Genomic DNA, 1146353 nt, shown 5'->3' on the forward strand with positions numbered 1-1146353 from the left:
TTCCTTGACACTACCCACGAGGTTTAAAGCATTTTTGATGTTATTTTCAAACTTTCTTAAGTGATCCCATGAAATAGAAGTCAATAATAGAAATTCAAATAACACAGAGCAAAGAACGAGCTTAGAGAAATGGAGAAGCAGTAGAGGTAAATAAAAATCCTTGAGCCAGAAATCTCTAAGAATCGCTTATAAATTCAGTTACCTTCTGAACTCCGGCCGATGGCCACTCTGGCCCGGGAGCGCCCCGCGCCGACCCGCTGGCCTTGGCCGTCTCAGCCTTCATTATCGCCACGGCCTCGGCGCCCCCTGCCCCCCGGCTGCCCAGGGGAACCAAGTTCCCGCTGCTGGCGTTGGGGCAGAGGAGCCCCGCCTCATTCAGGATTCGGTGGCCAGCGCAGAGCCATTTGAATAGAAGAAGCCCGAAGTGAAACAGAAAAGCTGAAAACTCCCCGGCTGGGCTCTCCACTTCTCGGTTCTTTCTCACGAGTTCCAAACAGTTAAAATGACTTTGGCAAGGCCGAGGGCCACCGAGCTCTGTGAGACTCCCTTGGAGGGGCCAGGAACGGTAGCTCGAGAAGCTTGGAGGCGGCTGGGAGTTGGGCCGCAACTTCAGTGACCGGGCGCCGCGGCCGGGCTGGGGCTCCCAAGCGTCCGGCTCCCGGGGTCGGTCGACGCGGCGCTGCCTTCGATCAGGTCCCGCCGACCTCGGGCCTCTGGACCACCACCGCCCCGGCCGGCCCGGCAACCCATCCCGGGCGCAATCGCGCTCCTCCCCTTCTCGTCTGCATTCCCGCAGATCCTGGGGCGGCTCCATCCCCCCCAAGGCTGAGAGATGGCGAGGGAGGCTCCAAAGGGTTTCGGGAGGGGGCGCCGGATCTGGTTTAAGAGACCGCGGAACAGATGGAGGAGAGCTCCAGGATGAAAGTTTTTGAACAGGCACTCGCTAATAGACTTGCTTTGACGACTCAGGGTGTAATTGAAGGGTCATTTAATCTAGATGCAAGGTGAAAGAAAACAGGCCCGGGGGTGTGGCATACCTAAGGAGGAACTACAGCATCTTTTCACTAGGTTTGCCTGTCATTTTGACTTTCCTGGAAAATACGTTCTTAAGTCAAATTTTAAGAATGTCTGAGGAGCATCTCTGAGTATCTCTTCCAAAAACCTTTCGTGTATTTTTTTAGCCGACCATCTTCCTCCGAGAATCCTCCCTTTGAAGCCGTTTGGCCTGTGCTTAAGAGTAGTTGGGGTTTCCTTATGGTCCCAGAGCAAAGAGAATTTTCTAACTAGATTCTCCTGTTTAAGACCTTAACAGAAAGGCCTTTCTACCTTCGCTTCTTTGGCTGTGCTCTCCAATTTGTCCTTTCATTCCCGAGTTCTCCCAGTGAAGCCCTGCATCTCCTCTAAAAGAGGATATTTTCATGGCTGTCGAAAGAGGGCCATACCCCGTGGCCACCTCCCGCCGGCCTCCATAGCCTCTGTTAAAGAGTAGGCGCTCAGCCACTGGCCGGCCCCCTTTTCTTGATGGAAGTGGATGGATGCTGTTCTGTTTCCTCCCTTCCCGCCCTTAGGCCTCTCCCAGACCAGATTCTGCACGCCTTGTGCATGTTTCAAGAGTTGAGCTCTAAGATCCAATCCCAAGAAGAGGCTTGATCCATCATTAAGAAATCTTACTACCTTTAAAAATGTTATTGCCTTCTCACTTTAAATTAATTTGGAAGGTTTTTTTTTTTTCCTCTTCCCACTGTCTCCTCTTACTTCAAGTTCAGTTAATTCTCTGAATTCACGAACAGTGGGGCTGCCTTCATAGTTTCTCAGCAGTCCCACACAGAGGAAAAGGCTCCCGGAAACAACGCGAAGCGTTAAGCGCCCCGCGCGGATGTTGACGCTGGCAACTCTCAAACAGCGTCCCGCGGCCATGGTGACCCGAGGGGCCGGCCGGCTGACGTCACGAACGCGGCCAGCTGCGGGGACCTGGGCTGCAACCGCGGCCTCTGGCCCCTGCCGGCTCGTAGGGTCGAGGGTGGGAAGGGAAGTTGAGGTCTGGGGTAAAAAGCCGGAAAAAGAAAGGAACAAGGCTGAGAATCATTCAAAGATTAAATGGGGTCGGCTCCTGTTGCTTGCGAAGACGGATGAGGAGGGGGAGAGTTGAGGGGGTTGGGGGGGACCCTCTTTTACCTAACCTTGTGATTCACAGCTTCTCAGAAATTTACATAATACAAGGGTGTAGATGTAAACCTAAAGGACAAAAATAATAATTCAACAGCACATATTTCATTTTCGCACCATGGGCCTGGATATGTTCCCGGTGTTGGCACAATAGCTGATTTCCAGAGCTTTTTACTCACGACAGAGAATATCTGAACTCTCATACCACTGTTGAAATTAGAGGAAAGGAAAGAGAAAAAAGGGAGAGAAAGAGAAATTGGCTTTAATGATGTTGATTTAGATTTCTAAATAATGGTGAAGGATTTTTTTAGAACTTAAGAGCATATGTTGTGTACAAAAGGTGCAGGCATGGTAATAATTGGGGTCCTTCACTCTCCAAAGTATCTATTTCCTTTTTATTTGATTGGCATGAGCGTTTCATTTTAAAAGCAAAGTCATTGCCCTTTAATAGGAAATTCCAATTTATTATTTCCTTAATTAAGTGAAGGCCACAATGTCTACTGAAAGAGAGACCCTGCTGTCAACTCAACTCCTACTTGCCAACTGAAATAGAGGACGGAGAAGTAAAATACAGTAGCAGCAAAATACATATGATTACTGTAGTTGCTTTTTGAATCCCCCAAACCTTCCTTCCCACATTTGAACTCTTCTAGATGCCACCAGTAATTCAAATTTTGGAGCTCTATTTGCAGTCCCCCCCTTCCCCCCCCCCACCTCCCCTTGGGACACAGGGCAAAAGGAAAGTCAGGGGCAGGGATGGTAGGATCCCAGTATCCCCTTATTTTAGTTAACAGGGGCAGAGGCTCAGGTGCCCTTCGGTCTTTTTCGCTGTGCCTCCTCCAAGTGAGCCTGACTCCCATAGTCAGTTGGAAAGGTAAATGGCACCACGGTGGGTGCGCAATTGAGCCCTTCACTCTTATTGTTTCAGTATGGGAGTAGTGGTGGCTGGAAGTCAGAAATGGGAAAGAGGTTTCTTCTCCCTTCTTTGCCTTCTGAATTTTAGTTTTTTTGGGCTCCCATTTCTCTGCAAAATACATGTCCAAAGTTGGCCATATTCTCTAACATTTCATCTAATCCATCAGTAGTTTGCAGTTATTTTAAATAAATTTATAAAGATTTTAATTTAAAACATATAGATGGGAACTTAAGATGAGAAAACGTGAACTTTTTTTTTCAAAAAGTATGCCATCTATTCCGCCCCCACCTCACCACTAATATTGCAGCCCTGATCAAGGGTAAAATATAGCCCTCTTTATTCACCCTGTTCCTCAGTATCCTTTTAAAGCTGGATTCTTCAGTTATCCAGCTGTTGAAATTGTACACAACTGGTCTTCCTTTCTGAGAAAGGTCTTCATAAACACGCAGAAGGCCAATTTGTCGCGGACATTTTGAGCACTAGAATAAATGTTGCTAGTTTCCGGTGCTGCCTTGGCCTTCCAGCCCAAGTACCCCAACTTGAGGAAGGCCACACAGCTAGTGAACTCCTCGTTGAGTAGTGGATAGTGGTAGTTCCCCTTTGTTTTTTCTGTAAAATGGGATTAAATAAAAGTCCCCTTCATTCAGAGGAGACATTGACATTGAAAAGAAATTTTAAAATAAAACCACTTTACATATGAAAGACTGTCACCTTATTAAAAAGTTAGCTATACATTTTTCCAAAATATTATTCAGACGATTGGATTTAAAAACAGTTCCTCTGCTCAATGATAGATTTCATGTTAATCACATGGAAATGTTAAAATATACACAGGAGTCATATTTGCTATGTATTTTTCACAACCTCAAGCACTTTCCTTGTCCCTAGACATCTGCTCTCCCATATTCAGTACTGTGTTCCTGGGGAACAGTTTCTTCTGTAGATTCAGGAGAATCTACAGAAGAAACCTTGGCAAAAGCTTTTCAAAAAAAATCCCAGTTTGATTAAAGCAGATTTCATTTCTTAAGAAGTGGTTATGCATTTGTAAAATTAATCAACTTTCTATAGACTATTCTAATTTTATGAAAGAGCACACCTAGTAATCACATGAAGTAACAAAATAAATGAGTTTGAGTAAATGACAATGAATAAGCTTCTTCAATACAGCAACTTTGAAGTTGTTTTAAAAAATTATTACCTGGTTGTCCAGCAGGCAGGACTTAAAAAAAGCCCTACTCTCCCACAATCTGCCCGCTCAGTTGGTCTTTCCATGTTTCACTTTCCACTTTTTGAGATTCAGTCCGGTTAGGTTGTGACATTTTACCATGCAACTTCCTTTACTGAAATATTTTCTACCTCCCTACCAAAATCTCCTTCCGAAGTTACAATTGGTTTTGGTTCCTTGGCATATTAAGGAAATGCCCTACAGAATAAACTTGAGCATTTCTTCAGCATTTAATCGAGTCTCCTTTTTTTCAATCTCAACCAAAAGAGATGTTATTTGTAGAGAGAGAAGAGAGAGGTTGTGCTAAAGGGGAAATTGATTTAGAGTAGAAAAGAATTTGACACACTACTTTAAATTTTTGCACGGGGAAATATTGATGTCATCTATGTGTCGGGGCTCTATAAACAACCCTAGGCCAGGGCTATGGGAAGAGTAACTGCTTTGTCTGATGGTTCTTGAAACCAACTCTTCACTTCCTCTTAATATGAGAATCATTGATCTTAGGGAGAGTCAACGGAGACAGAGATTGGGGACAAGTCTAGAATACGTTTATTAAAAAATAAGCACACAAATACAACTATCCTCACTGCAAAATTGCAAAGTACAGGGAGATAAAAGACGTCATCATATTGCGTCACTGGGTCTAGGACTCAGAAGCTGCCGCTGGCTACTTCAAAGAAATGACTGGGGTGGAGACCACCAGTCGGGTTAAAGTGGCTCCAGTACCAGCTTAATGCCGGGCACCGTCTCTTCCCCTTTCCCGAGTGCTCAGTTTCTATCTCCCGAAGGCCACAGCGTGCTTGACCCCCGGACCGCCAGGGCGCGCGTCTCCCGTGCCACCGACGTGCTGGGTTGTGACCCTGGGGCACGCCCTTGCCCCACCCTGTGCCTCCGCGTTGCTCAAATGTTCCTGGGAGCCTAGAAGTACTGCAGTCCAGCAACTCCGGGCAGGATTCGGTGCTGGCAGTCGCCCTAAGCGCTTGTGCGCTCTCTCGCTGGCGCTCTCTCTCTCTCTCTCTCTCTCTCTCTCTCTCGCTTGGTTGCCGCAGCTGGGGCCACCTTGAAGCGTGTGGCCCCCTTTGCCTTTCTCTCTCTGCTTGCAGTTTGCAAGTGTATCCTTCTGTTGCATCCCTGAATTGGGACGCAGGACATCGTTCTAGGCTCCCATAAACCTTGGAAAATATTAATGAACACCATTTGCACCTGAAATTCCCTTGAACTCAACCCACTGACCACAACATCCGAGGCCTGAGATTCCTCGCTTGTGGTCTGGCACCTCCTGGATCATCCCTGTCCCATTTCAGAGCCCTTGACCAAATAATCTGCAAGTGGACTCAATAACACATCTCCAGCTACCTCCCTTCTCAAGCGCAGCTACAGGGGCTGCTGTTAGCGATGCTGGCCCTTTCTGAGACCAGAGTTCGCTTGCCCCTCCCCGTCTCCTCGTCTCCTCCCATCGGGCTAGCCATATATATAACCGGAGAACTGGACAGTTCTAGCAAGTTCTCAGACACGCCAGGGGCTAGGCTGAAGATCCTCAGAGCTGCGTGTGATCCAAAAGGACCCTGTGCCAACCCCAGAGAGAATGGCCGGTGAGACTGGTGGTGCATGTTCGCAGAGGCCAGCCTCCCACGATTTCTTTCGAATCCATTCATACATTAAGAAACAGTTAATAATGGCCACCACTTATGACGTCTCTAATCTTTCCAGCAACCTTTCTTATGATGTGCCCATTTTACAGAGAGGTTAAGTAACTTGTCCAAGTCCACAGGGCTCAGACTTGGGGAAGGGATGTGGCTACTAGTATTCAAACTCAGACTTTTCTGACTCAAAGCTCGGGGCTCTGTGGTAGTCCAAGCTGCTGTCAGGTACACCCAAATCTGGGTAGTAAAATCGGAGGTCTTCTTCACTTGGGAAACATACCGAATTCTTCCCTTACCTCCTCATCTCTCAGTGGCACATGCTCGCACTCCAGTGACTACTCCCTGAAAGCAAATGAGCGGTTGACCCTCTGGTGACATCTGGAACCCAGGTTCAGAGTTTTGCTCCTGCCTCTACTCCCTTAATATTTTACTCAATGTCACAGAGGAGAACAGCTTAAGGCAGCCCTGCTCCCCATCTTCAATCCGAAGCTGGGGTATACTAGAGAAAGGCTCGCTCAGAGCTCCTGCTGGGGCATCTGCCCAGCCACGCGCCTCGAGGGCGTCGCTGCTCTCAACCCCTCTCCGCGACTGCCCGGCCGCCCAGGCCTGTGGACGCGACTCCATCTGTAGCAAAGTTCCGGGGCCAAATGGGTCGCAGGTCTTCCTCGAAGGTTACTGCGAGCAGGACTTGAAGGGAAAAGGAGGCGCGTTAGCGACTTCGTTTCCCTGCATAGTACTGGTATAGGTTAGCGGTGATGGTCGTGGGGGAACTCTATGTAAAGACTGGATGACCACCGGCCTCCCGGAAACCCCACACGCCAGGCCTCCAACTTCTGCACAAAAGTGGGGTGGGTGGCGGAGGGCTGTGGCGGGGGCTTGGAGCTGCTGAGAGCCGAGAGGCGCAGAGCGCAAGCTGGCAGGCTGGACTGCTATCCCGGCGCGCAGATGCCCCGCCGCCAGTCGAGCGTGAACATCTCTCCGGAACATCGATCTATCACCTCTCTTTAAGGACCCGGACCGGGAAATTTCCATTTTCTGTTTTGGGAATAAGAAATAAAAGCGATCAAGCTCTTGCTCTAATCTCCCCCCGCGGGCCCTTACACGCGGGCTGGCGGGGATCAGAAGGCCGGGTCCGAGCTCGGGGGCGCGGGGTTCCTGTGAACTCCGGGCGCGCTCGGTCCTGTCCCCGCGCCTGCTGTCCCCAGGCCCTCTCGGGAGGCAGACCGCGGCAGCGCAAAGGGGCTTCAAGGATCTCTGAGCAACGACGGCTGAGTGACCTCTTTCCCTCTCAAGCACACCTTCAAGGAGCCGGTGGACCCTCTCACCGCCGGTAGCTGCGGGCGGAGGGCGGCGCCAGGCCAGGCTGGACTGTGACCCTGGGTGGCGGGGTGGCAGCACATAGACGCTTTGACCGGGCGTTTATTGCAAAAGTAGCGGGAACTCCCTTCTCCTGAGAGAGGGACAATGAGCAAGGACTAAAGAGAATTCAAGTGGAAAAATCAGTGAATACAAGAAAGACCCACTGCTGGAGCCAAGAGGTTTACATTAAGCTCTGCATGATTCTTTCCCTTTCCGGGAATAGGCATTATTTTTTTCTTCAAGGGTTTGAAGAACTTTTCCTTCTAGAAGTATTCTTTAACAAACCGATTCCGGTTGCATGTTAGATGGTATTAGTTATTATCTCCGGCAACACTAAGGAAACTGTCCAAATAATGTACCCTTTTGCCTTTCCCCCAAATCATTTAGACGGGTATAGTTATTTCTTTTTAGATAAAATTGTTTCACTTAGAAAATTCTGCAAGAGTTCTTAGGCCTTTGACTAAATTCATTTTTTAAGAAAATAATACTTTAAAAAGAGTAATACCACCTAAGATGTGGCATCCTTTAATAGACAGATGCTTGGGTGTTCATCCTAATAGTTATACCCATCAATGAACAATTATTAAGTCATTTCAAGCACTTTGCAATTAGTTCAAACAATTTGCAGTTAGTTTGGGGGAAAAACTTAAAAATCACTTTTCATTATTTTTCAGTTACTTAATGAATTTTTTCATACATCTTTTTATGGATCAAGGTTGGTCTCCGATTTTCTCATAAGGATGCAAGTAGCTCCACTACCTGCCTGACTGCTATTGCCTTTGCTTTGGAAGCCACTGTGGGTGAAGGGTAAGGAACGAGCTTTTAGGACTCTCCTGGGTGTAGAAGGGAAGTAGCAGAGAATATAAAAATCTGGAAAGAACCTCAAAGGGGCTGACCAGCCAAGGAGGCCAGTGGGCAGGTTAAACAGGCCAGGTCAGCAGCAAAAGAACCTCCAGGCCCCAAATACTTTCCCCTGCAGCATCTGCTTTTCTTTATTTCTGAATTCTGTCAGCTGTCATTTCTTAGAGTAAATAAACTTTTCTTTAACAAAGGCTTTTAATACATTTGAGGTCATCAGTTAGTCACACTTTAGGACAAAATGGATCCACTATTTGGAGATGATCTGTATCAAGGAAATGGACATTTTATTGAAAGGAAAAGAAGGGTGGGTAATTACTAAGTACAGAGCAATCTGTGGTGGAACAGCAAGCTTGGGGATGGTGCCATTGGAGAGTTTGGGATAGCATGACTGGACATTTGAGGGTTTGGAGAAAAGAGTATTTGGTGTGTGAATAGAGAAGAAAAGGAAGGAGAACATTCCCAAACTGCCTTTCAAAGATAGTGAGTTGGTAGAGTTAGTCTCTAATCCCGGAAAAAGGAAGAAATTTCCTTCTTTTGTTTGTTATCTTACCCCTAGGGCCCAGAAAATGAGCCAAAACAATGCTAAATAGTAACTGTAGATTAAATAGATTTTTAAGGCTAGTCTAGATACCTAATGACCACTTATTACACCATGGGAGAACGAATCTGGAGGTCCAAGTTGTTTCATTTCTAAAGTTTCAGAACAAATGTTTTCATAAATTCAGGGATACCTCCACTTATTTTGCATTAACTGACTTCATTTAAAAATTACTTATTAATAAATGCAGTAGCACAATCTGCCAATATGGTTTAGGAAATATTACAAGAATAATTCATAGAGAACTTAGACAACATAATACAATTATCTCTCAAACCCTTGCAAGAAAATATTTTGAGAGAACCACTACTAATGTGAATTACTAGTTAACATTACTAATATTACTAATTATTAGTTAACATTGATTACTAATATTAACTAATATATGAAATACATATTTCCTCTGCTATGGAAATATGCTGTCATAGTAATTCTTTTAACAATGTGTGTGCCTATTAGGTACAAAGAACAGTCACTGTTACTATCTTTTACTCATTTGATTAAAAACAAAATATTACAAACAAAACAAACAAAAAACTCAAGAAACAAAAACACAGAGTCAGATAGTTGAGATGTTTGAAACACTGCAAACCTCTTTTACTGCATTTGCTCTATACAAGCCTAATAAATACAGAAGTAGTTATGAGCAAATAGATTTTTACTGCCTGCAAGCTGTTATACTGGAGCAGGAGAATATGGTATCTTGACGGAAGCACACTTGCTACCCCACACCTGGGGATTACTTATAGTTGAAAGAAGAAGTGTTGAGAATGGAACAAAGACACAAACCCATTGGATAATCTAGTCTATATTTGGGTTTGGCAATCCTTTCATCCCAGGAATACACCTGTAGACCAATTCAAAGTACTAAGAACCAAGATTAAAGATTTTATACACATCACAATAATAGCAAATTAAGTACAAAACAAACCTGGCACATAAATTATAATTTGTAAGGTACACACCATTTTAACTAGGATATGATAGTGTTGGTGCAGTGATCCGAATTGACTTCTCACAATGCTGCATTATGAGAAATATGTATCTCGCTTTACACAGAAAACATCATTTTGACGTGATTACAGAAAAATGCTCAAATCTTCTTAAAAAAAAAAAGTTCATGTTCTAATCACAAGCAGAGCCAAGGTTCATTTTTAGGTCAAACTACACAAAAGAGGATGCTCTTCTCCAAAAAAAATCAAAAGAAAACAAAAAACCCAAAAATCTTGGGATTTCCCCTTTTACTCTACATTCAGGCTTACTTTTTAAAGAAATACAAGCATTTTTATTTGGCCAAAACAAACAATCAATGTAATTACAAGGACAAGGTTAAAAAATAAAAAACAATGTCTATCAAGGTCTTCCTTCCTTCTGCAAAGCTGTGTGATATCAGCCTTCTTCTTCTTCATCACTGTCTTTCATAGTAATGCCCTGAAGTCCTCCGCCTTCTGAAACAGAGGCTGTGGCCTCCTCTACTGTTAAACGTCTGTGCACAGTATCATAAGTCTTACTGTTCAGTGTTCCTTCCAACACACCCTGCAATCGAAAGTCCCTGTAGGTTTTCTGAAGAAAGAAGAGAAAATTTGCTTAGGTCAGTTAGATTATATGTATGTACACAGATACATACTCAGCTGGCATTTCAAAAATGATCTTGGGGAATCCACTGATAGGTTCATGCGGCTGTCCATGCCAATCATCTTCTTGGTGTATTTCTGGGGAGTAAATGGAATGACAGACTTTGGCTATTGCTTCAAACTACAATTGCTATCACTACATCAAAATGTTGTGACTATCAGATGATAAATTTACTTTCCCCTCAGAACATTACTAATTGCACACAATTTACCTTTTGAATAACCTGTAGCAAAAATAAAATACGTATCTATGTAAGTTTTAATAAGAAATTATTAGTTTTTTTAATTGAGGGGGCTTTCCTTTAATACTGAAAAATACATTATATTTTATAAAATGCATTAATTTTGGGGGGTCAGTTGTGTGGAGGAAGAAGATTAATCCTATTATCGGTAAAAGAAGTTCACATTTTCAGCATTTCAGTGAATTATAAAATTTATTTACATGTACTACTGGGTAAAAATTTGTGTACATCTAAATGTCTGGATGAATTTTGCCCTTTTCTTTTGAAATTTCCTTGGGATGTGAAGTGCCAAATTTTGACATAAAGCTTCCATAGATGGGATAGCAAAACAAGTATTTACATTTTTTCTTAAAATAATACATTAAAATTTGCTGTATTATATATCAGAAATAGAATACCATGTTATTGTTTCTACAATGATTTTCAAGACAACAACAAAATCCAACAATATTTTTCTGTGGCACTTAAAATATTAATCTATAATGTTTCCCTTATGTTTACATTGATTGATTGATTGACTGATTGATTGACTGTGACAGGTCTCACTCTGTTACACAGGCTGGAGTACAGTGGTGTGACCATTGCTTATTGCAGTCTCGACCTCCCAGGCTGAAGCAATCCTGCCACCTTAGCCTCCTGAGGAGCTGGGACCACAGGTGTGTGCCACCGCGCTTGGCTAACTTTTAAATTTTTTTGTAGAGGCAAGATCTTGCCATGTAGCATAGGCTGGTCTTGAACCCCTGGCCTCAAACGATCCTCACATCTCAGCCTCCCAAAATGCTGGGACTACAGGCCTGAGCCACTGTGCCTGAGCATGTTTACTTTTTTCTTTCCTTTTCTTTTTTTTTTTTTGAGATGGAGTATCACTGTGTCATCCAGGCTGGAGTGCAGTGGCGCAATCTTGGTTCACAGCAGCCTTTGCCTCCCCAGTTCAAGTGATTCTCCCACCTCAGCCTCCTGAGTAGCTGGGATTACAGGCACATGCCACCACGCCCAGCTAATTTTTGTATTTTTGGGGTTTCACTCTGTCAGCCAGCCTGATCTCAAACTCCTGAACTCAGGTGATCCACTCACCCCAGCCTCCCAAAGTGCTGGCATTACAGGCGTGAGCCACAGCACTCAGCCATGTTCACTTTTTAAAGCGTGATCTTCTTCACATATAATTTTCTGCAGCTAAACATGACTGGTATTTTATTACTACTGATTTTTAAAGTAGGAGAAAAAGTTCAGTTAGTTAAATGGGGAAACAAATGAAGATATTTCATTTTGTGGGATATGATTTTGTCATAATAAGCTCATTCTAAGTCATAAGTTATTATGACTAAGGTAGTACTCTCTTACACCAAAACTCACGGCAATTTGCATCAGAACCAGTGAGATAACTCTGAAAGGTATGTTTTGTCTAGATCATCTGGAAGCTGATAAACATGGCATTATTACTACAGAGATCTGTGTTTATTCCTATAACTCTCTTGCAATTAAACATGTCAAACATAAAATATTCATCTACAGATGATGCATCTAATGTAAAGTATTATTGTTCCACTGACAATTATATACTGAGTTTTTGAGTTCAACTTTCTTATTTTATTGGAATGACTTTCCTTTGACTTAGCTTAATTACCAGTAACTTGGCCAGAGCAGATTGAATTGTGGATCTGCAGTCCTGAAGGCTTTCTAATTTATACATAATTAAGACCGCTTTCTTATTCAATTAGCAAGCAATAACCAGTCGAGTGAGGTACTAGGCAGATAGCCTTGCAATCTCTTTCTCTGTCTTTAGAATTCATAAAATGTTATCGACACTTGGATGTTCCCTGTGGCTTCCACAAAGGTTTGGTTGGCCCTTGCTTAAGACAAGTGCCTGCCACAGAGTTCTGTTCACTTTTTCTCTCCTAGCAAAAGAAGCAGGTGATTTATGTTAACTACATTTAATGTCATGTGGCCACTATGGAGAACACAAACACAACAACCATTTTGACTATTTGAGGGTTTCACTCTTCCCCTCCCCAAAAAAATCATTCTGAGGTAAAAACTTTGCAAATAATTTCAGTCTTTAATTTTTTGTGTAACCCTTTCTGGGATTTGTTTTTTTCTTAGTGTGCAACATGAATGAACCAATTGGTGTATAAATGTCTTTGTTTAGGGTAAAGTTGGCTATTATATAAATTTTGATGGCATCTAGGTCTCCATGGGCATAGAAGAAAGGCAATCCCTGTGAGTAGTAAGGACAAGACTGCTAAAGGCAAGTAGTTTGGGTCCTGGGTAGAATACACTACTCTGCTGAAGCACGCAGGCCAAGTCTAAGTGATCTGGATGGAAGGAAAGTCTGGTTATGGACCTTCACAGTTCTCTACATGTGTTATTCAACAGTTTCTTAAATTCATTGGGAAATGATCATTATAAGCAAAACCATGTAAGTTCTGAAGAATAATGAATCTATGTATGAAATTGGTTAAAAGTCTGTTTATATTCAAAGTAGAAAAAACAATTAGAACATTAAATTATTAATTCACTTTGAGTTTTATTGTGAAAATAATTATTTCTAATTATTAAATAGAACCCTGTGACTTGATTAAATGTATCTGCCCAAGAACACATTGGCTAAGCCTGGAGACTTGCCTGTGAAAAGTAAAACATGGAAAATCAAACATACTCATGAAAATTAATTTCATATTTATTGGTCAATTATTGATCATTAGGAAGAATATATTAAAAGAAGATATACTGACTTACAGTACAATGGAAATGTCACTATATAATTAATAAAATTATTGTTCTTTTATGGTAAAATATTCACTGGTGAGAATACTTAAGATCTACTCTCTTAGCAAATTTCAAGTATACATTAATAAGTCACACTGTATATCTTGAGTATATAAAAATTTTTACTTTTAAATTACACCTCAATAAAATGAAAACATTTCACTCTTGCTTAATCTTTAACTATAAAGATGTGTGGAAATGAGGAATAACTTTGAAAGAAACAAATCATGGGCTAATGTGGAGATTTTCATTCTCAAACAAAGAGCTTAATAATCTATCAGCTAACATCAGAAGGCTGAATATGTAACTTCTGAAAGAACACAGTAGGCATTAGCTTGAAAATATGGTTTATCATAAGGATAAACAGCTAATTGTAATATTAATCACTGTATAAAGTGCAACTGTTACGTATGTATATGTATATATATATGTGTGTGTATATATATATATATATATATATATATATATATATATATGGCAAGTACATTATCCTGACTCTCTTTTTTGAAGAACAAACTGCATTTGAAAGCTCTTCAAGTCACATTTATAGAAACAAGAAACAATGGAGAACTAAGCCAATTATGAACCTATCATATTGTCCTTTCAGTTTCTTTGTAAAATAAATAACGCCGTAAGAAGTGTTCTGGATCAAAAGTATTTTCTCCATTGACATGTAATGTGTAGCTATAGTATTAAAATTTTGTGAGTGGCTATAATTTTACTTGTTATTTATGAGTAAGCATAATTGCTATTATTGTGGCATTTTAGGTCTGGTTCTACTTTCCAGTAGATTTGCCAATTTCTGACTTTGGAACAGAACTTTCCTATTTGTGGGCCTAACAAGATTAACAAGCAGGCATAAACATAATTTGTATTCTAATTAGACTGTAGGAACCAAAGGAATAAAGAAAATATTTTAATGTGGCTAGAAACATCTTTTAATGATGTAACACAGTGGGTCTTCGAAAACTTTAGCATGTTTTCATGTATTAGAACCATCTGGACGACTTGTTAATCTATAGATTACTGGGTTCCACCCTCAGAATTTCTGATTCAGTAGGTCTGGGGTGGGGCCCAAGAATCTGTGGTTCTAACAAGTTCCCAGGTGATGATGATAATGGTAGGTGAGGAATGACACTTTGCAAACTACTGTGTATACTCATATATACACACATACACATAAATGCATATATACACATTATGTGTGAGTACATACACACATATATACTACTAATAAATGGTACTGTAATGAAAGTAAAGGTCTTTTGTTTAAATAAATAGGTGATTCTCAATAGCTTAATGCTTTCTGCCACAAGGTGAAATTTCTGTCCCAATTTTAAGAAAAGCTTAAACTTGGGGTAAATTTTGTGCTTCCATTAGAATTTACAAAGTGTGAACAATTATGCATAATATATTATTTTAAAGATCTTACTCACTAAATATGACATGTAATTTATTAGCTTTTCTCTTGAAGAGCTAAAGTCAAAATGGCCTTGCCGAACTTATGTGGTGTCTATGTCAGTAGTTTTGGGTGGTCTCCAACACTCAAACTGATTACCTTTTACATATAAGAAGGAGCATGCTTCCAAAAGGATTTGGGCAATGACAATGTATTACTTTCGTACCAGCATACAATAAAATAACTCAGACTCTCCTTATTCTTCTGGCAAATATAGTTCAAAATCCCTCACAATGATATATGATCCTAATAAATATGAAGTAATTGTATTATGATAAAACACTTATATGCTTAAGAAAATTAATGTAAAATTATTGTGAACCTACTTCCTTCAGGTAACTGTCCTGGGGCTTTATGTATTTAATCTCAAACTGTGAGTATTTGCTAGCAAATTTTTTTTATTAGTGCAAAAAAGATAAATTTATGTTCATTTATTAATCTAACTAAACATGGAAGTAAACAGTAGCACATCATTGCTAATAAGTGATACTTTTTAGTTACATCAAATACAGTTTTCTTATATGTCAGTATCTTGCCATTATTCCTTATAGCTTAGTGGGCAATTCATATCTAAACACATTTTGTTTACCTTCACGATCTTGATGAGCGTCTTCAGCTGGTAAATATGGAGCTGGAGGTCTAATCTATCAGTCAACCACACGCAAATGACTTTCATGGAACTGCTGTACCATTGCTAGAAGGGAGAATTGGGGCACAGGGGAGGAGAACAAAAAAAGAAAACAACCTCTGCAGTATTCGTTTAACAGATTCGATAATGAGGGGGTAATAAAACACTCTGAAATGACCACAGATCAGCACTTGAAGTCAATAACGCTATAATTTCCTGTTAACAGAATTGTATGCTTTGCTAGAAAATCTGTTAAGTTGACCTAGGCTGTTCTTTAAATGAATTAACGTTACAGTCTTTCAGCTGTAACATATTCACAGAAGCAGTGTTTTTGCACTTTGCAGCCTAGTGGCCTGCTTTGTAATTTGTAAGTAACAAAGGATCCTAAATACATGTTATAGGACTGAATGGACAGCCAAGCAGCAGGAAAAAAGAGGTAAATTATTTTCAAAGGAAAATTTTCTATTAGCCTGCATGTTAAATAAAAATAAAAAAGAAGATGTGTTATGCTATAAGTCATGTAGTCAATACCTAAAATTACATTTTCAAGTAGCGATGGCAAAACAAAAAACTACAACTTAAACAGTAATCCTCAATCACACCTTTATCAATTAAATATTTACCAAGCTCTTTTAAAACCATCTAAAATAAAGATTTATTGAGATCTTAGGAAGAAACATTATCAAGATTGAATTTTTGTAAGAATCACAAAATAGGTGTCAGTTGACCGAATTAGGAATGAAAAGGATGTGTTTCATTTTGTATTTTTGGAGGGTCCATAATTTTTCTGTTTATTACAACTCTCTTAAGAGAAAAACTGAAATTCTTCTTTAATGTGATTTTCTGCTCCTACATGTCAGTCTAGTAAAAGAAAATATTGTTCCTATTTTCAAAAAAAAGACAATCTGCCATTATGAATAACATTTTTAAGGGACACAGTGATTCAGAGCTAGGTTTAGATAACACTCTAAGAATAATGCTACTCATTCAGATAAAAGTGAGAAATATCAATGTCCACTCAGCATTTAGAAAATGACAAAAGAGTTTTGAAAGACAGGAGATTTTGTGCCTTGCTTGTATACACAAACATAATGATAGTCCAGATCACATATGTGTGTGCATATGTTCTTAAGAATTTAAACACAGAAAAAAAAGTAGAAAAAAATTTTCTCTACATAATAAAACCATAAATTCAACTTCTAAAATAAATTTTCACTGATCCAAGTCTGAAATTCATCTGTATTTATATTTATTAACATTGATCCAATACAATTTAGTTTAACAAGAAATGGTATTTTAAGTATAAATTAAAAATGAATTTTACATTTCACCATGCTTATTTCTATTAATTTGTTAGTATAATGAACATATATGCATCAAATGAGATAAGCTAATTTAAATGGATAACTGATATACTAAATAATAGCAATCAAATGGATAAATAAAAGCTTCAAGTTTTAAAAATGTGAGATGGACCATGATTTTCTAAAAATATGCTATTCCTGTACCTAATTTTGCTCCTTCCTAAGGATTACTTTCTTAATATTCAGGACATGTAAAAATTTCAGCAGTTCTATAAAACAAGACAGTCATATTCCAAAATTCTTAAAAAAGTAAACTTCCAGTAAATTCAGTACTTTAACTGGTGCATTAAATCTCAAAATCTTTTATAGATACTTTAATTTCCAACACTAAATTCTATGCTACTTATTTCAAATAATTTACAGCTTCAACTTCTTGATTTCTATTTTAATACAGGCAAACACTCACAAGTATTGGTGATATTGAATATGAGTACAGTCAATTGAGGCCCTTCTACCACACCACACTCTAGATAATTTGAAAGTGAAAATATTGTCGTAATGGATGTGACTCTTAAAAATTAGTTATTTTGCAAGGGATAGTAAGTATTTCTTTCTTGTTGAAGGACAGAAACTATATGTATTTTACGAAGCCTAACATAACATACTAGTTACTCTGTTAGACTGCGCAGTTACTGTAACTTGGTAAGTTGTATAAATTTTAGGGAAATGAAAAAACTTCCTTAAAATTACTCTATATGCATCTTTATGTTCTTGAAAATCCTTATATAATTTTAAATTAACTTCATTTTTCCATTATATATAATGGTACTTAAAATTAAGTGATAATTGAAAAGACATATAATGTAACACAGAAATCATTTATATATAACTTATTTAATACAATGCCAAAATAATAATTTTAGAGAAAAAGAATTTGGGAATAAAATGATCTAAAGTTAACTGCAAAAACAGAAAAAGAGAACTATTATTAAGTAAAATGTTTAAGCTATTTATCATGATCTTACTTTGAAGGACAATAAATTGTTCTATCAGCAAAAGCTTCTAAGAAAAAATTATTCTATCAAATAAGAATGTATATTTTTGGCTCCTAAGTCAAAGCATTTTCAAGAGGCATTTCAGCTAAATTAAGCAAATGATTAAGGAAAAGCAGCAACTTAGCTCAGAATATTTGCTGCCACTAAGAATAGGTTAACAACAACAAAAATCACATTATGACTGCTTTCTTGTATACAGTAAAACGCAGACACACACACACACACACACACACACCCGAATGCACGCACACACCTTAAACAAACAATGAAAGCCACCAAACAGAAACCTCTAGCACTTTCTTATTTCTAGTGCTGGGATTAATACGTCCTTCTTTTGAGTACTGAATATGGTAGGTCCCATTTTCTCACACTGAGAAAAAAGTCAAAGGTAGGTTCTCTTCATTCCCCAATCCCCTCCACCAAACCAAACCAAACAAAAAATTGGAAAAGGGTGAATGTGCAGTAAAGTCTCCATGTTAGAAAGTGCCTTTTCACTTTGGAAAAGTTAATTTTATAAAACAACTTGGTTGACCATTCACTTCTCCGTAGGGGATGAAAAGGAAGGGGTGCCGCAGCTCACACAGAAGGTATAGGAATGGCATTACTGCTTTATTCTTTGCCTTGGTCTACACAGGAATAAAGCTGTAAGTGTATATTTTACAAATTTTTTCTACATCAATCCATGACAGCAGCCTACCACTTTAGCAAAAATATGTTTTTTTCTTCTTTTTGTGGTTCATTCAACTCCTGTAAGGGCATGCATTACTCACTTCATTTTCTTGAGGTATCTCTTTTAAAGCAAAAATAGAAGAAAAGGAAAGGCTAGGGTTGACTCTGTGAGACCCCTGTATTTATTCACACGTATTGTGCATGACTGTAGACTGGTAAATCATATTAGCAGCCCGTCTCCCCATCAAGCTGCTACTTGCTTTCCAGCCCTGGGAAGGTTCAACAAATCAACAGGAGCACGGAAAACAGAACATCAGTCTAATCTAGTGTTTAAGGTGAAGTTTTCAAACCCAATCTAAGAAGATCTTTAGAGCAAGCAACAAGCTGAAGGGCTCAGAAGGTGGTATTGACAATGAAAGAGTGTTGAAATATTGAGAAGCGCAGCACTTGTGCATTTTTAATAACAAGAGGGTCAACAAGGACACAGCTCCCTCAGTGCCAGGAGTTGCCACTGACTATGGAAATTGCCACACCAGGGCTATAAACGCTTGCAGTTCATCAGCTTTCTTAAACAGTTCATCAGCTTTCTTAAACACCCTGAACCCCCTCAGTGGACCTTTAGTCTTGAATTAACAAACCAAAGCAATGAAAGAGGGTGCAGTCTGAATGGCTGGCATTGATCCCCAACTGTGTCAGCACTGCTACAGGCCCTGAAAAACTCTTTCCATTGTCAATAGAAATTGACAAACCTCATCTCCTAAATAGTGCAGCTGAGCCGGGCGGGATCCACGCAGCTGTAAAGGGCTCTGCTCTTGGGGCCGGGGAGCACTAACAATAGAACAAGCATGAGCTCTTTGTCAGTCCCAGACTCGGCAATTTTCTAACAAGGATTAAAGTTGTTTCTCCGCAGAGCTGGTGAAAAGAGATTTAGCAACATACCGTGCTTTCTTCATGCAAGTTAAAGAGAAGTAGTTAAGGAATTTCATTATTCTGTTGACTAGTGGAAATACAAAACAAATATATTAAATATGCACAACTCTCCTTTTTACCTAATTTATAACATTTTGAGGATGATTCAATTAAATATAACACGTATTGCCTGGAAAGAAGCACGTCACCTTTATTTTGGAAGTTTTATTTTTAAAAAGTCCAGCTGCTTGCCACCTGGAATGAGGTCTCAATACATACTAATGCACAATGCCTTTAGACCCTCCAAGGCTGATATTCCTAAATCTGAATCACAAGACCACATAGGGTTTATATATCACGGCTGCTTCAAGCAAATGATTTTTGTCAGAATGCGGCTTCTGATGATGATGGCAAGGTAAAAATAGCTGCTTCGCTAGGGCACAAATCTGTGATATGTTTTCTACTTAAGTGTTTAGCTTTTTATTGATTATGAATTGGTACAACTAGTTGATGTATTTTTATTCTTCTTCAGCTATGCTTGTCTCAATAGGTGACAAAGAAAAGAAAAAGAGCCAAAGAACCAACACTTTTTAGTGAATTAAGACATGAAATGGCTAAGTTTCCATATTATGTATTTCTTCATTTATTTCAAAAGAATCTGTATGTTTGGCAAGGGTTGAGTCATTGTGTTAAAATGAAATAACGCCTAGAAAATCTCACCTTAGGAAATATGTACCTTTTAAATATAAAGTTAAATTAAATGAAAGAACAAACAATATTTTTTAAATGATGAAGGCTTGGATAAATTTGATAAATATAAGCCATCCTTCAGGATCATTTAGTAGTTTTAAAGAGCAACAAAATATTTAGAAACATTAATGCACTACAATTTCACCAGTATATTAAAAAGTAAATATGAATGCTTCATTATACATTGAGTGTTCATTTTGTCAACAGTACATCTATTTAATGTAACTAAATTTGTGGCTCTGTTTCCTCATTTCCCATGTCTAAACACTAAAATGCAAATGTTATATTAATGGTAACTTTAATATAATAATGTCAAGGTTTTTCTACCCTGTTCAAGGCACCCCACTGAAACTATCATACCTGGTTCCATAAAACCAGACCCCCAGGCTCAAGCATTTTGCAAGTTTTGAGTGTGAATATTTTCCTGGCTTGGAATAGGAGTAAGGGCTATATTTAAGGAAAAGTGAAACCAGCCTATTAGGTTTAAAAATACAGGAAGTGTTTAACCCAACCTATGCCAATCAACATTCCCAGCTCAATCCAGAGGCACTCATGGTGGGGGAAGAGAAGAGACTTGCATGTGGACATGGCAGCCGTGGGCTGGTTGTCAACACACCAGAGAAGAACACAAATGCAGACCCCGTGAGGGTGGGCAGTGCTAGCCCCTTTTACGCTACTATTTGCTTGATTGAGTCTGTTACGCGCCTTCTCTATGCCTCAGCTTTCTCATCTGTAATACGTGGGGTAGATTATATGAATCTATCTTTAAAATACTAAGATTTGAATGCTCTGTAGAAATACTGTGAGTTTAAATTTGACTTAGAGGAAAAGGCATGATGAGCTTGTGATTCTTGTAAAAATGAATGGAAGAGAAAAACCCAGTTGTCATTCTGTTTTAATATGTTGCTTCAATATAGCTTTATTCTTCCAGAATAAAGAAAAATCATCTAGAGTTCCAGAACTTTCTATTGTCTGTTTTTTTTTTTAACTTATTCATCTGGCCTCTTAATGTATAGACATAAAAAATGAAACAATACAGAATACTGAGGAATGAGATTTATAAAGAACTGTGAATTATAGATACTGTTTTTATTAGTATTATTTTTATGAATTCTAATTATAAAGGCATCTGATATTTATTGTATCCTTCAAAAGAAGTTCAAGTAATTAAGTTAAAATTTCATTTAGGCCAGTGCCTGTAATCCCAGCACTTTGGGAGGCAGAGGTGGGTGGATCACTTGAGGCCAGGAGTTGGAGACCAGCCTGGCCAACATGGTGAAACCTCACCTCTACTGAAAATACAAAAAATTAGTTGGGTGCTGTGGCGTGTGCCTGTGGTCCCAGCTACTTGGGAAGCTGGGGCAGGAGAATCACTTGAAGCTGGGAGGTGGAGGTTGCAGTGAGCTGAGATTACGCCACTGCACTCCTGCCTGGTTGACACGAGACTCTGTCTCAAAAAACAAAACAAAAAAACAAATAATTCATTTAATTCTGACGATAACCTTAATGAAGTAGGTGTAATTATTCCCATTTTGCATATCTGGAAATCGAGTTTACAGAAGCACAAAACTGAGTTTAGATTAAGCAATTTACTTATTCAAGTTATACAACAAGTATGACTTAAGTGGTAGGGTAAAGATTTATATCTTATATTTATACTCCAGAGTCTGTGCTCATAACTCCTGTGTTATTTCACTTCTCTTTAGAAGGACATCTGGATTTCTGCTTTGTCAATAACACCTTTTATTCTTAAGAGTAGTTCGGTGCTTCTAGCAGAAAACTAGGAAAAGTGTCATTAGCATTTGTGGTCCTTACTGACAGTCACTGCAACATAGGATTGTGCACAAATAGAGAAGGTACCTATTAATTATTTCCAAAAAAGCCCATTCAATTTTTTTTTTTTTGCAGATTGAAGCAATCCACATTTCTAAAGATTAAATGTATCTGTAAATCCAATAATGTAATATACAATGTAAATAAATTTTTTGAAAAATTACACTCCCTATTAGGATAACCAAATGGCTATTATGCTATACATCTCATATACTCTCTTAAGACTCATTTTAAACTGGTATATATCATAATGATTAAGAACACTGGAAAATATTTGTTCTACTGCAGCAAAACAATGTAATGTGGAAAGACGATCCTTGGTTCTTCCATAGTAGAACTCTATATATATGATTTTATTCATCATCTTTTTGTTTTTTTTCAATCAGAACAGAGAAGCATGTGATTCATGCTGCTTTTTTCCATGTTGAATAAAGTCATATTCAGGGCAATTTTCATTTTTTAACTCCATCAGGAAGTTTGCAAATTAAGAGTATCATGTCTATTAAGGAATGAAAAATGTAAAAAGTGCTAACATGTGGAAGGTTGGTATAAAATAGTCACCTAATAAATGCTTGTTGAATGCTGAAAAACTTCCCTATCTTTGGCGTTCCATACTTCATCTTTTAAAAAATACATGAATATAATAACAGAGATATTTCCAGATGAATTAGATCCTCTTCAGTTTACATAACAGAATAAGTTCAAAGACAGGACAAGTTCCGTAAATTGGGAGCTGCACAAGCTCTTTTCAGTTCACTACTAATTCCAAAATTCCCTTCATTCCAAAAGGTCGTCAAAGAGATAAACTACCTCTTTCTTCAAACTACATGAAAAATATTTAAAAAATAATGTTCTTTATTATCAAATAAGCAAGTGCCTCTGCAAGTTTATTCTGTGGCTCCTTTCCTAGTACTAAAAAGACTAGTAATTGGAAAGTGAAAATTTCAGACAATCAGTTGTTCTGCCCTCCCTTTCTTAGTGTCCTTGATGGGATGCATACTGGTTTGCCTAATCTTTTGAGTGAAGTCACTAGTTAATGGTTTGGCTCATTGATAAATCCAGTTATAATGGTGTATGTACTAGTTTGGGGTGCAAACATCACCTCTATGAATGATTCGTTTAGGCAGTATGACCTTTTCATCTGGTTGACTTATTTTGAACATAGTATATAAAATTTTGGTAAATATTGCATTTTAAATCCACAATGTGGGATTTATATAAAAGTATATTGGACTCTTGGAACTGCTATTAAATGGTACAACTTAGTCTTGAGATAAAACTCATGCCTGAGAATGAGCTGTTAGCATGTCTTTCTGCTTCAGTTTCCTTATAAAAATGGGACACATTCCAAAACCTTCTTTTAAGAGTATCCTAAGGATGGGAGTAGACAGCTACCTTTCTGTCTCTGAGTCACGGTGCAGTCCCCCAGGAACCTTTTTCAGCAAACTGACCCACCTGCAGCTCTGCCGCATGCTAGGCTTCTCTATACCTTTGGTCTCTGGGCATGCCCATTCCTCTGTCTGGACTTTATTGCCAACTACATTTCCCTGTCCAGATTCATGTCGGCATTTAAGACTCCGTTCAATCATTCATTATCTCTGCTTTTTAGCCAATACTATCTCTTACTAGGTACAGTTAGGGGCTCACCTATTTTCTGCTTCTAGAACTCTATACAGGTGTCTATAAAAATATTGCACAATGTAGTTTATGTCTCCCTCAATCAGCTGTGAGTATACACAAGGCTTTAACTGAATCTTACTTGTATTGCTATCTCCAGCCCTTAGTAGAATGTCTGGCACAGAGCATGCATTCAATTTTCATGAAAAGACTGGGTGCATTTAAATATTTATACATATAAAATTACATATATACATATATTATATCTATAATAGTAGACAGGTAGCTTTTCAATAGACAAAGGACAGATGAATACCAGAGCCAGATTCACTGTTGACTTGAATCACATATTTCCTTAATAGAAAAATAATTAAATACACGTTAAAGCTGTGGAAATAATTGAAAAGTAAACAGTTGCATTTGGCCAAAAAAATTTAAAACAGGACGCAAATGGGTCTTAAAATGTGACAGTCTAATTTTATTCTAGGTGATGAATGAAATAAAAGAGAAAGTACTATAAATTGATAAACTTTCATATCTATGTACATATATGAGAATCCACACACACACACACACTCACTCACAAAGCTATGCTAACACTACGAGTTCAGATGTTGATGTACTTAGCCCTCCAGAGGCTATCCCCCAAGCAGGGAGCTGCCTCTCTAGCATATGCTCAGGTCTATTGGTACCCATTCTGAGGCCGTGGGGTATATTAGGAGGCATGGTTGGCTGTGCTGCCTGTGCGTTTTCACCACTAAGTGACATGTCCTGGGTGCGTTCTACACTTGGCTTTGTGAGCTGTTTTTAAAGAAAGGCAGAAAAATATCATTGCTGTGGAAATAGTGACTTCTGTCTGTATGGATATAAGAGCTTGTTTGGGAGCTGATATAAGCCTGGCTTCTGAGCTAAGAACCCAGGAAGAATAGAGAGCAAGAGCGTGCTCTTATCTCACAGTCACGTCATTTGATGCAGGTGCTAGAACTGGATACAGACTTTGTGTTGGCTCTAAACCTTTAGCAAGTTTACAATCATCCACTTGAAGCAGAGGGAGAAATTAAACAATTTAATAGATTAATTATTAGTATCTATTTTGAAACAGTATTGACTTTCAGTTCACCAGAGTACTTCCATTAAAAAAAAAATCTGTGGATAGCTATTCTGCAGATAAAAAAGTAAAACATTTTATGTGGAAATAAATATTTTTCAAAAATATCCATTTGGTAAGCTCCGTTGGGGCAAGGATTTGGTCTATCTTGTTTAATACTGTGTTCCCAGCCTCTAGCAAAGTGTGTGGTCTAAAAAGTGTTTGATAAATATAAGTTCAAGTAATAAATAATTAATAAGAGGGGTTTCAACTTTCTATTCTCACTAGATTCCTATTGAGTAATTGTGACATAGATAGCCATCTCTATGGGCAAAGCCAAGGCCTGAAGTTTTAATTTAATCTCAACATTCCCCACCATTTTTTACATATAGTAATTAAATGAGTTTGTTTTCTAGATCTTATAATGTAAAACATCAATGAAATGGATATTCTACATCAATAAACATGTATTTTTACTGCCTCAAAAATAAATATTCTACATCAATAAACTTATACATTTATTGCCTATCTTTTTTTGAGATGGAGTCTCGCTCTGTCACCCAGGCTGGAGTGCAGTGACATGATCTCGGTTCACTGCAACTTCCACCTCCTGGGATCAAGTGATTCTCCTGCCTCAGCCGCCCGAGTAGCTGGGATACAGGTGTGTGCCACCACACCTGGCTACTTTTTGTATTTTTAATAGAGATGGAGTTTCACCATGTTGGTCAGGCTGGTCTCGAACTCCTGACCTCAGATTATTGCCTACCTTTAAGATATGTAGCTAGTGAGAGAAAAAGTCATCAAAAACAAATATAGGGAATATATGGAACTATAGAGGTCAGTAGAACAAAAGTATGGGAAAGTTATATATTAGAATGAATAAATAGAAGGCTTGAAAGAATCTTGTTCAGCCACATTCAAATACTGCATCCTATCCTTGACTCTAAACCTTAAGCATGACAGAGAACACTTTGAGAAGTTTCAAAGGACAGCCACAAAGATGATTAAAGGGCTAGAAAAAAAGGCCTACAAAGTGAAGTTAAACAAATAGGGATTATTTATCCTGGAGTAGACACGTATGACAGGTACCTTAATAACAGTCTTCATATTTAGGAAGGATTATTCCTTAGAGGATGCTGGCTACCTGCCTTTTGTTCTCCAATGAGAGAAAAGAGAGAAATGGGTTTAAAAATCAGCATGAAGAATGTAGGTGAGGTAGGGGTGAGCACTTTTTTCCCCCCAGTGAAATATTTTGTCCATATTAAGATAGCAAAATTTAGAAGATGTGTTATCTAGGGCCGTGCTAAGATCAGGAAATTCAGGGCTCTATCTTACAGGTTAGGTGTTTATATGAAAGTTTAAAATTATTTTATATATAGTTTCCTGCCAATGCATTCAGTAATCACATGTAATGATGGTTCTGCTGGTTCCTTACACAGATTTTTTTTTCTTGGATTTAGTCAACACTGGTGACCTGGCTGCCACTGCTGTGCCCACTTGTGAATGGTCTGACCTTGCAGAAGGCGTGATTCACAGAGGGGGACTACAAAAAACCAGCACAGAAAATGGCTTTAAAGCCACCATGCCATTTGTTTAAGAAGTTAGGATGGAAGGGATGGAGGGTAGTAGCTATCTGTTCTATGAAAACATTGCAGTGATCAACTGATAGAAATGCTGATCTCAGGGGAAGCCTGGGCATTTCCATGAACAAGGCACTAGAGACCAGTTGAAGTGCAAGCATGCAAAGTCACAGGCTCTACATATAGAGGTCAGAATTTCTAGACCATCTTAAAGATGAAAGATACATGAAAGCAATGCTAAATAACTTTCAAAATGCTCAACATCTTCCTTATAATCAATTCAACAGTCTTTTATAAAATTGGTAGAGAGAATATTCTAATTTCTTCAGTGACTTAAGCCTTTGTTACTGGCTCAGGTGGATGAATGCAAATATACATTATGCAATTGGTGTTTAGAAAAATTTCTCCACGAAAATGAAAGTTGTGTCACCTTCCATTCATCAAAGACAGTTTTACCATTGTTAGGAGAGCTTAGGTGATCAACATTTTTCTTTTTCCTATTCAAGCAAAATCCTCTGGTCAGTTTGCATGTGGAATTTCTTTTTTTAATTCTGAGCACAATTAAAGGTGAGTTAAGGCTCTGGTGGAAATCTAAAGAGCATCAGCAAATCTGAGCACTGCTCAGCTTTTGAATTGCTTTTCTACTTCTCAGTTCTTTTAAATGGTTTTCTATGGCAGGAACATTTTTCTTAATTAGTCACAGCTAATTAGTGTTCTGGCATAGACAAGTAATCAGAAATGTCAGAGCTGCAAGGCTACATCTCCCTAATCCTTTGATAATAATTTAGCCTCCTGGGAGGGCCCCAAGCTGCGGTAAGTAGTGACTGACAATAAGGCAAAATTAGGTGGGCAGCAGACCATTAGGATAGAAAAATAAAAAGCACTACCAAATCCTGCTGAGCACCATCAGGCAACTAACTGCACTGCCAGATGAGGTGCCTGTTTAAGCCTGTGTTGTTAATTAGCTGATTCTACCAGACCTGCCACATATGTCCAGGTGCCTCATGCAAAGATGTGTATTTCTGGGAATGTGCCAAATGACAATTGTGTTCCACGATCACATTTCAAGAATCTAAGCAAGAAGCCCACATATTTCTTGAACATTCTTTTGAATTATCAAAGAAATAAGATCAACAAACTATAGTACACTTTCTGGTTGAGTTTCTTTTAGGCAATTGGGCATGCTTATCTCAAGTTTCTCAGGTTTTAATTCACCAAAGCTCTGATTCAAATGAGGGCCTTTGGCCTCTCTGAACCACGTCTGGACATGCCACAGTTATTTTGGCATACACCATACATCAAAAGTTGATCCTTTTATAAATTCCTACACTTACAAATAATAACTTAACATTACAATGAGGATTATTAACTCAAAGGAACCAGACAGCTGTAATTCAAGAGCAGAGGTTGCAAAGAGAAACAAACTTTAAGGAAAAAAAAAAAAAAAAAGCTGAGGAGCAGCTCTGTATGGCATCTACTGAGGCAGAGAAGACAACATAGAAACAGGCTTGACTATGACTATCTTAAAAGAGGTCAAACAACTTCAGTGTGAGTCCAAATACCATAAGTAAACCAAAGCAGGATTATATACAATGCAACACAACAATGACAACAGCTGGAAAACAATGTGTTAAAAGCAGCTAAGTAACACATTGCTACAACATGTGAGATGAATAAGACACTGCTCCTATCATATATATAACCAAAAGGTTAGTCAAACTTTTTATCCACCTTTAGTACACAATGAGGTACTGAGGAACACAACACAACAATGTTTAGAAACAAATTACCTCAGCTGGGTATGGTGGCTCATGCCTGTAATCCCAGCATTTTGAGAGGCCGAAGTGGGCAGATTGCCCACTTCAGGAGTTCAGGAGTTCGAGACCACCCTGGGCAACATGGTGAAACTCTGTCTCCATTAAAGTACAAAACATTAGCCAGGAATGGTGGTGCACACCTGTAGTCCCAGCTACTTGGGAGGCTGAGGAAGAATTGCTTGAGCCCAGGAGGCAGAGGTTACAGTGAGCTGAGATTGCACCACCGCACTCTAGCTTTGGCTACAGAGTGAGACTCTGTCTCCAAAAAAAAAAAAAAAAAGCCAAACCAAATAAATAAATAACCTCAAACAGCCTCAGGTACATCACTGTACTCATATCATACATCCCTTTCTACTGATGGAAAAGGAAGATAATGGCTATGACACGGGAATAATATTAGTATTTGAGTGTTGATAGGAAAATCATGGTTGGACATATGGATACAACAGTTATTTATATTTGAGTACTTTTATATAAAAATAAGACCAAAATGAAAATACCCTAATGGGAATCTATACTAATTTATGAAGACCATATAACAACTATACAGTTATTAAAAAGTGAAAAATAATTGAAAAGAGGAAAACTGCTATTTTAAAACTTACGTTCACATATAAGAAAGCTTCCCATTTTTCTTTTTGAGACAGGGTCTTGCTCTGTCACCTAGGCTGTAGTACAGTGGTGTGGTCATAGCTCACTGCAGCCTCAAACTCCTGGACTTAGATGATCCTCTCGCCTTAGCCTCCGAAGTAGCTAGGACTACAGGAACACACTATCATGGTAGGCTAATTTTTTTTTTTTTTTTTTTTTTTTTTGGAGAGACTAGGTCTTGCTATGTTGCCCAGGCTGTTCTTGAACTCCCAGATTTAAGTGATCATTCTCAGGTTGACCTCTTGAAGTGTTGGGATTATAGGCATGAGCCACCCTGCCTAGCTAGAATACTTCTATAATATCGTAGAATTAGAAGACATGCAAGAAGGCAAAGATGGTCTTCCATGTCAGTGGGTTCCAGCCTGCATTCCTAGTAAACAGGCTGATTACATACACAAAGAAACTCGCCCAAATAATATGAATGAAAAAGTACATTATCAGCTCTAAATACATACAAAGAAGTGTATTGTGAAAGTTCTATTTAATGGTCACTCTTATCCATATTTTGTTGATTTCAACTGTGTATTGTGAAAGTTCTATTTAATGGTCACTCTTATCCATGTTTTGTTGATTTCAACTGTGTATTGTGAAAGTTCTATTTAATGGTCACTCTTATCTATGTTTTGTTGATTTCAACTATTCTTAGGAAATCAACATAGTAATAAACAATCTTTGAATACATTAAGAATAGCAGTGTTAATCTTACCAAGAATGAGTAAATTCTCACTTCAAGTTTGGGCATTGATGTGAAACACTAGCTCAAAAGTTCCGGGCAGGCTGGGCGTGGTGGCTCATGTCTGTAATCTCGGCACTTTGGGAGGTGGAGGCAGACAGATCTTCTGAGGTTAGGAGTTTGAGACTAGCCTGGCCAACATGGTGAAACCCTGTTTCCACTAAAAATACAAAAACTAGCCAGGCGCAGTGGTACACACCTGTAGTTCCAGCTACTCTGGAGCTGAGGCAAGAGAATCATTTGAACCTGGAAGTGGAGGTTGCAGTGAGCCAAGATTGCACCATTGCACTCCAGCCTCGGTGACAAGAGTGAAACTCCATCAAAAAAAAAAGTTCTGGGCATTTCCCCCTTTCTTAAAATTTGGGAGTCCAGAGGCAAACAAGAGCATGTAAGTGCAAAATCAGTTTCATTTTGAGAAGCATATTCACTTATAATATTTTCATTATTTTCTTTTTAACTTACATTAATAGGCTACTGAATCCATTTATATAGTATAGGTCAATTTTACTCAAAATGTTTAATTTAGAGTTTCTTCACTGGAAAGTAAGCAGTCTTTTCACAGAAAGTCCTGGGAAATTAATCCTTTATAAAATGCTGTTTGGATGAATATAACTGATTAACTATCATTTAAAGAATTACTTTAAATTTTACAAGACATCATAACATTAAAAAAATCTTGTGGAGATGAAACTCCTCCACAATTAAACATTTAATCAATTTATAACAAAAAGCATGCTTAATCTGCATGATTTACCAATTAAATATTGTACCCTCATGTGTCTTCAGCAACATGAGAGCTAAAATGAGATAGTTTCCAAGGGATTCAAGCTGGGCAGTGCCCAATAAATGCACAATGGTTTAGAGAGTTAGGTAGGTTTAGTGTCTATCTTGGAAAATAAGATGTGCTTCCGTCAACTCTCAATTGCCTCCACATTTCAACATTCTTGGACCTTAGAAAATGACAAGAGAAGTGCTGTTGTGGTCATTACTACAGATGTCAGTTTTGACTTCTGAAACATGACTACTTTCCAGCCCAGAGAGCCAAAGCTCTGAAGAAATGTACCAGCATCTCTGCTGACACATGGACACCCGTGGCTTGTGCTACATGTTCTGAAACCTAAGAGAGTGAGCAGCCACTCTGCCTGGGAAGAAACATCACAATAGGCATTAAAAATAAAATTGAAGAATTGGAAAATCGTTGTCATACTTTTCATATTGGGATCAGGTTGAAGGCGGTTTTGATTTGATAAAAATTTTAAAAAGACTGCTGACAATGTTGCCTTATGTGTTAAAAAAAAAGGACATTGGGGTAAGAGAGAGAGCCTCAAAGCAGAAAACCTTTCTTTTGATATATTCATGATCTTTCCTACTACAGGATAACTTCTTTCAGTTTTTCTTACCCAGTAAGTCACTTTTTTAAAGTTGGAAAAGTAAATGTAACATGTAGATTATAAACTTAGCATGTGCCTCAGTGGCCACGTGAGAGGCAGGGATACCCCCTGTTTAAAACATCCTGGTCACCTGGAAACACTGAGCCTGAATACAGAATATACGTATTGCAACTTTAAAAAAAAATTTGGGTTTCAGAACCATAGTGATAGATATACACAATGTCATATGGCACAGCTGTTTTTGTAGATAGATTTTCTTTTCTATTTATCTACTGCACATGCTACTGCTTCTTAGGTGGGACACCTTGTTTTCACCTGGCTATCACAAAATAACTTAGAAATTACTATTCTGAAGTACAAGACCCTTTATGCAATCAGCCCAGTAATTTTGGTCATCATTGCTAACATTAAAACTAAAAAAAAATTGGTTTAAAATCTGGAAGAGTTTCAGAAATCATCTGGAGTTCCAGACCAACATCTTTAGTTTATACGTACTAAGTAAACTGAGTCTTACATAGATGGCATAACTTTTTCAGACTCACCCAGATATTTAATGGCAGAACTGTGGTTGGAGCTCAAGTTTCTGCATTCTCAGACCAGAGCTCTTCCCATAACTCTATTTTATCATTTCAAATTTTGTTAAGTCAGAGGTAAGGTAGAGAGAGCATAGACTTTGAAACTTGAGAAATACGATTTCAAAATTTGACTCAACAATCCACAAGTCACTTATCTTCTCTGAGTGGGAGATGTTTTAACCCAAAAAATAGGGATACAATGGGATTGACGGGATCCAGCCTAGGAGCTTGGAAATGATATAGGTGAAGCACCTAGCACATTTCCTGGAACAAGGAGGTGGCCAGGGAATGGTAGTGGTGAAAACTACAGCTATTATTTTGATAGTTTGAAAAGATTAAGGATGTACCTTAAACAAACTTAGTTTTCTCTGTTAACATCATGGACCGGCCATAACTTATTTATACTTTTAAAAAGTTATTTCTGTTTTAAGCAAAAAGTGTTTTGTAAATGTGACTACTTATGAAGTGAATATAATGCCTTCACATTTGTCCTAATATTAGCTTTTGTGACCCTCAAAGGATAATTTTAATTTTAATATTTCAAGATTTGATGTAAAAAATTGAAGATTATCCCATTTATGACCTTTAAGGTAATGCAGATTTTATTCATTTCTTCTCTCATACTTTGACATTAATGACTTATTATTGGAGATGGGGATGATAGCAGCAGTGCAGAAGCAGATTTTGTATGGTAAATGGCTGTGTAGGTTGTACGCTGAAAATTCTTGAAGATATCATTCTCATTCCTAAAACAATGGGCACAAATCTAGAGCAATGTCATGTTTTTTGGTCTTAAGCAATAGCAGCTTATTTAAACCAAATCCTGGGGTATTTCATCACAAAATCAGGAACAATCAAGATGTTTAAATGATCAAAAAGTTATAGAGGTCAGGGATACTGTGAGTAGTTAGTTACTACACTCAGGTAAAGTTCCACAAACTTAACATAGCTGCATCACCTGCAAAGATTATTTAGTAATACATGCTTTCCAAAAATGTTGGGGGCAGGGTGAATATGTTTTGCAGGCTATGTTTTTATATAAAAATAGTGTTATATGTGGCATTTCCAAAACTAAGTGAAATTCTTAAGAGTTTAAGACCTGATGTTGCATGACCCAGAAACTGTAGCCCTTGTTTTCTAATCTGGGTTGGTTAAAACCACTAAGTTTTAACTCATTATAATGTGTGTATAAGCGTGTTTTCACTTGCATCTGAAGTTAACAAGATCCATTTACTTACTTATATAGGAAATACTCTAATTGGAATAGCAAAAGTTTGTCATGATGCCTGAATTAAATTATTCTCTTCCATCTTTTATCTGTAATAGGCTAAGGTTGCTAACAGTATTTATAGGGTCATTATTTTCAACTGTTTTTTGACACCTAACAATATTATTTTAGGCTCCAGCCAAGTGGATTTCCAATAATTACATAATGTCTCTTGGTAATGATCTGTTGCTTGAGATACACATTCTACTTTACCTTTCAACACGTACTTGATAACCTCTCATTTTCTAACTATAATTGAGGCAAATTCAGTCTTGGCTAATTAGGGGCTTTTAGTATCCCCTCATACATGTTATTCCTGATGACAAATCAACAGAATTAGGGTCTATTTTTATTTTTAAATAAAGTAATAAAAATGTGCAATTTAAAAATATTAGAATGTTTAAGGACATTACAATTATTTTACAAATAACAAGTCCAGTGTTCTACTGGGGATATTCAAAATACAAAACCTTCACAACCAAAACAGAATGGTTGCTTATTAAGGGTTACTTTTAGACCCATAGCCATGTCAGATGCTTCGGCATTGAATGAAAGTATATATAACCAAGGCAATTAAACCAGTGTTATATTTTAATGTTGGCCTCCTTAGAGCCACTTTAGTTCCCTCTGTCTGTTATTGTTGCCACACAGAAAGTCTTCCAAAGAACTTCAGTGAATGAAGAGGAGTTGGAAGTAGAGAATAACTTCAAGGAGAAAAAACGTCTACCTTTATAATGAACTGATGGCAAGAATGGATTGCAGTAAATAGGTCACCAAACTGAAGATGTTCAGAAAGTTCACCCATTCCCCTTGACAAATCTATCTATGATGGTCTACTTATAGAATGGCTTTAACTTTTCATCATAGAAGATGTGCTTTAGCTATTCTAAGAAGAAACATAATGGGAATAACATCAACTCAATTTCCCTCTTCTGTTCAACAGTTTTGAAAATCACCACATTAGCAGAAAAAGTAAAAGAGAACTTGGAAAGGAAACATATGCTTGTGAATTCAGAGCAATACCAAATGCAAGCACAAGTTGCTAATATGGTTTCAGTATTTTGTAAAAGAGCCAGCTGGATGGATGATAATTTTTCTACCCCTGCAGGGCATCAAAGCTTTTAGAAAATCATTTTTTTCACACATATTAACACTTAGCTTATTAAAACAGGCAATACTTTTTATTGTAAGATAGCCTGAGTAAAGGGTAGAAACATAAAGCATGAAAGATAAGATTCATTTTGACCACCCAAACTGACAGTGAACACTGACACGAGAGACCATGGCAGAGAGGATGACGTAGCAGGACCTTCTGCAACTGCCACAGCTGAAGTGTCACCATGAAGCCCGTGAATTGCTGTTACGAAAACATTTGCAGTAACTTGCATAATTAAGTGAAACTGCCAGAAAAGCATTTCTAAAATGCAGAGAAGATGTACATAAATAAATAAGCTTCAAAGCAAATATTACATTTAGGAATCTGTATTGTGGTGAATTATGCAAAGTTATGTCACAAGCAAAGTATCATTTCCTTTGAACTGACTGTAAAATGATTACAAATGAATGACAATATTGTTATTTAAATTGACTGCTCTGTTAGTCTCCTTTACAGATACTGAATAAATGAAACATGACGATCACAGTATATACAAAACCACAATGCCTAAACGAAGTTCTTAGTGCTGATAAAAATGTAATACGGCATATTTTAGCACACATCAGTACTTTAAATCAAGATAAAAATGTTCAACAGTAGAGTGGCAGATATTTGGCTTTACTGCAGCTTATTTGTTTGTCTAACAGTAGAATATCATATTGACTTAAAACATCTTATAGTAAGGACCACATCCATTAGAACATGATTCTGTTTATGGAATGCTGCAAAAGGCAAGTGAAAAGATGCTGAACACCATGGTAAAATTATTATTATCTGGCTTTTTATAACTAACCTCAGGTTTTTGAGACTCATTCTAATGGTGACAATTTTCATATAGAAAAGGAAGCTAATTAAGGCCTCCATCAGCAGTCAAAAGAAGTACAAAAATTATCAACTATATTAGCTGCAAATGAAGAGGAGTTGGAAATGGGGAATAACTTCAAGGAGAAAAAACTTCTACGTTTATAATGAACTGATGGCAGGAATGGATTTCAGTAAATGGGTCACCAAGACAAATAACTGAAGATGCTCAGAAGGCACCCCACCAGCCCCCCGGCCCACACATCAACAAATATATCTCTGATGGTCTATTTCTAGAATGGCTTCAACTTTTTTTTTTATTTAGTCATTTTTTTCAGACAAAGTCTCACTCTTTCACCCAGGCTGAAGTGCAGTGGAGCAATCTGCTCACTGCAACCTCCGCCTTCTAGGCTCAAGCAATTCTTGTGCCACAGCCTCTCGAGTAGCTGGGATTACAGGCATCCACAACTACACCCAGCTATGGCCTTTTTTTTTTTCTTGTATTTTTAGTAGAGACGGGGTTTCACCATGTTGGCCAGGCTGGTCTCGAACTCCTGACCTCAAGTGATCCACTGGTCTCAGCCTCCCAAAGTGCTGGGATTACAGGCATGAGCCACCATGCCTGGCCGGCTTCAACTTTTTAGTATAGAAGATACAGGATCAGAAAAAGGAGACTATGCTTTGCAAACATAGCATCAAAATTCAACTTTTCTCTTTGCAGTTTATCTACGGTGTCAGCATACCTTGCAAGGGAAACTACTTACATCAAATAACTTTTCTATATACATTTCCTCATTGACCTTTTCTCGAAGAATATCTTGGTTTTGCCGAACAAACATAATATAGGTGTCTGCCAGATCCATTCCTGGTTTCTGTTGTGAAGGAAAAGCAGGGGGAACAAAACAATATCAGGTCTCAATTGTGAAATTATTATTTAATCACACCCTGAAAAATAATTTTGAAAATTACAGTCATAACATGAGCTTAAAACTAAACCAACAGTGAGCATCTTCAATGCATTCCATAATTAAAGCAAATAAAAGTTTCTTACTGATGTTCACAACTTGAGATCAAATTGAAAATATAGAGTTGTAGGTCTGTAGATATCTTTTTTTATTGTTGTTGTTAAATGGCTCTCTTGAAAGGCCAGTATGTTAAGCAGTATAAATGAATAAATTTTTCCAAAAAATTTCCATATGTAATTATAATTTCTCAATTGCAAATACAATTTACTTTGCATCATCTCTGGCTGGCTTATCAATAATATCTAAAAATGCACTGAGTGCCATGGCTCATGCCTGTAATCCCAGCATGTTGAAAGGCTGAGGCAGGTGGATCGCTTGGGCCCAGGAGTTCAAGACTAGCCTGGTCAACATGGTGAAACCTCATCTCTACAAAAAATAAAAAAAAAATAGCTGGGCATGGTGTTGTGCACCTGTAGCCCCAGCTAGCCAGGAGGGTGAGGTAGGAGAATTGCTTGACCCTGGGTGGTTGAGGTTGCAGTGAGCTGTCATCGTGCCACTGTACTCTAGCCTGGGCAATAGAGCCAGACCCTGTCTCAAACAAACAAATGAAACAAAATAAGACCAAACCAAAAAATGTTAGCTTTCCTTAGGGTGCCTCCCTCAACTACGATGGGTGTTCAAGGAATACAAACTAATTTTTTTTATTATTAAACTGAGTAAAATATTTTGAAGAAGATATTGGGGAAAATATTTACTATATTACAAAATGAAATGTAAAATATCTTGTGGATTAACCATTGCTTCTACTCAATATTTACCAATGTTATCCAAATAATTTATTTCCTTTTAGAAATGTGGTAAGAGTATCAATGAACTAGTTTCCTATGTAGAGCCAAAGATGTGGATTAAATACCTTTCCAAAGTTATTTAACATTTGGTGTCTTCTAATAGTAGAGGAGGTAAGACAATTTCTCCTTGCTATAGATGCTACAAAGTCAGTACTCGGAAGGGATAGAAGCCTGCATGGCTGCTAAAGACTTTTTCCTTCTTGATTTATGTTTAGCTCTTTCTTGAACTTCATATAGCTGGACTAGATAATGAAGGTACTTACTTGTGTCATATACACCTGGGGTTGGTTCCTAATCTGTATTGAGTTGTTGATTAGAGTATGACATTAATAAGAACAAAATGATAACTATCTATCATTAGGTAGATCTGCTACCAATTAGATAGGTAGATCTATTAGATTAGGTAGACCATCGACCTAATGATAGATAGGAGAACTGATGCCCAAATAATCCAGTTAGCCTTGCATCATTTCATATTCACAGAACACATTTATAACCTTTGTCAGCAGACTCATTTGCAAAAGTAAATACCATAAGAAAATTAGGTTAAAGAGGATATGGGTCATTTAACTATTACCATTGCTGGAAAAAACAACTCAAGGTACACATGTGAGTGATGCTAGGACAGTGGTCACATCTTCTCCCTAAATGAAAGAGAGTTCTTTCCATTTTTTTGGAGGGGGCATATTTTATATAATGTAATAAAATTGACCATCTCTTAACCAATATATAGTATAGGCAATGAGCATGTCTTACTTATTCCATTTATAAAAATTAATTTGATTTTTTTGTTACAAAGTTATTTCTGTGCAGTAAGAATTACTGCAATTTCTTACTGCTCTTATATTTAGCCTAAGGGTAAATATATACCACATAAATTCAAGGATCCTTTCAACATGACCCTGATACAACATTAGCTGTAACTTGAAATAACTATATAAATGTCTTTACTGGTCTCTCCTTCAGTAGTATTTATACACAATGTTGTTCATCTATTTTCAACCTAATGGAGGCAACTTATCAAATTCATTCCTTCACTATTTCAATAATTCTCATCAGTAATGTTTGAAAGTTTAAACAATTACAAGGATAAACAATAAAAAAGCTAGACTGTTTTCTTCTTTGGGGCTAGGGAGATTATACATTAGTTTTTCCAGTGAAGAGGCAGGGTAATTTGTACAAAGATTACTACTATTAATACTTGAAGGAAACTAACTCCTAAGATACATATTTCTCCCTGTGCCTCTCAAACTTTGTCAAAACACTGAAAATGAGAACATTCAAAAAACCTGCTGCTGCAGAATGAAAGTGACATGAGAACAATTTTCAATACACACTAGCAAGTTAGCTCAGTATCTAAGTTTCAGGCAAGTACCCAGAAAGAGGATGCTGTAATATACAAAATACCAAGGTAGTTGGGTACAGCCCAGTTGAACTGGGAGTTGAAGAACAGACAAATGGGAAGCTTGTCTTTACTACTATTTCTCCCCACCCCAACCCCATTTTTGTTTCCATCTTTTAAAGGCCACTGCTTAGACATTCAGTTCAGTCAGTCACTAGACCTATCAGTCTCGGTGGAAACTAAGTTATGGCCAGGAAGACTGAATAATGACTTTAAACATTTACCATAGACGCTAGGGCAATTTCTTTTCTGTTTCCTTGATCACTTATAAGATTAGACTATCATGAAACACTGTCCCGGAAGAGTTTATTTTCCACCACCTGAAACTAACAAACACTTTACAGTTTAAGCCTGAAAGAAAACGAAATGCTTTTCCCTATTAGCAGATCCAAGGGATATAATACTGAAATTTCTAAGTTGAGACAGTTCCACAACTTTCTAAGGAAATAAAAATCTCTGGTTGAGGATCTGAGGCAAAGCTCATTTAAAAGTTTGTTGTAAAAAATTAAGTGCTTCCTTTTTTTTAAAAAAAAAAAAATGCATTTTCTTCTCTTTTGGCAAATTAAGATCCACTTGCCTAAAAAACAAACCCAGGATTCTTACATTCTTCATTGGAATTATTTCTTCCTTTATCATTGAGCTGTTTACCTATTCTTGAAATTGTGACATATGGGAATTTCACACCTAGTGAATATATTTTCATGTAGCTTGTGGCATGAGTGTATAATCATTAAAAGAATATACACAAGTAAGAGTAACTGCAACAGCTGGTGACATTTACCAATTAGAATTGTAGTTCTTTAAAACACTTTATCCTTCATTTGGTGTATGAAGGGTAATTATCTCTGATAAATTGCTGAAAAAGATGTAATTTTCCTTTTAAACAGTTTCTACCTACAGTACAAATGTGTTTGGATAGAAGATATTATCGCTGGTTCAACGCTCCCATGTGCTAAAACTGTGTTTTATTACGGTGGTAAAATTTACACACTGAAAGTCACTGCATCTAATTCTTACATTATTAAGTGTTATAAGAATATGAAGTTTAGTGAAAATAATAACAACTAAGTATGCTAGTACATTTTTGTGGGTTTTTTTGGTGTGTACATGAAAACAACGCATATGATTGCACTGTAAAGACAAACTATAACTACACATTCTGATACAAATGCATGACTACCAATTATATCAAGAGTGGCCTCTTAAACTTCAACAGCTGTGGATTTATATTAGTTTTCATTAAGAATATTGTATTCTACAGAGCTATATTTAGAAATCTCTTCTAAATTGGTAATCATAGTTTTCTTAATATTAGAAAAATAACAAAAACCATATGGTAAGTACTCTACGTATTAAGTCCCATTTTGGAGTAAATTATTTTTTTCATACTCCCATTTAAACCTCCAGGATCCTTAGTTCACTACGCACTAACTCTTCCATCTTGTTTATAAAGATAGTAATCTCTAAATCAAAGTAGCAGTTCCTAAATTACTTTTAATCTCATTCAGAAAATAATAGAATTTGTCTAGCAAAGTTATAGTAAAAGAACACAAAAATCTAAAAAATTCCCCCATGAGCACAAAGGGATCAAGAACTATGGGAGGAAATCAAGTATTTTAAGGTGAGTTCCTCTGACACTGTGTAAGTAACCAAATACATCAGTGAGTGAATGAGTTTAAGAAAGGGTGCAGACTCCAGCATTTTTTTTTTTTCAAGCGTTAATCACTAGTTAACCTAGCAAGATGAACACGCTGTTTAAAAAGAAGAGAAAAAAATTCCTTGTTAATTATATGCTGCAAACGCTCTTGCTTCCTGCTGCTACACCTAATCCCACAGGTGCAAGTCTTTGCTTTCCCTATTCATGGGTAGATGGGTGCAACACTGCCGTCATTTTTCAAGGCAACAGATTTAGATACAGAAGAAGCTGCTTAACCTTCCGCTGGAGGTTAACAATACACTACACAAACACTGTCATGGTGCCTATTTAACAAGGAGACAAATTTTTAAATATACTATTCCAGTCTCAAAGCTTAACTGGAAGCTACAGTGTAATTGACTTAATTCAAAAGTGCACTTCTCATAACCTAGAAAAGCTTGCCTTGAAGAAACAATCAAGAGTGGAAGTGTAATATCCTGCGTTATGATTATCTGCATGCTTTGTAAATGAAATACCTGTGTCTGGCCATTCATTACTATTTGAGAAAAAAGGATCATGTAAGATATAAGATAAAAAATAACATGTCTTCGAAATTTGATATTGTAGTTGGAGCAATTTGTATCTCAACTCTGGCATTTAAGATTCAGTAAAAATTTATAATTGATCATAGAACATAGTTCTACAAACATATAATTTATCTCAGGTATTGTTAAAAACAATATTTTTCTTACATTATTTAATATATCTTTAATGCTCTGGCATTTATCCATCAATTTCTGTATTTTTATATTTGAATAAAAATGTCCTGAAACTTTTCAAAAGCATTTTAAGTAGTTTAAATAAGTTATATGTTCTCACATACTTAAAAAAGGTTTTTTCATATATTCATGATCATTATGTTGTAAAAAACTAAATACAGTTTGCAAAGTTTTTTCAAAATAGATTATATTGTATTCCCACAGAAAACCAGATGGAAATACGCAGAGATTACAGAGCCTTCTAATTATATTTATGCCAACTTAAATATTTAATAAATATGATGGGAAGAGAAACAGTTGATAAAGAGGGGGCTGGATGCAGTGGCTTATGTCTATATTTGGGAGGCTGAGGTGGGAGGACTGCTTGAGGCCAGGGGTTTGAGACCATCCTGGGCAACATGGCAAGACCCTGCCTGTATAAAAAAGTAAAAAACTAGCCAGGCATGGTGGTGCATTCCTGTAGTCCCAGCTGCTTGGGAGTCTGAGGTGGGAGGCTGCGGTGAACTATGATCACACTACTGCCCTCTAGCCTGGGTGACAAAGTGAAACTCTGTCTCTAAAAATAATTTAAAAAGGGGCAGAGAGGAAGAAATTTAAAAAATGAACAAGTCACAAATATATGCATTTTAAAAATAGATTTTTAAAAACCATGAATAAAAAAAACTCATCGTTATTTAGAAAAATTCCAGACCGGGTGCGGTGGCTCATGCCTGTAATCCCAGCACTTTAGGAGGCCAAGGTGGGCAGATCACGAAGTCAGGAGATAGAGACCATCCTGGCTAACACAGTGTGTTACTAAACCCCGTCTCTACTAAAAATACAAAAAATTAGCTGGGCATGGTGGCGGGCGCCTGTAGTCCCAGCTACTCGGGAGGCTGAGGCAGGAGAATGGCATGAACCCGGGAGGCGGAGCTTGCAGTGAGCCGAGATTGCGCCACTGCACTCCAGCCTGGGTGACAGAGCGAGACTCCGTCTGAAAAAAAAAAAAAAAAAGAAAAGTTCCAAAGTATTATTTCAAGAATGAAGCAGCCAGTTAACTTTTTTTTTTTGTTAAATTTAGCAGTATTCAAAATTCTATTAATTATTATATGTTTAGGTACTTTTGACTCCAAATTGGGAGTAGACAATTCTGAATTAAAAATAATGACACCCACATCCTTTTGAAAACAGCTTTTAGATTTAGAGCATGTAACGTGTGTTTTAAGTACGTACATTTCATTCAATTCCACATTTCTAAGGGGCTGTTCCATTATTGCAGAGTTCTTGCCCCGGATCAGGGTCTTCTGTCTGTTACCTGAGTATAGTTGGTAAAAGGCAGAATCCTACCTTAATGCTATGAAGGTATCTGATATCAGAATCTATTATAATTAATGCTATTAAAACTTAGGTAGTCATATTACTTTTATTCTTAACAGTCACACGAATGTTTCACATTATTTCTTCTAAGTAGTTACATAATTTATACATTTATAGGTCTAGAAACAGTTATGTAGCATTAGTATGTTACATTTTATTGTATCACTGGGGGAAATCCTTTCAAAGAGAAGTTTCTTTTAAATATTAAAATAAATACTGAATGATAGTTTAAGATATTAGCCTGAACTACTCAAGGAGGCAAGTTAATTTTCAATAGAGATCTATGGGTTTACAATGCCTTCCCCATTTGGGACTATGAGGACCAAGCATCTTGCTATTTCTGATCTATGGTTAGATCACTAACATCCCAGAGTTTAGAGGAATAGCTGCTAATACAGTAGCACCAACAACAGAATGTGCTAATGTGTACACTACCTATGAGCTTTATACTATTATATTCATGAGTAGCAATCGTAACAATGATGAAGGTTTTAAGTCTCTCAGTTCACTAGCCTTTCCCTCATTTACAGTTGTGTCAATTAGAAAATACTACATGAAGACTTGAAGAAGTAAAATTAAAATGCTGCATTATTTCATTTTTAGCTTTTAAAGTTTAGATGAAGTGGGATGGATTTACTCATCTCAATTTGGAACCATTCGGATTTTGGCTTAAGTGATACCTCAGGGTGCTAGAATGCCAGTGTCTGGAGGCAGCTCATGGATTTATCTTACATAAGAGAGAAAAGCCAGACAGATAAAACACAAAGGAATAGAGGAGCAAAACATTCATCTGGAAAGCACAACACACAACCTCCTCCACTCCTAGATGAGTGAGGCTCTTAATCTGGTCCTGGTGTGCACCCCTCTCTCCAGGTGAATATGTCCCAGTGGGCAACAGCTCCGTTCCCCAAGTTCTGTCTGGCTCTCATGCTGATGTACAGCTCTGAGTATTCAGGTGCCGTTATCTAAGTAGTAAACAACATGAGAAGCAAGGAAGCAAAAGAAGAAAGAGGGAAAACACTAATGTCACTGAACTGACTGATTATACCCTAAAAGCCACCAGTGATATACGCAAAGTGTGTACTATTCTAAAAGGGAACATAAATGAAAAAATAAAAAGCTAATATTGTTCACTCTGTGGAAGGCAACTGGTTTTTCTTTCGGTAACTGGTCATGTTCTTAAGTAGTGAGCGGGAACTAGTGAGTAATGCATGGGAGCCAGAAGCATCATTCCAGGTAGAAACAATAACAATTTATTGCAATAGTGCTTTACATTTACAAAGCATATTCAGGATAATGTGCTCATCGAATTCTGAATTCTCATAATGAGGGAGGCAGCACAGGGATTATAGGTTGGTGCAAAAGTGATTGTTTTTTTTTTGTCATTAAAAGTAATGGCAATACTTTTAAATACTATTATCCTCACTGCATGGGTGGGAAAATGGAAGCCCACAGATCAAACAGCTCGACAGGAGCAAGGTGGAAAATGAACTCAGATCCTCGACCCCATATCAAGTCTGTGCAGTACAGAGGTGGGTAAGAACCACCTTTTGGGGATTTTGAAATGAGAAATCTTTGGCAAGTATCATAAAGATAAGAGAATATTTGAGAGAATTATTAATGAAGATAAGAGAAGGATTAGCCATCTCCTTCATCTTAGGACAGACCACCAAGATCAGGCACCAGTACGATTAAGCCAATGAAGAGAGACAGTTTCTTCCTTCTTCCTCATTGTTTTGGTCTTTTCTTGGCCACAGTAATCTTTATCATAGCCTCCAAGTCTCTTCAGCTGTTCCACCTTAGTGTCTAGCATAGAGTTGGTATGCAGCGTGTGTGATAATGTTAATAAGAGCATTATAAATAGGGATTTTTCAAATCAACACACATCCTTAAACCCCAAAATGTCCTGTAACTAGTATGACAACAGAATAAAATTCCAGAATCAGAGCTGGAAGGAAGCTTTAATGTCATCTTGTCCTATTTCCCACATAATGCAGAAATCTTCAGTACCACACCTGGCAAATAGTGGTGCAGCTTTTACTATGTCACCTTTGTAAATAACTTTTTTTTTTTTTTAAGTTTTGTCTTACACTGATTTCAGTTCTGCTCCCACTCGTTTTTAGTCATTGTTCCTAGTCCTATCTTCTTGACTGATACAGGCTCAGGCTGTTCCTTTTTCCAAACAGGAGCCCTTTACATATCGATCAGGGCTATCTTATCTCTTAGATTTTTTTTCCCTCTTTCTGGGAACAGTCAGATTTCTTTTTTTTTCCTTCATAAGCCATTATTTCCAGACCCCATTAACTAGCCTGGCTGCTCTCTACAGGAGGAAGTAAAAAGAAAATGTTGCCTTAACAGAATACAGATGTGACTTGTTCACAATCATACAGATGTGATTAATACGGTATAAGTGAAATGATTATTTCCTAGAATGTAGATACTACATTTTATTGTAATCAATAATAATAATGTATGATAATAGCTAGCATTTATTGTGTACTAATTCTATTCTAGGAACTGTGAAAACTGCTTAACATATTCACAATAAGCCTATAGGAGGTGTAATTACATCTCCATTTTACAGAAGAAGAAACTGGTGCCTAAGGTCACACTGATAATAGATGAAGTGATGGAGCAAGGATTCAACTGCCAGCAGTTTGGTTCCTCAGCCTGTAAGTAACCCCTCTATTATGCAGCCTCCATGGATCTATATACCTGATTTTTTCAAAAAGTACTCCACATTATTGTCAAACATGATCTTTTATATAACTTTTTAACATACATTTGCTATCAGCTACATCTTACACATCTTACAGGTGAGCAAAACTTTTTTTTTGGGGGGGGGGTTAGTATAATAATTTAAACCTGCAGAATTTTTGGTTTTGGCTTAGTATTCCTATGTTCAAAGCTAATGTGAACATTTTCATCCTCATCCTGCATCTAATTTCTGTCAGATCTGAGTTCCCTTCTAAGTTATTGTTGGACAGGACAGACTCACCTCGTCCAAGTCTTGCTTTTTCTTTCTTTTTTTTCAAATGTCTCTTGTCCTTGCCAACATGAACATTCCAAGGTTCTACGATAGGGCCATAAACTGTATAACTGCCACAGAACTCCTCCCCAAGATAGGATTGTCTAGCCAAGAGCAATCTCTCAAACTATGCTGAAGGACACAGTTCATCATCTAGATCAGAAAGATATCAAGGAGAATCCTACCAACTTCTTTGTGAAGAGGCACGTGCCTGGAATTTATTTCTGTTCAGGACTATACTGAAGCATTTTTCTCCTAAGTATGATTTTTTTCATTCATAAAGTGTCACGAAAAGTATACATTACAAAGATACAAAAGACTATGCTTATTATATTTAAATGGTTTGATTTGGGTCATTTTCTGTTAACTCATACATCTTCAAATGTGCTATAATTATAAGGAATATCTGACAAATAAGTATGTTCTAGGAACATGAATTCTTCCTTTTCTGCATAGGAATGCCACTTAGCTTCATTTGTAATTTTCACCTTATAGAATCAATTTATTTATTGCTTTAAAAACATTCCAGCCAGGCATGGTGGCTCACGCCTGTAATCCCAAGACTTTGGGCAGGCGGATCACCTGAAGTCAGGAGTTTCAGACAGCCTTGCCAACATGGTGAAACCCCATCTCTACTAAAAACACAAAAAATTAGCCAGGTGTGGTTGCACACGCCTGTTTTCCCAGCTACTTGGGAGGCTGAGGCACGAGAATCACTTGAACCTGGGAGGTGGAGGTTACAGTGAGCCAAGATCAGGCCACTGCACTCCAGCCTGGGAGACAGAGTGAGGCTGTCCTAAAAAAAAAAAAAAAAAAAAATTCCGACAAGCGATGGTATTATCAGAAGGTATTGCCTTCTTATCCAGAAAATTTTTTCTAGCTCTTTATTTTCTCATCACCTTCCAGGTGGAATTTTTGGGCCCTGTTGTCTCATAGAGAGACAAGAACTCACAAGGTGACAGAATATTACAGTTAAAAGAACTAATGCAGTTATGTAGCTTATTCACTCATTTTATAGATGACTAGACTGGGGCCACTTAAGTAATGCCCAAGGTCATACAGTTTCAAGGGCACATAGCCACATAAAATGAATTAACAGTAAGGTATTATTAAGTCCTTGGCCAGTGCTTTTTTCTTTTAATAAACATTTTATTTTAGAAAAATTTTAGATTTACAGAAACACTGTGGAAATATTATACAGTTTCTATATAACCCACACCCAATTTCCCCTATTATCATCATCTTACATTAGTATGGTACATTTGCTACAATTAATGAACATATATTGACACAATATTATTAACTGAAGTGTGAGCTTTATTCAGTTTCGTTTTTACCCAATATCCTTTTTCTCTTCCATATCATTCAGGATACCACATTACATTTAGTAATTAGGTCTCCTTGGACTCCTCTTGGTTGTGTCACTTTCTCCTACTTTCCTTCTTTTTGATGACCTTGAAAATTCTGAGGAGTATTCTCAGATATTTTGTAGTGTATCACCTATTGAGATATGTCTGATTTTTTTTTTTTGATGATTAGACTGTAGTTAGAAGATTTTTAGAGGAAGACCATAGAGGTAAAGTGCCATTTTCATCACATCCTATCAAGGGCTGATATTATCAGTATGATTTATCACTGCAGATGTTGACCTTTGGTCAACTGGCTGGGGTAATATTTCTCAAATTTTTCCATTGGAAATTTATTCTCCCCATCTTCCTTTGCAAATTGTACTCTTTGGGAAGGAAGTTACTATGTACATCCCACACTTAAGGCGTAGGGATATATGCTCCACCTCCTTGAGAGGGAAGTATCCATATTAATTATTTGGAGTTCTTCTGCATGGGAGAGCTGTCTTTTCTCCCCATTACGTACTTCAATATTTACTTGTATCGGTATAGATCAATGGATATTTATTTTATGCTTTGGATTATAATCCAGTATTACTTTATATATTTGCTCGCTCAAATTATTCTAGCTTAGGCCACTGGGAGCTCTTTCCATCATCTGCTGTGTCTCTTTGAAACACAGAGTTTCTAGTTTTGTGTTTTTTGTGAGCATCTCCTTTCTGTTGCTACAAGATGCTGCACGTTCATCTTGTATATTTTCCAGCATCAGCCATTTCTCCATGGAGCCCTGGTTCATTTCATTAAAGATTAGAGAACAAATTTGAGTGCTATGTGGGCTTGTTGCTACTGGGGCATCACTGTTTCTAGGCTCTCTGAGCTAACAGAGCAAGAAAATGTATGTGAGCACATTAACACATGCATATACATATATCTAAAAATACTGTTAAATGTAACCAGCTCTATGTGTACTAAGCTAAAGACAAATTCACACTGATATTTCTAACTCTAATCCATTACAGGATAATTCTAGTCCCCTTCCTTTGCTTGCCTCTAACCTGACTCCAACAGTGAGAAACCTGGCTCCTACCAACCACCATCCATTTACTTAATTGTTCAATTCCAATACACACATATAGTGGCTTCAAAATTGTTAAACTGTGGAGAAAAACTTTATCAACCAGAGTACAATGCTTATTTATAAGTTCCATTTTCTCTTATTCTTACAGACTCCACTAATTTCCAAAGTTACTCAGATCAGCACTTTCCTCGCTCCTCTTTCAGTGAGTTTATCTTATACATTCACAATAGAATTATTTTATTATAGTTTCCTTTCCAACCTGGGATTCTGTGATCACCTAATTGGTTTTTAAATAATTGAATATACTCAAATTCACTCTTTTTGCTATAAAGTTTGGTTTTGACAAATGCACAGTGTCATGTATCTACTGTTACAATATCATACAGAATAGTTGCTGTGTTCCAAAAAATCCCCTATATTTGAACAATTCAGCCCTCCCTGACCTTGAACTCATGGCAACCACTAATCTGTTTACAGTCTTTATAGTTTTGCCTTTTGTAGAATGTGATATAAATGGAATCATACAGTATGCAGCCTTTTCAAATTGGCTTCTTTTGGCAATATGCATTTAAGATTCATCCATGTCTTCATGTGAGATGAGAGCTCTTTTCTTTTTGCTGAATAGAATTACATTGTATGGACATACCAGTGGTTATTTATACATTCACCTACTATAGGACAATTTTGGTTGATCCCAGTTTGGGTGATTATAAACAAAGTTGTTATGAACATTTGTGCATAGATTTTGGGGTGGACATATGTTTCAAATCAGCTGGACAAGTGCAGAGAACTGTGATTGGTGGGTTACACAGTAAGACTATATTTAGCTTTAAAAGAAACTGGCAAACAGTTTTCCAAAGTAGCTGTAGCATTCCTACCAGCAATGAATGAGAGTTCCTGTTGCTCTCTTATCCTCATCAATATTTTGCTGTTGTCAGTTTGTTTTTGGATTTTGGCCATTCTAACAAGTACATAGTGGTATCTTCTTCTAATTTGCATTTTCCTAATGACAAATGATATTGAGCATTTTTTCATAAGCTTACTTGGTATCTGCATATCTTTCTTGTTGCAGTGCCTGTTTGGATCTTTTGCCCATTTAAAAAGTTTGGTTGTTGTCATATTGTTGAGTATTAAGAGTTCTTAGAGCCGGGCACGGTGGCTCACGCTTGTAATCCCAGCACTTTGGGAGGCCGAGGCGGGCGGATCGCGAGGTCAGGAGATCGAGACCACGGTGAAACCCCGTCTCTACTAAAAATACAAAAAATTAGCCGGGCGTGGTGGCGGGCGCCTGTAGTCCCAGCTACTCGGAGAGGCTGAGGCAGGAGAATGGCGCGAACCCGGGAGGCGGAGCTTGCAGTGAGCCGAGATTGCGCCACTGCACTCCAGCCTGGATGACAGAGGGAGACTCCGTCTCAAAAAAAAAAAAAAAAAAAGAGTTCTTAGAACACTTTGGATACAAGTCCTTTATCAGATATGTGTTTTGCAAATATTTCTTCCCATTTGTGGCTTTTCATTCTCTTAACAGTGAATAAGAGTATACTTATCAATTTTTAAGTCCAATTTATCAATTTTTTTTCTTTCATGAATTATGTGGGGTTGTATCTAAAAACTCATCACCAAATGCAAGGCCATATATATTTTATCTTATATTTTCTTCTTGAAGTTGTATAGTTCTGCATTGTACGTGGGTCTAGGTCTGTTTTCAGTTAATTTTTGTGAAAGGTGAGCCAGCGCTCTTTTTCTCATGAGACTGTCTTAGGAGACAGCTTCAGAGAGGCATACTTGCTGGAGTTTGAGTATAGAAAAGAATAACGGCCAACAAAACCTTACAGCTTTTAAAGTTAATATTCACAGGCATCAACAATAGAAGTGTAACGTCCATAACTGAGGAAGGAATTCATCACTTTGTAATCTGCCATGGTCAAACCACATCTATGGTATAGCATGTTCTGCTCCAGGGGGCAACTTGATTTAATGCTGACACTGATAAGCTAGAATTCCTCTAAGGTAGTAACTGGCATGATGAAGAGTCTGGATATGATTGCCATAGAAGTGTGCATAATGATATGTCTGTTTCCCTATCTCTTTTGTCTTTAATACTGTGAACCATTTGAGGGCAAGAAATGTATATCTCATCATGTATGTCCAGGATCTAGCACTTAGTATGTGATAAATAAATATTTAAGTAGTGGGTTTAGTGAATAAATTGAGAATGTTTAATCTAGAAAATAAGCATTCCTCAGACAAGATACGCCTGTGAATAGCCACCACACCTCCTGGGAAGAGGAGGCATGAAAATTGTCATTAAATATGCAAAGAGCTATCATGCAGAAAAGAGATTAGAACGAGGATTAATGGGTAAAATTCACAAAGATACAGAATTTTAACTCATAATACATAAGAGTAGGCTGCCATATGGTCATCCTGTAACCACTGAAATAATTAAACAGTGCCCAAGTGAATCTTTGTAAGGGATGTTAGAGGAGGGGTTACTGGCACTGAGAAGGGAAGTAAATGAACCATTTTCTGTCTCCTTCAACTCTGAAATTCTATGGAGAGAATAAACTAGTATAGGGCCGATTAAAAACCTCAAAATCTCTAAGAACATGAATAATTTTGGTGTCACAGTCCATTTGTAATTCAAAATCAAACAAAAACTATATTATAATATGTGTGTTAGGAAGTCCAATGTGATATATACAAGATTATTTGTGTCTTCCTTTTTAAGATATCAAATATAAAATCTCCCCTTAATTCTCCCTTTCATGCTGCTGCTTTGTAGGGCTCTACATATGTGATTTTTTTCTACTTATGGTCCAGCACTGATTCCTTGATTCTAGGTACCAGACGAGGAGGGTATGAAGACTTCTTTGGGAAACATTTGTAAAATAAAAAGTCCAGTTCCAAAGAAACCCCATGCAAAGGTAGAAAAGTCCAGGGCCTTCTCATTTAAAATACTCATTTATAACTACAGCAGCAATAAAGCCAGAGACAAAATGTGGTGGTGCATCCTAAAAATAAGAGCTATCTACAACTGATAAATAAAGCTTGTCAGCACTCAAAACTGTTACCATTTCTAATGGTAATGTAGAGATATAATGTTCTTCAAATACAAAGAGCAAATTTATATTCCATCTAGTCTTAAATCTTAATTTATTTTTCACTGTGCTCTAATTCTAATTCTTTGAAAATTGACATATATGCCAAAATAAATGATTACACAGAACACCTTAGGCCTTGATCATATATGTGATAATAGAATTTAAATTAAAAACTAATTTGCTATGATGATCAGCTTAAAAATGCCGCACAACTTGTTGGTTATGTTTACCATGTGAATGTTCTCATTGTAGCTAAGTCAGTTTCATGATTTCTGCTCATGGAATCTAAATTTTGGAACAAATTTATGAGTTATTTCCCAAGAATTCTATGAAACAACAAATGTTAAAATAAGTGACTACTGATTTATATAACACTTGTGTATTTAGAAAACTAACTGGTTCATCTTTATCATTATTTTACCTTCTATAAGAAACCCGTTTCATATAAAGGGGAGGAAAAGCGAGCAGTTTTTCTATAAATAGTGTGAGGCATTTTCTAACCCATCCTAGAGTGCTATAACTTCCCTCTGCAATTCAGGTGATATGTTCTTATGATGAACTGATCTCCTTAAGAGTTTCTGAGTTACAACAGAAAAAGTCAACGAAATAATCTTGCTATGCCTTGTTATTAAGGTTAGTGCTTGCTTAAGGAAAATAAACTACTCCCTAAGGAATGGCACTGGTTTAAAGATTTGAAATAAACCCATGATGAACTGTAATTTTTTTTTAAAGAATTCCATATAGCTTTAAAAAGCAGATAAAAAATACTTACTGGAACATCAACATATTTTGCAGCTGCTTTCACCTTAAGTGTGAAAGAAAGAGATAATTATGAGAATTATTTTTTTAACTGCCATATAAGTACTATGACAACAGATAAAAGACCACAGAAGATAACTCATTCAAATACTTACAGTGAATGACAGAATGGATGAAAAGAAAGTGCCTTCATCATACCTTGACAGCTTAGACAACACGCCTTCCAACACTGAAACAAACTATAATACAGTTATAGTGAGTATTTAGAATGTTACTGTACATACAAACTAATAGCAGGGCAAACAATTCCTGAATCAATTTCTTCCATGGCACAAAAATTCACAATGAATGAACTGACAGCTGAGGTCAGACTAACTTGTGATGTTTACTCTTTCATTCTGAACATGAACTCTACCGTCCTTTCCTTTCCCATGGCTGGAAATAATACACCTTATTTTTTATTTTATTTTTTTTAATGAGATGGAGGCTTGCTCTGTCACCCAGGCTGGACTGCAGTGGCATGATCTTGGCTTACTGCAATCGCCACCTCCCAAGTTCGAGCTATTCTCCTGCCTCAGCCTCCTGAGTAGCTGGAACTACAGGCATCCACCACCACGCCTGGCTAATTTTTGTATTTTTAGTAGAGACGAGGTTTTACCATATTGGCCAGGCTAGTGTCAAACTCCTGACCTTGTGATCCACCTGCCTCGGCCTCCCAAAGTACTGGGAATACAGGCATGAGCCACCGTGCTTGGCCAATAGTACACAATTTTTTAAAAAATAAAAAATAATGTGTCATAGGAATCTAGTCACTATACATATGAGATCACTGAAGCCATTTCATAAATAATCTTAGGTCTATGAGGTTTTTCCTTAAAACATTTTTCAACTTCAATGTGGATGTCAAGAAACAATGTCAGGCAAGCTTAATCAGATTCCTTTCTATTGTATATTACTTGCCATCCTTCAACTTTTTCTACATCTACACAGGAGGGCCAGGCAGGGTGGCTCATGCCTGTAATTCCAGCACCTTGGGAGGCCGAGGTGGGTGGATCACCTGAGGTCAGGAGTTCGAGACCAGCCTGACCAACATGGAGAAACCCCGTCTCTACTAAAAGTACAAAATCAGCAGGACATGGTGGCTCGTGTCTGTAATCTTAGCTACTCGGGAGGCTGAGGCAGGAGAATTGCCTGGGAGGCAGAAGTTGTGGTGAGCTGAGATCATGCCACTGCACTCCAGCCTGGGTGACTAGAGCAAAACTCCATCCCAAAAAAGAAACAAAACAAAACAAAAAACAAACAAAAAAAACAAACCAACAGATAATGAAAGGGAGGTGTTGTAACATATGAGCTCTTGTAACTATGACACAATGGCTGACATTAGTTAACAAGCATTTACCAGGCAGTTCTAATTGGCACATATAAGCATCATCCCTGCTTCCCAAAGCTTACATAGCAGTTATGGAGAGAAAACAGATACACACTGCAGAGTACACTGGAAAAGAGCACTGGACTCAGAATGTATATCCCAATTCCATCACTCAGTAGAATGCAAACTCAGTTTGACCACCTTACTTCTCAGGCTTCCTCCGTCAGTTAAATGGACTAGGGTGAGGGGGGAGGATGTGGAATTCAAATTAGTCTCAAAAGTGGTTTACATTCCAAAAATTTATATTTCTATGAAATAAAAAAACACATACACTATGCATTTTACTTTATTTGGCATGAAGATCGATGAATAAGAGATCTTAAGAAGGACATACTGCCCTACATCTCTCCTCCTTAGAACTAAAATAATATGAACTATTGACACATTATAGATTCCCAAAGGGAAAATGCTGACAAGGTTTTTTCAATAGGAGAAGGGAAATTAACGAAGACTGGTTTTTGTTCACATAGCAGCTTCTTCAACAAAGTGATAATAGTTCTAAGGACACAGCTTATTGGTCTCTGGTGACTAGAGAACTCGCTGTGAGTGCATAGGAGATAATCTTTTCTTTATGGCTGATCAATTACTGCAAAATAGTTTATGCAAAAGAAACAAAAACTTCCCTATAGGTTTCTCCATCACATCATTTGCGACATGATGTAAGAACACAGAAACAAAACCATGCAGACTGACTGTGAACTATAAGTGCAATTTTTAAGGAATGAGAATAATGTATGCCTGGATAGCTATCCTAAAGGATGCCTAGGGAAAAAAAATCCACCCACAAAATTGTGAATTGCTCACATGTAGAAGTTAATTTAGCACTTTCTTCCTGCCTGTTAGGATTTCTTACCAATCATGACTGGCTAACTCAACTTGATGTGGTTTGCAAGGACCCAGAAGACGAATACTCTAGGGTTATGTCAGACCAGGGAAAGGGAATTCCAAACTTAATGGCCCTCTGTGGAAAATGCCTCATCTCTTGTAACTCAAATCTTGAAGCAAGTGTGTACTGGGTGATCTCATTTGCCACAAGGACAGCGGCAATTGCTATGGTTACTAGACAGCTTGAACTATGGAGGCTGTAGCCCAGCACCTGGTTCTTGGTGCCTGCTAGTGAGTCTACACATACACACATGTGTGTTGCTGAGGGATAAAGCAAGATAGAGGCAGGAAGCCTGTCGACGAATTTACATCTTGGCTCAAGTTGCAGCTCTGCCACTGTCTGGCTATGGGATAAATGTGAAGTCATTTTGCTTCTCTCTCTTCATTGTACTTCTCAGTAAAGTGGGGAAAAGGACAGCTATCCTGCCCAACTTACAAGAGTGGTCTGAAGATCAGTGGAGGTAATTTATGTGAAAGAACTGTGAAAACGGCCAAACACTAAAGAAATGTAAAGAATTAATATTATCCATATGATTAGCAAAATCACCATCCGTGTCTAAAAACCTGAATACATTAAGTCACAAGTTAATGGGGCTGCCTTAGAATTACTTAGTGACAAAGAGAGGAATGAGTTTGGTCCTTAAGCTAATGGGTCTAATTCAATTAAATCTATGGGGCTTCTATGGAGGTAGAATAGAGCTGAGACTATAAGTCAGAAAACCACTGGGATTCCGCCTGTTTCAAGGTTATTTGGCAGATGGCAGAAAGAGGAAGGCTTTAAACACAGGTGGTCTTGCTCCAAAGCCCATGCTCTTTACCCATCATGCTACAGAACTGTTAAGAATTAAGTGATATGCTGTATGCAATGTGCCCAGCATGTGAGTACTCAAGGGTTCAGGTGTGGTGGCTCACACTTGTAATCCCAGCACTTTGGGAAGCCAAGGCAGGAGTATTGCCTGAGTCTAAGAGTTCAAGACCAGCCTGGACAACATAGCAAGATCTTGTTTCTAGAACAAAAAATAATAATAGTGGCTGCGCATGGTGGCGTGTGCCTGTAGCTTCTCAGGAAGCTGAGGTGGGAGGATTGCTTGTGCTCAGGAGTTCGAGGCTGCATTGAACAATGATTGTGCCACTCCAGCCTGGATGACAAAGGAAGACCCTGTCTCAAGTTAAAAAAAAAAAAAAAAAAAAGAGCTTGGCCAGGTGCGGTGGCTCACAGCTGAAATCTCAGCACTTTGGGAGCCTGAGGTGGGTGGATCACAAGATCAGGAGATCGAGACCATCCTGGCTAACACAGTGAAAGCCCATCTCTACTAAAAATAAAAAAAAAAAAATTAGCTGGGTGTGGTGGCGGGTGCCTATAGTCTCAGCTACTCAGGAGACTGAGGCAGGAGAATGGTGTGAACCCGGGAGGCAGAGCTTGCAGTGAGCCGAGATTGCACCACTGCATTCCAGCCTGGGCAACATAGTGAGACTCCATCTCAAAAAAAAAAAAAAAAAAAGAGCTCAGTAAGTGTCATTTTGTTTTCATTATTAATGAGTACCTAGGATAAGAAATACAAAAACACAATAGTCTTAGACTTTTCCCTTTGGGAAATACAAACTAGTGGGAGAGAGAGACATGAACATAACTGCACATGACACAAGGCAGAAGTGTTATGGGCAGTGTAGACAGCACGCAGTAGAGCTGAAACCAGAAGAAGGAAGTAATGTCTGTGACTACAGGATATGGGGTCAGCTTCATTTATGAGGTGACACAGGAGCTGAGCCAAAGGATAGCAGAGATGGAGTGGCTAAAATGACTCTCTGGGAAGGCTGCTGGCAAATGTATTTAGGGCAGAAGTTTCTCCACTGTGGCATCTGGCAGCCTGTCTGGCTCATCTTCTTCAGAGCATGAAGCAGCATTGGCTTATATACAAGTTAGTCCTAGGTGTGAACCTGTGGTCTGCTGCATTCATGCCTCAGCATTCTTTGTCTCCATTTCAAAAGTAGTGGAGAGTCTTTCCTCAGGTTCCTCCCTATCCCTAAAGGTCCCTGGGGAGGCTCAGTAGAGCAGGGAATCTAAGTGCTTACATGGCAGTGAGCAGCGACAGCACCTGTGGGATTAACCAGCTGAGGTGTACAGTTCCTACAGGAAGGTTTTCTTTGTAAGATTTTTGTTGAGGCACACCTAGTAGAAGAGCTACCTTAAAAATCAAACTCTATTATAAACATTAAGATTGACTATTAATGATATACCTTCCACCTGGCTTTTAATTGCTTAAAACAGCAAGATTCCAAAGAAACCCAGTTAAATGTTGGGTTTAGTTGCTGCATCTTTAACTGCTTCCTGTGAACTTTCTCTGTACAGCTCAGGGAGTATATAAACACTTATGGGTTTGCCTTGTGCTGTCTGTTCTCCTGAGGGTATCGGGTTGGAATGAAACACTATAATCTCTTTGTTTCCCTGCTCTTTATTACTGATGCCATTAACTGGGCTTGTTTGAAAAATATTTAACACCTAAAGTCTGTCTGGGTAATTACTGACTTTGTCTCATGAAACTCTTAGAAGTGACTGGTAGAAGGAAACACGAAGAGTGCTTCAAGGCATGTGCATTTACATTTCTTGTTGATTTTGACAGCATATAAGATTCATATGGAAGGTAGAACCATAAACTCTAAGTGACGGGAGGATTCCGGCTAGGGTTCAAAATGCACAGTTCTTGCATTTTTAGCTGTGACACTTCATGAAATAAACAAGGAATATTTGCATCATTTACACTGCACGTTATAAAATCTTCCACAGAAAACACAACCATCCCTAGTATGGCCGATAATGAAAAACTAAGTGTTTTCTGTGGAGCGGATGGGATGAGGGGTATCTATTAGCTGTCTTTTTGTTGTTGTTAAGATCAGGACTAACTAGTATTGTTAAAAATCTGCACATGTACTCCCTGAATCTATTAAAAAACACTGTTGGTGGGACTGTAAACTAGTTCAACCATTGTGGAAGTCAGTGTGGCGATTCCTCAGGGATCTAGAACTAGAAATACCATTTGACCCAGCAATCCATTACTGGGTATATACCCAAAGGACTATAAATCATGCTGCTATAAAGACACATGCACATGTATGTTTATTGTGGCACTATTCACAATAGCAAAGAGTTGGAACCAACCCAAATGTCCAACAGTGATAGACTGGATTAAGAAAATGTGGCACATATACACCATGGAATACTATGCAGCCATAAAAAATGATGAGTTCATGTCCTTTGTAGGGACATGGATGAAACTGGAAAACATCATTCTCAGTAAACTGTCGCAAGGACAAAAAACCAAACACCGCATGTTCTCACTCATAGGTGGGAATTGAACAATGAGAACTCATGGACACAGGAAGGGGAACATCACACTCCGGGGACTGTTGTGGGGTTGGGGGAGGGGGGAGGGACAGCATTAGGAGATATACCTAATGCTAAATGACGAGTTAATGGGTGCAGGAAATCAACATGGCACATGAATACATATGTAACAAATCTGCACATTGTGCACATGTACCCTAAAACGTAAAGTATAATAATAAAAAAAAACTTTAAAAAATTAAAAATAAACATGTTTTAATAACATATTCTTAAAAAAATGTGAACACAGTACCCGAATGTCATGAACTAGGAGAAAATAGGTTGTCTTCCCTAAATCAGAATGTTAATATATAAGAATAAAATAATATGAGGCCAAGTGCAGTGGCTCACACCTGTAATCCCAGCACTTTGGGAGGCCAAGGTGGGTGAATCACGAGGTCAGGCATTCGAGACCAGCCTGGCCAACATAGTGACACCCGTCTCCACTAAAAAAAAAAAAAAAAAAAAAAAAGTTACCCGGGCCTGATGGCAGGCACCTGAAATCCCAGCTACTTGGGAGGCTGAGGCAGGAGAATTGCTTGAACCTGGGAGAGGAGGTTGAAGTGAGCCGAGATTGCGCCACTGCACTCCAGCCCGAGCAACAGTGCAAGACTCCATCTCAAAAAAAAAAATATATATATATGTATAATAACATGATACAATTGTCTCTTTCCCATCCTCTTTCTGTGAATCCAGCTGTGAAACTACTTATTTGAAGCTTTGTTCCAACTGACTCCTAAAAGGTCTTACCAGATCCTGCACAACTATAGGAGGGAGGGAGAGTGTTTGACAGCATGTCTTTATTCATAACATACCTTGTTCTGCAAAGTATCTAGGACAACTTCTAAAACAGCACACTTAGACCAGATGTTGGTGAATTCATCACACTGTTTTCTCTCACTGTTCCTTTTCATTGTTCCCCCACAAATAAAGTGAACTATTTTACTTTGCATTCTCTCTCTGCTAAAGGCTCCTAACATTGTATGCTATTCCTTTGGGCACATACTTGGATTTTAACAGGTGCCTTCTGAATATATGGCCTTGATCCAAATAAGCAAATTGAGTAAATTTAATGAAATTAATTTCACGAGGCTAAATTAACAAGAAACTTTAATTACATAATTTAGGCAGTCAGATCAGATTTATCTTCTATCTACCCTATTCTTAAGAGAAGTCCAGGGGAAAATATTCTAAGTTACGAGAGAGAGAGAGAGAGAGAGAGAGAGAGAGAGAGAGAGAGAGAGAGAGAGAGAATGTATATATACCCATATATCTGTATCAATATAGTTGGGGGAAAAGTGTATATTATTTCTTAAATCCTTTTTTTTTTGCAATAATTGAGAACCTAGGAAGTTGAATAATATCGAAGATCTTTTAATTCATATCCAGAATTGATGGAGGCCCTGTTCAGCAGTGCTTTCTGAGAGTTGTCATTTTTTTCACTCTTGGCTCTGTTAACCATATTCTAAGCCTTCCCCCAGTGGTTTTTTTTTTTTTTTTTTTTTTTTTTTTGGCTTTTTTTTTTTTTTTTTTTTAGACAGTCTCACTTTGTCACCCAGGCTGGAGTACAACGGCGTGATCTCAGTTCACTGCAATCTCTGCCTCCTGGGTTCAAGTGATTCTTGTGCCTCAGCTTCCCGAGTAGCTAAGATTATAGGCGTGCACAACCATGCCCAGATAATTTTTTTTTTTTTTTTTTTTTTTTTTTGCTTAAAACAACAGAAGTTTATTATGGTATAGTTCTGTAGTTCAGAAGTCTAACAAAGGCTTCATGGGGCTAAAATTAAAGTGTCAATAGGTTTGAGTTCCTTTCTGGAGGCTCTAGGGGAGAATTTGTTTTCTTGACTTTACTAGCTTCTTGCCTGCATTTCATGGTTCACGGTCTCCATCCTCCATCTTCAAACTGGCAACATAGCATCTCTCTAACCCTGCTTTTGCCATCTCATCTTTTTCTCTGACTCTTTTCTTTTGCCACCTCCTTCCCCTTTTAAATACCTTGTGATTACATTGGGCCCACCTGAATAATTGAGTTATCTCACACGGTTTTGCCATGTTGGCCAGGCTGCTCTCGAACTCCTGACCTCAAGTGATCTGCCTACCTCGGCCTCCCAACGTACTGGGATTACAGGCATGAGCCACTGCACCCAGCCTTGGCATTTTCATTGCTATATAGAATGTATCCCATTTTCATCTACCTGACTTAGAGGTGCCCCACCTGGGTACTCTAGCTGGACTCCACAAGCTGGTCTCACAGAATGTATGCATGGAGGGACCCACAGGCTGGCTGGTACAACCCAGATATAAAAGGGACACAAGAGGACTGGAGGGTGAAGCTACCACTCTTTCCCTCTCTGGTCTTGCTGAGTTCTGCATGGTGTTGTGGAGAGATCACAGGCTTAGGGACCACAGGGGCCAAATCCTGGCTCTGCTGACATCCATTGTGTGGCCTTGGGCCTCTGTTTCCTCATCTGTGAACAGGGAGACTGGACTGGTGACTAGTCCTGCCTTGAAAGATGAGGCCACCCAGGTAGGGCCCCAGGCCTCCTTTCCCTTCTTAATCAGACTGACATCAATGCTTTGATTGATGTTACATTTTGCAGTGCTAATATATATTTGAGACATTAATATATTTTATAAACATTTTTAAAGCATATAAAAATATATCTTAAAACTATAAAAATATTTGAAAAGTCCCTAGTAGATGACCTCAGGACTCTTCCAACGTCCAGCATTCCGTGTGCTATGAGTTTCTAGAGCCTGGAGACAACAGATGCAGGCCACCAGCAGGCTCCATGCAGATATGTGTGTAGGACTTTTGTTCTAGACTGAGAAAAGGCTGTCGGTTTTTAAAAAACCCAATACCCACTTTTTTTGATGAGGAAAATAAGTCATGTGAGGAGACCCAGCTGGTAACATAAGAAAATGGGACTAGAATCCAACTTTTCTGATGATCCCACACTTCGGTTGTTTTAATTTTAATATAAAGTGGAAATAAATACGACATTTCTTGTACCCTTTCCTTGGTAAGATTTAATGCTCCTATTTTTTTTTCCCTTGGTAAAAATTATTGAAGTCTTTCTGGCTAGAATAATTTTTGTTTATTCCTTTTTTTTTTTTTTTTGAGACGGAGTCTCGCTCTGTCGCCCAGGCTGGAGTGCAGTGGTGCAATCTCGGCTCACTGCAAGCTCCGCCTCCTGGGTTCACGCCATTCTCCTGCCTCAGCCTCCCGGTAGCTGGGACTGCAGGTGCCCGCCACCACGCCCGGCTAATGTTTTGTATTTTTAGTAGAGATGGGATTTCACCGTGTTAGCCAGGATGGTCTCTATCTCCTGACCTCGTGATCCACCCGCCTCGGCCTCCCAAAGTGCTGGGATTACAGGTGTGAGCCACCGAGCCGGGCCTTCCCCTTTCTTTTAAGGTTACTTTCTCTCTTTTCCATAGGTGTTCCAGTTACAGCACTTTGGCCTGAGAATGGTGGCTGCTGATACAATATTGTTTTCAATTGTTGAAATCTTATAATCACATCAATACTTTGACCCCATATCCCTCCTCTGAGCTCCAGACCCAAATAGCTAATATCTTCCTTGACATCTCCTCCCTCAGGTGTCTCAAAGGCAGCTCAATCTCAACATGTCCAATACTGACATCATGGTCTTTCTCTCCAAATCTGTTTCTCTTCCAGGACAGCCTGCATCTGGGAATGATACTAACATTCAGGCCATAAACTTAAGAGTACTCCTTACTATTTCCCTTTTCATTGTACATCTGAAATGTCTTTGGATTAGTTCCCAGAAACCAAGTAACAGCTTCTAGACTATCCCCTCTCCAATCTGTTTGCTACAGGCAGTCAGATGAATCTTCTTATAATGCAAATCTGATTAATTCCCTGCCCACACTCTCCAACCTTTCAGTGACTTCCTATTGCTCTTGGGATAAAGACTTTAAGCTCCTTAGTACTTCCTACAAGTTTCTGCTCACTTCTGCAGCGTCTTGCTCCAGGCCCTGGTTTCTGCAGTTTCTCTTACTTAAATGGTCCTTTCATCTCTCTTCTCCTGGTTAACTCTTTCATTCTTAGGAACTCAGCTCAAGCTTCACTTGCTTGGGAAATCTCTTCCTGTCCTCCCTGACTAAACGAGTTACTCGATCACAGTTTATCCTACATGACACATTTGTATGGGTTGCATTTTATGTTTGTTAGTGTGTCTCCTCCAAGGGTTAGCAAACTCCCTGAGGGCAGGGACTCTGTTGTTCTGCTTAGCACTGTATCCCTGGCATTGAGCATACTTTCTGGCACAGAGCTGCATCCTCTACATTGCCTCATGGGCTGTGAATTTCAATCGTTTTTAAAAAATGAATATTGCCCTTTTTCATTAGGGGCAGAGTCACAGTATATAATTTTATGCAAAGTACTTTATATTTCATGTTCTAGGTTAGAGACAAGAACTGGAGTATTGATGCCAGAGCACATTTCTTTAGCATTTTCCAGATTTACTTTCATCTACTGGATTATATGAAAATCAGTGTACAAAGAATAATAGATAAAGTAGATTCAGAGACACACACATAACCATGAAGAAATGGCAGAGAAAGTGGACACAGAGGGCACGGGGTAAGGAGGGGGCTAAATTTGCTTAGGAAGAGGTAAGATGTCTTCTAGAAAGGAGAGCAAACCAAGACTTTTCTAGTTGAATTATAAGAAGAAAGCAAAAAAGGGCTCTTCAAATAGGGGGCAGAATGTGAAAAGGCACAAGGGTCTGGAAAAACTATGAAACCAATAGAACTTTGGAATAGCTAGAGTTTAAGATGTGGGGGAGAGTGTTATAGGGACAAGAGCAATTATACTGTGAAGGGACTTGTAGGTAATGCTAAAAAGTTTTTCTTGTGGGTCAACCTTTCACAAACTATATTCTAAGGAATATTAATTCCTGCAAGATATTATTAGGAATTCTGGAATAAAGTGCCCCAGGACAGGTTAAGTGTAGGAACACTGCACTCTCAAACACTGCATCATCCTGAACTACAAGGAATACAGTGTTCCCCAAATGGGTCAGCAACCTCATCTCATGGGACATCAACAAAACTCAAGTACAAGGTGTCCTGAGACACAATTTAGGAAATGATGGCACAGGGAGTAAGGAATGCCTACAACATACGAAGCATTGGCAATAAATGGTCAAATCTGTATTTTGGAAAGATACTCTGGCTTCAGGGCTGTATTAGTCTTCAGGGCTTCATAGCAGTTCACACACTGCTATGAAGAAACACCTGAGACTTGGTAATTTATAAAGGCAAGAGGTTTAATTGACTCATAGTTCTGCATTGCTAGGGAGGCCCCAGGAAACTTACAATCACGGTGGAAGGCAAAGGAAAAGCAGGCATCTTCTTCACAGGGTGGCAGGATGGAGTGAGTGCAAGCAGGGGAAATGCCAGATGCTTATAAAACCATCAGATCTTGGGAGACTCACTCACTATCATGAGGATAACATGGGGGAAACTACCTCCATGATCCAATTACCTCCACCTGCTCCCACCCTTGACACATGGGGATTATAGGGATTATAATTCAAGATGAGATTTTGGGTGGGAACACAGCCAAACCACATCAAGGGTGAAGTGGGAGACCATGGTAGAGATCAGTGAGGCAAGAATTTAAATGGGGAAATGATGAGGCCCTGAAGACTATAGTAGTGCCAGTGAGAATGGAATGAGGCAGAAAAGGGAGTGTTTAGGAGATTGACTCAAGGCCCTGATGTCCTCTTGTGTGATGTGCTTGAGCAGATTCTATAAAGACAGGGACCCTAGGATGACAAGATTTTATAATGGGGTGATCAGTACTGCCAATGGAGACAGCAAATGCAAAACAAGAGGCACCTGGGGTGGGGTGGAGGTGATGTGGGTATTTTTAGACATTGACCTTGTAGAGATGTACAGAAGGCAACTGGAAATATGGGGTTTTAGGTGATAAAAATGAGAGGAACAATAATAATAATATCAACTAATACTTAACAATGTGTTGGCCACTGTTCTAAGACTCTATCTGTATTAACTTACTTACAATTCACTAATAAATGCTACTATTATATTACTCCTACTTTATAGGAGAGGAAACTGAGCCATAGAAAGCTTGTTTAAGTAACTTGACTAAGATCAGACAGCTAGTGGAGGAGTTGAAATTTGAACCCAGGTCAGAAGTTGGGCTTTTAATTGCGATTCTGCACTGCCTTTCACATACAGAGCTGGGAATCACAAGCATAGAGTTAAACCTGGAAGTGGAAAAGTCACAGAAATTTGTAGAAAAAGTTCAATAGAGGACCAATGATGGTGGCCCAAGAAGTAACAGCATTTAGTTGCCAGTGAGAGAGAAGGACACACAGAGGGAAGGCCAAGACCTTTTCTAGGCACATAAAATGTGTATATAGTAGGGAGGGACACATACTGTTGAGCACTGTGTGTGATTGAGAACTTGGGCTCGTTCTCATGTTATTTGTGAAAACATGTGAGGTAAGAAGAAGATCTAAAGGTAGGCTTGAAGAGGAGAGATAAAAAGAAGAAGGTGCAGTTTATTATTTATCCAGATGTAGCAAATACATTTATCAATATGCACAATTAAAATATGGGAAGAAATATTTGGAATATGAGAAATTCACTGTTATTTTCATCTACTTTATGTTGAGTTAATTATTATGATATAAAAATGTCTATGACATGACTCTTAGAATTTGACAGTGTTGTAATAGTTAATGTAGAAACTGCATATTTTAATTTTTATGGGCTGGTTGCTTTTCACAGATTTCCCAGAGATGTAGAATCAGTTAAGTGCATTGGATTAAGGATCTGAAGCTCAGAGGTTTGAATCCTGATTCTCACTAGTTAATTAGGTGTTTGACGCTCATCAGTTTAATAAACGACTTTGAGAATTATGTTCCTATCAGTGATTGAGGATAAGACTGCCCATTTCATTAGGGGCAGAGTCACAATATATGATTTTATGCAAAGTACTTTATTCTATGTTAATTTCATAGGTTTTATAAGGCTTAAATAAAGTCACATATGTACAGTTACAGTGGCAGTTTCACAGTAGGTACTTCATAACTCTTTTAAAAAAGTCATTTCTTCCTTGGTAAAAACAAGTGTGAACAAACTGTCTTATAGACTATTTTTGTAAAATATATCCTAAGTTTAAAGGTTTACAGGCCAGTCTGGATGAAGATTCACCACAGCAGTGTTTCTCAAAGTCTGGCTCATGGTTCCCTATTGTAAAATAACCATGGTGGCTGGTTAAACATGCACATTCCTTTCCCTCTTCCCAAACTTAAGACTCAGTATCACTGGAGATTGGGGTATGGAAATCTGCATTTTAACAGCTCTCAGGTAATTTTTTGTGTATGTGTGCTAACAATTAAGAATCATTGCCTTATAAGATGTTTTAGTTTTTCTTAATGAAATAAAACCACAATCTATCCTGCCTGTGGACCCTGGCATCACGCCTGCCCACAGGCCCTAACAGCTGGCCCACACAAAATTTCTAGCTGGGGTGAGTGATGCAGGGCTTTTCCTGCTGAAGTCAATCTGTAAATAGTGGAAGAGGTCACTGTTTCTCCAAAGGTGCAGATACCAACGTAAGGCTACAGGGATCATGAAGAATCAGGGAAACATGACACCATCAAAAGAATAAAATAAAGCTGACCGATAACAAATAAGGAGACTCAATCTGTATTCAAAAACCTCCCAACAAAGAAATGGCTTCAAAAGTGAATTCCAACAAACATTTAAAGAAGTGAATTCCACCAAACATTTAAAGGAGAATTAATGCCAATTCTCTTTAAATGCTACCAAAAAACAAAACAAAACAAAACAAAAAACCCAGAAGAGGGAACACTTCCAAACTTATTCTATGAGGCCAGCATCACTCTGATACCAAAGCCAGACAAAAGATACTGCCAGAAAAGAAAACGATAAGCCCAGATAAACATGGATACAAAAATCTTCAACAAAATACTAGCAAACTGAATTCAACAGCGTATTAAAAAATCATACACCATCACCAAATGAGATTGATCCCCAGGATCCAAGGATGCTTGAATATAAGCAAGTCAGTTGTTATGATACACCACATTAATAGAATGAAGGATAAAAATCACAAGATCATTTCCATAGATGCAGAAAAACACTTGACAAAACTAAGTAATGTTTCATGATAAAAACATTCAAAATATTAGGAATAGAATGAAATTATCTCAACATAATAAAGGCATCATATTCATAATATGACATCATATTCAGTGGTGAAAAACTAAGTGTCTCTCTAAGATACAGCATAAGACAAGGATGCCCACTCTTACCACTTCTATTCAACATAGTACTGGAAGTCCTAGCCAAGGTAAGTAGACAAAAAAATAAAATAAAATAAAATAGATAAGAAGAAAAAGAAAAGAAATATAAGCCATGCAAATCAGGAAAGAACAAGTAAAATTATCTCTGTTTGCAGATTACATGATCTTAATATGTAGAAAACCCTAAATACTCTACAAAAAAGAACTGTTAGAATAAACAAATTCAGTAAAGTTGCAGAAAAAAAATCACATACAAACTGTCACAAGATCAGAAAACCAAACACCGCATGTTCTCACTCGTAAATGGGAGTTGAACAACGAGAACACATGGACACAGGGAGGGGAATATCATATACTGGGGCCTGTCGGGGGCTGTGGGGATAGGGGAGAGATAACATTAGGAGAGATACCTAATGTAGGTGATGGGTTGACGGGTGCAACAAACCACCATGGCAGGTGTATACCTACGTAACAAAAGTGCATGTTCTGCACATGTATCCCAGAAGTTAAAGTATAATTTTAAAAAGTCATTAATATATCTGTATACTGACAATGAATTATTTGGAAAGGAAGTTGAGAAAACAATCCCATCTATAATAGCATCAAAAATAATGCAGTACTTAGAAATATACTTAACCAAGAAGGCAAAAAATGTGTACACTGAAAAGTATAAAACACTGAAGAAATTAAAGCAGACAACAAATAAATAAAAAAATCCCATGTTCATGAATTACAATAATTATTATAGTCAAAATGTCCATACTACTTAAAGTGATCTACACATTTAACGCAATCTCTATCAAAATCCCAATGGCATTTTTTTAAAGTAATAGAAAATGCAATCCTAAAATTCATCTGGAACCACAAAAAGCTTCAAATAATCAAAACAATTTCAAGCAAAAGAATAAACTGGAAGCACCACATTTCCTAATTTCAAAATCCATTACAAAGCTAAAATAATCAAAAAAGTAAATAATGTTAACTTTTTAAAGTAAACTTTTTAATGTAAACAATGTTACTGGCATAAAAGCAGATGTATAGGCCAATAGAACAAAACAGAGAGCTCAGAAATAAGCCCACACACATACGGTCAACTGATCTTTGACAAGAGTGTCAAGAGAAAAGGATGGTTTCTTCAATAAATAGTGCTGGAAAAAGTGGATGTACATATACAAAAGAATAAAATTTGACCCTTATCTTACAAAGTAAACAAATGGATCAACAAAACCATCAACCAAACACTATCAAGTAAAAATGGATTAAATAACTTAAGACCTCAAACCATAAAACTTCTAGAATAAAACATAGGGAAAAAGTTTCTTGACATTGGCCATAGCAATGATTTCTTGGCTATGATACAAAAAGCACAGGCAACAAAATTTTTTAAAAAATGAGATTATATCAAGTAAAACAGCTTTTGCACAGCAAGGGAAACAATCAACATAATGAAAAGGCAACCTACAAAATGGGAGGAAATGCTTACAAACTATTTGCCTGATAAGGAATTGATATCTAAAACTCAATAGCAAAAAAAAATTAAAAATTAAAAAAAATGAGCAAAGCACTATGTCTCTAATAAACACGTATAAATGGCCAACAGGTATACGAAAAGGAGCTTAACATCACTAATCTTTGGAGAAATGCAAATCAAAATCACAGTGAGACATTAGCTCACATCTGTTTGGATGGCTATTATCAACAATCCAAAAGATAACAGATATTGGTGAGAATGTGGCAAAAATGCCCACTGTTGGTGGATATGTAAATTGGTGTAGCCACTACGGGAAATAGTGTGTAGAGTCCTCAAAACATGAAAAATAGAACTACCATATGATTTAGCAATCCCACTAATGGGTATATGGCCAAAGGAATTGAAATTAGTATATTGAACAGATATCTGCACTCTCATTTCTTTGCAGCATTCTTCTCAATAGGCAAGACTTGGAAGCAAGTTTAATATTCACGAGACAGGTGAATGGATAAAGAAAATGAGTTATGTGCATACAGTGAAATATTATTCAGCCTCAAAAGAAGAAGGAAATCCTGCCACTTGAGACAAACAGATGAACCTGGAATATATTATGCTCTGCGAAATAAGTCAGACACAGAAGATTAAATATTACATAGTACCAATTATATGAGGAATTTAAAATAGTCAAAATAATAGAAGCAGAGGGTAGAAAGTTGGTTTCTCAGGGGCTGAGGGGAGGGAGAAATGGGGAGGTATTTGTCAAAAGCTGTCACAGTTCTGCATGATGAATAAGTCCTAGAGAGCTACTGTACAGCATAGTGCCTATAGAAAACAATACTATTTGCTAAGAGGATTGATCTTATGTGACTGTTATCACACACACAGAAACAATTATTTGAGAGGGCTGGAGGAAACTTTGGGAGGTGATGGATATGTTTATGGTACAGTTTGAGGTGATGGTTTTATGATTATATACTTATATGGCTGTATACTTACCTACAAACTCATCTTGTATATATTAAGCACGTACAATTTTTTTTGTCTGTTAATATTGCAATAAAATGATTTTAAAAATATAATTATGGAGATCAATTTGCATCATCTTTTTAAAAAACATCAATTACTGTCATCTCTTATAGAAGCTTGAGATGTTTGGTTCAACCTATCAAGTAAACTTATTTTATACTTTTCAACCAAAGAATCAAAGATAAGTACAATTTGACAGCAGGAGAAATTAGGCACAGAGGAAAACTATAATCTAGTGCTGTTTTCTAAATATAATATCCAGTATTATACAAGGCTCTTTTAATCAAAATTAAATTAAAAATTTAATTTCTCAGCTTCACTAGCCACATTTCAAGTACTCCACAACCACATGTGGCTAGTAGCTACTGGTTATTTTAGAATATCTTTTCCTTACTTAGCTCAAATACACTATTTTTAAAATTAACCAGATGTATTTGATATAGAAACATTTAAGTGTCTTGCTTTGCCAGAAATGGATGCAGAGATGACATGCAGCCCCATCTGCCTTCTCTGTACTCTTCCTTCCCGCCCCCAAAGCAAAACTTGCTGGACTTTTTCCTTGCTGCCTGATAAACCTTATATCATCTATAGCTAACATGTAATTGAATGATACTGATTAAGCAAACTTCTCACAAAAGGCAACTTCCGCATGAGGACTGTGTTCACGGGTTGGTTATATCTGGATAAAATTTCCCTGAAGGCCTCACAGAGAAGAAGGTGCAAAGTTAACTTTATTTCACTGTAGTGGGTTGACTGTGTGGTGATGCAAGCTGCTGTGCTGGGCTCCTCAGAGGGTGGAAATCTCACTGCTCTTCCTCAAAGAGCTTGATTCTCCCCAGTGGTTCACCCCTTCCCCCCATGGTTTTCCTATTATTTTTTTCTCTATCTATCCACTTGTTGGTGAATGTGTGAGGTATCTGTATCTGTAGGTATTTGGTGCAGTGGTAAAAATCAAGAGAACAAAAATAAGCTGGTGAGGTGGTGTGATTCTAACATCGTTTTTCTTTGCGGTTGTTTTCCACTCTAAGACATGCCACTAGATAATTTGAAAAATACAAAAAAAATTGCAGATGAAATAAAAAATGAACTATATTCCCATTACCCAGAGAAAAGCTCTGTTAACATTCTGCTGTTTATCCTAACAGTCTTTTTCCTATAAGATGCAAATTCAGATCATATTTTACACTTTTAAATATTCAGCTATTTTCACTTAATACTGTATTATGAAACTCTTCATTTATCATTAATAGTCTTTGAAAGTATCATTTCTTAATGCAGATGTCCCATAATTTGCTTTACCTTTTCAGATGTCGCATAATTTGCTTTACCTTTTCCCTCATTAGAAATTAAGGTTGTTTCCAAATATTGGTAAGACATAAGGTGGCAAGTATCAATAATATATATTTTGCGCATCTAAGCAGTATGATAAAATAGAAAAAGGTGAAAAGGTATTAATGTACTTGATGTATTTCCAAACTATTTTCCAGAAAGGCTGTAACGATTTATACTCCCCTATATAGGAAAGGTGAGTGTCTTGCCTCACCTGAAACTGAATGTTACTTTAAAAACATGTATGCTAATTTGCTAGAGAAAATAGTATATTATTGTAGCTTACTTTGCATTCCTTAAATTATTAATGAGGATTAACATTTTTCATGTTCATGGGGCATCTCTGTTTTTTTCTCTTCTAAACAGGATGTCTTTTGTCTGTTTATTAAATTGGGGGCGGTTTTACCTTTGCTTCTTGTCATCCTTCCAGTTGTTTTATGAAGAAGCCTGATTTAGGGCTTTTTGATGAAGCCTTGTGAGAGCATGGGATGTATCTGCTCATAGGAAAGTGCCTCTAGGAACATGACCATTCTCTCTGTTCATCCTCTTAAACTCCTGGTGCTCTCATGTTCTCTCTTCCTTTCCTTATCAGCCCCCGATCTCAAATGCTACCCATGACCGTCCGTTACACCTTAGTGGGAATCTAAATCATCTAATCACTAAATGATGCGCCCACTGCTTCATCTCTACTTATACAGTGAAAGATCATAGCTTTTATCAAAGGTATTTTGAGCATCAAATTGGAAATCCTGGGAAACTCCTGGGTGTGGAGGACCTCAGATGTCACCCTGCAGCTTTCTCTGTCTGTCTCTGAGAACAGATCTAGAGCCTTAGTGCCGTCGTCACCACAGATGGGCTAAATTCAAGGACTGATGACTACTCAAAGCTGCTATGAAGTTAAAATAAATAGCATGAGAACATGAATGTGACATAATAAGGTTTTACTGGAAGAAGAGTTAGTTTTAAAATGACAACAATTGTAGGAAAAGCCAAAATTTATTATATACAAAAAAATCAAAAGCTGTTGACATAGTGTTCCTAACCTTTTTTTGCTCCTAACTTTTCTGAAAATTCTTTTAAACTACCTTTTTTCTCAATTAGATATTTAAAAACATTAAAAAATTCTCTGTTGAAAATTTTCACTTTGATTTAAAAAGGTGAATAAATAATACATTACCTTTGAAACTAACAGTGAAATGATTTCTTTTACACTGTTGTCGATCAGATCATCTATTTTTGAATGGTACTGTTGCTAGATATTAAAAGATAAAAACTCATTAGTTGACATGGACACAAAACTTTTGTCATCAGTCATAAATGCTCTAAATCTACTAGTTATGGCCTATCAGATTTATTTAAAATGATCATTTTGAACATTAAAAGAACAAAACCTTGAAAATGATCCACCCAGTCAACACTTTTTACATTGTGGTTTGAAAATTTTCCCATGTGCACTGTTGAGTTAAGCAGCTAATGGGGTTATTATTTAGATGAATTGAGTTCTTATTCTTATTCAGGCAGAGGAATGTGAAGGATACTTTTTGTCTTCTCCTCTATAATTAAGGTGGCCATGTATTTTTCTAAAGGGTTGGTTTAGCTGGAGAAGCAAAAAGACTAGAAAAAGATTTAATTAATACTGCATTTCATGTCTGACAACTCTCATTCATAAGTTATTTTAAATGTGCTCTAGAAATAAAATGAGCTCCCAATTGTTCACTCTAAAAGGACCTTTTTGTCAGCATAGGGAGCAGCAGTTTATACAATTCTTACAATATGCTCGAGCAAGGGCAAAATTAGAATTTCATCAACAAAGGTGAATAGATGGTAACAAATTAATAGGCCATAAAAGGTATAATGAAACATCACTCACTCCCCATAGTTTTATTACCGCTTCTTCATGAAAAAGATGCCTTTAAATAAATACCAAAAAAAGATGTATTTAAAATCAATCTGAAAGACTTTTTTTCTTTCTTTCTTTAGAGAATACTAGAGGGCTCCATTCTTAAATTAGCAGAAGCTTTGGCTTCCAAGGCTTGTGAAGGCACATCCATTTAAACAGTAATTCTTCCTTTAGAAGCATTTATCTGACAACTGATTGTCCCCAATAGCCACTTCACAGAAAATGTGACTTGTAAAGACTAACCCTATCTTGATGGTTCAAGGCTTCTTGGAACAGCTAACAAAATGCATAGAGTAAAAGTACTCAGGTCAATATAAACATTAGACCAACTTCACTGCTGGTTGAATGGTTTCTTAAGATGTAAGTTTTTGAAAGCTATTTTTTTTTTTTGTGCTGAAAACATGTCTCAAAGTTTCCACACAGAAGAAAACATCAACTTAGGTCTGCTTTGGAATACTCAGGAATGACACTCCACCCCTCTCCCCAAGGGTTCCAACAGTTACAAGTGGTTATCATCAACCTGCATAAATAATAAAGAAAGGAAGGATAATTTTGGAGTGTCTGAATTATTTTCTTTTTCTGTGTGAGTCTGAGTGGGTGTGGGTGTGTGGGTGTGAATATGAGTGCATAATGATGAGTGATCTAAAAGTAACCACATTGATGTGAATGTGGAATTTTCTGAGCACATATTGCACCCACCAAAGCATGTCTGTCTCAATTAAAACCTTTATCGATTCCCAAATTTGTGCTCGCCAGAGGATAAATGGAATTGAAACACAGAGAGTGGATTTCCATTCCAGTAGTGCTGATATTTTTGCTTTTGAGATAGCTTGAAGAGAAGGAAAAGGGGAGAGAAAAGGGGAGAGAAGACAGAAAAATAGGTAGAAGAAAAAGAGCCTGAAAAAGCTGGCTGGCAGTTAAAGTTCTGATCCAGTCTAAATTATTAATAATTTTCTGAGCCAGGCAGGCTCACACATGAACATATCTGAGACCAGCTGAACAATTCCAGTGCACAGGCTGATGGGTAGGGTAATCCCTCCACAGACACACTTACAAAAAAAGGCCCCCCAGCTCCTGGCTGAAAGCTGTGCAGCTGACTCTGCGATGGAGAAGCTTATGCAAATGAGCTCTGCCTGGCTCTCCCGCGCTGCCACTCTTGTTTCACGTCCTCCTTGCTCCAGATCAGTGTATGCAGCAAGAGGAAATTAAATGCCACATGATATACTTCTTTGGGGTAGAAGAGGAAAGAGATACAGGAATTGGGCTTCAAGCATCTCACTTCCCTTTTACATGGAAAGTGCTCCAAAGCATGCAGGCATTGAGGCACCCAGACTTCCAAGCAGGTTCCTAAATATGCCTTATCTCCAATGTTTTTCTGTTTACATAACTTTCATTTTTTGAATTCAAAGTGATCAAATGTCATCAGAAAACTATCGTATATAAAATACAGAGCTACTACATGTTAAACTTTTGGGTCGAATTGATTCTGGCAAATCTTAAAATCAAGTGATGAGCCACAAAAGAGGTCATTGATACCCATTTTCTTGAAAAGCAGTGAAAGTCAATGGACACTAGGAACCATTAAATTCTCCTATAATACACACCTGTAGATTGTTGCTTGCTTTGATACCTGATCTAGCCATAAGCAGAGAGAAAGAGAAAAAGAGGAAGAGATGGGGAGGGAGGGAGAGAATATGAGAATGAATGAACAAAAACAAACACATACAATGTTAAAAACAAAGGAATAAAGAAGAAGTACACATCTTAAATTTAATACCCAAGAGGTGAATCCAAATAGTGTGAGGTTTTCAGATTTGTATAATATGGGATTCTGCTATTGTAAATGTATCTGGTTAGATATGACTTACACTAATATTACAACTGCTGGGAACTTTCAGAATCTGCTCTGGCTGTGCAGTTGGCGGAGGTGGTACAGGCACATGAGTGTGAGAGAAAAGATGGCTCGAGAATTCCCATTTTACATATATATTCTGCAGACAATAACCCATATATGCCATACATAGGTAATACAAAGTTAGCTATAAAAAGTTCATTCATTAGGGGACCCAGATAACTTTCTTTTTCTTTTTCTGTGTTGTTTTTTAACCTTTGCTAAAAAATTTATTAAATAATGTATTTCAGGAAAATGACAAATTAACATAAAAGGAAGTTGTAGAATTAAGGAACAAGGATGAAACCGGAAATTGAAATATGTCAATAAATGTAATTAATGATTATCTGTGAAAGTAATATTTGTGTGTGTACACATTTAAAATAAGGCAAGTCAAAAACTGCCAAAATAACTGTGGTTATTGTGTGTTCATCTGGGGTGGGTACAGGAGCATTCAGTGGCTGGTTAAAACATTCTAAGATCAGTGGTGTGCTTAAACTAGTTCATAAAGGCAGCTTTCTAGAAATTTTCAGATAACTTTCAAAGACAAACATGAACATGTAAAAAGAGATCACAGGTAAAAACAGAGTTCATCTGCACAGACATTTTTAAGTTAAAATTGATAGTTTTTTTCCCATTTAGTATAACAGACAACATTTTTGGTACATTTTTGTTTGCAACAATAAAAACCTATAAAATTTTTATCAGAGGCTGGTCATGGTGGCTCATGTCTGTAATCCCAGCACTTTAGGAAGTTAAGGTGGGAGGATCGCCTGAGCCTGAGTCTGAGGTTGCAGTGACCTATGAATATGCCACTGCACTTCAGCATGGGCGACAGAAGGAGACAAAAAAAGAAAAAATACTGAGAAAAGGTAATGCTTATACATTGTTGGTGGGAATGTAAATTAATTCAGCCACTTTGGAAAGCAGTTTGAAGATTTCTCAAAGAACTTAAGATAGAGCTACCATTTGACTCAGCAATCCCATTACTGGGTACATATCCAAAGGAACACAGATCACTATACCAAACAAACGAAAACAAAAACGAAAATGAAAACCACTGGAAATTGTATGTTCATTGCCATGCTATTCACAGTAGCAAAGACATGAAATCAACCTAGGTGTCCATCAATGGCAGACCAGATAAAGAAAATATGGTACATGTACACCATGGAATACTACATAGCCATAAAAAAGTAAAAAATCATGTCCTTTGCAGCCATATGGATGCAGCTGGAGGCTATAATCCTAAGTAAATTAACACAGGAACAGAAAATCAGATACTGCATGTTCTCACTAATAAGTGAGTGCTAAACACTGAGAACACACGGACATAAACATGGGAACAACAGACACTGTGGACTACTAGAGGTGGGGGGAGGAAGATGTGGATGGAAAAATGATCTATTGAGTACTATGCTCAATACCCACATGTAATAAAACTACACATGTACCCCCATATCTACAATAAAAGTTGAAATTTAAAAGAAGAAAATAAAATTCTTTGAATACTTCAAGTTGGATTGATAATCTTAGATTCTAGGGCTTTGTTAGATTTCAATTCATTCTTAAACTAAGTTTCCCCACATCTGCCCTCAAAGGCAAACTGTGCCTGCTTTCCCAGCAGGTGATTCTGAACTTACATTAAAATAACCATTCAGGAATCCTTACTTCACGAAGCCCAGGGAAATCATAGGTCAGACACAGTCCGAAATCCTGGCCTCTCTACAGTCAGGTGAACAGCACCACTTCTCCTGACTGCTGTTACACAAACACACTCATGAAATGAAGACTAATCAGATGCCAGTGAATTCCAGCTTTCTTAAAAGATTTTGGACCTTGTCTTGGGGTATATAATATTTTAAAGGTACTGGATTGTTAGTTCCAGAAATGGATGCATTTTAATTTAACTGAGAACAAATTTGGCCCAAGTAGGGCCCCTTGCTCCCCTGAATTGCCATATTAATGTGTTTTCACCTTCATCCTCAACTAATGGGACCATGGAATGAAGTGGTCGTCAGGGCTGATGAATGCCTACAGCCCAGGTAGTCATCTGCTTTTGTGCAGTTATGGATAATGAAGATTCTAAACACTGAGGTGGCTTTGTGATCTCGACATCTGTCCCTGAGGGACTGGCCTGAGACTGCTGACTCATTTCACACAGCTGTCACATGAGCAGATCATTCACCCACTAATCACTCCACTAAACCCTATTCTGGGCCTCAGTGGAACATGTTTGCATCATCACGTAGCATGTAAGAAAAACAGGATCATAATTTAGAAGCACAGAAGGGAATGCATTGTGGGGAAGGAGTTGGGCAAGTTTTATCCCAGCGATGACAATATAACACATTTACTAGAGATTTTGGAGAGGTAACTTCTTTATAATTTAGAAAAAACATTGTTGCTATGTTTAACTATGTAGTATATATTTTTACATGGTTCCAAATTGTCTAATGATCTAGTTTTTTTCAACAACTTTGTTGCTTTTTATAAATGAGGTCCACTGGCTCACCTGTATATGTAATGTATATACTAATTTTCAACAATTACAAAACTTATCTCAGCATATATAGAGAGGGAAGGCCTATGCAATTATGTGGGTATGTTTACTGGAGACAAAAAGCAAAGTAGAAAATTGTTTTGCAATGAAATTCTTGTTTACCACTTTTTCAGGGTTGCTAATGGGTTTTACACCTGCACATTTTGAACTATGTTAATTGTGTGAAAGTTGTGGGGAACTAATTGTCTCTGGTGTGAATGTACAGGTGCACACACAATGAACAGTAGTAGATTACTCTTCAAAACCACTAACCTATTAATGTAAAGAATCATTTGACAATGTAACAATGTTCATCATTTGTGTGTCCCTGTTTTTCCTTTTAAGTACTACAGCAAGTTGTTTCTTACAGGGGAGGATTTTTAAAACAGTGACAACAAATCTGTTCATCCACTGAGCAAACATTTACTAAAGTGCCTACTGCATGCCAGGTACTGCAGTGTATGTTAAAATAAGAATAAATGGATAAACCCAGTATTAATGGAAGATGATTCCACAAACCAGATGAGAAAAGAATGGGTTTATGAGGAAACTTAAGATAATATTCTCAGGCAGACAATCAAAGGCTTACATCTGGGTATTAAAAAAACATGAGGAGGTAAATAGGACCCATTGGTATCTAAGCTAGCTGCCTACTTATTCAGATAATTAGATATAATAAATCATGTTGTAAGTGATCAGAGAATGGTAATTACTGAACATTCTATAACACATATCAGTTACTTGATATATTTGTAAGGTTGTATGCTATGGTAATATAAATACATTTTTTTCTGCTGAATTGCTCAAAGAATAAAATTGCATATTCATGCATAAATATAAATTATGGCCAAATAGCTAATGTCTATATCTGGGGCAATAGGTATAGAATTCACAAGTAGTAGGCCTTCCCACCTATTTTCACAGTTAACTAAGCCCTTCTGCTCAGATGAGAATTGTCAGCTCAGGAAGAGTCACCCTGAGTTTGATTCCCAATTGTCAACTGTAAGACTTGTAAGATGTAACTTACCTATAGGACACAAAGACATTCTGACTCACGAAAAAAAAAAGTATACACTAGTCAATCCTTTATGCATAAAGGTTTTCTAACCTTGTACCTCAGGGATTCTGGGGTAGTATTTTAGGACGACCTGTTGTGGAGGAGGGCAGAAGTCTCATGACACAGGCCTGCCTCTTCCTTACGTCTGATGATGGTCACATCCTAGGCCTTGAGTGGGAGGAAAGACTGTATCCACTGGTGGGCTTGTACCTCGCTGAAATCCACCATTGGGTTCATCTGTATGAAGTGACTTTGGGTGTGGCCTCCTGGTTCAAGTTTTTAGGGGCTATATGTCATCTAAAGCTCCAAACTTGAAATTTTTTTGGTATTAAAAGTATACGGTAGATAAATGCTTGAAAAATGTTAATAATCACTCTGCTCCTATAGTTATTCAGATTTCAATTTAAAAGAAGGTGAATTAATTTGGTTTTAAATAATTTTATCTTTAAAATTCTAAGAGTAGTTTATAAATTCTGCAGACTAACAGGAGAGAAACATTCCCCTTGTCATTATTTAAGGTATAAGTATTTAGTGTTTTAATGAATCTTTGGGCTATTGCTATGCTATTGTAAGCTGTTAGCCTTATATTTGTGAACACAGAAGCCAAAAATCTGAAAATAAATTTATATAATTTTAATTAGAAAAGATGAAAATAAAAAATATACGTTTACAAAAATAATAACTCAAATGAAATGTGCTTTTAGAAAAAAAAAATGAGACTTACCCATTGACTACCAAACTGGATCATGCCATGGGGGGAAAAAAAAAGATGATGAAAGAGAACAGAAGGGAAGAATAAAAAAATGAAGAAAAAGTAATTACAATGGGAAAAAAGGCAACAAAATCAACTTAAACAGATAATTGAAGAAAAATAAATCAATTTTCACCCAATCACCACTCTCAACAAAAAATCATGGGGTAAAATAAAATTGTACTTCTAAATATAAAACCAAACAAAATATAAATCAAATAGAAAGAATAGGATATTTATTGATAAGAACTAGGCCTAGATTTTTAAGTCTATTTCAACCTAAAGTTTTAAAAATGTAAGCTACTGTCTAAATAAACTATTTCATACTTTTTTGTGTGTCTTACTTTTATAGATGCAAACTCTGGATACTCTAGATTTGTATAAACAAAACAGGTAGCTTTCCAGCTTTCTCATTTGCTTGTAAAAAGCAAGGTTTATGTAAATGACACAACACTAAAGCTGTTAAAAGCTATATCTAAAATTCATGGCCACTTATGCAATTTTAGACCGTATTTATATCAAAAAGGAGAAACTGACATGAGCGAAGGATAAAGGGCATTCTGTTATTATAGTAAAGAAAAGATCAAAAGTTTGGTGCTAGAGAACTTGGTCTTTTCAATCCAATCAAGAGAATGCCTTGTGGAAAGAGCATTTCCCATGCCAAGGCACCCTGTGCTGCCTTTCCCCATGTGGCACATTCTACATACCTCTTGTCCTCCATCCAGGGCACAGAGTTTGGTGCTTTGCTTTTTGGCGTCGACTAACACATTAAACATAGTGCAAACGGAAGCTGGAATGCGCAAGTCAGTTGTTTTGCTTGCCTTTTGTAGCTTGAGTTCAAATGCAGTTCTTGTTCTAGTTTTTAAAACATGAATTCAGAGTAAGAAATTCTGCTATACAGCTCATCTGTTTTGTAAAAAGTGAAATCAACACTACAATATGCTAATTTAAAACATGCAAATAAGGAGCAAGCAGTGTGGCAGTGCTTGGGGGCTAAGGGGTGGGATGCTTTTCAAGTGTCTCAATGAAAGATCACATTGTGATATTTTTATATTAAGCCTAGCTTCATGCAGTCACTTAGGCAGTATCGCCCAAATGAAGCTTTTTGTTATATCTGGAGTACCACATTTAATGGAAAAAAACTCATAATTTCACTTAGTTGTCTGAATTTACAAGTAGAAAAATCACACACTTGTATGCATTTAAGCAGAATATATCCTCTATGTGAGGGCTTACCAAATTAGAAAAAATAAGCACAAATCTAGAAAACCCTAAAACATGGTAATCAATGTACAACAGACAATGTGTAATTCTTTTATGTCACTTACATTCTCTTTCAAAAACCTAAAGTTGCAGGCAGGTTTTTGAAAGAAACTGCATCATGGGCAATTTTGAATTGGTTTTGCTGAAGTATCCTATGAAAATCCACAGAATCGAGACATCAAAATCAAAGATGATTTTTAAAAAACATTAAACTACCTAATCCAGGGCCTTGCCTTAAGGGGCCACTGAACATTATTCTAAAGACAGATTTTTTTCTTGGTTTCAAGATTTCAGAAATATCCAATTGGTCTAACCAGTGTTTGAACACTTTTCTAATATGTGGCTCCATATTGTCCTTGCATATATAATGAACAAGGACAATGGAAAAAAAATGCTTGACCAATTAGGATGCAAAGCTGATTTTGTAAAACTATTATAAAATGAAAGCACATTTGGAAGAATACGAAGCCTCATAACTTATTTCCAGTTAAGTTATAAAGAAAGAAAGCAGATAGTTGGAACTCATCTGATGTGGACAGAAAATACCAGAAAATAGTTAGTAATCCCAGAACAACTGATGGTGCTGATCCTATTTTGAGTTTACTATGCCATTTCACAGCACACAGACACAGTACATAACGCATACAGAACATAACAGACCTTTTTCATATGTCTCAGGAGATATTACCTTGGGAATTTAAAGCATAGTATTCCCAGAGAGATAACAATAAGCCCTAAAGAAACCATTAATATGGTATAAATGTTACTGATTAAGGCAATAGTTGGGAGACTTGAAAAAAAGTATCCAGCCAATTTCATCAATTACATGGGTCCCCAGAATTTAATCAAGATAACCTAATACTCATTAAATGTTGGAATAGTGGTGCATAATGAAACCTTTGCTATGACAATAATATATTAGGTACTTGATAAAAAGTGATATTTTTGGGTGCTGGCACATTAAGCAGCAATTTGAAAATACATGTCTACCTTTTGACACAGGCCTCTAGCATATCACTGGCCATTAGTTTAAGTCTTTGCTCTAAGTGGTGGGCAAATTCCTGTTCTGGCCAGTGCAGATCAAAGACAAACATTTGTAGTGCATCAAGCTTCCAAAAAAGGTCTTCTGATGTTGCTGAGCCATTGCTAGAAGAAAAAGGAAAAATGAACATCATGAACTCCCCGTTAATCAGGTATACCATTAATACATTGTTTTTTCTTTTCTGTATCAATTGCCATCAGCGAAAAAAATGCCATATAAAGTCTCTAATGATCCAATATTTTCTTTGTTCAGCCTTCTAATTGTTCCTCTACAATTCTTAATAAGGCAGGGAAGGAGAACAAAATAGAAATAAATATGGTGGTAGGGTTTCATACAAAGAGGTAAAATGAATATGTATACTTTACTAAGGAAATTATATTGTGTACATAAGAACAAACATTGTAACTGTTCTTTACCAATCTCTAGGATAAAGATTCTTGCAAATCCCCAAAATTATGTTTTATGCAAGAAAATCCTTATGTTAGCAACCAGTACCTTTGCCGTTATTCATGCATATGTGCCTCTGTCACCATGGTGGTTTCTGTCTATCTACACGTGTGTAGAATATAGGGTCCTTGAATTTCTCAATTACAGGTAAAGGTGAGACAGGAACTGGAAATAAAATGGGCTAGGTAGGGAAGCAATCTTTTATTTTCATTTTTTGCTTTTTCTGGCTTATTAAAACCCAACTTAGTGCAAGGTATTGTCTGACAGAGAAATGACATTCAGGGTGCTCTGAAGATGAGAAAAACAATGCATTTCAGGTCCTTATATCTAACTGTGGAGCCAACATTTGCTAAGCATTCACTACTATGGTAAAATTACTCTACAGGACTGTGCTATCACCTCATGTATGAAGGTAACTTATAGAAGAGTACATATAATATTTTGGCAAATGGTTATGCTATTACTTTCCATTATGCAGGTACATAGGCTAATACAGAAACATGTGTTTTGAAAGTAAAATATTCCTACATTAAAACATTGAAATTTAACCATAAAAAGCATAAAAGCAAAAGCAAAAAAAAGCTGCTGTATGATTCATTTGTTCTCAGCTTTCCCACAATTGCTTCACATATACTAACTTAAAATTTGTATTTCTAGTTTACAAAAGAAAATTAAAGAAATAAACTCATTTATTACAACAGCGCAGGGGAAAATACCTATGTAACAAACCTGCACATTCTGCGCTTGTATCCCAGAACTTAAAGTAAAATTAAAAAAAAAAATAAATTGTTTAAAGCACCACATTGTTTCGCTAAATATATCTTAATGAGCTAGCTTAGAAAAATAGTTACCTCTTGCTCTTGACTAATGAAAAGCTTATTTCTGCCCTCCACCCTGGCCTCAGCGTCAAAGCTCTATCACAAACCTATATTGCTTTTCTCTTCTCATTCTGCCAGTAATTCCTCCTGATCTCCTTGTCTAGCCAAAATGCCCTCAGATTTAAGTTCTCTAGGGACCAATCACACAAAGCAGTAAACACTCCCGTAGCACTTTACTCAAATCTCTTCACCTTAATATTCAGTGCCTCAAATGCACTGAATATTAAATAAGAGAACCATTAAATAAGAGAACCAGACAACACCATGCTGATACTACAGTGAAAGTGTTGAAAAAAACACTACTTTTATTTCTCCTTTTGCCATATATATCACACAATTAAGAGAAAAAAAGACCAAACAAAATCTCCCTTCACATCCACAGTGTACAGCTTGATAGATTAGAGGAACTGAGTTTTAAGAATAACTGAATACAACTGGCAAAGAAGCAAATCTGCTTCTTATAATCTTTTTACTTTGGAGAAGTGTAACTATTTGAAATGTATATATTCTTTAACAACACAATGACAAGGGAAAAACATCATAAAAACAAAATCTCTAATGGTAAAGGCAGAATTCTACTAAAAATAGATTTTCTAATAATATATGACAATCTTTATAGAGAATATGGTTATATTTTTCTTCTGTTTGATTCTATGGTAAGATTCTTGACAATAAATGTGTTTAATTGGGAATGTAATTAAGATAACAAGTGTTTGTTATAATTAGATAGATATATTAAAAAAATGTGAGTAGTCTTTCTCTGAAGTTGGTACATATAACCTGCAATTTATTCAAAGCTTTTTCATTTTAAAATTATTTCTAATCAGTGACCTATTCCTAAAGGTATTATTAACAGATTAAAGAATTCGAATGTGAGTAGTGGACTCTGAGATAATTTCCTAAAAATGCCAGCAGGAAACTTAACTTACTGGCATTCATTTCTAGAGAAAAAAAAAAACACAATAAAGATTTTATACAGATAGATAATGTCGATGAGCAATCCTTGCATGATTTATGCATTAGTAGGCAGGGATGTATCTTCAAAACCATGGTTACTTTTATATTCTTCTTATTTAATCAGTAGTTGTATTTTTAATTCTTTATGTTAAATATAAATGTTTCTTTTTATCAATGTTTCAAACTTCAAAAAACAAATGGCAATAACATCATAACATTATGAGTAATTCTGGACACTCTGACGAAGAACCTAATGTTGATAACCTTGGTAGGTAAAGATAACGGTGATCAACTTGTAAAACACATTTTTAAATTTCCCCAGAATGGTGAAAGCACAATCACTTTACTTACAAAGCCCCAATTTGTCATTATTCCTGTCCTGAAATTAACATACTTTAAAAAAGGGTCCTCAATAAGGGATTCAGAGTTCGTACAAATCCCAAAGTTAATAAAAGAGTACTAACAAAAAAATAAATTTCACAGGATAATGCCCATGATAGTGTTCTTGGCTAAAATCAAGCGTTAAATAGATGAGAAATTAGGAAGAAAAGGAGTTAAATTATAAAACAATGTAAAAAAGAACAAAAAATCATACACTTAGAAAGGTTCATTATAGTTTGTAGGTAATTTTCTGAGCACACACAGACACCACTTTACACACTCTAATGACCAAAAGCATTTGCCTGTAAGAAAAAAAATTCACATGTAACATAATATCCTAGTATTATGAATGTAGTTATGATGTTAAACTTGGAGAAATACTGCCAAATTACTTTGCAAGTTATTCTCTTTCTTGGTCTTTTCCTATTTCTTTTCTTGATTGTGTGCATACCTGGCTGGGTGTGGATTTGCAGTTGGTGGTGGGATAGGTAGAAAAGTAGCAAGTTCTTAAACACAACGTTCTATGGCAGCAGAACAAATTAATGATAGGAGTGAGGAATTTGTAGTCAAACAAACCTGGGTTCAAATTTTGCCTCTGTCACTTATTTGCTGTGAGATATTGGGTTAAGTTTTGTTTCTTAGTTTCTTTATGACTTAGTTTCCTTAACTGTAAAATGGGGATAATGATATGAGGTTGTTATAAAGATTAAATGAGATAAATAACTTGGCACTGTACTGGAAACATAGTAAATTCTCAATAAATGGAAGCTATTTTTCTTCCTCTCATGATTATTCTTTCTAGTTGATTTCATATGAGATCTTGGGCAAAGCAGGTAACTGCCCAAGTTTTCCCATTTGTAAACTACTACTATTACTTGGTTCTGATCGCTGTGAGGCTCATAGTTTTAAAAACTATACCATCATAAATTATAATGATGATGCCTGATGATAGTAATAATAACAAAAACAACAATGTAGAGTAGTAGTAATGATCATTTACTGGGTGTCTAGGATATGCTAATAGTACTAATAATTTACTGACAGCCTAGGATATGCCTTAATACAGTTTTTTTAATCATCACAAAAACATCTTTCAATTAGGTGTCATAATTGTTTTAGAGTTGAGGAAAAAAACTCAGGCTAAGAAGGATTTACAATTAATAAGCTAAGATCTAAATTCAGAACTGATCAATTTAAAAGCCCATTCCTATTCACTTCAGTGGTTCTTAGTTGCTGATTCTGCAATAGGCAAACTCATCATGATGTGAAGTTAATAAATGTGGTTTTTGATGATATAAAGACTATTTAAAAATACCAAGACGTACCAACTATATAATAAAAGAACAAAAGAAGAACTTCCTGGTTTTGACAATGAAAGGGCCTGCATGATGCAGTACTGTTTTTTAAAAGTTGAGACTAAGATAAAAATAGAAAAAGATTATATTCTTGAAACCATTCTTCCAAAGGTTTTCTACTTGCACAAGATAAGTCATCTGGGCAGTAATAAAGCTGGAGCTAAGAATCCTCAAAATGCTTTGTATACATAAGGAGAACTCTGGTTATTTTACTTAGGGTACAATGTCACCAAATGATTTACTTAGGGTAGAATGTCACCAAATTATTCCTGTCTCACAGATTACATATGAACTACATTAAACTAGTGTGTTTTTTCTTTTTAATCGACATCATTCATCACAGATGTGCTAAGCTTAGCTTACTAGCTTAAAAAACTCAAACAACAAAAAAAACAGTATTCCTCAACCAACGATGATAAATGCCATGCAGTCTAAACACATCTGCGCAGAACACAGCCCAGGCCATGCACTAGCTAACACACCACCAGGAAATAAGTGAGGAATACACACGTGGACTCATATAAAGAAGGCATCCACGAAGGAGTAGAAATGTTAGGAATCTGTGGAAGATTAAGAGGCAGACTTGGAACTTTTGGAAGAGCTACATTGGGAAGACTGTTGGCGATATTCCTGTAAAGAAACAAACAACGTGGGAAGGGACCACCATAAGCGATAACTACAGATGGCCATGTGTAAAGTCATAAGGTCAGGGTTGAAGAGGCAGGTGCTCTACGGACACTAGGTAAGATACCTACTTGACAGGCTGCCATGTCTCCTGCTCAAAACCTCTGTGAATTGACTGGGCGATGGAGGACTCCATGAGATCCACATAGCGGACAACCAAGGGTACAAAGATTTCTTGCAAGTGTTTGTGAAATTTTCCATTACACAAAAGTGCTGAAATAGCCAAGCAGAAACAGTGTTTGTCAGAGGGATAATATCAGACATTTGGAAAATATGGGCCAAAAAACACGTTTTCTGAGAGAGTCCGACACAGAAGAACTGATAAAATGCAGATGAGAGTAGATCATATAACCCATATTGAATATCATATCATAGAAATTGATCAGAAAGTATAATTAGCCTTCTATATATGGCTGTCAAACACAAATAGATTATATCTCTCTAAAATTCTCCTGGCAGGTGGTATGTTTTTATTTTCTAAGAGGTTTAACACATAGGCACATGACCACTCGCTGGAAATTCAAGGGAGCTGCCAGCTCCCGTGAAGGTCCTGACACATGTAAATACAGCAATTAAGCAGAGTTAAAATCTCTGTGCTATGCTGTGTATCACAGAGGAGCTAAACCTTCTCAATTCTAAGAGGTAAACTTGATGACTTGTAAAAGCTATTCTTGTTCACTAGGAGGGTATCTGTGGGTTTGGGAATATCTATTATGATTCATGAACATTATAGTTACTTGTGGATTTTCTTTTTAGTCATTCAATTTTGCATATCTGTATTTAAAAACAGCACATGACATGGATTTTTCAGTTTTCCATTTGTCTTTAATAAATGGCAGCACGGAACATCCTACCTAAAGTAGTGACAGAAATCTTAGAATTTGTGCTACAAGGCTGCTGGGCAAGGTACACTCACCTTTTTCAGGCGATCAATGTTTTCTATGCAGATGATACAATTTTATTAAAATATAGGTGAGTATGTGCCTAAGTTTCACCATTAAAAAATAGAGAATCTATATGAAAACAGTAACGCTAAGTAATATTTAATAAAGACTTTATTTTAGATGACAGTACTACAGATTGTAAATATTTCTCAAAGAACATGTCCTAAGCCCCATTGTGGCCCTCAAAGTGAAAATGTGCTGATTTAAAAATATACTCTGTGGTCAGGAAAGGTGTCCCTGAAGAGACAGAAGAATCTTCCATGGAAGACTTAAAGGGGAGGTTTCCAGGTAGAGGGAACAGCTAGCAAACAAGTTTTGGGGAGGAATAAGCTTGGGTCTTTGCAGAAAGATGAAAGGCCAGAGTAACTGCAATAGACTGAGGGAGGGGGAGGGGCAGCCCATGGCAGGGTCTAGATCCTAGGACTAAGTAAGGAGTGTTGCTCTTAGTGGATGTGATGGGAAGCTTTATGATGCTTATGATTATGCAGACGAGTGACATGATACGATCTCCCTGGCTGCTGTGTGGAAATGGAGTAGGCAGCCAGGGGTGAAAACAGAGAAAAAGGTTAATACTCAGTTGTTTACTGCAATAGACTAGGTAAAAAATGACAGTGGCTTTGACTAGGGTGAAGAGGTAGAAGCTGGGGAAAAGTTAGTAATCTTATTCACTTTTATGGATCTGAATAGCTATATATGCTTATAGTTACTAAATCTCATTACTAGCAACTCCAATAGCAGCGTGTTACAAAATATTCACTATGACAACTTCCCACATTATCTTCTTCAGGGCAAAAATATCCCAAAAGCCTAATAGTGTTTTAGATCTTGGTCAAAGTACATGATGTTTATCACTGTGGCATGTATATGAAGATGCCTTTAATATGTTACTTTATGTGTTTCTGAAATTTCTCAGAGGCTGGACAACTACAGGCACATAAATTGGTGTGGGAAGTAATTCTAAACACAGAAGGAAATACAACAGATTTTTTTTTTCTACCTCTAATTGATATGGGTTAGTATTTTTTGTGGTTAAATACTCTTTTCCCAGCTCAGCTATATGCTAAAAGATTTCCCACTAAATTGTGAACAACAGTCATATTTAATGATAGGTGTCTTATTTAGGAGACTAATGTTATCTTAATGATGTTTTCATTAGCACACTGAAAGAAGCTTTATTTATTACTGGAGATTCAATCATCGAGCTAGAAGGTACTATAGCTCAAATAATTCAGTTACTTTTATCAAATGCCACCTGAGTAAGCATGCTAAACTTTAAATATAAAATATTCTCACCCAAACCATCTAATTCACTGTAGCATGCAAATTAAAAAATATACTGATATTTGAATTTATTGGGTCTCTGCTTAAGAACTCTCATTCTCTTCTTCCTCCTCCTCATCCCTAGCATATTTGGAGTACCAAGCACTATGTGAAGTCCTATATGTGCCTTATCTCATTTAATCATCACAGAAACTCTACGAGGGAGGAATTTTCTTTTCTTTTTTTTTTTTTTTTTTTCTGAGATGGAGTCTCGCTCTTGTCGCCTGGGCTGGAGTGCAGTGGTGCAATCTTGGCTCACTGCAACCTCTGCCTACTGGGTTTAAGCGATTCTCCTGCCTCAGCCTCCCGAGTAGCTGGGATTACAGGCGCATGCCACCATGCCCAGCTAATTTTTGCATTTTTGGTAGAGACAGAGTTTCTCCATGTTGGTCAGGCTGGTCTCGAACTCCTGACCTCAAGTGATCCACCCACCTTGGCTTCCCAAAATGCTGGGATTACAGGCGTGAGCTACTGCACCCAGCTGGAACTATGTTTTTAAACTTATCAATAAGGTAACTGAGGCATAGAGAGTTTAAGATACTTGTTTAAGATCATTTAGTCATTAGTAGAACCAGGATTTGATAGAAAAACTCCATGTCAACCTCTATAAAACTACAATTCCTCACTCTGACAACCAATTAGTCATCAAGACTGGTATATTTTATATCCTTAATATCTTTCAGTAAGTTACCTTGCTCTCTTCATCACCACTGCTATTGCAATAGTCCAGCCCTCTCATCGCCTGTCTTGATTAATGCAATGATAACCTAACTGGTCTTTAGGATCCTAATATTTCCTCTGCCAATCCATCTTCTCAAAATCATAAGCAGAGGGGCTTGCTGAAATATAAAACTAAGAATGTCACTCCTGAAGATTATAATCCTTTAGTGGATCATTATGACAAGCTTCAAAAGCCTGAGCATGGTATGAAAGCTTTCCAAGACCTGTCTTCAAGTTACTTCTCCAGCTCATTTCTGTTTTTTTTCTGTTGCCTTACCTTTCATTTCCTGGGGTACGGTCATAATGACTTTCACGATTCAATATACATTTGCTCCTCAAATCCTTTCTAGAAATGCTTCATTCTGCTGTCCCCTTGCCCAATTACTGGCTTCTCTTGTTTACTCTCTACCCTGGACAGGTTTCCACTGTGGTTCTTGTTATACAAGTGGTCTTCTCTTGCTGACATATTTCTCGCTGCCTACAAGGATGTAAGGTTCTCAAGGCAGGAACTATGTCTGTATTCTAAGTTCCAGAAAAGTCCCTGGCTCAGAGCAAGTAATCAAATGTTTGTTGGATGAATGAATATTTGAATGCTAAGATTATTACATTATTATTGTATTAAATGGTACCTATAAAACCTATTGAGGCCTGTGTATACGCCTCATACTTTGTATAAAATATATAGCATTAAATAATACAGCTATAAGTTCTATTTTTAACCCATATGTACAAGATCAAACTGCTAAAAATTCTAATGAATATAAAAGTTGGTTATTTTATGTTTCTTATTTTAATGAATGTGGCAAAGAAAGGATTTTCTCTGGTCAGTTATGAATCTTGATAGCAAATGATTATATCCTGCAGAATTTAAAGAAAATGGAGATTACCTACATTTCCTATGAACTACAAAAAATCTTAAATTCTAGCCAAAACTTTGCTCAGAATTCAGCAAAGAGTTATTTTTTATTTGAAAAAAAATCAAATTATAAACCCACATTTGAAAGTTTTAGAAAACTGGCAGTATTATTTCACTGGTAATTAGAGAGAAAGGGAAAGGAGGGAGTGGGGGAGAAATGGGGGAGACAGACAAAGAGAAAATGATGGAGGGGAGAGGGAGAGGAGGGGTGGGGGAGGGAGTAAAGGAGAAATAAAGGGAAATACACAAAGAGGGGGAAAGAAAGGAAAGAGAATATTTGGTTTCCAAAGACAAGCTACAGAAATACACCCTACACTACACTTGTCTATGTAAATGTATGCTCCTTCCTTAGTTGTCCATATGGCAGCTTGCATTCCACTCCTATCAGACACTGTCAAAAGCCCCTCTTAATATGTAGCCTGAGGCATCACAGTAAGTGCTTCTATCTTCTCCATATGGTTCAATAAGGATAGGTTATGATTTGGGGCTGTCACCTGTCCAAATGAAGGCTTTACAAAGCACCCATTACAACAGTTCATTGGAAGAGGCAAGTTCTTAATGCGGCCTCATCCGAGAGCACTTCTGACACCATACTCAAGTATGAGGGAGTGAAAAGGGTTGCTCAGAATGAGTCTCAAAAAGTGATTACCACCTGAGGGGAAAGCCAGCACCTGTTTTTCAGATAAAAAAATAATTTTTTCCCCAAAAGATTCCATGTTTCCAAATATCACCTTGTTAGAAAATAATGAGGCATTAATGACATCGAGCCCTATGGTACAATTAGAAATGGCAAAAAGAAAACAAATGGCTTAAATATAAGCTAAACTCAGGATGCAATATGCCCAATTATTTTGAAAATCCCCGATAATAAACTAGTGTTATTTTCATATGAAAAAGTCTTACATTTACAAAAGTACTTGTCATAGGCTTTTAGTAGTAAGATTTCAACAGAGAATTTAAATTTAAACTATGATCCAATTAATAACAATTACTGAGACAATAATCACTGAGTAAAATAAAGAATAAGCAAATAAAAGAATTCATATATTGTTTTTAGGGTAAAAATATGCTGCTGACTCTTGAACCCATATAATCCAATTTTATAGTGCTCATCCTCTTCCAATTAGCCAGCTTTAGTGGATTACTAGAAAGAATGATTTTTCTCCTCAAACTTCTAATTAGGCATTTCAGAAGGAAATGGGTAATTCATGACCAGCAAAACAAACAGACAATACAAACCACAATAAAATCAACAGACTTTACCATGAAACAATTATTTAAGAGACTACAAATTATATCAACCCTGAGCAATGCAAGCACAGTGGACTAAGAAAATTAATAAATCGCTCTCCATGTTGACAAATGCATACAATGAAGACCCCCATCACAGAAACAGAAAATATGAGTATGGGCTTCAGGAGAAAAGCCAGGAGAACTGCCATCTAGAACAGCATTATGTAAAAGGAAAACACTCTTCTCTCTCTCTCCTCGCCCCCCACCCCCACCCCCACCCCTTCCTCCCTCCCTGAGATTTAGGAATAGCACCCATCTAAGAATCTGGCACATTAAGTAGGCACTCAACAAATGTCTGATTATTGAATAAATATCAATAAAGATCTACCTCCTAAGGGAAACTCCAAGAGCATCCCATTTAAGTAGACTAGGAAACACACTGGATTCTATTGTCCTTTTAATAAAAAATTTGATAAGTAATTTTATATTTGGTGATATTAATGTATACATTAACTAGTATAATAACCCCTAAAACCATACCCAGCTCTTTCTTTTCCCTTGGGGTACTTGCTCATATATATTCATACACATATACATCTATCTAGGGAGAGAAAGTGACAGGAAGTGATAGAACACAGCTGTTAAAATGTTTCTTACTTTTTGGGCATCAAATCCAAATTTAAAACTGTATTGAAAAAATTTCATAGAATGGTACACATAATTTGAGTTATACTTCTACAATCTACTGCATCAAGTTATTTGTGTATATATGTGCATATCCTCTACTAGATTTTATGTTTTTCAAGGGGAGGAATCATTTCTTATTTATCCATGTATTTGCAAGGGGCCTAGGATTTGTAAATTGTGGGCATTAGGCACTTGTTTCTTGTGAAACTAATTCAGAAAAGCTTAATTAACCGAAGTTTATAAGGCAAAGATAAGTAAAGAAGTCTTATGGTCCAGCAGTCCTTAAGCTGTTTTTTTAATGCAATTACGTAATATTAAAGGCAAATAGAAAAGCCTGTAATTTTACTCAAGCTATGCATAGCCTTCTAATCTTTGACTTAATGTCCCACAATACTTGCCCCATCAATGGGAACGATTGAGTACAGCTATATCACGATTGATAACTCTCTCAAGGGTGGGTTTCTTGATGCCCATGGTTTTCAGAAGTTACAGGTGTTCCTGTTAATCTGTTACATAAAACACACTGGCATTTTAGAATAGGTGATTATCTTTAAGCCACTAAACCCTATGAAAATATAAAAAGCAGATTAAAATTTTTAAAAAGTCTACAAGTAGCAAAGAAACTAGAGCAGGCAGGGCGTGGTGGCCCACGCCTGTAATCCCAGCACTTTGGGAGGCCGAGGCGGGTGGATCACTTGAGGTCAGGAGTTTGAGACAAGCTGGACCAACGTGGAGAAACCCCGTCTCTACTAAAAACACAAAAATTAGCTGGGTGGGGTGGCGCATGCCTGTAATCCCAGCTACGTGGGAGGCTGAGGCAGGAGAATTGCTTGAATCCAGGAGGCAGAGGTTGTGGGGAGCCAAGATCACACCATTGCACTCCAGCCTGGGAAATAAGAGCGAAACTCCATCTCAAAAAACAAAACAAAAACAAAAACAAAAACAAAACTAAACAAAAAAAGAAATTAGAACAGTACTGTGGAATTCAACTGAGGGGAAAAAGGTAGTGACTCCTTGCTTTTATATTTCCTTTACCATACTGGTCAGTAAAACAAATTCTGACACACCATTTTGAATCCAATCAACTCTGGGGATTAGAGTTAAATACATTCTCACATCTTGGCCCTTATTTCACCATTTGTAAAGTGCATACTTATAAAACTAAGCTGGCACACACAGCTTTGTTGTAATCTAGATGTTATACCCTTTCTGCATTGTCCCTGGTTTATGTATATCCAGATACATCTATAAACACCAATTCGTGAATTTCAGATGAACAGCTCATTTAAGCACTTGAAAGAGAATAACACGCAGGTGTCAGCCTTCCATATTTCAAAGCTTGACGATTAACCTAATATACAATATGGTGACCTAACAGTCCTTCATTTGAAAGAAATCTGAAAAATAATCTCTGATACAGCCTAAGTGTGAGAATAACCCAGCGGGATTTCCACCTCTTCATTTCTTAATGAGTTTTTTGATAATGAGAGGTGACTTTGCCAGTCACTCTGGGCTCTATTATGGCTAATTTGACTCCACTTCACTCTCCTTGTTAATTATTAACACTAGCCTTTTTATCCTCATGAGACCACATTCCAATTTTTCCTTTTTCGATTTTTATGAGCCCATCTTTATGAAGGTGAAAGTCTTCGAGAATAGGTTTTCACTTAGTGTAGAGCAGGAACATTTATTATTCGTTTAGACAGAGACGCTGTGACATTGATTATATAAGCACGGGTGTTCTTTGGGATGACTTTAATGTGCTAGCAATGTGAAAAGGCTGTTAATTAAAGAAGCAGCACCGTGGTATTTTTCAGCTGGGAACCAGTTCCCAATAGAATGGTCATTTGCCACTTGCTAGCATATCCACAGATTAAAAGGTGACTAGCTCCAAGGGTTTGCCTTTCAGTAGTGCTGAAAGAAATGATTTGTGCCATTTGCAGATGGCTTTCATTTGTCAGAAGTGGTCACTTGCCTTATCTATTATTGACAGAACAACTATGGAAATAGCATGCAAGGGTAGAATCTATTTGTACTAGCTTTATAGTCACTCAGTATCATTGAACCATCATGCTAATTACTTCATTATGAAAACATTTATCTTCCCTCAATTTTAATACATCTCTCTTTCAAAATTGTTTCCTTAGATACCATTTAAACTGATCGTCCATTAAATTACCTCTTTAGCAGGGGAGTAGATTGGGGTAGATGAAGGCAGGGTAGAGAGCTAAGTGAGAACTTGGTCTATTTTGGCCAGAAATGGAGGCTGACTTTGTTTTCATCATCAGTCTTGCTCTGGGAATCAGTGAGTGAGTCTGTGAGGGGTGGGAGACTGGGGACAGTTGCTAAAATTGTGGTGCAGCTGGTGCTCTTCCCTTGAGGAAAACCGCATTTCATCTCCAAGGGTTCTCCACATTTCATCTCCAAGGGTTCTCCAAGCTATGACTTTCCCTAATCACGGCTAACTGTAAGGAAAGGCACACACCCCAGACAGATGTCTTTTATTTTTCTCCTTAAAATAGAAACCGAATTTGCCATCTTGAACCTTCCCTCACTAATTAGTTCAGTCCCTAGAAGTCTTGTCACAGATGATTCCTAACATACATGCTGAGACCACACATACCTTTATCTGATCCTTTCTGTACTCTTTAACCAACTCCTTTCCTCTGCCCCCCACAATGCCCTTATATTTTCTCATTAAAAAATAAAAGTTCGAGGACTCTCTTGTCTTCCCTAAAAAGATTATATTCTTTTATAAATGCCCACAGAATCTGCTTTTTATACAGTGAAATGAGACTGAACTGCAGACCCAGTACTCAGGCTCTGACTCATCTCTGTCCTTAACTCCCTGCTGTCAAGACCCCGCCCGAGTTCCTGCCTCTAGGCATTAGGTTTCCACAGCTAGAAAATGAAGTTTTGTTTAAGATCCCTTCCATACTCCAAAAGATAAAAAACTATTTTTAAACACCGAAGCATACAAATTTTAATATAAGGAAGATAAGAAACCAATTAGGATGTCTGAATTATTCATGAACCACCCCCCAACTCAGCTATAAAGTTTTCAAGCCACTAATAAAGTACAAATTCTAACTAATATCTCCATTAGTTTGAGAGGTCTTAGTAATTTTAAATTTTGGGAAAGCAAACATAAATATGCAACATTATTAGTAATAAATGACACTGTTTAAAAACCTAAATATAATTAGCAGCCTATTTTGTGTAATGCACACACACACACAGACTGATGCCGATGTAAGCAAGCACTGTTTTTCAACAAATTAACTCCCTTCCTAATATTGGACATTCAGAGCTCTCTGTCCTATTACCTTTGGCTAGTTAAAGTTGTAATTATTTGGAATTTAGACAATAACTCTAATTGGGTCAACATGGTAAAAACTGTAACGCCATGGCCACAACGTAAGAATTTCTTTTTCTTTCAAGGTGTACTAAAATAATAGAAGTTCAATATTTTCCCATAGTTTTCCAAAAGGACAATTTGGGGGCAGCTGCAGGTTGACATTAAACATTTGAATTGAATTCACTAAATAACTCAGTATCTAAGGAATGTAATAAAACAAACACACAATTATTAACAATGGTCTTCAGTATCACCAAGGGTGATATTAATAGCTAGAAGAATTATGTTTTATCAACTACTCAGTGGTCTTGATTTTGGATGGAAACTTGTGAGTTTGGGATAAAAGTCACCGAATTTTATTTCAGTTCCCCAGATCACACCACACTCTCAGTACCAAAAGGAAAGTATGACACTGGGGAACTTTTCTGTTTACCTTTCTACATGGAGGAGCTGTTTTTCTCAGAAATAACTGGGGTTTTCTAAAATCTGCAAATCACCATAAAATAAAAGCCAAGACCTGGACTTACCCTCAAAACTGAGTGCTCAAAAGAGATGAGTACTAAATGCTTCTCTATTTTGACTGAGTACAGTACAACAAAATAGCACAAGATGATATGTAGTTAATGTATAGAAATAGTTAAATCAGGAGAGAAATATAAAACATATTTAATATGTGAATTAAATATTTGTAAATATGATTGAAAATTACATTTTATAGTTATAATTATGAAAATTATGTAGTTTTAATTTATTACCCTACAAATTTACATTTGCATTGAAAAAACTCTTCTTAAAAATAAATATGAAAAAATATTAATTCATTGGAATTAATGATATTCCATTCATTGTAGATAAGTAATTCATTGTAGATAAGTAATTCCATTCATTGTAGATGAATGAATATGCCATTGTAGATGAAAGGAATATCATCAAAAAATATTAATTCATTGTAGTAGTTCTCCAACAAAACTTCCAAGAAATCCACAACATATTTTGTTTTCTCTATAAAATAAATTACAATATTTTGAATAAGTTAAAATATTCATCATCTTACCTAATTGCTTGATGGTGAACATTAATAATGCCTTTTTTATTATACTTTAAGTTTTAGGGTACACGTGCACAACGTGCAGGTTAGTAACATATGTATACATGTGCCATGTTGGTGTGCTGCACCCATTAACTCGTCATTTAACATCAGTTGTATCTCCTAATATTATCCCTCCCCCCTCCCCCCACCCCACAACAGGCCCCAGTGTATGATGTTCCCCTTCCTGTGTCCATGAGTTCTCATTGTTCAATTCCCACCTATGAGTGAGAACATGTGGTGTTTGTTTTTTTGTCCTTGCAACAGTTTGCTGAGAATGATGGTTTCCAGCTTCAACCATGTACTCATCATTTTTTATGGCTGCATAGTATTCCATGGTGTATATGTGCCACATTTTCTTAAACCAGTCTATCATTGTTGGACATCTGGGTTGGTTCCAAGTCTTTGCTATTGTGAATAGTGCTGCAATAAACATACGTGTGCATGTGTCTTTATAGCAGCATGATTTCTAATCCTTTGGGCATATACCCAGTAATGGGATTGCTTGGTCAAATGGCATTTCTAGTTCTAGATCCCTGAGGAATCGCCACACTGACTTCTGCAATGGTTGAACTAGCTTACAGTCCCACCAACAGTGGAAAAGTGTTCCTATTTCTCCACATCCTCTCCAGCACCTGTTGTTTCCTGACTTTTTAATGATCACCATTCTAACTGGTGTGAAATGGTATCTCTTTGTGGTTTTGATTTGCATTTCTCTGATGAATAATGCCTCATTTTAAAATAACTCCCAACATACATCTAAGTATGTTTGATTCCTGAGTTTTCATTCAAATAGAGAAAACAGTATTAAAAAATATCTTACATGTGGCCGGGCACGGTGGCTCATGCCTGTAATCCCAGCACTTTGGGAAGCCAAGGTGGGGGGATCATGAGGTCAGGAGATCGAGACCATCCCTGGCTAGCACAGTGAAACCCCGTCTCTACTAAAAAAACAAAAAAATTAGCCGGGGGGTGCGGTGGCGGGCGCCTGTGAAGGCAGAGCTTGCGGTGAGCCGAGATCGCATCATTGCACTCCAGCCTGGGCAACAGAGTGAGACTGCATCTCAAAACAAAACAAAACAAAACAAAACAAAACAAACAAAAGTCTCAAAAACAAAAAACAAAAAAACAGAACAAAACAAAAATACCCTACTTACTTATTCTCATTTAGGGGACTTAATGCCTAATATATATACTTACTGTTGGCAGCAGGTTTACTGTTATACATTTGTCTTAAGATAATATTAAAAACCTGACTGTAATTTCATAGCAGACAATGAATGATGATAGAAGATTGGGAAAGGAAGACAGTCATTCCACGTTGGCTAGCTGGCAGGAAGGAACCAAACTGGAACTTAAAAACTGGCTGAGGGCCAGGTGCAGTGGCTCACACGTGTAATCCCAGCACTTCGGGAGGCTGAGACAGGTGATCACTTGAGGTCAGGATTTTGAGACCAGCCTGGCCAACAAGGTGGAACCCCGTCTCTACTAAAAATATAAAACTTAGCTGGGCATGGTGGTGCTCACCTGTAATCCCAGCTACTTGAGAGGCTGAGGCATGAGAATCACTTGAACTAGGGAGGCCACTGGAAGTGCCACTGGGAGTGTCACTGCACTCCAGCCTGGGTGATGGAGCAAGCTCTGTCTCAAACAAAACAAAATAAAATAAAACAAAACAAAAAACCTGGCTTAGGATAATTTGCAGAATGAATGATTCACATATGGATAATTGCATGTGGGCTTATTAACAACCACTGAGAGCAGGCCTTATGGCTGAATCTAAGGTAGGAATTGTAAGCTTATAATAGCATCTTTGGAAATGAAATGAAATTGGATAGGAGAATGAATAAGACTAACAAAATCTATAGTATTTATTTATCATCTATTATATGTGAGTTATCATCTTATTTAATGCTCATTGACAATGACACTGTTGGTGCTATTATTTTCCTTCTTTTATAGATATAGCACCTAGAGTTTGGAGAGGTTAAGCTATTGTCTAAGGTCAAGTAGTAAGTGACAGAGAGATGTGAATCTGTCTAGCACCAAAGCTCATGTTGTTAATTACTCTAACATGATGCCTCTCTTACTAGAAAAGAGGTTTTTAACCTGGTGCCCTAAATTTAGGATGTCCATGGAAAGTACAATATTACAAACGATTTCATATCTATGTGATTTCCCCCCACCAGTTTTATCACAGACTCAAAGGGGTGAACAACCAAAGGAAGTTAAGAAAGACTAGACTAGAGCCATGAACAAAACCAATAACGATTTTTTCTTTAAACAAAGACAACTATAAAAACATGAATTTAGGTTTACAACCAGAAAGATATAGCAGTGGCCTTCTGGGAAGAGAGCAGCAAAAACATGTGCAGTTTTAACATATAAAACATTCTAAATAAAGTATAATAAAAAAAGTTCCAAATGTATTAACAGTGTGAAGAAGTTCCTTGGAGAGTAAGAGCAGACTTGGGCTGCAGGAAGACAGGGAAGAAGGAAGGAAGGCACCTCTCATTTGGGTCTGGGTTATTCAGGTCACATGGTGAGCACTGTGTTCTTCTGAGCACCACATTCCAGAAGAACACTGAGAAATGGAGTGAGGTCTATTCAGGGTAAGGTGATGAGAATGGCAATGGGCATGAAAACCCTATCGTAAGACAGGGTTGTTTTATATGGGAATAAAGAGTGGCAGAAGAAAATACATGACAGAAGACAACTGTTGCATTGATCAAAGAGAATGGGTCAGAACCAGAGGTTAGGAGGAGGCAGAGTTCACCTTGGTGCATCACGACAAGAATTTTATTCAGTAGGGAATTAGTGACCCCATGGTCACTTCAAGTGCTGAAACAAAGGTTGTCAGTGGTAACCAAACTTGAGACTACATGAAACTAAGAAAAGCATCACAGGAAAGGCCTAGGAATCCGTATGTTAAAATCTTGATAAAAAACAAAGTTTGTTTTGTTTGCTAGAAGACCATCTACCAGAATAACTGTAAAATTTATTATTAAATTGAGAATAAAAGTATCAATAGAGAGCTTTTACATTCTCCTTAATTTCTAAATGTTGAATGAGCAAGTCATACCACGTAGCAATATCTGCCTATCATCTGTACAAATGAACCAAGTCTCAGGCCAGCAATATTACCGCAATGGACTTAAGTAGGAGCCTTAACATAACATGATTTCTACAATAATGAATTATTAAGGTGTCTTTCAGAGATGTAAATGTTCTTCAAGTACTTTAGAAATGCCAGCCTTTGAAGATTTTCAGATTCATAAGGTACAACAAAGTTCATAAAGATGGGTGCCTAGGTCATCAGACCTCAGTGAAGGCAGGAGGATGGGAATGAGAGGACCTTCAGAGCCCAGTGGAGTGTGGGAGTGTCCCCGGGCTCCCTTAGTCCCTGGCCTGACATAATCGGGCAGGCTGAGCAAACCTAAACGTTACCCATGCGAACTCTTGTCAGGCCGGTGCTAGGGTACAGTAAAAATACATTCACATTCAACATTCTCCCACCCCTCCCCATTTCACATACTAAAGAAAATGCAAATGCTCACTGTCATTTCGGAGGAAATTATTAAGCAGTTGGAAAAGAGGAAAACTATCCCAGGAGTCTTGTGGTTGAGCCTCTAGTGCAGTGTCCATATCCACTGTAAATAAAGCCCAAAATTTCTCTGCATGTTCAGCCAATAAATCAGGCCACCAGGCAAATGCCTATGAAAAGATAAAAACATAAAGGAGGGAAGTAGATTACTTTTTAGAAACATGCACAAGTACTGTGCCAGTTGAAAATATTTTATAAGATGTCTTAGTTTCACAAACAGGTACGATAAACAAAATATGATGTTTTTTAACCTGAGAAAAATTTTATAGGTACACATTAAAATCGTACATTTGGAACTGATGAATGAAATAGAAAATAGAATTAAAATGTACAAGGACATTTATTCCTTTATAAAAGAAATACATGATTAGTTTACAACATATAGAACATATATAAAACAAAAAAGAAAAATTATTTGTATCTCATAATTTAAACATATCTATTCTGAATTTTTTGGTGTATTTACTTCCAATATTTCTTTTTTTTCTGTGAGTAGAAACATTAAAACATTTGGTATTACACTTCATAATATTTTCCTGTGATTTCACTTTTAATATAATAGCGTAATCTTCTACTATAAGGATATACTGTTATTTTTTACCGATTACCTTATTAAAATGGCTGTTTTCAATTTTTTGCTATTCTCAATGATAGCATAGTAAATATTTTTACATAAATATCTTTGACTACAGTACTGATTATTTCCTTAGGATAAACTTCTAATAATTACTGGATTAATGGGTATGCATTTTAGAGTCTTCACACATTGCAAATTGCTCTTTATGAAAAGTGTTTGCTGACATCCTTTCTCCATTCAGCAGCCAGTCATCATTTATTTTTTTGAGACAGGGCCTCACTCTGTCGATTGGGCTGGAGTGCAGTGGGTTGATCTTGGCTCACTGCAACCTCTGCCTCCCAGGTTCAAGCAATTCTCATGCCTCAGCCTCCCAAGTAGCTGGGACCACAGATGTATGCCACCATGCCCAGCTAATGTTTTTGTATTTTTAGGAGAAACAGGGTTTCGCTATGTTAGCCAGGCTGGTCTCCAACTCCTGGCCTCAAGTGATCTGCCAGCCTTGGCCTCCCAGGGTGCTGAGATTACTGGTGTAAACTACAGCACCTGGCTCCAAATATGAATTGGATTATAACAGGAAGATACAAACCACAAAAAAGGGGATTGCAAAATTTTGACACACTATTTTCTTAAGAACTTTTCATGTTTATAAAAATTTCATGTTTCACATTTATAGTAAATATGGCCTTAAAATAATATATATAAAATAATAATCAGTAACTAAAAAGATTGCCATGTAATTAATTAGCAGATGGTAAAGGCTGACTTAAAGAAGAACAGTGTAGTATAAATACTGGATTTGAGAGTTGGGGACATTTTAATGCCTGGCTCAATGCTGTGACCAATATATGAATGTGAAAACTGGTTGGGAATGGTATGCATGATGAAAATTGGGCATACTGTTTTTTGCATATATTACCTTTGAATATTTTTTGGTTAAATATGTGATAAAATGGGTATATGACATAACGTAAAAACACACAAAAAGTATATATCATTTCATTACACAGATCTTGCACCTATCTTTTGTAGCTATAGTGGTGACAAAGAAAAGAAGAACCTGAGATTCCCAACTCTGAGTAGAGCAGCACAGAAAAATGCAGCCCTGCAAAGAGACATTTTCAAAATCTCACTTCCAGTTCACAGCCAATATCTTTGCAAAAGGTTAAAATTAAGGAAATAACAGTCACGTTAGTTCAGGTTGTTTCAGGACTCTGAGAAAAATTCCTAAAGGTCTTCTTAAAGTTAACTTGGAAGACAGAGCCAGGATGAGGAATGAAATAAAATGGAATACACTTTTTTTTTTTTCACACAAAAGAATCTTGCCAATAGCAGGTTGGCAAGATTTTGCCATCAACTGGAAAATTTCATTGTTTTGCAGAAGTATATATTTATATCTCAAGTTGTACTCCTGATGATGCTATTCTTAATAAATGTAAACCAATCTGTGATGAATGCTTCTTCTCCTAATGATGACTAGAGAACGCTTTAAGCAATCACTGTCCTTGAAAATGAAAGCAACAGTTGCAGTTACCTTGAGAATACAGGGTCTTGTCTACCACCTGTCCCCTTCTCTTTCTTGCCATCCCACCCTGGGTTGGTAGGAAGATGAGGGGCTGTATAATTCCCTCCCTAGGGTATTACTTCCTGTGGGGTGGCTGAGGTTCAACAGCATCAGGGTCTCCACCAGGGAGGAGAAAACCTCCCTCAGAAATGCATCCATCTACAGGGTACTAAACAGAAGTCATGATTATCCGAGTTAAAGTTCTTTTGGCTTTAATGCTAAGCCACTAATTAGTGTAAATGAGATGGCAGAGGCAGAAGGCAATGTTTAATTTGCTTAAGAGGGAAATAAAAAACACACCTTGATTTTAAGTCCTTCAGCTTAAAAAATTTCCTACCAGCAGGGTGCGGTGGCTCACAAGTGTAATCCCAGCACTTTGGGCGGCCGAGGAGGGCGGATTACCTGAGGTCAGGAGTTCGAGACCAGCCTGGCCAACATGGGGAAACACCGTCTCTACTAAAAATACAAAAATTAGCTGGGCATGGTGGAGTGCACCTGTAATCCCAGCTACTCAGGAGGCTGAGATAGGAGAATCGCTTGAACCCAGGAGGCGAAGGTTGCAGTGAGCCAAGATCACGCCACTGCACTCCAGCCTGGGTGACAGGGCGAGACACTGTCTTCAAAAAAAAAAAAAAAACAAAAAAACCCCCAAAAATAACAAACTTATACAGGATTAATAATACAAATAAGCAATACAAATATGTGGCAAGCTGATAATACTTGAAAAGCCTTTTTTTTTTTTTTTGTAGTAAATGTAGTTTACAACAGCGTTAGGTAAAAAATGAACCCTGAACCGAGAAGCAGAGTACTGAGATTTTGAGCTTAGTGACGATACTTGAGTGATAACCGTCAAATCAGTTCACTGGGTGGATTTCCATTTATTTATCTGCAAATAGGCAATAACAATACTTGCCCTAACCTCTCCCACTGTTGCTGTGAAAATCAAATAAATATAAAAGTTTATTGCTGTACAAATGTAATAATTGACTACCGCAATCAGTAATTACAAGTATGTGTTAACTACCGCAATCAGTAATTACAAATATGTGTTGAAATTCATATAAATCTTATGTGAGTTTATGTGTTTTAAAAATAATGTCCAACAGGAATTAAATGGTGTTTATGTGCCAAGTACTATTCTAAAGGTTTTATAAACATCATCTTACTTAATCCCCCAAACAATTATTTCAGGTAGATTGTACAATTATCCTTACTTTATAGGTCAGCAAACAGAGATTAAATAACTTGCCCAAAGTCATACAGTTGGTAGATAACAAAGCAATGATTGAATCTAAGTCAGCTGGAGCCTACAGACCAAGTTCTTACACATATAGTGTCTTCTTAAGGGAGGCATATAGCACATTGCCTGTCTATCATCTCTCTCTCTCTCCATCCATCCGTCTACCATCAGCAGATCAGACCACTGTTAGTATCTTTTAATTTATGGCCTGATTTCTTTATATCTTTTCTAATTTTTATTAAAACCTGAGGCCTTTGATTACCTTTTTTTTTTTTTTTTTTTTTTTTTTTTTTGAGGTGGAGTCTTGCTCTGTCACTCAGGCTGGAGTGCAGTGGCACAATCTCGGCTCACTGCAACCTCTGTCTCCCACGTTCAAGTGATTCTAATGTCTCAGCCTCCCAAGTATCTGGGATTACAGGTGCCCACCACCATGCCCAGCTAATTTTGTATTTTTAGTAGAGATGGGGTTTCGCTATGTTCACCAGGCTGGTCTTGAACTCCTGACTTCAGGTGATCCACCCACCTCAGCCTCCCAAAGTGCTGGGATTACAGGTGTGAGCCACCGCACCTGGCCTTGATTACTTTTGCCCTCAAAATATAATAAAAATTTATAATTTAAAACAAAAAAGGAGGATGGCTGCCTAAATGAGCAAAAACAGTGAGTCTGACTTTGAAATACATTTTGTGCCTATTTATTCCCCAAGACAAGATTAGTTTGCAATTCTGTACCTTGTCGATAATCCTAAAGGTTCTGGAGACAATCCAGTATCTATAGTCTCCCCTGCCCCTGCCACACACATACACACATACTCACATACACAGCGACATGATTCTGAGGGCCATATTCTAAAAATATTTAAGTTCTCTTGAGGGACAGACAGAATGAACAGGTGACACCTATTGTCTAACTAATCATAAGTTTTTTACAACTCCTGTGATTCACTGATAATCAGGTTCATAAACATAGATATAGCAATAACCAAGTGAGATGATGAGCTGAAAATGCTCCAAAACATATGAGAATGTAAAGTATTATCCTCATTTATATATATTATAAATCTGTAAATAATGAACAAACATTTTTGGTAGAGCACTCATGCTCATGCAATTGGTTTTGAGAGTCACTGCTGAAATGAGAATTCTACTTCTATACCTGAGCCATATGCAAGCTACTTGATGGTCATCCTCTTCCAAGATGAGGGACACTTGTTGGTCCAGAGGCTAATATAACTTTAAATTTAAACCCATCCTAAAAAAGGTTTATCTCACTGACTATCCAGATATCAACAATGTGTAATTGAGGTCATTTCAACTGTTGAGACTATTGTAATCTAGTTAGTCGACAGGAAATTGATTTTGTTCATGGTCAATTCTTTTGTATAACCACACTTTAGTATATTCCTTAGGCACGCATGCCAGTTAGCGAGGAATAAGGATACACACAAACAAAAATAAATTTAAAAAATCAAATGTCCTTTCCCTTTACATTAGAATCCAACCAGAAGCATAATTTGGTTCAGATACTGATGTTTAGGGGAATGCACATATGCACAAATACGTGTGTTCACACTGAACTCCCACTGTCCAGGCTCTTGTTGAAGCAGCCCTGCAAATGAATCAACCATTTGCAGTGAACTGAGAGCTGTCTGCATTGCAAATACCAAATTACTGCCAAACAACCTTCTTGCCCACGGTGGAATGGATTTGGTAGATGACATCGTATTTAAAAGATTTTAAGGATCTTAAGTCAATATTTTGCTGTAATAATAAGCAACCAAGTAACGACTTGAGTTGTGCTCATATTTTTCATGATCCCTCCCTCTCAGCCCTTCTCCTGATATTCTCAGCACTCCATCCATCCCTCTTAGGCAGAGTCCTTGGATATATACCACAGTACAAGGAAAGAAGAGAATGACAGAATGGAAAGGGACATAACCAGGTTTGCATTGTGATCACCACGGTATGCATCTACATCCCTGTTATGATGCTGCGGTTCAAATCTGTCAGCAGAACTAAGGCAGGACAATCACTCCTGCCATTCTACTTAAATTGCAAAACAGAAATGTGGTTTATTGGAAAATGTCCAGGTCTGGAGCCTGTTCTGAGTCTTCACCCAATCGCTCACTAGCTGTGCACCTGTGGCGAGTTGCTCAATTTTCCTGGGTCTGTTTTCTTATCAGTAAAATGGTGTGTGTGGAGGGGGCATACTGGTGAGGGACTATGGCTTTTTCAGCAGGCATTTGACACCTCCTAGCTCTGTCAAAGCAAGTGGCTTTTAGATGGAGAGTTGTCAGATCAGTTTGCCTAAAATACCTGGTCAGAGATGGTCTGGTCACTGAAATGTGGAGGCAGCCTTAAAGATTTTCTGGAAAGGAACTTAAACTATCTTTCTAAGGAGAAAACACCGGAATTCTGCAGAAAAGCCTGAGAAGAGAGGTTGAGAGGCCTTCAAAGAGAAGGGAAAACTGCCTGATAAGTTACTGTCAAAGATCTGAAGGACATGAAACCTGCTTAACTGAGAAATTGTTGAAGGATAGAAACAACCTCTTAGCCCTGTAAAGTAAACTGCCACTGTGGAGAGAGGGAGAATGAAAATAAAAGGAGCTGACATGCGAGCCACTTGAAGGTCTCTTTGAGGCAGATACATTAACCTCCACCAAGGGAGCTGAGCCAGGTGCTCTTTCATGGAGCAAAGGAACTCTAGATTGAACACCCAGCAAAATAAGTATCAGTGCAGAATGCAGTCCACCAACTCACTCTGGAAGTCAGTCTGGAATCAGACCAATTCACTCCCCAATATTGTTCAGAGAAAACGTGAGATTTTCTGTTTTGTTTTGTTTTTTAAAGGACAAAAAACAACCAAAGACACAAACCAAATATCAACATCCCTTCAGTCATGTTTTACTTAGATGGCCATCAGTAACTATGCAAGCAATTATTAATAAGATACATACACAAAACAATATGACAAAAATCAGCACATTCAAAGAAAAACAGACATTCTGTAATTTCAAAGAAAGGACTAATTGGCTTTAAAATGAACTACAATCAGAGTAGATTGTATCTTAAATTCACATAAAAGAGGTATCCTATGCTAATAAAATAGCGGAAATCATTTTACTCACCTCTCTTCCCTGAGGGTTTCCAAGAATTTGGAAGCATTGCAGAGTAGAACAATTGCCATAGTGTTACAAAACATCTTTAAAAAAGGTCATCATAATAGTCCTATATTTCAGTATCTAGTATAGTGATATTTATGAATAATGATTATTTCTATTTAATAAAGTCAACTGTATTTTGTGGATTAGTAAATAATATATACATTTTAATTGTTTGGATACATTATACTTTGAAAAGCATTTTAGTGATTGCAAGAAGTACAACTAACATTTAATTTTTAGTTTTTGTAAAATGTTTGAGAATAAAAGATATACCTGTTTTGCTGAAATATATACTGCAATTGAATATCCAATTATTAATAGATTTTTTAATTCAAAAATCCTAATATTCTGACAATAATACCTTTTAACAAAAGACAAAGACAAAACATACATATATTTTATCACATAATCACTTTCATTGTAACATAGCTGTGGTACCAGCCTAGAAAAGAACCTCCTGGGAATTCATTTCAAATTATTGAAGCAGCTGTTTCTTCAGTTTAAAATAAAATATCCATAACAAGTTCACACATGACAGATGCAAGCTAAAAACTAGATTCCACAGTGTGAGCTAAAAGCAGATGTTTTGAATGATCATATTTATAACCAGATATCATATTTATAACCAGATACAATAAATCTTAGTTACCTATAGTAAGGATTCATGAGTACTCTTTTCTATGAATTGGCTTAAAATGTAGTTCCTTTAGTTTCTTAGATTTTTTAGAACTAGGCTTCATTAAATACAAAAATTCTGTAAACTCATATGTATTTGGTCATTTTTATTCTTGCTCATTTCATGTGCTTCCTCAAGAATAAAAGCACTGTCAGGGCACTGACATTTATTATATTTATTTAATGCTACACATTCTCCCCACCCAACTCAAAGTCAGAAAACTCTTTCATTTTTGTTAATAAACTCATGGCTATTAGAAAGAATGAGAATTTTAAGTCTCAGAATATGCAGTTTGCTTGGTGAAAAGCCACTCCAGATCTTTAGTGAATGTTAATATGTAATTAGAACTTTAAACAATTATAAACAATACAGGTTTGATTAAAACTTAATTCAAAAAAGTGAAAAGTTCAATGTTGAGAGTGAAAGCCTGGAGTTATCAACCATATACTTATGATTGTTTTCTACTAAAGTTTTGTCTTACAGTGTATCACAAATTTTCCCCTTCCACGTTAACTTACTTTTCTAAACCTAAGCAATCACGGCATAGGGGAAAAGCACATGATGCAGCATTGCAAGATGGGTTTGTGTTCTGTCTTTGCCTCTTACCAGTTACACATTTGGACTGAAGGCAATGCAGGTTGATTAATTATAGGACTTTTCTGTAGCCCTTGCTGTTAACTAACTGCCCTCAATGAAAGGCAGGCAAACTGTTTATGGAATTGTGTCAGAAATAGAGTGAGATTTCTTTCCTTTGTTACTGCAGTCTTGCTATTACCAATGAGACAGCAAATAGAGAACCAAAAAAAAAAAAAAAAAAAAAAAAAAGCCCAGTAGAAATTACCCCTTGGTTTGGGACATAAAAATCTCTTCTTGCAGAATAGCTCTGAAAGTTGCCTTAGGGTCATTGCAAGCCCTCTTGTGGTCATTAACTTTCCCCCTTCTTCAATAACTGATGAGCTAATTTCTCATGGCACAGATCCCATCAGTGTTTGTTGTCAGGAATAAACATGAAATTATACACACACACAATTGCTTTGTAATATATAGGAGTTATGTTTTTAGAAAATTCACATGTTCTCATATGTAAATGTGCAATGGGATGTACAGTGATGCAGTGAAACACTGCTTATCATTGGTGCTTATTCATTAAATATTCAGATATGTATCAAGACTATGGGCAGGCCACTTATTCAGTGTAGCCACAACCATGGTGAAGCCTTACATATAGCTTTATACTACAGTGAAAACAGGTCATCACCTCTGCGTGATGCTCTTCATTCTGCTGTAAGACTTCTATGCAGAGCTCTGCCAGATGAAGAATCTCTTCCAGCTTTCTAGCAGGAGACGCCTGGTTCATGGTCTCTATGTGAAAAAAAATCATAATCATGTTACCTTGAAAATAAAAAGCCCAACATGTTTGGAGACGTAATGATGAGACTAGAATGTTGAAATAGAATGAGAAATAAGAAATACAAGAAATACAAATGAATACATTATAAAAAAAAAAAACAGTTCACCAGATTGCAGGAAATATTTCACCCACAAAGCAATGACAGGGAACTGCAAGTGCTTTGCCATTTAATATATAAGAACAGGTGCATCAGCACATTAGATGCTCAACTTCTGCAACAAACAAGTTATAATTCTCCTCAAGGTCAGCAACACAAAGAGAGCAGATACCACAGTCTTTTCTTTCTCTCTGTATTGTATTATCAGTACAATACCATTCTCACCAGATGAGTCATTCCTGGCATTAGCAAAACCCATGCTTTTTTGTTGCTATTTAAATTCCCAGCCCGAAATGTCTATAGTTCATGTTGATCTTAAATTCAAGAAGTACAAAGTCACCTAAAACAACTCTGACAGCTAGCAATTGACTGATTTCCTCCCTATTTCCCAGCCACCATCCCACCCCACCTTTCCAACTGAGGGGGTTGTGGGGGAGGAAGGCAGAAGTGTTCTTTGAAGCTGAAGGTTCTTTCTGCAGTAAGCCGAACTGGTATAAAAAGGAGACCACAATAAGATTAAGTGCAGTTACCTGAAATTCTGCTACAGAGAAGGCAAAGTAGTTATTTTCTAAGATTCAACAAGCTGGCAGAAATTAAAGAGGCCCTGTGTAATGAAACTGTTTCAAAACAATGTAAAGATCAGTTCCCAATAAGGACAATAAAGATAAGTGTTGTCAGGGATTCATAGGCTCTTTCTCTTTGCTCAGCAAGGAGGTTGTGAGGAAAGAAAATCTAATTTTCAGTAAAAGAGATTCTTCTGGAGAACTTAAACACCATTTTTTTTCCTGCAACACTTTTCCCTTGATTTACTTCTTCCTAAAACCTCAGCCTTAAATTTGGAGGAGACACTTTCATTTGCTCTGTTCTAATGTATTCGGATGTACAATGATGCATTGAAACACTGCTTACGATTGGTGCTCATTCATTAAATATTCATTATACACTCACTGTAGCTCAGACACAGTGCAATGTACTGATGTGGAGTTCACATCCCTCAACCCTCAAGCCATATACACTTCCTACTATATTCCCCTACAGAATGGAAAGCCATTGCTCCTCTGTGACAAGGTTCAAAAATTACAATAATTCTTTAGAAAAATCAGTGTGAAACACCAAATAGTCAAGTGTGCCTATAATGTTGCTGGCTGTAGGAAGTAGAAGGCAGTATGAGACATACTTCCAATCTCAACTCAGAACCAGCAAATCTCTACTGAAAAGATCCATAGACATGAATGATCAAATGTTTCATCTGTTCCATGAACATTTCAACATCCTCAAAGAAGCATGAAGTCAAGGAGGCTCATGACTTTGCATGACAACCTACTTAATTTGGGGGCCGCTCTAGCTGTTCTAGTTTCGTCAGGAAGAGAAGGCCCCTAGGAAAAGTTTGAAAGCACCATGAGGCAAACCTACTGGTGATGCAGGAAATGTGAGGGAAGACTGCTGAAAGCAGGTCTAGGGGAGACATCGGGGGAAGGTAAGCCTGAAGCATGGTCTTAGAAATAACAAATGACCGGGGAAGAGGAGGAGGAATTTTTAGAGAAGAAATACTGTATGACACAGATGAGGTGGATTTTGGAGAAAGGTGATAATAACAACCATTAGAAATGTTACAGTTTCAGGCAGGCGGATCACCTGAGGTCAGGTGTTCGAAACCAGCCTGGCCAACACGGCGAAACCCCGTCTCTACTAAAAATACAAAAATTAGCTGGGCCCCGGTGGTGGGCACCTGTAATCCCAGCTACTCAGGAGGCTGAGGCAGGAGAATCGCTTGAACCCGGGAGGCAGAGGTTGCAGTGAGCCAAGATCGCACCATTGCACTCCAGCCTGGGTGACAGAGGGAGACTCCGTCTCAAAAAAAAAAAAAAAAAAACAAGGGAAATGTTACATTTTCTTGAGAGCCAATTATGTGTCAGGCACAAGCCGGGGCACTTCCCATGTGTTAGCACACACATTTTCCTAACAGCTTTGTTTTTTATTCATGTAACTCACAGATAAGGAAACATGCTCAAAAAGATAAATGCAACAGCTAAAAAGCAGTGAAGGTGAGACTTGAACATGTGGGCTCTTGTACTTGCCTGGCTGGAGTTAAGAATGTGCTAAGAACGATGGGTGATTATGGGAGACATTAAGATAATAAGCAGACTAGATGACTATATCCTATGAATAACTTGGGGCAAATGTTTCTTAGCAGGGCCTCAGAATAAATTAATTTTAGGAAAATGTATTTGGTGGTTGTGTCCAACAAGGATTGGTGAAAGTGTGTGATATGGATCCTGAGAGTCTGGTTTAGTAGAATAGTGAACTATGGAAAGATGATAGTAGGAATAGAAAAGAAGGGAAAGATGCACAGACACTCCAAAGGAAGAATTTGTGAGCCATTGTTGAGTGGCTAGAATTTGCAGGCCAGAGAGGAGTATGACTCTGAGGTTTGGAGACCTCATGGCTCAGAGAATGATGATGCACGGTTGATAAAGTTAGGCAATGGGTCTTCAATGGACCATCCCATATATTTTAGCACTAATTACATTGCCACATAAGTGTGATTTAAAATAAGTTAAATATTCTAAACTAAAAAAAATTGTGCATTGTAAAATCTACAAACATGCAGAGTTAGGCTATCTGAATCTTTGCCTGACAAACTGCTGCTCTGCTTCAAGATTCTACTTTAATGCTACCTTAAAATTGGACCTTCTCAGAGTTCTGGGCCTGAATGAGTTGCTCCTCTCTCTGAGCTCCCCTATTACAGGCTCATGAGTCTGTTGCTAAACTGTACTAGATCAAAGTCAGAAACTGATTCTCATTCATACGATTATCTTGTGCAGGCTTTGGACCATGGCAGGTATTTAATGAATGTTTACTGAGAATGCAGCAGAATAATTATGGGAGGAAAAGAATGTTAAAAAATTCAATCAATACCCCCAAATTTTTAACTTTACATGTGATTGCAAAGAGCTCATCTGTATCTAATACATCAAGGGTGGATAAGAGAGCGTGCTCACGATAAAACGCAGCTGTAGTCTGAGAACACTTCTCGAATAACTGACAAATGTTTAGTTCTGAAATTCTTAAAGAAAAAGCTTTCTTCAGAAACAAAAACTTTGTCAGAAAATGTCTTCAAAATAACTTTTAAGCCTCAAGAGCATATCACTTATCTTTCTTAATTTCTCCATTTTTAGATGACGAGTATTAAGTTTGGGAGTCAGAGGGTTCTTGAACCCCTTAAATTATGTACTAATTTTTGTATGTAGAGGCATTTTTGGGGTAGGGGAGAAAGACCGTATCTTTCATCAGATTCTCAAAGTTGTCTATAAACCAAACAGATGCTAAGAAGCACTGAACCAGATAATTTCTAAAATTCCTTCTAGCTGAAGCAATCTATGCCTCCCATAAATGTTACACTTAGATTTTGCATTATATTATTTCAATGGACTCATATATGTGTATAACAAGTTTTTCATAAAGAAAGATAAAGGAAATAAAATTTATTTATGTATCAAAGATTAGAAATTTATTTCTCCTACATACTTTAGTGCTAGGGACTAGCACTATTTGAATCTTTGCCTAACTCTGCATGTTTACACATTTTACAATGCACAATATTGTTTCAGTTTAGAATATTTAACTTATTTTAAATCACTAAAGTATATAGGAAAAATAAATCCTGCATACTCTTCTGAATCCTCACAAGCATTCTGCAAACTAGATAATCATGATCCTCCATTTCCAGAGTCTTGGAGAGGTTGAAGGTGTCTGAGGTTATACAGTTTGTTGCTGGCTGAGATGACATTAAATTCTTACCTCTGATGTCATACAGACAGAAATAATACTACAATGATTTGAATTACTACAATTCTTTTTCATTGTCAACTTTCTGAATAAAAATCACACAGAAATGCCCCCACTCCATATCCTTAGCCACAAGTATGCAATAGTAGAAAAGCATCACAGAACCAACCTCAGAACTTATTATGTGTGAATCTTTCAAAATCAGCTATTACATGTGACACTATCTTAAGTACAAACTCTGAGAGTACCCTGTGTTCTAGTGAAATTTAAAAACATTCTAAAACATTTATTCTTCCTAGATTAAGTTTATTGAGAGGATCAAAACTTTGTACTTGAACATAATAGCCACTCTAATACTTTAAATAGATAGCATTTTATCAAGTACACTGTGTGTCCTGTCTCTGGTTTCACCCATTTGGCTACGGCCAAGAAGTTTAATGCATTCTATAGTCATAATTCTATTAGATAACAAGGTTATCAATAGCTCCATTAAAAAGCCGAACATTGGGAATATTTGAGAATTCTTCCTTAAAATGTTTTTTTCACTCATTTTGTAACATATCCAAAGCATTACAGATGCCTCTACATCCTTCAAGCTTCACACCAAATTGCTGATTGTTGTAATACATTTCAAACAGTGACATTTAAAACAAACATGCCAAAAGTAGCAAGGTTTCTTGATGAATTTCAATGCATTGTTCTTGGCTATGATTCTTCTTCGCTCTGGAACACTTTTGGCTTTCTGTAACACACCTTGGCTCATTGAAACAATTCATTTTTAATTATACCTCCGTACATTTAAGGAGAGATCCTACTGGGGAAGGGGAGGGAAGATGGAAAGATGTAAAAAGACAGCTTGACTGTTTGTTTTGGTAGGGTTTCATTCTACTCCATGGCTTCAGAAAGGGGCATACCCCTGGCACACTGGACTGGGCTGCCTCCCTTGCTGCTATTCCCTGTCAGAGTCCCTGTGGTGGATGCACAGTGATGCTCATGGTGAACCAGGATGTGGGAAGAAGACCAGTAAGATACCTTCCTTTTTATCCATATATGATATGCAGTAATTTGTCATGCTTTGACCTTAACTTAAAAAATTTTTAAATTGATGAATAAAAAAGTATTTGCTAATAATCCTACATGATGATTTATGTATATATTATGTAACAATTGTCACAAATTAATTTTGATAAGAGAGATTTTAAATATCCTCACCTCCACTCACCATGATCTTAACTTTTAATGAGCTGACTGTATCTGTACTTGCAGCTAAACAATAAATAGTGTTGAAGATGGTGTTAGATTGAAGGACTATGGAAATAATTCCATCCCAATACTTCCCTGTCTTCTTCCCTCCTTTGCATCTAGGCCATGATGATCAGCTAGGGAGCATGAAAAAATAATTCCTGTATATGCATTCATTTCTTCTTTGGTTTTTAAACTCCTCAGATTCCGTGGCCCTGAATTTGATTCAACAAACATTTTATTCCATGTAAGATACTTCGCCAGCCACTGAGGGGATACAATGATTAAGAATATATTATTTCTGTCTTCAAAGAATTTATATACATCTCTTTCTAACCAGATTATAAGGTAGAATATGGCAACCTATAATCCATTTTTGGTCAACATAAAGAAGATCTGTTATAAAGTCTGTAAAGAGAGTGAATTAAATGTAAGCAGTATGTAAGAACAGGGTTATTAGCTTGCAAGAAATAGGATCAAAGATGCATCAATAAGAAGGCTTTAAATTGCTATGTATATCATATGGAGTTTTTCAGAATGAAATTATTGTGGTAGGTATGTGTTCGAGTTTACAAAGCTAGCAACAGTCCAAAGTGGAAGTCTTCCACCTCTTCCCCTCCCATCCAGAGAAAAGCATTCACTCACTCCTCTGCTTCTTCCCTCTCCAGCTAATGACTATATATCAGATGGATGGATGATGAAAAAGTCCTGACGTTCAGGAGATAGCTGAGGTGAGAAACACAAAAATCTTAATAAGGGACTGTAGGGATAACTTCGGAAAATCAGAAAAGAGGTGTGGAAAAAGGGAGAAAATGGGAAAATCTCCACTATCTAGTGAAACAAGGGAAAGGAAGGACTACAGTTCGGCAACAGCAGGGATATGAGCACACGGAAGCAGTCACCTGGGGCACTCTCTGAAGTGAGGCCCAAACAGTAAGGCTTTACTTTGAGAGCTTGTAAAGAACAAGGACATTAGGGGCCAAGGGCACAGTATCTAATTTCTTCTACGTGGAACCCCAAATGTCAGCCAGTAACAAGGACTGTCAGCCTACTCTCTTGTGGACTGCTTGCTGGCAAAACTTATCTACCATTAGGCCCAGCTGAAGAAATGGTGGAATGGATCCTTTCTTTTCCCTCTCCCCACTAAAGGAGATAGTGATTGATCCCCTAGCTGTTCCCTTGCAGAAATATAAAGCAACATTACATTACACACTCTCACACACATATACACAATGCTTTAGGCACAGAAACAAATTGTCCTAATTACAGAGATCAGAAAATACTCTATCTTAGGTAACTCATTAATGTTAGATGCCGTCTGTTCATTTATAAACCATAATCCCCTGGCCAGGCACTGTGGCTCATGCTTGTAATCCCAGCACTTTGGGAAGCTGAGGTGGGTGGATCACTTGATGTTAGGAGTTCGAGGCCAGCCTGGCCAACATGGTGAAACCCCGTCTCTATTAAAAAAAAAAAAAAAAATTAGCCTGGCGTAGTGGCACACGCCTGTAATCCCAGCTACTTGGGAGGCTGAGGCAGGAGAATTGTTTGAACTCCGGAGGCAGAGGTTGCAGTGAGCTGAGATCGCACCACTGCACCACAGTCTGGGTGACAGAGTGAGACTCTGTCTCAAAATAAATAAATAAATAAAAATAAAAATAAATAAACCATAAGTCCTTTTAGTTTACCTTAGCTAGCCAGGGAATTTCTACTGGATCCCCAGTCTGCTCTAATTTGAATCTTAACTCTGATATCAACATCCTCCCTCTTTGCATAGTACAGACTGATGACTCAGTTGGAAAGTCTAAATTTTTATCTAGATTTTCTGACCCATCCTCCAGCTCTGGCTACAGCAACCTGTGGTAATTTACATGGTGCCAAAGTCTAGGACAAGTAGGCTCCAGGAGGTCAATCCTGGCCAGATCTCAATACTTACAGGCTTTCTTATTCCAAGATAGGAGAGTGGGAAATTAGGTACTTCCTTACCCATTAAAAAAATAACCCATTCCTGTCCCTGCCATCTGTCTGCCAGTTTTTAGAACTTGTGGCTAGGTGCACCTAAGGAACTTTTGGACTCAGTACCCTAGAGGAGATAGTATACAACTTGTTTAGAAGACTGCCTCAAAATCTGGGGGTGAGGTGGTTCCCAAAACCCAACTTACTTTTTTCAGTTCTTTAGGGTCAACTGGCCTATAATTGCTCCACTATCTGTGACATCGCTAAGACCTGGCTTTGCCAACTAATGAAAGAAAATGAGGAATCATTGACTCTCTCCTGGTTTACCTGACTGCAACCCAAATGATATTATGGTTCCACAAGTGTTGGACTATGTACTGCTTTCATCAATGAATGGAGTACCTTCAGTATAGATCTCCATTTCTCGGCTTCAGCATGCATCAGAATCACCTGGAGGACTTGCTAAAACACAAACTGCTTGGCATCATTCCGAGTTTCTGATTCAGTAGGTCTTGGATGAGTCCCAAGAATTTGCATTTCTAACAAGTTGCCAGGTGATGCTTATGATGCTGGTGTAGGGAATGCACTTCGAGAACTACCAGTGGTTATGAAAAGCAAAGTTAAAAACAAAGGTGACCTACGTAAACTTTGATTATTTCCTCCTTTCCCTGAAATCAAGCTATACCTTTATATAAACCTTATTTCAGGTAAAAGGTGACTTTTTCTGCAGAATCCGAACTGATTGCCAGATAGGATAGTGTCCACATTTGGGAAATCCTATATATAAATGAAAATAATTAATCCAGGATGGTATAGCCTCCCGCTAGGTATTTAAAATCCACACAAATACTAATGCCACATTTGTTTGAAAACAATAGATCTGTGGCCTCCTAATTCCATGGCTTCCTTTGGGACCAACTCATTTAATGACTCTGCCATTTAAAGTAAGATTTGCGGTTAATATTTCCCTGGAATTAACCATGCTAATAACAGTGCTTTGGAATAATTGTTCTGTCATCACAGTCACATTAACTACTTTACCTAGATTATCTTTCGCATCGGTAAATTCACTGTAAGCCAATGGCCAGCTGTTGAACAAAGGAGAATTGGCCACTAGAGTATAGGCCAATGACAGCTGGGCTGAATCCAAACTGAGCAGTCTCCATAAGCCAACAGTAAGTGCTGACCCATGAGTGGTGAGCCATAAAACGTCAGGTACATGTGAGGTAAAACTCAGTGACTCTGTGAGACTATCTTGGGGTGAAATACTGAGGCATAATCTCCTCTAAAGATCTTAAAGTAAGAGATGATAGTGATGGAATTACAGAGAATAGATTACTAGAACACACAAGCAAAAATTAATATTTGGTTTATCATTTGTCACAGGCTTCTATTCTTACATGATTTATAAGAGGCGGGAGACACATTTGGCCCAATTTGAGTTTTATTAAAGTTGTCTTTTCATTGAGACCTTGGCTCTCCCAAAGTTTATGAAGTAAGAAAAGCTAAGGTCTCACAGGGACAAATATGTCTACAGCATTGCTGGCTGCAAAGACTACGAAGGCTTGAGGGAGAAGAAAGTTTTCTATGCTGTCTACTTAGTTTGCTCTGGATAGTTCTGGATATAACTGTGTTATAGGATTTTAATGATAGCATAAAATTTTTCCAGTGGTAATTTTGCCAGCTAATTGTGTAATAGCTTTTTTTTTTTAAATTTTTTTTTGGACAGAGTCTTGCTCTGTCACACGGGCTAGGGTGCAGTGGCGTGATCATGTCTCACTGCAGCCTTGAACCTCCAGGCCCCAGGCCCAAGCAATCCTCCCACCTCAGCCTCCTAAGTAGCTGGAGGGGTGCACCACCATGCCCAACTAATTAAATTTCTTTTTATACAGATGGGGTCTCACTATGTTGCCCAGGCTCATCTCAAATTCCTGAGCTCAAGTGATCCATTTTTACCAGCCTCCCAAAGTGCTGGGATTACATTCGTGAGCCACCATACTCAGCCATACATTTTTTAAAAGATTGATCTCTGCTGGGTGCCATGGTTCACGCCTGTAATCCCTGCACATTGGGAGGCCGAAGTGGGTGGATTGCTTGAGTTCAGGAGTTCAAGACCAGCCTGGGCAAAGTGGCAAAACCCTACCTCTACCAAAAAAAAAAAAAAAAATAATCCAGGCATGGTGGTGTGTGCCTGTGGTCCCAAGCTACTCAGGAAGCTGAGGGTGGAGGATCATTTGAGCCTACCTGGGAGGCGGAGGCTACAGTGAGCCATGATTGCACCAGTGCACACCAGCCTGGGTGACAGAGTGAGACCCTGTCTCAAAAAAGACTGTTCTTTAGCCATGTCATATACACAATATATGTGTATATACACACATACACATTCAGTAGCTGAAACTGATGAATAGTCCCCTCCCTGGTGTGTTGTTCTTTATATATACATTTTATCTGTTTTTTTTCTAAATATTATTTAAATTCAGAAACTGAAAATCAAATACTGAATCACATAAAGTCTATAGCATCTTTAATATCATGCCTATTCCTTCCTGTTTTTTAATTGCACTTACCTAATACATTCTTTCCATGTCATTTGTTTTATTCATAAAAGGAGCACCAACACACCTCCACTCTCACTTCCTGCCTGACCCTTGCTTTAACTCTTTTTTCCATACTCAAGGAGAATGTTTGCCTGTGAACAATGGGGATACAGGCAAGGCAGAGCACAGCAAGGCACGAAGATGAAGATGGTCTGTTCCGTGGGCAATGGCAGGGGACAGGGACTCCAGAGGCTTGCCAGCTACAAGGCAAGCGAAGGAGAAGGAAAGAGAAGATATTTGGAGACAGTAACCACAATATGAAATATAACATTTGAAAAGATTTGCAGCCTTGGGTGATGAGAAATGAGTCAAAAGATCTTGATGTCTGCATGTATGTCTTTGTTTCTTTTGATACATAATCAAGGTCTTCTAGGGCATGCTAAGATTTAAAGAAAGTCTCTCAATTGGCAAGTGTAAAAGACCAGGTTTACAGAGTAGGGTTGGGCTTAGTGCCATCATGAATATTTCTACAGCTGTAACATCACAAATTTGCCAATCACCGTGAATGTGTGTGCATGCATTGATGCCTCATGGATATTTTAAAGGGCTCCTCTTTGAAATTAAAATATAAATGTGTGTGTGTCTTTTAAAAAGCTTCAACTAGGTCTTTTAATTTATTGCTTGAAACTATATGGTCACTTAGCTAGGGCCTACAAGTAATGAATCCTTCTTAATTTGCCAAACTATTTCATCTGTTCAGTCTTTGGGTACTTATAAACCCTGTTGATAAATAAAGAGGTAGAAACCTGTCAGTTTTCATCACTCTAGTTTTGTACAATTGGAAAAGACTTTTTCATACATGTAACCTACTCAGATTAACAAGGTGCCATGAAAGTCATGCTGCTATGTCTCTTGGTGTACCTGTTGGCACCTGTTAGTAAGTAAATGAGAGGTCACCAGTTAGTTGCTTTCAAATTCAGTCTCTGGAGATTGACAAATTCTATAAAATTGCTTGCGAAAGGAAGAAGCCTTGTTATTTAAAGACTGCATTTATCTGTGAATCCCATTCTATATAAAAGTAAAAAAACAACAAGTACATGACACACTGTCAAGTGAGCTGAGCAAACTGACATCCTTCCTGAGACCTTTTAGAAAACAGGTGTTGAACACTTGTAATGAGATTTCCATGCATCTTCAGAGGAAGTAGGAAAGATTCTAGCAAGGGCTGTTCAGAGTGTTACAGATCATGGCCAAGGAAATAATTCCGAATAAGGAACAAACTGAAGAAGACATTACATAAATGCTGTGTGTGTGTGTGTGTGTGTGTGTGTGTGTGCGTGTTTTAACTTTTTCTTTTTTCTTTTCTTTTTTAGAAGACACATATCCACCAGACAGAAGCATTTTGAAGTATATAATTTTTCCAGATCCTGGGGAATCTGGGATATATTTAATTAACTATTTCTGATCCATTATCTAAGTGTTTTATTTATTTCTATGTAGAAAATGAACTAAAATGGGGGCACGCTATGTTTTATAAGAAAGTTAAAACGATTTTAACTCAGATATTAGACAAACTTGGAAAATCATCTAAGAAGTGAGAAAGTGAAAACCATTGGGGATAATTACAATAAAGAGTACTAAATTTATAGTGGTATTTTCTTCATTGCATTTAGATCTATAATCTCTCTGGAGACCAAGTTTCTATTAGAGAGGAATTGAGTTCATCTGTATCCATTAAATAAGCCCATCATTCAAATAACACTTCCCAAAAACTGTATCATTTTACCACTGATTTGTCTCCCATCTTTGCTATAGATGAAATATATCAGGCTCTCATTTATAGATGGATCCGACCCTATGCTTCTAGTCTGTCTGCTGGATCATGGGCTTTGGTGATGGCTTTGTAACTTGTCTTAGATAACACTTTTTTTCTAAGTTGACTTAGTTACTCAGTATACTTTATTTAAATTTTAAGGTAAATTTATCAAGTTCTTTAAAAAACTAGAATTTTGATAGATACTGCAATGAATTTATAGATTAATTTGAGGGAAGAATTTATATCTTTTTTTTTTTTTTTTTTTTGAGACGGAGTCTCGCTCTGTCGCCCAGGCTGGAGTGCAGTGGTGCAATCTCGGCTCACTGCAAGCTCCGCCTCCCGGGTTCACGCCATTCTCCTGCCTCAGCCTCTCTGAGTAGCTGGGACTACAGGCGCCCGCCACCACGCCCGGCTAATTTTTTGTATTTTTAGTAGAGATGGGGTTTCATCATGGTCTCGATCTCCTGACCTCGTGATCCGCCCGCCTAGGCCTCCCAAAGTGCTGGGATTACAAGCGTGAGCCACTGCGCCCGGCCAGAATTTATATCTTATATTATTAAGTCATCCCTCCTAGGTCATGGAATAGCTCTATCTCTATCTAGATTACTTTCTATGACTTGTGAGTTTCAAAATTTTCTTCATAGAGGTCTATAAAGTTTCGCATGTTTTTATCAAAGCTAATTCCTGGATACCTTACAGTTTGTTTGTTACTGTGAAAGTTATCTCATTTTTGTTAATATGTTTTAGCTAGTTGATTGATGGAGTGGAGCAGTGGTTCTCAATGTGTGGTCCCATGGACCACTGGGAAGACCACCTAAAACCTTTCAGGGATCTTCAAGATCAAAATTACTTTCATAAATAATACTAAATGTTTTTGCCTTTTACATCCTGTTGACATTTACACTAATAGTGCAAAAGCAATAGTACATAAAAATCACTGTTGCCTTAGCATGAATCAAGGCTGCGGTTGCAAATCATAACTGTCATTGTATTCTTTAACACCATGCACTCAAGTAAAAGAAAAAGCCAGTAACATATAAAGCCATACTTGATGAAACAGTAAAAATATTACTTTGATTAAACCTCTGCCCTTGAGTGTGTGTGTGTGTGTGTATGTGTGTGTGTGTGTATTTTTTTTTTTTTTTTTTGAGACAGAGTTTTGCTCTTGTTGCCCAGGCTGGAGTACAGAGGCACGATCATGGCTCACTGCAACCTCTGCCTCCCAGGTTCAAGCGATACTCCTGCTTCAGCCTCCTGAGTAGCTGGGACTATAGCCATGCACCACCATGCCTGGCTAAGTTTGCATTTTTTTAGTAGAGATGGGGTTTCTCCATGTTGGTCAGGCTGGTCTCGAACTCCTGACCTCAGGTGATCTGCCCACCTCGGCCTCCCAAAGTGCTGGGATTACAGGCATGAGCCACTACAGTATGTGTGACAAAATGGGAAGTTTGCCTAAAGCACTTTTGCATATTGAAGTACAATGAATGATTGTCTCAAGGAAAAGTATTTGTGTGACTATTTGTATCCAGGGCATCTCTCCTCCCCACAATTACAGAATCATTTTTGGTAGAAAAGAGTACTGACAACACATAGTTATTCAGAGTTGGCTATTTGGCAGACATTTTCTGAAAAAAACAAATGACTAAAGTAAACATGTCACTTTAAGAAAAACAACCAGTGTTTGTTACTACAATGCTATTATTAGAGTTTTGAAGGAAAATTAGAATTTTAGAAAACTTGTATCTGTTATAAACTTGATAGCTTCTCAATACTTTAAGATGTTTATGATGAGAAGGGTGATATTTAAAGTGGTGATATTTTTGATATAATACTTGCTAATTTAGGGATAACTCAGAAAACCAATATTTTCCAAATAATATATGAAGTTGAAAAATCATGCGCACACACAGCTTTTTTTTTAAATATATATCACAAAACTAAGTTTCAATTTGGTCCCTATCCAGGTGATCACACATACTAGATCAGTATAGCTCAAGCAATGAGTTTTTACAAATCATACATATATTGCTTTATAAACCAAAACCTTGAAGAAATTTATAATTTCCTAAATATTCTAAAGAAAAAGACAACAGGTTATTGTCTTTATTTTAGAGCAAACAATTTGTATCTAACAATTTGTCCCTAATCAACAGGTGACTTAGAAGCAGAAATGATCACAGAGGTTTTACTTTCAGGCCAAGTTCTCATTATCCAAGCCACAGTGTCCAAAAAGCTGAATGGAAATTCTTTAACTACCTGTTCAATTCTTTTTAGGGTGAGGATTCGGTTTAAGATACAAATTACGTTTTGCCATTGTCGGTGCCTATGGGAAGATGAAATTTCAGGTCTATTATTTAGGTGTTAGAAACTTCAGTTCATGGAGACAGACAATACTTAAAATTCAAATTAACTTCCTAAGGAGCCACATAAAACTCTTATCAGAGAAAATGTTACATCATCTTAGAAATATTAGTAAAAATTATTCACCACTAACAAAAAATTGCCACAAACTCTGCAGCTTTTTAAAATAAACACATGGCCTCTAGACACAAACATTCTTAAGCAGAACAGATTTTATTTATTATTTATTGCTATCGTATACTATGGAGTGTTAAATTAAAAAGCCACCCAGATGACACACACATCCTAATGATGTAAGGACTGCCACAGTACAACTTCTCCTCTCAAAGACAGTAGGTACTCTGGGCCTCTGGGAAAGCATCTCTACCCCATTCAACTGAGGCTATGAAAATAAGAACACAGGGGTTAAACCTGGGAACCCGGCAACTAGAAGGCCAAGAAAAATCCTCACCTCCCAAAGACTTTGCTTATTCATTCCATGCTACCTTTTGTTCAGGGCACCCCCACATTTCTAGGTTCACCATAAGCCTAAGTACCAAGTCTATGCAGAAGATCTCATGTCCAGGCAAGTCCTAAGGAGCAGTCTCCCCTTTTATATCTTAAATCACAATATGCTATATAATTTTCAGGAAACAGTAGGAACTGTTATCAAATGTATGACTGCGCTCTTGTCTGTGAGAAAGTCTTTGAACCAAAGAACAAATTGATTCTTCTTTTAAAATAATATCTAATTTGCATCAACAAGGCACATGATTTAAAAAACAATTAGGAAACATGATGCTTCAGTGTTATCTTTGCATGCCAGAATTATAAGTAAAAAAAAAATCTCACTATTATTTAGCTAGTAGGTTAGTGATAAAATTAAAGCAAAGGAGAAAACTAGTTGATTTTTAACAGGATAAGTCAAAATTTCTTAACACAAAAGAGGCAATTCAATGAAATGGTAGCATTTTATAACCCCAAGATTAAAAAGAGCTGCTTTCTAGAAATGTCCAGTTTTCAAAATAACTGTTTCTATGAAACATGCAAATAATTCCCAAGAAAGAAGACAGTTAGAGGGAAGTCCTTTGTTTTATTTAACCCATTACGAAATTTTAAAATCCCTTTATTCTGCAAATTGGTGCTGCCAGTGGAGAATTGGAAGAGTTCCCAATGGAAGAGAACTATGATGATGGAAGAGAACTATGAGTCACAATTAAGCAGCACACTGAATTACAAAAACAATCAAAACAGGCTAGATTACTGGGCATTGTTAATGTAACTGCTATCTATAACCTCTGGCTTCTCTGATCCAGCATTAGCGCTTCCCCCACTTCTTCCTGCCGTGATAAGGGCATGAAATTACGGCTTAATTTTTCCAATCCTGTTATTATAGTGGTTAGTTTTTGCCCTAAAGTTTAATTATTCAGTAATTGGTTTGAAAGACTTTTTGCAAGCCAGTTTGCCAGTTTATGGATGTTCTTTCTGCTATTATGTAGCCTGATAAATTCATTTGTTTATCCAATAAATATTTACTGAGCACCAGATATGTGCTGGGCACATCTCTTGGCACTGTGGATAAGAAGTTGTTAAAATGCAAAATCCTCTGTCCTCCTGGAACTAACATTCTAGGACAATAAGTGGGATGAATGCACTATACATTGTGTTGGATTATAATAAGTGCTGTGGAAGAAAATAAGGCAGGAAAGGGGGATAAATCTTCTGGGCTAGGGGTAAGTTTTGCAAATTTTAATCACTTTCAACACCTGACATCGTGAGGAATGTGGGGGGAAAAATAAACAAAAAGATTTTAACCCAGTGCAAATTTAACTAGACAAGCTCGTCAAGGGCGGGGAGTGTAAGAAGAGATCGACAGATAGTGGGCTCCGAACCTCCCACTTACTAGCTATAGGACTGTAGACACACTATATAACCTCTCAGGTTCAGTTTTCTGAGAAGTAATAATAATGACATTATTTATTGCAAAGTATTCTCTTAAGAAGTAAATTGAGCTGCCTGTAATCCCAGCACTTTGGGAGGCTGAGGTGGGTGGATCACGAGGTCAGGGGTTTGAGACCAGCCTGGCCAGCATGGTGAAACCCCCCGCTCTACTAAAAATACCAAAATTATCCGGGAGGCAGAGGTTGCAGTGGGCCAAGATCGTGCCACTGCACTCCAGCCTGGGTGACCAAGCAAGACTTCATGGGGGTGGGGGCGGGGGTGGGGGTGAGGGTGGGGGTGGAAACAAAGAAATTAGTTGATACATCACATATAAAGTGCTTAGAATAGTGCCTGGTATATAAGCATTTTCTCTTTTTACTAAATAATTATCATTATTTTTGGAAAGAGTGGCTTTTATTAATATTAATCCTTGGCTTTTGTGATGCAGCTGAGGTGTTTATCATAAAATGCCATTACTTTGAATCAGTCTTGGAGGCATGGCAGCCAGTGAAAAGAATGTGAAGAGGGCTCTGGTGTCTGAGAGATGCGAGTATGAATTGCATGTCTGCTCAGTTTTAATGGCAACAGCAGGACCTTGTGCAAGTTAACGCTTTTTTTCAGAAGTCTCAGTGAACTCTCCATAAAATACCTATTTTGTAGAGCTATTTAAGTAACCAGTGAAGCAGTATAAATAGAAAGCCTTTGGGACAGGCCAGGCACTGTGGCTCATGCTTGTAATCCTGGCACTTTGGGAGGCCGAGGCTGGTAGATCACCTGAGGTCAGGAGTTCAAGACCAGCCTGGCCAACATGTGAAACCCCATCTCTACTAAAAATACAAAAAATTAGCCAGGCGTGGTGGCAGATGCCTGTAATCCCAGCTACTTGTAAAGCTGAGGCAGGAGAACCACTTGAACTCGGGAGGCGGAGGTTGCAAACCAGTGCACTCCAGCCTGGGCAACAAGGCAAGACTCTTAAAAAAAAAAAAAAAAAAGAAAAGAAAACCTCTGGGACACACAGGCAGTCAGTAGATGACAAAATTATGATGAATTTTGGGTAGAGCTTTACTCTTTTCTAGAGGGTATAAACTGAGGAAAATTATTAGAATGCTCAAGAGACTACAGTGTCAAAGTATTATCAAGCCATTTGAGTTCTTTAGTTCTTTCACATGTAATTAATATTTTCATTGTTACCCACTTTTAAAAGCATCACCCCACCAAGAACACTTACAAGGTAACCCTGCTAGGTTACCTTGCTACCAAATGTAAATAACATGATATAACTAATATATATAATATATTTTTTGGAGACAGGGTCTCCTTCTGTCACCCACGCTGGATTGCAGTGGCACAATCATGGCTCACTGCAGCCTTAAACTCCTAAGTTCAAGCAGTCCTCCCGCCTCAGCCTTATGAGTAGCTGGGACTACAGGTATGAGCTACTATACTTGGCTAATTGAGGCTTGTGTGTGAGTGGGGGGCGGGGGAGATGGGGTCTCACTATGTTTCTCAGGCTAGTCTTGAACTCCTGGGTTCAAGTGATCCTCCTGCCTCAGCCTCCCAAAGTTCTGGGATCACAGGCATGAGCCACCATGCTCGCCCTGGAATATAACAACATTTCTAAAAAACTCCTGTCGTCTGTTACTTCAGAACATTCTTAAATTTAGTTTTCCCTTCAATCAATTTAAATTACATAAATTACATTGATTTTTCTTTTTTTTTTTTTTTTAGATGGAGTTTCACTCTTGTTGCCCAGGCTGGAGTGCAATGGCACCACCTCAGCTCACTGTAACTTCTGCCTCTCAGATTCAAGTGATTCTCCTGCCTCAGCCTCCCAAGTGGCTGGGATTGCAGGCATGTACCCTCACTCCCAGCTAATTTTGTATTTTTCGTAGAGACAGGGTTTCACCATGTTGATCAGGCTGATCTTGAACTCCTGACCTCAAGTGATCCACCCATCTTGGCTTCCCAAAGTGCTGGAATTACAGGTGTGAGCCATTGTGACCCGCCGATTTTTCTCTTTTCTAAACAAGCATTTAATTTTAATAAAAGTATATTTCCTAGAGTTGCCAACCTGCCCAGTTGACCAGTGGTATGGACTGCTAAGTCACTGTGAGGAGAAGATTTCTGTTTGGTGGAAGCAAGGTATACAGGGGACAAGTCCCTCTTGTTCTCTCCTCTCTTTAAGGAGATCAGGCAACTCCACACATTGCCTCTGCCCCAGGCTTCAAAAAGGGGCACTCTGACCCTTTCATGTCTCCCAGGGGAAGAAGCATAGCTTCTGGAGGTTAAGAATCACCTAAGTCCAGTCCCAGCTGGCTGAGTTATTTATTCCATGGCAGCTGGAAAGCCACGAACAACCCTGAACTTCTTGTTTGTAAACTAAGATGAAAGCTGTTTTTACAACAGGAATGTTGTGGGGGAGAAAAATGCCTTAAGAGGTTTGAAAAAGTTTGCTAAGGAGCATCGGATTGTTGCTATTACAATGTGCTGTCATAAGAGGGGATAATCAGTCCCATATTTTTTTCTAATTCATTTTTCTCTAAAGTGCACTTAGCAATCTTTGTAGGTGTGTTCTTTCTCCTCTTCGTGGCTCTGAGTGTTTTGTTCCTGTCACTTTCTGGGGTCAAATATTGAAAAAGGTAGGGAAAAAAACAACAACAAAGAAATACAGCCCTTAATAGAAGACTTCAGTTAAAAACAACCCAAGCAAACTTGCTTGTAACATTGCATACAAAATTTGACCAAAATGAGAAAACTAGGATTAGGAAGTTTCATCACTTGTCTCTCGCTTCATTGTTTTCAGACGGAACTAACTAATCTCCTACGTCTCTCCAAAGTCCAGAGTGTCTACTTTGTGTCAGCAGGCACAGTGGTGGGTGCTGGGAATACAAGAGTGAACAAGTCAGTAAGGACCCTGCCTGCATGGGGCTGAAGAGAAGATAGAGAGGAGAAACAGATCATAACAGGCACATGTACTTAAATGAATAATTGTGATAAGGGATGCAAGAAAAAAATAATAGAACGTTAAAAATTCAGTGACTCGGCGAACTCTTTCCTAGCAATTTCCTGATGGAATTTCATAACCCCTGTTCATTCCTGTGATTAACAACTTTCAAAGTTAATAACTGCTTACTTTTTATTTAATAGCATTTATGCTTTTTATTCTGTTATTTTCAAGAATGATAAAGGAAGATGGTCCTCTTTTCTTGTTGTAAGAGCCCTCCAAATATCTGTGACAGCTTCCAAATAAGATTAGTGGATATGCTTAAAACATAATGCATACCATTCATATAGCCTCAGGTTTTTTGCTTTAAATTTGTATCAAAAATATTGCTGAACTTTTAGAGATGAATGGCCTATACTTTACCTACAAAGCATTAGCAATCATTCTGACAAAATCAAAGCATTTTCAGTATTCCTAATCAAAATGATCTAATAGAAGCCCTGAGAAAAAGAGAGCTATTCATCAATGACAAAACATCACACTACCAACAGCAATGGAAACAACAAAATGAAAAAGGCAATCTACAGAATGCAAGAAAATATTTGCACACCATACATTTGAGAAAGGGTTCATATCCAAACTATTTAAGTAACTCCAATAACTCAATAGCAGAAACCCAAATAGCCCAACTTAAAAATGAAAAAAGAAACTGAATAGACATCGCGCAAAAGACACACAAATAAATGACCAGCACGTAAATGAAAACGTGCTCAACATCACTAATCTTCAGGGAAATGCAAATCAAAACCACAGTGAGATATCATCTCACACCTGTTAGGATGACTATTATTTAAAATGAACAAACAAAGAAACAAAACAAGAGATAGCAAGTATTGGCAAGGATGTGGAGAAGAAAGAACTCTTGTATACTATTGGTAGAAATGTAATTAGGTGCAGCCACTATGGAAAATAGTATGGAGGTTTCTGTAAAAATAAAATATGGAACTCCAAAGGATTCAGCAATCTCACTTCTGGGTATACAACCAAAAAAATTGAAATCAGGATCTCAAAGAGATATCTGCTCTCCCATGTTCATTGCAGCATTATTCATTGAAAGCAACCTAAATGTTCATTGAGAGATGAATAAAGAAAATGCATAATATACATACGATAGAATATTATTCAGCCTTAAAAAAAGGAATTTCTGGCTTTGTAGTAAGATAAGCCAGTCACAGTACATAATAACACATGATACCACTTATATGAGGAATCTAAAAGAGTTAAACTCATAGAAGCAGAGAGTAGAACAGTGACTGCCAGGGGCTGGGAGAAGAGAACATGAAGTGGTATTATTCATAGGGCACAAAGTCTAAGTTATTCAGGATATATAAGTTATCTAAGTTATTCAAGATATATCTAAGTTATCCTAGATATATTCTATCTAGAATATATATATCTAGATAGAATATATATAATCTAGATAGAATATATATGTCTAGATATATATATCTAGATTCTATATATTCTATCTAGAATATATATATTCTATCTAGAATATATATATTCTATCTAGAATATATATATTCTATCTTAGAATATATATATCTAACTAGAATATATATATTCTATCTAGAATATATAGAATCTAGATATATATATTCTATCTAGATATATATATTCTATCTAGATACATATATATTCTATCTAGATATATATATTCTATCTAGATACATATATATTCTATCTAGATATATATATTCTATCTAGATACATATATATTCTATCTAGATATATATATTCTATCTAGATACATATATATTCTATCTAGAATATATATATCTAACTTATATCTAAGTTATTCAAGATATATTCTAGGGACTTATTATACAGCAGAATGCCTATAGTTAACAATATAGTACACTTTAAGAAATTTCTAAGAGGGTAGCTCTTGTGTTAAATATTTTTATCACAAAATATTAATAATAATAAAGAGGGCAGGAGGAAACTTTTGTAGGTGATGAACAGGTTTATGGTATAGACTGCAATGATCATTTCACAGCTATTTACCTCCAAATTCATCAAGTTGTGTACATTAAATATGTACAGCTTGCCTGTCAATCATGTCTCAACAAAGTGCTTTAAAAATATCACACCACCACATGAGAAACAATGGCTTGTGCATGCAGAAATATTAATTACCTGTTTCCTTTTCTGCTGGGCCTAAAACATAAGAAAAGAGAATTTAGGAGAAAAGCAAACTCTACCCTTGTTGCTCATATAATGTAAAAGGCCACTTCCTTTCTAACTTAAGTTTGATTTGGTTCTTAGTCTAGTCCTGAGGATAAAACACAAATACTTTTTTTTTTTAAGAAAAAAGTAGGGGGAGAGGGAGATGATGAAAAACATAGAAGTTTTTCTCACCTAATGAGCAAGCATTTTGTTGTTGCTATTTTTTAAAGAAGACTGCTCAGCATTCCTACCAGAGTGGGTTGCTAGGATCCATTTTCCAGAATATTCTTCCATTAGACCAGAGATAAGAGAGAAGTGACTTCAGAACGGGAAAAGGTAGGAGAGTTTCCCGCTCACTGTCCATTGGGCCCTACCATAGACTTTTGTCTAACAGAGACTTGTTTTTATGTGTACAAAAAAAAGGTTCTTTATCCATTTAAAATGGATTCTATGGCTATAAAATACAAAGATAAAGTGTACTGCATATATCTTTTCTGTATCCTTGAACAAGTTAATAGTCAAAAATATTAACTCAGTTAAGAGCAAAATGATTCTTACAAGTTTTTTTGGGTAAAGTACATAACATTTACATTAAACACAGTGTTTATTCAAGTTCCCCACAACTTTTATCTTTGTCAGATTTGAAAGGCTTTAATATATCTATTTTAATATCATTTCTTCCAATCTGTGTCAGAATACTCAATACTCTCAAAACATGAAAATTATTTGAATGAGTATTTAAGACTGAAACCCAATGTGTTTATCTTCCACTTTCCCCGAATGATCAAATGTTCATTGCTTTTGCTTTAACACAACATGATATCATAATTAATGAAGTTAAAATGGTAACTAAGGAGGTTTCATGTTGTTACTCTCGTGATATAATATTGGTTGCTATGGTGATGAGATGGCTTTTTTGTTAATCACTCAGGAGGTTGGTTATCGTATGCTTGTTAGAAAGCTTGACCAGATTTGGTGAGAAGAAAGGAGTAATAACACAAACAATTATCATCAGTCTTTTTCCCTACCTGAATTTTGGTAAAACTACACTAATATCAACTGCTTCATAAATTTATGATTCTTTAAGTACCATTTTATATAAAAAGTTACTAAAATTTTATAAAGGATGACTTACTTTTATTTTCAGGTAAGAAACTTTTATTTTCAGGTAAGTATTTAACATTAACTGCATTTTTTTCCTCTATTAGTTAATCCTTCATGTATTATTACATAACCCAGTTTTATGACAATTTGAGCAAAAAATCTGAGGCCTTTCTGTTACTTTTAATTACATAAATTAATGTTGTTGAATAAAACTATTGAATAAAAGCTGATTTTGTGACTTTGCCACAAATTCCAATCTACTTATTGCTAAACATTTAAAAAATTAGTATCCTTAATGAATAAAGCCTGAAAAAAGAAAAACAAAAAGCACAGTTCTCTCAAGAGATCTAATCTTTCAAATGCATCAATACATTGCAAGCAATTAAAAACTGAAGGAAGTTCTATGAGTTTATTTCAGCCCTCAATAATCAACAAGTTTCTTCCTTTTTTGAGTGATACTGAAGAACAGAAAATAAAATTACATAATACTACACTGTTAGTGATCAGGAAAGATTTTGCTGCCTATAGTTTAAATGTTAGACATACATACAGTACTGCCAAAAAATACAACCCATGAAAACACCTTTTGGTTTTTTGAAAACTCAAAATAAGAACAAAGGACAACTTAAGCACGAATCCTGGGTCTTTCATTCAAGCAGAGTCCCAGGAGGCATATTAAAGCAATGAATAGGAAAAACCTCTTCAGTTCACCAGCTGAGATTTTAATGAGACATTTCCCTTTGCCATGGCACAGGATTGTTCAGGAAAGGAAAGGACTTCTCATAGAAAATTCAGTTAATAGGCATTGTTGGCTCTCACTGCCACTTCGACAATTGCTCACTGCACTGACCTTCTATTTTGGCATATTCTGTGAGTCTAGTGTAATTGATCAAGGCAGCTTTCTCGAGACATTTTCTGACCACTTTCTTCACCTCTTCTGCTGGTATGGGAGTGGCAATATCTTTCATTAAAACCTACAGAGAGAGGAAGTGGAAGGGTGAGGGGCAGGGTTGGGGATAGAAGAAAAAAGACAGATGTTGCGTAAAATAAATACTAAAGACAAATTACACAAATTGTCCTTGATCTGACTATTACTAGGGAGAGGGGTCCTAGGTAACTTGGGGGGATGTAATGGGTCTGCAATGCACTTCCCAACTGGGAATGTAATCCTCCCACCTTAGCTCCTCCTAAGCCTAATTTATGTATATCGAAACCTCCCCTAGACCAGGTCACCATTCAGTGTGACTGTCACTTTTCCTCCAGGGACCCATGACACCATTAGAGCAGCTGTTTCAGATCAAGATTACAGTTCTCGGGACAAATAATAAAGTTTGTTTTGCACATCCCTAATTTAAAAGCCTTGAGTCTTTTGAGCAATATATTTGAGAACAATAACAAAAACTCCATTAAGAATAAGCATAATCTCTGAGCTCTGAAAAGAAAAAATCAAGACCTCTAATCTCACTAAATTTTAATGATTGTGATTTGCTGGAGATACCATGGCAGTGTATTCAAAGAGGGAGGAGGAGACTTCTTTGCCTTAGTGAAATGAATGCTTATGGAGTATCGAATGTTAAAATACATAAAAACTTTATATGGTTTTAAAAAATAACTGATTATTCTCTGTTGGGCTCCTAAAATGTGTTTTTGGACTTTTCCTTTAAAAATGTTATTACTGGGCAAGGGGAAAATGCAATTACATCCAGAATTCAAAATGTAATGTATTTATAAACATTGTTACATTGACTCATAATTTTCTTTAAAACCTTCATAGTGATAAAACTGCTCACATTAAGTTTTGATTACACTATTGGTAAAACTATCTTTCTGCATATTTAATGCATTTATTCTTGCTTTACTTTCATTCAGATTACAAAATATACGGCAGAATGTTAATATAGAGAAGACAATGCTTTTGTAAGTGCTCTATTTCTATGTCTTATATTGAAAGGAATATTGAAAGAACATGAAAACATCCATTTCATGCTGTATTATTTCATTCTCTTGTAAGTCAGCCTCAGCACTAAGGATTTTATCATCCCTGATTTATTTAATCATCCAAGTATCAGTGATCTTTGACAACATTTTTTAAAGGCTACTCATTGATGACATTTTAAATATTTTGTTAGGCAAGGTTTTCTTTTTTGAAAATAGCAAACTTTATCATTCTCTCTCTATCAAATTCAATTATTCTGACAAATATTTAGCACTTTAATTAGCACTGCACATTAGACTTTGCAGCCAGAAAAATCCTTTTGTGCATAGTAAAAAATATACATGCACCATTAAATGTGATTATTACTAAACTTTAAGATTAATTTTGTTTTATATGCGGAACCACGAACGTTACTATTATACTTCCCATGGCAACAAACTTTAGTAATAAAAATGGCTGTTAAAATTAGAATGTATATGTCTCCCAGGTAATATTTCATATGATCTGGGAACCAGAAACTTACTTTCTGGCAAAGTACAGGTAAAGGGCTGGCAAACGCAAAAAGGGAGATGCCAACCTCGATTTCATGCTGCATCCCATGTTCTTCCAAAGTATCACAGGTTTCAAGAATTCACATGCATATTTTTGTTTTACTTTTCGATATCAGTAAGTAAAGAGAAATAAAAATAAAGAAATGAAACTTAACATTTCTGTCTCAATTCAGCAGGAGATGTGATCAGTGACTATAACTGGAATAAAGGTCCCTGTTCATCCTGCCACCTGTCAATGCAGGGCAGGAGGGCATCCTGCTATCACTAAGTCTTCCCTGCTGGGGGGCAGAAAGGAGGCTCTGCCATGGAAACCAGGACATGGAGAAGCTGTATTAGGTACCCACGATGGGATGTTGTTCCAAAAAATAAAGCAATCCTTAAGGATTTTATTTTATTCATAATACCTTAATGAATAGGATGACATGAATACTTTGAAAAATCTGAGTTACGTGCAGCTTTCAGTATTATAAAAATTCTAATAAAACATAATTACAACAATCATATTTCTATCACACAATCCACAATAATCGGGGATAAGACGGGGATATAAAAATAAAATTAATCTGTAATCCTAAGATCTCATTTTAATCATCAGTTCTAGTCCTCGTCTCCCAAGTTCTTAAATCACTGAAATGGAGATGTAATATCTGGACAATGTCTTCTCTCTTTGCTTTTTAATAGAGATGCTAATAAACAATATAGTATCTAAAATTAATTCAGCAGAAAATGGACAAGATCAAGTGTTAGAAGTCAATAAATCAGGATTACAATAACCAAATTATGAGCTACAGATGAATCTAGAAATTCATTTTAATTCTGGTAAGAAATGGGAGTTGGCCACATTATTTAACTGTTAGCATCTAACAAGTATATGAATAAATTTACAGACAGATGAAAAAATACTGTTCTTTGAAACTTCGGTTGTCATAAAAATAGGAATACAGAATATATTTTCCTTAAAAAATGATTTTTTTACCTGGATTAAAAATCTTGTTTGCTGGTTATTTTGTGGGGGAGAAACATTTCTATAATATGTGAATTCATTTAAGGTAACACATACACTGGAATAATTGAAAGAAATTCTGAGATGAATATTGAATGAATGAAATGATATATTTGTGAATGGTAAATGATAAACTTGTTGGCATGAGGACTACGACAGGTAGAAGTACGAATAAAGTTGGAGGATAATAAAAGATAACTGCAAAGTCTGAAAAGCAAAAACAATTATTATTAACTAAAAAAAAGTATTTCATGAGGGAAATAAAGAGGTAGGAAAAACGATTACTACCAAAAAGATGCCATAATATGAGGATAGGATTTCAGTGTGAGGCTTCAGAAAGGCTTCAGGGAGAATGAAGTGCTGTAGACAGAGTCTGAATGTAGTAAGAAAAGGTGAGAAACTCATGAATTGTGATGGAATCAGTAGAGAGCATAGAGTAATGCGTCTGTCTCCCTAGTTCAATAACTAAAATACACAGCAACTGAGAAAGCAAATAGTATTTATAAAGTAATGTTCAAACATACCCTTTCAAGTAATGAAAGTGTAGCTTTTAGAGCACCTTCAGGTCGTCCAAAGGGAAAACAGTATCTTTAAAAACAAAAGAAAGAACAAAAGAGTCAAACATTTAATACCCAAGACTACTAAATAATTCCTGCTTATATTACTCGGCATTAATGAAGAACCATGAAACAAACAGAAAATATTATAACATCAACTCATCCAGGGAAATTTTAACTATTAAAAGTTTACCTAACCCTAAGATTTCAAAGACTTAATAAAAACATAAGCTGTGATGAAAAAGGTTCTAAATGTTTTGATGATACTTGTTTTAAAAGAGTACAGTAAATAAAAGAAACTCAAGGGTCATGAGTAAAGTGATAATATGCATTCTGCAATAATTTCTTGTTTAAGAATTGTTATTCAAGTTCTAAGAGAAAATGAAATAATTTCCCCCATTTCCTCCTATGGCTACTTGTGGTTTAGGGTGGCCACATATACCACAGCAAGATTCCAGCTCTTTCCTTTGCTGACATTTGCCTGTCTACCATGATGTCTAACTTTTCTACCTCCCCATACAATACACATAAACCCTCTGCAGTTCTTTTGAATACAGTCATTTGTCCCAAATATTTCTAGTCCTACATACTCCTACTGCACACCAACAAATGGAGGAGAGGTCACGGGGATGTTCTGAAATCAGTGTCAGACAAAGCTGGAGAGTGAGTGGGCTACTCAGAATTTCATGGCTACCTGATGGTAACAGGTTTATTGCTCTTTACCAGGGGGTCCTGCTTCAGGTCAATTTCCACTTAAACAATACTGAACATCTGGGCTACTTCATCTTTTTGGAGCTCCTTGCTTTGTTGAACCAGATTCAGCAAAGCACCTCCTCCCAGGACTGCAGTTCCCACCGCAGGATCAAGTGCTACAGGCAGCTGGGCTGTACTTAGGATGGCACCTTGCTCTGACTTAGAAATCTGCAAACTAATAACTTGGAAAGAAGTTTATGTATCTCCATGTCCTTTTGCATAATTCAGGCACTTAGTGGACATATTTTCTCAGATATAATAATAAAATTATATTTCTCACACCATAATTTAAACATATTTCCCCCAAAAGCACATATGTTAAGTTTAACTTGTTTTATACAACTATTTTTTAATAGAAGAGATTGATTTCTCCTTTTTAAAACAAAACAGTAGTTTAATTTATATTAGGATTGGATTTTATATTCGTGAAACTTTCATTAGTCTCACACAGATGCAAATAAATGTTATATAAATCTAGTCACTCAAGTTTTTTTTTAACAGAACATCGCATTTATCATTGTATTTACTGCTAAAAATGTCCTTTCTTAATCTTGCTGCTATGTATTCTGCTACTTTCCACCCACACGCACAAAAAAGCCATAACCAGTTTATTTTTGATAGTTTCTTCTGTGCAGTGGTGCTTTTAAGAGCATTAGCAAATTAGCAAAGTACCTTTAATCATTTTGTATATTATAAACCTTAAGCCACGTTTAAATAAAACACAAATTGGGTTCTTGTAGTCCCCTCCCCCTGCTTAATCTTTTCAGTGTATTTGCATAATCCATCCATTGTCTTCCCTATTGTTTATTTCCATTAACCTATGGGTGACACATCTTATGAATGGAATGTTACTGATCCCCAGATTACATTTAGCATTTCAGGGCTCTGAGGTCCCACTGGGTATGTTCTAAATTAGCATTAGCTGCCCATGATGTGTAAATAATTCAACACATTTACAGAGTACAAGTAATCCTGAATCAATAAAGTACAGAAAATAACTACATAGAAGCTTAATTAATCTTTACAAAACAAGTTTTAAAAGAAGAGAAGCATTTTGTTCTGCCTTTCAGGCTAAATATTTTGGGTTTTTACCACTCTGGCAGCTCTATAACAGCAAAGCAAAGTGGAAAACATTCAATTATCAAATAAAATTCAGCCACATTATATACCTAACATGAATAAACTGAAGTCAACCTTATTCCCATTTTGGCAAATTAATTGCACAGATAAATAAACCAGCACAGACTTATCTTATAATTAAGCCCTTTTTGTTCCCTACCTATTCTTAAATACAGTATATATATATTTTTTTACCAAAGTGATATATATACACATAGTTTAAAGAGGAAACTTCTTTTGTTTTTTTTTTAATGAAAACCAGAAATCCTTTATGTCAGTTCCAGTTTCTGCTTTCTATAAAAAAAAATGCTGTCAACTTTTAGCTGATTCTTTTGGTATTTAAAGTTTATATCCTTCAATTGTACATTAATATTTTTACTTCCTGATTTTTCAATTTTAGATATTATCTAACTTTCCACTATGGAAGAGAAGTATGCAGCCTTCATTTGTTTCAGGAACTGCACATATTTAAAATATATGGTTTGGTTAAGTTTTGACATATGTATATACTTGTGACTATAATCAAGTTAATTCATGGCCTGCAAGTCTTCCCCCCAGACCACAGACAACTACTCATTTCCTTGCTATAATTTTGATTAGTTTGTATATCTAGAATTTTAAATAAGAAGAAATGTACAGTAATTACTTCTGTGGGTCTGATTTCTTTCACTTAGCATACTTATCTTGATATTTATTCATGCTGTTGTATATACCAAGAGTTCATTCCTTTTTATTGGTGGGTAGTATTCCATTGCATGGCATACACTGTGTATCTATTCCTTGCTGATGGTCATTTGGCTTTCACAGTTTGGCTACTATGAATAATGTTGGTAAGAGCAATCATATAAAAGTCTTTGTGTGGACACATGCTTCCATTTCTCTTGGGAAACTACCTAGGAATGGAATGGCTGGGTCATATGATAAATGTTTAAATTTTTAAGAATCTGCCTAGTTATTTTCTAAAGTGGGTTGTAGCATTTTATATTCCTATCAACAGCATATAAGAGTCCCAGTTTCTCCAGAACCGTGCCAACACTTGTTCTGTTCAGTTTTTGTTTTGTTTTGAATTTAACTATACCACTAAGTATGCAGTGGTACCTAACTATGGTTTCAAATTGCAATTCCCTGTTGAATAATGATGTTGAGCATCTTTCCATATGCCTTTTTGTATAATATTCCTTTGGTGAAGTATCTGTTAAAACAATTTTTTAAATTGGGTTAATATTTTATAATTAAACTTTAAAAGTTTTATATATTCTGAATAAAAGTTTACTGCGGGATGTGCATTGTCTAAATACTTTCTCCCATTCTGTGACTTAACTTTTTATTCTAACAATGTCTTTGGAAGATCGAAAGTTCTCAATTTTGAGGAAGTTCAAGGTAACATTTTTTCCATTTGTGAATTATGATTTTTATGTTTTATTTAAGAATCTTTGCCTAGCCCAAAGACACAGATTTTTCACCCAAGTTTTCTAGGTCTACCTATTTTGAGTTAACTTTTGTATTATGGGTGAGGTATGAATTGAGGTCAATCGTTTGCATTTGAATATCCAATAGTTCCAGTACCATCTGTCGGAAAAAAGTATACTTTGCAAATTGCCCTTGCACATTCACTGAAAATCAAGAGACCATATATGTGTGTGAGTCTACTTTTGGACTTTCAATAGCATACTATCTTGATTACTGTAGCATTATAAATTTTGAAATCAGTGTTAACATTCCGACGTTGTCCTTTTTAAAAGTTATTTTTGCTATGGTAAATTCTTTGCATTTACATGTAAATTCTATTATCAGGTTAATTTCTAAAAAGCAATCATACTGAGATTTTGACTGAAATAGCCTTGGATCCACAGGTCAATTTAGAGAGAACTGACAACAATATTGAGTCTTCTGACTCATGAGTACAGTATCTCTCCCTCTATTTAGGTTTTAATTTTTCTCAGCAATTCTTTATACTATTCAGTGTACATGTTTTACACATCTTTCATCAGGTTGATCCCAAAGTATTTCATATTTTTTGTGGTTATTGTAAATGATGATATTTAGTTTCAATTTCTGATTGTTGCCAGTATATAGAAATATATTAATATTTATATATTTATCACAGGGTGTGGTTGCTCATGCCTGTAATCCCAGTATTTTGGGATGCCCAGGCAGGAAGATCTCTTGAGCCTAAGAATTTAAGAGTATCCCTGGGCAACATAGGGAGATCCCATCTCTGTAAAAGAAAATATTATCTGCGCATGGTGGCATGTGCCTGTGGTCCCAGCTACTTGGGATGCTGAGGTGGGAGGATTGCTTGAGCCTGGGAAGTTGAGGCTGCAGTGAGCAGTGATCACACCTCTGCACTCCAGCCCTGAGACAGAGTGACAGAGTAAGACCCTGTCTCAAAAAAATTATCTAGGATTCTGCAACTTAAATATTGGAGTAGAATTTTTTAGATTCTGTAAGATTTTCTACTCAGATAATCATGTTACCTGCAAATAAAGATAGTTTTGCTTCTTCCTTTCCAATTTGGATGACTTCAAAGAATTTGTTTTTTTTTCAGAATCAATGCACTACCTAGACCATTTGCTACAATTTTGAACATAAGAAGTGAGAGCAGACATCCTTACCTTGTTTTTTATTTTAGGTAGAAAACATTCAGTCTTTTACCATTAAGTATGTTAGCCGTAGGTCTACCATTCATGCCCTTAACTGGTTGTATATAACATATAGTAACAATAGTCCTTCTAATACCTTTGGTTTACTAATTCTATATTTTGTGTCTTCTCAGTTTTGCTTGGTTGGCTTTTTAATCCTCTTCATTGATCATATTTTACTATTTTTCTATATACTTAAAACTTTTTGACCAGTTGCTGGAGATAGTTTTGTCTTGTTGATGTCTAGATATTTTTGTATTCCTTTAAATATGCTTGATCTCTGTATTCACGAATGCTCTTAAATTACCTGGAAACAGTTTGACCTATTTGAATCTTGATTTTAATCCCCATTAGGTGATATCAGAGTTCTGTTAATGTTTTTCCCATGGCTGAAGCAAAACCTAATGAGTACTCTATAGATTATAGTACTCTACAGATACCCATGAGTTGGTTTTCCACTCTGGGTAATGAAAACTAGAACTACCCCTGGTCCTGTGTGTTAGCATTAGAGATTTCCCCCCATAAGCCTTTCCTGTGGTTCTTTGCCAGACTTTGGATAGTTTCCTCACGTATATGAAATGATCAATACTTAACTGGAGACTCCAGGGAATCATTTGCAAACACCTGTAGCTCTCTCCTCTCTCTCCTTTAGACCTCTGGCCTGAAATCTCTAGCTACCTTGGCCTCCCTGGAATTCCAGCTCTGCCTCTTCAAGTCAGAGAGTCCACTAGGCTCTACCTAGGTTCCCCCTTTCTGGATCATGGCCTGGAAATGCTCTTCTGGCAGTAAGCAGGTGCAACTAAAGGGCTTACTTCATTTCTTTTCCATTTCTCAGGAATCACTTTCATTGCTTTATGCTTAATGCCTTGAAGATATTTTTTCCCATTTTTGGGGCCTTTTAAAATTGTTTCAGGTGGGAGGGTAAATATAATCCCCTACTGCTCCATCTTGGACATAAGTAGCTCCCTTTTTTTTTGACCACGTTCCCCCACTATAAACAAAATTCCTGTCCCTTCCTTACTTGTAATATAGTTACATCATTTTGCAGGGGTTAGATCTAAATTCAGTATCTACATTCCATTAGTTATGAGAATGTTCTAGACAACTGAGACACAGTATTTTCTATGATTACTTTCTATGCCTTGCTCAATAGTTTGTTCATAATTCATACTTATATTTGTTTTTGATGTCCTCTCTTTATATACTTAATCTAATACAATTCCAAATTCTAGTAAAACTAGTACAATCTGATACAACTCCAAACTATTCCAAGTGGGCAAATGTCTCAACATGTCAAAATATGTTTTATCAATTTAATCTACGTTGAAGCATTTTCTGACATGCTCTAGTCAGAACTGATTGCTCTCTAAAATCAACTGTCATTTTGAGGGTCTCAATTAACCATCACTCTAGGGATTCCTTTCTCTCTCCCATGTTGATTTCTTGTTTCAGGGATTTTTTTTTTTTTTTGAGACACGGTGTCACCCCATCACCCAGGCTGGAGTGTAGTCGCACGATCTCGGCTCACTGCAGCCTCTGCCTCCTAGGTTCAAGCAATTCTCATGCTTCAGCCTCCCATAACTGGGACTACAGGAGCTCACCACCACGACCAGCTAATTTTGTATTTTTAGTAGAAACAGGGTTTCACCATGTTGGCCAGGCTGGTCTCAAACTCCTGACCTCAAGTAAGTCACCCACCTCAGCCTCCCAAAATGTTGGGATTACAAGTGTGAGCCACTGCACCCAGCCAGTTTCAGGGATCTTAGATCCTCTTTGTTTCCCCCTGGTTTTGGTAAATTCTACAATTCACCAAAGGGAATATAAAAGGAACTTTTTTTTAGTGCATGTCTAAAAATATCATTATTCTACCATCACTGTTAATAGAAACTATTGCAGGTATAGAATTCTAGGTTGGAAATGATAGTTTTTCAGAATTATGAAGTTACTGTTTTCCAGATATCAGTATTGCTCCTCACTTCAAAATGAAAGTTGAAGAAAAGGATCTTTTAAAGTTTTGTTCACTGTCTGACACAAAGTAGGAGCTCAATAAATATTTGTAGAATAAATCGATGTTGAGAAGTCATTCTCATTGTATAAAATCTGGTTTCTCTTTCTGGATGATCTTAGGATTTTTTAATCCTTAAGTTTCTGAAAATTCATGAAATGTACTTATAAAACCATCAGCTCTCATGAGACTTGCTCATTATCATGAGAACAGCATGGGGGAAACCTCTCCCACCATCCAATTACCTCCACCTGGTCCCGCCCTTGACACGTGGGGATTATTGCAATTCAAGGTGAGATTTGGGTGGGGACACAGAACCAATCCATATCAGGATTGTATAGTACATATTTAGAGAAATTATCCAAAGATGATGTGCGTATAAGAGAAATAGAGAAACAAAACTTTAAGAGAGGACAGGAAACTAAAATGATACTAATACAAAATGAATACAATAAATGACGTGGACATCAATGTCCACTACTATGCAGTTGCAGTTTTTGGCTGGTAGTGTGGGGAGTTGAAGTCCCTTGGTGAGCGGCTCTGATTAGTCTAACTCGATATAGCAATCCCATGTCAATGTCAGTGACTGATTGAGGCATCCCGTGCACAGAATTTCCCTGGTCACTGGTTTCGGGTCAAAACCAGGCTCATGAGATATAAAAAATAGTTTGCTAGGATCTTCTAAGGAAACTTTTTATGATCTTAAAACTACAGAAAAATATAGCTTCTACGACTTCCTTTGAACACTGGCATGTATGAATGTGAGGCCAAGAAATTCTGTAGGCTTTAATGGCTAAGGTGTGAGATAAAGAAAAAAAAATAAAAAAAATTATGTTATCTTACTACTAGTCTGGGGATGAAGCTATCCCATGAAAGAGAATAGCAATGTGAGAATCACAAAGAAAGAGAGCTGTGGCTACTGAATAAAGCTTGTGTTAAAGCTTGCCTGCTTGAGACCTGCAGGCAAGTGAGCGTACAAATTTATTTATTGTTTAAAACAGTTTGAGGTAGGATTTCTATTGCTTGCAGTTGAAATCATTGATATAATAATGGGGACTTATTCAGTTACTAATATAGATATCTAAAATGATGGCTGGGTCTCAACGGTAACAAAAAAGAGGGAAATTACACTGATTTTCATTGAAAGATACATAAAATACATTTAAAGGATTCTATACAACCTAGGAGACAACACCTTTTTTTGTTTGTTTGTTTTTGTTTTTTTGAGACACAGTCTTGTCACCCAAGCTGGAGTGCAGTGGTGTAATCAGAGCTCACTGTAGCATTGACCTCCCAGGCTCAAGTGATCCTCCCACATCAGCCTCTGGAGTAGCTGGGACCACAGGCACACACCACCACACCCAGATAATTTTTTTGTTTTTCTTTTTTGTAGAGATGGGGTCTTGCTACATTGCCTAGGCTGATCTTGAACTCCTGGGCTCAAGCAACCTTCCCTCCTAAAGTGCTGGGATTATAGGTTTGAGCCACTGCACCTGGTTAAGGTAATGCTTTCAACAACAGCAAATGCAGAAACACATCTCTACAAATGCAAAATAATTTTTTATGTCTTCATTTTGTTTGTACACTGAAAAATCATTTCAGGCAGAGAATTCAATCTTAACTCTGTGAGTTGAATTGCGCTATGCTATCTACAACAGTGTTTCCTAATGTAAATTTACTGGCCTTTTTGGGCAGAATAATTCTCCACTGTGGGATTGTCTCACGTACTACACTTTTAAACCCAGCACTAAATGACTGTCCCTACCCCTGGTTATCATGACAATGAAAATCATACCTCATTCACTTACCCTAAGGTAGTGCTACCAGCCCCCAGTTGAAAAATCACTAATGTAGGGGAATAGATTCATAGCATATACTATGAGATTTTCTCCTTTCAATATCATTTAAAAAATCACAGAGTCTAAGACCTTTATATTATCAGGAAACATAACAAATAGGAATAATAATGAGGCAATAACAGATCAGGAAGAAGAAGAAGAAAAAGAAATGGAGTTTCAGCATGGTCACACAGCATTCATATGGTTAAATAAAATATTTTTGTGAGCATATTCACTAAGTTTACTTTTTAAGTAAGTGCAAAAAGGAGCATATTCACTAAGTTTATTTTTTAAATAAGTTCCCAATTCACATGCATGCAACATAGCAGACAGGTTATAAGACACAATACATTATGTGGTGACATTGTATAGGCCTAATCATAAGGGAGAAAAAGAAAATATATTGGCATATTTCTGTTTTTAATCATTAGGTTCTGTTGAACTAACTATAACCAGGAGAAAAGAAATATTATCAAGGTATTTATCTTTTACTCTGTAAATGTTTGAAATGTTTCTTAGTATTGGTGGCTTTTCTTTTTTTTTTTGAGATAAGGTCTCATGCTGTTGTCCAGGCTGGAGTGCAGTGGTGTGATCATAGCTCACTGCAGCCTTGACCTCCCCAGAATCAGGTGATCCTCCCACCTCTGCCTCCTGAGCAGCTGAGACTACAGACATGCACCACCATGTCTGGCTGGTTAAGTTTTGTATTTTTTATAGAGATGGGGTTTTACCATTTTGCCCTGTCTGGTTTTGAACTCCTGGTTTCAAGTGATCCACCCCACATGGCCTCCCAAAGTGTTGGGATTACAGGCATGAGCCTCTGTGACTGGCTGATAGCTAATTTTTTGAGCAAGGAATGGTGCTAGGTGCTGTGACCTGTGTTCTCACAGAACGTAAGTAAAAAAGATAACTAATGACTTTAAAGCCATGTGGGTTGTAAGTGACAACAAAATACTACAGACAATAAATGCTCAAAGACTTCAGAATACTCTCTGCTGGAATAACTGAGATAGGCTCCACTGTGGAGGTGAGACTTGAGGGCTCCTTACCTGGTAATACAGAGAGCAGGAGGAACAGTCACCAGAGCTAGGGGGAAGAGACTATGCAAGAATGAGAAATGCAAAAGGCAAGTAAGAGGTGCAGTGGAACGGATATTGTAGGGAGAATGGCTAGCCTAAATGAGTACAGGAGATTGAATGATACGCTGAGAAGCAGACCACAGACTGAAGAATGTGAACCTTACCCTGCAGGCAATGGAGGGCTACTGATGATCTTGAGCACTAGCAGAATGATATAATAAACAATTTTGGGGGGAAGTAAGGGTTGAGTAAAGTATGAAAAGAAATATTTATATTAATGAAAAAAAAATACCTGAAATGGCTTATCTGATTTTCTAAAAGGGAAGAGAGTCTCTCTTTTATCTCCCCAAATCTTTCTTTTTCTTCCACTGAAACAGTCCCAATTCCATCAGGCCTGAAAAAAAATCAGAATCAATAATTTATATTGATTGAATATTTACTTTTATATATTTTATACATATATATTTAAAAATCCAAGGAAAAGTTCACTGTGTACATATTAATTGTGTTTACAGTGGAAATTTACTAGAAATATTTGCAGCCATTTGCTTTATATTTTGACCCAGAATGAATGGAATGGAATTATTCTCTTTTAGACAGCCTTCAAGGTAAAAGATTACAATAAGTATTTTCCAGATCTACCGAAAACAATGACTAGTCCTTGAAAATGGCAGTGAAAAGTGTTTTATAGTAGTACCAAACATTTGACCAACTAAGTGAAATCTCCTGAATGAAAATATTATTAAAAAATAATGAATGTAAGGTAAAATGTCTTAACTGGTTCTCTTCCAAATAATAATTCAGCTAACACAGAACTGGAGATTTAATTGTTGTAAGAAACATAGAAATTTTGGATACATGTAGTAGTTCACTGACCTCTTTTTGTTTGCTTAAATATATGGGCATATGAATAAAAATAAATGTTAGAATTAAAATATACAGGGAAGGAAGCAAGCTATGTTTCTTTTCAAGATTTTTGTGTTTAAATATTCCTGTGAAATCAATGTGAGTTTCATCAGAATTTTACAAAGTAGCTATGAAGACTGAAAAGAAATCTTATTTTACTAAGATTAGGATTAAAAACGTAAAATATATCAAATAACAGAAATTTAGAATTTATTCTGTATCAATTTAGGTATCCGGTTGTACGGCAATCATCTAAAATTTTGAACATATAAATCTTAACTGTCTTGTTAGTGCAGAGGGAAAAAAGTATGAATCTCATATTCACTTCAAAACCTGTTTATATATTTTAATAACAAAATAAACCTTTTGCACTTGATAATTAACAACAATCATTTCCTACCTTATTAGTTTATTTGTTCATTTATTTACTGAGACAGAGTTTTGCTCTTGTTGCCCAGGCTGCAGTGCAATGGCATGACCTCGGCTCACTGCAACCTCCGCCTCCTGGGTTCAAGCAATTCTTCTGCCTCAGCCTCTCGAGTAGCTGGGATTACAGGCACCTGCCACTATGCTTGGCTAATTTTTGTATTTTTAGTAGAGATGGGGTTTCACCATGTTGTTCAGGCTGGTCTGGAACTCCTGACCTCAAGTGATCTGCCCGCCTTGGCCTCGCAAAGCGCTGGGATTACAGGTGTGAGCCACCGTGCCCAGCTTAGCTTATTTCTGTAAAGATTATATTTTAATTCCCAAAGACTTGTGCATTTATCATTCCAATGTACTAATTTTAATGGTTATGTATAAAATAGGTAGAAACAGGAATTACTGAAAACAAAGAAAAATAAATGCTTAAAATAACTTTCCTAACAAGATTTTTATTTATTCCTTTATATATACATATAATCATATGTATGTGCGTGTATATATGTCTGATGCTTGTTAACTAGTCAATTAGGATGAAAGCAATTAATTTTAAACTTATACCTGAATTATACTGACATAATGACCTTTCAGTCAAATCAAAGTATCATTTAAGTACATGAATTTTTTTCCAATAGAGTACATAATTTTTACTTCAGAGACTCACATGCTGCTGGAATTTATGCTTTGAAAACATTTCTTACAATTTTTTATTCCTAAATAGGGAAACATTACTTAATTTCATATGCAGAATAACGTATCAACCACATTTATTCCATCTGAATGCATTTTGAATGTTAACTATGGAAAAAATAATGGCCAAATATTAATCTTTCAAGTATTTTTAGGAAGGAGGAAACGTCTAATGCATAAATTACAAAGCAGTGAACCATTAGCTAATCCTAATATTTTATATTTATTTAATAATGGATTTTTCACATATTACTTTAGAATCAATTCCCATTGAGCAAATATTAATACAAACACAAACTGTAACCTATGAATAATTATGCATTGACAATGATCACAAAAGCTCAACTGGGAAGTTCTATATAAATCATTAATTTGGGAATTTGGGTATTCAGACAAAAACTATACCTAAATTACATTATCATGTAGACAACAATAAAAACTCATACCATAAAGTTATGGGTGATTACTTCACTGAATATGCCTATACAAATTGATAAAAAGAGCAAATAACTTATCTTCATTATTCTGCTGATTTGACATAATCTTTTGGCTTAGCTACCTGGCAGATGCTATATGGTTAAATAGGAGTAAACTTTTCTATTTTGTTCCACTGTCAAATGAGATTGTCATCCACAGTGATAGTGTAAGTTGTCCTATCATATTAGATTTCACTGCGGCACACTGCCTGCTTGACAGAATGGAGCCAGGGGGTCAGGTGATGACAAGTGAGAAAGGTAAGTCAGGAGAAGCTCACTTGTGTCAACCTTTGCTAAGAAAAGAATGTTATATGGAGTGAAGGACCACCATTTTACTGAGTTTATCACTAAATTAGGTACAAATCTGACAGGCTAAATACCACATTTAGCAATTTGGACTTGCCTTTATTTACACATCCTTATTTTAGTATATATACAAGATTAACTACTGAATATTAGGCATATGAAGCAGCCTTCTATATCTAAATTATTGGTAATAAATGGTAACTTTGCAGTAGTCAACTCTAAAGGCAACAGTTCCTCCTACAATAATTCTTCCCGATAAGTGCAAATACTCTCCGTGTTATCAACATCTTGTCATTGTAATTATTAAAACAAACATAATGATGAGCACTTACAGAATTTTAAATATGTGTCTGGTATTTTGTACTGGCTATTTTATACACAGAATAACACATAAAGCTCACAACAATCCTGTCTTCTTTCCAAAAGAGAAGGCTGCTGAGGCTCAGGGTGGTTAGGTTAATTCCCCAAGGTCACACCGCTAGGAAATGCAGGAACCTGGACTTGAACCTAGGTCTCTTGCCCTCCAAAGACAATGCTCTTATCCTTACTCTCTTCCTGCTGTATTTTGATAGAAAATAATAAGGAGCAATAGAAACCCAATGAAACCATGAAAATTATATTTGAAAAGCAATAATGGAGTATTTTGAATACCCTTACTTACATTAGACATTTTCTATCTGACTTGTCTAAGGTGGAGACCTTAAAAACCAATGATATTTAAAATACAATGCTTACCATTGAATCAGCAAGTCAGTTAAAGAAGACTGTAAGAAAGGAAGTCCTAAACCTTGCTCTTTCATACATTCTAAAGTATGTTTTTACAAAAGCCTTGAGAGAAATTTAAACCAGTTATATTTTATGAATGTTTGTTTAGTAGACTCAGAGTATTTGAGATTTAAAAATTATCGTTTGTATAAGCTCAGTTTATAAATTCATTCCTGCTAGCACTACCTTCAAAACACACCCAGAACGTGACCTTCCCTCACCATATCCACCACTGATCCACTGATCCCAGCCACTATCAGCTTATCCCTGAGCACGCAGGCAGCCTCTTGGTCTTTCTCCTCCAGCGCTGTCTTTGTCAGAGAACTGGCCACACACTACTCTGAGCCTCTTCAAGCATCAGTCATTATGACAGGATTCCTTGACTCAAATCCTGTAATGGTGGCACACAAGGTAAAAGCCAAAGCCTTTATAATGATGTATGAGTCCCGCTTCCCACAATCTGACCTTATCTACCCCCTCACTTGCCCTGTTCCCCTCCACTGAAGCCATGCTGGCCTCCTAACTAGTCCTCAAACACAGGAAGCAAGCTCCAGGCTCAAGGCCTTTGCAAGTGCTGCTTGCTTCTGCCTGAGAGTGCTTTCTCTACGTGTACACAAAATCATATATGCACACATGCACACCTGGCTTGCTTGCTCACTTTCTTCTGGTCTCTACTTACATGACTCAGGATTAGTGAGGTTATCTCCAACCATCCTATTTGAAAGTGTATTTCCCATTCCCATAGACCTTTTTCTCAATATGTTTTACTGATGGCCACTGTACATATGGCTGCCATCTAACATGATGTATTTACCTATTTGGTTACTGTTTGCTTCCTCCATCTCTAGTGCTAGAACACCAGATGGCATATTGTTGATATTTAATGCATATATGCTGAGGAAATGAATGAGTAACATATGCAATATAAAAATATTACTTAAGATAAGAATTCATGAATTAGTAATATGACAAATTATTATTACTGCTTATTAGAATTAACAGGGTATAAATTATTTGGAACATTTTTATTTTTTATTTTATTTTTTATTTTTCAGATGGAGTCTCCCTCTGTCACCCAGGCTGCAGTGCAGTGGCGCAATTTCAGCTCACTGCAAACTCCACCTCCCGGGTTCAAGCGATTCTCCTGCCTCAGCCTCCCAAGTGGCTGGGATTACAGGTGCTGCACCACCACGCCTGGCTAATTTTGTATTTTTAGCAGAGATGAGGTTTCAAGTTGGCCAGGCTGGTCTCGAACTCCTGGCCTCAGGTGATCCACCCCCCCCCCCTCAGCCTCCCAAAGTGCTGGGATTACAGGCGAGAGCCACCACGCCCAGCTTGGAACATTTTTATTATATGATAGTTGGTAAAACAGAAAATTTTGTGAAAAGCAAACAGAAGCAGGAACTGTAGTTAAGTACACTTGGTAAAAAGATCTCTAATTAAAGCTAGTATGTATTCACACTTAGCAGAAAATCTTTGGTGTTTAATTCTACTTTAATTAATAATAAAATAATTTACTTTAATTCTTAAGAATAGAATTTTTCTCTTTAGATATAAATAAACATAATAATGCTGCTTTGACATTGATAAAGAGTCTGTCAAAATGTGGTTATTTAAAATTCGAACATAAAAGACAAATTTTCTCATTCGAATGTTAAGTGGGACTTTATGATGATAATTAAATATTAAAGTGGTTCTGATGACATGTAAGGGTAGTGTTATGTATCAATATTTAATATTCTCATTTTTTTTCTGGGGCCTGTAGTTATTGAAGTTACATGATTTCAATAAAAATACGGTGCTCTGTGAAAAAGGCTTAATATATGAGAAAATTATAAAATAGATACACTTCTTTTAATTACAGATAAAGTCAAAAAAGTTATGACATAAAACTTCTATCTGGTCTTAAACAATAAGCAAGTGAACACCAAGTGCAGTTGTGTGTTAATTCATTTCAAAGATTCTTAAAAAACAGAATTTGTACAACAGAACCTTCTGCCACTGAGGCCTGATCTTAACATCTGCCTGTGGGTCACACTCTGTTTTCAGAGAAGCCATCACACACATGTACATCCCCCTGCAAGCTGCATACACATGTGTGCACACAAACACAGACAACACTTTTCGAAAGGCAGATTCATCCAAAAAATAGTTGATAAGGCCTCTATATACATATTTTCTTAAATTTCTCCATGAGCTAAGCAATTTTGTAATTTGTGCTATTCATCAATCTGGCAGATTACTGCATTCTAAAACAAACGCAAAAACTCTTTTATATACATTGAACATCCCGTCATGATTATCATTTCCTCCTGTAACAAGTGTGACATGAGCTCTAAATTGAAAAAGATATTTTTAAAGGAAAAGTCAGGAATGAGAGGAGTAAACAGCATTACTCATCCTAATCCATTTTCTATTATTTCTGATGATTTCTGCGGTAAAACAAATGAAAAATTTAGTTTCCATAAAGGTAAAGAACAATTACACTATAAGGTAAGAAACATTTAAGAGAAAAAGGGTACAAAACTGGGCTGTAGAATCAGGCATTTGAGCAGAAGAGAAAATATCAATGAGGAAGTCTGCTTAAATATTCAGATCTGTGCAAACCTAGTGCTTTACTTCCCTTGTTTGAACAGTTTGTGTTCACACATTTTATAGTTCCCTTTTCTGGTATGATAAAAAATTTCAGGGGTTTGTAACACCAATAAAAACTAATTTTGACATGTTTAATATCCATTCCTTTGGAGTAAATTTGAGTAAAGATGAATTAATGGCTGCCAACATTTTCCAAAACACGTTGTAAGGAACAATGACCCTCAGGGATGCCCAAATAGTTTGTAAACAATGCAAATTACACAACTCTTTTGGAGGTTCACAGAACAATCACAGCATATGAAGGGGTCTGAGAAGCCTGATAGTAAAGAAATCTGTTTAACTTTGTATAACTAGCACTTTCAAAATTATTTAGTCATATCTGCCCACATTCCTCCTGAAAAATTCATTATTTAGTGCTGATGAGCATCCGTTCTATTACTTAATGAAAACTATACCATCTTCTAGAGTTATTTTTTCAATCACTTTTACCACCTGCACAGCTTTTAGATATGTGAGGGATAAATGTGTTTATAATCCCTAGGCTTTATAATCTCTAGGACTCTGCACATTGCCTGGTTTACAGTACTTAGCAAGCTTGTGGGTTGAATAAAGACACCAGGGTTAACACTGTATAGTGAAGTGTGGTTAAATTAGCGAGACATTAAATTACATTAAATGCTCCCCCACCCCATCTCCAACACATCAGGTAAGTTTGTCCTGGAAATCTGGTGGTTTGTTGTAAAATATTATTTCACAAGCAATGCATGGGCAAATGACAAAGTTCATGGTGCTTTTGAGTTTCTTATAGGCTTCTTTTCAACTGCCTCTGCTATGAGGAATGCATGACATCTTAGCTTCCTCTAGGGAAAGTGAGAAGGGCTGAGAGACACCTAGAGGGTGGTATTTCTGAATTGTCAATTCTGCCTGCAGCACAGCAGGTAAAAGTCACTTTGCACTTCGTGTATTTCCCACCAATATCCATTTGTGAACAGAATGGAAAGGAGAGGATGTCACAGCACGAGAATAAGAAATGATGAAAGATGATGATGAAGAAAACAATAATCCCTTCTTTTTTGTTTCCTAACCTATAATACCTCCTATTGTTTGAATCAAATGATGTATCACTTGGTCATATATTACACACTCAGTGTCCTTTTACTTCCCCTCTAATTTTAAATATCCAGAAGAAGAAACTAATTGTATTTATATGATCATTGAGATATAAGAAACAGATTTTCTATGAAAAAATATTTTAAAAGAAGAAATTCTGAAATATGTTCTTATCTTTTTGCAAACACTGCCCCCTTCCTTGTCTGGATTTTGCACTGCATTCTAATTTCCTTGGATGTTTATTTAAAAAAGAGCAGATATCACTATGGTGAAAGCAATCATCTGACTCTATGAAGATCTAAGATCTAAGATCGTATTACTTCGTTTTTGTGTTAGGGTGCTGGTGAATAGGCCAAGGACCTATTCACGTGCTTGCTAACTGGTCTCTCCTGGGACCAAACAAACAAATAAGAAAACTTTCTTGGACTAATTCAAACTGAAATCACTGCTGTACATAATTCTAGAATTCAAGAGAAAGAAATACCAAGAGCAATTTAAAATAAAAGTAAAGAGAATTAAGGTTGGTATAGAGGTTCTCTGATATAAAGATCACCCTCTGCCCTATAACTAATATTTTTTAAAAACAACATATATTGTAACTAAAGGACTTCATATATATGATACTATGAAAAGAGAAATTTGGAAAAATAAAGACCAAAATGAAAATTTCCTATAAATATGTCAACCAGAAATAACTGAAATATTAGTTTGTAATTATAATTTATTTCTCTAAATCTATAGACATATTATACATTCTGATTCATAATTTGATTGTTTTAATGAACTGCAAACTTTAAAAATATAATTTAAATATTCTAATTTATAATGAAATAATTATATTTCAATATATGGATGTGCCATAATTAATCCAATTATCCCTTATTTAGAAATGTAGGCATTTTTCCTCCATTTTTTGCTATCATAGATAGTGCTTCAATAATTAATCTTATACTACATATGTTTAACCCATATCCAAATGTTTTCTTAGGAAAAATTCCTAAAGGTATATTGCTAGGTTAAATGCATGATATTTTCAAGTATTCAATACATATTGCAAAGTTGGTTTTTTAGAAAGCACTTATCAGCTTACACTTTGGCCTGCAGTGCATGAAATTATTAATTTCCCTGCAACCTCACCAACTGTAGTCTTTATCATTTGTTATAATCATTTTCAATTTTATATACTAAAAAGGGGATCTGTTTTAATATACTAATTTCTATGATGGAAAATGATGCTATCTTGCTGGTTATGTAGGGCCTTTATCATGTGCCATAAAAATAACTGCAGTTGATTAATTTAAAAACATTTAATTTTAAACTTACTTAAGAAGGTCCATAATATATCACCTATAACATTTGTAAACAGATGGCCCAATGTCATTCACTTATTTACTCAATCAATATTTATGGACCACTTGGTCAGGTCATGGGACACAATGTAAGCACAACAGAAATGGTTTCTGCCCCAATACAGTTTATAGCAGGAAAATGCATACAAAATAAAAATTAGACAATAAGTACACAATTACATTTAAGAAGGACAAAAGTATAAAGATCTGATCTAGTTTGGAGTGTCAGAGAAGGATACAGTTTGGAAATGATATTTAACCTGAAATGTGATGAATGAGCAGCAGTCATTTAGGTGAAATCTGAAGCAGAAGGCAGTTTGAGGAGAGGCCCAGGATGTTCGCCATAGAGATGTCCAAGTAATTTTTTAAACGCAAATTTTTTCATGTGACTTCTGCTTGCAGTATGGTGGACTAACCTGATACTCCCCAAATCCTTATTCACTACAAAACACCTAAATACTGCATAAGCCACAACAATCATATGTTAAATGTTGTCCAGCTCTTACAAGAAAGTAAAATAATTCTCCCAAGGGTGGGAGAACAAAACAAATGAACCTGATGAAAGCAGAGAAGGGGCAAATATGAACAACATGGCTGCCTTGGTGGTAAATATCAATACCGAGAAAGCTTTACAGCTGCGTCCAAGGGAATGGATCACTGAGCCATAGACCTAATTTGAATGAGCTGCTAAGCCTGAGACACCTGCATAAAAATGGGACCCTAGAATGGGTTATAGTATCAGTGAAAGGATAGTGCACTCCCTAACATCAAGGAAAAACAAGAACAAGTCCTCTTTAGAGGGAAGCATTCAGAGCCCAGGACTTACAAAAATTCCCACAGATTAATCTTAAGTATAAATGATTATTACAAAAAAACGCTAGTTGCATTAAAAAAATAATAAACAAGTGACCATGGCAAAAATGTCAGCAGAAACAATAGAAAATTCAGTTATTTGAAAGATAATATGAAATAATTATAAAAGATCTAAGGAAACAAAAAATGGAATCAAACCAAGAAAGGAAAAAGAGATATTCAGAAGTAATCAAGCAGAGCTCAAAAAGAATCAAACAGAATAACAGAATTTCCAGGACTAAATAATTTGTTAATTGAAATTAATAAATCAGTAAGTGAGTGAAACAGTAGATGTCACAGCTGAAAAGAGAACTGAAGAAGTAGAGTAAGGGTTGGCAAACTATGGCCTTTCATCTGCTTTTGTCAATATAATTTTGTTGGGACAAGCCACACTAATTCATTTATATATTGTCCATGACTGCTTCTGCACAGCAATGGTAGAGTTGTATAGTTGTAACAGAGACTACATGGTCAAAAACAGTTACAAGATTTTGTATAGTTACAAGGCCCAAAATAGTTGTCATGTTTACTGTAGAGCCCTTCACAATATTAGCCAACTCCTCAACTGGAAGACAGAATTGAAAACATTACACAGGATGCAGCTGGAAAAATACGAAGATAGAATACACGTTAGAGACATTAAAAGATATAGAAGATAAAATGCCTAGTACACGAGTAACTGGAGTTTCAGATGAGAAGAAAAAGATTGTAGAAGAGACAATATTTAAAGAGATAATGCTATTCCAGAACCTCTGACAAATATAAATCTTTATATTCCAATCAGGGTAAATAAAAAGAAATGCACACCTATACAATATCATGGCAGGTAGATCAGAAATTCATATATGTCCCAATCACAATAAATTAAAAGAGATCCATACAAAGAAACCTTATAGTGTACTTACAAAACACAAAAGAACAAAACAATCTTTTTTTTAAAAAAGCATCCAGAGGAAAAAGAGGAATCATCCTCAAAAGACTAGCATTTGTACTGCCAAGAGCCTTTTTTGTTGTTTTGTTTTGTTTTTTAAGACGGAGTCTCGCTCTGTCACCAGGCTGGAGTATAGTGGCGCCATCTCGGTTCACTGCAACCTCCGCCTCTCAGGTTCCAGCGATTCTCCTGCCTCAGCCTCCTGAGTAGCTGGGATGACAGGTGCGCGGCACCATGCCTGGCTAATTTTTGTATTTTTTAGTAGAGATGGGGTTTCAACATATTGGCCAGGCTGGTTTCAAACTGCTGACCTGGTGATCCACCCGCCTCGGCCTCCCAAAGTGCTGGGATTAAAGGTATGAGCCACCTCACCTGGCCTGCCAAGAGCCTTCTTAATGGCAACAAAGAAAATCAGAAGAAAATGAATATCTTCAAAGTTCTAAGAGAAAATAACCATCAACCTAGCACTGAATACTTAGCAAAACTTTCTTTGAAAAATTAGGATGAAACAAAAGAAATTCCCAATAACAATTCACAGTGTATAGGAGTCCATTTATAGGAAAGTCCAAAGAACATTCTTCAGAAAAAAGGAAAATTGTTTCTAAATCTAAGCAAATACTGAGTACAAAATAATAAAAATAATATTAATTTACAAGCTTAGGGAAAAAAGGATATAACTAAAATACCACACAATTTAAGCATGTAAGCCAGAAAGGGGATGACTGGAGGGTAATATTCTAAGGACTCTGAACTACCTAGGAGGAGAAATTTGCTGATTAGCATAAGACTTTAAAACTTCAGCAACATGCCTGGGAAATCTCAAATGTAATTGTTGGAAAATATAAACTGTTAAGAGAAAAAAAAGAATTAAAGAAAATAACTTCGATGAAACAAAAAGTAGACCAATAAAAAGGAAACAAAAAGTTTATAGAACATAAGCCAAAAAAGAAAGCCTAAAATAAAATGGTAGAAATGGATTTACTTTTATTAATATGTGATTTACTTTTATCAATTACATGATAAAGGTAAATGGACCAAACTAATTAAGACAGAAATTGTCGTATTGAAAAATTAAATCAAAATCTAGTTTGCTATTAAGTCTCAGGACACAAAATCAATGTGCAAAAATCACAAGCATTCTTATACACCAGTAACAGAAAAACAGAAAGCCAAATCATGAGTGAACTCCCATTCACAATTGCTTCAAAGAGAATAAAATACCTAGGAATCCAACTTACAAGGGACATGAAAGACCTCTTCAGGGAGAACTACAAACCACTGCTCAATGAAATAAAAGAGGATACAAACAAATGGAAGAACATTCCATGCTCATGAGTAGGAAGAATCAATATCATGAAAATGGCCATAATGCCCAAGGTAATTTATAGATTCAATGCCATCCCCATCAAGCTACCAATGACTTTCTTCACAGAATTGGAAAAAACTAAAGTTCATATGGAACCAAAAAAAAGAGCCTGCATTGCCAAGACAATCCTGAGCCAAAACAACAAAGCTGGAGGCATCACGCTACCTGACTTCAAACTATGCTACAAGGCTACAGTAACCAAAACAGCATGGTACTGGTACCAAAACAGAGATATAGACCAATGGAACAGAATAGAGCCCTCAGAAATAACAACACACATCTACAAGCATCTGATCTTTGACAAACCTGACAAAAGCAAGAAATGGGGAAAGGATTCCCTATTTAATACATGGTGCTGGGAAAACTGGCTAGCCATATATAGAAAGCTGAAACTGGATCCCTTCCTTACACCTTATACAAAAATTAATTCAAGATGGATTAAAGATTTAAATGTTAGACCTAAAACCATAAAAACCCTAGAAGAAAACCTAGGCAATACCATTCAGGACATAGGCATGGGCAAGGACTTCATGTCTAAAACACCAAAAGCAATGGCAACAAAAGCCAAAATTGACTAATGGGATCTAATTAAACTAAAGAGCTTCTGCACAGCAAAAGAAACTACCATCAGACTGAACAGGCAACCTACAAAATGGGAGAACATTTTTGCAATCTACTCATCTGACTAAAGGCTAATATCCAGAATCTACAATGAACTCCAACAAATTTACAAGAAAAAAAGAAAAAAAACCCATCAAAAAGTGGGTGAAGGATATGAACAGACACTTCTCAAAAGAAGACATTTATGCAGACAAAAGACACATGAAAAAATGCTCATTATCACTGGCCATCAGAGAAATGCAAATCAAAATCACAATGAGATACCATCTCACACCAGTTAGAATGGCAGTCATTAAAAAGTCAGGAAACAACAGGTGCTGGAGAGGATGTGGAGAAATAGGAACACTTTTACACTGCTGGTGGGACTGTAAACTAGTTCAACCATTGTGGAAGTCAGTGTGGCAATTCCTCAGGGATCTAGAACTAGAAATACCATTTGACCCAGCCATCCCATTACTGGGTATATACCCAAAGGATTATAAATCATGCTGCTATAAAGACACATGCACACGTATGTTTACTGTGGCACTATTCACAATAGCAAAGACTTGGAACCAAGCCAAATGTTCAACAATGTAGATTGGATTAAGAAAATGTGGCACATATACACCATGGAATACTATGCAGCCATACAAAAGGATATGTCCTTTGTAGGGACATGGATGAAGCTGGAAGCCATCATTCTCAGCAAACTATCCCAAGGACAAAAAACCAAACACCACATGTTCTCACTCATAGGTGGGAATTGAACAATGAGAACACATGGACACAGGAAAGGGAACATCACACACTGGGGCCTGTTGTGGGGTGGGGGGAGGGGGGAGGGGTAGCATTAGGAGATATACCTAATGTTAAATGACAAGTTAATGGGTACAGCACACCAACATGGCACATGTATATATATGTAACAAACCTGCACGTTGTGCATATGTACCCTAAAACTTAAAGTATAATAGAAAAAAAAAAGAAAAAAACATCTAGTTTGCTACTTATAAAACACTAAAGTAAAAGAATATAGCAAGGCTAACCATGTGGACAAACATATATCAGACAAACAACTCATCAAAAGAAAGTTACATTAATAATCACCTACATATCATGTAAAAATCATTATTAGTTATGATGAACATCACCAAATGATGATAATAATGTCCATCTACCAGGAATATCTAACCATCTTAAGCTTGAATACAGGACAACCTTGGGCCAGGCACAGTGGCTCATACCTGTCACCCCAGCAATTTGGGAGGTCAAGGAGGAAGATCACTTGAGCCCAGGAGTTTGAGACCAAGCTGGGTGACAGAATGAGATCTTGTCCCAACAAAAAGCAACCCCCCAAAAACCAGCTTCAAAATATACAAAGCAAAAATTTACAGAAATAGAAAGCAAAAACCACCATGACAGTGGTAGATCACCACTCACTTTGGTCATAACCCCACAGATCAAACAGGCAACAATTAGTAAAACTTTAGAAGATCTTAACCACACAAATCCTGTTTGCACTGCCTAAAGAATACATACATTTTTTTCAAGTGACAGAAAACATTTATAATGTTTGACACATATTTGGCCACAAAGGAAATCTCAACAAGTGATAAAGAATTCGTATCATACAGATCACATTCTCTGAACACAAAGGAATTAGGTAAGAAATCAGTTCTCAAGAAAATAACCAAAAAGCTTCATATTCTTAGATTTTTTTTTTTTTGAGATGGGTCTCGCTCTGTTGCCCAGGCTGGAGTGTAGTGGCATGATCTCGGCTCACTGCAAGCTCCACCTCCCGGGTTCAAGCCATTCTCCTGCCTCAACCTCCCAGGATATTTTAAAACGTACTTATAAATAACCTTGTGTCAATAAATTATGAAAAGTTAAAATTACCTAGAATGAATTTTAATTAAATAGTACATAAGACATTTCCATATGTACTAAAAACAGAATTTAGTGGGGGAAGTTACAGCCCTAAACTCTTAGAAAAGAAGAAAAGCTGACAAGTAGTGAGTTACACATCTAACACAAGAAGTTAGGAAAGATGACATAACCTCACTAAGGAGGGTGGGAGAAAAAGTTGCTTTCCTATTGATCTTTGGAAAACAGTGTTTCGACTGGAAACTGAAAGGCTCTGTAGACAAGTACTATAGCCTAGTTGGTGAATTCCAAAACTGCTTTGCATGAAGTTCAGGGGTTGAACAATTTTGTAAATGGATGGTGGAAGTAAGATTTCTCACTGTTGAAAAGATAAGTTAAAGATAAGGAAGACATTTATGCAGCCAGAAAACACATGAAGAAATGCTCATTATCACTGGCCATCAGAGAAATGCAAATCAAAACCACAGTGAGATACCATCTCACACCAGTTAGAATGGCCAACATTAAAAAATCAGGAAACAACAGGTGCTGGAGAGGATGTGGAGAAATAGGAACACTTTTACACTGTTGGTGGGACTGTAAACTAGTTCAACCATTGTGGAAGTCAGTGTGGCAATTCCTCAGGGATCTCGAACTAGAAATACCATTTGACCCAGCCATCCCATTACTGGGTATATACCCAAAGGACTATAAATCATGCTGCTATAAAGACACATGCACACGTATGTTTATTGCGGCACTATTCACAATAGCAAAGAGTTGGAACCAACCCAAATGTCCAACAACGATAGACTGGATTAAGAAAATGTGGCACATATACACCATGGAATACTATGCAGCCATAAAAAATGATGAGTTCGTGTCCTTTGTAGGGACATGGATGAAACTGGAAAACATCATTCTCAGTAAACTATCGCAAGGACAAAAAACCAAACACCACATGTTCTCTCTCATAGGTGGGAATTGAACAATGAGAACTCATGGACACAGGAAGGGGAACATCACACTCTGGGGACTGTTGGGGGGTGGGGGGAGGGGGGAGGGACAGCATTAGGAGATACACCTAATGCTAAATGACGAGTTAATGGGTGCAGGAAATCAACATGGCACATGGATACATATGTAACAAACCTGCACATTGTGCACATGTACCCTAAAACCCTAAAGTATAATAAAAAAAAAAAAAAGAAGCCCAGCCAGCACAAGAAAAAAAAAAAAAAAAAAAAAAGATAAGGAAGAAAAGCATGCTGAAATGAATGTTGATGTCCTAGATTCCAGTTGGAGACGTCAGTATGAACTCATGGTTTAGTTTACATCATATATCACCTAGCTCTGTCCAACTGAGAGGGCCTGGAAACTATGATTTTTCCAGCAGAAATAAACACGTGTCACCTAGATCTTGGTTTCTAAATACCATTCTCTTAAAAACAAACAAACGAACAACAACAACAATAACAAAACCAGAGCTCCTTGGAGAACTGATTAATTCTTGGGCTAGGTAGGGAAAATAAAAGATGAGCTTGCAGCATGTCAGATTGCCAGAAACTAAGAAAGTGCTCAAAAACCAAACGAGTGGGGCATATCAAAGGGAGCCAGTATAAAAGAGCTTTCAATAGCTACAGCAGGAACAATCTGAGCAACAAAGTAATTTAGATATTATTAGATTGTAACCCAAGGTATAAAGCAACTGCACATCAATCTATACAGATATAAACAAATGGTTAAATAAATAAATTGCAAAGAAGAGACATATACTCCTTACAGAATTCTGAATAACATATGCAGATAGTTCTCCTTCTAGGAGTTGGGATTTATTTCCTGTCTCCTGTTCAGTGTTTATTGGACTTAGCTATTTTCTTCAAAATAGAGTATGAAAAAAATAAAAATGACATCTTTACAGTAGAGAAATGTGACAAATACTACCAGGATGTCACGTGGATATTATGTGCTCCCTGATAGAATGTGATGAGAAGGGTATTTCATCTCTTTACAAAAACTCATAATCTCAGGCTAATCATGAAAATGTCAGACAAACCCAAATTGAGGGACATTTGATAAAACACTTGACTAGTACTCCTCAAAACTGTCAAGGTCACGAAAAACAAACAAACAAAAAACCCTAAAAAACTTTTACAATCATGACAATTAAGTGAAACTTGGTATCCTGAATTGAATCTTGGAGCAGAAAAAAGGACATTAATTTAAAAAACTGGTGAAATCTGAATAAGGACTGGTGTTCAGTTAATACTAGTGTGCCAATGTTGATTTCTTAGTTTTGACAAGTGTATGACAATAACATTAAGGGAAACGGAAATATGAAAACTATGCACTCTTTTAGTAACTTTTCTGTAATCTAAAATTATTGTAAAATAAAAAGTATACCTAAAAAAGAAACAATAGAGTTCAACAAAGCCAAAAGTTGCTCCTTTGAAAAGACCAATAAACTTGATGGATTAAGAGAAAAAAAGAGAGAGAAAAAATGAACAGTATTAGACTGAGGAAGAGAGGAATTGTAGATCGAGCAAAAATACAAAGAAAACAACTTGAGTAACTTAATATCAATACATTTAATAACTTAAATGAAATCTGCCATTTCCCAGAAAATCATAACTTGCCCAAACTGACTCAAGAATAAATAGAAAGCCTGAGAATTTTTGTAGCTACAACATAAACTACAACAGTTAAAAATCTTTCCACAAATAAATCCCCAAGCCCATACGGTTTAAAACAGGGGTCCCCAACACCCGGGCTGTGGACTGGTACCAATCCATGGCCTGTTTGGAACTGGGCCACACAGCAGGAGGTGAGCGGCAGGCAAGCGAGTACTGCCTGACTTCCACCTCCTGTCACACCAGTGTCCGCATTAGATTCTCGCAGGAACCTGAACCCTATCGTGAACTGTGCATACAAGTTATGTGCTGCTTATGAGAATCTAAGTAATGCCTGATGATCTGAGGTGGAATAGTTTCATCCCCAAACCATCCCCCATCCTACCGCTCCACCCCATCCGTGGAAAAATTGTCTTCTATGAAACCGGTCGCTGGTGCCAAAAAGGTTGAGGACCACTGGTTTAAAAGATGAGATACTGCTAAACTACAAAAAGCCATTCAAGTCTTATACAGAGCAAGTGGGAAAGCTCCCCAGTTCATTTTATGTGGCTACAATAACCTAGACACCCAATCCTGATAAAACTAGTGTGAGAAAGTAAAATAACAAGCCAATTTTGTACATCAACATAGATCTACAAATATCAAACTGGAATGGCAATGGTAGTGGTAAATAACACCTATGTACATATAGAGCTTTCTTTGATTGTTTCTACATACAGCATTACATACTGTTTTTGAAAAACTGATTGTGTTAAAAATGATAAGAAGATCCAACTCAAGATGCAAAAACTTTGTCCCATACCTAACTATTGACGAGAAGAAGGCTCTAAAGGTATGAAGTTTAAGAAAAGCTATGTCAAGGTGTAACCCTTGTTTCTGTTCATGGTTAACGTGATATAGTCTAACATATACTAAAAAATTTCCTTTGCCTTGTCTCTTCCTCAGACCTTCCGTAGGCTGTTTAATATCTCACAAAGATCCAGGAGTTGCGCAGTTTGAGTGGAAGGTGTGGAAGGAAGACAGAGGAAATTAATCAGGTGATCTTAGCAACTATTTCCCAAATTGCAGTCTGTCTACACACTTATCCTGGATGACGGGGTTCTAGGCTCCTGCTTTTCGCTGTCTTTGCCACTCCCCTCTGGGGCCCACAGTGTTTTCCAGCAACATGGGGGTGGTAGGCGGGGAGGTCCCAGAACTTCAGCACAGCTTTTCCCCATGACCACGGATAGGAGATGAGGTGAGGCACTGACTCAGTGCTCTTCCAGTCTCATCCTCCTGATTGAAACCTGTTTGTGGTATGTTGTCATAACAAAATTCACCTGAGTACTGCAGTGTTTCACAGAACAATCCCCAAAAGCTCATTTAACTAATACACTGCATAAAAAAATTACTACATGCTATTTAAGCAATATTTCATCGTTTACAAAGTACTTATAGAATTTTATTTGACCTATTTAGGAACCATATTGAGTAGGAAGCATTCATGTTATTACTCACAAGGTACACATGGAGAAACTGAGGCTCAGATAGATTAAAACCATTTGCTCAAAGTTGAGTAGTTCATCAGTAGAAGAGCCAGAACAGGAACACAGATGTTCTGATTCCTCACTCAGAGATATTTCCAACACACCAAGTCTTTCCCTTCCCCTTTTCTTTTTCTCTGGTTTTGTCTGTTTTGTTTTGAAAGGCACAATTATCTTGCTTCAGTATTGAACTTGAGGTTGGGTGAGTATAGATATTGCTAGGAAAGTCTGCTTAAGGTAGATTTAGGGTTGTTCTACAGTTTTTGATAAAATAAAAAAAAATCCTCCAGTAATATTTGAAATATACTCCCCAATACCCATCCCTTCTGCCTTTGCACATTTAGCACATGGCATAAAACCTGTCAGATCAGGTACATTACCTAAGGATAACCTTGCTTATGACCTTTCATCTGGTTGCTCACCTGCCCCAAAAGTGAGTCTCTCATTTATAACGTGTGTGTCATTTATACTTAATTTCTATATAGTCACATATCTAAGACTCGAATTAAGTGAACACTTTTGATGATCCTATGTGATGCAATTATCTACGTTTTTCCCAAAAAATGCACACTGTCTCTAAAATTACAGATTGGAAGTTTGAGGCATAATTTCTGAAGTGACAGTCAAGGGGAAGTGTTAGCACCTGTGAAGACAGAGGTATTATGATATGATGATTTGACTGATGCCCATTAAGGTTACTTAACAACTTTGTGATATAATCTGGAATCCATAGAAAATGGAGATTATTTTACATATAAAACTACCGTCATATTGTACTCTTGTGCCCTGTACTTGAAAGCAAGCACATCTGAGCTGGCCTTTGTCAGGCATGCAGCAGCTCTAAGACGGCCCTACAAAACTGTAGAGGAGTCAGTGAATACACTGTATGCCTTACATTAAACTGGGACATAAAAGCCATTTTGTGTTGCTGCTTCAGTTTCTCCACCCTCAGCCTGACTTACAAAACCAAGATGTGTAACCACACATATCAACCTAGAACTTTGCCCTATGAAGCATTGTCTCTGAAAGCCTCTTTTCTCCTTCCTGTCAGTCCTCAGCGGCACTATGGCTGAATGAGTGGTTGTGTTATTCAGAGATGTGTGTGGCTATCATCCTGCATGAGTGGGTCTGTTTCTGTCCTTGACTCACTTTTTCTTTCTTCCTTTATTTTTCTCTCTCTTCCTCAGTCTTAGTACCAGCCAGACCTTTTCTGTTTAACTCTATTCTTTTATTTCTGAAACACTCAGAGTGCTATTCAGAGATGTATCTGTACAGAAAGAACACACCTAGAGAGCTCAACACTGTGCAATAGGATGTGCTCCCTGAAAAATTTCAAATCCAGACAGCACTGTTGTCCTTCACTTCAGTCAATAACAAAAGGAAATCTTTTCTCCTTTTGAATTTATGACAGAGGTAGTTCAGGTAATGAGCAAAACGACTCTCTGAATATGTGTCTTGACAGATGTAAAAATGATCATAAAATAAGACTAAGACTACAGCAAACACTGTAGAAAAATCAGACTTGACATTGACAGTATTTTTAAACAAAAGTCTGTATAAATATCAGATGTCACAGACATAAGAGAAGCACATTCTCACAAGGGGAAGTTGCCAAAACCTGAATATTCCATTAACAAAGAAATTAGGAATATAATTACATATACATTGAAATATTTCTACTTAGCATGAGGTACAGTCCTAACTACATATTTTTTTACTTTTTTCTTCATCTCACAATTTACATCCTCTTGGGTTAAATGGCAAAGGAAAATATATTAGAATAGTAGGAGTAATCAATACTGATAGTATTTTATAATTATGTAGTACCTTCACATTAGTATTTGCCCCTTTTATGTATGATAACTCAGTTTCAGAAAGGTTAAGTGATTTGTTGAACATGGGTCAGTTTGCAAATTTCAGAGCCGGGATTCAAGTGAAGATGTTTTGCCTCTTTCTGGTCTTTCACTGTGGCAGCATAGTATTTCTGAATGACATCTGTTGGACTGGAAACGTCACAGGAAACGTCATAACTTTCAGCTTATCTTGGATTATTTCTATTCTAAATTGAGGATCAAATTTCCCTCAACTCTATATTTCTTCCTTTCTTCTTCTTAAGCTATATGACACCTCAATGCTGAATCAGAGACTGATTCAAATTTCGATTCTAAAACACTACCAGAGATACCTGAATGTGTACACAGTTTAAACTTTGGGAAAGTGGATTTCATGTGCAATATTAAAGATAATATATGCATGAACATATAAACATACCTTGAATTACACATTACAGAGTATCATTATAAAGAAAACAATAGTTTTACAGAATAAAAGTAACTATGGCAACCAGGAGAGTCAAATCAGGCTGCCTCCCAGGCAGCAGCAGTAGCTCCTTGTTGCCTCAGTAACTTTCCATTACAATGTGTCTCAAACACATATATTTTGGGGGCACATTAGCTGAATTTCCCACTTTAGGTTCCCAATTTAATTTTACCTTTCTGTGTGGATGAATAAAATATTCTGATTATACAATTTGCTTTGGGTTTGTCTGTTTCACTGAAACCTTCTCATCCTCTTGCATTTTAGAGGTCTGCCTAGTTCTGGAATGTCTATTTTTTGATATCCCCTAGTCAGAAGGAATTGAGACAGAGTCAGGAGACAAGAGACAGTTTTAGTGAAACAGCTCCTATCAACAGTTAGCCACCCTGACTGAACCCTGTACCCCCACATTTTCTAAGTGCAGAGGGTTGAGTGTGAGACAGTGGGAAAAAAACTACTAAAATCAGCAACATCCTCCTAATTTCAAATCAAGGCTGGGCTCCAAAATAAAGTGAAAACCTGAATAGACTGTGAGACAAGGATCAATCTTATTTTATTGTAGGCTGAGAAATGCCAGCACTGGGGACTTCAACAGGTATTTATTGTGTACCTACAAAATGCAACACACTGTTTTAGGTATGTGGAGGATAATAGGCGAGTAAGAACTGATTTTTGCCTTTAAAATATGATCTAGTGGAACAGAAGCAGGTGTGTGTCTGTGTGTGTGTGTGTGCATGTACACACATCTAGCATGTAAGTATATATGACAAAGGTAATGAGATAAGTACAGATAAAAAGTTCTTAATGTCTGAATGAGTTAATTGAAGTCTTCTAAGATGGGTTTTGTGATATTTGACTTTTTAAAACTGGAAAAAAGAAAAACATGGAGAATAAACAGATTTTTTGCGGTAAAATTTTGTGGAGATAAGAATGGGTAGATGGAAGAGGATGGTAATGGGAAAATGTTGATGCTATCACTTGGAATCTATTTTTAATTTAATAATCAAAAATCACTTAAGCTTTTTGAAAGAGTGTGGTAAAAGTTATTCTATAATTTTTTTTGACTGATTGGTAGAATACTACAGAAAGAAAAAGGTAGTAGAGAGGTAAATTCAGATACATAGGCCAGAAAAAAATGAAGGCCAGAATTAGGATAAACAATGGAAATGTAAAAAAGAGAATGTTAAGGGGCACTATGGGAAGAGAATATTGATGTTCACAAATTGGGGATAGGAGGGAAAAGAAAAAGATGAATAAAAAGTTAATCGGCCATTAATGGAAGAGACATTAACACAAATAATGAAGTCATTCATTCATTCATCAAATATGTATTGAGCAAGATTAAGAGAAGGGGAGTGATATGGACAGATTTTTATTTTTTTTTTGATTTTTATTATTATTTTTTAAGACAGAGCCTGTTCTGTTACCTAGGCTGGAGTGCAGTGGCATGATCTTGGCTGACTGCAACCTCTGCCTCCCGGGTTCAAGCGATTCTTTTACCTCAGCCTCCTGAGTAGCTGGGATTACAGACATGCACCACCACGCCCAGCTAATTTTTATATTTTTTAATAGAGATGGGGTTTCACTCAGTTGGCCAGGCTGGTCTCGAACTCCTGGCCTCAGGTGATCCACCCTCCTCGGCCTCTCAAAGTGCTAAGATTACAGGTGTAAGCCACCACATGTGGCATGATATGGACAGATTTTTAAGCCCAGAAATAGATAGCTGTGGAGGCCAACATTAGGGAATTTTTTTGGCATCTTGGTAAAACAAGAGTACTTGTTCCTAAAGTGTGGATTAGGGAAGCGGCTGAGAAGAGACTCTACATAAACCCCATTTTTTATCTTGTTTTATCAGTGAAAATTAATTCCACAGAGGAAAAGCAATGATCATTAGTTACACATAGACCTATCAACACATCCTACCCAGGCACATGTATGCATTACAATAGGAATCATAGGGATACTTAAGGCTGTTCAGACCTACTACTAGGTGGTATATAAGAATTAAAAGGCAGTTTCTAATCTCGTATTTTTTCTCTCTCTCTCTTTCGAGTGGCTTTACCAGCAAAAAGAAACATAAAGTGTAGCCCACCTAAATCAACAGCATATTGATGCACACTTTTTTCTCTGTCGTTTTTTTTTCCTTGTAAGAAGTGTTTGCTATTTAAAATCTGTTACTAGGTGATAATGGCAAAGCACATTTTTCTCTCTTTTCCATAGTCAACCCCATACATTTCACTTTGTATTTGCAAGTAAAAATACCTGTTGCCGTGCACATGAGAGGCACAGAATGCAAAGCTGTAATGGAGCAGGGTAGGGTCAATGACAGCACCATTTTCTGAATGTTCCATCAGTTCTGCAAGGTAGCAGAGATGTCTGTGACAGCCTCTCACACCATAACGGGCACAGTACTCATCTAACACAAAGACTTGGCCAGGGCTAAACCATCCCTGCAAAATAAAAAAAGAATAGATATACATGTTTTTTCTTTCTATACTATGATTTGCTTTCCTGAACACACTTTTAGGCCTTATAAGCAGAAGCTGCATGAAATATCTTGACATTTATTTTATTAGTGGTATGTTTCATGAAGAGCTAATGTCATCAATTTTGAAACTGATTTGGGACACTGGCAACCTAATGCTATTCTGTTTTTACTGTCACAGCAAGGCATGGGTAACTTGTGCTTCTCCACTGTCATTCAAAATTAGTCAAATTTATTCATAGGATCTAAATTATCACACACAAAGAGTGTTACTCCAAAAATCTCAGTCTCTTTACGAATCAATTAAAAAAAGAAAGATGACATTACAGATGAAATTTCCTGCTCAGGAAAAGTTTTATAAAGTGAACTAAAAGAAAATGTCATTAAGTTTAGCAGCGGTATACATGTACTATTTGGGAACTTAAATATCTGGGATATTTTTCTCATTCTGTTTGTCTTCCTATGAACAATATAACAGAGTTAATGCTTTATATTAGCAGTTTCTGTTCCTCCTGAAATGAGATGTTAGAATGTATGTGTGTGCATGCATGCCACCTGAACACAGCAGGCAGTTTATGTGGCTAAACCTGGAAGACAGGGTCAGGTGGAGCTGGCTTATAAAATATCTTGATGAATTATATGGATTTATAAGATAGTAAAAGAAAAGAAGGGAGTATAGAGAGTTTTAAAAGGGGGCAGGGTAATCATGTAAGAGAAATAAAAGAATAATGAGAAAAAGGTGAGAAGGCAATAAAGGAAAGGAGGAAGAAAAGAAAAGGAGTAAGAGAAGAACCATTAGGTGTGGTATTTATATGGTTTCCATGCTGCAGATAAATAAGCTAAAGCTCAGGGATGTTAGGTGAATCGTCCAAGACCACATTGCAAACCAGTTGTTGAGCCATGATTTATATTCACAGTCATCTGCCTCCAAAACACTTTCTAAGCAAATCAACTCACTCCCCTCTAGGTGCAGTGGAAGACCTTGTAGCATTCTCCTCTGACTCCATATTACACTGGGGGTCATCAACAAAATCAAAACAGCTTTTGATAATTGAATAACATCTTTGAGTGGAATCCAAGAGGACACTATCCCTTATTGATGTTCACTCTATGTGTTTGTCCATGAAAAGATAGAATAGGATTTTGAGATGATATGTTTTACTCTCCACGTGATTGTAAAGTTTGAGTTGGATCAGGTTTAAATTATACTTAATAAACAATCTATAAATGAATTCATGAACTGTTAGTGTCAGCGTGGCAATAAGTTGTTTCACTTCTTCCTCTCTGAAGTATCTCCAATGGTGGAGGGGGGCATTTTATCTGAAATCTTAAACAGAATGTAACTTTATTGCATGAAGTTTCAGGTTGAGCATCCCAAATCCAAAAGTCCCAGATCTGGAAAGCTCCAAAATCCAAAATATTTGAGCATCTGCATGATGCTTTTAAATCAAGTTTAGCCCAAAGCTGCCTCCTTACATATTTTAAGTTCAGCCTAATGGTTTCTCTATACATCGTGAATTATAAGCTAAATGAAATACACTGTAGTCTACTATTGTGCCAACAACTGAGTTTGGGCCAATCAAAGGTGGCCAACTGTTCAAACTGTGTTCAAATAAGGCAAATGCTGAGCTGTAACCAATCTGGCTGTTTCTGTACCTTACTTCTGTTTTCTGTATGTCACTTTCCTTTTTTCTGTCTATAAAGCTTTTTCCACCACGTGGCTGCGCCGGAGTCTCCAAGCCTACTCTGGCTTGGGAGGCTGCCTGATTCATGAATTCTTCTTTGCCCAATTAAACTCTGTTAAACTTAATTAGGCTAAGGTTTTTCTTTTAACAAAGCTCAAAGGAAATTGATTTTGGATTTTTGGATTAAGGATGTTCACCTTGTACATATAATGCAAATATTCCAAAATCTGAAGAAAATTCAATATTTGAAACACTTCTGGTCCCAAGCATTTTGGATAAGGGATATTCAACCTGTACTATGTTCAGTGTCCAAGAGATTAAAATGTGATAGAAATAGGCATTTTCTGGCTGCAAAAATTTCAGATGAATTGCTATTGACAATGTAAATGCTTGGAAAAACACATAATTTTTAGGTTATAAAGTTTAGTCCCCATATTCTGAGGTGTCAAACATTCCTTTTAAATAAATTATACTTCATATCCCAAATTTTGGCTACAATTTCAACACATACCAGGAAACAGTTTACTCAATTTAATTCACTCTTTTCCTTTTGTCAAGGAATTCAAGTTATACTTTGGTTGGCTAGATGAAATTAAAACTTTCCTTTGTTATGTATAGCTCCTGTCATATTGTTAATTCCACTCTTTCTTTCCCCTGCCACTTAGGTTGTCCTTCTAAGAACAAAAGAGAGAAATGTGAGGTGTCAACATCTGGGGAACAGAACTTCAACCTTAAAATCTCTGTACGTCCTATAACAGAGGTTTTAAAAAATCTTTATTTAAAGCCTTCTATTTTCACTGAGCCTTCCTTAAAGGGACTGATAAACCACAGTTTAGCATCTATTTGAGTCTATTCTCCTGTCTATTGAGTGGCACAGCAGTGGTCTTCAAGTGTATAATTTTCAAATTGGGAAGCAATCGATTGGAATCCTTTATCCCTCACTCCAACTACCATTATTAAATGAGTCAGGAATAAAATGCTGGTTTATAACAAGTATTTCTCACTTTCTAAAATCTTTTATTCCAACTTATAGGGGACTAGATAGATAGACTTGTACTCACCAAGCAAGAATAGGAATCATTCAGTCTGTGATCCAAAGTCTGCCTCTGGAGTATTCTAAAAAGGAAGGCATGATCAAGCTTGCAGGGGTTTGCAGAAATAAACTCATCCATGCCATGTTTCTGAAAACGATCTGCATCTGTAAATTCAGGAAAGCATGTACAGTATATTTACTTTTCAGGCTTAATGATGGACAGATACAGGTTGTGAAGAACACAAAATGCATGACTCAAACAGAAGACTACCTTTTATCACATGAAACATGATGCCAAGAGTTCAGCATATTAACATAAATTGCAAACTTTATGAAGCCTAAGTAAAAATGACAGCGAAAAATCTATAAATCATTTAGAATGCAGTAATTCCATTTCCATTCAAAGCCATTTCTAATATCCATCAGAGGAATAATCTTATTTTCCAACTCTGAGAAAAGTTGTATTTTAAATCTCCATTTACTGATGGAATTGACTAGAAAAGAACCAAGATCTATTCACAAAAAACAGCAATGATGCCCAGGAGTCTGCTTTCCAAATGGCAAACTAGGGCAGAATTGAACACACGCGCTTCAGCTGGATCACTTCCAGTCTTCTTTTTGTATGGAGCTTTTAATGGGACCATCCCTAATGTAAAAATGGCAATGAGCGCTCTCAAGCTTCAAGTTTAAGAGACAGGAAAAAGGGAGCATCATGTTTGTGCAAATATGCAGACAAAGCATAACGTCCCAAATGGCACTTCAATCAAAGGCCCAAATTTATTGTTCTTTCCAGATTGCATCTTTCAACGCCTGTAGACCCTGCGGGTTTATCAAAAGGCAAGCTTTTATGATTGCTTTCATTAATGGTATGTTTTGTCAAAGTCTTCAATGTGAGTTATTTACTAAGTATAGAGAGAAAAGCCACACACTACCCCAAAGGAGTGCTGGGGTGTTATTACATTAGCTCTGTTAGAAACACAGCACATACTGAGCAAGCAATCAGTTATCAAGATAAAAGTGGACTCTTTTCACAATGGTAAAACTGAAGCTCCATTGTTCCTTAAAATTCACAGATAGATCTCTCTCTGGTCATCATAAGAAAAGCAGAGTCCTAAATGTAAGCTAAGTGTAGTTTGTAAAACCTATATAGTACAATCTTAAAATTGTAAAGGAAAAGAGACAAAAGTTTATTGATTAAACCCAATTATAGAGTCAGACTCATAATAAAACTCAATATTGATCTGTGGACATGATGCTAACATAATCAGTCACATTTAGATATTTAGCCCAGATCATATTGATCCATGTCAAGTTCAACTTTCAGCCATATTTGTAGATGGAAGTACTATATAATTCAAGCTGAAGGGTCTTCAGAATCAAACTAAAAAAGATACACAAACTAATGTACATCTCACATCAATGACAGATAGGAAAAGGTGAATATAGCAAGTAATCAATGAATGGCAGCTTATTGATGTGTAGGGTATAAGGTTATAATCTGTGGAGAAAGTATCATACTTACACCTTTACATTTAATAATTAGCTGAATGATTAAATACATTACATGTGATAAATTAACTGGATGAACACAAAACAGCTTTTCCTGAACTAATATACAATTGAACTTTTGTATTTTATTCTTCTGAGTCTTTTAATATAAAGTTAAATATATGATAATGTAGTGTGAAATAATATCAGATGAATAGGAGGCAGAATATTAAAACTGCAAATCACACATTTTATAAAATTGGAAGATTTTGTATTTTAAAAAATGTATCTTAGAATATTCATTTTTCCATTCATCTCAGCAAAAAATTCTTTTAGTAGCATTTTTATGAAACTAAATTACTAGTTTTATAAAACATCTGCTAAATTTTATACCTTATTTCTTTCACCAGAGAAGGTTACAACAGGAGTTAAAAATAATGCCCATTAATGGTTAATCTGTTGAGAACAGGATAGTGATAAATTTCACAGGAAAAAGACCTTTTTCCTGTGAAAAAAGTAAAAAAAATCTTTCTTTTACTATAAAGATTTGTAGAAGCAATTAAAAAATGGGCATACAATCTTTAAACAAAAATGTGTTTCTGAAAAAAGATCTATAGTTCATTTCTATAATTAAATCATATTTTTGTAAATTTATAAAGTACTTTTCTCAGGAAATACAATTCCAAACCATATACTGCTAAGGTAACAAGTCTTTCCAAATGACACACATGAATGGAAAATTACTTTTCAAACAATTACCATTGGTGATAAAAATGATATTAATGATAGCATTTTGAGTCCCAAATACAGACTCTACTTGGAAAAAACAGACAGGCAAACAAACCCACTAAAATTTTTATTTAAGAAAATCAACAACCTTCAATTTCTCCAGGGCTGTAATTTTATGAAAGTGAAATGTGTTCTTAGGAATCATTCTATTTTTAAAACACAGGCTGTGAAGACCAAACATTTTTACTTCTTTCTTTCTACATCAGATCAGCACCATTCAGAACATTTCATGCAAAACTACATTACCGTGTGGCAGTATAGTCTTAGTTTCCATGAATTTATGGAAGAAATAAATAAAAAAGTAACAGTCTTGACCTCCCTGAATGAAATGGGGTGGCGGGGCTGGGGGAGAGGGAGGGGGAGAGAGAAGAGAGAGAGAGAGAGAGAGAGAGGTAGGTAGATAGGCTGTGTTTCAATAAAACTTCATTTTCAAGAACAGGCATTCAGTTTCAGTTTGCTGGCCCTCTGGCCCTTGTTTTAAACAAAATAATAGCAATGTATACAAGTGTTTATAACATTTCTGAAAACTGACGGGCACGATGGCTCACGCCTGTAATCCCAACACTTTGGGAGGCCGAGGTGGTTGAATTACCTAGGGCCAGGAGTTCAAGACCAGCCTGACCAACATGGTGAAACCCTGTCTCTTACTAAAAAACACAAAAAATTAGCTGGATATGGTGGCAGGTGCCTGTAATCCCAGCTACTTGGGAGGCTGAGGCAGGAGAATTGCTTGAACCTGGGAGGCAAAGGTTGCAGTAAGCTGAGATTGTGCCACTGCACTCCAGCCTGGGCTACAGAGTGAGACTCCATTCCCATCCCACCCGTCACCCACAACCCCATCAAAAAACAAACAAACAAACAAAAAAAACTGTAAAGTGAAATGTAAGGCAACAATAGCATCAAAGCTAGGAGGAGTGAAACAGATGTAATACGGCTGAAATGCTTTTTTAGTAATAAAATTGTGTGTATGTATATTTAAGCTTTACAACATGATGTTAAGGAATACATATAGATAGTAAAATGGTTACAATACAGAAGCAAATTAACAAATCTGTCATCTTACGTAGCTACTTTTTTGTGACAGGGCAGCTAAAATCTACTTACTTAACAAAAATCACTAACAGTACAATTGTATGGATTCTAGTTGTCATGTTGTACATTAGATCTCTAGACTTGTTCATCCTACACAACTGCTAGTTTGTATCCTTTGACCTACATCTCCCCATTTCCTCCCTGCCGTCCTTCACTTTAAAGTTATCTCATGAACTAACGTAAAATAGAAAACCAGATATCATGAAGATATTATCTAGTTTCTTATTTTTATAAAGATATATTTTCACATAGCTTTCTACAGGTATAACATACCCATATGTTACTCTTGAGGGACACAGTCATCATCTATATCAAATGCAAAACATGCTTTTTAGTCAATTACCAAATCCAAGGCTTTAAAATTGGGTTATACTGGATTATCTTCAATTAATGTTACTATAACGCAACATTATGGTGACTAGTTTTAAACAGAAAATCATTCATGGTGTTACTCAGATTTCTCTGATAATGGAAAATTCCAGTTCAATCTGTCTTCTGAAACAATATGACAAATATCAAAACAAACCAACAAGCTATGAGCTTAAGCATTATACTGCAAAACTGTCATAAATTGTGATGATTAACCTATGGACTAACTACAGATGTGGGACTTGGTAATTGAGGATACTGGTGGAGTTTCTATGGCAACAGTTGGATATATGCTCGAGCGTCTTTAGGCGGTACTGTCACCAGGTGTGATAACAGTAGATGGAATGAAACCCAAATTGAGAAAGATTATTATTAGCTATAGATTTAAGAAGTTATAGAGGCTTTATGTAAGTCAAACCTAAAAATTAATTTTTTTCATTAGGATAATAGCTGTTGGAAGTTAAGAGGAAAGAATAAGTAGGCTGACAGTATCAACTTAAATAGGTAATACAGACTTGAAAATAGGTGGCATAGAAAATGATGTGAGGACTATCAGTGAGGAGCTTTTTGGTGGGCACTGACCACCACCTGCCCCTTAAGTGCTCAAGAATTCAAATCCCAGGAAAGGCATCTAAGTCAGAGAGAATGTGAGATTGAAAACAAAATTGAAATACTTCTTTTTTGCTATTGTGAATAGTGCTGCGATAAACATACATGTGCATGTGTCTTTATAGCAGCATGTGCACATGTACCCTAGAACTTAAAGTATAATAAAAAATATATATATATATTAAAAAATACTTCTTTTTTCTTTGCAAAAAATTCTCATGGTACTGCATTTGTTGCTGCTCCTAGTATTGTGAGAAATCATGGATGTAAAAGGAAAAGGGAAAGAAAAAGGTAAAGCGGCACTCTGGATGAGAAAAGGAGGCCATTTTTTACATTCTGAGGTCACTCTGGTGTCTGGGAGTGGGACTCTAGTATCAAAAGGACTAAAAGGGTGCTTTCAGCCAAGACTGCTCTCTGCAAAACACTGAGCTGAACTAAGAAGCAAATGACCCTTTTGAAATATAATACGATTTACTGTCCTACATTTAAAACTGGCCTATGTTTAGGAGTCCACCTGTAGCTGCATTTACCACTACTCACATCTGATTATACGCTTCTTATAATTCAAAACTCCCATACAGCTTGAAAATTTACAGGAAGTTAAAAGTGGCACAGCAAAGTAGGTGCCACTTCTCTTTTTATACCATCCATGTAGGCTTTAATAGGAAGAGTTTAATATTTTAAAATTTTACCTAGATCAGCCTGAATAGTATGTCCACGTTTTATGTATACATACTTTCTGCTGAAAAGCAAAAGAGTTTGTTCACACCTTTATTATTGACCCAAATAACTGCTTCGCTTCTTTTGGTTAAATTGATTCAAGACCTGATATATGAATTAACATATCTTGCTTTCCGCAGCAAATAACACATAAGTAATACTTTTGCATGATGACAACTTTGATCAACACAGAAACCTAGAATTACAAATAAGCAAAGTAAACCAATATTGAACATTTATTAGAAATAATATGTTCAATGTAAAAGAAAGACAAATGCTTTCCCAATGAAGTGTGAAATTTAACATATTAGATCAATCATGAAAATAAGTTCACAAAAGTAAATGTTAGTTTATATTTCAATTTAATAATTTAAAAATATTTAGCTTAAAAATAAACAGATGGCAGCTTTTCTGGTTCATTTTTGATATTAATTTATTATTGGAAGACAAATGCTACTATTCATATTGTATTATGTGACACACACATTGTATTATGTTACATATATAATTGAGAGACAGTGAAAACCAGGGTGCGTGCACTGCATTTTGGTTGGAGAGAACAAAGGATAGTTTAACCAAAGAATGTCCATCAATCTGGCAACTCTAGTACGTTATATTTTAAGTGAAAAAACTGGTTACCAGCCTCATCCCCACCCCTTCAGCTCACCCTCTTCTCTTAGAATTTTTATATATCCAGAGAGTCAAAGAAAAAAAGAAGTGGAATAGATGTGCTTATTAGAGAAATCTATAAATACATATTAGTAATGTCCCAAAAAGATAAGGTTGTCTTCCAGTAAGTTAGATTTTATAATTTTTTTTTATTTTTCCTAGTTATTGGTATGCTTAGTTTTTTAAAAAATAAGCTTCTTTTTAAGTTTTAAGATTTATACTTCATTCTAAAGCACTGGGTTTGTGAAAAATAAATAAAAATACATACTTCGAAGAAAAAATATAGAAGAAATAAAGTAGCAACTAGTGCCTCCAATAAAACATATCCCCTGAATATTTTAGATGTAATTCTACCCATATTTTGCTCTTTCAGCTGGGTGTTTTTTTATGTAGTGAAAATAATACCGCATGTATAACTTAGCATTTTTGCCACTTAACATATATTGACCATTTGTTTTGCATGTTATTACAACACCTTCGTGGCTATTACCCTTGTGCCTGTATGAATGGTAGATATTAGGTTGTTTCTACTTTTTTTGTTGTGATAGGCATTTTTTGTTTCATAATCAATAAAGCTAACTTAAATATTCTGGGTTAGGCTAGAAAGTAGGGGACTGATCCTGTAAACAAGATCATGATATTCCTCAAACATTGTATCATTAAAAATTTTTAAAAACTTCTAATTTTAAAAATCATGAAAATACTGACCTTTACCAGCTACAGGCCAGCAAAGAAATGAGAAACAAAGCATATTTAAATGGGTTGGGAACATACATATTTATACAACTAGATATTTAATCTTTTATTTTCTCAATTTCTACTCGTGATTTTAAAAGCTGTTTTTCTAAAAGATCATCAGGAAAGAAAACAAAAATTGATTATGTAAGTCAAGGGAGGGAGGAAAATACTATGGATGAAACTACTCTCTGGAGTAATTCATGGCATTTCTCTCATAGTTCAGGGTCACTATTCTCATTCTGATGAGGTAGAACATTTTGTTTCTTCCTTTCATCATTCCTTTTTTTTTTTTTTTTTTTTTTTTTTTTGACGGACTCTTGCTCTGTTGCCCAGGCTGGAGTGCAGTGGTGCGATCTCGGCTCACTGTAAGCTCCGCCTCCCAGGTTCACGCCAGCAGAGGTCTGCCCTGATTTAAAACTTTACTAGCAGCCTGGAATACAAGTCAGCTGTTGTTAACAAATTGAAACAATTTCACTCTTTAGTTATAACAAGTAAATTCAGTTCCCATAGCCTGATCAATTTTGCCTTGACAGTAAATTGATATCAAATAACAGAAAGGTTTTGTTAGAAACAGATCATAGGGCTGAGTGCTGTGTCTCATGCCTGTAATCCCAGCACTTTGGGAGCCGAGGTGGGCAGATCACCTGAGGTAAGGAGTTCAAGACCAGCCTGGCCAACATGGAGAAACCCCATCTCTGTTAAAAAGACAAAAATTAGGCAGGTGTGGTAGCACCGGTAATCCCAGCTACTTGGGAGGCTGAGGCATGGGAATCCCATAGCCTGATCAGTCCTGCCTTGACAATAAATTGATATCGAATAATAGAAAGGTTTTGTTATTATTTGTTACAGGCAGGTGCAGTGGCTCATGCCTATAATCCCAGCATTTTGGCAGGCTGAGGCCAGTAGATCACCTGTCAGGAGTTCGAGACTAGCCTGGTCAACATGGAGAAACTCTGTCTCTACTAAAAATACAAAAACTAGGTGGGTGTGGTGGCACACACCTGTAATCCCAGCTGCTGAGATTACTTGGGAGGCTACTTGGGAGGCTGAAGCACGAGAATGGCTTAAACCTGGGAGGCAGAGGTTGCAGTGAGGCGAGATGGCACCACTGCACTCCCTCTCTCTCCAGAGGCAGACTCTGTCTAAAAAAATTCTGTATTATTCAGCCACAGTCTTAAAGTTCTATGCTAGTGGCTCCTACCCACTTTTCTTGCCATTATGTGCAAGCAACAATAGCCATGAGCTCAGCATATTCCTCGGGCATTCCTTGCACTCAGGATGTTAAGAAAAAATATGGGAACACAAGTGAAGGAAGATGATGATTAAAAAAAAATAAAATAGCTATTAAGTCACTGTAATTATGTGGTTCTGAACTAGGGGCGATTCCTCACCAACTGCAACCCTACCCTCTGGGACATTTGGCAATGTCCAGAGATATTTTTGGTTGTCTGACCTGGGACCAGGTGGGAGACTATTGATATCTATTGGGTAGAGGACAGGGGTGCTGTAAAACATTACATAATACACAGGAAAAGTTTCTTACTCCACTCCCTGCCCCAAAACAAATAATTATCTAGCCCAAAATGTCAATAGTGTTGAAATTGAGAAACCATGCTTCAACTTACAAAAAATTCTGCTTCTGGTCATGATGGCATAATTGAGAATAAACTTAACCTCCTACCTGAACTAAGTATTCGAAAAAAATTTACAAAATTTGTATTAAACGCTGCACGTTGGGCAACGTGATTCCTGAGGGATGGGAAACAAGGTGAGCCTTACAGTCACTCCAGGTTACTGCCAGGAGAAACTCTATAGCCCATGGCACAAGGAACAGGAACCCAGGAAAAGCCCAGTGGTCTCCCTGAGTCCAAAAGATGGAACTGACAGTTCAGGAGGGTCATAGTAACTAGAGTTTGTAGGAAAGAGTACTGGAGAGAAGAGAGCTGCCCAGCAAGAGACTCTCAAGATCTGCAGAAGGGCTCCCCCAAGAATTCAGCTGACTACCCATCAGCTCACGCATGTGTAGAAAGGGAAAGAAGCAATCTAAAGGATTCAAGAGGACAGTGCCCCAAACTCACACAGTCTAGAATAGCACTGCTTTTCAGCAGCAAGAATATAAAAGCTCATAATTCACAGGTTATCAGTTAGAGTATTAAGAAAGATGTTGGTCCAGAAATGGGGAAAATGCATCCTGGACTAAACACTGCTTAGTCTTCCCTAACAAAACTTGAAAGCAAAGCTTGAAAGGATTGAATTGTTTCCAAGTAACTTAACTGTGTCTCAGAACAAGCATTTTTATGAAGAAAGCTATACCAAGGCACATCATAATCAAATTGCTCAAAAACAGTGTTAAAGAGAAAAATCTTTAAAGCAGCTAGAGGAAAAAAGGACATTATTTATAGAGGAACAAACCAAAATAGCAGCACATTTCTCATTGGAAAAACAAATGCAAGCTAGAAGAAAGTGGAGCAACATCTTTAAAGTACTAAAAGAAAAATATCTTCAAAATGAGGGTAAAATAAAGACTTTTTTTCATATATAAAGAAGCTAAAAGTATTCATTACCAGTAGATCTGCGCTACGAGAAAAGTCAAAGGAGGTCCTTCAAGAAGTAAAAATTTCTATACTAGACAATGAAAGGCACCGGAAATGGTAATGTACATATACATAACATGTACATAATGGACATGTACAAAATGGACATGTACATAACATTTTTCTTTCACTTTTAATTTATTTAAAAGATATTGTCTAAGGCAATAATCATAATAGCAATGTATTGTGGGCTTTACAACATATATAGAAGTAAAATATATGACAAGAATAGTACAAAAGCCAAGAGAGGAGAAATAGAAGTTTACTATTGTAAAGTTTGCATACTATACATGAAGATGTATAATAAATTTAAAGGGTATACTTTAAATTCTAAAGCAATCACAAAGATAACAAAACAATTGGACTGAAATAAAAAATTCCATTTACTAAAGCAACAAAGATGAAATACCTAGAAATAAATCTGACAAAAGATGTGCAAGATCTGTTCACTGAAAACTACAAACATCCCAAAGAGAAACTAAAGACTACCTAAACAAATGAAGTGATACATTGTATTCACAGATTGGAAGATTCAATATTAAGAAGTCAGTTTTCCAAAATTTTCCAAGGACTGACCTATAGATCGAAGGCATTCCCAGTAAAATCTCCAGCAAGGAATGTCAAGATGTTTTAAAAATTTACATTGTACCCCATATATATAAACAATTATTTGTCAATTAAAAGTGAATAAACTTATTTTAAAAATTCATAGAGAAATTCAAAGGACATAGAATAGCCAAAATACTTTTGAATAAGAGAAATCAATTCGGAGGACTTGAACTACCTGACTGTAAGATTTACAAAGCTATAGTAATCAAGACAGTGTGGTAATAATATTTAGATAAACTGACCAAAGAAAGGATAGCCCAGAAATAAACTCATATGTAGTTAATTGATTTTTCACAAATATGCAAGGGCAATTCAGGGTATGATAATCTTTTCAACTCTTTGTGTTAGAACAACTGGACATCCATATGCCATCCATAAATACTGATGGATACCTCTCATCATATACAACAATTAACTCGAAATGGTTGTAAAATGTAAACGCCAAAATTGTAAAATTTCTAGAAAAAAGCAAAGGAGAAAATGTTTGCAATTTGGGTTAGGCAAAGATTCTTTAGTTATAACATCAAAAGCACAACTATGAAAAAAATCGATAAAATGGACTTCATCAAAATTAAGAATTTCTTTTTTTTTTTTTCTGAAAGTCACTATTAAGAGATGTGAAAAGACAAGCCATAGATTAGGAGAAAATATTTGCACATCACGTATCTGACAAACATCTTGTATCCAGAACACACAGGGAAACTTCATTTTATTGTGCTTTGCAGATGTGTTTTTCATAAATTGAAAGTTCGTGGCAACCCTGTGTCAAGCAAGTCTATGGTGCCACTTTTCTAACAACACGTGCTCATATCATGACTCTGTTTCACCTTATGGTAATTCTCACAGTATTTCCAACTTTTTTATTATTAGTATATCTATCATGGTCATCTGTGAAAAGTGATCTTTGATGTTATTGTAATTGTTCTGGGGTGCCACAAACTACACCCATATAAGATGGTAAACTTAATAAATGTTATATGTGTTCTGACTGTTCCCCATCTCTCTCCCTTTTCTTGGGCCTCCCTATTTCCTGACACACAACAATATTAAACTTAGGCTAACTAATAACCCGAAATGATCTCTAAGTGTTCAAATGAATGAAAGAATCCCATCTCCCTCACTTTAAATTAAAAGCTACAAATGATCACGCTTAGTGAGCAAGGTATGTCATAAGCCGAGATAGGCTGAAAGCGAGGCCTTTTGCACCAAGTAGCCAAGTTGTGAATGCAAAGGAAAAGTTGTTGAAGTAAATTAAAATTGCTACTCCAGTGAACACACAAATAATAAGAAAGCAAAACAGCCTTATTGCTGATATGAATAAAGTTTGAATGGTCTGGATAGATCAAACCAGCCACAATATTCCCTTAAACCAAAGCCTAATCCAGAGCAAGGCCCTGCCTTTCTTCGATTCTATGATGGCTGAGAGAGGTGAAGAAGCCTCTGCAAACTGTGAAGCCAGCAGAGGTCAGCTCATTAGGGTTAAGGAAAAGAAGCCATCTCTATTACATAAAAGTACAAGGTAAAACAGCAAGGGTTGATGCAGAAATGGCAGTAAGTTATCCAAAAGATCCAGCTAAGATCACTGATGAAGTTAGCTATGCTAAATAACAGATTTTTAGTGTAGACAAAATAATCTTCTATTGGAAGAAGATGCCATCCAGGACTTTCACAGTTAGAGAGAAGTCAATGCTTGGCTTCAAAGCTTCAAAGTACAGGCTCTCTTGTTAGTGGCTAATGCAGCTGGTGACTTTAAGTTGAAGCCAATGTCTATTAACCATTTTGAAAATCCCAGAGCCCTTAAAAACTATGCTACATCAACCCTGTCTGTGCTCTATAACTGAAAGAACAAGCCCAGATGATGGTGCATCTGCTTACAGCATAGTTTACTGAATATTTTAAGTCCACTGCTGAGGCCTGATGTTAGAACAAAAGAATCTGTTCAAAGTATTATTGCTCACTGACACAGCATCTAGTTGCTCAAGAGCTCTGCTGGAGATGTACAAGGAGATTAATGTCATTTTCATGCTTTCTAACCCAACATCCATTCTGCAGCCCACAGATCACGAGTAATTTCAAATTTCAAGTCTTATTATTTAAGAAATACATTTTATAAGGCTATAGCTGCCATATATAGTGATTCCTATGAGCCATCTGGGAAAAGTAAATTGAAAACCTGGAAAGGATTCATCATTCCAAATACCATTAAGAACATTTGTGATTCTTGGGAGGAGGTAAAAATATCAACATTTATAGGAGTTTGGAGGAAGTTGATTCCAACCTTCAGGGACAACTTAAAGGGATTGAAGACTTGAGTGGAGGAAGTCACTGCAGATGTCATGAAAATAGCAACAGAACCAGAATTAAAAGTGGAGCCTGAAGATGTGACTGAATTGCTGCAATCTCATGATAAAACTTGAACAGATAAGAAGTTAGTTCCTTTGGGTGAAGCAAAGAAAGTGATTTTCGAGATGGAATCTACTTCTGGTGAAGATGCTGTGAACATTGTTGAAAGGACAACAAAGGATTTAGGATATTACATAAACTTAGTTCATAAAGCAGAGGTAAAGTTTTAGAGGATTGACTCCAATTTTCAAAGAAGTTCTACTTTGGGCAAAATGATAGCAAACAGCATCGCATGCTACCGGAATATCTTTCATGAAAGAATCAGTCACTGCAGCAAACTTCAACCTTGTCTTATTTTAAGAAATTGCCACATCCACACGAACCTTCAACAACCAGCAACCTGATCAGTCAGCAGCCATCAACAGTGAGGCAAGACCCTCTACCAGGAAAAATATTATAATCACTGAAGTCTCAGGTGATTGTTAGTATTTTTAGCAATAAAGTATTTTAAACTTATGTTTCAGACATGATGCTAGTGCATGCTTAATACACTACAGTGTAGTATAAACATAACTTTTTTATTTTTTTGAGACAGGGTTTCACTCTATTGCCCAGGCTGGAGTGCAGTGGCGCTATTTCACTGCAACCTCCACCTCTCGGGTTCAAGCAGTTCTCCTACTTCAGCCTCCCAAGTGCTGGGACTATAGCCATGTACCACCATGTTCAGCTAATTTTGTATTTTTTGTAGATACAGGGTTTCATCATGTTGCCCAGTCTGGTCTCGAACTCCTGAACTGAAGAGATCCCCCCACCTCAACCTCCCAAAGTGCTGGGATTACAGGCTTGCGCCACTGCGCCGGCCAAACATAACTTTTATACACACTGGGAAACCAAAGAATTTGTATGACTCACTTTATTGAGATATTCATTTTATTGTAGTGGTCTGGAACTGAACCCACAATATCTCCTAGGTATGCCTGTATAAAGACCTCTTGAAACCCAATAAGAAAATAGCCTAATTACAAATTAGGCAAGGTATGTGCAGAGATACATAACCAAAGAATAAATATGGATAGCAAAAAAGCATATGAAAATAGCATTTCTCTATATGAGCAATAGTCAACTAGAAAATATAATAAAAAATATAAGATGCAATAGCAAGGAAAGTATGAAAGGCTTAGAAATTAGCTTAACCAAGAATAAAAAGGGCTCTATGGAAAATTATTAAAATGTAAAGGACTCAGATTTGAATAAATGAAAGGATATTTCATAGTCATGGCTGGGACAACTGAACATTACATAGGTATGGATCTGGAGGCATTCTACGTTTCCATCTCTGGAGGAATGAATAGAAATAAAATGTGCCATAGACTAGGTATCATAAGACAGAAGCCCATTTACATGGTATGCAGTAATCAGAAGAATGAGATTAGATGTATTCATGAAAACATGGACAAATTTTAAAAACACAGAGATGAACAAAAACAGTAAGACTGAATATGATAAAGAATACAAAACCATTTATGAGATTGACGCTAAATGTGCACATACAAAATGCAAATTTGCAAAATGAAAAACACAGGAAATTCACATTAAATGCTGTAGAACTGTAGCTTATAGGGGAAGGGACAGAGACTGGCCTATGGAGAGGAAAGAAACAAATTTATAAAAACTTGGTTTTCAACAAGAATCAAAACTTGGAGGGAAAAAAAAATAGATCAGCTGGATGGAAGAAAATTGTTTTGGGAAGAGATTTGACTTGAGTTAATGTTGTGCTGGAGGTGAGCAATGAACAGAGCTCCAGAGGAAAAAAGTTCTACCCAGGGTTGAGGGAGTCTTATACTTTGATGCCCTGTGCAGGCACAGCCCAGGGATAAATACCCAATTCGGCACTTGAAGTAGGAAAGAAGAGTGGATAAGAGCTGTGCTGCAAGAGAAATGCCTGAGTGAGCACCCCTGTGTATAGCTGGGGAATACCCAACAAGTTACTATGTACCGCTGTGGCAAGAATCTGATGAAAATGATGTAAGGAATTCATAGGTGTCTGGAGTTGATCCAAGGAGGACACAGACTACATGGACTTCATTGCCAGGTGCCCTGGCAGGTCCATGGTGACGAGCAGTGCATACAGCACATAAGTAATGAAACCAGTGACAGAAGTCATGCCTAAGGCCATGTGAACAGAGAACAGTCTTAGGCTAGATGCTACATTCAACGATATCACAGTTTTATGTAATCTCTCTGAAACTTAATTTACTATGGATCACATGGAAGAAGAGTGGGGGGAAGAATCTTAAATTAATTGAATTTTAATCTGTGACTCAGTTGTTTTGAATTAGTGAGTTAAAGTTTTTTGGCAACATTAGAAATTAAAATTTAAGATATGTTCAATTGTAGAAAAATAAAGTTACACTTCTGTACACCTTAGCTCTGATGAAACACTGTTATCTGCTGTGCCATACTCTATGCATATTACCCGGAGGGTGAGAGGAAGGTGGAAGCAGCGAATTAAATTTTCAAATACAGGGAAAACATCAGAATGTGCTCTTTTTATTTTATTTTACCTTTTAAGATGACAATGCTACTAATTTTAAAGAAGAAATTTTAAATCAATGAAAAAATTAATATATAATATTCCTAAATAGTTTTCACTACATACAAAAAACAGCCCCCAAATAATTACGATAATCTATAAGTATGGTCTGTGGTTTCTAAAATAAAGAAATAAAAAGCTCATGGTTCACATTTAATTATTTGAACTAAAGTGCCTTTGTTTAGGATGCCCAGAAATGATACTGAAGGGTATCTAAAAAGAAAAGAGAATAGTTACTTGATGCATGAAAAGCAGAAGAAAATAATGCATGTCAAGATGTTATTCCCTTTGAGAAGAATCTCAAGAATAAAAAGCCACAAGTTGAGCTGAAAGTTAAAGACAAATACTTATTACAGGTAAAACAGGATAAGCTTTGTAAAGAAGTACAACAAGTTAAAACACTTGGTTTAGTGATTATCAAAGCTATGTTTGAAGATGTTTTGACCATCATTCCATAATTATTAAACATCAGTCATTTAAAATTAAAAAATTAGTTCTTAACAACTTAAGGTAGCATTCGAAAAGTGACATATCTTTAAGGTACAAGGGGAAAAAAGTTGGCTTTATGACTTATTATTTTTATCAATCTACAACAAAAAATAGACCTATTATCCTTCTGGGGTGTTAAGAACAATTCTAGAAGGTAATGATTCATCATTTTGGTATTCTGAAATCCTATCAAAGCAAATTTGATTTTGCAATACTTTTTCCATATCTATAGGAGACTTAAGTCAAAATCATAATAAACTAAAATAAATTTTCCTTTGAGAAGTTTTGGAGGATTTTCTTACGTGCTCTTGAGATTTCTAGAAATACCCTGATGCTTGACAAATCCATGATTGGAAACCACATGTACCATTTACTCCAGATTTATGTGAAAAATTAGATAACTGATTATATGACTACTAATATGAACTATTTTCATTTAATTAGGAATCAATTAATGATGTAAACTATAATACTGAACAAATTTGCCTCAATTTTATATCTTATTAAGGCTATTAATTGATAATCAAATTATTTTTTAACAAAACTTACAAAGCTGAGCATCTGCATGGAGAGTTCCTCCTTTAGGATTCAGTTTCTGGGTTTGAATTGTAGGAACTGGTTTATATGATTGACCTGTGGCCCTATACATGGCTTGAACCCATAATATTCTGTCCTGTTCATCATCACTGGCAAAGATTACAGTATCTCCTTCTTTAACAGCATTAAAGAACATACGACCACCCTGAAGGCCTGTGGAGGAAACAAAAAGACATCATTAAAAATTTATAGGATTGGCAGATTTTAGTCTCATTCACTAACTGACCTCATGGAAAAGAATGGCTTTGATATTAGCAGTTAAATGTTTTAAAGAATACTTAGTTTAAAGGATCAAATCCACAATCAAAGACTTGAAGAAAAACAATAACAAAAAGGGTTAAGCTCCCATATCACCTCAGAAATAAAAAATAACCTAGGGAAACAGTCCATGACACAGTGTCATTCTACAAGACATATAAACACACTCCATGGAAATGCATAGCACAATCTGATATTTCATGCCAGAGAAAGAAGTTTTATCTGTTGGCATATTTGCCATTCTATACATGGGAAAAATATATAATGATTAAGACAAAAATGATATTTCATATTGCATGTATGCTATCTTTTATAAAATTCTTTCACAGAAGATAATATTTTGCGTTTTAAGTGAACAATTTGTTAATATAATCATAAATTTCTATTTCTTAATCTCTATTCACCAATATTTAATCATTATGTTTATTAATGTCTACATTTCTTGATCTTAGATATTAATGTCATTAACATTCATTCAATTTTTTAAATATCAGGTGTCCAATACTCTTTCCAGTATTAATATGAAGGGAGAGAGAGAACTACAAGAATATACTGCTGGGGAGAAAATTAGTAGTTATAGTAATTCATTTGCCATTTCTTTGCCTATTTCTGCTATAACTTTTGCTTTCCAGCGAAGAAGTTTCTGAAAACATTGTAATATCTCATATAATTATTCCATGACAGTGAATTTTACACATTTCAACCTTGAGCTAAAATAATAATAAATATGATGAAATATGGCTAAAAATACAAGCCCTCCAAAAGAGATAATTTGAATCTCATAAAGTCTTGCCCAGGTATATAAGTGAAATATGCACCCTATTCATCGAGAGGGGTTTAAATTGTAGAACAGACACAGGATATTTATAAGAATTCCATGCATACATACATGGCAGGGAAAGTGACTCAATTAAGATTTACCTGGGTGGGGATCGGTATAATCCACAGTATAGCCTTCAAGCTGCATTAATTCTTGTGGTTCAGACTTTTTTTCTCTATAACTGCACATAGCAAAGGTATATTGGCTAACCTGCTTGAGAAAAAAAAAAGTTTACAGATTAGTCACATTAAATTTACCAAATTTAACTTTTGTTTTTTTCTTTATCAAAATACTCTTTTCCCAATTAAAAATATAACATAATTTGCACATAAATTATTAAATTTTAGCATTTTTCAAAACCTAGCTCAGAGACTCAAGCACCTTTCGATTGTCAGCTTGCATTTGTTGGGTCTTCTATGCCTATGATACAGCATTCCCCAAGACAATGATTTGCCGCTCAATATTAATAGAAGCACCATAAATAAGTATTCATGTTGATATGTTTGAGATCATTAGCCTATTAAGAAGGTAAATAGCCTTCTTTTACTTCATGGTTTCTTACAGCTTTTAATATGCTAACGTAGGCTATAAATCTCTAAGAGTAAGATTAGGAGTAGTCCTAGATTTACATAAACATGGGACCACATTCTCAAGCATATTTATATCAAGACTTTTAACAAAGTGAAAAAAGACCTCACGCCTGTAATCCCAGCATTTTGGGATGCTGAGGTGGGCAGATCATGAGGTCAGGAGATAGAGACCATCTTGTCTAACACGGTGAAACCCCATCTCTATTAAAAATACAAAAAATTAGCCAGGCGTGGTGGCACACACCAGTAGTCCCAGCAACTCGGGAGGCTGAGGTAGAAGAATCCTTGAACCTGGGAGGCAGAGGTTGTAGTGAGACGAGATCACGCCTTTGCACCCCAGCCTGGGCGACAGAGCGAGACTCCATCTCAAAAATAAATAAATAAATAAATAAAACAAAATAAAATAAAAATAAATCTCACTAAAAGTTGAGAATTTAACGGCCACATAATGAAAACCTCAGGCAGGGCCAGGATGGAGTAAATTTGGGGCAGCCAGTGACAACATTGCCAAGATCTGGTTTGCCTCTTAATTCTTCTTGTCTTTTGGAATTGGCCTCATTTCCTTGTGGTAAAGTCTTACTAGAACCATAGCTGCTTTGAAGTCACCTACCTGAGTGTGTCTGCTTGGATCACAAGGCCATATTTGAACAAAATACTGTAAATGGGGAATGTTTCATTAGCCCAGTTTGGGTCAAGAGCTCGTGTATGCAGCAAAGACGTTAGATGCTACAACAGGCACACTCTTACAAGGTCCCCCAACAGAGATAGGGGGAGGTTCTGCTCCCAGCAGGAGAAAAGGCTGTTTGGTGGATATACATCTAAATTGCAAAATATCCTACAACACAGAGTCCATGGAAAATAGTTTGGTTAGTGTATTTTTTTTCTTTTTCTCTTTTTTGAGACAGGGTCTCACATTGTCACCCAGGCTGGAGGACACTGGCATGACTATGGCTCATTGCAGCCTCCACCTTTGGTGATCCAATGATCCTCCCACTCAGCCTCATGAATAGCTGGACCACAGGTGCATCTACCATGCCCAGCTAATTTTTAAAAATTATTTGTAGAGAAAAGGTCTCTTTCTGTTACCTGGGCTTGGTTAATGTTAATTATTTCCTTTTTCTGTTTTTAAACATAAAATGAAACTAAGGAAACATAGTACCTTTCAATAGACAGTGATTACTTCAATAGGACCCCAAAATAAACTAATTATGAAAAACAGAAAATATGGGCTACATTAAAATCAAGGAATTCTCTTCATTTAAAGGGTATCATGAAGAAAGTAAAAAAGGCAAAGCAACAGACTAAGAGAAGATGCATGCAAAACATATATTCAATCAATAACTCACATCAGAAATACAAAGAACTATAAATCAACAGGGAAAACTCAGAACACATGTTAGAAAAACAGGCAAAAGATGACTACTCTTTTTTATTTTCACATCCACTCTCTGTACCTGAGGCCAGAAAGAGAGGTTTGAGGTAGTGACAGGTGTAAGATGCAGGGATCAACACTGTAACTTTTAAAAGGAGAAAATATATTTTCTGTTCTGAGTAAAGAAGAGCTCTTTTCTCTGCTCCTCTCTGCTCTTCTACAAAGTAAAAGGCGCAGGTCATTGTGAAAATTACTATGCTAGAGACCACTAAGTTGCATGACAAATTGTGGATTTAAAACTGAAAATTAACACAAAGATAACACTTCATTAGAAAAAATGCTGATTAGATAAGCAAAAATGAAAATGGTTACTAGTACACAGTGTGGGTGATGGAATGAAAACTGGTGTGGACTTTCTGGAAGGCCATCTGGCAACAGGTTCTATGATATACTTATGTTTTACATACATCACATTATACATAGGTACAAAGACGTAACACATTTTTGCCAAGTGTGGTTATGTTTAATCTTTTTTTTTTTTTTGCCAATTTTGGTGAGTGGGAAATACTTTCACAGTTATTTGAGTTTACAATTCCCATCACAATAGGACTGAGAATTTTCCCTTATATTCGATAAACATTTGAGGTTTTCTTTTCTGTGAGTTTCCTGATCAAATACTTTGTTCATTTTCTAATATATCATTTCATCATTTGTACCCTTTTCTATAATCAATTTTGTCAGAGGTTTATTCACTTTTTTAACATGTTAACACGACTAGGCTATAGTATCCAGTTATTTAATCAAACACTAATTTAAATGTGGCTGGGAAAGTACTTTGTAGAAATGGTGAACATCTACAATCAGTTGACTTTAAGTAAGGGAGATTATCATCGATATGTGCGTGGGTCTCATACAAGCAGCTGAAGGCCCTAAGAGCAAAAACTAATGTTTTCTGAAAAAAGACATTTTGCCTCAATGCTGCAGCATCAGCTTCTGCTGGAGTTCCAGCCTGCTGGCCTTTCTGGAGAACTCTTACTGATACAGTACCAAAAGGCTATTTTTTATGCATTCCTTTGGTCCAGCAAGGAACGTATCTCAAGGAAACAAATGGAGAAGTACTCAAAGATGTGTATGCATTGTGTTCACTGCAGTATTGCATACAAGCGGTTTGGTTAAAATATATTATGGCATGACTATATAGGATAATACTATGAGCCATTAAAAGAGACGTGACAGATTTTTTTCTTAACATGTTAACCTAAGATATAACATTTCTAAGATATAACATAAAAAGCAATTTAAAAGCAAAAATGTAGAGTGTGATTCTGTGGGTAAACATTATATATATGAATCAAAATATATGTTAAAATATTTACAGTGATTATTACAGGATGGTGAAATGATAGGTTATTTTATTTTTTCAGTGTTGAGTTTTTTAAAAGAATATACATTATTTTAAATCAGAAAAAATAAAGTTATTTCTATTTTGAAAAATAAAACATTAAGCCTTAATGGGAGAGATTGAGACCAGTATCTTGTGATACTTGTGGTTCTTGCTATACTAAATTTTCCTAGTGTCTTTCCTCATCTTACAGACAGTCAATAAATTTACTTTCTCCCTTGCATATGTCTAAGGTTTACAAATGAAAGTCAGTTGCTCCCATAAGTGTTTTCATTTTTTGGTAATATCTTAAAGGTTTCAGTTTCCTTGTGTTAAAAGGTATAATTGTGTGGGTGTTTTTGGGGGTAATGGTTAAGGGGTTGGAGGTGGGGGTGTTGAGAAGTAAACAATAACAGTCCAATTGTATTTGTTCTAAAAAGAAGTCCTTTCTCTTACTCTAGAAAAATAACTTAGTTCAAAGTTTCACTATTCTTTCATAAAGCTATTTTACACAGCATTGTCTTAAAATATTATGAAATATCTCCAACATAAAGAAAAGTACAATAATACACTAACATGTATATGTTCATCATTCAGTTTTGTTGAATGGTAATTTCTTAGAGATATATATGCTTTAAAATGTATTTTTTTAAAGGACAGATTCAATTAATGCCTATATATACTCATCCAAGACAATTTCCTTTCTCTTCTCAGAGATAAACACCATGATCACTTTTCTGTTTATTATATTATTTCCATGATGTTTTGAAACGTGTACCACATATAAGAAAACTGATAAGCAACATCAAGTACTTCTTGCATGTTTCCAAACTTCATATGAATATATCATACATATTATTCTGCAACTTTCTCCCCCAAAAGTTCAATGTTTCTGATGCTTAACCATCTTGATATAAATATTGTTGCTTGAATTGTCACATTTTAACCACTATCCTAGTGATGACTTTCATTTTTCACTTGTTGTCCTTACAAACAATGCCATGATGGACATTCTTGTACGTCTCGTCTTCTTGATCACATATGTGACAGCTTCTCTAGTACCACATCAAGAAGTGGAACTGCTTGTAGGGCGCGCAGATCTTCATCTTTACTGAATGTTGCCTAGCTTCTTTCCAATTTGTACATACTATATATACCTGTGGTATATAAGCACTCCAGATATAATATTAATACATCTTTGCCAAGCTTGGTATTTTAAATCTTTTTATTTTTTGCCAACTTTGATGGGTGAGAAGTGGTATTTCACTATTATTTGAGTTTACAATTCTTATTACCAATAGGACTAAGAATATTCTCTTCTGTTTATTAGTCACTTGCGGGTTTTGTCTTCCTTCCTGATGGAATAATATCTTTTAATTTCTTTAGGTATATTTTTTTCACCTCTTCATGTTGAGTTCTAGGCAGCTTCCTCAGATTCTAACCAATATTCCATCATTAATTACATGACAAATTTTCTCTTCAGATGTGTCTAACCTACTGCTTACCCTGTCTATGGAGGTTCTAATTTTAGTGACTGTGTTTTGAAGTTTTGGAAGTTCTACATGATCCTTTTCCAAATCTGCTGGTTCACTTTGCATACTGTTATTTTCTTTTTCGTTGTTGTTCCTTTATTATATTTTTGAACCTGCTTATAAATTTCATCACCTTAAATAAAATTATTTTATAATTTATGTATGTGAGAGCTCTATTGCTGAAATTCTTAGTGGTGTAAATGATCGATTTAGTTTTGTAATTTTAGATTGTGAGCTAATAATCAACACAGTGTTATCTCTGGATATCCTACAAAGCCTAGCTTAAGGGCTCACCTTCCAAGAAAAAGCAATTTTTAAAAATGCCAGCTGCTCCATGGTCATCACCAATCCAGGAGTGCTTTTTATGTTAATTTCCTAGCTTAGGTATTTCCCTTATATTTAATAAAATAAACTGGGACTTCAACATTCTTTAAGCACAAGCTAATAGTTAAAAATTCTGAGGGTTAATTTTCCTGCACATTCAGAGCTTAAGCTGAAACACAAGATTAATTGCCCAAGGGCAGATTTTTTTTCTAGCCCATCATTTCACAGAGATCTAGTTCTTTTAAGTTCTTTATAAGATCTCTGTTCCAAATACCCACTTTAAGAATACCTCATGGTATGTCTTCTTTCTCTGCATGAGCAATAAAATCTCAAGTGCCTACCTAACAACATCAACATCCACTAATTTCAAACTCCAGCACTATTGTAGCCACAATGTCAACTGACAATCATAACCATTCTAGGTGTTTTTGGTCTCTAAAGTTTTTTTTTTTTTTTTTCCTTCACTTGACCTACGTATTTAAAAACATGGGCACTATATTTTATTCAGCATTTCTAGGTATTGGCCAAAAAGGAATTCTTATTATCTTTAAGACTAGCCAAAACTACCAATTTAAATCTTTTGACCAATACTTTACTTTTTTTTTTTTTTTGAGACGGAGTCTTGCTCTGTCACCCAGGCTGGAGTGCAGTGGTGCGATCTCGGCTCACTGCAAGCTCCGCCTCCCGGGTTCACGCCATTCTCCTGCCTCAGCCTCTCCGAGTAGCTGGGACTACAGACACCCGCCACCACGCCCGGATAATTTTTTGTATTTTTAGTAGAGATGGGGTTTCACCGTGGTCTTGATCTCCTCACCTCGTGCTCCGCCCGCCTCGGCCTCCCAAAGTGCTAGGATTACAAGCGTGAGCCACCGCGCCCAGCCCAATCCTTTACTTTTAATTTTGCTTTATGAACTTTCCAAATAGCAAGTCTAACTTTTATATGTATGAGAAAAACTGTGTAAGTCCTTTTCACTACATTTCAGAAAAGAAACTATGATGATGGGGTTAGTGTATGCAACTAAACACACTGTGTCAAATGTGTCTTATGCATACTTAAATTATAATTATTCAACACCAGGAGACCTTTACAAAGTAATACTTTTATAATCAACTATTGAAATAATAGAAAATATATTGAGCAGCTAATTCATAAGTTTCTCATCTCCTTCTCTTATTTGGAAGAATCTTAAAAAAAAAAACCTGACTAAAAAAAGTCTCCTGACACATCACCACATGAACAATCTGGAACCTGCTGGGAGAGAGATGAAGGGCATGGGAAGGTCTGCCTTCCCTGCATGGTTCACAAACATTTCCATCAATGACTAGCTGCAATCTATAGCTACCACTGCGTAAAGTACTCCAGACGGACCATCCAGCAAGACTCACCCACTTTAATTCAGTTCTTCACCTGAACTGCGAAGCAGAAAAATATCACCTTTATGTTTAAAATTCCATTTCTATCTATTTCTCAATCTAATAAACCCCTACTCCCTTTTCCAAGTTTTTAACAAATTTGTCCCCTTTACCATTCTAACCTTGTTTGTCATTTCTTTGTTTTTGACTCAGTTTCTTCATAATATGTATAAAATGGCTTCCACAGTGTGTGGCACAGTCACTGCTTCTGTATTTTGGCATGAAACTTAATTTATTTCAATTCAGTAAATATTCTGCCATATTTGAAAATGTACTATTTTTGAAAGTATGAACCACATATTTATCTTGTTAAAAAAAAAAAAACACTAACAGTTTAACAGCACACATAACTCAGCTTGTACTCTTAAATGTATCCTCTTCCGCTTACCATAACAAATGACATTTGATTTTTAAATGTCATACACTCCACTGAAAACACTCAAGAAACAGTAAACATCCCCTCATGCAAGTAGGCATGCCATTATGTTATGGAAACAGATGTCAGAGCCATGGAGAAACCAGGCTTACCCTTTCAGGATACACAGACAGCTATGATGTGACCATAGTTATAAGAAAGCCATCAAAATACCAAGGAAATTTGGAAACAAAATTAACGACGAATCAAAAACAATAACTTAGGAAACAACGAATTAGGGAGTTATTATTCCCATTACAAAGATACTCTTACCTTCACAAAAATATCTGACTTACGTAAGTGGTGAGATATTTTTATATTTGATATATTAGTACTTGGAGAAAAAGGTAAAGCAAAAATATTGGAAGGTATTATGAACTGAAAATAGTCAGGAAAAAGTGGTGTTTTTGGAATTGTAATGGAACATAATAAAATGTATAATTTAATTCTAAATCTAGGCCAGGCACAGTGGCTTGTACCTGGAATCCCAGCACTTTGGGAGGCCGAGGTGAGATGATCACTTGAGGCTAGGAGTTCAAGACCAGCTTAGGCAACAAAACAAGACCCCCATCTTTTAAAAACTTTAAAAATCAGCTAGGCATGATGGCGTATGCCTGTAGTCCCAGCTACTTGGGAGGATAAGGTGGGAGGATCACTTAAGTCCAGTGAGTCATGATGGCACCACTGCACTCTAGTCTGGGTGACAGAGTGAATTCTGTCTCAAAAACAAAACAAAAAAAAACATTATTACATGTGATAGAATTATAGATTTTGATTATGGAGCAAGGATTTGAAGATATTACATTTGGAAATTTAAAACTATGATTTTTAGAGGATTCAAAACTCACTAAATCATAAGTAGTTAAATAAAGAACCAAGCTTCATTGAAAAGAAAATGAAATACTATACTCTAAGTAATTCTCTCACACTAGCATTGAGAGACAAAGTCTGGGCCCTTGAGATTGTGGTCTAAACTCCAGCTTTCATGGATGAGGGAAGTAACTTTCCAAGGTCACCCAGATAAAAAGGGTCATCTTGGCTGGGCATGGTGGTTCACGCCTGTAATCCCAGCACTTTGGGAGGCTGAGGCAGGCGGATCACGAGATCAGGAGATCGACACCATCCTGGCTAACACCATAGAAAATGTTCCATAGAGACGGTAGTGAAACCCCATCTCTACTAAAAATACAAAAAATTAGCCGGGCGTGGTGGCACACACCTGTAGTCCCAGCTACTTGGGAGGCTGAGGCAGGAGAATCACTTGAACCTGGGAGGTAGAGGTTGCAGTGAGCTGAGATCGTGCCACTGCACTGCAGCCTGGGCGACAGAGTAAGACTCTGTCTCAAAAAAAAAAAAAAAAAAAAAAAAAAAAAAAGTCACCTTGAGTCTAGAACACAACTCTCTGTAGTTCAATGGATATTCTTTTCAATATACCATATTATTTTATACATTCTCATTCTGAAACTTAAAAACAACTGTATTCCCGAATAGCAAGCCAATTGCCTCTTAATTTCTGGCAAAGTTATTATTTCAGATAGCACTGAGTCCATGATCAAAAATCACTAAAGGTGTTGGAGAAAGAGAAAAGTGAATTGAATAGCAAATAATTCAAGGTAGTATGCTTTTATTCTCTTTTCTCAGGTATGTATTCAATAAATCACCATCATTTGTTTTACAGTAATTGTTAATATCCTTAACATAAAATTGTAATCTTTGGAGGTGTTTAATAATTTTTCTCTTAAATTTCACTAGTTAGGTCTGAAATTAATATTGTCATCCCTTTAGTTTTTTCATTCTGAGAAGCTTACTGTTAACAGGTCCATTTAACTTATTTATAATAAGAACTAATATATTTTGTCTTGCTTTTTTTTCCTTTTTATCTCCTATTATTTGGTCATTAAAGTTTTCTTAGCATTTAATTTTTATACTATAATAGTTTCTTTAAAAGTTTTAAAGACATAACCCATATTTTCTCTATTTATTGAAAAACAAAATAATTTTTTCACTGGCTCTATATAACATGAGGACTAGAACCTGTTTTATTGTTCCATTCATTATTTTGATAAAATCTAGAGGTTAGGATTCACATTTTGTAATAACTACTTAATTATATTTCTATAACCTATTTCAGGAATCATTTTTCATGTTTAATTGAGCCGCCAAAATATTTTACAAGAATAAAATAAACCATATGTGTTTATTTCATTATTATTCTAATTATTCTACATCTTAAGTTTCACATTTCTGAGATCATACTCATTTATCTCTCAAATGTCAAGAATTCTCCTTTAAATGTGTTCAGCAATGTGAACTGTATTTTTTTCTTTTTTTGAGCTTTTTGGTTATAGAAACTTTTTTTAAGTCCAATTTTATAAACTTTTTTAATTGTAGAGAAGCACGACAGAGTGACCAAGATTTTGAGCCATAACACTTATTTCATAAGAATAATATCTTGCTGGGAAAGCACAATAGAAATAAGACTTCGAGGAGAAAAAAACTAATTTTTTTTTTTTTTTTTTTTTTGAGACGGGGTCTCGCTCTGTTGCCCAGGCTGGAGGGCAGTGGCACGATCTCGGCTCACTGTAACCTCTGCTTCCTGGGTTCAAGTGATTCTCCTGCCTCAGTCTCACGAGTAGCTGGGATTACAGGCATGTGCCACCACACCTGGCTGGCTAATTTTTGTATTTTTAGTAGAGATGGGGTTTCGCCATGCTGGCCAGGCTGGTCTTGAACTCCTGACCTTGTGATCTGCTCACTTCGGCCTCCCAAAATGCTGGGATTACAGGCGTGAGCCACTGTGCACAGCCAATAAAATTTTCAGCGATTGCAAGTAGATATAAAATCAAAAAAGTATTTAGATTCTATTGAACATGTTGCTGAATGATTTAGTGGTTTTATCTTAGAAACTAGTATCCACTGCAACTATTTAAACTCATGATGAAAGACTTAGGAGGATCTAGAGTTGTATAAAATTATTTTAAGGGACACATTGGCAAAATAGTTTAATACTAATATGATTGCTCTTTCCTATGTTGTCTTTTACAGAGATATACTCCTTCCTTGATGTCTTTTGAGATCTGTGGATTAGTCATACTAAACAAAATAGTAAGTTACTGAATTTAGTTTCTTGTGTATTTATAACCTCTGTATCTTCCCTTATCTTCTTATAGGTACCTTTTTTCCTCTCTTTCATTCATCTGTGCACTTATTCATTCACCAAATATTTATCATGCATCTACAGTGAATTTTTCCAGGCTTTGGGTACACAACAGTGCCTCAGAATTGGGGGAAAAAAACCATCTCATAGAGTGAGAATGGAGGAGATAAATGAATTGCAATTAGGAGGTACTGAAAATAATTTTGGGTGGTGAATTGTTTTGCAGGAAAACAAAGCAGAGGAAAGAAACATTAAAAGCATTCTATTTTCAATAGTGTGGTCAGAAAGGCCTCTCTGAAGACAATCACATTAAGGTATTTCAACTGGAAGTGAAGGGAAGATAAACCAGGTTTAACACATCAATCTGCCATGTCAAATGCAAATTCCACTTTCATTTTCTCCCCTCAATTACTTACTTATCCTTATTCTTTCATACTTTTTTTTTTTTTTTTTTTTTTGAGACGGAGTCTCGCTCTGTCGCCCAGGCTGGAGTGCAGTGGCGCAATCTCGGCTCACTGCAAGCTCCGCCTCCCGGGTTCATGCCATTCTCCTGCCTCAGCCTCTCCAAGTAGCTGGGACTACAGGCGCCCGCCACCACGCCCAGCTATTTTTTGTATTTTTAGTAGAGATGGGGTTTCACCGTGGTCTTGATCTCCTGACCTCGTGATCCGCTCGCCTCGGCCTCCCAAAGTGCTGGGATTACAAGCGTGAGCCACCGCGCCCGGCCCTTTCGTACTTATTTTTGACAAGGCTTTAGAAAAATCATTTTAAGTCTTATATATCTCATTTAATTTTTCCGTAATATAAGAAAAACAATAATAGACCTTACAGGGTTTTGAGAGAATTGGAGAGAACTGATGTGGGAGTGCCTAGCACAATGCATGCCTGTTACACAGTGGTCTCCCCGTGAATGTAATTGAGTTGTCAGGGAGCCACCATCCTCCTCTCACTTTATTCTTTCTGAGTCTTAGAAGAATTGTTTCATGTTGGGTACAGGATGCAGGTGTTACTATAACACAGTACAGTCAGCACCTGATTGACTTGGGGATTGAACTCTTTCCAAACCACGTTTCCACACTGTGAATGAGCTGAGGGCTGCTGACGCTCCACATTTCTGACTTCTGTCTCCTGGCGTCACTTGGCTCTCCCCACCCCTACCTTTCTTCCCACTCTCAGGGGATGTTTATTTTTAGAGACAGGATCTCACTCTGTCACCTAGGCTGGAGTGCAGTGGTGCAATGATAGCTCACTGTAACCGCGAATTCCTGGTCTCAAGTTATCCTCCCACCTCAGCCTCCCAAGTAACTGGGACTATAGGTGCATGCCACCATGCCCAGTTAATTAAAAAATAATTTAGACACGGGGTCTCACCACGTTGTCCAGGCCGGTCTCAAATTCTCAAACTCTCAAACTCCTGGCCTCAAGCAATCTCAGTTTCTGGAGTAGCTGGGATTATAGGTATCGTCACCATGCCCAGTCTGTTTTCACAATTTTTATCAGCAAACAAAGAACACAGTGGCTGTGTTGATGAAGATGTTTGGTGGAAGAATATGTAAATTTATAAGAAAATGAGAAAGTGAGGAAAAGTGATAATACACCTAAATGTAGTTTTAGATACTACATTTGTCTATTTCTAATGGACATTATCTTAATTATACATTATAATGTCTTTTAAAAATTACTGCTTTCTTCAAAACCAAATGTTGATTACTTCCAAAAGCTCTTTACATAATTGACATGTTCATATTGTCATGGGTTAAAGATTACAGACTTGATGTGTGTAACCCACCCAAAATGTTAAAAATTTACTTGCTGTTTAAGAGCTAGCCTTATAAATTAGTTGTCAAAGAGGTGAAATGCTTACATTAATGTGCATTTTTCTTCACATAACCTGAAGTACAACTTGAAGTTGCTGTTTTACGCTATAAGTATTATATCTCTAGCTAGCTTTAAATGAGACAATTAGTTTTTTAAAATGCTGGAGATATAAAATTTTAAGTACCAATTTAACAATTCTTTGAAGGTACAACAACAAAAATCAACAAGTCAAAAACTTCAGGTATAGAGGAATCACTCCATTTCTAGAGGCATGGTCACTTAAATGGCAAAGTATTGAAACATTTGCGTTTAGCTTTTAACTTCTTTAATATTTTGTTTAATATCTAAAATATCACCCAACAGACCTAGACTCTGTCATAGATAATTGGGCCTAGAGATATAACAAAGAGTACAGATGGAAGAGTAATAAAATACCAACAACTAACAGAGCTGTCACTGACAATTAGGAAATGTGACCCATGAGACAACTGAAAAAGGTGCAATCTGGCATTTCGAATACATCGACTCCAGAAGCTACAACCTATTAATGCTATCTTTTGGGCTGATTCCTGGTTCTATTTCCATAAAATGTTGCCATATTTCACCCTTCTTTTAGTTCCTTTAGTATCCCAAGAGATCTTACTTTTATCCATCCCCTTTGCAAGGTCATGATAAATCACATTCCCAAGGCCAGACCTAGAACAAACCCACAGGGTAAATTCAGGTGTTCCTGAATAGTATTAACACCTGTAGCTGCTGGTTTGCTAGCCAGTTACCAGTTCACAGGTAATCTGGAGAAGTTGTACTCAGACCTTTATCAGTTGGCACTAATAGTTAAAATATGCTGCTGAAAGATTAGCAGGGGTCACCCTGCTCCCTGTGCTCCCACTTAGAGGCAGTCTTGCAGCCCCTACTCTGCCTCGTCACCACTTGACAGGGAATTAGATAGACAACAGGTGGTTTGACCTATTCTGATCTGGTATTTTTCATTTACAAGCTTACTTGTGTATTTCTGAACAAAGCTTATATCATTTACTATATTGAAATTGAAAATCCCTTCAGTGGAAGCACAGCAAAGAGAAACATTCAATATATTTTACCCAATCCACTCTTAATAACTCCGTAAAGAATGGATTTGTTGAGAATTGGGAGATATGAACAGACTTTAATCTGGGGACAGCATTAAATCAGGTTTCAGCATCACTGCTTTTGATAGGGCACCTAAGTTGCTGTAGTACCACAAGGTATCTGCATCTGGTATACGAAACCTCTCATTTTGTTCTCAATTGCCAACCTGTGCAACACCTGTCTGTGTCCACACATGCTAAGTGCTAACTATGGGAGTCTAGAGACCACAGAATTCAGGTTTGTATGTTGTATTCCTACTGCAGGGATCATGTTAACAGCTGGCAGCTTAGCAACTGCCACCATCTAATTTCAGTGAAGATTAAGGCTTTAAAAATCCTTAGCTGGAAATGTTCTTGGCAGAGGCCAAAGGTGCTGCTAGAGTTATTAAAAAAAAAAAAAAACTACACCAGAGCTGAATTTAATCACGAAAAATGAATAAATCTTCAAGATCCAGATAGATTGGACAGGAATATTTATTGTTAACTGTCTTGTCCAAATGGTGTAAAAAGATTTAGTATTCGGTGTACAAATTAGAGAAAGGAAAGTCAGTCTTTTCAGAACAATGTTGAGAATGATTTGCATATATTTATTTACTTAACAAATACTTAGTTTCTACTCATGTAGTGAGTAAAGTGTTTAAAGTTCCACAGATAAAGTAGACTAAAAGAAAGATAAGGTCCTTCTTTTCATGGAGCATACATTCTAGAAGGGGTAAAGAGATAACAACAAAAATAATAATAATAAACATACAAATGTAAAAAAAATTAATTGGATATAAATGCCCCTAACAATATCAAACAGAATAATGTGACAGAGAATGAGTTGAGGGGTACTTCAGGTTGCCTGGGTGGAAAAGGCACATTTGAAAAGGCAACATTTGAACTGATATCTAAATGGACATGAAGGAATGATCCAGGCATGGGGAAAATAAAAGCTGTAGGATGTTCAGAATTTCTATAAAGGGGCTTAGAGCTGGCCTAACAATCCAGGTGGAAGAAAAGTAAGGGACTTAATCCAAAGGTGTATTTACACAGCAATCACACTTAAAAATAACCCCAGTTTATATATTTATTTGAAGTGCCTTTGGTGGGGTTGTCTGGTGACTTGAAGGTGCTAAACTCCTACTCTTGGCACTGTAACTAATCTGAGGAAAGAGGTGTAGAAGTCAAGATGTGGCTCAGTGACAGGAAATAACTATTCAAAGAGGAAACTTGAGGTCAGAATATTTAGGACCTCCTCTAAGACACGGTTATGAGTTATTCTAAGTGCAAAGGGAGTCCCTGGAAGAATTCAAGCAGCAAATTGTCAAAATGTGAGTTATGCTTTAAATAGATTATCCCATAATGTGAAGAACCGATTGTTAAGAAGGATGGAAGTGGAAGCAGAGAGAACAGCTAGGATGCCATTGTAGGAATCCATGTGATGATGGTGGTTTCAATCAGTATGGTGGTGGTGAAGATGGAGATGACTGGATGTAAATGGAATGCTATTTTTGCTATGGAACAGCAATCTTTTCTGCCATGAGGGTAAGGAAAAAAGAGGGATCAAATATGATACCTAGGTTTTGATTTAAGTATGTTCAAATAGAAGTCAATTTTATATTCCTTACAGAAGTTTGGGAAGTAATCTAAATTAAAGGAGGAATATTCATTTATTTAACAAATATCTACAGATTCTCCACTATGTACAGATTCAGGCACACTACTTGTGTAGAAGATTTTATACACACACCTGTAGATATAAAGACATATATATGCATATGAATACATACAAACACACACATGCACACACTCAGAGCATTTTGAAATCGAGTCTTGTAGAACGATTTTCAAAAAAACACTAAGCTCACAAAAATGTAAACTTTCGTGGATTTTTAGCCAGCAACTTCATTTCTATAAGAACACTCCCACATATATACGAAGATTAATATACAAGAATTATACATACATTGATTATGGCATTTTTTTTTCTCCTCCACAACAAAAACCACATTCAAAGTGGCATTGCTTGATTTAAAAAACTTAAATGTTCAAAGAAGGAGGACTGTTAAAGTACATAAACTTATAATATAGAATCCAGTTATTTATTTATCAATTTAAAAGTTTTTTTTTTTTTTTTTTTTTTTTTTTGAGACAGGGTTTTGCTCTGTTACCCAGGCTAGAGTGCAGTGGTGCAATCATGGCCTACTGCAGCCTTGAACTCCTGGCCTCAAGTGATTCTCCTGCTTCAGGTTCCCAACATGCTGGGATTACAGGTGGGAGCCATGGCACCTAGCCTTAGGTAGATTCTTATATGTTGATATGGCAACTTCTCATGGATATATTTTTAAAGGGGAAACAAAGCAACTCACAGAATAAAAATATATGAAATGATTCCATTAGTAATGAATGGATGTGTGTTTCACACAATGATGAATTAAAGTTGCCTAACTCCTTCCTAACAAGTTTGGAAGGCCACACTATTAGCAACGGCTACTTGGCAACTTTTGCAAAGGATAGTAGAATAACGTGGTAGTGCTGGCAGGAGTGTCGAAGGGGCCTTTCATTTTCCACCATAAAAATTGCATGGGTTGATTTTTATCCTACACTGAGCATGTCCCGGGTTTGTAAATTTTAATTCAATTGAAAGCATAAAGCTATAAAGTCATTATGCCATGATTTTCTTGATTTGGCAACAATATGTCTGTTCACTTCACTTTATCTTACTGCCATAAGCAAACATCAGCTAGTGCCCCAGACTAAACCTAGAGGATATAACTGAACTTCATGTTCTTCAGGTGGTAGTTTCATACTCAAATGAGTGAGAAGAGTCTGCTGTAGTGGGTCCCCATGTGTGCTGAATAGTTCAGAAATCAATAGGATGGGTAGCCACTTCTTTATGTTGAAAGCAGATCTTGATGACGTCTCACTAACAGAGTGCCTCTCATACATCTGCAGCAGGTATGGATCACTCTGTGGCATGGCTGACTGTTTACATCCCGTGCCAACTCAGCTGATATGTAATTAACATTATGTCTTGATAGCCTGCTGTTGTTTGCAGCAACTTCAAGTCATGATTCTGACACATCAACAACAAGCAGTGAACACTTTGATACAGGGCCAAAACAACACAGACGTCTACTCAGTTTCCAATGATGTCACGCAGTCAGTGGCCTTCATGAGCACAGGACTCATTATGTCATCACTCCCTGGCCATTTTTCTAATAGAGTAACACTGTTTTGTACTTCATGAAATGAATGATCCATAGTGATTAATCACACATCTGTTTGTCTTCAGATCAACTGTAGTTATGTGCATCAATGTAATCATAGCAGTATGGCAGAGGAAATAGAAGTTTGACAGAACTGGATTTGCTGGACTCTACGACTTACTAAACTGCGTAATCCTGAGTAAGTTCCATAACTCCTCTCTGTATTATTTTCTTTTCTGTACAATGGGTATAATAATAATACCTACCTTCACAGGCTTATTCTGATAAGATAAATTATTACAAATGTTTTACATAAATGCTTACCACAAAGTACTTGCTTAATGAGTATTAGATTTAACAGTAATTATGTTAATTGGGCAGTGCTTCAGAATTATTTACTACAGAATACGGAATACCTGGGACATACATTTTTGAATAGGCATTAGCAGAATACATAATGAAGTAATAATGCATTTGTTCACATCTCAAATACAGAGTGTTAAAGGTAACAAATTATTTTATTATAATGAACTACAATATATTAAAGTATCTTAAGTACTTTACACCAATGATATCCTCCAAATCTAATAATAAAACACTGAAAAAGCACAAGAAAAATAAGTAACAAACATATACAAGTTTAATTCTGGTAGTATTTCAAGCATATTCTTCAAAATCACTATTCTTTCAGTTTGGCTTGAACCAAAATTTACCTTCACTAAAAAAAGAAGCCTCTTAGAAAGCATTAAATTCTATTTATTACTATAACTATATTGGCATCAGAATATGCCAATAAGAGACCAAAATGATCTTACCTGGAAGCCAAATAAACACTCAATATTAACAACTCATTTATTTTCCCACCTTTTGACTCCAATTTAAATGTTTACATGAGAGTCTTTGAAAAGTCTTTTCACCTCAGTGGCTCCTCGAGTGTTCACTTTGAACAATGACTCTGCAGCTGGCCAAACCTTACTCTCAATCAATTTTTATGAGTATAAATTCTTGAGCTGATGGTTGGATTTCCAGTGATATCACTCATAATACACACTCACAAGTGGTGATGAGATTCACATTATCAACAGAGCATCATTCTGCTGATGGCAGCGGCAGACACAGCAGGGGTATACTGTCCTCCCTACAAAAACAATTCCTTCACCTTTCAATAATGCAGCCTGCAGGTATGGACCTACAAAGTGTGTGTGGATAGAATCAGAGCTGCCTTTAAAAATACTAATAAAAACTACCCAGTTCTTCCCAATGGGTCATTCTCATTGAATCTCCATACATATCCATCTTGATTTTGAAGTGTGTGCCTTCAATTTGCCTTCCCATTACATTTGGAATTGAATGTAAGATTCACTTGTGTTTAAAACTTGTCAGAATACTCGCATGGATTTTCAGTACATTTGGGCATGGAATTCTCTGCATGAATGCATGTGGATATATGCACATATATGTGTCAAAGTAAATATATAATGCTTAAACACGACTTCGAATTTTAAGAAGAAACCTCAGGTAGAATAAATTCAAATTCATTATAGTTTGGTGGTACTTTCTTAAATTTAAATTATGAAACATATGGGGTTGCCTACTTTGAATTAACTTAGATATCCCTTTTAAAATGTAAAGCATATTTTTGTTATTGAGAAAACACTTTTAGCTCCACAAAGACATGGTTAATCTTCCCCCAAAAACATATCAATTAACAGTCGCAAAGTATTACAATTCCTTCCTTCATTTCTAAACTCTCTTATGAGTAATAATCAAAGTATACATATTTGCCCTACAACTTCTGGGTCTTACGATCATATGCTGGAAAATAAGATGAGGGGCAAAAATTACTTGGAACCTTACCTGGCAAAAAGCATGAGGTGATCATTTGACCTCTTAAGACTGATCTACAAAAGCCTTTCATATTCAAAAAATCCGTTAAAACAATCAAATAAAAAATAAAAAAAAAAACAGTGGCCAATGCAAATAACATACTGAACATCTGTGGTTATTGGGTTACATTCCCACGTTCTTTCATACCTATTTCCACCAGTTAAGACCTATGCTTGCTAAGTTAGCTGGGTTTGTTCCCAAACTAGTTTATGCTAACAATATTAGCCATTGAAATTATGTACTTACATGAGATTTTACATAAATGCATAAAATAATTGAAAAAGAAGCTGCTGTTTCCACGAAAAATCAGCTGAATGCTTTAGAAAAACTTGATAAAGACAAGTCACTAACCCAACCTTGTCAAATTAGATATGAATGAAATACATCCATAAGATATAAATAAGTATCCAGAAATACCTATTAAAACTGCTTAGGAAATACATTTAAATTCATGCACCAATGTAAGAAACTAAATGTGGAAACTGTAGAAGATGCCTTAAGGTTTTTGAAAAATAGATCACCCACAACCCCAAACAGGTAACCTTTTTCAAAGCAAATGCTAGGGTTATATACAAAAAAAATTAAATCTGTGTGTGCATGTGTATGTATCTTTTATTAAAGTTGACCAACTATTAGTTCTAATCACGTAAGAAGAGGTTACTTTTTAGCCAGGAAAAAAAAAATAGGCTGGCTGTGTGCCATGTAGATAAAACTACTTTTCACTGAGTTTTCACACGTTTCATGGAGTTACCAGGCTATTATGGGACATCAATAAAGTAATTTTATCCAGCAATTGATGGATGGCTGTACATACTCACTGGAAGACAGCAAATGATCATTTTCCTTCCTTGGCATTTTACTATGTCATTCTGATCTAGTCCAGTTAAGCTTGTTTAATGTGTGCCATTGGAATCAATGAGATTTTTACAGAATGTTTTGTGTTAAGAATTCCAAGAGTGATACTCTTTTCATATATTGGGAACAAAATAGCTTGGATTTATCATGGACTGGAATGACTATGACTTAGAAGGGTATTCTTTAATATAAATTAAACTTAATTAGTATGTTCTATGAGCAATGTTATCCATGACTACAAAAGAAGAGTCAGCCAAACTGCATGTTCTGATAATATATGTTCAGAATCCAATTGTAAACAAATATACACCAGTCAAGTTGACTCAAAAACATATTTATGTGAACAGGTGATTTGTTGGCTTATTTGTACTAAATGTGGCATATTTGCATTAAATGGCAGCATATTTGCATTAAATATGCCAGTTAGTACAAATATAATATTTATATTAAAAGGAGTGATTATGTGTATTATGCTTTATATATAAAATATAGAATGATGCAGTTGTTCTCAAGGTATAGTCTTGGAATCCCAGAGATCTCCAAGATCTTTTCAGAGGGTCTACGAGGTCAAAACTGTCTTTATAAGAATACACAGAAGTTATTTGTCTTTTTCACACTTTTTCTCCCATTAGGATAAAGTTGAGTTTTCCAGAGGCTACATTTTATCTGATACTGCAAAAAATTGAATGCAGAAGCTGATGCAAGAATACAGTTACCTTCTGTTAAGCCAGAGGGCAAAGAGTCCAAAAGCATAAAACAATGCCACTTATTTCACTTAATTGTTTGGCTTGAAAAACAGTTATTCTACATAAAAATTTTAGTGTTAGCATGTAATGAATGTACTGCTTTTATTTAAAGTGGCTTAAACATATTTTAATTTCTAAAACAGTAAATTTTGATAGATATAACCCACATAAACAAATTTTGAGAACTGCTATCTTAGAGTGATTATTTAACAAGAAAAAATGACTAACCTGAACTAGAACAAAGTAGCGTTTTTTCCATCTTTTCCAAACCTTCTGTCCAAGGGCATACAGATATCTGGAAAGAAAAACAAAAGCCAAAGAATACTTAAGATGAATAATGTTGTGCTTCCATGTAATCATATTTCTTCCATAAGTATTTATTTTTGAGACCAGCCTACTAAAGGCGAAGTTTAGCTCATTTGGAAAGTGAGACAACATGCAGCTTCTGTGTTAGAAAATGAGTTAGCTTATTCTGGGTTCTCAAAGGGAATTGATTTATGTGACTTATCAATTTGTCAGTCCTTACCACAAATTGAGCAAAGTAGGAGTTAGAAAGGATAATCAAAGAACCAGTAGGAATTTTATTCTTACATGCAATTCTTAGGAGAGACAAAGGCTATTAATTGAGGACATGGTATCAATGCTTCAGTTCTCAGATGACCGGAGCTGAGTAGTGTGCCCTGAGGAGCAGCCAGCTGCAGAGCCAAGAATCCAGGGTGAAGGGTCACTGTCCAGCTGGGTGACCCCAAAATGTGCCTGCACCAATCTCAGTCTCCATGTCCTCACCTATTAAATGAAAGGATGGATTTGCTGATTTCTAAGGTCTCTGCTAGCTCCATCGTTATGGGATTTACCTGACTTATGAAAGCATCTCACTGAAAATGTTTTAACTACAAAATTCTGATAGTAACGAAGATGCCATTGGGTAGTTTCACATAGTTTCAGCCTTGGCTTTTCTTCAACTTTGCATTGACCTTAGTAAGCTGAATTGAAATGAATAGCCAATCATTTGAGAATATTATTCTTACTGAATATACAAATGATATACTGAAATATCAGGGAGGAAAAAGAAGAAATTAAAAATTAGTGTGACCGTGTTGTGGAGAGCTATTCCAAAATTATGCCACAAAATTATAAACACACTCCCTATAAAAGTGGAAAATATTGCAAGAAGTTTAAAATATGACAGAGGCCTAATTTTAAGACTAAAGAAAGATTTTTCAATATTTGATCATAATCCTTAATTCTGAAATGAAGGATTAACAGTGCAGAGGCTGTTCAAACAAAATTTATATACAATTCTGAGTGATTTTTTTAAAGGAGCATTATGATTATTTATTTAGGGGCTTAAGATCTTTAGACTTTCACAACTTTTAAAGCTAAAATCTTAGGCTGAATCTTTAATTTCTGTCTTATTAAAATAATCCTATTTTGCAAAACATAACATACTGTTTGCCCCCCTCCCCCCTTTAGAAACAGTGACATAAGGAGTTGGCTAAGGTGTGGGGAATTAATGTGCACTCATTCACTACTAGTGGGAGTGTAACATCTTGGGAGATGATCCTTCTGTAGGTAACATGTCAATACATCGAAATAGTCATACTCTTTCATTCCTGAATGTATTAAGGTAATAAAGAGGTGCACATAAAGGTGTATGCTGTAGGGATACATAGAACAGTGTTGTTTATATTACTGGAAACTGATAACAAATGTCCAACAGCAGTAAAATTATTCAATACGTGCTGGCATATCCACAGAGAAATACCATGCTGCCAACGAAATTATGTTTTTGATAAAATTAATAACATAGAAAGTATCACATTGTGTAATATTACATGAAAAGTGTAGGATTCAAAACTACACACATAGTTAATGATTTGGAACTTGTAAAGAATGTGTAAAAACAATTCCAAAATATTACTAATAGTATCTTTGAGTGGTAGAGTTATGGCAGATTTAAGTTTCCTTCTTTATTCCCTGAAAATTCCCAGAAATTTTCAGAATCCGGGGGCGGGGGAAACATGGAGTTACTAAAAGTCAAAATAAAAACAAAGTTCTTGCATTGTAAAACATAACCCAAATGGTCCAAACCAATTATATATTTTCTTTCAGCACGTCAGCTAACTGAAGTGTTTGGTGAACTTCTATTCAGCATTTATGATACCGTTAATTCATTCCATCATCTGTGCTTGTGGATGGAATGTGAATTCATTTAATGACTGGCTGAGACATTACTGCTCTTATTCTTACCTGTTCATTGTTTCTTCTCAAGGACCCCTTAAAACCCTTTGCTCCACCTTTGCTCTAGCTTCTAATTTCTTCTCTGTGGTTCTAGTGACAGGTATTTAGTTGCTCTCTTTCTGTCTTTCCTCTGCAATTTCCTGTTTTGAAATGCACATACCCAAGCTCTTATTTCAGGGTTAACAGCAATGACCTCAGGAGCTAGATACTGTGGACATGACAGGTGCCCTTTATGAAAGTGAACTAGCAAGATATGCACCAAATAGCTGGCTCGGAGCCACAGAGAGCATCTGGAATGACCTTTGCCTGGAACCACAGCCTGCTTCTCAGCTCTTTCGAAGTGTCTCACTTTGCAGACTGCTGGGCAACTGGGTCATATACAAGTGAAAGTAAATAGTGATACACAAACCATCAACACCACAATCTACTCAGTGTCGGTCTTGCTGACAGTGAAGGTCCTGCATAAAGAATAATAGCTGCGACATCATCAAAATGATAGATTAACAAATTTGGATTAAAATATATGGTTTCTTTGAAGACAGAAAGCAGGGGGACAGATGGATACATCCATGTTGTATTAAGGGGTTAGTAGAAGATGTTATAAGGAACAGAATAAAAGAGAATTTGTGATTGGAACCAAGGTAAGCATTTAAATGATGATTTCTGGGATTAGGTATCAAGTATCCCTTCCTAGCTGCTTTTTCACTGGTATGAAAGCAGTTTCTTAGCATAAGAAACACATTGAAAAATGAGTGAAGAGCCAGATGCAGTGGCTCATGCCTGTAGTCCCAGAACTGTGGGAAGTCAAGGCAGGAGGATTGCTTAAGGACAGGAGTTCAAGATCAGCCTAGGCAACATAGCCAGACTCTGTCTCTACAAAAATAAAAATAAAAATTAGCTGCATGCAGTGGTACACACTTATCTTGGCTACTTGGGAGGAGGCTGAGGCGGGATAATCCCTTAAGCTCAGGTGTTGGAGGCTGCACTGAGCTATGACCATGCCACTGCACTCCGACCTGGGTGACAGAGCAAGATCCTGTCTCTTAGAGTAAATAAAGGAAGAATGAAGATTAAAATGTTCATCAATATTATTTAAGAATAAACACTCAAAAACAATCTAAAAATCAAATATTAAAACATAATAATTTTGCCATCAAAAGTGAGGCCAAATAAAGAATTACTAATGATATGGGAAAATTCCTATAATGTTAAGTTTTAAAAAAGCAGTCACACAAGTTCATATTATATGCATACAGAAATATCCAGAAAAATGCAACAAAATGTTAATCTTATAGTTAATATCTGGTGAGTGAAATTAAAGATGAATTTCATATTATTCTTTATGCCTTTCTATAATTCCACAATGTCTACATTGACCATGTCTTCCTTTTATTGAGTAAAGTTTATTGGTATAGTTTACATAAAGTAAAATTACCTGTTTCAGGTATCTAATGTGATAAGTGTTGACACAGTCATGTAACCACCACCACAATCAACTTATAGAACATTTCCAACACAGGAGCACCCAGATTCATAAAACAAGTCCCGAGTGACCTACAAAGGGACTTAAACTCCCACACAATAATAATGGGAGATTTTAACACCCCACTGTCAACATTAGACAGATCAATGAGACAGAAAGTTAACAAGGATACCCAAGAATTGAACTCAGCTCTGCACCAAGCAGACCTAATAGACATCTACAGAACTCTCCACCCCAAATCAACAGAATATACATTTTTTTTCAGCATCACACCACACCTATTCCAAAATTGACCACATAGTTGGAAGTAAAGCTCTCCTCAGCAAATGTAAAAGAACAGAAATTATAACAAACTGTCTCTCAGACCACAGTGCGATCAAACTAGAACTCAGAATCAAGAAACTCACTCAACACCGCTCAACTACATGGAAACTGAACAACCTGCTCCTGAATGACTACTGGGCACATAACGAAATGAAGGCAGAAATAAAGATGTTCTTTGAAGCCAACGAGAACAAAGACACAACATACCAGAATCTCTGGGACACATTCAAAAGCAGTGTGTAGAGGGAAATTTATAGCACTAAATGCCCACAAGAGAAAGCAGGAAAGATCCAAAATTGACACCCTAACATCACAATTAAAAGAATTAGAAAAGCAAGAGCAAACATATTCAAAAGCTAGCAGACGGCAAGACATAACTAAAATCAGAGCAGAACTGAAGGAAATAGAGACACAAAAAACCCTTCAAAAAATTAATGAATCCAGCAGCCGGTTTTTTGAAAAGATCAACAAAATTGATAGACTGCTAGCAAGACTAATAAAGAAGAAAAGAGAGAAGAATCAAATAGATGCAATAAAAAATGATAAAGGGGATATCACCACCGATCTCACAGAAATACAATCTACCATCAGAGAATACTACAAACACCCCTACGCAAATAAACTAGAAAATCTAGAAGAAATGGATAAATTCCTCGACAAATACACCCTCCCAAGACTAAACCAGGAAGGAGTTGAATCCCTGAATAGACCAATAACAGGCTCTGAAATTGTGGCAATAATCAATAGCTTACCAACCAAAAACAGTCCAGGACCTGATGGATTCACAGCCGAATTCTACAAGAGGTACAAGGAGGAACTGGTACCATTCCTTCTGAAACTATTCCAGTCGATAGAAAAAGAGAGAATCCTCCCTAACACATTTTATGAGGCCAGCATCATCCTGATACCAAAGCCCAGCAGAGACACAACAAAAAAAGTGAATTTCAGACTAATATCCTTGATGAACATTGATGCAAAAATCCTCAATAAAATACTGGCAAACCGATTCCAACAGCACATCAAAAAGCTTATTCACCATGATCAAGTGGGCTTCATCCCTGGGATGTAAGGCTGGTTCAACATAAGCAAATCAATAAATGTAATCCAGCATATAAACAGAACCAAAGACAAAAACCACATGATTATCTCAATAGATGCAGAAAAGGCCTTTGACAAAATTCAACAACCCTTCATGCTAAAAACTCTCAATAAATTAGGTATTGATGGGACGTATCTCAAAATCATAAGAGCTATCTATGACAAACCTACAGCCAATATCATACTGAATGGGCAAAAACTGGGAGACTTCCCTTTGAAAACTGGCACAAGACAGGGATGCCCTCTCTCACCACTCCTATTCAACATAGTGCTGGAAGTTCTGGCCAGGGCAATCAGGCAGGAGAAGGAAATAAAGGGTATTCAATTAGGAAAAGAGGAAGTCAAATTGTCCATGTTTGCAGATGATATGATTGTATATCTAGAAAACCCCATTGTCTCAGCCCAAAATCTTCTTAAGCTGTTAAGCAACTTCAGCAAAGTCTCAGGATACAAAATCAATGTACAAAAATTACAAGCATTCTTGTTCACCAATCACAGACAAACAGAGAGCCAAATCATGAGTGAACTCCCATTCACAACTGCTTCAAAGAGAATAAAATACCTAGGAATCCAACTTACAAGGGATGTGAAGGACCTCTTCAAGGAGAACTACAAACCACTGCTCAGTGAAATAAAAGAGGATACAAACAAATGGAAGAACATTCCATGCTCATGGGCTGGAAGAATCAATATCGTGAAAATGGCCATACTGCCCAAGGTAATTTATAGATTCAATGCCATCCCCATCAAGCTACCAATGACTTTCTTCACAGAATTGGAAAAAACTACTTTAAAGTTCATATGGAACCAAAAAAGAGCCTGCATCGCCAAGTCAATCCTAAGCCAAAAGAACAAAGCTGGAGGCATCATGCTACCTGACTTCAAACTATACTATAAGGCTACAGTAACCAAAACAGCATGGTACTGGTACCACAACAGAGACATAGATCAATGAATCAGAACAGAGCCCTCAGAAATAATGCCGCATATCTACAACTATCTGATCTTTGACAAACCTGACAAAAACAAGCAATGGGAAAAGGATTACCTATTTAATAAATGGTGTTGGGAAAACTGGTTAGCCATATGTAGAAAGCTGAAACTGGATCCCTTCCTTACACCTTATACAAAAATTAATCCAAGATGGATTGAAGACTTACATGTTAGACCTAAAACCATAAAAACCCTAGAAGAAAACCTAGGCAATACCATTCAGGACATAGGCATGGGCAAGGGCTTCATGTCTAAAACACCAAAAGCAATGGCAACAAAAGCCAAAATTGACAAATGGGATCTAATTAAACTAAAGAGCTTCTGCACAGCAAAAGAAACTACCATCAGAGTGAACAGGCAACCTACAGAATGGGAGAAAATTTTCACAACCTACTCATCTGACAGAGGGCTAATATCCAGGATCTACAATAAACTCAAACAAATTTACAAGAAAAAAACAAACAACCCGATCAGAAAGTGGGTGAAGGACATGAACAGACACTTCTCAAAAGAAGACATTTATGCAGACAAAAAACACATGAAAAAATGCTCATCATCACTGGCCATCAGAGAAATGCAAATCAAAACCACAATGAGATACCATCTCACACCAGTTAGAATGGCAATCATTAAAAAGTCAGGAAACAACAGGTGCTGGAGGGGATGTGGAGAAATAGGAACACTTACACTGTTGGTGGGACTGTAAACTAGTTCAACCATTGTGGAAGTCAGTGTGGCGATTCCTCAGGGATCTAGAACTAGAAATACCATTTGACCCAGCCATCCCATTACTGGGTATATACCCAAAGGACTATAAATCATGCTGCTATAAAGACACATGCACACGTATGTTTATTGCGGCACTATTCACAATAGCAAAGACTTGGAACCAACCCAAATAAATGTCCAACAACGATAGACTGGATTAAGAAAATGTGGCACATATACACCATGGAATACTATGCAGCCATAAAAAATGATGAGTTCATGTCCTTTGTAGGGACATGGACGAAACTGGAAAACATCATTCTCAGTAGACTATCGCAAGGACAAAAAACCAAACACCGCACGTTCTCACTCATAGGTGGGAATTGAACAATGAGAACACATGGACACAGGAAGGGGAACATCACACTCTGGGACTGTTGTGGGGTTGGGGGAGGGGGGAGGGACAGCATTAGGAGATATACCTAATGCTAAATGACGAGTTAATGGGTGCAGAACACCAACATGGCACATGAATACATATGTAACAAACCTGCACATTGTGCACATGTACCCTAAAACTTAAAGTATAATAATAATAATAATAATAATAATAAAAATAAAGAACATTTCCACCTCCCCAAAATTTCCCTTATGCCCTTTATGATCAATCTCTTCCTTACAGAGCTAGCTCTGGCAACCCCTCATTTGATTTCTGATCTTATAATTTTTGTTTTTCCAGAACAACAAATAATTGGAATTATTCAGTATGTAGCCTGTCTGACTTCTTTCATTGAGTAGAATGCTTTGCTGATTCATCCATATTGCTGTACGTAGTTAATATCAGAAGCCCACTCCTTTCATTGCTAAGCAATATATTCCATTGTAGGGATTTGCAAGAATGTGTTTGTTCTTGGTGGACATTTAAGTTGTTTTCACTTCTTTGGATATCATAAATAAAGCTATTATGAACACTTGTGTACAAGTCTTTTTGTGTAGGCATGTCTTCATTTCTACTGGGTAAATATCTAGGAGTGGGATTGTAGGGTTATATTGAAAGTACATGTTTAACTTTACAAGAAACTGGGAAATTGTTTTCCAAACTGGCTGTACCATTTTGAGTTACCATCAGCAAATGTATAAAGGTATATCTTACTTTTGTAATCAGAGAAAGTTACCATTATTAAATATTTGGGGAATGTAGTCATTATGACTATAAATATGTATTTCTGGCACAACCAAGTTGAATATTTAGAGACCAAAGATAACGTCCTTTATCTCATTATCTTGAGTACAGTGGAGACATCCTATAAGCTTTCATGCTTAAATGGGTTTTCTAGTTTCCAAGGTCATTCTCAAGTTTTGGAATTTAGAGTAGTCTAAATTCTTTGTAGATGGGTAATCTGTTTACCTCAGAAGGGCTGGAATGTGGAGGGAATGAGGAAAATGGAGCGAAAATCTTTTTACTATTTGGTAACTATCAGATAATCCATTTATTAGAAAACATCTACAAAACTAAAAAAGCATTTTCTCCACCCCATCTTATGCTTGGCATTGCTGTTAAATTACTATTTTTTGTTGTTGTTTCTTTATGTTCAGTGTTGTTATGATTTTTTTTATGATATTTAAGGCCAAAAAGATTTCTATTTCAGAAAAATATATGAAAATTACATTTAACCTGATATTATGCTCTAATAGGCAATAGATTTTGTTCATTACATTTACAAGTTCCAGTATCTTTAATTACAGAAACATGAGTTACTCTACATGGAAAGACTGTACATATATCGATAGCCAATTTTTAAAGACTTTGCATATAAAAATCAAGTTGACCTCAAATAGTTAGAAAATATAACTTGATCTTTAATGATTAGGAAGGATCCCATAGCATCTGAGAGTCACTGTTATAAAAATAAATTATAATACCGCATAATGCTGTAAAAGGAAAATGCACAGCTGATAAAATTAAATGTAACCATTTATTTGACATATAAGGGAAATGGCATTAATTTAACAGATCTTTGATAGCTATTAACTTGTCTTAAAAAATTTGTTTTTTATGTTATTATCATTTGCATTCTGGACAATTGGCATTTTACTGCTTTATAAAGTATGAGTCTACCAAATAAACATATAGAAAAATATTATCTAAGAAATGCGTGTGTCAGGCTGAAGAGAGAGTACCTCGGCTAGGTGTACTAGAGAATTGCTAGCGGGTCTATGCTGCAGCTGTTTTCTCCCTTAATATTTTGTAACCTCCTGAGTCATTACTAGCTTCCTCATGTTTGTATGATTAACTCAAAGAAGTTTTTTTAAGGGTATGTAAATGAGACCTGCCAAATACCAGTCAAACTGGGAACACACATTTAACTGGGTTTTATGTGACAATTTATAATGTTATTCAATAAAATAAGTATCTATCACACAGCATGAGAGAAACATTTTCTAATGAGTACTGTGAATTTTTTTCACCTGATTTTAAAGAGGAAAGCAGATTTTGTGTGTACGTCTGAGGGCTTTTTAACATTAATTTCCACCAACCTACAGAATTTGGTTTTAAATATTTTGTTGTCATCTTTGTCAAATTCTTTTAGTTAAATCAGAAATGAATGGAAAAACAAAAGAACACAAATATAATCAGTTTTCATGGCCATGCTACATTCTCCAGTACTCTATCAGCAAATGGCCCTGAGTTGGGGGCGGGGGGAGGGAATCCCCAATCAAAGTTAAATTTGATCCAAGAATTATTTGAATGGTGTTAAAAGAGGTATTCCATTGTACATGACATTTTCAAAAGCACATATTTCCAAAGCTAATTTAAATATAACACTTTTTCTATTGAACTATTTCCAATGCATCACAATACTCAGGTAACTAGAGTGTTTTGGATTATTTTAAAATAACTGCCCAGATACTATTTAAAGTATTTGTTTTCATGAACACATCCAGCTTAAGCAAGGTATTAAGAAGTTGTTCCCTTTGAACAACAACAACAAAAAAAATTGCCTGCTTAACTTTAAAATCTTTTCTTCTTGCATGGGATTAGGTAACAAAGAAATTAGCAGCATTGAAACAAAGCTCGGATTTAACACACAAGAGTAAAGCCTTGAAGAATTTAGTTCTATCAGTCAGTATAAACATAGCAATAATCATAAAGTATTAATCCCTCTTCTGGGTTATTTCAAATGGAGAGCACTATTTGCTCCAAAGAAACACACAACTGATTGCTAGGAAACACAGCACAAAGACAACTAAATATATTCCAGTTTCATTCACCTATGACTTAAAAAAAAAATCCAGCTATTCTTAGGTCACATTGTATCATCAAATACCAGAGATATGAATAAACTAAACTTTCAAATTTTTGATTATATATTTAATATATGATGTAGATGTGTAGAGTATATTTTATGCTGTTTGGGAAAAAAGTCAAGAGAAAACATTTTTTTAAAATGGTATTTGCCTAATTGATTCTTTTTTTAAAGGAAATGGCCAGTCCTTAAGCCAAAATAGTTACTACCAACAAGGCAAATAGTATATTTTAAAAATCTTCTATATCTATAGTTATATATAGTCATTAGCGTATCTCAGCACCTACATTAAAAATTATACAACCTTTTTGGTGTCAACATGATTCTTAAAAGAGTCAACTATTAAGGTAGCTAGAAGATAACACCACAATTACTTCTAAAAGCTTTCATTTGCAAACAAAAATAGCCTTTATGAAATCCATCCGAATGTTCTGTGACAGCAGGAACAAAAACTTTTCTTTAGAAAGATTTCCTGATCATTAACATATGTACTTTAGTACCAATAAAATGGTTCTTGGCAATAGATTTATTGAGTAAAATGAAGTTTAGTAAAATAAATTTCAAGCATTAACGCTGCAATGCTTATACGACAAAACTATTTTAAAATGCTTGTCTTTACATAGTACCCGGTTGAATGTGTGTTTTTTTAAATAGATTCATATGTAATATTCTGATTTGTTTTCTTTTAAGCCAAAAACCTCAGAAGTAAGTTTAACCATTAAGCCATTTTTCCTTTAAATACTATATATTCTTGGCTAACATTTATAATCACAAAAGTCAATGACATTTTAAGAACTCATTGTCTGATTAAAAAATTGAGATTTAACTCATCTTCATATCACAATATGTTTGAACTATATCCCATATTATTCTAGTAATAGTAAAGACATAGCTAATATTCTCTATGCCAGATTTTAAATAGAAAAGAGTAAAATGAAATAAAGAACTCGCTTACCCAAACACTTCAAAAGCACTTTATAAAACCTTTCTAACTTGAAGATTGTTCAAAGAATACTTCAACACATAAAAATTCTCCAAACACATTACTAAATATTGTAGTTTAGTTTCAATTAGAGTGGTGGCACACAATTCTAATAGAAATGAGAATATGACAATTTATTTGCACTGAGTCCATGCTGTGAGAGTTCATGGTTTTACTTTATGATGAAAAATCATCACTAATGAATATTTGAAAAACATAATTGTATACAGAAGATGGGAATTATTTGGTGCCTGAAAAAAAAAACTATTAATTTTGGCGGATCACTTATGAGTCTAGCGCTTTATTCAAAGAAATGCAACAATCAATTTACATGTTGAATGATAAAGCCTTTTCTTCTACAAGCCTTCATTTTTCAAGGAAAAATACAGAAAGAAAAAAAAATCAATATATAGAGTAGTTTAGTCCTGGAAAGGGCTTTCATAAGAGAAGCCTCAGTCAAGGTTGAAAGAGCAATTAATGCAGGCTCAAAAATCTGGGCCATTCGGATAGAGTTCGGTTAACATGTGGCAGAAGTAATCATCCACTTGTGAAAATGATTTTCGGTTCATTCTCAAACACCTTTCAGACACTCATGATCCCATTTAACTGACAACAATACAGGCTATCTGTGGGCACCATTGCATTTGAAGTGAAAACCAATAGGGACCAAATGCCCTCAGGCACTTTCAGTCATCCCTACAAGTTCTCTGCTGCTTGCATAAAAGGAATCTTCCTTTCACTACATTCTTTCTTTTATTTAACCCCACAAGATTAAGACTTTTTTTGGGGGGGTGGGGTGGGGGGGCTTGTTTCAACTAAGGATGAAAAAAGAAACTGATTCGAGACAACACTGGGACCTGGGCATTAAGAAACTTAGAAGTAAATACTTTCTGGTTGGTTATTATAGGACTTGAATTATTATGGGAAAGAGTAAAAGAGAGGTGGGGATGCATGCAAAGGATCCTCATCAAACAAAATTATGTAACATTTGGGAAGAAATTATGACTAAAGAAAAACCAGTAACTCCTATTGTTGAGCAAGAACTTAAAATTTACATGCTATATAAACAGGAGATTCCTAAAAACAAATGCATAAAACATAGAGTTCTTCACTTATATTAGGTATCACATTTTATAGAATTGTCCCTCTTCCTTTTCCTGAGAAGTTCTACCTTCTGTTAGTTTCATCTCAGTTAAATCTGAGTTAAGCCTCAGCTCATATCAGCACTATAACAGTTTAAAACAGTTTAAGACAGTATAAAACTATACTAAAAATTTGCTTGCTATAGCAAAATCTAGAAAATGAATAAAGGCAAACTGCCCAGATAAGAAGACCATAAAACCCCATTTCACCCTCAGATAAGACATCAAGAACTGCTGATGTAGTTCTAGCTGATCATTCTTTTTTTTCTTTTTGCAAAATAATTCATTTTATTTTATTTATTTTTGAGACAGAGTCTAACTTTGTTGCCCAGGCTGGAGTACAGTGGTGTGATCTTGGCTCACTGCAAACTCCACTTCCCAGATTCAAGAGATTCTCGTGCTTCAGCCTCTTGAGTAGCTGGGACGACAGACACATGTCACCATGCCCAGCTAATTTTTGTATTTTTGGTAGAGATGGGGTTTCACCATGTTGCTCAGGCTGGTCTGGAACTCCTGAGCTCAAGTGATCTGCCCATCTCAGCCTCCCAAAGTGCTGGGATTACAGGTGTGAGCCACCGCATCTGGCCCTTTTCTATTAAAAAAATATTTTACTGATATATATTTTTACATGTTTATGGGATACATGTGACATTTTGATATATGCATAAAATGTGTAATGGTAAAATCAGGATATTTGGGATCTGCATCACCTCAAACATTTATTTCTTTGTAGTGGGAACATTTCAAATCTTCTCTTCTAGCTATTTAAAAACATACACTATCGTTGTTGGACATTTGGGTTGGTTCCAAATGTCCAACAATGATAGACTGGATTAAGAAAATGTGGCACATACACACCATGGAATACTATGCAGCCATAAAAAACGATGAGTTCATGTCCTTTGTAGGGACATGGATGAAACTGGAAAACATCATTCTCAGTAAACTATCGCAAGGACAAAAAACCAAACACCACATGTTCTCACTCATAGGTGGGAATTGAGCAATGATATCTCATGGACACAGGAAGGGGAACATCACACTTGGGGGACTGTCGTGGGGTGGGGGGAGGGGGGAGGGACAGCATTAGGAGATATATCTAATGCTAAATGACGAGTTAATGGGTGCAGCAAAACAACATGGCACATGGATACATATGTAACAAACCTGCACATTGTGCACATGTACCCTAAAACCTAAAGTATAATAAAAAAAACAATTAATTGACACAATAACCAATATTAAAGTTTATAATTAAAAAAACATACACTAAATTATTATTAACTATAGTCACCCTATTGTGCTATTAAACACTAGAACTTATTCCTTCTATGTGACTATATGTTTGAACACATTAACCAACCTCTCTTCAGCCCCATCCTCCCCATCCCCCACCCCCAACACCCTTCCCAGCCTCTGGTAATTATCATTCTATCTCCACAGACCAACTTTTTTAGCTTTCACATGTGAGAACATGTGCCATCTGTCTTTCTATGCCTGGCTTATTTAACTTTATATAATAACCTCCAATTCCACCCATGTGGCTGCAAATGACAGGATTTCATTCTTTTTTATAGCTACATAGTATTCCATTGTGTACATGTACCACATTTTCTTGATCCATTCATTTGTTGATAGGTTGATTTCATATGTTGGCTACTGAGAAAAATGCTGCGATAAACATGGAGGTGCAGGTATCCCTTTGATTCACTGATTTCTGTTTTTTTAATAAACAGATATTAGTGGGATTGTTGGATCACATGATAGTTCTATTTTTAGTTTTCTGAGAAACTTTCAAGCTGTTTTCCATAATGGCTGTACTAGTTTACATTCCCACCAACAGTATATAAGAGTTCCCATTCTCTATATCTTCTCCAGCATTTTACAATTGATCATTATTAAAGGATATATCTTAATATAGATGTCAATGCACTGTCACCTAGAAATAAAACTAGAAAAATAATTAAGTAGTTCTATACAATGTAGTTTTCAATAAATATAAGCCAAACAACCCAACTAAATCAAACTGTGCAGATATTTTATTAAAAGACAGTTTTCCTGATATTTTCCTTTGCTAACTGGTCATTGGCATTCTTTTATATCTCAATTAGCAGAAAAAAAGTACCTTGATAAATATTTGCAAGTGGTTCATGATCAGTGCTGATATTTATGCGATTGTATAAATATGTTAGGTCTTTATTCCTATTTTTAAAAATTGACCAACAAATTGTATATATTTATGGTGTGTAACATGTTTTGAAATATGTGTACATTGCGAAATGGCTAAATGAATTTAATTAATATATGCATTACCTCAATATATTCTACCACAGAAGGCATATTTCATAAAGCATGGTTTCATGTTTTTCCTCAATTTAAATACCCTTCAAAATTTTTGTCTACACATGCTTCACTGTTTGCTAAAAGTTAAAGAAAATTAGTAGGCTTTCCAAGCTGATTACAAAATGTCTCAGAAGTAAATAAATGGGAAAAATGTCCAAAGAATTTACTGAGTAGCCCCCTCTACCCCAACCAGGCAAACTTGCAGAGAGGTCTATTCCTCCATCCTCTAGGAAGAGGACTGAGACTGTGAAAATCTAAATGCCTCTGGGAGTAAGGCTATGGCACATTCCAAAGAAAAAGACATTTTGCATCTTTTGTCAAAAAGGCTCGAGGCTTCTAACAATTAAAAGGAAATGATTTACTTATGCAATCCTAGACATTTTTGTGAGATACTCCATTAAGCTTTTCTTTCCCTGAAAATGTAAATAGTTTAGCAAGAAACTAAAGGTTTAGCAAAGGCTTTTATGTGTCAAACCATATCATGTTGACTAATAAAAATACATTCTCTTTTAGGGCACATTATTCCCAAGATATAACAAAATGATCAAATGTTATTTAACATTACATGTAATGCAGGTAATCCTGAATTAACACAAATATGTTAGGCCTTCATTTCCTTTTTTTGGAAATGTAGGTATCGGTCTCCTTTTTTCATATTCAGAATTTCAAGTGAAATATGTACATAAAATGCCCATTCTATAAACTACATACACTCTAAAAAAAAATAATTAAGGTGACAGTTTGAGATACAGTGTTTTCCAGAGTGTGTGTCTTGGAACATCTGGATACAAGGAGGTACTCTGAAGAAAAAGAATGCCAAATAAATGTGAGGAATACTCAGTTAAACAAAACTAAGCAAGTTCTGTATTTATTAAGGATTTCTAAGAGCCTATAGCAGACATGTGCAAAGGTAGGGGAGAATAGTGTATGTGGTATCTCCAAAAGCGCAGAATGTTTTCCATAGAATATCTGTAACAGTCATGTTCTCTAGCACATACTTTGAGAAATTAACTGGACTAGATTACCGTTAATGAGTCTTTAAGCAATAAAATCATATAACTGGGTTTTTACATTCTGTTTGGAATTACCTAATATCCTAGTCATAATTAAAATACCATCTTCACTTCTAACATATTTTTACTATGTATCTATAAAAATGTGTGTTTGGGGCTGGGTGTGGTGGTTCACGCCTATAATCCCAGCACTTAGGAAGGCTGAGGTAGGCAGATTGTTGAGCCAAGGGGCTTGAGACCAGCCTGGGCAACATGGCAAAAACCCCATCTCTGCAAAAAACATAAAAAAATTAGCCATGAGTCTGTGGACCCAGCTGCTCAGGAGGCTGAGGTGGGGGGAATCACCTGAGCCTAGGAGGTCCAGGCTGTGGTGAGCCATGATAGTGCCACTGGAGCCCACAGTGAGACCCTGTCCCCAAAAAAAAAAAAAAATCTTTGAAAAGTTTTCTTTAAAATTTTGATCATAATCTCCATGGACTATGCTTGGTTCCTGAAAGGCCTCTTCTTCTAGTATGTTGCTCTCTGGTCTTGGCTAATGAGGACATTTTAGCAGAGCTCTGAAATTTAGTAAACAAACTATGTCCATCTTTAGAGTAACATCTTCATGTAACTTATTTACAAAGGTACCTAAATTCCTCCTAACACTCAGCATGTTTCACAGATTTCCCTTCCCAATAGCCTCTTCTACGAAAACTATGTCACTTGAACTTCAACTTTACACTTTGTGACCAATCTTGTTGGTAGTCAAGGAGGCTTGTGGAGTTCTGATCCAAGGCTGGAGGAACTGAGCAGTAAGATACGCTTGCTGTTAATCTAGCTTTGATATCATCCTTTGGCTTCAGTGTCTCAGTCCCTGCCCTGCTCCCTTGTGTTTAAATACAGTCATACATCGCTGAATGATTGAGGCCTTCTGAAAAATGCATCATGAGGCAATTTTGTCTTTGTGAGAAGATAATAGAGTAGACTTACACAAACCCAGATGGTATAGCCTACTACATACCTAGCACATACTTTGAGAAATTAACTGGACCATATGGTTAATTATTAACTGGTTATATTATGGTTAATTGAGAAATTAACTGGGCTATATGGTACAGTCCATTGCTCCTAGGCTATAAACCTGTACAGCTTGTGACTGTAGGAACTGTAACACGATGGTAAGTATTTGTGTTTCTAAGCATACCTAAACATAGACAGGCTACAGTAAAAAAAGTTATAATCTTATGGGATCACTGTCATATATGCCATCAGTCATTGACAAAATACCACTGTGAGCTGTGTGCCAGTAGTTGTTTTGATAAGCTGCCCAATACCCCAGGCTGAGGACACAGCTTTGCTCTTGTTCTTGCTAAACTTTCTCTGATACTTTGTGCTTGAATTCTTGACATATTAGTTGGTCATAGACATTTCTGCAGTTGCTCACATGTATAAACACTGTGTTGATATCCTTTGATACATTTATTTATTTATTTATTTATTTATTTATTTATTTATTTGAGGCAGAGTGTCACTCTGTTGCCCAGGCTGTAGTGCTATGGCATGATCTCGGCTCACTGCAACCTCCACCTCCCAGGTTCAAGTGATTCTCATGCCTCAGCCTCCTGAGTAGCTGGAATTACAGCCATGCACCACCACGCCCAGTTAATTTTTCATATTTTTGGTAGAGATGGGGTTTCACCATGTTGGCCAGGCTGGTCTCCAACTCCTGGCCTCAGGTGATCTGCCTGCCTTGGTCTCCCAAAGTGCTGGGATTACAGGCATGAGCCATCCCTCCTGGTCTCCTTTGATATTTTTATTGTCTTACTTTGACACCAAGAACTCCTTTGTACAAATACTCTCTGCGTTCTCACTACTCTTCCAGTTGTTCACATGTAGTCTGTTTCACCCCATTTGTCCCACACATTGTACAATTTCATCCATTTCCAATACTTATTTTTAAATTTAGTTCTTGAGTCTCATATTTCCCATTTTACCGTCTTCTTAGCTCAACTATCATTTTCTCAGAGCAGAACTTTCAGCATCACTAATTAGGTCATATTCCTTTATTATACCAACTAGGTGACATGTAGACATTTCTTCCACGAAGTCATGGCCAGCAGATTGTTTGACTAATGTTTACTCCCCGCACAAGACTGCAAACTCCATAAGGGCAAGGGCCATATCAGCTGTGACTCACCACTCTATCCTCATTGCCCAGCACTGTTCCTTCAGATGGCAGACACTCCATAAACATTTTTGAATGACTAAATGTTTTTTTCCTAGTTTGTCATTAGGAACAATTGTAATAAAACTATAATAAAGGAAGTAAATATTTTGCAAAAATTATACAACATATATCAAAAATTTTACAAAGTCTTTGATAGCCGTTGGATTTTTGCTAAAGTTGGTATATTTGGATCAAGAGTATTCAAATAATTTTAGCAGCAGAATATTACCCTGAATTTTAACTTAATGTGAATGATGAAAACATTAAGGAAGCATGGAACAGCTGCTATGAAAACAGGCTTGGAGGTTCAGGAATCTAGTGCACCTTAAGCCCCTTTATGCCAAAAAGGGACTCCCAGGGCTCTTCAATCACTGCTGAAAATGGCTTCAATCTCATAGCATCATAAGGACCTTTCAGTCAAAATGGAACAGAACATATTATATGTCTAAAGATCTCAAAATGCTACCAGATTTCTAACTCTCACTAATATGCTAAAAAAAAAAAAAAACTGTCTGATATTGACACTGTTGGAATCTCTGAGGAGGCCAAGTAATTCAGTATCTCTTTTCTTTGCCCGAGTTCTGAACAAATTGACTTAAAAGAGTAGACAGAGTACAAAACATCACCTTTAATACTGGTAAAAATAATATTGAATAGTGTGTGTGTGTGTGTGTGTGTGTGTGTGTGTGTGTGTTTGCTGCAAGTGGTGGGCTTCCTTATGAGGTTCAGTATTATTATGACACGTATTTTCCCTAGCGCAGTCACAGACAGTGCTAAGAGGACAGGCTGTTCCATGAGAAGATCTTGCCCATGACAGGCTTGTGCAGAATGAACAGAGAACATTCATTACAGTAATGAATATCCCTTACATGGAAGCAAGTATTGGGAATGGAGAATAAATGTTTCCCCCAAAACAGAGAGAGAAGGGTGAAAATAATGAGAGAGAGAGAGACAAACAGAGAGAGAGAACCTAAATGATTCTCTAAATGGCTAAGTGCCAGGTGTAAGATTCACTTTTCTCATCTGTAAAACAAGAATAGCAATATTAGCTCCCTTGCTATAATAGATGGGGTCATTACAAAAATCTGCTGGAATGATGTATGAAAGGGGCCTTTTTAACTATAAAACACAATGTAAATGAAGGCATTAGTAGTAGTAGTAGTAGTGGTGGTGGTGGTAGTGGTGGTGGTGGTGGTGGTGGTAGTAAGTAGAATAGAAAATATTTCAACTTAACTTGTTTGAAGGACTCTTTGGGGTGTGGGGATGGTAATAAACTTTTCAGCTTTGTCCCATTTAAGGAAAAAAGCTTTCCAAGAATGGGGCAAAAATGTAAGTATTTCTTTTTCTAAAATGAAGAATACCTACAATGTCACACATTACAATAACAAAAACTAGCTCTTCTTATTCATTAGATAAAAGCAATGTTTCTATAGAGCACCTGTATTATGTTCCAAGCTACTGAATTTCTTAAGTTCTTAAGAAATTGCTAACAAATTCTAGACTACTACAAAAACTGTAACGCTCAGCTTCTCTCTCATATAGCTTTATTTATTTAAAGGAGAATGAATAACTAAGTAAAGCCAGTAGTAATAAAGAATCCATGTGCAATAAGGATGGACTACATAGGGCTAGATTTGTATAATGTTTCTTTTCCTTTTTAACTTAAAGCTTAAGAATTCCATTTATTTATTTGCTGACAAAACTATATTCACAGTGCTTCTGCTTACGAATGTAGGACACACAAAAATGAAACCAAGATAGTAGGAAAAACAGCTTTTGACATTTACACAACATATTCCAAATTTCAAGTTTCGGATATTTTTTGTTAAAACTGACCTTGTGATATCTTTGATTATTATAAACTACTAAACATTAAAGTTTTTCTGTATTAATTTGATAAAGTTTCTTGACAAGTTTGATATCTCCAAAATGAACTACCAGTTCACTTCCTTTTAACCTTTTCTTTTTACATTTTTGAAAAAGAAAATGTGTTGAAGATTACTTAATTCTACTTAAATAAGTGCCACTTTTATTATTAATACCAAGTTTTGTACTTTAAGACAATTATTTTCTATTTGTGGGAATGTTTGCGCCATCTACTGGACATATACGTATTATTACTTTTGTCCAACAAGAATTACAATGCCATGTCCAAAGGTACTTGTGAAGTTGTTCCTTATAAACCACTCCGAAACAAAATCTGTTCCTTTTCTTTCTTTTTTCTTAAGGCACATTTCTGCACAGGAAATCAGTACCTTCCCACTCCAAAAAAGCAACACTAAGATATATTAGTTCAAATAACTAAATATTTCTATTTTAATGGAATCATTTCACAGACTGATACATTCATAGGCATACAAATGAAAGAGGCATAAAAACACATTTGGAGTAAAAGAAATAAGTAAGGCATTTATTTCACTGAAAAAAGTATACCCATCCCTAATTTTAAAACTATTATAAGCAGAAATCCTTCTCCTATTAGATATAAAACTAGGGATAAAGACTAGAAATCTGTTACATGAACTTGTAGAGGAACAATACTACTTAACAGAAAGAATAAAAGAGTTAAAGCCAGTCTGGTGGTGTCTCTGGATTTTTCTTAATGAGTAACAACCATTAAATGGAATGCAAGGAAAATCAGCCTTTGGAAGAAAATGACTTTTAAATATATTTTTCCTCCCTGTCTTTTGGATGGCACCATCTAAACAGCAGAATTGAAAAGAAACGTAAGATTTATTCAGTTTCAGTTAAGAAGGTATATTATTTTTCCACAGGAAAATAAAATGTGGATCCTGCTTGAAGATCCATGCCAAAATTACATTCCTGGGTATGAGGTTTGATTCAATTGCTGGCACATTTATATCTGCTTTTCAGGGAGATACATAAACAATTGGAAAGTTAACAAGAATTGCACCATAATGTTAATAGATTAGAATCCAAATAATCTTTAACTCTTCAGAGGTTTTTATTTTTTATTTCCTTCCTTTGATCTACAATTAGAAAATTGGCATGAAAAACTTACTTTAGACGCTATAAGACGTATTTTGGAATTAGTGCTATTCAGCGATAATTGACTCACTTAATATTTACTTTGGGCAGTTTAGAACAGAAGATATCCTCATACTTAATACAAAAATAATGTAGAAGATATTATAAAAGGTAAAGATAAATTACCGTGGGAGTTCCTACAAGAGAGACTTTCAGACAGATGAACACAGGTGAGTAAATGATCCTTAGTAATCTAAAAATAAAATATATTTGTGAACTCTAAAAAGCATAAAATTCTAACAAATGTCAATATAGTTTTCAACAGTAAGCTTTGAAATAAGAAAAGGTTTCCAGTTAGGCTTAAGTTATTTTTTTTTCACTAGCTTTCAAGTTAATTAAGCTTTACTCTATCTGAAAGTAAAAACAAATTTTAAAAAGTGACTAAAATGAGACTATGTTACATTATGAAATATTCTATGCCATAGTATACTCTACTAATGTTGTTAAAATAACTATCCCCACTGCATTTTATCACCATCATTTTCCTTATAATAACTTACCTTGTAAAAGATAAATTTTCTATAAGTTTTGTGCTTTATGCTTTACATATCTCAGTTAATATAACAATCTTATAAGGGTTCATTTATCACTACAAACAACAGTAAGTTATAACCAACTTCTGATACTTTTAATACTACCAAAGACTGTGCTAAAAACTACATGTAACTATTAATACACAATATTCATTAAATATTTATACTTTCTGACTTTGCTACAAGATTCACTTTAGCATTCTATTTAATTTTGAAGCAATGGTCTCCAGCTACTATATATATAAAATTGTCTTCAAGTAAGCTTTTTACCTCTTTTATATGGAGGAGATGGTCTTGATCTCGGAACAACAGGATCAAGACCATTCCTTGCCTTCTGGGGAGAGGGACCTCCTGTGCTAGATGCTGGATTGATTGTGAATGGGAAAGTGTTCACATGTATAGAATGCCATCCCTGGTGGGCGTAAGACAGGAATCTTCACTGAGAAAAAAACAACAACAACTAAGAGTTTAGTAGTAGGGAAGCCTCACTGAGGTGCCATTTAAAGTCAGCAATCTTGAGAGAGCATACAGTGTCACACTGCAGTAGAGAAACAGCTTAGAATCCATCAGTGACAGCAAGCTGTACTGGTAGTTTATTATATTCTTTGTGATTACTTTCTCATTTGTTGTCCCTTAGCATAAAGACTTTCAGAAGTTCTACACAGCTTTAACTGCAGAGAGCATCAAAGGAAAGAGTGTCCACAACGGAAGAGAAAGAAGAAGAGGTGAAGTAAGGGTATGTCTGAGGTCAACCATAGTATTATGGAAAGGATGTGAGAATCCCCCCAGGAGGGGAACCCTCAGAATTCAAGTTCCAGCCTCACAGTTTAGTCATCTACACCTGCAAGATTCTCCTTCCTAAAACCAGAGGTGTGAAGTTCTTCTCTTAAGGGCAACAGTATTCTCTTTTAGTTGTTCCCACTAACTCTTAAGAATGGGGCAACAAAATTACCTACTTATTAAAAAGAGAATGAGTAGAGTCCCTATACTAACATACTTAAAGATAAGAACTCTAAAACTGGTCTCAGTTGAGACTCAATGAGTTTTTTCTAATTGTAAATGGAGATAATGATTGGTTTCCTAATTGCTTCAAAGAATTGTCCAGAGGATCAAATGACCCAATATATGTATTATCCCTTGTAATAAGTATAAAGATACTACAGAGATGTTTAAAAAAATACTGTTAGCAAGCTGGGCACGGTGGCTCATGCCTGTTGTCCCAGCACTTTGGGAGGCTGAGGTAGGCAGATCACAAGGTCAGGAGTTCAAGACCAGCCTGGCCAACATGGTGAAACCCCATCTCTACTAAAAATACAAAAATTAGCTGGGCGTGGTGACGGGTGCCTGCAATCCCAGCTGCTTGGGAGGGAGGTTGAGGCAGGAGAATTGCTTGAACCTGGGAGGCGGAGGTTGCAGTGAGCCAAGATCATGCCATTGCACTCCAGCCTTGGTGACAGAGCAAGACTCCGTCTCAAAAAAAAAAAAAAAACAAAAAAAAAACTGTTAGCCTGTCAGCATTATCTTGACATCTAGGCAATGCCCCGACATCATTGCAAAAAGTTAGATTTGGGAAATTCTACCAATTGGCTGATTTTTCTACATAATACAACAAATGATTTATCTCAAATTGTTCCTTTTTGAGGAGGAGATAAAAATGACCATTGAACTAACTACTCTGACTCATATGGACACAGTTGCACAATCACGGGCAAAAAAATTACCTTAAGTCTTCAGGCTCATTTATTTATCTATTGCTAATGTAGGTAACTTTCCTAAGAAACACATTTTCTACAATATTCCAAACATATTAATAAGCTAATTGATAACTTAATTTTTAAAGAGTTGGAAATAAAAAAGTATTCCATATTGCACATATTCTAATTCAGGGGTTTTCAAATGTTAATAGGCAACAAAATCTTACATGGACAGCTTGTGAATATACAGAACTGCCGCACTCCGCCCTCTCCCCCCCTGCCCCGCTACCCGCCTACCCCGCCAACCCCACAACCTCCCAGAGTTCTAGATCGACAGATTAGGCCTGAGAATTTGCATGTTCAAGTTCTCAGGTGACGCTGAAGCTGCTGGCCTGGTATCCAGTGTCCACACTTTTGAGAACTGCTGTTTTAATCTGTACCTATTCTGAAACTTAAAAAAAAAAAAGAATAAAAGCCAACCATTTCTGTATATTTAAAAGGTATTTTATCTAAAAGTATGCAGTTATATTTCCCAAGAGTACGATAAACAATTTTAATGGAAATAAACCAAAATAACATTTTCTTGTTTGCTTTTTAAATTTGATCATAGTGCCCCCAAGTGGATAAAAACATTACTTACAAAAAAGGAACACTAAACATTTCTCACTGGGATAGGGTTATGCGAATTTATCTTTTCATTTGTCAGAATGCCCAACCTAGTGCTTTGCCCATAATATACTCAGTAACAGGGTTAATAAATAAATGCTCCGCACCTCCACCCCCATTTTTAGAAAGGCCTATCACTCCTGCCCTCTAGAGATGTGGGGCTAAGTAACCCTCAAATCTCTTTTAGCTCTTAAATTCCCACATATCTAATATGTAGGATACTGGTAGTTGCCTATTTGTGCCAGATGCTAGAGAAATTCTTTGAAAGAAAATCAATTTTTCTTTCTAGATATAACCAATAATATCTTTATTAATATGTATAAATTATTAATATAAAGCAGTAGTTAAAAAAAATAGCCTGGAGCTTAAAGGCTTGATATTGACTAAATCTCTTTCTTAACAATTAATAATTGTCTTACCTGAATGTATGTAACTCGCTACCTAGCTCCCTGCCACCAACTAGCATTTTTATATCCATTTATTTTATCATTCTTTTAATTTCAGAAAATACTCTTCTATTTTAAATGTACACCCATGGTCTTAAATTTTTGTAACCACTCAAATCAACAAACTCACACTGTTTAACAGAAGGACAGAAATTAAAAGAATAGAAGCACACCTTTTGGTGGCACCAAGCAGTGGCACTGGCAAATACTATAATGGGGCTAATGAATGCATTTACCTCTTTGTGTTTCCCTTAGCTTCCTTAAGCACATGTATTTCTCATATGAAATATCCAGAAAAGTCTTATGTTATTTTATGCCAATTAACAAATTGCTAACATGTCATGTTAATAAAAAAAGCAATTGACCTAAGTAGAAGAGCTAATTACATGGAGTAAGATAATTAAACGATTCTCAATATGTAATCAAAAATTATGGCTGGAAGTGTTTCACAATGTTGTCTTTTTGTTTTCAAGTATCTGCCTATCTGCAAAATTCTAATCAGTGTATCCATATGCATAAAAGACAGATCCAGTGCAGATGTTAATTTGTTGCATGATAGAAATCAGGTGTTCAATTACAAATAATGGGGTATATGAGAGAACGTTCAAGATTTCCATTTAGCCGAACACATGCATCTCTGCTGGCAAATGATTGCAAAGCATTCGTATTGGAATTAGCTACTAACATGCACCCGAGGCACATCACATTCAACTCCTTTATTATCCTCATTATATAATATTCACATCTCCAGCTCTGTGTATTACCTAATTTGCCAATGATTTAGGAGTCTGAACATTTGCTGATCTGAATTCTATTTATTGCACCTGAATTCTTTTAAAAGCATGATTTTGATTTTTATCTAAACTCTAGACGACTTTAACATGAGGGATTTTGTTTCCTAATCTTACATTTAAACAATCAAAATCATTTGCTTTTGTAGTAAGGTAAATTCCTTGTACTGATATGATCAGTTCAAAACAGGCTAAGCTTTTAACATATCAAGACTATTTCAACAATGCCTCCCAACATAGTCTCTAAGTGATATTTAGCAAAGTAACTACACAGAGGAGAGCAAATATATTTACTAGGCTAAAAGATATTATGCATATTTGTTTTTCATATAATTCACTACAAAGTCACAGGCTTAAGACATCGTTATAAATTGAGATATTCACCATGCCAAATTTACAAACCGATACAATTCTGAGATGAGAAATAATGTCAAACTGATGACGAATTTTATGTCCTAAATCAAGACCGTAATATTTAGAGTTCGCAAATTATTGAGTAAATAATAGGCCAGGCCTCAGATAGCCACAGAAGAGATAATAGATTTGATTTGATGGCAGATTAACAGTAATGTACATCAATGGAAACGTCATTATTTTCAATAAATGACATGAAGAAAGATTTAAACAAGAAAAAAGTGCATTTTTAATTCCTTTCATTCTCTTATTTCAGTGAAATCAATTTCAAAATATGTGAATATCCAAGGTTCCTTAGCCACTAAGAAAAGAAATAAATACTGTTTCTGAGTATGTGGCAATTAGCAGAGCCTCTAAATTATTCAAAAGTAGTAATGGGGAAGGATGTTTCTATAAGCCAAAAAATGAAAAATGGTGACCTCATGGACAAAATCTGGCTTGCCAATGTGCTTTGAAAGGTGAGCATTTAAAAATATATTTTGAAATCCCTTTTGCAGGACATGTTCTCCTGATTTCTATAATCCTGATACTTCCAGTCCTCATGACTTTTAACCTAATCACTTCACACAAGTATTTGGGTTGCCTGGCCTCTGGTGGTACTTGAGTATCGTGAACTGACAGTGATCACTTAAAGAGAAAAGTATTTTGTATTAGTAGGTGGTGTTGCCTAGCAGTTTAGAGAACAAGCTCTGGAATCAGACAAGTGAGTTCAAACCATGGTCACTTATTAGCTATATGACTTTGGGCAAATTTCTTAACCACCTTATGACTCAGTGATCTTGTTTGTAAGTTGGTATCATCATACCTATCACATAGTGTTGTAAGAACTAAATAAGAATATTATTTAATGTGATAGATTCTTCAAATATATTTAATCTACTAGATTTGGATGTCAGAGACATAAGAAGTCATATGTTTGGATCAGCTTGCTAATTAGAGTAACAGCGAGTACTCTAAAAAGGTAACAGTATACCAGATAATAAATATGTTTTATTTTTTAAAAAGTCTGTTAAAGAACCTTTCCAGTATGTTCACAAGACTTTTACAAAACAGGCATAATTACCAGAATTATCCTATTGATATTGACCACACATTCCTGTAAGAACTAGTAGAGAATATTGCTGTATCATTGATGAAAACACATACATATTTGAATTTTTGATAATAACTCATGACAAATCTTGTTTTAAAGCCTAATGGCGAGAGTTGTAGATTGATGGGATGATATACTGAGCCCCACATCAGTGAAAGCGACTTGTGTCTCCTGGGACCCTTTAAACGTTTACAAAAATTCCACCGCAAGTCTTACTCTCACGTTTTCCAATAATACTTTATCAAGCATTTGATAAAGTGAGGATAAGGAAAGATAACAAGACCTTAGAGGAAACCCTAGACTATTAGCACCAGATCTACCCAACTGAACTAAGTGGCTGCTGTGAGGCAGTCCTAAACCATCTCCCTACTGGGAAGAGAGACAGAACCTGTAGCATGACAAGGCATCCTCATAGAAATTGCCTTTTGTAATTGGGTTTCTCCAAACCTAAATTTTATAATGTAAATTTATCTCCACAGAATAAAGCAAAACAAAACAATATTAGACAAATGATATCCTTTTGCTTTTAAGAAAAATGAATAGTTGTAGAATAGTTATAAATTATAGTTACTGAATAATGAACAGACTAGAAAAATAGAGGTATTTAAAATTATTTATCAGGGACCTGTTAATTGCAAAACAATGTGCTAGGAATTAAAATGCGGAATTAAAGATGAAAATGACACAGATCATTGCCACAGGACACTTACGAGTAAGAGAGCTAAGAAAGATACCTTCAGATATAATTAAAAATATATAGTAGAAAGTGCTATAGGATTCTGAAGATGAAAATCTGTTTTGTATCAATTAAGCCCATAAAAGATCGAGGTTACTTCCTACTTTGAGTAGAAATCACATCTGTGAGGATCAATAAGATGAAAAAGTACCCAACCCACTGCATTTCTAAACTAGAAGCTTAATGCTTAATGCGTAGAGAAAAAATAAGCACACAATCAGGTGAGAGACCATTTACTGATGAGGGTCAGTAACTGGAGTCTGAAATTTCTACACAGGTGGGTCTTACGGAAAACAATCTTTTTATATGAATGGGATGTCAGGGGGAAAAGAGGGACCTAGAGGATTCTTTTAGCAGTTGAGTTTGCAGAGCACTTTCAGATTCAGAAAACCTCAACTCTCACATCAGACTTCTGGAAGGGTGCTAATGAAGATTAAGGGAAAGGGGGCCTAAGCTCTCAAGCTACCTTGGTCAGACTTGGTCACCACTGGTCAAAACAATTCATTGATGATAGTAATGAAATGCCTGTAATCCCAGCACTTTGGGAGGCCGAGGCGGGCGGATCACGAGGTCAGGAGATCGAGACCACGGTGAAACCCTGTCTCTACTAAAAATACAAAAAATTAGCCGGGCATAGTTGCGGGCGCCTGTAGTCCCAGCTACTCGGAGAGGCTGAGGCAGGAGAATGGCGTGAACCCGGGAGGCGGAGCTTGCAGTGAGCCGAGATTGCACCACTGCACTCCAGCCTGGGCGACAGAGCGAGACTCCGTCTCAAAAAAAAAAAAAAAAAAAAAAAAAAAAAAGAAATGCCTGATGAATGAGATTAAGGGAAGCTGATATCTGAAAATACCACGTTTTTACTTATAAGTGGGAGACAAATGATGAGAACACGGGGGCACATAGAGGGGAAGACCACATACTGAGGCTTTTCTGAGGGTGGAGGATGGGAGGAGGGAAGATAATCAGGAAAAATAACTAGTTACTAGGCTTAATATCTAGATGATAAAATAATCTGTATAACAAACCTCCATGACAAAAGTTTACCTATGTAACAAACCTACACTTGTACTCCAATCTTAAAAGTGAAAAAAAAAAAAAGACTTTCAAGAAGCATGTATACAACTATTTATCAAAGAAGTATATTTACAACTATTTGTCCTAGGTTGTTTAGATAAGTATCTATGAATGGTAATACAAGCAAAAAAAAAAAAACAAAAAACAAAAAACAAAAAACAAAAGATTATGCTCTAGAGAATACAGAAGCACAACAGAGGAAAAATTCTAAAAGAAAATTATAAAGTGTAATGCTATGATGAAGAAGATTCTTATGCTAATAGAGAATGAAATTAAAGATAAAACTAGGTGAAAATTTTACACAAAAACTCAACATAAGCAGAAAAAAAGCCCTTTTGAGGTGAAACAACTGCAAAAGAATTGGAGAAAAAAACTTTTCCTTGAGTAATAAAATAAAACAAATAAAAACAAAAACAAAAATTTCATATTAAAAACTCAAGGCTATTGGGATATAAGAAATACAGGGAAAAATAAGCTGAATTATTCAACTCAAGGATTTGGAAAAAACACAACCCAACAATCCTAAGGAAATAGAAGAAAGGAAATAATGAAGATTTGGGAGGAAATTAATGGAACTAAGATTTTTTAAGAGAGAGGAAATTAATACAAATGTATTAGTCCTTTGAAAAGATTAGTATTGCAGACAAACTTCTGCAGGAATAATAGAAATTAAACAGAGAATATTTGAAGTGAGAAAAATGAAATAAAAAATAATTTTTAAAAGGATAAAAATGCAAGAGAAGATTTTAAATAATATTAATAGCTAAATCTAATAATAATCTGGAAAAAAAGATACTTTCCAAAGGAAAAACTAATGTAAAATGCAAAAATGTAAACCGATCAAGAATTACTAAAAAACTTGAAATGGCCACCAAAGGTATTCAAAAATACCTCCCCTTACCTCCAACCCAAGTTTCCAATCCAGATATTATTAAAAATACATTTCTAACAAACTCCCAATGACGGAAAAATCCCACTTACATAAAAGTTTCAGTAAAAAAAAAGAGAAACAAAGTGAAAAAGAGAATGCAAAAAAATTACCGTCCAACTGATTTAATGAGGTTAATATACCTTTGATTCCTAGACTGAAAATCACTTCAGAACAGTGAAGAAAAAAAATTATAGACCTATTTAACTTATAAGCAGAGATGTGAAATTTGGCAGTGGAGGTGAATATAAACACACAAGGAGAAGCTTAGTTTAAAAAAAAAAAAAAAACACAAGGAGAAGCTTAGTTTTTTTTTTTTTTTTTAAAGAACATTTACCTTAACTCATTAGCAGTCAGATAAATGGAAGGGTATTATTTAAATTTTATTTAATTTTTAAAAATTTTCATAACATTTAAATAAAAAAATTGTTTCCCGTGAATGTAAGGACGGTTTAACATAAAACTCCACCAATATAAATTACTATATTGATAGTTCAAGGAGAAAAATATCATTGCTTCCCCTTATCAGAAAAACAAAATTAGAAAGGTCAGTAAAACCAGTTTTGGGTAAGGAGATAGGAAAGTACACTGTAAGTAGGAACAGAAAATCTGGAAAGCAATCTTGAAATACTTCGTGAAATTAAGTATCTGTATGCCTCATTCCTGATTATACATGGTGGAGAAATTCTTGCACAGGACTGTGAGTGGACATGATCAAGGACAACTACTGGAACACTATAATGATGGGAGTTGGAGACAATTCAGGTGTTTATCATTAGAGGATCAAATAGGTAAAATGTAGTAGACACTGTGGTATGCCAGGTAGTACAAGAAGCAGTGACCTAAAAGAATATATAACAATAAATGTAGGTCTTAAATACTGGATGTTTAATGAAAAAAAATTAAATATCTATAGCACAAAACATCTATATTTAACACACACACACTACACATTTTACAAGGATACACAACATCCATGGCTATATTAACCAATACAGAGTGGATACTGCTATGGTTTGAATGTGTCTCCCAAAGTTCACATGTCAGACACTTAAAACCTAATGCAAAAGTGTTGAGAAGTGGGACCTTTAAGATCACAAAGGACTCTGTCCTCACAAATGGATTAATGCCATTATTATGGCAGTGAGATCCTGATGAAATGATGAATTCAGCCCCCCTTTCTCTTTGACCCATGTGATGACTTTCACCATATTTTAATACAGTAAAAAGGCCTTCACCAGATGCTGGCCCCTTAATCTTGGACTTTCCAGCTTCTAAAACTGAGCTAAATAAATTTCTGTTCATTATAAACTACCCATTCTGTGGTATTCCACTAGAGCAACACAAAATGGACTAAGACAGATACCTATGTGGGCAGGAGCGAAATAAGAGATGGGATCAGAAATGAAATATTTAAGTAAAACAAAAGATGGGCTGGTGATGGTGAGTCATTAAAAGAGAAATATCCGCCGGGCGCGGTGGCTCACGCCTGTAATCCCAGCACTTTGGGAGGCCGAGGCGGGTGGATCACGAGGTCAGGAGATGGAGACCATCCTGGCTAACACCGTGAAACCCCGTCTCTACTAAAAATACAAAAAATTAGCTGGGCGTGGTGGCGGGCTCCTGTAGTCCCAGCTACTCGGGAGGCTGAGGCATGAGAATGACGTGAACCGGGTAGGTGGAGCGTGCAGTGAGCCAAGATAGCGCCACTGCACTCCAGCCTGGGTGACAGAGTGAGACTCCGCCTCAAAAAAAAAAAAAAAAAAAAAAAAAAGAGAAATATCCGTATTCACTGTTCTGTGCTCCAAATCCTAAGGAAAACAAAAAGGCAATCAAGGTAAATCCATCAACAGCCTTTGTAACAAATGTAATTGTGTACCAATTACAAATGAGTATTTAGAATGTCGTAAAAAAATGAGTATTTAGAATGTCGTAAATTTAAATGTAAATCTTATAACTCTGCCTGTCTGTCTGTCCCTCTCTGTTTGTCTCTCTCTCCCTGTCTGTCTGTTTCTGTCTCTGTCTCTCTCTTTCTGTCCATTTCTCTCTGTCTCTCTCTGTCCATCTCTGTCTTTCTTTCTCTAGTAAGGCATGACTTTAATTTTATGCAATAACCATATGAAGAAAAACATCTTTTCACCTTTTTTTTTCCATTTTCCTAATGTGTCCTTAATCCTCATAAAACTTCAACTGATGATTTTAGGTAACCATATGTTCAAAATGTTTCAAGTCACATTTTATATTTAATTTATTTACTTTTTTGTATTAAGTTTACTGTTTAAGCTCATTTCAAGTACATGTCATTTTCAGTTAATTTATTTTAGCTGAGTATTTGAGATTTAGTCTAGAATTTTAAAAGTCCACTGAATCATGACTACATTACAAGTTTCCATGTGGTATCAACAGAATTTATAATTCATATACGACATTATACTCATGTTGGCATCATTTACAAAATAAGATTTTCCCCTGAACTAGAATAAATGCTAAAACTAAAAAATTTAAAAGAACGATACCCCAGAAATCTGAAAGCAATTTAGGACTTTAACTTAGTATTATAGTAATTTAAAAGGAATACTAAGTTTTAAAACACTGTGAATTCCATTTTTCAAGTTCAATAATCCAATAAAAAATTAAATGGTATCAAATTAAAGAAACATTTAAAGTTTTATGATTGTTAACCTTTCTTAACCACAGATCATTTTAACAAAGTCTGTTGTGGGTATGCTCCTAAATTTGGAACTAAATTTATATCTCGGCTCTTACAAATATTCAAACTAATTATTTCAGAATAAATGTAGAATGACACTTTAATTAGTAATGTATCTCCTGGTAATTAAAATTCTCTTGCTTCTCTCAGCAATTAAAACAGCAAGGCATATTATTAAGGTCCCACAATTCTTCATACCTCTTCCTGACAATTACCATGGGAAACATTAAAGACAAGATTGTAGTTATAATCCATTCACTGAATATTTGGTAGCAGGATAAACACTTTCTTCTTTCTTCTCCTTGTATAGTAATTTTTCATTTCACTCATAATACCTATCAATCATTAATGCAATTTGTGCTCTGTATCACAAAGTTCCATTTTTCATTTTACATGACTTATAAAAACCAATTGATTTTATAGAAATGTAAGTTATAGCAATGATTTTAATTAAGAAATAATTTTTAACCCATTTATTCATGATATGACTTTCACGGTCTGAACACTATAAATACATAGACAGTACTTAATGCTGGCAGAAAGTGTCAGTGCTGGAAATAGAAAATGTCTAAAATTACTGTAAACTGAGTATGTTAATATAACAAAGATATACACACAGAGAAACAAAAATACGTGCACCAAATAGCTGATACTGTGGTTCAGAATGAAATAGAAAAAGCAGCACTTTTAACTTTCATATACCTAAGAATATTTTTTAAAGTGGTATTATGAGGTGATTTTTTTTTTTTTTTGAGATGGAGTCTCACTGTTGCCCAGGTTGGAGTGCAATGGTGTGATCTCGGCTCACTGCAACCTCCACCTCCTGGATTCAAGCAATTTTCCTGCCTCAGCCTCCCGAGTAGCTAAGATTACAGGTACCCACCACCACACCCAGCTAGTTGTCTATGTGTGTTTTTAGCAGAGATGGGGTTTCACCATGTTGGTCAGGCTGGTCTTGAACTCCTGGCCTCAGGTGATCTGCCCGCCTCAGCCTCCCAAAGTGCTGGGATTACAGGCATGTGCCATTGTGCCCAATTTTTGTTTTTTTTTAATGCTTCTCTTATAATTCCATTTTTTTGTAATGAATATATATTCATATATATATTCATATATATTATATATAGCCATATATATCCATATATATTATTTATATTCATATATAATATATATCCATATATGTTATATATATTCATATATATATCCATATATAATATATATTCATATATATTATATATCCATATATATTATATATATTCATATATATTATATATCCATATATATTATATATATTCATATATATTATATATCCATATATATTATATATATTCATATATATTATATATCCATATATATTATATACATTCATATATATTATATATCCATATATATTATATACATTCATATATATTATATATCCATATATATTATATACATTCATATATATTATATATCCATATATATTATATATATTCATATATATTATATATCCATATATATTATATAATTCATATATATTATATATCCATATATATTATTATATATATTCATATATATTATATATCCATATATATTATATATATTATATATCCATATATATTATATATATTCATATTATATATCCATATATATTATATATATTCATATTATATATCCATATATATTATATATATTCATATATATTATATATCCATATATATTATATATATTCATATTCCATATATCCATATATATTATATATATTCATATATATTATATATTCATATATTATATATATATATATATTCCATATATTCATATATATTATATACTCATATATACATATATAATATATACATATATTCATCTATAATATATTCATATATTATATATTATAATATATATTATATATTCATATATATTATATGAATATATATGAATATATATTCATATATTATATATGAATATATATGAATTATATTCATATATAAATATGAATTCATATATTCATATATTTATATATTCATATAAATATATTCATATATATAAAACTATTGCAACAGAAGAATATCTAAAAGTTACATGGAATATATCATACGTGTAATAATATAGTAGCATAAAATCAAATCATCATTTATTTGTAAATCATAAATTATCTATTGTGTAATGATAACAGCTAAAATGGACAGTTAACACTGTGCCAGGCAATGTTTTAGTCACTTTAGTGATATTAGTTCATTTAATCCTTACAGCATCATTTTGAAATTGGTGATTGTCATATTCAATTTTACAGAGGAAGAAGGGAGGCACAGGGAGGTTAAGTAACTTGCCTTAAGATCACACAATGATGAGGCTATAATTGGCATGCTGGCTGCAGACTCTAGGAACTACAATTAAGCTGTCCTACTATGGTATTAGAGTATCCTTTAGTAAATTTTAATTATGTATTAACATTTCATTATTCATATATATTACTACAAACACACCTAACACTCTCATTCTCTCAGATATGATAGTAAGTCAAATGGCTAAATCTTTGGGTAAACAACACTGGGTTTTCTATAACTAAGTGCAAGTTTGGGAAGGTATTAGCAGATTCTATTAAATGTTCATAACTTTCATTTTAAGATCAAGGGAAAGGCTAAACAAATGGGAACTTGTCTTTCTATAAATAAAACATGCATATTTGTGTCCAATGGACAGATATTGTGGAGGATAACTTTAAATTCTTTGCAGTATTTTCAACTGTAACATTACTTTCCTGTTTTACTGTAGCTCTCTGATTCATTTTAATGTTTTACATATTACGGGTTCAATCCTCACTCACTTTATTCATTATTTTTTTTTCTGCCCTGTTCATCATAGTCTACATCGGTCTAGAATCTCTCTGATCACTCTGGTTTTATCATCTTCCCTTCTACAGTTATTCACATTTTATAAGAGTTAAGCCCTTTCTATTCTTAAATACATTCTATATTTAATAAACATCCATAAACACATACAGTTCTCACAACCACTACCAACAAAGACAGTGTTTTTCAGTTACTGTTCTCAAATAATCATTTTATATTTGTTCTTTCCCTGACTAGGGTGACCAATGAAAATTCCATCCAAGTGACTTGGGGCAACACTATTCATGTATAGGTATATTAACACTCAAGGAAGAATAAAGTAAGTTCTTTTTTTAAATAATCTGTGAATTCTGGTATAAGGATATTTTGGAAACAGCTTCAAGCTACCAGTTAAAATAGATTCTGTGAACCACTTATTTATGGTATCTTTCCAAATGGATGTCAAAGTCATGGAAGAAGCAATTAATATCTAACAGTACACTATACTTTTTACATATGATTATGCTGTGTTTTGCCAGTTTAAAATGTTTTCAATTTTACAGTTTTAAAAATTTTGTAGTCTATGCTATTTGGTTCACAGCTGTTCCATTTCAGTGGGGCAAGTAATTAGCTCTACTGTATCTAATGCATTACTCTTGATGTTTTTTAAAGTATTACTATTATTACAGCAAATTTCACTCATTCACTCATTCGAGTCTGACACAGTCTCAATAAATTTACTCATTTATTGAGTCTGACACATCAATAAACATGTGTTGAATATTTGATGAAACCAAGCGTGCATTCAGTGCTTGGTCAAATAATGGTGAACAATAAGGTCAAGCCCACAAGAAGTTGATCTGAGCAGGTGAGACAAATAGGAGGGTGGATGTTATAATTTTATAGTAGAGAGTATTCAAGGTTATCTGGGAACACAATTTGGGATTCCCAAGTCAGTCTGTGATGGAAAAATGAAAAATCCTCAAGGGAATTTTCATATTGTCTCTTTATCTGAAATTCTGAGCAATCAAAAGTATATAAAAATCAACCAATTATCAGACAATAATGTGTATCCACTATGTTCTGCAGCATGTGGACTAAGTAATGAAATAAGAGTCAGGATCTCTGCCTTCAAGAGACAATAATGTAACTATAGATATAAACACAAACTTGTGAAAAGTATCAAAAGAAGGCAGTGGATGGTAAAAGCCAAAAAAAGAGAAGAACAGAAAGATCTTATATATTGCTAGAAGAAATGTATACTGGTAGAACTATTTAGTAAAACTTGAAAAAGTTTAGTATTACCGTGTAAAGATAAACATTCACATTCTTATGAGCTCAGCAATTCCACTCCTACGTGTCCACTCAAGAGAAACTATGCATATATATACCAGGAGACATGTACAAGAATGTTCACAGTAGCAATATATATGAAATAGCAAGAATCTTGAATGACTCAAAAGTCCATTTTGATGAAATGGATAAAGTACAGTATGTTTGTAGCAAGCCATATTGTACAGGAAAGATTATATATATGCACAAATAAATGTATAGATCAATGTGACATACATCATGGGCTAAGGATTATGATTAATCCAGCTCCATGCACTTGATGTATAATAGAAAAAATAAATTGAATAGGATTTTGTAAGACAAGAGTGCACGGTATCTAACCTTTGCTGTATAACATACTGCCCTAAAACCTCGTGACTTAAAACAACAACCATTTATTATTTCTTATGAGCCTATAGTTTATTAAGCAGTTCTATTGATCTGAGCTGGGGGGGCCATGACCAACTCATGGGTCTGTGGTCAGTTTCACGTTGGCTAGCTGGCTTTGTTCATTTCATCTGGACGCATTCATATGCCTGAAACCCAGGTCAGCACAACTAGGCTGATTTAGTTCTGCTTTACCAGTGGGCTACCCCATGTGTGTCCTCATGGTGAAGGAAGTGAGCAAGAGAGAAAGTGAAAATGCACATGTGCTTTTTCAACTATATGCTTATGTCAAATCTTCTTCTGTCCCAGGGGCCAAAGCAAGCCACATGGCCAAACCCAAAGTTGGAGGGGACAAGAAAGATTTAGGGCACAAGGTATGAATTTAGGAAGGCTGTTTATTGGTTCTGTTTACGTGATCAACCTACCACATGTATAAATAACTTTGTAATTCACTTATCTCCCCCCTTTAATATAGCAAAGGGCAAGTCTGGCTGACTTAATCAAAAGTTTTACTAAGTAAGGTCCTAGACAGCCAGAAAAAAGGAAGAAAGTCCATTCTTCTGGTGCTTGTAGGCTGTGGCAAAATGTAAAGAGATGGAATAGGGAACACAGGTGGTTGAGAGTGCCTTGGGTAAAAGGGCTTCTGCCCCACCTTCCATTCCAGATTCTCTTGTACAGTTGTAAGGTAACAAATGTGGAGCAATCTTGATGAAGCAGAGGCAGGGCCAGCATCTCTTTAGATTATCTTGGTATAAAAAAGACTCAATAGTTCTCTCAAAATCAAGGGAGTGGGGACAAGATGGCTTGCAGTCAGCGGAGAGTCTGCTTCTGAGGAAACATTAGTTATACAAAAAATAAACTGCCTCTCTTGGCACATAGGTATGAGAAAATGGGTAACCTGGTACCAGAGTGGTAGGATTTGGTAAAAGAGTGAAAGAAATAGATTTGAGCAAATAAAAGCATGTTCAGGGTACATGAACTGATCCACTTGGCAAAGTTGGGAGTTTGTGTTGGGTATAAAATCTAGATGAACCAGATTTTTGAAGAATCTGAATGCTAGCTTAAAGGATTTGCATCTAATCCCACAGGCACTTCGGAAACAATTGATTTTTTTTTAGTAGAGATATAATTATATTCCTAAATTTCTAAATGGTTTGGAAAATGGGAACATCAGTAGAAAAGTCCTTGAACAGGTGTTGTTTGTTAGGATGGAGACTGAATTAGGGTTGGCAGAAGGAATAAAAAGGGATTGAGTTGTGGGAAATACTACAGAGAGATAGAGATTAACTAATGTCAGCGAAGAGGAAGTCATAAATTGAAGATAAACCTAAAGATCAGTCGAACTGGCAGAAAAGATGAGGCTGCCAGTTTCATAAAGGTGGAAATAGGTGGTATTCAACTTTTCTTTGATTGACCTGTGGACTACTGTTATACCCTTCTAATCCACTGTCAAAAACATGTTTTAAAATATATTTTAGAAGTATTAATATTGATATGTAAAATAACCACAGGCATTAAAAATACATTTGTATTTTTTTAAGTAACAAGCCGATTTTTTTTTTTAATCATGAGAATAAGATGTGCTTTTCTCTTCAGATTTAATTACTAATGTACTAACCTTAAGGATATAAATGAATGCAGGATGAATAATTAGAAATGCAATGCTTGTAAATCCTTTCTTCTGTTCATGTCATCGACACTGGTATTAATGTTAAAATTGTGGTGATGTTTCTTTTTATAATGTGAACACACATCTATTACGCTAAAGCAAGTTCATTGTATAATCTTCCCCAGTATTGTTTACTTATGATTTTCAAGTGCTTCATATACAGTCTACATAGGGGGCTGTGGCTGTGATATTATACCCTATTAACAATGCCCCATTCAAGTAAGTTCTAGTTATGATTATATAGAGAGGAGTAGGAATACCCTTTAGGACCCTTATACCCGTATGTTAACATCTATGGAAAGAACGCCAAAATTAAATACACTAATAGAAAAGCTTGGATTACTTTTGAAGAGATTCCTTCTCATCATTCCTGTATTTTTAGGCCCTGTCCTATCCTTTACTATGTTCCATAAACACTCATTTTCTCCTCTTTAGACCTTTGCTGATCTTCCTTAAGCTTTTTCCTTCCCTTTTTCAGGGACTTTCAAGTAAGGCCAGCTTTGCTGCCATATGCTGTACTTTTGCTGCTATTGCCCTTCACTATTGCCACGTATGATGCTTTCTAGTTTATGTAACCTTCTGCTCCTAAGTTCATCCTGACTTTGGCCCACTGCCATGCTCTGACTCTGAAATCTTTGCAAGTCTTGGTACTGTCAGCCCATGCTTTTGCTTGCTTAGTCCATTCCTCTCCATATACAGTCTAGGACTCCTCCTGCCTGTCTAATCATTAAAACACTGGTTCCTGGTATATTTCTCCTCATTCCTCTTTGTCAGCTGTTGGGGAAAATATTTTCATGAATTATTTTTGAGCCTATCTAAATGTGAAAAAAAAGTGTGTACCAAATAGAATTGACAGAATAAATACTGAAGTAAATATAGCATGACTATTCAAATTCAGGTGTCACTGCAGCAGAAAGAAAGCAAATGACTTTTATTGAGTCCATAAAGATAGTATGAACAAAGCTCAAATCTAGGGTGTTGTGTTTTTTTGCCTTTAATTTTTATAAGTATTGGTTACATAATACATCATTCTTACAAATTAAAAGATATTAACCCTGGGGTATACTCCACCCACAAGAAATGTTGCTAAAACTTCCTCCTACAGTTCAACCACAGGGATGGTCTAAGAATAAATGTTGACAGGCAACAAGCCTCCCTGCAGAGAGTAATTAATTTCAGTTTAAAGTTTTGGGGAAATAATATATTTCTTTTTAATACAGTCTTTAGATTTATAATCAAATTTAAATTTGTGAAAAAAGGAGACTTCCTGTAATTCTTCTGGGGCAATAATGTTTTGAAACACACTCCAACGAATCCACCTTACAGTGGTACCAATTAGACAATTTGAAGTTAATATCCAAACAATCAGTCCAACACTTACAACTGTGAGCATAATTTCTGCATTCTATTCTTTTCTAAAAAAAATTCATCAATTCAACAAATATTTGTTTAGCTTCTACTAAATACTAGGCAATGTTCTAAAAATTGGGCTTAAAAATAGCAAGTGAGACAAGGTTCCTATTCTATGGCAATCTAATTTAGTTGGGAAGCTAATCAATAGCAAATTACACCATGGCAATAGCATTCTAGTTGAGGATACAGTTAATAAACAATAAATATCACACAGATAATGATAAGAGCTTAAAAAAAAGAATGAAGCCAATTAAAAGTAGAATTGGAAGCAGAGAGAGAAGGGTTCTTTGTAGGGTGAACAGGATGGGCTGCTGTAGAGACAGCATCTGATAAGAGACAGAAGAAACAGAGGAGGTGAATGCTATGAGCATTCTAGAGTAGAGCTGGCAACGGCAAAGGTCTTTAGAATGCTAATCTCAATGACACTAGTCTCTCTCACTGATTCTTTTCACAAAACATTTCATTAGGCTAATTATACAATCACATGAATGTCTTGAGTGCGATGGTAACTACAAAATAAAAGTCATGTAGACAGTAAGTATTGAGTCAGCTGTTTAGGTTTATCAATCCCTCTTCAAATAAAGCAATTTAGCTGGGTGTAGTGGCTCACACTTGTAATCTCAGCACTTTGGGAGCCTGAGGAAGGAGGATCACCTGAGTCCAGGAGTTCAAGAACAGCCTGGGCAATATAGGGAGACCCCATCTCTACAAAAATTTTTTTAAAAAAACTAGTCAGGTATGGTGGCACATACCTGTGGTCCCAGCTACTCAGGAGGCTGAGGTGGGAGGGTCACTTGAGCCCAGGAGGTGGAGGCTGCAGTGAGCTCTGTTCACGCCACTGCACCACAGCCTGGGAGACAGAATAAGACCCTGCCTAAAAAATTTTTTTAAATTAAAATAAAAATGAATCACACATAAAACTATAATTAAAAATAAACAAAAACAACCTGAGATGAAATTAAAACTAACTCACCTGGTATGTAAATCTAATGAGATCAACAATGTATCATAAAACTTGACAAGTTGTAATACCACAACTAGCAAGATTTGATAGACTGGCAGAGCTATACGGATCAAATCATACTTGTTTAATGATTTAAGCATGAAAATTACAAGTTAAACTAGCAAATTGTAGTAAAACATACAGTGAGCACCACCAGTTATTTAAAAAGCGTTAGACAGCATTAGACTGAAGTAAAGGGAAAGTGCTTTCTTTTTCCTCTCACTTGCCATGAAATAATCTCCAGGTGCTCTTTATTTTTAGAACCTGAGCTTATATCTTCTTAAAGATAAATCATTCAATTCAGTTGCTCAGACATGGTTCAAAGCCCTTATGTAATATTTTCATTTTTCTCCCTTGGACATAGAAAGAAGACAAAATAAAGTTAGCAGAAAAATAAACACACAAAGAGCAACGAACTACCTTATCTACATCCATAATAGCTGTCAAATAAAAATGTAAATTAAAGTCTAACAATTAGGCAAAGGACCTGATAGAGATATAACTTTTACACTCTCAATGAATTAATGATGATTTGTACATTTCTATTTTTCTCATTTGTCTTTAAGCATTTTCTTTTGAATAAAGTCAAATGATGTGGTTAAAACTTGAAGAATATCATAAGGCCGAACACAGTGGCTCACATCTGTATTTCCAGCACTGTGGGAGGCTGAGGCAGGAGGATCACTTGAGTGCAGTAGTTTGAGTCCAGCCTGGGCAACATAGTGAAACCCTGTCTCTAATACAAAAAAATTGGGGATTGATAAACCTAAACAGCTGACTCAGTACCTACTGTCTACATGACTTTTATTTTGTAGTTACCATCGCACTAATTAATACAAAAAAATCAGGGATTGATAAACCTAAACAGCTGACTCAATACTTATTGTGTACATGACTTTTATTTTGTAGTTACCATCACACTCAAGACATTCATGTGATTGTATAATTAGCCTAATTAATACAAAAAAATTAGCCAAGTGTGGTGGTACATGCCTGTAGTCTCAGCTACTTGGGAGACTGAAGTGGGAGGACTGCTTAAGCCTAGGAGGTGAAGGTTGCAGTGAACCAAGATGGTGCCACTGCACTCCAGCCTGGGCGACAGAGACCCTGTCTTAAAAAAAAATTATTATTAATTAATATTATTATTACTATTATAGTTCAAGGGACTCAAGTAGGATTTCGGTGAAATCAGGATAAGCCGGGCTGGGCCAAGTTCAACCCGGGAATGCAAGTAGAACTACACATACATACATACATAGGTTCAAGTCAAGGTCAGATGTCGAAACATAGTTATTTTAGACAAGGACGCAGGGGAAAGTCATTTTAAAAGGTACATTTAAAAATGAAATATCAATTTTCTTTATGAAAGAACAGACTTGGCTTTGTTTAAAGCCTGGACCCTCTGAGCAAATACTACCTCGATGCAGCTAAGATTTTCCTCCCCTAAATTAGTTGGAGATCATAAATCCTGAATAATAATCTAAATAATGAAACTTTACTAGAGTGCAGTCATTTCACTTTATGAGGAAATACAATGTATGAATACTTAGTGTGTGAATGCAGTTTATGTAGGCATGCTGCCCCAACCTCTGGATGCCCAGCTGGCCCTCTCTCTGGGAAATGGTGGGGCCACAATGCAGCCGGTGTGGGGCTTGTCTCGTTTTTCTGCTGGAAGTTTAACTATTGTCTCTCCTTGCAACAAGAGATGAGCCCAATGCCTTTTCTATCTTTATGATGGAAATTAAACTACAGAGTTTTATTTGTGACCATGTCAAAATATTTTAATCCATCCGTTCATTCAACAAATGTGTAAATAGCCAAGCATGACTCTACACAAAGAGAAATATGAGATTCATCTGAGAGTAGTGTTGCTAAAATTTTATCTGACCAATTAGAAACTATGAAAAAAGTCTTCTATAGTTATGAAACTCTATTTTTACTATAAAAGTAATCAGTTGCATGCAGACTTCTCATAGATCATGGTCATAATGCTTCCACATATTTGTGACAGCCAATTTTCTCTTTTTCAGTTACAGATTTAATTGTCATAATTGTCATAACAGTCATTTATTAGTTCCATTTTATTTTACCTTTTTTGGTTAAGAAAATAACCTTTGAATTAGGAAAATAATTTTATTTAATAAAAACAGGAATAGTTATTTGAGTTTTAAGTTAATACTGTTACTTAGCCACTAGGCTATGCTAAAGTATAGCCCATTTGTTCAAGAACATTTCTATCTTCATGCTACACACAAACCAGGAAAATAAATTCAAAAAATGGATGTGAATCATTTAACCATTCAAAACGTAGCTGGTAATTTGTTCAATAGATTTATCTAAGGGTTAGTTTCTATAATTAGTTTAGATGACATATTCCAAAAGAATAAATAAACTCAAGTTTTTGCTAAATATACGTCTTGTGGTAATGCTGAGTTTGGTTTTAAAAGGATGGAATCATAGTTATGCTTATTTGATCCAAATTAAATATCTACTTTCATTTACATGTAGTTAGTCCTACTTAAATAAACTATAATATATAGTCATGGACTGATTAGTTATCAGAAACATGAGCTTTAGATTGGATGCATTTTACCTTCTGGTTTAAAAAATAGTCATTTTAAAATGCAACATTGAGAACTAAACACCATTTATTTCATTTATTTTAGGCATTTTTTACATTAAAATTATGTTCTATTCTCAATAAACTGTGTTTAGAATCTTTTAAGGTTCAATTTGTGAATAAGGCTTACTCTCATTTGTATTACTTTTCCGTTAATACTCTAGGGAGCACAATATTACATTTTCACCACCATTATTCACATTAATATCTATCTCTGATTATACACTGTGGGAAGCATTGAAAATTCAAATAGGTCTAAGAAACTTAGAGTACAGTTGAGAGCACACACAAAAATATAAATAACATTGATAAAAATATTTTTTAGGGGCCATAGATAGGTGATAAATGAATAAAACAGAAAATACATGTTACAATAGTTCACGCAAGAAAGATCTATTTGATGTCCACATTATTAAAACAGAGAATAGGTTTTTACTACTTAAGTCCCAAAGATTTCAAAGTCTAAAGTGCTCTGAAGATAAAAATCCATTAACCTCCAATTTATTTTTTAATCCACCTAACAACTCTATCTGTAACAGGAGTTTGCTATATTTTAAAGATAAATTAATATTTTTAAAACTTGACTCGTCTCTCTTAAAATTATTATCCATCTGTTAATTATTGATTACAGGAGAAATGATTGACAAAACACGATCCAGGCCCAAAGCAAAATGCTATTAATCTACTATTCCTGTTATATTATTGCTTTGGTGTATGATGGAATACTTGGAAGAAAAAGATTAACTTTCTCTTCTTAAATGTAATTAAGTGCAGTAAAATCCAATTATGAAGTACCTCAGAAAAAGACGAATATAGCTATGCTGTAGGTGAAATGTTCTCCAATACATGTTTACACATAGCTGTATTATTCAAAATGTTTAAAACTGTTACCACATGGGTACTGAGAAAACAGAACAGATGCTTAGGTTAAAGCACCTCTAATTGTCCCTGTCCATAGGGAGCAATTACTATTATAGCAATGTTGAAAATGCTTAATTCTTCTAATATTAGTATTAAAATATTTTAATTGAACCACTATTTTGGAATATGATATTCTTAATTCTGCTACATAACACACTATCTTAGCATAACATCATCACAGATAATTTTCAGTCCTAACATTGCTTCAATGTGTATATCAGAAACTGAATAGATATTTAAATATCTGGAAATGCCTGTATCTCTTAGCAATGTTAGATAATAATTGATATGTTTGGGCTATGAGGCATTTCTGGTCCGTGTCCTTCAGTGAGTTCCTGAGCTTTATGGATTAAATTAAGAGACTACGATATATCCTCTTTAGTCTTTTTCTTCACCTTTAGTCTTGGGCAGAAGGCAATTGCAGGCCTTTCTAGGGGTACTGATTTAGTCAAAGAGATGTGATAAAAACATACCCTACCCCCAAATCAAGCCTCGTAAGGGGTCTGGATTGTCTCACCTATCATGGAGTATGCTAACCCAAGGAACTGCCAGGTTAGAGCAAGGGTTTCTTCCCATTGGAGCTAGAGGTTACAGGACCTGCCCTATGCATGTTTAGTCTTTGCTCTTGAGACAAGCTGAAGGTCCAGGGGTATTCACCATGGCATAGTACTGGCCATGGGTAAATTAGGGCCATCTTGGCATTATGAGAGGTTCCTATTTTTTTTTTTTTCAATTGTGCCATTCATCAAAAGAAAAAGGGACTGAGTGAAAAAGGGTAGAGAAACAACTGCAGTTCCTGGAACATTCTGTGTTATTTTATGTGTAACTCTACTAGTCTCTAAGCACTTTAGAGCACTAACACTCTCTCTAGTCTCAAAGCACTCTATGGAAGTTTCACTGAACTTATCACCAGCTAAAAGTCCTTCCAGGACTCCCTGCCTTTGTACATGCTGTCATGTAGCTGGAATGCCATTTCTCCCACTGTCTAACTGATAAATTTATCCTTCAAGTTTTATCTCAAACGTCAGGTGTCCTGTGAGACTTTCATTCACTATACCTGGCAAAAATCAGGTATTATTTCTCCCAGGTTCCCATTTCTGTCTTACAGCACTTATCACTATCATAATTATTTGCATACAAGTCTGAATTCCTAACTAGCCAGTTCCTATAGGCCTGCAATAATATCACATTAAAGTCTGTCCTAGTTGGAAGACAGAGTGCTCAACACATGCCTGCTGCATAAACTACTGGTGAGCAGGTAGATGGATGCATGAATTAAATATTAAATCCCAGATACTCCATGTGCATTATAATCTGAGTCATAGTTAGACTTGACTTTACATTACTACATTAAAGATGCATAATGTTGGTTATCCAAATCATGGTTCCGTTTCTAAGAGCCCACCCTCTCATGTACTTTTTCCCTTTGGTGAGGTCTGTTCTGACACTGCACATGCTGCCTGCTAAACCAGAAAGCAATACAGTCCTTAGCTCCATCCCAACTGTAATGTATACCTTGGGTTTCCCCCTGCCCAGAGCCTAACTTTGTTTCCCCTAATGGTCATCTAAAGAATCCTCCTCATTTTTTAAATCATCAGTTCGCTCCGCCCTGATGTTGGTGATTGGGCCCCAATGCCAGCAGACTCTGCTTGTTACAAGGATGCACTTTCTTAGATCTCTATGTCTGTTGCTAAACTCAGGATAAGCCACTTCAACAATTGCTTTTCTCCATAATATGAAAAATGGCCCCTTTTCTTTCCTAATGGCTAATACCCCTATGCTGGGCTTTGGCCATGGTAAGTCCAAAGTGTTATTCTGAGGAAGTCCTGGATTTTTGGCAATTCATTTTATTCAAGAGTTCAGACCTGTTTCAGCACCAGCTGCAACAGACAAAGAACCTTGGCAGAGATGAAGGCTGACTCTGACCCCTGGTGATCCCCAGGAGACAGTCCCTGCATTTCTTCCCCAGGCAACAGTAGCAGTTTTCTCCAATATTGATTCAATTCTCACTCACATGTTTGGATGAACACTCATATCCCTGTTGTCAAGATGTATACAGCCTCATTGGGTTACATCTACACTATGTTTTAGTTTTTATACAGTCTATGGAAGTTTAACTATTTCTAGGGACCTCAATGCTAAGCTTGTTTCAACTATTATTGCAATCTGAAGAATGTTTCTTAGAAAGTATCAGTGCCCTGGCGCCCTGTATCAATATGACTGACAAGTAATACTAACACAATCAAGTTCCAATATTGTGGTAGCTCACATACAGTTATCTTAACTAAGGACTCATGTATTGAGCTATAAAGCCGTCTATGGGTCTAAAAACATTGAGTAAGATAACTTATGTATGTCACTTTTTGAGAAAACTCCATGTGAAAGCCTGCTATATTGGTTCTCTCACTAAACTGACAAAAATAATACATTGAAATGAAATTCAACAATTCAGGAAAAAAATCCTTAAATTTATACTCACCCACTATGCTTCATATGTGCTGGTTTATCCATTCGCACTGCCAGTTTGATTTTTAAGTCAGAATCCTGGCTATTTTTTGGAACTACCATTTGGTGTAATTCAGCTGATTTGGAGCTATTAGAAGTTGGGTATAATATCACCTGTATGGAAAAAAAACCCACATTTAAATGCATGATACGGAGTGTCTATGGGTTGGAACTAAAATATTTTCTGTTTTCCTGTTTAAAAAAATGATGTCAACACCCAAATGTATCCAATAAACCATTTGACTCCCTACTACAATAGCTGATGGATTTTCAGTACAGACTCAATTTATTTTTTTGACAAATATGTGTTTTCACATTATCACATAATGAGTTTTCTTCCTGTGTCACTTCATAACGAATTAATAGCACAACAAGCTATAGTTGAATTGATGTTGAAAAATACTCAAGAGACACCCATAATTTCAAGAAAATTCTAAACTCCTCAGGGCAAAGAAGTTCAGAAAGATATTCTTTGAAATTATGGATAACATGCTTAAAAACCAAAGCCAATTATTTGAAACAGCACAAATATGCTTCATGTTTTAATATTATCATTGTAAAATAGTATTAAAGGAAATCAACTCAATTAGAGATGGAAAACAGCATATTTTCTGCTGTAGATCAATACCAAAGAAGGACTTTTTCCTGACATGTTTTCAAAACTATAGATATTATAATTACTGAAACAAAGTAATTATTTTTAACAAAACTGCCAAATTGACAAGTGATTATTTCACAACCCTCACTTCACAGAGTCAACCCAGGAAAGAGAAGCCTACTCTTCAGATGTTAGGTGCCATGCAGATAACACAAGGTATTTTCCCCCTTTTAAAATCAGTTATGACATATTTAGGCACAGTTTACATCTAAGCCTTAATATTTTTAAATGAGAGCATTATAGGCTAAAATACAAAATATGTGAAGTGCACTGCATTATATTTTAAGCCATAAACCTGAAGTTTAGATATGAATGGAAGAATTATAAACATTCTCAGGTATGCTAATTTTTTTCACAAACAAAATAAATATGTTCATTAAAATTATATTGAAACATATCTTCTTGTGCATAAATCTTGAGGCAACACAAAGTGATTGTGAATCTGAAATTTCTTTGTAATATTGTTATAATTTTACTTTAATATAACAAAACTAAGTCCAGTCTCAAGTTGTTACAGATAGTCTTTACCAATTTAATAAGGCTGCCTTCTATTCTTAGATTCTAACAGTAAAATGTTTTGAAAGCATTCATGGCAATTGACTTTGTTATGCCCTTCCCCTACCCTCAAATCCTCATTTTCAGTATAAGTAAAAACCTTCACCGAGAAATCTTTAAGCAAGACTGTCCTTCTCTCTAGGAAAGACAACACAGTCATAAAAGCTTCTCAAACTATTCTCAACTTGCAAATTGTTAAATGTATCTACTATTTTGAGACTTTTCTCAAGCCTTTCCTAAAAGCCATAGCTGTGTTGAATCCAGCATATCTATATACTCAAGTATATAAAGGACATCTAAGAACAAACTAAATGACATTTGCAATGTTTTCACAATTATGATCATACTCTAGAATTCATTTTGACTGCTAAAATATCCAATGTAATATTTTACAGATTCTTTCTTAAGTGACAGTAAAGAAAAATAAGCTGATAGCTTTTGGCTCAAACCAGTAGACAAAGGAATATCATTATCAACTTAGAAGGTTATTCCAAAAAAGAATAAAAGACTAAGATAGATCTCTATATCCTCTGTAGCTATGGCTGCTATTTTCCTAACAAGTCTGGAAAGCTTTTTCTCTTTCTCCACTCCACATCCACCCCCCACACCAACTTTAAAAAAATTATTTGGCATGAGCCACTTACAGACTTTATTGCTTTTTAATTCTTCCTTCTATGTTTATATAAAAATTGGTATTGTACCAAACTCTAAACTCTTATACAGGAAGGGAATATTTAAATTAAAACTTTTGACAATTTCTCATTCTGTAAATGCCGACGATGGCTTGCTAAATTAGGTCCCAAGGTAACTGATTTTGGCTGATCCACAGATTAAAGACTATCCCAATATCGAATACCATTCTTTCTGCCACATTTTATTTTTTGATGGGTATTTCTAACTGAAGTCAGTGGCAGGATTTATTGCTCAGCTCTGTTCAATTAAATAAACACTGAGTTCTTACTATGTGAGGATACACAAAGATTAAATAATATGAATGGCTCACATCTCTCAAGAGCTCAGTTCCTCTTCAATAGGGCTTAGTTTATGTCTTTTATTAACAGCACTCTTAGCTCTGATAATATCACTTCTTCCTATTGCTCTTCTTTCCCTAGAGTATGCAATGGTTTCCTGATTTAGTTAATTTCTGGGTATATTCACAATCATCTGCTTGGCTTCTCCCTATCATATGTATATCTAATTCCCTATTTTATGTTCCCTCCATTGGAAAGACCTAGGAATGTTTGTTTTTCTGGACAGACTGACTAACTGATAAAGGTGTGAACATTGGCACGTGTAACAAAGGGAGGTCCATAGATATGAAATCTTCTCTTTCTAAGAGAAGTGCATTGGTAAATAAATGCTGAACTTAAACTTCAAAACGGTCTGTAAAATAGTTTTCAGGCTCCCAAATTGCACAAGCAAAAAAATGGTCATACTCCTTTATCCAATTTCGCCATTAATAAATAGATAAGGAAGCAGCTCCCAAGGTGCAGAGCCCAGAGGGCCATGGAGAATAAAGGACAAGGGAGTTCTTCTCAGAATACACAATACAGCTCTAATCAAGAGATCTGGAACACTTCCTTGGCAGGGTGTCTTCACAGTGCCTGCCAGATAGGATTTCATTATTGTAATTGGACAATTACTGCTGTGCGTTTCCCACTTTTCCTTTTTCCACGTGGCAAACTTACCCATAGCTCTCCTGTCCCTGTTCTGTTACTGTATATTGGATTTATGCTGAGGCAGAATGGGGAGGGAAGATGTCGTAGGCAGTTACCATGAACTTTAGTTCACAGGTTTCCAGCCTGCAAAGAGCCACAGCTAACTGTGACGCAGATATTGGACTGGATATAAAAATGAAATAGGACTTTGGGCTGTTTCTCTTGAGTTGAGGTGAATGTGTTCTAGGTTTAGGAAGAAGGGCAACAAAACAACTTGGTGGCCACAAGGGTGAACTATGGCACACCGGCTGGCTATCTGCCACGATTCATGCTTTCACCCGTATAGAACTGTTGCTAGTAAACAGCTAATTAGTTAAGAACCAGGTTTTCTAGCTCCTCCTGCTTCTAAGTAGGGACATATGAAAGTTCTTGTTAAAGGGGTGAGAAGTGACATGTGTCACCTTGGGAAAAGGTGATCAAGATACAGGCTTGATGTCTTTACCCCACTTTATTCCACTGCCAGCCAAGTTCAGAGAACACCAATACCCTAGGAAATGAAAGAAATCAGAGCCCTAAATCACCATGTGGAAGAAAGTCATACTTCTGTCAAGAATACCTGTGGTAAACTCTTACAAACCTGATATTATTTTGAATTATTGAAATGTAACAACTTTCTTGTTACAGCATTTAGCAGTATCCTAATACATCAACAAGGTGTTTTGTTTCAAAATCTTTCAAAAGCAAATAAGAGAATAAAGAATTTTTTTTTATTAGAAGCAGTTCCACTTCAATAGGACTCAGTTCATGTTTAGAGATTGTGTCTGATGTTGACAGTCATAATAATTAAAATATTTAACAGATACAGAAGCTTACTAAGGATCCTTCTGTATCTTAAATTCACATTTAAATTAAATTATAGCTCTGTACAAATAACTTTTAATATCATTTAGCAAACTATTTTGTTCTTTACCATTCATTTCTCTTAACCTTTCCGTATGCATTTCTGCTTCTTCTCATTTGTTTTTGTCACCAACACTTTAAATGTCTTGTCAGCATGGCACAAAAATGATTTCTTATCTTAAACATAAAGCTAATGTATCTTCTTCATAATAAAATGTCAGCATTACTTGTCATCTTTGCTAAGGTGTAATGGAAACCACAAAATGTTTTTTTAGAATTTGTTTAAAATTCCATCAAATTTAATATACAGGAAGAAAAACTAAGACTTAAAAAAATGAAATATACACATTTACACAAAGAAATCTTTAGAGTGATGTGGGGTTCAGAAGTGGCTTTCTCTTAAAATATATAAGCTGTCATTTCTACATTGTTTCTTTTCTACTGAGATACCTGATTGAGGCCAAACTACATACATTTGTGCGTAGACTCTGTGATGTGTGAAATCAAGACTATTTAAATTGCTAAACTCTATTTCAACAAAAACCTGAAAAACTAAAACAAAAAACAAAACAGCCCTGGGTGCTGGGGGAGACAAGCTAGAAAAACAGAGGGGCTAGATAGACAATTCACTACCTTCTCCCATATATGTCTCTTAGCTTAGAGAAAGGAAAAAAGACCCTGGGACTACAATAGTTGCACCATATCTTATGGCAAAACAGTAGACAAACAGTTGGTACAATTGTAGCTCAAAGATGAGTGCATTCAGCAACTCTTGAAAAAATCAGGACAGCTTTTATAGAGGAATTACAGTTTCACTTGAAAGTCTAAAAGAACACATAAAATTTATAAGGCTGACATGGGGTAGTGGATGAAAACTAAAGATACGGGGGCTGTTGAAACCAAACACTGTAACAGTGGCACCCTAGAAAAAAGCACAAGATTCCAATGCTGACATTCATAACATTACTTTAGGTTCTCAAGCTCTTCCCCAAGCTTGGCTGTTCAACTTTTTCTCTGTTCCCTGGACTTAGCCTCAGTCAGTTTCCACTGCTCTCCATGAAAAGAACTTCAATCAGTACAAACACTCATTACATTTTCTGCCATGTCAATTCTCTTTATGTTCTCAAAAGAAGAGAGGGCCAGGTGTGGTGGCTCATGCCTGTAATCCCAGCACTTTGGGAGGCCGAGGCAGGTCGATCACGAGGCCAGGAGTTTGAGACCAGCCTGGCCAACATAGCGAAACCTCATCTCTACTGAAAATACAAAAAATTAGTCAGACATGGTGGCGGGTGCCTGTAATCCCAGCTACTTAGGAGGCTGAGACAGGAGAATAGCTTGAACCCAGGAGGTGGAGGTTGCAGTGAGCCAAGACTGCGCCATTGCACTCCAGCCTGGGTGACAGTGCGAGACTCCATCTCAAAAAAAAAAAAAAAAAAAAGAGAAGATAACCCGAGGACCCTCTGGGCACCACCTTTCTAGAGTTAGGAAAAGGGACAAGACTCTATAACTGAGACCAGTCACCAAGGAGGCAGAAGAAAGCTGAAGTTTGTGATGTACCAAATTTAAGGGGGAGAGTTTTTTAGGTAGTAGGAAGGGGGCATCAGGGTCACATGGGGATCAAGAGGTCACACATTGTTGGGTCTGAAAGGCTACTGCCTGGTTAAAAAAGAGAGAGGTGACTGGAGATCTGAGCAGGAAAAAGTTTAGTTGAGGCCAGATAGCAATGGTGTGAGGGACATATTATGTTTGAGGAATAGCATAAGACTCCATTTAAGGTTTAAGTTGGCAAAATCAGGTAAGTTGGGCAAAATCATTTTGGCTAGAAGGTTACTGTGTGTAAAGGCAGGGAGGATGACAATACAGACAGGTAGGTTGAAGGAGATACAGGAAGGTTAAGCTTACGGATAAAACCAGTAATTATGGAAGATTAGGGATAGACTGTAAGAAATGTGTTTTGCTAAGTGTGTGTTATCCTATATAGGTAACATTTAGTAAAACAATGTTTACAAACCAGAGAATGAAAATCAAATTTTCATACTCGAGTAAAGAATAATTCCCCTCTCTCTAGCTACATACGTCTTAGAGATGAGTCATGTGACTCAGTGATCAGGTTTCTCATATCCAACTAAGTGATGAACTAGCCTCAAACAGAGGAAGAAGGAACACAATTAGCAGAAATCATGGTTCAATTTTTGATTAAAAATCACTTCTGCTTACAAACAGGTGTCCTTGAGACAAAGGATATTTTAGGCAAATGGCTGAGGGAACATCTTTCCAGATAAGTAGAGCCTATCTCTATAAGAAACCTTGACTTTTTGGGTTTAGTTGATGTTTCTTTTTCCTTTCAATTGACAGAGATTTTATACTTTAGCAAAGATTCATAATGACAGTCCCTAGCAAATCTTTCAAATACCTTCTTGAGAGTGTAGGACCTTGAGGTAGCATATGTTATGAAAGGACTACCTGAAGTTTTTTTCACTTCAGTATTTATTTAGCAGATGTTATAACCACATATATTAATATTTGCCCCAATATCAGAACCCTTATAGTATGTGAAGATGGATTAGATGATTTGTCTAAGCAAAATCTATATTCTTCCTTAGTAACAGTTTCCTGTGTTTTAATACACTTGAGGTTGCTAAATTAAAATTATTTCTTATTTAATATCATGGCTTCCTGTTCTACTTAGTGGAAACAAAGAACACCTGCTCACTCTTACAGACACAATGCTCTTTTGTATACTGAAAGATTAGCATTAAATCTTCTGTCAACCTTACTGTTCATGGGCTAAATCAAGTTCCTTTATTTTCAAAGCTGGAAAGAATTTTGGAATTTACAATATGGAATTGATCAAACTCCCAACCTTTTACCAAATGTGTACTTGGCCCAACAGAGAACCACACACCACATCTCCTTCCTTCTATACAGTACATTTTTTTAAATAAGAAAGGCCTTTCTTTGAAAAAATAAAATGGGGTAGAAGAAAAACAAAGTATCATCCTAAGTGGATATTTTTTCCTTGACATTAGCTTGTTAAAAGATCAAGATTAGAAGCTTTGTTATTTGCATGATGGGAGGATTAAGGATAAAGCAAGGAAAAGAAAAGTAAGATGTGTCAATCATTCTCCAGTTTTTCCTGACATCTCTATTTAATAATGATATGAAGGGGGCATTAGGCAAGCCCTTAGTAGTGTATGCTCCTTGAGAGCAAGAGCTATTGTGTAGTAGACAGGGTAATTCATTTGTACCACATAGGGTCGCTTAAATTAGTATCTTTAAGACATTATTTTTTCACCAGTTTTTTATTGAAATTACTATATTTAAAGTATGCATCCTGATGTTCTGATACACAGTGAACTGATCACTACAGTCAAGCTAATTAACATATCCATTTCTTGACTGTTAACATTTTAAAAAAATCTCTAAGCCTTCTTAACCACAGTTTCCTTCACAGTCTATTGTAAACACTCACCAAGTATTTGTTGGTTGGATGGTTGGCTGGAAAGACGGATGGATGAATGAATGGGTGGGTGGATGCTTAGAAAAATTAGAAATAAAAATGTAAACCTAAAATTAATACTTCACTGTGATGAAAAGAGAAAAAGTCTTGATGGCTAAATTACTGCCAAAATTTGATAACAGAGAATGATGGTAATTAATTCTACAGTATGTCGTTTACTTACCAGTCTCTCAAAATCTATGAAACTTTCATCCTTCCATATCTGGAATGTAATAAGTAGAATACTGGCTTTCCAAAGATGCCCAGATCCTAATCCCCAGGACTTGTGAATATGTTTTTACCTTAAATGGCAAAGGAGAATTAAGGTAGCAGATGAAATTAAGATTGCTAATTAGGCAATTATTCACCAATCCAGGTGGGCCCAATACAATCACAAGGGTTCTGAAACATAGCAGAGGAAGGCAGAGGAGTCAGTTGTTGATGTGAAAAGGACTTGACCAGCCATTACTAGCTTCGTAATTGAAGAAAGAAATGAGTCAAAGAATGTAGGCAACCCCAGAAATGGGAAAAGGCAAAACAAAACACACAACAAAGATTCTCCTCTAGAGCATCTAGAAAGGAACAGAACCCTGCTGATAGCTTGATTTTAGCTCACAGAGATTCATTTTGAACTTCTGACTTCAGAACTATAAGATAATGAATTTATATTGTTTTAAGTCACTAAGTTTTTGGTAAACTGTTGCAGCAGCAACAAGCAACAAGAAACTAATGTGTAGACAATGAAAGCTAAAATTTCATCATAAAGGAAAATTAAATTTACCTTTGAAATTTCTCCTCATAAGTGTGTGATTTAAAGATATTTTTACACATTGATTTCTATCATCAGCTTTGCTTACTTTGTGTGTGCTTATATCTTGCAAACACCTGAAGCATTCTGCTTGTAAAAAATATTTTGAAATGCTTAATTTTCTCTCATTTTGTACTAATGTAGTTAAACAAAATTTTGACGTTTCTTATAATAAATTGAAAAAATTTTTTAAAGACTTAACAATGAAGCTGATTATTTTGGTTACCAGAATGAAGACCATTATGCTTATATTATTAACAAAGTTCAAGTTCCATACAACCTAATGATTAATAATTATTTCTGCTATTTCAAAGCCTTTCTTGAAGATTCTGAAAGACATAATCAAGTTTGTCAGTCACTATATTTTTCAAGGCTCAATTAAGGATAGTGTTTTTTATTAATATTCATAGATCACTTTTCTTGTTTATAAGGTACTGATTTCATCCTTCTTAGATAGAGCAATATACTCCAACACAGCTATATCTGTGTTTTTAATACTTATATAGACAGGAAAGCACCATTATCAACTGAGTGTCTTGGAATGCTTTGTGAAATTTAAATCAATTCTCCCATCACCCCTCAAAGGTAGGCACTATTTTGTTATGTAAATAACTTGGCACTGAAGTTAAATAAATACCTAGAGGCAAATCACTTCAAGACAACAACAGACACTTTCAATTTTATACCGCCCCCCTCAATTCAACATATTATCTCCTTAATTATTTCATAAATATAACAAATTTAGTTTTGTTCTTAATCTTTGGTTATTAAGTACAATAAGAATTTTTAGAGCTAAGTCAATGTCAGTCAATCCATAACATATGGTGGTAGGATAGAAAAGAGGGAGGTACACACAATGTCTAGACTTGGACAATTATTTTAGCTGTATTCTTAAAGTGAAGAGCATGGAACATAAAGTTATGGCAAAATGTTTTGGGATTGGCTAGCTAATTCATGGACTACTGATAGATGTGGGTATTTAAATTAAAAACTAACTACAGGTTGTGCATTCCTAATCCGAAAATCCAAAATCAGAAATGCTCCAAAACCCTAAACTTTTTGAGCATCCATATGGTACTCAAAGGTCATGCTTAAAGGAAATGCTCACTGGAGCATTTTGGATATCAAATTTTTAGATTAGGATGATCAACCATTAAGTATAATGCAAATATTCCAAATTCTGAAAAAATAAAAAATCTAGAATACTTCTGGTTGCATTTTGGATAAGGGGTACTCAACCTGTACCACCTTAAAGTGTGAAGGTGAGCTCTTGTTCTTCATATGAATAAGGAATCTATGCAAGGTCTAACAATCACAACATAATAATGTACCAAAATAACACTAATGAAAACCTTTCCAAGTTGGAATACTCACATACTGTTGGTGGGAATGTAAATTAGTACAACCTCTATGGAAAACAGTATGGAAATTTCTTATTTATTTATTTAGAGATGGAGTCTCACTCTGTCGCCCAGGCAGGCTGGAGTGCAGTGGCATTATCTTGGCTCACTGCAACCTCTGCCTCCTAGATTCAAGCAATTCTCCTGCCTCAGCCTCCAGAGTAGCTGGGACTACAGGTGCACGCCACCATGCCTGACTAATTTTTGTACTTTTATTAGAGATCCATTTTCACCATATTGGCCAGGCTAGTCTCCAACTCCTGACCTCGTGATCCACCCACCTCGGCCTCCCAAAGTGCTGGGATTACAGGTGTAAGCCACCACACACCTGGCTGGAGATTTCTTAAACAACTAAAAATAGAAATATCATCAGATCCAGCAATCCCACTACTAAGTACCCAAAGTAAAAGAAATCAGTATATCAAAAAGACACCTGCATGCCTATGTTCATCACAGCGTTAGTCACAATAACAAAGTCATAGAATCAACCAAAATGTCTATCAGCAGATAATTGCATAAATAAAATTTTAATTGCATAAACATATGTGTGTACACAGACACACACATACACACACATGCACACACACACAAAACACTACCCAGACATAAGAGAGAATGAAATTATGTCTTTTACAACAACATGGATGAAGCTGGAGGCCATTATCCTAAGTGAAATAATTCAGAAACATAAAGTCAAATACAGCATGTTCTCACAAATGAGAGTGAAACAATGGGTATACATAAATATATGGAGAGGAGGGGAATAATAGACACTGGAGACTCCAAAAGGGGGCAGTGGGAAAGGAGGGTGAGCACTGAAAAATTACTTACTGGATATGATGTTCACTATTCAGGTAATGGGTACACTAAAAGCCCAGACTTCACTGCTATAGCAATATAACCATGTAACACGACTGCACTTATATCCCCGGAATTTATAGAATTAAAAAAAAAAAAACTTCCCAATTTGCCATTTTATATGTATGCAAACTAGTCAGTAGTCACTTAAGCAATGGGAAAGGAAGATGGACAGGTGAGTATGAGGTCGAGAAATCTCTGTGATACATTTTCATATGCTCAAAAAATCAGATTCAGAAAAGTAAATAACATAGGAAGATGGTGGGGAATAAGGTCAGGACATGGAACGATTCATGGGCAGAAGAGATGTTATGTGACTTGTTCATGGCCTCATGGCTACTATGGCAGAGCCAATACCAGAATTAATGTCTTCAAAATCAGGTTTCAAACTTTTCAGTGTGTCATGCTGAATAACCAACTAATTTGAATCTTGCTATTTTGATCTAAGGACTTCTTGACTCATACAATGCATATAATACAAACCATCAGGGAATAAGAGTGTTTTCTCATACCACTGCTAAAGGCAACAGAGGTAAATATTTTTTTCCAGCTTTACTTGAGGTATACTTGACAAAATTATATATATTTACACTATACAACATGTTTTAATATCCATCTAACATAGTTTTTGTGTGTGTATGTTCTGAGAACATTTAAGATATATTCTCTTAGCAAATTTTCAAGTGTATAATTCATGATTATTAACTATAGTCACCAGGCTATACAACAGATTTCTGGGACTGATTCATCTTAACGAAAACTTTGTAGCCTTTGATCAACGTCTTCCCATTCCTCATCCCCTCCACGCCTATGACCCTGGTAACCACCATCCTACTCTCTGCTTCTAAGAGTTTGGCTTTTTTAGATTCTACATGTAAGTGACATCATGTGGTATTTGTCTTTCTGTGCTTGGCATATTTCATTTAGCACAATGTCTCCCAGCTTGATTAAATGACAAGATTTCTTCAGTTTTTAAGGCCGAATAAAATCCTGCTGCACATATGAAACAAATGCTCAACATCGCTAATCATCAGGGAAATGCAAATAAAACCACCTCACACCTGAATGGCTATTACCAACAAGATAAAAGATAAGAATGGCTATTATCAACAAGATAAAAGATAAGCATTGGTGAGGATGTGGGGGAAAGGGAACCCTTGCATATTGTTGGTAGGAATGTGCATTAATATAGCCATTTCAGAAAACAGTATGGAAGTTCCTCAAAAAAAGTAAAAACAGAATTACTATATGATTCAAAAATCCCACTTTAAGGTATATATCCAAAGGAAACGAAATCTGTTTACAGAAGAGATATCTGCACTCCAATGTTCATTGCAGCTTTACTGACAATAGCCAAGATATGAAATCAACCTAAATGTCCATTAATGAATGAATAAAATGGGGTGGATATTCTAAAGTGACTTTGAATAGCTCTGAGATACACAGGAATTATTTTATTAATGTAGTGACTAAAAGAGCTTAGTAATAGACTTGAGAATGTTTCAATTTACTTCTATTTTAGGTAGAAGACTAAAATACTAGAATTTCACTCGCTGTAGGAGCCAAATTGTACATTGCTCTAGTTTATTACTTGATTAGGGATATCAGGCATCCAAACAAAAGTAACTAATTCTACTTTCTAGCATAACTTTGCATAGGAGAAATGAAACCAAATGAAGCACATTTCAGATTTATTCATTTGTTCACCCATCCCTCCAACATTAATTGGACATATACTGTGAGTCAGAAACTGCTAGACAGCTGCTGTTGCTAAAGTGCATAATATGTCCATGGCCTTACCCTCAAAAGGATAACAATATAGTAGGTGCCACTATGAACTGGAAGAATTTAATTTGCATCTTTGTGCCACAGTTGCTTTATCTGGAAAGTGAAGAGATTGTATTAAATGAGCTCCAGTGTCCTTTTAAACTCCAAATTCTACTAGCCAATAAAACAGAAATAGCCAGAAATAACAATGTTTTGTTTCTTAATTATAGATAAAATATCACATGAATTATGTAAAAACTAAAATAATTTATCTAGTAGTTTTTCTTCAAAATTCAGCTGAACATAAAATTTCAGTTTCACTGACTTAGGAAGTACAGTTTGCAGCTAACTCAATCCCATCAGCACCTTGAAAGATAACCTCTACTCTCCCATCACTAGATACTCAGCTTTTAATTTATATTAAAAAAGGCACTGACTATTCTGGCTAGGTTGTTCGTTTTATTTGTCCTAAGGATTACAAAAGTGTCGACTTTGGTGTGATGCACACATGCAGGACACCCCTACCAGCTTCCTGAACATCCCCTTTTTTCTTCCTGAAACAATTCTGATTTTGTACAAAGCAACAATTGTTAAATAAATGTACAATCTTCTTAACCTTTTTCGAACCTAAAGATGACTATGTGACACTAGTTTAAAAGATAACTAACAATTTAAATAATGTAAAAACAATGTAGTGTAGGTTTGTAACATATGTAAAAGTACAATGCATCACAATAACTCAAATGATGGGAGGGAAGAACTAGAGGTATAATACTGTAAGGTTCTTAAATATACATTAAATGTTATACTGTTACTTGACTTAGCCTCTGATGAGTTAAAACAACATAAAATAACAAGACATTTATCAGTAACAGAGCAACAAAGAAGAAAAACTAGAATCTTAAAGAATATTCAACCTGAAAAAAGCAGAAGAGGAAAAAGGGAATAACAGAAGAGAAAGAGAAAACATCTAAATGACAGATTTAAGCTTAATCATATCAATACTCATATTAAAATATAATTTAAATAACCCAATTAAAAGGCAGAGGTGTGTCAGAATGGATAACAAAGACACAATTATATGTTGCTTCAAGAAATACAGTCTAAGTGTAAAGAAACAAATATATTTAAAAATGGGAAAAATACAACATGCTAACACTAGTCAAAAGAAAACTGAGGGCTGGGCACAGTGGCTCATGCCTATAATCCCAGCACTTTGGGAGGCCAAGGTGGGTGGACTGCTTGAGCTCAGGAGTTCAAGACCAGCCTGGGCAACACGGCAAAACCCCATCTCTACAAAAACAAAAATAACAACAACAACAACAACAACAACAAAAAGAAAGCTGAGGCAGCTAAGGTAAAGTAGATTTTTAAAGTAAAGTATACTACCAGGGATAAAGAAGGTCATTTCATAATGATAAAAGGTCAGTTAATGAGAAGGAAATCGTAATCCCATCTATCTATACGCTGCCATATCAGATATTCATAAAACATGAGGCAAAAAAATATAAAGTACAAAACTATAGCAAGATATTTCAATACCTAATAGCTATATAATATTTACACCAAAGAGCTCAATGGGACAGAATAGAGAGTCCAGGAATAAGCTTACAGATAAATAGACAATTGATTTTTCACAAAGATGTTAAGTAAATTCAGTGGAGAAAGCTTTTCAACAGACTGTGCTAGAACAACATATTCAAATAAAAACTTTGATCTATATGTAGCTCTAGATCTGAAAATTAACTAAAAATAAATCAAAGACTAAATGTAAAAATCTAAAACTATGCAGCTTCTAGAAGAAAACAGAGGAGAATTCTAACTTTGGGTTTGGTGAAGATTTCTTAGATACAGCACCAAGAACATGAGCCAAAAAGAAAAAAAAATCATAAATTGGACTTAATCAAAATTGTTCTTTGAAATATGATTAAGAGAATAACAAGACAAGCCAAAGACTGAGAGAAAAGTATTTATATCATACTCTCATAAAGAAGGTATAAATAATATGACCTTTCCAAATTCAAAAATCAGAAAACAAGCAACCCAGTTAAAAACTGGGGAAAATATTTGAACAGATTCTTCATAAAAGAAAAGCTGCAGATGGCAAAAAGATGCTAAATATCATTAGTGTTTTTGCTAAGTGCCAATTAAAACCATAATGAAATAACAATATACACCTATTAGAAGGCATTAGTACAGTGCACATGTCTAATATTTGTTCCACCCGGGACAGAGGAAAACCTCTATTATTCTGAGGAAATAGTAAAATGTCAACTACTTTTACTATAATCACCCACAAAGGACACCATGGAGGACGCTGTGCCTAACATGATCAGCGCCTGTAAGTGGTGATAAGGAAAGAAATACTTTCCTCTACCTCTACAGTGAAGACCCAGGCCAACTTCTCAGAGAACGACCAAGGCAGACACACCGAGCAACAACTTTCAAAGTCAGGCACTGAACGACAGGTAGAAACCCATAACACTTCACAGCACGTGATTAATAAGCCAGACCTAATTACAAAGAATTTGCATCTTATGTGAATTAGCCCTGGACCTTTCCCTGTCTGCGCTCCTGCTTCGTCACTGGTGTGGTGACTGAGATACGATTATACAGTCTCATGAAGAATTGCTATCTGAAAGGATTTAAGCCAAATGTAGCCAATACATATAACTGGACCACGGAATTAAAATTTTGTCTCTAATTATCTAGTTTATAAGTAGTTTTCATGGAACTTCTAAAAAACTTCTGAAGCAACAGATCAGGAGCAGATTAAAGATGTTTTATTGAATAATTAACTAATTTTTCACAAATAATTACAAAAAAATTAATAATCACTTTAGGCCTTTCCTTAACTCGCACAGACAAAATTTATATTGAGGATTTAAGAATGACAGCATTATACATCTACATGTGAATGAAAAAAACATTAGAGAAGCTCCTCGTGAAATCATAATCGCAGGTATTTTTCTTCAATTTGAAAGTAAAATTTAATGGCTAATTTTATTGAAATAGCACTAAATGACTGACTGATGCTTTACCTAGTGAATTAATATCATATGCTGCAAGATGGAATGGAAATTCTTTTGCATCCTATGTATGTCTAATTCAACTCTTCATATATAGGAGACTTTTATATTTGTGGTACAACTTTTCTTAAAATCACAGAAAAGTTAGGCGGGGAGCGGTGGCTCACGCTTGTGATCCCAGCACTTTGGGAGGCTGAGGCGGGCGGATCACGAGGTCAGGAGATCGAGACCATGGTGAAACCCCGTCTCTACTAAAAATACAAAAAACTAGCCGGGCGTGGTGGCGGGCGCCTGTAGTCCCAGCTACTCGGAGAGGCTGAGGCAGGAGAATGGCCTGAACCCAGGAGGCGGAGCTTGCAGTGAGCCGAGATTGTGCCACTGCACTCCAGCCTGGGCGACAGAGCGAGACTCCATCTCAAAAAAAAAAAAAAAAAAAAAATCACAGAAAAGTTATCCTTCCTCCTTAAATCCTTTCAGATAACAATTCTTCATGAGACTTTAGAGTTGCATCTATGCTTTCCCCATCCCCATGGAAGCAGAGGACTCAGCATCCTTCTGTATATACTGAAGATGTGGTATCAAGGCCATGAACTCAATCTATTAATGGACAATAGGTTCCTTCTGTCTGAAGAAATGTTTTTACAGCAAAATTTCTAAAATGAAAAAAAAGTTATTTTGGCAATCCCTCCAAAATTTTTTTGTACTGAAGATGACCCTTTATCAAGTTAAAGAGTTACCCAGGAGTGTATACTACCCAACATTTCACTCTGAAAGACTCAATGGAAAATGCGTTGCCCACAAATAGATGTCCCTTGGGACTGCTATTTAGATTGTTATATGGCTATGTTAGGCAAAACTTGCTTTTCAAGTTTTTCAGAACAAAATTATCTTCATTATGATAAACTATATACTTTGGGATGCTTGACTGGTCAGCTGTTTACCTGCTAGGACATAATCATAATTGTTTCCTGAGAAAAAATCCTTGTTCTGCCTCCAGGTATTCCCTTAGCACCTGGTGGAGGGTTGGCCACCAATTCAGATGAAAAATCTCCATATGCCACCTCTATTTCCGTAAATAGGTATTTGCATCTGCCATCTACAAACAAAATTTGCATGCCAAGTACCTGCCAAATCATATAACCTTCAACTGCCCAATGTCTATGAAATTTGAGCTATCATTTCACAAACCTACAGGTTATGATATTTTTCTTACACCGAAGAGTCACTAGGTTCTGAACCTGTCTGCACATTAGTGTCAATGATACTATTTGTACCAGTGCTTCTCAACTCTGTATGCACATTAGCATCCCCTTGGAAGTGTTTAAAATACTCCCTCCTTGGCATACCCCAAACCAACTAAAGGAAATGCTTGGACCTAGAAATTCAATCTTTTTACAACCTTCTCTGACCAGGCACAGTGGCTCATGCCTGTAATCCCTACACTTTGGGAGGTTGGGGTGGGAGGATCACTTGAGCCCAGGAGTTCAAGACCAGCCTTGCAACATTGTGAGACTCCATCTCTATATAAAACAAAAAATTGGCTGGGCATAGTGGCACACACCAGTAGTCCCAGCAACTTGGGAGGCTGAGGTGGGATTATCGCTTGAGTCTGGGAAATTGAGGCTGTAGTAAGCCGAGCTCTCCGGCCTGGGCAACAGAGTAAGACTGTCAAAAACAAAACATAACAAAAACAAACAAAAAACTCTCTTCAGGCAGCTCTTTTTCTAACAACTGTCAGAAAGAATGTTTTCATAGCAACATTTCTAAAATTAAAAAATCATTTTGGTAAAATACTCAAAATGTACTTTGTACTCAAGAATACCATTCAATAAACTAGTTACCAGGAATATATTACACAGTAATTCATTCACAAATAAAAGTGCACTGGCAGCCAGATAGTACCCTAAGAAGATTCAAACATTTTATAAAATGATATAAACTGTATATCTAAAATGACTATGTATAAAAATACTTTAGCTTAAATAATATTTGATTTCTGAAAAATCTCTAAAATGACCGAACCTGCAATTTCTTCAAATGGTTTTCACTATAAGAATAAAAATAAGAAATTTTATCTTCTATTGCACTGGGTTACTTTTGAACAGAGTATTCACACATACACACTTACTGGAATACATTCTAAAGACAAATCAAATGGCAAAAAAAATGTTGATCTTTACTATGTAAGTTTGTTGGTGGTGGCACTGACATGGTATTTCTGAAATTATTTTGTATATATTATATGATGCAAAATGAGTAAATATATTGATGTCGTGGGGAAGCAGCAAACTCATGTTTTTTAAAAAAATGTATATTTCTTGGGCTGAGAACAGTGGCTCATGCCAGGAATCCAAGCAATCTGGGGGACTGAGGTGGGAGGATTTCTTGAGTTCAGGAGTTTGAGACCACCCTTGGCAACATAGTAAATCTTTGTCTCCACCAAAAAAATCTAAAAATTGGCCCAGCATGGTGGCATACACCTATGGCCTCAGATACTCTGGAAGCTGAGGTAGGAAGCTCTTTTGAGCCTAGCAGGTGGAGGCTGTAGTGAGCCACAATTGTGCCACCGTACTCCAGCCTGGGTGATAGAGTGAGACCCTGTCTCAAAAAAAAAAAAGTATATTTCTCAACTAAGAAGTGTTGATACATATGTAGAATGTTAGTTTCTAAATTCCATCATCACTAAAAACAACCAGTGCTAATAGCAGGCCTGGGGCAGGAAGAGTACAAGTTGAGCCTCTAAAATTTCATGTCCCAGAAAGCAAAGACCAATAGATATATGATTTAAAAGAAAAAAAAAAACATATTGGTGCTGTGGGGGAAATTTTTAAAAAAGGAAAAGGAAGATAGTAAAGGAACACACATATGCAAACACATACATACACACAACTTTGACACAATCTGATCATGAAAAAAGAATAACAGACACAGACTATAACACACAAAATTTTTTTAAATCCACGAATCTTTAGCTAAAACACTGAGTGAAAGGTGGTTAGAGAAACTCTAATAGTAACACCCCACAGCTTATTAAAATCAAAACAAAAAATGGTATCTTTATGATGGAGAGAACTGGCAGATGCCGCTTTAACCAAGTGATAATACTTAATTAAAATCCCCAATATTAGAAAAAACTGTCACTCTGTAACTTTTGATAAGATGCAATGGGAAGCACAAAACATTATGTAGGTGGATGCTTGGCAAAGATGTTTACCTAAAACCAGTCATGAAAAAAATAAGACAAATCCAGAATAAAGAACATTTTATAAGATTAATTTGAATGCTTAAAAATATCATCATAATAAAAGTAAAAAAAAAAAAAGGTGGTGGGAGCATCTAAAAAAAAGGAGACTGAAGAGTTACAACAGCCCAATGCAATGTATGATCCTGGATTGTATCCTAGACGGGGGGAGAATACCAGCTTTTATTGACATGTTGGGATAATTACGGAACTCTGAATATTGACTGCATAGCACATATTTCTGAATCAATATTAAATTTCCTAGGTGTAATGAAGAAATTGAAGTGATGTAAGGAAATGTTCAATTCTTTTTCTTTTCTTTTCTCTTCTTTTCCTTCACCCAGGCTGAAGTACAGTGGTGCGATCTCAGCTCACTGCAACCTCCCCCTCCCGGGTTCAAGCGATTCTCCTGCCTCAGCCTCCCAAGTAGGTGGGATTACAGGTGTGCGCCACCACACCCAGATAATTTTTGTATTTTTAATAGAGACGGGGTTTCGCCATGTTGGCCAGGCTGGTCTCAAATTCCTGACCTCAGGTGATCTGCCTGCCTCGGCCTCCCAAAGTGTTGGGATTACAGGCATGATCTACTGCAGCCGGACAGAAATGTTAATTTCTTAAACAGTATATGCTGAGGCATTTCATAAAATATTTAAAAGCCTTTTTTATTATAAACGTTTATAATAAACATTATAGATGTTTTACGTTTTAGAATAATTTAAGACTTACAGAAAAGTTGCAAAGATAGTATACAGACTTCCTGTACACTCAGTTTCCCTCAGAATGAACAGTATACATTACCACGGTACATTTGTTAAAACCAAGAAACTTACATTGGCACATTACTATTAACTGAATTCCAGATTTTATTTGGATTTCACAAGTTTGTTCATCAATGCCTTCTTTCTGTTCCAAGGTCTAATCCAGAACAGCATATTGCATTTTGTTGTCATGTCTCCTTAGTCTCCTCTGATCTTTGACAGTTTCTCACTTGTCTTTTTTATGACCTTGACACTCTGGAAGAGTACTGGCCAATTATCCTGTATAATGTCACCAATCTGTGTTTGTCTGATGATTAGCCTGGGTTTTGGGGCAAGAATACCACAGGGGCAAAGTGTCCCTTCTCAAATCATAATAGAGAGCATAGGATATTCACATGACATCAGTGATAGTGGTCATCTTCATCACTTGGTTATCAAGAGAGTATTGGCAGCATATGTTTCCCCCTTAGGTTACTTAGATCTGTTTCTTTTCTCATCACCTCTTTCAGTGGAGCTATGTCATACCTGTACAGTACAACTAATTTCATCTGTCTCAGTCTCTATTCCATGTTGGCATCCTTTTGATGCTGCTGGTTGATGTGTTCATTAGGGAAGTGTGTGTGTTCATGTTAGTGTGCATACATTAATGTACATTCTTTGTAACATAAAGTTCTATACCTCTTGGCAAATACATATAAGTATGCATCTGATATGGTTAGGCTTTGTGTCCCCACCCAAATCTTATCTTCAGTTGTAATTCCCATAATCCCCATAATTTCCACATGTCAGGGGAGAGACCAGGTGGAGGTAACTGGATCACGGGGGTGGTTTTCCTGATGCTGTTCTTGTGATAGTGAGTGGGTCTCAGGAAATCTGATTTTTTTTTTTTGAGATGGAGTCTTGCTCTGTTGCCCAGTGGCACGATCTTGGCTCATGAAACCTCTGCCTCCCGGGTTCCAGTGATTCTCCTGCCTTAGCCTCCTGAATAGCTGGGGTTACAGGTGCCCACCACCACGCCTGGATAATTTTTTGTATTTTTAGTAGAGATAGGTTTCACCATGTTGGCTAGTCTACTCTTGAACTCCTGACCTCAGGTGATCCCCCTGCGTTGGCCTCCCAAAATGCTGGGATTATAGGCATGAGCCACCATGCCTGGCCTGATCTGGTGGTTTTATAAGCTTCTGGCATTTCCCCTGCTTGCACTTATTCTCTCTCCTGCCACCCTGTGAAGAAGTGCCTTCCACCATGACTGTAAGTTTCCTGAGGCTTCCCTAGCCATGCAGAACTGAGTCAATTAAACCTCTTTTCTTCATAAAATACCTAGTCTTAGGTATTTCTTCACAGCAGCGTGAGAATGGACTAATACTGCATATAACACACAGTACCATACAGAACAGTTCCTTCACTCTAAAAGTCACCTGTGTACCCCTTTCTGGCTGACAACCCACCTCAGCTCAATTCTTGGCAAACTCGCAACTGTAGTCTACCCCTATAATTTTCTAGAATGAATGGAGTAATAAAATACGTCATCTTTTGGGTTTGACTTCTTCCATTTGCATTTACATTCGTCTGTGCCACTGCATTAATTAATAGCTTGTTTCTGTTATTGAATAGTATTCCATTCTATGGATGTGCCATGGTTTTATTCACTCGCCAACTAAAGAACATCTTGGTTGCTTCCAATTTTTAGTGATTAAGAATAAAGCTGTTTAAACATTCACACACAGATTTTTGTGTAGACACAACCTTCATAAACCCTTTGGTAAATACCTAGGAGTACAATTTTTGGATTGTATAGTAAGTCTATGTTTAACTTTATACAAAAAACTGGCAAGTTGTCTTCCAAAGTGACTACAATTTTACATTGCAACCAGCAATGAGTAAGAGTTTCTGTTCTGCATTCTCACAAGCACTGTCAGTTTTTCTGTATTTTCACCATTTTAGTAGGTGTACAGTGGTATCTTACTGTGGTATAAACCTATTTTAAGTGCTCTGTTGTTCATTTTCAAATTTAAATGCTACCCAAATTTTTAATTAAAAAAACTTCATGTTAAAAACCAAGCTCCCCAGATATACTATTCATAAAACTTTATCTACAGATGTCAGATCATGTAAGGCTTTTTCTTTTAACTTAATAGAAGTTATTTGTTCTAATTAGAAAAGTATATATATATGTATATACATACTTTTGTATATACTTAATATGTGTATATATACACACATACATTATGTATACCAACAATATACATTATTGATAATGTGTGCACTATATATATATACCCACACACACATATATAAAACCAGTAGCTCTACCATCCAGAGATGAACACCAATTTATTCCAATTGTGTGTGCGCACGTGTGTTCAGATTAAAACACATGTAAAGACCTAAAGTCTAAAGCAAGCATGAGTCTACAATGTTTGAGGAAAAGAAAGTATGGTGTAAGGAAAGAATGACAGTAGGCAAGGAGGTTAAAACAGAAGATGAATTTAGAGACAGAAGTCAGTTCATGTAGATCAGGGATTCTCCAACTTTGGTGTGTCTTAAAATCTTTAGGAGGGCTTATTAAAACAGAGGGTAGCCCTGCACCCCTGGGGTTTCTGACTCAGCAGATCTAGAGTGGGGCCTGAGAATCTGCATATCTAATGTGCAGGGCCACACCTGAGAACACCTGTCGGGCCTGCTACACTATAATGAGGAGTCTGATTGTTATTCCAAATAAATTGGAAGACATTGGACTATTTTAAGGACAGAATGTTATGATTTATTTTGAATTTTAAATAGATCATAGTGACTGAGGTGTGAAGGTCAAATCAGAGAGAACAAGGTGGTAAATGGGAAAATAGTAAACAGACTCTTTATGTGAAATGATGGTGCTTTGAATTAGGGTAGTGGGGATATTAATATATGGATGGATTCAGAACAAATACAGAAAAAGCTCACAAAAGTTGCAAATGGATCTGGTGCTAGGGTGAGAAAAGGAGAAACAAGGGAGATGTCTAGGTCACAGGCTTATTTAATAATTGCCTCTGCGGAAGGCTTTATGAGGATACAAGTCATAAGTTCTATTACAAAAATATGTGGTTTGAGATATCATTATACAATTGGAAATACTGAGTATGGAAGTTGGATACACAAATCTGAATCTACAAGAAAAATAGTAACAATTTCTAAGTCATTAGATACAAATGATATTTATAATCTTTGAACCTATTGAGGTCATGAGTATAGATTAATGGTTCTCAGGCAGGGTTGATTTTGCACTACCCTCCAGGAGACATTTAGCAATGTCTGGAGACATTTTTTATTTGGCTAGAGGTTAGGGATGTTGTTAAATATCATAAAATATACAGAAAAGCACCTGACAACAAAGAATTACCCTGCTCAAAACATTAATAGTGCTCAGGTTGGGAAACCCTGTAATAGATAGAAAAGCTGTCTTTCTAGTATGAAGAGAGTAAGGGAGCATAAGCGGTTTCTCAGATATAAAATTGCATCGAATATATATATATATATATATATATATATATATATATATATATCACTTATGTATCCAATTTAGAAACTGCTTAACTATATTATTTGACCAGCTGATCAGTTAAAAATAGCTCAAGAATTACTTATAGCATTAGACTTAAAATGGCTGCTGTTAAACAGTGAGAGATAGTTAACAATAGTTACAATAAGAAAAGTAACATTATTTTTACCTTTAAAATTAATATAATAATAGTTTAAATGAAAAACCCTGATTAATAAAAAGACCATATGTTGTCTCCAAAGCTCTTGTATTAGATTATGCTACCTGCACACCTTTGTTCAATTAAAACAAATGCACAAATACATAAGCACATGACTAAAAAAGCAGTAACATAGCTCTCTTAGGTACTAACAAATACACATATCAAGAAAATGGAAGAGGAAGTCTAGATTATGAATGCAGACTCAAAATCTCTGGAGTGTAGATACAGACTTACAAATCCCTATAAATAGAAAAATTCCAAGAGTGTAAAGGAGGTAGAAGAAGAGGGTCTGAAACTAATAGAAATCCTGACTTCAGTTTTTTAAAAAATTTCTAGTATACAGAATGATCCTAGCATCTTTTTGCATCTATCACTGTACAAGCAGTCCATTAATACCAGAAATTTTCAAGTAAGATTTCTGAAGGTTTTATTTTCTGGAAAATATCTCTGAATACAGTCTTCAGGTCTAGGTAAGATAGGTTCACATTACAGAGGGCGGGTGTGGTGGCTCATGCTTGTAATCCCAGCATTTTGGGAGGCCGAGGCAAGTGGATCATTTGAGGTCAGGAGTTCAAGACAAGCCTGGCCAAGATGGTGAAACCCCATCTCTACTAAAAATACAAAATTTAGCCAGGCAAGGCGGCATGTGCCTGTGGTCCCAGCTACTTGGGAGCCTGAGGCACAAGAATTGCTTGAATCTAGGAGGTGGGTTGCAATGAGCCGAGGTTGTGCCACTGCACTCTAGCCTGGGTGACAGAGCAAGATTCTGTCTCAAAAAAAAAAAAAAAAAAAAAAAAAAAAACAACAAAAAACCCCCAAAATAAAAACATTTAAAAATTCACATTACAGAAGACATCTTCATATAGCCTACTCAATTAGAACACCTACTTCATTTATAAGTCTGAAGATGACCTTTCACACAGATGTACCTAATGTTAATGCTTTTACTGCCAGCACAAGCTGAGTATAGTAAGGGTATACTGGGATTAGAAGGTAAATATATATATATATATTCTAGGTATGAAGAGGTGACTATAGGAAAAGAATAATTTAATGTTAAAAGGTGTGAGAAAAAGGCCTTTTCATGGGGAAAATGGAAAAGATAAAAGAAAGAGATGCACTTCGGAGATATTCTGTGATTAATCACAATGAACATGAAGAGCAGATGATTTCAAATATAAAGATGATCCTTTGAACCCAGGAACAGAAATATGTTACATGAGAATTACCCTTCACCAAGAGGAAGTTGGCCAGCACCATTCACATTCAATGGCCAGTGGAGCACATGTGTGAGAATGACTGAGTTGGTGACAAGGAATTTGTATTTACCCCTTACACAACGAAATCCTATCACAATACTTTCTGTGTTATAGACAATTAGATTTAATAAATTAGAGGTGTATACTGGGCTTGTGGGAAATAACAAATTATTTTATGTAATTTATGAACATAAAGTTCACATATGGCATACTGATCTACCTTAATCATGAATTCAAAGAAGTTAAAACTGTTCTACCCTGGACACACAGGCTGACCACAACTCACCCTTCCCAGTTCTTTATCTTCCAGGGCCAGAACTCCAGTGCTTTCTGTGAAGAGTTTCACTTTGACCACAGGCCGAGGATGGGTGGTAGTGAAATCTCCTTGAGTCCCCCATCTGTAATGAAGTAAAAAAATGTTTCTCAAAATGCAGCATTAATTTTTTTCCCCAAGGAGATGTGTCTCCATAGAAGGCAAATTAAACAATACAGAATCTTCTGTGCTCAATGAGCTTTTTATCTTTGCTTTTGTTTCTAGCAGATGGCACAATCAAGAAGGAAAAGAACAATAAGCTTTACAGCTTGTAATAGTTACTCAGCTGTTCAAAAAATTAGCATGTTGGACTACAAAAAATAGCATGTTATGAGAATTTAGGTTAAGGTAAAGCAATATAGTTGTAGCTCTTGAAATCTATTACTTTATTAATTCAAATGCAAATTATAGCACCATTTTTACTGGCAGCTGGGAAAAGTGCTCAGGGTTTGTTTACATAAGAGATAGTTTCTCAGAAAATGATTTGTATATACTAAAGACTTTACCCCACCTCTTTTTGAGAGGTCTTTATTAAACATTATCTTTTTTTAAAGCAAGCATAATTACCTCAGATCTATTACTTTATATGACTTTTAAAGCTCCTCTCAAAAAGAAAGAAATATGCATCATAAGAATCTGAATGTTTTGTAATTAATTTCCCACTACATTCTCTTAGGAAGGTAATAAGTCTGTCAACATCTGGCTTTTAAAATCATCACAACAAAATAACATGTTTTCTTGGCTTATCTTTTAATTAATAGCATCTTGTCTTTATTGCAGACCAGTTCATTCTAGCTGATTTACAAACTTAACTGGCACACACCTGATATTAAAAAATCTTTTCAATAGTTCTCACAACTCTGAGAGATCAGATGCAATGAGACTCAATGAAGAAGATGCCATTGAGCAAAATACCAAAGAGAAAAAAAATGAGATTTAACGAAATACAGATTCATGTTAAAAATAAAACAACAAATAAATATCGATTTTCTTATGCTGTCTTGGAAAAACAAAACAATTCACCATTTTCATGGAGCTGTCTATATTTTATTTTATAAATCTCATTTGGAGAGCTTACAACATACAGAAAACTCAGTAAAGCAAGTATAATAAAAATTGAACAAATAATTGTGATTGCCTTCTCCTATCACAGCATTTATGATAAACGCGTACAGTAAAGCAGAGACCATTTCAATGACTGAAGAAACTAGCATCTAGATGCAGTCTGTTTTTTTGAAACATCATATGCCAGAGGGAAGAGAAGATTCAGTTACGGAAGAAAAGCAGCTTAATTTCTATTTTAGACTTCCAGAATGGGGTTAGCAAAGAGTCTTTTTGCAATTTCATATAATTAAGATGGTTTACATAAAGCAATGGTAAAATAGGAATAAAAACAAAAATAGATTCAGAACCAAAATAAGGCATAAAGAAAAATTCTCAATTTAGTGTGTAGAATCTTAAGCCTTGAATATAGTCAGGCAATCTGGTTAACAGCCTGGGAGCTAATTCTCATGATGTACCCTTTTAAATTCAGTGTCACATGGTTAAATTTAGAAGACTAATAACCTTGGGAGACATTCTCTTATAACTGAAATAAAAGATTCTTGATAGACTTATAGAAAGAGTATAATAGTTTTCCATAGAATTTGCTTTTTAAAATCCTCCCCATAAAGCTTCTATGTATTACATTGATTTTTTCCCTCTAATTTCAAAATCCTTTGAAAGTATTTATACTACATGTTCATTTGTAATTCCCAAACCTCCTGCAATACATGATTCTTCAAAGAGAAAAGTGAGCTTTGTCTTTTAACCTGGTCCTTCTGAAATGCATCCCAATTCCACTTTGCTGGATAGAATAAGACAAATAACAATGAATATGGAGGAAAAAAAAAAAAAAAAAACTACTCACTCTTGGTTCCATGAACTTCCAGAAAACTACCTTTTACCTTTGATCCTTCACAGACAAGTATATTCAAAAACTATTCTACAATATTTATCACTATAGCACATTTCTCATTTATGCATTAAAATATTTTTATACAATGATATATTTTAAAAGGGTCCATAAAATGAGATTCAGTTAAAGAATAATGATAAAGTGAAAACCAACATTCCTGCCATTTGGGTTAAGATGAGGAATGTACTAGAACATTAGGAAAGGCCTTGTATGCCCCTGGTCTCATCTTCCTCTCCTCTCCACCCTCACTACTCTAAAGTAGCTAGCATCCTGAATTTTATATTTATCACTCCCTTGAATTTCTTCTTAAAAGGAGTATTTTCAGTATTTTACGTCTAAGTGTGATAATTGCTCTAGGTTTTTGGTAGATAGTCTTTTATAAGTAAAAGAAATTCCCATATTTATTAGACACACACATAAATATATCAGAAGATATGTGTGTATATACATGTAATATATGCATATGATATATACATAATATATAAAAATATATATCACAATTATATATGAAGGATATATTGTGTGTACATACATATATACATAACATCTCCTTCATATCATATACATCACAGTATCATATATAACATACATCCTAACACACATCATGTAGATAACAATATCATATACATAACATACATTCATATCATATACATCACAATATCATATACATATGTATATAACATATGTGTATATATACATATACTCACATACATATATAAAGATCCAGAAGTGAGTGCTCTAGTTTATCAAACATTTCCCTACATTTATTGAAATAATCTGTAATTATAGTAGATTACTCCATTGTCTTCCTTTCTTGAGATAAATTTAATTAAAAAAAATACTAGAATGAGTAGGCTAATACTTTGTTTAGCCTTTTATATAATGTCCATTATTGAGACTAGCCTGTATATTTACTTTCTTGTATTCTCCATGTTTGGTTTTATTGAATAAGTTGAAAAGTGCTACATTTTTATTATCTGAAAGACTTTGTCAAAAAATGATCATTATCTGTTCCTATAACTCACCTATTAAGCTGTTCAAAACTGATATTTCTGTATGGGAAGATACTTGCTAATGAAGTGATTTCTTTATTGGTTGCAGTTATAGAACCACTCGGGTTTTCTCTTTCTCCTTGAGTGAATTTTGATAAGCACTAAGTTTTATGTTATTTATTTCATCTAAGTTTTTCAAAAGTGCTTATACAAAGTTGTAAATTTTTTTATCTTTGAATCTTTATAGCATCTGTTATGTCTTTCTTCATTCTTAATGTTTTCTTTTTTTCCATTTTTAAACTTGACAGAGGTTCATCACTTTTATCGTTCTTTTCAAGCTCCTGTCATTTGACTTTGACGATCCTCTCTACTTCATGTTTGTTTTTTATTTTATTACATTCTGCTCCTTGCTACATTATTCTAACTTATCTATTTAACCCTGCTGTTTAAAATTTTAAGTTGAATGTATGGTCATTAATTTTAAGCCTTTCTTCCATTCTGGACAAGCATTTGTGACTATAAATTTGCTTTAAACACTTTAACTACAGCATCCCATAAATTTACAAAGTGCTATTTTTACTATCATTCAGCTGTTTACAGGTGTGATTTAGAATTTCTCTCTACATATATCTTTTCCTTTTTCTTATTAAGTTCTATTTTTATTATATCAGATTAGATAGCATAGCCAGCATAATACTGATCATGTAAAATAATTGAAATGGGCTTTAATTTCCAGATTTTGTGTGTGTCTAAGTTTTCCATGAGTGCTCACAAAGAAAAAAATTTCTGCATGATGGGTACATTATTGTATTTATGGCCAGAAGTTCTACTTACAAGGTTTAGGACTTCTGAGTCAAGGGGAGGAAATGCTAATGAACAACTCCTGTGAAATGAAGAAGGCTTAAATAATGTGTTCTCAGGCAAAGGAGAAGCTGGGGCACAAAAATACCAGCAGATCCCGACTGTAGCAGGCCAGAAGACAAAGCTTTTACTGACATTCAACAAAAATGTACAATTTTAAGGGGGTGCATAGTTACTTATAAATATTTATCCTTGTATCCTGGAATGTTGGGATTTATCGTTTCTTTATAAGAAATGATAAATAAGAAACTTTCTTATAAAGAAAATATAAATCCCAACATTCCAGGATACAGGCATAAATTGGCACCAATTTGATAATTTCTTCTTTCAGAAATAAAAGTTGAAAAGACACAGTTAGAAAAATCATAAATTCTAGAATGAATAAATTAAAAACACAAGCCTCCCCGATCCCCACTCAGCAAAAAAAAAAAAAAAAAAAAAAAAGGCCGGGAAAGAGGAAAGAAGACAATAGGCCTATCTTCAATATTCACCAAGACATCTCCTTATTTCCTACTTAGTTGGCATATTTAAACGCTGTCAGTAATTAATACCAGTTATTGTCTTCCCATTTTCTCAATATTTTATGATGAAAGAATACATTATCTTGCTGTCAGTTTGTGTTGACTCAAAATGCATTGCCTTTCTCCATTTCTCTGAATGTATTATTTATGAGGATTCAAAATTCCAAGGTAAATGTTCGAATGAATAAAAATCTACAAAGCACCTTTACAAGAACAGCAGGACTTCCTGGCTCTGAAAACACAGGGTAATTCATATACCAACTGAAATAACTGACATTAATTATGTGTTTGCTATTAAATAAAGGGTACTGGAAATTTGTATCAGGAGCCAAAATACATGTTCATATCTTTTAACCTAGTAAGGTTATTTCTAAGAACTTATCCTATCAAAATAATTGTAAGTATTAAAAAGAGCATAAGCAGAAACATATTCATGACAGCATTATGTGTAACAGTAAACACTTAAGCAAGACAAATATAAAATATTAGGGGAATGACTATGTAAATCATGGGGCATGTGATGAAATATTTTGCTGCTATTTTATAACGATGGCTATAATGGCAACATAAAACCATGCATGATATAAAGTGAAAAAGAGGGAGGATACAAAACTGAATGTGTACATTTTTTTCATTTAAAAAAATGGAGTACCTTTTATGTGGCAGATGACATTCTAGTGTGAGCAACCAAAGTCCCTATTCCCTTGGGATTTCTATTCTAATAGGAGATTTTAGATAATAAATAATTATACTGTAACATATATTCCTTCTCACCCCTGCCCTGCCTTCTCAACAGGTTGGATAGTTCCATGGTCTCTTACAGTAGCTAGAGCACTAGATATAACTTGTGCCCACTTTCGACCTGTCTGAAAGTTGATAGTGATATGAAATGACAGTTTTAAATTTTCACATGTCCTAAACTCATTTGGGTAAGAAATCAAATATATTTATAAAATTATATAAACTTGGGTTTGGTTTTGAGCTTTATGTTCTGCAGATCTCTCCTGAGCTGTGTTACCTATTTTAATTATTGCAACTTTGCAAGATGTTATGATATCTCTTAGAACACAAAGAAAACAGACATTTTCATCTTATTTCTATTCAACAAAAAGGGAAGGGAAGTGGTGTCTCTGTTAAACTCTGTTCTAACATTTATTACTGGAATCTTAACCTTTTTGTTCTTTATGTAGAAAAAAACACACATTCCTTATTTCACAATATTTAATATATTGGGATCCTAAATAATCTATTTCCTTTATATTTTCTGACTGTTGCACATATGTAAAAAAGTTATGGTTAAACTCTATCCATTTTTCAAATAATTTCATTTCCAGTACAGTGAGTGCTTTTAAAAATTATTTGTCACCAAATAACCAATTAACTCTATTAAAATTATCAAATAAAAATGACATACAATTCCAAATGCATCACTAATTTTATAACAGAAAACATTAAATAAGGATCCAGCAACAGGGATATAAATGAAAGCCTATAAAGAATTACAGATAATTCTTATGATTTTTCATGTTGAATTTTTTTTTTTTTACTTTTTTATTTTTAGTTCTGGGGTACACGTGCAGGTTGTGCAGATTTATTACATAGGTAATGTATGCCATAGTGGTTTGCTGCACCTATCAACACATCACCTAGGTATTAAGCCCAGCATGCATTAGCTATTTTTCCTAATACTCTTCCTCCTCCCATCCCACCCCCGACAGGCCCCAGTGTGTGTTGTTCCCCTCCCTAAGTCCATGTGATCTCACTGCTCAGCTCCCACTTATAAGTGAGAACATGTGATGTTTGGTTTTCTGTTCTTGCATTAGTTTGCTGAGGATAATGGCTTCCAGCTTCATCCATGTCCCTGCAAAGGACGTGATCTTATTCCTTTTTATGGCTGTATGGTATTCCATGGTGTATATATACCACATTTTCTTTATCCAGTCTATCATTGATGAGCATTTGGGTTGATTCCGTATCTTTGCTATTGTGAACAGTGCTGCAATGAACATACGCATGCATGTATCTTTGCAATAGAATGATTTATATTCCTTTGGTATATACCCAGTAATGGGACTGCTATGTCAATTCTATGTCTTCGCTATTGTGAATAGTGCTACAATGAATATACGTGTGCGTGTATCTTTGTAATAAAATAATTTATATTCCTTTGGGTATATACCCAGTAACGGGATTTCTGGTTCCAGGTCTTTGAGGAATCGCCACACCATCTTCCACAATGGTTGAACTAATTTACATTCCCACCAACAGTGTAAAAGTGATCCTGTTTCTCTGCAACCTTGCTAGCATCTGTTGTTTCTTGACTTTTTAATAATCACCATTCTGACTGGCATGAGATGGTATCTCACTGTGGTTTTGACTTGCATTTCTCTAATCATCAGTAATGTTGAGCTTTTCTCATGTTTGCTGGCTGCATGAATGTCTTCTTTTGAACAGTATCTGTTTATGTCTTTTGCCCACTTTTTAATTTTTTTTCTTGTAAATTTTTTTCTTGTAAATTTGAGTTCCTTGTAGATTCTGGATATGAGACCTTTCTCGAATGGATAGTTTGCAAAGATTTTCTCCCACTCTGTAGGCTGCCTGTTCACTCTGATGATAGTTTCTTTTGCTGTGCAGAAGCCCTTTAGTTTAATTAGATGACATTTCTCAATTTTTGCTTCTGTTGCAATAGCTTTTGGGAATTTTATCATGAAATCTTTGCCTAAATGGTATTGCCTATATTTTCTTCTAGGGTTTATACAGTTTTGGGTTTTACATTTAAATCTTTAATCCATCTTGAGTTAATTGTTAATAAGGTGTGAAGAAGGGGTCCAGTTTCAATTTTCTGCATATGGCTAACCAGTTTCCCCAGTATCATTTATTAAATAGGTAATCCTTTCCCCACTGCTTGTTGTCAGGTTTATCATCATGAAATTTTTAAAACAATCTAACTATAGTTAAATTATCATCCTCAAAATTTAGCCATTTTAAGATTAAAATGATATAACAGATTCTTCTAAGAATAGAATAAAAGTTTTGGTTCAAAACTCAAACATCCAGTATTTATTTGGTAGCATTGATTCTGATATTCTCTTGGGAAGTAGAAAATCTTTCCAAAAGTTTCCTGCACTGGACTTTAACTAGGTCTAAAGTCTTTCTGCTGTCCTATGGAAGATTTGCTGAAGAAACTGACTTTGGATTCACTCAATTCATGAAAATGAGTAAGGACTGTGTTATTTTCATTGACTCATATTTGGTGAGAAGCTAGATGGGCACCTCCCCCAAACTCATCATGATGAATCAAGAGGAAATAAAGATTCTTGAAAATAGGATAGTGAGTTGATCAGAAAGGCCTGATGGTATTCTCAAGGGTGTCAGGCAATATCATTTTTAACCACATGCCTTCTTGAGAACTGGGAGCCAGGAAACTTGCCTGACTGAAAGCATACAACTGTGTCTCTGCTCTTGCAGCTATGTTTATGCCAATGAGCTGTAGTATCCTTTAGTTTCATTAAAGAAATCTGTATGTGTTGGTGTCTTTCTATTAGTCATTGTCCTGCACATAATGGCCACATATACTCCAAAGCCATGCTGAAGTCACTGGGAAAATGTGTATGTTTAATAGATATGTAAAATGTACCAAGTAGACACAATATCCCACCTTTTCTAGTAAATAGTATTATCTCCTTTTAATTGAATAATGTAATAACCTCTGAAAATTGGGAATTAAGTTTAACAAGAGAAAATACTAAAAGCCTGATTATTAATTACATAAATGGAAATTAAATAATAAAACACTAAAAGACTTATAAAACAATGTTAAGCACTGTACAAATGTTTTTAAAAATAGCTTTCTTGATTAATATAAGCAATTAAGACAGTCTTGTGGAAAACTCTAAGCAGAAGACAATACTTACAGAAGAGGAGCTTTTAATATTTTAAAAGTTCGACACAGGGCCCAAGTATATAAAAGGCTTATATAACACTAATGTACTTCAGCCAAAGACTCAGGGAAAAATGATGAAGATAACTAAGTTTTCATGGGAACATGGGTGGCTGGTGACATGTCGTTTACCGTGATCCAAACTATACGAGATAAAGAAACTTATCTTGGGAAATTCAAGTGCTTGATTCCAACAGGCTGTTGCAAATTCAGATAAAGATTTGGGAGTGATTAACACAGAAACTGTTGTATAAACTATGAAAATGAACCAGCTTATGAAGGGTGCCCACTAATAATGATAGTAGGGACTTCTACCTTACAAGTGTGGGCTTATACATGTATCTCTATGCTTATGTGTATATTTAAACACATATATATTTCAAAGGTTTGCAATCATTTATTGAGGTATAGTTTACATGCAGTAAAATGTAATCATCTCAAGTACAGAGCACTATGAATTTTGAAAAATGCATGCAATCATGTATACAGAACTTTTCCATCACCAAAACGTTTCCTTATTTAAGATGTTTGCACTATGCAAAATGACCAATGGTTCAACGTGAATTCCATCAAAATCCTAACATTTGCAGAAATACGAAAATCTACCCTAAAATTCATAAGGAATCTCTAGGCACTCAAAGTAGCCAAAACAATCTTTAAGAAAAACAAACAAACAAACAAAAAAACAAAGTGGAACGCATCACACATCCCGATTTCAAAACCTACTAAAAAATAATGGCAATCAAAATAGTGTGGTCCTGGCAAAAAGACAGATATACAAACCAATGGACTGGAACAGAGAGCCCAGAAACCAACTCTCACACATACGGTCAAATGTAATGCAAATTTATTATTCATTTAAAAATTAATGGGATATCCAAATTGTTCTATAACATGTTCTTTTATGTAACACTATATCTTGAACTTCTTCATGTGTCAGAACATGGATTTATGTAATTCAAGATGTAAGACATTCCCCTTGTATGGCTGTGCTATGATTTAGCCAATCACTCTTCCAATGTTGGACTTTAAGGTAGTTTCCAGTCTTAACCATTACAGGCATTGCTGCAACAGACATCTTCATATATATTCATATATAAATGATGAAAAGAATAAAAGATCAGCGATAGATTTCTAAGGCAGCCCAATACTTTAAACTTCTCTTAAACATAAAAAAGTTATCCTAACAGATTGATTCATAAAAAAATCTACCTATCTAGTAAATAAAATTTACAACAAATAGCTCCAATATAATCCTAAGTCAAAAATTTTAAATAATTCACTGCAATACAAAATTCAAATTTACTAGCTAGAATTTCAAAATTTTATTATAAACAAATATTATTTCCCTTAATTTTAATAGCTAATTTGTACAGCAGGTTTTAAACTCCTTTTATTTACTGAATGTATTTTAAAACAAATTTTCTATACATCTAATGAAATTAGTTTAAATTGGGTGATCAATAATGTTTATAGAAACTGCCTAACTTATCACCATCATTGTTGCTGACATACTATAAAAGTATTTGAAATTCCAAATTGTCCCTGTTTGCATATGACATGATTGTATATTTAGAAAACCCCATCGTCTCAGCCCAAAATCTCCTTAAGCTGATACACAACTTAAGCAAAGTCTCAGGATACAAAATCAATGTGCCAAAATCACAAGCATTCCTATACACCAATAACGGACAAACAGAGAGCCAAATCATGAGTGAACTCCCATTCACAATTGCTTCAAAGAGAATAAAATACCTAGGAATCCAACTTATAAGGAATGTGAAGGAACTCTTCAAGGAGAACTACAAACCACTGCTCAATGAAATAAAGGAGGACACAAACAAATGGAAGAACATTCCATGCTCATGGATAGGAAGAATCAATATCGTGAAAATGGCCATACTGCCCAAGGTAATTTATAAAATTCAATGCCATCCCCATCAAGCTACCAATGACTTTCTTCACAGAATTGGAAAACACTACTTTAAAGTTCATATGGAACCAAAAAAGAGCCTGCATTGCCAAGACAATCCTAAGCCAAAAGAACAAAGCTGGAGGCATCACGCTACCTGACTTCAAACTATACTACAAGGCTACAGTAACCAAAACAGCATGGTACTGGTACCAAAACAGAGACATAGACCAATGGAACAAAATAGAGCCCTCAGAAATAATACCACACATCTATAACCATCTGATCTTTGACAAACCTGACAAAAACAAGAAATGGGGAAAGGATTCCCTATTTAATAAATGGTGCTGGGAAAACTGGCTAGCCATATGTAGAAAGCTGAAACTGGATTGCTTCCTTACACCTTAGACAAAAATTAATTCAAGATAGATTAAAGGCTTAAATGTTAGACCTAAAACCATAAAAACCCTAGAAGAAAACCTAGGCAATGCCATTCAGGACATAGGCATGGACAAGGACTTCATGTCTAAAACACCAAAAGCAATGGCAACAAAAGCCAAAATTGACAAATGGGATCTAATTAAACTAAAGAGCTTCTGCACAGCAAAAGAAACTACCATCAGAGTGAACAGGCAACCTACAGAATGGGAAAACATTTTTACAATCTACCCATCTGACAAAGGGCTAATATCCAGAATCTACAAAGAACTTAAACAAATTTACAAGAAAAAATCAAAAAAACCCATCAAAAAGTGGGTGAAGGATGTGAACAGACACTTCTCAAAAGAAGACATTTATGCAGCCAAAAGACACATGAAAAAATGCTCATCATCACTGGCCATCAGAGAACTGCAAATCAAAACTACAATGAGATACCATCTCACACCAGTTAGAATGGTGATCATTAAAAAGACAGGAAATGACAGGTGCTGGAGAGGACGTGGAGAAATAGGAATGCTTTTACACTGTTGGTGGGACCATAAACTAGTTCAACCATTGTGGAAGACAGTGTGGCAATTCCTCAAGGATCTAGAACTAGAAGTACCATTTGACCCAGCCATCCCATTACTAGGTATATACCCAAAGGATTATAAATATTGCTGCTATAAAGACACATGCACATGTATGTTTATTGTTGTACTATTCACAATAGCAAAGACTTGGAACCAACCCAAATGTCCATCAATGATAGACTGGATTAAGAAAATGTGGCACATATACATCATGGAATACTATACAGCCATAAAAATGGATGAGTTCATGTCCTTTATGGGGACATGGATGAAGCTGGAAACCATCATTCCGAGCAAACTATTACAAGGACAGAAAACCAAACACCGCGTGTTCTCATTCATAGATGGGAATTGAACAATAAGAACACATGGACATTGGGTGGGGAACATCACACACTGGGGCCTCCCAGGGGGATGGGGGGAGGAGGGAGGAATAGCATTAGGAGATATACCTAACGTAAATGTAAATGATGAGTTAATGGGTGCAGCACAACAACACGGCACATGTATACATATGTAACAAACCTGCATGTTGTGCACATGTACCCTAGAACTTAAAGTAAAATAAATAAATAAAAGTATTGGAAATTCCAACTTGAGATATCGAAATTGAATTACACAGAGTTTAATAATATACTGTATGCAATACAGTGAGGACAATGAATAGAATGGCTTTCTAGGCCATGAGGATAACATTCATCCCACAAATCACACTGTCATTTAAGACACCAAACTATACTACTCTATATTTTCAACAAAACAAAAAAAAATTCTGCATAGCAATATATAAAAGATAACAATCTAAGTGAAATTAGTGATACAAGTATTACAACATTATTCTACATAGTTTCACATAAACATTGTGGAAAAAAGACTGATTAAATAACAAAAGGAAATAAAAAAGAGCCAGTACCTGAGCCCTCGCCCACAGCCGAGCACAATGGTGCAGAAATAGGGCTACCAAGTACAGACCCAAGAGACAGATTCTGGGCTTGGAAACCACCAATAAGTGAAAAGACCCGGGGTGAGCAACTTTACCACAACCTAATAATACGTTCCTCATAATACATTGGAGGCATCAATGAAAATGATTCATGTTAATAACCATAAGAGCACAGCACATGTCTCATAGAAAGTGCACAGAGAATGTTCATTATTCTTACTAGCATCCATATTAGTACTGCTTTAGCTTTACTAAATAACATCTACCTGAAAAAAATGACAGTTTTGAATATTAAAGTTTTCGTCTGTTTCATAAAATGGTGACATTAAAATCCAGACAATATGAAAAAAAGAGAGAGAACAATAGAGACATCAACTAACAGCAAAACATGGCAAAGGAGAAAAAGAGGGAGGAAGAAAAAGAAGCCATGTGAGAATTTGAGGAAAGGAAGAGAAAGAGAGAGAAGGGGGAGAAGAAATGAGATGATTTAATGAAAGGTCAACTTACCATAGGCAAAGTGTTACAAACTGAGATTTACTTTTAATCTTAATGTATTTTTGTATATCATCTTTTAACCTTCCTTTAAAACATAATTTACAGTTTATAATACTGAAATGACACAAATTGTAATAGAAGAACTAGAAAATACCTTTTAAAGTAAGTAAGTTTTATCATTCTAGGCTTTTGGGAGGATCTTTCAAAAACACTGAATAAAATTTTTTTATTATGATGGAAAGATAACACAAAGTTATTTGTTTCTTCAAACATGACAAGAACTGGGTGTAGCAGCACACATCTGTAATCCCAGCTATTCAGGAGGCTGAGATAGGAGGATTGCTTGAGGTCAGATGTTCAAGACCAGCTTGGGCAACACAGTGAGACCCAATCTCAAAAAGGGGAAAAAAAATTACAAGAAGAGACAAAATCCTGAGATGACATCTTACACTTTAAGGCAGAAAAATATTGGGGAATGGGTCGGGGTGGGTAATGACTTTCATAATAAGAAAAATCCTATAAGCTTTATCTCCCTTCTCTTCCTTATTGTCTCATAGAAGTTTCCCTTTCCCTTCAAAGAGCTAGTGCTCATTTGGTTGCTCTAAGGATTACAAAGGCCTCAGGAATAATAGGATAAAATTGTCCTTTAAAGTCTGTATTTCTTTTGTGAAATATTCATGCCATTAAACCTCCACATCCAGAGTATAAAAATCGTATTACACTTGTACCATTTTCTTCTGGAAAAGTCCAGCAAGCCTGTTAGCACAAAATCAGGTTTCAGAAATAACAGAAGAGATAATCTCTCACAAGCATTTTCCTTTCTCTCCCTCATAGCAGCACAGTTCAAAGACATTAGCTTGAAGCATCTAATTTTAAAGAGAACAAATTTGTCACATCTCACATTACAATTTTATTTGACCAAGTAAAATTGTAATGCGAGATGTGACAAATAATGTACAAAAAAGTACAGTGTTTTATAAGATGAAAACCAAGATTTTTAAAAAATTACATATAAGAAAGAATAAGTAATTGATGAATAAATTAATTTAACTTTAAATCATAAAACATGCACAAATCCCCCAGATGTCTAAATAATAAAATGCAATGGTGTGGAAATGGGCACAACTATACTGTATACACCAATAATCAGTCATCTACAGAAATTTACCAATATGTTATGTTCATATTGTTCCCATACCCTCAACTTTGATGCTTATGTGAGAATCTCAGCCTACTTGCTCCCATTTTATGGGATAAAGAGTTAGATGTGTTATATGAACTGAAGAAAAATCCTTTCAAATGTAACATAATTAATATATTACCTTTTAAAGATAAAAAGTCAAGAGAAATGTAAAATCTAGGTTGCAAACTATGAGGTTATAATTATCACTAGGTAATCAGTTCAGCATATTAAAAGTAAGAGTGTCCATCAATAACGAGTACTTTCTTTACAAGATATCTTCCACTAATTGAAGTCTAATTTGACAGAAGTTTAAGTGGGGGTTAATGTTCTTTGGGGCCAGTCATTTGGGGGTATAAATATGTCTTGCTTTACATTTTCTTAATTTGAAGATCTTGGAATTGCAAAGTACTATAATGTCAGTACATACTATTCTTAATTGCTTACATTTAAAAGCAAATATTCCTCAGCTGTTTCCAGCTACTCCAAAGGTAAGAGAGTCTTAATTCTGTATCAGAGCAGTAACGTGGAGGGCTTTACAGGGGGAATGCCAGGATGGACCATCTATATGGGTTTATTGCATTTCCCCTGGGAATGCTCCTTTTGGGCTCCCCCTGCAGATAAAACAACTTTTTTTCTTTCCTAAATGACAGTTTCTTTAGTTGAAATAAAAAGAATTTCCAACTATACAGAAGTAGAAAGGAAGCAACAGGGAAAGTCCCTGCATTACACAAACATCCCAGATGCCAGACAGGGTAGGATCACCTGAGACTATTTCTGAGAGTTGAAAAGAGCCAAAAACACCAGGCATTCAACAAAAGCATGATGCATAGAGCAGAGGCAAGTGGATATTCAAGTGCATGGTGAGGGCTCAAAACCAGCCCCAGGAATATCCAGAGGAATACTAGCACTGCAGTCCACCGTACAGAAGTGACATGTCACAGGCAGCCTTAGGAGTCTGGTCAAGCAGTGAAACCTGGTAATCTTCACAGGCCAGACAGTCACTGCCAGTTATCCTGCTGCTGCTGGTTCCTGTGAGGTCTACCCACATGTTACTCAGGGAAGGGAGCCCCACCTGCTGTGGATTTCCCATGGCCACAGTAACAACTAAATGTTGAGATACCTTGGAACAAAAATGCTATACACACAGGCTTTTAAAGCTCAAGAACATCTAAGCTCATTTTGTTAGAAAACATTTGATCCTCATAACAGGAGCTCCATCAAGAATTTAAAGGGGTGGAAATCACTGCTATGATCTATGTTTCCCCAACATTTACCTACCTGGCACTTAATGGAACATTCAAATAATGACACTTTGTGTTAATTCTTGTTCTCATTTGTCCAGAATCTGAAAGGATATTTAATAAGCACCTATTATGTGCCATTTATGGGAATGAATGATGAAAACACAAAGATGAAGGCAAACAGACTCTGGCCTTCGTGACTCGGGCTCGTGTTACAAGGAAAAGTGTGAAATGTAAACAAATACCATAGCAGTGAGAAGAGCTTCACGATGACCTTCATTTTAAGACAGAAGTCATTACCTATGTATGTTTATGATTTCCCTCAGCAATCATAGCTACATCCCCACTGTAAACAACATTGTGCTCTGGACATAAAAGGCACACATTACATATTCAAGACAGAAGATAACGATGTGCAGATATAACACAGACTTTGGAATCTAAGAGGACTGGGTTTGAATCCTGATTTCCCTACTGAAGAGCTGGGTTAATTTAGGTTCCTTTATAGCAACACAAAACCCACTTTGTGTTGCTATCAAGAAATACCTGAGACTGTGTAATTTATAGAGAAAAAAATTTATTTGGGTCATGATTCAGCTGGCTGGAAGACTGGGTGTCCAATGAGGGCCTCAGGCTGCTTCCACACCTGGTGGAAGGCAAAGGAGAGCTGGCATGTGCAGAGACTACCTGGGGAGAGAGGACACAAGAGGGCTGGAGAGTGATGCCAGGCTCATTTTAACAACCAGCTCTTGCAGGAAATAAAAGAGCAAGAACTCACTCAAGCCATTCATGAGGGATCTGCCACTATGAGCAAACACCTCTCATTTGGCCCCACCTCCAACACTGGAGATTACATTTCTACATGAGGCTTGGGGGGTCAAACATCCAAACTATCATCACACGTCGGCTAAACTTTTTGAGTATCTGTTTTCTTTTCTAAAAATAGAAACACTAATAAGTCCTGCCTCACATAATTACTCGGAAAAAGAAATCAGTAAGTAAAATAACTATCATTATATCTGGCAAATTAGAAAGCTTAGTAAATAAATGCTTGTTTTTAATTTACCTGAGCACTGCCGCTATGGTCTGAATGTATGTGTCCCCCTACAGTGTACATGTTGAAATCCCAACTCCCAAGGATGGTGGTATTAGCAGGTGGGACCTCTGCAAGATGATTAGGTCATCACTGTGTCTATGCCCTGTGTCAGTAGAGAATAATTACAGAATACTCCACAAGAATAAAATACCACATGACTGCTTAAGTAGAAACCATAGTTTTGTTTCTGAAATGAATCTCTTATCATTTTTTTATTCTCTAAAAATTCTTCCCTGAAATAAAAAATAAAATACAAAGTCCATTTCTACATATTTTAAAATCAAATGCTACTTGGAGGTTAGAAAAGAGTTTACCTCCAATTTCCCCTGTAATAACTCACAAACATTAAGCTAACCAATCAAGTAACATTTCCGATATGCTTTGGGAGAACAAAAAATGTAACTGTGGATTTTTGTTCCAATTTACTCAGGTATAAATCTATTCAGCATATCTTTCAATGAAAGCATACAGAACTTTTGGCAAAGGCAGACTTGGCATCTTTTTAACATTTTTTTTTGAAACAAGAATAACACAAACATGAGACATTATTCTAATAAAATATTATCTAGGTCCTTCGACCACAAAAATCATATGTGTTTACAAAACAGATGACATTTTGTTGCCTAGTTAGGTATTTAGTTATTTTACAACTACCATTTCTTTTTTCTTAGATTCCCTACATAAATATATTTTCTAGCAATTGTTTTGTGGGTCCTTATTTCCATAGGCAAAAGTCAGAAGTAAGCAATGTGGGTGGAAAATTTTTAATTGAAAACAAGCACAGTTGTATATTTGGTTAAATAGAAATATTCTACCTTTGCTACAAAGATGTCTTTTTTGAAAAATACCCTGGGTATTCACATAAGAGTTGGGAAAAAAGGAAAATACCCCCTGTGTTTTTTAAATGAGACTATTATAATAGCTTCGGAAACATTCAAATTCTAGCTTACATTTAAAAAGTAGTTTCTCCAAGAAACCTCAAGTGACATATAAAGGAAATTTAAATAATACATACCATTTTTGTTCATGCAAAAACATTCTGGATATGTAAGATGGAATATTAATGTTGCAATTTGTGACGGGAGATTTGGGCCACAGAAAGTGATTTGTACAATGTCACTTAGCAGATTGTATTTAATTATGTAGTGGGTGGAAATTAGGGTGACAAGTGGCTCCCAGATGCTATTAAATCCATTCAGACTCATTTAACTTTCTCATGTATTAATACTAGCAGGCCAGTCAGTGAATATCTATAGTTTTATAGGCATAACTCATTTTGGTAAAAAAGTGTCCTCCCTATAGAAGAAGTACTCTTACTGATACTTCATTAATAGGTTCAAGATAATACTGTTGTCAGTTATTGGAGGTTAAATGCTTCATCAAATAAACGTTAGTTACAGAACCAGATACTGAGGATACGATGTTGAATAAGACCTGCCTTCTGTCTTCAGTGAGCTCATCGTTTTTGAGGGGGAGCAGACAAAAAGAGAGACAACTAGAGCAAACAGTGAGAGTTCTGGGGACTGAGAACATATAGGGTATTACTGAAGCCCTCTGGGGAAGGAGGGAAGCAAGGGCTCAGGGAAGCCCTCACAGAGAAAAGCATCCTAAACTGGAGCCTTCAAGGAAAAGTAAAGGGAAAGTAGTTAGGTGCAGAATGAAAGGAAGGCAGGCCGTGTGCAAGGATAGTGTTCTTCCCAGGAATGGGACCTGCTCCTGGTAGGGACAACATTAAAAAATGTGTGGACACAGGCCATGGAAGTTCAATAACTCCAGATGCAGGGGATAGCTCAACTGATAAAAACAGCTCCCTCCAAAATGCAACAGAATTCCTGCTTGAAAATACTACAGAGCATAGAATCTAAGCCAGAGATGCAAGAGATGCAGAGGTAAGTGGAAGTCAAACCAGACAGAGGCTCCTGAAATAAACCTAGCCAAGGGCCCAAACCAAGGGGCAGGCAAGGATGATGTGGTAAGAAAGATTTGCTGGATATTAAGAAGGCAGAATCAACAGAATTTACATATAGAAATCAAAAAAGAGGAAGAAATAATAAATGCCCAAGTCTCTGGCTAAGGAATCCCTACAGCTAGAAATACCACATACTGAGTTGATAAACAGAAAAGGAGGAGAGTGTTTAAAGGTGAAATATAAATGTTTCTATTTTTAATGTGTTGAGTAAGGTATCCATGTGAAGAGATCCCCAGAGGAGAAGGCTGCCTAGTATTAATCTGGATAACTAAAAAGCAGATTTTGTCAAATGTAGAATTTATTTTAGTAACAGTTTTCTTTCTAAACTTGAAAGCTATTTCTTTGTATTCTTTCACAGGTTTAGGCCCTTTGTCAAAGTGTATTTCAGATAGACAATGTTACATACAATATGAAATATATGTACATATAGGATACAGTATATACTATATTCTGTTACCTTAACATTTATATTTCACCTATAAACACACTCCTCCTTTTCTGTTTATCATCTCAGTACCTATACTGTTTCCTGTCTAATTAAAGGCAGTGATTATATTTTACTGTGAAATTCTTGCTCATCCATGCCATATGGATAAATATTCCTAGATCAGATTATCTTCCTTGTAATATATCTTAATTCACATAAGTGGTGCTATAAAACTGTGAACTATTTTGATCAACTTAAAAGAATTTGCTGTTTGACAATTACATCTTCAGATTGGTTTTAAGAAAAGGATGGCTATAAAAATGGATGGACACTTTTCATCCAGGCCGTCAGAAGCTACATGATGGAAAGAAAACAAAGCAAACAACGCATGCAGTAGTTAATCAAGGAATTAGCCTCTTTGCAAACAGAAAGAGCAGCTCCATGGAGTCACAGCAAAAAAGCTAAGCTGAGATTGGTGTAAACAAGTTTCTCTTTCTAAAGATCCCACTAACTGTGGGAAAACAGCAAAGGTCACTGGCTACGTTGGGGACCTTCTCTGAAAAAAATGAGCCATGAAACAGTCACAGATATGCCCAAGAAAATATTAATGATGAAATTTTAATGTAATCACCAATCTGTCTGATTATAGGGGAAACAAGTCCATCTGTTAGTAAGTCTCATCACAAAAGTGACTAATCACATTAAGTCCACAAACTTGCTCTGAGCCTTCTAGAAATACTGTTACTTCTGTAATTTTAATGAGTTTGCCACAGCAGAAATCAAGACCCCTGCTCTAAGCAATTTATAATTCTATTCCCACTATTAGTAGGTTATATGCTTAGCAAAAAGCTCAAATAAACAGTAAAGTCCAACAAAAACTTGTTATGACATGAGTTTGTTTACAGCTGAACTTAAAATAACTTATGTCTGTTTGGGTCATATTTACCAAAAGTTTCATTTAATAAAGAACTAATGAGCCTCTCCCAGATGTTGGTTCAGTGGCCTTCACCCAGAATCCAGTATTTGCAGAGAGAGAACATGAGAATGAGGCAACTTGAAACACTGCTCACATGTAAAACAAATAATTGGATGTGAACATTTTGGGTTTTCAGAGGGAACCAACAGCTAAAGTTATTTAATATTAATGTAGATGTTGACATTTAGCTACTGATTTTAACAAAAATAATGCACCACTTTAGAAACACAGTTTTTTAAATGTGGATAATGATAGGCTAAGTTTTTACATCATTAGAATCATATTCATAGTGCATAAATATTGTTTCACTTTTTTTTTTCCTAGACATCTACCATACTTGAAAGTGAAGTAATACAGGGCATAAAAGATGTAGATTTCATCTCTACCATTTTGGCAGAAATATATAAAATTCATGATTTTTTTCACATTCAAATATTAAAATTTTTGAAGATTCTTATGAGAATTTGCCAAATTCAATATGATCCAAGTGCTGCCATCTGCCAGCAAAGCTATATTATGGCAAAAAAGGAAAGTTAAATATTAGAACACAGTGAGAATTTCACAGACTTGCTTCAGGTAAAATTTGCTATTTTATAAGCAAAAAGACTTCACATCTTCGCCAACCAGATCCATCTTGCATTTTATGTAATAAGGAAATCTGAGCCAGGAACACAAAAGTGTTACTTGTCTAAAAATTGACTAATTCTTCATTTTTATTTTTTAGCCACACTTCACCACCACTGCAATTTCTCTGGTGGTCTTAAGTCAATGAAATTCTGGGAACAAAATAAATTAAAAATAGGATCATCTTCTCTTCCTTAAAAAACATTTCTTTAAATAATGTTACATGAATATCTTTGCAGCAATGTTTCTAGAGCCTATAATTTTAATTTGGAAGATGTATAAGTGCAAAAAAACGCCCCAAATCCTAAGTTTACATAGATGTATTCTTCCCAGGAAAACAAAACAAAACTTAAGAAAAAATATTGCTGTTATCATCCAGGTCCCAGAGTTCCTATACTTAGAAAATTTTCTTCAAATTTCAAAGAGAAGGAGAAACTACTGTGGACAATAGCTCTCATGCTGCAAAAGTTACCTGATAATTGTCAGTACTTCAGGAGATTTAAGTCTCCCTTTTAAACAGGAAGGCTTAGAAATTATGATTTTAAAAAACTGTATTAATTTAAAAACATTCAGCTTGCCATTAACCTTACTAAATAACTTACTAACAAAAAAATGTATAAGTAAAAGGAGAAAAATCACTGTCATGGATATATAAATAATAGTGTCTCAGTAAGGAAAAATGTTACTTAGGTGGTTTGAGCTAAAAGTTTCCGTTAAAGCAGGAGAACCTGTAGCAGATTCATATACATATAAAATAATTACATAATGCATAGATCAGAATCATGGCCAAATTAAGGAAAAAAAGAAAGTTTATTTTTTTCATATGGGAATTACCTCATTTGAATGTGTGAGATGGGAGGTGTAGGGCATACATTTAAAAATACATTTCACTTGCAAAGAATGTCAATCTTCATCTTACGACCATTGCAATTATATTGCATACACAACTCCATAACTAAAAAATCTCTATATAATGTGTATGTACAGAAACACACTATGGAAGCTAAAAAATGAACATTTTTTCCTCTGAAGCTATACATAAGTCACTAGCATGAATATAAAAATGGAAATATATTGTATTGACTTTGTGCTAATGAAAAAGAGAGGGTTCTGAGATCAATGTGGGTACAAAACCTTCAAGTTGAACTGGTCTTGAAATATCAATCAGAGTTCCTAGGCAGAGAAAGATCAGGGAGGCACCATGTGTACATACAAAGGCATGAGACAGTATGGCATTTTTGGCTCCCACTCTGCTTGGATCTCCAGTTCACCGAGGTCATCTGAATACTCCGATTCACAGAAACAACTTCCTCTATTCTCTTCTTACCACTGAGGACTTACAAAGTGTTCCAAGATATTTTTAGGAACTCTTTCAGATTTCCCTGTATCTGAAATAATAGCAATAATATAAGGTTGGATTTAATTTAAGATTATCCTTTCTTCTGCTAATCCAGGTGTCAGTTACAGAGGAAGATCCCAGCTTCACCTTACTTCCATAACTCCATAACAGGTAATAGCAAGTGCTCTTCATGTAATGTATTAACATGGTGCCAATATGGAAGACACGGCTGCAAAATTACTGTCAACAACTGCAGGCTATTATGCTGCACAACACTAGAGATCCTTTGACAGTTGCACTTGAGCACAGCAGATATAAATCTTCAATGACATCAACTGAGACACAAAACCAATGTTGATAGAGAATATATGACAGCCAACGAGTCTTTTCCCTTCATAACTGACACTTAGGCATTATTCATTTTGAAAACTATCTCCATTTGATTGTAGCTAACTCTCAAAATCTTAAAAAAAAAAAGATTATAAAGTGCTTACCAAATAAATATTTTATGACACTACAAACACCCAAGCCAAAAATCTCAGAAAGGACTTGGGAAACAACAGCACATTCCACTTCATAAAATAACGTTTGCTGTTTGGTACTGTTAAAGGCACTCAATCCTTTATTAAGTGTGAAACTCCTCCTGTAAATTTCCTGGACTTAAAAACAGGATGCTAAAAGAAGAGATTTAAAGAAAGTAGAGAAATGAATACATGAGCAGAAAAATAAAGAAAAAAAACACTCAAAGCAAAGGCTAAAAGAAAAGATAGTGAATATATGGGCAGAGGTACCTGCAGAATATAATGATTGGGTGTTCCTACCTATATTACCCCAATTAACTCACAAAATAGTCCTCGAAATAGGTACCACTGTTTCCTTCATACCAATGAAGAAACAGACTCAAACAGATATAAATAGCCATAGTAACACAGCTAATCTGTGGCAAAGCTAGGATTTACACTCTGCAATGTCTCAATCTTTCTCTTAAAACCATGTTGTACTGATAAATACCCACTATAATCCCGTCGTTAACATTTTAAAAACTAGAAATTTTGAATTCTTGAAAAATTCTACTACTGTATGATCTTTATATGTAGAATCTAAAAAAGTTAAACTCATAGGAATGAAGAGTAGGACAGTGGTTGCCAGAGGCTGAAGGTGAGGGAAATGAGATGTTGATCAAAGAGTACACATTTTCAGCTATAAGACAAACAAGTTCTAGGAACTCTGTACAACATGGGGGATGATGGATATAGTAACTTGATTGTAATAATCATTATGCAATATATACATATGTCAAATAATCATGTTGGACACCTTGAATACAATCTTTATTTGTTAAGTAAATAATTTTAAAATTTTACAACACAAAAATTCTACTTCCTTATCTTTCATTCAATGTATTTCTGTTTTTAAATATTATGAATTCTGGTAATTTTTCAAAGCACGAACTTACTTACCAATTCATACCAAGAGCTATGCAACTAGGTTTCTTAAAATGCTTTCCTAACTTATGGATATCACCATTGTTATTCATTCACAGATTGCTGAAGATCTTGACAAATCTTTTACATGTGCTATCTCCATTTGCTCTCTACAGCAACACTCTCAAGTAGTTATTAATGTGCTTGTGTCCCAACAGAAGATTTGTACTTTAATGACCCCTTAGAAACCCTGCCCTGTGTAAAGATCTGCACCAGCGGCACTGAGGGTGGACCAGCCCCGGGCATATCTCCTGGACTGCTGAACAGAGCTCTAGATTTAAGAGTTGCAGCATCTTAGAATAAAGGCATTTCTTCTGACTGTATGTTGCATGTGAGGTATGACAACACCAAAGTCTTTAGATTTCAGGACTTAGTTCAGGCTCAAATAAATGGCATCTCCTAGAAAAGCAACCCTTCAAACCTTTCCTCATGTACTTCCCACAATAATTCTGAAAAATTTACCTTCTTCACACATTTTTAAGTGGACACCTAGAAATTTTTAATACAAAGAGTTGCAATGAATATAATTTCTGGTGCATTTGAAACATTGACATTTAACATAAAACTGTGGTGTCACTCTTAAGTAAATACAATGGAATCTAACTACAGTTCTGCATTGCTTAACGATGTGGATAGGCTCTGAGAAATGCATCCTTAGGCGATTTTGTGCTTGCTCATGTGAACATCATACAGTGTGAAAATCACAGAGTGTACTTATACAAACCTAGGCAGTACGGCCTACCACAAACCTAGGCTATTTGGTATAGCCAATTGCTCCTGGGCTACAAACCTGTATAGCATGTATTGTCCCGAATACTGTAGACAACTGTAACACAAAGGTAAGTATGTGTATTTCTAAACATATTTAAACATAGAAAAGGTACAGTGAAAATATGGTATAAACAATACAAATGGTAAACATGTATAGGGCACTTACCATGAAAGGAACTTGCAGGACGGGAAGTTGCTCTAGATGAGTCAGTGAGTAAGTGGTGAGTAAATGTGAAGGCCTAGGACACTACTGCACACTACTATAGACTTTATAAAAACTGAACACTTAGGCTACACTGAATTAGTAAAAAAGATTAAGTAACTGTACTACAATGTTACGACGGCTATGATGTCACTAAGAGATAGGAATTTTTCGGCTCCATTATCAACTTATTGGACTGGTCATTCATATATGCAGTCCATCATTGACCAAAACATCATTATGCAGTGTATGACTATTTTGTAGCAATATGATCCTACCACTGATGAAAAATACCTGCAAACTCTTTACAGAAATTTACAATATTTCTTTTTTCATTGAACTCCTTACTTTGACTTCATTTCCCCCAGAAACTTAGAATTGTTTTCTACTGTAATATATGTTAATGCCTGAATATTAATGAACTTATCAAAATTACCTATGCCAAACTTATATATATTTTTTCTCTGATCCTAAGGATCTAGTCTCAAAAATCACTGAATTGAGTTTTTATTAGACAGTAATGCTCAAGTGATCCAAAACAAATATATCACACAAATGTGCATTTATAATACACACAAAAAATAAATTTATTAGATATGCATCTCAATGAAATGGATAGTGTTATTTCTTCCAATTAGTTCATGTATCCATAGATTGAAACAGAGTTCAGCATTAATTTTAATCTAGGATTTTTTTTTCTGTTGTAAGCTCTAAGAAAATAAGTAGATGGGAGCATTATTATAGCAATGTCCATTAATTTAATTCTTGCCTATTTAAATGTCCCCAAACCACACAGTGATTAATAAGCAAAAACTCTTTTTCAATTATTTATCAGTTGAATACTTGCATAAATTATTTGCCAACTTTACTGAAAGTAAAATACAAGCCATCTAATTTGCAGAAGAATTTATTACATCATCAATCAATCACTTCCTCAAAACCAATGGCAATATTACACATTTGCCTTTTGAACTGTACCCTGGAGGTTTTTCCACTCTGGGACAAGAATCACCACTGTTAAAACCTGAGTTAAGTGAGAGTTGTACCTTTCTTTTGTAAAGTGGGAGAAGGATGACTGTGAAAGGGAGGCTGAGAATGAGACTGAGCAGAAGACCTTTAGGAAAGGGTACTTACAGAATTAGAGGGTTCCTACTCAGTCCTATTAAAAATATACATGTGCCTATGTATCCCTGGGGAAATTGTCTTGCTTATCCAGGTAGTCTCATAGTTTGAAAAACATCATCCCAGTTAGGGTAGCAAAAGTCTGGAAGTGACCATAGAACTAGGGCCTAAATTGAACACACACAGGAAAAAGAATTGGCCCTTTATGGTGAATATCTTTTACATGGAACTTCTAGAAAAATTGGAGCTTGGGGTAGGAGAATGAGGACTGGACTTTCTAACAATCTGGGCAGATGCTGGGCCAAGTGTCATAGTCTGAGACTGACTGAGAGGCTTTTTTTAATACTCTAAATAGTAGAAAAAGTAGTATGATTAGAGTACTGAGTGCCTACTGAGCCATACTATTGTGGCTGGTGCTAATGGGGAAAAAGAAGGTATAATACACAGCCCTTGTCTTCAAGGATCTTCCACCTTATTTGAGCCATCTGTTAAGGAAATGAAATTTAAGCAGAAAGAGGATACACAGTCTATATTATTAAATCAGTAGCCCAGGGGGAGAGGAAAGAGGGCAGCCATAGGATGTATAATTTGGCGAGGGAATGTTGTGATGTTAGAAGTCCCTGGCAGTGGGAGAACTGCTAAGAATTCATCGGAGAAGAGTTACATGTGGACACTTGCTATGACAAAGGGCATTTGCTAACCAAGAGAGAACTACAAAAGCACCTACATACATAGACATTTCACGCCTTCTTCCCCTTCCTCCCAACTGCAATCCTAAACAAATGTTGTAGAAAGATTAGACGAGCAGGAAAAGCAAGAGTGGATAAAAGGGACTAAAGTCCCTTTTTCCCACTACAGGTTTCTGAGTGATTTAGAAGGAAAGAAAAAAGGTTTTGAAATGTGTAAGTCTTGGTTTAAACTGTTCTGAAAAATTTAGTACCTGAACATGTTATTTAATACCCAAAATAACCAGAAAAGGTATGGTATTTGCAAAGATGTCTTCAAGGATGGTATGAGAGAGAGATCCTAGAGTACCTGAGGATTGTGCTGTGTTAAGAATTAAGCTTCCTATTTAAGCCCTTCCAAATTTAGACCACTCAATAATTTGTTACATAAACCAAATCAAGTAATAACGATAACTATAAAAGACCGTTCCGAAAAAACTGTCACAGTATATAAGGGGACGTGATTTCAAGCTGTAAATCCACAACAAATACTACTAATCATAATTCCATAAACTTTCTCCCAAATTTTCTCATGCTGTTTTTCACTGGAGCTCATGAACGCTCTTCAGCTAACATCTGGAATCTAAATCCATCATATTTTCTTATTAATTCAGATGCCTCTAATTTTAAAGATCCTCAGACTGCTCCCTTTATTGTAAATAAATTCTCAATGAATGTAAATTTCTGTATTTGGCTAATGCTTGTCTCTTTAGGCTTCATTTTGTTCTGCACCAACAGTATCAGTCTTAGAGAAATGTTACTTCTAGTGAATTTATTTATATAAAAAGAAGCAATCTGTCATGATTTTGAAGATGGAAATGAGAGGAGAGAAAACTTTTGTGTGGTTTGAGTGTTTTGCCTTTGGTTCATTAAAAATAGGCACAGTTGGCTGACCGCAGTGGCTCACACCTGTAATCCCAGCATTTTGGGAGGGCAAGGTCAGTGGATCACGAGGTCAAGAGATTGAGACCATCCTGGCCAACACAGTGAAACCCTGACTCTACTAAAACTACAAAAATTAGCTGGGTGTGGTGGTGCACGCCTGTAGTCCCAGCTACTCAGGAGGCTGGGGCAGAGAATTGCTTGAGCCCGGGAGGTGGAGATTGCAGTGAGTTGCGAGTGCACCATTGCACTCCAGCTGGTGACAGAGCAAGACTCTGTCTAAAAAAAAAAAAAAAAAAAAAAAAAAGAAGGCACAGTTTTTGATAGATCATATAAAAATGTAGCATATTTTATCTCTAGTCTGTAAGAATAGCTGACTAATGAATTATACTTCAAAAATAATTCTGACATTACTGAATTAAAATGGAAACTAATATGCTTTTAAAAAGCACGGTTAGATTATCTTGGTTTATATGCAGTCTGTATTTAATCTCTCTTAAACATTGTCTCAGTACCTTGCCATTCTGATAAGCATTCCATTTGTAGCTGCAATGTTCTTTCAATAGTTTGACAGATATTACAATTCTGGTTAAGAATTTAAAGTTTCCAGAAGTTGGTACTGGAGACTGTATTTCCCATCATTTTCATGAGGCAAAAGGATGTTCTATCATAATATCCATAAATATATTTCTCTAACGACACACAATTCATTAGTTTTTCTTATTGCTTCTTGTCTTTTATTAATTTCAGGGGATGGGCAGTAGAGACCCATTAATCTTCAAATGCTTTTAATAAAACAGCACTATGGGATGAAGGAGAGACAGAGAGGGTGGCAAAAACACGGTGTGGCTTCCTGGTGTTTTTGTTTTTTTCTCTAACAAATGTTACTGATATTTAATTCCCTACTGTGATTATCAGTGCACTTATATTTTATTGTGGTACTGCACTGGACACTTAAAAATTTGTTAAGAGGTTAGATTTCAAGGCTGGGTATGGTGGCTCACACCTGTAACCCCAGCACTTTGGGAGGCTGAGGTGGGAGGATTGCTTGAGGCCAGGAATTTGAGACAAGCCTTAGCAAGACTTCATCTCTACAAAAAAATGACAAAATTAAAAAAGAGATTAGATATCATGCTAAATGTTTTTCCCTATTTGTTTTTAATAATGAATTTCCAATTTTCCTGGCACCAAGATCTATCTTCACCTTCCATACAGTATTACTAGCTCCTGTGTTTGTTTAGGCACTCAAAGGATACTTAACACTTGGAGGGAATAAAAGACTAGTACATATAAGGAAATTTAGGACTACTATATGAAAATAACAAATCTTGTTCTCCCTTCACCACCCCACAGCTGGTCATCCCTCCTACTATCCCTCCATTTCCTTTTAAGTGGTATCATTAAGGGTATGGGCTAACATTAAAATAAATGAAATGTCTGGAAAGGGTAAAACGCTATAAAAGTGTAGAAACAATTCCTCTGTATCTCATTCATACAAAACTTTTCCTGGTTTACTAAGAGACTATGAAACAATGACTTAAAAATCCATAAATAACAGGAATTTTCTCCATAACCGAAAAATATAGTTTATCCACACTCCCTTCCCTATTTTACAAAACAAAAATTAAAATGAAACTTTCACAAATTACATTGCCTCACCGTTACTCTTTGTAAATCAAACTTGTCTATCAATACCATGTTTATTAGACCCCAGGTCCTATATTCTAGGTTATGTACCAACCTCACACGCTGTTTCCCCCTAATTGCTGGCAGGAAATCAGAACTACAGGAATGAAATAGGTAATGGCCAGAAATCTTGATTAAGTGTATTGGAAATATGGACTAAATAAGGCACTTTAATTAGTATCAGACAGAAGGATGAATTTATCTCCAACAAAGCACAAACTGTTGAAGCATTAAAATTTGGAAAACGTGTCTGAGACATAATTCACTATGATGATGGAGGAGACGAATCTCTTCCCTGTCGTGCAAGATGAGTTCAGGATGAAAGTAATGACACTGTGACACTGCTAAAAAGCTGCAGTTGGTTAGCATTCATGAGATACATTTTTAAGGTAATCTGTCCCTGGGATACCATGATAAATACAAATCTCTTAATTTATTTAAAAAGTTAACTCGGTGTTCATGGGGAAACACAGAAAGGCTATTTTAAATTAAAGGCTGTTTTAAATTAGACAAATTTCCTTATAGAAAGAGTAATAAAAAAAAGAGCACTGGGGGCTTATTATAATGCTTCCTCTCAGGTTTCTAAGTATTTTAGTTCACTTATATTGTTCATGCACTTGTTCCCCAGTATCAGAAGCCCTTTCAAATACATTATGAATATACTGAAAATTAAATAACAGCCCATGAAACTTTTACTATTTGTAAAAAAAGTGTTAAAATAACATAACTTCAGATAAAAGTTAATTGATCTCATGAACCAAATATTTAAGTATCAATTAAATATAAGATTTTGTAGAAACTATGATAAGCAAAAAAAAAAAAAAAATCCAGATACAAAGACTACATATTGCATGATTCCATTTTTACAAACTATCCAGGAAAAGTAAAATTACAGAGCCTGAAAATAGATGAGTGGTTTCCTGGAACTGAGAGTGGGAGCAGGAATAGACTGCAAATGGCCATGACAGAACTTTCTGAAGTGATATGTTTAAAAATTGAATTTTGATGATAGCTGCACAAATGTATAAATTTACTAAAAATCATCTAATCTACAATAGATGAATTTTATTTTATACCTAAATAAAACAGAGAAGATTATGTGGGGAAAAAAAACCATGGCATTGAGATTATTAGAGAAGTTGCACTCCCTCAAAATCTCATGGATTAGTAGGGTAAACTTAATAAAATAATCTAAGGACCATGAAAGAGCTTCCCAACAAGTGGTGGTACACTAGTGTTCTTCCACTGGGTTTCAGGACTGACAAGACTTCAATTCTCTCGGCCATTGGAGTGACATGGTAGGACCTGGGGCTTGTATTCCCTGCAGCTAAGAACCTTCTTCCATTGACTCTATTTACTATAGAAACAAAATATTTTGCTGATCAAAGGCACCTTGATGAATGAAAATGAAGAGAGATCGTATCATTACTTACAAATGCAACTAAAGCAATGCTTAAAGGGAAATTTATAGCTGCAATTGCCTATTTTAAGAAAAAAGAAAGATCTCAAATCAAAAGCCTAACCTTTCACCTAACACACTGTAAAAGTGAAGGCAAACTAAACCTAAAATAGAAGGAAGTAAATAGTGCAGAATGAAGATAAAATAGAGAACAGAAAAATAGGAAAGAGTCCAAGAAATCATCCTAGAAATGTTATTTAAAATAGTCTTTTAATGAACAAACTTTTAGTTAGATGGGCTAAGAAAAAAGAAAGGATATTCAAATTACTAGAATCAGAAATGGAAGAGAGGACATTATTACTGACCTTATAGAAACTAAAAATAATTACAAAATCTATGATCAAATGTGTAACAATAAATTAGAGAACTTGGATGAACTGAAAAATTAATGGCATTAACTTTTAATGGCAAAAAACACATTTTGCACCAACCTAATAGAAAAACACAAAATGACTCAAAAGAAAGACAATGAATAGATCTATAATATGAGATCAAATTAATAATCAGAGAATTACTACCAAAGAAAAGCTCAGTCTCAGATGGCTCCACTGGTGAATTCTACCAAATGCTTTTAAAAAATACAAATTCTTCATACCTTTGAAAAAAATTGAATGGTCCACTTAAAACTTATTCTACAAGGCCACTATCACCCTGATAACAGAATCAGAGATATCACACAAAAAATTACAAGGACAATATCTCTTCTGAATATAGAGGCCAAAAACTTCAACAAAGCACTAGAAAACCAAATCCAGTAACAAATTTTAAAAATCCTATATTATGACAAAGTGGGAATTGTGCAAGGAATGCAAGGTTCATTTAACAGCTGAAAATCAAATAATGTATTACATCATATCAAGAGAATAAAAGACAAAATCCATAGGATCATCTCAATAGATGTAGGAAAAGCATTTGACAAAATCAAACACCCTTTCATTATAAAAACAGTCAATAAACTAAGAATAGAAATGAACTTCCTTAAACTACTAAGAGTTTCTATTAAGAATTCATAGCTAAAATCAGATTTAATTATAAAGGATTATATGCTTCCCCTCTATGATCAGAAACAACACCAACATGCCTTTTCTTACCACTTATAGTCAACATTGAACTGGAGACAATTAGTCAAAAAAAATAAATAATGGAAATCTAAATTAGGAAAAAGTTAAACTATCAGTATTTGCAGATGACATGGTCTTATACATAGAAAAGTCTACAAAATCCACTAAAAATTTTAGAGTTAATAAGCAAGCTCAGTAAGGTCGATTGATGCATATAAAATCTATATACAAAAATAATTATATATCTAATAACTTGAATGATTTAAAGATAAAATTAAGAAAACAATTCAACTCAAAATAGCATAGAAAAGAATAAAATAATAGAAATACATGTAACAAAAAAATAAAACTTTTACTTTGAAAGCTACAAGACATTGTTGAAAGGGAAATTGAAGGTCTAAATACATAGAAAGACATCCCATATGTGTGGATCAGAAGACTTAATATTGTTAAGATGGCAGTATGCTCCAAATTGACCTATAGTTACAACATAATCCCTACTGGAATCTCAGCTGGTAATCTTTGCATAATCTTTACAAAAGTTGATAAACTGTTCCTAAAATTCATATCAAATTTCAGAATAGCCAAAACAATCTTGAAAAGCAACACAGGTGAAGGCCTTGCACTCCTGATTTCAAAAGTTACTGCAATGGTAGAGCAATGGTAATCCAGAAAGTGTGGTAGTGGCATAAGAATAGACATATAGATTGGTAAAACAGAATTGAGAGTCCAGAAACAAATTCATGTGTCTATGGTCAACTGATTTTCAAAAAGGATGCAAAGAACATTTAATAAGGAAAGAATAGGTTTTTCAACAAATGGTGTTGGGACAACTGAATAGTTCCAAGAAAAAGAAGGAAGCTGGACCCTTACATTACACCATACATAAAAATCAACCTAAAATGGATCAGTGACCTAAATATAAAACTATGAAAGTCTTAGGAGAAAGCATAGAGCTAAATCTTAGTGACCTTAGGTTTGGCAATGAATTCTTAGTGGTGACAACAAAAGCACAAGCAACAAAGAAAAAAATAAACTGGACTTCATCAAAATTTTGTATTTCAAAATACAAATCAAGAAAGTGAAAAAATTCACAGAATGAGAGAAAAGATTTGCAAATCACATATATGATATGGGCCTAGTATCCAAAATAGAGGAACTCTTAAAACTTGAGAAAACAAAAATGGGCAAAGCACTTGAATAAACTTGATATATGGCACTTGATACTGGCATTGCACGTCAGGCAGGAAAAATGTAACGGTGCTAGGACATTTAGCTTTCCATATGAAATATATATATATGGAAAATATTTATGCCATATATAAGTGGCAGCTTGTATAAGTATACTCTATGATGTTCAACAAACCACCTAATGACACGTTTCTCAGAATGTATCCCTGCTGTTAAGTAATACATGACTGTATATAATTCTATTTATATGAAATGTCCAGAACAGATAAATCTATAAGAGACAGAAAGTAAATCAGTGGTTGGTTAAGGCTGGATTGGTTAGGGGTTGATAGCTAAAGGGTACAGTTTTTTTTTTTTTGAGATGATGAGCATATTCAAAAATGGATAGTGGTGATGATTACACAATTCTGTGAATATACTAATATATTGCCACCAAATATATACCGTGACTAGGTCACAAAAGTAAGTTTAGTCGACTGAATTAATAATTCCTCTTGAATGCTTACTAAGTACTCAGATATAAGACTAAATAGGATAAGATGTTTTGCCCTTTTCTCAAGACGAAATACATTGCAAAATAAACAGATAATTAACACAGTCCAAAAATTAAAAAGTGGTCAGCCAGAAAATGTACACCTTCCACTGGGTTAAAGGGAAGGATTATTCTCAGTAATGGTTAAGTTGAGATTCTCAATGCCAAAAATCAGCTATACAAAGATACGAGGGAAGATGACTACAAGCAGAGGGGAAAGCAAGTGTGACACTGAGAATGGGTGGATAAGTGTTTGAGGGACTGCCTGAAGTCCAGGGCGGATGAATTGCAGAAGATCGGGGGAACAGAGGGAGAAGGCGAGATCCTGGAGGTCATGAGAGATTGGTCAAGGGCAGGCCTGTAGGGATTTGTAGGTTAGGATGAGAAGCTTCGACTTGTTTCTTTTCAAACCCCTAATACTCTGTGTACCTCTCTTCTGTTACACATAACCCTCTGTATCTCCCTATCCTGCCTGCTCTAAAGAAAATGGACATTTCTCATATATCTTCAGTGCCTATTTGGGATCTCAACAGAGGTTTCCTGAATGACAGGTCACATATTGGTATTATAAGGCAAAATCCTAAATCCTATAAGATATTTAGAATAAAGATTAAATAGAAGAAAAAAAATGTTTTCTAAAGGTAATGTACAAATGAAGGCCAAGCAAATTGCATCTGAATTCCTCAGGCCAACCTGGCTGTTTCTGCTAGAGACCATGATGGTTCCCCAAGTTTGAATGAATTAAAGCGAACATCTTACTAATTTAATTAACTCATTGCCAGAATCTGAAACATCAAACTGCTGGCAAAAAGCAGCTTTATGCTCTGAATATTGTGTGGTAGTCCTACATTAACTGCTTCTCTAGCCTGCTCACTAAGTATTCCAAGTCATTGTGCAGAATCATGGTATCTACTGATACATCACCAAAAACTGTAACAGACAAAAATGGAAAGGCTATTAGAATTCTCGCAACCGAAACAGGATTATGTATTACCTTTCAAATAACACATGATGATAAAATTTGCTTTCCTTGGAAATGACTTATAAATGTTTTATTGCCTAATGATTAGCTTTGCATTTGCATGTTGGATTTTCTGTTTGTACTACACAGGGATTCTGCCAAAATTCTAATGATAACATCAGTATCCAGAAAGGCAGACACTAGTTCTAACACATTTGAGACAAAGCTAGCCAAATAGCAGTTTTAGAGTGTAATACCACACATTTATGCACATAAATAGAGCATGTTTCTTTGGGAGGACTAAAAAAACAAACAACAATAATACACTTTTTTCAACTGGCTTACTGTGGCCTAGAGGCTTCAGCCTGGTCTGTCTGCAGTTTTTCTCCTTCCACTTCCATTGTACAGTAAACAATTCGATTGGGAGCAACTGACTTCAGGCCTTGCACTTCCATTATGACAATCTAAAGATAAAATGATTTTAAAATAATGCATCAAGTTGATAACATTTAGCAATATACATAAATAGCAGCATGAACTGTAATAAGGAAGACTGACAAAACTGAAAAAAAATTGTTTTTTGTTAACATCACTGGTATTTTATATTCTTTATAATCCAACTCTATTCATAGAAGGTATAGTAAATAACATTTTTAGGAAATCTGGTAACTGAAAATATATCTGCTGCCAGATGCAAATAAAAGTAAGGTCAAAGGTCATAAATATAAGCCATAATGAATTAAATGAAATTTAAACTCAGATCCTTAACAAATTAAGGCAAGTCTGCATGAAGTTAAGCAGAATCACAAATGAAAATTCAGTGCAGATGATAACAGCAGTACATGATAAGTACCATATAAAGTAATATAGTATATATTATTGGTAAACATTGATACCATCATACCAACTCACTGATACCAATATGTGATATCAGAAATTTTCTATATTCACTTATTTGAGATTACTATTACTGTCTGTAAAAGAGTTTAATTTATGGACTGTGTCTTATTAAATAGAAAATTATAATTTGTCACTGAACATCTTAATACTAACTTGTAAGAAAAAATAATTTTTCTATCCATTAAAGATATGTACTAATTTAATTCAGTACACTGGAAAAGGGTGGAAAAACTGATATTGCCTTATATATTTATAACTCCTGGGAGAAAGGACAACATATATTTTTTATGTGTGCTTTTTAATGTTTGTCGAAGAGGCTGCCAATCTTAAAACACTGTAACCTATCATTCTTATTGGATGTATGTATCAAATATGAATATTATTTACCATAACATTTTCAATGAAAAGTTGCATCATGAACTCTTCTAAATTCTCAAAACTTAATTTATAAAATAGATTAAAATGTATTTTTACATATGTACACTGATTTCTTCATTGATCCCATGTTGTATTTGCACAAACAATAATAAAATTCATGTTATGCAGCTACCAAAACATCTATCACAAACATAATCTGTATCAGTTACTGATCATGTAATACTTTATTACAGTCATCACAATTTTTAGAGTCGTGATAAGAATTTTGATCCAAAAGGGCTCAAAAAACAAACCATCTTAAAAGTGTTCTTCCTTTCAGCTCTGTTACAAGAGAAGGGTCATGTTTGTAAATATGAATGTGTATTTGGTTTTTGTTAAATTTTGTTTTCATAAAATATATAGGAAACTGATCACTCAGTTATTTATCAATAAAATAAAAGGTCAAACTCAGAACAAGTTTTCTTCCTCATCCAGAGCTTTTGTCATTTACTCACATGGAAATGCATACCAACATATGAATCAAAATCAGGACTTAACTGAAAACAGACTAAGAAAATTAATGGAGAATTGATAGAGAAAAGTAATATCTTTCACAGCTGTTTTAACACTCATCAGGGAAATTGGGATGAAATACTAAATCTTGATTAAAGAAAATAAGCAAAGGAAGTTATGCATTTTTAATGACTCAGATTTTTTGTTACTAATATTGAAATTTGTTAGCTTCTTATACAAATAAAACCAGAAGCTGAGATAAATCAAATATATAACCATATTAATTAAAAGGCAACTACACTTGGACTTACCGCCATTTCTCTAATAACTTCTTAATAATAAAAATGTTTGATGGTCATTTAAAATGTATGAAACAACAGAATTGTATAGCACAAGTCTAGAAATCGTAAGAGTATTGCTTCATATTTCAGAATATTATTGTTGACACTGCATCTCTTTCTGCAGTGTGTTTAAATAACCCAAATTCAAGAGAAGAAAGGAAGCATCTGCTTGACATTATTTCTGTCACCTCTACTATAAGCTACTGTAAACATGATCTCCTAAAACATACAACTTGTGAAACAGTACTCTGCTTTTCAAAACAATACTTCCAACCGTGCTGGGAACGTTTTATCCTGCAGAATTGTCACTTTCAAAAGATACAGCTTCTGTGATGAATCTATATGTATACATAAAACAATATGATTCTACAGATCTGATATCCAAAAGGAAAATAAAACATAGGTGGCCTTAATAATTAGTGATAAAGACAGCCAAGAATTCCATGGACCATCAGCTAATCTAATTTTAAGTAAGTGTTTCAATTCCCAGCAAAACTTGCTAATGGACCTACAGAAGCTAAATGACCTATTTTTCATCTTCTCTTCCCCAATCTCTCTGTAGCTGATGTCATAAGGATAAAATAAAGTTGTCCTAGAAGTAAAAAGAAGAGAGGCATGTATAAAATGTGAAACTAGGTAACATTCTTCCAAGTGAAACACTCACCACAGAGTTAGGAGACATTTAAGCATGTGTAGTTTATAAAAAAAATGACACTGGGCAGTATGGTGAAATTGGGAACCATATAGCACCAAACATAGAGAAAGTCATGGGATCTGCTAGCCTAATATCAATGAAAGAATTCATTCTAAAAAATCAACTATAGGCTGGGCGCAGTGGCTCACACCTGTAATCTCAGCACTTTGGGAGGCCAAGGCGGGCATATCATGAGCTCAGGAGATCGAGACCATCCTGGCTAACATGGTGACACCCTGTCTCTACTAAAAATACAAAAAATTAGCCCAGCATGGGGGCGGGTGCCTGTAGTCCCAGCTACTCGGGAGGCTGAGGCAGGAGAGTGGCGTGAACCTGGGAGGCAGAGGTTGGCAGTGAGCCGAGATCGCGCCACTGCACTCCAGCCTGGGTGACAGTGCCAGACTCCGTCTCAAAAAAAAAAAAAAAAAAATCAACTATATTCATGCCACTGATAACATTCCCCATTTTCCACTTCTTAGGTGAACATTTGTTTTTCTAGTATTGCTTGAACATTTAACATTATTGAATAGCTTAGCATTTTGTGGATTGGCTCATCTCTTGCTTTAATATTTCTTCTGAAGCCTTAATGAACAGAGATACCTAAAAGTAATCCTGTACAGCTAACTGCTTTTTTGATACCATAAAAATCCTTAATCCAATAAGTATTTATTGAGTCAACTGTGTGCTAGGCACTATTTAGGCACTTTCAATACCTCAGTAAACAAAAAAGAAAGAGAAAGAAATATAACCTTCCTGCAACTTATATTCTAGTAGAGAAAGCCAGCTAATTAACAATAAACACAATAAATAACTGAACTATATGTTAGTTGGTAAGTACTATAGCAAAAACTGAACTTGGTAAGGGAATAGGGTGTGATGGGAGAAGGGAGGGGTGGGAGCAATTTTAAAGAGAAGGTGAAATTTGAGGAGAGTTTTTCAAATCTGCACTTTATTCCTTTGACTCAGTATAGTTCTTAGAAAAGATTCCTCCACTGGACCACTTCTAAGCTTGACTAATGAAATGTGTGAGCTTTAAATTGGTTTAACTGCTTGCCTTTCAGAGTTTTCTTAGGCTGAAATATGGGGTCTAAGGATCAAGGCTTCCTGAAAGGACTAGAGATAATTATTCAGTTTAGCTTGGCCGATGTCACAGGCCCTGTGACTAGAGGCATATCTATTCTCTCTGGTGTCCTATAAACATGCACTGCGCCATCGTCACTTAACACGATTTTACTTTGTTGCTGGACACATAACTCCTGCTTAAAATACTGTGGACACCAAGAACAGATTTGTATTATGCTATGGTAGGAAAATATCTGCCTTAGATAGACATAGCAACAGAGGATGTCAAAACAATTTTATAAATATGCAAGCTTCTCAGACCATGCAAAGTGAAGTTTTAGCTCATATTCTCTGCCTAACAACCTACTGCCAACTGAACAGCCCTCCTAAACATATTGGCAATAAAGCACAGAATAACAATTCATAATTTCACTTAAACATTGACTCAGCAGCCTAATTTTGTCTTCAATAGGCAAAATATAATTCATAAGAAGTTAATTACAACTGTTTAAGATTTTTGAACAATAGAGAAAAGATAAAATGTTCTGAACTTTTAGTTCTGAATGTTTACATATAAAGATAATGGTAGATTTCTACATTATCAAAGTTATTTGCTCTACAAATTATTTTTTTCATCAATAAATTTAAATTATAGACTGGGCATGGTGTCTTAAGCACTTTGGGAGCCGGAGGTGGGTGGATTGTCTGAGCTAAGGAGTTCGAGACCAGCCTGGGCAACATGGTGAAACCCCATCTCTACTAAAAATACAAAAAAAAAAAAAAATTAGCGGGGCATCGTGTTGCATGTCTGTAGTTCCATCTACTCAGGAGGCTAAAACAGGAGAATCGCTCAAACCCAGGAAGTGGAGGTTGTGGTGAGCAGAGATAGTGCCACTGTACTCCAGTTTGGGCAATAGAGAGAGACTCAGTCTCCAAATAAACAAATAAATAAATAAGATAAACTCTTGTTGGAAAAAGTTATACTACAATTAAGGGACGAATTTTGTTTTGTATAAAGCCTTAAAAAATAGAAAAGAGTTGACGTTTTGTATTTCACTCAGCTGGAGATCTGAGACAGGAATGATGAGGAAATTCTACAGGTAACATGCTATGTAGTTTCAAATTAGACATCCTTATGTTATAAGGCTGAAAAGGCTGAGAAGAAACCCAGTAGTGAAACCATTTGGCAAAGTCATTAGGTAAGCCCAGAATTGAATCTTGAGTCAGTCAGAAGAAAGCCTCATGGTTCTAATCTGACACTAAGTTTAATCTATTAACCTACAAAGAAATCATTAATCCTGAAGTCAAGAAAGTGACAGGCAGATGTCCTGAAGTTTGAATTTATCTCAGAGTCAAATATATGGAGAAAACAGAATAAAAATCGAAGATTTCTTTTTCTGCCATAAACTAAGGAAGTGAAGTTTCAATAAAGAAATTGAAAACTGTTCTTCGTAAGACTGTATTTACTTTTCTTTGTCAATCAGCAAATGCAAATGGCAGCACTGGGAACCAGCAGAGAGGATAAAAAGGAGCTATAAGCCTCAATATAATTTTTGAGAGAGCTATGAATTAAAATGTCACATTGTTACTATTTACTCATGGAATAAAAATTATGGGAGGGGGAGCTTAAGTTTAAGCCAAATGGTGACTTGATACTCCTAATTATTGTTATAATCTTTGATCTTAATGCCTGACATACGTTTTCTCCTAGGAACTAAAGATGTCAGGTGTGTGTGTGTATGTGTGTGTGTGTTGTGGTGTACAAACCCACAGACATATAACTAGATAAGCCCATATACATACATCATCAATGAAGAGATATCATGTAAACCATCAACAGAAAGCTGTACAAAGAGTATTAGTCTTTGGTTTCCAGTGATTTGCATAAAATAATGAAATTCTGAAGTTTTAGAGGACACAATTTTAAATGTATGACTTTTGTTCTTGCTCTAATATGTACTGTGCCTGTAATAAAACTTGAAGTCCTGAAAAAGAAGAATTCTCTATTTCTCATCATCCATGATACCTAATAATGTGAATTATAACTGGCTTATTTGATATGATCCTAGAGAAATGATCCTACAGGTAAAGTAGATTTAAAAAGAAAGGTTAAGCAAAAATCTGAAAGGAGTTCCCAAATTACAAAGAATTCAATTATATGTTGAATTGCTATTTCTACCCACGTGCGTTTTGATGCTTATTTTATCAATGAATTTTTGTTATTGTTGTATTTTTGAGACAGGGTCCCACTCTGTCAGCCAGGCTGGAATGCAGTGTGATAATCACCGTTCAGTGTACCCTCAACCTCCTGGGCTCAAGCAATCCTCCCGTCTCAGCCTCCCAAGTAGCTAGGACTACAGGCTCACATCATCATGATCAGATAATTTTTTTTTTTAGAAACAGGGTCTCGCTATGTTGCCTAGGCTGGTCTTAAACTTCTTAGCTTAAGTGATCCTCTTGCCTTGGCCTCCCAAAGTGCTGGGATTACAGGTGTGAGCCACAATGCTCGCCCTATTTTATCAGTAAACTTATGCCTTGCTGGCATAAAGAAGACTTGCCTTAAACTTTTATTATTTTATTATTTAATCCTAATACTGTTGTTATGTTTAAAGGAAAATTTGTATTCATTTGCATATACAAGCTGAGTGTCCAACAAATGAAGAATAATTTAACATCTCCAACATATATTGCACTGTTTTAAATTCTAAAAGTTACTGCAAAGGTCAACAGAAATTATTGGGCAGCATCATTTATGCTGTCAGAGGCAAGCATGAGATAAAGCTACTTACCTCTAAGGTGAATGACAGTACCACGTCGGACTTTGACAGCTGAATCTCATTCTCATCTCCTATGTCCAAAAATGCAGAGTTCTGTGAACGTTTTAATTTTTGTAATTTAAATTCTGGACCACCTTTCGAAACTGGGAGACTTTCCAGATTGGCCATTAGCAAATTCACTGAAGATCGCAACTCTTCTATATACATATTCTCCATATCTTTTTCTATAAATTTGGGGAATTTTCTTTCCTTGAAAATAATTTTTAAAATAATAGTGTTACACAAGTCATATTTCAATTTTATCATAAAAAATTGTATGATATATATACTTCGCTGTCTTAGAAATTACAACACTCTCAATATATCTATCCTACTTGAGTCACTAGGCTGTAAAATCCTCAGGCTTTGGCATTTTTGATTTTATCTAAGGTACTTCAGATATCTTATTGAGGATCATTGCAGTACAAAATGAAAAAAATCACATATATTTTCACATTAACTTTATTTGTGATAAGATTTGCTTAAGGAAAAACAAACTCTGAAAACATGCACGGAAGATATTTTAGTGTATAGATGAACCTTAGCCACTAGTAGCTTTGCAACACTTGGGATAACTGGTCTATAAAAAAATGTTCAGGACACACAGCTTTGCCAGTTAGGAAATAAACATTTTAACAATAGTCCAGTTTCTTAACACAGATATGCGTTGTTGGAAGGGTATGATTTTTCATAAATAGGCATTAAAAACACGTTATTGAAGAGTGATATGGTCATATTTCTAAAATTAGTAAATTTGCACATTACATTAATGTGCCAAGATCTCTTGTAGCTATAAATTCAGTTTTTTACTAAAGGCTTAGAAAAAGTTAAGTTTAAAGCAAAAGGAAATTTATGATAAAAACTATTAAGGGAAAAAGTAACAATATCAATTTGGAAGATTCTATTTTCTTGCTAAATTATATCAGCATTGCCATTCAATAATTTTAACTCTGCAATCAGATTTGTTTCTTCTGCTCAATTAAAAGGATGTTCCAAATATTGATATTTAGATGGTGCCAAATCATTCTTAGAGAAGATTATAATAAATTTATATTCCCTAGAACAGCAAATGAGAGCACTTTGTTCCCTCACATTCTTGGCTCTTTCTTTAATGTTTGCCAACCTGGCACTTAGGTTTTCTCTCTTAAGGACAGACGGTATATAGTTTTACAACATTAAGCCTAGTGTAAAATGACCACCACTGCACAGAACCGGCTGGAGGATGAAAGCCTAAAGCAGCCATCTTTCAAATGACTGCTGAATGCTCCAGAAAAGCACTGCCTTTACTGTTGTCTCCCTTGATATCATTCAAAATCTAACCTAAGAAATCTGCATGTTTAGTACAATTGGAAAGCATCCAGCACGCTCTTGTCAACCTGCATCTAGTCTCTGACTCAGTTGCATTAGTTCATTCATGGGATAGGAAGGAACATCTGGCACCACTTCACAGATCAGTCCCAGAGTCTCAGGCCACCTGTTTTTCTTCTCCCCCAACATAACATTCACATATTTCTTTTTACAATAATTTACATATAATCAAAATTAAAACTGCATAATGTCACAGACAGATTAAATATCTACATTAAAAATTAACTTTCCCAAAGAAGGTTCTTAAATATCCTTTTAAAACTTCTCTACAGTTTGAAGCAACATTCCAAAACAGCAAATTTGTATCCTTAAGAAAAACAGGCAACTACCCAGCTATAAAATACCTGGGTTTCCTTTAGTGGGGTGGGGGAGGGAAGGGATTGTCTTTAGAATAGTTTTTCAGTACAAGCAAAGACAGGGGATAAAAGCAAAATGATCCATAAAAAACATATTTTATGTTTTTGGACTAACTTTAAGGCTGCCAGAAAAAGCATCCAAAACTGAGAAATAAGGCAAAGCAATGAGGGGGCAGATCCTTTCAATGTCATATGGAGGTGAAGGCCATCCAATGATCATTTGGGGAAAAGTTCTTAGTTCACCTTATTATTTATTATTGATTAAAGATTCCAGACAATAAAGTTACATGTTACCTTATAAAACTGTCTGAAAGAGGTGCAAATAACGTTTGGTGAATAATATAACCCAAAGGTTCAGTTTAAATCTGTATTAGAAATTAACCAGTTTTTGATTAAGCCCATTAATCTTACCTTAGTAATGCCCCCAAACACCTAGTTTCTCATATGCTCTTTGGTCTGGTTTTAATACCTAACTTGTTTGCTTATTAATTACGCATTGAATAAAATCTCTATTGTGTGTCCATTTTATATTTGTATGAAAATCACAATTTTGCCCCTAAAAAGGTAGAGTTTAACAAAGAAAAAGGCAAGTATGTCACATATCTGAAAGTTCTGATATACTAAAGCTTTGCTTTCAAATTTTCAACATGTTATGGAAAATCTAGCATTAGCACAAGAACAAAAATAATCTATTCGTATTAAGCTTTAACTATAAACATTAACTATCATCTGTCAAACAGGAGAAAAGCAGGCATCTCCAAAATTGGCTCTTTTATCAGTATTTCCAAACTTTTCAGGGACTAGACTATACTTGAATTTTTTTCTCTAAAAAAGCTCAAAATTCAGTTTTAAAGCTTTGAGGTTTATTGATAATATTTCATCAACTCTATTTAGCCTGCTTATGTTGTCCCTCACTGGCAAACAATAAAACTAATTGTATATCAGACAAATGTACATTTTAAATTTGTTCTTTTAAACTAGAATTGAATCAGAAATAGGGCTATTTCCTAGCTGTCTGTGAGTCACTCTTATAAGTCATGTGTTCTAATTAGGTCCTCTGTACAGCATAGGTCACTAGTGGTCTTAACCCATGGTATACACAAAAACAATATTTGCTTCTTTAAAAAGTTTTTCTCATTATTCAAATATAGTCATTTTTTCTTAAGTGCTCTTAACCCTTCCACTAGATGACATCTGGGGTTCATATCACAGGATTGTTTCTCTAAGCTGATCTCTGCTGCTTCCCATGCCCCATATTAATTTTAGGTTCTAATCTCAGCATCATGGCATCAAGTGAACTACTGGTTGTGAAGCTAGTTCCAAACCTAACTAAATCATTGAAGAGTTTAAATGTTTTTGCTACAAATTAGAGCAGATTCATTTATCCTTACCATATTGGTATTCTCTCTTCCTTTCAATTCAAATATGCCTTTGAGTGGGAGAAAAGGGAGGGAGTCTACAAATAATTCAAGAATTCCTCACAGCCCCAGCTTTCTCACAAATGTGTCAGCATGTAAGACTCAGTCATTTGATAGACATTCCCTGAGTGTCTGCTATGTGTTCTGCTCCAGGCCCCTGGATAGAACCATGAAGATAATGGACAAAGTCCTGATAGACTTAGTAAACAAGGAAATAATTTCTTATGGTAGAAAGTGGTAAGTGGCATGGAGAAAAAGTCTAGAAGGAGGAACACAGAGTGAGTGGTGAGAAGGGTTGCAGCTTTAAACGAGGTGGTCAGGGAAGGTCTCAATGAGGAGATGATGCCCTTTGAGCTAAAAGTGGATAAGGAAGTATGATGATTAATTTTTTTTTTTTTTTTTTTTGAGATGGAGTTTCGCTCTTGCTGCCCAGGCTGGAGTGCAATGGCACAATCTTGGCTCATCGCAACCTCCGCCTCCCAGGTTCAAGCGATTCTCCTGCCTCAGCCTCCTGAATAGCTGGGATTACAGGCAGGCGCCACCACGCCCGGCTAATTTTGTATTTTTAGTAGAGAGGGGGTTTCTCCATGTTGGTCAGGCTGGTCTCAAACTCCCGACCTCAGGTAATCCACCTGCCTCGGCCTCCCTAACTGCTGGGATTATAGGCATGAGCCACTGAACCCAGCCCAATTAATTTTGTTTGTCAATCTGGCGAGGCTATGGTGCCCAGTTGTTGGATCAAACACGAATTTAAATGTTGCTATCAAGATATTCTTTAGATGTGAATAACACTTACAATCAGTAGATTCAGTAAATCGGATCACCCTCCTACATCTGTAGGTAGGTCTCATTCACTCAGCTGAAGGATTTATGACCAAAGGCGAAGGTTTCCTAAAGAAGCAGCAATTTTGCCTCAAGACTAAAACACAGAAACCCTGAGTTTCTCGCCTGCCAGTCCACCCTACAGATTTCAGACTTAAGACTGTAACATCAACCCTCACCTGAATTTCCAGGCTGCCTCCTTGTCCTATGGATTCTGGACTTGCCAGTGCCCACAGCTGTGGGAGCCAATTCCTTGAACGCAATCAATCTCTCTCTCTCTCTCTCTCTCTCTCTCTCTCTCTCACCCTGCCCTCCCACACACACATGTATATATACAAACACACACATAACACGTATGTATGCATAACATCTACTTTTTAATATTATATACATATTTATTATATCTCTCTAGATATTAGTCTAGATATATGAAAATACAGATATAATCTCCTATTGGCTCTGTCTCTCTGGAGAACCTGACTACAGCAGGGAGCAAGCCATGTAAATGTCAGTGGAAGTTTGCTGCAGGTGAAGAGTCAGGGCCAAGGCCCTGTGGCAAGGAAAGGCAAGGAGGCCACCATAGCCAAAGTGGATGGAGCAAGGGCAAGAGCTTAGTGGAGGATAAAGTCAGAGGGGTAACAAAGACCAGATCGCACAGGACTTTGCAAGCCATTTTAGGAACTTTTCTTTTTTTCTCAGCAACATAGGGAATCATCACAGACTTAGTGCAGAACATCACTGGCTGTTGTGTTAATGAGGACAGAGGCAGAATCCAGGAGACTGGCTAAAAGGACAGAACAAGATCCACACAAGAGACAAAGATGACTGGACCACAGTGGAAAGGGGAGGATGGTAGCAACCGTCAAATTCTGGAAATACTGTGAAGGTAGAGATAAAGGATTTCCTGATAAGTTTTGCATGAGGTATGAGAAAAAGGAGTCAAAGATGATTCCAAGTTTTTTGGCCTGAATATCTGGAAGGATTGTATTATCAAGAATTGGCCTGCCCTGACCACTTGACTGAAAACTGTAACCACCCACCACCTCCCTCCTACACTCCTCATACCACTTTTTCTGATCTATTTTCTAAGTAACAATGATCACCTTCCATAATTCAATTACATGGCATGTTTACTCCTTATTGTGGGGCTATCACAAATAAAATGTAAGCTCCACCAGGGCCTGGCAGAAATATTTTTGTCTCATTTTATCTCAATGTATCCCAAGTAGCTAAGATAGCACCTGGCTGCATAGTTGGTGTTCAATAAATATTTGTTCAATTAATTTGTGGATAGAAAAAATGAGACTCGAAAGTGTTAAGTAGCGTGCCTACTATCATGTTTAGAAAATAGCTGTCATGAATTTGGTCACAGGTCTTTCTGGCCCTGTACACATTTTGTTCGCTACTTCCTAATTACCTCTTGGCTAAAGTACTAAAGTCAACATGTCTCTTGAAACAGAGATTTTGCCCTGTAGTTTTATTGTTATTATATTGTGTTGTTCTGTGAAGTGTGGAAGGGGGTGTTCCTGAATGCCAACTAATAGCTGTTTATTAACCACTCTTCTGGAATTATCAGATTGCAGAGGCAGCAGGATGTTAAGAGAACGAGCCCAGGCTCTGGAGGCAAGGCCAGGATTTGAGGCCTGCCTCAGACACTTATTTGTTATGTAATCATGGTGAAATAAATAATCTTGTCTAAGCCTCAATTTCCTCTTCTATGAAATTGACTTCGTGATATCATCTGCCCTTACAAGGTTTGTAGGATTATTGTCAGAAAATAATTCAGCAAGGTCAGTCAATTGTTATTAGCCTTAAAAATATTTCATTAAGACGGCTTCACTTTGGTGAACTTGAAGTGGAAAGCAATTAAACCTGCTCAATCTGCTATGTCAATATTTTCATCAAAAGGTATCCTATTTTAGAGGTATATTTTGCCTTCCAACCCCATCAGCTTTACTTCTTTATCCATGCTTTTTCCACTCTATCAACATCTCTGATGAAACCATTAGGGTTCTCTCAAGGAGAAGCCTTTGTGTGTTCGTCACTAACCCTTTCTTCTGACTCAGCCCAGGAGTTTATGAACATGCCTTCTTCACAGTCATGAACCTGAGAATACCTCTGAGGCTCTTCTTCCAGTCCCATAACTCTCCAGAAAATCACTTAAACTTTATTCTAAAGCATTACATATGACAATGTGCCCAGTCTCAGGTATAATCTATACACAAGTAGGTAATTTTCAAATGCTGAACACAGATCCACTGTCCCTCCTGCTGCTGTCAGGCACATCTCTCCAGGTTCTTTGTTAGCTTTAGGTCTCAGAAAAGCAATTTCTTTTCCAGCCAGGCTCAATACAGGATAGGATTTGGCATTAAAACATTTTTCTTTCTAAAGGTTTCAATAGCCTCAAGTTGCTGCTTTCTACTCTATAAAATCCACATTCAAATCTCTAGAATGAAATACCACCTTTCTAGAAACCCAGAGGACAAAAATAAGGCATGTTATCCTTTCAATCACTGCCCTCTGTGCAAATGTAACTCTTTGGCCCCTAATTTATGGCACACTGTATCTTCATTCATCTAGAGATTCTTCCTCATGATCTAATTCTGGCTTGGTTCTTACAACTTACTGTCATTCTTGTTACCCAATTCTCTACATTTTTCTCTATTTTATTATTTATCTCTAATTTCTCAACTTTTCAATAAACATTTAAACAGTATTACCATTTTAAAAACATATGTATTAATATTTACAAATACACATTTTCTTTGAAGAAGTACAAAAATGATTGTTAAAATTAGTATGGGATATAACTTCTTGAATGCTGGAAGAGTTCATTATCTTGATTTGGGAGGTGGCTACACGGGATGTATGCGTAAACATTCATTAAACTGTAAAATGAAGATGTGTGCAGTTTATTGTATCCAAGTTACGAGAGAGAGAAACAGAGAGAGAGGCTATCTATCAAATATTGGAAGTTTTTGCTAAGCAGAAAGGAAAGAGACAGAATCTTATGTTCAGAGCAATCAACAGCACTGTAACTGCAAGTCCACTGAAAAGAACTAAAATTTTCATACCACTGAAGTAAGTTAATAAACTCACTAAAGAATGATTTAGACAATTAGGTTCCATTCTCTCTAAAAACCTTAAGTACTAGAAAAAACTCATGCCTTTTGTCTGAAATTTATTTCTATTCATGATACACAGTGATCACACAAATAAAATAAGTACAATATGATGAATTTCTTGTATCAAACACACTTTATCTGCCAGACTGTATACTAGATACTTAAAATTATATTTTTTCATGCATTTAGTCATTCAATTAAATGTTAGTTGGAACCACTACGTGCGAATAACTCTGCTGTATACTTAAGAATGCATTATATGATTTTGCGGGGAGGAGTTTTTTCTCCCTGGTTATATTTTGCTTAGTACAACATTAAAACCCTTCTAGATCTGGCAGTTTGAGAAACTCACGCATTGCTTTAAGAAAAGTCTATAAAAGTTATCATTAAAATTAAACAGTTCACATATTAAGGATGAATATGTAAAATGAATAATATGCTCCATTTAGATAACATACATTCAGATATTTGGGATTAAGAGGTCTACGTGTAGAGGAGAAAATGTTAAAATTATACTGTCTCTTTTTTTTTTAACCTATACAAAACACCTTTTCAGCTCACAGAAATCTACATAAAGAAAGGAACAGGGTACAGTATGTCCAAGTTAATAATTTACCTTTGCCATTTTATCTGCCAATTGCAGCCGGCCATCAAGTTCCCTTCTGATCTGGGCTGCTTGTTCATCTGCATTATCCAGCTTAAAAATAAAACAGAAGTTACACATATGTGATTACTTAATAGCAGTGACCCACAGACTAAGGCAAAGATTAAATGACTCAAAAATGTTTAATAGATTGTATCAGATATCTATTACAAAGATAATACAGGAGGTTGTTTAATTAGATTGGCAGACCAGATACATTTCTTGGGTACTTTCTCATTGTGGTTTTATTCACAAAACCACCAAATCAAGAAATTAGATTTCTTGATCATTAAGTCAGTCCTAAATAGTTCCAGATAGATGAAGCTCTTGTTTTGTTCTTTCAAGTTCTCACCATGTATTTCTGGAGGGTGAGATGCTAATGTTTCACTTCTTTCTTTGTACTTTAAAAAATTCCCTTTGTTTTAATAATAAGTTTGTATTAGTGCTAAACTATAAAAGTACTCTTTGATTGACTGATATAACTTTCTACCACTCAAGTCTTCATATACTCCTCATTCTAATACCAACAGACTAATACTGCCAAGAAATCCTTCCATTCTTTTAAGGATTGGCACCATATTAGAAATCCATTCTCCTGTTCTAAATTTGACTGAAAACAAGAAAAGTGTGCTCTCATCATTTTTTTTTTTTAGAAATCTCCCATTTACATGGAAAATTATTTTCACTTCATGAACTAATCCTTAACTTTTTCTGTAACTTATTTTAACTTTACTCATGATACCTTTTCACCCATTCACTCAATATTTATTAGTCCCTTTATAAAAATGTTAAAGTGAAGATGTTAAGTGTTAATTTTCTCTTGACTTTAGTTTTTTCTCCTTTTGCACTCTCATCACAAAGAAGGCTGGACTGCACAATACACTTTAGTAAAGGACCATCTAAAGATTCGATTGAGTATAACATTAAACACCAAGGAGAATACAGTTTACTTGTCACTTTCCCAAATAACTACAAATTGACCAGGTTACATTTTTAAAAACATCCTCAAATAAGACAGTCCTCAAAAAGATGCGTAGAAGCAAACCAGATTAACAAGATGTTGGTGGGAGTAAGGCAATTTACATGAAGAGTCAAAAAAAAGAGGAAGATGTTCCTATAAGAGAACACCAAAAGTCTGGAGGTGAGGAGGTAAAACTAGACACACACAGTGGTTCTTTTGGAATGGGATACCAGAAGAGGCAGGGTGAGGGACAGGACTGGAGAGAGAAGCAGGGCAACTTCATGTTACTCTTCACAAGCCACATTAGGGAATTAGGAGTTAGTTCCTACAACAACGGGACTTCCTTGAGAGGTTTAAAGTGTAGGAGTGATATGATCAGATGCAAGCTTTGGAAAGGAAAGATCACTCTGTCTCCAGTACAAACTCTGTCTCAGAGAGACAGAAGGAAGTCTTATTTTGTTTTCTTTAAAGATACACACAAAATGTTAAATTGAGGATATACATGTTAATTTTCTCTTGGGAAAAAAACTATACAAAAGGCCTGAGATTACCTGTCTAAAATATGTTTCCAAGTTGATTTTTTAAAAACCACATTCATTTTAAAATAAGTTAAAAAAACAGGCAAGATTTTCTTAAAGTAAATCCTTGTTATAAAGGAGTTTCTATGTCATCTCATGAAACAAACTTAATTTTAATTGACTAATATGATTCAAAATTGAACAGAAACAAGTTTCTCTTCACTGTGTCTAAAAGCAAAATGATTAAAATTAAAAACTAATGTAATTATGAAGAAAAATAATATGCAATAAGTACATGTTCCAGGTTAACTGAAATCTCTCATTCCAAGCTCCTAAAAACTAAACCATAAGAACACCGAAACTGTAACAGCACTTCAAATGCACTAAATGTAATATGAAATATATTATGATCTTTGCTTAAATGCTGATACATATTTCTTCAAAACAAAAAGTGACTTGCATATAAAGGAATTATATTTTTTCTCACAGCTCCAACAAAAAATAGCACTTAATATCTTAAAAGGCCCCAGTTTTTCAAACTTCACCAGAAACACTATCATATTTTTATATTTATATCTCCAGATTAACAGCTCTTACCTAAGTGTAAGTGAAATTGTTTGAGTTATTTCTAAATTTTGGTAGTTTTGTTTGTAAGAGACAATTTACAACTACATATTTTTTCTCTTTGTAGGGATGGAGTTCTCGCTATGTTGCCCAGGCTTGTCTTGAACTCCTGGGCTCAAGTGATCCTCCTGCCTCTGCCTTCCTAAGTGCTGGGATTACAGGCATGAGCCACCGCACCTGGTCTGTTTTAAAAAATAATTAATGACTTGATCGCATTTGTCTGAAAAAAAAGCAAAAAAAAAAACAAAGCACAATGTAGAGCATTGGGACACTACATTGTCTTTTTTGTTTTTTTAATTTCAGATTCGGGGGGTACATGTGTAGGGTTGTTTCATGGGTATATTACACGTTGTTGAGGTTGAGGTTAGGGATATGGATGGTCCCATCACCCAGGTGGTGAGCATAGTATCCAATAGGTAGTTTTTCAGCCCACATTTCCCTTGGTCAATCATTCCCCAGTGTACTATTCCCAACTTTATATCTATGTATATTCAATGTTTAGCTTTCATGTATAAGTGAGAATGTGTGGTATTTGGTTTTATGTTCAGGTGCTAATTTTCTTAGGATAATGGCTTCCAGCTGCATGGACATTGCTGCAAAGAATATGATTTCATTCTTTTTTACGGTTGTGTAATAATCCATGGTAAATATGTGTGTATGTATATATAAAATATTTTCTTTATCCAACCCACCATTAATGGGCACCTATGTTAATACCAGGTCTTTGCTATTGTCATTATTGTGTCAATGACCATATGGGTGCAAGTGTCCTTTTGATAGAATGAATTACTTTTCTTTGGGTACATAGCCAGTAGTAGGATTTCTAGGTGTAACGGTAGTTCTGTTTTAACTTCTTTGAGAAATCTTTAAACTACTCTCCACAGTGGCTAAAGTAATTTGGATCACCACCCACAGAATACAAATATTTGCTTTTCTCTGCAGCCTCACCAGCATCTGTTGTTTTTTTGACTTTTTGATAATAGCCATTCTGACTGCTGTAAGATGGTATCTATCTCATTGTGGCTTTTATTTGCATTTCTCTGATGATTAGTGATGTTGAGCATTTGCTCATGTTTTTTTGGCCACTTGTACATCTTTTGAGAAGTGTCTGATCATGTCCTTTGCCCATTTTTTAACTGGATTGATTTTGCTTGATTTGTTTAAGTTCCTTGTAGATATCTGTATATTAGATCTTTGTCAAATGCACAGTTTGCAAATATTTTCTCCCATTCTGTAGGCTGTTGGTTGACTCTGTTGGTAATTTCTTTGGCTATGCAGAATCTCTTTAGATTAATTAGGTCCCACTTGTCAATTTTTGTTTTCATTGCAATTGCTTTTGTGGACTTAGCCATAAGTTATTTGCCACAGCTGATGTCGAGAAGGGTATTTCCTAGTATTTCTTTTAGAATTTTTATATTTTGAAGTCTTACATTTAAGTCGTTAATCCACCCTAAGTTAATTTTTGTATATGATGAAAGGTCTAGTTTCATTCTTCTGCATATGGCTAGCCAGTTATTCCAGCACCATTTATTGAAGAGGGAGTCCTTTCCCCATTGCTTATTTTTGATTTTATCAAAGATCAGATAGTTGTAGGTGTGCAGGTTTATTTCTGAGTTCTCTATGCTGTTCCATTTGTCTGTGTGTCTGTGTTTGTACTAGTACAATGCTGTTTTGGTTACTTTAGCCTTATAGTGTATTTTGAAGTTGGGTAGTGTGATGTCTCTGGCTTTGTTCTTTCTGCTTAGGATAGTTTTGCCTATTTGGGCTTTTAGGTTCCATGTGAATTTTAGAATAGATTTTACTTTTTTTTTTTTTTTTTTTTGAGATGGAGTCTCTCTTTGTCACCCAGGCTGGAGTGCAGTGGCGCGATCTCGGCTCACTGCAAGCTCCGCCTCCCGGGTTCACGCCATTCTCCTGCCTCAGCCTCTCCGAGTAGCTGGGACTACAGGCGCCTGCCACCACGCCCGGTTAATTTTTTGTATTTTTAGTAGAGACAGGGTTTCACCGTGGTCTCGATCTCCTGACCTCGTGATCCGCCCGCCTCGGCCTCCCAAAGTGCTGGGATTACAAGCGTGAGCCACCACGCCCGGCCTAGAATAGATTTTTCTAATTCTGTGAAAAATCATGTTGCTATTTTGATAGGGATAGCACTGATTCTGTAAATTGCTTTGGGCAGTATGATCATTTTAATGATACTGATTTTTCCATTCCATGAATATGGAATATTTTTCCATTTATTTATGTCATCTTTGTCATTTTCTAAGCAGTGTTGTGTAGTTTTGCCTGTAGAGATCTTTCACCTCCTTGGTTAGATGTATTCCTAGGGCTTTTTGTTTGGTGTGTGTGTCTATTGTAAATGGGATTGTGTTCTTGATTTGGCTCTCAGCTAGAATTTTGCTGATGTATAGAAATTCCATTGATTTTTGTACTTTGATTTTGTGCTTTGAAACTTTACTGAAGTCATTCATCAGTTCGAGAGGCTTTTTGGCAGAGTCTTTAGGGGTTTTCTATATATAGAATATCATTAACAAAGAAACATAATTTGACTTCCTCTTTTCCTACATGGATACCTTTTATTTATTTCTATTGCCTGATTTCTCTGGCTAGGCTTCCAGTACTATGTTGAACAGGAGTGGTGCGAGTGGACATTCTTGTCATGTTCCAGTTCTCAAGGGGAATAGTTCCAGCTTTTCTCCATCCAGTATGATGTTGGCTGTGAGTTTGTCATAGATGGCTCTTATTTTTATATGTTTCTTCAATACCTAGCCTGTTAAGGGTTTTTATCATAAAGGAAAATTGGACTTTATTGAAGGCTTTTTCTGCATCTATTGAGATTACATGGTTTTTAATTTTGGTTCTCTTTATGTGGTGAATCATATTTATTGATTTGCTTATGTTGAGCCAACCTTGCATCCCAGGAATATTGCTTGATTGTTGTGAATTAACTTTTTGCTATGCAGCTGGATTTTGTTTGCTAGTAATGTATTGAGGAATTTGTGACTATATTCATTAGGGATATTGATTTTTTTTATATTATACTTTAAGTTTTAGGGTACATGTGCACAACATGCAGGTTAGTTACATATGTATACCTGTGCCATGTTGGTGTGCTGCACCCAGTAACTCGTCATTTAATATTAGGGATATTGATTTCTTATTTCATTGTGTCTCTTCCAGATTTTGGTATCAGGATGATGCTGGCTTTGAAGGACGAGTTAGGGAAGATTTTTAAAAATAGTTCCAGGAGGATTGGTATCAGTTCTTCTTTGTACTTCTGGTAGAATTCAGCTATGAATGCTGAGCGAAGAAGCTGCTGTTTCAGGGCTCTTTTTGGTTAGTAATTTTTATTCAATTTCAGCATTTGTATTGGTCTGTTCAGGTTTTCACTTCCTGCCTGGTTCAATCTTGGGAGGTTGTGTGCTTCCAGTAATTTATCCATTTCCTCCAGATTTTCTATTTAGCATATACAGAGGTTTCCAAAATAATCTCTGAGGATCTTTTTTTATATTTCTTTGAGATCTTCTGTAATGCCATCTTTGTCATTTCCGGTTACACTTGTTTGTATCCTTTTTCTTTGTTAATCTAGCTAGCAGTCTATCAATCCTGTTTATGTTTTCAAAAAGCAACTCTTAGTTTCATTAATTTTTTGTATGAACTTTTACATGTCAATTTCATTCAGTTCTGTGCTGATTTTAGTTATTTCTTCTGCTAGCTTTGGGGTTGGATGTTTTCCTAGTTCCTCCAGGTGTATTGTTAGATTGTTAATTTGAGATCTTCCTAACTCCTTGCTGAAGGTGTTTCGCACTATAAACTTTCCTTTTAATACTGTTTTAGCTGCATCCCAAAGATCTTGGCAAGTTCTGTCTCTATTTTCCTTAATTTTAAGGAAGTTTTTGATTTCTGTTTTAATTTCATTGTTCACCCAGGATTTAGTCAGGAGAAAATCGTTTAATTTACATGTTTTATATAGGTCTGAGAGATCTTCTTGCTATTGATTTCTACTTTTATTGCCCTGTGGTCCAAAAGGATGCTTGGTAGTATTTCAATATTTTGAATTTATTGAGACTTGTGTTATCACCAAGCATGTGTCAATCTTAGAATATGTTCTGTGTGCAGATGAGAAGAATGTATATTCTGTGATTGTTAGGTAGAGTATTCTGTAGATGTCTATTAGGTACAATTGGTCAAGTGTTGAGTTTAATTCTGGAATTTGATAGTTTTCTGCCTGAATGATCTAATGCTGTCAGTGGGGTGTTGAAGTCTCTGACTATTAATGTGTGGCTAAATTTTTTCACAGGTCAAGAAGAACACATTTTATGCATCTTTGTGCTCCAGTGTATATATTTAGGATAGTTGTCTTCCTGTTGAATTGAATCCCTTTTCATTATGTAATGCCCTTCTTTGTCCTCCTGGTTGTTATTGGTTTAAAATCTATTCTATCTGAGAATAGCAGCTCTCACATTTTTTTTTGTTTTCCATTTGCATATCTTTGTCTACCTCTTTGAGCCTGTGGTGTCATTACGTGTGAGATGACTGTCTTGAAGACAACAGACAGTTGGTTCTTGCTTGCCACTCTATGCCATTTAAGTGGGGTTTTGAGACCATTTACATTCAGGGATAGTATTGATATGTGAGATTTCGATCCTGTTATTTCGTTAGCTGATTGTTTTGTAGACTTGACTGTGTAAATGCCTTATGTTGTCTGTGGGCTGTGTGCCTAAGTATGTTTTTGTGGTAGCAGGTTTTGGTGTTTCATTTCCATGTTTAGCACTCCTTTAAGGACCTCTTGTAAGGGTAGTCTAGTGTTAACGAGTTCCTTTAGTACTTGCTTATCTAAGTATTTTATTTCTCCTTCACTTAGGAAGCTTAGTTTGGCAGGATACGAATTTCTTGGTTGGAATTTCTTTTCTTTAAGAAAGCTGAAAACAGGCCCCCAACCTCTTCTGGCTTGTAAGGTTTCCACGAGAGATGTGCTTTTTTTTTTTTTTTTTTTTTTTTTTTTTTTTTTGAGATGGAGTCTCACTCTGTTGCCCAGGCTGGAGTGCAGTGGTGCAATCTTGGCTCACTGCAACCTCCGCCTCCCAGGTTCAAGCAATTCTTCTGCCTCAGCTTCTCAAGTAGCTGGGATTACAGGTGCACATCACCATGCCAAGCTAACTTTTGTATTTTTAGTAAAGAAAAGGTTTCACCATGTTGACCAGGCTGGTCTCGAACTCCTGATCTGATGTGATCCGCCTGCCTCAGCATCCCAAAGTGCTGGGATTACAGGTGTAAGCCACCACACTCGGCCTGCCTTTAAGATTTCTTTTGTTGTTGAACTTGGTGAATCTGATGGCTATGTGCCTTGGGGTTGGTCATCTTGTATACTATCTTGCCAGAATTCTCTGTATTTCTTAAATTTGTACATCCAACTCTCTAGTGAGACTGGTGAATTTTTCATGGACTATATCCTCAAATGTTTTCCAGGTTGCTTACTCTCTTTCCTCTGTCAGGAATGCCAATGAGTTGTAGATTTGGTGTCTTCATATAAACTCATTTTTCTCAAGGGTTTTATTTTTTTTTAATTGTTTGTTTATTTTTTTCTTTTGGTCTGACAAAGTTGACTTGAAGAACTTGTCTTTAAGCTCTGAAATTCCTTCCTCAGTTTGGACTATTCTGCTGTAATGCTTCTGATTGCATTATGAAATTTTGCTTTGTTTTTTGTTTTTTTTTCCTGAGACAGAGTCTCACTCTGTGGTCCAGGCTAGAGAGCAGTGGCATGATCACAGCTCACTGCAGCCTCGACCTCCCTGACTCAAGTGATCCTCTTACCTCAGCCTCCCAAGTAGTTGGGACTACAACTGTGCACCACCATACCTGGCTAATTTTTTGTAGAGAATGGGAGGCTGACCTCAAACTCATGGGCTTAAGTGATCCTCTTGCCTTGGCCTCCCAAAGTGCTGGGATTACAAGCATGAGCCACTGTGCCTGGCCTATTATGAAATTCTTGAAGTAAATTCTTCAATTCCACAAGTTCAGTTAATTTCCTCTTTAAAATAGCTATTTTGTCTTTTAGCTCTTGGGCTGTTTTATGGAATTCCTTGAATACCTTGGGTTGGGTTTCAACTTTTTCCTGGATCTTGATAAGCTTTGTTGCCACCCAGATTCTGAATTCTCTGTCTGTCCAGTAGTCATTACAATCTGGTTAAGAACTACTGCTGATGGGTTAATGTGTTTGTTTTGGCATAAAGAGACACTCTGCCTTTTTGAATTGCCAGCGTTTCTTGCACTGATTCTTTTTCATGTGTGAGGGCTGATGTTCCTTTAACTGTGACATAAGTTGAGTACAGTCAGTTGGCTCCATTTCTGGGTGCTTGCAGAGAGCCAAGGCTCTGTACATAATCTTTATTTATGTCTGGATTTTTGCCTTAGGTTTCACAGGTGCTGTATGCTGGCATAATGTTTTTGGTGTTTCATTTGGGCTGTAATCCAGCAGGTGCTCCTTAAGAGTGATGGCCAGCAGATAGCCTCTAACTTAGCCATGTAGCTCTTTCATATTTTGGCATACGCACAGTAGTACTCTGTGGTCAGGGAAGAGAGAGCTGACAACCTCACCAGGTTTGCTCCTAGGCCTTGGAGGAGGCCCTTCTGATCACTGGCACCACGTCCACATTTTCTTTCTTAGGTGTTCTGGGCTACAGAGCTCCCTAAGGCAGAGACTGTGGCTGGTAGACAAGACTATACCCTTCCTGGAAAGCCCTTCAGAGGGAGGCATGCCCTGCTCCCCCGACATCCTGAGAGCCCAGGGATCTCACCCTTTTCAGTATTCTGAGAGGGAGGGCGTCCTCCCCACCCCCTGCTTGGGGCTCTGCCCAAGTTAGGAGCAGGGTGAAGTTGAATCCTGCCCAGTTAGGAGCAGGATGAGTGGAGTCACCCAATTCACCATCCAAGTGCTCCCTGGGGGAACACAAAGCTCTCCTAAACCACAGGGGTTTAGCAGGTTTTCTGTCAAGAGGGAGTAGAGTAATCTGACCATCTCCAGCACCATGACTGCAGCTTCTGTGCAGGTCACTGTGGGAAGTGTGGATCCCCTGAGGACTCTCACTCACTAATTCTTTCCCTGTGTCGAGGAGCTTCTCCTGTCTTCATGCTGGTCCCAGGCACGCAGCTGACCAGCTTCGATTTTCTCTGTTCTCCATGTCCCATTGCTCTCTTGATGCATCCTGAATCCTGACGTGGTTTCTTAGATGATCCACTTAGAGAGTCCATGTTTACTTGTCACTATTTCCTCTCCATGAGAGTAGTGCACACTAGCTGATCTAGTCTACCACCTTGAACCCTAAGTCCTACGTGTCTTTTAGTAGCCTTCTCTTCGTAAAGCTAAATTTTCAGAGGCCAAAGGGTACTAACTTCGGTGGCCGCTGGTGTCATTTTGTGAAACTGGAAAAGCATACTTCCAAGCAACATGTTTAGCAAAAAAGGAAAAAGCTAAAGAAGGCAATGGATAAAAATTCAACCAGTAATCCTCATTTTATGTAATGTTAGAATTGAAGGGGGTAAATTCATTGGTTAACGTTCTTTTTTACATGTAAGAATCTTAGTTTAATATTGCATGTTTTGAGTTTTGAGTTTTTTAAATTTATTTTCGACATAATTTATTTAATTGGAAGTTTATATAATTCTTATGAGCATTTTCCTAAAGGCAGACTTCTTCAATTGAGACAATTTTGATTCACATATAATTGTAAAAAGTAAAAAAATATCCATTATATGCTCTTCCCAGTTTTCCCTAATGATAGCACCTTATAAAACTATAGTATTCTATCACAACCAGGATCCTGACTGTGGCTACGTAATCACCCATCTAATTCACATTTCCTCAGTTTTATGTGTGCTCCTTTGTATGTGTGTTCAGCTCTCCACAATTTATTACTTACACAGGTCCATGAATAACCACCATAAAGACACTCCACAGTTCTAACATCACAATGAACCCTCATGATGCCCTTTTATACCCACACCCACCTCCCTCTAGCCAGTCCCCAGTTGGTTAGTTTTAATAATGATGTGCCCAATTTTACAAAATACTTCAAAATAAATTATACTAAGCCAAATATGATTTTCTTTTAATTGTCATCAGGAAACTAGAGATGTGGTCCCTTAAGCGCTCATAAACATTGGAGACTTTAGGTCTGGGGCCTCTGATCTTTTCTCAATCTAAATATTCACTGCCTGGATGCTCCCCTCAAAGCCTATGATCATAAGCAGCATCTAGTCTCTGATCTTCCAAGTGTGTATCTATAGCACGAAACTCTTGCAGGAGTTCCAGACTTAAATTTCCCATTGCCTACTTGAGTTTCAGCTTATGTGAAGACAAGGCCACTGAAATTAACAAGCCCCAAATAGAATCTCAATTTTCATCTCCCTACCCCGATCATTCATGAGTAATGCCGTGTGATAAATGGCATGCCTCTTGCTCAGACCCAAAACCTACATGTTATCTTCGACTTCTCTCTCCCTCAGAGTCCACATCCAATCCACCTAGAGTCATGTAGAGCAAAATCTAGAACCACATAGTTGAGACCTAGGCAGACCAGTATGCAGCGATTTTCAGGTATTATGAGTCCGTGGCCAGGTCTTTCTCTCCCTTTCCCTCTTCTGCAACCCCTCTCTTTTTTTGGGTGTGTGTGTGTACATTACAGTGTTTCTCTAGCCACTTCAAAGCACTATTTCAATTTGCCAGTATGGTTGGAAACTCTGTCACAGTGAAAATAATTATCTTTCTTTAATGAACCATCAGAACTTAAGTGGTTCTGTGCACACACACAAACACACACACACACACAGATACAGAAAAAGAAGGGAAGGGGAGAAGAAATAAATAAAAGCCTGAATGAACAAAATTTAGGTCTAGGGCATTACAATTTAAAATGTTTCCATGCTGTTCCCTAAAAAATAAAAAATAAAAATTACAAAAATTAAAAAAATATATTGTTGGCCGGGCACGGTGGCTCACGCCTGTAATCCCAGCACTTTGGGAGGCTGAGGCAGGCGGATCACAAGGTCAGGAGATGGAGACCACCCTGGCTAACATGGTGAAACCACGTCTCTACTAAAAAAAAATACAAAAAATTAGCCGGGCGTGGTGGCGGGCGCCTGTAGTCCCAGCTACTCTGGAGGCTGAGGCAGAAGAATAGCGTGAACCCAGGAGGCGGAGTTTGCAGTGAGCCAAGATCGCGCCACCACACTCCAACCTGGGTGACAGAGCGAGACTCTGTCTCAAAAAAAAAAAAAAAAAAAAAAAAAAAAAAAAAAAAAAAATTGTTGACCCACTAGATCCTAGTGCTGGATTTAGGCTACGAGATACATAAAATATGTGAACTCTGGGGATTTTGTAATAGAGATCAGAGGTAAGGCTTCACTCTACCAGGGCAATTTCACCTTTTAATGTCATTTTTTTTTTTTTACTTTTAACTTCTGATTTCAACATTTTATTTAACAATAGATTACTTTGCTCACAGATGTCCTTTCCTGGCAGATAACATTTTACAGGTCTTTTTAAAAGGGCCGTTCATCCTTGATCATAACAGATACTTAATGTATCTTTATTATCTGCAATGCCTCTAGTTTCTATTATACAGATAATTTTGTCACTTCAATTATCAAAATACTTGACAAATATTTAGCACAGAAAGTATGCTTTTATTTTCCTCCTGTTCATTACACAGGGATTACTGTTTCCACATTCAGAATTCTCTAGGTTACGGAATTCTTGAATTGGACCCTTGGAAGTCTGTAAAACTTTTGAAGTTGTGAGCAAAATTTTGTAGAGATGCATATTTTTTTCCCTTGGGGAATTATTTGAATTTCATGGCTTACTTGAGGTTCTCAAAAGGGTGATTAATTGAAAAGAGATAAAGAACCATGAATCTTCTGTATGAAAGCCTCTATTATTTCATTCTAGGAGAGGCCATATGACTTTTGATACATAAACCACGGAAAACAGTCACCTCAGTCCTACACATCTTCAGACTTACACTTACAGAGATTTTCTAAATTCTTTGTAAAGGAACACTAAAACATAGGGTCTTAATAATGTTAACCTGAATGGTCCATGATTTTATTAACTCTATATACATGTTTTCTATACCTACAGTACAGCACACCCTGTTGCACGATTTTCAGTAACTACAAAAGTTGTGGTTCTCCAGGAGTTCATATGTTATGTTAAAAAAAAAAAGTAAAAATAATAAGTAAAACAGATATCATTACGGGTATTCAATTAGGAGAAAAATGTTTTTCTGGAATGATAGCATCAGGATGGATTTGCAAAGATAGAAATATTAAAAATGGAGAAATTGAGGCCGGCCGTGGTGGCTCAAGCCTGTAATCCCAGCACTTTGGGAAGCTGAGGCAGGTGGATCACTTGAGGTCAGGAGTTCGAGACCAGCCTGGCCAACATGGTGAAACCTCATCTCCACTAAAAATACAAAAATTAGCCAGGCGTGGTGGTAGGCGCCTGTAATCCCAGCTACTCCAGAGGCTGAGGCAGGAGAATCACCTGAACCCAGGAGGCAGAGTTTGCAGTGAGCCTTCATCGCATTACTGCACTCCAGCCTGGGAGGCACAGACAGACTCCATCTCAAAAAAAAAAAAAAAGGAGAAATTAATGACCTAATGTAACAGTCTATTAGTCTTGCCTTACAAATATCAAACCCTAGGCTCTCCTTGCCCAGTCTCTCTCCTGTTGCATGGGAGCAGCTCTGGGAAATAGGAAGGTCTTTGAGAGCAGCAAATCTCCCTTTGCAGAAGTCCTAGGGAGAACCGGAAGCCTGTGCTGGCAGCCAACTATCCTACAACTAAGAAAATGTTAAATATAGCATAAAATAACTACTAAGTTTCACCCAACAGCTCTTTTTTTTTTTTTTACAACTTATTATATTACTCTTCTAGTACTTTAAAAACTATGAACATCAAAAACTTGAATTCGTTAAATTTACTTATATCTTAAAGAAAAAAGATCTTTTAAAAATGCTTTTCACAGTACTGTTTAGCATCATTGCCCTCTCTAATATATCTGTTTTCTAGAACCAAGATAAATGTCCTTATATTAATATTGTCAATCACTAAAAAAGGGGATTAATAACTGTGTTTTTCCATAATGATGTCTTTGTATATGTTAATCCTAGTTAACTGCACTCTTCCTTCTCCTACTGAAAAAAAAATCAATTAGTTTTTTCTTAGTCCCCACACCAATTATGTCATACTCTTTTTGAATGAATTGCATTCTTTTGTTTTCTTATAATATTTATCTTTATCCTTTATTGTGAAAATATAAGATTAGGGTTTATGATGTTATGTAAATTTAGTGTCTTCCCCGAGATTAATTCCTAGCTGGTCCACTGTATTTATATTATCTGTAAATCTGGTGATTTGCAGACAATACATTACAACAAATAATCAGCACAAACCTAATGCTGATTCCAAAAGAACACTCTTCCTAACATTTTCTTGCTTACCATATCTAGCAGCCCAGTGTTTCATTTGGAAATGCCAAATATGCATAGATTTTGTAACATGGCCTCAAAACACTGGTCAAAAGTTTTAAGTATTAGCAAATTAACGTACCTTATCAATAAGTGTCAATCCTCCACCATCACTTGAATCAAAAATTATTTACAATAAATATAGAGCATAACTCTACCCAACTGACTGTGATCGTTTCTGCTGTTTTCTTTGCTGGCTCCCTACTCTCTCAGCCCACAAACACATGAGCTCTGCCCTCAGCTGTTCTAGGCTTCAGAGTGTCTGCAGTAATTTCTCAATGCAATGTGATACATCAGAAAACAGCTGGGCCTCTTTCTTTGAGTTTCAGCTTTGCACTTCCAACTGAAGGCCAGGCCTTTGCTTTCAGGCATCTCACAATGACCTCAAACTAAAACTGAACTGATTTTATCACCCATTCCTCAATATGGGTCCCCTATTTCTGCATATGATTCTCATTACCCTTGATTAGGCAAAAATTTCTGAGGAGGTAGAGGGAAGAGAAAGGAGGGAGGAAGGAGAGGGAGAAAAAGGAGAGGAGGAGGGAGAAGGATGAGGAAGGAGGGAAGGGGAGGATGAAAACAGTGAGGGGAGGAAGCAAATGAATAAGAATATAAAACCATGGGCTTGGCACGGTAGCTTACGCCTATAATCCCAGCATTTTAGGAGGCCGAGGTGGGTAGATTGCTCGAGGCCAGGAGTTGGAGACCTGCCTGGGCAACATGGCAAAACCCCTCTCTACTAAAAATTAAAGATTAACCAGGTGTGGTAGCTCATGCCTGTAATCCCATGTACTCCAGAGGCTGAGGCATGAGGCAGAGGTTGCAGTGAGCCAAGATGGCGCCACTGCACTCCAGCCTGGGCAACAGAGGTACTCTGCCTCAAAAAAAGAAAAGAAAGAAAAGAAAGAAGAGAGAGAGAGAGAAGAAAGGAAAGGAAAGGAAAGAAAAGGAAAGGAAAGAAAAGAAAACAAAAGAAAAGAAAACAAAAGAAAAGAAAAGAAAAGAAAAAAGAATATAAGACTATGAATAAGAGAGAATGACAACCAAACACCAAACACTTCAAACACTTTAGCCTAACATTCGGGACTTTGCACATTCTATACCAATCTACCTTTCTAGCCTCTTGGATAATTGCATTATCTACACATACAGATTTATTCGTTATTTACCAAACATGTTACATTTTCTGAATCATGTATTTCTCTCGCCTGGGATCCTTTTTATCGCTACCTTCATCATCCAGGTCAATCTCCAAATCTTCTTGGAAGACGACAAACCAATTACTTAACAACAAAGCAGGTACTATCTGATGACACAGCCTTCATAGTTGTCTTACTGTGAACTTTTCAGGTATTTATGACCTTTATATATTTCACCTTACCCTAATGATAAAAATAACACAAATTCACCTCTAATGGTGAACAACTTGTGTTAATTTATTCCAAAACAGAATAATTGCACCTGTATTTGAAAGGTTCTTGGACTCTAATATCCCCTCTGTGTTGACCCATTTTCCAAGAGGCAGCCCCCTCAAAAACAAAAATAAAAACTGGTCCTTTTTCTTAATCATTGAGAATTAGCTAACAACTATAAGGTAACTAATGTTCTTTTTTGTAATTTCATACAACAAAAAGAACATAAGGAAATGAAGTCATTCCCAAACTCTCAAGAGCAACACATTCCCTGTGTGAAGTTACGTATGAAAGAATCAGGTAGCATTCTGTCTGCTAGAAACAAAGCTTTTAAAGAACTCATAGCTACCTTCTAAATTATGCATTAAAAAAATCTGACTCAGAAATAGCAGTTTGCCATGGATTCTTGTAGAACAGTTCTAAGGGTCCTAAAAATGCATTTCCCAAACCACATTTCCCTTTGAAAACTTAAAACAGGGAAAAGATGAATGAGTTAATTAGATATAAAATTACCCTATGTGAACTGAACTAAACTATATTAAATAATGGATTAAAATGTTCAAAGGCAAGAACATAAGAAGTTTAACTTCATACATAAAAACCATGGGACTTCTATAGCCTAGAGAATATGCATATATATTCTCTAAGTATATATATATATATATATACACGTATATATGCTTATATGCATATAAGTATATATGTATATATACGCTTATATATACACATATATAAGAATATATGTGTATATAAGTATATATGTATATATGTTAGTATATATGTGTATATATATGTATATATGTTAGTATATATGTGTATATATGTATATATGTTAGTATATATGTGTATATATATGTATGTTAGTATATATGTGTATATATGTATATATGTTAGTATATATGTGTATATATGTATATATGTTAGTATATATGTGTATATATGTATATATGTTAGTATATATGTGTATATATGTATATATGTTAGTATATATGTGTATATATGTATATATGTTAGTATATATGTGTATATATATGTATATATGTTAGTATATATGTGTATATATGTATATATGTTAGTATATATGTGTATATATGTATATATGTTAGTATATATGTGTATATATGTATTTTTTTTTTTTTTTTTTTTTTTTTTTTTTTTTTTTTATTTTTTTATATATGTATATATGTTAGTATATATGTGTATATATGTATATATGTTAGTATATATGTGTATATATGTATATATGTTAGTATATATGTGTATATATACTAACATATATACATATATACTTATATACACATATATTCTTATATATGTGTATATATAAGCGTATATATACGTATATATACTTATATGCATATAAGCATATATACGTGTATATATATATATATACTTAGAGAATATATATGCATATTCTCTAGGCTATAGAAGTCCCATGGTTTTTATATGTGTATATATACTAACATATATACATATATAAAAGTATATATATATACTTAGAGAATATATATGCATATTCTCTAGGCTATAGAGATTATATATATACACACACTAAGATATCTATATCTCTAAGATATATATATAAGATATATATATATATCTCTTGGGATTTTGATATAGCTATATATATATATATATATATATATATATATATATATATCTCTTGGGATTTTGCTCTTAGATCCACTGGAAAAAAACTGCAGTAATAGAGAACAAGTTCACTGTGCTTACTGTGAATATCACTGCCCCCTGCTATGTATGAGATATATATATACATATGAAGATACATATATGTATATATATAAAACAACAGCAATAATGTGGCAAATTTTTTGCATATAATGAAATATTCTTTAGTATTTCATTTGGTATTAACATTTCATCTTCTGGAAAAAAGGAATGAACTATTATTTTAAAATAATTATTTACTAACTATACTTTTCTCAATAAAATAGTTGAATCTGTATTCACATTAATAGTGAATAATGCTGAGATTAAAGGAGTTTACCATTAAGTAAAGTAACAAAGACACTATCACTTTTCCAGACCTTTCCCAGAGCAGATTTGAACTTGAGTTTCATCATAATAAGAGTTCAATTCATGCAGCACTTGCATACCAGAAACTATCCTAAATTTTTATAAACATTATCTCATTTGAACCTCAGAGCCATGTCTAGTCCTTATCTTTCATTATTTCATTTACTATATGTAAGTGCCCAACAATAGGATACACAAGTAACATTACTGTACATACTGTACAACAGTACAAGCATTAATATTTATTTGATGTTTAAGTTGTTAAAATGCAGTCAAAGAGGCATATGTAAATATCTACAATGCAACGTACAATACGACAGCCTTTTGGGTTATAATGGGGAAACTGTAAGCTCTTCATACATTTTTTCTCTCCCCTAGTATGACAAAAGTGAACAGACACAGGGGCAGGAAGGCTTTCTGAAGGAAGTGGAATTTTTCATGGGTCATGAAGAATGGAGAAGTAGGAATTCCAAATGAAGAGAATAACGTGAGGTAAAATTAAAATCCAGGAAAATACATGGTGTGAAGTAGGAACAGAGAGTAATTCACTTTATCTAGAACACGGGCTATAAAGAATTGTTACATGAGAAGGAACAGTTGATATGCAGATGGGGCCACACTGAACACCACAACTGCTGAAAGCTTAACCAAGGAGTGTAAATTTCATTTTTTTTTTCCTATATTCAAAGTTCAGTCATGATGAGATCAGGAAGGTGCTTCAATGATGTTTATCTAAAAACAAAAGTATGTAGGATTGGAAGAAGAAAGCAGGTAAGAGATTACTGTCACGCTCCCTATGTGAGATAATGAAGTCTCCAGCTATGGCAATGGCTATGAAATAAGACAAGAGTAGCAGATAATGCAGTATTATAGAGGAAGCAGCAGTATAGAGTAATTCAGTTGCAAAGGCAATAAAAAAGGAAGGGCTTGTGATTATGAGTCAGAAGGGTGAATATGACATTAACAGAAGAACTAGGTATTGGATGAAAAAGAAAGTGACATTTAAATCTATTGAATTTCAGAAGTTTCATATCCATCAGTTTACCATGGGTTTAAGTGACACAGTGTGAAACAAGGAATTGATCTACCTAAAAAAGTGTGGGTAGCAGGGGGCAGTGATATTCACAGTAAGCACAGTGAACTTGTTCTTTATTACTGCAGTTTTTTTCCAGTGGATCTAACTAAGAGCAAAATCCCAATATCTTCTAAATTCTCAAACTCTACAACGTAGTGAACCTATCTATATTTTTCAAATCCTATTGCTCTTCATATCTGACCATGTATTACAGACAGTACACAAACTTTTGACCATGGTTCACAGACTGAGATTTAAGCCTTGTTCATCATATATCAGAATCATGAAAATACTTTGCACATAGGCAATGAAATTGTTTTAGACATTTAATAGTAATAATAGAAGTCTTTCTGCCGGTTTGTAACAAAAAGCTAGAAGTAATCATTGTCATCTATTACATAAGTAATATTCTGCTAAGATAACATCAGTTGGCCCTGCTCCATCTAAGGTGATTAGGCAAAATGGAAGCATTTAACTTTTTTCTAGTTTAAAGAAAAGATAACTTAAGATATTTTGAACCAAGAAGATATTGGTTCAAAACGCATTAAATATCATTGATACTATTTTGTGAGTATACATAAACACTTTTGCCACAGCCTTTTCAAAATGCTTTAAAAAGAGCTTTATATGAAAAATGAGAAGCTGTGCTGATCAGAACAAAAAACAATTAAAAACAAAGTTTAAGGCTGTGAGCGTGACATATAGTGTCAAATAAATTTTTTAAAATAAACGATTCAATGTACTGTATAGAAGGAATTTGTTGAATATATAATGTTCTTTGTTACTGGCTGATTTCCTGAAGCTTTTCCTGTTAACTATTTCCTTACCTCCTTGGTTATTCTCTAAGCCCATCCCAATCAGGTTTGCTCTCAACCATCCAAGGAGTCTGCCCTTATCAAAGTCAATAGTGTTTTCCAATTTGACAAATCCAAAGGTTACTTCATTGTCATCTTACCAGACTTGGCAGCAGGTGGCACAGACATTAGCTTTCTCCTCCTTGAAATGGCTTCTCTTGGATTCCTTGATGCGTCACTCTCTAGTTCTTCTCCCACCCCACTGTTTCTTTCCCCTTTGTACAATCTCTAAATCCTTGTGTCCACAGAACTCTGTCCTGGGCTCCATTTCTCCTTGACCTCTAGACCCTCCCAAAGAGTTCTGAAAATGTCCTATAGTTTAAAATACTAATGTTATCTAAATGATTCCCAAATCTGTTAAAATTAAAATTTAAACAGATTAAAATTCCAGACTTCTATAACCAGCCATCACCTGCAATCTCGACATGGACAATCAATATTTGACTTCAGCATACACAAAACAGAACTCTTGATCCTCTCTCCCCACCCCACCAAAATAATGTTGCTTCACAAGAAGAGGGACTGTCATACACCAAGAGCCTAGAAAAGTGCCTGAGTAGAACAGGCACTGTGTTAAGACAATAATACCCTAATCAGAGAAGCCACATCATACTATGCTTAATATAAAAGCTCCAGCAGGTAAACACTGACGATCCCTAGATTCTGCCATAAATTCCTACACTTTTATCTTGTCCCTTTAGAGGAGAGCAGGTAGTTCAGTGTTTTGACCCAGGCCACAGTTCTCACGTGTGGGCGTAGAGTGGAATTACAAAGGACAATACAGAGTGCAGACCCAAGAGGATGCAAAAACAGTCTCCTAGATGAAGTCCAGCAGCCTAAGAACTTCATAGGCAACACAGAGGTAAAACCAGGCCCACAAGCAAAAGATCTACAGCAGAACAATGTGTGGTGCCTGGAGAGATTACTTGAAGGACAAATATGTAGTTCCTGTTCATTTTAAACAACACTGGCCCATGCCCACAGTAGGGTGAGGCCACCTGCAATTCATTCTTCAGATCACAGAGAAGGAGCTTTCCAGACCCCAATTTGTTCCAGTCATTCCTTTGCTTATACCCCAACAGTGTTCTCTACCACAAGGTAAATTCCAAGCTCTTTGATCTAGTATATAAGGCCCTAAATATTCAAATCATTTCCTAACCTTTTAGCCTCTTCTGCTACTCCAGCAACACACACCACACCTCCCTAACAGATTCCAAGCCATTTCATGCTCCTCATGCCTTTGTAAAAGCTGTTTTCTCCCTGATGCTTAATTTTGTGTTCATCATCCAAAACTCAGAATTACTGTTTTCTTAAAACCTTTATTAAACTTCAATTAAATGTCCAAGAAAGAATTGGGTTCCCACATTCCCAAACCAGCTCTTTCCAGGCATCCAGCTAGACTTTTCCCAGCTTCCCCAACATTAGACGTGACCACAGGACAAAGTCCTCAGATGGGATGTCAGGCCAGGGGTCCTCAATTCTCACTGTGCACCAGCATTATATGGGAAAATTATAAAAAAGAGTCATTGGGCCTGACCTCCACAGACCATTTCACTTAGTCTGAGGTGAGGCCTAAGTATTAAAGCTCTTCTATTCATTCTAATGTGCATACAAAGTTGGAGAGCACTAAAGAAGTCCATGCCAACTATCCAATATAAATGAAGATAGTGCCACCCATGTGCTCCTGCTGTACAGTATACATACCCCCAGTAATGCACGGATCAACTATGCCATTACATTTCATATATCTATATGATTTATACATCTACCATTTATACAACTATACCATTTTATACATCTGTCTACTGACCACATATTAATGCCTTGAGGGAAGGAATCAAACATTGTCATTTATGTATTTTCACTGCTTAACCTAGTAACGGACATTTTTCTTAAGTATTCAATGATTTATTTATTTTTTTTTTGAGAGAGAGTCTCGCTTTGTCCAGCCCAGGCTGGAGCACAGTGGTGTGATCTCGGCTCACTGCAACCTCTGCCTCTTGGATTCAGCAATTCTCCTGCCTCAGCCTCCTGAGTAGCTGGGATTACATGCGCGTGCCACCACACCCGGCTAATTTTTTTGTATTTTTAGTAGAGACAGGTTTCACCATATTGGCCAGGCTGGTCTGGAACTCCTGACCTCAAGTGATCCACCCACCTCAGCCTCCCAAAGTGCTGGGATTACAGGTGTGAGCCACCACGCCAGGCCAATGAACATTTTTGAATAAATGAAAGAAAAAATATATATCAAATATATAATTTTAAATTTGTTAGAATATTTTCATTAAACAACCATGAAAAATAAAGATAGTTGCTTATTTGCTTGAAACAGTACACCCATATAATCCTTTCTTATTTATTAGTAGTTGAGAATAGACTTTGAAGTACTTTAGCAAAAACACTTTCTTTTTAGTATTACTATCACAAAGATGTGATCTCTTTGTAAAGCTGTGTTCTCTTATTTTTAAAAAGTGGAAAAGTTGGGATAACTTTCTAATTTCCATAGAGTAGAATTAGATAAAGAAAAAAAATCTAAAAATAAATACAGGAATGTCTAAAGGTAACCTATATTCATTATCTAGGGAGATGCTGGAGAATGCAAAGACAAATTCAACAAAACATTTTAGGAGAAATCTTATTTTAGAATATTCTTATGTATCTCTTCCACATGTAAGCCAAAGGTAAGAAACAAAATAATCCACAGCCAAATGGAGCAACACTAATAAAGCCTATAATTTAAACTGTTGGGAATATGTTAAAATTACATTGACAATTTAAAAATTTTTGAGAGCGGAAACTTAATACTACCAGAGACTCAAATTCATTTTAGTAAAATTAAATTCATCCAATTTACATTATGATACATTTATTTACCAAAAAAGTTAACACATACATAAATATTACGGCCACTCCAACGTTTAATTTCAGATTTTCAAAAATTATATAACAATATAACTATTCTTAAGATCTTGTTTTTCCCTTATTGTATCCCCAAACACAAACCTGCCATTTAATACATTTACTTAAATATTCTCCCAAATGTTTTGAGATTTTAAATTATATATATATGAGAAAAATATACTCCTCCCTAATTTTCATTACCATGGCATTTATTTTTCGATTTCGGAAGTCATTTTTGAAAGGTATCCAATGTAACTGTCAGTAGAATGTGCTATTATTTCTGCTAAAGTAGACACATTACTGTATGTTAAATGAAACCTATTATCAATCACAGGCTACTAGTTGGAAAAAAAAAAAAAAAAGAAGACAGTGGTGGAAGTCAGTTCCCAGTTTCCTTTGGGGATTCACATTTCTCTTTCTGTTTTCTTTCTGCTCACCTTGAATGAAGATATTCAAAATGGTTAATGCCTCATGGCTCCCAGACTTCTAGGGGAAGACACCCACGGTGACCACAGCAACTGCCTATTTATTGATTTCTTTAAACTCTTAGACTCAAAGCACTTAATCTCCAAAGCAAAAACTTCTAGGGAAAAGAAATCATAAACTTGAAGCCTACTTTTTAACCATTAAGAAATATTTCTGCTTATCCCTTACAAATACTCAAACAGTTCTGTGATGTTACTTAACATGGGTGGTGTAGTCTTCAGACATGAAGAATTTGAGTGGGAGGAGGGATAAGTGAACAAGATCTCAGTTAACTTTGCTTTGACACTTGGGTAAATCTGGGTGAGTCACTTTCTTCAGTTAATGGAATGAGATTACAAAAGATTAATGAAAGATGCTTTTGGCAGAAAAGAGCAGGATCTAGATAGCTATAAAATTTAGTTACTTAATCATTTTAAGAGACAAATATAGAAGTTAAAGGAGAATTATAGGAGTAGAAATGGTACTATGTATCCCACTCTTCAGACTCTGTTCATTTAAGATTGCATGCCTCTCTATAGTCCGTAAGATGCTTACCTACCTCTGTTAATATCTCAAACATAGCCCCATCTCCTGCTCATACTCCAGTAGTCAACAATGTGAAGTTCCCCAAAAAGCCATGCATTTCACATCTCCATAGTTTGCATGTGCCTGTCCCTATGCCCAGAACACCTTAGCATTCACTCATTTTGGAGAACCTCTTCATGATGTATCCAGAACCAGAGATTAACCACACCACTGTAGCACTTACAACAGCTTTTTTTCTATAAACCTTGCAAAAATCAAGGTTTTATCTGTCTCTAGGTTCCTATTATTTAACACAATGCCTAGTGAAAACTATATATATGCCCTGCATGATTGTAGATAATGGGTTAACTAATTAATTTGAACATACTGCATTACCTTATGTCATATTAAAAAATAACCTTTAATAAACACATTTGTTTTAGGAAAGGCAGCTGATTAACTGGTACCACTTAAGTAACAGCATTTTCATTTTAAAAAGTGAAATAAAATTATTCTTAGTAAGACTATAAAATATAGTTTTAATATTATGCAACATTGATTCTCTAAAAGTATATATATATTTGAAATTAACTGCATTTCCTTAAAATATTCCGAAATTAAACTTTCCACTGACAGATTATTCTTCCTTCACTCCTGTTCTTTTTTATAATATCCTGATTCAACTAAATCGCAGCTAACAATTTCAGATTCTTGTACTGTTATGCCACTCATTTTAGACTGTATATGTTGATCTTCTTTACTTTTTTCTTAATATTTTGTTCTATGAATGCGCACCACTGCAGATACATTATTCTCAAATCAAAGAATCCAAAGTATGAAATTTTATTAGCATAATAGCTAATCTAGGAGCTACTTAACATTGTTTTTATTCTTTTTTAATTTTTCTTGATAACAATAACAATTTGTCTTTCAATTATCCCTAATTTCATATCTTAACTGTGGTATGTGCTATCTTCTATCTTAGTGTTTTAGAAGTTTCCTTCATGCCTTAATGTTGGTAATTAATACGTTACTGGCTCTGACTCAAAGTAATGTAAATATCTTTTTCAGAAGAGAGTTTCCCGTTTTTGCATTCCTGATGCTAAGTCTGAAGCTCTGGGACAAAGGATAGGACCAAATGATGGCCATCAATGTCATGTGGCAGCCCTGGCAAGGCTCCCTTCTCATTCGTGTCCTTTCCTTCTTGAGTTGCCAGACATTGCCTGGCTGCTGCCATCCTGCACATTTCACCAGAACAGCCCTCGATCCTGAGCTTCTGACTCTTAAGCAAGCAACATCTTTGAGATTTTCTAGGAGATTTCTGCTGCCAAAAACAAGGGGCCACACAAGGGTAAACACAAACAGAAGCCAGACTGTTACAGTTAGGAGGAGTCTCAAAGCTTTTCCTGAAACATGCAGAAGGTGGGCTAAATCTCATAGACATACACCTGAGCCAGGTTCCAGCAGCTACTCTGGCTTTAGATCCTTCCTGCCTCCCCAAGGCCTGCTCTTCTATTTCTCTTCTCAGGCTATTCCTTTCTATAAAGAACAGGCTAGTTTCTGTGATTTCTATTGTTTTGCCTTATCTTTTCTTTCTAACCTTTGTTGGAATATAACAAAAGAAAAAATATACAGGCATACATCATTTTGTTGAGCTTCTCTTTATCGCACTTTTCAGATACTATGTTTTTTTACACATTGAAGGTTTGTGGCAATCCTGAGTCAAACAAGTCTATAGGTGCTATTTTTCCAACAGCATTTGCTCACTTCTGTGTCTCATTTTGATAATTCTCAAAATATTTCAAACTCTTTCATTGTTATTACATCTGTTAAGGCAATCTGTGAACCGTGATCTTTGATGTCACTATTGCAACTGTTTTGAGGCACCATGAATTGCTCCCATATAAGACAACAAACTCATTCAATAATGTTATGTGTGTTCTGATGGACCAGCCATTTCCTCATTTCTTTCCCTCCGCTCAGCCCTGTCTATTCCCTAAAACACACTAACATTGAAATTAGGCCAATTAATAACCCAATAATGGCCTTTAAGTGTTCAAGTGAAATGAAGAGTCACATATCTCTCACTTTAAGTCAAAAGCTAGAAAGGATTAAGCTTAGGAAGGCATGTCATAAGGAGAGGCAGGTCAAATGCTAGGCCTCTTGCACCAAAGAGCCAAATTGAAGGCTATGAGAAAGGTAGGGAAGCTGCAGAAGAAAAGTTTGAAGCTAGGAGAAGTTGGTTCATGAGGTTAAATGCAATAAGCCATCTCTATAACATGGAAGTGCAAGGTGAAGCAGCAAGTGCTGATGGAGAAGCTGCAGCAAGTTATCCAGAAGATCTAGCTAAGATCATTGATGAAAGTGACTAAACTAACAAAATATTTTAATGTAGATGAAACAGCTTTCTATCAGAAGATGCCATCTAGGGCTTTCATAGCTACCAAGAAGAAGTCGATGCCTGGTTTCAAAGCTGCAAAGGGCAGGCTGACTCTCTTGTTAGCGGCTAATGAAGCTGGTGAGTTTAGGTTGAAGCTAATGCTCGCTTACTATTCTGAAAACATTAGGGATTTCAAGAATCATGCTAAATCTGCTTTGCTAGTGCTCCATAAATGGGACAACAAAGCCTGGATGACAGCATATACGTTTCCAGCATGGTTTACTGAATATTGAGACTTCTAAGACAATAAAGATTCCTTTCAAAAGAGTATTGCTCACTGACAATGCACTTAGTAACCCAAGGGTTCTGATAGTGATGTACAAGAAGATTCACATTGATTTGATGCCTGCTAACATAACATCCATTCTGCAGCCCATTAATCACGAAGGAATTTTTATTTTCAAGTCTTATTATTTAAGAAATATATTTTGTAAAGCTATAGCTACCAGATAGTGATTGCTCTGATGGATTGGAGCAAAGTAAATGGAAAACCTTCTGGAAAGGATTCACCATTCTAGATGCCATTAACACACTTGTGATTCAAGGGAGGAGGTCAAAATGTCAACATGAACAGGCATTTGGAAGAAGTTGATTCCATCCTCATAGATGCCTTTGAGGAATTCAAGACTTCAGTGAAGGAAGTAACTGGAGATGTTCTAGAAATAGCAAAAAAATTAGAAATAGAAGTGGATCCTAAAGATATGCCTGACTTGCTGAAGTCTCATGATAAAACTTGAATGGATGAGGTATCGCTTCTTATGGAAAAACAAAGAAAGTTGTGTCTTGAAATGAAATCTAATCCTAGTGAAGATACTGTGAACACTGCTGAAATGACAAAGGATTTAGAATATTTACATAAATGTAGCTGATAAGGCAGTGGCAGGGTATGAGAGAACTAATTCCAATTTTGAAAGATGTTCTTCTGTGGGTAAAATACTATCAAACAGTATCACATACTATTCAGAAATCTTTTGTGAAAAGAAGAGTGAATCGCCATGCAAATTTCATTGTTGTCTTATTTAAAGAAACTGCTATAGCCAACCTAGTCAGTAAGCAGTCATCCACATCAAGGCGAGACCCTCTACCAGCAAAAAGATTATGACTTGCTGAAGGCTCAAATGATTGGTAGCATTTTTTAAAACAATAAAGTATTTTTAAATTAAGGTACATAGGTTATTTTTTAAACATAATGCTATTATATGCCTAATAGACTACAGTACAGTATAAACATAAATTTTATATGCAGTGTGAAATAAAAAAAATTATGTGACCTGTTTTATTGCAATAATCACTTTATGGCAGTGGTATGGAACTGGACCCAGAATATCTCCAAGGTATGCTTGCATAGCATTCAGGAAAAAAAAAGTGTCTTGCCTGCTTTCTAAACAATTTATTTTCATAATTTCTGTAAAATGATTATTATACGTCCTTATTTACAGGGGTACTCTTTATAATTTCTTTTTATTTTAAAATCAATCAAAAATAATCCTCAAGCTTTTCTTTCAAATCTCAGAACTGAAACAAATTATAGTTTTAGTTCAGACACATAAAGAGCTTGGAAGTCATCACTCCCATCCTCAGAATAAAACGTTGGGCAAGCTGCAAATCATTGACTTTTCTTGACTTCTCAGATAACTGAGTGTGCAGGGGAAGCCACTAATCAAAATCTAGAAAGATGGGCAAATCCAGAAAGACACAGCACTTGGAGCAGAAATTGCTGTATGCCATGAGTGGTAGGAATATTTACTTGTCTAGTAATTTTGAAAAATTACTATGAGCTGGGTGCAGAGAGTAAGAAATTCCTGGAGCCACAATCATAAAGAGGCCCCCAAACTTTTCTGGACTTTCCTTTCAGTTACCCCACCAAGTTCTCACAGTGAGGATCCAAAAAAGATCCCCATATGGCCATGGCAGAAAAAAGGGGGAGAAAGCCATTGTTCAATCTCCCAGATCCTTCTCTCTAACAACAGTAGAAAGGTTTTGCCTGAGGGAAACACTGAAAACTTATCCCAGGTGGAGGAAGAGAATACCATCCCACTCCAGCCCTCTTGACTCACGTACTGAAAAGCAAAAACACAAAACAGAGTGAACACAGGACTTCAAAAAAAGAGACTGGGATGCTGCATCCAGGGAAGAGAACGAAGAACATGGTAGTAGGAGGGAGCAATCCTCCTAGACCAGGGACAGAAACATGTATGAAGGTTATATGTCCACTAAAAGACTGAGATTTAATAAGATTAGAGGACACTCCATCTCTCCAACGCCTTACCACAACACCAACACAGCTCCAGGATGACAAGAGTGGATTGGTGACAGCTAAAAGAGCTGCAGGATGTAGACTTTCTCTGGGGCAGAGTCCTCAGGGAAGCACAGTCAAAAGGGGAGACAAACACAAGGATACTGGAGGAAGTTGAAGTTTCTCTTTTGCTGTGCAGAAGATCTTTAGTTTAATTAGGTCCCATTTGTCAATTTTGGCTTTTGTTTCCATTGCTTTTGGTGTTTTAGACATGAAGTCCTTGCCCATGCGTAAGTCCTGAATGGTATTGCCTAGGTTTTCTTCTAGGGTTTTTATGATTTTAGGTCTAACATTTAAGTCTTTAATCCATCTGGAATTAATGTTTGTATAAGGTGTAAGGAAGGAATCCAGTTTCAGCTTTCTCCATATGGCTAGCCAGTTTCCCCAGCACCATTTATTAAATAGGGAATCCTTTCCCCATTGCTTGTTTTTGTCAGGTTTGTCAAAGATCAGATGGTTGTAGATGTGTGGTATTATTTCTGAGGACTCTCTTCTGTTCCATAGGTCTATATCTCTGTTTTGGTACCAGTACCATGCTGTTTTGGTTACTGTAGCCTTGTAGTATAGTTTGAAGTCAGGTAGCATGATGCCTCCAGCTTTGTCCTTTTGGCTTAGGATTGACTTGGCAATGCGGGCTCTTTTTTGGTTCCATATGAACTTTAAAGTAGTGTTTTCCAATTCTGTGAAGAAAGTCATTGGCAGCTTGATGGGGATGGCATTGAATCTGTAAATTACCTTGGGCAGTATGGCCATTTTCACGATATTGATTCTTCCTATCCATGAGCATGGAATGTTCTTCCATTTGTGTGTGTCCTCTTTTATTTCGTTCAGCAGTGGTTTGTAGTTCTCCTTGAAGAGGTCCTTCACATCCCTTGTAAGTTGGATTCCTAGGTATTTTATTCTCTTTGAAGCAATTGTGAATGGGAGTTCATTCATGATTTGGCTCTCTGTTTGTCTGTTATTGGTGTATAAGAATGCTTGTGATTTTTGTACATTGATTTTGTATCCTGAGACTTTCCTGAAATTGCTTATCAGCTTAAGGAGATTTTGGACTGAGACGATGGGGTTTTCTAAATATACAATCATGTCATCTGCAAACAGGGACAATTTGACTTCCTCTTTTCCTGATTGAATACCCTTTCTTTCTTTTTCCTGCCTGATTGCCCTGGCCAGAACTTCCAACACTATGTTGAATAGGAGTGGTGAGAGAGGGCTTCCCTGTCTTGTGCCAGTTTTCAAAGGGAATGCTTATACTTTTTGCCCATTTCAGAAACTATCATCAGAGTGAACAGGAAACCTACAGAATGGGAGAAAACTTTTGCAATCTACTCATCTGATAAAGAGCTAATATCCAGAATCTACAAAGAACTCAAACAAATTTACAAGAAAAAAACAAGCAACCCCATCAAACATCAAAAAGTGGGTGAAGGATATGAACAGACACTTCTCAAAAGAAGACATTTATGCAGCCAACAGACACATGAAAAAATGCTCATCATCACTGGCCATCAGAGAAATGCAAATCAAAACCACAATGAGTTATCATCTCACACCAGTTAGACTGGTGATCATTAAAAAGTCAGGAAACAACAGGTGCTGGAGAGGATGTGGAGAAATAGGAACACTTTTACACTGTTGGAGGGACTGTAAACTAGTTCAACCACTGTGGAAGACAGTGTGGCGATTCCTCAAGGATCCAGAACTAGAAATACCATTTGACCCAGCCATAAAATCATGCTGCTATAAAGACACATGCACACGTATGTGTATTGCGGCACTATTCACAGTAGCAAAGACTTGGAACCAACCCAGATATCCATCAATGATAGACTGGATTAAGAAAATGTGGCACATATACACCATGAAATACTATGCAGCCATAAAAAAGGATGAGTTCATGTCCTTTGTAGGGACATGGATGAAGCTGGAAAACATCATTCTCAGCAAACTATTGCAAGGACAGAAAACCAAACACCGCATGTTCTCACTCATAGGTGGGAATTGAACAATGAGAACACTTGGACCCAGGAAGGGGAACATCACACACCGGGGCCTGTTGTGGGGTTGGGGGAGTGGGGAGGGGATAGCATTAGGAGATATACCTAATGTAAATGACGAGTTAGTGGGTGCAGCACACCAACATGGCACATGTATACATATGTAACAAACCTGCACATTGTGCACATGTACCCCAGAACTTAAAGCATAATAATAAAAAAAAGAGATTAATAATATGTAAAAAGAAAGAAGTTTCTCATACTTATGGCTACAAGAAACATTAAACATTAAGCACAGCTCAATTCCTACTCAGATTAACATAAATATTCATATGAAAGCCTTAGTTACCTCAGTTCTCAATATCTAATATATATGGCTTACAACAAAAAATTATGAAGCATGTCAAAAGCAAAAAGCCAAAAGAAACGCAGTCTGGAGAGATAAAGCAAGCATCTGAACTAGATTCAGATATGAGACAGATGTTAGAATTATCAAACAAGGAATTTAAATTACTATTATTAATAGGCTAAGGGCCCTAATGTAAAAAGTTAAAAACATGCAAGAACAATGCATAATAAAAGCAGGAGATGGAAACTACCAAAAAATCAAAAGGAAATGCTAGAAATAAAAAAAAACACCAGGAAAGAAATGAAGAATGCCTTCGATAGGGTCATTAGTGGACTTGACATTGCTGAGCAAAGAATCAGTGAGCTTGAAGACATGTCAATAAAAACTTCCCAAACTGAAATATAAAAACAGTTGAACAAACAGAACGGACATCCCAGGACTGTGGGATAACAGGGGTAACAGAAACATGGGTGACATAAACATATCTAGAATAGCAGAAAAAGAACAAAGAGGGGATAGGACAGAAGGAACATTTGAAGTAATAACAGCAGCAAACTTTCCAAAATTAATAATAGACACTGACCCACAGATACAGGAAGCTCAGAAAAACACCAAGCAAAAGAAATACACACACACACACACACACACATACACCCCTAGACATAGCATATTCGAGTTGCAGAAAGATGAAAGAATGAAAAACTCTTGAAGGAAGCCATAAGAGGGAAAATAACACCTTACCTCTAAAGACTAAAGGATAAGAACTACATTAAACTTCTCATCAGAAATCATGCAAACCAAAAGACAGTGTGGTGAAATTTTCAGAGTGCTGAAAGAGAAAAAAAAAACTAACAGATAATTATATATCCAGTGAAATTATACTTTAAATGCAAAGAAGAAACAAGGACTTTCTCAAACAAAAACTGAGAGACTGCATCACCACTAGTCTTGGCCTACAAGGCATGTTAAAAGAAGTTCTTCAGAGAAAAGGAAAATAATATCAGTAAGAAATCTGAATCTACATAAAGAAATGAAAGAGCATCAGAGGAGAAATAAATGAAGGTAAAATATATATAATCTTCAGTTTCTCTTATTTTTAATTGAGCTAAAAGATAACTGTTCAAAGCAATAATAGAAAGAATACATTGGGGGTTATAGCATATTATAAATGAAGTGAATGACAGCAATGTCACAACGGATGAGAGGAAGGAATTGGGTATACTCTATTATGGAACAGCTGCAGTACACATGAAGCCTTATAGTATAGTGTTATCTGAGGGTAGGCTTAGATTATTTAAAAATGTGTATTTTAAACTCTAGGAGAATCACCAACATTTTTTTTTCTTTAAAAAAATGTACAAACAGTATACCAAAAGATAAAAAATGGAATTCATATAAAGTGTTCAATCAAAATTAGAGAAGGCATAAAAAGTAGGGGAGGGCAAAGAACAATGCATGGAAGTGATAAAAGCTACAAAGATTTTAAAATTTAATCAAACTATATTAGTAATCACCTTAAATATGAATGGCCTAAACATACCCATTAAAAGACCAAGATGATCAGTCTGGATTTAAAAAAAAAAGAAAACTTCGGCCAAGCACGGTGGCTCACGCCTGTAATCCCAGCATTTTGGGAGGCCAAGGCGGGCAGATCATGAGGTCAGGAGATGGAGATCATCCCGGCCAACATGGTGAAACCCCATCTCTACTAAAAATACAAAAATTAGCCAGGAATGGTGGTGTGTGCCTGTAATCCCAGCTACTCGGGAGGCTGAGGCAGGAGAATCACTTGAACCCGGGAGGTGGAGGTTGCAGTAAGCTGAGATCACACCACCGCCCTCCAGCCTGGACAACAGAGCAAGACTTCATCTTGAAAAAAAAGAAAAACTTCAAGACCCAATTGTACATTGTCTACAAAACATCCACTTTAAAAATAAAGACTTAGGTTAAAAGTACACAGATGGAGAAAGAGACACCATGTCAACCTTAATAAAAGAAAGCTGGAGTGGCTATATTAGCTTAAGACAATGTAGACTTCAGAAAAAGGAAGACAATCAGGGATAAAAAGGAATACTACATCATGATAAAGGAGTCAATTCTACAATAAAACATAACAATCCTAATACAAATATATGTACCTAGTAGAGTATCAAAATATATGAGACAAATACTGATAGAACTGAAAGGACAAATAAACAAATCTGCTATTTTTTATTGTTGTTCAGGCCAACTCTGAGCAAGGACAAAGCCACTGTTATAGTTGGAGATCTGAATTGCAAGTAGGTTTCAAATCACAGAAGACTAAAACCAGGGTGCCCATAGTCCAGCTGATTCTCTAGTAGGCAGACAACTTAAACATATTTTAAGTTAATAACATAAACTCATAGGAACATGGAAATATATTTTATAACTTTGTAACATCTAGTATATTCTAATCCACATGTAATAACTCATTTAGAGGTCTTATAATATCTTTGTGTTTTAAAATCAATCAAAAATAATCCATAAGCTTTTCTTTCAAATCTCAGAACTGAAAGGAATGATAGCTTTAACTGAGGCATATAAAGAGCTTGGAAATCATCACTCCCATCCTCAGAATAAAAAGCTGGGCAAGCTGCAAATAAATGACTTTTCTTGGACTTATCAAGTCTTATCTTATAGAGACTTTAGCCACTATAGAGGAAAAAATATGTTCTTTTGCTCAACTTGGATTCCCTAATACCTACAGAGGTTTTGGACTTGAACAAAGCTCAACAAATATCTACTGAATGTCTGAATCTGAATTTTCCCACTAAATTATGTTCATCAACATTTATTTGCACAAGTGAGCTACTGTTTCACTAAAAATACAAAGTTCCAGTTGAAGTTATCTTTCAAATAGAAGATTGTGGTTTTATAGTCATCTTCCACTATTACCAAATAACTACCTGGTTTAATAAAACAATGAAATCAATTACAGTGAGTACACAAATTGTTCACAGGGTTAAAGTGCCACAGTGATTTACTATTAACTCTATTAATTTGTTGATTTGAAATGATCCACAAATTACCAATGCAAAGTAACCAATACGGACATAACACAAAAATTAAGAGAAGATTTGCAAAAAGATTAAAAACAAACATGTACATTATAGAAGTGTAACTCTTAGGGTAACACAAAAATTTTTAAGTGTCAGAATTTTATCAATGTAAGTTGTATATTTAGGCATAGTTAAATAATTTATACGCCCAATATAAACAAACAAAATGCAAATATAGAAGGACTACATTATTAGACAAATCATTGGGTCTAAAAAATGAAAAATGTGAAACACGATTTTATACCTCCTCCCCCGCTTTGTTTTTCTTTTTTTAAGACGAGTCTCGCTTTGTCACCAGGCTGGAGTGCAGTGGCACCATCTCAGCTCACTACAACCTCCGCCTCCCAGGTTCAAGCAATTCTCCTGCCTCAGCCTCCTGAGTAGATGGGACTACAGGCTTGCGCCACCACGCCTGGCTAATTTTTCTATTTTTAGTAGAAACCAGGATTCACCATGTTGCCCAGGATGGTCTTGATCTCCTGACCTCATGATCCACCCGCCTCAGCCTCCCAAAGCATTGGGTTACAGGCGTGAGCCACCATGCCTGGCCTTTAACCCATTTTTGTATGTATAACTAGAATAACAACTGAAGAGAAAATATAATATTGATTCTGTCATCTCTTTAAATTACATAGTTCAACAATCATCCTCAATTTATTTCAATCTGGGTGAGTTAAATAAAAAAATATGAAATTTCATTACTTCCATACAACTCAGAAGATCAACATCATATCTTTATAAAATATTATTTTGCAGTGATAAATACCTATTTATTATAATTTGCCAAGCTTCTTCAGATAGGAGATGATTTTCATTTTACTCTACAGGGCATGGCCCATTTATACCTAATAGGCACGAATCTAATGTCCTACAATAGGGCACATGGGGATGATTATTTACTGGATAAGAAGTACTGATATTCTTCTCCTTCTACCAAATACTTCTTTCAAAACTTCTCTCAAATATCACTATGTGATTCATTAAAATTCAATTTTGCTCTACTTTCCAAGTAAAGTGATTATAGCAAGTAAAGCACATCTTCATAGGCTTGTAAATACTTCATGTTCATTCCATGAGTCAGACAGGGGAATGGAAAATATCAGAGACCACTTACCTGACATGCATTATAAAGGAGCTGGTGTTCTAGTTTTTTAATACCCAGAATCTGCTGAAACATTTCATAGAGTTGTTCCTTGCTCAGAATAAGTTCAGACACTGCACTTAGGGCCATTCTATTTGGCTGTTTGCACAAGTCCTCTTCACCTCTGTAAATGGCATCATATTTGGCTATCCATGAGCTCAATACCGTCTCTTTGCTCAAGCCATCTATTTCTGGCAAACTCCGCACACGTTTTTCTATGTTTTTCTTAAATACTTCTCTGAAGTCATTAGCAGAACACCCTCCACTCTGAACCATTCTGGCCACTCGGTCACTCTTTAGAAAAACCTGAAAAACAAACAAACAAAAAAACAAAACCCAATTACGATTAGGTGTAGATGCTAACACCACTTGCTTTCAGCAATCCAGCCAGAGTTTCTACAAATATTTCAGCCAAATATTCCACAATGATTCAAAATGTTTTATAATACATGGTAACTAATGTCATAATGTTGGCCCCAAATCTCTCTAAAATGTTAAAATGTTTAAGAGACACAGTATACAGCAAAAAACACCTGTAAGATGGTTTACTTTGACCTGTATGTCTCCCACCTCTACAATGAAATCCTTTACAGTGACGTCCTTATGAATGTGATTCGTACGCTTATACACAGACCCCAGAACTCTCTCATGCCTTCCACCACATGTGTTCAGAGTGAAAGGACAGCTGTCTGTGAATCAGGAACCAGGTCCTCACAGACACCAAATGGGCTAACACCCTGATTTTGGACTTCCCAAGCCTCCAGAACTGTAAGAAATACATGACCATTATTTATAAGCAAAAAAAAAAAAAAAAAAAAAAAAAAAGATGATAAGGAAAATAACTGGAGATATGAACCCAACATCTATACCTGTGTCTGGAGTTCTAGCTGGTTTTTCAGCAGGGAAAGAATCATCTATCATTTGAGTGTGGACTTGAAGACCAATAGTAGGGTAAGTCTAGTATTCAAGTCAATATTCATCATATGTAATTTTTACTCAAAATTGCCCAACAGCTGGGGGCTAGAATATACCCGTCCCCATCCCTGATTTTACCACCTCCGCAACTTCTCACACACTTATCATTACTAGAAAGAACGGAGGTTTGAAAAGCAACACCTCTAAAGGACTTCTAATTGTCCATTACTACTGGAAAAAAAAAATAAAAACAACAATAGAGACAACCACAGAGTAAGATGTTCATGAGACAGGTAACAAGGGTTGGGTAAAAATAAGTACAGTAATAAGGTCATATTTGGGAAGAGACACCAGATTTGGCCTTAAATCTCTGTATTCTGCTAAGTTATGTATCTAAGTATCAGTTAAGATTCATTAAACATCTATTATTCTGTCAATATTCCTAAGAATCCTCTATAAGACATATAAGACTGCTTTTATTATTGCTTTATTCTTTCTATAATGTCAAAAGACTCTCCCAGAAAAGCCTGCAGGACAATTTAATAGAACCTCCATAAATTATACGCTGTTATTGAGCTTACAGAACAAAAATTCATGTCAACTTTTTTTTTTCTTTTTTTTTTTAAACAGGGTCTCATTCTGTGGCGGAAGCTGGAGCCCAGTGACACAGTCACAGCTCACTGTAGCCTTGACATCCCAGGCTCAAGCAATCCTCCCACCTCAGTCTCCCAGGTAGCTGGGACCTGCAAACACACACCATCATGCCTGGGCTAGTTTTTGTATTTTTTTTTGTAGATATGGGGTCTCACTTATGTGGCTCAGGCTGATCTCAAACTCCTAGGCTCAAGCAATCCTCCTGCCTTGGCCTCCCAAAGTGCTAGGATTACAGGCATGAACCACCATACCTGGCCTCAAGTTTTACCCTAAGAACTGACTCATTATAGTGAAGTACTCCCAAGTTATGATCATACTACTTGCACCACACTTCCATGCCTGTCTGCATGTGGGCAAGCAGCACACCTGCTTGATACAGTCAAAGTGGACTCACTTGAACAACTGGCTGGCATGCTCAACCACCTGACCCCAAGCCTTTTCCCACCACTTTAGTTCTCCCTCTTAAGGTCACTCAAACAAACTGTTTTTCTTGTTTCCTATCTTTGCTCAATGGCAAGAAGATTCCTGGAGCTCAAATATTTTGGTTGACAGACTTACATACTGAACCACTGGTAGTAAATTCTGCACTGGCAAATAAGATGCTCCTCAAACTACAATGAGGTTACGTCCTAATAAGCCTGTCATAAGTTAAAAATATCATGTCAAAAATTCATTTAATACACCTAACTTACCTGAAACATGCTCAAAACACTTACATTAGCCTACAGTTGGGCAAAATCATCTAATGCAAAGCTTACTTTATGATAAAGTGTTGATGTAATTTGTCAAATATTATACTGAGTATGAAAAGCAGAATGGCTATATAGGCAGTCAAAATGTGGTTTCTGCTGAGTTTTATCACTTTTGTACCATTGTAAAGTTGAAAAATCATAAGCAGAACTGTCATGAGTCAGGGATCCTCTGTGTGTGTAACACATTCCCAAAATTCTTCCTCTCTCTTTACCAGGTCTGGCTCAATTACTTACTACTGGAAAGTCTCCCTGTCTTTTTTTTTATGTTTTTAAGGCAACACAAATTAATTCTTAAGTGACAGGTATATGAATAGTGCTTTAAATATTTCTATATCAAAGATAATGAAATTGAGATGTTTAACAATATGTTTTGTCTAAGAATGACAAGAACTACTTCAGAACTCAGATGTGTCTCCACCTCCCTTCTCAACTTCATCTAATCACTCTCATTGAGCAGTGACATTTAAGATAAATAAATTGTATATTTATAACCTGCATAAGTATTTATATGCAATTTAGAATTATATTCACAAATATTAAAAGTATTTATATATATGATCTTATATATTACATTATATACACACGATTTTGATCTATTTGTATCCTAATTTCTGTGATAGTTGTATCTTAGGGTGGAACTCAGGGAAGCTCAGTAGTTAAAGGGATGGACTCTGCCAGCTGTCCATCTGTTGCTTTTCAGCTCCATTTCCACCTTTCCACTGCCCTGCCTGTGTCAGCTAACACAATTTTTTTTTTTTTTTTTTTTGAGATGGTGTCTTGCTCTGTCACCCAGGCTGGAGTACAATGGCACCATGTCGGTTCACTGCAAACTCCGCCTCCCAGGTTCAGGTGATTCTCCTGCCTCAGCCTCCTGAGTAACTGGGATTACTGGCGCGTGCCACCATAGCCAGCTACTTTTTGTATTTTTAGTAGAGACAGGGTTTCACCATGTTGGTCAGGCTGGTCTCAAACTCCTGACCTCATGATCTGCCCGCCTCAGCCTCCCAAAGTGCTGGGATTACAGGTGTGAGCCACGGCGCCCAGCCAGCTAACAAAATTTTAAGCAACATCGGTAGAGGCTGCCGGAGGACGTACACTGGAAGAAAAAGGGCCCTTCTTCCTGGTTCTCTTCTTACCTGAAGGCATGTGGCAGCAACCCGTGGGCAGCTTTTCTCCAGACCCCTGAGAATGGTCTCCCAATGTACCATCCCCACTGGCAGATTCCCAGTGAGTTCTGCAGTGTGGCACCCCACTGTGGACAGCTTCCCCCTAGAACCCCAGAAGGCCAATCCCCTGCAAGTCTCCCTGCAACACTTCAGTGAACTACTCTGCCATGCAGTAAGACACGCCTTCTCCAGTGAGGTCTAGATCCCAGCCCTGCGGGAGGGGGTGCCTCTTTGGGTACTCTACTCCCTATTTCTACTACTCCTATATTCTTTAGAGTTTTCTTTACCCACAGTAACCAATTTGTTATTGTTTATATTAAGCATTCCCTGTTCAATTATTGTGTGTTTTCTGTCTTCATAGTGCACTCTGATACAAAAATACTGAAGAGCTGCAACATTGTCCCTATAGGAAAATATTTGAAGTCAAAACAATCAACTTCGAGAAATTTAGTAATGTGTGTATAGTTTGACCAGCAAGATATAAAGTGAAGTATGAATATCTTAGGAGGGACATCAGAAAACCCCTTAATTGCTTAATTTCTAATACGCTAATTTGGCAGGCATTTTATATTTTCCAAGTTCTTCTGCTTAACAGAGTCAGAGCTAGATTCCACCAAGTAACTAAACCACATTTTTGAAACAAGGACATCAAGAAACTTATCATTTTTGAATTCATTTCCCCTACAAAACCATACCTGAAGCCATACTCAATCCAATTAGATATAATGTAATCAACATTTAGTAAGTGTTAACGACATTTCAGGGATTCTGCTAAGTGTTCGGGGCACAATGAGAAATGAGCCAAAGACCTTGCCCTCAAACAGTCACAGCACCTGAGAGAGACAGGATACACATGAAAATATAATAGGGTGACGGCAGCAATGGAAACCCACATAGAGGGAGAAACGGCAAAAGAAAAGAAGTTATTAACTCTGTTGAGGGGCCAGAGTAGAAGAGGAGAGAAGCACAGGGCAGAGACAAGGGAGCCATGTTTTGAACAACCCATGAGTTGTGTGAGACGGAAAGAGAGAAAAAAAGGATACTTCAAGGAAAAGAAAATAAAAGAACAACGACAATAAAGCACAGAAGAGTAACACAGCAAGGCCTTTTGAGGGAAATGCAAGGACTTTCATACTAGCAGGGACATTCACCGTAAGAGTGGGGGCCACGTGGGGGAAGGGAGGACTCTGGGCTCTACCTAGTGATGCAGAGGCCAAGGGTAGCTGGGTAGCCAAGGTGCTAAAATGGTGAGAAGCATGCGTTAGGTAATTGGTGGCAGCACCAACGGTAGACAACAAGTGACCAGAGCAGGCACTGGGACATCAGTTATCACACGAACACAACAGACCTGGTGGAAAACAATAAGGGCTAGGACTAGACTAGAGAGAAAGGTGGAGTTAAGGAGGATTTGGGAAATAGAATGAATGTGTCTTGGCAAATTACAAAATGTGGAAATATAAGACAGGGAAAATTGGAAAATTCCATTTTTTTTACTGGGGTATCTAGATTCCAGTAACCAAAAATAAAGAATACAGGTGGAAGCCCATGTGTGTGCATCTGTACATGGTGGTGAATGTTGGGAGAGTCATGGAAAACCAGTTTAGTTTTGGTACAGGTCAGCTTTGGAGACAAAGTATGGTTAAAAAAAAAACCCCGAAAGAGTCAAGACAAAATCTTCTGAAATGCCTACATTTTAAAATTTGGCAAAAGAACCGGATCCACGGCAGGTTGGTGGTGTCAGAGTAGAAGAAAAATATACGGATTTACTAGCAGTCAAGAGAGGAGATGGTTTTAGGATAAGAAAGCCAGAGACAGTCTCAGTTAAGATAAGAGAGAGAGAGACAGTCCCACAGGACTTTTAAAAACCTCCCTTTGTCCATCTCACCATGAGAGAGAGACAGAGAGAGAGAAACAGAATTATCAAGTGCCATTAGAGAAATCAGGTCAAATGAAGAGAAATTTGCTGGTTTTTATCATCACCAGGTCACTTTTGACAGACAAGATTTACTGGAGTGGTGAAGAGCAGAAGCTCTCGTCTCCTGAGAGGAAGCCCTGTCTTCCCCCCGCCACCTTACTCATTTACCTTACTCTTTCATCTTGCTCTGTTTTTTGTTTCTGCATATAACATCATCTGACATGCATTTATTGTCCGTCCGCCCACCAAAATAGAAGGTAAGCACCTCAGCAGCAACTTTGTTTTGTTTGCTAATGAATCCAGTACCTAACACAGAGCCTGTCCTGTAGAGAGAGCTTAATAAAAATTTGTTGGCCAGGTGCAGTAGCTCACACCTGTAATCCCAGCTCTTTGGGAGGCCAAGGTAAGCAGATGGCTTGAGCTCACAAGTTCAAGACCAGCCTGGGCAACATGGTGAAACCCTGCTCTACCAAAAATACAAAAAATTAGCCGGGTGTAATGGCACAAGCCTGTGGTCCTAGCTACACAGTAGACTGAGGTGGGAAGATCACTCAATCCCAAAAGCTGGAGGTTGTAGTAAGCCATGATCACACCACTCCAAACTGGGTGACAGAGTGAGATCCAGTCTAAAGAAAAAAAAATATATGTATATAGATATATATACATATATCTATATATACGCGTATATATACGTATATATACACGTATATATATCTGTTGAGAAAAAGTAATTACTACCCCCACACACTGAAATCTCCAGAGATAAACAGGAGGATTATACAGGCATCTAGCTCACAGGTATCCTATGATACTGATGACTGTGGGAAAAGAACCAGGGGATGGATAAATATCCAGTAACTGGAAGTCTAGGAAGTAATGTATTGAAAGGCATGAGCTCCAGAAGGAAATGGGCTTTCACACAAGGGAGGAAGAATAACGATCTGAAAGCAGGAATGAAGACCCATTCTCTTGGCCCTACGTGTAGAGGACAATGAAAGACCCACAATCATAAGGTGGCCACATTTCCCCCGTCCTCAGCCTGCTGATTAGGTGTGGGGCCTTCCACATCACACATACTCTGAAGGCCATCACGAAGCCTGATCCATCAACCTTTAATCTCACCTAAGCTCCATATTTAGATCTCCAATATTATCTCACATCTCTCCTTAGGTGTCCCACTGGCACTCTAAATAAGTCTCAGAGTTCATGACTTTTCCAATATTTGTTCTGCCTCCTGCTTGCCTATCTCAGTGAGTGACAGATCCCAGTTTCCATTCTCGAGAGGCCTGGAAATCATTCCTGACTCCTCACATCCTCCATGTTATATTCCCCAACATACAACTTGTCCCTGAACCCTGCTGATTCTATCCCCTCAATTCCTCTCAAGCCCTTCTTCACCTCTCCATCTCCCACAACGGTTCTCCCTCCCTCTTCCTGGGGCTCAAGGGATGAGAGCAAACAGCCTTGCAACTGGTCTCTCTGCCTCAGAGGTTTTTCTAGCAGCTACCCTATTCCTACTACCATTTTTTCCAAACTTATTGTCAATTGGCATACATGTATATTTTAAACACTGATCATTTAAATCCTTCTCCAGCTTAAAATTTTTCATTGGTCTTCCACCAAAATCGTCACCATGGCCTCTGAGGTCCCACTTCAAAAACGTCTCAAACAAGGCTGGGCACAGTGGCTCATGCCTGTATCCTGGCACTTTGGGAGGCTAAAGTGGGAGGATCACTTGAGCTCAGGAGTTGGAGACCAGCCTGAGCAAAACCCTGTCTCTACAATAAAATTTAAAAATTAGCCAGGCGTGGTGGCACATGCCTGTAGTCCCAGCCACTTGGGAGGCTGAGGCAGGTCTATCACTTAAGCCCAGGAGTTCTTTTTTCTTTTTTTTGAGATGGAGTCTCACTCTGTCACCCAGGCTGGAGTCCAGTGGTACCATCTCAGCTCACTGCAACCTCTGCCTCCCGGGCTGAAGCGATTCTCTCGCCTCAGCCTCTGGAGTAGCTGGGGCTACAGGCACATGCCACCATGCCCGGATAATATTTTTTTGTATTTTTAGTACAGACAAGGTTTCACCATGTTGATTAGGCTGGTCTTGAACTCCTGACCTCAAGTGATCCACCTGCCTCAGCCTCCCAAAGTGCTGGGATTACAGGTGTGAGCCATGGTGCCCAGCCATGAGCCCACGAGTTCTAAGCTGCAGTGAGCTATTACACTCCAGCAGTGAAACCTTGTTTCAAAAAAAAAAAGGTCCCAAATTTCCTCTCTGGCTTCATCACAAGTTATTCTTCCTTGCTGGATCTCTGTGCTCCAATCCCACAGGCCTTTTAAAAACCTCCCATTTTCTACCTCACCATCCCCTAATTATCTTAGTCACCATTCAGATCTCCACTCAATTGATCCCTACTCAGGAATTTCTTCCCCAGTTACCCAGGCTTGGCCAGATCCTGTATCATATGCTGTTACAGGACCTTTTCTTTTTTCTTTAAAATACTGATCATGCTGTTACTGTAATATTTAAGTAGAACATTTAATTCCCATCTCTATTCCTCACTGGACAGTAAGTTCCATGAAGTCAAAGACTGTTTCATTCACCATTCTATCCGTAGTACCTAGCATTATGACAGGTACATAGTTAGCAAGCACCCAGAAAATATCCACTTGATGAGTGAATGAGTGGTTCAGATGGTTTAACCAATGATTTAATCCCCCAATCCATGCACATGTATAATTTAAATCATTAATGAATCAGGAAGAGGGAACAACACTGCAGAGGAAGAAATCACAATGAACAATGTCACAGAGGAAGGGCTGGACTGTGATGGCTCATGCCTGAAATCCTAGCACTTCGGGAGGCCAAGCCTAGGAGTTTGAGGCTGCAGTGAACCATGCACTCCAGCCTGGGTGACAGAGTAAGCCTATCGCTTTAAAAAAAATACCACTACTACTACCAATAATAATGTTGCAGAGGAAAGAGGGAAAGAATGAGCCTAGTCTTGTGAGAAGCAGCTGATCAACTGCCTGGAGAGCAGGGCTCACAGCACAATAAGAAATAACCCCTGGATAAGCAAAAAAGGACAGGTACAGAGATGTAATTTGATACAGGAGGCAATGGAAAACACTAAGGAAGTAAGGAACTGACATATTGAAAGATTATTTTGGAGAGTATTTAGCAGAGGAGTAGTGAGTAGGAAGGCAGAGGTGTGAGCAAAACTAGGGCAGACTTTAAAGCTGTGGAACCCATCCATACACTTGCATAATTTAAATAATTAACGGACCAGTAAGGTTTACTGATTCCTATTATATGCTCATATAGGAAAGGAGGATAAAACATGGACCTTGTCCATATGAAAAGGGGAGGAAAGGATATCAGAGGGAAGGAAGCATGATGAATAATGTCCCAAAGGAGAGAGATTAGTTTTCTGAGTAAAATAAATTATACTGTCTAATAAATATATTACCTAATACTTCCTATAATCTGTGTTCTTAGAGAAATAATAATAGAGTTTAAGACAATCTTTCAGGCTTATCAGTTATGAAACTAACAGTGATAGGTTTAGTCTCACTAAATATAAAATACCTGAATCCTGTATCCTTTCATAAAAACAGTTACCAAATTAAAAGCAGGTAAAGTGTGGCTACATGTGGAAACTCTTTCCAGAGCTCGTCTCCAGGAATTGGTGGTCACCCTCCAACTTTCTGCTGCGGGACCCAGGATCCTCAGTGAAATTCTGCCTGGAGTACCAGCAGGGCACTACGCTGGTGTCGAAGCTGTCGTGGAATTCCGTACATTGACAAACTCACCGAGGAGCAGATATCCTGTCTCCCTACAGCTCTTCCTGTATTACCTCCTTTAATCCTCACAATCACCCAGTACCCTCAATATCATTCTATTTTTTTCTATTTTTTATTTTTTATTATTATACTTTAGGTTTTAGGGTACATGTGCACAATGTGCAGGTTTGTTACATATGTATCCATGTGCCATGTTGTTTTGCTGCACCCATTAACTCGTCATTTAGCATTAGGTATATCTCCTAATGCTGTCCCTCCCCCCTCCCCCCACCTCACAACAGTTCCCGGAGTGTGATGTTCCCCTTCCTGTGTCCATGAGTTCTCATTGTTCAATTCCCACCTATGAGTGAGAACAGGCGGTGTTTGGTTTTTTGTCCTTACGATAGTTTGCTGAGAATGATGTTTTCCAGTTTCATCCATGTCCCTACAAAGGACATGAACTCATCATTTTTATGGCTGCATAGTATTCCATGGTGTATATATGCCACATTTTCTTAATCCAGTCTATCGTTGTTGGACATTTGGGTTGGTTCCAACTGTTTGCCATTGTGAATAGTGCTGCAATAAACATACGTGTGCATGTGTCTTTATAGCAGCATGATTTATAGTCCTTTGGGTATATACCCAGTAATGGGATGGCTGGGTCAAATGGTATTTCTAGTTCTAGATCCCTGAGGAATTGCCACACTGACTTCCACAATGGTTGAACTAGTTTGCAGTCCCAGCAACAGTGTAAAAGTGTTCCTATTTCTCCACATCCTCTCCAGCACCTGTTGTTTCCTGACTTTTTAATGATGGCCATTCTAACTGGTGTGAGATGGTATCTCATTGTGGTTTTAATTTGCACTTCTCTGATGGCCAGTGATGATGAGCATTTTTTCATGTGTTTTTTGGCTGCATAAATGTCTTCTTTTGAGAAGTGTCTGTTTATGTCCTTTGCCCACTTTTTGATGGGGTTGTTTTTTTCTTGTAAATTTGTTTGAGTTCATTGTAGATTCTGGATATTAGCCCTTTGTCAGATGAGTAGGTTGCAAAAATTTTCTCCCATTCTGTAGGTTGCCTGTTCACTCTGATGGTAGTTTCTTTTGCTGTGCAGAAGCTCTTTAGTTTAATTAGATCCCATTTGTCAATTTTGGCTTTTGTTGCCATTGCTTTTGGTGTTTTAGACATGAAGTCCTTGCCCACGCCTATGTCCTGAATGGTATTGCCTAGGTTTTCTTGTAGGATTTTAATGGTTTTAGGTCTAACATTTAAGTCTTTAATCCATCTTGAATTAATTTTTGTCTAAGGTGTAAGGAAGGGATCCAGTTTCAGCTTTCTCCATATGGCTAGCCAGTTTTCCCAGCACCATTTATTAAATAGGGAATCCTTTCCCCATTGCTTGTTTTTGTCAGGTTTGTCAAAGATCAGATAGTTGTAGATATGTGGCATTATTTCTGAGGGCTCTGTTCTGTTCCATTGATCTACGTCTCTCTTGTGGTACCAGTACCATGCTGTTTTGGTTACTGTAGCCTTGTAGTATAGTTTGAAGTCAGGTAGCGTGATGCCTCCAGCTTTGTTCTTTTGGCTTAGGATTGACTTGGCGATGCAGGCTCTTTTTTGGTTCCATATGAACTTTAAAGTAGTTTTTTTCCAATTCTGTGAAGAAAGTCATTGGTAGCTTGATGGGGATGGCATTGAATCTATAAATTACCTTGGGCAGTATGGCCATTTTCACGATATTGATTCTTCCAACCCATGAGCATGGAATGTTCTTCCATTTGTTTGTATCCTCTTTTATTTCATTGAGCAGTGGTTTGTAGTTCTCCTTGAAGAGGTCCTTCACAACCCTTGTAAGTTGGCTTCCTAGGTATTTTATTCTCTTTGAAGCAATTGTGAATGGGAGTTCACTCATGATTTGGCTCTCTTTTTTTGATTGGTGTACAAGAAGGCTTGTGATTTTTGTACATTGATTTCATATCCTGAGACTTTGCTGAAGTTGCTAATCAGCTTAAGGAGATTTTGGGCTGAGACGATGGGGTTTTCTAGATATACAATCATGTCATCTGCAAACAGGGACAATTTGACTTCCTCTTTTCCTAATTGAATACCCTTTATTTCCTTCTCCTGCCTGATTGCTCTGGCCAGAACTTCCAACACTATGTTGAATAGGAGTGGTGAGAGAGGACATCCCTGTCTTGTGCCAGTTTTCAAAGGGAAAGCTTCCAGTTTTTGCCCATTCAGTATGATATTGGCTGTGGGTTTGTCATAGATAGCTTTTATTATTTTGAGATACGTCCCATCAATACCTAATTTATTGAGAGGTTTTAGCATGAATGGTTGTTGAATTTTGTCAATGGCCTTTTCTGCATCTACTGAGATAATCATGTGGTTGTTGTCTTTGGTTCTGTTTATATGCTGGATTACATTTATTGATTTGCATATGTTGAACCAGCCTTGCATCCCAGGGATGAAGCCCACTTGATCATGGTGGATAAGCTTTTTGATGTGCTGCTGGATTTGGTTTGCCAGTATTTTATTGAGGATTTTTACATCAATGTTCATCAAGGATATTGGTCTGAAATTCTCTTTTTTGGTTATGTCTCTGCCAGGCTTTGGTATAAGGACGATGCTGGCTTCCTAAAATGTGTTAGGGAGGATTCCCTCTTTTTCTATCGATTGGAATAGTTTCAGAAGGAATGGTACCAGTTCCTCCTTCTGCCTCTGGTAGAATTCGGCTGTGAATCCATCAGGCCTGGACTCTTTTTGGTTGGTAAGCTATTGATTATTGCCACAATTTCAGAACCTGTTATTGGTCTATTCAGAGATTCAACTTCTTCCTGGTTTAGTCTTGGGAGGGTTTATGTGTCGAGGAATTTATCCATTTCTTCTAGATTTTCTAGTTTATTTGCATAGAGGTGTTTGTAGTATTCTCTGATGGTAGATTGTATTTCTGTGGGATCGGTGGTGATATCCCCTTTTTCATTTTTTATTGCATCTATTTGATTCTTCTCTCTTTTCTTATTAGTCTTGCTAGCGGTCTATCAATTTTGTTGATCTTTTCAGAAAACCAGCTCCTAGATTCATTAATTTTTTGAAGGGTTTTTTGTATCTCTATTTCCTTCAGTTCTGCTCTGATTTTAGTTATTTCTAGCCTTCTGCTAGCTTTTGAATGTGTTTGCTCTTGCTTTTCTAGTTCTTTTAATTGTGGTGTTAGGGTGTCAATTTTGGATCTTATCATTCTCTTTTAAAGGTTAAGTGGTTTAAGCTGAGGAGATAACTGGCTCGAGGTCACACAGCTACTGGGAGAATAGAGATCGAATACTGGGCCTTTGGACTCTAAAAACGCTACTCCTTTACTCCCTTTCCCTCCCATTCCTCCACCCCAGCCTGGGTGCATGTTTGGCAGCCAGATGTCCTGCTGGTTCCTGGCCAACACCTGTGGAATTATTGACCAGTGACTTTCTTGTGAAAATGCCACTGGGCACACAACTTATCACTCTGGTGGTTACGAACCTCACATCAGAAAACTATGACATACTATTGTGTCTGGAATTGGTGGGTTCTTGGTCTCCCTGACTTCAATAATGAAGCCGTGGACCCTCACGGTGAGTGTTACACGGTGAGTTCTTAAAGATGGTGTGTCCAGAGTTTGTTATTTCAGATGTTCAGATGTGTCCGGAATTTCTTCTTTCTGGTGGGTTCGTGGTCTCGCTGACTTCAGGAGTGAAGCTGCAGACCTACAGCTCTTAAAAGTGACGCATCTGGAACTGTTCGTTCCTTCCAGTGAGTTTGTGGTGTTGCTGGCTTCAGGAGTGAAGCTGCAGACCTTCACAGTGACTGTTAACAGCTCTTAAAGGCAGCATGGACCCAAAGAGTGAGCAGCAGCAACACTTATTGTGAAGAGCAAAGGAACAAAACTCCCACAGCCTGCAAGGGGACGGGGGCAGCTTGGCACTGCTGGCTGGGGCAGCCTGCTTTTATTCCTTTATGTGGCCCCACCCAAATCCTGCTGATTGGTCCATTTTACAGAGAGCTGATTGGTCTGTTTTGACACAGTGCTGATTGGTGCGTTTACAAGCCCTGAGCTAGACACAGAGTGTTGATGGGTGCATTTACAATCCTCTAGCTAGACATAAAAGTTCTCCAAGTCCCCACTAGATTAGCTAAATACAGGGTGCTGATTGGTGTATCCACAAACCCTGAGCTAGATACAGAGTGCTGATTGGTGCACTGACAATTCTTTAGCTAGACACAAAAGTTCTTCAAGTCCCCACCAGATTAGCTAGACACAGAATGCTGATTGCTGCATTTACAAACCTTGAGCTAGACACAAAGTGCTGATTGGTGCATTTACAATCCTTCAGCTAGACACAAATGTTTTCCAAGTCACCATCAGATTAGCTAGATAAAGAGTGCTGATTGGTGCATCCACAAACCCTGAGCTAGACACAGAGTGCTGATTGGTGCATATACAATCCTCCAGCTAGACATAAAAGTTCTCCAAGTCCCCACCCGACTCAGGAGCCCAGCTGGCTTCCCTAGTGGATCCTCCGCCAAGGCCGCGGGCTGCCCGCCAGTCCCCTACCATGTGCCCGCACTCCTCAAACCTTCAGCTGTCGATGGGACTGGGCACCGCAGAGCAGGGGGAGGCACCCCTGGGGAAGGCTCAGGCTGCGCAGGAGCCCACGGGGGTGGGTGGGGGCTCGGGCATGGAGGGCTGCAGGTCCCGAGCCTTGCCCCGCGGGGAGGCGGCTGAGGCCCAGCGAGAATTCAAGCCTGGTGCGGGTGGGCTGGCAGTGCTGGGAGATCTGGTGCACCCTCTGCAACTGCTGGCACAGGTGCTAAGCCCCATACGGCCTGGGGCTGGCGGTGCCAGCCTGCCGCTCCAAGTGCAGGGCCTGTGGAGCCCACGCCCACCCAGAACTCACCACTGTGCATAGCCCCGGTCCCCACCCATGCCTCTCCCTCCACACCTCCCTGCAAGCAGAGGGAGCCAGCTCCGGCCTCAGCCAGCCCAGAGAGGGGCTCCCACAGTGCAGTGGCAGGCTGAAGGGCTCCTTGAGCATGGCCAGAGTGGACACTGAGGCCGAGGAGGCGCTGAGAGCGAGCCAGGGCTGGTAGCACATTGTCACCTCTTACTATGTATGTCACATTTGTCCACATTTCAGTAAATTTTAACTTACATACGGCCTTCCATCTGAGCACCACCAACTGCCACTCTTCCCATTAATCTACTCAGCTTATATACCAAAGAAGTCATTGAATATCTTAACAAAGTCATGGTGAACTGATAACAAAGTGAAATGTGATTACTATAACAAGAAACGATATCTGCCAAAAGTAAGTCTGCTCAGCTGTCCAAACAAGGCTTCAAACATACTTTTCCACAGAAGCCCTTATTGTTCACACATTGCTGTTGATTTGAACCATGCATTACTTCTTTGATTTAAAAGGATTTTATAATGACGAGAACAACATTATCTGCTTGCCAAATCATTGTGGCTATCAGATGGTTCCAGGAAGGCTGCCAGCATGTGTTCAGCAAAACGCTGAGAAAAGTACAAGAGTCCCACTTATAAGACATGCCTTTTTCTCCTTAATAACGCCAAATAAAATAATGTCTCATAATTTCCATAACCTATGCTGTCCTTGGAGAAACAGCGATATAGTTTTTAAAACTATTTTTCGGATGTTATCAATTTATGAAGCTTTGTAACTGTGGTGAAGTTTAGTCTCACTAGAAATCAAATAATTTTTGGTTTTCCAGTATGTAAATACCAGCATTTTTTTTTACATGGAAACATTTTACTTCCTGATTCATACATGTTGTAATCCAAACTTAAAAGAGATACACTTTAAAAAGGAAAATCTGAACCTCACATGTGCTGAAACTCTAAGACATGAACTGTTTTATTGGATAGAAACACACTAAGGCAGCATTTGTCCATCTGTGGGACCTGTCTGTGAGTCACACAAAACGGAGGCCTCTGTGGTGACAGCAGACACAGAAACGCAAAGGAGCCCAGTGCTCCATTCTGAAGACACACTTCGGCTATCCAAGAAGACACACTTTGGCTCCCTGTTAACACCCTAGGATGTGCAGAAAGAACAATGGTCACGTACCAGAAAAGACCAGTGTGCCTCCTCTGATTTCAAGTGAAAACTCTAAAATGACGTTCTCTCCTTTCATTTCAAGTTATTTTTTGGAAAGGTCATCCACCAAGGTGAGTTAAATGATAATGTGTACTAAATTTTTAAAAACTTATCCAGTCTATCATTGATGGGTATTCGGGTTGGTTCCAAGTCTTTGCTATTATAAATAGTGCTGCAATAAGCATACGTGTGCACATGTCTGAATAAAGAAAATGTGGCATATATACACCATGGAATACCATGCAGCCACAAAAAAAGAATGAGTTCATGTCCTCTGCAGGGATGTGGATGAAGCTGGAAGCCATCATTCCCAGCAAACCAACACAGGACCAGAAAACCAAACACCACAAGTTCTCACTCATAAGTGGGAACTAAACAACGAGAACACATGCATGCAGGGAGGGCAGGGAGGGGAACAACATACACCAGGGCCTGTTGGGGGGTCAGAGGGTAAAGGGAGGGAGGACATTAGGACAAACACCCAATGCATACAGGGCTTAACATTTAGACGATGGGTCGATAGGTACAGCAAACCAACATGGCACATGCACACCCATGCAACAGACCTGCACATTCTGTACATGCATCCCAGAATCCAAAGTAAAAAAAAAACAAAAAAGAAAAAAAGAAAAGGAATTATAACCTCTTGAACCTCAAAAATAAATAAATAAATAAAGACCTACTTGTGCATCTTTTGCCAAAGGAAACAAACTTAAGGGAGTGGGGAGGAGAGCAGTAAACCCTGGGAAAAGCCACCATGATTCAAAACTTGATGGACTGTCTAAATTATTAAAATATTCTTTAAAAAATGAATAGGTTCCTGTCTAATTACTCTTTTTACGAGAAACACCTACAATACATTAGAGTAGACAATAAAATAACTAAGGGGGAGTATCTCAATTACTTGTTAGGGTCAGTCGGGAAATTTTATTAATGGCACCTTAAATTTAAACACTACAGAGAAACTGCCAGAAGAATGAAGACTTAGCAGAAAATACATGTCTTTTGTTACAAGTAATGAGAAAACAAAAGCCAAATGTTTGTCTTTAAAGTTGGTTTCCTTACCCTTCAATTTTGACATTCATTTGAAAAATGAGGACATTTTATATACCAGGCTGTATCTCGACTGCTCACTACATTGTAATACAATAAGCTTATGTTCAAGCAGCAGTTGGAGAAGGATGCTGTTAGCCCCAGTTAAATATCCACTTCACACAGCATGACAACAGAGAGATCCTGCTTCCCATGATGACTGATCAGCTCAAGTACCATCTGGAGAGACAGGAGGACCTGGAGGCCTGCTGTCAGCTGCTCAGCCACATCCTGGATGTGCTGTACAGGAAGGACATGGGGCCAACTCAGAGGCACATCCAGATTATCACAGAGAAACTTCTCCAGACTGTGAACCAAACCATCACTTCCATGGGACAAGATTCCGAACTCACTGTAAGTGCTTGGTGACAGTATTTTTTTTTCCAGGTCACTTTGTATGCCCAAAGCCAGTCAATGGATTCTTTGTTGGCACTGTTTTGTGCCAGGCTCTTTATCCATCCAAGTCTCCCTCAACCTACCTTCCAGCCTTCTCTTCCATTTCTTTCAAGAACATATTTTCTGTTCCAGTAAAAGGACACACTTGTGTAGCCCTCCACACTCTGCGTACATTCCAACCCCCATAGCTTATCCATTTGTTCAATAAATGTTTACCAAGACAAACCAAAATGCCAGGCAATGTGATCAGGTGTCATAAGCAAGGGTTTGCTTCCTTCCTAGAGCTTACAGTGGGGCAAACAAATGGTTATACAAACTGATATGCCTGTGGCTTGATAAATACTAGTGAGAATTTCTGGTGCCATAAGTTCGTAACAAAGTTTGAATCTAGCTGAGGAGGTCATGGTGGCTTCCCTGAGGAGGTGAGTAGAGATCTGAAGACAAAGAATTTGCAAAACAAAAGGAGCCAAGAGGCCAGGAGACAGTGGGTGGAGGGAACACAGCCTATCTAAGGGGGCCTTAAGGCAGCTCCCTGGGCTGCAGTGAAGGGCCTGAGAGTACGGTGGAACAGGAGGAGCCTGAGGAGGACGGGTGGGCTTTGTCAGGCCTGGAAAGTGCTCTGGTTTTTATCCCAGGAGCATGGAATGCCATCAATATTTAAGGCAGAGAGTCACATGATAAAAACTATATTTTGAAAATAGCTAAAATTTATTTTAGGGACTTCATGTATATTAACCCTCACAACTGCATAAAGAAGGTGCTAGTATTTATCTTAAAGGTAAACAACAACAACAACAAAAACCCAAAAAGCATACAGAAGTAAAGAGACATGGCCAAGATCACACAGCCAGAGGGTGGAAGAGTCAAGATTTAAGCCCAGTCTCACTCTAGAGCTCCCTTCTTCACCACCATGCAATCAAGTTCAGCAATTTATCAATGTGTGGCTCATTCGACTGAGCTGGAAGGGCCAACAGGTAAATGGATTGGTAAGGATTAGGCAGGAGAATGCTCCTGTTCACCTCTTTGTCAAGAATTCCACAGCTTGATGGTATTTCTCTATTCTAAGCCATCTTAATACTTTCCCATGCTCTGTGTAGGTATAAAACACTGCTGTCCTGTCTTATACCACATCATTGTATCTCTCTCTTGTTAAGACTGCAAACTGCACCTTTGAAATCTCTGTAGTGTTTAGTATCATTAGATACTCAAATTTTAAAGGAAATCATTAGGTCCTTGTATTAACGGACTTTGGAAAGTTATTGAATCCAAAGGCTGGTGTGTTGACCAGTGTGGGATGAAGTTTTCATGAATTCAAAGTGAAGAAAGAAAATACGAGGACTTCAAAGTGCATTTTAATAAAGCTAACTTTATTTAATATTCTAATAGTTGAAACTGTAGGTGCAAGAAGTCACTTTTTGTAATACAATGTTATTCATAGTAAATGTGCGGTTTTGTTGCTGTATTTATCCAATGGATTCTTCCCACACAGCTGCACAGACAAAACCAACTCACTGAGACTGTGCTATAACAATAGAGAAGGAATTTTATTAATGCAAGGCTGGCCACACAGAAGATGGAGTTATTACTCAAATTAATCTCTCAAAGGCTTGGAGTTTAGGTTTTTTGTAAGGATAATTTGGTGGGCAAGGGTTTAGGGAATGGGGAATGTTGACTGCTTAGAGGTGAAATCACAGGGGTGTGGGAAACGGTCCTCCTGCACTTAGCCTCTGAGTAGGGGCCACAGGATGAGTTGCACCACTATTGTGGGTCTGGGTGGATTTAGTTGGTGGTCAAAAATGCAAAATGTGAAAGATACCTCAAAAGGCCAATCTTAGGTTCTACATAGTGATGTTATCTATAGGAGCAATTGGGGGAAGTCACAAATCTTGTGACCTCTGGCCATAGGACTACTGAACAGTAAGGGATTACAGAAACTAGGCCTACATTTTAGCAGAATGTTGCAGGAAGTCAGGGACCCCGAATGGAGGGACCAACTGAAACCATGGCAGAAGAACATAAATTGTGAAGACTTCATGGACATTTATCACTTCCCCAATCAACACTCTTACAATTTCCTATGCCTGTCTTTACTTTAATCTCTTAATCCCGTCATCTTCATCAGCTGAGGATGTATGTTGCCCAGGACCCTGTAATGATTGTGTTAACTGCACAAATTGTTCATAAAGCATGTGTTTGAACAATGTGAAATATGGGCACCTTAAGAACAGGGTAACAGCGATTTTCAGGGAACAAGGGAGATAACCTTAAAGTCTGGCTGCCTGTGGACCAGGCAGGACAGAGCCATATTTCTCTTATTACTGAAAACGGGTAAGATAAATATCGCTGAATTCTTTCCCCAGTAAGGAATATTAATAATTAACAGCCCTGAGAAAAGAATGCATTCCCGGTCGGGGGGCCTCTAAAATGGCCACCCTGGAAGTGTCTGCCTTATGCAGATGTAGATAGGGATGAAACATGCCCTAGACTCCTGCAGCACCCCCAGGTTTGCTAGGATTAGGAAATTCCAGCCTGGCGAATTCTAGTCAGACCGGTTCTCTGCTCTTGAATCCTGTTAAGATGTTTATCAATGACAATGTGTGCACAGCAGGACAAGGAAGTTCATCAGTGATTCTAGCTTTGCCCTGACCTTGTGATCTTGCCCTGACCTTCTGCCTTGTGATCTTTTGTTGCCCTTAAAGCATGTGATCTCTGTGACCCACACCCTACTCGTACACTCCCTCCCCTCTGAAAATTGCTGATAAAAACTTGCTGGTTTTACGACTCAGGGGGCATCATGGAACCTGCCGACATATTATGTCTCCCCTGGACACCCAGCTTTAAAATTTCTCTCTTTTGTACTCTTTCCCTTTATTTCTCAGACCAGCTGACACTTAGGGAAAATAGAAAAGGACCCACGTTGAAATATCAAGGGCTGAATTTCCCCCAATAGCAGAACTCAGACCCCTCTCACAATCCTAATCTTGTGGCCTTTCATCAGTTTTACAAAGATGGTTTCTAGTCCCTGAGAAAGAAGGGGTTTAGTTTTAGAGAGGGACTATTATCATCTTTGCTTCCAAGTTAAACTATAAACTAAATCCTTTCCATGGTTAGCTTAGCCTATATACAGGAATGAACAAAGACAGCCAGCCTATGAGGCTAGAAGCAAGACAGAGTCAGCTATGTTAGATTTCTCTGTCATAATCTTTGCAAAGGCAGTTTTATTGCTGTTGTAATGGTTAATTACCTTTCTTGGCACACAAAAAAGTGCAATATCTGACCTCTGTTTTTATTTACTGATCCATGAATTCCAAAGATTTGAAAAACACTGGTTTAACCAATCCCATTCCTTTACCTATCAAATGTGAAGAATCACAACCTAAAACTGATAGCAAATAATCTGTTTTATCTAAAGAATAAATTTTGGTAAGAAAATCCTCTAGACCCTTACCTATAAACTAGGAGACACTTGCTTTCAAAAGATCCTTCCAACTATTCTAAATCCCTTATGATTAATCTAAACCCCTCATATCAAACCTAAAGCCCTTAGACCAGGCCAGGCATGGTGGTTCATACCTGCAATCCCAGCACTTTGGGAGACCAAGGTGGGTGGATCACCTGAGGTCAGGAGTTCGAGGCCAGCCTGGCCAACATGGCAAAAGCCCATCTCTATTAAAAATACAAAAATTAGCCAGGTGTGGTGGTGCACGCCTGTAATCCCAGCTACTCAGGAAGCTGAGGCACGAGAATCACTTGAGTCCGAGAGGTGGAGGTTGCAGTGGGCCAGGATCATGCCACTGCACTCCAGCCTGGGCAACAGAGTGAGACCATCTCAAAAAAAAAATAATAATAATAAATAAATCTAAAAAAAAATAAAAATAAAAATAAAACCCTTAGACCAAATATAAAGCCTTGAACTGTCTATGCCTTCTTACATCCTGTTGTAAGAACTGAGACGAGTCTAGATCCGAATGAACACAAATGGGATTTGAAAAGTATATAAACTTTTTTTTTTGGAAAAAAATACATACACATGATATTACCATGATCTTATCAATATTATGAAGTTGTTCTAAAGCTTTTTTCTTCTAATATCAGCTAATAGCAGATCTTTGAGTCTTTCTTCCTAGGTATTTTCCAACTAAATGCTTAAATTTCCCTAAGCCAATAGCAAATACTCCTTAACCTTGTACTTATGAGACTGAAAGTGAAGATTTACCAAGCCACTTGTATAAACACAAAGATCACTGCACCCTACCTGGGCTTCCAATCTGTTTGACACTGTGCAACAAAGACTGAGACCCTAAAGTGGAAGAAAAATCTTGTTGTTCATCATGGAAAAGGGAGCGATGGAGTGGAAAATATGAATTTCTAGAGAAAAGCTTCTACACGTAGCCACAAAGTCAAAGAAAATACCGGCTTTCCATACCATATTTTCAGCCTAAGCCATCTCTTCAGCCTTCATTCAATGTGTTTTGTGGTGGGATAGAAAAGTCTGAATGTTTCTTGGGCTATCTTCTTCCATCTATTCTATAAAGAAAATGCTTTTCTCGTTTTGCTCTCACTGTAATAATACAGAAAATAAATCTTAAAAATTTAGTGTATTACTTTTGAAGCCTCATAATATATCTAATGTTGAATAAATCCTTAATATATGTTTACTATCTGAAAAAAAATGTGTTCCCCTGCTGTCTTACAGCTTTACAGTATTCCAACTTCAATTACAGAATTCAATTCACCTCATCCTTACTTCTGTGCTACTCTCCACTCATCAGCTGGGAAATAATGTAACAAAACTGAGAGGGCATCAGGAGACCCGAGAGTTCAAGGTGTGACACAAGCTAAGAGACTCTGAACCATTCTGGGTCAGTTTCTTCATCAGTGGAATATAGGTAATCCAGAGATGGGATAATTCCCTTGACCTTGATCCCCTTCTTGGGTGGGAACTCAGTGGACGGTTTCACTCAGCCTGTCACTGGCCACTCCTCACAAGAGAGAATGTGCAAGGAAGCAATTGTAGGGACTGGAACAAATGATCACTGGAACAGCCAGTTGCTACTCTCTTGCAGGAGCAGGCTCTGTGTGGGCCCTGGAGCAGCTCCCAGCCCCTGCCTTCTTGGTTCTTGTCTGGCGTCCAGGAAGAATCAAGTCACATGAACAGATTGAAGGGTAGTGTATGTGGATGATTTTATTTGGTGATGGAAGTGGCTCTTGGCGGGATGAGAGTTGGAAAGGGGATGGTGCAGAAGAAGGTGATCTTTCCCTGAAGCCACGCTGTCTGAAGTTAGCCACATCTATCTGTAGTTTCTGATGCTCAGTTGCTGCTTCTCAGCTTACTCCTCAGCCACTTGTATCCCTGATGCTCAGCAGCTTGTGTGTTGCTCTGCCGCCGAAGTCTTTTTAAGGGCACAAGATAGAGGTATGGCAGGCCAAAAAGGCAACATTTGGGTGGGAAAACCAAGAAAAATGGGGTCAGTTGTTTTCTCTTACAGCCACCATTCCAGGCTTAAGGGTGGGGGTTTAGCTGGGAACCCAGCGGTTCTGTATCAATATCATTTTTAAAAATATTTTTTATTTAGTAACAATTTTATATACTGTGGGGTACAATGTGATGTTTTGATATGTGCTAACAATGTGGAATAATTTTCTCAACTTTTTTTTAGTACTACATGAGATAATATAGTGAAATAAATTTTAAAATCACTGCTACTTAAAAGGTTATCTGTGGACCAGTGACAGTACCCAGACTGTTACCTGTCCCTCAGCAAGAACAGAAGGCGGTCCTCTAACAAGGTTGCTTTGATATAATGTTAATGAAGAAAAAAAAAAAAAAAACAACACAGATTCCCAGCTGGGGCTACTGTCTGTGTGGAGTTTGCATGTTCTCCCCAAGTCTGCATGGGTTTCCTCCAGGTATTCTGGTTTCCTCCCACATCCCAAAGACATGTATGAGGTTCACTGTGTCTACATTGTCCTGGTGTGAGTTAGTGTGGGGGTGTTTGTGAGTGTGCCCTGCAATGGGATGGCATCCTGTACAAGGTGCTTGCCTTGTACCCTGAGTTGCTGGGTTCTGACCACCTGTGACCCTTAACTAAAATAAGTGGATAATTGTCTTGTTTTTATTTATCTTTATTAAATGTATATAGAGCTCACATTTATTTCCATGCTAAATATTAGAAGTGTTTTGGTTTCTGTTTAGAAGTTTGGTGATATTTTTGTGACCAGAAATAGGCTGTAGGAACTTAACTCTTATTTATATCCATCAGCCTATGGTTAAATTGATTTCATTATATGTCATTTCACTTAAAAATGACAGTTTCTGAGAATCTATCAACTATGTTAAGTGAGGACTGTGAGGACTTACTGTACAGGGAGCATAGTTTTTTAGAAACTTCTGAATTGATATGACATTGGCATAGCATCCAAAAGCATGATTTTCCCGCCATATTTTATTATAAAAATGTTTAAACATATAGAAAAGTTGAAAGAAGTTTGTAGTAAGCATATATGTATATATACATATATATACACCTACTAGATTCTACAATTAACAATTTTATTCGTTCTTTCACATATCGACCCAATCCTTCATCAATTCAAATTATTCTGTTATGCATTTTAGAATAAGTCAAACACATGATTTTATATTTTATAAAATATTCCACAATGGATGAGAAATCAATAAATACCAGTCCTTTGCTGCTGATAAAATACCTCAAAAAAACTTTTCATTTGAGAAGATGGGTGATATGCCAATGTTAACAAGGAAGCTGGGAGGAAAAAGATTTCTAAAAGCCAAACCATTACATGTTCCACAATACTACCAAGACACCAGAGAATGAGTTGCTACCCTCTCAAATATCTTAAGGATAGCAAGTTATTTACTCTTGATAATCCAAGGGCCTGCTGCAGAGAAATGAAGTTCCAAAGTAAAAATGGAAAAAAAAAAGTCTGGAAAGTAAATCAATTTTAAAAACAAACATTCTGTTAAGTTAAAGCAAAATGAACCCAAAACTTAACTAAATTTCCCTGGCATACAGTGGCTCTCAATAAATATTTGTTGAATGGATTTTATAGTTTATACCTTGTAGTTGTTTATTTTTTTAACAGATGGCAACTACATGGGGAATAGCAATGTTATTGCTTTTTAATCCCAGAATCTGATTCTTGGGATTGTGAGTGACCCAAAGGTATAAATCCAATCACCCTTCTAAAGCTTGAATTCCCTCACCATCACCACCACTAAAATGACATCCAAACAATATCAAACTCCTTTAAGGAAGAGAAACTAGGCTCTCTGAAGGCAATAACCTATCTACAGGCAGGACCAACATCTGGAAAGTTGTTTCCAGGTGTCAATGCTCTCCCTGTAGCTGTCATTTTCTTACTGCATGCTAATCCCTGCAAAAACAAAGAAAATCAAATTCTTCCCAAGCCCATTCTTCAAGCATTTGATGACAGCTAACACTGTCTTCTGTCTTGTAGGTTAAACGTTCCTGACATTTCTCAGATGACAAGACCCACTTACTATCCTACTAGCTCTCCTCAACACAAGTTTCACTTTTTCTGCACAGGTTCTAGATTAAGGCCTTCATTCATTCTTTTCAGGTCTTTGTTCAGCTCTTTATCTTCTTGGTGATGTCTCTTCTATTTAAAGCTGCATCTCTGTCTTTTGTAGCTCCCTATTCTGTTTTCTATTTTTCTCCACAGCACTTATAACTACGTAGCACATGACATTTATTGTATTTTATTCCCACTAGTAAGTAAGCTTCATGATGGCAGGCATTTTATATGTTCACCACTGTATCTCCAGGGCAATCAATATTTGTTGAATGAATCAATGAACCTGCCATATGGTAAGATCTTACAATCAAGGAGGAAGACAGTAATTCATTCTAGTTAGAGAAGCAATGCTATTAAAGCAGAGGAAGATGCCACAAACTTTTGGAGGGCCTACACACACTCCCAATGCCTTACCTTGAACTTATTTTCACCTACATTATTATGGAAGCTAAACTAAGTATCCCACCAGTATGTGTGAAGCTGGTTTTATGGACCCGAACCTAGAAATTTACATGACTCCCTTCTGAATTTCACCTGTGGTCCACTTTTTTAGTATATTGATATCAGACCTTTAGTGAATATAATGGAATTAACTATTCTCTTCCAGTGTAGACTGCCCAAAACTGTTCATACTTTTCAGTTTTTTTCTATCCTTTTATTTATAAATTAAGAATTATCTAAAATCTATTAGTTTTCTCACAACTCCCTTGACAGTTGTGATAGTGGTAGTGGATAGAGAAACCAGTACTGGGAGAGGAAAGGATTTCTATGCACAATCATGCAGAAGTCAGAACCCCATTGTACATGTGAAATATGCCTAAATGTATCTTGTATTAATGTAGTAATAGCAACTACTGAGATTTTCAATTATACTGTTATACTATTTTTATTACAACTGTGATGCATCATTGCTGAAAATGAACTATCTGATCTAAATGAGGTTCTTAAACTCGAGTATACATTAGAATCAGCTGGAGAACTTGGTGAACCAGATTGCTGCCCCCTCCTCAAGTTTCTGCAAACTCTGCAGTAAGCCTAAGAATTTGCATTTCTAACAAGTTCCCAGGGGATGCTGATGCTGCTCTAAGATGCTTTCCCCTGGGAACAGAAAGTGAATGCAGGTGGTCTGATGTAAAAGGCACATGTTCTTTTTGAAAGGTAACTGTGCTCTGCACTGCTCTCCACCTCAACAGAGTCTCATTCTGCCAGGCTGGAGTGCAGTGGCACAATCTCAGCTCACTGCAACCTCTGCCTCCCAGGCTCAAGCAATTCTCATGCTTCAGCCTCCCGAGTAGCTGGGATTACAGGAATGTGTCACCATGCCCAGCTAACTTTTGTATTTTTAGTAGAGACGGGGTTTTACCATGTTGGCCAGGCTGGTCTCAAACTCCTGGCCTCGGGTCATCTGTCTGCCTCAGCTTCCCAAAGTGCTGGGATTACAGGGATGAGCCACCACACCTGATCTAACTATGCTTTTTAAGCTTAAATTCTTAAAAAGGATTGATATCAACTGTTAGGATAACTACACAATTTTTTACCCCTTTTGAACTTCAGCAGAAAGGCAGCCTACATCAAAACCCTTCAGACTAAATACTTTTTACACGAGAGCTACCAGCTCCAATATCAGTATTTCCTAAATGGAAACACCCATTTCTACAGCTCAATATTTCTTTTTACTCAAATTAGATATACCCTGGCCACACCTTCACCCTCACGTAACTCCTTTTTCTTCCCTAATTGTGTTGAGATTACATACGGTATCATTCAACCACCCTCCAGCTAGCACTCCCAATGCCTTTAGCTGGGATTTTTCTTCCACTCTGCATTTAAGCCCTTAAAGCTGGACTCATCCTAATGCTTTGTCCTTTACTTAAAAACGTGTTTCAAGCTAACTGCAGGATAGTGGTTGAGACCATGAGCTGTGGAACCAGAACAAGTTCAAATATAGGTTCTGTGTCACATACCAGCTATTTAACTTCGGGCAAGTTACTCAGTCTCTCTGGGTCTCCATTTCTTCATCTCAAGAATGAGGATACCAACAATGCCTATCTCATAGCATTACTGTTAAGGATTAAATGAGAGTCTACCTATTAAGAGAATGTAGCAACACCTTGTGTATTATAGCTATGATTATTACCACTCCTCCCTCTATTCCTATCACACTCGCCAGCTTTACTCAGCCTGCTAAGCATTCTTGGGTGACAAAAATGTCTTATAACATAGTACATAGGGATACTACAAATTCAGGGAGCCCAAAATAGTAACACTGACATTTACATAATAGTAAAATCACCACTAATATAAATGTCATTGGTGGTTAAATTATTTTGTTAACAAATCACAAGTTAGTACTTACATGTATCAAGCCTTTTGTTAATTTTTTACATTTATCTCATTTAATTAGTCTAAGTATAGACCTATATTTCCAGCTATGCCATGAACATCACCCAGAAGTTCTATGACATATTCAAAATCTGTACTCTTCTACCCCAAACTTGCTTCACCTCATTGTCATTTTCCATCTCACTGAATGGCATTATTATAACACAGTGGCCAAAGCCAGAAAGCAGGGAGTCATCCTTAACTCTTCACTCTTCCTCTACTCCCCCTGACCCATACCCACCTCTTCTGTATCTGTGGTGTGTTGGTAAATTGGAGATGAACTGAAGATAAAGGTTATGGATGTAGAGAGGTTTTAAAATCAGTGTTACCCTAGTCATGGAAAAATGAAGCAGAAAATTCACAGCACCAAGTGAAATCAAAGAACATATTATCTTGTAGGTGACCCACCCAATTCACTTGCCACTGCCTTCATTTATATTTTCACTTTATCACTCCTGGATCATTACAACAGCCTTCTAAGTTCCATGTGTTAGGTTCAGGGTCAGGTTCCAGCCCATGCTGAGGTCTGGAGGGAGTGAGTGGATGAGTGGCAAATAGCCGAAAGAGAACTCAGGGGGACTTAGGTAGGTGAAATATGGCTTTATTCAGAAGCTCTCTCATCAGCACCTCTCTTAGAGTGTCCACTCTGTCTCAGCTGTTTGAGCTGGCAGCTCCCACACACAGCTGTGCTGCTGGCTCTCCCTTGCCTTCAGGGTCAGCAGCTTAATTTTCTCCCTCTGGGCACAAGAGTGCCTATGTAGTGTCAGCAGGGCAATGATACCTTTTACAAACAATAGTGGCGTAGAGCCAAATGATGAGCCTTCCCATTTTATGGCTACATGGTTGCGGTAACAGGTGGAGTTATACACCTGCGCTCTAAACTCACTGAGTCACTCAGCCTGTCCTTGACAAAAGCACAGCCATGTTCCTTACACTCCAACCCCTAGGCCAAGGGAGACATAGGCCTTGGATACACAGGTTATATACATAAGCTTTGGTACATAGGCTTGATATATATACACACAGGCTTTATACATAAGTTTTGGGTACATAGGTTTGATATACAGTCTTGGCACACAAGCCTTACATTCCACCCCCTAGGCTGAGGGAGTCCTATTAGTGAGGACCAGTGCACATAGGGCTGCACCTTGGACCTATAGGACACAGCAACAATATAAGCAGCAACAACTTACTACTAATATTCCTGCTATGCTACCCATGATTATTAGAGCCCAGTGTAGGCCAGAGCCCAGAGATGCCCACCATCTCTGCCAGGGATCATCAGCAAGGCGCTCAATCACCTTAACCTCCAGGGACACCCCTTGTAAAGCTGCCATTATGTTCTGGTGGTTGTCAGGGATGAATTTTCAACATTGTGTCCCTACAAGGGCACAAGCGCCACCTTGGGCAGCTGTGGCTATGTCTAAGGCCATCCGGTTTTGTAGCACCACCTTCCTGATCTGATTAACCTTATCAGTTAACAAAAGGAGGGCAACTCAGATGTAATTCAGGGCCCGAGCTGTGTGCTCTGCAAGGGCTGTAACTTGCATTTCTGCAGTAATGACACCTGCTCCAGGAATAGTTATTGCTAATGGACAGAACCACCAGGGGGCCCACTGCACTCACAAAAAACTGGAAACGCAGTACCCTCTAGTCATGTAGGTGACCAGCCAATGTGGAAAGCACAGTGGCAGGCACATAAGGCCACCCTCAGGTACAGTCCAATTGGCTGGCAGATATGGCCATCCTGTGCCCTCACAGCCCATCAACTCCCAGGGGGTACAAAGTCCATTGGGGCCCAGCCTTGGTAAGGCCGCTTATTCCACAACACCCTTGGTGTAGTGATCATGTTATGTTTGCACAAACCTCAGCAGGCAACCATCCCACAGTGACTTTACCCCAGTGCTGCTCTATACATGGTGGTATCCGCAATGGGGGCACCATGTGTTCCCCCATTAGACAGCTCCATCCATCACGGACACTAGAGTCAGCCAGGGCAGGCTTGCCATGGGTTTTGTGATGCCTCCTATTCAAAGCTTGATGTGTTGCATCCCACCCACTGTCCATGAGGCCCTAAGTTTCTAGCCATGTGCAGTTCTGCACAGAAGCTGGATGCACATGCCAGGGAAAGCCATCCACAGCTGTTGCTGGAAGGACAGTACTGATCCAACAGTTAAAGATATTGGTCACCTCAGTAAGGTGTGGACCTAGTCCACAATGCTATCGGAGCATACCAACTTACAGCTGAAACAACAAAGCAAGCACGGATACTAACCAGGGTAAATCACGTCCCTTAGGCAAAATTCAAGTCAACTTTTCATCCCTGGATAACAATGCTGCTGCCAAGAGCTTCTGCCCTGGGTGATGATGATACACCTCATCAGCTTTCTATGGTTCCCTTGGGTCCTGCACCCATGCCAAAGTTACAGGGAAGTTTATGATAGGCCACATAGACAGTACATATGTTCCCAGAGGAGGGTTCCTTCCCTGGCCGTTCCCCTACGAATGGCTAATTGTGGAGGTCACACATTAAATACCCAAGGAGTAACATGTAAGTTATACTGCAGACCCTTCCCCACAGGGGGACACAATCGCCAACCATCTGCAATGGGGGGCTTGGAGGGTCCATGGCTGACACCAGGTTTTCTCTCCCTACTTTTAGGGGTATTGGGACAGGTAATAACAGATTATCTCTCATCCCCGTAACTGGTTGGAGAAGGTCATCCTTCCTCTCATAGATCCGGCCACATGGCCTGGTCCTATGTGGGTTGGTGACTAGCTAATTCTGTAACTTTCACATAATTAACCACAAGGTTAATCCTCAATAAACTGCCTAGCTACAGCTGCAGATTACTGTGGGTGTCACCTTCTTGGTGATCACCATCCACATTGCTCTGAGTTTAGCTCATTAGCTACTTTGCCCACACTTGGTATCAAACCATATAGTGTCAGTAGAATGGCCGGACTGTGACAACAGTCCAGGCAGCACAAGCATCTCGACTAGACCTATCTGTGTACCATGCCCCATTAGGAATGGGGGGATGCCCTTCCTTATAGTGAAGGTGCAGAGTCTAGGTGTACCTCCGGCCCCATGGCCTTATCTTGCATTAGGACTACAGGTCCCAAGACTTCTTGTAACTCTGCTGCTAAGGGACTTGTACCCAGCATACTCCACTGCTCTAAGCAGGTGCTTCACTTCACTAAAGTGGATGTCTGCACCGTCCCTATCTGGGGAGTCATTACCCATGAACACACCCATCCCGCTATCAGGTAAGTTGTCTGTATGACGACTGTAACCCATTCTGCCACACTCTTATGAGCCCGAGGGGCAGCATATGTAGTTACTGACTGCTTTCCCAGTCCAGGGGGTCACTACCCATGAATGCACCCATCTGCTATTACTAACTGCTTCTGTATTAATGAACACTGGAGCTTACCTCCCTTCCACAGCTAGTACTAAAAGCCTGTTGGCACTTCCAAGGTCTCCATGCACTGCTATAGGCCCTAGCCAACGCTATTTGTGGTCACATGCACATTCAGTTTAAATGGGCACCCCTAGTCAACTATCCATAGGGCTTATGCCTGCTGAAGAGCCTGCTTGGCTGTGTAAGTCTCACCATCCAATTCCAGGCAAGGTGGGCATTGCCACTTCTAAATTTGCAAGAGAATCAGAGGTTCGCATGTCATCAACAAGATCATGACATATGATGGGGCTATGCATATAGTCCTGCAGTGACATTATGAAAGTCCATTGTCACCCTCCCATGAAGGCAGACTGTTCTGGCTCTCTGGAGCAATGTTGATTGAGAGGAATGCATTGGTCAGGTCCACCACACAGTGGCACCATCCTAGTTCTACTGTTAAACAGTCCAGCAAGTCCGTGACAGCACAGCTGCCAAGCCATGCAAAACATCCACCCCCAGAATGTCTCCAGGCATGGGAGAGATGTGCACAGTGGACAAGCAGAGAGCCAAGTGGCCAACGCCAAGGTACAGACACAGGTTCCACTTTCACTGACTGGTCTTCATAACCATTAATAAATGCAGCTTTGCCCGGAAATTTATCCGGGTTCAGAGACTAGTGGATTACCAAGTCCACATATGGCCTTTGGTTGTCTGGTGCCATCCAAGCCAGGCATCTCAGCCAGTCTCTTATCAAACAGAAAAGGCTTTACACTTCCACCTGACTGCAGCAGGCAATCTGTGAACTGGAACACTCGGGCAGGACCAGGTTGCACACCAACGTCCTTCTCCTGAATGACTTGCACTAAGTCTGTACGTGACTACCAACATTACTTGCTTGACTCCCGCAACATAGAGGGGGTGCAGGCACCATATGAAATGTGTTCCACCACGGTGGTGTGGGCAGGGTCCCTAGGCTCACCCCTGGTGCCCAACAGCTACTCATGCTATATTTTCTGGTGGATCACTGGGCGAGCCTGCAACAAAAGTTCTTTCTCCCTGCGCTGCATCCTGCGGGGAGTGGGCATGCAATTCCTGCAGCATAGTTACAAACGCCCATGTGACTCTGCCAGCAAAGGCATGCTTTTCCTCAATGTGCACTTCCTGGTACTTCAGTACCTTCTCCACACTCATGGGACATCTGTCTACTGCCTCCCACGTTTCCACTGGGGCCCATCCAGGCAGCACCGCTGCCACTGGGTACCACAGCCCATGCTGCGGCCACATAGCCGACCCAAGACCCCTCAGAACTGAAGACCCACTCACCTCATCCGGCCAACTATGCCAACTGTCAGGTTCGTGAGTACACCAAATGTCATGCCCAGGGTCCAGCCCCTGCTGAGGTCCGAGGGGAGTGGGTGGATGGGCAGATGGCTGAAAGAACACTCGGAGCCGTAAGCAGGTGAAATGTAGTTTTATTCAGCAGCTTTCCCGTTAACAGCTCTCACACACTGTTCTCTGTCTCGGCTGCTTGAGCTGGCTGCTCCCATGCACAGCTGCATGGCCTGCTCTCCATTGCCTTCAGGATCAGCAGCTTAAATCTCTCTCTGGGCACAAGTGTGCCTATACAGTGTCAGCAGGGCAATTATACCTTTTACAGACAATAGTGGCTTAGAGCCAAATGATAAACCTTCCCATATTATGGCCACATGGCTGTGATAACAGGTGGATTATATGCCTGCACTCTAAACTTGCTGAGTCACTCTGGATGTTTACCTCGGCCTATCCTTGACCAAAGCACAGCCATGTTCCTTACACTGTGTCTTCAAGTTTCTTAACCAAAATTCCATGTGATACTCAAAGCTTCTTTATAAAAATACTGTTAACACTGTTCTCTCCTCTAGAATGTCCTTCTTCCCACCAAGTAGAGTTCCATTTCAAATATCATTTTCTTCTTTAAGCATTCCCTAATTATTGCTCCAGTTGAAATTCTGTCCTTCATATCGCCACAAGCCTTTATCAATTCCTCTCCATGAGGAATAGAAAGTTAACACTTTCTACCTTGATATTTTGATTTCTACCAAGATACTTTCAGTAAAGTGAAAATAAGTCAAACTTAAGGAAACAGAAGGTGAAATTTGGGACCTGATTAAAGGCTCTTTGGAACAGTCCTCTGGCAGTGGTTCTCAGTCTTGTGTGCACATTGGAATACCCTGGGCAACTTCAAAAACTATCAGTGCCTGGGTCCCAGCCCAGATGTCATGAATGCATCCTGAACATTGAGACTTGGAAAAGCTCTCCAGGTGATTCTGATGTGCAGCCAAGGTTTTGAAGTACTACTCTATGAGGACTATAAAAGGGAGTAAGAGGCTGGGTGCAGTGGCTCATGCCTGTAATCCTAGCACTTTGGGAGGCTGAGGTGGGCAGACTGCCTGAGCTCAGGAGTTCAAGACCAGCCTGGGAAACATGGCAAAACCCCAACTCTACTAAAAATACAAAAAAAAAAAATTAGCTGGGCATGGTGGTGCGCACCTGTAATCAGCTACTTGGGATGCTGAGGAAGGAGAATCACTTGAACTTAGGAGGTCAAGTTTGCAGTAAGCCAAGATCGTGCCACTGCACTCCAGCCTGGGTGACAGAGCAAGAGCTCTGTCTCAAAAAAATAAAAGAGTTAAGAGATTACTAAAGGATTTTTAAACAGAAGCAAAGATCTGGTTGACATCAGATGATAATAAATATTACAACTTGAATAATAGCTGGCTGTTTAGAAGTATTAAAAGCAGATGTAGGAATGATTCAGGGTAGGCAAATGATATTGTAGGAAAGTGTAGGAGGCAAGGAATTTGGTGGCACTTGGTAAAACTAAAATGACTTACAATTGGTTCTAGGCTGAAGCTGGAAAAGAAGAGATGGACTGGGAAGATAGGGACAACAGTTAAGGGAAACTGCTTGGAATGAGAACCAAGAGTAAGTCTGAAGAAGTAGTGGTGATGAGCAGTCAGGCAAATGCAGAGGGAATTCTGAAAAAGATGCTGTGAGTTGTTAAGTTTTCAAAGATGACAGAACATGATGTGTGGCAACAACGGTGTGTTGCTAAACTGGACATGTGTAGAGGAGTTTTGAAATCAGAGTCACCCTAGTCATCAACAGTGATTAAAAATATGCATGGCAGCATCTAAAAATCATCATGGGACACAGTAATTTGGAGGTCTGATAAAGATGCTGCCATAATTGTGGAGAGAGGGGTTAGAAGCTGTGGTGTGGCTATGAAAAGGGGAGGTAATAAATTGTGGTAGAATAACACTTACTGGTAGGAAAAAGACCATCTGTTTTTCTAAAGTGCACTCCCTTCCCCCCACTTATAAAACCAAGTGTGTATTTAAAGATATTTCTGTGCTGGTAAGTGTATTAATTTATAATATTTTTCATCATTAAGAACTAAATATTAAAAAATACAGTAAGTACAAAGCCAAAAAACCAAATTTGTTTTTAAAATACAAAAACAGGTGCTCATGGTAAATGATGGAGTGGGAGGATGGAACTGGCATGAGAAGGACTCCTTCACAGTAGCAGCATGTGAAGAGTTCTCTGCTTGCTTCAGTGCCTTCCCAAATGCTCATCTTTCCCCCAGTTGATACCTGCATGCTGCTTCAAAACCCATTACGTGTGGTGAAGGAGTTTAAATCCCATCAGAAAAGTCAGATCCCTGGCTCACTAAATCCTTTGAAAGGCTCACACTAGTGCAAATAAATATCTGACTAACATTCTCTGCAGGACAATTGCATTATAATAACTCTATAGCAAGAGATAGGGATATTATCAACGCAGTGTGTCCTATAACAAGAGATACTGTATAGATGGAGTAAGTCATTTCACCTATAGCACCACCCGATAAGAGTTGAAGTGCGTTAGAATATTTTTCACTATAGTAAAATATTAAACCTAATTTATCTGAGGAGTGAATAAAAAAGCAAGCTTAATTCTTACAAGGAACATAAACTCCCTTCTGTAATTCACATTATTAGTCCCATGTCATTATGACAAGATATGTTTGCATCACTAGGTACAAGAGAAAATGGTATATAGCCCACAGAATAAGTGAAAACCTATTATAATGAATAACTTTTGATATAGCAGTGCTATTTCCAAGTTCTATTTAGTAAACCCAGAGTAAAAGTGGTTTATTGATCTGTTTACAACATTCTAAACACTAAGATTAAAACTGTTTTGTTCTGACATAAAAGAAACAGCTATGTAAAGCGCTTAGTCTTCTACCTGGCACATGGTAGCCACTCAGCAGACAGTTTCCATTTTAACTGACTTGACCCCTTCCCTCCCACTCCAAATATAGATTCTAACCACCCTTTAAAGAACATCCATAGAAAATTCTCAGATCAAACAAGCACACTGTGTTAAATGTTAAATGTCCACATTAACAAAGGTTATATTATAGAAGTATGCACATGCCAATTTCTTATGCATGGGAGTAACTCAGGTCTTAGATTGACAATGATGAACAAAGGAAAAGGAGGAGAAAAAAGAAAAGGAAAAACGAACAAGGATGTGGAGGGAGAATGAAGAATGCAACGGCACTGTCAGTATGAATAGCAAACAAATTCCTGCACTGCCAGATGTCATGGAACAAGTACCCCACACAAGAGTACACAGAGCTGCAGCGACCCTGGAACTCTAGGTGCAGGGACTGCCAACACTACAGATGCATTCATTGTCATAGCTCTAGTGATTTTCTTGGACAAATGGTAGAAATCACTTTAGCCACCCCACCCCCATCCACTGCTATCCTCTAGTAGCAGAAACATTAACAGTGGCCAAAGAATGACAATTTATCCTGATTAGGAGCTGATCCTTTTAGGGGCAGCTGTCATGGGGTCCTCAGTGTCCTCTCTCTTCAATGTGGTCCCTCGTCCCTCAAGAAATGACTTTACTCTCCCAGGGTAAGCTCAAAATAACACTTAGTGTTCCTGCTAAATCCTCCAGTAGTCCTAGTGCTATGCAGTTCTTTCAAAGAACAGCTCTTGTGATTAACACAAAAGTCTCTAAAGTTGCGTGTAAAAAAGCCTTTGTGTACCAAGCAAGGCATGGCTCACACCTGGTCATTTGCCCAGTTTTTGCCCTGATTCTTCCTGGCCTTAGATTAGTGCCTCTCCACTTTTAGTCTTCCATGGGGTGGCAGTTATAGCCAACTACTGCCCTTCTACCTGTGTCTGAATTGCAGTATTGTTAACACCAAGCAACTCAAAAGAATCCTCTTCACTAGGTCGCCCTCCAAGACTGCCCAACAATTCAAATCCCAGTGTTAGCCTTACAGAGTTCAAAGCTTCTCATTAAAATTATGCATGCCGAACTGTAATAATAAATTCTGGGCTAAAATTATAATTTAGTATTTTTTCAAAGTAATTTAGAGTGAAAAATTTCAGAATTTTCTGTTATTTTGTATAATTGGGAAAAACAGTCAAGTTTTTCAAATTAACACATAATAGTTGCATTACAACAAAGATATTTATCATCATTTATTCACTTGTTCACTCATTCATTCAAAAATACTCGAGTGCCAGGCATTCTGCTGGACCCTGAGAATACAGTGAACAAAAGAAACATGATCACATAATAATAATAATTTCTATATTGTATCACTTATTTCAAGAATAGTCTGGCATAGATTAAATATTTTATTTAAGAAAACAAATTTGGGGAGTGGGGAAAAAACACATAGGAAGTAAATTTGCCATGACTAAGTATCAAAGTCGTTCTATGTTTTATGAACATGTAACAATTATTGTAAGTAACACTGGACACTAAAATATTTGCTGTTCACTTAAAGAGTGCTAGTATTTTATTTTAAAATTTCAGTATACAGATGCATATCACAAAAAAATGTACTAATTGCTTGAACAGAACTATTTATCAAGAATAGGAGTAATAAAATTTTGTAAAATGTTTGTGCCAAGAATGCAAAAGAAAAAAACAGCACAATGACCTCACAACTAAGACATACTATAAATATGTTATCAAAAGATAATTTTTACTCTTCCTAGCACATAAAATTTATTGTTTTCAAACTTAATTGATAGTTTCTGTATTAAAGCAAACATATTACATATCAGTAATTTTCTTACCAAAGTAGAGCCCAATATATGTACAGAAAATATTTAAGAAAATAGTTTGTCCTTAGCTTTAACATGATTGTGTACATATACATATGTACACTCACAGGAGTAACACACATTGACAAAAAATTACACTTAGCAAAGGTCCAAAACTACACACAAAAAAATCCTGCTAGGACTTTTTTTCTGTCTTTGAGGTTTGACAAAGAATGTATAAAATTACTGAAGTAACAAAAAAGGACACAAAAACCACACTTCAAACAGACAAACTGCTTGTCAGTATTAAGACCTGATTTCTCATACAGGTTTAATACACTTCCTCAAAAGTCATGCCATCAAGGTGAAGGATGAACATCTTCCACTACTGAATGAGGCTGGATGTCATTATTCTGAGAAGTAGGGTTCTCCTCCACATGGATTACTTTATCTGAGGTTCCTGCAGGAGAAACTTCATTATTTATCTCCTCTTCACTAGGTGATAAGTTTTCAGGCAGTTCATTTGACATTAGAACTTGCAAAGGTTCTGTTCCATTTTCAACATCCACTTGAATCCCCAAAACTTTAAGAATATCACGTTTGCAAATGGGGCATGTCCCATGGGGTAAAATCCAGGGGTCAATGCAATTCTTGTGGAAAAAATGTTTACAAGTCAGAATACGAACTATGTCATTAGGCTTATAGCGTTCAAAGCAAATTACGCAGCTATTCCCATTTGGATTTATTTCTTCATCCCCCTCTTTTACTACTCGAAGTTGGAGTTGTCCAAATGCGTTATGAAGATCTGTTGTTAATCGCTGCCATCTCCGGTTCTGAATCCTTGCTAAACAAAGTCTATGAATGTGATAAAAGATGAAATATGCTAAGGTAGCAGTTGTGACAATCAGAAAAGAGACCAAATAGTGATTCATCCAGATGATGTGCTTTTTCCCCACCTCAACCACGGCCGTAATGAGAACTCCCTTCTTAATTAAATGGAAAATTTCCGTGCCTTTTAAGTTACCAATCATAACCACAACGACGTCTTCAAATGCCTGATGAAACATGGGGAACACCTGGTTGCCAGTTCCTGGAACGTTATAGATGATCACTCCGCTGGCTCCTTTCTCAGTTGCCACTTTAATTTTCTGTGTGAAGGTACAACCTCCCCGTTCAATAAGTGCAAGCCAGGTCTCTGAGTACTTTGATCGGCTGAAAATGGTATTGGGATTACATGCATTTTGGATTTTTCCCTCCGGTGGCACTATAACTCCTGCCACTCTCTTCAAAGTGGAGCTTCTTCCAAAGATTCCAGTCTCTCCCAACTCTGACAACACATGATTCCCAACATGAAATGATATGTTCATATAAGCCATCCAAACAACACTTGCTCTGCAACAGTTCTGACTAACAAGCCAAAGAACACTGAACTTTATAAGCCAGGAAGAGGCAGTGTTGTTTCTCCAAGTGCCAACCTTGAGTAGATGCATCTCTCTTCTCCGAGTGACTTAAGAACCAACCCAACAGTTCCACATCTGTTGACAATTAATTTAAAATAACGAAGAGAAAAAAATCTTCAGGATACAAACAAGATCCGCTGTCTTCCAGCATGTTTTTGTAAGAAATTCTTAAAGATGGCTTATGAGTTTCAGATGTCTTACTAGAGAGAGGAGAAAAACTTTGGATTGAAAAATAAATCCCCTACTGTTAACTCTAGATACTGCTTACTGTTGTGTGATGTGATTATGACATGCAAGATCCAGCAGCCAATTAGAAAAGAGCTTAGAGCATACTGTGAATTTATTGGCTTAAATGCTGTTATGGGTGATTTCTATGTTGTTATAAGATGGATATATAATCACTGAGTTACATATAATGGTAGTAGGTAGCACATTAAACTAAAAATTAAATCTAAAATTCATACAATGTGTGCTCTTTAAAGCCTGAAAGCACATGTAAGAATGCTTTCTTTTCCCAGGAAGTGAAGGAGATATTTCCAACAAAATGGCAAGCTAAAAAAAAGGATAATTAAAAATTAGTGCAGTGACCAGATGTGAAGCAAAAGTGGTGAGCTCAGTGACATTATTTTTACATCAAAAAGTAACAGTCACACTGCTAATTTTTGATTCATCACATAAACCTTTATATTGCATTTATTTAATTTAAGCTTTCTGATAAGTTTGTGGCTTTTGTTTTATGGTTTTGCTGTTTTAAAGTAAGGGATCCTGCTCAGTTTACTTCTGCCTCACTTTCTCTGTCTTACATTGACTGTACAAATGTAGTAAGTCTGACAGGAGTAAAGAAAGGACTGATATCTAGGGAAGCTAATTTCTCTGCAGACTTTGACATCTGTTATTAATCAAACAAAATTTTGAAAGAGGAAGAGAAAGGGTGCCAAGGGAAAGATTAAATACAGTCATATTAGTTTGGCACAATTCATTTTTTAAAAAACAGCTATTAAGAAAAACTTCAAGGTGCACACTTAAAGTTAACCATGAGCAGCAATAAGTAGATGCTTTTATCAAACATTTTTGCAGAACTCAACAAATATCCCTATTAGAAGATTCCACAGGCTCTGTCCACTCTGCCTACATTTTTGCCACAATCATGTCAGTGGCACAATATGACCTCAAAGCTAAAGGATGGCATGTGGACTCACAAGCATAGTGAGTTCACAAGCAGCCACGCTGCTACTGGTACACTTTCTTGGGGGTGAATCTCAGTGGGTTTTTTCCCACCAGCTAGGAAACCAAGGCCAAAGATTCTGACCTTGAACATAAATGTCTCTGGTCTACATATGTAGAGTGCTAGAAGTCACTTTTGGTTGGATCTCACCAGGACTAAAGGAGCTGTTACTTCTTATGAAATGTGAATCTACAACATGGTAATTTGAGACAAGAAAGATGAAGGAAAAAAGGGCCCTATGGGCCCAACAAAAACTAGTATAAAAAGAATACTGATGATATAAAACATACCCACAAAGGTTGATTTTCTCTCCCAAAGGCCATTAATCCGATTTTATTTTCATAAGTCCCTGCACTTTTTAAAAGGTAGTATATGGTGTGTATATTCACAAAGTGACACTGAGGCATCAAAGGTTTAGCATATCATCCAGAAATAGAAATTTTCATCAATACGACAATACCTAAATCTTTCTCTCATTGTTATATAGGTGTTTATTCATCTACTAGAAAAAAGGAAGATGCAAAATAAGGCAAAGAATATAACATGGAAAGGCAATTGAACAAAATTTTAGCTCTGCCCTATGTTATCAAAATGCCCCCAGAGAAACATTCATTACCATTTGGAGAAGAAAAGAGAAGCATTTACTAAGGACACTTCTAGAAAAGAAATCTGCTACCATAGCTGAGTCACTATGCTAGGATTTAAAGAGCTCTGGCAAACAAAGGTGAATGTTTGCAGTGTTATCCTAAATGAGGCCTATAATAATTTAGAACACTTTTCCTTACATAACCAAAGTACTATCATCTAAAATAATTATTTAAAACACATTACCAATCCAGTGAGTAGCTTTGGAAACTAGATTTCCTGGGTATTAATAAAATTAATTAACCATGGAGAATCAGAGATATAAATTATTAGATACCAAAATTAGTCAAAATGTAGAAACAAAGTACAAGAATTAGTATTAAAAAAGGAAACTTTAAAATAGCATGGCTAATTCTCTATGGCAATGTCACAATCCTAGTAACTTGAAGAAAAAAATTGTTTTTAACATATACTAATGTTCTTATTCAGATAAGGGCAAAAAGGTATAGGATTAAGAAAATGTGGCACATATACACCATGGAATACTATGCAGCCATAAAAAATGATGAGTTCATGTCCTTTGTAGGGACATGGATGAAGCTGTAAACCATCATTCTCAGCAAACTATCACAAGGACAAAAAACCAAACACCGCATGTTCTCACTCATAGGTGGGAATTGAACAATGAAAACACATGGACACAGGAAGGGGAACATCACACACTGGGGCCTGTTGTGGCGTGGGGGGAGGGGGGAGGGATAGCATTAGGAGATATACCTAATGTTAAATGACGAGTTACTGGGTGCAGCACACCAACATGGCACATGTATACACATGTAACTAACCTGCATGTTGTGCACATGTACCCTAAAACTTAAAGTATAATAAAAAATAAATAAATAAAATAAAATCCACCTAAAAAAATTAAAACTGATTAGAAAGACAAGAAGTTCAAATAGCTGGGCATGATAAGGAGTTTATTTTTAAAACACAAATTTCACCCATGTTCGTACTTGGGTAGAGAAGCTGAAATTTTCTCTCTACATAAAGTACAATAAGAGAATTTATCTAATCTTTGTATTTGGAAAGATCTGGTTACATCTTCAGAAAATTCTCCAGATTTCTTAACTTTTCAGGATGTCACACTTGCACATGGGACATGTCCTATGGGCTAAAAGCCAGGGGTCAATGCATGCCTTATGGAAAAAATGTTTGCAAGTTAAAGTGCGTACTACATCTTGGGGTTTGTATGTGTCAAAGCAAACAACACAGTTGTCTTCATCTGTGTCTAATTCCTCATCCCCTTCTTTGAGAACTCGCAGTTGAAGCTGGTCAATAGCTTTCTTCACATCTGCCTTTATTTGACTTCGCCTCCTGGTGGAAGAATTGGGCACTCTAGGTCTCCAGACACAATGTAAGTAAAGGTAGGCAATTGTGGCAGCCAGGAAGGTAAACAGAGACATGATGTAATGGCTCACCCATGGCATGTGCATTCTCCCCACTTCAATGATGACTGTCACATAGACTCCTTTCTGAATCAAGTGCAAAATTTCCATGCCTTTCAGGTTGCCTATCATCACCGCAACTATATTTTCCGTCCCCTGGTGAGACATGGGAAATACTTTATTGCCCGTACCTTGATAGTTGTAGATGATCACCCCATTTGCTCCCTTCTCTGCTGCCATGTTGATTTTATGTGTAAAAGTACAGCCTCCACGTTCGATGAGGGCCAGCCAAGAGTCTGCCTGTTCGGGCCTGCTGAAATTGGTCAAAGGATTACAGGCATTCTGATTCCATCCTTCAGGAAGTGCCACCACACCAGACACCCTTTCCAGGGGAGAATGATTCCCGAACACTCCACTCTCTCCTAATTCTGATATGATCTTATTTCCAACCTGAAATGTTATATTAAGGTGAGCTGTCCAAATGGCTTTTCCATTTGAGTCAGGAAAGCTAAGCAGTAGAAAGATACTAAGCCTCAAAAGTCCAGATGAAACAGAACTATGCGTCGAAGGAGTAATTCTAAGGAAGCTCATGCCTCCATTTGTCTATTAAGAGACAAACATGAGAAAACAAAACAACATCAGTTGTAAAAGAACATAAAGAAGACAGCTTGTTGGCAGCAGATTACTAAAGCACATAAATGGAAAAGGTCTCCCTGGATCAAAGCTACCTTGCTCCTTCCAGCATTTTTATATTTGGTAGATTATCTTTCTCATAATGAAACAAAATAACAAGACTTGTGATTGGTACCATGTGATTTCAAGAAAATTATGACATCCAAATGGGGAAATTGTGACATCAGAGGCAGTTAAACCAATCCAAGAATTTATATTAGTGCATTGCATCCTGAAATCCTATTGGCCAAAAAGCTAAGCAATGAGTCAAGATACGTAACAATTTGAATAAGCTGTAAAGCAATAAATAAACTGGTAAGAATTTTTTAAAGCCTTGGGTTTCTTCCTTAGTTCTGGATAGACTGAAAATCTACCCAGCCATGTATTTTTTTTTCTAGCTGTAAGGCAAAGGCAAAGATAAAAATAATTCATGTATTAGTGCATGTACCTGGGCCAGTTGCCAGTTTTCATGCATGGTTCAACACTACCCAATATGGCATTCTGTGGGATGGTTCAACACTACCCAATATGGCATTCTGTGGGAAGTAGGAGCAAACCATTCCCACCCACTTCCCACATTAAATGCCTATCCCACACCTAAAGATCCAACACTAAGAAAACAGTGTAAACTCATATTGTTACCCTAATACAGTCCCATCTTCTGGTAAGAACCTACTATGTGCTAGGCAAATACTGAGAGTGAACATATATTGGAGAAGAAAATAGAGATGGCCCTACTCTTGTAGAGACTAAGGATTTTGGATGATGTCCCAGGGACAAGAGAAACACACTGTAGGGTTCTAAGCCAGGGAAGTGACAAATGTGTTTCAAAATGTTCACTTTGGTTGCTTTATGGGGAAAATGTATTGGAGAGGGAGGATAACAAGAGAATGAGCTTAGGCAAAAGAAGATAGTGGCTTGGACTCAAAGTAGCAGCATAGATGTAGAGACACAGACAAAGGCTGAATAACAGATTTAGTAACTGGAAGGATAGTAGTGGGAAGAGGAAAGGATGGCCACAATGATAAAAAATCAGTACATTATTTTTGCAAATTACAGAATCTTTACTGCTTTAAAGATGCCTTATTGTTTACTTTTATCTTAAATCTTTATCTAAAGTCTGTTTCAAGGAGCCAAAACATTGGCAACACTCACTCAAATATTTATTTTCTATCATGTATAGGTTATCTTCTATGTGCTCAGCATGCCACAAAGTCCTAGGGATAGAAAAAGAAAAGACCCTGTTTCCTAGTGTGCAAAATGGACATGAACATTTAATCATAGACATGATAGAGTTTTCTCATTTGGACAAAAGCATTTATTGTATTCCCTGGCCTATTTTAGTTAATATTTGTTAGTATTCCCTGTATTTTAGTTAATATTTGCTTTTTTAAAAAAAAATCTAGGAAACAGTCTACTTGTCCCATTCATGCAATTCTATTGAAGCATGATTCAGTTCACATCTGAACTGTCCTTACAGGTAGACTTTTTTTTTTTCATGTTCAAATGGAGTGAATTCCTGGCTGATTCTATTAACAGTGACAAATCGAAGCCTCATTAAGAAGACAGTTTAACATCATCACATTAGAGGTAATTTGTTAAATCTGTGATTATTTAACCTTTGGAAGTAGGATTACAAAACAATATAATTCTGACTTTTTATTTTGCAGATTTTTTGTGGGTGAAGTGTTTAACCTGTAACTATATTTTGCTTCAAAACATATCTCACATCAAAAGGTTCTCTGTATGGTTGAAAGGATCAATTTGAGGAACTTAGCTAATTCATTCTATTTTTCTCATTATAATATAAAGTGGTTAAGGCAATGATAGAACTGCTTTCTCTTCTGCCCTCGTCTTATAACAAAATAGACCTATAAGAAACAATCACCTATCTTTTAAAAAGTGGTTTTCGACTCGGGGGCAATTTTGCCTCCCGGGGACACCTGGCTGCTTCTGGAGACATTTTTTGATTGTCACAATTAGAGAGTGCTACTAGCATCTGGCGAGTACACACCAGTGTTGCCGCTAAAACATCTGAAAATGCACATAGTAGTTCCACACAATAAGAAATTATATGGTCCAAAATGTCAATAGTAAGGTTAAGAAACCCGAATCTAATGAAACAGCCTGAGGACAGAAGCATCCCAAAACTCTCCCATCCCCAATGGGTGGTCAGGTATAAATTCTCGACACAGAATAAGCTTTTATAATTGACAATGCCTCCATCAAGGATGATGCCCTCAATGCAACTTAATTTCTCCAGTTCTCCCTGGAATAGAAACAGCAGAGATCTGTACAAGTTACCTGTTAGTCCATTAAGTATCATGACAAATTGCATATATTTTATCAGAATGAGGTCTAAGAGTCTTCCTGGAACAGCATGTGACTGGGAGACAGAGAGAGAGACTGGATGATTGAGGCTACTGTTATCTGCTCCTTTTAGATCATTTAATCAATACATGGACATTCTTTTTAACAGCCAAATATTGAAGAGTTTTTCATTCTGTTGAATTTTGCAGGTAGGTTACAGAGAACTGAAATATATTACTAGGGATAATATATAATATATAATATAGATAATATACAATATTTATAATATATAATTATTATATATTATATACAATATATAATATATAAAATATTTTACATAGGCTGGGCGCGGTGGCTCACGCTTGTAATCCCAGCACTTTGGGAGGCTGAGGCAGGTGGATCATGAGGTCAGGAGATCGAGACCACGGCGAAACCCCGTCTCTACTAAAAATACAAAAAATTAGCCAGGCGTGGTGGCGGGCACCTGTAGTCCCAGCTACTCGGAGAGGCTGAGGCAGGAGAATGGCGTGAACCCGGGAGGCGGAGCTTGCAGTGAGCCGAGATTGCGCCACTGCACTCCAGCCTGGGCGACAGAGCGAGACTCCGTCTCAAAAAAAAAAAAAAAAAAAAAAAAAAAAAAAAATTTACAGATTATATAATATATAATATATAACAATTATATATAATATATAACATTTATATATAGTATATATTTTATATATTATATAATATATAACATTTATACATCATATATATTATATAATATATAACATTTATATATAATATACATTATATAATATATAACATTTATATATAATATATTATATAATATATAACATTTATATATAATATATTATATAATATAACATTTATATATAATATATAATATATTATATAATATATAACATTTATATATTATATAATATATAACATTTATATATAATATATTATATAATAAATAACATTTATAATATATAACAATTATATATTTATAATATATAACAATTATTATATATTATATAATATATAACAATTATATATTATATAATATCTAACAGTTATATATAATATATGATACATTATATTATATATTATATAATATATTTTATATAATATATAATATATATTAAATAATTATATATAATATCTATATACTATATATTATATATATTATATATTATCTATATTATATTATCATGAGAGCTCTCTAGGAATTAAAAAATCATTTATTTTGCATTTAGGCTCAAACATTACAACTATGTATTTTTTTTGCAAGAAATTAAATGAATCATAATAAGATCTGAGGAAAACAGAATACTGACTCTAAAGTACTTCACTGAGAGCAGCACAAAAGCAAAGAGTACTAATGATATTTTTCTGAAAGCGGAATTTTTACTTTTACAATTTTTAATGTTTTCTAATATATATATATATATCTTATTATTTGCAAGCATCTCCTCTAATTACAGCTAATATATCAGTGGTTAAAAAAACTTCATAGTTTCATGTAACAAAACTAGTTTATATAAAGGCATTTCTGGATTGTGGCAACTATAATTCTTATTTCTATATATATATTTTAAGTAAATTTTGTGGTGTATATTTAATGTGTATAACATGATGCTGTAAGATACACATATATAGTAAAATGGTTGCTATAATGGAACAAACGACTGTATCTGTCATCTCATATAGTTATCCATTTGTCCTCCTGTTGCAAGTGCTGCTATAATCCACCCATTTAGAAAAAATCCTGATATAATTCCCTCTACAAAATTAACTATTCTATTAATCTCCTTGAAGGACAGGATTAAATCTTATTCTCATCTTTTTAATACCCAGCTTCTAGGACAGTATCTACCACATCACAGGTTCTCAATAAAAGTTGAATTAAATTGATAGTGTCATTATCCTCTGTATTCTATCTAGTAATATTCCTTATGCAAAATTGTATCTACTGAGTTTTATCTTCAGAAGGGTGATCATTTCAGTAAGAGTACAGAATAGTTAGAATATTCATAATGAGTTCAACTTATAATTATTCTATATATGTACACACAGAATATGTGTGTGTATGTATATATATGTGTGTGGATATATATATCCACACATATTGTATTGGATATATATATATATATCTTCCTTGCTCTTAGCAATCATAAAACTTGATTCTTTAGCCGTACCTTAATACAAAGATAAATGAGTATTTGGAATATGATCAAATCCATTTAAATTGTAATGGGCATAAATAAACATAAATTAAACTCTCTTCTTCATTCAGAATTCAAGTCATGGTCTACATAACTTTAACAATAAATTGAAAACAATTTTTTCCTTATTCAGTCTACCAATTTAGAAGATAGAATGGTAATCAGCAGAGTAGGAACTCATTATTACTACTCTGGCAAGTAATGGGGGAAAAATTCACATTGTAGTCTTTGCACTAGGAGGTAGAAGGAGGAGATACATATTCTTAAGTAAACACAAGATTAAGACAATATTTGGCAGTAGTATAATTATTATCTTTGAGCTTGGAACAAAATATATCTTCATATTAACTCAACCATTTAGACTGGATTTTTGTTTGAGGCAGTGGTGAACAGGCAATATACTCAAAAGAGGAAAAATATACCCAAGCAGATTCCTTTAAATCACCACCAGCAATTGTCCTGTTCTCTTAACAGGCTACTCTGCCCCTCTCATTATTAAGATCCAACGATGAGGACCAAAAAGGTTTTGGAGGCTGCTTCTGGGACTCCATCATTTCAAGATTGTCCTAAAGCTTAAAACAGACTCTAAATCTTCCTACGCCACAATCGTCATTGAAGGTTTGCGTACGCTTTGCCTTCCTAATACAAGTCCTATGATGGTTAACTCTGAGTGAGTCTGTGGTTAACTCTGAGTGAGTTCCCAGCAGTCAGAAGTAACAGAGCAGAGGTGATTAAGCAGATTTTCCCCTATGTTTCTCAAATTCACAGATCACAAATCCTTTTTTATTTCGTATATAATTTAATCCCTCCCATGAAGGAGCAGAGAAAAACGACGACGACAACATGAGCATAGAGTCATCACACTAGCAGAAACAGTGAACAGTGTATTAAAGCACCAGGCCGTGTGACAGATGTGTCTGAAATCCAGTTTCTGCTACATGCTAGCCATTTAAGCTGAGCCACACTGAGCCTCAGCTTTCTCATCTGTAGTCTGGAAAAGTAAAGTCTGCCTCTAGGGCCATGATGAGTATTGGATGACATATTTCACATCTGTTTGTAAATCGCCAAGCACACTGCTAGCTTAGCTTGGTAGGGATTCAATAAATGGGCCTTCCTTCCTCTTCTCAATCCTGAAAAACATTTTTCTTCCATTTTCCAGCTAATAAAATTCCCATCATCTTTACAGACCCATTTCAATCTCCCATTTGTATTCTCCCTAGCCAAAACCACCTCTTCCTATGACACATTATTTTTGTACCTATTTGGCAGTCATTTAATTTTGCCCTATATTAAATTAGATGCATATATGTCTGTCTGTACTTTCACTTGGTTTAGAATATCTTGTGAGCAGTGGTCTTATCTGATTCATTTTTAAAAATTCCTGTTGTCTCCCTCCTGTCCCTACACTAGCACAATAAAACTTGCTCAAGGTCCCTGACAAAATGTTGATTTTCAAGTACTTTCTCTTCAAAATATTAAGACATATCTGCAGCTTTTACAATCTATGCTTTATACAACTACTCACTTTTTTAAAAAAAGAGAACAGGCAATGATTTGACAAGTCTTCCCTCAGTTAAGAATTACATTGACAACAGTTGTCCAGAAAAAGGCTTATTTAATATCACAGGATCAGAGGCCATCTGTCTTACATTTTCTCTCCAAAAGTCGAGAATAAATTTCATCTACATCTTTGTATCTGAAAAATAGACTAAATATGGAATAATATGCAGCCATAAAGTAATAACCATTTCTAACATATAAGAAGCAGCCTTTACAGGGATAAAATTTCTCCTTTAATTATTTTTATGTAAATGAATATATAGTTATATCTCTCAAGATATTTAAATGTAGATCTATATCTATATATCAGGTCATGAGCCCAAAAGAGTCATTATCAAGAGAAAACTATACCAATTATGTATACCATGGTATCTCAGAGAAAACTGTAACATTACATCAGGAGTAATACTTAAAAGAAAAAATTTCTAATTCCAACCAACTTTTTCTCCAATCCAGAATGCCTTCTATTTCTACCCCAAGTGACAGTTGAATCCTGCAGTCCCCACAAAGCTTCCCTGATTAATTCAGTGCAAAGTGAGTTCTTTCTCCTATGAACTGTCACAATATATGTTTTACATTTTTTTTTTTTTGAGATAGAGTCTCTGTCACCCAGGATGGAGTACAGTGGCGTGACCTTGGCTCACTGCAACCCCTCTGCCTCCAGGGTTCAAGCGATTCTCCTACCTCAGCCCCCTGAATAGCTGGGATTACAGGCACATGCGACCACGCCCGGCTAATTTTTGTATTTTTAGTAGAGACGGGGTTTCACCATGTTGGTCAGGCTGGTCTCGAACTCCTGACCTTGTGATCCACCTGCCTCGGCCTCCCAAAGTGCTGGGATTACAGGTGTGAGCCACCACGCCCGGCCATGTTTTTTATTTTTGTATTTAAACATACTTTGCAGTTAAAACAGTACATACAGCATAAATGTACATTTTTAAATAAAAAAAAAACACTCCTGTATCTTTTAAGCAATAAGCACTATTTTCTTCACACTCTACATCCCTTCTTAGGAAATTATTTCTATAATATCTTGTGATATTTTTCTTCTAGTGTTGAAAACAATGTTACTTTTTCCCCCTCTTACAAAGGTTGTTGTCTTTACCTCTCAAATTATAAGATTTTCGAGGGTAGGATTTTGCTATGCTCCTTCATCTTCCTACAGGACCTAGTGCACTGATACGTATCAATTTCTTATTTGATTTGATATAACAAAGGTGCTTATCTGGCTAAGGACCTGTCATGCCTTAGTTGTTTTTCATATTCCCTCTAGAAGCACAATCTAAGAACCATCTATTCAAAATGTCTACATTATTGATTATTTCACTCATTCAAATATTTATCAAGACCCTACTATGTGCATAGTACTTAATAATAAGTGCACACAATTTTAGTGCACTGATCAAAAAGGAACAATTTCCTGTCCTAATCACTCTTTTGTGTACCCAGGGATTCAAAGATGAGGTCATGATTGTATTTTTTCCAAGAAACTGACCTTCTGATATGATAATATGCTAAATAAGGTATGAAGAAAGGACCAGAGAAGCACAGTATCTTAGTCTGTTTGGGCTGTTATAATAAATTACCATAAACTGGGTAGCTTATAAGCAGTAGGAATTTATTTTTGCACAGTTCTGGAGGCCGAGAAGTCCAGGATTAAGCAGATTTGGTGTCTCATGAGGGCTTGCTTTCTGGTTAATAGAAAGCACCTTTTCGCTGTGTTCTTACATTGTGGAAAGAGTAAGGGGGTCTCTCTCAAGCCTCTTCTACAAGAACGCTAATTCTACTCATGTGGGCTCTGCTCCCATGAGCTAATCACTTCCCAAAGTCCCCACCTCCTAATACCATCACCTTGGGGGTTAAGATTTCAACATCTCAAGGGGAACACATTCAGGTTATGGCACACACAAAAAGAAATCCTGCCCCCAAGGTAGGACAGTTTAATCATTACCTAGTTCTGATACCCTAAGGTATCACTTTCCTTAGGATATTTCATACAACGAAAAATAAAGCAGCCCATACAGCATATCTGTTCACAAAGTTTCCTTTACTCAGATCTGATGGAGCTTTAAAATTTTGTATTTAAAAACAAAGCTTTGTTTTCTATAATTTTCATAGTCTTAAGTCTCATTAGTTTTACCAGGAATAGCAATTGTTGAATTTTGCAAGTTTAATTAATTCTTAAGCCGGACTGCCTGAGTTTAAATCCTGTACCTACACTAGCTCTACAACTTAGGCAACCTATCTAAACTCATGTGCCTTAGTTCCCTTACTTGTAAAAGAGAGATAACAATAGTACCAAATTTTTAGGACTCCCATGAGGATTAAAAGAAACAATGCACAGTCTTTAAAGCACTTAGAACACTACTTGGCTCATACACAAATTGATGTGTGTTCACTGCCAGCACCCATCATTATATTTAAATCATTGTCTTATTCACCCAATTTACTAAAGATGATGCCATGATCTGTAACGATTTTTTTCAATCTTATAATTGTAAGGAAGTTTCTATTTTTACATAAAATATTGGTAAAAAAAAAAGTGGTAAGTATCACTTTTCCATATATAACATATATTCTTGAAGACAAGTGATCTGTTTACACAAATACCTAGTAACACCTCCAGCTAAGCAGCTAGTATTTGAATGCACATTAGGGACAAAATATTTCATGATACGTAGAAGATGCCAGAAAACAGTGACAGAACTTACTTATTATGCATTTTATAGTTATAATGTACAGGCCAACTTTAAAAAATAAAAAGGTCTTTTTTGTCCCCTCACATCCACAGACCACCCATAAAAACAAGAGTAAAACAAAGGTAAAGCTTTTCATTAGATCTGCTGGCACAATATTTTTCAGTATGTTGACAAAGAGCCTGGTTTCGCCAACTAATTATTACATTCATAATCCATGTCAAACTTCAAGAAGAACATTCATGTCACCAATGATTCAAATTTAGTTTGAGATTTAGGGAAAAGAGGAGGTTACCATGACAGAAAGCAAGTGTTTGTATAATCCACTTAAACAACTAGTTCTAGCAAGACCTAGACGTAAATTATTATTTACGTAAACTACTGTTCTAGTTAGTTTCTATTTATTTGGTTAGGTTATACTAACAGATTACTCAGGTGGGAAAAGTAAACGATATTCCATATAAATCGAGAAGCAAAACGACATGGTTAATCTGAAAATACATGTGAGTAGCAGTCTATACCTACAAGAGTACAAAGTGGACATAGTATTCACTGTTCCTATCAAATCTACAAATTTCAGATTGTTTCTAGTTGTCTTTGGTATTTAGCTTGATTTCCTATGTCTCATTTTACTTACATTTCCATTTTAAAATCATTGGTAAACAACTTCTTTTAATGTTCTACTATCATCATTTTTTAAAAAAACAATAAGTAGGGCTATGGGTAAAACAGTTACAAAAAGAATCCATAGTCAAGTGGAGAGATGGAGGAACCAAAAATTTGCTTTTTGCATATTAATTTCATACCAAAACAAACACATACAATATGGACTATGAAGGGTAAGCAATAAATTTTCAAGAGACTAGCACAAGATCCATTGCCACTCATAGGAATAAGTCTATTTACTCACAAGGTGTTTCGTATAGTGTTCTTATAAACTGTACTAGCTAATATTTCAAGTATATTACTTATAATTTGTTGAATAATAGAAACAGTAATAATAAGTTCCGATTTGAGTCTTAACACTTGGTGTTTAGCACTCTATGTCTTATCTCATTTAAAATTCACAACACTGCAACAAAGTAGACACTATCAGAAACTCATTTTATCAATGAGAAAATGGAAACCAAGCATGTAATTGGTTAAATGCCATACAGCTATAGGTGGATGAACCACTAGAAGGCATCTCCCCTAGAGCTTCTAGAGAGAGTACAGCCCTATTGACACCTTGACTACAGACTTCTGGCCTCCACAACTGTGAGAGAATAAATTTCTGTTGTTTTAAGCAATTCCGTTTATGGCAATTTGATACTATATGAAACTAATAGAGCTTATTGGTCATTTAAGTTTCCTATTCTTTGACTTGTTTTTCATATCCCTTATTCACATTGTTCAGGGATTGAGTTTTCATACTGATATACAGGAGTTATGTACATACCTTAGATTTTTAAGCCTCTGTTGACTATAAGCACTGTAATATCTTTCTCAGTCTTTGGCAGCCAATGTCCCTAGTTAGGATTGGTTAGGCCTCAGAACCCTATCTCCTAGGTAAGGTTTCTCCTTCCAGAACCCAGATGGCAAAGTGGTGACTTGAGCTTGTTAACAAGACACATGAATCCATGATTGGCTCTTCTATAACTGACACAGGATTTCCGTGCCTTGTAATTTAAAAGTAGCAAATATTATTCTGCCTATGCCTTAAAAACATGAAAAAGATTCTCTTTTCTATGCACTGTCTAAACAGAGGTCGTTCTGCTTTGAATAAGGTCTGAAGTATATAGGTCTGCCTCTAAAATGAAAGCTGCTTTCCTATGGACAAAGATAGCTTTAGTCGTCTTCTATGGTCAAAATTCTCACGGACACAAGGCTTAAAACCACTCAACACAATGCATTGCAAAGAAAAAAAAGCCAATTGTACAAGTACAAAAACCAACCACAGTGCAAAGCTCCAAAGTAAAAACCCCACATGGTCTGCCCCTAGCAAGGTGCTACCAAAGCTTAAAGTCATCCACCCTGACACTAGCAGAAACAATAATGACATGATTTTGCTCCTCTAGATTTTACTAAGATCTGTAATCTTCTATCTACAATTCAATATGAAAACTCTAAAGGTATTTTTCCCCATAAGTATGCAGAAAATTAATTGGGGGAAGGGAAAAAACCTGATATTTCAAAATTGCTAGAATACATTTCAAATGTTCTCATCACAAAAAAAGTATGTGAGGTGATAAATATATTACTTAGCTTGATTTACTCATTCCATATTGTATATATGTCATAACATCACATTATACACCATAAACATATACAATTATAATTTGTCAATTAAAAATATTAATTTTTTAAAAAACTGATCTGAAGTAATAGAAGTCCATGCATTCATTCAGTATCACTATTCATATATGTTGCTACAGGAATATTTGTTTTATGAAAAAAATCCTGCCTCGGACCTTACTGGGGTACTATCTAACATGTGGCATATGTACTATGCTACATTTCTGATATCTAAAACAATAGTCCACCCTGCATAGGGCCGGCCCACTGCCTTCTGCTACCATCACTACCAAAAAGGCAGGAAAATACAACCTACGTCTCTACTCCTAGACAAAATCCTTTGCAAAGCTAACAGCCTAAAAGAGCAGGGATAAGGGAGCTCCCAGTCAGCAGAAAGCTCCACATAGAAACAAACGCATTTGGTTTTCTGTCCCTTGTGGGGTGGGGGGAGGGGGGAGGGATAGCATTAGGAGATATACCTAATGTAAATGACGAGTTAATGGGTGCAGCACACCAACATGGCACATGTATACATATGTAACAAACCTGCACGTTGTGCACATGTACCCTAGAACTTAAAGTATAATAATTAAAAAACAAACAAACAAATAAATAAATAAGAAAGGCAGGCATGCCTGGTTTCTCCTTCCAACCTCATCTACCAGGTAAATCATGAGGAGGGAGTCAAAGGTAGAGTGTGACCAAGGGGCACTGACTCTGCTAATACGGTGGTTCTTGGGAGGAGTGGGGAATGGAGGGAGGCCCAGAAGGGGAAACACTGATTTATAAACAAGAAAGCAGAACCCAAAGGAAATAATGGGGTTTTATCCCTACTTGGAATGGGAACAGGACTTTTTCTACTAGAACACAAAATAAAATTTCAAATATTGACAAACTCTGTAACGTGGTATCATTTCTGATTTTCAATATCCCAACAAAATTTGCCACTTAGAACTTTATACTGAGCTAAATGGCAGAACAAAAACTCCTTTTGTTGTGTGAATACTTCCTATTTTTTATATTTATACTTTTGAATTCAGGATACAATTTATCCTACAGCTTATTTTCAACATACTTGTCTTTATCTTTCACTTGTTATAATCGTGAGTTAATTTTTCAAATAGGCTTGTCAAAACCCAATTAAGAAGTTATCTCCTCTTCTCAGTTTGGTCCCACAAAGCAAGTAAAAGTGACAAATATTTAGTAGCAATGCCTGAGTAATCTGGCAACTTCAAAGAGTGTAAATTGAGGGTAAAAACACATAAAAACCAGACTACAAATAATCATTGCTGCATTTTTCAAATACTTTTAGAATAGGTAAGAATATTAAACTGTTAAGACCACATAAAAATGTTTACAAAAATTATAACACACTTACTTATGACACAAGTTACATATGATACTGGTTAAATGTTTCTATGTGGAAGTTATGTTAGAACTGAAAGGGTAATAACTTTCATAACCAGATGTAAATACTAAAAATGAAGTAGCTTCAAGATTCAGGAGGGTAAACAACACTCTAATATAGAAAATCTTCTTATACAACCTGAAGCAACCGAAATCTTTCCATCCCTTTCATCGTTTAGCTAATGGGCCTTAAATTTATAAATGCACCTTGGTGAGGGCATAAGCATTTTCCCTGTGTAGTAAAATTCCTGGGCAGAAAAATATTGAAATACAACTCAATTATCCTAGCACAAGAGCAGTATATCCCACATTCTTTTTTGTCTGTTTGAAGACAAGGTCTTGCTCTGTCACCTAGGCTAGAGTACAGTGATGCAATCATAGGTCACTGCAGCCTTAACTACCTGAGTTCAAGTGATCCTAAGCTTCAGCCTCCAGAGTTGCTGGTACTACAGGTGCATTCCACCACACTCGGCTAATTTTTTTTTTTTTTTTTTTTTTTTGTAGAGACAAAGTCTCTCTCTGTTGCCCAGACTGGTCTTGAACTCCTGGCCTCAAAGCGATCCTCATGCCTCAGCCTCGTAAAATGTTGGGATTACAGGCATGAGCCACCACGCCTGGCCCCCTCATTCTTTAGTTTAAAAAAACACATTTAGAGTTTACTAAGCTAGAAGCTTTATATATGTAGTTTATGTGATTGCCATTATACAATTCAACCATTACATCTTAATTTGACTACTCAAAGAACTGCCTGTCAGCATTCTCCATCATATTCCTATATATCTGGAAATTTCTTGACATGGAAAAATGACAAGAAGGGGGAAGAGGATGTGGGAGGGGCAAAAGGAAAGCAGGTGAGTAGGAGAGAGAGGCAAAAAGGAGGTAGAAGAGAATTAGAAAGAGGGAGGAAGAAAGATGGGGACGCTTAGGGAAAGCAGCCTATAGGATATTGCCAGTGAGCTCAGTCTTACAGGACAGGAAGAGTTCTCCAGGTAGTTAAGGGTAGCCATGGCCTTCTAAACAGGGAACAGAATAAATAGCAAGTTGTATATGGCATATTCAGTACCCACAGGTTTTTCTTCATTGCTAACAGTCTAGTGAGTGTAACAAAGCTTAATGAAATGAGGATACAAGAGTTGGAAGGGAACTGATCAAATGGGGCCATGTTAAGGCTTTTATAATCCAAGCATTACAACACAACACTTAAAGAAAGAACCAAACACTGTGGTCAAGCTGAAGCACTGACCACCGACTACCCTTAGAGGACCAAGTTGTGAGCTCAAGACTCTAATCATAAGCTGGTATGGGATAACAGAGAACAGATACAATGGGATAAATCTGTTTCTTAGAAAGAATCTGCCCAACAATCAATGGTCATGGTGGACTCTATCCTGCTTTCTCCTCCAACCTGGCTTCTCTGGAACCTGCTGCATTTATGATAATAATTACTTGCCACCTACTGTTTTGATAATAAAACTTTTAAGGACTGACATCCTATGCCATAAATGCACACAATTTTGAGGAACTAAGTAAAGGAAAAGCCACAGTGTAAATCCCTCTACATTATATAAACACAGCTCCCTTTGAATTCTCATTGGAGACATGGGCAAGCCAGGGTCTTTGGGTGTAGGAGGAGGGAGCCATGGGCATCAGTCACTGTAGAGGGCCCTGAGGGGTGGGGCAGCTTCACTGGTGCCAAGAGCTCTGCAAAGAGGGGAAAGGAGAAGTGAGGAAAGGAAGAAAGTGAGAAGAAGGGGTGGGAGAGAGAGAGGGAACTAGTGGCTTCATGCATGAGGAGAGCAAGCTGGAAGTCCCCAACACAGCCTTCCTCCCTGCTCTGAACTTGTTCAAATCATCCACTTCCTCTGACTATCTGACTATCCCCCTACCCTTCTGTTAAAGAAGGCAGGGGGCCAAGTTCACACCAGAGCTACCACCTTAGTGCACTGGCATGTGCAATGATGCCAATTTAAAAAACAAAGGCATGCTTGGCAGAAAGAGAGAGAGAAAAGGCTGGTCTCCACTTTCCTTCCTAACATGCATGAGCAGAGGTTAAGTGTATTTAATACCTTTATTCTTGAAGCGTCCTTCACATCCATCTACAATCACTGACTTAATAACTTCTGTCCATGCTACACCATCAAATGTGCACATAAATTTATTAGGAAAGTAGAAAATCAGGATGGCAATTAAATTCTATGTGATATAATAATTTTTAGAACAGAAAACTCAATAATCAAGCTAAAATCTCAGCAGTATATAAAGAATTAAATATATTCCAAGGTGATTGAAAAAAATCATGACTAAAAAAGGAAAAAAACCATCATTTATGGCTTTATCAAAATTTTGCACAGATTAATGGTTATTAGGGAAAGAAAAACTACCTCTCTGCAATCATTTGTTGTAACATAGAAAATACAAGCTCATATAAACCATTTCAAAGAGGAAAGAACCTGCTCAAAAAAGAGTTATTGGAATGGAAACTGTAATTATTAAAATAGTATTTCCTAAACATTATGCTTGAAGTAAACACTGTAGTCTCCTCCTAACTTTGGAGCACTGGACTATTTCAATTCCAAATAATCAGTGGATACTTGAAAGCTGGCTGAGTAGAAATAAAATCAACAGGAATGTCATACTAAAGGTGTCAATCAGACCTAACGAGTCATTCTAGAGTTAACTATTTCAAAGACAGTAAATGTATGCCATAATAAAACCACAATACCATTAAATTACACTTTTAGTTATAATTTCTAGAAGTAATTTGAGAGGACACGCAAAACATATCCAAACAAAATTAAAAATACATGAAAATAGTACTAATGCTGTTGTAATTGTATATTCTTAAATATACCTTGACAGTAAATAAGGTTTCAGGTACTGTGAAAGTATAAAAGATAACTTCGTAGAGGTGTGTGTATATATCTACATATATATGTAGATATATGTATGTATGTATATAAGTATATGTATATACATATAGGTATATATACATATATGTGTGGGTATGCATATATGTATGTATATATGCATATATGTGTATGTATATACATACAAATGTATACATATATACATACATATATACATATACATACATATATATGTATGTATGTATATGTATACACACAGAGCGAGAGAGAGAGCGCATGCGAACCTTTGGGGTCTTTTAATATACCCCTAAAAAGGATATACCTCCTGCAATATTCCTAAAAGTGAATCACCTAGTTTCAGATTGAAAACTCAATGTTCATAAGATTACTGCCACACACAGAACCAACAATGAGAGTTAACAAGTAGAATTGATTATTGCTGTTTGAATAGTATTACATTTACCGATATAAAGCTGGGGTATATTTTTTTGTACAACAAAAATGGCCAAATATTGGCAGTTTCATATGGTTTAACAAAAAAGCTATCATTTGAAATATATGTGCCAGGCATTGTGTTAATTATGTTAACATACTTAATTTTCAGAGCTTCATGAGAAATTCATGTATCAATTTCTGTGTGCATAATATTTTCATTTTGAGGTGGGCATCATCACATTCAAGTCCTCTAGGTTTGCTCAACACAAAAAGGAAAACTTGAAAGACATCATCGTCATCAGTACCCCACTCCAAGCTGGTAAAGACGGCCAGGACAATTCTAATGATTAATTACTGCTTATAAATCTGTCTCTCCTTAGAGACACAAAAAAACCTTCAAAAAATCAATGAATCCAGGAGCTGGTTTTTTGAAAAGATGAACAAAATTGATAGACCACTAGCAAGACTAATAAAGAAGAACAGAGAGAAGAATCAAATAGAAGCAATAAAAAACGATAAAGGGGATATCACCACTGATCCCACAGAAATACAATCTACCATCAGAGAATACTATAAACATCTCTACGCAAATAAACTAGAAAATCTAGAAGAAATGGATAAATTCCTCGACACATACACCCTCCCAAGACTAAACCAGGAAGAAGTTGAATCCCTGAATAGACCAATAACAGGTTCTGAAATTGAGGCAATAATTAATAGCCTGCCAACCAAAAAAAGTCCAGGACCAGATGGATTCACAGCCGAATTCTAACAGAGGTACAAGGAGGAACTGGTACCCTTCCTTCTGAAACTATTCCAATCGACAGAAAAAGAGGGAATCCTCCCTAACTCATTTTATGAGGCCAGCATCATCCTGATACCAAAGCCTGGCAGAGACACAACAAAAAAAAGAGAATTTTAGACCAATATCCCTGATGAACATTGATGCAAAAATCCTCAATAAAATACTGGCAAACCAAATCCAGCAGCACATAAAAAAGCTTATCCACCATGATCAAGTGGGCTCCATCCCTGGGATGCAAGGCTGGTTCAACATATGCAAATCAATAAACATAATCCAGTATATAAACAGAACCAAAGACAAAAACCACATGATTATCTCAATAGATGCAGAAAAGGCCTTGGACAAAATTCAACAGCCCTTCATGTTAAAAACTCTCAATAAACTCAGTATTGATGGGACATATCTCAAAATAATAAGAGCTATTTATGACAAACCCACAGCCAGTATCATACTGTATGGGCAAAAACAGGAAGCATTCCCTTTGAAAACTGGCACAAGACAGGGATGCCCTCTCTCACCACTCCTATTCAACATAGTGTTGGAAGTTCTGGCCAGGGCAATCAGGCAGGAGAACAAAATAAAGGGTATTCAGTTAGGAAAAGAGGAAGTCAAATTGTCCCTGTTTGCAGATGACATGATTGTATATCTAGAAAACCCCATCGTCTCAGCCCAAAATCTCAAGCTGATAAGCAACTTCAGTAAAGTCTCAGGATACAAAATCAATGTGCAAAAATCACAAGCATTCTTATACACCAATAACAGACAAACAGAAAGCCAAATCATGAGTGAACTCCCATTCACAATTGCTTCAAAGAGAATAAAATACCTAGGAATCCAACTTACAAGGGATGTGAAGGACCTCTTCAAGGAGAGCTACAAACCCACTGGGGCCTGTTGTGGGGTCAGGGAAGGGGTGAGGGATAGCATTAGGAGATATACCTAATGTAAATAACGAGTTGATGGGTGCAGCACAGCAACATGGCACATGTATACATATGTAACAAACCTGCACATTGTGCACGTGTACCCTAGAAGTTAAAGTATAATAATAATAAAAAAATTAAAAAATAAAAATAAAATAAAAATAAAACTGTCTCTCCTAGTAGACTGTGGGCTCATGGAAGTCAGGGACCTTGCCTTGTTCATCTTTTTATTTCCAGGGCATATGGCAATACCGGACTAGCACTTAAATAAATTCATTTAATTAATTATTTACTCAGATAAATTGATTGCTTAGTGTCTACTATATGTTCAGTGCCGTATAAGCCATGGTATCCTGCCCTGAAGTGGCTTGTAACTGTCAGAAAGCAGTACACATGATAATATAAATTAAGTGATGAATTGTGCAAAACCATGGCAGATACTTGTTGGAAAGCAATGCTGTAGGTAATAATGGTAATAGCAGCTCACATTTAGCTAAGATAGTGTACTTAGCAATTTAACTTCATTAACTGGTTCAATCATCAACCATCCTGGGAGGCAAGTACATTATTATCTCCATTTTACAGATGAATAAACTCAAGTATAGGAAGGTTACATAAACTCCATCAGTCACACAGATCTGGAAGTCCAATCCAGATAGAACAAAACTCCCAACGTTTTTTCACCTTTTTTTTCCATGTGTTTAAATTCTATTTCCTCTGTGCTGAAACCTCCACAAGTCCTGTAAGTCAGTGATTTCTAACCATTTCTGAATCATGAACCTTTCGGCAGTCTGTTGAAGCCTAGTGATTGTGATCTCTTCTCAGGATTATGCTTTTAAATGCATAAAAATAAGTCCATAGGATTACAGAGAAAAGCAATTATAATGAAATACAGTTATAAAATTATTTTAAAAAACAAATTTGTGTTATAGTAATATGTGTTTCTATGACAACTTGTTAACAAAATGTAAAAAGGGATTTAAGAGTAATGTAGTTTCGGTGTAGTTCATGAACACAAACATATTTTGAGAGAGCTGCAGTGGAATGTAATGTGATATGAAAATATATGTGTTTCTTTTGGTGATAATGACACAGGCACTACTAGTACTACTGTAGTTTACTGTCTAAGTCATAATATAAGTGAATGCTATATCTCAGAGGTTAGTGAATATAAGGATCTAATGTTTTCCCATCCTAGTTCACAGACCCCCTGAATTCTATCCAGATTAAAAATCCCTGTTTGCAAACTACAACTCATCCATTTTACTGTGAAAACATCTCTTTTATATATATATATGTATAGGTATATATGCATATGGGTGTGTGTGTGTATATGTGGATGGATGGATAGATTGATTTAGGGGGTACAAATGTAGTTGTGTTATATCATGAATACACTGCATGGACCATCTGGGCTTTTAGTGTACCCATCACCCAAATAGTGTACATGTACCCAATAGGTAGTATTTCATCCCTCACTTCCCTCCCCCCACCCTCTCATTTTGAGAAATGCAAATTAAAACCACAGTGAGATAGCATCTTAACACCAGTCAGAATGGCTTATTACTCAAAAGTCAAAAAATGGCCAGCCACAGTAGTTCACGCCTATAATTCCAGCACTTTGGGAGGCTGAGGCAGGAAGATCACTTTAGCCCAGGAGTTTGAAGCTGCAGTGAGCTTTGATCACATCACTGTACTCCAGCCTAGGACACAGAGAAAGACCATGGTCTTGCCTCACATGTTGGTTACAAATGCTGGAATGTACCCTAATCCATAGTGAAACAGGAAGTACTTAAGAGCAAGGTAGAACCAATATGCCCGCAGGACACCTGGATGACACCTCACAGATAGCAGATACCTATTTATAAGATAAATTCATACATATTTTATATCATCCCCGTGTCCCTAAAAAGAGTTGGTATCTCCTAAACAGCTTGAATTTTTTTTTTCAAATAGTGTTTATTCAAGACACTAAATTTTAACTCACCAGCTTAACCACTCTAAATAAAACTCCCATTCACCAATCTGGATTCAGATGCAAAAGAATGCTTTTCCCAATGATCTTATGAAAATAAGATTCTCCATACTGTCTTATAGAAACAGTCAATGACAAAAATGAATATTCTTGACAACTGTAAGGGGGACTATGTCTTTAGTATGTTTTATGTTGTGTCAAATGGAAATTATCCTCCCAATAAGTACTTTGATAATCCATATAAAATTAAATTTTATAAACAAAACGAATAGTGTACTAGGAAACAGATGAACAATGACTATCTTAGCTAGTCACAAGTTTGCGTATGTTACTTGTTTAATGCTCTATGCTTTCCAAAAGCTTAATCTATCCATTTTTATGACAATGAAAGAGAAAAGCTTTCAATATGTCAAGGTGAAGCCAGGCCCCACTGTGACTGTGCTAACACAGGTACACGTGTTTTCTCTCAAGATCTATTCCTGAAGCCAAAGAAAAGAGAAAAAGCTTTAAAAATAGAAGCTTAATGATAAAAAGAACTATTGAGTAAATCTGACAGAGGATTAGCAAAGGACATGCACGAAACTGACTTAAGAGTAACATTTGAGCAAGCATAAAACTTATGATGCTGTCAGGGTCGTAGGGTCAGGGAAATGAGATTATTTACTCTTAAAAAACTGTTTTAAAAAAGAACATAAAAGAAAATTGTAACTGTAAAATTAGGAAGAGATTCCTGATACAAAAAAAAAAAAAAAACTGTCCACATATAAGATAGAGTTTGCTTAATGAGGTGGATAACTAACTATAGGTGTTCAAAGAAACATTACTTAACCTTAAGCTGACAAGATAAATAAAGTAAAATGAATAAAACTAAATAACTTCCTGAGGAAAGGCATTTAAAGTTAAAGAGCATTTCCCTGATTAATGAAGGAGTATTCCTGTAAAATGGAATCTGTGATCAAATGGACTTCCCCATCAGAAAGCTGCAGCAGTGCCACGGCTCAGAATTCCTCTAAGTACTAACTTGGCATTTTTCCCTCATGAAAGATACTACTTTGCTGACACTGGATTTGGTTAAAGAACCAAGAGTATCAGAGAACCTGATAAACAAATGTGCCCTTCAAAGGATTATAAATAGATATGAGCGTAAATTCTTTCTGAATTGTGGTGCCAGTTTAAAGTATTAAGACTATGGCATAGCACAAACACAAGCATCTCAGACCTGTCAAGGTCCTACCTTTGCAATGTGTTAGCTCTAAACTGAGTACCCTTTCCTTGGGCCTGGGAATTAGAAAATGCTACACTGAGGTAAATTGCATGTGCTTCTTTCTGTTCTTGGTGGCTACCTAGCTTGGATTAAATTTCTAGGCCACTGGTGAAATTGAGAATTTATACCAGGTTTACTTACCCACAGCCCACCTATATAGATGCACTATCTTTTTATAAGAATATACAAGCAGAAGAGAAGAATGAAGAGTTAACAGAGGTCTAGCCCTGCCCTCTACCACAAACTTGCTAAGTAGGCATGAAAAATTGACACTCTCAGTTTCACCTAAAAATACATGAAGAGAGAAGAGGAAAATGCTCAAACAAGATGATTTCCTCAGCTATCTTCAAGCAACAAAATTCTACAATCCATGCATTATCCAGTCTTCATAACAAAATGGATGCCATCAAGAATGCAGGCAACTTTACAGAACACACTCACAGGCAGCAGAAACCCAGATACTGTATACAACAATAGAAATCTCAGACATGAAAACACATTGTGCAAATTCTTAGTCAACACTTAATTTAAAATGCCATCCTTAGAATATAAGAAAATATGAGTGAAATACAATGGCTAATATCAAAAACAGCAAATACAATGTGATCTGCAGAGCTCAGTGAAAATTTAGAATATCACTTCTCATTACTGGTTATGGATTTCATCTATGAATGTGTTGACATTTTTTATCTCCTCTTGCCACAGGCTGCCAATCTTGGTTTACTTAGCGATCACCAACTCACTACAAAAAAATAGGCTTTTTCCAGGGCATTACTGCAAAGTTTAAAAGGTATTTCAACAGGTCAAACATCCCTTGAAATATGAAAAGTAAATTTTTCTATTCCAAAGTAAAATGACAAAAATTTTTCATCAAAATATTTAAATGCCAATCTTCCCAGCTCCTCTCTCTCTCTAGCTTACAAACATAAGACCAAGCATTGCAGTATATCTATCAAGGATAAAAAAATAAGGTAATTACATAAAATTTTAAAAGCCTGAAAATGCTCTTAGTTTTTATAAAGAAACCAATAAACAACTGCAATTATTTTTAAGTAAATATGAAGAGTTGAGGTATAATGTTAGGGGAAGAAGAGAGATAAATGAAATGGAATGATACCAATCTGATAGCTGGCGGTAGAAAATTGGAGTAGATATTCCCAAATTCCTTGGGAAGAAGCTAATTTCTGAAGTCAAGTTCCTTGGTATTCCAGACTAGGAAGTAAGAGTGTGTATAAAGATTCAAAAACAATGGCCTGAAGATTTGTCCTGAAAGTAAAGTATCAAGTCATGCTCCTTTATTTGTTCTTTACATTTTTGGGGACTGCAAGAATACCCAGGATAAAGGAAAGGAGAAGTACAAAGAAACAAATTAACATTCAGACACTTGTGCAACTGGAGGGAGCTTTGTTTTTATTTTTTTAATTTTATTTATTTTACATTTATCTTTTGATACATTATATTTGTACCCATTCATGGGGCACTTGTGATATTCTGTTATAGGCATAAGGTAACACGAATGAAAATTTTCTTACATTTGTAATGATCAAGTTAGGGTATTTGGGATGTCTATCAACCAAGTATTTATTATATTTCAAGTTGCCTCTCTTCTGTTTTGAAAAATACATCATTGTTAATTATAGGCACCCTACTCTGCTATCAAACATTAGAGCTTACTCTAACTGTATGTTTGTATCCATTACCCAACCTCACTTTACCGCCTATCCAACACCTGCTCTTCCTAGCCTCTGGTATCTATCATTCGTTTGCTACCTCCATGTGATCAACTCTCTTAGATTCTACATATGAGGGAAATCATGCAGAATTTGTCCTCCTGTGTCTGGCTTATTTCACTTAACACAATTACCTCCAGTTCAATCCATGTTGCTGCAGATGATAAGATTTCATTCTTTTTTTTATGGTCAACAGTATTCCATTGTGTATATATATCACATTATATTTATCCATTCATCCGTTGATAGACACTTAGGTTGATTCCACATCTTTGCTATTGGGAATAGTGCCACAATAAACATGAGGATGCAGGTATTCTTTTGATACATTGATTTAATTTCCTTTGGATAAATACTAAGTGATGAGATTGCTGAATCTTGTGGTATTTCTATTTTTAATTTTTTGAGGAATCTCCATACTGTTTTCTGTAGAGGTTGTACTAGTTTACATTCCCACCAACAGTATATAAGAAATCCCTTTTCTCTACATACTTGTCAACATCTGTTATTTTTTGCCTTTTTAATAACAGCCATTCTAACTGAGGTGGGATGATATTTCATTGTGGTTTTTATTTTTTCATATACATGTTGGCCATTTATATGTCTTCTTTTGAGAAATGTCTATTTATTCCCTTTGCCCATTTTTAATGGTATTATTTGTTTTTTTACTGTTGAGTCCTTTGAGCTCCTTGTATATTCTGGATATTAGTCCCATCTTCCCCCTTCTACAGATAGGGAAACGGTTCCAAAGCAATGGCATGAGTTGCACCAACATAATCAGCTCTTGAGTAGAACCTAAATCATAGAGGTACTAATCCACGAGGAGTGGTAACTGGAATGAAGAGGAGGAGCGGCAGAGGGAAGTATGGTGTAAACCATTGTCATCAATGATTTATAATCATGAAAACAGAATCCAAAGGAAATAAAATGAAGTGTAGTCTCTATGTGAAATGTGAACGTGTCTTTGATCCTAAGAGAACAGAAAATGAGTGAATATTGGAGGTAAGAAACTTACAAAAAATTAACGCAAAATACAAAAAACAAAATGAAGAAAATAATCACATCATAACAGAGGGTTAAGCATCTTCTTAGTGTATAAACAATGCCTTTATGAATCAGTATTAAGAAAATGAACATGTAAATGGGACATAGAACATGAACAGATAATTCACAAAGAAATAAGAATGAGCAATATAGAAATGTTAAACTTCACTAATAGTAAATAATAATAATAATGATAAGGGAACCTAACCATTGGCATTTATTTTATGATAATACCAAATGTGCAGGAAAAAACAGCACTCATATATGGTTATGGTAGAAAAACCTGTTACTACTCTGAGGGCAATTTGATAATCTGTATAAAGAACCTAAACAGTGCTCATCACCTATCACCCAGTAATTCTACTTGCAGAAATTTATCCAAGATAATAAATTTAGGAATATGAACAATTATTTCAGCATTTACTTTTTAATAGTAAAAAATGAAAACATAAGTGTCTAACAATAAGCAAGATATTAAATAACATTTAGATACAAGCACACGATTTATTATGCATTTACTTAAAACCATGTTTATATTGAATATCTGATATTAAAGAATGCTAATGTCATATAAACCAGATTCCAGTTTTATACATACAAAACAGAAACACCAAAATGTAAAAGGAATTGCTATAGCTATTGAAATTATATAGGTGGTATTTGTTTTCTTTTTCTCTCTTTTTATAATATACTATTTTTAGAGCAGTTTTAGGATGACAAAAACATTTCTTATTTTAAATATTTCTTAAATTCTCCAACATAAACATATACTACTTCTATTAAAAAGTGTTCTTAATATCAAAGTAGAAAATTTCTGAATTTCAAAATTCAAGACATTTTGCAAAAAAAGGCCAGAATTAGAACATTTTTGAGATAAAAATGAGTATTGTTCCCCAAATTTCATAATAAACATATTGAAATTTTTTTAAAAAAATTCATTGAAGGAATGAAGGAATTTGTCCCATTATAAAGCAGGAAATCTGAACAGCAAATGGTGGTGGGGGTGGGGGTGGCAACAACAAAGCTTATTTTAATAGTTTTTTGATAACTTTTAAAAGATTAAATACCTCTCTAACTCTCATTTATTCTTTGGAACCAAAATAGAACATAAACAAATGAAAACAGTAAGAAAACTATACATCCTTTCTGAAAAGTTGAGAACAAAGCCAAGTCACACATTTTTTTTAAAAAAAAGATCTAGCATCCATATTTTGCACAACAGCAGAACTTGTAAGTTTGTACTATGCTGAAAGCAGCTAGTAAGCAACTGTATACTGTCTTTTGGAAATCTGCAAGAGAAAGACCATTTACTTTTCCACATGTCCACTGTAAATCACATTGTCATTTGTTATATTTGGATAAAGTGCACTTGAATTCTGTGAAACAGAAGCAGATATCTGATGGGAAGAATAGCTTGGAAAGTAACAAATTGGCAATAAACCTATGTTTACCTATCTGCAGAGTCAGCTGAAGTTTCCTAAATTGAAAAATAGACCAAAACCAAAAAATGGCCAAAAACAAAGAGCAAATGTAGAATTTGTGTCCATTTTAGGACTTCCTTTAGACAATGAGGTGCTTAAAGAAAAAAAAAAAGGTGAAGAGGGGGAAAAAAAAACCCTTCAATTAACAAAAAAGATGAAAGTACAGCAGAATCAAACAACAATTAGGAACCGTAAAATTATCAAGATTATAACTGCCAACTTTCATTAAGTAGTTAGGTATGCTACCTGCCATTTCTTTCTTCTCTTCCTATTCTGGTCCGTCCCTCTACCATCATGTCTGCCAACTTAAGTGGTTTAGATATTTGGGTCAATTTTTAATTACGCCAACCGTGTGTGTGAGAATATTGAAGAAATTTTGCAAACATTTCTTTATTATTTTTGTTACTTATAATACTGAAGACATCTTATTAAAAATATGATATAAATTATATTATTACATAAAAATCATTATCATTCCTCAGTATATGCTTTTATGTAACATGTTGAACAGTATTCATAGTAAATATTAATTATAACTGACATATACACACAAAGACACCCCCCACCCAAGAAAACACCACATAGAAATACCCAAAAAGATCTAATCCTGGAATAATCTAGCTGAAAGAAATTATTTCCTTTAAAAAAATGTACCAAGAAGAAATGAATTTTGTCAAATAACGTGGAGAAAAAGAAATATATCTCGGGTTTCATACCAAGATCCCAGATATTAAAGTAAACCGAATATCTGAAGGTACAATCCCTATAAGAATAGACAGAAAACTTTTTTTTTTTGAGATGGAGTAATTGTCTATAGATTACACAGACCTACAATCAAGATGGAAAAGGCTATTCATAAAAATCATTCAAGAAATACCAATCATAAAGCTGAGAGAGAAAAATGATAGCAAACAGATTTTGAGAAAATGTATATACTAAGAGTATGAAGATATATTTTCAATTTAATTTGTAATACACATTTATTAGGATTGTTCATATATATATTGTTGAAGAATATAATATATATATTCTAGGATTAGATCTTTTTGGGTATTTCTATGTGCTACTTTCTTGGGTGGGGGTGTCTTTGTAATATATATTTGTGTATAATATATATTATGTAATAAATAATTGCATATATATAATATATAATTATATATTATATATAATCCTTCAAGCCAATCCTTCAATAAACATTATGTATATAATATATATACATTATATACATATTATATATAATACATTATATACATATATACATTATATATGCTATGTATAATGTATATTATATAATATACATTATATATTATGTATAATATATATTATATAATATACATTATATATTATGTATAATATATACAGATTCAGAAACGGCTATCACAGCTAAAGGATAGTAAACATAATAAATGAGCAAATTACCACTCAAAGATTATTAATAGTTGAAAACAGCTGCATACAGCAAACAATATATATAACATCCCTGAAAACATAAGACTTCAAATGATGTAAGAAGCCACAAAAGATCATAGAATAACTAGTTTAGAAAGAACATGAAAGGCCAACCATGCTTCATATGTATCTAGCATCTTCAAGGAAACACAAAATCATGAAATTAAGGACAATCATATTCAAAAGAAATTTCATTACAATACGAAAGTAATATTTTTAGAAAAAGAGAATCATGGAGAAAGTAAGAATAAAAACAAGACCAAAATATACAGTTTCTAAATAGAGCAATAAGTACTGCAATACCCGTTCACTCAGTCATCAAGTATTCATTGAATATATTTGTGTGCTAAATTGGGGATACAATGGTAAACAGAAATGGCTCTTTCATGGAACATACATTCTAGAAGTTATAAGGTCTGTATCAATATGGTTCTGAAATGAGAATGTGAATCAAAATTATCAAGGCTGTGAACAAATGTGATCCCAAAAGAGCCAATCCTTCAAGATGGATCCCAAGTAGCTAACTAGGTTTACATTCAAATTGAGTCAAGTGGCCATTTGCTGACTAGAAGTCATACATGTTACTCTGAGTTCCCTGAAAATTCACACCTCTGTTTAACTCTGGGACTTTAGGAACTCACCTGCACCCACCAATCAGAGCTCACCTATCTTGTCCAATCAAGGCCCAGTTATATCAAACCAATCAAAACTTGGTTGTGTTGACCAGTCAGAGCTAAGCAAGTTTGAATCCTTTATTTGCATAAGTGGACCTGACTGGGAACCTAGTGCAAAATCTTTCACTATAAAATCACATCCCATTGCTCGAGTCAAGGATTTCTAGGCCACAGTAAGCTATGATTACATCACTGCACTCTAGGTCAGAGTGACTAAATGAGACCTTGTCTTAAAATAAATTAAATTAAAAATCAAAATTAAATAAATGAAATTCCTTTTCAGAGAACTTTTGTTCACAAGGCACAGGTTCAAAATTCAGATGTTGAAGCCCCATTCTCAGAAATTCTTATTCAACAGGTCTTGTATGGAACCTAAGAGTCTGCTTTTAGTCAGTTGTGGTGGTATGACGTTCTTAGCTCTGCTTTTCATTAGCTATGCAGTTTTGGACACGAGTCACTTAACTTCATGTGTAAGATGGGAATAAATATCTTGTTTATAAGACTCATTCTAAAATATAAACATATATTTAAATATATTTTAATTTCTCTGATATCTGAGATTGCTAATAGATTTTGAAGTGCCCACAGTACCTGACATAGGTATATTCAAAATGGCAACTGTGAAATAATGATAGCATACCAGAAATAGTAAAAAAAAAAAAAAAAAAAAAAAAAAAAATCTGGATTCACATTTAACTCGGATGCTTACCAAATATATAACACTGGAAAAGTCATTTAACCTCTGTGAGCTTCAATTTCTATTTATGTAAAGTGTAGGTAATAATACTTGCACTGTTTATTGCAAGGAGATATTGAAAGAAGAAAAGACTTTTTTGGTAAACTATAAAAATTACTACATAAAAGTAATAATATATAAATAAAACAAAGATCATGATCATAGCAAAATATGCAAAATATACTTCCAAAAAAATGAAAGGCTTTTAGACATGAAGTCCTTGCCCACGCCTATGTCCTGAATGGTATTGCCTAGGTTTTCTTGTAGGATTTTAATGGTTTTAGGTCTAACATTTAAGTCTTTAATCCATCTTGAATTAATTTTTGTATAAGGTGTAAGGAAGGGATCCAGTTTCAGCTTTCTGCATATGGCTAGCCAGTTTTCCCAGCACCATTTATTAAATAGGGAATCCTTTCCCCATTGCTTGTTTTTGTCAGGTTTGTCAAAGATCAGATAGTTGTAGATATGCGGCATCATTTCTGAGGGCTCTGTTCTGTTCCATTGATCTATGTCTCTGTTGTGGTACCAGTACCATGCTGTTTTGGTTACTGTAGCCTTGTAGTATAGTTTGAAGTCAGGTAGCGTGATGCCTCCAGCTTTGTTCTTTTGGCTTAGGATTGACTTGGCGATGCAGGCTCTTTTTTGGTTCCATATGAACTTTAAAGTAGCCAAAAGCAATGGCAACAAAAGCCAAAATTGACAAATGGGATCTAATTAAACTAAAGAGCTTCTGCACAGCAAAAGAAACTACCATCAGAGTGAACAGGCAACCTACAGAATGGGAGAACAGTTTTGCAACCTACTCATCTGACAAGGGGCTAATATCCAGAATCTACAATGAACTCAAACAAATTTACAAGAAAAAAACAAACAACCCCATCAAAAAGTGCACAAAGGACATGAACAGACACTTCTCAAAAGAAGACATTTATGCAGACAAAAAACACATGAAGAAATGCTCATCATCACTGGCCATCAGAGAAATGCAAATCAAAACCATAGTGAGATACCATCTCACACCAGTTAGAATGGCCATCATTAAAAAATCAGGAAACAACAGGTGCTGGAGAGGATGTGGAGAAATAGGAACACTTTTACACTGTTGGTGGGACTGTAAACTAGTTCAACCATTGTGGAAGTCAGTGTGGCGATTCCTCAGGGATCTAAAACTGGAAATACCATTTGACCCAGCCATCCCATTACTGGGTATATACCCGAAGGACTATAAATCATGCTGCTATAAAGACACATGCACACGTATGTTTATTGCGGCACTATTCACAATAGCAAAGACTTGGAACCAACCCAAATGTCCAACAATGATAGACTGGATTAAGAAAATGTGGCACATATACACCATGGAATACTATGCAGCCATAAAAAATGATGAGTTCATGTCCTTTGTAGGGACATGGATGAAACTGGAAAACATCATTCTCAGTAAACTATGGCAAGGACAAAAAACCAAACACCGCATGTTCTCACTCATAGGTGGGAATTGAACAATGAGAACTCATGGACACAGGAAGTGGAACATCACACTTCAGGGACTGTTGTGGGGCGGGGAGAGTGGGGAGGGACAGCATTAGGAGATATATCTGATGCTAAATGAGGAGTTAATAGGTGAAGGAAATCAACATGGCACATGGATACATATGTAACAAACCTGCACATTGTGCACATGTACCCTAAAACCTAAAGTATAATAATAAAAAAAAAAAAGAAAGAAAGGCTTTTTGGGAAAAAAATTAAGAAGAAACTTTTTTACCTTATTTTTCCAACTAGATTTATTTATGTATTCATTCAAGAGTTTGTTGCGTACCAAGTGTGTACTACCTGGAAAATAGTAACGCCACAAATGCACCTCAGGAATGCAGACTCCATAATTAGCATCACAAATCTCAACACCACTTTGAGACGTGCACAAGGACAAGTTAGATATAGTTTCACAACTAAACACTAGCTGGAAATATGAACAAAAGTATAGAAAACCCTCGGTCACCAAGTCAAACCACCTCTTCAATGCTTACATCTCTTTCTGTAACAATCCTAGCAGGTAGTCATTTAATTCCACTGGTTAGCAATCCACCAATTCTAAGACAATCATCTGGAAAGCTTTCAAAAGCATGAATTCTGTAAGTCTGATTCAGAAAGTCTGAGACAGAACCCCAGGACCTGTTTCTGTAGTATGTTTCCCAAGTGACTGGAGGGCCACAAGAAATCAAACTGTGATGCTATACTCAACCAATCCATTCTATTTTTGGGGCAATGCAACCAAACTCTATAGATATATTAGGTTGAAATCTTTCCCACTTCTGTTTCCAACTAAGTCCTAGTTTTACTCTTGGGATTGCGTACACCACCACAAACCCAGTCTGTCCATAGGCCAAACACCCCCAGCTCCTTCAACTTACATATGGCATGTTTCAAACCTGATCACCCTAAATTTGTGCACATTTTTTATTCATATACGGTGCCCAGAAGAGAACATAATCCTCATGTAGAACACAATGGGGATCCTCTCTCCTTCACTGGAGTTACAATATTTTTATTAGCACGGCTTCTGTGCCTTTTTTTCAATCTGTATTCTGTTGAAATGTGTGCCTTTTTCTAAACTGTGTCCACATCATATTATGCTTACTTTTAAAAACTCACTTATTTTGAAATATTTATAGGTTTACACAAAAGTTACAACGATAGTACAGGGAACTCCCTCATCCCCCTGCTGACCCAATTTCAGTTTTCCTAACCTTATCATCTTAGAGTGCAGCAGTGTATTTATCAAAACTAAATATGAGCCTACTGTTTCACTAAAAACTTTATATCTTTTTAGACAGATTACTTCCCTGAGCTACATTTCCTTCATCCCAAGTACAGACTTTTGGCTTTTCTTTAGTTTAAGTACATGAAGCAAATATAGAAATTTACAGTTAATACTGTAAGACTCAAATCCTGAATTTTACATGAAGAAATCTTCCTCTGACTCTTACAAGGTGAAATCTAAGGTCCTATCTGTGTTAAAATTTTGAGCTCCTATACTTGTTAAGATATTCTGAGTCAAGGTCCAGTTGGACATACCCACTCTTGACATTAGATTTATGTCATATACATATTTAGTCAGCAAAACTTCCATTATTTCATTTAATTCAATGGGCTGAGGCTTGGGGTAAGGTAAACTTCTCTAGAGTTGCATTAATTAACCTCTGATGCATACCATCGCTATTACAAATCCAATCAGTTAACAGTACATCCAATTACTTAATATTTTTACACAAAAATATTCCTGCCTCAGGTAAGTTCAGACCCCTTGTATCTCCACATTTTCCCTTGTTTATTAGTCTAATACATATTTGCATATTATGCTTCTTCAGCTGAAAGGTGTTGAGTACCTACACAATGAAAGGAATCCATTCCCTCAAATGACTCTGAAACGCTTAGGCAAAAAGTGAGCTCTCTAAACTAACAGCTAGTGGCAACTCACTGAAGCAGTTAATGACCATGTGTGAAAACTGGTGCTCGTAGGAAATCCATAGAGAAATTCCTATGAGTCACAAGCTAGAATCAGAAGAAACAGCAGGATGGTATTGGTAGTATTATTTCTTTAGGAAGCAGAGAGAATTCAATTTATCCTCTTGAAATTAGTTACTAGCTTTAATTATTATAAAGCTTAGGGAACAAAATTGCATAAGATAGCAATTTACTATTGAAATCCAGATTTAAAAGGATAATTTAGACATGTGGACCTAAAGATAGCTATAGTTAGCTGTATCAATCACTGCCAGAAGATTTTTCTAAATAATTTACTTCTCCTCAAAAGATGTGACTAATTTCGATTCTGTTTATCTCTCAAAACCAGGCTGTGGAATTAGAACTTTTAAATTGTGAAATAGAACTGACAATGCTTTCAAAAAGGTTGCAAACTCACAGCCTTCCTGTCAGACCAGCAAGCTTCTTTCAAATGAGAAAACCATAAAAATAAAAATAAAAAACCTTTTAAAATGCATCAGAAAGCCAAAAACAAAGCTCTTCAAACTTACCTCATAATAACTCCGAACTGCGTTGCAAAATGCTTCATCAGCTACAATTTGGGTTTCCCCATTGAGGAAGGCTTGGAACCGTTCTTTCAGTAACTGCAACTGTTGTTTGTTAAGCTACAAGAAAAAGAGAAAATAAGCAGATAAACTGGCCAGTACATGAAAAAATAATGACTATTAAAAATCATATTTGCTGTATATTAGATTTCACATCTAGAATTAACTTTATAGTAAAGAAAAATAAAAGCTAAAATATCCTACTACTTGTCCTAATGGTTAGACCTTATTTGAGATGGAGTCAAGCTCTGTCATCCAGGCTGGAGCGCAGTAGTGCAATCTCGGCTCACTGCAGCCTCCACCTCCAGGGTTCAAGCGATTCTCCTGCCTCAGACTCCTGAGTAGCTGGGATTATGGTGCCTGCCATCACGTCTTGCTAATTTTTGTATTTTTAGTAGAGATGTTGGCCAGACTGGTCTCAAACTCCTAACCTCAAATGATCCGCCTGCCTTGGCCTCCTAGTGTGCTGGGATTACAGGCATGAGCCACTGCACCCAGACACTAATGGTTAGACTTTAAAACATTTCCAAGTCATTTCATGTACTCTGTAATCCTGATATGGATGTGGAATCCAAATTTCTACCCCAAATTTCCAGAATCCTGATATGCAAGTGGAATCCAAGTTTCTACCCCAAATTTCCAGAATTCTTGTGATTGCCACACCAGTTTCTTTATAGAGACAGGGAAAATATAAAATTTGGATAAGAAATTAACTAATAGTTAATAATATTATACAAAATTGCCAGCTGTTCTAAACAGAGAAAGTAGAGAAGAGCTTAGGGATGCCTTGAACAAGAGGTAATAGGAAGAAAGACTGAAAAGACAGAATGGATCCTAAGAAAGATCCCTCTGGAAAGAACAACCATTGCATGCCAAAATTTGGATTCCATGAACAAACATACATCAATACCTGGGTTTAGATAAATGAAGGAATAATAAGGAGAAGACAAAGAAGACAAATCCAAAAGAGAACAGAGAAGCAGCAGGTAGGCAGTGAATATGTCTTTGAGCACATAGGAGAAAACGCTCTGAACTGGGGAAGTTTACAACCAGGGGTCCTTACCCTGGGTCTAGCTTCCATAATTAATACAGAGGGTGAATTAGATAGGAAATGTGACTTATCAATCATGTCCTCTAGTCATCAACTACAAGCAGAGTGAGCTACTTAATTTGTAGGGCCCAGTGCAAAATAAAAATAAGGAGCTTCTTAGTAAAAATATTAACAATTTCAAGACAGCAGGAACAGAGAGCATTAAGCTGAGTGCAGAGCCTTTCTAGGCACTAAGCCCTGCACAACTGCACACACAGGGGCATGTACTTCACTAGAAATAAGGCATCTTAGATCTTAGGTAATGCAGAAGCTTTTTTTTTTTATGCTTAAGTGGAGAGAAAACAACATAGTCTTGGAGATAAAACAACAAATTCCAAAATACATAAGAAACAGCAAAGGAATGATCCTTTCATTTCATTCGATCCTGATCAGACTTTATTAACAAACTCATTCCAGTTCTGGAATCTACAGAGGGATGTAAAGCATCTGGAAACATACTGAGGATAAAATGATTAAAGGATTAGGAAGACTAAACAAACTGGTATGACTTGGCTTCAAAAAGAAGGCTGATGTGAAGTAAGTATAAATCTGTTCAAAAGGCTTATTAAACTGCCATTCAAATATAAGGAAGGCAGGCTCTTTCAAAAAACGGGTTTTATTTAGGACTCTAACAAATAAGACAGTTTGTAAATAAACTGTAGCTAGGAGTAACAGACTGATTTTTTAAAAATTTTAAAAAGTGTCCTATTGTACCCAGGGGAAAAAAAAAAAAAAAAACTTTCGCCATGGGCAGTGAAGAAAGAAGACCATTCCATTTCTTTACTAAGGTTATCTCCTTCATTTTAGAGGAAGCTTAACCAAGCTGAGGTGCAGGAACATCATCATTATATTACAATCTCCATTTCTGTAATATTAAGAAAATGGAAGCAGGGACCTTTTTTATGGGTTCGTACTAGCAACGCAAATTAAGTTCATGACTTTAGCTCTCTAAGCATGATTCACAAAAGGGACCACATGGAAATGGGACAGCAATTGCTGAGAGTGAGGCAGCTGAAAGCACTATAGTTACTAAGCTCTGGGAATGCCAAGAAGAGCTTCTCCTTGCAAGCCAAGTGAAATAATTGCAATGGAAATGTATGCAAAGAATGACAATGAACTGAAGGAGATCTTACTGATCACTTGTGCCAACTCCTTTGCTTGATAAATAAAATACATACTCTTCAAAAACTAGAACCTGTGTTTTTTTCATTCAATTTTATTTTCATCTTTTTTGTTCTTTAAAACTCTTCTAAACTACCATATTTGCAATTTCCACATCATTAGTATTTAAGTTCCACTATTATAACAGTGAGTTACTCTTTGGTAATTACAATGTAGAAAATTCATGGATATGAATCAAGGAAAGGAGGTTTGGGCAAATCATCTTCTTGGAAGCTCCAACAAAGTTGATATAGTTCACAAAATATGCCAGAGGCACCTGGCTAAATGTCAAACTTCAACATTTTTATCAATAGAGGATACTGCAGTTACATTTAAGACATAAAATGGATCAAATATGACAATTACACACAAAAAGCAAATAAATGAATACTTTATTAGCATAAAGAAGAAGTCTACATTTTTACATAGGCAAGATGGGGCAGGAAAAGAAAACTAAACTTAAAAGCTAGCACTGGGGATAGCTGTCAGAAAACAGTTTCCTAAAAGCTATTTGCATTATCAAGATAAACCAGACTGTACACCAAGAGATAGACCAGTGGAACAGATCGAAGAAACAGACCGAAATACAATCAGAAACGTACTATAAAACACCTATATAGCAACTCAAATCAGTAGTAATGGATGGTCTACTCAATGAATGGTGTTAAAATAATATAAAAGATGTTCCACCTCATGTCATCAGGGAAATGCAAATTAAAATAATGAGATTTACTACAAACCCATTAGAATGAACAAAATCCAGAACACAGAAAACACTTGATGCTGGCAAGGATATAGACCACAGGAACTCTCATTCTTTGCTACTGGAAAGCAAAATGGTATAGCTACTTTGTAAAACAGGTTGATGGTTTCTTACAAACTAATACACTTCTATCATATGATCCAGTAATCACAATCCTTAGTACTTACCCAAATGAGTTGGAAATTTATGTCCACACAAGTATCTGTACACAAATGTTTAAAGTAGCTTTTTTCATAATTGCAAAACTTCAGTAGATGAATGGAAAAACTCGGGTACATCCAACAATGGAATATTATTTAGCAAGTAATGAAATAAGCCATCAAGCCATGGAAAGACATGGAGGAACCTTAAATGCTTATTACTATGTAAAAGCAGCCAATGTAAAAAGGCTACATACTGTACGACTCCAACGATATGACATTCTGGACAAGGCAAAGCTATGGAGACAGTAAAAAGATCAGCTGTTGATAACAGTGTAGGCTATGCATGTGTGGGGGCAGGATATATATGGGAAATTCCTGTACCATCCACTCAAGCTCAATTTTGTTGTGAAACTAAAATTTCTTAAAAAAATAAACTCTATTAAAAATATTGAAATGTCATCAATTTATTTGCATTAAAAATAAATTTTACATGGCAAAAAATACCATAAGCAAAATAGGAAAAGATTAACTAGAAAAAAAATACTTGCAACTCATTACCCAAAGAGTTCATTTCTACGCACATAGAGAGATCCTAGAAATTGTTAAGAACATCACAAAAAAAACAACCGAAAAATGGACAAAATTGATATGTTCAGATAAAAGACTCTTAATCCATGAAAACAAGCCTACATTCATAAAAAGAATACAAATTAAAACTGTATGAGAGGCCATTTTAAAGGTACATATCCTTGGAATCAGCAATTCCACTTTGAGATTGGATCAATACTACAGATATACCTGCACATGTGAGAAATGACATGTGTAGAAGGTTATTTACCACATAATTCTTAATTGCAAAAAACATGGAAAATAACCTAAATGTTCATATATAGGAGACTAAATTATGCCACATCTATAAACAGTGGTATACTATTCATTGCATTAAAAGAATGTAAACATTCTCTATGTACTGATTTTAAATATTTTAAGAATATCTTGGGGCAGAAAGCAAGTTATAGAACAGCAGTTAAAATAAGTCACCACTCACATAGAAAATGGACAAATAACATGTATGTGAATTTGCTTCCATATATAGATAGAAACTAGGGAAAAAGGATGGCTGTGGGAACTGGACAGACAGAAAATATAGGTAAAAGAGATTTTTCAACATTAGCACTTTATTCATTTTGAGTTTTGAAGTGAAACAACCCTTAAAATAAGCTATAACAGCAGCTTTGTACATCTTGAAACTCAAAACAGTTATGAAGCACTGTGAATAGCTTACATGCTATCCTACACGGAGACTGGATCCACCAATTTTTTCCATTCTCCTTTCAGGTAAAAATAAAAAAAAACTTACGTTGACTCTGTGTCTATTTTTTAAAATATTACAATCTTGAGGATTTCAAAAAAGCTTAGACCAAGATTGTCAGAAAATAACCACAGCAATCATCCTATTCAACATTCTAATCAACACATTAATCTGTACAAAATCTACGAAAGTAGACTTTCAGATTCCAGTTGGGCCTATTAATACACACATATATACATACATCCTTTTATTATCTCAGTGCATCCTATTCTAATTTGGGACAATTATAAAAATTGAAATCAGTGTCCCTATGGCTTCCATACACCTCTAGTACTATGCACTATCTAAGACGAAACAGATGGTTACTTTCATTCTTTAATATAGCAGTTCAAGACTTTGAGGACAAAAAAAAAAAAATGATTATTTAAGAGTTTTCTCTTTTCTAGAATAAATTTTGCCAGTTCGCTCCAATATCCTGGGTACTCTCCTAAGGATAAATTCCAGTTTGCCATAAAATCACCATGTTAAATAAAATTAAGTATGATGGATACTTGGATGAAATGGATCATAAGTTCTGAGTTTACAGATGTGCAGAGTTGCTATTATAGCTTTTTTTAAAAATCTAAACAAGCTGGGCGCAGTGGCTCATGCCTGTAATCCCAGCACTTTGGGAGGCCAAGGCAGGCGGATCACCTAAGGTCAGGAGTTCGAGACCAGCGTGGCCAACATGGTGAAACCCCGTCTCTACTTAAAAAAAAAAATACAAAAATTAGCCGGGTGTGGTGGCATGTTCCTGTAGTCCCAGATACTTGGGAGACTAAGGCAGAAGAATCGGTTGAACCCGAGAGGCGGAGGTTGCAGTGAGCCAAGATCATGCCACTGCACTCCAGCCTGGGTGACAGAGGAGACTCCATTTCAAAAAAAAAAAAAAAAAAAAAAACCGAAATTAATTAAAAAATATAATAATGTCCTTTGATATAAAAATTCAAAAGGAAAACACTTTGAAAACTATAAGATTAAGCAAATGAAACTCACTACAATAGCAATGTCCCTCTTAAAATGTACTAGATAGACTGATCATCATTCTCTTAGGATAGTGTGGCCAACAGAGAGGCAAGTGGGAGGGCCACTTCGCACATTCTAAGCATTCTATGTCTATTAATTCAAACTAAAAACCAATTAACTCTTCTTGGCAGTCACATCAACTGACTCACATTGTGCTTATAATCAACAAAAACTTCTAAAACATTCTTACATGTGCCTCAGTGAGCCATGTTCCATCTTGCTAGATGTATTTGAGCCACTGTTCTAGTTAAGAATTTTTTTTGGAATTCTGATTCCTTCACCTGATGACTACAGAGCTCTCTTAGCTTTGTTACAATCACTAACATAATAACATATTATCCATAGTCTCCTCCAGGTCATTTTAAAAATATTCACCAGTTCAGGATTAACGAAAGAATCCTGAATCCTGACTTTATATATACTCCTTCAGTTTAACATAATCTATCAATTAATATTATTTGGGGCAGTTGATTATTATTTGGCATATGTTTTAATTTTGTCTTCAGACTACCATATTTACCAATGAATAAAATATGTTTAAATATGAAGGAAAATTTGACCAGCAGAAATTATCTATCAGGAATTTATAAGGCACATTCTATATAAAACTAAATTGCAGAAACTTAACTAAAACATAAATATCATTGCAAACATCTAAATACAACCAACAGATTAGCCTTGTAAAAAGAAAAAACTAAATTTTATAAATCTGACCTGGCTGTGATACTTCATCCAAAATAATAACTGCCACCAGAAAAAACACTTAGATTCTAGGGTTCAGAGGTGTCTCATGTTTCTTATTTTTTCATATTCAAATTAGATTTCATCCTTTTCATTCTAAATCATGGATCAACTAAAGACTTAAGCCAGGATTTATACTACTGCAGGAGACCAGCCAATATGCAACCCAGGAACCTAGCAACCATGGCTGTATGGAGCCTGCCCTGACCTGCAGAACCCATCAGGAGTCTCAGTACTTACAGTGGAAGCTGTGTGACATCCTAGCAAGTAAAGGTGGTCACGGTCAGATTCCACAGCAAAGTGGCAGAAAACTTGTGAGTCCCTCCAGGATTGGGGCGTGAGTGTGCATTTACCTCATGTCAAAGAGTAGTAAAAATGAGAAAGGTTTTCCAAAAAGGTAAAATGCTTTACTCTAGGCACGAATGTTTCTTAAAATTCACAAAGGCATAGCTTTAAGGTTTGTCAATTAAAGAAAGATATTAATAGGAAAACACTAAAGGATCAGTACTATTTTCTTCTTCCCTTCCTATCAACACTGTCAAAAACAGCTACATCAAACCCCTGAAGCAAAATCATCAGTGCCTTCCATGTTTTTGAAATAACAATGCATCCCAAGCTGTATATCGGAATAATAGGGGGTTCCAGCTACGTCTCATACACTATAAATCCTGTGGGATGTGCTGATATTATCAGTGTCCTATTCAAATAAACTTTCCTGTCCTCTTCCATAAGCACAGATATTTGGGACAGTGAATAAATATGCCCGTCTAATTCTACCAATACCAGGTTCACTTGATAGGTATAGACATGGTCAAATGACCAAGTTAAAACCAACCAGATGTAAGCAAATGTATGCCTGACTTCCAGGAAACTGTAACAGGTGGCTAAAGTAAACATATTTTGCTGCTTTCTCTTTTTTCTTTTCCTGCTGAATGGAATTTCATGTGCTACCTGAAGTGTCACCTTGATTCATGAAGATGGTGAGGTGGCAAGATAACAAATGCCTCACACCACAGACTGGAGCAGCATTGCCACCCTAGACCACCTACTTCCCAACTTCCTTGACATGAGAGAGAAAACCTCCATACATCCTGACCACTCTTATTGGGATTTATTGGTAATATGCAGTTAACAGTAATATGGTATTAAGTCCTAACTAATAAAAAGTAATAAAAAATCCAATGAGGTACCGTACCTAACCAGAGGGAAAATACCATGGTATTATCGTGTGTTTTTTTGTAAGTAAAGTTCATCTTAATTTATTCTAAAACATTTTTCCATGCTATTTCATATGAAAAACTCCTTATCCAATGAACTTGCCCCAGCGAACAGCGAACACCTAAGCTGGCTGGATATAGATTGAAAACAAAGTTATTTTGGCAAACCGAATTCCACTGTCACACAGTGTTGACAGGATGATTTAAAAGCCCAAAATTTATAAACACCATATTAATATGTTTTATAATAAAATGTAAACGAAGTGATAAGTACAGAACAGCAAACTCCCATTGCATGGTGGACAAATGGACGTCAACCCAGTCTAGGCTCACTCAGCACTAAGCAAATGACGCCCACCCACATTCTCATTGACCTCCCAGTCCAATTCAAACCTCAGCAAAATTACATGTCATCATGGCATCATCTGCGGTGGGCAGGGAGCTGGTGAATGCTAAGCTCCAAATGTTAAATCCATGAATTATTCCATGAGGTTCCTTGTCATGTTCTACTGACCACATTCCATGTACATCTCATTTTTCTTTTTCTTTTTTTACTTTATTGAACTATAACTGACAAGTAAAAACATAAACATTTAAGGTATACAAAGTATACAATGTTTTGATATAAGTTACACTGTTAATTAAAACTAAGCTAATTAACACACCCATCATCTTACCATTACCTTTTGTGTGTGTGTGTGTGTGTGCGTGTGTGTGTGTGTGTGCGTGTGTGTGTGCACGCATGCGCATGGCAGGAGCGGTGAGAACATTTAAGGTCTACTCTTAGCAAATTTCAAATATAAAATATATTATTATTAATTATAGTCACTATGCTGTACACTAGATCCCCAGAACATTTTCATCCCGCATAATTGAAACTTCACCCTCTTCTAACATGTCTCATTAATCTTCTTAAAATTCTCTATATTTCTTACAAAGGATGAAACTAAGCTCAAAGAAGTTAAGGATCTTACTTAACCTCACATCTAGTAAGAGACAGGGATAGAATTTCAACCAGCATCTTAATCCCAAAGCCTATATTCTTTCAGATTACCATATTATTCCATTTCCCTCATAGCTACAGACTTCTTTCAATAAAAGGTGTTTATCCCTATGCAATGTGTTATATACAGCTTGTATGCATTTATTTGCTTATTATTTAAGCCTTTCCATTAGAACAAAAGCGGCTTTTGTTATAGATAAGCACTAGCACATAGAATATCCTCATTTTTTTAAAAGAATGAATAAATGAAGTAAGGGAAAGCAAATATCAGTTGGTTGCTATAAAACTATTCCCTACTAGGATAGCTACATCCTCTATTCTCATGCTTGCCTGACCCCACAAAAAAGTCAGTTTATCATGCAATAATAAAAATTCCGGATAATTTCAACACACCACAATGGATCAGAAAAGTCTATCATAGATACCTTAACCTATTTTATTAATTAGTAAGTTTATGTATTACTAATGGGGAAGTAGAAATAATAAGAGTTCTGAAGTCAGACTACTTCTGTTTTTATCCAAGATTCCCCCACAAGTTGTAGGGTCTTAAGCAGGTCCCTTAACCTCAGTGCCTCAAGTTCATCATCTATATAATAAGGCAGTAACAAACACATCTAATAGGACTGTTGCATTAAATGATAGAATAAAAGTACTTAACACATATTAAATGCTTTATAATTGCTATGATTTTAGAAATACATGGTCATTTTATTTCAGCAATTGCAGAAGCCACAAACAAAAACAAATATTAAGATGGATGCCAGTGAATAATTAACAATAGATGGATCCACAGTTGTGCTGTCCAACACAGTGGTCACTAACCACATGCGCTATTGAGCACTTGAAATGTGGCTAATCCAAGTTAACATACGTTTTAAGTTTGAAATACCAGATTTCAAACATTCAGAACCACAAAAAAAAGAATAAAAAAGTACCCCCCAGCCCCCGCGTTATAGATAAGAAAACAGACTGAGAGGTTAAGATACAGACCCAGTTAGGTCACAGAACTGGGAGCCTAACCTAGGTTTCCTGAACCCCAATCCAGTTTTTACTCTATCACAGGAGTGTCCAATCTTTTGGCTTCCCTGGGCCACACTGGAAGAAGCAGATTGTCTTGGGCCACATGTAAAATACACTAACACTAATGACAGCTGATGAGCTAAAACACACACACACACCGTTTTAAAGTTTACAAATTTGTGTTGGGCCGCATCGAAAGCCATCCTGGGCCACATGCGACCTGTGGGCCAGACAAGCTTGCTCTATCACTACATTCTCCTTACCCACTGGTATATTCTTATTTGATTCTATGTCTTCATTCACCTGAGCCTTACAAATGATAATCAAGGTAAGTGCTGAGGAGTTATTTAACAGGACTCTCTCTGAACATAGTAATAAGTAACTAAGAGAGAAAAATTGGCAAGTCTTGTTGGTCATTATCTTCCAAAATTCTACTTTAGGACTCTCTTATTCATTGACAGCATCTGCCTCACTCACTTCTCTGAGAGGGAAAAGGACCATGATAATAGCCTCTAATGGTCCCCACTAACAATATAACCTCATCAAAAGCAAATGTAAACCAATTATCACAAATAGCAGCCTGAGTGATCTCTGTGGTAAACAGCAATTGAGAGATGACCGTGGAGGTAGAGACTTGAAGAGAAATAGAAACTTTAATGAGCCATTCTGAGAAGTTCTCATTGCAATCAAAAGTCATTCCCCTCAACACCCAGCCACCCATTAAGGTCTGACAAAATCCAGGAGGTTTTGCAAACAAGTCTTCTCAGACATGTGCCATGGAAAAAGGGAGGGGAGGGAAGGAAGCCCAACACACGCTGTGACCCTTTACCGTCCTACAAAATAGAAAACAGAGCCTGTCATAAGCCAGAGAAAATTTCTAGCCAACACTTTTCTACAAATAATTCCAGTGGACTATGTCAAGTTAAATAATGAGGGACTCATCCTCTAGAAACAGTATGATTCCCCCTTGACCACCCTTAATATATGTCTAATGTAACAACTAGTCATAATAGCTAACATTTATTGACCATTTACTACACACACAGCACAATTCTAACCTCTTTACATAGATTATTTTAATGTCAGCTCCCTATAAGGTGGGTTCAACGTTTTTTTCCAAATGAAGAAGCTAAGGCCCAGAGAATTTAAGTTACCCAGTTCACAAAATCTGGGGGCAGAACCAGGTACATCTGACAGATATGCTCTTAGCCACTGGCTACGCTTGGGGCCAATCACATGATTTAATCAGCTTGAAGAGGTAAAAGCTCCTCTCCTCCCCATTTACCTTCAAAACACCATCCCATTCATGTTGTTTACGTGATTGTGCCTTTGCACACAGTTTGCTTCCTCTGCCTAGAATACCACAGAACCTAATTAAGATGACACCTCCAAGAAATCTCCTTTCTGCTGCCCCCAAATTATGCCATCTTATCCTCTTTGTGCCACTTCTGTACCTCACACATATATCTGTCACTTGCTTATGTGGCCTTTTCCTTAATAGGATGCAGATTTCTTCAACGCAGATGCCAATCTTCAATATACCCCACCTTAAGTACAGTGTTTGCTGATGTGAATCATCTACAGTAGAAGAAAATTCACTATTCACTATTACTTTTTGAAGAATATATCTTGTCATAACCATTGAACAAAGACTGTAGCACTGAAGCAAGTAAGTGAAGAGGAGGGAGCAGACAAAGCCTAAGAAAAGAATTCTAAGATAGCTGTATGTTGTCCAAATAATAAGTTCATGGGCAGACTCAATGAGGCCAGAAGAAGAGCAAAGGATTTCTTTGTTGAGATGCAGCATGGGTAGCTCTGTTTTGTAGATGATATCACTCTCAGGCAGGAAGAACTTTGTGCCTCAGTACCATCTGGCATTTCATGGCACAGTTCCATATGCCAAAGCCATATTTGCAAGAAACAGTGACTTTATGTTTATCACAAAGTATTCCGACAGCCTCAGGAGGAGACAACTGTGAGCCAGTGTAAAAGCTTAAAGATGCTGACCAACTCATGCCACACAATGGCCTTTTCCAGTAGGTAGTAAGTGGTTTAACAGAGTTGCTTTCAGAAGAAGAAAATATGACATAAAATTACTTTCCTCAGAAATGTCTGAAGTTTTTGCTTTCTTTCTTGACCAGGTATTACATGGATAAGAAGTGGCTATCTGCAAAAGAAGAAAAGTAGCAGCAGAAGGCAAGGGACTTTCAGCTCATCATCTTTGTGCACCATCCTTCTAGGATAAGGAGTGGCAGACTCTCAATATGATAAACATTAAGGTCTATCTTACACCTTTAATGTAGTTAGGATGCTTTTCACTGAAAGTAATAGAATCCCCAACTCAAAACGCCCTGTTAAACAATAAGGGGGTGGGGGAGGGATTATTATCAGATGTCTCAAAAAGTACAAAAGTAAGAGAGTTCCAGAGTTAGTTAATTTAACTCTTAAGTGAAGTATTTCAGGGCCCAGGCCTTTTCCACCTGTCTACATTCTCCACATGCTAGCTTTTGTGTTCTAGTTTACTGCTTCCAAAGAAATCCACATTAACTCTGTGCAAAGCATCCTCATACAATAATAAACCAAAACTGAAGAAGGAAATAATTTTATTCTAAGAAAAAGGGAGAAAATTCTCCCAGAATCAGCATCCTCCTTCTATCATATTTTCTCCCATGTATCACTGAAGAATTGATTCAAGTGTGCATTCCTAAAGAAATCAATGGGTAAGGGAAATGGAATATCACGACTGACCCATCAAGATTCACTCTGGGGACTCAAGAGGAACCCAGTCACCCATGTATAATAATGGGTGCCTAATAGCTGAATAAAACCAAGGATTTGTGAAAGAAGGGTAGCCAGAGAACAGCTCCTGGGTAGGCAACTAGCACTGCTGCTCTGTCCTGGCCTATCCAGTAAGGAGACCTGAACTAGTAAACTGTACATAAAAGACTGAGACTACCACCTTCTAATAGCTAACTAGACATTTCCCTAACAAATAACAAAATTCTGCTCAGTACCTAAAACAGAAACATTAGCTGCAACCCACTTTAAAATAATTCATTTCAAGTAAATTATACTGATTAGTTATTGCATTTATATTCATGCATTTAGGGACATAAAATGCAAGGATCTTATTACTCCTTTTATAATAAAAATCATTTTATATTTATTACCTTCTTTAAACTTACCAAATTTTGGTGGCAAAAATGCCATGCTACCTTCAATACATCATTGTTAACAAATTTACATTAGCAAATTCAAGGATTTGTGAAGATTAAACAGATAAAAGCCCTCTTCAGGATTGGCATTAAAAAAACTGGGTATCTACATTAGGGTGACATAAATATGTGCTTCAGATTTTTAATTCTAAAAGCAATTCTGATTATACATACAGAATGCTGCTAATAAGAAAAGGCAAATTTTTAGTACATTTGTTCACCTGTGAGGTAAAAAAAAAAAAAAAAAAGAAAAAAAAAAGAGACAGAGAGTATATAACTTTCCCAGGAAGAGGGACAAGAAAATGGAAGTTTATTCTACCAGTTACAAAGTTATCATTCAAGTAATTATCAAGGAAACAATAAACAAACTAAAAAATAAAGCTATTTTAAAATAAAGCCTGCTTCTGGGGCTAGTTTAATTGAATGACTATTGTATGCTACACTGCTGAGTCTCAGCAGTATGCCATGGCCCTTCTTTCACATCAGATAGGGGTGCCAAATTAAATACAGAATTCCCATTTACATTTGAATTTCAGGTAAACAATATGTCATTTTTGTGTAATTATTTTAGCATCAGTGCAGAATAAATTTTTAGTATAAATATGTCCTATGCAATATTTGGGATACATACTAAAAAGTATCCATTATTTACCTAAAATTCAAATATAATGGGCAACCTGTATTTGTATTTGTATTGTGTCTTCTGATGCCCCCTCTCTCTATGTCTTTGACAACATCTTCCTTTGTTCTTTGGATTGTCCTGTTTCTATGCCCAGTTATAATGCCTTTGTCTCTTAGGACTTAATAATGTCTCCTGGCTCCAGTCAGCTCCAATTCCTTAATCTTTTCAGTGCTGTCTGAAAAGGCAGCTCAAAGGAAATTTCCACAACAGAACTCAACATCCTGCGCAAGACTAAAACCAGACAAATAGATGAGATGACACTAAGAGACATGTGTGATCATTTTTAAAGAAAGAAGAACAAGTGAACAAATCCCAAAGCCAGCTAATTACAATCCCCCGAAGAGCTTTTTTTAAAAAATGCAGGTACGAAAGGCCTACCCCACACCTACTATTTCAGAATTTTGAAAAGAGTGGCCTGGAAAGCTGTATAATTTTAAAGTTCCTGAGGGAGTCTGATATTCAGCTATAGGTTTGGGATTTTCTGGAGATGGTAATTATGAGTTAAGAAATCTACTAAAAGCTGGGGAGAGCTCAGTGAGTAGATTTAGACTTAAACAACAGAATGCTGAACCCCTAAAATTTTTTTTGGACCAACATAAAAATGAAAAGATAAATATATGGGATACAAAGGATAAGACTCAAACAAATTTTTAAATCAGGCTTTTCACTCATGACAAAGAAATATGAGGAGATTCATTTTCTGGTTTGTATAATTATGAATCATATTTTAAGACATAGGCATTTCTTTGTTACTGTTTTTTGGTAGAGACAGGGTCTGCCTATGTTGCCCAGGCTGTTCTCAAACTCCTGAGCTCAAAGGATCCTCGAGCCTTGGATTCCCAAAGTGCTAGGTGCTTCCTAAAAGTCTTTATGTTTTGTCTGCTTGGAAAACAATCTAAAATGCTAACATCTATGCAAATTTCTCATTAGAAATAATGATTTAAAAAAATCATGTCGAGGGAATGGGTAATGAAATAAGGACCCCCTCAAGTTTATGCATCTATTCCACTAAGTGGAAGACTGAGAGCATAGTTTCGTGGAAACGGAAAGCTTGATCTCCTTCACCTGATATCCAGGACAATTCTCCCTCACACACAACCTCCCTGAATCTTGCAGAATGTAAATGATGACCTTTTGTCAAAACCTAAAAGAATAACTTTTTGTAACAGAATACTGACATATCATAAGAAATTAAAGTAATTCAAACAAACATGAAAAGGGTCTCACAATACGCACGGCACATACAAGTCTCCACAGCCAACAGAAACCACAAGGATGCAGAAGGGTCACTGCACACTGCCTTTCATCAGTGACCACATATCCCACACACTGCCACATGCTACACTGATACAAAGAGAAAACCTACACAATACTAAACATATTAACAAGGCTGCTACACAGTGAAATGCTGTGTAACTCAGGCTATGGTATATGCATTTTGGTCCTAAGTGTATTGGTAAAAGGTATGCCTTTGGCTCCTCCCATCTGCTGCCCACCTACTGACAGATACAGGGCCAGGTCAACCTGAAGAAGAGCGAGTCCTTAGTTACTCTCCATTAGCATTTAGAAGCATTATCCACTCCATTTTATAGGAGAAACTTGAATTCACAAAACAGATGTCCAAGAAAACTCAAGAACACTCAAAACGAATTCAGGAAGCTAAAAACTGAAAGATAATCTAGGATGTGAATAAATAGAATAGAAAAACTTAAATATTTTTGTGCTAAAGTGGATCTGAATTTTTTTCATACTGCAACACATTACCTAACTTTAGTTTCTTTCTTAGTTAATTTCTCTTGCACAAAATTCTATTAAGAAACCCTGTTTACCCTATAAAGATATCTACTTACATTTTAAATTATAGAATAACTCAAAATTATTTCTACAGCAAAGAACAGATAAATAAAACATTCTCATACTTTCTGGAAGAGGTTTCTGAAATCCTGAGTATTATAAATCTCTGAAATGTACCTGGATAACACTGTGAAATTTGGCAATCAGGTAAGAAAAACATTTATAACCTCAATTGAGAAATTAAAGTTATTAAAGAAATTAAAAATATAATTTAACACTAAAACTGTTTGCATATTGTAAGGAATTACATGAAGTAATAAAGAAAATGTCAATACATAGGGCAAATTTTACATAACCCAAAGACATAGATGTGATAGTTTGTGGTTCCTCACATCTTCCCAAACATTAGTCATACACCCTACCTTTGCCTACCAAAATGCCTAGTGTTCTACAATGACAAACCCTTTCAGTTATAGTATTGTTTTCAGAACTCCTTCCCTGTGAAACTTCCTACAATAGGTTAATATATAAACCCCTCAGTCCTTTAAAGTATGTAACAGCTTAACACTAGCTCAACTGACTGACAACCTGCTCCCAAAAAAGAATAAGACACGTCAAATAATAATTTTCCTTGTTTAGAAATTGAGCAGGGCAGATAAAAGAGAAAAGAAAGAGAAGAGAGGGCAGCCAGATGGTTGTAGAAAGGGAGGAAGCAAGAAGAAGATGGAGAATAAATGGGAGTTCTTAATAAGATGCTGAGATTGGAAATTCTGCTCTCCAAAGGGAGACATCCCAAGAAAGTGACCCACAGATATTCTGGCAGTAGATCAAAGTTATTCAATGGCCCTCGGGTAAAATGATTACTTATTAATGAAACCAACTAGTACCTATTACATAAATTAGTTTCTTAATAGTGCTCACATCTTACAAGCACATTTTTGAATTAAAATCTAGTAGGTTATAATTAAGTCAAAGATTACTTTTCTAGGAAAAACAGATGCATTTTATGCTACATACACATGGAGCACAGAAATTCATTCTCACATTATTCATTGTTTAAATCTAAAGTCTTTCACATCACTTCTCTATTACCACATTCACCCTACAGTTTTCTAAATGCATGCAAAGAGGAAACTAAACTTTTTTAAAGCAATAACTGCCTCAACTTTTATTTAAAGGGACTAAGTTACAATTTAGTGTTTATTCAAACATCCAGTAATTCAATAACTCAGCAAATATTTATTGAGAACCTACTACAAACCTGTACTCCTACAGTGATGGGGGAGACAAAAAGTGAGATAAACCTAACCTTAAATAATGGTTTAGTGATATTTTGGGAAAAGTACACCTCATTTTCCAACACACTGTAAGTTAAATGGAGACATTTTGAAAGGAATGTTCAAATACAGTAATGATTGAAGAAAGCAAAATTTTCTTTTCCTATGATCTTGGTTTGTAAAACAGTACACTTTAGCCAACAGCCATGGCTGCCAAAAATTAGATGACAAATCTAAAGCAAGCTCAATTGTATATATGTAAACACGCGAACGCTTGCATGCTCTTGGGAACACACACACTTACTCCCCTACTCACCCACTGGGGTGTTGCATATTTCACAGAGCACAATTTGCCCAACCAATACACTGCAGGTCACCAAAAACTTTTTTTCCCCTTTTAAACAACTATTCAAAAGTTTAAAACAGTTGAATTTTAACATTACTTAAACATTTTCCTCCATAAACCTTCTTAGTTTTCATTTTGGCTAATAGGATGTGCTGCAGAGCACTCCCTACCAGGTAGGAGCTGTGCAGTGTTACATAAAACTGTGTCTCTCCTTAACCTCCTACTTAAATCCTTCAGTCAGTAAGGTTGAGTCACAATTTATCACTCAAAAAATCTTTGTTTACATGCATATGTAAAGTATTTAGTTTTCATTGCAATTAATTTGCTTTTGCTTTTCAAAACTGTCCCTATTAACAAAGTAGTGCTATTTATCATTACCACTATTACTAATTTTTCTTATTATTAGATTCTTAAATTGGTAAATTTTATCAGTTGGTATTTCTTTATCCACTTCTGCTTTTGTTTTATTTGTTAACCAAAGTGTGACTCTTGAAAGAATTTGATAAATAAGTTAGAAAAATGTTTGCTTCTAAGGTAAATAATAATAATCAATGAAATTTAATTAAAATGACTTACTAAAAGGCCTTGACGGCATCAGAATATGTAATTTTGAAACTTTTGCACTCATGAAATGTCTTTTTTCTTTTTTTTCTTTTTGAAATGGAGTTTTGCTCATCACCCAGACTGGAGTGCAATGGCACAACCTCGGCTCACTGCAACCTCTACCTCCCAGGTTCAGTTGAGTCTCCTGCCTCAGCTTCCTGAGTAGCTGGGATTACAGGTGCCCACCATCATGCCCGGCTAATTTTTGTATTTTTAGTAGAAACGGGTTTCACCAGGTTGGCCAGGTTGGTCTCGCACTCCTGGCCTCAGGGGATCTGCCTGCCTCGGCCTCCCAAAGTGCTGGGATTACTGGCATAAGCCACCGCACCCAGCGCCTAATTTTCAAACTTTTAATCTTATGAATGTAATAACACATAATGTAAATGTCTAAATTTTAATTATTGAATTAAATGAAAATTTATACCTCAGTATCTCCTAATGCTACTTTTAAACATTTCCAAACAGTCTGTTTTAAAACATATTCTTAAGAACACAGGAGAACTTAATTTTTTAAATCAAGTTTCTGAATTCATAATGGTTCATAGTCTCCCCTTTAGAACTTTAGGACTTTATATCTAAATAGATTTAATTTTTACAAATCTTTGTTCATTAAGACAGGCAGCTTCATTTTTGTTTTTAAATGAAGAATATCTTCAGATAACAGTAACAAATAAAAACATTTGCTACTGAGCAGTATGTGATGACAATTACACCAAATCTGATTTTAGATTTGTATATTCTAATGATTCTTTCCTGCAGTCTAAATGTCTTGTTTGCATGTTGCATGTAAACATTATCAAGTTATGCCAAGGTACCAAGCAAACCATGCTGACATCTTTCCTTAATAAATTCATCTTAAACTTAAAAGGCTGTGAAGTTTAAGATCTTCAAAATTATTTTATGAACTAGGGCATATAACTACCCGACTGAACTAAAGTCATGCAATGAGTAGCTAAAACCAAAATGCCTCAAATCAACTACAAAATCACTTTTTATTTATCAGCTATATGATATTATCAACATTGTATTGTATTTGGGACCAGTGAAGCAGAGAATATTGAAAAAGTATCAGTTGTCAAAATGTTTAATGAAGACAGAGCTGTCAGATGACAGAGACGACACTAATTCAAAAGACTATTAGAACAAAAGAACTTCCAGTACATAAAATGAATCCCCAGATGTTAAAAAATGGTCCTATTTTAAATAAAACTGAAAATCCCTGAAAAGTTATGCTTGGAAGAACATGATTTGTTTTGCAGAGAAAAACCCAAACAAACTACTGGGAACGAAATTTAGAGAGGCTAAAAATAAATGGGAAACTAATAAGACATTTCATAAACAAGGCCTATGTTTGTGTTCTATACTGATAGGAATATGTAAAGGCTTTGAGATCAAGAGCTTATTCTGAAAACACTGCAACTCAAGTAACACACAGTTCTCTTCCAAAGAATCTTTGCGATGTAGACGTTTTCCTGGATTCCACATTAAATTATGTTAACAAAATAGTGAATATAATAAAATCCAAGCTGCTAGTGTCCCATCTGTTTTCAGCTTTTATGTGAAAAATGGGATCAGAACATCATTTGTTATTGTTTCTTACCACAGCACACTGACGATACAGAAAAGAGTTAAGGTTTAATCAAGAGTTTATGAGCCAAAAGTTGACATTTTTTAGAAAACTGAAAATACTTTATTTTCCCTTTCAGATTCATTGAATAGTTACTGGTTACAAAAGGCGACTAACTTAACTGGCACTGGAACACCAGAATGAACTAAAATTATACAAGGACTTAATTAATATATATATTGGTATGTACCAAGTTTATGAATTCAAAACAAAAATCCAACTTAGAAAAAGTGAGGTTAAAACAAGTCACATGTTGCTTAGTTATCATTTGTATCCTAATACTGTAGAACATCTAAATATACTTATACAATAGTCATTATTTTCAAATTTTTGATATGAGAAGGTTGAATTCAATTTGAAATTCATTTACATTATCAAAAGAAATGTATACAACCACATTTCTTAGAAAAGAGATGTCAAAATTTAAAGAATAAAAATAAAAAGTTATATTTTAAAAAAAGGAAAACAGATGTTAAATAATGTACCCTTGATATATAATTGAATTTCCAAATACTCTGATGTTATACTATGTCATAATCAGCTATTATTTTAAAAATGGCATAAATTCTTTCCTAAGGGTTAGGCATGGTGGCATATGCCTGTAATCCCAGCACTTTGAGAGGTGGCAGTGGGTACATCACCTGAGGTCAGGAGTTCGAGACCAGCCTGACCAATATGGTGAAACCCTGTCCCTCCTAAAAATACAAAAAATTAGCCAGGCATGGTGGCATGCACCTGTAATCCCAGCTACTCAGGAGGCTGAGACAGGAGAATTGCTTGAACCTGGGAGGCAGAGGTTGCAGGGAGGCAGAGGTTGCAGTGAGCCAAGATTGCACCACTGCACTCCAGCCTGGGGAACAGAGCAAGACTCCCTCTCAAGAAAAAAAAAAAAAAATTACATCTTCAGACCTCCTACAGAACCCAATCTCAAGTTCATATCTTTAAGTGCAGTATGAAAGGAACCGCCACACTGAACAACTCCAGGGACACCTTTTACATTGATAAGTGTGAGTGCTACTTCCTGAGCAGACCTGTATATTACACAAAGGTGGGGAAGCTCTGAACTGTGACCAAAAGGCAATGTTTTTGAACAATGCTGGTCTTCTTCTGTTAACATAAGTTAGATATAGTTCTTATTTATTTATTTTGAGACAGGGTCTTTATTGCCCGGGCTGGAATGCAGTGGCATAATCACGGCTCACTACAGCTTCTACCTACCTGGCTCAAGTGATCCTCTCAGTTCAGCCTCCCAAATAGCTGGGACTTGGGAGGTGCACGCCACCATGCCCAGCTAATTTTTGTATTTTTTGTAGAGACGGGGTTTCGCCAAGTTGTCCAGGCTGGTATCAAACTCCCTGGCTCAAGCAGTTGCCCACCTCAGCCACCCAAAGTGCTGGGATTACAGGCATGGGCCACTGTGCCCAGCCAGGAAGATTTTTTAAAGTGTTCTGTACTACAATAAATTTAGCACCCCAGGGATGCTAATGTTTCTGGTTGAGATTCTGCCAAACTAAGAACTCTCGTTCCTGATCTAGATGCTTTGTGGTGATTTATGTCATAATTTTAGGCAGCCCTGACACCCATGTCCTAAAAAATAGGCCCAAATTTAAAAAATTATTGATCAACACTCTAGTAACACGTTTGGACGTTCAATCTCTAGCTGAGTTTTTTTAAAACAACTGACTAGCAGCTACTAGATGCCTGTCGATTAGGAGAAATAAAGAAAAACGGTAATTTTATTAAAAATACCAAGGTAGTCATTACTTACATGATACTGCTTGTGCATAACAGAACCCATTTTAAAATAAAGACAAAGTGATAAAAGTCTTCTTTAGGCCAGACTCAATTAGTATGGATGTTTTTCTGCATATATTCACATAGCAAGGGGAAAAAAAACTAAGATCGACAGATGCATGAGATAACCATATAACTCTAGCTATGATTTTTCTAAAATAATGATGCTTTTCCTACCTAAAATGCTAAATTTAAGTTTAAAAAGTCAACATCATTTGACAAAATGACATTCACAGTTTAATATTTTTCTAACAGAGAAACATCAAATCTATTATTATTATAGCAGCAAACAGAATCAAGAAAAGTCAAGCTTGCTTCCCATACTTTGTTAATAACCTTCTTATAATTTTGAGATACTATCTTGATAAAATTTTAGTTATTAATATACATGTATTACCATCCCATGCCCATGAAATTATAAGTTCTTTTTGCTGAAAATTGCCAAGCCTTATTCATTGTCATATTGCCTGCAGGTTCTCAAAGAAATGAATTTCTCACTCCTTTTGGTATTATGCATCCATCTCAGCAGAACAAAGAAAAGTTCAGGCTGAAAATACCTTTTAGAAGTTGAAGTAGAATATATCCAATTCTTTGCAATCACTCATATTAAGGTTCTTAAAAACATCACGTATGTATTATAATGACCGCAGGGGTAAAACAAAGCAAATGCAATCTCACATCTTATTTTAAAGGCCTCTTATATTTGATGTAAAGCACCATGATTATGTGAAATAGTATTTTTGAGATGTATTCAAAATACTGTACCTTAAAAAAAACTGTTGCCACTTTTTAAACAGGCACATCATATCAAATCATCTCTATTATTCTTAAAATAGAATATGAAATCAGATACACAAAGACATAGAGCAAAAGCTTCAAAAGCCCCAAGGAAGAAGTGATTTGCATACATTTACTGACCTTTCCCTAAGCAGCCCTCAGAGCAGATGCTAAGCTACCTTTCAGAATTAGGAAGTACTGGGTTCATTCATTCAATTATTTTTCTACCATGAAAGCCTTGGGGATTAAAAAACAAAGTGATAGCTGCAAACTATTAATGTTTTTAAACTAATCTTCATCAACAGAGTTTACGAGAGAAAAAAAAAACAGGAAAAATCAATAAATAAATGAAAGCACCAAGGTTAACATAATTAAAGTGTACATTTGTTTAGAAGAAAAATTTTTACTTAGCACAAACCAAAAATAGCATCTAAAGATTTTCTTATTTCAGGAAAAAAAAAATTAAAGGTCCTTAAAGGAAAAATGATGAGCCAAAAAAATCTTTAGTTTCAGGGCAGGAAACTACATTTCTATGAAGTTGAGTAAGATAAAAAAAAATTGCCATTTTCCCTCTATGTGGAGAATCACAGTCCATAGTTTTAGGAGCCATTGCCAAAATACTGTGGAGCTTGTCTGTTTGGGTTTGTTTACCTGACTGATATCTTTCCACACCCATCTGAAAGTCAGGATCCAGGGATGTAATGAAATTATTATGGCCCTGAGTAACAGTTATTTTATCAAAAAGGCATATACTCTTAAGAGTAATGAAGTAGATGTCAGCCAGCAAAAGGCAGAGTTAAAGACACAAGACAAGGGGTAGACTGAAATGCAAAGGTTAGGGAAGAAATCAAAGACCATTTGAATAAAGTTACATTTCTTTTCTAGTTTTTCAAAAGTACAAATAGAAAAAAGTTGCCAGCTCTGTATATTTCATTATACAAGTCACACTGTAAATAAACGGATATTGTAGAGGTAGTGTTTCTGAGTTCGCAGAAATTGTTTGGGGTTTCAGAAAAAAAGTCTTTTGAATCTTCTGAACATTATGTAGAAGAGCTTAATTTTATAGACTACATTGTCATTATACTGATTTATAGAGGACTTAAATGATTTTAATGGATTACTGAGTAGTATTCAGAAATGAGACTGCAGGAATCCAAAATTTCTTCTTGCCCAGACCTTTGCTATTAATCCAATTGTCATTTTTATTTATCATTTTAATTTGCTATTAATCCAATTTCTGAAGAAAGCAACTTATCATCGTAATTTGATTTTAACATTACATTGCCTGATTTTATTCAAATTGTATGGTAAATGTCTAAAACTAGCTAGCAAAGGAAGAATCAAAATCTAAATAGGATTATTCCAAAGTGAGCATATAAAATAGAAGCCAACTATACAGCAAATATGAGTCTTTAATTTAGTCACAAATTTTTATTTATGTGGGTGTATATGTGTGTGTGTATATATATACACACACACACAGCACAGCACATATATGTACCTATGCTTATAGTACAATGAATAATTTTACACACAGACTATACTAGAATCAGTATGTTTATACATTTCATATACATAGGCATACATAGGTATAGATACATTGTATAATTACTAAGCAAACTATATAATTATAATTAACTGTATATGTAAAACATTAAGCATTGTATATGCTAAGCAAAGAAGTCATCAGCTTCAGGGAAAAAAAGATGAAAATAAAATCATATTGTACAACAATCCCCAATTATAAATGTCTGTATATGTATATTTAGGTAATTATTTATAGATGTAGTCAACTAATTCGTTTTTCATGTTTAGCAGATATATATAATATTAAATTGTATTCATTCCTAACACATCTCACTAAAAGCAAACATTTTTAAGACACACTATAAGAATAATAGTAAGAGTCAACAGCAACAAAATTTTGGAAACTGGAAAACACATGAATAACTATTAACTGAACTAGCAGATTCCAAAAAGCCAAATCCTAACCTGATAATGTGGAGAGTTAAGTACCATCCCTGGTTAATACCAAAGAATCCTTGAAAACTGGATTAAGAAAATGTGGCACATATATACCATGGAATACTATGCAGCCATAAAAAAGGATGAGTTCATGTCCTTTGTAGGGACATGGATGAAGCTGGAAACCATCATTCTCAGCAAACTATCTCAAGGACAAAAAACCAAACACCGCATGTTCTCACTCATAGGTGGGAATTGAACAATGAGAACTCATGGACACAGGAAGGGGAACATCACACACTGGGGCCTGTTGTGGGGTTGGGGGAGGGGGGAGGGATAGCGTTTGGAGATATACCTCATGTTAAATGACGAGTCACTGGGTGCAGCACACCAACACGGCACATGTATACATATGTAACAAACCTGCACGTTGTGTACATGTACCCTAAAACTTAAATTAAAAAAAAAAAAAGAAAACCTCAGACACTGTCAGCATCTAATACTTCTGGCACTGTATGGGTAAAACCAGGGGTGGGAGGTGAACAAAATAGTCTTGTTGAAAAATTATCATGAAAGATATCCTTATATCTCCTAACAAATTCTACACTGCTGGGCAACTTCCCGTCACTGTTTTAGGAAAACACTGAAGATTTCTTCTCTGGGAAAAAGAGGGTCTCCAGCCTGGGAAACCCAGACATAACTGAAAGTGGGATGCAATACTGAAAAGGAAAGAATTAAGTGAACGTTTCCATATACAATGTTAAAAAGAAAGCTTCTTCCTCCACTCATTCCTGGAACATTGGCGGCCAGGCCAATACTCATCTCTGAGGAATCAAACTAAGCCCACAAGATGAAAAAATAAATATAGCTGATGGCCAGAGATGCCCACAAAATAATTCAGCCAGATCACAAATTAATAAGCCTCACCTATATCCTGAGAGCTTTCAAATATTTTTTAAACCCCTTAACTCTTACAAAGTGTGCATACAAGGATTGTCTGAGAAGTATGAAAAGTCTCTAATACAAAAGTTTAAAAATAAAAATAAATGGAAAAAGGCAACTTAGAAGAATCAGACCAGCGGGATGACAAAAACCACCACCCTATTCTTACTTTATCTGAAAAATAAAATATACCACAGGAAACAAGAATATGAAGCTCTAAAAAAGTATTAAGCAAACAAAAAAAAGCTCTTGAAAATTAAAAATATAGGCCAGGCATGGTGGCTCACCCCTGTAATCCCAGCACTTTGGAAGGCTGAGGTGGGCAGATCACTTGAGATCAGGAGTTTGAAATAAGCCTGGCCAACGTGGCAAAACCAAATCTCTACTAAAAAAAAAAAAAAAAATAGCTGGGCATGGTGGCATGCACCAGTAATCCTACCTATTAGGGAGGCTTGGGTACGAGATTCTTTTGAACCCAGGAGGCAGATATTGCAGTTAGCCATAATCATGCCACTGCACTCCAGCCTGGGTGAAAAGTGAGACTCTGCCTCAAAAAAAAAAAAAAAAAAATATATATATATATATATATACACACACACACACACACCCCTATATATATGTGTGTATGTATAAAAGTGTATGTGTAATATATGTGTGTATATATGTATATGTATATGTGTATATATATAAAACAACAGAAAAGAAGTACTCAACAGAGACATTGGAAGATAAAGTTCAAGAAATCCCCCAAAGATAGAGAAAAAAGAAGAAGATAAAGAAAATAAAAGTGAAGGGATAAATAAATCAGAGAACAAGCTAGGCGGCAGTCCAACAGTAGATTCAGTGGAATTCCAGAAAGAGAGCAGAGAAAACTATTAATAAAAAGCAAGTCATTAACAAATAATTCAAGAAAATCTCCCAGAAGGGAGGCGCACGAATTAACAAATTAAGAATGCTGAGTTCCCAATAAGGATGGAAGTTAGTATGAATCAAAGCACATCATTGTAATACAAAGATGAAGAATTAGAATAGCTTCATACTCTTCACCAGAAACTAAAAACAGAGAAAAGACTTCAAAAATTTGAAGGAAACTGATTTGCCATTAAAATTCATTACCCAGTTAAACTATCAGTTGAGTTGGGTAAGAATGAAACATTTTTCAAAATCAAGAATTTAAAAAATATTTCTCCCATGCACCTCTCTCAAGAAAGAGGATAAGTCATAAAACACAAAAGCTTTAACCAAGGAGAGAGGGAAAGGGAATTTTCAAGATGACAGTAGAAATCTTAGGATGACAGATAAGCACCAGTCACAGAAGGCCACCAGTCCAGATAGGAGCAGTGTGTCTCAAACGGCAGATCTGCTAAGTGTCATCCCGACACACTTCACCACCCTACCTTCCTTTCAATGATGAAGCTACAGAGAATATGTTCCACCCAAACAATGAAAAGACCAAAAAAGAGGAAGACAGGAGGACACTGGTAACAGGGAAAAGGACTGAAAAAAGGCAAAAGGAAATTTCAGGAGGACTGTGAAGGTGACCTACAGAGCAACCAGTTTCAATAGTAGATGAAACACACACACACACACACACACACACACACACACACACACACACACACACAGATGTGTTTCTTGGATATGATCAGCTTTGTGGAGGGCTGTGTTAACAGGCCTTTGGATGATATGGGAAAATTAATGATACACAGAAAACTAAGCACACAAATAACCAAGTCATCATTTGATTTAGGAAAAACAAAAGGAAGGAAATATAATCATATTGCATAGCAACTCCCAATTGCAAATAATATTTGGATGTGCATAATATAAATAATGAATGATGATCTAAGCAAAAACATGAATACGAGTCTATGAAACTAAGGGATTCCTCCCCATGAGAGAAAGAAAGAGAAGCAAAAGGGATAGTGCAATGAGAGTGCTGAATCCTAACCCATGACAATAAGAAATCAGCAAATAATGGCTAAAATTGACAAACCCAGTTACAGCAGTATATGAATATTATTTAGAAATATGGGTCATATGTAATTGTTAGAAGAAACAGAGGAAAGAGCCAAAGTATTGATATATTTTGGGATAATACTGTCAGTAATGCCATCATATCCATCGTCAAAATGGACTGTATCCTAAACACTCAAAAGGTAAACTCCATTATTCAGTGTAAGGGTCTTTGTCCATTTTAATTCATAGTGCTTGGCACAAAGGAGTTGCTCTATAATGCTTCTTACTGAATTAATAAGCGAATAAACCCAGGAAAGTAAATATGACAAGCTCTGGAGAACTTTGATAATTCCAAAGGGGTTCTATTCATGACAAAACTGACATGAAAGACAGACATGAAATGTTTTCAAGATCTTTCCAAATTATGAAATCAGAAACATCACCATTTCTGAGATCAGATGAGATCGGATGCATTCAGGGTGTTACCGCCATAGACTGCACTATTTCCAATACACTATTTTATATAAGATGAGATTTATTGTAGCCAAATAAATATTGACTACATATTGTTTCACTGACATATCCAAAAGTGTATAAATTCAACTTGGTTAAAAAGTACTTTTAAGATTTCCTCATTTAGGCACATAGTTATAACCTCTTAAGATGCTTGAGCTTTTTGGTCCTCTGGAACCTCCACTTGGAGCTCCCTCTGCCTGGTTTGCCTTCCCTGCCCAACTCCCCACATACTTGTTTCACTCAAGCTGCTTCTACACAGCTTCTTCTGACTCAGCTTAGATATCACATTCTCCAGAATGCCTTATTTGATCCCTAAGGCTGGAGACCCTCTTACGTGTTCCTACATCACCCTATTCATATCCCTGTCACAGAAGAGCACACACACTAAATTTTCTGTCTTACCTATTTCTTCTCTACTTGAAAATAAGATGTCCATCAGACTAGCTGTCCTATTTATAACTGTATCCTCAGCAACCATAATTGTAGACACATAACTACCTGACAAATATATTTGTTCATTAATTTGAATAATATTTAGTTCCTACAATGTGCCAAGTGTTTTCCTAGGCATTGAAAATATAATCCTAAAGAAAACAAATAGTCGGTCTTTGTGGAGCTTACATTCTAGATATAAATACAGAAAGACACAACAAGTCAGTGTGTAAACACAATGTAAGATGGTACTGAGTGGAATGAAGCAAAATAAGTCAGGGTATAGCAACAGAGAGGGAGAGGAAAGAGTGCTACTTTAGATAGAATGGTGAAAGAGGGAAGAACTCTTAAAGGATGTAAGACTAGAGACCTAAGTGAAAGAATAAGTCATTCAAATAATATCAATGGGAGGAACGGACCAAGTAGAAGAAACAGCCAAACATCAAGGCCCAGAGAAGGAAATGTACTGCGTGCATTGAAGGCAGACAGGCAAGCAGGCATTTCATTAACTGGATAGTTTCCACTAAGCCATTTCACCTTTCTAAGCCTTATTTTCCCCATCTACAAAATCTGAAGCCTATTACACTTAAACCCACACTTGCAGCCCAGGTATTTTACCAAATCACTTTGCTATTTCTGTACCTCCTACTACAACTCAGCTTGGTACAATCAGTGGTTTACCAAGTAGGTGCACTTTCTGAAACACATGGAGTCACACCCTGATTCACTCTCTCATGAATTTAATACAAACATAGTGGCTCATCTGACACTTTGATGGATTATACCAATTGGGCTGTACATGTTCTGGCATGTAACAAAGTTCAGGCATTCCAAATAGTCTGTTGGCCAGATCAAGATTTAGAAGGCTTACAGTTATATTTTACTCCAGCAAAAGTCAGGGCTCAAATTACAGTTCCATCAAGTAGGGATCTAAGTCTCTAATTCAAGTTTTAAATTTGGCTATGGAGAATCCTAGTATGCTTATATTGCTTACTGCTGACCTGTATTTTTAAAAATGATAAATTAATCAACACGCTCTGGGAGCTAAGGGTGGACAGCCATCATCCAGAACAGTGCCCAGAACATGGTAGAAATCTACATAAAAATTAATGAGTACATGGATAAATGACTGACCAGTTGGGAACTAATGAATCACAAGTGCCTATCTAAAGGACTATGGTATCAACTTTCTCTGGACTCCAGATCCTCCTACAGTACCTACCTCATGAATATTGTTACAATGTCTATTTAAAATAAAACTATAATAGTTATCTAGCTAAAGAGCTAAAGTATATTCCATTGGTTAGGAAAATAACATGTCCTCTATATAGAGGACTGTACAGAACAACAATAAAAGTTATAGTTGAAATAGCAGCTATCAATAATTGACATCCTTGTATATACTATGCTAACTGAAATCTAAACTCATTTAATCAGCAAAGTAAACTATCTGGTAATTCTTGTCTCTATTTTATAGTTGAGAAGACATACTCCAGTTAGGTGACATTGCCAACATCACACAGAGCTCGCTGGTTGTGGAGCTCCTATACAAACTCCAGGTTGGATTTCTGGGCTCAATTCCTGTAGCGGAATTGTGAAGATAAATAGACAATGTCTTAGTCCATTTTGTGTTGCTTTAACAGAATACCTGACACTGGGTAATACATAAAGGAAAGTTTATTGGGCTTGTGATTCTGGAGGTTGGGAAATCTAAAATTTGGGAATCCCTTCTGGTGAGGGTCTCATGCTGCTTCAACTCTTGGTAGGGAAACCGAAGGGGGAGCAGGCACATGCAAAGAGGCCAAATAAGAAAAGGAACACCACACTCTTGCAGTAACCCAGTTCCAAGAGAAAATGAACTCACTCCTGGAGAAAGGCATTAATGCATTCATGAGGAATCCACCCCCATGAACCAAGTATCTCCCACTCCCTACCACCCAACACTGCAACTTTGGAAATCAAATTTCAACATGAGTTTTGGAGAGGACAAACCACATCCAAACCGTACACACAATAGGTAGAAGGTTTCTGCATTATTTGAACCATAGTCACATAAACACAATATAGAGTGACTATTACCCAGTTGTAATTTAGAAATATTTTATACTGATAAGAATATTTCTACATTTCTAATCATTTTACCAATTTGCAATTTAGTTCACTCCCCACACGCAAACCTGTTACCCAGCCCTAAAAACCAAGTTTATTGGACTACAAGGTAGGAAAACTGTTCATTCCTTTCACTTTCAATATATGGACAGAGTCAGCTCAGGAGAGCATGTCCTCTAATAAATCAGGATAATTTTGAAATGCCATCTTGCTCACAACTAAGAAAAGGTGTAAGTGTGTATACCAGTGTAAAAGACAGTAAAGCTCAAACAAACAGTGGCTATTTTAAAAACTTTTAAAAACTTTGTAGAACACAGAGATGTGGGAGAATGTGTGTCAGCAGATCATGACATCATAGCTGAAAAGATAAGGAGTGACAGGTTAACTGTCACCCTGTTGGCAGAACTGATATTAAATCCCAGCTCTATCATTTGCTAGTTACTGGGAAAGTAACACATTCTCATATTCTTTAAAGCTGTATTGGCCGGGCGCGGTGACTCACGCTTGTAATCCCAGCACTTTGGGAGGCCGAGGCGGGCGGATCACGAGGTCAGGAGATCGAGACCACGGTGAAACCCCGTCTCTACTGAAAATACAAAAAAGTAGCCGGGCGTGGTGGCGGGCGCCTGTAGTCCCAGCTACTCAGAGAGGCTGAGGCAGGAGAATGGCGTGAACCCGGGAGGCGGAGCTTGCAGTGAGCCGAGATTGAGCCACTGCACTCCAGCCTGGGCGACAAAGCGAGACTCCGTCTAAAAAAAAAAAAAGCTGTATTTCCTATATATAAGGTAGGAATAACAATAGTATCTATTTGACAGGACTGACATAAGAATGAAATTAATGAATACATGTAAAGAACAAAAGACAAATGTAAAACACATGTCTAGCACTTATTAAATACTTAATACAAAAATCATTATTCCCTAAAACAATAGTTGAGAGACAGTTGCCTTCTAAAGCAGGTTTTAGTGCAATCAAATAGATTGTTTTGAAGCAGATCTTTCTAGAAATTTTATTTAATGAGTTTCTAAATACATATTATGTCATTTTAATATTTTCCCCTACATAGTTCAGACATTCACATTTACAGGATCCTTCCTGGGTTTTAGACACTAAACTAAAAAGCATTTTTTTCCTCATCTCATCTTTACAACTGTGAGGTCGATGTTATTATTCCTATTTTAAAGGTGAGAACACATTTCAGAAGTCAAAGAAACTGCCCATGCAGATAAGTGCTAGAGCTGGGATTCAAAACCCAGGTCTGTTTGGTTCCCAAGGCTATGCTTTGAAATAGTATGCTACCCTAACCTTTTATTTCCTCAGAGACCATAGTTATGCCAACCATAGTGTTTTTCAGGAATGTTAAGCTTCTCGGTTGGAGAGGGATTACTGTGTGACTATTTCTAAAATGAAAAGTCAATAGTTGAGAGGCATTCAAACGCATGCAGTTAGACCAACAAAGGCCCTAATTCTGCTCAGCTGGCACACCCTTTGTGCCTTTCTCTCATTCCCCGTGACCTTCCCATAGATGGTGTGTAAATAATTTTAGTAACTGTAAATTAGTCATTTATTGATATTCCAAATAATCTAATTCCAAGTACCTTTAGTAAAATATGAGAATAGAAGCTATTACTAATTTGAAGAACTTCCAGATTTTCAGTTGTGCATTAGGTTGGAGTTAAAAAGGGTAAAAGAAAGTGTTTTACAGTAGAACGTAGATGACCTGCATTGAAAAATTGAGCTTCTAGAATTCTGGGATCCTAACTGTGACACAGATCTGCTGCCTCTTGTTTGTTATTTCACTGGAGACAATAAGCCTACATTCCTTTTTGTTCACAATTCTAGAAAAATAAGTGGTATCAGGAGGGAGAGATGGTTAAAGTGAGTTTCTGGCCTTATATACAGCTTTTATTACCATCTGCAGCCAGTTGTCAATCACAAAATAACAAAGTAAAATGTGGTGATGAAAGCCAAACTTTATCCTTAATAAAGTGAGGTTTAAAGCAGATACCTTCAAGTTACTTTAATCATGGACTTGACCAAGTGAGACAAGCATCCAGCATATATTAGCCATAGAAAAACAGTTGATCTTGGTGAGCCCACATTTCCTACCTTCATTCTATCTTCATTTCCTAATTGCTACTTTAGAATGGTAGTAAAAGTGAAGGTAACATATTTAGTTACCCACATCAGAAATATGCAACAAAGTCATATATAAATCTAAGCAAAATCATCTTGTTAGAAAAACAAGAATTTTTAAAGTATTCCTACGTTGTTTCAAAACTGATTTAGGACATTTCTAAAATTAAATATGGGAGGCAAATAGATGACTGTTTAATCTTAAGGTCCAGAAATCTGAAAGGCTTTGGAAATGCCATGTTACCTTGCCCACTGATCGTTCAGTAATGATCTTTAAAACAGTATCAGACAAAGAGGATTCTGACTTTTTAAATTGAAAACAAAATGCCTAAAAAGGAATCAAAATAAATGTTTTCAATATTGTAGAGATATAAAATTCATGCTATTTTTAAAATTTCTTCTTCAATGTGAAGAAATCATACTGTGGATAATTAAATAAGTAATAACAGCTCCTCTGGAAGCCATATGTTTAGGTTTATAAGCAAATATTTTCTCTTTTATGTCTTATATTTCAGTACTGAATAGCCCAAAGACCCCATGTGTAGAAAGCCACAAGAGAGCATGGAAGATATATTTTATGCTAAAAAGAAAACACAAATGAAGAATGGCCGCCAAGTTTCAAAGCACAGAGCCTAAAACGGAAAATGTAGATAACCTGAAAGACAGCATATGCTGCTAAGTGCCATTATCAGAAAAAAAAAAAAAAAAGAAAAAGAAAAAAAAAGGTCACAGCTGTCAGATCTATATTTCTAGATCACAACAAGGCTGCCATTCAAATAGCACTGTCAAATTGGGTCTATGTTTAATGTGAGATACAGACCACAAGAGTTTCAGAGAATCAAGCAAGTGAGTAAGACAACTGTAAGTAATGTTCTGCTTTTTTACTAGCACTGCCCTCAAGACAATTCAGCCTGGTTTATGATTATCAGAGAAGACGACTCTTAGTTTGTATTCTTTCACCAACACATGGTTTTAAAATTCACAGCTAAAAACTAGAGTCCAAATCTCACCCTCCCCTTTGGATAGAGCTCTGGCAACATTTCTGTTCACTCCAAATTCCTAACACAGTAGAGCTTTCCATATCTTGGGAAAGCCATACATGGATCCACAACTTGCAGGGACACAATTCTGAGGATTCACTGAGCCCTCCAGGCACAGAATCCCTAAATTCCTTCACTCCATCTCTTTGTGTTCATTCAAATACGTCACCTACATCCCCAACTCTTCACCTCATGACAGCAATGAAGAATGACAGCCAAGTTTCAAAGCACAGAGCTTAAAACGGAGAATTCCTCCTCTAAATCATGCTATACACAGAACACAAGTGTTTGGAAATGTTATTCATCCATTTGCTAAAAGTCATTTTCTCAAGTCTCTTAGATCAAATAAAAACTAAAAATGTCCTAATTATATATTTCAAAATGGAAGTGGATTAAATACCTTCACCTCTTTTTCAGGGGCAATACGGGATCGCACAAAAGGCATGGGCTTCAGGGTGAGACAGACACAGGTTTGAACTTGCCAATTGTTGACTGTGTAACCTTGGACATGTGATTTCAATTCTCTGAGGTTCCATTCTTAACCCCCCAAACGAGGACAGTAATAAAAATCACAAATGGCTGCTGTGAGAGTTAAATTATAATTGTCATGATTTTCATTACAGCTAATATTTACTGAGCACTTTCTATGGGTCAAGTATTATTCTCAGCATTTTACATACATTAACTCAATCCACACAACCACCCATAAGATAGGAAGTACTAGCTCTGTTTTACAAATAGGGAGCCTGACACATAGAAAGGTTAAGCAACTCCCAAGAACATCAACTATAACTAAGGGAACAAGAATTAGAACCAGGTCTCACTGAAGAACTCAAACCTCAGCACACCTTGCCTCACTGAAATAAGAATTCTGTGTGTACAGTCTGTTTATGCAATGACAGCCATACAATGCTCATTTCTTTTCCTTCTTTCCTACCCCCATTCTCTACCCACCCTATATCATGCAAATCATGAAATCACTGTAGTAAGTAGGAAAGGAATCCAATACTGTTATAGAAAAAAAAGTATAGAAAATATGAGGGACTAAGAGATCCTCTAATTATTATTATTATTTATTTTTTATTTTTGGAAAACCTCACTTTAAAGAATACAGTGAGAAGGATCACTTTCCACCTTAGCCAGTGACAAAGTAACTTCCTTAGAGGGGAATTTACACATAACACAGTATCTGCTGCAACTCACAAGGGTCCCTGACCCCACTCCCCTGAACTCAGTACTTATGGGAGAACAAGATACTTTTGTTTCATCTAATGAACACAGTATAACATGGAAGAGGCAAGAAAGACACTGTTTCCTCTTCAAACTAGTGCCCAGTACAGCTTGGGTGGAGCAAATGCAGAGATTATCCAGAGGGCTTTAAAGAATATGGCCCAGTTTCTGCATGCTCAAGATCTAAAGGTGCCCGCTTCATAGATGGTGGCACCCACAGGGCACATGTGGACAGCAATCATGCCACACCATGAGGCAGAAGTATCAGCAGGTGCAGCAGGAGCTGCTGCAGGGCACTCAAGCAGGTTCCAGACAACTAGGACAAAAGGGCTTTAAGGCGTCAAGTGATGAAGCAGGTCTCAGCAGAAAGCCAGGAAGCCAGGAAAAATTCTCAGTGCTCCATAAGCCTTTACTCAGGCATTTCCAGATATACTCAGTGACTGGAGGCTGCCAGAAATTCTGAAGCTGTGGACAGGGCAAGTTTTATCCTGCTGCAGAGTTAGAATCATGGGCTTTTTGAAAAATGCCCATACTGAGGCTGAACCTCAGGGATTAATTTAATTGGTCTGGGGCAGGGCCTAGACATCCTGGAATTTTCAAAGCTCCCCAGGGAAACATAACCTGCAGTAGGAGTTGACAGCTGCAGCCTTGGGCTGTTAAAGTCTGGAGAAACATTGCTTAAAATACTTTATCATATGAATGTTGAAAGTCATTGAAGGATTTATAATGCTTTGTAAAAGGATTAGACTAATCTTTCAGAGAGAACACTGGCAGCAATGAGGAAGAGGAAAATACCAGGCTATGGATATTACTATAATGTAAGCTATGGTTACTACTATAATGAAGACAATGGGTGCTACTATAATGTAGGCTATGGGTAGTCTGTTCACCCATGCATCCATCCTATCACCCAACAAATATCTACTGAGTCTCTATTATTTAGGAGGCACATTGAATAAGATGAATAAGGCATATGATTTTTCCTCTTAAGAAATTTCCAGTGGAGAAAGTGGCAAGGAAATTAATTGAAATAATGTGCAATAAGTAGAATATAAATGTAAAGGATACAATGGGAGTAGAAAGGAAAGACACCTAAAATCAGTGTGAATAGCCATGGTGTTGTAAAACACTCCCAAGGTGAAGGGGATTCCAAGCCAAAGAGGGAAGGTATGGTCACCAAGAAAACAAGGCAGTGGATCATTCTAGGCTGTGAGGACTCCACATCGTGTTTCTGTAAAGTTAAGCAATGCAGTAAGGCTAAGAAAGAGAAACTGTGGGGACCTGACAACAGTCCAAGCTGGAAATAACACAGAAAAAAGTGTCAACTTCACAGTGGGGTAAGGCGACACCATCATTTACCTTTAACAATTGAACTGGCATGATCAGATTTGTGTTAGGGAGAGAAAAATCAGGTAGGGGGACAACTTAGGAGACAGTTCCAATAGACCAAATGAGGAATAGTGAGGAATAGTGAGGAACAGTGGAGGAGATGGATAGAGGAAGAGATTTCATATATTCAGTGTTAGAACTGGTTTTGAGCTGATACACTTGACGTGGAGGAGTGAAAAAAAACAAAGTTTAGAATTCAGTTGGAATGCTAATGTAATACTGTTAAGATGAGAACTGAAGAACAGAGGTAGGGTTTGAGTAGCCTATAAAAACCTCTGCATATGGTGATTACACTAAATATTTGAAAGATTAAAAGTGAATTAATTATATTAAAATAAGTATCCACTAAGATTGTTATATTTCTTCAAGAACGGTTCATAGTAAAAATGTGATTAACATATCACTTCAATAGTCCAAACATTTTGAAACCATAAACTGATGTTCATACATGCCAAATAAACAGCATTCCTAATAGGTGAAAAATTAATGACAGTCCCACTGAAAGCTAGACCAAAATTTTAAAATGCCACTTTACTTTTAGATGCTACATTTCATCAGAAAACCAGAATGAACTGAGTAACTAATTATTTGCCAATAAGGGAGTCTGGTAAATTCAATAGATACAGTTAAATTTGCAAGAAATCAACAGCTTTCCTGTATAGTAAGAATAATTGTTTAAGGTAACAGAAAAACCCGTTGGCAAAAGCAATCACAAACTAAAATACAAAAAAAAGGCTCAAAGATTCTATATAAAGAAAATAAATCTTCACTGAGATTTAAAGGATGGCTTAAAAATTGGAGAGACATACCATATGTTTCTAGATGGAAAACTGATGTCAGTTCTCAAATCCACATGCACGGTTATTGCAGATCCAGTAAGTACAACAGACTATGCCTAGATAAGGTACTTCAGCCATATAAAGTTACAAGAAAATAAAGGTAAAAATCTAAGCTCTTGACAGAGAAGGACTTTCCAGGCAAAGGAGAAGACAAAAAGTCAACAATTTTAAATAGACAAAACTTCTGTTTATCAAAATAGATTATAAAGAAAATTGAAAAGCAAACAAATGGGAAGAAAATGGCACCACATGAAATGAACAAAAAGTTAATAACTTTATTAGAGTTAGAGCTCAGTATAATGAAGGTCAGAAAACACGAACAATTCACGAATTGCTAAATTATTTTAAATGTCCAATTGTTCTAGTAATGAAAAGAAAGCACATTAAAGTAGGTTATTTTTATTGATTAAATTAACAAAGATTTGAAAATTATAGTATTAAATGCTAGAAAGGACATGGTGATTGGAAACGCGGTGAACCTGTTTCCATATCATGGAAACTGGTAAAGCATTTCTGAAAAACTCCTTGGCCTAAGGCCTAAAGACTGTTTATACTACTTAAATCAGTAACTCCTTTTCTATAACAAATCAATCTTTAGAAGGTAATAATATCCGTGTTCATTTACTTAATGCTATTAATTACAGCACTAAATTATCAGCACTAAACTGCTGATAATATGAAAATGGAGACATTGTTTAAACTTTAAAGATACCTACAGAAAAGATGGAAAAGATAAACAGATCACTTTAATACTGTGCATTAAACACTATGAAACAATGAAGAGGTTGTCTTGGCACAAAAGAAGGAATATAACTCAGACCAGAAGTTCAGCAAAGGCTTCATAAAAGAGCTGTAGGATTCATACGAACTATTTTTATTTGTTTACACACATCCTTTATGTTGTGCAGTGAACAAGTATTGCTTTTTCAGGCATTGCTTTAATCACAGAAAAGGGTTGGCATAAAAAGTACCTTTTTAAAACCTTCTTTTCTACTTGTAGCAAACTACTTTTCCATAACTGTACTTTAAATTATCATCCCAGTTTTCTTGCAAAGCTTTCCTTAAATTACCTTTCACATTTTAAAGAAATGAAGACAGCTAGTTCTTACTAGTTTTGCTCTCTGATGTTTGGCATTCACATTTTCCTTCACCTTGTTTGTTCTGACAATAGACAGATTATAAATTTATGTCTGCTTAGCTTTCTCTCTCGCATAAACTTTATATATTATAGGTCAAAGTTTTTATTAATAGGCTACAAAAAATGAAAAATAGCTAGAAAAATCAATGTAGTTCAGAGACAATTTAAAATAAAAGAGAAAGAATAACTTTTCAATTACATTTTCAATTTCAATCACTATTGCCATATATATTAATCTCTAAAAGTAAGTCTAAATTATTGAAAGTTGATTTTGAAGTTAAAAATTAATTTGCTAAAATTTATTCAAGTCTTTTCTACAACAACAAATACACACACACGCACACACACACACACACACACTCTCTCTCTCTCTCTCTCTCTCTGGAAACAAAAGAACTGACAAAAAAGTCATCTCAAACCAATTTATTTCCTTTAAAGTGTAAAGAGCTGTATTTTTTTCTTTTCTAAAAATGGAACAACGTGTTAACACAGGCTTATATTTAGTCATGAGAACCAGAACCATTTCCAAGAAAAAGTTAGTTAAGACAGTTTTCTAGGCCTGAATTCTTCCTTCATTTATTTTGGGATCAGTTTGTTTAATAAAAGCATAGGTTATAAATTTTCTACCAATTATGGTTTGCCCAATTACCATAATCTTTGCTATAGAGTACATTTCTTATCAATTCTGCAGTCTAATTTCACATCTGATATGCTCTCTGATCCTCAAGTTATTTAGAAGAATGTTTGGTTTCTGTTAGATTAGAATTTTTAGTTATTCTGAATTTCTAGTTTAAATGGATGTAGGAAAGCAAATAAAGACTGAATTATTTCTACTCTTGAGAATTTATTAACTTTCCTTTGAGGCCTACAATATATATTTAATGTTTCTAACTGTTTCATGGGCACCTAATTTACATTACCTTTTTGATAAGATGGTATGTGTCTGTGTGCATATCTATATCCAGAAATAATTAATGTATACCCACTCAAGCTTTTTGAGGGTGATAGCCAAATTTCCTAAAATTACTTAACTTTTGCTCATTTTATCTGTTAAATTCTCAAAGAATTGTGTTAGTCTCTCAACTATGTGTGGTTTTTTTTAGAAGACAAAATTAACGTACTTCTAGAAGTTTTCATTTTATATGTTCAGTTGCTAGGTTGTTTTGTGTTATAAAAGTTTTATGGAAATTAAATTCATTCTGGGTACACCGTGTTTTTTATCCAACAGCAATATTAAAAACGTTTAACAAACAGTGCGGCACAATGTTTGTGAAGAGTCTAAGAGTCTAAGTCTAAGACTAAAGTCTTAGACTATTTGCAAGATAACAATTTAGTCTGCCATAGCATCATAGATGCTGACACAATTCATGAGACTCCTGGATCAGAGATAAAGGATGTTACCGTTCACAACACAGAAGGCAGCATTAGCTTCATGTTCTCATGGGCTGTCTTTGCTGCCAGGTCCCAAAGAGTGGGTCGAGGTAGCCCAGGGGGATGTTGTACCTAAAGTGCATCTGTGTCACACCTGAGAAAACTCAAAGCTCAGGAAATACCGATTATTTTAAAGGGGCTACTAGCAAACCTACCCAAACTTTGCCCAAGAGAAAGGCAACATATTTATTTGGTACCCTGGTTAGAAAACAAATTCACTCTCTGTGCCATATTTCTTTTGTACTTGTGGTTACCTTTAATTTACCATATCTGAACCTATATTTGATTATCACCATCCAGAATTAACACTATAAATGATATCTCCCCCTAATAAAATATGACCATAAACATGGTTTTAATTTCCTATCCCTGTCACCTTCCTGGATTGTATTGATGTTAGATTTTCAATTTTTTAATTAGCAGTACAGCTCTTGAATTTTGAAAATCTTTTCCTAACAATTGCACTAAGCTTCACAACTTTCTTAGGAAGTCATTCAAATTTAATCACAAGTTCTGCTAGTTTCAATGTCTGTTGTGATTCCTTCCATTCTACTCCTTTCTCTGTTCCTACAAGTTGTTTTCATTTGGTACAGTATTTATTCAAGTTCAAAAATTTTTTTCTAGATAAGTTAGATGGGCATATACTTTCTTAGGTCTATATAATAACAACAAAAAGGAGGGTTTTTTAAAATATTGTTTCATTCACCTATTGTTATATACCAACTATATGGTTTGGTTGTGTCCCCACCCAAATCTCATCTTGAATTGTAGCTCCCATAATCCCCACGTGTCATGAGAGGGACCTGGAACAAGGTAATAAAATCATGGGGGGCAGGTTTTTCCCATGCTGTTCTCATGACAGTGAATAAGTCTCATGAGATCTGATGGCTTTGTAAAGGGCAGTTCCCCTACACATGCTCTCTTGCATGCTGCCATGTAAGACATGCCTTTGCTCTTCCTTCACCTTCTGCCATGATTGTGAGGGCTCCACAGCCATGAGGAACTATGAGTCCATTAAACCTATTTTTCTTTATAAAGTAACTACAACAGTATAGGTAATTTCTTCATAGTAGTATGAACATGTACTAATACAGTAAATTAGTACTGGTAGAGTGGGGTATCCAAAAATGTGGAAGTGACTTTGAAACTGAGAAACAGGCAGATTGGAACAGTTTGGAGGGCTTAGAAAAAAAAAACTAAAAACAAACAAAAAAACAGGAAAATGTGGGAAAGTTTGGAACTTCCTAGAGACTTAGAGTGCTCAGAAGACAGGAAGATGTGGGAAAGTTTAGAATTTCCTAAAGACTTGTTGAATGGCTTTGATCAAAATGCTGATAGTAATATAGTCAATGAAGTCCAGGCAGAGGTGGTCTCAGATGGAGATGAGGATTGTTGGAACTTGGAGTAAAGTTCACTCTTGCTATACAGACTGGTGGCACCTTGCATGTAACTCTAGCAACAATAATAAGAAGGCTGGGTGCAGTGGCTCATGCCTGTAATGCCAGCACTTTGGGAGGCAGAGGCATGAGGACTGCTTCAGTCCAGGTAAAGGAGACCATCCTGGTCTATATAGTGTGACCCCATCTCTACAAAAAGTTTGAAAATTAGCCAAGCACGGCAGTGTGTGCCTGTAGTCCCAGCTACTTACGAGGTTGAGGCAGAAGGACTGCTTGAGCCTAGAAGATTGAGGCTGCAGTGAGCTGTGATCATGCCATTGCACTCCAGCCTAGGCAACAGAGTAAGATCCTGTCTAAAAAAATAATAATAATTAAGTAAAAGAATAATAAGAAAAATAACAATATCTTAAGTAAAATAGCTTATTTCTCTCATAAAAGGAACCTAAAAGTAGGCAGTCCAGGGAAGGGATGGCAGCTCCATTGTCATCAGGTTTTTTGTACCTTGCTGCCACCAAATCCTTAGCAGACTGATTCAAGATCCAGTATGGCTGCTGGAGCTCCAGCTCTCATATCCACATTCCAGGCAACAAGAGAAAAAGGTGACACCTTGTAACTTTATTCATTATGTGTGCTTACATATTGGCCAGAACTTGATCACAAGTAATTGCAAAGGAGCCTGGAAAATGACATCTCTTAAACAGGCTACAAGGTGACTGATACAGTTTGGCTATGTCCCCACCCAAATGTCATCTTGAACTATAGTTCTTATAATTCCCAGGTGTCATGGGAGGGAACTAGAGGGAGGTAACTGAAACATGGAGGTGGTTACCTCCATGCTATTCTCATGATAGTGAGCAAGTTCTCATGAGATCTGATGGTTTTATAAGAGGCTTTCCCCCACTTCCCTCTGCACTTCTCCTTGCAGCCACCTTGATAAGAAGGGTGTGTTTGTTCCCCTTCCACCCTGCTTGTAAGTTTCCTGAGGCCTCCTAGCCCTGTGGAACTGTGAATCAATTAAACCTCTCTCCTTTATAAATTACCCAGTCTCGGGTATATCTTTATTAGTAGCATGAGAATGGACTAATACGGTAAACTGGTACCCATAGAGTGGGGTGCTGCTATAACGATACCCAAAAATGTGAGCTTGACTTTGGAACTGGGTAACAGGCAGAGGCTGGAACAGTTTGGAGGGGTCAGAAGAAGACAGGAAAATGTGGGAAAGTTTGAAACTTCCTAGAGACTTCCGGGGCTCAGAAGACAAGAAAATGTAGGAAAGTTTGGAACTTGCTAGAGACTTGTTGAATGGCTTTGACCAAAATGCTGATAGTGTTACGGACAATAAAGTCCAGGCTGAGGTGGTCTCAGATGGAGATAAGGAACTTGTTGGAAGCTGGAGTAAAGGTCACTCTTACTATACAAAGAAACTGGTGGCATTTTGCCCCTGCCCTAGAGATCTGTGGAACTTTGAACTTGAGAGATGATTTAGGGTATCTGGTGGAAGAAATCTCTAAGTAGCAAAGTGTTCAAGAGGAAGCAGAACATGAAAGTTTGGAAAACTAGCTGCCTGATGATACAATAGAAAAGAAAAAGAAAAGAAAAACTGATTTTCTGGGGAGAAAGTCAAGCCTGTTGCAAAAATTTGCACAAGTAACATGGAGCCCAATGTTAATCACCAAAACAATGGGGAAAATGTCTCCAGGGCATATCAGATACCTTCCCAGCAGTCCCTCCCATCATAGGCCCAGAGGCCTAGAAGGAAAAAATTGTTTTGTGGGCCTGGCCCAGAGACCCTTTGCTGTGTGCTGCCTAGGGACTTGGTGCCCTGTGTCCCAGCTGCTCCAGCCATGGCTAAAGGGCCAAGGTATAGCTTGGGTTGTGGCTTCAGGGGGTGCAAGCCCCAAGCCTTGGCAGCTTCTGTGTGGTGTTGAGCCTGTGGGTGCACAGAAGTCAAGAATTGAGGTTTGGGACTTTTGAATTAATGCTGAAATGAGTTAAGACTTTGGGGACTCTTGGGAAGGCATGATTAGTTTTAAAATGTGAGGACATAAAACTTGGGAGGGGCCAGGGGTGGAATGACATGGTTTGGCTGTGTCCCCACCCAAATCTCATCTTGAATTGTAGATCCTGTAATCCCCACGTGTCATGGGAGGGACCTGGTAGGAAGTCATTAAATCATGGCAGTGGGTTTTTCCCATGCTCTTCTTGTGATAGTGAATAAGTCCCACAAGATCTGATGGTTTCATTAAGGGCAGTCCCTCTGCACACACTCTCTTGTCTGCCACCATGTAAGATGTACCTTCGCTTCTCCTTTGCCTTCTGCTGTGATTGTGAGGCCTCCCCAGCCATGTGGAACTGTGAGTCCATTAAACCTATTTTTCTTTATAAATTATCCAGTCTTGGGTATTTCCTCTTAGCAGTATGAAAATAGACTAATACACCAACCAACCACAGAATCTCAGTGCACACAACAATAAGCCTTTGTTCCCACACTTTAGGTGGGACAGGTCTACTTCAAGCTGCAGGCCAACTAGGGTGACTATTCTACTGGTCTCATTTTGGATCAGGTGCAAAAAGTGGAAGCTAGCAAGACATTCTTCTTGTGGTGGAGGTCAGCAGCTCTCAGGGAACCAAGCCCAACCATATAGCACATTTCGAGCCTCTGCTCATACCATACCCACAAACATTTCATTGGATAAAGCAAGTCAAAAGGCCAAGCTCAAATCTGCCCTCTCAAAAAGGGCAAAAAAGTAAACTCTGCCCAGAGTGGACAAGAAAGAGAGTGAGCATTTGCTGAACAATAATCTAAACTACAATACTCATCCATAATACAGAACTGAGTATAGACTTCTTGGTTCACAAACTTTGTTTCCCCACTCTGTAATAGTACTTCAATGTCTTCAAAAGTTGAATGTCACAGCAAGCAAAGCCCATTGCAGGAAATCAGGATTCTCACAGGTAGAATCCACTGATGAGTCTTCCAAGGGACTTCATTTTGTTGTCCTATGCTCTGTCCTCCCCCTCTTCCTATCATGCTCCAGTATCTTGCTACTATATACCTATGGACCTATTTACTTCTGGGTGAGTCTCATCCATTGACTTCCTAGGTAGCCATTCCTTGCCTGTGTTGAATCAAAGACCAGTCAGCTCTGATGGGCATTTCTCTTATTCTCTCTGTTGCAGAAATGCTAAAAAATATGCCTCATAGTCTCAGGCTACTTGGTGGCATCCTTCCATGTTGCCATTTTCTAATTTCTATGTAATTTTTGGTTCTTTCCATATTTTTAGGAGAAAAGAGGTATGTAGGCTCAACTTATCCTGAAATCAGAAGTCCAAAAGAGAGACTATATTTTTTAAAATTTTATTTCTGTACACATGTAATTTTACATAAAAATATAATCACAATCATGATTCTTTACCATGTGCACTTGTTTTCTTTTCTGCTTGATTCCATTGAAGGTCCTTTACTGACCTTCTGTATACTGAGTCTTCTAACTAACCCAGAGCAACATCCCCCTCTCTGCAACTGCTAACAACTGATGATACAACTTTGAATATTTTGCCCCATACTCATAATTCTAGAGATACAAATATACATCCAACTATATAAATTACAATAAAATAACTTTTAATAATAGCTGTTTTTAAAAAGGTGGGAAATTACCCTGCCTTTGTTAGACTATACATCTAACATACCTCCAGGAACCACCACCATCACCCTGCCCCATCAATAATCCGATTTAGCCCTGACTGATTCTGGGTTGTTTGTTTGGAGATGGGGTCTTGCTCTATCTAGAGTGCAGCCCTGACCTCCAGGGCTCAAGTCTCGGCCTCACAAATAGCTGAGACTACATGTGTGTGTCTCCACACCACTAATTTTTATTATTTTTTATTTTTTGAGAGAGTCTCACTATGCTGCCCAGCTGGTCTCTAACTCCTGGGCACAAGTAGTTCTTCCACCTCAGCCTCCCAAAGTGTTAGCCATTCTTTTAAGGGCTGTATAATAGTATATGGTATGTGGCTGCACCACAATTTACACTCTATTCCCTCTGACAGTGTTTATATTGGTTTTGGTTTTATGTGACTACAAACAATGCACCAAAAATCACTCTTATACATGTATTCTTATTTAAGGCTGCTGTTATTCTATGGGATTAAGTTTCATATGTGGGAGCACTGAGTCAAAGTGTAGAGGCATTTAATTTCAATAGATTTTGACCAATCACTTTGTAGAAAATCATGTATAAGAATACTTTCTTACCACACTCATGACAAAATATTATTAATCTCATGGATAGAAAGTAACCTTTGTTGTTACTTTAATTTGAATCTTTTCATAAACTTGTTGATCATTTCAATTTGTTGTCCTTTGAACTATTTTTGGTTTTTACCCATTATCCTATTAAAATATCTTTTCCTTATTTATTATAAGAGGATTTTCCATGCAATTTCTATAAATACTTTGCCATCTACATTACATATACAAAGGGATTATTATTGTCTTAGCCTATTGAACTTGTTTATAGTCTCTTCTACCATTCAAAAGACTTATTTGACAAACTCAAATATTTTCTGTTTTATAGTTTGTGTTTCTACTGGCCCCTAAATCCAGGATTCTGTTTTATTTTTAATTTGTCTTATCCCATTTGTACTTCATTGTATTGTAATACATAAGAGAATTCACATTTATTTCCTTCAACTGCTAACAACTGATGATACAACTTTGAATATTTTGTTCCATACTCATAATTCCAGAGATACAAATATGCAACACTCATAAATAATTTATCCTTTCTTAATCTACCCTTTTCCTAATCAATTGTCACCATCGTTTTCAGTTCTATTATATACAAGAATATATATCTAAATTTTATTTCACTGACCTACTTATTTTTAATATTATATTGATTGTAATGAATTTATACTGTTTTATTTAGAAAATATGATTTGAGTAACCAATTTATCCCTCAGTAAATTTTCTTTCTTAGGCATTTAATCTTCCACATAACCTTTATAATTTTTCCATCCTATTTCAAAAATAACCATGGTGAAATATGAAATAAAAAGGCTTTAAATCTGTCTATTTATTTTGGGTGTCTTGACATTTACACGCTACTGAATCTTTCATCTAAGGACAAGAAATGTCAACCCATTTGTTCAGATTTTATGACAGAAAAATTTTAGTTTTCATCACATAGGTCTTATGCTTATCTTGCTGAATTTCTCACTCTTTTACAGTTGTATCATATTATTCTAAATAATCATTTACATGTTCATTTCTAAATGCTTAGTGTGAGAATAAAGAAAAGCTATTGATATTGTGTATTTACCTTATATCTAGCAACCTTAGCAAATTCCCATAATTGTACTTTTTAAAAAAAAAAATAGACTCCTTGGGGTTTTCAGGGACAAAATAACACATTAGTAAGAGGGATAATCTCCTCTTGCCATGTCTTTGTGGCTATTTTGCTAATCCATTTGCTAAAATCTTCATAGAATTGTTAAATAACAGTATAGTTCAGTATCCTGCTCATTACTAAAACAACACCAGTAGCAAATCTTTATTCTAAATGTAAAAGATTGGCTTTTAAGCCTGGGCAACATGGTGAAACCCCATCTCTACAACAACAACAACAACAACAACAATTAGCAGGGTATGGTGATGCATGTCTGCAGTCCCAGCTACTCAGGATGCTAAGGTGGGAAACATTTGAACCAAGGATGTTGAGGCTTGCAGTGAGGCGTGTTCATGCCATTGCACTCCACCCTGGGTGACAGAGTGAGACCCTGTCTCAACAACAACAACAACAACAACAACAACAAAACCAACAAAAAATGATTTTTAATTTCCTTCTTTGCTTAGTCTTCATTGGAAATGATAGATGAAATTACAGCACATCAATAGATACTAAAAAAGTATTTGGTCATCTGAACCAAATGTACTGATATACGGATTTTCTGTTTTAGTCACATTTTATTATTTTTTAATATTTTAGCTGATATGTTGTTTGGTACATCCATATTTTAAAACTCATCTTTAAAGTAAATTTGCCTTTTATTTCCACTCAATATTCCTTTTTATGCTATTTCTCCTTTTCTTATATTGACTCTATTGAATGACTTATTTTGCATTTCCCAGTATTATTTATATGCGTTTCTGTATTTCAAACATTCTTATAAACTCACTAATGACAAAACAGTAAACAGCATATATCCTAGCTAACACAGTGAATCCCCATCTCTACTAAAAATACAAAAAATTAGCCGGGCGTGGTGGCGGGCATCTGTGGTCCCAGCTACTCGGGAGGCTGAGGCAGGAGAATGGCATGAACCTGGGAGGGGGAGCTTGCAGTGAGCCGAGAGGTGACACAGCGAGACTCCATCTCAAAAAAAAAAAAAAAAACCCAGCATATAGCTAGGTTTACTTTTGTAACCCAGTCTGATATCTGGCTTGTAATTTTGTTATTCAATCTGTTTGTATTTAATATAATAACTATTGTGGTTGATTTTACTCCTTCCATCTTACTTTGTGTTTATTAGTCATTTTATATTGTTTCTTGTTCCTATTCCTTATGTTTGAGGGGCTGATCAAGTTACTATTTTTCCTACAGCAGCGTTCCTCACATGGGGCACTAACTGTGGTAGCGCTCCTCTCACAGGGGCACCAGCTGTGGGGGGGTCTGTCCCTTGCAGACCCCTGACCTGGTGACAGATGAATAATGTACACTGACACACAGATATTCTGCTTCGCCAGTCCAGCTGAGGGTGTCCACGCTGCTTACAGACTCCTTGCAGAGTGTTGTAAACAGTTGCCACCAAGCCAATCAGCTAGTGAGACTCACATTTATTCAGTAAGATTAATTAACAAAGGCTTGAGTCAACACCATTAGAGGATAATTGACATTGTGGACTTTCCGAGTAAAAACCACTTAAGCACCTGAGGTACATCAAAGGTTAGTCTTAAGACCACATGAGTAAGTGAGCTACCTAGGTAAACTACTCTGCCTTCCTTTGTACCAACTTTAAGCTATTTACTAAAGGTAAGGATTAGGTTGCCTTCAACCATATCTATTACTGATGTTATGCAAACTCTCAGGCCTTCCAAGAGGGCTGGTGGCTATTACTATAACTACCTTTAATATTTTTCCCACTAACCTGATTGAACCCATTTTCCCTCACTGAATTTGAAATTTTGTGTAGTGCTTCATTCCATTAGTAGTCACGTCTATTTCATTCTTCTTAAAATCCTATTCTTTGAAAATAAGATTATATCTTCCATTAAAATTATTTTTCCCACCATGACCCACTATTTATCATCTTATATCCCCTAATAAGCTAAATTTTTTAAATATTTTTATTTTCACTATCTCATCCTCCTCCCTAAGATCTTTTTAGAATGTTTCTACTTCTCTATTCACCATTCCCAACTTTTAGGTCATTGGGTACTGTTTACTTTTAGATTTTTCTGAGGAAGTTTAATATATCTTTATTTTGCATTTAAATTACAAATCCCAAAACAGCTATCTCCATCCATTTAATTTCTAAATACATATGCACTCATGTGTTAAGATTTACTGTGCTTATTTCCTCTTCATGTTTTCCCACCTTGAAGTCTCTGTTCTGGTTCATTTACTGTTTGATTAACATCTACTCTTGGATACAATATGTGGGTGATACTCTCTAAATGAGTACATATCTCTAAGTCCTTTTCTTAACCTAGGCAGGAAAATGATACAAGTTGAAAGTAAGATTCTTGGATTGTGGTCTATTTCTCTCAGTAGTGTGTGGATGCCCCATCTTCCTAACTTGCAGATGAGAAAACCAGTGTCAGGTTGGTTCCCACACTTCATCCTTTTCTTAAGGTAACTTAATTATTTTTTTTTTTCCTGGAGCCATCTATATGTATCATCAGAGAATTTGAGAATTTTATCAGAATGTGCCTGGACATGGGTCTTTTCTCATCAGGTGAGTCTAGACCTTATTAAGCCTTTTTACTTTGCAGGCCAAAATCTTTCCTTAGCTCAGGTCAAGAATATTGTCTATTATATAATCATTACCTTTCCTATTTCCTATTTATGTTCCTTTTTCACCTTGTTGACCGTCAATTATTTTCATTTCAGGTCCCTGGAATCAAATCTCCAAGGCTCTTATTTTTCCCCTCAAGATTTCTAACTTTTAATCATATTTTCATATTTATGCTCTGGGATTTGAAATGTGTTTTACATTTGATCAACCAGAACAGTAAATCAGGTCTCAGCAGCTACCCTTTTTCCCTTGTATTACTTAATTAGGAATCATGCTTAAAATTGTGTAGGTGCTACAGTTGAATCTCCCTAGGTATTATACTTTTATTTTTACTTTTTCAAATGTTCACGTCTCCTCCAACATTGCTACTTCACATCACACTTGTTCTGACTGACAAGTGTTCCTCTCTTTGCCTGCAGGACTTCTTATGTAGATTGCCATTTTGTGGAGGCTAAAGTCTGATGGTTAATTCTCTAATTTGGCTTCACATTAGAATCACTTGGGGAGTTGTTCTGTGGTTTATTTAGTTAAAACTGATAATGCCCAGAACCAGTTTGTTAAGAGTCTCTGGGGGAGGTACCCAGGCATTAGTACTTATGTAAATACCCCAGGTGAATTTTGAACTAGAGCCCAAAGTGTCTGAATCTTACTTGTGTGATGTGTAAAAACGAGAAGCTATTTCCCCTTCAGAAATAGCAGGGGAAAGCCTTTTTGCTCTCAGGTCTCCCTGCCCTCCTCTTGGGCTCAAGGACATGGATAATCCTATCTACCCATTGAGGTCCTTTCTTGGGTTTTGTGGGGGTTAGGGAGACTCTCATATCCCTACCCCCAGGAATCTTCTGATCTTTGAAGACCAGGCTCTAGAATCTACCCCTCTGGAGCTCTTTATCCTGAGGTTCCAACACTATTCTCTCACTAGGGCTCAGATCATTTAGAGGAAGCCCTCCCACCTCAACCCCCACACATCATTTCCTTTCCCCAAAGCCCACACAGCACAACGGTTCCCTAATATCAGTTGCCTATAGGTCCTCTGGCTCAGAAGATGCAGGTAATGTGGTTCTAAAAGAAGAAATAAACCACATTCAGATCTTCAAACTATAACTTCTAGTAGTCACGTCTATTTCATTAACTTCTAGAAGGGATAATATGGACTTTTATTTTCCACATTCCACTTTTATTTTTACCACATTCAGATCTTCCAACTATAACTTCTAGTAGTCTCGTCTATTTCATATAACTTCTAGAAGGGATAATATGGACTTTTGTTTTCTTATTTCTGGTCTTTATAGTAAACATCTAAATACAATTTTTTTTCATGTAAATGGCAAATTAGCATCATCGGGAAAATGGATGAGAAGCCACGAAGAATGGTGGTTCTCCTCATAATGAGCATTAGAATGTAAATAGCAAGATTCAAAGGAGAGGAGGCAGGATTAAGCACAGTCAAGAGACTGGGATAAAGGACTGATCAGATAATGTCTGGAGCAAATCAAAATGATTTACAGATATAAACAAATACATAAGCAGTACATTTATAAATTATAGATGTTCAGCTGGAGGAGGGTGAATAGAAAGTGACATCCTTCTTTCTCTTCTACCATTTGTCAATATTAGGAAATATGACCTGTGAGAATTTGTGAAGAACTTTGATATTATGAATTTAACATTGAGTGTGTTGTACCCATTGGTGAGATAAATATATGGCACAACTTTTGTGGATAATTTTGCCTTTCAATTTTGAGATGTAAATGGTTTTTACTACTGTTATGAGTTTCATGTTTAAGACAGGAATACAACTACTACTTTCAGAGCCCTCTCCATTATATGAGAACTGACTCAAGCACAATAAAGCGTCACCATATCCCCATTTTTTTTTTCTTTAAGAGTGGTTTTCAGACTTACTTGGTCATGCTTTGTTCAAAAGAGAGCTTAACTAAATGCTCACACTGGAAAAAAAGATGAGTGTGGAACTGAACCTGCTTGTGACCCCATCCTCCCAGCCCTAAGCATCTTCCCACTAGAAACTAGGTTCCATGAGAACAGGCCATGGATGTAGCATTTCTCACAGCTACATCCTCAGTGCTAGAAAATGCCAGGCAGGTAGTAGGCCTTGCTCAAGATTTAAGAAACGAATCCTGTAACAGTATGCAGGACTGTTTGGAAACCACTATTTTTAACCCTTTCATTTAAATATTATCTAGATAAGCCACTCCAGAAGGAATGCAAACTTTAAGCAACAAGGAACAGCTAATGTGCATATCAGCTGAATGATTTGAGTGTAGATATCTAAACACCCTGCACCTCAATCTCATGAGGGTTTTATAAAGTGCCTCTATACCCTCCCAACCCCAAGAAAAAGCTGAAAATTTTATCACTTGTGTTTTATGTCATTTGAGAGCAATGTAAAAGTATCATGAACTTTTGCATATATATGTATTTCCTTGGAGAATTCAGAAGGCACCACAGAAACCACAGGTCTACCAGCTCGTTACTTGTTATCAATTATAAAACTGTCTGGATGATATTCTCATTCTATCTTTCTCTTCAAGTCCAGACTTATTTCACTGCAAAGCCCAAATTCTAGATGACTGAAGAATTATTCAACTTCAAAGGGAAGTTAGGAATGGGCAGTTAGCCAACAGAGTTTATTTACCTTTACTCTAATACTACAGTACACTGCAATGATTTGCTTCCATATCCATCTCCCCCAATAGACAGCTGGTTCCTGGAAGATGAAAACCACATTGTAGTCACCTTAGTAATTAACGTAAGTGCCTAGTGCAATGCAAAGCACATTGTAGCCTCCCACTTCTGAGTGTGGGGCAGGGACAAGGGAGAATTCAAACATAATAAAGTAACTGAATTCCAGGATACTTGGTATTAGCTGTTAGAGTAGCCTTCAGGAACACCTTTGTTTACTCACAAAAGTCCACCACATTCAGGGAGTGAAGCAAAGTATTATCAAACATCTGATTCCTCATCCTCATTAAATAGGCTCCCAAGGTCCAGCCACCAGCTTAAAAAACTGGAAAGGCTTTTAGGCAGTATTTACATGGTCCAACTAGAGAGAGGAAAGGAAGATCCTGACAAATAGAACTCAAAGACTAGCTGACAATAAACATCCCCCCTGTGAGAACAAGAGCACACTATGGGAGACTGAGAAAGTAGAAGTTAACTCAAAGAATGTAAAAATCTACCCAGCCATCAGGCTGGAGAATAACAGAAACAGAGCCAGCTTCAGGGTTAATAGGAAACAATAGTTTTCTCAAGGACATTCTGCTACTATAAAGTGTCATAACAACCCCTTTCTTTGAGTGTCTACTACTAGTTTTCTGACTCACTGGGAAACTTTGTGCTCTAAAATCATCAGACACTCTGCTGTTTGAAATTATAGTACTCAGAATGAAGCATTTCATTTTTGTCTGGAGGATCTAAGTTACTTTGACACAAAGAAATTGACTCAATTTACGACCTAGAGCTTTAGAAAAAGGGGTTCTGGACATGGCATTTCACATCACTACTTTTGTAGTTTGCAAGGAAACAGGACTCTAGTCCACATTGCTGTGATATTGATGTAAATCGTGTGACCCATTGACACACAAGCCTTGCTTTGCCTTAAACTTACCAAAAATTGCTTTGCTTATATTTCACTTAAACTCCGCCCTTCTCAAAAATCCTATGACTCTTTTCCTTTGATTAGTGAGCAGCTTTATAAGTGGTTTCTCTGGTGTAGAGTCTACCTCATTGTCATAGTCAACAATCCTGCCTTTGTTGGACTATAGCTTTGAACCTGATGGTTTTAGGCTGATTGCATTATGCCAAGACTTAAATCTTGGTATCCACCTTTCCATGATTGAGTTTAGATTCAAGCAAAACTTTATACAATAAAACTGTTCTCCCGGAGGTCACAGAGCTCCACTTTGTTCCTTGTGTTCATTTGGGCCTAAGTGAACTTGTCCTCCTCAGGGCTTAAGTGCTCAACTAGTCACTAGCACTGAGGAAAGGCCTGCTTCAGCAATGAAAACAGTTCATCATTTCCCTTTTACTAACCCTTGATTTCAACACTTAGAACACCTTGGTTCTTGTTGGATGCTGATCACAAGAGGAAGCAGTACTTGTCCTCTGTGACTCTTGGTCCCAGAATTTAAGATGCTCAGAGTCCTTATGTCCTCAGTGATGGGTGGCAGAGGAAATGGTAATGGTTTCTCTTGGTCCTCGGCTTGGCTGCACTGATTACCCCTGGGAGGCAGGAGCATGAAGAGGTGAAGGGAATGTCAGCAGAGGAGTAGATTTCATTTATTTTCATTTATCAGAAAATCATGCAAACTAGGGAGGTGCAGAATGCCAACTACAACAGCCCAGAATAGTCTATTCAGGGCTCAGTGTTTTTATACTCTTCAGAAAGGAAGCTTACCGCCTTCCTATCCTATCTCCCCCAAGGCCAGCACATTGCAAGGAAGGGTTGGCCTTTAACTCGTTCATTTACCACAAAGGCCCAGTAATTAGTAGTAAGAGCTGCTATTTAATTCCCTCAACTACTTTGTCTTGCTTTGAAAAGCATTCAGAAGAGCAAGAGTCTTGCAAGGGATATCTGTTAAGGAATATAAAAAGCTCAGCTATTCACTATAAGCATTACACTCTAACCTCAAAACATCTTTAGTTCCCAAACCTAGAGGACACAAATACAAATTTTCCCCCTCCCACACACACTAACAAAATAACCAAAATATGCTTTAAGAAATTAAATACAGTTAAAAATGTCTACAGATAAATATGTACATTTAACAAATGCTTTCAAAAGTTATTTGTAGATATATCCCAGATGCCAAAAGGAAAACACTAATAATTTGACTGCATAAAACTTTAAAACTTGTTTACAGAAACCAAAAACAAAACATAACACACCGTTTAGAAAGGCAAAAACCATGTGTAGAAAAAATCTGCCATGCTGAGAGATGAAGAGCTAGTTTCTTAAACATAGGGGCAATGCTGATCAGGGATACAAATAAGCATGTCATAGAAAATGAAATAAAAATACCCCACATCCATTTTCTTAGAAAAACGAACTATAAAGACAGAGTACTAAGGGAAAGAAACATAAGGAATTCTACATGTTCACATAAGAATAAGCGAACAAATATTAAGCAAGTTTTTTTTTTTTTTTTTGAAAAGAGAAACAGAAGTCTTTGTATCAAAGTTTGCAAAGATAAGATTGTAAATTAGAAAAAGGCCAGGAGCAATGGCTCATGCCTGTAATCCCAGCAATTTGGTAGGCCAAGGCAGGAGGATTGCTTGAAGACAGGAGTTTGAGGCCAACCTGGGCAACAAAAGGAGTCCCTGTGTCTACAGAAAAATTTTAAAAATTAGCCAGGTGCTGTGATGTGTGCTTGTATTCCTAGCTACTCAAGGAGGATCCCTTGGGCCTAGACATTCACAGCTGCAGTGAGGTATGATTGTGTCACTGCATGCCAGCCAAGGGGACAGAGCCAGACAGCGTTTCTTGAAAAAAAAAAAAAAAGAAAGAAAGAAAAGAATTAAGTTTCTGAGTGAATGAATTTTACTTCAAATGGGATTTTATTAATGTTCCTATAATCCAAGAAAAGGTTTCCAACCACCACCCACCCCTGGCCAATTTAATTGTTGCATATAAAGACTGTATAGTAATAAATTTAAAACAGGAACTATAAGACTTAAAAATATCAAGGCATATAAAGATCAAACCAGCTCTTATGAATAAAACATCCAACTTAATCCATATGAAATTGTTTTCTTCTTCAAAGTGCCTAAATCTAGTACTCATAGCCTCAGTCATTCTTCAAATTATAGCTCATGAACACCATCCAGGTCTGAAATTTGTTTCAAGATAGCTCTTAAAGATACTGCAACACATGACTAGTTCTGCCTAATTGATCTACCACTTGAAAATTCACAGTCATAAAATCCAAGCTTCTGTACAGCCAAGCTCTCCCAAGAGCCGTGATAATTTTTCCTATAGCCACCACGTCTCAACACTAATGGATGTAGGAATATTAACTATGATCAGGTACATAAAGAAATGGTAGCACCCAAAATACGAAAGCAAAGGGACAAATCATTTTTATCTCAGATTTCAATATGCGGTGTGCCCATAGAGTATGCACAGGCACATCAATTCCCCTAGCTGTCTGAATGTCTGTTCTTAAATGTTGTGGGCCATGCTGACTACCAGAACAAAATAAAGTTGTATAAGATTGTATCAACGGCGTGAGGAAAAGTACAATAAAACTATTTGTAATGCATGGGATTCACATGCTGAAGTTCTCATTTAGACATCACAGTCTTATATAATAAATTATTCTCCCTCTTAGGTATGAAATAATATTGTTTAATGTTAAGATTTTAAACTACAGAAAGAAATACTAAGGAAACCACAGATGGTATGAGATGAAGCTCTTTTGAAAGATACACAGACACACACTTCTTAAACCTTGCTACTCTTGTTTTTTCTTTCAAATATTCTAATCTTCCATGGGTCATTTTCTTTGATTCTCAATATAAACTAAATCTTGACTTTTTCTTTCCTGAACTGAGCAAAGGATAAGAAAGTCAAGCATACTGAAACACACCAGCAAAGCAACTCAGAATAGCTGCCCATTAACAGCAGTTTTTCAAACACAATCTGGAGAAAGACTATACAGGATGCCATCAACAAGTGTATTGTGATTTAATGACTTTATCAACATATTTATTTCATTGCTATTTAATAACACTAACCATGGCAACACGGGATAAAATAATTTTTACAAAACAGCCTATCTTAGAAGTTTTTCAATTTGAGCTTAAAATTTTAAAGAATGAACTTGATCTAATTATAAACCACAATTTAAAATGTTAGTTCAAAATTAAAGGCCTATCAGAAATTACCAATAAAAAGGGTTGACTAAATCACAAATAAAAACATTTTATCTCAATTATCTCATCTACATAACCATTAAAAACAGTCTGATTTGAAGGAATCCAATTATTTTCAAAAATCATTATTGGTAAAGAAAATACATTTTATGTTAATTTTTGATGCCCTAAGAGAACCCAGTTAAATGGCTAAATCAGTTTGTAAACAACAGACCAATTCCCAGATACCCCATTTGCTTTCTCATGAATACAGTAATGGAAGGAACCTCAAAGGCAAACTCAATATTGCCAATCAAGCCATAACCTTGTACCAAGCAAAATGTGTTGTGAAATGCTCCCTTTGGCAAACAGAGGAGACCACAGTTATTCTGGTAACATCCTGAGAAAAGCTAATCCATAAAACATTTCGTTTTAAACTCCCTGCTATGGTCTGAATGTGTCCTCCCCCAAAATTCATGTGTTGAAATCCTAACCCCCAAAGTGACAGTATTTGGAGGTGGGCTCTTAAGAGGTGATTAGTTCATGAATGGAGCACTGATGAATAGGATTAGTACCCTTATAAAGGAGGCTCTAGGCCCTAGAGAGACCCCATCCCTCTTTCAGCCATGTGAGGTTATACTGAAATAACAGCCACCTATAAACCAGGAAGCACAGCCTCACTAGAGGTGAAATCTTTGGCACCTTGACCTTGGACCTTCCAGCCTCCAGAACTGTTAGAAATAAAGTTCTGTTGTTTATAAGCTACCCAGTTTATGGTATCTTGTTGTTGCAGCTTCAACAGACTAAGACACAATTTTAAAAAATGCAACAGACTTTAGAGATACATCTATAAGATTAACAAACTTATTTAGTAGTATGGCATTATAGATTTCAAGTAAATTAGATTTGGTAATCTTTCCAATAGTGTATTTTCTTTATAAAGCAAAGCAAAGAAATTTAACCAATTATAAGATATTCACTGTTAGACATGAATACAGTGAACAAAGAAAGGTACACTGGGCTGGGCGCAGTGGCTCACGCTTGTAATCCCAGCACTTTGGGAGGCCGAGGCGGGCAGATCACGAGGTCAGGAGATCGAGACCACGGTGAAATCCCGTCTCTACTAAAAATACAAAAAATTAGCCGGGCGTGGTGGCGGGCGCCTGTAGTCCCAGCTACTCAGAGAGGCTGAGGCAGGAGAATGGTGTGAACCCAGGAGGCGGAGCTTGCAGTGAGCTGAGATTGCGCCACTGCACTCCAGCCTCTGCAACAGAGCGAGACTCCATCTCAAAAAAAAAAAAAAAAAAAAAAAAAAAAAAAAAAAAGACAGGTACACTGCTCACCCTAGGCCAAGAAACAGCTAACAGCAAAGCATCTGGTCTCTCCAGACTAACTGCTCACCAAATAGCACTATGCTGGCAACTTCTAGTTCAATATATACTGAATAGGATTTGTGCAACTCTAATTTAATTCACCACCAACTACATATTTGTACAAATTAAAGCATTCATATTGGATCTTTGTTCAGAAGAGTCCTGAGTGCAAATGAAAAAATTAAAATGCTGTACCTTTCAGCCATATCATTACATGCACTAAAAGCCTTTCTAAAAGAAACACTGATTTGTTATATCAAATGTGTAAAAGGACCATTCAAGTCCTCCTTTACTGTTGTTTCTCTTCATTTTTCATTTCCATTGATTGAAACTCCTTGGTCCATCCCTCCAGCCCCTATTTTTGAACATAATTCCTTTTTTGAAGCTCAGACCCCAATTTTCATTATAATATCTTCAAAAATGTTTACAATTGTGTGGGAGTCTAAGTCTCTTGAAAAATTCTAAGAACTTGCTTTATGAATCTGGGTGCTTCCGTGCTGGGTGCATATATATTTAAGATAATGAGAGCTTCTTGCTGAATTGAGCCCTTTAACAATTACGTAATGCCCTTCTTTATCTTTTTAAATCTTTGTTGGTTTAAAGTTCTGTTTTGTCTGAAACTAGGATCACAATCCCTGCTTACTTCTGTTTTCCATTTGCCTGGTAGATTTTTCTCCATCCTTTTATTTTGAGCTTATGTGTGTTACTGCATGTGAGATGGGTCCCTTAAAGACAGCATATCAATGGGTCTTGCTTTTTTATCCAGCTTAACACAGTGTGTCTTTTAATTGGGATATTTAACCCATTTACATTCAAGGTTAGTATTGATATGTGTGAATTTGATCCTATCCTCATGATGTTGGCTGGTTATTTTGCAGACTTGTTTAGGTGGTTGCTTCATTGCGTCACTGGTCTATGTACTTCAGTGTGTCTTTGTAGTGGCTGGTAATGATCTTTCCTTTCCAGACTTAGTGCTTCCTTCAGGAGCTCTTGTAAGGCACGTCTGGTGGTAATGGATTCCCTTAGCATTTGCCTTTCTGAAAAGGATCTTATTTCCTCTTCACTTATGAGGCTTACTTTGCCTGAAAACAAATTATAGGTTGGAATTTCTCTTCTTTAAGAATGTTGAATATTGACCCCCAATCTATTCTGGTTTGTAGGGTTTCTGCTGAGAGGTCCGCTGTTAGTCTGATGGGCTTCTCTTTGTAGGTGTCCTGACCTTTCTAGCTGCCATGAACATTTTTTCTTTCATTTCAACCTAGAGAATCTGACAATTACATGTCTTGTGGATGATCTTCTTGCTTCATTTCCTAAACCTGAATGTGGGCCACTCTAGCTAGATTGGGGAAGTTCTCATGGATGATATCCTAAAATATGTTTACCAAGTTGATACCATTCTCCCTATCTCTTTTGGGGACACCAATGAGTCATAGATTTGGTCTCCTTATATAATCTCATATTTCTTGGAGGTTCTGTTCATTTCCTTCTCATTTTTTTCTGTACTCTTGTCTAATTGTCTTATTTCAGAAAGCCAGACTTCAAACTCTGAGATTCTTTCCACCACCTGGTCTATTTTGATATTAATGCTTGTAATTGCATTATAAAATTCTTGTAGTGTGTTCTTCAGCTCTATCAAGTTGTTTACATTCTTTTCTATACTGGCTATTTTGTCTATCAGACTTCAACTCCCACGCAATAATAGTGGGAGAGCTTGACATCCCACTGACAATATTAGATCATCAAGACAGAAAACTATCAAAGATATTCAGGACCTGAGCTCAGTACTGGATCAAAGGGACCTGATAGATATCTACAGAACTCTCAACCCCAAAACAACACAATATACACTGTTCTCATTGCCACATGGCACATCCTCTAAAATCAATCACATAATCAGAAGTAAAACACTCTTCAGCAAAAGCAAAATAACTGAAATCATTAAAAAAAAAACCCTTTCTGACAACAGCATAATCAAATTGGAAATCAAGACTAAGAAATTCACTCAAAACCATACAATTAGATGGAAATTGAATCACCTGCTCCTGAATGAATTTGGGGAAATAATGAAATTAAGGCACATATCAAGAAGTTCTTTGAAACTAATGAGAACAAAGATACAACACACCAGAATCTCTGGGACACAGCTAAGGCAGTGTTAAGAGGGAAATTTGTAGCGCTAAATGCCCACATCAGAAAGTTACAAAGATCTCAAGTTAATAACCTCACATCACAACTAAAAGAACTAGAGAACCAAGAGCAAACAAATCCCAAGGCTAGCAGAAGACAAGAAATAACTAAAATCAGATCTGAACTGAAGGAGATCGAGACATAAAAAAAAACATTCAAAAGATCAACAAATCCAGGAGTCATTTTTTGAAAAAATTGACAGATCACTAGCTAGACTAATAAAGAATAGAGAAGATTCAAATAAACAAAATCAGAAACAACAAGGGGGATATTACCACTGACCCCATAGAAATACAAACAACCATCAGAGAATATTATGAACCCTTCTATGCACATAAACTAGAAAATCTAGAAGAAATGGATAAATTCCTGGACACATACACCCTCCCAAGACTCCACCAGGAAAATGTGAACCCTTGAACAGACCAATAATGAGCTCTAAAATTGAGTCCTTAATAAACAGCCTAAAAGCAAACTGAATCCAGCAGCACTTCAAGAAGCTTATCCACCATGATCAAGCCAGCTTTTTCCCTGGGATGCAAAGTTGGTTCAACATACACAAGTCAATAAATGTGATTTATCACAAACAGAACTAAAGACAAAAACCACATGAGTATCTCAATCTATGTAGAAAAAACTTTCGATAAAATTCAACACCTATTCATGTTAAAAACTCTCAATAAACTAGATATTGAAGGAATATACCTCAAAATAAGAGCCATCTATGACATACCCACAGCGAACATCATACTGAATGGGCAAAAGCTAGAAGCATTTCCCTTGAAAACCAGCAAAAGACAAGGATGCCCTCTCTCACCACTCCTATTCAACACAGCATGGGAAGTCCTGGCCAGGGCTGTCAGGCAAGAGAAAGCAATATAGGGCATCCAAATAGGAAGAAAGAAAGTCAAACTATCCTTGTTTGCAGACAACATGATCCTATATCTAGAAAACCCCATAGTGTCAGCCCATAAGCTCCTTAAGTTGATAAGCAACTTCCGTAAGGTCTCAGGATACAAAATCAATGAGAAAAAAATCACTAACATTCCTATACACCAAAAACAGTTAAGCTGACAGCCAAATCAAGAACACAGTCCCATTCACAATTGCCACAAAAAGAACAAAATACCTAGGAATACAACTAGCCAGGGAGGTGAAATATCTCCACAAGGAGAACTACAAAACTGCTCGAAGCTATCAGAGATGACACAAACAAATAGCAAAACATTCCATGCTCATGGATAGGAAGACTCAATATTGTTAAATTGGCCATACTGCCCAAAGCAATTTATAGATTCAATGCTCTTCCATTAAACTTCCATTGACATTCTTCATAGAACTTGAAAAAAACTATTTTAAAATAGCATGGGATCTTCTTAAAATTGAAATTCTAAAGTAGTAGATGTAGGATAGAGGCTGAGAATTTGCCTTAATGCTGTTAACTGTCTGGGAACTACATTTTGAATAGTAGGGTCCTAGAACACGAAGGAAAAAAAAAAAAACACATTATATGAGGCTTCGATCATAGAGCTAGTATAGTAAAATAAGAATTTACAACCAAAGGAGAAAAAGAGCAAACAAAAAATTCAGCTGGGTGCAGTGGCTCACATCTGTAATCCCAGCACTTTGGGAGGCCAAGGCGGGCGGATCACTTTCGAAGTCAGGAGTTCGAAACGAGCCTGACCAACATGGTAAAATCCTGTCTCTACTAAAAATACAAAAATTAGCCGGGCGTGGTGGCATGTGCCTGTAATCCCAGCTACTTGGGAGGCTGAGGCAGGAGAATCACTTGAACCCGGGAGATGGAGGTTTTTGGTGAGCCAAGATCGTGCCACTGTACTCCAGCCTGGGCGACAGAGTGAGACTTTGTCTCAAAAAAAAAAAAAAAAAAAAAATTCAAGTGAACTTCTTACCTTGGGGTAATTAAGAAAAACACTATTTGGGCTAAAGAGAAAATTAAAATGAAAACTGTACATAAAAACTGGGCATTTAAAACTAGAAATGCTATAAGCCAAAGCAGTACTCAAAAATACATACATATAGGGAGAGATAGAGACCAAAACAGAATGTTCAACTGTAAGGCTAACATAATCCACTAACCAAAACCATACAAAGACAGCACCAAAGGCCAATGTACGTTATAAGAAATGCTGCAAAAATCCTAAACCTACTAATGTTTATACCAGATATGCTTAAGTGGTCCAATATGTATTAAAAAAAATCCTAAAGAACCTATTACATTAACAGATTAAAGGACAAAACCCATGTGATCATATCAATAAGTGCTTGAAAGATTTTGATCTAAGTAATTCATTACTTTGCTAACAAAATGTATTAGCAAGCAAGGAACAGTATTCAAGGTCCTTCGTTTAATAAAAAATATCTAGCACAAATCACCACATGTAATAGTGAAGAAATATTACACATGTTCCCATTAGATCAGGAAAAAGACAAGGATACCTATTATCATTGCTACTATAAAGTTACATAATGGAACTTTCAGTAAATGCAATGAGAAAAGAAAATGTTAACCAAAAAGAAGCATATGTAGGAAAGAAAAAAATGTAAAAATTGTCTTTCCTGAACAAATTATATAACTACATGAAAATGAAAAAGCCAAGAGAATCTTTTTTATTTATTTATTTTTTGGAGACATGGTCTCGCTATATACCTCAGGCTCTAACAATCCAACCAACTCAGCCTCCCAGAGTGCTGGGATTATAGGTGTGAGCCACTCTGTGCAGGTGAGAATCATTTTTTAAAAAAACTATTAGAATTGATAAGACTCTGGTAATGATTCAAATATAAAATCAACATTCAAATAATTAAATAGTACTACTTAAAAATCTCTCGTAATAGAAAAGCTATAAGATGTCTAAATAGTGTCACAGCATGTATAAAATCTATTTATAAAAGCAAATTATTGAAGGACATTTAAAAAAACTCAAATAAGTAAAGAGTTTTCATATTTCTATTTTGGAGGACTCTATACTGTAAATGTGTGAAATATCCCCCTGATTACCCTACAAATGCACCCAAAAAAGCTCAGCTCTTAAAAACTGACATGCATTTACGATTCATTTTCAATGAGAAAAAAAGAAATACCAGAGATCCTACGATTATTCCCTTCTTAGAACAAGCTGTGCTGTTTCCTGCCTCAGGGCCTGCCTAATATACTTCCTGTTCCCTCTGCGTCACATGCTGTGTACCTCCACTCTTCGGTAATCGCTGGTCAGTCTCACTCATTGGATCTCAGCCCCCAAAAATCCCTTCTTGGACTTCTTTATCTAAGGTAGGCAAGCACATACAGGCCCATATACACCCCAGGTGTGATCTATCCAATCATACACCTCAAACAGTGACCATCTCATCTACAAGATGTTTATCCTCTGAACAACTAAACAATGCTTATCCTCTAGCATTCCCATCAGAACTATGTTCCAAGAGCTCAGAAATCATGTCTCTCTTGTCATTTCCAGATAGCTGGTATCATAATGACTGACACATCAGCTTGTTGTTCTTAAAATTCTTAAAGCACGTGTCTACTTTCACCATTATCAACAATCTAAAAGTCTACGGGGCCAAAGAATTACACATAAATACAATGGAATAATATACAGCCATTAAAATGATGTTGCTGAAGAACAATTAGGGACAGGAATTAAAGCAAATGGAACGTAGAGCACAATTCTATTTTTGTAATCAAATTTATGTGCACAAAATACATATATATATGGATGCACATAATACAACAATTACCTCTACTCATGTATTTTAAATGACTTTATTTGTATTTAATGTTTTATTTTCACATTTTCTAAAAAAATATGAATTATATTTAAAGGAAGAAAAACTCAATATAGGTTTGTTATTGTATGCACAGGTATGTGTTTTAAGAAAATAGGCCTCTTAACTTCCTCCAACTCCCTTATTACCTTTGTCACAACATATATAAACTCAGAAAAAAACATTCGAAATTATACCCTTGAACTCAACAAGCCACACTGGAAATACACTCAGTGCTGCTCATAGAAACCCACTTAATCCCTGTCCTGCTGCTTTAAAAAATGCAAAATCTTAAGTGAAAAAAAGGTAAACATTGCCAGCATTTGTTCTGTAAAGGGAAATCACAATTCAGAAAGACTCATTTTTTTCCCTTTGAAGTTAGGAACAAGAACAAAACCTCCCTAAATTCTCACCCTGCTGCTGTAAGAGGAAGAACAGAAGAGAGAATGTTCTGTGATGGAATCTCATTTTGGAGTCTGAAAGAACGCTACATTGCTGCCTCTGTGACAGAGCTTGCCATTTTCTATGGTGTTTTCTATCAGAATCACATGAAAATGTGACATAAGCCATAAATCACAGGAAACTTTCACCACTAGATGGTGAGCTTGTGGCTTGGCAGCTCATGCCTCTGATCATTGGTCTCTTCAACCAAAAACATTTAAGAAATCAGATATCCATTCGATTCATTTAAAAAATTTATAGTATTCTCTGATGGTAGTTTGTATTTCTGTGGGATCAGTGGTGATAAAAATTTAATGAAGAAAACAAGTACTTTGCAACTAAGCATGATACAAGTCAAATGCAGATAGCTATCAAAACATTTTTAAAATAACCAAAGTGATTACACTTAAGTCCTGTTAAGTCCTGGTTTTCCTAATACACAACTTATATTCAAATTTCTCTAGGGGATGGGTTACTTAATAAAGTGAGAATTCCTGTACTTAGGATCGCTAGTTTTGACCTGCTACTTATCCCATCTTTTTAAAACCAGGCTTGAATGGAAAAAAAAAAAAAAACAAAAAACAAAACAAAACAAAAAACAACAACAACAAAAAAAAACACTGCAAAGCACACTCTGAAGCTTTTGCTTAAGGGACAGCTCTCCTTTGGCCAGTTCACTGTGGTCACTCATTCCCAGCTACTACACTGCTCTTGTATTGTTGGTTCCTGACTGACCTGCACTCTAGTTTGTTCAGAAAAGTCTAGAGGTGAAGCTTTAATCCTAGCCCACGTAGTTTCCTTTCCCCACATCAGTGCCAAAGCATTAGCAGAACCAGTATTTCTCCATAAGGGAAAACTAATGCATTCATTTTAAACCAACTTCTTATAAGCCAAGACAAGGCATTGGCTATCAGTCATGACTTCAAATAAATACAACTGCTGAGGACTAGCACGTTGCATTTTTCCAGCCACAGGTATAACCTGTGCATTTAGGTTATTTTATTTTTCTTTCAGGAAAATACTCAATATAATTAAACATCTGCTCTCTAACATCCTATACAAATGAATGGCTGATGATTTTAGAATCACTGACAGTTTGGTTTAAAGACAGAAGCTCATTTAATTTATTGTTTTTAATAGACTATTTCTTCAACGACATTTTAAGGAAATGCCAAGAATGTTGGTAGAACTAGAGTGTGTAATGTAAAAAAAAGATGCAAAATTTAAGCCTTTCTTAAACTGCAGAATTATCTTGTGAATGGCAATTATTACTCAATATTGTGATATAGAGACACCTCAGGACCCAATGCATCATAAACGGTCAGTGTTCCTATATTAAATGATGCTAGATTGCCATCCTTTTCAAATTCTTATATGCTTTGTAAGATTTCCTATGTCTTGCCTTGAAGTCAACTGTCATTTTTCATGCTAATTCACTATGCTGCCTATAGAAATTCTTATCCTCATTTGTTTGCTATTTCTAATACCATATACTTAAAAATTAAATGGGCTTACTAAAATTGTACATGAAACAATGAATAAGCTCTGGGGATTGGTAAATAGAATTCTTATCTATCACAAGCTTGTGTACTTTGGTGAGAGAACTGTTATACTCATTTAGAGATATGTTATTTAATAATAATTGTGTATGTATCTTGTCTTCCTTTATTAACTACAAGTTTCTTAAGAACAAGAGCCACATGAATCCCCTTTGTAACCCCATAGCTAACCCCCAGTAAAGTACCCTAATAAATGCTGAAAGCATTTTCAATTATTATTATTATTATTATTATTATTGAGACGGAGTCTTGCTCTGTCACCAGGCTGGAGTGCAGTGGCACTATCTCGGCTCACTGCAACCTCCGCCTCCCAGGTTCAAGCGATTCTCCTGCCTCAGCCTCCCTAGTAGCTAGGACTACAGGCACTTCCCACCACGCCCAGCTAATTTTTGAATTTTTAGTAGAGATGGGTTTTCAGCATGTTGGCCAGGATGGTCTCGATCTCCTGACCTAGTGATCCGCCCATCTCGGCCTCCCAAAGTGCTGGGATTACAGGCGTGAGCCACTGCACCCGGCCTTCAATTATTTTTATTGTTTATTCCTTTATATTTTAGATAGTTTAGGTCCAGATGAGTAATGTTCTAGTAATTTTAACAGTGGAACCAAAGATCAAAACTATGCTTATCAGCTTACAACCTAAGTTGTGGTCCTTCCAAAATTGCCATCTCTTTAATTCAGACATGTCAACATAATCACCATTCCTGGTTATGAGTCAAGCAACCAGGTATCAGGAGAAGCCACAGCAGAGGGTCTCTGAATGAATGTCAAGGGCTGGTGAAAGGCCAATGCTGGTAGTATACACAAAGGCACCAGTTAGATACCAGGAAATATGCGCCCTATAACTCACAAGAGAGACTTCTCTCCCAAAAGGAAGAAAAAATGCACATGGATACCTTTAATTTGATACAGCCCTGTGAATGCTTAAATTTGGATAGGGCAGCAAAATGAGGCACACACCTATAACATTAGCTCTTGACGGATGTTTTAAATATTTTTAAATTTGCCAACAAAATAGTACTTTCTCTGTTAAGTAGGAGGTATGGATTTTTATACGTATTAATATTTATATTAGAGCACTGAATGTGCAAACCTTTGTTTTATGATCATTTCTGAAAATAGAAATAAGAAATACTAGCCCTGATTTCTTGAAGATTTTTGGATTTTCTTAATGTGGCAGTCACAATAGATGAGACTTACATTGTTAGAAACTATTCATAAGTAATTTACAAAATTATAAATTCAAGTTAGGAAAGTTGACTACCTAAATGTTTCCTTATATCTCTGAGGATGTGGAAGATTAGTGTTCACTTTAGAATGAATAAATCAGTATTGTCATGATCTCAGTTCTACAGTGAAATAAAAGTGTTTAGAACTGGTAATAATCATAATTTGACCTATGTTATTTTTTTCTACTACTGCACCCACAGAACTAAAAACAAATCTAACGAAATGTGGTTGGGAAATAAGGGCCAGAATCTATAATTTATTGCCCAATTAATTATCTCTTTAGTTACTTCACTATATTGGCATGGACAATTAATGGGTTTACAACACCAATGCTGCTTTAACACTGACTTAAATATCTTAAGATTTCTAAAAAAACAAATTGATCGTCAGAGTCCTGCGATCTATTAACAACAACCCTAATGACTGTATCTTTCTCTCACAGCTTAACATTAATGCAGTCCATGAAATATTCTGACATAGTAATTCCAACAATTAATACAGATTATCTAAACTATGAGTGATGAAGTTAGTGCTAAGAATTTCCCCCAGAGCTACCACTTAGGTAATCTTTTCTTCTATGATTACTTAATAATATTCAAATATAGAAATTTGTTAGCTTATTATCTAAGGACAGATTATATTAAAACTAAAATAAGTTGTTGCAAAATTTGTTTTTATTTTATGATTTCCAAACAGCCTTAAAGACTGTGTTAATCTATGGGACAAGGGAGAATACATGTGACAACTATCGATCTATTGTCTCTTAGCACCAAATCCACTGTTTATTTTGTTTCTAAAAAGAGAGCTGAACACTAGAAGTAAGCATTCCTCCTTTGTAGTGAACATGATGCTAAGCTTTGTCATTAGGGGATGCTGTAGGGACACAGCAAGAGGAAGGGGCTTTCTTTCCTCGTTCCAGCGTATTTGTATTTGCTTCTTTATGCTCCTGCCACCCTGCTACGAGCAGTGCATGCAGGGGGCATGTGGTGGTGGTCTATCCCAGCGGCATGCCCCAACCCACAGACCCTTGGTAAGTTCACAGCCAGCCCAACTCTGGCCCAGTGAACATGTCACCATGGCCCTCCCAACACAGACACTGCAGGCTCCAAGACTCATATCACTTAGCCAGTGAACATATCCCCAATGCCTGAATCCCTACATGTGTCCATCCACCAGGCTGGGCCCAGCTGAACCTGTGAGAGGTGTTCCAGGCCTGCCAGCCTCAAGTTGCCTATAATCTGTAGAGAAATTTTCTGCTCCCCTGGAAAGTATGGACCAACACTAGCCTGGACAACTCAGCAAACTTCTCTGACATCCAATAGGCCACAATCATAATGTCTACAGTGAGGTCTGAAACCCAGCCTTGGGAGGCGGCTCCCCTTCCAAGTTTGTTCCTTTTGGGGTTGCTATTAATATAACAAAATGCCACAGACTGGGTGGCGTAAGCAACAGAAATATATGTCCTCACAGTTCTAGAGGCTGGAAGTCCAAGATCAAGGTGTTGGCAGGTCCAGTTTCTTCTGAGGCCTCGTCCACTGACTTGCAAATGGATACCCTCTTGCTATATCCTCACATGGCCTTTCCTCTGTGTGCACATACAATCTTGGTATGGTGGGGGGGGTGGGGGTTGGGTGGGAGGTGGTCTGTTTCCCAAGTTTCCTTTTCTTAGAAGGACACCAGTGAGACCAGATTAGGGATAACCCAAAAGGCCTCATTTTAATGTAATCACCTCTGTAAAGACCTTATCTCCAAATATGGTTACATTCTGAGGTACTGGGGATTAAGACATCAACAAATGATGTAGATATAAAGTTTTCACTGTAGATGTAAAACAAATCCAGTTCAGATAGCTCTAAACAGAGGCACAATACCCTTCCAACATTTTCTGAAGCCTCAGCACTTGCCACAATAACATTCTACCTCGATACAACTAATATACTGAATAAATTTATGGAAAGCAGTATTTCAGAACCTCAAGTCTTGGTACTAGGAGTGCTCATGATTACTAGATTGGTTATTGCTTCTATGTGTCTTCTGTAGAAAAAAAAGCTAGGAAATATGGGCTTTCTGATATGTATTAATGGTGCAGTCATGTTGTTAAACTGCTTCCCTGCCAACATTCTATGTTCATGTTTTTACAACTTTAGTTATTTCTGCAGTTCACACCCTTCTGATTTAGAATTAAAATGTGGTTTTGCGATGTTAAAGTATAGCCCAGTTCATTCTCTGCCACTTATTAATCTTAACTACTGTGACAACTTTGTTGATCAAGAACATGAAGTCCTGTGGTGTAACATTAATACACAAGACAACAGTGTCATAACCTTCTGCTAGAATGATAAAACATAAACCACCTGCTTGGTATAAGACAGCCCACACAGACACTTAAAAGTGTTGCTTTGAGCCAAGGAAGTTAGATGTCAAACTGTCTACTTCTTAGACATAAACTGAAGTTTTCCTTGTAAATGTAGAACAAACCTAGTTCAGATATCTCTGAACAGAGGTATATACCCTTATGGCTTTTTCTGAAATCCCAGCAGTTGCCACAATAATGTTCTGCTTCAATACAACTAAGATATTGAATGAATTTCTGGAAAGCCTTATTCCAGGACTTTTATCTTGGTCCTAGGAATGCTCACTATCAGTAGATTGGTTACTGTTTCTACAGATTTTCAGTACAAAAAGAAAATATCTAGGAAATATGAGCTTATTTATCTTCCATTTTATACATGTATGGTAAATATGCATGATATATGTATGTATATAAAAGTTCAGATTGTCATATTAATAATTTTCATTAAATGTAGGACTATATGTTGCTTATATTCTTAACAGGAGGGGACACTTGCAGGTTCCTGGAGTACTTGACAAGGCTCTGTATCACCTTGTTACCAAAACAAGGATGTTTGCCTTTAGTAACTCATTATGCTTCATATCTACTTCATGTGGTTTTCTGTATGTACACTGTATAAATATTGTTTCATATAACAATGTTTTAAAATACTAAAATGACAAAGTTAAAAATATGGCAAGGGTCTAAGACAAAAGTGTGCTCCCTCACCTCCTAGTCTGAATCAGCTTTGTGATATGGTATCTTTTTAAATCTATAATCATCCATAGACTGCCTCAGCCGGGCGCAGTCGCTCACACCTGTAATCCCAGCACTTTGGGAGGCCGAGGCGGGTGGATCATGAGATCAAGAGTTCAAGACCAGCCTGGCTAAGATGGTGAAACCCCGTCTCTATGGAAAAAAAAAAAAAAATTAGCCAGGCGTGGTGGTGGGTGCTTGTAATCCCAGCTACTCGGGAGGCGGAGGCAGAGAATTGCTTGAACCCGGGAAGTGGACATTGCAGTGCACTGAGATTGCGCCATTGCACTCCAGCCTGGGCAACAGAGTGAGACACTGTCTCAAAAAAAAAAAAAAAAAAAAAAGACTGCCTCATACTAGGAATTCAAGATGATGTTCCCCAGTTAAATATTTTGGTCTAATTCGGCAATTTTATAATGGCCCAAGGAAAGACTAATTATAAGAAGTCAAATACAACTCCTGAGGGAAATAACGTCTCCTCCTGCCTTGTTATTCTCGGGATATACAGAACCTGGAATGTATAAGTTCGTGCAAGTGTCCAGTCCACCCTCATAGGGTAAGAGCTTGTTGCCTATATATACAACTCTAAAGACAACAGATTCTCTCCTTTTGTCTTCCATGTATCAACCTCTAAGCCAGAATTTCCAAAATTTCAGTCATTCAAAGGTACTAATGGCAGGTGCTAATGGGTATTACACACATATACACATATGCACACGTGTTCTATGTCAAATGAGCTGGAAAACAGTTCCCGGTATATTCTACCTGAAGACCCAAGCTCTGAGATCTCAGCTATACCTTGCAGTAGAGGACCTGATTAAATTTGTTTAGTCTAGCTTTTGCCCAAGTATGTTTATATCCAGCATCCGTCTGTCCTTGAAACTAGGTTTGGAAAATGTTGTACTAAGTAATGTCTTTGCTTCACCTCTAAAAATAATTTAGGAAGAAGCATATTATTTCTTCCTTCCTCAGAACTCTTCAGATTCCCTAGTGAGTGGGAAGGTAAGTAGGAAGGTAAGCAAGGAAGCTTGTGGCTCCTGTTGACCTACTTCCACCACTTGGAAGACCCATTTGCATTTAGTGCACACAGAATTTGTCGTGGTCTCAGACCAGAAGGTGAAATTGGTGTATGTCTTCCAGGTCATATGTATGATTTTTATATTGCTCATAGAACAACTTGTCATTTCTCTAAGAAATTCTCGAGAAACTGGTTGTTCCTAAATTGAGGAATTTTGGAGACCACAGTAATCAGGGATTCTCAAACTTTAAAGTAAAAAGAACCACCTTAAGTCCTATTTAAAATGTAGATTCCAGGAGCTGATTCCCAACAGGCTATGTAATAATGTTTAAGAAAGCAACATAACCATTTATATGCAGGGTTTTATCTATATTGTTAGATAGGTCTGGGGCTCAGGAATTTGCTTTAGCCAACATCCCAGGAGATTCTGAGCAAGTGAACCACAGGTCATGCTCTGAAAAATACTGTTTTTCTTTTTTTTTCTTTTGAGACAGGCTGGAGTGCAGTGGTACAGTCGTGTCTCACTGCTGCCTTGACCTTCTGGGCTCAAGTGATCCTCCTGCCTCAGCTTCATGAGTAGCTGGGACTACAGGCACACGCCACCATGCCTGGCTAATTTTTAAAAATTTTTTGATAGAGATGAGGTCTCACTATGTTGCCTAGGCTGGTATCAAACTTCTGGCCTCAAGTGATTCTCCTGCCCTGGCCTCTCAAAGTTCTGGGATTATAGGAATGAGCCACCATGCCAGCCTAAAATATATTGCTTAATACTGATTTAGCTATTCCTATCCATCTTGCCTCCTACTTCTGTTAATGTGCTAGATGTTGGCAACTAATATATTCTAGTGCTTGTATAAACTACATATGAAAGCAAGATCCCTTTGGTAATCTAGAGTATGTCATGTTCTGATAAACACATGGAATGAGGAAACAAAAGCATTTTCTAATAAATAATAGCTATTTTTAACTTTGACAAGATAAGCAAATGAACCACCCTTTTCTGAATATATGCTGTCCACAGGCAATGTGCTACCCATATAATCTCATTCAATTCTTCTAGTAACACCCTGTAAATGATTGCTGTCCCATTTAACTGATGAGAAAAGTAAGGACAAATAAATTACAAACGTCCTTTAGTTAGTAAGTAGCATATGGCTGCCTTCCAAGTTAATCTGGAAGGGTGATTAACTTTTCTGTCCCTATTTCCTAATCAACAAAATAACATGGCTATAAAATTATCTTTGGATATGTTGATGAACATCTAGCATGATTTTCTAGAGTCCAAAATGTAGCTGCTTCTAGTAAATTGAACACCTGTATAATTTTGGACTTTCAAAATAATTTTTCATGTTTTTACGTATTATACCATTTATTTTTAAAGTAATTTAAACTATTTGCATTTTAATATTTAACTAAGATTAAGACAATATACTTGCCAGCAGAAAGGTTTTCAGTCACCAATAATTGAAAACCCATGTATCTATAATATAGCTATTAAATCCGAACATTTTAAAACAAAAAAGGGATGACAGACATGTATAATGGTAATTTTTAAAAAATTATGTTCTTTGGTGCACATTAAAGTACTGTGTTCTCCTATGTCATAGTTACCTAAGCACGTCAACATGTTTCTTTGATATCCTTCCCAGATAAAAGTGACTTCTTAGACATGGAGATAAAAGAATCAATTTTTTTCAAGGACATTTTATTACATGACACTGAGCTAAACAGAACTACTGATTAGACAGATCATTTGCTAAGTGGAGGAAATTTCTCTTTCATTTAATTATCCACTCAATCACCTATTTACTGTTCTCTTCCTCTTTTTAGAATTTCAGTATTCTCAGTCCTCAGTTAATCTGGGAATTCACCTATTTTTTTTCACTCCTCTATATTTCCTTTCATAGACCTTAGCAGATAGAAGTCCCAAAGGACTAAAGATTCTACTTGCCCTAATGTCTTCCCCAGGGATTCCTGAAGCAAATCAATTCCCCATCTGTAAGATGGAAAATTGGTATATTCATGGAGGTTATATATGTTGGTAAAGACCTGTTCTAAAAGAGTTTCATGACCCATTGATAGAAAATTGAAGTAAAAAAAAATAAGTAGCATTTATTCTGATTAGCTATAATGTTGTAAAACTTTGAACAATGCTAAAAGCTAAAAAGTCTATTAGATGATAAATGTAGAAAACAAATATTAAAAAATTTAAATGTCTTTTTAAGGTGGAAATCATAACCATTAAAAACACTTGTTTGAAAAAAAAAAAGAGAGCAAGCAAAGAAAGAAAGAAAAAAAGAAAGTAGAGGCTCTAGCCCAGCAGCTAGCCCAGGACCTGTTATGAATTAGGTGGGAATAACTGTAGGATAGAACAGAATTCCTAGGTAATGGCTTGAATTTTATATCATTTTTCTAATAATAATAAGGCTTCTATTTTTTCTTCTCAAAAATGTGTGTATATTGGTGGGACAGGGGGAGAGGAGAGTTTGCTTTCTTTATGATGGGGCCAATGTCTTATTTATCTTCAGACTCTCTCCACAGTGCTCCCAACACATGATGGTTATTCATTCAACAAATAATACAGTCCCTACCACCTTCTAGGTATTATGGCAGACCAGATGCTAAAGATAAAACCTAGTTCTATTACTACCATTACAGCCATTTTTAAAGTAACTACAGTGCCCTAGTACAAACTTACTCTACAGAACCAACATTACTGTTTAATGCACATTGAAAACATAACGGATGTTTTTAGTTGGTTCTCTATGGGCTGCTTGCCAGTTGGGCCTTGAACCCCAAAATCTAGTAATCAGATTATTTGGTGATATATCCAATATGGGACACAGCAAGAAAAGCCTCAATAACAGGACTGAGGCCCTATCACTTTCCATTCTTCTTCCTCTGCTCAATCGGATTTCAAAGCAGCACAGGCATGGAAACAAAGTTTTCAAAAAGTTGGTGTTATTATCCTAGAGAAAAGTGCAAGCTAATTATGTCCATCAGTACCAAGCTTCTTTGACCCTCCCTGCAAGAAGTAAGTCAATACCTACATTTTACATATTTTTCTTCTTTTCTCACTCCCAATTAAGAAAACATACTTAAAGCAAAATCATGAAAAGGAACAAATATCTTAATTTTCTATACAAGTCCAGTTTTTAGATTTAATTATATGAACAACCTACAGTAATTATATTGCTTAATTATGCTAATTTGTAATAATTACATTTAAGTCTTTTTGCTAAAACGTTACTGTGAAATTACATAACTCATCATTTCAAACTGTTTATTACCATCAACAGAGTGTTTATAGTTCTCTAGTCAAAAACCATGCAAAACTACTGTCACTCGTAAATTACCTCACTTATTTATGCTGAGTCTTTCAAATGCAGAAATGTTCTTAAAAGCAGAACTTTATTATCAAGTTGGACTTAAGTAAATGCCTGGAAATGCACGGAGGCTACAAAGGGGCATTCTGACAATTTCACTGCATAAAAACTGCATTATTCTAAGGAACAGCCTTATCCCAATTATTTTTTGAGGCTTTATATGGTAACACCATTTTTAGTAGAGCACAATAAAAGACAGTGGATATTGGAAAATACTTAATGAATAGATTATTTTTAAATCATATATGTACTAACTTCCCATTTTTTCAAATATCTTCCCTTAAATTAATGCTGAACAAATAAATAAGTCCCATAAAATGTTAACCAGAGAGATGTGAGGGCTGAGTGGAAGTTTTAAGGTAATATTGACTATCGATTCTAGATTTAATTCTTTGATTTAAAAATTACTTCGTCAATGTGTATACAAGGACGTAAGGGCAAAGCTAGTCATGTTAACCCCATTTTATAGCTAAGTAAACTGAGTCTGAGAAAAATTTCAGTAACTTGGCCCAGATAGCATAGCTGGGTATGTGGAAGCTGACTTCAAAGTTCTTAACTATACCAAGCTATTCTGGTTCCTATATGATATCATGGTAAGAATTTGGAAGGGAAAAAAAATCAAGCAGAGGTTTTGATGGTAATAACGTGACTAGTAAAATCTTAACAGAAATAACCAAATTAAGGAGACTTATACTAAGCAGACCACATAAGCAAAATGATGACATGATATCTTCTTAACTTAGTGAAGCTCAAAACGAACAGATTTTTGATACATCAAATGGATTACTCAGAGAAGCATCTGAATCACACCACTAGATCCATAACATGGTTGGTAAAAATAATAAATTCTATAATACTGGAGGTCAGCAAACTGGTTTTGTGTGTTCTGAAAGCTAAGAATATCTTTACATGTTTAAAAGGCTAAAAAGAAATAAGATAATTATTGATGACATGCCAAAATTATAAGAAATTAAAATTGTAGTGGCTATAAACTAAGTTTTATTGGAACACAGCCGTACCCCCCATTCATTTGTGTACAATTTATTGCTGCTTTTGTGCTACAACAGCAGAGTTGAACTGTCAAGACAGAGACAATCTGGTCCATAAAGCATAAAAGATTTACTATGTGACCCTTTACAAAAAAAGATTTGCTAACCCCTAATCTAACACATACATTAAATTGAATCCGTTATGTTTTCATTATATGGAATTGAAAATAAACAGCATTTCACCATTTTATTGTGAAGAACTACTATGAATCAAGGAACTATGATGTCAACCATCAAATGGAATGTACATTGTTTCATTAAATTTGCCATATTCTGGGTAAGTAGAAACTTCCTTTAGACAATTTGGATTCAGGCTCTGTTTACTACAACAAGCTGTGTGGAATTATTCCTAGGTTGGCCCCAGAACTCTTGCACAAAGAACCCAACTTAGAAGGCAGAAAGGCTAAAAACGAAAACAAGCAGCAGCATGTAGTTTTATATACAAATGCCAAGAAGGAGTTAAGATCTAAAGAAAAGAGGTTTAACAAAACAGAGACTTCCATATAGACTGCAACACAGCTACAATAAAGAAAGTGGTTTGAGCGTGTTACTCCTGTACATCATTAAAATTTCATTCTACACATAATGTAAGGTTTGTTTCCTCTAGTTAAATTGTTAAGTCAGTCTGCAAAGCTCATCTACTAGAGATGTACTCCCAACCGAAACAAAAATGTTAGCTAATTTGCTTCTGGCAAGAAATGTGCTCCAGGTCCCAAGGAATACTCAAGAGCTATAAAGTTATTCAAATGATACTGCTTTTATCCTACATCTGGAAAAGCCGTTAACAGCTAATTTCACACACAAAGCCTTATCTCAGAAAAGTTCATCCACAATTCATAACAAAAGATCAAAACATTAACCCTCATTTAGAAGTCAATGAAAACAAGTATAAGTTTTCCCTGTCTCACTCAAGAAGGCAGACATGTTCTAAGAAGGAAAAACAGAAACACAATAGCAACAGACCTGGAGGAAAAAAAAAAATCCATGGGTAATAATGAAATACAAAAAAATTCAAAATATATTGCAGCAAAACATTAGACATCGACGAAGCTGATACAGCGTAAATCCATACAAATTTCTACATCATTATAAAGCCACATCAATTATTACCACTAAACTAGCAGTCACTGATAGAAAAACAAGTTGTTTCCATTTTACTCTCAGAAAGTAGCTCCGACTGAAATCATTTTGCTAAAGAATTAACCAAGTTAGCAGAAAGATGACTAAGTTCTGCTTTCTCAAAGGTTAATTTCAAAAAAAATTAAAAGTTTTACTGATACCTAATAGTGGTACATATTTAGGGGTACATGTGAAATTTTGATACAAGCATACAATGTGTAATTATCAAATCAGGGTAATTAGGATATCCATCATCTCAGATATTTATCATTTTTTGTGCTAGGAATATTCCAATTCCACTCTTTTAGTTATGTTGAAATATACAATAAATTATTATTAACCACAGTCACCTTATTGTGCTACTGAACATTAGATCTTATCCTTTCTTCCTATTTTTGTAACCTCTAGCCAACTCTTCTTTATCTTTCCCCACCCCCACCCACCCTTTACCCACTATCCTTCCCAGCCTCTTCTAACCATTATTCTACTCTCTATCTCCATGAGATCAATTTTTTTTTAGCTCTCACATATGAGAACGTGCAAAATTTGTCTTTCTGTGCCTGGCTTATTTCACTTAACATAATGTCTTCCAGTTCCATCTGTGTTGTTGCAAATGACAAGATTTCATTCTTTTTTATGGCTGAATAATATCCCTGTGGGTACACGTGCCACATTTTCTTTATCCATTCATCAGTGGACATTTATGTTGATTCCATATCTTGGCTATTGTGAATAGTGCTGCAATAAACCTGAAAGTGCAGGTAGCTCTTAAATATTATGATCTCCTTTCTTTTGGACGTACAGCAGTGGAACTGCTGGATCATATTGTAGTTACATTTTTAGTTTTTGGAGGAACCTCCATACTGTTTTCCATAGTAGCTGTGTGACTGTACATTCTCAGTTACACTGTAGGAAGAGTTCCCCCTTTCTCCATGTCCTCGGCAGCATCCACTATTGCCTATCTTTTTTGTAAAAGTCATTTTCACTAGGTGAGATGATATCTCATTATAGTTTTGATTTGTATTTCTCTGATAAGTAGTGATGTTGAACATTTTTTCATATACCTCTGGGTCATTTGCATGTCTTCTTTTTGAGAAAAGTCTATTCAGATCTTTTGTACATTTTAAATCTGATTGTCTGTAACAGAATTATAGCAAAGAGTATGCTCCAAAAAATTCAATCTTTATCATTAAAGAAACATCTAAAGGTCATCTCACAGTAATTTCTCAATTGCACAATGCCATTCTATTTTAGGGGGAAAAAAAATCTTTCTTTTGCCTTGGTTTCCTCCTCTATGAAATGTATAGATCCGAGCTTATCTCCTAAATGTAAGATATTTAGTGCATAATATGCACACACTGTTTAACATAAGTGAATTTCTCTCTTCCTGCTCCCCTCCCCCTTGTTTACTTTACCCCCTGCCCCCAGACAGGTTTACTATAAGAGTATTGGCTATGAAATGCCTCTCATATGATTTAATGTGCATATAAGTCTCTTGGAGAGCTTGCTTATAGGCAGATTCTAATTCAGTAGGCTTGGGGGTGGGACTAGAGAATCTGAATTTCTAACAATCTTTGGTAAAGCTGATCTTGCCTGTCCATAGACTTTCAGTAGCAAGGCTCTATAACTATAAATGGAGAACAGATGCAATTAGAAGGAATATTTTCATTGGAAGTAACAGAGACTTCACTGAGAGTTAACTCATTAAGAAAATACATGATGTGGAATAGACCTAACTCCAAAACCAAGTATCTGGAAGTCTCTCTCCTCCACTTGGCACCTGTTCGCCTTTCTCTTCTGCCCAGATTCCTCACCATCTATTCCAGTAGGTAAGCATCAGACTCAGGGGTTGTGCAGGAGGGTGTTCCTTGTTTTTTAAAAAAGCTCACTGGGAGTTCTACTGTATCGCCTCAGTAGAGAGCCCCATTTCCACACTCCAATCTTCCAAGCCCAGTAACTTACACATGCAAAAGACATTGGCTTGTACTTTCCCATTCTCATACTCAAAATATCATTTTGTCCCTTTGATCTGAAGTTAATGGCTTACTCTAAATTTCCTAATCCCTTAAAAATTATCACCCAACATTTAAAAGAAATAAAGTTGAAAAAAATATAGATGATACAGTAAACTGAGTGTTTGCTTATATCATTTGATTCTCACAGCAATCACCCAAGATAAATATTTTTTTTTTTTTTTTTTTTTTTTTTTTTTTTTGAGATGGAGTCTCGCTCTTTCACCCAGGCTGGAGTGCAGTGGCGCGATCTCGGCTCACTGCAGGCTCCGCCCCCCAGGGTTCATGCCATTCTCCTGCCTCAGCCTCCCGCATAGCTGGGACTACAGGCGCCTGCCACCTCGCCCGGCTAATTTTTTGTATTTTTAGTAGAGACGGGGTTTCACCGTGTTAGCCAGGATGGTCTCGATCTCCTGACCTCGTGATCCGCCCGCCTCGGCCTCCCAAAGTGCTGGGATTACAGGCGTGAGCCACCACGCCCGGCCAATATTTTTATGATTGCCAATTTCATTGATGAAAAGACTAAAACTGAGGGAGGATAAGGATCTTGTGCAAGGTCACATGGCTAGTAAGAGCTAAGGTCCATCTCGATATAAGGTCCATGCTTTTAACCATTACCCCCTGACACAACTCTTACATAGGCACCGGTGAATTTGAATTCATAGGCAATGTCTAAAAGTATTTGTTTTCTTGAAGCTCTGCCAGCAACAAATATTAAACTTTTGGATTCTTGACAATCTGATATCTCATTACAGTTTAATTTTTTTGAGAATTAAATATATTTTAATATATTTTCATATGATAAAGGGCCATTGTATTTAGTTTTCTTTGAACTGTCTGTTCATATCTTTTGCTCTTTATTTAGTTATTACATCTTTCTTTTTAATTTTTTGAAGTTCTTTACAAATAAATACTTTTAGTCCTTTAGCTATGATAGGCTGCATTTTTTTTTCCAAAATTTGTCAGAGTATTTTAATCTTGCTTATGAGGTTTTCTGCCATGTCAGTGTATTAAGATTTTTTAATTGTTTCTCAGTTTTGAATCATATACAGGAGAGTTTCCCCCACTCCTAAGTGCTTGCATGATTTTATTTTTTATATTTAGAATTTACCCGGAATTTGGAATTTGTTCTAGTATATCATGTGAGGAACACATCTAGTTTTATCTTTCTCCATATGGCTATCTGGTTGTTCCAACACTATTTATTAAAAAGTCCATCTTTTTCTCACTGATCTGACTGAGATGCTGTCATTTTCATATACTAAATTTTGGCCAAGGAAACAAAAAAAGTAACAGAGACATTATCCTATAGCCGAAAACCAAAAACAATCCAGATGTCCTTCAAAGGTTGAATAAAAAGTTCAAGGTTGAAAAATAAATAGCAAAAATAGCTAGAAAAAGTGCAGTAACTGGATGAGGAGCAAAGTTGTCTAGCCCTAACAGATATTGAATGTTATAAAGTCTCCACAATTAAAAATTGTGGCAAAGTTACAAATATGTTTACTGTTGATTCAGAAATCCCATCTGTAGTATTTCCCAAAATACACTTTGTAAAATAGAAAATAACCCAAGCATGAGGATATCACGCCATCAATTGTAAAAGCAAATAAACTGTGGTTCATCCATTCAAGGCAATGAGGAAAAGCTCTAGATCTCTAATACAGAGTGATCTCAAGTAAAACTACTAAATGAAAAAGCATGGTGCAAATAATGTTTCAATATAATACCTTCCTTATGAGTGGGAGGGAGAGATAAAATTAAAATGGGGAAAAAATAGGGTTGCCAAAAGAAGCAATAGAAAGATTGACCAAAAGTGGTTAATATGATTACTTACAGAAGCAGAGAAAGAACAAGGTAAAGGAAACAGGGCTGAAAGATTTTTGTGAATATATCTTATTATATATAGTTCTGACTCTGAAAACACACATTTTTCCTTAAATTTTATCTTTAAATTCTTTAACTTCTTTTTAACTAAAATTTTTACTGGCCGGGTGCGGTGGCTCATGCCTGTAATCCCAGCACTTTGGGAGGCCGAGGCGGGCGGACCACGAGGTCAGGAGATCGAGACCATCCTGGCTAACATGGTGAAACCCTGTCTCTACTAAAAATACAAAAAAAATTAGCCGGGCATAGTGGCGTGCACCTGCAGTCCCAGCTACTCAGGAGGCTGAGGCAGGAGAATGGCATGAACCCGGGAGGCGGAGCTTGCAGTGAGCCGAGATTGCGCCACTGCACTCCAGCCTGGGCGACAGAGCCAGACTCCGTCTAAAAAAAAAAAAAAATTTTTTTTACCGAGATAATTGCAAAATAATATGCAGTTGTAAGAAATAACACAAAGACATTCAATGTCAGCATGCCCCAATGTTAATGTTTTGCAATACTACAGTATAATATTACAACCAGTATATTGACTTTGATACAATTCATCTAACTAATTCAAGTTTGCCCACGTCCCCTCCAGGCCAGCCAAGGTCAAGTGGGAGCCTAGAATTCTGCTCTGAAGAGAATTTTAAAAGGTGCTTAACATTAATACCAGGGTGGTGTAAGAGAACGCCAAGTAGCAAGCTACGACTATTGTGTACACTGGGTAACAAGATCCTACCTCCTGTGTCCATGGAGACAACATGGGGAGCTTAACTTCAGGTCCCATACAGCAAGGCAGCACCCTCCCATTTCCACTGAAGTGGTGAAAGAGTAGGCCTAGTGGAGAGTAGGGACTTTCATCATCAGCCAGTGGGAATACCATGGCACCTGTAGATAGGAGACAGGCAGAAATCCCACCCCAACTCAGAAGTAATAAAGAGCCCCATCCCCATGCCAACTAAGGCTGAGTGAAGAACCTGCACTTCTACCTCCATTTGGACGTAAGAAGGCAGTGCTCTCCTTTCTCATGGAAAATGCTGCTGGAGCAGTATCCAAAACCACCAGTTAAAACACAAAGTTTAAACAACATCCCAAGTCTCATAACATAATACAAAAATAGCTAGGTTTCAGCAGAAAATCACTTATCATAACCAAAACCAAGAAGATCTCAAACTAAATGAAAAGAGATAATCAACAGAAATGACAGAAATGTTAGATTTATCTGACAAAGATTTTAAGATGGCCATAATAAAAAATAAATAATCATAAATATGCTTAAAATAAATGAATAAAATAGAAAGCCTCAGCAAAGGAAAAGAACACCTCAGCAAGGAAACAGAATTTATGAAGAAAAAATAAATTAGAAATTTTAGAAATGCAGTATACAATAATCAAAATAAAAATACATTGGTTGGACTCAGTGGCAGAATAGATGGGACAGGGGAAAAGAGCACTGAAATGGAAAAGAGGACAGGAGAAAACCCCAGCACACTAAAACTTGTGGAACACAGTTAAAACATTACTGAAAGGAAAATGTGTAGCATTAAATGCATAGATTAGAAAAAAAAATGTCTACAATAACCTAATCTCTCACTTTAAGAACCCAGAAAAAGAATAAATTCAAAGCAAGCAAAAGGAAGGAAATAATAAACATAAGAATGTAAATCAATGAAATTAAAAATAGGAAAACAACAAAGGAAAATCAATCAAACAAAAGCTAGATCTTGGGGGAGAAAAACAATTGGTAAACCTCCAGCAACAGTAAAAAAGAGACAGTAATAAGAAGACACAAAACACCAATGTCAAGAATGAGATGGGTGCTATCACTATAAATCTTACAGCCAGTAAAGTCTGAGAGACTATTATGAACAACTTGATGCTCAAAAATATGACAGCTTACAGAAAAATGCACCAATTCCTGAAGAAACACAATCTTCTGCAGATCACTCAATATAAAAATGATAATTTCAATAGCCTTCTCACTACTAAGGAAATTGAAATTTAAAATTGTGATTTAAAAATACCCAAAAAAGAAAATCTCCAGCCCTAGATGGTTTCAAAGGAAAATTCTAGTAAATACTTAAAGAATTAGCTACAATTGGCCAGGTGCAGTGGCTCACGCATGTAATCCCAGCACTTTGGGAGGCTGAGGCGGGTGGATCAACTGAGGTTGGGAGTTTGCGACCAGCCTGACCAACATGGAGAAAACCCGTCTCTACTAAAAATAAAAAATTAGCCAGGCCTGATGGTGCATGCCTATAATCCCAGCTACTTGGGAGGCTGAGGCAGGAGAATCGTTTGAACCCAGGAGGCGGAGGTTCTGGTGAGCCGAGATCGTGACATTGCACTCCAGCCTGGGCAACAATAGTGAAATTCCGTCTCAAAAAAAAAAAAGAAAGAAAAGAAAAAAAGAATTAGCTACAATTCTAAACAGTTTTTCCAGCATAAAAGGTAGGAGGGACTACTTCCTAACTCATTTTATGAAGGTGGCATTATCCTGATATCAACATCAGACAAAAACAGTACAAAAAAAAACATACAGACAAGTATCACTCATGTCTATAATTGCAAAACTCCTTAAAAAATATCAACAAAAATAATTCAGCAATACATAAGAAGAATTCTACACTATGGTGAAGTGGAATTTATTTCAGCAAGGCAGGTTCAATATTCAATGGTGGTTTGTGTTGTTTACATTTTCTATGACCTTGCTGATTTTTGTCTAGTAGTTCTATCAATGCTGGCTTGAGAGGGGAATGCTTAAGTCCCTGCCAATAATTGTGGACGTCCGATTTTCCTTTCAGTTCTATTAATGTTCACTTCATTTTGAGGCACTGTTGTTTGACACATACCCATTTAGGATCATCATGTCTCTGTGGTAGGTTTACCCTGTCATCTTATGTTGCCTCTAATAACTTCTTGTCTAGAACTAGTATCTCTAATAATTTTATTTTCTCTGAAGCCTAAATTAGCAGGTGTTGATATAACCATTTCTATTATTTTTTATCGTTTACATGGTATAATTATTCTCTTCTACTTTCAACTTACCTGTCATTGAATTTGAAAGGAGTTTCCTCTAAGCAATATATAATAGGTTCCTTTTTTTTATCCACTCTATCTCTGTTTTTTGTAAGCTTAGAACTTTCATTTTTAAGATAATTATTGAGATGTTGATATTAAGTCTGTGATGTGTGTTTTCTACTTGTTTCATCTGGAAATCTCACTTTCACTTAGTTCTCTTTGCCTTCATCACTTTAAAATATCATTGTCTTGAGTATTATATGGCACTACAATTTTTGTTTCAATAAATCAAATATAATTTATAAAAGTCACGGAGACAAGTTTAGCCTATTTTATGTACTCATATTTAAGTTATCCGTTCCTTCTTTCTTCCTGGTTCTCTAAGATTTATTCTATGATTTCCTTTCTTTTTGAAGAACTTTAGCCAACTTTTAAGCAAAGGTCTGTTAGCAACAAGTTCTTTGCCTTCCTTCATCTGAGACTGCTTTTTCCCCTTTTACTTTCCTGGATAATAGTTTTACTGGATACAACACCTGCAGCTGATAGCTCTGTTCTTCTAGCACTTGATAATACTCTAAGCCATGGGTCAAGAAATGCTAGGTCAGGGTGGACTTCTGTTGAGTGGGGGAACAGAATGTGTCCTACCACTGTGCTGTCCCAAGCCGCCTCACCTTCTCACCACGTTTTAGACTTCTCCTTTGGTTATCTCCTATACCATCTTTTCTGGACCTAATGTGTGCAAATGTTTAAATCATTTTAAAAACATTATATATTTAAAAGTTTCATCTCTAAATGAACATTCTAAAATATAAAATCAGATACCAAAACTATGATGATGTTATTCTGTTTTTCCTTAAGAAGGAATAGGTCCATTATTGTCAGGGTGTGCTCAGCATGAGGTCAGCAATAATAGAACCTACATATTATCTTCATCATCAAAAAGCACCGTCCTCCACTCTCACCAACCTTCTACTCACCACATTTTAAAGTAATATATAAAATTTATACTACTAGCACTAATAAATTCAAACATGCCATATTTTTCCTTCAACACTAGGATGAAGCAGAGAATCCAAAAGGATTAGAAATGCTCTCCCTTTCATGCTTTGAAGGAAAAGTCACTGGATCAATTTAGTTCACAAATGTGTTTTACAAGGAGAAATCAGTCTTATATACAGGTAATTATAAGACCAACTCCTCAGATTCCTACTCTTGTGTGCAAAATCCACACTCAAATCAACTTTTATTTATCCTATGGAAAAAAGGATAAATGTTAAACTAAATTTAAACTATCTTTTAAAATATCATATCATGTGAAAAATGCATACAAAAAGCTTGTGACATAGTTCAACCGTTACACAGTCTACTTCACTTTTAACTTTAAGCCATCAGCTTCCATCATTTCACGTATTAAATGTGTTGTAGAACCACTGTAAAAATATAACTTGAAAGGTATCTTTTAAGAAAAGATTCAGAAGTAAAAATAAAACCTGTATGTTATAATATTTATTTTTAGAAGTCTTCATGAATTACAATATCTTTCCATGGTGCCTCAAAGATGGTGTTGCACCTCAAAAGTCACCAATCAAATAATTTATTTAAGCCAAGCTAATTCAAAATAGCAAAAGAGCAGCCACTTTTCCAAACATTGTGACATCCAGTAAGAAGAGCAAGAGAGACAAGATACCTATTTATGTATAAAATGAGGTGTACTATATAACTATTCATTATGCCTTATAGCACAATATCATATTAAAAAAAAAAACAGTACAAGTAGGGACCATTATCACTGTTTCAAGGAGAGAAAATTTTGGACACCGAAAGGTTAACTGGCTTGCCCAAGGTGACACAGCAAGTAACAGGCAGAACTGCTATTCAAACCCAGGTAGTCTGTCTCCAAGGTCTCTGATCTTAACCAAACACCACACTGCAGAGAAACTTCAGCCCTAGGAAATCACCAAAGGAGTGCATGTCTGGCTGCAAGATAAAAAGGCAAAATAAATGTCAAATCTTTAAAACAAGGATTCTATTTTAAGAGAAATATGGACAACACAAATGGCATTCCATTCATTGACGCTACAACAAATACAGCATAAAATCAATTAAATATTCTTATTCTGACATTGCTAAAAAAAAATCAAAGGATGCAAATCTCATTGATCTCAAAAGGTGTGCAAAGAAGTGAAATACTCCTGAATAGCATGCAACAATTTTAAAATAAGCAAACAGTAGGTATCAAAATAAACTAAAAGGAAATTTAATTGCTCCCATATATACCGCATTAGCAAAGGGTAACGAATATTTTTCAACAATTTGCATATTTCAATTCGTAACAACTGCAAAAAAAATTGGATTTCAATGCTGAGGTGTCTTCAATTTTCTCTCTCATAGGTTATTCTGAGAACAAACATGAAAAGCAAAAAGTCTCGTCATAAAGCAAACAATCTGTAGACTGCAAAATTAAAAGAAGGTTTAAGACAGTTTCAAGTCCAACAACAAAATATCTCTTTTAGCTATTAAACGATCTCATTCTATTTAATAAAAAGAATCACTTAATGCTTTCCATCTGCATATCTCTGGTATAAAACCATGAAACTACAAATAAGGTACTTATAAAATGTCATCATTATAAAAAAGCAATCAGATCTGTCACCACTCAGAACTTAAAAACAAATAGAAAAACTAGAGGATTTGAGTGGAAACAGGAAAAAAAGTCCAACATCAGAATATTGTTTTATTAAATTTAATGGAGAAATTAAAATTTAGGGGCCCTACTATTAGGCTACTGAAAGAGAAAGAGAAGTTTAGAAGTTGTGCTAGAAGAAGCACTACCATGCAAAACTCAATGACCTACGAGAAAGTCAGCCTCCTTTTCCTTCTTTCTCTAGAACATAATCAACTGGGGTTATTATTATTCAACTCCTGTCCTTACTATAAAAGGGAAACCAAGTCCAACATCACACCATGTAGAAAGGTTTAAGCAACTAGTCCTATATTACACCACTATCTCAAGCAACAAAATGACTGTTCATTATTGGTGCTGTCATTTGGGTTTTTTCACTCAAATGAAATGCAACCCTGTGTCATTTGTACCATAAAAAGGAAAAACATTATAGTCTTCGAAAACCATCAGTATCTTCAATTATGGAAATTCCCATCAGAACTTATAATCACACTTGTATTTCAATTGGAGACATGTAAATAAAACTCATTTTTAAAGTAAAAGGATCTGAATTATATCCCCAAATGGGGAAGTATTTCAACAATTCCTCCTGGAGAGAAGGAAAGAATTGTTGTTTTACATTAAGTCCCTGGAATTCCTGCCAATACAATTTCAACCACCTGAACCTCACTTCTAGCTTTCCATCTCAGCACAGGCCAAAGCCTGTACTTGTGAAGAACTCATCACTCTCCCAATAAAGCAATTTTGCCAAAAACTGTAGATCCCCTTTTACTCTGAGTGCTGGAGGTGGAAGTTGATAAGAGGGGACCACACAGAAGAAAGGCATACACTGAGATGGCTACTGCAGCTCCACTCTCAAATATAACAATGAGAGACTGAATTGTGATAAATGATAATATTCTTCCCATGCTAGAAAACTAATGAAAGCCTGTCTTTAAAAAGGGAAGCACCAATCTAGAAAGAGAAAAAAAAACTATATTTCAATACTCCAAAGAGAAGAGGTGAATGCTTTCATCCTGGTTATATGAATGCAATGTAAATTATGCTATAATATACTCTTACTTTAGGTATATAGTTATGGTTTATGTACATGTATATATTTCACTCTAAAGCCATTCAAAAATATCTAATTATTACCAATTATGTACCAAGCATTGTCAAGGTACATGGATGAAAAATCAGTTCTGCCCTTAATGAAATTCTAGTCTCATGGTGAACAAACACTTAAATAAATACTGTAATCCCCTCAAAACCATCAGCAGGTTACTTTCTTTAAAATATTTTGGCAAAATCACAGTTTTCAAGATCAAGTTCTTAGGTAAAACAGGGAAAAAAACTGGAGATAGACAAATATAAAGTGTGTAAAAAAAAAATAAAACCCCACCCATGTGTGCACACACACAATAGTAAATAAAACTTTTAAAAAGTGTGAGCTTAGAGACCTGGTCTTGTAAGTGACCCTTTTCTTGTATCAACTGTGCAAGAAAAATGTGGTGGCATTCAAAAAGCCTAAGTTAATCTTATGCAGCCATCTCTGTCCAGCAGTCATTTGGAGATATAAGCGCATATTTCCCTGGGTCTAGTTTTCCATCTGCATTAAATAATGGTAGAATACAACTAGACCTCCTCTGCGTGTGCTACCAGAGACCTACCAGCATATCTGTGGGAGTGGATGGCAGTATTGTTGTCTGGCTTTACCACTGAGAGGTAACAAAAGTAAACATCACATATGTTAAACTGAGCAGATGTTAAAATGCTGGTTACAAATATAAACTGAAGTAATTCAAAAATGTGTCTGGCAAAACTGTAATAGTGGAGAAATCACAGTACAATATGGGAACTGCCATAAGATAGTAAGATCCATGCAAGTATCACCCAAATTCCCCCTTTTCCAGGAAATGAAGCAATTTTTATACTGAGAATGACAGACTGCTGGCTTTTTTTAAAAAGACAGCTTAATTATAATGAAATAATGCATTTCTCTTCACTTTTGTTTCCCTTCCCAGATTATGTGAATACATTTCTTGTCTTTAACTTGCAGAACAGCAATATGGTATTCTAACATCTATTTCCTATGAAAAACTGTGAGAAACAATCATCTAGGGAGGAAAAAAGATAGTTTCACTATCCATGCACAACTACTACTAACATTTTCATATTTCCTTCCAGCCTTTGTTCTGTCTGTAACATGTTTTACCTAATTTTGACAACATGAGACACTATTTTCATGGCAACATGATTACAGAATTCAAAACTCTGTCTAATCTAATAGATGCAAATGTATTTAGTTGTTTGTGCTGTTTTAAATACTACTAAAATTGACCATTTTCCACCATATTGTTATTGTAAATCAATTCAAGAAAGAATTAATAAATTGATATGTGCCATGCTTTATTTATTTATTTTATTTTTGAGATGGAGTCTCACTCTGTTGCCCAGGCTGGAGTACAGTGGCACAATCTCAGCTCACTGCAACCTCCGCCTCCCGGGTTCGAGCAATTATCTTGCCTTAGCCTCCCAAGTAGATTGGATTACAAGTGCCCCCCCACCACGCCCAGCTTTTTTTTTTTTTTTTTTTTTTGTAATTTTAGTAGAGATGGGGTTTCACCATGTTGGCCAGGCTGGTCTCGAACTCCGGACCTCAAGGGATCTGCCCGCCTCGACCTCCCAAAGTGCTGGGATTACAGACATGAGCCACCACCCTGGCCTTTATGTTTAAATACTAAGGCTGAAGAAAGAGAAGTGGTTAAGTAACAAAATACTCTTAAAAGGTAAAAGATAAGAGTATATTTCTACTTCTCGATGTTTGACATGTACCCAAAGACAGCACGCTTAAAAAATTCACCTCAATAGCATTAAAGAAGCTTTTAAAGCACAGTTTAAATTAACAATAAAGGTCTTTGATTAATTGGAACATGACATAACAATTGCTTTAAGAATTCAAAAAATATATCTCAGACTGGGGTGCCCTGGAAAGGTTTTAGATGAGAAATAGATTTGAGCTGGTTCTTAAGCAAGGCTGCAGCCAGGGTGGAAAAAAAGACATCCAGAAACCAGAGAACAACTTAACAAAGAGGTTTGGTTAAAGTAAACTTATAAACTGTTCAGGAAGGTGTGCCCTTTAAGTTAACAACCAAGAAAGACCTGAAAGAGTGGAGATGACAGCTAACATGATGGTAGAGGGTAATATGGTAGAAAGTAAGAAAATAGCAAACTTCCATGGAAAATAACTAAAATTCAAAGCCTAACCTTTGGGAAATTACCCTAAATACAGAGTTGAGGAAATCTGAAATGCTAAACAAGAAAAAGAAGAGCCGGGCAGTTCCAAGATGGCCGAATAGGAACAGCTCCAGTCTAGAGCTCCCAGCATGAGCGATGCAGAAGACGGGTGATTTCTGCATTTCCAACTGAGGTACCGGGTTCATATCACTGGGGCATGTCAGACAGTGGGTGCAGGACAGTGGGTGCAGCCCACTGAGTGAGAGCCAAAGCAGGGTGAGGCATCACCTCACCCAGGAAGCACAAGGGGTCAGGGAATTCCCCTTCCTAGCCAAGGGAAGCCGTGACAAACAGCACCTGGAAAATCGGGTCAGTCCCACCCTAATACTGCACTTTTCCAAGGGTCTTAGCGAACGGCACACCAGGAGATTATATCCCATGCCTGGCTCTGAGGTTCCCATGACAGAGCCTGGCTCATTGCTAGCACAGCAGTCTGAGATCTAATTGCAAGGCAGTAGTGAGGCTGGGGAAGGGGTGCCTGCCATTGCTGAGGTTTGAGTAGGTAAACAAAAGGCCTGGAAGCTCAAACCGGGTAGAGCCCACCACAGCTCAAGGAGGCCTGCCTGCCTCTGTAGACTCCACCTCTGGGGGCAGGGCATAGCCAAACAAAGGGCAGCAGAAACCTCTGCAGATTTCAATGTCCCTGTCTGACAGCTTTGAAGTGGGTAGTGGTTCTCCCAGCACAGAGTTTGAGATCTGAGAACGGACAGACGGCCTCCACAAGTGGGTCCCAGACCCCCAAGAAGCCTAACTGGGAGGCACCCCCCAGCAGGGGCAGACTGACACCTCACACAGCCAGGTACCCCTCTGAGACAAAGCTTACAGAGGAACAATCAGGCAGCAACATTTGCTGTTCAGCAATATTCAATGTTCTGCAGCCTCTGCTGCTGATACCCAGGCAAACAGGGTCTGGAGTGGACCTCCAGCAAACTCCAACAGACCTGCAGCTGAGGGTCCTGACTGTTAGAAGGAAAACTAACAAACAGAAAGGACATCCAAACCAAAACCCCATCTGTACATCACCATCATCAAAGACCAAAGGTAGATAAAACCACAAAGATGGGGAAAAAACAGAGCAGAAAAGTTGAAAATTCTAAAAATCAGAGTGCCCCTCCCCCTGCAAGGGAACGTAGCTCCTCACTGGCAACAGAACAAAACTGGATGGAGAATGACTTTGACGACTGAGAAAAGAAGGCTTCAGATGATCAGACTTCTCCGAGCTAAAGGAGGAAGTTTGAACCCATCTCAAAGAAGCTAAAAACCTTGAAAAAAGATTAGACAAATGGCTAACTAGAATAATGAGTGTAGAGAAGTCCTTAAATGACCTGATGGAGCTGAAAACCATGGCACGAGAACTACATGACGAATGCGCAAGCTTCAGTAACTGATTCGATCAACTGGAAGAAAGGGTATCAGTGATGGAAGATCAACTGAATGAAATGAAGCGAAAAGAGAAGTTTAGAGTAAAAAAGAGTAAAAGAAATGAACAAAGCCTCCAAGAAATATAGGACTATGTGAAAAGACCAAATCTACATCTGATTGGTGTACCTGAAAGTGACATGGAGAATGCAACCAAGTTGGAAAACACTCTGCAGGATATTATCCAGGAGAACGTCCCCAACCTAGCAAGGCAGGCCAACATTCAAATTCAGGAAATACATAGAATGCCACAAAGATAGTCCTCGAGAAGAGCAACTCCAAGCCACATAATTGTCAGATTCACCAAAGCTGAAATGAAGGAAAAAATGTTAAAGGCAGCCAGAGAGAAAGGTCGGGTTACCCACAAAGGGAAGCCCATCAGACTAACAGCACATCTCTCGGCAGAAACTCTACAAGCCAGAACAGAGTGGGGACCAATATTCAACACTCTTAAAGAAAAGAATTTTCAACCCAGAATTTCATATCCAGCCAAACTAAACTTCATAAGCGAGGGAGAAACAAAAACTTTTTTTTTATTTATTTTATTTTTTTTTTTTTTTTTTTTTTATTTTTTTTTTGAGACAGAGTCTCACTCTGTCACCCAGGCTGGATGGAGTGCAGCGGCGTGATCTTGGCTCACCGCAAGCTCTGCCTCCCGGGTTCATGCCATTTTCCCACCTCAGCCTCCCAAGTAGCTGGGACAACAGGCGCTCACCACCACGCCCAGCTAATTTTTTGTATTTTTAGTAGAGACAGGGTTTCACTGTGTTACCCAGGATGGTCTCGATCTCCTGACCTCGTGATCCACTCACCTCGGGCTCCCAAATTGCTGGGATTACAGGCATGAGACATCACACCCAGCTTAAAATCCTTTACAGACAACCAAATGCTGAGAGATTTTGTCACCACCAGGCCTGTCCTACAAGAGCTCCTGAAGGAAGCACTAAACATGGAAAGGAACAACCAGTACCAGCCACTGCAAAAACATGCCAAAATGTAAAGACCATTGATGCTAGGAAGAAACTGCATCAACTAACGAGCAAAATAACCAGCTAACATCATAATGACAGGATCAAATTCACACATAACAATATTAACCTTAAATGTAAATGGACTAAATTCTCCAATTAAAAGGCACAGACTGGCAAATTGGATAGAGTCAAGACCCATCAGTGTGCTGTATTCAGGAAACCCATCTCACATGCAGAGACACACAAAGGCTCAAAATAAAGGGATGGAGGAAGATCTACCAAGCAAATGGAAAACAAAAAAAGGCAGGGGTTGCAATCCTAGTCTCTGATAAAACAGACTTTAAACCAAAAAAGATCAAGAGAGAAAAAGAAAGCCATTACATAATGGTAAAGAGATCAATTCAACAAGAAGAGCTAACTATCCTAAATATATAGGCACCCAATACAGGAGCACCCAGATTCATAAAGCAAGTCCTTAGAGACTTACAAAGAGACTTAGGCTCCCACACAATAATAATGGGAGACTTTAACACCCCACTGTCAACATTAGGCAGATCAATGAGACAGAAAGTTAACAAGGATATCCAGGAATTGAACTCGGCTCTGCACCAAGTGGACCTAATAGAAACCTACAGAACTCTCCACCCCAAATCAACAGAATATACATTCTTCTCAGCACCTCATTGCACTTATTCCAAAATTGACCACATAGATGGAAGAAAAGCACTCCTCAGCAAATGTAAAAGAACAGAAATTATAACAAACTGTCTCTCAGACAACAGTGCAATCAAACTAGAACTCATGATTAAGAAACTCACTCAAAACCTCTCAACTACATGGAAACTGAACAACCTGCTCCTGAATGACTACTGGGTACATAACGAAATGAAGGCAGAAATAAACATGTTCTTTGAAACCAATGAGAACAAAAACAAAACATACCAGAATCTCTGGGACACATTTAAAGCAGTGTGTAGAGGGAAATTTATAGCACTAAATGCCCACAAGAGAAAGCAAGAAAGATCTAAAATTGACACCCTAACATCACAATGAAAAGAACTAGAGAAGCAAGAGCAAACACATTCAAAAGCTAGCAGAAGGCAAGAAATAAGATCAGAGCAGAACTGAAGGAGATAGAGACACAAAAAACCCCTCCAAAAATCAATGAATCCAGGAGCTAAGTTTTTGAAAAGAGCAACAGAACTGATAGACTGCTAGCAAGACTAATAGAGAAGAAAAGATAGAAGAATCAAATAGATACAACAAAAAATGATAAAGGGGATATCACCACCAATCCCACAGAAATACAATCTACCATCAGAGAATACTATAAACACCTCTATGCAAATAAACTAGAAAATCTAGAAGAAATGGATAAATTCCTTGACACATACACCCTCCCAAGACTAAACCAGGAAGAAGTTGAATCTCTGAATAGACCAATAACATGCTCTGAAATTGAGGCAATAATTAATAGCCTACCAACCAAAAAAAGTCCAGGACCAGATGGATTCATAGCCAAATTCTAACAGAGATACAAGGCGGAGCTGGTACCATTCTTTCTGAAACTATTCCAATCAATAGAAAAAGAGGGAATCCTACCTAACTCATTTTATGAGGCCAACATCATCCTGATACCAAAGTCTGGCAGAGACACAACAAAAAAAGACAATTATAAACCAATATCCCTGATTAACATCGATGCAAAAATCCTCAATAAAATACTGGCAAACTAAATCCAGCAGCACATCAAAAAGCTTATCCACCATGATCAAGTGGGCTTCATCCCTGGGATGCAAGGCTGGTTCAACATATGCAAATCAATAAACATAATCCAGCATATAAACAGAACCAAAGGCAAAAACCACATGATTATCTCAATAGATGCAGAAAAGGCCTTTGACAAAATTCAACAACCCTTCATGCTAAAAACTCTCAATAAATTAGGTACTGATGGGACGTACCTCAAAATAATAAGAACTATTTATGACAAACCCACAGCCAATATCATACTGAATGGGCAAAAACTGGAAGCATTTCCTTTGAAAACTGGCACTAGACAGGGATGCCCTCTCACACCACTCCTATTCAACATAGTGTTGGAAGTTCTGGCCAGGGCAATCAGGCAGGAGAACGAAATAAAGGGTATTCAGTTAGGAAAAGAGGAAGTCAAATTGTCCCTGTTTGCAGATGACATGATTGTATATTTAGAAAACCCCAAAGTCTTGGCCCAAAAATCTCCTTAAGCTGATACGCAACTTCAGCAAACTCTCAGGATACAAAATCAATGTGCAAAAATCACAAGCATTCTTATACACCAATAACAGACAAACAGAGAGCCAAATCATGAGTGAACTCCCATTCACAATTGCTTCAAAGAGAATAAAATACCTAGGAATCCAACTTACAAGGGATGTGAAGGACCTCTTCAAGAACTACAAACCACTGCTCAATGAAATGAAAGAGGACACAAACAAATGGAAGAACATTCCATGCTCATGGATAGGAAGAATCAATATTGTGCAAATGGCCATACTGCCCAAGGTAATTTATAGATTCAATGCCATCCCCATCAAGCTACCAATGACTTTCTTCACAGAATTGGAAAAAACTACTTTAAAGTTCATATGGAACCAAAAAAGAGCCCGCATCGCCAAGTCAATCCTAAGCCAAAAGAACAAAGCTGGAGGCATCACGCTACCTGACTTCAAACTATACTACAAGGCTACAGTAACCAAAACAGCATGGTACTGGTACCACAACAGAGATATAGATCAATGGAACAGAACAGAGCCCTCAGAAATAATGCCGCATATCTACAACCATCTGATCTTTGACAAACTGACAAAAACAAGCAATGGGGAAAGGATTCCCTATTTAATAAATGGTGCTGGGAAAACTGGCTAGCCATATGTAGAAAGCTGAAACTGGATTCCTTCCTTACACCTTATACAAAAATTAATTCCAGATGGAATAAAGACTTACATGTTAGACCTAAAACCATAAAAGCCCTAGAAGAAAACCTAGGCAATACCATTCAGGACATAGGCATGGGCAAGGACTTCATGACTAAAACACCAAAAGCAATGGTAACAAAAGCCAAAATTGACAAATGGGATCTAATTAAACTGAAGAGCTTCTGCACAGCAAAAGAAACTACCATCAGAGTGAACAGGCAACCTACAGAATGGGAGAACATTTTTGCAATCTACTCATTCGACAAAGGGCTAATATCCAGAATCTACAAAGAACTCAAACAAATTTATGAGAAAAAAACAACCCCATGAAAAAGTGGGTGAAGGACATGAACAGACACTGTTCAAAAGAAGATATTTATGCAGCCAAAAAACACATGAAAAAAATGCTCATCATCACTGGCCATCAGAGAAATGCAAATCAAAACCACAATGAGATACCATCTCACACCAGTTAGAATGGCCATCATTAAAAAGTCAGGAAACAACAGGTGCTGGACAGGATGTGGAGAAATAGGAACACTTTTACACTGTTGGTGGGACTGTAAACTAGTTCAACCATTGTGGAAGACACTGTGGCAATTCCTCAAGGATCTAGAACTAGAAATACCATTTGACCCAGCAATCCCATTACTGGGTATATACCCAAAGGATTATAAATCATGCTTCTATAAAGACACATGCACACGTATGTTTATTGTGGCACTATTCACAATAGCAAAGACTTGGAACCAACCCAAATGTCCAACAATGATAGACTGGATTAAGAAAATGTGGCACATATACACCACAGAATACTATGCAGCCTTAAAAAACGATGAGTTCATGTCCTTTTTGGGACATGGATGAAGATGGAAACCATCATTCTCAGCAAACTATCGTAAGGACAGAAAACCAAACACCACATGTTCTCACTCATAGGTGGGCACTGAACAGTGAGAACACTTGAGGCCCAACACAGGAAGGGGAACATCACACAGCAGGGCCTTTCGTGGGGTGGAGGGAGGGGGGAAGGATAGCATTAGGAGATATACCTAATGTAAATGACGAGTTAATGGGTGCAGCACACCAACATGGCACATGTATACATATGTAACAAACCTGCACATTGTGCACATGTACCCTAGAACTTAAAGTATAATACAAAAAAGAAAAAAAAATGCATGCAAACATGAAATCAGAATGTAGACTCACATATATCCTTTTAAAATCTCTTTAAATAAATTGTGAATTTTTTTTTAAATTAAACACTTTTTAAATGCAAAAAAATAAAAAAGAAAGAAAAAGAAGAGCCATCAAATCAGCCAGAAAAAACTTAGGGTAGGCTGAATTAACAAAATGTAGCCAGGAGAGCCAGGCATGGTGGTGTGCACCTGTAGTGCCAGGTACTCCAGAGGCTGTGGCAGGAGGATATCCTGAGCCCAGGAACTTGAGACCAGTCTGAGCAACACAAGGAGATGCTGTCTCAAAAAAGAAGCCCACTACCATTAATATTCTTTAAAAATTTTTGAATGTGATATGAAACAGAGTAATACTATAAATATTTTGCAGAAATAATAATTACAGAAAATTTATTAACAATGTTTAGTAAAGAAGCCATGTACATAAGAAATTGCATTCTCGTATACTAACTAGGTCAAAATTAAGAAGAAAGCCCATAAGAACAACAAAAGTTATAAAATGCTTAAACTGAGCAAGAGTTTATGTAACAAAATTATGTTACAATACTGTAATTTAACAAATTGATCAATATAAGAAATCACTCAAATAAATGGAGGAAGAACATGTTTCCTTATGAAATAGGTAAATATGGCAAAAATGTCAATTCCTTTTTAGTTAATGCCTATATTTCTTGGAATATTTGTCAAACTATCAAATTTGTTGACAAAATAAATTAAAACTTAATCTGAAAGAATATGTTGTCAAATACCCTAAAAAAGAAACATGGAAGAGACAAGGCATTGTCACCTTTGACATATTTATTACAAAGTACGAATCATTAAAACCCTAGTGTACTATCACGAATTTAGAAAAGGCGACTGATGTAAAAAGTAGGAGTCCCAGAAAAAAAATCTAATTATATGGAGTTTAATGTATGCTAAATTAGATATCACCAAGCCAAAGGATTGGGAAGAATTACTTGAAAAATAATTAGGGATCACCATAGGATACTTTCAACTTAAACCTACACCTTATTGTATAAGATATGCTATAGTAGTGATAAATTTTAAAACCAACTTATCAAAGTAGAGACAGAAATGAGAACTGAGCATTTCTTAGGTTTCTGTAAAGATATTAATTTCCCTCAAGCTTTGCTGCAACAGTAGGAGAAAACACAAAGCTGAAAAAGAGAAGGTCCAAAGATCTTATTATGCAAATATGTACAGTCTCCACACACCATTAAATAACTAAAGAAAAGGAAGAGTTGGCTTAAATTTTCAGCTGTTCTTTATAAAACCATTCTAAGAAGGAAGAACTGAAGACCATCAGCCTGAGTCAATATAATCAAAGTTTAGTACTGTATTTTTTTTTTTTTTACCCTAATTCCTATTAGAGGTCGTATCCAGAATTTCCCACTCTAAGGAAAGTTCCAGCATGACCACTCAAGGTCCCAATAGGAAAGAGATGGGACACTCAAAATGGGATAACATGGAGGGTTTCTTTACAGAAGGATGATTTACAAGGTGTGGGTGAAAAGAAACCATTAGGGATGGCAAACAGGCCTGGGTTAGCAGCAGCTGAGCTGTTACCACTCTAGGCTGGAAAAGAAGAGATGAGGAGCAGTTACTGAAACCCCAGGAATAGTCACACATGTGGTTGCTTTATGGGGAGCATGAGCTTTGGCTCGGGAACATGGCCCACTTCAGATGCCCCTGCAAGGGAAGAGCCAGGGGAATGAACATTTTGACTTCTCTTTCCTCCCTCTGCTTCTGTCAGGCTCTCCATGGACCAAACTCAACTACAGCCATCCAGATGGGAAAGGCTCTGCAGCAGAAGTCAGGACGGAGGAGGGTGGAAAATGGGTCTAGAAAAGCAAATGAAAAAAATCTGGTACAATGGTTAAGCTCATTGTGTGTCCATCCTCATGAACGCTTTCTGCCCAAGTTCTGGTTTGCAGCTGCGTTCTTGCCTGCTTCAAGTGGTTTGCAGCTGTGTTCTTGCCAGTTTCAACCCTGCCCTGAAATCCAGTAACAGGACCTTGACAATCTGATGCCTTCTCCTATTTCCTCTTTAACCACCACAAAGACTTTGATGCTTAATATCAAAAACCAAAGATTCAAGAATAATCCAAGTGACCAATATGACAATATAGAAATGATCATTAAGCTATTATAAAGGCCAATGTAGAAAGTGCTTACAGTATTGTATAACAAAAACAAATGTCATATTTTTATTATGTTAGAGTTATAAGCATGTGAACAATATATGGGTTAAATAAAAAATGGAAAGTTGGTAGTAAAAATTGGTATATTTTAATATATACTAGAAATTCAAAGATAATTATGCTACAAAATATAGCTAGAAGGTGTAAAGGAGGGAGGAAGAAGACAAGAAAGGAAAAGAAAACCCTTGCCTACACTATCCACTAAGGGCCCAAGCAATGCTTAGGTTGTGGACAACATGATTTTGCTCTAAGGAAAATTAAAGGAAATAAGCTCCAGGGAGCCTTCAAAGCCTTTCAGTGACCACAATACTAGGAAAATGCTTTTGAAAAGGAACTATAATGAGGGCAGAAATCAAAACAAACGATCATATTTGAATGTGGAAGAAGACACAAAGGAAAACAATGCTTTAATCTCATATAATTAAGGTACTTAAGAGATTGTGTTGATTTTCAGAATTAGCTTAGGATACCGAAGGTGGAAAAACAAAAGGCTTCATTAAAAGGAGCAATGCTTTCTGTGAATACCAGATAACTCTCATTTTTGAATGAATGCTAGACAAAGGCATGTACTCAATCACACATCATAAGAGTTTTTTTTTTTTTTTTGCTTTCCTAATGTAATCACATAGTAGATGAAATTTCTCCTCAACAATATATAAGGATGGAGATAGAAAGCTACAGGACTTAATTACACTTACATCTGCCACAGTGGAAAAAAGCTATTGAAACAGCATCAAAATGATAAGTTTAGGACAACTGACTGATCAACTACTTTGACCTATGGGGTGTCACTGTCTGTCAAAAAGCTATAACCAGCTTTTGGCATGAGGGGATATTTGAAACAAATAGTGAGATCACAACTTAAGATGTACTAGTACTTAATGATAATGGACGGTAACCCCAGCACAGCAAACAATGCATGTGTGAGTTCTCAAACAATGAGTCCAGTTCTTTAGGAAGCTATGACATTATCATGCCAGATCGTGACATTTGACAAAAGAAAGGTAATTTCACCATAAAACTGAGCAGTCTGACAAGACAGACTGGGGAATGCTTGACTTGAAATTGCACACTGATGAGAACACAAGAGCCAGAAAAAAGGAATGTTGACTAATGAAGAGATGGTAAAGAGGGCCATGGGTCCAGCGGCAGATCTGAAATGGGCAGATGAGTCTACACAAGGAAGTGGCAGGCAAGGAACAAAAGGAAGCAAAAGTGCAAAGTGAAGACAGGATCCAGGTGAAAAGCAGCATGCTTAGAAGGCATTATGAGCAGAGAGGCCCAACAAAAAGGGAAGCAAAGAATTCAAGATGAGTACCTATTGAGGCTGAAAGGAAACTGGGATAACCAGCAGAGACATGATCATAGATGAGTAAGACAGGAATCCAGTTTCCAGGCAACTGGGCACCAAGGTGAGCACAGGACCAAACACAAGCCCCAGCCACAGTGAGTCTGTAGCCTTCTGCTTCCAGAAGCTCCTCATACGGCCCCACTAGGGACAGGACGAGCCTCGCCTGGAGGTGAGACTGAAGTTACAGGTTGGGGTTAACTGTTACAAGGCAAGAGGCAAAGAACTAGGGGAACAGGAACACAATCCAGACGTAACTAAGTTGGATTTCACATTTATATGAAAATTTATCCTTTAAAATTAGTGGTAATCACGCCCTTTCATAGTTTTAAAGTTAAAACAAACATCCCGCTTGCCCTTGACTCCAAATGAGATACTCAATGTTATCTTAAAAATCAGGATTCTTTGTTCACTACTAAAACTCTCATTTCCAGGAGATGAATCACCTACACGACATATCTTTTCAATCACTTTTATAAGAGTTTCCTTCTCAAAGAACATCTATAATATTCAAACTGTAAGAGGAATTAAAAATATCATGGGATATCCTGTTTTATCACATTAATGCACAGGAAACATTTTAGAAGACTGACACTCAAATATTAGCACAGAAAACAATATTGCTTAACTAAATAGAAAAGTCTTTTTAAAAATACATCTATAGTCATGTATCCTAAGTTACATAGTTTATGCTCAGGGGCTCAGGTATAATGTATACAATCAAGAGTTTATCCAAAGTCACATCAGATAAAGGACAGGAAATCCAGGAAGTCTGATGTGATTAAAAAGGTCAGGCAAATATTTAAGTATCAGAGACAAAGTGAGTGGGGAGGATTCACATAAGGCTTAAGAGATTGAGCGAACCTTGGATGTAAAGATAGACATGTGGCTTAAAACAACATCAAAATGAAAAAAGGTAAAAAAAAATCATTTTATTCTAAGGCTCCTTTTTTGCATTTTTCCCCCTAGTTTTTAGTCATCCTATAAGCTTATAGTACAGGCAAGATCAAGATGCTTTTGAGAGACTTAAAACTTCAAATAAGGCTTCCTAGTCACCATTCTCTGCTGATAAGCCAAATAAATAACCTACATTCTCTATCACAAATCCCAGAAATGAGGGAGAAGAGGGGATAGTGTCATCAGTCAGAAGCAGGATAATGAACATAAAAGATCTGAGGTGATAAATACTTTTCTCTCATGTCCATGAAGTGGTGGCTCAGCAAATTGCCCCCACCCATCATCAGGCCCAGGTGTGCGTGTGCTAAGATGTGACCTCTGAAGAAGGGACCCAGGACTCATTCTAAGAGCAACCTCACACAAAGCAGCTTCTTGCCTAGCATGAGATGGTCTCAAAAGAAAATGGGTAAAGGTTTGATGTCAGATAAAAACCAACCACAAGTGTGGCACTGCCAGCAACACAAAGCCAGAGTTGGATGCTCTCAGGAAGAAATCTTCCAAAAACGATGGCAATGAAAACTGGAAAACATCCACACAAGAGAGTTAACTTTAAACTCTTCCAACCCCACAGTATGTGAATGCCACATAGCATCAGTCTTTCTTGAGTGGCACTGCCCTTTCTCCATTCTCCTCACTACATCCCCTCAGGAGTCACACACCAGGCCAGCAAGCTTGGGTTGAAAAGCCCTCCACATCAGCTATCCCACTGCAGGCTTCCAGCCTAGAGCAGGTTCACATGCACAGGGGAGAGTCTTCAACTTTAAATGGAGTTTGGGCTTTTAACTATGACATAGCACAGGACATGAATTATTGAAATGAGTCTTTTGGGAGCTACAAGCAACAGGAAAACTTGATAAATTGTCCATGTTATTACCGAAGCAAAGTTATGGCACCAATCTGAGATTCCATCCAAAGGGAAAGGTTGGTCAAAAAGTACTAAAAGGGATAGAGAGGGAAACACAAAATAGCGTTATGATTGCTCATCAACACTATGGTCCCTCATTCAACACAATGGTTAAAATCACATCAAAGAGGAAAACTGAAGCATCTATGCATTCTAAAAATTAAGGAGTAAGAAAATATGATGAGTTCTGGCTGCTTATCTGTAAGACTTCACAGTTAAAATTCTAAAACATTTATTGTAATGCAGGGTACTAAATGGCAAACATTGCATCTTACATATTCCACTTAGCCATATTAAAATTAAAGTGCTAAGGATGTTCAAATATTAAGTGATAAAAGTATTACAAAATCTAGTAAGCAAGGTTTATTCATCTCTACTCCAAGGAATAAAAAGATACAAAACTGATTAACAACCCAGTGCAAGAAAAATAGCTGGAAAGATTGTACACTAAATTGCAAACTAAAGCAAAAGGTATAAATCTCTGATATAACAAGAAAATCATTGTAAATACTTTACAAATTTTGCAAGTCTTTATGAGTGTGCTTTGTACATTTCAAAAGTAAACTTTAGGCTGAATTTGGTTAGCTACAAAAGTGGTGTTACACAGGCAAACTAAAGCCAAGAATGAGGTGTTTGAAATGCCACCTCAGATTATTTAATTGAACTACATATTTATATTCAGATTCAGCATTAAAATTAATATACAGATAAAGGAATTGCAGTATTAGTTATAAAGCAGAAAACTATGTTGTGGCAACTCTTTAAATATAGGAGCCAATAATTTTAAGGAAGAGGCTTCCCAGTTATTTACATCTCAGTAAGGAGCAAGGAAGAGTGAATAGGCTGAGCACACAAAAATGAGATCCCAAGAAACAAAACACAAAAGTGCTAAAGCTGATTAAGTGGTAAGGAAAATAACAGCTCTCTTTCACTTCCTGAGATGATCTTCAAGCTGGCACCACTCCGTTATAGAAGTATGTCATGCTGTGCATGACCCTGCAGCAAATCTCTACCAAAAGTTTCTTAGTGTGGCCAGTAGCCAAAGCTGGAGTGCTTATTAAAATGCAGATTCCTATGCCTCATACCAAACCTACTGACCCAGTATGCCTGGCAGCAGATCCAAGGACATGCATTTTAAAGAACTCCACTGGTGACTTTACACACGTTAGAGTTTGAAAGCCACTGCTCTAATCTCCTCAATTGTCTCCTTTCTCCATTATTCTTCATATTCATCCCTTTTTTTTCTTTTTTTGAGATGGAGTCTTGCTGTGTTGTCCAGGCTGGAGTGCAGTGGTACAATCTCAGCTCACTGCAACCTCCACCTCCTGGGTTCAAGCAATTCTCCTATCTTGGCCTCTCAAGTAGCTGGGACTACAGGCTCATGCCACCATACCCAGCTAATTTTTGTATTTTTACTAGAGACAGGGTTTTGCCATGTTGGCCAGGCTGGTCTAGAACTCCTGAGCTCAAGCAATCCTCCCTCCTCGGCCTCCCAGAGTGCTAAGATTACAGGCATGAGCCACCGTGCCCAGCCTGTATTCATCTCTTCTAATCTAGCTCAACACTCAACTCCTGTTAGAAATCTGTGATAAACTCAACCCTGATGAGTCTTTTACTTTCTTCAATAATTATATGTTCAGCTCTGTATCTTTGGCCATTTTATTGTATTGTTCTCATACCATTAGTTTGTTACATAAAAATGGCCAAAACATACAAAGCCTTTGCTGTAGCTACTTAGATTTTTTTTCTTGTCTTCATTAACGACAGTTCTATGGGAAAGATAATAAGCTTATGGCCATGGGAAAACTTAGATTTTCCAAAGTAAATTTGCCTTAGCTCACATTTCTAGAAAATTGTGAAGATTCAATGCAAACCCTGCTAGTGTTTATCTAGTCTTATTGGTTACTGCTCTGAACTCATACTTACTTAGATTTTAATCTCCTTAATGCAAATTGTTTCACATATGGAAAAGAACAAAAAATATAATAGGAGTAGTCGTGGTTAGAATGGTTGATAGTATGTATTAAAGTACTTGTTAAACAAATGTGGTTGGAAGCAATATGGTAGCAAAGCCAATAAAACATCATCCTATATGAAAACAGCAATATTAGGTGTGAACAAAAGAAAACTAATCTTCTAGAGCAACTGCATGGTGATTTGCCAGGACAGAAGGTTTGAACCTGATCTCATTAGAACACTCAACTCTTTGCCTATGGCTAAGTTTCATCATCATACTCAATATTTTGCCTATAGCTAATGTCTTAATCTTATTAGAATACTCAACATTTTGCCTTTAGCTAAGGTCTTGTAGTTTTAGGAATGTCTCTGATAAAAGCAATGCTCTTACTCTCAAGCCTAGCAACCAGCATAACTAAGAGAGGAGTACCCAGTAAGGCAGTGTTGCAGGAAGACAAATCCTTCCTCTGCGACAGAGCCCACAGAGGTCACTGCTGGAACAATGGGGAAAGGAGAAACTGAATCTCTCCTCAATTGCAAAGGAAAGATTCAAGAGGAAATAGGGCCCTCCTTAAATAGGCAAACACTTGCACAGCCTCCCAGGGAAGAGCCCATTTATCTACAGGCTACCATTGCCAGGTCTAGGCTGAGTGTTCTCACAGTGGAGGAGCCAGGACCCCCAAAGGCTCTAACATATTCAAGATCAGATGCTATCAGTATCTGTCTCTGGTTGGTGAAAAATAAAGAACTTTTATAAAGCTAAAAAGGATCAGATACTAGAAAGAGGCAAAACTGCGATTCAAACATATGCCACAGCCTCAAATGCCTGTGTTTTTTCCCCATTATATTTTGTTTCATTCTCTCATTCAGAGGTTACTTCAGGTTAAAATAAGTTTCTCCTTTCCCACATTTTATTCTTTTATTGACAATATCTGTATCTCTCGCTCTTTTTGGAGGTGCTTAAGCAGAAGTATTAACTTGTCTGGAAAGGAGGGAGCTGGGGAAACTCAAACTCTTTCTTCCCCTATCCTAATGGTCAGCTCCCTTCTCTGTAGGGAACTCTGGGGTCCCCCATCCCCATCCTCCAGCTTCTAGTACTCTCCTAGAGGAAGAGCAGGCTGGAGCTAAGGCCTTTGAGCCCACAAAGCCTTATTATCAAGTGTCTTCCATCATGGATTCATTACACCTTGATCGAAATAATGCCCAGTTACCAGCTCCTCTATGGCACTGGCATTGTCCCTGTGGCTAACACCAGCATTTAAGGAGCTGGCCTTCCTGCCTTGCAACCCAGTTTAGTAGATGTTCTCTGTTCACCCTAGCAATATTCTTACCCTGCCCAGCATACAGCAGCTGGTAAGTACTGGCCAAATATCTCTTTGCTCCCACTAAGACCACCTAAGTTGTATGCCTACAATGAGATAGTTGTGTCTCCCAACTCACATATGTCACTTATCACTGTAATGAGTTATAATTACTAATATTTCAATACCATGTGCATTCATTTGGCTTGCCAAGAAGTAGACACCAACACAAAATTAAACATGCAAAAGACATCTTGCAGTAGGGAACAGGAGAAGGCAGGGAGCACTCTCAGAACAAGGTGCAGGTGTGATGTCTACAGAAGGAAAGAGGGAAGATTATGTGGACTGGACTACAGTGCAGTCCCCAGGGATGTTCAACTGGGCCATTGAGGAGTTCTTGAGCTTAAAGTCACTCAATAGAGGACAGGAATGGGTATAGCTGTCCCTTCTGTGCCCAATCACTGGCTCAGAGAAGTCCACAGAAACCACCGCCTCAGAGTGAAGGTGGACTCAGAGGAGCAGCAGTTCGGCTATCAATTATGCTTCCCACAGCAGGAAGCCTGAGGGGTGCGTTCTTCCTTGTTGCAGCATGTAAACCAGTACTAAAAATAATAGCTAAGACTTAATGAACCTATATTAGTCTGTTCTCATGCTGCTAATAAAGACATACCCAAGACTGGGTAATTTATCAATAAGAAGAGGTTTAATGAACTCACAGTTCCACGTGGCTGGGGAGGCCACACAATCATGGCGGAAGACAAAGAAAGAGCAAAGGGACAACTTACTGGCAAGAGGCAAGAGAGTGTGTGCAGGGAAACTTCTCTTTATAAAACCATCAGATCTCATGAAACTTATTCACTATCATAGAACAGCATGGGAAAGACCCAACCCCGTTGATTCAATTACCTCCCACCAGATCCCTCCCAAGACACATGGGAATTATGGGAGCTACAACTCAAGATGAGATTTGGGTGGGAACACAGCCAAGCCATATCAGAGCCCTTACTATACAGACTATTTAAAGCATCTTTCATGCACCAATGTAATACTCATAGCCACACAGACATGGGTACTATTATCACCCCTATATACAAACCAGGAAACTGAAGCATAAGCCATGGTCGAACAGCTAGTAAGCGGCAGAACTGTAATTTGAATTCAGAAGTCTTTACTGACTCAAAAATTTAAGTGAAAAAATTTTTTTCTATTAAAAATGAAGTTAAACATTTTGGAAAGACTCACTAAAAGCAAGCTGATAAATTATTGCTGTCACATTAAATATAATTAACACAACTGAAAAAGATTAAGGGAAGGAAATCTTAAAAATCTAGGAAGGACTCTACCTAGGAGATCTAGGAACTCATTCAATGGTGCCTGAATTCAACCATTCATTCAACTACAACATGTGCTAGACATTGTTCTATGAACAAAACTGACAGGAGAATTTTTAAAAATCTCTGCCCTCATGCAGCTTACATTTATGTGTGTCAGGGGGAAAGATAATGAATGTGTTGTATAGTATATTAAGAGGTAATTAGTGTAAAACAGGGAAGGAAAGTAGAAAGCTTACAGATGGGTAGAAGTGTGTGTGGCGGGGGTATGGGGTAGCAACGTTAAATAGGGAGGCCAGGGAAAGCCTCACTGAGTTAATGGTTGAGCAAAGGCAAAGGAGGTGAGGGAGAGATGCCTGGGGAAGGAACTTTCAGGTACAGAGAACAGTAAGAATGAAGGCAGAGGTAGGAACGTGCCTGGCAGTTCCACGAAGAGCAAAGAGGCAAGTTTTAGCTGGAGCAGAGAGAGAAAGGGGGAGAGGCGGGAGGACAGATCATGTAGGGTCTGGTGTGCCACTATAAACACTTACACTTTTACTGGGAGTGAGATGGAACCCACTGGAGGTCATGAACAGAGAAGCAATCTGACTTCTGTTATAACAGAATCCCTCTGACTACATATAGAGAACAGATAAGGGTTGGGGATGGTAAGGATGGAAGCAGGAAAACAAATTTAGCAGGCTACTGCAGAATCCTACATGCAGACTGCTTTGCAATCTCCACTTCAAAAATCCACCATAAAAAAAATCTAAAATGTTAATGATAGAAAGTGCATTAGGGAAGTGACTTGCATTAGGAAAATAATGCATGACTATAATCATAGGAACCATAGTTAAGGAAAAGGCCTTGGCTTCGGTGCCAGTCCTCTGTTTGGTCTCCCATCTATTCTCCTCCCTTCCACTTCACATGACTGAACCCTACAAACTACAGTCCTAAACAGATGGCTTCTGATATCAATAGACTAATGAGAGACTAGCAGGAGATCAGATAAACGAGGAAAAGAAAGGTCAGGGTATTTCTCCCCCTACCTCCTCTACTCCATGTGGCATTTGCAGAGTGGCCACATCCTCCATTATTCCAGCCCCCTGTGGGGTACACCCTCCATGGTTCCAATTACCCCTGGGTGGCCCAGATCCCCGGTTCTGCTCTCACCAAGCAGCTCCTGTGCTATAGCTGAGTTCCCACCAGGCAGCTCCCTTGTTGGCTCTGATAACAACTCCTCCCTTTGTTCCTTTAGCCCAAAGGGTGGTAATGGCTACCTGCAGTTGGTAACCTCTGGAATATGTAACAGATCCCTATTTGCTCTTTTAGCTTTTTCAATACCTTTGTAATTAGCTCCCTATACCAAATCCCCCTATTGAACCACTTGGTGATGTTTTGTTTTTCCGACTAGATCCCGACTAATATACCCTTACATCAAGAGTCACAAATGAATGTACATGTATATAACTGTTTAAATCTTGAAGACATGCATATATTGTTCTGTATGGTCCATAATATTCATATCAAATCCTTCCCAGGGGAATTAGGCTGGAGGAGCGATGGGAGAGTTGGAAGAAGAGAGGGGAAGTAGGAGCAAAAAGAGGATGTAGGGAAGGGAGCAGGAGAAAAGGTGGAGGGGCATGTAGTACATGCCAAAGCTTCAGTTCTTTGCAAGCATTATCTTACTTGGTGCACAAGGCAAAGTCCCAGAAGCTCCTTTTACTGTGGGGAGTCACTGGTAGAAAATGCCAGCCCTGTCCTTCCTTCAAAGAGCCTGAAGCAATCCGTTAACACCAACAGACTCCAGGCCATAGTAACTGCTGGAAAAATGTCCTCGGAGATGCCAGAAATGAAGGTCTTAGCCGGGCATGGTGGCTCATGCCTACATTCTCAGCATTTTGGGAGGCTGAGGCGGGTGGATCACTTGAGGCCAGGAGTTTGAGACCAGCCTAGGTAACAGGGCGAAACCTGGTCTCCACAAAAAATACAAAAATTAGCCAAGAGTGGTGGGTGACTCGTGCCTGTAGTCCCAGCTTCCCAGCTACTTGGGAAGCAAGATGGAAGAATCACTTGAGCCCTGGAGGTTGAGGCTGCAGTGAGCCATGATCATGCCACTGCGCTCAGCCTGGGTGACACAGTGAAATCCTGTCTCAGAAAAAAAAAGAAATGAAGTTCTGGCATTCACCTGCCCTCTACTCATAGTATTCAATGAGAAAGTCAAAGAAGAGGAAGCAGATGAACAGAAAAGGCAGTGGAGAGAAACTTGAGCCACTGAGGTGTCAACTCAAAGACACCATCCTCATTTACAATAGAATATCACCAAACATCACACCAGGTATCATGTTGCCTAGCTGTGCCAGAACAAGGTGTGCTGTGCACATGCAAGGACAAGAGAGGCTCCCATGAGCAACCTCAGGACTAATGCTTATTATTGTTGCAGGTAAGTAATATGCATTAACAATCATAGACAATTTAGCTTCAAGTGTGAGCAGCCAGCAAAAGCTTCCATACAAAAACACAAAAGGTGATAGTCTCTCAAAAGTGTTTGGTATAAAGGAAATGCTGAATCAACCCGAGGAACAGGTACTCTCACTGACATGAAAACACTGTTTCAGCACTATAGGTGTTAGATACTACTTAGTTTAATTCAAAAAGGAATCATGCCCTTCAAAATCATAGTAGAAAAGGACATCACTGTATTTGTGTAAGACCTAAAAAATTAGATAATGTTTACTGATTTGTTATATATGAAAATATAACTCATACAAATATAACCATAAAAGGCTTCAAATTACTTAAAAGCCTTTCTCCCTGGAGAGGAAGCAGTTTGTGGCAGAGTCTGAAAGCTTTTTAAAGTGTGACTTTCATCCCCATCTGCTGTAGTCGGTGGGGGCGGGGGGGGGAGGAAAAGAACACTGACGGGAGAAAAAGCAAGACCCTAGAAAAGGAGGTTGCTATTTTCCTGGAGGGATCATTTCTTTAATATCAGTGGTAGTATTCATTAGCAGTATTCTGCTTCGAAGTCAGTTCTTCCTATATCAAATTGTGGACACGAAGAAAGGAAGGGAGCAGCCACTGAAAGTGAGAGGTACTATACACACATTAATTTATCCTAATAGCAATCCATTCCCTGATACAAAAAGGTACATACAGAGAAAGGTTGAAAAATGTGGTTATTGTCACACCTCCAATAATATACTCTGGAATTCAACTTCCAAACACAAATAAAGTGTCCTTCCATTCACACTATAAGCGCACCCAAGAAAATTCTGAGGGCAATTTAAAAGATATCAGTGGCAAATTTGCCCAGGATGGTAGGATGTCATGGGGAGTCTGACCCTGTGGCTGGTAGGGGCAAAGTATGGTCTTGAAAGAAGAATGTGAAATAAGACATAATGAATGAAATTTGGAAAACAAGAGAAGCCATGGAAACAGCAGGAAAAGCCTAGAAACAGGAATTTTTAAGTCCTTTAGACATACAACTGAATATGAAACGAATGCAGACTGCTTCTACATCTATCTCGAGCCCTGACAACTTCTTTTAAATTCTAGGCACTATTTTCCATTGCATAAGTCTCTTCCACAAACATGGTCAAAATTAAATTTATTATCTGCCTCCTTGTTTGCATATTTTTGGTGACTCAAATCCCTTCTCCTCTCTTTTCCTCCAGGACAGAGACTGGTCATGCAAATATTAATACCCCAGTCTTCCTACAGCTACAGTTTGCCTGTAAGATGCAAAAAGACTAATGCTAAATGACGAGTTAATGGGTGCAGCACACCAACATGGCACATGGATACATATGTAACAAACCTGCACATTGTGCACATGTACCCTAAAACTTAAAGTATAATAATAATAATAATAATAATAAAAAGATGTAAAAAGAAGTTGAGGTGGGGAGGGGTGCTCCCTGTCCATAAGAAAGTGTCTCTACGATGCAGCCCATGGCCCCTTCCCCCTTCCTTCTGCCTGGAACATAGATACCTTTGCGGGCAGTTGCAATCATGAAAGCAAAAGCCTCATGCTAGGGATGGAAGAGCAGGAAAACAGGCAGAAGCTGCTTTATGATGGTGTCACTGAGCCAACATCCCACTCCGTGTTCTTGTGAAGTAAGCCCAGTGGTTTAAGTTACTATTAGACATGCTTTCTGTTCAGAGCCAACATAAGCCTCATTGGAATATTCCCCAAATCTTTTTCTTCTCATGTGCTTCACATCTTGGTAATGGTATCCCCATTCCACCAGTGGCATCAGCAAAATCCACGGAATAATCTCTAAATCCCACTCATTTAGTCTTGCTTGCTTCTCGCTCTATTTCTGAAATGTCTCTTCCAACCCTTCTCTTTCTTCTCTTCTTGTTCATCTTTACCTTCACCACCTCATTCATGCTGTAGTTCCCTACACTACTAAAATGCCACGAAACTCCTCTTCCTGCCACTAATCTTCCTGGAACACTCAAACCTCTACTTACAGGTTTTCACACACCTCAAACCTTGAAGTCTTGGCTTCCAGCTTGCTTCACAAGAGCCCTCACAATAATGGGGCCCAGCAACAGCTAAAAAAATATGCCAAGTGTGCCGGTCGCGGTGGCTTATGCTTGTAATCCCAGCACTTTGGGAGGCCGAGGCGGGCGGATCACGAGGTCAGGAGATCAAGACCACGGTGAAACCCCGTCTGTACTAAAAATACAAAAAAAAAAAAAATTAGCCGGGCATGGTGGCAGGCGCCTGTAGTCCCAGCTACTCGAGAGGCTGAGGCAGGAGAATGGCGTGAACCCGGGAGGCGGAGCTTGCAGTGAGCCGAGATTGCGCCACTGCACTCCAGCCTGGGCGACAGAGCGAGATTCCGTTTCAAAAAAAAAAATGCCAAATGTACATTTTAACTGACATTAAAAAAATAAGTGGATACAAAGTAAAACAAGATATCTTTTGTGTTCATGAAATATACAAAGACATCTAACAATCTCTATAAAGCATAGTAAGCACTGCATATGTTTTGGTTAAAAAATGAAACAAGCCAACTTTAAAAGACATCTTTAATATGATTTCAAGATTAGCAATGCTGCACTGAGGTGAATATTCTTACAAACCATTCTTAGTATTATATATATCAGCTCACTTGTTCCAGAGAATAATTATTCAATATATGTTACAAGTCTCAAAAAGTATACACTCCTAATATAATATTTCCAGTCTAGGAATATTGTGAAATCCAGCCCTCCTCTCCCCATAAGATTTTTGCAGATATTCATCATGGCACAAATTATGATTTGTATATATGAAGAAAGAATATATAACCATTGAAATATTAGAGTTTTTGAACAGGAAAATATTCAGGATACAATGCTAAGGGAAAAGCAAGATATGAAATTGTTTTTATGGCATCATTAACCGGGGAAAATAGGCATGGAAGCAATAGTGATAAGGAAGAACTGCTCAGCACTCATTATTATGGCTGGTCATATCACACATTTCTCCCCCTCTATTTCTTTTTTATGTTTTTGTACTTTCCAAATACTTTACTATAGGCCTATATTATTTCTGCATTCAGAAAAATATATGACAGGTCTGGAGATGTATGAGTAATAAAGAAACAAAAAATAGTAAAAACTGAAAAAAGAGAAATTCAGGCTGAGTTACTTATTAAATGATGGTAACTTGCTATACCAGATCCAATGTTACTTTGGGGAAAGGAGTGGGAAGCCCTGAGTATGCAGCCCCTAAGGGCAGGGACTTGCAATCAACATCAATAACCACCTGGGCATTTAGGCAGAGTCTATTACAGCTTACATGCATTCAGAATTCCAATTATGAGGTTCTGACATTTTAAGATTTCCTATTCAAACAAGTTTTCCAAACAATTCTAAATAGCTCCCTTTATAAAGCCGCTGTGGAAGATGACAAAAATACTCAAGTCACTTCACATCAGCCTTTAGCTGTGTGTGTTAATGAGTCCGGAGTTTCTTCCTTCTGGTGGGTTCATGATCTCGCTGACTTCAAGAATGAAGCTGCGGACCTTCTCGGTGAGTGTTACAGTTCTTAAGGATGGTGTGTCCAGAGTTTGTTCCTTCAGATATGTCTGGAGTTTCTTCCTTCCAGTGGGTTCGTGGTCTTGCTGATTTCAAGAATGAAGCCAATGACCTTTGTGGTGGTTGCAGCTCTTAAAGGTGGTGCAGACTCAAAGACTGAGCAGTAGCAAGATTTATTGTGAAGAGCGAAAGAACAAAGCTTCCACAGCGTGGAAGGGGACCCTAGTGGGTTGCCACTACTGGCTAGAATGGCCAGGTTTTAGTCCCTTATTTGTCCCCACCCACATCCTTCTGATCAGTCCATTTTATAGAGTGCTGATTGATCCATTTTAGAGAGTGCCAATTGGTCCATTTTACAGAGTGCTGACTGGTGCATTTTACAATCCTTTTGTAAGACAGAAAAGTTCTCCCAGTCCCCACCCTACCCAGAAGTCCAGCTGGCTTAACCTCTCATTAATGCTTCAGTGGCCCTAGATTTGTCCTGCAATATACCCACAAACTCTTGAATTCAGTGTAATCTAACAAAATGGTTTTAAATAGAGCTTTTATACAAGAAACAAAGTTCTTATTTAGCAAGAAAAAAGAAGGACACTTTTAGAAACACCTGAGGTAAAGATCTAAGGAGTTAGAGGTACAAAAGCCTCAGTTCAAACACCATCATTTATAAACTGTATGACCTTACTCAGACTGTTTACATTCTCTGAGCAAATACAGAAATAGAAAAAGATAAGCTCCAGCTTCTAAGACTTCAAGTGTCAGTTAATCACACTCATTTCTTTTAAAAGCCATATGTGTTTTATCGCTTGCTTTTAACCTTCATTCTCTAAAGAACATCTCAGAACCTGATAAAAGCATCAATATTTGAAACACATTATGTATAGTTGACATTTTAAACTAAATATTTTCATGACATTATAGAGACTGTTCTGCTGTGTGGCCACTGGACACCAATATATAATTCTAAAATAAATGAAAACATTGGGGGCATAGGGAGGTCCCTGGTGAGAACAAGTAAAAAGTGTGGTATTTAAGCAAATATGCTACATACAGCTATCTTTAATGAGAAAATAAATAAGTTGCTAGTAAAATGTTAATATGCATTTGGCCCTTGGGGAACAGATGGTGCTACCTACTGAAAGCATTACATATGTATATGGTCAGGGAACAGGGCCTGAGGGCCAGGCATATAAAAAGAATTAGGCAACTTCAGTCAGAAAGTTTCTAATAGAATTCAGGTCTCTCTCAACCTCAACACCTACCTCAGAAGTTACTTTTCAGAATACATTCCTGATTCCCCTTCTTACTCTTGGTTTCTTGTTTTGCTCCTAAAACTGCTTAATATTTTCAATTTCACAGGGTCTTAATTAATTGAAAGTTTATATTTTGTTAAAGAAAAATATCCCAAAAGACTTTCTTAAAAGTTTAAAGTTTTATAGATGATTGACTGAATATGGGAGTCATCTGTTGAAAAGAATTGGATAATTAGATGACATCCTTTTAATTTTTTATTCCTGTCTTAATGTATATAATACCTGGTTATGCCTCTAGGCAAAAATATGCCACAGAATGAGTTATAAGTTTCTTTTGAAATCGCTTTCTCCAGTCAATTGTTTATTTCATCATATCAAGGTCATTTTAGAACCTTGGTCATTTAGAACCAAGGTCATTTAGAAAATATAGGTCTTATTATAGTTAATGGCTCCAGTAATACATAGGGGAGTCAAAGATAAAACTATTAAGTCACTAAAAACAAAATGAAAAACATAAGAAAAATAGAGAATATCATACTGAATGGGCAAAAACTGGAAGCATTCCCTTTGAAAACTGGCACAAGACAGGGATGCCAAATCATGAGTGAACTCCCATTCACAATTGCTTCAAAGAGAATAAAATACCTAGGAATCCAACTTACAAGGGATGTGAAGGACCTCTTCAAGGAGAACTACAAACCACTGCTCAATGAAATAAAAGAGGATACAAACAAATGGAAGAACATTCCATGCTCATGGGTTGGAAGAATCAATATCGTGAAAATGGCCATACTGCCCAAGGTAATTTATAGATTCAATGCCATCCCCATCAAACTACCAATGACTTTCTTCACAGAATTGGAAAAAACTACTTTAAAGTTCATATGGAACCAAAAAAGAGCCCGCATCCCCAAGTCAATCCTAAGCCAAAAGAACAAAGCTGGAGGCATCACGCTACCTGACTTCAAACTATACTACAAGGCTACAGTAACCAAAACAGCATGGTACTGGTACCACAACAGAGACATAGATCAATGAATCAGAACAGAGCCCTCAGAAATAATGCCGCATATCTACAACCATCTGATCTTTGACAAACCTGACAAAAACAAGAAATGGGGAAAGGATTCCCTATTTAATAAATGGTGCTGGGAAAACTGGCTAGCCATATGTAGAAAGCTGAAACTGGATTCCTTCCTTACACCTTATACAAAAATTAATTCCAGATGGATTAAAGACTTACATGTTAGACCTAAAACCATAAAAACCCCAGAAGAAAACCTAGGAAATACCATTCAGGACATAGGCGTGGGCAAGGACTTCATGTCTAAAACACCAAAAGCAATGGCAACAAAAGCCAAAATTGACAAATGGGATCTAATTAAACTGAAGAGCTTCTGCACAGCAAAAGAAACTACCATCAGAGTGAACAGGCAACCTACAGAATGGGAGAACATTTTTGCAACCTACTCATCTGACAAAGGGCTAATATCCAGAATCTACAATGAACTCAAACAAATTTACAAGAAAAAAACAAACAACTCCATCAAAAAGTGGGCAAAGGACATGAACAGACACTGTTCAAAAGAAGATATTTATGCAGCCAAAAAACACATGAAAAAATGCTCATCATCACTGGCCATCAGAGAAATGGAAATCAAAACCACAATGAGATACCATCTCACACCAGTTAGAATGGCCATCATTAAAAAGTCAGGAAACAACAGGTGCTAGAGAGGATGTGGAGAAATAGGAACACTTTTACACTGTTGGTGGGACTGTAAACTAGTTCAACCATTGTGGAAGTCAGTGTGGCAATTCCTCAAGGATCTAGAACTAGAAATACCATTTGACCCAGCCATCCCATTACTGGGTATATACCCAAAGGACTATAAATCATGCTGCTATAAAGACACATGCTCACGTATGTTTATTGCGGCACTATTCACAATAGCAAAGACTTGGAACCAACCCAAATGTCCAACAACAATAGACTGGATTAAGAAAATGTGGCACATATACACCATGGAATACTACGCAGCCATAAAAAATGATGAGTTCATGTCCTTTGTAGGGACATAGATGAAACTGGAAAACATCATTCTCAGTAAACTATCACAAGGACAAAAAACCAAACACCGCATGTTCTCACTCATAGGTGGGAATTGAACAATGAGAACTCATGGACACAGGAAGGGGAACATCACTCTCCGGGGACTGTTGTGGGGTGGGGGACGGGGGGAGGGACAGCATTAGGAGATATATCTAATGCTAAATGACGAGTTAATGGGTGCAGCAAACCAACATGGCACATGGATACATATGTAACAAACCTGTACATTGTGCACATGTACCCTAAAACCTAAAGTATAATAAAATTTAAAAAAAAGAAAAATAGAGAATATTTTAATTACACACATATGACTATACTATTATAGTCATCCTTTGTTATCCATGAGGGATAGGTTCCAGGACCCCCTTGAATACCAAAATCCATGGATGTTGGGGCCCTTATATAAAATGGCATAGTATTTACATACAGTATTCTCCCGTATACTTTAAATCTTCTCCAGGTTACTTATAATACCTAATACAAGTGTTATGTAAACCACTATTATACTATTTTGTTTTTTATTTGTAATTTTTTACCAAGTATCTTCAATCTGCAGTTGGTTGAATCCTTGGCTCCAACAGATGTGGAGGGCCAACTATATAATGATTCTCCAGAGCAAACTTTATACCTCTGTATATCACCAGTAAAGTTGAAATGCAGATAAAAACTTCCCTTTGTCAATGACAAACAATCTTAAGAGGATGATCAGAAAATTCATCCAAATAGAACGTTCTGAGATTTATAAGTGCACTAATAAAAATGGTAGGATGACTTCAAGGAGCTGCCTGACCCCAAAGATAAGCAAACCCCACTCTTTACCTCCCAACTTCCTCCCATCCCAAGTTCACAAAAAATAAGAGACTAGCCAAAAGTTGGAAGGACGTGCTCCTATCTCTAGATTGTAACCAACAAGTACCTGAAACAACATTTTTTTTTTTTTTTTAAAGACAGGGTCTCACTCTGTTGCCCAGGCTGGAGTGCAGAAGTGTAATCATAGCTCACTGCAGATTCCAACTTCTGGTTCAAGTGATCATCTACCTCGGTTTTCCAACTAGCCGGGACTACAGGCATGCCACCAAGCCTGGCTAAATTTATCCTTTTTATCTTTTTGTAGAGGCTAGGTCTCACTTTGTTGGCCAGGCTCGTCTCAAACTCCTGGCCTCAAGCAATTCTCCTATGATCTTCCCAAAGTGCTGTGATTACCGGTGTGAGCCACTGTGCCCAGCCATAATATTTTTTTTAAAGCTAAAGGTAATTGCAACATTTTAGAACCCCCAAGGATAAAGAACATTAAAACATTTAAGAAAGAAAAAACAGGTTATTTTTAAATGAATGACTATAGCCACTCTACTGTGCAATAGAACATCAGGATTTCTCTTATAAAACTGTAATTTTATACCTGCTGACCAACCTCTCTAAACCCCTGTACACAATACTTTTCCCAGCCCTTGGTAACCACTATTATACTCTCTACTTCTATGAGATCAACTTTTTTAGGTTCCACATGCATGAGATCATGCAGTATTTGTCTCTCTATGCTTGGTTTATTTCACTTAACATCCTCTAGGTTCTTGTCACAAATGACAGAATTTCATTCTTTTTTATAGTAAAATAGTAATCTTTTTATAGTTAAATAGTAATGGTATGAGTATATATACCATATTTTCTTTATCCATTCATCCAATGATAGACATTTAAGTAGATTTCCATGTCTTGACTATTGTGTACAGTACTGTAGTGAACATGGGAATACATATATGTCTTCAACATAAGAATTTCATTTCCTTTGAATAGATACCCAGTAGTTGATTATTGGATCACATGGTAGTCCTATTTTTAATTTTTTTTTTTTTTGCGGGACTCCCATTTTGTTTTCCATAATGGCTGTGCCAATTTACATTCCCACCAGCAGTGTTTAAGAGTTCACCTTTCTCCACATCTTTCCCAGCATTTGTTGTCTTTTGTCTATTTGATAATAGCCATTCTAGCTTGGGTGAGATGACAGTTCACTGTGGTTTTGATTTGCATTTCCCTGATAATTAGTGATATTGAGCATTTTTTCACATATCTGTTGACAATTTGTATAACTTCTTTTGAGAAATGTCTATTCAGATGGCTTGCCCATTTTTAAATTGGATTGTTTGTTTGTTATTGAATTGTTGGAGTTCCTTGCATATTCTGGATATTAAACCCTTGTCAGATGCACAGTTTATGAACAATTTCTCCCATGCTGCAAGTCTTCTCTTTACTCTGTTGTTTCCTTTGCTGTGCAGAAGCTTTTTAGTTTGATGTAATCCTATTTGTCTACTTTTGCCATAGTCAACAATAATGTATTGTATATTTCAAAACAACTAGAAAAGGATTTTTAATTTTCTCACCACAAAGAAATAACAAGTTTCAGTGACAGATATGCTAATTGCTCAGATTCGATCATTATACACTGTGCGTACATATTGAAACATCATAATGTATCCAATAAATATGTACCATTATGTGTCCATTCAAAACAAAATAAAACGTATTTAAAAATAAACAAAACCAGACTGCATGCTTTTCATTAGCAACACTAGAAGCTAGAAGATAGTAGAGTAATACCTTCAAAGTTTTGAGGGAGAATGATTTCAACCTAGAATTCTATGCCCAGCCAATTTCCCCATTAAAATGAGGAAAATTTCAGACCTGCATAGAATCAGAAAATTTCTCACACACTATTTCCTACAAAGGTGGCAGATCAGAAAACAGAGGCTCCAATTCAAAAGAATTATGAAGAAATAATGACAACTCTCGGCCTGCTGTCCAAACACTAGTTCAGACTAAAGCAAGCTATAGGAAGGCTACAGGAAGGACATATCTGCAGAGACAGGCAAAAGTGGAGAGATTACTGCTGTACTTTGGAATAGTGATTCCAAACTAAATCAGACACAACATCCCAGTCTGGATACTCTCCCTTTGTCCTCAAATTCACCCTCTATTCTCTGCTCTGTGCCTTGGGAGGCTAAGGAACCCTAAACAGCTGACATTTTTGCTTTTCAGATTCTCTTTTGGTTTCCCTTTTGGTGAAATGCCATCACATAATCCAAGGAAAGAAGAGAAAGAAGACAGGAGATTTATCCCTTGGCTCCCTCCTTGCCACAGAAGGTGGGACAGTGACCAGAGACCTCACTAAAAACCACAGCTTCCATCAGAAAGCCTCTCTCTCATGGCTATAGTTCCCACCCAGTTCTGGCCACAGCTCCCTTCTGCCCACTGAGGCCTAAGAGGAGTAAGGGCTTCCCTCCACAGTCAATCCCTGAATGACTCACTCATCCCTAAATCCTGCCCAACCCTCTGTAATTTGTGAATTGCCCTTTAGAGTATGACAACCATTTTTTGCTGGACCCTAACTCAATAATAATCAATAAGCTCCATTTTGGTTTAAAAAAAAGGTAATAACTCTTTTTGTTATCCAGAAATGAAATGTATTGCTCAATAATCTGCACATTTTCAAATAAATAAGTACATTATCCTAACTGGAATAGAAATAATAAAATAACTGAAATAACATGTATTTCAGTACGTAAACACTTAGATATAACTGGTCAAGAAGATAAAGTAGATGTGTACACCCACTTATGTAATAAAGAAGACTGATATAATAAAGAAGTCTGGGCTTAGGGGAAGTTAAGCAATATTTAACTGAATGCTGTCAACACTATTCTCTTTTTTTGACATTTTGAAATAAAGGCTTAATAGTTTTTGTACATAGCCATAAAATCAAGAAGAATGTGACAACCGAAAATGAAGGCTGATACATGCATCCTGTATTGATAATACAAATATCACAACCATTATTGCTGCTGGTGACATTGTTTTTCAAAATGGTGAGCAATTCTCAGAAAAGTTGCTAACAAGAAAAGTTCAGTCTTCCCTCAATTTACCTGGGTGTCTTCTACATATCTGCGAAAACTTGCTATATATTAAAATCATATAAAATACACTTTATATAAGTAAATAATTATTTCTAGGCTCAAATAATTATGAACAAGATTTTGCCTATGTAATGTCTAAGAGAACACTGAGATGTGATGTAGGATGAAGAACAATTCTTCATCATGCATTTCAGAATTTCTAGTATCCCTGGACCCTACCCACTAAATACCATAGCAATGCCCAATCACTGAGAAAATGCAAAAACACCCCCACAATGTTTTAAATGTCTGCTAGGGAGTATTAATATTCCCACTGAGAACCAGGGTTTATAATCTAGAACAATTTAAGGAGGCAACAAAGGAAGACAAGATGGGTAGAGAAGAAAAATAAAGTTAAAATTACAAAAAAAGTTCAAATGAATGAAATGGCAATCAACATATATGTGGCTGTGCAGACAAATGTAGTTGATCTTGATCATGTGAACTCCATTAGGAGGTTTTCAATTTGTAGAATCAACAACTTAAAGTGTAGATAAGCCAGGCATGGTGGCTCATGCCTGTAATCCCAGCACTTTGAAAGGCTGAGGCAGGTGGATCACCTGAGGTCAGGCGTTCGAGACCAGCCTGGCCAACATGTCAAAACTCCGTCTCTACTAAAAACACAAAAATTAGCTGGGCGTAGTGGCGGGTGCCTGTAATCCTAGCTACTCGGGAGGCTAAGGCAGGAGAATTGCTTGAACCCGGGAGGCAGAGGTTGCAGTAAGCTGAAATCACGCCACTGCACTCCAGCCTGGGTGACAGGACGAGATTCCGTCTCAAAAAAAATAAATAAATAAATAAATAAATAAATAAATAAATAAATAAATTAATAAAGTGTAGATAGAGCTCTTCATGAGGATTACAGAACATAAAATAATCAACCTTAGGAGGATTACAGAACATAAAACAATCAAGCTCCAGAAAAAATAAGTTTGGAATGCAGATGCTGTTGGCAATGGTTTCAGATTCTCTTATGTCTGAGCCAGTACCTCTGAAATTCCCTTGGTATTTTCCCCAGAGTCATAATATGATTGCTACAGCTCCAGACATGGGATGGAGGCAGCAAGGCTAAAAATGTGTTATCTGTCATACACCAAAAATACAAAAAAATAAAATTAGCCAGGGGTGGTGGCATGTGTCCATGGTTCCAGCTACTTGGGAGGCTGAGTCAGAAGGATTATTTGAGCCCAGGAGGTCAAGGCTTCAATGAGCCATGAAATTTCCACTGCACTCGAGCCTGGGCAACAAAGTGAAACTCTGTCTCAAAAAAATCAAAAAAACAAACAAAAAAAACTTATGTCACATGGCCACTTGTAGCTCTCAGGAAAGCTAGAAAAGCAGGTACCTTACCTAGGGCTGGAAATATTACAGCAAGAAAGAAATAAGGAAAATGACTATCAAGTAGGCAATTAATATTGTCAGCAAGAAATGCAGGGCCATAATGTCTATACCTAAAGGAACAAGACATAAAGGGATAAGTATATTAATTAAATTACAAAGAGATACGTATACTATTTAAATTACAAAGCAAACTAGTTAAGATATGGGCCCTAGACTCCTTCCGACTTGTAGCTCTGTTATTCTCAATAACTAGCAACATCAATTTGTCTAAATGGCTGCTCTAACTCCTACCACACTGACATTGACATTCCAGCCAGTAAGAAGGGGGAAGTGACCAGAAAGAACCATTTCTTCCCTTTCAGAAAATGGCCCATAGGTTTGTATTCATCACTTCTGTTTGTATGTTTGTCCCCACCAACCCTCATACTGAAATTTGATCCCAATGTTGGAAGTAGGGGCCTAATGGGAGGTGTTTGGGTGATGGGGGTGGACACCTCATGATTAATGCCCTCCCTGTGGTGGGTGGTGAGGGAGTTCTCACTCTGTTAGTTTCCGTGAGGGATGGTTGTTAAAATGAGTCTGGATCTCCTCTCTCACACTCTCTCGTTTCTTCTCTCACCATGTAATCTCTGCATACACTAGCAATACTTTGCCTTCCACATACATTGAATTAGCCTGAGGCTCTCACCAGTTGCCAGTGCCTTGCCAGTGCCGTGCTTCTTGTATAGTCTGCAGAATCTCTTACCTTTATAAATTACCCAGCCTCAGGTATTTCTTTACAGCAACGCTAAACAGATTAAGACACCCCACTAGACTGACCTTAAGTCTTGGCTACAGCTGCAGTGGAAGAGATGCTGTGACACATGTGAGACCCTGACTGTTCCCCAGCCAGCTACTGACAGATTTTTGAGGCAACAATTCTAAGCCAATTCTTGCTCCTATTGCAGCAAAACTTACTTTCTACTCTCCTCAGAGAAGTATCAGCAGTCTCTGGCTTGTAACAAACATTGCCTCTGCAATTCCTCATTAAGACTGATGATTTTATGGGACCTGGTCCTATTTCGCATGGTAGAAATAACAAAGCTGGTGTTTCCCAGAGTTGTGTTATTGACCCACATTCTCTATAGATAATCATGCTCAGTCCCATTGTTAATGAAAGGGGGAAAGGGAAAATGAGAAATGTAGACTTCAGCCACACAGCATTTATCCAACTAAAAATTCTGTTGCTTATAAGAATGTGAGAACATCTTGGAGGTCCACTAGCAGTAGATAACCATATTCCAAGTGGAAGAAAGGGGAGCCACATGTTTGTGTGAGTGAGCTACATCTTCCCCACCCAGCACCCTCTGCAGGAAGTACTGTAAAGACTAAAGTCTAAGAAGAATGGATGAAGGAAAGTGGTGTAGGCATCTTATTTTGATGTTGGAAGTATTTTCCCAAAGAATTAAAACCATTAATAGTTAAAAGAATTTCTTCTGAGAATGTGACTGGGAATGGGAAAGAGTGGGGCAGGGGACTGTTGCTTTCAAGTTCTGCAAGGCTTATTTAACCACATAAACATATTTATTATTTTAATAAAACAGCTTAAACATTTTTAACCATGTTATAATCTCAAAATAGCACAGTTTCACCCTACTGCATTTATAAACAAATAATATTGAGCAAATACTTTTAGGCTACATTCTGTATTACCTCTCAGGCTACCACCTATTCAAACTTTAACCACTGCTACAGTCTCCAAATTGGTCTTTCTTCTTCTACTCTTGCCCCTACAATCTATTCTCAAGACTGTAAAACTCTAAGAGGGTGCCTTAAATTCCATCTAAACAAAGTCTCTGGTGGCTGTGTACAGTGCCTCAGACCTTGTAATCCCAGCAATTTGGGAGGTCGAGGTGGGTGGATCACCTGAGGTCAGGAGTTCCAGACCAGCCTAGCCAACATGGTGAAACCCCATCTCTACTAAAAATACAAAAATTAGCCAGATTTAGTGGCACACACCTGTAGTCCCAGCTACCCGAGAGGCTGAAGCAGGAGAAATGCTTGAACCCAGGAGGTGGAGGTTGCAGTTGAGTTGTGATTGTGCCACTGCACTACAGCCTGAGCAACAGGGCAAGACTGTCTCAAACCAAAACAAACAAAAATACCCCTGAAGCTGTGCCATGTAGTGGCACTGTCTATTCTCAGATCAGACAAAGAGATCTTTTTAGAATCTTAATCAGATCATTTCCTGAAACTTTTCAAAACCTTCCAACAGCTTCCCAGCACACCTAAATTCCGAACATCTTACCATGGCCTAAAAAGTTCATATAAGCTAGCCTCTGCATACCTCTCCAGATGCAATTCTTCCCACTTTCCTCTTCTCACATCATGCTAGCCACCCTGCACAACTTTGCTGCTTTTTATAGGAAAAGCTTATTCTATTCCACCACAGGGCTTTTTATTCTTGCTTTAGTGCTATATTGGATACTCTTTCCTCCTCTATTTCCAAGTGGCTCAGTCCTTCACTTAATTAATCCTGATCAACAGCTACCTGCTTCTACAAGAGGCTTGCCCTGACCACCCTATCTAAAATAACACTGACACCAAACCCCCTCCCACAGTTACTCTCCCTTAGGAGGAATATACATATATTTATCTGTTGCTTATCCATCTCCTCTACTAGAATATAAGCTCCAAAAGGGCTTCCTTGAGCAACATGATAAAATAGGGGGCTCCTGACTGTCCCTCCTCTCACACACTAAGAAATCAATTCTCTCCAAGAGAAAGAATCCAGTTGAAAGACTCCTGTGTACCAGACAACTGAGGAAATACCCTTGTCAAAATGGGTAGAAAAAGCTGAGATATATGTGCACACTAACTCCACCCTGAGCACATAGGAAGGAAATATCAACTCCCAGCTTATTCTTCAAGGGTGATAGTCTTGTACAACATATACCCTGCCCAACTTTTAGAGTCCCTGCTGAAGGGCTTTGCTCTTAAATCACCATGCCTGAGGAATGGCAGGGAGAGGGCGTCAGATGATTTCTCTCAAGCACAAAGAACAAAGGGAGTTTTGACTGCATGGTCATTCCCAGCAGTTGTAGCCCCCAGGATCAGCCCAACTTCTATAAACCTGCATAGCAAATAAAGAATAAACTTATCTGAGCCTAAATGGGAAGCATGGCACTCCCTTTGCCCCAGGGACAATTCCAGACCCATGGAAAATCTCTCTGTGGAAACTGATGGGAGGCCTCTGCCAGCAACAATGGAAGAGAAAGCACTCCCTAAGCCTTCTTTCCTGGCTTGCTTTTGAGATATAGTCCTCCAATCTCACATTGGAAGGAAGCTGGGGAATGGACCTCTTCATGCCTGAAGGGGAAAGTGAGCACCCTCTGTGCCTTTCTCCCTGGTTCATTTCAATGATAACTCCCAACTAGACATCTCTTCCTGCCAGAAGGTTGTGAGACTTCTGTTTGCCTTAATGCCAGAGTGGGCACTTCTTGATCTTTCTTCTCTGACTTGCTTCAACAATAAATCTATTATCTGCAGACTCTCCCTGGAAGTAGTTTCTGCATGCATCAAATGCTCCAACTTTTACAGCCTTCACCTGAGTGACTGGCTCCTAAATCACCTAGCTCTGGAAGTTGATGGAGCTCTACACTGCTGGTCTCCCAGACCACAGAGAACAAAAGTGACTTTTAAACTTGCAAACCTTCAGCAACTATCTCCCCAGGTTAAAAGTGAGCAGTCTGACCAAGAGTACAGGATTCTTCCTCAGACTCTCTCCTTAGTGTAGGGCAGAATGAGTGGGGGATAAACTCTAGCTCTCCACTTCTCAAAGAAGGAACAGGAATATATATTTAACATTCCAACCTCTCCAGCTACATCTCAAGAGGCTGTCTTCTCTCACCTCTCTTAAGGCAATATCATGACTTGACACTCTAATTTCCTGGGAGCCACTAAGAACAAAGACAGCAGGTTGGACAAACACAGAGCTTAGAACATAGAATCCCTGATTGGAAAGAAAGATCTTTTACGCAAGACCACTCTAACAAGACAGGAAGGGGTGGTTCTCTTATCTAAGGCACAGAAACCAACACAGAGAGTCAAGGAAAATTAACTAACAGAAAGATGTTCCAAATAAAAGAACAAGATACATCTCCTGAAGCTTATGCTAATGAATGGAGATATGTTTCTGACCAGACAAGGAGTTCAAAAGGACAGTAGTAAAGATACTCACTAAAGTAAGGAGAACAATACAAGAACAAACTGATAATTTCAATGAAGAGATAGAACATATTAAAAGGTATTAAACAGAAATCATTGAGCTGAAGACTATAATAACTGAACTCAAAAATTCAATAGACAGGTTGAATAGCAGCCTAAGTTAAGAGGAAGAGAAGATTAGCAAATTTAAAGACAAAATCATTGGAAATCATCGAATCTGAGGAGCTAAATGAAAAAAGAATGAAAAAGACTGAAGATAACCTAAGGGAATTATGGAACACCATCAAGTGAATAAAGTATGCATTATCAGAGTACCAGAGGGAGAAAAGAGAAAGGAATACAAACCATATTTAAAGAAATAATGACAGAAAACCGCCCAAGTCTAGGGAAGAAATTAGAAATCCAGATCTAAGAACCTCATTGGACACCTAATATGATGAATCCATAGACCCACAATAAGACACATTATGATCAAATTGTTATAAATAAGTTAAAATATTGTTTCTAAAGTGAAAACAAAGAGAAAATATTGAAAAATCTGAATGAGAAAGTGACTTGTTACATACAAAGGAACTTCTATAAGACTACTAGCAGATTTTTCCAAGAGAAACCCTGAAGACCAGAAGTAAATGGGATAATATATTCAATGAGCTAAAAGAAAAATAACAAAACTGCCAATAGTATTATACCCAGCAAACCTGTCCTTCAAAAATGTAGGGGAGATAAAACTTTCTCAGACATACAAAAGCTAAAGGAATTTATCACCACTAGACCTGCTTTACAAAAAAAATGCTAAAATGTGTCATTCAAGCTAAAGGAGAAGATCACTAAGGAGCAACACAATAATGTCAAACTCACTGGTAAAAGTTATGTAATAAAACACAGAACACACTTATACTGTAATGGAGTTGTGAATACCAAATATATCTCTAGTATGAAGATTAAAAGCCAAACTATTAAAAGCTAGAGCTTTAATAATTTGCTAACTGACACAAACAATAAAAGATACAAAATATGTCATGAATAATAAATTGTGAATGGGAAAAGAGTAAAAGTATAGAGTTTATGCAAGTGATCAAAGTTATTATCAGCTTTAAACAGCCTGTTATTAGTATAAAATGTTTTATGGTAGCCTCATGGTAACCACAAGGCAAAAACCCTCAGTAGATACACAAAAAGAAAACATTCAAAGCATACCATAGAGAAATCCTCAAACCACAAAGGAACACAGCAAGAGAAGAGAGGAACAAAGGATCTACATATTAACCAGAAAACAATTAACAAAATTTAATAGTAAATCCTTACCTATCAATAATTACTTTGAAAATAAATGGGTTAACTTTTCTGATCAAAAGACATCAAACAGCTTAGTGGATAAAAAAACAAGATGCAACTATCCAACTACATGCTTCCAAAAAGAGACTAATTTCATCTCTAAGGACACATTCAGATTCAAAGCGAAGGGAAGAAAAGAGATATTCCACACAAATGAAAACTAAAAGAGTGCAGGGGTAGCTATACATATAAGGCAAAATAGACTTTAAATCAAAAACTGTAAAAAAAGACAAAGAAGGTCATTATATAATAATAAAGGGGTCAATTCATCCAAAAGTTATAATAATTGTAAATATATGGGCATAGAAACAGAGTAGAAAGATGGCTACCAGAGGCTGGAGGGAGTGGGAGGGATGGAGAAAGTAGAGATGTTGATCAAAGGGTACAAAGTTTCAGTTGAACCCTAAGAATAAATCTTAGTGATCTACTGTACTGCATGGTGACCAATCAGTTAATAATTATGTATTGTATATTTCAAAATTGGTACACAAATAGATTTTTAACAACCTCACCACAAAAAGAAGATAAGTTGGTGAGGTGATAGATATGTTAATTAGATTGAATCATTCTACAATGTATACATAGATTAAAGCATCACATTGTACCAGACATACACAACTGTCACCTAAAAATAAATAAAAAAGGCTATCTTGTCCATGTCTATATTCCAATGTCTATATTCTAGTGCCTGAAATAGTTCCTACCACATGAAATCTGTTCAAATATTGCCTCAATATTTGTTGATAAATGTAATATGCTTTATAGCAGGGAACATTTTTCCCTGAATGTAAATTATTACAAAATGTTAACAGGAAACTTTTTGAAGATATAGTCCAGGTGAGACACTGCACTAAGTGCTTTTCAGAAATTATTTTATGTATCTTCCTACCATCTCACTGAAGCAAGTATTAATCATTTTATAGATGAAGATACAGCAATTTAGAAAGGACAAAGAAGAGTAGATCTTTACTACAGATAGGGTCCTAAGATAGAAAACTGAAAATGGAAAAGTCAAACAAAGAAAGACAGGGGACAATGGAGAAGGGGAGAGATTGCCACAGTGCTTAAAAAAAAAAAAAAAAAATTACACCCTGGTTTCATCCCACTTTTTGACTTATGTATTCCAGCATTTTCACATGTTCTTTGAGTTTTCTCTTTTCATTCTCAAATGAAATGAAAAACAACCAATCTTAAGTACTCAATATCAAGGATTTTCTATTTGCAGGATGCTTCATGATCTTGATCTCAGTTGTACCACATTCAAAATATATGCTTATCACTGACAATTTTTAATTATTATAAAACAAAAGAACAACAAATACATGCATATGTACATTTATATTTATACAGTATTAACCCCCCCAAAAAAAACACAGGATATAAAAAGCGTAACACTTTTGAAGCTTAACTGTTAAGCAGCAAAGCCACCAAGTAATAACTCAAGCTGTTCCTCTGCTAAAGAAAGAAAGGCTAGATTCAGCATACAAAATACAGTTTAGGAATGTCAATGTCTGAAAATGTGGCTTGTGTGAAATAGAACCTAAAATGAGTTCCCTGGGTCACCAATGTTAAAGGTAATCTCCATATTGCTAAATCCAATTAACATTTTCAATCTCCATCTTACTTGATCATTCAGTAGCACCTGACATTGTTTTCTACTCATCCTGTTAAGTAGCTCTTTCATTAGTTTCTATGACATGGACCATCCTAGTTTTCTTCTAATACATCGGGCTATTTCTTCTCCATTTCCTTCTCCAGCTCAGCCTTCTCTCCAGTCTTAAATCCAGTAGTTCATTAAGACTAGTCCTTAAAATCTTCTCCTTGCTAGACTCTCTTTTCTTGGGCTTCCTCATCCAAACCCATGGTTCCAATCATCATACATATGACAACACTCAAATTTAACTCTTGCGCCCAAATCTCTCCCCTGAGCTCCAAACAACTGACTTGTAAAAAATCTCTCTTTATTTGAAGGATCACAAACTTAACATCTCACCTATTAGAGTTCAGCTTCTTATACCAAGATCTGTGGTGGATTAAGCTGTATAGCCCCACACTGCTTATCTCTTACATAGTTTTAAGGTGATTTAAAGGAAAGAAAAAGGATAAAGTCCAAAGCCTAGGACTCTAAGATATGGTGATCAAACTTTATAGGAATTCTTACAGTGTTGCACACTTTAATCATGTAACTTTAAATTTTCATAATTACTTGAACATTTTGGCCTCCCTCTCTGTCATTTCAGGTGTTCCAGTCAAAAACAATGAGATTCATTACAGAAACCTTTGTTTTGTCAAAGAAAGCTTTATACAGAAGCTTATAATATAAAACATGTCAAAACACAGTGGACCTAAAGCAAGGATGAGGGAACAAGAATGGGCTTTATCTCAATCTCCCTACTTACTACTGCTTGAGAATATATGTAGTCCTTCTGAGTAAGAAAAGAAGAGCTTCAAAAGTGTAGGCTAAAGTTGTCTTGTTATATTTCAGAATTTTTTCTTATGATATTCAGCATTTTGTAAGCCTTTTTAACTAAGCAGTATTTTTAGTTTTAGTTTTTCTAGAGAACCAAATTAAGGCTCTCATCTCTTTAAATAAAATTTGGAATGCATTTTCCTAAATATGTTAAACTAGTAAGAATACAAGTTTCATGGTAGCAGAATTTATTTTTCCCATGCTCTAATAAAAAATTCCATGCAGATCCAGAAAAAAAAAATTTAAATAGGGTAACAACACCGTAAACTAAAGTTAAAACTGTAACCCAATTTCCAGAGGAATGTCCGCTGACTTCACAACCTAAGAACAAAACTGGAGACACAGCCTCTTAAAACACATGTGTCCTGCCCTTTGAATCAGTATAGTAAGGACAACCATAAGGAAGGCGAAGGAAGAGTTATATTGTTTCACCCTATCTGTCCCTAGCTCCAGGAAAGGAATACAGAAATGCCCTTAAACACAGGTAGCCAAATGCCTCCCTAAGGAAAATGATCTTTGGAGAAAGTAAAACCCACCTACTGTACTTGGCATTTCGTTTTCCAGATATATATTTTTTTAAATGGAGTCCATATAGCAAAAGGCACAAAACAAAAATTTCTTTAAGTTCTGGGATACATGTGCAGAATGTGCAGGTTACATAGGTATACATGTGCCATAGTGGTTTCCTGCACCCACCAACCTGTCATCTATATTAGGTATTTCTCATAATGCTCTCCCTCCTCTAGCCCCCCAACCCAATAAGCCCTGGTGTGTGATGTTTCCCTCCCTGTGTCCACGTGTTCTCATTGTTCAACTCCCACTTATGAGTGAGAACATGCAGTGGTTGGTTTTCTGTTCCTGTGTTAGTTTGCTGAGGATGATGGTTTTCAGCTTCATCCATGCCCCTGCAAAGGACATGAACTCATCCTTTGTTATGGCTGCATAGTATTCCGTGGTGTATATGTGCCACATTTTCTTTATCCAGTCTATGATTGATGGGCATTTTTGGTGGTTCCAAGTCTTTGCTATTGTAAACAGTGCTGCAGTAAACATACGTGTGCATGTGTCCTTATAGTATAATGATTTATAATCCTTTGGGTATATACCCCGTAATGAAATTGCTGGGTCAAATGGTATTTCTGGTTCTAGATCCCAGAGGAATTGTCACACTGTGTTTCACAATAGTTAAACTAATTTATATTCCCACCAACAGTATAAAAGCATTCCTGTTTCTCCACATCCTCTCCAACATCTATTGTTTCCTGACTTTTTAATTATCACCATTCTAACTGGCATGAGATGATATCTCATTGTGGTTTTGATTTGCATTTCTCTAATGACCAGTGATGATGAGCTTTTCATATGTTTGTTGGCTCCATAAATGTATTCTTTTGATAAGTGTCCATATACTTCACCCAATTTTTGATGGGGTTGTTTTTTTCTTGTAAATGTGTTTAAGTTCTTTGTAGATTCTGGATATTAGCCCTTTGTCAGATGGATAGATTGCAAAATTTTTCTCCCATTCTGTAAGTTGCCTGTTCACTCTGATGACAGTTTCTTTTGCTGTGCAGAAACTCTTTAGTTTTATTACATCACATTTATCAGTTTTGGCTGTTGTTGACACTGCTTTTGGTGTTTTAATCATAAAGTCTTTGCCCTTGCCTGTGTCCTGACAGAGAGCCAAATCATGAGTGAACTCCCATTCACAGTTGCTACAAAGGGAATAAAATATTTAGGAATACAACTTACAAGGGACGTGAAGGACCTCTTCAAGGAGAACTACAAACCACTGCTCAAAGAAATAAGAGAGGACACAAACAAATGGAAAAACATTCCATGCTCATGGATAGGAAGAATCAATACCACGAAAATGGCCACACTACCCAAAGTAATTTATAGATTCAATGCTATCTCCATCAAGCTACCATTGACTTTCTTCACAGAAGTAGAAAAAACTACTTTAAATTTCATATGGAAACAATAAATGAGCTTGTATAGCCAAGACAACCCTAAGCAAAAAGAACAAAGTTGGAGCCATCATGCTAACTGACTTCAAACTATACTTTGAGGCTACAGTAACCAAAACAGCATGGTACTGGTACTGAAACAGATATATAGACCAATGAAACAGAACAGAGGCCTCAGAAATAACGCCACACATCTACAACCATCTGATCTTTGACAAACTTGACAAATACAAGCAATGGAGAAAGGATTTCCTATTTAATAAATAATGTTGGGAAAACTGGCTAGCCATATGCAGGAAACTGAAACTGGACCCCTTCCTTACACCTTATAAAAAATTAACTCAAGATGGATTAAGGACTTAAATGTGAGACCTAAAACCATAAAAACCCTAGAAGAAAACCTAGGCAACAAACTTTTTTTTAAAAAAAAAAAACAGAAAACACTGAACAAAACAGAAAATAAGATTAAACATATCAGTGGTAATTAATAAAATGTTTAAACCCTCTTATTAAAGCATGGACTAGGCATAAATTGTTGCATAATTTTCCTCAATACAAAGCAATCCATAAATGTGAGTGTGTATACATTTGCAGATATATGTGTACATATGTGTTTACATTAGACATAACTAGGTGAATATAAGAGTGTAGGTGTATATGTATTATGGATACTTTTCAATATCTCTGACAAACTCCACCAAAAGAAAGTAAAATCAGTGTTAAATCTGAACAAAGTAGAATCCTTGTCCCATATACACAGTAAGTGGATCAAATGAAGTTAATTTTCAGTGATTGTAAGCATATACTCATGAATCTTTACACAACTAAGAGACTGGAATCAAAACATATGAATTAAATATGGCTGGAAATGCAAAATAAATTAATACAATTAATAAGATAATTTAGTCAAAGAAGACAAAAATAAGATAGGAATGATTACTATAATAATGCTAATTATTAGATATATAGCAAACTTTTAATCTTAAAATCAGTATACTAATTTGTGATGAAAAACTTAAATTACATACAACAATGCTAAGTACCATAAGCAACATTCTCTGTCAACATAAAATTGTAAATCTATTACTAAAGAGAAAACAAATTTTTCAACTGCAATTTCTAAATTATTCTTCTGATTAAATATGTAAATACTGGTTCCAGGAAAAAAGTAAAATCTGAAATGAGAATATTTAAATAAAAATGTGTTATAACATAAGGACTGAGACCAAACTGCACTTAAATTCATAGCTTTCATATATTCTCATTATCTTATTACAAAACCAAAAATAAAGTAATCCTAAAACAGAAGCTAGATGGAAGAACCACTCTCTCATGTCTCTCTCCATTCCCTTGGTCTTCTTTAAAAGCAACAACAAAAGACAACCCTAAGGGAAGCACAAAGAAAGGATACAAACTATTGATTTCTAAAATAGCAGAACTTATAAAGTTAACAGATATAACTTAAAAAAAAAAAAAAAGGAATCTGGCCAGGTGCAGTGGCTCATGCCTGTAATCCCAGCACTTTGGGAGGCTGAGGCGGGTGGATCACTTGAGGTCAGGAGCTCGAGACCAGCCTGGCCAACATGGCAAAACACCATCTCTACCAAAACATACAAAAATTAGCCAGGCGTGGTGGTGCACGCCTGTAATCCCAGCTACTTGGGAGGCTGAGACAGGAGAATCACTTGAACCTGGGAAGCAGAGGTTGCAGTGGGTTAGGATCGTGCCACTGCACTGCAGCCTGGGCGACAGAGCAAGACTCTGTGTCAAAAAATAAAATAAGGGAATCCAGCAAATCTAATTTTATATTTATTTTTTCTTTTGAGACAGGGTCTCACTTTGTCACCCAGGCTGGAGTGCAGTGGTGCAATCGCAGATCATTGTAGCCTTGACCTCTTGGGCTCATGTGATCCTCCTACCACAGCCTCCTGAGTAGCTGGGAACACAGGCATGAGTCGCCATGCTTGACTAATTTTTCTATTTTTTGTACAGACTGAGTCTCACTCTGTAGCCTAGGCTGGTCTCCAACTCCTGGGCTTAAGTGATCCTTCTACCCCAGCCTCCCAAAATGCTGGGATTACATGTATTAGCCACTGCACTCCACCATTTTATATATATACATGTATATTTTTAGGAAGAATATAATCTAAAATAAGACTTATAGCTAACATAAAGGATATTGGAAAAATAAGCGAAAAATGTTAATATATCTGAAAATAGCCAATTTTCTGAAATCATGCAATTATCATATTTTAATTTTGAATAAGAAGAAAAAGCAATAGGCCAAAAAACACAGGGTCTGGATGTAGGTAATTTCACGAGTGAATTCTTTCAAAACTTCATGTCTCATTTGATTTACGTACCAAAAACAAAACAAAAAAACTATTCTAGAGCACATATAAAGGTAAAATGTTTCTCAGTTAACACCATTATTGATAGACCTTTCTCTTATGAACATACATGTAAAAATTAAAAGTACAGGAAACTCAGACTCAAAGGTGTATTAAAAAAAAAAGTCATAATCAGGTAGAAATTACCCGAGAAATGCAAACAAGCTTTAATAATAGGAAACCTAGTAATCTGATCTGTCACACCAGTAAAACAAAACTAGGCATTCACCTCTATTAATACAAAAAAGGAATTTGATAACATTCAGTATCAATTCTTGATGTATTTTATTTTCTTAATGTAATTTTTGAAAAAGGATAAACAATAAGGAATACCAAGAATTCTATCCAAGAATCCTAACCAACAGCATATTCACTGGTAAAGCACCAAAAGCACTGCCCAGTGAATAATGGATCAAAACAAGGGTTTTGGCAACTAAGTACAAATACTGTTCTGTTCTACAGAGTATAGTGACATGTGAAACAAAAGAGGTATAGCTATTGGACAGGACCAGACAAAAGCCATCACTATCAACAGATGCTTCAACTGCCTACCTAGAAAATCTAAAAGGATCAACACTGAAGACAACAATTAAGTAACATCAATGACTAGTTAATAACAAAAAAGCTTCCCATTTATCCATAATGAGAAAAAGATGTCACAATAAGAAAAAATATAAAATATAAATTTAACTTGATTATAAATGCAAGAGATCTATATGATGAAACCTTCAAAAAGTTACAAAGAGTCTTGACTAATTGAAGATATCGTGTGCTCCTAGAAGGCTGAATATAGTAAAAATATCGTTTCCCAAACAGGTTTAATTAATAACTAGAAACGATAGCATCTAATCAGGAGCATGTACTTTACAGGCATCTCATTTCATCACAACAGAAATCCTATGAAGTTATTATTAACATTTTACTAAAGGAGTAGTCAGGTCCCAGAAAGATGAATTGCCTTGTTCACACGGTGAATGAGTGAGAAGATGAAGCCCAAGCCCTCTGAAGACAGTGCTTTCCTAACAAAGATGCTATACTACTGCACTATTCTTAAAAAGTGGCAATTTGGGAGTCCAAGGCGGGTGGATCATTAGGTCAAGAGATCAAGACCATCCTGGCCAATATGGTGAAACCCCATCTCTACTAAAAATACAAAAATTAGCTGGGCGTGGTGGTACGTGCCTGTAATCCCAACTACTCGGGAGGCTGAGACAGGAGAATCACTTGAATCTGGGAGGCAGAGGTTACAGTGGGCCAGATCGTGCCACTGCACTCCAGCCTGGCAACAGAGCGAAACTCCGTCTCAAAAAAAAAAAAAGTGGGAAGGGAAGGATGAATGATACAAGTAAAAAATTTCTGACACAGAAGAGGGGGAAATAACCACACCAGAAATTAAAATACAATGTTGTCGGCCGGACACGGTGGCTCACACCTGTAATCCCAGCACTTTGGGAGGCCGAGGCGGGCGGATCACGACGTCAGGAGATCGAGACCACGGTGAAACCCCATCTCTACTAAAAATACAAAAAATTAGACGGGTGCGGTGGCGGGTGCCTGTAGTCCCAGCTACTCAGGAGGCTGAGGCAGGAGAATGGTGTGAACCCAGGAGGCGGAGCTTGCAGTGTCAAGATCGTGCCACTGCACTCCAGCCTGGGTGACAGAGCAAGACTCTGTCTCAAAAAAAAAAAAAATAACAAATAAATAAATAAAAACAAAGTTGTCATAAGTTAAAATTACATGATAATTTGAAAAAAGAAATTAATAAACTTATAGACATGCAACCTGTAATTATTGAACATTAGCCCACAAGGGGATTTCTGCTTGTTTTATTTTCTTACTATATCCTCAGAACATATTGGATAGTGTTAAATTCACATAATAGGGACTCAATAAATAGTTTACCAAGGAAATAATTAATGTTTAATCGGGCCATAACACTTAGTAATGAAAGTAGAGATTCATGGAAAGTCGGGCTGCAAGCTGGGCGTCATGACTCACACTTGCAATCCCAGCTTTTTAGGAGGCTGAGGCAGGCAGATCACTTGAGGCCAGGAGTTTGAGACCAGCCTGGCCAACATGGAAAAACCCCATCTCTACTAAAAATACAAAAAATTAGCTGGGCATGGTGGTGCACACCTGTAATCTCAGCTACTCAAGGGGCCGAGGCATGAGAATCACTTGAATGTGGAAGGCAGAGGTTGCAGTGAGCCAACATGGCACCACTGCACTCTGGCCTGGGCAACAGAGTGAGACTCTGTCTCAAAAAAAAAAAAAAAAAAAAAAAAAAAAAAGGACCAGGTGCAGTGGCTCATGCAGGTAATCCTAGCACTTTGGGAGGCCAAGGTGGGCAGATCACAAGGTCAGGAGTTTGAGACCAGCCTGGCCAATATGGTGAAACCTCGTCTCTACCAAAAATACAAAAATTAGCCAGACATGGTGGCACGTGCCTGTAGTCCCAGCTACTAGGGAGGCTGAGGCAGGAGAATCACTTGAACCAGGAGGCGGAGGTTGCAGTGAGCCAAGATCACGCCACTGCACTCTAGCCTGAGCAACAGAACAAGACTCCATCTCAAAAATAAAAAATTAAAATAAGAAAAGAAAAGAAATGGGGAAAAGGACACTAGCCCACAAATACTCATCCTCACAAGCAATCAGAAAGGAGCAAATTAAATATCTCAGCTATTAGATTGACAAAGACAGGCATTAAATTTTCAGGCCCTTTGCCCCAGGAATATTTTCATTATAAAAATCCATCACTAACTTGAAGGTATAAAATGAAAGTGCTGAAACCACAACGTCTACAAAGTGGTATAAAAGTTTCAAGAAGCAAGCAGAGCATTCATGATGCTGTACAAAGTAAAAGTCTCCCAAAGGCAAACCAACAACGTACCTTTTTAATAAGATTTGAGGAAAATAGAAGCTTTTCCTTACTGTCCACCTAATGTTATAATTTTGGACATAGCAGAACTTAAACAAGTCATTTTAATTACTTTAATAAGACAATTATGTTAGAATGACTTCTAAAGTTTACTTTTTGGAAAACCTGTACGCATTACTACTACATACACTGAGGAAACAGTTTGCCCACTAACGGTCTTGTAGGACCTTTGTGAACTGTACTGTTCAGTTAGGAATTACTGAGTGTCAGCTCCAACTTGGAGATTTCACTGTATTCTTCTTCCCAGCTCATTTTGGAATGGAAAGCAACACTCACGCTTACCCTAAGCATTCAATATATATTTTCTGTTGCTAATGTGGTGAATTATCTACAGTTGTACAATGAATAAAAGACAGTACTGTGAATATAATTTAAAAGCCTCCAGCATATCACCTAGACACCTTTTATAAGTCTAAATAAATATGCACTAGCCTCTCCACTGTATTGACTGCACAAACTCTAGAGTATTATTTGTGTGTTTTTTGTTCCTTGCTTCGAGCATCCCTATTACCTTTTCCTGCACATGAACTACCAGCTTAATTAGTAATCTCACTTGTTATTGCAAATACTTTCATTTTGCCCAGGTGAAAATAAGCCATTTTTCTGTACCTTCTCTTTAGAACAGTGGTTCTCAACCTTGGCAGTACACTAAAATCACCTGGAAAGCTTTAACACTACATCCCCTGAGACTGATTTAATTACCTTGGGGTACAACCTGGATAATGAGATTGTTTTTAAAGCTCTCCAGGTGATTCTAATGTGCAGTTAAGATAAAAATCACACTTCTTTTTCCTTAAAGAAATCATATCAAAATTTTTAGGTAACTGAAACACAGTGAACATAAAATGATATATTACAGATTTTGGACAACAATTCCATAATTTGATGTTTAAATGCTCTTCAAACCCTAGAAAATATGCCATTTGTCCCACTGATATGTCCACTATTTATAATTTAGGTCTTTCCTAGGCTAAAAACTGAAATAGCAATGTCACATGATTATGCAATCCACCTCTTCCTTCCCAAAGGTCTCAATTAATTTGAAATAAATATAAAGTAGCACAATCAGTCAAAAGTGGTCTACCTCACTAGCAAATGACAAAGAATTTTCCATTCAGAATTCTCAGACTTTATAATCTGGCAATCAGCTTTCTTATTTTGTTTTGAAAGTCTTTAATGACCTTACAAACTGTGTTTATTTTGTAAGAGTATGAATGAAGAGAGCTGTTTCCATTAAAGACAAAACAAAACAAAACTGAAAAGGGAAAACACACCATTAAAATATTTTATTTCACTTTATAAGCAGTCATTATATATCAAAATTGCAGCTGATTTCATTTTTGAAGGAAAGAAGCAAATGACAACGTCACTTAATCCATCTGAGTTCTCATTAGCACAACTCATTCCACCAAATTAAGTGCTGTGGTCTCAGGATACCCTGTGGAAGGTTAAAAGAATCAACTGAAGCAACAAGCAATTTTCCCTGAGATACTGTTTTAAGTCCAGTGTGAGGTTTTACTTTAATATGTGGTTTCCAACTCACTCCCCACAGGGCAAGGTATTCCCCATAATTAAAAGCAGCAAATATCACAACCCCTCTCTTCTGTACTTGGACCATAATGTATCAAAGCCAAAGGAGCACAAAAGATGAATCACCCTATCTCCCGAAGAGTATGGCATTTTTGGACTATCATCAGATCTGCTGGAAAACTGCAGGCCAGAAAGAAAGGCATACTATGGGGCTTCAACACTGCTAACTTGTCTCTGGGGCTTGCTAGAAACATCAGGAAAGTATTACTTTGAATTCACCAGTTTTACACCAACAGGTATTACCATTTTTATGGCTTTCTTTAGGGGAATAAGGTGAGTTTCAGAGGTCTCAAAACATGTTTAGGAACACTAGTTCCCACTTTCCCACAGAAAAGTAAAAGACCCTTTCACATTGCCTTTATATTATCTTTACTCCATCCTATTCCTCACTAATTCTTTGAGGCATGGACTGAATCTGAGACTTACATGTACACAGCAGACACCAAAGTAGTCAGAAGATGAAAACAAAATAAAACCCGGAAAATACCACTATGTCCAAAGGGAGATAAAAGTGGCCACTTTATAGTAGTTACAACATTCAAATGAGCGAGTTGGAGGTATATTATTTCACCCAATACTATTTCCGCACAACGTTCTTCTCCAGATCAATTTTACCTGTTTACTTCCCCACCATCTGCAATTTCACAGTATTATTTACATACATTTCTCAAACTTAGAATTATCACAGAAAATTATGCAAAGTGGTAGGAGTGATTATACAAAATGGTTTAATAAGGCACAATTTAGTGTGGTTACAGTGGAGACACACACTGAAACATAAAAAAATAGGTATATGAATTATATGGAAAGTTAGTAGGTTCTATTTTAATACCCTCTTATTTCTAGTTAAAAAATACATAAAAACTCAAATAATGAAAAGAGCAGTGACTAGAAACCTATGGATTCTAATCAAAACTACCAGCACTTTAAGTCATATACATCTTAAATATTGTTACGAATTTGGACCTGAAGTCTGTGAACTCACATTTATGAGTAAAGGTACTTAATCTCTTCTATGTTGGTCATTATGCTTATCAGGATCTCCCTAACTTTCAAATCACCAAGGAACCCTTTTTTTTTTTTTACTTTTTCCTCCAAGGTCTCAATGTTTTTCAAAAGTCTAACAAACAAATTGCCTTTATTAATTAGTACCTGATTTGTATTACTGTTTTTCTAGTTTCAACACTGACTCTACCTTTAACTGAAGATCTAGAACCATCCAAAGTTAATCATCACCATTGTTAGCATTGGGGTGGTGCAAAGGTAATCAGGGTAAATCAGCATTACAGGCTCAAGCACTATCACTACTGACATCACTTTCCATCACTGTTTATTAGTTCATACTCCTATCACGTGTGAACCCCTGGATACGTTCACTTAGGAGGTGTAGCACCTGGAAAGGCACTCTGTCACAGTGTGTAGCCCATATGCACCCCCAGAATTTTCTGTAAAACCATCAGTGGTCAATCAGAGGGCTTGAATGTCATAAACTGACCACTATTATTCCTCAAAATTGAAACAGTCTAGACAAAAGCAAAGAAATTCATGTATTCATTAACTGTTTTAATGCTACTAAGCTTTCTCAAACAGCTCATAGACACAACCTCCTACTAACTTTGTGGACCATTTTAGCCAAGTGAAAAAAATAAATAAATAACAGTGCTGCTCAGTTCTAGTTCATAGAAACTCACCAGCTCTCATAGTGAAAGGGCTTTGACTGAAGAGAAACCTGACTCCTGGCCTCCTGGGTAAAGCTCTTATCTTTGTGATTAATTTTCTTCATAATTTCTGGGTCTCTAAATTCTTGAAGTTGAGAGAAGTGAGTAAGCAGCAATATTAATTTCAATGACAACAATTTAAGCTATTAAATCTTTTTACTGGATGCCTGACTACTTGAAGATACAGAATAAAATACACTATGGATTAGTGATTTTGCAATTACCTTGTTACTTCTTTTAGATAATCTAACTGTATAATGCAAGACTTCAAGTACGTTTTGGCATTACTTATTAGCTTGTGCATCAAATTCACATGAACATAGTTAAATTCCCATTTCATTTTGCCCTAAGAGGAAACCAGACTGCCAAAAGTTGCTCCAGCTCCCTTTGGTAAGCAGTACATTTTTTAAAATGTAGGGGAGAGTTGTGTAAAGTAAATACTTAGGTTATTTGGCATCCATCTTAATAAAAAATAAAAGTAATTCACAAAAGTTAACCTGTGCTCAATGCTCTAAGCATTTAGAATTTGGAAATTCCTAAGGATTCTAATTTTTTTCATAGAATATATGTAGTATTTTGCTTTTTTTGTAGTTTGAAATTATCTTTGGTAATGCCTGGATCAGGTTATAACAATAGTCTCCCCAGTAGTATTGTGAATGCACCTGCTTGCCAAGTCAAATAATTTTGAACAAATAAACAAGGAGTCAGAGAAAAGTGCACTATTTGAACAGCTAAGGGAGGGTCCACTTCATTAACAAAATGCAACAAGTATTCACAGTATAAATCAACTCGTAGTAAATTTGCAAAAGCATCTTCAAGGATAATATTTACAAGGAGAAAATAGTCTCTTAATTTTGCCAAACATTATTTTTACACTTTAATACACTAAAAATAGGCTTAAATGCAATATGAACGGTAAAACTAGAGACTGGATGATATGAACTCATACCACAACATAAACAAAAAATAGTTTTAACAATGACTATTGAAGCTGACAGTCGCTTGACTAGAATTGAGAAGAGGCCATGGGTGACTGCCTCAGAACAGACTCAATTGGAGCAACTGATTAGGAAGTACGGGATTCATCCAGGAGTGGAGCAGCAGGCTCATAAAAACACCTCAGGGCATTCAAAACTTACCTGAGTAATGGTGGCTTTAACTGTGCCAATTTGTTTGGGATTGGGAAATGCTATTATGACCTATTTCTCTTCTCCAACATGAGGAGTCTCCCTAGGATCTCGAGATCTCTTCCAACTGTAACATTCTGTGACTCAATATCTAGGGTTAGGATACCTGAAGGATCTTTTATTAATCTCCAGCTGTAGGGAAATATTCCATAAGGATTCCCAGAGAATAAATGATTCCAAAATAGTCGCTCAGTTTGTGTGTGTTTTAAAAAGTTGGGTAAGACCACCTAAAATTTTTTCTAAGAGGACAGATTTTAAGCATACAATAGTGTTAACTATAGGTGTGTACTTATCCCCATGATACTTATACACCTATGAAACCACCAATAGTTAGGGTTGAGTGGTATGTATAGTTTACATGTCAATTATACCTCAAAAAATAAAGGTTATCTAAATGGGGGTAGGAGAGTGTAGGGAGACTGAATTTACTCTGAACTACAGTTATAGTTGAAGTCAACTCAAAACCTCTCCAAATTTCTAAAAATGCCTCACACACTGAAGTCAATATTTCAGAAAACTAATAAATGTCTGTGCATCTAGGTATGCTTGAGCAGACTACAATCTCTCTGGATCTCCAGGTCTTGTCACAAACTGAGGGAACTGTTACTGATTTCTACAGAACCTTCCAGGTTCAGCATTCTATTAAAAAGATTTTCCAGAGTTTCTGTTGTAAACATTTAACCACTTAGGACAATTTGAGTCATTACTCGTGTCTGTTACAGAACATCAGGCCCCTGGGGTCTTGTTTTGAAACTCAAGTTGGCCGGCCTTTCACCTGAAACAAACTTCTTACCTTTTGGGGGAGAAAAAGCATTTTGCTCCCCAAAAAAGCATTTGGAAAGCATTTGTTATGAAGTGGTCATGCATCAATCCTTTATCTTTCATCAATAATAGTGTATTTCATTAATTAGGCCTGCCCAGACCAGAAATTACTTACCCACAAACACTTTACAAAGCTGCACGCCTTCTTCGGTGTTTGGATTTGATGTCCTGGTTGTATGGCAATATAGGAAACGTATGAATTTAACTTTTTTATTCACTGAGGAAAATTTCTACCCCTCTTAAGTGAAGATTTCACTCTAGCTAAGAGAAGTACTCGGGCTCCACCTGTTTCGCCTAGCTACAACACTCATTCAGACCCTTGGCAAACCCAGCTCTAGCAATATCACGCCAGGCTAGGTAGACAGGAATGCACCAGTGCTGTTGGAAATTAAAGTTGATGGGAGTTGCATTCTAATCCGACCAGAGCTACGCCTGCCGGGTGCAACCGCGGCGCGGTCGGCGCTGTTGGTCTCTGTCTCACGGATGGTGAGCCGACAGCTCCTGCCAGCCCAGGCGGGGAGGAGGAGAAGAGGTGTCCGCTGCAGCCCCATACCCGGCGGGTGAAAGCACCGTCTTGTCCCCAAAGATTCCTCTGCCCTCAAAGACTAACAAAAATACGGTGTCCTGCGTTTCGCAGAAGGACGGGAGGCGTCCCAGAGCTCTCCCGGGAGAAAACCCCAGGGAGAAGTGGTGGTAGGAGGCGACCGGTCCCGCGACTCACCTTCTGCTGCCTCCGGGCCATGTCGGTGGGCTGCTTGGCGTTGAAGGGGTACGCAATGCACCTCACGACGAAGACGTAGAGCTGCAAGCGGATCCTCCGCTCCTGCTCATCGTCCAGCTGCCGCTCGGGCTCGTCTCGTCCCTCGCTGAGCACAGAGGGGCTCGGGCTCACGGATCTGGCCGCGCCGCCGCCGCCGCCCGCGCGCCCCGGCGCGTCCCGCCGCCCTTCCCGAGTCGGGGCCGGCGGAGCTCGCTGCGAGCCGCCGGCTGCCACCAGCACATCTCGGCTCTCCTCTTCCAGCCCCTCGTCCGACTCCTCTTCGCTGGAAGACGGGTCCAGCATGGTGCTCGGGGATCCCCACCGCTCGGCCCGCGGTCCCCAAGCGCCTCACCCCCGGCGGCTGCGCCCGCAGGTCTGAGGGAGCCGCGGGGCTGGCTGCAGCGGCCGCAGAACGAAAGGAAAACTGGCCAGGGCTTTCCGGACACGTCGAGTTAGATTCAGGAGTGTTTCCTACCACCAGGGCGAAAGGGGCGGGCAGGAGCCGGGAGGAGGATTGGGAGGGGGGAGAGGGGGAGCCGCCGGGATTGAATAGGCGGAGTTAGCGTTGGGGGTGAGCTTGAGCGCCTCAGGAATTGTTCCGCCAGCCCCGGGCGCGCCGACCCAGCGGTTCCCCAGAGCCCGCCGGCAGAGGCAGAGCGGCCCGAGCGCCTGGACGCAGGTGGGGAACCTGTGGCGCCTACAACAAGCAACACGTGGAATTGAATGTTGAGGAGCCGCGCGGGGCCGCGGAGTGCGCGTGCGCGCGCCGCCGCTGCTGCCTGGGCCCGAGTGCCCGGGCGCCTCGTGCCTCAGCACACAGTTTGCAAAGGCGGGGAGCGACCGAGCGGGGTGGCCCGCGTAAGCGCCCACCGGGGCTGCTCGGACTACCCTCACCCTACCACCTGTGATCTTTTCTCCAGCAGGTGGAGGTGGAATGGGGAGCGGGGAGGGACTGTTCCCTAGCAAGAGGTTAGGGGGAGCGGCCGAGACATCTCCCCAACCCGAACCGGCTGCCCAGGATTGAACCCCAGCGCGGAAAAGCGGGGCTGGAGCCCTTCACCACGAAGTATCTTTGCGACAAGACTTTGAAAAGTCTCGCTCTGCTCTGCTGCCGTTTTGATGCTCATGCCGAAGCCCAAATTATAAAAGTCAGAGTAATGAAAAGAAAAAAAAAACCAACGAGGCTTACTTTTTAAACTGTTCTAGTCCTGCAGACTCACGGCAAGAGAGATTTTATATGTGCAAAGTGACACTCTAATTCAGCTCAAACATATCTCGATTATTTTCTGGGTTGGGATGCAGTTGACTCAAAACAGGTTGTGTAATGTAGACATTTATTCAACAAATATTTGAGCGCCCTCCCGGTGTCCAGCACCGTTAGCCTTTTGCGAAGCCCGTGGTGGACTAAGGCACATGACACTCAGTCGCTGATGGTTCTGGCCTCAAGTGGGCGTCTTGTAGCTGCACTGACGCCTGCCTTATCTGCGCGGATTTCTCAGTCCTAGTGCTGGAACCACCTAGGAGTTTCTTGTAGTAGTTCTGTATCTTGTGTCCTTAGTCCTAACAGAGGGGGAAATAGGCAAAACAATGCATTCAACACCAGGTGGAGTGTGCAGCGACCAGGTGGGCAGGGAGGTGATGAAGTTCAGTGGAAATAACACAGGGCAAATTAACTGCCAGCTCTGAGCTCCTATACCACCATGGTCAAACAGCAGTTTTAGCTTTCTCAGGCCACTTTCGTATAGTTAGGTACACAAGAGAGACTTCTGCGTTTACTGACATTCTCTCTAGATGGGTAAAAGACAAGGAGGCATTTACTCCTGAGGAGTCTTACCTATTTTTCTGCCTAATCCATAACAGGCCCCCTAGTAATAAAAAGTCTTCAGTAAGAGCATGGCTGTGGGATGATCACAAACTGCCAAGAAATAGAAAATCTCAAATACCTATGTATTTAAAGGCAATGTTTTATTTTTGGCAAAGCAAACAAATAGCAATCTTGTCATAATATCTGATGCTTATCTAGCACTTTGCAAAGATCTGTGAAATTGTTTAATACCCTCATCAAAGTAATAGCTTTCTGAGGCAGGTAATATTATTATTGTTTGCCCTTTGAACCAGATATACTGCACTAAGCTCTTTACATACATTATCTCACTTATTTATTTTAGGTTCCATTGTTCAAATAAGGAACCTGAGAGTTGAAGAATCCTTTCCTTAGGATACAGAACTAGCACCTAATGGAATAAGGACTCAAAACAGTTTTCTAGTTCCAAATAGTGTCATTTTCTACTGCAATTTGCCTTGATAATAAGACAATATATTAAATGTATGAGGTTTACTAAACTAATAAAAATTTCTAGGGACATAAATGTATGATTTAAATATAGCAACTTAACTGCTCTTTTTTTGCCAACCATAGGTATATTTTTCAGTTCCTTTTATTAATTAATATTACTTGATGTGATCACTTATTCTTTTCCCATTAAAGGTGGTTATTAAATCAAAGATCTCCAAGCCTTGAGGATCCCACAGGAAAACATCTAATAATTTTCAGAACAGGGTATACAGTGTTTTCTCTATGAAGATGAAAATGGCTTAAGAGGCATAAATTAAAGAAATATCTAAAAGACAACAAAGAGAATGTTTAAGCATTTCATTAAATGTACATTGATTTAGAAACTAACATATGCTAAAGCTATACTGGATATATTTAGAAAAACAAGATATAGGCCGTAAGAAGTTTATCAGTTAAGGAATGACAAATGAAAAAAGCATTTATTTAAAATAATCAATATTTGGATTGCAATCTGATGAGTGTCCCAATAACCTGGAAGATAATGGCAATACAGAGAAGAAACACTTCATTCAGAAGATAGTAAGTGATATGGTTTGACTCTATGTCCCCACCCAAATCTCATCTCTAATTGTAATCCCCACATGTGGAGGGAGGGACTTGGTGGGAGGTGATTAAATCATGGGGGGCGGTTTCCCCCATGCTGTTCTATGATAGTGAGGACATTCTCACGAGACGTTTATGGTTTAAAAGTGACAGTTTCCCCATCTCTCTCTCTCTCTCTCTCTCTCTCTCTCTCTCTCTCTCTCTTGCTGCCTTGGGAAGAAGGTGCTTGGTTCTCCTTTGCTTTCTGCCATGACTGTAAGTTTCCTGAGGCCTCCCCAGCCATGCGGAACTCTGAGTCAAGTAAACCTCTGTTGTTTATAAATTACCCTGTCTTAGGTATTATATTTATAGCAGTGTGGAAACAGACTAATACAGTAAAAGAAGGCTTCCAGGATGCTTGTCATATATCTTGAAGAATAATTTAGAGCTGTTGAGATGAGGACACTGTAGATAGGAAGAGCAGTATTTGCAAAGATGTGAAATTGTTTGCCACTTTGGAGAATTACAAGTAAACTGGCATGCCTGAAGTGAAGAATGTATGTAATATGAAGATGTGGAAAATGAGACTAGAGAATAAGCAGAGGCAAATTCAGAATTGGGCCTGTGTGCCATGCTTTGGAATTTAAACATATCCTGAAGAAAATGGGGAAATACAGAAGGGGTTTTAAGTAAGGTAAGACATACTGTGATCCATAACTCTTAAGAATCCATCTGGAGCAATATAAGGGCAGTGAAACCAGAGACAAGCTATGAAGAGGAGATTACTAGGGACGTCTGAGAGAGAAACAATGGGGCCTTGAACTTGAGAGAGGACAAGAGGAGGAGGAAAGCTGATGAGATGGACAAAGGAATTAATAGAATATGTATGCTGACAAAGAGGATCAAGCGTAGAAGATGCTTGTCAGAATAGGGTAACTTGATTAATAATAGGTATAATATGATCTTCTAGAAGACAAGTAGGTTTGGAGAAACATCAGGTCTTTGAGGAGCTTAAAGTACACATATGGATGATAAGGTCTAGAAATTATGTGTTCAGAGTGAGAAGAGGGCCAATGAAATTTCCTTGCCTCTCCTCTAATTAAGGGATGGTTTGAAGAAAAGGAACCTGAAAAGAAAACCTGATCATTAGTTAATTGTACCCAAATAATTTTAAAGTTTTAATTTTGTACTTGCGCTAATGTTTTTGCCAAATTTCTACCTTACATATTAACTTTTCAAGTAATTATAGCGTTGGTTGATGCTCTGGAATCATTGATTAAATGAGGCCCAACATAAGGCTATATTGGGCACACAGCATAAATGCACACAATACACTTAAACTTATTCAATGATTCTTTTTTACTTTTTTCAAGGTGAGCATAAAAACAAATTGAATTTATACTGCTTTTTAATGAAACATCTCTTATGCTAAGGAAAGATGGATGCACAGTAATAAAATGGAATATAAAATGTGGTTTTGGCAATGATATTTAAGGAAACAAGTATGTGACCCGAATATCATAGGTGGGCTGTTTTCTGAATGAGAATTAGTTTGTGCATTTGGCCTCAAAGTAAAATGTTAACTCTTTCAACTCATAGATGAAATCATTTTTTTCATAGAACAGACATTTTTTGGGTTCCCACTTTAGGTAATACATTATTCTGAAACCATAAAAGCTAATAATTTACCCATTGGGAGAATGCATATGAAATAGACATGAGAACAAATTAAACCATAATGATAATATATGCTCATGTGTTGTTAGAGAAAAATTCTCAAAATATCCCTTAAGTGTCTTGAAAGTGGACAGCCTATTATCTTTTGTAATATAGTTATAACTAAAATTATTGTACAACAGAAAGAGGAATCTTTTTTAGGACAAATGGAAGAATCAGTTTTGCAACATCTATGAGAAAACTGTCAGCTCACAAAGAAATATGCACTTACAAAAATAAAATAAAAACAATATTTGTTTGAAATTTTATGATGAACATTTATATCTTATGAGGCAATAATCCTCTTGGAAACCACATTTAAATCCCTTCTCTCCCTTTACTCTGCTTTTGCCTTTTTTCCTCTCCAGTTAGAATCTGAGTCAGTAATGAAGAACTGTTCTGGGACCACACATTTTACAAGTAATGAGTGAAAATATATGCAGATGATAAGCATAAATTGACAAATAAATGAGTAGTTCCCAGTTCTCTCTCTCTCTCTCTCTCTCTCTCTCTCACACACACACACACATGTACACACACACACTATACTCAAAGGGTTGTTGTGAAGAATAAATAAAATAATGCATACAAAGTACTTAAAATACTTGATAATGTGTACAAAGTACTGGTATACAGTAAGTTCTCAGTTCATGCCGAGTATTTTACTATTATACAGTAATCACTTTATTATTAAGCTCACTTTGGGCCATAAAGCTATAGAAACCAAATGTAGATAAAGTTGCAAATTGTTCTATGCATTTATTTACTGGATTTTATATAACTCAGAATCTGTATTGCTATTATCATTAGCCTGTAAAGAATCAGACTAACTACCAGATGTTACAATATCTTGATCTCAGAGATTTCATAATTTTTATAAGAAGACTTGACCCCAAATAAGAAGCTACCATCCTTTTGTTCCTATTCAATCTATGGGCATTCATTAGAGACTGATTACAGTTCTATTATTTAATTTTCTATGTTATGAGAAATTTGAAGAAAATGAACAGAAATGAGTTGGCTTGTAAAGTGCAAGGAGGAAGGGAATGTAGAAGCACATTGTGGCCTGTGTTCAAAGTGTCAAAGAAAAGTCTTGCATCAATTCACGATATATATTTAGTGGTTATTATGATCACCAGAAAAGCAAATATTTAGCCCAGAAGAGAATGTTTGGGTTTTTTAAATGTTAATAAATCCATAAACTATGTGAAATTTTTATGGCAATGGATAAAACATAGAAATTATGCTCATACATGGATAAAGCAATAAATAGAGGCTTTTTTTTCCCTCCAGCTTTCATAGATTTTTATACTTATATTGACTTTGTTGTTAAACACATTTTCTGCCAGTCAATAACATGTATTGAGTGCCTGCCTAATCTAAATTAAGCACTACACTAGGACGTAAAGAGAGAGTTGCATTGATTGACTAGGAATTCAATCAATGTCTCACTTAAGAGATGAAAATTCTACTACTGTAAAATAACTTGCACCATTTTAACAATAATGCTCAAGAAAATTCAACTAAAGTGAAATAGAGTTTTTATGCAAAAATTATAAGACTAGTAAAAATGATATGTGGTAAAAAGAAAGATGTGTCTATATTAACTATTTGCTATTACTCTAGGCTATAATTATTATCAAATGTTTTGTTCTTTGGACCCATTTTCACCCTTAAAAGTTATTAATGACCCCAGATAACTTTTTTGGTGTGGTTATATTTATCAGCGTCTCTCATATTAGAAAATAAAGCTAAGAAAAGTTAGAAATAGCTATTTATTAGTTTATTTTAAAATAACACTTATTATATAATATAAATTATATATTTTTATGAAAAAAACCATTATATTTTCAAATTAAAAGTTGGGTGAGAAGATTAGTGCTATTTTTACACTCTAAAAATCTCTTTAATGTCTGGTTTAATAGAATTCATCTGGATTCTGATATCTGCTCCTACATTCAATCTGTTTTAATATATTATTTTGACTGAAATAGATGTAGAAAACTTGACATCACATAGATATATAGTTAAAAAATGGAGGAGCATTTTAATAGTCTTTTAATATAATTGTGGACGTTCTTCTTTGGTATTATACCAAAAGTCAACAAGTGGTAGTTTCTTAAATGTTAGGTATAATGTAGAATGGAAAACCATATCAATAAACTCTTCTTATTCTGTGATATTTTAAAAAATCTACTAGTCCATCTTGAATTGATTTTTTACCTATGCATTATTTTGTAATACTATTTATTGGTCATTGGAAAAATACTGGTTCACTGAGTTATATAGATCTTTCAAAGTTTGACACATTTTATTAAATAGTATCAAAAAATCACATTGTCAGTAACTACTAATCTCTTAGGAATAGTCTATTGGAAGACTATCAAGCTGACTGTGGCACATACAAGTTTTACAAAATTTTAATTTTTGCTTGATAGCTTGAATTTTGTCACTGTCAACAATGCTGCCAGTTATTTTCCTAAACAACCTTGCTTTATGCATGCACTTTTGAGAAAAATTCTGCAGAATATCCAAGTCTGAATAATTATAATTTGTCTGTCAGTTGTTTTCTCAAGTAAAAATGGGATTCCATGAAGAAACAGCTAGTTCAGCTTGCAACTCAAACAGGTACTTCTCCTTGATACAACCACTGTACTTCATTAGGTGACAAGAAGGGCTTTATCCATACTTCCCATTTTTGCCTCACAAAATATATATTTTTTAAATTTTTAGTCAGACTGGGCAACATGGTGAAACTCTATCTCTATAAAAAAAATACAAAAAATTAGCCAGGTATGGTGGTGTGCACCTGTAGTCCCAGCTACTCGGAAGGCTGAGGTGGGAGAATCACCTGAGTCCAGGAGGTAGAGGCTGCAGTGAGCCTGATAGCACCACTGCTCTCCAGCCTGGGTGACGGAGTGAGACCCTGTCTCAGAATAAAATAAAATATACCCAAGCATTGAGATTTAACAAAATTAATAATTCTTCCTGCTAAACAACGAACATTCCTAAGTGAAACTGACATTTTTGTTTCCTGTGAGTGTGTACCAGTGAATAAGACATGATGACTAGCACATTTTTGTGCCACTGTCTTGATTCATTCTAAGGCACCAGCAGTTTTACCACCAATGCCTTTGTGCCATCAATACAATGTCAACACAGCAAAAAAGACAATAATGTCTTAATATTCTTATGAAAACAGTTTAACTTTGTAGACTCCCCTGAAAGGGTCTCAGTGACCCCCAGGGATTTGAGGACGACATTTTGAGAAACCCAGTCTTCAGCTTTATGTCTTTAATCTTGCCATTGAACAACGAACACATTGTTATTACTGAGGAAATATTTACTCTTAAGTATTCTGTCAGCCTGATTTAAGGATAAAGTAGGTATTATACTATGTTGAGCAAATAAAGCCAGTGGATCTCATTACACTTAAAGATACAGACTCTGAAAATGTTTTCATTCCTAGTTTAAATGACCAGGTATCTAATTTGTAAATGAATTTTAATGTAATCTGCTCTATTATAAAAGCACTGATTCAATTAACAATATTATTCTACAATATTAATAAACAAAAATTTTACAAATAGTTCTGCATTTGATAATCTGAAATTTTTCATTTAATAATATAGTGCCTTGGATCTGAATTTAAACATTATGCTTTTATCACACATCTGAAATTTCCCTAAATTTCTCATTAAGCTAAAAATTGCCTATCTACATCTGAGAACTGAACATAAAAATACATATATGGCGTAATTAGAATTTTTCAACTTTATTTTTTCCTTTTAATATGGATATCTGGGAAGTACTTAATTTTACTAAATTTGTGACAATTTTATATTTGAAACAAAATTTAGAAATTTAGAGTCAAATATACATTATATAGACTATAACTCCTAATGAAACATGATTAGAACCTGTATTATCATGTAAGGATAAAGCCAAAAATTCTATATTGTTGTTTATAGTAAATATCATATTTTTACATCTCCCTCTATAGTATCATAAAAATAATCTATATAAAAATAAATCTGTAAGAACACTTTTATTTATACTCCTCTTTTTATTAATATATAATTTAGTTGTGGGGGAATATGAGTCTAAAACAAGTAGGGGTGTGTGTGTGTATGTGTGTGTGTATGAGAAAGAGTGTGTATTTGAAAAAAATGACAGGTCCTTTCCATCCCAAGAAGACTGTTCATATCTTTATAATCAAACCCTCGGCTTCTATTCATCAAAACTATGACCAGAAGAAATATAGTTTAACAAAAAAAGGAGAATACTACTTAAAACCATAAAGCATGTATGAGCTCTAGTCCAGTAGTCCCCAATCTTTTTTTTGGCACCAGGGACCAGCTTCACCAAAGACAATTTTTCCAGAGGTGGTGGGGGCAGGGATGGTTTGGGGATGATTCAAGCACATTATATTTATTGTACACTTTATTTCTATTATTATTACATTGTAATATATAATGAAATAATTATACAATTCACCATAATGTAGAATTAGTGGGAGCCCGAGCTTGTCTTCCTGCAACTGCATGGTCCCATCTAGGGGTGATGGGACACAATGACAGATCATCAGGCATTAGATTCTCAAAAGAAGTGTGCAATCTAGATCTCTCACCTGTGCAGCTCATAATAGGGTATGCCCCCTATGAGAATGTAATGCTGCCACTGATCTGACAGGAGGCAGAGCTCAGGTGCTAATGCAGGCGATGGGGAATGGCTGTAAATACAGTTGAAGTTTCACTTGCTCACCTGCCACTCACCTCCTGCTGTGAGGACTGGTTCCTAACACGCCACCAACTAGTACGTGTCTGAGGCCTGGGGGTTGGGGACCCCTATGTGAAACTCCTATGTGAAATGGTCATACTGATGGCCTTTTTTCTAAATAAAGGATTCAAAATTTGCATCATGGGGTCCAAGACATCAAAAAGATAGGAGCCACGGTATATGCATTTTAGTTAGAATGAGGTAATCTACACTATATGACCTAGATAAATCATGTGATTCCTGAGGTCCATATCTGATAATTAAGGTGAACTAAAGATTAAGGATATTAAACATACATATATAACTATGCCTTAGTAATTCACTGAGGAGTTTTGTCCATCAATTTTTCCTTTTTTTTTTTTGAGGCGGAGTCTTGCTCTGTCGCCCACACTGGAGTGCAGTGGTGCGATCTTGGCTCACTGCAACATCTGACTCCCAGGTTCAAGCAATTCTCCTGCCTCAGCCTCCTGAGTAGCTGGGATTAGAGGTGCACACGACCATGCCCAGCTAATTTTTTGTATTTTTTTTAGTAGAGGTGGGGTTTCACCATGTTGGCCGGTCTGGTCTCGAACTCCTGACTTTGTGATCCGCCCAACTCAGCCTCCCAAAGTGCTGGGATTACACACGTGAGCCACCGCACCTGGCCCTATCAATTTCCCTTTAATCACCTTAAACTGGCTATGTGTTCTACATTAAAATAACAAAGATTGTTAGGGAAGTTTTTATTTTAAAATATCTTGGTATAAAATTAAACAACAATAATGAGCATAAATCACTTATAAAAATAATTATATACTAGATTGAATATGAGGAGACTTTATTACCAGTTACATAGTTTCAGTAGATAATTAAATAGGTTTATTATCATATCTACATTTCTGAGCACTCTTTGGGAAGTGCCCCATGGCTACTAAGAACATTTCTACTTATCAGTATTTCCTGATCAACCTTGCAAGGTGATACATAGTGATGTCCTATTGTCCTATAGAGATTGATAGTATTCTTAGCCAAATGTCTTATTTCACAAAGTTATACATTTGTATTGTAATAAAAGTTTATTTTCCTTTTTAGTAGAATTCTTAATTTTCAAATGAAAAAATAATTACAAATCTCTGTGCCTTTACTTACCATGCTATCACAAATACACATGTACACACATATACATGCACATACACACACAGGAGTTATTTAATACTGCACAATTTTTCCCTTATATATTAAAATATTCTCCTCCCACAACATTTTTTGCTGATAGTTTTCCATTCCCAAACTCAAAATAATTTTTGTATTCCCAAATTTTACAAATATAGAAATATCCATAAGATGGTGCTGTATCTTTAATTTAATCTGGTCATATACTTGGTGCTATGGTACATCTATTACAAATGTGGTTAAAAGAAGGGGTTAGAGTTTAATCTTTAATAAGTCTTATGTTGGGCAGCTGACAATGTAAGTTTAATCAGAAACTCTTAAGAAACTTTTCCTCACATATCATACATTTGCTAAAGTATCTTTGTTCCAGATCTAGTTGCCAAGTATAGGTGAAAAAAATAATTAAAATTCTCATTTCAACTGACATTTTCTGAAGAAGAGCCGTCTTGCACATACCATATTAGACAAATGAAGAAGTTGAATTATATACAGTATCAATTTTTACCAGTCAATAGTACTCTTTAAAAGTCCTTCAAAACATCCAATTTCATGGAAATTAGAAATGACATTACATGCAAGCACTTCCTTTCAAATGTCGAAGAACTGCAGAGGAATTAACTCAATAATTTTTGTACCTAGCAAGGTTATTTATCCAGTGAGGGAAAGGTAATTTAAGATATGCTAATTATATATTTCTAATATAGGGTGATACAGTCAGGAGAAGCAATATTTCATTTCCTGTTTGATTATTCTTTATAAACAGATCTAATAAGTAGAGTGCTTAAAAACTGGTTACGTAACCTGTTATTTTTAAGATGAACAATCTATGTCAAAGGAATAGAAACATTTTGTAATGTAGGTGACAAGGAAAAGCATGATCATGAAAGAAAATATTTGGAGTCATGAAAGGCAATGATACCTGTACCATACATCACAGATATATCCAAGGCAGGATCCAAATCTTCCTGACATAACCACATGAAAATCTCCAATGAAATATTTACTGCTGTGATTTCAAGACATATTTAATTTTATACATTTGTCTTTCAGTTGCTTAGAATGTTTTCTCCCTGTGAACAGTGCCACTTTCTGAATGGCACAATCAATATATCTCTTAATCCAAAATGATGCTATTCAATTTTGCAGAAAAATTTGAATCGATTAGTAGGCATTATGAAGTACTAGTAAGAGAATCCTATATAGCATTATACTGCAGATTGCAAAACCTAATGAGTAGTTATTGTCAAGAACTTTCATATGTTTAAGCTACATTTTCTGTCAGCAAAATATACTGGTCTTTTAAAAAATTTAAATAAGACATAAAAGCAAGTTTAAATAATATTGGGGTTTATGCAAATAAAATCATACAGCAAAAATCAGATTCATTAAATTTAGAGTAAAAAATGAAAATGAAGAAACTAAAATTAAGTAATTTCGTTAACCATTTTCATTAAGATGATCCATCAACCTTCTGACTAATTATTTTTAGACTCCTTTGATCATAAAGCTGGTATCCCATGATACATAATAAACATTTACATCAATAGTGCCTTCCCACAGACTACTTTCTTTGACAAGTTCATTCTATATTCAGTGGAGGAAAATAGTTTTATGATATATAAGAAATAGCCAATGAGAAACAGATTAAGAAGATGAACATTACTGATAAGCTTTGTTTGCCCATTCATTTAAAAAATAGACCAACAGATGGGGCGCAGTGGCTCGCACCTGTAATCCCAGCACTTTGGGAGACTGAGGTGGGCGGATCACCTGAGGTCAGCAGTTTGAGACCAGCCTGGCCAACATGGCGAAACCTCATCTCTACTAAAAATACAAAAATTAGCCAGGTGTGGTGGCAGGCCTCTGTAATCCCAGCTACTCAGGAGGCCCAGGCAGGAGAATCACTTGAAACTGGGAGGCAAGGTTGCAGTGAGCCAAGATGGCACCACTGCACTCCAGCCTGGGCAACAGAGCAAGACTCCGTCTCAAAAATAAACAATAAAAAAATAGACCAACAGCATCTATTGGAAAAATAATACCTTATCAGATGCTTCAGAGGAAATCAAAGACATGATGTGAGTCTCTCTTTGGAGAGACTGAAGGTACCACAGGGCAGGGGCTGTGTTCAGGAAGTATTCTGATATCAGTTAAAAGACCATGAAGAATGTTAAGAAAGCAGCGACATATAAGGAATTCTATTATGGAAATCCCCACAGCTTAATTCATCAGATATTTAAGAATTCACTCTGAGCCAGGCACACTGATATGTGGAGGGACAGAATGATAAAGCAAAACAGACAAAATTTCTCCCTCATGAAACATGAAGTATATGGGAGAAGATAGATATTAACCCAAAAACCACACAAAGGAACATATAATCCATGCTGAAATAATTTTTATAAAGTAAAAGTTTTAGGGTGCCAATATGACCTAGTCTGGCAGAGGGAGGAGAGAAGCAAATAGAGCTTGAGCAGGCATCGTAAAAAGATCAGCATGAGGCCAAGATGGGTGGATCACGAGGTCAGGAGATCGAGACCATCCTGGCCAACATGGTGAAACCCCGTCTCTACTAAAAATACAAAAAAAAATTAGCCGGGCATGGTGGCGGACGCCTGTAGTCCCAGCTACTCGGGAGGGTGAGGCAGGAGAATGGCATGACCCCGTGAGCTGAGATCGTGCCACTGCACTCACTCCAGCCTGGGTGACAGAGTGAGACTCCTTCTCAAAAAAAAAAAAAAAAAAAGATCAGCATGAGTTGGAGAGTATTTCATAGTATGTCTGGGACTGGCGTCAAAATTATTTAGGGTTGGGGTGGGATTGTTGGTGCTATAGATGGAACAAGGTTTCACATATATTGTTAATATATGTTTGATAATTTTAATAAACACTTTAAATATATATAATATATACATATTAATTCTCTCTCTCTCTCTCTCTCTATATATATATATGCACACACACATATATATAGTCTTTTTTTCTTTTTTTTTTTTTTTTGAGGTGGAGTCTTGCTCTGCCGTCCAGGCTGGAGTGCAGTGGTGTGATCTCGGCTCACTGCATGCTTTGCCTCCCAGATTCAAGTGATTCTCCTGCCTCAGCCTCCCTAGTATCTGTGATTACAGGTGCCTGCCACCACGCCCAGCTAATTTTTGTATTTTTAGTAGAGACAGGTTTTCACCATGTTGGCCAGGCTGGTCTGGAACTCCTGACCTCAGGTGATCTGCCCGCCTTGGCCTCCCAAAGTGCTGGGATTATAGGCATGAGTCACCGCGCCTGGCCCATGTAGTCTTTTAGACAGAAGGTGGGACATGAATTTTGTTTTTTGTTTTTGCTTTTGTTTGTTTTGAGACAGAGTTCCACTCTGTTGCCCAGGCTGGAGTGCAATGGCACAATCTCGGCTTACTGCAACCTCCACCTCCCAGGTTCAAGCCATTCTCATGCCTCAGCCTCCAGAGTGGCTAGGATTACAGACTTGTATCACCATGTCCAACTAATTTTTGTATTTTTAGTAGAGACAGGGTTTTGCCTTGTTGGCCAGGCTGGTCTTGAACCCCTGACCTCAGATGATCTGCCTACCTTGGCCTCCCAAAGTGCTGGGATTACAGGCGTGAGCCACCGTGCCCAGCCAGGTGAGACATGCTTGAAGGCTCTGAGGCAAGAAGAAACTTGGTTTGTTCTAAGTTTCTGAAAGAAAGCCAGAGTGACTGCAAAACAATGCAGACATTGTAGGGCCTACAGACCATACTAAAGGTTTTGGCCTTTATCCTAAGAGCGATGATTGGTGTTAGGTATCAGAGTTATATTCATATGCTTTATTTTTTATAATGAAAATCACTCAGGTTGTACTGTAGAGATTAGAAGAATACAAGAATAGTGAAAGCAATATAAATGGAGGAAATGAAATGACTGGAAAGAAATATAGGATATACAATTGAAATAAATTGATGAAGAAATTGATATTAGGCAAAAATGAGAGGAAGATATTAAGAATGTGTCCCAAATGTTTGAGTTTCTGCAACTTTGAACTTCAATTTTTTTAATTAAAACATTTGTTTTTATTAGATTGCAAAAAAAAAAAAAAAACCTCTTTAATCTTGGTATCTTTCTCATATTATAGAAACTTGACCAATTCATTTTTTTTGTTGTTTAAAAGATTTATTTACCTACTATAGTGCTAAATTTTTCCCACTTATTTTCATCTGGAGTCTGAGGGACATAAAATTAGGTGAGCTTTGATTAATAGGGTAAAATGAGCTTTAATACTCTGGATCCTCTCCAGGTGCAGTGGCTCATGCTCCTGTAATCCGAAAACTTTGGGAGGCTGAGGTGAGGTGAGGTGGTGTGTGTGGAGGGTAGGGGAGTGGAGTAATCCCTTGAGCCCAGGAGTTTGAGACCAGCTTGGGGAACACAGTTACATAGTGAGACCCCATCTTTATATAAAAGAAAGAAAAATAATAATACTGTAGATCCTGCTAAGAAATCCAGGATATGAATTATATTTATATTTCTGTTATTTATTTCTCTTCTATCATCTTATATATTTTCTAAGTCAAGAGTTGCAAACATATGGTCATTTGGCAGATAAAATACATATTCAAGAAATAAAGAAATCATGAAAATCTATAGCAAAAATGAGATGATTGATCTTTTCCTTTTATTCTTTTAATATTGTGTGTTTAGTCTATAATTTTTAATATGCTCATGACACTGATAGATTGTATTACCAGCACATATTAACTGGAGGCCAGAAATGGTTCAGTAGCTATTTAAAAATTTTAGCTGAGACAGAAGGAGTTTTACCCGAAACTCTCACTACAGAATATCCGTCACAGGATGAAGCACTCACGACAATGAAGGACACTTAAGCAAAATTTATTGCTTCCAGATTGTTAGTCAGTTTCATGTCAGTGATGCAATACTGTTCAAATGTTCCAGTTTAACATTTTAACAAGAAAGTTTGGAGCTGAAATAACCCTTTAACTACACCACTGAAAATGTTCTCAGGAAATCATCAGAGACGTTCTGAGATAAAAAGGCAGCCTATGCTATAATAGAAAGTAGAATAAGTTAAATAACATCTCTAGTGTGATTTTTTTCTGCAATTTGATGTGAGGAGCAAAACTCTAACCATAGCCCTCATCTGAATCCTAGTGAATTGAATGCAAATGTCTTAAAAGTAAGATATCTCATTAGACTATATCTTGCTTTATGGTAAACAAAGAAGGAAAAACGATAAATGGAACTTTTCTTCCTAACACAGTGACCTAACTTTCCAATCCAGGTGATCGTTTGGCCATATTCTGAACTATCTGGATTTTTATAAATGAAGCTCAATTTTTTTAAACTGCAGAACAAATAGTAAAATCAAATAGCTGCCCACTAATAAAGCACTCTAGACAAGAAGCCTCCTAATATAAGACTGCAACAACTGTCTCATTTAATGTAAGGATTTACAGAACATTAGTTTAGATAGTAAAGGTAGGAAACAAACACCCTCTCTCTGTCAGACACAGGAGTAAGAGGAAGCAACTTCCTGGGCTTTTTACCCAATTATTGTCAAGAATGAAAGTTAATTACTTCCCTAATTATAAACATACTTTGTGTTTTGTTATTTGTGAGCTGAAGATACTATTTTTAAAATATTAATTTCAATTTAATTTCATAAATGTTTGCTGAACACCTGCTACACAGCCTGCACAATTCTAGGCACTGAGGATACAGCAGAAAACAAAACAGACTTTTAAAAAATCTTGCACATGCATAACACTTTTAACATTTTCAAAGAACTTCTATGGCCATTACTTTATTATTTTTTTTTACAATACCTTGTAAAGAAAGCACAGAGAGATTTAAATGATTTGTCAAGGTTTAGATCATTAGTTCATAGACACTATCTTAATTCCAGACCTATAACTTTCTTCTGAGTTATAGACCTGTACTTCATTCATCAACTGATTAGTTTTACTTGGGTGTCTAAATACAGCTAATTATCTCTTGTATTAGTAGCAACGTGGTACAGAAGTTGTACCTATATTGCCAGAGCTCAAATCCTTTCTGCCACTTAGGTGGCTGAATAATACAGCACCCTAAAACTCAGCATAATAAAGAACAATCAACTGTGTATTCTCTCTCGCTTGTTTGTGGTTACAAGGCCAAGTTGTGCTCTAAGTTACAAGTTGGTTCCAGATCTGCTCCACCTGTCTTTCATCTCTTTTGACCAGTAGGCTATCTAGGGCAGGTTCTTCTTTCGGTCATGGCAGAGGCCTAAGAGGAGAACCCATTGCTGCATGCATTGTTTCAAGACTGCTTGTGTCATCTCCACTAACATCCTATTGGACAAAGCAAATCACATGGGCAAGCCCAAAGTCTTTCTCAATGAAGGGATAGAAAAGTACACTCTGTCCACTAGGAGGCCAAAGCCAGTCACATGACCAAAAAAAACATCGGTGGGATGGGGAAGTGAGAGGAAGAGAAAGTGGATATTTTTGAAGAATAATCTACCATAGAGGCCTTAACATTTCTTGCCTCCGTTTATCCCTGTGCAAAACTCTCGTAAGGTTGCTGTGAGAATTCAGCAAAGCATTTAGGATGCTTGGCACATGGTGAATGCTAAGTAAATAGTAGGCATTACTATTTCTATGTATCTCTGCTCATTAAATGGGATCCCCAGCTCCAGGCCTCTCAAATCCAGCCTGTTTCCTTTCATATCCATCCTCTTTGTCATGGGAAGCACATTTGTTTGGCCCAAGATGAAATGTTTACACTTAGGTGAAGCTACCTCTAGTGACTGTATCAGTAAAATGACTCATCTATAAGGGAAGGTCTATTAGGTAAATCATACACATTTCCCCTTTTATTTAAGGCAAATCTCTTCATTAAGTTTTGTGATCCAGAGATTGCAAGCACTCAAATGTTCAGCTTAATAAAGTAAACATTTATATCTGAAATGAATTTATTTTTTGAAAGAAGACAAAAAGGATTGTAATAAAGATAACCTAATTCAAGTGGCACCACCTTTGTGAAGTGTTCTCCAACTTCCCTAGGAAGTTAACTTCCTTCCTCTTTAATTGCCAATATATTTTTTCAAAACCTTTATTACAGCATTGACTAGATTACACATGATGTGATTTTATGCCTTTCTCCCTAAGTGAGAACTTCTAAGAAATAGTTTCTTATTTTTGTCTCATTCCTAACACAGCACATGACACTAAGTAGGTGGTCAATAACATTCGTTGGCTAGAAATAGGGACAAGACAGAGATGGAACCTAGCAAATAATCATTGGATTTCACTTTTTCTCTACTTCTAACAGTGATGCTCACTAAAAGATACAGTTCATTCTTTGTAAATTATGCCTCAATAAGTTTGGGTTTTAAAAAGAGGCTCCCAAAAGGCAAGGGATGAATGCTTTTTACTAATAGAATATGATATTTATTGCAAAATGGATATAAATTATTAATAATATTGCTGAACACTTTTTAAAAACGAACTTTGACTAGTACTAGAAAATTCACGTTACAGAAGAATTTAGAAGGTAGCATAAAATAGCCTTTTCAACAAATGCTGCTGGAAGAACTGGATGCCCATATAACAAATGAACAGCCATCCTCTCACACCATATACAAAAATTAACATAAAATAGATGATAGACCTAAAGCAAAGCTAAATCTATGAGATTTCTAGAAGAAAACATAGGAGAAAAATCTTTCTGACCTTGGGTTATGTAAAGATTTCTTCGATAATATGCATGAACAAATGAAACATAAAATACAAAACTGATAAATATCTTTATCAAAATTAAAAATGTTTTTTTCCTAAGAAGACACTATTAAGCAAATAAAAAAGGCTTACAGATTGAAAGAAAATATTCATAACACATATATTTGACAAAACACTTAGAATATACAATGAACAATTACAATTCATTAATAACAAGTCAAATTACCCAACTTAAATATAGGCGTATGTATTTAAACAGTTATGTTCCTAAAGAAGATATATAAATAGCACATATACCCATGAAAAGATGCTCAACATCATTCACCTTTAGAGGGAATGCAGATTAAAACCATGAGATAATACTATATATCTATTTAAACTAAAATTTTAACAAGACTAACAATACCAAGTGTTGGTGAGAATGCGGGTGCAACTAGAACATACACTCTACCCAAGGGTATGCAAAACGGCACAACCACTTTGCAAAACTCTTTGACAGTGTCTTATACAGTTAGACATATAATTACCATACAATCCATCAACTCTCCTAAGTATTTACCAAAGAAAATGAAACCCAGTGTTCATATACAGACTTGTTTATGAATGCTTAGATCAAAATTATTTGTATTTAACTAAATGTTAGAAGTTATCTAAATGTTCATCAACAGACGGATACATTAAAAAAGGGGTATACATATATACGTACAATGGAATGCTATTCAGCAATAAAAAGGAATGAACTACTGATACATGCAACATACATGAAAATGTCATGATGAGTGAAAGAAGCTAGAATCAAAAAGTACATCTATATATACATATATATTCTATTTACATAAAATTTTAGAAATTGCAAACTAGCCTATTATGACAGAAGGCAGGTCAATGTTTGCTTGGGGCAAGGGATAGAGGAATAGATTAATTAATAGGGACCGTAAGAAATATTTGGGGGATTATGAAAACATTCTGTATCTTGGTTTCTAACAGTAGTTTCATAGATGCATGTATTTGTCAAAACTCAGTAAATTGTATAGTCCATATGGGTGCAGTTCACCATTTGTAAATTATACCCTAAAAAAGTTGACTTATAAAATAAAAAGAATAGACATTTTATCAGCAGATAATATTTATTACAAAATAGAAAAAAGCAATATTGCTCAACACTTACAAAAATATACTTTATTTAGTGCTTAAAAATTAACATTGTACAAAGATGGAGTTAGCAAATATAATTTTTAAAAATAGTCTTACTCTCTTGTCTCATACAATTCTTACTCCTACCTCACCTTTTCTTCCCTTATTTCCTTAGGTGAAAGGATGAACATTGCTTTCTCTTTCTCTTTTCCCTTCTCTCTTTATTTCCCTCCCCTCCACACACCAAAAACAAAATCTATTATTTTAGGCACTGCTGATTAGATAAAAGGGTTTTATTTTTTAATTTGGGAGAGAATGTTCAGGTATAAAGTTAAAATACTAGAAGTAGTACATGTAATCTCATTAAAACAATTGAAGTACTGACAAAAAAATGAATTAATCATTTCATACACAATCTCCAGAATTCAAAGAAAGTATTCCCAGGGTCATGGTAAAACATAAGTGTTTTCAAGAGCTCATGAAATTCAGACCTAACTTAGTATATCTCCGAGGAGACCATTGCTGGTTTCTAGTTGCTTTCCCTCACAATTTGTACATTTTAATTGAAAAGTTGATCTTACATTTGTTTTTCTTTCTTTCTTTCCTACTTAGGAAGTTTACAAAGAACAGAGCAGAGTTTAAAGGTCTATTTCTAAAATAAACTCAGATTTTTCTGCAGTACAACCAAAAGACACCGTTAACCTTTTTAACAAGACAGTCTCTATGAATTCTAGCTAATTTAATTTTTTCAAACTGAATATTTCAAACGAAGAATTTTTTTTTTTTTTTTTTTTTGAGACATAGTTTCGCTCTTTCGCCCAGGATGGAGTGCAGTGGCACGGTCTCGGCTCCCTGCAAGCTCTGCCTCCCGGGTTCACACCATTCTCCTGCCTCAGCCTCCCCAGTAGCTGGGACTACAGGCACCTGCCACCACGCCCGGCTACTTTTTTGTATTTTTAGTAGAAATGGGGTTTCATCGTGTTGGCCAGGATGGTCTCAATCTCCTGACCTCGTGACCTGCCCACTTCGACCTCCCAAAGTGATGGGATTACAGGCGTAAGCCACCGCGCCCGGCCTCAAATGACTAATATTAAAGGACCATTGTAAACACAGTCACATGAGATTCTTTGGAATTGTAATAGAATCTGCATATCTAGAGGTTTCAGAAACATTGCCATATATAAATAAATCTTCCTCTGGCACACATGTACCTATACACATGCCTGCCACACCCATAAATTTTCAAGAGCTGGAATTGGGAAGAAAAAAAATTATGGGACAATATTAAGTAACCATCAATTTTTAACAGTATTTTTAGTGGACCAATTTAATAGTCCTTTATTTACATTTTTCACCATCCAGTCTTATCCACAATGATATATCATGCATGGAAATATGGGAAAGTTTGCAGCATTTTGAATATACAGCAAAACGCTATTAATATTCTTTCCCATCACTATCAACAGCTTATTTGAATTCTAGAGTTAGTGCAGTAAGATATCCACATGCTAACACCCTGCAGACAGCCACCAGTGAATTCAAACAACGGGTCCAAGACTGATGGGAAATATAAAACTTGCTTTCCTGAAAAAAAAAAAAGGCCTTTGAACAATAAAAGTACAATCCTGGCATGACTTTTTCTTGTTGATATTGTTAATTTTCAGCTGTAAAATTACCTGGAATTTTTCCAAAGCTACCTTAAGTTCACAGCCTTCCTCCCATAATACAATTGCATTGTTATTTAAAATTTAATATCTAATTACACAGAAAGTAAAATATTTCAGTAGCTAATAGGAACAACAGTAATAATGATAGCTTATGTTAAACACAGAAACATTGTCATCTACATAAAGGTGAAAATGCGTATTACATGCCAGGCACCCTACTAAGAGATTTACATAATTTTTTTTATTTGATTCTTACAAAACCCCCATGAAGTAAGTTCTATTAGCTTCAAACTTTACAGATGAAGAAACTGAGACTTGGGAAGATGTTCAGTAAACTTCTTCAAGGTTACTCAGCAGCAGAGTTGAAATTTGAATGCAGATACTCGAACTCTGGAATGCAGTCTTTTTACCACTATGAATTGCAAATATTTGCAATATATAGAGGGAGTGAAAGGTAACTGTCTCTGAACTTTAGGTAAAGAATGTCAGAAATGAGGCACATTTTTAAAAAGACTTTATTTAATTTAACCAGGGGTGCAGGAAACTCGTATTGATGGCACCTGTGTCAGATTTTGCGCCACTCACTGAGGTCCAAAATTTCATAAGACTGGCAGTCTACTGTCAAAGATATCATAGGCTAATGAAGGAGACAGTTATATAAAAAGTTAAATAAAAAAATGAGTAAAATTTATACTATAGAGGTATGAAGACAGTACTAGAAAAGCACAGAGGAAGTGAGTATTGAAGGGCTTTAGCAGAATCCCTACTGCCTTCCCGGAGGAGGTGATATCTGAACTCATCAATGAGTTATTTTCTTGGCAAATCATCTAACAAATGTGACCCAGACACCTGTAAAGCAAGATATAAGATGCAAAAGATTACATACTAGCAGCAGAGCCTATAGCACTAGTATCAAGCTCATAATACTGTGTTACAGGAAAGGGGTCCCAATCCAGACACCAAGAGAGGGTTCTTGGATCTCACACAAGAAAGAATTAAGGGCAAGTCAACAGTGCAAAGCAAAAACAAGTTTATTAATAAAGTAAAGGAATAAAGAATGGCTACTCTCCATAGACAGAGCAGTCCTGAGGGCTGCTGGTTGCCCATTTTTATGGTTATTTCTTGATGATATGGTAAACAAGGGGTGGATTATTCATGCCTCCCCTTTTTAGACCATATAGGGTAACTTCCTGATGTTGCCATGGCATTTGTAAACTGTCATGAGGCTGATGGGAGGGTAGCAGTGAGGATGACTAGAGGTCACTCTCGTGGCCATCTTGGTTTTGGTGGCATTTAGCTGGCTTCTTTACTGCAACCCATTTTATCAGCAAGGTCTTTATGACCTGTATTTTGTGCTGACCTCCTATCTCATCCTGTGACTAAGTATTAAATAATAAATAATAAGAAAAAATGCCACTAAAATAAAAGAAATGGAGTAACATTTACATGGATTGGAAATGAAAAGCATTTTGAAAGAATAGTGATTTGAAGATCCAAGTGAAAAAAAAGTATTTGACTCTTGAAAATACACTAATTCTGAATTGTTTTTCCTCTAGTGTATATTTCTTTAATTTGAAATATCATTCTGTTTTATTAATTTGGCAATAATTTCTAAATATTTAATGTGACATGCAAAGTATACATTCTTATTCACTCTAAAATGCAGCATAAATTTTATAATCTCTTCATTTTAACTTAATTTATATTGATTTTACTTTTTAATTTAAGCAAAGCTTTTTAAGGTTTGAATCATTTGCTTTTTCTCTCCCAGCAGCTTGCTTTCTATGAATGACAGTTCTGAATATAGAAGCCCTATGTTAGCCATATACTAATCTAAAAGAGGAAGGACTCAAGAAAACCACTGGATACATCCTTCTGCTTTGCATCACTTTCAAGCTCCACTTACATTAGCAAAAGAAAGCGTGAGAAATAAATCCATCGTTTTATTGTCAATTTGGAACAAAAGGAAGGCATTAATGCAAACAAGTGGAATTTTTTTTTTTTTAAAGAATGGCATCTGACATGATTTGGCTGTGCCCACACCCAAATCTCATCTTGAATTGTGCCTTTTACCTTCTACCATGATTGTGAGGCCTCCCCAGCCACGTGAAAATGTGAGTTCATTAAACGTCTTTCTTTTGTAAATTGCCCAGTCTCCAGTATGTCTTTATCAGCAGTGTGAAAATAGACTAATACAGCATCTAAGAAATTTTTAATTTTTTTGTCCATTCTCTAACCCATCACAGTAAAACTGTGATTGATCTGGAGAGCTCTCGAGATTTTATGACCAATAATCCTCATGGCTAAAGTACACTGTTTTATAAGGTGAAGCAAATTGGATCAAGGGCAGTCTGTTCTGAAACTGAACCAAAGCTTTTTAAAAATATGTAAGCCCAAGTAACACACACAAATCCCTCAAAATCCAATTTTAATGGCTTAAACAGTAAGAACATTTAATGTCTTACGTGGCTGAAGTCCAGAGGTCAGACAGACTTTAGGCCCATTTAATTCAGTAACTCTGGTTCTGTTTCTTCAGTTTCCTGTCTTGTGCCTTCCTCTGAGTGTTGTATTTTTCCTCAGGCTGCACCCTTCATGGTAGTAAAAATGCAATAGCACATCACCTAACCTTACACCAGAGAACAAAAGTAAGGATTCAGGGAGCCATTTTGTGATCAAGGATGTTTTTTCTCCAGAAGCTTTCAACAAACGTCTCCAATTATCCAGAATTTGGCTACATAGCCATTTCTGACTGAATTTTGTAGCCAGAGACATGCCATGTGCTGATTGGGTTAGGGCTGGATCGCTGAGCCAATCACTGGAATTCACCTTCCTTCTTAAACCTATCAGCAAACCCTTAGAGCCTGGGGAAAAGTCAGCTTCTTCTAAGGTACTTGGGCTGCCAGAAGGGATGGTATACAACAGGGTTCTCTTAGAAAGGGAGAAAGGGGCTGGGCACGGTGGCTCACGCCTGTAATCTCAGTACTTTGGGAGGCCAAGATGAGAGGATCACGAGGTCAGGAGATTGAGACCATCCTGGCTAACACAGTGAAACCCCATCTCTACTAAAAATACAAAAAAATTTGCTGGGCGTGGTGGCAGGTGCCTGTAGTCCCAGCTACCTGGGAGGCTGAGGCAGGAGAATGGCATGAAGGGGGGGGTGGAGCTTGCAGTGAGCCAAGATGGCACCACTGCACTCCAGCCAGGGCAATAAACAGAGCGAGACTCCGTCTCAAAAAAAAAAAAAAAAAAGAAAGGGAGAAAGGGCTGGATGGTAGAGACAATCATTATCAACCATGAAACTGTCCATTTCCTATGCTAAATATTCAACAGAACTTTGAGGAAATTGGTGGGAAAAGGAACTCCCAAGAAGGCAAAGTGTTAGGTATAGCCAACAGTCTGAATGGCTCCCTCTCTAATCTATATAGAGATGAAAAAGAATCACAATTAATAATATTCTTTTCAGGTGTGGTGGCACATGCCTGTGGTCCCAGTTACTTTGGAGGCTGAGGCAGAAGAATTTCTTGAGCCCAGGAATTCCAGGCTTCAGTGAGCTATGATTGCACGGGTACACTCCAGCCTGAACTGCAGAGTGAAATCCCATCTCGACCAATCAATCAATTGAATTATTAACCATATGATAAGACATATCTATCATCCTGTTTCCTCTGCATCTAGGGCTTTACGGGCTCAGATTCAAATTCCCCTAAACACTCTTATTGATTTCTACATTAATCTTCTCTCCTATTGGAATTTTCTATAATCACGTGCAGTATGTCCATCCATCTCACCATGAGTAAAGGGCTGTTCCTCAAAGGTTTAGTGTACTTTCATGGAACAATTTTATATAAGTTCGGAAACTATTTTGTCAGGCAAGACAGAGAATATCAAAGGACAGATGTGTACCAAGTAAGAAATCCATATACATTGATTTGTAAGCTATAGAGTTAGTTTCTAAAATTCCTGGAAAAATTAACTGTGAGATAGTTATTCAGTGTCTTCTTAATACTGAAACCTACTTTAGAAATAAAATAAAAAGCAGAAATATTTCAGATATATGTGGATATCAAACAAATAACATTTTCATCTAGTTGTGTTAAGCTAATGCAATTTTTTCCTACACATGTTCTTTGTAAGTAAATGAGATATACTGGTTAACCAATAGTATATATATTCTCCCTAATAGTAATAGAGGAACACTACTGTATCTTACTTTTCTACTCTCCCCTTTTAAAATTCCCATTTACTATACTGTACTGACTTCAACATGGTTGTATTAGCTTTCTATTGCTACTGTAATAAATTATCACAAACTTAGTGGCTTAAAACAATATAAATTTATTATCTTACAGCTTTGTAGGTCTGAAGTCCTAAATGTATCTCAATGAGCTAAAATCAAGGTGTCAAGAGGGCTGCATTCTTTTTGGAAGATCTAGGAAGGAGATCCATTTTCTTAGCTTTTTTAGCTACCAGAGAGTGCCTGTGATTTACAGGCCATCATACTTTAAGTGGTGAAGGGGGCCTATGATGGTTAATACTAAGTGTCAACTTGATTGGATTGAAGGATGCAATGTATTGATCCTGGGTGTGTCTGTGAGGGTGTTGCCAAAGGAGATTAAAATTTGAATCAGTGTGCTGGGGTGGGGAAGGTAGACCCACCCTTAATCTGGTGGGCACAATCTAATCAGCTACCAGCAAATATAAAGCAGGCAGAAAAACCTGAGAAGACAAGACTGGCCTAGCCTCCCAGCCTACATCTTTCTCCTGTGCTGGATGCTTCCTGCCTTCAAACACTGGACTCCAGGTTCTTCAGTTTTGAGACTTGGACTGGCTCTCCTTGCTCCTCAAGCTTGCAGACAGCCTATTGTGGGACCTTGCGATCATGTAAGTTAATACTTAGTAAACTCCCCTTTGTGTGTATATATGTAATCTTTCTCACATCAAATCACTCTGATACTCACTGTTAAGCTTCCCTCATCCACATTTTAGGACCTTTTTTATTACAGTGGGCCTACCTGGATAATCTAGGATAATATCCTTTAACATCATTTGATTGGCAACCTTAATTCCCCTTTACATAACATAACATATGCACTGATTCCAGCAGTTAGCATGTAGACATCTTTAGGAGGCCATTATTTTTCTTACCACACAGTGAATTAATAATAATAATTTATAAATACATATAAATAAATAATTATGTATACATTTAATCCTTAGAAGTTAGTGGCTTGCCCAAGGTCACATAGGCAGCTGAATAGTGAGCTAAGATGTGAAGACTATACTCTTATTCCAAACTATAGGTTATTAACTCATAGAATACTTTCCTCCTCACTTTGGGGGCTATGCTTTTCTCCTTCTTGTCCACTATTTCCTTACGTCTTACTTCTGGGGTTTATTCGGATGCCTTCATCATTGTCTGTCTTTCGCAGTGAGCTCCCCAAAGGGCACTTGACCACAGGACAGTTTTCCACTGGTTTTCTGTTATTCAAGGTCTCTTTACCACATATTTTGTTCTGTCTATTATCAACATCTATAACTGTCCTTCCACTTATAACTGTCCTTTTTCTGTTTGGGGGAGTTTATTACATTCATTTTTATTTTTATATACTCTAAATCAAAGAATAAGTGTTAATGTATGGATTTTACCTTCTGTCATAGCTTTTTATTAACATATTGAGTTCTTGCTATTTGTTATATAATTCTTTTTAAAAGCACTTAATAGACAATTCTTTCTCTGTAATATTCTTATTTCAACATAGTATTATTTTCCTAGCTGTACTTTTTTCACCTTATTTCTTATATTACTTTTTGAATATATAACTCATTAAAAATTTTTTAGTATTTTGCCTAATTCTATTCCATTTAATATTATAATGTTCAAAGTTCTTGGCCATGATGTTCAATGTACGAGAACTATTGACTGCAGCAGAGAAGAATACATAATAAATTCATTAGATTTCTACTTTTTTTTTTTACTATAAAAGCTATGCGATTTTTATTATTTTATTTTCGAATATGGTATCCTCATTGATTACTGGCTTTCTTGAGGAAATATTACATTTGAATTTCCACATATTTTCACAAGGAATAGAGGCTTAATTGAAGCTGTAATGCAGTCAAGTAGAGATTCCAGTTTGTTGTGTTACCGCCTTTCTGTGTGTATCTGGAGTCTGAGTCTAGCCCTGCTGTTGCCTGAACAGTGCTTTTGTTCATATTAGGAGAAAGCCTCCTTTTCCTCAAGACACGTACAGCTCCCTGACAGAGAATGATGGTAATGTTGCAGAATTCTTGCCCCTTAGTTCAGCTAAATCTGGGTTCTTGTGTCACAACCAGAAAAATTGGGCACGCAGACACATTGAAGGGTATGGGGAACGGAATTTATTTGGTGAAAGGAAAAAAGGAAAAATAATTCTCGGCAAAGAGAGAGAGAGTCCTGTTAGCAGGTTTCTCGCCTCACCGATTGAATTGCAGGTTACCACCCTGGAACTGAAGAGGCCAGGCTCCTCCCCCCTGCAAAAGGCGCGAACTTCCCGAAGCTCCATCCCGTCTTCCCAGCGCACAGGTGGGCACTGTTCAGAGAGAATCGGTCAGGAAAGGGGGCGGGCTTCATCCAGGACCAGCAGTCCGGTTTTTCAGCCTTCAGGCTGTTTTAGGCTTGAAAGCGGAATTTCGCCACGGACCTTTGACTGTCTCCTGTCTCTATCAGTAATAAATACACAAGTCCAGGAGAACTGTGAATATGAATGGCATCCCCTTAGAGCTGTGCATAACCAACCACCTGCCCTGGTCCTAAGAAAGGCCGTAATATACTCCACTTTATTTCAGTAACTTCTTCTGACATTACTCAGCCAGCACGGAAACAAGCTTAAGTAATCAGACATAATTATTTTAATTATTTGCAACTGAGCCCCAGGTATACTAACATTAAAAAAAATTGATCTTTTAGTTTTCATGGCACCTTAGGTATTAATGAATGTCAGTGAACCTTACTATTTATCAGAATTCAATTTAAACCCCAATTTTTCTTCCTGTTTTGATGATTGCATGCAGCATTCCAAAACTTTAGAATGAGATGAAATGACATTTTAACTGCTAAATTGTAATTTAGTTATTTAAATCACAAATTGTATTATATTTCTTGAATAAATCACCATCCTTATGATGCAATAGTATGAAGATCATATTTTAATTGTAATGGCTACATTTCTATGTATAATTTGCTTGATTAGCACTGAAAAGGGTAAGACAAAATAGACAAGGCTACTATTAAAAGTTCTTACAATTGAAGCGTAACTAAAATTCAGGTGGGTTTGTTGGAAAGTGGAGACGGTGATACACTTTAAAAAAAAAATTTTAGTGAGATTTGTGACCTTTTACAGTGAAGCAAAAGGGCACCTTAGTAACCAACATTGAAGCGGCTACGTTGTCTGGGGTATAAACCCTGGGGTTCCTTGTCTTGCGAGAAAGAATTTAGGACAGGGACACATGTGGGTAAGTTAAAGGTGCGGAAAGTTTAATAGAGGAAAGAAGAGGAGAGGAGCAGCTCCTTGCTGAGAGGGACGTCTGAAAAAGGGGGAAAGGCCATGGGCAGCAGCAGATTTTATAAGCAGGCTAGAGGAGGTGTCTGATTTGGTAGGGCCCACAGGTGTGACGTTTATATAGCTGGGGGTGGTGGTGGGGTCGCGGGGAGGGAAGACTGGCTGCCCCATCTTAATCTTATTCTGCAAATGAACTCGCCCGTTGACTGGCGCCATCATGTCTGCTCCTGACTGTACACGTAGCTGATAATGAGAAGGGAAGATGGGGCTCCCATTTTGAACATGATTGGCCCAACTGCCAGCATCTATGTCTGCAGCTCGATTTCATAGGCTGCTCATTGTTAGAAAGGAAAATAATTTGGAGCTACTTTTCATTAAAAGGAAGACCTTACTGAGGACTGCTGTACCCTCACTATCTGCCTAAGTAATTTCTTCTTCTTCTTCTTTTTTTTTTTTTTTTTTTGAGACGCAGTCTTGCTCTGTCTCCATGTTGGAGTGCAGTAGCACGATCTCGGCTCACTGCAACCTCTGCCTCCCGGATTCAAGAGATTCTCCTGCCTCAGCCTCCGGAGTAGCTGGGACTACAGGCGCATACCAACACACCCAACTAATTTTTGTATTTTTAGTAGAGATGAGGTTTCACCACGCTGGCCAGGATGGTCTTGATCTCTTGACCTCGTGATCTGCCTGCCTCGGCGTCTCAAAGTGCTGGGATTACAGGCGTGAGCCACTGTACCCGGCCAGTAATTTCTTCTTAACTCCTGTATCAACATATGATAAAATAGAGCATTTTAAAAAAAGTTTTTGAAAAGATTAAGAATTTATAAAAAGCTCTAAGAAGGAAACTTCAAATATGGATCTCAATCACAAGCAAGGTACAAAATATTATGGATAATTCAGAAAAGAAAGAAATATTGTGTATGTGAGTGTGTGTATGTGTGCATATATATATCGTATGTATTTTCATGTGATTATATATAGAAATAGATAGGTGGATAGAAAGAGGTATTATGGTGAAGTTCAGAAGCACTGTTTAATTAAATCTGAAAATACAGAGTGAGTTTTTAACATTCTCCATTCTCATTCATTCTCCCCTCTGCCCAACTAATTTCCATTTTAAAAACATATGGTAGATTGAAGAAAGTCTATAGACTATTGTTCCTATTGCCAAATGCCCGTTTTCTCTATATTTGTTGTTTTTCATCTTTGAGTATGATGGACAATGATTATATATGTTATGCATTTGGGGACTGAAGTTGGGGTAAGTCTTAGAGATTATTAGCCTAGTCATCTCCCTTTTTTCTTACAAAGCATGGAAACTAGGGATGAGACTAAAATGAAACCAGCCACTATATTCATTAATATTTTTAGTTTCTGGATAAAGTTCAAATGGGTAATAATTTTGAGAATACAATTTAGTCCGTTCCACACCACCAAAATGTTTCATAACCAAAATTTAACCTAATGTAAAACCAAGAATTCACAAACTAAAAGATTTCTTAGTTAAAAAAGGAACACAGTAATTGAAAAGCTGGAGGGCAAGATGCTATAGAATCTAAATTAAGTACCTCAAATTTCAAATGAAAATAAATTTTAGTGGCTTTGTATCTTAAGCAATATATAGGTGTCCAGCCTGAGTGTGCCTAGGTGAGGTTATATCCATAGGTTTAGGTTATATACAGTATAGAAATGAGGCCTAAACTCTGAACTTTTTTCTCTCTGGCCCAAATTCCTAAGGGGACCGGGGAGTCACGCTTTATAAACCATAAAATCTTATCAGATGGGCCAGGCGCGGTGGCTCACACCTGTAATCCCAGCACTTTGGAAGGCCGAGATGGGTGGATCACTTGAGGTTAGGAGTTCGAAACCAGCCTTGCCAACATGGTGAAACCCCGTCTCTACTAAAAGAAATACAAAACAATTAGCTGGGCATCATGGCACGTGCCTGTAATTCCAGCTACTTGGGAGGCTGAGGCAGGAGAACTGCTTGAACCCGGGAGGTGGAGGTTGCAATGAGCCAAGATCGAGCCACTGCGCTCTAGCCTGGGTGATAGAGCAAGACTCCATCTCCAAAAAAAAAAAAAAAAAAAAAAATTATCAGATTGGTTTTATTTATCCCTATATAGCATGTCTTACTTTCCAGCATTACTCTGGCATAACATTACATGACAGATAATGAAGGAAATCAGTATATTTTACCCCAAAATATGTTTTTTGACCATATTTTGAAATAGCCTTGCAAAGTCATCTTCCCTGGGGGAAAATTTGCATCTGTAAAGATCTGTATTAACATAACTAGATGCTTCCCCATCAGGTCCTCCCAATCTTGAAGAGAACTGAGAGTCTAGCATCTAGCACCTTTTAAAGATATGAATAGGAAATATTTGCCATCTATTGCCTCTAAGGGTGCTACCTGTGAGACTTCGCAAGAATATTGGTCTCCATACCCCTCATCTTAACCCTGACACTCCTTTCTTATTGATTCCAGGGCTTTAGAAAACTTAACATTTTCAATCAATTGCCATTCAGAAAATCTTTGGGTCCACCTATGGCCTAGAAGCACCTCCCTCCTTTGAGTTGTCCTGCCTTTCTGAACCAAACCAATGTATACCTCATATATACTGATTGATGTCTTATGTCTCCCTAAAAAATGTATAAAACCAGGCTGTAACCCCACCACCTTGGGCACATGTTCTGAGGACCTCTTGAGACTGTGCCTTGGGCCATGGTCACTCAGGTTTAGCTCAGAATAAACCTCTATAAATATTTACAGAGTTTGCTTTTTTTGGTCAACAGAGAAAAGGTGATATATTAAGGTCAAGTTGCCCTGGGAAAAGGCATGCTACTATTTTAAGAGGCTAGATGACAAAATGAGCATAGAATAAAAGGAATCGAGAGCTTTTCATTAGGGCTTCAAGTGAAGGAGCAATGACCCAAGTATGTGATCAAGTTAAAAGGTCAGCTCCAGATAATGAATGGATCTTGAAATGTCTCAGAAAATTGATGTTTCTTTTCTCTTTCGATGCTAAATAAGAGTCTGGATACTCAAGCATACTTTTCAGGAATTTCCATAGGTACATAATATAAACCTCTATAAATTACAGATTATCACATTCTGCCAATGGTGAGATTGTTGAGTTAAAGAACAAAACCAAAAGCACTACACTGCTGTACACGTGAGACAGTGGATACTAATGCTATTGTCAAAATAAAGTGGTATCCTCCATCTGCTGTCTACCAATCCCTGTGTCTGAGATGTTAGGAAGGGGACACTGTACAATAATGAGTTTATTTTTTCTTTATTCCTTAGTATAATACCAGTTTCTTTCTACTTGATGAATTCAGCTGGATATCCCAGATTGAAATTCGAAGGGTCACCAATATTTACCTTTTTTCAGTCCAAAGCTAAGAGCAACACCTGGACAACATTTGTTTGAACATTTATCAATTCTTGATAGGGAGACAATTTTTCCAATCTCATATCTTCTTGTTTCTGAAGAAATTTTGTATGAAAATGTGCATGTCTAAATTTACTAGGGAAGGCCCGTTGGCTGTTTATTCCTCACAGAATAGCATTAATCTTGGCAATTCATCAGAGACTGGAGGTTGGTTCTCAGACCTACAAACATAGAAGCTTGATAGTATATCAAGAACAAACTCTTCTTTTTTTTTTTTTTTTTTTTTTTGAGACAGGGTCTCGCTCTGTCGCCCAGGCTGAAGTGCAGTGGCATGATCTCTGCTCACTGCAAGCTCCGCCTCCTGGGTTCATGCCATTCTCCTGCCTCAGCATCCCGAGTAGCTGGGACTACAGGCGCCCGCCACCACGCCTGGCTAATTTTTTTGTATTTTTAGTAGAGACGGGGTTTCACCGTGTTAGCCAGGATGGTCTCGATCTCCTGACCTCGTGATCCACCTGCCTCGGCCTCCCAAAGTGCTGGGATTACAGGCGTGAGCCACTGCGCCCAGCCCAAACTCTTCTTTAAGAATGGGTTAATAATAATCAAACTCATAGAGGCTGATCTGTATAATCGAATGCTTATTATTGTCCCATGAAAAGAATAATCGTACAAATCAACATTTTTGCACTTGTTTAATGCGTTGGACACAATCATTTTTGGAAAAATCATTTATAGTCAGGAGTTTGGAATAAACATGGAACTTGCAAAGGAACTTGTGTTGGTGAAATATAATGGAAACAAAACCTCTGCCCAATCCAGAAAACCTTACTGCAAAGATGAAAAGAGAAATAAAACAGTTTTATTATTGAAAATGCATTAAACCACAATGTGATGTGAATCACAGGCAATCTGTTAAAGAGACTGCAAAGGCAAAAAGACATCTCACCCTCTTATAGCCAACAGATACAGTCCATTTCATACATGTTCTCAAGATGAAGAATAACTAGGTTTCCAGTGGGAAAACTTAACAGTACCATTTGTCACACCTAGTTTGTCCTCATTTCACTTGGTAATTGGGGTGACTCTGTGTCAGTTTATTGGCTTTATTCAAAAGAAAAATCAATTTCTCACATATTTATGACAGGAGATAATTTTGCAACTTGGAATGAGGCTTCCACTGATGTTAGCTCCCATTCTCCTACAGAAACTGGGAGATAGGGCACTATGTTCCTTGATGATTATATTTCAAAGGATGGTTCTGAGGTCCTTGAGAAAGACATTTTTGGGTCATTAGGCTGGTAAGAGGCTTATTAAATTTGTAAAAGGATTCACATATATTTTTAAAAGAAGAGAAAGAGTTTACAAGCTTTTAAAAGTAAATGCTTGAAGAAAAGGGAAGGGGAGAATAGTTTTCTCTCTTAACAGGGAGAATTAAGCCTCTTACTTTTAATTTGTATTTGCCCTTAGAGTTGGGATATTCCGATGCTGAATTTGCATCATACTTGAGTTGGCTGGATTTCCTTCTAGATGTTTGGATTTTTACTTTCTACCTTTGCTTTTCAGTCTCTCACAACCACTTCCCACCCACCATCAGCAAACTCACTTTTCCATCCATTAACACATTCTTCCTTTAATATGTTTCATTCAATCAGATTACCATTAGCCAGGGGAGCTATTCAATCTGAGGCAAATTTGCTTACTGATGCTTTATACATTGATTTTCAAAGTTTGTCTCTTAGGGCAAACTCATTTCCTTTTCCTCCAAGTTCTTATGTAGTACTACATAAAAAGAATCTAACGGCACAGTTTACCTGGAGTACCCTAGAGCAGGCACTCAGCAACTATTGAGGATTGATTGAGAAACCTCATTAGCTGAAAGCTTGGCATAGGTTTCATTCCAGTTCAACTGGTTTCTGTGTAAAGCTGTATATTGGCAATTACAGGAATGGTTTCCATTTCCCTTTGCTGTTAAAGAAACTAGCAGAATTAAGCAATCAATGACATTACCAAAATAATGACTACATCTAAAATGGAAACATTCCCATTGGCTTGTGAATCATTATTTAACCTCTTGAGATTTACCTGAGCTTGTATGATACTTTGCTGTGAAAATTTAGAATAGCAAGAAACCTTGCAGCTGAACTAAGACTAGTGACCTATTCAGCTTCTGTTTCCTTGTATGGCTATCCAGCTACTTTATTAGCATGTTCATTGCTGTGGGTTCTGCTACTGCCTTTGGCACTGTGAGACACTCAGATTAACATGCACATAGGGAAACTTCGCCTTAATTGCCTTAGGGCTTGATTCATCCAAAATTACCATTGGAGGCAGCTCTGCTGACCTATGTCCACTGATTTAATAAGAAAAAATCATTCCTAAGAGTAAGAAACTTTCAGCTTCTAAGTTAGTTTGTGCTTCTTGCTTCAGAGGCATGTTCCTTCAAATAAGGTGTTTGGTTTTTTTTTGTTTGTTTGTTTTTTTGTTTTGTTTTGTTTTGTTTGCCATGGATAACATGAAAAAGAGAAATTAATACTGCTATGTTTAAACAGATCCTATATTAGTAACCAAATGTAATGTTTCTGCAAGATCACTACTAACTGCATGTCTGGGTTTAGAAATAAGAGCCAATTCACCCTTTTTTTTTTATTATTATACTTTAAGTTCTGGGTTACATGTGCAGAACGTGCAGGTTTGTTACATAGGTATACACATGCCATGGTGGTTTGTTGCACCCATGAACCCATCACCTACATTAGGTATTTCTCCTAATGTTATCCCTCCCCTAGCCCCCACCTCCCACCAGGCCCTGGTGTGTGATGTTCCCCTCCCTGTGTCCGTGTGTTCTCATTGTTCAACTCCCACTTATGAGCAATTCACTCGTTTTAAGGTCAAAGTTTTGTATTCTCTGCCACATAATAGCAATTTATAAAAAAGCTGTGACTCCTCCTGCATTATTATAGACTGTCCATCAATTGGTATACATTTCCCTGAAATTCAAATGTGCCAAAGATATTTCTAGGGAACAATTTTCCAAATACAAGGCAAGATTGTGAGGCACTCTCTCTTTGGAGATTACAAAAACGAATGGTCTTAAAGTGAAAACAACAACACACTCATAAGATGCAAGAGACCTGAGAACAGATCCATCTCTGCTAATTCCCAGATTTGTGAGCTTGGGTAAGTTATTAATCTCTTTGAGCCTTAATTTTCTCATATGTGTATTTTACCTTATAGTCACTATACATAATACCATAACATGGTTTATAATAGAGTGTTAAGAAGAACACACAGAACAGCTGACACATAGCAGGTGTTCAATAAAGGATAGCTCTTATAATTTTCCTATCAAAGGTTCTATAGCATCCTCTTTAGAGAGCACTGAAAAATGAAAATTATAATTTGCTGGGCACTCTTTGGACTCTGATGGCATAATTTCTGTACCTGGTATTAGTGCACCATGTTTTCATAATGAGCTCTAATTTGTTCCTAACACATTATCCTTTTCCTGCAAAAGCATCCAAATCATGTGTTAGTCTGTCAGATCTGAAAAACAATCCCATCAAAATATGTATTCATGCTTTTAGAAAAATGTTTCTTACATATTTGTCATCAGATATTACAGTTTTGTTTTTACTCAAAACCTGATCATCAAGCAATAACCTTATTCCCATGGTGTATATTTTTTTAAAAATAAGGCATGATGTATTAGAAATAACACTTTCTTAAAGGGAAAAAAAAAACAAAGATTTTATCTAATCAAGAATCTTAAAAGAACAAGAAAGATAGAATTTTGGTACTGATGGTGTAACTGAACTCAGGTCTGACTGCTCACTGTTCAAAAAGCCAAAATAGGAGAATTGAGGTGCGGTGAAAGGAAAACAATTCTATTCAGATACTAGCACTTGGGAGATGGCTAGGCGCAGGCCTCAAAAGAACCATCGCAAAAGTTTAGGCTGAATGAAGGGGTTTAAAAAGGGAAAACTGGTGTGAGAAACATGCAGGAGTGGGGCAGAGTGCAACATCTGTGTGTCTTGTTCCAATGGCTGTCTTGAGTTACTGTCCACCTGGAGTGTGTGCTGACACCATGCTGACAACGGCTAGTCGTAGATTAACAGCCTCGAGGCAATCTCTAGATTGGAAGAATTGCATAGCTGAGTCTCCATGCCTGTTTTATTTTAAGATTAGCCCCTGGTATTTTTACGCAAGCACATAATTAGATATGCAAGTGCAGTACAAGGGAGTTCCTGGTGGGAAAGAAGGGACACAAGGAGTTTCAAAGTATTGCTAAGAGCAAAGCTCAGATTTCCTGACATTCCATTTTTCGTGGTGGTCATTTTCTTTGTACACAGAGCTTCAAAGAGAAAAGAACTGTCAAGTTTCAAAACTTCAATCCTCACTCTCATCTTTTCATACTTGTATAGATTTTAAAAAGAAATGGTGAGGTAAATATTTGCTAGTTTTGCCTGCTTTGAATGGATTACCCTTCTGGTAACAGAACTAATGTTGCCCTTGGGCATCCATTCCACCCCTGCTTTTATTCCACATGATGGGATAGACTGATGCCCTTCTGGCCCCATGGGTGGGCGAGTCTGGCCTGGCCAATCAGAATCCCTTGGTCAACAGTGATTTGTTCATAGATGAGCACATGACTCATTGTCCCAGAAGACTCAGTTTGGGACTTGGAGTTGTTGAAAACAAAAATATCTTTTATGTTACAGAAAATGTTAATCAGAAATGACATAGATTTGGAGCTTTAGGGGCATCACCAAGAGATCCTTTATAAATTTTAAGCCAACACAGAGGAAAACAGAATATCGGGAGATTGACTCCTGAAGATATTATTTGAATGCCATGTATGAAGTTAATTCTGTCCTTGAACTTTTTTATTACTGAAGTTTATAAATCATTCTTTTTTTTTTTTTTTTTTTTTTGCTTAAGGAGATTTGAATTGGGTTTATTACAAGTTGTAATGAAGCAATACAAAAAGGAGAAGCTATAAGAGTTGAAGAGACAGAAAGGATTTAGGGGGCTATTGTGAGGAATATTCTAGTTTCATCAGCCATGGCCAAGTTAACAATAGAATTAAATCCTCCAAAAGAGCTAGTCACCTTCCCCACTTACCTGACGCCTGCCTACGTCACAAACCAAGTACACTGGCTATGGTCAACTTGTCTCTCTATGTTGAAGCTTCAGGTTCTTATTTGGGTAAACAAACTCAGATTTATTCTTTCCTTTGGTTCTTAAATTAATTTAGCATTCTTCATAAGTTTTTTATTAAGTAATTGACATTTAAAATCAAGAATGAAAGTTTTTTTCTGTTTTGAAATATGTTTCTGATTGACAAAGTAATATATAGGTATTCTAAAATATTTGAAAAAGAAGAGTTAACAAAGAGTAAAAATTGATAACACCATCTCCTAGAAAAACTAATTATATTTTAATATATGCATTTATAATGTTTTCTATATACATGCATTCATGTATAATTTGTATTGAATATATTACATTGCTTTGCAAGTTACTTTTTTCATGGAGTAATTTGTTGTAACTCTTCCTCCAGGTCAACAAAACATTTTCTAAAACCCAATTTTATCATTTAGGGTTTTTGTTTGCAAAAGACCAGCTCTAGTTATCTTAAACAGAAAAATAACTTATGTGCACAATGCAGGGAAAGTTGCAAAATTTAAGGAAATATAAAGAAGAGTTTTAGGAATCATCTTGCTTCACGAACTGAGAGAGAAGAATGCAATGCATAATTTATTCAAGATAGGATGAATAAATTTCAACTTCAGAGCTCTTGCCTTTCAGATTGTATGCCCAGAACATCTGTCCAAGCCTAGCTCACATGCTTACCATTGGTCCAAGAGAAGGTGGTCACCATCAAGGTTATGTCCAATGTTGGCAGGGATATATCCCAAAGAAAATTTGGATGCTACTATTAAATGAGAGAAGAATAAATTCTTGGCAGTTAAAATAGGAGATGTACACTGCGACAATTTTTAATAACTAGAGGGTAGTAAGTTATTTAAGATAATATACATAAACATATTAAACTGGTCCATTATTACTGGACATTTAGGTTGTCTCTAATGTTTCTTTATTATAAGCAATAATGTAATAAAATCTCTTACAGTTTTAAATAATTTTCCCAAAAAATGCAGAGGACTGTAATGGGGATAATTGCAGGTACAGAAAATGGCATAATTTGGAAAAAAAAAAATCCCCATGCTTTAGAATGGCTTTTATGCCATGAGTCTGATAAATCTGACATAGTTCCATCCACTCATTCTTTCTGCAAACAGGTGTTGACAGTCTATTATGGGCCAGGTGTGATTGTTGGAACTATGTTAGACGCAAAAGGGAAAAATATATTTTCTGCTTTTAAGAAGTACACAAGATATGTACAGAGGTAGGTAGGTATGTAGATAGATAGATAGATAGATAGATAGATAGATAGATAGATAGATAGATAAACTAGCTTCAAAAAAGAGTTTGAAATATCCTCTGGAAAATAAAAAAAAATGTGCATAATGTTGGGATGACCTGTTACTTTATCATTAGCTTCTGAAACTACCAGACAATTGTTAGTTATGATTGCCCAACTTCTTTTTTTCATTTAAATGCCTTTTAAAATAATTTCTTCATGTTCACAGAAGTTTCACTACCATTTTTATATGTTTAAGGTCCAGATGCAATGCATATTGTATAAAAGAGAGCACTTATTGTTTACCTTGCATGAATTAAACCTATGTATCTTTAACTCTACAAATTTCTGCATAACATTTAGACAAAGCTCAGACTCATAGCATGCCTAGCACCTTATATATATATATATACATCTCTAATCACAGAAATATAGGGTGTCAACTATACTATCATAACTTCCATGTAAGGTTTGAAATTTGGTAACAAAATGAGAAAAACTAAAAATATTATTTTACATGTTCTAAAATATCTCTTTTTTGTGCTAAAGTAAAATGTTAGCTCAACCTGAAAAGGACTTTTATATAATTCAGCAATATTATAATCTTGACCATTTTGCAAACACTTTTTAATAATAATGGCTTAAACATGTACAAAAGTTCTTAGTTAATTAGGGAAACAACACAAGTTGAATATCATTTGTATACTTAAACTGGGAATTTTAAGCTTAAATCAGAAAACGACTGAGACCTAAATCTCTCCAAATAAATATGTACTTATTTTATGCTATTCGTTATATACGTATAAAACTTTTGCCCTTATATGCCAGCTTCTCTCCTACTTTATACGTGTATCTAAAAAGCAAACAAGATTAACAATGCCATTTCCAAAATAATTCAATGATAAATAGGATATTTAGCATATTTTCACTACTGAAACGAGAGTTAATTTCAGAATAAGCCTTTAAGTGTGAGCTTTTTCTCAGACTAAGGAGGTGAAAGGCAGCTTTCCTTGGGCTATAGTGTATAGTAGCCTTAAAAGGCAATGATTGCCCAACTTCTTAAAATATTCTCCTTCCATTTTGATAGCTTCCATCCATCATGAGTTGTTTTCCCAAGATAGAAAACAGAAAACTCTTAATCTCAGACTCCCTTGCAAAAAGGTGTTGATTTTGACTAGATTCTGCAGTTAGATGTATATATGTGGATAATGTGAGGAAATGGCCAGATGTAGGGGAATTATGTTTTATTCTATGGTGTGGTACTTGGGGAGCTTTGAGCATCACTTCCTGAGCTTCACATGTACCAAGACTAGAGCAGCCTGCACAGCGTGAATGGGCATTTGTTTCTAGCTGTGTGATTTCAGGGTGTGGCTCCCTGGCCCTTCCAGAGAGTCTGTGAAATTAGCTTACATCTTTCGATTTTTTGCTTAGACTCATGATAGTAGATTGTGTTGTTTATGACTGAGGGCCCTGACTGATACATTTACTGGTACCAGAAGTGACTGCAGGAAATGGACCCTCAAGGAAGTGAAGTTGAGACTGTTTATCTTACTTGGTTAAATTTTAGGGTAACGAGGACCCAGTGACCATGAAGAGGCTCCAGAAGTTCATGACCTTCTGTTATGAAAAGTTACTTATAGTACTATCTGTGCTCAACAGAAAAGTGCCTACTGAAGGTAAGATTGCAGACAGAAGAGTCTGTGCCCATTGACTATTATAAAGGGTGGAGAGAATGTAAGGCTGCTTCTAACTGTAGTGGAGAAATAAAATGAAAAAAAGAAAACAACAAAGTCACATGTTAAGTTTTTGTTTAAGGTTTGGTCAAAGTATCAGGGATTTTTCTATAACCACTCTAAAAGGATTTCTTCTAATTTAATTGGTGCAGCAGAAAAATCAGATCCTAAAACCTGTTAAGATTGTAATTTCTTTTTTTTTTTTAGATGCGGTCTTGCTCTGTTGCCCAGGCTGGAGTGCAGTGGCATGATCTCAGCTCACTGCAGCCTCTGTCTCCTGGTACAAGTGAGCATATCTGCCAAATTTTTTTTTTTTTTTTTTTTTTTATATAGAGATAGGGTTTCATCATTTTGGCCAGACCAGTCTCTAACTCCTGACCTCAAGTGATATGCCTACCTCAGCCTCCCAAAGTGCTGGGATCACAGGCATGAGGCACCACGCTTGGCCTGTAATTTGATTTGAATTTATAGCCTCAGCAAGTCTCTTCTGTGAAGGTTATAGGATCATACCTGAAAATGACCTGGCATTTCTCCAATCTAAGACAATACTTGTGAAGATAATCAACATTATCTGACATATAGGGTTTATTGATGATGAGATCTTTAAGACTAAACCGTATGGGCGATCTATTAACATTTCATTTGAACTATATAACAACAAAAACAACACTCTAGGTCTGTCAAAAAAAGACTTGAATTTAAAAAAATAACAAAAGAATCATCGTCTCAGTCCATTTAGGCTGCTATAACAAAATATCATAGACTAGGTGGCTTATAAACAAGAACAATTTGTTTCTTACAGTTCTGAAGGGTGGAAAGTCTAAGAACATGGCACTGGCAGATTTGGTGCCTGGTGAGGGCCTGTTTTCTAGTTCATAAGTGATGTTTTGTTGCTGTGTCTTCACGTAGCAAAAAGGGTGAGGGTCTTGCTGAGGCCTTATTATAAGGAAAGTAATTTCATTCATAAGGGCTCTGCCCTTATAGCCTAATTACCTCCTAAATACCCCATATTGTAAAACCATCACCTTGGTGGTTAGGATTTCAACATATGAATTTTTCACGGACACATTCAGACCACAGCAACCATTCTTTTCAACCAACCTTGAAAAGCTGGGAATGGGATGAGGCAAGAAAATCGTCTAAGATACAAGTTTTGATGCAGTAACAGCACTTGCATGAACCAGAGTGAAATTTCGTGCTCTAGGCATGTCACTTGCCTCACCCCAGTCCCAGCCTTGTCCCTCATTTTATTACTAGATTCAAGGTAGTTCACAGACTTAATGCATTTCATAGACCTAAAACACATTAACTGAAGTATAGGCAAAATAACGTTATAAACATGTACCAGAAAATTCCCCCAGCCCACTCCAAAGGAATCAATAACATTTACTAAAAGAAAAATAAATGTATGCATTGGGAAAGAGAAACACATAAACTTTGTTGGGAGAGGTTATTAGATACTAACAATGAGCCAGTTCCAATTCTTGGGGACCCAGAATGTCTTTCTCAACCAGGCCACAGGGTGATAAAAGGAATTTTGGTTCAAGACTGTCTCACAGTGGGCCCAGTGGTTCCCGAAAATATCCTGTGTTTTTTTTAAGTGCTTCCATGTGTGTATGGATGTATGTGTGTGTATTTCAAATAGATATACTTAACACCTGGTAGAATTGCTGCGTTGGCTGCCTAGCACACGAAGTCATGACTATTAGAGGAAGGGCCAAATAGAAGCCTCTGGAACTCCTTCCCCTTACCAATTTGAATCCAAAATCAAACTTATTCTAGGAGAACTGCAAAGATTAGTTCTACCATCTAAAAGTTGAAATATGCAGGGATGGTGATTCCTATCATATCTCCATTCAATTTCCCTATTTGGTTTGTTTAGAAAACAGCAGGGTCTTAGAGAATGGTAGAATATAATTGTAAATTTCATCAGGTGATGACTTCAAATACAGCTGATGTTGTAGATATATTCTCTTTATGTGACCAAATCAACAAAGCCTACTGTGAAGCAATTTAGCTGGCAACAGTTGCTTTCTATGTCCAACAAAGAGAGAATATCAAAAGAAGTTTGCTTTTATCTACAAGGATAGCAACATAACATTGTTATCCTACATAAAAACAATATTGACTCCCTTGATTTAAGCTGCAGTTTAATCCACAAGGACCTCAATCATCTCATCATCCTACAAGAGAGCATACTAGGCCACTATATTGCTGACATCATCAGAGCAGGTATCAGATCTTGCAGATATCATGGATACACACATGCATGCAGGGAATAGGAAACAAAGCCTGTAAAAGTACAGTAGCCAGCCACCTCAATGAAGTTCCTGGTGTCCAGTAATCTAAAATAAGTTGAAATAGCCCCTCCAAAGTTAAAAGTTGCTGTAATTTGCTTTCCTTACTGTTAAGAAAGTGGCACAATGCTTAGTGAACCTCTTTGAGGTTTGGAAACCATTGGTATCTTATTTGAGTAAGTTACTCTAACATCTTTAGCAGATATCCCATAAGACTTCTGCTTTGAGTGGGATGTGGAGCAAAACGTCTCTTTAGCTGGTTGCAAATGGAGTGCAAATTACTGTCCCTCAACACACATGACCCAGCAGATGCACTGGCATTTAAACTGACTTTGGCAAACTCATGAGACCTATGGCATAAGAAAATAATGCACAAGCCTCTACCTTTTTACAACTATTTTGCTGTAAAACAAACAGCATATTTTATGTTGTCTTTGGAAAGAAAATATCTTTCTTTTAAGAAAAAGCTTCTCACTTGTTGCTGGCTTCTGATAAAGACCAAAGGTTGGATCGCAGGACTCCAGGAGCATGCTTCTCCTAGATCTAGGCAAGGAGGGCCCCTGTGCTGGGCCCTTAACCTCACGAGGCCACATTTTGGACTGCCTTTCTTGACGTTATCTTTTTTTTTTTTTGAGACAGAGTCTCATTCTTTTGCCCAGGCTGGACTGCAGTGGCGCGATCTTGGTTCACTGCAAGCTCTGCCTCCCGGGTTCACGCCATTCTCCTGCCTCAGATTCCTGAGTAGCTGAGACTACAGGCGTCCACCACCACGCCCAGCTAATTTTTTGTATTTTTAGTAGAGATGGGGTTTCACTGTGTTAGCCAGGATGGTCTCGATCTCCTAACCTTGTGATCTGCCTGCCTTGGCCTCTCAAAGTACTGGGATTACAGGCGTGAGCCACTGCGCCGGGCCTTTCTTGACATTTTCTAAGTGCCCCTGTGTTGTCTGTAATTAGCTGGAGCTTGTAGTGGTATCTGGGTGGTATGCTCCGAGTCTGGACGGGATTTTTGTGCGCCATTTCCTGTTTTTCTTTGGTATGCTTCACAATCCTCTGCCCCACATCTACCAGATGCCCTGAGAAGCTCCAAATTCACACTATGGTCCTGTAGCCAGGTGCTGGCTACAGGAAGGTGCCTTTGTGAGCAAGTCATTCTTACCACCTGATGCAGTGTTTCTTTCATAAGACCCCTTAAGATTAGATTGATGACAGAATAGTGCTGATGTGCTGATTTGGGCTTCATTTTGGACAGAGAACAAGTGCAGGGGTCTGGGCTACTGAGAGTCCACTGCTCTTTCTTGAGCTGCATATCTGTGCCCATGTGTTGCCTCTCACCCATTTGTGCGCTGATGTGGTACTGTCTCTGGTCTATTGCACCTAAGGGTAGTAAGAGAGATGGTAGGCATTCTTTAATGTACCCTCCTTTCAGCCCCCCCTTCCCCACCCAAACCCTGCCACTGGCACTCGGGGAAGTCACTCAATTCCTCCTTAGGGCTCTGTACCATGTGTTAGGCTGTCCTCTGCAGGTGGCTACATCTGTCTCCCCTGAGGTCTTCCAAGGCTATTTCTTTGCAACTTACACAGGTCCCTTCAGCTGATGTCTTTTTTGCCCCTGATCAATGTGGTGAGGTCGTACTCATGGGGGTCAATCTTAGGCCATGTGAGATGAAAGATGGACAGTCCTTGTGAAGATAGGAACATTCTTCTCACTCTGTCCAAGGTCCCTTTATGTATCTTTCCCCACTGTTGATTTATGAAAGGTAAAAATGAGGACAGTATCAAAAGATAAAGTTTTCTAGGAATGAAGCAATTACAGCTTAATGAGTTCAAAAGAAGAAATTGTTGTAAGATATGTTGTTATATGTTTATATAAACATATAACTATAAAATCCTGAATAGTAAATTTAACATGATCAGAAAGGAAATTATTGTTCATATTTCCCCACATGCTGTGGTTAATACCTGCATTTGTGGTCATTATCAGTGAGCCACAATAACAATATTTAAGAAAATTGTTGGGAGCCTGTATTCAGGGATAGCTAAATGAATAACACAGTGTCATAGGTAATCATATAACCATCCCTAATAAGAGGTATTAGGAGATTGCAGAGGCATGAAAATCTATATTGTTTTAATATAATAAATTCTAAAGAGACATGGCCCTGTGAATAATAAAGGGTTGCTGCTTTTACCTCATGGTGGGAGATGTGAACTTAGACAAGAATGGCACATTTGAAAACAGCAAACTGTTGAAAAGGGTTCCTAGGCTGGATCAGGAAAAGTCTTGTGTACATATACTGCTGGAACACCATAACACATGTCACATGTGTGCACTTAATAAATAATTGTTAAATGAGTGAAATAAGAAAATAAACTGCTTTAAACTTTTTTTATTTTTGTAGATTTAGGGGATACAAGTGCATTTTTGTTACATGGGTATATTGCACAGTAAAGAAGTCTGGGCTCTTAGTGTACTCATCACCCAGATAGTGTACATTGTACCCAATAGGTAATTTTTCATCCCTCACCCCACTCTTATCTTCCCACTTTTTGGAGTCTACAATGTCTATTATTTCATGTACCTAGTATTTAGCCTACTTATATGTGAGAACAAAACTGCATGTTATTAATCAGAAGTGCATCTACACATTTTTGAAAAATAGCAATGTATCGATAGGGAAGTCATATTATTTATGTTGTCTAAAGACAATTTTGTGTTCATATATGTATTTTTGGTTCCTTCTCAAGGTTATAAAAAGCAGCAGAAGGCATTTTCAGAGTACATCATAGCAAAATAAACAGTAAGGGCTGAGATGAGTGTAGCTGAAACCTGGTGATCCCCTAGTGCCCTCTGGTACTATCATGTTCACTAGAGTTAATGGCATACTAAAGCAAATCCATTTAGGCAGGGTCATCAAGGGTTCACTTCATTAAGGAATAAAATTTGGTTTTCCTTGCCTGTCAAAAAAACCTTGATCAGCTGAGTTGGTGGCTAAGGGCAAAGGCAACATTGAATAGATAATGAAGGAAAGAAATAATAAATACCAACTATGGTTTTTTTGACTTATTTGGAGAAATGCAGATGGGATTTAAAGCACAATTGGCTATCTGTATTTGTGAGTTCCAAATCTGTGGAGTCAACTAACCATGAATCAAAAATATTAATTAATAAAACAATAAAATATAACAACACAAATCCAGAGACCTTAAGATGGCTGACTAGAGGGCCAGCCATCGTTTGCTTCCTCCACAAAGAAGAACCCAAATAGTGAGTACATAATCATACATCTAATAGATCATCTAAAAGAAAACACTGGAATTTAACAGAGAAGTGACAGAAAACACCTGAAGCAAGGAAGGAGAGGGAAATGAGGTGGCTTACTGGGCCAGGATTGTCTGGGAGCCTAGAGAGGGTCCCCATTGTGGAAAAAAGGTAAGTGAGAGATCTTCCAGGGGCCGGATTCCCAGGGTGGAATCCTGCATTGCTAGATGCAAGAGAGCCCCTCCACCCTCTGGGCCCCTGAGACTGATTTAGGGAGTTGCCTGAAAACAGCACAAGAGCATTGCTCCAGAGAGGGAGATCACACTGAGTATCTCCCTAACTCCCAGTTAGCACAGCGCCATTTTGAAAGTCCAGTCCCCACCAGACTGCATCCTCCCCTGAGGTTCAACAGCTCCTGCATCTCCACATTCCTGGAGCCCCGCTGACATCCTCAGTAGAGCCACTGTCACTCAGGAGAGCTACTAGTAGCCACTGTCCCTGCAGGCTGCTATTCCCAGGGCCAAAGCCAGAGCCACTGGCAGCGACCCCCGTCCTCCCAGCAGCAGGGTGGCTGTGCATTTTCAGGGTGCCCTAAGGAAAGCCTACCTCACCCACATCTGCCATGGCTGCAGGCTGCTGCTGCCACATGGCTGAAACCCCAGTTACTGGCAGCAACCCTGCCCACCCAGCAGGAAGACTGCAGCATAGCCAAAGTCACTCTCACCTAAGCCATCCATTAGGAGCCTGGGCATCACCCTGCCCCTGCCCACCATGGCCAGGGCCCCTTCCGTACCACCAGAGGTTCTGAAGACAGGACCACAGGCCATTTCCACCCCTCCAGTGCAATTATTCATTGCTGGCATACAGAAAAACAATTGATATTTTATATTAACCTTGTTAATCCTGCATCATTGAGAAACCCATTTATTGATTTTAGTTTTCTAGTATACTTTTCTGGATTTCAAAATATGTACACATCCATGATATTTGCAACTAAACAGTTTGCTTACTTCTTTCTAATCTTGTTACTCATTATTTCTTTTTCTTGCTTTATTACACATGGTAGTGAGAGGTGACAGTGTGCTGGCAGTCCTCACAGCCCTCGCTTGCTCTCGGCGCCTCCTCTGCCTGGGCTCTCACTTTGCAGGCACTTGAGGAGCCCTTCAGCCCACCGCTGCACTGTGTGAGCCCCTTTCTGGGCTGGCCAAGGCGGGCCGGCTCCCTCAGCTTGCAGGGAGGTGTGGAGGGAGAGGCGCGAGCGGGAACCAAGGCTGCATGCGGCGCTTGCGGGCCAGCTGGAGTTCCGGGTGGGCATGGGCTTGGCGGGCCCTGCACTCGGAGCAGCCCGGGGCAATGAGGGGCTTAGCACCCAGGCCAGCGGTTGCGGAGGGTGTACTGGGTCCCCCAGCAGTGCCAGCCCACCGGCGCTGCACTCGATTTCTCACCAGGCCTTAGCTGCCTTCCCGTGGGGCAGGGCTCAGGACCTGCAGCCCGCCATGCCTGAGCCTCCGACCCCCTCCATGGGCTCCTGTGTGGCCCGAGCCTCCCCAACCAGCGCCACCCCCTGCTCCACTGCGCCCAGTCCCATCGACCACCCAAGGGCTGAGGAGTGCGAGCGCACGGCGCGGGACTGGCAGGCAGCTCCACCTGCAGCCCCAGTGCAGGACCCACTGGGTGAAGCCAGCTGGGCTCCTGAGTCTGGTGGAGATGTGGAGAACCTTTATGTCTAGCTCAGGGATTGTAAATACACCAGTCAGCGCCCTGTGTCTAGCTCAGGGTCTGTGAGTGCACCAATCGACACTCTGTATCTAGCTACTCTGGTGGGGCCTTGGAAAACCTTTATGTCTAGCTCAGGGATTGTAAATACACCAATCGGCATTCTGTATCTAGATCAAGGTTTGTAAACACACCAATCAGCACCCTGTGTCTAGCTCAGGATCTGTGAATGCACCAGTTCACACTCTGTATCTAGCTGCTCTGGTGGGGCCTTGGAGAACCTTTATGTCTAGCTCAAGGATTATAAGTACACCAGTTGGCACTCTGTATCTAGCTCAGGGTTTGTGAACACACCAATCAGCACCCTGTGTCTAGCTCGAGGTTTGTGAGTGCACCGATCAACACTCTGTATCTAGCTGCTCTGGTGGGGCCTTAGAGAACCTTTGTGTCTGTACTCTGTATCTAACTGATCTGATGGGGACATGGAGAACCTTTATGTCTAGCTCAGGGATTGTAAACGCACCAATCAGTGCCCTGTCAAAACAGACCACTCAGCTCTACCAATCAGCAGGATGTGGGTGGGGCCAGATAAGAGAATAAAAGCCGGCTGCCCGAGCCAGCAGTGGCAACCCAGCCGGGTCCCCTTCCACACTGTGGAAGCTTTGTTCTTTCACTCTTTGCAATAAATCTTGCTACTGCTCACTTTTTGGGTCCACACTGCTTTTATGAGCTGTAACACTCACCGCAAAGGTCTGCAGCTTCACTCCTGAAGCCAGCGAGACCACAAGCCCACCGGGAGGAACGAACAAACAGCTCCAGATGCGCCGCCTTAAGAGCTGTAACACTCACCGCGAAGGTCTGCAGCTTCACTCCTGAGCCAGCAAGACCACGAACCCACCAGAAGGAAGAAACTCCGAACACATCCGAACATCAGAAGGAACAAACAACTCCAGACGCGCCACCTTAAGAGCTGTAACACTCACCGCGAGGGTCCACGGCTTCATTCTCGAAGTCAGTGAAACCAAGAACCCACCAATTCCGGACACAGTAGGGCGTCTAATACAGTGTTGAATAGAAATTGTGAGAGTTTTGTTCCTGACTTCAGGGTGAAAATATTTACTCATTCATTATTTAGTACAATGTTAGCTATGGATTTTTCACAAACAACAGTGTAAGAGCAAGCGTGTTCCTTTCTGGTCCCAGTATGCTAATAATTTTTATTTTAAAATCATGAGTAGGTGTTGAATTTCACCAAACACTTTTTCTCACATTTATTACAATCATATGTCTTTTTCTCCTTTATGTTAATCTAGCAAATTATACTGATTGATTTTGCATGACTACGTAACCCTGCATTCTGGAGATAAACCCTAGTTAGTAACAATGCATTCATTATCCTTTTAATATGTTGCTATACTAAATTTGATAAAATTTTAAAGAATCTTTGCGTACATGTATATATTTACAAGAGATGGTGAACTGTAATTTCTCTTTCTTGTAATATTCATGTTTGTTTAAAATAAAATGGGAAATATCCACTTCTGTAATTCTTGGGAAAGAGTTTACCTAACATTGGTATTTTCTTCCCTAAATATTTAAAAATTTTCACTAGTGAAGCTTTTGGGCAAAATAATTTTCTTTGTTCTTTAAAACATAATTGATTAATTTCTTCAACAGATTTAGGAGTATTTATTTATATTTTTCCTTGTACTAATTTTGGTGTATTGTATTTTCCAAGGAATTTGTTAATTGCTTCTAAGTTGTCAAATTAATTAATGTAATATTTTTCTAATGTTCTTTTATGTTTTCGGTTCTGGTAGGGCTCTTTTATTTCTAATATTGATAATTTTTATAATGATGCTTTTAGAATCATTGTTGACATAAATTTAAATTCTACATGTATTTAAAACCCCAGTGACATTACTAATATTATTTTATAAAGGACTAATTTCTATTTCTGCCCTATCCCCCAATTTCCACTAGTGTTATCCTTTATGCCTTCCTCTAGTTTTTTTCTCTCTAGAATAATATTTCTTCTATCTAAATAACTATTTATTTTATTGTAGGTTCATAATGAAGTCTGGATTATTTTGTTTTAATCTTTGAAAAGTATTTTTGCTGCATATCAGATTCTACTTTGGCCATCCTCTTCTATTCCCGAAGCTTTAAAGATTATGTTCCATTGTAGTTTGGCTTCTGTCTTTCTGATAAGGGTATATTGTCAGTCTTAGTGTTATACCTTTTTTTGTTTGTTTGTTTTTGAGACAGGTCTTGTTCTGTTACCCAGGCTGGAGTGCAGTGGTGCAATCATGACCCGCTGTAGCTTCGACTGCCTAGATGAAAGCAATCTTCCAACCTCACCCTCTAGAATAGCTGGGACTATAGGCACTTGCCACCATATTGTGATATTTGTAAACGTAGTGTGCCTTTTCCTTCTAGATGCTTTTCAAATTTTCTCTTTTTCTTTTTTCTTTTTCTGTCATGCCTAAATGAATTCTTCTTTGTATTTATTCTGCTTGGACCTTACAGAGATTTTTGAATCTGTGACTTTCTTTTGTCTATTTTGGGGAATTCTTATTAGATCTACAAATACTGTTTCTGTCTCTTTTTCCATCTCCATTCCTACAGGAAATTTGATTATACATATCTTATGCCTTTAACTGTTTCCCAATGCTTCTTGTACACTTTTCTGTGTTTTCCATTATGTTATTTATTTGTGCTTTAGGTTATATGGGGATTTTTTGTTCAATTTTCAGATTGACTAATAATAATTTACATTGTATCTAGTCTGCTGTGAAATTTTTAAACAAGTTTCTAATTTTAGATATTCATTTTTTTTCCAGTTTTAAAAGGGTCACTTGATTATGTTTTACAAATTTGTTTTTTCTTTTGTAAGTTTAAAGATGGCATTCTGTTGTCTTCTGGCTTTCTGCAATTCTGTTGAGAAGTCAATCATCATTCTTATTGTTTTTCTGAAATAAATACATAATCTTTCTCTACCTGTGTGTACATTTTCCTCTTATCTTTGGTTTTTAGCAGTTTGATTATTATGTGCCTATGTGTGGTTTTCTTTGTAATATCCTGTGAAGGTTTTGCAAAGCATCTTTAATCTGTGGACTCACATTATTCATTAGTTTTTGTAAGATTTTCAGCCTTTCTTTTTTTTTTTTTTTTTTTTTTTTCTGAGATGGAGTCTCACTCTGTTGCCAAGGCTGGAGTGCAAGGGCAAGATCTCAACTCACTGCAAACTCTGACTCCCGGGTTCAAGCGATTCTTCTGCCTCAGCCTCCTGAGTAGCTGGGATTACAGGTGCCCATCACCATGCCTGGCTATTTTTTGTATTTTTAGTAGAAAAGGGGTTTCACCATGTTGGCCAGGCTAGTCTTGAACTCCTGACCTCAGGTGATCCACCCTCCCCTTCAGCCTCCCAAAGTGCGGGGATTACAGGCGTGAGCCACCGCGCCCTGCCAATTTTCAGCCATTATCTTGAAATGTTACCTAATTTCTATCCTCTTTTTTTCCTTCTGGCTCTCCAGTTACCCAGATTTAGACAATGTGCCTCCCATATGTTTATTATAAATGCATTTTATTATTTCCATTCTTTTTTCTTTGTGTTTCTGATTAGATATTTTCTGTTGTCTTGTGGTACCTTTTTGCTGTGTCCAGTTTATGGTTATGCACATTCTGTAAATTCTTAATGGTAGATATTATGTTTTATTATCCTAGATTTTTCTATTAATTATTTTTATAAATTTCAATTATCTTTTGGAAAATTTCCAACTTTTTGTCCATTTTACAGAATGTTTTATTTAAAATAATTATTTTAAAATTGTCATTTACTAACTTCAATATCTGGATTACCTGTTGGTCTGCCTCTGTTCTCTGCTATGTCCTCTTTATTATTGGTCCTGTTGTTCTGACTCTTTGCAAGTCTTGATATTCTTTATTTCATGTTAGACAGTGTGTAGAAAATAATTACAGTGTTACAGTTGATATTATTTTTCCCAGGGAGGTTTTGTACTTTGTTTTGTTAGGTAGAAATTGTGAGGGACTGATAGGCTCAATCTAGTCAAAGATTGAATTGAGTTGCCCTTTACTGAGCCTCAGCTTACTTCTGATTTATCTGTTTTATTGAGCATGGGGCCTCTGGGTTTTTGATGAAGAGCCTGGCAGTCCTCTGTGACCTCAGACATGAAGTATATGAAAAATGCAGTTTTTCTTGCAGAAGCTTAATGTAGGTTTGGACTTTCAGAAGTTTAAATTTGTGTCCTTCCACATTATGTAGCTTCAAAATCTTGAGTATGATACTGTACATGTGTTTGACACAAACTCTCTCCCACTGGCAAGACTTTGTTTTCTAAGCACTGGACAATTGTGAGAATTTCCTTTCTGCTTCTTGGAAGTGTCTGGCTTAGCCACACCCGACCTTCCTGTTTCACACATCTCTCCAAAAGTTCCCATAAGGAAACATGGGAATATATTTAGGGATCTTTGAGATTCTAATCCATCATGCCAGCTTCCACAGACATCAAAAGCTCATTTGTTACTCTTTCTTCCAGTAGCCCTCTGCCTAGGTCACACACAATTTTATCAGTTATCTATTACTATTTAACAACCTATCCCAATTATTTATTTGATCATAATTCTGTGGGTCAGCAATTTGGGCTCCAATCAGCTAGGTGACTTATTGACTGGCCTCACCTGGGATCCTCATGCAGCTATGGCCATCTCTGGGACTGGATGGTCCAAGAGGGCCCTCATTCCCATATTTGGTACATAGTGTTGATTCTAGACTTGGGCATCTCCATTCTCCTTTATTTGGCTTATCGTAATCTAGTAGGATAGACTAGACATGGTTACATCACAGTCTCAGGTCTTTGTTCTAAGAAAAAAAGACCTCTTGAGTCTTAGGCTCCAGAATTCACAACTTCAGTTCTGTCACAATATATTGTTCAAAACAACTCACAAAAGCCAGCCCTTATTCAAGGGATGGAGAAAAAGATTCTTCCTCTTGATGGAAGAAGTGTCAATGTCACATTGCCAAGGGCATGCATACATGAATGGGATGCATTATCATGACCATTTTTGCAAACAATCTGCAACTCATTCCCAGAATTGGCAAATGTCTTTGTGGGAGAAAATATCTGGTGACTGTCAGCTTACCAAGGAAGGGAGATTTTTATTCTGGTATTTTAAATCAAACGGTCTTCACTGATTCAGCGGTGTTCTTAAAATATGTTATATTATTTGTATTTGTATTTGTATAAATTTAAGAGGTACAAGTGCAGTTTTGTTACTTGGATATATTGCAGTGGTGAAGTCTGGGCTCTTAGTGTAGCCATCACCTGAAAAATATACATTGTACCCATTAAGTTGTTTCTCATTTCTCACCAACCTCCACCTTCCAACCCTTTTGAATCTCTAATGTCTATTATTCCACACTCAATGTCCATGTGTACATGTTACTTAGCTCCCACTTATAAAAAAAAAGGTGGTATTTGACTTTCTCTTTCTGAATTATTTAACTTAATATAATGGCCTCCAGTTCCATCCATGTTGCTGCAAAAGATGATTTCATTCTTTTTTTTTCCTGGCTGAATAGTATTCCATTGTGTATTTATGCTACATTTTATTTATGCAATCATCCACTGACGAACATTTAGGTTGGTTTCATATCTTTGCTATTATGAATAGTGCTGTAATAAACATACAAGTGCAAGTATTTTTTTGATATAATGATTTATTTTTCTTTGGGTAGAAACTTGGTAATGGAATTGCCATATCAAATTGTAATTCTATTTCTAGTTGTTTGAGAAATATCCATACTGATTTCTACAGAGGTTATACTAATTTACATTCTCACCAACAGTATATAAGTGTTCCCTTTTCTCCATACCCTTGCCAACATCTATTTTTGACTATTTAATAATAGCCATTCTGACTGGTGTTAGATGATCTCATTGTTTTAATTTGCATTTTTCTGATGATTAGTGATGTTGAGCATTTTTTCATGTGCTTATTGGTCATTTGTGTGTCTTCTTTTGGAAAATGTTTACTCATGTCCTTTGCCCAAATTTTAATAGGGTTATTTATTATTTGTAGTTGTGTTGTTTGAGTTCCTTGTAGATTCTGGGTATTAGTCCTTTGAGGGATGCATGGTTTACAATTACAGTCTCCTATTCTTCAGATTGTCTATTCATTCTGTTTATTATTTCTGTTACTATGCAGAGGCTTTTTAGTTTAATTAAGTCCCATTTGTCCATTTTTATTTCTGTTACTTGTGCTTTTGAAGTCTTACTCATGAATTCTTTGCCTAGGCCAATGGCCAGAAGTGTTTTCCCTAGTTTATTCTAGCATTTTTTGTAGTTCATATCTTACATTTAAGTGTTTAATCCATCTTAGGTTGATTTTTTGCATATGATGAGAGATAGATGTCTAGTTTTATTTTATTTTATTTTTTTTGCATATGGCAATTCATAGTTCCAGTACCATTTATGGAAAAGAGTGTCATTTCCCCAGTTTTTGTTTTTTGTCGACTTTGGTAAAGATCAGTTTGTTGTAGATATCTGGCTTTATTTCGGGATGTTCTTTTCTGTTCCATTGGTCTATGTGTCTAATTTTATACCAGTACCATGCTGTTTTGGTTACTGTAGACTTGTAGTGTGATTTGAAGTCAGATAATGTGATGCCTCCAGATTTGTTCTTTTTGCTTAGAATTGCTTTGACTATTTTGGCTCTCTTTTGGTACCATTTGAACTTTAGGATAGTTTTCCCTGATTCTGTGAAAAATGACATTGATATTTTGATAGAAACTGTATTGACTCTGTAGATTGCTTTGGGTAGTATGGTCTTCTTAAGAATATTGATTTTTCCCACCATGAACATGGATGTTTTTCCATTTGTATCATCTCTAATTTCTTTTGTCAGTGTTTTACGGTTTTCCTTGTAGAGATCTTTTACTATCTTAGTTAAATATATTCTTAGGTATTTTATTTTATTTCTCTATAACTACTATAAATAAGATTGGGTTCTTGATTTGGTTCTAAGCTTGATTGTTATTGGTGTTTAGAAATGCTATTATTGGCTGGGCACAGTGGCTCATGTCTGTAATTCCAGCACTTTTGGAGGCCAGCATGGGAGGATCACTTGAGCTCAGGAGTTTGAGACCCACCTGGGCAACATAGGGAGACCTAGTCTCTACAAAAAAAAAAAAAAAAAAAAAAAAAAAATTAGCTGGGCATAGTGGTGTATGACTGTTGTCCTAGCTACTCAAAAGGCTGAGGTGGAGTATTGCTTGAGCCCAGGAAGTCAAGGCTGCAGTAATCTGTAATTGCACCCTGTACTCTATCCTGGGTGACAGAGTGAGACTGAGTGAGACCCCATCTAAAAAAAAAAAAAAAAAAAAAAAAAAAGAAAAAGAAAAGAAATGCTCCTAATTTTCATATGTTAATTTTGTATCCTGAAACTCTACTTAATTCATTTATCAAATCTAAGTGATTTTTGGAGGAGTCTTTAGGGTTTTAAAGATAAAAGATCATATCATCAACAAACAGAAATAACTTACTCTTTTCCAATTTGGATACCTTATTTCTTTCTCTTGCCTCATTGCTCTGGCTACGACTTCAAGCACTATGTTGAATAGGAGTGGTGAAAGTGGGCATTCTTCTCTTGTTCTAATTCTCAGGGGAACTACTTTCAACTTTTCTTCACTCAGTATAATGTTGCCTGTGGGTGTGTCATATATGTCCTTTATTATTTTGAGGCATGTTTCTTTGATGCCTAGTTTGTTGAGGGCTTTTATCATGAAGGGATGTTGGATTTTATAAAATGCTTTTTCTGCATCTATTGAGATGATTATGTGTATATATATATATGTATATGTATATTTTCTTCAATTCTGTTTATGTGATGAATCCTATTTATTGATTTTCATATGTTGAACCATATTTGCATCCTTGGAATGAAATCTACTTAATTATGGTTTTTTTTTTATATGCCATAGGATTTGGTTTTCTAGTATTTTAATATTTTGTTGAGCATGTTTGCATCTATGTTTGTCAGGGATATTCGTCTGTAGTTTTCTTTTTCTGTTGTGTCCTTGTCTGGCTTTGGTGTCCAGGCAATACTGGCTTTGTAGAATGAGTTAGAAAGGATTCCCTCCTCCTCAATTTTTTGAAACAGTATGAAGAGGATTGATACCAGTTTTTCTTTGTACATTTGGTGGAATTTGGCTGTGCATCTATGTGATCCTGGGTTTTATTTATTGAAAGATTTTTAAATTGTTGATTGAATTTCACTACTTGTTATTGGTCTATTCGGGATTTCTAATTTTTCCTGGCTCAATCTTGGGACGTTGTATGTTTCCAGGAATTTATCCATTTTTCTCTAGGTTTTCTAGTTTGTGAGTGTAGAGTTGTTCATAATAGTCTCTGGTGATCTTCTGTATTTCTGTGATATCAGTTGTAATGTCTCCTTTTTAATTTCTTATATTTTTTGGATCTTATATTGGTTAGTCTAGCTAGTGGTGTATCAATTTTGTTTATATTTTTAATGTACAAACTTTTTGTTTTGCTGATCCTTTTCTTTTCTTTTTTGAGACGGGATCTTGCTCTGTCACCTAGGCTGGAGTGCAGTGGTGCAATCAAGGCTCACTGCAGCCTTGACCTCCTGGGCTCAAGTAATCCTCCCACCTCAGCCTCCTGAGTAGCTAGGATTATAGGCATGGACCACCATACGTGGCTATTTTTAAAAAATTTTTTTTGTAGAGACAGGGTCTCCCTATGTTGCCCAGGCTGGTCTCAAACTCCTGGGCTCCAACAGTCCTCTCACCTTGGCCTCCCAAAGAGCTGGGATTACAGGCATCAACCACTGCATCTAACAATCTATTTTTTTTTTCTTTTTTTGGTCTCAATTTCATTTAGTTCTGCTGTGATTTTTGTTATTTCTTCTCTTCTGCTAGCTTTGGGTTTGGTTTGTTCTTGCTTTTCTAGTTCCTTGAGGTGTGACATTATGTTATTGGTTTGTGATTTTTATTTTTTGAGGTAGGCATTTAGCACTATAAATTTCTCCCTCTTAGCACTGCTTTTTCTGTGCCCCAGAGGTTTTGATATGTTGTTTCCATTTCTATTCATTTCAAACATTTAAAAAATTTCCATCTTAATTTCTTCATTGACCCAAAGATTTTTCAGAAGCCTGTTGTTTAATTTCCATGTATTTTTAGTTTTGAGAATTCTTCTTGATTTATTTCTGGTTTTATTCTGCTTGTTTGAAAAGCTACTTGGTATTATTTCAGTTGGCAAAAATTTATTGAGACTTGCTTTGTGACCCAGCATAATAGTAGGGGACTTCAACACCCCATTCATAGCACTAGACAGATCCTGGAGACTGAAAATCAACAAAAAAAAAACCCTAAACTTAAATTGGACTTCAGATTAAATGGACCTAGCAGACATTTACAGAACATCCTACCCAACAACACCAGAGTTTATGTTCTTCCTATCAGAGCATGGAACATTCTTAAAAGTATAATTCTTGAAATTCATTTGTTTTTTTCATTTAGATGTTTTGGTGGTGACTCCTCCGCCTACTGCTACCTACTGTAGCAAGGCCTGCTGTTGTAGCAAGAACTCCACGCACAGCTACAAACCTGATACTATTTAAGTGTTATTGTATGTTTATTTTTGGAATTTAATAAGATAAATAGTTTAATTGATACGTCTCAATGGATAGAATATGTTAACCTACAAATACTATCAAAATTTGATGTTTGAACAAAGAAATGCACTAACTTAATTTTTCATTTTTTCTTCAACCAAAACATAAAATTCCTTTTAAATTCACAAACTTAATTATATTTAGGACTAAGCAAAGCTAATTAAAAGACTCTTTTTTTAGTATGACACAGGCTGCCAAAATAGCAAACATCCCCTGAATTTAACTTATCTATGGAGAGGTTCCTATGGTTTCTCTACAATATTATTTATTCATTTTGCAATTATTTTTGCACTGTGTAAAACATGAAATTAAGAAGTAAAACAAAACTTACTTTTATCATATGTGCTTGTTTTTAAGCCATTGTCACTTAGTTTCAAACACACTCTTGTATTTTGCCTTGTCTTAGTAGGTCTGGGGCTCTGTAAACTACATTTCCACTTTTTCAGCTGCCATCCTGTTAGGCTTCCACAATAGTGAATTCTAAAGGAAGACTGGAGGCCTGGAGGAAGAAAAAATGACATATTCTCCTGTTTTTCTTCCTTTGACTGTCAGTATCACCTGAGGAATAGTTTCTTACCCTGGAAATGGCAGTAACAATAGCAATTGGCTTCAGTTATTTCCCCAAAATTCCTACAACCAGCCTCATTTTGCCTTCTTAGAGAGACTAGCACCATTTGGCTGACATCCTGTCTTCAGAATCCTGGCTCCCCGAGACCTCTCCTCTAAGATCGTGAATTACAAGCATTGCCAGGCAATCTCTCCTCAAAGTACTAGTTTTTAGTATTCCCCCACTCAACCCTTTATTACCCCAGCCTTAGAAGTGGTAACTTGCTTACTGTAGTTGCCACTTTTATGATACTTCAGTGTTCCTTTTTTGTTTTATTTTCATCCTCTAGTGCCTGTTAAACATACTCCTTCTATAAATTCTCTTGTTAAACTAACGAGTGTGATTTCTGCTTTTCTGACTGATACAACATTTCTTTATGCTTTTTCTTTGCAAGTAACAGAAACTTACTTAAACTAGGTTAAGAAGAAAACAGACTTTACCATAAAAATACAGGTTTCCCCTGGAATCCTGGGACAGGGAGTACGATCTGGCTTTGTACGCTTTGGAAAAGAGCCTGTAACTAAGGTTATTCCTTTCCGTTTCTCTGGAACTATGGTCTCCCATCTTTTCTATTATTTCCTCACCTTAAAAAAAAAAATCTCTCTTAGTAGACCAAGTTTCTCCACCTTTATATCATAACATGCCATTGCTTGGGGTTTGTTTTCAGCTCAAATGATGCTTACTAGTTAATTGGAAGTCCAGTTTCAGATAGGAGGAAAGAGAAACTGAGTGCTCTTGTTTGCACAAATGTCTGCACCTGACCTCACCACCTATAGCTGTTACAAATACAGCTGTTGGTCTCCCTCACTGGGATACAGAAGGGCAGTGGTCAGAGAGAGGGACTTTGTGCTGGGTGTACAGTTCAAAGAGTTTCTGTTTTCCATTTTTTTTTTTTTCATTAAAAGGGATCAAACCTTAAGAAGATTTTTTGGAGAATATATTTGAGGCATAATCCATTGTGTATAATAGTTATTAGATCACTTAAAAAAGTTTTGTTAAGTACATGTTCACTGTACAAAATTATAAATATAGATTAGCTGAAATAAAAAAATAGATACAAACTCCAACCACACTGATACATATTACCAAAACTACATTGATTCCTGGGTAAATCTTCCTGTTTTTAAAAATTCTTTACAAAATGGGTTTTCCTATTAACAATAATTTTGAATAAATTTACATGTCAACAAATATGTATTAAGAACTTCATTGTAAAAGACTACCTAATAATTTATAAAACATAATTAATTAATCAATCCTGGGTTACTGGACATTTTCAGTCCTTAATAATGTAGTTAAATTTTTACAGATACCATTAATTATTTCCTCAGTGAAAAAATTTTAGGAATCTATAAATATATACTTGAAGATATTTGATATATATTTTTTAATTGCCAGAAAGTTTGTTTACATATCACCCAGTTGCCAGGAAGGCAATATCAATCAACATTGCCTCCATCAATATAAGGGACTATCTGTTTTTATTTGTTTTTTTGGTTTCAACACAATATTTGTTATCAATTTTTAATATATGGCAACTTCGGAGGTAAACAACCCTAATGTCCTATTTCTATTTTCATGTATATTTTATTTTTAAATATTTAGTCATGAATTATTATTTGTTAGCCATAGTTTTTGTTTCATGAGTTGCCCCCTTCCTCTAGAGTTGTTCTTTACTTGTGTAATTTGTAGCAGTTAAAGAGAAGATATTCAATTTTCATTTTAAGCTATAGTGTTTGATCTTTGAATCCATCAACTTTTAAAGTTCATATTATATTAACTTTGTAAGTGCAACTGAGGTTTAAGCTAATTTCTCTGCCTTGACCTCTTAATCTCCTATTTTATTTAAAAAAATTTCTGTCACTGAAAGAAATGTTCCTTACCCTATCAGGAATGGCACATTAACCTGCTGTAACTGTGGTCAAAAGCTAAAACACAGATCACTTAATAAACAGCAGTCAAAAATAATAAATTCATGGACAGATGAATTGAATTAATTTTAAAGCTTATCTACTTAAGACTCAATGAACTATGTGTATTAACTAATTTGATTACAAGATGTGTTAGTGGATGATAATGGCTTAAAATATTTATTCCAAGGATCACATTTAAACTTAACAGGAGATTTCTGGAGACTAAATATTTTAATATAAAAATTCATAAAGTTCATGCAAGTAAGACATATTTTGGGCACTTGTATGTTCTCCTTCATTCAAATGTCATCAGAAGTCACTCACCAACCTCATCTGGAGATGACAATTCAGTAGAGAATTGGCTAAATTTTAAATACAGAAAATGAAAACAAGCATAAGTAAAAGCAAAGTAAAATCCTATAGAACACAGTATAAAATAAGCTTATATTTAAAATAATTCAAAATGCAAGGGAAACATTTTAAGCCCATGCAGTTACTGGAAGATTATTGCAAAGCTGTAATTCAAATAGTCTGTAGTCATTGTATTCTGATTTTTAGATTCACATTGCATAGTCTCAAGTAATTTAAAGCTCTTTGCCCATTTTCCTAGTACATGTGGCAGAGATGGTATCAGCAATACAAAATATTAAAAAATATGTTAGGCTTCTTAGGAAAAAATCACCCCGAAACATTCTGATTCTCTTTTGTTATATATCTTCCAATTCTGTCTTGTGGGAAACAACAAATTAATCACACATGTTAATGTTTATCCTGGCACTACTTGAATGAAAGAACTCTTGCTATTGCCAAAGACTCTGATTTATCTTATAGGAATTAGAGTAGTCTAATGAAGCAACCTCAGACTTGATGATAATTGAGTCTGGGAAGGCCTGAGATTGGTAGTGGTTCAATGCAGACGGGTGATGATAGAACATAGGGAACAATGTATAGTGCTCATTTAGGGAGGAATCTGTATCAGTACAAATTATAATTCTCAATTAGGGAGGAATCTGTATCAGGTCAGAATATGCTCAGGCTGGGTGCAGTAGCTTACACCTGTAATCTCAGTACTTTGGGAGGCGGAGGCAGGAGGATCACTTGAGCCTAGGAATTTGAGATTAGCCTGGGCAACATGGTGAGATTCCATCTATACAAAAAACAAACAAACAAAAAACCCCCAAAATTAAAAAATTAGTTGGGTGTGGCATCATGCACCTGTAGTCCCAGCTACTGGGAATGCTGAGGTGCAAGGATCACTTGAGCCCAGAAGGTCAAAGAGCCATGATTGTGCCACTGTGCTCCAGCCTGGACGACAGAGCGGGACTCTGTCTCAAGAAATAGAGAATATTGTCAGTTGTTTAACATGCCATCAAGAACCAAGGATCTTTCCATCTTTATGTTGTGTGTTTGTTTTCCTCTTTATGCTTCTTACCTCATGTCACAAATGGCTGCTGCAGCTCAAGCTATTACATCTAAATTCTAGGAAGTGGAGAGGATGAATACCACCAGCTGTATTTGTTTGTCACCCTGTTCTCAAGAAAGCTTAAACTTTCCTAGGCCACCTCTTTTCTCCCCCTGCAGATTTTTGCTTTCATCTCACTGGTTAGGACCCAGTCACATGAACACAATTAGATGCAAAGGAGTATGGGAAGTGAGTTTTCACCTGAGCACATTGACTTCACCAATAAAATTAGGTGTCTCTTGGCAAAGAAAAAGAGGGAGAAAGATAAGCAGTGAGCAATTACTAGCGTTGCCTCATATTACGAGGCATCTTGAAAAATGAAAATTCATTAGCAGCGATCTTCATATGACTATTTGTTAGAGTTATATTTTCTTTTCAGTTTCCACTGGCAAATATGTGACTGTTGAAGCTTAACAATTTCACAAAAATTACAAAATAGTTTGATATTTTTAAAACAAAACTATTTTCTGAAGATAATAGTATGTGGTAGGCTCCAAATGAAAGAAAAAATTGATACAAATCTCAAAACTTAAAGGTATTTACATTTTTCTAATGAGGACCAAAAGTGTAATTGCCTGAATTCTAAGAATATGATTTACTAATAGATGGACGCAACCTTTGAAGCAAATACATTAAACGCAAACATTATGAAAAATCCTTAAAGGAGTTACAGTCTACGTAGTTTTTAAAGCTTCTTTGTTACTTTAGGTGTAAAATTTTCAACATAATGACTTTGGGTAAAATTTCAGATGTGTTTTACTTATGAAGCATAGTTTTCCTGATAGTGTTTTGTTTTGTTTTAATTTAAAAAGCTGTTTTGGGATATGAATACAAATGGAAATTTTTGCCAGGGAAAATTTGCTAATATTTAATCTATCATGTCGTTAACAGTTAGTTGAAGATTTTACTAAATTCTTTAACAAAAAAATCCTGAGCTTAAGGTCACCCAAATCTAATATTTGAGTCTATATTTATTTTTCAAAAAAATTAAAAAATTTTAGATAATATGGGAAGGAGCAAGTAGAGGGAAAAGAAAAATCACCTCTAATACCTAATTTGTATTTTTTTGGTTTTTTTTTAATGATAAATTGTGATAGCAGCATCCTTTCTTAAGTACTTTCTATGTCCTTGGCCCAGTTATAAGTGCTTTAAATAAATTATTTCTTTTAATCTTTAAAAACCTCAGTTACGTAAGTATTATTATCCTCAGTTACACATAATGTATCTGAAAAGCAAAGAAATCAGGTAAATTATTGTGTTAATTTGGGTCCCCTGGGATGGAATTAGACATGCAAAAGATTTATTGGGGGAGATTTTTGTGAAGGATCCAGAGAAGAGGGGAAGGGGGAAGGCCTGGAGAGCCTTCAGGTACTTGTGAAAAGCGGGGAGGAGAAGGAAGGACAGTTGTGTAGGAAGAAACACAGTGCAGCTCTCGGAAAATCTCAGCCAGGTTGTCACAAACCTTGGCTCTAGTTGGAGGTGGCATAGAGATGTCTTCTGGGGCAAAGTTTGCCTCTTAGAGGAGAATTGTGCCTTTAGGAGAAATGGCTTGGCTCTCATTCTCTAGCCATACTCAGTTGTTACAGATGTACTTCATTATTACATATCCAATGCCAACCACTACAACAAGCATTTATACTGTCTGGGGCACACTTGGGGAAACTGTGGTCGTGGTGAGTTTTGGGATAGATCTAATGGTAGGGCAGCTGTCAGCCAACTTCACACCTCACAGCAAATTCCCTTGAAAGCAAGTCTGAGCAACCATGACTCCCACACTAGCCACAAGTCACAAACCAAAGAGTATCAGAGTTACAATTTCATTTATTTCTCAAACTGTGATATTGCAACTCTCTACTATAGTTTGTACACTTTACATCATTGACATCATACTACTTTTTGTACTTCAAATAGACTGTGCATAATTTTCATGTCATTGTTGCAACAAAATTGAATTATTAAATAAAATGTGACTTTTATTTTTGGCAATATGGGAGGCTAGTACCCTGATTTAAAGTTCACCAAAACACTTAAAATTCTGGATAAACTGCTACTTATATTAGTGATATTTATTTGTGTATTTTTATTTGTTTATTTATTTATTTATTTATTTATTTGAGATCGAGTCTCGCTCTGTCTCCCAGGCTAGAGTGCAGTGGCACGATCTCAGCTCACTTCAACCTCCACCTCCTGGATTCAAGTGATTCTCCTGCCTTAGCCTCCCCAGTAGCTGGGATTACAGGTGTGCATTATGCCTGGCTAATTTTTGTATTTTTAGTAGAGACAGCGTTTCACCATGTTGGCTAGGCTGGTTTTGAACTCCTGACCTCAGGTAATCCATCTGCCTCGGACTCCCAAAGTGCTGCGATTACAGGCTTGAGCAACCGCGCACAGCCCTCTTATTTGTAATTTTTAAATGCACTGTTGAGTTTAGACCAAAAAGAAGCCAAGGTGGAAACTCAGAAATAGGACTGCTGAGAAAAATTTATTGTAACAAAACTTGGCTCTAGGTTGAGTGGGCGGGGATATCACCTCAGAAGATTGATAGCCATCATGTGGTCCCAAGATGGATTTGTAGCCCAAATATTCATTAACTGTGGTGCCTTCGACTGTTTGGCAGAAAGTAAAAATAAAAAATACACATAATAAATTGTTGGAGTAAGTGATAATCAACATAAACCCCAAAACAAACTCCACCATAAAGTATCAAGGAAAAACAGTAACATATATGATGGTAATTTTTTCATATATACAAAAATATCACAAAATATGCAAAATAAACATGGAAAATATTTATTGGGGGAGATTCTTCTGAAGGACTAAGAGGAGAAGGAGAAGGACAAGGCAAGGTAATAAAAACTAAAATAGATCTATATTGATTGTCATATACTTAAGGGAAGAGACGCTTAAAAGATGGTAAAAATATATTCTAAATTTGGTGCAAATGTTGACCACATAAGTGTTTGTGAAATTCTAATATAAATGCTTGTTACATTGATTGACATTGGATATATAATAATGAAGTAATATGTAACAATTTAAAATACGTTTTGCAATTTTTTTGAGAGATGAGAATGATCATACACAGTAAGTATAAATTGATTTCTAGAAGACAATTTGGCTATATGTATGAAGGCCTATATGTATGTATGAAAATCATACATTTTGACCCAGTATTCTAATTTACATGATTTATTACAAGGAAATAATAAGAAACATGTATAAAGCTTTATTTACAACAACCATCATAAGAACAATTTGCACAACAGTAGAAAATCAGGAACTAAATATCTTAAATTAGGATATCTATTAAATAAATTATGGCATAGTCACATGATGACATGCTGTATTATACCTGCTGGTTTTTAAGACTTTGTGTTTGGTGTTCTGAAATTTTACTAAGCTATCTCTCTCCCTCCCTCCCTCTCCCTCTTGTTCTCCGAATGTTTTATATTAAAGAAAGAGTTACCTAAATTTTTGTGGAATGAATACCCCATACCCAACCTCGCTGCATTAGTTAAGATGAAAAATATGCTTTCTAAATATATATAAAGACAGTTGAAAAATAATTTGGCTTTAGTGTAACTCAGATAAGTCAAAGAGCACAGGCTCATACCTAGACAAGATGGGAAAAATATCTTGCCTATGATATGTTCTGGAAAAATTTTGGGTGCCAGAATCAACTTTAGAAGTGTATTTACTCAGCAGCTGGGGAGGGCAGGGGAATGGATACTTGACCTGACTTTTCTTCCTGGCCTTTTCATTCCCGTGCCAGGGGAGACTAGCAGCAGTTCACAGCTGACAGCATCTTAGGTCATACCTAACCAGATTCTTCACTCACCACTTGGTTCTTGGCTTTCCCTACTCTAACTTCCAGGGCAGCAGAAATCCTCTAAAGTAAATGTGGTCATTAGTGCTAAAAAAAAAAAAAAAAAAACAGTTGGTCGTGTAGGAGTTATAACCATACTATGGGCAAGCAATTTCATATAACTATTTTTTTAAAAGGATTAATTGGCATTTAATATTAAATGCTAATAATCAACTTTTTGAATGTGTCTTAAAAAGCAATTTTAGAAAACACTACTTAAAATATACATCCAAACCAGAAAATAATTTTCAAAATTATACCATGTGTCCTGATTTTTGTCCTGTTTTGGAAAATCTTCACCATATTCTCTTAAGCTGGAGAAGAAGTTAACAGAAGTCAAATTTTTACCTTTAAAAATTATCCTAAAATAACATAAAAGAAGATGAAAGTTACATTTTATTTCCTACTTGTTTGCACTGTTTGAAGAAACATATATATGTTATACATATGTTATATATATGTTTTTATATATATATATGGGATGCTTATATTATTGTCCGATGTTCACCAATTGCAGCAATTTCCAATAAACAGTTAGATATTATTGTTAGTTCCTAAATTTCTAATCTGACTGCCATGAACTCATTGAGCAATAATGTTACTGAATATCTATAATAGGTAAAATGCTTGCTAGGTTTTGTAAGAGTCCAAATATATGTAGGTGATGTCACTGCCTTCAAGTTAAACCAAAATTAGAATAAACTGTGTGTTATAAAACTCAAGAATCAATATAAATACTCTGATAACTTAATGTAGAAATTAACTCTAAATTATTCTGATTTAGTAGATTAGAACTTTCCAAAACATTTGATTTTAGCCTCAAAACATAGAAGTATAGAAGTAAAACATCCTTCCCTACATGTCTTTTGGACATCAGTGATTCTTCACGTTTTGCTGGACTAAAGATGGATTAAAAGACTTTCTCTAAGTGCTTTGATTTGGAGTAACCAATTGATTGTTTCCTTCCTGACATTACTTTGTGAAATTAGATTGGGACACACTTTTCCCTGAAGAGCTCTACATCCACAAATGTTTCCGATTACATGAAAGCCTTCAGTGTGTGAAGGGTCATCATGCAGAGAAGAGTGTCTGACTTTTCCCTATTGCCATGAATGACAGAATAAGATAATATGAGTTTAAATTGAAATAGAAGAAGGGATTTGGCTTGCCTATGGGGAAGGTTTTATTATTTAAACCCTTCTATCTTAGAGTAGCATGAACCTCCTGTAGTTAATAAGAGCTAAGAGCTACTTGGAACTTACTGTGTGTCAGGGATTGCCTTAAGCCTCTTACCTATGTTAACTCATTGACTCTTTGCAGTCATCCTGTTAAATAGATACAGTAGTCCCCTTTTATCCATGGGGGATGTGTTCCAAGCCTACCAGTGAATGCCTGAGATTGCAGATAGTACTGGACTCTATATACACTATATTTTTTTCTATACATACATACCTGTGATAATGTTTATAAAGTAGGCATAAAGAGACAATAACAATGGTAATTAATAAACAAATATAACAATATACCATAATAAAAGTTATGTAAATGTGATCTTTTTCACTCTCTGTCAAAATATGTGGTTGTACTGTACTCACCCTTCTTCTTCCTGTGATCTGTTGATCTGATAACCCAGATAGCTACTACTCGAGTGACTAATGGGCAGGTAATAGTGTGCAGTGTGGCTAGGCTGCCACTGCACAAATGGATGATTCATGTCCTAGGTGGGACAGAGCAGGAGGGCATGAGATTTCATCACACTACTAAGGATGGCATGCAATTTAAAACATACGAATTATTTGTTTCTGGAATTTTCCATTTAATATTTTTGGATTGTGGTTGACAGCAGGTAACTGAAATTGCAGAAAGTGAAATGGTTGGTAATTGATATTACTGTATTATCATTATCCCGACTTGCAGATAAAGAAGCTGAAGCATCAAGAAGTTAAGCCCCAAAACTTGCTGTTAGCGAATGGAAGAGTTAGGATTACAAACCGAGGCAACAAAAGGGAAAAGGAAGAAGTTCCATGCTCTCAACCACTGCATTTCTGGCACCTCACCCTGTGCTGCCTTGGTTCCTCACTTACCCCAGCATCTTTCATGCTTAACTTTTCTTATCTTTCCTACAGAGCACTTCTTCTCATTCTTGCTTATTGGAGAAGCTTGCTTATAAGCAGCTTCTCCAAATCCTACATGCTGAATCATGTAGTTTTAATTAACTCTCCCATAGTGTCTTAGAAGTATTACTCATTTAATCTTTCCTGGGGAGGTACATGCTGGGGAGAGTTCACCTCTACTGCCTTCTAATAAAGTATTTATAAATTTCACATGATCACCTAGCAGCAAAATTTTCCAGTGATGTTTTATGTATCTTTCTAATCTTATTCATAAACACGTACCTATTAATGACAGAACTAGTCCATTAAAAAGTATTTCAAAAAAGGTTTGGAAATAAAAATCTCAAACAATATAAGAAGACATATGGTTATGTTTAAATTCTCTATTAAAGAAATGATCTATTCTTTTCTGGCAAAGATTCTAAAATCTCATTTTACAGTTGACCCTGGAACAATGTGGGGGTTAGGGGTACTGAACCCCTCACAGTCAAAAATCCACATATAATTTTTAACTCCCCTAAAACTTAAGTACTAATAGTCTACTGTTGATCAGAAGCCTTATCAATAACATAAACAATTGGTAACACACATTTTGTATGTTATATGTATCATATACTGTATTCCTACAGTAAAGTAAACTAGAGAAAGGAACTATTATTAAGAAAGCCATAAGAAAGAGAAAATATACCTACTATTTATTAAGTGGAAGTGGGTCATCATGAAAGTCTTTATGCTTGTTGTCTTCATGTTGAGTGGGCTGAGGAGGAAGTGGAAGAAGAGGGGTTGGTCTTGCTGTCTCAGGGGTAGCAGAGGCAGAAGAAGTGGAGGAGGAGGAAGGGGAGGCAGGAGAGGCAGGCACACTCAATATAACTTTTTGAAAAAATCCACATATAAGTGGACACACATGTTTCAGGCCTGTACTGTTCAAGGGTTGACTTTGTTTAAAATACTGAAAGCTTAGATAATCTTAGTTAACTAAACTTAGTTTCTCATTGGTTAGCTAAAGATTATGGTGCACTCCCTCCCAATATGAATCCTCATTTCCTGCTATGATGAGTTGTGCTTTGCTCCATTTTCCCTGCTTCCATCTGCTACTAGGCTATGATCTCTTCAGGTTTCCAAGCCCAGCTGAGTGGGGTCTTCTAATGACCCTTATTTTGACAGCATCTACCAGCACAGAAATGATGATAGTGGTGAATTACAGCCACTTTGCATGAAGTGATCTCTGATACAGCATTTCTTCTTGTTTTAATGTGATAGGTAACATCTAAAACTGCCTTTTCTCTCTAATGAGTTCTCTTCTCACTCTATAGGTGTCTTGGTTATATGCTAAAGCAGACTTTAAAGAACCTTAGTGCAAGATTATGTGGCCAGGTCAAACTCTAAATAGTTTCAAGTAACTCTGGATAAAGCACAGCGCACTGAAAAAACATCAATTTCTTAATGTTCTCTATACAGAATTCCTCAATGAATGATCCTCTGCTACCTTCATCAGAAGATTAAAGGTGGTTTATAAAAATGAAGGCATTGGTTTCTAATTCTACTCAATCAAAAGATCTAGGCATTGTGGATTGAAACCTGCACTTCAAATAACCATCACAAGATGGGTGTGGTGGCTCACACCTGTAATCCCAGCACTTTGGGAGGCTGAGGCAGGCAGATCACTTTAGGTCAGGAGTTCGAGACCAGCCTGGCCAATATGGCAAAACCTCATCTCTACTAAAAATACAAAAACAAACAAACAAAAAACAAAAATAAAACAACCACAACAACAGAAAACAACTAGCCGGGTGTGGTGGCAGGCACCTGTAGTACCAGCTACTCGGGAGGTTAGGGCAGGAGAATCACTTGAACCCGAGAGGCAGAGGTTGCAGTGAGCTGAGATCACACCACTGCATGCCAGCCTGGACGACAGAGTGAGACTCCATCTCAATAAAATAATAAATAAATAAATAAATAAATAAGCATCACAGGTCAATCTTACCCGTGTTTGGGAACTGATGTTTTGTTTAGAAAATACCTACCTACAGAAGCAGTGATACCACAGAGGAATTGTGGACAAGTGCATCCTTCAGACACTTTCTTTAAAAATGAGCTTATGCTGTTCCCTACCCTGTGTCCAAGTGTTCTCGTTGTTCAGTTCCCACCTATGAGTGAGAACATGTGGTGTTTAGTTTTCTGTCCTTGGAATAGTTTGCTCAGAATGATGGTTTCTAGCTTCATCCTTGTCCCTACAAAGAACATGAACTCATCCTTTTTTATGGCTGCATAGTATTCCATGGTGTATATGTGCCATATTTTCTTAATACATAGTAACAAATCTGCATGTTGTGAACATGAACCCTAGAACTTAAAGTATAATAAATTAAAAAAATAAAGTTTTAATCTATAAACATTAAAAAATGAGCTTATGCTTTAAGTTACTATGGTTTATTTCAGGTGCAGAAAATTATATTAATACAGCTACCCATGGATCCAGCGAAGGATAGGTGCCCTGCATAAAGTAAACTTGTAGGGGATGGACATGAAAGAATGCCATCTGCTACTGAGATGACCTGGTGCAAAATTTGGCCCAGTTGGAGTGTTTCATAATGGGTGATCTCATCAATGTGAGACTGCCCCAATAATAAGTCAATTCCTAATTTGAAATATCCTGGCTAAAAATTGGCACCTGTTCTGGTTCTTCATAGAGCTCAGTGCAATCCTAGTCCTGGAGGTGATGCACCTTTGTTGTAGTCATTGTTTTTTCTTCAACATTTACTTTAAGTTCTGGGGTACATGTTCAGGATGTGCAGGTTTGTTACATGGGTAAACATGTGCCATGGTGGTTTGCTGCACAGATGAACCCACCACCTAGGTATTAAGCCCAGCATCCATTTGCTATTCTTCCTGATGCTCTCCCTCCCCCGATCCCCCAACCCACTGCTGTGGGCCCCAGTGTGTGTTGTTCTCTCCCATGTGTCCATGTGTTCTCATCATTCAGCTCTCATTTATAAGTGAGAACATGCGGTGTATGGTTTTCTGTTCCTGTGTTAGTTTGCTGAGGATAACAGCTTCCAGCTCCATTCGTGTCCCTGCAAAGGACATGATCTCATTTCTTTTTATGGCTGCATAGTATTCAATGGTGTGTATGTATCACATTTTCTTTATCCAGTCTATCATTGGTAAGCATTTGGGTTGATTCCATGCCTTTGCTATTGTGAATAGTGCTGCAATGAACATATAAGTGTGCATGTATCTTTATAACAGAATGATTTATATTCCTCTGGGTATATATCCAGCAGTGGGATTGCTGGGTCAAATGGTATTTCTGCCTCTAGATCTTTGAGGAATCACCGCACTGTCTTCCACAATGGTTGGATTAATTTACACCCCCAACAACAGTGTAAAAGCATTTCTTTTTCTCCACAATGTTGCCAGCATCTGTTGTTTCTTAACTTTTTAACAATCACCATTCTGACTGGTGTGAGATGGTAGGTATCTCACTGTGGTTTTGATTTGAGTGATGCACCTTTGAACAGGAGTCAAGCCACTGAGATGGTTCTCATGCTTTACTTTCCAACACATCTTTCCAATAACCTGCTACCATCTCATTAGGCTTGGTTTTTCCTTGCAACTTCAGAGAGCTCAACAAAGAATTGCATAAAAACTAATGTAATAGTTGCTATTCAGGACCAGCAAAGGGAAAGAGACCATCAGTAATAGAAACAAGCTATTTTAACTTTATAAAAACAGCAAAGTCTCTAATGACCAGTTATGTTTATTTCTGCTCTCTTTTAATAGTAACAGAGAAAAAAATTACAAAACCAGAATTCTAATATGTGTGAAAAAAATAGTCTTGAAAGTCAACCCTTGGATATCTTGCACTGAGCATGTTTATGGAAAATTTCTTTATAATTTAATTTTTTTTCCAGGAAGATGCACACAAGTAAGTGGCTTAGGTGCTTCCTAGTTGAATGTGGTTCAATGAAGACAGCATGACTGTAGAAGTTTGAAGAGTACTTCTCTTCTACTGTCTCCTGGAATTCTTAAAAATGAGTGAAACTAATAAACTCTAAGTATGTTAAGGGTATATTGAATTGTTAGGTTGCAAATAAGAATAATGAAGTGGAAGGAAAATGTTCAAGAAGTAGAAGCTTTACTTCAATTGCAAGTCTCTGAGGTCATTGTTTTCTTCCTGGCTTTTGGCCAGGGGACCTCTTTCAACTTCTTAATTCACTCTCTTTTGAATGTGGCCCCCTCCATATTAGCCAGCATGTCAAGTCTTTCTCATGCTTCACATTTCTGTCTTTCTCCTCTGCTTTCTTCTTCCACTTGGGCTGATGTGATTACATTAGATCCACCTGGATAATCCACAACTCTCTCCCATTTTAACATCAATTTATTAGTAACCCTAATTACATCTACGAGGTCCCACTTACCATGCAATGTGCCATATTCATGGGCATATTTCATTATACTCACAGTTCCTGATATCAGGCCAAGTGTTTGATTTTAATATTAAAAAGAGATAATTTACTCAGTTTATTAATCCAAGTGTATTTATTGATTATGTATTTTGGGCCAGCCCTCTTCTAGGTACTAGAGATTGAATGAGGAGGAAAATGTTAGGCAAGAAGGTAGCTAATTCATGTAGGATGTTGTTCACCATTGTCAGAACTTAGAGTTTTACTTTAGATATCAAGGGAGATCATTGAAGAGCTTAATGTATGGGATGCAATCATAGGAGTTACATTTTAAAAGGACACAAACTGGACTTTCTCTTCCACAAAGATGGAGCAGATGTACTTTTCCCTATTCCACCCACTAAATACATGCCTCAGGTAACTCAAGGCAGTCTGAAGGCTTTTGCTGTATATTTCTGCTTCCTCTCTCTTTAGTTTTTCTCAAGCAATACCTCATTAATTCTTTCATACTTCTGTGACTTAGCATCTGTTTCTGCATGATCAAAACTGACTCATACCCCCAAAGATCTCCTGCATCCCTACCTGTTTCATTATATAATAAAAACTCAAATTCTCTTTGATAGATAGAATTAAAAAATCCCAGTTAATGATGTAAGCTCTCTTTTTTCTTTTTTCTTTTTTTTTTTTGCCTTTTGGTTCAGTTGTGTAATTAGTTCAAAATAGCCAGGTCACATTCTCAGCTTCAAAATTAAACAATTGTTGTGTTCTCTTGTCAAAGTATTCATCCCTTGGTACCTAAACCAGTAGAGTTTAAAGTTGTGGTGACAAAAAGGAAAATATTTGCTAGGGGATTCCTAGGAGTACTAATAGAAGGAACCACTCTCGTTTTCACCTGGTGGTTTCTGGACCCAGTAATCCTTACCACAAGAGAATCACCAGCATGTATTGATTTCTGATTTGGAGAATATAGCTCACACTGGAGGATATTAGCCATCCTCACAATGTGTTAACTAGCTGACACTGTAACTGCACTTTCAAAAGTCCATTATACCATAGTATCAGGCCAGCTCAGTGGATTTCATTAGCGTAAGTCCAATGATGAAGTTTATTTGTTCTAAAACGAGTTCCTTGGTAGAGAGCCATGCTCTGTGGAATAGCTTAATGATGAACAGTTTTTCCATAAATCCAAAAATGGTGATTTTTATTAGAAGCATTAAAGGTAAGGAAGACAAATACCCAGAATAAATGCCTATTCCAAAGAGAACATAATGCTTTCTTTTTCATAGGGGAGTGGTGCCATTTATCTCCCAGGGAGTTATTTTAGAGAAGCAGTGTTGATCTCTGCTGTTGGCCAACTGGGCACTCAGAATTAGTAAAGTCTTGGTGAGTGGAAGGCCATGATACTGAGTGAAAGCAAAACTTCTATCCCTGCTGCTATGACCCCTGTGTTCATGAACACATTGTGAAGGATGGAGTTGGCTGTGGAAAGAGGCTGAGTGACAGCTAAAAATGAGGTATCTGAGCCATTTGATCATCAAGTTCCTCTTTTGCTGAGATCGCTCATTAGTGAGTATTTACATTTGATATAAACATTCCTACTCTCTGCGCCCATTCAGAGACGTCACATATCTCATCCCCAAACCTGCCGGTCATTAATTTTCTAACAGTGTTCATTCCAAATTTTTGACATCATGCCAAACCATTATCAATGCTCATGAATCTGTGTAGATCCACATATTGAAACATCTCTTTATTTCATGCAAAATGAAAAATCAGGAGTATTGTTCTAAAGTCAGCCAAATGGGGGGATATCCTTTTATCCTTTAGGGCCACCCCTGAAGTAGGGCTGTAACATTGCAGCTCCTCACTTTTGGGTCATGCCAGAATATTGTGCAGAATATAATTTCTTCATCTGAATATTTTCTTTATCATTCAACTGGTCACGGTGAAAGTCTCATAAAATGATTGGTGTAGACTGAGAGAGGAAATGTTTCTCTAGTAGGAGCTACAGGAGTTGGAGCCATTTGCTTAAACTCATACCTCAGGACCTACTCAGTCTTGATCTCATCTATACTGCTTTTTCCTGATGGAGAAGTATTGCTGTTCCCACTCAACTTTATAGCTTGGAGGCCATATAACTCCCAGTTCATCATGGGCAGCTCAGAAACTTTAGGGCCAATGATAAAGAATTCATCTCTTTGGTCCCACCGGTAAGCCATACCCATTTTCAAAAGAGAAATAGTTGTCTACAGTGGACAGCATAACTTTGTGCTAAAATCTTACAGGTCTGTGCTGTATTTCACCTGTAGTGGCTGGTCAAAGACTGCATTCAGCATCTGTATCTGCCACAGACACTTCAAACACTGGTGAATCTTCTGGGTCATATGACCCAACTTCAGAACAACTTGCATAGCAGCTTGAAACCATTGCAGAGCTGTCTTTTGCTTTGGGCCCACTTAAAACTTGCAGCCTTTCACATTTCTTAGTAAATGGTTTGAAAGAACACATTCAAATAAATTAGTTGATGCCCCCAAATTACAAAGAAGCCTCCAGGTCTCTCTCTTCATGGTAGGAGAGGCGTTTTCATCATAAGGACCAATTCAGTGTGCCCCACATCACTGGACTCCTAGAAATTTCATTAAGGTGTGAGATCCCTGAATTTTAATGGGAGTTCTTTCCCATCCTTTAGTCTACATACCGATGCCTCCATTTCCTGCTCACCAGAAAGTTCCAATCAATGTGATATTATTGTGCTAGACCAGCATGATGTCCTATGGGATGAAGAGGTTATCAAAGTGCTTGAAAAGGAAATATGGCAGAGAGATGAAGAGTTGAAAACAAACAACTCCTGGTGATCTTTACAAGCAAGTGTAAAGAAAAGAAAAAAAAACATTCACCCATTAGTTCAACTGCTGCATACCAGGTACCAAGGGCTATGTTGATTTGTTGTAGTCAAGAAACCACATCTAGAATAGTTGCTGCAACTAGAGTTACCATCTAATTAAATTTATCATAATTCAGTGCATTCACATTTCTAGTGGCTTCTATTTGGCCTTTCCTACTATAATAGCCCTCACTTGAGTCAGGAAACTGCTTTGAGGATTATGCCAATTGTTAAATATATCTATTTCAAATCTGCTTTCTGGGGCTAAAGAAATTATTGCAGGGTGAGTAGAAGACCTACTGGGGCCACTGTCAGACAGACATACATCAAAGCTTTATCAGCTGGCTTCCATAAGCCTCTGTCTGGACTGGTGGAGAAGAAGTGGGCTTTTTCTCCCCCAAATTAGATTTAATTTAGAGTTAAGATCCAAAAATTCCCTCAAAGCTTGGTGTTTTCCTTTCCTCAATGCATAGTAACTTTGGTATATGTCCATAGTCCCTTTGGGGAAGGCTAGGAAAAAAAGTTACAAGATAAATTTAGGCAATGTAGGAAGGTCGCTCCTCAAGGAACCCAGGCCTTCTTTCATTTAGGGGACGTTGTGTCTGTAAACTGGCTCAAGTCTGGGAATTGGTTGAGGGACCAGAACTCTCTATGGAGGTGATTGAAGTTAGATTTCTGTTAACTATGCTAAGAGTTGCTCTGATTATTCAAATAAAGTACAATGTTTGTAGCCTGCCATATATTTTGCTTTTATTTTATTATTTTTTTTTCTGAAATGGAGTCTCACTCTGTCACCCAGGCTGGAGTGCAGTGGCGTGATCTCCACTCACTGCAACCTCCGCCACCCAGGTTCTGGTGATTCTTCCTGCCATATATTTTAGAAATAGGATAACCATAATCAATAAACCAGTACCAAAGGTCATTGCTGTTCAAACTAGTCTGCTTCCCATTATGATAACCATACCTACTTTGAATCTGGCAATTAAGACCTGCAACGTGGCTCTTATTATACTGGGATTGCATCATCCCAGACTGAATTCAGATGACTTATTTTAATAGCAGCATTTCCCACTATTACTTCTGGCATCTAGAGAATAGCTATGACAGAGGACTTCGAGGGTGCTGGTATTCCCCTTTCAGTGTAAGTATACTTCTTGAGATATATAATTAGAAGATGAGTAAGGGGGTCACACATAACAAAATCATTATAGCATTCATTTTCCCTGAATATTTGATAACTGTTTCTACAGAATATCAAGGCAATTCTGATATCTCAATTTCCATCAGCATAGACCACCTTCGGTTCTGAGTTTCAGTTAAGCAATTGAACCCACAGAGCCACTCCAAGCTACTTTAGTTAACACATTAAATTAAATCTGGTTAATTCCACTGTATCATTCAATTTGGCCATTTCTTCTACCTGATTTGAAACTCTTAGAATCCATTATGATAAATATTCTGCAGGTTTTAGTTAATGTATGTTGGCAAAATATTGCAATTAGTGTGTATGCTACCTTCTCCCAGATCATATTTTGTGCTCAATACCTTAGATTTTAATATAATTATCTGCTAGGAGTAATGAGAAGAGGAAGATTGAGATTTTTGTGCAAGGCAACTGTCTTGGAAAGGTCATTGCAGGTTATTTAGGCAAGAGGAGTCTAATCGCCTTAGATTGCAAGAATGGGATGCTTCTATGGCAAGGGAGTCACAGTGGAATTTGGAGGTTCAAGGTCCCTAGCTTCTCTGGAATGTGCCCAGATGCCCTTATGGCAATTTTCATGGTTTTCACTTTTTTCCAATCCACGCTGTCACTTTAACATAAGAGAATCTGCGGCTGTGAATTCCATGTACAATATAGTTTAGCCACCTGAATGACTGGACTTTGAGTTTGATAACAAAAACCTCAACCCTTTAGCTATAGGATATAGGACTTTTTGAAGGGAGACACAGAAGCTTCCTGGTTCATTCCCCATACCTTGAGTTGGGACTTGAAAGTTCCAAGCTCATCATTTTTTTTTTTAGTTGTTCAAATGGACACAAAGATGGGAACAATAGACACTGGGGACTACTAGAAGGGGAGATAGTGAGGAGGGCAAGGGCTAGAGAAACTACCTATTGGGTACTATGCTCAGTACCTGGGAGACGAGATCAGAGATCAGTTATACCCCAAACCTCATCATTTTATTTCTTTCTTTCTTTTCCTTTTTTTTTTTTGTGTGTACTTAAAAGCAACCAACCAATCTCATAATTCCTATACTCTTTATTTCCACTAAAACTCTTGCCTTCCATAGGCACTTGACTCCAGATGGCAAAAAGTGATCTTATGGCTCATCCCTAGAGCTGGGAATGGGGTTCCATCCAACACAAATTACATGGCCAAGAATGAGTGGGAAGCAAACTCATGGGAAACCAGGGTACTGTTGGTGGAAGAGGTAGGAATGAGATCCCAAACACCTATCCAGTTACCCTGTCCATAGTCAGTCTTTTCTCTCCAAAGTTGAATATAACATATATTGTACTGTTACTATTATCTATAAGCTCCTTTTTTGAGGACTAGTCTAGAATGGTGTGGGTTCAAGTCTAGGACAGGAGAAAGAGGTAGAAGAACACAGTAGAAGAGAACATAAGGAGACAAGTTTCTTGAATGATTAGGAGAAGAGGCCAAAAAAGATGAAATTATAGAACAACTAGACTGGAAGTGGAGATGTAGCCTCTGCCTACTTTACAATTTTGCTTAGAACTATATCCAATAACAATTGAGCAGATGTCCTCATATCCAGCACTAAACACCCAAGCTGGAGTGCAGTGGCACAATCTTGGCTCTCTGCAACCTCCGCCTCATGAGTTCAAGCAATTGTCTTTCGTCAGCCTCCTGAGTAGCTGGAATTACAGGCATGCACCACTATGCCCGGCTAATTTTTGTATTTTTGGTAGAGACGGGGTTTCTCCATGTTGGCAAGGCTGGTCTCGAACTCCTAACCTCAAGTGATCTGCCCACCTCAGCCTCCCAAAGTGCTAGGATTACAGGGCCCAGCCTCAGCACTAATTTTGAAGAATGGATAGAAACATTTTTTTCACACTTAAAAATATTCCAATGTTTGAAAAAGAAATGGTGTTGCGTCAAATATGTTTGAATGAGAACATGCTCTGTCCTGAAATATAAGTGAATTCTTATATTCTGATATCACTTGAGTAATAAGTACTGTTACTCCGGTTATTTAATCATTGTTTTCACTCGGTTTTCATTTTCATATTGGAATTGTATTTATGTTACTTGCTGGGGGCAGGGGTGTCACACGTCACCGTCGCTTCCAGGTTATTGAAACGTATGATGTCATTTTCCCAATGGCAATATCCTGATGGATGTTATTTAAGATTCTTATATCTAGGACATATTTCATGGACTTCTCATAACTAAAATTATGATTTGTGGTATCTCCTAAAATATGTCCCAGCATTGGCAAATGCTAATCAAGCCTCCTGCAACTCCCAAAACCTTGAATAGTTGCTATGAAATCTCAGAATAGAGCTTTATAGATTCTTGAGTAGACTTAAATTGGATGAGCTGGGTAATAGAAGCATCTGGCTTTAACTTCTGTTTTTCTGAAGTTTTACCAGAGGGATTTTTATAATGACTCTGTTTAACCTCATTTTCATTCGTCAGTGTCAGCATCTTCTGTGGGAGTCTCACGTTTACCTTCTGTGACCTGCTGGTCATTTAGCAGAGCTAAACGTATACGAATACCTTTCTAGGCTTTAGTGTCAGTTAATATCTTCAGGAAACAAATCCTAAACACATGCTCTTAATTGCTCAGATTCCCATCTTGCTTAACTGTCAGACTTACCTAGATAAAGTCAGTCACATTGTACAGGTTTTTAAAAGAAACATCTCTAGTCATTTCAAACTGTCTTTGCAGCTTAATGCCATATTTTTATATTGTGGACAGTTGTGAAGGGACTTGAACATTAGGTCAAGGGGTTTGTATTTAATTTGGTATGAAATGGAACAAAGATATCATAAAATGCTATAATGATGACAGTATACAAATATAATTTCATTGTTTCTGTGGTTGAGAAATCCCTTGGAGCTTTAAGCAGACTGCTATTTGTTCATCAATATGTATTTCCTTCTTTTTCTATGTTAATGAAATCTTCAGTAAACCATTTGACCAACCAGCCTCCATCATATTTAAATATGGCCATATGAATTATTTCTTACCAAGATTTGTCGTTTAAAGGGAGGGAGCTTTCTCTCTTTTGGACTCCTCCTTCATTCTGCTGCTACCTGGGATGTAGACAGGACACTAATATATCTTTGAATCTGTAGATGCTCCAGGGATGAGAGAGGACCAACAAGAAAAATGGGAATTTTCTGGACCACTTGCCATATGACCATTACAGGAGAAAGAGAAAAACTTCTATCATATCTGAGCCATTTTAAAATTTAGTTACTAGTAATAGCAGCTCAACCTGTATTATAACGCAATCTGGTTTTACATATGTAAATAACTATTCTTTAGGATGAAATATTCCTATGAAGAACAATACAAAATATAAATACAGTAGCTTTAGTAAAAAAAAATTATATCTAATGGTATTGCCTGTTTCTGTGTATTATTCATGGTAATGACAAACACAGATATGGTGAATAGGTCTATTGTGCATAATTTCCCCTTGCATTATTTTCCAAAGTTCATTCAGTCTTATACTATCTTCATAATATTTGTTATATCCATGTCTGCTTTTAATATTATTGATTTAATATTGTTTAAAAATTGACTTCATGTAACTATTTCTTTTGTTTTTTTTTAGAGACAGAGTTTCACTCTGTTGTCCAGGTTGGAGTGCAGTGGCATGATCAAAGTTCACTGCAGACTCAACTCCAGGGCTCAAGTGATCCTCTCACCTCAGCCTCCTAAGTAGCTGAGACTACAAGCATATGCCACAATGTCCAGCTAATTTTTAAAATTTTTGTAGAGACAGGGTCTTGCTATGTTGCCCAGGCTGGTCTTGAACTCCTGGCCTCAAGTGATCCTGTGGTCTTGGCTGCACAAAGTGCGGGGATTACAGGTGTGAGCCACCACTCTGGCCCAATATAACTAATTTAAATAACTTAGATGACTTGGAGTAGACAGTCTTTATAAAAATAAATGTATTGAAATCACACAATAATTAAAACAAAATGCTATTGCCTGCCAAAGGCCTTGGGCCTGAGGCTTTATCTCTATTTATTTGAAGAGATCAGTTAGATTTAGAGGCCTATTGGACCAGGTGCAGTGGCTCATGCCTGTAATCTCAACACTCTGGGAGGCCAAGGTGGGTGGATCATTTGAGGTCGGGAGTTCTAGACCAGCCTGGCCAACATGGTGAAACCCCATCTCTACCAAAAATACAAAAAAATTAGCTGGGTGTGGTGGTGCATGCCTGTAATCCCAGCTACTCAGGAGGCTGAGGCAGGAGAATCTCTTGAACCCGGGAGACAGAGGTTGCAGTGAGCCAAGATTGCATCACTGCACTCCAGCCGGAGTGATAGAGTGAGACTCTGTCTCAAAAAGAAAAAAAAAAAAAAGATTTAGAGGCATATTTAAGACATGCTAGCAAGAAGTTGAAACTTTCTTTTTGGTGTAATCAATTGAAAGATAATTAAAAGGGAAAATCTTTATGTGATTAAATTTTATATAATGCTTCATGAAACCTAAAGTCATTCAGGAGTACACATTGTGCACTTCAGAAAATGCTGCTCTTTGATTCTTTTTTTTTTCATAAACAAGAGACAGTAATGATCAGAAAAAATGTTGGGGAAGGATGTGTCAGCCTTATTACAGCTCTAGCATGTAGTATTGTTTTACTTCCTCCTCCCTATATAATCCATTCCTCTGAAAGTAAATGGGAAGGTAGTCAACTACCTAAACATTAGCAAACCTTGCTACTTGTTATATTTTCTCAAATTTTTGCCTTTGAACTAGACATTACATAATTTTAATAAGTAACTTCAGCTAACCAATTTGTGATCCCCAGAGTAAAATCCCAACATCATTGTGGCAAAAGCCTGAAATGAATGTCAGGAGCAAACTGCCTAAGCATGAAAGGACACTTAACCTTGTACATGAAAATAATAAGCATCATTAAAAAGGAAGAGGAAAAGAGAGTGGGTCATTTTACAAGCAAATACAGATTTAATTTGAATGGTTTCTGATTACAGAGCACCTTCCAAACCTTTGAGTAATTCTTGTTTGGAAACTGCGAGAATACAATGATGTGCTACTGCTGAAATGGCCTGTAAATGTGATGCTAAGAAAAGTGCAGGCATAACAGTGATTTCTATAAAAAGGAATATGATGTGGGCGGATGTTATATTAGCCTCCCAACGGGGCTTCTCTTACACATGGGGTCATCAAAAAAGGTCTGATAATTTTATTGGCATAGATTTGTCATTAACAGGGAACTTGAGCATGCTTTGAAGGATTTTAACATTCATAATACATCTTATGAATGTTTGTGCTTGTATAAAGTTCTGCATTCAAAAACAGTCTTTTTTCATAGTGCTTAACAGAGGAGTGTGACTTTCATTTGTTCAGGTTCTCCATTTAACACTTTATATTATGCATCCCTCACAGAAGAAACATTAAAACATTTTCTTGTCTGTTTCCATTTTAGATTTCATCTGGATTTGTACAACACCATGATTTAAAGATTATCCTATGTGCCAGATAGCTGTGTATTCACAGTAATCTATTTCCTTGTGCTCCTGGGCTCGCAGAGAGACATTGCTCACCCTTAAGTGTTGTTATATAACTGAGGTCTAGTAAATGGAATGCAAAAGAGTTTTATGCCACTTTCAGTCTAGTCCAAGCCTGTCCAACCCACAGCCCACGAGCTGCATGCAGCCCAGGACAGCTTTCAATGTGGCCAAACACAAATTTGTGAACTCTCTGGAAACATGAGATTTTGTTTTTTGAGATTTTTTTTTCTTTTTCAGCTCATCAACTATCGTTAGTGTATTTTATGTTTTGTCCAAGGCAGTTCTTCTACCAGTGTGGCCCAGGGAAGCTAAAAGATTGGACACCCTCGTCTAGCCCATAAGGGCAACTGCATGATCTGCTCTGCTGTCTCTCTCTTCCTTTGTCAGTCCTCTAATGTCAAAGAATTCAGCTGAGGACTGGGAGATCTGAGGAGATGGTAGGACTACAGAACATAAGCAGCCCCTCTTCCTCTCACTGATTGGACTTCACGTGAGCAAGAAATAAACTTTTATCGTTTTAATCCACTTATACTTCGAGGTTGTCCCTAAACGAATGCAGAATGATCAAAAGTATCAGGTTACAGATGATAGCTTTAAAGGCTGTAACAGAACCAGAGATTGTCTAAACCAGGCATTTACCTGACAGATCTGCACGCAGCCCGTGCAGCACATCACCACCTTCCTGCAATACACCACAAGCAGGAAGGAGAGTCATGCCCTCTCCACCATCTGCTCCAGGACTTTAGGATCAACATCTCTCCAGGCTGAGCTCTCCAAACTTAAAGAGAAAAGACACATGCCTCTTAATAAAAATAATCTAAAATCTGTTTTACAGACGAAAAACTGGAGGCTCAGAGAGTTCAAATGATTTGTCCAAGATCATTGATTTACTTAATCATTAAATCAGGACTATAGACAAAGTCCCCTAACTTGTAGTCCTGGTGATTCATATTTACAGGGCATTAAAAGCAGCTCTGTTCTGAAGTATATTGGGATAATTATCAGGTATAAAGTTCTGGATTGTAGGCAAGTGAGTATCTGTGGCAGACTAAAAATGAGTAAGTCCTATTGGCTTCTACTCTGCGAGCTTTTCCCTCTCCTTTTCTCCTCTCTATTCACCCTGTAGTGCATTTCTCTTCTCAGTGACAGTATTAGTGAAAATCCTTAGGATTTCATCAATTTACTTTTTCCTTCAGTGACACTTCTTAGGAGTTTGAAGCCCTAGAATGTTCTATTTTTCTCTTTGTTTTAAATAAATTTGTCATTTTTTATTGTTGTTTGTTTAATTTGCACTTGGGAGCAGGAGGTGTTGCAATCCAGTTTTGCTTTACCATCTTTTAAAAGACTTTTGCAAACCCCCTTTGAACTACTATGATCAATGAACAGATTTGGAAGAAAACAATGAAGATAATAAAGTGATTCAAAACTTTGACAGCTAAGAAACACTTAAAAGTTTAATTTAGTTTTCTGTCCTTGTGATAGTTTGCTGAGAATGATGGTTTCCAGCTTCATCCATGTCCCTGCAAAGGACATGAACTCATCCTTTTTCATGGCTGCATATGAGAACACTTGGACACAGGGCGAGGAACATCACACACCGGGGCCTGTCAGGGGTGGGGGACTGGGAGAGGGATAGCATTAGAAGAAATGCCTAATGTAAATGACGAGTTGATGGGTGCAGCAAACCAACATGGCACATGTATACCTATGTATCAAACCTGCACGTTGTGCACATGTACCCTAGAACTTAAAGTGTAATTTTAAAAAGTTTAATATGAGATACACACACACACACACACACACACACACACACACACACACACACACAAAATGGAATAGTATTCTGCCATAAAAGAATAAAATACTGTCATTTGCAGCAACATGGATGAGCCTAGAGAACACAATATTAAGTGAAATAAGTCAGGCACAGAAAGATAAATACCACATGTTCTCGCTTATATGTGGGAGCTTAATTCAGCTCATTATATGTGGGAGCTAAAAAACTCAGCTCATAGAAGCAAATAATAGGATTGTGGTTATTAGAGGCTGGGAAGAGTGGAGGGAGGGAAAGATAGGAAGGGTTGGTTAAAAGGTATAAAGTTACAGCTAGATGGGAGGAATAGTTCTAGAGTTCTGTAGCACTGTGGGGTGAATATGATTAACAATAATTTAAAGTATATTTTCAAAAAGCCAGAAGAGAGGATTTTGAATGCTCATAATATTAAAAAATGAAAAATGTTTGAGATGATGGATATGCTGATTACCCTGATTTGATCATTACACATTACATGCATGTATTAAAATATCATTCTGTGTCCCATAAATATGTATACTTATGTATCAAATAAAAATAAAACGAAAAAATATGTATATATTTTTAAAAATTATAACTTAAGAAAGAACAGAGGATGTGTATTTACAGAAGACCCAGTGATACAATCAGCAATTATTAAAGGCTTTCTTATTTAACAGGCTTTTTAAAAAAATTTATTTATTTATTTTTTATTATTATACTTTAGGTTTTAGGGTACATGTGCACAATGTGCAGGTTTGTTACATATGTATCCATGTGCCATGTTGTTTTGCTGCACCCATTAACTCATCATTAAGCATTAGGTATATCTCCTAATGCTGTCCCTCCCCCCTCCCCCCACACCACAACAGTCCCCGGAGTGTGATGTTCCCCTTCCTGTGTCCATCAGTTCTCATTGCTCAATTCCCACCTATGAGTGAGAACATGTGGTGTTTGGTTTTTTGTCCTTGTGATAGTTTACCGAGAATGATGTTTTCCAGTTTCATCCATGTCCCTACAAAGGACATGAACTCATCATTTTTTATGGCTGCATAGTATTCCATGGTGTATATGTGCCACATTTTCTTAATCCAGTCTATTGTTGTTAGACATTTGGGTTGGTTCCAAGCCTTTGCTATTGTGAATAGTGCCGCAATAAACATACGTGTGCATGTGTCTTTATAGCAGCATGATTTATAGTCCTTTGGGTATATACCCAGTAATGGGATGGCTGGGTCAAATGGTATTTCTAGTTCTAGATCCCTGAGGAATTGCCACACTGACTTCCACAATGGTTGAACTAGTTTACAGTCCCACCAACAGTGTAAAAGTGTTCCTATTTCTCCACATCCTCTCCAGCACTTGTTGTTTCCTGACTTTTTAATGATGGCCATTCTAACTGGTGTGAGATGGTATCTCACTGTGGTTTTGATTTGCATTTCTCTGATGGCCAGTGATGATGAGCATTTTTTCATGTGTTTTTTGTCTGCATAAATGTCTTCTTTTGAGAAGTGTGTGTTCATGTCCTTCGCCCACTTTTTGATGGAGTTGTTTGTTTTTTTTCTTGTAAATTTGTTTGAGTTCATTGTAGATTCTGGATATTAGCCCTTTGTCAGATGAGTAGGTTGCAAAAATTTTCTCCCATTCTGTAGGTTGCCTTAACAGGCTTTTTATTGTTTTTGATGACAGACTTGATGACAATAATAATGACAGCTAACATTACTGAACCAGGCACTGTTCAGGGCACCTAACATAAATGAACTCAGTACATGTGCCAAGAACTATATTGAGTATGCAACATGAATAAAATAATCCAAACCTCAAAATAAACCTACGAGGTAAATGCTATTATTATCTTGATTCTGTTGATAAAGTGAGGAACAGAAACGTTTAGTAAATTGCTCAAGATGTCACGATGGCTTTTTCTTTTAAAGCAATGAATAGTTTTAGTGCGCATGATCCCAGAGAGAGGAGAAATATCAGTGGCTTGAGATCACAGGGGAACAAATTTCAAATTGATACAGTGAAGAAACTTTGAAAGTAAAAGCTTTTCTACTTAGGGGACTTTGTCTTTACTTTCCATCTTGAAACTTCCTTTTCCTGTAATGTCTGTGGAAAGCACTGAGTGATTCTTGCTTCTCCATGGGGATTTTCCAGATTTTGCCAATATTATTTTCATCTCACCCACACCCACTCTTTCTTCACACTATTGAACTATTAAAGCATTCATAAAAGCAAGTGTGGTTCTGTAATTATTTGTATGTATTTCTCACCTATTACATTTAATCTACCTTATTGCCTAATACAGAGTCTTGAACAAAGAATGGATGTTAGCAATTTTGATTGAATTAGAGAATATATTTTAAAAAGATGTTTATTCTTTACAAACCATTTAAGTAGTTTGCCCTAACACAGTTGTCCTACTAATAGAAATTGAGTTTACTGATAGCTTCACTATGTATTCTAAAATATGTTTTATTTAATGATTATATTTCCACTTCTCTAAAAATTTATTATTTAGAAATTCCACAGGACAATTGGATTCATAATGGTCATAAAATCGGTGGGGGTATAATCATCGAATTTTTAAAAATGTGAAGCCTTATAGTATGGTATTATATGGAGTAAAAATAAATGTTTGGCAATATTACAGCCCTTAGTTTTTGGTGTTCCAATACGTTGCAAATCTGATCTTTGCTTAAACTTATAGTATTTTCACATTTATTATAAGAACATATAAAAAGAAACCAACTTGAATATTTTTCTAGCCACTTCCAGCCTTCTTAATAAATGACCTTTCATTATTTAATAAATAACTATGCTGAAACCATTTATCTGAACTAGCAGCTACATACTAAACTGAATTATTAAAAGTTGTGTGGGCAGTATTTAAGAATTTATATGTACTATAATTTAAATTGTTACATGTTTTGTAAACAATGCACTTCACCATGATTTTGCTTTCTAATTAGTATGCCATTTGATAGCAATGGGCAAAAAAAGAAACTTTTATAATAGATTATCATACTTTTGCTTTCATCACTAAAACCACTGACTATATATTTTAACAATACAACTTATACATTGTCCTCTGTTTTATATTCAACAGTAATACTATACCTTGCCTTCCTCATTGCCACCCTTTCTTATGCTTCTCCCTTGACTCCTAGGGAGAACAGTTTGAGTTACTCCTGAGTGTTTCAAGCTCAGGTCACTGGATATTATTTGTGGAAATTCCTTCTTTCTTCTTTCTTGTTCTCCTTCTCCTTCCTTCTCTTCCTCCTCTCCATTCCTCCTCTTGATTTCTTTCTTTCCTTCTCCACCTTCTTCTCTCCTCTTTATCCTCCTTTTTGGTCCTGCTTTTGCAAAGGAGAGGAGGAACAGAATTGAACTGATACCCTAAATGTTCTGCCATGTTGCTGCAAATTTTTCTTCATCTAATTTTTAAATGATCCTTTCATTTTGTTCTATACTTTGCATATCTCTTGCATTAAGGAAAGAAAAATTGGAATTAGAGGAAAACAAGGATGAAAAGAAGTGGAGGGAAAAGTATTAGAAGTTGGAAGGGAAATAAGGAAAATTTGGAGTGACGTTACAAGGAAAAGAAAAGTTGTGTTTAAAATGAGATCCAAAAGCTCTGATAAAATATAGGTAGAAGAATCAGAATGAATGTTGGTAATTAACTTCCCCATCCCACTCCCAGTCTTTGTAGATATTCTTTTAGTATCTTAAGCTCTATCATATTCAGTTTTCTTTGTCTGACTCTTTATTTTATAAAATTAACAACATTTAATACATTCTGACAAATAAAAAAATAACCAAACCAGGTTTTCATCTTCCAAAAGCTCTCTAAATCCAAGTGTGCTGTAACCAACCTCTCTCATGCTGATACAGTGCCCATCCTCTCTAGCTCCTGCTGCACCATGCGCAGTTGGCCTTGTCCACAGACTCAGGAGATAATAATATCAATTTAATTTTCTTTTCAGTCTTTTATTGTCTTTTGTGCCTTTTTAAAAAAGTCTCAACTACATATTGTGATTGCTCACAGCTTTATAAGATAGAATTTAATATTCTTTTTTGATATGACAACACATCTAATATTTGCTCCCCACTGCTCCTGCAAATAGTAAGTTAAAAATGTTTTTCTTAATATGAGTCACTATTTCTCCAGATTTCTTTGTGGTTCAGAGTTGGTTAATCCACTTTAAATCAGCAGCCTGTCTGCCTGCCATTCTACTCCCCTGCCCCATACCCCACGACTATATATTCCTTCCTTCCTTCCTTCCTGTCTCTCTTTCTCTTTCTTTCTTTCTTTCTTTCTTTCTTTCTTTCTTTCTTTCTTTCTTTCTTTCTTTCTTTCTTTCTTTCTCTTTCTTCTTTCTTTCCTTCCTTCCTTCTTTCCTTCCTTCTTTCTCTTTCTTTCTCTTTCTTTCTCTCTCTCTCTCTTTCCTTCCCTCCCTCTCTCCCTCCCTCCCTCCCTCCCTCCCTCCCTCCCTCCCTCCCTCCCTTCCTTCCTTCCTTCCTTCCTTCCTTCCTTCCTCATATGGTTTGGATATTTGTCCCTTCTAAATCTCATGTTGAAATGTAGTCCCCAGTGCTGGAGGTGGGGCCTGATGGGAGGTCTTTGGGTCATGGGGTGGATCCCTCATGGCTTGGTGATGTCCTCATGATAGTGAGTGTGTTCTCCTGAGATCTGGTTGTTTAAAAATGTATGGCATCTCCCCTCATCTTGCTACTGCTCTTGCCTTGCAAACTGCCTGCTCCTCTTTGCTTTCCACTGCGATTGTAAGCTTCCTGAGGCCCTCATCAGAAGCCATTGCCAGCACCATACTTGTCCTGTCTGCAGAACTGTGAGCCAATTAAATCTCTTTTCTTTATAAATCACCTAGACTCAGGCATTTATTTATAGCAACACAAGAGCAACCTAAACACTTCCCTTGAATGATTCTTTTCGTTTCACACTAGAGAGTTTCCCAGTTCCTCAGCACAAAGGAAGTAGGTGTTATTTCCTGAGGGAGAGACTGCATCAGCTTCTCGTGTTTACACATCAAGACATTAAACTGTATGTAAATACAAGCTGTGCTCCATGTAAATAAAAGGACCTTTTATGCTCTTAGAATTGTTTAACCAAACAATTGACTGAAATATATTTTTCAGATGGGAATGAACACTTTACTAGTGACCCTGACCTTAGCTTATAATAATTTTCTCTCTCTGATCCCCACCCTTCCCCCATATAGGTAGGAAAAGAGGACCAGGGAGTATTTTGTTCCACTAAGAATTTAAATATGGGAAATAATTTGTAAAGCATATGCCTGAAATATTAATAATGACTATATATGTAACTGAAGCAGCATTTAAAGAGGTAATCCATGATGGCTGAGTGAGGCACAGTAGCAATATGAGGAAAAGCTGTTGTATCATAACATTACTGCTAAAATTTTAAAAAGCAAATGTTAGCTAGAGAATAAAACCCAAACACCAGAGCAGAAGCTGGTTTCAGTTTTCACATATAAAATATTTATGTTTTAGTAAAAAGTAAACCATTATCTGCCCTTTCCTGTCACCTTCCCTGTCTCCACAAGGTTGTAGTTTTGAAATTAGCCTTTCGTCTAAGAATGAAAGCATGAACACTCTACAAACAGCTTTCTTTTCTTATATGATTTGTCTCCTTAAATGATTGGCTCTGCAGGATCCTTAGTTTCGTGGACATTTTATGTTTCATGCAGATCAACTTGTAACCTGGGCAACGGTGTGGAGGGCCTGGGCTATACTATTACAGGGTGAACAATGACATTCAATGTCACATTCCCCTTAACTAGAGACAGTGAAAGTTCTGTCACTCCTCTGGCCGACATCAGCTAGACGGTGAGGAAAACAGCCTGGGAAAGTGGATTGTAATTCCACACAGATATGTTGAATCACGATTTAACCTGCTTTTCAAATCATGAACATTGAGGATCTGAGGTTTGTATCCCCTGGTAGGGGAAGAGGAGGATAGAAAAGGTAGGCAAAGCCAGGTAGCTTTAGGTTAAGATAAGCTAGGGGCAAAAAGTTATGGAGAAACACAAAGATTCTTTTTAGAAATCAAAGAAAGCTGAAATATGTAGGCCAGTTTATTTTTTAGAGAAACCTGTGTTCAGGAATAACCTAGAACCTAGAATAAATTGGACTATTGTAGAGTAGCTGATTGTGTTGTCAGGAGAGACACGAAAACATTTCAAATGACTAAAAATTAATGAGAAAGGATGTGGGGCATTAGAGAGCCTGGGAATTAAAACTGGTCAAGAGAGCTTTCTTTTCATATATTTTTCTCTGTTTATCCAAGTTCTCCCCCCGCCTTCTGATTATGTAAGTAATACGTATTTATTGTTGAAGATTTGGAAAACAGAGAAATGGCAAGATAAGCAAAAATCAGTTGCAACCTACCGTTAAGACAACCAATAATATCATCAACATTTTGATATATTTTCTTCTTAATCTTTTTTCTTTGGCTCTTATATCTCAAAATGTAGCTTAGTTTTAGTTTTTATCCATGTTATACATGCACAAGGCTTTAAAAGAACAAGAGTTCTGCAAAATTTATTAAGAGAAATGATACTTTCAAATTTTAATAGATTCTCTTGATATTAACCCCATTACTCTAAGTAACATGATTATTTTTGCCTTTAAAGAAATTTTTGTTGTGGCTCACGCCGGTAATCCCAGCATTTTGGGAGGCTGAGGCTGGCAGATTGCTTGAGCTCAGGAGTTCCTGACCAGCCTGGGTAAAATGGTGAGACCTCATTTCTACTGAAAAAAAAAAAAAAAAGAAAAGAAAAAAAGAAAACCCCCTCATAAAAATAGCCCAGCATGGCAGTGGGAAAAAAAAAAAGAAAGAAAAAAACCCCACACCGCCGGTGCGGTGGCTCACGCCTGTAATCCCACCACTTTGGGAGGCCGAGGCGGGTGGATCACGAGGTCAGGAGATCAAGACCATCCTGGCCAACACGGTGAAACCCCGTCTCTACTAAAAATACAAAAAATTAGCCGGGCGTGGTGGTGGGGGCCTGTAGTCCCAGCTACTTGGGAGGCTGAGGCAGGAGAATGGCGTGAACCCCGGAGACGGAGCTTGCAGTGAGCCGAGATCGCGCCACTGCACTCTAGCCTGGGCAACAGAGTGAAACTCTGTCTCAAAAAGAAAAAAACCCCACAAAAATAGCCCAGCGTGGTGGTGCATGCCTGTGGTCCCAGCTACTCGGGAATCTGAGGTTGGGAGGATTGATTGAATCAGGGGCTGGGGAGGGGCAGAAGTTGCAGTAAGCTGAGATCGTACCACTGCACTCCAGCCTGGGTGACAGAGTAAGACCCTGTCTCAAAAAAATAAATAGATAAATAAATAAATAAATAAATATTTTTATGCATTTTGCCTTGATTAGAGAAAGATGAAGATTTGGCTATTGCTATAGTAGAGTTTTTAAAAAGGTAATATAATGACTGTCATGCAACCTTAAAATGAACACATGTCAAAATTAGTGAGTTAGAACAACTATTCACTGTTTTTCATGATTCTGTGGGTTGGCTGGGCAGCCCCTGGGCTGTAAGAATGCAGGAGCCGAGGCTGGCAGGCTTCGTAGGCAAACTCTCATTCCAACATTGGTCTGCTTGTCGAAGCACTCAAGCCAGATTAGATTCAAGGGAGTGAAGAAATGGACGGTTGATGGGAGAAACAGCAATATACCCTGGCAAATAACGATTTCTTCGGGACATACTTAGTGCAAATTTATTTTTGTTTTTTGTTTCTACTAAATTCCTATTTACTGTATTCTTGTTTCTTTGCCTTTCCTGTTAGAAGCTTTCTTCAAATATCTGGAGATCCTTCAAATATCTGGAGATGCTGGTTAATAGTATGAAAAAGTATAGGATTAGAAGGCTGATTAGAAGCTCTGGGCACAGTTTGGGGCTTGTTAAAGGTGAGATTAGCTGCAGAGCTATCTGGCTGGGCCATTTGTTTTTGTCAAATTCTTCAGGAAACCTCCTGTCTGGAAGGCATAAACTTGGCTGCTAGGATTCTCTAGGCTGAGTCCTGATAGAGGCAGATTTTAGTATGGTACTCTGTGTCAGCTATGCCAGTGTTCTCCATTTCAGGAACCCTCTGTTTGATCCTCCCTAGAGAATAAACCTCCAGGTTCTGCTGGTGGAAGCAGGGGAACTGTGGATTTCATTTCTTAAATAGACTTTAGCAAAATCTCTTGTTCTGACTTCACTTTCACTCCCAGAGGTGCCTGGTTCTTCATTTCTTTTATGGGGTATGAAAAGCCTGTTTCTTGGCTTTTTATATTGCCAATTTAGGATTCAACTTTCTAGATAATGCTAAGTCAGTTACCAAATATCTGCTTTCCAGCTTCCAAAATCTTGTTTTTGTTATCTTTTCTTTCTTCCTCTTTGCGTATATAGGCTTATGCTCCCCACCTTTATTATCATTTTAGTGTGGTTTAAAGAGGAAGAAATGACTGCTATGCACAATCAATTTCAGCCAGAACTTTGTGCTTTATGCATATTATACATATATACTAGCTACAAATTCACTATGTATGTTTATTTTCTCAAAGTTTGTTTCTGCACTGCGTAGGGCCATGTGAAGTGCTTGCAGTTACAACTCTTCAGAAAACTATAGTGCTGCCATATCTATAGCAGCACTATGCAAGAACTGAAGAATCTTCAGGTCACATGATGCCATGTTTTGTGTTGCTACCCTGGCCCCACATGACTGACCAGAGATGAGCACCCAGCTCAAAGGAATGAATTCTGTGGGTTAAGTTATTGCCTTTGAAGTGGCCACACACAAGTGTTCTGTCCTGTTTGGGTTATTCCATATTGAATGGTGACTGTTATTTTTCTAAGGAAGTTGATATTAGACACTTACACACATAGAAAGAGAAAGCAATCTACTATTAGTAAAAACAAGAGCATTATATTTAGAGATTAGCTGAGTCAACATCATACTGAAACACTGGAGTAGGGAATAAGGGATGCCTGTGGCTGAATAGAAATGAAAAAAATTGAGTCACTAGAATTTCTTTCTACTAACCTTCCAGTGCTCTGTAGGGTACTATAGGGTGTCTATACTGTTCACTATTCTATTTACTTTCCTGTAAATCCATCCAATAAGCCCAGATTAATTAGCATAAACTAAGCATAGCTCTGTTCCTTGTGCAATCTGAATATAACGAAGTTCCCATAACCCTGAGTAATAGTGACTTCATTGCCACTAATACTGTGCTTATAATGATCCTGGGAGAAGGGACATGAAAATATCAGTCTTGTCTTTCATGAGTGTGATGGTTAATATTATGTGACAATTTGATTGGATTGAGGGATGCCCACATGGCTGGTAAAATATTGTCTCTGGGTGTGTCTGTGAGGCTGTTGACAGAGGAGACTGACATTTGAGTTGGTGGACTGGAAGAGACAGTAAGACCCACCCTCAATGTCAGTGAGCACCATCCAATTGGTTGCCAGCATGGTTAGAATAGAGCAGGCAGAAGAAGGAGGATAACATTGCTTGCTGAGTCTTCTGGCTCTCTCCCTTCTTCCTGAGCTGGTCACTTGTTTCCACTCCTCCTGTGCTTGGACATTAGACTCCAGGTTCTTCAGTCTTTGCACTCTTGAACTTGCATGAGTGGCTTCCCTGGAGCTCTCAGGCCTTTGGCTGCAGACTGAAGGCTGCACTGTTTGCTTCCCTGGTTTTGAGGCTTTTGGACTTGGACGGAACCCTTACTGGCTTCTTTCTTTCCTGACTTGCAAACAGCCTATTGTGAGACTTTGCTTTGTAATAATGTGAACCAATGATCCCTAATAAACTCCTTCTTTATGTCTATACATATATCCTATTGGTTCTGTCCCCCTAGAGAACCCTAATACAATGGGTGAGGATTAATAAACTCTGTTAAAGCTGTATGTGTAGAAAAAAAAATAACATCTCAATTGAAAACCGACAGATATAGGTACTAATTTTAGTTTTACCAACAACTTCTTGAATTCCTGAAGCAAGTCACCTACTTTCTGATCCTATTTTTCCTTTATCTGCTAACTAAAGCCTTTGGACTAAAGGACTCAAATAGCTCTCCTAGCTTTCAAATCTGTGTCAACACATTCATGTTGTCAGATTCTTTCAAGATCATGATAGCAGAGATTTATATGCAGCTGCCTTTCTTAGGCAGTTACTTCATTCATTGCTCTCCTCAAGCAATACTTTTTCCATTCTTTTCAATTTCCTTCCTATTTCCCTGTTATTTATTATTGGTTAAATTTTCTCCTTTGCAAACCTTTGTTATGAAGTAGGCAAAATCCAGGTAACAATTTAGGTATCTGTGAAAAAAGAGAGACTCTGCAGTGTCTGTCAGTTTGAGTTTATCTACATGCGTGTGGTTGATATGGAGATGACTGAAGGATGGGAGTAGCAAAGGCAAAAAGGGAATATACAATGCTTAGGAACCATTGGTATTTAGGAACACCTTTAGTAGGAAAAAGCTTGCCTTTGAAAAGCATTTTAGGTTCCTTGGACATAGTGCTTTGTTGTTTATTTTTTGAAACAGAACCTTCTCTGTCATCCAGGCTGGAATGCAGTGGCGGGAACATGGCTCACTACAGCCTCAACCTCCGGGGCTCAAGTGATTCTCCTACCTTTGGCCTCCTGAGTAGCTAGGACCATAGGAGTACACCACCATGCCTGGCTAATTTTTGTATGCTTACATAGAGACGGGGATCTCACTATATTGCCAAGGCTAGTCTTGAACTCCTGGGCTCAAGTGATCTGCCCACCTTAGCCTTCCAAAGTTCTGGGATGACAAGTGTGAGTCACTGTGCCCATCCCACTTTTTCAGTATGAAATAAAAGTAAAGTTGATACTGCTAGCATTTTGATATTGGATATGGAAAGTTATAGGCAGCTGACTCTCTATACAGTAGAATATAATTAAGCCTCTGTCTTTGTTTAGGATAGGTAATTCAGAAATGCAAACTCTTGACAAAGAATTAATAGGTAGAAAGAGAAAAGTTATAGATTGTTTAACTACGTAAGTGGCAATTTACTTCTCCTCCTCATCTTCTGGGAGAGAAAAGTAAATAAGGAAGCCAGCATTAAAAGATTTTGACAGAATTACCAATTGCATAATTTGACAGGTCTCAAATATCAGAGACAGCAATTCAAGCTTAAGGTAAATGAATGTGAGAAAAATTGCCTCAATTTGATTGTTATGTTCTGAGAAGTGTTGTGTTTGTACTATTTAGTTGATAATCCACAATGTATGCCTTTCCTTAATACTTCCTCTATCTACTGTTACTACATATGCGGTTCGTGTTCAAGAAATAAAAATAAGCCTCACAGCATATACCTTTCAAACTACAAAATCATAGTACATATTTGGAAACCAGATGAAATTTAATTAGAAAGACTATTTTTGACATTGGCAAATATTTTTCTAGAAATGATAGTAAATGAATTAAAATGTCTTGCTCTAATTTTCTTTTTCTTCAAAGGCTGCATTTGATTTTACTATTAGTTATATGCATACGCACAAAAAATCACTTTCAAATAAAAATACACATCCCCTTCTTCAAATTCCTCATAATATCAAACATGTCTGAAATGAGGAATAATTGATCAGAAGTCAGTGAGTAAATGTGTAGTTCTCAAAGGAATAATAGAAATTATATCTTTAATTAAAATGTAAATTAACTGGGAAAATATTTGCTACAGATATAATAGAAAAATGTTTAATACCTTAATATACAAAGAACTATTCAAAATCAATAATAGAACGTTAATACCCAAATAATAAACTAAGATCAAGAACAGGAAATTTGAACTTGCATAATTAGTAAGAAAACAATTTTTAAAAACCACATTCATTTCACACTAGTAATGAAAGAAATGCTAATTAAATATTAACAGGATACTATATTTCATCTATCAAAATAGAGAATACATCAAAAAGATAATAACCCATTGGGGAAGAATTGGTGAAAAAGACACTTTCATATACTGCTTATGAAAGTATATACTTTCATAAGTATACTGCTTATGAAATTGTAAATTAGCATAATCTTTCTAGAAGGCAAATTGGCAGGAGATATAAATAATCTTAATGAAATTGTTGCCGTTTGACCTTGCAATGTTAATTCTATTAATTTAGCCTAAAGGACAATTGGAAATGCACAAAAAGATTTATGCAAAAGTTGTTCATTTTAACATTATTAATAAAAGTAAAAAATAGAAAAATAACCTAAATAGCAACAATCATAAGAAAGGTTAAATAAAACTATAATAGTTACATGTGATTAATTATTATGCATTTGTAGTGTAATGAATAAGATGGCTGAAAATAGTCCTAGAGAGTCATTCTGGGTTGTCTAGACAACTAACCAGCTGGTACCTGGGATTCCCATTCTCCTCCCAGAAGGAGAGGCTGCAGCCAAGCTCGCATTCCCACAGGACTGGATGGTGGCTTCTTCCCCTGGCAGTCAGAACTGCAGTTTCCCATGGTCTCCAAGTCTCAAGGTGCCTGACTGCTGTCGTTCTCAGACAATGCCTGTGAATGGCTGGCATGCAGCTTATGTTCATACCCAGAGGCTGCTTTCTCATCCTTTTTCTAGAAAATAGGAACTTCCATGAGGGTGTGCTCCATTGGAATGCACACTTCTCCTGGTACACTAGCCCCAGCAGGAGTCTTTGAGAAATGATGGTAGGATTGGGTGACCTGTTCTTTCTCTCCTCTTACTGATCCATAGCCTATATAAGTTTCCCTTCTCTTCAAAAAAAAGCCTATTTCTTCCATATACTCTGTGACTTTGTGGAATTTGTCCTGAAACTTGGTTAATGTTGGGGGCAGGGGAGGATACAAGAAGAACCTTATTTTGTGCAATAGTGGTTATCAAAAATCACAGTTTTTAGCATTTTAATGGTGTTAGAAAGCACTTACAACATTATGTAAAAAAAAAAAGCATACAAAACTCTAAAACTTTGTTATAAAATAATTTGTTTGAAAAAAGGTAAAAGTACATTTATCAATTTCCTACTTAACAATATTAAAGTAATAAGATGAAATGACATTAGGCCAAAAGGCTTTGAGTGGAGATTTTAATGGGGAACATTATATTTTGTTACCAGAATTTCAAAAGTCATAGCCATTTTCTAAACAAACTAAACTAAAATAAACACAATATAACTAGATTTTCTGATTTTTCTTATTAAAATGTAATTACAGTAATTAAAATTTTTAAAGGTAAGTAACACAAAAATGTTCTGGAGAGAAGTACAATTTTGTTTATCCCTCTAGCTAATTGCATTCTACAGTACATTTATTCTAGCTGTAAAAGGCAGCAGAAAATAAAATGCTCTGACTTTTTCTTGCTAGCTCTAACACTCACATAATTTCTAAAGCAATCAAGAGCCAAAATATTTTAGTTCTGGCAGCTTCCACTTACTAGAGATTGAGTGGTGGGTTGAGGCTGGATGGAACAGAAAGTTATCATGACAACGTGAGAGAAGGCAACAAAGAAGGAAGTTTGGAAGAGATGAATGACTATGGCTCCTGCATCATAGGCTTGTGACCCCACTCCAATCCTGATTCTAAAGTGTCACCAGATATGTGTAGATGTGTAAATGTCTCAGATGCCCAAATGGTTGAGTGGGAGGATTGTGGTTTGCTGGCTGGAGTAGGTGAAGAGCTTTTAGAATGGCACATTGTTAGCACCTCACAAAGAGTGACCCTTTTCCTATGCATAAGCATTAGTACTGCTTGGGTCTTGCTGCAAGACGTCTTGCTAACCATCAGTGCTAACTCCACATTTTTCTCTGAGATATGACATTTTCCCTGGTGGGCAATATTAGATCCATTAAGGGTTTCATTTCTTTGTGATTTTATAAAATTATTTTTTAATTGTGGGAAGAGCAAAGGCATATATACTTCTAAGACATTATTAAAAATAAAAAAGTTATATAAATGTTTATTAAGGAAGAGATTCCTACATGTACACCACACACTTTACATTAAATAAGTGATTAATGGCAGGGCTCCACATGGCTCACCCTGCATAAGGAGTCATTTTAAAGGAAGAATGGCCTAGAAACTCAACTTATTAAAAAGGCAACAATAATAATTCCCTATATTTCTTAAAGGGTATACAGTGGTCCCAACAGATAGCCAACAGCATTCCTTCTCATAAGTTCTTCTTGTTTTGTTTGAGAAGGATCTCACTCTGTAACCCAGGCTGAAGTGCAGTGGTGTTATCTCAACTCACTGCAGCCTTGACTTCCTGGGCTCAAGCGATCCTCCAACCTCAGCCTCCTGAGTATCTGGGACTACAGGCATGCAGCACCATGCCTGGTTAATTTTTGTATTTTTTGTAGAGACAGGGTCTCATCATGTTGCCCAGGCTGGTCTTGAACTTCTAAGCTGAAGCAATCCACCCACATCAGCCTCCCAAAGTGCTGAAATTGCCAGCATGAGGCACCATGCCCAGCCCATAAATTTTGATTTATTTCAATTCTCTTGTACTCTGGAGCTACTCCAGTCTCACATATTCCAAACCTTCAAATTTCTCCTCAAGTCTTGGCCAGAGAGGCTTTTCTCCCTCTCATTCTCCCTCATTCCTTGCTGTTTATTACATAGAGCCAGTTTCTCAATGCTTATCTCCTGCCTCTTTGGCACACTTATGCAAAGGAAATATTGCCTGTATTAAATACACATAAACAAAAGAGTAAAGAGGAGCAAATGAAAATCTTTAGAGTAGTTAACTTCTCATGATGAAATTGTTACAGTAGGTAGCAAGTCAGACATGAGCAAGGCAGGAGAGGGCTCCACCCCAGCTCCCCGCCAACAAAACCAGGAATGTCAGGCAACCATCAGGTGATGGTCAGGTGGTTGTTAACTGTCTCTGTAAAATAATAATGGGTCAAACCAGACAAAAACAAGAAATGGGGAAAGGATTCCCTATTTAATAAATGGTGCTGGGAAAACTGGCTAGCCATGTGTAGAAAGCTGAAACTGGATCCCTTCCTTACACCTTACACAAAAATTAATTCCAGATGGATTAAAGACTTAAATCTTAGACCTAAAACCATAAAAACCCTAGAAGAAAACCCAGGCAATACCATTCAGGACATAGGCATGGGCAAGGACTTCATGTCTGAAACACCAAAAGCAATGGTAACAAAAGCCAAAATTGACAAATGGGATCTAATTAAACTAAAGAGCTTCCGCACAGCAAAAGAAACTACCATCAGAGTGAACAGGCAACCTACAGAATGGGAGAACATTTCTGCAATCTACTCATCGGACAAAGGGCTAATATCCAGAATCTACAAAGAACTCAAACAAATTTACAGGAAAAAAACAAACAACCTCATCAACAAGTGGGCGAAGGATATGAACAGACGTTCCTCAAAAGGAGACATTTATGCAGCCAAAAGACACATGAAAAAATGCTCATCATCACTGGCCATCAGAGAAATGCAAATCAAAACCACAATGAGATACCATCTCACACCAGTTAGAATGGCCATCATTAAAAAGTCAGGAAACGACAGGTGCTGTAGGGGATATGGAGAAATAGGAACAGTTTTACACTGTTGGAGGGACTGTAAACTGGTTCAACCACTGTGGAAGTCAGTGTGGCGATTCCTCAAGGATCTAGAACTAGAAATACCATTTGACCCAGCCATCCCATTACTGGGTATATACCCAAAGGATAATAAATCATGCTGCTATAAAGATACATACACACATATGTTTATTGTGGCACTATTCACAATAGCAAAGACTTGGAACGAACCCAAATGTCCAACAATGATAGACTGGATTAAGAAAATGTGGCACATATACACCATGGAATACTATGCAGCCATAAAAAAGGATGAGTTCATGTCCTTTGTAGGGACATGGATGAAGCAGGAAACCATCATTCTCAGCAAACTATCACAAGGACAAAAAACCAAACACCGCATGTTCTCACTCATAGGTGGGAATTGAACAATGAGAACACTTGGACACAGGAAGGGGAACATCACATGCCAGGGCCTGTTGTGGGGTGGGGGGAGGGGGGAGGGATAGCATTAGGAGATATACCTAATGTAAATGATGAGTTAATGGGTGCAGCACACCAACATGGCACATGTATACATATGTAACAAACCTGCACGTTGTGCACATGTACCCTAGAACTTAAAGTATAATAAAAATATATATATAAAATAATAATAATAATAATAATGGGTCGCAGCTGGCACCAGGGAAAGGCGGTCTCCCAATAAATGAAAACACCTGAAACTTGTGATCAGTAGCTTCCTGATAAGATCTCAGGAGTTTGGCCCCTGGGCTCAAGCATGTGCACTGAGGGGCAAGATGGAACAACTAAAGTGAGCATGCCTACAACTCCAGTAAACACACTGTGCATGCTTCCCTCCTAGGTGCTAGCTGACCCGGGAGCATGAGTCCTCCTACTCTAAGGGAAAAGTCAGGGGAGAAGAATGCAAGACCCTGGAAGAATGCCAATATATAACACCCCAAGTCAAAAGGTCAAACTGTGCACTTGATCTCTCAAGTTGCCTGCTAGGCTATCTTCCACATGTATTTTACTTCTTTTCCTTCTTGCTTTAAAGCTTTTTAATAAACTTTCACTCCTGCTCTAAAATTTGCCTCCATCTCTCCTTCTGTCTTATGCCCCTTTGTCGAATTCCTTCTTCTGAGAAGGCAAGAATTGAGCTCGCAGCAGACCTGTATGGATTCGCCGCCATGATATACTTTGGTGCTGCATCTTGGATATGTTCCACAATTAACAATATTGCAATTAATTTTGGTTTTAATTTTTAAGCTTTCCTAAATTTTTTAATTTGCTAGAATGAACATGTGTAATTGTAACTTTACTTTTTTGTAATTTATTTCATTTACTTTAAAATTTAAAATAATGTGTAATGATAACACAAAATGTAAAAGAAACAATAAGTTATATAGTGAAAAGTAAATCACCTCACCCTCACTCCAATAACTTAATCTTCCATTATCTTCCCAGAAACAATCTGTGCTATCTTCCAGAAGTAGTTTCTGCATAGTCAAAGGTAGAATCGCATAGCCTCAACTGTTTTAGACGCAGGAGAATATATTAAAGCACTCATTGAAATCTATTTTTTTTTCATTTAATGATCTTGGGGGTCGTTTCTTATGGTATATTGATGCATCAGTACCACTTTTTTTATTACTATTGTTTTATAGTAGGTTTTTTTTATCTGGAGGACTATCTCCTATTATTACTCCCCCCACTCTCAGAATTTATTAGAACCTATTTTTCATATTACTTTTCCATACAAATTTTAGAAAATGCTTTTCTTATTTTAAAAAGTTGAGCACATTCTTAAAGAAAAATCATTACATTTATTGATTTGAGAATTCACATATCTATGAGTCATTTTGTCCAAGATTTTAAAATGCTCTTGCCTTCATTTAAGTCTTCTTTTGTGTTCTTCCGCAGCATTTTAAAGATTACTCATAGTTATATAAAACTTATGTGTACTTTCTCTCTTTTATTTTGATTCAGTTACTTCATGATGTTTGTATTCTATTTTTGAAGTAAATAGCTCTTTATTTTTGTCAATTAAAAACATTTTATTAAATTCATTAATTTCACTTTATTTTTATCTTTCCCTTAAATTTCCTTAGTAGTTAGTCTCTTCAATTTAATGAGTTGGATACTTAATTATATACTGATTTTTTCTTATTAATGTAAGTGTTTAAATTTATGGTTACGTTTGTGCACTTTAGGCATATCCTAGTTTTTGATGTTTAGTACTTTATTGTTACTATTTTCTCCATTGTAGAATTTCAATTTGCTTTTCCTTTTGTACTAAAAATTATTGAAGAGATTAGTAAAATTTCACAATCTCATAGGGCTCTTTATGCTTTTAATATTAATTTATAGCATTACCATACTAGAAAAGAGAATCCCGTTTGTGCTATTTCTTTTTGAAATTTGCAGAAGCTTTTTTGGTTGCTTAATGTGTGGTCACTTTTTGTGAATGATCCACGGAAACTTGAAAAGAAGGTTTTGTTTCTGTTTTCTTGGTGCAGACTTAAACATAAAGCCATCAGATCTGTTTTATGTTATTAATTTTTACTAAGTTTTTCATCTATTTAATTTATTGTTAAATTGGAAAAGCAAATTACAGAATTTTGCTACAAACATACTTTATCCTTCTTTTCACTTTATGAGTCACTTAATTTTAAGTGTTTCTCTTGATTTTAGCATATAATTATGTTTTGCTTTATAGCCAAATCTGATAAACTTTTTCTTTTAGTAGATGATTATTTAAATTTATTGATGCAACATACATTTGACTTTATTTCTGATATATTTTGGTTAAACATTATATTTTAATAGGTCTTTTGCTTTTTATCTTTTGATATATGACCTATGTTTGCTTGACTTTTTTAAATGCATTTTTATTGTGACAATTTGAAAAGCTTATTACACGTACATAGTTAATGTTTACCATTGTAACTAACTTTATGTAATACATAAAACCTTACTTCACCATTAACCACAGAAATGTGTTAGTTATATTATTGTTTCTATCAGTGTAGTTTAAAACATAAATGTAATTGTTTAACCAGTTTTCTCAGGGTTGTTTTATTTTTCAACTAATATTTTGGGGATTCAATGCTCTCTGCTTATTATTTTATTTTTACATGAAATGTATCATTATTATTATTATTATTATTGTATATTTTTGAGGCAAGGTCTCTGTCACACAGGCTGGTATGCAGTGGTGTGATCCTGGCTCACTGCGACCTCAACTCCCGGGTTCAAGCGATTCTTCTGCCTCAGCCACCTGAATACTGGGATTACAGGTGTGCACCACCACGCCTGGCTAATTTTTGTATTTTTAGTAGAAATGGCATTTTGCCATGTTGCCCAGGCAGGTCTTGAACTCCTGGCCTCATGTGATCCACCTGCCTTGGACACCCGAACTGCTGGGATTACAGGTGTGAGCCACTGTGCCAGGCCAAAATTTATTAATTTTCCTGGAATATGCCTCATTGTTGAAAATTTTGTGTTCATTTTCCTCAAAATTGGAGTTTTTCATTCTGTAGTTTCAGATCTCTCTAGTTTCAGAACAATTTTCTTAAATTATATTTTTTAATTTTTTCCAGTGGCAATTTTTCTCTTCCTCAGGAAGTACCAATAATGCATATGTTGGATCTCCTTCCATATTTATGATGTCATTTCTTCTCCTTTTTAACTTAATTTTTCTTGAAGTATAGCATCCATATAAAAGTAAACAAATTATAAATGCATATTCAATGAGTAATGAGAGTGGACATATCCGTTTAACTACTATCTTTTGTATTCTTCAAAAAATAAAACATTACTCAACATTCCAAATCCTCCTACTTTTCCAAAAGTAATGGCCATCCTAACTTAAACTCTTCGCTGTTTTCAATTTCATTTTGCTTTCTTATCTCAACTCTGTTTGCCATACTCCTTAGTTTGTATTCAGCAGTTTCTTTTATTTTTCCTTTTAGGTGTAATGATTTTATTGTCCTCGTTCACTTCACAAGTTTATTTTTTCTTATTTATTTCTCAAATGTTTCATATCTCTTATTGTGTTTTTGTTTTATAGAAAGGATATTTTCATGGGTTTCTTTGAGTTTTTTGAAATATGTTTTATCATAATTTTAATCTGCATTGAGACATTTGCAATAGTGTAATCTTCATCTGCATTCTTGTTCTTTCCTTTGTTTTTGTGTGTTTTGCATATGTTAGATATTGGTTTCTACTGATTTGTTTTTCACTACTGAATACTGTGAGTTCTACCTGGATGAACTATTTATAGGAGATTTGTGTGTGAGAGGAGCAAGTTTAGTGCTCTGAGCTGGCATATGTTTTATCTAGCTCATAAAATGGATTTCATGTTATAGATTTTGTGACTCTGCATAGATGAGCTTGTTTAGTCTTTTTATTAAATTGAAAAAAAGATGAGATATATAGAGATATTTACCAGGGAGGCTTCTATAAGTAGTCTATATACTCCAATTTTGTTGCCTTTGTCATCCTAAGTATTTATTTCATAGGATACTGCACTCAATTCTGTGAGCTTTTGCTGAGATATATGTGGTGTCTCGATATCTAAACTTACCTGGTTGGATTTTTATTGTGCTTTTTAACCTTTCCTTAAATATGGATAGATAGATAGATAGATAGATAGATAGATAGATAGATAGATAGATAGATTTTTAAAGTTTTAAAATTTTTAATTTAATCCCAATTTTTATCAAATATGAAGGTTCAATTTCAGCTTCTTATTCTCCCTGATGTTTTGGCATAGCTTAATAGAGAGAAAAGAAGTAGTAATTTTTACCCTGTCTTCCTAAAAACAGAAATTTGAAATTGTTTTTTATTTCATACAAGAAAATAAACATAAAACTAACTGTAATTATGTTATTCTTTTGATCATTATTTACCTGTATAGACTTTTGTTGCGGGGGAGGGTAGTTGATATTTGGTTTCTTTGTCTCCTTCTCCTATTTTCTGCTGCTTGGGAAAACAGGAAACAGATTGGTAGAGAATGCTGAGTGACTCTTTTTTCATTATAAAGAGACTTAAATGACAGCTGATTATATCCATAAGGAAGACCTCTTCCATGGGATAGCTATACCAGAGTTAGAACTCATTCTAAGTGATCAAGAAAGAAAGTGAAGGGGATTATAATGGTTCCATTTCCCCCATTCCTTCAACAACCCTAACCTATCTCTCTTCTCACTTGCTTTTCCTTTTATCAGATTTTGGTTTGAGAAAGAGCAAAGATTCATCCTTTAGGGAAGGGCCTGGAAAACTGTGGCGCCAGATCTAGCTGGTTGCTTGTTTTAATAACAAGTTTTACTAGAATAGAATCAGTTTTGTTAGTTTATGTATAGTCTATGGCTGCTTTGTGTTATAGCAGTAGATTTCAGTAGCTGTGACTGAGACTGTATGGCCCCAAAAGGCTGAAATACTTACTATTTGGCCTTTTCCAGAAAAAGTTTGGTGGCCTGTCCTTTTGGCACTCATTTTCCAACATTATCTAAATCACTCGGTATCCTTTCTAAAAATTTAGCCTTCTGGAATTTTTTTTTGAAACTCAGGAAATATTTTTTTGAAATACTAATCTTGGTAAGTACATGGAAGCCTAGCATTTCACATTTTAAACACTTCATGTAATCAGATAATCTTGAACCAAACATTGATTAACACTGCCCGAGAGTCAAGAATGAAAGCTTAAGAGGTAGTTTGTAGGAAAGTTCGAAGAGCTCTATGTAGTATTTTCATCCCTTTTTCCTAAATTAAAACCAAAACGGTACCTTTTTGTCTTTCCTACAAAAGACAAAGTTCTCCTCATTAGACCCCCTCCCTTTCATCTAAAACAAATTTATTTCCATTGAAGTATAGCCCTGTAAATGTCACAAAGAGGCTCTCAAACTAGATTCAGTTTGAGACATACTCTCAAGAGGTTTGGAGCAATGATTTCACTATTTGTCAGTCATGTGTTCATGAATAAATTTTGATTTGTTCCTGCTTACATAATTTAACATGCACTAGAATAATTTGTTTTTAAGGCTGATCTCTTGTCCTTGAATAATTTTCTTTAGAAAATTATTCTAGCAAAAATAAATAGAAAAGTTGTTTAGTTTGCTATCAGCTTTTCACTAAAATTTACTTACCATAAGGTGAATTCAATGTTGAGTTTCTTCTGCTCACATCTCCAGAAAGGAAACTACAGTTTAACAAGCACACAAGCAGTTCCTAGTATTTAATATTTTAATGTTAAGCACCAGTATTATCATGCCTTGATCATCAGAAATCATTAGCTACTAATAAGAAATTGCTGTTTAGGGCAAGAAATTGTGAAGAGACTGTGTTCTAAGAATTTTTCTCAAAAGATTTTGATTAAAGGAATACCGTGGGCTTTCCTTAAGAATACACATTCTGAGGCAATTCTCCCGGAGTCTGATTTGTTAATCTGGAATGGATTCCAAGAATCTGTATTTTTAATAAAAAGTCAGATGACTCTTATGATAAGGAAAGTTTAGAAAACACTATTAGAAGTTTAGATGTTACTAGTCAATGGTAATCATTGCAGGCTTTTCTCTCTAACCTTTGAGAATTACAGAAAAACAAGGTGGGCTGTATTCATCACGCATCTTGTTGTAGATGCTCCTTATTTCTCCTTCACATAGTTTTTTGCCTCTGGCAAGAGAATACAGATGTTTGATTTGAATCTGTGCCATCACCTCAGTACTTGGGTTGTTCGGTGTTTGCAACATTTGGCTCAGATGCACTGAGTTCTTAGGGGGGCCTAGCTCTGTTTTATACCATCCATCTTTTAGCCTTCTCCTTGCAAAAAAGATTAAATCTAATCTCCCCCATTCTGCCTATTTTATATGTCCTCATCCTTGTGATTACTATATTTATATGCAATGTCTATATAAAAAATTTGATGTATAATAAACTTCTCTCTATAGGCACATATATAGACCAAAAAAACCTGGTTGGTGGGTGTTTGGAATAGGTGAAATATTTTCAAACTGAGGAGGAAGAAGATACCATATGGTGTTTTTAACCAGAATCAGGAAAGGAGTGTATAGTTTGAAAACATTCTCAATATTATAATTTTTTATTTGTAAAATGAAACAATTATTTCTATGATTTTCATGATTTCAGCTGACGGTAAAGTAAAACAAATATTTTTTTGATTAATGGAGATACGCAGAAGATATACTTATTTTTAACTAGAAGCAGTCTCCTCCTGAAGGGAAGATGAAAAGTAAAATTTAATTTTAACAAAAGAGGATATGGTTTGAATATTTTAAAACTAAGATACATGTCTTCTAATATTTCATCCAACATTAAGATTCTGTGAGCTTTCAAACATTTAAAATATCTTGTTTTAAAATATATTATTGTAATTATTTTCCTTCCTCCTACATGATGGTTGTGTATACCAAATTAAGGAGAAAAACATCTCTGGCATTCTGCTTGCTCTTAGAATGTAGAAAGCTAAAAAGAATTTGCTGTCATCTCTAAATGAGAGAGAGATGAATAAATGACAAAAAGTATAACTTTTCTGGAACTCGTCATGTACCCGAGGACACAGGGCACCGAGCAGTCTGAAATCCATGGAGGACCAACCTCCTGCAAGAGAGGAAGAGATGAGTAGAGCTCATCACCTGTGGCAGAGCAGGAGGGGAAGAAGTATCAGCCACCATACATACACCCTGACAGAGAAACGGCTTGCTGATCTCTGGCCATTTATTTATTTTAGCCTCTACTAGTCTACACAAGATGTTTGGCATTGAACCAAAAATTGTGTGACACAGAAGTAAGAAAGATAATCTTACTCTCAAGAGATTAAAAAAAGTCCACGTTTGAAATATTAGGGAATTTAATTTTTTTTAATAAAATAAGCTTTACATTTTAGAATAGTTTTGGATTTAAAGTAGAGTTGCAAAGATAATACAAATTTTTATTATTTGTACTAAATATACAAAAAAGAGTATAAATATCTGGTTCTAACCAGTACTAATATCTGGTTAGTAAGAGTACTAATATCTGGTTCTCTTACTGTTAATTAGGATATATATATATGTGTACTATATATGTATGTGTATATATGTACTATATGTGTGTGTGTGTGTATATATATATAAAGAGAGAGAGAGTATATATAGAGACAAAAAATTAAAAAAATCCACATGTTTGAAATATTAGGGCATTTAATTTTTTTATGAAATAAGCTTTACATTTTAGAATAGTTTTGGATTTAAAGTAGAGTTGCAAAGATAATACAAAGAGCACTAACACCTGGTTCTCTTACTGTTAATTAGGATGCATATATATATATATGTACTATATATGCGTGTGTGTGTATATATATATATATATAGAGAGAGAGAGAGAGAGAGAATATATAGTACATTCGTCACAACTAAGGATCCAACATTGGTATGTTACTATTAGCTAATCTATAACATTTATTCATATTTTACTAGTGTTTCCTCAATATCCGTTTTCTCTTCCAGGAACCTTCCCAAGTTATCACATTGCATTAGGTCAGTATGCTTCCTTTAGCCTCCTCTGGTTTGTGACAGGTTTTTAGGCTTTCCAATAACCTGGACAGTTTTGAAGAGTACTGGTCGGATATTTTGTAGAACGTCCTTCGATGTGGGTTTGTCTGATGTTTTTCTCATGGTTAGTCTGGGTTTTTAGGGGGAAGACAACAGAAGCAAAGTGTCATCCTCATTACATCGTACCAATGGTACATTCCATCAGCATGTCATATGACTGATAAAGTTAACTTTGATCACCTGGCCTAGGTAATATTTGCCAAGGCTCTCCACTGTAGTTTTCTTCTCCCTTTTTATACTCTGCTTTTCAGAATAGAGTTGCTAAGTACAGCCACAGTGAAGGTGTGGTGAGTCAAGCTCCCCTTCCTTGACAGGGGAGTACCTACATAATTTTTTTTATTGCTATTTTCTATTTGTTTTCTACTAAACAATGTTGAGATTAGCTAGTTTCTTAATTTATATTCTTTGGAAACAAACCCAAGCAGATTCCTATTTAAGGTGTGTATGGAGGGAATGTTATCAGGAGAAAATGAATGAGGTAAGCTGGGTAAAACAAGGGGAAAAAAGCTACGCAAGGATGTGGCCTCAGCTGGAGACCAGTTTTGAACTGAGCCCAAGGGGTGTTCTGAGCATGAATTGCACCATAGATTTAGTCTGGTTCAAGGGGGCTGGTCTATTATACCTCCATATCATCCAACCATTAGCTAGCTGCAGGCTGCAGTATTGTGGGCTGGGAATAATCTCCCAAGTGAGCCTGTTCTTGTTAACAGTTCTCTCAAAAGAAGGGGTACCTGGGAGCTGTTAGGAGTCAGCACTGACAACAGCTGGAAAATAAGTGCATTGACTTGGTAAAGTGGGTTAGGGAGAGAAATGAAGACCATATTCTACAGCTAATAATCTCTTCTTCTGTTCCTTACCATTAATTTTTGGGTTTTATTTTTCCACTGAAATAGACTGCAAACAGCATGGGTGACACAGGTTGTCGTGCAGCATGTGCGGTCAAACTCACCGTTTTCTTACAGGTCCTTTCTGCATTTATGTTACCAGTCCTGAAATTATTAGATTTCAGGACCCTTAATTTTAGTAAATGCCAAGGTAGCCATATTTAGTTATCCTTGTTTCTTTTAGATTTTTTCCCCAGTACTAATTGCTTGAGAATGTTTATGATTTTTTTCATATGCATTTTAGGTATAAAAACATGTTTATGATACCTAATTTTTAAGTTAGTGAACAATGGTGATAGATGTGGGATGTACACCAGAGCCTATAATTTACAGATTGTAAGTATTTGCATAAGAAAGTTTGGAGAGATTGCCCTTTGTCTCACTTTGCCCCCTTGTTGCCCCAATCTTGTGAGCCTTCAGTGGAAGCTGGAAAGATAACATGACGTTCTTCAGACACACAGAGCAGCTAAGGTTCTATATGTGACTCAGGTTCAGCCAAGCAGAGGCACCCACTGGAGTCACAGAGAAAGTAAGCAATGTAGGGTAGTGGCTGCACAGGTGAGGTGTGATCCTGGGTCAGAGGTATTTGATGCCCCTGGGGCAGCTGTGATGCAAATTCTGCAGCCTGTTCCCTAATGTTATGGAAGCCAAGTGGCAGATGGTGCTGCTGGCAGACAGTGGTATGGTTGGATATTTCTTCTGGTTGCCCTGCTTCTGCTGTTTTCCTAGTACTCCCTGAAACTATATGCTGCCTAAAAATGTGTAGTAGATTCTCCATACTCAGACCATCTAGACCGTATTTCATTGCCTACAACTAAGAACAGCGACCTTGGCAGTGAGAATAATAATCCTAAATGCCAGCAGAATTATTCTCAAAATAATGTATCAATGAGTACCCAAATGATGCTACCACATGTTAGGTCTGCTCCTTTGCTTTATGGGCCTAGGAACCCATTATTTTTTAGTTCTCCAGGATGGTCAGGTTTAGAAACAAATGCATACACCTGAAACTGAAGCTGAAAAAATGAGACTGAAGTGGACACAAACTAATTAATTAAATGGTCAAGATGTCAGGGAAATTTCTGCCTCAATTGAACTTACATGATCATAAGCCTAGGTCAAGAAAACTGGGACTGAGTGTGAAGATGGCAAAAATGAATCTCACGATCACCAATATATCAATGTATACAAGGATCAAAAACATAACAGGAGCCACAGAGTGAGTGTAGCTTTGCAGTGTGAACCTTCTGTCTTTCACAGGAGGCTCTCAGCATGGGGACAAAGGTGGCAAAGCAGTCTGTGTGGGGATCAGCCACCAGCCCTAGCATCCTGAATTGGGCCCTGAAAGTCTTGTGCCATCCTCACATATGCACGTGTGTTTTGCATCTTCCATTTACCTGGACACCCAATCACAACAATAAATGCCAAATCATAATCAAATGAGTGGGCGAGGGCATACTGTGTAAGAGATGAAGGAATTTATATGACCTTGTGATAAATTCTCAGATAACAGCTTGAAGGACTTGTCACTAGGACTAGAAAGCTTCAAATTGGTTAACCCAGCATCCTCCTACCCTGGGCAGGTCTGGATGAACATAATGGAGTTCAAACTTATAACCTTTTCATCTGCTTGTTAAAGTTTATTTTGCGACCTGTTTTACTTCTCTTTCAAGGTAACTTACTCCAATCTGGACTGCACTTTAACCTAAATCCTGAGGTTTGACTGGAAAATCTCCTAGCCACCCATTTTCTGGTTAATTCTTAGATTGATTCATTTAGGGCAGAAGTAGGAAGGAAAGTTGATTTCTTGATTTACCCATCAAAAGACAGTCTGATTTCCAAGTTCTTGGAGTGAGCTTGATTCAATCCCTCAAGTACTGACAACACTGATCTGCCAAGATTCTCAAGAAATATCTACCTACACAGTCTATCTTTAGGCTATAAGAATGAAGCTTGTGAAATTTATCTTGCCTCTAATTTTAAACTTAAATTTTAAGATCTACTTTCCCCTGCAAATGCGAATGATTATTCTCAGTCATTTTGACTGCACTTTGGCTGTGTTTGAATTACTTTCATGTAGCATATTTTAAAAATAAAAGTTCATTTTTTGGAAATCCAGCATTTAGATTAAAATTTGAAGAAAAAAATTTATGATAAGAAATTTATCTTTTATTCAACCAGTACAGCCTGTCACTTTTTATAAATTTTATCCTATAAATGACTTGAAGGAACTTGGCAATTGAGTTTATCCTACTATATCTTTGCTATCAAAACTAGCAAAAAGCCAGTTTACACTTAGCATCAGTTTTGTAAGTTTCATTAAAAATAGAAAAAATGGTCTCAAATAAATGTTACTTTGGGAGTTTGAGACATGGCTAATGGATTGTAAATAAGTCTCAGGGACTGTATTAAAATCTCTGTGTAGAAAGGCCAAAGAAGCTGCATTTTTCCCTTCTATTAGGAAGAATTTTGGCATTATTAATAGACACAGAAATCATTGAATTATACCAATTGTAAGCACATGCTCCTCTAGACTTTATAAGTGTTTCCAGAATTCTGTCCTTTAATATGCATTTCTGGAACAAAAGTAAATCTGGATAATTTAAAAAATGAGTTTTATCATTTAGTTATGCCATTATTGTTTTATTGCTGCAGTGCAACTCATATCATTATCCTTGGTAGTCTTTCTTTTATTTTGCTCTTTCTTCACCTTTTTAAAGCAGCAAGATCAAGTACGAAAAGAATTTGCCATAATTTACAATACAAATACAAGAACAATAAGAACCAACATCATTAACAAAATATAAACTCAAATGCCAGAATGGAAAGAGAGCGGAACTTTATGTTAAAATTTCTTAGGTATGGAAAGGTATTGTGATAAATTCCCAAATCTAATGTTGCTCTGTCTAAATTCCTTGGCCTTTGGCTTAACCCTCCCTTCCTCAATCCTTCCCTCCCCTCCCTCCCTCCCTACTTCTTCCTTCCTTCCTTCCTTCCTTCCTTCCTTCCTTCCTTCCTTCCTTCCTTCCTTCCTTCCTTCCTTCCTTCCTTCCTTCCCTCCTCCTTCCTTCCTTCTCTCCCTCCCTCCCTCCCTCCCTCCTTCCTTCCTCGCTTTCTTTTGAGACAGAGTCTTGCTCTGTTTACCATCCTGGAATGCAGAGACACAGTCTCAGCTCAATGTAACCTCTGCCTCCCAGGTTCATGTGATTCTCCCGCCTCAGCCTCCCACATAGCTGGGATTACAGGCGCCACCATCATGCCTAGCTAACTTTTGTATTTTTAGCAGAGACAGGATTTCACCATGTTAGCCAGGCTGGCCTGGAACTCCTGACTTCTTATGATCTGCCATCCTTGGCCTCCCAAAGTGCTGAGATTACAGGCGTGAGCCACTGCACCTGGCCACACCACCCTGAATGTGCCCGATCTCATCTGGTTTAGCTCTTTCTGAGAAAGGAAATTTGTCTGTTTAATAAGTGGAATGCAATGCACGATACCTGACAAGCAATCTCAGAGAAAATGTAGAGGCATTTCACATCTTACTGATTTTTTTGTCTCCTGTAACAAAGTTATTTAATAGATTGTGCTCCAAAGAAACAAATTTTTCTCTGACTTCGGTGTTCAAAAATATTCCTAAAATGACCCTTTCCCAATCCTTGATGGCATTATAGATTCCATAGCTTTCTAAGAATTTTCTCATGTTTAGACTTTAAAGATTCAAGATCAAACACTAATCTCATATCCAGTTAACGGCTTCTTCTCTTCTCCTATCTTAGGCGTGGTATAGAGGCTGGAGAACAGTAGGGAAAAAAGTGGGGTAAATTCGTTCACTCCCCTATCACGTCCTCTCCCTTCTTCTTTTTGTTTTGTGTGTGTGTGTGTGTGTGAGAGAGAGAGAGAGAGAGAGTTATCAGGCAACACACTATACTATTAATAAAGAGCATTATATAGGATAAAGTATTTACAAATTGGACAACACAGATGCATTAACTCCTTGGTATCTTAATTTCATATCTAGCTAAAGGAAGCTGTCAAAAAAATTTCCTAGCTTTTGGTCACAATCTTTCTGTTATTCTTTTCAAAACATCTCCTTTTTATTTATTTATTTTTGAGATAGAATTTCTCTGTTGTTGCCCAGGCTGGAGGGCAATGGCACGATCTTGGCTCACTGCGACCTCCACCTCCTGGGTTCAAGCAATTCTCCTATCTCAGCCTCCCAAGTAGCTGAGATTACAGGTGCCTGCCACCACGCCTGGCTAATTTTTTTTTTTTTTTTTTGTATTTTTAGTAGAGACAGGGTTTCACTGTGTTGGTCAGGCTGGTCTCAAACTCCTGACCTCAGGTGATCTACCCCCCTGGGCCTCCCAAAGTGCTGGGATTACAAGCGTGAGCCACTGTGCCCAGCCAGTATCTGCTTTTTAAATCGTATGTTTTTCTAAATTAAATTTTTTGTTTCTTTAAAATTTATCCCTTGGTTCCCTCTCCTCTTCCATTGACTTCAGATTTGGCATTAATTTAAATAAATCACTTGACCTTCTTAGGTTTATTTTCCAGCTAGTTTGGATTAGGTGACCTTGATTTGTCTTTTAGTCCAAAATAAGAAAATGTAAGTAAAATCTTTTTGTGAACAATTAGGTGCCATTAATATAAAGATTAGTTATTATTTCTGTTTGTATTTCATTTTTTTTCTGATTTCTGGATCCCTTTAACTGCTTCTAACACTCCCACCTTATGCATATCCTGGATAAGTTTTCCATTGCACTTTACTCAAAAGAAGACAGTGAGAGTACTAAAAATATTTAACAGCTTCTGGAATAGCATCTGTGTGTGTGATTGTGGAGAGAGGGGGTGTTCTTTTTTTCCCGTTCTCTATTTATACACATATGAGAAGAACGGTTTCTATTTATTTCAGCTATCTGAGGTTTTTGAACATGCAAGACCTCATCTGGATGTGGATACTAATGACAAATAGCAATAGAATCCTAATTTCACTGGCTCTTGTTCAATCTATTCCAGCAGGATCCCAAACCCTATAACGCACCTCCCCACCAGCCTCCTAAGCATTCCTGGGAGTCAACTCAATGCCAATATCTACCTTTTTTTTTTTCTTTTTTCTTCTCAGACCCATGGTTAGGACTCTGCTCCCCAGTCATTACTGCATCCACCAGGTTTTGTCCCACCTTCTACTGTAGTGAAACCATTGGACCTAAGGAGATGCAAGGCTGACAGGGTGCTTCCATGGAGTGGGACAGCATGCTTCACTCCCCTCTCTGTGCAACAGTAGGAATGCTGCTGAGATATGCCAAATGGCACAGAGTCTTTGGTAAAAGTGGTCTTTCAGTTTTTACTTATGTTTCACACCCTCAGTTTCAAATATGAATTTGACTCAGAGACAAATCAGAGTGATAAGCCCACAAGCAGATCAGAATTTCCATTCCTTTCCAGGACTAAGCCATTTTTTCACAGTCAAGCTTGAGATACTTGCATCCTTTGCACCATAAGATGATTTGCTTTCAGGAGGTGTTTCAATCTTCTAACGGCAGAGCTAGACAATCAGTTCACCAGACATGCCCAATATATACAAAGGGCAGAAAACATCATATTATTAACACTTGGTACCAGAATGGTGTAAGAGATGCAACTGGCTTTAAGAAGAACACCTTAATAAGTATCTGGGGTGGACAGAGGCTGAGACCCAAAGGCCTAGTGGTTGGACATTACCAAGACACATAGCTGCTGGTAGTTAAGGGTGAAGAGAAGATAAATGAGGAACGAGATGCCTTGGAGATAAGGCAACATGGGGTCCTGCAAGGGAAGAAGGTATGAGAGAAACGTGTCAGATAGGGAGGCAGAAAGAACGTCTAAAGAATGAGTATGTCTTATAGGTGATTTTTCCCTGATTACTGTGTGATTTCTGTATTCTTATTCATTTTGGGAGGGCTTTGGACAGAATAAAAAAGTGTAGAAAGTGAAAGCCAATGCCAGTCAAATGTTATGAGCTAAGAGTGGTTCTTAGCTGATATCTGGGTTGTATATGGGAAATAAAACAACTATGTCTCAACATGGAGGTGTTCCATCAAGTTAACTCCAACTTATAATACAATAGAGAGGCAAGAATTGAGCCAATGGAAACCATTTATAGTTGTATAGTTGACACAATTAAATTGTCAATATTTGGGGAGTTATTGAGGATGAATCTGGATTGCGTAAATTGTCTGCTATTCTGGGGAAGAATATAATGTTTTGGCTAATGGAAATGAAGAAAGAGTTAAATTTTGACTTGAGTTTTAAAGAGATAAAGACATGGCATTTGGAAGAGAAGCAAATAAGAACATTTGGATCATTAGATAAAAGTCCAGAAACAGCCAGGGGATAGAGAAAGAGAGAGGGATGGAGAGAGGGAGAGAGAGAGAGAGTGAGGGGGAGAGAGAGAGAGAGAGAGACACCCCTTGACTAAAGAAAGTGAATTGAAGGCTTAGTATGGGAATCATTTAGGGTACAAGCAATATGTTTCTGTGGGATGGTATTCATATTCATGTGTGAAGTAACTGGCAGTCATGGGAAGGTTAAAGTAATGTGTGGACACCATGATTTGGACTGTCTTGTGTAGAATATACCAGGTGTACGATTCCAGAGTTGGCAAGGACTAAGGAGAGATGGGGCAGTCTTGAGCAATTTGGAACCAACCTGAGGATTGTGAAAGGGAAAGGAAACCAGTGGAAAAGGATAGAGAAAGTGTTGATTATTTAGAAATAGATGGCTGCGAAGATGGAAGGGAATGAGGCTTGCATTCGTGGTGATTCACTATGAATTGATAAGAGCAATACTCTCTACTAGTATTAATTATATCAATTTCTTGGGAGTCTTTTATCCTGTGCCTCAGGCAACCTCTAGGCCTACTAGCACTTTCCCTTTAGAATCCTTTTCAATGTAGGGCTGCTCAGCATCAGTGAAGTGGAATGCATTAAGATGAAAGCATAGACAAAAGCTTCCCAGACCCATAACCAACATCTCTTATCAAATAAAGTACCTATAATGGTGATGAGTATGATTAGAAAGTAAGAGGTAAACACGATAAATAAGATGGCAAGGAACCTCAGGGCAGTGAAGTGTGCTTTCATGCTTGGATTGCAGTGACCAGTGCTATGATGTTGTATCTGCTTGGTCAGTGATGCCATGAGCAAGATGGTGGAGGCCAGGAACAGGGCGAAAGGAATAACCAATGCAACTGTATGAGCCTGGAACTGATACTGATGAAACTTTTGAAGTCTGTCAATTACAGTGCTGTTTCTGGGTAGATGCTCCATGGTGAGTAACTGAATTTGGACGTAATTCCCAATAGCTGAAGGGATGATTGTCACACAAGTAATCATCAGAGAACCCAGTAATATCCAGGGAAACAACCTCAAAATTCTCCACCTCAGCCAGAGAAGGATGTGATGGGTGAAAGAAGAGACCTTGATGTAGTAGAAGACGGTAAGCAAGCTGTTTAACCAGAATGTAAGGATATTAAAAAATTCCCAGGCGATTGTTAAGTTGCAAAGTACATGATTCAAATTAAAATAGGAGCAAAAATTGTTCAGCATTGATGCCCACTGTAGACAGAAGCGAGAGATGCCCAGGCAGATGAGAATCATGTCCACAGGCATCAGCCTTCTGACTTGCAGCCATTCTCTGCCCAGCACTGCAACAATTAAGCTGCTCTGCACAATAATTGTCAAGGACTCAAGCACATAGATGATCATGAAGAAGACAGTGAGTTGGATGGATATCATTCTTCTACTCCAAAGTGTCTTCCTGGACAAAGACTCTGTATCTGTGTACCAATTTCCAGGTAGAGAATGGGTTCCTGATTCCACCATTGTCTGGTGCGAGAAAACCCCTCTCTCTGGAAGCAAATTTTTCCAAGCTCATTTTTAATTTTTTCATTTTCCTATCTATAGAATTTGTTTATGCTTTGCTTGCTGGTTTGCTATCACATCTGAATGTAGGGAAATGTTGTTTAAATGTGGATTCCTGCTCCTGAGGTGATTTGATTATTCCGAAAAGGCATACATATTTCATAACCATGTTGTTTATTTCCTCTTTTTCTGAGGTGCACTTAGCTTATTTCCTTATCTTCTTTAAATGACATCTTCACTCTTTTAACCTAAAATTTGTACAACAGGAAAGATGAATCCTTCCCTGTTCATTCATGTCCTGCATGATGTTTCTGTTCTGTTGAGTGCAGTACCAAAGCGAACCTCAGAAGTCTATCTTCCCAGTTCTCATGGCAGCTAGTGGTGGATGCTACAACCAGTGTGAGGGTAAATAAAAATGATAATGAAAAGTCTTTCCTCTGAAATTCCACAAAATTGCTGAACCCCAGACCTTCAAGTATTTCCATCCAATGCAGGCCACTCTCATAATTCCCCACTGAATTCCCCCACTCAGAGAAACTGCAGAGAAAACATTGCACACAGCCTCTCTTAGCTATTGTTCTGCCAATTCCAATGCTTTGAGCATATGCCTTACGTATTTTCAGGAATTGTTCTGTCCCATTAACATCACTGTTTTCTTTTTCTCTTACATGGCTAGGTTCTTCTTGTCACTGCTCCCATTGCTCAGGAAGAATTGAAAGAGGACCCTCTTACCACTAGTAAAGCATATTACTTATAAATGTGCAGGAATCATTTCATAGCTATACGAGCAGGCTATAAAAGGAATACATTTTCCTTCAGTTCAAAACAACTCTTCCAAATAGACACCAAATATGTAATAAGTGGCTTCAGAAGTGAGAGGTTATTCTAATTGCTAGTTGGTGACAGAGACAAAGTGAAAGCCATTGACCTTATGTATGATAAACTCAGAGTCTGCATGGGCTTTTTAGTCATTCAAGGAAGACAACACAGAAGCAAGCAAACGTGAATCTTAGAATTCTTGAACACAAAACAAGAAACTACTGAACTCATGATGCAAAGGTAAGCAATAGCTTGAAAAATTACACCAGAAAACAGAATTAAGTGTAAGAAAGCATCTGCTTTGCATTCTCAATAAAATGCAAGAAACAGGAAATTAAAAACTGAGATGACAAAACAATATATATTATTAAAAGGTGAATTGGTTGAGATGTATCCAGACATAAGAAGGGAGAAAGATGAGAATGAAATGTTGGTATGTGAAACATGCAATAATAGCATTAACCTCTAATTTATGTCCTGAATACACTAAGCATGTTGCCGGCTATATACACTGCCCCATTCTGAGTAAACTTGGAAGGACTACGATGCTCTCAATCTCTGTCTGAGGGGTTCTGAAAGTGTGGCCACCATACTACACCCCTCATGACTGGATCCCAGCCACAACAGTATGACCAGGAATGAGTTTCTGTCCAAAGCAGCCCCTCATAGACTGGCCTGCTGCATGAGAGATGGCCTGGCACTACTCTACTCCACTGGAGTGTTTTCTCTGTGATAGTGGCTGATTAAATAACCCAGATACTCTTTTTGGGAAAGTTTGAAGGTGAGACATACAGTGTCCATAGACTGGTGATTGATGTTCCCTGGGGTTAGGAGTTGAGAGTCTGGCTCTTTCATCATGTGTGCAGGTGAACCTTCTGGGGCCACCTCTGGGGTCTCCTCATTGCAGTGATCCCAATTCTGGTTTGCCTTCTTCCACTCTCCTCTAGCTCACACCCTTTACCTTATCAGACAGGGGATTGTTGCCCATTAACTTGTCCTCATTGGTCAGGTGCTGGCAAGCTGACTGAAGCTCAGCTACCTTCTGCAGTGTACACTTGATCTATGGCAAACTCAGGCATTCTTTTCAGTAAAAATGATAAATGGCAGGAGGCCCATGCCTCTCTACTCTGTCATCTCTCCAATTCTCTTTCCCCCTTCTCACATAGACATGAGGGAAGGCCCACCAGTTTGTTTCCTAATGTCCCATGGGGAAAAAGAATGCCAATTTATGTTTATAAGCATCTACAATCTTCACTGTTAGAGATTTTGTCTTTTTCTCATTCCTGAGCATACTCTTAGTTTCCTCTAATACTTTATTTACTTCCCCCTGAGGGATGCAGACTGTTGTATCTTATTTGCAAATTTGATAGGAATAACTTGCCCAATTCTAGACTTTGCTATTATCAAGCAAACATTATATATATACATATATATTATACATAACGTATGTGTATATATGGTATATATATATATATAGTATATATATATACTATATATAGTATAGTATATACACATACGTTATGTATAATATATAAATGTTTGCTTGCTATTATCAAGCAAACATTTTATATATATATACACATATATACACACATACATATTTATATATAAAAATATATAAATAAATTTATGTATATATAAATAAACATATACATATATGTGTATATATGTATATATTTATATATGAAAACATAAAAATATATACGTATATTTATATGTGAAAACATAAAAATATATACGTATATTTATATGTGAAAACATAAAAATATATACGTATATTTATATGTGAAAACATATAAATATATACGTATATTTATATGCGAAAACATATAAATATATACGTATATTTATATGCGAAAACATAAAAATATATACGTATATTTATATGTGAAAACATAAAAATATATACGTATATTTATATGTGAAAACATAAAAATATATACGTATATTTATATGTGAAAACATAAAAATATATACGTATATTTATATGTGAAAACATAAAAATATATACGTATATTTATATGTGAAAACATATAAATATATACGTATATTTATATGCGAAAACATGTAAATATACGTGTATTTGTATGCGAAAACATGTGAATATACGTATGTATTTGTATGTGAAAACATATGAATATACGTATGTATTTGTATGTGAAAACATATGAATATACGTATGTATTTGTATGTGAAAACATATGAATATACGTATGTATTTGTATGTGAAAACATGAATATACGTATGTATTTGTATGTGAAAACATATGAATATACGTATGTATTTGTATGTGAAAACATATGAATATACGTATGTATTTGTATGTGAAAACATTGAATATACGTATGTATTTGTATGTGAAAACATTGAATATACGTATGTATTTGTATGTGAAAACATTGAATATACGTATGTATTTGTATGTGAAAACATTGAATATACGTATGTATTGTATGACGTGTTGTATGTGAAAACATATGAATATACGTTGTGTATGTGAAAACATGAATATACGTGTTGTATGTGAAAACATATGAATATACGTGTGTGTATGTGAAAACATATGAATATACGTGTGTGTATGTGAAAATATATGAATATACGTGTGTGTATGTGAAAATATATGAATATACGTGTGTGTATGTGAAAATATATGAATATACGTGTGTGTATGTGAAAATATATGAATATACGTGTGTGTATGTGAAAATATATGAATATATGTGTGTATGTGAAAATATATAAATATATGTATATACAAATATATGTATATACATATATTTATATATAAATGTATATATTTTATATATACACACATATATACACATATATAATAAATTAAGGGTGTTTCTAGATATTAATCTTTTTTGATATGTGTGTGTTTGTGTGATTCATTAAAAAACTTTGAAAACAGGAAAATAAAAGAGCAGGCAATTCGCCAAAGGGTAGACAATAATACCAATGAGTTCATAAAAAGATGCTTAACCTCCTTAGTAATAAGAAAAATACAAATAATACTGAGTATATACTTTTCATTTTTCTCATTGCAAAAACAAGATAAAATTTGAATATCAACTCTAAGAGAAAATATTAAAAAATCAGAGTCTTTATGAACCACTGGAAGAAATATGAATTAAGATAGTTACATTGGAAAACAGTTTGGTCATATTTAATAGAAAATGTACAGACCTTATTCTGCAGGCATTCTACTTCTAGGTATATATCGTATATTATAGAGAAATCCTTACACATATATAAACAAGGAGAAATTTACTAGTCTATTTATTTCAGAATTGTTGTAATACCAAAAAACTGAAAACTATGTACATGACCATCAGTTAAGTAATAGATAAAATGTGGTATAATCATATGATGGCTTAAAGCCATGTGGATGTTTGCCTCCCTGCAAGCAAGTTGGCTACATTTTTCCCTTATAGGCAGAACCTATCTCTTTCTGGAGAGGCTTTAAATGCCAGACTCTTAGTTTAATGTCTTCTTTGCCTGTTCAGTTTGGGCACACGAATCAATTCTGGGCACTGGGAATAGAGGAGAAGCCTGCTGAGACCTCCTGTGACAAACATTTCTCTCTGATAAGAACAGAGAGATTCATGAGGAGAGATTCTTTCCTCTTCATCTTGTGTTTGGTGTTATTCTATATTGCACATGATGCTAGGAGTTGTTGTAGACATTTCGTGACCCTGAGGGGAAAACAGGGGAAATTACAAAGAAACTAACACAGGGCCTGATTTTGTGTAATGCTTATTAGTACTGGGCCGAAGTACCTCTGAAATCCTGTTATGTGAGCAGAATATACACTGATAGATTAAACCACTTACAACTAGCATGTGGTACTGAGCAGGTGGGATAACACTGAGAGGGAGAAAGAAAAAGTGCTTTATTTGATAATATTTTCCTCTCATACGGGAGTATAATTAATTGAATAAACTTATTTCTGTATACCTCAGTTCCACAAGTAAAACATAAGGAATGATAAAAATGATCACCAAGATCCAATAAAAACATAGATTATAATATGCAGATAAGGCAGTAAGTGTGTTCCTATGTTCATACATAAATCATGTGTTCCATAAAAATATAAATTTAAAATAATGTAAAGAGAAATTTATTCACCAGCATTCTAACTTATGTGAGGGAAAGCAGATAAATGTGTCTGGTTATTCCCAGGAGCTGAAGCAGCCAGAGCAAGGAACAGGACCACACTTTACCCAGCTGCACTAGGTGGAGGGAGGACATCACAGAGGGAGCACTGGGTACTGAGTAGAGGGGCCAGAGAAAGGTTTGCCAGCAAGAAATAGAAATGTACCTTATGTCATGTGATTCTTCTGCTCAACTCAAGAAACTTATGGGAAAGACCATGACTAACGCAAATATGAGTACTTTTCAGTTGCATAGGGAAAGGACTCTGAATCTAGTTCTAAAGAGAGAAGTGATTGAGAAATGCCTGTGGACTCAGGAGTACAGTCTTGAAAAGCTGAGAAAGTGAGGTGTGGGTCTTGTTGGAAAAGCTGAGACTACCCCAAGTCTAGAATTGGGATTTCAGTCAAACTTTACCTGGATCTCAAAGGCTCACGTGATGATTGAGCTATGTTTTTGGTTTCTTTACAAGGGTAACCAACAATATCCGGGATTAAATTATCCTAGGATGGATGACCCAAAGTGCAACGTTAAGTATTTCTGATTTCTGACAAACTCGTGCAAAGGAGTGGAAGCCAAGCTGAATCATGCCAGAATGTTTCTTAGAATTCTATTCCAGAGTCAGACAAAATGAGCATACATGCTGAGACAACGTTACAGGATGAGAGAGGCATTGGTTTGGATTTTTAGAGTATTTCAGACAAAGCTAGATGAACTTAGTCTAAGATTTTTTCACGTCCCATTTTATTTTTAATTGATTAAAAATAATTGTTTATATCTGTGAGGTACAATGGGGGTGTTTTGATACATATTTACTTTGTGGGATGATCAAATAAAACTAATTAAAATATCCATCACTTCAAATACTTATTTGTATATTTCAAATACTTATTATTTCAATAATAGTTTGAAATAAGTATTGTTTCAAAAACAGTTTGAAATAAGTATTATTTCAAATACTTATATTTATCTCCAGAAAGAGATACTTATTACTTCAAATACTTATTATTTTAATAAGTAATTATAAAATTATTTATAATAAGCAATAGTTATTTATAATAAGTAATAACTATTACTTATTATTTGTTTCTGAATCTCCCCAGATTCAGAAAGTCCAGGGACTTGGTGGAGAAATTTTTAATGATAAACTGGAGTGATAAACACTTTCATATCCCTAAGCAATAAGGTCAGCGGACCCACCATTTCGACTTTCTTTTCAGGAGCACAGAACCTCATTTCAGGGGGTGAAATGAATGGCCTATTTTCCTGAAAATGCTGCTTCCTCCTGGGTAGGCATGAGGGAGGAATACTGATTCAGAAGTGGAGAATGTTTTAGAAAAAAGCCTAGGTTGGAAATTCCACTCATTTCTTCAATTATCTTTAAATTCCTAATGTTATACAATATTTAGCCCCCAGACTATATTAACGTGGTAACCGAAGGGCATCCCTGAATGATTGCACTAGGGAAAATAGGCCCAATACAGAGAACTATGACTTCACAGGAGAAGATGAGATACTATCCCCATAGTTAAGTCCATATAGTCCTTTTAGGTATATGAGGGCAGAAAAACCCCTTGAGATCAGTGAAAAACAAAACAAAACAAAACAAAACAAAACAAAACAAGATGTGTGTGCATGCACACACACATATTCTTACATTTAACTAATTCTTAGCCTATATAAATTTACCTTCATTACTTATATAGAAATTATATATTACTTATATAGAAATTTTTTTTTTTTTTGAGACGGAGTCTCGCTGTGTCACCCAGGTTGGAGTGCAGTGGCGCGATCTCGGCTCACTGCAAGCTCCGCCTCCCGGGTTCACGCCATTCTCCTGCCTCAGCCTCTCCGAGTAGCTGGGACTACAGGCGCCCGCCACCACGCCCGGCTAATTTTTTGTATTTTTAGTAGAGACGAGGTTTCACCGTGGTCTCGATCTCCTGACCTCGTGATCCGCCCGCCTCGGCCTCCCAAAGTGCTGGGATTACAAGCGTGAGCCACCGCGCCCGGCTAGAAATTAAAATATTTACTTAGGTCAATCAATGATAAGAGACCAATGGCTTTTAGTGGGAGCACTGACAATCAGGTTTAATTTTTGATTTGAAGGTGAAGTGCTACATAAAATGGGTGTTCATAGGTCTCTTGATTCAGCAACTAGGACATGGTAGCACAGAGTAGGTACTTAGAGAATATCTCTTGAATGAGTGATGAGTACAAGGAGAACAGACTAGAGAACTCTATATTCTACTACATTACAAGTGCAAGGGCCTGGAAAATTATATAACAAGTTTCCTAACATAGTAGAGAAATACACACTGTTATTATCTGTGATTATATTCCTAAGTCATTCAAATAACTGGAATTGGCAAAGATGCCAAAACATAAGTGTGCCCAAATTGACTACTTTTTAGTGAGAAATTTATGTTTTGGGGCATTTCATCTGAAAACAATACATTAAAACTAAATAAGACAAATGGTGATTATAAGTTCTTCTAACTCATATGTAATCATGTAACATTATGATAAGAGTGGTTCTCATGATCTGCACTGCTGTAAAATGTATATTGGCAAGCAGTGTTTAGACCAATGAGACTGGTAAAATGGATGTGACAAGTCAACAAAACCCGAATTCATTATTTCTGGTCTTGCCCCCATTAGATGTTAGTTTCCTTATACTGTTGTAGACAAAACAATGGCTCCTCTAAATGTTTACATCCTAATCCCCCAAACCTGTGAATACATTAGTGTATATGACAAGTGGGACTTTGCAGATGTGAACTGTAAGATAATAAATTTATATTGTTTTCAGCCATTAAGCTGTGGTAATTTGTTATAGCTGCAATAGGAAAGTAATACATACAGCAACTATAAGAGCCAGATAACCAAACTCTAGTTACTTTACTTGTAATTTATAGGCACCTATACTTAGTAACTAGGAAAATAATGAGTTTATACACAAGAGAAATGACAATAGACAGAAGAGACTGAGACTACTGAGACAAATCGGGTTATACAAAAAGATAGCTCATTTAGGAACTATTTATTGTATACTTGAGTTTCACTGGAAAGGCCTGTAAGTGTCAGAGTTGCACTTTGAAGTCAACTGGAAAGTTTCAAAAACAATAACTGAGGCATGGGTCCAATCTCTATATTCTGATTTGTCTGGGGTATAACTAGGTATCAGAATTTTAAAAATCACCCCACCTGATTCTTTTTTTAAATTTTTCTTTTTTTAAACTTTTATTCTAAGTTCAAGGGTACAATTGCAGGTTTGTTACATAGCTAAACTTGTGTCATGGGGTTTTTTGTACAGATTATTCTTCATCCCCCAGGTATTAAACCTTGTACCCATTAGTTATTTTTCCTTATCTTTTTCTCCTCTCATCCTCCACCCTCTGAAAGACCCCAGTGTGTGTTGTTTTGTTGTTCCTCTCTATGTGTCCATGTATTCTCATGATTTAGCTCCCATGTACAAATGAGAACATATGGTATTTGGTTTTCTGTTCCTGTGTTAGTTTGCTGATGATAATGGCCTCCAGCTCCATCCATGTCCCTGCAAAGGACATAATCTTGTTCTTTTTTATGGATGCATAGTATTACATGATGTATATGTATCACATTTTCTTTATCCAGTCTATCACTGATGAGCTTAGATTCCATGTCTTTGCTATTGTGAATAGTGCTACAGTAAACACACATGTACCTCTGTCTTCATAATAGAATTATTTATATTCCTTTGGGAATATGCCCAGTAATAGGATTGCTGGGTCGAATGGTATTTCTGTCTTTAGGTCTTTGTGTAATCACCACACTGTCTTCCATAATAGTTGAACTAATTTATACTCCCACGAACAGTGTATAAGTGTTCCTTTTTCTCTCTACCTGAAAAGGTGGCTCAGTTTCAGATCCACTGCTTTAGAGCCACCTTTGTGAAAAAAAATACCCTGCATGGGTGGTGAAAATAAAAAAAACCCTGCTACGTATAATTTTACCTTGAAAATAATTACTAGGGAAGAGTGAGTTCTTAATTTTGTAATTTTAGCAGTTGGAAGAAATACAGGGGTGTCAAATTCTCTGGAAAATGTCTTTTTGTTGTTGTTGATCCATACTATGAAGAGGACCCTCTTTAAATACAATTTTATCCCTAAGTTCATACATGTAATGTGAATCTCACTCCAATTTTGTGAAGATGCATCAGAAACTTCTGATATCATTGCCAAATCACATATCTTAATTATTCTAGAATAGCTACACCTTTTCTGTGGCTTCAAATGAAATGTTTAATGCTCTATACTGTACTCCAACCTTTTCAAAGCATTCACCAACTCCATGTGTGCTTTAATTATCTAAGAGCATTAGAGCCTGCACATTATGCAAAAGAAGGACCATGGCTTCTAAACAAAGCCTTCTCCTCTAAAGATCCTATGAAAATTTACACTCTGTATGTCTCTTTTAGCCACCCCCTGTTACATAAATCCAGAGATAATTCAGCTTTAGAGGTAATTAAATCTACTCTTGCTTCTACATATAGTATGAGAAGCTTCTTTTAGCCTGTGACGCAGGCTCATTTTTCCCAGTACATATTTCTGTTCTGTGGAAGAAGATTGCAACCATCCTTCAAGACTGTGGGAAAAACTATTTCATCCTCACCTCAGAAGGAACAGCATATTTTGTTTATCTGCCTTCCCCTTTTTACACCCACTTCTGGAAAATTGGAACTCCTTCCCCTGCAGGCCTGTCATGAAGTGTTGTGCTTTTGACCCTTGTTAAAGCGATCACAGATTTATAAAACAAAACAAAACAGTGGATTCAGATGATTTCCAATTAGCCAAACACATCTTTTTCCTGTGCTACTAACATTCGGTAACAATCAGAATTGATATTTTTTCATGCGGCAATGACTCCCAAATGATCTGCATTTTAAAAGAATATCTAACAGTAACTAAAAGGCAAGATTGTCCAAGTATGAGGTTAAAGAACATCCTTTCTCCTATTTCTAATTTTGCCACCAACCTATGTGGCCTGAAGCAAGTTATTTTATTTCTTTGCCTTTTATCTCATTCTTTAAATAAGCATCATGGCACTAATTTGTTTAGTCTCCAATTTATTGAATGTACGCATTACTGAAACCCTGGGAGCAGGTACCTAGTCAAATGGCTGATTGTAAATTGTGGAAAATACAAGAACTGTAACTTAATACTAAAATGAAACCATCCACAGGCCTTAGGTAAATTCAGACCAAAAAGAGCTGAAAATCCACCACCACCGCCAACAAAGCATCTGATTCAGGTGATGGATGTAACCCCAACGGGCATTGCCCCTGCTTTTATCATTTTTACCAAGCACTATCCATGATTGCCTGGAACCTTTGAATACCTCAGAAACATCTCTCTTGTTTAAGGTCTAAAGCAGTGGTTTCCGTGGATTAACAGCATTAGTATCACCTACAAAATGGATAGAAGTGCAAATTCCTGGGTCCTATCTCAGACCTGCTGAATTAGAAGTTCTGGTGATTGGACCCAACAATCTGAATTTTAACAACCTTCCAGGTGATTTTATGCTTGATGAAGTTTGAGAATCATGGATATAAACACACCATTTGGTTCCTTCTAGACTTGGGATGACTCAGTTCTTGCACATTCAGGCTATTCCTCAGGAGGTTCTTGTTATAAATAGATTTGTCTGACTCCAGTGGAAGACACAAGGGGCCCAAGCTGAGATTCCGCCAAACATAAAAGAAGTGAGGTGTTTTTCATTTTTTTATTATTTTTATTTTTTTTGAAGGAGTCTGGCTCTGTTGCCCAGGCTGGAATGCTGTCTCATGATCTCAGCTCACTGCAACTTCCACCTACTAGGTTCAAGTGATTCTCCTGCCTCAGACTCCCATCAAGCTGGGGTTACAGGCATGCGCCCAGCAATTTTTTTGTATTTTTAGTAGAGACGCGGTTTTATCATGTTGTCCAGGCTGGTCTCCAACTCCTGACCTCAAGTGATCTGCCTGCCTTGGCTTCCCAAAGTGCTGGGATTACAGGTGTGAGCCACCATGCCTGGCTGAAGTGAGTTATTAAAAAAAAAAAAATGATTCCCCACTGTGAAAATATCCTTGTTCTTATTTTGAGGAAATATGACATTCTCAGAACTCAACTGCCTTAGAGAGAGGTTTTTGAATAAATCCCTGCTTAATAATACATGGTAAAGATGAATGAGAGGGAGCTGGGCTGCTGAGGAGCAGTGAGAAACCTTCCCCTGGTCATCATCAGGCTCCTTCCCAATTACCAGGTTGATATCTCATCAGCCCTGGGTACCAGCCCTCACAGATGCCTTGGATGCATTGGATACCCTGGTGTGACCCAAAAGATATGCATGGGTAAAAAGGAATGGGGAAATGAGAATAGCAAGAAGGAGAGAAAGAAAGACGAAGAAAAGGGAAAGAGTAAGAAATGAGAAAGAGAAAGGACAAGAGTCCCCAAGCCTCCTCACCTTTATGACACCCTAGTTATTCAGAGTCCTTCATAGGCTGCCTCAACCCCTTTGCAGAGGCAAGGAAGGCTCTGCTGGGATGATGCCCTTGGAAATAATGGAGTTTGAAAGCGATCATTTCTTAAGGGTAAAAATGCCATGCACCTGCCATTTTCCTGCTAGACCCATCCCCCACTCCTCAAGCTTTAGTACCCAAACACACAAAGAGCAGAAGAAAAGAAGCTGCTAATAATTTCACAGCAGAAAAAAAGGTGTAATAGTGTAAACTGCCTTTAATCAAATCATACCTGAAAAATATGTGTCACTTCTTTTCTCAGAAATTCAAAGGCTGAAAATTATCAGGTGAATGTCTCGTCTGGCCCAATGTTTTTAAATCAAGTCACCCCACCCATGACATGACTTAAAGCCAATAATAAAAAACAGCACTCAACCCCCCCCCAAAAAAAAACAAAACAAAACTCCAACAACTTGACAAAGAAATGTGCATTAGGTAGAAGCTTGTCAATAGGGTTAGAAAGAATTAGAACATACCCATATAAGCCTTATCATGAAAACAATGAGAAAATTCTAAAATGCAAATATGAGACACAATTTTCAAAAAGTTATTCTTAAAAGACAAATTCTAAGTTTAACGATAGGATCCATATAGGCAGTGTCACTGGAAACAAATAGGGCCCTGTTTCTTCTTGCTATTTCAATTTCACAAACTAGAAAAGGAAGCAAACACCATTTAGCTGGTCTTAATATGCTTCACAAGTCTAATAATTTCCTCCATAAAGAGAAATTCTATGTAAGTTATAACTGTGTTCATTTATTCATTCAGCAAATATTTATCAAGCATCTGATTAATATCCTGATTCTGGTTCTCTTCTGGGCTCTGGGGAAGGGAAAGGAGGAGTTTGTGGGTGTTAAATTAGAGATACCTATTTTAGATGTTATTTTGGAAATAATGAGTGGGCAGTTGAGTATATAGATCCAAAGTTCAAGGATAAGATTTGAGCTGAAGATATAAATTTGGGACTCCTTTGCATATCTAGATGTTCTTTAAAATTGTGGGATAACACGGTATCACCTAGTGAATGACTGTAGATAAAGAAGCATTCTGAGGACTGAGCCCGTGCATACTTCAATCTTTAGTGATCAAGCTGATGAAGAACCAGCAAAGGAGACCAATAAGGCCAGTAGGGCAGAAAAAAAGAGAGTGTTTCACAGGGGTCTGAGTTATCAGCTATATGAAATGTAGTTGATTGATGAATAAGGTGACCCCTGAGAATTGACCATTGGATTTTAGCAACATGGAAGTTATTGGTAATCAACCATGTATTATGGACCGAATTATGGCTTCCCAAAATTCACGTGCTGAGGCTCTAACCACCCAGTACCTCAGAATGTAGCTGCATTATATTATAGATAAGGTCTTTGAAGAGGTAACTAACTTAAAATAAGTTCATTAGGGTGGCCCCTAATCCAATATGACTAGTATCCTTATCAAAAGAGGAAATTGGGACACAAACATGTACCCAAATTTGAAAAACCCATCAGAAAAAGATGGGCATCTGTAAGCCGAGGGGAGAGGCCTTAGAAGAAACCTATCCTGTTGATGTGTTGATTTTGGACTTTTTTAGCCTCCAGAGTGATGAGAAAATAAATTTCTGTTTTTGAATTACCCAGTCTGTGGTACTTTATAAGACAGCCCTAGATAACTAATACACCATGTGAAGAGTTGTCTTGGAAGAATTGTGGGAATAGTACTCTGAATGGAATAATAGTCTGATTGGTTCAAGAGAGAATATAAGGATAGGAAATGGAAAAAAGTATAGGGAAACATATATATTGATTTGTTCCTGGAAGAAAAAGGGGGTAAACTTTTTTAAAGATTAACAACGGCATATTTATACATGATGGAAGTGATCTAGATCTAGTGGGGGGGGGATTTATGATGCAAGGAAGACAAGGAGAGAGAGAGGGACTTTGAGCTTAAGTAGGCAAGAGAAGGAGTTGGCCTTTGTTATATAAAATCCTGTTCTTCCCCTAATAGCAAGAAAAAGACGTATACACATGGTGATTGCATGTGGAAGTTCTTTTCTTATTGTGCCTATTTTCTCTGTACAGTAGGAAGCGAGATCCCACTAAGTGAGATTGAGGAAGGGATGAAACTTGAAGTGTTGAAAAGAGAGATTAATTTGTGCCATAGATATTCAGGGGCCAGAGATGCCTAGGGGGTTGTGTCTTGCAGAACTCTAAAGGGAGACATTCACATAGACTAGTCAGCAAGGAAGTGGTGGCAGCTCCGCCTATGAAAATGTGCTGGTCAGATTCCCTGCTGTTGGAAACTTGATTGACTAGTGCCCTCAGCTTCTGCCATCCTAGATTCACAAACACATTTGCACCAAAAGCCACTCTCCCCGTGGGCTGCTCTCACCTAGCAACTAAGCACAATGAGTAGAAGGAGAAATAATGCAGGTCCATTCCTGGGAGATGGGGGACTCCTCAATTGTGTGAGTTTGGCTCTGGGACAATCTTATCAAGCCTGGTGAAACTTTCTTAAAACTGTAGTTTAAGAATTGTTCTACATACTCTTTTTCCTCCACTTCTCCTTTGTAGATGTCAGGTTTTCATCTTAGTCTGAATTCTATCTCTGCCTCTTATAGCTTCTTCCCCTTTTTGTTTTGCATGACTTTCTCTAATAAATGTCTTGCACATCTAATACTGTCCTGATGTCTGCTTCTTGGAAGTCTGTACTTCCAAGTAGTATCAGGAGTGGTCTAAAAAACAGGTGATAAGATGGGGTTAGGGTTTAGGACTTACTCATCCTATCAGGCAAAGAGGACCTCAATCTGAGTACTGTTTGGTGCAGAAATAGTCTCTCACACAATTTTGTGGCCTAGCTGCTAAAGATTCCACAAGTGGTGGCCAGGGAAAACATCCCAGTTGAATGAACTGTCCATGCAGTTAGAATGATTCAGTGATTTCAAAGATACAGAAGGAACAATACCTACAAAGAGTTGGTTAGTTACTACTAAGTTGTAGAGAAATAAAAAGAAACTGAGGGCCATTGATAAGCAGTTGAAGGCTAAGTGTAAGAGACAGGCATGTTTGGCAGTTTACAATGAGGCCCTTATCTCTTATAGTGAAAGAACAAACAGTAGACATAACTGAGCAATGAAAAGAAATTTTGATAGCTAGTGTTGCAGAGACTCTGAGCCATTTAAATGTCTGACCAAGGCAGGTCTGTTAGTATAAAGTCAGGGTCCTTGTTGAAAAAACTGGGATACTTCAACATGGGATAGAAGATATCTGAATGTCTGCTTCTGAAAATTTTTGGCTATACAAACACAACCGAACACTAAGAAATTTCAAAGGTATTCCACCTGTAAGAGCTAGCACATCTTCCATGCTAAAAGGTGCTACAGAATACTTTCCCTAAAAAGCAACAAATGCAGCCCACAGCAGCTGCCCCATCTCCTCCCGTGGGTGGCAGGCTGATAACAAAAGTTAAATCCCAGCAAGATCTAGATGGGGACATGATAGGCCTGATAAAAAAGAAAAAAGATCAATCATGAAAGAAACTACAGAAATTAGTTAGACGGATTAATAGCAGATTAGATCTATGGATGAAAAGATTAATAAACTTGAGGAAATAACAATGGAAACTATCCAAAACAAGACTCAGAGTAAATAAGAGCTGAGAAAAAAGAGAACAAAACTGTAGAGCAAATTCAAGTAATCTAATATATGCATTATTGGAGTACTTGAAGGAGATAAGATGAGGGGAAGGAACAGAAAATAAATTTAAGATATTTAAAAAAATAATTGTCTACTCAGTCGGTAAATGAATACATAAATTGTGGTACATCCATACAATGAAATATTATTCAGTACTAAAAGGAAATGAGCTATCAAACCAAAAAAGACATGAAGAAGCCCTAAATGCGTATTTCTATGTGAAAGACACCAATCTGAAAAGGCTATACACTGTGATTCCAACTATATGACCTTTTGGAAAAGGAAAACTATAGAGACAATAAGAAGATCAGTGGGTACCAGGGGCTAGAGAGCAAAGAAGATTTTTAGGGCAGTGAAACAGTTATGTATGATACTATAATGCTAGATATGTGTTACTATGTATTTGTTAAAACCCATAGAACATGCAATGTCAGGAGTGAATCTAATGTAACCTATGGATTTGGGGTAATAATCATGTGTTAATGTAAATTAATTAATTGTAACAAATGTATTGCTCTGGTGCAGGATGTTGATAATGGGGAAAGCTGTGCATGTTTGGGGACAGAAGGTATAAGAGAACTCTAATTTCTGTTAAATTTTCCCGTGAAACTAAAACTGCTCTAAAACATAAAATCCACTAAAAAAAAGTAGAAAAAATTTACAAATTTTGTGAAAATTATAAACTCATGGGTCTAAGAAGCACAATGAAACTTAAACACAAGAAACATGAAGATAATTATACCAAATTATATTATAATCAAACTTCTTAAAATCAGTGATAAAGGGAAACTCTTAAAACTAGCCAGAGAAACAGGGTGCATTGAGAATAGAGGAAAAAAGAAAGGAATAACAAAGCTTTCTGGTAGGGAACAATGGAGTGCCTGATCCACACGTACAGAATCTTGTAGAGTACAGATTTAAATCAAGTGGGAGGTTTCACATCACAGCAAAGGTGGTATAGAAATGGACCCATGACCATGGGATCCACTGATCACATATCATAACATCTAGAAAATATAGACTTCTAAAGATACAGTGGCAGAGTCAGCTCAGAGACAAGAATTTAAAAGGTTGGAATGCCATCCTTTGGGATGTTTTATATACATGAAATTAGAGACTTCTCTATGGCATAATTGCACAAATAGGAAGAATATATGGATGTGGAAGCCAAAGCAGGAGTGATCTCACTTAATATTATTCCCAAAAATCTACTGGAGATTCTGTGCTTCATATACCTGCAACTCTGGGTTCTTCAGGATTGGAGTGCTGAATCCCAATAAGGGCATGTTTTTGCAAAGGGACTGATCAGGGTCCCATTGAACTATAATATGTAGCTACCACTAGGGCACTTTACACTGCTTGTGTTGAGAACTAACAGCTGAGGCATCAACATCATGACTAGAGTAATTGACTCTGATAATTATGAGGCTGTAAGCCTGCATTTATACTATGTTGCAGGAGGGAATACATAGAGAATCCCAGTTGCAGGTTAGAGATTACAACTGTAATTAAAAGTCTAAAATGTGTATAGATGCTAGCATAATAGAAGTAAGAAAATACGTCAAATACATATGGTTACCTAAATCTTTTTTGAGTGATTTAGGGGAGGAACAGGAGATTATGTAGTAAACTTACTAGGGAACGACATTTTCAGCAAAAATAAAATGTTCAGTTAATCATAGTCTTAAGTCTTATGTCAATCAAAGGAAAAATAAGGGAATAACTTCCTATTAATTGTCACTTAGTTCTGCTTGTCTAGAGAATACTTGTTTGTTGACATACCACTAATAACTGTTGTATGAAATGAGATCTATTTGTGACAGATGAGCTTTCATTTTTTATGTTTTTAGGCATGCAATTATTTCCCCTTCTTGTAGCCTTGAGTAGAATGAGCTTAAGATATGGAAGACTTTATGTTTTTTTTTCTGGGATTCTCTGAATGTTTAACAGTTCTTTTTTATTACTAAAGAGAAATAATGATTAAGATGCCACTTGAGCCTTGATATTTGCCCACCTTGAGAAAAAAAATCTATTTTCTCAGTTTTCTCCCCAACCTGGATACGCTCATTTGATGGGTTAAGGTATTTCCTATTTTGTGGAAGAATCTTGCCATGCTAGGGTTTCTTTATAGTCATTTTCTCTAGGCTATTTTTATATAAGTGATTGCCTACCTCATTATCACAACTCGAAGATTTAAGAGCAAAGCACGCATTTAATATTTTATATGCTCAATGCAGAACCATTATTCAACCTATCCAGTCATGATTAATCATTGTCCATTTGACTTGCCTGGAAGAGACAGAAATCTTTATTACTCTGTGTAAATAAAACAGCACATCAAAAATAATAAAATCTAACAAAAGAAATGCTTTACTATGTGCCAGTGACTCTTTTAATTACTTTATAAGTATTTTCACTTAACTTTCAAATCATCTTATGGGATAGGTACTGTCATTAACTCTGTATTACCAATGAGGAAGCTGCTGCACAGCTAGTACAGGTAAGGGTATTTGGGCTCAGAGCCTCTGCTCTTTGCTATTGTAGCCTATGACCTGCAAGTATTTAAGAATATGATGCAAGTTATTGAAATTATTGAAATACCCATTCTTCTGCCTAAAATCCTCTTTAAAAGTAAGTATGAGGGGTAACAAATAGAAGCGTAAAAGTAAGTCTCTAAAACGTGAAATCTTTTTTGTTGTTTTTAGACTCTAAATCTAAGAGTTTCTGTGTAGTTTTGTTTGAAAATATACATGGTGAAAATAAAAAAATGCTTTTTGTTATGTTAGTAGAAGCAAAGACTTTGTATAACACCTAATAAAATTCTGAAGAAAAGATTTCCTACCTGTAATTTGCAATCTTTCATTTGCTTATAAATACTACATTTCTATTAACAGATCATATAGTCCTTGGAGACTATATCAAACTAGTAACATATTTTGACTATCAGTCAGCATAAATTTTCACTTGTTTTGCTTTCTCTCCTTTTTTCATATATATGGATATTTGAAATTTAATCTCTTATATCTACCTTTAATCTCCTCTTGGAGAAAGATACAGAGTGCAAAAAGATGCAAATTAATTTAAATATTATCATATATATTTGATTCAATCAAATTATGTTAAAACATACAGCATGCCAGTTTCAATATCCCTTCCTGGGTTTTCATGATTAATCTGTTATTTTGGGTATGATTCATCAGCTTATTTATTTTTTATTTGCATCTAGGTAAACAGGAGAAAGTACCCTCCTACACAATGAGGAGTAAGGATGCATAGCTTAGATGTAATAGCTAGTCACTTAATAGTTTATAAATGAAATTTGATTCCCATGGTAGCATGAACAGGGTTTCTGAGGAATCACTATCCAGGTCAGGATCTCCAGGTTCCTGCCTGACCCACACTATCCTCCTTTAAGATGCTCCACAACTCAAGTAAAAGTGAGAAAAAAGGAAATAGAGTGAATGTGAAGGCTGAGCATTTTTTTTTCTTTAGTAAACTTTTATTTTAGGTTCAGGGGTGCATGTGCAGGTTTGGTGTATAGGTAAATTGCATGTCACAGGGGTTTGTTGTACAGATTATTTCACCACTCAGTTGACACGCATAGTACCTGATAGGCAGTTTTTTTTCCTTTTTTTTTTTTTTTTTTAGTATTATACTTTAGGTTTTAGGGTACATGTGCACAATGTGCAGGTTTGTTACATATGTATCCATGTGCCATGTTGGTTTGCTGCACCCATTAACTCGTCATTTAGCATTAGGTATATCTCCTAATGCTCTCCCTTCCCCCTCCCCCCACCCCACAACAGTCCCAGGTGTGTGATGTTCCCCTTCCTGCGTCCATGAGTTCTCATTGTTCAATTCCCACCTATGAGTGAGAACATGCGGTGTTTGGTTTTTTGTCCTTGCGATGGTTTACTGAGAATAATGTTTTCCAGTTTCATCCATGTCCCTACAAAGGACATGAACTCATCATTTTTTATGGCTGTGTAGTATTCCATGGTGTATATGTGCCACATTTTCTTAATCCAGTCTATCGTTGTTGGACATTTGGGTTGGTTCCAAGTCTTTGCTATTGTGAATAGTGCCGCAATAAACATACATGTGCATGTGTCTTTATAACAGCATGATTTATAGTCCTTTGGGTATATACCCAGTTAATGGGATGGCTGGGTGAAATGGTATTTCTAGTTCTAGATCCCTGAGGAATTGCCACACTGACTTCCACAATGGTTGAACTAGTTTACAGTCCCACCAACAGTGTAAAAGTATTCCTATTTCTCCACATCCTCTCCAGCACCTGTTGTTTCCTGACTTTTTAATGATGGCCATTCTAACTGGTGTGAGATGGTATCTCACTGTGGTTTCGATTTGCATTTCTCTGATGGCCAGTGATGATGAGCATTTTTTCATGTGTTTTTTGTCTGCATAAATGTCTTCTTTTGAGAAGTGTCTGTTCATGTCCTTTGCCCACTTTTTGATGGGGTTGTTTGTTTTTTTCTTGTAAATTTGTTTGAGTTCATTGTAGATTCTGGATATTAGCCCTTTGTCAGATGAGTAGGTTGCAAAAATGTTCTCCCATTCTGTAGGTTGCCTGTTCACTCTGATGGTAGTTTCTTTTGCTGTGCAGAAGCTCTTTAGTTTAATTAGATCCCATTTGTCAATTTTGGCTTTTGTTGCCATTGCTTTTGGTGTTTTAGACATGAAGTCCTTGCCAATGCCTATGTCCTGAATGGTATTGCCTGACAGGCAGTTTTTCAATCCTCACCTTCTTCCCTCCCTTCACCCACAAGTAGGCCCTAGTGTCTGTTGTTCCCTTCTTTGTGTCCATATGTACTTGATGTTTAGCTCCCACTTATAAGTGAGAACACGTGGTATTTGATTTTCTGTTCCTGTGTTAGTTCACTTAGGATAATGGCCTCCAGCTCCGTCCATGTTACTGCAAAGGACATGATCTCATTCTTTTTTATGACTGCATAGTATTCCAAGAGGTGATGTTCCACATTTTCTTTATTCAATCTACTGTTGATGGACATTTAGATTGATTCCATGTCTTTGCTATTGTGAATAGTGCCATGATAAACATACACATGCACTTGTCTTTATGGTAGAACAACTTATATTCCTTTGGGTATATACCCCTAAATGGAATTTCTGGGTGGAATGGTAATTCTGCTTTTAATTCTCTGAGAAATTGCCAAACTGCTTTCCACAATGACTGAACTAATTTACATTCCCACCAGCAGCATACAAGCATACCCTTTTCTCCACAACCTTGCCAGCATCTGTTATTTTTTGACTTTTTAATAATAGCCATTCTGACTGGTGTGAGAGGGTATCTCATTGTGGTTTTGATTTGCATTTCTCTAATGATTAGTGATGCTGAGCATTTTTTCATATGCTTCTTGGCCATGCATATGTCTATATGTCTTCTCTTTTAAAAAGTATCTGTTCATGTCCTTTGCCCATTTAAAAAAATTTTTTTTTTTTTGCTTTTTGACTTAAGTTCCTTATAGATTCTGGTTATTAGACCTTTGTTGGATGCAGAGTTTGCAAATCTTTTCTCCCATCCTGTAGGTTGTCTGTTTACTCTGCTGATAATTTGTTTTGCTATGCAGAAGCTCTTTAGTTTAATTAGGTCCCATTTGTCAAGTTTTGTTTTTGTTGCAATTGCTTTTGGCATCTTTGTCATGAAATCTTTTCCAGGTCCTCTGTGCAGAATGATATTGCCTAGGTTATCTTCCAGGATTTTTTATAGTTTTAGGTTTCACTTTTAATCCATTTTGAGTTTATTTTTGTATATGGTGTAAAGAAGGGGTCCAGTTTCAATCTTCTGTATATGGCTAGCCAGTTATCCCAGTACCATTTATTAAATGGGGAGGCCTTTCCCCATTGCTTGTTTTTGTCAACTATGTCAAAGATCAGATGGTTGTAGGTATGTGGCATTGTTTCTCAGCTCTCTGTTCTGTTCTGTTTGTCTATATGTTTGTTTTTGTATCAGTACCATGCTGTTCTAGTTACAGTAGGCTTTTAATACATTTTGAAGCCTAGTAACCTGATGCCTCCAGCTTTGTTCTCTTTGCTTGATATTACCTTGACTAGTTGAGCTAAGACTGAGCATTTCTAACTTCGGGATTTTTTGGTTAAATATTTTAAAGATGGTCTTTCTTGGAAAAGAGGGAAATAGAACGGGAGGAATGAAAGATATTTAGGTTAGTAATACAGTACTTGATATGAAGAAAAGCATGTACACCTTTTACGTAGCAGCAGTTTTACTTTCAGAATCACTTAACTTTGCTTTATTAGGTAAGCCAGTTGAGATAGTAAGAAAAAGGTATCCATTAGTATTGGAGTTTTTCAAAATTTCTTATTATGGTAAACTACACATAACATAAAATTTACCACATTATCCATTTAAAGTGTACAGTTCAGTGGTATTAAGTAAATTTATAATGTTGTGCAGCCATCACCACCATCCATCTCTCTGTAACTATTTCCAGCTTGTAAAACTGAAACTCTGTACCCATTAAACAATAACTCCCCATTCCTTCCTCCCCCAACACCCTGACAGTCACCGTTCCATTTTTTATCTCTACAATTTTGAATACTCTAAGTATCTCATGTAAGTGATAGTAGTATTTGTGTTTTTTTGACTGGCTTATTTCACTTAGCATAATGTCCTCAAGGTTCATTTATGTTGTAGTATATGTCGGAATTTACTTCCTATTTTAAAACTGAAAAATATCTCATTGTACATATATTTTTTGCTTCTTCACTCCTCAGTCAATGGATACTTGGGTTACTTTCACTTTTTAGCTATTGTAAATAAACCTGCTATCAACCTCATGTACAATATCTCTGCAATCCTGCTTTCAGATCCTTTGGGTGTATACCCAGAAGTGGAATTGCTGGATTATATGGCAATTCTATTTGTCATTTTTAAAGAAACTGCCATACTGTTTTCCACAGTGGCCTATTTTAAATTCCTACCAACAGTGCACAAGGGTTTCAGTTTTTCCACATCCTTTTCAACACTTGTAATTTTGTCAGTTTTTAAAAATAATAGCCATACTAAGTGGTGTAAGGTTGGTATCTCATTATAGTTTTGATTTGCATTTTCCTAATGATCAGTGGTATTGAGCACAATTTCATGTACTTATTGGTCATTCAAATATCTTCTTACAGAAATGTCTATTTAGGTTCTTTGCCTGTATTTTAAAAATTATACTTTAAATTCTAGGGTACATGTGCACAAAGTGTAGGTTTGTTACATATGTATACACGTGCCATGTTAGTTTGCTGCACCCATTAACTCATCATTTACATTAGGTATTTCTCCTAATGCTATCCCTCCCCCATCCCCCTACCCCACGACAAGCCCCTGTGTGTGATGTTCCCCACCCTGTGGCCAAGTGTTCTCATTGCTCAATTCCCACCTATGAGTGAGAACATATGATGTTAGGTTTTCTGTCCTTGTGATAGTTTGCTCAGAATGATGGTTTCCAGCTTCATCCATGTCACCGTAAATGACCTGAACTCATCATTTTTTATGGCTGGATAGTATTCCATGGTGTATATGTGCCACATTTTCTTTATCCAGTCTATCATTGTTGGACATTTGGGTTGGTTCCAAGTCTTTGCTATTGTGAATAGTGCTGCAATAAACATACATGTGCATGTGTCTTTATAGTCATATGATTTATAATCCTTTGGGTATATACCCAGGAATGGGATCGCTGGGTCAAATGCTATTTCTAGTTCTAGATCCTTGAGGAATCACCACACTGTCTTCCACAATGGTTGAACTAGTTTACACTCCCACCAACAGTGTAAAAGCATTCCTATTTCTCCACATCCTCTCCAGCACCTGTTGTTTCAACTTTTGAATGATGGCCATTCTAACTGGTGTGAGATGGTATCTCATTGTGGTTTTGATTTGCATTTCTCTGATGGCCAGTGATGGTGAGCATTTTTTAATGTGTCTGTTGGCTGCATAAATGTCTTCTTTTGAGAAGTGTCTGTTCATGTCCTTTGCCCACTTTTTGATGGGGTTGTTTGATTTTTTCTTGTAAATTTAAGTTCATTGTAGATTCTGGATATTAGCCCTTTGTCAGATGGATAGATTGCAAAAATTTTCTCCCATTCTGTAGGTTGCCTGTTCACTCTGATGGTAGTTTCTTTTGCTGTGCAGAAGCCCTTTAGTTTAATTAGATCCCATTTGTCAATTTTGGCTTTTGTTGCTATTGCTTTTGGTGTTTTAGTCATGAAGTCCTTGCTCATGCCTATGTCCTGAATGGTATTGCCTAGGTTTTCTTCTAGGGTTTTTATGGTTTTAGATCTAACATTTGAGTCTTTAATCCATCTTGAATTAATTTTTCTATAAGGTGTAAGGAAAGGATCCAGTTTCAGCTTTCTACATATGGCTAGCCAGTTTTCCCAGCACCATTTGTTAAATAGGGAATCCTTTCCCCATTTCTTGTTTTTGTCAGGTTTGTCAAAGATCAGATGGTTGTAGATTTGTGGTGTTATTTCTGAGGGCTCTATTCTGTTCCATTGGTCTATATCTCTGTTTTGGTACCAGTACCATGCTGCTTTGATTACCGTAGACTTGTAGGATAGTTTGAAGTCAGGTAACGTGATGCCTCCAGCTTTGTTCTTTTTGCTTAGGATTGTCTTGGCTATTCGGATTTGCCCATTTTTACTCGTGTTGTTTGTTTTGTTGTTATTGAGTCAGGAGTTCTCTATACTTTCTGGATATTAATATCTTATCAGATATATGATTTATAAATATTTTCTCCTATTCTCTGGGATGCAATTTTATTCTGTTAAAATTGTCTTTTGTTGTTACTTTTAAAATTTTTTATGAAGTCCAGTTTGTCTAATTTGTCTAAAAATAGCTTTTGTATTATGTTTTCTTTTAAGAGTTGTATAGTTTTAGGTCTTACACTTAGGTCTTTTATCAATTTTGAGTTAATTTAAGATGTTAGGTAAGGGTCTGACTGTGTTCTTTCACAAGCAGATTTCCAGTTTCGCCAGCAGCATCTGTTGAAAAGATTGCCCTTTGTCCTTTCCTCTTGGCACTTTTGCAAAAAAATCATTTGAGTATATATGAGATGGTTTATTTCTAGGCTCTCTGTGTGTGTGGTCTGTATGTCTGTCTTTATGCTAGTACCACACTGTTTTGATTACTCCACACTTGCAGTAAATTTAAAATCAGGAAGTATATGTCCTCCAGCTATATTCTTTTTCAATACTATTTTGGTTACCTGAGGTCCCTTGAGATTTCATATAAATTTTTGGATAGGTTTTTCTATTTCTGCGAAAAATATCATTGGGACTTTGATAGGGATTGCATTGGCTCTGTAGGTCATTTGGTATAGTATTGACAGCTTAACAATATTAAGTCTTCCAATCCATGAACATAAAATGTGTTTTCATTTATTTATGTCTTCTTTAATGTCTTTCAAAATGTTTTGTAGCTTTCATTGCACAAGTGTTTCATCTGCTTGGTTAATCTTACTATTTTATTTTTTGGATGCTATTGCAAATGGAATTGCTTTCATAACTTCCTTTTCAGATTGTTCATTGTTAGTGTATAGAAATAAAACTGATTTTGTGTGTTGGCTTTGTTTCTTGCTCCTTGGCTAAATTCATTTATTAACTCTAACATTTTTGTGTGGAATATTTAGGGTTTTCTACTTATAAGATCATAATATTTGTGAACAGAGATTATATTATTTCTTTCTTTACAATTTGGATGTCTTTTTGGTTCTTTTTCTAGTCTAATCCTCTGGTTAAAATTTCCAGTGCTTTGTTGAATAGAAGTGGCGAAAGAGGGCATCCTTGTTTTCTTCCTGATTTTAGAATAAAAGCTTTCAGCCTTTCACCATCGCGTGTGATAGTTCCTGTGAATTTTTGAAATGTGGCTTTTATATTTATTTATTTATTTTTGAGGCAGAGTCTCACTCTGTCACCAAGGTTGGAGTGCAGTGCCACGATCGCAGCTCACTGCAACCTCCACCTCCCAGTTCAAGTGATTCTCATGCTTCAGTCTTCTGAGTAGCTGGGATTACAGGTGCCTGCCACCACACCCTGCTAATTTTTGTATCTTTAGTAGAGATGAGGTTTTGCTGTTTTGGCCAGGCTGGTCTTGAACTCCTGACCTCAGGTGATCCACCCTCCTCGGCCTCCGAAAGTGCTTGGATTACAGGTTGAGCCACCACTTTCAGCCAAAACATGGCTTTTATTATATTGAGATTGTTTCCTTCTATTCCTAGTTTGTTTAGTATTTTTCATCATAGTGGGTGTTGAATTTGGTCAAATACTTTTTTCTTAGATCATGTGGCTATCTTCTCCCCCTCATTCTGTTTATGTGGTGTATTATATTGGTTGATTTTCAAACATTGAGCTATCCTTGCATTCAAGACAAAAAACCCCACATGATCATTGTGTGTTATCCTTTAATATGCTGCCAAATTTGCTTTAGTAATATTTTGTTGAGGACTTTTGCATCAGTGCTCATAAGAGACATTGGTCTGTAGTTTTCTTATAGTGTCTTTGTGTGGCTTTGGTATTCTATGAGGGCTGGCCTCATAGAATTTGCCAGGAACTCTACCCTCCTCTTTAATTTTTGAGAAAAGATTGAGAATTGTTGATATTAGATATTCCTTAAAGGTTTGGTAGGATTCCCCGTAAGGCCATCCAGTGCTTTTCTTTGTTAGGAGATTTTTTTTTTTTTATTCCTGATTCAATCTCCTTACTATTTTAAGTCTATTCAGAGATTTATTTCTTTGTGATTTACATTTTGTATTTCTAGGAATTTGTCCATTTTATTTAGATTATCCAACTTCTTGGGATACAATTGTTTATAGTAGTCACTTGTAATTCTTTCAGTTTCTATGGAAAGGGTAATGTCCGTATTTTTATTTCTGATTTTACCAATTTGAGCCTTCTCTCTTCTTAGTTCATCTAGCTAAAGGTTTGTCAAATTTGTTGACCTTTTCAAAGAACCAACTTCTGGTTTCATTGATTTTCTTCTTTTTTTTTTTTTTAGCCATTCATTATTTTATTTATCTCTGCCCTAATCTTTATTATTTCCTTCCTTATGTTAGCTTTGGGTTTCGTTTGTTCTGATTTTTATAGTTTATTAAGCTGTAAAGTTAGGTTGTTGATTTGATATCCTTCTTGTTTTCTAATATAAATATTTTCAAATTTCCCTCTTAGAAATGTTTTCTCCTATTCCTAGTTTGTTGAGTTGAGTACTTTTTATCATAAAAGGATGTTGAATTTTGTCAAATGCTCTTTTCTTAGCATTTGCTCTGCCCCACACTTTTTGGTTTGTTGTGTTTTCATTGTCATTGATCTCTAAGTATTTTTCCATTTCTCTTGTGATATTTTCTCTGATCCCTTTGCTATTTAATAGTGTGCTGTTGAGTTTCCAAATATTTAGGAATTTTTCAGTTTTACTTCTATTTTTGATTTGTAACTTTATCCTTTTTTGATAAGAAAAACATACTTTGTATTATTTCTGACTTTTTACATTTTTTGAGAACAAATTGTGACCTAACATATGGTCTATTCTGAAAAATGTTCCATGAACATTCGAGAAGAATGTGTACACTATTGTTTTTGGGTGGAGTGTTCTGCACCTGTATGTTAGATCTAGTTGTTTTATTGTGTTGTTTAAGTTCTCTACTTTAATTATCTTCTGTCTGGCTGTTCCACCCATTATTGAGAATGGAGCATTAAAGTCTCCAACTATTATTGTAGAACTGTTTATTTCTCTTTTCAATTCTATCAGTTTTCCCTATCATATATTTTGATGGTCTGTTATTGGGTGTGTAAATGCTTATAATTTTTACATTTTCTTTCTATATTAAAGCTTACCTTAGCATATAACATTCCTTGTCCGTTGTAAACTTTTTTGTTTGAAAGTGTATGTTGACTAATATTTTTGATTACTATCTGCATGGAATGTCTTTTCCCATCCTTTCATTTTCAGTCTATTTGTGTCTTTGGATCTAAAGTTAGTCTCTTATAGAGAGCATATAGTTGAATCATGTATCTCTATTCGTTCTTCCAATCTCTGTCTTTTGAGTGGAGAGTTTAATCCATTTACATTTCAAGTAACTACTGATAAGAAGGGATTTGGTTATTTTACTGTTTGTCCTCTATATGCCACATAGCTGTTTTGTCCCTCATTTCCTTTTGTGTTTAGTTAATCGATTTTCTTTTGGTATAATATGTTGTTTTTAATTTCCTGTTGTGTATATTTCATAACTATTTTCTTTTTGGTTACCATGAGAATTATATTTAAAATCCTAAAGTTTTCTCACTCGAACTTGAATTTCTACCAGGTTAACTTCAATAACATACAGAAACTCTGTTTCTTTATAGCTTCCTCACCACTGCTTTTTGTTATTGATGTCACAAAATTATATATTTACACACTGTGCACCTGAAAACTTAAGCTAATAATTCTTTTAAATACCCCAGTATCTGAAATTACCTAGAAAACAAAAAGCGGAGTTAAAAAGCATTTTTACAATAAAATTAGCTTTTGTAATTGCTCATGTATTTATCTTTATTAAGAACTTTTTTTCTTCAAACAGTTTTCAGTGACTATATAGGGCCTTTTCATTTTGCTGTGCAGGACTCCCTTGCACATTTCCTGCAGGGCAGGTCTAGTGGTTACAAACTCCCTCAGCCTTTTTCTATCTGGAAATGTCTTACTTTCTCCCTCGTTCTGAAGGACAATCTTGCCAGATATAGGATTCTTGTTTTGCAAGTTTTTTTTTTCTTTTAGCACTTTGAATATATTGGCTACTGCCTTCCTGCCTCCAAAGTTTCTGATAAGAAATCTGCTGATAATCTTATTAAGGATCTCTTATATGTGATGAGGTGCTTCTATTTTGCTGCTTTTAAGATTCTCTTTAAGTTCATCTACTTGAGGTTTCTTGATCTTCTTGATGTTTACATTCATATAATTAATCAATTCATGTAATTCATCAAATTTGGGAAGTTTAGAGCTATTATTTCTCCAAAATTCTCTCTGTCTCTTTCTCTCTTTTTACCTTTTGGTATTCCCCCAATATGTATTGGTCCACTTGATGGTGTTCCACAAGTCCTTTTGGCTCTGTTTACTTTTATTCAACTGGTTTTCTTTCTGTTCCTCAGTCTAAAAAATTCTTATTGTCTTATCTTCAGGTTCACTAATTCTGTTTTTGTTCTGCCTGATTAAATCTGCCTTTGAATCCCTCTAGTGAAGTTTTCATTTCAGTTATTGTTCTTTTCAGCTCCAGAATTTCTTTTTTATTTCTTTTTAGGTTTTCTATCTCTTTATTAGTACTTCAATTTTTTGTTCAAAAATTGTTGGTTTTTTTTTTTTTTTTTACTTTCTTCACATCTTCCTTCAGTGGTTGGAGTATCTTTAATGCAGTTGTTTTAAACTCTTTGTCTAGTGTATCTACTATCAGGTTTTTTCCAGAGAGTATTTCTATTTATTTCTTTTTTTATTTCCCCTTTTCCTGGGCCATACTTTTCTATTTATTCGTGTACCTCATAATTTTTTAGTCAAAATTGAATGTCTGAATCTAATAATGTGGCAACTCCAGAAATCAGATTCCCTAAGGTTTGCTGGGTTTTGTTATGGTTTTGTTGATTATTTTAATTTTTTAATTTTTTTTTTTTTGGTGATCTCTGTATTAAGGATTGTACTGAGGTACAAACTTAAGGTCCTCTCAGGTCTTTCCTTAGTCTTTCACTGGGCATGCAGGGTCACTTTCTAATTTTCCCTATATGCAGTTGTTTTTTAAAAATTCCCTAGTCTTTAGTCTGGCTTTCAAAAGACAATAAAGAAAAAAAATAGATGGGGGGAAAGGGCACTAGCCTTGTAAATCTCCTGGAAGTCACTCCAGTGAAAGGGAAAAGAGCTCGTAACAATGAGGGGAGGTGCAGCAACAATGGCCACTTATCTTTTTACACCTCTGTGATCAGAACCAGCAATTAGCAATCAGAGCTCAGATCCCAAATATTTGGAGAAAAGGATTTTTGTTTTTGTTTTTGTTTTTGTTTTTCCCATTCTGGCTCCAGCAAGCTGTTTGCAAGCTGCTCCAGGAACAAACAGCTGCCTGCCGTGTGGATGAGGGGTGCAGAATGAGTAGCTGCTACGGTATTTGGAGTCAAAATGGACTGAAATTAGCCACAATTTACCATTCCAGTCTTCCCCTGGAAGTTGCAAACTTTTAATAGACTCCACAATTTCAAAATAGGTATCTCAGAGAGGTTCTTCCAGTAAAATTGTTGTCTAAGTAAGGAGACAGATTTCTAATGCCTACTCTGCCATCTTCTCAGAATTCTCTATCAGAATTTAATTTTTCTTAGACGTCAATATGCAAATTAGAAGTGAGCCCCTGCTACTAATGAACAACCTGGGATGGGAGGTGATGGTAGATGGGACAAACAAGGTGCACATCCTTATTTCTGATGCTGAAGCAGGAGGAAAAAAAGATTCTAAAAATCCTTGTTTCAATAAAAATTTGAGAGCCATCTCCAATTTTTGGTTACTCACCATCTACTCTTGCTATGAAAATGTTACTGGACCACATCATAATAAAACCCCACTCCAAGAGGAACAATGAGCCTTATATCCACTGCCTCTGTCCCCCAGCCTGAGGGAAGACACCCTAGCTGAGAGAGAAACCTCTTATAAAACCACAAGTGACAGATAGAGGAGATGGGGGTTGGGGCTTTCCTCTTCTTACTTTGTTCTTTGGAACAAAAAGAATTGGCTTTTGCAGTAGTGACTCACACCTGGAATCCCAGCCCTTTGGGAGGCAAGATGGTCAGAACTTCAAGTCAGGAGTTCGAGACCAGCCTAGCCAACATGGTGAAACTCTGTCTCTACTGAAAATACAAAAATTAGCTGGGCATGGTGGTGTGCACCGCTAATCCCAGTTACTTGGGAGGCTAAGGTGAGGCAGGAGAATCCCTTGAACCTGGGAGGTGGAGGTTGCAGTGAGCAGAGGTGGTGCCACTGCACTCCATCCTCGGTGACAGAGCAAGACTCCGACTCAAACAACAACAATAGCAACAACAAAACAAAGAATTTGCCTTTGTTTCAAGAGTTTGGGCTTGATGAGCATTCAATTTTGCTGAGTATTTAACTGGACAAGGATAAACTGTCCTCAAGTATTAACTCCTCTAGGTAACTCAAGTCATCTGGAAGAACTGTGTGGTGTTTCTTAACATTAAAATTGATTTTTTTAAAGTGTAATTTTCTATCAATAGAAAAGCATCAACTTGCTTCTTCTGCAGTCATCTTCATAGCTGCAAAAGGCAACTCCAACTTTCCAGTTGCTCATGCCAAAATATTGGCATAATTTCTGACTTCTTGTTTCTTTTATATCCCACATTCTACCTATTGGCAAATATGAAGGTTCAAAATATACCCAGAAATCTATCACTTCCTACCTTTTTTGTTGCTACTATTCTGGAGCAAGCTGCCATCCTTTCTCACCTCAAGGGTATTGCAGTAGCCTTTCTACTGTCTCTCTGATTCCACTCTTGCCCATCCACTGTATTTTCTCAACACAGTGTCCAGAGAAATCCTTTTATAATGTAGTTCAAACATGTTATTTCTCTGCCCAAAATCCTCCAATAGCTTCCCATCTTAAGAGCTTCCTTACTTGCGTCCTATCATTTCTCTGACCATGCGGAGTCCAACTTCAGGGTCTCTTAGAGTCTAATTTGTTATTCCCAGTCCCACTTAAGTTGCTCCCCCAGGTATCCAGTTTATTGTCTGATTCCTAATCTTTGTTCAAATATCACCTTCACAAGAAGGCCTTCACATTGCCTAGAAAAATAATATATCATTTTCTCCCTCCTCATTTCCACCTCACCAGACCTATCTTACTCTTCTTACTCTTTGCTCATGACACCTGTTATCATCTGAAATACCATATACTAACTTATTTATTCAGTGTGTCTGTTCTCTGTATCAGAATAGAAGTGTCACAAGAACAGAAACCTTGTTTTGTGCACTATTGTATCTCCACTGCCCTCAAGTGTCTAGATCATAATGAGAGCCTGGGGAACATTTTATTGAATTATCTATTGAAGTTTTATAATGTTATCTTAGGCTTCCCTAGCGATATTTCTAAGTTCTTAAAAATGAATGCTCATTACTATGAAGAGGACCAGACAAGGGAATGTGAACAGATGATTGAAAATCCATCCGTCTTGGGGAAATGATTCAACAGAAATGCTATAATTGTACGAAAATATGAGAATGTCTTCATGGAGAAATCTAGCATCTGCATTAACACAACTAAATGTTGCCACTGGTGGCAGTTTAGCTTTGTGTCTGGAGTGTATACTGACTCATTCATTATTTTTTGAAGAAATACTTCAAGATTTAATTTAACCAAAGAGGTAAGTTTGTAAACAGCATCATGGAAGTAAATGTAGTGCTGGTGAGGAAAATAGAAGGAGTACTTGAGAAAAATGTCAGTTGGGCATAATGACTCTGTGATTACGAAATATGATAATAAAGATATGCTGTTGCTTTGAATAACTTCAAAGATTAAATCTGTACAGGATGTTCTTCTTTCTCTTTTCTGTTGTCATCACTAAAATAGCACATTTAAAAAAAATTACCTTGGAATGCAATGACCTAACTAAATACCGTTTATCAGGAAAAAAAAAAAAGTCTACTTACCTCTTGTCTCTCCCACTCACCCCAGTTTCCTTCTCCAGATACCCTAACCCTGCTTCCAGTAACCCTTTATCTTCATCCGTTTTCCTTGCTCCCTTTCACATTAGTAGCCTCACTTTACACTTCTGACTTCTTGATCAGCTACTTCAGTACTACTCTTGCTACCATACTGACTTCCCCACCTTCAGCAATATGCTTGATGTTTTATTTCTATACCTTAACTTCTCATGTCTAGTCCACAGCCATGAGTCACATCTTGGATGGACAAGATTTTTTCCTCTTTTATTCACTTTCATGTATATTTCCTCCCCTGTCTTCAATGCCTCAACTCACAGTAGTGCCTAAGTCTTTGTGAAGAAGGTTAATGATTCTTCCTGCATCTCTCTTTCCATATAGTTCAGGAAAATTGATTTCTTTTTTTGCTGAGATTCTGTTCAACATTTCCCACACTCATCTTATGCTGTCCCACTTCTTTTGGGATTACTTTCATGTTTTGTCCTCTTCCTTGCAAACATTATTTCTCTCTATATCCTTAGGAGTTTTCTATCCTCAAATATGTTCAATAGGCCCAAATGATCATATCAAAACAAAACCAAACAATCAGAACCAAAATTGCACAAAGCCTTGAGAATCCTTATGGTCTTTATTTAACTGCTAATCTTTTCATGTAAAACTGAAGGGTGTAGACTCACTCAACATTTATGCTTTTTATTTATGCTCACACTTTATAAACTATTTCTCCCCATTTGCCTGGAACCACTCATAGGAAACCACTTGCCAGTGTATCACCAATTACCTTCTTCTAGCCTTCCTTTAGTCTTCCCTTAATTATTTCGTGAACACCTACTTTATGCGAGGAAATTATATTAGGCAGTGAACAGGGAGAATAAGACAATAAACACACCAACTAACCCTAGATTGCTTCTAAGTAGAAAGGCTACGTTATTTATTTAGTGTTGGTTGGAAAATGGCTAGAAAAAAATGTAATTGGATGGAAAAGCATAAGGCAAGGGGTAAGCATTTTATATAAAAAAAGCACCAAAAACAAGTACAGTAAGTAAAGAGGTTAAATGATATAGTGAGAACAGAAACTTCCTGGTCAAAGTGATAATTAGAATCCTAGCTTCACAACTTAATAGTTCTATGACTTTGGTGAAGTTGTCTACCTCATTAAATTAGTTTTCTGTAAAATGGGAATATAATTATAACCACTTCAAAAGTTAGCTTGCATAGCAAGAGTGACCTTTACTCTAGTTCCCAACAGGTTCCAAATCTCCATCTGAGACACCCCAACCTGGACTTTATTGTCCATATCACTATCAGCATTTTGGTCAAAGCCGTTCAACAAGTCTCTAGGAAGTGCCAAACTTTCCCAAATTTTCTTGTCTTCTGAGCCCCACAAGTCTCTAGGAAGTTCCAAACTTTACCACATTTTCCTGTCTTCCTCTGACCCCTCCAAACTGTTCCAACCTCTGCCTGTTACCCAGTTCCAAAGTCAAGTTCACATTTTTGGGTATCCTTGTAGCAGCACCCCACGCTACGGGTACCAATTTACTGTATTAGTCCATTCTCACACTGCTAATAAAGACATACCCAAGACTGGGTAATTCATAAAGGAGAGAGATTTAAGTGATGCACAGTTCCACAGGGCTAGGAGGCCTCAGGAAACTTACAAATATGGCGGAAGGGGAAGCAAACACGCCCATCTTCACATGGTGGCATCAAGGAGAAGTGCAGAGTGAAGTGGGGGAAAGCCTCTTATAAAACCATCAGATCTCATGAGAACTCACTCACTATCATGAGAATAGCATGGGGGTAAACACCCCCATGATTCAATTACCTCCCACCAGTTCCCTCCCATGACACATGGGAATTATAGGGACTACAGTTCAAGATGATATTTGGGTGGGGACATAGCCAAACTATATCAGTCACCTTGTAGCCCATTTAAGAGACATTTTCCAGCCTCCTTTGCAATTACTTGTGATCATACAACTAAGTTCTGGCCAATATGTAAGCACACACAATGAATGAAGTTACAAGGAGTCCCCTTTTTCTCTTGTTGCCTGGAATGTGGATATGACAGTTGGAGCTCCAGCAGCCATACTGGATCTTGAACTAGTCTGCTAAGGATTTGGTGGCAGCAAGGTACAAAAAGCCTGATGACAATGGAGCTGCCATTCCTTCCCTGGACTGCCTACTTTTACATTCCTTTTATGAGAGAAATAAGCTCTATTTTACTGAAGATATTATTATTTTTCTTGTTATTGTTTTAATTAATTTTTTTTCAGATAAGATCTCACTCTGTTGCCTAGGCTGGAGTGCAGTGGCATAAACATGGCTCACTGCAGCCTCAATCTCCTAGGCTCAAGCAATCCTTCTGCCTCAGCCTCGTGAGTAGCTGGGACTACAGGCACATGCCACTATGCTTGGCTAATTTTTAAACTTTTTGTAGAGATGGGGTCACACTGTATTGCCCAGGATGGACTCCTTTCCAAGGGCTCAAGCAATCCTCCTGCCTCTGCCTCCCGAAGTGCTGGCATTACAGGCATGAGCCACTGAGCCTGGCCTTCTTGTTATTATTGTTGCTAGAGTTACATGCAAAGTGCCAAATCTTATCTGACATTGAATGCTTTTTAGTTAACTTCCTTTGAGAATTCAATTTTATCTATTTTATATACATACTTATTAAATATTTTCCAAATTTTACTCACAAAGGGCAGTAAGCACTCCAAATGAGTTGAATTACATTTTTATTTTCAAAACATTTGCTATTAATTAGTGTTATAATATTCTACTTAGTTGGCAGCACAACCTCTTTGTTTTACTTATTATATTAATCCATTCATCATCCCGGTAGCAAGACAAACAAACAAGTCATATTTTGGTTACATAAGAAGGTAGAAAAGTGGATCATACATTCCAGAGAATTGTAAAGTAATAACATTTGTAAAAGAAGCTAAGAAATGTTGCAAGAGTAGCTTGAAAAGGGGTCAGTTATTTTAGGGTGGATTTTGTCATGTGAGGGGAGAAATATTGAAAAAATGGTTTCTGTGTTCAGATGCTTCAATCACAACATAGGGAGACTGCCTCCTTTAGAAATGATTGTGGTGTGTGAGTAAGAGCCCAATGCAGATGGAACATGGTAATCAAGAACTAATAAGCATGGGTCACAAAGGCAGGGTAAGTCATTGAGGCTGAATTCAGAAGATGAACAACACAGACCTGTAACCATGGAAACACAATAGGCCAAGGATAATTCTAAACCTCTGATCAGTTTTTGTTTAGTATTAAATGTCACTTAGAAAAGAAGGAAAATGAAGTGCAGGCAATACCCAGACTTACACTTCACAAACCTTTTTAAAGCCAAACAAGCATGGAGATATTGAATGTTTGCCCTGACTAACGGCAGGCTCATATGCCAATACTTGTCAAAGCAGACACAGAAATGTATCCTCACAAAGGAAGCAACGGGACTAGCAAACATTTTCATTTTTCTGTTGGTATATAAAATCAAAGTTACTAAAGACACATGACCAGATATGTGAAGTGATTGATGGAAATAAAATGATGTTGACTTTTCTTTACTTTTTTTTTTTTTTTGAGATGGAGTTTTCTCTTGTTGCACAGGCTGGAGTGCAATGATGCGATCTCGGCTCACTGCAACCTCCACCTCCCAGGTTCAAGCAATTTTCCTGCCTCAGCCTCCCAAGTAGCTGGGATTACAGGTGCCTGCCACCACACCCAGCTATTTTATTTATTTATTTATTTGATTAATTAATTTATTTATTTGTATTTTCAGTAGAGATGAGGTTTCACCATGTTGGCCAGGCTGGTCTGGAACTCCTAACCTCAGGCAATCCACCCACTTTGGCCTCCCAAAGTGCTGGGATTACAGGCATGAGCCACCGCGCCCAGCCTAATGTTGACATTTCTAACCATTTGGCCTATATAATGCTGAAAGGAGAGGGACCATATTGTTAATTAAATTCAACTTATTTTCACTGTATTCAATTAACTACCCTTTACTGGCATCTTCTACATACACAGGACTGCAGTTAGCAACTATATCCCAGCTGAGGCTCAGCTCTCTGATGGGGAAATATTGCAGAGTCAGGAAGTAGGTAAAGGGGCCCTTTGGAGAGTGAAATGAATTTCACAGAAGTCTTGATACTCCAGCTCATCCATCTGTGTAGGGAATGTCTCTCAGATCCTCATTCGCAATATATTTCTTCTTACTGTATATACAGTTGGATTAAATTTGAATATCTGGTTACAAAGCACCTAGCAGATTAGAAGTCAAATTTAAGAAGAAAGGAATGGAGTCATAGCAAAAGGCACATTGACTCTCGTGAGCATAACAGCTGTGACTATTGTATACGTGAATTACAAGTAACAACAAGGGAAGAGACTGAACAACATTGTTTTTAATGATGAAAGCTTTGAGTATGATAATTTACACTTATTCACTTGAGAAATAGATGGTCCTGCTCACCTCACTGGCCATGAAGATATCATATTATATAATCAAGAATAACAAATGATAGTAACTAATATATATTAAGTGCTTGCTATGTGCTAAGCACTGGAGGTAGGCATTTTAAGTACATTTATTATCTCAGTTAATTCTTGAAACAACCATGCCATACAGATATTATTATTACTTTTATTTTACAGATGAGGGTAGTATCAGATAGTTTAACTAATTTGCTATGTGTCAGTAAACTTCAGGGGGCTAAAATGTGATTCAAACTCTGATCTTTAGAATTGTAAAGCCCATGCTTTTTAAATATCTTTGTACCATTCTTCACTACTTTATACTGCATCTCAAAAAAGAAATATTTCTCAACCTATTTTCTTCTGAACTAGAAGAGAAGTGAGCTAATCAAATTATATTTATAATAGCTAGATTTATTGAGAGGTAAGCATATGCTAAACACTTAGCTAGATTTATATGCATTATTTCATATTCCACCTCAGCTATAGCAGGGGAATACTCCTAGTATTCCTATTCAACTGCTGAAGAAACTAAGTCTTAGAGAAGTTTCACTCATCCATCCTCAGTCACACAACTTTTAAATGGTGGAGTAGAGTTGGAATTTGGAATATGTGTTTCTAATACTTGGTATGTCTAGCTGGATGAAGATTGGGATTTGTTTTTGAAGATTCTTGGACGAATTCCATTTAATAAACTAAAAAGAATCTTTGATATTTATAATGTAATTAATAGCTTTTTTTCCTTATCCTTGGAAAAATAAAGTTAAAAATTAACAAATAATGTTAACTAAATTAGTTATATCAAGGTCTGTGTGCTTGTGTCTGAGAGTTATAAATTGCAACACAATGCATAAAGGGACTATGTAATCTTTGCTGAATTCCTTTGAGAACCTTCACATTTTCTGGAAATTATCCTCAATTACTGATAATTAGTTGCAATTCAAGAGGGCAAAAGGACAAAGGCACACAGGATGCTGCCCATTGAAATAGTCCCGGAGTGCATCAGATGAGGAAACGAAGTTCTGATTGGCTGTAATCACTGCCTGTCATTTCTCTCTTATTGGGTGTAACATTTCCCTCTTTGAAGTAGGTGCATGATTGTGTCCGCAGATGTTAACTTTGTGTTGGCCACTGTGGAGCCCAGAAGAATGGCCTCATGGATATCCTACCACACGAAGTATAATTGGCTGAGTGCCCTAGGTGCAGCTACACATTAAAATCTAATATTGCATTTGTGCAGAGGCCTGCCTTCCATGGACCACTCTACACCAATGACCAAGTGAGGTGGGGTTACTAAGGCAGAGACCTCTTTTTGGGAGACAGGTGACTCTTTTATTGGCCAACTTTGGCCTGAAAAAATTCACAAATGTTGCCAAAACTGCAGCCTGCCCTCCCTCTCTTCCACACACAGGGGCAGATTCAGGTCATGGTCTGGGGGTGCTCCCTTTCTTTTTCTCCCTTTCTATTTGCCCTTATATGGTTATTTTCCCTAAGAACTCCACTTCATGTCTAATCCTGTCTTCCTTGTGCCTTCTACGTTTGCAGAGTTGACCCAACATCGTTTAGTAAGGAAGGGTTAGGAATTCTACTTTGCTGAAAGATGCTGCAGAAGCCTTCTCCTTTTCTGCTGACGCAAGGAAACAGGTGTTCTCTGAGAACCTTCACTCACTTCCTTTCTTGGCTGTTGGGCTGATAATTAGGGTTAAATCCCAGCATCACCTGGCTGGGACATTCTGGATCTGAAAAGGGAGGAAAAAGACTATACATATAAAACAGGGCTTCTCAAACATGGCACTAGTGACAATTTAGATTGAATATTTTGTTTTCCTTGTGGAGGGTTTCCTGTGTATTGTAGGATGTTTAGCATGATCCTTGGCCTCTACCCATTAGATGCTGGTTGTGACACCCTTGGTTGTGACAAACAAAAATATCTCCAGATGTTTCCAAATGTTGCTTGGGGGAAAAGATGCCTGCAGTTGAGAACAACTAACCTAAAGAATAACAAGAACTGGTTGAGGTCCTTTTTATCAGTGCCCCGACATTGGCATAGAGCAATAGATAAAGGGAGTATTTTGGGATTTTGATGGTACTTGATTAGATGGCTGGATTCTAAAGCAAGATAAGCAAGTATTCATTTCTTAGGACATGAAATTTAACATGCTGCAAAGCAGATGGCAGGTGAGAGAATAAAAAGATTGAGGGAAATGGGCACAATGGGATGGATATATTTTGTATGGCCAGAAGACCCACCAGAGGTCTGGGCTCCAAGAGAGATCCCAGATAATACACCATTGACCAAGGGCATCAGGAATATGCTGGTGAGACAGGCATCAGCATCACCAAGAAGTGTATACAGGTCAGTGATGACAGCAGGAGGTGCAGCCGCAAAGCTGGGCTTATTAGCATCTATGGGAATGGTCAGGCTCCACAGTAATACAGGTCAGGTGGTATTGCTTAATTATCACAAGCCAGAAAGCTAGAATAATCATTATAATTGGTAAAGTCATTGTGGAGATGGTAACTATAGCCTGGTATTCCTAGAAGCAAGTAAATGGAAAGCCAGCAAGAGTGCTATGGAGAAAACCCTTTCTACGCTTAGAAATATTGCTCTGGCACATATGCCTGGTGACATAGAGGGCTGCTATCTTTGAGTGGGGCCAAGAGAAGTAAAGAGTACTGTAGCATATCCACTTTGCAGTGCAATCAGCCCCACTACTTGGCCAATACAATACAGCACATCTTATGGTGATGGAAGTATCAGTGGTAAGAAAAAATCAGCATAGAGCTAATAGAATGATCGAGTGTGAAAAATCACATTAAAGACTCCTGGGATTCTAGGCTTCAGGTCATGCATCCCACCGACAAAGAGTTATATGTCCTTTGCAAAAGAGCTCTAGGCATTTGATATGGTTTGGTCATGTCCCCACCCAAATTTCATCTTGAATTGTAGCTCCCATAATCCCCACATGTCAGAGGGACCCAGTGTGAGGTAATTGAATCACATGGGTGGGTTTTTCCTGTGCTGTTCTTGTGATAGTGAATAAGTGTCATGAGATCTAATAGTTCAACAAAGGGCAGTTCCCCTGCACATGCTCTCTTGCCTGCCACCATGTAAGATATACCTTTGCTCCTCCTTCACCTTCCACCATGATTGTGAGCTCTCCCCAGCCATTTGGAACTGTGAGTTCATTAAATCTCTTTTTCTTTATAAATTACTCAGTCTTGGGTACTTCTTCATAGCAGTATGAAAATGGACTAATACAGCAGTTTACTAGACCCTGCTAGATATGAAATGCTTAACCTATCATGTGACCATATGCCTGGAACATCCCATTATGAGATGAATTCTAGTGGATGATCCCAGTGGTAGGCAAGCTGGAAATCATACATCTTAGATCAAGCCTGGGGATATCCAGAGGGCATGAGTAATCTGCATGAGGAGGTAGCCTAGATTTTCATGTCACCCAGCCCTGTTACACAAATGACCTTTCCCCAGCTTGTTCATATGGGTCTCCTCTTGCCAACTGAAAAGGGTCAAAAAAATCCCCTGTTTGGGTTATAAATGTGTTGACTTGTTATATGGGTAAAAAACAAAAATAGATAGTATCTGCATTATAGTCATATTTAGAGCTGGACCTGAGAGACAGGGGAGAGAAAAAATCTTCCCAATAGGTGGAGCTGTAAGGAGTGCACTTGATTATCCACTTTGTGTGGAAGGAGAAGCGGTTCAACCAAGATGCCCATCAACAGTGGACTGGATGAAGAAAATGTGGCACATATGTACCATGGAATACTCTGCAGCCATGAGAAAGAATGAAATAATGTTATTTGCAGCAACATCGATGCAGCTGAAATCCATTATCTTAAGCAAATTAATAAAAGAACAGAAAACCAAATACCGTGTATTTTCACTTACAAGTGGCAGGTAAATATTGAGTACACATAGACTGAAAGATGGAAACAATAGACACTGGGGGCTACTAGACAGAAAAGAGTAGGAGGGGAAAGAGGGTTGAAAAACTAACTGTGCTCACTACCTGGGTGACAGGATCATTCATTCACCAAACCTCAGTGATAAGAAATTTACCCATGTAAAAAAAACCTGCACCTGTACCCCATGAATCTAATATAAAAATCAGGAAAAAAAAGAGAAATGGTTCCATATGAGAAGACGGATACATTCCTAGGAAGTAGCCAATGGCCTGACCATCTGGAAGGGGGTCCCTAAAGGAAAATGACTGAAAAAATAGGAGACAAGGAGTTCAAGGTAGAGACATGTGGATAGAAAATGTGAAGATTTTCATATCACATGTTAATGCCCTCCAGAAATTATCTGCCATGGAAGAAGTTCTGAATAACCAATTAAGCAGAATAACTACCATTTGAGGTTAGCCAGTCTTCACCATTGGCCAGCTCAAAATATTTGTGATGGGAACATGAATGGAATGGCCATGGAGGCAGAGACAGATGCTAGGAATAGACCCACAGGTATGTATTCACACTTACTGTGGCTGCTTCAGCTGCTGTTGCCTCTAAATGTCTAATTGGTCAGAAACAGAAACAACCACTGAGCCCATGATACAGCACTGTCCCTTGAAAAGATCAATTAGCATTTGGTGGTAAGTTGACTAAATTGCCTCCCTTCAATCCTGGAAGTGTTAGTGGTTTATTCTCACAGAGATAGATATTTATTCTTGATACAGGTTTGCCTTTTCTGTTTGCGGCACCTCAGCCAGCACTGTGATCTAGGGACTTATGGACTTCCTGATCCACAAGCATGAAATCTCATACAGTATAGCATTTGTGCTCCTACTTTAAAATGAAAAAGATATGTGAGTGAGTTCGTGACCATGGAATCCACTGGTCATATCACCTGCTACGTGGATGTTGGGACAGTCTTCCAAGGCACAATTGAAATGCAAGTTTGAAGGCAACACTGAGAAGATGGCATGTTACCCTTCAGAATGCAGTTTATTAAATCAAGGACCTCTATAGGGCAATATTTCCCTAAAAGGAAAGATACACGTGTCTGGGAACCGAGGAGTTGAAGGAGGAATAGTCCTACTCTTCATCTTCCCAAATCACTTGGGGCACTTTGTGGCTTCTGTTCCTGCAATTCTGGGTTCTGCAGGATTGCACACTCTAGTCCACAAACAGGACACATTCTTGCAAAGTGATTCACAGCAAGGGCTCAATGGAATTAAAAGTTATGTCCTCTTGGCCGGGAGCGGTGGCTCACGCCTGTAATCCCAGCACTTCGAGAGGCCAACGGCGGGTGGATCACGAGGTCAGGAGACAGAGACCATCCTGGCTAACACGGTGAAAACCCGTCTCTACTAAAAATACAAAGAAATCAGCCGGGTATGGTGGCAGGCTCCTGTAGTCCCAGCTACTTGGGAGGATTGAGGCAGGAGAATGGCGTGAACCCGGGAGGCGGAGGCTGCAGTAAGCCAAGATTGAGCCACTGCACTCCAGCCTGGGCGACAGAGCAAGACTCTGTCTCCAAAAAAAAAAAAAGAAAAAGAAAAAAAAAGTTATGTCTTCTCTGAGGATGCTTTGGACTCTTAGTGCCCAGGGACTGTCAGGCGAAAGAAAGAGTCACCATATTCCTGGGACAATTGACCCCAGTCATCATCAGGAGGCACTGAATGTAAGCAGGGAGGCATGCACATGAAACCCAAGTGATTCCTGGGATGCTTCCTGCTGTACCCTGTCCCACTGTAACTGTGAATAGATGTGGGCAGCAACTCTGAATTGAGAAGGATATTACTGCCAAATATTCAGAATCTTCAGGTGTGAAGACTTGCATCCCCGAACCAGGTAATCCTTTAAGATCTTCGGCAAAGCTGAAGGAATTTAGAGTGGAAAGTGCAGGAGGGTGAAGAGGAGTTCCAAGATAGTTTGCAGTGACAGCGGCTTTAGTTCATCCTACTTTCCTTCTTCTGAGCTTTTCTTTGGGAAGAATGGCTTTTGGAAAACTGGTGAACTGTTCCCCAAAGCTGTGAGAAGTACACTTTGTACAGTGTGAAGTATAGATTATGACAGCCCCAAGGATGTGCCTCCAGATCTCCTACTACAGGGAGCACAATTGACCCAGCACCCCAAAAGTTGTGATTAAAAAACTATCACCACATTTATGCTGATGCTCTTCCTAGCTAATGACTAAGTGCAGTGGAATGCTAAGGTAGACCCATTCTTGAGATACAAGGGACTCCTTTATTTGCCGACTTTGGCTCCAGGAGTGCCTATAGTTTTGTCAAACCTGCCTTAGATTGCACTGTAGTCTGGAATATACCTCCGCAAAACCTCTTCTCACTTTTTTTTTTTTTTTTTTGAGACGGAGCCTCACTTTGTTGCCCAGGCTGGAGTGCAGTGGCAGCGCGATCTCGGCTCTCTGCAAGCTCCGCCTCCCGGGTTCACGCCATTCTCCTGCTTCAGCCTCCCGAGTAGCTGGGACTATAGGCGCCCGCCACCAGGCCCAGCTAATTTTTTGTATTTTTTAGTAGAGACTGAGTTTCACCGTGTTAGCCAGGATGGTCTCGTTCTCCTGACCTCGTGGTCCGCCTGCCTCGGCCTCCCAAAGTGCTGGGATTATAGGCGTGAGCCACCGCTCCCGGCCTCTTCTCACTCTTTCCTTCACTTAAGGTCGGACTTTCAGCCTCTCCCAGCCTTTTTCAGCTCCCCTGCTTGTTTCTTTTAACGTAGGCATTTTCCCCATTACAATTCTTGCACGTTTAATCCTATTTTTATGTCTGCATCTCAGAGAACCTGGACTAACATAGCACTCTATGTTTGTTCAAAATTTTGAGAAAAGAAGACTCACCAGTAGAGTTGGGCTGAATGTTATTTTGAATTAGCTTAGTAGGTATTGAAGGTGTAAGTAGACAATCTCTTTAACAGAATTCTGTTTCTTGGTATCCATAAGCTTCCATCTCATTGTTTATTGAAGAAATCGGTCAAATTGGGCCCATTCAAAGAAGGGTGTCACTCTCATTTTAACAAGGTCCTAAAATAAATTGGTGCCAGGCATTGTACTGATTGATTCCAAAGCAGCATCTGCTGTGCAGAGGGATTGATTCAGTGCCTGAATGCTGCATTGGGAGTCTGTAAAACACGGGCTTAATACACTGTGTGAGGTATGGCATTTTCTTTGCACGTGTTCTTTGTTTCATGAAGAAAGCTTGGAAAGTCCATTTGAGGAAAACTGGTTACTGCCTTCCTCCAATCACTTATTCTGTGGGACATTTTTTTTCTCCAGGTAATAGCCAGCTTTTCTACCTGTCCTAGTGGAAATGCTATGACTAAACTTTTCTGTTTCATACCTGTAATACTGCTAGTTAAGCCTTGTTTTAACTTCACCATAAACTGGAATGAAAGTTCAGTGAAATGAAACTTTCACCTAAATGTGCATCAGTTCTTCAAAAATGTAAAGTATTTCTTATGAAAAAACTTAGTTGTACCTATATTCTATAGTCCCTGAATTCCCTTAGCTAAAGATCTTTTAGTCTCTGTGCCTCAAAGTGTGTATTTAAATCTATTTCTTCTATTGATGTAAGGCTTATGATTTTATTAGGTTGGGTAATAACCACAGATGGTCTCTGACTACTGTCAAGACTGTTATACGTTCATGAATGTAGAAGTAAAAAAGCAAATGCATTTATAGTCTAACAGATTTAGGTAACCTACTTCTTGCTTTGGGCAAGTCATAAAACAGAAAATATAAACAAATGATGATAATTTAGTAATAAAAACAGCACAAAGTAGCTGCATTAGTTTTCTGTTGCTGCTTTAGCAGAGTGCCACTAACTTAGTGGTTTAAAGCCACACAAACTTATTATCTTATGGTTCTGGAGGTTAGAAGGCTAAAGAGGGTCTGCAGGGCTGTATTCTTTCTGAGACTTCAGGGGAGAATCCATTTCCTGGCCTTTTGAGCATCTTAGAAGCTGCCTGCATTTCTTGGCCTATGACCCCATCTCCATCGGCAAGGCCAAGAGCTCCCTCTTAAAATAACACTTGTGATTTATATTGGGGAAACCTGGATAACCCAGAATGATTTTCTCATCTCAAGATCCTTAATTTAACCACATTTGCAAAGTCTCTTTTGCCATACAAGGTAACATATTTACCGCTCTTGGTGATTGGAACAAGGACATTTTGGGGGGACTATTGTCCTACCTACCATGGTAGTCTTAATATTAACAACCGATGGAAAGTAAAACAACGAGTAAAAAAAATTCCAGGCACACCACATTTGGGCTTGTTAGAGCATAAATGTACCAATGATATCTTTTGGCATTTTTAGTAAAATTATTTCAGGAGTGTATTCAATAATATGGAAATTGAAAAGCCTTTATAGTATTTTCGTAAGTGAGAAAAAAAGTTATACTTCATTATATACCCCAGTTTGTCAATATGACTCCAGTTTTCCAAATTAACATATTACATTTATATATAGATACAGGCAAAGACAGAATGGATTTAAAGCAAAATGCTAACTCTTCACATTTGAGTAATGGAATTTGGGTAATTTTAATTTTTGTGGATATGCTTCCCTATACTTCTCATTTTCTAAGTTCAACAAGTATTGTTATAATAAAAAAAGTTCTTAGATATTTTAATGATCTTCATGCTTGAAGGATAAAAATTTTTTAGGGGGGTGCTTTGATGATGTTAAGTATGCTAATCAGAGCTTCTAAGATTATAAAGCAGGAATGGATGGACAATAGCATTTTAATTGCAACCATTGAAAATACTTTTCAAACCTCTGTTATTACTCAGAAATGTCTGACTTATTCCTTTATTTTTGTATTATTATTATTAATTACTTAAGCTTTTTACTTATGGAAAAACTGGAGGATTAATTGTTTTGTATACCTACTTAATTAAGCTCTTTTAACCTATATTAATATTATCAGCTATCATGCTGCCAGCTTTTAGTGTGTGTAATTACCATATTTCTAAAAACACATTGTTTAAAAATAAACCATGCAATTACACACACATAAAAGAAGTTTTCTGCGTCAAATATTTGCATTGCTCCAGCAATTTTATTCCATAAGCTAACGAATGTTTAATTTGTCAGAAAGTTTGAGGAGTAATCAAAACAACCTATTCCTCTATTATACTAGTTAAATAAATATTTGTGTATTTAATACTTCTTTGTACCAAAACCCTAGAAGAACACTGTAAATACATAATACTCTTTTTCACAGTACTCCCAGACAGCCTAATTTTAGTAACTGGGAGACATCCAAGGCATTTCCTCAAATTCATTCCATAGATCATCAGCAGAGCTCCAATAATGGTCTTTCAAGTTATTTTCCCCAGAAGTAGAATGCATATCATTTGACTAATAATATGAAATTGTGGGATGTTACAGTGGTGATCATCTTTGTAGTGATTTTCCACAGAGGACAAGAATTTCAAGGTATAGCCCCAAGAAACAAGTACACCAAATGACAATTTAACTACAGAATCAACTGAGCACATTCCTTCAGTGATTGTTAACATTCTACAGACTTTTTAGCATTTCATATTTGCAAGTTTAAGAAGGAATAGTCTTTAACATTATCAGGGGACCTGCCCCGATAATCACGTAGATTCTTTTCTATTTTCCTAAGCTTCGGCTGGCTTGAGAAATAAAAGGACAGAGTACAAAAGAAAGAAATTTTAAAGCTGGGCGTCTGGGGGAGACATCACACATTGGTAGGATCCGTGATGCCCCACAAGCCACAAATCCAGCAAGTTTTTATTAGGGAGTTTCAAAAGGGGAGGGAGTATAGAATAGGTGTGGGTGACAGACATCAAGTACTTAACAAGGTAATAGAATATCACAAGGCAAGTGGAGGCAGGGCTAGATCATAGGACCACAGGACCGAGGCAAAATTAAAATTGCTAATGAAGTTTCGGGCACCACTGTCATTGATAACATCTTATCAGGAGACAGGGTTTTGAGATCAACTGGTCTGACCAAAATTTATTAGGTGGGAATTTCCTCTTCCTAATAAGCCTGGGAGCACTATGGGAGACTGGAGTTTATTTCACCTCTGCAATCTCGCCCATAAGAGACAGGTATGCCCTGGGGGGGCCAGTTCAGAGACCTACCCCTAGGTGCCCATTCTCTTTATCAGGGACATTCCATGCTGAGAAAAGGAATTCAGTGATATTTCTCCCATTTGCTTTTGAAAGAAGAGAAATATGGCTCTGTTCTTCCCTGCGCACCGGCAGTCAGAGTTTAAGGTTATCTCTCTTATTCCCTGAACAATTGCTGTTATCCTGTTCTTTTTTCAGGGTGCCCACATTTCATACTGCTCAAACACACATGCTATATTTGTGTAGTTAACGCAATTATTACAGGGTGCTGGAACGATATACATCTTCCTCAACTGACAGGATTAAGAGATTAAAGTAAAGACAGGCATAGGAAATCACACGGGTATTGATTGGGGAAGTGATAAGTGTCCATGAAATCTTTACAGTTTATGTTTAGAGATTGCAGTAAAGACAGGCATAAGAAATTACAAAAGTATTAATTTGGGAAACTAATAAATGTCCATAAAATCTTCACAATCCACGTTCTTCTGCCATGGCTTCAGCCAGTCCCTCCGTTTGGGGTCCCTGACTTCCCGTAACAAACATGATAATGATAGGATGATAGTCACTGAAATCCATCCAGGAGTCCTGCACCACGACTTTTGTGTTCTTAGACTAGTCACTTACAGTGCTGGCCTTCAATTTTCTCATCCCCGATGGAGAGCAGAAGAGGGCTGTGAAGCCATCAAATATCTAGGGTAGTCTTCAAGTGTCTCACAGAGAAGAGAGCTGAAATTTCAACCGGAAGTTCTTTTGAGAATTAGGAAAGAAAGAGATGCTAAGTCTAGAGAGAAATGGGGTAACTGTCTCAAAAGAGGATTTGGAGAAATCTATCTGAGAGAAGAGAAAAACAAAGGGAAACTTGTTTTAAAATACATGCAGAGCGATCATTGAGCTGTGTTTTCCAGTGGGCCAGAGTAAGATGGTCTGGAAAACATAACGAAGTGCCAGGCTGGGTGCCATACAGAGAGTGCAAATGGTATAGGTGCTTTGAAGCTAAAGAGAAGAAAATATTGTTTCCACAGACACTAGGACAACTCAAACTAACAGTGGAACAGATTGTCATATATGGAGTGGAATGCTATCTGACATTGGCATTTAAGTGGAAGCCAGAGGACCCTCCATTTGATACATTGTAGAAAAGATCTTTAGATGGGGTGAGAGACTGGGCTATAAGACATTTCAGGTTTAAAGAGTCTATTTTTCAATGATTAAAGAAACAGTATTTTATAAATGAAGATAAAAATAGATAGTTAATTTTATTTAACTATTATTTTTAATTTATGGAATGACATTTGGGGAGTGGTGTTGGATGACCTTGTTTTAGTAAAGGTTTTGATTACTTCTAAATGTGTGACCTTGATTAAGTCACTTAAAGTCTCTAAGTTTCCTTAACTGTACTATTTATTACCTATCACATTTTTGAGTGTGTTGTGATGTCAAATTAAAAAATAAACATGAAAAACCTGCATGTGAAACCCCTTTGCATCACTTAAAGCCCAAGACAATTATTTGCTTGCTATTATTATTATTATCCCTATTTTAACCTCTTTTATTGATAATATAATAGGAAACTTCTCCATTCTCGTATCTACTCAAAAAGTATTATTCATCCCTACTTTACAATATAAAAATTAGACTAACTGCAGGTTAAATTATTAGTCATAGCTAAACTCAAAATAGGGCACAGATTTTCTTCTTAGCATAGAAATTAAGATGCTCTTTTCAGGTAAAGGACACATTGCTAAGAGCTTCTTCATTTCAACTTGCTATGCTTGAAATTGGTGTTCATGGTTACCGGTGTCTGATGTGGAATTTGATCAGCTAATGGATGAAAGCTGAAAAATGACAGAAGAAGTAATGGGGCTGAAACTAAGGTATACTTCACAGAGACAAGGGAGAGAGTATTTTTAAATTGCACAAGACAGTCTAGCTCCTGAGTAATCTTGACTGAGCACACTAACTTACTTGATGAGCAATAATGGGATGGGGAATCACTTAATTTGACATAGATTTTTTTTTTATCAGACTTTAAGCTGTCTCTCATTATGTCTTTTGGAAAGGTCATACTTTCAATTTTCCCAGTGGGTAAAGGAAAAAATTGCCTTTCATTAACTTCAGACATTTTTCTCTTTACTTTTTGTGAAAGACTGAAAGTTTCGGAATGAAAGTAAAAGACACATTCTATTATTCCTGGCTGTAGGAAGTAGAAGAAAATAGAAGGCAGAAGGAACAGATAAACTCAGATGATCCAATTCCTGCCAAAAGAAGCAAATATATATATATTCGTATATATATGAATGAAACGTTACCTGAGTTGCCAAGAATATTTACCACTTGAAAACTGCAATCATCATTATTAAAGGATTGTAGAAAGTCAAAGGGTCTGATGCACTCAACTGACCACTGAGATGTGGTCAGCTCAGAGAAGTCTGGGTTGTATTGTTTCTGAGCTAACACACACAAATACAAGAAATGGTTCCATTTCCTAAACCACTGTGATTCATGGCTGATGAATTTGCCTTTCTCAAAAAATGAAAACAACTCTCACAATTGAGGTTAATGGAAAATACAATTCTTAAAGGTTTTGTGTGGGATTATTCTCATAACATTGTCATAGCACTTACGTTTTTTAGTAAGTATTAATTGAAAAGGTAAATTGAACGGTAATTGAAAAGGAAACAAATGAGTCACAAAAGGAAGTATGTTGAAAGGAGTATTGTGATTGGTGGGAATGATGTTTTTAAAGCAGAAATGTCAAAAGTCAATCAGTTTATATAATAATCATTATTGTAATAAATGACTTTTATATAATGGGCAATTGCTTTGGCCAGGAATGTCAAAATGTTTTCTGGATGGAAATGCAATACGTAGCAAATTTTGTCATTGTACTAACATTTGGTCATGAGAATGACAAAACTATAAACCAAGATAATTGACTTATACAAAGCATATGTATCAGCAAACTCAAGGAATGGATAAAAGTAAAGAAAGATCATCAGGAAAGGAGGTTGCATCCATAGTCACATCTTTTTTTTTTTTTTTCTAGAACCAAAAGCCCTCCAAGCGATACTTCTCTATTTTATATTTCGTTTTAACTTTCTCTGACCTTCTATGGATACTGATGAACTTCTGAAAAATTTGGGAGAAAATATTGGAGCTCTAATTTGACCAAGACAGTGGAGAATATTCCAGTTCTATTTCTCATCTTGTGTTTTCTTATGTTGTCATAAGTTCATGTCTTGATCTGTTTAAATAACTCTCCAAGCTATATTAAGATGTTTAAATTAATCATCAGCTGGAAAGCACCTCTAATCTGCATGTAGCATGACAAGGTGGCTATAACCTTAGACCTGGAGATTAATGTTGCTAACATATATGTAACAAACCAAAAATAATCCAGGTCCTGTGGTTTGCAAAGAGGGTGAAATATTCCATTTTTTCTATCTCCTTCTTCAACCAAAATATGTATGCTCTCTCTCTCTCTCTGTCTCTCTCTCTCTATATATATATACATACACACACACCCATATATACATAAATATGGATTGGTTGCATCAATACCTGTATTTTCTTTTGATGTGCAGAACTATGAAAAGGAGGCATTACTAGATAGGTATGACCACTAGTGCAATTTATAATTCAAATAATACTTAAAAACTATTTTCATAAATTTATTATTTTATTACCACAAATAAATGTATTCCTGTTCACAACATCCAGAAATGAATTTGAGTACAGTCCATTATGAGAAAGAGAAAAGATTTTTGACTAGCTGATACAGATGCAAATGGAGCCACATAGGTGAGTAAAATTACTTTATATCAAGTTGCCTTACTGTTAGATACAGTCAGTCTCCTATAAGGATATCCTCTTTCTCTAGTTTCTGCCCTCCTCTTCCTCCAGATTGTCGTCTGTCTTCTCTAGCCTTCTGATACTCTTATAGGGTCCAGCTTCATTCTGTAGGCAGTTTCAGGGTCTCTGAGGTCAGGGTTACTGACAATTGCCATGTCAGAGACTGATATGTTCTTACCATTCCTCAAAGAAAGAGGCTTCTTTTTTTCTAGTCTCTTCAGAATGGGTCATCTACAATATACATGTTCAGTTCCTTCCTTCCTTCCTTCCTTCCTTCCTTCCTTCCTTCCTTCCTTCCTTCCTTCCTTCCTTCTTTCCTTCCTTCCTTCCTTCCCAGAATGGGCCATCTACCATATACATGTTCAATTCCTCCCTCCCTCCCTCCTTTCTTTCTTTCTTGCTTTCTTTTCTCTTTTCTCTCTCTCTCTCTCCCGACAAAGTCTCACTCTGTCACCCAGGCTGCAGTGCAGTGCTGCGATCTTGGCTCACTGTCAGCTCTGCCTCCCAGGTTCAAGCGATTCTGTCTCAGCCTCCCGAGGGGCTGGGATTTCAGACACCCACTACCACACCCTGCTAATTTTTTTAGTTTTAGTAGATACAGGTTTCACCATGTTGGTCAGGTTGGTCTCGAACTCCTGACCTCAGGTGATCCATCCCCTCTCCCTCCCAAAGTGCTGGGATTACAGGCATGAGCCACCACGCCTGGCCTCACATGTTCAATTTCATCTCACGGCAACATGTTATGAAGCAAATGAAGTCTCTGTGTTACCAAAGACCCTCCTCATCACAGTAAGGAGTATATGGAAATAAAGGAGTGAGAGAGAACAGAGAAACTGATTATCCATTCTCTTGCTATCCCCTTACTCCAAAACATATTTGATTGGCATCTGCTTGAAGAGACTTTGGATGTCTTTCTAATACTGGCTTTTGAGTGACTTAGGCAAATTGTAGACTCCTTTTTGATATCAATTTGGAAATAAACTGCTGTAATTTGTGTACTTTCTGAAGGTTGGAAAAACTGTGCTTATGTAATATTAAAAATATCCTGTCAATTCAGTTAAAAATTAGAATTGTTTCTTTTTACAATCAAAAGCTCTGATTTTATAAAATTGGGCTTCTAGTTTTATTTAAACTGCTTACTATCCAGGTTTTTCTGTTGCTTCTTTAAGATAACTGGGAAAACATTACTGTCCACTGATTTCACGAGATTGTTATGAAGAACAAATGAGAAAAATATAGGTAAAATTGCTTTGGAAAGTGTAAAAAATGTATAATTGTGAAAAGCATGTCCTTAAAATAAGTCTTCAAATGAATTTTTCTTTTTTTAATATATGTAGGTAGAACCCAGGGGACAGTGCAGGCACTACTAGTAATGCAACCAGCATTTGATTTCTTGCTTTTCTGCTCTAAAAGAACTTTGATTTAGTTGGAATAGCAATGTGCCTAACATAAGACTCCTTTGCATGTAAAAGCAGCCACATTTCATAATTTTGACCAGAGAGGTATGGATAGAAGTTATTGGATAAGATCTCTGGAAAATCTCCTTGAAAGAAGGACTAAACTCTACTAGTATGTAACCTTTGTCCTGCTTTCTTCCTCCTTCTTCCTTCATGGGATGTGGATGCTTTGGTGTAGAACTAAAACAACTACTTTATGACTTTATGGTGACCTTAAAATTACAAACCACCAGACAGACTAGAAGACTGGAAAGGCCTAGGATGCTTGGGTCATTGATGACATCCTGGAGCTGAAGCATCAAGCCCTGAAATATCCAAATCCAAATTAGTCATGTTACATGGGAAACAAAAAATCCCTATCTTTTAAAATCGACTTTTCACATATTTGTTATTCACAGTCAGGGTGTTTCTAACTAAACCAGTATAATTATAGGATCTATACTTTCTACCAATGGATTTTAAGTACTCATATATCCAATGATAATATTTGATAGTTCTACTGGCATCTCATATAATCTTATATGTCCCACTGGCACTTCACATGCAGGGACTCTACAGTTCAACTCAACCTTGTCACAGAAGTTTTTTTTTCTTATATTTTATTATTAAATTCAATGAAAGGCATCACTATTTTTCAGTCAATAAAGCAATTTTTGCTTTATTGGGTGTTAAACTTTTAAACCATCCTTGCATCCCCGGGATAAATCCCACTTGATTATGATGAATGATGTTTTTAATGTGTTGTTAAATTCAGTTTGCTAGTATTTTGTTGAGGATTTTTGCATCAATGTTCATCAGGGAGGTTAGTCTGTAGTATTCTTTTTTAATGTGGCTTTGTCTGATGTTGGTATCAGGGTAATACTGGCCTCATAGAATGAGTTTGGAAGTATTTCCTCTTCTTCCATTTTTTGGAATGATTTGAGGATTGGTATTAGTTCTTTAAATATTTGGTAAAATATAGCAGTGAAACTATCAAGTCCCAGGCTTTTCTTTGCTGGGATACTTTTTTTATGGCTTCAATTTTATTACATTTATTATTGATCTGTTCAGGTTTGGATTCTTCATAGTTCAATTTTTGTAGGTTGTATGTCTAGGAATTTGCCCATTTCTTCTAGGTTTTCAAATTTGTTAGTATAGATTGTTAATGATACCTCTAATATTATTTGAATTTCTATGATATTATTGTAATATCTCCCTTTTCATTTCTGATTTTATTTATTTGGGTCTTCTTGCTTTTTTCTTTCTTAGTCTGGCTAAAGGTTTATCAGTTTTGTTTGTCTTTTCAAAAAACCAACCTTTGTTTTTGCTGATCTTTTGTATTGTTTTCTTCACTTTAATTTCATTTATTTCTGCTCTGATCTTTATTATTTCCTTTCTTGTACTAATCTTTGGTTTGGTTTGCTCTTCCTTTTCTAGAGTTTTAAGATGCATCATTAGATTGTTTACTTGAAGTTTTTCTACGTTTTTGATGTAGGCATTTAGAGCTATAAACTTTCCTCGTAGTACTGCCTTTACTGTATCCAGTAGGTTTTGATATGTTGTGTTTTCATTATCATTTGTTTCCAGAAATTTTAAAATTTCATTCTTAATATCTTCAGTGACCCATCGCCATTGAGGAGCATATTGTTTAATTTCCATGTGTATATATAGTTTCCAAAATTCCTCTTGTTATTGACTTCTAATTTTATTCCATTGTGGTCAGAGAAGATGTTTGATGTTGTTTCAATTTTTTTTAATGTTTTAAGACTTGTTTTGTGACCTAACAGATGGTATAATCTTGAGAAATATCCATGTGCTAAAGAAAAGAATGTGTATTTTGCAGCCAAGGATGAAATGTTCTGTCAATATCTATTAGGTCTATTTGTTTATGGTGCAGATTATTTATTTTATTTTATTTTATTTTATTTTATTTTATTATTTATTGATACAATCTCACTCTGTTGCTCTGGTTGGAGTGGAGTGGCATGATCTCAGCTCACTGCAACCTCCACCTCCTAGGTTCAAGTGATTCTCCTACCTCGGCCTCCCAAGTAGCTGGGATTACAGGCACCCACCACCATGCATGGCTATTTTTTTTGTATTTTTAGTAGAGATAGGATTTCACCATGTTGGGTAGGCTGGTCTTGAACTTTTGACCTCAGATGATCCACCCACCTCAGCCTCCCAAAGTGTTGGGATTACAGTCATGAGCCACCATGCCTGGCCCTATGATGCAGATTAAATCTGATGTTTCTTTGTTGATTTTCTGTCTGGAAGATCTGTCCAGCACTGAAAGTGGGATGTTGAAGTCTCCAGCAATTATTGTATGGGTGTCTAACTCTCTGTTTATCCCTAATAATATTGACTTTATATGTCTAGGTACTCCAGTGTTGGGTGCTATATTTACAACTGTTATATCCTCTTGCTGAATTGACCCCTTTATCATTATATAAGTGGACATCTTTGTCTCTTTTCTTTTTTTTTGAGATGGAGTCTTTCTCTGTCGCCAGGCTGGAGTGTAGTGGCACAATCTCGGCTCACTGCAACCTCCACCTCCCTGGTTCAAGCAATTCTCCTGCCTCAGCCTCCTGAGTAGCTGGTACTACAGGTGTGTGCCACCACACTCAGCTAATTTTTGTATTTTTAGTAGAGACAGGAATTCATCATGTTGGTCAGAATGGTCTCTTTTCATAGTTTTTGTCTTGAAATCTATTTTGTCTGATGTAACTATAGCTCCTTCTGCTCTTTCTTTGGTTTCCATTGGCATGGAATATCTTTTTCATTCCTTTATGTTCAGTCTATTTGTGTCTTTATAGGTGAACTATGTTTCATGTAGGCAACAGATTATTGGATCTTTTTTTTTAATCCATTCTGCCAGTCTGTGTCTCTTGATTGGAGAGTTTAGTTCATTTACATTTAATATTATTTTTGATAAGTAAGAATTTACACATGCCATTTTGTTATTTGTTTTCTGGTTGTTTTGTGGTTTTCTCTTCCTTCTTTCCTATCTTCTTATCTTATTTTAATGAAGGAGATTTTCTCTGGTAGTTTTATTCTCTTTTTATCTTTTGTGTATCCGTTGTTTGTTTTTTGATTTGAGGTTACCATAGGCTTGCAAATAATATCTTGTAACCCATTATTTTGAACTGACAACAAATTAACACTGAATGTACAGACAGACAAGCAAAGAGAAACCAATGAAACTTCTGTACCTTAACTTCTTCCAACTTTTTAACTTTTTTATTTCCATTTATATATTTTTGTACTGTCTATGTCTTGAAAAGTTGTTCTAGTTATTATTTTTCATGGGTTTATCTTTTAGTCTTTCTACTCAAGATATGAGTAGTTCATACACCAGAATTACAGTATTATAATATCCTGTGTTTTTCCATGTACTTTCTATTACCAATGAGTTTTGAACCTTCAAATGATTTCTTGTTTCTCAGTAACATTCTTTTCTTTCAGATTAAAGAACTCCCTTTAGTATTTCTTGTAGAATGGGTCTGGTGTTGATGAAATCCCTCGGCTTTTGTTTGTCTTTGTGTATTAGTCCATTTTCATGCTACTGATAAAAACATACCTGAAACTGGGTAATTTATAAAGAAAAAGAGATTTAAAAGAGTCACAGATCTACATGGCCCAGGAGGCCTCACAATCATGGCAGAAGGCAAAAGGCACATCTTATATGGCAGCAGACAGAAGAGAATGAGAGCCAAGTGAAAGAGGTTTCCCCTTATAAAATCATCAGATTTCATGTGATTTATTCAGTACCATGAGAACAGTATGAGGGAAACTGCCTTCATGATTCGATTAACTCCCACTAGGTCCCTCCCACAGCATGTGGGAATTATGGAAGCTATAATTCAAGATGAGATTTGGGTTGGGACACAGCCAAACCATATAATTTTGCCCTTGGTACCTCCCAAATCTTTTGTCCTTACATTTAAAAACTAATCATGCCTTCTCAACAGTCCCCTAAGTCTTAACTCTTTTCAGCATTAACTGAAATGTTCACAGTCCAAAGTCTCATCTGAGACAAGGAAAATCTCTTCCACCTATGAGTCTGCAAAATCAATAAGTTAGTTACTTCCTAGATACACTGGGGGTACAGGCATTGGGTAAATACAGCCATTCCAAATAGGAGAAATTGGCCAAAACAAAGGGCTAAAGGCTTCATGCAAGTTTGAAATCCATCAGGGCAGTCAAATCTTAAAGCTCCAGAATGATCTCCTTTGACTCCATGTCTCACATCCATCTCATGCTCATGAAAGAAGTAGGCTCCCACAGCTTTGGGCAGCTCCACCCTTGTGGCTTTGCAGGGTACAACCTCCCTCCTCACTGCTTTCAAAGGTTGTCATAGAGTGTCTGTGACCTTTCTAGTTGCATGGTGCAAGCTGTCAGTGGATCTACCATTCTGTGGTCTGAAGGACGGTGGCCCTCTTCTTACAGCTCCACTGGGCAATGCCCCATTGAGGACTCTGTGTAGGGGCTTTATCCCCACATTTTCCTTCCACCTTCTTCTCTAGCAGAGGTTCTAAATGAGGGCCCCACCCCTGCAGCAAACTTCTACATGGACATTCAGGTGTTTCCTACATCCTCTGAAATCCAGGTGGAAGTTCCCAAACCTCAGTTTCTCTGTGCACCCGCAGGTGCAACGCCATGTGGGGCAGCTGCCACGGTTTGAGGCTTGTACACTCTGAAATCATGGCCGGAGCTGTACCTTGACCCCTTTTAGCGATGGCTAGAGTGGCTGGGATGCAGGGCACCAAGTCTCCAGGCTACAGACAGCAGGGCGCCCTGGGCCTGGCCCAGGAAGCCATTTTTTCCTCCTAGGCCTCTGGGCCAGTGATGGGGAGTGGATACTTCAAAGGTCTCTGACATGCCCTGGAGACATTTTGCCCATTGTCTTGGTGATTAACATTTGGCTCCTTGTTACTTATTCAAATTTCTGCAGCCAACTTGAATTTCTCCACAGAAAATTGTTTCTTCTTTTCTGTTGCATCATCAGGCTGCAAATTTTCTGAACTTTTATGTTCTGTTTCCTTTTTAAAACTGAATGCTTTTAACAGCACCCAAGTCAACTCTTGAATGCTTTGCTGCTTAGAAATTTCTTCTGCCAGATGCCCTTAATCATCTCCCTCAAGTTTGAAGTTCCACAAATCTCTAGGGCAGGGGCAAAATGCCACCAGTCTCTTTGCTAAAATATAACAAGAGTCACATTTACTCCAGTTCTCAACAAGTTCCTCATCTCCATCTGAGACCATGTCAACCTGGACTTTATTGTCCATATCACTATCAGCATTTTGATCAAAGCCATTCATCAAGTGTCTATGAAGTTCTAAACTTTCCCACATTTTTCTGTCTTCTTCTGAGCTCTAAAAACTGTTCCAACCTTTGTGTGTTACCCAGTTCTAAAGTTGCTTCCACATTTTTGGGTATATTTACAGCAGCACCCCACTCTACTGTTCCCAATTTACTATATTAGTCCATTTTCAGGCTGCTGATAAAGGCATACCTGAGACTGGGTAATTTATGAAGAAAAAGAGGTTTAATGGACTCACAGTTCCACATGACTGGGGAGGCCTCACAATCATGGCAGAAGGCAAGAGAGAGAGTCTACATGGCTGCAGACAGGAGAGGGTCAGAACCAAGTGAAGGGGTTTCCGCTTATAAAATCATCAAATCTCATTTGACTTATTCACTACCATGAGAACAGTATGGGGGAAACCACCTCTATGATTCAATTATCTCCCACCAGGTCCCTTCCACAACACATGGGAATTTTGGGAGCTACATTTCAAAATGAGATTTGGATGGGGACACAGTCAAACCATATCACTGAGAAAGTCTTTATTTCTTCGTGTTTGAAGGATATTTTTGCCAGATACACTATTCTAGGGCAAAGGATTTATTTTCTTCAGTACTTTAAATATGCCATGCCAATCTCTCCTTGCCTGTAAAGTTTTCTACTGAGAAGTCTGCTGCCAGACATTGGAGCTCCATTGTATGTTATTTGTTTATTTTCTCCTGCTGCCTTTAGGATCTTTTCTTTATCTTTGGCCTTTGGAAATGTGATTATTATATGTGCTGAGGTAATCTTCTTTGGGTTAAATCTGCTTGGTGTTCTATAACCTTCTTGTAATTGAATATCGGTATCTTTGTCTAGGTTTGGGAAGTTCTTTGTTATTATCCCTTTGAATATACTTCCTCTTTCTCTACCTCTTTTTTAAGGCCAATTATTATTATTATTATTATTATTTTGCTGTTTTGTTTTGTTTTTTTGAGACAGAGCCTTGCTCTGTCACCCAGGCTGCAGTTCAGTGGCATGATCTCAGCTTACTGCAGTATTCGCCTCCCAGGTTCAAGCAATTCTCCTGCCTCAGCTTCCTGAGTAGCTGGGACTACAGGCATGTAGTCCAGCTAATTCTTGTATTTTTAATAGATATGGGGTTTCACCATGTTGACCAGGCTGGTCTTGAACTACTGACCTTAAGTGATCAGCCTCCTTGGCCTCCCAACATGCTGGAATTACAGACATGAGTCACCACGCCTGGCCAAGGCCAAGAATTCTTAGATTTGCTGTTTTAAGGCTATTTTCTAGATCTTGTGGGCATGCTTCATTGTCTTTTATTCTTTTTTGTTTTGTCCCCTATGACTGTGTATTTTCAAATAGCCTGACTTCAAGCTCACTAATTCTTTCTTCTGCTTGATTAGTTCTGCTGTTAAGAGACTCCGGTGAGTTCCTTACTATGTCAATTGCATTTTTCAACTCCAGAATTTCTGCTTGATTCTGCTTAATTATTTAAATCTATTTGTTAAATTTATCTGCTAGAATTCTGAATTAATTCTCTATGTTTTCTTGAATTTCATTGAGTTTCCTCAAAACAGCTTTTTTGAATTCTGTCTGAAAAGTCACATATCTCCATCTCTGCAGGATTGGTTCCTAGTGCCTTATTTATTTCATTTGGTGATGCCATGTTTTCCTGGATGGTCTTGATGCTTGTGGATGTTTGTCAGTGTCTGGGTATTGAAGAGCTAGGTTTTTACTGTGGTCTTTATAGTCTTAGGTTTGTTTGTACCTGTCCTTTTTGAGAAGGCATATCCAGGTCTTCAAAGAGGCTTTGGTGTTGTGATCTAAGTTTTTTTTTTAATTATTACTATAGCCATATCTGCATCAGGGTGTACCCCAAGCCCAGTAATGCTGTGGTTCTTGTACACTTGTAGATGTACCACCTTGGTGGTCTTGGGTAAGATCTAGAAGAATTTCCTCAATTACCAGGAGAGATTCTTATTCACTTTCCTTTCTCCCAAACAAATGGGATCTCTTTCTGCTGAGCTGCCTGGAGCTAGGGGAGGGGTGACATAAGTATCTTTGTGGCTATCACCACTGGGATTGCACTGGGTCAAACCTGAAGCCAGCACAGTACTGGGTCTCACTCAAGGCCTGCAGTAACCAGTGTCTGGCTACTGCCTATGTTCACTCAAGGCCCCAGGGCTCTATAATTGGCAGGTGGTGAGGCCAGCCAGGCTTATGCCCTCTTCAGGGTGGCAAGATCCTCCTGTCCCAGGGCAGGTCCAGAGATGCTGTCCAGGAGCCAGGGCCTGGAGTTGAAACATTTAGAAGTCTACCTGCTTCTCTATTCTACCTTTGCTGAATTGGCACCCAAGCCACAGGTCAAAGCCCTTCCCACTCTTTTCAGCAATTTCCACAAACAAAGAAGTTTCTCCCTGTGGCCACCACCACCCCAGGCCTGTAGCGCATACTGCCTGGCTACTGCCAATGTTCTCTCAATGCCTAAGGACTCTTCAGTCAGTCTGTGGTAAATGCTGCCAGTACTGAGTCTCTCTCTTCAGGGCAGCGGGCTGTCCTCTGACCCAGGACAGGTCCAGAAATGCCATCCAAGAGCCAAGGCCTGGAAATGGAGACCCCAAGATCTCACTTGGTGCTCTACCTCAGGGGTCCCCAACCCCTGAGCCATGGACTGGTACTGGTCCATGGACTGTTAGGAACTGGGCCACACAGCAGGAGGTGAGCAGCAGGTGAGCACACATTACAGTCTGAGCTCTGCCTCCTGTCAAATCAGTAGCAGCATTAGATTCTCATGGTAGCTTGAACCCTATTGCGAACTGTATATGTGAGGGATCTAGGTTGTGCACTCTTTATGAGAACCTAATGCCTGGTGATCTGCATTGGAACACTTTCATCCAGAAACCATCCCCCCACTACCCCAGTCTGTGGAAAAACCGTCTTCCACAAAACCAGTCACTGGTGCCAAAAAGGTTGGGGACCACTACTCTACCCACTGTTGCCAACCTGGTATCTAAGCTGCAATATAAACTCTCCTTTACTCTTCCCTCTCCTTTTCTTAAGCAGAAGGGATCTCCCCATAGTCACCAAGCTGGACATATGCTGGGTCACACCTGAAGCAAGCACATCTCTGAATCTCATACAAGGCCCTGGAGGAGTACTGCCTGTTTATCACTGTTAATTATTCAGTGTCCAAGGGCTCTTTAGTCAGCAGGTGATTAATCCTGCCAGGCTGGGTCCTTCCCTTCAAAGCAGCAGGTTCCCTTCTGGCCCAAGGTGTGCTTAGAAATGATTTTAGGAGCTAGGACTTAGAATGGGGGCCTAAGTACTCTTCCTGGTGCCTTATCCTAATGTGTCTGAATGGTATACAAGTTGCAAGACAAAGTGCCCTTTACTCTCTCTTCTCTCCTCAAGTGGAAAGACAGAGTCTCTCCCAGAGCTCCAAGTTATGCTGCTTGGGATTGGGGGGGCGGGGGGCGGGGGGGGAGCAGTGCACAAGCACTGATATGGTTTGGCTGTGTGCCTACCTAAATCTCATCTTGAATTATAGCTCCCTTAAGTCCCACCTGCCATGAGAGGGTCCCAGGTGGAGATAATTGAATCATGGGCGTGGTTTCCCCCTACGGTGGTGAATAAATCTCAAGAGATTTCATAAATGGAAGTTCCCCTGCCCGAGCTCTCTCTTGCCTGCTGCCATGTAAGACGTGTCTCATTTCCCCTTTGCTTTCCACCGTGATTATGAGGCCTCCCCAGCCATGTGAAACTGTGAGTCAATTAAACCTCTTTCCTTTATAAATTACCCAGTCCCAGGTATGTCTTTATTAGCAGCATGAGAACAGAATAATACAAGCACTTCCTTGGCTGTCCAGCTGATGTCCCAATAGGTTGTGTCCCCCCCTAAGTCTACTGGCTCTGAGGCAGGCACAGCACCGGGACTTGCCCAGAAATTGCAGTCATTGTGGCCTAGACTGCCTTTCAAGTTTATTTAGGACCCCAGAGCACTTAGCCCTCAGTGGCAAGGCTTGCTGGAACTCAGGCTCTGACAGCTGACTCGCATTTGGATAGGGCTTATCTAAATGCTCCCTCTGCAGGTGCCAGCTGAGTTCTGCTTGGTGTTGCTTTCTACTGTGACAGGGCAGCACTGAGTTCCAATGAGAAGTTCCACGATCACTGTGCGTCCCTCTTCCAAGCACATAGATTCTCTCTCTGTGTCATGTGGTTACTGCTAGGAAACGGGGACGGGATGATGTTGGCAATTCAAGACTGTCTTTCCTACCATCTTCAGTTACTCTTTCAGTCATATCAAGTTAAAACCAGATACTGTGATCACTCATCTGATTTTTGGTTCTTATGAAGGTGCATTTTTTTGTGTGAATAGTTTTTCATTTTAGTGTTGTGTGGGGAGGATGATAGGTGGAAGATTCTATGTGGCCATCTTGCTCCACCTCCAGTCCAATCTCTGTGGCTAATTTTTAATATAAAATTTAAATTTTTAATAGTTCTTAAATAATTTTAGTTTTACCACCCTGATTATAACTATAGTCTTACAGTATAAGGCTTTAAACCACTTGCCTCTTATTTGAGAAAACAAATATTTGGCTTACTTGAAGATCTACACATCCATGGTATTTGGTATTTTTTGAACACCATAAGCTTTACTATTGACATTTTGTAAAATCATTTGGCAGTACTTTAAAATCTTCAGTCCATCCCAGTAACTAAAATGACTCTGGAATTAGAGTGAAAGTAAGGAAGAATTTGATAAGTCACAAAAACATCTGCATGTTTAGTTAATTAACTTTTATAGAATAGATGGGAACAGTGACTTTCTTTTCTCCCCTTTTTAAATTCCTTTTATAATTTCCAAGGAAACTATTACATCCTAATTTCTTCTTCTCATTGAGACAAGAATCTTTATATCCCTGAAAAAAAAGAATGTTTATTATACCAAGATAGATGTATCTTCCATGGATTTGCTAGTCTCAAGTAATTTGCTATTAAATAATGTATTGCTGAAGAACAATTGGCAGTATCTATCAAAATTTAAAATGTATCTCCTTTAATCCAGCAATTACACTTCATGTGTAAAGTAACATATGTACAAGGAAATTCACTAAAGCATTGCTTGCACAAGCAAATTTGAAAAATAACTAAATGTCCTTCAATAGGGGAGTGATTAAATATATTATGGTATATCCACTTTTATATGGACTGATCTGGAAAGACTTTTAATATGTAGTAGTGAAGAAAAAAGGTACAAAATGGGGTTTATATTATGCTACCATTTATATTAAAAATCAGAATATGCATATATAGTTTGCAAAGGCATACTATTTCTCTAGAAACATATAGAAGAAACTGGTTAAAGTCTTGGCTCAGAGGAAAGGGCCTGGTAACCAGAGAAGAGAAAAGGGATTGGGATTTACCTTTCACTGTTGATACACTTCACCTTATGAATATTCTACCAAATGCATGCATCATCAATTAAATAACAAAAAAAGAATTTCAAAGAAACCATATTTTTATGTAAAAAGAATAAAATTCATATGTCCATGACAAAGTCTCAACTAGTCAGTTTTGCTAGGCTGCATACAAATTATGTGACAAAAGATTAATCCCAGAAAATTGATCTCTTAACAGTTACTAGTCAGAAGTTCATGTTGTTGTATAAGAAAACTCTAAATTTTCATAATTTTATCAATTCTACTAATTTGGAATATAATATATCCCAAAACTAGATCATATATACCTTCAGGTCATTGGTTATTTTTATTTTTTAATGCATCAAAAATATCTACTATTCTCAGATACAGTGGGAGGTCAAAATGTATTTATTGATTATGCAAGAAATTAGTAATGGGGTTTAGCGTCTTTAGTAATCTCTACCTCTAGCTGTGTGGAATAAAAATGTAGTCATTTATTTCAGTGCCTGTGAATAAAACTTCTTTAAGCAATTGAGTGATTGTAGAGAGTTATTAGCTATTAACAGGATTTATTGAGTGTACTCCTCAAATAGACCTCTAGATATATTCATAAAACTATGAAATAAAGATGGAATTGTTGGTGTTAAGGTTTATAATGAAAGTCATCTAGAGGCAATTCATAAAAGCAGGTATTGAATATAACCACACATGTACACCTACATCTAGTTTAGGAACTCATTTAGTTTAGAAAGAGGAATGAAATTCATGTTTCTCTTATCTTGGTGTGCTTATCTTCCTTAACACCCTCTCATTACTCTTTATCCTGTATAGGTACTTCTAATGATGCTCTGGAAATCTTGAAAGGTCTCAATAAATCCTTATTGAAGAAAAGAATGTGTAGGGTCTATCCTTCCTTATGACTTAAGGTTCCAGTAAGCACTTTAGGATATACCTTAAAGGGATTGATTTTTATGAATTGTTTTGCATGAGGACTTTTATGACAATAGAAGAGGGAAAAAGTGCCAAAAGGGCTCTGGAAGGAAGGATGAGAAAAGGGGAAAGTTCAGGGGATGATGTGATACATAGCTATAGCCAAACATTCTAGGTGAGAAGGGATGTGTAGAAAAGAAGAATGAACACATGAAATGGTGCAGCCACACTTCTGTGAAAACATTAGTGTCCTATGGTCCCAGTAGTCCTTTTTAGGGAAGACCTCAATGGCAAGAAATGTGGTGGAGCAGTGATGATGTCTTGCAGAGTTGGAATTGTTTGTGAATATAACGGAAATTCACAGGACTCCTAGAAACCATTGATGTAAATCTGCAGGAGCTGAAGTTTTAGTTGACAGGTAGAACAGAAATGAAATGAGCTATTATCATTACTCTGTTCTCATGAAAATCACAGCGCTGGTTATTATAAATGTAGATAAGGCATATTAAAAACTTACATGAATGAATTCAGTAAAGAAATACAACCATGTACCTATATTCATATCCTGTCAACTAGCTATTTTTTCAGAATCAAAAAATATTATCCTGCTATTTTGGCATGTAGTCAGGATAAGCATACTGTTGTTTGATTAAGTGTTAAAGTTCACAATGAATAAATATCATCTTTGCAACTAAACTCCATGGTATTTTCTTACCAAGAATGTTTTTGTACTTACAAGAACAGATGTAGTGATAAAAGAATCCCAAGTTTTTCTAAGTTCTTCAATTAAAAAATTCTAAACCTAGAATATACATATGTGCATGTATTTATGTGTGTGTGTGTGTATTCTTTTATCTATAAAATGGGAATAAGTAACATTTATAATATATGTTGAGTTCCTAAGTAAAATCATTTTCCAAATGTAAAATGAGTTGCTTTCAAAGAATTGGTGTATTTTTTATATTTTTCTTATTTAATCATCAGAAATTCAATGTTTACTTGAATCATCAAAAAATTATTTCAGATAGCAACTGACATTTTCTCATATTAAAAAAAATAAATCCTTGAGTTGACAGACATCCAACAGTAGGAGGTAAGCGTTGAGCTGACAGTTGCTTCCTCATACAGACTTTTAATTACAGAGTCAGCATGCAAGCTTCAGAAGCCCCCAGGAGTCAGTAGCTAACATTGACTTGTGTGCAATCCATTGCTAGAACTGTAATAGGAAAATGTGTGGCAATTAAATGTGGGTTTTAGTGACGGCATGCAGTGTATGTATCTGTTCTAGGACCATGAGTCTTAATTTCATATAGAGAAAAGGCTATCATTTTATCTATTTAGCTTTATCAGAAAATGAGTTATTTTCCATAATTAAAATTTTATAATAATTGAGGCCTAGAATTTATTCACTGGGATATTTAAGCCATTTAGATATCTAAGCCACATCTTTTAAATGTATATTGGTATTTCCCTACCTTTTACACAGAGTATTTCGAACAAAATATAAACTTATCTTACTCTGCTAAGTTCCAGTGATAAAGTTGAATTTTTGAGGTTTTATTGTGATTACAGTGAAACTCTAGTTTTTCTAGCTCTGCATCTTATATCAGCCATTCTTTCTCAACACTAGCATTTAGCACAACAGTCATGCTGGTCTTTCTAAAAGGCTGTTTTATGAAATCTAGGTACAAAGATGACTGAGTTTATTAGAGTAAATCAATTATTTCCTCATTATTTTAAATCAGTGGGCTTTTATATGAGGCTCAAAAGAAGACTTCCTGTCTTCATGGACTCAGCATATTATTATTGCCATTTTTCTAATCAAATCCCAAAATATTCGCAGACCACCTGTTGTATGCCAGAAGTGAAGGATGTTGCCAAAGATGTGTCAATTGGATGAGCAAAATGCCGCTGAACTCAATACTTTGGGAAGTAGGGAGTATGGGTTTTGCTACTTCTCCCCAGGCTTTCCATATCCGTGGGCACAGTCAAGAACTCTTATTTTCGAAGATTTTCTATTGTTTTCTGCATCAGGAGAAGATTATATATAACCTCTCCACACTTGCAATTTTAGAAACATCGTGTTTTCTGAGGCGTGTCACCCTTTACAAGCCTTTCCACCCTCCTGGGTAAAGTCTTGAGCTGATTGTCTAAAGAGCTTCCTTGAATCTATATGTAAGGAAGCTTGTCTGTGAGGTTCACATCTAAAGTTAGGTGGCTCAGTGTTAGTTTTTCTGTCAAGTTTATCTCCTCCATATGCCTGCTAAAAAATAAAGGTCCTACAAAAACTTGGATAGATCACGTTTAGGAAAATATATATGAATAGCAAATACATGAAAGCAGATAAGGAACTTTTGCACAATCAGTTAGCCTTAAATCTTTGATTGAATAAAGCAGTATCAACTAATATACAAACAGATACCCCTGATCCTACCGTTCCCCCTGACCCTTCCATTTTCCCTTTTAGGAAGAATCAGTGGTTCAAACCTTGGCTCCTTTTAGAAGCCCCACTCCAGCACAATTAAGTTAAAATTTCAAGGGTCCACCTCTATTAATATTAAAAAAATTAAGCCTTCCCAGGTGACTCTAATTTATGCCTGAGATTGACACAACTGAGTTAGATTGATTTAAAAGGAATGGTAATTAGACACTGTTTTGGCAAAAGCCCATTCCAAACAGCCATCTGATATCTTACTTAATCTAATCTAAGTTCATTTAAACAGAAAGTCGAAACTAATATAATTTCAAATAATCTTTGGAAAATGTATAAAACAAAGGCAACATATCAGGAATACATTTTTCCTCCAAATGGGCTGACAGACTACAGAATTTGAGACATTTCATATTTTGACATTTCAGTAATGGCTATTAATCATAGCCTTCTATTTTACTATTGAAAAATGCCATTTAAATACCATTTGTTAATTATAACATCTTTGGAAGTCTATTCATATGTAATCTAAGAGTGAAAAAAGTTCATAAGCCTATCTTGAATTACAAATCAAATTGAAAAACCTTTGCTAAAAATAATATAGAACAGAAAAGACATTGTGCAAGGCACTAAAAGTATGTGCTCTGAAGAGGAAAGTTGGTGAGCTACTTTCTATCTATTTTGACTTTTTTTCTTTATAAAGTCTTCATATAATAAAAAGGAGAAATTATTTTAAAAATTTCACAGAAGTTACATTAATTCCTTTTGACTAACATAGAAACTTTAAATGAAAGTCTTATAACTATCTCCTTTAAGATACCTAGAATTTCTCAAACAATAAAATTTCAGAACTGTTGGAATTGATAAAAAAATCACTTACTAGCTTTTTTTAAAAGAGAAATATGTACTTATATTTTTTAAAAAATCACTTTGTGAAACATTAGGATTATCCTGGATATAGTTCATTTACTTTTTGATCAATTTTTTGGAACTGTTCTGTGTAAAATTAAAGTGGCTTCCAACATAAAAAAATAACTAGAGACTGAGAGCACCCCAGATTTTCTCATGTGAACAGTAGTTAGCCTTAGAATCTTCAAGATTGCAAGGAAGAGATGTGCTCAGGTGAACTTGGTAATGAGGCTCTATCTTACAGACAAATGGGAAAGGGGGAATCTCAGGACACATCACAGCCAGCTGAGTAGCTGTCCTGCTGCCAGCACCTCCCACTGATCATCATCTGTCATACAGAAATGGGGCACAGATCGGTTAAATCACCTGCCAGTAAGTGTGGAGTCAGGAGTTTCATGGCCTGCCCTCATAACCACTGAAATTCACTGCTTCTCTGAGAAACATTATCAGATAACAGACAGGATACAGGGAGCCTAGAAAGCCCAAGTCAGAAATTGAACTTTGTAATTCACTTAGGAGCAAGGGATGCCAAACTATGAAACTTTAGAATTTAATTTTGTGTGTTTGGACTTATTTATTTACCCTATCTAATAATACCCTATCTTATTTATTTTACCTGAAATTATTCACTGCAAAGAAGAAAAAGAAAAGAAAGTGGTTACATTACAAATATGCTGTTATAAAGCACAGTTGAGTGAGAAGAAAATATTCCTAATTAGGACCAGAGTGGCCTGGAGGCAGAAGTGAATGGGTTTCTCCACATATCCTAAGATGTCAGTAAGAAGAGCCTTTGCAGTCAACTCTGGATGGCAGAGTCTAAATCCAAACTTCTGTTTGTACATTCAAGTTGAGAAATTCCAAGGAGGTTGTTTTTGTTGTTTTGTGTTTGAGAAAATTGGCCCAATTTTTGACCAGCTGTGTCTAACAGTAGAAATTTAGGGAGAAAGAGAAACATCTAAACAGATCTCTGGGGTGTGTAAGTGTGTTTTTCTGATGCATTATCATTTTGAATCCCCAGGTGACCCAGTTTTATTATGGCCATATTAAAATTTAAGATCTATGCTTTTTTTAAATAATAAAATTATGTCTTTTGCAGCAACATAGATGGAGCTGAAAGCTATTTTCCTAAGTTAAATAACTCAGAAACAGAAAATAAAATACTGCGTGTCCTTACTTACAAGTGGGAGCAAGACAATAGGTACATATGGACATGCAGAGGGGAATAACAGACACTGGAGACCCCAAAAGGCGGGAGGATGAGAGAAGGGGGAGGGCTTCAAAATTACCTACTGGGTACAATTTTCATTATTCAGGTGATGGTTATGCTAAAAGCCCAGAATTCACCACCACGCAATATAAACTGCATATGTATCCTCTGAATCTAAAAATAATAATAATATATGAATAGAAAAAAAGGTCTATGATTTGAGTTGCCTACCTGCAACTTTGATTGAGTTGGTATCCTCTGACATCACATTTTTCCAGGATGCTTGATTTATGGTTTTAAAAGAATAGAAGGCAACCACATTAGAATAAGATTATAAACTAGTCTGAAATAGGAATTACAACTACTATGAGAATGCAACCTGGAAACTGATGTGCTAAAGAATGGAAGAGAAAATGAAGCTTCATGTAATCATTATAACTTTTGTCACACTTTCTAAAAGTTAAAAACTCAATTTTAAAATATCCTTAATGGTTTACTCCTTGAATATCCATCAAAACCTCTTCACAGACCTTCAATGTCAATCTCATCTTTGTTCTTCTGATTATCTAACTCCCTTTCTTTTAAAATGCATACTCTTGAATCTCTTTTGAATTGTAGTAGCCTTATGAGGTCTGTTCCCTTTTGGTTAAAGGCTCACCCTCCACTGTGGATTCTAAAAGCAATTCCTGGGTGTATATGTGAGGGAACCTGAGGTGGAACTGCACACTCATATGTCAAGAAATATTTGGCAGTCCCTAGTCTCTGGCAGGTGCTCTCACTGTTTTCCAGAATACACACAAAAGCCATACTTCAAATTTCCTAGTCTATTATATTTTTATTATTTTTCCCCACATAGCATAATTAGATTTAGGAAGTGTTATGTGAGATATCCAGAATGAAATAGTATAAGAAACTCTATTTCAAACTTGTAGGCTAGAAATAAGTTTTTATCTTGCCTCCTTAGAACCATTGCATTTAAGAATTAGAATCCTTCCTGGAAAGGGAGCCAAGATCTCTAAAACTCATAAATAGATGGGATCTTTTTAATAGCTGATACTAGATCTCATTGAGACAGGGCTACCAAGATCAAGTAGGTTTGGGTACTACTGCTGTAAGTTGTTTGCCGCCAGAAATTTCACAGGTATCATCATGTCAGAGATGAGGGAAGAAGATGTTGTTTAACGGTGGGAAAAAGCAATGAATTACATCAGGTCTTATAGATCTTGGGGGCTAAGCAGAGAGTTAACAGGATAGTTAGCAGGGTTCAGCATTAGGAAATATTTATGTCCACCTTGAGTTGTGTAAAAGAATGATCATCAATCATAGAAAGAACATAAAACAAGGGGTGTGGTTGCTGGGTTAACACACTGAAATCGTACGTAGATATAGAGGAAAAGGTCGACACATGCCCTACGTATATGCTTAGGAGACATGGACAGGGTTCCAATTAGACAGATGGTATGAAGTGCAGTTTATTTTTTGATTTTTATTTTAGTTTCAGGTGTACATGTGCAGGTTTCTTATACAGGTAAATTGTACATCATAAGGGTTTGGTGTACTGATTATTTAGTCACCCATGTAATAACCATAGTACCCAATAGGTAGGTTTTCAATCTCAATCTCCTCTTATTCCCTAACCTCCACCCTCAAGCAGACCCTGGTGTCTATCGTTCCCTTCTTTTTATCCATGTGTACTCAATGTTTACTTTTCATTTATAAATGATAATATGCAGTATTCAGGTATTTGGTTTTCTGTTCCTGGGTTAGTTGACCTAGTATAATGGCCTCCAGCTCCATCCACATTGCTGCAAAGGACATGATCTCATTCTTTTTTATGGCTGCATAGAATTCTATGATACATATGTACCGCATTTTCTTTATCCAGTCTATCATTGATGGGCATTGATATGGTTTGCTTCTGCGTTCCCACCCAAATCTCGTATCAAATTCTAATCCCCAGTGTTGCAAGTGAGGCCTGATAGGAGCTGGTTGGACCATGAGGTCAGATGAGATTAACACTGAAGGTCTATGAAGAGGTTTTGATGGATATTCTGGTTTTCTTTTTGTTTTTTTGTTTTTTTTTTTCTGTAGCCCTGCAGTACAGTGTGAAGTCAAATAATGTGACACCTCCAGCTTTGTTCCTTTCGCTTAGTATTGCTTTGGCTATTTAGGCTTTGTTTTGGTTTCATATGTATTTTGGAATAGTTTTTTTTCTAATTCTGTGAAGACTGCCATTAGTAGTTTCACAGGAATAGCATTGGATCTGTACATTGCTTTGGGAAGTGTGGCTATTTGAATAATATTGATTCTTCCTATCAATGGGCATGCAAAGTTTTTCCATTCGTTTGTGTCATCTCTGATTTATTTCAGAAGTGTTTTGTTATTCTTGTTATAGAGATCTTTCACCTCCCTGCTTAGCATATTCCAAGGTATTTGTTTCTTTTGGTGGCTATTGTGAATGGAATTGCATTCATGATTTGGCTGTTACCTTGGATGTTGTTGGTGTGTGGAAAAGCTACTGATAATTTAAAATTGATTTTGTATCCCAAAACTTTGTTGAAGTTGTTTATTAGATCTAGGAGCTTTTGGGCAGAGACTATCAGGTTTTCTAGGTATAAAATTATATCAGGCCAGGCATGGTGGCTCACGCCTATAATCCCAACACTTTGGGAGGCCAAAGCTGGTGGATCACTTGAGGTCAGGAGTTCAAAACCAGCCTGGCCAAAATGGTGACACCCCGTCTCTACTAAAAATACAAAAATTAGCAGGGTGGGGTGGTGGGCACCTGCAATCTCAGCTACTTGGGAGGCTGAGAGCAGGAAAATTGCTTGAACCTGGGAGGCAGAGGTTGCTATGAGCTGAGATCATGCCACTGCACTCCAGCCTGGGCTATAGAGCGAGGCTCTGTCTCAAAAAAAAAAAAAGTATGTCATCTACAAACAGATATTTTGACTTCCTCTCTTCCTATTTGGATGCCTTTTATTTCTTTCTCTTGCCTGATTTCTCTGGCTAGGACTTCCAGTACTGTGTTGAATAGGAGAGGTGAGAGGGGACATCCTTGTCTTGTGCAAGTTTTCAAGGGGAATGCTTCCAGCTTTTGCCCATTCAGTATGATGTTGGCTGTGGGTGTGTCATAGACAACTCTTATTATTTTGTCATATGTTCCTTCAATGCCTAGTTTGTTAAGGGTTTTTAACATGAAGTGATGTTTAACATGAAGTGTACATTATCAGAAGCCTATTCTATCTACTGAGATAATCATATGGTTTTTGTTTTTAATGCTGTTTATGTAATAGATCACATTTATTGGTTTGCATCTGTTGTACCAATTTTGCATCCCAGGGATACAATCTACTTAATCTTGGCAGATTAGCTTTTTGATGTGCTGCAGGTTTTGTGCTCAGTTTGCTATTTTTTTGTTGAGGATTTTTGCATCTGTGTTATCAATGATATTGGCCTGAAATTTTCTTTTTTTGTTATGTGTCAGCTAGGTTTTAGTATTAGGATGATGCTGCCCTCATAGAATGAGCTGGGGATGAGTCCCTCATCCTCAATATTTTGGAATAGTTTCAGTAGGAATGTTATCAGCTTTTCTTTATATATCTAGTAGAATTTGGTTGTGGATCTATGTAGTCCTGAGCTTTTTCTTGTTGGTAGGCTTTTTATTACCAATTCAATTTTAGAACTAATTATTGCTCTGTTCAGAGTTCCCATTTATTCTTGGTTCAGTCTTGAGAGGGTGTTATGTGTCCAGGAACTTATCCATTTCTTCCAAGTTTTCCAGCTTGTGTGCATAGAGGTGTTTGTAATAGTCTCTGAGAGATTTTTTTTTTCAAATTTTTATATTACTGTGGGGACTGTGGTAATGTCACCTTTGTCAAAATGGTGTTTATTTGGATCTTCTCTCTTTTTTCCTTTATTCTAGCTAGCAGTCTCTAAATTTTCTTCTTTCAAAGAACTCATTTCTGGATTCACTGACCTTTTGTGTGGTTTTTCACATATGAACATTATTCAGTTCAGCTCTCATTCTGGTTATTTCTTGCCTTCTGCTAGGTTTGGGGTTGGTTTGCTCTTGTTTTGCTAGTTTCTTAAAGTGTGATGTTAGGTTTTTACTTTGAGATCTTTGTATCTTTTTGATGTGGGTGTTTAATTCTCTAACCTTTCATTTAGAACTGCTTTAGCTGTGTCCCAGATATTCTGGTATGTTGTATCTTTGTTCTCATTAGTTTCAAACTTTTTTATTTCTTCCTTAATGTAATTATTTACCCAGAAGCCATTCAGGAGCAGGTTGTTTAATTTCCAAAATGTATGGTTTTAAATGATCTTCTTAATATTTATTTCCGTTTTTATTGTGCTATGGTTTAAGAGTGTAATTGGTATGATTTCTTTTCTTTTGAGTTTGCTGAGAACTGTTTTATGACCAATAGTAAGGTCAATTTTAGAGTATGTGCCATATGCAGATGAGAAGAATGTATATTCTGTTGTTTTGGGGTAGAGAGTTCTGCAGATGTCTGTTATGTCCATTTGGTCAAGTGTCAAGTTCAGGTCCTGAATATCTTTGTTAGTTTTCTGCCTCAATGATCTGTCTATGACTGTCAGTGGTGTGTTGAAGTCTCCCATTGTTATTAAGTGGTCACCTAAGTCTCTTTGTAGGTTTCTAAAAACTGTTTTATGAATCTGGGTGGTCCTGTGTTGGGTACATATATATTTATGATAGTTATTTCTTGTTGAATTGAAATTTTTACCATTACGTAATGCCCTTCTTCATCTTTTTTTGATTGTTGTTGCTTTAAAGTCTGTTTTATCTGAAGTTAGAATCACAGCTTCTGCTTGTTTTCTGTTTTCCATTTGCTTGGTAGATTTTTCTCCATCCATTTACTTTGAGCCTACAGGTGTTATTACATGTGAGATGGGTCTCTTAAAGACAGTATACCATTGGGTCTTGCTTCTTTATCCAACGTGCTACCTTGTGCCTTTTAATTGTGGTATTTTGACTGTTTATCTTCCAGGTTATGGAAGATATGTGTGGATTTGATCTGGTCATTGTCTTGTTAGCTGGTTATTAGGAAGACTTAATTGTGTAGTTGCTTGATGGTCTGTGTACTTACATGTGTTTTTGTGATGGCTGGTAACAGTCTTTAATTTCCATATTTAGCACTCCCTTAAGGATTTCTTGTAAGGCAGACTTGGTGGTAATGAATTCCCTTAGCATTTACTTGTTTGAAAAAGATCTTATTTCTCCTTCACTTATGAAGCGTAGTTTGGCTGGATAAGAAAGTCTTAGTTGGAATTTCGTTTCTTAAGAATGCTGTATATAGTGCCCTCTGGATTGTAGGGTTTCTGCTGAAAGGTCCACTGTTATCCTGATGGGATTCTCTTTGTAGGTGACCTGCCTCTTTTCTCTAGCTGCTGTTAATATTTTTTATTTCATGTCAACCTTGGATAACCTGATGACTATTTGTCTTGGGGATGGTTGTCTTCTATGGTGTCTCACAGGGGTTCTCTGCATTTCCTAGATTTGAATGTTGACCTCTCTAGCCAGGTTAGGAAAATTTTCATGGATTATATCCTCAAGTATGTTTTCCAAGTTGCTTGCTTTCTTTCCCTCTCTTTCAGGGATGCCATTGAGTTGTAGAATTGGTCTCTTTACATAATCTCATATTTCTCAGAGGTTTTGTTATTCTTTTTTATTTTTGTCTGACTGAGTAAATTTAAATAACTGTTTTTGGAGCTCTGAGATTCTTTCTTCATCTTAGTCTATTCTGCTGTTAATATTTACAATCATATTATGATATTCTTGTAGTGTGTTTTTTGGCTTTATCAGATCAGTTTGGTTCCTTCTTAACATGACCATTTCATCCTTTCAGCTCCTGTAACATTTTATTGTATTCTTTTGATTCCTTGGATTGGGTTTCAACTTTCTCCTGAATCTCAGTGATCTTCATTCCTGTCCATATTCTGAATTTTATGTCTGTCATTTCAACCAGGTTAAGAACCACCTCTAGGGAAAAGTTTGGTCCTTTGGAAGTAACAAGACACTCTGGCTTTGGGAGTTGCCAGAGTTAATGCACTGGTTCTTTGTCATCTGTGTAGACTGATGTTCCTTTAATCTTTGAAGTTGCTGGAATTTGGATGAGGTTTATTTGCTTTTATCTTCTTTGATGACTTGGGGGTTCGATTGTGGTATAAGGTGGGTTCAGTCAATTGGCTTTGATTATAGAAGATTTCAGGGGGCCAAGGCGCAGCTCAGTACTCCTGGGCTGCATGTTCTAACTTTAGGGGTCTGGTACTGAAAGCCCCACTTTGTTCTCTGGCCTCCCAAGGTTAGGAACTTGCTTCCCTGAAAGGGCTAAGATGCTCCTGCTCCACTGACCCCAAAATTCTGATGGGGGGTGCAGACCAAAGCCCTTAGGGTGGTGGCAGTGGAATCCATGCTTGCTCACACACACCAGCAGCTGTGGTGGTACAGCATGGTACACATGCATTGGCTGGGTAGGGCACCTGCGGGACTGGGGGCACCAGTGGTGGTGGGGTGGTGATGGGTCTGCTGGTGTCTGTACAGGCACTCACATTGGAGGTGGCAGCAGTACAGTGGGGGTAGGGCACTAGTGAGGGTGTTGGGTGTCTGTGTACACCCTTGTGCCAGAGGTGGCAGGGGCAGCATGGCAGAGATGGATGTTTCAGCATGTGCACACACTTGTACTGGAAGTGGTGGTGGCTCCATTTGGGGTGAGTGAGGCTGTAAGGTGTGCTTGCATGCCCAACACCAGTGTGGCAGCAGGGTGTTGGACACATGCACAGCATTGGGGAAGGGGAGTGAGGTCCACTGACATGTTTGCACTGGTGAAGTCGTTGGTGAGGAGCTATGGGCGAGTGCCTGTCTGCAAAGTGGTGGGAGTATGCTGCAGTGGGTGGAAGCTGCAAGTGGCCTCATTGCATGAGCTTGGGCTGGTCTGTAGGAGCTCTCCCATGGTTATGAACAGTTTGCCAGTGAACGAGTTACCATGAGGGAAGCACCCTAGTTGGGTATCCGAGGTCACAAGGCAAGTAGGCACAGCCAGGCTGGGGCCCCAGGAGAGGCCACTAGTGGGGGTGATCAGATTAGACTGACCTCATCCAACAGGCAAGACTGCCCTGTTCTGTCAAGCTCTAACATTAACCCTAAGGCTAAAGTCTCCTAAAGGAGTATGGCGAGCCTTGAGGTGTAGGTGTCCCTAGCGATACTCCACGCAGCTGTTCTCATGCCAAAACCTTTGGGCTCCATACATGCTGGAGTCCTGCCCCTGCCACTTTTCTAAGTGGCCCTTTCTTCCAGCTCAAGTGTTCATGGGTGTCTTGGGTTCTCCTGCAGGTAGGGTTCCAGAGGTGAGGGGCAAGAGCAGGCCACTCCTCACCTGTTCAACTCACCCCTTTCCCAGGAGTCACTGGGAGCCAGGGGCAGGTCCTGATGTTCAGCAGCCCTGCACAGGGTTCTGAGCTTTCTCTCTCTTCAGTCCAGTGTCTGCATCCTCCCTCCATCCACTTTCAATGCCTTCTCTCCAAAGGTCTGCTCAGTGTGCCAGTCTTCCTAATGTCCTGGTCCCTTGGTGGGAGATGTTCTTCCTGGCTGCATCCAGTTGGCCATCTTGTCTCCCTCCAACTTTTCAAAATTAAAGAAAAAAATCATAGTAGCAAGATGGTCTGGGTGGCCTTTTTCTCTGCAAAGGCTGTTTGGGTGAGGCTGATGCTGTGAAGGTGTTAGGATCAGTTCTGATGCCTTGCCAATCCAGAGGTGGTGGGGCTGATGGTCATGGCCTGGAGTATGCTCAGATGACAGGTGGTACAGTTGGAGAGTCCCCTTATCACCCTTGGAAATTTTTTTTAATTTTTTCTTCCAAATCCTGTAGTAATATTTATGTTCCAGAAAGATGTCCCACAGATATTCTGCTCTCATGCACCCTCCCTGCACGGAGTTGAAACTGTACTCCAGTTTCAGAAGTGTGTAGCAGTGTAGTACGTACTTCAAGTTAATCTGAAAAAAAAAAAAAGAGAGAGAGCTTCCCACGAGGCATCCCAAGAAGCCTGAAGTGCAGTTTAGTGAAACAGAAACACCTGTATTATTCAATGCAGCTCTGAAAGATGACCAACGGTTTCTTCCAAACTTAGATTTTCCTCCAAACCCTTGAATTATTGCTATTAATGAAGTTACTCATGAAGTGTAAAAGTAAAACAGTGCAATGGACTAAACTGTGACCAGAACTTTAGGATATACTTGGAGGCCCAGAGGTGAGGCAGGCACAGGCCAGGCACCTGAAGCCAGAAAATTCTGGGTGAGCAGGGAAAGGTAGATACTTACCCTGAGTCAGCACCATCCAACTATCTAGGCTTCTGGTTACCATGCACCCCCAAATGTGCTTTCCCAGTAGTAGGGTGTTTCCCAAATAAGATTGTTGATAGCACTTTAGCAAAAGTCCTCTCACACTTTGCAGAGATCAGCAGGTTTGAAATACTCACAAATAAATCCAGAAGTACCTTTTTGTTTGAGCTTCAGTGAGGAAGGACACCTGACGTCAGAGTGCAACGTAAGGATTAAAAAATGTAAATACCCCTTCATTCTCCTTTGGAAGGAGACAAGACCTGTGAGACAGCAGGGAGAGATAATTCAATTCTGATGTTGCTGTGTTGATTTTTTGGATAGTTACCAGTTTTACAGTTTCGAGGTAGGCTCATTTTTATGCTAGTTCTAAACTCATACATGCACACCCTTCCTGACACTCAAATATAAACTATACGTACATATACTTATTTGTGTTGTACATATACACTGCAATAAATGTATACTTCACTATATATAATATTATCTAACATATATATCTGAAGTATGAGTAATTTTCAAGGTAAGAAAAGAAGATTTATTTATTCATTAATTTTTTTCAACAAATATTTGCTACAGACTCACAGTGATTCAGATACTGTTTTGGATGCTAGGAATATAGAACAGACAAGGTCCCTCCTCTCATGGCATCTATATTATATTCAAGTTCAGGGAGACACAAAATAAACAAATAAATAATTTAACAAATTAATTCCAGGTAACAGTAATTGCTATGAAAAATTAAACGGGGGAATGTATCTGAGAATGTTTAGAAGTGAGCTTTGGCATTTTAGACAATATCTTGCAGACAATGTTGTTGTTGAAATCTGAATGCTAAGACTCTAACCATGCAAGTGACTGGAGGAAATATATGTGAAAAACATTTGAAGCAGCAGTGAGGTTCAACTTTTTAAAGAACTAAGAGAAAACCTGGAGAGTAGAAAATGAATGTGAGAATTGAGGAGTTGAAGTTGAAGAGGTAGGGGAAACCAAATCACTCAAAGCTTATAGACTATTAACAGGTGGATTCTATTCTCGCAGCCACTAGAAGACACCAGAGAGTTTTAAGCAGGAAAGTATTGTGGTCTCTTTTGTGTTTTAATGTGTAAGTCCTTCTAGTTGTTGCACAGAAATGTTCCATAGGGTATAAAGAGTGGCATCAGGAAAACAGCATATGGAGTTTCAGACCCACCAAATTAGAGGGGCCTAGGAAACACTTTGGGCATCCTACATACATGCCAAACAATATTTAAAAGCAATGCTACTCGGGTTCAAGGCAATTGGCCTAATTGGCCTATAACTAAACTGTCTGCTATAAAAAATGTGGTACTATTCACAGGAAGATAACAGAATCCAGACTCTTTATAAGGAATCATCCCTAAAGCCCAAGTACAGTAAAAACTTACTAGGCATGCAAAAAAACAGGAACCCATAACTCAAAGTCAAGAAAAAAAGCCATCAACACCCCTGGTCCAGCCTCTGACAAAACAGCCCACATGTGAAACTAGTAGACATTTTAAAGACACATGACAAAAATACACTTAAATTTATGGAAAATATGTTCAAATAACAAAGAAAAAAATTTTATTAAGGGAACAACTAAGAAATCTCAACAAGGAAATGGAAAATATTTTAAAAATGTAAATTCTAGAACTGAAAAGTACAGTAACTGAGATAAACCATTTACTATGTAGGCTTAACAGAAGATTTGAGATGGTGGAAAATTGAGTCAGTGATCTTGAAGATATATCAGATATATTCTAGTCAGGAGAATACAGAGAGGCTGGATGCCGTGGCTTGCACCTGTAATCCCAGCACTTCAGGAGGCTTAGGCGGGTGGATCACAAGGTCAGGAGTCAAGACCATTCTGGCTAACACGGTGAAACCCCATCTCTACTAAAAATACACACACACACACACACACACACACACACAGAGATTAGCCAGGCGTGGTGGCGGGCGCCTGTAGTCCCAGCTAATCGGGAGGCTGAGGTGGGAGAATGGTGTGAACCTGGGAGGTGGAGCTTGCAGTGAGCCGAGATCACACCACTGCACTCAAGCCTGGGCGACAGAGCGAGACTCCGTCAAAAAATAATAATAATAATATAGAGAAAAAGGTTGGAGAAAAAAATGAACTTTCCTTCAGAAATATGTGTGGCAGTATCAAATAGTGTAACATACATATTACTTGAGTCCCAGGATAAGAAAAAAATGAGAATGGATAGAAGAAACTGTTTGAAAACAATGACCAAATATTTCTCAAACTTAATGGAAACCTAAATCTCCAAGAAACCCTGTGACCTCAAGCAGGATATTCTCTCAGCTACAAATTTAGCAATTTATTTAACATTTGTTAAGTGCTTACTCTGTGCAAAGAGCTATGCTGGGCATGGATAAATATATATCTGAATATGGCACAATATCTACCATATTTAACAATCTAGATCTGTACTATCAAATATGGCAACCACATCTGAATATTGGGCACTTGAAATGTGGCTAATACAACATGATGAAATGATAACAGTTTAGATTAAATAAAATATATTATTGAAATTAATTTTACCTCTTTTTGTTTCTTTAAACTATACAGTAGAAAATTTAATATTACACATGAGTTTGCACTACATTTCTGTTAGCACTGATTAGGAGATAATAATCTAGTTTGTAACATAGCGTCCACATATAAAAATAAAATGATGATCAAGTAGCTAGCTCTCAAATCAGATAAATTGGAGCTAGATACTTTTTATTAGTATTTAAAATTTTGCTAGTACTTACCACTTTAGTTTTTTTGTTTTGTTTTGTTTCTTTTGAACTTGTTTTAGTTTGTGTTTCTGGAGAGGAACCAGAAACATAATGGGTATCAGAAAATGTCTATCACTTATAATTAACAACAGATTATTTTGATCTCATTATAAGATGCTTGGGGTTTTAAAGTTATCAGTTTGCATAATTTGACTATCTCATGATCCACAATGGTGAAGGGGGCATGAGTTTATCTGTTTATTTGTATGGTTCTTTTAAACATAAATGAGGAACATTTAAAATGTTTTAAAAACTCAAGTGTTGTCTACAATGGAATCCACCTAACATACCACTTGCAATAGAGTAGAAATTTTTTATTTTTATTTTTTACTGTTTGAACACATATATTTGGTAGACATTAAACAAAGAAAAAAAATTTAGCGGTTGCCATTAAAAACTGTCCAATTAAACATTTTTATTGAGTTAGGTTTATTTGTACGTTTAATGTGAATTATCAAAGAATGAGAATTGAAGTGATTTATTCATTTTCTTGAGCTCTAACACAGCAGTTTGCACTATCTATGTGATTCTTCCCTTCAAAGATCTAATAGTCCTGTGTATGGTAATTTCCTTGCAGATTATGTCCACCCAGTGCCCTTCGATGTTCAGTTCAAGTTTTGTCTTTGGTTTTATAGATTTCAACTTTTAAAAAGCAAACAGCATGAAGTTTTCTCTTTATGAGCGTTCTCTTTTGCCACTCTCAAATTCCACTCTTCTTCTTCAGATGTAGCTGTGGGTTTGCAAGTTAGGGTGCCCAAAAAGCAAAGGGGTTTGAAATGGCTCAGAGAAATTGGGTCTTAAAATCTGTTAGAAATGATGAGGCCAAAAGGTTCATGCTGACAGTTTGCATAATGACTAAGATTTTCTAGAGTTAGTAGTTTGACAAACTGTAAAATATTAAAGAAATCACCATTGCAGGTCTTGCTGTCTCTGTCAAGATGACAAAATCATACTTTTACTAGGATAAACTCTGCATGAATAATTTTGCTACGTATATTTTATTCGAACAGATTTTCTGTTTCCATCATCATAGGATTCCTTGACCTGGACAATGTCTATTTCCAGCAACACACATACTTATAAATGACATTGCACATCTGCTGCTATACTACTTAGGAGTCTATAAGATGTTCCAGCAAGGTGTACAAAGACAGAAAAAAATCTATAACAAAAGCATGTAAATACAATGAGAATCTGAGTTGCTATAGGAATCATAGACACATGATTTCTCTCTATATATATTCATATATATATATAGATATATATACACAAACACATATAATTTACTCTCACAAAACAATAAAAGGTGCCTTTGTTGTGACCTTTAAAATTCTATTCTAGAAAACAAAAATAGAAAAGTAAACCATAAAACTTCCATGTAAACTTGGATGGGAGAAGCAAAGGCACTTTTTTTTATATTCTCAGCTTATTAGTGAAACAACCAAGGAAATTTAAATAGTAGTTAAACCTGTAACTGTGTTAGAAAGTAGGGAGAGGTATCATCCATGAGTCAGAAACATCAAAGAAAGCCTGGTGGATGGAACTGCTAAATCTGCTTGGTTATTCTGAGAAACAACAGCATCAATGCGAATAAGATCAAGGGGACCCTCCAGAAAGTCACCCACGCTTCCTGAGGATTCAACACCATTTAGACCTTAATTAGCCACCATTCAATACTAATGTAGCCTGTATTCAACATAAATATTCAACGAAAGGTCCAAGTTTAGTTACATCAAGCAGGAAGTTTCAGTGTTAGTAATACCAAGTGGAAAGTTAGTATGAGATAAGGGCTGGATAAATAACTGAAAGGAAGAAAAAGCTTGTTTACCCTAATGAAATAAGAGTGAGGAAAACACTACACTCATGTGGAAAATACATATTTTGAAGGAGGAAAAAATTACCTATATAGAAGAAGCTGAAAGAAACTTTAGAAAACACTCATTTTGTGTTCTCAAAATATAATAAAACCAAACCTTCATAAACTTTAAAAAACAGTAGATAAAAGAAGTGATGATAAGACAACACATTGAGAAGAAAACATGAGAGGGTGAGAGGGAAGTAAAAACAGAAACCCTGCACCCTGCAAGTGTAAAGCAAAACAGCCTCAACCATATACCATGCAGTGGTGAAGCTGAATTATTTTCTTTAGGTTAGATGGCCATTACCATAATTACTATAGAAATGTTAAGACCTGAGTTAAGAGTAAATGTGGATGGTCGGTGTTTTTAAAAAGATGCAACATGTGTCCACTAACTCCACTGAGTAGCCAAACATACACTAAAGGAACAGAATTTCTTCTGAAGAAAACACATGAGAATACTAAGAAACCACATGCATTGTTATAAAAAAAAAATCTGTCCCATGGGTGATTGGCATTGAGCAATTTGTATTAAAAAAAAATTGCAATGAGGGCAACATTCTAGCCCAGAGTTTGGGTAATTTTTGGTGATGGTAGAAGCAAAAAATGTTATGAGAAACAATTTGTGCAGGTATGAGTGATTAATTCCAACTTAGGTTTAGTGGATGGTGTTAGGAAATGAAGATCATATTACTGCAAAGTGAGCTTCCTTCTAATTTATTCTTTGCTTGTATGGCAATAAGTAGAATCAGGAACATACAGAGAAATTTATACACGGAAAATTGTTCTTTAAACAACAGTCCTTTTATTTATTGGGACAAGCGTTACAATTGCAGGGATGAGAGTTTATTTCCATTCAGAAGCAATTCATCTCAGTTTCCATTAACCAGCTTACAGTGTGATTCAAACTGCAGTTAATTTTATTTATGTGAGGCTTCTGGCTTCTAGGTGTTGTTTTAAGAGCAAAATGTTAAATAAGCTTCTCAACTTCCCCTGGTCATCCCAAAATTTAAGTGCCAGGGGTGGAAGTGAAGGAGGGTTTGAGATAGGAATGAAAACTAACGTCTCAAATTCTTGATGATAAAATATATTCTGTGATGTACGGGAGGCAGGGAAAAACTAGCAACTCCATTATTGCATTTCATAAAATAAAATCTACGCATTTCTCTTCTATGTTTGAGGGTAAAGCAAGTGCTCAGAAATGAATTACTCTTTCTTCATCACCTGAACTATATGGTGACTTGTTTTCATTTGGAAGTAAGATTTATACTTTAATCACAACAGTCAGGCTCTGGAAAACTATACTGATATCATGCAGTTCTCAATGCAAGCTTGGGCAGAGTTCTGCCTTAGAGGGGAAACTTCTCCCAGTGAGGCCATTCTGTTGCTAAACCTTCTTGTATGAAGTTTAATTCATTTCTCACAACATTTTGTTTTGTAGCAAATCATACTGCAGAGAGGCTCTGGTTCAGCAGAAACTGAAAAAGACTCATTACCAAGACATTCCTCTCAGCTTGCCTAACTTTAGACAAGTTTCTTTCTGACTCTAGGCTCTTGACTTCCCTTTTCTTAGAACATTTACTTTAGAAGACATGTAAATTCTCTTTCTGCTCCTTCGAGATGTAAACCTTTTAAAAAGTCTCCTGCCAGTTTTACAAGCCAAGAGTGTCTTTCTCCAGGACCCTGAAGCTATCCTTTTGAAATGTAATCAAGAAAGATAAAGCTTCTATCAACCCAGGCTCTAAGGAAAGGGTAGGAGTGTAACTTCAATGGGTGCCTATTAGCAAACACAGGTGGTCTTATTACAGAGAAAAACACTTGCACACTCAGGAATAACTCAATGTGCCCCACACACTGCATCAATCAACCTCTTCCCTAATGTCCTCCAGTAATCTTCTGTTAGCTCACAGCAGTACTTAAAAACATTCCCACCTTTGTTTCAATGAATTTGAGTTAAAATTCAGCCCTGGCATCTCTTACCTGTTGCAATAGCCTTGAATAAAGTCTTCCTTGTCTGTTTAACTTTGGTGGAATTTTTGCTTTGACACTTACGGACTGCATGTTTGTGCCCGCCCCACCCCACTCCCAAATTCATATGTTGAAACTTTAACCTCCAATGGGACAGTATTAGAAGGTAGAATCTTTGGGAGGTAATTAGGTTTAGATGCAGTCATGATGGTGGAGTCTCCATGATGAAATTATTGTTCTTATATGAAGGGAAAGAGACTAGAAAACACTCTCTGCCCCACCCCCCAACCCCAGTGCATTCACCAAGGAAGACCATGTGATAACAGGGAAGACAGTCCTCACAAGAACCTGACTTAGGCACCCAAATGTGAATGTCTGTGGTTTGGCATGAAAGCCTCTTATGGAACATTATAAATCCTACAGTTCTATAGTGCCTCATAGGATTAGGTGACTAGGAGGACATTTGGTGGAGGAGAAGGGTAGGTTGGGGTGAGAGAAAAATTTATTTGGAGGTAGTGGCCCGACTTTGTCACTTCATATATTCAATCTTAATGAAACTAGCAGAATAAAACCATGAATTACATTTTATTACTTGTGTAGTTTTATTACAAGTAGTTTGACAACTTCTGCTGTTAATAACACATTCTGTTTTGTTTTCTCTCAGGAAATTTACTAGCTGGGGTGAGGGAGAAATATTTGTGTCTCCCACATTCCACATCATACTGGTTGTTGGAGGGTGGTGGTGTAAACCAGGAGGAACTTCCTACTCTCACCTTAATTGCTTCTGACTTACTATAGTGACATTAAGAGTGCTATTTTTGGAAGCATCTTTGGACTTAGAGAAGATTGTACCCATCTGGAGGCCTCCAGTGGCTGTCTAGTATGAATTGAACTTTTAAAAATTTATTAAAGACAAAAAGAGCTGTGGAAATGTTAGCTACATCATTAATTAAATTATTTCTCTTGAGAGTATTTTTTGTTGCTGTTTGTCTTACAAACCATTCCCATAGGACATAATTAAACCCAAGAGGTTGGTTGCATGTGTGTTGCGGAGGGAGGCAGAGTTGGGAGAGGAGTGGAGTAGAGTTTGGAACAAAAAAGGTGGTAAGATTGTAATCACCATTTATTATCTAATTGGGCTGCCCCACTCTCCTAGAAATATTAATAGCACAATGTAATAGCTGAAGCTCAATTTCACATATAACGGTAAATTACTTAATGCCTCTAAAGTTGTAAGCAAAGTAAAAGTCTTTCTTGATGATGAAATGCTTTCAGAATTCTGGAAAGAAGGAAGGAGGCTATGAGGTTGGGATTGGGGTCTATGTGGTGAGAGATGGGAAACTTCTGGTTATGACAAAAGTAAGTTTTGATACCTAAGGAAAAATAAAGCATTTTCTCTGACTCAATGGCAAAGCAGAACCAGATGCAAATTGATCTTTTTCAGAACTTATACATGTTAGAGTCTGCAACTGTTTTGAGGCATTTTAGGTAGTGCTCAGTAGAGGCTTTCTTCGAAGATCTGGTTTGAAGCAGTTGCTTCAACTTTTGGAGGCTCCCATCATATCAAGGTCCTAAATTATGTTGCAGATCACTGCAATACTAGTCACTGCAACATTTCAGAGTCAAAAGTTTTTCATATATATTTACTTGTTGGGAAAAAGACCTGCTTCTGGAACCCACAGAAGTGGATATTTTCCTGGTAGCCCCTCTTGTCTGAGAAGTGAATATAAAAGGTTAAGCTTTAAAGGCATTCTTCATCTGGTCCCTCACAAACTACCTCTGACTCAATTTAAAAACAAAGGGCAATCATTATCTTTCTAGCACAGAAAATCCACCCCATTAGGAAGTCCAAGCTTAGTGAGCGAGCATTTCCAGAGATAGGTGAAGGCAGGACACAGGACCTGTCTTCTGTTCACTTGTAATGACAGGGATTTCCTCAATTTCTGAGTAGTTCACTCAATGTTTATGAGGTACATAAGAATTCTTCTGCATTGTTAACCTAAGTCAGTTATTAAACTCATATCTAACAAACATTTAAAAATTATATTTTAAACACTTTATTGATAATACCTTATTTCTTTACAACACTTACTCCTTTTGAAATATTTTCACAAACATTATTTTAATCTAACTTGTTAGCTACCACCCACCCATTCGTCCTTGCATTTATTCTGTCAACAAATAGTTTAAATAATTATTAAGTGCCAGACACAACCATATGAGTTACATATTTATGAATTTGTTTTTGGATAGAGGAAACTGAAGGGAATGGAGATTAAATGACTTGTTTAGGATCACAAAGCTAGTAATTTTTAGATTCAGAGTTTGCACCCAGAAAGTAAGACAAATTTAGTACTCTTCTCATTAAAAAACTTCAGATTTTGAAGAGGGGTTCGCAAAATGATCTGCCCATCATTTGGCAGTGCAAATGACTAAGATGCAGTGCCTGTTGCTGCTGAGTGAAGTTTGAGCTTTGAAGTTTGTTGTTGTTGTTTCTTGAGAATTAAATTTTCCATGTAAGTGGGAAGGCTAGCTCAGGAATGAGAGAAATATTGTGATATATCTGTGCTTCATCATTTCTAAAATGGCAGGAAGTAAAATAAAAGAACTAAGTTAGGCACTACATAATGTCAATTTATATCACCTTATGATATGTATATGGATCTAAAACTACATAATCATCACTTTTTGATTGATATATGTCTTGGAAGATTAGCATAAAATAAACTTTGTGCTGTTATTTAAGGACATTCTCTAAGAAGCTCACTCATCATGTTCTAAAACAATTCCTTTCTCTAACCTTTTTTTTTTAAATTAAACTTTAAGTTGTAGGGTACATGTGCACAACGTGCAGGTTTTTATATATATGTATATATGTGCCATGTTGGTGTGCTGCACCCATTAACTCGTCATTTACATTAGGTATATCTCCTAATGTTATCCCTCCCTGCTCCCCGCACCCCACAAGAGGCCCTGGTGTGTGATGTTCCCTTTCCTGTGTCCAAGTGTTCTCATTGTTCAATTCCCACCTATGAGTGAGAACATGTGGTGTTTGGATTTTTGTCCTTGCGATACTTTGCTGAGAATGATGGTTTCCAGCTTCATCCATGTCCCTACAAAGACATGAACTCATCCTTTTTTATGGCTGCATAGTTTTCCATGGTGTATATGTGCCACATTTTCTTAATCAGTCTATCATTGATGGACATTTGGGTTGGTTCCAAGTCTTTGCTGTTGTGAATAGTGCCACAATAAACATATGTGTGCAAGTGTCTTTATAGCAGCATGATTTCTAATCCTTTGGGGATATACCCAGTAATGGATTGCTGGGTCAAATGGTATTTGTAGTTCTAGATCCTTGAGGAATCGCCACACTGACTTTCACAATGGTTGAACTAGTTTACAGTCCCACCAACAGTGTAAAAGTGTTCCTATTTCTCCACATCCTCTCCAGCACCTGTTGTTTCCTGACTTTTTAATGATGGCCATTCTAACTGGTGTGAGATGGTATCTCATTGTGGTTGTGATTTGCATTTCTCTGATGGCCAGTGAAGATGAGCATTTTCTCATGTGTCTTTTGTCTGCATAAATGTCTTCTTTTGAGAAGTGTCTGTTCATGTCCTTTGCCCACTTTTTGATGGGGTTGTTTGTTTTTTTCTTGTAAATTTGTTTGAGCTCATTGTAGATTCTGGATATTAGCCCTTTGTCAGATGAGTAGATTGCAAAAATTTTCTCTCATTCTGTAGGTTGCCTGTTCACTCTAATGATAGTTTCTTTTGCTGTGCAGAAGCTCCTTAGTTTAATTAGATCCCATTTGTCAATTTTGGCTTTTGGTGTTTTAGACATGAAGTCCTTGCCCATGCCTGTGTCCTGAATGGTATTGCCTAGGTTTTCTTCTAGAGTTTTTATGGTTTTAGGTCTAACACTTAAGTCTTTAATCCGTCTTGAATTAATTTTTGTATAAGGTGTAAGGAAGGGATCCAGTTTCAGCTTTCTACATATGGCTAGCCAGTTTTCCCAGCACCATTTATTAAATAGGGAATCCTTTCCCCATTTCTTGTTTTTGTCAGGTTTGTCAAAGATCAGATGCTTGTAGATGTGTGGTATTATTTCTGAGGACTCTGTTTTGTTCCATTGGTCTATATCTCTGTTTTGGTACCAGTATCATGCTGTTTTGGTTACTGTAGGCTTGTAGTATAGTTCGAAGTCAGGTAGCATGATGCCTCCAGCTTTGTTCTTTTGGCTTAGGATTGACATGGCAATGCAAGCTCTTTTTTGGTTCCATATGAACTTTAAAGTAGTTTTTTCCAATTCTGTGAAGAAAGCCATTGGTAGCTTGATGGGGATGGCATTGAATCTATAAATTACCTTGGGCAGTATGGCCATTTTCACAATATTGATTCTTCCTATCCATGAGCATGGAATGTTATTCCATTTGTTTGTGTCCTGTTTTATTTCGCTGAGCAATGGTTTGTAGTTCTCCTTGAAGAGGTCCTTCATATCCCTTGTAAGTTTGATTCCTAGGTGTTTTATTCTGTTTGAAGCAATTGTGAATGGGAGTTCACTCATGATTTGGCTCTCTGTCTGCTATTGGTGTACAAGAATGTTTGTGATTTTTGCACATTGATTTTGTATCCTGAGAGTTTGCTGAAGTTGCTTATCAGCTTAAGGAGATTTTGGGCTGAGATGATGGGGTTTTCTAGATATACAATCATGTCATCTGCAAACAGGGACAATTTGACTTCCTCTTTTCCTAATTAGAATACCCTTTATTTCCTTCTCCTGCCTGATTGCCCTGGCCAGAACTTCCAACACTATGTTGAATAGGAGTGGTGAGAGAGGGCATCCCTATCTTGTGCCAGTTTTCAAAGGGAATTCTCCGTTTTTGCCCATTCAGTATGATATTGGCTGTGGGTTTGTCATAAATAGCTCTTATTATTTTGAGATACGTCCCATCACTACCAAATATATTGAGAGTTTTTAACATGAAGGACTGTTGAATTTTGTCAAAGGCCTTTTCTGCATTTATTGAGATAATCATGTGTTTTTTATCTTTGGTTCTGTTTATATGCTGGATTACGTTTATTGATTTGCATATGTTGAACCAGCCTTGCGTCCCAGGGATGAAGCCCACTTGATCATGGTGTATAAGCTTTTTGATGTGCTGCTGGATTTGGTTTGCCAGTATTTTATTGAGGACTTTTGCATCGATGTTCATCAGGGATATTGGTCTAAAATTCCCTTTTTTTGTTGTGTCTCTGCCATGCTTGGTATCAGGATGATGCTGGCCTCGTAAAATGAGTTAGGGAGGATTCTCTCTTTTTCTATTGACTGGAATAGTTTCAGAAGGAATGGTACCAGCTCCTCCTTGTACTTCTGGTAGAATTCGGCTGTGAATCTATCTGGTCCTGGACTTTTTTTTGGTTGGTAAGCTATTAATTATTGCCTCAATTTCAGAGCCTGTTATTGGTCTATTCAGAGATTCAAATTCTTCCTGGTTTAGACTTCATAGGGTGTATGTGTCCAGGAATTTATCCGTTTCTTCTAGATTTTCTAGTTTATTTGCATAGAGGTGTTTATAGTATTCTCTGATGGTAGTTTGTATTTCTGTGGGATCCATGGTGATATCCCCTTTGTCATTTTTTATTGCATCTATTTGATTCTTCTCTCTTTTCTTCTTTATTAGTCTTACTAGCGGTCTATCAATTTTGTTAATCTTTTCAAAAAACCAGCTGCTGGATTCATTGATTTTTTGAAGGGTGTTTTGTGTCTCTATCTCCTTCGGTTCTGCTCTGATCTTAGTTATTTCTTGCCTTCTGCTAGCTTTTGAATGTGTTTGCTCTTGCTTCTCTAGTTCTTTTCATTGTGATGTTAGGGTGTCAATTTTAGATCTTTCCTGCTTTCTCTTGTGGGCATTTAGTGCTATAAATTTCCCTCTACACACTGCCTTAAATGTGTCCCAGAGATTCTGGTATGTTGTGTCTTTGTTCTCATTGGTTTCAAAGAACATGTTTATTTCTGCCTTCATTTCGTCATGTACCCAGTAGTCATTCAGGAGCAGGTTGTTCAGTTTCCATGTAGTTGAGGGTTTTGAGTGAGTTTCTTAATCCTGAGTTCTAGTTTGATTGCACTGTGGTCTGAGAGACAGTTTGTTATAATTTCTGTTTTTTACATTTGCTGAGGAGTCCTTTACTTCCAACTATGTGGTCAGTTTTGGAATAAGTGAAATGTGGTGCTGAGAAGAATGTATATTCTGTTGATTTGGGGTGGAGAGTTCTATACATGTCTATTAGGTCCGCTTGTTGCAGAGCTGAGTTCAATTCCTGGATATCCTTGTTAACTTTCTGTCTCGTTGATCTGACTAATGTTGACAGTGGGGTGTTAAAGTCTCCCATTATTATTGTGTGGGAGTCTAAGTCTCTTTGTAAGTCTCTAAGGACTTGCTTTATGAACTTGGGTGCTCCTGTATTGGGTGCATATATATTTAGGATAGTTAGCTCTTCTTGTTGAATTGATCCCTTTACCATTATGCAATGGCCTTCTTTGTCTCTTTTGATCTTTGTTGATTTAAAGTCTGTTTTATCAGAGACTAGGATTGCAACCCCTGCCTTTTTTGTTCTCCATTTGCTTGGTAGATCTTCCTCCATCCCTTTATTTTGAGCCTATGTGTGTCTCTGCACGTGAGATGTGTCTCCTGAATACAGTACACTGATGGGTCCTGGCTCTTTATCCAATTTGCCAGTCTGTGTCTTTTAATTGGAGCATTTAGCCCATTTACATTTAAGATTAATATTGTTATGTGTGAAATTGATCCTGTCATTATGATGTTAGCTGGTTATTTTGCTTGTTAGTTGATGCAGTTTCTTCCTAGTCTTGATGGTCTTTACAATTTGGCATGTTTTTGCAGTGGCTGGTACTGGTTGTTCCTTTCCATGTTTAGTGCTTCCTTCAGGAGCTCTTGTAGAACAGGCCTGGTGGTGACAAAATCTCTCAGCATTTGGTTGTCTGTAAAGGATTTTATTTCTCCTTCACTTATGAAGCTAAGTTTGGCTGGATAGGAAATTCTGGGTTGAAAATTCTTTTTCTTTAAGAATGTTGAATATTGGCCCCCACTCTCTTCTGGCTTGTAGAGTTTCTGCTGAGAGATCTGCTGTTAATCTGATGGGCTTCCCTTTGTGGGTAACCCAACCTTTCTCTCTGGCTGCCCTTAACGTTTTTTCCTTCATTTCAACTTTGGTGAATCTGACAATTATGTGTCTTGGAGTTGCTCTTCTTGAGGAGTATCTCTGTGGCGTTGTCTGTGTTTCCTGAATTTGAATGTTGGCCTGCCTTGCTAGGTTGGGGAAGTTCTTCTGGATAATATCCTGCATAGTGTTTTCCAAGTTGGTTCCATTCTACCCGTCACTTTCAGGTACACCAATCAGATGTAGATTTGGTCTTTTCACATAGTCCCATATTTCTTGGAGGCTTTGTTCATTTATTTTCACTCTTTTTTCTCTAACCTTCTCTTCTCACTTCATTTCATTCAGTTGATCTTCCATCACTGATACCCTTTCTTCCAGTTGATCGAATCGGCTACTGAGGCTTGTGCATTCATCATGTAGTTCTCGTGCCATGGTTTTCGGCTCCATCAGGTCATTTAAGGACTTCTCTACACTGATTATTCTAGTTAGCCATTCGTCTAATCTTTTTTCAAGGTTGTTAGCTTCTTTGTGATGGGTTCGAACCTCCTCCTTTAGCTTGGAGAAGTTTGATCATCTGAAGCCTTCTTCTCTCAACTCATCAAAGTCGTTCTCCATCCAGCTTTCTTCCATTGCTGGTGAGGAGCTGCATTCCTTTGGAGGGGGAGAGGTGCTCTGATTTTTTTAATTTTCAAATTTTCTGCTCTGTTTTTTCCCCGTCTTTGTGGTTTTATCTACCTTTGGTCTTTGATGATGGTGCCATACAGATGGGGTTTGGTGTGGATGTCCTTTCTGTTTGTTAGTTTTCCTTCTAACAGTCAGGACCCTCAGCTGCAGGTCTGTTGGAGTTTGCTGGAAGTCCACTCCAGACCCTGTTTGCCTGGGTATCAGCAGCAGAGGCTGCAGAACAGCAAATATTGTTGAACAGCAAATGTTGCTGCCTGATCATTCCTCTGTAAGTTTCATCTCAGTGGGGTACCCAGCCGTGTGAGGTGTCAGTCTGCCCCTACTGGGGGGTGCCTCCAAGTTAAGCTACTCAGGGGTCAGGGACCCACTTGAGGAGGCAGCCTGTCTGTTCTCAGATCTCAAACTCCGAGCTGGGAGAACCACTACTCTCTTCAAAGCTGTCAGACAGTGACATTTAAGTCTGCAGAGGTTCCTGCTGCCTTTTGTTTGGCTATGCCCTGCCCCCAGAGGTGGAATCTATAGAGGCAGGCAGGCCTCCTTGAGCTGCGGTGGGCTCCACCCTGTTCGAGCTTCCTGGCCAGTTTGTTTACCTACTCAAGCCTCAGCAATTTCAGGCACCCCTCCCCCAGCCTCACTGATGCCTTGCAGTTCGATCTCAGGCTGCTGTGCTAGCAATGAGGGAGGCTTTGTGGGCATGGGACCTTCCAAGCCAGGCACAGGATACAATCTTCTGGTGTGCCGTTTGCTAAGGCCATTGGAAAAGTGCAGTATTACTGTGGGAGTGACCCAATTTTCCAGGTGCCGTCTGTCACAGCTTTGCTTGGCTAGGAAAGGGAATTCCCTGACCCCTTGCACTTCCCGGGTGAGGTGATGCCTTGCCCTGCTTCAGCTCATGCTCAGTGTGCTGCACCCACTGACCTGCACACACTGTCTGATAAGCCCCAGTGAGATGAACCCGGTACCTCAGTTGGAAATGTGGAAATCAACCATCTTCTGTGTCTCTCATGCTGGGAGCTGTAGCTCTCTAACTTTTTAAAATATTTTTTGGAGCTGTAATCTCACTCTGTTGCCCAAGCTGGAGTGCAGTGGTGCAATCTCAGCCAAGTGCAACCTTCACCTCCCAGGTTCAAGTGATTCTCCAACCTCAGCCTTTCAAGTAGCTGGGATTACAGGTGCTTGCTACCATGCCTGACTAATCTTTGTATTTTTAGTAGAGATGGGTTTTACCATGTAGGCCAGGCTGGTTTCAAACTCATTACCTCAGATGATCCACCTGCCTCATCCTGGGATGAGGATTAGTTCTGGGATTATAGGTGTGAGCCACTGCCCCTGGCCCCTTTTCCTAACTTTTATAACTTTATTGTAGTTAAAAAAATAGTGGCACAGGAAATTTAAATGATTTGGACAATATCTATACAGATGAGCAGGCTTAGATTTAAATTCAGCCATAGCATCAGGCAATAGTGGTAGTGCTAATATTAGAACTTACATTAATTCTGTATCTACTTATTATTCTTTCAGAGAAGACAATAGTGCTTCATAAAGATATAGTTGCAACCAGCTTTTATTGTAGTATTTATGTACCAAAGAAGTGTTGCCATATACACCAGTCAGGATAAAGGAGATTACGCTGTAGTAAAACCTTATTCATGAATTTCAGTGGTTTAATACAATAAAGCTTTATTACGTGGTCAAAGAAGCACAGAACAGGCCCTGCTTCACAGTTGCCAAGGGTCCTGGTTAAGGGAGGAACTGACATCTCAACATGAGGTTCAGGGTTTGCTGCAGTATCAAAAAAAGGAGACTGGAGAATTGCACAGGGTTTTTTGTTTTTGTTTCTGTTTTTCTTAACCTCTGTCTGGAAGGGACATGTTATTTTTACTCACATTTTTGTGATACATGTATCACTGTATGGGATCTGAGAGTACAGAAGATGGAAAAGTGTATAAGCCAATTATCTGGATAAAAGATAATGGAACTGCCTACTCAATTCTATATATAATCCCACTTAGATAAAGATTTGTGCCTATCAATCCATCTTTCTTTATCTTGTTGATACATAATTAATAAATCATTTCATTACTCAAATATAATAATTCCACTGGTTCTGAGAACAAGGAAGAGAGACTTGCCCTTTTAACTGATGCCCCCAGCATGAAATATTCTTTAACAGCCACATCTAGATTTATGATTCATTAAAAATCAATGATTTTAGTAACAATCTTTTCAGAATGACTCTAAAATGATTTGCTTTCAAATATTAAGTCTAAGACCTAATGGTGGTGTTTTTTCCTGATTAGTCAATTTCTTCATTTAGTTTTTGTGGGGATTCTAAATCCCTAAACTATTTCAGTCTTTTATAAAACTTTTCCTTAGATTTTACTTCAAGTTGAAAAATAGTTATACCTACCCAAATAAAGTTTTAAAATGTGGAAGACAGTGTGGCAATTCCTCAAGGATCTAGAACCAGAAATACCATTTGACCCAGCAATCCCATTACTGGTTATATACCCAAAGGATTATAAATCATTCTATTATAAAGACACATACAGACATATGTTTATTTCGGCACTGTTCACAATAGCAAAGACTTGGAACCAACCCAAATGCCCATCAACAATAGAATGGATAAAGAAAATGTGACACATATACACCATGGAATACTATGCAGCCATAAAAAGGATGAGTTCATGTTCTTTGCAGGGACATGGATGAAGCTGGAAGCCATCATTCTCAGCAAACTAACACAGGAACAGAAAACCAAACACTACATGTTCTCACTTATAAGTGGGAGTTGAATAATGACATCATGTGGACAGAGAGGGTAACATCACACACTGGGGTGTGTCAGGGGGTCGGGGGGCTAGGGGAGGAATAGCATTAGGAGAAATACCTAAAATAGGTGATGGATTGATGGGTGCAGCAAACCACCATGGCACATGTATACCTATGTAACAAACCTGCATGTTCTGTACATGTATCCCAGAACTTAAAGTATAATTAGAAAAATAAAAAATAAAAAGAAAAAAACTGTTGATACACACACACAAAGTTTAAATGTGTGTGTTTGTTGCTTCTTTTGCTCAACATTATGTATGTGTAATTCGTATTGCTGTAACTGTAATTCATTCACTTATTGCTGTTCTATTGTATAAATATACCAGAATTTAATTATCTGTTCTACTTTTGATGGGCTGTTGGGTATTTTCCAGTTTGGGGCAAAAAAAAAAAATAGATTCCTTTCTGTGCTAAGAATTAAGTACTCAGAATTCAATAGCATCTTGAAAAGTAGAAAATGTATTGTTACCTGGAAAAAGTCACCCACCTTTTATAAGCAGAAGAAAGGAAGAAACTATCAATTATCACGTAATGTTAGATACAGAAGACAATGAAATGTGTTTTTCAATAGTTTTACAAAGTATAGAATCCATCTGTGTCTCTGAATTAATAAAACAAGGGTAATCATGTTGTCACCTATTCTAGAGCATTGGACCAAGATTAACAAGGTAATATTGGTAAATTACTTTGAGAATCTCAGATGAAGGGCATCGAGTAAGAAAGTGTTAGCTAAATAGTGATTACAATATACTCACACACATGCAAACATAGACACACATATACTTATGTGTACATATGTTTTATAATGAGTTTTACATGTCCCTGTGTTATCTGGAAATGAGTTTCTCAACATCACCACTATTGACATTTCGGTTTAGACAATTCTTTGTTGTGGATATTGTCCTGTGAACTGAAGGATGTTTAGCAGCATCCTTGGTCTCTACCCAGTAGATGCTAGCGGCGACCCTTCCTCCAGCTGTGACAATAAAAAATATATTTAGACATCGCCAAATATTCCCTAGAGAGAAAAGTTATCCCTATCTAGAACCACTGATTTAGAGGCTAAGACAGCAAGCATCAATATGAGGAAGTAAAAATATAAAAAAGAAAATTAATTGATTAGGCTAAAAGAAAGCCTTTAAACTGAAAACAGTAAAAAATTGATGATTTTTAAAACGGTCAGTTTATGCTCATTAACTGTGTCATCCTGGACAAATGATTTTCACCTCCCAGAGCCTCAATTTCTCATGGGCAAGGTGAAGACAATTAGTTTTAGTTCATGTGTTTCATGCAAAGGTGAAAGAGGTAATATATATAATGCACTTTGCAAGTCATTCAGTCCATAATAAGCACCCAATAAAATGGTAGCTTTAAAAGAAAATGAGAAAAGAGGCACATCTTTTGTTCTTTCCATTTGTCTGAAACTTGGAGAATATTTGTATGAAGCCCCCAAGTCACCTTCAGACTCAGGAGACAGCACTGTGCATATATTAATGTGTATAGAAATGAAATATGGGAACCACATCTGAGTCCATATGAATGCATTCCTTCCAAACCAACAATTTAGTGAACTTCTCCTTTGCTTGTATTACCTATAGTGCTAAAAGACCATATTTTAAAACTATAGATATTGGGTTTTCTTTTTCCTTTTTTGAGATCTGTACTCAAGCTATGCTAACCAAGGATTTCAAAACAACACTGACAATAGTTGATATGGTTTTGTTGTGTCCCTACCCAAATCTCACATTGAATTGTAATCCCCATAATCCCCACATGTCTAGAGAGATACCTGGTGGAAGGTGATTGGATCATGAGGGTGGTTTTCCCCATGCTGTTCTTGTGATAGTGAGTGAGTTCTCATTAGGTCTCATTAGATCTAATGAGATTTAAACTTTTTTTTTATTAGGGGCTCTCCCCTCTTTTCTCTTCACTCCTCTCTCTCCTGCCACCATGTGAAGAAGGTCCTTGCTTCCCCTTCACCTTTTGCTATGATTGTAAGTTTCCTGAGGCCTCCCCAGCCATGTGGAACTGTGAGTCAATTAAAGCTCTTTCTTTTATAAATTTTTAAAAAATGATAGTTTAAGGGAGACGCTTCTTTTTGGAACTTGATAGGCTGACTCAAAAAATTATAATAGAGAATAAAAAAACAAGAATAACAGATAATTTCGAACAAAATCAGAAATTTTGCTCTTTTGATTAGTTGTTATATTAACACTATAATACTGGTATAGAAATAGACAAATAGAACAATGAAATATGATAGAGAAGCTAGAAACCCAAATAGAAGAAACCCCTAAAATTTGTGAGGTCTGGGGTAAGTGTGCTAAAGTATGTGGTGGTGCAGGAAAAGCAGGTCTCTGACTACCAATCCTGAGACTTCACCCACCCTTGTTATCTTCCTATTCCCATGTGTTTCGTGCACACATCTGTGTGGACGCCAGAGCTCTAGCCTATATAGCTAAGCTCTTTACACACACACACACACACACACACACTCTCACTCTCTCTCTCTCTTTCCAAAACAGCCTCCACTTGGCCAGCCCTCATGCTTAGAAGTATGCCTATTAGTGGCATTGTCTTTCCTCCTCGGGGAAAACAGATTGTGCAGGTCTTATAAGTAAGCTCAGCGTTATTTGGGTAGGAAATTCTAGCATCTACGGTATCATTAGGTAGGTTTAAAATTGAGGCATGGATTCTGAATGGAAATGTCCCTAGTCTCGCAGTCTCTTTTCACCATACAAGGGGATATGGCAGGAGGAAGAGCTGATTAGACCCTCTGAAGTATGCATGCTAAGCCAGACGTTCCTCTTCTGGAAGCTATGGGTGGAATTGTACAAAATATATGAAGAGCCTTTTCTATGACAGAGTCTTTCAAATCAGTGGGGGAAGACCAGAGCATTCAACAAACAGTATTGGTATAATTGATTGTCCATAAAGAAAAAATAAAATTATACCTTTTACTGACAGCAGCACAAAATACATTCAAGCTATATTGAATATTAAAATATTAAAAGCAAAGTTGAAAGCTTTTTTGAAAATATATAAGACAATAACTGATCTCAGGAAGAGTAACATGTTAGACAATAGGAGAAAATCAGACACCTCACAAAGATTATCACCACAGATTCATAATTGACATCCTGTGGAGAAATTTACAAGAATAATCTGTTATTTTGCATTCACTAGGATATAGTTTAGAACTTAATTCAAAGAGTTTTAAATTTGTTTCAATGAACAACGTGTTCTGTGAAAGGGCCATGTCTGCAAAATGGCCCCCAAATACCAAAGAGCTGAGAAACCAAAGAACAAGGCAGACAAATCCAGTTTGTTGGCAAAGGGTACTTTACTGGGGAGAACTTGCAGACAGAAGCATGGTCTTGGGTGACAGCAATACAGGAAGACTTTGGCATTGTTACTCCCCAGACTCAGGGCTTACATACCATAGAGAAAGGATATACGTAGTATAAAGACAATTAAAGGCAACCTTCCAGAACAGGCAAGAATGCTTTGTGGAATGTAGCCTATAACTTGTTCAATAACATCAAAGTTGACATGTTCTTACACTAGGAACAGCAAATAAAGTAAGAACCAGGAGGCATTCATGGGAATGGGGCTAATCAAAAATGGCAGAGAGCATCCAAAATGGAGTCACTGTTGTCTCCACATATGTAACTGTTGTAGCTACCTGATATTCTTTGGATATTTGTCCCCTCCACATGTCATGTTGAAATTTGATTTCTGTGTTCATGATGGGGTCTGGTGAGAGGTGTTTGGGTCATAGGAGCAAATCCTTCATGAATGGCTTAGTGTCATCCTAGCATCAGTGAATTTCTCACTCTTAGTTGCCATGAGATCTGGCTGCTGGACAATAGCCTGGTGCCTCCTCTTCTCTCTTTCCTTCTCTCTTGCCATGTGATGCCAGCTCCCCTCTGCCTTCTGCCATGATTAAAAGTTTCCTGAGGCCCTCACCAGAAGGAGATGCTGGTGCCATGCTTCCTGTACAGTCTGCAGAACTGTGAGCCAAATGAACCTCTTTTCCTGGTAAATTACCTAGTCTCAGGTATCCCTTTATAGCAATTCAAATGGACAAAGACATTACCCTACTGAGACAGGATTGACTGCCCCCACCTCCCAAAACTTGGTTCAGATGTCAGTCTCATGCACCAAAAATGTATGTAGTTTTATGATTCACCTATTAAAGTTTTCTGAAGAGAGCATGTCAGGAAAATAAGTGGGTCCAAAAACCTAAAACCCCAGCCTAATCATGAGAAAAACATCAGACAAAAACCAATGGAGTGACATTCTACAAAATATCTGATAAACACTCCTAAAAATTGTGAAAGTCATCAGAAACCAGGAAAGTCTGAGAAGCTGTCAACCTAGAGGAGCCTAAGAAGATAGGACAACTAAATGTAATGTGGTCTTCTGGATGAGATCTTGGGACAGACAGAAGACATTGGGTAAAAACTAGGAAAATATGACTAAAGAATGGACTGGAGTTAATAATGTACTAATTTATTTCATAAACTGTAACAAATTACCATACTAATATATTAACGATAGCGGAAATTATGTGGAAAATGTGTGGGAACTCTGGGCTGGGCATGGTGGTTCACACCTGTAATCCCAAGATTTGGGAGGCCAAGATGGACAGAACATTTGAGGTCAGGAACTTGAGACCAGCCTGACCACCATGGTAAAACCATGTCTCTACTAAAAATACAAAAAAAATTAGCCAGATATGGTGGTGCATGTCTGTAATCCCAGCTACTCAGGAGGCTGAGGCAGGAGAATGGCTTGAACCCAGGAGGCGGAGGTTGCAATGAGCCGAGATTGTGCCACTGCATTCCATCCTGGGCGACAGAGTAAGATTCTGTCTCAAAAAAAAAAAAAAGAAGAAGAAGAAGAAAAGTAATATGTTGGAACTCTGTACTGTGTTTGCAATTTAGATTTTTGCAAAATCTAAAACTGTTCTAAAAAATAAAGTTTATTTTAAAAACTTTAACTTTATTAAAACTTTATTTTAGAAAACTAGGACCAATAGGTCCAAGAAAGAGGATGTAGTCCACCCACAAGGATTATTCTTATAAGGAAATTTGGCATGTGAGAAATGTAGTTTTACAAATCAATGGGAAAATACTAAATTTCTCAAATAATATTACTGAGGGAATAGATTTATTCATACTAAAAAAGTAAAAATATATTCCTATTGTCAGTATCTACAAAAATATATTTTAAATGGGTTAAAAACAAATGTGAAAAGCAAAAATTAAACATTTTAAAAGAGATCACAGAGAAAAATTACAATATTGGAGTAGAGAAAGGTATTCTTAAATAAGATACATATAGAATAAAACTTAAGGAAATGGATTAATTTGATGAAATTAATAAGAATTTAAAGTTAATTTAATGAAGGAATAAAGCTAAAAACTTCAATTTGATAAAAAACAAACAAATGGAAAAGACAGTAATTCACCAGGAGGAAATATATGCAACTCAGACAAGTGACAAAGGACTACAAACAAGAATACATAAATTCTTCAAGTAGTAAGTAGAAGCCAAACAATTCAATAGAAAAATAAATGGGAAAAAGATATGAACAGGCAATTTATGGAAAAAGAAATAAAAAACATTCATTCTTATTAATCATCAGGAAAATGCAAACTTAAACCATGAAGTGATAATTATCCATCCATCAAGTTGCCCCAGATTATAAGAAAAGTAAGAATATCAGCTGTTGCTAAGAATGAAGGTATATAGAAATTATCAGAAATTTTCGTGGAAGTGGAAATTGTCATAACTACTTTAGAGGGCTACTTGGCAATATATAGTAAAGTTGTGCACACAGCACTAGATGTCTGCTGTACAGAAATTCTCACACAGGTGCACAAGAAATGACAAGACTTTTCATGGTGGTATCATTTGCAATAAGGAACCACTGGAAATGATTGCAGTGTTTATTAGTCAGTGCTAAGGTTTTGAAGGCATCCCCCAAAAAGCATGTGTTGGGAATTTAATCTCCTACACAATGGTGTTGGGTGGTGAGGTCTAATGAGAGGTGGTTGGGCCATGACAGCTCTGCCCTCATGAATGGCTTACTGCTGTTTTGTGAGAGTGAGTTTCTTATAAAAAGGTGAGTGTGGCTCCCCTTTTGTTCTCTCTCTCACCCTCCTGTCTTCTGCTATGAGATGACTCAGGAAGAAGACCATCACTAGATGCCAGGCCCTCAGTCTTGGACTTCCCAGACTTCTGAACCATGAGCCAAGAAGTTTCTAAGTTACCAATCTCAGGTATCCTGTTATAGCAGCACAAAATTAAGTTATAAATTACCCAATTTCAGGTATTCTGTTATAGCAGCACAAAATGGACTAAGACAGTGGGGCAAGTGCAAATACTGCAAAGCATTCTCTTACAAAGACATTTTCTACATTTATTGTATATGAATGAGATACATGTATTTTTCATGATGTATCTTGAATATATAATGTTAAGAGAAATGCACAAGTTGGAACAAGTGTATGAACATAAACAAATGACAAATCAATTTCAAATTATTTTTATGTAGTCATGATAATAGATACCTAAAATTTTTATTTGGCAAAGTTCTTATTAATATTGTTTGACTAAGTATGGAAAAGGCAAAAAAGGTTTATTAGATAATTTTGGGTAACATATAACAATCTTTCACTAACTAAAATTAGTAAAATTTTACTTTTTATGGAAACCTGCAAAAGTATGCAATAGATTAGTTTGGCACAAACTGATAAAATGTAGAATTAAACTTTTATTTAATGTCTACCTCATGCTATTTCTTAAGTTTATGAAGATTATATCTTCTGAAAAATTATTTGTCATACAACATTTTACCGGAAGGCAATGATGCTGTTTTTCCATTTCTGCATCTCTTGTTCTTTGCTTAGTTTCTAGGGCAGAGTAATAATTTCAAAATTGCTGAATGAAAGAATGAGTAGTGCATCTCAGTCACTATCACACAAAAGGCCTAACAGCTAGCTGCTCTGCCCTGGTATCTATAATGCCATGTTCTTGAACATAGTAACATTATTCCAATATTCTGAATTATTTAACTTTTTTCGCCAATCAGATAAGTTTTAAAAAATATTCTACAGTTAAACCTTAAACAACATGAGGGTTAGATGTGCCAACTGTCTGGGTAGTCAAACCACATACAACTTTTGATTCCCCTGAAACTTAACCACAAATAGCCGACTGTTGACCAGAAACCTTACCAATAACATAAAGAGTTAATTAACACATATTTTGTATATGAATTATATACTGTAGTCTACAGTAAAAGTAATCTAGAAAAAAGAAAATGTTATTAAGAAAATCATAAGAAAGAAAAAGTATAATTTGCTTTCATTAAGAGGATGTGTTAATAGATCAGGATAAAGGTCTTCATCCTCTTTGTCTTCACGTTTCATAGGCTGAGGGAGAGGAGGAAGAGATGGGATTGGTCTTGCTGTCTCAGGGGTAGCAGAGGCAGAAGAACATCCAAGTGTAAGTGGACCTGTGCAGTTCAAACCTCTGTTGTTCTAAGGTAAACTGCACTTGCTTTTAAATACAAACTTCTAAAATATTTTGTAAGAATAACTACCTTTGCTTTCTGTAATTATTTATTTCTAAATATTAGATTAATATTATCTATGATTATAATTAAATATCTGCAATTAAATGTAACATAAAACGGTAGTCCTCAATTGCAGGCACTTTTGCCTCTAATGGGACATTTGGCAAGGTCCATAGCTATGTTTGGTTGTCACAGCTGAAGGGAGGCTGCTATTGGCATCTAGTGGGTAGAGGCCAGGGCTGCTGCTGCTAAATATCCTGCAATGCCTAGGATAGATTCCTCACATACAAAAAAAGACTTATCTGGACTAAAATGCCAATAATGCTAAAATGCCAAATAACCTTGATTTATATTGAAGGGAGAGGAAAAATGAAACACGAACATTCAAAGACTAACTAGCAAGCTAGTTCTTCAAAGCGAACAAATACATAAGAGAAATTAGAATTTCCTGAAATAAAGTATTTCAGTGCATATTAAAAGCTTGTATGTTTTGTTTATTTTATTTACTTCTTTCCCTCAGTAAGAGTTGGTAGGAGTACCCCTGTTCTATTCACTAAACTTCAAAGGAATAGAAGTGGGGTAGAATCCTGCCTGAGGGCAAACACTTATCTATCTAGTGAGTAGAAAGATGGAGTTTTTGCCCAGAATAGGTGAAGATTAAAGGCAAGCCTAAAGAGTTTGACTCAAAAGAGAGTTAAAATCTGAATTTCTTGATTCTGTGACCTATAGATACACTATGGAACTAAAAAATGAAGTATGAGTGAATAGTTACTGACATTTGGAAATAATTGTCTACAGGAGATGTAAGTTTTTATGAAAACATAAGGCCAGATCCTGTCTCCACAGAGTATATGAGAACTGTATATAAAATTTCCCCTCATTTATCTAAGCAATAGTGAAAACTAAGCATGCAAAGGCAGTGAATATAGCTTTCATAAATAGCATCAAATGAACAGAGAAGGGAGATTTTTAAAAATGGAAGAATCATTTATGATCTCTTATAGTCAATGGCAAGAGTTTAAGTGTATTAAAGGCCAAATAATAAATTACATTTGGCTGACTTTGTATATTTTTCCATAGCCTATGCAAATAATAACTGAAATTATGCTATTCTAATGTGTTGTGGCAATCTTAATCGTAATAATGAGGGCAAGAGGAAAATGCTGAAAACTTGTTTATCACCAACTCTCCTAACACTTAATCTGAACTAAACCAATTTTTCTACGTTAAACAAATCAGTGAGACAAACAGCAAGCTTATCTCACTGTAGGAAGAAGTGTAAAATGCTGTTTATGATTATTTTGAAATAAAATATCCACATCCAAACTATGTTAGTAAATCTATATAAATCCCCTACAGCCATACCTGCTACACAATAAGCACTCAATAAGTATGAGCTGCTATTTTTATTAAGGCTATGTTCCAATATTGCTTTAAATCTAATAAGTATCTTGTGACTAACCAGGCGAAGAATGCATAAGTACGTTCTTCTCATTCCAGAAGACTTTATGTTGCTGATTGGGAACATCAGGGAAAAAATCTCGTTCAATGATAAGAGGAATATATTTTTCTAAAATACCAATACCAGTTACAGCAATGCACGACGCACAATTGTCATTCTATGTGTCTAGTAAATGTTCTTCAAGTAACCCCTTTTCAAAGTCAGAAAAAGAATAAGTAATCTGAATAGGAACAGAAATATGAATAATAAAAATAAGTGACACATGCTTCTCACCACAAGAACAGATGGGATGACAGGGCTTAGTCATGTTAAGACAAGTGAAAGGAGGCATGTACTAAGTATAGCAAATTGGTTGAACTCTATATGGAATCCCACAGAAAGAGTAACTCACACAGTTCAAAAGTATTTATTCTTCCAATGATAACATTGGTAACATAAAATAAGCATGATAACTATAAAAATAAAACTTCAGCATCTTATTAAAGGACATAATATGAGACTTGAACAAATGTAGTACAAAAGAAAAATACATATTGAATATAACCACAAATAGTTGGTAGCAATAAATACTTTGATCACAGTTGATTTTAATGAATAATACATACAACATATGTAACATACACAAAAACTATAATATACAAGTCACATTGTGTTAAAACTTATTAGAATTGTTTTCAGTCTCAAAGTATATGGGGGCTGTTTTGAATGATCTTTTTGCCATTAAGCACTAATTTCATCACATTGTGGTCAGAAGACATTGTCTAAAATTAATTTGTAAGAGAGACAAGGTGGCTAACTAGACACAGCCAGGAAGAGCCTCTTCCAGTGAGAGAGACCAAAATATCGAGTAAACTGGCATATTTCCAACGGATCTGTTGAGAGGAAACACTGAAAGTAAATGGAGAGATGATGCAGACACTAGGACTGAAGAGGGAGGTAGCTGGGAACACTGCACGGGGTTACTGAGCACCAGGACTTATCCCTGGCCCTAATCAGCTTCTGAGGAAGTGTTGAATAAAATAACCATGGAATATATTTCCATTTAATGTATTCATGTCTTTAATTTCTTTCATCAGTATCTTATAGTTTTTATTGTACAAATCCTTCATCTTCTTAAATTTATTTCTAAATATTTTAATCATGATGCTATTATAAATGCATTTCTTTCTTTTCCAGATAGTTTGTTAGTATATAAAGCTACAACAATTCGTACATTGATTTTGTATCCTGTAACTTTACTAAATTTGATTATTAGTTCTAACATTTTTTGGTGAAATCTTTAGGGTTTTCTATATATGAAATTATGTTGTCTGTAAATAGGGACAATTTAACTTCTTTTTCTATTTGGATGGATGCCTTCTGTTTCTTTCTCTTGCCTGATTGCTCTGGTTAGGACTTCTAGCACTATGTTAAACAGAACTGGCAAGAGTGGGCATCCTTGTCTTGTTCTTAACCTTAGAGGAAAAGCTTTTAGCTTTTCACCATTGAGTATGAAGTTGTCTGTGGACTTGTAATTAATGACCTTTATTATGTTGAGATACATTTCTTCTATGCCTATTTTGTTGAGAGCTTTTATTATGAAAAGATATTCAAATTTTTTCAAATGCTTCTTCTGAATCTATTAGGATGATCATATTATTTTTATCCTCCAGTCTATTAATGTGATATATTCATATATCTGATAAGGGGTAATATTCAAAATATATAAGGAGCTCACTCAATCACACAAAAAAAACAACCCAATTAAAATGGGCAAAAATACCTGAATATTCACTTTTTTCAAAGAAGACATACAGTGACCAATAGATATATACAAATGGGCTCAACATCACTAGTCATCAGAGGAAGGCAAAGCAAACTACAATGAGATACTACCTTACACCTGTTAAGATGGCTATTATCAAAAAAAGAAAGATAACAAATGTTGGGGATAGAGAAAAGGAAACTCACATATACTGTTGATTGGAATGTAAATTGGTGTAGCCATTATGGAAAACAGTATGGAGGTGCCTTAAAAATTAAAACTAGAACCAACCTCCTAATTCAGCAATCCTGCTAAGTTTACATCCAAAGGAAATGAAATCAGTATCTCAGAGATATTTGTATCCCCATGTTTGTTACAGCATTATTTACAATACCCAAAGTTGGAAACAACCTAAATTCTATTAATGGATGAATACTATTCAGCCATAAAACTAATGGCAATTATATCATTTGCAACTTATGAATGAACCTGGAATATATTATGCTAAGTAAAATAAGCCAGGCGCAGAAAGCTAATGACTGGATGATCTCACTTATATGTGGAATCTAAAAATGTATTGAATTCATAACTACAGTGAGTAGAACAGTGGTTACCAGAAGCTGGGGGGGTGAGGGAAATAAGGAGATGTTTGTCAAAGGGCACAAACTTACAGTTGCAAAATGATCAAGTTCTGGTGATCTAGAGTACAGCATGGGTAGTGATGGATGTGTTAATTAATTTGATGGTGGTAATAATTACTCAATGCATATGTATTTAAAACCATAACATTGTACATCTTGAATATATATAATCTTTATTTGTCAATTAAACATTAAAAATAAAAAATTAAAGACAGAAATTATCGACAGGATTTTAAAAAGGAGTTGAATCCTTAATCCTTCTCTTACATAAAATCAGTGATCCATGTAGACAAAAACACATCTTATAAATAATAACAAGATAGTACTATTTTAAAGTGAGTCCTAAAACTGGACACATGTATTATATCTTGTAATTCTAATGAGGTAGGCACTATTATTATGACATCTTACAGACAGTGCAACTGGGGCTTTAAGAATTAAATTAAATATTGGGCCAAAGTTATGCAACTAGAAAATGACAATATTCAAGCCCTGGTATTTTTAACTCCAGAGCAAGGCTCTTGGCATTTACTTTTGACTTTCCTAATCTTATACTAGACAATACTACTCTAGCAAATAACCTAAATGTAATATAATGTCAGAAAATATTATATAAAAATCTTTCTACTCTACCCTTTTAAGAAATCTCTCTTCATCTTACCTTTCCACTCCCACCCCCAGGCTTTCACAATTCCACTCAAACCTTCAAAACAACTTGTTCACAACTTCGTTAGAATCAACTGATTAATATGCTTTTCATAATCAAATATCTTTATTTCACTCATAAAGTGGAAATGTGGAATAAATGGTCTTCTTCAGAAGACCACTGTCAATTTTGATTTTCTTTTTCCTTAGAGTGGCTAGAATATTTATTACAATGGTGCGTTTTCACAAAGAACTAGAACCCATCAGAGACTTGCTTTTAAATAATGCTTTGCACAGTTGATTCAATCAGCCCATGACTAATTCTAACTTCTGAATGAGGGGAAATAGCTGATTTTCCAACTATCCTGAGAATGCTATACATATTCATAGAAATTTGGAGTAATAATTGGGAACAAGCACTATTAAATCATCATTTGTTATATATATTTTTTACTAATAGAATAAAAAGAAAGATTAGAAAATGTCAACAAGTGATTTGTGTAAAGTCTCCTAACTCACAAGCTGACATTTCTTCATGGAAACGAGTTAGAAGTAATGCTGGCAAAGACTACTTTGTTAATTCAGATAATGTCGCTTTGTCTCTTTGGAGGCACTTAATCAGGCTTGAATAAAAATGAACAATGTGAAAATTCCTAGAGAAAATGCGATTATGGTACGATGCATCTTTCAGTTCACATGCTGACATTCCGAGTGTTTTAAAAAGGTACTCCATCAGCCTTTTAGATAACAGGAATTAAAAACAGATGGATTGTAAAGAATAAAAATAGGGACAGGAAAATGAGGTTCAATGTCCCTCCTTCACATGCAGAAAGTGTTGCATTTCTCTTCTTGGCTCATTAAAGTTCAGGTGTAGCTGGAATGTTGTACTGTACCTCTATGAGCCCATTTATCAGCAGCGCTACCCCTTTGACATTTTCTGTCCCAAACTTTATCTGCATGTTTTTTAAATTATAATTTACAATATGTAATGTGAGACCTTAGAATAATACAAGGAATAAACATTAAAACCCCAATCAAATTTCTTGACTTGAAAATATTTGAGGTGAAAAATGCTTAATGGAATTAATAGCAGATTACACATTGCAGAAGAATTAACTATTGAGACTCAAGCTGTAGAAACTATCCAGAATGAAACACAGAGACAAAACTGACCAGAAAGCACACAAACAGAGATTCAGTGTACACTGGAACAATTTCAAATGGCAAATATATGTATAATTGTAGTTGTTCCTGAAGAAAGGAAGTGGGGAGGGGACATTTTTAGGAATAGTGCAATAAGGATTTTCCAAATTTGATTTTTAAAAATCTATAAATACCTTAAAGCTTAAGGAACCCTGAATACATAGAAACACAAATAAAACTGCATCAAGATACCTCAAACAATTAAATTGCTTAAAATCGGTGATAAAAGGAAAAATCTTAAAAGTATCTAGAGGAGAAAAAGAAAAAGAAAGCAAGGAATGAAAACAAATTTCTTATCAGAAAGCATATAAACCAGAAGACTATGAAACAACATCTTTAAATCTCTAAGGAAAAACACTGTCAATCTAGAATTTTATGTCCAGTGAAAATATCTTTCAAAAATGAAGACAAAATGGAGAATTTTTTCAAACTTACAAAAGCTAAAAGAATGTGAATTAGATAAGATGGAAATAGAAAGAACAAGCCTACCCAATGATAATAAAGAATGAGAGGAAATAGACAAAACATTATGATTTTTGGTATTTTTGTATTTTAAAATCTTTGTAAAAGATCATTGTGTGTTTAAAGACAACACAATAGCAATGTATCCTTGGCTTTATGATACAAACATGGTATGTGATGATGGGGTAAAATTGTGAGGGAGAAAATGGAATCTTGTAAGCCTCTTATACATTGTGTTAGTTTATTTTATATTGCTATAAAAGAATATCTGAAATGGGGTAATTTATAATGACAAGAGATTTATTTTGGCTCATGATTCTGCAGACTGTACAAGAAACTTAGTGCTGTCATCTGCTTCTGGTGAGGCCTCAGGAAGCTTACAATTATGGTGGAAGTTGAAGGGGGAGCAGGCACATCACATGGTAAGAGAGGGAGTAAGAGAGAATGGGGAGGAGGTGCCAGCCTGTTTGTAGCAACCAGCTCTTGCATGAACTAATAGAGCAATAACTCACTCATTACTGTAGGGAGGGCACCAAGCCATTCATGAGGGATCCACTACCATTACTCAAACACCTCCCACTAGGGTCCACCTCCAACACTGAGGATCACACTTCAACATGAGATTTGAGGGAAAAAATATCCAACTATATCATACATGAAGTGATATATTACTTAAATTAAACTGTAATAAGTTAAAGTTGCAGACTATAAACTCTCAAGCAACCAAAAAAATTTCAACAAGTAAGTCAATAAACAAAATAAAATAAAATTATGTAAAAGGTCAATTAATCCAAAAGAATTGGCAGTGCAAGATTTAAAATAAAACAAATAGCATAATGGTAGGTTCAAATGCAATCATATCAATAATCACATTAAACGTAGATGACCTAAGCACACAAATTAAAAGGCAGAACCTGGCAGAAAGCAAGACATTTGCCTGTAAGAAACTCACTTAAAAAAACACACACAAATAAGTTAAAAATAAAAGGATAAAAAAGAAAACTCATGCCAAAACTAATTAAAAACTTGAAATAGTTACACTAATATCAGTATATGTAGGAGAAGTATGTTAAATGAAGAATATTAGCAATGACAAGGGAAATTCATTATGACAATGGCATAAACTTATAAAAAGTACATAGCAAACTTCAGTGTTTATACACTGAATAACAGCTTCAAAAATCATAAGTCAAACTTGATAAAAATGCCAGGAGAAGAGAAAAATCTGTAATTGTAGGCAAAGATTTCAACACACCTTTCTCAATAATTGACAGAACAAATAGAAAATCAATAAGGACATAGAATAGTTGAACACCACTCTCAACTATTTTGACCCAATTGACATTTTACAATATTTCACCACCAACAGCAGAATATGTGTTATTTTCAGTGACACACAGAATATTTACCAAGATAAACCATATTATTTTATCAGCAAATTTCAATAAAAATCGAAGGATTTAAATTTTATACAGACCTTTCAAGATAAATGAAGAGAATGCTTCCTAACTCATTCTCTGAGGCCAGCATAACTTTAATACCAAAAACCTGATCAAAAAAAGAAAAACAAGAAAAGAAAGCTATAGACCAATGTCCCTCCTGAAAATTACTGTAAAAATTCTTCACAAAATGTTAGTAAATAAAACCTAACACTATATAAATTGTATTCATAAAGTATCATGCTCAAAGTTGGCTTAATTCAATATAATTCAGTACAGTAACAAACTGAAAAAGCCATAATATCATTTCAAAAGATGCAGAAAAAGCATTTGACAAATACTAACATTCATTTCTGATAAAAAAATAATCTCAGCTAGCTAGCAACAGAAGAGAGTTGCTTCAATTTTATAAAGAATCTTTATGAAAATTTTACTGGTAGCATTCATAATTAATGGTAAAAAGTGCTTTGCTACTAAAATAAAGAAGAAGTCATGGATGTCTTAAGGCAAGAGTAGGAAATGAAAGACTGAGGTTGGAAGGGAGGAATTATCACTGGCTTTATTCAAAGAAATATCATTGTTTATGTAGAAAAATCCTATGAACTTACAAGAAAGCAACTAGACCTAATAAGAAAGTTTAGCAAGTGTGCAGGATACAAAATAAATTTATGAAAATGTATTCCTAGATTCTAGCAAAAATCAGAAATTGAAGCTAAAAACCAATATGATTTATAATAGTATGAAAAGTAAAATACAATAGCACCAAAAATATAAAATATTTTTAAAGATGAGCAAAACCGTATGCTGAAAACTATATAATGCTGCTCAGCAAAATTAAACACTATCTAAATAGAGAGCTATAGTGTGTTCATGGATCTGGAGACTCAAATACTTAAGATGTCATTTCTATCCCAGTTGATTTATTGATTATGACCAGAGTTCATGAACAGACTAGATTCCTGTTCTAGTCTCAAAAATTTTCACTCTAGCATACAGTTTGTTTTAGATTGTCTAAGGTGCTAAAAGTCCACAAACTCTTTCAGGAAGTGTAAGAAAAGACCCTGGAAGCTAGTCTGAAAGCCCAACATCTTATACATACAAAATTTTTTGTAGAGCTGAGATCTTCCTTCAAATCAGAAGCAGATTTCATGGCAGCCATATCTGGGTTGATCAGAAGTGCTGTTTTCAAAACATCTCTTTCCCTTTATCCTAAGTTTCTTCCACCAAAATTCTCCCCATTCTCTTTCAGGATGACTTGGAGTTTAAAAGTCGTTGCATGAAGTGTAAGGTTTTTATTTCATTTTCAAGCTTCATTTGAAAATTTATTCATAGGTCATAGAATATGGAGATGTAGAAAGGTGTCTATTTGTGATTTCTTTATGTAGGAGTATTATAAGAGGCCACTATTCTTAGAGACTCTGATAAACAGCATCTGACTCTTCTGAAGAGTCCAAGAACATTTACAGCTTAAAAAAAGAGAGGGAATGTGTCATGAAAGAAATATGAGCTAAGTTTTAAAAAAGGGCAGAATGAAGCAATTAGAATAACTAAGTAAGGAATAATGAAAATGATGGCTATTGTGCATGAATATGAGAGCAAATTGATCTTCTTTGGATAAAGGAGAGGCTACATGACATTTCCAACATTTTGGTAATCTTCAATACAAATTTTTTTTTACAGAAAAATAACCACAAAGGCATGGAGTCTAACTCAGTGGCTCCACCATAGACTTGCTGCTGTGAGGGGGTCAAAGGGTAGGTTCAGCTCAGCAGGTGTAAAGAACTACAGCTTCTGGGATAAATCAACAACCTTGCAGAAAATGCTCCAGGGAGCTCTGGAAACTTGGAGAATTTTGAACTATCTAAAAATCCCTGAAGTGAAAACTAATGACGACAATGAGTTAATGAAGTGAGAGGCTCAGTCTAAACCGACATGCCACATTATTTTAATAAGATATTGAATTTGTGTTTAGTGTTGTATACAGAGTTTAAATTTTCCTATTTTTCTTTTTATGCTGAATTTTGTAAATGGAGATTTGTTTTTTAAATACATACTATGTTCACTCTTACTTCCAGTGTTCTCTCTCAACCAAGGAGAAATGAATTAGAATTAAATGATCCTCTGGAAATCTCTGCTTAGGGGTTATGAACTAGGAGTAACCTTTCTAACTTAAATAAAATTCACTTTTCTGGAGTTTTAAGGAGATTTTGGCTAAATAGCCTTCTGAAGAAAGAGTTTTTGCAAGCCTAGTGGATATATAGGCAATTACTTCCGTGTGATTCACTAAGGAATGAGTATCACAGCAGTTGTAAGACTGCTATCTAATATTGAGTTTTATTATAGGCAACACTGCTCCACGTTTTATGTCTATTAACTTATTTAATCCTCACAACACTATGAAGATATTCTTATACTATTAGTAGCCTATTTTAAGAATGAGGAAAACTGCAACATATAGAGGCCAAATAACACATCTAAGGGTACACAGGAGGTAAGTGGTGAAGCAGGGATTTGGTCCTGGTAGTCAGCCTCCAGATCCTGTGTTTATAGGCACCACTATAGACAGACAATCATTTTGGTCCCCATTTGAGCTAGGCTAATTTGCTCTGTTCTCTGGCTATATGGTTACTTCTAATATTTGAACTAATTAATATGTTGACTCCTCTGAGTTTAAGATGCAAGCTTTAGGCTCCCTCTCCCTTTCACTAGGCATGGAGCCCTGCAGTACAGTAGGCTAGTGGCAAGGAGCATCTAGGCACAGATGAGAACAGGAAGCACTTTCCTCCCAAGACACCTGGGTCCTCAAAGAGGTGCAGAGCATCCAAAGTCCCAGAGGCCCTTGAAGTGGTGGATCAATAGGGCTTGTGGTAGTGATGAAGACATGTTGATCTCAAGGATGATTACGTGTTTCGTGAGCCAAAAAGCATGAGTAGATCTTGGAATAAGAAGTGGATGATAAAACATGGGAATAATATATTTCAGATAATCTCAGTGGAATTGTACATCTCAGTGGAATCCACCATGGACAATTGCTAATCACAAAACCAGATGCATCTACTCACTGGGAGCTTCGTATGTAAGGTCTACAGCACTTGGATGAACATTGCAAGGATAAAAGAGCAAGAGAGGGGACCTAAAAAACAAAAACTAAGTTGAATAAGTTCAGTTTGAAATCACAGTTAAAACACTGAAATGACTAAATTGACTTCGATTTCATTAGATTAAGTGTTCTGCTACCAAGCCAAATTGCAGCTTGAGAGTGAAATTATATGAAGATATGGAAATAAAAGACAGTTTCATTTTGGACACTCAAATACAAGGCTGTAAAATTGCTGTGTACACTCAAGTTTTAATGCACAGGAATATGATGCCCTAAGAATGACTTTCCTTTCTATGGTGGGAAGAGATAGGGAAGAATATTGAGTAGGGCAAAATAATCATATTATTCAATATCACAAATTAGATAAATGAGGCTCGGAGCAGTTATCTGACTAACTCAGTGCTTCACTGCCAATAAATGGTGGAATTGAAACCTGAGTTAATGTCTTCTGAGTCCAAAGCCTGCACTCTCTCAGTGGAGCCACATTGATTTCATTTATATAATGTTGATTACTACCAAAACAACTAAAGAAGGGAAATTTCTGCTCTAAATGTGAAAGAGGAACTACTAAATGAACAACATGTTAACACAGCCAAAAGCAGAGTGGGTTTATAAAGCCGTAAGATTTTCTCATAATCCCAGACTATTAAGTAAGCCAGGTCTTCATTACATGGTCATTACTTTGGAGATCTTCAAATTCAAGCCAATGTTTTGAGTGATGAAGCTAGCAAGTCTGTTTGGTTTTATCTGGGACAGGCTGAAGGAAGGATTTGTGGGTCCATGTTGATACAATTCATCAGCATCATGGTTCCAATGGCAAATACAGTGAATGAAGATGCACAGTTTATGGAGCAATTGCTGCTTAAGACTGAGAAAGAAGCTCACTTCAATTCCACCCTGATTCAATTTCCCTTTTTTCTTTAGTAATTTTAAGTATGATTGGAGGAGAAAATAGTATCTAATCTAGTTATAACTAATTTAAAAGAAAACAGGACTTCAAAATTATTCTTGAGCTTTTTTTTTTTTTTTTTTTTTTTTTTACTTTCTGCAATGTAAGAATAAAGAAGAAGAAAAGAATGGACCAGAAGAAGGTGAACTGAAAGTCTTCCTGCCTACCGGCTAAAATGAAGGAAACAATTTAGGAAATTTTGTGTACTATATATAGAAGCTGGTGGCATAAGTATTTGAACAGAACCATCATCGAAGAAATAACAAAAACTATGTTTCAGAAAAGCAGATGACAGTGTGTTTTTATCATGGGGTTATTGTATATATCAATCAGCTACAGTTCCTTTTTAAGAACTCTAATGTGAGGATTATAAGACATTTATAATTCACTTATTGAGCAGGCCTTGGAGAAATTTTTTAAAAAGTAATTGATGTGCTTATGAGTTAGTCCCTTGTGTATTTTCTTGAAGAGTGTGTTTCTTAGTCATGACGTATAGATTGTCTAAAGCTTTTTTGTTTTGGAAGACCTAAAAGACAAACTGACAAGTAACCATGCCTACAGATAAAATACCCTATTTTTATTTTCCCTTCCCAAGAGAATGTGGAGGAGGTACATGAGCTAAAAGTTTAGAGATTATAGGTCTCTCAATTTACTTAGGCCGTCTTTAGTGTCTTTCTAAAGTTTTATAATTTTCTTCATAATTTTATTTATTTATTTATTTATTTATTTTTGAGACGGAGTCTCCCTCTGTTGCCCAGGCTGGAGTGCAGTGGCGCGATCTTGACTCACTGTAAGCTCTGCCTCCCAGGTTCACGCCATTATCCTGCCTCAGCCTCCTGAGTAGCTGGGACTACAGGCGCCTGCCACCACGCCCGGCTAATTTTTTGTATTTTTAGTAGAGACGGGGTTTCACCGTGGTCTCGATCTCCTGACCTCGTGATCCACCTGCCTCAGCCTCCCAAAGTGCTGGGATTACAGGTGTGAGCCACTGCGCCCAGCCAAAATTTTTGTTCACATTATGTTAAATTTATTCCTAGGCACAATAGTACATTTTTTAAAAATTGCATTTTCTAATAGTTTGTTTCCATTGCATAGAAATGCAATTAATTTCTGTATATTGTATGTAGCAACATCATTAAAATAATAATTTTGATTATCTCTGTAGAAAATTACATCATATAAAAATGATAGTTTCTTGTTTCCATTTCAGTAAGAATTGTCTATTATTGCTTTCTATTTCTCTGTTTTACTCCATTATCTAGGGTTTCTGGTTAAATGTTTAATAAAAGTGGTGTTATTGGGCATTTTGGTTTTAATCTTCATGAAAAAGGAAAGTTTTAACCTTAACCCTAATTATAATTATTAATCTTATTTCAGACTGGATACTGGATGCTGAACTAGATATTGAACACTATTAAGTTTAATATCTATTCTAGGTCTTTTTCTGACACTGTATTTTTCTTAAGGAATTTATTTTATTTTTTAGGTTTTTAACTTTCATTTTAGGTTCAGGGGTATATGTGCAGGTTTCTTATATAGGCAAATTGCATGTCATAGGGGTTTGGTGTACAGATTATTTTGCCACCCAGGTAATAAGCATAGTACCTGAATGGTAGATTTTTGATCCTCACACCATTTCCCTCTCACCTCAAGTAGGCCCCTATGTTTGTTGTTCACTTCTTTGTGTCCATATGTACTCAGTGTTTAGCTCCCACTCATAAGTGAGAACATGGAGTATTTGGTTTTCACTTCCTGTATTAGTTTGCTTAGAATAATGGCCTCTAGCTCCATCAATGTTGCTGCAAGAGACATGATTTCATTCTTTTTAATGGCTGTATAGTATTCTATGGTGTATATGTACCACATTCTCTTTATCCAGTCTACTGTTGATGAGCATTTAGGTTGATTCTATGTCTTTGCTATTGTGAATGATGCTGTGATGAACATATCTGTGCTTGTCTCTTTATGGTAGAATGATGTATATTTCTTTGGGTGTATGCCCAATAATGGGATTGCTGTGTTGAGTGGTAATTCTGCTTTGAGTTCTTTGAGAAATCGCCAAACTGCTTTCTGCAATGGCTGAGCTCATTTATATTACCACCAGCAGTATATAAATGTTCCCTTTTTCTCTGCAACCTAGCTAGCATCTGTTATTTATTGACTTTTTAATAAAAGCCATTCTGACTGGTGTTAGATTGTATCTCATTGTGGTTTTAATGTGTATTTCTCTAATGATTAGTGATGTTGAGCACTTTTTCATATTCTTGTTGGCTGTGTGTATGTCTTCTTTTGAGAAGTATCTGTTCATGTCCCTTGCCCACTTTTTAATGGGGTTGTTCACTTTTTGTTGTTGATTTAAGTTCCTTATACATGCTGAATATTAGATCATTGTCAGATGGATAGTTTGCAAATATTTTCTCCCATTCTGTGGGTTGTCTGTTTATTGTGTTGGTAGTTTCTTTTGCTGTGCAGAAGGTCTTTAGTTGAATTAGGTACCAATTGTCAATTCTTATTTTTGTTGCAATTGCTTTTGGCATCTTCATCATCTTTGCTAGGTCCTATGTCAAGAATGTTATTGCCTAGGTTGTCTCCCAGGGGTTTTATGGTTTTCATAACTACATTTAAGTCTTTAATCCACCTTGAGTTGATTTTTACATATGGTATAATGAAGAGGTCCAGTTTCAATCTTCTGCATATAGCTAATCAGTTATCCCAGCACCATTTCTTAAATGGGGAGTTCTTTCCCCATTGTTTATTTTTGTCAACTTTGTCAAAGATCAGATGGTTGTAGGTGTTCAGCATTATTTATATTCTGTTCCATTGGTCTATGTGTCTGTTTTTGTGCCAGTATCATGCTGTTTTGGTTATTGTAACCTTGTAATACAGTTTGAAGTTGGGTAAGGTGATATCTTCAGCTTTGTTCTTTTTGCTTGAGAATACTTTGGCTATTTAGGCTCTTTTTTGTTTCCATATTAATTTTAAATATTTTTTTTTCTAATTTTAAATATGGATGAAGTCATTGGAGAAGCCCAAGAAGCAGGCTCTTTCAGTCCACACTCCTCCCGGCTCCAATTTGAAGAGCTGCTGTCATGTCTGCTGCTGTGCACTGGGGTGCAGGGGCAAGGAGCAAGGGATGACCCCCTCTCCAAGTTCATTCCTGGGCTTTGGTGGTGCCCACTTCAGCAGCTGGTGCTGTGCTCATGTTTCCTCTGACCCAGTGCTTTGGTGGGCTGCACTCCACCCCCTTCTTAAGGGTAATCTGCACTGAGGATTAGCTCTCCAGGAGAGAGGGGACTCCTTCTTCCCACTCCTTAAAGCTGGTGGGGCACTGTCCCCCAACTGACCAAGAGAACAGGCTGGGCACCCAGCAATGGCACACAGAGACCATTTACAGGTCATAAAGCTGAGTCTGACTGCAAGCCTCACTGACCAGGAGAAACCTTGTCTTCAGCAATTCTCCTCCTGCTCCAGTCCTGCGATGGGAGAGAGCCTAATTTCAGTGCCTACTGCTAGGGCACTCTCCATACTTGTCACTCAGTTCTGGACATGGGAGCCCTTCCACTACTCCAGGGCAAGTTCTCCAATCTCTGGCCCTAGATGAAAATGCCCGCAGTGGCTGCCACTGCCAGGTCTCCAAATGATGGATGTCTTTATATGAGCCTGGATTAAAAATGGCATCGTTTTCTCAGTCTCAGGTCTTGGAGATTGCCTGCTGCTTTTCCTGATGTCTTTCCCTCTCTTCAGCCTTTCCCCAAGTTAGCTCCTGAAATTGGGAGAAACAGGGTGCTCTCCCTTGGCCTGGGTTGTACAGATCCTTAGTGAAAAGGTGAGTCACAGAGGGAGACTGACAGCCCCTCTCACATACTGGGGCTTCACTCATTTTTATCAGCCAAATGTCATCATGAGGGCTGCTTGCCCACTTTATCCTACCCAGGGTCTTGGGTGTCCTTTGCTGTTCCAGTGAATCCCTGTTTTCCTTCCTGAATCAAAGCTCACAGAGTTGAACTTTATGTACTATTTTGCTATTTCCAAGTGGCTGAGGCATGCTGAAAGCCTCTAATCCACAATCTTGGAAAAACTGACTCTCCTATTAATATTAAAAACATTCTCAGTCACTGTATTTTTTATTATGCCTCTTTTATTCTTTTTATCATATATTCCTGGAATTCTGATTAAATATTTGTTACATTTCCCATTCTCATTTTTCTTAACCTCCCTGTTAGAGCTCCACCTTTTGTCTCTCTCTGTGCTATATTCTCATTAATGTTTTGGAATGTGTCTTCCAGTTCACACACTTTCTCTTCTGGTTTGCATAATATGCTATTTAACCTATTATGGTTTTAATTTAAATTAGTATACTTTTCACTGCTAAAATTTCTGTCTGATACCTTTTTAGTTCTCTTTGGTTACTTTCCACAGTTTGTTGTTTGTATTTGTTTCGTATTGTTGCTTTAACAAATTCTACAAATTTATAGGCTGAAAATAAAACTCATTATTATCTTAAAGTTCTGTAGATTTGAAGTTCAGAACAAGTTTCATGGAACTAAAATTACAGTGTCTTCAGGGCTTCATTTTTTATTGGAGACTCTTAGGTTGAATCTGCTCCCAGGCTCATGAAGGTTGTTGGCAGAATTCAGTCACATGCAACTGTAGGAGTGAGGTCCCTGTCTCCTTGCTGGGTTTCAGCTAGGGGTCGTTCTCAACTTCTAGAGGCTTCCTGCACACCCTGGCTTGCGGTCCCTTTTATCTTCTAAGCCAGCAATGGTGGTTTGAGCCTTCTTTTGCATCACATCTCTCTGACTTCTCATTGTGTTTCATCTTGCCCATCTGACTCTTCTGTCATCCTCATTTGCATTTAAGTGCTCATTTGGCCACATTGTGCACACCTGTATAATTTAGGATCCTTTCCCTATTTTAGTGTTAGCTGATTACTAACCTTAATCACATCTGTAAAGTCCCTTTGCAGCAGTACCTACATTAGTGTTTGATTGAATAACCAAGAAACAGAAATTTTTAGAATTCTGTTTACCATACGTATGTTTCCAAACATTATACATCCTCATTTTATATTCTGTATTTGATAATTTTAACATATGTTGCCCTTGTACTTTGGATCTCTTTCTTTTGGTTATCTTGGCTCCTGCACATTGTGCAATATGTTCTGATATAATTTGTAAGTTTTGATTAAAATCGCACATGAAGTTTAGCCTTAGTAACGTTTTAAGGCCCTGATTGAAAAAGGTCATCCTTCTTTTCCCAGGTACTTGAGAATACTACCAACTCAAAATTATTTTAAAATAGGGTTTCAGATTAAGTCCAACTCTTTCCCATGCTCTGTTCTCTGCCCTGCCCCCGACACACACATTGGTATTGAGACTTTAGGCTTCCTCCACCTGTTGTGTAAACCAAAATATGAAAGTTCTCCTGATATTTTCCTCTATGTGGTGAGATTTTTCCCTAGCTCACATTCTCACTAAGAATATAGTCCTTTGGGATCCTAACCCTATATTGGTTTCCATCCACCCTTAACTTGGTTAGACCCTAGCTTTCTCTCCAATTCCTATGAACCCATTAAGAGATCTCTAGGGATCAGCAGTTACCACCTTCAGTTCTTGTTTAAATCTCTGGATTCTTGCTTGTGCTTCATCTTTCTCTTCTGAGGACTTCCATTTTTTCTTGTAGACACAATTATGTTATCCAATATTTCTTATCATTTAGCTTCAAAAAGATCCCACGCCGTATCTGTACCACTGTACTATCAGTAAGAAAATTCCCTTTATTTCTTTTTTAAAACCCTGTTTTTTCTTTCCAGACAGATTCCCATATGTGGAAAAACCTTTTAATTTCTACTTCCCTTATGTATTATTTTTACTGTTTACTTCTACATTAATATGGTCTTGCCTCTATAATGGGGACCTGGGATTTTGATATTTGCATTCCCAAAACTTACCTAGTTAAGTTTTTACTGAACAATTTGATTCATCTAGAAATAACATGATTAATACTGCCCCTGGAGAATAATTTTAACTATTTCATTTTTTAGATTATGCTAGAATAATAAGCTGATACAGTTTGTTCAGTTTTACTCTTGCATTCCTAATCCAATCCTTCCTCTACTAAAATATTTAAAAAACATTTCAATTGGTAAAATCCACATACTCAAGCAAAAATAAAATTTATTAACTAAACCAATAAAATTTTAGAACAGAAATGTCATCATAAGGTCTCTTATATTTAGCCATGATAGAGATATAATAATATATCTAATAATCTTTGACACGTAATAATACATGGTACACATGTCAAGATACAATCAATGTACCATGACATCGTTTTGTCAATTTTTGCTAATAATGTTCATTAGTACCACTGTCTAAAATTATGTCTAAAATTATGTACCTCCCAGGCTGAAAAAAGAAAGGTTTGGACACCATGGTGAAAATATTGCACACATATGAGAGAAAAGAAGCTTGAATTGTAGAGATGCTGACATGTACAGCAGCAGTGGAGGTGAGTGAAAGATATACATATGTCAGTGCAGCCTTCCAAGTGCCTGCATGAACAGACAGTAAGTAGGCACTTAGTAGAATTGCTGCTGTCATCTAGACAAGATCCAATCCTAAGTAAGATGCTGAAATTCAAAGTGACAAAGATTTCTAGTTAACCTCTACGTAATGATCAGCATAATGACAAAAACACTATCTACCATAGAGTGGGAGGACAAAGGATTTTTGATCATCTGTTTAGAATTGCTTTCCGGAAACTTTCAAAGACAGTATGCAACTCTCAAACTAAAATAACTTGAGAACTTTAATGTAAATGGGACAAATGTGAAATGGGTCATTTAAGTCATTTTTGATATATCAAACATAAAGCTGTGGTAAGAGAACTATATCACTCACTTAAACAAATTTTCACTAAGTATTGTTTTTCACATACTCAGCTAGCAGCTATTGGAAGTAATTCATTAAAATTATCCAAGCTGAAATGTTTACATTATTTTATTGAGACCAAAACTTACTCATTATAATTTGAAAAGTCATTTTATTTTTTTATAATAAAAATGCATCCATGATCTGACGCAATTCAGCAATGATAAATTGAATGACTAGAAAAAAGCAGAAATGTAATAAATACTACAGATTATAAATACATGTGTAAAATATGATAGGGAAAGGAACAAGTGAATAGAATAAACATAGAAGAGTTATACAAAGCAGCAATATTATAATTTAAGCTTTACATGGACAAATTTTTCTTTGAAAAAATGCTTAATTTTTTGCATTGGCCCATTAATAAACATAGATAAATAATGAACATGACCAATTAATAATTTGCATGTTAAATATTATTTTAAAAACCCTCTTTACTATATTTAGTTTCAAGAATAGGTTTGTAAATAATCTTATTTGAATAAAAAATGACAAGGTCAGTAACATCTAGAAAGTGCCAACGAAGATTAAAAATAGCAAAGGTTTATTTTTTGCTTTGTCTTTTGTTGTATTTTTAGCATGAGAATTGCTATGATATAACATCTGCATCTTTTGCTAACTGTGCACCTTACTTTGTTTTTGATCATTTTCCCTTTAGCTGAATTTTGGAATGCCAATAGCACTTTCTCTTTAAAAATTTATTTATTGATATATAATATTTGTACATATTTTGGGGGTGTATGTGATATTTTGCTACCCGTATACAATGTGTAATTGTCACATCAGGGTAATTGGAAACTCATTCTTTTTCACATCCTCACTTCTAGAAGACTATTCTTATCCTACTTCTGTTTAAATGTTTAGTTTTTTTCTTTTTGATTTGATTTTAAATCATTTATTTTTCTCTTTTGTAATATGCCAGCAGTTTTCATTCTTATTCTTTTTTCCTTCTTTTTTTCCTTTTTTCATTGTAATGTTTACATACTAGAGTTATGTGATTTTTCTGTCCGTATACACAGCGATAATTCATTTAGATTTCTACATCTCTTTATTTTTAACATATGACATTATGTATTTCTGAACTAAGATAAACACTTAAGCAAAGTTGTTACTCATATACGAAAATATGTTAATAGTTTTTATAGCGTTCAGCTTTCCTTTCTAACTATACTGTACTAATAGTGAGTGCAAATCATAGCAAGCCTTATCCATAGCTCTCCAAAATGAATTTCTCAGTGTGCCAATATCATAAAAATATGAATTATATTACTCTAACTATAGAGTTCAGTAGAAATAAATTCTTATCTATAAATTATCTGTTATTTAGTATATTCAGCCATAATTTTGGAATTAGTGCTTCAATCTCAATTTTCATATTACATGTATATATTAAGAATAATCCAATTGGATTTTTTAAATGAGGAAACGCACATATCATTTAGATTAAACTTTTCTCTTCATCACCAGATGACCATGGCTTTGATTTCTTAGCAAATTCTCTGGAACAACACTGCAGAAATGATTTATCCAAGTACCGAATTAACTTGTTTATCTTATTTTCTATTTTTAGTTTCATGGGAAATTTCTGAAATAATAAATTGCATTTAAAATGTTACATTGAACTCCAACTGTAAGATGAAACAAATACTCTAATCTCTTTGAAGGTCAAGTTATAAATTATTCTTATGATGAAGCAAGTTGCAGATGGTTCATGAGCAAAATCTCAAACATGGGCTTCTTGATGAAGGCACATAGATGCTCTTTAGTTGCCCTGCAATAACAAATATGGACTCTGAGTTATAACAGCAGGTTTCGGGTATTCACGAGAATTGCAGCAGCTACACCATAACTGATTTAAATGTGTCATTAGTTATTTAGAGCCACATTTTACAGTCAATTATTAATGCCTTCCAGAAATTACCACAAGATAGTCAGAACTTTTGTGCTTATCATGGCATGGTCTCATTACTCATAGCAGGAGCCCACGAAGGGTAAGTGTAGAGGTCAAACATGGGTACAATCCAGGTACATATGCCAAGCATAACCACAGCAACACCAACAATGTTGACACCAAGTCCAGCTTTAACCTTGAACAGGAAAGAGCATAAATGTCAGTGTCCCAGAAGAAAGCCTACAGGAGATTAGAATCCTATTGTAGGAAGTATATGCCAGATTTATATGCATCCTAAATGATTAGTATAAATTGTCATTTTTTTAATTATACTTTAATTTCTAGGGTACATATGCACAAGGTGCAGGTTTGTTACATATGTATACATGTGCCGTGTTGGTGTGCTGCACCCATTAACTCATCATTTCTTAAATCCAGGGGTTCTTCTCCATTCATAGCAAGAGAAAAATCTGTCTCCAACTAAACATCGAGTTGGAGAGTCTCAGAGAATTTCCTCTTGGGAATATACCTAAGTAATTCTGATTAGAGGAAAATCCCTTAGAAATCTGCCACTTCATGTTAAAGCAGAATTTCAGTTTTGTGGTTTTATATTTCAATGAATAAGATTCAGGACACCATACGGCAACTGTATCTTTTATATTCACTCAACACAATTGTTAATTTAACCTTCAATATTTTCTTATTGAGATTTTATGCCATGTCTATTATCTTTCTTAGCATTTTCATGGTTTTAGCTCTTATATCATTTTTCTACAGTCCATTAAACAATCTCAGAGTTGCTTTGTATCTCTTAAAATAAAAATTGGCAAACTACTGCCCTTGATTTGTTTTGGTAAATAAAGTTTTATTGGACCACAACTATGCTTATTTGTTTACATATTTTCTTTGCTTTCATGATACAATGGCAGAGTTGAATAGTTGTGACAGAGAACATATGGCCCCACAGGGCCTCAAATATCATTTGCCCTTTTACAGAGAAGGTTTGCTTACTCCTGTATTCTCTGCATTAAAACATGGAGCCCTGAAACAAAAGAGGAATACTTAGCGAGGGTGATAACAAATGCCCTCTCTCCTGTCCATTCAAGCCAGCCACTTATTTATCCCAGAATCCTGTTTTTATCCTTTCTAATACACATACATCAGGCATTACTTATATTGTATTATGCACATTTTCCTTACCAAATGCATATTATTTTTGCGTAGAGGCAGTTCTAGAATGTTTATGTTGCAGGGGCTTAGGAACAGCAGTCTGTGTGAAAGAAAGGGAGCTGGCACTTACCTTGGAACTGTATTTGCATAGGAAGCTCACTGAATTTACTTTGGCTATATTATTGTTTGGGTTGGTTTGGAAATCGGTGATGAAGATTTGGAAACTACTAGAATATTCTCAAGACAGTTCTTAAAAAGTACTGAATATTCTACCGGTACTTTTGTATTTGGCAAAAATGTGCATGCTTTATCAGTGAAATTCTTCCTTATTGTTTGCTTGTGTTTTCACGTTAGGTCCTGGTATTGAAATCACAACAAGAAAGATACTTTTTTATCAGTCAGGCACTGACTCAGTGTCTCATTCAGAGGAAATGTTGGTGCATAAATGTTTGTGATAGAAAATCACAGTGTTGTTTTGATTGCTGATTTCTTTAACCATATTACTTCCTTTTGCCTAGATCAGTTTGGATCCTAGTGTTGACTTGTAAGTTTACGCTGTCATGTGGAGCATGTTCAGTGCTCTTTTCCTTCTTCCAAAGCATTAAGGATGCATTCAACATCTCTCTGTGACCATAAGTTTTAATGGCATGTTCACTTCTGATTATCACCCTTAAAAACAATTCTATGATTAGTCATGCACACCCCATTCATAAACATAATTCAGGCCCTGCTTTTCCTGGTGGTTGATTGGTGTATAAAAGGGAAGATAATTCAAGACATGGCACATACCAAGATGTGTATTGGATCTGATAGTATTTTTTCAGCTAACTCACCATGTCAATGACTTTCAGATGACCATATGAAAAGACAATAGCATTGGGTGGATTTGCTACTGGTAGGAGGAATGCAAACGAAGTACACAGAGTAGAAGGTATCAGAATATAAAGAGGGTTCACATGAATGGCTTCAGTCTGTTGTAAGAGATAAAAAGGAGTCTAAGTAAAATTTTGAGGGTAGATACCAAATATAAAAAAAAAAACAAATGTATTATAATAAGCCTTCCCAGAAGCAGGTTGGAACCTAATGACATAAAATTATATACATCATTACAGTTACAACTTGAAGAATATTTTTAAGAAAATGTCTCATCCTCTTGTTGTTTATACAGTTACGGATGCCCACTTAAACATTACAGTCCAGTTCATTTAGAAAATAAAATATTATTTATTCCAGAAACTAAATAAAAACAGCAACCATTTATTACTTATCTATTGCTAGGTGCTATGCTAAATATTTACATATATGTATATATTCATATATTTACACATAGTATAGTTTATAATATATAAGAAATGTCACATATATATATTGAATTTTTACCATGATTTTATGAGATGGCTACTATAACCTCAAATAACATAAAGAAACGGAGGCCCGGAGAGGCTAAAGTAACTTGTCCAAGCATGCAGCTGGTGAGCAACAGAGCTCAGGTAGGTTTTCAAGTCCCTGTGGCTCCAGCACTTCTCATTACACTAATAACTTTACTGCCTCTGTGATATATGCAATTTAAGATTTGCTTAGGGATCATCACGTAAGAAGAGTTACTACTATTCTTAAATCAACACATAATTTTCTAACTGTTCTATGTTGAGAAATTAAAAAAACAGCAGAAAACAACACAAAATGATATTGTACCAATATACACAGCCTATATTTTTTCTACTTTCAATCAGCAGCTTACGAACACCAACATACGCCCTTTGAGCTTGTAGCAGCATAATTCCAGAAAGACAATCCTTCTTAATTTAAAGTGCTTTCCTTTCACCAAACCCATCTACCCCAATAAGAAAAACATTTTACTTAAAGCTGTTTCTTGTAATTGCTACCTAGATGGAGAAAAGAAGAAAAGACATTCTTTCTCTCTCTCTCTTAGCAAACCCACTTACTTTTTAAAAATTCTTCCCTGGGCAGTAGAAAACTGTGTCTAAGATATTTAAGCCTGAAGCCTGAAGTGTGAGCCTAGTTTTTCATTCATTTGCAAATCACTTATATGAACCACTTCTCAGAAATTTAGGAACAATGTTCGAGAGGCAAAAGTGTCAGCGGTAGAGATAATACTAAAGTTACCAGCAAACACTGAATTCCAAGTCTTATATCTGAAATGGGTCTAGTCTGACCCTCTCTCTTATTTATAAAGGAAAAAGCTGGACTGAGAAAAAGTAAGTTGTTCACTTAAGATCATGCTGCTTGAACATGAAAACTTAAAAACAGTTACCTAGAGTGAAGGTCCCCTGAAAGCATTAATACAAATAAAGACCACCCTATAAGTTACTTACAGGAGGCCCATTTAGACCAAAAAAGATTCCATACCACAACATGAGAACCAGCATTCCAATCCTGTTTTTATCCTTTCTAATACACATACATCAGGCATTACTTTTATTGTATTATGCACATTTTCCTTACCAAATGCATATTATTTTTGCGTAGAGGCAGTTCTAGAATGTTTATGTTGCAGGGGCTTAGGAACAGCAGTCTGTGTGAAAGAAAGGGAGCTGGCACTTACCTTGGAACTGTATTTGCATAGGAAGCTCACTGAATTTACTTTGGCTATATTATTGTTTGGGTTGGTTTGGAAATCGGTGATGAAGATTTGGAAACTACTAGAATATTCTCAAGACAGTTCTGCTCTTAATGAAGAGTACTGCTCTTGATGAAGAGTAAAGATGGGATAAATGAGATACTCACCAATGGAGATAATATTGGGAGAAAGAGTGTAATGGTAGCTGGATTGCTGGCTACCTCAGTTAAAGATGTGACCATCAAAGAAGATATCAGAATTATTAGCCATACTGGTAATGAACCCAGAGGAGATAATTTATTTCCTATCCACTTAGATAATCCAGACTCCTAAAAAACAAATTTGCAATATTTGTTACTCATGAATAATTCTTTGTAATCAGACACAATAAAATCCATAAAAAACATTATTTCCTTTGAAAACTCACTTTCTAAAACATAATTTTAATCTTTTTTCCATGGTTTGGTAGGTCTGGGTGGCTTTGGTAGGAAGGAGCTATTGCTTAGTCTTATTTTAACACTAGGAACATGGTTTAGAAATTTTGAAATGTATTCCCACTTTTTTCAATTACATTTTAATTTTATCTAATTTATATATGTGGATATTTTAATAGACCATATAGAGGGCTTTAAGAGAAGAGCAGCCCTTCTGATTCACCTCTCTCTATTCCTAAGTTATATTCTGCAGAGGCAACAACTTTCAACCCTTATTAGCCACCTATAGCTAGCTATATTTAGGTATTCATAGTTACCTTTTAAAATAGTATTTTAATTATGATTTTTGCTTACTTTTAAAATTTAGATATTATTTACTGACTTTCTAATATGTTACATGATAATTCAGCTCTCTTACACCATCTACCAAACATATATTGTTTGTTTCTTCATTCCCCCATACTCATGTATTAACATTTTTGGTTAAATCAATATTTAATGTTTACCACTATGATTAAATAAATATTGCTCATAGCTACACCACTTAGCATACTATCAGTGCATTTACTCTCCCTTCCCCCACAAGAAACAACTACCTCATTATTTTGTTTGCTTAGTTTTCCAAGTACCTATCACTAATTCATCTGAAATTAAAACTAAAAAACTCCCCACAAATAGATGAACATATCAGGTAATTGCTGTCTTTTCATGTTCCCTGATAGCAATATCTATTCTGGAATATTTCCTCCTCCTGCTCCATTTGGCTTAGTTTCCCTTTAAATCTATTCAACTGTTATTGTCCTGGGACCCCTCTTTACTATAATATTATGACGTTCCTTCTCCTCCCCACTTTGTGGGATCATTTTTTAATCTACTCTTTTGCATTGGAGGAGCACTTCCTTCTATAACTTCCTAAGAATTGGTATAAGAATCTTTGCATGCCTGAAAACCTTTTTCTTTTCTGTTCCCACTGTTCTTACTGTTTTTCATTTGTAGAATTCTAGGTTCAAAATAACTATAACTCCACACTTCTAAGCCATTACTCCATTTCCTGTGGTTTCCAGTTGGATTCTTTAGAAGCCTGATCATATTCTGCTATTTGATTCATTATACATAGTGCAGAAAAACTGGCTATACTCAGATTAGCAAGGATGTTGTTCTGTGTTTCTCCCCCACATAAAAGGGAAAATCCCCCTTTTGTGGAATTTCAGTAAGCTATTGCATGTATGAATCTTTATGACAACTAGAAGTGGTATGAGAAATACTCTAATTACAAGCAGTATACTCTCAGATCAAAAGCTGGCACAGAAATTCCCAGATGTGAGTACCAGATATCATGTGTGGTTTTGGCTTGTATTTTTGTTTATCTGCTTGTTTTTGCTTATGACTTTTAGGTAGAAAAAGATTATCCACCATTTTAGTCACATTGACACAAATTAATCCTAGAATAGGTATACTTTAAGAATAGGTTTTATCTATGTCTAATTAGATGTGGAAATGATTATACTACATATTGTTTCCCTGTGGGGACGAAATCGCATCTTCATCCCCACGGTTCCAAAATTCTACATAAAGTGCTTTGGTATTGGTCACCCAGTAGCTCTCTCAGTCCAGAATCTCAAAGTCTCTAGCTCTAAGAAATTTCTTGTGTTATTTTCTGGAAATGTTCTTCCTTTCTATTTTTTTCTCTTTTTTCTGAAATGCCTATTAGTTGACTGTTGAACATTTTGGATTGATGTTCTAATGTTCTTATCTCTTTGTGAGCCAGTGTCTCATTGGCTCAATTTTGCTACAAAGTAAATCTCAATTTTCTATCAGGGAGGACAGAGAACAACAGCAGGACTGGGGAAAGCATCTGGGAAGCCCATAGATCCTTATTCACTTTTTAAACCATCCTCCATATTCAGCTCTGGCTTTTACTGTGGCTTTCAGAGTTATCTTCTGCCTCCAATTCCTGAGGTCTGCCAGGATGCTACGGATAACCAGCATGTTTCTTGTTGGCTCTTCATTTCGCCAGCCTATATGTTTCATATTTTACTATTTTTCTATTTGTACAAAGTCAGTTACTCTCAAATATCCTCTTTCCATGTTCTAAATGTGATCAACATTTCTTGCCTCTTCTTGTCCCTGTCATATAGTCTTTGTCTTTATGGATTGACGTGTTTTTGTTGTTACTGCAATTTTAATGGATATCTGAAATAAAAAATAAATCCTGCATGTTTAACCTAGGAGAGAAAATTTTAAGAATGTATGAAAATTGAAGAGGAGATATTCACTGATAAGAATTTGAAACTGTCTATCTGCTCATGAGAGAGAAATCATGTCAAAACAAAAACCAAGGGGCATTTAAGAGAAAAGTAATTGCAATGAGGTGAATTCCATAGTAGTTGCTGTTTCACTGTTCTGTTCCCAACTAGAAAGGTTATCTAGTTCTGGACACTTGCCAGACTACAATTTGAAAGAAAAGTGTTGAAAATTAATTGCCTCCAAATTTTTTACAGTCTAGCTTTTAGGGGCATATTTGTCCACAGCCATACTCTTGAAGCTCATGGCTTCAATCTGGCCACTTAGAGATAGAGTTATTCTGGGTATCCTGTAGACATTTGGCGCTATATATTGAGATTTTTATAGCAAACTAGACCTCCCTCTCTGGGTTTCTAAATTCTTCTACTGAGAGAACCTTGTGCATCAGACTAAGTCCACACCTTTTCATTTCCTCAGATTTTGTGTGCTAGGGTCTGGCTGATGCTTTCAAAATCACTTTGAGTGTCTAGGATCCAATCCAGACACATAATTCTGTGCAGAAAAATTGTCAATAAAGTTAGAAGCAAAGGAGTATCTTCCAATAAGTTATCAAGAAGAGAAGAGACAGTGATTTGTTTTGAGAAGTATAGAAATTTAACCTCCTGGAAGCCAAAGGGCTAAACATGACACCTCTCTCACCATTCTGTTCAATTTGATGACTGAATAAGGAAATGGAGGAGCCATAAGCTTTGAATATTTCAAATAAGTCTATGAAAACCAGAATGAGTGGTTTTTAATTAATCTAGGAGTAATTAATTTTCATGGAATTTTGGGAGAAGACAATTTTCTTCCAACAACTCTACAAAGACCAGGGCAATTACAAGGGATGAGGGCCTCCCCAAACTGTTGCTTTATATCAACTGGATAGACAGGTCAAATAAAGTCAACCAACACCTCGTGGTGTTTTTATTTCTTCCTAAGATTAGACATAATATAATGTTAGAAAGGGTTATGTGAATTTTTCTCCAGACTTTATTCAATAAACATTTACTAATTATCTTTAATGCTAATATTATTTCTCATTCTCTTTTTTTAAACAGCAATAGCATCATGATATACTGAAGTCCAAGAGCTACTCAAATTAATAATGACATAAGGTAAAGGCATAAGCAAACAAAAAGTATATTTCACTAGGAGTCACTTTACATAATACTATTTCATGAATTAAACATTTTAATCTTTTTTGTATTATTTCTTTTGACATTCTGGAGCACCATAAAAACTATGTTTTATGCTTGCAGCCTGTAACATTTCTTGAACTCTGAACTCACCTCATTTGTGTGGTATATTCACTGCATAGCTAGCAAAATTTGCAACATTAAAATGACAGAGTGAAATTGAATATGCCCAAAGATTGAATGTCTCTGTGCTCTTCTTTTGAACAGTCTAGTTAATTCTTAAATATCTTACACACAGAGTATTACCTCACAACCATCTGCCAGGGCAAATCCTCCACCAACAAGAATGGCTATATCCCAGGGCATGAATGACTGGAATTCTTTCCAAGTAATCAGTGGAGAGTAATCAAAAGCAACTGCAAAACAAAAATCCTGCAGTTACACATTGCTTAAAATATTACAATATGACATTTGCTTCAGCATCCTAAGTAGCCATCTTACAGGAAGTTTGTAATATTCCTATATTGTTTTTAAAGAGGGGAATTAATCTGGAGTTTGAGTAATTTCCACCTGGACTAGGTGGAACATTCTACTATAAAAAAGAGAAAACTCTATAACTTAAAAAAATCCTTTGGGTAATATTATAGAATATATTTCACTAAATTATAACATCGTCACTTATAATGGTACTCATTCATTCACTCACTCATTCATTTATTCATTCCAGTAACATCTTTGCCAACTGTGAATGGCACAGTGCATTAGACTATAATATTCTTTGCTATGCAAAATGTCCATAATATTCCATTGGTTCCAAGAGCATCTTGTAGAATTTTAATTATTATCCATTAATATTTGAACGGTTTTTAAGTCATAAGGAGGATCATGATAGATTCACCAAGATTTCAGTTTAAAAATAATTCAAGATTCAGATTAAATAAAGTATTATTTGTGAGGTCCTTAAAGTGCTTATAAAAGGATTATCATAAAGATTTCTCTTTATATTTGGCTTCTGATCTCTCCATTGCTTTGTTGATAAATAAGTTCATTTGGAGACATATTCTGCCCATTTAACATGTGTATAACAGGCAGCCTTCTACATGGTAAGATTTTAAGTTTACTAATAAGTTTCCTTCCTATCATCTTCCCCCAAATCCAAACCAAACCCATCCTCACCGATAACTGAAATTATGTCACCAGGTTTCTTACTTTAAGGTCATATATCTTGTTAAAATGTAAACATCTCTGAAATGTACTTCTTAATTAAAATTTAACATATTATATATTATTTGTCATTTTTAAGCCTTGTATGAATGACTTTAGCAGGGAGAGAGAAAGGTGGGTAGGAGCAAGGCTCTTTCTAAGGGAGGGAATTCAGATGTGGACACCAGGGAAGCTAAAGCTAAACATGGATTCGTCAGTACTTGCCACTGCCAGACCTCAGGGCTTTGACTGCAATGATCAGAGTCCTTGGGGTCCCATAGGAATCAATGCTCCATACTGCATCACCTCCTTAACACACATTGAGATATTCTAATCTCAAGTGAAAAACAAAATACGTTTGTTTCTATGCTGTGCTACATGTGTCCTGGAAATCTGATACATTAGTCATTTATAGATTCTGACGAAAGTCAAGTGGGCCAACACAACTACATAAATCCCAGTTCCATCTCCATAAGAACAAACAAACAAACAAAACCACAAGTCTACTAGTTTATTTCCAGACAATTACAAATTAGTTGTCCCACAATGACAAGATAGGAATCTGACTACTCAAAACATGCTGTGTTGTAAAGCAAAGATATGGATGAATCTTGTGTTTAAAAAGTGTCTGTGTCTGTGTGTGTGTGTGGGTGTGTGTGTGTTGAGAGGATGGTATGCTCAGGCAGATGTGTACACTTCTTTTTCATGTGTTGTAAATACAATGAATGCTGCCGCAGAATACCTTTTCTTTATTTTTATTACTATCATTATTTTTAGAGACCCTCTGTTGCCCAGGGCAGTGGCACAATCATAGCTCACTACAGCCTCCAACTCCTGGGCTCGAGTGATCCTCCTGCATTGGCCTCCCGAGTAGACACTACACCTGGCTAATTTTTTTAGTTTTTTGATAGAGCTGGGGTCTCACCATGCTGCCAAGGTTTATTTCAAGTGATCCTCCTGCCTGTCTCCCAAAGTGCTGTGATTGCAGGTGTGAGCCACCACAACTGGCCCTTTTATTTCAGCTGTGATCCTAGGATATGGCTATGTGAGGTTGATTTAGCTTTTGTTCCAGAACTACTTTGAGAATGTAAATACTCTTTCTCTTGAAATTCATCACCTTTTTAGATCCTCTGCATTTATTACCAAGGTATCATAATGAGGCAGCGTCTTCCAAGTTCTTTTTCCTATGTTTGCCAATAGTAAGACTAATTTTGAAGTGGGTTTACCGTAGGTCAAATAGTATCGCTTGTAGCAGAGCCCTAGCCATGATACAAAAGGAAATCTATTCTCACTTCTGCAAAGTAAGATGATCTCTCTTGCAGGTGGAAGATGTGCTGGCTTGAAGACAGCATTGCAGTTTGCAAATAGGGCATGCTAGGCCAGGGATTGTGCCAGCATAGACTTTCTTTCTGCTCTAGGTGCCAAGCGAAACCAATGGAATTTTATAATTTTTGCTCTTCTGTTAAATTTATGCAGAATTATAAATGATACTCAACCAATTTCTCCTGTAGGTGTAGTTTTAGTCAATCTCTTAGCTGGTATAAGAAAGAATAGCAGCCCTATAAGTAAAGCAACAGTTGAATCTGTAGCAAAACCAGGGTACCTGTAAAAGGGACAAATACTTGTATTAAAAATAGCATCGAGAACTTAAATGAGCTAAAACACCAATTTTGCTAATAACATATCAGTAGTAGGTTATTATCAGTAGTACGTGGTGTAGGTTATTTATCCTCGATAATCTGCCCTAAAATATATGGATTCCCAATTAAATGACATAACCCTAAAAACAATATGACCATAACTGAAATTATGTCACCAGGTTTCTTACTTTAAGGTCATATATCTTGTTAAAATGTAAACATCTCTGAAATGTACTTCTTAATTAAAATTTAACATATTATATATTATTTGTCATTTTTAAGCCTTGTATGAATGACTTTAGCAGGGAGAGAGAAAGGTGGGTAGGAGCAAGGCTCTTTCTAAGGGAGGGAATTCAGATGTGGATACCAGGGAAGCTAAAGCTAAACATGGATTCGTCAGTACTTGCCACTGGGCTCGAGTGATCCTCCTGCATTGGCCTCCCGAGTAGACACTACACCTGGCTAATTTTTTTAGTTTTTTGATAGAGCTGGGGTCTCACCATGCTGCCAAGGTTTATTTCAAGTGATCCTCCTGCCTGTCTCCCAAAGTGCTATGGTCTAACTATCTTAGACCATAGTCCTATTATTCCCATATATCTCTTCTTATTTTCAATACCACGTATACACATGCTGACGTACTAGGCCAAAGTGGCAAATTTCCCTTTTAGATAAGCTTACAGATTTGTTAAACAATTTCTTCTTTGAATTATTTAATTTAATTATATTGATGGAGATTTGAAGCTGAAACATTGCTAGAGCAGGGAAAGCCCCATATAATTGATTTATAACATCCTTCTATTAAATCGTGGCAAGGCGTGATGTTTCTGTGGTCCTCTAAAACTCTTCTATAAATTGTGAAAAGGAATTGATCTGTTTTCTGAGATATCACACCTGCTTCTGTGGTTATAGGCTCTAACCATATCATACAAATGAAAGCAACCTACTTAATGCTTTGCACCCCATGAAATTCAATCAAGAATATTAATTGTTGGAGTGGTTTAGCCAATGCTCACAAATGGTCACCGTATAAATTAAGACTGATTCAGGAACAGATGGGGTCTTAGAATCACCAGACCATTGTAACAAATAAGACAGGTTTCCAGAAGCCTCAACAGGAAAGAACCTGCAGACCAGATATAACTGAAATAGGCATTGATAATTAGCATTTAGTTTTAAAAGTCAGCAATATTAACTAGTGTGTTTCTGTAGCCTGAGAAGAAATATGTACCATGCTAAAGATTCTTTTACTATCTTGTAACTCTGTAATGTGTACACACTACAGAAGCTTCTCTACTTCTATAATTTACTTGAAAAATCTAAAAAGCCAAAGAAATGCCACATCTTTCTCAATCTAGCACTTTTTAAAGCAGTCTACTTTCTTTAAGTATAGACACATTTTCTTTCATTATTAGTTAAAAATCTACCTTACCATAATTTGTCTTACAAACTGAACTGATATTTATAATTTTATTATACCTTATTTCTTTTGTTTCAGTTATAATCTTTGGTTGAATTTTTGGCAAATTGGGCCAGGCAGCATGTAACCAGATTTTGTTTGATATAAAAAGACACATTGAATTCAGTCCAGGTACAAACAGATGGAATGAAAACATTAGGTGGTAGCTATGAATCTTGATATATCACGTTAGCTTTAGAAATTCTTAATGCCTGAAACTCTACATAACAAATATGTCCCACAAAATAGATAGATTAAATTAGGGCACAAATACTGAAATAATTTCTTTTCTAAGTACTTTAAAAACTATTCTTATCATATTATAACTAATTTTTAGTTTCTCAGGAATGCAGTTAAGTTGTGTCAGTATTAGAAACTATTAAGCTTATACAAATTTTATTTGTTTGGGGTTTGCCAATTAGATTTATATTTTAAAATTCCATCCTCTCTCAAACCTTTGTTCCTTTCCTATTGTTTTCTCTCAGAATTATAGGTGGCATGAGTGCCTGCTCATAGCCAATACACTGCTTTCCTGCTACAAACAAAACATCTCCTGTTTCCTCCCATAAGAAACAGAAATTAGAAGCTGATTATATTGAATTTCCTACTGGGATTTCTGCCTGGGCTTTATTAACTATCTCTGATTTCATTTAATTCTTACACACTGGTGTTTAGATAAAGACTCTCCCTGTCTAGGATGACAAAAGTTGGATTTTAAAAGGGGGAAGCATTATTTTTTATGTTGATCTAGATCCTACCACAAAACCACAAAATACTAATTAAATATTACATAATAACTTGATTTAAATAATTGGATTCTAAACCTCTTAAAATGAAAAGCTTTATTTCCAAGGGAATCAAAAAGTTTATAAAAATGAAGCTGATCCTTTAAAACATACTACCATATTGCATTGCTTGACTTGCGTGGTCATTAGGAATTTGGATTCAGACTTCTTACCCTTTAGAAACATTGACAATGCCTATAAAACCAGAAGGTTCTGATTTGGGGGGGAAGAATTTCTTTATTCTATATGGGCAAAATACATATGACCTAAACAATTTTGGTTTCTACCCCAAAATACAAAATATATATATATATATTTTTTTTTGCTGGAGGATGTGAGACAGGAAGTCCAAGTAAGACATGTGCTGAATTTAGAAATTAGAGTAGTTCAGTGAAAGATAGATTGGGAACACAAATCTCACAACCGAATTATTTATATTGACATGTAGGATGGTCCTTAATTTAGAAAATTATGCTATACTCTTCCCCCTCACTTCACACAACTCAGCAATTGACTACTGGTATATAAGACACTGAGATATAAAATTAACTCTGACCCAGCTTCTAGCATCAGCTTTTAAAATCAGTCTTATTATTTCTTCAGAAATTCCTTATCTATGAAATGGAGGCTGGGCTGAACTTGTAGAGAACTAGTGCAAAAATGTAAATAAGTGAAGAGAAAAGACAAGATACTAAACCAAACAAATAGTCCTCCATAGAATTAAAAAACAAAGTGGTAAAAATCACATAACATGAATTTATATCAGATTATTAAGAGGCATTGAGTGGTATTTATTTCACATAATAACATTAGTATAGCACTTCCTATAGGGAGAAGGCCAGCACTATTCTAAATGCTATAATTATCTCCATCTTACAGATGAAGACCCTGATAATTAAGTGACTTGTCCAAAGTAAGTGGATGAGTCAGGAATGGAACCCAAGCAGTGTGGCTCTGAAATCTATGCTCCCAACCACCATAGGACATAGCCTTTCTGCTATTATATTTCTAATTTTGTAGGGATGGGAATAATTTTGTCTAATGGACTTTGCCTTTTAGTAACAGAGTAAGTAGTATGGTTATTCTTTCTGTGCTCTTATCCTAGATTTCATTCCTTATAATTTTTTTCCTGAAAAGATTAGAATTTAAAATATCTTTTCAAGGGAAAGAAAGAAAAATATCTCATCCAATCTTTCAGAATTACAGGAACCACATAGGAGAGAAGCAGAGTATAAAACAGGAAGGGCTGACAAACATAACGTGCAAAGCTTACTCTGAAAAAAGTGCAGACCAACCAGGAACAAATCCAGGATCTCGACTAAACCATAGCAAAGCCATTATAATGAAGAGGACCAAGGTCACAATTTCTTGATACCTGTGGAAAAATTCCAACGGCATCACTTCTTATTTTCTCAGTCGGGACATTTGTAGAAACTCCTTGAGCTATTGTCAGGAATGATCTCAGCAGAACACTAAACACTATAAGAACTAGATGTGTCAATAATTTGAGAGCATCAGTGCAGTTTGAAAAAGCCCTTACTCCTCTTTGGGGTCTCTCAGCTTCTTTTCATTTTACCTGGCAAATTTTAGTTAGACAGGGTATGTGTTTTATCATGTTGAGTTATAGTCTATAATCTCCATAGTTTAGCAAATTTGGGGCCCTAATCAAGTGTTGTAAGTATCTTGCAAGCAAGTATGTGCTTGTTTGCTTTTCAACAGCTACTTGCAGTGTAAACAGCATTTCTCGCTCTCCTCTCTCTCTCTGTCTCCGTGTGTGTGTGTGTGTGTGTGTGTGTGTGTGTGTCTTACCTTATTGGCCCAAGCTTTTGGTATTCTTGCTTAATCACCTCAGCACAAGCTTTTTGTTGGACTGTTTTGGTTTTGCCACATTTGAACATCTCCTTAAAACTGCAAAGAATAATTAAGCCTGTTTAAGCAAGAAATTCTTTTACTACCACCTCCCTGTAAGGAATATATTTTTGCAAAACGTCATCATCTTCATGCAATAGGAATCTCCCTTCATGCAATATGAATCTCCCTGTTAATAACAGACATCTGTGCTTTTCACCTCTACCTTCACCTCCTTTTTTGAATGTCTTCTGTCTTTTCTGTTTTTGCGTGGTTTGCTCACTTTTTCATGTTCAATTTTCATTGCATATTTTCCATGACATTCTTTACCAATCTCTTCCTTTTTCCAAGTTATTTTGTACCATTGGAATTTTGCCATGTGCCACTTATCTCTAACTAACATTTTATTACGTACTGGATCTTATATATTTAAAATGTATTTATTGTGTATCTTCGTTGTTAATTGTTCCACGCGTGTAAGTTTCAGCCCACTAGTTAAATTATTTGAGGGCAGGGACAGTGAGGTGGTCATAGATGTTTTCTTTGGCCTTCTATCTCTGAACACTGCTACCTCTGAATATACACAGTAAATACTTGACCCATCAATCCAATAGTACCTTTGGCAAATGTATGAGACAGTTGAGGTCAGATCCATCAATTTTCACAAAGTATGCTAAACTTGAGTTTTACACTAGTGCAGGGACTGATCATGGTCAGAGACTAAACTAAGCCTAGTCTTAGAAGTAAAATAAACTCACCATAAATATCGTTTGACCCAGCAATCCCATTACTTGGTATATACCAAAAGGAATATAAATCATTCTGTTATAATGATACATGCATGCGTATGTTCACTGCAGCAATATTCACAATAGCAAAGACACGGAATCAACCCAAATTCCCATCAGTGGTAGACTGGATAAAGAAAATGTGGTACATATACACTATGGAATACTATGCAGCCAAAACAAGAAATAAGATCATGTCCTTTGCAGGTACATGGATGGAGCTGGAAGTCATTATCCTCAGCAAACTAACACAGTAACAGAAAGCCAAACACCAAATGTTCTCACTCATAAGTGGGAGCTGAACAAGGAGAACACATGGGAGAAGAACAACACACACTGGGGCCTGTCAGGGGTGTGGAGGGAGGGAGAGCATCAAGATAAATAGGTAATGCATGTGGGGCTTAATACCTAGGTGATGGGCTGACAAGTGCAACAAACCATCATGGCACACGTTTGCCTATGTAACAAACCTGCATATCCTGCACATGTACATGGAAGTTAAGATAAAATTTAAAAAAGAAGTAAAACTCTATTACATTTTTTTCTTTAAGTTTCTTTACTCATATGTCCTAATGGCACCCACAACATAATCTTCCTGTTTATTTCCAATAGTAACTGCCACTTTTTATTGTTTTCAGCTGCTGGTTTTAGTGACCTCCTTCCTCACTAATTTTCTGTCTTGAAGTCCAGTGTCTTCAAAACTGAACAGTTTTTGTGAAATACTGTTCTAGATGTAGACTTTTAAGAAAATTCCTCCAGAGGAAGCACTAAATGAGAAAATGGCTAGATTCTTATGGATTATCTCTTGGAATGTTTATGAGTAGCTCAGTTAGTTTACATTTTGTGTCAGTATAGACAGAAAGGACATTTTCTTCTGTAAAGTATCCGGTGGGGCAAGCCTATACATTCATAATCACCCTCATGCATACACCTCAATGCCTGAATATGAGTGAATGGACAGTGCTACATTTATGATCAATCAGGAAATAATTGCTTTTTACAATCTCAGTTAAATTACTGACTAGTGCCAGTCTCAAACTTTTACCCCTTGTCATGACATAAATACTACTAAGAAACTACTTAATGCGCCACCTAGAGAGCAATCTGTAGAAGAGAAAATCATAGTAAAGAAGGAGATAAGTCTCCTTAGAAACAATTTTCCACCCAGTACATTGCATATGTAGTTTATCATTTTGGTTGCAGACAATAAATAGTTAAGTCGAAAGCCAAATTGGCATTGCTACAAATGAAGGTTAATGCCTTCACAAAGGAACTGACAAAGCCTATGACAATGCATCAAACTCTCCATTTAAATAAATTCAATGGCACTGACAGATGAGCTCCTCTTCTCAGGTATGTTGGGGTCATTTATAATGGGTGAGTTAACTGTGTTAATAGCCAACATGCTAATCAGAATGTATGCTAGTTTGCCAGGGGAGTGGCTGATAATTTCCATCTGTGAGTCTAAAATCTCTGGAGGTAAACACCTTGGCAGACAGAAAAGGACACTGAAAAATTAGCTGGAGCATGAATCTGTGCAGTGTCTAACAGATAGTGAACACCAAGGGAAATGTTTAAACATACCACTGATCATAATTTACAGACTTTGCCTAGTGTATGCACTTCATGGGATTTTTTTTCCTCATCGAGAGCACATTTCAATATATTTGCCTTTTATCTTCTTAATTTCTCCTTTTTAAATGGTATGCCATTTTAAAATAATGACAGTGGTTGGATATATATTTTATAAAGTCTAAATGTAGCAATGAAGAACCTGTGACTCTTTTGACTTGGGATTGCCATCTCCTGTATCCTGCATTGCTACCTGCACAATTGAGTAGTCCCCAAAGGCTTGGATTTCCTGAAAGGGGCATTTAGTATGCAGCTGGACTCTCCCCATTGACGCCCACCTGCTGAAGTCAGTGACATTTTACACATTTGCTTCAGCAGGAGGACTGCCACATGCTGCTCCCACAATCTGAATAGAATTATTTTTTTAATCATCAGTACCATCTTCTCACTACTAACAAAACCATGGCAGTTCTGGAGAAAAAGCAGAAAGAGCAATCAAGAGGGGAGAATGTCAGTCCTCATATTACTAGGCATGGAAACCATGGCCACAGGCATGGAACCACATCTGATTTCAGCGTTTTTCTTTTCTTTTCTTTTGAGACAGACTTTTGCTCTTGTCATACAGGCTGGAGTGCAATGGTGCGATCTCGGCTCACTGCAACCTCCGCCTCCCAGGTTCAAGCGATTCTCCTGCCTCAGCCTCCTGAGTAGCTGGGATTACAGGCACCTGCCATCACGCCCAGCTAATTTTTGTATTTTTAGTAGAGAACGGGGTTTCACCACGTTGGCCAGGCTGGTCTCTAACTGCTGACCTCAGGAGATTCATTCCCCTGGCCTCCTAAAGCATTTCGCTTTTCAAAGGAAGTACACATAGCTGGCTTCAGTCTCTCTGGTTTGGTGAATAACATGCTGTTTTATTCATAGGTCCTTGAAATTTTTTAAATAAAACTCCACAAAAATACATTTGAGCTATTTTGTTTTTTCAGGAAAAAAATACTCAAGATTTGATATACAGCGACTTCACCTTTCTTTTAGGAGTATTGTTAAATGAGTAGAAATTACAGGCTGCATTTTAGATTTTGCTCTGGAGTCCTTCATAATTTTAAATGCTGGTTGTCATCTAAGTCATGTAACTCATTGGTACTTATGAACTACCAGCTTTGATCCCAGCCAAGATTATATGTTGAAGTGTCTTTGAATGCATTTTTTGACATTTTAGTGGCATCAGTCGGTCTTTATTGGTCAACATTTTTTTTTTACTTTGACTTTTATGTGTTCAACTTAGGCCCAGATGTGTTAGAATTACAGCCTTGGAAGGGATCTTACTGATTTTCTGGGTAAATTCTATCATCTTACAATTGAAGACACTGAGACTGAGAATGGGTCTGGACTTGCAATGATCCCTTATCTGGCCTCTGAGAAGCCACAGTTTTATTCCTGGTTTAGTAATTCCTAAAGCAATATTCTTTCCACAGAGAATATCCTCAGATCTTTATTGTACTTGGTATATTGAAAAGGATGTCAATTTTGGTGCTAGCATGATGCAGGAAGCCCTATATGTCACAGTGTAAGTTGCTTGATAACCCAAGGAAATCTCCACATTAAACCAAGTGGAGGGGCAAACCTTAAAATTCCCCTTTAACAAGTTGGACATCAGATTGAGTTATTTATGCCCTTCAATATCTTATCACCTTAGGACTCAAGTGACACTTAGATGATTTGCTTTCTAATCTTTATTATTTATTTATTTATTTATTTATTTGAGACAGAGTCTCGCCCTATCATCCAGGCTGGAGTGCAATGGCGAGATCTCGGCTCACTGCAACCTCTGCCTCCCGGGTTCAAGTGATTCTCCTGCCTCAGCCTCCTGAGTAGCTGGGACTACCCACCACACCTGGCTATTTTTTGTTTTTTTTTTTTTAGTAGAGGTGGGGTTTCACCATGTTGACCAGGCTGGTGTCGATATCCTGACCACGTGATCCAACCGCCTTGGTCTCCCAAAGTGCTGGGATTACAGGTGTGAGCCACTGTGCCTGGCCCTAATCTTTATTTTTATTTATTTTATTTTTTGAGACAGTTCTCTGTCACCCAGGCTGTAGTGCAGTGGTGTGATCTCAGCTCACTGCAACCTCCAACCCACAAGCTCAAGCAATCCTTCCACCTCAGCCTCTTGAGTAGCTGGGACCAGAGGTGCACACCACCATGCCTGGATGGTCCTTTTAGGGGGGAGGTTTTTTTGTTTGTTTGTTTGTTTGTTTTTTGGTTTTTTGTTTATTTGTTTTTGGTAGAGACAGGGTTTCGCCATGTTGTCCAGGCTGGTCTTGAACTCAGAGAGGATTGTACAAGCAATCCTCCCACCTTGGCCTTTCAAAGTGCTGGGATTATAGGCATGAGCCACCGCATCTGGCCCCTTTCTAATCTTTAATTAACTGTTCCACAGCTAATATTATTTAAATGAGATTCAGGCTTATCCTTAAAATATGTATTTGTGTGTATTAATTTTGTGATCAACAAAAATGCAGAAAGGTAGCCTGCATGGCATAGGGGAAAGAGCATCGTATAAGAAGCTAACAACTGGGAACCTAGACACCTTTATTTAGCCTATTAACATGAAATATTTACTTACTTGAATCCTAGGAAAAGCCACTGAAGCCAGATCCAGGATAAGAGTAGAATGATAAGAGCAGCCGGGAAGGAAAACGTAAACCATGATCCAAAGTTGAGGCAATGACAGTCAGGATAGCGTCTGTGTGAAAACATGGAGATGTGTTCAGGGAAGGAGAGAAAGGTGGAATCCTTTCTGATTGTCACAGGGAGGCAGTACTCCACCTCTTTCCTGTGTTGCTGTCCAAGAAGGAAGTCCTGGAATATACTCAGCATTAAGTAGAGTACTTTTACCCCTTGTCTCCTGTCTTGATTCTGGAACTGCATAATTATTGCTGCATCCCATATAAGCAAGAGTGGATATGTTTTGATTTTTGTTCTCTATATTTAATCTTTAAGGAAGTGCTTGTGGAAAAAACCCAGTGCAGTGCTTGGTACTCATTAAATGCACAAGAAATGGGTGTTCATGAGGTGTGTGCATTTTGTTGTCACTACTCAAATCATCAGTATACGAACAAGGAGAGACACATAAGCAGAATTGGGAACGGGTGAAAATTGATGGGACTGAATATCTGTTCCCATTTCACCTTGGTGGCTGGAATTCTTGGCCCTATGAAAGGACTCTGATACAGCCCAGGTCATCTCCCATGGCTGTTTTCCCCTCTGTTTCTTCTACCCCAAAGCATAGCAACTATCGAACCAGGTATATTGTAGCTCTTTCTTCCTAGAACCAGGTGGTGCTTTGGAGCACAGTCAAATGGAATAACTGATCCAGATAAAAATAATTAAAAGTTCTGAAGAAATCAACAACTTTTCTTTTTTATCTTACCTAGTTATTTTCAACTTTTAAACTCACATAATAACTCAACAACAACAACATAAGATCAGACACTAGCACAGTTTCTTTGGTAACCTCACATTCATTGTTCTAAAATGTCCAATACCAAATAAATTCTTATATAGTCATTTATTTTATAACTATGGAGAAACAATAGGAAATTTGAGAAACAGTTGTCTTTACTTTTTTTCTAAAAGCAATAACACAAAGATAAATTTGAAAATCTGAAAAACAAAGATATACAGAAGTAATAAAAACATCGTTAACATATTTTAATATGTTTGAAGTCATAAAATATGTAGAACTTTATAGAAATATATATTTGCAATTTTTTTCTATTTTAATCATACTTTGTACTTCGTCATTTAAAAATCATATAAGTAATAAAATATTTCATGTTATATCTATGTAGCAAATTTATACACTTTAGAGTGTTTCTTTTTCTACTTTAAGATGGTTCCTAATAATAATGGGCCCTCAAAACTCTAGATTTCTAAGGTTTTCTATGATTTTCTTTGAGCTTATGAAAAGTTACTAATCTCCCTAGGCCCTAGAATTATCTTTAGCAATTGGAGGATAATTTTTATCTACCTTGAAGGGATCCAAAGATTAGCTTATATATTTATGCAATTAGAAAGTGACAAATGATAATTAAAGATGTTAGAAAATTTGCAGTGTGATGAATGGAAAAATGCTTTATCACATCCATGAGGCTCTGTTGAAAACTGTTCATTTTTGGAAAATGTTTGTTGTCTCCAATTGGAAAATAAAGTAACAGGGGAAAAGCTGATCCCATTAGCATTAGACTTGGATTACAGGATGACCTATGTTATTCTGTACAACCTAATGACACTCAGAAATGCTGCTTGGATTAGGTTTAGACCCATGTCCTCAAGCCTAATTTCACTTTTCACCATCTGTGGCTCATATCTTGAAATCAGTATGCAGAGCTCTCTCTACCCACTGGAGAGAATCCTGCAAAATGTATTTGACTGAAGATGGGCTTTTCAGACTTTTTGCCTGGAGGAATAGTTTCTTTAGAAAAATGAAAGCCCGAAAAAGTTAAACTTCGTTGTTTTGTTTTGTTTAGTTTAATAGTATGGAAGTATATAAACAACCACATGGGACTATGCCTCTATAATCATAACCTTTACCCTTATACCTAGAGTGAATATTTTGAATAAATGAAGAAATATATGGCATACTCTAAGGATTTTCTTTTGCTGTGATGTTCCTTTTCCCACTCTTTCTTATGTCCTGCAAGTGAAGAGACTTCAAACATGCATCTGAAGCAAATACAGATTTCTTCTATCATGAACTATGCTAAGAGATTTAATTCTGATGAAATCCTTTTCTTTTACCTAACACTGTTTGGTATCTACCAAGTGCCAGGTGCTCTCCAAGCTACTGGGGACATAGTGGTGAATGAGATTGACCCGGTCCGGGCTCTCATGAAGTTTATGTTGAAGTGGGGCACACAGGCAATAAACAGGTAAACATATAACAAAATAGGAAATAAAACAGAATAATGTAATAAAAAGTGATTGGGGAAGGGGGAAATTTTACATAATGTCATCGGAGAAGGTAACATTTTAGATGAGACCTAAATAGCAAGAAGGAGCCAGTCATGTGAATAACTGGGAAACAGCATTCCAGACAGAGGAAATAGCAATTACAAAGTCCTTGAGTTAGGAATGAGTTTGTCACACTTGTGGAGAGACAGGAAGCCACTGTGGCTGTGGGTAGTGAGTGAAGGTGAGTGTGACACGACAGAAGTAGTCAATAGAGATCAGATCATATATAACCTTGTAGCCAGTCCAAAAGAAAGCGGATTTTATTACAAATGCAATGAGGACTAATTGGAACGTAGTAAGTTAGTAACGTGACATGATCTAATTAGTAATTGACATAAAACAGATTGGCTCCTGGATGTATTCTCAGGATTGAAGGCAACAAGAGTGGAAACAGGGTGTGATGTTCAGGATGTGGTAGACAGGGTTCCAAGATATGCCCCAAATTCCTGCCTCCTGGTGTACATGCCTTGTACGATCTCCTCTTCTGTGTGGATAGAATCTGTGAATATGATGAGATATCACTCCTGTGATTAGGTTGCATAGTGAAAAAAGTGAAGGGATTTTGCTTAGGTAATCAAAGTCCCTATCAATTGAAACTGAGTTAATCAAAAGCACGAACTATCCTGGGTAGGCCTAACTTAACCAGGTGAGCCCTTAAAAGAGAGCTTCCTGCTGGCCTGAAGAAGCAAACATCCTGTTGTCAGAGGAAGGGGCCCTGCAGCAAGGGCCTGAAGGCAGCCTTTAGAAGCTGAGAGTGACCCCATGCCAACAGCCAGCAAGAAAATGGACACCTCAGTAATTAAACTGCAAGGAACCAAATTCTACTGACAACGTCAATGAGCTTGGAGGAATACCCTGAGCCCCTATCTAGGTTACAGGCCCAGTTGCCACCCTGCTGTCAGCCTGGTAAGATCCTGAGCAGGAACCCAGCTAACCTTTGCCGGGAGTCTTTTTTAAAAAAACTCTTAAAATTTTTAATTTTTGTGGGTACTTAGTTGGTATATATATGTTTGGGGTACATGAGATGTTTTGATAACAGGCATTCAATGTGTAATAATCATATCATAGAAATGGGGTTATCCATCCCCTCAAGCATTTATCCTTTATATTACAAACAATACAATTATACTCTTTTAGTTATTTTTAAATGTACAATTAAATTATTATTAACTATAGTCACCCTGTTGTTCTATCAAATACTAGGTCTTATTCATTCTTTCTGCCAATTTTGTACCCATTAACCATCCCCACTTTTCAGCCCACACCCTATTATCCTTCCCAGTCTTTGGTCACCATTCTTCTACTGTCTATCACCATTGTTCATTTGTTTTGATTTTAGATCCCACAAATCAGTGAGAACATGTAATGTCTTTCTGTACCTGGTTTATTTCACTTAACATACTGACTTCCACTTCCATTTATGTTGTTGCAAATGACAGGATCTCATTCTTTTTTATGGCTAAACAGTATTCCATTGTGTATGTGTACCACATTTTCTTCATCCATCCGTTGATGGGCACTTAGGTTGCATCCAATCGTGGCTGTTATTAATATACACAACATTGCAACAAACATGGGAGTGCAGATATGCCTTCCAAATACTGATTTTCTTTCTTTTGGGTATATACCCTGCAGTGGGATTGCTGAATCACATGGTAGCTTTATTTTAGTTTTTGAGGAACTTCCAAAATGTTCTCCATAGTGGTTGTACTAATAATTTACATTCCTACCAACAGTGTATGAGGGTTTCCTTTTCTCTACATCCCCGCCAGCATTTGTTATTGCCTGTCTTTTGGATAAAAGTCATTTTACCTGGGGTGAGATGATATCTCTTTGTAGTTTTGATTTACATTTCTCTGATGATCAATGATGTTGAATGCCTTTTCATATGCCTGTTTGCCATTTGTATGTCTTCTTTTGAGAAATATCCAAATATTTTGCCCATTTTTAATTGTATTATTAGATTTTTCCATATAGAGTTGTTTGAGCTCCTTATATATTTTGGTTATTAATACTTTGTTAGATGGAAAACTTGCAAATATTTTCTCTCATTCCATGGATTATCTATTCATGTTGTTGATTGTTTCCTTTGCTGTGCAGAAGCTTATTAACTTGATGTGATGCTATTTGTCCATTTTTGCTTTGGTTGCCTGGGCTTGTGGGGTATTATTCAAGAAATTTTTGCCCAGACCTATGTAGTGGAGAGTTTAACCAATGTTTTCTTGTAGCAGTTTCATAGTTTGAGGTCTTAGGCTTAAGTGTTTAATTTATTTTGATTTCATTTTTGTTTATGGCAAGAAATAAGGGCCTAGTTTTATTCTTCTGCATATGGATATCCAGAGTTCCCAGCACCATTTATGGAAAAGACTGCCTTTTCCCCAGTGTATATTCTTGACACCTTTGTTGAAAATGAGTTCACTATAGGTGTATGGATTTGCTTCTGGATTCTCTATTCTGTTCCACTGGTCTATGTGTCTGTTTTTATACCAGTGCTATGCTGTCTTGATTACTATAGCTCTGCAGTGTAATTAGAAGTCATGTAATGTGATTCTTACAGTTTTGATCTTTTTGCTAAAGATAGCTTTGGCTATTCTGGTTCTTTTGTGGTTCCATATAAATTTTAAGATTTTTTTTTCTATTTCTGTGAAGAATGTCATTGGCATTTTCATAGGGATTGCCTTGAATCTGTAGATTGCTTTGAGTAGTATGAACCTTTTAATAATATTGATTCTTATCCATGAACATGCAATATCTTTACATTTTTGGTGTCCTATTCAATTATTTCATCCATGTTTTATAGTTTATATTACAGAGACCTATCACTTCTTTCATTAAATTAATTCTTAGGTACTTAGTTTTATTTGTGGCCATCATAAATGCAATTACTTTTTTGATTTCTTTTTCTGATTATTCAATGTTGGTATATACAAATGCTACTGATTTTTGTTTGCTGATTTTATATCCTGCAACTTTACTGAATTTATCAGTTCTAACAGTTTTTTGGTGGAGTCTTTAATTTTTTCCAAATATAAGATCATATCATCTGCAAACAAGGATACTTTGACTTTTTTCTTTCCAATTGGGGTGCCTTTTCAACTTTCTCTTGTCTGATTGCTCTAGCTAGAACTTCCAGTACTATGTTGAATAACAGTGTTGAAAGTGGGCATCATTTTCATGCTGCAGATCTTAGAGAAGGACCTTTTGGTTTTTTACCCATTCAGTATAATACTAGCTGTGGGTCTGTTGTCTGTCGTATACTGCTTCTTTTAAAAAAAAAAAAAAAAGTTAAGGTATTTTCCTTCTTTACAAATTTTTTGAGGGTTTTATTGTGCAGGGATGTTGAATTTTATGAAATGCTTTTTCAGCATAAATTAAAATGATCATATAGTTTTGGTCCTTCATTTTGTTGTTATGATGTATTATTACATTCATTTATTTGCATCTGTTGACACCTTTGCAACCTAGGGATAAATGCCATTTGATCATGATGAATGATCTTTTTAATGTGTTTGTTGAATTCAGTTTGTTAGTATTTTGTTGAGGATTTTTGCATCAATATTCATAGGGGATATTTCTCTTTGTTTATGTGTCTTTGGTTTTGGTACCAAGGTAACACTGGACTCATAGCGTTTGAAAGTATTCCCTCCTATATTTTTGGAATAGTTTGAGTAGGATTGATATTATTTCTCCTTTAAATATTTGGAAGGATTCAGCAGTGAAGCCATTGGGTCCCAGGTTTTTCTTTACTGGAAGAATTTTATTATGGCTTCCATCTCATTACTTGTTATTAGTTTGTTCGGGTTTTGGATTTCCTCATGGTTCAATCTTGGTAGACTGTACATGTCTAGGAATTTGTCCATTTCTTCTAGGTTTTCTAATTTAGTGGCCTATAGCTGCTCATAGTCACTACTAATGATCCTTTGAATTTCTGCAGTATCAGCTATAATTACTCCTTTTTCATCTCTGATTTTACATATTTGGATCTTTTGCTTTCTTAGTCTGGCTAAAGATTTGCCAATTTTGTTTAACTTTTTTAAAAAACAACTTTTTGTTTTCGTTGATTTTTTTTGGTATCGTTTTCTTTATTTCAATTTAACTTAATTCTACTTTGATATTTTCTTCTACTAACTTTGGGTTTGGTTTGCTCTTGCTTTTCTCATTCTTTAACATGCATCGTTAGGTTATTTGAAGTTTTTCTTTTTTTTTTTTCTAATGTAGGCACTTAGAGCTATAAACTTCCCTCTTGGTACTGTTTTTGCTGTATTCCATAGATTTTGATATGCTGTGTTTCCATTAACATTTGTTTCAAAAAATTTTTCAATTTCCTTGTGAATTTCTTTATTGACCCAGTGGTCATTCAGCAGCATATTGTTTAATTTCCATGTGCTTTTATAGTTTCCAAAATTCCTCTTGTATTTGATTATTAGCTTTATTCTTTGTGGTTAGAGAAGATGTTTGATATTGTTTCAATCATTTGAATGTTTTAAGACTCCTTTTGTGACCTAACATATGGTCTATACTTGAGAATGGTCCATGTGCTGAGGAAAAGAATGTGTATATTGCAGCCATTTGATGAAATGTTCTGTAAATATCTATTAGATCCATTTGGCCTATAGTGCAGATTAAGTCCAATGTTTCTTTGTTGATTTTCCGTTTGGAAGGTCCATCTCATGCTGAAGGTGGGGTGTTGAAGTCTTTAGCTATTATCGTATTGAGGTCTCTTTCTCTCTCTCCCTCTCTCTCTAGCTCTAATAATGTCTGCTTTATATATCTGGGAGCTCCCATGTTTGTTGCATATATATTTACAACTGTTATACACTCTTGCTGGATTGACTCCTTTATCATTATATAGTGACCTTCTTTGTCTCTTCTTATACTTTTTGTCATGAAATCTATTTTGCCTGATATGACTATAGTGACTCCTGCTCCTTTTTGGTTTCAATTGTCATGGTATATCTTTTTCTATCTCTTTATTTTCAGTGAACTATGTCATTATTGGGTAAGTGTGTTTCTTGTAGGCAACTGTCCAATAGATCTTGTGTTTTATCCATGTAACTACTCTATGTCTTTGGATTGGAGAGTTTAGTCCACTAACATTCAATGTTACTATTGATAAGTAAGGACTTACTCTTACCATTTTGTTATTTATTTTCTGGTTGTTTTGTGGTCTTTTCTTCCTTTTATCTCTACTTCTTTCAATAAAAGGAAGCTTTTAGTGAAGGTGAGTTTCTCTAGTGATATGGTTTAGTTTCTTGCTTTTTATTTTTTACGTATAGGGTGAGGCTTGATGTTCTAATGTACTATGGCTCAGCTAGCACTCAAACCACAAGACATAGTCTTTCCCACTCTCCCACCCCTTTCCAAAGGCAGTGAAAGCTCACCCTGTGTCCACTGCCACCACAGATCCATGGGGAGCATTGCCAAACTACCACTGATGTTCCCTTAAGGTCCGAGGGCTCTTCAGTCAGATTGTGTGAATACTGCCTGGCCTGGGACTCACCTTTCAGGGCAGAGGACTTCCCCTCCTTCCCAGGACAGGTCCATAAATGCCATCCAAGAGCCAAGTCAAGGAATCAGAGACCTTAAGAATCTGCATGGTGCTCTACACCCCTGTGGCCAAGCTGGCACCTAAAGTGTAAGCCGAAGTCCTCTTTACTTTTCCCTCTGCTTTTGTTAAGCAGGAGTCTCAACCCATAGCCACCACAGCTAAGAATGCACTGATTCTCACCTGAAGCCAGCAACTCTTAGAGTCTCTAGAGTCTCACCCAAAGCCCTTGATATACTTCCTGAGTCTTGCCTTCAGGGGCCAATAACTTTTTTTTTTTTTTTATGGAGTCTCACTCTGTTGCCCAGGCTGGAGTGCAGTGGCATGATCTTGGCTCATCACAACCTCCGCCTCCCAAATTCAAGCGATTCTCCTGCCTCAGCCTCCCAAGTAGCTGGGACTACAGATATGTGCCACCATGCCCGGCTAATTTTTGTATTTTTAAGTAAAGATGAGGTTTCACTATGTTGGCCAGGCTGGTTTTGAGCTCTTGACCTCATGATCCGCCCGCCTCGGCCCCCCAAAGTGTTGGGATTACAGTCGTGAGCCACCGTACCCAGCTGACAAAGAGCTCTTTAGTTAGCAGGTGATGCAACCTCCCAGGCTGGGTCTTTTTCTTCAAAACAACAGATTTCATTCTGGCCTAGGGTGTGTCTAGAAATGTCATCCTAAAGCTAGAGCCTGGAAAGGGGGCCAGTGCCCTAACTTGCTGTGGCTGAGCTGGTATCCAAGATGCAAGACAAAGTCCTCTCCACTCTTCCCTCTCCTCTCCTCTTCTCGAGCAGTAGGAAGGAGTCTTTTTTTGGAGCTGCAATCCGTGCAACCTGGAGTTAGCGAAGAGGGGATGTCAGGACTCCCTTAGCTGCCCTGTCTTTTGTCCCAGTAGACTACATTCCCCCCACACAAGTCCTCTGGCTCTAGGCACAGTTCAGCACTAGAAGATGCCTAGGAGTTGTAGTTTTTGTGCCCTAGACTTCCTTTCAGGTTTATTTTTGGCCCCAGAACATTTTAGCACGTGGTGGTGAGGGTGGCGGGAAGTCAAGTTCCAACTGCTGGGATGGGCACTTCTTCTCTGGCTACATCTGGTTTAAATACTCCCTTGGTGTGTGGGTGTCTGCTGAGTTTGGTCCTGTTTTTCTTTCTGCTATGACGGGGCAGCATTGATTTCAGTGCCTCACAATTGCTGGGCTCCTCCTTATCCCACAGCACAAGAATGCCCTCTGCAACATGCTGCCACTGCCAGGGAATGAGGGAGGGGCAGCATCTGTGATTTTACACTGTTTTCTCTACCTCTTCAGTGCCTCTTTCAATGATATGAAATTAGAAGGAGCTACTGTGAGTGCTCACCTGACTTTTGGTCCTTATCAAGGTGCTTTTCTGTATGTAGATAGATGTTAAATTGGTGTCCTTGCATGGGGTACTATCCATGGAGCCCTCTATTCCACCATCTTGCTCTGCCCCTTTCTTCCTAACTGTTGACCCACAAAAATAATGAGATAATAAATGTGTGCTGTTTTAAGCCACTAAGTTGGTTGCCATTTGTAAGGTAGCACTAGAAGAGAAATGCACAGGGAAACCTATTAGAAGATAAAGTCCCTCGGAAGTAGGGTAGAGTGGAGTAGATTTTAGTTTACATGTGAAGATAAACAGAAGGCAATGGATTTTAGATATATTTGGAATAAAACCTAGGAAATGGAGAAAAGATGTCATATGTTGAAATGGCGAAGTCTGAGGGGAGGTCGGATTGACAGGAGGGCAGGGGAGAGGTGGCAGATCAAGCATGCTGTTTTGGGATGTGATGATTTGAGATGTCCCTCAGTTTTTGAAGTGGTCATGTTGGAATGCGGCTGGATAAATAAGTCTGAAATTCAGAGGAGAGGGCAGGGGTAGAGATATAAAATTGGTAGTTATCAGCACATAGGTGGTATTACAAACATAGAAATGGGTCTGATAATTTAAGGAGTAATGGAGATTTAGAAGAGAAACTGGAAGTGCTTCTCTTGGGGCACTGTAAGTTTTAGAGGTTAGGTAGAAATGAGCAGATGAGCTAAGCACTTTTAATTTTATCAAAAATCCTGTGAAGAAAGCATTAAATTTTTATTTTACACAGGAAGAAACTGAGTCTTAGGGGGCTAAGTGGATTGCTCAAAGTCAGATTGTGTAGTCAAACTGGATTTTTAACCCAGGAGGAGTTTAAAACACAACTTTTGTTCATTAAACCATTATATCCTCAATTTTAGCTCCCAGATAAAAAGAGAAAATGCCATATATATTACAAAACATCCATAGGCTGGAGTACAAACTTTATGTTTTCTTGGCATTTTAAAACAACTGTAGAAATGATGCCCCATAACACAGAGATGTGCTTTGACCTAAAGCACATTTATGCATCAAGGCTGACTCTTAGGAAGAGTCATTGTCACTGTATGTAACTTATATGTTATATGCAACTTATGCCCCACTGCAAAACAAATAACTTTAATACCCTTGAAATACTCAGAACATAGCTTCAAAAGAATGAATGTAGTCTCGGAAATTTATAACCTTGGAACAAATTTTAGGCATTAAGTGTCATAGTATGCTACTATAGATACTATAATTGCACACCAATTATAGACCTTTTGACTGATGACAGTTTTGATTATCTCTGAGATAAAGCTACTTTTCCATTTTGTATGTGTGTACTTCCAGAGGATTTTCCTCAAAATATTAACTATTTATCATTCATGATCCAGGCTGAGATTTTTAACAGCAATGGCAAAAGTAGAGCAGTGGCAACAACAACAGCTAACATTATTGACAAGTTACTATGTGCCAGACCCTCTGCTAGAGCCACATGTGCATTATGGCATTTAATTATTTCAATAACGTTGTAAGTTCTAGTATCATCCCCATTTTACAGAAAAGGAAACTGATAGTCACAGAAGTTAAGCTAATATATGGTGGGCTTGAAATCTGAATTAAGGTCTAAGCCCAAACTCTGCCATGTCAAAGTTTCTTCCATAGTATTTACCAGAGGAATTATTACTGAGAAGTATATATTGCTCATTTCTGCAGGGAAAAATCACAGTAGTCTTTGAAAGTGGTTATTGCTAGGTAGTTATTCCTCATATGTGAGGGGGAGTGGTTCTAGCAAGCCCCGCAGTTACCACAATCCAGAAATACTCAACTCCTGAAGTCAGTATAATCCTCATGTGTATATATGAAAAGTTGGCCCTCTGTGTCTGTGGGTTCTACAGCCCTCAAATACTGTATTTTTGATCTGCGTTTGGTTGCAGATGTGGAACCTGTGGATATGGAGGACCAACAGCATTTTTTGAAACAAATCTTCATATGAGGAAACCCATGCAGTTCAAACCTGTGTTGTTTAAGGGTCAACCATAATTGGTTTATCTTCTTCCTCTTTAATTAGTGATGTAAAACACAGCAACAGTGACTGTGTTAATCATTGATAATACAGCTTTCTTCCAACCTGCTTTCTCTACCCATAGATTTCACAGCTGATACCTATAAACTAAAAAATATAATTTGGTAATCAGCAAGGTGTGAAATTTTATTTGTGATAATCTTCCTTTCTTTATCCAGTAGATCTTTTGTGTGTATGTTTAACCAATAGCTGTTGTACTTGTTTGATGAGATTGATGCATCAAAACCACTCTACCATGAAAGTAGTAATTGTCCCTAATAATATTTCCTTTCATAGGTTTGTTTTGATACTAAAAGATTATTCAGCTATTTAGATGATTCCCAAGAGTAATTAGTACTTCATTATGTCTTAATACAGTTCATCTCTACTGATGTTTATTGATCACTGATATGGTTTGGATGTTTGTTCGCTTCAAATCTCATGTTAAATTTATGATCATTAATGTTGAAAGTGGGACCTAGTGAGAGGTATTTGGGCCATGGGGGCGGATCCCTTGGTGCCCTCCCTGTGGTAGAGTTCACAGGAGATCTGCTTGTTTAAAAGAGTCTGGGACCTCTCCCCTGTGTCTCTTACTTTCTTGCCATGTGATTCCCCTTTGTCTTTGCTATGACTGGAAGCTTCCTGAGGTCCTCCCCAGAAACTGAGCAGATGTTGGTGTCATGCTTGTACAGCCTGAAGAAGCATTAGCCAAAATACACCTCTTTTCTTTATAAATTATGCAGTCTCAGGTGTTCCTTCATTGTAGCACAAAACAGTCTAACAAAATCACCTACTTGTATCCTTTATGGGCTAAAAGAAGAATAGGACAATGATTCGTTCAGCCATTACAAGCTTGTAATTTTCAAGGGTGATGGTGTAATCCTCAAAGTGCATGTGTGGATAAGACAAGCTTATGGAAGAGTAAACATAGGTTATGATTTTTAAAAGAGATGAAAATGGTGGTTAAGAAATAACAGAACAGAGCGCTAAATGGTATTGAATCCACAAAAGTACAGAAACATGCTGACAGAGTTGGCTGGTGTGGGGTCCCCCGGTTCCCTCTGCTTCCTTTCTGAGTCCTGACTGAAAATTAGAGTTCCTCTGTGTGACCCAGCCATCTGCAGGTTTTTTTCCCTGCAGGCTTGAATTCAAACTGGGGACTTGAACATTCCCAGGCACTGATAAAAGTATCTAGGTTTACTAGAAAGAAACTGGCCCTAGCCCCAAGCCAAATTCCTTAAACTCTATGCTCTGACCCCCTCACAGTGGACGCACCTATGTAGAACATTCCTTTTCTCTCATTGTTCCGCTAGAGGATTGCACTCTGTAAGTTCCCCTAATATACGCTTTGTACCAATCACTCTGGTATTTCGTTCTTCTTTCTTTGGAATCTCAATTCGCCCCATCTCAGGACTGTCTGGGCATTCCCTTGTGGAAGTTCCCTAGCTGTGGCTTTTTAGGCAACTCCAGCAAAGGCTTCAATGGAACAAAATGGCTGATTTTTCAAGAACCAGAGTAGGAAGTAATAGCTTAATTACAAGATAGTATTTATTAACAGTAGTGTTAGAAAATGTTAGTTGATGACTGGAAGAGTGTATCAGTGGAGCAAAAGGGGATAAGAATCAGGTAGAGAGCATTAAGCAAACAGGATTTTCTTTATGGAAGAGCCAATGAAAACCTAATGAATTTGTGTAATTACAACAAGAGGTGGTGGAACAAAGACTATTTCCAGAATACCCTGTTGCAAGGATTTATTAAAGCTAATGGTGAATTAATCATAGGGGAGTGTAGGAATTTAAGAATTTAGGTGCCCCAGCTACTACCAGATTCTAAGAATCAGAATGTCAGAAATATTTCATACTTTATAAATATCAGCCATCATCCTGCATGCCTCTCTTACACCACTGTACAAGCCCTGACTCATCCTCCATTTTGAAAATGGTCTTCTGGCTTTCAAAATATCATATGCTTCTGATTCTTCTCCTACCTCGATTAACTTTGCTCATCCTCTTCCTTGTCAATATTTCCTAAGAGTCTATCCATGTCTCAATTCTTTTAACTTTTTTTCCCTATGTGACCATTTTCATGCTCAAAAAATTACTATTTGCCTACAGAGAGACACTCAAATTTATAACTAACTGAAATGATGCATTTGCAAATGATTGCTGAAAATCACTTTGTGGATATGTTCTCAGTAGGTATTTAAATGTATCCAAATTCAAATTTATTAATTTCTACAGTGAACCTGCACTTTCCCATGTCTTCTCAAGAAGTTCATGGCATCACTATCTATCTGACCTTATGGACAAAAGTCCCCAGAGTCGCCCTAACCCCTCCTTACCCTTAAATCCTCATATCTAATTACTTACAACCTTCTGACTTTGCAGTGTCTTGAGTCCAAATCCTCCACAACTAGCCTAGTTCTGCCTTTCATCATTTGTTGGCACTTTGATCACAGACTCCTAATTGGTTTCCTGTCTCCAGACTCCTATAGTGCCAATCTTCATACGGCTATTCTAAACTATGTAAAACATGCACAGACTATTTCACTCCTCCCTAAAAAAACAGTTACAGACTTTTTGGTACTTTGATTTAATGAGTTATTTTCATTCATTTTCTCCATAAATGTGGTGCTTGCCTCTTTTAAGATTATTCCAAGTCATATGGACACATTTTCTGTAGCAACCAAGGTATGTGGGACACAGCTACAGCCCTCTTTTAGGAAACACCTTCTGTGATGTTTCTAGGAAGGTAACTTTTAAGGAGGCAGCCTTAAGGGTCTGGCTGGCTTTGGTTTTGGTCTTCAGTTTGCTAAACTGAACCTCAACTTTCTCAACTCTAGTAGTAGCAATAACCAACATTTATTTATTTTATTTATTTATTTATTTATTTTGAAGCAGGGTCTCCCTCTGTCACCTGGGCTGTAGTGCAGTGGTGCAATCTCAGCTTATTGCATCCTTCGCCTCCCGGGCTCAAGCCATCCCCTCACCTAAGCCTCCTGAGTAGCTAGGACTACAGGTGTGCACCACCATACCGGCTAATTTTTATATATTTTTTGTAAATGTAGGGTTTTGCTATGTTGCTCAGGCTCATCTTGAACTCCTGAACTCAAGCCATCTACCCACCTTGGCCTCCCAAAGTGCTGGGGTTACGGGTGTGAGCCACTGCACCTGGCCAACCAATGTTTATTCAGCCCATGCTTTGTCCTAGGCACTAAGTGCTACTTATTTTATGCAAAACTCAAAACAATCCTCTAAGAGAGAGATCATATTATTTTCCTCATTTGCTTGGAAAGGCAACAGGCTTTGAGAGCTTAATAATTGTCCAAAGTCACCTAGCTGGTGAATGAAAGAGCTGGGATTTGAACACAGATGTTTTAACTCCCAAGCGTAAGCTTTTAATTAAGCAAGGATATCCAGGATATAGGTACACTATAATATGTGTAAATTATCTGGCAAGGACTCAATACATCTCTCTACCTTCTCACCTATAGGTCAAAAAATAAATATTTCTATGTTTTTACATTTTAATGTTTTTCTCATATTTATGTTTTGTCTAGACAATTTGATGAAATATTCTTCCTGACAGGTTTTATTTCTTGCATTGTACAAAATAATTCAAAACTGTGCATTGCACATTGCCAGTTCTCAAGAAATGCTTATTAATTGAATGAATGAATGAAGGTCTGTTTCTATTTGTATTGAATAACTTTTAGCTTTCTCAGAATTCATTTTTTTGTTTGCTTTATGTAAAAAGGAACAAAAAATACATTTTAAATATTATTATATATACATTATATATAAAGAGATTGTATATAAAACATGATATGTATATCAAAAGAATAGAAATATAAGGCTTCGAAATACGTTATATGATTTCTTCCTCCAATAGTTTATTTGTAAGATGGCACCTTTCTCTAAACGTCAATGGTATGAAGCCATTAACTCTGAGGTTTCATGCATCCTTTGGAGCTGGGAAGGATCCAGAATGAAATTGTTCAAAAGGATCATTGGTATTACTCTAAAAGTTTACAAGTAGTACCAAGAGGAAAAGGTGGCATTATTTTAGTGGACATGTAGATAAAGAGCTATTTCTCTTCAGCTCCAAACACTGAAAAAGTATGCATACACACACACACACACACACACACACACACACACACATGCTTCTATAATATTTTCCATTGAAATTTAATACATTTCATTTTATTATTGCTTTGAGATGCTACCGCATTTTGTAGGGCCAACATTTAAGCAAAATTTTAATAAATATCTTGCTTGTTTAATACTATCAATTATATTTGTTCACATAAAGTTATTTTCCCTTCTATTCATGTATTTTGTATCATAAAAGGATTCTTTGAATTTTTTTCAGTTTGCATATAATTCCTAATATAAAGACAACCTTTTGGAGAAAAACATCATTATGTTTCAAAATATATTTTAAGCATTCTTTAAATTTAAAGGACTTTTTGGCCAAATCCCCATGATTAGGAGAAGTAGAAGATTAGATAACTAGTGAAAATAGTTACTAAAACCTTTTGCTTAAAGTGCTATAATGCTCTTAATCTGTCATTACAAATAGATTAGTGCACTCAATAAATCAAGGGAAAAGTTAAACAAAATTTGGTTGATACACTCTGCAAGATCACAAAGACCAAAACAACCTCAATATGAATTACGTTGACTGTATCAACTAATTTCATGGGAATGATGGAAACCAGCCGTTCTCTAATATCAACAAAGATAAAGCATAAGAATTTGGTCTGGATAGTAGAAAAAGAAGTTCACAGACAGGAACTAAGATGTGGAATCTCTTCCCTTGGAGAATTCATGAGAAAGGATACAAGTCATTTTCAAAAAGATGTCAGGTGCATTTCTTGTCTTGAATTAGGGGATATGTTGGATAAATCCTCACTGGTACTATGACTTTCAGAAGCCTCTCATTTATAAACCGAAAACCTTTTAAAGTTTTCTAAGTCAGTAATTGGAGTGTACATAAGGGATGTATATTCATAGAAACAATACTCTTGAAGGTCTGTGTAAGATTGATCCTAAACTCCTATACCACTGTTCTTTGAACACAAACACCCATTCTTTCTAGAATGGAGATTGACATTCTTTGAGTCTTGGATTTCTTAGAGAATCCATGCATGCACAACATTTTGCAAATAATTTCAGAAAATTCATAGAGTCTATGAATCTACTTCACAGAGAGTAGTTTTCCTGCCTCTAAACTCTAATTTTTCTGTGAACCCAAATCCTGTTCCTAGGCTTTCTCAATCCTGTTTATCTTCTTGAAATTCTGATTATTATCTGTTCTTTTAATAGAACCAGTCAGAGTGCTCATATGACACCACAGACTTTCATACTATTGTTTCAATGATACTTACATAGCGCAAAATATTTTTACATAGTTTACTTCATTGAATTCTCACAATACCCGTATGAACTGTGACTATTTTACATATGAAAAAATTAAGTCTTGGGAGAATCATGGACCTTTTTGTTGTTGTTAAATTCATAATGTGGCCGGATGCAGTGGCTCATGCCTATAATCCCAGCACTTTGGGAGGCCAAGGCAGGTGGATCACTTGAGATCAGGAGTTTGAGACCAGCCTGGCCAACATGGCAAAACCCCATGTCTACTGAAAGCACAAAAATTAGCTGGGTATTATGGTGCATGCCTGTGATCCCAGCTACTCGGGAGGCTGAGGCACGACGATCACTTGGCAAAAGTTGCAGTGAGCTGAGATCGCATCACTGTCCTCCAGCCTGGGCAACAGAGTGAGACCCTGTCTCAAAAAAATAAATAAGTAAGTAAAATAATTCACAACCTAAGTACCTGCAAGTGGAGGATTTTTTAACCCAAGTGTTCTACCTGTTGAATCCACAGATTCCCATTTCTGCAATGGATTGTCATCAGAGTTCCAAACATATTAAGAGTCATATATCTGTTTGTAGAATACTTTATTACTGACACTTACTGCAATTGTTCAATCTTTCAAATCTTTTTTGAATTCCAAAGCCAACCCTTCCATAATTAATACCTCTGTTCACCATTCATTATTTAAGTTCACATGTTGGTCCCCAAACCCTACATAAATTGTCCCAAGAAAATAATTCCTTTTCACTTTAGTTAACTATCATTTGTAGTATTATTTTCAATGAAAAATGTTTTTCCTGTTTGTTTAGAGTGGTCAGCCAAGAGTTAACTCCTCTGAGCTGACCTGGGAAATCTGTTGGCACAAGTTAATTCAGTATTCCCTGAATATTTAACTCTCAGTACAAAGGAAGGTCTGTAGATCTATAGATGTCCTGAAGGGAAACAAGGGAGAGTTAACATAACATCTCTGTACTTGGATTCTCTGAATCAGGTAAGAATAATTTTTATAATTTGTGTGCTGCCCATATGTTAAATCACCAATCCAAAAAGGTTACTTACGTATTGAAATACTCTGCAAAGATCAAGTTGGTGGAGGTACCAGTGATTGTTGTTAGTCCACCAATGGTAGAAGAGTAGGCAATGCACAAACACATAAGTTTACATGTCATGTGGCCCTTCTTTGTTCGATATTTGGTTCCCATGCCTGAGTTCTGTTCAACAACAACAAAAAAGTATCATGAGAACTGCTCTATATTTGTTATGGACTGAATGTTTGTATCCCACCACCCCCACCAATTCATATGTTGAAACCCTAACTCCTGATGTGATTGTATTTGGCAATGGGGCATTTGGAAGATACTGGGCCTTCCTTTGAGGATGTGGCCTTCGTCTGATAGGATTGTGTCCTTATAAGAGGACACATTAGAGAGCTTGATTCCTCTCTCTCTCTCTCTGCTATGGAGAAAGCCACAAGAAGTCATCTGTCTGCAATGCCAGGAGAGAGCCCTCACCAGACACTGACTCTGCCAGACCCTGATCCAGTCTTCAGAACTGTGAGAAATAAATTTTTATTGTTTAAGCCACTTAGTCTGTGGTGTTTTGTTATGGTGATATGAGCTGACTAATACAGCATTTGTCTTTCCATCAATAGAGATGTAGCAATAAAAGTATTTAAGCTGAAGCCACTGAAATATTTTAAAACCCAATTTCATTCATTTCTTCATCTTTCTTTCTTGTCTCTTACCCAACTCTTCCCCCATGTCTTTCCTTCTCACCACTGCTCCCAAAGCTTTTCATTATTTTTCTGTTGATACTGGTGGTACTCAATACTCAATAAGTCCCTGAACTTCTTTAAGAAGGGTTTCCCCACCTACACACCTTAATGGATGGTTCCCAGGGGATATTACTCCTGAAATGGAATGTTTTCAACACCATATACCTCAGCATTGAGAGATAAGTCAGTGTCCTCTTTGCTCCCACTGTCTTTTCCAGAACATTAATCCTCTACTCACACAAAAAATACATCCTTTTTTTTTTTAAGGATCACATAACCTGGATATCTCTTTCTCTCCCCATTCCTTTGACCATTATATTTTGATCTCCTGGTCATCCACTGTCATTTAAGATAACATTTGCACTCAGCACATAATCATCTTCCATAGTCCAAATCTTGTCAGTGACTGAATGACTATACTATGTTCATGAATAGCCCTTCAAATATCCTGGCCTCACAGAGTTTTTATCTCATTTCCAACGATTTTCAGTTCTCCACCTTAGTCACCCCACCCCCATAGTTACACCTTGGACAATGGCACATCCTGAAATGGTTTCACTTGGGGAATCACTAGTCCAAATGTAAGTGTTTTATTTAAGAGATGACTTCCTAGGGTGTAAGCCAAAAGCAACTTCATTCTTTTTCTCACCCATGACCCTGTAAACACCCTTTGTTGGTTTGATTCTTCCTGTTCCTGTGGTGAAATTCAAAGAAGAACCAATAACTTTTCCGGTCATTTCATTTAATGAATAGTTTTTCAGTTATCTTTAGTCAGAAGAATAGCTTCATTTCAGTAGTTAAAATAAACAGTGCCTTATTTAATAAGAAAAATCCCAAATTTTAAACTTAAGCATTCTCTTATCCCCTAGATCAGGCTTGCTTGAAAGCCCATAGCTGGAAGGAGGTTTGTGAGTTTGACTTTCTCCTTCTCTCCTAGTTCCAATTCTTCTCACCACTTGCTACACTCAGTTTCTAAACCTTCAACATTTGGAATGTCAAAAGAAGAACAGGATCAGGAGAGGAGTGGTAAGGATTAGGAGAGGTCTTATTTGACTGTGTATTAATTTTAAAATGGCATTAGTACTTTCCAGGCATGGTGAATGTTTGAAATGACTCCATCTGGTGGGCAATTTTATGGGATTTTATGAGACTCTTATTATCCAAATAAGAACATCAGATTGTTGTTCTTTCTACGTAGGTAATATACATCTTCTGCCTGGTGGCATATGACACACTCATGGTGTCTGCCTGTGATAGTCTACCTGGTCTCTTTATGTTGATATCCACTTATGCTGTCAAAAATCCCTTCTGGAGGAAGTTGCCTTTCAAATGATCCCACATGACACTCCTCCCACATGTTTCCTACATCTGGTCCAAAGGAAACAGTCACCTCTGTCCTGTTGTCAGTGACAGTGCAGCTGAAACTTGATTAGGTAAGGAAATTCAGCCACGAGTTTTGACTTTCTAATTTTTCAAGAATGTGTCAAACACTAATCCATTGACCTTTTCTAAGTCTAGGTTGGTAGGTAGCAAGTTCTCCAAGTAGTAGTTTCTTAACATCTATCTCACCTTGTTAAGTAGGAGACTCTTCCCTTCTTTTGACTATGATGGTACAAGTGGCAGGGGGTTGGGGTACTGGAGAAATACTCCAACTTTCTCCATAAGCAGACTATCTCTCAGCCTTCTCATTTTAAACACTAAGTTTAAGAGTCTAAAACTGTTTTTTGGTCACCTCATTTGCACGTACTGTGGAAATGAAATGCAAAAATACCTAAGTGTGTGCTTGATGTTATAGTTACTCAGGGGTAGAAAGAGTATCATTTTACTATCCCAGTTATCAAGAAATCGGCACAGTTATCACAGTTTCTTCTTCCAACTTCGTTGTTGAATTAATTCTATCTCTACAGTTCTTCAAACTGCACTGGCAAATCTAAGTCAATGAAGTATGTAGTTATGCCCAGTTATGGTCCTCTCCTTTCTTTACTTCCATCCTTATTCAGTTTAGATTCCATGGTACACCATTTCAATAAATTTTCTTAACAAAACTCCAAACTCTCTTTCTTGTCTTTTCTTGAATGGTAGTTCTTTATGAAAATTCCAACTGATTATAAACCCAACTATTCTCTCTCTCCATGTCATGTCTGCTTCTGAGTAGCCAGCTACTGTCGTTAAAAATTACATGCACAGTAGAGCAGATGGGATCATTCATGATCACAAACATCCAATGCTGTAATGATGTTGCTCCTCTACCCTACTGTGTTTGCATAACCAAATTACTCTACCTGTTTCCACAAGGAAATATAAAACCTTCTTTGTTATCTCTATATGTGCCTCTTAATGCTCCTTCTCAGTCTTTGCAAGTAGCTTTGCCTCCTACTTCACAGAGAAAATAGAAGCCAGTAGACAATGGTATCACTGTGAAATGTGGAAACCTACTTGCATTTGCCCCATCTTCTTGTTCTCTACATAATTAATAGAGTCAATGTTTCTCCTCCAACTTCTTGTTTCTGGACCACAGTCTCTGAGGTTTTCTCAGAAACCTTCCACTACAGACTATTGGAATTTTAATCAACATTTAATTATTTTTGAGCCATCTTTACAGAATAAAAACAAGAAAGACTTCTTAACCCTCCTTTCAAGTAAACTGTTGCCCTAACTCATCTCCATTTTCACAGCCAAACTACTCGAAAGAGTTGTTTACATTTACTGACTCCATTTTCTTAAATGCTTCCATCTTGCTTGTCTCCTCGTTCCACCCACAATGCACTTCCTGTGATTATCAGTAATCTCCTCAGTGCTAAGTTCAATAGGAACCTTTCAATCTCAACTTTGTAGTCCCCTAAGCAAGCATCTAAAAGAGTTTATCTCTTCTTTTTACTGAAAAAACTCTGCTTTGAGTTTCTGTGATATCTCACTCTTTGGGTTTTTCTATCTCTGCCTGTTTTTCTGTCTCCCTTGCCAGTTTTTTTGCCTTCCATCCTTCCTTAAAACAGGAATTTCTTTAAACTGTCACAGGCCCTTGCCTCTCCTCACTCTAATGTTTCTCCTTTAAAAATATCTTGTTTTTATTGATTTAATGACTATTTTTATGCCAGATCACCAAACTTCTGTCTTCAGCCAGACTCCTCCCTCTAGACCCATGTATCCAATTGCCTGTTCAACATAATTTGAGGGCCAGGCACAGTGGCTCATGCCTGGAATCTCAGCACTTTGGGAAGCCGAAGCAGGTGGATCACTTGAGGTCAGGATTCTAGACCAGCCTGGTCAACATGGTGAAACCCTGTCTCTACTAAAAATACAAAAATTAGCCATGCGTGGTTACAGGCACCTGTAATCCCTGCTACTTCGGAGGCTGAGGAAGGAGAATTTTTTGAACCTGGGAGGCGGAGGTTGCAGTGAGTTGAGATCGCACCACTGCACTCCACACTCCAGCCTGAGCAATAGAGCAAGAACCGTCTCAAAACAAAACAAAACTATATATATATTTGAATATATATGTGTGTGTATGTATGTGTATGTGTGTGTGCATGTATATATATATATATATATAATGTCTTCAATAAAACTCCAATCTGAAAATGTTCAGGACCAAGGCTATTACTTCTTTTGTCAAACCTAGTTCATCAGAATCACTTATATAAGCTGATGGCATCACCATCACTATAATAAACTCTTATAGTGTCCTTAGCATGTAATAAGCACTGATCCAAGTTAAAATCAATTAAATGTTTTAATTCATTTAAGTCTTACAATACAATGAGGTGGGTACAATTATAATGTCATTTTATAAATAAAAGACATAGAGAAGTTAAGTGAATTGTTCGAGGTCCCAGAGCCTGAAAATGACAGACTCGGGTTTTGAAACCATGCAGTCTTGCTTTAGAGCTCATACTCTCAGCCACTTTGCTGTTATATATTGCTTGTCCTCCTCAAAAACATTATCTTCCTCATCCCATCAAATTCTGTCAGTTGTATCTACTGAAATATGCCTGGACTCTGTTCAATTTTCTCCATCTCCACTGTTGTCCCCCTGGTCTCAGTCAACATTATCTCTGGCCTAGGTTAACGAAATAGTGTGTTTATGGATCTTCTTGCATCAATTCTTGCCTGTTACAGACTCATTCTACAGACTACGGCCTTTAAACAAAAATCTAAATGTAGTTAAGGAATATACAAACACTTATTATCTTTTATCTTCTTGTGTTTGTGTATTTCTTAAATACACTTGTACTTTTTTTTTAGGCTACTGTGTATAGGAAAGGTCTGAAATAGGCAAGAATTAATGCAAGGACAACCATAAAAGGATTGTTATAGTAACTCAGACCACATTTTCTTTATCCATTCATCATCTATCAAGGGACACTTAAGCTGTTCCCGTATCTTGGCTATTGTGAATAATGCTGCAATTAATATGGGGAAGCAGATATATCTTTGACATGCTGATTTCATTTTGTGGGTACATATATCCAGAAGTGAGACTGCTGGATCACATGGTACTTCTATTTTTTTTTCTAATTTTTTAAGGAATCTCTATATTGTTTTCCATAATGGTTGTACCAATTTACATTGCTACTAACAGTTTACAAGGGTTCTCCCTTCTCCAGGATAAACAGAAGAAATGCCATCTTCCATACAGATAAACATGCTATTTGAGACATTATTAAAATATCTTTTTGAAAAGTTGTGATAAGGAAAAAATTACTACTCACTAAAAGTCATCATAGATATGAAAATGGCATTTAGCATAGCAGGGTCAGGTGCATTGGATTGTAATTTACCTTTTACTTTCTAATTAACTTTAAGGTCAGCCCACAAAGGACTCTATGCTTCACCCAAAATAAACTAATTTACAAACGTCTCCCTTTCCCTTATATTTTATACATAGAAATCATTTGTATTTTCTATATGATAAAACATTCCATTGAAATTTGACACAAAATAAGTGGTATGTAAATAAGATAGGGAAATAAGCTTAAAAATTCTTATGAGTCATACAAAGTGACAATTGAAATTTGAAGCTTAACACTAAGTATTTTACTATAGGAAAGACTTCAAACACAAACCAGAAAGTGATGCATAATTTGAATATTATTAAATTGATAATAAGAATGGAAACTTAAAATATGCAGCGTTTGTATGATTTATCTTTGCCACTTTAAAACTTTCAAAAATATAAATAAAGAAAAAATTGGATTTCATATAAAAGCTTAACTGTAAATATATGCATATATATAGAATTATTAAGAGATATTGGAAGATATAAAACAAAAAAATCAAAACAGAAACAGGTTAATATGTTTGCCATGCTTTATGCCTTATGAATTAACCACACATTTTTTATTAATAAGGACCTTTAAAATATACATTATTGCTACTGCACATGAGCTGATGTTTATGCAAATATCACTGACAATTTATAAAGGCATTAACATTCGGGGTAAAAATTCTACAGTAAATGCTAACACTAATATATCATAATGCAAATTAAAGGTTAAGAGGAGGAGTTTTTGAAGTGGAATGGTGAATGCACCATTTTTTTTAATCTAGCCAGTAAACATGAGCTCCATGCATTCAGATTTACTGTTATTTTTAACGAGTGCTTGTGTTCACTGGGCTGAACACAGATGAGATGATACTGAAGTAAAGGGTAAAGCATGAGGACCAGAGGGACAGTAGTAGAGGGCACTGAGCTGAAAAATACGGCTCTTAAGCAAGCCTGAAATGAGCTACTAAATGAGCCAACTAGTGGTACAGAAACTATACAAAGGGGGCAGGTATCACAGCAGATTAATCTTTAGTCTTCTGCCCAGATAGTAGTTTCAGCCTGAGACCAAGGGTTTAACCTGAGCCCAAGAGGGAGTTGGAATAAGTAGTAGAGGGCAATGAGCTGAAAAATAGGTCTCTTAGGAAAGCCTGAAATGAGCCACTAATGGAACCAACTAGTGGTACAGAAATTATACAGAGGGGGCAGGTATCACGGCAGATTAATCTTTAGTCTTCTGCCCAGATAGTAGTTTCAGCCTGTGGCCACAGGACATTGTCACAGGTATATTATGAATGGAAAAGTACCTGTGTTATATGAGGAGATTTATGTGAAATGAAAAGTACAAAATGATGTAAAATTTTAAAACAAAAAATATTTCTACATACACACATGTGCCTGAAATGAAACATATATATGTGGCTGAAATGAAATATATCAAAATATTAATAATTTCTTAATTGTTATTTCTTAACCATGAGATTATGGGTATCTTCCACCTTCTTGATACTTTCTGTAACTTTTATAGCCAGAAATAAGTTTTTGTAAACATATAAAGCAATGATAGTCTATTAAGGCAGACAGGTAGTTAGAGATTATCTGGTATAAAGACCTAATATTTCAGAAGACCAAAATGAGTCTCAAGTGTGACCCAGCTGATTACTGCAGACTTGAAAGCAAAATCCATGTCTGTGAGTTCTCTCTCAGCGAATTTCCCCTGTACCAACTTGCCTTCCAGAACACTCATATGAATTTTTAAAACTACATTTGAGTTCCATTTCATACTGCTTTTACCACAATGGTAACCTATTGTGTTTTTATTCAATCCTTTCTGTCTACCATACATGTGGAGTATGCCTTCCACATCTTCTTCCAAGTAACAAAAATTTTCTACGAGGACATGACCAAATGCAGAATCCAATGACATCATCACAATGGACCTGTCAGAACAGAAATCCTGCAGGTCCAGATGTGACTCACTATTGCCACCTGGTGGCAGCGATTGCAGATTTCTTTCACAGCTTCCTTCACTGAATACGTATGCTTTGAATCATCCTCCCATTATGGCTCTGTCATAATGTTGCTTATAGTACAGAATTCAAATTTTCAATATGTTGCCTAGAGCTCTATTAACATCTAGAAATATGATATACATTACTTTTCCTGCCGCTTCTCTAAGTTAGAATATGTCTTTTCCCTCCTTCACTTGCTTATTTTTTTAAGTACATACTACTGGATCAGTCCCAAATATTCCCTGGTTGCTTAAACATTCTCTCAGAACAATCAAGTGATAGTATACCTAATTCACATCAATATTCTACCAATTTTATTGTCTTGACGACATCTCTTTCAGGGCCTCCTTTCCTGTCCTAAACCTAGTCATTTTTTTCTCTAGAACTGCAAAGAGCTATCTAGACTTAAGTCTACCCTCTTATTTCATCACAAGTCTGACTGGATATTGACTCTAGGATGGAAATAAATGTTACTTAAAATTTTGAAGGCAGTTTTTCTGCTGTCTCTGAGTAATGCTGCTGGGGAGAAGTATTCAGTCATTCGTATTTTTGATCCTTTATAAGGAATTAGTGTTTCTTCCTTTTTGAGAGCTTTTAGGGTCATCTTATAGTATTCTGAAATCTCAAAGATTTTAAAACAGACCTGCCCTGCGTGGGTCTGCTTCATTCATTTTGATGACATTTAGTGAATCCTTTAATCATAAAACTTGTACTCTTCCATTGTAGAAACTTTCTTGAATTTTTAATATACTCCTCTTTTTTCCTATTCTTTTTTGGAAACTCCTCTTATTTCCTGTTTATTCTGTTTCTATTTTGTCTACTGAATTTTCCATTTATGCTTTTATAGCTCTATATTTTACATTTATACTTTATTTTGTATTTACATATTTTATATTTTTGCCTTCGTGGTTCTGTTTTATAGAATACTATTTGTATTTCATAAATACAAGTAATTTATTTGTTTACCTATCTGATTAATGATATTTTCTTTTTTATAGTTTCTTCTTCTTGCATAGTCTCTGTTTCTCGCAAATTGCTCTTTTTTCTTTTTATTTATTTGGCACCCTCTCTTTCATAATTGAGGCTTTCATCAGATATCCAGGAATTTTTGGTTGTCTGCTCACATTTCAGGCAGTGAATATTTGTGTAGAAGCTCTGCACTCATATTTTGGGATTTGTTGTTGCCTGTAAGCTTCACTGTAATGTCATCTGACTTGGCCTTTTTTTGAGAAAATTCTAAGGTCAATGTTTTCATCTCTCTTAACGCTGATTGTGTTCTCCAAGGAAGCATCATCTGGCCTTCTACCTGCTGACACCTGAAAGGCATCGACCTGGCTCCTGGACCAGTGTAGATAGAAGGCCGGGTTCTCCATTTTCAACTTATAAGCTATCACTCAGTACCCCTGTTTTCCCTGTTTTCCTTCCTCCCCCAGCCCAGAACTGGATCTGATTCTCCTTATCCCGTTTTACCTTGTCTGAAGATCATATTTCTGTTTGGTGTATTAGAAGCTGTTGCATCCATGTGGATTTGGGGAAGAAAGTAGAAGATTTAACTGCTTCAGAAGCAATTTTTTCTTTCTCCTGCTTTTCAACATTTTAAAAACGTTGAAGCCTGCTGCTATGGAAATTGAATTGTTTATTGGCTTTTCTCATTACCGATTTAGGATTCAGCTTCCATGGGATTACTGGGGATAATGGAGTTATTTTCCACTCATCCTTTTACTTTCCAGCTTCCAAAATGACTTTGCTGTCATGTCTTCTCTTGATGTTGATATAATTTGGATTATATTTGAAAGTCTATTTGTTCTTGTTTAATGAAGACTTAGAACAGTGGTAACAAATGGGCCTATTTAACCTGCCATCTTAATGGAAGATACAATATTTATCTTTTTACATTTCAAAATTAAAGAAATAAATATTTACTAATAATTAATGTCCACTTTTGACCTTGGTGCTTTCATGGTCCATATGTTGGTAGATGATGTAACTAAAAAGGGAACAGGAAGGTGGAAGTTCCATAGTGCACAGAGGAATTGAGACAGTGGGAACCTGTCCTTTTGGTCTGCATATTGAGTTTAAAGGTCTTCAGTTAAGTTAATAACAGATTATGTTATTTAATTAAACCAGCCTTCCTACAGTGTTCTAATGGTTTAAAATGTCTATAAGAAGATTATTTCTGTGGAGAAATTATTATTTTTTTATAATAATGGATTCTTTATTAGACGAAGCTCTGACCAGAATAGGTGATCCCTTTGGTTTTCCCATCCTTTTTCTTCTCCATGCCTTCTCTTTGGCCCTATCAGGAGCTCAAGTCCTTCTAGCCCTACTCAAGGCCTCATTCTTTACCAGGGCAAAACTATCCCTTCAGATGAATCACTGACAACTCTCCTGCTATGCCTTCAACATCCCAGCAGGCTTATCATTTTGCTGTTCCCATCTTTATAGACCCTGAACTTCAGCTTAATACAAAAATCAACTTCTATGCTCTCTTGGATGCCACTGGAGAAAATCCCTTGGCCAAGCTCGCTGGTGCTATGAGAAATCCACAGCCTCTGACCTCAGCTGGGCCTCAGTATCACTCTGCAATGCTTTCCTGTGTTTCTGCTTTCTTACAAGGGATACCTAAACTCTCCCCACGTCCTTCTGTAAAGAAATGATTGAATGAAAGTACTAGACAAGTGAATAGCAAGAAATTGTAGGAGAGGATCTTCCCCTTACAGCTGGTATGAACTGTTCATGAAGATCTAGTGAAAATATAATCAGTAATAACCAGATGAATTCAGAGGAGTTGGTAGTAAAATTGAAGTCACAGATAAGACTCTTTGAAATAGAATTTATATCCACCATAGTTAATAAAGAACTATTACATATTGTGAATTTGGATATGCTTATAAAGTAATAAACATTTATTGTGTGTGTGATGAATAAAGAGATGTTTAAAATGCAGCATTAAGGACATGAGGCCTCTTTACAAATAAACTCTATTTTTCAGAAATGTTAAAAGTCATGATTAAATCCAGTATTTACTTAAAAAATTTTATTGCCCTAAATATTAACTATTTAGAAGCTTCCCTTGTACTTTCTTAGGAAAAAGCATATGTGTATGTGTGTTTGTGTGTGTGTGCCACTGAGAAAAACCTTGCTCTTTCTAGTTGTAAAAATGACTGAAACAAAATATAGTAACATGGCATATTTGTCTATCCAGCAGCATGACAAATCAGATTCCCTGATAAATGAGATGCTATTGAAAATATTAAAAACAATCTTTTAAAGTGCAACAATAATTTTAAAGCTGGATTTAAAATAGGATTTTAGATTTCAGTTTATCATGTTGCAAGGAGAGCTTGGTATAAAAGATATTGCTCCAGGCCAAATGTGTGTGGGGAATCATATAAGAAAATACACATGAAGCTGGTATCCTTTGCAGAAGTAGAAAGAAAATATCATGCTGACTTAAGGGAAAACAATATCCCCTAAAAATTCCTAACCATGAGCATTTTTTCTTAAAGCATTAATTTATGTTATGTGTGTGCTAAAGAGAAATAGGAATATAATTGAAAACTCTTACAAGTAGCTGCAACATATGACTTATAGAATTTCCATAGTAACTAAAAAAAAATTTCAATGTTTAAAAGTACTGAACATGCAATAAAATAATTCAACAAAATGAGAACCAGCGATAAATAAATAAAAACTAAGTCAAAGAAAGAGACCCACAAGGACTTCAGAGGTGTTGGACACAGACACAAAATATAATTACATTTACATATGATTAATAAAATTAGAGAAGGAATTGAAAATATGAAAAAGATTATAAAAGTTACAGGCAAATCTTAAGACAAATAGAGTTTACATAAATTAAATTTAAATAACAATTTAAAAGCTGAGTAAATACATCAAAATAGACATAGCTAAAGAGAAAATTAATTAGCTGGAATATAAATCAGAAGTTACTATTCATAAAAACAGATGTTAAGTAGCTTAGAAACCACAGTGAGAAAGTGCAGAATATTTAATTGGAGACTCAGAGGGAGAGAATACAGAGAACTAGGATGAGGCAATTGAATATTGAGAAATAACGCCTGATAATTTGAAAGAATTGTTGGAAAAGATCAATACACAGATTCAGGAGAAATATGTACTTAGGTATAGCAAAGTAAAATTCCGTCACACACACACATATACACACACATCATTAAAGAAACCAAAGAGAAAAGATTGCCTACGAAGGAATAATAATTTGACTGATAGCTAGCTGACTTTTAAATAGAAAAAAAGAAAGCCAAAAGGAAGTAGAAATATATAAATATATTTCAATGTGCAAAATAAAAAATAATAACTTATCTAGCACACTATAACTATAAAAACGTTTCAAGAATTATAGAAATCTTTCTATCAAACAAAAACTGTGAATTTAACACCAAAATCACTCTCTGAAGTACATTCAAAAGGTATATTCAGGAAGAAGGAACATGACCCCAGATAGGGGGTCTGAGAAGCAAAATACAATGGTGAACCAAGATATTAATAAATATGCACATAACTCTACAGAGCACTGATTTTAAAAATAATACAATTATGTAATTTATGGAGGAATAATAGACTAGAACTAAAAAATTGGAAAATAGCATGTAAATAGAAAGCGATGGTCTAAGTTAAAATATCCTAGGCTCTTTACACTGTTCAGGAGAAAAAAACAAATGGATTATCTTTAATTTTTTATTTATTAAGTAGACATGATATTGACTGAATTATGTCTCTCAATATTCTTATGTTGAAGCTCTGACACTCAAAGTGACTCTGTGTGGAAAAAGGCCTTTACAGAGGTAATTAAGTTTAAACAAAGAAGGGTGTCTAATCTGATAGGGCTGATGTCCTTATAAAAAGACCAAAAGGGACCAGAAGTCTCTCTTTCTACTGCACGTGCACAGGGAAAACATCACGTGAGGATACAATGAGAAGGTGGCCTTGTACAAGCCAGAAAGAGAGTTCTTACTAGAAACCGACCGAGATAACACCTTGATCTTGTACTTGGCTAGCCTCTAAAACTGGAAGAAAATATAACAGATTTGTATTGTTTAAGACACAGTTCTGTAGTATTTTGTTATGGCAACCCTTGCTGCCTAATAATATAGTAAAGTGATTAGGACAACTAAAATAGGCACAAAGTATAGAATAGACCACCCGTACAAGCGTGTGTGTAGCATGAAATAAAAGAAAATAACTGCATAGGAACACAGGAAGGAAAGATGGAAAGAATATTTGGAAAAAATAAAAAGCTGCAGTAGAAATTATTCTAAATATATAATGTCACAAATAATTTAAATGGATAAAACATGTCAGGCAGAGGTAAAAATTTTCAAACATAATAGAAGAGATACACCTAAAACATAAGGACACAGAAATACTGAAAGTGAAAGGATAGAGGAAATGCCAGGTAAATACTAGCCTTATAAAAGCTGGTAGTGTCATGCCTGTAATCCCAGCACTTTGGGGGGCCGAGGTGGGCAAATTATGAGGTCAGGAGTTCGAGACCAGCCTGGCCAACATAGTGAAATCTCGTCTTTACTAAAAATACAAAAAATTAGCTGGGCGCCTGTAATCCCAGCTACTCAGTAGGCTTGAACCCAGGAGACAGAGGTTGCAGTGAGCTGAGATCATGTCACTGCACTCTAGCCTAGGCGGCAGAGTGAGACTCAGTCTCAAAAAAAAAAAAAAAAAAAAAAAAAAAAAAAAAAAAAAAAAGCTGGTCGTCCTGTGTTATCAGCAGACAAATAAACTCAAAGACCAAAAAAATTAAGATACATGAAGAGATGCACAGCAAAATGATAAAAGGTTAATCAATCACACACACAGAAACATTCTAAATGAGTTCAAAATACATAATTTAACAATGCAGAGGAACCAAAATTGACAGAAGTATCAGAAGAAATAGAATACCCACATGCTAGAGGGAGAGTTTAACAAAACAGTCTCGTCAATTGCTGAATAAAAAGAGACAAAACTTGGTCAGAGCACAGAGATTTGAGAAGCACAACTAGCAACTTGATCTTACAGAGTTTTGGGAAATATCAAACCTAATTAGTTAAAAATGTACAATTTGTTTTAAGCACAATGAAAAATATTTATTACAGCTGACCATGTGCTAGTCCAAAAAGCTGCTTTAACGAGTTTTAGAGAACTGTTACATAGACCACAGTTTCTGACCACAGAAAAATTGTTAGAAAAAATTTAAAAGTAGCTAAAAATCTAATTTATTTTAAATTTCAAAACACATTTCTAAGCATCTTTTGAGTAAAAAAAAATCTAGTATAATGGAAATCAGAAAACACAAAACTGAAAAATATGGAAAATAGCTAAAGTAATAGAAGCAAATTCACATCCTTAAATCCTTACTTTGGAAGAGAGGAAAAACTCAAAACTAATAAGGTAAAGGTCAGATTTTTAAAATTAACAAAAGAGCAAGAGCATAAATACACAAATTAAGTAGACAGAACAAAGTAATAAAGAAAGAAAACTATTAAAAATAATGTGAAATATACATTAAATAGAGAGGGTGAAAAGAGTCAGAAGTTGGTTCTTTGACAAGACTTGTAAGACTAATGAAATAGACATAGTTTGGAAAGATTATTTGAAAAATGTTTTAAAAGCACAAGGAAAGTGTTAGAAATAAAGACATATAACTATAAATACTATAGAAATTAAATAGATATAAGAAAATATTATAAACAGCCACACACTACTAAATTTGTCATGGAACACAAATTTCTTTTTAAAAATGCAATTGTTTGATGTTGAAATAGAAAATCTGAATACTCTTAAATCCAGGAAAGTAATAGAATAATTTTTAAGTACATATGCCTTCCACTTTCTCCTTTCCTTGAGCAGCTAGCTGGGATACAGAATGGACGGAGGGAGATGGGGGAGCCATCTTGAACTACAAGGTTCCAGTGCTGGAAATGGCAGAGAATAGATAGAGTCAGGGGCATGGTGATGAAGGTGCCACTATACCAGCCTATTTCTATCTTGTTGAAATTGTTGCTATTTTTGGTCTTTGCTGTGGTGACCAATCCATACCTTAACTAGTGCAAGTGATAAAACAAAAGAAAACAAGAGAATGATTAACACAAAATTTGGACTATTGCTAACTCGGCAAGGGGGTGGGGGTGATTGTGTAAGGAAAAGAGATAGGCTTGTGTAGATTTTAGAAATCATTATGTTCTAGTTATTAAGCTGGGATGTGGTATACATCATCTTATTTTGTTATTCTTTAAAATATTTAGTCACGTTTTATAAATGCATATATGCATGAAATATTTCATAATCAAAATACAGAAAAATCAATTTGGAGACAAAATAAACATATTTCTTTTTTTTAGAAAATACCACTAGAAGATGCATAGGAGAACACTGTTGAGTACTTCAAGAAACAAAATATAGTATTCAAATAAGCTATGTAGTGTGGGGGGCTTATTGTACAGTTAAAGTACAGATATTTCCAATATGGCTGAGCTTATGCTATTTGCTAGATAATATTTCAATAACATAAAATGTGAAGAACTAGATTTTTGTATTTCATAAAATAAAGATATATGGGAGAAATGATATTGTCAAAAGTCAATAGTTTCTTTAATAGAAAAATGTTGTGTGAGACCACAACTAAGAATGGCCATCAATGGAGATAGCACTTTGACTCTAATAAAGGTTGAAATGTGGAGTGAGGTCACGTTCACAGATTGTTGCTGTGATTCCTAAAGAGTGTGTGGTAGTCGTCCTCTCCTTGCTTACCTCTTCTATAAACATTCTCTATAAACCACTGCATGAATAAAAGGAAACCCTAGGTTGGGTCATGTAAGGGTTGAGCAGTGCTAATTACTGCCTTTGCCATCCAATTTCTCCCAGTTTAGGAAAATGGAAGAATAATGAAGGAGAGCCAGCTTTTGTTTGTTATGTGATCTAAGCTAAAATACCTTTTTCATATCTGACCTAGGAGCCAGATATTCCAGAATTAATATCTCCTTATTTGGCAGAACTAATACCCCTAGTTTCTAATATCATGAACCATGTTTATTACTGTACTTACAAGACTCCTTTTAATTTTTGGAGAACATTAAAAAGTGTTGTCTTGTACAATTGGATTCCAACCATAAGGATTTTCACCCCTAAACTAAACAATACCTAATTAAAAGCAAGATGTAATTTATTCAAGGCTATTTTTTCTTTGAACTTTTCGCTTTGAGGAATTACAACTTATATTAAACTAATGAAAAACAATTATCTCAGATTTTTCATTAAAAGTTTACTGATTTTCTAATCTCTTTCATTTGTAGATGCCTGGAGGTTTAGAAATTGAGCTGATGTAAAACTCTGGGCTGTCTCTTTGAATGACATTAATGCTTGCAGGGGAGGGAAAGAACTAGCAACTTTATTCCTCCTTTGGTATCTACAAATGGACTTTTGGATACCTAGAACTCATTTCCCATGGAAATTGTATGCATGGCGGTTGGTTTACCAGGTACCCCAATGGAACCTGACAAATACATTTCCTCAGGTACTGTCAGTGTAATTTTAGGATATTCCTTTCTTCTCCCAGTATCTTTTCTTGTCTACAAATATTTCAGCTACTTTTAGGGGGTAATGTGGGATTTATGGGCTTGGCAACTATTCACCACTTTATTTTGGACAAGTAGAGAGCTCACTTAGTATTTGGGCCATGGCCTATAGTGAGAAGAGAACTTCATAAAAGTTAAGTCACGGGACAAATCTCTTTTTTAGATATGCAGCATAGGAATGTGATTCTTTGATATGAATACTTTAAAATAAGGTCCTGGACTACTAAATATCCATCATCTTCAACACTAATTATCTAGTCTTTATCACCACCAGCAAAATGATCATCGTTATTATCTGTATGAGAACTTTGCAGTTCTATTAACAAGAATTTTAGAGCTGATAAATTTTAGTTACAAACCATTTTTTTGTCTTTCTACCCAAAATGAAACCAATCTGATCCATAGTGTTGACTTTCAATGTTCATCAGTTTGATTCTTTGCTTGGTGTAGTTCATTTTTTTAAAGCAGCCAAAATCAATAGTATTTAATTTAATGGTTCTGTTGTCTATAGTGACTTCTCTGAATTTTCCCTGATGGTTAACTAGACACTGGAAACTTAGTGTAGTTTATATACAACATGAGTTATTTTAATCTAATTGTAATCATTTGATAAAAATATTACTGAATTTATTTATTCAATAAGCAAATATTTACTATTTACAGCAGTCACTGTTCAAGATATTTGTGATATGTTCTAGATGGACAAAAATCTCTGCCCCATGAACCTTGCATTTTAGTGGAGAAAGAAGACAATGAACAAAATAAATAAAAATTAAGCAAATGATATAGTCTGTAAGAAGGTGATACATGCTTTTGGATAAAGTAGGGTAGAGTCAGGAGGATTCGGAGGAAGGATATGGGATATGGTGGCTGCAGTGAAATAGGGAGATTAGGGTAGGTCTTGTTGAAAAGGCGACATTGAGCAAATGTTAAATGTATATTTCTTAACTAATGTTACTGTCATTGCTAAATACAGAATTTATTTGGGGGCCATTATTATTTTTTTCTACTTGTTGAGAATTTTCTACTTGTATGGATCAGTGTATGTTATTGCCTTTGGGGAGAAATATTATAGTTCTAAAAATTGAAGTAAGCTTATTGATCAGCTTAGATTAATTTAATTGTATTAGTAAAGAGATTGTAATTAAATTTTTAAAATCTTTAGTTTTGTACTAAATAAATGCTGCTTCAAATGAATAAAATTGTAATAACCTCATTAGAAATAAAATTTATTTATTTTATTGCAGGAACACAGCAAAATTATGCAGATTACCAAAAAAAACTAAGCCTTTTATTTTATTTCTCTTCCTTTTTTTTTCATTTTTATTTTAGGTTTGGGGGGTACATGTGCAAGTTTGTTATATAGGTAAACTCAAGTCATGAGTGTTAGGCAGTGTTGAGGGAAATTCATAACACTAAATACCCATATCAAAAAGTTAGAAAGACCTGAAATTAACAACCTAACATCACAACTGAAAAAAATTAGAGAAGCAAGAACAATCCCAAAGCCAGCAAAAGACAAGAAATAATCAAAATCAGAGCTGAACTGAAAGAAATTTATCTTCTCTGATATTTAATTTATACCACTCTCCCCCAAAAAGGAGTAATATTTGTATTTTTTTTTACTTGTAGGTCAAATTCAAAGTCAAACCCCACAGGATTTATTTTAATTCAATAGAATATCCCACCTACTTCAAGAAGAAAGCATAAGATCAAAAGATTATGAATATAAATATTTTTCCATTTTATAGCTAGACGAAGTAGATATTCATTCTTCCATATAATCAGTGTTAAATTATATAGGGTAAATCTATCAAAGAACAGCTGCAGTTTATTTTAATTGTAACACAAACTATATATACATTTATTCCTTAAAATATACCTATAATTGTTAAAAATCAAAACATATCATAAATATATAATATATAAAATAATGCTTTCATGCATGTCTTATAAAGAATACTTTAGTGCAGCAAAAAACTATTCCTGTTTTTATATAAAGCTAAATTTTTGTGCATTGCATTCTAGAAAGACCATAGAATCAACATTCAAAAGCCTCACTTTTCTTTCCTAAACTCAGATATTAATCTTTATTGCCAAAAATGCATCTCCGTTATCTTTTCTCTATTGAAAGGTTATTCCTACCTCTGAGTTCTGCATTCTAATCAATGGCATCACAATCTACCGCTCCCTAGTTTAGAGCAGTGGAGGCATCTCCTACATTTTTCTCCCTCATCCCCAATGTCTAATTAATAAAAAAGCTCAGTTGCTCAGTTAATCAAAAAGCTCACCACTGACTTTCAGGTTGTCCCAAAGGCAGAACTTATCATATTGCCCCACAGCTTTAAGGCTTTGCGTTTTCAATAAAATCAACTCTAAACTCCTTTGCATTGGATGAAGAAATATTTATCCAATGCAAATTAACCTGGGCAAACCCATACAATAATTTTATTCCGCACAACAGCTCATCTCTAGCATCTGCACTGTACAGGTTTCCTGAAAAAACCCATTCTTTACTTAGCTAGGTCTTTGAATTAGTTGTACTCTCTGATTAGAAAGCATCTTCCTCTTTTTACTCTTTTGCTTTCACTCATTCATTAATTGATAAAGATAACTACTTATCGAATACCTCCTTTGTGTCAGACAATGGGAATATGCCAGAGTTTAAAGTGCTGACAAGGTAGACACGTTCTTGCATTCATGAGTTCACACTCTTCTGCTTGCACATGCTCTCATCTTTCCAGACTCAAATGTCTTTACATTATACTTCCTCCCTGCAATACTCCCAGATCGAACTAGTTGCTCCTGCTTCTAGAAGTGTTGGCATCTGTGCATGTCTTTGTTGTGGTACTTAAGTCACACTTATTTTTATAAGTCCATCTTGTCCACTAGACTCTGAGCTGCTTACAATAAGGAGCAGGTCTTTTCATCAAATGACCTGCCTACAATGCCTGGGACAGTATTTGGATATCAAATCAATTTGAATGGTTTTGACTGAAACTTTAGGCCTTATGACAGAAAACTAGTTTTCCAAAGATGACCACAAGAAAGTTACTGAGTGCATGTATATTCTTTCTGTTTAGGTGTGCCAATTTTCACAACAGTTTTTAAAGCCCATTTCTTTTTTTATTATACTTTAAGTTTTAGGGCACATGTGCACAACGTGCAGGTTAGTTACATATGTATCCATGTGCCATGTTGGTGTGCTGAACCCAGTAACTCGTCATTTAACATTAGGTATATCTCCTAATGCTATCCCTCCCCACTCCTCCCACCCCACAACAGGCCCAGGTGTGTGATGTTCCCCTTCCTGTGTCCATGTGTTCTCATTGTTCAATTCCCATCTATGAGTGAGAACATGCGGTGTTTGGTTCTTTGTCCTTGCGATAGTTTGCTGAGAATGATGGTTTCCAGCTCCATCCATGTCCCTACAAAGGACATGAACTCATCACTTTTTATGGCTGCATAGTATTCCATGGTGTATATGTACCACATTTTCTTAATCCAATCTATCATTGTTGGACATTTGGCTTGGTTCCAAGTCTTTGCTATTGTGAATAGTGCCACAATAAACATACGTGTGCATCCCCATCAAAAAGTGGGCGAAGGATAAGAACAGACACTTCTCAAAAGAAGACATTTATGCAGCCAACAGACACATGAAAAAATGCTCATCATCACTGGCCATCAGAGAAATGCAAATCAAAACCACAATGAGATACCATCTCACACCAGTTAGAATGGCGATCATTAAAAAGTCAGGAAACAACAGGTGCTGGAGGGGATGTGGAGAAATAGGAACACTTTTACACTGTTGGTGGGACTGTAAACTAGTTCAACCATTGTGGAAGTCAGTGTGGCGATTCCTCAAGGATCTAGAACTAGAAACACCATTTCACCTAGCCATCCCATTACTGGGTATATACCCAAAGGATTATAAATCAGGCACATAAAGCCCATTTCTAATGTATTATTTTATAACATACCTGGCATACTGTTAATTTTTCATGTTTTAAAGGAATTACTTCTATCTCTAAAGATAATATCTTCATAAATATATATGCAATTCCCATCTTAAAAAATCCTTAATATATTCTGTAGCTAATGGCTTAAAACTTATCTTTGTATTCATTTTCTCTTTACATAGAAATTGCTCTTTCGCAGAAGATTTCTGTAATTAACAAGAGGGTTTTCTTTTTCCTATTGAACTGCATGTTAATGCATTCCATGGCCAGATGAAGAAATATATGTCCCACTTTCCTATTCCTAATGCCATAGTTACTATAGGACTATTTCTATGCGGGATTTATTTCTCAGTTCTTGAGATTATATTGCTCCCAGTGCAATCTAGTATAGTATTTTTATATTGATTTATTCTGGGGAAATGAATTCTATGGGATAGTTTACAGAGATCTCCTTGCCTCTTTTAATATCTAGAATGGCTACAACTCCTCCACCTGTATTTGACAGAAGCAACTCATGAATTCTGCACTGATTTTTTTAGTGGCAATGGAAGCACTAAAGATAATGACTTGTAATTACATGAATAGGAGTTGCTCCAAGTTCATAACCTGGAAGAAATGACGACAATGCTCCTAATGAAAATCAGGCTATTAGGCCAGCAAGATTTTAATAAGAAAAGGATAAAAAAACCCTACCTATCAGGTACTATGCTTATTACCTGGGTAAGGAAATAATCTATATATCAAACCCCCAAAACACGCAATTCACCCGTACTACAAACCTGCACATGTACCCCTGAAACTAAAATAAAAGTTAAAAGAAAGAAAATGAAGCAATATTCTGAGACTGGAATTATATTTCTTTAAACTACCTTGGCTAACTGCCATTATCCTGATTCTGGTAAAAAGAGACAATAATGATACTAATTTTCAGAGCCTAAAATATTTCCTATCCAGATGTTGATTTCCATCTGTTCATGAAAGCTTATCAAACCATTACACCATGCTACTACTTAGTCAAGCAAAATAACTTATAGAAAAGGAAGCAAGTGGCAGGTTTTAAAATGCATATGCATCTAACTACAGCTCTGATATAATTTTGTATATAATTATTTAGAATTGAATTTATGTACCTTTTCCAACTCCACCTTGCTTGAAATTTTCCCTGTATCATTATTGTATCTGAAAAATAAATTGATCCAGTTATAATTTTATTATAATTTGGAAAAATCCTAATCAAAATGCCAGTATTCCTTACCCTGGAACTGGGTTTGTTTTCTCTTTCCTCTCATTTATTTCATGTCCATTAACACTTTCTGCAAAACATTAAATAAAAGAAAAGCAGTTTAAATAAGGGGTTATCATTGGGTTTGCCTGTGTGTGGATGCGAAGATGGAAGCATCGGTAGAAATTGAAAATAAAAAATTCACTGTGTGCTAACATAACATTCATCTTAACGTATTTTATAAATACAAATATCCTCCCAACACTTTTTCACTGCATCAGAGCAGTTAGTCAGAGCCAGAAATAATAACAGTGAAATTTGATGCTGTATCCAAATAGAATGTAGGAATTGAAGATTCCCAGTATTATGCAGGAAAGCCATTTCAGTACAGGAAAGAGTAACCGGGAGGTCTACTGATAAAGACATGAGAGAGTGTTCCATCAGTCTGGCTGAGGGATAGAAAAGGCATTCTTTTTGCAAGCGAATAGAAATGTAACAATATAGGTAAAATATTTGTAGAAAACTATTTTTGTAGATACTGAGAACTATAGAGGGAAGAAAGTTAAATTCACATCATGCATATATGGACGGTTAATTCAAAATACAACTTAGAATTCTTGAGTTTATGTCTATTGCTCTAATGACTAGACCCCAGATTGGCCATATCAACATGCGATACCATCAACTTCTAGTCCGTGGTTGGTTGATCCGTTGAAGTAAGTCATCTGAGTGGCCTCGACCTCTGCTTCTGCATTGATGATCTGCTGCGCTACAGCCTCCGCAATGGGCATTACCATGGCAGCCGTCGAGGTGTTGCTGAGCCACATAGACAAAAAGGCAGTGCTGCTCATGAACCCCAGCGTCAGCCTGAAACCAGAGAGCCGTTAGTGTGGAGCTGTGCTCTTAGCTTAACTAGCACCGTATTATTTAACTGGAAGATGTTTAAGATGTGGTCTGTGAGTTGGGAAATTAAGTCTTTCAAAACATGGAAGGTTAAGATTCTGCCCAGATGATGAACTTGGAATACGGTGACAGCCAGGTAGAAATCAAAGCCGCACATGTGAAAGTGGAATTCTTAAGAGATTTGTCTCCCAGGGAACCATGCAAATTTTCTCTTCAGAAACATAAAAATGATTAAAACTAAATGAACTGCAAGTTGGTTATATGACATAACAGCTTATAATATTACATCAATATCTGAATGCTCTTCACAGCTGACCACTTATCTTCAAATGCTAGTAAGATGAAAATGCAATCAACTTTCGAATTTAAGGTTCCTTATTTTTTCTTTTATCTTTTAGCCATAACTCTGTTTGTTCATAGGGGGTGTCAGGGAGGTACAAGGACAAAGAAAGATTAATATTTATAAAGCCTCTTTTTACTTGTTCACTATACTGGTTCAGTATAAGGTGGGTGGAGAAAATAGTTAAAGTCATTTGCTAAAATGAGGTTTCTGAATTTTCTGAATATTCTATGATTTATGCTCTCCTGAATCTGATATCCTTTCCTATTGTCAAGATCTGGACACACTACATTCATTGTCTTCTTTTATAAATAGTTATTCTTAAAAATAATATGCCTAAGACTACAAAATTTTAAGCCATATCTATAAACTTTCAAAGTCACACTTGTGAAAAAAAATGATCTCTTTTGAGTAGACGGGCCTAGAAAATCATTCAGAAGCACACCTTTCTATATAGAGCAATTTATGAAATAATCTGACACCCTCTTAAAACAGATGTACAAGAACAATACCACAATGTAAGTTTCAGACTCCGATAAGGTGAATATTTTCAATGCGTACAACAAAATAAAAGAAAATGTATTAGGAATCTGCTTACACAATAAATGGTTCTTCTAAAAAAAAAGAAAATTAAGAACTTTTAACTTCTTAAGGCATTGTCAAGACAAGAAATCTTTGTATAAAAAATGCTGGCATCAGATAAAGCTTCTGGATGGTGAAAATGCCTTAAATTGAAGAGCCACTTAGTGGCATAATGGACAGAACTTCTGCCCCACTGTGAAGTACATTACGTCATCCTCTGGAATAGTGAGCAGAGGGTCAGGAAAAAGAGATACATTTCTGTAGCACCCTAAAAGGCATGGAGCGCCACTTCATTTTAAGAGTCAGATGATGTCGGGTTTTTTTGTTTGTTTATTTTGTTTTGTTTTGTTTGAGACAGAGTGTCACTCTGTTGCCCAGGCTAGAGTGCAGTGGCGCGATCTTGGCTCACTGCAACCTCTGCCTCCCAGATTCAAGCAATTGTCCTGCCTCAGCTTCCCGAGTAGCTGGGATTACAGGTGCCTGTCACCATACCGGCCAATTTTTGTATTTTTAGTAGAGACGAGGTTTCACCATGCTGGCCAGGCTAAACTTGAACTCCCCACCTCAGGCGATCTGCCCACCTCAGCCTCCCAAAGTGCTGGGATTACAGGGATGAGCCACCGCGACCGGCCAAGATAATGTCTTAAATGCATATGTGTTATACAATTTTTAAGTCAAAAAAATTGAAAATTTGTCTCATTTGCATCTTTTTTTTGTATTTAGCAAAATAACTTGCACTATAAATGAAAAACACAGATGTGGCTATGCCCTAGAATGAATTATGCAATATAAGTCAATACAATATTCTAATTTTCCAAGAAAGATGAGAAGGGAAGAAACACTTAAGGCTTTAACGCGAAATGCCACTATGCAAATGATTATGACACTGGAAATTTTCTTTAGCTTTCATTCATGTTCTTAGCAAGAGGTGAAATAAAACCGAAATAGCCAATTAATTTTATCAGTCAAATGAGTGATTTCATATTCTATAGATGAAATGTCTTGATTGTTTCACTTTGCAACAGTTGGTTTAACAAGAAAAATATTCACCTTGGAATTTTTCTGCACACATTTGTATTTTGTCAGTAATGTCTTTGTCTTTGGTTTGTAACATCCTTCCTGATGATAAAGGATGCTCTTGAACAAGTTCTGAATATGTAATCAGCCAAATAAACAAGATAGGAGGAAAATCTACTCTGAAGTCTATCAATCTTGTCTGTTGAGGTTCAAAGCTTCTCTCAGCTTTGACTTCTGTGATGCATAAAAGGTGAGAAAGTTGTGTGCACGTATTCCAACCACCCTGTAATTAGACCTGCAGTGAAAGTTGTTTTTTTTCCTCCTATAATTCAAGTACACTTTATATCACTTTCATATTTGCAGAGGAAAAAACGTCATAATTCAGACTGTGATACAAAGAATTTCCTGGGCGTGAATTACTTATTTGATTATTTGTTCTGCACAAAAATGGTCTGTTCAGCAGGTAAACTAGAAGCAGTAAATGCAGTACTTACCATGCAGGATTTACACCAACCATCATCACCATTTTCAGAGCAATTCTCTTGTGCAAATTCCATTTTTCTATGGATGTTGCTAAACAGATAACTCCAATTAGCAGTAAGTGAAAATCCTTGAAATAAGCAGATGCCACCTGAAATAACAAACCCGTGATTATTTACTTTGGGTGGGGAAAAATAACATTGCACAAGAAAGACATTATTATGCTGCTCTTAATTTTGACCTTCAACCACATAATCTTTCCATTTTGTTGAGAAAAATGTAGATGTGTTTGAATACAAATTTTGACATGTTCTATATTCTTACTCAAAAATGGTGTAAGGAAAAGTATACAGAAAAAAAAGTACTCAGGGTTATTAAATAGCTGAGTAACATCAGGTAAGTGCTTTTCTATTGGGGCTAATTTGTTTATGCATCTATAGTGGAATGGCAATGACTGTGATTTGGGAAGGTTTTCAATCAAGCTCCAACTTGCTACTGTCTTATCATGACCCATTATGCTGTAACTGCAGTCACACCTTTATATATGGAATGATTTTGCTTTCAAAATTACTTTTTATAAGGCCAGGCATGGTGGCTGACACCTGTAATCCCAGCATTTTGGGAGGCCAAAGCAGGTGGATCACTTGAGGTCAGGAGTTCGAGGCCAGCCTGGCCAACATGATGACACCCTATCTCTACTAAAAATACAAAATACTAGCCAGGCGTGATGGTGCATGACTGCAATCCCAGCTACTCTGGAGGCTGAGACAGAAGAATTGCTTGAATCCAGGAGGCGGAGGTGCAGTGAGCCAAGATTGTGCCATTGCGCTCTAGCCTGGGTGACAGAGTGAGACTTCATCTCAAAAAAAAAAAAAAAAAAAATTATAAAATAAATACCCTCAAATGAGACTTAACATTTTAAGCCATTTTCAGTCAACACCATTCAGAGATTAGTAAAGGACCTAGAACTTTAAGCAACCATTTGTAGCAGTATTTCTTAAAGAATACTTTGAAATAAGTTAGGTACATAATCTTTTTTTTAAAAGGGTTGTGTAATCGATTAAGTTGAGAAAACAGAATTTTGAAATACTAGAATTTTCTCTCCTAGATGCCTTTGCAAAAACCTTTAAACAATAGTGTATAATGTCATTTTTAAAGAGGGGGATATCATATACTGCATATTTTTCAGATTTATTTAATTATTAAAAACTTATTTAATTTTTAGGTGGAGAATTTCATGGGACTGGTATTCAAGAGAACTTACTTTAAGAAACACTTGGCTAAACTGAATCACAAGGCTGTGCTGAAAAGAGGATTATAAGAGTAAATACCCCTCTAAAAAAATCAAACCATAGCTAATAGAAGGAAAGGTTGGAATAAAACCATTCTAATGTTACAAAACCACAAAAAGGAAAATCAATTCTTGAGATAATTTTGCTATATTATATCTGCATTTTTAACATAACTTGCTAAGCTTGGCTTCATTTCAATAAAAAGCAAAAATTAATAATTACCCTTGAAATTAAAAGTAGGCAAGTGGACAACTTTTATATTTTATAAAATGTTCATTTATGATATCTTTCAAATTTTATATCAATCTCTTTACATTTTGTAGTGATTGGATAATAGAAAATAATTATATCAATTTCCTTACTATTTCATTTACTAATTACTCATTGAAAAATTATCTGTATACACCAAAATATTATAGGAGCAGAGAATACATTAATAAATGCTTGATATATTTTTCCCTCTTTGCACTTCTTCAATTCTCAAATATCAGGCCTTTCTAAATAGGTCCTATTATTTTTCTGAATCATAGCGCCCCGTTTGGTTTTATCATAGTATGTACATTACATAAATACTGTTTGTTTACGTGCTTATTGTTTTCTGTATTATACCATACATTCCGATGAGGACCAGGACTCTGCTTTGCTAACCATCCCATATTTTGCACCTAGCGTAGTGCTAGTACACAGTAGGAGAGCTTGGTAAATAGCATTGAAAGAATGAGGGAGGGAGGGACAGTGAATAAGCTATAGTCTCTGAGCTCTTATATCCCAGTTTTCTACACTCTGTCCTCTACTTCCTAGTCTCCTAACTCTTTCAACTCTTACTCTAGGTATAAGTATTTCAGTATATTAATTTATTAGTGCTTCCAGAGTCAGGAAGCTTTTTTTTTTTTTTTTTTTCTCCCTGGTTCTATACCTGCCTCTGAATTTTTTTTTTTTTTTTCTGACTTTGAAAATCCAGTTATCTCGGTCCTCCAAAATGCTGGTATTCCACAGGGTTCTGTCCATAGTCTTTATAGTCTTCTTGTTTTATCCATCCAATTACTGAATTTGAAGGATTCAACTTTATGGGACTAAAATAATGCCTGGCACATACATGGGGGCACTCAATGAACATTTGTTAAATGAATGTTGACTACACCAAGATCTTTATTTCCACACAGATAAGTCTTCTGAGTTTCAGACTGATACGTCCAACTGTTCATTTCCATTTGAATTTCCCACAAACACCTACAATTCAACATATCCACAATGACACTTCTCATCTTCTCACTCCCCATCCTTCAAACACATTCTGCCTTTGTGGTCAATGTAAACATCTATCTACTCAGTTGCCCAAGACAGAGACCTAAAGGTCAGCCATGATTCCTTTTTCACTTCCAATATAAGCCCTATTATTCCTAGGTCCTTCATATCTTTAAAATTTGTCCCTTTTTCTCTGTTTACACATGACTACCTTGATTAAGCTCCTCACTATTTCTCACTTGGCTACTGTATGATCGATCTTTTTCTGATCCACTCCATACCATTGTCATAGCCCCTTTTCTAAAGTGTAAATCTGATCACATAATTGTCCTTCTTATACTTCTTCAGTACAGTTTTTAAGAACTTTCCATAGTGTTAAAGACCAAATCCAGTATTTTCAACATGTCATAAAAGACCCTCATCATCTGGTCCCATTTCACCTCTCCAGTTTAGGTTTTTGCCACTCCACCCTTCTTCTTCCTATGTATTTAGTTCCCCAAACACAGAAGTGTTTTAACACTTGCTTGCAATTTAACCTGGAATGACCCTCTCCCCTTGTCTTGGATACTTCTAATCTTCCTTCATGGAAGATGTCAGTTCTTCTAAGATATCTTCCCTAGGACCCTAAACTGGATTAGATAATATCTCCCTTTTTATAGTACATCTTAATTTATATATTGATCATTTCTTCACTTATTTATCCCCTTTATTACACTAGATTTATCTTGAAGGCAAGATATGTCTTATTGATCATTGTATTTATGGATTTAGCACATGCCTGGCACAAATTGGCACTCAATGGATGTTAAATTTAATAAGTCCCTAGACATAAGGAGCTTACAAGCTATTAGACAATAAAAAACAAGTTAACAAAAAGTGCAATAAAGTATTATAGATGCTTGAATGATACTTCTCCAAAATATAATTGAGATTTTAAAAGTAAGTGGGGTGATAATTTTTTTCCTAGAGAGATTGGGAAAGTCTTCTTACAGGAGCTGATCCTTGAGTTTATTCTTGAAAAATGAATAAAGATTTAAGTTTTCATTTTCCCTTATCTCTTTTGCAGTTTGGCTCATGGAAATAAGCCCTATTGACTGCTGTGGTCCAAACATTGGTGTACCCCAGTGAAATTCATATGTTGGAACTTAAAAGAAACCAAATATGTTCACTCCAACCTCATGAATGGAATTAGTGCTTTTATAAAAGGGGCCTGAGAGAGCTCCCTTGCCCCTTCCATCATGTGAGGATGCAGCAGCAAGATGCCATCTATGAAGCAGAGAGCAAGCCGTTACCATACACTCAATCTGCCAGTGCCTTGATCTTGGACTTCCCGGCCTCCAGAACTGTGAGCAATAAATATCTGTTGTTTATTTACCCAGGTTAATGTATTTTGTTGTAGCAATCTGAATGGGCTAAGATACCCTATTTTACCAATACTCTGAGAATTAAATGAAAGAATAAATGCAGAATAACTTAAAAATACAAATAAACACTTAGAAGCAAGCCATTATTAGTAAGTGATTAGACACAGACAGAAGTCCAGGACTGTGAGACATTCTTGCTGTTACTGATTTGGGTTATATGAGGGGTTAGCATATTGTAGAGGGCCAAGCAGTAAATATTCTAGACTTTTTTGGCCATATGGTCTTCAGTGTAATTATTCAACTCTGTCATCGCACAAAATAGCCAAAGGCAATGTGTCAATGAATTTGTCCTACTAAAAAGTTTATTTTAAAAATTACGCAGCAGGCCGATTTGGCTTTCAGGCCCACAGTTTGCCAGTTTTCTCAATAGACCATGCAAACAAACTATAGCCTGCAGTCCAAATAAAATTAGTTGTTAAACTTAAGAAAAAAACTTCACATTCTCTGTTTTCATTGTAGTACCTATTCTATGGTTTTCATCAGTCAGAATATTTGAGAATAAACGTTAGCTACAGGCAGATGTGTTTGTTTATGGCCTACTTGTCCAGGAGGTAATAGAAGAAGGTGCTGTTGGTTTGTAAAGTACACTGATAAATATGACTATTCTCAAGGCAAAATTGATATGTCAAATAAAATTTCTAATAAAATTTGATATCTATTTGCAAGATCAACATAGTTATATTTCTGTCTCAAAATAGGATTTCATCAAAAAACATGGGCTTTTGCAATCAGAGCACCTGAGTTCTCTCTTAGTTATGTAATTTACCAGTTCAGCAACCTTTCTACAAATCAATAAATAGTTGTAAAAATTAAATATTACCTCACACCAACCTGTGAATTAAATGAGATAATATTTTTAAAAAGGTGCTTTGTTAGTTATTAGGTTGTTTTGCTAAATCCAATAGTCAATATCTAGTTTTCACATTAACTGACTTATCAGCAGATTTGACACACATAATCATTGCCTCATCTTCAAAACATTTGCTTCACTTGGATTCCAGGATCCCACACCCTCCTGGTTTTCCTCCTATCTCAATAACCTTTTCTTCTTAGTCTCTTTGGCTAGTGCTTTCTCTTCTCATTTACCTCTTACTGTTGTAGCTATTCTGAGGTCAGTTCTTTGTCCTCTTTGCTTTTCTATCTTCATTCACTCCCTGAGTGATCTCATCAAGTCTTAGGGCTTTAAATGCCATCTATATTTTGATGAATCTCAGATTTATATCTGCAGATTAGCTCTCTCTCATGAACTCTGGACTCTTTTGTATTCAACTGCCTACTCAACATCTTCACTTAGATGTCTAATAGGTATTTCAAACTTGTCTGTCCAGCACTGAACTCTAAGTGTCAGCCCCTTTCCTAGAGTAAGCCTGCACTTCCCATCTTCCTCCCATTTCAATTGATAGCAACTCCATTTTCCCAATTGGCAGATAAGCTGTGAGACATCTTTGACACTTTTCTTCCAACCATATGCCATATCTAATCAATCAGGAAAGTTTGCTGATTTTACCTTCAAATTTTATCAACAATACATTCGATATCTCTACTACTGCCCTTGGTCTGAATTACCATGGTCTCTCACCTACTGCAGTAACCTACTACCTGTCTCTTTCTTTCTGTCTTGTTTCTCAACACAGCAGCCCAAATTATCCTTTTTAAAATCAAAGTTAGGTTGATCATGTAACTTTTGTGCTCAAAACTCTTTTGAGCCCAAGATCCCATTTTATTCAATGTTAAAATCTTGCAATGGCCTACTTTGACCCTGCCTGGTCCATTGCCTCATTACATTATGTACCTGACCTAATCTATCATTATCCTCTTTAGTTACTCTCTTCCAATTACGCTGCAGATATACCTGCAATAAGGTCTTTGCACTGGGTGTTACCTCCTCTGCAATAGTCATTCTCCAAATATTCAAATGGCTAACTCCTTCATTTCCTGTAAGTCTTTGTTCAGGTATCACTATCTCAAGGAGGTCTAACCTGACCACCTTATTTAAAACTACCATTCTCTCTGATCCCCATTATCCTGTTGCATTTTTTCCATAGCACAAAATTACCTTTCTAGCTCACTATACATATAATATTTCTATTTATCAGATATAGTGTTCATTGCCTCCTTTCCTCTAGAAATATAGGAAATATTTTGCCTGTTTTTATTCATTGATATGTTCCCAAATCCCTGGCAGGGTACTACCATATGAATATCTATTGAATAACTGAGTAAATACATAACATAACACCTATCTCTCTCTCTATCTCTCTCTTTCTCTCTCTCTCTCTCTCTATATATATATATATATCCATACATGTGTATTTTCACATTCATATATGTAAAATTTGTATATATTTTTGATGATAATAATATTAATGCTTGTTTTGAAATATCAAATTGAACATACTCTAAATACTTTAGCATTTCAGGTTTAGTTCAACAAATATGAGGAAAGTTTAATATTTGTTGATATTCTTCAAATACAGTAATGGGCTCAGCAAAATACCAGTATTTAGGATTGGCTTAATAAATTGGTAAAGTTATAACTGTGATGGCCAAAGGGAGAGGTGTTTAGGGCTCTAAACTTAGATGAGGGCATTAATGACATAGTATCCTACTCAGTGACAGATCTGAGATTCAAAGATGCTGCAGTGGGCAGGAATTATAATTTAAAACTCTCAAAACAAATTTTAACTAGGAATATTAAACCTAATAATAATGCTTGATACTTAGTTTGTATCACTGTTTAACATACATCATTTAATTTTATCGTGACAACAATGGGTTGTGTAGCATTATCATATCCCACTTACAGATGATAAGAGTTATTAAAGGACATGATCATAAAGTAATCAGTGATAAATATCAAATTTTAAGCTCGGGCCTTATGACTAAATCTCTAGCTCATTCATAATAGACTGTAGCTTTGGTCAGCTAATTTATTAGTAAAAGGTAAGTTACCCTGTCAGCAAAAGGGATCACAAGTCTGAGAACGGTTTTCTCCACTAAAAGTTCTAAGGACTATGATTTGCTGCAAGTTCCAGTTAAACTTACAAGGTGAAGAGAATCACATAAAGTTTAAAACAAACTTAGGCTGAAATGCCATAGGGAAGATGATAGGCTCATTTACCTTTGCAACGCTCAGAATGTTTCTAGAATGAGCTATTCACTTTTGTGAATGTATAAATAATACCATTGGCTAACATATATGGAGTACTTACTATGTAATGAAATCTACATGTATTAACTCATTTCATTCTTAAGTCTCATTGACAAACTAGAGTTAGTTTCAGGAAGAAAAAGAAGATGGTAGTGGTGATGGAGTTGGAAATGGCAGATTTGAGGATGGGAGTTGAGGTCTGGAAACCACTAAGGCTCAAGGTGGGAAGAAATAAGGAGGAAATGAAATTAGTTTTCAAATTCAAGCAACACTGTCATGCAAAAAAGTGAGGTTTATTTATGAAATTCTACATGTTAGAAATAAGTTTAATGAGTCAGTGACTGAGTTTCAGATGTGGGCTCAATAAAGCTGAGTTACTTATGAGTTAAAATTATTCAAAAATAGTATGTATCTCCTCGAGGGATATTAAAGGCTCATAATCCAGAAAGCCTTTAAACACCTTCTGAATGATTTCACCTGTAAGAGATATTGGATGGGATCCCTGTTCTGGGTGAGAAGTGACCAAGAAGAATTCCCTTCAAGTCTGAGATTCTATGAGTTAAATTAGTCTGGGGATAAAGGACTGTTGGGCAGGTGTCTGCAGTCAGAGTGAGGCAAAACTGCCATTGGCACCTACAGTTTTGCTGCCTTTAGTCAGGCCCTTAGACACCACAAGGAGGCAGACATGTATATCCTTGGCAGCTCCTACAAAGCCAGCCCTTCCCAGGCACCCTTCCCTCCTGCTTCCCTCTAATGTTTGTATGTCCCTTCTGATAACAGCTTGTTACAGAAATGCCCCATGAGTCCAGTGAATCTCACTTCTACTTCAGCCTCTTTTTAACAGTCAATTTAGTCAGTTTTATTATTATTAAACCATAAGAGACAAAGGTATAACTGTTAAACATACATATCTCTGGACACAGAACCAACCAAGCCCATAGGACAGGGGTTAAAAATTTGACACCTTATTTTTAACAACTCATCAACCCCTTCCTTTTTTATTCCTGATATTGAAAGTCATATAGCATGTTTAAGCATTTAAGAAGCTTAATAGATTATAGCTCTGAGATTCCATGGGGCAGCAGAATGTCAGCCTGGAGGTGAGAGGAACTGAAGTACACCCCTGGCCACGCTTCCAAATCAATGGCCATTAGAAAGAAAAGACTCCAGGTTAGGTGGGAGGGGAAAACCCAATAAGAAAAGAGGATCAAAGAGGATAAAAAGTGCAAAAAGATCCGACGGGGGCTCCAAAATCAGGAAGAAGGACATGAAAATAAAGAAGGGAACCGTTCCTTTCACAGGAAGAAATGTAATCGAAGGTTAGTTAAAAAGAAAATGAAAGACAGATGAGCCTCAAGAGAGCAATGTTAGACCCAGGCAGAAGATAGAAGTCCAAAGGTGATAAACTGCACTGACTGGCATCTCGAACTTAACATCTTTCTTGAGATTGTTTCAGCTGTGGTTTAGATAGTTGTTCACTGGGTGGCTGGAGACTGGTTTCAATGCATTTGGGAAACCAAATCCACTTTCTTCAGATGGGTACGCTTAGATCGTATAGAACCAATAAACACCTCTTAGCATGAATAAACTCCTCTCAGCAAGAACAAAATGGAGCTACACATGAACATTAGTTTGGCTTTATCTTTTGAAATGGCAGGTTTCTGGACATGAAAACAGGCAAACTTTTTTCATTAAAAACAAAATTGTTTTTGCAACACCATGAGGCTGAATTCTACTGAATATAAAAAGCTTATGGAGGATGTCAACAAAATTCCCTGTTTTTGAGACGGAGGCACTAGGCATAGATGTCAGTGAGAGAAGAGGGGACATACATTTCTCCCACTGACATGCATGACTCAAGAAGTTGCAGCTTGTGTTTGTTCTTTGAAGGTGGACACACATGCAGAATGCCAGAGAGGAGAAACAGTTGGAAGTTTGGGGGACTTATGTGGAACCTTACCAACGGGATGATTGCTCCCCTTAAAAATAATTTTTCTCAATGGAAATCTCAGTACAAAACAGGAAATCAACTTATGACATTGGCAAGAGGACTTACCTTCTTAGAAGGCATGATCCCAAACATGGGTAACATTAAACTAGGCAGCAAAGCTGTTACCGACAGAGGCAATGCTTCTGTGAGCCAAAATGTGGCGACCACAAAGAGTGTGTAGGCACATTCTGCTTCCTGGTAAGAACAAATGCAAAGCAAAAGATGATATCATGAGGCTGGAGAAGTCAACATTCAAACACAAACATGTTTGCTTAATAGAGCCATGTCACAGAGAACGTAAGAAGATCCGAAGACCTCTGCATCTTTGAGTTGCCCTCAAATACTCATTTCTTAGAAGTTCTAAGAAGCAAAATTTAATAAACATAAAAAACGAAAGACAGAAAAAAATCCCCATTCATTACATTTATTTCACATTTCCCTCAAAATAGATAACATCATCTAGTCCATTTTCTTGCTCATATTAATGTGTATAGATGTTTGTACTCACCTTCCTTTGGCCTATAAAATGCACTCCCCCATACTTCCAGAGTACAGAAATAGCCAAGTTACAGCCTTTCCCCTGGGGGCAGGACACCTGCGTTTTAACTCATTCCTTGGTGCCTGGTTGAGTGGGACCCAAGCACTCCTGCCTTCCTCTCCTTCTAACTAAAAGGGGAAAACCAACCTAGGAGAAACCTTTGCCGTACTGAGTCTCAGAGAAAAGACATGACAAGTTGTGTGGCATGGAAGAGCCTGAATGCTACTCTTAATAGAATCTGTTGCTTTGCTTAGTATAAAACTATAGGTTCATGTTTTAGGGCATTGTTAAGAGATGGTCAAAATTTATCATTATATTTAACTTATGTGGATAACTTTGGTATGAAATCACCTGGAATGTTCTAAGTCTTTAGTAAAGGTTAGCAGCTATCAAATGGTGCTGTTTTGATCTCACAGTGCTTACTCTCTGCAAATTCTGAGTTGCATTTGAAAAATTTACAAAAACTGCTGTTTAGGTTGAATGAAGTTATTTATTTAAGCTTTTATTTTTGTCTAGCACTACTGCTGTCTGATTCACCTGCCTCAGGGTGAGTCCTTGGGGCTTGGGATTTACTTGACCAGCATCCCTACACTTCCAGTGTGTTTCTAAGATATCCTTAATAAGCCAGGATTAGGCAATACCTTTATTGTGTTATCTATTTAAAGGAGAAAGAATGAAAGTGTTTTGATGTTGACAGTTTCATACAGAGTCTGCTTCTACCATCTTGATAAACAATAAAACAACAAAACAAAGCTGAGCCTTGAATGGATCTTCCTAAACAGCTCTAGAGAGAATTGTGAATACTAGCTTAAATTAAAATGCCAGCATGGAAGAAAGGTTGTGCATTTTCTCTTAATGAGAACACATGGATAGCCTGAAAGTTCCTCTTATGACTTTATGTTTTCCATCATGCTTGTAAGAACCCAGGTTGCAGAGATAAAATGGATCACTTTTAATCTTGCTCTCTTGTTACAACTAGCCACTATCTTGATCCTACTTATTCCCCGGTCATTATATCTCTCAAATCTGCCCCTCCACCCACTTCCTCCACTGCAGGCAAGACTATTCCAATATCAGGTCACTTTCCAAGAATCCAGTTTGCATTTGGCATTCCCTTGCATAAAGCCAGATTACAGGTCTAGCCACCCTGACAACTATCTGGAGCACCAATCTATAAGGGTCTGCTAAAACATCAAAAAATAAATAGAATACATGGTGCTAGCTGGTTCTGTTCACCATTTACACCCCCTGCCTTAAGTGTCAACATCCATGTCAACATGGGCCTTTGGGTGGAGAGTCATAGTCCACTAAGATGGCACAACTTTGGTGACAGAATAAGGAGCAAAATTTCAAGAATCACATTATTACCTGGCCCAGACTACTTCCATATTTTAAGTGGCTCAGCCCTGACTGAAATCAACCAAAAGTCAGTGACTTTTAGTTGTTTATTGAAAACAATTGAAGAATCCTCATTTTGCATTCAAACCCACCTTGACTTTGACTATAATGTCTTATCGCAACACCTCCTGACATCAATTTTCTATATCCAAAGAATCTTCTTTACACACTTCCTTGATATTTGAGTTCTGATCCTTTCTCCTCATAATGCATCCCTTTCTCTGAACTCTAATTCATAGTATTCAGTGAGTTGGTATACCAACAAGCCCCCAGATCCTTTATGTGCTAGTTTCTACCTGTCTGTGCTCACATTCTAGACCCTTTGACCGTGTTTGATCATTTGGATGAAGCAGTCGCAAGCTGATGGCCAAGTCTAGCAAGGCAATTCTATATATTTGATTCACAGTGTTATAAGTCTATGTGCTTAATTTGAGTCAGGATTTACAAATCAGCAGATTTAATGTTAAAAAATAAAGTCTGAATTCCTGCCTTCTCTTTACAAACTGAGATATTTGGTAACATTGGGATCATATTCTTCCATGGCAACAGTTCTCCAGGGTCACCTTTAGAGATTGACTTGTATTTCTTCAGTTCTATACAGTACTACTACATTATTTCACTCATTCTCTTACCTCCTCAGCTTTTGTCAGCATTTTAGTAAAATATCTGGTAGGAAAAAGTTTGCCTATTTGCTCTGCCTTTCAAATATTGCTTTGTCATTCAAGAATCAACACTTAGATTGTGCATTTGGACTTCTCCCCTCTCTGCCCCTCTGCCTGGTCCATGAGCCAGCAGCGTCAGCACAATCTGGGCACTTGTGAGAAATGTAGGACATCAAGCCCTTCCCCAGACACACTGAATCAATCAGCATTTTCAAGCTCACAAGGTGATTCTTATCTAGGTTAAAGTTTGAGAAGCACAGGGCTACACCCTTTTCCAGACCTCTTTCATCTTTGAATCTGGTTCCAGAAACTTGCTTCCAAGTAGTTTCCTTTTGCCTAAGCTGAATCCCTGGATTTATAACCCATTTGGAAAACTTGTCTACCTTTTGATTTGCAGTCAAATTTATGTCTCATCATGGAGTTTACCCTGAACACATATGTGCATTTTGTATTTTTTCATAGGAGTCCCAGTGGATTATAATTGCAGCTAGCTAAAGCACCATATCTGCACTGTCTTTGATAGCTGCCTTCCCAGAATTTGTGGAAATTGCCCCCTTTTTTCACATCTGAATAAAATCAAAGGTCTGGAAAAGGGGGAAGACAGAGTTATTCCCCTCTGAGTGCTCTTTTTTTTAATCCTTATTTTTTAATTGACATGTAAAATTGTTTGTACTGTATTTATCATGTACAACATGATGTTTTGAAGTATCTATGCATAGTGGAATGACTAAGTCTAGCTAATTAATATGTGCATTACCTCACATCATTATTATCTTTGTGCTGAGAACACTTTATATCCACTCTTTTTAGCATTTTTCAAGAGTACAGAACGTTATTAACTACAGTCACCATGTTGTACAATAAATCTCTCAAGCTTATTCCTTCTATCTTTTGACTAACATCTCCTTAACCCCAACACCTGATCTCCCCAGACCCTGGAAACCACAAGTTCACTCTCCACTTCTATGAGATCAACTTTTTTAGATTCCACATGAGTGAGATCACATGCTATTTGTCTTCCTGTCCCTGGCTTATTTCATTTGACATATATCCTTCAGGTTCATACATGTCGCAACAAAGGACAGGATTTTCTTCATTTTGTGGCTGAATAGTATTTCATTCTCTCTCTCTCTCTCTCTCTCTCTCTCTCCATGTGTGTGTTTGTGTGCATGTGTGTGTGTGTGTATACATATCATATTTTCTTTATCCATTCATCTGTTGATGAACACTTGGGTTGATTCTATATCTTGGCTATTGTGACTAGTGCAGCAATAAACATGGGAGTGCAGATACCTCCTCAACATACTGATTTCATTTCCTTTGGATATGTATCCAGTAATGACATTGCTGGATCATACAGTAGTTCTATTTTTAATTTTTTGAGGGAATGCTGTGTTGTTTTTCATGATGGCTGTACTAAGTTATATTTCTGCAAACAGTGTTCACATCCTGACCAACACTTGTTGTAATAGCCATTCTAACAAGGGTGAGATAATATCTCACTGTGGTTTTAGTTTGTATTTTCCAGAAAAGTGATGTCAAGCATTTTTTCATGTACCTGTTGGCCATATGTATGCCTTCTTTTGAAAAGTCTATTCAAAATTTTTTGCTCATTTTTCAATTGGGTTATTTGTTTTCTTGCTATTGAGTTGTTTGAATTCCTTATATATTTTTGATATTAATCTCTTATCAGATGAATAGTTTGCAAATATTTCATCCTATTCTATAGGTTGTCTTTTCACTCTTGATTTTGTTTGCAGTGAATAAGTTTTATTAGTGTAATGTAATCCCATTTGTCTATTTTTGCTTTTGTTCCCTGTGCTTTTGAGGTCATATCCAAAAAAATCATTGTCTAGGCCAATGTCATGGAGCTATTCCCCTGTTTTGTATTCCAGTAGTTTCATAGTTTTTGGTCTTACATTTAATTATTTAATTCATTTTGAGTTGATTTCTGCATATAGTGAGAGATATGGGTCTGATTTCATTCTTCTGCATGTGGATATTTAGTTTCACTGACACCATTTATTGAAGAGATTCTCCTTTTCCCATTATGTGTTCTTGGCACCTTTGCTGAAAATCAGTTGGCTGTAAATGTACAGATTTGTTTCTGGCTTCTCTATGGTTTAATTGGTCCACATGTCTGTTTTTATGCCACTGCCATGCTGTTTTGGTTCCTATAGCTTTGTAGTTTATTTTGAAATCAGGTAGTGTGATGCCCCCCCAGCTTTGTTATTTTTGTCCAAGATTGATTTAACTATTTGGGGTCTTTTGTTTCAATACAAATTTTAGGATTTTTTGAGTACTCTTTAATGGGTAGGATAGCCATCTGCCCCAGTTTTCTCAGGACAGTGTTATTGTAAAGTTTCCTTTCTCATTAGTATTTCCTTTCATTTTCAAAAGTGTCCCTCTTTGGCTGATAAATTAAACAAGCATCCTATTGATGGGTTCATCCCAGGAATGCTTCCTTCCTCTAATTCCTTTTCTCTATTGTGTGATTTTTCTTAGTCATGCTTGGGGTTGTGAAAGAATGCAGGACAGCATTATTTCCCTTCGAAGTCCTTAGGCATTAAATAGCAGAAGGTTAATTCAAACACAACACCAAGTATTTTCTTTTAAAACCATCCTATTAAAGTATATAGGGTTATTTGTTTACTTTAAAATCAAAGATCTGTGAATAATCTTGGTAAGAAGAAGAAAAGTACAAGAGATAGAAAAACAAAACAACCATTTTCTTCTTTTGTGTTATTCACATCTATTCACACACACACACACACAAAGAATACGAGGGTGAGTAATTTTTGGTGGACAAGTTCTTCTGATGAAGAAGAAAACTACTCAGAAGTTGTGGAACTGTGTTGCAACTAAAAAGAGATCCTACATATTTGATTTTCAGACTGGCTTTGAAGTAGAACATAAAGTAGCTTCATTTTGTCACTAGAAATTCATAGAGTGACCAATTGTTTCAAGCTATATTATCTTTGTCTCCTGTAAATTTCTTCCAAATTTGTCTCTTTCCTCTTTTTCTTCACCTTCTTAACAGTCTTCCTATGCCTAAGAAACAAAACCACCACAAATTGTTTGCCACCATCACACACAATCACTACTACTACTATCTCCTCAAGAGAACAATGGTAAAACAGCAATAAAAGAAGACCAGTTGTCAATTAAGAGTATGAGTGAATCCTTCCTCCCCCACAACCTACCCCCCAAGTCTGCTGGAAGTTGCTGAGACATCTGATGTCTTTATTAAAACTTACTCTGCAACCATAACAAGTAAACGTTTTAATCATATTTTGTTCTGAAGTATTTTAGTATTATGAATTCTTAAGCTGAATGATAGCAACAAAAATAATGTGTACTTTTATCTTATTTATTTATCATGAAGGACATACTGTAATGATTTACAGTTATGACTACCACTGACCTTACAATATTTTTTTTAAAAAGTCATGATTCCTTCTCAAAATAAAGAAAGAGAAAAGAGGGAAAAAAAAAAAGTCCAGAAGACTTCCTCAAAAATACTACTTTTCTACTTAAAAATCTCTGTACTTCTTATCACTCCCAAAAGTTACATCAAGAAGTACAGCAAACAAGTCACACCTAGCCTGACAGAGGCAGTTGTAGAAACCAGGTGGAATTCCATTAGATCATGTGAAATGTCATGTCGCTTAACCCTGGATACCTGCTCTGTGTGTATACACTGCACCTCTTTGGCTCATTCATAGCAGCTCCGTCTTTCCTATTATAAGATTTCCTCACACTACCAGAGACATGAAGTTATTATAGTAAGGGCAGTTCCTGGTCCCTTACATTAAAAAATATATGTATTAGAAGCTTTTTAGCAGTGTATTCTTTAAAAGCATTTTCAAAATTATAAAATATTTAGAACATAGTAAAAATATACAACAAACATATTTGTACACCTTATCATATTTAACAAATGTTGACACTTTGCCACATTTGCTTAAATTATTTTTAAACAAATAAAACATTCCATATTCAGTTAAAGACTGATGTTAAAGTTAAAGACCACTCCCTCATTTCCTTCTCCTCCACCATTCCCAAAGTTAACTACTGTCTAGAATGTGGTTTGTATCCTTTCCATTCATGTTTTTATGATTATACTACATGCAGACATTAATACATTAATAACACGTGGTTTTAAAATTAAATAAGGTTTACTCTATATGTCACTTTGCAACTTGCTTTTTTCACTCAATATTTTATGTACTTCAGATACATTCATGTTGATACATGTAGATTTATTGTTACTTCATTTTAATGGATATAGTATTCCTTTTTACAAATATTTTACCATTTATTTGTCTGTTTTTCTACTGATGTCTGTTTGGATTTTTTCCCCAATTTTTTACTATTATAAGGCTGTGGACATCTTTGTACCTATCTCCACATGCATGTCTATGGAAAATAGATTTTCTTAGCTAGTGGAGAAAACTAGCATCAGAACTTCAAACGGGAAGGAGTCCATTTGAACTTTACTAGATATTGCCCATTTGCTATCTGACATGGTTTAGGCTTTTTGTCCCCACCCGAATCTCATCTTGAATTGTAATCTCCATGATACCCAGGTGTCAAGGGAGAAACCAGGTGGAGGTAATTGAATCATGGGTGCAGTTTCCCCCATGCTGTCCTCATAATAGTGAGTGAGTTCTCATGAGATCTGATGGTTTTATAAGGGGCTCTTCCCCCTTAATTTGGCACTTCTCCTTGCTGCTGCCTTGTGAAGAAGTTGCCTCACTTTCCCTTCCACCATTATTGTAAGTTTTCTGAGGCCTCCCAGTCATGCTGAGTCAATTAAACCTCATTCCTTTATAAATTACCCAGTCTCAAGCAGTTCTTTATAGCAGTATGAAAATTGACTCAGAAGCTATCCGAGATAGTCATACTAGTTTATATTAACACCTACAATGTTCAGAAGTTCCATTTCACCATCCTTGGTATATTGAATTAATTTATTCATTTGACAATCTGATGGTAAGAAAAATTCCTCTTATTTAATTTCCATGTTCTCGAATACCAGTGAAGTATTTTCACAGTTATTGAACATAATTGTTTCTCTTCTGTAAATTATATATTTATAGTTCTTTTTCATTTTTCTGTCAGGTTATTTTTTCTTTTATCTCATGGATTTATGGAGTTATTTTTAGATTCTTAATATTATTTCTCTATAAACTATGTATTTGTAAACATTTTTCTTAGTCTCTGGCTTGTCTGAGAAATTAGCTTTATTGTATTTTTAATTGACAGGAGGATTTTAATTTTAATGCAGTGATTTTAAACTCTTTTCTGTTGTTTCATGTTTTTACCATATTTTATAAGAAAATCTTTCTACATTATATATTTCCATATTTTTTCTAAGATTAAAATTTTTTCAAGTGTAGAGCTTTAATATTTTTGTATAGGAATCTAACACATTTTTTTTTCTCAAAATGAATAGCCAAAGTGCCATGCTTTTTAAATTGAATGAGCTCATTTTTGCCTAGTAATTCATGTTGCTACATATTTTCTGTGCTGGAGTTCTCAAATGCAGACACATAAGCTCCTGGTCTCTTTATTTTGTCCTCTCCCTCTCCCACTGCTGCCTTCTAAAAGTAAGTTCTTGCAGAATTATGCTCTTTTAACATTTCTAACTTTTCAATAAGATTTGCAATCTGTATGACAACTCCTTCATCTTATATGTTTTTCAAATTGCCTTAATAGTGTTAGATTTTCATTCTTTCTTCTGGATTTTTTTTTTTTTTTTTTTTTTTTTTGAGACGGAGTCTCGCTCTCTCACCCAGGCTGGAGTGCAGTGGCGCGATCTCGGCTCGCTGCAAGCTCCGCCTCCCGGGTTCACGCCATTCTCCTGCCTCAGCCTCTCCAAGTAGCTGGGACTACAGGCACCTGCCACCACGCCCGGCTAATTTTTTTGTATTTTTAGTAGAGACGGGGTTTCACCGTGGTCTCAATCTCCTGACCTCGTGATCCGCCCGTCTTGGCCTTCCAAAGTGCCGGGATTACAAGCGTGAGCCACCGCGCCCGGCCCTTTCTTTTGAATTTTAAAATTACTATCTCAAGTTGTAAAAATTTTGTTCAGATTTTCATTCAAATTACACAGAATCTATGAAGTAAGATACAGCTTTAAGTATTTTTATCTATGAACTTCTCTATTGTTTTAGGTGTCTATTAAATTTCTTCTATATTTTGTGGATTTCTCCAGAAAGGTCTATTATATATTTATTAGATGTTTTCATTATTGTTGAAATGAAAAATTTATCTACTTATAATCCTTTTGGAGATTTTTTTCTTCTCTATTTGGAAGCTTTAAAAAATTCACCTTATTTTTAATCTGAAGTCTCATTCATGATGTGCCTAAATATGGACTAATATCTAATTAAGTTGTTTGCACTTACAAATGCATTTGGGAGCTCGTCTTTTTTAAAATATTCTGGAGAATTCAGTAATTATTACTTTGAATATGACTTCTTTTCTAGTCTTTCATTTTCAGTAATGTCTTTTATACATATGTTGGGGCTCTGAATTCATTCTCCAAATGATTCTTTTACTTAAAAATATCCTTTTATATTCTATCTGATATTTTAGGTAAATTCCTAGTATTCTTTCTCATTTCACTGAATATATCTTCAAGGATACTCAGTTTAAAGTTTATTTCATCTTGTAGTATACTATAAGAGACATACCCTGGTTAGAAGATTAATGATAGCCATAAGGCTTATTCAGGCATCTTGCTGATACTACATGTCACTTAGCAGTATGTCACATAGTAGGGTTGACACTAAGTGTCACTTAGCAATGTGATGCAAACTGGTTTGGGGATTTCCAACCTTGGCCTGGGGATTTCCAGGAAACAAGGCTATCTCGGATGCAACTTTCATAAACAAAAAAGGCTTACTCTTTCAAGAATTGTTTAAACTCCCTTTATGAGAGAAATGCCTGGTAACTCACCTGGGCTGAGTACAAGCATAAGTAAGGGGGAAGGGTCCTTTAAATTCTGAGACTGGTCACTGGACAGAGGCCCTCCTGGTCAGTCAGTCATCTGACTGCATCTGGCCCATGCCACTGGCCTGCTCTTCATCTTCGCCTTGGAAAAGTCAGAATAAGTTGTTGAGCATTAGAATAAGCTGTCTAAGACTCATATTTGACATTAACCAAATGAAAAAGGAGAAGCTGTTGAGAATAAGCTGTTGACCATTAGAGTGTCTAAGACTCATCTTTGACATGAATCAAATGAAAAAGGAGAAGTTGTCCCTGGGGAAGCTGGTTAACTAGGACCACCCAGGAGCCTCAAACATGACACATCTATTGAGGGTTTTGTTTGTTTTTTAAATCTCAGTGACAAGATTCCAGGATATCTAACTAGTTTTATTTTATACTCTCCTGCTCTTGCTTTATATTTTGAAAAATAATTTGTTTCTCTTTTTTGGGGTTTTTCCTTTCCTAACTTGTTGATTTCCCCTATTATTTTCATTTCTTCTGAGCGGATTTTGTTACTCTTTCTCTAGTGTCTTATTGTATTTTGAAATTTTATTTTCAATTTATTCTGAGTGGTAGCTTTATTCTTGTGTTTTCTTTTTCTGCACTCCTTGTTTCTCATCTAGCACTTTTACAGTTGCTTCCAGCCAGTTCCTAGTTCCTGGTTCAGATGGGTCTTATCTTGACACCCTAGAGTTCTTTTCTTGCCAGCGTAACATGGATCCAGTCGTCTAGCTGAGTTGGGTAGTATGGGTGAGGTCTCGGCTGGGAAGCTGGGCAGTGTTTGCTTCCTTGAGCCACCACAGCCAGCGATCAATCCAGCTCTTTCTGTCTTTCATAGGTTTGAGAAAACCATTTTCCAGCCCTTAGTTTCTGGCATTTAACCTAACTCTGGCCCTTGAATGGCATGGGCGTGCTTTCAACCACAGGTTTCCACCTTCATGCCACTTGTTTGCTTTTCTGTCTCATTCTGATCTACGGAGATCTTTATTTGCTTTGTGTCTCCAATGGAGAAAGAGCTTGGGAAAGGAGGATCCTAATTGTCTAAAACCTCATCTAGACTGTTGATCATAGACTTTATATATAGAAAAACTTATTTAAGATGTGAAAATATTTGCCAGGTAGACAAAAAATCTGTTTTCTGACTTATGACTATAGGATGGGCAAGTAATACTCATGAATGCTTATCATGTGCCAGATACAACACTTGGCACTCCACATGACATTTTATTTAACCCTCACCAAGATTCTTTGGGGTAGATATTGTAATTCCATGCTGAACTAAGTTGCAACGATCACATTGCTAGCATGTAGTAGAGTTGAGATTTGTCCACGTATAAACTCTATCATAGTATATATTTTTAAAATTTACTACCCTGTTCCCAACATTTAAAGCAGTACTTGGCATACAGTATATGGTCAGTAATATATTTGAGTGAGTAAGGTTCTTCTTTCTGTTCTTTCTAATATTGTTTGTATTTATATATCTTATAAAACACTAAATCTTTATCTTAGGCATGAGTTTCCTTGGCATAGAAACGTCTTTCTCTTTGCCTTGTTCCTTTTTCTCTGTTCTCTCCTCCTTGCCTGGAACTGGATATTTTGACTCCTGCCCCAGTGGGCGAATGCGTTTACAATTTTCCTGCAGCCCTCATCTCTCTTGCCAACAAACAGAATTGGAACTAAAATGTCCACCTGCATAGGTGAATTCCTCCATCACAGACATTCCCACTTACCCAGCCCCCAATTAACAATTTCATAGTCATATCTTGTCTTAACCACCTCAAGTGCACAGCTAGGGCACTTGCTGAAGGGGTGAAAAAGGCAAAGAAAGCTATGACTAGGCAATTTGGATAATGACTTTTTCCTCCTCACAAAGTTCTGACTGTCAAGTTATCTTAGAAAATGTGGCTGATTATATTTAAAAATCACCTGGGTTCTCTTCTAAATTATAGCCCCACATGGAATTAGAATATAAGTTTGGCTTTAAAATATAGTTTTTTCATCTCTTCTCCTTTTTTAAATGACATACTGACTGATATTAGGGAGTAATTTGGCTGATGAATTAGTACGTATGTGGGTACGATCTCTTCTCAGCACAGCGTGAGAAAAGCAGAGCCAATCACAGACCTCAATCACTACAATTGATTTTCTAAAGAGAACACAAAGCAATTAAAAAAGGAGAAAAGTCATGCATTCTAAATCTCTGTGCTACAAGAAAAACACCATTATTATTTGACAGAGCCTCTGAAGGGCTTTGTATGGTTCTTGGTATTCCTACCCCTACTGCAGCAGTGATTTCTTAAGACTCAATTTATATTAATTGCAAAATTTAAAGTGCTTTAAAATATCCTCATTTTGGAAGATAGAGAGTAAAAATAAGCTCAACTACAAAGTCAAGGAGAAATAACTAGCTGTTTTTACTTTTCTTTTTTTTTTAGTTTTTAGCTAAAATGAATAGTAGAGAAAAGCAATTGATGGCCCACTACACCAGTTATTGGGAAATTTTTAGTTACTCCTTTCCACTCAACCTCCACACCTAACCAGCACCTGAGATGCATTGTTTTCATACACTGTACACAGTGGAACTGGAAACAGGTACAGAAATAATCAGTTCTCCAACCTGACTATACATTTGGATATGATCAAAATGCAATCCATGAACTACCTGCTCCAGAATCACCTGAGGAGTTTGTTCAATGTGCAGCATCCTACACTTCACATTAAGAGTTTATGATTTTACACAAGTATCTCAGGTGAATCTGGGGAAGCTTATCCATGGACAACATTTGGAACTTTTTAAAAAGAGCCTTGCTCATTTTATAAATAAAAAAAAATCAGCCAAGGGTAGCATGTCTGAGTCACTTGGGGAATGTTTCAGAATATGCTATGTTAATCAGGACAGGATAAGCTATGCTGTGGCAAAAGTTCCAAAATCTCAGCAGTCTAAAACAACCAATTTTTTCTTACTCATACTATTTTTCCATCATGGGTAGAGGTTACTACGTGATCCAGGCTGAGAGAGGCATCACCTCAACATGTACTTTCGTGACTGCAAATGCAGGAACAATGATGTAAGGCAATCTGAGCACAGCTTTTAAAGATCTGATATAAATATCATTAAATAAGCAATGACATCATGGGCTTGGAAGTCAGACAGATTTGTATGTAAATCCTCTTGCTCCTTTTGTGGACTATGTGACTTTGAGCACATTTCTTGACCTCTCTGAGTTCCTGTTCTTCTGTAAAATTGGGATGATATTGACTATTTCTAGTTGTCGCTATGAGGCTCACAGTGGGCATTCACATTATTATTGTTGCCAAACAAGGTATAAAACATATTATGGGAGGAAGAAAGAGCTTTGTGGAAGGGACAGCCTCTGGTTACACCTACATTCTTCTTGTTCTGTCCTTTCATCATTATTTTCACTCTATTCAAGTTCCTTCCTTTCATCAACCTCTTTCTCCTGCATTCTCTCCTTCCTACCAGGTCCAAAGCCTTACATCCTTCTGCTATGCAAGATCATCTTTCACTCAACGCAGTTATTAACTATCTACTATGTGACAGGCACTGGGTTTGGTGCTGGAGGAGATAGAAATTTAAACACTATGCTCCATGTTCTTGAGATATTTACAGTCTGGAGGGAGAGACAAAGATAAAGCAGAATGGAAGACATACTGTAATGGAGGCCAATGTATCCATGATGCAATGAGAGCATCGAGGATGATCCTCTGTTTACATCACAGCCTGAGCCTTCCTTCCCAAGAAGGGCGGGGCAAGAGGAGAGGGCATTCTAGGAGGGGGATATAGCATGTGTGAAGGCAGACAGACAAGAATAATCACAGGCATTCTAGAAATTGCAAATAGTGAAGTATTGTTAAAGAGGAAAATGCAAATGTGGGAGATAGATATTGGGAGCTGTGTGGTGGAGGCTTTTAGGACAAATAAATGAAAAGTCATAAATATCCATCAGCATAACCATCTTTTATTTAGATATTTTTCCATTATAGGCAAAAGGGAACCATTGAAGAATTTTGATTTTTCACAATAGGACTGAGTTGGCATTTAAAAAACAGTACTCTGGCCAGAGACTGTAGGGGAAAGTGTGTAAAAAACAAACGGCCTATGAAAGAAAGAGAAAGACAGCTTCGAGGAAAGCAGTGCCAGCAGGAAAGGAAAGAGAGGAGAAGATGAGGTTGAGAGGGGAGATTTAGGAGGATTTAGATTAAGGAGATGCAACACCATATTAGTGATGGGGGCTCGTCTGAGATGACACACAGCTTTCAAGCCTGTGAATGGAGTGAAGGGTAGTGGCATTCTCTGACATAAAGAAAACAGAAGGAGCAGCAGGTTGTGGGCAAGTGGGACTGCATGTGGTTAGGGGAACAGAGGGGCTGGAGGATGATGAATCCTTACTGGTTTCTCCACTTTTTAATTACGCCTTCATAGGACAAATGATTTCTTTAAATTATTTGGCATGTGTTTACATACAGCCTTCTTTTGCCATTAATGGTTGTCATACTATATAATGACTTTCCAGCAATTCTGCAAGCTACATAAAGACAGAAACATCAATTTAAACTTCTGCTTAGATCACACAGTTCATCTGGCACAACACTTTGGGCTGGGAAAGTCCTTGCAAAATATTTGTGAAATAAAAACATATCATCAAAATTGGATTTTCTGGTTTTGTCGAACTACCACATTGCTATTAGCATTATTTCTATTTTTTTCCTTGTTCTTCATCATTTCTGCACTCTTTGGTGTCCAAAATATTCACTTCCTTGGACTTTATAGCATTTTCTTCTTTATCTTAAATCCCTACAATATTTTTATGCCAACATTTAAAACAGTATCAATTATTTCCATTAATATATTTAATTATTTTATTTGGCTCTTTAAAATTTATTTGTTTTCTTGGAGTTTCTCTCCTCCTTCTTCTTTCACTTATAGTCTTTTTAAATTATCTCCCATTCATTTTCATTTTCTTTGACCAACTTCTCAACCTACCACTTCCTCCTTCTAGGGGATACTTCACTTTTTAAAGTTTATATTTCCTTACAATCATTATATTTCTCCCATCTGTTTATTTTATTTTTATATCTAGCACCATAAGTCTCTCATTATGTATCATTTTGTTTATTTATTATTTCTATTCTCACTTTGAAAGTCATGATGCTTCAAGTGAATATATCGTGAGTTTCAAAGTTAGAATATAAAATATTTTCTAGAGAAATCCAAAATATTTTCTGGAGAAAGAATTAAAATTTGGTATCGGTTTTACAACCCATCAGCTAAGAAATGCTGCTCAGTACGTGTGTGGTTGTTTCCTTGTCTCCTCATCTTAAAAAGGGGTCCTGATTAATGAGTAAGCTAGATAGAATAGCTATACCTGGAAGAACTGCACTCTACAAATATAATATATTGTTGTTCAATTTTCCCCTCTTCTAACAAATCTGGCCTTCTTTTTGTTTCATGAATAAAACTACAAAGAAAATCCAATAACTGGAAAAATAAGTAAGGAAATAGTATTGACTGCTGAAAAGAGTAAACATTAACAAAATAGTCAAAAAAGAACAAAGTTGCACATTGAATATTACTGAAACTATGTCAGTATATACTAGGCCAGTTTTACCAGGATTTTAACTGGAAATATTTAAAGAAATTTCTCTCCAAAATGAGAAAAACTCAGTGTGATTATTTCATTCAAATAAAAAGCAATTACACTCCAGACTTGTTTACTGATCATTAACTACTAATTGGGTAAGGACTGAGATTACCATTATGTTTAAGAGACAAAAAGAATTTCTGATGCTCAGTGTAAATCAATAACAAAATGGAATTTCATTAGCAAAGTGAGATTCACACCAATGTATTAGGAATATATTTATTATGACCATGGAAGCTATAAAGACACAGATACTCAGTTGTGATTAACATAATTGGCTCTAGAGTCAGACAGAAGTTGGTTGGAAAAATCTATGTAGCCAGATTTTTGCAAGCTGCTCACCTGCTTTTGTCTCTATTTCTAATTCGGACCCAAGAATGGAGAAAAGGGGCACCATATCCTGACAAGCTGACTGACCAGCTTAAAAAATTGGGGCTCTGGGACACTCAGCAAATGACATCCTTATAGCTTCAGTTCTCATAAGCCTATCTTTAGTGGTTAGAATCACTGCAACTTTCTACCTTAACGACATTGCGTACCATAAGGTCAATTGAGGAAATGGTTGAAACAGAACTCTTCCATTTGGCCTGTCTAAAGCATTTTCATGAACAGAAATGCCTGTGTTGTTGATAAATGATTAACAAGCCATGAGACAGTAAGTCTTCAAAAATATACAAAAGACTAAAATGAAATCACTTTTAAAGCATGAATTCTGAGTTCTGACAGGACCCAAGCTCAAATTTACTTTCTAGAGCATGTAGGTGGCCTTTGGTGAGTTACATGTCTCTACGCATCAGTTCCCTCAAATGTAAAACGAGAAGCACATTTGTACTTGTTTACTGGTTTGTGATGGAGGTTAAATAAGATAATTTGGGGAAAGCAGTTGGCAGAATGCCTGAAACAGAAGAGTACTCTGCAAATCAGTCTATTCTCCTTCCCTGTTAATAGTACATTGAAAAACCAGTTAGGGTCTTTCTTCATTCATGACACTTTTTTCACTTTAGATGGAATTAAGACGTAAGTTAAGGCCAGTCTATTGAACAACTCAATAACCAGTAGGAAAATGAAGGAAAGAAATCAGTCAATAATTCATTGTTTGTTGGCTCTACATCCTGTAGATTATAGTCCCACATGGAATTATTTTTTATAATTGTGGTTTTGAAAGAGAAACTTGGATTTTTGTTTCCATTGAATGTTTTAATTAATCTAATATTGTGTCTTTAGAAGCATAGACTTCTCCAGTTTGGTAACCTAAAAGTTAACAGTAAATTGACTTGCATTTATGTTAAAGTAAACTTCTCCTTAAATTTTATACCCTCCAAAGGCCTACATTCTTTAAAAAAAAATTTGCTTTCATTGTAAGCAACAGATTTTAAAATAATAGTCTTTCAGTTTAATTAGCAGTTTATTGAATGATTAAATATATGTTTAAAGTGGCCAAAAAATAAAATCATGTTATTGTACTAGGAATAAATCCTCCATTAACATTAATTGAGTTTTAACAAATGAGTTGATTAGGAGGAAAGGAAAGAGGAACCCAGCGCACCAGATGCAACTTGGTGCCAGACACCTGGTTCCTGCGTGGACCTAATGTTCTTTTGTCATAGCACCTTGGAAAAAATAATCAGTGGCTGCATTTCTTAAAAATAATACACTTCCCAGTTAATGAATCATGTACTGAAATGATTGCTTTTGACTTATTTACTCATTTTGTTTTTCAAAGAGTTTATATTCATTTCTCAGAAAATTATGGAGGATAATCAAATTGTCATGCATTTATATGTCAAAAGAGCAGCACAGATGATATGTAGTCATGACCTAAATTTGTCTTGACTAGTTCAATTTCCTACTTTCTCTGCCATAAGTAAGAACCTATGCTGAGACTAACTCAAAAATATTAAAATATAGCAGGGCTCCAGGTATGAACCAGGATATGGTCATGATAGGATTCAGCCAAATCTAGAGGACTCATGGGACCAGGAGAGTTGCGAAGTGAAGATCATAATGTGTCTTAGATGAAGTTCTTGGCAAGGAGATGGGGTGAGAATTCAGAATAGAGCACTATTTCTGTGCTGGAATTTGTCATCTGATGGGGCTGCCGGAGATTCATATAGGAGACCTCACAAGGAGCCAGGGTGGGAGTGGCAGGGTGGGAGGGAAAGGGTTAGTCACACAGAATTTGAAAAACAAAACCAACAAAGCCCAAAACAGCTGACTAGGTCTTTTAGTTATTATTATTATTTACAAATTCTGTAAGAATTTGAGGGCTTAGAAGAAATTTGGACCAAAAGGGGTGGGGAGTTTTTCCCTTCCCTCCATGTAGCTCTGTGAGACCTCAGCACGAGGAGAGACCCAGCCAAGAATGCTGCAGCTGGAAGATTGCACCTGGTGGGAGACAACCCACAGATGCCACAGCAGGGGCCAGTCCCTTCTTCAGCTTTGCAGGTAGAAGAGGCCTTGACAGTGTCCAAAAGGACTTTATTAGCTCACATGAATTCCCTTCAGAGGTCCCAAGATCACTGGCAAAGACTTCTGGCAGAGGCTGGAGGGACCACCATATTATAGTTAGTATGATTCTATTATAACCCAGACTGGTGTAACCTCGATTAGTACTTGTTAGAGGAGAGCATCAGCAGAGTTCTTGCCCACTAAGAGGAGGGACTGTGCATAATGGAGTGCTGGGAATTGCCCCACCTGTGGAGTCAACACACCCAGGGAGACTGGCACTGCACACTTACTGTGTGCCAGGCACTGCTCCAAATAAGTGTTTGATGAGTGTTTCTTCATTTCATTCTCACAACAAGCCTGCTACTATACACATCTTTCATATGAGAAAACAGAAGCACAAAGACATTAAGTAGCATGCCCGGGTGACACAGTTTGTAAGTGGTAAATCTGAGACCTGAAGCAGAGAATCTGGCTCCAAAGCCTGTCCTCTTACTACCAAGTGATGTTTGTGCCTGGCACAGAGAAGGTGCTCATTAAATGTTTGCTGATTCAAATCATTTTACCAAGAAATTAAACATGCTTGAGCTTATTGTTCTGGACTTAATGCCCTGACTACTCTTAAAAAGCAAACAGAAAAATGCTTACAAGTACACCACAATGAAATAAAACCTGGAATTATCAGAACATGGTACAACGCTTTGTTAGATTTTCTGATTGACCAAGGGAAATTACTCTATGCTTTCAATGTCTTCTTTTCCCACAAGGAAACTAAATTTCCAGGAAGTTCTGTGACCAAGCCACAGAGCTGAGAAGTAAATCAGTCTGTGCTGGACCTAGGATTTCCCTTGTTCTTCCACCTCTGTCCCCAGCTATTGCTTTGCTGCCTATTCTCAGGGGAAGGGATTGCACTAGCCGTGCATGCTCCCTGGAGAATGACAACTTGAACTGCAAAATCTCAAAGGTTGTGCTTCTTTTGTTCTTCCTCTCATCTAGTTGATAGGCAGAGAACAACTCTGATTGAATATTCTATTTAATTATGTTCAATCATACTAAGAACCAATGTTAATTATTAAAAAGGGACAAAATAGACAAAACATCAGGTACAACCATCCTGACTTTAGGCATGAAGTGTCAACGTTCATTCAGCTCTGAGCCAGGCAGTTAAACAGCAAACAGTTTTAATAAAGGACAATTAAATAAGTCAGGAAATCTACCAGTCTGTTCTCCAGGTTCACTCACCTTGGTGCGGAGGACGATGGGCAGAGGCAGTAAAACCAACACAGTGAAAACCACGAGGAGAAATCGGCGATAAACCAGAATGTAACTGAAGAATTTCATTGTCCTGAGCAGGTGGCTTCAATAGTGTCCTCCTCCAAATAAAGCAGATGTTAAATAACCAACTTGGATTAATATTTTTCCAGCCCGTCACCTTCACTCACTGCCCTAGACTGACCAACACAAGTTAAAATTAAATCTCATTTTTTATTGTTTTACTATCACAATTAACATGAAGAGATAAGCCCAAGAGTTTTCATGAGAAATCAAAGACCATTTGCTCCTCTGGTTTTTCACGGAAAAACTGTTCTTTCCCTGCTTTTTTTGATCATATTCACTGAAATGCAGACTGGACAAGCCTAGGATAAGGCAAAACCATGAAGCTGGTCGTTTGTTCACAATGAGGGACCTCCAACCCTTTTGATGTCCTCTGACTTCCAGACTCCCTAACTGGAGTAGTTACCACATTGTCATGGTGCCATGAGTGAGTCTCCACAGGCAGCCTCCATAGCCCTTTCTAAGAAAGTATGTTTTTAGTGTGTAAATTGAAACAGCAACTAATAGTTGGAATTTCAGTGTATGACAGTGAAAGGGAAAGTTTTGTTTAGAGATGGATTTTTAAGGGTCTTCTTGGACAATGTATTGCAAGGACCTTCTACAAAATTTATAGCAAATGTTCCTGTTGTTTAAAAGCAAAATATTGTGTATTTCTTGGACCCTATTGTCTCTTTTGATAGGAAACCAAAATAACCATAAAGTGTTATATAAACCCTCTATTTTAAGACCTTTGAAGGCTTGACTTGATATTGTTGTGCTGATGTAGAATACATAATTATTAGGGAATCTGCATAGAGATGAGTGATTAGGGACATTCAAGTGGTGTGTGGTGTGTGTGGGTGTGTATGGTGTGTGCACATGAGCACGTGGGAAGACGGAGACTGTTCCAACAGTGATATGGAGGATGTATTTTGACAATCTTCAGGGATAAGGACCCTGATTTGTTTCACGTTTTGTTGTAAATTGATGATCCAGTAAACCTCAAGTTAGCAATTACTACTTAGCTTTAGATATAAATGAAACACATTCCCAGCCCTAGTAGAATTTATAGTCAATTTCTCTTGACATAGATAGCCTTACTCTTATGTAATCTATAGTTAGCATTTAGGTCTTATTTCTAATTTCATACTAATATAACTCTGCATTCTCTTTCCATCAAGAAAAACAATTCTCTCACCAGTACTCACCATATTAATGTAAATGAGAAAGCATTTTTTTCCTGTAAAAAATTTAAATTCCTAAACATTTATTATGGACAGTTAGGAAAATCAGAATAGTAAACAGAAAAAAAAGTTTCCAAACCAGAAAGTCTTATTATATCTTGAATTTCTTAGATGAAAGGATAATTACAAATGATATTAGTAATAAAATAGTAAGTGATAATAAATAGGTAACAATAGTATATAGTGTTAAAATTAATTTATGAACTGATTTACTCAAACCAGTTGTAGTACTTATTTTTTTCCATTAACACCCTGTACAGTTCTATAGTTCATTGCATGCTTTTTTTTTAAACTACTGCTTTTTGAAGAAACCATTTTTGCTCTCAGATTTCCTTCAGCTACCTGGTGAGATGATTTGATCCTCACTTTTTCATCTTAGAGGATTCTACTTTGTGAGATGACACCAAAAAATGAAAAGGCATTTGTGTGACATTTAAAGGAAATGAGAGCCTATGTGTAGGGAACTGGAACCAGACAGAGGCTAAGGGAAAAGACTTGACATTTGTCAGTCCCTCCTTTCTGTGCCCTATTTTCTCTCTTTGGGTCCTCATTTCTCACCAGAGGAAGGCTCCAGGACCCTATTCTTATGGCCTGGGCTCTAGCTAGCTGAATCTGCTGTGGGTGTTTATTATTACAAAACAGCCTCACCTTCTCCTTACCCTCAGCCAACCTCTTATTCCTCGGTGGTTTTCTCTTCACTGTCATAGAGAGAAAAAATCTAATAAAATAATTTGCACTAAACATGAAGATTGATGTGAGCTGAATGTCTCTGCAAGAGTCACTGGGGAATGAAACTCTAAGGGAGACTTTGGGGCCCCTTGGATACATATCTCAAGGTACCCTTCAAATCACATCATGCTTTAACTAGTTCCATGCCTAGGACAAATTAGTCACAGTTGTCAAATTTCACCTCTTCTTTGTACAGAAAATCATAAATCTCACTACATCATAATTGTGTTATGTTTTATCTAAACTGAATCCCACCATTACATAATCATGAATCAGTTCATGATTATGTTCATTCATTTGTTCTTAAGCTTTGCCTAGCCCTTAATTAAAAAACATGTTTACCAAAAAAATCACAAATATTGTCCATTCATTCATTGTTATAATTATATCCTGTGTCCCAGAGAGTTTACATTTAGCACCTCATTTAATCTTCAAAACTTCATACAAGTTATATGTATGTATTGTTATTATTATTTATATTTTGTAGATTTGAAAACTAAGATTCAAAGAGGTGAAGTAAAATATCCCAGGTACTAAGTGGCAAAACAACTCATCTGAGTCCAGTTCTTTCTGGCACCTAAGGCAATGCTCCTTGTACTATGTTTGAGGTCTACCATCATGAATATTCATTTGGCACTAAGCACTAAATCTTCAAGTCTAGAATTTGTATGGAGATACCTGGTTTGGTTAGTTTAGGGACTGTAGTTCTGGGGTTTGCCATTGAGACTTCTGGATGGTCATAAATTATATGAAACTCAGGTTCAAGCACAAAGGAAATGAAGGGTTTCTTATTGGTCGTAAAGAAGTTAGATTGTCCAAGATGCTTGAGTTGTCTAACCAACTGAGAGGAGTGGCAACTAGTTTTTATCCAGTTGTCTCACATGCTTCTCTCAGGCCTACCTTCTGGTTGTCTGTTTCTTATGCTTATGTTTATAATGTTAACTCCCAAATTTGCGTTCTTCAAGCCTTTCCTTCTTCCAAGAATGTGGTTTCCATCTCTGTTTTAAATGCTACCCATTGTTGAAGTTTGACCTTGTAGATTCATCTCAAAACCATCCTAACAATCCCAGTCCTTGCCCAAATCCCCAATCCTTGACTTTCCATGCACACACCCACGGTGGTCCTTGAGCCAACTGTATTCAAATAATATCGGGTGCTTGACAAAAATGCAGATTCCCTGCCCTTTTGGATCTAAATGTGACTTTGAAACCTTCATGTTTTGTCGGCACCCTGCGTAATTTTTAATGCACAGTAAAGTTTGAAAATCATACATAATATCTGTAAGACACATTGTGGCCTATGAGTAGACTGAACTTATTTACTGTTTTAATAATGCATGTAAATCTTACATCTTCTATAAGATTGTTAATTCTTTGAGTATAAGGAAGCACAGACTACTTCCTTTGCATCACTTATGTCCCTAGTAAAGTGTTGGGTGCAAGTAAATACTCAAAGAATACTTTCTCTAAACTTACCTATGAGTATCGATAAATGGAAACTAATTAGCTTCCTTGTTTATATAGTATGTTTTACTCAAGCAGTTTGTCAATAGAATATATAGGTTTGCAATGAGATATGGCTTTTCAATGGAAAATATTTGCCCCATTGCAAATGTACTCATACATACATACACTTAGATGAAAAAGTGCATATACTCAGTATACACTTTTACTCTGCTGGTGAAAACAGCCAGGTGCATTTCTATATAAAAAGACAGTGCATTTGCTTCAATTATGTGTTTCTATTTTCACTCTTAGAGTTTTTAGAGTTCAAAGTGCATACCAGGTTTATTCAATTGCTATTGTTGAGACTATTGGTCAAAAAATGTAAGCCAGATTTTCTCCCAACATTAATTTGTTCTTAAGCTTTGACTAGCCCTTAATTCAAAAACTCACTCATAGTGTACCCTTAATTATATACTCTGGTTACCTTCATAAATTGCATAACTTACAAGCACTGTGCTGTGAAGGGTATACTCTTTGAGTGCCATATGTGATCTGAATCCCCAAACATTTTAGTTACTGTTAAAACTAAGATGATCTTTTTTCCTGAGTAGCATTCTGTAGTCATTTACATTAGCACTTTTTAGAATTTTATTTCTTTTTCTGCTCACCTCTCTATTCCTTAAGATGTTGAGTCTTCTTGATGAAAGAAAAGCAGGTAGATTGTGTATATAGTAAAATTTCCAGGCTGATGTCAATTAACTATATCAATTTTTACTTTCATTTCCTAAGATAAAGGATAAAATAATTAGCTAGGGTAGAATAATCTACCCTAGAGACTGTAGATTTATACACAAGTCTCTAAAAACTTATAGTAACATCATTTATTATTAACCACAATTTCAATAATTATTCTTCCAGTGTAATGAAGTAAATGACTAACTGAATAGATGAAGATTGAACTGTGTCCTTCAAGGTGAAGACCTGAATGCTCATGAACTGAGAAGGAAAGCAAATTCCTAAACAGGGAGACCTCCCTCTAGCAATAACAGCACCTGCCAGAATATGTCAGCTCTGAAGCCAAGACACCACTGGCCACAACCTCCATCAGGGTGGGGAGGAATAATTTTCTCTTTGCTGAGCCTTATCACATTTTAATCTTGGGTTCTCTGGGAGGTGAAAGAGGAAAATTCAGAGAGCTGGGAATGTAGAGAAGGGAAGAGAAAGGACAGTCCAGGACACTTAACATACTATTAGAAAAGGGAAGTTGAGTAAAAGTACTCTCAGACATCTAGAACACTGTTGCTCCACTCCTCTTCCTACTTGTGTCCCCCTCCCCTGCACAGCCACCTGGTGTCACAGTCATGTCTTGACACAGGCAACTGTATTGTAATCCTTGTGAAAATGTTTAGTGTATTCAGAGGTGAATCCAGGACCCCTGAATATGGCATTTATTAAGTCAGCACTTGGGTGGTGACTGCTGTGATTCTAGGACTCTTAGAAATGGAAATCCATAGAAATGGATCATGGAGAAATACCTTATAATCCCAGCTGATCCAAGTGTCCACTCCTGTCAAGTCAGAAGGCTTCCATGGAACTCAGACTAGCTAATCAGAAACTGCTTTTCAGTATAGCTAGAAAAAAACAAGTTTAAAGAAATTAATGAGGGAAACGTTTTCCCCAGTCATCTCAGTTCTGCTACAAATTCACTGTTGCTCATGGCCAAATGTGTTAATTTTTCTCTTTCAGAAAAAAAAACCCTGATATTTCTCCTACCATTTTTACCACCAAAAATATTGTCTCTTTGGAGCATCTCCCATCCCTGATAACAATGAAAAGATAAAGTGTTAACATAATTCTAATGGTGAATTTATTTTAAGTGTAGTAAATGACATTGACACAATCCAGCTTTCTGTCAGGCTGACCCACCTTTGGAATTTTTTTTTTACCTAAGCATAGACTAGCTGACAATATGTTATTAACATGAATATAGGAAGTTAGCCAGGCTGCCCTCTCACAGTAATTTTCTTTGGCACAGCTACAGCATTCACTGTTCTTCACCACTGGGCTTCTTTTATTATATGAGGTTGGTGACTTTTGGTTCAAACTGGTCGCTTATGAAGAAAATTCAGTATTTAAAGAAAATATGTGCCTACAACCTCATGAAGAAACACACCAACATTTACTCTGACATTTATACTTACATTTTTATCCATTTTCCTTATCATTGATTCTAAAAGATACATTTTTCAGAACAATATTTTCTTCTCAACTTATATCATTGTACAATTAAACCACATTAATTGGCAGATAGGCCATGAGGACACAGCTTGATTTATACTTTTGTCCCAGATAAACAAATGATAGTGAGTAGTTTGATCTCCGGGAGGTTTTAAAAGAAATGAGGTTACTAAAATGGACCCCAATACAGATTTTTCTAGTGAATGAATTGATATGAATAAAATACTGTGCCTCTACAAGGGGAAGAGAGCCTGTTCACAGCAAATAACTCCAAGTGACTTAGTAGAGCATAAGACAAATGCAATGGGAGGCAATTAATTGTGAATGCTCTGTTATTTTGCATAACAATCTCCATTTTCATAGTCCCTAAAATAATTTCAAGTTCTCATGGCAAGAGTCTTGGCCTGGGGTGACTTTCTGAGAACCACAGTAACTTTGGTTTGGAAAATTGATCTAGACCTCCATGTAATATCCATGCCAAAGAGCCCATTCTTTCTCAATACCTCTGCTGATGGACAACTCATTTCTCCTCATTTCATATTTAAATACCTCCTTTCCTCTCTGTTAGACTTACTTTCCCTCTGCCATTGAGACAAAATTTGTCTTGTAGCTTCATCTACTGTTCTAATTCTGCTTCTTGGGACCATGAGAGGGAGAACTTCAACTTCTCTTCCATGTGACAGCCTTTATATACTTGAAGTCTTCCTATTTTCATTTGCTTCAACTATTCCTCATGTCTCAAATTTTAAGTCTCTTCACTATCCTGGGCACTCATATCTCTGACTCTGGCTGATTTCCTGAGTTGAATGTTCTATTTCAGATTCTGTTTGGCAGCAAAAAGCAGGAGTAGACTGACACCTCCTTGGTTCTGGACATGATTCTTATAACAATGCAGGCAAAATTGCATGAGCATTTTTACATTGCAGAAACATATTGAGCTTATTATTCAATAAACATTCAAAAATATGCTTTATGTATTAAAGCTAAGTAATTTCTACATTGTCATAATGATAAATGTGGCATATTTTTCTTGTTTTCATCTTGTTAGATTTGTACATATGCTTTGAATTGCCATGACTTATTTATCACATGTATGCTATGCACATATTTAGTAATAGTGTCCTCTACATTTTAATCTAAAGTCATTGATATTATACTCAACAGGTTCCCTTCTTCAAGTATGTTCTTTCAAGTTGAAATTCTTTTACTAGAAAGCTTTTGGGTACTACTATTAACTTGTGTGAACCCAAAAAAGTCTGTGACAGGTCTCAGTTAATTTAGAAAGTTTATTTTGCCAAGGTTGAGGTTGTGCCCATGACACAGCCTCAGGAAGTCCTGATGTCATGTACCCGAGGTGGTCAACACACAGCTTGGTTTTATGCATTTTAGGGAAACATGGGACATCAATCAATATATATAAGAAGGACATTGGTTCAGTCTGGAAAGGCTGGACAACTTGAAGCAAAGGCAAGAAGATGCTAAACAGGGAGAGAGCTTCCAGGTCACAGGTAGGTGAGACACAAACTATCACATTCTTTTGAGTTTCTGACTACGCTTTCCAAAGGAGGCAATCAGATATGCATCTATCTCAGGAAGCAGAGGGATAACTTGGAATAGAATGGGAGGCATGTTTTCCCTAAGCTGAAGTTTCCAGCTTCAGTTCTCCTTAATGATTTTGGGGACCCAAGGTATTTTCCTTTCACACTTGGGTCTACAGAATTGTCTCCTTTCAGTAGTCCATTCTAGAATCTGCCCCAAGATTGACATCTAACTCACTGATACAGAGTTAATAGTACTAACACTTATGGTGTTGACTGCCAAGATGCTATTTACCCATCTCCTGTCTTGGAACACAAAACCACATTTCCAATAAAATATTTAAAGTCTACCTTCCAGAAGTTTAGGTTATTCAGCTGATTATACGAAGCCTTCTACTCCTTGACTAGCATAAATACTAAAAAGGACATAAACAGTTTTTTAAGGCATAAGTTACTTTCAGCTTCACCAACCAATTCTTCCTCTCTACTTTGAAATATGAATTTGTCTGAGTAAGAAGAATTAGCAATTATAGTTACTGTATCATTGATTTCTCCAAAGAAAGAAGAATTATCCTTCAATAATTTGTTCAAAAATTAGAACTATATTTTCCAGAAAGGAAATGGCATCAGAACAAAACACGGGTGAATGCATGTATGATTCCATAATCAGACACTCAGCAAAACATATATGGAGTTAGTGTGACCATAGTAGTATTGGAAACTACTAATATATTTCCTCCCAATCACTCTTCTTTCTCCTACAGGAATGTTATGTCCTGGGCAGATGCAGCAACAGCCATCCAGGAGTCTCAGTAGAAGCTGCTGAGAAAAGAAGGAGTGTGGATTTGGAAGGACTAAGACTGAGACAATGAATTAATTTCAGACTCTTTCCTGAGGGGAAAAAGGCAACATCTAAAATTATAAAGACCTAAGAAAGAAAAAATCAAATGATGAATGGCTAGCATTCTGTATCCGTCATATTATTGATTTCCAACAACAATCTCATGTTTATAGACGAGGCTTCAAGAGGTTAAGTACCTTGCTTGACTTCACTCACTCAAAGTCCAGATTCAGATCTGTTTGACTCCAAAGCTAGTGTTCTTCTTCCTCTAACTCTACCAATTCTGGCTTCATATATGCACCATAATTTGTTGCCAACTAATGAGGAGGACACAGAGCACAAGACTCCAGAGGATATTTAAAGTCAGAGGGGCTAGAGATACTTCTGAGAAGCTTGTCTTGTTGGATATTTCTGGCCAGAATGTGAAAGAGAGGGCGCAGACACTGAGAGGAGGGAGCTATGTAGAGGTACTGCACCCTAGATGATTGTACTAGAGTCAAGCAGCTGTCCTGACCAGTGGGTGAACTGTTCTTGGATCAGGAACTGAGTCTAGGGTACAAATGCATTAATTTAGAAAACTTGGCAGAGAAGGGCGTAGAGGGCAGTTTAGTGGCCATGGAAGGGCCTCGTAGTGATCTCAGGGACCAGGATGTCAGTTTCATCACTAGCGTGGCAAACTGTGCTAATTTACCCAGGACTGTGAGTTTTCTGGGACACCGGACTTTCAGTGTTAAAATTAGGAAAGTCCTAGGCAAACTGGAATATATGATCACCTAGTCATAGCACCAAGAATGTACCCAGCCGCCATCAACCAGAGATGTGAACATTACATTGGTTCTTTCCTCTCGCTCACACCCCTCCCTCCTTCCATCCTTAAGCGCTCTCGATTTTACTTGCCTTTGAATGTCTGTCATCTCCTTCATCCCCATGACCACTGTTTTTGTTCAGGCTCTCACCATCTCTCACTATTTCGCGGGTCTCCTAACTGGTCTCTGTATCCATTCCTGACAACTTCCACAATGCTGAATGCTCCACAATGCCACCAGAGGGCTCTTCTCAAATGAAACAGAATGTGTCACTCCTGTTCAGACATATCAAGAGCTCTCCACTTGGGAAAGGAGAGAGTCCAATCTTTCTACATAATTTAAAAGACCCTACAGACTCTAATGCCAGCCTATATCATCAGCCTCTTTTCCCTACACCAGCCTGCATCACACTTCATGCTTGTCCATAAAGCAGACCCTACCCCAAAAAACCAAACCAATCCTAAACAAAACGTGTGTTCTCATACTTCCAAGCCTCTGCCTTCTGCCTGAGACATTCTTCCAAGCTTTGTTCATGTATAAAATTCCTATTCACCATTCAAAATATTTTGCAATGTGTAGAAATAAATACTAATGAAAATGTCTTTAGGGAGAGTCTTCTCTGTGGCTGAAAAGAATATGTTGATAAACTGCCTGGAGTGGGAAGTGACTTCCAAAAGGCCATGCTGTGTAACAGTTGAATAAGACTTTATGTCAGATAGTATAATCCAAAATCTTGAAAGTGTTCACTTAAAAATCATACAATTTATAAATTTAGAAAGGAGACTTTATTTCTTATAAAGGGTTACAGCCTGCAAGTTGGACATTCTTACAGGCTAAGAAGCACAACCTCCAGTCAAAGCCATTAGCAGGCACTTCAAGGGAAGGAAGGGTGGAACAGGGATTTATGTTAAATATCTTGGCCAAGTATACATATTCAACAGGTTACAGGAGGAGCTATGAATATTCATGAAGGTGGTCCTAATGAATATGTATTGAATAAACATGCATGTTACGTAGGACCCATTAGGAGACTTAACATTCAAATGTATTAAAAGTAGGCCCTATAGGTCAAAAGATGAAGTAGAGACATGAAGACACTCAAGTGTGTAAACTGGCCAGAACCAGCCCTTGGTTTGCTGTCTCTTATCACGGGAAAGTTGCAGGAATCAGTACCTTGTTCGATCAAAGCTGTTGTTATGAGTTGTGGAACAGGGGGTCGGTTAGTCATCATCTGGCAGTGAGCTGCAATTCTTTCAATATTGCTTATCTCAAGGTCAGTGCTTGTTTAGCACTGATAAAGCAAAAGAAAAACCATGTAGCAGTTAGAACACAGTTTATTCTTTAAGTGCAGGGGTGTATGACTTAACTCTTGCATGGCATGGCTTTAGGTTGTGTTTATGATTCGGTATCTTATTGCCACAAAGAATCTATTCTTCTAGTCTTATGATCTTTATTTTAATGTTAATGCTGGTCAGTTTTGTGTCTAAATTGCAAAAGGGAGTGGGTATAATGAGGTGTGCCTGACCTCCTGTCCAGGCACGGCCAGAAACTCAGTATTTAAGGTTTCTCTGGAGTCCCCTTGGCCAAGAGTGGTGTCCATTCAGTCGGCTGTAGGGCTTAGGATTTTATTTTTAGCTTATATTAGGTTGGTGCAAAAGTAATTGCAGTCTTTGCCATTAAAAGTAATGGCAAAAATGCAATTACTTTTGCACCAATCTTATAAAAGCAAAATGCCTACATATGTCTATAAGCCACATAGTGTGCATCAGGACTGAGTCTATTTTTCAGCATTTGTCCCAATAACAAAAGATGGAACCATATATTTCTCAGAAAATAAAATTTTAATTTAATTTAAAATTTTATATTCACTGTTTATCAAACAATACGTAACCCTGTTTAGAATATCACTAATGATGATTGCCCGAAGGCTGTGGTCCTACCAACATGAACATCAACAGCATGAACATCACCTGGGGATCTGTCAGAAATGTAAATCTCAGGCCCCACGAGGTGTATTGAATCAGAAACTTCGAGGAGGAGTCAGGAGGGCAGGAATTGCTGATTTAACAAGCCTTCCAGGTGACTCTAATTCATTCTAATGTTAGAAAAATCACTGCTCTAGTTGAGGTTTTCAAATGGTCTACCATAATTAACATCCCCTGTGCAGCTTTGTTAACTATGAAAGAGATTCCTGTGTGTGTTGAAGTTTGAGAATCTCTGTTATATTCACGAATTAAGCCACAGCACTACAGAGCTACTTCCATGGACGGTCTTGCATGACTGTCTTATGAAATAGTTTTTCCTGAATAATTTGACTCACTTTGAAGGATAAGCTCTGAAACTGGAATGCCTGTGTTTCAATTCCACCTTCATCATTTACTGAATGTGGTAGCTGGTACCAGTCATCTAACCTCTCTGGTATGGTTTGTATCTGCGTCCCCACCTAGATCTTATTTGAATTGTAATCCCCATCCCCCACGTGTTGAGGGAGAAACTCAGTGGGAGGTAATTAGATCATGGGAGTGGTTTTCTCCCTTGCTATTTTCGTGATAGTGAGTTCTCGCAAGAGCTGTTGGTTTTATAAGGGGCTCTTCCCTATTCACTCTTCTCTCTCCAGCCACTTTGTGAAGAAGGTGCCTGCTTCCCCTTCTGCCATGATTGTAAGTTTCCTGAGGCCTCCGAGCTATGCAGAACTGTGAGTCAATTAAACCTCTTTTGTTTATAAATTACCCTATCTCGGGTAGTACCTTTATAGCAGTGTGAAAACGGACTAATACACTGTGTCCAGATTTTCTTCCCTTCAAATGGAGATAAAAATTGACCTAGTTCACAGGTTGTTTGAATCTCAGCGGGAAAATACACATAAAGTTTTTGCAATGGTGACTTTCAAAACAGCTGTATGGAACAAGGCTCTGGGTTTGCTATGTGGGTGTTGTTGAGGAGACTATTCACTCTATTACAAAGTCCCCTCTCTGAAGATCCACAGAGATAAGTTTCCCTACATGGCTACTAGGGGTTTTGCTGGGTACCTTGTGAATCACGACATGGGTGAATTCTCTTCTCAAACTGGCTGCCTGAAACTGAGAGCTAAGAGATTTTGTCCATCTCTGTTCATTTGAAGGGTCCTGTGGCCTGCATCTGAGTGCTGATTTCACTTCTGACTTTGTCTTTCTACCCTTTTTGCCCTTTACCTTCATTCTCCCAATTTATTTTTATTTATTTTATTCTGCATTGTGTGTACCCTTTGAATGCTCTTAGATATTTTTAGGAATAAGATAAGGTAAGAATGTAATTGATTGATTTTATTTAATTAAGCATTCAGATATCCAGACTACTACAGTGGTGTGATGGATAGTACTGAGTGTCCACTTGACTGGATTGAAGGACACAAAGTATTGATCCTGGGTGTGTCTGTGAGGGTGTCACCAAAAGAGATTAACATTTGAGTCAATGAGCTGGGAAAGGCAGACTCACCCTTAATCTGGGTGAGCACAATCTAATCAGCTGCCAGCATGGCTAGAATAAAAAGCAGGCAGAAAAATGTGAAAAGAGAGACTGGCCTAGCCTCCCAGCCTACATCTTTCTCCTATGCTTGATGTTTCCTGCCCTGGAACATTGGACTCCAGGTTCTTCAGTTTTGGAACTCAGACTGGCTCTCGTTGCTCCTCAGCCTGCACACGGCCTGTTGTGGTATCTTGTGATTGTGTGAGTTAATACTTAATAAACTCCCATATATATATTTTATATATATATAACATATATAATATAGTATTGATATTATATATATTATATATAATATATGGAGTTTAAGTATTATATATAATATATGGAGTTTAAGTATTATATATAATATATAATATTTTAAGTATTATATAAATATATATTTTAAGTATTATGTATAATATATAGTATTTTAAGTATTATATATAATATATAATATTTTAAGTATTATATATAATATATAATATTTTAAGTATTATATATAATATATAATATTTTAAGTATTATATATAATATATAATATTTTAAGTATTATATATAATATATTAATATTAATATATAATGTATTAAGTATTATATGTAATATATTATATATAATATCGATATTATACATAAATTGAATATATAGTATCTATATTCCATTAGTTCTTTCCCTCTAGAGAACCCTGACTAATAAAAGTGGTCATTGATATTGACCTTATTTTCTTAGGAAATCTGAAAAGCTTATTTTTGATAATATCTCATCTGAGGTGGTCTAAGATGGAGATGAGAAACTTGTTGGGAACTAGAGCAAAGGTGACTCTTGTTATGTTTTAGCAAAGAGACTGGCAGCGTATTGCCCCTGCCTGAGAGATTTGTGGAATTTTGAACTTGAGAGAGATGATTAGGGTATCTGGCAGAAGAAATTTCTAAGCAGCAAAGCATTCAAGAGGTGACTTTGGTGCTATTAAAGCCATTCAGTTTTAAAACGGAACAGCATAAAATTTGAAAAATTTGCAGGCTGACAATGCAATAGAAAAGAAAATCCCATTTTCTGAGTTCAAGCCAGCTACAGAAATTTGATTAAGTAATGAGAAGCTGAATGTTAATCCCCAAGACAATGGGGAGAATGTCTTCAGGGCATATCAGAGGTCTTCACAGCAGCCCCTCCCTTCACAGGCCTAGAAGGAAAACAATGGTTTCATGGGCTGGGCCCAGGGTCCCCATGCTGTGCGCAGCCTAAGGACTTGGGGTCCTTCATCCCGGCCCAATGTAGACCTCAGGCTGTGGTTTCAAAAGGTACAAGCCCCAAGCCTTAGCAGCTTCCACATGGTGTTGAGCCTGCGAGGGAACAGAAGCCAAGAATGGGGGTTTGGGAACCCCTACTTAGATTTCAGAGGATGTATGAAAATGCCTGGATGCCCAGGTAGAAGTTTGCTGCAGGGGCAGGGCCCTCATGAAGAATGTCTGCTAGGGAAGTAAGGAAGGGAACTGTGGGGTTGGGGCCCCCACACAGAGTTTCTACTGGGGCACCACCTAGTGGAGCTGTGAGAAGAGGATCACCATCTTCTAGATCCCAAAATGGTAGATAAACCAACAGCTTGCACTGTATACCTGGAAAAGCCGCAGGCATTCAACACCAGCCTGTGAAAGCCAGAGGCAGGGCTGCACCCTTCATAGCCACAGGGGTGGGGCTTCACCCTGCATAGCCACAGGGGCAGAGCTGCCCAAGGCCATGGGAGCTTGCCTCTAGCATCATTGTGACCTGGATATGAGACATGGAGTCAAAGGAGATCATTTTGGAGCTTTAAGATTTGACTGCCCTGCTGGATTTCAGACTTGCATGGGCCCTGTAGCCCCTCTGTTTTGGCCAATTTCTCCTATTTGGAACAGCTGTATTTACCCAATGCCGGTATCCCCATTGTATCTAGGAAATAACAAATTTGCTTTTGATTTCACAGGCTCATAGGCAGAAGGGACTTGCCTTGTCTCGGATGAGACTTTAGACTGTGGACTTTTGAGTTAATGTTGAAATGAGTTAAGACTTCGGCGTACTGTTGGGAGGATATGATTGGTTTTGAAATGTGAGGACATGAGATTTGGGAGGGACCAGGAGTGGAATGATATGGTTTGGCTGTTTCCCCACCCAAAGCTCATGTTGAATTCTCACATGTTCTGGGAGGGACCTGGTGGCAGGTTATTGAATCACGGTGGCAGATCTTTCCCATGCTGTTCTCGTGATAGCAAATAAGTCTCATGAGATCTGATGTTTTTTAAAAATGGGAGTTTCCCTTCACAAGTCTTCCCTCTTGCCGGCATCATGTAAGAAGTGCCTTTCACTTTCCACCATGATTGTGAGGCCTCCCTGGACACATGGAACTGTAAGTTCATTAAACCTCTTTTTTTTTTTTTTTTTGTAAATTGCCCCGTCTCGGGTATGTTTTTATCAGCAGCATTAAAATGGATTAATACAGAAGGATTGCAAACGTTAGAGAAAATGGAATTTAGAAAGCACCTGGTTACCATTCTGATTCTCAGTTACCTTCTCTAAGACATATAAAGACAAATAAAAAACAAAATACAGCTCAAAACAACTTTGGAAGCCAAGGCCGAATCAACTTTTTCAGAATATGCAAATAATTTTTATTAAACTCCAATTCTAAAGAAACCTATTGAGCAACTCACATTCATCATCTAACTATACCATTGCAGCTGTAAACAGAGCAAACTTGAATGTGTATAAAAACACTTTTCAGCCCTTCTTTCTATTCCTTTATGTGACAGTGTAGCTGCTAAGCAGTCATTGTGCTTACCCTATCTCCATAATCTGCATTACTCTGCCTCAATCCATTTGAAAGTGACTCTGATAAAACAGTTTGGCAGGGAATAGAGGGACTTTGCCTTGACACACTGCAGTTCTACCAAAAGTCTTACTATCCAAACCATTGTTAAGAAATGTTAGTTGGATTGACAGACTTCATTTCCCCCTTTTAAGAAAAATATAATCCTTCTTTACATCTCTTCCCCCAAATGATGGCACGTATTTGAGAGCTATTTTATTTTATTATTAGTTTAATTTAATCTAACATCAATATTCTCTCCATACCTAAAACATTCATGGCAATTATCTGCTATTCCCCTATCCCACAAATTCCTTAAAAATATATATATAATAAAATAAAAAACTATTGCTTAATTTTTATCTCTTATTGTGATGTTATGCTCCCTTGGTCTGAAAGCCTGAAAGCCTCATGAAAGTCTGAAAGCCTCTTTTCATCTTAACCTTGCTCCTTGCTGCCTAGTACCATTAGCTCAGAAAATGTATTCTTATAATAGCTAATAGGTAAACTCTTTCATATTGGGAGATGCTCTTTAGCTGTTTACTAATTATATAGTCTGGATGTTTTGTCCCCTTTATATCTCATGTTGAACTGTGACCCCCGATGTTGGAAGTGGACCTAGTAGGAGGTGTTTGGATTATGGGGGCAGATACCGCAAGAATGGCTTGGCACTGGTCTCATGGTAATGAGTGAGTTACCACTCCATGAGTTCCCATGAGATCTGGTTGTTTGAAAGAGCCTGGCACCTCCTTCCTCTCTATCTTGCTCCTTCTCTTACCATGTGACAAGCTGGCTCTCCTTTGCCTTCTGCAATGATTAGAAGCTTCTTGAGGACCCTATCAGAAGTAAATGCTGACACCATGCTTTTTGTACAGAATGCAGGACAATGAGCCAAGTAAACCTCTTTTCTTTATTAGTTACCCAGTTTCAGGTATTTCTTTGTAGCAATGCATTTCTAATCTTTGTGGCTACATTTCTCCAAAAAAAAAAAAAAAAAAAAAAAAAAAACCACTGTTAAAAAAATATAAAAGAAACTACCTGAAGCCAATCCAAGCAGTAGTCAAAAAATTTGCTGCATCAGACAGTTTTTAGCACAACCCACTAATAGGACCTTAGAAAATCCAGTCTACATAAGATAAGGGAAACTTTACGTTAATTCTTACACAGAATTATTCGTATTCTTACAAAGCCAGTAGGTTGCTGTGACTGATTATCCCGGAAGATGTTTTAATAGACATTGAGTTAAACCATTTCCCAGAATTGACTTTGTTGCCAAATATTTTCTCTAATTACCTGGGAGCTACTTCTTTGTTTGAGAATGTGCACTTTGAACTTGGGCAAAAGACATAATTAGTCAAGACTAACTTGAAAGTAAGAAAAATTGAGGCAGAAGTAAAACTACTCTGATAAGGGGGCCAAGAGAATTCAATGGGGAAAAGAATAGTCTTTTCAACAAATTGCACTGGAACAACTGGATATTCACGTGCAAAAAGTGAAGTGGAACCCCTGCCTCACACTATATACAAAAATTAACTCACAATGGAACAAAGGCCTAAAGATAAGAGACAAACTATAAAACTCATGGAAGAAACATAGATTTAAATCTTTGTGACTTTAAATTTGGCATTCTTTTTTCAGATATGACCCCAAAGCCTAAGTAACCAAGAAAAACTAGACAAATTGGACCTCATTAAAATTAAAAGCTTTTGAGCTTCAAAGACACAATCAAGAAAGCGAAACATGAGCCTGAAGAATGAGAGAAAATATTTACAAATCTTATATCTGATAAGCATCTAGTATTTGTAATACATATAAAAACAATTACAACTCAGTAATATATAAAACAATTTTTTTAATAGGCAAAAGATCTTAGTAGACATTTCTATAAAGATACACAAATGGCCAATAAGTCCAGAAAAGATTCTCAAGCTCATTAGCCATAAGGGAGATGCAAATCAAAACCACAGTGAGATAATTCTTCATGCCCATTGAAATGCCTGAAATGAAAAAAACAAACAATAACAAGTGTTTGCAAGGATATAGAGTGATATGGTTTGGCTGTGTTCCCACACAAATCTCATCTTGAATTGTAACTCCTAGAATTCCCTTGTGTCGTAGGAGGAATCTGGTAGGAGGTAATTGAATCATGGGGATGAGTCTTTCCCATGCTGTTCTTGTAATAGTGAATAAGTCTAATGAGATCTGATGGCTTTAAAAATGGAAGTTCCCCTGGGTAAGCTCTTTCTCTTTGCCTGCTGCCACCTATATAAGATGTGACTTGCTTCTCCTGCCTTCTGCCATGATTATGAGGCCTCCCCAGCTACATGGAACTGTGAGTCCAATAAACCTCTTTCTTTTGTAAATTGCCCAGTCTCGGATATGTCTTTATCAGCAGCATGAAAATGGACTAATACTTGGAGAAATTGAATTCTCACACATTGCTTGTGAACAAAAAATTGTGCAGCCTCTTTGGAAAACAGTTTGTCAGTTCCTCAAAAAGTTAAACATAAAGTTACACTATAACCTAGCAATTTCACTCTTAGGTATATACCCAAGGGAAATAAAAACATATCTGTATACACAACAACTTGTATATGAATGTTCATAGCAGCATTTTTCATAATAGCATCAAAAACTGGAAGCAATCCAAATGTCCCTCAATTAATGAATGGATAAACAAATGTGGTATTTTTGTACAATAAAATATTCAGCCATAAAAGGGAATGAAATTCCGACACATGCTACAACATGGATAAACCTTAAAAACCTTGTGCCAAGACAAGCCAGACACAAAGGCCACATATTGTATGATTCCATTAATATAAAATGTTTAGTATAGGTCAATCCACAGAGACAGAAAGTGGATGAGCAGTTTCCAGGGGCTGGGAAAAGAGGGATAGGAGGAGTAACTGCTGATGAGTGCAAGGTTTATTTTTGGGTTATGAAAAGTTCTGGAATTTGATAGTGGTGATGATTGTAAAACTTTGTGAGTGTACTAAAAACAATTAAATTTTACAGATTAAAGAGGTGAATGTTGCAGTATGTGAATCATGTCTTGATTTAATAAAAGATAAAACTACTCAAAATTACATAATAAATGTGGAATTATTTGCAAAGTATCAAACACCTTATCAGCAGTTCACAAACATTTACTTTTAGGAATCATTACACTCTTACGTGAAAATTGTTTTCTAATAATCACTGTATTCGAATATAAAATTGAAAAAAAAATTAAATGTGCAGCAATTTGTTTAAAACCAAAAGTAGTAACTTCATTACATGTTATCATAAATAACATATTTTTAAAAATACAAATTTATTCTCCAAAAAAAATACCATGAGAACAAGGTGTAGTTTTTCTTCCAAATTTATTGAGGTAAAATTAATAAATAAAAGCTGTATATATTTAAGGTATTCAACTTGATGTTTCAATATAAATATACATTGTGAAATAATCATCAAAGCTAATTAATGTATTCATCACCTCACAGTCATCATTTTTCTTTGCTTTGCTTTGCTTTGCTTTTTTGTAGTAAGAACTCTTAAAATCTAGCCTTTTAGCAACTATCAAGTATACAATACAGTATTGTTAACTATAGTCACATTGTTGTATATTAGATGTGCAGAACTTATTCATCCGGCATAATAAATCTTGTGCCCCTCGATCAAAACATCTACTCATTTTTCACTTCAGCCCATAGCACTACCCATTTTACTCTATGCTTCAGTGAATTTGACTTTTAGATTCCATATATAAGTGAGAAGATGTAGTATTTGTCTTTGTGTGTCTGGCTTATTTAACTTAGCATAATGTCCTCCAGGTTTATCTATGTTGTCAAAATGGCAGGATTTCCTACATTTCAAGGATGAATGATATTCTATTATACATATGCATGACAATTTCTTTATCCATGTATCTATCAACATTTTGGTTATTTCTACATCTTGGTTCTGGTGAATAATGCTAAAATAAAGATAAGAGTATGGATAACTCTTCAAGATACTGATTTCATTTACCTTGGATATATACCCAGAAGTGGGTTTGCTGAATCATATAGTAGTTCTAGTTTTAATTTTCTGAAGAAACTCCATACTGTTTTCCATATTGATTTCACCAATTTACATTTCTACCAGCAGGATTGCCCTTTCTCCACATCCTAGCTAACCCTTGCTACCTTTGGACTCTGTAAGTCATGCTAAGATTGGGGCTTTGGAAAGTTAAGTATAAAAATAATTTAAACAAATAAGTATTTAAGGATTTCAAAAAGACTTAAAGAGGGTTGTATTAGAGAAAGGGTCTTCAGAGAAACAATAGGATATGGGGGAGGATAGGAGAGAGAAAGATTTAGATTTATTGCAAGGAATTAATTGGCTCACAGGATTATGGAGGGTGGGAAATCCCATGATCTGCAAGCTGGCTGGAGACCAAGGAAAGCAAGTGATGTAATTCCAGTCTGAGTTTGAAGGCCAGAGTACTAGGAGAATTGATGTAAATTCTAGTCCAAGTTTGAAGGCCTTAGAACCAGTAGTTCTGCTGGTAAAATTCCAGTCTAAGGACAAGAGGAGACTGATGCCTATGGACTGAATATTTGTGTCCCCCTAATATTCATTTGTTAGGCTCCTCACCTCCAATGTAATGGTATTAAGAAGTAAGGCCCTTGGGAGGTAATATAAGGTCATGAGGTAGAGATCTCATAAATAGAATTGGTGCCCTTATTAAAAGATGCTAGAGTGTGTGCTCTTTCCTTTCTACCACATGAGGATGCAATGAGAAGACAGCCATCTAAAAACCAGGAAAGGAGCCCTCACCAGACACTAGATCTGCTGGCACCTTACTCTTATACTTTCTAGCCTCCAGAAATGTGATAAATTTCTGTTATTTAAGCAATTCAGTCTACAGTATTCTGTTATAGCAGCTTGAACTAAGACACCAATGTCCTAGCTCACACAGTCAGGCAGAGAGAGAAAATGCTTCCCTCTTCCACCTTTTTGTTCTCTTCAGGTCCTCAGTGGCTTAGATGATGCCCAACCACATTGGGAAAGGTGATCTGCTTTACACAGTTCTTAAATGTACAATAAATTAGTGTTGACTGTAGTCACTCTGTTGTGTAATCAAAGACTAGATGATAATAATATATTATTATTATTATTTTGAGACAAAGTCTTACTCTGTTGCCCAGGCTGAACTGCAGTGGTACGATCTTGGCTCACTGCAACCTCTGCCTCCTGGGTTCTGGTGATTCTCCCGCCTCAGCCTCCCAAGTAGCTGGGATTATAGGCATGCACCACCACTCCCAGCTAATTTTTGCATTTTTTGTAAAGACAGGGTTTTGCCAGGTTGGCCAAGCTGGTCTTGAACTCCTGGCCTCAAGTGATCTGCCTGCCTGAGCCTCCCAAAGTGCTGGTATTAGAGGCATGAGCCACTGTGCCCGGCCTAAAAAACTAGATCTTATTTGTTCTATCTAATTATATTTTTGTACCCACTAACCATTCTTATTTCTCCAAACCACCCTTTCCAGGCTCTGGTAACCATCATTTTACTCTCTATCTCCATGAGTTCAATTATTTTAATTTTTTAGCTCCCACAAATAAATGAGAACATGTGAACTTTGCCTTTCCATGCCTAGCTTATTTCACTTGTTTCAAATAACAGGATCTCATGGAGCTCCTTTTTATGCCCAAATAGAACTCCATTGTGTATAGATACCAACTTTTCTTTATCCATTTATCTGTTGATGGACACTTACGTTGATTTCAAATCTTGGCTATTGTGAATAGCACTACAATAAACATGGGAGTGCAGATATCTCTTCAATATACTGATTTCCTATTTTTGGGTATATACCTGGCAGTGGGATTGCTGGATCATAAAGTAGTTCTATTTGTAGTTTTATGAGGAATCTCTAAACTATTCTCCACAGGGATTGCACTAAATTACATTCTCACCAACAGTGTATGAGGATTTTCTTTTATCTGCATCCTTGCCAGCATTTGTTATTGCCTGACTTTTGAATAAAAGTTGTTTTAAATAGGGTGAGATGATATCTCATGGCAGTATTGATTTGCCTTTCTCTGATGATCAATAATGTTGAGCACCTTTTCACATACCTGTTTGCCATTTGTGTATCTTTGGAGAAATGCCTATTCAGATCATTTGCCCATTTTTTAATTAGATTACTAGATTTGCTTTCCTATTTAGTTGTTTGAGCTTCTTAAGTATTCTGGTTATTAATCTCTTGTCAGATGAAGAGCTTGCAAATATCTTCCTGTATTCTGTAGTTTGTCATTTTGTTGATTGTTTCCTTTTCTATGTAGAGGTTTTTAACTTGATATGATCCCATTTGTTCCTTTTTGTTTTGGTTGCCTGCACTTGTGGGAGTGTTACTCAAGAAATCCTTGTCTACTCCACTGTCCTGGAGAGTTTCCCCAATGTTTTTGTATGGTAATTTTATAGTTTGAGTTCTTATATTTAACTCTTTAATTCATTTTGATTTTATTTTTGTACATGGCAAGAGACATTGGTCTAATTTTACTATTCTGTATAGAGATCCAGTTTTCCCCATACCATCTACCGAAAAGACTGCCCTTTCCGCAATGTATATGATTGACACTTTAGTCAAAAATGAGTTCACTGTAGATGTATGGATTTATTTCCAGATTCCCTATTCTTTTCCATTTGTCTATGTATCTGTTTTTATGCCAATTCCATGCTGTTTCATTTACTATAGCTCTGTACTATACTTTGAAGTCAGGTAATGTGATTCCTCCAGTTTTGTTGTCCTTTTTTTGAGGATAGCTTTGGCTATTCTGGGTCTTTTGTGGTTCTAGGATTTTTTTTCTATTTCTGTGAAGAATGTCATTGGTATTTTGATAGGGATTGCACTGAATCTTTAGATTGCTTTGAGTAGTGTGGACATTTTACCAATATTGATTCTTCTGATCCACAAACACAGAATATCTTTCTGTTATTTTTTTCTTCAATTTCTTGCATCAATGTTTTATAATTTTCATTGTAGAGATCTTTCACTTCTTTGGTTAAGTTTATTCCTAAGTATTTTGCTTTATTTGTAGCTATTGTAAATGGGATTTATTTCTTGAGTTCTTTTTCAGATTGTTCTGTTGGCATATAGAAGTGTCACTGATTTTTGTATGTTGATTTTGCATTCTGACACATTACCGGATTTATCAGTTCTAATAGATTTTTGGTGGAATCTTTAGGTTTTTCCAAATATAACATCATATTATCAGCAAACAAGGGTAATTTGACTTCTACCTTTCCAACATCAGTACTCTTTATTTTTATTTTTGTTTCTCTTTTTTGACTACTCTAGCTAAGACTTCTAGTACTATGTTCAATGGAGCGGTGAAAGTGAGAATCCTTCTCTTCTTCCAGGTCTTAGAAAAAAGGCTTTCTGTTTTTCCCCATTCAGTATGACACTAGCCTGTGGGTCTGTTATATATGGTTGTTATTTTGCTAAGCTATGTTCCTTCAACACCCAGTTTTTTCAGTATTTTTATCATTAAGGGATGTTGAATTTTATCAAATGCTTTTTAAGCACCAATTGAAATGATCATATGGATTTTGTCCTTCATTCTGTTGATATAATGTATCACTTTGAATGATTTGCATATGTGATTCATTTCGTATCCCTGGAGCAAATTGTACTTGGTCATGATGAGTATTATTTTTAATGTGTTGTTGAATTTGAATTAATGTTTCGTTGATGATTTTTTTGCATCAATGCTCCTCATTAGCTTTCTTCTTTTGGTGTGTCTTTGTCTGGTTTTGATATCAGGTTGATTCTGGTCTCATAGAATGAATCTGGAAGTATTCTGTCCTCTATTTTACAGAACAGTTTAAGTAGGGTTGGTATTAGTCCCCTTTAAATGTTTGGTAAAATTCGGCAGGAAGCTACCGGGCCCTGAGCTTTTCTTTGCTGGAAGAATTTTTATTACAGTTTCAATCTCATTACTTGTTTTTGGTCTGTTCAGATATTGGATTTCAGTCCCTTGTAATTATTATCTTAAAATATTTGTTGTCAAATAAAGATTGAATAGATTCAAACTGTATAGCATGATGATTTAATATATGTGTACATTGTATAATGATTACCACAATCCAAGTGATTACACATTCATCACCACCTATGCTCTACACTAGATGCCCAGAACATTTTTTATCTTATAACTAATTGTTTATACCCTCTAATCAACATCTCTCCATTTTCACCTTTCTCTAGCCCCGGCATACTATTCTGCTCTCTTTTTTTTTAAGCTCAACACTTTTTAGATTCCACATACAAGTGCAATTATACAGTATTTGTCTTTCTGGGTCCGGCTTATTTCACTTAGCATAATGTCCTCCAGTTGTGTCCATGTTATCACAGATGGCAGGATTTCCTTCTATTTATAGCTGAATAATATTCCACTGTATATATGTGTCACAATTTCTTTATCTTATCCAGCTATCCATTGATGGATACTTAGGTTGTTTCCATATCCTGGCTGTTGTAAATAATGTTAAAATGAACATGGCAGTGCAGATATCACTTCAGGATGCTGATTTTATTTCCTTCCAGTAAGATTGTTGGATCATATAGTAATTCTATTTTTAATTTTTAAGGAGCCTTCATGGTATTTCCCATGTGGCTATACCAATTCCCCTTTCTAATTTTTAAAGTAGCATCTTTTTGGTATTATTTTATTCTTTCCATTTATCTCTCCATTCATTCATCCCCTTAATAGAACTATATTTCAAACCCCACTTACATCAGATATATTCCCTTTTAGTGAAAGAGTACTTAGAGTAAAGGGCAAGAGGAAAAGAAGATAGAAGACCAAGAAAAAAGAAACTTCCACAATAACACTTTTACCAGAAAATGTGTGGTAGCAACATTTAAATAATTTACCACACTTTTATTAAGCTTCTTTTATTTCCCAGGTTCTGATTAGTGCTGGGGATATGAAGATTAATAAGATATGGTTACTACTCTCAAAAGTTTATTGTATAGTTTAAAAAAAACAGAATGTGTGAACAAGATTAAGAAACTGTTTCTGAGACTAATCAAAACCCCTTTAGGGGACATTTTGGACACAAAAGAGGTAGTGGTCAAATGTACTGTGTGAAGAGGGGGAGGACAGAGATGCTTAGGACAAAAGAGATCATGGAAACAACCTTGTTAACTGAGGAGCTGTTTCCAGGAGAGCATCTGGAGGAAGGACTTTGCAGGCAAGAAGTAGAAACATCAGATCCCCTGAGATTTTGTGGAATCTTAAAAAAGGACTTGAATAGACTAGGTGGGGTGTAAGTGGGGTACTCTGAAAGAAGTGAAGCATGATGAACTAAAAGGAGTGGTTACATTCCTTCAATCATCTATTCATTTACAATGTGTAAAGTTCAAATTGAATATCAGGAACTGTTAGGAGTTGGCCTACAAGGATGAAGAACACGTAATTCTTACTGTGAGATGCTTACATCCTGGTAGATGAAGCCAAAATCTAAACAAATAATTTCAGCAATGTGATAGGTATTAAAGTAGAGATTTGCAAGACACATGGTCGGAACACAAAGGGAAAAATTAGACAACTCCTCCAAGGGGATTTAGGGAATTAAGAGCGGGGTGAGCTAAGACATGAAGGAGGAGTGGGCAGTTTCTGGGAATACAGGAGTGGGGTTAAGGGCAATCCAGGCAAAAGGTATAGCACCAAAGATAAAAGATACATACAGGGTCTTACCTGTTGTTTGGTGTGCCCAGATCACGGGATCTGCATAGGAAAATGATAGGCAAGAGACTACAAAAGTCAATGGAACCTAAATGACAATGGGCCTGTAAATGCCAGGTGAAGAATTCTGGATTTTCTTACGTAAGCTTTAGGGAGCCCTGCAGGAGTTTAGGAAGAAAAGTGGTATAATCAGGCTTACCTTTCAGAAAGGTTAATCTGGATTTACTAGGAAAGAAAACGCAGCTGACTTTCCTGAGTGGATACTGGTTGATTCGTGGAAACTGTGGGAGAGTTGAGAACTAAACTCAAGACTGCTTTGAGGAATGACACCCCAAATCATGCTCAGAATTGACTCTGCAGAAAATGGCCATCTGAGACGCTGCTGTCACTGAATGCTACCATGACTCTTTTGCCAGAACCAAACCTCTTTCCACAACACTAGCCAGCAAAACAATCTACAGGGAACATCCTTCCTCCATCTATTCACTTCTGAATCCATGTGGACCATGAATAAATCTAATTAATAGGGCCAAGGTCTCATGCCTCTGCCATTTCTACTAAGCAGCTGGAGAAGGTAGATTTCTGATTCTACCTGAGGAAGGCTGGGCCCATAGTGTTAGAGATTCTCCAAGCATTGCAAGTATGGCCCAAAGGTACTGGGCTGCTGTGGCAGAGAGCCACATCACCTGGCAATAGTATTAATGACAAACTGAAAACAAGCAACTTTGAGAAGAGTTGAAAACATTCTGCAATAGTTCAGGTGATATATGAACTCTGATGCTGATAGTGGGAATGGAAAAGAGAAATCAAAACCAAACGTGAACCTTTAGGAAGTGGGCCCTATAGAAAGAAAACGTATTAGATAAAGGATCTAAGAGATAATACAGCCAAATGGAGCCTAACTTGAGAGACAGGAAGAACGCTAATCTTAACTAGAACTAGGAAAAAAGAAGGGCGATTATGTTAAAGGATGGTAAAAGTGGAAACAGAGGAATACACATTTTGACATTTAAAATATTTAGTGATCTAGAAGTTCACTTTTTGGATATTTTATTTTTCAACAATACCGGCCAAATGAGATTTTATTTATTTATTTCAGAATTAAATTTTATTTTACATCCATAGAAATCATGAAAAACATTTACATTTTTCCACGTAACAATATAACATTTCAACAGAGTATTTCTGGCTGTAAAGAAGATCTTGCTGATTTGTACAATTGAAATAACAGTTTTTGTTCCTTAAAGTAAACAAAATGACTAGGTGAATGTTTAAAATTTTTGAGTCTAGATATAAACATATGGATTCATTATTAACATCCTATACAGTCCATTACTAAATTATTCCCATTATCAATTAGCACTCATGTGTGAAGATTCATTCTTAACATTGTTTTGGTCAGTTGGAATACAGTAGAAAAACACAAGCCAGAAATATTAAGCACACATTTTTGCTACATATAAAACTGCATGGTAATTACACCACATATATAGGGTTCTGACTAACCTTTATTACCCATAAATTTTTTAAATCATTTTTACAAGTAATCTGGATATTTTGACTATCTGAAATCAAATGATTGCTATTTTTAGTGTTTGCACAAAAAATGAATTAAAAAATCATTTTACTAAGGTTAAAATTTCCAGTAAGTCTATTGGCAGATATAAATAAAGCAAAATTTGGCCGGGCATGGTGGCTCACACCTGTAATCCTAGCACTTTGGGAGGCTGAAGGGGAGGATCACTTGAGGTCAGGAGTTTGGCCAACATAGTGAAACCCCATCTGTACTAAACCAGCCTGGCCAACATGGTGAAACTCCATCTGTACTAAACCAGCCTGGCCAACATGGTGAAACCCCATCTGTCCTTAAAAAAAATACAAAAATTATCCAGGCGTCAGGGCGGGTGCCTGTAATCCCAGCTACTTGGGAGGCTGAGGCAGGAGAATCGGTTGAACCTGGGAAGCAGAGGCTGCAGTGAGCTGAGATTGCACCACTGCCCTTCAGCCTGGGCAGCAGAGTAAGAATCTGTCTCAAAAAAAAAAAAAGAGGGAGATATGAAGCAAAATTTTAAAGGGATTGCTCATTTTCTATAGCAGTCGGCTTTAAACATATATACAAAATAAGTAAGCAAATGATGCTATGAGGAGATAAAATTATCTTAGAAATTAGTTTTTAGGATCAGCCTTACATTTTTCAGAAAATATTAGAATATGATTTAATTATTTTTTCAGTTGCTTACATAAAATGAAATAATTATTCCTGTTACATGGGTTAAAGATTCTAATAACTAAATAGGCTTAAATTTGGACTAAGGCATAATTATTTGAAATCAGTAGTGCAAGTTTTAAGTAATGTCTGGGTTCTTTATGAAGTAACTATAGATTTTAAATACCTTATGTTTGTGATTCAGAATGTCAAGTCATAGCATGTGTTGACAGTAAATGTCTATGGCAGGGAAGCAATGTTTGGTCTGCTATGAAGGACAATAAAGAACACGTTTTTATCTTGAGAGGAGAACGGAATATTAAATAGAAATGATATCAGGGAAGAGAAAAGCCTGGTCCAAAAATAAAAGGGCCATTAATTGAAGAGAAGAATATTATTCTTTATTGACAGTTAGCATTATCCTTATTACTAGGACTAGTGTAATTCTTATTATATATTACAATCATTACATATATATGAATACATATGTAAAAATACAGACACTGCATGATGACTAAGCAATTTTGGAATAAATCCATAGACTAAGTCATAGATTGCATAAATTGTTTATATCTTAACTGCTCATTTATACCTGAACAAATTTTCATTAAGCATATCAGTAATTTTCAAATGATGTAATAAAAAATCTGGTTGCAGTATTTCATTACTTTGCTCAATTATATTTGCAAAAAAAAGAAACTAGCTACCCTGCCTATTTTAATATGAGTATATTCTGAGTTATATTATAAGAATACAGGTATATAGCTTAAAAGATCCTAAATTTTTCATGAGGAGACGTAGGATAAATTTCCTATAAGGTGTCACTGGTGTGTATTTGCAAAACATTTTAACACTGAAAACTTCAGAAGTTTGAAGATCAGACACTGGAAAAAGTGCATACTCTACTACAATATTGCTGGTGTACTTCTATACAAGGACTCTTAGTGAAGTCAGTCAATTGGATAAAATTGTAGAATTTTATCAGTGAATTGCTTGACATCCAATCACTTTCTGTCCACATGAAATGTGCGTTATGCTTTCACAGGTTTTAAAGTTTACATTGGCTTGATTTACCAATATAAAACAATAAGAAAAAAATAAGGAAACCAGAAATTGGGGTAATAATGGGTCACAATCTCTACAGCACTGGGGAATAGAAATATCTCTATTAGTACCACTAATAGGACCCTTTGGAAAGGAAGCCCAAAGTGAAAGCTAGCAGTCGCATGCAGTGACACCTGCCAGTTTCTGCTATGTGGTAAGAGCAGTACATAAAAATAAAGCTCTTCCCTGAGAAAATCCTCCCAAAATAATTCTGTCAGAAGGAATGCCATTCTACACCTCTTGATCTACCAAAGCTTTTACATTTTCTGCTGCCTGTTTAATTCCAGGTTCCTCCTCCTGGGAATCTGGTGAAAGCCCAAAAACATCAAACGAAGAAGATATAGCCATGTTCATATTTGATGTCATGGGCATAATTGACACATGTGGGCAGATATATTTGATATGTGAACTTCTGATACCTACAAAGTCTCTGCCCATCTGTGCCCGATATCTCCCCATCCATGAAGAAAAATCAATGCGGCTGTGGCCTTCAGGGCAGCAGACCCCATGGCAGGCAAAAGAGCAGACACACACTGCAGCACATCCACCCACTAGGTGGACTGTGCAAATGGAGGAGGCGTGGGCCAAGGGCTGGGTGAGCTGAAAGTCCAGCCGGCCTCACCCGGGCGCTCACTCAGGCGCCATCATCATGTATTTAAGGAGCCGTTGGCTATATTCCAGGAATTGAGATGCTCACCCACATGTAAAAGTATTTGACTTCTATTCTCTGGAATAGATATGCATTAAGATTTTGCAAATTTAGAATATAGATAGAAATATTTAAGAGTTTGACATTTTTAACATGTCACCAGATGTTGCTTTTCCTGGTATTTAGTTCTATGTAGTTAGGGGTTGACTCTTCAGTGGTTTACTTATTTAAATACATAGTTTGTGTCTCTATGTAGTGTCTATAGAGAACCTTTCTCTCTGTATTGTTTTATGGTGATAGCTGCTACAGTCTAACCAGTCCAAACTGTGAAAAAGTGACAAGAAAGATTAATTGCTATTTGTCCCACATCTACCATGAATCTTTTCCACTCACGCAAACACTATGTAAATTTCCTGGAAGTGTCACTTGGGGGAGCTTGTGGCCTTGATCTGTCCCCATCAGAAATCTGGCAGCCAGTGAACATGATCCTGGGCCAGGTGGAAGCAGCTTTTGATTGGCAGGTACAGCTCCCCTCACCACCCCCCACCCCACCCCCAGCTTCTCCAACCCCTACCCCTGCCCCTCACCAAGATACACAGACAGGGTGAGGCTCTGGAGCAGTGTAAAGACCTGCCTATATGTTGCCCGTTTCCTAAGTGCTCCCATGGCTTCCTTAGGACCTTTGACAAAACTCCTTTTCATCAGTAAACTTTGGACCAGAAGGCTTTCTTTTCTTGACATTTGGACCTAAGGAGTATAAGTGTTCATATCCCCTTGCAAGCAGTTTCTGAGTAAATAAGTTCCCTCCAGCTCTGAGCAAAGATTTGTCTTCATAGATTCCTTTCATCTGGACAGTTCTGACTAGCTACTGCTGTATGGCCTAAAAAATCTGCCCTTCATCTTTTGATTCTGTCATTCTTATAAAAACAAATAACAAAGTGCTCCAGACATCTTTGTACTGTCATAAAACCTAGACAAGTGAGTCTAGATTTACCAAAACAATCTTTCCTTAGTTACGTATAATATACATAGTGTAATAAACAAAAGTATTACTTGTAATATGATGACAAGAGGCTCAGACGTGGAATCACCAGGCATGGGCTCTAATCTTTGTTCTGCAGATTGATTTTAAACTGTGTAAACTTGGGCAAGTCAACTAGCATCTTTGAACATTAACTAAAAGACAGGACTATATTTCAGACATTGAGGTATTTGTGAAAATACTGTTTTAACTACCAAGAGATCCACTTACAGATGTGTCACTGGTGCAGCATGTGATCTACTCAGGACTCAGCACAGCCAACAAGTTCCTGGATAATCTGACCACCCTAGGAAACATTCTCCTTCTTCACCCTCCACCACTCTCCCCTGACTCGTTGTGCATTAGCACCCACTGGCCATGCATTCCTCATTAAGGTTTTGCAAAACTATTCTCTCTGCCAGCAGCTCTCTGTGTTCCATTCCCACTTCTACTGACCACCTGCTGCCCATCCTTCAAGTTTCAGACTAAATATCAATTCCTCATATAAAACTTCCTGGCCCACCAGAGTGGCTGGAGTCTGATGCAACTAGAACCTATTTCCTGCACTTCTTTATAGAAATACTCAAGATTGTAATGTAAACATTATTACAATTAATGGTATAATGTCAGTATTTACCATCAGACTATAATTGGTATGAGAGCAGGGTGATTTTTGTATGGTTGCTGGGTCTAGATCTCAGGTCCCTGGACAGTACCTGGGATATAGAAGGTGCTCAATAATTATTTGTTGAGTGAAAGAGTGAATTAACCCACTACATGCCCTCACATTTTCATGTCACTGCATATACTGATGCATCTGGTTGGGAGAGCCTTCTCTCTGATTTGATATTCCTTCAATCCTGGCAATCTAGCCTTTGTCCTCACCAATTGCCTTTGCCTATCCTCTCACCTGCAAATGACAAGGAAGAGAATCCACACCTTTTGCCCACTCTGTCTCACTTTCTGCTCACTTCCTGGACCCTGGAGCCTGCTTGCTTTGCCCTGTGGGATCCCTTCTCTGTTTTCTATTGTTATTGATTCCAAGTTTGGCTCTTGCTTGGAGCAGGTATTCACAGCCGTATGACTCATGGTGCAAAGGTGAAGGGTACCACAGGTACGCAGAATTGTTATGGTATATGGTGGTGGTGAGTGAAGACCCTTACTTCAAGCTTCTTTGGTTTACATTCTAATTCCTCCACTTAGGACCTATGTGGCCCTAGGTAGGTTACTCACTCTTATTGTCAAAAATGAAGATATTAGTTCTTCACTTATAGGCTTTTTGGGAGAACCAAATAAGTTAAAGTGCTTAGAATAACACCTGGTCTTTTATATTAAGCTGAATGTCATATGACTTATAAAAATGGCTGTATTATTTTTGTACTAATAAAATAACTGATTACTATATATTTCAATCATGTTCAAAAATGCATTTATGTAAGTCCCAGATCTGCTCTATCCTTTAATCCAGACTCAAGGGTTTTACATTTCTAGCATAAAATATAATTAAAAAAGAATCTACCCCATAGCATTGGACACTTTAGACAACCTCGCATGTAATATATTCTCCGTAAATATTATAATTTGCCAGGTGAAAGAGCTTGTTGAAGAAAATCAGAGGCTTTTAAGGAGACAGCAAACTTTATTTACAGGGAGACCACAATGACCAGGGGAAGTGCAAGTCTTCTTAGAGGTTATGCTGAGTGGATAAAGCTCTCATACTGGAGAGCTGGACTTACCTAAGAGACCCTTGAATCCAAACAAGGACAGCCTTTGAGTTTGAAACTATCAGCAGACATAGACCTCACTGGATCAATAGTTCTCACTTTCTTCATATCCCAACAGGATCATCACCTCCTGTGAAGGTAACCTACCAGAGACTTTGCTCTGTAGGTTGACTGCTCAAGTAAATTAGGCCCACATGGTAATCCTGAGTCAATTTTGGCTCATTCATTCGTGGTCAGCAAATACATCTTGAGTATGTATAGTAAGTACAAGGAACTAGGCTGGGTACAGGAATACAGTGATGTATAAGCTAGACATAATTCTGTTCTCATTAAACATGCTCAAAGAGAAAAATTTGCGTTTGAAATATTGATGGACTTTCTATCTATATTTCAGAGAATCTCACAATACAACTATTATTTTTATACTCAAAAGTTTCTTGCAATGCGTAGATTCTACCACTTCATTTTTAAACTTAAAATTAGGACATTAAAAGTTAAAAACCATAACTCTTCATATCAATCCTTTTTTTATAGTCAGTGGGCACAGAAGGGTAATAACAAAGTTTTACATTATTTTCAGCAATGTTTCAATTATTTGTTGCCCACAGGTTTCAGAAATTCTCCTCTTAAGACTGGGATTTCCAGGAATCAAACCCTCAGGCTCAGACATCTTAGTCATAAGTACTGCTCATTTTCCCAGTTGTTCTGTAAGGTACAAATTTCCTGAAACACTGGGCCGAGGTCTATGATTTCCTTCCCTCCTCCCCCACCTCTCCCTATGTTCCCTCCTTTTCTTTCTTCTTCCGTTCCTTCCCTTCTCTTTCAACACCAGACTACAAGAGGTTTGGGTTTCAGTACACTTCTTTATAGTTTTTAAATAGGACATTGTTTGTTATAGGAAAGCACCTTGCACAGATACTATTTTCCCAGCACCTAACTTTTGGATATTTCTTTTCTTCTGGGTTTGAGGTCCATAATCCAACTTCTTGTTTGCCTGACTTGCTATCTCTGCTATTTTTCCTGTTTGCAATAAACAAAGCATTTCAGGCATTTCCATATTTTTTGCAAGTTATCCCCTAAAGCTTGGTTTCTTCAAGCCATAGCCTACACATTCTGACATTCCCTCCGCTCAAACACACACTGAGGCTTTCTAAGGACACAAAAACAATGCAGGTTTAAGGTATCAGTCATGTCTGTCAAAGCAATTGCAATTGAGCAGGAAGAATATAAACACCAATGGCAATAATAATAATTATAAGAATTGTTTATAACTTTATATAGTAACTTATACAAAGTATTATAATAATTACATATGGGTATTATATATCATATTATAATATGTGCATGTGTATATGCATCTATGTATACATATATGTTAAAATCAAATATACATTATATATATACTAAAAAATACAGTGCTAAAATTCACAGATAGTTGATGCTTTTGGAATTCAGAGGATAAGATTGAGGATTAGATTACTTTGGAAGAATTTTAGCAAAAACAATAGGTAAAGCTATGAAGAATGAGTAGGATTTAGGAAGGAGAAGTGGACAGACTCTTGGGGAAAGTATGGCATAATTGGGAAGAGAGTCAGGAAACACAAAGCATTCTTTAGGGACATTTTCTTTTTCTTTTGTTTTTGTTTTTTTCCCAGGAATTGTGTAGTACATTACAGGACAAAGTAAGCCAGAAGTTTGGAAAATAATAACTTTTCCAAAAGGGGACAAGTAGTTGAGGCCCAGGAGGCCTGGCTGAGGAGTTTGCACTTGACTCTGACACCCGGCCAGTGTGAGTCCAGCAAGCATGAGTGATCATTTTTCATTCCTGGTCATATGCTATTTTAAATATTGAGGATTATGGGGACGTTCTGTTACACATGTGTATACCCTGAAAGGAAATTTTAATTCTATTTCATTCTACTTTTTAAATGTTTAAATATATGACAAATAAAAAATATACTTTGATATAAGGAGTAAGCAGGGCTTTTACTTTAGATATTGTTTTCATTCACTAGTAGTTAATCCAACATCACTTGTTAAATACTCCATTTTATCTTCAATTACTTGAAATACTACCTTAATCATTCATATACTGAATTTTCATATACACCTGGATGTATATTTTGTTTCATTGATGAATTTGTCTATTCTTATACCAAGACCACCCTTCTTTTATTTTTTCTTTTTTAAAAACAATTAGTTTTATTGAAGTATAACTTGAATCCAATTAAATTTACCCATTTTAACTATAGATTTTGATGAACTTTGTGAAATATGTATGGACATATAACCAGCACCAAATCAAGATAGAACATCTATCACCCTGAAGTTTTCTTATGTCCCTTTGCAGTCAGTCCTCTCCCTGTATCCTCCAACTCCTGATAACTACTGACCTGATTTTTGTCCCTATAATTTTGCCTTTTCTAGAATGTCATAATAAATGGAATCATACAATAGCCTTTTGTGCTGGGCTTCTTATACATAGCATAATGGCTCTGAGATTCATTCACACTGTTGCATGCAACAGTAGTTCTTTCCTTTTTATTACTGAATAGTATTACATTTACAGATGCAACATGTTTATCCAGACATCATCTAATGAACATTTAGATTGTTCCAGTTTTTGGTTATTCTGAGTAAAACTATTATGAACATTTGCATACACATCTCTTGTGGATATGTTTTCATTTCTTTTGGGTAAATTCTTAAAAGTGGGATTACTGAGTCATCTGGAAAGTACCTAATGAAAAACAATTACACTGTCTCCTAATGTGGCTGAACCATTTTTCATTTCTATGAGTAGAGTATGAGCTCCAGCTTTTTACATTCTTGTCAACACTTCGTACTGTCAGTTTAAAAAATTTTAATCATTCTCATGGGTATACAGTGGTATTTTGATATGGTTTTAGTTTGCATTTCCCTATAGAATAATGATGTTAATTATATTTTCATGTTCTTATTAGTAATTTATAAAAATTCTTTGAAGTCTCTGTTTAAATCTTTGGTCTATTTTTAAAAATCAGGATGTTTGTCTTTCTACTTTGCCTGTTATTTTCATTATTGAGTTGTAAGTATTCTTTATATATTCTCAACACAAGTCTTTTATCAGATACATGTTTTCTTCCAAATAATAATATATATGCTACTATTACTGGCATTGAAGACACTTGTTCTATCATTTCAAATTCCTTACAGGAATTCAGCCTTACATGGAAATATACTATATATTGGCACTAGTATTAAAATCAACGGTACTCTTATGAAAAATGCCAATAAAGAAGGCAGAGTGGTCATGAAATCTCTGTGCATATGAGCACTGCATTTCTAAATATAATCTTCTATCAGTGGCTGGGCAAAGCTTGTACAAGCAACTATCCATCTCTTTTCTTTATTCCTAACTCCCTCGCCTTTTCTTAGAGTGATTTCTCAGGGTCTTGGCCTGTTGGTTGTCCTTTCAACCTGAGTTTTCATTGCCTTGGTATACCTGTCCTCTACTTAGGAAGAAGATAGGTTATAAATATCATTAAAAAACACACCTACATGTTTTTGTCATCAATGATTACTGATTGAGAACCAAACACATTGATTTCACATAATTTAACAATAGGAGAGATCCCAAACCTCAAATTTCAACTCCTGAGTTGTTGAGTAAAAGGCCTCATCCATAACAGATATTCATTAAATGTTTCTTAGATCAAATTATGGTAGAAATGTTTCTAATATGCCTTTCCTACCTACTACCCCTAAACATTAATAGCACAGACAGTTATCCTTGATTGGTGAGGATATACATTGGGCAGAATCTTAGCCTCAGGCAGATTGTGGCTGGACCACTGAGACAAGGGCCTTCATTAAGATAATTTTCTTCTTTCAGAATTAGGCTGGTATCCTGTGGATCTTCCACAATAGATTCACAAATATATATGCCCAGCTCAGAACCCTCATTCAGCTCTAGAAACATATGTACAGTGTCTGCTTGAGATTTTTCCATGGATTTATCCAAGATACCTCAACTAAACCCATAGCATTTCTACCAGAACATAGTCCCCTCAGAGAATGCGTTATAATTCATCCAGTTGTGCCTTTCCATCTTCACCCTATCAACACTGTCAATACCACCCTATTGTAAACTACCACCATCACCTTTTGCCGCCTGGTTGATCTTCCTGAACTCACTCTTGCTGCCTTCCAATCCTTTCTCCACATGGTGCAAATCTGATCCACCACTGGCCTCTCACCCTCTTTACTAACTTTCTCTTGCCCTTAAGGTAAAGACACAACTGCCCAGTGGCCTATAAATCTTTGCTTGGTCTTCCCCCAGCTCGCACCCCAGCCTCCTCATACATTATGTTCTCTATCACTCCCTGTGCTTCAGTGACTCTGCTCTTTCTTTAGTTCTTTATAGTTACCATGCTTCCACCCCAAATACAACATTCCGGTGTGCCCACCCTTTCCTTTGCCTGCGATAATAATGATATTCCCTCCCTTCTATGTCTGGTTAATTCCTGTTTACTCCTCAATCTCAATTTATTTCCTCAGGACGGACTTCGCTAACGTTGTAATTTTACATTCATCTGTGAACTCATCTTACTCATGTCTATCCTTTACCCACATATAAGTTTTATGACAAAACTCCATTTTCACCTAACACCTAGCATACAGTTTGTGCTCAAAAATAGTTCTTAAACCAATAAATGAATAAATTATTACTTTGAGCCTTCGGTCCACTCAGAATGTTTAAGTATTTCTTCAAAAATCTCTTCTTTTACCTTCTCCTAACTCTCTTATATTCTAACAATCCCAACTCAAGTCACTCCTGTCTAGACTGCAAACTCCTTGAGGGAAAAATCCCATCTTTTTCATCTCTATAATTCACACAATGCCTAGTGTGCTGCTTTGAATCAGGAACAACATTATGAATGAATGAAGGGAGGGTGTGAATGAATGAATGACCTACGCCGACTAGTCTTATTCAATTTCTCTGACTGTTGTGTATCTGAGTGTCTTGGCTATCTAATTTGATGTGAAGTTCTTGCCATCTAACATTATTCTAATTTCTTGAATAGTACTGCTTGTCATGTATCTGACTCAGCTTTCTGCTCTACACCTTGATTTGTGCAGATTCGCAGTGCCCGGCCATGCAAAGTGGATCTACCCAAGCTTTACGCTTCTCCAAGCCACAAACTTCTTACACTGACATGCCTTTTTCCACAGCTTCTCCCAGATATCACACTCTTTCCTGTCTGCAGGATTGTGTATGTGCCATTTCTTCTTTTGAAATGCCCTCCCTCTTCTCTCTTGCCTATTGGAATCTACACATATTTTTTTAAGACTGACATTATGTACTGCATCCTGCTATAAAGCTAAGCCAATGTATATTTTAGTTATATGTGTACTAGTTTGGGGCCAGCCAAACTTGAATTCAAATGTGTATTCTGGCATTGCTAGCTCTGTGACCAGGGTTATATTACACAACAACTTTAAGACTCAGTATCCTCATTTATCAAATGGGAATAATAATGGTAATGCTGTTTTCTCTTTGTAAAAACAAACCATAGAAGGGTTGTTCTGAGGGTTAAAACAGAGAAGGCACACAAAGTGCTTTGCACAGTAACTGCCATATGGTAGGCACTTAATGCTCAATAAATGCTAGCTATTGCTGTTATAATGATAGTAACTGATAATAATAATAATATAAAAACCTTTGGCTATTTAGCCCACACTGATCTTTCCTTTCTCTGAATTCCTATAGCACGGAGAGTCAACTCTACTGTTTGGCCTTTATTATTCTCCCACTATTTCGTATGTGTAAGTTCTGCCTCCTCAGTTCAATTGTAGGCTCCTAGAGAGCACCTAATACAAAGCCAGTCACATAGTAGGGATGCTGTATGACTTGCTGATTGGTTGATGGTTTTTGCCTCCAGGCTGCTGAAATAAACCCTAATAATACCATCAAGGGAAGCAATTTAGATCAGGAGTGGGCCCTTTCTAAATCCTCCAAGGGAGCAAGGTTTGTGCTATAACACCAGGCACAATGCAAGAGGAGAACAATTAATGTTCTTGTTAGAATCAGAATGGAAGCCATTCCTTATATCAAATGTGCTGAACCTGGGCTCTGGAGCATCACATCTGCTATTCTCTCTATAAATGCAATATCTATTCTGCTTTTGTAAACATTCATTTTCTTCAGACTGGAACTTCCTTTTCTGAAGCCACAGATTTGTTTGCTGTCAACACCTGTGATATGAAGCTCTTTCATCATTCTGACGACAATAATTAAGAACATGGCAAAGAGAGCAGAGGATGATCACAAACATCCAGAAAACAATGAAGAATATAAATGAACAAAAATTACTTCATTCATTTGTTCTTAAAACTAATTATAGATGTTCCCACTGTTTACCTTTTAGTATCTGTAATTCAAAACACATAAAACTTGGCTTTAAAAGGATGAATGTGTTACTCAAAGCAGTCTGGGAGAGTGAATTACAACAATGGCAGAAAAGAAGGAAGCAAACTTCCCTCCGAATTTTGTGAGTGCTTCGGAGGTTTTTACTTTCCTTTTCAAGCAATCACTTGTTTAAATTCTCCTTTTCTGACCACTACTACCATGACTATTTACTACATCTTGCCTGCTCTGCTGTCCTTTCCTGCTAGACTCAGTTTGTTTCCTGCATGTCTTCAACAGCTCACCTATATTTTTCCTCTTTACCTTTCCAACCTTATCCTGGCATCTCTAAATTCCATGCTGTATTAGTCAGAGTTATCCAGCGAGATATAATCTATAGGATAATAATGTTTCTGAGAGAAAGAAAGAGAGAGACAGAGGAGGGAGGGGATAGACAGATAAGAGATTTATTATGGGAATTGGCTCATGTGATTATAGAGGCTGAAAAGTCTCGCTGTCTACCATCTGCAAGCTGGTGAACCAGAAAATCCAGTAGTGTAATTCAGTTTGAGTCGGAAGGCCTGAGAATCAAGGGAGCCAATGACATAACTCCCAGTCCAAAGTCAAAGTCCTGAGAATCACTGAGGTGTGAGGTCAGGGTGGGCACTGATATAAGTCCTGGGGTTTGAAAACCTAAGAACCAGAAGTTCTGACATCCAAGGGACAGAGAAGATGGATGTCCTAGCTGTGCAGAAGAGTGAATTTGTCTTCTTTTTGCCATTTTGTTCTATGCAGGCCTTCAACAGATTGGATAATGCTTGCTTACACTGAGGAGGGCAGATCTTCTTTACTCAGTCTATTGATTCAAATGCAAATCTCTTCCATATACACCCTCAGACACACCAGGAATAATTTCTTGCCAGTTATCTGGGCATCTCTTAGTGCAGTCAAGTTGACACATAAAATTAACCACCTCTTGTATGGAGTTGTTATGGGGTGACGAACTTAATTAAGTTTACCGCTTGTCAACTTGGCACATGTAAGCATCTCCTTAAATCATACTTAATCTCCAAATAAAGGCCATAATAAGCTTATAATTCTGCTTAACATAATGTGACCATCCTGAATACAACTGAAAGGCACTAATTCATTCCCTAGAAAAGGGAGTAAAATCTTTGAGTGATGTTTACTCTTTTCCTGATATCCTATAACTAAAATACTGATATAAAATCAATACTGGAATACTACTTTTTTCTTGTAAGTGGTTGATTGGAAGTATGCAATGAAGGTATTTTGTGTAACTGTATAAATAATTCTTGACATGGACTATCAGTGCTCTCTTTACTACTGGAAATAGAATCATGAACATCTTCAAAGCTAATCAGATCACAGCCAATTCCAGGAGCCCCCAAACTGATTCAGAAAACTCATCCTTAAACTTCTGTTCCTCTAGAATCACTCTCAGAACCAAAATCTCTGTTAGTCATGGTCCTCCAGTGAATCAGAATCAACAAGATATATACAGATATTTAAGAGGAGATTTATTATGGAAATTGTCTCACCTGATTATAGGGCCTCAGCAGTCCCATGATATGCCACCTGCAAGCTGAAGAACCAGTAAAGCTGGTGATTTAATTCAGCCAGAGACCAAATGTGGTGGTGGTGAAAGAGGTAGATAGGGAAACACTGATATAAGTATTGGAGTCCAAAAACTCAAAAAACAGGAACTCTACATCTGGGCTGGAGAAATGGACTGGTATGTACCAGCTTCTCAAGAAGAGGAGATAATTTGCCCTTTTTCTGCCTTTTTATTCGATTTGGGCCCTCAGTGGATTGGATAATGCCTGCCTACATTTGTGAGGGTGGATATTCTGTACTCAAGTTTACTGATTCAAACACTAATCTCTCCTGGAAATACCTTCACAGACACTTCACTGGGTATGAAATACACTTCACATCCAGAGATAACATTTTACCAGCTATCTAGGCATCACTTAGTCCAGTCAAGTTGATACATAAAATTAATCATCACACATGCTAATCTAATGCCCTGATATCACCATGTGACATATTCCTCAGTAGCATTTGTTGAATATTCACTTATTATGCATTTACTGTATGTCTGATACTGTGCTAAACACTCATATACATAACTCATTTAATCTTCCAATACATCTCCGAAGTAACTATTCCTACTTCCTCTCTATAGCATGAAGTTGTTCATCTTCATTCCATATCAGCTGTTTGCCACCCCAGCCAAATATCAGATTCTACCATGAAAGGCACAATTTTATCCCCAGCATCATGAATTTGAGGCTTCCCCAAATTGGGCTGCCATTAACTCCTTACCTAGTTTTTTCTTAACATTCATTCATACTCTGTGACTCTGCTTTTCAGCTTTCTCATCCTTCATTTCTTCCATTTTGATTCCAGCTACTCAATTTAGATAATATATTACTCCATGATTGGCTCCTTCAATCCTTTTCTTACCACTGTCCCACACTCACCACTCTTAATATACTGGCATTCCAATCTCTGATAATGCATTACCAGCCTTGTCTGTTCCTACATTCCAGCCCTGAGTGCTATTATAATATCATATATCAACTGGACAGGTCTGAATCCCTATATAGAATCATGTATACATTTGCTCGGCTCTTGCCAACTTCACCTTGACTCTTGCTGCTCTATGGCAATTTATTTATCCAGCTTTTATTGATTTGCTGGTATCCTCCTTGCCTGTAGCCACACATATACTTGAAAATATAGGGTTTTCAAGAAAAAATATTTTTGGTTTGAGAGAAGAAATAATTTTGAATTCTATATTCCTTTGATTTAAGATATAATTTGTTAATCACAAAAGAATAGCAGAAGAGATATAAAGCATATTATTTATTCAACCAATAGACGATGCTTTTTTGTATAATTTTTAAACTCCTTGAAATAACCATGCTCCACAGATGGGAAAAAAAAGCACTAGGAAATAGGCAATACATTTCATTTGGTTTCTTATTAATTATCCCATGTTATCTATTTCATGTGCTTATGTCATTCCTTACCTACAATATAAGGTTCTTGTTCACAGAACAAAATAGACTCTGGAACCAAAATGTCTCTGTTTGAACACTGAGTTCAGTACATAGTATCTGTGTGACAATAAGAAGTCACTTAACTGCTTCATGCTTCCATTTCTTTTTTTTAAAAAAAAAACACTATATAATGGCAATAATATTATTTACCTATAAGGTTTTTGTGAAAATTAAATGATCTAATGCATGTAAAGTGCCCAGTATATTACCCAACACAGAAAAATCACAAAATATTATTTGCTGAAATTATTGCTATTATCGTTACTATTACTGAGTTGATAGTGGGTTGCTCAATAAATACAACTCAGTTGGAAAGTAAAATGATGCAGCTTCCTTAAATCAAGACTGCTTCATGATAGTCATCACAACCCATCAGTAGATACAACTTTTCATCCAAATTGGGACACTTTTGAGAGTTTAACAGGATCCTTTAATATTTATGCTGCGGCAGCAGAAATATTCTATATTTGCCCACTAAAAATCAGGATGTATGCTCACCCTACCATAAAAAAATGTGTTTAGGGAGTCTTTTTCCAACAGTCCAAGTTAATAGCCCTGTGCTCTTTTATTCCAAATTGGTTTTAAAGATATAATCACTTAACAGGTGGCCAGAAGTTAACATTGCCTATGATTTTATTATTTACCATGAGCTACAATACCAAATTTTTAACTCTAAAATCAGTGATTGTTAATGGCTACTTATTCTTTGGTGTTCTTGTAATGGGGAGAATTTTATGCATGGTTTGTTTATAAATGAAAACCTTGTCCAAAGCATCTGGGAAATCAAATGGTGAATTCCATAGCCAGCATTGGGAGGTCCAGATTTCTGTCATTCCTACGTGACATTATCTAGAAGCATCCAGGTATGTCTATCTTACTTCTATATTCCTCCTGCATATCTTTTGTCTTTCTGGTCTTCTTTTAGATTAAATGTCTCCCTGATGGTAAAGACCAGGTCCTGAAAAAAAGGCACTGACATGTAACTCTCCAGTTAGAGTAGAAACACAGAATAGGATCATACCAAATGGGGTCTTATTAGTTCTGTCTTTATTCCAATCTCCTTTCTCCTGCCTTCCTATTCTGTTGCTTTAAGCACAAAACAAAATGAGGGCTTAATAAATATTTTTCAAGAGATAATACCAAACTGACATTGGAATTTTTTTTTATTATGAGCATTAAAAAATACAGTCGACTCATACTCGCCTTGTTTTCTGTGGAATCATTTTCATTCCTGTCACATTGAATGAATGGAGCAATGAATTCTCTGAGTCCCCATATACAATTTTCCTAAAGGGGTTATTCATTTACAATGCCAAAAATGAAAGGAAAACAAATGACTTTTGTTTTACAATGGCCTACTTCAGTGAAATGCCAAAAGGCCATTTCATTTTAACTAGTAATTTATAAATTTTGAAAAATGCCTTGCCTCTCTCTGTACCTTGATTCTGTCCTGACTACAACCCAACACTGTCAACACAACAAAAAGGAGAGAAAATGAGTAGCAGCTTTTGTCTCTGCCCCAGATTCTTATCTTTGACATCATTGCTAAAACATCAGGGGAAACAATTTTCCTCCCCACAAGTGCTGTCCTGGGGACTAGTTGAAGCTTTCTACGGAGCGAAAAAATATTTGCAGACCCATCATAAGGAAATTAGAGATAGGTGACTTGCGTTTTCCTATTAGCTTCTTGCAGAAATAGATCCAGCTTCTTCCTCCAGTGTAAAGGATTATCATCAAAAGCAAAATGTAGGTTTTCAGATTTTTTTATTTGTAACAAAATATGTTTTCCCTGTCTGTGTAAATAAATCTACTGATCCCGCTGATGGAAAGCCATGTTCCTGGAATTGTTTTTACCTATAGTACAGTTGAAATTATGGTCCTCCATCAGCAGCCTTTCTTTGGGTTTCCCTTGTGGACAACTGCAAAGCTTTCAAGGATAATGGCTGGTTTTAAGGCCACTATGCACATAGTCATCCCACTGTTAGAGATAGAGCTCATAATATACTATACTCATGGCAGCATCTCAGCTCTTGAACATGTCAATGTTGTAATGATTTGTAAAGAATAGAGCATCCAGGCAGGTGATACTGGGACCAACTGACAAATTCAGAAAAAAATAAACACACACACACAAAAACAAATAGTTACCTACATCCATCCCCTAACTTACTGTCTTGAGCATTATAAATTTCCTATCTATGCACAACTTCTTGATAAGAATGAAAATCCTTATTCTTTACCTGTGTGCAATCAATTCTTTATATAGATATGGTATACAGTAAGGTCTAGATAAGTGTATAATGAAAAGAAATGGGAACTCGTACCCTTAGGTCAGCCCCTAAACAAAACTTTATCCAGCTTCTCCTACATTCTCATTCTATTCCTGACCATGTCCAGCTCATTTTTCTGACTTGAGGTAAAATGTTTCCTTCTCTGGGAAATCTTTCCTATACCCCCAACCAGATTAGGCACTCCTGCCATTTGCTTCAAAACACTGCCTACCTCCCTCATTTGTAACTACTTGTGGAACCAGAGCTGTTACAGTTTAAACTACACAAGACTATCTGAGACTCATTCAGTGTACAGCCTCCAAAGTACAGGTATGGCTCTTCTTGTCCATCACTCACTTGGTTTTCAGATTCTCTCCCTTGGATGTATAGGTGTCCTGGTATATAATGTATGTTCGGGAGAAGGGATATTTAATAGGATTGAGGATATACTAAAGGCACAAGCAATGGAAGGTCACATGGCAGAGGGAGAAAGGGAGAGAGAAGCTCAGCTTCAATTTTTAACTATCTAGAATCTTGTGATCAAATGTCTGATATTTTAATATCAGTATATTTTGAGTCATTTCAACAAACATTTCGATTATAATTATAGAAGGAGGATGATTGTTTGGAATGTCTCAAGATGTTATCCTGGCCCTCAGGTGGGTGTGTATCCAGAGGATTTGAATGAAGGCCCAGCCGAGTCTTCTGGACTACTGCCCACACATACACTTGGGACTCCTAGCTAAAGCAATGAGTCCAGTTCCAAGGGTACAACGTTCCAACGAACATAGTATAGAGCCTTGACCACTGGAGCTCTGAATCTTCCCTGAATTACTCCCAGGAAACTGAAACAGGGCCCACTGCCTGTGGACTCATACTCTTTTATCCTTCCCCAATATTTGAAAATGTTCTCTTCCATCCTCTAATCCCCAGCTTCAGAGGTATGATCCTCTCTTCTTTACCCTCTGGGGTACTCAGCATAATTTTCTTCTTAAAATTAAACCTTCCAAAAACCTGGGAGAGAAAAATAAAGAGAATGAAAGACATTAACTGTCATTAAATTAGATTCTTCTTTACCAAGAAAAAGAAAACACAAATTAATATCTCAATAAATTATCCTGACTTAGTATGCAAGAAACAAACATAGTTGCACTGAAATATAATAGCAAGGTGGAGCTTATAAAAAGTCAGATAAGGCCTACCTGAAGACTGAACAACGCAAAGAAGCCACCTATGAACAGAGCAGGGCTGGGGAGCACTCCCGGCACGGAAGCTACTAGGTGGAAAAGCCGGCAGGTGGACCAGTGCCTGGAGGGCTTCCAGAAGGAAAGACTAGTTTGAATAAAGCTTAGGAGATGGTACAGAGAATGTCAGAAAAATCAAGTTGGAGAGACAAAAACAGGAAATCTTTCCAAATATTAATCATTTGTGGTACCCGTCTGGCAATATCTCATGTAATCCTCACAACTGGCTTTCATTAAGAATCTTCTTTGTAACTAGCACGAAGTCATAATTTCTGCCTTCAAGCTGTATATATTCTGGAGAAGAGTTGCAATGAAATACGTAGTAACAATGTTGCGTTGAAGGTAAATGACATAAGCACAAGGAGTGAATAAAATATAGATGAAGGGCACGAATCCAGACCAGGGAAGACCAAGGAGACTTTCTAGAGGCAGTGCATTTGGGATGAATCTTAGGGACTGTTCAGGCAAAGAGGGCAGGACATCTTGTTTCATGAGATTCACATGTGCAAGGGATCAAGGGATGAGGGTTCCTGATGCACTTAAGAAATACTGGAAGGGCTCTCACAAATATCAGTAGTATTGTTCCTTCAGATTCAGTTAATTCATGACTTGGTATAGCATAAACTCTGGGGTCAGTCCTGAAACAGTTGGAGTACTGAAGCTTCCATTTATTAGCTTACTGACAATGGCAGTTTCCTTAACTCCTGTGTCTTATTTCTTCATCTATGAAATGGGGATAATAACCAACCTCCTAACATCATTGCTTTGATGAAATCGGAAAATCAAGATAAGGAACTGGCAAATGAATATATCATACCATGGATTTCCTATGCTTAAAAATAGTCACAAGCACATTCTAAAATATTATTATTTATTTTTCTTTATTTCTTTTTAAATCACACTCCAATCTTATATTGTAGTATATCATGACATAACGTTGGGAATATTTACCTCTTTAATCACCACCATATATTTTAGTGCCTAAGATAGTAGGAGCTGAATAACATCTGTTGGACCAATCAATAAGTTAGTTGATTCAAGAAATACCAACTTGTATCCGGAGGAGAACAAAGGAAGAAACAGTTGTTCTTAGCTAGCATCCTTACATTTCCTACCTGCAATATATTGGACTTAACAATTCATGACTTATAAGTCTAGTCCATTCTCACACTGCTATAAAGGACTGCCTATGGTGGCACATGCCTGTGGCAGAATCCACACTTGGAGCTTTCCTCTACTTGTCAGACCCACAGTGAATTTTTTTCTTCTCAGTTTGTTGCATGTTTATGTGCAATTATAAAATTATGTGTAAATTATAAAGGAAAGAGGTTTAATTGACTCACAGTTCAGCATGGCTGGGGAAGTGTCAGGAAACATACAATCATGGCAGAAGGGAAAGCAAATATGTCCTCTTTCACATGATGACAGGACAGAGAAGTACTGAGCAAAAGGGGAAAAAGCTCCTTATAAAACCATCAGCTGTCATGAGAATTCACTCACTATCACGAGAACAGCATGAGGGTAACCGCCCCCATGATTCAATTACCTTCCACCAGGTCCCTCCCATGACATGTGGGGATTATGGGAACTATAATTCAAGATGAGATTTGGGTGGGGACACAGCCAAACCATATCAAGAAGCAAGGTTTAGTTTAAAATGTAATACTTGAGTATCCGTTTTTTTTTATATCCTTACACAGTCAGATTTAAAAGTCTATCCTAGGCCAGGCATGGTGGCTCACACCTGTAATCCCAGCACTTTGGGAGGCCAAGGCAGGCAGATCACGTGATGTTGGGAGTTCGAGACCAGCCTGACCAACATGGAGAAACCCCGTCTCTACTAAAAATACAAAATTAGCCAGGCATGGTGGCACATGCCTGTAATCCCAGCTATTCAGGAGGCTGAGGCAGGAGAATCACTTGAATCTGGGAGGCAAAGGTTGCCATGAGCCAAGATCACGCCATTGTGCTCCAGCCTGGGCAACAAGAGCAAAACTCCATCTCAAAAGAAAAAAAAAAGTCCTAAAGCTATTGCACTACTCCTGCATGAAACCAACTCTCCCAGAACCTAGTCACAACTTCATCTTGTTAAGACCTTTTTTGATTTCTCATCTGTAAGATGTATTATTTCTTCCCCATGGAAAATTACCAATGAGACTCATTAATGTTCTAGCCTCCAGCCTGACCTCCTTTCCTGAGATTCATGAGGATGCTGTGTGAATGCAGCAGACAGAGAAAACAGTTCACTGAAAGTCTTGTTTGGGGTAACCCTCTGCTCCCTTTGCATGAGTTACTATGAGATTACTTTGCCTTTTTGTTTCTTTTGTTAACATTTTTTTCTAATCCTAAAAAAAAAGATAGATTTCAAATTAAAAAGGTGCCATACCTACATTAGTATGTGTTTTCTATTGTATATATTTTGGTTTTATGTTTCTCAAGAAAATAAAAACCCTTGAGCACCCTAGGCAAGCTCTATATATAGTTGTGAACTGGGCAAAGTTTACCTCTGATTTTCCTCCCATTATGTCTGCAGCCCTCCCTCATATGCTGTGGGCTCCTCAAACCCTGACTCTTAACTCTAGCTACTGAAGTTCTCTTTCACCAATTCCAGCATAGGTTTGCTGTTCCCACTCATCAGCCTATTCTTTACATCCCTGTCCTTCTCGCTCATTTGTTCATTTAACCATTCTACACATCTTTACTGAGAACCTACTATGTGCCAGACACTGCCCTAGATGTTCAGGATACAATGGTAAGCAAAATACCCCTACTGTAGTGGAACTGCATTTGGTAAGGGACATGAACAGAAAGCAAGTAAGTAAAATAATTACAAACTGTGGTAATGCTCTGAAGAAACATACCAGGAGGCAAGAGTGAAAATAATAGAAGGATGCTTCAAGGAAGTCAGATAAACCTTTTTGAAATCGAAAGGGTGGTAAAAGGCCAGCCATGAATACTAGAGCCAGCCACTTTCAAACTTCCTATTAATTTTAATGAATAATTTTATACTAAAATCGTACTCTTGAAATGATTTAAGAGTGTTGGCTTGGGAGTCATAAAAGGCAGTGTTCACATCTAGGTTCTGACATTAGCTATATCTTCCTTTAAAATGTGGATGTTAATAACTAGCCCAAAGGTAGGAGTTAAGAATTAAATGAGACAATGAATGTATAGCACCTTTAACCAATAAGTGCCTATTTTATTAGCTAGCTATCATATAAAAACTAGTCAGAAACATATTGACTTAAAACAGATGCTGACGTGTATACTGGTCAGCTGAAGATAGACTGGCCTAGACCAGATATTACACTGCTTGAGCTCTGTCATTCTGCATTTATGTCATTATAGAGTCAAGACTGAAGGGATAGCAGCTTCCTTGGGAAAGTATGGCAATGTAAGAGATCAAGGCCAATCATGCAATCACATTTCACATCTTTTAACATTTCTCTGGCCAAAGCAAGGCACAAAGCTAAGCCCAAAGTCAAGGGAATTATATCCTGCCCACCATGAGTCTCAAGCAAATCACATGCCAACCCCCGTAGGTAAATATTTTTGAACATAATTTAACCTACCACAATTACTGTGGTTGATAATAACCTAATTTGTTTACCTTACTCAGAAATGTCTACATTTTCATGAGAGTGTTAACACAGAGAAACAAATAAATGGAGTCTACAGCAAATGATTACTATAGAGTAAGAAATAGTTGTTTTATTCAATAATTCACTGACCATATCTCCATAAACTATTAATTTTATACATTTTAAAATTAGTACTCTATTGGATTTGTCCCAGAAGGTCACAGTTGTATTTTCGTTTTAGAATCATTATTACAGAACCACTGAGATTAAAACATTTTTCACTGGTTGATTCTAACGTAGACTTGATTTTTCAAAAGTGACTTATATATGTATAGACTAACAAAAACAGAGTACTAGAGCAACAGAGTCTATTTAATTATGCTTAGGAACCACATCAAGACTTGAATGATCAAGAAGCTTCTGTGCAATCCTTCCACGTAACTTCAAGTCAACCACTCAGACTCATTATTTTACAGAAGAGGAAAAGAAAAAAATGGAGAATCATCCACATAGATAATAACCATCAGGAGCTGAGACATACTCCTACTCTCCCTGGGGGTACAGATACTAAAATACATTATAGCCTAATTCCTGATGAAATCAATCCACCCAAGTTGCCTTATATTGGTGCCAAGAGAGTTCAGGAAGAATGGTTTCCTGTATGCCAAAATCCAAGCCTGACAGTAGCTTTCTGGGGCTCCCTTCACGGTGCACTAGAGCTTCGGAATCACAGAAAGAGCTGAAAAGTTGTCTGGAGACAAAAATATTACCCCTCCCATACCGTACTTGCTTTTATAAAAGAGCAAGTAGGGCCTAAAGTGAACAAAATTGCCAAAGATCATATCTGAGTTTTCATTCACAGGCCTTTGAGGGCCTGTTTATCCCAGGGATGGAAATTGACTTTATAAGGTACTGAGTTGGAATCATTTTATCTTCGAACTCAATAAAGATGTGTTAATTTTCATTATTCCTCAACCATGAGTGAGGAGAAAAATCAGCATCATGCTGTTTAATTATGCTCAAGGAAATAACTTGCCTGCTTAAAAATCTCTGACTCCGTGTCTCTTCCCCAACAGCCCTGTTCTAGAGATGCTTTAAATATACAAAGCAAAAGTTATTTTATATTGAGAAGACAAAGAACATCAAAAAGGACATTTTTGGAATATCTGAGTTTTTAATAGCTATTTTCTGAGAGAACGAATTGGTAGTTTCTGTTCTGGTCCATTGCCATATTTTGTTCTTTTTATTTTTCCAGATCAGAAAATACATACTTGAAGTTTTGTGTTAACCTGAAACATACACCTAATAAGGTTAAGGCAAATTTGTGGGTATAATAAATTAGTGTGTGTGTTTGTTACAGGTATCTGGTAAAGTTAGGAAGTCTAGCCAGAAATGAAACTGCAGAAATTGCCTGTCACTAAATGAGGAAAAGGCTGGTGAGCCATCTCAAGCAGTTTGAATTTTCTCCCCAGGACACTATGAAGCTACTGTGTAGGAAGTCTAGAAAATTCCTCAAAGGATAATGGAATGGGTATATAATATGATGTCACTGTGAGTTGAACTAAGATGTTTGTTATGACCTTAAAAAGCTGTTGCATGGCATAAAAATGGATTTAAAAGAGCTCTTGGAGAGAGAGGCTCCTAAAAGGAGGAGACAGCTGGGAATAATAACACCCAGCTGTGAGGCCCCACTCCTACCCTGTTAAGGCAGTTAGACCCTATACCCACACTAGGTCGTAGATCACTAATTCTTCCTTTTACAAAGTAAGTGTCACAACCACTACTTACCGTTGTTGGGAGAGTTAAATGAAACAATGCATTAATGTACAAAACCATGTTTTGTAATCTGTCATATGCTAATCCATCAGTAAAACCTGTCAGCTCTACCTTCAGATCCAGAATCTGACACTTTCACCACTTGTGTAGTCCTCATGCTGGTCCAAGCCACCTTCACCTGTGACTGGAGTTTTGCAATTACCTCCTTAGAGGCTCTCTGCTTCCGAAACTCTTGCCCGGACCTCCAACTCCCTTCAGCCTATTCTTTACAGTGTGACTGGAGAGACACTTTTAAAACATCTATCAGAACATGTCACTCCTCCACTCAAAAACCTACCAGTGGCTTCCCACTTTCACTCAGAATAACAGCCAAAGTCTTTACATACGTGTTCTGGCCACCTCACAGCCCCCACTACTCTGATTTTATCTTCTTCATGGGCTTTCTTCCTGTTCACCAAACAATCCAAATACGTTCTGGTCTTTGTGACATTGCACTTGCTGCTCCTCTGCCTGGAATTATCTTCCTACAGAAGATGTAGACGTGGCTTTGGGCACTCTGGGCAATGAGCAGAGGCTGAAAGAATTTGGAGCAGCAAGCTAGAAAAGGCCTAGATTATCATGAGGGCTTAGAAGACAAGACTGGGGAAGGTTTGAAACTTTTTAGATATTCGTTAAGTGGTCATGACTAGAATGCTGATAGAAATATGGACAGTAAAAGCCATTCTAAGGAGGTTTCAGATGGAAGTGAAGAACAAGATATTGAAAACTGGAGCAAAGGCTATCCTTGTTGTAAACTGGCAAATAAATTGGCTGAACTGTGTCCAAAGGAATAATTTAAAGGCAGAGCTTATACTTAAAATGGAAGCAAAGCAGAAAGATGTGGCAAACTTAGCCTTGTCACATAAAGAGTGAAAAAGTATGTTCAGGAGAGGAAACTAAGGGTGTAGTCCAGTGACCATTTGCTAAAGAGAGCAGCATGGAAAGAAGGGAGCCAGGTGATGGTCTTCAAGACAACAGAAGAAAGACCACAAAGGCATTTCAGAAATCTTTGAGGCTGCCCCTCCTATCATTAAGCCCAGAGGTCTAGGGGGAGCAGAATGATTTCAAGAAACAGGCCTGGAGTGCTCTCAATGACCTCACTGCCCAAGATCATCTTGAGACCCTTCTCACTGAAACCCAGAACAGTGCTCTGTGGCCATCCCAGCCATGGTTCAAGGGGTCCCAGGTACAGCTCCAGAAAGTACAAATTATGAACCTTGATAGTGTACATGTGGTGCCAATTCTGCAGGCTTGCAGAAAGCAAGAGCTATAGAGGTGTGGCAGCTCCTACCCAGATTTCAAAATATCATGGAAAGCCTGGGGTCCCAGGCAGACTTGATGCAGAAGCAGAGCCACTGAAGAGAGCCCCTGCTAGAGTAATGCCAAGCAGAAATGAGGGGTTGAAGCTGCCATATAGTCCTCACTTGGGCAATTCCTAGCAGAGCTGTGGGAATGAGGCCATTGCCAAGTCCCCACTAGGGCAATGCCTAGTACAGCAGTAGGAGCGGGGCTGCCACTGGGACCCCAAATGTGTGAACTCATAGGCAGCATGCAATGCCTGCCTAGGAAAACTTCAGGTATTTAACTCTAGCTCATGGGATCAGCCATGTGGGCTTCACTCAGCAAAGCCAAAAGAGCTGTGCTGCCGGAGGCCCTGAGGGCACAACACCAACTCCAATATGTCCAGGAGGTGGCACATAAAGTAAAAAAAATGATTATTCTCCAGCTTTAAGATGTAATGCCTGCCCTACTGGGTTTTGGACTTGCTTGGGTGTGTTATCTCTTTCTGTTGGCCTATGTCTCTCCTTTTGAATGGGTATGTCTTACCCTTTGCCGGTATACCACCACTGTATCTTGAAAGTTGATAATTTTTTTGTAATGTTAGGGCTCACAGATGGAACTCTGGATTTTGGACTTTTGAGTTGGTGCTGGAATGAATTAAAACTCTATAACTATGGCGATGGAATGAATGTATTTGTATATGAGAAAATATTTTGTTTTGGGGGGCTAGAAGCAGGATGCTATGATTTAAATGTCCTCTCCAAAACTCATGTTGAAAGTTAATCCCCAATATGGCAGTATTGAGAGGTGGGGCCTTTAAGAGGTGGTTGGATCATGAGGACTCTGCCCTCATGAGTGGATTAAATCATTTATGAATTAATGAATTAATGGGTTGATGGATTAATGGGTTATCATGGGAGTGGAACTGGAAGCTTTATAAGAAAAAGTAGAGTCCTGAGTTACAATGTTAGCACACTCATCCGCCTCACCATGAAATGTCCTGTGAGGCCTTGGGTCTCCGTAGCGTCTCCAGCAAGAAGGCTCTCACAAGATGTGACCCCTTGATCTTAGACTTCTCAGTCTCCATAACTGTAAGAAATAAGTTCTTTTTATTTATAAAATACTGTTTCAGGTATTCTGTTTTAAGCAACAGAAAACAAACTAAGACAGACCTTAACAGTAAGACTTCATCAGATCAGTCTATATAAAATAAAGGAATTCTTTCATATTGTTACCAAATGCAATTCTTAAATATCTGTTATGATGCTAACTTGACGTTGGCTTTTGTTTATTCTGTCTTTTCAGATCTTCTTACTAGAAAAGTAACTTTGTGTTAGGAAGTCCTAGATTACAGTATTCAATTTACATCTCTAAATTCCTGTCTAGCTCTATTATTTTGATACCCTTTAGCGCCTCTTCATATTACATCTATACAGTGCTATACTTTCAGAATTTCCTCATGCAAAAATATTACGGATCTGCTCTGTGCACCCCCTGATAGCCTCCTCCTTTTTTTTTTTTTTTAGCTCAGTCTCAGCTGATTGTTTTGAAATATCCAGTTATCCGCAGATTAATCTGATCCTCTTATGGAACTAATGAAGGTCAGCCAGGCAGGAGACCCATAATCTTCATAAAATAATAATAATAAATTCCACACTCCCCATGCCCTCTATTTTATTTTACTTTTGTCTGTTACATGTGTCACATCTGGTACACTGTATATTTATTGCTTTATTTATTGCTCATCTTCCTCCTCTAAGATATAGTCCAGGAAAAGAACTCTGCTTTGTTCACTGAAGCACCTCTATTGCATGGGACAGCAGACATAATAAATACTCCATAAATATTTGTTAAAAATATTTGAAGTAAATGGATAAATATAAACTATGAATGGAAATTTTCAGGAAGTCTTTACAATAGCAATTAGATTTTATAAGCCTTTATATGTAACATCCTACCCCTTTAAAATTACCTGTCTCCTCTTCTGTTTTATCTTTTCTTTGCAATTGCCTTGGAGATCAACTTTGAAAGGGAAATTAAAGTGCATACACACAAACACACACTCCCAGAGATACAGAACAAGATCATCATTTTGGTCTACCAGTTATAGGATGCTAAAAATATAACAAGCACTGGCCGGGTGCGGTGGCTCATGCCTGTAATCCCAGCACTTTGAGAGGCCGAGGCGGGTGGATCACGAGGTCAGGAGATCGAGACCATCCTGGTTAACAAGGTGAAACCCCATCTCTACTAAAAATACAAAAAACAAAACAAAACAAAAAAAAACTAGCCAGGCATGGTGGCAGGCACCTGTAGTCCCAGCTACTCAGGAGGCTGAGGCAGGAGAATGGCATGAAGCAGGGAGGTGGAACTTGCAGTGAGCTGAGATCGCACCTCTGCACTCTAGCCTGGACTACAGAGTGAGACTCAGTCTCAACAACAACAACAACAACAACAAAAAATCATACACTGTGCTAAGCATTTTACATGGATGCTTCCATAGTCTCTCTAGTAAAAACATTGAATAGCTTTCCCAAGGGCCCCACAGAGAACAGATTTGAATGAGGCAGTCAGACCCTACAATGATGCTTTTAACTGACATGGCATCTACCTTAGTCTTCATCAGTCTTGCAATCTTCTCTTGAATACATAGCAATAACCCAGTGCATTTGTTTTCATGATGGTGTAATATGTCTCACTGTGATAACTCACAGTGAGCTATGGAATCATTAGCAGCTAGGGCTTCCCCATATATGTTGTTTGTTCTGTTAGATCTGGGGAAAATGAGAGGATTTAACAGCATATACTGCATTTAACCAGGATGCAGAAAATTAATAACCTTGGAATTCAGTAAAACTATGATCAAAATATCATTTAACTAATTCTTGTGCTAGAATTATATTTGTCAGCCATTTGTAATTCGGGAAAAGATAAAGGCTTTCTATGGACTGAAGAGAAGACTGAGAGGCAACTGTGTTAGGAAAGTTAGAGAGCTCTTCAGCCAGAAATGTGAGATTACTTGAGCAGGAGAATGGGGGAAGAGCAGAGATTGAGGCAGGAGAGGAGAATGAGGGAAGAAGGAAGATTTCAGAGAGGTTTTGAAGAGATGTAACCAATAAAATGTTCTGAGTTAATATCTGGGGGGGAGAGAAGTGGTGAAAAAATGGGAAGCAACTCAATGGCCCAAGAGGTTTCTACTTGTGTCTGGATGGGCGGTTGGATGGTATCTTTAGTTGAGCTAAGCAGTTACTGTCTAGTAATGTCAGTTTCATTGATATTAACTAGTGATCTAAGAGTTAATAATCTAGTTATAAGTTCACCATGCTGCACTATCCTGAAAATTTTGGTTTATTCACATAAATATTATTAAAATATCTGTCAAATGTTAACTGAAATCTAGGTACCTTTTGTCTACTCATTCCTCTTATCTACCAGTCTTATAACTGGAAACAGTTACTTTATAACATAATATAGTATCATAGAAGAAAATGTAATATATAATATAATATATAATAATCCCTGTTATTACTAGCTAACCAGTATTGAGCACTTACTATGTGCTGCACACATTGCCTATTTCTAGCCTCACAACAAATGTATGAGTTAAATGGGATTGAAGTAAGGCTAAGTAACTTGTCAAATTCATATGTAAGTAGAAGCCAAGATTTAAACTAATGTAATTTGAATCTAGACTCCAAACCCCTAACAAGTAAAGTATCTTGCCTTTAGGTTTGCTTTTTTTTTACTGTCTCCCAAATCATTTGTTAAATTATGAGAGACTTTTCAACATCTATAACTATTTTTCATGTAATTTCCACTAATTATACTTGCTTTAATATATGTACAGACAAAACACCATTTTTAAATATGTGAAGATAAAGCACATTCTTTTAATGCATTCAAATAAATTGGAATTACATGCATTAGCAGCTTAATAAAATAAGAATATTTCTTTTTATTCTTCTCTAAATTGCTTATTTTTTTCTTATCACTTTTTGTGATGGAAATTCTCACGCTTAAATATTTGCCTTGATACACATAATTAAATTCAGAACAATTCAACTTTAAATGGCTAAATCTTGCCAATACTAGATTTAATGCATAAACTACTTGGATGGACTAAAATGGCATACAATTTTTGAATATCATTACTGAAACTCTACTGTCTGCTGCCTGAGCCTACTGTGCTAATTTGATAGATTTTTAAAAGAAAAAGCTCTTTGATTTGGAAAGACACAGCAAAAAATTGACAGGCATGAATTTGGCATTTTATCACTCAAGTGAATATGATAATGATGGTATCATTAGGCAAAATAATAATGTGACAGTTTCATATAATGAAGGAACACTTCTGTGCCAGAGAATTTAAATGTCGAGCACCTGGATTCCCAGATGTTTACCAGTTTCAGTCATGCAAAACCCTCTACTAACCTGTGCTCCCTGAATAATAATTTTGAAGGCATTGGGTAGTTATAGAGCAGAGGCCAAAAGATACAATCATTGCTGGTGTAGGGGGAAGTAAATTCCCTCGTTCATTTGTTAATCTGTATTTACTAATTAGCATAGCCTAATTTGGATTACTGTAGAAAAACAGGAAATGGGGTTGTAACCTTTATCCTCAGATACTTTGTAAGTATTCCTTTGGAAAGGAGGCTTTCATCTCTTATCCATATGTAGTTGTTTAGATGTAAACAGGAGGGAGGGGAGGGGAGGGGAGGGGAGGGGAGGGGTTTTCCTGTTAGGATTGGATCCTCCCTCTCCCCAGTTTAGAAACAATCCCATTCTCCCCCTATTGTCCCATGATTACAAGTTTACAGAAGCCTCGAGATTTGTATGGAAGCCAAGTTCCTCAGCGTCTTGGTGTTTATTCACCCAGTTACTGTGATTCAAAGGTGTCTTGGCACATGGTGGAACAGGTGAAGTCATTACTAAACTTCCTCCTTCCTTGTCCTTAGAAGGACAACGTCCTGCCTTATTTTTAGTTAAGAGGCACAATATAATAAGTAAGCAATTTTGACCTGTTGAGAATCAGCTTTGCTCAGGCAGTGGTGAGTTGTTTTTGTTCAGTTCTTCAAAGCAATCACATGGCACACACCTGATTACTGACAGTAAGCATGTATGGTACCAACTTCCTTCTGCCCTTTACAGAATGACCTTCTCACATAGAGAGTTCTAAATTCCAGTTCTCTAAAAGATTCATGTAAATTCAGAAAACACCTAGGTAATCCTGATGGTAACAAATCATTTCACTGATCATGCATGCAGCAGTGGTTCAATCTTGGCTGCCCCTCGAGATCATTTGGAGAGCCGCAAGAGCAAGGATTACTGGGTCCCTCCTCCAAAGATTCTGCTTTAATTGGTCTGGGTTATGGCCCAGGATTCAGCATATTTCAAAGATCCTAGGTGATTCTAATGTGCAGCCAAAATTGAGCTTTTCTGGTCAAGAGGCTTAGAAACAACTCAGTGAACAGGTGCTCAGTATTTGAATCACCTTTTGGACATTGGTTATTTTCCACATGTATACTGACTTCACTAAGTTAATTACTTATTTAAAATTCTCAGAGCACAGCAAAGCACTGTCTGTGAATATCAATTTGTTGAGGAGTCCTGCTGTAGGGCAAAATATTTGATTTTTGTTTATGTTTTAAAAAATCAATCTAAGCTTATTTGAAAGACATTTAGAAAGGACATCCAAGTTTTCTGTCTTAGGACCACTTTCTACTATTGTCATTTGTAGAAGTTAAAAAACAAAACAAAAAAAAAAAACTTTTTTTCTGGCTATTAGGTAGAATAATTTTAATGTATAAAAATTATAAATGCTACCAGTTGGTTTCGTGTTCTTAATACAGTGAAAAAAGGTGACTTACCTACTTTGATTAGGTTCCTTATCATCCTAGAAGTTGGGCCTGAAACTGTGACGTTCAAGGGAATAAAAAGACAAACAAGCAGTCCCGGCTTCATATAGAAGTCAAAGAATTTCTAGATGTAAATAAAGAGTTTATGCTTAAAGAAAATTTCACACTTCATCTATAGGCATTCCTATCTTAAAAATGAAAATTGTATTTGAATGATAAATGTTAGCATTTGATTCAAAAATGTCACTTGAATTCAGAAAACTTGGCATCTGATATTTGGCCAGATGTCTAGGTCAAAGTATCTTGTAGTATTATCTCAATATCTGGATCCTTTCCTGATTCAAAGAATTAAAACTCTGAAATAAATAGAAATTCAATGTATGTAATGTGTTTTGCTTAAGTGAATGACATATGTTTTTCAGATTTTCTTAGGCTTAAGATTGCATCATTTCCATTTTTTTGTTTTGTTTTTGTTTTGTTTTGTTTTGTTTTGTTTTTTGAGACAGAGTCTCGCTCTGTCGCCCAGGCTGGAGTGCAGTGGCATGATCTCAGCTCACTGCAAGCTCTGCCTCCCAGCTTCACGCCATTCTCCTGCCTCAGCCTCCCAAGTAGCTGGGATTACAGGCACCTGCCACCACACCCAGCTAATTTTTTGTATTTTTAGTAGAGATGGTTTTTCACCTTGTTAGCCAGAATAGTCTCGGTCTCCTGACCTTGTGATCTGCCCGCCTTGGCCTCCCAAAGTGCTGGGATTACAGGCGTGAGCCACGTTGCCCAGTCGCATCATTTCAAATATTTAAGCCCAGGATAAATTAATTCAAGATTGATTTCTAAATCATCCTTTGGGCTTTCCAAGTTTTTCTAGAAAAATTCACAAGTTATAGGTGTACATGACTGAGCCTAGAGAAAGGCAGAGATGTACCTCAACCTGTCCTGCCTAAAAGGTCATTCCAGAGTCAGAGGCCAGTACTTAGGACAGTAGGAGAAAGGATATCCTGAGAGACTGAGTAATGAGGAAATTGAGCTTCCCTCAGCTTTGTCTGGGAACTGATTTTAAGCTTCTGATACTAATGCCAGACAATCAGTCTTGGTTCAAATGTTGCCAAGACTAGAAAGCCTTATATCTCTATAGTACATCTACCTCTTCTATGATTTTTAGGGTCATTTGCCACGTGTTACTGTGACATATCAGCTTATAGCTCTCCTATTAGATTACTTAAATAACCTGAATATTTAGCCAACATACTATCATAACCCTTTCCTTTAATATATGAACCAAATGTTCTGCCTCCAAAGTATATCCTGATTCCCTCCCCTTCTTTCCAATTCCACTGCTACCATCTCAGTGGAAATACTGCATTCAATGAGGCAGATGAGGAGCTGCTCTCACAAAGCTTACATTCTAGTGGAAGGAGACAGACTTTCCTTTAAGCCCTTTGCAATATTTCTGAGGGATAATCAGGCTAGGTATTACATCCATCTGATGATATACAGCTCTGAATTATCATTTCCTCTAAATGTACTCTGACGCAGCATCCTTCCTCATGATCTCCTCTTGTCTGCTCTTGCCACCCTCTTACCTCCACTCAATCTATTTTTTAACACAGTAGTTAAGTAATCTTTGCTCTTTGATCACATTGTTTCTCTTCTTAGTTACCTCCATTCTCTTCTCTTAGAATAAAACTCAAGTTCTTTACCACAACCCTTCTCCCCAGCCTGACTTGACATCATTTCTTCCACCTCTAGGCCTCATTTCAATGTCTCAAATTTGCTAAACTTGTAGCCATTTCAAGAGCCTTTGAACTTGTCTTTCCTTGTGCTTGGAAATTAGTTTTTGTCCGTGTATTCCACATATCAGTGCATGTTATCTATTACTGTGTGACAAATTATTCAAAATCTAGTAGTATGACACAATAAATTTTATTGTATTGGGGCAGGGGTGGGGGTCAGAAATTTGGGAACAACTTTGTTGAGTGATTCTGGCTTGAGGTCTCTCATGAAGGTGAAGTCAAGATGTCAGTGAGGGTTGCAGGCATCTGAAGGCTTGACTGGGGCTGAAAGATCTACCTCCAAGATGGATCTCATATGTAGCTACTGGCTGGAGGCTTCAGTTTTGCTCAATTTTGGCAAAAGGTCTTAGTTTCTTACCACAAAGCCTTCTCCTCAAAGTTGTTTGAGTGTCTTCCCAACATGACAGCTAAGTGTCCCCCAGAGTGAATAATCAGAGTTAGAGAAGAAGCCACAATGCCTTTTATGACCTAGTCATGCTTTCATTCTCTCCATTAGAAGTGAATTAGGAAGTCCTTCCCACACTAAAAGGAAGAGAATTCTTTTCTATCTTTTGGAGGAAGGAATGTAGAAGAAGTTATGAACATATTTAAAAACTATCAAAATTACTGAAATTTAAACTTAAGTTTAGGAAGGAGGAAGCTTAGATGTACTTTACGTGATCATATTAAATAAAAAGCTTTTCCAGTCACATTCTATTTATCTCTCTTTTTTTTTTTCACTTTGCACCATGTGTCATTCTCTTAAATTATCTTGTTTATTTCTCGTCTGTCTCCTCCCACTAGAATGCAAGATTTATGAAAGCAGCTCCTCATCTGCTTCGTTCAGTGCAGTATTTCCAGTGCCTGGGAACATGCCTGGCACAGAGTGGTGTTCAGTAAATGTTTCTTGTATGAATGAAACTGACTATATTCCTCATTTCACTGACATGAAGAGTCTAGTGCCCTTTGCAATATTTCTGAGGGATAATGAGGCTGGGTATTACACCTATCTGGTGATATGCAGCTATGAATTATTGCTTCTTCTATAATGCTCTCTCCTGACTCACTCTCTCTCCTCTTTAGATGTCTCTCCCTTCTCCACACTGGTCTGCTCCAGCTGCAGATACCATTATTGCTCCTGCTTTATCCAAAGCACCATTAATGTAAATTGTGAGCAATGCATTTACCTGAAAGTTTGGGAATTTACAGTGGGAAAACACAGAATTGGTAATTGTTAAAAATTACAAACCAGCCTTCACATTTTTTTTTTTATTCCATAGGGGGGCTTATCATCATGGTTTCACTTTTCTTTTTTTCTTTTTTTTTTTTTTTTAGTTTTAAGTTTTGGGATACATGTGCTGGACGTCCGGGTTTGTTACATAGGTAAACTTGTGCCATGGTGGTTTGCTGCACCTACCAACCCATCACCTAGGTATTAAGCCCCACATGCATTAGCTATTTATCCTGATGCTCTCCCTCCCCTGTCCCCACAACAGGCCTCAGTGTGTGTTGTTCCCCTCCCTGGGTCCATGTATTCTCATTGTTCAGCTCCCACGCATGAGCGAGAACATGCAGTGTTTGATTTTCTGTTCCTGTGTTAGTTTGCTGAGGATGATGGCTTCCAGCTTCATCCATGACCTTGCAATGGACATGACCTCATTCCTTTTTATGGCTGCATAGTATTCCATGGTGTATATGTACCACAGTTTCCTTATCCAATCCATCATTGATGGGCATTTGGGTTGATTTCATGTCTTTCTTATTGTGAATAGTGCTGCAATAAACAAATATGTGCATGTATCTTTATAATAGAATGATTTATATTCCTTTGGGTATATACTCAGTAGTGGAATTCCTGGGTCAAATGGTCTTTCTGGTCCTAGATCCTTGAGGAAATGCCACACTGTCTTCCACAATGGTTGAACTAATTTACATTCCTACCAACAGTGTAAAAGCATTCCTCAGCCTTGATATTTCTTAAAGCTCCCTGGCCATCTCTGCCAGAGGGATTTTCTCATGGACTTCCTTCTTCCTTGATGTTGAAGACCCCACTACCACTCTATCTTAAGGCTTTTTCTTGTCTGTTATCCTCTCTTAATTCCAGAGGCTTAAAATTTATCCTTTCTTTCATCAGCTAAGGGAAAGCAAAATATTTTGGTTACTTTATGATGTGGAAAAGTCAATTCTTTATCTCAATGACTCCAGTTCCACATTAAGACATGGACCTATTGTCATAAAACTACAAAGGTCCATTAAAACTTTGTCTTAAACAATAATTAATTCATCATTGGGCAGAATTTGTCTTTAATCAAACACTAAACTAGTTACTACTGTGAAGTGATTTTGCTGATGAAATTAAGGCAGGTGATCTTAAAATAGGGAGAGCATCCTGGATTATCCATTGGGCCCTATGTTATCACATGAGACCATAAAATCAAAAAAGGAAGATAGAAGAGTGAGAGAGAGAAAAAAAAAAAAAGTTCATGCAGGAGAGGAGGTCAGAGAAATTGGAAGCATAAGAAAAACTTGACCTGCCATTACTGGCTTTGAAGATCATGGGGGCACTAACCAAGGAATACAGGTGGCCTCTGGAAGCTGAGAATGGCCCCTGGAAGACAGTCAGCAAGGACACAAAGACCTGAGTCCTCCAACTGCATGGAACTGATTTGCCACAACCTGAATGGGCTTGAAAAATGATTCATCTGCAGAGCTTCTAGACAGGATTGCAGTCCTGCCAACACCTTGATTTTTGTCTTGTGAAACTCTAAGCAGAGAACCAACCGAGAAATGCCATGCTCAGATTTCTGATCTACAGAAACAGATAATACATGAGTGTTGTTTTAAGCTGCTATTTGCAGTAATAGGACCTTATATGTATTAACTTGTTGAATTTTCACAACACTATGAAAAGTATGTTATAATTAGTTGCATCTTATAGACTAGGAAACTGAGACACAGAAATATAAACTAACTTGACCAAGGTTATCAAGTTAACTAACATAACAAAGACTACTTATAAGTGGTAGAAACATGGTGTTGAACCTAAGAGTTTGGCTCCAAAGTCTTCCTCTTAACATATATATTTTAACATATATATTACACTGCCTCTCATGCAAAAGGTCAGCTGGTCATTCAAGAGCTACTCTCTTTCTCCCTCCTCTGCTTTTTCTTTTTCTCTTCCTCCTTTTATTCTTTACTTCTAAATATTAGTGCTTGAAATAAATCTAGAGACTCAAATAGCCTTTTATGCTTAGGCCATCTTGATTAGGGAAAGGAGAGTGTTCAATATCTTCTTTTGGTTTTTCTGTTCATGTACATTTTAGAGAAATCTGAGGCAGAAAGTTATTTCTGTAAATCCCCACTTTGCCAGGTTTAACAAAGAAGTCAGTCCATCAGTTATTTCAATACCAGTGTTTTTAAAACTTAAAGACTATAGAATATTTTGCATTGTTTTTATGCCCTAAAAAATTAACCAATATAGGCCGGGCACAGTGGCTCACGCCTGTAATCTCAGCACTTTGGGAGGCCGAGGCGGGCGGATCACGAGGTCAGGAGATGGAGACCATCCCGGCTAACACAGTTAAACCCCGTCTCTACGAAAAATACAAAAGAATTAGCCGGGCGTGGTGGCGGGTGCCTGTAATCCCATACTCAGGAGGCTGAGGCAGGAGAATGGCGTGAACCCAGGAGGCGGAGCTTGCAATGAGCCAAGATGGCGCCACTGCACGCCAGCCTGGGTGACAGAGAGACTCCGTTTCAACAACAACAACAACAAAATTAACCAATATATAGATACAGGATGGTTGTAGAGGCAATAAAATAATGTTCTAAGCTAAATGCTATATTTCATTTCAATATAATTTTTAATCCTAGAATTTTAAGGAATCCAGTTTGAAAAGTACTTGTCTATACAAGGGGCTTCCATGCACTTTCAGAGTATAGGTTTTATTTCCATTGCAAACTCAGAGTCATTCGTAATGTTGGGTAATATTTTCAGGTTAGCATTGTCAATTTTATTATTTATTTATTTATTTAGACAGGATCTTACTGTGTTGCCCAGGCTGGAGTGCAGTGGCACTATCATGGCTCACTGCAGACTCAATCTTCTAGGCTCAAGTCACCCTCCCACCTCAGCCTCCCAAGCAGCTGAAACTACAGGTGTGCCATCACACCCTAATTTTCTTAAATTTTTTTTTTTTTTTTTTTTGTAGAGATAGGGGTCTTACTATGTTTTTCAAGCTGATCTTGAATTCCTGGCCTCAAGTGATCCTTCCACCTTGGCCTCCCAAATTGCTGGGATTACAAGTGTGAGCCATCATGCCCTGCTGGAGTTAGTGTTGTCAATTTTAAAAAGACAGACTCATCCTACATTTATATAGAAAGCATGGATACATTATTAGAATATTACATTTGCTGCAGACAAAGCTTAAAATATTGATGAAGAGAAGGATGACCCAACACTTACATGGAAAGATGATACCTTTGGTAAAGATGACACTCTGTTGGATGGCCTCTCTTTTCCCTAGCGGTCAAGATTTAATGTACTCTGCCTGTGCTCTCTTGCCTAGTTTCCCACCTTCCCAGCAACTTGCTACCCAAATATTTGTATTTGCAAGATGATTAGTCAAGGTTCAGGATCCACTCTGCCTGGGCTGGCCTTCGAAAGAATTGAGCGTGAAATCATTAAATATGAATGTGGTGTGCAAATAAGCTCTACAGACACATGGAATCTGTAAATTTAGTAAAGGAGGATTTGAGTAAAGGAAGTTTGAATTAGGATACGATTCTTATTCTGACAGATTCCTGGTAACTTCTTCCTCACAAAACCCATCTGAAAAATTTTTAACATTAAACAATTGTCAAGAAGGCAGGATAATACCAGTTGTAAAATCTATGTACCTGAATTGAAGGACAGAACCACCTACCAGGCCTCACCTCAAGCTTATTCTTTTAAAATACAGTATTTTCTCCTTTAGGTCAGACACAAAGATGGCCTACAGAAATTATGCATTTATTAGTTTCCCATTTATTTTATATATATATATTAGTGAATATTAAATATATACTTATATACTAACAAGTGTTCCATTTATACTGTTTTATCCTCTGCAAAGCCAAGATAATTTTTAAACATAGGAGACACTTAGAGTATATCTTCTTAATTCAATTAAATGTAATGGTAAATCTACTTTTTAGCAAGTTTGATTATAAACATATTTAAGCAGCATTAAAAGGTAACGGGTAGAAACTCATAAATAGCTAGCAGCAAGAAATAACAAGGAGGAAAAAGACTCAATTATTTTTCTGAAAACTGAAAAAGGCTCATTTGGTGTAATGGTTAATCGTTCTTCCCAGATCAAGAGCTCATCTGTATTATTGCAGCCCCAAACCTTTGTGTTCCAGAATTATTAAGAAAGCCAAATTGTGATCGATATACTCTGCTTAATGTGATAGAGGATTGCACAAATATAAAAGAAGTTTACATCTAAAAGATTAAAACTGTCAATCAAAATATTGCACTTTAATTACCTAAACCATTGACTTGTATGGAAAATCTAATTCTTAGTTTTCTCTGATTTAGTGGCTTAATGCAAATTTATTGCCCTACAATTCTGCAGGTTAGAAGTCCAATACTTGTCTTACTGAGCTAAAATAAAGGTGTCAGCAGAACTGTTTCTTTCTGGGGGCCCCATGGGAGAATCTGCTTCCTTGCCTTTTTCAGCTTCTAGAGGCTGCCCACAGTCTTTGGCTCTTGGTGCCATTCCTTCATGTTCACAACATGCAATAGCAAGTCTGGTCCTTCTCTTATAGCATCACTCTGACCTCTTCTGTCTCACACTTCCACTTTTAAGATTCTTTGCATTTACAGTGGTCCCACGTGGATAATCCGGGATAAACTCCATAAGGGATTAACATCTTATTAGCCATCTCAATTCCATCTTCAACCCTAACTCCCTTTTCACATAAAAACCTTTACATATCCACAGTTTCTAGGAATTAGGATGGTGACATTTTCAGTGCAAGGTAAATAGGACATTGTTCTGCTGAACACAGGTGTTATATATTCAATTAGGAACTTAACGAAAGTTTATCAAAATAACTCAGAAAATATACATATGGGATATCATCAACATAATAAAATAATCAAAATAATAATATTCACCACACATGGTTATTGTGAAAATTAAATGGGGAAACATTTGTGGAAAATGGGAAGCCATAAATTCCCTTTAAACTTAAGTGAACGTAATGAATCTATGCAGTAAAAAGAAAGTTCTGAAATCCACACTGGGTTCTTGGCCAAGATCTTAGACTTGCCAAGATGCCTGCTCTAGTAGTTGGTTTCAATGATAAAAGGCTCTGCAGCAATATAACCATTGTTTTTATTACCTATTCAAACTGTGCTCCTACTGTTATCACTCTCTTGGGAGGAGGAGACAGATGCTGATACCAGGATGAAGTCATAGAGAAATTTTTCTGAAGCCCTCCAACTGAATGAGTTCACACCTAATGCCAACCCAGCAGCAGGGTGTTCATCACAATATTCAACAACCACACCTTAGAAGCCAGTATCATCTGCCCAAAGCAAAGCTTCTTATAATTTATCCTTACAGTAGAGATTTCTATCTAGTGTGCAAAAGCACATATGCTACAAGGATGCTGAAATATTGATCTCTTCAATCCCAATGTACTTTTCATACATGAGCAATGTCTATGTGGACTATGATGACAAAAAAGAAGCCCTGGATAACATTGCAAGGTCAGATACGCATGTTGGTGCCCTACCTTTGACCCCATTTTAGGAACCTAAGCAGCTGTCCAAGGCCTTCTGTGGCACTCTAGTAATTTTAGATAGAAACTTTGCTCTTCCCTTGTTTTTTTTCTCTTCAAAGCTGTTATATGTACCACATTCCTTTACATCAGGTATTCTACTTGGAAACATAAAGAATGTCTTGTGCCAAGGAGATCACTTAGATATTGATTCAGTGGATTTCCATCACCTCCGAAGAAGAATTGCAACCCCTGGGTTTGGAATCCTGAAGAAGTTAGTGATGCTGGTATTTCAGTCCCAAGTGCAAACCAGGGATGAGATGTGTTTGGCTGTCTTCCTCTCTGTCATCACCTGAAGCCTGCTCGGTATATTAGGCCCATTTTTATCCGCAATTTTAGACATTCACTGAAATGAAGAATATAACATAAAATACAGAAGTTACAAGTTGCTTATTTAACAGTCAATAAGGGCAATTTCTATTATTGTTTTTGAAGACTAGTTATTTTGAAAATCTTGCCATCAACTCCAGATTTCATTATCTCCATAAAAGAACAACTCCAAATGAGAGTCAAGTGCTTATTGAAGATATGTGATTGCTATATCTGTGTCTGCCTCCAAACCCCTGGTGAGCTGTTTGCAGCTAAGAACTGTGGGATCAGCCCTCATCTAGTGTCTTGCCTAGCTAACACCATCACTCTAAAAGCTCCTTTCTGCATAAAGGCATCAACTTACAAACCAACCATATGATTACTTGGGGGCAGATGGATATATGTATTTATGTTTATACATATGTATTATACATCGAGTGAACATTGGAAAAATATGAAAAAAAAAACTTAACAGACATTTCTTTTTAGCCCCACTTTCTCTGAGGTGGCTAAATGAAGGCATTGAAGATTATTTCATGAAATGTGCATTAATATCCTCAGAAACATTTCAGGGGTGCATCTAAAAAGGTAAGGTTACATTTGGACTCAAGCCCTGTTTACCTTAGCAGCAGGCAACCTACCGAACTTAAAATTGAGTTTCTTCCCTAGATCTAACTTCTACATTTCTGTTCCCACTGCAACTGTTATGTAGAATGATGTGTGAGACTCACTTTTTCTGCATCCTCCTGTGAAATATCATACCATGGAGTGGCCCAAATCCCTCATCACTGCTCAAATAGCAGGAATGAGATTCTGTACCTAAGGGAAATTACTGTGGAGGACAGCAAGTACTTTATGTTCTGTAGCCACTCTGAAGAAGGCTTAAGATATCAGAAGGGGTGACAGAGGAATGAAAGAATGTAACTTTCACATATCAGAGAAAACAAGGATAAGAAGTGAGGTCTGGATATCAGTGAAGGGCCAAAGTGACTCATCATGAGGCATTTTGCTTGAAGTCCCAAAGGAAGAACATAGTATTCCCATTACCAGGGTATAGCACTCACAGTGCTTAATTTTGTCTTTTGGGGGTATCAATAAAACCTCTATTTATTATAAAAAGAGCAAAAAGAAATGCCCTCAAATTTCTAGTATTAAAGACTGAACTTGAAGAGGAAAAATAAATAAATACTTAAACAAATAACAAGGATTTACTTTGGAGATACGACTACGTAAATTCTGTCATAAAGAATTTCACTTTCTAAGCCCCTATATCTACTGTAAGACTAAGGGACCTAAAGAGTGTTCCTTAGGGTAAAAGGTCTTTTAATGTTCTCCCTCCTCCCTAAAGAGTATCAAATTATGAAACTTAAATCACTTGAGAATTACTTTTAGAACCCATTTTTTGTGTATGTCTCTTTTCTCTGAACTGCAAAATTCTTCAGTGCTCAGGACATCAGTAAACAATTTGAAATATATAGTAATCTCCTACTTCCTTGAGCTCCAGTGATAAGAATCAGACCCAAAAGAGAGATGCTGTCACATACCAGACTGAATAGTGTTTTCCAGGCCAATTCTTTAGGAGACTCAAAAAAGTCTACATTTTGCAAAAAACCAAGCCCACATTCAACAGATCTGCCCTGGGAGTCCTAGGGCATGGTGATGCAGCTTGGATCCTAGAGTTCTGCCTTCTCATCTGGTCTCCTTTACTTGTGGTGGGCTTCTGGGCTTCAGTTTGCTATTTAGTAAAGTAAATGGATGGAACTAAATGGTCTCTAGATTCTCTTTTGGCTCAGAAGCTCAAAGATTCTTTGACACTTAACACTCTTTTGCATCAGCCCACTCACATACACAAGTGCACATATACACAAAGAAACTTGTTTTTGTTTGGTGTCATTGGTTGGGGTAGTTTGTGATTTTAAGTGAACACCCCTAGCAGCACTGAAGAGTAAGAAGTGATTGTATTAGGCCATCCATCAGCAGTTAAGAGAGCAATTTGGAAAGTCCACTGGGAAGAGAAGAGTTTGCCTGTCAACCCACTGTTCACAAGCACTGTGCAATAGAGAAGAAAAAAAAATTCCATATTTATGAGCAGACAAAGGAATGTTAATGAAACACATGATTTAGAACGAAACCTAGACAGTAAAAGAGAGGGACACATTGAAGAGTTTTTAAGACAAAGGACAAGATTGAGATGGGCAGAAAAAGGCAAATCGGAATTGCACATAGCCACATGAAAAGGGTTACAAGACCTTCAACAGAAAGAGCTGTGCCGATTTTTATATTCCTCACTGAGAAAATGATATTCCTTGACCTGAAAGAAATAACCGTATTTCATATACTTTTACTGATTTGGGAGATGAAAAATAACATTTCTAAAGAAACTTCAGTTATTAGGGAAGGAAGGTCAGACAGTAGCATCTAAGCAGTCTTGAAAGGATGAATTAGAATTTGCCAGAAGTCCAGGTAGGAAAATTTATCATAAATGATAAACTTACAACTCAACCATTGTAATATAATGTATCCTGAGCTTTCTACCTTTTAATTAAAATATTCATATCTGCAACATATAAGACAAACCTGAAATAATAAAATGGTTTTATTAGGTAAATAACTTTAAAAGTGAGAAGTAGAAAAAAATAAGTCATTCACAATTCTTTCAATGGATCTGTATTACCACAAAAGGTCTTGCAAGTGTACTGCCTATTGAGAAATCAGAAATATGCTTTTAAATTAACAATGCTAAGAAATAACAAAAAGTCACTTGTTTTAGGGAAGTGATCAGTTTTCAGACAAGGCAAGTTTTTCTATTTTTGCTCATTAAATAAAATCTATAGAATACCATTGGTTTGCACTGAGCTCCTGCAATAGGCCCAACAGACAAAATCAAAATGGAGTCACTCAGAGTCACTCAGGCCAATGTTTCATGCTACAAAGTTGAAACTAAATTGCTTATTGGACCTTCCTTCCAAGAAATCAGGAGAGAGAGAATAGCCAAATTTCCAAATAGGCTAGTTTTAGCTTGCACGATCAGGAAAGTCCCCTCTGCTTTCGCCTTTGGTTTTGAAATGACCAACCTGCTTTTTGTTCTCTGTTTCTGCTTTCCTTAGACCTTCTTTGTCAATAAAGCCAAGCTCCTCTGTTCAGCTCCTCAGAACACTCAGTTTTATAGAATGAGGTGCTTCTCAAGTCTAGAATTGTAAAAATAAGCTAATTGAGATTTTAAAATTGAATTTGTTGTAATTTTGTTTTTCCACACCCTGCACATAGCAATATCTCAAAATCTCATTCTCTTCTCCATGGCTGAAATTAGTTCCCCATCTGGAAAAATTTAATTTCTCCCTTAAGACTATCCAGACACTACTTCCTCTGTGACAGTTCTTCCCTGACGATTCCCAAAGCCTCCAAAAGAGAGATTCATCCTACATGTTCACTTCTGTCATCGTTTATCATCTCATCCACTCAACTCTGAGCACCATGAAGCCAAGGAATATGTTTTGCTCATCTCAGTCCTTCTATGCCTTGGCATGGTGTATGGTCAGAGTTGGTGCTCCAAAAGGATTTTATTCAATGAATGAAATAAAACTAAGAAAAAACTCATTGCATATTTGCCATTTTTTTTAATTCAGAGACTGATACATTAAAACACACAAGGAGTGAAAGAATTTGTCTTTCTAGGGCATCTATTAGAGGCAGGTCAAGCATCATACATGATAAATTTTCAACTTCACCCATCCACCCTGTTTAGTTTGTGTATTTTGATAAAATATTTTTCAGAAGCATACATGCATTTGTTTAACTAAGTTTTACAGATTCCTATTGACCACATTCTAGGTTTTGAAATCAGTGTAGGAAATAAACTCTGGACTACTCACTGTTATGAACTTATTTAAAATATTTGAACCAAAGCAGAAATAATAAAAAATTAGTGGACATTGCCATTACTCCATCCATTCAAAATCCTTTCGTCTTCATTTCCTTATCTGTAAAATAAAAATTAACACCTACAGTATGGATTATTGTGAGAATAATAGGAATTAAATGAGAAACATACAAAAGTCTAGACTCTAGCACATAGAAGGTACTTTGTAAATGGTGGCTATCAATACTATTGCAAAGCATATTTGAGGGATTTGGCCTGAACAAAAACATACTACATCTCCCTTCCTCCTTGTGCCCATTCAGAAAAAATATTTCTCATTTTTTTCTCTATGCTTACTTATGTATTAAAGGTTTCATCATATCTGGTAGAAATAGGATTTCAAATTACTATAGTAATGTCTGTTATAATTCTTAGATGATGATCCTCTAGATACAAAGCCAAATAAATTGCCATCAGCTAGAGAAAACACATGGTACAGTTTACCCACTGTGTGATTTAGGTTTAGTTACTTAACCTCTCTGGGCCTTAGTTTTCACACCTGTAAATTGGGGATAATAACAGCATCTATTTCATGAAGTGTTGTAATGATAAAAATGAATGAAAACACACACACACACACACACCCCTCCTAGAATATTGCCTGCATGTTGTAAGTTCTACATAGATGTTTACTTTTAGTATTATTCATTTTAATAAACACTGAACCTACTAAAACAGACAAGGACATACAACACAATCTGATTAGCGATCCATCGATTCTTCATTACTCTAATTTGGGGAGCGAAAATGTCAAGGGTAGTCAGACCCATTCCTGTCTATTGTAGCTTAGAACCACAGCTGGGCCCTAAGAATGTTATCTTGAATAAGAGACCATATGCCCACTTAAGTGAGTCAGGAATTATAGGCTTATAATGTTTTCCTAAAAATGTTTCACTTTGCAATAACCAACTTTTTAACAGAGAAAAAAGAGAGAGTATTTAAATATAAGAGCCATAGTTACAAATAAATTTCAAAAAGGACTTTCTCATTAAGAATAGAGGTGGAAGAGAAAATATTTACATGGAAACATTTTTCTTACTTTGCCAGCAAATTTCTGAATTCCCATTACCATATCTCTGAGTTATTTTTGATTTCTACATCAAGTTCCTTTGTGTGTTACATCAGAGTTTGTTGCTATGGAGATGTCAGAGATGGCACAGATTCACCAGCATGAACCATTTTCTGAACAATTAAACATCATTCCCTCACATAAAAGAAACATATGCCTGTCTCACATGTCCTTTGTGTTTCCATTCTGAGAAATAAATATAGATCTCACATTTTTCACTTAAATGGTTGACCATTAGGTGTGGTAGATTTCTTAATAAAATATTACTTACATTTGGAAAAGATAGATCTATTGATAATTTACATTCTGCATAAATATTATTAACCACTATACTGAATAATGTTTTTACAACTCACAAAATTATTACCACCTATGCTATATTATTTGATCCACACAGACTCCAATGACATAGGAAGATATGACCTTATTTTCTCATCTTATAAATGAGCATGTAGAGATCCAGAAAGAATAATCTGCTCAAGGGAAAAATGGAAATATTGGCATGTACACCCGGATCTTTTGATCATTCCTCCTCAACTTGCTCCATTTCTGCATATCTCAGAACACAAAGTCATTTTCAAGTCTAGTAATTACAGTTTTCTGACAGTATAATTTTCCTCTTCTTCCTCCTCATAACTAATAGCTACTGGGTGGCCACTGTGTTTGGACATTGTCTCCAGTGCTATGTGTCATAGTTATCACATGAAGGTAACTGAGGAGACAATAGCTGCTGTTAAAGGTAATGCATGGAATTCAAATATATTTGTAGTAAAGTTTATTAGTTTGTCACTAGGTACTTTAAGGAAATTAGAAAAGCTTAGTTTAAAGCCACAAAGATTTATCATACAATCAGAAACAATTAAACCACACTCTATGCTCTATTTGTTTTATTCATTGCTTTATCTCCAACACCTAACAGAGTGCCTGACTTGTGATAAACATATGATAAATATTTGTTGAGTGCTAGGTTTGCCACAATTAGTAAATGTCTCTGACACACATACATACACAAACACCCTACTGATGCAATTTTCCCATTTTATGTAATATGGGTGTTACTCGATCTTAAAGAAAAAATTATTCTACATATTTGAAAGTGAAATTCTAATCATGAATACAGGACCTTGGGACAGCCTCTTTGGCAGGCTTTGACTAACCTGCCTGTTTGGAATATCAGTAGGGAAACATCACTGCTTGGGAGACTTTTAAAGAGGAAAATATTTGGTTCTTGCAGATTTTTATTTTTTCTTCTATGGCTCCTTTTTCCTTTCTGTACCTCTGGTCTCTGCTCCAGTCATTTCTTCTTTATATAAAGTGCCTTCATTCTCCTTATCTTCTCCCTTCCTAATGATCAGCTGTCTCTCGCCCACTAAGCTTCCAAGAAAGGCGCCCACTCAATATTCCATGTACTTGTCCTATTTTTCTTTGTTCTCTTTTTTCCCATCCCCCACTGACATTTTCCTGATCTGTGTTCCATTTCCATAGGAAACTTTGAGCTGCCTAGAAGTAATGAACTAACAGGAACTGACATTTTAAGCACTAACAATGACTGTATGGGTTCCCCTTTAAAATACTGTTTGAAAATCATAACTTACATGATTTGTTCACTTGTCTATTGTCTGTAACCTCCACTAATATAGTAAAATTCACATGGGTAAAAGCCATGCCTGTCTTGTTCACTACTTTGTCCTTCCATTTCTGTCCAGTCAAAAACCAATCCTGAAGATTCAGATCAAATCCAGATATTCAATAAAGCCTTTTCTAATCACTATTTCATTATGGCGGCCCTAGAACACTGATATAGGAAGATAATCAATACTGTGAATTAGGAATTCAGAGAGAAGAGTTATGGCTTTTAACTTTGTATAGTGATTAGAAAAGGCTTTATTGAATATCTGGATTTGATCTGAATCTTCAGGATTGGTTTTTGCCTGGACAGAAATGGAACTTCAGCAAGAAGACATCTTAGATAAACAGTGTGAATAATGGCCTTCAGCGGTTAAGGTGGCTCCTGTGTCTGAAGACTGTCAGTTCCTCAGTGTGGATGTAACTGGTGCCTGCTGCTCTGTGGCTGCTTTGGAAACTGCAGAGATCCCACTGAGAGAGGGACATGTTGGAAATGTGCACTGGCTTTCGTATTGATCAATGTTCTTCTCACAGTTCTAGAGCTGATCAGCTCCGTGACCTTGACTGCTTCCAGCATCAAAGTAATGAAGGGATTGGATGGTTTGCCTTTAGAGTGATAAGATTCTAGTGATCTGAGAGTCTACAACGTCTCTGCATCATCTGAGCTGGGGAATAAAAAGAGAGAGGAGAGTAGGATAAATGAGGCTTAGTTGTGGCAGTCAGGGAGGAGCGGCTCCCCAAATCCTTGGTTTATTGAAAAGCTCCTGGAAATATCTACTATCAATAAAATCAGACGAGGTTTAAAAAAAGGGATCAGATATTAACTTAGTTTCAAGGAGAGAACCAAAAAGAGGTCAACATTGCCCTGGGCCTAGTTAGGTAATACAAGAGGTGAGTAGAGATTTAAATGTATAACAAAATAGAGAAGGAGCATTTAAGATAGAAAAACAGAAAAAATGTGAAAGATGAAGGGGAAAAATGAAGTTTTGATAGAGAACAAAACTGCAAAACTAATGAATATTTTGCAATGCATTTTTTGAATGGCTCTGCTGAATGTTGACAACGTGCATTTTTAAAAATCCAAACTAAAATCAATTTGGTATTTCACTTTTACTTTTCCTTATTTTTTTTTCTCATGCGCTCCATATGTTTTCCTTTTTGATGAGGAAAGTGATTGTGTTAGTAGCCATTGCAGGGTGACCATAGGCTATATAAGAAGATGAGAGAGAACCTAGTGAGGGAAAGATGACATAAGACTCCCTTTTTGGGTTTTCTCTTCTCCTAAATAGCTTTCTGAGCCCATGGATTCACACTCAGTGCTTGGTTAATATTATCATATTCTGCAGGTTTTAATTTTTTTCGTAATCATTTCTCATTAGGTCCTTTGGAAATCTGAGATGAATACAGTAGGAATCGTTATCTTTCTTTTACAGATGAATAAACTAAGGATCTCAAAGAGTGTGCTCCAATTGCCATTAAGTATTAGAGTCAAGTAAAACCAAATCATTTCCTACATTCTCCTGGGGAAATGGAGGTAAGCAGAGTAATAAGAGTTGTATTATATTGTTTTGCTGGTGGAGGGTCTTGCCTCAATGTTGAGGGCCTTGCTTTGGATTAGACTTTGGCTTAAGGTAATGTTGCATCTGGGTTGATCTTCTATGCTGACCACTAAAACCTTCTCCATATCAGCAATATGGCTAACTTTGGTGCAAGAGGCCTAGCTTTTGGCCAGCCTTGGTTTTTGACATGCCTTCTTCACAAACTTAGTCATGTCTAGCTTTTAATTTAAAATGAGAAACATGCAACTCCTCTTTTCACTTGAACAGCTTGGAGGCCATTGTAGGCTTACTTATTGGTCTAGTATCAGTATTGTTGTGTCTCAGGAAACAGGGAGGCCATAGGGGAGGGAAAGAGATGGGAGAACGGACAGTTAGTGGAGCAGTCAGAGCAAATACAACATTTATCAATTAAGTTTGCCATACGGTAGTAACATCTATGATCACTAGTCCCAGGTGACCACAAGAGATATAATAATAACAAAAAAGTTTGAAATTGCAAGAAGTACCAAATGTTACACAGAAACATAAAGTGAACACATGCTGTTGGAAAAATGGTACCAATAGACTTGCCCAATTAGGGTTTTCAACTTGTAAAAAACACAGTATCTGTGAAGCACAATAAAGCAAAGTGCATAAAACGAGGTATGACAGTATCAGAATAATAAATAAATGTTGAAAATAATATTGTAGAGGAATGTTTAATAGCTTGAAAAAATGTTGTATATATCTTTTAAGTGAAAAAAGAAAATTATATAACAATTTTTTTCATTAAAAAATGGGAGAATATACTCCTAAAACATTAATGATGATAATCCCTGAATTATATATTATCATTTTAATTTTATTTATGCCTTTTTATACCTTCTATTTTTTATGGTGCAATTGTTTTATATTTTAAATCAGGAGAATATTTTATCACAGAAAACAAGGGGAAAATTAGGAAGAGAAACTTCAAGGCTAACAATCACTTTGGGCTTTCTGGCAAAACAAGATAGAAGGCTGAAACACTGCTCCTGTTCATCTGTTTGTGTTATTTTATATAATAATTAGAAAATGCCAAGGGAAAACATTTAAATATTTCAAAACAAAAGCAATCAGAATTTTAAACACTGAGATAGAGATGCCCAATTAACTTTAAAAAAGCAAAAAGCAAAAAAAGCTTCCCTGTTAAATTTCATGTTGTGATTAGAACAAATGTGACACTTATTGTGTGCTTGAACTTTAAAAGACATAATGCGGTATCTCAAGCTATAAAAATAGTATTAATTCAAACTAATTTGCATAAGCACATGTGGTAAACATCAGCCAAAAGACATTAAGAAGAAAAAGCACAAACATTGTGTTAGGTTGAATGGCAATATTTCTAGTCCTAAGGAGGCACTTGCACATTCTACTACAAATATCCATATTAATATAATTCACAACATATTTACTAACTTCCTTCCATGTGCAAGGCATTGTGCTATTCCCCATGGGCAATGGGAAGCTGCATATTCTCTGCCCTGAAGACATTTATGATCTTTTAGGGAAAATGAACACAACTAATCATATGCAAGGTTGTTTGGGAGATGATAAGAGAGAAGAGTAAACAATGTTTTATAGGAGTTAAGAGGAGAACAGAATTTGCCTATTAATAATCCAAAATAGGAAATGAACTTCTCAAAAGCAATGTTGGCTGATGATTCCAAATTGGAAATTATGGAAAGAAAGATAATGTAAATGTAATCCCAGTACTTTGGGAGGCCAAGGCTGGCGGATCACCTGAGGTCAGAAGTTTGAGACCAGCCTAGCCAACATGGTGAAACCCTATCTCTACTAAAAATACAAAAATTAGCCGGGTGTGGTGGCACATGCCTGTAATTCCAGCTACTCAGGAGGCTGAGGCAGGAGAATTCCTTGAACCCAGGAGACAGAGGTTGCAGTGAGCCGAGATTGTGCCACTGCACTCCAGCCTGGGTGACAGAAAAAGACTCTGTTAAAAAAAAAAAAGAAAAGAAAAAAAGAAAAAAGAAAGATAATGTAAATTTTCCAAATATGTTTGGAAATGGGAACAGAAACAAAATGACATTCAATTTGTAAAAGTTTTTAAAAAGGTAGGTAGTCATCTGAAAATAATCACTCAAAAGCATAAGTATCCAGTGGGCAAAAGCCTGGAAGGCAGCATTGCCCGAAACCTGTGAGCTAGTGTATATACTAACTACCCTTATTGGATAATTATACAACATAGACATGTATTGAAATATCAAATTATAGCCCATAAATATGTACAATTACAATATATCATTTTTTTAAAAAAAAGTTGGGGCTAATGGGTCATTGTTAGTTGCAACTCAGTGTTACAGCCCAAAGCCCTAACATCAGGGTATTTAGTAAGTAAAGAAGATGAGGAGGTCTCTAGTAACAGAGTATAAAAAAGATATTTACGATAGTGAAGCTCAACTAGAAAAGAATATTCCATTATCTCAGGAAAAGAGATAACAAATCACCTGGAAAGCATAGAAAAAAAAAGCATTTAAGATTTTTATAGAATTAAGAACAGGGGGGAAAAAATCCTGCTTAGATAAAGATGTAACTTAAGTAAAAACAGAGTTTAAGTGGAGTGGAAAGAAAAGCTGAAAACTCCAGAATCTCATGGCAACCATGAGAAAGCAACCAATTGAAAGTATTTATGCCTTCCAGCTAAGACAAGAGGAAAACCATGTACTGAAACATGGTTAATTCAGAAACTATAGCTTTAATAATTCTTGGCTAAGTTGGATGGCTATTGAGTCAATCAAATTAAGGACAGAACAAACCCAATCTACCGTACCCTGAAAGATTGAACCGCTTTTTAAATGACACTTAACAGGATTAAATTAAGCAAAGTTTTGGTTCAAAGTCAGGAGGTTTCCTGAAAACAAAGCACGGGCTAAACTCACTTAACCAAAGTGCCTAAAAGTATCTGGAATGGTTCTTGACTAATAAGGAGGTATTTTTTAAGAGTACCTCAATGCACATTTGTCTGTGGGCCTCTTCAAATGCTGCATGGCCATAGGCTTCTTGCCCTTGGTGATCCCTCTTACAGAAGTGTTGGTTGATAATATCTTGATCTCTTTGGCTAAGTAAGTGTGGAGGACTCAAGCGTCTTCTTTATCCACTGTATGATGGGATGGGGGTGGGTATACTATGCCTGTTCTGATCATTACAGTTCAGGGCTAGATGTTAAGCAAATAATTTTTTTTTCTTTCCTTGCCCTGCCATCTACTCCTCTTCTCTATAGTACACTTATGTACTTCAAGTTAATGTTAGCTTAACTGCCATGTATTACTTAGGGAGAAAAAGTTAAATTGACACTTGAAATTTAAACATCCTCACGGTCCTGTCATGTTTTCCAGTTCAAAATCACCTGTGAATCATTCACTCAAAACAGTATAATCTAAACCTTAAATATTAGCATATCTTTTATGTCTTCTAAAAGTAAATTAATCATAAAACAGCATTTCAATAAAATATTATTGACACTTAAACTGATAAGCAGGCTCATTCTCTCATTACACAGGACAGAGATCTATAAACCAAACTTTGGGTAGTGTCCAAGACAGAGGAAGTCAAATATACCTAAAATTCCTCCAAATGTCACCATTACCACAAGGACTGGAACTCTGAACCACAAGATACATTCCATAGCATCAGCCTAATCCTACCTAAAGCAGAATTTAGCAGCTCTTGGAGGCCTTATGTCTCTATTATCTAAGGTCAACTCAAGCTGGCTTATTAAAAGCTTCTGCTTGTTTTAGAAGAGTCCTGAAGTACCATCCTTCTGTTTTCTGCTTTTGCTTCTTTTGTATTCTTGTTCTAGTTGCTCATCTCTGAAGCTCTGTTTCAGTCTGGGGCACCTGAATATCAGATCTCCGGACTATGGTTTCCATAAAGAATCTTCCCTTGTTACAAAATGACTCACAGGGTCTAAAGCACTACTTTATATTAGAGTCCTTAATACAAGCTTTTACTACTTAGCAGATAACTAATGGTCAGCATAGATGAGAATTAAGTCATTCAACAACAACTTTATAATAAGGTAAAAACTTACTAACAGTTTAATTTCTATTGTCAGAAAGTAAGATTTAATTTTTTAAAACAAAAATAAGAAAAAGATGCCACAGATTTCTTTAGCAGACATACAACTTGAATTAAAATAAGTCTTTACTAGATTACAGAATATGTATAGTAACAACAGATGCCAATTTATTCCCAGGTGTCAGATACTAAGGTACCACCTAGTTGAAAAGATGACTTTAATTTGGGGTGTCAAGTTTCTGAGATAATCAGTTAGTTGAAATGATACCATAAAACTGACTAGACAAACCAAGAGAATTCTAGAAATGAGCAAAGATAGTGAAGTAATGTCCCAGTGACCTCAGCAGGCCAGCGTCTTGCCTGCTTCAAGACAGATCATTGGGACATTGCTGTCTCTGTTTCCAAAGCTCAGCCTCTTTTTCTAGAACTCTCATCTAAGTTTTCCTTTTCTGTATACCTTGAACATGTGTTTTTTTCCTTCTCAATGTTGTATTACACTTGCTGCATTTTGATGCTTCCAGCTTTTAATATCATAAGTCTTTATAAATTTCCATCATTGTTACTTTGAGTTTATTTTTTTAATTAGTCATGAGTTTAAACATGTTTCTGCATATCATTTGTTAATAATCTTATTTTCTATAAAATGAGAACCCTCAAGGCATTACTCTTCTGATAATAGAAATAAATCTGCAGGCAGACTCTACTGGTCATTTTTAATAACTGATTAGATTAAGAAAAGCCATTGACTCGATTTCAGGTCTTTATCTCAGACTGTGATTAACTCTTAGGTAACATCTGGCCAGACTATCATTGTCATGACCACAGGTTTTTATTGCGTCACTGGTATTATGTCCAGGATCATACTGTTTCTGTGTCTGACTTTGGAGGATTTTAAGCTTGTGAGCAATCAGAAAATATGTCTTTGCTTTCAAACATATCAAACCAAAGAGGTATACATTCACCCATAACATAGTATCAAGAAACTGTGTAGAAGGATAAGTCAGACGAGATTGTATTTACTGACGAACTGACCACTGCATGTCCCCTGGGTCGTCTACTCTATTGTTCATTGTAAGATCATGTGGATTGTACATGTCAGTCTCCAACATGAATTTATTAATGTTCCAGCTATCTAAATGTCAAGAGATAGGAACAAGAGTAATTGCATATAAATGCAAGGTATTTTTTGACACCAAATCCTAGAATCTGCAAACAGAAGAAGTGGTGGAGGCACAGACAAATTCCCAGGAGTTTTACTAATGTTAGTTTTAAGATAAATACCACAGAAATGCTTTTTCTCTTCAATCAACTTCTTTTCCTCTGAGGAGGCACAGATCTTTACTTATATAATCTTTATTTGCCAGATGCTCTATCCTTTTTGCAAATGCTACCATGTTAAAATATAATTCCAAGAAGATAATATTGGGGAAACTTCTACAATCATTTAATAGTCAATGCTTTCTTATAACCACTGTGAAATGCACCATCTGTAAATGTTAGAGGAAAGTGTAGAAATAAAGTTTAGAGACCACCAGTAGAAGCTACTGGAAAGCTTGGTAACTGTGAGATTAGCTATAACAGGACAAAGTAATAATACCAAAACAAAGCCAAAAGGTCTTATGCCATATATACACCGAATTTAATGTCACAGTTAACCAGAGACTCTCATGTCAATCCTGATTTGCCAACTCCATACAAATTTGGAGGAGGGAAAGGATGAACTGAAGGGGAAGTTTGAAATATGTACATAATTCATACATATTTCATATTGTAATATACATATATAGAGAAATATGTACTAATATTTTAACAGAGGTATGGTCCTGATCTCTCTTAGGTCTATTTGAATTATTGGAGATGATACAATGTTGTAATGAAGCAGAATCCGAGGCAATGATTCTAACCTCTGTACACATAATGTCTATTTGGTGGTAGTAACCTTGGTCTATCACAGTTTAGAAGTGTGTGTGTGTGTGTGTGTGTGTGTGTGTATGTGTGTGTATTGAGATGGACTCTCACTCCGTTGCCTAGGCTGGGGTGCAGTGGCGCAATCTTGGCTCACTGAAACCTCCGCCTCCGGGGTACAAGCGATTCTCCTGCTTCAGCCTCCCAAGCAGCTGGGACTACAGGCACGTGCCACCACACCCAGCTAATTTTTTGTATTTTTAGTAGACACAGGGTTTTACCGTGTTAGTCAGGATGGTCTCGATCTCCTGAGCTAATGATCTGCCCGCCTCAGCCTCCCACAGTGCTGGGATTACAGGCAGGAGCCACTGCGCCTGGCCAGAAATGTCTATGTGTTTTTAAACTGCCATTGAAGAGATAGCTTGTTGTACTCAGAGTTCTCAAGACCTCACATGATGTCCCCATCACACCATGTGGGGGCGACACACAGAGAAGCACCAGAATCAGTCAGGAGGCAGGAGCATGGAGGGGGGTAATATGTGGGACAATCTTTATTATGGTTTTCATGGAAAAGGAATGGGGGAGGCAAGATCAGCACGTGTAAGTCTGGCCAGTTTGAATAATTTCAGTGGGTTCTGGGACCTAGGAACTTTCTCTAGTTCCCTAGTACTGGGCCCTGGGATGTTTAGAGTAGGTGGATGGTGGTCCAGGAGTATGAGAGCCTGATAAGGAAGATTGTTAAAGTTGTAGGATCTGGATTGCTTGCTTTGCATTTGAAAAGTGTCTTGATGGGTGAGCTGTTTACCACCTTCAGGAACTGGCTAACTGGGAAGAGCAGCGCCCCCAGGGTTAGCAAAGCCACAGATGTAAAGGCATCAGGATACAAAAAAATAAAAGACATAGTTAATGTACTACATTGTCTAGTAAACACCCTAGGTGTAACAAGCCATTGGTTGCTAGCATAGCTGTCAGTAATTATCTATGTAATTTTAACAAGTTACTTCTCTAGCCTTTAATTCCTCCACTGGTAAAATAAACATTATTTTATTAGATAAATATTTAAGTAATTATTTAGGGTACTTTGAGTTATGATCACAGGACAAAAGGAGATTCCTTATTATATTTGACAAGATAACAGGACAAGAATTTGGATTATAAATTCTCAGTAAATTTTGTCTGATGTAAGAAAATTGAGTTTGAGTACACCTGGTTTTTTAGTCAAAGCAGTCAAGTTGTTACTGTAACTACAGACTAAAAAATTGCAATTTAAAACTAGAATTTCTGACATAAAGAGCATCTGTATCTTATCTTCTTACTCAGCTTTTATATAGCAACAAGGACATGGAGAGCTTACCATAAAATTGGAAACTAATAAATTTATGCATAACTACCAGTAGGCAGCTAGTCACTAAAATGTCTTTAAGCAAAAACAAATTGGATTGGAAATTGTAAGACAGAATTCAAGAATGTTGTTTCTAACCATATGGGGAAGCCATTGTGAAGCCTACATACTTCTGATATTTCTAATATTTTGGTAAAATCTTTCACTCTCCTCTTTACTCTTAAATAGAAAACCTTCTGACTAGACTTTATTCACCATCTTTATGTTTTGGTTGTGTACAAGTACATTTTTGAACTGAAAAGTTTCCTATGTGTGTGTTTCTGTATGTATATTTTCAGGCAGAAAATCAGGTCACAAAAGAGTAAGTATAGCATAATCATATATTTTTAAAAACAAATAAATACATTTAAAAGTCTGAAAAAATAAATATTAACAAAGATTCTTTTTAAATTTTTAATACATTATATTTGTATATATCTATAGGATACATGTGAAATTTTGTTACATGCCTAGAATGTATAATGATCAAGTCAAGGTATTTAGGGTATTCATTACCCAAATATTTATTATTTCTATGTGTTGAGTATATTTCAGTTCCTCTCTTCTAGTTATTTTTAAAGATACAATGCATTGTTAACTATAGTCACTTGACTCTGTTATCAACCATTAGAACTTATTTCTTCTGTCTAACTGTATGTTTCTACCCATTAACAAACCCCTCTTTACCCCTATCCCCACCCATTTGCTCTTCTTGGTCTCTGATATCTATCAATCATCCCACTTTCTGTGTCCATGTGATCAAATTTTTTCACTCCCACGTATGAATGGGAGCATAAGATATTTGTATTTCTGTACTGGACTAATTTCACTTAATATAATGTTCTCCAGAATCATCCATGTTATCACAAATGACAGAATTTCCTTCTTTCTATGGCCAAATAGTATTTCATTGTGTATACATACCACATTTTCTTTATCCATTTATTCATTGATGAATACTTAGGTTTATTCTATATCTTGGCTATTGCGAATAAGGCTGCAATAAACATGCTAGTGCAGGTATCCCTTTGATACACTGATACATTTTCCTTTGGATAAATATCCAGTAGCAGGACTGCTGGAGCATATTGTGGTTCTATTTTGTTTTATTTTTGAGAAATCTCCATATTGTTCTCCATAGTGCCTATACTAATTTACATTCCCACCAACAGTGTATGTAACAGTTTCCTTTTTTCCACATCCTTGTCAACGTCTCTTATTTTTTGTCCTTTTTTATTATGGCCATTCTAACTGTGGTGAGATGATATCTCATTATGATTTTTATTTGAATTTCCCTAATTATTATGTTGAGCATTTTTTCATATACTTGTTGGCTATTTGTATGTCTTCTTTAGAGAAATGTCTATTCCTGTCATTTGCTCATCTTTTAAAGGGATTATTTGTTATTTTAATGTTGAGTTGTTTGAGTTCCTTGTATATTCTGGATATTATCGCCCTCTCAGATGAGTAGTTTGCAAATATTTTATCCCTTTCAAGAGGTTATTACTTCACTCTTGATTATTTGTCTGTCCGGAAGCTTTTTAACTTAATATAGTCCACTTGTATATTTTGTCTTTGTTGCCTGTACTTTTAAGGTCTTAGCCGTAAACTCTGCCTACACCAATATCCTGAAGAATTTTCGCCATGTTTTCTTCTAGTAGTTTTATCGTTTGGGATATTATGTTTAGTTTTTTAATCCATTTCAATGTGACTTTTGCATATAGTGAGAGAAAGGGATCTAGTTTCCTTCTTCTGCATACGGTTATCCTGTTTTTCCAGCACCGTTTATTAAAGAGAGTATCCTTTCCCTAGTGTACATTCTTGATGAGCCTGTCAAAGATCAGTTGGTTCTAAATATGTGGATTTATTTCTGGGTTCTTATTCTGTTTCATTGGTCTATGTGTCAATTTTTATACCAATACCATACTGTTTTGGTTACTATGGCCTTGTAATATATTTTGAAGTCAGGTAGTGTGATGCTTCCAGCTTTGTTCTTTTTGCTCATGATTGCTTTGGCTATTTGAGCTCTTTTGTTTTCATACAAATATTAGGATTGTTTTATCTATTTCTGTGAAAAATGGCATTGGTGTTTTGATAGGGATTTTCTTGAATCTGTAGATTGGTTTGGGCAATAGGGTTATTTTAATGGTATTAATTCTTCTGATCCATGAGCATGGAATGTCTTTCCATTTGCTTGTGTTCTCTTTAATTTCTTTCATCAATGTTTTATAGTTTTCCTCATAGAGATCTTTCAATTCCTTGGTTAAATTTATTTCTAGATTTTTTAGATATTATAAATGAGATTACCTTCCTGATTTCTTTTTCAGTTATTTCATTATTGGTGTATATAAATGCTACTGATTTTTTTTTTTTTTTTGACAGAATCTCGCTCCATTGCCCAGGCTGTAGTGCAGTGGCATGATCTTGGCTTACTGCAACCTCCACCTCCCGGGTTCAAGCAATTCTCCTACCTCAGCCTCCTGAGTAGCTGCGATTACAGACATGTGCCACCACGCCTGGCTAATTTTTGTATTTTTAGTAGAGACGGGGTTTCACCATGTTGGCCAGGCTGGTCTTGAAGTTCTAACCTCAAGGGATCTGCCTGTGTCGGCCTCCCAAAGTGCTGGGATTACATTGCTACTGATTTTTATATGTTGATTTTGTAGCTTGCAACCTTATTGAATTTATCAAATCTAAGATTTTTTTGGGAGAGTCTGTTGGATTTCTAAATATAAGATCATGTCACCTGCAAAGAGGGACAATTTGAATTCCTCTTTTCCAATTTGATACCTGTTATATCTTTCTCTTACCTGATTACTCTGCCTAGGACTTCCCGTACTATGTTAGATGGGAGTGGTGAAAGTAGACATTCTTATCTTGTTCCAATTCTTAGAGAAAGGGCTTTAAAATTTTCCCACTCAGTATGAGATCAGCTGTGGGTTTGTCATATATGGCCTTTATAATTTTGAGGTATGTTTCTTCTATGCCTAGTGGGTTGAAAGTTTTTGTCTAGAGGGGATGTTGAATTTTATCAAATGCTTTTCTGTGTCTATTGAGAAGATCATATGGTTTTTGTCCTTCACTCTGTTGATGTGATGTATTATGTTTATTGATTTGCATATGTTGAATCATCCTTAAATCCTTAACATACATCCCACTTGATCTGTTTGTGTGCTGTTAGATTTGGTTTCCTGGTATTTTTCTAGAGGATTTTTGCATCTATGTTCATCAGGGATATGAGCTTGTAGTTTTCTTTCTGTATTTTATGTCCTTGTCTGGTTTGGTAACAGGGTAATGCTGGCATCACAGAATGAGTCAGGGAAAATTCCCCCTTCCTCAATATTTGAAATAGTTTGAAGAGAATTGGTAGTTCTTCATACATTTATATGTTTGGTAAAATTTCTCCTTTATAGTATACATTTGGTAGAATATGGCAGTAAATCCATCCAGTCCTGGGCTTTTCATTGTTGGGAAACTTTTTATTACTGATTCAATCTTGCTACTTATTATCAGTCCATTCAGGTTTTCTATTTCTTTCTGACTCATTCTTGTTAGATTTTATGTGTCCAGGAATTTATCCATATCCTCTAGGTTTTCCAGTTTGTTAGTGTATGGTTGTTCATAATAATATTTGATAATCTTTTGTATCTGTAGTTTCAGTTGTAATGCATTCTTCTTCATTTCTAATTTTGTGTATTTGGGACTTCTTTCTTGGGTAGTCTAGCTCATGCTTATAAATTTTGTTTACCTTTTTGAAGAACCAACATTTTCTTTTGTCAATTAATTGTATTGTCTTTATAATATATTCTCTATTTCATTTAGTTCTGCTCTAACCTTTATCATTTCTTTCTCTCTGCTAATTTTGGGTTTGGTTTATTCTTGCTTTTCTAGTTCCTTCAGATGCATCATTAGATTGTTTATTTGAAAGAGATTGTCTTCCAGTGATGAGACTGTGGTGACTTTCATTTTCTTCTTTACATTTTTTTATCTTCTGGATTGTTTGCAATTAGTGTACATTCCTTTTATAATGGGAAAAATTAAAGCTATCACTATTTTTCAAAATAAATAGTCTCACATCTTTAGAAAATTTTTTGAAGATATTTATAGTATGTATATATATATAAGCAACTGGGAATGTAAAAAATGCCAAGATTTTAATATTTGATCATATCAAAGGATTGATTCCACAGTTTTTAGATCTTGTTTTAACATCTAAATGTTAAATCTAAACGTTTAAATGTAATGATATTGTGGTTATATAAATAAGAGTCCTTTCATTTTAGGGATACATATGAAATGGTAGTGAATGAAATCAAATGACACCTGGGGTTTGCTTCCAATACAGAAGGAGAGTAAATATGAAACAGAATTGGCCATAAACTGATAATTATTGAATCAAAGTGATGGGAACATGGGAATTTGTCATGCTGTTTTGTTTGAAGTTCTCTATATCAAAAAGTTAAGCATGTCACCATTTTACATATTTTGATAGCAAGTTAATTTAACAAACACTGAATTCTTCTTTTTTTATGTTTATGTTTATGTTTATTTTATTTATTTATTTATTTTGAGACAGAGTCTTACACTGTCACCCAGGTTGGAATGCAGTGACACCATCATAGCTCTCTGTAGCCTCAGCTTCCCGGGTAGCTGGGACTACAGGCACCTGAAACTATACCCATATTAAACCTTTTGAAATGTTTTTATTAGTCTGGTCAGTGTATCATCTAAGCAATTTTTATTATAGCATTTACCTTTCGCTTTGTAAGTAATGATCATATTCCAGGATGGGAAATTATTGGTGGAGACCTCAAGTTTGATTATGAACACAGCAGTCAATTATCTCTCATTCTATCTAGTAAAATTATGCTGTAGTTGACATATCTAAAAGAAAACACATGACATTTTACCTTAGAACCTGTAGAAATACTGACTAAATAATACTCAGCACCATGATCTGTGAATCATTATTCCTGCTTTGTAGTCTTGGCTCCACCTATCAAATTACATTCTTTTATGGACATTCAGATGAATTGGTTTTGGAACATTGCTATTAACACTCACTTAAAGGAGAATGATGGGAATGGGTATTTAAAAAAATACTTTAGCCTTGACATAAAGCTTTAAATATTTAAAAGTAGAATTAATTAGTAATACGCTAAGCATATTTGGTAATTGTGATATCTATTATTGACATGCTTCACACTGAAATATGAAGTTTGGAAGTTTGCTGTGTTGTAGGCGTTGAGAAAACTTTGATAAGTGTCTCTGTTAAAAAATATACTAATTCTTTAATGTGGCTCCTTGCAAACGTTTCCATATAAATTAGTTTCTTCCATCTTTTCTGTCATGGAAATAAGTGAGAACAACAAAGTCTGACATCTACCTGTCTTCCATAATAACAAAGAGGAATGAACACAAAGACATTAAACTAAGAGGGACTGACTGCCATTTCAATTACAGTTGGCCCTTGAACAATGGGGGGGTTAGGAGCACTGCCCCTGTGCAGTCAAAATCCTAGTTTAACTTTTAACTTTCCCGGCACTTAACTACTAGTAGTATACTGTTGATCGGAAGCCTTACTAATAACATAAGTAGCCGATTAACACATATTTTGTATGTTTTATGTATAATATACTGTATACCTACAATGAAGTAAGCTGGAGAAAAGAAAATATTATTAAGAAAATCATAAGGAAGAGAAAATATATTTACTATTCACTAAGTGAAAGAGGATCATCACAAAGGTCTTCATCCCCATTGTCTTTATTTTGAATAGGCTGAGCAGGATGAGGAAAAGGAGAGGTTGGTCTTGTTTCAGAGGTGACAGAGGGGGAAGAAAATCCACCTATAAGGGGACACCTGCAGTTCAAACCCATGCTATTTAAGAGTCAGTTGTCAACTGCACTTATAAACAATCTTATTCCACTCTTTTATTTTAAGGACCAGCTTGAAAAATCACTTGACTTTGAAGCTAGGATGAACATCTAAAATATTATGCTTATAGAGTTATTATTTCACTTTTCCTCTTTGATATTAGATGATATAAGCTGCTGGGTCATATGAGCTTCCTCATTGCTTTGAGCAGGGAGTTGTAGATGGTCTACTTAAAAGAGAAACTTGGAATGACTTGTTTATACCAAAGTTCTGCCATACAAATCCTATTCTTTGAATCTGAAATTACTATTGACTGAATATCACAGAAGCAAACTTCAAGGTGCTTCGGAATTAGTGGTTATACATTTGTGCCAGTCTAGGCACATGCTTGCTCTTGGGTTCCCTTATTTGATAACCTTGAGTTTGTAGAAGGCCTGGCTAGAGATACTGCTACAGTCTATGGCTGCAAAGCAGTTACTCCTCATATAAAAGCATCTAGTAAAAAGAGTTTTCTTGGGACCATGAGTTTATTACTATGGTACTCTAATCAAACAAATAAACCTTTTAACTACAACCATTAAACTCAGTCAATGATTCTGAGTAGCTGAGGCCCATGAACTGAGAACTTGGAAGTAGCTGATAAACTATTTTAATTCTTTTTAATACTGAAAATCTCTCCTTTTAGTACACTTCCTATGATCTTTAACTATGGGGCTGCTTTACTGAACTTTGACCAAAAACAATTTTTTCTTTACTGTCTCCATCATAGTGGCTGGTTTCATTGCCTTAAATATTATTTATATACCGGGATTTTAATAACTAGTGACTGAAGATCCTAAGGGGGAAAATAACTATATAGTGATCTATATATCTATAAGAAAAGGTGACCATTTTACATTTGATTTGTTTCAAATGTTCAATATTTCCAGAGTCGTTTCTTTGAATCGGGATCCAATAAGATTAAAGCTTCCCTTCTATATCTCTGTTTTTCCCCTTACAACTTAATTGTTAAAGAAACTCGTTGTCTTTTTTTTTTTTTTGTATTGTAGTTTTAACTTTGTGATTGTATCTCCTGGCATCATTTAACATGTTCCCCTGGAATCCATACTTACTATATTGACAGTTGATCTAAAAGCTTGAGCAGAATCAGGATTCATTTTTTTTTTTGTCTAGAATACTTCATAGGTGTGGTTGTTTTTTGTCATCAAAGGGCACATCATGTCCAATATTATCTCTTTTTATGATGTTACAGTCATTGATCATCATTTCCTAGCTGCAGTAATTAATAGATTGCATAATGATGATTCTTTACTTTTGAAATTTCTTTTTATTTATTAGCTGAAATTCCTTTATAAAAGAAACATCTCTTTCAATGCTTGGTTAATCAGCAATATACTAGGAAAGGCAGGATAAATGATTTTTTTTCTTTCTTTCTTTGATAGTTTTCAACAATGACAAATTGAGTCTTTTTGTTTTGTTGCAGTATTAAAACACATTTTTAAATACTTTTCTAGTAACATTTGTATTGTAAAAAGGTGGGATTTTTTTAAAGCCCACACTGCATGAGGTTATTGCTTTTTTCTGTTGTGCACCTTAGCTCTCCTAAATAAGTGTGTTCCAAATTAATAAAAGATAACAAAAGAGAAAATATAGAGATGAGCCAGATGTTACAGATAGTGTTTTCTTACTATGAAAGCATTGGTGAAGACTGAGGATCTGAGCTTGTAATAAAGCTAAAAACATCCTTCTGGGGATTTAAAAAAGCAGAAAACTGCCTCTTCTTTACCTGTAACAGAATATACAGCATTTTTTTAACCTGTCCATCTTGAAGATAAAAAATGAAGAGCGGTTATGGCCAAAACAAGGAAGACCCTGGGTGGCCAGTACTGATTCCTTAAGGCCCCTTCCTGCTCCCTAATGTGCTCCTAGTGTCCTGTAAAAGGTATGCTGCTCAGCATCCCTGAATGCATATACAGCCAGGGTCTTGGCTATATGTAGTTCTATTGGGTCACAAGGAGGACATTTTTTCATCTGTGTCTGAGAGGAGACAAACCTAACCACACTTCTGGCTTCCTCAGATTCTTTAATACATTGCCACCTCTAATGGAATAAACCATAATTCCATAACTTGCCATTCAAGACTACTATAAACTGGCCTACCTAACCATCCTAACTAGTATCCACTATATTTCTTCTACCACTTTTCTACCAGACTGCCTATAGTCTAGAAGAAAACAACCAAATTTCTCTTTCCTGATTATACTCTCCTTTCCATGTCTTGCTCATGCTGCTTCACTTTCCTATTTCTCAAACTCCTTTCCACCAATTGCCATCTCTGATACCTCCACCTTTGAGCCACAATAAATATTCTCTTCTGTGGTAGGTAGAATAATGGCCTCCACATGTGCCAACATCCTAATCCCTGGAACCAGAGAATATGTTACCTTGCATGGCAAAGGGGAATTAAGTTTGCAAATTGCATTAAGGTTGCTAAACAATCGACCTTAAAATAGAGAGATTATGCTGAATTATCCAGGTGGGCTCAATGTAATCACAAGTTTTTCAAAGTGAAAGAGGGAAGCAGAAGAGTAGGTCAGAGGGATGTGGCATGAGAAGTACTTGACCCATCATTACTGGCTTTGAAAATGAAGAGAACCATTAGCCAAAGAATGGAACGGCTTCTTGAAGGTGGAAAGGAAACATTCTCCTGTAGAGGCTCCAGGAAGGAATACAGACCGATGACTACCTTGATTTTAGCCCAGTAAAATCAGTGTTGGACTTCTAACATATAGAATTGTAAAAAATAATAATAATAATACATTGTCTTGGTTTAAGCCACTGAATTTGCTATAATTTGTTACAGCAGCCATGGAAAGCTAATACACCCTCTATTTTGTTCACATAGTATTTTATGGAATTATTATATTTGTGGAGTTGGAGGCAGTAAATGTACTGCTTCAGAAAAAGATGACAGCTGGATACAAATTTCTGCTCTGCTACTTGTAAGTTGTATGATCTTAGGCAATTAAAGGAATTTCTCTGAGCCTCACTCACATCAGGCCATCTATAACATTTCATTGCACATAGTTCCTCTTGTTTGAGGTATTCATAACAATTATAATTACATAATCAATTGAGTGTTTAATTAAATGTCTGTCTCTCCCTTGAGGTAATGGGCTTCCCAAGGGAAGGAGCCCTATCTTGTCAATTATGTACTTCTATCCCTTTCACAAAGCCACTTAAAAAGCATTTGCCAATTGAAAGGATTTGAGTAAATTTCCTACTTTAGGAATGACACAGACAATATTGCCAAATAAGATATCAATATATTCAGAATGTATAAATGAATTTACTGAATTAGTATAATAGCAGATCTTAGGGAACCATTCATTACTCAAGAGATTTCCTAATCTCCTCTTTCAACTTCTATTCTCTAAGGTATTTCATTTTTTGGTCTTTCCCCCTCCATTTTGTTTTCCTGATGAGTAAGTATTTTCCTGTCATCTAGAACTGATGAAGTTTTCAGAACTGCAGGTAAGGCCTCCCAGGACATCTGCACCTTTGTAGGCTCCATGTGAATCTAGGGTCTGCTACTCACATTTATGGATAAAAAATATAAATTTAATATAATAAGCTCTTGGGAATGGACGCAGGCTAATCAATAAAAAAGCCATTCATTAATTGACAAGGTAAACTATAAGAAGAAGAACATTTTTTCCCTGCACTGGATCACACTTTCTTTACCCAGCAGGAATTTTTACTTGGGAAAAATGTTTTGAGTTGAAAAAAAAAAGTGGACAACATACTATGTACTTAACTTATAAAGAAAAGCATATATAGAGGATACTCTTACAAGCTAACCTATATACAATACTTTATGTAAGTAATATGCATAAAAGAATGATTCTAGAGAGGGGAGGCAAAGCAAGATGGCCAAAGAGAACCCTCCAGTGATCGTCCCCACCACCAACAGGAATACCAAATTGAAAAAATATCCACATAAGAAAGAACTATATGAGAACCAAAAATCAGGTGAATAATCACAGTATCTGATTTTGACATCATATCAAGAAAAGAGGCATGGAAGAGAGTTACAAAGACCGTCTTGGATTGCCAACACCACCACTCCTCCATCCGCTGGCAGTGCTGTGTGTCATAGAGAGAGAATCTGTATGCTTGGGGGAGGGAGAGTAAAGTGATTATGGGACTTTGCATTGGAACCCAGTGCTGCTGTATCACAGTGGAATGCAACACATGGCAGAATTCAACCAGCAGCCATGGAGAGAGCAATTAAACCAGCCCTAACCAGAGGGAATTATCCATCCCAGTGATCAGAACCTGAGTTCTGGATAGCCTCGCTATCACAAGCTAAAGTGCTCTGGAGTCCTAAATAAAGGTGAGAGGTAGTCTAGGCCACAAGTACTGCAGGTTCTGTGCTGGACTTGGAACCAGTGGACTTGGGGTGCATGTAACCAAGTGAGACACAGCTGGGGTGGCCAAGGGAGTGCTTGCATCACCCCTCCCCTAACTCCAGGCAACATAGCTATAACTCTGGGAGTGAATCCTTCTGCTTGAGGGAAGAAGAGGGAAGAGTAATGAGACTTTTGTATTGTAACTTGAATGCCAGCTCAGCCACAGTAAAATAAAGTACCACGCAGAGTCCTGAGGCCCTCATTTTAGGTCATAGCTGCCAGACAACATTTCTAGACCCACACTGGGCCAGGGAGAAACCTGAAGGCAAGGACTCAGTCTGGGCAGAATTTATCACTTGCCAACTAAAAAGTTCTTGGGCCTTGAATAAACATTAGCAGTAGCAAGGCAGTAGTTGCTACAGGCCCGACACGGTGGTGGTCACAGGCAGAGACATCTGCTTGAGGAAAGGAGAGGAAAAAGTGAAGGGACTTCATCTTGTACCTTGGGTAGCAGCTCAGCCACAGTAAAATAAAGCACCAAACGAATTCCTAAAGCTCCGAATTCCAGACCGTAGCTCCTGGATGGCAATTCTATATCCATCCTGGATGAGAAGGGAACCTACTCCCCTAAAGGGAAAGAACTAATCCTGGCAGGATTCATCAAGCCCATTGGGCCTTGAATAAACATTGGCAGTATACAGATAGTAGTCACCATGGGCCTTGAGTGAAACCCAGTACCATGCTGGCTTCAGGTGTGACGCAGCACAGTCCCAGTGGCAGTAGCCATAGGAGTACTTGCATCACCCCTCTTCCAACTCCAGGCAGCTCAGCACAGAAAGAGAGAGACTCCGTTTGTTGGGAAAAAAGTAAGGAAAGAGAACAAGGGACTCTGGTAATAAGGGAATTCTTAATCTTACTCAAGACTACCAAGGTGGTACCTCTACAAGTCTGCAAGAATCACAGTGTAACTTGGCTTGGGGAATCCCCCTAATACACATATGGCTGCAGTGGCCAAAGATGTGGATCACAAGACTTAATTTCCTTTGAATATCTGGAAAGCCTTCCCAAGAAGGATGGATACAAAGAAGCCCAGACTGCAAAGATTTGAATAGATACCTATGTCTTGAATGCCAAGACATTGACAAATATCCACAAGCATCAAGATCATCCAGGAAAACAGGACCTCACCAAACAAACTAAATAAGGCACCAGTAACAAATCTCAGAGTGGCAGAGATATATGACCATTCAAACAGGGAGTTCAAAACAGCTGTTTTGAGGGAAGTTCAGTGAAATTCAAGATAACACAGAGAAGGGATTCAGAATCCTATCAGATAAATTTAACAAAGAGAGAAATAATTTCAAAAAAGCAGAAATTTGGGAGCTGAAAAATTCAACTGACAAACCAAAGAATGGATTAGAGTCTCTCAAAGCAGAAGTGAACAAGCAGAAGGAAGAATTAGTGAGCTTGAAAACAGGCTATTTGAAAATATACAGTCAGAGGAGATAAAACAATAAATAATAAAAAAGAATGAAGATTGCCTACAAGATCTAGAATATAGCCTCCAAAGGACAAAATCTAAGAATTATTGGCCTTAAGGAGGAGATAGATAAATTTGGATAGAAAGTCTGTTCAAAGACATAATGACAGAAATTTCACTTCCTATTAGAAAATGTCAATACTCAAGTACAAGAAAGTTACAGCACACCAGGCAGATTCAATTCAAGTAAGACTACCTCAAGACATTTAGTAATCATACTCCCTAACGTCAAGAATAAAGAAAGGATCCTAAAAGCAGCAAGAGAAAGGAAACAACATAAAAAAGAGCTCCAATGCATCTGGCAGCAGACTTCTCAGTAGAAACCTTACAGGCCAGGACAGGGTGACATGATATATGTAAAGTGTTGAAGAAAAAAAAACTTTTATTCTAGAATATTATGTCCAGTGAAAATATCCTTCAAACATGATAGAGAAATAAAGACTTTCCCAGACAAAGAAAAGCTGAGGAATTTCATTAAACCAGACCTGTCCTATAAGAAATGCTAAAGGGAGTTCTTCAATCTGAAAGTAAAGGGCATTTATGAGCAATAAGACATCATCTGAAGGTACAAAACTCACTGGTAATAGTAAGTACACAGAAAAGCACATAATATTACAACACTGTAATTGTGGTGTGTAAACTCTCTTAAGTAGGAAGACTAAAATATCAATCTATCAAAAATAATAACTACAACAACTTTTTAAACACAAAGACAGTATTGTCAGGCCCAACTTGAAACAACAAAAAGTTAAAAAGCAAGGAGAATTAAGTTGAAGTATACAGTTTCTTTTTTATTATTATTATACTTCAAGTTCTGGGGTACATGTGCAGAATGTGCAAGTTTGTTATATATACATGTGCCATGGTGGTTTGCTGCACCCATCAACCTGTCATCTACATTAGGTATTTCTCCTAATGCTATCTTTCCCCCAGCCCCCCACCCACCCCCTGACAGGCCCTGGTGTGTGATGTTCCCCTCCCTGTGTCCAAATGTTCTCATTGTTCAACTCCCACTTATGAGTGAGAACATGCAGTGTTTGGTTTTCTGTTCTTGTGTTAGTTTGCTGAGAATTATGGTTTCCAGTTTCATCCATATCCCTGCAAAGAACATGAACTCATCCTTTTTTATGGCTGCATAGTATTTCATGGTGTATATGTGCCACATTTTCATTATCCAGTCTATCATTGATGGGCATTTGGGTTGGTTCCAAGTCTTTGCTATTGTGAACAGTGCTGCAATAAACATATGTGTGCATGTGTCTTTATAGTAGAATGATTTATTATCCTTTGGGTATATACCCAGTAATGGGATTGCTGGGTCAAATGGTATTTCTAGTTCTAGATCGCTGAGGAATTGCCACACTGTCTTCTACAATGGTTGAACTAATTTACACTCCCACCAACAGTGTAAAAGCATTCCTATTTCTCCACATCCTCTCCAGCATCTGTTGTTTCCTGACTTTTTAATGATTGCCATTCTAACTGGCATGAGATGGTATCTCATCGTGGTTTTGATTTGCATTTCTCTAGTGACAGTGAATATGAACATTTTTTCATATGTTTGTTGGCTGCATAAATGTCTTCTTTTGAGAAGTGTCTGTTTATATCCTTCACCCACTTTTTGATGGGGTTGTTTTTTTTCTTGTAAATCTGTTTAAGTTCTTTGTAGATTCTGGATATTAGCCCTTTGTCAGATGGATAGATTAAAAAATTTTCTCCATTCTGTAGGTCGCCTGTTCACGCTGATAGTTTCTTTTACTGTGCAGGAGCTCTTTAGTTTAATTAAATCCCATTTGTCTATTTTGGCTTTTGTTGCCATAGTTTTTGGTGTTTTAGTCATGAAGACTTTGCCCATGCCTATGTCTTGAATGGTATTGCCTAGGTTTTCTTCTAGGGTTTTTATGGTTTTAGGTCTTACCTTTAAGTTTTCAAGCCATCTTGAGTTAATTTTTGTATACGGTGTAAGGAAGGGATCCAGTTTCAGTTTTCTACGTATAGCTAGCCAGTTTTCCCAAAACCATTTATTAAATAGGGAATCCCTTCCCCATTGCTTGTTTTTGTCAGGTTTATCAAAGATCAGATGGTTGTAGATATGTGGTGTTATTTCTGAGGCCTCTGTTCTGTTCCATTGGTCTATATATCTGCAGTATAGAGTTTTACTAGTTTTCTTTGTTTTTGCAATCAGAGTTAAGTTGTCATGAGTTTAAAATAATGGCTTATAAGATGTTATTTGCAAGCCTAATGGTAACCTTAAATAAAAATACCTACAACAGATACACAAAAAATACAAAGCAAAAAATTAAAACACACCACCAGAGAAAAACACTTTCACAAAAAGGAAGACAGGAAGGAAAGAAGTAAAGACCACAAACCAAGCAGAAAACAAATAACATAATGGCAAGAGTAAGCCTTTATTTATCAATAATAACATTGTATGTAAATAGACTAAGCTTTCCAATCAAAAGACATAGACTAACTGAATGGATCAAAAAAATAAGACCCACTGATCTCTTGCCTACAAGTAACACACTTCACCTACAAAGAGACACACAGATATGATAGCGAATTCCATTTGCATGGAATATCTTCTTCTATCTCTTATAAATAAGAGATTGAAAGTCCTATTTATAAGAGACAGAAAATAAAAGAAAACAGTAAGAAAATAAGAGATAAGAAATAAGAAAATAAAGATATAGAAAAAGATATTCCATGCAAATGGAAAACAAAAAAGAGGAGGAGTAGCTATACTTATATCAGACAAAATAACTTTCAAGACAAAACTATAAAAAGGGACAAAAAAAAGGTCATTATACAATGATAAAGGAGTCAGTTCAGTATGAGGTATAACAATTGTAAATATATATGTACCCAACACTGGAGCACTCAGATACATAAGACAAATATTAGAGTTAAAGAGAGAGATAGACTCCAATGCAATAACAACTGTAAAATTCAATACCCCACCCACAGCATCAGGCAGATCATGCAGACAGAAAATCAACAAGAAAACATTGGTTTTAATCTGAACTATAAACCCAATGGGCCTAATGGATATTTACAGAACATTTCATCCAGTGGCTGCAGAAAACACATTCTTCTTGGCACATGGATTATTGTCAAGAATAGGCCATATATGAGGACACAAAACAAGTTGTAATAATTTCAAAAACGTTGAAATAATATCAAGCATCTTCTCTGACCACAATGGAATAAAACTAGAAATCAATGACAAGAATAATTTTGGAAACTATGCAAACACATAAAAATTAAACAATATGTTCCTGAATGACAAGTGAGTCAATGAAAGAAATTAGGAAGGAAATTGAAAACTTACTTAAGACAAATGAAAATGAAAACACATTATACAAAAACCTGTGGGATACAGCAAAAGCAGTACTAAGCAGAAAGTTCATAGCAGTAAGCACCTACATCAAAAAAGTAGAAAAAACTTTAAATAAACAACCCAAGGATGCATCTTAAAGAACTAGAAAAGCAAGAGCAAACCAAATCCAAAATTAGTAGAAAAAAGAATAAATAAAGATCATAACAAAAATAAATGAAATTGAAACCCCTTCAAAATAAACAAAAGATAAATGAAATGAAAATTTGATTTTCTAAAAAACTATAATTGACAAATCTTTCACTAGACTAATAAAAAAGAGAGAAGAGCCAAATAAAGAAAATCAGAGTTGTAAAAGGAGAAACTACAGCTGATACAGTATAAGTTAAATGCATTAGAAGAGGCTACTATGAACAACTCCATGCAAATAAGTTGGAAAATCTAGAAGAAATAAATAAATTCCTAGACATATACAACCTACCAAGATTGAATCAGGAAGAAATCCAAAACCTGAACAGACCAATAAAAAGTTATGATATTGAAGATATGATAATAAAAAATCTCCCAGCAGAGAGACGCCCAGGACCCAATTGCTTCACTGCTAAATTTTGCCAAACATTTAAAGAAATAATACCAATCCTATTCAAACTACTCCAAAAAAATAGAGGAGAGAATACTTCCAAACTCATGGTACATTGCCAGTATTACCTTATCAAAACCAGACATAGACACATCAAATAAAAGAAAACTACAGGGCAGTATCCCTGGTGAACATTGATGGAAAAATCCTCAACAAAATATTAGCAAACCAAACTCAACACAATATTGACATGATCATTAATCATGAGCAAGTGGGATTTATCCCAGGGATCCAAGGATGGTTCAACATATGCAAATCAAACAATGAGATATATCATATCAATAGAATAAAGGACAAAAACCATGTGATCATTTCAATTGACGTTGAAAAAGCATTTGATGAAATTCAGCATCCTTTCATGATAAAAACCCTCAAAAAAACTGGGTTTAGAAGGAACATGCCTCAACACAATAAAAGCTGTATAAAACAGACCCACAGCTGGCATCATACTGAATGGGGAGAAACTGAAAGCTTTTCCTTTAAGATATGTTTCAAGACAAGGTCGCCCACTTTCAACACTGTTATTCTACATAGTACTAGACGTCCTCCTCACTAGAGCAATCGGATAAGAGAAAGAAATAAAGAGCATCCAGATTAGAAAGGAAGAAGTAAAATTATCCTTGTTTACAGATGATAATCTTATATTTGAAAAAACTTAAAGACTCCACCAAAAAAACTATTAGAACTGATAAGCAAATCAAATAAAGTTGCAGGATACAAAATCAATATACAGAAATCAGTAGCACTTTTATATGCCAATAGAAATATAAGAAAGAACTCAGGAAGGTAACCTCATTTACAGTAGTTATAAATAAAATAAAATATTTAGGAATAAACTTAACCAAATAAGTGAAAGAGGTCTATAATGAATATGATAAAACATTGATGCAAGAAACTAAAGAGGACACAAAATTGGTAAGATATTCCATGTTCATGAATTGGAAGAATCAACACTGTTAACATGTCCCTACTACCCAAAAACAATCTACAGATTCAATACAATCCTTATAAAAATGTAAGTAACAGTCTTCACAAAAATGGAAAAAAAAATCCTAAAATTTATACAGAACCACAAAAGACCCAGAATAGATATACCTATCCTGAGCAAATGAATAAAACTGGAGGACTCACTTTACCTGACTTCAAATTATACTACAGAGCTATAGTAACCAAAACAGCATGGCACTTGCATAAAAACAGACACTTAGTCTAACAGAACAGAAGACAGAATCCAGAAACAAATCCACACATTTACAGTGAACTCATTTTCTACAAAGGTGCCAAGAACATACACTAGTGAAATGACTGTTTCTTCAATAATCGGTGCTGGGAAAACGGATATCCGTATGAATAAGAATGAAACTAGATCCTATTTCTTGCCATATACAAAAATCAAATCAAAAGGGATTAAAGACTTAAATCTAAGACCTCAAACTATGAAACTACTAAATAAAACACCAGGGAAGTAGTCCAAGATATTGCACTGGGCAAGGATTTCTTGAATAACACCCCATAAGCACAGGCAACCAAAGCAAAAATGGACAAATGAGATCACATCAAGTTAAAAACCTTCTGTACCACAAAGGAAACCATCAACAAAGTGAAGATACAACCCAAAGACTGGGAGAAAATATTTGCAAACTACCCATCTGACAAGGGATTAATAAGCAGAATATAAGGAGCTCAACTCAATAGAAAAAAAAGAATATAGTATTCCAATTTAAAAAATAGGCAAAATATATGAATACACATTCCTCAAAAGAAAACATGCAAGTGGAAAACAGGTGTATGAAAAAGAAAAGGTGCTCAACATCACTGATATCACAGAAATGAAAATCAAAACTACAACGAGATATTTTCTCACCCCAGTTAAAATGGCTTTTATCTCAAAGACAGGCAATAACGAATGCTGGCAAGGATGAGAAGAAAAAGAAACCCTCGTAAACTGTTGCTGGAAATGTAAATTAGTACAACCACTATGGAGAACGGTATGGAGATTCCTCAAAAAACTAAAAATAGAACTACATATGATCCAGCAATCTCACTGCTAGGTATATACCCAAAAGAAAGGAAATCAATATTTTGAAGAGATATCTGCACTCCCATATTTATTGCATCACTATACACAATAGCCAAGATTTGGAAGCAACCTAAGTATCTACCAACAGACAAATGGATAAAGAAAATTTGGTACATATACACAATGGAGTACTATTTAGCCATTTAAAGAGGGAGAGCCTATTATTTGCAACATGGATGGAACTGGAGGACATTATATTAAGTGAAATAAGCCAGGCACAGAAAGATAAATTTCACATGTTCTCACTCATTTGTGGAAGCTAAACATAGATCTAATTTCCAATCAACAAATACTTAACTCTGTAGTCATTCTCTAGAAAGTTCTATCATAAATACAGCTCACAGAGATAAAGAGTAGATGATGGTTACCAGATGTTAGAAAGAGTGGTAGGGAGGCAGTGGGGATAGTTAATGGGTACAAAAAGATAGTACCCATTTATATTTTACATGAGTAAAATATAGTATTTGATAGCACAACAGGGTGACTACAGTCTAATAATTTATTGTACGTTTAAAAATAACTAAAAGAGTATAATTGGAATGTCTGTAACACAAAGAAATGTTAAATGCTTGAGGTGGATACCCCCATTTACCCTGATGTGATCATTATACATCATATGCCTGTAATAAAACATTTAATGTACCTCATAAATATATACACCTACCATACCAATTAAAAAAAATTAGAGAACAATTTTAACTTCTATTTGAATGCATCTAGAATGGGTAGTGATCAGCTATAAGGACACCCTCAATATAACCAGTTTTTAAAATGTTATAACAATGTCAACTTTAACACTGTACATCTTGTCTCTAAATCTTAATGTCCTATTTTTCAATCAACAAATACTTAACACTGCAGGCATTCTCTAGAAAGCTCTATCACAAAATAGATCCCTGCAGCGCTCTTGATACAGGCCCTATTAAGACTATTAGTATTAGAAAAGAAGTCTGTAGAACATTCTAGCGATTCATTACTCTTTGTTTTTGAAGTTCTAGCCTTAAACTAAGCCCAACCTTGTCCCCAGGAACTCTAAGTCTCCATTGAAACACTTTACTTTCATTGTGTTGAGCCCTCAGCTGCTGTGAAGTTTGTCTATAAAGAATAATTATGTGAAAAATGTGTCAACATCCTCTCTAAAAGAAAATAGATCGTGTTGCTTATACTGTTCATTATCTTTTTACAGTCCCAGAGGCCTGAATTATCAATCAGATTCACATAAAATAAGTCTTCGTCAGCCTCAAACTTAATTAATGATTCACAAAGAATTCAAAACAATGGTGCCAGTAGCATGAATATCAAGAAGAACTCAAACATCAGATGCAGTTTTCAGAATACCCTTTTCCGAACTGGGTTCATTTGCTTTCAGTTATATCATCTAATCAGGTGCCAGTCAAGTTAACCCAGGGAAACCACTGAGTTTGGGATCTCATAAAATTATGTGTCTCATTAACAACATAGTCCTGTTCTGGCTATATAACTAAATCCCACTCTTTATCACAGCTGCAGCATATAAATCCATAAATTTCAGATTCCTTTATAATAATCAAAGTAGACAAATTAGATATACGTTTGTAAAAGCTTTTCTGTAAGTCCTTCCTTTTTATCTTTTAGCATGTGTATTCCATCAGTCAATGTTTGCAAAGATTCAGATCTGTGTTCCCTCAGGTATTCCGGAGGTGAAAGGAAACTTGTTACAGACCCACTGTTAAATCTTTCCTTCCCATTTCCTATATTAGGATCCCTGGAATAAACAAACTCTAAGAATCGGCAGTAGAAAAAAAGTTTCTCTCTCTGAAAAAGCTGGTGGGCTTATTTTAACTGACAATGAGAATTACATAACTCAATGCATTTCCCTCTTTAGATTCTACAATATCATGCATAAAATGAGTACATAGTCTTTAAACTATTTATATTCAACGTTTTATTTGTACCTGTATGTATTTTCCTTTGGAAATTGACCTTTTATTTTAAGCAATCTCAAATCATTTGGGGGATAAATACAAAGAGCTAAAATTTGTATGTTTATCTAGAAAAAATTGCAATAAGCTTTCATTTTCCTTCATAAAAGATATTGTATCTATAGGCATCATTGACAAAAAGACTTCTGATGGCAATATTATTTGTTTTCCACCTCTGCTTCTTCATCCTTTTACACTTCCTTATCACAACTAGAATTTATACACATCATAGTAAAAGGTCACATAACTTAGTTCCTGTTTCTAGAGATCTTTTTCTACCACATTTCCCAAGCTAAAGCTCCCTGAACTAACTGTAATGAACCCTGCACTGCAAACCCAGGGACCTTAATCAGCTGTTGGCTATTCACTCCTTCTGAAGTTCCAAAGTTCCTGAACAGTGAAAAGCTTAAGGGAATAGAAATTCTAATCCATGAAACTTGAATAGCTCTCATGGGCTGACAGCATGATTATCATGCTGAGAGAAGGAATGAAGAGTGAAGGCTACCAGTGGTTGCACAAGAGAGGGAAAAGGAATAGTGAGAATAGGTGTTGTATTTTATGATTAGGTAAAGCAATTAAAGGGAAACAGACTATCAAAAAGAAAAAAAGACCAAGATTGACTCCAAGCATATAACGAAATTTTTCTCTTTTACTTAGGTATGTCAAGTACACTAGAATTATAAAATATTGAGATTAAAGGGTCTTTAAAAATTGTTTTATCCAACCTCTTCATTCAAACAAATTTAAGATCAAGTTGGAAAGAGAAAGACTGAATATAGTGGCAAAGCAAATCTTCTTTTCCTTTTCTCTCCAAATTTCTTATTTTTCTTTTGAATTTATGGCTTTTCTTTGCTGCATCCCATTCTGGGTGTAAAATTTATCAGTCTTTTCCTTAATAACTTCAATAATATTAGTTAGGAGAGTTTTTTTATTTCAGTTTATAGATGAATTAACTTATTTTTAGTCCATGTAGAGTTTTTTTTGTGTTTTCATTTTAAAAATTCAGGTCTCTAATTAATTAGAAGAGTTATTCTTGTTAACTCCTCTAATTAATTTGAATTAAGAGCCCACTTTCATCTTTTTTCAATGTTTCTCTAGTAAACTAACACCACTTGTTGAAAAGTTTATGTTTTCCCCAATTATTTAAAACGCAGAAACTGTTATATACATTTGGGTCTATTTTTGGATTTTTGATTGTGCCATTGGGCTGTCAGTCCATTCATGTGCCAATCTACATTGATTTAATTTAGAAGCTATACAGTATGTTATCATATGTATTAGGGCTACCTTTCTCATTTCCTATTGCCCCTTTTTATTGTATTTGTTTCTTCATAGCCATTTGAGCTTCATAGTTTTTTGTATAGACTTCATAATAAACTTATCTGTTTTTTAAAACTTGGTATTTTTTGAGTTCTTATGTAGAATTGATATGTTTGTGAGGCTTATTCATTCTAAGAATATAGAATACCTTTCTATTTGTCCAAATGTAATGTTGTATGTTTCATAAGTATTTTAGTGTTTTCCTTGTACCTTGTGTGTGTTTGTTAACTTTACACTTTCTTTTATTATTTTTTGGTTGTGCTATTCATTCGGAGCATTGAAATTTTCATTCTAATCTTCCGTCTTTATTTTCATCTTTGTTTTAGTTTTAGATGTTACAATTAAATATATGCAGCAATAATTGCCAGCAGTCCTTGTACTGAAATTATCTCTTGATTGGATGAATACTTTTCTCCATCAGATTTCTTAAGAAGAACTTGTGATTACAATATGAACTGACTTCTTACATGGTTAAAATCAGTTTTCAGTAGTTGTGAAAATTGAAGGACAGTATATAAAACCCTTGGTTCACACATTCTTTCTTGGAAATGTTATTCTACTTTTATCTAACATTATATGCTGACAATTTCCAATCTGAGTTTTAAAATTTCTTATTTGTAGTTGTCTTTCATATCTGCAATTATTTGTTTAATTATGCTCAATTCATGTTTCAGTATTGTGTTACAATTTCCCTTTGATTTGTGACTTTTTCTCAGGACAAGGCAATTGTCGTTATTTTACAGAACTCTTCCATTTTCTTTTCCTTTCTTTTTTTAAAGGAGTGAAAATAAATAGTGCTCACTATCTCCTCTAGAGCAGGATAAGAGATGTTTCAGTATCAAAGTAAAATGTGCCACAATTTCCCATTATTACTGAATGGTAGCACTTTGCCTCTCTTACGACTTGATTTTCTCTTCCTGGGACTCAGATGTCTCTTTGCTATCAAGTAAACTTTCTGGCTACTTGTCCGTTACCTATTTTCAATTATGTTTTCTAATGCTGTCTTCAGTATCAGAAATGATGAGAAATTGAGCATTTTTCCCTTGGAGAATATAAGTTGGCCCTATCTTGCTAGCTGAGTCCTACATATCCAAAATCAATAACCTCAGTTTCTTCCCACATTCCCTAAGATTTAAAGAATAATTAGAATGCTGTAAATCAATGTGGTACCAGATGCACTCCAGCAAATGATAGCTCTTGGAATAGCATCTGAAATGATAATGTGTACTCACTTGGAATTCAGAAATGAAAATGTCCCAGTGCCTTGCTTTATTACTGAACGGAATCAGCCTTATACCACAGCAATTGCCTGTTCCCACCAGCTGACAATGAAATGAATACGCTGTAGGAGCTGAGATGATTGTGGCATTAAACTTAGCAGCCTCTCCATGATCCTGCAAGACTGCTACTGAATCTAAACTAAATCAGTTCTGAGAAGAGTCTGTATAGAACTTGTTCATCATTTGAAATCTGGAGGGGGAAAATGAGTAAAATCAAATGAGTTAGAAAAGACATTATCAGCTAAGAGACAGCTCAGTGATGTTTTAGATCCGGCTGAGAAAATAGGACAGAAACAGCCAAACAGCCTGAGGACAGTTGACATCATCTGCGAAAATCTAAGAGATTGTTTTATTACTGTCATCAGTTGTGATTATGATAATAATAGTGATCTGGTGTGCAATGAACACAAAACAATGCAGTAGCAACAGGACTCGCTATATATGAAAAAATGAATAATATAGATTTTCTGACTGGTAAGCTTGGCGTCTAAGTTACCCAGACTATAACCAGAGCAGGGACATCGAGGAAATTGAGTAGATGCCTGAGATAGGGCAAGCATCTGCACATATCATGACATTGGTCTTACTTAGTCCTTTAATCTTTCACTTAGAAGGGTAGTGAATGAGGGAAAGATCAGTCCTAGGGACATTATGAGTGGAGGGAGCAAAGCAAAGGTGACAAGTATATTAATATCTATGGGTAAAGCTTTCTGAATATGAATATCTCATTTAAGGTTCACAACAATGCAATCAGATACTATGATTTCCATTCTATACATGAAGTAATTGAAGTTTTGAGAAGAAAATTATCCTAGTGCCAGGTGGCCTGTAAGGAAAGCAAGTGGCCAGTAAAGAGAGCAGGGGCTGAAAGCCAGTGAGTCAGAGCCACAATATTCCAGATCGAGGGCCTTGCACCAAAGCTGGACAAGGAGATGAAATGGAAGTTGTTTGAGATGTGATCTCCTCCATACAAACCTTTCTCATCTACATGACCCTGCTGTGAGTCACTCCTTTAATGTTAAGAAAATTGGACAACACATAAAGATTGGGCATCACAAGTAAATGCATAAGGGGAAGAACTAGTTACAGTTCTCCAACTCCTATAAGAGCATACTCATACTCCTATAAGTCATGCATCACTTACATATGGATATATGTTCTGAGAAAAGCTTTTCATCAGATTACTTTGTTGTGCAAACATCATAGAGTATAGTTACACAAACCAAGATGGTATAGCCTACTACACGCTTAGGCTGTATAGCATAGCGTATTGCTCCTGGGCTATTGATTTATTGGCCCAATTGTTACTTTAGATAAGTTTTTAAATTAAAAAAATCAGCTTTCTTTACACAAATTCACTGTATTCTGCTTTAATAGTGACCTAAAAATATATTCTTCAAATTTTCTGATTTTCAAATTTATATAGATTTTCTTTTTGTGTGTTATAAAAAGTTTTAGTATGTAAATAATGTGCACTTAAAAAGATGGATAATCCTTTTAAGTCTATAAACTTTGGTAAATATTATTTCCAATAACTGAATTTATTTTCTCTGTGTTCTTGTTTTGTTTTACCGGGATTTTGTACAAACAGTACTGAGCTAAAATCAATACAATCTCTGGAGGTGAACTACTGGGGTTTAATATTAGTCTCACCATTTATATATGATCTTGGTCAGATTACCTGGCCTTTATGTGCCTTAGTCTCATTAGTTCAAAAATGGGAATAATAGTATTTGCTTTATAGGATTTATGTGAGAATTAAATATTTACAAGATGCATTTAAAACATGTACATAAAACTAGCACTACACAAATGTTAGCTATTAATACTATATTTGCTTTAAACTCCACTTGGAATTTACATTTAGTATTTTTTCTTGTTTTCTCTATTCAGTTTTTTCTTTTTAATTTTTCTGCTTTAGTGTTATGCTATAGTAATACAATTATTTGATTCCTCATTTCAATACAATATGTTTTTGATGAGTAATTTAGACATCATTCACATAAAAAATTGCTCTGCTAGTCCTATTACCTGCCATTCTGTATTTGCTTTATTTTATCAGTGATTGCATTTGTTATATAGACTTTGTTTATTTTATAACTTTAAAACTTTTATAATGGTATCTTTGAACACACGTTTTAAAAATCCATTGAAATCACCCATTAAAACTCTTTCCAAGTTAATTATCAATTGTGTCTCACAAACCAACTTAGCTCCAAGTTAATTATCAATTGTGTCTCACAAATCAACTTAGCAACTTTGATCCCTTTTATAATGGAGAAAATATTTCACAATTTTGGGCTTTCCCTCCTTGCCTTCTCTGACTCCTGCTTTTTCTTAGGCTAATCCAGGGGCCCATTTTAACGGAGTGAGGGAGAGGAGACAGTTTAATTAAACTAAGCATTTGGTCTAATAATTATTGAAAATAACTTCATTTCTTCCTTTTCTTGGTCTTATAATTTCTTCTTGTTCTATCATTATCTGCTCTCCCAGCTCACAATTTTTCTTTTATTAAACTGATGCAGAAGAAAAAAAGATGGTGCTTTAAAAAAATAATAGCTTTGGCCAGGCGCAGTGGCTCAAGCCTGTAATCCCAGCACTTTGGGAGGCCGGGGCAGGCGGATCATGAATGAGGTCAGGAGATCGCGACCTTCCTGGCTAACACGGTGAAACCCCGTCTCTACTAAAAATACAAAAATTAGCCGGGCGTGGTGGTGGGCGCCTGTAGTCCCAGCTACTCAGAGAGGCTGAGGCAGGAGAATGGCGTGAACCCCGGAGGCTGAGCTTGCAGTGAGCCGAGATCGCGCCACTGCACTGCAGCCTGGGCAACAGAGCAAGACTCCGTCTCAGGAAAAAAAAAAAAAAAAAAAAAATAAAAATAAAATATATATATATATATATATATATATATAAATAGCTTTTTGGCATTACAGGGCTGAATGGAAACTCTTCTATTATTTACAGAAAATACTTCTCCCAAAGCAAGGCCACTTTTGGAAGGAGAATGAGAATTTAAACTGAACTGCTCTACTTAATAGTGGAAAGTATTAACTTGTTTGTATGCTGGGTGACATCTACACAAAGATATTATGATTTTAAACTGGAAGAGATTGAGGGCTTTGGGACTGGGGAAGGGACAAGAGAGAGGGGTGATGTGAAAGAGGCAGAAATGCTCATAGTGTGCATGACCCCCCAAAATTTGTGAGGTTGGGAAATCTCTGTAAAATGGCAGAGGTGGCACCCTTAGGTGCAGTGACCCCTGACACCCAATTTAAAGCCACCTTTTCTTCATTAAAATTTCTGGAAAGATTTTTTTTGGGCCATCACCTATTACAGCCTAGTAAGAGCTTGGACCTGAGGGATGTTGAGAACCACTTTGGTGTGAAGTTGACCTGCAGCTGCACGGAGTAATATAGAGATAACCATATATGGTAGAGAAACCCTCAGCAGGGTCTGAAGCAAGAAGAAGCGATGTGCTTTGGGTGTGTGCAACCCTGCCCTCAAAATTGGGAACTTCAAAAAGTTCATGGAAAAGTAGAATTAAAAGATAAAAATTTAAAATATAAATGTTTGTCAACATAGCTCCATCAAGTTCAAGACACATTTGTAAGTAATGATACTGGACATTTAGTTCAACCCTAAATAACTGAGGGTCCTGGGAACTTAATCATGTCAACACAATCATTTTTATGTTATTAACTGAAGAAAAATGTGTGGTCTTACCAGATTTTTTAAGATTAAGAAACAAAAAGAGCCAAATCAGAACTTTAAGGTAAATGCCTAAGGATTTGCCATCAAAACTCCCACAAAATTCCCCTTATTTGGTGTTATAGTGGAGAAAGACTCTCTGGTGAAGCTTTCCAACTCATTTTTCTGCTAAACCTTTGGCTAATTTTCTCAAAACACCCTCATAATAAGCAGATGCTATCGCTATTTTTTGGTGCAGAAATGCAACCAGCAAAAGGTCTTGAGCATCAAAATGACCTTTCCCCTTGATTATTTCCTTTTGTTTTGGCTGGACCACTTCCACCTCTTGATAGCTATTGCTATCATTGTGCTTTGTTTTCAGGATTGTACCGGTAAAGCCATGTTTCATCTGCTGTTGCAATTCTTCAAAGAAATGCTTCAGGATCTTTAATTCTGCTTGTTTAAAATTTCCATGAAAAGCTCTGCTCCTATCTGTAGCTGACCTGGATGCAACAATTTCTGACAACCATTGAGTAGAAAGTTTGCTCCACTTTAATTTTTCAGTCAGAATTTATAAGCTGAACAAATTGAAATGTCTTTGGTGTTGGCTATTGTTTCTGCTGTTAATCATCAGTCCTCTTAAGTTAGAGCAAAACTGAGATGAATTTTTTCCTTGCAAACCAATGTGGATGGTCAGTTGCTACAGGCTTCATCTTCAACATCATCTCATCCCCTTTCAAAACGAGTTATCCATGAGTAGGAGTACCTATTATATCAGATTAAATAGTCTCTAAAGCAACAGTAAAAAGACAAAGAAAGTCATTACATATTGATAAAAGGATCAATCAAAAAGATATAATTCTAAATATATATGCACCTAACTCTGGAGCTCCCAGATACACAAAACAATAATATATAAAAATAGAAATTGTTGTCTAAAATTTAACCTTTGTTAAAAATCCGGAAACAAACCGATAATCCTCCCTCCATAAAACTTAATTTTACATGGTAATTTGTTTCTTCTTGTTAATTTTTATGTCGCAATGAGTACCTTCTATTTCTGCTTTTATTTTATTTTTAGGTTGCATTTTCCCCCTGCGCCCCCACCCCCCTCATTATACCCTTGATGATGCAGAACATTTGGCTGGTATTTACATTGAGAAAAATAAGAGGTGGCTTCCAAATCAGTTTCACTGGTATTTCTTTTCTGTTCAATTGGCCTTTGTCTTTCTCTAGTACAGTAGAGACAAAACATTCAACAAGCTAAGTAACAGATTCTAAGCAATTGGAAACATTCTATAAATTTTGACTGGTTAAAATGGACATTGCATTCAAATGTTTTATAGACAAACTGAAATCTCCTATATCAAACCATAAAATTCCATATTAAATTTGCAGTTGCACATTCACTCCGACATCAATCAATGTTACAACTTTTCAAATTTGTTCTCTTTATTGATGACAATACATTCCTTGGTTTGAAGGGGATTTCTGAGTAATTGAATTTTCTAGTAAAAGATTTTAAATGATCAAGATTGAATTTCTCATTCCTAAGGATATTGTTCACTTGTTGATTGTCTTCTAGTATATTCTTATTGGGCAGCACAGAGCAATGCCCTATCCCTTAGGATAGCATGTTCTCAGGAACATGCTAGTGGAGTGATGCTATGCCCTCCCATCCATTAAATCCCCATCCTCAAGGCCAGTCTTCGATGTTTGTATTTTATATTAACTCAAAATGAATTTTCTGAACATCTGCTTATATACCAGGCATAGTACCAAACACTAAGAATACAGATGAAAAATGTAGATATTGTCTAATCCTCGAAGAGCTTCACAGCCTCATTAGCTTAAAAAATGGACAGTATTATTTAGGGCTGTCATTCTAGCTAAGTAATACTAGTATCTCCCCTCTAGAAATATATAGTCTGACTAGGTAGTGAGACATAGCAAGTTATGTAATGATGCAAGATTATAACAGTTTAAATGCCAAATGAGTTGCTGGGATATTAAATGCTAAAGGAATTCAGGAGAAAAACAAAGCACATAGTTCAACATTTAAGACACCAAGAAAATTTTCTGAAATTATCCATCCATTAAATTGAAGGATTATATCTGCCTGAAGTAAATTAGTTTGGTCATTTTTTTTCCAGCAAGTGTCCTAGGATCATGGTGTTCCACATTATTGGAGTCATTACACCTGTGTGCATTAACTAGTGAAGGTGTAAAAATACAATAACAAACCCTGTTTACCTACTTATATGGGAAGAAATATCAAAGGGCGTTTGAAACCATCTACATTATTTGCTGTGAACAACATACACCTTTTTTTAAAAGAAATGAGAGAGTTGTCATTTATAATTTGCCAGGTAACATCTTAATTTATTGCAATCATTCCAAGCAGTTGAACTGATCCCTGCAGAGTTACCTGCTGAAAAGCAATATCCATGCTTCAGGTCAAATTTAGATTCACAGGCCAGGCACTGTGGCTCATGCCTATAATCCCAGCACTTTCAGAGGCCAAGGCAGGAGGACTGCTTGAGCCCAGGAGTTTGATACCAGCCTAGGCAACATAGGGAGACCCTGTCTCTACAAAAATTAAGTTACCCAGGCGTGGTAGTGTGGGCCTGTGATCCCAGCTACATGGAAGGCTTGAGCCTGAGAGATTGAGGCTGCAGTGAGCCATGATGGTGCCACTGCACTCTAGCCTGAGCAACAGAATGAGACCCAGGCTCAAAAAAAAAAAAAATATATATATATATATATTTATGCTATATATATATATATATATATATGCTATATAACAGGTGGCTTCCAAATCAGTTTCACTGGTATTTCTTTTCTGTTCAATTGGCCTTTGTCTTTCTCTAGTACAGTAGAGACAAAACATTCAACAAGCTGAGTAATAGATTCTAAGCAATTGGAAACATTCTATAAATTTTGACTGGTTAAAATGGACATTGCATTCAAATGTTTTATAGACAAACTGAAATCTCCTATATCAAACCATAAAATTCCATATTAAATATATATCTCTATATATAGCATATATACATAGCATATATATAGCATAAATATATATTATTATATATTATATAATATATTATATAATATATTATATATTATATAAAATTTATAATATATAATATATAATTATAATTATATAAATTATATAAAAATATATTAATTATATTATATAATTATATTATATAATTATATATCACATAATTATATTATATAATTATATATTATATTATATAATATATAATTATATTATATAATATAATATATAATTATATTATATAATTATATATAATATAATATAATATAATATAATTATATTATATAATTATATATAATATAATATAATATAATTATATTATATAATATAATATAATTATATTATATAATATTATGTATTATATAATATAATTATATAATATAATTATATATTATATAATATATTATAATTATATAATATTATATATTATATAATATATTATAATTATATAATATTATATATTATATAATATATTATAATTATATAATATAATTATATATTATATAATATATTATAATTATATAATATAATTATATATTATATAATATAATTATAATTATATATTATATAATATAATATATAATTATAATTATATTATTTTTATATATAATATGTAATTATATAATTATATTTTATGCTATATATATTTTATATATAATTATATATAATATATATATTATTTTATATATAATTATATATTATATATTATTTTATATTATTTTATATATAATTATATATATTATATATTATTATATATTATTATATATATTATATATTATTATATATAAAAAATGTATATATATAGCATAAAAAATATAGCATATATATATATGCTACTGAGCCCTGGGCTAGGTTTTACTTGACAGAAAACAGATTTCTTTCGTCCCCAAAATATGCTCAAGAAAACGCTGTTTTGAGAGCCCCCAGCTAAATTGGGGTTCCAGTACCAGAGCAGCTAGTGACCCTTCTTTAATGGGGAATGAAGGGGAGCTGGATGGGGGTGTTTACTGTGTGTCTTTCACAGGATACTTCTCTTACCTGGCAGATGGCCTAATGTCTAGTTGTCCAACTTATGATCATGGGGGTTCATGAGAAACTTGTTTACACTGGCAGACACCCTTGTCTGACCAGTTACATGCCTTCCTGACCATCATTCTGGCACTGGGAGCCTGATCTTGTGCTCTCCCTGGTGTTCTGGGGAAAATCCTACCTGGGGCAACCCTGAGTTTTTCAGAGGGAAGGCACAGATTCAACACACAACCACAATAAGAATCATGTTTAAAGATTTTCTGTTTCTTTCAACTTCAGATCCTGGGCAGGGAGAGCCAGGAAGGCATCCCCATCCCCATCCCCATCCCCAGGTCACACGAGGCAGTAATGAAGAGTCGAGCTGAGAGAGAGAAAGAGGCAGAGAGAGAAAGCACAAGAGGCAACTAGCAGCATATATAAGGGAATAGGGTATAGGGTGTGGGTCACTTTAAGTTTCTGGGTAAATGTCTGAATGGTTTCTTTAAAGGGATCCCAGTCTGCTAGGCAGGAGAGATTCCTCTAAGTTCTCATCTCTGGCCACCAGCTTGAGCCATTTGTGTGTGATATAGAATTGGAAACTGTGTCAAGGTTGACTGAGCCCTGCTTGCAACAAAAGCAAGCATGCAGCAACAAAAGAGGCACTTGCCCCAGCAATACTTACGTTTGTGAGGCACATGGCTATTCAGGCAAAGTAACCCCCATTATGAGTGAGGTTTAGGCAATTTCACCCGAGCTCCACTTCACTACTGCACAGCGAGTGCAGAATTGTATCGCCCTCTCTGACTTTACTAGGACGGAATCACTGATGCCCTGGAGCTTGGTAGCCCACATCTGTATTGCTGGCCAAGTGGAGGTAGAGCTCCACCATCCTGGCCAACTCACTGTGGCTTAACACTAGCACTTCCTAACGTATAGTCAATACAGTCAATACAGTTCTGACTACTACCAAGCCTTCAGGTAACTGGAAAAGTACACCTGGCCAAGGAGCAACACACCCTTAAATAGTGGCCCACTGGGCCAGGTGCAGTGGCTCACGCCTGTAATCCAGCACTTTGGGAGGCTGAGGTGGGTGGATCACGAGGTCAGGAGTTCAAGACCAGTCTGACCAATATGGTGAAACCCCATCTCTACTAAAAATACAAAAATTAGGCGTGGTGGCAGGTGCCTATAATCCCATCTACTCGGGAGGCTGAGGCAGGAGAATCACTTGAACCTGGGCAGCAGAGGTTGCAGTGAGCCGAGAGAGCCACTGTACTCCAGCCTGGGTGACAGAGTGAGACTCTGTCTCAAAAAAAAAAAAAAAAAAAAAAAAATACTGGCCCACTGTTTAGGGGACCCAGGCCCAGGAAGGGCTGCTGGTTCCTCACAGGGAAACACCTTCCTTACACTGGGACCTGCTCTTCAATGGATGCAGGGAAGTCTGATAGCTCTAAGAACCATCCATAGCCACTGCAATTTCTGGAAAATCTCCAAGCCAATGCCCAACAACAGCAGTACACAGTTAGGCAAAGCAAAGCTATAGGCCACTAGCAAGCAGTGCTTTCTTCCCAAAAGGACGGAGCCATTTGGGAGAGGGAATTTGTATTAGTCCGTTTTCACACTGCTATAAAGAACTGCCTAAGACTAGGTAATTTTTAAAGGAAAATTTCATTGACTCACAGTTCCACATGTCTGGGGAAGCATCAGGAAACTTACAATCATGGCAGAAGGCAAAGGGGAAACAAGGCAACTTCTTTACAAGGCAACAGAAAGGAGAAGTGCTGAGCTAAAGGAGAAGAGCCCCTTATAAAACCATCAAATCTCATGAGAACTCACTCTCACTAGAACAGCCCGGGTTGGGGGGAACTGCCCCCATGATTCAATTACCTCCACTTGGTCTCTTTCTTGATACATGGGGATTATAGAGATTACAATTCAAGATGAGATCTGGGTGGGGACACAAAGCCTAACCATATCACAATTAGTAAACCATGTGCAGCTAAAAGGCATTGTGGAGGTGTATAACCTGTGCCAACTGTCCCATACTCATCACTATTTGTTTTGAGACTCTTCCAGTTACATCGGGGTTCCAGTTACAGAGTGTAGCATTGCTATTGTAACAGGAAATAAGGAGAGGAGAGCTTGATGTGAGGGTTTACAGTGTGACTTTATGGGATACTTCTTTAACCTGGTAGATGACCTAATGCCCAGGTGTCAACCCCATTATTAGGGTTCCCTCACATGGGAAAACTGTTTACATTGGCAGAGGCCCTTGTGGCTCTTGTCTGACCAGTTTATGCCTTCCTGACCATGGCTCTGTCACTGGGAGCCTGACCTTGTACTCTCCCCTGGTGTCCCAGGAAAAATTCACTCTGGGGCACTGATATAGTTTGGCTGTGTCCCACTCTCCCCCCAGATCTCATCTTGAATCCCCACATGTTGTGGAAGGGACCCAGTGGGAGGTAATTGAATCATGGGGGCAGATCTTTCCTGTGCAGTTCTCGTGATAGTGAATAAGTCTCATGAGTTCTGATGGTTTTAAAAAGTGGAGTTTCCCTGCACAAGCTCTCTTCTCTTGTCTGCCGCCATGTGAGACATGTCTTTCACCTTCCACCATGATTTTGAGACCTCCCCAGCCACGTGGAACTGTAACTCCATTAAACCTCTTTTTTTTGTAAATTGCCCAGTCTTGGATATGTCTTTATCAGTAGCGTGAAAAGAGACTAATACAGGCACCCCTAGTTTTTTAGATAAAAACTGCAAATTCAATACACCACCGTAACAGGGAACTAGTTCAAAATTTTTTTTTCAACTTACAGATGCTGGGCAGAGAGGGTACAATGAGTTAAGAGGGCAGTCCTTCTTTCCTTTGTCATGTGCGTCAAGAAAGAAGAATCAAGTACAGAGAGAGAGAGAGAGAGTGTGTGTGTGTGTGTGTGTGTGTGTGTATGCCTGTGTAGAGACAGAGAGACAGAGAGAGGGCACACATGGCCACTAGCAGCACATTATATATAACAGAATAAGGTGTGGGTCACTTTAAATTTATGGGCAAATGTGTGAATGGTTCATTTAAAGAAGGCAGCTGGAAAGTGAGGAGACAGTTCTGCTAGGTGGGAGAGGTGAGCCTTAGTGATGAGTCTTAGCAGCTTTAATCCTCCTCTGCTTTTGTATTTCCAATCATCTACCTGAGTTGTTTTTGCTCACACTTCTGACACCAAACATGTGGGGTTTTTCCTCACATCTCCTAATTTTCCAACTCTCCAGATACCAACTAAGTGCCTAAAATTTAATTAAATTCTGACATTAACTTCCTTGAGTTAGCTTAAACCTCACAAGCTAAGGGCCCAGTCTCAGAAGTCTGCCCTTACTTCAGATGCCAGTCACAATTCCCAGGTTGTTACCTCTACTTCTGACCAATTAGCTATAAATCTGATGGTTACCACAAACCCCACCTCAAGTTCAGTATTTCCTGGAATAACTCACAGAACTCAGGAAAGCACTTTACTTACTATTTATGGTTTATAACAAAGGATATAATTCGGAAACAGCCACATTCTGCACCTCTCCAGGTATATTCTCTTCCGAGCACCTTGATGTTTTCACCGATCTGGAAACTCTGAACTCTTTTGTTTGGGTTTTTTCCTTTTAGATAGGAGTTTTAACAGAGGTTTCATTACATAAACATGATTGATTATATCATTCTCCACTGGTGATTAACTGAATCTCCAGCCTCTCTCTCTGCTCCTGAGGTTGGGAAAGGGGCTGAAAGTTCCAACCCTCTAACACATGATTGGTTACTCTGGCAACTAGCCCCCATTCTGAAGCTATCTAGGGGCCCACTAAGAGTCACCTTATCAACATAAACTCAGGTACAATTGAAAGAGGCTTGTAATGAATAACAAAAGATGCTTCTATTACTCCTCTCACTCAGGAAATTCAGTGCATAGTAGGATCCCCATCTCAGGAACCAGGGACAAAGACCAAGTGTATATTTCTTATTGTATCACACTACCCTACACAAATTCTTTCTACTGGGGTTCCTATGCCTACTACCTATTACTTGCCTTACTCCCTTGTCAGCAGACCTAAGGAAACCTAAAGGAACACCTATTGACAAGAAATACCAAAGGATTACATTGACTTGTGGATACTAAAATTTGTACTGCATTTCTTTAGACTCTTATGAGAACCAATACAGTTTTGGTCTATATTTCTCTCTGAAGAATGCAAAAAGATGAAAACTATTACTGAATCTTTCTATGACCTACAGATAGCTTATGACCTAGAAAAATTTTAATCAAATTTACCAACTCATAAGTTCAACATGGGAAGATGTTAATTTTTTTATTGTGATAAAATACACATAACAAAATTTACCATCTTAATCATTTAAGGGTACAATCTGGTGATATTAAGTACATTCATAATGTTGTGCAACCATTACCAGGTGTGGTGCAACCATTACCAGGCGTATTGTGCAACCAGCCAGGCGTGGTGGTGGGCGCCTGTAATCCTAGCTACTTGGGAGGCTGAGGCAGGAGATCGAATCCATCTACAGAATTCTTTTCATCTTGCACAACTGAACCTGTATATCCATTAAACAAAAACTCCCCAGCCTCCCCTCTTTCCAGTACCTGTAAAGCACATTTCTACTTTCTGTCTTTATGTACCTTATAAAAGGGTATTTGTATGTTTGTGATTGGTTTTTTTTACTTAGCATACTGGCCTCAAGGTTCATCTATGTAGTAGCACATGTCAGAATTTCCTTCCTTTTTAAGTCTGAGTAATATTCCATTATATATATGTATCACATTTTGCTTATCCATTCATCTACCAACGGACACATGGGTTTATTAAAAGACACTTTTATCTTTGCTCACTACCATATCCCTAACATTTAGACAAAATTTCTGTCCGAATTAGGTGTTTGGTGATTGTTAAGTAAATGAATGGTTAACAGTTAAATGTGTGGTCTTGATTATACTTATAACAGTGTGATGTTCATTGAATAAGTTGTCAATGCGAGTGTGCTTTTGGGTAACCTGTGACTTCTCTTCTCTTCTCTTCCCTGACTTTATATTTCTAGTTCTTTCTTTTACTGTCCTTTCACTATGCATTACATTGATTTCTCCCATCTTTTTCTATTCTTTGTTTCTCAGTGTTCTATTAATACAACACTGTAACATTTATGTAGCAATGCTGGATAGAGGCAGGGTTGGTTGATTCAATAATGCTTGGACACCTACATTATGCTGACCTCTGTGCTAGCATTGGAACCATTATACCTAGTTAGTATTGTCTATTGAATCTTAGTTTAGAGCCTTAATTTTCAGTCAGGATTTTAAAATGCTGAGCATTACTCAAAAGAAATTCAGTGCTTATGAAGTATTTACTAAACTGCTTGATTCAAGCAATATACAGTAATCTATTCTAAAGATTATACTCTCTGAAAGCAGTGATGAAGCTTAATTCCTTCATTTATCCAAATTAAAGTGCCTTTGGAAATCATTTACCACACATATATATATCAAAATATGTCTTAAATAAACCAAGTTACTCCCAGGTCAAATGAGGTTGGAGATGTTCAGAGTGGTTTGGTGGTAGAAAAACTTGCAAGGTCTACAGTTAGTGATTGAGGTATACTATTCAATTTTTTAAATATTGCTTGTCAGCTAGAATCTAGTGTATTTTGTTTCAAGTATAACTTGATTTTATAAATACCTGAAGATAAGGATTTGGAATGTCAATATAGCTCTATTGGGCCTAGCTATTCAACCTTCTAACTCAATTTCTTGTTTTTCCTCTTATTTTTTATATCTTTCAACACTATAACTTACTTACAAAAAAAACCTATCTTGTCTTCCTTTACTGGACCTAGAATTATTATTTTATGTCATATCTCATTTCTTTAAAAAACAAAACCAAGATTCCTGTGCTCTTTATCTTTTTGAATGCCCAAAAAAGGTCTGTCTTCCTGAGCAAGGTCTATCTTCATCTAAGCACAGCCAACAGAAAATAATCTGCATTCCTTATACCAGCAATCATACCCTGGTGGATTTGAGATTGACTGTGGCAGATTTGATAGACTTACAGTTGCTTTTCTGAAAGCACATATTTCCTCATCAGCGTTTTAAAACAATAAAACTGCAGGGAATACAGAAGATCTCAAAGTATAGAACAGAACAGCTATAGTAGCAGATCAGATAGAAACAAAACCAGGCAGGCCAATGATGAATCAGTGAAGAGTCAGAAATCTTAAGGAGATGGAGGGAGATAGGGTAATAACAAGCAAACACAAGGTGGTTATTTGATAACTCCAATATCTGAAACTACTAATAAACTTTTCTAGCATCTTTTTAAAAATTATTTGTCATTTCCTCTTGTTTTCTATAGTCTAGTAAATTTGTAATTGAATCGATACAGGTTATGAAAAATTTTAGAGAAATTGTGCATTTGGTAGGCAGAGTAGAAGAAATTCAACTTAACCCAGTCTGAATTTGAAATTGAGCTAGTTTGAAGCTGAATTCTGTCTTTGTGTGGCCTGATTGATTTCTGTTTCATCTTTTCTATTAAGGAGTAACCCTTTAGGCATTCCAACGGAAATCCTAGATTGTTAACGAAGCCTCTCCTCCATAGTGATCTGAATTCCATTTTTTTTTTTTGTCTCTCAAATCCATAAAACAGACAAACCTCTGATCAGATTTTTAGCCTTTTAACCATCAGTTACAAATTGACAAAAAACTTAAGGGAAAAGCAGCATGGAATGTTGCATGTGTTCACTTTCATTCCTGTAATCTTGTCTTCAAGTCCTTGTTTCCTGGGAAGCTCTCTGAAGTCCTCAAACAGAATGTGTGTGTGTGTGTACTTTAATTCAGCTTTTCACTTTTGTAATTTTTCTTGGAGAATTGGTCTGCTACGAGTTAGTCTGCCATAGCTGAAAGCAGAAGTCATGACAGGCATCTAGAATTGACACAGCATCGGCCAGGTGCAGTGGCTCACACCTGTAATCCCAGCACTTTGGGAGGCTGAGGCAGGCGGATCACCTGAGGTTGGGAGTTTGAGACCAGCCTGACCAACATGGAGAAACCCTGTCTCTACTAAATTAGCCAGGCATGGTGGCAGGCACCTGTAATCCCAGCTACTCGGGAGGCTGAGGCAGGAGAATCACTTGAACCCGGGAAGCGGAGGTTGCAGTGAGCCGAGATAGCGCCATTGCACTCCACCCTGGGCAACAAGAGTGAAACTCCATCTCAAAAAAATAAAAAATAAAAAAATAAAAAATTGACACAGCATACCAAGGAAGAAGCCATGGAACAGGAAAGACGTTATAAGCTTTCATCTTTGTGTGTGTTTTCTTTACACCTGTGGGAGTTGCCTTTTTACTGGTTGACCTAACATTTTCTTAGACTCTTCTTTATGGTGCCACCAACATTGTTCTTCCCTTTGAGGGCCAATCCTTCAAACATTATGACTGCTTTTATACCTCTTTGGCTGTAATGAATTACTGTCCTTTTTTCAAATCTGCCACTCATCCTGCTGTGTGGCTTCTGGCATTCTCACTGAAGAAATCTGTAAAGAGATAAATATTGTTCCAGTGATTTTTGAGAGATAAGTTTATGTAAGTAGTAGTTCTTCCTCAGCTTGGAAAATATTAGTCCAGGGTGTCAAAAGATGACTGTAATTTCCAAGCTTGGAAGAAATCCAACCCATGGAATTGGAAGATATCTTAAAGAATACACAGTCCAATCTTTCATGGAGAAGCCAACTTGCCCAAGGTTCCATGTCATTAGGTCCAAGGAACAGTAAGTGTCTGCTTCCTGCCCGTGCTCTTCAACAATACTCTTGCTGTAGATCAGTTACTTCATGGAAAGATTTCTGTTGACTGATAACTCTTGGAATCTGCATCCCATATCCTAAAGTTTCTCTTTGAGATACTAGTTTAGGATGTTAAAAGATAACTGCAAATTCTAAGTTTACATGTTAATGTATATATAAGGGTGTTGTTTTAAAGCAATTCTCCATGGAACAGATATTTATATGCAGAAAGTTTAGTAGGGGAGCATAAGAAGTATGGCAGAGGGAGGATTTAAACTAGATGAATTCACAACAAAGGTTCATACAATGATGTGGGTACTGTGAAGCAGGGATGGCCCCGTCAGTGTTGTCCTGCTTTTAGGCAAGGGGGTTGGACATTTATGCCCCCATCTGGTTAGTTAACCAGTTACTAATTAGTTAAAAATGACTAATTAGTTAAAAAAATTAGTTTAATTAATTTTCAACTAATTACTAATTAGTAAAACTAGTTAAAAATGACTAACTAAAAATGAAAGCTAAATAAACTAAAATGTATATTTTTGTCTCTCTGCTAGATTGTCCCTAAAATAAACAGCAAATAGCAACAATCTGGAAGTGAAATAACCTATGGTTTTATTCATAAACATTTTGCAGTTGTTATCAAAGACAAAGCATTAAGGAGGTATGCAAATTTCACATTCATTCTGACTCTTAGAAAAGGATGAAGGTTACCACAGTTCAGGTACTTGCTTTCTAAAGAGTACCTTTATTGTTCTCATGGTTCTTGTGCAAGTTTTATTGAGAGGCTTAGTAGAATAATGATCTTGAACTCAAAGGAACTAAAGAGTAGACATTATCCTTCAGTCATGCACTTCACCATGTTTGAAGCTGAATAAATGTTTATTTAATAAGAACAGTCACTGTACAGTCAGAAAGGAATGTTTGCACTTGCCTATGGCAATGATTGCAAGTATTCACTAATATATTTAATGAAAGGAATTAATATTTTTTGATAGAAAATATATCATTAATATCTTTACTGAGTTAAAGAACATGAATCAAGCATATGATCTCTGAAATTGTCAAATTTCAAATTTGTGAAGGCATTATTTAAATGATAAATTAGACAATTTTTTTAAAAATTAAACACATTTTCAATGTTCTCAGTTCCAGCCAAATTGAAAATGAAAGTAAAATTTTATTGCCCTCTTGAAATTCTAAAACACAACTTGTATTAGTTTTCAAATTACCTTCAGTTGAGTGTAGGTGGATGTATAGTTACACTTAGAAGTCAATTTGAACAAGTTATATATTTGAGGTCATAATGTTTATAGAAAGAATGGAGAAAAAAATATTTCTATGTGAAACCATCAAATGAAAAATTAGAATCAATTTGAAGGGATGGAAAAAAATCTCCTACTAATCTGTGACTCCTTTAACCTGCCAGAGAATCCTTATTTTTAACACCTGGTATAATGCAGAAACAAATATTGATGACTGGAAAACCATAAGACAATCTGATTTTTATTTTCTCAAATTCTAAAAAGAGGCTACATAAAATTAGCACATATAGAACGATTCAATATCTCAAATCCATACCTGATGTTACATATCTTTCCCCAAACAAGTTCACAAAATTTTACCCTTTCAATCTATTTATAACTCCCCTCTGTTGGAGGAAATAAGAAGAATTCTGTGATTGTTGCACATGATACTTGGGAGGAGCCCAGGCATTGGGGTAATTTTAATGCACTGAGAGTGTCCTGTACATATTTAATGCTTAGTTGTTAAATACTGATATTTAACAATTTTACTGTTGTTAAAACAGAACAATTTAGCAGATTATCTATTGGAGAACTCTGAGGACATGATAGATAATAGGAAGGAAGAACTATAAAAAGACTGGCAAGGAGGGGTTCTGGTCATTCAATGGAGGAACCTTGAGTATACACGGCCAGGAGATGTACTCAAGAATCTAAAGACGGGCCTGGGAGGGGCTTCAAGATGGGTGACTAGAAGCATCTGGTACTCACTTCTTCCATGAAGAGGAACCAAAATAGTGAATAGATAATTACGCTTCAAATAAATCATCTAAGAAAAACACTGGAATTCAACAGAGAAGTGACAGGAAGTACCAAAAGCAAGGAAGGAGAAGGAAGCAAGGCAGCTTTCTTGACTGGTGTAGGCTGGGGACCTGGAGAGGCTCCCTAATGTTGGAAAAGGGTAAGTGAGAGATTCCCAACAGTCCACATTCCTGCTGAAGACTCCTAAAATCCTAGCTATGGGAGAGCCCCTTGACCCTCACGGAGCCTGAGACTAACAAAGGGAGTTCCCTGGAGACTGCAATTGCATTGCTCCATAGAGGGAGCCCACACTGAATCCTACAAGCCCCGAAGTCCTAAGCAGCTGTGTTGACATTCCTTGCCTGCTGCTGATACTAGGCTGAGGCAGGAGCCCCTGGCAGCAACCCTGCTCCCACCAGCAGAGGGGTGGCCATGCATTTTCGCATGCCCTAAAGACAAATTTCACTACCACCTATGCAGGCTGAAGCACAAGTGAAGTGCATGACCCCCAGCCCTCTGTCTGCAGCTTCTCCCACTGACCGCATACATGTCCTCCAGCAGGGCTGCAGCACAGGTGCTGCTGCCTCAACCCAAGCATTCCACTGGCAGCCTAGGGATCAGCCCACCCCTACTTACCATAGCCGGGACCTATATGCACCATCAAAGGGCTTAAGGACAAGTCCACCAGGCCTAGCTCTGCTCCCCTTGAGTACCCAAGCATGCTATTCAGGGGTCTGTAGATTACCCACCCCAGTTCACTATCACTGGTACCTGAACACTTCTCCCAGAGTCTGAGGTCATTCCCACAAAAGACTGGCCTGCCCAACCCATCATAACAACGACCAACACCAATGCAGACCACTTGTGTCCCAGAGGGTTGTACCACCACTGCTAATGCCACACCAGCTGCCCAGGGACTTGATAAGCTGCCCACCCACCTGACTAATCACTGTCACTCCTGACATCTGAGCAAGTCACTGGAAGCCCAAAAATAGGCCTGCCTTGACCCTCTAACACCAGTGTCAGTGTATGCTGCCCTGAGGCCCAAGGATAGATAAGCTCAGCCCACCACTGCCACCACTGGGACCAAAAGACTGATCCATCTGGCATCGCAGATGCCCCCATAAATTCATCACAGCCTCCACTAATGACTGCACCCTATCCACTGAGGAAATCATATAGACCAATGATGCTGCTTAGAGCCAAATATACAGAAACTACACTACTGCACACAACCAGAATCAAAGCCAAAGCACCCCACCCAACCAACATCATAGATACATCTTCAGGAAAAAGTCCTCCTCTACAAAAGCAAATTCAAAAAATTGGAAGAAGCAACTACTACACCAGATGAGCAGATATTAATGTAAGGACACAGGAAATGTGAAAAAGCAAGGAAATACGACACTTCAAAGGAACACATAATTCTACCAAAACAGATCCCAATCAAACAGAATTTTACAAAATCTCCCAAAAGATCTAAAATATTCATTTTAAAGAGGCTCAGTGAGATCGAATAGAATATTGAAAAGCAATACAAATAAATCAAAAAACAATTCAGGATATGAATGTGAAGTTTAACAAAGAGATAAATTTTAAAAAAAAACAGAAATTTTGGAACTGAGGAATTCCTTGAAAGAAATATAAAATATATTCAAAATTTCAACAATAGATTAGATCTATCAGCGAAGTTTCTCAGAACTTGAAGACAGGTCTTTTGAAATAAACCAGTCAGTCATAAATATAAAGAAACAAATATTTTTAAAAAGAGCAAAGCCTATGTGGCATATGGGACATCATAAAGTGACCAAATATTTAAATTTTTGGTTTTCAGGAAGGCAAAAAGAAAAGAAAGGATTGTAATAGTTATTTAATGAAATAATAAATGAAAACTTCTCAAATCTAGTAAGAGATTAAGATATCCTGATACAGGAGACCCAGAGATCCCCAAATGTATAAAAATCAAAGAGATTTTCTCCAAAGCACATTATAGTCAAACTGTCAAAAGTCAAAGACAAAGAATTCTAAAAACAGCAAGAGAAAAGCATCTAGTCACTTATAAAGAAACATCAATCAGGATAATGGTGAATTTCTTAGCAGAAACTTTATAGGCAAGGAGAGAATAGGATGATACATTCAAAGTATTGAAAGAAAAAAGTGCTGGTCATACCCAGTGCCATATCATACCCAGTAAATTCATCCTTTATAAATGAAGGAAAAATAAAGTGTTTCTCAGACAAGCAAAAGTTGAGAGGATTAATCACCACTAGACTAGCTCTACAAGAAATGTGTAAGTGTATCCTACACCTGGAAGTGAAAGAAAAATATCTGTAATCATGAAAACACACGGAAATTTATAAAATATTTCATCTAACAGCTACAGAGTACTCATATTTCTCACCTGAACATGGAAAAGTCTCCACGATAGACCATATGTTAGGATATAAAACAAGTCTGAACAAGTTTTTAAAAATGAAAATTGTATCAAATGTTTTCTCAGAACACAAAGGAATAAAAGTAGAAATTAATAAGAAAAGGAACTTTGGAAACTGCACAAAACATGGAAATTTAAAAACATGCTCCTGGTCCCGGTGCAGTGGCTCAAGCCTATAATCCTAGCACTTTGGGAGGCTGAAGCAGGTGGATTGCTTGAATTCAGGAGTTCAGGACCAGCCTGGAAAACATGGTGAAATCTCGTCTCTACAAAATAAATAAATAAATAAATAAAATAAATAATAAATAAAATACAAAAGAAAATTAAATTAGCCGGCCATGGTGGCACACTCTTGTAGTCCCAGCTACTTGGGGGGGTTGAAGCAGGAGGATTGCTTGAGCCTGCGATGTCAAGGCTGCAGTGAGCCAAGATCAAGCCACTGCATTCCAGCCTGAGTGACAAAGTGAGACCTTTTCTCAAAACAAAAACAAAACACACATATGCTACTGAACAAACACTGGGTGAAGGAAACAATTAAGGAGGATATTTTTAAAAATTTAAAACAAATGAAAATCAAGACATAACATACCAAAACGTATGGGATACAGCAAAAGCAAAAGCAGTGCTAAGAAGGTTTGTAGTAATAAATGACTACATTGAAAAAGCAGAAATATTTCAAATAAACAATCTATTCAATTCAAGGTACTAAAAAAGCAGGAGCAAACCAAATCCAAAATTATTAGAAGCAAAGAAACAAGATCAGAGAACTAAACAAAATAGAGACTATAATAATTACAAAAGATCAATAAAACAAAGAATTTGTTTTTTGAAAAGATAAGCAAAACCAGAAAGTCACTTGCTAGGCTAACAAAGAAGAAAAGGAAAAAGACCTAAATAAAATTAGAAATGAAAAATGAGACATTACCACGGATAAAACATAATTATGAAAGTTCATCAGAAACTATTATGAACACCTACCTATATACTAACAAACTAGAAAACCTAGAGGAACTAAATAGATTCCTGGACACAATCTATAAAGATTGAATCGGGAAAAAATAAAAAACATGAACAGACTAATAATGAGTAATGAGATTGAGTCAGCAATTTTAAGAAAAGTCCCCCCCAAAAAAGTCCAGGGCTAGATGGCTTTACTGCTAAATTCTACCAAATTTTCCAAGAAGAAATAAAACTAATACTCCTCAAACTATACCAAAAAATTAAAAAGGAGGAAATTTTCCCCAATTCATTTTACAAGGCCAGCTTTACACTGATTTCAAAACCAGACAAGGATGCAACAATAGCAACAACAAAAACTGCAGTCCAGTATCCCTGATGAGCACAGACACAAAAATTCTTAACAAAATACTAGCAAACAAAATCCAAAAGCATATTTAAAGATACACTATGATCAAGTGGGGCTTATACCAGGGATGTAAGGATGGGTCACCATACACAAATTAATAAATGTGATACATCATATCAACAAAATGAAGGCCGGGCGCGGTGGCTCACGCTTGTAATCCCAGCACTTTGGGAGGCCGAGGCGGGCGGATCACGAGGTCAGGAGATCGAGACCACGGTGAAACCCCGTCTCTACTAAAAATACAAAAAAAAACTAGCCGGGTGAGGTGGTGGGCGCCTGTAGTCCCAGCTACTCGGAGAGGCTGAGGCAGGAGAATGGCGTGAACCCGGGAGGCGGAGCTTGCAGTGAGCCGAGATTGCGCCACTGCACTCCAGCCTGGGTGACAGAGCGAGACTCCGTCTCAAAAAAAAAAAAAAAAAAAAAAAAAAGGGAACCACAATTCAAAAGGAGAATTGGGTGGAGACACAGCCAAACCATATCAACAAACAATGGAATAGTATTCAGCCATAAAAAAAACAATGAAATCCAAGCATTTGCAGCAACAGGGATAGAACTGAAGGCCATTGTGTTATGTGAAATAAGACAGGCACAGAAAGACAAATGTCACATATTCTCACTAGGACATAGGAGCTAAAAAATTTGATCTCATGGAGGCAGGGAGTACAATGACTGATTCCAGAGGCTAGTAAGGGTGTGTGATTGAGAGGAGGGTATGAAGAAAGGTTGGTCAATGCATACAAACATACAGATACACAGAAGGCACAAGTTATAATGTTCAATAGCAGAGTAGGGTGACTGTAGCTAGCAACAATACATTTTACACTTTAGCTAGAAGAGAGGACTTGAAATGTTCCAAACACATAGAAATGATAAATACTCAAGATGATATATACTCTAAATATGCTGATTTGATCATTACACATTCTATGCATGTAAAAAATGTCAACTTTACCCCATAAATATGTAAAATATTATATATCCAAAAAAACCCTTAAGACATACTTCATGGATTTCGTAGTTCTCCCTGATGTCAATACTGTTAGCTCACTTGTTATTTTCTAATATTCTCTCAGGTAATAACTTTCTCCAATTTTCACCGTGGGTTCCTTGTATACCTTTTCATATTTCTGTAATTGAGAATGTTAACATGCTTCTTGTTTCTTTCTCTTCTTACCTTGAAGACTTTTGTTTTTCCTCAAGCACAACCAAGAACCACACTGAGGTAAAAAGTAAAAATGTTGTCACTTATAAGAAAATTATTTGTTACCTGTATTTTACTATTGATGGAATGAGAAATAATAGGAAGAGCAAAGAATCAACCTGTGGCCTTTGGTTTTCAAGCTAAATATGTATTCTTTCTTCATTTTTAACACGGATCATTAGGTACAAACTTATTTGATTATGGCTTGTTAATATTGTCATTTTTTAGTATAATATCTTGTTAAAATTTTCCCTTGTTCTTCCAAGGATTTCTCTTTTCATTAAGATCCTCTGGTTCTAAATATTTAATAAATTCTGCATCAAAGCTTTTGTGATATTTGGTGAAAAAGTGATAAAAAGTTGTAATTAATTAGTCTAAAAGCTCAATGATCAATTTTAAAGTAATATGATCTCCATTAGAGTATTTTTGCAATGAAATACGTAATATATATATCAGTCTAGATATAGATGATTTTCTACTATACTTGCTCTTTTCTTTTATGTGAAGATTGTTAGTTTGTTAGCTGGTTATACAAAGACTAGTCTGAGTATTGATCCTGATTCCTTGGTATATTTTATTCAAATATTTTATGTGTATCATGTATAGAGATAGAAATAAAATTCTGTAGAAATATATATATATTTCATGAATATATTTAAGTATGTATATTCATAAAATATAGTTTTATATTTCACATATATTTGTACATATATTTCATATGTGTGTAAGTGTATAAATAGATAAATGTATGGAGTATCTATTCACGTAATATTGTAAAACAAGAATTTTTAATGATCATACCTGAATAATTTGAATTCCTATCGATGGATTAAGATAGGACCTAAACATAAATTTCCAACATGGTTCCTTAAAGTGTATTACTGTTTAAATCCTAGGAATAGAAATGCATGTGATTATATAGTATTTCTTCTTTTTAGGTATTAGGTGTTTGAGTAGAAAAGGCTGCTATCCAAGTTTTAAGAGCTAAACTTTAAAGGCACACTAAAACTTTGAATGTTCTCAGATTTAATATGAGCAATTTCCTTGCTCTTTTGCCTGCCTAGTAAATCATTTACTCCAGCAGGCAAAATTTTTCTTTCAAAAAAAGCTTCTTTTGAAAAAAAAAAATCTCAAAATAGTGTTGAAATAGAAGCACTGTGTACTTGCTCTGGATACAAACCTACCAAGACAGAAAAGTAGTTGCCTTTTTACTTATGACCCAGTGGGAAAATGTAGGAAATGAGTTTTAAGTGAGAATAAATGATGTTATCTAAAAATCTTTTTTACTAAAACAGAAAAAAAAACCTTACAAATATTAGAGGACAGGGTTTAAATTTTCATAGTAATGGAACTATATAAATATACATTTTGTGCCCAAAGAACCTAGAAGACAAAATGACACTTCAGAATTTAATATCCGTACCTATTCATTCTCCACCCCAAACTCTAAGAACAGAACAATCCTGATGACATCTGACAGTCCAGAGTCCAAGTTAGAAGCATTCTAATTTACCTGTGTTTATTTCTTATTAGAATGGAGAAGAAAAAAAAAATTCATGACCAAGACCATAACCAGGAAAGAAGCATTACATAAAAGAGGGAGCCAAAACTATACTATAGCTAAATTTTTCTCCTCATGTCTCTTAATTGGACAATTGAGTCCACTTATTTTCAACGTTATGGGTAAGAAAGGACTCACTGTTGCCATTTTGATGCTCGTTTTCTGTTTTTTTTTTTTTTTTTAGACTTCTCATTCCTTCTTTTTATACTGATTTTCTTCAATGGTTAAGTGATTTTCTCTGGCAGTATGTTTCAATTTGTTCCTTTTTATTTTTAGTCCGTCTAGTATAGGCTTTTACATTGTGCTTCCCCATGACACTTAACAAAAAAATTCTTATAACAAGTTATTTTAAAGAGATGACAACTTTTCTTAGAAACAAAGAAAAAATGAAAAACAACTTCTGCACTTTACCTCTATTCTCCCCATATTTTGACTTTATGTTGTCTCAATTTACATATTTTTATATGTTGCCTATCTCTTAACAGATTGCTGTAGGTATTATTGTTTTTGATAGATTTGTCTTTTCAGCTTCAAATTAGAACTACGAACAGATTGCACACTACAATTACAGTATTAGAGTATTCTGGCTCTCTGTGTATTTAATATTACTAGTGGTTTTTGTATCTTCAAATGTTTTCTTTTTGCACATTAGTGTTTTTTTCTTTCAGATTGAAGAATTTCCTTTAACATTCCTTGTAAGATGGGGGTAGTGTTGGTGAATTCTCTCAGCTTTTGTTCATCTGGGAAAGATTTATCTCTCCTTCATAGTTGAAGGATAGCTTTGCTGAATATAGTATTCTTAGGTAGCAGCCTTTTTTTTGTTCTTTCAGTACTTTGAAAATGCCATCCCCTTCCCTCCTTGCCTGTATAGTTTCCATTGAGAAGTCTGTTGACATACACATTGGAGCTCCTTTATAAGTTATTTGCTTCTTTTCTCCTGCTGCTTTTAAGGTTCTTTATTTACCCTTGATTATTGAGAATTTGATTATTATATACCTGGGCGTAATCTTAATTGAGTCAAATCTGGTGTTCTCTGACCTTCTTGTATCCGGATATTTATCTCTTTCTCAATTTTTGGAAAGTTTTCTGTTACTCTTGCTTTGAATAAGATTTCTACCCCCGCTCCTGCTTAACTCCCTCTTGAATACTAATAATTCTTATATTTGGTCTTTTCAGGTAATTTTCTGTATCTTGTAGGTGATCTTTCTTTGTTTTCATTCTTTTTCTCTTCTGACTGCATATTTCCAAATAGCCTGTTTTCAAGCTCACTGATTTTTTCTTCTGCTTGATCCATCCTGCTGTTGAAAGCCTCTACAGAATTTTTCAGTTTACCAAATATGTTTCTGAGTTCTAAGATTTGCTTGATTTTTAAAAATTATTTCAATCTTTTTGTTAAATTTCTCCAATAAATTTTTGAATTGCTTTTCTGTGTTATCTTGGAGATCCCTGAGTTTCCCTAAAACTACTATTTTGAATTCTTAGAGAGTTTATATGTCACCATGTTATTAGGGTTAGTGACTGGTTCCTTGCTTTGTCCATTTGAGGAGGTCCTAGTTCCCTGTTTGCTGTTGTTCCTTCATGATGTATCTCTATTTGTTTGCATTCAAGGATTAGTTATTATTCCAATCCTCTCTGTCTGGCTTATTTTGGTTTTTACTGGATATATTTGCTTTGTAATTAACCTGTTGATTTTATTTTGTTTGTTTGTTTTTTTCTACTAGATTGCTACGCCATTTTCAGCACCATATGGCACCTTAAGCCCAGGTCTGCCTTGGTTCTCGTAAGCAATCACAGTACTGTTTGTCCCAAATGGGGGAAGCACCAAAGGAGATATCCCAGAAGTGTGAGAAGGCTGGGTAGGGGCCCCTTCCTATAGGGCATCTATGGAATAGACTTCCTACAGCATGGGAACAGCCTGCTGAACAGCTACTCTGATTTGGTGTCTACTTTGGCCAACCTCAGAGAAGAATGTCTAGGGCTGTGAATGGGAGTACCACCTCCCTCCTTTCTCTCTGTCCTCAGGAATATTTCTCATTTCAGGTACCTATGATGGTTCTCATGGGTTGAAACAGGGACAAGTCTCCCGCCAGGGGACCCAAAAGGATGGGAAATACTGTCCAACTTTAACTCACTTTTTCCAGTGTGAGTTGGGGAAACTGTGAGTTGAGGAAAATTTTTCTACACACTTTCTGTCAGGAGATTAGGGTGAGGGGCATTGCAGATGTGGAAGTCCACTTCTCTTACCATTTGCTCAGAGCTTTTCATTTCTCTGTGGCCTCAGGAATTGTCTAATAATCATATTTGAGTTCTGGGATATTGCTGGTAATAATTTCAGTACTGAATATTTGGTTTTTATATTCTCTTGGGGGTAGGGTGGGAGAATAATGCCAGCTACCTTCTCTACTGTTATTTTGGAACCAGAAGACTCTTCTCATGTCTCAAAAGAAGAAGTGAGTATATAAAGCTTCTCCTTGGTACCTCTACCATTAGGGTAATAGAATACATACAGAGAAATACAGAAATACAGATGCACCCTTACTCAAGGGATATATATATATATATATATATATATATATATATATATACACATACACACACACACACACATACATACATATATATACACATATACATATATATATATATATATATATATGTGTGTATATATAGGTGATAAAAGGACAAACCAGACATTGGTCAAAATCAATTCAGACAACATAAATTTTCAAGGCAGATTTCAAAAATTAAGATTAACTAACCAAAGATGGATGGAAAGCTGAGAAGAGTATCCAAAGACCAAGTAAGAAAGACCAAGTTAACCTGCATGTGAAATATTCTGTCAAGCATTGCTCTGGCTGCAGTTAATATTTACCAGGCCCCATCCTCCAGGTCTTAAGTCTTAAGGGCAATGTGCATGATTCCTAATAAAACATGTGGATACAATAATTAGGCAAGGTTTGTATTATCAGTCAAAAATGGCTCATTATAATCCACATTACAGGATACATGAGGAAGATATGATTATTTCAATGAAAATTATGCTAAAAAGGCATTTGATAATATTCAACATGTATTGCTAATTATTAAAATTGGTTTCTTATTAAGAGTACCTATTATAAATGAAGATATACTATTATGTATAATGACAGATTTTTAGACATTTCTGCCAAATTAAAGAGCAAATCATCTGCGCTTTTAATTAATATATTAGTGGGGGATGAAGACAGGGAAGAATTTCCATCATGGGAAAACTGTAGTCATGACAGAATAGAAAAAATATGAATAAATAAGGGATATCAGGCAGTGGAGCAAGAGGAGAGCAAGAGAGAGAAGCAGAGGGACCCAGGTGGGCAGTCTCCAGAGGATGGAGAAAGGCACTCCTGTGATTACTTTCCTGCCCATCACTATAGCTTCCCTGAGGTCTGGCCACACCTGGGAAGTTCCAGGCTGTTCATGGAATTTTGTGTGGAATTCATTCAGTAAGCCCATATTTTCTTTTATGGGGGGAGACCTATTTTTCTGCTTATAAAATGTCACTTTGGAAATTAAAACATATAAGAAGTATAAATAAGGTGAAGATCAACCATAATTTTAATACTTATTGGTGCTTAATCTCCACTGTTTGAGTGTAATGTGCACCAGTGTGCATGTATGCACATGCATACATACATATATATATATATATATATGGTATTTTTATGCTATGGCTGGTGTGAACTTATATAACATTGGAGGAGAAATTTGGAAATGTGTAGTGAGAGCTACAAAAATAATCCTACTTTTTTTCAACAAAAAGTTTTAAGTACCTACTATGTGCCAGGTGTTCCTCGGGGCTTGTGGGATATACCTTAGGACAAAACAGGCAGAAATCGCTGGCTGCATGGAGCTTATAATGAGATAGAAAAAATAAACAACTAATATAATAAATAATACACATATTGAATGATTGAAAAAGATGAATGCTATGAAAGGGGAAAGTAGCAGAGCAGGGTAAGGAATGAAATTCCAGGTGGGACAGGATGGGGACATGTTGAAATATAAAATAGGGTTATAAAAATCTCAGCACAAACTTGCAGACTGGGGAAGTTACCATGCAGACACCTGGGATAAGATCATGCCAGACAAATTATTATTGATGAGAGAAATTTCCATTTTAAAGATATATTCTAAAGAAATATAAGTATATATGTATTTCATATTGTTTCACAGTAATGGAACACACTTCATATACTGTTATGTAATCTGTCTTTATCAATATATTATTACACATTTTATGACAACAGGCATAGAAGTACATCATACCTTTCTATGATTAGATGGTATTCCAATAAAGGGTGTGCCATAAGTTATTTAACCAATCCTCAGTTTTCACTATTGCAGAGTACTACAAATGACACTTTTGTATCAATATTTTCCATATGGTTTGTTTTGTTTTGTTTTTTTGCTTTAGAACAGGAAAGTGGTGTCTCTCAGTCACGGAGATGCACAGTTTTAAGGCATCTCCTTGACCGAGAGACACCACCTTTATATTAACGTGTACTTTATAAGCTGACAATCCTTGCTCTATTTGCAAATTCCTGAGATTGTGCATATTCATTGCCCAGGTCATAATGGCTGCTGACATTCAATCTTTCCATGAGGAGTCCCTTGCAGTCCCAGCACATCTTCCTGGTGTTTTCTCATCTGTTTTTGGTGAGATGGTGGGGAAGGTGGGTGAAGAACCAGACAATGTCTTCTCTTCACCTCCCTTCTGAGATCCAAGCGTCACTTAGTGATCACTGGCAGCCATGAGTTTTGTGCTTACTGGTTTGCATTCTCTGAAACCCAATCATTCCTATGAATCACACATACTGGTTTTACACAGAATAAAATAAAAAACATTTCCTCTCTCTCTGTTATTTTTCCCTTATTTCCTCACATTCTTCTCTAATCATTCTGTAGACCATTCACATTCCCTGTAGTAATGCCTACAATGTATTGATATGAGTTTGCTACTTACAGTCCTGCTAGTTTATAAACAAACAAAATTATTGCTTTCCAGTGCTGGCAAGGTTCAGAGAAAAAAAAAACAGCACTTTATTTCTATCTGTGCTGATTTCAGCATAAAATACTACAATATTTTTGGAAAATAGTTTGGCAAAATGGAACATGAGCTATAAATTTTCATATATTTGGTCTCAGCAATCTCAAATATAGGAGTACATTCTTTTTTTTTATATACTTTAAGTTCTAGGGTACATGTGCACAACGTGCAGGTTTGTTACATATGTATACATGTGCCATGTTGGTGTGCTGCACCTGTTAACTCGTCATTTACATTAGGTATATCTCCTAATGCTATCCCTCCCTGCTCCCTCCACCCAACAACAGGCCCCAGTGTGTGATGTTCCCCTTCCTGTGTCCAAGTGTTCTCATTGTTCAATTCCCACCTACGAGTGAGAACAAGAGGTGTTTGGTTTTCTGTCCTTGTGATAGTTTGCTGAGAATAATGGTTTCCAGTTTCATCCATGTCCCTACAAAGGACATGAACTCATCCTTTTTTATGGCTGCATAATATTCCATGGTATATATGTGCCACATTTTCTTAATCCAGTCTATCATTGTTGGACATTTGGGTTGGTTCCAACTCTTTGCTATGGTGAATAGTACTGCAATAAACATACATGTGCATGTGTCTTTATAGCAGCACGATTTATAATCCTTTGGGTATATACCCAGTAATGGGATGGCTGGGTCAAATGGTATTTCTAGTTCTAGATCCTTGAGGAATCGCCACACTGACTTCCACAATGGTTTAACCAGTTTACAGTCCCACCAACAGTGTAAAAGTGTTCCTATTTCTCCACATCCTCTCTAGCACCTGTTGTTTCCTGACTTTTTAATGATGGCCATTCTAACTGGTGTGAGATGGTATCTCATTGTGGTTTTGATTTGCATTTCTCTGATGGCCAGTGATGATAAGCATTTTTTCATGTGTCTTTTGGCTCCATAAATGTCTTCTTTTGAGAAGTGTCTGTTCATGTCCTTTGCCCACTTTTTGATGGGGTTGATTTTTTCTTGTAAATTTAAGTTATTTGTAGATTCTGGACAGGTTGCCTGTTCACTCTGATGGTAGTTTCTTTTGCTGTGCAGAAGCTCTTTAGTTTAATTAGATCCCATTTGTCAATTTTGGCTTTTGTTGCCATTGCTTTTGGTGTTTTAGACATGAAATCCTTGCCCATGCCTATGTCCTGAATGGTATTGCCTAGGTTTTCTTGTAGGATTTTAATGGTTTTAGGTCTAACATTTAAGTCTTTAATCCATCTTGAATTAATTTTTGTATAAGGTGTAAGGAAGGGATCCAGTTTCAGCTTTCTACATATGGCTAGCCAGTTTTCCCAGCACCATTTATTAAATAGGGAATCCTTGCCCCATTGCTTGTTTTTGTCAGGTTTGTCAAAGATCAGATAGTTGTAGATATGCGGCATCATTTCTGAGGGCTCTGTTCTGTTCCATTGATCTATGTTTCTGTTGTGGTACCAGTACCATGCTGTTTTGGTTACTGTAGCCTTGTAGTATAGTTTGAAGTCAGGTAGCGTGATGCCTCCAGCTTTGTTCTTTTGGCTTAGGATTGACTTGGCAATGCGGGCTCTTTTTTGGTTCCATATGAACTTTAAAGTAGTTTTTTCCAATTCTGTGAAGAAAGTCATTGGTAGCTTGATGGGGATGGCACTGAATCTATAAATTAAAGTTGTCATTGTTAGGATTTACATTTTAAACCTTGAAATGTGATAGAAATTTTGCTGCCAGTATACACAGTTCTTGGGTTTTAAACTTGTTAAAAAAACACCAATCTTAGGCTGGGTGTGGTGGCTCAGGCCTGTAATCCCAGCACTTTGGGAGGCCAAGGCGGGTGGATCATGAGGTCAGGAGATCAAGACCATCCTGGCTAATGTGGTGAAACCCTGTCTCTACTAAAAATACAAAAAAAAAAAAAAAAAGTTAGCCAGGCATGGTGGCAGGCACCTCTAGTCCCAGCTATTCAGGAGGCTGAGGCAGGAGAATGGCATGAACCTGCGAGGCTGAGCTTGCAGTGAGCCAAGATCACGCCACGGCACTCCAGCCTGGGCAACAGAGCGAGACTCCGTCTCAAAAAAAAAAAAAAAAAACACCCATCTTATATAATATTTTGATTTCTAATAAGATGAGAAATATTCCATCACATAGTGCAATTTGTGTGTCTACTCATGCCATTGATAACAAGAAAAGAGACAAAAAATAGCCTCCAGGGGTCCAGAATGAAGTGTTTCCCAAGTTGAAAAAGAAATAAATACCAAAAAAAGAAAATAGAAAAATTCATTATCTTCATTGTTATGGAAAAATTGTATGTTTCTTCACTTATCAATTGCAAAGGAAAGATGTAAACAACATCAAAATACATCCTTTCAGCAGAGACACTGGTTGTAAATAAGGTTTCATCATTTATATGCTTGTCCAAAGTGGTAATTTAGAATGACTGCTACCAGCTCTGGCTGTATCCAGAATGATAATTATGAAGTAAGTGCTGAGCAGATGCTTGGAAATAAAAGTTTGCCCTGACTGCCAGGAGCCTAAGGACAAAGCTAACAGTCCCCATTAACCCTTAGTTTGGGAACAGAATTGTCAATACAGCCATAGTCTGCCAATTTGCTAAGCATCAATAGACATTAGCCATGCATACAAATATGGATTATTTTAAGAAAATAAATTGTCACTAACATATAATTCTTTTTACTTTCCTTTCTATGGATCTGTGCCTACTCTGAATATCTTAAAGCAGCAACTCAAAATTAATTCACAAGAAAAGGAGAAACAGGCTAGTAAAAATTGTATTATAAGCTCACAGCAAGAAATATGTGCTTAAAAAGGGATTTATTCTTTCTTATTGGAATGAACACTTAATTTTCTACCTAAAATGAAATAAAACTTTAAGAAAATTTATGGCTGCTGAGAAAGCAGTTTTTCACATGCCAAACTATGTTAGCAAAGTTGGGAATAAATCATCAAAGAAATCTGACTAGTACTACACTGCAGTTCCTGCAAGATAATATTTAACTGTATATCCACGTGAAGCAACTGTAGGACAACTATCACTAATGAGTTCACTGAATTCTGTGAACTAATACCTTTGAATAATAGACAATTGGCATTCTTCCTCTTTTCTTTGTGCTCTGAATTGTTCTTCTCGTGCTTTCCCTTCTTCTCATCTTCCTTCCATTGCTACTTCTCTGAAAATATCTTCCTTGTTCTGACATTAAAAGGTTTGCACCACTATCCTTATGGCCTCAATTTTCTCCCTTTCTGATTTTCCCACCACTACTGGTATTAAGCCTGCTTCCTTGGCAGCTCCTTTAGGTGACAATGACAAGAGTCACAGACTTGTCCTCTGTCTTTCCGGGCTGTTGATGTGACATGTAGTAAATTATACTCTTTATTTAGAATGAGAACAATGATTGGTAGTCTTTCTACAAATGGACTTAAATTTCTATTCTTTCATTGCTTGACTGCATTTTGAGATTGTGATCCAAACAAACTGAAAAATATTTGACTAACAGTTACAAAATTTAGCAGTTTTGAAATGAAGGATTGTCTTTGTCATTTTGTGGCTTCTAATAAATATTTACCATTGAAAGAAAAATTTGGCCAATAAATTAGGAGTTATATAAGTATAGTATATATATTGACTCCCTCTATACACACACACACACACACACACACACAAAGATTATATAAATATAAGCATTATAGTTATATTAAATCTCTTAGTCAATTAGAGTGAAGGTCTATTATGATATTTTTAAAAAGATAATAAATACTATTTTTGGAGTGCCTACTGTGTGTCAGAGACTTCACATTTGTTATTTAACACACATACCACCCCATGATAATTACTGCTATCTCGGTTACCGCAATGAGCACAGTCAGTCTTGGAAAAATTATGTCACTGGTCCAACTTCTACTGTCCTGCTAAACCTTTCACAGCCTCAAACATAAAATCCGTTTAATTTGCTCCCCATGATTTAGCGGTATATTAGGCTAATTTGAAGGACATAAATTTATTTTGATAGAATGTAACCCATTTATGTAGGGAATTATTTTATAACAGACTTTCACTATATTTTTATTTCACTCCTGTAATTGTTACTAGGAAATGCTTTTTGGTTTTATATTCTTGAATCATAAGATTGAAATCTACACTTCCTTCTTTGTGCTGCTTAAATCTCGCTCTTACTGCAGAACTTAATGCATTTCAGGGAAGCTCAAAGTTCCCTTAGCAGCAGGTTCTGCCAAAGACTCTTCACTAACACATATTCTGTTGAATCCAAGGGGCTTGCAGATAGAGAGACTTTCCTTAGCCCTCAGTAGTGATTCTGATAGTCAGGGAATGTGTTGAGGAAAAAAGCATAACTGAGTACCTATTTGCTTGCCCTTTGGAAGGAAAATGGCAAATGTTTTTACTCCAGGAATTCAACTTGTCACAGGACAGTCATGTGGAAATGAATCAAGTTAATTATCCCTTTCTAGGAAAACTTACTTCTGGACATACTAGTTAAACATTAGGACTTAGAGAAATTAATTTTGTACACTGCCTACCACAGAGAATTATTGCAGATTAGGAGAAATATATTGGAAGTATTCAGGAGTGAAGTTGTTTTGGCAGAATCAGGGCCCCTGTGCTCACATGGGATGTGTGGGTCACTTGAAAGAAGATTCCATTATCAACTTTATTTCTTAATATTCATTGTCTATAAGACAGACAGTCTATGATGATTCAGATGATCAATCAAGGGAGGCATGAAAGCACTGTTTTCCTCAGAAGTACTCTGCACTCCTTAACACCACAGATTTTATCTTATTAATTTTAGCCTCACTAGAGGTCAGCTGAGAATCAAATGAGATACCCATATAACCATAGTAAATGCATCTTCAAACATAAAGTTACATATATATGGTATCATAATTTTGAATACATAATGCTTATTAAATTTTATATGCATTTAGTAATTTAATGTTTACAACTCTAAAATATGCACTATTTTTATCCCCCACATTGTAGATGGTAAACTGAGGCACTTGTGAGTTTAAGTAATTTTTCCAAAGTCACATTGCTAGTGATGGGCTCAGCTGACTTGAATCCAGGATTCTCTTGCCCCAGAATGTGTGTTCCTAACCACCATGCATTACCTGTCCCTCATAAAGTTCCATAAAAGAGTGAGAGTTGAATAATGAGAACACATGGACACAGGAAGGGGAACATCACACACTGGTGCCGGTCAGGGGGAGGAGGGGCTAGGGGAGGGATAGCATTAGGAGAAATATCTAATGTAGATGACAGGTTGATGGGTACAGCAAACCACCATGGCACGTGTATACCTATGTAACAAACCTGCAGTTCTGCACATGTACCCCAGAACCTAAGGTTAAAAAAAAAAAGAGTGTTTTCCTAAGGTACTATGTCCTTAGTCATGCATGCAAGTTGTCATTTCTTTTAATAGGCTGTGATCTCGTTTTTTTAATTTTTTTTTTTTTTTTTTTTTGAGACGGAGTCTCGCTCTGTCTCTCAGGCTGGAGTGCAGTGGCGCAATCTCGGCTCACTGCAAGCTCCGCCTCCCGGGTTTGCGCCATTCTCCTGCCTCAGCCTCCCAAGTAGCTGGGACTACAGGCACCTGCCACCACACCTGGCTAATTTTTTGTATTTTCAGTAGAGACGGGGTTTCACCATGTTAGCCAGGATGGTCTCGATCTCCTGACCTCGTGATCCGCCCGCCTCGGCCTCCCAAAGTGCTGGGATTACAAGCGTGAGCCACCGCGCCTGGCCTTAATTTTTAAAACATATTTCATTTTTATGGATAAATACTAGTTGTACATATTTGTAGGGTACAGGTGATGTTTTAATACATGCATGCAACATGTAATGACCAAACCTGGTTAATTAGAATATATATCACCTCAAATATTTATCATTTCTTTGTGTTGAGAGCATTTAAAATCTTCTAGCTATTTTGAAATATACAATAAATTATTGTTAACTATACCTGCCCTATTGTGCCACTGAACACTAAAACAGACTCCTTCTAATTGTATTTTTGCGCCCATTAACCACCCTCTCTTCATCCCCCTCCTCACTACTCTTCCTCACCTCTGGTAACTACCAATCTATTTACTACCTCCAGGAGATCTTTTTTTTTTTAGCTTCTACATATAAGTGACAACATGTGATGTTTGTGTGTGTGGTGTGTGTGTGTGTGCATGCATGCATGCATGGATGGCTTATTTCACTTATCATGTCCTCCACTTCCATCCCTGGTGCTTCAAATGATGGGATTTCATTTTTTATGGCTGATAACATTCCATTGTGTATATATACCACATTTTCTTTATCCATTCATCTGTTAATGGACACTTAAGTTGTTTCCATATCGTGGCTATTGTGAATAATGCGCAATAAGCATGCACCTATAGGTATCCCTCTGACACGGTCATTTCTTTTCCTTTGTGTAAACACCCAGTAGTGGAATTACTGGATTGTATGGTAGTTCTATTTTTAGGTTTTTTCAGGAACCTCCAAACTGTTTTCCATAGTGGTTTTACTACATTACACACCCACCAACAGTGTGTGAGCATTTCTCTTTCTCTGCATTCTTTCTAACATTTGTTATTTTCTGTCTTTTTTAATGATAGCCATTCTAACTGGCTAATCACCAGGGAAAGCAAATCAAAACCACAATGAGATATCATCTCACCCCAATTAAAATAGGCGTCAACCTTGGATTCTTTTGGAAAGAATCTGAGTGCTAGTCACCTTTGAATCTGACAGAGCAAACCTTTGAATATACTGGGTTGATTATAGTTGAAAAGAAACCACATGTAAAACAAAATTATTTTGCCTCAGAGGTATGGATAACCGTGCTGGAAGTCTTCATAGTAGCACAGAGGTATAGATACTGAATATATTTGAGTTCTAGATTCTCGGAGACAAAGTCATTCATTCACTCAAATATTTCATGACTAAAATCCCCTAAGAAAGGAAAATAGGGGCAATATTCAAACTAGAGCCTAGACCAACGCAAGGAACCCTGAGCTCTTTGTGGAGAGCCAAAAGCATAACAAAAGGAAACCCAAGTCTTCTCAGGCTCAGGCTTAATATGGCAATCCTCTGAACAATATGCTTGGAGAAGCAGCCATCAGTGGTCAGCTCAGAAATTTCTGCCAGTGGAAACCTATAGGGTGAATCTTTTCCTATTTGGGTGTTTTCATCTTCTCCCATCAGCAGATTGATTATTAGTTTATCAGGTTAGTCATTTGGAACCTATTGAATAACATACAGGGAGGGAAGGTTTTAATCAGTGAGCAGAGCAGGAATATAAATGGCCTTTTGTGGTAAGGAACCTGAAAAGACATCTAGCCATTACTTGTACAAGCAAGTGTGGGTTATGAAGGATTTTTGGTAATGCACATAGTAGATAAAATATTTTACCAACTATACGAAGACCTAACCTTTCTACAAATTATGTAGCATTGAACAAGCAGCTAAGCTTCTTTGGGTTTCAGTTTCCTCATCTGTGAAATAGGAGGGGCCTGGAATAGATGATTACTATAGCTCTTTCCACCTCTAACAACTGGAAGGTTAAGGATTAACAGCAAGTTCATTAAGGTCAAAGTCAGCTTTAATCATTCAGCAGTGAAACTAGAGTTTGCAGTGATGAGAAGGCAGAAGTCCTAACTTAGCTCTCACCCTGTCCAGCACCTCTTTTGCCCTTCAATAATCATAAAGTTCTAACATCTTCGAAAGTTGCTCAGGGCCAAGGTACCTTAAGTACTCAAAAAAATTCAATTAAAAATCACTGAAAAACCTTCTCAAAGGAAGGATTTAAAAAGGATAAAAGAACCATGAATGGCAACACTTACTTTAGAAATCCCTTCAACTATTAAAAACAGAACATTGCAAAACAAAAAAAATAGCTCTCAATTGTACAGTATTCTATTACAGTGCAGTTTGGCATCATGCCAAATATGCAAACACAGTGAAAATTTATCTTATGTGTTCTCTAAGGGTCCAAACTTTTCTCAATTCGAGCCCATCTTCTCTTCCAAAGGAGTGATAAATCTGAGGTGAAAACAAGTCATATACACAGAAGGAATATAGACTCATAGTCTATTTATTTACAAATATGTACTGTTCCTTCACCATATGGTTTGAACAAAGACATTAAAATGTGAAAACAACAGCAGGTCTCGAGCTTAGCTGCCATAGAAATAGATTAGTTTCCAGGTCTGGCCTGTTCTCAGAGACATGTCGACCCACAGTCTGTTCAACCACAGGCACTTCTGTTTCAAAAATGTCTCTACAGAACTCTACTTTCTCCTTTTCGCCTGCAGATGAATTAAATTAATGCTTTGCATATTTGGTTTTAAAAAATGACCCTTCCTTGTTTGAGCGGTCCTTTCTTTCAAGAACAATATTTTGGCTGGCTATTCAAATACTGTTTTATTAATAAATGACATATGCTAAAGGCCAACCAGATCTGAATGTTGGCATGAGCATTGTGTCTTCAGCCACGTCGTGTCCCATATTTTTGGTGCCTTAGAACTTCCTAATCTCAGTTCCTTGGTTCCTTCCACCTGCCTCTCGGGTGTTCCAGCTCCTTTGTTACGTTTCCTCTTGTTCTATCCCCCTCCCCACCACTACTCAGAGCCAATCTCCTCTATTATACTGTAGCCCACACTTACTTTCAAATATAATTATCTATGTTCTAAACATCTAATCTGTGAATTAGTGGTACTTAATAAAGATATTGGCTAGAAAACATGTATTTAGAAGGACAGCACAAAATCGTGTATATGAATTGCTTTTGGAATCAAGTGACACAGGTTTAAGCCCCTGTTTTATAATATGGTAACTTTTCTTCTACTGGGTCTAAACGACATTATATTTCCTTGTAAAATACTAACAGTCATTTCATATTTATTGGGCATTTACTATGGCAGATATTGTGCAAAGTTTTAATACACATTACTCATACCTCACTCATTACTTAACCTCACTTTGAAATAAGAAAATCGAGGCCCAGAGAGATAATGAAACTTGACTAGATTTAGGGTTTCAACCCACATTTATCTGAATCCAGCACCAAACCTCACCTTGCAATGTTTTTATGAGGATCAAATAAGATGGTGTATGTAAGGACATAGCATAGGTTATAAAGTGCTGTGTAAATGTAAGCTACTGTCCTAACCAAGACTTTAAATTAATGAATATAGGAAGTTTAGGCATTGTGTTGAGTTGGAGATGCAGAAGATTAGAGGGCAGGAATTAAAACTACAGACTTCCTATTATGGAGAATAAGGATTCAGGATCCCAAGAGGAACAAAATATTGTACAATGAATAAGTGTAAATAAAATGTACCATGTGACTAATAAGAGAGAGACCTCTCTGAGCAAGGTAGCTCAGGAATAAAGAAAAGTATAATGAGAAAACATTGAATTTAATAACCACTTCTTTCTTTTATCTTTGATTTTCAATGTCACTATCATTAATTCTTCCCAAATTCTCTAATATAATAAATAAATGCCTCTTAATGCTATTTTTTCTAACAGTTAAAGAAAAGTTGCACTGGACAGGTTAAACTGGCAAGAAAGACTATTGCAATAAGAATCAAGACTACTACAATTGGTGGTTAGAGATTGGACTCTAGTCTTCGAACACAAAAGCAAAAGAGTTTTGAACCACTGGAGTGAACTAGCGGAATTGTACTGGAGGATGAGGACTTTAAGGGGAAAATTTGTCAATGTGATTACGCTATTGGTTTTTGCTAATTGATGCTTATCAAAGTTAGGCCCCTACCCTTCCACAGAGACTAGGAGGCAGGCGCCCTAGCTTTCTAGATGGTTCTGCTTCAAAGGGAATACGCTCAGGTCCTTGAGAAAGACATTACTGGGAGTAAAATTGTCAAGAAGCTGGAAGACGATTTACATCTCAAAGGGGCAGAGAAGAAACTTACAATTGCAAGTTTTTCAACGTAAATGCTCTAAGAAAAGTTATATCAGGGGCCAATCAGAAGACCGTCTAAGGTTTAGTCAAACTGAAGTTAAGGGTGTCTTGGTCACTACATTTAAGCACATCAGATAATTAGATCCCCCCTTTTTTTCTGAACACATCTTTTCTGAAACTCTCTCCTCCCCTCTTTAATCTGGACTAGTTGCTCTCTAGGCCTGATGCACAGCTGTCAGCCTGGGACTTTCTTTGTTTCTCTTCCCTTATCTGGAGATACTAATTTAGCAGAATACATAGATTTAGAAGAATACATTCTTCATTAACACCCTGAGACATGGTGCATACAAATAAAATGTTAAAACCTTATTTTTTTTTTCTGTATAACCTTTGCATATTTTTTTTTATTATACTTTAGGTTTTAGGGTACATGTGCACAACGTGCAGGTTTGTTACATATGTATCCATGTGCCATGTTGATTTCCTGCACCCATTAACTCGTCATTTAGCATTAGGTATATCTCCTAATGCTGTCCCTCCCCCCTCCCCCCACCCCACAACAGTCCCCGGAATGTGATGTTCCCCTTCCTGTGTCCATGAGTTCTCATTGTTCAATTCCCACCTATGAGTGAGAACATGCAGTGTTTGGTTTTTTGGCCTTGCGATAGTTTACTGAGAATGATGTTTTCCAGTTTCATCCATGTCCCTACAAAGGACACGAACTCATCATTTTTTATGGCTGCATAGTATTCCATGGTGTATATGTGCCACATTTTCTTAGTCCAGTCTATCATTGTTGGACATTTGGGTTGGTTCCAACTCTTTGCTATTGTGAATAGTGCCGTAATAAACATACGTGTGCATGTGTCTTTATAGCAGCCTGATTTATAGTCCTTTGGGTATATACCCAGTAATGGGATGGCTGGGTCAAATGGTATTTCTAGTTCTAGATCCCTGAGGAATCGCCACACTGACTTCCACAATGGTTGAACTAGTTTACAGTCCCACCAACAGTGTAAAAGTGTTCCTATTTCTCCACATCCTCTCCAGCACCTGTTGTTTCCTGCTTTTTTAATGATGGCCATTCTAACTGGTGTGAGATGGTATCTCACTGTGGTTTTGATTTCCATTTCTCTGATGGCCAGTGATGATGAGCATTTCTTCATGTGTTTTTTGGCTGCATAAATGTCTTCTTTTGAGAAGTATCTGTTCATATCCTTTGCCCACTTTTTGATGGGGTTGTTTGTTTTTTTCTTGTAAATTTGTTTGAGTTCATTGTAGATTCTGGATATTAGCCCTTTGTCAGATGAGTAGGTTGCAAAAATTTTCTCCCATTCTGTAGGTTGCCTGTTCACTCTGATGGTAGTTTCTTTTGCTGTGCAGAAGCTCTTTAGTTTAATTAGATCCCATTTGTCAATTTTGGCTTTTGTTGCCATTGCTTTTGGTGTTTTAGACATGAAGTCCTTGCCCATGCCTATGTCCTGAATGGTATTTCCTAGGTTTTCTTGTAGGATTTTAATGGTTTTAGGTCTAACATTTAAGTCTTTAATCCATCTTGAATTAATTTTTGTATAAGATGTAAGGAAGGGATCCAGTTGCAGCTTTCTACATATGGCTAGCCAGTTTTCCCAGCACCATTTATTAAATAGGGAATCCTTTCCCCATTTCTTGTTTTTGTCAGGTTTGTCAAAGATCAGATAGTTGTAGCTATGCGGCATCATTTCTGAGGGCTCTGTTCTGTTCCATTGATCTATGTCTCTGTTGTGGTACCAGTACCATGCTGTTTTGGTTACTGTAGCCTTGTAGTATAGTTTAAAGTCAGGTAGCGTGATGCCTCCAGCTTTGTTCTTTTGGCTTAGGATTGACTTGGCGATGCGGGCTCTTTTTTGGTTCCATATGAACTTTAAAGTAGTTTTTTCCAATTCTGTGAAGAAAGTCATTGGTAGCTTGATGGGGATGGCATTGAATCTATAAATTACCTTGGGCAGTATGGCCATTTTCACGATATTGATTCTTCCAACCCATGAGCATGGAATGTTCTTCCATTTGTTTGTATCCTCTTTTATTTCATTGAGCAGTGGTTTGTAGTTCTCCTTGAAGAGGTCCTTCACATCCCTTGTAAGTTGGATTCCTAGGTATTTTATTCTCTTTGAAGCAATTGTGAATGGGAGTTCACTCATGATTTGGCTCTCTGTTTGTCTGTGATTGGTGTACAAGAATGCTTGTGATTTTTGTACATTGATTTTGTATCCTGAGACTTTGCTGAAGTTGCTAATCAGCTTAAGGAGATTTTGGGCTGAGACAATGGGATTTTCTAGATATACAATCATGTCATCTGCAAACAGGGACAGTTTGACTTCCTCTTTTCCTAATTGAATACCCTTTATTTCCTTCTCCTGCCTGATTGCCCTGGCCAGAACTTCCAGCACTATGTTTAATAGGAGCGGTGAGAGAGGGCATCCCTGTCTTGTGCCAGTTTTCAGAGGGAAAGCTTCCAGTTTTTGCCCATTCAGTATGATATTGGCTGTGGGTTTGTCGTATATAGCTCTTATTATTTTGAGATACATCCCATCAATACCTAATTTATTGAGAGTTTTTAGCATGAAGGGTTGTTGAATTTTGTCAAAGGCCTTTTCTGCATCTATTGAGATAATCATGTGGTTTTTGTCTTTGGTTCTGTTTATATGCTGGATTACATTTATTGATTTGCATATGTTGAACCAGCCTTGCATCCCAGGGATGAAGCCCACTTGATCATGGTGGATAAGCTTTTTGATGTGCTGCTGGATTCGGTTTGCCAGTATTTTATTGAGGATTTTTGCATCAATGTTCATCAAGGATATTGGTCTAAAATTCTCTTTTTTGGTTGTGTCTCTGCCTGGCTTTGGTATGAGGACGATGCTGGCTTCATAGAATGTGTTAGGGAGGATTCCCTCTTTTTCTATCGATTGGAATAGTTTCAGAAGGAATGGTACCAGTTCCTCCTTGTACCTCTGGTAGAATTCAGCTGTGAATCCATCTGGTCCTGGACTCTTTTTGGTTGGTAAGCTATTGATTATTGCCACAATTTCAGAACCTGTTATTGGTCTATTCAGAGATTCAACTTCTTCCTGATTTAGTCTTGGGAGGGTGTATTTGTCAAGGAATTTATCCATTTCTTCTAGATTTTCTAGTTTATTTGCATAGAGGTGTTTGTAGTATTCTCTGATGGTAGATTGTATTTCTGTGGGATCGGTGGTGATATCCCCTTTTTCATTTTTTATTGCATCTATTTGATTCTTCTCTCTTTTCTTCTTTATTATTCTTGCTAGTGGTCTATCAATTTTGTTGATCTTCTCAAAAAACCAGCTCCTGGATTCATTAATTTTTTGAAGGGTTTTTTGTGTCTCTATTTCCTTCAGTTCTGCTCTGATTTTAGTTATTTCTAGCCTTCTGCTAGCTTTTGCATGTGTTTGCTCTTGCTTTTCTAGTTCTTTTAATTGTGATGTTAGGGTGTCAATTTTGGATCTTTCCTGCTTTCTCTTGTGGGCATTTAGTGCTATAAATTTCCCTCTACACACTGCTTTGAATGTGTCCCAGAGATTCTGGTATGTTGTGTCTTTGTTCTCGTTGGTTTCAAAGAACATCTTTATTTCTGCCTTCATTTCATTATGTACCCAATAGTCATTCAGGAGCAGGTTGTTCAGTTTCCATGTAGTTGAGCGGTTTTGAGTGAGTTTTTTTAATCCTGAGTTCTAGTTTGATTGCACTGTGGTCTGAGAGACAGTTTGTTATAATTTCTATTCTTTTACATTTGCTGAGGAGAGCTTTACTTCCAACTATGTGGTCAATTTTGGAATAGGTGTGGTGTGGTGCTGAAAAAAATGTATATTCTGTTGATTTGGGGTGGAGAGTTCTGTAGATGTCTATTAGGTCCACTTTGTTTAGAGCTGAGTTCAATTCCTGGATATCCTTGTTAACTTTCTGTCTCGATGATCTGTCTAATGTTGACAGTGGGGTGTTAAAATCTCCCATTATTATTGTGTGGGAGTTTAAGTCCCTTTGTAGGTCACTCAGGACTTGCTTTATGAATCTGGGTGCTCCTGTGTTGGGTGCATATATATTTAGGATAGTTAGCTCTTCTTGTTGAATTGATCCCTTTACCATTATGTAATGGCCTTCTTTGTCTCTTTTGATCTTTGTTGGTTTAAAGTCTATTTTATCAGAGACTAGGATTGCAACCCCTGCCTTTTTTTGTTTTCCATTTGCTTGATAGATCTTCCTCCATCCCTTTATTTTGAGTCTATGTGTGTCTCTGCACGTGAGATGGGTTTCCTGAATACAGCACACTGATAGGTCCTGACTCCTTATCCAGTTTGCCAGTCTGTGTCTTTTAATTGGAGCATTTAGTCCATTTACATTTAAAGTTAATATTGTTATGTGTGAATCTGATCCTGTCATTATGATGTTAGTTGGTTATTTTGCTCATTAGTTGATGCAGTTTCTTCCTAGCCTCGATGGTCTTTACAATTTGGCATGATTTTGCAGTGGCTGGTGCCGGTTGTTCCTTTCCATGTTTAGTGCTTCCTTCAGGAGCTCTTTTAGGGCAGGCCTGGTGGTGACAAAATCACTCAGCGTTTGCTTGTCGGTGAAGTATTTTATTTCTCCTTCACTTATGAAGCTTAGTTTGGCTGGATAGGAAATTCTGGGTTGAAAATTCTTTTCTTTAAGAATGTTGAATATCGGCCCCCACTCTCTTCTGGCTTGTAGAGTTTCTGCTGAGAGATCAGCTGTTAGTCTGATGGGCTTCCTTTTGTGGGTAACCCGACCTTTCTCTCTGGCTGCCCTTAACATTTTTTCCTCCATTTCAACTTTGGTGAATCTGACAATTATGTGTCTTGGAGTTGCTCTTCTCGAGGAGTATCTTTGTGGCGTTCTCTGTATTTCCTGAATCTGAATGTTGGCCTGCCTTGCTAGATTGGGGAAGTTCTGGATAATATCTTGCAGAGTGTTTTCCAACTTGGTTCCATTCTCCCCGTCATTTTCAGGTACACCAATCAGACGTAGGTTTGGTCGTTTCACGTAGTCCCAAATTTCTTGGAGGCTTTGTTCATTTCTTTTTATTCTTTTTTCTCTAGACTTCCCTTCTCGCTTCATTTCATTCATTTCATCTTCCATCAGCGATACCCTTTCTTCCAGTTGATCGCATCTGCTACTGAGGCTTCTGCAATCTTCACGTAGTTCTCGAAACTTGGCTTTCAGCTCCATCATCTCCTTTAAGCCCTTCTCTCCATTGGTTATTCTAGTTATCCATTCTTCTAATTTTTTTTCAAAGTTTTTAACTTCTTTGCTATTGTTTTGAATTTCCTCCTGTAGCTCAGAGTAGTTTGATCGAATGAAGCCTTCTTCTCTCAACTCGTCAAAGTCATCCTCCATCCAGCTTTGTTCCGTTGCTGGTGAGGAACTGCGTTCCTTTGGAGGAGGAGAGGTGCTCTGCTTTTTAGAGTTTCCAGTTTTTCTGCTCTGTTTTTTCCCCATCTTTGCGGTTTTATCTACCTTTGGTCTTTGATGATGGTGATGTACAGATGGGTTTTTGGTGTGGATGTCCTTTCTGTTTGTTAGTTTTCCTTCTACCAGACAGGACCCTCAGCTGCAGGTCTGTTGGAGTTTACTAGAGGTCCACTCCAGACCCTGTTTGGCTGGGTGTCAGCAGCGGTGGCTGCAGAACAGCAGATTTTCGTGAGACCACAAATTCAGCTGTCTGATAGTTCCTCTGGAAGTTTTGTCTCAGAGGAGTACCCGGCCGAGTGAGGTGTCAGTCTGTCCCTACTGGGGGGGTTCCTCCCAGTTAGGCTGCTCAGGGGTGAGGGACCCACTTTAGGAGGCAGTCTGTCCGTTCTCAGATCTCCAGCTGCGTGCTGGGAGAACCACTACTCTCTTCAAAGCTGTCAGTCAGACAGGGACGTTTAAGTCTCTGGAGATTCCTGCTGACTTTTTGTTTATCTGTGCCCTGCCCCCAGAGGTGGAGCCTACAGAGGCAGACACGCCTCCTTGAGCTGTGGTGGGCTCCACCCAGTTCGAGCTTCCTGGCTGCTTTGTTTACCTAAGCAAGCCTGGGCAATGGCGGGTGCCCCTCCCCCAGCCTCGCTGCCGCCTTGCAGCTTGATCTCAGACTGCTGTGCTAGCAATCAGTGAGACTCCATGGGCATAGGACCCTCCGAGCCAGGTGCGGGACACAATCTCCTAGTGTGCCGTTTTCCAGGCCCGTTGGGAAAGCGCAGTATGAGGGTGGGACTGACCCGATTTTCCAGGTGCCGTCTGTTACCCCTTTCTTTGACTAGGAAAGGGAACTCCCTGACCCCTTGCGCTTCCCGAGTGAGGCAGTGCCTCGCCCTGCTTCGGCTCATGCACAGTGCACCTCACCGACTGTCCTGCACCCACTGTTTGGCACTCCCTAGTGAGATGAAACCAGTACCTCAAGCAGAAATGCAGAAATCACCAGTCTTCTGTGTTGCTGGGGCTGGGAGCTGGAGACCGGAGCTGTTCCTATTCGGCCATCTTGGCTCCACCCCCCTAAAATGTTAAAACTTTAAATGTCTGAAAACGTTCTTTTCTAGTCTCACTCATGACAAATCATTGGACTGAATATAAAATTCCAAGTTAAAAATCATTCTTACCTAGGTGTTTCTTCTACTGTGTTGTAGCTTTCACTATTCCTATTGAGAAGTCAAATACTGCTTGGTGCTCAATTTATTGAATGTCACTTGTTTTATTTCTAAAAGCTTGTTGTAGTCTATTCATGGTGTTATAACAAAGTATCATAAACTGAGTGATTTATAAACAACATAAATCTATTTCTCACAGTTCTGGAGGCTGGGAAGTCCTAGATCAAAGGACCAGCAAGTTCAGTGTCCAATGAGGATTCATTTCCTTGTTCATAGATAGCTCTTTTTGCTGTAACCTCACATGGTAGAAGGGGTAAGAGGTCTCTCTTGGGTCTCCTTTATAAGGGCACTAATGCCATTCATCAGGGCTCCGCCCATGACCAAATAACCTCCCTAAAGCCCCACCTTCTAATACCATCACATTTGGGGTTAGGATTTCAACACGTGAATTTTGTAGGGACACAACATTCAGTCTATAGAAGAGCTTGTAAGATATTTCTATTATTCCTGGTGGTTTGAAAGGGTCTCTGGACTCTCAGTGACCCTTTCATTACGAAATCACATTCTTCAGTGATACATATATTATTGGATTAATTATTTAAAAATTGTTTTGTCTCCCCTTCTCTTTCTCAGTTCTCTCTTTTGGGAACTCTTATGAATCAGACATTAGGTCTCATGAATTTATCATCCAATCTTCTCTCCTTCTCCAAATTTATTTGCCTTATTGTTCTATTTTCTCAAAGATTCCCTTGACTTTATAATCATATTGATTTATTTTATTTTATTCTCGATCTCTAAAATCTCAATGATTTCATTGCTTCTTTTAAAATATTCTGCTTTTATTTTATAAATAAAATATTATTCATTTCTGTGAGGATATATATTTAAATATTGTTTAAAATCTCAGGGGTTTTTTTTCTTTTTGTTCTCTGGAGAAATTTCTTTTCGATTATTTGGTTGATTTGTCTTTCAAATTGGAAATTTTTCCAAACTGTTGAACAATCCTTGGCTGTCCATTTATATTTAAGAGTGTGGCACTCGAGAGCTATTTGGAAGTACACTCTAGCAGATATTGGGACACAGGGGTTTCATAGCAGGATCTCCAAATGTCAGTGTCTTTGCTAGATATTCTGTGTACGCACTGCCCCCACCATGACTTTTCTTCATTTATGTCCATCCTGCTCTGTCCCTGGAAGCTGACACTGAGAACTACACACTTGGACTTCCTGAACGGCTGGGCTTCAGTGGATAGACACTCTGAGGCTGTTCTTGAGCAAAAACGGAGAGCAGCCAGGGTATTTTTTTTCTCTTGATTCATTCTCCATTTCAGCACAAAGTCTCTAGTAGTATTTGTAACTCTCTACATGTCAGTTTCTATTGGGAGGACTTTGTTCCACTGCTCCGCTTTGTTCCTTCTGCCCTGGAGATGCAATGGCTTCCCACTGTTGCTAGGTGCTGGGTGACTCACCATCTCTCGTTTGTTTGCTCACGTGATGGTTAGTATTAAATAGCACCTTCATTAACATCTCTTCATTTGAATCCCTTAGGGTGAATCTGCTTTCCTGCCAGGATAGTAGTATCCACAAGTTTGTTTTTTCTTTTTTCTTCCCCCTTTGGAATACTTCAGTTTCTCCAGAGAAGAATCCTCTAATACTTTTTCAGAGAATAAAGGAAGCATATCCCAGTCTATGAATGCTCACAAAGCAAGGATCATTGGGGTGGGAGTTAAAGTTTCCATATGTAGCCTTTGGCTCCATGTTATCACCATTTTGTTGCAGTAGCTCTACCCTGTCTGCTGCTATCCCTGGTATTTTTGAGATTTACTTTCCACAAAGTAAATGTCCATATTCTTGGTGGGGTTGGGCTATACGGGATGCAGGAAAAGATCATCGGGTCTAATTACCTCCCAGTGAGGTACTTCTTAGCCAGTTCTTCTTGTTTTCAGCCACATGTCTCATTCCAACCTTCTGCAGTATAGGTATCTCTAAGTCCTGAATCCTTCCAAGTGACATGGTATGAATTAACCTGCTTTCTTCTTTAAAGACATACCTCTCTTATGGCTGTTGTTTTTTTTTTCAGATCTGTTCATTCCTTACATTCATTTTCCATCTTCTAAAAATTTTTGGCATCTCTGCTCTGCTATTGATGCACTGCTGATTCTCTTTGTCCTTTGGTGTTTAGACCATATTTATACTTTTCTTCCAACTTTACTACAATTTTAGTGGGATTCATAGGGGAATTTAAAAATCATGTTTTTATTTCACCACAAAACTGGAAACTTTTCCCATTACCTTTTAATAAGTGTAGATCTTGGCACTGAGAGCACCCAATATTGCTGAAAGGAAAGGTAGGTAAGACAAAAGACTGGAAGAGTCCAGAAGGAGAAAAGTTACTCTGCATAAGACCCAAAGGGAAGATCTGAGAGAGGGGAACCAGGGCAGAGCAGAAAGACAAAAATGTACAATAGAAACTTTGATGACGTTTCCCAAGTCTTTTCTTTTATATAACCTCTTTATCATATTCTCCCCAAGTCTTCCAAACAACAACAGCATAAAACTTCTTTTATTCACTAATGCTTTCTGGCATGGGTAGCCTTTAGGGGAAAGTGCTGGATTCCATTATGAGTTGATGCTACACATGGAGACAAGCAGCAGCTGGACTCTGATGCTTCTTACATTCCTTTCTTTTTTCTCTTTTCTTTCTTTCTTTCGTTCAATTAATATTAAATGCTGTCTACTGGGGTATTATACTAGACACTATGAACTATAAATCTCTGTTTTCAGTAAGTTTACAGTATGCTTGGAGATGCTGAGGAGTTCATTGCCATCATGGAAAAGTGAGAGAAGCGTGGGAAGTGCTGCAGTGGAATAATGAACAGAGAGTTTGGTGTAGAGATGAGATCAGACAGTCTCTGTCCACAAAGACCCTACATTCCAGACGGGTGGTTAGAATTTAAGATTTAATATATAGTTAATAATATTACATTGTATACTTGAAATTGCCAAAAGATTGGATTTTGAATATTCTCACCACACACACACACACAACAAGATAAATATGTGAGGTAATGGGCGTGTTAATTAGCTTGGTTGCAGTAATCATTTCACAATGTGTATGTATATCAAATCATCACATTGGACAGCTTAAACATATGCAATGTTATTTGTCAATTATACCTCAATAAAGCTGGGGTGAAATTTTTACCTAAGAGAGTGTATATTTTATACAAAAATACGTTATTAACATTTTTATTAATTCATCCAATGACTCTGCATTTACTACCTTAAATAAAGAATTAATAGAATAAGGTAAAAAAGGACATTCTAGATGGTGCCAAGGTCTGTGCAGTGACAATGAACCTGAAATGGAGTGACATTTTCAGGGGCAAGCAAGCCATTTAATGTAGACACAAGGTGAGAAATATGCAAGATAAGCACACGAGGCAGGCCGTAGTGTAGTGGAGTGCAGTGTGGCATAGTGTGAATTTCATCCTGAAAACTGTGACAGAGTTTCAAGAATTTCAGGATGCGATGTAAGATATAAACAGATTTAGATTTTTACAAGACTGGGAGCATTGTAGGGGATAATGAGGTGGACAAGATCAGAGGCAGAGAGAATAGAAGAAAACTAATTGCAGGCCAGTCATAATTATGCACATTGAAGGGGCTCTGTCAGTGGTAATGGAACTAGAAGGAAAGGAGAAAGTAGGGAAGAGATTGTGATTGGTGGTTAAAATCTATAAAATCTGGCAATTGGTTACTGAAGTAGGGAAGGAGGCAGAATTAAAAATATGTAGAAAGAAGACCTAAAATCATTCTTAGGTTTTCAGCTCAGACAACTGATTTCAAGAGACTCAAAGGTTGTTTAGAGATCTTAAATTGCACACAGATAATATCTGGAGAGATGAGAATCAAGAGCAAAGAGAAAAACCAGACTGAAGTAATGGTAATGGGCCTAATAAATAATATTTACTTATGTGAAGATCTTAGAGACTAGACATTTCTAGTTAAAACTCAAACTTCAGTGAGTTCCTAATGCTTTTCTAATGTTCCCAACTCAGGGAGCCCAGAAGAACCTTGTGAACTCCAGGAGAAAGTGTAGTCTTATGCCAGAACTGACGCTGCTGCTGATAACCTGTATACATTTGAAGGGGTGCAGGGAAATTACACTGGGTGCCTCTCTGAACATCCTGAGAAGCACAACCTACTGGTAGCTCAGTGCCCCACATGGAAGCACACTTAGCAGTAATAGCAAAAAATGCCCACATTTGTGGCCTTGTGATTGCATATAAGTTGTAGCTGAATACACAAATTTATAGTGAAAGAAAGTAGAATTGTGGTTGCTAGGGACTTGGGGGTGGTGGAGGGATGAGGAATGATTGCTAATGAATATAGAATTCATTTTTTAAGTGGTGAAAATGTTCTGGAATTCAATAGTGATAATGGTTGAACAACCTTGTAGATATATTAAAAACACTGCATTGTATACTTTAAAAGGGTGGATGTTATGGTATGTAAGTTATATCTCTCTCAATTAAAAGAAATAAAGTAAAAAATATATATAGCCAAGGCCCAGGGCCTAGGTGCCACCAACCAGATTATATGAGTATGAGGCATCTCCTTGTCGTAGGACCTTTGGACCACAGCACTACCCGCTGAGCTGGGCTCTATTCATCTCACTAGAGACCATCTGTCTTGTCAGTAGAAGCTTTAAGATAGTGGTCTTTACCATACTCTAGGACATTTACAGCTTCTCTTATCCTTAGGGGGAGCCTATTACCCAGGGAACAAAAATAGGAGAAACAGGAAAAGAAAGTCATACCAACTAGCCCCAATGAAAGGTGTCTGCAGCTTCTAGCTGACAAGTGGCTATTTTCTGTAGGACACTGAGACTTTGTTCATTAAAGAAATAAGTGCACACAGAAACATACACTAAATATATATTTACTAAGGAAATGAAATATCTACCTCCTTTATCTTCATTATGTTTGATATTTAATAAAGTTCTTGCTTAGGTTAGAAAGTGAAAATGATATATTAACTCATTCTAGTAAAACTGAAAAGGATTTTTCTCATCAAAAGTCAGATACTACATGCCTTTGGCTAGCATGACACAATAAAAAGATCATGGGCTTTAATGTCCATAACATATGGGGTTTTTCACTAGTGCCTTATGATCTTGGACAAGTTTTTTGGAAGACAAGCCTTTGTTTCATCAGCTCTACACTGAAAATAAAATGAATGGGGGGAGTGGGGAGGGATAGCATTAGGAGATATACCTAAGGTAAATGACGAGTTAATTGGTGCAGCACACCAACATGGCACATGTATACATATGTAACAAACCTACACACTGTGCACATGTACCCTAGAACTTAAAGTATAATAAAAAATATATATAAAAAAATAAAGAGAAAGAAAGAGAGAGAGAGAAAATGAATTAAATGTCATAAAACATGCAAAGTGTCTGGAAGCATTTGACAAGATGTTTTCAATGACCATTTACTCCATTCCCTATTGTGAGAAAGGATATCGTTCTCTGGTCTTTTTTCCTGTTTCTCTCTCTCTCTCTCTTTCTCTCTCTCTCTCTCTGTGTGTGTGTGTGTGTGTGTGTGTGTGTGTGTGTGTGTGTGTGTGTGACTGTCTGTGATTCTCTCAACATTTCTTTAAAAAATCGGGAGTATTTGAATCTTCTACCAAAAAGGAGGTACAGAAATCTAAGATTCTTTGAATGTCTCCTTCAAAAAAGAGAGAAAATAATCTACCATATTTTAAATTTTACTTGTTTCTATGAGTCATGTAAGCATAAAATGGATGAAGATTCTGGAAGCTCAGTGATTTTCCATTACTTAGGCATAATAAGGTAGCTGATAGGTCTCTCTGGTGCTTTCATCATCACTTTCATCCTAGCAATGTTCAGTTAGCATATTATTTGCATGTTGGCAAGACAGTTACTTTAATATGCAGTAATAAAAATAACAGACAAAACCCAAAAAGGAAAATAGAACACCTTTTTAATAACTGATGCGTTAAATGAGGAACCGTTTTCTTTCGTGAGAATGTATTACTTGACCTTCTGCAGAGACAAGTTCATTGGATTTAATTTTGAGGAACCGATTACATTTTTTCTAGCCAGAGATGGTCTGATTTGACTGGAGTCTGGTTAGAATGCAAAGAGGCTATTAAAATATTTTAAGCATTTTTTTCTAAAGAGCAGTGCATTAATTGCTTGCGAATATTCATCACTCAAACCTCCTACTCTATTATGCTCAAACTAGAGCTGTAAGATTATGTTTTTATTGATGTAATTAATAACAAATGTTACTTGTTAACTTGGTTATCGTCAAATTGGACATTTGACAAATGTACCTAGGGCCTTGATTCAGTGAATTTAATATAGATATGAGGTAACATATCGACCTCAAAAGAAGAAATCAAGAACATTACTGTGGAAATTTTAAAAAAGTAGAGAAAGCATTTTACCAAGTTTTGGAAAAGTAAAAAATAATGATTTTTAAAACTAATCCTTTGTAGGCTTCTCTAAATACTATACTCAATTGAAGACATCTGCTCAATATATAACATCAATTGAAATGTTAAAAGATAGTTTAAAATACCAGAAGCAAGAACACTACAGAAAGCAATAATACCCAACACACAGAAAATAGATCATAAGAAACAATAAATAACCCACCACTTTGCTAGACTTTTCATTCTACAATCAAGAAAATGCAGCTCTTATATAATCAGAAAATCAAAGGAATAACAGCAATGAAAACCTGCCCTATTAAAATTCTGCAAATTATAACCATGAAAATTGCACTCTGATGTGCACCAGTTGATCTCGACTGTGAAAAGTCATAGGGAACTAGATTCACAAATGTCATCTAAGGGGCAATAAGATTTTAAATCGGACTAGATTAATTTGCAATTTGTCTATGGGCTGAATTGATGTTTACTTTTATATTACTTAAAAGGAAAATCAGAATGTTAATGAGTATTTTATTTGAAGAGATAAACTATTTTCCAGCTTTAAGCAATATCTCTCACTATCTTAATTACTGAGCCATATGAATATGTGGGGAGGTGATGGTAGGGATGTGAGAAGCAGTGAAACAGGTAGACATTGGTGTTGACTTGACCAGACATAATCACTAGGTAGCTACAGAAGCCATTACATTCCACGAGGCCAGGGTAGGTGACTGTTTGATCCCATTTTACAGATGAAGAAATGAAGCTGAATGGTTATTACTTGTGCAAAATCCAACAACTGGTTAATTGTAGAGCTGAGAATCAATTCCAAGTCTTCTGCCTCTAAAGCCTCCACTTTTTCCACTAGGCTACTTTCAGAAAGACAATGAAAGAGCTCCATATTGTGATTAACCCTCCTTCCACAATAAAATTGAGAGCAGGCCAGGTGGCTCCGGGTTTGCACCCCTCTTCTTTGGTGCCCCTCATATACACTAATGTGAGCTGAGGTCTTGACAGCTGGAAATGAAGATGCCCAATCTTCCCTGACATTTAAAGCTCACCTGGTATGTAAACATATCATTATGTTATGCCTCACGTGGGATTCAGAGAAATAGAATACAATCCTTATAACAAGATGCTTGTAGACTGATTAGAAGACAAGGGAAGGATCATCCTTGCTTTTATTTCCCCAAAATTAAATATAATGAGAAGTTCAAGCAACTATGGAGGAAAGTTGGAAGAGATATTTTTGGTCAAGAGGACTTTCAGAAGTTCTATATATTAAACCACACAGATAGGAGTCAGCTTCACAAAGGCATCAAGATATGCATATCTATATAACTACACAAACATAACTCCAGCCCCTTTTCTGTACTCCTTTCCCTTTTTAGTACTTTCACAACTCATGTCCTATTGCCCCGCTAGGGTCTCCAGCTGCCTAAATCCTACCTTGTTTGTGCTGGGCAATTTACACTCAACATCTTTTGTTTTCTTTTGTTGCCCTTCAAAACTTGCAGTCCTATTTCTTCATTCATAGTACTCTTTGTCCTGGGAAAATCCAAACTTAAATGCCTACTCTCCTAGGTAAAAATTATACTTGAATGACTACAGAGAGTTGCCATTGGTAGCAATGTTAGACATCAAGGTAAGCTATAGATATTTTTAAGAAGATCATCAAAACTTCCAAAGGAGTGTTTATTGTATATTCTTACTCAGACCATATTGTAGAACAATGGTTCCTAAACCTGTCTTAGATTTAGGAGTTTCTATTGATTTTATTTAAAAATAATGGATGCAATCAATATTTTTAACCAGGTAATTAATTTGACCTTTGTTCACATTCCTTTTCTTGTTATTTAAGTTAAACAACAACAAAAGAGACCTGAACAACTTTGCTTAGTTAAAAACAATTCACTGTAGACACTTCAAATGTTTCAATACATTGCCTATGACTCAATCTGCCCAGTTAAAAAAATTACTTTTAATTTCTCTTCAAATTTTCACTATATTTTACAATTACTATCCTTTAATAAATATTGAAAACTGAAAGTTCAACGTAGTAGAGGTCCCACTAAACCAGCTTTATCCCTTAGAAGCACTTTTTTGACCAGAGGTAAATAAAACAGACAAACAGAGTCTCATAGGTAAACACTATCCTGGAAAAAAAGTGAAAAAATAGACTAAATTAGAGTTGCCATTTAAATTGCATATATCAAAATTTCAATAAATACTTGAGACGCAATATATAGTTGTGAAACTATTTGCCCATGTAACCAATGTCAACTCACTTCTATAAACTTCCATAAGGGTTTCAGATCCAAAATAAGGCACACTTATGATCATTGGTAAGAAACAAAAGCTAACCATAACTGGCATAAACATAATTGGATTTGATATTTCCATAAGAAATAACCCTCTAAGGAAAAGATTGGTAAAAAGGTTACTCAAACAACTATATTTCCTAAATCTGAAGGACCTTCTGGTGCCTTGTAAAAGAAACAAAGCACTTTAAAATATAATTAATTAGGAGAACTACAATCTTGAAAAAACCTACATGTTGGCCAGGCGCAGTGGCTCACGCCTGTAATCCCAGCACTTTGGGAGGCGGAGGCGGGCAGATCACAAGGTCAGGAGATCGAGACCACCCTGGCTAACACGGTGAAACTCCATCTCTACTAAAAAATACAAAAAATTAGCCGGGCGTGGTGGCGGGCGCCCTATAATCCCAGCTACCAGGGAGGCTGAGGCAGAAGAATCACTTGAACCCGGGAGGCGGAGGTTGCAGTGAGCTGAGATTGCGCCACTGCACACCAGCCTGGGCGACAGAGCAAGACTCTGTCTCAAAAAAAAGAAAAAGAAAAATACTACATCTTTTACGAGAAAGTACAGTACCATTGGACTAAAGTTTACGGTGATTGGTAAGTCCTTATAAATATACAGATTCAATAGTTAAAAAAAAAATCACCAGTGTGTCACCATCACTGTCTAAACGACCCTTTAAGACTCATTTAGAAATAAAGTCCTGGCCAGGTGCCGTGGCTCACGCCTTAATCCCAGACCTTTGGGAGGCCGAGGTGGGCGGATTGCCTGAGCTCAGGAGTTCACAACCAGCCTGGGCAACACGGTGAAACCCTGTCTCTACTAAAATACAAAAAATTAGCCCAGCATGGTGGTGCCCACCTGTAGTCCCAGCTGCTCTGGAGGCTGAGGCAGGAGAATTACATGAACCCAGGAGGCGGAGGTTGCAGTGAGCTGAGATCACACCACTACACTCCAGCCTGGGCGACAGAGCGAGACTCCATCTCAAAAAAAAAAAAAAAAAAGTCCTGTAGTAGAGATGGATGATGATACTCTTTAATTTTATTATTATTTTAACTGTCCCAGAAGGCTGTGTGACTCCCCGTTTTATAACATCATGGTTACCAAGTATTCTAATATTGATTTAATTTTGTAAAGAAAGTTTTTTATAGGAAACACAATTTACTAACCAGATCAAGTGGGATTCTAGTTGATTTCTTAAATTTTATTATAATTGGCATTCTTATATATAAATGAATTCCTTCAGGATGACTCAGTCTCTCCCAGAATTTACTTACTCCTGACTAAAATGAGAAGATTGGGTTTCTGTATCTGCAAATTGCAGGACATACGTTGACCCCATCCCGAAGCAGACACTCTTGAAACCCAGGTCAAAAGCAGCTTTCCCTTTTAATTCACACTTTCCTCATTACTTCCACAAATGTTAATTTTTGAGATTAAACACCATTACTCTCATCTTTTTTGCATGCACATTTAGGATGAATTTCTATTATATTGGTCTCACTTTACAAAGGATAAATTACCCATATATTTATATTGATGTTTTAAGAAAGAAAAATTTGTAGTCCACTTAATTTGACTAATATGCACCAGGCATCATTTTAGAAGAGAAAGTGGATTGAAATCAATCAGTAAGTGAAAGAGAGTTACTCCAAAAACGTTAAAGGGCTCCCCTGTCTGGAAACACAGGGACTCTCTATGGGATGAAGTGATACCAGCTGTCACAACACAAACATTTGAGACATTTGGGGCTGCGAAGCCCAGGCCATGCCTCGTGGGCAGCCAGACATGCTGAATTTGTAATCTACTTAGACACAACTACCAAAACCTATGGCTAGTTGCCTTTTCAAAAATTGCAGAAGTTTGGAGCCACATGATATTTTACTAATTAGCAAGCCCAAATGTTTAATATTTCCAATGAATGGAAGATTTTCCAGAGGTTTCAGAATTTGCCTTTTACCACGTCTCCTAGAAATAAGGTGGGACTTCCCAACTGTCTATCTATCTAGAGCTTTCTATAGCCCCACCCTCATTCCCATTTTAATTGCACTGCGGGAGGAAACTCATGCCTTTCAATCCTCACTGCAGCTACATCCCTTAGAAGCACTATATTCACCAGAGGTAAATAATTATTTTATGTAGGTTTAATTAACCTCAAATTGGCTAGTCTTGGCCCCAAACTTTGTTTAGTCTCCCAAATCAGTCTAATATGAGAAATTGAATATGTTCAGCTTGTTATGTTTTTTGGGTGTACACGCATCTATCTGCTTGGGGTAGGAGATAAGCAACCACTACTTTGCTGAGTGGAAGTTTCAACTGCTAGGAAAAAGTGGAAATAAACTAAGCCATCCCATCTAACAAGACAAAAAAAAAGAAAAAACACCCACAGGAAAGATAGTTGGATATCAGGTTGACATGCACTCTGTCTTTACTTTTAGGTTAAAAAATAAGATTAGAAAGAATTATTATCTTGAGGCAAAGTGAACATTGTTTTTTTCATTTTGAATAGACCCAAGTTGTATTCAAATAATTTTTGCCACAACAGATAAACATTGAATAAAGAATGACTCATCTAATATGTGTTCCACTATATGTGAACATAGCAGGAAGAGAAATAGTCTTCAGAATTTTTCTTTTAATATCTCCGAACAATTTTATTTTTTTTAGACAGGGTCTTGCTCTGTCACCTAGACTGTAGTACAATGGTGTGGTCTTGGTTCATTGCAGCCTCAACTTCCTGTGCTCAAGCAATCCTCCCACCTCAGTCTCCCGAGTAACTGGGACCACAGGTGCGCGCCAGCACGCCCAGCTAATTTTTGTATTTTCTGTAGAGACTGGAGCTTTGTCATGTTGCCCTGACTGGTCTCAAACTCTTGGACTGAAAAAATTTGCCCACCTAGGCCTCCCAAAGTGCTGGAATTACAGGTGTGAGCCACTGCTCCAGGTTTTAAACAAATTAAGTACAGGTTATTTTTAAATGGCATCATAGATTTTTAGTTTTATTTGGAAAATTAATTTGTTTACTATTTCAGCTTCCACAAACCCAATTAATTAACCCATTCTATTCATGAAAAATGTAGCATGCAAGTGTGAGAACAAGCAGATGGCTCACAGCAAGTTACCAGGGACAATTCAGTCCCAGAAAGGTTCAGCAAGATCATCTAATGTAAAGAACAACACACTCGTCTCAGGGTAAACTAATGTCTAAGGCTAAGTGGTGCCAGGCAGTCAGTCCTGAAGCCACTACTAATATTTTAAGAACCTTCTTGAAATTAACACATAACTTTTCTTGGTATCTTATTCGTTCATTTATAAAACATTTATTGATCAACTAGATGCCAAAGTACTGTGTTAGCTGCTAAGAACACAAAGTCAAATGGAACAACATGCCAGTGTTACTGAAAGCTGGTTCCATTCTGATTGGTTGATACCTGTGCCCTATTGGTTTTTGAATATTTTGAATAAACTCTACTTCCTTGTGGATTGCAATTGTAAATTTTAAGAACATAAAAGAACTTAATAAACATGCCACTGAGGTGTTTTTTTGTTTTGTTTTGTTCTTTTGTTTTCAAAGACAAGGTCCTGCTCTGTCACACAGGCAGGAGTGCCATGACATGATCATAGCTTACTGCAGCTTCAACTCCTGGGCTCAAGGGATCCTCCCACCTCAGCCTCCTCCCAAGTAGCTGGGACTACAGGTGCATCACAATACCCGGCTCACCACACCCAGATAATTTTAATTTTTTTTTTTTTCTGTAGAGAGAAGGTCTCACTATGTTGCCCAGGCTGGTCTTGAACCCTTGGCTGCATGCTATCCTTCTGCCTTGGCCTCCCCAAAGTGCTGGAATTACAGTCATGAGGCACTGTGCCTGGCATTCTGAGTGAGTTTTAATAGAAGGCCCATGGAAGAATCCTATAGGGAGTGGTGAATTTCACATGATGGCATTTGAGAAGGCTTCACAGAGAAGATAATACTGGAGCTGAGTTTTAAAGAATGAGATTTGGGGATAAAGGTGGGGATAAGGGAAGGACTTGCAGCGGTATAAAAAGCTGGGCATTACTAGAATTACCAGAGCATATTCTTTCTCAATAATATTTGGAAGCAGCTTGAAATATACAACTAAATATAGCAATTTCACTTAGATGTTTAAAAAGGTAAGATTGCCTTTCATATTTTCCCCAAATATTCAAGGATATCTGGGAGCACTGTTCAAAAAATCCAAAAATGGAAGAAATCAGAAAATAACCAGAGAATAGGAAAGATGGTAGCTCCAAAACATTGTAAAGCACTTTAGACGAGCCCTCCTCTAACTTGCCTGAATTCTGGATTGCAGATGCTCAGGAGGAACTGTGGAGAGGATGTCTTTTGGCTGCCTGCCATCCTCTGAACTGGGGCTGATAAACCACTAAAGTACAATAATAATGGTAAATTATTCTGTCTTGTTCCAAATGATTTTAATATTATTTGGAGAGCTTTCAAATGCTTTTGAATTAAGAGAAGGATTGCAACCCTACATTTTAGGAACGTGAGAAAACTTCAAATGATCCTATTAAAGTTGAAGTACTTTAACTTTTAAGATATGTGATTTTACAAATCCTTACACATTTCAAGGTCTACATAGATTTTTTTTTAAATGTTCTTAAAGCTCTACCTTATTTGTTTTAAAGAAATTAATATGGACTCTTACTTAAATGTATAAGCTAAATGTATATTCAAATCTTCAATAGCAGCACATTATTAGTTTAAATACAGTTTTTGAGTAAACAAACTTAGAGCTCATGAATGGTACCAGATAGAGAACCAAAGTATTGATGTCTGCCTTATTTTGACTGGCTAGGCAGCGAGTGGGGGAGCTTAGCTGTGCACCATGCCTCAACCCTGACCTCCAGAGGCTGTTCTAAGAATTACAGAGGTTTTCTTTTTTAATGCATTTATATAATTTCAACTTTTATTTTAGGTTCAGGGACTAACATGTACAGGTTTGTCGCATGGGTATATTGCATGACACTGAGATTTGATGTACAAATGATTCTGTAATCCACGTAGTGAACATATTATCCAATAGGTAGTTTTTCAGCCCTTGTCCCCCACTCTAGTAGACCCCGTGTCTATTGTTCCCATCTTTATGTCCATATGTACCCAATGCTTAGCTTCTACTTGTAAGTGAGAACATGTAGTATTTGGTTTTCTGTACCTGCATTAATTCGCTTAGGATGATGGCCTTCAGCTGTATCCATGTTGCTGCAAAGGACATGATTTCATTCTTTTTATGGCTATGTAGTATTCCATGGTGTATATGTACCATATTTTCTTAATCTAATCTACTATTGATAGGCACTAGGTTGATTCCATGTTTTTGCTATTGAAAATAGTACTGTGATAAACATAAGAGTGCATGGGTCTTTTTGGTATAATGATTTATGTTCCTTTGTGTATATACCTAGTAATGGGATTGCTGGGTTGAATCGTAGTTTTAAGTTCTTTAAGAAATCTCCAAACTGCTTTCCACAGTGGCTGAACTAATTTACATTAGCACGAACAGTGTGTACGCATTCCCTTCTCTCTGCAGCTTCACCAGCATCTGTTATTTTGAAGAATGACAGAGGATTTTCTAACAACAGTTGACTGAACTTTAGTACAGCTATCAAATTTGTCTACCTGCTTTAGTTAACATGTCCCAGATCACAGCAAACAGATGAGGGAATTATCCTGTTTTAATCTAGAGAGAACAATACCAAACATCTGTCATTTCTAATGCAATCCTTGACAGTTTCCAAGTGGCTGGAATTTCTGACCTATTCAAGTGCTGCTGTTAACACTTTATTCACTCTTCTTTCTATTCCTTATGAAGAATACTAATTCACCAATATTCTCTATTCTTGAGGATGATCACCAAGATGTTCTCAGTTTTTCTGAATAACCCTTTAATCTTTTTCTATGGATCTTATTTTCTAAACTTTATTTTTATGTGTCTATTACAAGACCTTTGTTATATAACCAGTTGACATTAAAGATCATGTAGTAATAATGAAGGAAATAAATGTATTTATGGTCCTTTAGGGAATTTTTATACATTTATACCCACATGCTACCAAAAAACCCATCCTGGAAAGTCAGTTAATTAGTTCACAAACATGCTACTAATGAGATTTAAATAACATGAAGACATGTTTCTTAAAACTTACTGAAATACCCCAAAATGTTACCTTGACATATACATATAAATAGGATGATGTCAGATACCACATGGGATCTTGTTTGCCAGAAATTGACTACTAAGATTCATGCTGGGCACACACTACTCATATTTAAGATCAGAGAACTTACAACTACCAGGACCAACTCTTCTTTGAAGGGCTTATTGAGATGTACAGTTTTGGCAGAACTCCACATAACTACCACCACACCTCCACCATTACCCCATTACCCCCTAAAGTTCCACTTTCCCATTCCCAAGGTATGTAGAATAGGAATCCCATAAATGAACCGATTTGGGCCTGCGGAGGGTGGTGGTATTGAGACCTACAGCCTTGCTGAGGTTCACAACCACAACCTGAGGGAAAGAGGTAGATACCTTAGAAGAATGTGGTAAGAGCCTTCAAAGAGTCTTGGTATTTACAAGAGCTGAACTGATTGAGTGTAAGCACCCTGATATAGTTTGAATATTTGACCCCTACAAATCTCATGTTAAAATGCGATCCCTAATGTTGGAGGTGGTGCCTAGTGGGAGGTGTTTGGGTCATGGGGGCAGATCCCTCATGAATAGCTTTGTACTGTCCTGAGGTAATGAGTGAGTTCTCGCTCTATTTGGTCATGCAAGAGCTGTTTATTCAAAAGAACACAGTATCCCTTCCCTCTCTCTATCTCACATTCTCCTCTCTCCCCATGACACACCAGTTCCCCATCCCCTTCTCCCATGATGGAAGCTTCCTAAAGCCCTCAAGAGGAGCAAATGCTGGCACCATGTTTTTTGCATAGCCTGCGGAACCATGAGCCAAACAAACTTCTATTTAGCAATTTGTTAAAATACATGGTCAACAGACCTGCCTTCTATGTCACACCTATATAAAATCACCTATATGTTAGTGATTGAAAAGCGTCTGTTCCAACTCTACTTTAATATGGTCTCGCCCAAGGGTGAGCTACATACCTACTGTCCCCCATAAAGACAAACTACAAACACCAAAAGCTGTTTGGGCCCCTCCTCATTTGTTCCTCATCTCCTGCTTCAGTACAGTTCATCTTTTTATCCTGATTCTTGGCCTCATCTTCATTCTTTTTAAACTTGCTTTTCCCACTTTAGATCTGGCATTTATATCTGATCTCTTTGGCTCCTGGCTTATGACTCTGACATGGATTCCTCAACCAATTATCCCTATTTACCCTGGTGGACATAACTAAGACCCTCTAAGTGTAACCCCCAACTCCAACCATTCATCTAGATTTAACCTTCTCATGGAGGTTTCAGCACCCACAGAAAAATGTGTAAGCTTCACAAATACGCCCATTTCAAAAAGTTTTCTCATCCTTAGCGATCTTAATCCAGTGAAAATCGCAGATGCTAAAGATTCTTTCCAGTCTTCCAATTACTATTCTTAATCTTAAAAAGCACACAGGATACAGATAAGAATTGAAGTGAGTAATGACAGAGTCATGATGGCACAAAGAGTATGTGATGACACAGGTAGGCTGAAGGCCCATCACAGCTGCTGAGCCCACTGCTGTTTACTGGGACCAGTGACTCTCAACAGGCAGGTACTGTCCCATAGCCATAAAGGAGTTCTAAAATGCTGTACGGTTGGAGGCAGTATTTTTGGCTGTCAGTGATTGAAAGGTGCTGTTGAATTTGGTGGGTACGAGCCAGAGTGCAATGCATTGGGCAGTCCAGATAAATGAAGAATTATGCCATATTCCACAGAATCTGTGAATAATGTGCCTGACATTAAATAGGTGAAAAACTTCATTTATCATTATCTAAGCCTAGAATCAACCTCCTCATGACAAAAACACATGAAGTACTTTTTACACAATTTTAATCATGCCAAATTTTCCCAAGAATGCTACTACCATGCAAATTAGGCGAATTATTTTACTTTGTGTTCTTCAGAATTTTACAAAGAAAATATCACCATTTCACATAAATATATCATAGACAGCAATGTTGTCTGTGGAAATTGAATCACTAATACAGCGTGTATGCCGATCTACATCTGTGGTCATTTTGTTTGTAGTGATTCTTTGTAAACGCAATCATACCACTAGTCTGTTATATCGTTTAATACAATCGTCCCTAATTGTTTACATATTAAAGTGGCATTATTTATTATGAATCACTTTCCTTGTATTTATCATTTCTTTTAGTTAAGATATTTTATCGATTGGTTTGCAAAATTATGTATTATCATTTAAGGATAGCAAAAGGGATATTGCAAATTATTATTATTTTTATTATACTTTAAGTTTTAGGATACATGTGCACAACGTGCAGGTTGGTTACATATATATACATGTGCCATGTTCATGTGCTGCACCCATCAACTCGTCATTTAACATTAGGTATATCTCCTAATGCTGTCCCTCCCCCCTCCCCCCAACCCACAACAGTCCTTGGTGTGTGATGTTCCCCTTCCTGTGTCCATGTGTTCTCCTTGTTCAATTTCCCCCTATGAGTGAGAACATGAGGTGTTTGGTTTTTGGTCTTGCAATAGTTTGCTGAGAATGATGGTTTCCAGCTTCATCCATGTCCCTACAAAGGACATGAACTCATCATTTTTTATGGCTGCATAGTATTCCATGGTGTATATGTGCCACATTTTCTTAATCTAGTCTATAATTGTTGGATATTTGGGTTGGTTCCAAGTCTTTGCTATTGTGAATAGTGCCGCAATAAACATACGTGTCCATGTGTCTTTATAGCAGCATGATTTATAATCCTTTGGGTATATACCCAGTAATGGGATTGCTGGGTCAAATGGTATTTCTAGTTCTAGATCCTTGAGGAATCGCCACACTGACTTCCACAATGGTTGAACTAGTTTACAGTCCTACCAACAGTGTAAAAGTGTTCCCATTTCTCCACATCCTCTCTAGCACCTGTTGTTTCCTGACTTTTTAATGATGGCCATTCTAACTGGAGTGAGATGGTATCTCATTGTGGTTTTGATTTCCATTTCTCTGATGGCCAGTGATGATGAGCGTTTTTTCATGTGTCTTTTGGCTGCATAAATGTCTTCTTTTGAGAAGTGTCTGTTCACATCCTTTGCCCACTTTTTGATGGGGCTGTTTGTTTTTTTCTTGTAAATTTGTTTGAGTTCATTGTAGATTCTGGATATTAGCCCTTTGTCAGATAGTAGATTGCAAAAATTTTCTCCCATTCTGTAGGTTGCCTGTTCACTCTGATGGTAGTTTCTTTTGCTGTGCAGAAGCTCTTTAGTTTAATTAGATCCCATTTGTCAATTCTGGCTTTTGTTGCCATTGCTTTTGGTGTTTTAGACATGAAGTCCTTGCCCATGGCTATGTCCTGAATGGTATTGCCTAGGTTTTCTTCTAGGGTTTTTATGGTTTTAGGTGTAACATTTAAGTCTTTAATCCATCTTGAATTAATTTTTGTATAAGGTGTAAGGAAGGGATCCAGTTGCAGCTTTCTACATATGGCTAGCCAGTTTTCCCAGCACCATTTATTAAATAGGGAATCATTTCCCCATTTCTTGTTTTTGTCAGGTTTGTCAAAGATCAGATGGTTGTAGATATGCAGCATTATTTCTGAGGGCTCTGTTCAGTTCCATTGATCTATGTCTCTGTTGTGGTACCAGTACCATGCTGTGTTGGTTACTGTAGCCTTGTAGTATAGTTTGAAGTCAGGTAGCGTGATGCCTCCAGCTTTGTTCTTTTGGCTTAGGATTGACTTGGTGATGCAGGCTCTTTTTTGGTTCCATATGAACTTTAAAGTAGTGTTTTCCAATTCTGTGAAGAAAGTCATTGGTAGCTTGATGGGGATGGCATTGAATCTATAAATTACCTTGGGCAGTATGGCCATTTTCATGATATTGATTCTTCCTACCCGTGAGCATGGAATGTTCTTCCATTTGTTTGTATCCTCTTTTATTTCATTGAGCAGTGGTTTGTAGTTCTCCTTGAAGAGGTCCTTCACATCCCTTGTAAGTTGGATTCCTAGGTATTTTATTCTCTTTGAAGCAATTGTGAATGGAAGTTCACTCATGATTTGGCTCTCTGTTTGTCTGTTATTGGTGTATAAGAATGCTTGTGATTTTTGCACATTGATTTTGTATCCTGTGACTTTGCTGAAGTTGCCTATCAGCTTAAGGAGATTTTGGGCTGAGACGATGGGGTTTTCTAGATATACAATCATGTCATCTGCCAACAGGGACAATTTTACTTCCTCTTTTCCTAATTGAATACCCTTTATTTCCTTCTCCTGCCTGATTGCCCTGGCCAGAACTTCCAACACTATGTTGAATAAGAGTGGTGAGAGGGGACATCCCTGTCTTGTGCCAGTTTTAAAAGGGAATGCTTCCAGTTTTTGCCCATTCAGTATGATATTGGCTGTGGGTTTGTCATAGATAGCTCTTATTATTTTGAGATACGTCCCATCAATACCTAATTTATTGAGAGTTTTTAGCATGAAGGGTTGTTGAATTTTGTCAAAGGCTTTTTCTGCATCTATTGAGATAATCATAAGGTTTTTGTCATTGGTTCTGTTTATATGCTGGATTACATTTATTGATTTGCGTATGTTCAACCAGCCTTGCATCCCAGGGATGAAGCCCACTTGATCATGGTGTATAAGCTTTTTGATGTGCTGATGGATTCAGTTTGCCAGTATTTTACTGAGAATTTTTGCGTTGATGTTATCAGGGATATTGGTCTAAAATTCTCTTTTTTTGTTGTGTCTCTGCCAGGCTTTGGTATCAGGATGATGCTGGCCTCATAAAATGAGTTAGGGAGGATTCCCTCTTTTTCTATCGATTGGAATAGTTTCAGAAGGAATGGTACCAGCTCCTCCTTGTACCTCTGGTAGAATTCAGCTGTGAATCCATCTGGTCCTTGACTTTTTTTGGTTGGTAAGCTATTAATTATTGCCTCAATTTCAAAGACTGTTATTGGTCTATTCAGAGATTCAACTTCTTCCTGGTTTAGTCTTGGGAGGGTGTATGTCTTGAGGAATTTATCCATTTCTTCTAGATTTTCTAGTTTATTTGCATAGAGGTGTTTATAGTATTCTTTCATGGTAGTTTGTATTTCTGTGGGATTGGTGGTGATATCCCCTTTATCATTTTTTATTGTGTCTATTTGATTATTCTCTCTTTTCTTCTTTGTTAATCGTGCTAGCGGTCTATTTTGTTGATCTTTTCAAAAAACCAGCTCCTGGATTAACTGATTTTTTGAAGGATTTTTTGTGTCTCTATTTCCTTCAGTTCTGCTCTGATCTTAGTTATTTCTTGCCTTCTGCTAGCTTTTGAATGTGTTTGCTCTTGCTTCTCTAGTTCTTTTAATAATGATGTTAGGGTGTCAACTTTAGATCTTTCCTGCTTTCTCTTGTGGGCATTTAGTGCTATAAATTTCCCTCTACACACTGCTTTGAATGTGTCCCAGAGATTCTGGCATGTTGTGTCTGTTCTCATTGGTTTCAAAGAACATCTTTATTTCTGCCTTCATTTTGTTATGTATCCAGTAGTCATTCAGGAGCAGGTTGTTCAGTTTGCATGTAGTTGAGAGGTTTTGAGTGAGTTTCTTAATCCTGAGTTCTAGTTTGATTGCACTGTGGTCTGACAGACAGTTTGTTATAATTTCTATTCTTTCACATTTGCTGAGGAGTGCTTTATTTCCAACTATGTGGTCAATTTTGGAATAAGTGCAATGTGGTGCTGAGAAGAATGTATATTCTGTTGATTTGGGGTGGAGAATTCTGTAGATGTCTATTAAGTCCGCTTGGTACAGAGCTGAGTTCAATTCCTGGATATCCTTGTTAACTTTCTGTCTCGTTGATCTGTCTAATGTTGACAGTGGGGTGTTGAAGTCCCCCTTTATTATTGTGTGGGAGTCTAAGTCTCTTTGTGGGTCTCTAAGGACTTGCTTTATAAATCTGGGTGCTCCTGTATTCGGTGCATATATATTTAGGATAGTTAGCTCTTCTTGTTGAATTGATCCCTTTACCATTATGTAATGGCCTTCCTTCTCTCTTTTGATCTTTGTTGGTTTAAAGTCTGTCTTATCAGAGACTAGGATTGCAACCCCTGCCTTTTTTTGTTTTCCATTTGCTTGATAGATCTTCCTCCATCCCTTTATTTTCAGCCTTTGTGTGTCTCTGCACGTGAGATGGGTTTCCTAAATACAGCACACTGATGGGTCTTGACTCTTTATCCAATTTGCCAGTCTGTGTCTTTTAATTGGAGCATTTAGCCCATTTACATTTAAGGTTAATATTGTTATGTGTGAATTTGATCCTGTCATTATGATGTTAGCTGGTTATTTCGCTCATTAGTTGACACAGTATCTTCCTAGCCTCGATGGTCTTTACAATTTGGCATGTTTTTGCAGTGGCTGGTACCAGTTGTTCCTTTCTATGTTTAGTGCTTCCTTCAGGAGCTCTTTTAGGGCAGGCCTGGTGGTGACAAAATCTCTCAGCATTTGGTTGTCTGTAAAGTATTTTATTTCTCCTTCGCTTATGAAGCTTAGTTTGGCTGGATAGGAAATTCTGGGTTGAAAATTCTTTTCTTTGAGAATGTTGAATATCGGCCCCCGCTCTCTTCTGGCTTGTAGAGTTTCTGCTGAGAGATCAGCTGTTAGTCCGATGGGCTTCCCTTTGTGGGTAACCCGACCTTTCTCTCTGGCTGCCCTTAACATTTTTTCCTTCATTTCAACTTTGGTGAATCTGACAATTACATGTCTTGGAGTTGCTCTTCTCGAGGAGTATCTTTGTGGCGTTCTGTGTATTTCCTGAATCTGAATGTTGGCCTGCCTTGCTAGATTAGGGAAGTTCTCCTGGATAATATCCTGCAGAGTGTTTTCCAACTTGGTTCAATTCTCCCCATCACTTTCAGGTACACCAATCAGATATAGAGTTGGTCTTTTCAAATAGTCCCATATTTCTTGGAGGCTTTGTTTCTTTTTATTCTTTTTTCTCTAAACTTCTCTTCTTGCTTCATTTCATTCATTTGATCTTCAATCACTGATACCCTTTCTTCCAGTTGATCGAATCGGCTACTGAGGCTTGTGCATTCGTCACGTAGTTCTCATCCCTTGGTTTTCAGTTCCATCAGGTCCTTTAAGGACTTCTCTGCATTGGTTATTCTAATTAGCCATTCAGCTAATTTTTTTCAAGGTTTTAAACTTCTTTGCCATGAGTTTGAACTTCCTCCTTTAGCTCAGAACAGTTCGATCGTCTGAAGCCTTCTTCTCTCAACTCATCAAAGTCATTCTCCGTCCAGCTTTGTTCTGTTGCTGGTGAGGAGCTGCGTTCCTTTGGAGGAGGAGAGGTGCTCTGATTTTTAGAGTTGCCAGTTTTTCTGCTCTGTTTTTTCCCCATCTTTGTGGTTTTATCTACTTTTGGTCTTTGATGATGGTGACGTACAGATGGGGTTTTGGTGTGGATGTCCTTTCTGTTTGTTGGTTTTCCTTCTAACAGTCAGGACCCTCAGCTGCAGGTCTGTTGGTGTTTGCTGGAGGTACACACCAGACCCTGTTTGCCTGGGTATCAGCAGTGGAGGCTGCAGAACAGCGGATATTGATGAACAGCAGATGTTGCTGCCTGATCGTTCCTCTGGAAGTTTTCTCTGAGAGGAGTACCCGGCCATGTGAGGTGTCAGTCTGCCCCTACTGGGGGATGCCTCCGAGTTAGGCTACTTGGGGGTCAGGGACCCACTTGAGGAGGCAGTCTGTCCGTTTTCAGATGTCCAGCTGCGTGCTGGGAGAGCCACTACTCTCTTCAAGGCTGTCAGACAGGGACATTTAAGTCTGCAGAGGATTCTGCTGCCTTTTGTTTGGTTGTGCCCTGCCGTCAGAGGGGGAGTCTACAGAGGCAGGCAGGCCTCCTTGAGCTGCGGTGGGCTCCACCCAGTTGGAGCTTCCTGGCCGCTTTGTTTACCTACTCAAGCCTTGGCAATTGCGGGCGCCCCTCCCCAAGCCTCCCTGCTGCCTTGCAGTTTGATCTCAGACTGATGTGCTAGCAATGAGCGAGGCTCCATGGGCATAGGACCCTCGGAGCCAGGCTCAGGATATAATCTCCTGGTGTGCCGTTTGCTAAGACCATTGGAAAAGTGCAGTATTAGGGTGGGAGTGACCTGATTTTCCAGGTGCCGTCTGTCACCCCTTTCTTTGACTAGGAAAGGGAATTCCCTGACCCCTTGTGCTTCCCGGGTGAGGCAATGCCTCGCCCTGCTTGGGCTCACTTTCGGTGCACTGCACCCACTGTCCTGCACCCACTTTCCGACACTCCCCAGTGAGATGAACCTGGTACCTCAGTTAGAAATGCAGAAATCACCCGTCTTCTGTGTCGCTCACGCTGGGAGCTGTAGACTGGAGCTATTCCTATTTGGCCATCTTGGCTCCACCCCCCCTGCAAATTATTTTTTATAAAAGGGGCATTGGGGCTGGTATGGTTGATAACCACTGATTTTGTCTGTCTCACAGTTCCAAAATCAGTCCTACTTTCTCACATCTCAATTGCCATTTCTCTACCAACAAATAAAACCAAATAAAGTCAAGCTAAAGATGGCAAATAATATTTTCTAAATAGGAAAAGAGATTTTAGGAAATTATGGGTTAAATCATCAAAGATTTACTTTTTTTTTCTAAAAGTGTTGCTAAACTCAAGCAGTCTCTCTGCAGTGTGGAGTTGGGGACAGATACCAAAGGGGGTGGACAGGCTCAGAATTCATCAGGAAGTCAGTTCTGAAGGTGATGTACTGGTGAAAAAAATTGTTTTGAAAAACTTTTAAGATGTCAGAATCTGCACTCAGATTGTTTCATGGGTCCTTAGAAGTTTGTTTTCTTTGTGTCTGTTATGTTCATGACAGAATCAAGGACGGTAGCAAGGACCCACAGAAATCAGCTTCCCAATCCAAACTGAGCTCATGTCACAGACCCCAGCTCTGGGGTTTGAGTTGAGAAAGTAAACTGGAGAAGAGTTCTATTCGACATAATCACCTACTTTCTTTGGGAGAAAATACCACACTGTGGACAAAATAGCAAATCTATTTTAAAGCATATTTATTAAAATGTGTCTATATTAGGAAAGATATGTCTTTTAGTATAACTACAGAACTAAAAATTTTAATCTCCTATAAATGCTTTCTCACCAATAAGAACTAAGGAGACAAGAAAAGTTTATTAGCCATTTTCCTCCAAAAGAACAGCATAGTGAGGATGAGATTTACATTACCAAGCTATTGGCTCAATCTCCCATCTCTTCTATTTGTTACAATTGTCCTCTGAACAGAGAGGAATGTTTCAATTTTTGATGAACATTTAAAAATATCAGTTTTATATTAATGCTTTGTCAAGTTTGTATAGATTAGCCAATTAAAACTCAATATAATCATTATCTGGAAGTAGCTTTGGGAATAATCATTAATTAAGTAAATTAGTTATTTCATTTTAATGAAGAGAAGAAAAATATTTTCCAAGGGAATACTCCTTTAATTAATAGATTTGTTCTCCCAGTTGTAAGACATTAGCATTATTTTGCCTCTGCTCACTAGCGAGACATCAGTTTTATGATTAAGAGAAGAAAATTATGACTAACCCTCAACAACAGAAATATTGCCTGAAAAAATGAGGATTTATCTCATTTAGGCTTTCAAAATTACTTCTGAGATGGTGATTTATTATTTCACATTCCAGGAAAAGAAGAGACAACTGCAGCTATAGCTAGCAAGTATATTAGCACACCTACATTCCAGAATGTCTTTCAGACTAAGTATTTATTCAAACATTTGTCATGTGAACACACTTAAGGGTAGGAGGTTAGAAAAGGAATGTACCAGTCATAAGCATTTTAATATGCAACATTTCTTATATTCATTTTTTCATGTAGCAATTTATAAAAGCATCTCTGAAACATCTTTTTAAAGATATTCTCCCTTGAGTTGTCTAGGACAAAAACTAGTAGACAGTCATTGTTCTGGTACAAAGGGTATCTATTTTCTATATCTTATATGCATATGTTATTCTCATAGGCAGTCTTGACTCATTTAATATTTTTAACTGGAAGGAAGGAACTCCTATTACTTGGAAAACAGAATGCCCAGCCCACCTTGCCTCCAGCAAATACTCCCTGTACTCACTTCATGGAGATGTAAAAATCCAGTGTGCTAGGTCACTTATGGAAGTAATAATGTATATTCCTGGGGCTGAGTGCAGGCTGTGTAACTTATTCTACATACTGGTACTCAATATAGCTTACTTATTTACAATGTATAAGAACATAGGACCCAAAATCAGTTACTAGATTTGGATCCTTTATTTACTAGATTTGTGAGCACGACCAAGTTACATAAACTCTCTCAAATCTGTTATCCAAGTATAGCACAAAGTATGAAATAGCAAGCACTCAGTAAATGCTATCTCTTATTACTGTTGGTGGTGTTGTTACGTATGTACGTCATGCAAACAGAAATTAAAATTACATTAAAGAAGAGATTCACGAACTTTCACAAAACATTATGTAACCCATTTGTAACCCTCCCTGCTTCAGGAGTTGCCTTTCTTTGGTGCATTCGGCTAGTGGGAGGCTGCCTTTTGTCCTTTCCTAAGCCAGCCCCTCAGGACCCTTTGTGTGCTTCTCTCAGCTTCCCTTGCTTCACAGAGACTACTGGCCTTCCAGAATCAGTGTTGATGCCACAACCTTGGCAAGACTAAACATTCCTTAACTTCTCATTACTTAACTGTCCACAGTGCTAATTCACAATGCTACAGAAGTATACCAGAAACTATATGTATTATTGTACATGACTGTTACTCTTGGTGACTTTTTCAATGATCACAGCAACAGTCAGGATCCTGCTCACTTTTTAGCAGTCTCCTGTGTAAATCAATTACCAAATGACCAATGGGACACTTGTGTCTTAATGCTGTGTATGATTCGGGGAGCGTGACAGAACCCTAGGGGAGATAGGGACTTTGAGGAAGAACCAAGGTCAAGTCTATCAATCTGGTGGAATGGGGACCCTGAGTCATGAGTGAAGTAGTTACTAAAGAAGAAAAAAAAGCAGTACTTTTTGCTCATCTGAATGTGTAGCATGAAAGTGTGTGAATATGACAAATATTAAAAGTAGTTTTTTCAGCCAGGCACAGTGGCTCACACCTGTAATCCCAGCACTTTGGGAGGCCAAGGCAGGCGGATTACCTGAGGTCAGGAGTTCGAGATCAGCCTGGCCAACATGGTGAAACCCCATCTCTACTAAAAATACAAAAATTAGCCAGTCATGGTGGCACATGCCTGTAATCCCAGCAAGTCAGGAGGCTGAAGCAGGAGAATTGCTTGAGCCAGGGAGAGGGAGGTTTCAGTGAGCTGAGATCATGCCACTGCACTCTGGCCTGGCCAACAGAGCAAGACTCTGTTTCAAAAAAAAAAAAAAATTAGTTATTTACAAAGTGTTAAAAAAAAAAAAAGAAAAGAAAGAAAGAAGTATATCAGAAGTATACCAGAAAGGTGGAGGCTAAATTAAAGAAATGAGAACACTGGAGAGAAACTAAAAGTCACGTGGTAAAAGAATGCCTACAGTCCATGGAAAAACAAAGTCTCTGGTGTTTTGTGTGTGTGTGTGTGTGTGTGTGTATGTATGTGTGTGTTTGCCACAGATTACCCCCTTATAGGGACAGCCCAATTGCTCTCCTTGCTTCTCTGACTTGACAGCTGCCTTTCTTTCTTCTCCTAGAAGTGTCTCTTTTGTTACAGAGCCAGTGTCCACAACACTCTAAAGAAACATCACCCCTCCCTGCCCAAAGGGGTTGTCTCTTCTGAGGATTAATCTCTTTTCTCTTACCATATCTTACATAGGATACAATGTACTATGAAGCTTTTCCCAAAGACTGACTCATTCAAGTTAGAATTACACCTTCAGGGATGGCTAGTTATACACACAGAGAGCATAGGTTGGGCTCCACTTTCCTAAGTCCTAGTGTCTTCCAAGATTTCTCTACTACTGTTAGAAGATAATCTCATTCTTCAAAGATAACCAGTAAGGAACAATTCTTTAAACACACACACACACACACACACACACACACACACACACACACACACACACAATGTTCGAGGAGTGTGGGGGAAGAAAAGAAAAAAAAATCAGGGTCAGTTAAGATTGAAGAAAGCAATTTCCTAAAATCAAAACAAAGTACAAAGTCTATAACCCACAAAGATGACAGCCCATTACATTACTGTGCATAGCAGCATCAGTCCCCTTTTGTCATCTATTTGAGACACCTGAATTACAACCTGGGGCCACTCATCCTGTAGAGATTTCAACACTTCAATTGTCTGCCCATCTTAGCCAGTGAGGTCCCGGGAGCCAAGGACCTGTGCATACGGCTGCAGTTGCTTCTCCACCAGGAGCCAAAAGAAGTCTTAATATACAGAAAGACTTTTGATGTTGTGGCCAAATTATTAAATTACCTTATTAGGTGTAGTGAATTTAGTTGATTCTTTTACATTTTCTAGGTATAAATAATAGCACTGTAAATTATGATAGCTCAAATATCATATGCTTCTTACCTAATATTTATGCTTCAACTTTTATGGCCAAATCATTCTTAGAGGGAGAAATCTTATATACTCTTTAATGATTGATGTTGTTAGAGAAATATAGGTTTAAATATTAGTCAAACGTATTTGTTGCTTAAAAGCAACTACCAGTCTTTATATACTATACCATGGAATACTACACAGCCATGAAAGAGTGAAATCATGTTCTTTGCAGCAACATGGATGGATCTAGAGGCCATTATCCTACGCAAATTAATACAAGAATAGGAAACCAAATACTGCATTTTCCCACTTACAAGTGAGAGCTAAACATTGAGTACATATGGACATAAAGATGGGAACAATAGACACCAGAGACTACTAGAGGCGGGTGAAGAGGAGAGGGGCAAAGGCCGAATTAACTACCTGTTGGGTACTAACTTCCTGGGTAACAGGATCATTTGCAGCCCAAACCTCAGCATCATACAATATTTCCATGTAACCAACCTGCACATGTGCCCCCTGAATCTAAAATAAAAGTTGAAATTATTGTTTTAAAAAAAGAAAGAAACCACTAGTGTAATAGAAGTAGAATGTAGCTTTTTAAATCAACAAAATAAAATGAAATAATGTATTCAATCAAGAAAAAGGACAAGAAAAGAAGAATATGGCAAAGAAATCAAGTAATAATAAAAAGAAAATAGGACTTCTGCTCTGGACTTGACAGAGCAATTACTACAAGTATAATTGCTATTCATGCTGTCAACAACTATAAAGCTAGACAAAATATATGAGGTAACTGTTTTTTGGTTTTTTGGTTTGTTTGTTTTTGAGACAGGATCTCTCTCTGTTGTCCAGGCTAGAGTGCAGTGGCACGATCACAGCTCACTGCAGCCTCGACCTCCCAGGCTCAAGCAATCCTCCCACCTAAACCTCCCAAGAAGCTAGGATTACAGGCGCATGCCACCACACTCAGCTAATTTATGTATTTTTTGTAGAGATGGGGTTTTGCCCTATTTCCCAGGCTGGTCTCTAACTCCTGGTCTCAAGCAATCTACCTGCCTTAGGAAGTAAGTAAACAGTAGCAGTGCATGACTATAATTCTTCAGCAAAGGATAACACACTAAGTAAGCCTCATGGTTGTCCTGGATTTCTGCCTGGAGGTACTTTTCTGCTTTGGCTTGGGCAGGGAGACCCCAAAAGGAGTGGAAAGAGTTAAGGAGGCCAAGATTGGAGCTCCTGGTTACTGAAGGGGGTTGGAATTTTGAGGGAAGCTACCTGAACTATATTGATGGAGGACAGGCAAAAGTTTGCAGCGAGATCTAACGTGGGATATTGGGATTGGCTGAATATGCACAAAATGAGACTTTGGGAAACTTAGCAGAGATTGTCTACTACAGGGGTGAGAAATGAATAATGATACCAGAGATGAAGTAGGGCTAAAATGTTGGGATTCTGGCTCAGCTAGAATCTATATATATATATATATGAGAGAGAGAGAGTCTTGTTCCATCACCCAGGCTGGACTGCAGAGGCAATCATGGCTCAATGCAGCCTTGAACTCCTGGGCTTAACTGATCCCACCTTGGCCTCCCAAAGTGCTGGGATTACTAGTGTGAGACACTAATATGGTTTGGCTGTGTCCTCACCCAAATCTCATCTTGAATTGTGGTTCCCATAATCCCCACGTGTCATGGGAGGGACCCGATGGGAGGTAATTGAATCATGAAGGCAGTTATCCTCATGCTGCTGTTCTCGTGATACTGAGTTCTCATGAGATCTGATGGCTTAATAAGGAATTTTTCCCCTTTGCTCAGCACTTCCCTCTCCTGCTGCCAAGTAAAAAAGGACACGTTTGCTTCCCCTCTGCCATGATTGTAAGTTTCCTGAGTTCTCCCCAGTCATGTGAACTGTGAGTCAATTAAACCTCTTTCCTTTATAAATTACCCAGTCTTGGGCAGTTCTTCCCAGCAGTGTGAGAACAAACTAATACAGTAAATTGGTACTGCAGAGAGCAAGGTGCTGCTATAAGGCTAACTGAAAATGTGGAAGCAGCTTTGGAACTGGGGAACAGGCAGAAGTTGGAAGCATTTGGAGGGCTCAGAAGAAGACAAAAAAATGTGGGAATGTTTGGAACTTCCTAGAGACTTGTTGAATGGCTTTGACCAAAATGCTGATAGTGATATGGACAATGATGTCCAGGCTGAGGTGGTCTCAAATGGAGATGAGAAACTTGTTGGGAACTGGAGTACAGGTCACTCTTGCTATGTTTTAGCAAAGAGACTGGCAGAATTTTCTCCCTGCCCTAGAGACCTGTGGAACTTTGAACTTGAGAGAGATGATTTAGGGTATCTGGTGGAAGAAATTTCGAAGCACAAAGTGTTCAAGATGTGACTTGGGTGTTGTTAAAAGCATTCAGTTTTATATATTCACAAAGGTATGGTTTGGAATTTGAACTTATGTTTAAAAGAGAAGCAGAGCATAAAAGTTCAGAAAATGTGCAGCCTGATGATGTAATAGAAAAGAAAAACCCACTTTCTGAGGAGAAATTCAAACTGGCTGCAGAAATTTACATAAGTAACAAGGGGCCAAATGTTAATCACCAAGGCAATGAGGAAAATGTCTCCAGGGCATGTTAGAGGTCTTCATGGCAGCCCCTCCCATCACAGACCTGGAGGCCTAAGAGGAAAAAAATGATTTCATGGGATGGGCCCAAGGCCTTGCTGCTTTGTGCAGTCTCAGGACTTGGTGCCCTGTGTCCTAGGTGTGGCTAAAAGGGGCCAACATAAAGCTCAGGCCGTTGCTTCAGAGGGTGCAAGCCCCAAGCCTTGGCAGCTTACATGTGGTGTTGGGTTTGCAGGTGCACAGAAGTTAAGAATTGAGGTTTGGAAATCTCTGCCTAGATTTCAAAGGATGTATGGAAATGCCTGGATGTCAAGGCAGAAGTTTGCTGTTGGGGAAGAGCCCTCATGGAGAACCTCTGCTAGGGCAGTGTGGAAGGGAAATGTGGAGTCAGAGTCCCAACACAGAGTTCCCACTGGGGCATTGCCTAGTGGAGCTGTGAGAAGAGGGCTGCCATCCTCCAGACTCCAGAATGGTAAATCCACTGTCAGCTTGCACCATGCACCTGGAAAAGTCATAGATACTCAATGCGAGCCCATGAATGCAGCTGGGAGGGGGGCTGCACCCTGCAAAGCCACAGGGCCAAAGCTGCCAAAGGCTGTGAGAGGTCACCCTTTGCATCAGTGTGACCTGAATGTGAAACATGGAGTCAAAGGAGATCATTTTGGAACTTTAAGATTTGACTGCCCCACTGGATTTTGGACTTGGACAGGGCCTGTAGCTCCTTCGTTTTTGCTGATTTCTCCCATTTGGGATGGGAACATTGATACAATGCTGTATTCCCATTCTATCTATGAAGTAACTAACTTGCTTTTGATTTTACAGGCTCATTGGTGGAAGGGACTTGCCTTGTCTCAGATGAGACTTTGGATTTGGACTTTTGAGTTAATGCTGAAATAAGTCAACCCTTCGGGGGACTGTTGGGAAGGTATGATTGTGTTTTAAAATGTGAGGACATAAGATTTGGGAGGGGCCAGGGGCAGAATGGTATGATTTGGCAGTGTCCCCACCCAAATCTCATCTTGAATTGTAGTTTCCATAATCCCCAAGTGTCATGGGAGGGACCTGGTGGGAGGTAATTGAATCACAGGAACTCCCATGCTGCTGTTCTTGTAATAGTGAATGAGTTCTCATGTGATCTGATGGTTTTAAAATGGGTTTGTCCCTCTTTGCTTGGCACTTCTCTCTCCTGCTGCCATGTGAATAAGTATGTGTTTGTTTGCCCTTCTGCCATGATTTCTGAGGCCTCCCCAGCCACGTGGAACTGTGAGTCAATTAAATCTCTTTCCTTTATAAATTATCCAGTCTTGGGCAGTTCTTCATAGCAGTGTGAGAACAGACTAATACAGCTACTATGCCCAGCCTAAAATAATATTTTATTGAACTCAGATGTCTACAGGTATAGCTATAATCTGAGCAAATTGTGCAATCAGTTGAGACATTGTTGACTGAAAAATTAGGACATTTCCTAAAGCAAAGGATTGGAGAAAGACCTTTTTGTGAAATATTTCTTGGGTAATCAACTTTTAACAGTCCTTTCTGATGTGCAATTACAATTTATTTTTATATGAAGGAACAATAATCTGTATAAAGCAAGTTTTCTGTTGCTTGTATTGAAATGCCATTACATCAGTGACAGCTGTCTTGAGTATAACAATTGCCCTGGATGAATGGTCAATTCATGGTTAATGTTTTCCTGAAAAGAGCTGTTAAGAAGAAGAAAAATGGTGAAGTCAGGAAAGTACAAATATACAGATTCACATATCCTATCTGACTGACTAACTGGAAATTTGAAAGTATTTAAAGTCAGGCCAATATTACTAGGTTTAGAAAGAAAGTAAGAAAGAAAAGAAAAAAAATGTATATTCTGTTGATTTGGGGTGGAGAGTTCTGTAGATGTCTATTAGGTGCACTTTGTGCAGAGCTGAGTTCAATTCCTGGATATCCTTGTTAACTTTCTGTCTCATTGATCTGTCTAATGTTAACAGTGGGGTGTTAAAATCTCCCATTATTATTGTGTGGGAGTTTAAGTCCCTTTGTAGGTCACTCAGGACTTGCTTTATGAATCTGGGTGCTCCTGTGTTGGGTGCATATATATTTAGGATAGTTAGCTCTTCTTGTTGAATTGATCCCTTTACCATTATGAAATGGCCTTCTTTGTCTCTTTTGATCTTTGTCAGTTTAAAATCTATTTTATCAAGAGACTAGGATTGCAACCCCTGCCTTTTTTTGTTTTCCATTTGCTTGATAGATCTTCCTCCATCCCAGACACTTCTCAAAAGAAGACATTTATGCAGCCAAAAAACACATGAAAAAATGCTCATCATCACTGGCCATCAGAGAAATGCAAATCAAAACCACAATGAGATACCATCTCACACCAGTTAGAATGGCGACCATTAAAAAGTCAGGAAACAACAGGTGCTGGAGAGGATGTGGAGAAATAGGAACACTTACACTGTTGGTGGGACTGTAAACTAGTTCAACCATTGTGGAAGTCAGTGTGGCCATTCCTCAGGGATCTAGAACTAGAAATATCATTTGACCCAGCCATCCCATTACTGGGTATATAACCAAAGGACTATAAATCATGCTGCTATAAAGACACATGCACACGCATGTTTGTTGCGGCACTATTCACAATAGCAAAGACTTGGAACCAACCCAAATGTCCAACAATTATAGACTGGATTAAGAAAATGTGGCACATATACACCATGGAATACTATGCAGCCATAAAAAATGATGAGTTCGTGTCCTTTGTAAGGACATGGATGAAACTGGAAACCATCATTCTCAGTAAACTATCGCAAGGACAAAAAACCAAACACCGCATGTTCTCACTCATAGGTAGGAATTGAACAAGGAGAACTCATGGACACAGGAAGGGGAACATCACACTCCAGGGACTGTTGTGGGTTGGGGGGAGGGGGGCGGGACAGCATTAGGAGATATACCTAATGCTAAATGACGAGTTAATGGGTGCAGCAAACCAACACGGCACATGGATACATATGTAACAAACCTGCACATTGTGCACATGTACCCTAAAACCTAAAGTATAAAAAAAAAAAAGAAAAGAAAAAAGGAAGGAAGGAAGGCACAGAAAGACTTAGCCACCAAATGAATTGAGCATGAGGTCAGTCTTTCCTGACCCACTTTTTCTTAGCGCACTGTTTTGTGAATCAATGCCCATTAGGTTTGAGGTTATTACATAAAGCAGTAACAGAATACATCATGTTTCTACATGCTCAGAAACGCAGACATTAATAACAAGAAATTTGGGGCTCATTTATGTTTTGCAAGTTACATTATGTTGAAGAAAATATTCCCTAGTTTTGATTTTAGTTTAGAGTTTGCTTCACTGCTTGCTAATATCTGGATTGGAAAAAAAAACTTTAAGAAACCATATATTTTGCAAAGGTAAATTAAGCTGATTTCATCAGCATAAATAATTGTTAATGTAGCTGAAAAATTGAATATCTGGAAATGTCTTTTAGGATTATGATTCTATAAATCTACTGCATGTTAGAGTATGTTTATTCATGTATTTTTTATACAACAAATATTTCCTGAAAAACTTTCATGTCTGGGAACTGTGCTAGGCATGTGAAATTTGAAAGGAAAAAAAATAGACAAGACTATTGCCTTTGGGAGATAGAATAAAAATAAATTATGTATATGTATAGATAAGTGTTTTAGAGGAAACTAATGGAGAACTCAGCAGAGAATAATCAGGAAGGAGAGAATCTGTTTTAGATGAGAAAGTCAAAAAAATGAAGTTTAAGGTTTGAAGTATGAGAAGGAGCCCATGGGGAGTAAGAGTTCACTGAACTCAGAGGAGATTGAATAGAGAGAGGGTCAGAAAAGTAGGAGTGGGTAAGGGTCGGATCATGCATTCTCATAAATTAGATACTTTTATGTCTATGTTTTTATATCATGAAGACCTTTGAATATCAAATAAAAGTTACGGACTTTCATTCCCCCAAAAAAGTATATATTAAAAACTTAATGTGAAACTTTGCATACCACAGAGTAACATTCAGGTGATTTGTCCTTGGCACAAAAGACCTGGCCCACTTCATTTGAGTGAAACACTCCTTGGTTCAATCCTCCCCTGGAACACCCAGGGAAAATTTATCCACTGGAGAGCTTAGCAAATCGCCCTAAATTCCTTAACATATAGGTATATGAGCCAGTACAGATCATAAGAAAGTCTAGTTAATCGTGTTGACAAATTCATAGATGTTTCCTTCATTAAGCAAGTTATGGTTTCCCAACAGCTTCTCAATGTGTGACCATGCGTATTTGCCAATGATATGGGGGTCCTGGTTGGGGAACTCTTCATCCTTCCTTAGTGAGCTGTTTGCAGAGCATCTTCCATATTTCCCTTTATTGGCAGAGCCCTTATGGCAATGGAATCCTCCCCGCTGTTCTACTTTCTCTGCTGCCCAGAGACAGACCCTAACATGTAGGCTTCTATTTCTCATGTAGATCCCCATACTCCTCTGGGCACTTGGATATTGGCTGAGAATATATAGAAGTCCTCACCAAAGCATTTCAGCACATTGATAGCTGGATGAAATTGCAGAGCAGAGCTGCCCTTGCCCAAGAGTAATGTTACTGGTGCCCTCAATGCCAACCGTCAGGCCCTACCCCTACTTCAGTCTGTTTCCTCTGCTGTGGCTTCTCGGACTAGCCTTAAATTTCCTCAAGCAAACTTGGAGAATGGGAAGTTCTCAGTTCAAAATCCTTCCTCTGGCCACAGAATACATCTGACTCATTTTCTTAGTGTTTACCAACTACTTAGACCACTAAAACCACCAGTTTTTAAGTCTTATTACAACAAATATCAATAATATGAAGTCACCATATTATGCATGAGATTTTCACATGCCAATCTGTCACTGAATCATTTCAAGTCAATATTCTAGAGAAAACAATATTTTGAATAGTTCTTTAAGGTTTGCAGCAATGGAACTAATGCATAAATAGCATTTCATCGATTGTCCATTCAACCATGAATTTTATCTTAGTACAGGATTTTACTTCCAATGTATCACATTGGGTACCAGTGTGTCACCTAAAAAGATACATTGCTGTCCTGACCCCAGTACCTGTGAATGTGACCTTGTTTGGAAATAGGGCCTTTGCAGACATAAGCAAGTTAAAATGAGGTCATATTGGGTTATGGTGGGCCCTAATCTGATAGACTGGTGTGCTTATAACAGAGAAATTTGGACAATGACACACACAGGAGAGAAAGCCATGTGAAGATAGAGGCAGAGATTGGAGTGATGGGTCTATAAGCCAAGGAACATCAAGGATTGCTAGCAACCACCAGAAGAAAGGAGAAATGCAGGGAACAGGTTCTCTCTGAAAGCTTCCAATAGGAATCAACCCAACATTTCAATGGACTTCTGGCCTTCTGAACTGGGAGAAAATAAATGTTTGTTGTTTGAAGCCACCTTGTTTGCGGTACTTTGTTTTGACAGCCCCAGGAAACTAAAACAGGTGCCAAGAGGGCATATACAAAAGGGGAAGACTGCACAGGATATTTTCTTTATTGTAATATGCAAAATGTCAATTTAAAAAAAAAAAACAAAAATATATCAAAATATGTGTGCTTTACTTCAGCGGGAGGCTAAAACCAGCTAATAGCCCAATTCTTGAAATTCTATAATTCTGTGACTCTTAAACCAGAAAAATTACGCAGTCAGGCAATTATACACACAATTGGGTCCTTGTGACTACTAATGCAGGAACCCAACGGAATGTAGACTATTAGCCTTGAAGTCTGAGCTTGGGAGCCTTCATTTGTGCTTCTTAGTGAAATGCTATGTTGATATTTCTTTAGTCAAAGAAGAGTTTTGGCCTGGACTATCCATTTATGCATATAAAAATTGAGTGTCTTGCATAATGACAAAATTGCGTATCTTAAATATACATGGCTTCCATGTTCATATAATTGGCTTCCATGTTCATATAATTGTGTTTTTTTTCAGAAGCTAAGTACTTAAAATACTTTAAAACAGGAAGAAAACAACTTAAAATGCACACACAGAGAAACCTTCATTTCTCTTCTGGGATACGTATATTTCTAGTGTAAATTTTTTAAACAAAGAAAAACTGCAAACATCATTTCAACAACTGTATTTTAACCTTAAAGAACAACTTGGTATTTTCTTAGGGAGACATGCTCTTAAAAAGTAGGAAAGAATATTCCCTTTTAACAAACCTGCACATCTGCCCCTGAAACTATTAACAAAAGTTGGGGAAAAAAGAAAAGAAAAAACCAGAAAAATTTTAAAACAAAGGGCTTGATTTATTTGAGACAAACATAAACAATGCAAAACAGAAAAGGTCTTACCCTCAACCAAACACCACTGAAATGTTAACATAGCAGAAAATGTCAAAAGAGGAAATTTTTAACCTTTTTAAAAATCCTATTCATTTCCCACAGACTTTAAGAATCTTTCCATTTTAAATAAAATTTCTCTTCCTTTCTTTCTATTGCAGAAAAGAATATAAATCAATCTGTCATTGTCCTATAAAAAACCAGACTTGCAATAAACTGTCACCACTAAACAGGAACAACAAAGGTGTGAAATGATCATCTCTTTCCCAGTGCTGCCATTCCTTCAAGGACCTTAGAGCATGAATAATGGAGACTACTTACAGACAAAAGTCATTCAACAGAGAACAAAATGAACTATAAGTTTAAGTCTAATCTTCCCTTTGCCCAATGCAGTAGAGCAGAGTGGAAGGGCTACCATTTGCACAACCCCAGGGGTGCACTTTGAATCATATAGACTATATTTGCAGCATCTCTGCAGAGCGGTTCAGAGCCAACCTCTGGAGTGAGTGGATGGAAGCCAATATGGCTTCACTGCTTAACAGCCACGTCACCTTGGCAAGTTACTTAACCTCCTAAGCCTTAGCTTCCTTATCCACTGAACAGGATAATAATATCACTGTTTCATAGGGTTGTGAAGGAATATAAAAGAATGTTTAAGTAACCAGCACATAGTGGGAAGAAACTCAACATACCATGTATATAGTGTTAATATATATGTTTAGGATATGAGTAAGGAAAACCATAAACATCCTTCTGAGTTTCTCTTCTACAAGTATGTTCACACATATGTTCCCCGGCCCACTTCTGACATTCTCCTCTATTTTATTTATACAACACTTATATTAAACAGGTAAACTCCAGTTATGAGGTGATATGCCCTCCATAGAGGAGAGCTATTGTCTCAGTGACTGAAGCAAATAGAGATTTAGCTTCCAATTTCCAACAAGCAGTGAGAGGCATTCAGAACTCTGCATTGATGCTCTGTCAGTGATCTAGAGGAGTAATGACATGAATGAGGGGGACTGAGTCAGAGACACATCAGAAGTGGAAGATTTCATGTCTGCTCACCAACAGATAAACATCTGGGAGTTGGTGGCCACCTAAGCAACCTCTTTGCCAAAGCACTGGTGCTTATTGGCCAAAGAGCCCAAAGTCTCAGGGAGTCTGCTGGTCCCCCAACCACAAGCCTAAAAAAGTACACTGAATTGCAGTTATACCAAATGCTTTAAGCACAAATCAACACAAAGGAAGATTCTGGTGCCCCCACTGAAATGACAATTAGTGTGTCAATTATCCAAGATGGAATCTACTGGGCCAGTATCTCTTTAACTTAATATAGACAGTCCTCTGAATATGTGATCCATTAGATCTATGTAAAGATGTCAACTATATGAGTTTATTATATTAAGTCACAATATATTTTTCATCTTTCAGAATTAATGTTTTTGCCTTCATTCTCCCAGAAGTAAAACTTAATCTTAAGGCTTGCCAAAATAAGACAAGTCCTAGCTTTGGTAGGAATTAAAAAAATAAAAATTTTAGTGAACTCATGGATATTTGGAATTATGTAACTTTTGGAAATATTCAATATGTCATTTTTATAGTTTGTGTTATGTATCATAAGAAACATCCTGGAAGATGAGTTTGGGTAAAAATTGCAAAAGAAATTATTTCAGAATGAAATTTTAATACTTATTTTCCCTCAGCCACAAGCTCATTACTTGAGATTTCATTTGTCAGTCAAGCATAATTTTTACAATTCAACTCTAATATTATTTTTTTAAAACCTATTGGAATATAGCATGCTGAAGAGAAATAATTGATTAAAATATTGCAAGATGCCTTATGAAATCTCTTTACTTTGCTGCATAAACTTTCAATTCCTTAAAAAAAAAAAGATATAAATATCACAGTTCAGAAGGATATCCTCTGGTCATTAAAAAGAATGGTCTTCCGAACCTAAAAAAAAAAAAAAAAATACTGGGCGCAGTGGCTCATGCCTGTAATCCCAGCATTTTGGGAGGCCGAGGCGGGTAGACCACGAGGTCAGGAGTTCAAGACCAGCCTGGCCAAGATGGTGAAACCCTGTCTCTACTAAAAATACAAAAATTAGCCGGGTGTGGTGGCAGGCACCTGTAATCCCAGCTACTCGGGAGGCTGAGGCAGGAGAATCGCTTGAACCCAGGCAGCAGAGGTTGCTGCAGCTTGGGTGATAGAGTGAGACTCCTTCTCAAAAAAATGAAAAACAAACTACCATATGTTAATGAAATACGAATGTATGGGAATTCTGCATTAAAGGTAGTCATGGAGACATGTTCCACTCTTGCTTTTTGGTATGCCATCTCTTAAATGAAGGCTAATGTTTCCATAATGAGCTGCAAATAAACTAGCAATTGTGCTCATTTAGTTATTATCAAAGTTGAAGATTTACTACAACAGAGAGTAAAACACTAACAGTTAGTGCTATACCATGATTCTCAGAAAAGAATTTATATATACAGGCATCATAATTAGCCAAAACCACTTTTATGAAAATGGTCAGTAAAAAGAAAGTACTACATTCAAGTGTTACTCATCTCAGAATATATTTTATTTATAATGCCTTCTTTTTATTCAATATCCTTTAAACTTTTAGAGAAAACTCTTAGAGAAAATATTTTATTTAAGACTTTTATAGAGCTGTATTTATGGACAGAATGTTGTTAAAATGTCATTAAACAAATTGAAAAGACAATTTTACACTGTTATGGTCAGTCATCCTTTTCTAAATGATGGAGACTAGATTTAAAACTAACTTAACTCCATGGAAATCCTGTTTAAAAAGTGGAAAGAATCAAAGGCTTATTCTAAAAATTATGTTTTTATATAATAAAAACACTAACATCACCAAAATAAGTGAGATTAAAAACTCTCCTCTTTATATTAGCTCACTGGTTAATTTGGTTTGTGTAAAGTATTGTTAGAGATTGGGAACATGTTTTAAACTTACTAAGGCTATATATGGATATATATCTACAGATTTATCAAAATGCTGATAGTATAGAGACGAGAGAATAGATTTAGTGTTGAAGTCAATGTCTCTACATCTAGTTAAAATTTCTGTTAAAATCCCTAACAAAAATATCAAACTTTTTGTCACCAAAATATTGCTATTAATAGCAACAATGACAGACAAAAGACAGAATTAGTACTAATGACAATTGGACTAGAATTTTAATAAGATAACGAAGACTGTCTTCATAGACCATCACCATGGTGGTCCACAGCCTTTAGGGTACACAGATACATTTGGGCTGGACACTCTGAAGTGCTCTGATGAAAAATGTATGTCAATCTAGAAAATGCAATCAACAATTTTGCCCACCAAACCACTAAGGTTTCAGAACTTCTTGGTATTCTCTTGATTATGTCTCTGTGCCTGAAAGTTAAAGTTAAGTGAATACTTTCCTTTAAACTTCTTAGATGCTCTGGGAAATGCCATGACTATGGTCTTTGACTTGGTCCAACCTTCCTTAGAAGCATCATTCTAGAATGTGTGCTTCCGCCCGTAACTCAGGCTTAACAGATAAGTTTTTAATGAGTAGTAAAGACATAAGATGGACCTTTGTTTTAAAAGCCCTGAGTGCTTTAAGACATTAATTTATTTATCCTCTAAGATAAGTTTGTGACAGGGAGAAGATAAAGACTAAAATGTCCAACAAAAACATAGAGTATAGGGTGCGCTTCTTGATTCCACTCTTCAGCCCAAAACAGATACATTACTTTTAGCAAAAGAATTTGTTTTCATTTATCAATTAATTCACTTATTCAAGGGACATTAATTAAAAATACTCTAGGCACCAAGCATGTTACTGGGCACATAAGATATACAAAAATGAAATTTTAAAATCAGTAAAATGTAGTGTCTGCCCTTAAAAAGGTTGAGGAAACAAACAGTTGAGACAATTATATTGCAATGTAAGGACAGCTCTGATAGAAGTAACAAGGATGCAATGGGAGTCCCATGAACATGACACCCAGACCAGGCACGGTGTAAGGAGAGAGGCAGGTCAAGGAAAGCTTCATGTATCAGATGATTTCCAAACTAAGTCCAGAAAGATGAATAGAAGTTAATCAGGCAAAACAGGTGACAAGAGCTATTCCAGGCAAAAAAGATATAGCTGGGAACGGAGACCATTATTGGAAGTGAGCTTAGGTCAGTGTGACTGGATGATAGGGAGAAGTAAGTAAGAATGGCCAGGTGGAGGCCAATGAAGACAGGAGCTAAATTAGAACAGTCTCCCATATCATTGTCTTAGTCTGTTTTGTGCTACTATAATAGAATACATAAGACTGGGTAATTTATAATGAACCAAAATTTACTGGCTCATAGTTCTGAAGGCTGGGAAGTTCAGAATCAAAGCACTGGCATCTGGCAAGGGCTTTCTTGCTGCACCATAACATAGTGGAAGGTATCACATGGCTGAAGAGCAGAAGAGAAGAGAAAGGGAAAAAGAGACAGAGAGGGAGGGAGAGAGAGAAATGGAGAGCGTGCAAGACAGGCAAACCCACTCCTTCAATGACGAACCCACTCCTGAGATAATGGCATATCTTTTCTTGAGGGTGGAGATCTCGCAACCTAAACACCTCTTAAAGGTCTCACCTTCCCAATATTGTCACAACGGAAATTAAATTTCAACGTGAGTTTTGGAGAAGACAAACATTCAAACCATAGCACCACTCTAACGTGTTCTGGCACATTAGAAAGAGAGGGACCCAAAGACTTTTAAGTGGCAAAGTCACCCACCAGGTGACTTTTGTTCTGTTTTTGTGAGTTATTGGCCATACTTTTTATAAGTATGTGCATGCACACGTTACTTATGGATTTATTTTACTACTTTCCTGCTACGATTACCTAGAATACATTTTATGCCATTTTCTTTTAAAGAAGACCAGCATAATAAAGTGAGAAAGAAGCAAGGGATTTGAGAGATTATCTAAAGATGTAATTATATGATTGACTGTGGAATTTCAGTTGAGACAATAAAGAGGAGTAGAAAAGAAGGCAATGAGGGATAGTGACAAGGTCATAGTGTCAGTGGATTCTAGGTCCTAAAGGGATCAAAAGATTGTTGAAATGAAAATATCAAAGGCAGCGAACTGGTCAGAGAGGAGGTGATAGTCTCAGAGAGAAATGCTTCAAATTGAGATATAGACAATTGCATTGCAGTTCTTACATTAGCATTATAATTGGAGGAAAGCTTCTTCCCCTCTCCCGATGGGAAAAACAAGCTCAAGTACTGGCCCCTCTCTGGCCTTAATTCACTCTACCCCTATGCAGGTTTACTGATTTACATGAATTGTAAATTTGGAAGAACAACCACACAGGGCTCAGCTCTGCTTTCTTTTTCCTTTGCAGAGCACCTCCTCTCAGAGTACACACGTTCTCTTCTGTCCTCCACGCTGTAAGGTTTGTAGAACCCTAGCCTTGTGCTGGGAGAAAGGGGAAGAGGAGAAGTCTGCCCAATCCACTGCTAGGGAAACGGTGGGTAAGTCTAAGTCTGCCTAATTCTTGAGTTCAACATTGGCCATTCACGTATCTTACAAACTTCAAATTCCCTGTAAGAGTTGGGGGAAGGAGTTGCTGCAGATAATTTGAAACTCAGCACTTACTCTATTCGAGAATATATGAGTCAATTAAGAGTAAGGTGTGTAAATCTAGGAGTCATACAGGAAAGAACCTTCTCCCAGAGACTAAACTACAGAGAAAAACAAGACTGTCCTGAAGCTGAAAGGTGGAATTAAGAGTATACTATCAAAATAAGCATAGACTCATCATTTAGGATCTAGTACATCTGCATGGAATATTACTGGAAAGAATATGGTTGTAGAGTAAAATAAAGATTCCTGTTCTACTTTTCCCACTTGCTTGCAAACTTCTTTAAACCTGATTTTTTCATCTATAAAATTGGGTATTAACATCAAATTTGAAGGATATTGTGAAGGATTTGTTTCTTTTCTTTTCCTTTTTTTTTTTTTTGACAGAGGGTCTTACTCTGTTGCCCAGGCTGGTGTGCAGTGGCACAATCTCAACTCACTGCAACCTCCACCTCCTGGGTTCAAGCAATTCTCATGCCTTAGCTGCCCGAGTACCTGGGATTACAGGCGTGCACCACAATGCCCAGCTAAGTTTTGTACTTTTTGGTAGAGACAGGGGTTTCGCCATGTTGGCTAGGCTGGTCTTGAACTCCTGGCCTCGAGTGATCTGCCTGCCTTAGCCTCCCAAAGTGCTGGGATTATAGGCATGAGCCACCATGCCCGGCCAAGTGAGGGATTTATTTCTAATGGATGTTTGTAAATGTACAGTTGCACCTTAGATATTCACTAAACTGTGGATAACAATGGAAGATGGAAGAAAATGCCTTTTTATAAAATCAGAGTAATGATAGAGAGGGACTTAAAATGATTATGACATGATTTAAACCTATGCCAAGAAAAGAGAAATACATGAAGCTTGCCTCACTGGTATAGTTTGCTTCCTCCAATTCTTCATGATATATGGAAGTTTAGTTCTGTCTAAATGTGAACAATATGGGGAGAGTGGAGCCTCCTGAAAGAGGGGAAAGCTGATGTTTGTGGACTTGTAAAGATAAGCCTCAGGAGTTAACCTGAGAATGCTCAGGTTACAGCAGATCTGAAAGTATATCTAGCTTTAGTTTAAAGATCTAAATATGACAAAATGTGAACTCTATCTAAAAATTTAATTTTTATTCTCCCAATCCCTTTTTAACAGATACCCAGAACTTAGCCTTCATTAAAAAAACTATTTGTGAGCCTATAAGACCTTTTTGCATGCACTCACCTAACTCAAAGCATCTTAAGCTAGTATTCCAATCTTTGATAATCCCCATCGCCTAATATTTATCTATTTGTAATATTTTAAATTAGAAATTTAAATAACATGGTAAAATAAAATGTTTATCACTATGGCATCCATGTGTAAAATTCATATTATCATAAAAGCAAGAGCACTTTTATGTATTTACTCAATGACTATAGCTTGCCTAACAAGTACACTGTACTAGACGCAGGAGATACAGCCCATAGGTCCTTTTTATGGCTTTTCTTTGATGCTGAAGGGGATGACCCAATCCCAAACTAGTTTGTTCAAGACTCAAAGACTGTCTGGAAAATTGTGGCAGGTGATGGAGTCACATCAGGGAGACAGTCCGGTGCACCACACAAAGAGCGAACCATCCCTTAGAGCCTTGAGCCCTGATCATTGTTCCACTCTTCAGGTTTTTTGGTAAGTTGCCTACTAACTCTACTTCAGTGTCTTGGTCTGAATAATGATCTGAATAATGAATTGAGCATCTGAATAATGAATTGAGGTAGAACATGTGTATGAAAAATAATTTTAAACTACATTGCAAAGGCAACCGACTATTAAAAAATGAACTACTGAAATTGTTTAATTCATGCCTTAAAGAAGCTCTATATTACCAAGTTAATTGGTTTAATTCATATGCCATCCCATCTGCCTTTTAACAACTGAAATGGCTTCTTTCCACTTTTGATGGTTTTCTTGCCAAAAGCATTGTTTTTGCTTGTTTGTTTCTACTCTACTGCTATTATTTGGTGGCATACGTTTTTTGTTTGTTTGTTTTTTACCAAACTAGTTTAAAGATACTTTAATTTAGCTCAGTACATTTGAAAGATCTTTATGGGCTCACAGATTTTTTTTTTCAATGAAGACCAAGTTTGTGGTACCTGTTACTAAAGTTTGCCTTAGTACACTTTATTTCCAAGTTTGTTTTAATTAATCCCTCTTTCAAGATTTCCTCTAGAACATGACCACAGGTCTCCCTGAAGACATTATCACCAACTGATCAACTGTCTCTCAAGTAGAAAGCATACCCTTTTGAATTTGTTCCAGTTGTACACATATGTAACCATTTTATTCCAAGGACCTTTGCTGAGACACACAGCCACAAATACAACATATAGAGATTCAGATTTACATAAAGATACATTGGTAATTTTTTTCTTTATAAAATGATTTGCTACACATTTTTTCCTGCTAACTCTGCTGCATGTCATCAAAAACATTTTTTTTAATTATTAAATGTCATGTGTAACGCTCTCTGCAAGGTAATATGGAGAATTTACAATTAGGAATGGATAGAGCTACACAACTAACTGTAACTCAAAATCTTTAAATCCATTTAAAATAGGTTATAAATAATGTAAGTATGGGAGATGGTAGTAACACATTCTGATTGAAATATTAGTGAAGATTCAGAAATTATAATTTCAGCTGAACATTAACATGCTAGAAGAAACATTTTGATAAATGGTTTAACAGACTACCTTGGTGGCATGCTCTGATTCTGTGCCATTCTTTTTACTGGTTTGACTGATAATCCTAGACCCTAGTTGCTGTGGGGTACATCAGCAGACAGTTTGCATGATTAGCATTCTCTGGGGAATACCCATGGACAATTGAAGCTGTCTTGCCTCCACTTACCTCATTGGCAAAGGTCAGTAATTGATTCAATGGGGGTATGAAAGCCCCATTTCTTTGTCTAAGGTGGGATAGTGTCTGGGGTGCAATTTACATTCCCCATTGGTTCATACCGACACTGGACTGTTTCTGAAACCACATTGTGCCATAGCTCCTCCTTCCTTTTTCTCTATACTGTTTCCCTTTCTCGGATTTCACTCTGAAGGAGGTATAAGCCCCAGGTATGCTGGCTGGAACCAGGAAATTGTGCCCGAGAGTGATGCTTGGGTGCTGGAGCATGTGTTTAGAATAAAGAAGAGTTGATTGACACAGGGGTACTCTCCTGTGAGACAGAATCACATGCCCTGGCAAGAACTCTGATGTGCTGCTGGGAAGGCTCACAGCAGTCTGGAAAAGTGTTAGCTCCCATTAAAAGAACAGCAATACTAGAACTGCACTGGCCGAGTGTGGAAAAGGATTAAAGGCTCAGGGAAGTGGGCTTGCCAGAATGTACCTATTATGTAAGTCCCCAAAACTCACAACTGACTGTGTTTCTAAGAAGGCCTGGAGGACTGTCCTTCACTTGGTGGGCCTAGTTACTGGTATGGTGGCCAGGAGAAAAGGTGGGAGTAGATCTTGGGGGCAGCAAGCTTTGTCTGGAAGGCAGATCTCTCTAGGTTGCATTTCAAAGGTAGATCGGGGAGTGTGGTCAGATGGATGAAGTCCAAAATACAGTACAGATTAGCTTTTATTAAAAAATAAAAATATATGGGAAATGGAAAGAGAAAAATAGGACGGAATTTAAATGCTTCCAAGAAAATCAGTGGAAAAATGATTCTGAATTGATCAACGATGCCTTCCCCACATCCCCAACCCCCGCCATGGAGAAAGGCAGCAACGATGAACGTTGATTCAACCCAGAAAATTTTGTGTCAAGGCCAAGTCAGGACCTACATCACACAGTCCTGTTCCCTGTTCAGCCCAGTGATCTCGGACTGGGAGATTGGGGACTTGGCATGTAAACACAAGACTCTGGAAGCAGAAGAGAGCAGAACCTCTACATGGCCGTGAAAGCTCTTATCCACCAGGAAGAAAAACATTGTAGATGGCACTGAGTGTACCATAACAAGAGCAATTACAGCCAGAGTGATTACAGCCGCAGGGATCAGTGCTTCTGTTATTCCGTCACAGAGGGAGGATTTGGAGTTATTGATACATGGTGCATTGGGAGGGAACATAATGTTGGCCCGAGGGAATGGTGTTCTGTAGCCATGAAAAATACAGTCCTCCTTCCTTGCAACATCTGTCACCTCTGCTAATGCCCAAAGTGTGGTTACTGTTGCTTTTCTCAGAATATATGTTACACTTTCATTTTAGGCAAGATATCACACACACATCGCCCATCAAGCCTCTTACAGCATTTGCTGAGACATATGGGAAGAGGAGCGAGAAGCAGAATATCATGGGAAAAAGTGAAAAAAGAGCAGAAACAAGATCAGTTCTCATCAGTTAACCCAGAGCTCACTCAGAACGGAGTCCCAGGAGCAAGAATGTTTGCGAAACATAAGAAATGTTTGTTGTTTTTATAATATAAAATTCTTGAAGTACACTCTGTCCAACTGCTGCCATTACCTATGTTTGAAGATCATATAAATCAGTACAACATATACAAAATAAACTACTCATTATTTTGCACACAGTAACAGCTCCACTCCAAGCCCTACGTACAATTTGTATGCCTTTAACTATCATTAAGCCTTTCATGTTAATAATTTATGTTTTAAGTCCACTGGGCCTGTCTTTAAAAACAATTTTTTTAATCCACTAGAAAAAAAAGCTAGTTTGATTTAACTTGTTTTATTCCTAGAGTTTTTTGTTGAAGTAGCCACAAAATACCACCACAATATTTTGTGATCTTTTGTGATCAGGTGCTATCGAGTCTTGCTCTGGGATATTGATTTGTCATCTGAAAGAAAAATTTTCTTTCCTAATCACCATCTTCTACTTTGGTATTTACCCTCCCTCACCCATCAATGTCAGCATGATGATGCCACAGGTGGTAGAGGCAGGAGTCCCTGAAGATGAACTACATCCCAGAGTTGTGAGTGATTACATTTTTTCCCCTGAGAAAATTCTGAATGTTTTCTCAGAACTTCATTTACATAACTATCCTTTTGGATCCAGGCCAGTGCTTTTCTCCTTGCACGTCCTTTGGCATAGCTGATCAGCCACAGACTGCTCCAATAAAAGAGATGGTACTTATGTCAATATATTTTCAAATAGCTATCAGCATCTTAGAACATATTCCTTTTAATGTCTCTCTTCAGAGCTCATGACTCAATCCAAATTAGTTGAAAATTTAGATATTCATTTCTATTTTCCAGAATAAGGAAGACTGAATATCCACAGGGCAAAAGCTCCTCCAGTTCAAAACAACTGGAAATGCTAGGAAAAATAACAAATACTCTTTTTAGGTCAAAGCTTTGCCAACGAGAAAGTTAAGGAAATTCAGAGGTCCCAAACCACATAAAAAAGCACAAATCTAGAAAGCTGAGCATGCACTGAAGCTAGCAATTTCTCTGCAGACTTTGGTCAGTCAGTCCCTGGGAGCCTTTGGTTTAATGAACCATAATGATGTTAGAAGACAAAATCAAGACCTTTCATCATGTGGAAAGATGGACCAAAGATCTAGATAAGTATGATGCCTCCAAAAGTCAACATGCATGATAGATAAAGTTAAAAATCAAGACAACATAAACACCAAAGGAAGCAGGCAAGAAAATGTGTCTCGGTCTTGGTTAGTGATATAGTTTGGATGTTTGTCCCCTCCAAGTCTCATGATCAAATGTAATTCCTAATGTTGGAGGTGAGGCCTGGTGAGAGGTGTTTGGATCATGGGGATGCATCCCTCATGAATGGTGGTGTCATCCTCGCAGTAATGAGTTCCCACTATTTGAGTTCATGTGAGATCTGGTTGTTTAAAGGAGCCTGGCACCTCCTCCCTCTCTCTTTTGCTCCCTCTCTTGCCATGCGATACACCAGCCTTCCCTTTGCCTTCTGCCATGATTGGAAGCTTCCTGAAGCATCACGAGGAACAGATGCTGGTGCCATGTTTGTACAGCCTGCAAAATCATTAGCCAAATAAATCTCTTTTCTTTATAAATTATCCAATCTCATGTATTCCTTTAGAGCAACCCAAGTGAACTAAAACAGTCATAGTAGTTGGCTAAGAGGGATTGCATCCTGAGAATTCATAATCATAAGCTCACACTTGGGTGGACTTTGGGCTGGAATTCACATTTCCAGTGAGGCCCTAATACCCCAAGGTGAAAATCCAGTTTATGGTACTCTTGACTGGGAGTTACTCCAGGCATCTAGCAGAAGCAAAGATAAATTATCTACAGGGAGAAGCATTTTCACTTTAGCCTACTTAACATTAAATTCAGCTAAGTAGGAGTTTGTTAAGATCCCAGTGTTTGGGGGTTTAAATGTCAGTCTGTGTGGGAGCCAGTGACTTAGGCCTTAGGTTTTTGCACAGTAGAAAGGAAGGGAGAGAAATCTGAGACCCCCCTCACAGAGAGGTCACACTTTCAGTGAAAGTATATGCTAGAGGAAAATCTCCCTGCTTAAGGAAAAACCTCAAAGGGAATTTAAAATTAAACTTCTCTATGTCCACCATAGTTCTGAGTGGGAAAAAATGAAATAGTAATAGTCTCCTCTTGGAATTTCTAACCATAGACTAGCCCACAATTGGGCCAGGATTCAAATGTAAGTTATTTACAAGGTTGTGAAAGATCTATGCCAATAAATTGTTCTCAAGTGGTGTATTACAGGTTGGGCTCTTCAGCAGCAGAACAAGAGTAAGAGATTGAGGCACAGTTGTTTATTAGTGATCAAAGCCTGTGAAAGGAAGCAAGAGGGAGCAGGACTGGGCAGAAGGAAAAGATGAATAATGATGCAGGCCCAACAAAGCCCCAGCCAAAAAAGCAGAGAGATACGGAGTATTGCTCATCAGGGTGTCTGAGGTGGTCCGTGATAGCCAAGCCATTCTACCCACTTCATGACCTCAGGTGCAGTGGCTCTTTGCAGCTGAGGTAGACCCCAAGTGGATAAGTGGAGCTTATCTGTTTAGCACAGCGGTTCCCAACCTTTTTGGAACCAGGGACCGGTTTCATGGAAGACAATTTTTCCATGGACCAGGGGGTGGAGGGGGATGGTTTGGGGATGGTTTGGGGACGATTTAAGCACATTACATTTATTGTGCACTTTATTTCTATTATTACTACATTGTAATATATAATGAAATAATTACATAATTCATCATAATGTAGAATCAATAGAAGCCCTGAGCTTGTTTTCCTGCAACTAGACGGTCTCATCTGGCAGTGATGGGAAATGGTGACAGTAATCAGGCATTAGATTCTCATAAGGAGCTCATAACCTACATGTCTCACGTGTGCAGTTCCGATAGGGTTCATGCTCCCATGAGAATCTAATGCTGCTGCTGATCTGACAGGAGGCGGAGCTCAGGAGGTAATGTGAGCAATGGAGAGTCGCTGTAAGTACAGAGGAAGCTTTGCTCACTTGCCAACGGGCTCACCTCCTGCCGTGTGGCCCAGTTCCTAACAGGCCATGGGCCAACCGATCTGGGCCCCAGGGTTTGGGGACCCCTGGTTTAGCATACTCCACACAGTTAAGCAGCAAGTTCTTTCTTGAAGGGGGATCTATATGCTGCCTCTCTATGTCTACCACATAGACTCAGGCTGATGGTGCTCTCTGGGGGCTCGCAATAGAAAATATTTTCTGGAGAGAAATATTTCTTTAATTTTTGCCTTTTCAATTAAGTTCAGCAAGGTATGAGTTCAAAATAATAAATTATCAAATGTAAGCAAATAAGCTAGCAAAAGAATCAGAAGAAAAGATAAAACATTTAGGCACCACATAAGACATCATACTGAATATAAAATGTTAGTTTAGATGAATTTTAAAAGTAAAGATATATTGGAAGTATGATCAAGAAACAAAAGGCTAACAAACGGACTAGGTAACTTTCCATAATTCTATGCAACTAAAATTGAAATTCTAGTAGAAATTGATAATTTTCTAGGGAAAAAAGAGTTAGCAAAATTCCCAAACAAGTTTAAAAACTCCAAGTAAGCAATTTTCCATAAAAGAATTAGAAACATTACAAAATAACTCTCAGGTTAAAAAGTACCAGGCCCACATAACTTCATGAGGGAATTTTATGAGATTTTTAAGATCAAATAATGCTAAAGCTGTTTAAATTATTTTAAATCCGAGAAGAAGGAATTATGGATACTTCCTTTAAAGATACACAGACATACACACACACTCACACCACATGCAAACGTGCAGATAATTCAGCCCTAAAGCCAGAATCTTTATATAATGGAAAATCACTGGAGGTTTTCCTAGTAAAATTTGAAATAAGGCCAGGATCTATTATTTTCAATACAATTTAACTTTGGATTGGAAACACTAATTCACATAATCGAATTAGCGATAATGAAAACATGAACTTAGAGAGGAGGAAGAAAAAACATCACTATTTGCAGATTATATAGTTAACTATCTGGAAATCCAGAATAATCCATTGGAAAAACTACTAAAAACTATAAAAGAATTTAATAAAGTAGCAGAATATAAACATAAAAATCCATAGTTTGTCCTTTATGTGTACAAACAAAATTTAGTTAGAAGAAATGATAGAAAAACAGGACATATTTACAACTTTGCAAAAAATAAAATACCTAATCATCACCTTAAAGTCAGAAGTGCAAAATTTGCATGAGTAAAACTATAAAGCATTCCTGGAAAAAGAAAACACAAAAGTAGATCTCAGTGAACAGAAATACACATCAGGTTCTTACCTTAGAATATTCAACATCATAAAGATGTTAATTCTCACTGGGGAAATTTATAAACCTAAAATAATCCCAATAAAATACCATATTTGTCTTAAGCTACAAGTTGATTAGTTAGCTTATTCATAAAAATAGATAAAAAGTAAAACTTTGTGAAAAAAAAATCAGTGAGAGGAAGGATGACAGGACCAAATTTTAAAATATGCTATAAAGTCTCTATAAATAAAATAGTGTGGGATTAGTGCATAAACAGACAGACCAATGACCCAATATAGTATATCTGATTATAGACCAAAATAGATACGAAATCTCAGTATATGATAAAGGCATCATCTGAAATGGGTGGCGAAGGGACTTTAATAAAGTCTGAGACAATAACTAAATGGAAAAGATAAAACTGAATCCATTCTTCACACTACACACAAGGATAAATTGCAAAAGGATCAGATATCTAAATTTGAATAACAGTTCTAATGCATGTGTATAATATATGTGTACATATCTTGGAGGCTTTGTTCGTTTTTTACTTTTTCTCTAAACTTCTCGCTTCATTTCATTCATTTGATCTTCAATCACTGATACCCTTTCTTCCATTTGATCAAATCAGCTACTGAAGCTTGAACATGCATCACGTAGTTCTCGTGCCGTGGTTTTCAAGTCCATCAGGTCATTTAAGGACTTCTCTACACTTTATTCTAGTTAGCCATTCGTCTACTCTTTTTTCAAGGTTTTAGCTTCTTTGCGATGCGTTCGAACATCCTCCTTTAGCTCAGAGAAGTTTGTTATTACCAATCATCCGAAGCCTTCTTCTCCCTACTCGTCAAAGTCATTCTCTGTCCAGCTTTGTTCCATTGCTGGCGAGGAGCTCTGTTCCTTTGGAGAAGAGGCGCTCTAATTTTTAGAACTTTCAGCTTTTCTGCTCTGATTTCTCCCAATCTTTGTGGTTTTATCTACCTTTGGTCTTTGATGATGGTGACGTACAGATGGGGTTTTGGTGTGGATGTCGTTTCTGTTTGTTAGTTTTCCTTCTAACAGTCAGGACCCTCAGCTGCAGGTCTGTTGGAGTTTGCTGGAGGTCCACTCCAGACCCTGTTTGCCTGGGTATCACCAGCGGAGACTGCAAAACAGCAAATGTTGCTGCCTAATCCTTCCTCTGGAAGCTTCCTCTCAGAGGGGCACCTGGCCTTATGAGGTGTCAGTCGCCCCCCTGCTGGGAGGTGCCTCCCAGTTAGGCTACTTGGAGGTCAGGGACCCACTTGAGGAGGCAGTCTGTCCGTTCCCAGATCTCAAACTCCATGCTGGTGAACATGTATGTTTACTGCGGCACTATTCACAATAGCAAAGACTTGGAACCAACTCAAATGTCCATCAATGATAGACTGGATTAAGAAAATGTGGCACATATACACCATGGAATACTATGCAGCCATTAAAAAGGATGAGTTCATGTCCTTTGTAGGGACATGGATGAAGCTGGAAATCATCATTCTGAGCAAACTATTGCAAGGACAGAAAACCAAACACCACATGTTCTCACTCATAGGTGGGAATTGAACAATGAGAACACATGGACACCCGGTGGGGAACATCACATACTGGGGCCTGCCAGGAGGTGTGCGGAGGGGGGAGGGATAGCATTAGGAGATATACCTAATGTAAATGACGAGTTAACGGGTGCAGCACACCAACAACCAACATGGCACATGTATACATATGTAACAAACCTGTACATTGTGCACATGTACCCTAGAACTTAAAGTAAAAATACATATATATGTGTGTGTGTGTGTATATATATATATATGTATATGTATATGTTTCCAGATTTCACTGACATTGCTTTGGTAAGTAAATTGGTCAGGCAAATGAACCACTAAAGCAATGAAATTTACCACCTTTTTGTGATGTTTGATTATGTAATAGAGTACATAAAGTGTTACTAATTAACAGTTTTAAACAATGAACACTCAAAAAATGAATGGTAAGGTGAGAAGAAGGATGAAAACTTGTCATTGTGCTACTTGACAGACTAGATACGTGGGATGCTTTCCAAAAGCTGGTCATAGGACACTGGAAATCAATATTTTAATAATGTAATAAATTAACATTTTACCTAAGAGAACACCTTCAAGCATATTAGATACTATTACTTACATACAAACATAGTTCTGGTACTCTGTACAAATGACAGTCTACACAAATAACTGTAATAAATTGAAGTTGCAAATAATTGCCAACTATTAATTAGTAAAAATATGAAAGGAGCCCTCTTTTAAATATTTAGAGGCAAATATCATTACATATTGAAAACATATTCTACAATTAAGATTCTATTATTTCAGAATGAACTTCTCCTTTTCTTTCGCTTTTTCATCTCAGAAAGTCAATTCCTGTAACTGGTATTTTACAAATTCTACTACTGCTGAAAACAAATCACAGGTTTTAATAATCACTTTCCTGTAACTTAAACCCTCAAATTAATCCAAAAGTTAGAAGCAGTGATTGGCCACAGTGCTCCAAAGGAGATTTTAGGAGCTTAAAAAAAATACAGATAGAATCCTGCTATGATCTCAACCAAATAAGACCCATTGAAGCCACTGCATGCAAAGAGGTGAAAAAGGATAAGGCCACTTTTTCCCACAGGTTGTCCAGTAATTCGATCTAGATAAAATGCAGAATGCACTCTTCTGTGTCAACAGAAATACATAGCAAGCAACCATTAGTTTGTTTATTGAGTTTTTTTAATGCATATCACATAGTTTTATTTATTTTTTAAATTTTTTTATTTCCATAGGTTATTGGGGAACGGATGGTGTTTGGTTACATGAGTAAGTTCTTTAGTTGTAATTTGTGAAATTTTGGTGCACCCATCACCCAAGCAGTATACACTGCACTCAATTTGTAGTCTTTTATTTCTCACCTGCTTTCCATCCTTTCCCCCAAGTCCTCAAAGTCCATTGTGTTATTCTTAGGCCTTTGCATCCTCATAGCTTAGCTCCCACTTATGAATGAGAACATACAATGTTTGGTTTTCCATTCCTGAGTTACTTTACTTAGAATAATAGTCTCCAATCTCATCCAGGTTGCTGCAAATGCCATTAATTCATTCCTCTCTATGACTAAGTAGAATTCCATTGTATATATATATGTCACAGTTTCTTTATCCACTTGTTGATTGATGGGCATTTGGGTTGGTTCCACATTTTTGCAACTGTGAATTGTGGTGCTATAAACATGTGTGTGCAAGTATCTTTTTTGTATAATGGCTTCTTTTCCTGTGGGTAGATACCCAGTAGTGGGACTGCTGGAGCAAATGGGAGTTCTACTTTTAGCTCTTTTTTTTTTTTTTTTTTTTGAGACGGAGTCTCGCTCTGTCACCCAGGCTGGAGTGCAGTGGCGCAATCTCGGCTCACTGCAAGCTCCGCCTCCCGGGTTCACGCCATTCTCCTGCCTCAGCCTCTCCGAGTAGCTGGGACTACAGGCGCCCACCACCACGCCCGGCTAATTTTTTGTATTTTTAGTAGAGACGGGGTTTCACCGTGGTCTCGATCTCCTGACCTCGTGATCCGCCCGCCTCGGCCTCCCAAAGTGCTGGGATTACAAGCGTGAGCCACCGCGCCCGGCCTACTTTTAGCTCTTTAAGGAATCTCCACACAATTTTCCACAGTGGTTGTACTAATTTACTTTTCCACCAGCAGTGTAGAAGTGTTCCTTGTTCACATCCATGCCAACATCTATTATTTTTTTATTTTTTGATTATGGCCACTCTTGTAGGAATAAGATGGTATCACATTGTGATTTTGATTTGCATTTCCCTAATCCTCAGTGATGTTGAGCATTTTTTCATATGTTTGTTGGCCATTTGTATATCTTCTTTTGAGAATTGTCTATTCACGTCCTTAGCCCACTTTTTGATAGGACTGTTTGTTTTTTTTCTTCCTTGGTAATTTGTTTGAGTTTGTTGTAGATTCTGGATACTAGTCCTTTATTAGATGTATAGATTGTGAAGATTTTCTCCCACTCTGTGGGTTGTCTGTTTACTCTACTGGCTCTTCCTTTTGCTGTACAAAAGCTCTTTAGTTTAAGTCCCAGCTCTTTCCACACTCACATCAAAAGATTCATGTTTAAACGTTTCAATGCTCATCTTGTCATTACTAGTCATGCCTTCATGTTAAAATCAAATTTTTTACTCTCATATAAGCCTGCTATTGTCTCCCTACTTATAACTGTAATTAACATTAGAATTGCTGGATATTAGAGATTATAGATGATTCACACACTAGAGGAAAATTCTTTGGCATTTCTACTTTTTAAAAATAAATACTTCTTGTTATATCTCTGAATTTTATAAGATCTATTGTCCTTGCTTTGAGCTTTCTTTTTACAGGTGGAAAACCTCCTTAAAACTGTGTGCAGTAAACTCTTAAGAGTAGATGAAGAAGGGTGAGCTTGAATAAAGCATAGAAAATCATGACTAACCAATCCAATAGCAGATGTTTCTATTATTAAATAGAGAATATTTAAAAATGTATTAGAAACTTGTGAAATAGGAGGACATTTAAGGCACTTAGTCTCAATCTTCCTTCTACATCCTTACAACTCCATAAATTCCACCTTCTTTAACAAACCCAGGCTCTTAGGTTTGAAGCTTGCTAAGCAGTCACACACCTACTGAAGTTGAACATTTATATAAATAAAACAGGGAAAATCTGCAAATCATTTTGCTTCTTTCCATAGACAACAGATAAGACTACAGTAAGGATAGTCAAAGTTACCTCCATTCTTTCTTAGACCCTCAACTTTCTGTATTGATCAGGACACATTTCAGATTATTCATTCTTATTTTTATTAGCTTTGTGGCTTATAGTTTCATTTGTATTTTAATCCACTTTCAATTCAACAAGTACATTTTTGGATATGTAATTCTAACTCAGCACCATGCTAGGCTCTGTGGGGTAACAGAAGTAAAGATAAGATTTTATATTCTTATAAGTAAAAAAAAAAAATTCTGGAAATAGGAGGAATGTTGCTCAGTTTGAAAATGCATCATTTTGAATGACATAGGACAGAAGTATTATACTTAGAAACAAAAGGTAGGCAAAGAACGTGACTGCAAGGCTAGGTTTTGGTGAATACTTGTAAATGCAGAAATACAGTCTACTCCTTTTCTTATCAGTCAGTATCCAGTGAGGAAAACATAAATCATTCTACATATTTTTAACAAAGGGATTTAACATAGGGAATTGGTAACAAATGTGTTACAAAGGTTGACTGAGCAAAAGAGAGAATATTACCCCAAGATCAGGGACAGAGCTATGAGACTAGATTCATTACTGACTCTGCTGGGGATTCAGCCATTGCAGCTAAGAAGCTGCCCTTGATCCCTTTACTGGAGACCCCTGTGCTAACTCTATGATATCCTCAGCTCTCACTGAGGATGCTGGAGCCAAGGCTACCACTGAGAAACCTGAAGTTGCCTGTCACTACCAGAGCCAGAAGCAGAAGTATCTCCCTTCCTCCTGCCTTCTAATTTTGCTTCAGTACCTCCCACGGGTGGCACCTATCTAAAAGCCAATAGTCAAGACATTCTAGGAAAGTGGTTTCACTTTCTGGAAACCAAGACAGCATGGAACATGCTGTGTTTGAGTGCTAGCGGACAGTACCTGGCATATGTACGGATTTTAAGAAGAAAATAATGAGGTAAAAGTAATGTCATCAAAACAGGCTTGTATCTTAATAGTTCTAGGTTAATACAAGTAAAAAATACTCAATAGAAGAACTCTACATCATTTCAAGAAAAAAAATTCTTAAAGAATGATACATAATAAAACAGGCAGTTAACTCCAACTAGCTTTTAAACTCTGTTTACTAGAAAAATTCATGTGGTTTGCAATTGAGCTAATCTTCAGAGTTGAAGGAATTTTCTAATGTGGAACTTTACTTCTTAGTGAAACAAGAAGATAAAATAAATCATTTATTCATCCATTCAGCAGTTTGATAAGGGATAGGCTATATGCATTGTTCTAACTTCTGTGGGTAATGCCTGAGGACACCATGGCCTCATCTGCAACTTCAGGCCATATTATAATGTGATATAACAGATATACTGTATATGCAAAATACAATGGGGCATAAAGATGAAGTGAGGGAGAACATTAGAGGGCAGAAGAAACAGTATGTGCAAAGCTACAGGTGCACAAAAAAAAATATGACGAGTTTGGGAAACACTGTTTTCTTTCAGTGTGAAAGGCTCTGGAGTAACTGGTATTTCTTTTTCTCATTATTTTTTACACAATGATCTTTAGTTTTTAATGCAAATAGGAAAAGATAATTATTTTCAATATCATTTCTGTATTTTAATTGTATATATTTATGTATTTACAATATACAATGTGATGTTTTGATATATGTATACTGTGAAATAATTAAATCAAGCTATTTAATATATCTATCACCTCCTTATTTTTTGTGTATTGAGAACATGTAAGATCTCTCAGAAATTTTCATATATACGTTATTATTAATTATAGTCACCATGCTGTACAATAGATTCATAGGTCTCCAGAACTTATTGATTCTAACAGAAACTTTGTCCCCTTTGATAAACATCTCCCCATTTTCTGCCACACACTCCTCCTGCCCCCAGCCTCTGGCAACCACCATTCTACTCTCTGTGGGAAATATTATTGAAAGGTTTTTCACAATATCCATTTCACCTTGTTACTTTCCTGCATCCAAAACCCCTCAATGGCTTCCTTTCACACCAAAGGAATCCCAAAGTCCCTACAAGGCCCCTGTGTGATCTGGCTCCTGGCTACCAGTTGGATCTCATCTCCTCCCATACTGGCTTTCTTGCTGTTCCAACTTTAAGGTTGCGACTCTTGCTGTCCCCTCTTCCCAGAACTCTCCACTCCCAGGTATCTGTCTGGCTTGCTTGTCTACTTCAGCTGGGTTGCTCCTCAAATCTCACCCCATCAAAAAGGTCTTTCCTGATCACTGTAACTAACTGAGCTTCTCTCTTCTTACCTTGCCTTTTCTTAATGGTATTTATCTATTTTTATATACTTATACATATGTATTTTTATATTTTATATACTTATATATTACATACCCATCCATTGATATTACACACCTATACATTGTCTCCTATCTTACACATACACATGAGGGGGCAAGCCCGTTGCTTTATTTGCTGCTGTAACTCAGCACCTAGAATAACCTGGTACATGTTAGATACTCAATAATTACTTGCAAAATGAACCAATAAATAATCGAATGAACAGATGAATCAATGGGTAGGAGAAAAAGGTAAAGACTCAGATAGGGTTCCGTGGTGGGAAAACAGGATGCAATATTAGGATATCAGACTCTGGTATTTGAGGTCAGAGAAGTGCTAGGAGAGTGGGGGAGGAAAGGATACAAAGAGAAGGTAAAGAGGAGCCTTGATCCCTTTTCCAGGTTCTGATTTGCCTGGAATTGGCCCTTTGGCAAATCATCTTGGGTTTTGGATCAAATAGGAAATGCTTTTGGTATACTTATGAGATTTTCCAGGAGGAAACTACATAGACTCACATCAAACTTGAGCCTAAAATTTTAAAAAAAGAAGACATTTACTTCCAAATACTGTAGCAAGAATAAAATATGCTACAGATAAAAATATCACAGAACTGTGGTTGAATGACTAACTGTGAAATCCCCTGCCTATCCTCCCTTCCCAATCACTGTCACCCATAATAACTGCAGGGAAGTCTCCTGGAGGTACATATAGTGAAAAAGTGATCAGTTCCAAAGAAAAAAAGGTGGTGGAGAGGATAAAAATTAGAATGATGACATGGCAAGTAGCATTAACATCAGAAAAAGGAAAGAGCTGGAAATCCAAGTCAGCCTGGCCAGCACAAGCAACAGCATAGCTCCAACAGCTGCTCCCTGGCATGTACTGAGGAGGCTTTTCTTCTAAAATAACTTCTTCTAGATGACCTCACTTCTCATCTGATACTCTCTCTCATTCCCTCCTTCTCCCTCCCTAACCTTGGAGGCTGAGCTTGTTTTCCTTGGTGCCTTGCCAAGAACAAGATGTAAATTCCACATAAATGTGAAATACATCCCTGAAGTCCTCCTTGACAATGAACCTTCCTTTAAGAGTTCGGTTTCCTGGCTGCTTAGTTAACAAGACTTGCATATGTTTTATAAATTTATTCAAAGCATAAGACACTTAACAGAGGACATTAGAGAAATAAAATTAAAACACCATTAATGAATTTTACCATGTTCTGTATGATTTTGTTCTACTACACTTTAAAGCTTTTGAGAGTGAAAAGAAAAGGGAAACAGAGTAAGAAAGCTTATTAAAATATATGCATAATAGGCCAGGCATGGTGGCTCATGCCTATAATCCCAGCTCTTTGAGAGACCAACATGGGAGGATCGTTTGAGGCCAGGAGTTTGAGACCAGCCTGAGCAGCATAGCAAGACCTTGTCTCAAAATCAAGCAAACAAAACATATGTGCATAATATAAAAACTTTTTCTGGTTCCAATCTAGTGAAAGTTCTCTTCAATTCTCTACCTTTTGTCAAATGAATTGGGACAAAAATGCCGAAGCATTACCCTTATGGTAGTGTTGCCAGGTTTGGTAAATAAAAATACAGCAAATGAATATTCATATTTAACTGGGCATTCTGGTTTGTTTGTTGGCAACTCTGTCCTGTAGGGCTCTTGCTTATAGGACATCCTTAAGAACATGGCTCTAGACACAACTCTGTAACCTTAGTAAATAATCTCATTAAGCCTCAGTTTCCTCATCTACGGAACAAGTTAATAATAAAGCCTACCTCATAGGATTGTTTTGAGAATTAAATGATTTAATTTATATAATACTATACAAAGTGGTGTTTCACACATAGAAAGTATTCAATTAGCTATTTTTGCTGAAGAGATGGTGAATTTTTTAAATCAATGCATTTGATTGATTATTAGAAGATTATTTGCCAGTAAAATTTAACCAAATGTCCATGGTTTGGGTTTGTTTAGTATTTTTAACTTTAGGAATTGCTCTTGAAAGTAAAAACAGGAGCATATACAATTATTACACAAATATTTAAAATATCTACACTTCAGTTCTACATTGGCTACAGAGGGATGTATGGAAAAGGAAAAGGAATAAGAGAGAAGAACACAAACTTGATAAAAGAAAAGAAAAAGACAAGGAAATGTGTTTCACTTGACCTGTACACTTTTTATAAATGTTTTATTTTCCAACACTTAAAACTGGGGGAATTCACATAGTTATATAGAATTCTGGCTTCTCTTGACAAATCAGATCTTTGTCCCCCACCCCAAGCCTTGGGTAGCAGTTGCTCTCTTTAGGTCTAGTATGTGCATTCCAGTTTAGCTCATACTGTCCCCCAGACACAGAAGCCTAGTGCCACTCACCATTAACCAATACACTTGCATTGCTGTTATTTTCATATTTGCTCAACTTCACTCATTCATTTTACCTGCCAAGTACAGCAGTTGGGGCCCAGGTGTGGTTTAATATTGCATTGACCCTTCAAATAATCTCTAACAGCAACCCTAAGCCACTCAAATAAACATATAGTCTAACTAAAGAAATAATTAGTGCTTTCAGTGAGCTAAAGGCAGTTAAGACAACTTGCCTAGGCCAAGACTTCAAATGTTTATACTTAGATACCTCCTAAAAAATTTTGAAAACTTTGTGCTTCTTGCACATTTTTATGTTGAAATACAAAATTTTGTATCATGTTTAAACAGTTGAAATGATATTATTTTTGGCAAAATGTCACAGTCTACCTTCCATCTTGAATTTCCTCCAAATTCTGATTAAATTCTCTTATTTACATGCTGTAAAATTCTCTCTCTGTGGTGTGCAGCTCTGTAGCTTTTTCCATAGTCATGCATCCAATACAAATTCCATCATCCCTACAGCAGAACAGTTCCATCATCCCTCATCTCCCTCAAGATGCCCCTTTGTACTAATGCTTTATAATATTCAATATCCCTTCACAAAGTAGAGATACTTGAGCAGTGTAGTATATAAATTATAGAATAAAATAAATTACAGCCTTATGGCAGGCAGTACCAATTGTCTTCCAATAACCATTTGCCCCTTCTTTCATAGTTTAGGACCCCCCAGTTTTTAGTGGGTCACTTGATCACTGAGATTAAAGTTTATACTTTTCAGGCTCCTTTGCATCTAGCTTTGGCCATTGTGGCTAAGCTCTGGACAAAAAAGCAAAAGTGAAAATATTTAGCAACATACACAGACCTTATTTACAAGGTAGCTGCTGACTACCCTTTGCCCGTTTCTTCTTTGTCCCTATCTCTATTGCCCTAGCTGAAACCGGGACATGATGGTTAGCTCTCTAGCTACCATCTTGGGCCATTGAGACAAGAGCCACAGTACAGAGTCCATGATCAAAAGGGTTTTCTGGAGCTGAACCACCATTTCAATCCTAGACTGCCTATCTGAATTGTTAGATGAAGGAAAAATAAGCATCTGTCTCATTTAAGCCACTATATTTTATTTTGTTATTTATTTGTCAATTAATCATAACAATCTAATGATAATTATTATACCAGTTGATATTTTAAATAGTATTCCTTTGAATCATATGCCAATGTCATCTGGTAGGTCCAAAATGGGAAGTTATTGAAAATTCCTTGGAATTCAACTAATATATACTCATGGAAGGTGGACGGGGGAGAATCCGGAATAATAAAGAAAAATAAATAAAAATTAATTTTTGGTCACATTACTAAAGATAAATGACCTTAACATTTTGCTATATTTATTAAAATTTTTCTTTATGCCTAAATGTGTCAAAATTAACTTTTTAGTATTATTGTCATCTGATCTAGGACACAGTATACAATTAGAGGAAAACCATTAGTTTTGCAGATCGTGACCACTGTTTAGAATTTATCTGTTTAATATTGTATTCCCAGAGGGTCAATTGAGATTGTCCTGTAACTTTAAGTTTGGCAGCAGATAATTGGCTTTAAGCTTTTGGATTATCATACATGTCTTTCTCCCATGAAAATATAACTTTGGCTCTTTTGGATATTAAGATGTATAAAATTATTTTTAAAAATAAACTGAAATAAAAATAAGCTATCTTTCATTATCCAAGCTTATTATAGGAGTTTGGTGATCCATATGTTGATTCTAAAGATACTTTTCAAAAGCCATATCCATACATAAATTTACACTGGCAGCATTTCTTTCTTCCTGTGTAGTGCTTTAAAATTCAAATGCAAAGAGACCATCCCTAAATTATCTTGCCTTGTGAGTGACATCCTCCATTAAGGCCTAAATTTACCTCCAGCCCACATAGATCCAGTGTTCATAGAGTTTGCTGCTATGAATTTTAATAGCTGGAATAAAGAATAGTGAAAAAGAGGTTTAAGAAATTACTTGTGCTGAAAAAAACTCAGCCTCACATTAGTTTAGATATCCTTTATGAACATCTAGCTCCAAAGAGGGAGATTTACAGAGGAACTGATTTTGACTTGGGCTTAAGGAATACAAGGCATGAGTCGTGTATCTATAGCAAGTGGCCTGTGTTTTGTCACTTGAGATCAGGCATGGCTTTGGGGAAAACTTTCCTGTGGCACCTCTCATACAATAAAGCTGGAGTTAAACGGAGTAAGGTGAAACAAGATTTCTGTAGCAGGTTCCTATATAAGGAAATTTCAAAATGTATTATAATAACATCTGTGGAAATAAGAAGTATATGTTTGGTAAAAAAAAAAATTAACTGAAATTTCTGCACGTTAAATGAAAGAATATTGTACAAAAAAAATTGATAAAGATGGGTCTCCATTTTCATTGAAAACATAACAGAAGGACATAGGCCTGGTCTGTAATATGAGAGAGATGAGTTATATTTCAGAAATTTCCTAACAGGGAGGAGGCAGTGGACAGGATTAACAAGTGAAGGTATTGGGGTTCTATTAGTGAAAGCATTTTGGAATCTATATTCATCCACAGAATAGTAGTTTTTGTTCTTGTTATATTTTGTTTTTTAGAGTGAAAAGTAGGAAAATATGCTTGGTTACTAGCCCAGTGCCTATTTGCAATGTTCTTTCCAGGAACCACCTTATTTCCCAATTAAGAGGCAGGTAAGAAGATTCACCTCCAACAATTGTGAGGAAAAACAAGGCTCACTGTAGAAATAGAAAGCTGTGCAGACACAGTGGGTGAATGTTAATAGACAGAAACCTGAAAGGAGAAGGGAAAGGTTGTGAGATGATAGGCAGTGGACAGAAGAGAGAAAGACACTAGAAGTAAGAGCTTGGAGGGAAACGTGAGGGCTGGATCTGAGTGCCCCACTTCTCCAGGATGAGGCTTGGAAGAGAGGAGAGGCAGAATCTGCAGGACTGTCTAGGTCTGGGCATGTTTAGACAAAGTTTGCTGGTAGCTCAGCCTACCTCCAAGTTCCCTCCCTCATTCTGATTGCTATGTTTTCAGGCTGCTGTGCGCTGCTCCCTGGTCAGCCAGGCCCCAACTCCCAGCACGCTTGCACACCTATTTAAGTCTCTCTCTCATCTAAATCCCTCAAAACTCGCAAATTATGGGAGGTCTACATTCATATTGGTCTTTTTTTGGTTGTCTTGCTCACATATGCTCATGAAAGTAAGTTCTATCATTATTTGTTCATTTTTAAACTCCTGACAATTTTTCTATTTCTTCCTTTCTCTGTCATCCTCTCCCGTTGTCACTACATTGTATTCCCATTTCCTGGACCTTGAAGGTATCTGATAAGGTTGCAATAATGCACACAAACAGGTTGTTCAAGTAACTCTAGATATTCCAGGATTCTACACCCAGAGATTTTAATTCAGTAGATCTAAAAAATGGCTTGACTCTACATTTTTTAAGGTTCTTTTGGTGATTCTAATGGACTTCTACTTGGGAACAACTAGTTCAATTGATAATTTCAAAGGGAAGTTATAACTTATCCTAACATACATATCAAAAGGAAAAACAGGAAGTCCTACCCATAGCAATCAGGAAAGAGAAAAAAATAAAGGGAATCCAAATTGAAAAAGAGGAAGTCAAACTATCTCTGTTTGCTGATAATATGATCTTATACTTTTCTTTTTCTTTTTTTTTTCCCTGTCTTTATCTCCTTTCTTCTTTCCTTCTCTCCTGCCTCCTCTGACTATACTAGGGATTTACAAACTGAAGTGTCTACAAAAGTTAGGCCAATGTTGACTCCAGAACTTTTATACAAGAGGAGCTAAAGGCCAGCAACAGTAAAAGGAAAGACAGCAAAGCCAGCAATCTTCAACCTGAAGAATGCATGGCCCTGGGGTACAGTGGGCATGGGAAGACTTTCAAGAAATGCAAGGATACTAATAGATTTAAAAGAATCAATTTTCCATACTCTCAACATTCTTTTCTAGCATCAAGTAGATTCTATAATCCATCTCCCTTTTCACAATATCTTTCTCCTAACAAAAGTCGTACCTTTAGCCTTTAGGAATTTCACCATAGTACATTTCTCTAGGGGAGTAACAACTTCCAAGGTAAATAGCTAAGGAGAAATTACAAATACTGCTATTTGGAAACCTTTTTTACTGAGTAATAACAGCAATTTAACCTCATTGAATTAAAACTGCCTACCTTTTGTATCAATTTGAGGTAAGAATGAAGAATTTGGTTTATTTTGGAGCTTCTGAGGATGGCCAAAAGTCAGATGTATTGTAAACCCATGGCCAAAAGAAGTGGTGATTTTACCTTTATGATTTTGAACCCTCAATCCTTAAACTATTAGCAAAGAAGTAATTGCTCAGGAAGGGGTAAGCAAAGCAAGTAGGTAATGCAAAAAATATATAAAGACTGAAATGTATTTTTTTTTTACTTAAATGTAAGCATTTTATTTTCCATTTTTCTCAGCATTCATCATCACAAGGAGTAATTATCTAGAATGAAAAGCACCTCCAAACAACCAAAGAACAAGAAGTACCACAACATTCTAACTAGAACAAATAATACTTGCAGATGCAAATTTAATGTGAAATCATTTACATTTTCTATAATTAAAGCATATAAAAAGGTAATACAATTAATGTGTTATCCAAAATATATAATGAAATATATATTTTATATGATGTGTATGTAATGAAGGCTTATTCCAACTATATTCATTCTTATTTCATCTTTTTTTTTTTTTTGAGATGGATTTTCACTCTTGTCACCTAGGCTGGAGTGCAATGGCATGCAATCTCTGCTCACTGCAACCTCTGCCTCCTGGGTTCAAGCGATTCTCCTGTCTCAGCCTCCTGAGTAGCTGGGATTGTGGGAATGAGCCACCACACCCAGCTAATTTTATTTTTTTGAGATGGAGTCTTGCTCTGTTGCTCAGGCAGAGTGCAGTGGCACGATCTCAGCTCACTGCAAGCTCTATCTCCTGAGTTCACACCATTCTCCTGCCTCAGCCTCCTGAGTAGCTGGGACTACAGGCACCCACCACCACACCCGACTAATTTTTTTGTATTTATAGTAGAGACAGGGTTTCACCATGTTGACCAGGCTGGTCTAGGACTCCTGACCTCAGGTTGTCTGACCACCTCAGCCTCCCAAAGTGCTCTTTGTTTTGACCAATTTCTCCCATTTGGAATGAGTATATTTACCGAATGCCTGCACCCCATTGTAGGTCCAAAATGATCTCCTTTGACTCTGTGTCTCACATCCAGGGCATGCTGATGCAAGAGGTGGGCTCCCAAGGCCATGAAAAACTCTGCCTCTGTGGCTTTGCAGGGTACAGCCCCACTCTGGCTGCTTTCACAGCTGACAATGAGTGCCAGCGACTTTTCAAGGAACATGGTACAAGCTGTCAGTGGATCTATCATGCTGGGGTTTGGAGGATGATGACCCTCTTTTCACAGCTCCACTAGGCAGTGCCCCAGTAGGGACTCTGTGTGAATGCTCTGACCCCACATTTCCTTTGAGCACAGCCTTAGCAGTGGGCCTCCATGAGGGCTCCATCCCTGCAGTAAACTTCTGCCTGGACATCCAAGCATTTCCATACATCCTTTGACATCTAGGTGGAGGTTCCCAAACCTCATTTCTTGTCTTCTGTGCACCCACAGAACCAAAATCACGTGGACACTGCTAGAGCTTGGGGCTTGTACTCTCTAAAGCAATGACCTAAGCTGTATCTTGGCCCCTTTTAGCCATGGCTAGAGTGCTGGAATAAAGGGCACACAGCAGGGGAGCCCTGGACCCTGCCCTGGAAACCATTTTTCCCTTCCAGGCTTTCAGGCATGTGATGGGAGGGCCTGCTGCTGAAGGTCTCTGAGATGCCCTGGAGGCATTTTCCCCATTGCCTTGGTGATTAGCATTTGGCTCCATGTTATTTATGCAAATTTCTGCACCCAGCTTGAATTTCTCCCCAGAAAATGGAGTTTTCTTTTCTATTGCATCATCAGGCTGCAAATTTTCCTAATTTTTATGCTCTGTCAACTCTTGAATGCTTTGCTGCTTAGACATTTCTTCTGCCAGATATCCTAAATCAACTCTCTCAAGTTTAAATTTCCACAGATCTCCAGGGCAGGGGCAAAATGCCAACAGTCTCTTTGATAAAGCATAATAAAGTGAACTTTATGCCAGTTTCCAAGAAGTTCCTCATCTCCATCTAAGACCACCTCAGCCTGAACTTCATTGTCCATATCACTATCAGCATTTTGGTCAAAGCCATTCAACAAGTCTCTAGGAAGTTGCAAACTTTCCCACGTCTTCCTGTCTTCTGAGCCCTCCAAGTCTCTAGGAAGTTCCAAACTTTCTCATGTCTTCCTATCTCCTTCTAAGCCCTCCAAACTGTTCCAACCTCCTCTGCCTGTTACCCAGCTCCAAAGTTGCTTCCACATTTTTGGGTATACTTATAGCAGCACCCAACTCGACCAGTACCAATTTACCTTATTAGTTTGTTCTTATGCTGCTAATAAAGAAATACCTGAGACTGGGTAATTTATAAAGGAAAGAGGTTTAATTGACTGACAGTTCCACATTACTGGGGAGGCCTCAGGAAACTTACAGCCATGGCAGAAGGAACATTTTTTATAGGGCAGCAGGACAGAGAATGAGTCCCGAGCAAAGGGGGAAGCCCCTTACAAAACTATCAGCTCTTGTGAGAACTTACTCACTATCACAAGAACAGCACAGGAGAAACGACCCCCCAAGATTCAATTATCTACACCTGGTCTCACCCTTAACATGTGGAGATTATTATAATACAATTCAAGGTGAGATCTGGGTTAGGGCACAGAGCCAAACCATATCATGGAGTTAGTTCTGACTTTTCATACACAATTCTTTTTTAATCATTCCCAAAAGCAGAGCATCACAGTCTAATATAAGCATGGATACTTATTTACTCAAGGAATACAATGACTTTTAGCATGCTCTTTGCCTCATAAATAAATTATAATTTCAGCTGCTCATACATTACTAAAAATTAAGTAATAAGAACATAAATTTATTGTTCTTACAACCTTCCAAAGACACACATCACAGTTACATTAGTATTAATTATGTTAGTTCCTAAATCATTTTAATCTTGAATTGACTATTTGCCATAATCTTTAATGAGATATAATAATTTATCTTGGGCATTTTATCACATTTTAAAAAGTTATATCAACAGGTTTATGAAAATTGGAAAAGGAAGCCAGACGTTTCTGATAGAAATGAAGTCTAGTTTGGTGGACTGTGTTGACTGAGAGAACTGGCTTTGATAATTACATTATATGGTAGGCATTTTGAATAAATTTGTATTAGTTCAGGTCTTCCATGAAGCATGTGCCAAGACATGGTTAGATGCACAAGTGACTAATTGGGGGGAAAATCCTACAAAGAATAAAGGGGAAGGAGCAAGATATGTCAGCACAGCCTGCAGACCACAATGTAGGTCTGACACATGTGAAAGATGAGTGGTGAAGAATTATAGGATAGAAAGAGTCTTAGGCAGCAGTGTAATTCTGTGAAAGTTTTGGCTAGGACAAAGGGAACCCCTGAGCTAACATTTCCTCTTAGAGGAATCCCATACCCTCAGGAACAAGCCAGCATTATTAAACCCATCACTGGTTGGGAGCAACTCAAGGGAAGTAAAGCCTCTATGCAAACCCAGTGGTGGGTCGGAAGAGTACCACCTGGGACTATCAGTCTAGTCTGCTTCCAACACCAAGAGATCTGAGAGACATGTTCCATAGCTGTGGAAAACTGAATGAGTTAAATCCGTAATCTTATAGTTTTATTTTTTCAGAAAAAATGTATTTAAAATACGTGATAAGATAAAAGCATTCTTAACCAAAATATTGTATTGGCAAAGCTCTTCCTAAATGAATAATATTTTAATTTTCACAGACTTTTCTGGGTATATTGGATTAAAAAGGTGTCTCCAAGTGAGAAACTAATAGTCGCAATTAACAGTCATTTGATAAGTCTTATTAATTATAAGGATTAGGAAAATAAATTATTATAATGACTGAGTAATGAATCCTGTTGTGAGTCAGGTGGCTTTCCATTCTTTGCCTTAAAAAAAAAATGAAAGAAGAACCTAATTGAGTCATCAGCTGATGTTTAAATTAAAATAATTTTTGGAGACTAGAACACTATATGATTTTGGGATACAATTCAAGCATTTAAGGAATTAAGTGACATAGCCAAAAACTTGAAATTCCAGTTTATATGAATGTTTTATTGCAGGATATATGATAAATAAAAGACTTTCAAGCATAAATGTATACTATAGTAGGATACAATTCTGTGAATAAAGTAGAATTGAGAAAGTACATCATGTAGACATCATACTACTGAAAAGGTATTTGGTTAAGCCAATGATGAAGAATATCAAATCACTATTATATCAGTTTTGACTTGGAGATTTAGAGAACTGGAAGGAGGATTAATCTCACTCTTGCAAAAGGAAAAATCTAAAACAAAAATATACAATTAACAAGTTTCCTTTAACCAATCAGACAACCAAGGGCACAAGGCAAAGAACTAACCTAAAATCTTGGAATGAGACAGGTGCCTGAAGGGAGAAGCATTTGCTTATCTAGAACAGGTGCTATAAGATACCACAGGGGCCAGGCATGGTGGCTCACGCCTGTAATCCCAACACTTTGGGAGGCCCAGGCAGGCAGATCACAAGGTCAGGAGATTGAGACCATCCTGGCTAACACAGTGAAACCCCATTTCTACTAAAAATACAAAAGAATTAGCCGGGTGTGGTGGTGGGCACCTGTATTCCCAGCTACTCAGGAGGCCGAGGCAGGAGAATGGCATGAACCTGGGAGGTGGAGCTTGCAGTGAGCCGAGATCATGCCACCCAAAGTCAGCCTGGGTGACAGAGCTAGACTTCATCTCAAAAAAAAAAAAAAAGAAAAAAAAAGAAACCACAGGGCCAGTAAAAGCATCAGCTAAAAATTTTTAAGGAATTACAAAAGGATGAGTGTAGCCTAGTATAACAATGTGAAGTTCCTGAGGGCCATAGATATATGAGGCTTCCTAATCTCTTGCAGCCTTTTCTCCATAAACCCAACAGACACAGAAATGACTGACACAAATCCAGAAAAATCTCCCCAGTGGTGCTGTTTGGGTTGCTGTTTGGCCACTGCTGAAATGCCACCTAGACCTATCTCCCTGGTGTCCCCATAATCTATAGGGAAAGGAAAAGTAACAATAAAAACAAAAATGTCACTTTAGAATGTGTAGGAAAACCCATTGTAGCTGGAGGAATGGAACATGGAGGAGATAGTTCCATCTTTGTGGTACAGACAGGAATACCTGATAGACCCAGCATGACTGCTGGAGGAGGGGCAGGAATACTCTGAAAAGCCACATTCCTGAAAACGAAAGCCACAGTCACTACCAGAAATTGATAGTTAATCAGAACACACCCTTCTCATTTCCCACCACCAAGTTAACAAGTGTTAACCTGCCCTCAGTTTTCTGATTGCTTAAAGGAAACTTGTTCATTTGACCTTTTTTTTTTTTTTAAGATTTTTCTTGTTACAGATGCATACAGCTAGGATAGCTGTTAACATATATACTGTATCACAGGTGCAAAGAAAAGGGAAGATCCAAAGCCTAGGAGGAGCAGATATTGAGAAAATGGCCTCAAAACTATTAAACACTAGAGGAACTTGACGCATATGGTACATCAAGGGTAACCATAACAACAGACCCCAAACACAGCCCAATTCCCGATTAGATTTAACAAAACTCACCAAACCAAAGGTCTAGCAGAAGGAAAGATACCCTTATTTCTGTTTGTTTGTTTGTTTGTCTGTTTGTTTGTTTTGAGATGGAATCTCGCTCTGTTACCCAGGCTGGAGTAGACTGGCATGATCTCGGCTCACTGCAAGCTCTGCCTGGGTTCACACCATTCTCCTGCCTCAGTCTCCCGAGTAGCTGGGACTACAGGCACCTGCCACCACACCCGGCTAATTTTTTGTATTTTTAGTAGAGACAGGGTTTCACCGTGTTAGCCAGGATGATCTCTATCTCCTGACCTCGTGACCCGCCCACCTCGGCCTCCCAAAGTGCTGGGATTACAGGCATGAGCCACCATGCCTGGCCAAGACACCCTTATTTCTAAGTGTGATAATATTTACCTCAGTATTTATCCTAAACAAGACATCCAGTGTTCAACAAAATATTATGAGGCAAATGAAAAGTCAAACAAAACACACCCTCAAAAGAAGAGGGGATAATTGTAATCAGAATAAGACACAGATGTCGGAACTATCAGGCAAATAATTTAAAATAGTTATGATTAATATATTAAAGGCACTAATTAAAAGGTAGACAATATGCAAGATCAGATATATAATTTCAGAAGGGAAATCAAAACTTTAAGAAAGAATCAAATGGAAATGCAAAAATCAAAAACACAGTAACAGAGATAAAGAATGCCTTCAACCAGGCATGGTGGCTCACACCTGTAATCCCAACACTTTGAGAGGCTGAGGCAGAAGGATCGCTTGAGCTCAAGAGTGTGAGACCGGCCTAGGCAACATGGCTAATTCTGAGCTCAGACAGCCTATGCCTCCCCCAACCTGATGTTCTTTCTCTAGCCATCCTGGTAGCCGAAGGCAAAGGACATAATCTCCTGGGAGCTCTCTGGCCCTTCCCACTACCTGAGAAACCTGAATACTTATCCAAAGGCAACCCTAGGGCAAGCTTTTATCCTTCCTATACAACCGTGGCTGATGTGCTCTTGAAGGTGACCCCTCCTGGCTGGAGGCCAACCAACACAAAACCAGCACACTAAACAAAAATACAACCAAGGACCCTCACAGATTCCACTTCACTCCCCTGTTACTTTCACCAGATCAGGTGCTGGTATCCACAGTTAAGAAACCTGAAAATGGTTCACATCACAGGACTCTTTGCAGACATGCCCCAGTACCAGCCCAGAGCCCAGTAGCTCAGCTGGGTGGCTAGATCCAGAAGAGAAATAACAATCGCTGCAGTTTGGCTTTCAGGAACCCCCATCCCTAGGGAAAGGTGGAAAATACCACATCAAGGGAGCACCCTATAAGACAAAAGAATCTGAACAGCAGCCCTCAAATCCCAGATCTTCCTTCTGATATAGTCTACCCAAATGAGAAGGAAGCAGAAAAACAATTCTGATAATATGACAAAACAAGGTTCTTTAACATCCCCAAGAGATCACACTAGCTCACCAGCAATGGATCCAAACCAAGACAAAATCTCTGAATTGCCAGAAAAACAATGAAGATTGATTATTAAGTTAATCAAGGAGGCACCAGAGAAAGGTGAAATCCAACTCAAAGAAATTTTTTTTAAAAATGGTACAGGATATAAATGGAAAAGTCTCTGGTGAACTAGACAGCATAAATAAAAGGCAATCAACAACTCCTGGAAATGAAGGACACAGAGCAATGCAAAAATGCACTGGAAAGTCTCAGCAATAAAATCGAACAAGTAGAAGAAAGAACTTCAGACCTCTAATACAAGGCTTTCAAATTAAACCAATCCAACAAAGACCAAGAAGAATAAAAAAATGAACAAAAATAATGGCAAGAATTTTCCAAAATGAATGACAGACATCAAACCACAAATCCAAGAATCTCAAAAAATACAGAATTTTAAAACAAAATAAAAAATACTTAAGTGTGTGTGTATATACATATACACACACACACTCAGTTAAGTACTTGATATATATATGCAATATGTTATAGTATATTATGTATACATATATAAGCATTCATATGTGTATGTATGTATACACATATATAAAGACATACACACACACATATAGACACACACACACACACACACACACATATATAGTGCTAGGGCTACTGTAAAAAAATACCATAGATTAGGTGGCTCAAATAACAGAAATTTATTTACTCACAGCTCACAGTTCTAGAGACTGAGAACTTTAAGATCAAGATGCCAGCTAATTAATTCCTGGTGAGGGTTATCTTCCCAGCTTTTAGACAGCCACCTTCTCCCTGTGTTTTTATATGGTGAAGAGAAAAAGCTCTTGTGTCTCTTCCTCTTCTTATAAGGGCATCAGCACTACTATATTAGGGCTCCAGGCTTATGACCTCATTTAACCTTAACTACCTCCTTACAGGCCTTACCTCCAAATATAGTCACATTAGGGGTTAGAGATTCACTTAACAAATTAGTAGGTATGGGCACAAATCAGTCTGTAGCGTTCCACCCCTGGCCCCTCAAAATTCATGTCTTTATTACATGCAAAGAACATTCATTCCATTACAATAGTCCCAAAAGTCTTAACTCATCCCAGCATCAACTCTAAAGTGTAAGTCTCATCTAAGTTAGATATAGGTGAGAAATAGCACCCTACTCCTGGTACCAAAAATTGTATTAGTCTGTGTGTGTGTGTGTGTGTGTGTGTGTGTGTGTGTGTATAGATAGATACCTATATTAGAGATAGAGACAGATGATAGATAGATGATAGATATAGATAGATAGATATAGATATATAGATAGATAGGTAGATAGATAGATAGATAGACAGACAGACAGACAGATTGCCAGACAAGATGTGGAAGTGGAAGACTGATACTGAAATTCTCAACCCTGTGTAGGCCTAGGCTAATGTGTTTTTTTCTCAGTTTTTAACTAAAAAAAATTGTAAAGTAAAAAATAAAAATATTTAAAATAGAAAAAAACTCATAAAACAAAGACATAAAGAAAATATTTTTGTACAGCTGTACAATGTGTTTGTGTTTTAAGCTAAAGGTTATTATGAGTCCAAAGGTTTTAAAAAATAAGTTTATAAAATAAAAATGTTACAGCAAGCTAAGGTTAATTCATTACTGAAGAAATAAATCTTACATAAATTTAGTTTAGCCTAAGTGTACAGTGTACATAAAGTCTACAGCAGTGTATAGTGATATCTTACACCTTCTCATTCAGTCACCACTCGCTCATTGACTAACCCAGAGCAACTTCCAGTCCTGCAAGCTCCATTCATGGCAAGTACCCTATACTGGTGTGCCATTTTTTATCTCTTATACCATATTTTTACTGTGCCTTTCATATGTTTAGGTATGTTTAGATACACAAATACTTACCATTGTGTTATAATTGCCTACAGTACTCAGTACAGTAACATACTGTACCGGTTTGTAATCTAGGAACAATACACTATATTGTATAACCCAGGTATGTAGTAGGCTGTGCCATCTAGGTTTGTGGAAGTATACTCTACGATGTTTGTGCAATGATGAAATCCCCATAGTTAAGCAATGTATCACTGTAAACATGTTATAGACAATGAAAGCCAGACGTGCATCAGAGAAATAAGTTACAAATAAGTAATGAAATAAATGGTAAAATGAACACTGTGATATTGGACTGAAATCTAAAGTATCAGTATCAATGTAAAGTCAGCTTTACTTTAATATATAGGATGATATATTTAGAAATTTAGAAGTGTGTACATGGGTTCATACATACATATATTTTCTAGCTGTTTTGTATGTGAGGGCCTAGAGGCAGTGACAAACATCAACAAGCATTCCTAGCACTCAGATCTTGGTTTATAAAGACCCTTATTCATAAAAGGAATCAGAGCTTCTTAGAGAATTGGCTGATTCTGAAGCTGAGGTACAGAAAATATGAGTCTGGAGCATTTTAAAGTGTCAAAAAGTAAGGATGTAATGACAGGGAGAGAGAGAAGAGATCATATGCATGTCAAAAGGAGCTCCCAATAGGTAAGCTAGAATAATCTGAGCCAAAAAATAATAGTAAAATATATTTATGAGTTCATACTCATATAAATAAATCATTGAATAAGTAAGTAAATGGGGGAGAAGAACAAAACTCTCTCCTCCAGAAGAATTTTAATTAAAAAATATAGAAGGAAAGAAGAAATAGAAAATCGTCATTAGAACATCAATAATAATTACTACAGGCAAGATCCACCAATGAATGCTAACATTAGCCGGTCAAAGTTTAAGAAGAAACAGAGTATTTGCATAGCTTCCAAGTATCTCCTCTCCACTCAAATTTATTATTGTGGTAGCTTTAACATATTCCATAAATTATCTGATACTTCCCCAGAAGGTGGAGCTTAATTCCGTTCTCCATGTGTGGTATGGACTTTGTATCTTGCTTCTAATAAATAGTGTATGAGCAATACTCTGCAAAAGTGTAAATAGTCATGAAAGACAAGGAGAGTCTGAGAAATTATTTAAGATTGGAGGAGACTATGGAAACATGACCACTAAAAGTAATGTGGAAGCCTGGACAGGCTCTTGGAACAGAAAAAAAGACATTAATGGAAAAAATAATGAAATCGAAATGAAGTCTGTAGTTTAGTTAATACTTATTATATGTAACCATGTTAATTTCTTAGTTTGGACAAGTGTATCATGGTTATTTGAGATGTTAACACTGGGCAAGCTGGAGGAAGGGCACATGCTTGGTGTAGATCTTTACAACTCTTTTGAAAGTCTGAAATTAACTTGGAAAAAAAAGTTAAAAATAAACAAACTCTGAGGAATCGCCACACTGACTTCCACAATGGTTGAACTAGTTTACAGTCCCACCAACAGTGTAAAAGTGTTCCTATTTCTCCACATCCTCTCCAGCACCTGTTGTTTCCTGATTTTTTAATGATGGCCATTCTAACTGGTGTGAGATGGTATCTCACTGTGGTTTTGATTTGCATTTCTCTGATGGCCAGTGATGATGAGCATTTCTTCATGTGTTTTTTGGCTGCATAAATGTCTTCTTTTGAGAAGTGTCTGTTCATGTCCTCAGGGATCTAGAACTAGAAATACCATTTGACCCAGCCATCCCATTACTGGGTATATACCCAAAGGACTATAAATCATGCTGCTATAAAGACACATGCACACGTATGTTTATTGCGGCACTATTCACAATAGCAAAGACTTGGAACCAACCCAAATGTCCAACAACGATAGACTGGATTAAGAAAATGTGGCACATATACACCATGGAATACTATGCAGCCATAAAAAATGATGAGTTTGTGTCCTTTGTAGGGACATGGATGAAACTGGAAAACATCATTCTCAGTAAACTATCGCAAGGACAAAAAACCAAACACCACATGTTCTCACTCATAGGTGGGAATTGAACAATGAGAACTCATGGACACAGGAAGGGGAACATCACATTCCGGGGACTGTTGTGGGGTGGGGGGAGGGGGGAGGGACAGCATTAGGAGATATACCTAATGCTAAATGACGAGTTAATGGGTGCAGGAAATCAACATGGCACATGGATACATATGTAACAAACCTGCACATTGTGCACATGTACCCTAAAACCTAAAGTATAATAAAAAAATAATAATAATAAAAAAAAAAACAAACTCAAGGAATCCAGATTAGCTGAGAGGCAGTATAGCATTTGCCTTCCTAGATTCTAATCCCAGCATTGCCATTTTTCTGGTTGCATTATCACCTCCCCTAAAATGCAATCTCCAGGAAAGCAGAGAGCATGCTTGTTTTACCAATTATTGTATTAACAGTGTGTATCAATGCCTAGCATGTAAGTTCTCAATAAACATTTGCCTATGGAAAAAAAATAAAAAGCACTGGAGTAGGAAACAGAAAATCTGAATTACAGGTCACAACCAATACCTCGTTGTCACCAAGATGCCATTTAACCTTTTGTTTTCAATCTCCATAAATTGATAGTGTTGGGTAAACTAGCTATACTATAATATTCATTTTATTTTCAGAATTCTTATGATTTTAGCAATATATAGAACAAAACCCATCAGGAGGATCCAATTCAAGTGCTCATTATTTGTAAATCAGGGAACACAAATTCTTTTTATTGTGGGTGTGTAGCTTCCAGTGTACAGCAAACCAATGGCTATGCATAGCACTCTTAGGAAAAACTCAAGAACTTTAATTTTTTCCAGCATAAAGAGAAGTATGTACTATAAGGTATATACCTGAATTCATTTATAGATGGCTTTATTGTTTCATTATTACCTAGGTCTATGATTATACTTAGAATTAAATATACAAAATTAAATAATTTTAATCTGAAACACTTCTTAAAATTAGAAGAGAAACTGATCTGTTTAATAATTATTATTACTTTTATTCTGGTATCGAAATACAGATTTTTAACTGACAAATTTTACTATGTAAAGCCCCAGAACAGGGTCATGGCCAACAATGATGGAGGGACAGGGATTACAGTTGCTAAAGGCTGAGAGACCAAAGTCAATTTCTTACAGCTTTTAAAAAGATAAATGATAGCTGAGAGGCTGGCAATCATAGGAACCGTCATGTCCAAGGCAAAATTTAGTAAAAGAAAGACTTTCCTTTGCTCAAGAAGAAAAATCATGCACTGAGAGCCTATGACATTTTTACCTTTGGTATGAATACCAACAAAAATATTAAAACACAATTCATTTACACTATAAAATTAATGGTATTTAATTCTGGAAAACTTGAGAGCAGAAGGTGAAAAGAAACCAATAAAAAATTAAATTACTCAATATCATTTTAAAGATATATGTAAATCAAAAATATTCTGCTCCTAGAGCCCAGTTGGTGCAAGCAGTGCTAGACACATGATCAGTGATCAGCTATGTATGGTTTGCTAAACTGAATCAAATTGAAGAGCACTGACAAAATGTTTCCAATGTTATCCTCCGGAACCTGTTGAAATTCCTATGTGGCTCATGGTTATTGTAGACCTAAAGTTGTAGTGATGCGAAGCACCATAGAGATTATCTGGGCCAAATGGTTCATTGTACGCATTAAGATAGTAAGTTACTTATCCAAAATCACAACATGAGGATTAAAACTCAAGAATCCTCAAATGTACCTCAGTATTTGTCAGTAACACCTTCTGATTTTTAGCTTATGGTGTGCATACATATTCCTGCCTAAACATGTATGAGAACACTATAAAATCTTAAGTTTGATTTCCTGTGCCACCTGTGGGGTTAGCCACATTACTCTAGACAATGTATTTATATATGAGACGAACATATAGTGGGTAATGTATGTTAAAGTCTGAAATGCTAATTGGCATTCCTTCTAGGGACAGGTAAAGTGTGATTGCATTTGCCCTTCTGAGTAACGCTGAGAAGTGAAAATACAGATCATTGCACAGATGGTGTTATTTTGTTTCCTGGTTGGAACTACCTTCCCAGGCATACAGTTGATCTTTTCCAATAGGTATAGAGTTTTCTGAGACATATTTAGCCTCTCCCACAATGCAGCATCAGAACAACTCAGAGAATGGTGAGGGTAGGGGGGAGGAGACACAAATCTTAGAGTGTTTTAATATTAAAATTTAAAAGCATTTATCTGGACTTTATAGATGAGCAAACTATTATTAATAAAATAAATTTACCTTGAGTAAACACTCATTTCTTAGATGGAATAGTTTTTAAAATCTAATAAATTCAGCTGGTGTGATGCCTTTATAAATTATTTTAGAGAAAGTCATTTTTATGCCCAAAGTTAAATTTGCATTACATATATAATTACATATGAATAAAAGCCTGACTCAAACTTTCATTCTCGAAAAATGTGCCTTTAGTTTATATGTGAATCTGGGAACATAATAAACAGCATCAAATAAATAAAAAATATGTGACTAAGTATTTTTCTTGGAAAATATTGCTTTCACTAAAATAATAGCACTTGACTACTTTGCATTTTTTACAAAATAAGATTATATTGAATATTTGTTGAATATACCTAAAGCACTGCTTATAAGACAATTTATAGCATGAAATGTTTCTATGAGAAAAGAAAAAGGTTTCAAATCAATTACGTAAGTTTTGACTTGAAGAAACTAGAAAAAGATAAGCAAATTAACCAAAGTGGAATCAAGGAATTAGTAAAAATAAGAGACTAAATCAATGAGATAGACAACAAATAACAGAAAAAACTCAAATCAGAAGCTTGTTTTTGTGAAGTAAAATAATAATTGTCAGGCCTCTGAGCCTAAGCCAAGCTATCGCATCCCCTGTGTCTTGCACGTAAAAGCCTAGATGGCCTGAAGTAACTGAAGAATCACGAAAGAAGTGAATATGCCCTGCCCTACCTTAACTGATGACATTCCACTACAAAAGAAGTGTAAATGGCCGGTCCTTGCCTTAAGGATGACATTACCTTGTGAAAGTCTTTTTCCTGGCTCATCCTGGCTCAAAAAGCACCCCCACTGAGCACCTTGCGATCCCCACTCCTGCCTGCCAGAGAACAAACCTCCTTTGACTGTAATTTTCTTTTACCTACCTAAATCTTATAAAACAGGCCTACCCTTATCTCTTTTCGCTGACTCTCTTTTCAGACTCAGCCCACTTGCACCCAGGTGAAATAAACAGCTTTATTGCTCACACAAAGCCTGTTTGGGGGCCCTCCCTTAGGAGATCAATCCCCTGTCCTCCCGTTCTTTGCTCCGTGAAAAAGATCCACCTACGACCTCAGGTCCTCAGACCCACCAGCCCAAAGAACATCTCACCAATTTAAAATCAAGTAAGCGGCCTCTTCCTACTCTCTTCTCCAACCTCTCTCACTATTCCTCAACCACTTTCTCCTTTCCACTCTTCAATCTCTCTCTTCTCTTAATTTCCATTCCTTTCATTTTCTGGTAGAGACAAAGGAGACACGTTTTATCCATGGACCCAAAACTCCGGCGCCGGTCACGGACTAGGAAGGCAGCCTTCCCTTGGTGTTTAATCATTGTGGGGACGCCTCTCTGATTATTCACCCACGTTTCAGAGGTGTCAGACCACGCAGGGACGCCTGCCTTAGTCCTTCACCCTTAGCGGAAAGTCCCGCTTTTCTGGGGAAGGGGCAAGTACCCCAACCCCTTCTCTCCTTGTCTCTACCCTTTCTCTGCTTTTCTGGGGAAGGGGCAAGTACCCCAACCCCTTCTCTCCATGTCTCAATGCCTTCTCCTTCACCCTTATCAGCAAGTCCCACTTTTCTGGGGGAGGGGCCCCTCAACCCCTTCTCCTTCACCCTTAGCGGCAAGTCCTGCTTTTCTAGGGGGCAAGAACCCCCAATTGCTTATTTCTGCACCCCAACCTCTTATCTCTGTGCCCTGATCCCTTATTTCTGCGCCCCAACCTCTTATATCTCTGTGCCCCAATCCCTTATTTCCATGCCCCAACCCCTTTCCCGCTTTTCTGGAGGGTAAGAACCCCTGAACCCCTTCCCTCCATGTCTCTACTCTCTCTTTTCTCTGGGCTTCAATATGGGCAACGTTCCACCCTCAATTCCTCCTCCTTCTCCCTTAGCCTGTGTTCTTAAGAACATAAAACCTCTTCGACTCTCACCTGACCTAAAATCTAAGCATCTTATTTTCTTCTGCAATGCCGCTTGACCCCAATACAAACTCGACAGTAGTTCCAAATAGCCAGAAAACGGCACTTTCAATTTTTCCATCCTGCAAGATCTAAATAATTCTTGTTGTAAAATAGGCAAATGGTCTGAGGTGCCTGACGTCCAGGCATTCTTTTACACATCGGTCCCTCTCTAGTCTCTGTTCCCAATGCAACTCATCCCAAATCTTCGTTCTTTCCCTCCCACCTATCCCCTCAGTCCCAACCCCAAGCATCGCTGAGTCTTTCTAATCTTCCTTTTCTACAGACCCATCTAACCTCTCCCCTCCTCCCCAGGCTGCTCCTCGCCAGGCCGATCTAGGTCCCAATTCTTCCTCAGCCTCCGCTCCTCCAACCTATAATCCTTTTACCACCTCCCCTCCTCACACCCAGTCCGGCTTACAGTTTCATTCCGTGACTAGCCCTCCCCCACCTGCCCAGCAATTTACTCTTAAAAAGGTGGCTGGAGCTAAAGGCATAGTCAAGGTTAATGCTCCTTTTTCCTTTATCCCAAATCAGATAGTGTTTAGGCTCTTTTTCATCAAATATAAAAAACCCAGCCCAGTTCATGGCTCATTCGGCAGCAACCCTGAGACGCTTTACAACCCTAGACCCTAAAAGGTCAAAAGGTCATCTTATTCTCAATATACATTTTATTACCCAATCTGCTCCCGACATTAAATAAAACTCCAAAAATTAAATTCCGGCCCTCAAACCCCACAACAGGATTTAATTAACCTTGCCTTCAAGGTGTACAATAATAGAAAAAAGTTGCAATTCCTTGCCTCCACTGTGAGACAAACCCCAGCCATATCTCCAGCACACAAGAACTTCCAAACGCCTGAACCACAGCAGCCAGGCATTCCTCCAGAACCTCCTCCCCCAGGAGCTTGCTACAAGTGCCAGAAATCTGACCACCGGGCCAAGGAATGCCTGCAGCCCAGGATTCCTCCTAAGCCGTGTCCCATCTGTGCCGCACCCCACTGGAAATCAGACTGTTCAACTCACCTGGCAGCCACTCCCAGAGCCCCTGGAACTCTGGCCCAAGGCTCTCTGACTGACTCCTTCTTAGCTTAGCAGCTGAAGACTGACGCTGCCTAATCACCTCGGAAGCCCTGTAGACCATCACGGACTCCGAGCTTTGGGTAACTCTCACAGTGGAAGGTAAGTCTGTCCCCTTCTTAATCAATACGGAGGCTGCCCACTCCGCACTACCTTCTTTTCAAAGGCCTGTTTCCCTTGCCTCCATAACTGTTGTGAGTATTGACAGCCAGGCTTCTAAACCTCTTAAAACTCCCCAACTCTGGTGCCAACTTAGACAATACTCTTTTAAGCACTCCTTTTAGTTATCCCCACCTGCCCAGTTCCCTTATTTGGCTGAGACATTTTAACTAAATTATCTGCTTCCCTGACTATTCCTGGATTACAGCTGCATCTCATTGCTGCCCTTCTTCCCAATCCAAAGCCTCCTTTGCGTCCTCCTCTTGTATTCCCCCACCTTAACCCACAAATATAAGATACCTCTACTCCCTCCGTGGCGACCAATCATGTACCCCTTACCATCTCATTAAAACCTAATCACCCTTACCCCACTCAATGCCAATATCCCATTCCACAGCATGCTTTGAAAGGGTTAAAGCCTACTATCACTCTCCTGCTAAAGCATGGCCTTTTAAAGCCTATAAACTCTCCTTACAATTCCCCCATTTTACCTGTCCTAAAACCAGACAAGCCTTACAAGTTAGTTCAGGATCTATGCCTTATCAACCAAATTGTTTTGCCTATCCACCCCATGGTGCCAAACCCATATATTCTCCTATCCTCAATACCTCCCTCCACAATCCATTATTCTGTTCTGGATCTCAAACATGCTTTACTATTCCTTTGCACCCATCATCCCAGCCTCTCTTTGCTTTTACTTGGACTGACCCTGACACCCAATAGGCTCAGCAAATTACCTGGGCTGCACTGCCGCAAAGCTTCACAGACAGCTCCCATTCAGTCAAGCCCAAATTTCTTCCTCATCTGTTATCTATCTCGGCATAATTCTCATAAAAACACACGTGCTCTCCCTGCCAATCGTGTCCGACCGATCTCTCAAACCCCAGCACCTTCTACAAAACAACTCCTTTCCTTCCTAGGCATGGTTAGCATGGTCAGAATTCTTACACAAGAGCCAGGACCATACCCTGTAGCCTTTCTGTCCAAACAACTTGACCTTACTGTTTTAGCCTAGCCCTCATGTCTGCGTGCAGCAGCTGCCACTGCTTTAATACTTTTAGAGGCCCTCAAAATCACAAACTATGCTCAACTCACTCTCTACAGTTCTCATAACTTCCAAAATCTAATTTCTTCCTCATACCTGATGCATATACTTTCTGCTCCCTGGCTCCTTCAGCTGTACTCACTCTTTGTTAAGTCCCACAATTACCATTGTTCCTGGCCGGGACTTCAATCCAGCCTCCCACATTATTCCAGATACCACACCTGACCCTCATGACTGCATCTCTCTGATCCACCTGACGTTCATCCCATTTCCCCACATTTCCTTCTTCCCTGTTTCTCACCCTGATCATGCTTGATTTGTTGATGGCAGTTCCACCAGGCCTAATCACCACACACCAGCAAAGGCAGGCTATGCTATAGTACAAGCCACTAGCCCGCCTCTTAGAACCTCTCATTTCCTTTCCATCGTAGAAATCTATCCTCAAGGAAATAACTTCTCAGTGTTCCATCTGCTATTCTATCTGCTATTCTACTACTCCTCAAGGATTATTCAGGCCCCCTCCCTTCCCTACACATCAAGCTCAAGGATTTGCCCCCACTCAGGACTGGCAAATTAGCTTTACTCAACATGCCCCGAGTCACAAAAACTAAAATACCTTTTAGTCTAAGTAGACACTTTCACTAGATAGGTAGAGGCCTTTCCTACAGGGTCTGAGAAGGCCACCACAGTCATTTCTTCCCTTCTGTCAGACATAATTCCTCAGTTTAGCCTTCCCACCTCTATACAGTCTGATAACACCAGCCTTTATTAGTCAAATCAGCCAAGCATTTTTTCAGGCTCTTAGTATTCAGTGACAGACTAATGGTCTATTAAAAACACACCTCACCAAGCTCAGCCACCAACTTAAAAAGGACTGGACAATACTTTTACCACTTTCCCTTCTCAGAAGTCAGACCTGTCCTCAGAATGCTACAAGGTACAGCCCATTTAAGCTCCTGTATAGACGCTCCTTTTAATTAGGCCCCAGTCTCATTCCAGACACCAGAACAACTTAGACTGTGCCCCCAAAAAACTTGTCATCCCTACTATCTTCTGTCTAGTCATACTCCTATTCACCGTTCTCAACTACTCATACCTGCCCTGCTCTTGTTTACACTGCCGGTTTACACTGTTTCTCTAAGTCATCACAGCTGATATCTCCTGGTGCTATCCCCAAACTGCCACTCTAAACTCTTGAAGTAAATAAATAATCTTTGCGGGCACGACTATGCTGAATCTCCTTAGGCACTCTGTAATAAGATGTCCTGAGTCGTCCCAATTCTTAGACCTTTTATACCTGTTTTTCTCCTTCTGTTATTCCATTTAGTTTTTCAATTCATACAAAACCGTATCCAGGTCATCACCAATAATTCTACATGAAAAATGTTTCTTCTAACAACCCCACAATATCACCCCTTACCACAAAATCTTCCTTCAGCTTAATCTCTCCCACTCTAGGTTCCCACGCCACCCCTAATCCTGCTCGAAGCAGCCCTGAGAAACATCGCCCATTCTCTCTCTCCATACCACTCCCAAAAAATTTTCGCCGCCCCAACACTTCAACACTATTTTTATTTTTCTTATTAATATAAGAAGGCAGGAATGTCAGGCCTCTGAGCCCAAGCCAAGCCATCGGCATCCCCTGTGACTTGCACATATACGCCCAGATGGCCTGAAGTAACCGAAGAATCACAAAAGAAGTGAATATGCCCTGCCCCACCTTAACTGATGACATTCCACCACAAAAGAAGTGTAAATGGCCGGTCCTTGCCTTAAGTGATGACATTACCTTGTGAAAGTCCTTTTCCTGGCTCATCCTGGCTCAAAAAGCACCCCGACTGAGCACCTTGCGACCGCTACTCCTGCCTGCCAGAGAACAAACTTCCTTTGACTGTAATTTTCCTTTACCTACCCAAATCCTATAAAACAGCCCTACCCTTATCTACCTTCGCTGACTCTTTTCGGACTCAGCCCACCTGCACCCAGGTGATTAAAAGCTTTATTGCTCACACAAAGCCTGTTTCGTGGTCTCGTCACATGGACGCACATGAAAATAATAATAATAATAGATAAACCCCCAGCAAGATAAACTTTTTGCTCAACAAAAGAGAAAAAAACCACAAATTACCAATATCAGAAATAAAGGAGGTTGTATCAGCAGAAATTCTGTATATACACAGTATCTGCTTAACCCTGGAGAAGGCAAAATTTTCCTAAAGAGGATATGAGATGCATTGACTATGAAAGAAACAATTTATCAACTGGGGTTTAACAAATTGAAAACCGTGATTCATGAAAAACATGACTAATAAACAGAAAGCCACAGATTGCAAGAGACAGTATCTATAATACATGCACCTAACGAAATACCTGTAACCAGCATATATAAAGGTCATTTATACCTCAGTAATAAGACAAACAACCCAAATAAAGAATGGGCAAAAGACCTGAAAATAAAACATTCTAACAGAGAATTTGAGATCCTCTTTATGAGTGTCTTGTTATAGGTTGTCAAATTTATGTCTTCAATAAAAGAATAACACTTTGCTATTTTATTTTTTCATAGCATTTATATTAGCGTATTAATGTTTTTAAAACAAAGTATTGTTATGACTTATCAAATACTCAAGGCTGCTTTCCTTCACATTCCACACTTCATGAAGAAAGCCTAACCAATATGTGACATTTTTGTTTACAGAATGAAGTTTACCTCTAAGAATTACTCCAAAGGAGTGTGGAAAAGATGATTAAAAAGGCACCTCAAGATGTGGTAGGTCAAATAATAATGTAATTTAAAAGCAGAGGAAAAACAGCAGACATCAAATTTGTTCTAAAAATAATCTCTGGAATTTTCTCCAAAGAAAACAATTACAAAAACATACTTTGGAATATAAATACAAAACAACTGGAGTTTTGTTTAGCAGGTAGATAATTTCTTATTCTTTATTCTAAAGCAACTTTTAAAAATGTACTTTTTCAACTCAAGGGTCCCATTCCTGGCTACTTGCTGTGCATAATAGAAATTAAATACTAGTTTCTTACTTACAATGGGAAATCAACTCCAGTTGGTTGTATTCATATCAGGTTAAAAACAGGTTAAAAGAATAGAGCTGTCACAATATGTAATGCTTACTCATTCTAATAACTGATTTTTTTTTAACTTTCACATTGTTATAGAATATTTGTAAAACAATTAAGCCTGAAAAGTTTAAGATCACATTACAGTTCTTTGTTTCCAAGCCAATCAGTCTCCTGAAGTTTGAGAAAATTACTGGCTTTACAAATTAGAAAAGAGAGAATTACTGAATTGTTGTCTGCCTAAAATTGCCCAGCTGCCTCTAATTTGGGAAAGATAAATGCAGGTTAGGAAGATCACTGGAAGCTGCCAAACAGAAGCCAGGCTCAGTGGGAGGAGAGAAACTGCACAATCCATTTACAGATAAAGCTCTTGTGAAGGTGGGGAAGTTTTTTCTGAGGAAGTGCCACAGAAAGTTTGTAATAAACTCTTGCAATTCATAGCTGCAGAGTATCAGCAGTAGCTGTTCCCACTTTATACACCTGGAACCTTCACCTTTATATAGCAGAGGTCTGTCTCTTTTCAATAGTTTTCATATACATCAAAAGGAAACAGTAAGGATAAGAGATGACACTGAACTGGAATTAGGCTACAAGGGCTGTTGGGCAAATTTCCACAGTGTCATGTCACTGTTCTAGGGTTCATAACTACATAGGCCACTAAGAGAAATGACCAATCATTAGAAGGCAAACCTAATTCTGCCCGTTTTCATCCCACATACTGCATATAAAAGAAACAAAAAAAAATCATGCTGTCTTACAAAACAATGTAAACAAGCAAACGTTATTTATTTAAAAGACACTACACATTCCCTGTGTCCCATATGTTTTCATAAATGCACTCTAATTCTTAACAATCCTGCTGCTGAAGTATTGCCAACCTCACTTTATAGATAGAGGAACAGAAACTGTCAGCCTATCTACATGGGTTCCTTAAGGGTATGGATAATATCTTACTTGACATTGTAGCCCCAAGGCATAACAACCAGCCCATATTAAACTCAATAAGTATGTTTTGGAATAAGTGAGTAAATGAATGAATGAGGTACAATTGGGCTGATCTTGAAAAATGCATAAGATTGGAATAAGCAGAAGCAGGGAAATGAAAGTAGAAAAAAATAACAGGGGAGGTGGGGTGGGGAGGAGAACCCAGCATGTGGAAATGGATATTACCAAAGAGAGATAGGCTTATAAGTATAAATGATAACAATCATTTGAAAAGCTATTAGGAAGAAATAATCCCATCTCCTTCTTTCATTACTTGTGCCTGTACCTAATTCAATTCACAAATCCAATACTGACATGAAAAACCCAACTCCAGTAAATTACTTTGTCAGAGTCAGAAAAATATAGACTTCTGACTGGTGCAAAAACTTTCATACTCTGTTCAAGATCTATTTGTTTCTGCATCCCTCATAGTCATCTTCACACTAAGTGACTTGAGTCAGCAATAATTAGACATTTCTGAATTCAGTTTTGGTATGTTCTTAATTTGTTTTGACATGATATAAAAATGTCAAGTCAACTCTCTAGAATCTGAGAACAATCACAGCATGCATATGTTGGAATTTGTTCTGCCTTGTATGTCAAAGTGAAGAAATTCATATTTCGTTTATGTTTCACAAGCATAACAACCGTTGACAAGTTGCTATGAAAAGCAGACATTGACTCTGTCATTACTGCAAATTATTCATATTTGAAAGTTTCATAGTTTAGTATACATTTTCCTTTCCTGATTATATAAATGTATAATATTTATAGAAATATTTCCTTCTGAATTATCAAGAGCAAAAATTTAGTATATGTTTTAAAATTTAAATTCATTAATAATTTTTTGATCTGTCTTCTATGTGTATTAGAGGTATGTAATATAAGAATTGGTTTTTTTTAATTTGCCATGCATTAAATTTAATTTGGTAAAAGGATTATCAGAACTCTCTCCCAGCCAAGAGCCTCTAACATACTATTTTCTTGATTCAATTCTTTTTCAGGTCTCCCTCTGAAACAGTCTCACTTTGAAATATATATTACTTTTCTAGAAAATATAGTGTGTGTCAGTTTTTGGAATCCAAAATGATGTTTTATGATGCTCATTATATAATGACATATTATTATCCCCATAGGCAGCTCTTGGATCCAGTAAAGCAATATGGTGTATCACATCTAATAGGGCACCATGGTACATTCCTGGAATATCATTTGGAGTTGCCAGGGACTATAACTTAGAAAATTGATGAGAATGACATAATCTTCTAACAAAAAAATATGAAAATGCTATTTTCAACCAGCTATTGGTTGACATTGTAGCTTTCAACCTATGGGAAGTAGAAATTTTAGCCTGTTCACTTAGGAAGACACACTTAAACTTAACTATTTGGACTCTCTAAAGAATTGTTTTGTGAGTCTCAAATTCTGATTTGGTGGAAATATTACTGTGTTCCCGGGAGAAATTCCTCCCTTGGACATTAAGACCTCCAAGTTCATTAAGTCCAAGACTGAGGGATGGGAAATGATAATTCTTTATGTTGGTTATATGGTATAATAGTGAAAGAGGTCACTCTCTGCTTTATCCTTTTGTCCCCAGTTCCATGCATTCTGAAAATAGGAGACACAGCAGTATTTATTAGCCAGCTCTACCCATGATTTCCCAACCTGTGAATTCTGGCTGTGAAGGAGACAGCACCGCTTTATTTTAGGCATACACTGCACCCTGTCAGAAAGCACTCTAACCTTGTAGGGTGTTGTCACCCAGACAGTGCCATAACTCACCATTTAGTAGGCTATATCATTTCACTTTATCAAGGCATATATATGTAGGTGATAGAGACATGGTAAAACCAGTGAATTCTGCGAGCATGAATCTATTGTCTCACTTCCTTCTCTGTAAAATGAGTTCCTTCATTGAAGGCAATGTAATATGTGATACCATAGTGATGAGTAAGGCTTTCTGTACATACATAAATGATTGTGTGGACAGAAATATTGTAAACATAGAAAAAAATCCATATGTTGGCCAGGCGCGGTGGCTCACACCTGTAATCCCAGCACTTTGGGAGGCCAAGGTGGGCAGATCACGAGTTCAGGAGATTGAGACCATCCTGGCTAACACGGTGAAACCCCATCTCTACTAAAAATACAAAAAAAAAAAAAAATACAAAAAATTAGCTGGGTGTGGTGGCAGGCACCTGTAGTCCCAGCTACTCGGGAGGCTAAGGCAGGAGAATGGTGTGAACCCAGGAGGCAGAGCTTGTAGTGAGCCAAGATCACGCCACTGCACTCCAGCCTGGGTGACAGAGCGAGACTCCATCTCAAAAAAAGAAAAAAAAAGAAAAGAAAGGAAAAGAAAAAAGAAAATCCATATGCCTATTAAATATCTATATTCATGAGAAAAAAAACAAGTCTGCCCACTCCATAACAGAAAGGATCCAACATAATCAACCAGTCACCTGATGGCCAGATAGATTTCCTGGGGAATAATATCGTTTTGTGGCTTTTTATTGGCCTGTGCTGTTGGTAGGTTGGACACCCAGCAGTAGTGGTAGCCAAAACAGCCTTTGTGAAAAAAAATCTCTGTGGTTAAGCCCATGAGTAAGCTCCATCTATACTGTCACAGTCACTTTGTAAATGGACCCACTGAGTAAGCACCAGAAAGGATAGCAAAAGAAGCTGACTGATATCCACAGGAGGAATCGTCTTGTCCATTTGAATACTGACAGCTTCCTCTGCAGTGAATGCCACCTGAAGCACACTTACCTAGGGCATGCCTATCCACCTGCAGCTTCCCTAGAATTCCTCATCACCAATTTTCTAGTTATTATTCTTCCCAAGTCTCTTTTCTGTTGAACAACTTTTTGGCTGCTTGCTATGGATATTTCTAGATCTATACTAGCAGCCATCTCTCATCCCACAAACATGCACCACCTGAAATTTTTCCTTCTGATAGAATTCTCTTTATCACTGTCTCCCATGACCATCTCAAGTGGAGTTGTAATACAGTGGGCAGCATGAGGGCACACCTGTCTCTCAACCAGATCACGTTCTGACACCATAGTGTATGGATCCTTCTATAAACTGGCTCATTTTTTTCTTTCATTTAAGTGGTCATAGGGAACTCTTCATGAATCCATAGTTGTTTGTTGTTGTTGTTGTTGTTTTGAGATGGAGTCTGTCTCTGTTGCCCAGGCTGGAGTGCAGTGGTATGATCTCCATTCACTGCAACCTCTGCCTTCGGGGTTCAAGCAATTCTCCTGCCTCAGCCACCCGAGTAGCTGGGACTACAGGCACCCGGCACCAAGCCCTGCTAATTTTTGTATTTTTAGTAGAGACAGGGTTTCACTATGTTGGCCAGGCTGGTCTCGAACTCCTGACCTCAAGTGATCCACCCGCCTTGGCCTCCCAAAGTGCTGGGATTACAGGCGTGAGCCACCACACCCAGCCAGAATCCACAGTTGTTAGTTGAGGGGTAAATAGAAAAGCAGAAGGAGAACATATCATGGGAGTTTGAACTATCTACCTCATGAAGTTTACTTGTAAATTCCAGACCTTAAAGGATATTCTCATATAATCTCTACTTTACAGAAATGATGCTGTGCATGGTCAACTCTATTATTGTGTGGATCTGATAATTCACAGTTTATTATGAGCATTTTGAGTAACATAGTCATTTAGTGAATCATGACTGGGTATTCAGTTTCCACCATGACCCAAAAGAAGATCAGAACACTTGGCAGAAAAGAGCATATTTCCTATACTACAGGTATAGGGTTTGCTAAGTCACATGGCCCAAGCAGAAGTGCCTTTATTTCCCTTAAAACTGGCAGTTTTAAGGTTTATTCAATAAATAGTTTAAAGCCCCATATCCAAATGTGGCTTATGTTTCCCCCAGAATCTAAGAAGCCTACTAAGCATTATGCCTCTTTCTTAATGGTGGGTAATACAAAGTAGAGCAAATGGTTTCTTACTTTAAAGAGGAAATCTGAACATTCTCTTCTGTATCTGCCAAGGTCCAGTTAGGAGATTAAAAGCAACACTGTAATTTGAACTGGGAAATTTTAATATAAAGAATTATTGACTAGTAACAAGGGATTAACTACTACTGAGAGACCTCTTAAGAATACAGAACAGCAGATGCAGGGATCTGTCCACCTTTAAGGTAGAGGCAGATCACCCAAAGAAGAAACAAGTTTGAAAACATGCTGTACCCAAAGCTGAGAATCAGACCTTGATATAGAAGGTGTAGATGTGGCAGAGAAGTGTGTTGTAATACCACAAGCCAGGGGTGACAAGCAGGAAACTGCTCATGAGATTGCTGGCAAGATTCACTGGGGAGCTAATCACCGGGGTGTTGACAAAACTCATGGGAGAGTAAACACCACCACTGGGTATTCCAGCCACACGCAGAAGTGCTGGCAAAACTCACTGGAGGGTGGGTGCCACTGGGTGTTCTGCCCACTGCTCCCCACCACATGGAACAAGGATTCAAAAAAGCACATGGGAACCAAGAAAATAAGCCCCTCACTAAATTCTCCTTACATTTCCCTCCAGTAGCAATACTTAACATGGTCCGGCTGGCAAAGGAGAAACATTTAAGGGTTCAGCTTCAGTATCGCAAGCAAGGCAAAGAAGTACATCACTGGAGCTGAGAGGCAATACAAATAAGAACTGGTGAACAGGAACAGCTCCAGTCTACAGCTCCCAGTGTGAGCGGCGCAGAAGATGGGTGATTTCTGCATTTCCAACTGAGGTATCGGGTTCATCTCACTGGGGAGTATCAGACAGTGGGTGCAGGACAGTGGGTGCAGTGCATCAAGCGTGAGCCAAAGCAGGGTGAGGCATCACTTCACCTGGGAAACGCGAGGGGTCAGGCAATTCCCTTTCCTAGTCAAAGAAAGGGTGACAGATGGCACCTGGATAATCGGGTCACTCCCACCCTAATACTGTGCTTTTCCAGCTGTCTTAGCAAACGGCACACCAGGAGAATATATCCCATGCCTGGCTCAAAGGGTCCTATGCCCACGGAGCCTCGCTCATTGCTAGCACAGCAGTCTGAGATCAAACTGCAAGCCGGCTGCGAGGATGGAGGAGGGGCACCCGCCATTGCTGAGGCTTGAGTAGGTAAACAAAGCTGCTGGGAAGCTCAAACTGGGTGGAGCCCACCGCAGCTCAAGGAGGCCTGCCTGCCTCTGTAGACTCCACCTCTGGGGGCAGGGCATAGCCAAACAAAAGGCAGCAGAAACCTCTGCAGAATTAAATGTCCCTGTCTGACAGCCTTGAAGAGAGTAGTGGTTCTCCCAGCATGCAGCTTGAGATCTGAGAACAAAGAGAATGCCTCCTCAAGTGGGTCCCTGACCCCCTAGTAGCCTAACTGGGAGGCACCCCCCAGTAGGGGCAGACTGACACCTCACACAGCTGGGTACTCCTCTGAGACAAAACATCCAGAGGAACGATCAGGCAGCAACATTTGCTGTTCACCAATATCCACTGTTCTGCAGCCTCCACTGCTGATACCCAGGCAAACGGTCTGGAGTGGACCTCCAGCAAACTCTTAACAGACCTGCAGCTGAGGGTCCTGACTGTTAGAAGGAAAACTAACAAACAGAAAGGACATCCACATCAAAACCCCATCTGTACGTCACCATCATCAAAGACCAAAAGTAGATAAAACCACGAAGATGGGGAAAAAAGAGAGCAGAAAAACTGGAAACTCTAAAAATCAGACTGCCTCTCCTCCAAAGGAACGCAGCTCCTCACCAGCAACAGAACAAAGCTGGACAGAGAATGACTTTGACAAGTTGAGAGAAGAAGGCTTCAGACAATCAAACTACTCTGAGCTAAAGGAGGAAGTTCGAACCCATGGCAAAGAAGTTTAAAACCTTGAAAAAAAATTAGACGAATGGCTAACTAGACTAACCAATGCAGAGAAGTCCTTAAAGGACCTGATGGAGCCGAAAACCATGGCACGAGAACTACGTGATGAATGCACAAGCCTCAGGAGCTGATTCGATCAACTGGAAGAAAGGGTATCACTGATGGAAGATCCAATGAATGAAATGAAGCGAGAAGAGAAGATTAGAGAAAAAAGAATAAAAAGAAACAAACAAAGCCTCCAAGAAATATGGGACTATGTGAAAAGACCAAATCTACATCTGATTGGTGTACCTGAAAGTGATGGGGAGAATGGAACCAAGTTGGAAAACACTCTGCAGGATATTATCCAGGAGAACTTCCCCAATCTAGCAAGGCAGGCCAACATTCAAATTCAGGAAATACAGAGAACGCCACAAAGATACTCCTCGAGAAGAGCAACTCCAAGACACATAATTGTCAGATTCACCAAAGTTGAAATGGAGGAAAAAATGTTAAGGGCAGCCAGAGAGAAAGGTCAGGTTACCCACAAAGGGAAGCCCATAGGACTAACAGCTGATCTCTCAGCAGAAACTCTACAAGCCAGAAGACAGCGGGGGCCGATATTCAACATTCTTAAAGAAAAGAATTTTCAACCCAGAATTTCATATCCAGCCAAACTAAGCTTCATAAGTGAAGGAGAAATAAAATCCCTTACAGACAACCAAATGCTGAGAGATTTTGTCACTACCAGGCCTGCCCTAAAAGAGCTCCTGAAGGAAGCACTAAACATGGAAAGGAACAACCGGTACCAGCCACTGCAAAAACATGCCAAATTGTAAAGGCCATGGAGGCTAGGAAGAAACTGTATCAACTAATGAGCAAAATAACCAACTGACATCATAATGACAGGATCAGATTCACACATAACAATATTAACCTTAAATGTAAATGGGCTAAATGCTCCAATTAAAAGACACAGACTGGCAAATTGGATAAAGAGTCAAGACCCATCAGTGTGCTGTATTCAGGAAACCCATCTCACATGCAGAGACACACATAGGCTCAAAAGAAAGGGATGGAGGAAGATCTACCAAGCAAATGGAAAACAAAAAAAGGCAGGGGTTGCAATCCTAGTCTCTGATAAAACAGACTTTAAACCAACAAAGATCAAAAGAGACAAAGAAGGCCATTACATAATGGTAAAGGGATCAATTCAACAGGAAGAGCTAACTATCCTAAATATATATGCACCCAATACAGGAGCACCCAGATTCATAAAGCAAGTCTTTAGAGACCTACAAAGAGACTTAGACTCCCACACAATAATAGTGGGAGACTTTAACACCCCACTGTCAACATTAGACAGATCAATGAGACAGAAAGTTAACAAGGATATCCAGGAATTGAACTCAGCTCTGCACCAAGCAGACCTAATAGACATCTATAGAACTCTCCACCTCAAATCAATAGAATATACATTCTTTTCAGCACCACACCACACTTATTCCAAAAATTGACCACATAGTTGGAAGTAAAGAACTCCTCAGCAAATGTAAAATAACAGAAATTATAACCAACTGTCTCTCAGACCACAGTGCAATCAAACTAGAACTCAGGACTAAGAAACTCACTCAAAACCTCTCAACTACATGGAAACTGAACAACCTGCTCCTGAATGACTACTGGGTACATAACAAAATGAAGGCAGAAATAAAGATGTTCTTTGAAACCAATGAGAACAAAAACACAATGTAACAGAATCTCTGGGACACATTCAAAGCAGTGTGTAGAGGGAAATTTATAGCACTAAATGTCTACAAGAGAAAGCAGGAAAGATCTAAAATTGACACCTTAACATCACGATTAAAAGAACTAGAGAAGCAAGAGCAAACACATTCAAAAGCTAGCAGAAGGCAAGAAATAACTAAGATCAGAGCAGAACTGAAGGAAATAGAGACACAAAAATCCCTTCAAAAAATCAGTGAATCCAGGAGCTGGTTTCTTGAAAAGATCAACAAAATTGATAGACCGCTAGCAAGACTAATAAAGAAGAACAGAGAGAAGAATCAAATAGACACAATAAAAAATGACAAAGGGGACATCACCACCAATCCCACAGAAATACAAACTACCATGAAAGAATATTATAAACACCTCTATGCAAATACACTAGAAAATCTAGAAGAAATGGATAAATTCCTCGACACATAAACCCTCCAAAGACTAAACCAGGAAGAAGTTGAATCTCTGAATAGACCAATAACAGTCTCTGAAATTGAGGCAATAATTAATAGCTTACCAACCAAAAAAAGTCAAGGACCAGATGGATTCACAGCTGAATTCTACCAGAGGTACAAGGAGGAGCTGGTACCATTCTTTCTGAAACTATTCCAATCAACAGAAAAAGAGGGAATCCTGATAGCAATGCCTGGCAGAGACACAACAAAAAAGAGAATTTTAGACCAATATCCCTGATGAACATCAATGCAAAAATCCTCAATGAAATACTGGCAAACCGAATCCAGCAGCACATCAAAAAGCTTATCCACCATGATCAAGTGGGCTTCATCCTTGGGATGCAAGGCTGGTTCAACACATGCAAATCAATAAACGTAATCCAGCATATAAACAGAACCAATGACAAAAACCACATGATTATCTCAATAGATGCAGAAAAAGCCTCCGACAAAATTCAACAACCCTTCATGCTCAAAACTCTCAATAAATTAGGTATTGATCGGACGTATCTCAAAATAATAAGAGCTATCTATGACAAACCCACAGCCAATATCATACTGAATGGGCAAAAACTGGAAGCATTCCCTTTTAAAACTGGTACTAGACAGGGATGCCCTCTCTCACCACTCCTATTCAACGTAGTGTTGGAAGTTCTGGCCAGGGCAATCAGGCAGGAGAAGGAAATAAAGGGTATTCGATTAGGAAAAGAGGAAGTCAAATTGTCCTTGTTTGCAGATGACATGATTGTATATCTAGAAAACCCCATCGTCTCAGCTCAAAATCTCCTTAAGCTGATAAGCAACTTCAGCAAAGTCTCAGGATACAAAATCAGTGTGCAAAACCACAAGCATTCTTATACACCAGTAACAGATAAACAGAGAGCCAAATCATGAGTGAACTCCCATTCACAATTGCTTCAAACAGAATAAAATACCTAGGAATCCACTTACAAGGGATGTGAAGGACCTCTTCAAGGAGAACTACAAACCACTCCTCAGTGAAATAAAAGAGGATACAAACAAATGGAAGAACATTCCATGCTCATGGGTAGCAAGAATAAATATCATGAAAATGGCCATACTGCCCAAGGTAATTTATAGATTCAATGCCATCCCCATCAAGCTACCAATGACTTTCTTTACAGAATTGGAAAAAACTACTTTAAAGTTTGTATGGAATCAAAAACGAGCCCACATCGCCAAGTCAATCCTAAGCCAAAAGAACAAAGCTGGAGGCATCACGCTACCTGACTTCAAACTATACTACAAGGCTACAGTAACCAAAACAGCATGGTACTGGTACCAAAACAGAGATATAGACCAATGGAACAGAACAGAGCCCTCAGAAATAATGCAGCATATCTACAACCATCTAATCTTTGACAAAGCTGACAAAAACAAGCAATGGGGAAAGGATTCTCTATTTAATAAATGGTGCTGGGAAAACTGGCTAGCCATATGTAGAAAGCTGAAACTGGATCCCTTCCTTACACCTTATACAAAAATTAATTCAAGATGGATTGAAGACTTAAATGTTACACCTGAAACCATAAAAACCCTAGAAGAAAACCTGGGAAATACCATTCAGGACATAGGCATGGGCAAGGACTTCATGTCTGAAACACCAAAAGCAATGGCAACAAAAGCCAAAATTGACTAATGGGATCTAATTAGACTAAAGAGCTTCTGCACAGCAAAAGAAACTACCATCGGAGTGAACAGGAAACCTACAGAATGGGAGAAAATTTTTGCAATCTACTCATCTGACAAAGGGCTAATATCCAGAATCTACAATGAACTCAAACAAATGTACAAGAAAAAAACAAACAACCCCATCAAAAAGCAGGCAAAGGATATGAACAGACACTTCTCAAAAGAAGACATTTATGGAGCCAACAGACACATGAAAAAATGCTCATCATCACTGGCCATCAGAGAAATGCAAATCAAAACCACAATGAGATACCATCTCACACCAGTTAGAATGGCCATCATTAAAAAGTCAGGAAACAACAGGTGCTGGAGAGGATGTGGAGAAATAGGAACACTTTTACACTGTTGGTGGGACTGTAAACTAGTTCAACCATTGTGGAAGTCAGTGTGGCGATTCCTCAGGGATCTAGAACTAGAAATACCATTTGACCCAGCAATCCCATTACTGGGTATATACCCAAAGGATTATAAATCATGCTGCTATAAAGACACATGCACACTTTTGTTTATTGAGGCACTATTCACAATGGCAAAGACTTGGAACCAACTCAAATGTCCAACAATGATAGACTGGATTAAGAAAATGTGGCACATATACACCATGGAATACTATGCAGCCATAAAAAATGATGAGTTCATGTCCTTTATAGGGACATGGATGAAGCTGGAAACCATCATTCTCAGCAAACTATCGCAAGGACAAAAAACCAAATACCACATGTTCTCACTCATAGGTGGGAATTGAACAATGAGAACACATGGACACAGGAAGGGGAACATCACACACCCACACCTGTTGTGGGGTGGGAGGAGGGAGGGAGGGATAGCATTAGGAGATATACCTAATGCTAAATGATGAGTTAATGGGCGCAGCGCATCAACATGTAACATGTATATATGTAACAAACCTGCACGTTGTGCACATGTACCCTAAAACTTAAAGTATAATAAAAACAAACAAACAACCAAAAAAACACTGACTGGCAAACCGTTGTT

General features: G+C 36.9%; 5 protein-coding genes and 1 pseudogene across 14 annotated transcripts; all 6 read right to left on the reverse strand.

Moving 5' to 3' along the window:
• Positions 1–8433: 8433 nt before the first annotated feature.
• Positions 8434–572745, reverse strand: CADPS2 (calcium dependent secretion activator 2). Of its 10 annotated transcripts, none has more exons than XM_030826801.1 (31): positions 571988–572745; positions 431244–431357; positions 357683–358015; positions 323483–323563; positions 315751–315987; positions 309440–309558; positions 275503–275614; positions 251061–251200; positions 204684–204750; positions 184749–184860; positions 183522–183722; positions 174315–174323; positions 167899–168035; positions 164930–165117; positions 142259–142360; positions 132498–132561; positions 129334–129457; positions 127350–127370; positions 106336–106439; positions 104366–104374; positions 97816–97972; positions 84065–84206; positions 83820–83939; positions 79240–79395; positions 77694–77841; positions 70023–70097; positions 51146–51229; positions 51004–51036; positions 35457–35564; positions 15459–15563; positions 8434–10331 (listed from the first exon to the last, which is right to left on the reverse strand). In XM_030826801.1, the coding sequence occupies exons 1-31, from the start codon at positions 572327–572329 to the stop codon at positions 10158–10160; spliced, it is 3918 nt and encodes a 1305-aa protein (XP_030682661.1). In that variant the 5' UTR covers positions 572330–572745; the 3' UTR covers positions 8434–10157. The 10 variants fall into 10 exon arrangements, with proteins under 10 accessions (XP_030682661.1, XP_030682665.1, XP_030682668.1 ...); XM_030826802.1 differs by having other exon boundaries at positions 9336–10331; positions 184749–184857; positions 571988–572452; XM_030826809.1 differs by lacking the exon at positions 571988–572745 and adding an exon at positions 571382–571971 and having other exon boundaries at positions 9336–10331; positions 184749–184857.
• On the reverse strand, positions 393554–396482 carry RNF133 (ring finger protein 133). The gene has a single exon (XM_003261258.4). The coding sequence runs from the start codon at positions 395467–395469 to the stop codon at positions 394339–394341; it is 1131 nt and encodes a 376-aa protein (XP_003261306.1). The 5' UTR covers positions 395470–396482; the 3' UTR covers positions 393554–394338.
• RNF148 (ring finger protein 148) lies at positions 398208–400051 on the reverse strand. Its single transcript, XM_003261259.4, has one exon. It carries the CDS (start codon positions 399283–399285, stop codon positions 398374–398376), a length of 912 nt encoding a protein of 303 aa, XP_003261307.1. The 5' UTR covers positions 399286–400051; the 3' UTR covers positions 398208–398373.
• A 114115-nt stretch (positions 572746–686860) lies between the features above and the next one.
• On the reverse strand, positions 686861–687848 carry TAS2R16 (taste 2 receptor member 16). The gene has a single exon (XM_003261260.3). The coding sequence runs from the start codon at positions 687786–687788 to the stop codon at positions 686913–686915; it is 876 nt and encodes a 291-aa protein (XP_003261308.1). The 5' UTR covers positions 687789–687848; the 3' UTR covers positions 686861–686912.
• Positions 687849–808714: 120866 nt separating this feature from the next.
• SLC13A1 (solute carrier family 13 member 1) lies at positions 808715–899731 on the reverse strand. The gene is made up of 15 exons (XM_003261261.3): positions 899616–899731; positions 880735–880863; positions 871581–871717; positions 868924–869111; positions 868278–868335; positions 868153–868201; positions 846957–847108; positions 829172–829291; positions 824147–824245; positions 823611–823712; positions 819953–820059; positions 817560–817669; positions 813565–813726; positions 811650–811787; positions 808715–809842 (listed from the first exon to the last, which is right to left on the reverse strand). Exons 1-15 carry the CDS (start codon positions 899712–899714, stop codon positions 809705–809707), a joined length of 1788 nt encoding a protein of 595 aa, XP_003261309.2. The 5' UTR covers positions 899715–899731; the 3' UTR covers positions 808715–809704.
• Positions 899732–927727: 27996 nt separating this feature from the next.
• Positions 927728–930640, reverse strand: LOC100582012 (annotated as a pseudogene).
• Positions 930641–1146353: the final 215713 nt, after the last annotated feature.

Source organism: Nomascus leucogenys, chromosome 13, assembly GCF_006542625.1.
Source record: "Nomascus leucogenys isolate Asia chromosome 13, Asia_NLE_v1, whole genome shotgun sequence".
Classification (NCBI taxonomy): domain Eukaryota; kingdom Metazoa; phylum Chordata; class Mammalia; order Primates; family Hylobatidae; genus Nomascus; species Nomascus leucogenys.

Bases quoted from the DNA above. Each gene is read 5' to 3' on its own strand.
- RNF133 (XM_003261258.4), bottom strand. From the start codon at position 395,469: ATGCATCTACTCAAGGTTGGCACTTGGAGAAACAACACTGCCTCTTCC.
- RNF148 (XM_003261259.4), bottom strand. From the start codon at position 399,285: ATGAGCTTCCTTAGAATTACTCCTTCGACGCATAGTTCTGTTTCATCT.
- CADPS2 (XM_030826801.1), bottom strand. From the start codon at position 572,329: ATGCTGGACCCGTCTTCCAGCGAAGAGGAGTCGGACGAGGGGCTGGAA. The intron at 77,842-79,239 runs GTAGACATGTAT...TTTAAAAACTAG, and splicing joins CTAGAGGCCTGTGTCAAAAG to AACAAGAACTGCATTTGAAC. The intron at 10,332-15,458 runs GTAAACAAAATG...TTCTTTCTTCAG, and splicing joins CGCTCATCAAGATCGTGAAG to AAAACCTACAGGGACTTTCG.
- TAS2R16 (XM_003261260.3), bottom strand. From the start codon at position 687,788: ATGATATCCATCCAACTCACTGTCTTCTTCATGATCATCTATGTGCTT.
- SLC13A1 (XM_003261261.3), bottom strand. From the start codon at position 899,714: ATGAAATTCTTCAGTTACATTCTGGTTTATCGCCGATTTCTCCTCGTG. The intron at 813,727-817,559 runs GTAATACTCTGT...TTTGTTTTTTAG, and splicing joins CCCTGGCAGATGGTTGTGAG to GAGTCTGGATTATCTAAGTG. The intron at 809,843-811,649 runs GTGAGTTAGCTG...TTCCTGTTCAAG, and splicing joins ATCTGAAAGTCATTGACATG to GTTAAAGCTGGACTTGGTGT.